Genomic DNA, 1,153,433 nt, shown 5'->3' on the forward strand with positions numbered 1-1,153,433 from the left:
TGCTGGAGAGCGTTTGTTGTCTTTTTAAAACTGAGACTCAGAACGTTAACTCTTCCTTTTTGCTTTTATTGAAGCCCACCACAAAGCAGAAGCAGCGTTTTAAACGCGATATAACTCAGGTTAGTAACACGTCACCGTAAATAATCTTCCCCACGTAAAAGCCCGGCGGCAGCAACGCTCTTCCCTCCCGCCGGCTCTCGGACGCTGCCGGAACGCGCGCTGCTCCCTCAGGAAGACGCGTCCCCAGGACGCGCAGCGGGCGCTCCCCGCTCCCCAAAGCCTCAGCTCCGCCCCTCGCTGACCCCTCCCGCCGCCCCGGGAGCTCCGGCAGCGCTCCATCCCCACGTGGGGCCACTTTTGTTAGAAGAGCGCATCGGCGGCAGCAGGACGCGGCGCCCGGAGCGGCCCGTTGCCGCCGCCCGCCATCTTCCCGCCGCTCCGCCTTTACCACAGTGGCGCCGCCCGCCTGGCCCTGCCTCGGTCACGGCCCCGAGGCCCCTTTCCATGGCTTCGGGTTTGCCACCCGCGGGGCCTTTCTCCTCCGTGGCGTTGGAAGGGATGAGGACGGGTGCCGGAGCCTTTCCCCGCGGCGCCGACGCGACTACGGGTCCCGGCACGCTGCGAAGCACCGCCCGGCCCGGAACGGCGGGCGCCCGCCGCCGCCCCATTGTACTCCGGCCAGAGAAAACGCCGCTCCGCTCCGCCCGGACTTCCAGCCCCCCTCCCCCGCCTTCCGAGTGGTCCCTTCCAGCGCCAGTGCAGCGCCCTTCGGAAGAGCCCATCCGTGGGAAACGGGAGGGGCCGACGCCGCGGGGCGAGGCGAAGAGCGGAACGAGGTTCTCTCCGGGGGCCGAGCCGGCCGCTGATGAGCGTGCCGGGCAGCCAATAGGACGAGGAGATCGTCAGAGAGAGCCAATGGGCGCGGAGGGGGCGGGGCTTTCTCCGAGAGGGGCGGGGGCGGAGAAGGCCGGGCCGGGGGCCGTCGCGCCTGCGCGGGGGGAGGAGGTGGGGACTTCGTCGTGTCCCTGCGGCGGCGGCGGCGCCTGGGGAGGGTCGGGCGGAGGCAGGCAGGATGCGGGAGGCGGCCGGGCGGCCGTGAGCGGAGGGAGCCGTGCGAGCGGGCCGCAGGACGAGGCGGGGCCGGGCAGGCCGCGGCGGCCGGAGGGGCTCGAGGCGGAGAGCGGGCGGCCGGGGCTGGGGCTCCGCGCGGCGGGGCGGCCGCGGGGCAGGATGAGCCAGGAGGAGATCCTGAGGAAATTCATTAAGCGGGTGCAGGCCATGAAGGACACGGACCACAACGGGGAGGACAACTTCGCCAGCGACTTCATGGTGAGGGGCGGCGGCGCGGGGGGAGCGGGCCGGGGGTCGGGGGGGTCGGGGCCGTGGCCGTGCCGACTCCCTCGGCCGGAGCGGGGCTGCCGGGCGTCGTGCAGCTGCGGCGTGCACCGCGCTGCGCAGGGAGGGGCCTCGGTTCGCTCCGCGGCAGGATCTGCCCCGCTTCTCCACCCCGGGGCTGTGGGAAAAGGCACCGGGAGCGTCAGACCGCTCCCCCTAACACACACAGCCCTCCTTCCTTCGGCAGATAAAGGGACGGCGAGCTGTGTGTCTGTGTGTTGGGGGGGTGGGGGGGGGGGAGGAGGGAGGGAGTGCTCGGCCGCTGCGCGCGGGGCCGCCGCGCTCCGTGTCACAGGGGGATCGCCCTCCCAGTCTCCACTGGCCGCAGTGCCGCCTGCGGAGCCGTGCCGGGTGTTCCCCCGGGGATATCCATCCTCCTTCCCTCCCATCCCCCACTGGCTCCGTCCCTTTCTTCCCGGCTGAGCTCGGTGTCTGCCGGGGGGAGCCGTCGGGAGTCGCCCCTTTCCCGTCTCGTTCCTCCCGTTCTGTTAAAGGGCTGGAGGCGATCAGCTCGGGCTGCCGGCCGCGGCGCTGACACCTCTCAGCATTGTTCAAACAATGCCAAAACGCGCCGTGACCCGTCGCGGAGGTGAAGGCGAGCGCCGCGTGCGCGCATCTCCGCCTCTCGGTCCGTCTTTATCCGCCCGCGTTTGAGCTGACCCCGAGTCGCCGGCCATCCGCAGCCGTCAGCCTCGCATCGCGCCGCGGCGGCGGGAGGGGCCGCGGATGTTGCGCAAGAGCGGGCGGTGGGAGCGCGGGGCGGAGGGCAGCGCCGGGCGGGGGCCCGTGGGAAGCGGCTGGCGGGGCCGCGTCGGGAAGTGCGCGGCTGTGGGAAACGGGGGGGGGCGGGAATGGGGGGAGCGGCACTAGGGCTGGGGCCGTGCCGCTGGGCTCAGCTTGGCGCAGCGTCGCCGCGGCGCGATGTGAGGGCTAAACGCTTTGGCAGAACCCCGTCGTTTAAGTGATGGTTTCAGTGTCGTTGCCGTCGGACGCGGCCCGACTCCTCGCGCCGTGCTCTTCGCTCTGCCTCGTTCGCATGGGCTGGATGCGCTTTATGGGAAGGGCGGTGCAGGATGCCGGGGCTCTGGCGGCCTTTCTGCTAGGCGCTGTCTGCGTTACATCTGTAATCGGCTTCTGCCGTCTCAAAGCTGATCCGCAGCCTAATGCCTGAGCTTCCTTACTGCACAAACAGTTGTGCCATCCTTTCTTCTACGTAGTGACACCTCTGTGGAAAAGTCGATTTTGTTTCCAGTGCCGTGTTATTTTGCTTTCACTTGAATAGCCTGGCCCTAAGCTTTCCTATTGCTCACACGGAGCACCAAGTACTGCTAGAAAGGAAACATGAGGAAAAGGAGCTCAGAAACCAGCTTTAAGGCGTTTCACGATAAAGGTGTATTACCTGAAATAGCATTAAATGCCCAAGCAACGTCCCTAAGATGGGTTACATCAAAAATGTTTTTTCTTCTATTTCAAACTTTCTTGTTTTATTTCTGCATAATAAATTACAGGAGAACCAGGAAACCAAGATGCTGTTCCTTGGTGTGAATACTCATGTTAGTCTCAGCATTCACCTGCATGTATCAGAGAAGATAAAGGTTACTGTGGTGATGAGAATCACAGTTACTGATTATTTTCACTCAGATCATCCTCAGCTTGTGGTGGTTGTTGTGCTGTTGGGATTTTTATTTATATATGTATTCATTATTTTTGCAGCACAATGCTGAGGTGCTCACTGAGATGATTGAGGAGGAAAAAGAAGAGAGTTGAAGGGTGCAAAAGGCTTCTGTACTGTTTCCTTTAAGATTTAGCAATGATGCTGTGGGGAGGAAGAGGAAAGCGTTATTTTCTCATGTAAGCGCAGGATGTATTGTTGCTGCAATGCAATGGCATGTTTGTAGAAAAGGAATTGCAGTTACTCATCCTTTCATTTCCAAGTCAAAATGGGGTCTAAAAATAGGAATGGAATAGTGGTGAATGCAACTGAAGGTGGTTCTTTGTGTAGCATCTTTATTGCCTTAGAGTGTTGACTAATTGGCTTACAGAATTATGGTTAGGGCACAGTGAATAAACTAAATGTATCTGATGGGTGTCAGCGAGTTCTGGAGGAGGTGCTAAAAATGCTGGAGCTGTGGTCAGATAGGCTGGGTTTGGCTGGAGTCACCTGCTGGGTCTGTCTCAAAGTCCAAAGTGCCGATCAATACAGCTGCTATTTAGTGATGCTCTGGGTATCCCTGAGAGCGTGCTGTGCTTGGAAGGGGGAGGGCTGGCATATTTATTTATATTTCTGCTTACAAGGTAAATGATATTGTCTTTTACTGGTGATCAGATGGATTTAATCTTAATTGCTTTGCATTCATAAGTAAGCAGGACTTTATTAGGAGATCTCTTGAGTGTTAACGGCTGTGTACGGTTGGGTTTAAGTGAAGCGTGAGTCTGACAGCAGTGGAAGCTTGCCAGTGCATTTTGCCATGGGCAGATGTCTGTGGCTCTAGGGACAGGTAGGCCTCAGGTAATCAAGGTTAGGTTTTCACTTGTGTGCTTGCAGTACGTGCAAGCTGACACTGATACCTGGGTAAGAAGTGGAGATTGCTTCCTCGTCGTGCTTTGTGTTGTATGAGTACAACCCACCTGGCCTGGATTCTCATTTTCTGCAATGAATATGTCTCATCTCAAACAAGGATTGGAAGTCAAACATTTTCTCAATGAAAATAGTTTTCCTAGCCTCTAGTTTTTGGGAAAACTTCAATAAATACAATTTTGCTGATGTTCATTTAGTAAGTCCACAGGTATTACATTTTATTTTTCTTATGTGAAATTTTAAGCAGGAGTGTTCTGCTGCTGTCATGCTGTCATTTCTCTGATGTAGATCGCCATTGTAATATAGGAGAAATGAGTGATGAAACAGCATTTGATTTTTTGAGATAATGCTTTACAAATACTTTGCAGTATATATCTATTTGACAATATTTGGGTTATATCCCTGATTAACCTGTTCTCGCAGAACACAGAGAGTGGCTGAATCTTTCTGCTTTTTGCACTGGGTACCATGTAGGAGACTCAGCTTTTTGGAGACAGTGCTGTCAAGACCATCCTGCCTTGGATCATCAGTCTAAATACTGCTAATGATATTGCTTAATGATTTTGCAGAGAGTTACTGGGTCTCAGGTTGTCTTTACACCTTTTGTTCAAGAGAACGCTGGTAATTAATTCATACAGGTGAGCATTGCCTCCTGTCTTCTGTTCAGTCCATCAGAGCTCAGACTTCTGGATTTGGAGATATTGTAGAACTTGATGTGCTGTTTTCTAAAGTACAAGAGGGATCTTGAACAACTTATTCATTTGAATTAGATAAAGAGGTTTTTTTTATAGTGTAGGTGTCCCTCCTAATCTCCTGTCTCTTTTTTTTTTTTTTTTTTGATGTAGTTCAATTTTAGATCCTGCTCTCTCATTACTTCATGGAAAAAAAGAGGAGGTGGGATGTTATTTACTTCTGAGGAAATTGCATCACCTCAGAAATAGCTGAGACTACCAACAGTGGAATGACAATCCTGGCTATTCTAAGTTACTGATCAGGACGACTCAGTTACACAGTAATAGCCCACAAACTGATGATAAGAGTGCCATTGATTTTTTTTTTTTTTTTTTTTTTTTTTCCCTAATTCTTGTGCAATCTAATATACCATCAAAGAGAGGGCAATACATTCAACCATAGCACTTAGGGAACACCCTTCTTAAAAGCGTGTCTGTACACTGATGTGCATTTGTGTGAACTTCCCTAATTGAAATACCACTAATGTACCTCTGGAGTACCTGTGAATATAATTGTTTTAGAAGATGTGTAATAAGGAAAATTAGCAGAAAGGGTTAAGAGTCATGTGTCTCCAGAACACATTATTAATTACTTTTATGTGCTCTTAAAAAAATGAAGTGTACAGATACTTCTGGTTGTGATGTTTTGTAGTGTTTACTTACTGGATGAGTTTCATGCTTATAACACAGTTTGAAGCATGAGCTCTCCACTTTGTCACATACATTACAGAAAGCACAGTGGCTTTTTAAGAGGAGCAGTTTGTATCTGCTCTGGTTAAACCAGGGAAACACTTGGTTGGAGTCCACTGAGCCCACTGGCCTCTGAAGTTTTAATTTATAAAGTGCTTGCTTGTTTTTTAAAGAAGACTGAGGCAAATTTTATTTAGTGTAAGTACAGGTTGGTAGGAAATTCATGTAAACTGAGGGCTTTTGGGGAAACAACAATTCTGAGTGTTTGTCTTCCTGTAATTGTGATAGACAGATGTTGGCCTTGGAGAATGCGCCCATAAGTACACAGATGTGTCATAAGCAGCTCTGCTCTTACAGATGTCAGTAGGTTGCAGACCACTGGCTCATGATGAAAGTGGCTGTTCTGTTTTGTCTCCCACGTGAGGCTTTGCATGGAGTGTTAACATATTCTTGAAGCTTTATTCCTGCTAACCGTGTTTCAGTTAATGCTGTTAATTCGATCTGGGGCATGGGGGGAGCAGATTGCTTCCTTGTGAGCAGTGGTAAGTCATGCACGCCATTCCCAGAGCTTCCTTGCTGTGCAATACTTCTGCTTGGAGCAGTATGACCGCATGGTCACTGCAGTCACCCTCAGCTTCAGAGGCTTCTGGAATTTTGGGAACTGCTCTTCTGGAGATGCTATATGAAATACAGTGTTTTGTGAACGCCATGAAACTGACAGCTTTGTCCTGTTCTGAGTGCTTCTCCTGTTGTTTCAAAGATGCCATTCTGAGCTCTCATAGGGGTGGCTGAATACAACCACAAAGCTCCTATAGAGACTCTGGGATATAAGATCTTGCAAACTAAAATTGCAGTAGTTCTTTCAAGCAAATGAAACTTAAACAACTTGATTGGGCAATACTCTGGGTTTTGTCAGAGAACTTATTTTCTCTCCTGCTTTATGTACTGAAGGTTTGTGTATGGCCTTTGGATACTTTAAAAATGCCCAGGAGGAACATATGATAGTCTCATCGTTGCACTTCCTGGCATGCACCCCAAGTAATGTAAATGGCATGTCAGGTACTTAGCTTTTATTCGGATCTCAATCCTACAGTGCCTTTTGGTGTAAGCAGGTATGCACAGATACATACTACCTATATAGGCAGATGCTGAGAGAGATGGAGGCCTGAGAGCACCATAGCTCATCTGCACTGCATTCTAATCTGGAGCTCTGCACAGCCCCATATGTACACGTCTGTACGTATTGGTACACATGTCTGTATATTTCTGCATATGTGTGATTGCTGTAGAAACAGTTTCTTGTTTTGAGGTATGCACAATTTACCTTAAAACTGTGATGTGTTCAGGCTATTTTTCCTGTGTGGAATTGTTGTTAAATAGAAGTTAGCAGCTCTGCAGGCAAGGAAAGGTTAATCTGAATATCTGCTTATTTAATGCATATTTGTTAATAGAAGTTCAATGAAAATCCAAAACTTTTAGAATTAATCTGAAAGCCATTAATCTGTAGTAAATAGGAATTTTGATTTTCTTCACTGTTACTATTTAAAATTCGTGGGTTGTGTGCTGAGGATATGTTTAGTATGTAGGAAGCTTTGGCCTAGAGAAAATAGCAATGCATTTTTAGTACTGGGAGCAGCAACACGAGTACATGTGGTAGAACTGAAAGCAGAGGATAGATGACAATTTTCTTCTTGATTTTCTGAAACACTTTCTTTAGGGCGAGGCATTAAAGGTCAGTTGTGGAACTGAGTGGAGCATAAATGGAGTAGTGCAAAAGCTCTTGGTGCTTTTGGGAAGTGCAGGATTTTCTTTAAGTGAAGCATAGATATTCAGTTCTATTTCTGCTAACTAGCATGGGGATGTCGCAAGGAGGCTAAGCTCCTGGTTTCCCTGCTTTGTCTGATTAAGAACTTGACAGTGTAAGGTCATCTCATGAGCAAACATGAAATTTGGTCAGAATATGTTCCTGGAAGGAGAGCATGCTGATCCAGCTGCGGGGGTTTGGATCCAGAACTGGAGCTGTGGGCTGTGGCTGCACTGTTGGGTCACTGCCTCAAATCCTGCACCTTCCAGACATGATGTGTGGCTCTGGCCCAGTGCCGCTGAGGCAGTACAAGAGTTAATGAGGAGCTCTGCTGGGAAAACAAGTTCCTCAAAAGATGAGGAGGGAGAGAGGGCAGTGAAGGAACATTGTTCTGAGTTGGGAGCCTTGTTTTGAAGTGTCTTTGAGTAATGATATCAGAATGATTAAATCACATGAGACTTGCAGAGGAAAGTTACAGCTTGTATCTTGGAGGGCCTCTTCTATCTTCCCTTCTGCCATCAGCTTTAGCTGTCTTAGGAGTTACGTTCTAAAAAAGATGATGTAGAAAAAATCCCTGAAGATACTAAATAGGAGGTATAAATGGATGGCCTAGTTTGGGTGACCCAATTTTTGTCTTGCTACAAATGGATATTTTCGTTTCTTAAGAAGCTGATAATCAATTTGTGGGAATGCTTATAGGTAATGTTGCTGTAACAGAATTGCATTTTGAAAGGAAAGTTTGGAAGAATTGACTTAGCAGCTTAAAAAACAAGTAAAAAGTAGCTAGCTGATGTAGCTACTGACCCCAGTGAGAAGAAACACCTATTGTAAGAGGTTTGAAGCTATGAATGATGTTTTCTGGCGGACTGAGAGGTCTGTGAGATCAAAAGTGCAAAAGCAAATAAAGATAAGTTTCATTCATTAGGATTTCTAGAAGGAAGCATCAGCAGTTCTGAAGGAAGTTCTGCCATTATGCTCCTGACAGTTACTTGTTTTATTTATTTTACTCCTGAACTCCCTTAATCTAATAAAAACAATCAAATCAGTGTGCGTTATTAATGTGCCATGGGCAACTAAATCAGGAGAGTGAAAGTAGTAAGTGCTGTATGGATTAGTTGCCTTGTTCAATGTTTAGGTTGCTATCACAGACTTTCTAACACAGTTGCGAAGTGATCATAAGCTTATCCATGTAACTTAGATTTCTTCCTCTTTTAGGGGAAGGGCTATTCCCTTACTCCTGTGTATGTTGGAGGGCAGGCCTTGATTGTTAAACATGACTGAAATGTATTAGTTTTAGGCAAGGAGTCTCAGTTATCAGTTTCGGTGTCTAAAGTGATGGACTGGAAAGCTCCCGAGGGGTAATTAGTTTAGTTAAAGCCATGCTGCTTTAAAGAACATATGCACTACTTTCATCTCTTATTTAGTTACAATTTTGAACTTGTAAATTTTAAACAAACTTGTCTTTCATTAACTCCCTTCTTATGTAGTTGTGTCAGTCCCAGCCGATTTTGTTTATTTCTCTAAGGTCGGTGTTCAGTGGTGTTCTCTCAAATGGTTTTGCATCTTGCTGCATTTGTGTAGTGAGTCTGTCATATTGCCTTGTCATTCCTACTGGCTCGTGTGGATGACATCTGCTTTTTGTTTTTATCTAAGAACACACAGATGTTTTGTACCCTTTGTGATCGCAGGAAGAGCGGCTTCTGCATGGATCAGTGAGATTAAGAGCAGCGCTTGTTTTGGTTCTGGAGAGGTACTGACTGTCTGTGCAGCATGACTGCAACAGGAACGAGTGGCTGAAACTTCTTATTTTAGACTAAACTAAGCAGGGAGAGTCAATGGGAGGCTGAAAATGAAGTGTGGCATACAATTGACATGGCCTCTGCTTCGTGCTTTTGTTGAGGATGGGCCGTAAGCAACGATAGCAGAGATGTGCTCTGTATCTTATCTGCTGCTGGGTGGATAGTGTGGATGAGAAGCCGGTTTCTTCTGCTGAGCCAGAGAGCTGCAGCTGTAGGTTCTGGTCCATGCAGGTCTGGCTGCACTTCAGAGCCCAGTAGGCGTGATTCCAAGCTGCTGACCATCTCTGAGAGCTTTGGGGGGGCTTGCTGGTCTGGAATAGTGAACTTCTTCCATTGTTTGGTTGCTTTTTTTAATAGTCTATATGTCTATCATTTATGTTATTATGCCATGATGGTACATGATAAAGATGGCTGTCTGAGTCCCCATTTCGAAGGATGTTATATGGCTTTCCTGTCCATAAGTGCTCGAGGGACTTGCCGGCGTGTATTACACATCATGGTGAAGTGACTGATTGCTGTGGGAGCTGCGCAGCTCCTGAGAAGCATGAGTGGTCTTCCACTCTGTCCTAAATGTTTTACTTCTTGTTGGACTGTATTTGACTTCCTAATGCATAACCCTGTGAGGGAATAGTGTCTTTTCCCAATGCACCCAGTCTCCTGGTAGCATGTATGGCACTTGCATGTAGCATCCTACTGGTACAGATGTTCTTAGGTTTGTTGCCCACTATTTGCACAGCCTTACTGAACAGAACTGAATAATTAAAAGAACAAGCTCAACAAACAAACCCAAGTGATGGGCACAGGGTGCTGCACTTTGATAGGGGATGTCTGGGGTTTGTAAGGTGTTGATGGGCTTCTGTGGTGGGAAATATATTAGGGTTTGCATTTCTGCAGTGAATCAGCTTCTTTTTACTGCCTTTCTGTGTGTAGAAATCAATTTTAAATCTTTTTTTATTTTCTACGTCAGTCTTTGCCTGCCTGTGTAGAAAACAAAATTGTGAGTTGTAGCTGCGCTTTCTTTATTAGTTGCTGCTCTCATATATTCTGATCATTTTAGCAAATAGGTAACTGTTAATTGAAATGAATACAGCTGTCCAGAAGGAGTACTCAGTGGGATCATTTAACTCAAAATAAAGCTGGAAAATGAAAACCTATTCTGGAGGGAAGGAAATATGTAGGTTAGCTTATCTGCTTCAAGAACCTGGGAATTCCTACAGAAATGAATTCATTATAAATTGCCTCCAGGGCAGCACCCCTATTGCCCAAACTGTGAAAGGAAGGAAATAATCTTTCAGATATGGTGAGCCTCCCCAGATCACTGACTGTTTTGTTGTTCATTTTTTGTCTGAGACTTCCATTTTTAGCAGTGTAACACACAAAGGTACCTTGTTGGTTTTCTTAATGACCAAACTAAGGTGTAAAACTAATTTTAATTTGCTTCCTGTGAGGTGGCATCAACGTAACTGAGTGTAAATGGTAATGGAGAAAAATGACTGTTTGTAGGCACGTGGAAGGATCTTGTGCTTCAAGCACTCATTGGAGTTGATTGTTCACGAAGAAATGTTCTGTTTTTTATGGACACTGTACTTTTCTGTTCCTTCCAGTTCGTGAAGTGTAGGCCTAGAAGGGGAAATATTACTTACTTTGCTTTCTTTAACTGATTTTTGCAATGAAATTCTTAACATCAGGGCTTTGCACTTAAACCTTTGGACAGCAGTGTGTTTTCTAAACTCAGTGCTCAGGGTAAGTTGTCCTTAAGCTGGACATCAGGCTTTACAAAAGTTGCTCACAAATCTGCATTCTCAATGTTTTTATATTTTTCTTTACAAATGGAAGAAGTTTTTCAAAGGCTGTTCCACAGAACTGCTGTGAGAATTATCATAAAATTGCTCTACTGTTCTGTAGAAATGTTGCACCAGTTGTTTCCTAAACTGGTGCCAGACACTTTTTAAGCATTTTCATCAAATGATGAAATTTAGCCTTTAAACGATCTTTTAAAATTTAGTTACAGCGAAAATGCAGACTGCAAGTTGCTTAGAACTTCAACTTACTGCTTTTTCTATCTGAAGAGAACAGGTAGAAACCTGAATACATCAAACTGTGGCTGAGGGAAGCCTACTTGTATTTTTATTTTTCACTAATTCCACGAATCTGTAGCCTGTAAATAAATGATTTGAATCGGGAGACCATTAACAGTGTCGTTTATAGACTGCCATTTCCTAATGGGAAATAATTAATGGTAAAACTGCTCGCTAGTACCAGTGGCGGTGAGTTTCACTACAGACTGCCCTGCATGAGAGCATGGCTCTGGCCACGTATAGGTTATTAAACGCGATGGTACTTTTGGTGCAAAGCTATAGCAACACATCCTCCTGGTGCAGCACTTAAAAAAGCATTGCACTGTGTAAATGGGTGATTGTGTGAAAACGAAGCCAGCATCCTGTTTGTACAGTCTTATAGCATACATAATAAGCTTCCCTTCCTGTATTCATAGAAAAAAAATGTTCCGTGTCTGGTAAGGTAAGGCAGTGTGACCATCCAGTGAAAAATGTGTGCATATTTAAAAATAAAATAAAATAAAAATAACAACAACCTTGGTAATTGTATTTTTTGCTCTTTAGTGGTGAAGATAACTTCCAGACGTTAAATGTACATCAGGCCAGGACGTGCTTGGAATTGAGGGAAAATAGTAGGCAAGTAAAAAGAGAATTCAGTCAAGGATATAACGAAATGATGAACTGACATATTTCAGAGATACTGACGGTACTGCGGAGGTAAATAGGAGCATATTGAGTTTGATGGGAGGATCTTGTAGGGCATGTCAGGGAATCACTGGAGCTAGTTTGAGAAAGCAGATGCAGAAGAGAATCCTATTCTCGCGTTTCATGGCTGAGTCCTTTAGATGTTGTGGGGTCACTGAAGTACTCACTGCTTTTAAATCTCCAGAACTGAGTCCTGAAGTGGTGAACTCACTGGATCTTGCTGATTGTGTGCATTTTCCAGCTGTTGTTCCTTGTGGCCTATTCCAAGAGGAGTGACAGTTACAGAATAGACAATATTTACTTTAAAGATCTGATTTTTTTTTTTTTTTTTTTTTTTTTCCCCTGTTAACATAACAGATTCCTGCTAGTGTGGTTCTGGAATTTAATGTCAACAGGCAGCAACTGAGAACATAAAATGCTCTCTTCGTAGGAATTCATCTCACTGCTTTTATATGCTGGTACTGAAGATTTGTTTGGAGAGATCACAACTCTTCACTTCCTGTGTTAGGCCAGCTTAATGTGTATACAAGTGTCATACTGAGTGGAAAGTACATCAAACCTTTAAGCTTGTGAACTGGGCTCGAGAAGAAACAACTGTGTTGGGGAACTTTGCTGGTGCAGGGTGTGTATGTTACAGCACGTGTCCTTCAAAAACCTCCGCAGGCATTTGCAAGCTAGAAGAAATGCGTGCACTTGTGGGCTTCCTTCTGCATTCGTCTCATGCTGTCTCTTGATTTGTCTTGAGCTTGTTGGATCTCTTCTGAGCACTGCATAAACACAGTACCCTTTAGGAATTCTACAATTGTCAGCTAGTAGTTGAATTATCCCCCTCAAGTGTGTAGTTTTCCACTGGGCTTAGTACTTGTTTCAGATCTTATGCAAATTGCAACATGTGTATTTGATTGAGCACATATCAACAGCGATCCATCTTGGATATTTTATTTCCAGTCTGCTTCTGAATGCTTCTTTTCTCCCTTCCCCTTTACTACTATTATCCTTAGCACAGTATTTCTGGAATGGCTTCTTGATTTTTAAACCATCAGTTTTTTACTTCTTTGGGAATGCTGAGTGGAAGGAAGGAGTGGAAAATTGTGTGAACAATGTGCCTGTCCTCATCTTTACCTTCCTATAGTTGAGAAACTTCAGAACAAGCTTTAGGTTCATACAAATTATTATGGATTGAATGAACTGAAGGCAGGTGACTGTAGTGTAGATGTGTCTGTAGTTGGCATTTCAAAGTCAGGAGGCAGTAATGCTGCACATCTCATCCTATTGCTTGTCATGCCCTTACTGTCTCTTAAGGACAAATGTGTATTCCTGTCTGGACTCATTAGCATTAATAGCCATTCTTGTTGCTCACTGGAATACTGATGTGCAGTGCTAGGAACAGAATGAGGGGAAGGAAGCCTTCCAGGGAAGGCACCATGCAATGATTAAAGGTGCCAAAGCTTTAGGAAAATGCTGCTGTTCCTACAAGTGAAACTAAAACAGATGTTGCTGCAAGGCTCAGCTTAACTGACTGTTGGAATTAAATTGAGGTATATTAAAGCTATTGATTTTGTTTGGAATGCTGCCGTGTCCATTGAGGGAAAGAAAGATTGAGAAACTGGGTATGTGTCCTACTTGGTTAAAATAGTGTCTTCTATTGAGTGCTGGATGCCATTATATTTGGAAAGGAACATGTCTCACCCCAGTGTAAACTGCACACAGTTCCTGGCCTATTTCCTTGCTAGAAGTGTTGTAGTAGGCAATGAGAGCTTCAGAATTTTAGAAGTTGATTTTTTTGCTGACATAAGACATACCTGTTTCCACACTGAAAAGCAAGTCAAATAATTTTTGTGGATGTAAATAGCAGTACGTGTTCCATTGAAGTTATTCGGTACTGTGCCTCACTTTCCCAGTTCTTTTTTAATGTTACATGAAAATCTAAACTCACTTCACTTCTGCTATCTCCTACCTTACTCTAACATTTCAGACTTTGTTCTCTCCTATCTACCTCTTCCCTGTGTAGCTTTGACAGATCTGTTCCAAGGAAGTAACTTCATAATGCAACTTTCCTTTCTTGCTGTGCTTCATCTGCTTGTTTTGTCACTCTGAAGAACCATGACCGGTGCTTTTCCATTACCTTAAAGTAGTTAAGTGTCAATTCTCTACTTTGAAAGCTGTACTTGGTAAGATGCTATAAACCATACCCCTTCTTGAGAGAGGTAAAAAAAACTATTTTGATGGAGACTCACAGAATCACAGAATGGCCAGGGTTGGAAGAGACCTCAGGGATCATGAATCTCCAACCCCCCTGCACATGCAGGGCCACCAACCTCCCCATTTAATACCAGACCAGGCTGCCCAGGGCCGCATCCAATCTGGCCTTGAACACCTCCAGGATTGGGGCATCCACAACCTCTCTGGGCAGCCTGTTCCAGCACCTCACCACTCTCTCTGGAAAGAACTTCCCCCTGACATCCAACCTAAATCTTTCCTCCCTCAACTTCAAACCATTTCCCCTTGTCCTGCAGTTATCAACCCTTTCAAAGAGTTGAAGAGAAATAAGCAGTAAGAAGTTTCAGGAGGAAGATGCTCAAAAGCAGGAGGTTCCCTGTGGGGATGACGTGGCGTCAGGAGGGTGCACACAGGTTAGTGGGCTGCGATCCCTCTGGCTGCAGGAAGAGCACTTCATGTAATGCTGAGTGAAACAGGCAGCAAAAATGAACAAGCTGTGTTTGTGCCAGGAATCTCACTGGGATTTTACCATCAAGTAAGGCATAGCTCTGGTTTCTGCAGACAATGAGCTTTGTAATGCTAATCTCCCCGTGTCTCTTCTGATTTGTTGGCAGTCAGAGCTTCTCACCGAGTCACCTTGCTAATTCTGTCTTTATCTTCTGTTTCTCCAGTATGAGAATGTGGATTTTACCACTGCTGTAGCACAGTCTCAGAGTTTGTTGAAGTGTGTCTGTAAACAGAGAAGAGGCATTTAGTATTGAGCAACTTTCCTGCTCTTAGATGGGCAACTGTGGGCTGCAGCCAGTGTCGGTAACAAGTTACTGTAAGGACAGCCTTTGGTCTAATATGGGGAAGGAATTGCAATAAAGGAGATTAGTGGCTTAGGAAAAGAAGATGAAAGAAAAGAGAACTGAAAGAGAAGTCTAAGAAAATATTTAAATTGTCTGGGGCGACTGTGAAGTGATTGATATGAAAACAATAAATTGACTGTATAAGAAGCTGTTGTTCCTTGTGTTAACTGTTGCTTCCCAGACAGTAAAAGCAGTCAGACTGCCCTTTGTCTGCAGCTGGTGGGGATGGAGCTCCATTCTAATGGCAGTTCATTGATTGTGAAGGGGGTTGGCAGTCTTGAAGAAGCCGCATGGCTCACTGCAAGCTTTAACACCTCCAGAACTGCAGAAGTAAAATATACCTATGTCCACATTTTAGAATCATATCGATAACCAAAAACTGTTCTTCCCTGGATTCCATGTGTTAGCTCCCCTAATCTACCATGGAGAACGGCAGATGAGTGCACACTGGGCACTTCCAGCTGTAGCCAGATGAAACTTGGCCTAAGTCTGAACTGAGCCATAAGAATTGAACACAAAATATTTACTTTCTTTCAGGTGTTTGTAGCTGTAATTTGCCTATGAAATGTAAAGGCCTAGAATCTGCTTTTGCAATCTTATATTTTTGATAATGTCTAAAGAAACTGAAGAGTTGTATCAAATCCCGTTAATCCATTAGTGTTTGTGATTCACAGGGTTTTCATAGTGTCTAAATACTTAATACAGAATTATTAATTCTAACTTACTAATTATTAAACCAGAAAGGAAATAGATGCAGATACAGCATAAATAAAACTTGTAGGAAATGTTGTTGGACTTGGGACTTGGTTGGGATGCTCTCCTTATTGCTGTTATTGCTTTAGTGGGCCACTTGTTCATTTAAATTATCAAAATAATTAACTTTGGACAAAGACAGAACAGCAAGCAGAGTGTTCTCATTGTATATATGTGCACAAGGGTAGAAAAGCCTGACATTATTTCCTTACTGAGCACAGTTGAGAGGTTTCTTTGTACTCTCAGCCGATGAGCCAAGAGATAAAACTATTGAAGACTTGCTCAGGCAAATGTGAGTTGGTAGGAGATGCGGTTTCTTAAAAACATGAAGGAACGAACAGCTGAAGTGATCTGAAGACTGTCCTGATGGCAGCCATGATACTTGGGACAGAGCAGGAACATGGAGGAGATGGTATAAAGCAGCCAGGAAAGCACAATGTCGCATAATGCAGCAGATGTGTTCTTAACTGGGGAGGGAGAAAGATGATTTAGATGAATTTTAGGACCTTAAGGTATTATAGGGTTTCTTTCAGAATATTAAAAAATGTCCTAATATGTTCCAACCTAATGCCTTATTTCTTTATTCTGACTAATGGATAATGAGAGAGACAAAAAGGAAAAAAATCATCCTCCCCATTTCTCTCAGGGCACGTTGAGTTCCTGCACTGATACTGCTTCACAGCCCATCCTTGCCTTACTTATAAATGCTTTACTCTTTTACTGCTGTGTAATTTCTTTTTGTTCTACTTCCTCTTTTTTATTTTTTTTTTTAGTTCCCATTTTAAAGGAAAAAGTTGTGGTGAATGTGCTTTGCCTGTCTGGCAAGGACATATCAGTGCCAGTGGTTCTTCTGGCTGTGACTTCAGCCAGGTGCTGCACCTGCTCGAGCCCAGACCCGGATGGCTTTCCTGCTGGGAGACTGAGTGAGAGGTGTGTCTGGGAAACTGCTGTGATTCCTTTAAAAAGAGAGAAATCTGTATTTTGTGACTCACTGGGTACTTTCTAATTTGGCACTTGTTATGGTTCTAAAATGAATTTCTTGTTTTCTAAGCTTCATAGCCTTCCCTGTCTCCTTCATGAGAACTACCACGTTTCTTGTGCTTGCTGTCAGTGTTGTGATTGGTTCCTTAATAACGGAGATCTTATGCAGTCCCAGCTGTGCTCATGTATGTTACAGAATCTCAGCTTGACTTCCCTTCAGACCTTAACCAACCTTGCTTGCCTCTGCTTTTGTACTGAAACTGCTTCCCCTTTGGCCTGTCAGTCCCTTGTCAGTTCCCCTGTTGCCATTAGTTTCCCAATCAATCCAGAGTAGAAGATTCCTTTTATACTGGTGTTCTCCTAGGCTCACACATACAGTTTTTATGAGTATCTAGGTTTAGTTCAAACTCATAGAAGCACTCACCCACCCTTTCTTCCTGCAGCAGGCACATGTGTCTGAACTTTGACTTCTGCTCTCTCCCTCTGTAGGTGTGGTGTTTCTATGTCTATTACAGAGAATTTCACTCTGCTATAAGCATTTAATCTATTGTTTCTGAGCCTAAGCCTTTAGGCCTGGCTTCATTTAGGCTTAGAGAAGTACTATTCTTTTCTTTCTCTTTTTTTTTTTTTTTTGGTCCAAAAGTGTTCTGTGTGTTGGTTTAGCTTTCGTGAACTTCGGTTGCTTTTTTTTTTTTTTTTTGTTAAGAACTGGGAAGCAGAAGTGCAGCCTTTCTATCGCCAATTCTGAGTGCCTTCATATCTTTTGATATGTACGTTTCCTCCATTGTGTTCTCTGAAGCAGCTCATGATCTTCAAACTCTCCTCATAATCCTAGGGGTTGAAGGGGACCACTGGAGTTATCTAGTCCAACCTGTGCTAAAGCAGGTTCCTGAGACAGTAGATCACACAGGAAAATGTCTAAGTAGGTCTCAAATATCTCCATGGAAGAAGACTCCACAACCTCTCTGGTCATGTATTTCAGTGCTCTGGCACCCTCACAGTCAGGAGTTTTTTCATTACATTTGTGTGGAACTTACTGAGTTGCAGTTTTTGCCCATTGCATCTTGTTCTGTTAATGCACATCACTGAAAAGAGCCTGGCCTCATCCACTTGCCTCCTGCCCGTTAGCTATTTGTAAGCATTGATGAGATCTGTCTCCACCCCCAGCCTTCTCTTCTCCAGGCTGAACAGCCCCAGGTCTCTCAGCCTTTCCCCATAAGAGAGATGCCCCAGGCCCCCATTTGTTCTTTGTGGCCCTCCACAGATACGTCCTTTGGAAAGTAACGATTTTGAGTCTGTCTTGATGGTTTTGAGACTTAGGTTTTGCAGCAAGGAGCTCTGCAGAGACAGTTCTCAGTAAATGGTTCAGTTTCAGTGTGTACTATTTCAATAATCTGATTGAGTTGATGGAACAAAACTGATTCATAGGAGTAAGTGCTTTTTTGGCTGAACCTTGGGACCAGGGCTGTGTTATTGTTCTGTGTGACAGCCACAAATATTACTTTTGCTGCTGCTGCTTCAGTGGGGGCAAAGGTCACCGTAGGGGATGCTTTGTAAGGATTTCCTCTTAACAATTGAGCTGATGAGCAGGAACTGTAGGTCGCCTTCTTTTCGTTGGCTTCCAGTGTTTCCTCTGCCCAAGAGGACACTGACATCTAGTGGATGGGTTCCATATGCACTCTGCAAGCAAACCGCTGTTCTATGGCTATCTCTAGTCTGTGAGGCTCTTGCCGAAATTTGTTCAGATCCTTAGGATTTTTCTCAAAGGGGAAGAAAAAAAACAACCCAAAACAATCGAGAAAGCAACCTGGCCAATGTCAAGTAACTTCTCTTGGAGTTTGCGATTTAAGGGTTGCATTGTCAAACCAGTTGTTGCTTGTTGGGAGCGTTTTGTTCAGTCCTGTTGAGTGCATGTGAGCCTCAGATGTTTGCAATACAATGATTTAAGATACTGCTTTCCTCAGTGGCCCTCCCAGCCTATGAGGAGCAGCTGCTCCCTGCTCTGCGAGAGAAGAGGCGGATGGGGCAGTTTGCACCTCTGAGACAAAGAGCTCCTCTAAGCTGCCTTCAGGTCTGGGCCTCTCCTTTTGATGAAGCTCAAAGCCCGATGACGCGCAGGAATGTTTTCTGCAGCTTGTCCCACACATCTGGTGGCTCAGCTGGGATCTGGTTGGCAGGACAAGTTTTAGCAAAAGCACAATTTCTCTTGAAATGTTTCTAAGCAGAGGGCAGCATGTAGCTTTTATTTTAACGTTAATATTGCTTAAAGATAAAAACAGAAATTTCAGGTGAATTAATGAGATCCTACTTCTTTAACGAAGAAAATAAACACTGCTAGAAAATGAATAATTGAATGGCCAGGTATGATACCTTAAGGGTGCTGCTATTGAGCCGTTGTCTGTGAGCACCTAGCATTCCTGCTGTGGGTTACTGTTTCATCTCTGAGGGTTAAAGTCATTCTCCACAAGCACTTGTTAAGCAGTAACATACTGTTGGGAGGCTTGTTTACCCTGCAGCCACTTTCTAAATGAGGTTAAAATGAGGCAGTTCCAAGGTATCTAAAATCGAAAAGAATTGTCAGAGAAAACATAGTAGACTGGCAGTGCTTAAAATGGGAGCGTTAGACTGAAATGAATTGATGACGGTATCTAAAAATGAAAATGCTGCTTCCTCTTCCTGAGAAAATGTTACATTTTGTGCTGATGAGTGCTAAGGTTGTTTTATTAATTGCTTACGTTCTTTGGTTACTGCCATAGCTCGTTCATCGCTGGATGTCCCGTGTCCCATTTCTTTGTGTGACAGCTAAAGCAGTTACAAACTGTCACTCAGCTCATTTGGTTCTTAGTCACACGGCCACCATCACTGTTAGTGATCAGTGCCTTCAAACCTTAGTGTACTTTCTATTGTCTCAATAGTCATTGCTTCTTGTAATATTTTCATCTGCTTTATTGATTGCTTTCTAGCTTTGTCATCAGGAAGTCTATTAGCATAATCTGCTTTTAGTGATAAGTCATTAATGAATATGTCTGACAGGACTAACACAGAGCTGTGTGTGTTGTTGTGTTTTTGTGACGGTTTTTTATTGTTAAGAAACTCTACTGGTGAAATCCTTTCCATCAAATGGTTTGTTTGGGATTTTTTTTCCACTGTTTCTCTTAAAAACCCCGGTCTGGCCTGAATTCTTATGAAAATTCACACGCTCTTTGCAATTGGCACTGAGTCAAACACTTCTTCAGGGCTCGGATGAGAACAGCTTCCTTTCCCAAGAAAGGAAATGGGCTCTTCTTGCTATGTCACTTACTCCAGAGATGAGAATTGCAGATAAGAATCTTGAGGTTAGATCTGAAAGTATTCCTGTACATTTCTGAAATTCCTGGAAGTAAACCTGTCATCCAGAACTGGGTGTGTTGAATAAAGTTGTTTGTATCCCAAATAGAGGCTTTGGCTGTTGTTTACCAAACAAGCAGTCTTGTTCTACCTTCTGGATTGTAAACATGCAGCTCTGGAAAGCAATAACAATTGAGGTTTACTTGAAAAACATGATCAGCACCTTGACTGACAAGGTGCTTGCCTGAACCAGATTTATTTTACTTGTTGCCTTGAGTAGCTTTATGCTTTTTGAAATTTGGTGCTGTAGAAGGGCAGTGTTTGACAAAGGAGCAGATCGAGAGGCTGCCTGCAGAGTATGGGCATGGAGGGAGGCTTTGTAGATTTCTTTGCAATTGAGTGTATGCCTCATGAGGTCTGCAACATAGAAGAATTTCTGAGATATCCCGTTAATTAATTAATTAATCCTGGGCTCCATCAGAAGAGGGGTGGCCAGCAGGGGCAGGGAGGTGATTGTCCGTCTCTACTCTGCTCTTGTGAGGCCCCATCTGGAGTACTGCATCCAGGTCTGCAGCCCCCAACACAAGACAGGGAGCTGCTGGAGAGGGTCCAGAGGAGAGCCATGAAGACCCTCAGAGGGCTGGAGCACTTTCCCTACAAAGACGGGCTGAGGGAGCTGGGCTTGTTCAGCCTGGAGAAAAGGCTGCGGGGTGACCTCATTGCAGCCTTTCAGTACCTAAAGGGAGCCTATAAACAGGATGGGAATCAACACTTTGAAAGGGTAGATAACAGCAGGATAAGGGGAAATGGTTTGAAGTTGAGGGAGGGAAGATTTAGATTGGATGTCAGGGGGAAATTCTTTACGGAGAGTGGTGAGGTGCTGGAACAGGCTGCCCAGAGAGGTTGTGGATGCCTGCTTTTGTCTGAGTAGTTTCTTTATGGCTTTCTGCTCTGAGAATGGTGTTGGCTCCTACATTCCCTGTTCTTTCTGCATAGTCTGATGGAAAGGTGAGCTCTTTCAAACAGGGATGCATTTCTTAACCAGAAATAGACAGGTGGAACAGATATCCACAACTAGCATTGCAAAGTTTCTTTGCCTATTTATAAGTATCCTGGTGGTGATTGCTAGGGTATTGCAGTTGAAGTCTTAGTACAAGTTTGTATCTTTCATGAGACTACTTCTTTCTGGCTCTTAAAATGCTATTGAACTCCATCATAAATAGCCTCTTTATAACTAGCACATTCCTTGGCTTCCAGACACAGCCTTGAAGAAGGAGTGAAAATAGTTCTAAGCGTGTTTTCTGCAGTTAATAGAAATGTATTTTCTACTTGCTACCTTTATTTCTCCCTCCATCTTCTTTTTTTTTTTTTTTTTTTTTTTTGCTTTTCATGTCAACTACATACTTAAATAAACTCAACTGTAGTATATATGTTACTGCATGGATGTACTGATATCAGAAGGGTGGTTTTGTGCTTAAGTCTGGAAACGTAATGACTTTTTTTTAATGGGAGCACTCCTTAAAACCTTGTGGCTGCTGTATTTGCCAATTACAAACTAACATAACTAGTGAAGGGTATCCTCATCTTGCCTGCTGAATAATAGGGGTTCTACACTTCCAAAAGTCTCTGCACATAGTGTATTTCTATATAAGTTCACGCCTGCTTCTGGGAAAAAGAGAAATTTATTGTTAGACTTCTGGTGAGAGAGGAAACCAATGCCCTTTTATTGCTCACATATCCAACGTCAGCATGTTTCACACTGAGCTCATGTCATCACATAATAATTCAACTGTGATTGAAGTTGAGTCACAGTTACTAAAGAAAGTCACATAAATGAAAGGAGTAGCAAGTTTGAGTTCCACAGATGTTTCAGGAAGGTAATTTGGCCTCCAAGCTGGATTTTAGTTGCAATGCTTCTTGAACATACACAGCTATGCTTTTTATTAGAGGATTTGTTAGGCTCCTGCTTTTCAGCATCAAGTAGTTCTCTGTGAGCCTTGCTGGGCAGTGCCTGTGTTTCAGCTCCATGGGCAAGAAGTAACTGATAAGAGCCATAGCAGCCACAGCTGACTTTGCTGCGGGGGCAAGCGGGGACAGGACGTAATACAGCTCAGCAGTGTGGTAAAGGCAGTGTGCAGTTGGAGTCTGACTATTATGTGAACCCTGTCCAAATATTTGACTGATGATCTTTGGAATTTGATGCCTCATTCTGCATACAGTGAAGCCAACAGCAAGGGAGTGGTGAAGGATGTTGGGAAGAAGTTTTAACAGCAACAGATTGTTTAACCATGTTAATTCTCCCTGAAAAAGTTGACGAACTAAATGTTTTTCAAAGAAGGGGGCTTAGGTGATATTTACTTAGTTCCTAACGTTTCTAATTTGTCTGGGCTGTACAGTATCTGTATTGTCTGTTTCAGCTCCTGCTTTCAGCATGCTTTTTGCTGGTTGGGGGTGTAATGTGCAGTAAGGCAGAAGCTCTGAAATGAAGGAGCTGTGGAGTTGCTGCCAATGGTCACTGGCTCTGCCCCTCGTACAGCTCTGAAGCTTGGGTTGATTTCAGTTGCCTGACTGAGCTGGAGTGAAACCTCTTGCCTGTGGGGTGTTCTCTGAGGAGAAAATCTCAAGTCATGCTTAGGCACTTCCTTCTGTGCTTCCATGGCTTGTTTGTGGTAATGCTGCTACACTGGCATCTGTTTTTATTCCATCATACCCCTCAGGTTTTGACTTCCCCATCAAACTTTAAGTGAGCTGTAGGAGAGGTAGGTAGGACAAGTTTCTGCTTTGATTTCTGTTTCTGCTGAAGGGCCCGCTCCAATTAGTGTCACTCAAGTGGTGACTCAATTCAGGTATGATACTGACAGTGTCAGCATCACATTCGGGACTGTCAGCATTTGACTTCAGAGCTAGGTCTGTCTGGGTGATGGTCTGTGCTGTGCTTTCCTCTCCTGGCTGAGGGAAGAAGAAAGGGAGTCTTTGAAGACAATTCTTACCTCTGTCTGTAATCAGTTTGGAGTTTAGAAATGAGCAAAAATGCTCCAGCTCTGGTGGAATGGAGTGGAAAGCTCATCCTACTTCTCTGAGTTGCTTTGGGCCCAGCTTCTCAGCAGACCTCCTCTCTGGTGCTGCAGGTTTTTCTCCTTGCTGTTGGTGACTGAGATGAGGATACTGTTCAAACTGCTGTGTACGTCTGTATATATGGGTACATCTCTGCCTAACATCAGTGAAACTACTTGTGGTTATGCCGTATGAGCAGCTGAAATCATTGGGACGTAACAAGACTGAGCAGTCTTCCTCTTGGTTCTGGATGCCGTTCAGCAAGATGCTTGCATCATGATTCAGGGTTTTGGGTACATTCCCAGCTGACCTGTGGTTGTGCTGCTGAATCCAGCAGTGGTTCTGTGGGCTCTGTAAATGCCTGTGCTGAGTGCACATGCAGATGACATCTTGCAGAACAGCTACAATAAAGCAGCCTGTCCTCCTCCTCCCACCCCTAGTGTGCCTGAACCTTTTCTGCAGGAAGCTGCTGAAGGTGGGAGGGTTATTCCTCTTTGTACCCTTGTTGTGCTGTGGTACAGGGCTTCCTGCTGCTAAGGAAGTATGCATGTAATGAGAACCGAGCAGTCAGCCAATTCTTTGTGCCAGCTATTTACAGGCATCTTATGATAAGACCTTAAATTCCTAGTCAGAACTGAATGCAGATTCAACTGAAATGAGACTTAAATGTCTGTCAGTTTCTTGAACAAATCAGCTGAACTATTGGAATGCTGGCGGTAAAATTGAGTAGCACTGATAGAGTTGGCATCTATAGTCTCCTGAAGAAAAGGTTGCAAAAAAGGTTTGGAGGTGGGAAAACTTTTTTTTCTTCTTTAGTGCAAGATATGCGTTGTATTTGGTAGGTTGACATGCATAGCTACGCGGCAAGTTTTAAGAGTTCTCACAAAAGAAGTTGTCGTCATTTGTTTGCATTAACATGAATATTAGTTCTTTTGAAAGCTTGCAGAAGGTTGTATGGAGGACAACTCAAGCCCTTACTGTCTTGACTTGAAAGCTGAACTGCTTGTGAAAAAGGAATTGGTGAGAAGATTGGCATATGTTGTATGTTACAGTTAGCTCAGTTTTGAACTGTATTTAATAGCTGTTTTTTTCACTAAGAAGCCCTTGGCTCTTTTTGCAGCCCTGCTGATTGATCCTACTGTAACAATTAACTGGAGTGCTGTAAAAATGTTCTTACAAATTGTTCACTGTAGCTTTCTGTAGGAACGTTACCTTTGCAATCACACAGCAAGGTAAGATGGATAAAAGCTGCATGCGTTCGAAAGAAGACTTGAGAAGAAATTCAAGGTTAGATGAGAATTTTTAATACACTTATTCTGTCAGTGCACGCACAAAAATACTGGAACCTAAATGCTAAATGAGTAAGAGGATAGCAGCAAATCCAGTCACCTGGAAGTTATGCTCCTAAGCAGGAGGGTTCTCGGGGTATGAGTTCTGTTTCCTGGTGTCTTCGTGTTTTGTTTCCTTATTCTGTTTGTGTTTGTTTTCAAGAACTGAAAATGTTGTGGCCTGTTGGACAAACGTGAGGTTACTTCCGTTAGGAATTATTTCTGTTAGGAATTATTGCTGAGCTCCTTTCGTACTGTTAAACAGCATGTTATTTGTGGGATGTGCTAATTATAAATGCCTTTTCTGTTTTTGCACTGAGACGTGTTTCCTAGACTTCAAACCAAAAGTCAGACTGCTTCCTCATGACATATTTTCACATTAATGGAGATGTTCACATTAATGAAATCACAGAATTACAGGGGTTGGAAGGGACCTCATGAGATGATTGAGTCCAACCCCCTGCTAAAGCAGGTTCCCTACAATAGGTAGCAGAGTTAGACATCCAGCTGGGTCTTGAATATCTTCATAGAAAGAGTCTCCACAACCTTTCTGGGCAGCCTCCTCCAGTGCTCCATCATCTTTATCGTAAGGAAGTTCTTCTGCATGTTTGTATGGAACTTACTATGTTCCAGTTCCAGGCCATTGCTCCTTGCTGGCCATGCTTTTATAATGCATCCTAGGCTAACTCCTTGGCCAGTTCATCACTCACTGTGATTGCTGGTGTTCTGCCAGCTGTGTTGTCCTGCACATTTTCACTTGATGCATTTGTAGCAATAGATCATGCTAACGCAACTGCTCCATTCAGGGATAGAAAAATTACAACTTCAATTTGAATGTGTGAATTAAAATGCTGTGGAGCTTCTAGAAACATCTGAAGTCATATGTTAGTAACTTAATACAGGATAGTGAAGTTTTGGTAGTTGAGTGTTTTGCTTTATCTCCTTTAAGCAGGGGGTTTCCTTGTGTGTGCTGTCTGCCTTGACTAATGCTTCTTTACTGAATTTAAATCTCTAAATGCTGCAATAGGTGAACTCTCTGAGAAAACAGCCGGCCAAGTTCAGATAACACAATGCAATATGCCACCTAATACTGGAACAGTGTGGATCCCAGTTTGCTACCTAATTGTAGAGGGACTTCTCTTTTATAGGGTTCACACAAGTTTCCTTGAACACAGTGGAGGTTTTCAAATGAGCTGTCTTCCTGCAGTGAAATACAGAAGATGGAACTCTCAGTGGAATCTCTACATCACTCCTGCCTATTAATCACTTCAGCAGTCCTCTGGAGGAGTGCCCAGAGGTCGAGTGTCAGTGGGTTTTGCCAGAAGGGAGTGCTGAGGTAGTACGGGCTGCCTCAGAAGTTGGGTTCTTCCGATCAGTTCAGCTTGCAATCTGTCTTAGCTGGCTGAAACCACAACGCAGTCCTATTTCAGGGCTTTGTTTCAGAGAAATGGGTTCAGTCTGAACTGTTTCTTACAGCCAAAGCCATGCGGAAGTGTTGAGATGCAGTGAAGCTTTTTTAATAGAATTGGATCATTTTCCTGTCATTGTTTATACTTAGTGTTTGGGAAAGCTTTTTCCTTGCAGCACGAAGTCTAGAAATTCTTAAAAATAGTTCATTGCAAGCTGACAGGAATAACTGGGAAAAGACTGACATTTGCCACAGGCATGGGCTGTTTTTCAAATGCTCCCAAGGCTCAGTGGGAAAAGGCATAATCCCAGAAATGCCCCGTGCTTCCTGTGCTGGCAGTGATAAAAGGCAACCAGGTCTCTGCATGTGTTCCTTCCTGTGGAGCCCGGAGCTGCAGAGGTACCCATGGCTCCTCGGAGAATCCATGCTACAGCTGAGCTCATTCACATCATCCTGCCCTGGTGTTTCCCAGAGCTCTGGGTGATCAGAAAATGATGTGGGGAAACATCAGTTAGATTTGGAAGGACTGTAGGCTGGAATACTTGCAGAACCAAGATGGTTTTAGGAGGGTTCCTTACAGGTATACTTTCCTCTCTGCAAAAGAGGACTGGGAATTCTGCCTTAGTAAAGTGTATTAAATTACTGGGAGGAGAGCACAGCTGAACATCACACACGTGTTTTTATTCCCCTGCATGCCAGTAAGCACAAAGAAATGTTAAGCTTATGCTGGAAAGAGCTGTCTTAGGAAATGAGTGCATTAATACATCATTTCTTTTCAAGTTTTTCCTGGTGTTGTTTTATGCTTCGACTATTAAAAGAATTATTATAGAAGATTTCCTTTAGTGTTCAGATTTTTTGAGTATTTGATACACTGTAGTAAATTTTGAGAAGCAAAGTACATTCTTGTGTGATCAGTGCTGTCTCCCAACCCTGCTGCCACAGCTGTCCACACGGAACCTATGAAGCCTGTGGCTGTTGCCTGTTATCATGTGGCAAATGGGTTGTGGAAGCCTTGGAGCACTCCAGCAGCTGAGTTTAATGCTGTTATGTGCTGTTCCTTAGGTACAGTCAGAACAGCAACGCTTGCTTCAATCTGCCTTTTATGCTGAGGTTTTGGAAAGTAAGTCTTAGGAGAGTAAGTCTTAGGAGCTCAGCAGAGAAGGACCTGGAGATCCTGATGGACGAGAGACTTAACATGAGCCAGCAGTGCGCTCTGGCAGCTCGAAAGGCAAATGGGATCCTGGGCTCCATCAGGAGGGGGTGGTCAGCAGGGACAGGGAGGTGATTGTCCCTCTCTACTCGGCTCTTGTGAGGCCCCATCTGGAGTACTGTGTCCAGGTGTGGAGCCCTCAGTACAAGAAAGACATGGAGATTTTGGAAAGGGTCCAGAGGAGGGCGACTAAGATGATCAGGGGGCTGGAGCACCTCCCCTATGAGGACAGGCTGAGGGAGTTGGGCTTGTTCAGCCTGGAGAAGAGAAGGCTGCGGGGCGACCTCATTGCAGCCTATCAATACCTGAAGGGAACCTACACCCGGGACGGGAGTAAACTCTTCAAAAGGGCTGACAATAGCAGGACTAGGGGAAATGGATCCAAGTTGGAGGAGGGAAGATTTAGGTTGGACGTGAGGGGGAAGTTCTTTACAAGGAGAGTGGTTAGGCCCTGGAACGGGCTGCCCAGGGAGGTTGTGGATGCCCCGTCCTTGGACGTGTTCAAGGCCAGGTTGGACGGGGTCCTGGGCAACCTGATCTAAATGTGTATGTTTGGTGGCCCTGCTAGGCAGGGGGGTTGGAACTACATGATCCTTGAGGTCCCTTCCAACCCGGGTGATTCTGTGATTCTGTGATTCTGTGAGTTGCAGAGGGTTTTGAATAAGCAAATTCCTGGTGAATATTTTTCACGTGTCCCTTATGGAGGATCCCAAGAAAGAGGCACAAGAGCTTAGATAACTTAAATAAGGTTCAAGCTTTCAAAGTGAGTATAAATATTTTCCACAAACAGCATTTTTCTAGAATTAAGCTGTATGTCTTAACAGAATCATAGAATGGCTTGGTTTGGAAGGGACCCAAGGATCAACAAGTTCCAACCCTCTGCCACAGGCAGGGCCACCAATGTCCAATCTGGTACTAGACTAGGCTTCCCAGAGCCCGTCCAACACATCCTTGAACACCTCCAGGGATGGAGCATCCACAGCCTCTCTGGGCAGCCTGTGCCAGCATCTCACCACTCTCTCTGTGAAGAACTTCCCCCTGACGTCCATTCTAAACCTTTTCTCCTTGAGCTTAAAGCCATGCCCCCTGTCCTATTACCTGAGTAAAAAGTTTATTCCCCTCCTTTTTATAATCCCCTTTTAAATACAGGAAGGCTGCAATGAAGTCTCCTCACACCCAGCCTTCTTCAGGCTAAACAAGCTTGACTTTGTAGGGAAGTGCTCTAGCCCTCTGATCATGCTTGTGGCTGTCCTCCGGACCCTCTCCAGCAGCTCCTTGTCTTTCTTATGCTGGGGACTCCAGACCTGGATGCAGTACTCCAGATGGGGCCTCACAAGAGCGGAGTAGAGAGGGACAATCACCTCCCTGTCCCTGCTGGCCACCCCTCTTCTAATGGAGCCCAGGACACCATTGGCCTTGCGAGCTGCAGCACACTGCTGGCTCATGTTCAGTTTTTCATGTCACGCTTTCTGAAGTGTGAAATAGACACACAGTGTTGACTGTGAAAGTCAGAAATGTTTTTTAAACTGACTGGACGCAGTTCTTTTTCATGCAGTAGGATTCCATGTGTTGGATTTCAAGAGTTGGTTTGTCTTGCTAAAAACACTGAAGCAGAACTTCAATCATATTACAGAATATGAAACCACAGTGGAAGTTGGAATTAGGCTTCTGAAACCCACCTTGTTCAAAGGACTCACCCCAGCTCTCACGGGGTGTTTGTCACCATCCCAGTAACCACAGCACAGTGAGCAAGCAGAATTAAACTCGAGTATTTTTAATGAGAATGAAAGTTAAGGCCTTGTGAATATAGTTCTTTGTCACAAATATTTGGTTACTTTTTGTCAACTTTATTCTTAAAGGAAGATGCGAATGAAGGTTTGTGAGGTCCTGGAATAGCTGTTGTGGTGAGTGTGGAAGGGGTGTGGGGCTGGTCTGTGTCCCTGTGTGTGGCTGTGCGTCTCCTGGCAGTTCCACTGCCTTATTTAGCCCAAGTGAGCGTTGCTTTGTATTGCAGACAGCTCTGTATGATGAATTAGCATGAAAGTAGACCGTGACAGATCTCACTGGATATCTTTCATTGATTTAACGTAGTCTGAACAAAATTCTTTCTCTCTCTGCCCTGCCATTAGCCCGTTCTATCACTGAGCACATTCTCCTTGCTCTGGTCACTCCAGGCTGTAGCCTAGGAAGCACTGCATCTCTTGCACCCTGAAGCAGGCTGTGTGCACACTACAGTGCCTTTGTGCAGAAGCCTCCTTTTGCATGCAGTGTGAATTCTGCTCCTGTGGTCCAGCATTCCTCCTGGTGATTCAAGGCTCAGTTTTCAGAATTCTTTCCTTACTTTTAAGTGAAGACATTCCCTTCAGAAGCATAAAGTAGGTACTATTCTGTGTAGCTCAGAATACTACGCTAAAGAAGTATAAAGATACTTATTCTTTTTTGGTTGCTCTCATGGCTGTGCTTACTTACCTGCTATTACCCATATCACAAAGCAGCGGACAAATATGCGTGACAAGAATGAATCCAAAAGTAATTTAGGAACAGAGATGTGTATTCTGCCACATTTCTTTCCTGGTTTTTGCCTCAGAGCTGGCCTGTGCTAGTCCTGCTTTCCACTCTATTTTGCAGATTTTGTAAGGGAAAAGGATATGATGAATTATCTCATTGGTCTCCAGAGAATGCAAGTTGGTACTGGGCCATTTCTGGTGTTTTCACCTTGCAGTAGATCCATACTATACCCTATACAGTTTTGTTTTTTTTCTTGCCCACCTTTAAAATAGGCATAGCTTTTTGATACCTGCTATTTCTCCTGTACCACTTCCTCAGGTGTCTTTTTTCACAGAAAACAACTTCTGCTTCTATTCATGGTGTTTAGAGGTTTCTTTTCCCTCTAGACTTTACTCTGTTACTTTTTCTAAGCGCAATCAAAGCACTCGTCCCAGAAAAATAAGAGGAGATGAAAAATAAAATATTGAGATGAGGAGCATATTTGTGGCTGTGCTTGGGAAGAATCACTTTCTTTTTGTGGGGTTTTGTGTTTTCTGGATTAGAGGCTCATCACTTCTTTCAAACTACTTTTCAGTCTTACAATTGTTGGCTGATATAGCTGAATTATATTTGCTATTTGTAGACTCCCGATTCAGTGTCCAGTCTTAGCACTGCCAACTTTTGTTTTAATTTGACAAAGGTAAGGGCAATGTTAAATAGGGCAGTGAGTCCTGTGTGCATTTTTAAGAGGAAATGTTTTACTCAGAGGGCAGTGAGGAACGGCTGCCCAGAGAAGCTGTGGGTGCCCCATCCCTGGGGGTGTTAAAGGCCGGGTGGGATGGATGGGGCTTGGGGCAGTCTGATCCAATGGAGGTGTCCCTGACCCATGACAGAGGACTGGAAGTGGATGGTCTTGTAAGGTCCCTTCCAACCCACACAGTTCTGTGATTCTGTGGTTCACCATTCCCTGGTATTCTTTGTCTGTACCATGTCATAAACTAGAGTTCTCCAATTGTTTACTATATCACAGAAAATCACAGAAACACCAAGGTTGAAAAGACTTACAAGATCATCCAGTCCAACCATCCACCTGTCACCACTAGTTCTCACTAAACCATGTCCCTCAACACAAAATCCAAATGTTCCTTGACCACCTCCGGGGTCAGTGACTCCACCACCTCCCAGGGCAGCCCATTCCAGTGTCTGACCACTCTTTCAGAGAAGTACATATACAGGTTGTGAATTTGCTTTTGGTGATGCAAAGGTTAGCATGGTCTGCGTGGAATCTTCTTGCCTGGGACTGTTAACAAGTCTGCTCAGGAATCGAATCTTTCTATTTGATGTATAATCTTTTCAGGTAATATATTTAGCACTTTGGTCAGCATTTGGTCAGACTTTCTATTCCACCTAACATTGCAAGTTTTACAAGAATAGTGTTAAAAAACAAACAAACAACAAAAGAAAACAATGCATTAATTCCATTACTCGTCCTGGCATTCAGTGGCTTCATCTGACATAAAAGTTCTCTTTTTATAGAGAATTATAGAGCTTCTCTATATGTTTTTTTTAAACAGTCTTTATTTTTGCTCTGTAAACACTACTTTATGGACTTGCGTGCGTACTGGGAGAATCCATGCAGTTTCTGTCCATCATTTACATGTTTTTCACTGTGTCCAAATTTCATGGAAGGATTTTTCTGTAAGTAGCAGAAATACTAAATTTCTTTCTATTCCTTTCTGTTTTTTTCTGGAGGAGTTATTGAAGGGAGTTGAATTACCAACTCATTTTTCCTTTTTGGTTAGGCTGATTGCAGTGATTCTTCCAAGTGTTTTTGTAGTCTTAGAAGAATTCAGGAAGAAAAGTGCCTTTCCAACTGGTTCAAGAGTCCTGTCTGCATGTTGTTGTGCAATCTGTGACAAACACAATGTGCATTTCTGATTAACAACCAGCCTTCCACAATTCCACAGCCTAAAAGAAAACCATAAATGTTTTGTGAGTTCAGGACTGATTTTCAAGCATCAAAGATGAAGGGGAAGCATGAGCAACCTGTATCCCAGTCCCCGCACAGGACCCAACTCACTGGAAATACTGACTTTTATAATTCTGTCTTCCTGCTGCCCGTTCTGTGTGCTGCTCCCCTGGCAGTGACAGTAGTGACTGTTTAGCAACTACTGGTGTTGGCTGGAAGCCAGCATTTTCTTTTTGAGGCCATGAGGTTCCTTTTTAAATCTGTGTGTCAATTCAGAATAAGATTAGGTACTTTTCTCCCTTCTCAGTTTAAGGCTGCAAGTACGTAACTTGAGTGGGATGAATGAAGCTGTACTGCTTTTATTTCCTGCACTGCAGGAAGGGATGAGAGAGTTTTTATTAATAGAGGCTTTGCTTATTTCAAATCTAGAAGATTTGCAATAGGTGCAGAGTGAGAAGGTTAGAAGGTTCAACAAACCTTCTGTCACCCACTTCATTGAGAACAACGTATACCTGAGCAGCAGGGCCTTTGAAAGAAAAACCAGAGAAATCTGGATGAGCTTGAAACTCAGTGGGAGTTGAGTGTTGGGAGCTGGTAGCTGCCCAAAGCCAGGTTCTTCCTGCTCAGTTGTCAGTGTGAGCTCAAAGCAAAATAACAGCTGTTCTTAAGCCAGCATGATCTGTGATGTTCCTCCGGGAATCCTGGACAATAACAGATGTTTGTTTCTCACATGTATTCTTGATAATGCACTCCTTATTCCCTAACATGGCAGTGTGTGTTCTCATTAAAATGCAGCTGTGTGACCACAGTCTAGCAGCTTATTCAGAGTTCTGTATAGAGTCTTTGCAAGTTGGTTGTAAACTGCTGTTGAGCAAAAAGTACCTACCGGGTAATCAGGCTTAAAAACAACAACAACAACAACAACAAAAAACTGGTGAAAACTGTAAAGATGTAAGGGAAGTTTTTTTGAGTGATCTGTTTATCCATATACATCAATGAAGCTGATACCTAACCATGTCTCTATTGCCTTAAGGCTTGAAAAGATAACATAAACGTTTTATTTCAGAGATTAAGAAGATTATCCACAAAATACAGAACAGAGAAGATCTATCCAACAGCCACTGGTGAAAAGGAAGAAAATGTGAAGAAGAACAGATACAAGGATATATTACCATGTAAGTCTTATTTGTTTGTTAATAGAGGATAGAGGAAAGATAATAGAGGATAAAGTACTCTTAATGTACTCTAAATTTCGTTATTTAGTTAACAACAACAAACAAAATTAGAGATGCTTTGAAAGATCATTTTCTTGGAGTTTTTATTTTTAACTTGGCAGGCAAAGTGGAGATTTATGTATTTTGCTGGGGGAGTTATCACCCAAATACACAATATTCGCTGGGTCTCAGGCCGTATCAAGCTGAGGCTTTCATTTTAACTCAGAATAATCTAGGACCTTACTGGGTCCTTAACTGTATGTATCTTTTTCATTTTCATGATGGAAAATGAACGTCAGTGTAAGATCTCACTGAGATTTTAAGGAAGCCCATGTTTGTGGTTTGAGGTAGAATCGATCTTTTCTTGCTGGTTCATACTCTGCAAGCCATGTCTGAGAGCTATCAATGTTGAGTATCTTCTGTTTGTATTTTGCTGTGGCCCAAGTAGAATGGTTTCGTGTTCAAGCACACAAAATGTGACTCAGAGCAGAATTCTAAATTCTAAAACCAAGTATCCAGTTATAACAGATCTTGTGACAGGATTGTGTGTTGCAAGTTCACTTTGTGCATCTCATGATGCCACACATCTCAGCAGTTCTTGCTGTGCTCTCAATATGAGTAACTGTCAGCAAGATTAAAGGCTGGCCTTCTGACAAGTGCCATTTTTCATATCTGAGAAGATTAACGACAAGTCTGTTCCACTTAGCTCTCTCAGAAGTGTTTGAAGGCTTATAATCCATTTGAAGCTGAAAATGTTCGTAGGCATCATTAGCTTTCGGCTTCAAGATATAGTCTGGTAATAAACTCTGCGTTTCAGACTGTGGTGTATCTGTGGGTTTTGTTTCTCTAGAGATGGAGTTTTTACCCCTTTCCAGAGCTTGGAGCTATGCTTCCAGCAGTCAGCTTAGGCGCAGAGCCACAGGCCCCAGATTGCTTAACAAGGTGGGCATAATGGCTGCTGCTGTGGTGAGAAGGCAGGACATGCACGGCACTGAACTCAAAAGCAGCAAAACAGTGAGATGTTATTGGGCTTTGTTTTAATTTGTGAGGAAAAATGTTAAATGGGAACAGTGAGAGAGAGGAAGTTGTTGTTATGATACTTACTTTATTCTGCTTATTCCTTGCAGGCTTATTGATAATTAGATAAAAATACAAGAAAAATTTTGTAGCACTGAAGTTGAATCCATGAGTCACAACAGCCATTGTGGCAATAAGAGGCCATAGCTAGAATGAGGGATGAGCTTTTCTTTTAGTACATTGAAAAAATCAAAGCATGAGGCATTAGGATCTGAAAGAATATACAGTGGGGAAAATGAGCAAACCTCAAAGCTGATGGTGAGGAAATTGAAGGTAAACATTCAGTTGAAGTGAGAATATCTTTGAATGCCAAAAAGTTCTAGCAGTGAAGTGATGGGAGACCAGCTTGACAGAGAAACAAAATCCAGAAGATGTGAGGAAGAATGGGTACGGTACTTATTTTGTAAATGCAGAAGGTAGCTTACAAATGCAGCTTAATAGAAGATTAACCCTGTGTATCAGAAATGATTACTACTACCAGAGAGATCAGTTCTTCAATACTAACTTGATGCGGGCTTCAGAGTAAATGCAGTATGACCATGCGTGCTCTTTTACTAAGCCATCCTTAATGACACTCAAATTAACCGTGGTGTTCACTGATTACTTGAAGACACCAATTTGTAACTCTGAGCAGAGCCTCTAAGCTATGTATAAAGCTCAAGAAAAAAAAAAAAAAAAGGCAAAACCAGTTAATCTCCTGAACCTGGAGCTTGCTTTAGAATTTCCTTTGGAGAATTGTGTTTTGAAGCTAAAATGGGAGAAGAGCTGAGCTGTGGCAGATGAAGGAAGGCTGGAAGTGCTGACATCTGGCAGCTGCTTTAGAATTTTGGATCTACTGTGCTGGAAAGATAGGAGCCCTCATTAGCCTATAGTTTTAATTACTTTAATCCATCACTTAAGAATACTTTTTAGTATTACATTTGTGTGATCACTGTATATTTATAAAGATTTCACACTTTTACACTGTACATATGATAGTGTATTACAGAGTAGTATGTTGTAATGGTTTCTCTGGGTATTTATTTTAGTGTTGCCTTTGCATTCATTGAGGTTTGTCCAGTTTTAGGAAGCAACACAGTGACACAAATGTTTTCTGCATGTTATCTGGCTCTGGAAAGAAATTTCTTGTCTTGGGATTTTTGGAAGAGTTTTCAGTAGAGAATTAACACTCAGCACATACTTCTTGAGGGCACTTATATTATCAGTCATGTTTTGCACCAACAAAACATCCCGACACCCCAAAACCATTCCTATTTCTTCTTTTTGGATGGACTTGTTCTTTGTTTTTTATTTAATTTAGACTCTTAGTAGAATTTCAGCTGCCTTATGGCTTAGGAATCAACCCTGGAAGCAGGAAGTATTAGAAACTACTTGGGCAGATACTGTTTCTGCATATACTGTATGTTCTCCAATTCAAATCTATAGGGTACTTTCTTCATTCTTCATTTCCAATTTATTGTGGTGCTACATTAAATTGGTTCTTATTGTGGAGACAGTTTGAATGATATGTTGGTGATTTCTAGGAAACGCTGGTATCAGCCAAAATGTTGGCAGAACAAATTAAGTAGTAAAGGATATTTTTAAAAGATTTCTGGGAATTTTGATCTCCAAAGATGTATTCTTACAGGAAATGTTCTCAGAGATGTTCCTTAATGACCAGTGTTGAAATTTGAAATGTCAAAGTCTTGTAAATGAAGGAGTTGGCTGCTTCAGGTTAAGCAGGGAAGGGTTCTGTGCCGCAGCCAAGTGCCCAGCCCGGTGTTTGAGGAGCAGAGGTCAGGCTGTGCTGAAGCAAGAAGCCACAGTGCATGCGTAGTACTGTAATAGCTGATGGCCTACTGAGACCTGCCCACAGCTTTAACTAGGCAGGTAGTTGTGCTTTACTCTTTCTGGATTTAGATTCTGGATTACTGCTTTATGGATTCAGTAGGCGTTTGTTTAGTTCTGTCCATCGTGGTCTGTGATAATGTTGTGTGACTGCCACTTGGCTTACTTCTAATCAATTGAATTTCAGGTTTATTTCATTAATGGACCTGTTTCTGTGATGCAGGTTTTTGGGAACACTTTTTCAAGGGTTAATATGTCCTTCTGATACTCTATTTACAGTGTGTTCCATATTTACTGCTATGTATTGATTTACATGTTGTAATTCTTTACGTTAAAAAATATATTCTTCTTTCAGTTGATCACAGCCGAGTTAAACTGACCTTAAAAACTCCCCCCCAAGATTCCGACTACATCAATGCAAACTTTATTAAGGTATGAATTATTATCTTTATGGGTTTAAAATTTGGTCGAAGCTTTTATTTCAGATCAGTGCAGCTTTTGTGTTTTACCCTGAGATTAGAATTCAGAGCTGGGAGGAAAAAATGTTTTTTACTGTGGCTTAAATAAAATTTACAAACCTAATATTATTTATAGGACAATATTGTAACTTGTATTGCTTCAGGTTTAAACATAATATTGAAAAACCTCATTTTAAGGTGACAGACAACCAAACTGGAACTTCATACCATAGCAAAGTTTAGATAGAAATATTTTGAACAATTGATGCTGTTGAAAATGCTAGATATTAAGAGAAGCTGTTTTTAGAACATAAGTGAGGCATTGTGTGTGACAAACTGTGCCTGCTTCTATGCATTCTTAATGTCTGTGGCAGTAGTAGTTGTACCTAACACTCTTAAAACCAAGGCGCTGTAAATGTCTTCAACCTTTTTATATAAACACTTCAAAATCTTTGGTTTTTGAAATAATCATATTCCTTGCATTTTTCAAAGGGAGTGTTTTAACAGAAAAAGAAATATTCCAAAGATTTCACAGAATCGTAGGGGTTGGAAGGGATCTCCAGAGATCATCGAGTCCAACCCCCCTGCCAAAGCAGGTTCCCTACACCAGGTCACACAAGGAGGCGTTCAGGCGGGTCGTGATGACCATGACATAAGTAATAAACAGTGCAGACTTACACCTTTCAGGAGTGCAGCATACAAAATTGTTAAACTCAATGCTTTCTGTTGCAGTCTCTGCCACTGCAGTAGCTGTTATCTTAGGCCTACTTGAAATCACTGGCAAAATTATGACTAATGTCAACTGGATTCCTATTTCATGTTCACCTTTCCTGTTGGATCAAAATCAGAGTTCTAATTTTACATAATTATAAATGAAAGCTTTTTATTCAGTGCAGATAAATTGTCTTTGTAAACATTAATGGTTCCTTTGTGCTGTCCTAGGGAGTACATGGGCCGAAGGCATATGTTGCTACCCAGGGACCATTAGCAAATACAGTAATAGATTTCTGGAGGATGATATGGGAATACAATGTGGCTGTAAGTACCTACTTAAAAACAGGAATTGTGTATTACCCTATTTCATGGTGCATCGATTGTATTTCTTGTTTGAGCTAGCTATTAACAAGAATTTTGATGGTAATTTAGTAGAGGTTTGTCTCAGAATGCTACCTAAACTACAAAATTAACATCTGTGTGTCATTATTCAATTCAATAATGTAATAAAATGTAATAATTTGATTATATATGAAATAATGTTTTTTTATGAACAGTTCAGTACTTAATCCCTTCTCCTCCAAGAGACTGTGCCATTTTGACTCTTAATGTGGACAGACAATCAGATGCAGAAGGAGCATTAGAAACAAAAGGAGTGTCTAACTTTTAGTTATGCTAATTCTGGATAACTTGTTTTTCTGAATTTTCTGAATCTCTTCAAACAGTTATTGTCAGGAGTTAAATTTTAAGTACTATTCAAATTGGATTCAACGAAGAAATTTTTGTTTCTGAATTTTTTTTTTTGGTTTGTTTTTTACCAGACCCTTTAAAGATAGCTGCTTACTATTGTAACAAGTAGGTACTTTGTGGTGTTTTTTGGTGGTGTTATTCAGATTATCATACCTGAAATTCCTTTGCCTAAGCAATCTTGTTTTAGTTTTTGACATAGTTTTTTGCACTGATTTAAAAAAGCAGTCTGTATTGTTATAAACAGATACAGCAGTGTTTTTTCTTATATTTAGCAAATGGTTCTGCATTGTTACAGTAGTACAGTCTGGCTAAATGAGTAAGATACTTATATGGGATTGCAGTGATTTCAAATGATCCAATTAGGTAGGCTTTTAATATTTTATTAGTGTTTTGGCTTGTTTTATGCAGAATAGAACTCGGACACTATTTTAGTATTAAAAGAATGTGCAGCTCCAGATCAGTTCCTTCAGTAGCAGCCAGTTAAGGAGTATCTGTATTGTCTTAGCTAAAAGCAAGCAGTAAAGTATTTGTGATCTTTCTTCTATCTAAAGCTAGCTAACATTTTTCCTTTTCAGATAATTGTAATGGCCTGTCGAGAATTTGAAATGGGAAGGGTAAGTGTGCTAAATACAAAACTAAGTGAGCAGTTCCTGTGTAGGACAACATGTCATTACCTGTTAAACTGTGTGTGTGTGAATTCTGTAACTATAAAAGTAATTTGATTGAATGAGAATACACTTATTCCTATGCACAGAAGAAAGGATGAATGTGACTGCTCTTCTTTGTTCATAGCGTTGTGTTATGGTCTAGGAGTTCCGTCAGGATGTGCATTATGTCTCTGTATACAGAGCTGAACTGATGGTCTGTTTCTGCTCGTGTTATTTTGAATTAAAGAAGTACATCTTAGTGAGATGTATGCCAACCATCAAAGCACCAATTCCTTCAGAATGTCCTCTCAAAATTGATACAGCTGCAAAAACAATCCATCTTTTAAAATCTATTCTTAAGACCTGAGAGGAAGAAAAGCATTCCGCAATTCTTAACTCTGAACTTGGGCAAAAACTAGATTAGCTCTTGTTGCCTCCCTCTGTACGATGGATGCATGCTTGCAAATATGCAGGCAGTACTGAAGTTCATGTTCTTATTTACAAAGACTCCACAGGCTGTATTTATTGATTTAGTTCTTGTGGGGTTTTTTTTTGTTGTATTTGTTACACCTAAACAAAGGACTCCTTACTTTCTTAAGAGACAGCTTCAACTGAAACAGAAGAAAATAGAATGAAATAGAAGAATAGAAAACAAGGCATTAGTAACTGTCTTTTTGTCTGCTCTTTCTGTTGTTAACCATCTTTCAATATCATGTACCAACTAAATTAGGGTTCTTTGCTTCAACAGAAAAAATGTGAACGTTACTGGCCATTGTATGGAGAAGCAGCAGTAACTTTTGGACCATTTTGTGTTTCATGTGTAAGTATTAAGCTTTATAAAAGAGTTTTGCTCCATTAGCTTATAGTAGGTACCCAACTCGTGTCAGGCCTTGCATTATGGAAGAAACATTCAATTGTTCAATATCAAATTTTACTGAAGACACAAAAGAAAATGATGGAGGGCGGTATGTGCATGGAAGTCTTACAGGATTTTTGAATTCATTGTGATTTTTTTAAGCGGGGGTCATGTGCATTGGCTTTGTTTCTTTTTGTGTCATTTAACTTTACATCACGTAGTTTTGAATGTCTGTAGCTGATCAAGAATGTAGATAATATTCAAGTAGCTGTTTCTTTACATTATCACTTATGCTTTCTAGATGTGTAAGAGGAATAAAAGTAACACTGCATTGGTTTGCTTTTTTTGAGGAACATGAAGTTAGGTATCATAAATAGAGAAAGTAGAAACTAGACTTTTTCTTCTCTTCTCCTGACAGTATCTTTAGGTTTATAGTGGTAACCTGGCTTGTATCAGAAATAGTGCTAGCAGCAGGAGCAGGGAGTTTATCGTTACTCTGTACTCAGCACTGGTGAGGCCACACCTTGAGTGCTGTGTTCGGTTTTGGGCTCCTCATGGCAAGAAAGACACTGAGGCCCTGGGGTGTGCCAGAGAAGGGCAACAAAGCAGCTGGTGGGGGGTATGGAGCACAAGTCTCATGAGGAGCAGCTGAAAGAACTGAAGTTTAGTCTGGAAAAGAGAAGGCTCAGGGGAGACCTTACGGCTTTTTACAACTGCCTGAAGACAGGTTGTGGCGAGGTGGTTTCCCACATAACTAGTGATAGGACTGGAGTGAATGGCCTCAAGTTGTGCCAAGTGAGGATTAGAATGGACATTTAGAAAAATTTCTTCTCTGAAAGAGTGGTTACATGCTGGAACAGGCTGCCCACGCAGGTTGTAGTGTCACTGTCACTGGTGGTGTTCAAGAAATGTTGATACGTGGTACTAGGAGACATGGGTTAGTGGAGAGAGAGTGGTGAGGTGCTGGCACAGGCTGCCCACAGAGGTTGTGGATGCCCTGTCCCTGGAGGTGTTCAAGGCCAGATTGGATGGGGCCCTGGACAGCCTGGTCTGGTATTAAATGGGGAGGTTGGTGGCCCTGCATGCGGCAGGGGGGTTGGAGATACATGATCCTTGAGGTCCCTTCTAACGCTGGCCATTCTGTGATTCTCTGATTCTGTGATTCTGTCTCTTCTAACCTTCGTGATTCTGTGGTTCTATGCTTGTTTGTGAGGTATTCAGGGTCTGAGTAAGAATGAGGTATGCAGGAGCATAACCATAGAAATAATTATAGGATTGTAAGATTGGTGTTTCCTGGGTGGGAAGTAGTACCTGGTTGCCTTTGTACACATCTGGTGATATATCTTTGTTTCTTCCATAAATTGAGGCCCGTATATTGTACTTACTGACAGTTTCAGGTGCAAGTTATTCACTTGGAAAACACCAGTTTTTATTTTAAGTGAAAGCAAAATCTTTCAGAAGTATATTGTTTGCAGCAAGATATGTTGCCTTTGGTTTAGAATCAACGTTTTAATTGTCCATCTTTGGAAAAATAACAGATATGAGAACTGTAAATTAAAAAATGAAAACAAACGCTGAGTTTGGATTTCAGTTATGTCCTGTATGTGTTCTAGTTACATATGTTTGTCTCTTTTTTCAATTCATTACTGTTTTATCTTCTTTAGGAAGCTGAGCAAGCAAGAACAGATTACTTCATTAGAACGTTATTACTTGAATTTCAGAATGTAAGTACGTGAGGAATTCTGGTCTTATCTGTGACTTAATGGTTGCCTAGAAAGTTCTCTGCAATGATACAGCGAATGGAGCTGAAGAAATTCTCTTCCCTTTTTTTAGGTGATGATTCTGTATGTATGTAAATTGTCAAACGTAGAAGTGTTGTTAAAAACTATAGTACATAAGAAAAGAGTAGTGAAACTACATTTCTTTTTGGTTAGACAAAGGCATGTGGTCTTTATTATCATGCATTAACAGCTGGAAAGCTGCTGTGAACCTAGAAATATTTTATTCTTTACCCAAACTGAAAACCTGGTCACAGGCTGAATCAAACTCGTCAAAAGAGACTGCTTCCTTTTAGCCTTTTTTTTGGGCTGAGTGTAAGTACTTGTTAGAATTCATTCCATAATTTTTAATCAAGAGGGGCTTTGCAATGCTAAGGGATATTTCTTATGCCCATTAATACACTTGTCTTGCTAAATAAAGCAAGAATGACAGTATCATGATTTTTTTTTTTTTTTTCAAGATTTCTATTTGTAGCTTTGGGGGAAAAAAAAAGTTTTTAGCATTTAAAATGGTAATATTTGTGAAAAATGTGGTATATTCTTGCTGAAGTTGTGTTGTCTTTTTGGTTGGTGAAAGTCTGCAAGGGGAAACATGGGAGAAATGTGTGTGATTATATAGAATGATAAAGTAGAAATGTACTTTTAAAAGCTGAGATGAATTTTTGAAGAGTTATCTTAGTGTTCACGAATATGTCTGGTAACTCAATTCGTATACAGTATTTGTTGGCAGTTAAATAAGATTACAATTTGTCTGACTGTGGAAAAAATAGTTAATTTATCTTGGTTAAAGTCTTTAGTCCCAAGGAGCTGCTGTAAAGCATGAAATCTGCTTTGTAAACTGAATATCAGAAGTGTTGATTGTAAGAAGGAACTGTAACCCGTTCAGTGAAATAAGAACACTTGTATTTTCATGTAAAGGCTAAGAGTGAATGAACTTAAATGCCAAATTTGAGGTGAACTATTTTTCCTGAAAGGAATTCAGTAAACAAAAAAATAAACGTGTAACACTCCTGCAAAAACAGGAAGGTTGACAGTCTCTTTTAAAGAATGCTTGCCATCCTTTTTGGCATGATAAATTAAGAAATAATCTATTGCAACATAACTCATGTTTATTTTCTGTATTCCCTTTCAATAACTGATATCACAGCAGTTGTCAAAGCCGCTTATTAATGCGGTGCCGTTTGAGGGGTGATTTGTGTTTGCTGTGGCTTCCTAGGTGTTGGCAGCAAGACGTGTGCAATTCATTTCTGTTCATGTTTTCTGAATGCTCACAGCTGACCATCCTATGAATTTTTTGATATGGCAGCAATTAACTGCATAACAGTAACTGGTTTTTGCAGTGTTTACTGGTATGGTGAATTAAAAACAAAACCGAAAAGATTAAAATCCCCAAGGCAGAGTCAGGTATTTTTATTACCCAAACTTCAAGAACTGGTTACTTCAGAAACCATAAGGAGTTCCTTATTTGCTTGTCCATACCATACATGCAAATCATATTCAGTTGCTTGACTTCTGTATTTTTTTCAGGATTTCTTTGAGGTTTCATCCTCGTGATAATAAAAGATCTATGCTGTATATGTAAAACACACACTGACAGCGACTTACAGGCTTATCTTGAAGAATTCTAAATGTAGTCTTGGACCAGGGAGGTAAATCTGCTTTTGTGGCAGAAAGATCCTTCAACACACTTTCTAGAATGTTTTCTAGACTAAGGACAACTTTTGTCCCTTCTGTAGAATGTTCAGTGGGATATCATTCAAAATACCGTGGGGGAAATTAACCATGTGAATATGGGAAGTTATCCTAATTGTCGTGAGGAAAACTAGTCTGAAAGCTGAAAATTATTATGAACTAAATCAACAGGCTTCTTAAAAAGTTACAATAAAGAGGACTATGAAGATTCCTTTTCATTTCTAATTTATATATAAAAGCTTAGATTTAGAAATTATTTTTTCTGGCTGTTCTGCTGATGGGGAAAAATGACTCTTTAAATGTAATTAAGTGGAAGTTCTTGATGGACCGTAAGTATTTGTCTTCCCTGCCAATGACATTGATTTCACATAGTCAGTTGGATTTATTTTTGTTTTCTTACACTGGGCGTTCTTTTGCTACCTACAGTGTTTTCACAGATTTAATAAAAGGAACATTTCCAAAATAGTTGTTTCAGTTGGAAGATCATATAAATTTCCATGTTCAAAAGACCACCAGATTGCTTCTCAGATAGCTAAAAAGAAGATGGTATAGGTCCTTTAACCTGTAACCTCTAATAATGATAAAAATTTCATGCTCCTGCCTCTCCAGTTATTTTGAGTGCATGCTGAAATTGAGAGATGTGTCAACAGAGTGGAGAGCTTCAGTACCAGTGGCTTTCCTGTGGGCAGTTTGGGTAATAGTGAAAGTGAGAATTTGAGCTGTTCTGTAAGGAATTCTGGTAGCTGAGCAATTGATGTGTTTTAAAACCTGCTGTTTACCTACGTCCTATTGTGAAATGAGCAGCTAGGATAAAAGTATACGACAGAGTTGCAAGTGTGAGCCATCTTGGATGTAGCCTGAATTATTCTAAGTTCCTCAATTTTTACCTGCATGCACACTTTATTTTGCAGTCTGTCAAAGTGACATGACAGAAAATTTCCAGTTATAGCAGCATGACTGGAAAAGGGAATGGTTTCCTGATGGTCTTTGCTTTCCTTTCATCCTTTCAAAGTTGAAGACTGTAGGGACAGAGAATCTGCAAGATGGTGCAGCATTATGGGTCCTGTATCCCATGTGTTCATGAGGTGTTTTTTTTACTCCTTCAGCAAACTGTCTTGCAATGTTTTCATCCATGCACTAGTAGTACTCAAACATTTCAGAATTTCCTGGTTTTTTTTTAGCTGCGTAAGTTGTAGGTGTTTTATATACTAAAATGGCTTTGATTGTCTGGGCTATTAAGGAGCCTCACTAAATAATTTATTTCACACAACCTCCTCAAATATGCATCGCAACTAACAACTTTCATTCCTCTCCCTTAGGAAACTCGTAGTGTCTATCAATTTCATTATGTTAACTGGCCTGACCATGATGTCCCGTCATCTTTTGATTCTATTCTGGACATGATCAGTTTGATGAGAGAATACCAGGAACATGAAGACGTACCAATCTGCATACACTGCAGGTATCAAGTACATTTAGTTTTAAAGTTTATATACGTTTTAGAAATTTAGACTTCTAGTATGGGATGGGCTAGTTTGATTCCAAATTGCAATTATTTTAGTTTATAAAAAGGAATATTTCCTCATGTCAAAATTTGGCTTAGATTGATATAGTCCCCATATAGTGCACGTCACAGTAGAATTCTATTTCAGTTGAGAACATTATCCCCATGGCCCTTAAAGCATTCATCTCCTCTTTAGGACAAACTTCTGAAGATCTCTTGTTGTGGCTTGACCTGGCAGGTGGCTTCTTACCACACAGTTATTCACTCACTCCCCCTCTTCCCAGGGGGGTAGGAGAAAGAATCAGAAACAACAAAATAGGACACATGGGTTAAGATGAACTATTTACTAAGGTAGAGAAAAGGAAAACAGATATGACTATATATATTGTATTATACATTTATTTATTTATTTGGCTATGAATATGATCATATATATATCATATATCTATATCATATATATATTAAAAAAGCAAGGAATGCACAAGTAATTGTTTTCCACCCCTGGAGTGATGCCCAGCTAGCCCCCCAAGCTGCAGAAGAGGGTGCAATTAACTCCCTCCCTTCAAAACTCCTTCTGCTTAATGTCACATGGTATGGAATATCTCTTCGGCCGGTTTAAGTCAGCTGTCCCAATTCTTTTCCCTCCCAGCTCCTTGAGCCCTTTGCTGTGAATTGCCTTGGCTTAGCAGGCAACAGCAAACATTAGTGTGTTATCAACATTGTTTACTGTGCTGCATGTAGGAAAATACTCAGTTTGTGTTAGTTAGCCGGGGAATTATAAATCCTCAGAGGCTTATTAATTTTGGATGTTCTATACAAGTGTTGTAGAACTCTTCCATCTTAAAGCAGCATGCAGATAACTTGCTTTTCTAAGCAATTGGGTCTAAACCTAAAAGGAACTTCTTTAGCATGGAGGTTAGTTTCACTTTGTTCTGTTTTTCTTGAGTGCCAGTACAACTTCACAACTGTGTAATGATACATATTTATTGCAGTGTAACTCTATCTGGAAAACTAGGTGTTTATGCATTAGGAAGAATAACTGCTACAGGTCACTGTCACTTTTTTTCAGCTTGTTTGCTAATAACAAGCAGACAATACAGGTGTGCTGCTGAAGCAGAAAAATGCGGAAACTCTTTAAATGCGTTCCGTTCTTCTGCTTAGCATCTGTCATTAAACTTGGATAAAATCGTTACTGTTGAAGCAGTGGTAACTAGGCGTAGTGCGAGGAAAGAGGCAATGAAAAAGTCAATGTCAAAATGTCTTTCATGACTGCATTTCTGGTCAGCCACAAGAAACTTGCATTGGAAGCTTTAATTTTGCTCTACTAAATTTGTTATTTGAAAATGTTACAGGTTTAAGCTTAAAATGATAGCTGGGCAAATTAAATGTTTTTGGTTTTATGTGGGTTTTGAAAATATGAAAATTGTAGTGCCTTTTCAACCATTTAAAACAGTTTCTAATGTACCTGTTTATGTTCAAAGTGCAGGGTGTGGAAGAACAGGAGCCATCTGTGCCATAGATTATACATGGAATTTGCTTAAAGCTGGGGTAAGGAACCTTATAAGAAAAAATTGTGGCGTTCCATCATTTCATAACAACAATTGATTGAGCTTCCAAATGTTCTGAAACTGTGAAATGTCTCTGTGTTCTAAAATTCTTACGACAGGTTGGACGTTTACCTTCATCACATTCATGGTGTGAACTTTCCTTTGACATCAAGTTTTTATTTTTTGGGGAAAAAAAAAAAAGCATTGAACTATATTCCTCATTTGGATATGTTTCAGTTTTAAGTGATTTTGAATGTTGTTTCCAGCATCTCTGATTTTGCAGCTTTTGAAGTCTTGATATTTAGAATGTACAGAGATAATGTCTTCTGGGGGTTTCTAGCTTGTGAAATGTTAATGTTCAGATGTTGTGTTAATGCTTCCACTGAATGTCTCATTTTCAGAATGCTTTTAAATGCTCTCATCTGGTCCAAATGAAATGTTTAAAAACAAGTTCTGGAGAAGGATTGCTTTATAAAAGAATTTTGAGTAGTTACAAAGTCAGGAAAATTGATTGTTTGCACTTGCAGAAGTTAGACATCCAAAAATATTGCTGTTTTACAAGCAGTTACATCAATATAAATGACTTCCTTCTGTATTTCAGAAAATACCTGAAGAGTTCAATGTATTTAATTTAATACAGGAAATGAGGACGCAAAGGCATTCTGCAGTGCAGACAAAGGTATAGTTTGTTTTACAATGCATCTTGTGATAATATACCACTCATTCTCTATAGAGGTCTTTTGCACTAATTTTTATCTGGTAAACTACTATAGGAGCAGTATGAACTTGTCCATCGAGCCATAGCACAACTGTTTGAAAAGCAACTGCAAAAATATGAGAGCTGTACGGACTGGAAGATTGCAGATGGAGTGGTATGTGCCTTTCCCATTTGAGTTTTCATCAGTTGTAACTGTGGTTGGGTTTTTGTTGTGAAGTCTTTATTTTTAATTGTTCCTTCCTGTTAAGGAAGATGAATAACTTGGTTTGCTTGGTTTTTGCTGAGTAGGGAGTTATTCTGTACTTAGCTTACACTGAAATTTGATTGTAAGAGTTAAGTTTGATAAATAACAGAATAATTGCCACATACACCAAATGCCAACTGTGGTGGGAGAAGTAATGGAATTTTAGTATACATGAAATGCAAAACTTAGTTTGCATGTAAGTTTGTGTGTATGAACTCAGCTTAATTCATCCAATTTTATTCTCCCTCCCTCCCTGCCACCACTGGACCCAATTTTAAACCAGTAGATTTGCATTTATCTTACTACTGCACTTTGCTGCAAAAAATCTTTAATTTTAGGGATTTAGCATTTTTATATGGTGCTTTGTAGGAAGTCTAAGGCACTTTTCATTCCTGGATTTTTCTGTTAGTTCTCTTAAGACACTGTCAATTCGTGCAATAGTTCTGAGGCTTGTACGTCATCACTGAAATAACCTAATGGGCTAAGTACAATGTGGGTAGGACAGGTTGTTTTAAGTGAGTTGAGTTTGATATTCAGCATAACTGGAGTGGGAATTTTCATTTTACTTGTGATAAATAAATGTAGTAGCTTTTGGAATATGTAGATTGATTAGGTTTGTACAGAACAGATTCCTAATGACATTACTTTGTCTTTAAAAACAAAACAAAAAAAAGAGGCATAAGAGTCTGCAGTATCTTCTGGCTATTTGACTTTGATCTGACCTGTATCTGCACTCTTCCTAGAATCAAAAATGTTTCATGTTATTGACATATATTCCTGAACATCTGTGGTCTGGAAGAAGTGCTGAATGAGGTGACATAGTTTTTTGATGCATGTCTTAGTGCCCTGGAATGCATGTTTACTTTGAGATGAAACTAAGCCTGCTGCAGAAAGTTTTCAAATCACTCTGTTAAATTGTAGTGGAATATGTTTACATTCTGTCCTAGATCTTAGTCTGCCTATCAGAAGTGAACGTTTATAATTCATAGCAATAATGGGGCAAGTGAAAAGCATTAGAATGGGTATATAGGAATAAACTCATTAAGTTAATGGGTGGTTGGAAATGAGTAATACGTGGAGGAGTTCTTGAATGATTCGGTTGTGTCTTGTCTTCTGGCTTTGAGCATCTCTTAAACATGGACAAAAATGTTTTCTGTTACCAAGAAAGTACTTTGCTATGAAACAAAATCATTACTTTATACTTGTGGAAAGTATGGATACTATAGCAAGTGTAGAATCCTGCTTATGTGAGGGGTTTTAATTGTGTTCAGTGAAAACAATTCCAGATAAAAGAATGGCTCTACTTCTGATATAGTACTATTATAGGATGCTGAAATGTGTTCTTTTTTGCCCGCTTGTTATATTATGAATATTATACTCATAATATTATCTGAAGTTTTGGAGTACTCCATAAGGTTGACTTTGTAATTTTATTGTCCAATTGCTTTTCTTGAATTGAGTTATACTTTGTAAGCAGTCTTTGCCAGCAACATCACAGTAAAAAGTTTATCTGATTGGCAATGAGTAGCAGTATTCGTAGAGATGTAACTTAGACACAATGCTGAACGTGTGTTCCTGTGAACTTGCCAACTCTGCCCTGCTGGAAACAATACTGTACAAAGTCAACAAAAATGCACTCAATGTTTAGAGTTCAGTTAGGTTGTATCTTAATTACTACGTTTTGAGAGAAGAATTCAGAGTCATGTAGAAAATGCATGTGTAGTATAGTATAATATAATTACTACATACTACTACACAGTTGTACTTACTGTGAATTCTTAGAACTGTAAATGTGTTTAAAATAATACACAGTGTCTAAAGCACAAGTAAGTGAAAGAGAAGGTTTCTTTAAACACAGTACTTTCAACTGTCCCACTACTAGACAAATTCCAGAACAAAGGTGAAATAACGCTCGGAAGTAGGAATTTCACAACCAGGTAAGTGAGTGAGGTACTAAATTTGATGATCAGAACTATTTTTTTATTCCCTCCTTGAATAGTTGGACTCTTGATGTCTCAAACAGTCAACTGGGCGCTGAGTCTAAGACTTGATGACTCGGTTTGAAATATCAAGCTGAGTCTTAGACTCAACCTTCCTTCCACTGAAACTCTTGGTCATCCTGTTTGGAGTTTCCATCTCTGTTTTTTTCTATTAAATCAGAAGATTACACTTGGTTTTAATTTTGGAAGTTATGCAGCAGGTGTGAGCTGATTTGTGTTGATCATTTGATAAGATATCAGAGCTTTGTCAAAATATTTTTGAGTTATTTGAGGGGCATCTCTGTGGGCTGAAGTGCATACCATGGTTGTCATGGAAAAATGAATCAGATGGATTTTCACGAAGTTGAATGTCTTGTATGTAGAAAAATCAAGATTGTTTAAGGGACAAAAAACCAATAAATATACAACTGTCTGCTGAGAAGTATTTCTTACTTCGTCACATCTTGACAGTAAGAACCATGCTACAGTACTGCAAGTCTTTGTGGTTTTCCCTTATCCACTTTATTAATAAAACTTTTTCTCCAAAGCATGACATTGTTAGTACTCTTAAGAATCGCTCACTCTTGTAGAAGTGGCACATTTGTTACTGTAGTTTGTGCTTCTAGAAGCTGTGGAAGAATCTGCTGCTGTAAGAAGAATGTGGATATTCAAAACATTAATGGTTTGACAACTAGGCCAAAAGTTTTAACCAGTGAAATTATCATTGCTGTTTTGCATCTTGGAGAGAGATTTTGGACCATTATAGCACTGTAAAGAAATCTTAGGTGTCTTGGGAGACATTTATCTTGCTGTCTACGATCAGAAAATTGTGTTCAGTCTGAATCATTTGAGTGTATTATTTCAGTCTATTTCCTTTATCTGCTGATGCACTGTGGTTCTCAGGCAATAAGGACTAAAGGAATGCCTTGATTCCTTTTGAGGGAAACCATGGAATTACTTCTGGAAGAGTCTTTGCAGGATATCTTCTAGTAATTTCCTAGTAGAAAAAGCTTCTGGCTGACATGACGTTTTCTGTATGTTCTTCTAAAAGAAAATATTGCAGTTCCTGGGTGGATTCCTCAGTTGTAGGGGATGCCTTGGAAGTCTCGGTCCAGAACTGCAATTCTTTAATTAGTCATTTAGTGACAGCTCGTTTTCATACTTCGAGCACAGAAGGTTGCAGATGGTGAAAGAGACTTTCCCTTGGGAGATGATAGCAAAATGTAGGTCATCATACCAAGTTGAATTCAGAAACGGCATCTGCTATGAGAATTCCTTGTTTGTCTTCATTAGCAAAGGAACATGAGTTACTCTGCACCTATTGATACAGGCCATATAAACTCTGCTTCTTGTCCAGGTGATTGCCATGATTCCGATACAAGCCAGGACGCTATTGGCCTTTTTGGCCACTTGGGCACACTGCTGGCTTATGTTTGACCAACACTTCCAGGTCTGTTTCTTCCGCAGTCTTTCAGCCACTCTGCCCAAGCCTGTAGCATTGCCTGGGGCTGTAGCTGAAGTGCAGTACCCAGCACTTGATCTTGTTGAACTTCATCCCACTGGCCTCGAGCTCATTGATCCAGACTGTGTAAATCCCTCTGTAGGGCCATCCTACCTCTAGGCTGATCAACACTTCCTTCCAACTTGGTGTTGACTGCAGATTTACTGTTTTAATGTGGGTGTACTCAGTCCCCTTGTCCAGGTCATCAATAAAGATACTAAGTAGGACGGATCTCAGTTATCAACACCTGGGGAATACTACTCATGATTTAAGTCCATTCACCACCATATTCACTTATATGTACAGAACTTTAGTATGCGTGTGTTGGAACACTTGAACTGTTCAGTATCTGAGGAATGTAGAGGGTAAGCCTAGGAAAAGTTCCTATTCTTTTTTATATGCATACTGTTACCCGTGTTTTCTTCTAGTGAGAAGCTTGCCTAGATAGCATAGGTAAGAAAACTTTGTTCAATAAGAAAGCAGGTCATTTGCACTCTTACTAATCAATTAAAAAAATAAGTAATATAATTCTCTATGTTGGCCTCTATAAAGTATGTATGTTGTCCTGGTTTTTTCCTAAGCCGATACTTTTCAAAACAGTATTCTGCCCTAAAATACAACATCTGTTCAGACAACCAACAATGTTGGCTGATGCCAGTAAGCTGTGATTAGGAAGGCTGGAAGGCTTTTTCTTAATACTGCCATCTGCTCTTAGTGATGAGGTCATTCCTGTGAGATACCCTATATTTGCTTTTACAGTCATACTTCTCTGTTGTTCTGTATGGTTACCAGTGCAGTTATTTATATTTATGACAAAGGTGAAATCTCTGAGTTGGCATCACTCAAGGATGCTTAAGATGCTGGTTGTTTGCAACTCTCGTGGCAGCTGAGAACAAGTAACAGACTTGCTCCGAGAGCTCAGTAAGCAGTATTTGTTCAGTTAAAAGTAAGAAGAATAAAGTAAGAAAAGTAACTGAGTACTGTTATTTAAAAATGTTGCAGCAGCTTAAAGTTAATGCAAAGACTTCTCTCCTACGTGGGTTAGTGCATCTGGCCTTCCTTCTTGTTGTCGACAACCTTTTAAGTAAAAATCCTTTATCTCCTGGGGTATGAATTGTATAAAAGTGAATTGATTTATTTTGAAATCCTCAGTCTGTTCAGCACAGTATTCCTCTTTTTTTGGTGACAATTCCTATAATGTTCTTAATTTGAAGTGACTTAAAAGTGATCCTGATTTATAAGCTAACCTCTTAAACACGTAATATGTCTGAAGCCTTCCCAGTGTATGACAGAGTACTGCAGCGTCTCTTCAGTTACTGTTGCTTGTCTCAAGCGGAGACTGAGCTACTCACTGTATGAATGTAGAACTTCAACATTTTTTGATGTATATTAGCTTCTTCAATAAGCTTTTTCTTCTGCCTGGGAGAAAAGTGTCTCATGCAAAAGTCTGTTCAGAAATGCTTCTCTTTACAAACAGAAGAGCAGGGATGCAGCTCCCGGGTTGTGTCCTAGACTAGTTGAAGTTTATGTTGTAGGAGGTCTTTGCCAGTAACTCTTTGAAAACCAGGGCTTAAATGTGACATCAGTGCTACTGTAAGCTTCTGCTCTGGTGAGCTCTGATGCTCAAGGGTAGGAAACCCTTCCTGTGCAATCTCGCACTTTCTGGTATCTCTGCCTGATGAAGCTTTGAAGTGCTGTGGTGAAACAAGGCAGAGCAGCCTGCCCTCCAGCGTGCAGTTGCATTCATCGTTCCTAACTTTAGTTGCTAGTGCTTACAATTAAAAGTGTCTTTTAAGCTCTAAACACATCCATAGTGATGGCTGCACACAGGAGGCAGTCAGATAACTTTTATGGCCTGGGATGGGATGGAGATGGAAGGAGTCACAACTAATGAGCTGAGAACTGAATTGATGTTGGATGCTGTAACCCCTTGCTTCTTTGGCCTCAGCTTTCTGAATGGTTCTGTGTCTGAATGCAGGCGATGAAGTTAGTTTTCATGTATGTTAAGGACGAAATCAGTGTGTACGGTTACCCAGTGCCTGAAGCAAAAAATTTGGAATTTTCCATTCTTATTATTTGACAGGAAAGTAGTAGAGGGATCAGATGTCCTTGTTACGTGGTGATTTTTCATTCCATCAATGTCTGGAATGTTGTTACAGAGGTTTTTCTAAAATTTGCTTGTCTGGAATAGTTTGAAGCTAAATTTAAGAAAATTAAGAGCCCAAAAAACTTCCACGATGTGTGGGAAAGCAAGGCATCAATACGCTATTTTAAAATACGAAGTCCTGCATTCAATTTACAGATATAACATTATACTGATGTTTGTTTTTTTCTTACTATCTCATCAGCCATTTCAGTTGCTCTCCTTTTCTGGACAATCAGTTTCTGAGTGGTGTGTTGTGTTATCAGCACTTTCTGTGCTGAGAATGATTGTTGAGGTAGTACTGATGCAGTAAATCTCTGAAAGGGTTTGATTTGCAACAAGTGTTATTGTTTTAGCTTCTTAATAGGTACAAAAAAGTAGTGCATTAAGTGTGTTTAATCTGTTTCACAGTACATTTCACATTGCTACCCATTGGGTAGAGCTTATTCAGTGTGCAGTTAGGTGCAACTTGGTCAGATACTCTATTTTTCTGTTTCTTTGGGAAAAGGAAGTCACTATTTATAGTTTTCAACTGACAGAGACCTAAAGAGAAACTTTCATAAAGATGTCAGCTTTTTGGCAAGTTGAGTGAGTGTGCTTTATTGTTGCAAAATGTGAAACTGTGTATCTGGAAACAAAAATTGGCAGACCATGGTTTGGAATTCAGGCTTTGCTTGTAATGTAGGCTCGAGACTCAGCTAGTAGAGCTGACTGGTCTGTTACTTTTATGCCTGTTATACTGACTGGTCTCTAGAATGTGAGGTCTTCAGCTTGGCTGACAATAATGGAAGCTTCAGTTGTAATGGTCTAATTGTGAGTGGCTTTTATCTGCTAACTGAATCTCACTCATAATTGAGAGGTATGCAGCAGTGGTCAGCAGGACAAGGAGCTCCCTGTTTAATTTGTCTGAAAGGGCTTGCGCAATCTGCTGACACACAAACAGTAGGGCATCACTGCTAGTGTGCATGTAGCATGTTCAACTGGAATTTATGTGAGGGTAGTTAGCAGTTGAGATAACTTAGTTATCACCTGTCTTGCAAAGGAAAAAATGTTTGTCACACTTGCATTTGACAAACATTAATTAACAGGGAGTTTTTTGATTGTTTTGTATGAGCAGAGGAAGTCAGTCTCTGTCACCTCCTATGAACAGATTGGCTGAAAGAGGGTAAGGGTTCTGTTGTCTGAACTTGGTATTGTCCTTTGAAATCCATTGCATACATTAGAGATGTTTGTAGTTCTTTTTTTTAATCACTTTTCAAAATGAAATTATTGGAGTTTAAAAAATAATAATTATTGTACACTAAACTTGAGAGCACTAAATTTCTCCTTTGTTTTATTGGATCTTTGGCTGTAGTGTGTGTATGGAAATGGTTTATCAACTTTAGACTCGTGCATATTGTTTTTTCTATGTAGAAATGTGTATGTATAAAAGTATATGAATGTGTGCGCATGCATGCATATCTAATATATATCTTATGTACTTATGGTTTTCCTCATGTGCTTTATCAAGTAAGCTGAACTTTATTGTAGACAAATGGGAGATTATTTGAGATGTTTTATGACAATGCATTAAACCTTACCAACTTGTAAATTAAGTATTGCCTTGTGTGATGGATCTTCAGAACTCAGTTATTTTGCTTATCAGCTTTAAGCTATGATTGAAAACATTCTCTTTTTATCAGGATGAAAACAATACAGAGAACGCTGTGAGTTCTTCAGATGCTCAGAAACAGGATTCTCCACCACCAAAGCCTCCACGGACCCGCAGGTACTTTATTATCATAATACAGTATTTTAAGCTCTCAGATTAAGTTGCTTTGAATATTAAGAAGTAGAATCAAACTACTGATACTACAAAGACTTTGGTTTTTTTCTATTTATAAACATATATATATATAATGAAAATAGAAGTCTTGTAGTAAGCTCTGTAAACAGAAACCTTTGATATCTTTGTAAAGTCTGTGTTTGAATTTATCAGTCTTACAATAATGAAATTCAAGTAGACAAGCACATAAGATTAGATGGATCTACTTGATCCACTTGATTATAGCAACAATAAAGCACAGCACTGCAAAAAATTAAAACAGCAAAATAAGCTAAAGAAGTGTTAGAACCCTCATTTTTGGAGGTGAAAGTATAATGGAAAGATTATTTGTTTATTGAATAAAACATTACCTCACAGACAGGGACTGTTAATGACTAGGGCACACCAACCGAATAGTTTCACTTTGTAAGTGGAAAATTGATCTCACTGGACCTTCCATTCAACAGAAGAAAAATAAAATCCACTCCTGTTTTTGAAGTACGTAGACTTTGAAAGAGTTAATGTTGTCTGTCCATTTGCTTTTACCTTTACCTAAAATGGTACCCAACCTGAGCATGAGCTCTTGTGTACCAGGCTAGTATCTGGAAGGATGTGGGGGCCTTTGGCAGGTGATCTTGCCTGTTCTCAGTTATCTGTAGTTAGATGGACAGGAGTTGCTTCAGTGCTTGCTAAGCACTGGGGTTTCGAGATGTTTTGTATGACACAATAACCATCCACTTACTAAATTCTATGCAAGAATGCTCATATAAGGAAAGCAGTCAGCTTTTAAGACTATGATCTAACTGGTGTAGTGCAAAGTCAGGTCAGTAGCAGGAATTTTTTCTTTTCAGCCCTGTATTTGGCAGGGTCCAAGTAATGCCAGAAGATGAGTCTATTTTTGAGGGGCTGACAAGATTAGATCAGTGATTATATAATAAAACAAATTTTAAATTCTAAAGCAGGTTAGGTTTGGTAATGGAGGAAAAATTAGAAATGTGTCTTAGTAAAATATAATTGGACATAAGGAACCATTTGAAAATTGGCAACTCAAAATGGGTAGCAGTGTGCATGTCAGTATTGCAACATCATCTTGTTCAAGAAATAAATGTAGTTTAAAACAGGTATGTAAGTATTGTACTCTAAAACCAATTAATAGTTCAGATCAGATCTGGAATACTGTATAGGGTTCTAATGTCTACTTACTGAAGATATATGCAAACTACCACATGTGAATTTGTCACTCAGCTTCTTTTGTTGTCTGAGAATGATATTTGCAATAATGTAACATTGGGAATAGTATTTGGTAATAATCATTAGTGATTAAATAAGAATGTTAGTAGTTATTACGGTTAACTCATTAGTTGTTACTTGAAGCAGAAGCTAGAGAAGATGACATTGAAAGAGAGAGATGAAAAAGAGTTGTAGCTTTCTACAAACACAACAGTTTGTGCTATGTAGATAACACCATTTAGCCTTGTTTAGATCAAAGGTAATGTATCTAATTATGTAGATAAAGATTATAACAGTGAAGCTTTATAATCTGTGTTAATGGTGAGATCTTAACTCAGAGACTATTTATAGAAGACATGATTTCTATCCAATAGGTAATTCCCTTACTGGTTAATGTTTCCTGAAATAATTTTAGATCACTACTTGCCATTTTTCTGTAGTCATGTAATAATCATGTATATAATTCATAGCTAGGCATGCGTCTGCTCTCTTATCTGCAGATCGTTGTTCTTTACTGCACAGTTAAGTTAGTATCTTTTCATCTCTGTTTTAAAACCTGATCTTTTTTGGGCTTTCTTCCATACTAATACTTTCCTATCTGCCAACAATGGCAGGAAGGCTTGTTTCTTGTAGGTGAATAGATGGAAGTGTTCAGCAAAGCTGCTGTCCTTTTAAAATGGAGATAATTTTTTTTTTTTTGAAAAACCATTAACTGCATCCTTCATGGAAGAAGCTTCTGAGGAAACACTTTGTTTTCCAATAGCTGTGTGTACACAAAATACTTGCATCTATTTTCTTGATGTGGGAGATAATTTTACAAATCTGTAGTATGATACTGTCTGCGGTCTGGAGGGTTTTATTATTATGAATGTTTTGGAATAGGTAAATACTTTTTTCCTTGGTAAGGACGGCAGTGGAAGACCTGAATTTAATCTTAGCAAGAAGTATGTAACTGTTAAACACGCGTTTCCATCCAGCTTGGATCTCAGGACTACATTTCATGATACGGTGATGATTCTGACTCCTATTTGCTTTGGCACACTTCAGCTTAATGATTGAATGAGGTCGTGGCATCTTTTCTGTAGCACTTTCCAATGACTAACCACTATAAATTGTAGAATTTTTCCCAGGAAGGTGTTTTTCTTGCCTGTCTTTTATTACCCCCGCATGTAGTATCTTACTGTATTTTTTACACAGGTTCTAGAATTGTATTGCCTTCTGACCTTTCGTTTTATCACTTTGTAATGCTTTAATTTACATTACTTTTTTAGTAATTCATTTGCTACAAGATTTATGAATATAGCTGGTTCTGTTCACTGAATTTGCATTCAATGTTAACATTTAAACAAACAAACAAAAAAGAACTATTACTCCTCAGTTTTTACTGAGGTAAACAGGAACAACTCATGCTTTGACAACATACATCAGCACCTTATTCTAGAAACTGCTTGGCTCTGTAATTTGCAATTACTTGTGAAAATCACCTTGAAGCTTGAAGCTCTGTGTTAAATATTGCTTGAAAAGCATTCTTTCCCTCTTTGTGAGACTTGTCTAACTATTTTCAGTTGAAGGTGGGAAGAGTGCGTGACTAAATTTTGTCTTACGTTTACGACCATAGGTAATCAAACTGCATATATATTTAAGACATATATTTCAGTTGGAGCTTTTGCTTTAAGTCCACAGGAGATAATTGGTACATCAGAATTTGTAGAGACGATGTGTTTAGCAAACAGTCTCTGATCTATTTGTGTGTTCAGTAGTTCATTTTAAAATATTTGGGAGAAAAAAAAAAAAGGTTAATTTTAATCAGGTTGTCTGTGTAAACTCTTGAATGTACACAGAAGATGACACAATTTGAAAGAAATTGAGAAACAGAGGCATAAACACATGAAAGGTAACAACTCTGTAGTGCTGCAGTGCACTGAAGACATACATGCTCTGAAGGAGAAAAAATACTAAAATATTATAGCTGCTTGACTTATCTTTCAGTTGTGCTTGCAATTCTGTCTAATGACTAAATTTTACTCCCCTAAAATCTCCAGTAGGTGACTTCCTTATTTATTTCTCATGCATCCTCTATACATTATCTGTAGTACAGTTAATGATAACCTCACCGAACTGCAGCTGTTCTCCCATATGGATAGCAGTGATTTAATGCTTAAGTTCTCTGACTTCTGCCTGCTTATGCAAAGTTTAATTTTCCTGTTTCATTTATGAGGGAGGATGTAGAGCTTGGTATCTATTTTTAGTTGATCAGAGCCACGTTCCTTGACCTTGACATCACTCTCCTATCTGACAATAAAACCCTACATGCTGCTTCACAAAATAGCCATGGATTGCTTGAAGTGTTTTTTTTCTTTTGACCACTGGCCAACTTTTATTTAAATCTGAACCCACATTGCCCTGCTTCTAATAACATGGCCCTTTTTCATTAGGGCTAGAAGGGCCTCTAAAATGCTCTAAAAAATTAGAAAAATAGCTCTCCTCCCAAGATTATATGTTATAATGACGTGTATGTAATCAAGTTGAAAAGATGTTGAATCTTGTATTAGCCACTGCAATTTTAAACAAAATCTTGTATTGGGAAGTATTTTTCCTGTAATAAGTCTTTTTTTGTCTTGCTACAAACTTTTTTTTTTTTTTTTAACCAGTAATAGACTCTTTTGACTTCCAGAAGGAATAGATATATGCCTCAAATTTCTCATGTTCTTTTAACTTGTTGCTTTAAAATGTTTTTTTTTTAATATTTTGGAGGCAAGTGCCAAACTTTTTGAAACAGGCAGTGTATTCAACCATTCCTCCTACCCCCATTCTGTGCTGTCAGTTACTTCAGCAAATAGCTGAATAGTCCTATGCTCATAAGCTTTTATCACTACTGTTCAAGTTCTATTTCTTAAATAAGCCTTTGAGTGACTCTCTAGAAACATCCTCACAGTTGTCATATGCAACTTCCCAGCACTCAACCCTTTGGCTGGGTGGCAGCTTGGAGATGGCACCAGGTTCATGGTTTACCTGGCAGCTGAGGGGTCAGTCACTGCATTTGAAGTATTTGGAAAGCAGGACTTGGCAATAAGATGCTGTACTTGCTGTTCAGATTGTGGCAGTAAAAACAGGTGGAAAAGCAGTCTTGATTACTGAAGGAAAATCCCAGATTGTTACTTCTGTGGAAGTGCAGAGGTAGCAGAATTACCAGGCAGTAACAGTTGCATACAAAGACACATTGTCAAGGTTGAGTTATGAGGAGGTTTTCTATTTTTTAGCGTGCTGATTTGACAAGTGAACTGGAGAAATTCTTGCCTTAGCACTATGTGAAAGCAATGCAGGGTTAACTTGTATCTAATACAGGAAAGGTATTTTCAAACGGTCTGTCATTCTTCAGTCCATAGAATCTCTTCTGTCTCAATATCCACTTACATGAGCTTTCCTGGAACTTTCAATCAAGCTATTTTTATTATACTGCCTTGTGTTTCCTGTTTTTGGAATAATGTTAGCAGTTGAGATAATTTTCTGCCTTTTGGGGGAGAAGTGTCTGTAGAGCACAGCTGTTGAAGGAAGTGCCCGAAGAAAGCATTATGCATCAGACCATAATGCCCAACATTGTCTGGCAAGACTTTCAGAAATAGCTTCTGCTTAGTGAAGAGCTTTTAAAGGTGTACTTATTCCAATATTTCTGCTTTCCATAAAGAAACAAAAGCATTATTTTTAATGCAGTATGTGTGTAATAATAACCCTATGACGTTAGTAAAGTGGAAAAAAGCTTGCATGCTCAGAGAAAGCCAGGAAGTCCCGGGTGACATCTATTTCCCTTAAGAAAAAAAACTCCCAAACACCGGTCACCTAATTTTCAGAGAATGAATATTCTTCAATGTTAGTATGATAAGGAATGATTTTTTTAATGGAGCATTTCCCGTTTGATTACTCTGTGTTCTCATTTGTGAGAAAAATAGTTAAATGTAATAAGTAACTTAAACAACCCTGTTAAGCAGTGTATGAGGGATGTCTAAACGGGTGTGAATTTTGAGTTGCTGACTTGGATAGTACTGCTCTATCATCTGCTCTATCCATAACCTCGACAGGGCAGTTTGATACAAGAGAATCAAATGGAGAAGAGATTTCATTAAACAGTAATCAGTGAGTGGTATTATGAGCTTGTGGTCTTGTCATATCTGATTTAATACTAATTTGTTAGTTAATTGTAATGATTAATGGTATATCTGTACCAGATAAGGATTTAGTCTCACTGATTGCAATATAACAGTGGGTCAGGAAAATGAGGTCAGTGAGGGCAAACCTTGTTCAGCAGGAGGATTTAGCGGTGATTATTTAAAAGAATCATAGTTGGTAAAAGGGGAGCATGCAACCATTTGTGTGTGTGAACTCTCCCTTCTGGCATAGGAGGGGGAAAACTTGAAGGGAAATTTCCTGTTGTCTTACTGTGTATTAAATTGGAGAAAGACTTTTTTTGTTCAACTTATCTTTACTAACTCAGACAAATAACTTATTCCCTAACTTGTTCATTTTTCAAGAACAGTAAAACAGCAAAAGAGTTCCCAAATGATCTTTAGTGAAGCTGTTTTTATGTGCTTTGTGTTGCTTCTATCTTAATGTAAAGTGAGATGGTAATATATGGTCGCATGAAAAGGAGAAGCTATTTGAGGGCCAACCCTGTATCATCCAGCAGAGAATGGAAGAAAGTAACTGGGATGGCTGCAGGAGTTGGGTTTGGGGATTTCCAAATACAAAGATAGTAATTTTGGAGAGAGAGTTTGGAAGCTGGAGAGCTTGCAGCATTTCAGTGGGTGGAGATACCAATAAATGAAAATCCAAACAATTCTCTCTTCAGTTTGGAATCCCTTGTATGAGGGTTTTGGTTATCCATTTCATACTGCTATATCCTTAGAAAATGCTAAGAAAATCACAAGGATTAAATTCAAGCTATCGTCTGCCCTGGATCAGGTAAACTTTCAGTACTGCAGAATATCCAAGTGGGGTAGCAGTCTGTTGTTTTTTACATAGCTGCTCATAGTCTCAGCAATTTGCTCTGCTTTAATTCTTTTTAGACCTTACTTGAAAGTTGGGGAATTAATAGTATTGCTTTGATTTTCGTTTGTGACATGTAGGCATGTGGTGAAAGCTTGCCTGATATCTGTCTGTATAGACTGTCAAGAATCACTGTGCAATGCTTTGGTCTTTAGCCCTATTCACTATAACTCTTACAAACAAGTGCACTGTGTTTTTAGTAGAAACAGTGTGTTTGATGCTTTTTAAGTGATAGACAGAAGAGGCATGTCCTTGGGCAAGAGGTGGCAGTTCAGTTTTATAGCTGTTGAGGTTTTCTGATTGTCCTCTGTGCTTTCCAGTAACCTGGAAAATGCAATTAGGATTTCTGAATCATTCTTGCTTCTTGTTTTGCTGGCAGACAAAGATAGACTGATGTATGTGAGCAGTGTGAGAAGAAACCTCAGCATAAATTACTGGGTAATGCGCTGAAAGGATAATGAACGTAACTTGGAGCCTTGTGATTTCTATATAAGCCTTTTACCTACCTTTGTAATGAATACTTTCTTCATAACCTTGGCTCAGGAGGTAAACATCCTTTGGCCCATGGAGCTGGCACTCTCCTGCTTTCTCTCAAGCGAGGGAGGAAAAAAAAAAAAAAAAGCTTTTTCAGTTTTCTGATTGCAACAGAAGGGAAGTGGAGACTTGTCTAGGAAACCTGAATGCCGTGATCGACAAGGCAAATGTAATTGTTAATGACAGTCCTTTTCCTTGGTCTGGTCCATGTTTTGGCAGTACTGACAGTCTGTCTCTGTACAAGTTACTGTCTGATTAAAAAGAACTTCAAAAAGATGCATCTTGTTTCTGATTGTGTTACGTGACTGAGTTGAGCCAGTTGAGTTTTCTGAACTTCCTTGCAGTTGCTGAAACTTGCCTATGTTGGACTCCAGACTTCAGTCAGAGCTCCCTTTACAGAAGATACGTAGGAGGAAGAGATCTAATGGTAGAGCTGTATGTTTCCTGGCAATTGAGTGGCAGCCTGTATTTAGATACCAGCCTTCACTTACAAACTCCAGAGGCTTGGTTTCTTTGTTAATTGATGGCACATCATGAAATTTTTTGTTTTCTGCAAAATCTGTCGAGTCTCATCCTTCATCAGTGGGTTAGCACTGTATGATTGACTGCTACTGAGAGGATGGCAGTTTCATGTCAGTAGCCTCAATGCACAAGGTCTGGGCAATGTAATCTGCTGGGCAATGTAATCTGCAGTGAGATTTGTTACTGGCACATTTCCAGGTCTATTAGGTGTGTTACATTCTTTCAAGTTTTCCACAACTGCAAATGCTGTCAGACAGACAGGTCTATCACCTAGCAAGCTAGTAGGAGCTTTTGCCTTTTTGAAGGCCTCTGCTTTTTGTCTTTAGCTTTGTTAATAGAAATATATTTTACAGAAGTACTGTGATGGGTTTCTTTGAATAGGTTCAGTTCTACAAGGTATTGGAATACAAAAGGAAGCCTAAGGTCTAGCAGTAACCTTTCAAGAGAAAAGAAAGTTCTGCAATGACCTTGTCTGCAAGAGAAGGTTCTAGGCCTCCTGCTGCAGAGCTGGGTTTGGGTGATTTATAGTTATCCCAAAAAACTTAAGATGTATGGGGTTTAATTGGTTGTTGCTTTACTCAAGGTTACCCTGATACTGGGACCACCTGAACCAGTCAGTAAAGACTCTGGGAACAGCCTGTCTAGCTGGCTGGGAGCATCTGTCTTCTACTGATCACTGTCCTGGACATTGTGCTGGCTTGTGTCTCTGCACAAGTGAAATACTTTCTCATGAAGATGAATGACATTGCCAGCGTTGGGCCAGTTCCTCAGTCTCAGCATATGGCCAAATTGAAGTCCTTTGCAAACCTTAGTTCATCCTGTTTTGATTATATCTACTGGATCGAAGCTGTTGTTTCTTTAAAGTACTTAATTGTTTTTCTGTTCTTTTCTCTCAGTTGCTTTGCTTACGTGATGGAAGGAAATATTTTTAAAGGCTCTGAAATGAAAATGATTCCTATTTGTAGACAGGATCTTAGCTGTGCGAAATATTTGATAGTAAATATTCTTTATATAATGTGAAAGTCAATTGACTGTATGCCTGTAGAGCTTCTCCTTTGAAAAAGCTGAAAATGAGCTGCAGTAATTGCCAATAATCTTGATAATATGCACTATAATTTGAACGATACTCTACTGTGAATGTTTTTATACTGCTTCCCTCATGTCAGTTAAGTTTGATCTGCGCTGTTAGCCTTGCATCTATGAAACAATTAAATACACAAACATAGTGAAATCCTTCTGGACGTATGAAGGAAAATAAAGATGTTTGGTATTAGACAAGCTGTATTCTAGCTCATATAAGGTCTTTTAAAGATTTTTTTCCTAGCTTTATTGAAAATTCCCTATGCTGAATTCCGTTGAGCTACTTCTTAAACAAGAAGAAAGCCAAGAGTACTGGAATGCTGCCGCAAGAGGGCCTGGCAGACACATCTCTGAAAGCATGCTTCTGGGAAAGGATGTGAGCAATCTTTAAAGCATCAGTGAGGATTAGCTTTGGCCTGAATTTATACCCTGTTATACTGAAAAACTTTTAGTGTGTGTTGACATAATTCTTGCCTGTTCCATGAGTCATATTTTATGAACGTCATTTGTATGCAGTGGAAGTGCTTCTTGGAGTTCAGTATTGGTATCAAAGCATTACTATGGCAGTCAGATAGATGGTTATCTAAAATGTTACCAAAATACAGGAAACTTACATCATTGTTTTTTGCAGTTGCCTTGTAGAAGGAGATGCTAAAGAAGAAATATTGCAGCCTCCGGAGCCTCAGCCGGTACCACCTATCTTAACACCATCTCCTCCATCAGCCTATCCGACAGTTACTACGGTGTGGCAGGACAATGACAGATACCATCCAAAGCCAGTTTTGCACATGGTCTCATCAGAGCATTCAACAGACCTCAATGAGAATTATAATAAAACCACAGAACTTTCAGGAAAGAGCGAACCCAGTGAACGTATGGAGAAAAGGCTGGAGCGCAACTTGAGCTTTGAAATCAGGAAAGTTCCTCTTCAGGAGGGCCCACGAAGCTTTGATGGGAACTCCCTGTTGAACAGGGGACATGCTATTAAAGCTAAGCCCACATCATCCTCTGTAATTGATAAGAACTTGAAGTCACAGGAGCAGGTTTCAGGGGATTCATTTGTGGATGCTTCTAAAAACTCATGTATGGAATGCAGCGTGCCACAGTCTAACACAGCCTTAATACCTTCACCAGAAAGTCTGCAGGGCCAGCAGGTGTCTGATGCTCCACCAAGACCAGATCGCCTGCCTCTAACAGAAAAGGGACACGCCAGGTGGTCGCTGCACGGGCCTGAAAATGCACTGCGTACATCAGTGTCTGAAGATGTGTCTTCAGATGGCTTATGTCACGGGGTTAATGCTCTCTCTCTAGTATCGAACACCACGGTTGAACTTCCTTCCAGTGATAAAGGTGATCATACTGCTGTTTCTCTTCGAGCGCCCCTCTGTTTTACTAATCCCCTTCATTCAGATGATTCTGACACAGATGAAATGAACTTTGATGGAGCCATGAGCAGAAGTGCATCTAATATTTCAACCGCAAGTGCCACTGTTTCTGCTGCCACTACTACCGAAAACATCTCTGCCAGAAAAGTATTGCCAATGTCAATTGCTAGGCAAGACTTAGCTGCTGTAATGTGTTCTGAAGATGGCAAAGGTATGTGTTGCTGTGTTTTGGAAGTGCTAGTCTTTATCCTGGTTACATCTGTAGAACAGGGCTAGTTTCTTTACAGTGCAGATTTTCAAATGGGAATTTAAATGGCGTAGTGTGGCAGCTTTGCAAAGGATGTAACTCTTCCTCAGTTCTTCACGAGAGCTGTGTCTGTTAGATTATAGGAACTACAGACCTCACTAACCTGCTTCAAAAGCATTATTGCATAATTAATTGCTGGTTTCTGTGTTACTGGTTGCCACATTTTTTCCTCGTGTTAGAATTTTACTTTCTGATTTTTTGCTGCTTTGGTTTTAGTGGAAGTATCTATAACAGTGCCAGCTTTGGGTAGCTGAAGTATGCTGTATGTGAAATTCCTGTAGAAATTCATGCTTATTAGTGGAAGTGCTGATCTTAAAAATGTAGGTGCATTTTCTTTCACTGTAGCAGTCTTGGAAGTTGCTCCAGATTAGACTGTTGTGTTTTCATAGCACTGTAAATATTTAGCCCTACTTTCCTCCTCTTCTGTCTGTGGCCAGAAAGACACAAAGTAACAATCCTGTTCATGTGAAATTAATCCAAATTCTGCTTCAGTAATTATTTTAACCAATGAACTCAGCTATGCTTTGAAAATCTTACTGCTTTTTGGAAATTATTTGAGCAAGGGAAGTTTGCACAAAATGAGGCAAGAACAGTTCTGCAGAGTGCCAGCATGCTTCATTAAAGGTAAAAGGGTCCTAAAATGTCCAGCTTTGGTTTTCAGTCAGGCTGGCACACTTAAATCACGTGGAGGACAGAACTGGGAAGAAAATTAGGCCTCAGAATCTGACAGTGCAAAGTCCAAGAAAGGAAGTGGTAAGGCTGTGCAGCTGGAAGGTGACTGTGTTTCTCTGTGTAGATCAGACTTTTGCACTAGGCAGTCCTTAAGTGATGCCCTTGCTTCAGGACTGTGTACACCTTGTGCCTTTTTCTCTGGCAAGAATGAGTTCACTTGATGATGCATAGTGCGGCCAGCTGCTTCAAAGCTCACATATTCAGAAAGGTGAATTATTTCCAACTTTGAAAACACTATAGACTCTGTAATTGTTATTTATGCACACAAAACAATACAAGCATATAAATGTACCTGCAGTTCTTAAACCTGGGGCACATTAAAAGTGTTCTGTAGAGCAAAGGCAGAGAACTTTGTCATAGTTTCTTTAACATTTAAGTAAGCAGTCCTTCTCAAATAGCAGGCAGGTCCTCCAAAACCAAGTTATTGTGGCAGTACTGACTTTTTTTCCTTATTGCCCAAGGCAGTCACTATTTATCACTGTTTGAACACTGTTACTTCCATACATATCTCTTCATGTAGATGCTCTAAGAACACAACACGCAAATGTAAAATAAGATGTCAGAAGTAGGATAAAGAATGGGAGAAACATCACACAGCATCTTTTTCTGTGTAACTGCACATGGCAGTTATTCTGAAATAACAGTACAGCCTTGGTGCTGGCATGTTGCTGAATTCACAAGAATGGCATGATTTTATTTTATTCAATTTTTACAGTTTGTTACTTGTTTTTCAGGGTCACTATGGTTTGTTTGTGTTACATGGAACTATTATTGAGCACTTCTCATTTTAGCTTAGGATCATCTCTCATATCAAAAGATTGACTTCAGAAATGTGTTCTTTAACGTAACTAAATGTCTTGACTAAATTTCATTTAGATGCTGATAATAGTGAAGACTCTTCTCCCCCACTCCCAGAAAGAACACCGGAATCATTTGTATTAGCGAGTGAACCAAGTGAGTTTTTTATGCTCTGTGACAGTTGTGGAGGAAGTGTGGAATTCCTTTCAGTGTTGTATTTGGATGCTGCTGCTTTTTGGTTAGTTTTGAGGTGTTAGAGCAAATTGTAAAATGGAATGAAATCTAGCAAATTTAGTTTATTATTTTGAGCTTGCTTGATAACTTCCACAAGCACTTGAACGCAGTCAAATTACTTCTCAACTTCAGACCAAGAGTGCTATGGTGTGGTACTTCATTATGCTGGAGATGTCAGCGTTGGTTCTAGTGGAGCTGGTTTTCAGTCTGAACTGTATGGAAATAAAGTAATTTTTCCATTTGGGGAATTCCTTTGATATTTTATGTGGCATTGCTACTGCAGGTAGGGAACAGGAAAACACAGGACTTCCTTTGCTCAGAATCAGATTAGCAGCAGAAAGTGAAGAGGAAAGATCAAAAGATAATGACATACCATAATGCAGTGCTTGTGGTGAACAAGTCCTGTTATGCTAAATACAGTTTGCTATTTGCCTGAAGCTGCAAGAGAAAAGTGATACTTACAAACTTGCTGATATCTTTGCTTTTCACTCATTGAACTAGCAGCTGCAGAGAATTAAAAAGATAAATGAAAATTAAGTCACAAAACAGAATGATGTTTGGTATCTTACAAGCAAGCAAGAGGAAAAACATAAAACACAAAAATACTCCTGGGGTGGAGTAGTTTTTTACTCGGGTTTTGGTCTGTTATCACTGTGCAGAACTTCCAGAAACATGTCTGAAGAAGGGAATGCAGGTATTTTCAGCCTAAACATATTAGTGCAGTAAGCGTGTAACAGCGTACAGTAAGTAAAGCTGAGTCACAGGGATCCTTTTGTTCGATATGCTGTGGTAGGAAAATACATAATTTTAGGACTTCTGTAAGAACACAAGCAATACTTATCTCTTCAGGCCTGAAGCCACTAAAAGTACTTCAGTTTTGATTGTGTTTTTTCGTTATTTCAGCAAAGCTGATAAGGGTGTCCTTTCTTGTGGGGGCTTTTTTCTGCTAACTGTGCCTTTTTCAGATCTATTATTGTTGAGTTAAATTTTAAAAACACTACTGAAAAATTCTTGTATTGGGTAGGAACCGCTAAAGATACAAAGTGTGAATAGAAAATGCAGAACTGTGTTTGACTTCTGCTGTCAAGCCTTCCTGAAACTTGAAAACCCTTCATGAAGAGAGTTTCAGGTTGTACAAGCTTTTGATTAGAATAAGTTGCTTTATATCATGTTTCTAATGCTGTGTTCTAATGCCTCATCATGCAGAGGATTCAAGTATGAAGATTTTCATGTAATTCTTCCTAGGCACACCCTTACCGAAGTCAGCTATGATTGCACAGTCTGAGTGGAGCATACTGCGTGATCAGCATCTCCCTGAACAATCAATCTATACGGTAAGCAAAGAAAACTGTACTAATTTTTCATTTTTAGTTTCATTTGGAGCTACTGAAAAAAACTCATTTGGAGCTAATGAAAAGGCAAAATACATACAAAAAAAAAACCTAGGGCTGTTGAGCATCTGCAAGCCAGCTGGTTGTTACCCTGCCGTAGCTGCTGAATTGATGTGTGAAGAGCGAGCTTCCAAAAAAACTGTTTTTAAAGTCCAGCAATGTCATCATTAATATCCCTTAAACTGCACCTTCTAGAATGTAAATAAACTGCTTTTACAAGGCTTGCCCCTGCGCTTAATCAATCATAGCACAGTTTGAGCTGGAAGGGAATTGCTGTTTCTAATTGGACTTCCTGCACAGTGTGTGTCAGACCAGGGCTTTATCCAGTTGAGTCTTGAAAACTTCCAAAGACAGAGAGCTCATAAAATGTGGACAATCAGCTTCACTGCCTGAAGGTTTTATTGTATCTGTATTTATTTTTAAGCCATCCCTTCTCTAACCATTGAATTTCGGTATTCACATCAATCTACTGATTGCTCAAAGTCAGTGTAAACACTTGGTAAAAATTTTCAAATTTACACAAATTCTCTTTGCATTTCTGCCTTTTTCTACGCCTCCCCCGAAGACGATTTACTGCTGCCTTTGCACACTATTTAAAAGATTGCCAAAAAGGCGGGTGTGAATTTCCAGGAACTTCAGTTTGAGAGAGAAACCATTCAAGTTTGCAAACAGTCTGTGATGTGATCCCTTCAAATTTTTTGAAATTTTAAGTGCAGTCCTGATAGTAAAGTGTTAATTAGCTACTGTAACATTTTGTTTGTGTTATAGCGAGTCTTTAGTGCAGGAATAAGCAGGTATTCTCACAGATGTTATATATTCTTTGAGGATATTTTTATCTTTAACTTCTTTTGCCCTCAAACTAATGTAAAGCATTTAATAAAACTATTGTAAATATTTCTCATCCACAGGGTTTGAAAACAACTTCACCTGTAATACCTGGTAAGTGATGGGAAAGGTTGTGGCCATTATCATTGTTTTTTGTTTTTCCAATATGAGAAAGAATGCTTCTTCCACTTAGCAATTTGTCTAGCAACCCTGTAAGAGGAAACAGTTCAAGTAATTCTAGCACTTGAACTGATAGAGTGCATTGGGTGTATTTTTATTAGAAGATCAGAAAGTAACAATTTTTCTTTTTCTGGAGATGCAAATATTTCACGCTCTAACTTTGGAAAAGAAATGTGATTGCTTCAAAAGCCATTTCCAGCCCGCAGTGCTTCTGTTTCCTCAACACATCTCTAGAAATGATGGTAGGCCTGCCACAAATGAATCTCTCACTTCAAAAAACATATTTCCTACCCCAAAAAATGTTTAGGCCTTGACTTGGCTCACCAAGTATTTTAGGTATATTTTCAAAACATTGGCATTTCTGAAAGGGCTGTCTGTTCCTTAAACTACTACCTGCTTTCTCAGGAAACGCTATAAGTCGCATTGAAAAATTAATATACTTTTGGTATGCTAAAATAATTAAGACCAAAATAACTGAATTTTCATCTTTGTTAAAATAAAAATATCTTTATTCAGCTAAACTAAAACCTTCCTGTGTTACTGCAGTAGTAATTGTGGAAGCTTGTAGATTTATTTCATGTTACTAAACTACAGAGAAGCAGGTGTTTCTGTATGCATTGCATAATTAGCAAAGCATTGCAGTTTTGATCTTCTGAAAAGGTTTCAGTAAGCAGAGCAGTCCATCGGCTGTTCAGTAGTGCAGCAACCTGATCAAACAAACGGCTTCAGCTGCGATCTTGGTTGATCTGCCACGCACCTTCTGTGCATGCTGGAATGGGCTGTTGCAGTCTATTTGGGCTTGTGTTAAGTGCTTGGTAGAGCTAATTTTAAACAGTGAAATAGTGTTCCAAAATATTACAGATTTGCTAGTAGGTGATTATATAAATAATGGAATACATAGTTACTTAATGTGTCCTTAAGCACCTTCCATTTAGAAATGACGTGGACACATGAGTTTGTATTGATGTACTAAATGGTACATTGTGACCTCCGCGGGTTTTAGACATCCTTTCAAACTTCCTTAAAAGGACATTTTGTATTTGGTAAGCAGGGACGTGTCTCTGGAATTGCTGAGCATCTGCATGTGAACGATTTTGAAGTGTTTTTAAGAAAAATGTGCTGTTCAATCTTTTTTGTAAACAGTATTTGATGCACTTAATGTTCCAAACTGAGCTGTAGTTAAAAATAGCACCAAGTTCTGCCTGAATGAGCGCTGCATTCAAGGAGTGTGTCTTTGTTTTCCAGGTCGTCCTGAAATAAGCAACAAAACACCAACGGATGTTTTACCTCAGATTGCTTTTTCTGGTTCTAGTGATCCGAGAGGTCAAATTTCAGATCTTCCTGCAGAAATAACAGATATTGGTAATTGCAGTTCATTCAAAGCTAACTGCTTGATATTTGAAACAGGAGATTTCATTAACAGTACTGGTTTGGATAGCTGCTGCTACCTTCCTCCGATTTACCAGTGGGCAAAACCTGACCAAGTAAGCTGGTCCTGTCTCATCAGTGTCACTTTTACCCAGAATGAGAAACACGGGTGTTCTTGGGCATTAATCACTTCTAAAGTTGTTTTAATGAGGGTTAGGTTGCAGTTGGACTTGATGATCTTTAAGGTCTTTTCTAACCTGAGCAATTCTATGATTCTATGATATAACCTCTATAGAACATTGGGAGCTTTCAGAAATAACATTTGGAAAAACTGCTTTGGTACTCAGGAGGAAGAGTATCAGTAAATAATAACAAAGGCTGGAATACTGTATGTACTGATACGTACCTTCCAAAAGAGGTTTAAATAGCGACATACAGACATGGGCAATTTGTATATAGTTGCATTTTCTATGGCTTTAGTACCTCTAGAGTTTTTGATACCAGAAAGCAGCCTTTTTAGCCCTGAGAATATAGCTGTTATGTAGGAGCTGGAGCACATCTTACAGTGGTCCTTCTGACTGCTGCCAACATTGGTGAGGTGGTGTTGTCCAAGTGCACAGCAGTATTAAACATGTTTGTTTCTTTAGGTTTTGGTAACCGCTGCGGAAAGCCCAGAGGACCGAGAGAGCCACCTTCAGAATGGACATGATCCAAGACTTATGGACATACTATCAATAAATTATACTGGAAAACTCAAGTGCCACTGAACTAGAAAAATAGTATTCCACTCTTCTGGGGGGCAACTAACACAGAGCAGTGTAGATCTAACTACCAGATGGTACACCTTCACAGTACATCCCACGCAAAACCTTAAACATTGTTCACAACAGTGGATTCCAGTATTACAACTTAACTTTTTGCTGGGGCCATCTACCTGCCTTATTACACTTAGGAGAAAGTATTACATATGATTTATTTTGTAACTTCAAGTATTATTGCCTTAATGTCTTTTAACCCTGTTACACGCTGCTTGTAGACATATGTTAATATAGTAATACTTCGGACAGATTGTGTTTATGGACTACTTTTTGCTAACGTTTGATTACCGTGTATGCATTATTTTGTATATGTACAGGGCAAGTATATAATTTGATAAAGTTGCAATCATAAAATATTAACAGAAGATGTAAGAAATCTCTGCATGATCTAAATTTTTGTGTACCTTATTTGTAAATTATTTGCCCTGAAGTTTTAGAAAATAGTTTCTGGGGTTTTTTTTTTTTTTTTTATGTTTTTTTTTTTTTTTTTTTTACAGAATTGCTGGACACACACAGCCAGAATTGCAGGTTAGCAGAGATAAAGATTGTAATACATTTTGTAAATTGTAAGCAAAAGGTTATTTTTATATTATATACTGTTTAATTGTCAGACCTGATTTGTTCTGGTTTTCATCTAGTCACAGAGATTCAGTAAGTGCCTTGGAACAATATTGAATTCTCTTAGCCTGTGTATGTTACTTCAGTGTTTTGAGTTCATCTGGAATTAGATGATTGAAAATATTTGTATGTTTCTAGTATATTTGACCTGCCAGTAAAAGAGAAACCGTTCTACATCTTCAACACTCCTTAGTTTTCATTTTGATGTTTCATCAGTTGCAATTTGTAGAAAATTCATCCCTGTCAACTTTCTGTAGAATAGTTTTACAATTTGAATGTGGCGTGTTTCTAATTTGGGGAAAACCAGAACACTGGTGAAAGGACTGTTAAATACCACTGTCTTCTCTCTCAATGGTAAGTACCATTTTTGTTGTTGGGAAACTCTGTATGTAAGAAAACAACTTATATGAAGGTTCAAGTAGAGCCCTTGCAACTACACTGTATCTTGGCAGTATGTTACATCGAGAGTTAATCCTTATAAGGATTCCTTACTTAAACTTTTCTGTAATAGAATCTTTAAATTAAAGAAAGTAAAAATTGCAGTATGGGTGTTTTTACTCTTAGGAAAACAACTGTATTCAGAAGCAGTCTAAAACAGGCGGGAGGGTGGCAGCCTGGCTTAGCTTATAGCTTTTGTACATGAATACAAATAGTGATCCTCAGGTCTTCATCTCTGTTAATGGCTTAAAGCTGTGGCTAGCAGTAGTGCATGACATGTTCAGGGTAAAAAAGCTTATTTTAGGTAGAGGAACTGTCTATTAGTCTGAATTTTAGCTGTGGAAATGTTGTGTCAAATTGTGTATTTGTACCTTTAGGGCCTCTCTGCTAAAGGAGATCTAATGTCCAGGTGGCAGCATGCAAACAATTTGCAAAAGATACATAACCTGCAACAACTGTTTTGGACTGTGGAGAAATCCCAGTGTGTTTGGTACAAACCACAGCATGCCTGCCTGCCTGGGGAGTGCTTTCAAAGAACTGAATGTGCTTGAAGTACTTCACCTTAGCTCCCCCTGGGTATGATTTTGCAATTACTCATTTAACAAAAACTCACTCACAGATGCCATTTGGGCTGACCTGTATCAATGGCTGCCTGCTTTGTAGCAGCTGGCACAGCTGGACTGTCCTGCAGCCTGCAGAATGAAGGTGGTCCAGTTACATTCCTTGCAGGGAAGATGAGCTTTGCCTCCCTCTCACAGACGTCCCGCAGTTCTGCGATGGGCTGTTGTTACCTCTGGGCAGTCCAAAGCACAGACTTCTTGAAGCAGCTGCTCCATAAGAAAACTTCCAAATGTATGTTAGGTGTATACTTTCAGGGTCATTTCTATTTCTCTGTACCAGGAATGTATAAAATTATACAGATTGTGGATAGTCCACTTTTCACATTTGACTCTTGCTCATGACTGTCAGGAATCATGTGTACTGTGCAGAACTTCTAGGCTCATATTTTTCCCCTTAAATTTGCATGAGTTTTATGGTATTCCAGGCTGAGTTTGTCATAGCAGATCCTCAGCCTTGCTGTAGCAAATATGAGACTGAAACCATCCTGCACTGATTTTTTTTTTTTGTACTGATTTTTGCAGTCTTCGGCAGATCTGTTTTACAGCTCATGGTCGCGTGCTTACATTCATCTGAATTTAATATTTTCCCTATTTCATTTCAGGAAAACTGACAGCTTTAAGTGCAAGGCCAAAGCTGCCCACGTCGCTGTGTCTGTGGGCGGTAAGAGATGAGCACAGTGTAACTTCAAACTGTTACTCAGTCTAACACAAAAAAACGCATGTCAAAAACTTAGAAAAAGTTCACAAAAATTATCACTGGATCTGAACTAGGCCAAATAATTGGACTCTGTGTATTGAAACCAGCCTGATGCGTTCTTTCCCAGAGTGTAGCTCCAGTGTTGGTTGTTTCTCCACTGCCTCCCAAGGCCCTTCAGCCTCAGCCTTCAAAGTGCAGCATGAATCAGGTGTGCAGTTGGCTCAGTGTGACGAAGGGCCACGCACTGCTCAGCCCAGTTACATTTCTCGCTGTCTGTTAAGAAAGCCGGCTGCATTTGCGTGTCATTTTCCTTAAAGAAGTTTCTCACTCACACCTGCGAAAGCAAGGAGAAGTCTGAAAGGATCACCTCTGGGCTTCTGTGTATTGCCAGCAGGGCTTGGTTTTCTTGGGAAGTGGGCTTTTATAAGGATGGATGTAGATGAAGGGCAATACCACAAGCAGGCTCCCAAACTCTGTGCTGCCACGATGGCTGCTTTTAGTCCTTAGTTGTACTGCCTTGGAGCAGTGTGCTGCTGTACAAGTGTGAAACCGTGCTCCAGGTGGTAGTTCCCAGTGGGCAGAAAGCTGCATCACTTTCCGAGGGCAGTTCTCTTTGGTTTAAACACATTGGGTAGGACATGACCGTGGGCTGATCTAACTTCAGTTTGGGGACTGTGTGCTCTCAGCTGCTGTGTGACATTGTGTACATCCAGGAAAATACTTTTTGTTTGAGCTATAGTTGAGGGCTGCCCTTACCAGCAACTCTGTGATGCAGTGGGGCCAGAAAGATCAGGTGAGAGCAAGTGGGGATATGGGAGGGATGCTCGATGTGTAAAAGTCAGGGGTTTTGCAGCAGAGGAGGATATTTACAGTCTGCAGTTAGAATGGGGTATCTTAATGTCAGCCATTTTCGTCAGGTGGTGGTCCAGTGAAGGGCCACTGAGGTGATGATAGGGACTGGAGCACCTCTGAGGGGCTGAGGGATCCACGCCTGCACAGCCTGGGGAAGAGGAGGCTCAGCAGTACCTCATCTGTGTTCCTAAGTACCCGAAGGGAGGGCACAAAGGGGCTGGAGCTGGGCTCTTGTCAGTGGTGCCCAGTGCTGGGACACGAGGCAGTGGGCACAAATTGGAATACAGGAGGTGTCATCTGAACCCCAGGCAGCACTGCTGTGCTGTGCAGAGGGCTGAGCACTGGCACAGCTGTCAGAGGCTGTGGATCTCCTCCTTGAAGATGTCCAGAAGGTGCCTGGCTGTGGCCCTGTGCACTCTGCTCTGGGTGAGAATTCAGAAAAAGGAATAAGGCGTTCAGGGGAGTGAGGAGGCATCTGAAACCACAGTGATTTAAAAACTGGTACCAAAGAGTCTGGGAAGGCAGCCGGGCTGACCATAATCCAAAATGAAATTTCAGGAGACCAAGTGAAGAAAAAGGCATGGAGGTGAAAAAGAAAAGAAATACTAAATGTTTTGAGAGGCAAAAAGCTCAAGTATTACATACAGACGCCCCCATGGGCACTGCAGTGTCTCTGAAGCTCTGGTGGGGCTGTATCCATTAAGGTATGTGTGTAGAAGCAGTGGGCCTCTCAAATGTTTATTGTAAACTTCAGTGACATCATGCTAGCAATGTGTGGATGTGTTCATTGCAGCCATTAGCTCTCCTGATGCCTGTGAAACAGGAGAATGGCATTAACCCAGTTCTCTGCCCGGAATGAAGAGTAATGTGGATGATGCTGGTGTATGCAAGCTCAAAAGCAAGGGGATTTACTATCTGAGAACTTCTAGGAATGCAAACCATTTTATAGTGGTGTAAGTAGATAAAGTGTGAGTTGAAGCTTCCTACTGAGCCATATAGAATTCACTTCCCTCTGTCACAGGGTTTGCAGGGCAGCATGGTTCTTCTGAAAGTCACATACTGAGCACTGCCAGGGTCCTGCTTTTTTAGCAGTGTTGTAATTAAGTCTAAAAGCCTTTAAAGCTGCATGGGATTCCATGCTGCTGCCACAGGTGTGTTGTGATGGGATGTTGCAGGCAAAGGGCCTTTCACGTGGCATCGCTGCTCTCCAGACAGCACCTGAGGATGGAAATCACTCCAGGGAGGGTTTTGCTGTGTGGGCTGAAAGCTGAGCTAAGTGCAGGGAGCGTGTGAAATTAGGGCACAGTGCAGCTTGGGCAAGCCAGTGCAGTGCCCTCCTGAACCCTCAGCGTGTTCTGGGCCTGCTAGGCAGCACGAGGCCTGCACGGAGACAGAAACAAGCAGCAGCAGCAGCCACCAGATGCCAGGCTCTATTGGTGTGACTTTTTTCTGACCTTTTCAATGCAAGCACTTGATCAAAATATGCATTTGAGTGTTTGGCTGTCAGTAAATCTAGAATTCCCCGCTTGCTCTGAGGCAATGCTGTGCTGTCCCCCCCATCACCCTCCAGCTCTGTACCAAATGCTGAACTTCCCTTGTCCTGAAGGCTGCGTGGCAAAGCTCAGAGCTCTCTTGATGCAGACCATGAGTGAAGAAAGCCTCGTTGGCCTGGTGCTCCCATCCAGCGAAGGGAACTCCTGGAGGGCTGGTGTCCCTGCAGGCTTAGCTGGGAACAGGTCTTGATCTGTTGTGCAGCTGTATATCTTGGCTCTCTCCTCCACAGACCACTGCAACGTCGTGTACCCTGTGAAGTACTTACTGTGGTGATGCCAAGTCAAGAAATCAGGTTTTGCGTTTTGGCTTAAATCCTGCGCAAGCAGTTGTGTGAGTAACTTGGGCATGTAGGCAGCCACAGGGAGCTCAGTGCAGGGCTGTTGAGCAGAGTGTGCAGGCTCACGTTTGTGCTCTGGGGCTCTGCTAAGGGCAGCAGGCAGTGCTGTGCTGGGGATTTCAGCTGAGGAGGGGGACATTTCCTACACTTCCCACTTTGAGCAACAGAGATACTGGTCCTCTGGATGGACCTGTTGGAATGTGCTCAGAGGAGGGCTGCGAAAATGATCCAAGGGATGGAACGCCTCCCCTATGAGGGCAGTCTGAGAGAGCTTGGGCTGTTTGGCCTGGAGAAGAGAAGGTTCCGGGGAGACGTGAGAGCAGTCTTTCAGTATCTGGAGGGGAGCCGTAAGGAGGAAGGGGACAGATGCTTCAGCAGGGTCTGTTGTGATAGGACAAGGGGAAATGGTTTCAAACTAAAACAGGGGAAATTCAGACTGGATGTAAGGAAGCAGCTTTTTTACAGTAAGAGTGGTGGATGCCCCATCCCCGGAGATACTCAAAGCCAGGCTAGATGGGGCTCTGAGCACCTGCTCTAGCTGTACGTGTCCCTGCTCACTGCAGGGGGGTGGACTGGATGACCATGACAGGGATCTCTTGGAAAGAGTCCAGCGGAGGGCCACGAAGATGGTGAAGGGCCTGGAGCATCTCTCCTATGAAGAAAGGCTGAGTGAACTGGGTCTGTTCAGCCTTGAGAAAAGAAGACTGAGAGGGGACCTGATCCAGGTCTATAAATATCTGAGGTGTGGGGGGCAGAATGGCGAGGCCGGACTCTTTTCAGTGGTGAGTGGAGACAGGACAAGGGGAAACGGCCGGAAACTGCAGCATAGGAAGTTCCGCACAAACATGCGCAAGAACTTCTTTACAGTGAGGTGACGGAGCACTGGAACAGGCTGCCCAGGGAGGTGGTGGAGTCTCCTTCTCTGGAGATGTTCAAGACCTGCCTGGATGCCTACCTGTGCGACCTGCTGTAGGGAACCTGCTTTGGCAGGCTGGTTGGACTCGATGATCTCTGGAGGTCCCTTCCAACCCCTACAATTCTGTGATTCTGTGTGACTCTGTGACCTTCCAGCTCAGGTGATTATATGATTCTAAGCAGATCACAGCTGAGATCACACAGAGGATTGGGCTTTCCAGTCAAGTGAAGGAAGAGCTGCACTGTTCTGAGAGCAGGCCGTGGTTATAACACAGAGCACCAAGGGCTGCCCCAAGTGGCTCAGTGTGCTGGATGTGCCATGGGCCAGCAGAGGAGAGCTGTGCTGCAGGACTGTGCCTGCCTGCATGTGTTCTATCTCCAGCCTAATGGCAAAAGGAAAAAATCAGCTTTGTTAATCCAAAATTAAATCACAGAATCACAGAATGGCCAACGTTGGAAGGGACCTCAAGGATCATGAATCTCCAACCCCCCTGCCACATGCAGGGCCACCAACCTTCATGTTTAATGCTAAACCAGGCTGCCCAGGGCCCCATCCAACCTGGCCTTGAACACCTCTAAGGACAGGGCATCCACAACCTCTCTGGGCAGCCTGTTCCAGTACCTCACCAGGTACCTCACCAATCTTCAGCTACATCTATTTAATTTTTTTTTTTTTTTAATCAGCTCTTTCTCTCTTGCTATTCCTTTTTTTTTTTTTTTTTTTTTTTTCCCTTGCTGATCACTGCCTTGCTGCATCTCTGGAATAGTTTTGTGGTTTGCTGAGAATGCTGTGTGCTGAATGCAACCAATTGGTATCACTTAGATGGTGTGATACCAGTGCTGCCAGCACTCTTCTCTTTGGGATTTCTCCCCTACTAAAGGTCTGTCTTCATGCCCTGACTGCCATTAAGAGAGAGAAGGTTGGAGCTGGTAGAGCCAATTCTATATGCTGCTGTGATATCTGAATACCACTGAACCCACCAGTTGAAGGCTGGGAATTAGACGTAAAATTGAAATAAAATAGCTCAGTATGTTACACAACACAGTTCAGAAACTGCAATAGCCTGTGAGCTTTGCTAAGGAACGTGGGGTTACATTTCCAGTTCATGTTAACAGCCCGCACCACAGGTGTGGTTTTGGGGAAGCACATGTACTGTGATTCAGGAACAAGTTAATCAGGTGGTGACTCATAGCCCCGTCCTGGGGTGAGCAGAGAGCAATCTGAGCCCTGCAGGAGTGGTGTACCACTGCCTGGTGGGAAAGCCTCGTCCAAAAGATGGAGGTAACGCATCCCGACCTCTGCCTGGTGCAGAGTGAGGTGGGTGCAGCAGGAGGAACAGAGAGCTGGTGGTGGCTCAGGAGAGAGGTGGTGGTGGCTGAGTGGCAGCGGGCACGGGGAGGGAGCTGCCTGTGCCTGCGGGTGGTGGAAAGCCCAAATGAACTTGCTGAGCAGGTTCCCAGCTCAGAGAGCTCCTCGGAGGGCAGGAGGGGTGTGGTTAGGCAGCAGGGGTGCAGCACGGGGAAGTCTCTGCTGTTAAACAAATTGCTGGGGTTTGAGTTTTTATAAAATCCACGTGCGGGGATGGGCGTATCTGTGTCTGAACAGGTCCTGGAGAGATCACTGCCCGGGTGGGACAGAAACTGGTGGTGGCAGCCAGCAAGGATGGTGCTTTGGGACGTCCTGGGGAGGTGGGGAGACCAGGGATGAGCTCAGAAGCAGTGATTGGCACAGTTTAGATTTTCAGACCTTTAAGTGTCACCTGAACAGTGGCTATTTGAAGTCATTTCTGTGCAATGAATGTATATTTATCTGAACGTCTGCAAATGTGCACTGCTCTGATAAGAAGAAAGCAGTACAAGTAATGATTTTGATCGTGTAAATCAGCTGTTATTGTACTGAGACTAGTGCAACAGCTAGCAGATCTCAGCAGTGCTGCTGGCTGGCTCTTTCCTCTTCTGTGTCCTTAGACAGCAAATAAATACAAGTTTAAAGAGGCTGAAAAGAACACTGAAGTGGTAGATTTTTTTATTGTTTTTAATCTACCCCACAGAACTGTAGGTAAATGAGGACTTTACATTGTGCATAATGCATGGTATCCAAGCTGGCCTTGAGTTTAACCCTGTTACTCATTAATTTCTCCTGTTCAGTTTTTCTGTTTAGGGGAACTGAGTCCCACTTGGTTTGGGGCTCCCTTGGTGCGCAAAGTAGTTGGGTGTTTGTTTGTTTGTTTGTTTGTTTTTTAACTTTTCTAATTAAAAATCAGTGAAGGAATAAGGCCTTTGTTGGAGCTCAAGCAGTGCTGGCCTTCTCTTGGTTGCACCAAGCATGGGGCTCTTCTCCAGCTCTGCCTGGTAGGTGGGCTTGCAGCAGGCTTTGCCTCCTGCAGGGAATGCTGCTGAGAAGCAGTTCTCTTCCTGAGCTTGTCAGAGCACCCAGGCTGTGCGAAGTGTTGTTGCACATCTCCGTGCTTTGTGTTCTAACTCAGGGCTCCTCTGCATCACTTGTGGCAGTGGGACAGCCCTGGAGCACCATCTGTCCCCACCCATAAAACCCACCAGGAGTTCTTGCAGAACAGCTCATTGTGTTGCTGTGCCTACCTCAGTATTTAAAGCAATGAAACACATCCCCGTTCTGCTAGAGAGCAGAACATGCGAAACAGTAACCCTAGAGAACAGCACTCCGCGTGGCTCCATGGCATCTCGCAGTGAACCTCAGTTACAATATTCAGAGGGTGAGCTGGGGCCAATTTTTAGCTCCATGATACTCGTTTATTAAGTGAGGCCTTCCCAGTATCTCTTCTTCCTGTGATGAAGCTCCATTTGCTCCGTGAAGGATGGTCTGGCTGCTTTCTGGCCCAGCAGCCCTGCTGACTCTTGCCTCAGCGCTCGCTGCAGGCCGGGGCTGCCCATGGTGTGTGCAGCATTCCTGCCTCCAAGCAGGGCAGGGCTGTGCATGTCTCAGAACACTCTGCCACTGCAGCGTGACGTCAGCAAGGTGGGGAGGAGTCGGGTTATTGCCTGTGTTCAGGATCCAGGTGCGGTCGGTCTGTGTTAGGTTCGCTTTAACATCGCTCATTCCATCATGGCTGGATCCCAAAGCCCTTCCATGCCACCCAAGATGTACATTTAAATGCTTTAGGTGTCCTTATTTCATGTAAGTATATTCTAATGAGATGTAAGTGCAGTATCTTCCCCTCAGCCAGCCCTCGTGTGAGGACTTTTTTACTTGCATGGTCTAGAAACTTCAGGCACAACAATCCGGTTACATCAGTACAACAGAGACAACCCAAGGATTCTCACAGCAGATTTGTCCTCCCTGCAGCACTTACTCTGAACGAGCTGCTTCCCGCAGTCACTGCGGCCATTGGCCCAAAAAGCTCCAATGGGAGCACAACCTGTGGGCAGGTTTTGTATTGTACAGCTTTCCAGGTAGCTATTGTTTGCGTGAGTGGGAAGCTGAGGTGAACAGTGGAAGACGAACTGCCTTCAGGTTGTGCAGTGCTGGGGTTTTACCCCTCAGTGCTACCTGGCCTGGGCTGCAGTTACCCTTTCCTCCTTGTTCAGCTGCTTCGTACAACCGAGTATGGGCACAGTGAGTAATGCTTCTGTGTAGAAGAAAAAATTATTACAACGTTTGGAAAATAAAACAACAAACAAACAAAAAGAGAGACAATGTTGCTCGATTTACATAGATAAAAACTACAACTTTTTTCTCCAGAACAGAAACAGTGGCAAAAGGTGGAGATAAAGCATTAACAGCCTGAGCTGGGAAAGCCCAGTAACCTCAATTCAGCTCAATAAATGAGTTCCAAGGTTTTATGAGAAGAGAACTAACAGCAAGAGCTTCTCTCCAGGGAGTTCTGGGCGGGGATGACAAAGAAGGCTCATTAATGCCTTGGATTTCCAAGCTCTGTACAATCTCTGCAACTAAAATTATAAAACTTCTTACTGTCATTACATACATTTTCTGTATGAAGTTTCCTTCTGCTTGCTGACAGTCACCCACAGCTGCTGGGCTGTACTTTATTCACTTCAGGCAGGGTACATGGAACACGTAAAAAGAAAAGGTGTTCCCTGGCTTTCTGATAGAACCTTTCAGATATACCTTGATTTTGCTTAATGCTGTCAGAGTCCAAATAAACCACCTCTCTAGATGGATGGAGACTTTGCCTTGATCACACTGCCACTAGAACAGGTTTGCTGGGAATCGTTTGTAAATGGGCAGTAATTGGAACCACTCTTACTCCTCTGCCCATGACGCAGTACAGGCATGTGCTGGAGGTTATGTGGAGCTCCCACTGAACGCAGCTGCTGCAGGGATTCTCACTTTGAATTTGATATGAAGTAAGTTCCTCTAAATGTAATGCTTCCTATTTATTTCCATGGAAACTACACTGGATACAAAGAGCTCAATAACGCTATTCAGTAGAGCAAATTCTCAGCTACAAACTCTATTTTTTCAACAGTCACCGCCATTAGCAATGCACTTTCATCAAAGATGAGCAACAGCCTGCATGCTATGCTCGCAGCAGCCTGCACCAGTAGAGGCGCCTACTGTCACTGTCACCACTGCTGAAGTGCACCACGCACTGCCTCACTGTGATCACATCCACTCTCCACCTGGAGAACGTTGGTCTCCACAAACATTCAGCAAGTGTTGATGAATGTCAGGCTGCAATTTTTTCCACACGGAGGAATTCAACTCCTCACCTTTGTTTCATACACGCTTCTATCTCAGATGCCATTCTGTCATTCTGCCCTTCTGCTGCCATTTGCCACACAGCACCAAAATGTGACTGGATAGTGGCAGGAAGGTTCGACCTCTACTGCCATGCCACCAACATCTGCCTCTGATGTTGTGGGCCAACATAATAAAACGGGGAGGCATTACTTTCAGAGCAACTCTCGTATATGTGCCTTTCTATATACATAGGTATATGTATTTTTTGTAATGTCTGTATTATACTTGAACAAAGAACTTTGTTTACACACAGAAAAGTGTCTGCTGTTACATTTTGATATCCTTATTGCAGTTACAACAGCCTTTGAAAGCCCGTAAGATATTGCTTCATCCTTCAGTTACAGCCCTAATCTAGCTTTATTGATCAACTTTCCTCATCTTTGAAAAAGTCTTGGTATTTTCACTTCAGTAAAGCAACCAATGAATCGACTGAAGAACATGCTGATACAAGGGTATTGGTAAAAATGAGATTTACAATACTACTCACTGTTGTGTTGTGAAGCCTGTAGCTCTCCTGCCACAAGGCTCCTGTAGAACAGACAAGCTGGTATTGAAGGAACGATGAGCTATGTGGCTATTTTAAGTCCAGGCAGTTAGAGTTCAGCTTATTTGTTCCTGGAAACGTGGCTACAGCAGCTCCCTGTCCTAGAGAGCAGATAGAGCCCTCTGTCACACTCAAAGCTGAAACTCCAGTCACAGACAAGCAGCTGTGTTTGCTGAAGACTCATTTCTAACTGAATATTTGCTGGAAAAAAAAAAAGAGTAGGACTTCCCTTCCCTTCCCTTCCCTTCCCTTCCCTTCCCTTCCCTTCCCTTCCCTTCCCTTCCCTTCCCTTCCCTTCCCTTCCCTTCCCTTCCCTTCCCTTCCCTTCCCTTCCCTTCCCTTCCCTTCCCTTCCCTTCCCTTCCCTTCCCTTCCCTTCCCTTCCCTTCCCTTCCCTTCCCTTCCCTTCCCTTCCCTTCCCTTCCCTTCCCTTCCCTTCCCTTCCCTTCCTTCCCAAATGAAGGGAAGTAGAGTTTTGCTTCACTTGCATCCTTTTGCATATTGATGTTTCTGTCATTAATTACACTTTTTTAAAATGAAAATTCCTAGGGGCCTCTTAAATGGCCTTATTTTGTGTCCTTTGAAGACACCAGCAAAGCAAATTGTCTTTTCAATTGCAGGAAGGTATTATTTGAAACTGTGTAGGTCACTACTTCTCAAGTTTGCTTCATTGCTCCATGCTTCAGAAAAGAACCACAGGAGCTAAGTGAGAAAGAGCAAGCCGTCACACAGCTTTAAGAGCTGACTGGCAGTAAGATGGTGTTTGGAAAAACATTAAATGATGTGATTATTTCAGGTCCTCTCTGCAACGTAAGCTCCTCCCTTCTGTGGGTTTGATGGATTCTGAAGTGTTGGCAGATGAACACTGTAATAAAAGGCATTCCTGGCCCTGGCTGTCTGCCCTGCTCCAAATGTCTGACCCTGAGCAGCCAGAAAATGGACAAGTTCCTCAGCTGTTTCTGAGAGGAAAGGCCGTGGGGAAACTTCCCCTCCAGGCCTGTTGTGAAGGACGTGAGAGCACAGCACGGGGTGGGAACTCTTCAAGTGCTGCACGAGGCTCGTGCTGTCAGCAGCTGCCACTCCAGGCCCACCCCAGTCCTGGCTGTCCCACCGAGTTCAATTGTTTGGGTGCTAATTGCAAAGTGCTTGGATGTGCCACTGGTTGTTCTGAAAACTGTGGCTATAGAAAACAATGCTTTTCTGGTCTTCTAAAATTAATGACACTGTGACATGATGGAAGCACGTTCTCTACTCACAAGAAGGCTCATTTTCCCCTCGATTTTCCAAGGTGAATAGATTGGCTTTTAATGAACTGCAAGAAAAAAAGTAATAGCAGCAATAATTGCATTTTGCTTATTTTGTAGACAAAAAAACAGTATGAAGATGCCTAAGTGTTATCAAATGTTTTCAATTTACTCTTGGCACACTTATTTCCACGCTTGAGCTAGAAACTGAATGGATGCCAAACCAAGAGAATGGGTGCCTGGAAACCAAGCTGTCAAGAATTGAAATAACGTTTCAGAAAGCCGTACTTTTATTTGGAGACATCAGCAAGGTTCTGTTGCATTGCTCTGGTCAGCGGCAAAGAGCATAAAGCCAAAGGCATTTGATCGGTCTGTGTGCAGCACTTAGGTGCAACAAGACAGTGTATTTAAACAAATGTTTTGATTAATAATCCATTGCATTCACTTTTGATACTTCATAATTATTTTCATTAAAGTGGCAATATGTTTGTAGTAAGCAGTACTCTGCCAAGCTTATCCTTAATGTGTGTTGGACACTGAACTGATACACGTCTGGCATTTTTACTGTTATGGTTTTGCCTCTTTTGTTTTTTACGGTCTTGAAAATGATCACAGATGTCCCTAAGTGCACACGGAATGATAGAAAGAAGCACGTCGATCTAGTTTCCACAATCCATTTAAAGTCTTCTGGAAAAACTCAGCTCCTATTGTCTGTGCACTGTGGGTTCCGTATCCCGCTGCAGCCACGCAGATGAGTGATTCCCACAGAGGCACTCGAGCTCATAAATCGCAGAGCAGCCACTGCAGGGTGAGGGCTGCCACACAGCCACTGCTGTACCACTCTGTTACAGTCTGGTTTAGGGCAACTTTTTTTACAGAATCATAGGGGTTGGGTTCTGCAGATCTTCTAATCCAGCTCCTGCTACAGCAGGCTGCCTACAGCAGGTTACGCAGAAAAGCAGTTGGGCGGGTTTTGAGTATCTCCAGAATAGGAGCGTCCTCAACCTCTCCGGGCAGCTCCCAGCATCCTGTCCTCCACACAGTAAAGCTCTTCCTCATGTTTGTATGGAACTTCCTACATTCCAGTTTGTGTCCACCGAAAAGAGTCTGGCCCGTCCACTTGCTCCCACCCTTTAGATATCTATAAGCAGCGATGAAATCACCAGCCTTCTCTTCTCTGGGCTGAACAGCCCCAGGTCTCTCAGCCTTTCTTCACACAGGCGGTGCTCCAGGCCCCCAGCCATCTTTGCAGCCCCGTGCTGGACTCTCTCTAGCAGCTCCCCGTCTTCCTTAAACTGAGGAGCCCAGAACCAGACAGTGCTTGATGTTTTACTATAAACATATTTATTCTGCTGTTTCTTTTTTACATTGGAATGAATCTGTGATTCTAAACAGGTACTTCTGCAAGATGCGCTCTTTCATTGCTTTGTACAGATTTTGCCTTCCCACTGTTATCAAAGTGTAGTAAAATATTGCGTGCAGTACTGAAGGTAGGCCTGCCTTTTTATTGTAACACTGAAGACAACCTATTCCCAAACGGCCTGTATTTACAAAGAAAGACACACGGATATTTGATTTCAATATTTTGGGATGGATGCTCACCGTGAGAGCGGCACAGCAATTTAATGCATTCTGTCACTCTGCAAGGGCTGAAGAAGGGCTGAGGACAGCAATTATTTCACATGTGCCACACTGCAGGAGGATCGGGAGAACTTAAACACAGAGCTGGCACTGGAATTTCAGGCACTGTATAATTTTCCTTGCTGACAAACGGATAGGAGATAGCAGCAGAAAGCCTCCAAACATTAGCCACACTGCACTCCAACAAGCAACAGTTACACACAATTGGGTACTATGTCACCTCGCTCCGCCATGGAAATTTCACAAGAACGAACCAATAAAAACTTGTCGTTGTGTTTACAAGCAGAACGTGCTACCCGGGAAAGCAAAGGGAACATCCTCGTGCTGCTGGCCGTGCTGCCTCTGGGCCGCGGGCGTGTGGCCGGGCTTCGCGGGGAGGCTCCGGGGGCCGTGCCAGTTTCCTCTGGGCGAAAGCACGAGGGATTCCTCCTGCTGAAGATCGAAGCCCTCGGAAGCGCTGTTCTTTTGTTTCTCAACGTACCCAAAGCTGAGAGCTTGAGCGTACAGCGATATCTCACCCAAAGCACAAGCGTACCGAATGGGCTTGACGTAGTGCTGACGTGCTGCTGATAGCAGCAGGGATTCAGGGCTTTACAGCCTGCAGAGTTGCCACGAGGCGCATAAACTCCTCATTTGCAGAGGTACCAGAAGGCAGGGGCTGTTCTTCCTGCCTCGGGCAGGCGATACATTCCTGCGAGGGCCACGTCTGGATGTCAGCAGTGAGGTTATCGTGCAGCCCGGCAGCAGCAGCTCAAAAGGAAACAAGGCGCGAAGCAGGAAAGAACAGCACAACCAATCCCAAAGCCCAACTCCGGGCTTTATTCATCTTCTTACGCAGCGAACGCAAAACTCAACAAAGCGCTCCGCTCGGCAGCGGCCGACAGACAAAGCCCGCAGCGGGAGCTGCCCTGCTCTTCCCACTGCGCCGGGAAGGAACGTTCCCAAGGAAACTCGCTGCCACGCGCGGTCAGTTCACGCGTAGCACTCCTCCGCCCGACCGCGCCGGCTCCGAGGAGCGCCTCCCCGCGACGCAGCCCCACGCGCCGGCCACCACCTCGCCGGCCTGGGCTTCGGGTTGGGGTTATGGCTGGAGCCCGGCCCCGCCCCACCGAGCACCGCCCACCCCCGGGCTGCAGCGCCCGCAGCCCCCGCTCCCCAACTACGCACTCGGCCGAGCTCGCCGCCCCCAATCGCCTCAGAGCCCGCCCCTTCCCCGCCACGCCATTGGCCGATCGCGCCGTCTCTCCGGCGCCGCCTCCGCCGATTGGGCGAGGAGGGGGCGCCCCCTCGTCCCTCCCGGTTCTGTCGGTTGAGGCGAGCCGAGAGTAAATAGAAGCAGGAGCGCAAAATGGCGGAGCCACCGAGCTCCGGTCGTGGCGCGGCGTCGCCGGAGCGAGAGTCGTTCTGCGTCAGGCCGGGCCCGGACGCGAAGGCCTCCCGCGGGTCGCAGCCAGCCACTAAGAAGCTGAAGGGAGCCGACGAGAGGGGCCCGAAGGGCAGCAAGCGCGTCAACGGCGAAGGGGGCGGCGGCGGCGGCGGCGGGAGCGGGAGCGGCAAGCAGCAGCAGCAGCAGCAGCAGCAGCAGCCGCCGCTGCCCGCGGCGGTGCCGAGCTACAGCAACCCCGCGGCGTGGGGCTTCGCCGCGCTGCCGCCAGGGCCCTCTGTCAGCGCGGCCGGCTTCGCCTTCCCCTCGCCGCTGCCCCGGAAGCTGCTGCCGCCCGCCCTGCTGCTGCCGTCCGCTGCCTCTCCCTCCCCGTCCTGCCCGCAGCACCGCCACCATCGGCACCGCCCGGCTCCGGCCGGAGAGGCCGCCAAGCCCAAGAGGCCGAAGGAGAAGCGAGACAAGGAGAGGAGGAAGCACGGAGCGCTGCCCGCGCTCGGAGATGGCGGCGGGGCCCTGAGCGCGGCGGGCCGGGAAGAGAACGGCGAGGTGAAGCTGCTGCTGCAGAAAGGTGGGCGCCGCGCCGGGAGCGGCGGCAGGGCGGGGCGCCGGGGGCAGCGCCGTGCGGGGCGGGAAGCCGTGTGGTGCGGGGCACAGCGGGACGGCCGTGCCGAGCAGGGGAGGGGAGGCGCGCGTCGGCTCCGCGGGAGCGCGGTAACGTAACGTAACGAGCGGTAAGTGCGCGGGAAGGCGGCGGCGGCCCGACCGCCTTCAACGCTGTCAAAAAAGGGGGTGTGGAATTAGCTATGGCGTCAGGCAGAAGCTGCCAGAGGCCTGAGGTTTTCTTACCTATTAGGGAAGTCAGGGTGTCTGGTGATTGCCTGGAGATCTGCGAGCAGAACTGAGTTTCTGCCGTTGCTACGGAGAAGACCGTATGTTTACGCAAAACATATTTGTGAAGAATTAAAAGCCATCTCATTGATTGGGCCGTTAATTTGACGGGCGAAGTCGTGCCCTTTGCGTTGAGGCGTGCTGACCTGCGCGGCTCCCGCAGCTGCTCCCGGGGCTCCTGGCTGGAAGCTGCTGAGCGATGCTGCGGAGCGCTGCCTTGGTTCCTTCCTGGGAAGGACTAAAATTGCCGTTGCCGCTGGATAAGGTGTTAGGCCGAACTTGGTGCTGGCAGAGACCGACGGTGGGCGCTTAGAAAGTGCGAGGCGGTGCACGAATCTGTTTTTTATTTCCAATATATCCTCTCCTGGTCTTCGGTGACCTTAAAGCAGATGTTGGTGCGATTGCATTTATGTTAAAAAAGAAAGAGCTTGAAACGTTTGCTCTGATGAAGTTTCTTTCAAAGGAAAGATAAATTCTAGCATTTATGTAGGCCGAGCTTGCTTTAGTTTTGGCTTCTACATTGTGCTTCCAAGGTGAAGATGAATTCTCAGTGTGCCAATTTTTGTCCAGCTGCATTTTCTGCTAGTTCCCACTAGTATCCGAGTCTCTGGTTCAGCTTTAGATATTCAGATTAATTTGAGACTTGGGTTTTTTTCTTTTTTTGAATTGTGTGTGTTCCTTTGGTTCAGCACATTGTATGCATCTCCCTATTGGGGTCTTGATCACTTCTGTGCAAGCAGGCTCAAAGTGCATCACTGTAATGCTTTCAAATATTTCAGTTCTGATGAGCTTCCTTTTCTTCATTCTTGTTTGAAAGATGAATTGTGAAAAATCTTTAGAAACGATTTTCATTACAAACTTAGTTTTGGTGAAACCTTTTTGTTGTGCTCAATAGCTGCTGAGAAACTCCCACTGTATCTCCCTTGCCAAAATGTGGAAGTAATAACCATATTCACTTGGATTGCCATGATGTCCTGCGCCACTGTGCTAATAAATCTGCAAGAACAGTATTACAGTAATGGGATGAAATATTCTTGCAAGTTGGTGGGAGAAATGATGACAGTGATGGTGTCAATGGAGTCATTATTTACCCTGGTAAAAGCCTGATAAAACATCCTGTAGCAGGGAAGGATGCTTTTTGTGACGAGCACAAAGTTTTAACTGCTGTTTGCTCAGAACAGGTGTTTTTAGCTTTAATTTGTTTTTGAAAGCTTGAATACAGGCAACAAACAACATTTTCCAAGGCAAACGATCCCTTTATGGTATCAGGGTCTCAAGATTTGTTTAGAGGAAGCGGTTTCTGTAACTATAAGTTGGTGACAGTTTTGTGCAGGGTTGGAAAACTTTGTGTTCACTGAACTGTGTATTTTTTTTTTTCAGAATTGTGGGGTGCACTGCATTCTCTGCCGTGAGCATCCTGCCTTTTAGAAGTGGCTCCATATTGGACTGTAGATTAAAGATCAGGTTTGTGCTGTTGATAGTGTGAATAATTTACTTGGAAGGAAGAAGGCAATTATGATGCAGGGACTAAAAGAATGACCCAGGGGAATGAGGGAGGGCATTCAGAATGCTCACTGCAGAGGAAGATGAAGAGTGGTATGGTAAGGCAGGGGGAGGGTGGTGTGTTCTAGAAGAGGATACCAGAGGATTTCAGGGTGCAGGGTATTTTGGAGTGAGTGAATTTAAGATCCTTCCATGAAGGAGGGAGGAATTAGCATTCAGAAGTTGTTCAAGAGGGTGGTGATCTTGGTATGGGGTGAAAAGCTCATAGTTAGATGCTGTGGAAAAGGAAGGAAAGATAGAGGAAGATGGGAGAGAAAAGTGTAGGCAGCCTGCAGGTGTGATGATGGTCAGCTTAAAGGATTTCATATAATTAAAAAACAAAACACCCACAAAACCAAAAAATCTGAGAGGCATGCTTGCACAAATTATATAGGGAGAAGGTAGGGATTAAATGTGTCCCTCCTAAATGAATGAGTTTGTAAAAGCTGTCATATGTACAGCTGGTAATACTTTCTGAAAATCAGCCTAACGCAGGCAAATGCAGTCTGCTTTTTCTGCAGTCTGTGGTTAGGCAGCCTTCTTTGCTTGCAGTGCTGTGGAAAATGAGCAGCAGCATGGGATTGGCAGTACTGTTCTTAGCATTCACAACTGATAGATATGTCAGTTTCTTGCCTGACAGAAGGAAAATGGTGCAGCTTAGGAGGCTGTAATCTAAAAGAAATGACAGTGATTGAAAAATAAGCAGGTGGGACAGGTGAGACTTCCATGGTTGTTACGAGGTTCTGAAGGTGCAAAAACTCCACTGTCTCCTTTGCAACTGAAGTGCATGTGAATTGCATGTAGGTACAAGAGGTGCAGTGAGCTTGGTGCTGAGGAGGCTGCTGGGAGTTGGGCTTCTGATCTGTGTTGAGCTGTGTGTGTACCCTTCTGTGTGGAGCAGTTACTGAGCTGGGAGAAAAAGCTGGTAAAGGAGGAAGGGCCTGTGTGAGCTTAGAGCAGGGAAAATGAGGAGTGAAGTTAGGGGGAGGAATGGCCAGATGTGTGCCACGAGGCTGCTGGGACTGTGGGGCAACAGGAGGCATCATGGTGCACAGTGATGGGGAGTGAAGGAACATGAGGGCTGGATTTGGAAAATGGTCATCACAGGGCTTGCAAATGGAGTGGTACCCATAGCATTCTCCTAACTGTAGTGCTGATAGCATGGTGTATTGACACAGAGGAGGAAATGGTGAGGAGTTTGCACCTGCCATCTTCTTTTGCACCTACTATCTCTAGAATAGAGCTGAATATGAGAGCTGATGTCCTTGGCCTGCAGTGCGGTTCTGAGGCTGCAGAGCCTGGCTGTGAGGTGCCCTAGGTGTTGAGCTTGGTTACGGCACAGATGGTGATGACTTTGAGAGGTGTTTTCATATCTCCTTCCTTGAACAAATGTTCACTCTATGATTTTTCTGATCTTTTCCTTCACTGGAAGGACCTTGAACTTGCAGAGTCATAGCCAGGCCTGCCAGCCTGTGGCTGGAGGAGGTGAATGGAGCAGAGTGAGTCTCGGGGTAATAGTCTGGCATGCAGAGAGCTGGGAAGAGCACTTTGCCACCTGTGTAACTTATCCTGCAAATGAGGGATCGAGTCTGTTTAAAATAAGCTTAAATTTTACTTGACAAGTCTATTTTGGGTAGTGGAATTAAAAGTTATGTAACTAGTTTTGTTTTAAAAACATGGTATGAATCTGATGGAAATGTCTGCCTTACCAGTTTATGACTCTATCAGTTCAGTTAGTTATTTAACTGATAGCCTGCTCGAGCAGTTCATAGTTGAAATAGTTTTGTTAGCAGTGCAAAGCTCAGATGAGCCACTCCCCACTTCATCAGCCTAGGGCGGCTTGTTTTTGTGTTTTGTTTTGTTCCAGGCTTACTGCAGGGCCCGAGCCAAATTCATCAAACATCTTCTCTGTTTCCTTGCCATTTCTGCGTACAGCTTCCCTCTCTCTCCTTCCCTCCTTCAGTTTTTTTTTTTTTTTCAATGATGTCTTTGCTGATAAGGCTGCCTCAGTATGCAAGCAATTACAAAACGAGATTGGTATTTTTAACTTGCTGATGGGGTTTTCCCATGTGAGCAAGAAAGCAAAGCTGAGTATGGTTCTGTAGCTCTTAGGTTTTTTTTTTCTGCCTCCTGCTGCCTTTGAAACATAGATTAAATAGTATTTTAGAACAGTTGCCAGCGACTCTTCGGATACCTTTGTGGCTTTGACTTGCATGGCACTTCTGGTTTGTAAACCTGTGAAACATAGCACTTTTCAGACTTTCTGAGTTCAGCTTGCATCTGGCAGAGGCTCATTTCATGGTCTAAATTGGGTTGGAGAAAGCTTTGGACATAATTCTGTTTCCCTGCTTTAGATCTGGGGCCACCATCTGATGAAATAGATTGTCTTTTTCCTTCTGCTAAACGTTACCTTTTTCTGATCTCTTCTCCTTCCTTTTCCCTGTTTTTTGGTACTGTCTTGTTTAACTCAAACACCATCTTTGCCCCCAGCTGCTCTCGGTTCAGCAGTCACATCCACACTCGTGAGGCCTCTCCTCTGAATTCTTTGTTCCTGTCTGGAAGCGCCACGTCCTTTGGTTGTAGAATCGCAGTCGTTTTTCTCACTTGAGAGAAGTGCACTGAGTGGTCAGACCTGAAACCTCTTTGCAGGCTGTTTTTGCAGCTGCCACGTTCTCTGCTGCTGATTTCTGATGCAATTCTCCAGTGCTCGTGCTTCATATTGGCTCATGTGCTGCTGCATGTGGAAGGTCTCCTTTCAAACTGCAAAGATCAGAGGAATGGCGGAGATGAAGTTGAAAGTAATTGCAGGTTTTCTGTTTCTGAAAAAGATCTTCCCTCCCATTTGTGGAGGGGTTGGGGGAATGCACTCAGCTGGCAAGGGGATTTCTTTAGTCATATTGTGCATTTTAAACTTGAATTACTGAATGGGTTGTCTATCAAATATTCCTTTTTTTTTAAATAAAAAACTGCTGGGACTTCTTTTGTCTCACAAATATTTTAAGGGTTTCTTTTTGTACAAGTCAGGAGTGTGCTCAACAACAGTACAGGGGTTGTCTGACAGGATACAAATGCAGGTGACAGAACCGTTAACGTGGTTACATTAAATGCACATAACATGTCTGTGTACCACACTGAGGTGAGTTTTTGGGGTTTTATTTCATGGATATTTGCATTGAGAGTAGGAGAAACCAATGGAAAGATGACCGCAGGGCCGCCCTCCTCATCCCCTTTACCTTCGGTTCTGGTACTGCTGATGTTCACCATACTGATGGTGTCCATTAGAAGTAGTTTGTAAATATGTTGCCTGATGTGTGGTGACAGCCCTTAAATCAAAGGGAGGAGGGAGAGGCAGGATACTTTGAACATAATCTCTGGCTGACTACTAATGTGGGTTACCATCTGGAAAGCTGATGCGAAGCAGCTGCAGCTTTTGGCTCCTGACAAGGTTCTGAAGCTTGTCTTGTAACGCGCAGACGTCCAAGCTGCAGTGTAGGCCTGAAGGTGCAAACTTCACAGCGTGACAGCTGCTACTTTGTGCATAATCCAGTGCAGAGCATTTTTCACTTATTCAGTATGTTCTTGATTTTCCTTTTTCCTCTTGAAAGCTTGCAGTAAAGAACTGATCACATCTCTGAAATCTCAGTGGTACGATCTGTCAACTTGTGTCAGTATTTGTTGTTCATGAAGGCGTTACAATCACTGTGAGAAGATATCTAGTTAGGAAGTGGAAAACTCCTTCTACAGCCTGAATTAATTCAGTTAGCTGTGTGCATTCATTTAGAATAGGAGGTGCAAGATGTCTTCACAGTGGATTTTTTTTCTGCCTGTATGTAGCACAAGGCACGCTGCTGTTGCTGTATTTTCATAGAAAATCATAGAATCACCAAGGTTGGAAAAGACCTAAAAGATCATCCAGTCCAACCGTTCACCCATTCCCAATAGCTCCCACTAAACCATGTCCCTCAGCACAACATCCAGCCTTTCCTTGAACACCCCCAGGCTCGGTGACTCCACCACCTCCCTGGGCAGTCCATTCCAGTGCCTGACCACCCTTTCTGAAAAGTAATACTTCCTCATGTCCAGCCTGAATCTCCCCTGCCGTAGCTTGAAGCCATTCCCTCTGGTCCTATCTCTAATGACACGAGAGAAGAGGCCGACCCCCAGCTCACTACAACCTCCCTTCAGGAAGTTATAGAGAGCAATGAGGTCTGCCCTGAGCCTCCTCTTCTCCAGGCTGAACATTCCCAGCTCCTTCAGCCTCTCCTCATATGGCCTGTGTTCCAGACCCCTCACCAGCTTTGTTGCCCTCCTTTGAACACGTTCCATGGCCTCAATATCTTTCGTGCAGTGAGGGGCCCAAAACTGGAGGTCATGGATGTGCTATTTCTATACCACAACTGTTCTGTGGTTGTTAGAAGTGGCAAAAGTTGCTGCTATGGCATAATGTGAGCAGGATCACCTGCTCCTTGGAGGCAGTCCCTGAAGCGGCAGTGAGCCGTAAGTCAGGCTTTTGTGGACTGCTGGCTTCCTTGAGTGCCGTATGTCACAAGAAGGTTATTGTAGCAGAAGTAGGCATTGGGCTGATGGGAAATCGCTGTCGGCTGTTCCCTGTGTCAGGACCCAGTGGTGAGCAGCATGAGGCATTGATCATCCAGCTGGGTTCTCACCGTGTGCATTGTGTGGGTTTCTGGTTGATGTTAAGGTCAAGGACTGTGCTATGAACGATGTGCTGATAAAGCTGGAGGTGTTAGCTCAGATGTCCAGCAGAAGGATTGGTATTTTCCCAGGGGCTCATTTCGTTGCTTTTTCTTTTTTAAATTGGAATCATATATGGTTTATCTTTTTCCTGTCACTTCCAAGGTGATGGATGGCATCGTGATTGTCGTCTTCCCCTCAAAGCCCTGCAATGGTAACATTTAAGATTGGTATATTTCCCATTTTCTGAGCAGACAGAGCAGACTTGGGAGGACATTTTAAAAAATTTTAAAATTATTTCGATCCATGGAACAAAAAAAAAAAAAAAAAAAAAAAAAAAAAAAAAAAAATCAAATCCTCATATTCAGATATTCAGTACTTGAATAATCTTTTGGTTATCCCTTACCAGAGCAACTTTGTTAAAAGAGAGAAAGAGCACATAAATCAGCTTAAACAAAACTGAGCTTTGTATTGTGAAAATGCCTGCTGGAATGGGAAAGCAGTGATTAATATGTAGGTATACTCAGGTGGTTTCACTTAAAGGTAATCTACAGTTTTGATGATGTTTTGGCAAGGGGGTCATAAACCTTTCTATGAACCTATACTGTATCAAAGGACTTAGTTTCATCTTTTATTTAGACTTGAGCATCTTTTTGTTCATTAGTTTTTTAAAATACTTTTTAATCAGCATTTAAGAAAGTGCTTTCCCCCCCCCCCCCCCTTCCACCCCCAAAACGGCAACCCTATGGCAGATAGTTCCACAGCTGTTTGGTGACTTGTTCTGGTGACTAACTTGTGCCTTTGTGTACTTTCTTCTATTTAATTTTATTATCTTGACTGAAAAAAGTGAATGCAGTGGGATGGATTTTGGAGTAGGAGTGCTGAATCCAGCTTCCAGTCACTGGTACCTCTGTGTCTGCTGTTTTTTCTCTTGTAGTGCAAGACCTTTCTGTTAAAACTGGACTTCTCTCTGTGAGTCGAATGATCCTGTCACCTTCCTTTGGACTCAGATGATTGATCTCCTCATTAGTATATGAAAGTTCTTAATTCATTGATTGCTTTTCTGAGTGTTCAGTACTCCATCACAGTGAAGGCAAACCGTTCTCCTGGCAGTGCTGTGACATACCAAGGTAGTAGCTGTTGGTACTTGATGTTCTGTTGTCCCAAGTTGCTGCTGTTTGTATTACATTCTCACCTGGAGGACTGTCTTATCCTGTTAACTGCTGCAGCTCCAGCCTTTTCTTTCTTCCCCTTACATCTGTATTAGAAGTGGTATTGGTGGAAGATCACTGCAAAGTATCTTATGGACACAGCAGGGTTACTCCAGTCACCTCTACCTTTTTGCGGTTGGGAGGTGGAGCTGCTCTTCACATGAAGCAGGGACCAAGCAAGGTTTGGTATCAGTAGTAGTTGTTCAGAGATCTAGCAGCTATATGAGAAGTTCCAAGCGCTGTTAACTTGCTCAGTGAGGTAAGTTTTGTCCTATTAGTCATTAATTGTACAACACGTAGGTTGTTAATTGCCTAATAGTGGGTGTGTTTGTCTTAAAATGGGCTTTTCTTTTCGTGTTGTGAAGAGGTTTCTTGTTTCTTGGTTGAGGAAGTGAGATTTGGATTACGTGTTGTACAGCTGCAGGGGATTGATCCTTTCTATTGGAGAAGCCACTCAAAGGGATGTTGTTCTGGGGCTTTTTGGAAACTCGTAGGAAGCTCCAGCCTGCACTGAACTGTAGCAGATGTTCTGGGCAGCACCGTATGTTGGCAGGAGTTTGTGTGGAGACTGTTTGGAGAGCTGAGCTTGTCTGTCCTGGTTAGATGCCAGGTGTGTATCTTAACCATGTGTACGGACTGTATGCTCTGTTGGGTGCTTTACAAGTTACTGACTGCAGTTTCCTTTGTGGTAAACTGAATCTTAGGGGAATTTGGTTGTGTTTTATCTCCGTGTCCCATTGGAAGCTGTGAAATGGGCCATCTGTCACTGCAGAACTTGAGAGCTCTGTGTGAGTTCTGCCGGCCAGACTAGAAAACATTTATTTTCCTCCGAAGATGTTTGACCTGAAAATTCAGCTCAGAGGGAGGCAACCTGACAATTTATACTTGTCGGCTGGGACTCTCAATTGTTTTTACTCTCTTCAGTCTGTGCCCTGGTCCTGTGGTAGCTTGGTCCTGTCATTCTGCAGTGGAATTAGTTGTTCGAAACCTTCCTTGGATGCATCTACGGTCCCTTCAGGTACCGTGTGCTTGTGGCTGTTGCTGGGGGAGGTCACAGGACACTTCCATTGTTTCTTTTGGCTGGAACTTGCTGCCATCATCCCTGCTAATAGCTTTCTAGATCTGAAAATAAAGTGGAGGTTCTTGTAGACTTCTGGTTCATTCTCTGTTCTTACACACTGCTTCTATCAGAACTGCAGGATTCCTCAGCCTGGGATGCTTGTCTCATGCCTACAATGAAGAATTCTTTCAGTCTGTCTTTCATCCTCTTTCAACCAGGCTCAGCATTTGTATGTGCTCTTCAATCTCTCTTTGATTTCTAAGTGATAGAAGTCAAGTGTACCTCTTAACAGTATGCAAATGCTGGGAGAAAATCTCAATTTTTTTCCATGATAATGGTAATCCTGGCAGAGCTGAGCACTGATGCACGCTTCAAATCAAGCCTGCTGTTACTGCCTCCTTGCAGAGTGAATGTCTGTGTATAATCAATGAATATTAAGATGTTACAATTACAAAACAAACAAGAGAGTTTAGCAAAGCAGCTAACGATAACAAAAAGAGAACAGATAGAAAGCTTACCTCTATCCTGGGCTTACTTACAAAACTCCAGAAGAGATCCTTCCCCACTGGTAGCAGCTCTTAATTAGGTCTAGGTGAATTGCCTTCAGCTGTGCTCCTCTGGCTGACTCACTGCTCGCCTCAGGTGATCAGTCAGAGGTTCAGGCCGTGACTCAGCAGTTCCCATACAGTCTGCTTTCAGAGTGGTCAAGTCTCTTGTATCATTTATTGCCTACTTCATACTTCTGTGTTGCTGGGATCTACAATTTGGGGGTTTGTCTGTGTGAGGGGAGCTGATTGGAGAGGAAGATTAACATCTGGTTCATCTGCTGTTAGGAAATACAGATTTGTGCTGCTGAGAAAAATGTCTGGGTGCTGTGGTCTGCTGCACAGATCTGTCTGATCTGGAATCCTCTGTCACAGAATCATTGGAGGCCTGGTCTTGGGCATGGTTGTTTCATTTGCTTGGAACTAAGACTTCGGACAGTTTGAAGCACAGCTACCTTATTCCTTGTTTTTTTGTTTTTTTCTTTTTGGTGCCATCAGAGGTTTTTCTCTCTCTCCACTGCTTGCACTGATCTGTGCATAGGCAGCAGACATGTGCCACTTGCCATCTCTCATCATTTTTTTTTTCTTTTGTTTTGCCTTTACCCAAAATGCATTCTTCCTGGCTGCTGGGCACGTGAGTTCCATGGCTTTGTTAGAAAACTTTAGAATGAAAGGTAGGAATGCTGCACAATTGTTACAGCATTTGTTTATGTAGATGACTGTCAGACCCTTGCAATTTTTAACTATTGACATGCTTCAGAAATAGTTTGGTCATATATTGCATTACAGAACTGAAGGCTTTTGTTTGGTTTCAATAAATATTTCCAGTTTGTTAGTATTGAAGATACCTGTGTTTATTTTCTATGAATGCGTGGGGTAAAGTAAATAGGTTTCTCCTTATGTCCATGTGGGGTTAAGAATGCAAGCACCATAAATGGCACATCAGTGTTGCCTCTCAGCTGTGTTACTGACAAAGTGTTCTGAGACACGGCATCGTGTAGAAGCCTGAAAAAAGTGGGGTTTTCTTTTTCCCTGAGGAGGTTAAAAAGCCCAGTAAATCCATAGAGGAGGTACCTGGCTTCTGTCTGAGAAATGAGACCTGCAGTGTTGGTTGTGAGGCTTAAATGCTTCATCTCCAAGGTGATTCTAAAGTCTGCTTGAAAAGATAAGTCCTAGAAATTTAACAACAAAGACATGACAAAAACATGACAATGTGGAGTGACTGGCAATAAAGTAAATGAATAGTAACTGCTTAAATTAGATCTTCTATGAAAATACAGATTTTTCCAACAAATAGTAAACTGGCAATTCCTTTCCATCTCACATTGATTCTCTTAGTCACACCTTACTGCTGTTAGCACAGTATGGGTGTGGCTGGTGAACCTGACAAAGATTTGTTTTGTCAGTTGAAAACCTTTCATGTTTCAAGCCATCTGTGGATGCCTTAAGTCAGGTGAGATTTGTAGTGCAGATGCACATTCAGGAAAATAGAAACCCCTCAGTTCTCCTGTTCCTAATCGAATGTGTGGACTTGAGTTTCTAGAAATAAGAGCTGCATCCGGATGAAAAATAAGGACAGAGGTTTGTATGAGTAAATAAAAATGGTTGTTAACTGTGTAGAGCTAACAGGCTGAGTTGTTGGATACAGTTCTGGTGTAATACGAACAAAACTGGTCTAGGTTCTATAAGCTTATGTTGAATTATGCAACAGATAAATATTAGCTTTCCATATTGTAAGTCCTGGGTTTTCCTTGTAACACCTTTTATCCTCTTAATAGGGCTTGCATAATACTAATGCAAAATGTGCACGCGACAAAGCTTGCTGTTCCCACTTAATCATAAAATATTTGCATTTCAGCTCAAATCAAAGAGAAGATGAAAGAAAGGGAAAAGAAGCAAAAAGAGAAGAAGAAGCACAAAATAATGAATGAAATAAAGAAAGAAAATGGAGAAATCAAGTTACTGCAGAAAGGTAGGTTAAACTGCATAGTGTTTTTCTTAGCGGTATTTAAAACCTTTGTAATTGGATTGAGTGCTGAATCTTAATACTGAGTTTTTTATTTTAACTTGAATACCGTTTTCTCAGCATAGCTGCTATAATGCTTGTAATTTAAAACTTTAATTATAAACTTGTCAACTGTGTTAGGTACTGCGATTAAAAATAGAACTCTTGCCACAGTGCTTCTTGCGCAGAGTTCCTGAAAGGCACCTGAAGGGCAGTATGGTTCTTGGTCTCAGCCACCATGGGTTCATGAATGAAAGGTCCTGCTTAACTAACTTAATTTCCTTTTATGACAAAGTCACCCATTTAGTTGGCCAGGAGGGGCCAGCTGATGTTATCTTTTTAGATTTCAGTAAAGCTTTTATACTGTTTCTCATACTGTCCTTCTGGACCCAGTGCCCCCTCTGCAGCTAGATAAAAACGTAACGTGAGCAACTGGCTGACAGATAGTGTCAAAGGGTTATAATAAATGGGGTTACATCAAACTGCTGGCCAGGCACTAGTGGGGTACCCCAGGGCACTGTTGTAGGGCCAGTTCACTTTAATGCTTTCAATAAATGACTTGCATGTAGAACTGTAGGGTGTTTTGAACAGGTTTCCTGACAATACTAAATTGGGAGTAGCTGTTGATTCCGTCAAGGGTGGAGAGCCCTTGCAGGGAGAAATCCTGCTTCTCTCAGCCTCTCTTTCTGTGAGTGATGCTGTGCTCCCACAGCCATTTTCCTGGCCCATTGCTGGACTTACTCCAGTATGCCCATGTCTGTCTTGGGCTGCTGGCCCCGAGTTCTGTGTAACACTCCAGATGTGTTACACCAGTGCTTAGTCAAGTGGAAGAAAAGTTGTCACCATCAGCCTGCTGGCAGAGCTCTTCCTAATTCTGTCCAGGAGGCTGTTAATGATGGCTTATGGTCAGTTTGTCATTTGTGAGGACCACAAACTCCTTTCCATCTAGGCTACTTTCCAGCCAGTTTTGTCTTCAGCCTGGATGGGGGCACGGCTTTATTATTCAGTGCAGTACTCTGTGCTTCCCCATGTTGACTGTGTGAGACTTTTATTGGCTCAATTCTCTGCAGCCTATTGGGGTCCTTCTGGCTTGGCAGTACAACCTTGTGCATCAACTGCTCCCTCCTTCCAGGTTTACACTGTCTGCAGACCTGCTGAGGAAAGTGCGTTGCCTCACCATCCCCATCATCAATAAAAATGTTGTGTAGTGTTGTCCCAAAGTATCAGCACCTGGGATTCTCTGGTAGTGGCTGTCCTACTGGGCTCTGTGCTGCAAATCACAGCCCTTTGAGCATAATAGTAAAGTCAGTTCTTGATCTCTCTGCATTTGTTGAGGCTGTTTGAGTAGATCCAATATTTTTTATTTTCAGACTCTGCTTTCATAGTTCAAGAACAAATTTCTGATAGATTTTTCTGCTACTATATCTGATGTAGGATTTCATTTACAACAAGAAATAAAACCCCCATATCAAAACACTGTCTTCAGTGCATTCATATGAGGTCATGGACAAGCGATTGTGTAATTACTGTGTCACAGTTCAGAGTATAAATGCAGCTCCAAGTAATTGCATTAGCAACTGGCAGCTGGTCACCTGTGCTGATCAGTCAAAGTATCAGCTTAGACACTGTGGAATGTTCAAGCTGGTGACTTCCTGTGAAAAGATGCAACTTGTCTTTGTGTAAAAGGAAGTTGGTGGTTGAGATACTGAGCAATGCATAACTGCCTTAACAGTGAGAATGTTCAGGTTGTGTTTCTGTGCTGTTCTTTCCTATCTTGTGTGCTGAATGGCAATAGAGATGGGCCGCAGGGTAAGAACTTGCAAAGACAGCAACTCTTGTTACACAGATCTAAGGAGAGACACCTAATGAGGATATTGCACCTGAAATGGTGCTCCATTGTTTAAAGTGGGTGTTTAATTAAAAAAAAAAAAAAAGGCAAGTGCCACAGGGGTTGTGTAAGATCACCTCTGCTTGTTAGAGCTAGTTGAATAACAGAGTGTGTTGTCCTCACGCAGAACAGTGCTGTAAGTGGGTTAAATGCCTGGTCTGTGTTTCACAGTCTCATTATCAGACAAGAATCATATTTTGGGTTTCCTTTAGAAATTGTGCAGCAATGTTTTGTAGAGGCAGTGCTGGGTTTTGCTGTGTCTGCAGTGTCCTGCAGAAATGGCTCCTGTTTCAGGGAAAGAAAGGGAAGTCGTTAGGAAAGCAGGCAGATTCCCTCCGCTGGGTTTACATCCTGTTCAGAACAGCAGTTCTGGATGTGTCTGTGGGCCTCCTGAGATCTGGCAGGGTGTGCTTAAGTGTTCTGTGATGATTGTACAGCATTTCCTGATTACTTCTGCTGATGTAGCTTTATGTGCTGAGCTGAGGGCCGGAGAGTGAAGGCTGATGTGCTTGTAGGTGCAACTTGTATGTGTCTGTGGTCAGCATCTCTGTGACCTTCTGAAAGGTCGCTAACTCTTTGTCTAAGGATATCTTCTTCCTGGAACAAAATTAAGCTCTAAGCCCTCTTATTCTCACCTCAGAATTCACTGCGTGGACTTGAGAGCAGAGAGACTTCAGTGCCTGTCTGTGAAGACCACTCACTTCCTCTTAGGTGTCAGGTCCAGATCTTGTTCTAAAAATGTCACTGACTGTCTGCTGAATGCTTTTATTCTTAAGTTGTGAAGGTGATGTTAGTGTTTTGATTTGTCTTTTTTCCTTTTTTTGCCATTTGTTTGAGACTTTCTTTAAGGTGATGGTGGTGATAGGCTGTTTAGCTTCAGACAGTTAAACCAGTGTCCAAGATAAGGGTGGCTAGCTTGGGGAGAGGAAGTCAGTACTGAAGCTTTGGTGCTTTTTTAGGGAGTTGCTGTCCAAGCCTGATTTTGGTGCTTTGAGCTGCATGCTGGCAGAGTTTGCTACTACTGTTTGAGAAGCTTAAGGATGTGGGCTGTTCATCTGCCTGAATTTGTGTTGCTGTTTCTGTTGAAAGCAACTTGCCCTAGTTTGGAGGACAGCTCTGAAAGGGCGCTTTTTTTTTTTTTTTCAGCTCCTGACTTTCTAAAGGAAACATTTTCTCTTTCAGTGAGCCTGGTGGCTTTTGTATGCATCTGGGGCTAAATGCTTTTTTTTTTTTTTCTGTCATTGTTTTCACTAGCAGGTGTGTTTTCTGCAGAACAAAAGTATGTAGTTGCTGCTGCTGCTTCTCTCTAGTTTTCTATTCGGAAGAAAGACCTGTGTTTTTTGGAAAAGAAGAAAGCTAGCAAAAGCATATTGTTTAATGTTAAAGAAATATAAGCAATTTAATTGTGCACTTCCAAAAATCTGCGTGGTTGGGGAAAAAAAAAAAAAAAAGAAAATTGAAATATTTTTGTAAGGAATTTTTACATTGCTGTGATGACCTGGTTAAAGGCTACTGGAGAACCTGCGAGAAAAAGAGGGGAAAAAGAAAAAGGCTTATTTGTAAACAGTATCATCTTTTTTTCCTTTTAAAGCAAAACAAAAAGTCAGCCCTATTTTCCTGATATTTTTTATTTCTAAAAATGCAGTAGGAGAAATTGTCAGTGTGTGTCTACAAGGTTAAATGTGTTGGCTCACGGAATGACAAAATACAGGGAAGAGCTGAGAATAAACATACTTATCTTACTGGTATTGAAGTCTGTACGTACAAATTATTTTTGAAAGCTTTTTTTTTGTTTTGGAATTACATTTAATTGTACTTTCTTATGAACCTTCTAGATTTTTTTTTTTTTATAGATGGGTTCTGCACAGAAGTGATTATAAAATCCGTATGCATGCAACCTCCATCTGAGTCATACTGCGTGCTTTTTCCCCACTTGCTATATTTGGTCTTTGTGTTCCTCTACAAATCCTCAAGTGTTTTCCTTATTTAATACACTTGAGCGGATGGGGATGGAAGATGCTGAGGTAAGAGCACAGGAGGTGCAGCCCCCCCACAGACTGTGTGCAGCAAGTTGCCTACTTGTACCTGTAAAATAGATGCATGCAGAGTAAGACACTTAAAATAACAGGTATGGTACGTGTGATGAGATCATCTGAGAGCAGAGCTTTCATTCCTGTGGGCCTCAGACATTTTTCAGAGATAACACATGTGCTTACCTTGTGTTTCCAGTAGATTGCTGTTATGAAGTTTTATGCAGACATCTTTGTTTCCACTTGCCCTTTGTTCCTCCCCTCCTCTTTACCTGACTGCCTTGTTTCTACTGCTGAAGTTGTTGCTGCCTGTGCTACTCCTGCTTAGCTAATGCCTTCAGTTGACATGGATTGCTAAGACCCTGAGTGGATCCAATAGTGCTGGACTTGGGTGAGCCTTGCTGTGGTACAGGTGACACCATGGCAGCAGCTGCCAGCAGGAGGAAGAGGAAAGCTGCACTGGCACTGAAGGAGGGGAGAAAAAATCCACCAGAAAAAAACAACCCAAACCCCACAGTGCTGCCTGTGAAACCTGTGCAAGCTGACAAGTTCTTTGTGTAATTTCTTTGAAAAATATCCAAATAATTTGTCTGAAGGACGTAAGTACGAATCATAGGCATGTGATGGTAGGCTGTGGGTATAATGTGCACATGTATTGCTGTGAAGTAATCTGAATGTTTTCAATGATTCTATTTCAAATACAAGGAACTCAGAGGCAAGATTTGCAAGAGAATTGCAGCGCTGTCATACCTATGGAAAGCTCTTCCTTTGAGATCAGTGCTTCTGCCCTCAGGCTGTTATTGCTAGTGAATTGTTTTGGTTAACTTGCTAGGTGATTCCAGGCAGAGTGGATGCACACAATACAATCACAGGGCAAAAGATAAACATTTGGTATGTGTGAAGTTGGCTTCCTTTCTGGAGCTACCAGAGAGAACCCAATGTAGGGCTATAAAGACTAATGGGACTGGAGCACCTCTGAGGAGGGGCTGAGGGATCTTGGCCTGCACAGCCAGGGGCGGAGGAGGCTCAGGGGGACCCATAAGTACCTGAAGGGAGGGCACAAAGGGGCTGGAGCTGGGCTCTTGTCAGTGGTGCCCAGTGCTGGGACACGAGGCAGTGGGCACAAATTGGAATACAGGAGGTGCCCTCTGAACCCCAGGCAGCACTGCTGTGCTGTGCAGAGGGCTGAGCACTGGCACAGCCGTCCAGAGGCTACGGATCTCCTCCTTGAAGATGTCCAGAAGGTGCCTGGCTGTGGCCCTGTGCACTCTACTCTGGGTGTCCCTGCTGGGACAGGGGTTGGGCAGAAGGGCACAGAGCTTCCTGTCAACCTCAGCCACTCTGTGATTATAATTTCTATGTCATAGATTAATTAAAATATTTTTTTCTCTGGACTGACCAAAGTCTTCAAGAGGTTTGGTATGGTTTACTCTGCCTGCTTTGAAAGTGTGCTTTTTCCAGCAGGGTGAAGGAGGCCTGTATGCTTCCTGTGCTTCTTGAAGTAGAAGGCTTCATTGGCTGAAGATAATGAAATCAACACTTCCCACTCCGTAATGGATTTTTAAAATCCAGATGTGAAGTTGTACAGAACTGTATCATTATTGGCAGCGGTGATTTTTGTTGTTCTCATTTTTCTATTTTAAGTGGCAGTACTTCCAATAACACTCCTGCTCTCTAGGACTGCGTGTTTTATTTATTTATGGGTCAGTGAAAGGGGTCTTGGCTACTCCTGTGCTATTTTTTTGTTGCCTGTGGCTATGAAGCTTAAACTCTCTGGAAGACAAGGGGTAATTCATCTTTCTGGCTCAAAGTGGAGTTTCTGTGCTTATTCTTTGAAGACACAGTCTGAAGAGGTGGAGCAGAGCTGAATCTTGATTCCTGTATGTCAGTACCTTCAGTTTGAGTTGCAGTGAGAATGGCATAATGTGCTTGAGCCGTATGCCTGACTGGCCACATGGGACTGTGGGAGGAAAGGAAAGACCATTAATGAGTGTATTTTTTACCTGTCCCCCTACTGGAGAGTAGAAGGCAGAATTTCTTGATGGTGCTGCAGTAAGAGATGGTTGGTACAGCACCAAAGACTTAAGTAATGTTTTGCAGCTGCTGACAGGAGTACCCAGGCTAATGATAAGCTGCAGAACAAGTACTATACCAGCAGCTGATTCATACTTTTTGTGCCTCCTAAAATGAGGAGTAAAAAAATTCAGTGTTTCTGTCTTTGAGTTGAATTGGAAAAAAATATGGGAAAAATGGTCCCTGTTGAGACTCTTTGATGTTTTTTTCCTTTGTGTGGCCTCCCACCAAATGCTCTGTAGTTTTGGTGACTGAGTTCTCCCAAAGCAGGGAAGTGAGAACTGACTTCAGTGGCTGCCTGCAGTTACAAATGGTTATTCCTTGCTGACTGCTGCTGGCATTCAGGAAGGCTGCAGGGTTAAAGGAATGACTTAGCATTATTATTGATGTCTTCTGAAACTTCTGAAGTGCTCCCTACTCTGCCAATAATTTTGAGGGCTGTAACCTCAGAGTTGAAACAATTGGATGAAATAAGAACTCTGTGGCTTCTGCGAACGTGTAGTGTTCAATGAAGTAAGTCTGCGGACAAAGCAAAGTACTGTAGGTAACTGTGGAGTTCTTTTTACTTACACAAGTAAGTGCATTTGGAAGGAACTAATCTGCAGTTACCAAAGTTGAGGCTGTTTGTTGTCATTTTAAACGAGAACATAGTACTATGTAATAATAATGGTGCACTGGAATATTTGTAGAATTCCAAAGTTTTGGATCTCAGTCCAGCCAGTAGATCTTGCTCTGCGTGTGCCAGGGATAATGTGGCACTGCAGTAAATAAGTTTTTAACCAACCTCGAGAAAGAAACTTCCCATGCAGGTATTTGTGGTGGATTCATAGAATCATAGAATCACAAGGTTGGAAAGGACCTACAAGATCATCTAGTTGAACTGTCCTCCCATCACCATTGCTGCCACAAACTGAGCCATATCTCTAGCTCCTCATCCAGGCGCCTCTTCAACACTGCCAGGGACAACGACTCCACCACCTCCCTGGGCAGCCATTCCAGTGCCTGACCATGCTCTGAGAGAAAAAGTTCTTCCTTATATCCAACGTAAACCTCCTCTGGTGCAACTTGCAGCCATTTCCTCATGTCCTGTTTGTTGCCTTGGGGAAGGGGCCAAACCCCTCCTCACCACAGCCTCCCTTCAGGAAGTTGTGGTCTCCCCTGAGCCTCCTCTTCTCCAGACTGAACAGTCACAGCTCCCTCAGCTGCTCCTCACAAGACTTGTGCTCCAGACCCCTCACCAGTTTTGTTGCCCTCCTCTGGGTTAGTGCTCACTGTCTGATATTTGTGGTGTATTAGGCCTGATTTGCATAGAAGATGGTTAAAAATCGTCCAGAGGGAGTTGTGCTATTGCTGAGTATATGCATGCATGAGCAGCACGTGAAGAATGGAAATCTGTATTCATTCCTTGACAAATACAGTTCAAGTTCTATAACTCTAGTCATGAGGATATTGTTAGCCAAGCAGTAACACGGCATTAAAATGTATTTTTCTTTGGTCTTTTGTACCCCGGGGAAGTATGAGCTCAGTCTGCTTCTTAACACCAGCTCAGGGGGAAGGGTTCTCTAAACACTGAGGGGTGCTGAGTTTTTCTTCCCTGTTGTTGTTTGTTCCTGGAATCCTACAGGAGTTCTGACTCACCTTAAGAAAGAAGCTTTTTTAAGAAAGAAGTCACAATCTTCATCTGTGTTTATGTTTCTGAATCATGCAGTGGAAAAAATGCCTTGTTCACAGGTGCTTGTTAATGCATCTTGGAGTACAGGGACAGGATGTTGTCATGCAATTCAAAATGTCTCATAGCTTGGTTGATGCTGGACTCCTGCAGTTCTATGTATACGTATTATGTACATGTATGTTGTGATTGCTAGAGAGGACTGAAACAGGTGTTTTGAAAGCTTTGGGTTGTGTTACTGCCTCAGTAGTAATTAGCTGAGAAGTGAAATACATGAGCTTGCATCAAGGGCTGCATTCATACTGCTTAAACCAAAGCTAGTTTGGATATGTCAGTGTTAGTGCTGAGATCTTTATTTTGCCTTTTGGATGACTTTCTTACATTTTCACCAAATTCTAGACTGTCTGCTATGAGACAACTTCCCTGGCGTCCTAGGAAAGAGACACTGCGTGTATGTAGCTCTTCTTTTCTTTATGGCAACCTTTCTCCAAGTGTCAAAGCAGCACTGTAGGTTTTGGAAAAGGCAGCGCATTTTGCTTTACAGCACTTGTATATATGCAGCAGTGAAGTGACTGAATGGATGTGGTTCTGCTCCTCTCTACAGATAATACAGAAGAAGATGGAAGCACTGTATTGGGCATTGCTGATAGGAATTGTGGTATTTCAGCAAACTGATTCCTCTCATTGTTCAATCTTGGCAACTTCTGAGCAGCTATAAACACCTACTTCAGAGTGCGTGTTTAAGTTCAGCAGAGCAGAAGCCTGAGGCTAAAAGAATGCCACGTTCTTCTTTGGAGTTCTGTTCAGGTTTTGCTGAAGAATACTACTACTAGAAGTCATTGCTTTCCATTTGGTGTTTGTATTCCTCAGGAAAATGTCAGCTGTGTGCTATAATAATTGAATGCAAGTACTCTAAAGTTGGGTCTAAGTGGATGTCAAGGCAGTTTGAAGGATATGCACAGTTCAGTGGATGTGTGTGCTGTAGTAGCTGAAGGAATTTTCAACCAAGATATTACACTTTAATGTGCAACTGAAAAAAAAAAAAAGGAAGACTTAAAAATCTGAGTCTTTGCAGTGAGGTTTGCTGGGAGCTTGTTCTTAGTTTGTGTGTGTGTGTGTGTGTGTGTGCGCGCGCGCGCGTTAAGGCAGTATTGTGTGTACAGGGTTTCTTCCACTTAAGAAGTCAGCCTCTTTTGGGGCCTGGAAGTGGGCAGGTGAAGGCAGGGTGGGGGGTGGGCAGCCTACCTCAGCAGATCAGACTGCTACTGGCAGGAGCTGGTTCTGCTGCTCCTTTCCTCTGCACGCTGTCACTTTTTTTTCGGTGCTTTAGCTCCTGTCAGGCAATGCCAGGAAGCAGTTCTGTTCACTGATGTAGCAGCAGACAAGCAAATAGTTTTCTGCTGAACCGTTAAGTCAGTTTGTTTTGCAATCAGATGAGCATCAGTCAGTACAAGGAGGAGGTGCTGTGGAATTGTGTGCCAGGAGCTGTGGGAGAGAGATGAGTGGGAATTGGACTCCGCTTATCCATGGCCATGAGCCATGCTCAGCTGTGTCGTGCATCCATATTTGAAGGCTGAACAAATAACTGAGAATCTGACATTTTTCTCATCTGCCAGTATTGTGTTTATAATACAAAAATCTTTCTCTGAGAAATATGACATCCGGAGTATCAGACTGGTGCATACTCTAAAAATAATGTTTCCTGAGTACATCATTGCTGCCAGTATGAAAATAGAGCTCTTAGCAGAATTGCAGTCTTGTGTAGGCAGTAGCTTAAGCCTGTGTGAATTTGAGGGAGGCTCAAAATGACAAACCAGCTTTTCAAGTAAGGCTGTCTTTCATTTTCTGCTTGAAGTGCCTTTAGAGATGTTGGTATGTAATTTTTTCAGTTGTTTCATTCTGCTATTATTTAGAGTCCTATCTGAAGTCCTTTCTTGTGACTTTTGTGTCTCAAGGTCTTTTTCCTGTCCATTGGCATTGTTAATCTTGAAGAGAGCGTTCATACATTGTCTCCCAAGGGTGGAGACGGCCATTTTCATTTCTCTCTCTCCATAGCTCAAGCAGCAGTTCAGGCAGCTCTGTTACTTCCCATCATAGTTGTTCCGGTGGGCTTTTATTACAGCTGTTTGATCTTTCTGTGGCTGTTGCTCTCTTGGTTTTCAGTTACCTTGGAGTTGAAAATGGCTTCAGTAAAAGATCTGTGGGAGAGAGGTGTTTGGAGATGAGGGGTTGCCAGCAAGTATTTATTTGGCTTGGTATTTTTGTACAATCATGTTACCTGGGTAAGCATGTACAGATGAACTTTCAGTACTTGATATGTATAAGAAAAACTCTTGCAATCTGTGAGCAAAAGTAAAACAAATGAACAACGCCAACAAACAACCAACTAAAAAACTTGCAAAAAAAAAAAAAAAAAAAAACCCAAACCCTAGCCAAATAACTCCCTCTCCCCCCCCCCCCAAAAAAAAAAAAACCAAAACAAAACCCCACAGCCCAGTCTATACTGTGCTTGTACTCCAAGTGAACAGAAAATCTCCCTGATGCTGGAAGGGCAGTTGTGTTGGTTACCAGGTTTAAAAGAAAAGTTCTGTGGTTAGCTGTTTTCTTTCCTTCTGAAAGCTTCATGGAGATGGTATGAAAACAAACCCAGGAAATGATAGATGTTCTTTGTGTCAAAAATGCCTTAATCCCTCTTAAGAAGGTTTAGAGTACTTAAGTAGGTGTAAACCAAGTTAACTAAACTTGTTTTTACATCTGGGTTGACTGCAGACCTTTTTGGATACATTCAGACCAAGTTCTTAAGTTTGGTAGTTAATTAATGTACTGGATTACATTCAAGCTATCTAATTGTGTATTGTTAAATCAGTGTTTGCTTTTAGTGTGTTTTAAAAGCACCACTGCTGTTAAGACCTTACTTACCTAATTAAGTGCTGTTTTGTAACCTGAAAAGTTTCTATTTTGTCACTCATTCATTGTGCTGCCTCTGAAATGTATTTGGTGATGTGTTCAAAAAGGAAAAAAAGTCAACCATGGCACTTTGCAGAAGGCATTGAATTAAATTGGTTGCTACTTGAAAAGGCTTCTCAGGAGATGCAGCCAAAGACAGAGAATGGGACAGAGTGAAAATCGGGTAGTCTTTCTTCTTCTGTCTGTATGCTGTAGAAATTGAAGCTGGCCATTTTTGAGATAGTTTTGTGCAAATACAGGTTCACAAGCTGTACAAATAGCGTATGTTGCAATTAGTAGTAATTTATAGTCATCTAATTGCTGATGTTCAGCTAGGACATATAAGTACTAATCTTTGGTCTGAGGGGTTCGTTTAATGACTGTAGATGTATTAAAATATAAGAGAACACATAGCAAGTGGCTTCTTGCTTTAACTTCAGATTATGTTGTGTTTGGTTGCCAGTGATTGTAACCCTGATGAGCATAACTCCCATCCCTTTCCTGGCCTACATCAAGTTCTGGATCTGAGTTGCTGGTCCCTGGAAAGATGTGGGCTTTGTCTGAAAGCAAGAGAAACAGGTTGGCAGGTAACCCCTGCTATCTCTAGAGCTATCTCTAGCTCTACCTTGCTACTGCATTCAGCACTCAAATTCCATATGTTATATATGCAGATGGCCATACTGTTTGGAAGTGTTGGACTTGAAGTATCCTTCAGTATAGCAATGAATGTTCAGGTTTAGAGTGGTGCAATTTTTTGGATACTGCAGTTTTTTGGATACTCTCTTCTGGTGTGTTGACAATCAGGAGGGAGAATGCCTAATTCTGTAGTCTGTGTTCTGAGGTTTGGGTTGAGATTTTATGGTCTGTAATATGGAACTGTCCTTTTGTCATAAGCCACCGAGTTATTTTTATTTTCCTCACATGAAACTAGTGCCATAATGACACCAGTCCAGTACCATAATGTGGGTGGCAGTTGATTTTTGTCAGGTGATGATGTTTCCCTCAGGTACCTTGGCATCCTTGATGAGTTATTGCTTACTCCTGTAAGGATTAGGTAGCTGCTTGCACGTGTATCTTTCCTTCCTGGTCTTCCCATGCTGAAAGATTTTAGAAGTGCTGTGGCAGAAAATGTTAACGAAGAAATAGTGACTTGTATCTACCAGATGAAGCAGTACTATTACAAAGGTCTGTGCTGTTTTTACATTAAGTTTAGCTTAATGGAAGGACAGATTTTCATGAGGATCCTGTGCCTTCTGACAATTGAATGTGGTTAGCTAAAAATGAGATTGTGCTCGTAGTTTGCTACATTAAATCAGATTTAGATGGGAGTCTTTGTAGCTCTTAACTGTGTGGATTAAGTTAAGAAATCCCGGAGCCCACTTCCTTGTTTAGGCTAAGTAAGCAGCAAGTGACCTCAGGGCACTTCTTCCCACTACAAGATGAGAAAATAGAAGATAGGGAGATAACGAGCTTGCTGCCTGCGCTTCAGAAGTCCCGGAGGCATTTGTAACTGCTGTTGCAAACCTCAAGAAACTCAGAGGCAAGTGGCTTAATTGCTGCTGCTTCTTTCCAATATCTGCATAAATTCCAGTTCCAAACCTTTTAATTACCAGCAACAATGTGTGATTCTATTCACCAGAAGTTGTGATCTTTTTACTTTTGTAAGGACTGCTTTGTGAATTACTTGAATTGAGGATTGCAAAATTAAATTAGTCTGCTGAAACACAGCAGTAGAGGCTGCCTTGAAAATTAGTATGCTACCAAACATTTGTAAATTTGAGGTTACTTAGAAATTGTGCATTTCATTGCAAGATTTCTCTAAACTTCTGTGTCTGAACGTGCTTATTTGGAGTCGCTGATGTGACGTGGTTAGTAATTTGATTCTATGAAATCATGATATGAGATTGTATCAACTGCTTTGTTAGACTGCCCTGAAGTCTAGAAGTCTTTGGCTTATCTCATTTATTCCAGCCCTTGGCACCTCTCCCCCAAGCACTGGAAGAACAACGCTTACAGAGGAGGCATTTATCTTCAATACTGCTTGAACACAGTGTCTACTAATGACTACTTACATGCACAGATGCGCCCTTACATCTTATTTTCAATTTAGCTTGCATATTATGTAAGGTTGTGAGGTCTCTTTTTTTAAAAACAAAACAAAAAGCGTATGGTCAAGTTTTTGATGTTTCCACATGTATTTCAGCAACGTTCTATTTTGTTTCTGGAAGAATGCCATGTAAAGCCATCTGACAAGGTAGGTCATAGCAACATTTGTAAGCAGCTTGCTGATGGTTGATATTCATTGACTGTAAATCTCTTGTTTGGCAATGTTTATGGACAGCTGTTGTGTAATTGATCTGAACTTTCTGGTGTAGAAGTTGATGAAGAGCACTTAGTGTGGCTGTGGTCTGTGACCAGTTACGAGAGTAGCCCTGGAAATCTTTTTTCTTTTTTGCTGTAAGTTGTTTTTGTTCTCCTTTATGTTAATCAACAGTTGTAGCCTGATCCTTGCGCCTGTCCCTAATAGTCATTTTCATTAAGATACACATTTTGGGATGTGTGCCTTGTTGAATGCTTTGATAACTTAATCCTGATCTATGGATAAGTGTTCTCTATCTGAAGGTGCTTACAAGGTCTTTTTTTCTTTTGACAGCTGGGAAGGAGAAACCAAAAATGAACACAGAAGAGCTACAGATAAAAAAGGTTAAGAAGAAAAAGAAAAAGAAACATAAAGAGAATGAGAAGAGGAAGCGTCCAAAAATGTACAGCAAATCCATTCAGACTATCTGCTCAGGACTGGTTTCTGATGTTGAGGATCAGGAAGCCAAAGGCATCATAGATGATCATCTTAAGGATTTCAATGGGAAAAATATGGATCCCAAGAAGGACTGTGAGTCCAAGATACCAGAGAACAGTGAGTTTCCATTTGTCTCGTTAAAGGAGCCACGGGTTCAAAATAAACTCAAAAGGTTGGACACATTGGAGTTCAAACAGCTGATTCATATTGAGCACCAGCCTAACGGAGGTGCATCAGTTATCCATGCCTACAGTAATGAACTCTCCCACTTATCTCCTGTGGAGATGGAGAGATTTGCAGAAGAGTTTGTGGGTCTGGTTTTTAGTGAAAATGAAAACTGTGCAGCTTACTATGTAATGGGTATTGTTCATGGGGCAGCTACATATTTACCTGACTTTTTAGACTACTTTTCATTTAATTTTCCCAATTCACCAGTGAAAATGGAGATTTTGGGAAAGAAAGATATAGAGACAACGACTATGTCAAATTTTCATGCTCAGGTAAGAGGTTATATATTTTACTTTCTAAAGTCATGTAATGGTTTCAAACAACTGTGAAATGGATTTTCTTAGAATACAGTCACCTTTTAGCTGTGCTGAGTGGATGAAACAAGACTGGAAGCAAGGTTGTTCTTTGTTAGTTCTGCAGTGCTAAGGAGCTTATTAACTGAGGAAAAGTTGCATTTTGTGTGGGAGGGGAAATGTTTGCATGCACGTGGTTGTAGGTTTCTTTGGATTTGTCACTGTCTGAAGCCTAACTGAGTTTCTGAGGGCTAAAATGACTTAGCTGCAGCTCTCTGGGCATCTAAACTGTAGCTTTTCTATATGAGCTTCTTCATAAAAACTGAAGTACTTTAATACATCAGAAAAACGTTACACGTAAAACCTTTGTAGGGAACAGTTAAGGAACTTCATATGTAGTTTGAGACTTCTAAATCTGTTCATAAAGGAGAACTTGACAGTGGTTCATACAGCTATTAATTTGATCCTTCCTGGTTGCGTTTGCCCTCAGTTAGTTGTATTCCCTTGAAAGCAGTTAAGCTGTGTGGCAAAATGGCAGGCATCTTCTGAATCAATTTCTTTCTGTTTTCATTTTCAGGGAGAGATGACTGTATAGTCTCATAGCAGTCACTACAGGTTAAACACCACCTTGCTATTTATAAACTTGCTGTAAATGATATGAACAGTCTGTATGCAACAGTAATGTATTTCAGGTCCTGTAAGTTTAGGAAAAAAAGTACTTTCCTAGATTGCAACCTTGGTAATGAGAGTATTGTGTAAAGCTGTTAGAGATAACCTGATACTATTATGAGGACACTTAGTCCAATTTTTCTGTCTGTATCAACTTTAGTTCACAGTTAACTGTTTAAGTTGCTTAGAAATAGATTCCTATTTGTGAATATTAAATGTTATTTGGGACACCTATTAACTATGTTAGCCTTATTTAGACTGTTATGAGGAGTTCAAATGTGAGTCACACTGTTTGATTTAAAAAGACATGCTTTTGTTTCTACTACATAAATATTTGTGTGGAGCACTGCTGAAAAAAGTCATGCAGGTCACCTGCAAGTGTGTATAGAACTGAATTGTTGCTGCAAGGGAATGCTTGCAGCCCTGGTTTAAAGAAAAGAAACAAACAAAAAACCCATCCACTGCCACACAATGTGAATGTTCTGTAAATCCACTAAAATGTTCTGAGTTGCACCAACAAAGCAATGATTCTGTGTACACGATACATTATGGGAGCTCCCCAGAGCTGTTCTGTCTGATGCCATTTCACATGAGGAAGCTGGATCTGTGTATGTATTCTCTTGGGCAGCATTAATGGAAACATAACTGTGTGCTATTATCCATCTTAAAGACATACTTAAGAAATGCCTGGACTTGATTTCTGTGAATTGCAATGGAACTGTTACTGGTTAATTTGATGTGACAACAGTAATATCCAATATCCACAGCTGAATCAGTTCTGTGGTCACTGCTTTTGAGATCGTTTCCCTACTCTACTGTAACTGAAGGAAGAACAGAAAACGTAGTAGATGAAAGAAGCTGAACTTTACGTTGCAGCATTTAAATCATTCATTGACTTTGTAGTCATCAGATCTACATTTCACTTGTCTAGAGGCTTAGTTCTGCTGTCTTCCTTTTGTTTTCTCTATTTTTCAGCAAGCTTTTGTAGCTTTTTATCACTTGTCAGGATTTGGTTGCGTGACAGACTACTGGGCTCCTATTACAGTTTTGCTCGCATAAGAGGTGCCATGTGTATAAATGATGTGTATACGTGTACGCCAGACTTATTCATGTGGTCTTTTACACAGCATTACTCGTATCTGGAATACAGTGGTCAATACCTTGGTTGACTAGCTATTGATTCTATTTTTCCTTACTGCTGTTATTTTAAAATCTTCTTCTGTCTGCATACGTTCTCCATGTTACCAGGTGACTTGCTGCAGCTTAGGTTTCCTTAGCTCAGTGTTTCTTTTCTGACTGGAGCCAGTATCAAAGGTTTTTGGGAAGGAGTTTGAGGGCAATAGCAGTCATAGTGGTACTGTGCCACAGGGTTCACCTTCCACAGGTGCCAGAGGGCCTTTTCAGATCTGAGGGCTGTGAGTTGTGGTTTTTGACCTCTAGCTGTACTTCTGTTGCATGAATCTCACTTGTTAGTGTCCACCTCTTTTTTTCTTTTCAGTTTTGTGTCTTAATTTTTAAAAAAGTACTAAATGATTACATAACCTGTTACTTTTTTGGGTGCAGTTCGACACTATTTTCCCTTTGTGCTGAATTTTTTGTTGAACTTGAAGTGGTTGTTGTTGTTCTGTATTGTCTTGAAATTTTAAATGTAGTTTCTCTTCCTGCATTGCAAAAGCTCTGTACTCATGTGTTATGCGGTGCTCTGAGCTGCGTGTGCAAAGGTGAGTGCGTTTCTGATGCCCAGGTAGGAGCTCAGTGTGTCTGGTTTGCTTTGAATATCTGTCTCAACCTTCTTTAGTATTAAAAGTGTTTAGTATTAAACTCAGCTGTTGCACTGTTGAAACTAAAACACTGAAATGAGGCTGACATCAGTAGGTGAAGTTCTTTGGTTGTTTTTGAGACCTCTTTGTGATGTATGTAACCGGTCTGACAAACCTGACATTTATTTAGCAAATATATTTCGTACCACCAAAGTGGTATGAAAAGAATGGTCCACAGAAGGAGGAATGAGTTAAGCCTGGAGCAGAAGTATTGGAGTGTTGTATCAGAGGTGACTTTAATTTTTTCTTCCTCTGCTGGATTCTTTCAGTACCACTCAGTGAGCTTCAACCCCGTTTTATCAATTCCTTTTTCCCCCATGTCAGATAGAAGTGATGTATTTTTTCCTGTTGGGAGATGAGAAATGGGGTGCAGCTTGTGAGACAGCTGCAGTAGGTTTGAGTTGGGATTGGTTCTGTCTCATCAGAGTGAGCTGTTAAATTTTGGAGAGAAAGAAACTGGAGAGTTGTACGTCACCCATCTCAGGTCTGTACTTAAGCACTGCTAAGTAAATTTTTTTTGTTGTTGTTAATGTAACAATTCTTTTGTGAATCATTTCTTGATTGAGGCTTGATGACTATAACTAGACAAAATGGAATTAGCTTGGGTGTCCATCCCTGGATTCCTTCATCCCTGTAGACTGATAGCTGCATCATTTACCTGATGGCTTTGAATCTTGTCAAGTTCTTAGGAGCATTATTAAGAATGCTCCTGAACGATCAGCTTTTGCCACCTGCTTGGAGCTCATGTCACTTGAGATCAGCTTGTTAGCGCTGTCCAGGCACATTGCTTAACATTTTGAAACTGTGATTGTGTCCTTGTGCTGGGCAGGTGCAGACTTTGTATCCTGCTAGAATCTCAGAGCTCAGGCTTCATGTTCAATTGTAGCAGTGCTTACTGGGTTGATTTTTTTTTTTTTTTTTTTTTTTTTTTTTTTTTTCCCCCCCTCTTCAGCCTGGTTGGAGAAAAAGCATAATTTGTACGGGTAGAAGAAACCCTGAGCAATACAAAACAGTTTCTGTGCTTCAAGGCAAGGCTTGACTGTGTTTGAAGCCTTATCTGACATGTCCTTATCTGATGTGCTTGCTGAGATCTCCAGGTGATTCCACACTTCCCAAGGGAATCTGGTGAACAATCTTCTTTTCTTGTTTGTCCTCTTACCTTAATCCTCTCTCTATTGCTTTTATTCTTATCAGTAGCGGACAAGACAAACACCACATGCCTCTCTTTTAGTGTTTTCCAAGTTTGACACCTTATATCCTTAAGTGATACGCTTGCTGAGCCCTCTTTACGCTCTCTTCAGTCAGTCCTTCTTGTTGATGTTGAATTTAAAAAGAAGACCAGTGTCTGGTATGTTGCTATTGTAAAGGAGTATGAGAGGATTGCTTCAGGTGGCTCACAAATGATTGCTCTTGGTTGCTTACTCCTGCCTTTCAGAGCAATTTATGATCTGTTGTAGCAGCAGCTCTTGCAAAGTGAGTCAATTCTCTTTTCATTTTTATGTGCAATCAATTATGTGTAGATACAGCTGAGTATAGTTTTTGCTTTCATGCAATTTGAATTACATCCTGTGCATTTAGAGCCCTTTCGGAGATGTTGTTTTGAACCTTTGCTGTAGCAGGCTTGGAGCTTTGTGTTATCTGCGGCTTTGGTAAGCACATGCTGTTCAAAGGAAAGATCCTTGGTGAGTATCACAGTGCAGGGCCTTTCATATTGATATTGTGATGAAATGGTTCCACTGTTTGCAGTTGCTAGATTGTATTTCTATCCTTTGAGAATGCCTATACTATCATTGAAGGAAAGGTTTGTTTTTGTTTGGCTTCATTGTTCTTTGGCTTATCCATACTTTCATTTCAGTTTTTGCCACTTTATTTTTTAGGCTGAAACACTTAGCTTATTTCCCCCCTGCCCCCAGGTGCATCTAGGACAAGTGTTTGCTTCTCTCACCACCTGTTTATATAAGGTTGTGTGTTTATCTTACACCTTGAAGAATGTGGTTAGAGTTCTCACTGAATTGCTGCAGCTTGCTTTCTGCGTTGGCTACCTGCTTTGTTACTGTAGGGGAGGTGAAAATGATCATCCTGAAGCCCATCTGATTTGGGACAAGCACTGTATGTTTTGCACCATTTGAAGTGTGGTTGTATAAGCTGTCAGAGCTTGCCTAGTACCTCTTGCTGCTAAAAGAGGATGTGCTTGTTCTTGCTTCCAGCTGTGTGTCCTTGTGCCAAGGTGTGGCGTTTCTCAGAGCTCATGTGAGCCAATTCGGTTTGTTAATCCAGCTGAAAATTTTGTCTGCTCCCATATGATTGGTTTTAGTTCATGGTACTACAGGGACAAGTGCAGGACTACACGATCAATCCCATTCTGTGACAGCAAGTGATTTACTGCTTCAGAGATGGAACTTGACCCCTTGCACCTTCGGAAGTCTCATATTCCTGTGTTAATTGGAGTAGATGTGGGGTATTTGGGTCGTGTAAAGAACAGTAAGTGTGCGAGAGGAAGGAATGCAGTGGTGATGACGCTGATGTTCATTTAGTCACTTCTCAGGTCAGTGGTCATCCTTTCTTTCTGACAGTTCTGGGAATCTTTATCTTTTATTTTTCTTTCCCATCCTCCTCTTTTAGCAGGTTTATCTTTGGAGAGATTTTCCCGATGTTCGGTCTTTCTGATTTGTCAAATCCTGCTTGCTTAAACATACTTTTTGTCTGTTCTCCTACTTGAGGGGACTTGCTGAAAACATTTTTTTTTTCCACGAAAATCTGGAGTGTTTGCATGCTATTTCATTTCCTTATCACTGAAGATTTGTCTGTTTTCATATATTGTGGTGTTTGCCTGGATTCAGTGGTCAGAGGAATTCTTTATATTATATGTTATATGCATCACATCAGTTGTTTCAGCTTTCACTTTAGGTAGAATTCACCTTGCTTTTAAGCTTTCTGAATGTTTGTTTGGTTAAAGCTGTAAAGGTTATGAATAGATGCTTGCTGTTACACAAGTTTCCCCATAATAAGTTTTTTTTCCCTCTTAGATGATGACAGAATAGAATTTTTAGCTTGTTAAAACACATTGTACCATTGTACCATTGTGTGTTTATCTCATAATGTGTAGGATTCTGCAAGAGACTTTTTTGATGGATGGTGGCGGCCTACTGTCTTCAAAGCAGAACTGTTTATTATTTACTGTTTAACTTTATTAAATGGTGTTGAACAGAGAATCAGTTCACGTGGAATGACATCAGTAGCCTGCATTATTTGTTTTGCATGTAAAAGTTACCTTTCAAGATTGCTTGTAAACAGTGTTACCAACAAATACCAAATGAGTTGTATGTTGCTTGTTCTCATTGGGGTATTTTGTATTGAGGGAAAAACAAACCAAACAAAACTGTCAAGGTATGCATTGGAAACATGGAGAGAATCTGAGACTGAATGTTGTCAAAGCTCTTCTTGAGTTAGAGTTGTGTAATAGCTACTTTGGCTTGGCAAGATTGTTTTATGTGAAGGTTGGAATTCTTTGTCAACTATTGCACTGGTTTTTGTGTCAGTGGAATACAGAATATTAGGTTATCTTGCTTCTAAATAGTTGGACTATCTGTCCTTTGTTGTTTGAGGATTTCAGCTGTGATGTGAATGAAGTATGTGAAGTGATAGTATTGACTGCAGTCATAAAAGGACACTGGTGGAACTGTACTGTGATAAAATTGCTGGGATGTGTCTCCTGAAACTTCTGTTCAGAAAGAGGCATACCGTGTGTGCGGTGTGAGGACGGGGATGATCATCTCTGTCTGTGGCACAGCTAAAGGAGGAGGTTGAAGGATTAGGGAGCATGATGGAGTGAGACAGAGATAATGAGTGGAGCTGCTTCCTGCTATCCCTGCAAGAAAAGCACTGGGGGATGCTCTGCAAGTAGTGGTGGATTTCCTACTCTCTTGTCATCAGACAGGAGGAGGGGACTTAAGAGATGGGAAGGAGTGGAAACAGGTCTCTGCTTGGGGTGGCAGGGAAGCCCTCTCCCTGCCTGGCTTGCCTTCCCAGGTGCTCTTACACAGTAGGTCTGAGGCTGTGCAATGTGAAGGACAGCTCAGTGAGGATGTTGAAGAAGATGCATCCAGAGAGTTGTCTGGGACTTGTCAGCAAGACTGCCAGTGCCTGGAACGAAAGAAGGGTGGTTGTCATACATGGCTCCCTCTGCAGGGAACGGAGCACCAAATAAGCTAACCAGACCCACAGGGAAAGTCTGGGTCTGGGTCAGGGACATTGCTAGGAAGCTCCCTGGTCTGGCATGGCCCTCTGGTTATTACCTATTTCTGGTAGTTGGCAGAAGTGAAGTCATGTGGAGAAGCCTGAGGGCTCTTAGCAGGGTCCTTAGAGCTGAGACTCTAGTGGAAAAAAGAGTGTTTACCATATTTGGAAGGAAGGCTAGCCAACTCAGGAAGAGTACAAAGATGTTGCTAGGGTATGCAGAAGGGATATTAGAAAAACAGTCATAGAATGAATTATAGAATCATAGAATGGCCTGGGTTGAAAAGGACCTCAAAGATCATATAATTTCAACCCCCTGCTGTGTGCAGGGTCACCAACCACCAGACCAGGCTGGCCAGGGCCATGTCCAGCCTGGCCTTGAATGCCTCCAGGGACGGGGCATCCACAACCTCCTTGGGCAACCTGTTCCAGAAGTTCAACAAAGACTTATCTGGCTACCACTGTTAAAGATAATTGAAAATGTTTTTACAAGTACATTAACAACAGGAAGAGGACCAAGGAGAATCTCCATCATTTGTCGGCTGTGACGAGGGACATTACCACTAAGGCTGAGGTTCTCAATGCCTTCTTTAATAGTTAGACCAGTTATCTTCAGAATACTCAGCCCATACCCTTAGTCTAGAGTTCAGGATGCTATAGTCCTGCAGTTGGGCTAAATGGTCTTCAAAGGTCTTTGAACTTTTCTGTTCTAATCCAGTCATGGGAAAGAGATGAGATAGCAGATTCTCAAGAGCAGCTGAAAGTCTTTGTGTGCTTGCTTGCAGCTCTGAACCACGGAGCATGTGTGCTGCTGCAGGAAGATGTGGAAGAGAGTGAAGAGCTACAGCTACTTCAGAAGACAGTGCTTACTGCCAGCTTCTGTCTCCATTGGCAGAATTTGTGTTCTTTCTGGCCAGGCATTCATAGTTACGGCCTACCTCTTAAATCTCTTTCTTAAGATAAAAATAAATAGAATTCAAGGATGTTAATGCAAGTGCCAACTCAGTGTCCTGACCTAGAGTGGCAGAATGCTAAGCTACTTATACCAGTGGAAGACCCATCCACTTGCATGTTAGGTTTATCAGTAAACTGTGACTGATTCATTTATGGTTGTCTGTACTTTCAGGAAGCGTTGTTTGGGTGCTGCAGAATGGATCTGTCCAGTAAGCCATGAGTGAAAAGCGTGTATGCCTTACCTATCCAAGTGCCTTCGTCCCATGAGTCCTGCCACTTAGTGTCAGTGCAGACAGCTGAGGACTGACTGATGGAGATTCAACAGAAATGAGAATTTGCTATTGTTTTGTAGCAAAATCAGCTGTGTCAGTGCAAGAGAGCTGCAGGAATGTATAGTTAAGGATTTAGGGAATAGGGGAATGCTGCTCTTCTCAATACAGCTGTCACGGTTTGCCGTCACATTAACTCAGACATTCTGTAGAGTCGTACTGTTTGTCAGTCCTCTGTGGCCTGGGTGTGTGTGATGGAGTTGATTGGAAGAGGGTTTGGCTTTCGGTTTCTGAAAGGCATCTTGTTACATCAGTGTAGCTTCTAAGGAGGACACAATATTGTTCTGCGTTGTATGCTTAATCTTTTCTGGAGTTGCTGCTAATTATCCTCTGCCCTACTGTAATTAATGGGATTTTTAATAGTCTGCTTTGGGTGAGGACTATAATTAAGCTGTGCTTCATTGTTTTCGCTGCACTTTTTTTGCTTCGTTGCTTTGGATGCAGAATGCGTAGAGATGCAGTGCAAGAGAAATGCTGTACTTGTTTGTGCAGTAATCCATCTGCTCTTCCCTCTGTTTTGATCTTGGTCATATTTCATCTGATAATACTGCTGTGTTGTTTAGCCTGTTAAATAGGAAACCAGAAGGGGAAGTGATCCTGATCAGTCTTGTGCTTAAGTGTTTTATTCATGTAACAAGGCAGATAAGATTACTTAAAAACAGAACAACCTAACAACCTTCATGCTGTGTTTCTGTTTGAGTTTTAAAAAGTGGTTTTTTTTTTTTTTTTTTTTTTTTTTGCAAGGGGTGAATACTGTGGCCTTTAGAGTGGGAGGAGAGTGGAAGAAGTCTAGGAAGCGTAGGAAAAATAAAGGAGTGGTTGTCATTCTCTCTTTTCCTGTACCAGCCCTTTATGGGCCTTCACTTCACTGTGGAGTTAGTCCAGTTAATGGACTCGCAGAATGTCTGTGTGGGAGAGGATGGTTAGCTGAGGAACTACACAGAATGTGATGATCTGTAACTCAGGATGCTGCATAACTTACAGAAAAAGTAAAAATTTGGTTAGACTTGAGTTAAGTATGCAGATCAGGTAATCAAGGTAAGAACTTTTAGTTATTGCTTAACTGGTTAGGTTGTACTTGAATAGTCTTTCACAGTTACTGCTTTCAGAGTATAGTTTTCTTGAAAGACAACATTCACTCAATCTTGCATTCAGACTTGAATTATAGGAAGTACAATTGTTATACATCTTTAATGGGATCTTCTGTCTTTGCTGACTTTGTAGTAATTGAATTCTTAATAATCTTAGGTATAATGAGGGTTTATGTAGGACTTGCTATCAATCAGAAAATGTAAACACAGATTAAAAGTGTTTATTGAATGCGGACTTGGAGTGACAGCGACCTCAGTGTAACTTTAACTGTCATATTCTACTTATAGGTAAAAAGAACATACTCTCATGGTACGTATAGAGCTGGCCCAATGAGACAGATCAGCCTGGTTGGAGCAGTTGATGAGGAAGTGGGGGATTACTTTCCTGAATTCCTTGATATGTTGGAAGAATCACCCTTCTTAAAAGTAAGGACAGAAGGGAATAGGGTGGGTGAAGGGGGGCGGTGCTCTGGTAGTGTAAAATCAAGTGACTGTGCTATGATGTTCACTTAGATAATTGAGTTGCTTAATAAACATGTTCACTCTGACAGATAAAGACTGCTTTAAGTAATATATATAAATTCACTTCAAAATTGTGCCTTGTATTTCCCATTAGTGTACGCTGCCATGGGGAACACTTTCTAGTTTAAAATTAGAGAGTCGTAAAGACAGTGATGATGGTCCCATTATGTGGGTACGTCCAGGAGAGCAGATGATCCCTGTGGCTGACATGCCAAAGTCACCTTTCAAAAGGAAGAGGTATGTTGATGCATTTTGCTTGATAAGTGTTTGGTTAGTATTCATTCTTTGAAAATTCATTTTAATTCATTTTACTTTTAACATTTTGCTGGCTTATATGTTACTTTAATGTAAATTGTTGAAAGTGTTCATCTCAAAAGATACAATTTTAAGTTGCTTTGCCTTACAAGAGTAGTTTTGATTGGTGATAATGTGTTTTTTGTTTATTTTAAAAATATTTTTATTGTTTACTGTCTGGCCAAGGGCACTGCTGGTTCTCTCAAGAGTTTTAAGAAGAATTTAAGGTTACCATCTGAATATTCCTTGTTTTCCTCATGCAATGAGTTTACAATATAGTGAGGCGAAAACTGCAGGGAAATGTAAATAGGCATACAGCTATTGATATATGCCTGGAGACTGGTGGTGACATTCCTCTTCTTAAGTATGATTGGATTTTTAAAGACCTCAAAGGACAGAGGCTTCTCTCTCATCTGAAAGATGACGTGTCCAGCCTTAAATCCTGTTTCTAAGTTTTCTTGTAGTACTGGGTATAAGCACTAGCTTGAGAGTGAGAGTATCTGCTGCAGAAATTGAAAATTATATTGTGCCTTTGGAGCACTCTTCTTCAGGATTCAGGTACATAAAGGAAGCAGACAAGGAATGGACGCAGGGTCACATGCCTCAGGAATGTACTATGAAGGGGATACAGGGAAAGTCTGAGTCTACCTGGAGATTAATTTGGTAAGGTGTAAAGAATGTGAAGGGCAACAAGAGGGACTTCTGAAGGTGTATGTGCAGCAAGAGAAATGGATAGGGAAAATTTAGATAATCTGCTGAATGGGGCAGAGGTCATAGAGAAGCGAAGAGCAAGTTACTCACTGCTCCCTTTGTGCTACTCTTCACTGGTAGGTTTAGTCTCCAGTATTTCCAGGTCTAGAAGACAATTGGAGGGCTGGAATGAGGACTGTTTGCCTTCAGTGGAGGTGGATTGGATTAAGGAATGTTTTAAACAGATGAGATATGCAGAAGCACCTGGGGCCTGGCAAGATGCACCCAGAAGTGCTGCAGGAATTGGTCATATTGCAAGGCTGCTCTTGATTGTCTTTGAAAGGTCGTGGCAATTGGCCAATGTTCTTGAGAACTGGAAGAAAGCAGATAGCACTCTAATGTTTCAGAAGAGCAAGGAGCTGGACCTGGGGAGCTACAGGCCAGTCAACCTTGCCTTGACCCTGGGAAGAATGCGACTTTGAAACATGAGGGACAATAATAGATACTGGGTGTAGCTGGCATCAGTTGGTAAATGGGAAATGGTGCCTTATCAACCTGATGGTCTTCCTGATGACAGGGAGTAGAGAGGCAGGTGCTGATCTCTTTGGAGATAGCAGTGAGAATCTAAGGGAGTGGCATGGTGTTGTATCAGAGGGTCAAACTGGGGAGTAGGAAAAGGTTCTTCACAGGAAGGTGGTCAGGCCCTGGCATGGATTCTGTAGGGCTGGAGTCGTGGTACCAAATTGCCAGGGATCAGGAAGCATTTGAACTATGCTCTCAAATAGAGAGGACACAGAGAGGAGATAAATCTAGACACAGGGTTTGAATTTAGACTTGATTCTTACAGGTCTCTTCCAACTCCGTTTATTCTGTGAATCCATTCTAATCTACAACTAAATGATTGGCATAATGGATGAGGGTGTTGCTAGAATTGTTGTTTATCTTGGCTTTAGGAAGATTGGACACCTGTCTGCCTAACCTAACTTCCTAACACTCAAATTAATGAAGGACAAGCTAGACAGATGAAGAATGAAATGAATCAAGAATTGGCTTAATTTCTGTGCACAAAGGGTTGTGATCAGCAGCTCGAAGTCTAGTTGGAGGGTAGTCTCTGTTCAATATTCCCATTAATGATGGGACATCAGCAAGTCTGTAGACAGTATAGAATTGGAAGGAGTGATTGATGCACGAGAAGGTTGTGCTGCTAAGCCAGAGGACTTGACAGGCCAGGTCTTTTGAGGTCAACAGAGAGAAGTTTGGGATCTTGCATCTATGAGGAAGTGTGCGTCAGTTCAGGCTAAACACTGATTGGCTGAAAAGCAGCCTGATAGATGAATACTTGCCAGTCTTCATGAATGACAAATTGTAAGCTGTCACTGTGCCTCTGTAACAAAGCAGGTCAGCAGCTGTTTGGACGGGATTATGAAGAGTACTGTCAGCATGCTGATGGAGATCATTCTTCTCCCTTACTGGTGTAACACATCCAGAGTGTTGTGCCCTTCTCTGGGCTCACCAGTCCAAGGCAGACCTGGGCATACTGAAGCAGATCTGGTGACATGCAAGTTGGTTACTGGAAGAGCTGGGATTTAGCCTTGTGAAGGGAAGGCTCAGCTGTGTTGTAGAAGCATTTGATAGGAGAGAGAAAAAGAGGAGAATCACACTTTTTCAGCAGTATCTGGTAACATGAGGGAATGGGCACAAGCTATGTTACAAGAAATTTCATTTAAAACAATAGCAACAGAGCCAAAACCCCTTTACTGTATGGGCACTTGATCCCTGGAAGAGGTTCTTCAGAGCTTGTGCAGTCTCTGCCTTCAGAGATGCTCAGAACTTGACAGGTGACAGCCCTGAGCAACCTGCTGTGGTTGTGCATGGGAAGGTAGACCACATGCTCTCTAGATGTCATGTGCAACATGGCATTCTAAGTAGCTCTTGAAAAAATGTTTTGTGGCACGCAGCACAGGCATAGGCTGGATACAGGAAAAGGTCTTGTGTCTCTGTTCACCACTGTGTTGTGTCCTCCATGCTCATTAAACTCTGAAGAAATCTTTCTGCTTCTCACTCTTAGTTTTGTAGTGTGGAATTAAATATGCATGCATGTTTTCTAGCAGTTCAGTGGAAACACAAATGGTAAAAACTGCTTGAAGAATGGTTGTGGTGTTTATCAAACTGTTGCACACACTGTGAGCTGGTAGAAGATGAATGCTCTTATAGCATGGCTCAGGCAAGGTTGAAGCCCAGGCTTAACCTTAAATATGAAACTCCTAGGTGCTTTGTCAGGGTGTGTAGATGAGAGAGGCTGAGTCATCAAGGTCTTTTAATGTACTTAGGAACCTGACAAATGTTTTTGTTTGCATCAGTATTCTGATTTTTGCTTAGCTCGTTATGTATTTTGTTTGCTGTAAGGGTTACTGTCCTTCTCATTGGACTGTATAGTCTCACCATCCTGTTGGCTGTGGATAGAAATTAGACAATTAAGGGAAATTTCTGTATCACCAGTACTATTTTTGTTCTACAGAACTACCAATGAAATAAAAAACTTGCAGTACCTACCTCGAACCAGTGAACCACGTGAAATGCTATTTGAAGACCGGACACGAGCCCATGCAGATCACATAGGACAAGGTTTTGAACGACAGACTACAGCTGCTGTGGGAGTGTTGAAGGCTGTGCACTGTGGAGAGTGGTATGTGTTGACTGACTTACTCAGCTGGGTGTCTGGAAAATATTTACCTCAATTTCCATTTATTATCAAAAGACAGAGCACTGAATAGGCTAATCTAGCATTGGAGATATTTAAATAATACTTTGTAGATAACTGGATTTTTTTCTATCTCTCTTTGCACCAGCTGTGCTTGTCTGCCCTTTAAAAGACTGCATACAGCTTGCAGCGTGGCTGAAACTGGAAAGGTGCCCTGCAGCAACAGTTTAGTAGCTATGATTGAATTGCTGTAATGAAGTTGATGTTGGATGTAAAAAATTCTTCACACTTTTGTTTTAGTTTAAATAACACATGCACGTTGAGCTGAATTTCTGCTTCAGAGGTGCAGATGAAGGCGTTTTGGCAATTCTGTGTGTTGTCTGGATATGAGCAAAATTTCTGTTTTTGCTTTTGACTGAATAAAGAAACCCCTAAAGCACGTGGGCTCTGTCGCCCAGAACAAAGAATCTTTGTTTCAGGAACTTCTGACCTTGGTTTGGGGGAATGACCTTAGTTTTGGAGGTTACCTTTTGTATACTTAAATAGAACCACCTTTTGCTCTTTCTGTCTTCCTGCCCAGAATTCCCTTTGGATGAGATAATGCAAATTTATGTTACAGTGCAAGAGTTAATTGAGATAGGAAATAATTGCCACTGGGAGAGAACTAGATTGCTTAGAAGTGAATGTGTTCTTATTTCTGGCTCTGAGATTTTATGATTTACTTCTCATCAGGCTCATGACAGCTGGAGCTTCAAAATCCCAGCTTGTTTTGGTTGTGTGAAGCTGGAGTGAATTAAGATTGAGGAGTGGTAGTAGAGCAAGAGTTGAGCTACTGCGTAAATCTGAGGGAGGGGTGATTGAGGGAAGGGGGGAGAGAGCATTGTCAAAGCTTTATCAAGGAAAATGTGAGAAAACAAACTCGTCCCTAGAAACTGGGAAGAGTTTAATTTGATTTAAACTTATCCAGGAACTTCCTATCCTCACCCTGTCCCTCTATAATAAGATCATTCCCTCCTGGATATCATTATGTTTTCATTTATATTCTACAAGTAAGTTTTCCCACCTTTTATGCTTTTCAGAATGAAACCACCATCTTCTCTTCTAGGTTGGAGCTTGCGGAAAAGAGAATCTGTCCAACCTCCATTAAAATTCCTTTTAAACTTATTTATGTGCAAATTGAGAAGTGATCTGGAGATAGCCAGATCTACCAAACAGACTTCAGCCTAAGGGAGAGGAAGAAAGAATGAGCATTTCATTTCAGCATAGAGACTGAAAATGTATCTTTTAATGCAGGGAAAAAAATTGGAATTGATATATGTAATAAATTGCCTCTCACTGCAAGAATGATATTGAGGCCCTGGAGGTGGAGGGCAATGAAGTTGTGAGGGGTCTGCAGCACTGGTTTGTCAGGAGCGACTGAGGGAACTGGGATTGTTCATTATGGAGGAGGCTCAGGGGTGTCCTTATTACTCTCTACAACTGCCTGAAAGGAGATTGTGGTGGGGTGGAGCTCGGCTGCTTCTCCCACATAACTATCGATAGGACGAGAGGGAATGGCCTCAAGTTGTACCGGGGAAGATTCAAATTGGATATTGGGAAATTCCTTTTCTCTGACAGAGTGGTGAGGCAGGGGCACAGACTGCCCAGGGAGGTGGTGGAGTCACCGTCCCTGGAGGTGTTGGAGAAACGTTGAGATGTGGCACTGAGGGCCATGGGTTGGTGGGAAATGTTGGTGATAGGTGGATGGTTGGACTGGATGATCTCTGGGGTCTTTTCCAGCCTTGGTGATTCCGTGATTCTCTGTAGAGGAGAGAAAAATATAACACAATTGATGGAATAAAAATGATTTATTTCAAGCTACATTTGACCTCTGTGATAACTTCTTTCCCTTTCTACCTGTCAGTACAGTTTTGAGAAGGTACCATGCTGTATTTATAAGCCCTGTTTAGTTTCTTTCGTATAATGAGACATTACTGCAACACGTTAAAGTAATTTCAGCTATTATCTTTACCATAGCTCTTAAACTGTGAGGGGTTTTATACTAAACAAAGCAATATGTGTGGAAATCTTGAAAACTGTATTTGACAACAAATGTGAAACTTGGAGCTATGCCAGGAGTGAGGAGGGCACAGTGGAAATAAAAGCACATGTTGTAACAAGAAGATACCATATATTAAAATATTTTCTTTCTCCTGAGGGGAAAATAAAGTAATTCTTAGACTTGCTGAACTGAGTGGTTAGTTTGTATTCAGTGTAAGAGTGAATAGAGCACGGAAAGATAGCTGCTTAGTGCTTGTAGGGCAGGAAAAGCCTGAAATGCCTAGAAAAGCACTTAAGAGATAAGAAATTGCTTTCCTCAGCTGCTGAATTGTTTGGGAAGTGCTGGCTGTGGTTGTGATGCTAATCTTGGGTTTTGTGGTCAGAGGGTACTGAAGAAGAATCATGCTTTATGTGCAGCGAACTAGTAGGGGTGGTGTGCAGGCTTGTTGGTACTTCTTGGGTACTTCTTGGGCAAAATGTATCTGTGTTAGTATTTAAGGGACTCCTCTATACTTACAGCTGAATGTTTATATGGACAGCTTATCTTACCTTGAAGAATTTTGTTTGTGACTGTGCTTGCCAACAACTTGGAGAAACAAAATAAACTTACTGTATCCTTATCAGCTTTATGAAGGGATTGTGCTGTTAGGAGATTGAAATTTTTTCTTTCTCTGTGGGGCAGCAACATCGTTTCCTCCTGCAAATCATTAGGACTGTAAAACTGTTGTTACTGCTCAAGTGATAAAAGTGGTAATTACATGTCTGGCCTACTTGGATATCTTTAAAGGATTTAAGCAGGAAGTCTTACAATCCTTTGTGCTCCTGGTCTAACTATAGAAGTAGTAGTGTGGTAGCTGACACAGTGGCCAGGGCATCTCATAGTTTGGATTGAAAATCTCTTTGGACATCTAAGTGAACCGTTTCCTAAGCATTTCACTTGCTTCAGATTGTACAAAATAGAATATCCGAGTTGTTTTGCTAATAATCATGTTTGCAAATGCAGAATTAAAAATTCCCTGGCAATTTTCTGTGTTTACAGGAAGAATGCCATGTTCTGTGGTATGATTGCAGTACAGAGTTGGTAATCATTTTGTTGCTTGTGTGTAGAGGTAGGGAGAAAAGTCATGATTTAAAAAAAAACACTTACTGTCCTGTGTCCTGACATAATGCTTAAAGCACTGAGTGAACACTGCTGTGAGAACTTGGCTTTGGGCTGAAATCCTTTTTATTCTCTGTATATTCCCTGATTATTCTCTGTATGTATGTCTGAGTTAAGAGTTACTTTACAAATGACATTATCTCCAAATGCACATACGTGTCTTCCCTGATGTAAACTGTACTAAATGTCTTTAAAAGATAAAAACGTAACTGTGTATCTGACATAAAAAGTAGATTCACGCAGCAGGTATTTTCATGCTGTTGATTAGAGCTGGTTCTTCTAAGCTTTTTGCTTTCAGTGCTGAAAACCTCTTCAGGAGGATATAGAAATGGAGGATATAGAAACAAATGGAGGGAGGTGTTTCTATCTTCATAAAATTGGGAGTACAATATGTGATGTAAAAATTTCCCTGTAGTTAAACCAGGCTTTTTTTTTCTCTCTGTAAACAGCTTAAACTGGTTTTTTTTTCTTTCCTTTGTTGAGGTCATGACCTGAATCAAATGAATGCATCTCTTCAGTTTGAGAAGCCCAATAAACTTTGCATCACTGCCTGCTTCTTAGGACAAAACCAATACCATATGTATGCAGAAACCACAAATAATTATCTTCTTGTGCTTTGAAAACATGGTCAGCAATCTATGTGGTGTGCTCAGAAATGCATGGATCTGTTCTGCCTGTGGGAGCAGATCCCACCTGTGGCCCAGCTGGGAGGAGGAGGGCACCCAGCTCCCCAGGGACATGCGGCCGCTGTGCTGACCCTGCATGGCAGCCAGATGCGAAGGGCATCTCATCAACAGATGTTTCTTTTCTGGGGGGAGGAGGGGGAAAAAAATCCCTCAAAACCACATGCAAATCTTAGCTTTATGTAGAAGAACTGAATTTTATTTTTAGATTTGGAAGTGTTAAGGATTGTAGCTGTCGTGGCATTTGTTAATTAATTCTAGATAATTCCTTTGAAGACATTATTATATAAATGGTGCTTCTTTCAGAGAAGTGCTGTGGGACAAGAGGTGATTTCCTGTAACAGTTTGAATACTCAGGGAAGCCTTAATTCAGATCTTGCTCCTCTGTAGCTGTCTAGTTAGTACAAGCACCAGTGTATTTTTCAGGGGATGCTGTGAAGGATGCTGGTGCTTGCTGCTCACTGGTGTTGTGGCAGATGAATTAGAACCAGCTTTATTCTCAAGTCTGAACAGGGTCTGTGAGGCTCAGATACCGAGCAGTGCTTGCAGCAGTCTCACTAGTGTTACGGTGTGCTTTGAGGTACCTGATGGGTGTAACGCACTAAAAAGTGTTGGCAGAGTAACCCTGACATCTCTGGGCCACCTGTCTTTGCGAGGCAGATGGAGGTCAGTAAAAGTATGGAGCTTTGATTTTTTTCATTGCTTCTTATGTTAGCACTTGTTTAAAAAATGAAAAACTAAGATAATTCATTTAATCAGCGTCATGAATTGAACTCATGATTGAGAACAAGCCATTGTAGTCAGCTTGTATTCTCTGAAATGTGGTCTGTGTTAGAATTGCTGAGTTTGTGTTTAGATGATTTCCTTTATCCTTTGTTTGCAGATTTCCTGTATTATTCTCTTTACCATATTAGTTTCAGCCTCTGACAGTGCAATTCTTGCCTTCCTGTAGGTCTGAGCAGCCTCGTATAACCAAAGATGTAATTTGTTTTCATGCTGAGGATTTCTTAGAGGTAGTTCAGCGCATGCAGTTGGACTTGCATGAGCCTCCACTCTCACAGGTAAGCACACTGTGAACCATTCATTAAATGTCCTCTGCAAGTGCTCGAAGTTTTTACCCTTAATTTTTTTTCCTTTTTTCCTTCCAGTGTGTCCAGTGGGTTGACGATGCAAAACTGAATCAGCTGCGAAGGGAAGGCATTCGATATGCCAGAATTCAGTTATTTGATAATGACATCTATTTTATCCCGAGGAATGTTGTGCACCAGTTCAAAACAGTTTCAGCAGTGTGCAGCTTGGCGTGGCACATCCGGCTCAAGCTGTATCATTCCGAAGAAGAAGCTTCTCAAAACGCAAGCACTCTCGAAGCAGGGACCTCTGCAGACCCCAAGTCTTCGGTTATGGGACTTCAGACTGACAGCAGGATTTGTACAATAAGCAGAAATACCTCCGAAGACGCCAAACTTTCAGACGTTCTGCAGCAGGAATTTGTGCCGATAAAACACGAACCTATTGCATCTCACCGGATTAAAGAAGAACCCATGAATGTTGATCTTGCTGAAAAGACTGTGGCGCCCCATGACAGCAGGGGCCAGAATGTTCAGACTAGATTGGATCAGGTTGAATTGACGGCGTTTAAGTTGGAAATGGGTTCCAAATTTGAACCTGGCAGCAAGGACTTACAAGGCAAGTTGTGCCCCGGCAGTCACGTACATCCGGATGATACGAGACAACATAGTTCATATCCAAAACTGCATGGACAAAGAGAGGATGATTTTTTGTGCTAAATTTGTATATATTGTTTTAAATTCCTTTTTAAACTTAATGATGTAATAATGTAAAGATTCATAAGTTCTGTGAGGCAAGTTTGTGACTTGCCTTCGCATCTGTTACAGAAGATAGTTATGTAGCTTTGTAACATTCCTCAGTGCCTGTCCATAACTGTGAAGTATCAAAGCACTTAGGGCCAGATGCACTGTAAACACTGCAGGTTTAACATAAAGAAGTCTTTAAATAATTTTGAGTTGTAGGTTTTAGAGTAGAGCTGACATTTAACATATATATTTTTTGTAAGATGAGCCAGAATTCTTTTTGACAATTCCAGGCTTTTCCATAGAGCTTATTTATACCAATTTTTTCATTTTAAATGTGTCAGCACTGTAGTGTAAATATCTTTTTTAAAAATCTTTTTAGTGTGATTTATACTGAAACGTGAGCCACTTAATAAAGGTTCATAATAACAGATTGGTTTTATTTTTGGGTCTGCAAAAAATAATTCAGTTAAACTGCCTCTGTCAATGGTTCTGTTTCTACCTGCACTAAGGCATAGGATGCTCTCACTCCGTTGCGGAGCGAGGAGCTGCAGCAAACTGAGGTAGAGCGGAGGCATTCTTTGTCAGCCAAGACTAAGTCAGAATGCAAAATCAGCCCTCCTTGCACAGCTGCTCATTAAAGGCGCTCTCCGAATCCTGTCATCAGTTGTTGATGTGGAACAGAGACAAACGTTACCCGCAGCCTTTCTGTGTCAGAAGGTTGGACAGCAGCGGGCTTCAGGAGTGCTGCCAGCGTCTGTGTAGCTGGGCTGGGCAGGGTGGCAAACTCCTTTTGTGCTCATCTTCTACCCCTGCGCAGCCACAATTCATATATTGCTTTCCATGTTTTAAAAACAAAGCTCATATCAGTTATCTGACTAAATTAGAACAAAGAATGTTTTTAAATGGTTACTCAAACTGAAGCCAATATAGCTTGAGTGGCGGCCTGACACTCACTGAGGCAAATTTGGATTAAGATTGCTCCACGTGCTGATAGTGCAAGGCAGTACAGACAGACTGGCCAGTGTGTCTGGTAGGAAGATTCCTCGAGTCCCAGGTTAGAAGTAACAATTTCTTCATCAGGAAAATGATAGTGGTTTCCAAGTTTGACTGTTTACCTCTTTCTACTCTGTGGAACTCCATAGTTTTCCCAACCTGTGTTCTGAGAGAAGAGGTTACAAGGCTAGCTAGCGTCTGATGTGGTAATGGCAAACACTGTAATTTAACTTATTTGTGTGTAACGTGTTGCTGTGTAGTACAAACACATCTGAACGCTGTTTCTTTTTCAGGTAGCTACAAACAGCAGTAACCTGCCCTGTAGCCTGTCCTTCAACTAAATATTTAAAACTTGAGATTCTAGGCCTGTTGTTATTTTTGAAGCCCTAAAGCCTCCAGGTTCTGGGGGGCAATTTTTTTTCCATACGGCTTCTTGAAAATTACACATCCTTACAGGCACAAATCAAGACCTTTGATGTGCTTAGTGATCACTTTGGCTTCAATTGTAGCAATAGAACAATGTGTTGTTTTCTTTCCCAGGTGTTGTCTAGTTCAACTACCTGAGGGCCTTTTGGTGCAAATGTTTCTTGCTCCTAGGTTGTTAAAATTGTTACTTTGTATTTATGCCTGGCACTGAAATCAGCCATTTACCTGTCGTGTGCCCTAATGTGTTTAAATCTACAATAGGTCTGTTGAGGAATTATTAATTAAATCAGCATTTGAATTGCTAAATGTTACTCTTACGTAGCCATAATTATGTATTAGAGAAGCAATAGAATCATGAATCTCTTGGATGTGGCGAAATCTAATTGCTGTTTTCATGACTTCTGGTTAAGAGATGACTACCAGTTTTGCAGCCTCAGGGATCTCGCTTCCCCCCACTCCATAAGCAAATGGCTCATGTGTGACGCGGTAAGTTACCACTCCAGCATACTCGGATTCGAGGTGTTAATTGGTTCATGTAAGGATTTGAGCCTTTGCGATAGAAACGTGCTCTCAGCTCCCATTGGACAATCTGGAATTTTCCACCCATAATCTTCCGGCCTTGCAAACACGCCGTTCCGTAGCCTTCCATTCCTTTTCTTTGTGCCAGCCATCAGAGAGCAGGGAGGAGCTGCAGGTCGTAGCTTCTACCCAGCACGCAGCTTTTCACATCCATTAGTAGACAGCTCCAGCTTTATGAGAACCAGCCAGCCTTGACAGATGCAGCTTTTTTTTAAATTTTTTCCCCTTTGAATCTCATTTGTGTTCTGTTGATCCGTATGCTGAGCATTCAATTTTTTTCCTGTTGGATTTCAGTGAAATGTATACATCCCTCCTCCTCTTCCCCCCCCCCATGGCAGACTTTTCTGTACTGTGGGTCCTCTCTAGACTGAAGAAATCAATATTTGAAAATAGTGCAGCAAATATGACTTTATGCTTACAGTAGAACATTTTTTCATTTGAAAACCTGCTCAGTGGTCCTGGCTGGTGTGCTCTCAAACTTCTGCTCAGGTATGTCTTCATTCTGACATTTTGCTTCTTAACTGCCCACGTTTTAAACCCATTTTTTTGTCATTTTCAGAATTTTGAGAGAGAAGTAGCAGCAGTTCTTACAATTTTTATGCACTGTTTATTTTTGAGATAAATTAGATTTTGACTGTTAGGCAGAGCTTGAAGAGAGGACACGAACAGGACACAACCAATGGCTGTCAGAACTGCCATTGTACACAAATGTGCACAGGGTTTGCATTGACCAGCTGCAGCGGGATACACTTGGCTAGCTTTGAAAACCAAGCTTTGTCCTCTACCTGTGTTGTATTCATCTTGATATGGTTGCTTTTCAAGAAGGAGGACGATTTCTGAGAATTTCAGCTCCCAAGTTGTTCATTAGTCCGATAAAAAAATCTTGGTGTCAAGTGGTCCTATGCGATATCCTCTGCTCCTGTTGCATACATCAGCTTCACATCCAGACTTTTGCTCCAGCAATAAATCTTTCCTGCGCTGCGATGGACTGACACCAGTCTTTGCTTGTTGCTTTTTTCTTCCCCCTGGATTTCAGTTTTTTATGACTCTGTTACTTTGGCTGAAATCTCTGGTGTTCTCTTTTGGCCCATGTTCTTCTGCAGATGGAAAAAATCCACGTGAGGCACAGTGCCTGTACTGCAGTGGTGGTCACATCCGTGTGTTTGCCGTGCTGTCCCAGCTAGTGACACATGTGCAGAACCTTAGAGATGTTTCTATAGATCCTGTACTGTTTTTGTGAGTAGCAAAGAGCTGCGTTGTTACTGACCTTACCAATAGCTCTCAAGATGGTAGTTACTGTTTTTGTTACGATTACTGGAGCTTTTGCATCTCACTGGCAGCTGGCTTCATGTGTTACGTACAGGTGTTGCTGGTGTTGTGTCACCCCCAGCCCTCTGATGCCTGCAAATTGACTCCAAAACAGCCTTTTCGTTACAGGTACTGCTGGCATGCAGATTTCCCCTTCCTTGTTACTATAGTGAATATTTCAATACTTTAATGGAAATATTAATTCTATCTAGTATTAGAAATAAAGTATTATTTCAGAGGGTGATGATTTAAGTATTCATCTGTGAAGGAATTCCTTGGTGATGAATAAAATTGATTTTTAAGTAAAAATGCACGTGCGCAGTAAATATATTGGCATTGCAAATAACATAGGGAATGGACACGTGAAATGGTTGACTGCTGTGGAAACAGATTGGCAGAATGTTACGAACTTGGAACATTGAAGAAGTCTTCCAGGAAACATAAGAAAAATATTCTTTGTTTAAAAATGACCATTTTCTAATATGTGCATGTGAATCAGAATGCTGAATTGATGAAAAAAACCCATGTTTTCTTTATGCTCACAGGAAAAAGACCCATTGTGAGAGGGGTTACCAACTGACCCTACTGATGAAAGCTGTACTAATTCTGATCAAATGGTATCAGACATCTTTGCAGGCTTCTCAGCTGTAATTGCATTCATTTTTGTGACGGTCAGACGAAGCTGAGTTCACTTAGGCAGTCAGCGCCTTTGACCTGACTGTGAATGTGTACGAGTCAGAAATGGGAAGGATGACTTCTGACTGCTGTGTGAGATGCTGTTAAAAATGCTTTCCTGGGTTGTGAGTCCCTCCTACTACTTGTTTGGTACCTTACTGGGTGGATGAAACGCACTTTAAAAACTGTGTAATAGGTAATGCTGATGTTCTGTGCCGTCCTGCTGAGTTTCCTGCACACGTGAACACTTGGAAACCTTTTACTCCCATTGGTCACTCATTTCATTTTCCTTAAAAAACAGAAACAATTCTGCTGTGTGTGCAGCTTCTCACCCAGAAGCAGTGATTAACTTCGTGGTATCTAGGTTGCTAGTTCTGTTAGAGTCATCGGATGTGGACTTTCCCAATCTCCTGTATCAGATTCAGGCCGCTGTGTTCCTTTGTACTGTGATGCTGTTATTGCTTCTGCTTTAGAGCTGTTCTGTACTGAAGTGCCAGGGAACCCCTGGCTGCCTTGTGTTCTGGCCACACTGATAGACAGCTTTCTGATGAGGTCATTAGTCCTAAATAGTCCTTCAACATTTGGTGTATGGATGTGATATTCTGATTAAAGTTCTATTTTTATCAAGTTTTATTTCTCAGTAACTATTTCAATGTTTCCTTCTACCGACTGATTTCCATTTCACTTGAATGAGACTGTGGTGTGTCGCAGAGGTTAGGCTTGTGTTTTAAGGGCTGATTTCCATGGAATTCTTGTTTTTTAAATCTGGTTGCGTTGTAGGGCAGTTAGCTGAGAAAGGTGCTCCATAGAGTTCCAAGGAGAAAACCTTGCCAATTAGACCACTTTTCTATGGGGCAAATGTGAAAATTTCCCCGAGATAACGATTTTGCTTCTGTACTACTGTGTGTATTTGTCAGAAATAGTACTGCTTTCATCTCTTAAGTCATCCTGTAACTCAGTCCTGTGCTATCTTATTTTGAATATTGTCATCCGTGCCAAGCAGTACATTTGGAATGCATGTATGCACATTCTTAAAGTGTTCAGGTTCAAGTTCGGGATGTATGTTGCACAACTGTATCTTCCAAGAACAGAGAACTTCATGCTATTCTACGATGCTGACAGATCAAGAAAAGCAATAGAAATAAGTAATGGAAAAATTTAGTCTCACGGTCTTTTACACATGTGCATTGAATATTTATTTTCCTGAATCTGACAAAAGTAGATACTCATCTATAATGCATGCTGAAGTGTTCAATCTTGTATGAATGATTTGAATAGAAATAAATGACGTAGAATATTTATCACCATATATATGCTATCAATATATATATTATCTACATATCAGTCATCAGGATATGATCAACAGTGTTTCATTTCAGAAGAGAAAACCTTTCAGTCGCATTCTGAAGCAGATCTCTCCCCATGCTCCGTGTCACAGCTGCACCATGCAACTGGGACAGGCGTTCTCTGCTGTACCACCACGTCACTGGGTGTGACTTCTGGCAATTCAGGATGAGCCATCTCAGCATCAGCTTTCTGCATCCCCTGGTGCTTTATCAAATCTGCCTTTTTTTTTCACTCATCTTGGTTCAGTGCTGTAACCAATGCCTTTGAGAATATGGTAGTTATAAACAGCTGTAATTCCTGCATCAGCTTCTGGAGAGTCACAGCGAAATTTGGATTGGATTTTTCTGAATGAAGTTCTGATAGCAGAAAAAGGCAGAAGAGTACAAAGGTATCGCAGCTGCAGCTCTAAGTCAGCGTTAGAACCGATGCGAAGTAGCAAATCAAAAGGGATATTTTTATCATCAAAGACCAAGAAAAAAATTGCAAAACTCAGTGTTTCCAGGCGGCTGCATCCTACAACTGTCTCTTGATGAGTAAAACTGTGCATGACCTATGCAGGACACCAGGAAGAAACTGCTGCTTCAGCACTTCCAATCAGAGATTTATTTCCAGGTTTTTAAGTAGACCCTTAAAAATGAAGAACAAAATCTCCCCACAACAACAACAACAACAACAATAAAATCTGAGAGTAGGCAGCAATTGTGAGGAGATTAGAATCATAGACTTGCTCAGTTTGGAAAAGACCTTAAAGATCATTGAGTCCAACCACAACCTAACCATACTACCTGAACAACCCTCCACTACATCATGTCCCTGAGCACCACATCCAAACAGTTTTTAAACACAACCAGGGATGGTGACTCAACCACCTCCCAGGGGAGCCTGTTCAGTGCTTGACAACCTTTCAGTAAAGAAGTTCTTCCTGATATCCAACCTAAACTTACCCTGGTGCAACTTGAGGCCATTTCCCATCATCCTGTCACCAGTGAGAACAATTTGAAATAACTGTGCTCAGTCCTAGTAAACTGGAGATGCCAAACTTCCAGATAGTAAGAGCATCTGTGAACTAGAGGGGATTTGTGAAGGAGGCACAATCATTTCTGCAGTTCATCTTGTAATACAGCAGGTCTTAATGAGGCTGGTTGCTATTCTTCCATCAGTTACTACCATCTGTTAACATCAGCTTCAGTGAGGAAATCTGCACTGCTCTTCTGAGCAGGAGGGGTTTTGGCTTTTTTGCTGCTGCTTCTACCTTCTTTGCCTCTTCCAAATAAAGATCTTTTTGTGCTTTCTTTCCCATGAGAAAAACTTTCATTGTGCAAAATGTCGACTGCTTGGATTTCTCCTCCCAGTGAGCCACAGTGCTCCACGAGGAGTTCCCACCCGTTCTCAGCCCTGCCAAGCAGCTGCGGAAAGGCCAGGGACGCTCACTCTTACGCTTGGTGCCCTAAGATACCGCATCAAGGTAAGTGGGCCCGGTGAGTCTGTCATATTCTCCATCAGGCCTTATTCAGGACTGAGGCCCCCTCACCTAAGTTCAGGTGCTGGTTATGTGTTTGCAGCAGGTGGCTCACAGAAGTTTACCATGATTCGGAGGTCGGTGGGTCTTTGCATAATTTTCACCTTCATCATTTTTCATCCAATAAACATTTTACATGAAGCCTGGCTTGCCAGCCGTAGGACATAACAGAGAACGCATCTCAGCCATGGGAGCCAGAGAAGGTGCACTGACTGTTCCTCACGTCATGTATGTATGTGCACTCATTTCCCATGGCAGGCAGGCTGGGGAGCTTGCATTGAGGTGAATGCCCTTCCTCCTGCCCCCAGCATCCTGCTACACCCAGCTGCAGTGCTGTTTTCACTTCAGGTTCACAAAGATGCTGAAGCCTGTCCTTCAGGAGTGAGCAAGAGTCTGACTTGAACACATAGGCATTGCTGAAGGCTTTTCCAGAGCTAAGCAGGATACAGGGATGCCTCCCAAAGAAGAATGCTGCTACCGAAGGAAAGAATATGTGTTGTACCATGGCTTTTTTTTTTTTCCTTCTGGAGGGAAGAAAAGTTCTTATTTCAGCTTCCCATAAATTGTGATGCTTGTGAACTGGGATGGAGTACACAAATGTGCTTAGCAAAAACTGATGTGTTACGACATTCTTTACAACAGCTAAAGAATAGAAAGATTTGTCGTTCCCTGGTTTCCCAATTTATGAGATAGGGCAGCCGACCACACTGAAGCAGCCTGAATGGATGCTGAGAAATCCTTTGTTAGCCCGTGTTCCAAGCCATGATCCAGTGCTTCAGGCTGCAACGGGCCCTGGTTGCTATGTATTTATTCTATGTCTGTCTGTATGATTGAAGAGCAAGCAAAAAATCTAGGGACGGAGGATGAGCTTCCCTTTTAAGAGGACACGCAGTTGAATGCAACTAGTTAATATTCTTCCCATGAGGCATTTTAATCTAATCAATTGCTGTTACCTCAGAAGACTTTCCCTGTCTCTTTTCACTCACTGAAACTTTTTCTTGTACCCAGAAAACGTAAATGGATCAGCATATTCATAATTTTGTCCTAAGAAACCCAGACTTGAATTTGATGTTATCCTGGCTCCTGGAAGAAGACTTCCAACCCACACAATAGGATTCTTATTCAGATCTTCCCAGAAGTCCCATTCATTGTATTTGGCATATGAAGAAGTACTTTTGCTCACATCTGTGTTTGCTGATGCTCCAAAAAGCCAAAGCTTCACCTCCATGGATTTAATACACCATAGCATTAAAAACTATCTTTTTCCTTAAAATACCACTTCCTGCAGGTACAAATGCATTACAGCAGCTGCAGTCTCTTAAAGCACAAGTGACTTCTTACTAGGATCATAATTATTGTTTTCTTCCTCTCTTCTGAATGTTAGGCTGCTGCCATAGTTCAGCTACTCACTTTTCCCTAGGTGAACATATTGTTTATGTTTCAGCACTTAAGAACTCAGTTTAGTTTCAGTTTTTCATACCAAAAGAGGATTCTTATGTCAAAAAGATGTCGCCGAGTTACTTTTTTGCTCTTTTTAGTGGCTTCCATTTGTTGCTGAGTCTTAAATTTGAGTGACAGCATAAGACATAAAAAACTTTCTTACAAGGATCCCCTAAGTGCTGAATTCAGAGGGTAGAACATCTGTGGTTCCTTCAAGTATCTATCTGCATGGGAAAAGGCTTACCTTTACTCCATATAACGAACAACCATATTAAAACACCTTATGTGGAACAAATACTTTTATTTACAAGAGAAAGTACGACCATTTGAAAATAAAAAATGGTACAAGTCTACTGCTGGTCTTCAGCCTGGCATAGGTCACGTCTCCAGCATGTTTCCTTGGGCGGCATTCTGCCTTAGGGATCACATTTGTGGCAGAACTAATAATCCAGCAAATCGGTACCAAATCTCCAACTGGAGAGCCACGCGCAGCTTAGTCTCTTCTTACATAAAAAATATTGTATCCAAGTTCAATCATACCCCCAATAAGCAAGGCCCACAATGGGATAAATACATAGGCTAGTTTCATCGTGGTGAACTGCTGCAGCTTAGCACAGAGGGCAAGGCAGAAGGCCAATTTGAGCAGCATTGCAATGAGATACCAGGTTTTCTTCTTGATGTTGTGGGAGCCGTTGCGGGGGTCAAAGCCAGACTTGCAACGTCCAGCCATCTTTACAATTAACATAACTAAAAGAATAGTATCAAATATCCAGACTGGAATGAAAATGAGGAACCAGTTCCATGGTGCTTTCTCATCCAACTTCAGCACCAGCATGATGAGGAAGAGTAATGTAAAAAGCCATGTCAGTAGTACTCTTTGTGCCAGGGACATTCTCATTTAAACAGCTTGGAGAGGAAGTCTGGCAAGTGGTCAGCAACCTAACGAAACAAAACACACAGGAGGGCCATCAGAAGCTGTCATTATACAACCACCAGGCATGTTCTGTGCACAGTAATAGCACCTCTTTCTGTCAAACAGCAATCTTAAAATACTGAAGCTTATGGATAATGCTTGCATTGCGGCAAGTATCTAAAGTATGCAGGCACTGGCTGCTAGGAGTACATCTATTTACTGGCCTGGTAGTATGTTTAAATCGCAGTATAGTCATGATGAAAGAAAAACAGGAACAAATTATCAGTCATAAAGGTTTCTATATTCCTAAATGAGACTTTTAACCACTACAGCTACCAGAAGACTTTCACTACAAGTCTAAAGTACCAACTGTAAAGCAGGAACAGGAAGAACTACGATCCTCCTTAGTCGTCCAAGCTACAACAGTGAATAATTACATACCAGTGAAAAATAGGTTTCATAAGCAACTATTTTCAATATTTGAGATTTAGATATGTCATAACAATTAATTCTGTAAAACCAATATTGTTTTGCTTGAAACAAACTGAACTCTGCTTTGTTCCAGCTGACAGAACCTAGCATCTGACCTTTCCTGCCTGCTCCCAGAGGGGCAGGACGAGCCCCTTTCCCCCGCAGGCACTGCTGGCTCCTGCTGTGGCTGCTGTTCTTACTGATGCTTACCAGATCCACTAAGTCTATTCAACTCCCTGAACAGGCAGAAAACTATTAGCAACATTTCCCTTCTAACTTTTTTTTTCCCCCACATTAGAACGCTAAACTGGACTAGGGGACGGGCATTCTGTATGCCACTAAAATCATCCCTCTGTCACCTGATTTGTAATTCAACCAACTTTCATTTTTGCTAAGTCTTTGAGGGCAAAAGTGGGAACTGTTTTAAGGAACAGATCTGGCCAAGCCTAAAATAATCCAAGTTGGAGTTTCTGTCAGTGCAGCTCTTCCCTCTGGCCCTTGAGTGACCCCAGGCCAGTTTCTTGAGCTGAACAAGTGAAAATAAAGTTTTAAATAGTATTTCTGTAGCTTGCTCAGACTTTCTAAGGGTGTGATGAAAGCCTATTACTGAAGGGCAGAACTGGGACCCATCCTTGAGGATGGGGCAGAGCTGAGCAGCAACATATACATGGGATTTAAATTGCTAAGGCAGGCAGACTGAAAAGAAAACAGATGGAAGTTCAGCTAGCATTGCTCTGTCTGTAGGAACACACATAAACCAGCTGCCAGACAGGACTACAGAACAATTATTATAATCCACCTTAAGTATTTCCCGCTCTTTGAAAGTATTTCCAGGATCCTCAAGTACAAGTTGATGGCTACGGTGAAGAATGCAGTGATCTGAAACTTTCAACATTCCCTTCATGAAAACATTCCAGAGAACTCGTTCTGGAAATCATCACGACAGGCACTACAGGGAGGAGAACCTCTTATGTACAAACTGAAGGAAGGAGAAACCAAAGAAGCAGACTGGAAACTTGTGCCTGAAAGGCAAAAGGAAATTCAACACTCTTAGAAGTATCGGGTTATTGGATACTCGACGAAGGCGCTATCAACTGTCTCTAGAGAAAACAGAATCAGAATCATTTGAATGGGAAGGGACCCTTTAAATTCATCTAGTCCAACTCCCCTGCAATAAACAAAGCCATCTACAATTAGATCAGGTTGCTCACAGCCACATCCAGCCTGACCTTGAAATGTCTCCAGGGATGGGGCATCCGCCACCTTTCTGGGCAGCCTGTTCCAGTGCCTCACCACCCTTATTGTAAAAAAGACAAAAGAGAAAGCTACAGAAGAGGTGTTAGATGGAGCTTCTTAGTTATAAAGTTGCTCATTTCACGAGGTTCAGAACCACCTCATGATTTAAACAATTTAAACAAGCAGACAAAAACCTCTGCAAGGGACGTGACGCTGCCTTTCATTTCCGTAGTTAAGGGATGTACCTGCATGACTGGACAAGAACTGCAGGGCTCCACTCAGTTCTATAGGTGTTTTGGGGGTGAAAATTCAAAAAATCCAAGGGTACTTCTGAGATCTTACGGTCCTGTAGTACAAGCATGGGATGCTAAAAAAAATCTAAAACCCGGCAGCTGGGGATACAGATGGCAGTGATGGAGGGATTGATGAGAAGGAGAAAGTGACCATATTTTGTAAGGAAAGAAAGAACAATATCTGCAAACAGCTGGAAGCGAGCTGTCACAAGATGGCTAACCTTGGGAAAGGGATGCAAATCTGGTACACACCTGAACCAGTTCTCTGAAAGCACTGAAGTAATGTCAGTGGCAGAGTATAAAAATAAAAATGCTGTTAGCTCCTAGTAGGACTCCTGTAATTAGCAGGAAGTGAAAATTATCAGTGACAAGAGACACTATGCAAGTAGTATTACTGACCTCAGTGGGATGAGCACAATAATTAGAATACTGTGCTAGCTAGCTATGTCCTGTTTAGAAGGAAAACATATAAAGTTAAACACAGCACTCAGCTCTGCATTAACAACAACAGAGCTACAAGTGCACACGTAAAGCCCAAAAGTTACTTACAAGTTGTAGGAACTGAAGGCCAACTAAATATAAATCTAACGACTAAGTGACGTCTTAAGGGTGACTCAGTGGGTACCCGACCAACGGGACGCATTCCGTAGGCCCGCGGTAAGCACTTTCACTCGCTCTTTGCTGGGCGCTCCTTTCCCTGCCGTACAGCCGAGCAGCGCTGCGGGGACAGCAGGGCCTGCAGGCGATGGGCGGAACAAAAGCACGGGGCTGCCAAGCGGGAAGGGGCCGACAGGGAGCACCAGAGCCGAGCTCCCCACAGGAACGCTCCCAACTCAAACCTTACGTCTGACAGCGGGCACTCCGGCAGCCCGGAGCCGTGACCGCCCCTACAGCCCGCGCAGCTCCGTGCCGACCGCCCACAGCTTTGGAACCTTTCTTCCCAACCCCCGGCACTCGGCACCCGAGCCCTTCCCTCAGGGCCGCGCTGAAGCATCCCGCCCGGCCCGGCCTCAATCGGGCTTCCCGCGAGCCGAGCCGCCCACCGGGCGGACCCCGATCCCGGACGGACCCCGGAGCCGTTCGCCCCCTACGTACCGCCCGGCCCGGGGCCTCCCCGCGCAAAGTCCCGGCGCATCCCCAGCCTGCCCGGCTCCGCGCAGGCAGCGCGGCTCCGCCCGCCCCGCTGTGCCACAGGAAGCTCCACCCCTTTTCCTCTCCATTGGCCAGCGGGGAAGCCTCTCTTACCGCGCTCCCGCTCTCATTGGGCCGACGAGACACCCGTCAAAACGAGGCCGCCCTCCTCCCTGCCGGCGGTTGGTGGAGGTTCGTCCTTCTGCCCGCCTGCCTCTCTTCTCCTCGTCGCCAATTCGCTCAGAGCGCCGTCAATCGCTCCGTCTCCGCCCGCCCGCAAAGGAGCCCCACGCCCTCACGGGCGCGCGCTCGGTGGTTGCGGCTCGGGCGCGCGCCGGCTCCTCCTCCTCGTTTCCCTCTCCGCTCCCCCCGCCCTCAGCTGTTGCCTCGCGCGCCGCCGCTCCTCGCAGTCTCGCGCTCCTCTCGCTGCCCGTTGTTTGCGGCGCGCGGAGCGGTAAGGTCGGGGCGCGCGGGGGGAGCGGGCGCCAACTTCACCTCAGGGCTCGGGGTGGGGCGGGCGGGGGGCCGCGGCGGGTCTGGCAGGGCGGCGGGGCGCGGCAGCCTCGGCCCCTCCGATCGGAGCCTCGCGAGGGAGCGAGGCCCTCGGCCTCCGCGGCGCGGAGACCCCCGGCGCGGGGCGGCCGCGGCCTCGGGGCAGGGCGGGAGCGGCGCGGTGCGGCGTGGGGTCCGCGGGCGGCCGCGGCGTCGGGCCCTTCCCCGCCCGGAGCCGCGCGGGGCCGGTGCCGGGTGCCCGGGCTCTCGGTATTCCCCGCCTAAGGGAAGCAAACGCCGGATTTCAGCACCCCCATCCCCGAGCTCGCCTCGCTCCGCGCGCCTTGCACGCCCGCCCCTTTGCCCTCCCTCGCCCCGTTTCTCCCCGTGCCGGCCGCGTCCCGCCGCTCGCGTCCCGCCGCTCGAACCCTCGTGCCGCCCCCCTGCCGGCGCATCGGCGCGCGGAGCGTTGCTGGAAGCGGCCGCGCGGTGCCGGAGCTGTCCCGGCGCGGCTCAGGTGTCCTAAGCGCCCCGCGCCTTTCGCGGCGCTCCCGCACGTTGCCTGTCACCCGGCGAGCAGCGCCGCTGCCCTGCCTCTCGTTCTGCCCGTGTCTTAATTGACCCGAGAAAGTAATTAATTGGAAAACTTGTTGAGAGTGCTTAAATTAACGCTCCGAGATGTTTTTTTTTTCTTCTTTTTTTTTTTTTTTTTTCTGATGAAGATGCCCCTTCCCGCATGTTTAACACTTCTGGCGCTCTGCTTCTCTGACAGGGATGATGTGTGTCATCAGCACCTCGTCTGCTTCCATCTTCCTGTTGATGCTGGTGGTGTCCGTTGCAGCAGGGCCTCCCTTCAGGCAACCTGCAGCATCCCCCCCTGGATGCCCTCACCGTAGTGGTGGTTGCTAAGGGCTGAAATCCCATGTTGGGGTGTTTTTGTTTTGCTGGGTTGGAGGCTAAAAGCGTTCCTTGATCAAATCTCAGGGTTATAAATAGCCCTGTGTATTTGGCTATTTCTGTGGCTCTGACAGTTTTAGTGATCTTTGATTTGCCTCTTTCTTTGTGACTCCCTGGAAAGGATAATCCTGATAAAGGATAATTCCTGAGGAGCCTTATTCCTGTCCTGGTGAGGTGTTTACAGACTGATGGACTTATGCACATCACACTTCTGTCAGTTCTCTTTCTTTCTCTCTTTCTTTCTCTCTTTCTTTCTCTCTTTCTCTCTTTCTTTCTTTCTTTCTTTCTTTCTTTCTTTCTTTCTTTCTTTCTTTCTTTCTTTCTTTCTTTCTTTCTTTCTTTCTTTCTTCTTTCTTTTTCTTTCTTTTTCTTTCTTTTTCTTTCTTTTTCTTTTTCTTTTCTTTCTTTTCTTTCTTTTCTTTCTTTTCTTTCTTTTCTTTCTTTTCTTTCTTTTCTTTCTTTTCTTTCTTTTCTTTCTTTTCTTTCTTTTCTTTCTTTTCTTTCTTTTCTTTCTTTTCTTTCTTTTCTTTCTTTTCTTTCTTTTCTTTCTTTTCTTTCTTTCTTTCTTTTTTCCCCCCAGAGATCTCCCTTACAGTATTTGTAAACAGTTCTGAAAGCAAAGATTGAGAGCAGCATTCAGAACTTAGCCATTTAAGCTCTTGATCCCCTTTTAAAGTGGAGTGTTGGTGCAGCTGAATTTTCAGTTGCTATGTTTTAGTGTCAATGTATGTTTGTATTCTGGACGTAAATATTGTAGAGGCTAAAACACTCTGAGTCATCTGAAAAAGAATTTGGAAACCTGGTTTGTTTAATTCAGTGTTTGCAGAAGGGTTTTTTCCTCTTGCATTATGTGGAATGCGCCGTACAAATAAATTGCCAGCGTGTCTGAGCCCCGTGGAGCGTTTGGAGCATTCCAGCGGTGCTGGCCTTCTCCCAGAGCAGACTCAGCTTGCCTCGCCCTGAAAGTTTGTCCCAGTGGCACCCAGTGCTGCACAGTGCTGCCTCTGGGAGAGCTGGGAGGGCTGTGAGCTGTGGAGTGGGGTGTGAGCTATCGGGCTGGCGGTGCTGCAATGGAAAGGACACGTGGCTGCGTCTGGGTTTCCACTGGGCTTTGCTTCAGCTCCTCAGGCTGAGCTGTGTGGTTTCTCTTTGAGTTGGCAGGGGTCACTGGGAAGCAGGGGATGTGATTTCATTCCCAGTTCTCTAAAGCTGTGTATATTGCTCCCCTTACTTTGTCTAAATACTGTGTCTTACTCTTTGTTTATAGTAGAACTTGGGAAGGAAACAGTAATTTCATTTATTATCCTTTTCTCAGGACTCTTGTGAGTGAGAATTCCAAAACAGTCTCTGTTTCTGTGAGAATGCTGGAACAGTTTTTCTGGGTCTGTGAGGAAGATCTTAACATGATTGATGCGCTACAGATTCATGACCTAACAGTTTCTGTGAACTTTGTGCTGGGCTTTCCAAGAGCACAAGACCTGTGCAATTACTTGACCAACTTTTTGGTCTGATAGTGGTGGAACAAAGGGGAATGGTTTTAAACTGAAAGGGGGGATTTAGGTTGGATGTTAGGAGGAAATTCTTTACTCGGAGGGCAGTGAGGCCCTGGCACGGCTGCCCATAGAGCTGTGGGTGCCCCATCCCTGCAGGCGCTCAGGGCCAGGTTGGATGGGGCCCTGGGCAGCTGAGCTGCTGGGGGGCAGCCAGCCCACAGCAGGGGGTGGGGATGGGTGGGCATTAAGGTCCCTTCCAACCCAGACCTTTCTGTTATACCTAAATCTTTGTCAGTCTTCTCCCATTTGAGTGACTTCTTCAGTCAGTCAGATGACACAGCCAGGTCTCACAATGATGAAAGATGTTACCTGCATGGTGACAAATTTCTGTGAAATTTTTGACAGGTGGTGGCCCACAGCGATATTCCCAGCAGAAAGGCAGCTAGAATAGAGCCCTGTATTGCTTCAGGAGAGCAGCAGCTGGCAGTGCTGTGTGTTGAGCTGTGAGCCATCGTGGTGCGCTGCTTGCTCAGCCCAGTTGTTCGTGCAGCTGGTAGTGCAGGTGAGATGGGGCTGGTAGGACACCGGATGGAAAAATGGCAACAGGTTTAAATTAATTCTGCCCACAGGGCAGCATAGGCCTGTGTTGTTTTTTTCTTCTTCTCTTTCTGTCTTTCTTCCTTTCTTTTCTTTCTTTCTTTCTTTCTTTCTTTCTTTTTTTTTTTTTTTTTTTTTTTAAATATTGTTTTCTGTTTTGTGAAGAAAACAAAATAAAAGTTTAGGGCTGCTGTTCAATGACAGCTGACCACTGCTTACTCTAAGATATGGAGCAGCATGATAAAGAAGAGGCTTTGAATGCTTTAAATGTTGTGTTTTCTTGTTTGAGTTTCCAGCGCTGCTGTTCCTAAAGGTCTGACTGGTTACAAAGCTTGACTACTTGAAGAAGTCAAGCTCAGATTTTTGAAAGAAATACAAAGAGGTTAATAAATAGCCTATGGAGGAATCCTAATTCCAGTCCCTGATTGTAATTAGGGTTATAATGCATTGCAATGTAACTTTTGGGAATACTTTCTATGTAATCATAGAATAACATAAGTTGAAAGGGATATCTGGAAGTCAGCTCATCTGAGCTTGGAAGCAGGGCCAGCTTCCAAGTCAGAGCACACATTTGTACATATGTACAGATACCCATTGTGTTATCAGTAAATTTGGAAATGTATATATGATTTTTTTAAATTTTCAGTTGAAGGGGGATATGAAGAGTTTATAGAACTGTCCTCTTTTTTTCTTAATTTGTGTAAAAAGGGGATTTTTTCAAACTCACTTTTAGTGGGGCTACTGCTTAAATGAAACATGTGGTGTTCAGTTGTGACTATTCTTGTGTCATTTGAGGTGGGCTTGATAGGTGGATTCCAGAAAGTCTGGGTGATGCACTTGCTGGATTGACTCCAAGCATTGCATTGACTTCTGTTTGCAAATAAATTTGTGGTTCTCGCTCTTAAATACTAAAATTGCAAGGTGGGAGAAGAAATTAAAACCACTTAGCATCGACTATGAAGTCATGCACACCTTGTGTTCAGAAATTGGCCAAGACCAACTGCTTTTTGGTGCTAGATGGTTAGCAGATGCCAGCCTTAAGACAGCTGAGCAGTGCTCTGAGTTCAGCTGCCTTAAGGGACAGTGTGTTCTCCGCATGCCATGTTGTACTCATGTACTCTTTCCTTGGCATTTGCTGCTGGGCACTGTGGGCTCAGCTACATAAAGAGTTTATATGGCTGGATGGGTAGATCTTGGTGATCTGTTTGGATGTTGTCTGACATTCTGGGCTGTGAGGCTTTAGATTCCTTCAGCTGTGTGTCTATATTTGTTCTTAGTGTTATTATGTGTTTGAATAGCTGTTTTCTTCTGGAATCTGAGTGAAGTCCTTGGCTTCAGTGACTTCCTGTGGCACTGGGTTTGTCAGTTGCATTGTGTTGCAATATAACATTTCTCTGTTCAGAGTTTGGCTTTGCTTTAAGCTCAGAGAGAAGTTCCCTTTATTACTAGCTGCTATTTTCTTTACCATGCTTTCTGTGTATTTCTTAAAATCTCACTTAATTTATAATTACTTCTCTGTTCATTCTTGCTGATCTCAACAGGAGAGATTTTGAATTGTTTAATAATTCACAGCCCTTCTCAGGGCGCCTTCCTTCCTTTCCCCAGTATTTCAGTATTTGTCCTTAAACAAAATACATGTATTTCTGGCCAGGTTGCTTAACAGCAGTACTGCAGTGTTTTCATTCTTTGGGGGATTCTGTGCTCTTTTGGCTGTAGAATATTGAATGGCAGAGCACACAGAGCTACCTAATTTCCTTTCCAGATTTGAGATGCCTGATTTTAAAGTGTAGTGTAAGCAGATCACTTTACCCACCCTATAATATGCATTACTGATATTAGATTTTCTTTATATTGCCTATTTATTGTTAAATTTAATCTATTTTCTTTAGTGTTGGTAATATAATTGTAATAACCGTTTGGAAATATTACTACTTCACTTTTCCTTTTCTCAAGTGCGTAACAAACAAATACAGTGAGCATTGATGGACCTATTTACAGCAGTTTGAGGCCTGCAGTAATAAGGCAGATCTCAGTTCTTTCAATTTGAGGGTCTAGAATTTCACAAAAATTCTCACTGCTGGAGGGAGGAGGAGAGGGGAAATCATGTGAATGGGTTCAAATGATCTGCTAATGACAGGCAATTGGTACTTGGGGAGAATGCAGGGGGAGAACGGGTGGAGTTTGCTGCAGTCAGGGCTGCCTCACTCTGAGAAGTGATGTTGGCCATGGCTTTTCCGGAGTCAGAAGGTCTGTGGAGCTGAATTGGGTGAAAATTAGGCTTTTATTGAGTCGTGGCAGTGAGTTCCTTGATGCTGTTTGCTGTGCAGTGGGCTCCAGTGCTGGTAAAAAGAGCAATGGAAGTGACTGGGCAGAAAGGTGGGCTATGGCAACTCTGCTTCAGGATGGTTTAAAAAGTGGCGAAGACTCACTAGGCTGCAGTGACTTTATTCATCTGCCCTGGGAGTGCCTTCAGTGTCTTCAGGGAGTGATATTTGCTCCAAGTTCCCTTGTCAGAGCTCAGGGAGCCAGCAGGAATGTGGGGCATCTCCATTTAGTCAAGCCGCTGCCAACACCTTCTGGAGCAGCTCTGTGATGGATGTCTGTGGGTCTTCCTCACGGACGTGTAATGGTCAGATTATCTGGGAGGTGCTGGTTTCTGAGTGCTCTCATCCCCAGTGCCTTTAACTCAGTGTCTCCAGAACGAACTCATCACCAGGATAGATTTGTACTGGACAAGGCACCTCTGTCACTGCAGCCTGACAGAAATGAGGAGGCTGGGGAAGCATCAAGAAAGCAGATTAGGAAGATTGAATGTGGTTTTGGGGTTGGGGTGCTGCTATGTGAATGAGAACTTGTGTTCCCAAGCTAGCAGCCTTGAATTTGTATGCACTTTGCACTGGAGCTGAACAGGAGGGCTAGCAAGTGAGCTCTGTGGGATTTAAGTAGCTTCTAGGCACCTGAATAGGCAATAAATGGGCCGTTTTATTCAGACTGGATGCTGCTAATTAATCTTTATTATCCAATTAGTCTATTGCAGTGAAGAATATTGACCTCAAAAATTTGTTCAATTTCCTGGCTGTTTTTCAGTTCTTAACAATGTTTGCTTCTCACAAACAGCAATCTCCTTAGAAGTCTGTGATGTTCTTGCAAAGGCTCTTTGATAGTCCATGTATGATTTATCACTTGCTCTTGTTTATCACTTAGATGTCCAAAAATACTAATAGTCTTAAGACATAATCTTCATTTGCAGAAACAGGATGGATGGCTGCCCCTATCAGGTAGTCTTTCAGGTACAGTGGTGTTCCATTTTTACTGATGGTACCGAGGAGCTTGCCAGATACACGTGTAAGGCTCGTTGCTCTGCCATTTCTTGCTCGGATCACTCAGGCTTATTAAAAAATACACGCTCAGCATTCCCTGCTGTATTCCTGGGGAAGGGTGGCTGTTACAGGAGCCTGCAGCTTTCTGACAGCTCAGCCGCTTCGTGCCTGAGCTGCTTCAGAAACTTGCTGGGTAGCTATTTGTGGAACATGATGCAAAGATGGTCACTGAGGAGTGGTTTTTCACTTCCTGACTGCACTCATCGAGAAGCCACAACTCTGCTTTGCATTGCCTGGTGACAGAAAAACACTCCTTACTAACCAGCAAGTAAATACTTCCAGTGGGTAAGATTTATTGCAGGAAATCACCAGTGTATTTGGAGACACGAGGAGGAGAACAACAGTGCTGCATTTTACTTCAAGGCAGCCATTGTATTTTGGAATTGTTTTTGAGTGTTTCTTAAAAAGAATGCAGGTATTAATGAAATGATAATGTTGGTAGAAATCATATTTCTTAATGAAGTTGTTATAGTTCTAAGAGCAGATGTATCCTTGCAGTATTTTGGGTATTTCTTATTGTAAGACTACGGATATTTTTAATGGTGTGTGTATGTGTTTGTTCAGTATTCAGCACAAAAAAAAACAGGAATTAAAAAAGAGCAAAGCTTGACATCAACCATATAGAGTTCTATTCTTTTTTAAAGCCTTTTTAGAGTTGTCTTGTAGATCTAGCGTTCTGACAGCTATTACTACATTTGGACTGCAATTTTATAGCTAACATCCCTCATAAGAGGCAAAATTGTCTTGATTATAATCCCCTTTAAGGGCTAGAATTTTCACCACTGTATTGAACAATAGAATATGTTGAAGTTTTAGAAATGTTTTGCTATTTAAAATGCATTGCAGCAGGCTCAGGAGTTACTGTGGGAGGTGTAGAATCCCAGATGTCTCAGTTCAGAGTCCTTCTCCCTCCGTGTTGTCAGTGGGGCAGCTGTGAAATAGCATCACGTTGTTTCCAGTGGAGCCATGAAAAGAAGCCATTATGGAACAAAACTAGGAATCTTACACAGACCTTAAGGCTGAGGACAGAGATTCCAGAAATGGCTACAGCAATTGCAACAACTCAACTCAATGTTCTTTTCCCAGAACCTGAAATAAATGTCAGAAATCCTGATACTCAATATTTTGCTGTTATTTCGCACAGTTTTGCAATTCCCTGGTAAAACAAGCATTCTCTGGGAGGCAGTTATTCTGTTATTCTGCTGCTGCTTTGCCCTTCAAGTGCTGGAGATTTTTAATTGTGGAAGTGACGATGCAAAGGCCAAGCCTCCTTTCCATCAAAATTCTTTCTCACTGCTTGCTCTGTGCTACTGGCTGTATTACAGAATCATAGAATGGCCTGAGCTGGAAAGGACCTCAAAGGTCATCTAGTTTCAACTGACTGTGTTAGTTCCAGGCTGCAAGCACACACTGCTGGCTCGTGTCCAGCTTCTTGTCCAAGTCCTTCTTTGCAGGGCTGCTCTCAAGGAGAGCTTCCCCCAGTCTGTATAAACACCTGGGATTGCCCCGACCCAAGTACAGCACCCTGCATTTGGCCTTATTGAACCCCATTAGGTTCACATGGGCCCACTTCTCCAGCCTCTCCAGGTCCCTCTGGATGGCTTCCCTTCCCTCCAGTGTGTCAACTGCACCGCTCAGCTGGTGGCATCTGCAAACTTGCTGAGGGTGCACTCGATGCCACTGTCTGTGTCATTGATGAAGATGCTGAAGAGCGCTGGTCCCCAGACTGACCCTTGGGGGGCACCACCTAAGATTGGCCTCCACCCTGACACAGAACCATTAATCACAATCCTTTGGCTGCGTTCAGCCAGCCAATTCCTAATCCATCGAACAGTCCATCCTTCAAATCCACACCTCTCCAATTTAAAGAGAAGGATGTGGCGAGGGACCATGTCAAAGGCCTTGCAGAAGTCCAGGTAGATGACATCCAAAACTTTTCCCCTGTCCACCAATGCCATCACTCCATTGTAGAAGGCCACCAGATTGGTGAGGCATGATCTGCCCTTGGTGAAGCCATGCTGGCTGTCTCAGCTCACCTCTTTATCTCGTATGTGCCTTAGCATGGCAACTGGAAGGATCTGCTCCATGATCTTCCCAGGCACAGAGGTGAGGCTCATCGGCCTGTAGTTCCCAGGGTCTTCCTTTCTCCCTTTCTTAAACTTTCTATAACTGCAGTAACTTTCTGTTATGGATGATGATAAGGGGTGTGAGCTTCTAGGAAAAAATAAGCATGCAGCAATGGAAATGGGATCAAATACCTGGCTGTGGGCAAAATAGAGAGGCCTGAGGGATTATTTCTCTTTTTAAAACTGACGCCTTACCTGAGGCACAGGGAGGTGTGGCTGTGCTGCCAGATGCCTGGTGTGGTGGTAAATAATGTTTGTTCAGCCTGTGTTCATCAAGGGCAGGGCTTGATATGCAGCCACAAGCATGGAGCCCGATTCACATCTGAATGTTGCTGTTGCTGGCCTCGTTCACCCCTCAACAAAACAAGTAGCTCGGGATGTTCAGTGCTTTTTTCCCAGGTTATTTTTTTGGTTGGTATATATATATTTTTAAGTTCTGTTATAGATGGAGTGAAAAACAAGGCTTGAGAATTCCGATCATGAACAATATCTCAAGAATGCTGGTATCCAAATTTAGCAGACTTGATGTTCTGTTGGGAGAGCAAGTATGTTAATTCCCTTTTGTTTACAAACTAGCCTGACCTTGGATTACAAGGCAGCGACTTAAGGGGCCTAAGCTGGCATGGCAGCAAGAGTCCTTGTTGTGCTGGCTGCTAGATGGAATCCTTAGGTTAGCAGTGCCTTGTTTTTTCGTTTTGTTTTAATTTAAATTCCTTTTTTTTTTTTTTTTTTCTTTCCTCTGCCCTTTAGCTGGTTGGGATTCTGTTAAGGCTAGCTGAAAGCAATGTGAGAACATTTCCCCTGAAAGGTGTGACAAGCTTCTCATTTGTTTGTATGCCATTTGCAATTCTGAAATGCTGTTTGGAGGACAATACTGCATAGATAAAGTACTTTGACAGAACACTGTGTGCATTATATGGTATTTGATATTCCTTTTAAAAGGGGAAATGTGGGCCTAATGGTTTATTTGTAATGCACATGTAAAGAATGTCATTTGAAACGCTGCTTCAAGGATGTGATGGTGGCACAACCCCATGGATGTGTGCAGAGGAAGGATGTCTCCTGGTGAGTGCTGGTGGTGCTGCTGCATTACACTGATATTGCTGTTGGTTTGTTCCCTCCTGACATAAGAACCTTCAGAGTCAATAGGGGATGTGTGATGGGAATAAGTTGTTTATTGGACTTACTTAAAATAAAGTATCAAATAATGACAACAGTATGATGGTAATGGTAACTTCTATTTTTATGTTGCTCTTGGGAAGGAAAGAAAGATAAGAGGTTTTTCCTCTTTAAATTTTCAGCTACATTCCTGCAGGTTCAATGTTTTTTTTTTTTGTTTTTTTTTTTTTGTTTTTTTTTTTTTTTTGTTTGTTTTTTTGAGTACCTGATACAATTGTTGCTTCAGTGGTAGCTAAGGAAAGCAGTGCAAACCAAGTTCTGCTGTTCTCACGGTTTTATACAGTGTTTTTTTTTTTTTTCCTTTTAACCACCTTCAGCAGCTTGCTGCATAGGAATGTTATCCAATGGAAGAGGAAAAATTCATAGCGTTTTAAAAACCTTGTAGGACAAATTGCACAGCTGTGTGGTTGTACTGCTGCTGATGCTTAGTGATGGTGAGGACTTCATTCCTATTCGTAGTGAGCTGAGATGGCCCTCAGGCTCCGTGGCTGGGTTGTATGCTGACCATCCACCTTAGCATTGTTATAAAAGGAAGACATTCCTTGAGACATTTCCATTATCTGGAAGGGAGCTACAGGAAAGAAGGGGACGACTCTTTGGCACAGTCTGTGGCAATAGGGCAAGAGGAAATGGTCTTTAACGTGGAGGGTGGTGAGGCAGTGGAACAGGTCACCCAGAGAGGTGGTGGGTGCTCCCTCCTTGGATACTGTCAAGGCCGGGTAGGAGCAGGCTCTGGGCACCCTGATCTGGCTGTGGTGTCCCTGCTCACTGCAGAGAGTTGAACTAAGTGGCCTTCAGAAGTCCCTTCCAGCTCCAAGGATTCTAGGATTCTATTCTATGATTTAGCATAAATCATAAATATGAACTTAGTGATTCACAGCGTTTACTGACAAGAAAAGCAACCATTTGCTACTACTTCCATGCCTGTGTTGTATTTTCAGTGATGGTTTTCTGCTCACTGACATTGCTTATTTAGTCTTCCAATATTTCTAAGTCTTTATTTTGGCCTCTCCCTTGGTATGAGGAGCACAGCTTTATTCGGAACGTCTGAGTTCAGAATAGAATTCAGTTGTTCAAAATAGAATTTGTTGTCTATAGGCTGTCATTTAGGAAGGTTCGCATTTGTGTCTGACTGGGGACTCCAAAACATTTCGGTTATGAGTAAAATATGTGGTATCTAATCCTGTGTTACACAATAAGCACTATGTGCTGCTTGACTGAGCGTTTAAATTGCTGGCAACATCTAAATATACACTTTAGTGGCTTTTGAAAAAGTGCTTGTTTGATTGCAGGGTATAGTGTGCATTTATTTAAAATGGAATATGATTATGCTCTGAAATGGAAAAGAAACAGCTACAAAACCCCACGTCTGAATACGGATCAATGTAGTCATTTGCTTTTAGTTTCAAGCAAGTAATGAATTTCATCCAGAACTGTTGCTTGTTATTAATTTTAACGGTGGGTTTGATGAAGTGGTAATAAATGGCTCAGGTAAGTGCTGCAGAAATGTGACTGAGCTTATGTATTTCAGTGTTCCATCTGAGTTACAGTTTGTCTTTAATATTGCCCTTAAGTCTCCAGTTAGTTCATATGAAGCTAATCTTGCCGTAGTGTCTTTGCACAAGGTGTACAAGTGAATGTGGTGCAGCTGTGTGTAAAAGCAGGTCCTTGTCAAGCACACGTGTATGTGTTTGATGTGCAACATGAAACAGATTCAGAGAGAATCAGATGGAGAACAAGTTAGAATAGGTGATGCCCTACTGTGCCTGTGTTGTGCCTGTGTTAAGTGTCAGCTGCTTTGATGTGCTCATTTTGCAGATTTGGTGGATCTTAGAGCCCAGCACGTACAGCCTGACTTCAGGATTGATAGCAATACAAATTGTCAGCTGAATAAAATGTGAACATACATGCATATAACATGCAGAGTTCTGAGCTTGTTGCAGTCTCTTGTGTCAGAGAGCTTTTTTAAAGGTCCCTTCCAACTCTGAAGATTGTGATATATTTTACCTGCAGGCCATATATTAAACTCATTTTGCTGCCATTCAGCCCTTTCAAGCAGAAACATTGTCTGGAAATAATTGAATGCATTTTTTCACCTTTTATTTCAGTGTTGCATCAGAAAGTGCTGTGTATCTGTTGAGGAAAGTATGTGATATCTCCTGGTGGAGGTATTTCCACACAAATGTTTAGCTGAGGTTGGTGAGCTGGGACATCATTCCTGTGGCTTTGTGTTACCTCATGTATCTTTGTGGTTGTGTGTGGTGGAATTCAGTAGTGCTTTGATTAACATTGGAGTGGGCTACTTTTGAAGAAACGAGAAGGAATTTAAGATGTGCCCACACTGTATTCACAAGGCAGGGGAAGGCAAGGGATACAAGTGTGATCAAATCCTGTATGTGCTGGTGGTACGTAGATTCTTCCTTGAGCAGCGGGGCTGCCTTCGTTGAGACTGAGCAAACATAGGTCACGTTGTGTGTGAGGGCTGTACATGTCAAAGGAGGTGGCACAGGTTTGTCTGTGGTTATGTAGCCAAGTATTTTATACTGAAGTTTATGGGAGTGTTTGCAAACGAAAACAAATCCTGTTTTAAGCTTTGTGTGGGTGAGAAGGAAGGGTAAGCAATCTTGTGATATGCCAAGGTATAGCCTGGTCTGTTAGATAGAAGTCTGTGATGGAAGTCTTTATTGTACTGATAAATTCTTAGTTGCTGATAGTCACTCTTAGTTAAACTTCCACTGTTATTAGAAACCCAATTACAGTTCTTGATACAAGTGATGGCTTTGCGTTTTAACTGACTTGATGTGGCTTCTGTGCTGATGTTAACAACAGTTGAAGAATGACAGTGTTCTGCTCTAAAAGCACTGTTGTGATAACTCTGAAATGAAGCTCTGAGCTCCTTTGTGTTGTGTTGTAATCTTCTTTAACATTGTATGAAGGATATTGAAGTTTTACTTTAAAAATCATAAATAACATGCTCAAAAGATGCTGTATTTATTAAAAAAACAAACACGGAACTTGGTGAAAGATGAAGATATTTTGCATTATGCTCCTTAGAGATTCACAAAAGCTGCTATACAATGAGTCTGTTTGTTGAAGATCTGTACTATAGTGTTTGTAATGCATATGCCGAGTTAAAAATACAGCATCGCTAAAGTAGCACAAGAGGTGTGCAACAAGAGGCAGGGCGGAATGAATGAGTAGGTGTCAGTGCAGCATGGAGTTTTGCCATGCGTCTGCCTTCTTGTTCCAGGAGTCTCTGGGAGATGGGAGCATGGATGGCCTTGTAGCAGTGTTACCTGCTGTGTTCTTACACAGAAATGCATGATCAGGAAAATTAATTGCTACTTTTTTCTTTCCCAAAAACCATGTCGAGTTCTTGGTGATGAAGAACGTACCATACCGTGTCACAACGTACCCTAGTGCTTTGGCATTTCAGAAAGATCTGATTTCAATCTATTGCATAATTTGTTTCCACCTGTAGATGAGGGACTTCAGTACGCCCCATGGGCTCTTTTTTAACTGGGCTTCAGTTTGGAATACTTGTTAATACATATAGAGAGATTGAAAAGGAATCAGTGAATTGAATGGTTGTTAAACACAAGTACTGAGATGTACTGATTGGTAAATATTTGTTTCCAGTTCTTTCTTTCTTTTGCTTCACTGGCTGCTTCCTGCTTTAATTAACAGCGTGGAATGTGAGCACTATGTACACCTCACTGTCATTAATCTGTTCTTAAGCAGTCCGTGAAGTATTTGGTTTTGGTTTTAGTTATAATACATTCATCTATAAAAGAACTTCCATATTATTATAAAACATCTGGAAAGGACTCTGTAATTCTCAAGTGTGCTTTCAGTTAATTTTACAGAATGTCTGCTGTGAGAGAAAATGGGCAATTCGTTCTCTTACTCTTCCACGTAGAAGTAAAAGCAGAGTGTGGCCAAACCATGACAGGAGTGGAAGAGTGATTTGTAGGAATGTGATCATTTTAATTCTGCAGCTTTGTAATGTTTATTTTCTTCATACTTTTTTTTTTTTCAGTGCTACCTCTGACTGCACAAAACAGTACTTCGTAGTCATTTTCAAGGGAGAAAGTTTTACATAGGCTGAGTTCCTCCTTCTCATATCACTGTCATTTGGTTTAATGCTTAAAAAACCCCAAAGCCTCTTCCTGTTTGTTACCATTAAAACAAGTGTGTGACTCTTCCGTAGCTTCTTCTGCCAGAGCTTTGGTCTCTCTTCCTGAGTGGATTAATTTTGTAATCAGAACAGATATTTTTTTCGTGATCAGTGCTGTTTTTGTTCTTCCCCAAATACCTACTAGTTTGTATGAGCTTTTCTTAACACTTTATAACGCTTTGATCTCTTGGCATCAGAATCCTTACGTGGCCTTCTGCATTTAATGAAACTTCCCCGAGGTTCTCCAGAGATAATACAGCACCGTCTGTGTGCCACTTGTGTTACACTGGAAAGTGGAAGTAAAGTTCTGTTTCTTTCTGTTAACAGCCTAAAATGACTGGGTGAATTCAGTGGAATAAATGGCGTCCAAAGTAACTGATGCTATAGTTTGGTACCAGAAAAAGGTAAGCTTTCTGTTTGTTTTTATGGTGACTTCAGGGAAAAAAAAAAAAAAAGAAAAAAAAAGTTGGCTTATTGCATTGTATGTGTAAAGTATAATAAATGTAAGTAGTGCTGTGTTGCTGGTTGGTGTTCTGTGAAAGGGAGTAGCTTGGAAGTCTGCCTCTGAAAGTAAATAAATGCCTAATGACAATACCTTGCAGGATAGAACTGCTTTTGGTCTGGCTATTGATTTCAATGTAATGTTGATTAATGTACTCATGTGCAGGAGAATACTGCTTCTATAGTACATAAAAGAATCATTGTATCTAAGTAGAAAGTAAGAATTCAGACATTCTCTGTTAGTGGCAAGGATTGATGTATTCCAGAGCCAAAGGAGGTTTCTGTAGAAGTCAATTAAAAAAACTGAGAATGGAGAGAAGCCATAAAGAGAAAAAAGATCTTGCTGGAAGATGTGCAGTTACAGTTTCTATTGATAGTGTGTATATTTTGTTTCATATCTGTACAGAGAAATGTTGATGTCTGACTAACTTATTATTTTGTCAGTTTCAAGTTATTGTATCCTCTTGACATTCGTGTGCTGGTTGACTTACTCAGCTAAATTGTTTTTAAAAGCATGGCGAATTTTGCTGAGTTTGGATGTAGAATTTAAGGTGTGATGCATTTGTTCTATTTTTCCTTATCTCTCCATGCTTCAGTAGGTTCCTGTTTTCCTTGGTCCAGTGGCTTTCCTTTGGGGAGTACACGTACTGCTCTTAGTGGGAATAATGGCAATGGTCTTCAAAATAGAAACTGTGGTTAACTTTTAAGCACTTGTAACTTGTGGAAATCTGACAGAACTGAGAACCTGACAATGTCATCTTCTCTACTGTGAATTAAAGGTGCAGCTGGAAAAGCAGAAAAATGAATTCTGCTTACTTAATTTATGCTCTGTATTCAATTATGTATTAAAAATTTGGGAATCATTCAGAACTTAATGAGAATTTTTTTATGCTTTATACTGTCTCTCCCTTCCCTCATTCAAGCTTCAGAAAAACTATTTTTGTCACAGAGAAGATTATATAGGCAGATTAAAGCACAACCAACCCTTGGGTGCCCACGAGAAGCTTGCATCTCTTCAGCTCTTTGTAGAGTTGTAGATGGCAACTTTCTTATTTGTACATTTTAAAAAAAAAGAAGTCAAAAAACATCTTGCTGAATTTCTTCAGTAACAAAGTTTGGAATTGTTGTTACATGGCATTACTTCTCAGATCCACTTGCTCTTTCCTGTCTGTACACACATAGCTGTAAATCCTCGATAGTGTCCTGGTTTTTCCTGTGGTAGCATGGATGAGGTACATAAAGGCAGCCATGTGCAGTGGAATTGCGTGATGTTTTCAAACCATTTCTTGATTGTGGGTCCTTTGAGTTGTTACAGAGATTTGTAGGGTGATTTGGAGGAAGATTTAATGTAATGAAATTCAGTGGAGGATCTCATGGAAGGGAAAAGTGATGCTTATTGTAAAAATCTTAGATTAAGCTGATTTTACCCGCTTCTCAGGTCTTTGAGGTTTTGTGGATGGTGATGGTGAGCAATCATGGACAGATTTATCTTTATGTACAAAATGGTCATTTGATGTGAGCAAGAGTCTCAAGTCTCCAGAACTCTTAATCAAAGGTCCTGCTCTTTTTTTTTGCTATTGTCTTTTTTTTTTTTTTCCTCCTGGTTTGAGGTACATCTGTGGTCCTGTTGGATGCTTAGGAAAAGAAATGCTGTTTGTGATTACCACAACTTTCCCTCCTCTTGGTGCTAGGAATGCAGGGTCTTCTAATGAGTCCCTGTGCTGTGATGGCACAGGGAGCAGAGCAGACCTTCTGGTTTGGATGCCAATAACTCTTTCCTCAGTTTTACTGTTCCCAGGAGACTGCTTCTGACAGGACACCTCACTGTCAGTACAGGTCGTTCTTTTAACCCTCGTTCTGTTGCTTTTTTCCAGTGATTGCGCACACATGGTTCTGCTTAGAGCATCCAGATCAACAGCAGTATTTCTGCTGCAGGTCTGCAGGTTTTCACAAAGGTCTGCTCAGGCAGAAAGTACAAACTGTCTTTGAGGCAAAGGATTGTGATATGTGACCACCATTACTTCATGAAAGACTGGGCTGTCTTCAGGAGAGGTGCGATGTTGCATTGACCTGATGTCAGTGTTTTCCATGGTGTGAACAAAGATGAATTGCATTCAGTTGCAATCAAGAAGCTTTCAGAACTTCTTTCTGAATGAGAGAGTGGAGTCTTACTTTGGGACAAATTCAGAGATGTTGCATCTCATGTAAGTGTTCATGATAATTAGGTGGTGATCTCAGGGTCCCAATTTAGTGAGAGTTAGCCTGGATCAGGCTGGTAACTCCTGGAAGTTGTTAACTTTGTAGTGCTGTGTATGATCCTTTCCTAAGATCTTGAACTTTCCACCCACGTCCCTGTTTTTTTTCCACCACGATTTACATGGCACAGTATTTTTTCTCCATGGATTCATTGTACTTAAATTTCGAACTGGGAAATGGAAGAACTGTGCTAGAGATGAGTGGATAGCAGGCATGTTTCTTGTTCCTCCTGAGATGTTTCTATAATGTGATTGCTTATGATGGCAAAATGCTGAACTTGGCTTTCAATTCTAAGCGCGTCACATTTGTCCCTCTTGCCTTGCTTTTCAAGTTTGCTGAATCCTCACTGTTGTAGCTGAAATTGAAAGTGGGGAGAAATTGATACTTAGCAGTAAAACATTGTTCCTGGGTCAAAAGAGAACGAGGGTTGCAGTAATTATTGGTCAGACTAATGGCTTGCCTATATGATAAAATGAGGAAAAAGAACTATTACTTTGAAAAGAGTCTTTTCACATAAATGAGTTGATATATGAAGATCCTAACAAAGAACATGAAGAGCTTAGACTATCTCTAGAATACAAAGAAACTGTACTTGAATAGGCCCTTATATGTACTTGAATAGGACGCTTGTTGTGAAAGAGGTATTAAACAGACAACTTACTCCATGTGGTTTAGTTTTCAATGTTGGTATATTTTTAAACTTGCCTTTATTTTGCACTAGATTCCCCTCTGAATTTCAAAGGTCTGCTGTCTCCTCAAAAGTCAGGCACTTCTGGACTTCTGTGGTAGAGTTACGCAGGTGAGCTCTTCCAGCTGCACTGGCATAGAACTGCAAGTTCTCCAAGGAGCAGCACCCAGGGCTCGTTGCTCGTGTGACTCATTCTATTGTCTGCAGTGGAGCTTCTCAGGGGAGGATGATTTAGTAATGTGCTTAATCGTTTAAAGGTCAGACTTTTCATTGTGTAAACTTGTGTATTGTTGTTGCAATAGATGCGGTGTGCTTGTAGTGCGCAGGAGCTCTTTATGACCGCCTTATAAAAGTGCTTTATTAGTTCTTAATTACTTTTATTTGGATTGCAGGGTTTGTTAACACAGGTTTGTTATCTGAGATCAGGGCCGCACAGGCGTCGCTTTCCTGGTACGTGGTTGTAGGAGCTCCCCTGCTGCTGCACGAAGCGATGGCGCAGGGCGTGCAGTGTGGGCATGCCGGCTGTGTAGGAAGGTGTATAAATGAGCTGCTGCGGAGCTCCTGGGCGTACGGAGGAGTGCCCTGCTGAGATGTTTGCGTGTCTCAGGGAGGTCAGACAGGCGAGTGCCGGCTTGCTGTCAGCACGTGGCTGCGCGGCTCTTGCAGCAGCGGGTGTGGCGGGGCTGTCTGCGCTCCCTGTGTCAGTCCCTGGCAGCTGCCGAGCTCAGAGGCGCCTGTCTGTGCTTTGTTAATAAATAGCCTTAGGATTATGTGTGCGTATTCGAAGTGCTGTGTCAATAGCAGCACCTGAGGTTAAAAAGAATGAAATCAGTTGTAACCTGAAATACTGCTTCGAACTTAAAATCTTTGTGTTCATTTATTATAATACTTTTAAGGCTTACAGATAGTAATAGGTGTGCAACTTCCGCTCTGATTTCCAATTTTACAACTATATGTTAAAACCCAGGGTATACCAAGGAATAACTAATGGTAAACCAAGGAATTTACCATAACAGCTTTTTGATTTTTAATGCTCGCAGTTCTGCTGCAAAAATGGAGGGCTTTGCACACATTTGTTAACAATATTGCAGGAGAGAATTAAGTTTTTCCAACTCTTGGGGGTGGTTGTCGGTGAAGGCAGAATGGAACTTAATGAACCTGAATCGTGCATCTAATTGCTTATCATTTAACTTTGCCAGCACAGCTTTATGCTGCTTTGGGTGTCTTTTGGGTACTGCTGTTAAAGGGCGCAATAAAACAAATGAGATGTTTTATTTGCCATGGTTTTAGAGGGCAAAATTAGAGTTGTAATTGCATTAAGGTCTGTAATGTTTAGTGTTTTATAGCTCATTATCCTAAGATTATACTTTCCAGCAATATAAAGAAAGCAACAGTAATTATATCATACCCTGAAACTACTTTATTTCCCTCATGGTATTGAATTAATGTGATGCGTTGGTGACCCTGGCACACAAACCAGTTTTTGCACAGTGGTCTGAGTGTGTGGCTGTATTACTGAGAACTTGGGATGCTAAACCTCTCAAAAAGTTCAGTCCTCAAGTGTCAAAACTTGACAAGAATAGGAGCTGACTATTTTTGAAAATGATGTTCTCCAGGGTTCAGTTTGGGACCAGGTTTGTTTATGTGTCAGTGATGTTGATGAGGGGACGGAGGATCGAGTGAACCCTCAATTAAGGTTTGCAGATGACACCAAGTTGGATGGGTGTGTTGATCTGCCAGAGGAAAGGAAGGCTCTGCAAAGGGATCTAAGAAGGTTACGCTGATGGGCAGAGTCCAACTGTATGGCATTCAGCAGAGCTACTTGCTGGATGCTTCACTTGGGTCATGACAATCTCAGACAGCAGTATAAGCGTGGGGAAGGGTGGAGAAGGTTGCCTGACAGGAAAGGATCTGGGGGTGTTGGCTTAAAGCCAGCTGAACGTGATCCAGCAGTGTGCCCAGGCACTCAAGAAGGCCAGCGGTGTCCTGTCTTGCATCAGAAGTAGTGTGGCTGGCAGAACTGGGGAAGTGACCAGTCCCTCTGTGCTTGGCACTGGTGAGGCCACACCTCAACTGCTGGGTCCGGTTTGAACCTCTCACTACTGAGTTGCTGGGATGTGTTTAGAGAAGAGCAATGAAGCTGTTGAATGTGCTAGAAAGCAAGTGTTGTGAGGAGTGGCTGAGGGAACTTTTTGAGGAAGAGGAGGCTCAGGGGAGATAACAGAATCATGATTCCATTATTCTGTGAAAGCACTGAGAGGACAAATATGTATTTAACAAAGCTGCTTTTCTATGTAGTACTGAAATCGTCAGGTTGTCAGCTGACCAGTAATGGGGATTACCTTCAGCACTTTGTTTCAGTGAGTCAAAATTCAAGTCTTACGCAATTGATCAGAATCGCTCAAACCCACAGCGTGGCTGAACAAAGCAGCTGTGTGCTGTGCCTGGCTGCTGGCATTCATGCACTTACTGAGTGAATTTGTCAGGATGCAAATGCAGTTTAAACCGTAAGAAGCTGAATGTATCTGTGAGAGAGAGCGAGTGAGCTGCAATTCCCTCTGTAAGAGTGATTCTTGAACTGTGTTTGTTATGCCTGGTGAAGTTGTAATTTAGTATTTCTTTTCCCGAGAGAACTGATTTATCTCTCAGTCACACAGCAGGATGTTGCTGGCACAAGGAATGGATGCTGTGGGAAGTGGAAGTAATCAGGAGTAAGGGCAGTGCTGTTTCAAAATTAAAGTGGCAGTGATGGTGAGCTTGCTGGATTTTTGGTTGTCTTCAGGGAACAATACTAAATAATGAGGCTGTCTGGTTTTCTTTGTCCGGTTATTTCTTGAGACTGCTTCGTTTTGTGCAAACGCATAATTGTAAGAAAAAAAAAAATGTTGCTGAGGGCTTAAACCTTGAAGAATGACTGGGTTGTAGCCATTGTATAGGCAGTGGGTGAAGGGAAGGGATTGTCTCTCTCTGTTCAGGTTGTGATATGGCATGTAAGGTGCGGTGCCCAGTTTGAGGCTGTCCAGTAGAGGAAAAGGCATTGATGTTCTTTGTCAAGCCCAGCGGAGGGCCATGAAGATTGTTCTGGGGCTGAAGCGTGTGATGGGCAATGAGTCTGAGAGACCATGGTTTGTTCTGTCTGAAGAAGAGAGGGCAAAGGGAAGAGCTCACTGTTTTTGCAGCTGCCATCTGGGTGGCCATGAAGGGACAGAACCAGGTCTTCTCAGAGGCGAGCAGGGATTGCAAGAGAGGCAATAAACACACATTGAAATAGGGGAAATTCAGGTATAGGAAAAAAATGTTTCCTGTGAGAGTTGCCGAGCACTGAGTTATGGTCCCATAGAGGCTGTAAAATCCCCAAACTTTGGACATGTTCAGAACTTTCTTGGCTAAGTCCTTGAGAAACCTCCTGTAATTGGAGCTGCTCCACACAGGAGCTGTGTGTCCTCCAGAGGTTCCAACCTGCGCAGTTCTTTGATATGTTTAGTCTGAGATTTGAAGATGAGTGAACTTCATAATGGATTGCTCTGTACTTTGGTAACAAATGGAATCTTGTGCAGTTTGTGCTTTTTTTTTTCTTCTTTTTTTACTGATTAGTTCTTTTAATGCACAGAAATTCGGAAGAAAAGAAAGTTACTTCTAGTGTTCGGTATATGTCACTAGGAAGTGCCTTAGGGTGGGTCTTGGTAATTCCTTTACTGTATATTCTGAATATACAGTGTTTGTGTCTGTATTTATTTCTGAATATTCTTACGCATAAAATTTTTGTTTAATTGTGAGACGAAAAATAAGGTCTTTCATGTTTTTAGCAGATCTGCTAAAATCTCCAAACTATTACTCAGTAGACAGTAAGGAAGTCTGGCTGATGTTAAGAAGAGTTAATATGACATTATTGACCGATACAGAGAAAGTATTTATACATAGATGATAAATGTTTAATTATCCATTATTTTACTCTGGAAATAGTATCTTTGAAGGAAGCTTTGGTAAAATTATTGTTCAGTGGAATGGCTCTTAGTTCACTGCAGTTATTGCCTGTTGTTGGGCAATAACTGATTAGTTGGTAATTTACGCAATTAATAATAAACAATTCTTCATTTTTAAGCTGAAAGAAGGTAGATTTAGGTTAGATATAAGGAAAAGGTTTTTTACGTTGAGGGTGGTGAGGCACTGGAACAGGTTGCCCAGAGGTGCCCCATCCCTGGAGACTTTCAAGTTGAGGCTGGACCAGGCCCTGGGCCTGGCTGCGTGTCCCTGTTAATTGCAGAGGGGTTGGACTACATGGCCTTTAAAGGTCTCTTCCAACTCTAAGCATTCTGTGATTCTGATTTTACTCTGCACAGTTGGTTTTGCTTCTCCTTCTGGGAGTAAGGGAGAAGGAAGGGAATCCCAGAATCTATCAGTAACTGTTCAGCAGTCCTACATTCCAAGATTTGCACATGAGGTTATACAGCTTTTATCTCTTCATTTTACTTCTTTGTTTGAGTAAAAGTTTCTAAACTCGTCCCTATTGGCAGACAGTGCTGAAGCTATTGTATTATACATCTCTGGCTATGAACTAGGTTTGTCTCAGCTTAGCCTGTCTTGTCCATGTATCAATGATAAAAGAAATGGGGGAGGGTCAGGAAGTGCAACAAACACCTTGAAAATGGAAAAGCATCCTGAAGAGAAAGAAGTCTTAGTAGTAAAAAATCAAGAAAGATAACGACACTGCTGAACTACGAAATTATTGCCTTTACTGCAATGTGGATCAGTTAGGTAGAAATAAAAGAGGGTTTAAAGTAACTTCTAATAAATTTGTGCATTGAGAAAATAAAAAATGTTTTGTCTGATATCCATAAATGTATACTTGAACATGAACTTAATATGAGGCTTTGTTTTTTTAAATGAATAATATTACATGTGTGTAAATTATTTGTATGTCAGTCTCGATATTAAAAAAACATTCTGTTGTAGATTTGTACAGTTTTTGAAAAATGTTGGACTTTAAAAATTAATAAAGTGTAGTAGCTAATGTGTTAATACTAAATATTTTAATAAGATGTTAAAAACTTAATTTCCTTGGTGGACAGCCTAAGGAAGCAACTTCACTTTTTATTCGCCAAACTCTGTAGCTTGTGTCCTTTGGATTTGAAGTAGTATTTTGATGTTGCTTGTAACAATGTGTAGCAGCTTTAATGGACAAAGCTTAGCATGCAGATTTCATTATGGATAAACATTAAACTTTTAAGATCCAGCAAGAAATGCGATGTATTCTTAGGATTATAATCTTCATTAGCCTTCTTTGTCATAAATTATAAATGCCTCCTGAAATATTGATCGATTCCATTAGAATCCGAAGGCTCTGTGAGTATTGGGCTACACATTGATACCATCGCTGCATTAGCTTAAAGTGAATATCAGTGTCATTCACAAAGCTCAAATTCAGTCTTGATGCACACGTGGCCTATTGATCTGTTTATGAGAAAGACACTGGGAAGCAATAATTTGCAGTGCAGAAACCCTTAGCATTGGGCTTTATTTGAAACCAGAATGAGCTGTTTCCAATAGCTTAACGTTTAGTTGTTCACATCTAGTTGTTATAAAAACCAGCTGTAAAAGTGTCAAACACGTTTTAAATAGACAAGGAAATGTGCTCAGATGCTTTCGGAGCTATTTGGTTGGGAAGAAAGAAGCAAAGGTGTTGCTAACCTCCTGAGTTTATTGCTGCTTTTTAAGCAACGTGACCTTCCTCTGCTCGCTTGAAGTAGTGCAATTTATGGGATCAAAGTTGAGCTTATCTTGTCATCTCTTGTTTATGAGAAAGATTTGAAGTATATTTACATGCATGGTGTTTGAATGAATCCAGTGGCTTTTGATGCTTTCAGTAAGTTTTCAATTTGAGACAATTTTTGGAAGTTGCAATAATGGGTTACAGTTTGTTTTCACCTTGAAATAAGTCTAAAAATGAGGTTAAAAATTTCTAAAAAAATATTTAAGTTTAAAATGTTGCAACACCTTCTAGGTGGAACTTGCTGTCATGCCACCGACATCTTTTTCTGTCCTTGATGTCTCCCTGGCTACACCTGAAGCAACATTTTCCATTGTGAAAGAACATCGGCAGGGTTTTCAATCTTCACTAATCCTGCATGTGCTGAAACTTGTAACAGCTGCATGGTGAATAGTTGGTAATTCTACAAATACGTAACGGAGCAGGGTTCCTTAATCTACTCATTGGGGCATTTATTGAAGCAAGCTGACTTGACTGAATATTTTAGAGGTAACTGGTTTGGATAGACTGGATAGAGTCTTGTTATTGAGGAAGCCTGTGGTGCATGATTTAATCTAAATTCATACAAAATATCTGCTCCAAAATATCTACAACAAACAACAGGTTTGTTGTAGCACAATTTGTTCCATCTGTAGCATGCCATTGACATATTTCCTACTAGGGGGATGTGTTGTTGTTCATGCTTGGTGATGGAATCATGGAATCACCACGTTGAGAACAGACCTACGAGATCATCCAGTCCACTTACCACCAGTATTTCCCCAGTAAGCCATGTCCTGTAGTGCCACATCTAAATGTTTCTTGAACACCTTCAGAGACATTGACTCAAATACCTTCCTGGGTAGCCCATTCCATTTCCAGCCATTCAAGAGCAACAATTAAAGATAGGCTTATCACGTTACTTGAATTAACAAATTATTAAGAAAGAAAGAAAGGAAGTTTTTTTTTTTTTAAGGTTAATTTATTTTTTGCTGAATCCTTAAACAAACAAAAAAGCTGTAGAGTACAGCCTATGATCCACTTTTGATTAGCTATTTTGTAAATGAGGATAAATTCTTTGATAAATTAGGTGAAAATTGGGATAGTGTTGTGTACTTCCTTAATTTCCTTCTGATAGGTTTGCAAGAGAAGTATAGATGGATGCTTGTGCTGTTTGAGAGAAGGGAAATTGAAGATCAGGTGCAGATTTGATGGCTGAACTTGCATGTGCATTCCCAAAAGTGCCTCAAAAGGTTTCCTAAAGCACAAAATGCAAAACTGAGTGGATTAAAAAAAGTAATAATAATTTGCAAGAGATTGTAGTGATAATTGCTCTCTGTAGCTGTCCCTAGAACTCTTTTCTGTTTGCAACAGTATGCCTTTATTTAACAGCCCTCTACTCAGATTTTGATAATTGGCCATGATCAGAAAAGATTGGCCAGGTCAGTATATATTGTAAAAGACCATCTTCCTGTCCTCTTCTCTTATTTTACCTACTGCTGCAATAATTACGTTATGGAGTAATGTTAAAAGAAAAATATCAATGCCAGAATCCTGCTTGTGTGTTTTGGAGGCTGAGGCTGCTGCCTAGTATGTTGGTGGGAGAAGATGAGTAAGCCCAAATGAAATTTGGTCGACTGACTTGCTTCAGATGTCTTCTGGGATCTGTTTCCCAGAATTCCTATAACAAGTGATCTATTGTTTGTTTATGTGAAGAACTCTCTTAAAGACTCTTTCAACTCTAAAACAGTATGGGTCATGAATAGGATTAGAAATACAGAGTTTGCTTTGCAATTTTCTTGGCACAAAGGCCTCCACTTTTGTTTCTTGCCCAATGAAGTGGGAGGCAGACTCTTCTGTCTTTGTAGAAAGAAAGCTTGTTGGGAAGTGAGGGGGGAAAGACCCAATATTGAGCCATACAAAAAACTCACTTAGGACTCTAAGAAATGAAATGTAAATGTCATGAAAAACAGGAAGATCTGAAATGTCATTTAAAACGTATTTAGGAAGAAGCCAAAGCAATTTGATACAAACATCTGGGTGGAGTGCTTATTCATGTTGACTTTTTAATTGCTGGCGGTTATCCAGATGGAGCCAGCTTTAAACTAGCTTTATTTTAATTAGTTTAATTAGAGCAAGTGCTTAATCTGCTCAGTACAGTGCCTGACTTGTCCATTATTTTCCATGGTATATGTGCTTTTTCTAAGTGCAAGGTGCTAAGCATGTCTTATTATTACTAGCAAATCGGTAGGTTTTTCTTTTGGTATTTTAGGGTAGTGAGCTAGAAATTGTTTGGATGCTTGTATCTTGTGAATAGGAAGTACTAAACAGATAGAAAAATAAGCCATGGAGTAATCAAGCAGTGGGGTTTTTTCCTTCCCATAAGGTGTTTGGACCAAGCTGGTTGTATCAGCTTTCCTTACAGTCAATAAAGAGACTTAGAGTAAGTTTCCTTCCATACATCTGCCTTGCTATTGTGACTCAAAATCAGTGTAACACTTCACTGGTCAGAGCTTGGTAACAGGAACCAAGGTTCAGGTGTGAGGCAGTAAGTGTGGGTGCACGTGTGTGTCTGTATGAATGTCTAAGGAGGAAACTTCAAAAATGTTTGGTGAGGGCACTGGCTGCTCAGAGAGGCTGTGGGTGCCCCATCCCTGGAGGTGCTCAAGGCTGGATGGGGCCCCAGGCAGCCTGAGCTGGTGGAGGTTGGGGCTGGGTGGCATTTGAGGTCCCTTCCAACTTAAGCTGTTTCTTGGTTTTACACTTAAAACAGATCATTGCTGAGAAATGTCTAGAAGCTCTGTGCGCTATTCAAAGCAAGCTGGTTCTCTTTGGTAACTTCTTAGAAAGATGCATTGTCTCACATATTGACTTATTCTTGTCACTTTATCTTACCCTTAGTCTTATAAATACCTGAAGTTTTCTACAAAACTGTGATGAGAGTAGAGCCTGGAGAAAACCAGTTCCTTTTCACTACAATTTTTTAACTAAAAGCTTGTTCACATTCAGACAAAACTAAGATCTTTAGAAGAGCTTTGGGAATAAATAGACTGGCAGCTTAATGAGAGTCTTGGAAACCTTAGAACTGACAATCTTCAAATAATGCTTGTTCTCAGGAAAAGGAAACAGTACACTATGGTATAAGGAAAAGATTAGTTGAATTTCAAAATAGGTCTACTAGGAGTGTTATTTCATCAGTGATTCATTGGGGAAAAGGGCAGTTTCCTGATATTCTTTCTGCATTTTGAGTTTTCCTTGACCTGGAATCTAGCTGCCTCCCAGCCTGTTGGTAACGTCTGCTGCTGTGCAATCTGAAGAGATGGAAGTCAAGACAATGGAGCTGTAAAAGTGGGTGGTGGTGAGGAACAGGAAATGTAGAGGCAGCCATTCTAAAATAACGAGTGGAAGATCTGGCTTCAACTAACTGTGAATTGTATTTTCTTTCAAGTTAGCTGGCAGCAGCTGCACTGATGCTGGGCAGCCCCGCAGTGAGGCTCTGGGCTGGCTGGCCTCAGCCTGTCAGGCTCAGCAGAGTTCTGGGTCAGCCAGGTCCTGCCCAGTGGAGATGGAGCGTGGAAGATGATGACTGCTTTGACAATAAGTCTCCTTGAGGAGATAACCTGCCGTCTTCATGTTTGTCTGAAAGATAGGTTGATTTTGTACTGTCAATTTATTTGAAAACCTAATTTAGATTCTGTTTTGTGTTCTTTTTAGATTGGGGCATATGATCAACAAATATGGGAAAAATCAGTAGAACAAAGAGAAATCAAGGTAATATGGTATATCAAGTCTTTTTTTTCTTTTGCCAGTTATCGGTAATGCTGTAATTATATATGCTGATGTAATTTACAATGTATGGGATATTCTTTAATGCTGGTGAAGCAAAAATAGACTTCTGGAGTGTAACCAAATGAAACTGGCATAGTATACTCTATTTATATGACTGCTAAATCCACAGCATTTAAAAGTTCTACATCAGTCTGTACTTCGGTGCTTTTTTATTATTGTCTTAAGCCAGAGCTTAGTTTATGAGTGCCTCTCTTTCACTCTGTGATGAATTCTAACGTCAGTTATCTGAGCTCTCCTTATTTCAGTTAGTTACCTTATCCCTCCAGTTCACTTTTCCTCCTTTATGATGCTGTCATTGTTTTGTACAGTTTATTAGACTGGTAAGTACTTCAGGCTTTGTGTCCTGAGAAAGCAGTTAACAGCAGTTTTTTGCATTTTGGTTTAACTAACAGTGCCATCAATGTCTGCCGCATTGCTACAGCGTTCTGGGGAAAATAGTCAATCCTATGTGTAGTACTTCTGCTGATTGTAGATTGTGTCATACTCTGTAATGTTAAAATTAGTTTCACTGGTGTTTTCTTGCAATTAACCTTTTCTCTTCAAGTACTGCACACAAGAAATACGCTATTACTGCATGAGCTTAAAGGCTGTGTTAATTCTTAGCATTAGTAAAATACACATTTCTTCAGCATTCCTGTGGGTTTTTGATTGTTCTTCTCTACTACTTCAATAGCTAAATAGCATATGTTAGGGAGATGGTTACACAGGAGCTCTCACTAACCTGATCTCTCTACAAAATCTACAGATTACCTTTTAAATCAGAGATGATATTTTCAGAAGTGCTTCCGAGCCTGATAAGGAATCTTTGTGACACCACAGTTGTACAACATGCCCTGTTAGGCAGCACGAGGAACCTGAGCTGCTGCTGGTGCTGAGCTGGCTGAGTGCAGCTGCAGGGACACCTGGGGACTGTGCAGCTCAGGTGCTGGGAGTTGCCAGGCAGCCCTCCCTGGCACAGTACTGCTGCGTGCCGCATGAGGTGCAGCTTTGATTGCGGCCATACGCTGATGTGATCAGAAGGCTATTGCACGACAGTTGCATCTTGTGGTACCCGCTGTCTGAAGCATGCAGAGAGGTGGTGCAGAAATGCTCTTGATATCAGCACAGCTAATTTCAAACAAAGGTGTTGGCGTTATTTTCAGTGTCTTTTCAGTGACTGTGAAAACCAATTGCCATTACAACAGAAGTTCTTGTAGCTGCCGTGTAATAGGGCAACATTCAAATAATTTATTGCAAATATAGTCTTAAGCGTGTGGGAAATTCAGCTTGTTTGGTTTATAGGCTGATAATTAACAAATAAACAATGGGAAAAATGATAGCACCCAGAAGAGTTAGCAATGATGGGGAGGCTTTCAAGGGGAGGCTGGACGGAGACCTGGACAACCTGCTCTAGTTGTGGTGTCCCTGTCCATTGCAGAGGAGCTGGACTAGATGCCTTCAGAGGTCTCTTCCAACCCTGAGGAGTCCATGACTTAGCATAATGAAGGGAGCACTGAAAGAGGTTGTTACCTTTAGGTGTCATACATTAAAGCTTCTATCTCAAAGCCATTATAATGCTGTTTATAAATGAACTTAACTAAAGAAGTTAATAAAGAACTTAACCAAGAAGTTTTTTTCAGTAAAAACCAGTAGTATAAATTAATATTAATAGGGTAGTTTTAACTGAACTATTAATTTTAAACTTTGCGCAGTGGAGTTTTTACAACAGTAACTATTTTAAAGAGCTTTTATTTAAAGTTTGTGGTTTTTATATTAGGTAGCAGAAATGTGTTAAGTACTGAATAGAAATTATGTGAGTTAATGGGATGGATCTGAATAGTATGGAACATAATTATTTCTTAATTAACCTTATGTTGGAACACTACTGTTTTCCGCATACATCACACAAATTCGTGACACACGAATAGAGAAATTGCATCTTGATAAAAGGAATTCTTTCACTGTGAGTGGCAAAAAGTAGAGCTACCAGTTCACTATAGTTCATGGACACTGAAAGCACTTGAGATTTGACCAGTGACATTTTTTAAGAATGTCACCACTGCTCTCCCTATGAAAGATGCATTGAGTTCCATTGTTGACTCTTTTTTTTTTTTTTTTGAAAAGTTCTTTGTGCAGAATGGAAATGGGCACAGGGGTAAATTGTTCATAGGACTGTCTGTATTTCCAGTGGGTTATTTCTTCTAAGATGCACATATCTGTTTATTTAGACTTTTGAGGAAAAAATCATGAGGCCCATAAGCAGCAGTACAGTTGAAATGTATCATACAGTATCTTCTATTTTTAATCTTTAGAACCTTTTATGAAATAGAGTGGCTTGCTTATGCAAGAATTCCCAGGAATATATAGCTATTTATGGAGTTACAGTAAATACAATTTCTAAGTATGGGCTTCCACATAAAATTACTGCAGTTTTAAGACTGCTGACCTATGAAAATCTTGTACATTATCAGTGCTAAGTCTGCAGTAAAACAGCATTTGTCATCTTAAGAACACATTTTGTCCTAACCACCCATCAGTTCCATGTATTAATTTTGTTTAATTTCAAGCAAACTCTCTTCTTTCTAATGGGCCTACCAGGTGTTGACTATACAGCTAGTTCCCTGCCAACAGTGATTTGTTTTTGTTGGTTTTGGTTTTTATATTATAGTGTTATTTTAAAAATAAGTACAGCTGAATTTAAGCGCAAGAAATATTTTGAGCTGTGCTATTTGAAAACATGCTTTATGTAGTTGCTATGAAGATTCACACGGCTAGATGTCATTGATCTTTCTCTCATTTTTATTAATTTAATTTGTATAATTTTATCTAAATTTAATGCTTATACTGAAGTAATACATTTTTTTAACATGAATGTAATATTACTGTGTTCGAAATCTGCAGTTCACCAGCAAATGGAACTGCTATTTGAATGAGCACAGTTAAATCACTTCCACTATAATTCCATTTGTATCCTCAATATTTTTTTGAATTACTGTAGTTTACTATGTCTGAATTGTACATGGAATCATTATTAGCTAATGTGACCAGGAGCTGATCTGAAGGCATCAAAATAAACTCACAAACATCTGTCTCTAAGCATCACATCTTAACATAAAGAATAAACTTGACAGTTTTGTGAGGATGTTTGGCTCTTCCATAAGGAAAGGTGCTGTTTCTAAAAGAAAGAATAAATAGAAGCTTTCTCTTTTTCCCTGCTGCTTCTCTGTGTTGTTTACTTTTTCTTTTTAATAGGCTGCTCCATGTTCAGTATTGGGAATACCAGTAGTTTTCTAGAATTTGGACTTCTGACAGCAGAACTTGCTGTTGATTAGTGGCTTTTGATTTGCTGTTGATTAGTGGCACACATTACAGTGTGATTTGCTGTTTAGTTTTAGAATTGAGGAGTTCTAATATGAGCATTTGATAAAGTTTAATTAGATATCAAAGGAGAAAAGATTCAGGAAAGTAATTTTTTTAAAAAAAGCTCTGGAAACCTAATACGAATGTACTACTAATTGTTGCAAGTGTGTGCAGATTTTGTCTGTATAACCCGAAGCCATGGGGAATGTGTGCTCAGTGCTTAACAACATTTTGGATCTATGTAGTTGGGTCAGTAATTGTTCAGGTTTTGTTAAGATTGTCAAGTGTGAAAAAGGCATTGAATGGTGCCGTGTACCTCAGAATGTTTTATAGTACTTTAAATCTCTGAAGTTGACTTTTGTCTGAGTTGTTAAGAACGGTATAGGTTAAACACAATTACTGACCATATCATTATTATCACATCACTGTATTCTGCTGATGTTCAATATTTGCGTATTTCAGGGTTTGAGAAACAAACCAAAGAAAACAGGACATGTAAAACCAGACCTCATAGATGTTGACCTTGTACGAGGTAAGTCTTGAGCTAGAAGAAGCCAGATTTCTCAGAATTAAATGAACTACCAGTCTGTCTTGTTATAAGCTGAAGGCTCAAAAAACTGGATTTAAGTTTTGAGTAGACCTAGGTTTTGAAAAAAAGAAATCAGTGGATTTCTATGGATGATAGTTGGAGCATTATCAGTTCAGCAGTCTCCTATTTCCATACTTCCAGACTTCTTTCAAATCTTCTGATGGCTTGGGGAAAGATTATGTTAAAATTTTGGAAGAGTAACAGTTATATAGGCATTAAATGTTTCTTACACATTTTCAAGAGCAAAGCAACAAGAGAAGGTCAAAGTGATGTAAGACTTCTCAAGAAGTATTTAATCTTTATTTGATCTTTATTTAATTTTCCTCATACCTCACGAAGCCTGGGGAAAATGTTATCTAGATTATTTTTCCATGATCCCAGCAGCCAGCTTGTCCTCGAAAATACATTCCTGTAGTGCTTGTTGAATTCAGATCTAGAATTAGCAGAATCCTTGGTCTTTGCTAGCAGTCATGGAGTTGCTTATGCACATGTGCACGCTCCAGTTGTGGGTGACATGGATACACAGACTCTCTCAGAGCCATAGCTCTAAGCAAATACTAGACAGTTTTCTAGGTGCCAGAGAAGTGGGAATTTGCAGGAAGCAAGAAGGGAAAGTAATGGAAGGGTATGAAGAAAGAGTGTGTGAATGAGTGAGATGAAAAATGGTATAGAAGAAGAGACAGATGAATTAGTCTTTAGGTAGCTTCCCTTCTCCTAGAGCTAGTCATCAGTTTGACTGATACAGCTGCACATTTCTCAACTGTATTCCACTTTCCTGGCTACAGCAGTGCTCTATGTTGATTACCATCAACGTAGATGCATTTAGAACTATGTATAATTACATTTAATTACTGATCTTCTGTCTATAGCTACTTAGCATCTCAATTTATTATTAGTCATAAGATGAAATACATTCTTTTTCTCTTTTTTTTTTCTTTTTTAAGGATCTGCTTTTGCTAAAGCAAAACCCGAAAGTCCTTGGACATCTCTGACCCGCAAAGGAATCGTGAGAGTTGTTTTCTTTCCATTCTTCTACAGGTGGTGGCTACAAGTGACATCGAGAGTCATCTTTTTTTGGCTGCTTGTTCTTTACCTTCTTCAAGGTAGAATTGGGTTATAGGATCAGCTTCGACTGAATGCCTTAATTTAACCATTACTACTTCAATATGTTGCTTTGTTCACTTAATACTGTTAAAACTCTTTCTAATGTATGCTGGAATAGATTGCAAAAGTGTCTTATGATTAGTTCCTCTTTTACAATTATATAAAGGGGACATTTGGAAAATTTGAGCATCTCCTCGCAGGTTTTCTTCAGCACTTAGCACTCTTGTTACTTTGGCATCTCTGTATATGATTTAGGTTTCTAGGACTAATTGATTTCAAGACTGAGAGTCACCTGAGAAACCTTTGATTTTCTGGATTAGGATTAGTCCTGTTATTTGTGCTTCTTGATAAGAGCTCTTGGTCTGCAAAGGATGCTGAACCTGCCATTATGCATCTTGCACAGCCCACTGGATGATGTGTGATCAATTTTCAGTTCTTCCATGGGTTATCTTGTCACATCAGAGGCAGTAAACTTTAAGCTCATATTTCAGTCATACCTCAGCCATGCTTCTGGATGACTGACAAATCTATTACTTACTGTCCTATATGCTTCTGCTAACTTTTCCATTGTATATGAAGGGAGTATGCATCTTAATTTTACACTTCCTAGATTAACAGTTGTGCAAAGTCATTTTATAATAAACAGAAGGAAATTCTCAGCTTTTAAAAAGGATGATGAATCACCAGTTCCAGTAATCGAAGCCTTTGCTCCTCTTAATTATATGTAGTATAAAAGAGGAAAATTAGAGAAGAAAGAATGTAATGTAATGAGTCAGTATCTAACAGTGTGAAAGTCAGTAAGAAAATGAGTGTATTGGAAGCACGCACAACAAAAAACAAATCAGAAGCTTAATGCAAGTTGAGAGCAGTTTAAGCACTGAAAAACTAAATGACTGATAAGTTATCTACTGAAATCCAATTAAAATATGATAATTACCTTTTCAGTTACCTGTGCAGTCCTCACAGTTATGAATTTCTGTATCATTTGGAAATTGTATCTAAAATTAGAAAATAAAAATATAATACCTCTTGTTTGATGTTAGCAGCTATAGAATTTGTTCCACAGTGATGATGCCCCCAAACTTGAAATATGTTGACATTCACAGAATCACAGAATGGCCAGGGTTGGAAGAGACCTCAAGGATCATGAATCTCCAACCCCCCTGCCACATGCAGGGCCACCAACCTCCACATTTAATACCAGACCAGGCTGCCCAGGGCCCCACCCAATCTGGCTTTGAACCCCTCCAGGGACAGGGCACCCACAACCCCTCTGGGCAGCCTGTTCCAGCATCTCACCACTCTCTCTGTAAAGAATTTCCCCCTGATGTCCAACCTAAAACTCCCCTCTCTCAACTTAAAACCATTTCCCCTCATTCTGCAGTTATCAGCCCTTTCAAAGAGTTGATAACATTCATGTAGGCTGTCAAAAACTTTCCCTATCCCAAATTCTTAGGTATGTGCTTAAGAATTATTATTGCATATATTAGCCTGTGAGTATACTATGCTAAATAGTAACAGTAAAGGAAAGAATTTTTTCCCTGACTGTAGATTAAAACTCCAGATTTTATTTACATTTGTTTACTTCATAATAAATTATGATTAGAAAACTGTGATAAGAGAAAGAGAAACAGGGAAATGTTTCTGTTCAAGGTCATTGAACAGGCTGGTAAGTTAAGGTGGAAGTAAAAATTTTTTTCTTCTGATTCCATATCCATTTAGGTTATACCACTACCTCATTTTTACTTTTAAAATGTTTCTATATTCTAGTATGAAAACTGATTTGTGAAATCAGTGTGTATCTCATACTGTGTATTTTAGTATGAAACAAGAAATGTGAGTATTCATAGCAGTTATAAATTTATTTTGGCGAGATACATATATATGTATGTATGCATTTTTAAAATTCTTGGTGATACAACTATTTCAAAGCTTTTAGTGCTAAAAAATAAATGGTTTGGTCTTTGAAATGTAGTTGCCTGCTTTGAGACAGCTTTTTTGGCTCTACATGAAATCATTCTATTTGTTTCACAAAATACAGCACTGTCATTTAGGAAAATACCAGTCCAGATGTAATAAATGAGGAAAGAAATAATTGAATCTGGTAGGAGAAATTTTGTTTGAAGCCTAAGCTGTTGGTAGGAGCAGTTCTGTGGTAGTTTGAACTACAGCATGTTGGCATGTTGTGCAGAAATTTGTGTATTTCCTTCCTGTGTTACTGAAAGGATTGGGAGGTAGGTAATGTTTTGTTAATCTCTGTCATGGTAGGGGTGTGCAGTCTATAGACTCATGTTTTCTGAAATCTATAGTGAAGTTTGAAATGATTTTGTGGAGACGTATCCTGAAAATCATTTCAAGTGGGTCTGTGAAGCTTGTTGTACTCAGATCGGTATACTTACACAAATTGCATAGTAGGAATCAAAGCTGGTTATTTGTTTATACCATATGAATCTGTGTGTTTGAGAAACTCAGATGAACTCATTTAGAGAAAGATGTTGTTACTGACCTAAAGCTTCTAAAAGCTTTTCTAAGTTGTAGAAGTGATTGGGCTGTTCTAACAGGAGTAGGAAGAGCTCTGTGGGTGTTGTCTGTGTATGAGAAGCAGGTTATAGGGTTTATAAGTTTAACAAGTAATGATGGGTTGATGGTTGGACTTGATGATCCCAGAGGTCTTTTCCAACCGTACTGATTCTAAGTTTCTGTGAAGAGGAAGCTGCCACTTTTCCAAGCACAAATGCTAGTTGGAGTCCTGGTCACTTCAGCTGGACTACCTTGTAATGTACATAGTTTGTCTTTGAGTTTTTCTTGTTATTAGAAAATTTATACACAAGTGTATGGGAAATTTTGTCTTTTGAATGGAATATGAAGTTCAAAATTCTTTCAGCTAGAGTATTAAGAGTTTCTCGTCACTAGTCTGCGTTGAAATAGATGTTTGATTTCACCAGTCGCAAGTTAGCTGAGCTTGGCAGGCACCTCCAGGGGTCACCCAGGCCACCTCTGCTCGGAGTGTCATTAGCTGCCATGGGCTGATCAGGGCAATGTCCAGCATGGTGTTAAGCATCTACAAAGTGGAGGGATACAGCCCGTCAGGGAAACCAGCTCCTTGTGTGATGTCTCCTGTGCTCACCTGACTTGTTGGATTGTGCTGTGTTGGTTTCAAGTGATAAAGGACTAAATTTATCTCAATTGATTGAAGCATAGCATTTGTTGCTTGATTTTGTTTTTTTTTTTTTCCTCCTACTAAATTGTCATCTTAATATAAATTTACTTCCTGTCATACCTAGCTTTGCAAATGCCTTCCCCTCCGCCCTTCATTCTGCTACCATTTTTTGAGCAATATTTATAATATCACAAGAATACATGAGCATGAAGATAAGTCAAGTATTCAAATCCTGATTACTGTCTTTCATTTTATTGTAATTGTTATTCCATGCTCTGAATTTCAGGCTTGGTTTAAAATGCTGGTAAAGAACTACATGTAACTGCTTCTCATTTTAAGATAAGTCATATAATAAGTTGGCCATCCCAGACATTTCAAGTATTGGACTCAACTTCATCTTCCTTCTTTTCCAGTTGCTGCTGTAGTGTTATTCTGTACAGCCCAGAGCCCACATAATATACCTCTGACTGAAGTAATTGGGCCAGTATGGCTCATGTTGCTACTTGGAACTGTACACTGTCAGATTGTTTCAACACGAACCCCTAAGCCTCCTCCCAGCACAGGGGTTAAAAGAAGAAGGTATAGTCTGTATTAAAGTACTTATCATTTAGGTTTGTTGAACTATTCTGAAGAATATGCATAAAGTTGTAGGGATTTACAGTCTCTGCTTCACAAGGGATGAGAAATTGAAGCTCCATTTTTATCTGAAACTTTAAAATGGGTGCTTGGTTAGTGCTCTAACATTTGTGCATTTACTAATTTGTGCACTGTTTTTTTTAATACATTAAATCTGATGTTTTTGCCTCAAAAGAGCTTGTGACTGAATACTGATGGAGTGACATATTACTGCAAGTTTTGCTTTAGAACTCTGTGCAGTACTGACCAGCAATCTGTGAGAAGTGTGTTAAAGGAGGTACTGGAAGCATAGACCTGAAAGTCTTCCAGCACTTCAGTGTATATGGTTTGCTACAGTGAACTGTCCCGTTACAGTGGGAAGACCTGCAATAGAGAAATTTTGCAGTTTTTAGCCTCAGAGATGAAATTTATCTTATCTTGTATTTAATGTTAAGACGATGAGTAACTGTTATCTTAGTTTTTTTAAATGGAGTTTGTTAAATCAACACGATAAACCTTAAGCAACGTCTTGAAATTTTGCTTGTTTTTGCATGTCTAAAACTGCTGAACACGTTATAGAAGTAGTAGATTGCACTTATAAAGCTACCTTCCAATTTTAATCTCTTCTGATGAAGGAAATTAAGGAAAGCAGCACATTTGGAAGTACATAGGGAAGGAGATGGCTCTAGTACCACAGATAACACACAGGAGGGAACAGTGCAGAGCTACGGTACAAGCACCTCTTACAGTATTGGCGCTGTCTTCAGAGATATCTGGCATGCCGCTTTCTTTTTATCAGGGTTTGTATTTATTCAAGGCTACATATGTGTGAGATATGCACTATCCCTTTTCCAGAGAAGTAAACATTAATCTGCTGATTAGATAAGAACAAAAAATAAATTGACAAAAACTTAATAGTAAACTCAGCTCAGTGTTTGAACATGCATTAACCTCTTGTTTTTTGACTTCTGAAATTGCTGATGAAATTGCTGATGAAATAACTGTAGAAATGCAAAGTGACTTTGGCTGATTTTATTATAATTGTAGGATTACACTTTGTAATGTATCAGGAATAAACTAGCTTGGTTTTTCAATTTTAATCCAATGAGAAAATTTTACTTTTACATTTTAGTTGGTTGCATTACTTGATAATTACATGGAGAGAATGCGCATAGATGGCCATCACTGTCATCAAATTACACATTTTTCTGAAGGAAAAACCTTCAGGACTCAAGCATGGCATTTAATCTGTCAGTGAGCTATGAAGATACATTTTCTAATGACTGGAAGAAGCATTTCAGCTTGTTATATTTCAGAGTGCTACACATCAGCATTTATTAGTAAAGTTGAATACATGCATATGAACTGGTACAAAGTGAAGAAAAGGGATACTGCAAGTTACTACATTGTTTTGTTCTGCATGCTGCATCTTAAATATTGCAACACTAATGTGTCTGTTGTATTCGTGATTCGTGCACTTAACCTCTGGTAAAGCTTTACCTTGTGTTACATTACATTCTGGAAATAAAAAATCTGGAAAAATTTTAAAAATATCTAAGAATGCTGCAGAAGTTAATTTGGTCTTTCTGTGTGTAGTTTAAGCTGGTTTTAACAAACTGTGAGCAATAGTAATAGACACCACAGCTGTTCTTTGTGTAACACCACATCTAAATCGGTCTCTGTGTATTTCTTTCTGGTACATTTGGAGTGTGATCTTGTAAACTTTTGAACATTATCTGCTCAGTGAAGATACTGATTTTCAATCAGTATTGTTGGACTGTTGAGGATTGTGGGAAGACTCACTTTCTTCCTTGCCTTCTTCACTTCCTTGGTGTGACTGAGAATGCTATAAGCAGCCTTTAGTCACTCTTCAGCTGCAGAGGTTTGTACGTCTGAGAATGAACCATGGCAGCTTATCCAGATGAAAAATAACCTTTTTTTTTTTTTTTTCCTCACAGTAGTTTCATCATGTAATTTTTCCTTTCCAAAGTCATGCAGATATTTTTATTTGCAAAGTGGGACTGGGAATGAGGAAGCAGGAATGCAACATGGAGAGCATGGGCTAACTGGCTTGAGATTGTGATGTTGCTGAAGATGTTCTTGTGAAACCCCAGTGCCAGGAATTTGTCCTTACTCCAGTTGTGGAAATCTTTAACTTCTAAAAAGCTTTGCAGCTTAGATGAGTTAGGAGAGTTTTTTGATAGTAGTTTGAGCTGATTGCCCAAAGCCTCAGTACTGTCTTAAATTATCATCTTTATGGATTTTGAAAATAAAAACTGTGTTTGTATGCAAGCTGGCGCATTGCTAATCTGCAGACAGGAAGAGGCTTGCAATCTGCTCCACAGAGCCCATGATAAAGTATCTTGCTGTCTCTTCTTTATAAGCTTATAATAAAATCTGATCCATGCAAATATGTAAAAACTGCCAAAAGTATTTCAGCTGATTTTAGAATCATAGAATGGAATCATAGAATCATAGAACGGCCCAGGTTGAAAAGAACCACAATGATCATCTAGTTTCAATTCCCCTGCTATGTGCAGGGTCACCAACCACCAGACCAGGCTGCCCAGAGCCACATCCAGCCTGGCCTTGAATGTCTCCAGGGATGGGGCATCCACAGCCTCCTTGGGCAACCTGTTCCAGTGCATCACCACCCTCTGTGTGAAAAACTTCCTCTTAAAAAAAAAAAAGTACTACTCACTTATTTAGAAATAAAATCAATAAAGAATTTTGGAACTAGATAAGGGAAAGTTCTATAGCTTTCTACAAGGGAAGCGGAGTAGCAGTTGCTGCTTTTTAAAAAAATAATAATTAAAAAATGCCGTTTAATGTTTCTCCTGGAATGCTTGAAGGTGGAAGGTGGAATGAGACTAAAGAAGATAAAGAGGGATGAAAAGTCTCAGTAACTGCCTTTTCTGCTTGTTACTTTGTCCATAGTCTTGCAGATTAATTTATATATATATATATATAATTAATTAATTATAATAATTAATTATATATTAATAAATAATTAATTATAATTTATATATTATTTTTATATATATATATATATATATATATATATATATATATATAAAATAATCCTTTTTGGATTTTCTACCCTAGCTGGTGGGTCTTCCCTGTGTATATGGAATACCTTATCTTAGGAACAATGTAAACCAGCTGTCCCAGTTCATATGATGTACGTATTAGGGAGGAATTTAATCTGCTGTGCAATTCAAGTTCCTACAGAGCTTCCTGAAGAAGGGCAATGCTTGTTTCCCTACAGAAGCAAAAGAGTAGATTAGATTCTTGATAGTTTCATCAAGTCTGTGTTTAGTGGTTCTGTGGTTCTTTTGTTTTATAAATGTAAAGAATAAAGTCTTCATTTATAATACTACTACTTTTTTTTCTTTTTTCTTTTTTTTTTCCCCAGAAGTGTTCTGGGAATTACTGAACACACCAGATTTTATTGCTTTCTGGGTAAAGATTTTCCTTGTTATTTATTTTGAAATACGGAAGCCAAAGTGAAATTCTGCTTTATTGTGAACTCTGTCAGTAAGGCAGAAAGCTGCTATTCCATTTTCATTCCTTCATCAACAATACTTTCCAATTTAGAAATGCAATCTTCCTAACTTCTGCTTTTGAAAGGCTTTTTTTTTTTTTTTTTTTTTTTTTTTTTTTTTTTTGTGGCATTAGATATTCTTGCTACTACATCTACTGATTAGATAGTGGCCTTGACTTTTAGACAGTGTTATGGAAGATGATAGATTGGTATTAGACTTCTCATAAGAATAATAATACTTAAGCATAATTGATAGGTTTGTTATTTAAAAACAAGCTTAATTACTGTGTTTGTTAGATACTATTGAATTATGTCACTGGGGTGTTACTGCATATATGGGAAAGCATAACTCACATTCTGGTTAGCAGACTTGTCAGTATGCAGAGTGAATTTAAACAAACACGGTCAGAAAGTACTAACAGAGCACGCTCACAGCTGTAAGAAATGAATGGCACATTTGCTTTGAGTTAATAACATTTTAACTTTTTTTTTTTTTTTAAGAATAAAACAAACAACTCTCATTTGTATTTGGGCTTCTGGTTCTTCTGTTGCCAAAGATACTGTGATGTTTAGTTGCAAAACATGGGTTTCCTTTTCTCTCTGTGCCTAATAATATAGTTTTCTTTTGGACACTGTTTCTTTTATAATGTTTATAGGAAAGAATAGTGAGTATTAATTAGAAGCTTAAAAATAAGCTTACAAACATTTCATCAGCTGTTAATATCTTTTTACTTGTTTGTGTTCATCTTAATAAAACTAAAACATGGGTTGAAAAGGGTGAACAGGACTTAGTCTGGAAAAAAATCATTAAATTAATGCTTACATTTGTTTCAAATATAGATCTAAGAAAGCGAAAAACTCAATAGATAAATCCACTGAGACTGATAATGGCTACGTGTCCCTTGATGGGAAAAAGACAGGTAAAAGCAGTGAAGAATGTGCACAGGCCCAGGAGCGTCTCTGTGAGGTGATTAAGCCAGAGGAGTCGGGCTGGAGCACCACAACCGTGAGAGAGACCTTCAGCACCCCCAGTCATCACAAGGTAAGTGTGCCATGTTGCTTTCAGAGCAGGACAGTTTGTTTGGTGATATGCAGGCTGTATTTGTGTGATGCTGTTGGTGTATTCTCATTTATGTTATCCTTAAAAGTATTTTAAATGAAATTAAGCTTAGAGTGCTGTGGCCAAAATCATGTTAAGTCTTCTGATGTCATTCCTTTTATATGTAGCCTTTCCTTTTTCTTGTCAGAGGCCCCTTACTGGCTGACATCTAAACATTCTTTGCTCTTCAGTAATTCAGTGCACAATTTCATGTGCTGTCACTTGTATCTTTTTTTCAGTACAGCTGAACAACACACTTTACTCTTTATTGCCTCTTTGACGCTCTTGGTGTACATAGGCCCGTCTTTGTGCCAGAATGGAACAAATTTCATATTATTGCAATTTGTAATTTTGAGTTTATTCTGAGCTTTTACCTATGAATCAGGAATCATCTTTTCTTTTGGTTTGTCCTCATAGAAGAGGAGGAAAGGACAATTTTTCTCTCAGTAAAATAGACATAGCTTCCTGAAGCGAGAAATAAGGATGAGATGGAAGCAGAATAAATGGTTATGAAGGAAAGGAGAACTTTTCTTTCTGGACTTGTTTATCTCCTGGATATACTGTTTTCATCTTGCGGTTCTATAGAATAGATTTTCCAAAGTTTTTTTTCCTGGCTCCATTATCATTTGCCTTCTAATGACTGCCATTACTGCTCTCTTACTTGACTTTGGCTCAATAGTATATATAATCATTGATCAATTATTGCAATGTTGTTTTTCATGATAAAATCAAAGGGAAAGGTTATTCTGCTGGAAGTATATGCCTATACATCTTTATAAAGGAAAGACATTCTGTGGGGGGATTTCATAGCCAACGTATTTAACAACCCCAATAAATATCTGTATGATTAAGTCAGAATGGGTGTGATGAAGTTCATCTCAGGGCAGTAACCTCAGTCTTTTGGTCTGCTCAGCAGCAACAGTTGAAACTGTGATTCATTTACTGTGATTCAGTTGTCTTCATTGAAGACATTCATTCCAAGCATTTTGCATTCTTGATGAAATTCAACAAATGATGATTTTTTTAAGGGTTTTAGTGATGAGTTTTCTACATGCTTAGCATCATGTTGTATACATGTTTGCATTAAAGAGAAGCTGTCAGAGGCTAGAATAGACTCCTCATCTCTAACTCCAAAGCATAATATATACATTTTGTTGCCACCTTGAAAAATAGTAGATAAGCCACCACAGGCTGTATTCTGCATGACCCTCCCTCTATGCAGCTCATCTGTTAAGAAAGTGAGATGAGTTGACACTGAAGCATCTCAGAAGCCAGAGCTCATTATGGAAGAAAAATAGATGCCTGAATCGCAGGGGTGAAGGGATCGTCTGTCATTTCACTGATGACTGTGCAACTCTGCAGGAAATTTTGCAGGGTTGTATGCAGTGGTGTCATAATAAATGAGAGTATACAGAAAGTTTCTGACAGCTGACCAATCTTCTATGCGCTCTCTTCTTCCTTTTACTGTCAGGTCTGGTTTCACTTCAGTTTAAAATCAGGGAAATAGTGTGATAAATTTGTTATCTTCCTTTCACAAACAAACCTTGTGATGTTTTGTAACTGAAAGAGGTAAATGCTGACTTTATACCGTATGTATTGATAATTAAGCGTGACTGCTATCACAAATTTATTTTCTCAACCTTTTTGGATATCCTGCATTTAGGCCTTCAAAATGTGAATGCCAGCGGTCATGAGCTAAATGTGAACTAGCTACTCATTGTCTGAGAACTGTTTATTTTGATACTACAGTTTTATTTTGTAATATCTGCTGTATCACTTCTTACAATTGAAAATGCAATATTTACTTTAACGAGGCATACATAACATTGCAGAAAGAAATTTGATTGTAATAGTTTATAATCGGTAAGTATGAGTGTAAGTCTTACTAATACACTACTTCTTGCACTAGGAGACTCACAGGACTGTGACCAATTTATCAGATGAAGTTTCTAGTGAGGAGGGGCCTGAAACCGGGTACTCTTTACGCCGCAGTGTAGAACGCACTTCTAGTGATGGCGCTCTTCGAAACAGAAAATCTCACCATTACAAGAAACACTATCCTTTGGAGGTATCTATTCTTCTGTTGCCACTTTTATGTAATTTGACTGAAGCTCTAGGCTTGTTGAGTATTTTTTTTTTTTCTCCCATACTGTGTTTTAGGATTATGTTAAATTGAAGCCATGTTAGTGAAGGAGAGGGATTCCTTTTTGTATAACAGAGTTTGAACTGTGAGGTTTTTATTCAGCTGAGCTTTGTCAATTTTTTCAATTTGTTGTTAAGATCCTTTGATATATCTTATACATCTTGCAACAGATTTCAGTTAGCTCTATTGCTATCTTTTGATAGCAGGTATCTCTTTTGAAAATGTGATTCGTTACAGAAACAGCACTAGTTGGCAGTAGTAGCATTTTCATCATACTAGTGCTGCTGCTTTTCTCCATTTACATCGTATTTTCGATTCATCAACCTTCTTGTGAAGTCATCTGATAGTTTGCCTGTTTTTTCATTCCTTCATGTTGAAAGCAATTAAAATATTGTCATGAAATCTCAACAAAATTGTTAGTGTTACATTGCAACAAAAACCTGAAATTTTAAGAGATTTACTAACATCAGAGCTAAGAGGAGGAAGGCAGCAATTCCGTATTAGTAGAGTCATTAGTTGTAAGGGTTCAGATACTGAAAGACAGAAGTGAGGGAGGGCTTTTTTTTTTTCTCTTAATTCTAAAGGATTTCCGCTCTTTTTGCTGATGGTATGCAACTTAAAAGATAAACAAAACTTTGAGGTTTTTGCAGTGTTTTTTCTTTTTAACAACTGTACTTGCCCCTCTCCCCCCCTCCTTTTTTTTTTCCCAACTAGGACTATGAGAAAAGAATGTGCAGAGTAATTTTGGTTCTGACAGGAGTGTGCTTGTGGGTGGCTCTAACAGGCAGAGCATCATAAGCAAGCCTTCCACTTGATATAAATAATGCCTTCTTAGAAGGGTTCATATAATGCTGCTTTCTCTGATAATAACTACAAAGTTTTGAGGTCTATATTTTGCATAAAAGCATTCACTGTTTTTCTATAATTTGCTTATCACAAACTTCAGATTGAGAGATCTAGAAGACTGATTCATTTTTAACTGTGTGATGTCCTATGTATGTTTAGTTTAGACTTTCTGAACATGGTAATACTTGGAAATGTTTCATATTGCAGAAAATGTCTCTTGACTGCATTCTAGTGCAGCTGGACAGATGTGATTGCAGATGATTTTTTTTTCCATCTTAAATTTGTTTTCTTTTCCAAAAGGTGCCTCAGAGCTGTAAAATTCTAAAATGTTGTCTTGGGAGGACTGTGTGTAGATACCTTCAGAAATTCAAAAAACATGAATTTATTCTGTGTGTAGTAATAATTCACACTTTTTCCCCCTATCTTTGTAATTGATGCCATGGAACAGGAAGCTTTTCTGTGTTGTTAGCAGCTCTTTTCCCTCAACGTGTTTACAAAGGAAATGAAACAGTAGTTTTGAAAACTGAAAGCTTTCTTTGTATTTTAAAAAATAAGTGTGTATATATATATATGTATATGTAATATATACATATAAGTGTAAGTGTATGTGTGTATATGCATATATATAAAAATATATATAAATAAGACAGTGCTTTCAGCTTCTGTCCTGTTTTCCCTTATTTTGATGTTTGCTTGTCAGTTGTTGTTTGAGGTATCGCATTTTAATCTTCTTGCTTCATTCAGTTCGAGACTTAGCACCCTGTACTGACCATGTTCTATAAAGAATCAATATTTTGGATATTATCTTTGGTATTGGAGTTCTATCATTTCACTAAAAAGAGCTTGGAGCAAACTTCTGCTATGTATTTCTTTACAAAATAGATTGCATAAAGTATATGAAGCATGGTTTCCAGGAAGAACAAGTAACTCTTCTTCAGCTGGTAATGCATTGCAAGTCATATTAAATTAATAGGCCTGCTGCAGTATTTCTTAATTGTGTTTTTCAGTGAAGAAAATTGGGCATAATCTTGAGATAAACTGTAGTAGAAAAAAAGGAATTTTGCTCTAAGAAAGGATGGAAATTGGCAGATGATAGTGATGAGTAGGATGGTACTGCATTTAAGACCTGTCTTGCAGAAAATTGGTTCATCTAACCATTGAAAGGAGCTTAGAGGTCTTCTTTTCTTCTGAAGAAAACATTAGATTGCAGTATGTGTATGCACTGGGGTATTTAAGTCTCTCAAGTGTAATGTTCTTCTATGTTATTATGTAAGTAGTGCACAAAATTTAAAAATAATGAGGCATGCTTGCTTCTCAACTACACTTTCTTTAAAATAATTAGTTTTTTATGCATGACTGTGTAGATCACACATCTACCCAGTACTGGTATGGATACTCTCAGTTATTCTTTCTCTCTACACCTATTGCATGCCTGTCTTCAGAGAAGCTCACACACTGTCTTTGGGAAGGTACATGAAGCTTAACAGTGGACACTGAGAATCAAATTGGTGTTTTTATAGATTATTATAGGCAAATAATTTTAAAATGTACTTCCGGGGCATACCAGCATTTCTTTTAGAACTAGGAAAATGATGTCCACATTGCTATTGGGTGCCTTGGATCTTGGATAGCTAGGATTATCTGTCTCTTCTTCCTCCAGGACCTTCTTTTTTCTTGCCCATTTTTTGAAAGAATCCCTCACTGTACGGTGAGTAGAATCTGGCAGTGCAATTCTGAGTCTGCACCTGAAGGAGACACAATCTGCAAATGCCTATCTGCTGTGTCACTGTACTTCAGGCTTATTTTTTTTATTCCACATATTCCCAGTTTCTGTGGATGAAGCTAAAGAGGAAGTCTTTGTCCTCTAACTCCCTTAGTCTTGCTTTAATCTGATTTATCCTTTTGTGAATTTTTTTAAAAGCTATACTAACAGGTTGGAGAGGGACAGATATGTTAATAACTAGGTAAACCAAACAACATGGGATAGAAGGACAAAGTGGCAAATCAGTTTAAAATATTTAGTGAATTAGGCTTTTCTCGCTCTACTTTTCTATACTAAGTGCAGGTCAGTGTATATGCCTTTAAGCCTTACTTAATATCTTCGATATTAATTCGATATTTAATATCTTCGATATTTTCACTAAAATAATGAAGCTGTAATGTGTTTTAGGAGACTTAACTTATCACTCATTAAATCAGAAGTTGGAGACAGGCTTGATGATTGCTCTAAATTAATGAATTTTAAAAATCTGTAGAACAGTTACTTCTTCCTAATATGTGTGAATTGAGTCTTCATTGTGTGACCAATCCCCCATGAATATGAGGACCACGAACTATTACTTGTATGGTGTCTAACTGTGCAGTAAACATATAATACTTTCTGATTTGAAATGTAATGAGTGGAACATAAAAAACTGATGCATGTGGACTTGCTACATTTGAACTTACTAACTCTTCTGTTAAGGAAATGGAGTACAAAAACAGCATTAATTCCAATGAATATTTCAATTTCAGGATACCCCTAAATCAGGTACTAGCTGCAGTTCTCGGTGTTCAAGCTCCAGGCAGGATTCTGAGAGTGCAAGGCCAGAATCAGAAACTGAAGATGTGTGGGAGGACCTCCTACACTGTGCAGAGTGCCACTCTTCCTGTACTAGTGAGACGGATGTGGAAAGTCCTCAAATGAATCCATGTGTGAAGAAAGAATATAGAGATGACCCATTTCATCAGGTTGGTCATATCTGCTGATTTTGACTTTACAGCACGTACGTCTTCAGTCTCGTCAGCTTTCTCATGTGCTCAGGAAGCCTGGGAGAAAGAACTCTCTATTAAATGGAAGTAACAGAGCCAAAGTGATTTGGTAGATTTAAAACAAGGAAAATTGAATTTCTGCTACTCAGTAATTAATTTGTCAGATGAAGAGGATATGACAACGTATTGTAATAGCCTGCAGAATATTTTTGTGTTACGATTCTAGTTCAGGACAAGTATTGATTGATTTAAGGTTCCTGTTGTAGAATCATGTATGTATCTGAGGGAATATTTTTGTTTGTGTATGCATGTGTATATATATGAAACCACACAGCAAGATAACATATGTAATATCATGTTACGTGTGTATTCTTTATGTTCTTCATACATTTATAATATCTGTATTCTTTTTAGAGAAAATATTTTTTTCATTTTATTTTTACCTTAAAGCTGATCATTTATTTTTCTTAATACTGTTCTATAGAAACATCTGGGCAGTAATTTCGGAAAATGTTAGTGTTTGTTGGGCAACTCTTTAGTTGCAGCCTGCCTTGGGTTAATTGGACAGAATCCATTGTCCATACTTAATAGCTGATGATCATGTGTTAGTCTTCATTTGATTAAAAAACAGTCAGATGTCAGTACCAGTTATGTTTATATTACAGGGTTTTCCACCAAATTGCATACTACCTGCTGTGAAATATTTTTCTTGTTAAATATGCAATGTATGTTGGCACTGCTTACATCAGTGCTAAGGAATTTAATACAGGAGGTGATGTTACTGATAGCTGAGAAAAAGAGTCTCAAAAGATAGGCTTGTTCACTCATAACTGGAACTGAAAATGATGGATTTGTTGGTATCCCCCCCTCAAAAAAACCCAACCAATAAAATCCACCCCCAAAGCAACAGGAACAGCAGTTCGATTCTGCACTCTTTGCTTTTAAAATTTATTTTAGTTCTTGCTTGTATTCCATGTTTTTTTGAAGTTTAATATTTTGGTTGGTTTGTTTCATTGTAGACTGTGAAATTTTTGAATTTCAGCTCCTGGTGTAGATACTCCCTCTAGAGGAAAATAGTGGAAATCTATGTTTAAGAAAGTCTTTCTGCAGCTATAATTTATGTTAACAATATAGGTGTTTTTTTTTTTTTTTCCTCTAATGGAAAAGAAAGGAAACAAATGAGTACTTAGCAACACAGAAAGGTTTCGGATAAATACTGATAAATCAAGTTATAACTGCCCCCCCGCTCCCTCCCCACATACTTTTATTAAATGATAGGATAAATATTTGATAATATGCCCCCCATTCCAGCCTTTCCATTTGATTCAAACAGTGCTGGTTAACCTGGCAAGCTGAGATCAGTTTTGATTGCCTGTAACTGAAAGGAGTGAGACAGGACTGAGGGAAATCGAGAAGTGGCTGCAGCAGCACTTGTTACCTCAGCATTTTCTGGGTCTTTCCAGTTCTCAGTTCTTCTCTGATTAGAGCAAATAAATATGTGCATTCATTACTTTAGGTTGAAATTACTTGGCTGTTGGGGCAGCATACATTGATTAGAGTCCTTGAGACAATAGCTATTTATTGGGAAAAAAGTGAAGGACTTTGAGTATTTAACTTACAGTAATGCAGGAGAAGTAAATGCTATGTAACAACATTTGTGTCAGTCTAAGCACTTTTTTTTTTTTTTTTTTTTGTTAGTGTATTCCTGACAAAGAAACATTGACATAACAATAGGTTGATATTACTGATGGAATATATTGTTTGTCTTCCCCAGAGTCACTTGCCTTGGATCCATAGTTTGAATCCAGGACTAGAAAAAATAAGTGCAATTGTATGGGAGGGGAACGACTGCAAGAAAGCAGATATGTCTGTGCTTGAAATCAGTGGTATGATAATGAACAGAGTGAGTATTCTTTTTACAGATATTGTGTCTAGGTTCAAAAATTAGTACTGCCTGTACTGTCACACGACCAACATCTGCCTCTGATGTCATGGACCAACAAAATAACATAGGAGACATTACTTTTGGAGTGGCCCTCGTACTTATAGCTCTTGTAACTATCAGTAATAAGAGTGGTGTGATAATAAAATACTTTTGCATTGCTGGGTGCTTAGTAACATAGCCTCTGTTTTATTGTTCCAGTGGCATATGCTGTGAATATTTATCTCTTTGATTCTTATGGACAACTAATATGTTGTGTTAGATGTACATATATCTGAGTATTTGGATGCTGAAGTTCAGATTAGAGAAGAAGGCTTTTCTGTTTTAGGAAACAAAAGTGTAAAGAGGATGAATGGGATGTCTTCTGATTCCTGGCATTCCTTATGATTGATGTCATACTGTTTTTCAGCATAGATGATTCATATATTTAGTAGGGTTACATGTAAAATCTTAGCATAGTTTATGGCAATTATCAGTAATTCTGACAAGTTGATATGGACATTTCCAACTTGTCAGAAAGCACTGCATTCACAAACTAAGTTCAGATCTCTGTACCTGCCTCAGAAACAATGTAGTTTTGGGTGCAGTCACAGTAGAAGTGAACCTTGATAAAGCCATAACAGCACAACAGAATTCCAATCCTACTGCACTGTGAATGCTTTGATTCTTTTAAAAAACCACATAACCTAGAAGCAGAATGCAATCAGACTATTAGATTAAGATGCAACATGTAAACAACAAAGTCTGATTGGTTGAATTTTGCTAATTCAGTGTTGAATTAATTTTTACTGCAAGGATATACACTGAAGCGTTTCAATGTTTTGTTGCTGGTGTTTATTCGTGATTGTTGCTGTGTATTAAATGCTCCTGGAGCACTTTCCTTTTATTAGTAGTGAACTACAAAGGTGCTTGGTTGTAGGATTCATATTGTGTAACACATTGTAAAGTGTCTGTTGCAATAGTGAAACGGTGACATTAATAAGGACAAGATAAGTTCCAAACTTTACAATGTGCTTTTTTTCTTTTGCTTTTAGGTGAACAGCTATATACCAGGAATCGGTTATCAGATTTTTGGAAACATCATATCGTTAGTCTTGGGTTTAATGCCATTTGTATTTCGCCTTTCCCAAGCTAAAGATTTGGAACAGCTAGCTGCACATTCTGCCACTGAACTTTGCATTACAGCATTTGGATCAAATGGAGACATACTGGTTCTCTCAATGGTTGTTATAAGTTTTGTGGTCCGTGTGTCTCTAGTGTGGATTTTCTTTTTCCTGCTGTGTGTAGCAGAGAGAACTTACAAACAGGTACATAAAATAAACCAAGAGGTTTAGTCCAAAAAAACCCAAATAATTTGTTTTGGGGTTTCTTTTATTTATTTGTTTATTTTATGTTTTATTTGGTTTTGTGGATATTTTCATCTTGTGTTCATAGTTGCCCCAAGGTTTTGTAGATCGACAGTTCCATATACTTCAGTGGGTTTACAGATTAGGAGATGACCCAGATACAAAGGATTTAACTGTCCTTTAAGCTTGTAGCTAAGCTTTTTTCTTGCATAAGAGCATTTTGGAGGTAAAACCATTTATTTCATAGTTCTGACTCAGCTCATTGGCCCGTTCTTAGTCATGACCCGGTTTGTTTCAGTGTTCCTCAAGAAGAAAGAAATTTGGTAAAAGAGCTCTCTGAATTTCTAGATTGTTTCACCAGCGTGTTTCATTCAAAACATTTTTGAGAGTAATTTGAAACAGTCTGGTCCAGACCCCAGCCCTGTCTGCTTTGCTGACACCTCTGTCCCAGAGACTGGCAATGTTGCTGTCTCATACTCTCTTACTAGCTCCCTAGTGTTGTTACTTTCTAGCCTGGAAAAGAAAAAAGATAAATAGTTTTCTTACCTTGTAGCCAAAAGAAGGGCTTCAGTACAATAGAGAAGCATTGAACTGCTTTAGTTGCCATTTCTGTTGGAAAAAAGTTCTGGGTTAAGCACTCTTTAGTGCAAGTGATGGACTTGTTTGATTATCTCCCAAATGTTAATAGCATTGTAGATCTGTTATCTGAAACTTGAAAAGGGGAATTGCAGTTCTATTTTGGTTTTCATTAAATTAATGTGACTTTTAAAACTGTTGAGTGTATCTCTTCTTTTTAGGACTCTTATTTCTGTGTTGTAATTAGCATGTTTTACTTTACCTTGATACATTGTACATTGGTATATAAGTGAGGCTTTTTCTCCATTTTCTTTTTAGCGCCCTCAAAAATGACTTAACAGCTTCATTATTTTTTCCTTCCCTGCAGAGGTTACTTTTTGCTAAACTTTTTGGTCATCTAACATCCGCCAGAAGGGCAAGAAAATCAGAGGTTCCTCACTTCCGTTTGAAGAAAGTACAGAATATAAAAATGTGGCTTTCTCTCAGGTCCTATCTAAAGGTAAGTAACGTAAATTTTTGCTACCACTTAAATAGAAACAGTCCCATGTGCTGTTGATGAAAAGTAGGTATTTGAGTTGTCCTCTGTGTTCCCTTACTGGTGCATGTGTGCCCAGTCCACTTTATTTTGGCGACTCCTGGCCAGCAGCATCAGCAAGCAGCCAGATGAGAGTGTTTTTCACCTTGGTATGAGGTATGACCGTGTTCAGAGTAGAAGTCTTCTGTTAAGTGATTAGAGCAGGGATGTGTCTCAGGTGAGTATAGTGTAGTAAAACACAGGCAATAAATCACTGTAAGAGCTCCACCTGTGTCCTTAACATACAAGGAATTTATGAAGCAAGGGAGCTTGTGTGCATATTTATACTGTGAGTGCATGCATATCACACGAAGCTAGAAATTGTGCCCACGACTTGTAAGACATTCTGATCTCTTTACTGTTTGTTCAACTGAAATAATGAGATGTCTCAAGTGATAGCTCTCTAGTGCTCTTTTCATCCCAGAGCATTTTGATGATCCTAGCTCATTTTTTGAGCTTGCAAGTTTTTTTTTTTCTATTTTTCTCTCTGCATTAGGTAATGAAACTTTGGTGCCTACATCATGGCAGGCTTTTTTCTGTCTAGTCTGTAATGTGTTGCTGCGTAGGAAGAAAGAAGGAGAACAGCATTTGTGCAGTAGAATGTAGCTCTCATGCCTTAAAAGCTATGTATGTTGACATTGATGTGGAGACTGTCTTGCCTTCTTTCCTCACAGCTGTCACCTATGTATTCCACCTCTTCATATGCCATAAGAAACTTCTCTATAATTCTGTTGTTGCAAACAGAAGTGCAGACACACAGTGGTCAGAAGCAGGTGCAGAACAAACTGAAAAATAACCAGTGAAGGGCAGTCATTTTCACCTCCATCTGCTGATATATGTGGTTCACTGGGCAGCTCCATAAGGCCTGCACTTGCATAAGTGAAGGAGTGGAGACAAGCAGCTAAGGAACTTAGCCTTCTCACAGTAGTGCTACTGCCAGGTACTGGCATAGCATTTGTCCAAATTACGCTTGCATATTACCTGGTTGTTTGTCCATCTGTAAGTAAATGAGTTAAAATATGTGCACATCTTGAGTTTCATGCAGGCAAAATGCTGTGTGTATAAGAGCATTTACTGCTGCAGTACCAACTTGTACTTGATTTTTTTCCCCTGTAATTAACCTTCTATCTCTTTTCCAAGTTCCAAGATTGTACCTTGCATATACGCACCTCCCACTTTCTCCAAACGCACTGCTAATTACATACATACGAGAATGAAGTTGTGAAATAGATGCGTGTTGTGACTTGGACGTGTTTCATTGCAACAGAGGGTACTTAATTATTTAATTAGAAAGAACATGGAAAATGTTCAGTGGATGGAAACATTTTGTTATACCAGTAAGAAATTAAGAACAAAAAAATTACTGGGTACAGTGACATTGGATCTTTCATCACAATGTATTTGTTTCCCAAGTTTTCCTTCTTGTTCTCTTGGAATTGTCACGTGAGAGAATTGTACCTTGATGAGAGTGATGTAGGGCTATGATTTTTGTATGTTAGAAAGATGCAAGTAGTGGAAACAAAGAGCTATGTGAAATTAAGTCTTGATATTCCATTGCAATCTGATGTCCAAAGTGTTGTTAGCACTGGTTTGATACTCGGGATTAAAGCCCAATGCTGTAGTGAATTCACTGCTTCTCATCATGAATGAGCTAACTAAACAAGTGGTGTATATATTCTTTTATCATAGCTGTCCTTAATTGTCTGCATCTGAATTACCTCAAATGCCTTTGGGGGTATTTGTTAGGAGCTGTACTTTTAATTGCTATATGTTGTGTGGTACTCAGATTACCAAATTGCAAGCTATGAGCAAACTATGTTCTAAAAGTAAATACAACTGGCTGCACTGAACGTCAGTGGTTCAGTGGTTAGGTGGATTTTCACTCACATATGCATCTCTGTTATTTTCAGCGTCGAGGTCCTCAGCGCTCAGTCGATGTAATAGTTTCATCTGCCTTCCTCCTGACTATCTCAGTTGTATTTATCTGTTGTGCACAGGTGAGGAAATCACACATGACTTAAGTAGTTTTTTGAAAAATAGACTGCCTTTTGTGTGATGGTTCCTATTAAGATAAGAGACTCCACTGAAAAATCAGTAACGGCTATTAGAGCTTTTCAGAAGATTAAGCTCCATTCATTGCATTCATTTATTTACTTTAGAATATTATCAGTATGCCACTCTGTAATAGCCAAAGAAACTGACAGTAATTACTGGCATGGTGTTACTACTCTTTTGTTTCTTATCTGTCCTCTTTCATTGTTCATTTTGTAATTGAAACAAGAGTTTTTTCTAACACAGTGCATCAAGATGTGCTTCATAAGGATATAACAACAATTACGATTTGAAGATGCTGATGAATTTGTTGGCTGTATTAGCCTGCCCTCTAGTGGAATATCTTTTTGAAAGCACATCTATGCTTAAATCAGATTTCTTGTTAGTAAGAAGTCTGTGCTCCACCTTCTGTTTCAGCGTACAGTTAAGCTTCTGAATGACTTCTGGTTGTACTTTCCACTTCCTTCCCTAGTTCATGCGAATGTGTTTTCACAGTAGTGAGCTATAAATACATTAATAAGAATGTAATTCAGCAATCATGCTACTTCAATCAAATTTTCTATGTAATTCAGTATACTTGAAGGCATGTTTTGGTTTTCATCCCACATGGTGTCTTTGAAATCGCAAAATAGAGTGTAAAATCATCATGGAATGTAATACATTTTTCTGTTACTTTAGAAATATGAAAAAAATGTTTAAATTCTGATTGAGGCTTTGAATTCACTTTCCTTCAACTTTTTCACTTTTCAACCTTTTCTCAGTTCTAATTTCATTTAAAGAATTTTGATTTTAAATTATGATTAAAGATATTTGATACCTGAAAACAACCCTCATACTTATTATTGGGAAATTATTTTTTGGTGTTGGGAAGATACATAACTCTTTTCTTATATTGCAGTATAAATATTAATCTGGACTCAATTTTAATTTTTCCCTTTTGCTTACAGCTGCTTCACATGCATGAGATCTTCCTTGATTGTCACTACAATTGGGAACTAGTAATTTGGTGCATTTCACTAACACTTTTCCTATTGAGATTTGTTACTCTTGGATCTGAAACCAGTAAAAAATACAGCAATACCTCAATATTACTTACTGAGCAGGTGAGAATTTGTGCAGATGTACGTTTTTCTGTCTAAATAAATCATTTGTCTGTTAGCTCTTAGGCATGCATTCTAGCTGACTTAAAATGGTTTGAATGTAATAGTTAATTGTGGTGTAGTGAAACAAGTTATTCCAGATCCTTACAACTTGAAGTTCTATTTCTGTAGATACTGAAAAAACTGCAAAGAGCAAAGCAAATGAGAGACAGAGAAACTCTAGATTTTATTTTGCTTTCATAGGCTTTTAAACTACACTCTTTCTGAGAGTCAGGCCTTGAACATTTTAGCCAGTTCAAAACCTGAAGTTGAAAGCAACAGTCTTAAGTTCCCTGAACTTTAAATAAATAAGTTTAACAAGTGTTATCACTTAGCTTTGTACTTGAATCTAGCTTATCCTATTATAATTCATTTCCCTGAAATAAAAAGGAAAATGTAATTCAATATGAGACCCTTTCTTTTATATTTAAGGTCTGGTATCCCTTTGTCTCTAAAATCATAACTTACTTTGGAAGGAAATAGATTGGGAGCTTAATTTGCCTTGGAATGTATTAGTGATCATTTTGATTTTAACTTAATTGTACAAGCTTACAGTGAACTTGCCAGGGAGACACAATAATATTCAGTTATTCTTGCTTACACGATGAGGTCCTTACTTCATTAACCACCCTACAACAAACCCCTGTAACAACGCTTCCTTTCTGCAACTTTGCTGCTGTAGCTTGGTAGAAGTTTGTCATTTGAAGGACTACTTGAACATAATGCTGATTTTTAATGTATTGTCAGTGGCTGTCATACTGAAATGAAAAGTCAGATTTTTTTTTCCAATTTTTTATTTTGCAATTAAATAAAAAGCAAAACACTGAACTTTGCCAGGTCTGGCATGTATATCAGACCAATGAGAATGAAAGCAGGAGTTTCAGGATTTCCAAGGGAGAGCTAGTATTCATAACTAACTTTCTCAGAAGCAGTGTTCTGAAGAAGTCTGGATTCCAGAAGCATTGAAATGATTGATACACTGTTCTTCTACAGCAAAGGAGTTTAATTCAATAATATTTCATATTTTTCAAGGCAGTAGCAGGATTTTCTGCACTGAAGGTGTTCATGAAGTATTCAGTGACACAAATCTCTTTGAAAGAAATTATAGTTCAGCAGAATTATGTTTTATCATTTCAGTCGATGCAAGAATTTCTGGGAATGTTAGGCCTATAAGGTGTGCACACTAAAGAATAACATCTGAAAATGAACTGGCAAACCTCAAACAATTATCAAAGAAGGAAAGAAAATATGTAGACATTGCATAGGTGGTGTTTTTTGACTGATTTGTAGATGACATTAAACTTCAAAATTGTTCCTGTAATAGTATCAAATGTTGTATCACAAAACATTGTCTTTTCATACAGAACTGGGGCAGTATTTGTCCTTAAAAACTAAGAACAAAGCAAAGAAAATCCTGTGCTTGCAGAAATGTCATTGCTGTTCTATCATGTATACTGAATAATCACTTCAGTTTATTATTAAATGCTTTCGAATGAATTCCTTTAGATTCTGCATACATGTTGATACTTGTGTTCTGTTTAAATCAGATAAATCTGTACTTGAAAATGGAGAAAAAGCCTAATAAGAAGGAGGAACTGACACTAGTGAACAACGTTTTAAAACTTGCCACTAAGTTATTGAAGGTAGGAATTAAAATAGGTTTACTGTATTATTTATAACTTAGAAGCAGAATGGACAACTTAATGAATCATTTGTGTTATTTCTGCAGTATCCTTTGGTTTAAATCTGCTCATAACTGTCGCAGTGATGCTATGTGTTCATACTTCTTCAGTCTCTTATGTTGCTATTGTTGTGAATTACAAATAATTATTACATGCAGTAAGTTCTGTTCTCTAATGTAGAGTGAGAGAAGGTGCTTTAGGATGTGCAGGATGAGGAACCCTCATGAAATGACGCAATTTGATTTTCAAACTTGGTATCTATTTCTAGTAATAAGCTACTAAATTATTTGTATTCTTCCTCAAAAATAATTCTTTTTAAAACTTGATACTGATTAGCATTTCAAACTACAACTTGGTTACACTCAATGTTGTCTTTGCTTACTGTCACAGAATCACTTCTGTTATGTGCAAGTTTTAAATTAAATTTGTCTAGCTTCAACTTTCAGTATTCAGATCTTGTCATGCATTCTGCTGTTACCCTGAAGATCTTAAAATACTGCCACTGATTCATTTATTCTTGGTTTAAGAGGGAATGTAACATCTGCATTTTGATTTCACCTCTTTCATCAACTCTTTCATTTAGTCAAAGATGTGAAGGTGATGTGAAACAGTTCTTCAGAAATGATTTGCAAATATAAAGGTCTTTCCTTCCCCTTAAATTCTTTTCAAAGCTGTGCTACAAACACCTCCTGCCATGTTTGAATATAGCACAGTTGATGCTTATTCCACATGTAGAGCAGAGTGAATGGTTGGATTATCATTCAGTAAATCTAAGGCAAAATGTTCAGTGCATGTACCTTTGCTCTGCAGTCAAAATAATTCAAGAGCATTAAGATTTTTTTCTTTTTAAATTTTATTACTTATTATGCATGTAGTGCTACTTTAAGACCTTGCTGCCTGGTTCTTCCACACATTGAACTCCAGTCACTTACCCCTTTGATTCCCATGTAGTTAGCTAATAGCTGAAATGATGGAATGTTTCCTCCAGTCAGCTAACTCCCCACCACCTCAGCTTCAACAGTGTTGGTGGTTCCTTCGTCTCAAAAAAGCACATGCAACTTCCCATGTGAGAACTGACTGAGTAGCCTGGGACTCAGGATTGACAAAGCAATTGTCTGAGTTGAGAGCTGTGGACCAGAGTCATGGGGTGCTTGGATGAATCAAATATTGAGGGTACCTCTGTAGTGAGGGACCATAGAGCTGTTTTTCAAGAGCTGTTTTTGGAACAAGCAGAAAAAAGGAGGCTTGTGGAAGTGTTTTGTCAAAAATGCTGTGGATGCAGAAAGATTATGTGGATTCAAGGGGAGCCTGGACAAGTAGACAAAATGCATCACATTTGGATATCTGATGAGCTGAAATGTTGGTGTTCTGTGAGAAAACAGGGTGAAAAGTAGTTGACAGGATGCTGAATTCTTGGTTTGATTCGCTCCAGAGTTTTCCCTGCAATTCACGCTGTTTTCAAACCACTTTTCATGTTTTACTCTTTACAGAAATGTGACAGCATCATGATCTTTCCAACAGAGGGGTGGATTTCATGACACAAATCCCACACCACCCCTTAGTTTCTATGAGAATGTGCCCAAAAGTGAGGTGGGATTTCCAAATCTCCCAAACGGGAGCATTAGATATCCTTGGAATAGAATAGATAGAATCCTTAGTAGTTAGTGATCAACAGAATTATTTCATGTTCGGCACTTAAGTGGACTGGATTGCTAAGAGCTTTTATTGTCAATTTAATAATAATAATGAATTATATAATATTGACTGTGCTTACTTTTTTTATTTTACTCCCGAAGTTGATGAGATGAAACCCACAAGCTGAAAGTGTTTCCTTAAAGAGAAATTCTCTGCTGCTCTCCTTGGAATCTTGCTTTTTTTGTATTTGCAGCAAAATTTAGTACTACATTGCATTTGAATGGAATGGTTGTTCATTCTCATTTTACCTTGTTTCGGGGAAGATTCAGAGCTGTGAAATACTTTTTTATTAAAACAGGAGTGATAAAACCTTGTTCCAGACCCAGGATGTAATGCAGGAGAAAGATTAAGAATTGAAAGTGCTGATGGTTGTTATACTTCACGTAATCCATTTTTATATTTAAAACATATTTTCTTCTTTCTCACGTGTTTCAAGGCCAGGAAAGTTTGGATGACTTTCATCACTCACTAAGAATTGCAAAACTGGTGCAGAAAGGTCTTTGTTCAAGTTCACTACAGATTGATTTTGGCTAGTGTTTTGATCATTCTAATGAAAGTGCAAAACATTTGCAGTTTAATGATCGTTAGTATCTTTTTTAATCCTTTATGTTCATTTTCTATCTATGTTCATTACTAGTTATTCTCTAAATTAATAGAGAAGAAAGGGAATTGTATTAGAATAGACATTGTTCATTTTTCATAGCAGTGAAGCAGTCTTGTGGCACTGTGGAATATCTTTCTTTCCTTTTGCCTACCTATTTATTTCTTCAGTTAAACACTGAAGATGATTTTTAGGAAACTATGAGGAATTGTAAAAAGCTGGCAGACAAAGTAGCTCTCTGCTTTCCTGGCTCCACAAGCAAACTGACAGATGTTCTACATGGGTAGCCTCTAATTTTTTGAAGGGTTATTCAGACGCCATCATCATTAACAGCATGACAGTCTATAAATAAATGATAGTTTATAAAGTACCCCGACTCTAAAGTCTGATTCTAAAAACGTGCTGCATAAGGCAGAATTTCTTGTAGCCTGCTCATTATGACTGAAACATTATGACTGATTTCTCAGAGTTCAATATATGTTGATGTTTTAAAGTAAATAGTGGCAAGAGAATAAGCAGTTTTAAGTGGAGGAAATACCCCTTTGGATACTTAAAACAAAAACCAAACTGTATAATTTCTGCTTTTTAAATGATATAATTGTTTCATGTTACTAGGAACTGGACAGTCCGTTTAGGTTATATGGGCTTACAATGAATCCACTCCTTTATAATATCACCCAAGTTGTCATCCTGTCTGCTGTCTCTGGTGTCATCAGTGACCTGCTTGGATTTAATCTAAAGGTAACTATTTCCCAGCCATTTTTTTTCTCTTTATTATGGCGTTCAGAATCTTACGATAGTTGAATCTTATATTGTAAAATAATTAACTCTTATCTGTGTGAGTGAGCAGATTTGTTATTTGAAAGTGCTCATGAAATTTAAGCAGTATCAGAAGAATAGCAACGCAGTTGTCAAAGGAACCCTCTTAAAATTTTCTGCAGTTTTGTGGTGTTTTGACTTTGTTTAGGACACATAATCACTAAGAATTCCTAGACATGAATAAAGAGACACTTACATGGCCAGGTAGAAGATCTTATTTAACTTCTTGTATTCCAGTTCTGATTTCTCTCTCGAGTTCCTCAATGTTTTTGTATCTTTGTCTTGTATTGCAGTGAAGTACTACAGTAGATGCAGTATTACTGTGTCTAACATTACAGTCTTGCTTTTATGGCTTGAGAACTGTCTTATTAGGTCATACCTTCCAAACCTCTTTGAACTCTATAAACTCTGGAAATTATTCAAAGATTCGGGGTATGGGACACCTTGGTTTCCATAAACTTGTAGCATAAAGCCTTCAATTACCCACTGAGTTTGCTTACATCTACTCTTTTTTATATTACAAGTAAATGAATGTAAAATTTATCTTTTGTATTAAATTTTGCATGCAGCACGTGATAAGAAACAGACACGGTATTGCAACTTTGCTAAATAGAAACGGAACTGGAAATACTGCTTATTTAACATTTTTCTAACTTTTTCAGCTCTGGAAGATCAAATCTTGATAATATGCTAAGAAGATGAGATAACAGTGTTATAGAAGAGCTCATTCATTGACAGAACTGCCTCAAAGCAGCCACTGAATCTGTATTTCAGAAGCTACAACCTCTTAAAGGATGTTGTTTGGAAAACTGATGTGTTTACATCTGACTGTCTTGTGCAATCTTAGTATTTATTTCATCTTCTCACTATTTTATTTTCATTTTAGTTGACATTTTTATTTTCAAAAATATTTGTTTAGATTTGGAAAGGATCAGAGTTGGGAAGGTCAAAAACGGAGTGTCTGACAACTTGAAATCTTAGCAACTGAATACACTATATTACTGTATTTGTTGTTAAAGCTGAAGCCAATGTTGAACGTTTTTAGTTGCGGTAGTGCTGTATGGAAGTCATTTGAGTTAAGTGTGGTAACATGGCTTAGGATTTTTTATTTGCACCGATCGTTTATGAGGATGGAACATGAGAACATCAATAGATGTTTGGTTGCAATAAAGAGGACATAAAAAGTAAAGTACTGACAATACAGTATGACAGATAGCAGAAATATTTTATATTACTATAAGAAACAAGTGGGAGTTTTAATATTTTGAATAATTCCAGGATCGAAACTGATTTAGGCTGCAGTTTGAATATCCTGGGATAGTAATAAGGTATTACATAACAGGTCAACAAGTGCTCTTTGTTAACACTTTTATTAGAGCAATAATTGTAAATGGTTACCATACTGTATAATATTTTGATAAAAATTAAATATTGTATTTATTTGAAATACTGGGCTGTTCTGCGCAGCTCTGACTGTGCATGCTCAATATCTGCACTTTTTATTGTTACTTTTAATGAGAAACTTTATATATATACATATAAATGTATATTAATTGGAATATATTATGGTGAACGATGGAGCAGTATATATTGTATGTTAAAGCTAAATATTTAAATAGGCAAAAGACATACTGGTGGAAGGAATGCTATAAGTGACTGAGTGTAAGATAGATGCTCTCCTGATGTACACTATAGTATATGCCATTCATACCACATGGAAGTTTAAGAACAGCTAAATAGCAAACGAGTCTTTCTGGTGGACAACAGAATGAATGAAGCCTCACGTTCTCATGTTTGTCTCTTCAGATTAATCTCCTTTGCCCTATGCCTCCCCAGCATGGGGTATTCCCTCATGCTTTCCCAGTGAGCGTGAGCCTCTCCCCTTCCTTCTGACACTGCCTCTCACACGGCCCGCTCATACTGACTCATTGTGAATGTTCACCTCATGTAATTGATTTGGAAGTGCAAATGTTGTCAGGTAACTTATGTGAGGAGGATTAATGCCACCAGGCTCAAGTGTTTTTGTACTTTTTGTTTCTAAAATAATGGCTTCATGCTGAAAAATGATGAATAATTATAAGAGGTGGGGCATTACACTATATTTGCTGATCTTCAGAACCTTGAAGCATTTACAGTAATGCATCTTAAACTTCTGTGGTATAAAACTATTTTTATATATAAAGCAACACAAACAAGCATTTTGTATTTTATTTGCCTCTGTACTAATGTTTATTAATGACCAAAGTGCATTCTGGCTTTTGAAAGAATGTATTACTGGAGCTTTAAGAACATACTATCTTTAGTTTCTCATGTGGAAACTTCGGCTGCATCCGATCTGTTTCTTCTTTTTCTGTTGTCTGATGCTGGGATTGTTTTAAAAAATTAAGTACATTTTATATACAGGTTTTTCCAAATTATGGTACAGAGCTACACAGAACTTAATTTTGCACAAAATATGTTTTAAGAAAAAAGCGCAGCTGGAGTTCTCTAGGGGATAGAAGATGAGGCTGTTGCTTTTACAGCTTGTCACTATTTCAAAGCCACTCTTCAATTTAGAATGGAATTATTTGAAAAAAAAATCTTGAACAGTGAATATACTGCTTTCAGTACCTTAAGGAAAAAAGAAGGTGGGAATGTGTTGCAGTTTCGGTTGAATGGGAAATTAGTTTAACCACATATACCTCAGCAACTATCACTGTGCTGGATTGTTGCACTAACAATGGTTACTTGGGAAAAGTAAAGTATGTGTGAAATGAAATTAAAAATAATAAAAACCTTTTATTTGCTACCATTAGATATATTCATTATCTCAAAAATGGGAGAGGTTTATCGCATCCCTCAATATGAAAATCCAGTATGAAAATGGAGGCAAGTAGAAATATGGCAGATCTTGCATGCTAATGGTTACTTTTGCCACGTGTTTTGTAACTGCGAGTGTGATCAGGCGTGGAATAAAGCTTTCTATGGTTGATGGTGAAAAAGGAGAAAAAAAGTGCAGCGAGCTGTATCTTTTAGTAATACCCAGCACATTTCTGAGTCTTCTGTTTTGATTTAAGTCCGCGCTTACGAATATGCATTCTGTTTGATTTAAAACATTTGGGAGGGAAATGTTGCACATGGAGGGCAAGTGGTGGCTGTCAAAATTGAACTTTATTGCAAGAGCAGAAGCTTTCCCACACGTTAGTTATACAAAGTAATTTTTTAATAGGACTGGAGATGCAGATCCCAAATAAACATTTCCATCTGAAAAATACTGCAGCAGAGTCAGCCCTATTTCACAGTTGTTTAAGGGATTAATTTTAATCCCTATTTTGACTGTTTAATGTAGTATAATATATGTATATATATTTCTTTCCAGAAGCTTATTCTTTGGACATGTTTCATTTGTGGCATCTCCCTGGCCACTGAGAATTCGGCACCAGATTGCACCACGCTCTTGTGTTTGTTTGCTCACTTTCTAAATTTGCTCCAAATGTAGGTGGTTTACAAATAAAATTTTCTTTTGAGGGTAATGAAGGGCAGTGTTACACAGTAAGAAGGTAACATCTTCTGAGAGCCATTCTTTTAAACATTCATCTCTGGATGGCACCTTAATGTGACAGAGTTCTTGAGTGTGTGTTAAAAATGTTGCCAGGAAGTATCTTAGACATAATGCGTGTTTACTTAGTACCTTCCAAAATGCTCGTGGAACTTGAAGAGGATAGAATATGACTGATGCATCACTGCTTACTGGCTTATTTCAAGTTCTGCTCTATTTTTATCAGTTCTGACTTCCTTAAAGCTGTCTCCTTCAATAAAAAGTTCTGTGTGGAATCCAAGCATCTATCAGTGTTCAGGCAGGAGTGCGACATGAGATGCTGACACACCAGGAGGCCGTGCTGGCCAGGTCTCACTGAATGGCGGCCTAGAGAGCTGGGTGGAGAGGAACTTCAGCAAGGGTCAGTGCAGAGTCCTGTGCCTGGGGAAGAGTAACTGCATGCATCAGAACAGGCTAGGGGACGGCCTGCTGGAGGGGAGCTCTGCAGAGAAGGACACGTGAGTCCTGCTGGACAACGGGCTGGCCATGAGCCAGCAGTGTGCCTTTGTGGCCAAGAAGGGATCCTGGCGTGCATTAAAAAGAGCAGGGGCAGCAGGTCAAGGGAGGTGATCCTGCCCCTCTGCTCTGCCCTGGTGAGGCCACATCTGGAGTACTGTGACCTATCTTTTGCTCCTCTGTTTAAAAAAAAAATAGTAATAATAATTTAAAAATATGTATTATTTATATCATTTATATATATATATATATATATTCAGGGATCTCTTAGAGTTCATCAGAAGGCCGCAAAGATGACTGGGGGCCTGGAGCATCTCCTGTATGAGGGAAGATTGAGAGACCTGGAACTGCTCAACATGGAGAAGGCTGAGGGGGATCTCCTTAATGTTTATATAAATATCTGAAGGGTGGGAGTTGAGTGGATGGGACCAAGTTATTTTCAGTGGTGCTCAGTGACAGAAGGAGCAATGGGCACTAACTGGAATACAGAAAGTTCCATATGAACATGAGGAAAGAGCTGTGTTCTGCAAAGCAGAAAAGGGATCTGGCTGTCAGCAAGTTGAGTCTGAGGAAGCAGCCGAGGTCAACCGTACCCTGCGGTGCAGCAGCCCAGCACTGCCAGCGGGCGAGCGGAGGGCTGGGCTTGTCCTGCTCTGCTCTGTGCTGTGCAGCCTCACTCCTGCACTGGGTGCAGTGTGGGTGCCACAACACCAGGGGGGCATAAAGCTATTAGCATCCAAAGGAGGGACATGAAGGTGGGAAGGCTGAGCCTCATGGCGGCTGCAGCTCCTCTCAGGGGCAGCGCTGAGCTCTGTTCTGTGTGACAGCGACAGGGCCCGAGGGAACGGCATGGAGCTGCGTCAGGGGAGGGGTTAGGGAAGGGGTCTGCACCAGAGGGCGGTGGTGGGCACGGAACGGGCTGCCCAGGGCCTTAGTTTAGCAGTTATTTGCAAACAGCTCCTGCCTGCTGTGCATAATCTTATTGTTAATGAATTTTGTCAGGGATTAGGTGGCTGCCTCCTGGCAATGCCACAACCCAAACTCAAGTCTCTTGGCGTATGCTTGTGAATTAAATATTGTGAATTAAAAAAAGCATATTTTGCTTTTGCACTATCCCATACCCATGAATGGATGGGAGTTGAATTACTTGGCTAATTGGAAAATACAGCTAAACAAATGGAACTTCAGTGGTGGCTTGGCGGTGAAGCAGTGAGGATGTTACGTGTGGGGAATGAACCATTTTCGTTAGTCACGTCAAGGACTGTGCTGGTCTTTCATTAAACCATTTCAGCAGTAGTTCTAATGGGGACCAAGGCTGAGTACAACAGTCAGGGGTAGGAGATTTCCCATTAAGGAAGTCACCATCCAACAGCTCCGCATGTCCCTCTCAGCACACCCGTGACTGGGCTCCCAGGTAAAGAATGTTCTCTGTTGGACTCATTGACTTGAGTTCCAGGGATGTTGAATTGATCCAAGGCTCCCTTTGCATTCAGCAAGAACACTTACCTTCAGAATGGAATTCATACAGTTGATCCCTGATGTCAGTTCTAGTGATCCTCTGGGGTCATTCCCTCTTGCGTGTAAAGGAAATTACGTGGGTAATTTGGATTCAGAAGTGAAACTTTGAGATGCCTAAATAAAGGCAGATTAATCCTACCTTTACGTTTTGTTCAGTAGTGCAGCCTTTGGTTTCCACAGGTGTGTAATTGATTCAGCAACCACAAAAATTGAAAACAACCTTTTGTTTTTTCTTTTTTTTTTTCTTTTTTCTTTTTCCCCTTTTCCTTACTCCTATAAATGAAGATTTCACATACAAGTTCTGCATCACACACTGATGCTCAAGAAGTATTCAACCTGAGCTGAGTACTGCCTTTGGTGAGCTGCCCATCTCCATGCAGCTCGCTGTTTAGCCTGGGTGTGCAACCAGGTAGGTGGGTGACAGCACTGTGAACAGCCACATACAATGCTAGAATAGCATGTGGATGTAAATGAGGGTGAAAATGCAATGTTACAAAGGTCTACAACCTGCCCAGAAACACACCCTCACAGTTTGTGCAGGAAGGACTGTGGTGTGTTCCCCTAGCATCTGGAATCTGGTTACCTACCTCTAAAGGAGTAGAGGTGACAGAGATGAGACTTTCCCAGCACCTCTCCTGCCTTATCTTCAGGCTGCAGTTTTGCAGCCGAGTCACAAATTCTCCTCGCAAGCCTCTCACTAGCTGGCCTTTGCTGGGCAGATAACAATAATGCAAAAATAATCCAGCAAGGCTTCTGGTTCCAGTCATTTGTAAACCCATACTGTGAAGTTATTCTTCTAAGTGTATCTGGGAGCCATTTGTTCATCTGACATCATGTTCATCATGGGTGGGAGAAGCAGTCCCACTGTGACACCACAGGCTGGTGCTTGAGTTCCGTGCTGGTAACAGGCTGTTACCATGTCTGTGCCTTGTTTTGCTGCTCATGGAGCTGGCTTCAGCAGTGTCACCCTCCCCCGAGTGCAACTGAGTGCAGCTGCATAGTGTTTGCTGCTGTGCTCAGTCTGCTATTTCAACACAGTTGTAGTTTTCTCTTAGCATGGTTTGTTTCGGTGCTGTTCACACCACGAGCATCTGCACCATTCCAGCTGAGGAGATGCAGCCCGAAGCGGCCTTTTTGGCTGCAGACAGTGCATCGTGGAGCTTCACGCAACAGTGGTCACAGGCACTGACCTTGGAACAGATTGGAGCCAAGCTACTGAAATGGGACTAATTCTCATTGTGTGCAGAGTGGAATTAATACGGTGAGTGCAAATAGTATGGACAAGCAAAAATGTTGGCCTTGAGGTGGCAAAGCAGTAAAAGACCACTGTTATGTCCTATTCTTCTTTGCCATGCACGTCTGCATGCTGCATTCCAGTAGTGCCACAAATCCTGCCTTCCTGGATAAAAATAGAAAATTAGAAATTTGAAGCATGCAAAGGATAATTGCAGAATGATTATTATAACTTGGAGGAAGCAACAGATGCTTCACTTGTGGCTGTGACTTGCTGAAGGAGTACTAATTTTCTAAGCCTATCGAATACCTGCTAATCAGAGACATTCCTGTCTGTTCAGGAGCACGAGATCCCTCCAAACATCCTTTGTCTTGGCCCAATAATATAGTGCTAAGGGTTGAACTTCTGGGACCAGCAAAATAGATTTTGCCACCACCTTTATATTTTGTTTCTTTCAAATTTTCTTAACTGAGCAAGTGATCTATCTTGACATAAAATGCAAAGTAATCATTGGTGCTTTAAAATAACACTGTAAAACTCCAGATCCAGTTGTAAAAAATAATTTAAAAAAAATAAAAAATCTATTTTCACTAAAGGTAAGGTTAATGCCTATTGAGATTAGTACTGCTGATAAGGAATTAACACCTGGAGCTCATAGGTGGTGGTACACTGAGATCTTCCCTTCTGATCCTGTAGTCTGAACCTGCTGTGACTTCTGTTTAGCAAGATCCCAGCCCAGCTTTACAAAACCAATGGCTGTCACTGCAGTACAAAAAAATGAAAGAGATTGAACAGTCAGGACAGTGATTGTGATATTGCTGGGAATGTAAAATTCCTTGTACTTTAGTGAGAAAGAAGTATGGAGCACAAGTCATATAGGGAGCAGCTGAGGGAGCTGGGATGGTTCAGCCTGGAGAAAGGAGGCTCAGAGGAGATCTTAGAGCTCTCTACAACTGCCTGAAAGGAGGTTGTGGTGAGGCGAGGGTCAGCCTCTGCTTCCAGGTCACAGTGACAGGGTGAGAGGAAATAGCTTGAAGTTGCACCAGGGGAGGTTCAGGTTGGATGTTAGGAACATTTTCTTCTCATAAAGAATGGTGAGACACTGGCACAGGCTGCCTGGGGAGGTGGTGGAGTCTGTCCCTGAGGTATTCAAGAAACGTGGAGATGAGGTGGCACTGAGGGACATGAGTTAGTGAGCATGGTGGGGATGGGTTGGTGATTGGACTAGGTGACCTTAATGATTCTATGATTCAAAGTCCCCTGTGGAATTTCTGTAGTGTTACACTGAATTTTCCATGCCTGGCAATGTGAAGGAACTCAGTGACATTATAGCCATGTCAGCCTACAGTACGGGCGTAAAGCACTGCACAGCTGTCTCTGTGCAGGGGTCATTTTTATGCACACTTTCTCCATGAGTTGGAGCCAAGGTCAGGGAGGGGTCACAGGGCAGGCATCATGAAATCTGTAGATTTTCCTACTTAGAGAAAAGTAGGATGAAAGAAGTGAGGGGAAGTTGTGATGTTCTGCACTAAAAGTCTGAAAGTTTTTACAGCCAGAACAACAACTTAGCAGCAATAATTCTCCCAAACACTGGTTTTCAATCCTGGATGCCTCAAATAGTCATTGACAAAGTAGTTTCTAAAAGCACAGAATTTCTACTTTGTAACATATTTTTTTAAGTGACATTCTCCACTGATTTTTGTTCTGTAGTAACCAAATGCTTCATGTAGGTAATAACTGAACCTCTATTTTGAAAACCAGTTTCTGTTCCTTACTCAGCAGGATATCCAAAATTTGGTGCTACGTGCCTATTTCAGATTTCCTTCCATACACAGACTCGTGTTTTCAAACTGTGAAGGTTTTCATTGTCTCAGAATACAAAGTAAAGCAAGAGATAAAAAGTGACTGAGATCAATAAGCAGTACTGCCAACTCCCTGCAATGCTCCTTATCTAATTCAGGTATTGGTGGAGAAATTGTTTCCAGACACCTCGGGATGCAGTTGTGAGCATAAGCCCAGACACCACACTGCAGGATGCAAGTGCTCAGTTATGGGCAGTACGTACTGAATTACAATCTTGGAGCATCATTTATTCTTTACAGTGCATTTCTGAACACGTTAAGTGTTAATTTTTGTTGGCTTAAGACGCTAGAAAGATTTAGCAGTAGTAAATTACTGGATGTTGGACTAGAAGCAAATGCTCTTAGTGTCCCAAAATTGCAGCAGGTATGATTTTGCAGGTAGTAATAACCAGCTTCAGTACTATCATGTTCAAAGATCAGAGACAGGCTGCATTCAGGTGCACACAACCAGGATGTGCTGAGGTTTGACAACCATGCAGGTGAACACTGTATCAGATAAAAATAACAGAGATGGGGTTGCATAAGTTGTTTGGATGCTCTGCTCAGTAACATAAGGATTTTTTCAATGTATTCAGAAGTTTTGAGATTCCTCACGCTACTCCTCGCTAGCCATCAGCTGACTGCTCCCTTCATGTCTTGCAGCAAATGTTGGCTTTATGACAGACCAGTGTCCTGTTCCTATGGGAATGAACTGGGGGCATGAGGGAAAGGGAGCGCAGCTGGGAGACAGAGAGATGGGTCATGGAGATGTGAGGAAGGAGAGCAGCAGGAGGTGCGTGGAGGAGAACGAAGCACGTGTCCTCATGCATGGGTTTTCCTCCCATGTTTCTCAAGCAGTGGGAAGGGAGAAAGGTGTCTGCCTAGGGGTCTTCGTTCTGCACGATGCAGTGGGGCAGCCTGGAGCGGGAAGGCAAGAGGGCAGGAAGAAGGCAATGAGCACTGAGAGGGGAAGATGTGGTAAAGGAGGTGTTCATCTTAAAGACCCTGGGAGGCTCCACCTTCTTGTTAGTGCACCTCTGCTGTAGGCAGCACTTCATGTGATTTTTCTCTTTTTCTTTTCCTTTTCCTTTTCCTTTTCCTTTTCCTTTTCCTTTTCCTTTTCCTTTTCCTTTTCCTTTTCCTTTTTCTCTTTCTCTTTCTCTTTTGCTTCTGTTTTTCTTTTTCTTTTTCTTTTTCCTTTTTCCTTTTTCTTATTTTCAGCAGTAGTGTATCTCCAGGTACTTACACCACATTCTAAAACATATGGCAGAGCACTTGCCCATATGGGTTGGAAGAGTGATGAGCATTCGGCAGATCAAGCTCAGAACAATCAAAAGTTGAGTTTTTCATTCCAAACAGGAAAACATGGCAATCATCTCACATTGTCTAGACTTTCCTCTCCGTGTCATCTTTACATATTATGCAGCTATTACATTCGTTTCCTTTAGCTTCCTTTCTGCCAAGATCCATCTGCAGCTTGGAATCAGTGAAGATAGCTTTTCATATTCATGATGTTAGTCACAGCGAGCATATTTTGAGTGCTTCTGATGCTCCCATCCGCTTTTGTTACAGTAAATTAATCCTGTTCTGCTGGGGTGATGGAAACGGATTGGGTTTGTGTTTATTATTATTTATCTATGCAGATACTGTAAATGAAATAAAAAAAAAAAATCTCGTTTCTCTTAGAAGATAAATTATCAGACAGATACAATAGACAAAACTCATTATTTCAGCTGTGAAAATGTATTAATTAAAGGTCTGCGCCACAACAAAAATAGGAAGACAAACTTATTGCAGAGTGATTTTCATTCAGAACTAGTGGAACTGCAGCTCGCAGCTAGCTAGATGTGGGGGTTAATGTTCTCCTTCCCAGACTGCTGCTGCTGATGGGATTTGAAATGATTTTTGACAACTCCAAGTAACCCTGCGCCGATGAGCAGACTGCCGTCAGTGGGCGAGGGAGGGGGCTTGGCTATTGCTGGAACCCTCTCGCATGTGGGAGGGCTGAAGGTGAACTTCAATCAAAGCCTCAAAGTCCTGGAGCTTCCTCTGTTGAAGAGAATGTACCTTTATGATTTCACTGCCTTTGGGTCTGTGCAGCAATTTACCAGGAAGCCAAAATCTTTGGTGCAGACAGGGGCTTGGTGGGTGCCCAAGTTTGAAGGAGCAACGGGGTGCTGCACCCTGTCCCCAAATTTCCTGCGTATATCCCATTGGTGCTCTGGAAAATGGGGAAGTGGTCCGATTTTGCTTGTACAGTGGGTACATCTCTGCTGTTTGACTAGTTGCCTTTTTTCTAGTTAGAATAAAATTTCTGTCTGACATGAGATCAGGAGTGCTTTGCACTCAATCGTTTTTCCCCACTTACAAAATGATTGCGTTCTGTCTTTTTGCCGAAATACACATATATGCATGTATCAATTTTGTGCTTTTAACCCCAGCCTGACACCCCTGTAGCACAGAAAAATAGGCAAATTGCAGCACCAGGGCCTCGAAAGCTCTGGCTGGTGAGTGACCAAGGCACGGCTCCGGCAGGATCCCATGAGCAGGCGCTGGGTGCTGGGCTCCAGGAGCTGGGCGCTGAGCGCTCTGCCCCGTCCTGCCTGCAGGTGGGGACTGAAAGCTGCGTTTTGAAGGCACAGCTCTGCTGAAGTGCTGCAGTTTGTCGTCACCTCTGCGAGAAATTGGCTTAAATGTATGTACCTGCATGCAGCTATAGACCTATGTGTGCGTTTAGGATGCTTTGTGTTATATATAAAGTAGGAAATAGTACATAAAACCGTGGCTAAACTGTCCTTGGTGCTATCCAAGCTGAGTGACAAGCAGCAGGAAAACAGGCTGGCAGCTCTGCTTCTGGTTCTCTGTGTTCACAGTGATACAGGCTGGACTTTGGGAACAATTTCTTCTCAGAAAGAATGGTGAGGCACTGGCACAGGCTGCCCAGGGTGGTGGTGGAGTCACCATCTGTGGAAGTGTTAAAGAAATGTGTGGACTGGCACTGACGAACATGGTTTAGAGGACAAGCTGGGGATGGTTTGATGGACACGGTGATCTTAGAGGTCTTTTCCATCTGGAATGACTCTGTGATTCTGTGATAGGGCTGCAGAGTGGCCAGGCTGTGATTGGTATGGGGACAGGGACCACTGCTGCATCACCTCCATGAGCCCAAAACCACAGATTTATGTTTGATTTCAACTGAGCCAGTTTTATTCTTTATTTTTTTATTTCATAGGGAATTTGCTCTGATTTATATGATTTTGAGCTTTATAAAACTTATTCTTGTAAAGATACAATCAAAATATTTTTGCCCCTCTAGAATTTTCCTAAACATGGAGAGACAAGCTAACCCCTAGTTTACTTCCCTGAAATGAGCATGCTTTGTAAGAAATCACTAAGAAATCACTAAGCTGAGGAAAATCAAGACTACTTCAGGTGGCTTGCACCCTGCTGGGAAGAGACCATAGAGCACGATGCACGTCTGTGAGCACTGCTGCCATCAGCTCTTCTCCTACCGGGTAGCAGCATTATGGAACAGCCCTGCTGGTCACAGCTCGCCCCACACATGGGTGTGAACCTGGGTGGTGATCTTGTGATGTTCCCCGAAGCCTCTTCCCCCCTTCCCATCTCCATGGTGTCTCTGTGTGTCCAACCAGAACCACTGAAGCCCCCACCCATGCTGGGCTTTACAAGCCTTTCCGTCTTTTGTTAAATATTGAAACCTCTTCTGTCCCTTGGTTAGGTTTTACAGGCTCCTGAGGGAGTGAATTTCCAAAGCCTTTTTTGTCAAAAAGCTCAATCTTCCAGCCCCAGCCATCTCCCCAGCTTGTAGGCTCGCTCCTCCAGCTGTTGCAGCCTTTGATCGTCAGATTCCGTTATGCCACCTGATTGAAGGCATTCAGAACTCAAGGTGAGAGCAGACGGAAATTTACATCTGAAGTGATTTATTAACCTTCTGTAGTTTAAGGTCATGCTAGTTACAGAATATTGTTAGTCCTTAATGTCTGTCTCTCTTTGTGCCATCCGGTAATAGACAACTGGCATTAGTTTAATTCAAAGGTGTCTCTTTTTTCTTCCACAGTGGAAATATCAGAAGGAAATAAAAACTGTTCCTCGCAAAAGTGATTATGAAAAAAATAACTCCTGAATTCCCATTCTCAAAAATCTGTATGCTACAAACACAGCCTGTTAATGTATCTCCTATGTAAGAAATTGAAAATTACCCTATTAGGCAGGAACTGAATGTCAGCCTGAAAGATATAAGTATGTCGTATCTGCAGACTTTGCTTGGTTGTGCTGTCACCTCCCTTTTTCTTGTGAGACAAAAAGTCCTGGATAGGTTAATTCCAGGATGGACATAATTCAGCTGCATTGCTCAGCATATCATGACCATACCCTTCTACCAATGCTGACGTGCTGTGCAGTGGGGTAAGTTCTAATCGCTTTGTCTCTTTATCATACCTTAAGCATCCTTTAGAATACTCAGGATGTTACACAGTACCTTGGCATTCAGGCATGATGTAGATGGCACTCACTAAGCTCTCACTTTGTTGCTTTTATGAGGGTTGTCTTTTAATTCCTTGAGAACCGAATGATCATTTCACATACACAGCTGAAAAAATTGGTTAGCCAAGTATTAAAATGCATTATAATGTCAAATGTCTATTTTCATGATAGAAAGTCAAAAATTACTCCAATGTGAGAGATCTTTAGGCCCATAGAGGTCTTATGGCAAAGGTCTGGATGAGCAAGGCACTTTGTGTGGTTTATGGATGTGTTTGTCTGAATGTTCATGTGTGTATGTGTGCACACGTTTCCCATTTGGACAGCAAAATTCTTCTTCATTTTCTCCTCCTCATCAATCATAACACACATATAATGATGCAGAAAGGCTTTCTGCTTCTGCCTCAGTCCTTGATGGAAGAACAGAGTACCCAGACATGGATTTCCTCTACAGTCCAGGAGGACATACTCCTACTTCCTTGACAGACTCAGGCTGAGATTTTTAAAGTATCCCAAATTCTTTTAAAACAACAACAGAAATCCATAAAGGCAATTCAGGGAGAAAAAAAAAGTGGACCAAATAATCACCAAAATCACTCAAAAAGAAAGAAATCTGCTAAGCATGTTAAAGTTGAAGTCATGGACTATGTGCCAGGGAGAGATGTGCTAATGTGGCACTGAGTGGCGTGGCAACATGGGCATGGTGGTGATGGTTCAGTGATTGGACTAGGTGATCTTCAAGGATTTTTCCAACCTCAATGATTCTCTGATTCTGTGGCATGTTGCAGGCACAACACTTGGAAGAAAGGAGCTGTGATGATCTGTGCAAGGATTACACTGTGAGGGAAACTGTTCACCCCCTGCTAGAAAGAGACATTTTTCTCTGACAGCTTGTGTCAAACTCTGAACTGCTGTCACTTTGCACCCGAACACACATCTAGTGGAAAGCAGTGCTGTCTCAATGGGAGGAGGAGGACAGAAGTTCTGTGAAAAGAATGCGAACTTCAGAAAGTCTTGAAGTTATCAGCATACTGCTTTTGCAAGCATGTAAGCAATCACTTGCTAACTAGATGCATTGGGAAATATTTGTTCTTACAAACCTGTGGCACCCAGAGTTGCTTACTTTTTTTCTAACTTTCCAAGTATCTTCTTTAAAGGATGAGGGAACAGGAGCAGCAGTGGCTGTGAGAGCAGCTTTGGTTTCAGCAGGTCCTGATCCTCACAGAGCCCAACCCCCTTTGCCCTCTTTTGGGCTGTCCCTGGTCGGCAGAGCTGCAGCTCAGCTGCTATAGGGCTGCAGCCCTGCATCAGCTAAGGGCATTGGGATGGAGGTGTTGCAGATGAACCTTTCACTTCATCTCCTTCATGCACCCTGATCCTATAGATGCTCTCAAGAAATGCTTGAATCTGAAGACATTTGGGATCATTTCAGTAGGGATGAGTCTGTTCTGGGTTCAAAAATTGAGAAGTTTGGTGTGACTCTGAACACTCTATCCAGTCAGTGGAAGGAAACTAATGCTTCTGGAGAACGATTAATCTCACATTAAAAGCATCATATTAATCTCTTTCCAAAGGGGCCTGTTGTTGTCCTCTGAGTATAAAAAGCTTGTTGGTGCCAGTGCAGAGATCTAAACTTGGATGAGTTGAATCCTGCTCTGTATTTGTATCCTGCCAGAATCTGGAACAGGGACAGAACCTGTGACACCAACTTTCATCTTCCTAACTATGGAGCTGCAGAATATTCTCAGTCTCACTTGTTCTGCGCTGTATAAATATTTTCAGGGAGCGAGGACTTGCCTTGAATCTTGAATAGCTTATTGTTTTGTATGAGCGTTGCAGTATCACCTGGTCATGAAGGAAAGCTGGAGCAGAAAACACATGCCTGTGCAATGCGTTGCTCTTACCATCCAGTGACAGTAGAAGACAACCCTTCAGAAATGACTGCTGCAATGGCAAGAGTGTGGCAAACGACAAACCAAAAAACAGCTTGCTTTTTCTGCCTGAGGTGATGAGGAACTGCTGCATGTACACAACAGAATTCTTATCCAAAAGGGGATGGCATTGTAGCAGTTCCTTTCTCCCTATGCTTCCTTTTATCTTGTTCTTGCAGAGCCCATGACTGCCTTTTGTACCCTCTTGCTGCCTTCTTTGTGCTGCCATCCAATGCAGAATATTTCATGTTATGTTTTTTGCTGTGCCCTAAAATGTGTGCTTGCTAGCTTCTGAAGTTGCATTCCCTTTGGGACCACTAATTGGTATGCTGTGCTCTGTGTTTGTGACCTTGGGACTTGGTGTCATCCTATTCCTGCAATGCATCCTTGGGGCAGCTCCTCTGCCATCATCCTATATTTGTGCTCTCAGGAACCTCTGCTATTTAGTACAGCATAGCTGGTTTCTGATTCCCAGTATTGATTGAGGCTATGTGTCCTTTGATCTCCTGACAGTGACTCACCATGCAATAGTTAGCTGCCATTCTGGCAGACATAGGAATACTCAAAAAAAAAGTTTCGAAGTGGAAAACTAATTAAAAAGATAGTGCATAATGAACAGAGAGAGTAGAGATTACAGACCTTGGTTGAGAAGCTTTATTCTGGTGAAGTTAACCTCAGTTGGTGTTAGGTGACCAGATATCAGCCTGGAGGGTGACATTTGTTCTCCAGCAAAGACTCACATTTTGAGCGGTATTTTTTAAATATAACTACTTCTTTTTCCATTGTAATTTTGTAAGTGTATCTAGTATTAATTTTCTTCAGTGTCTCTGGATGCCATTCATTGGGTTTCTTAGGCTAAAGGTCAGTCTATGCAACTATGCTGCTATGATTTGAGTTCTTATGCCTTGGTGATTTTTTCCTTCAGTTTTATTCTGCGTTTTCATGCCTTGATTCCATTAGATATCATAAAATATCTGGTAGTACCCTAAGATTACATATATACAAAGTAATTTGGAGTAATTTCTTAAAATGGTTTGATATTAGCTAATTATGAGTGTTCTATGACAATATACAGTATTTATGATACTGTATATCATAAGAGGACATAAGAGGACATAAGAGTTCCTTAAGAGGACATCTCCTCTTAAGGAACTGTGGCTTCTGTTATACTGGTGAATCACTTTTCTACCGAAAGACCTTAGAAAATACACTGTTTGCATTTTCTACTAATGCTTCCTGCTAAAGCTGAGAAGATCACCGCTGGATTATAGAGTCAATTTTCTCTTTCCTGTAAGTAATTCTGCATATAGACTTGAAGATCTTCAGCAGAACCATGCCAATGTATATCCCATAGCCTAGAATGGAAATGAAGAGTTCAAGTTTATCAGCTCCCATCACGTCTGTGTCCCATAAAAACTAGCATGAATTGACATTTTGACATACAAAGACTCTGCAAGAGGAAGTGCTAAGAAATGCCATTAAAATGAGTGGAGTAAGAGAAGCCATTAAAACTAGTGGATCTTTTAACACTGTGTATTTCACATGCTATAACTGCCTTTTTGCTTCTTTATCTGTTACTTCAATGCAACCTTTTACACAAAGGTGTGTTAGTTCCTTGCAGTACCTCAGGCTACTCTGGCTGAGGTTCCTGCACTCAGTAGTTTGATGTGAGCATAATTGCGGCTGCCACACGGCAACAACTTTTACTGCTCTGCTTTGCCTTGTAGGGCCCATTTATTCCATCTGAGCCTGCTGTGCTTCCACAGCTAGTCCTGGATAAAAGATTCCAAATACTCTTCTACCTTAGCCATGTCACAGGATGGCAATGGATGGCAATGCAAACTTGACTGGCGAAAATCAGCATCTTCCTCTCCAGGGTAAGCAGTGACTCCTCAGCCAGCCTGCTGCTGGGCTGATGGTGGCAGGGCTCTGTGCTGCTCTGCATACTATTACTGGTCCTACTGGTGTCAGGAAAATGTCTGAAGTGAAGGGGGGAGAACCAAGGAGGTTTACATTGTGGTGCTCATCATTTGTTCCTTTGGACTTTGGAAGCTCCATGAACAAGGGGAGTGGATGGGTTCTGCAGAGCAGAGCATGGACACTTGAGTCAGAAGCTGTAAGCATGGATCTCTAGTGGAATTCAGAACCAACACACTTGTCACTTTGTCACCTCCAGGTACTCCTATTGCTGGGGTACTTGCTGGCATTTTGCAGTAGCAAATGGAGCTCATGGATGCTAGAGCTTATGAGTAGGGATGAAATAAGTTTTCTGTAATTTGTAAAACATTTTAACAAGCAGTCTTAAAAATGCTACTAAATCCTCTGAATTTCTTCCAATACCACTTAGTCTGGGAAGGAGCTGCTAATCAAAGAACATAGTGAACCTATAAAATTGTGAAGCAGATTTGTAATTGTTGACTTCAGGAGATCAAAGGTGTAGAGGAGATCAGTTCAGGCTGCATTTGCCTTTCTATGCCAGCATAAGAGAAGTTCAATATATAGAGAGCAGGATGAGTGAAGAGAGAAGAGTACTGGACAGAGGCTGATGGAGGAGATTGCCTATGGGGAATTGAGCTGTTGATGCTCTATCAGCAGAGCCTAGTGCAGGCTCTTTCAATTGTGTTAAGCATGAAAGACTGTAGCATCTCAGCTGGATGCTGTGCAGGAAGGCTCTCCATGCTTCTCAAGATAGTGGGGATGCTGCATGCTGTTGGAGGTGTCCTGAAACAGCTTTGTGATCTGCTGCTGCTGGCATGGTGGTACTCACGCCATGGCTTTGCCAGATACCACCCCAAAACCCATCACAGCATCGTAGAATCATTAAGATTGGAAAAGACCTATATGATTATCTAATCCAACCACCAACCCATCACCACATTGACCCCCGCCCTTCAGTGCCACATTTACATGTTTCTTGAACACCTCCAGGGACTGTGACTCCACCACTTCCCTGGTCAGCCTCACCACTATTTCTGAGAAGAAATTGTTCCTACTATCCAACCAACACCTAACATCCACCTGCATTTTTCCTAATATCCATCCAAAAACAGGGATGCAGAAAGCAGGAGCAGTTTAGAAGACATGCTTGCATTCCTCTTACATGGAATGATTTCAAAGAGTAATCAGTCAGTATTGTTCATGGTGTGTGGAGCTTTAGGAGGTATTCTGAAATATTTTATACTAACCCTGCAGTGCTCCACATCGCCTGCTGGGCTTATTTTTCAAAAATTTCTGGTGTGAGTGAAGTGCTAATTGGAATATATGTTTCATACACGGAGAGCTTTGTGGAGTGTGCAGGGAGAGGTTTGATTTTCCTGCTGAATTAAATACCTAAAGAGCTACCTGAGTGTGGCTCTTTGTAGTCTCTGATTTAGAGACAGGGTGAACAATTTTCTGGTTTATGGACCACAATTTTTAAAATACTTTAGTTAAAGCTCTTGGCATAGCTTTTAATCACTCTGGGGAAGTACAAACACCAAAATTCATTAATATCATACATATGTATGAAGAGAAACTTTGGCGCTGTGCATGAACCCACCAGTGTGAGAGGGAAGTATTTGGATTCTTTGGGTTTCATGTGGTTTTGCACAACTTTTGAGCAAATAGCAATCCAGAAATCAAAAACTGTATTTCTTAGTAGATTGTTAGAAAAGCATTATAAAAATTCAGATGGCTTCAGTGACAGCAATGGCCCAGATTTACCAGGAGAAGAGAGACTGATGATTGCCTGTGTCTCATTCCTGCAGTCTCCTGGTGCAGGTCTCTCACAGTACTGCTGGCTTTGCTGTCCCATTTTATCTTTACCTCCTACTGTCTCCACATCTGCAGCACCTCTGTACAAGAAATAGGCTTATCCCTTGGCAGCATGCAGTAATCCTTGAGGAAAAGGAGTAGGAAGAAGTATTACAGGGATGGCCTTTTGTTGGTCTGGGATGTTCCTGCATGGATGGGTGCAATTGCTGCTTCCATGCAGAAATGTCACAGCAGTGCCAGCCTGCCGATGGGGCAGCTCAGCACATCTGTAACATGTCACATTTTATTTGATTTTAGTTTTAATTAATTTTCATTTTAATTCAAGCTTAAAAGCTTGAAGTAGCTGAAAATTGAGCAGGTCAGCCAGTGGCCACATCACAGAAAGAACATTCATCCCTTGTCTTTTTCCTCCCATCTGGTTTGCCTGTTTTTTTTTTTTTTTTTTTTTTTTTTTTTCCAGTTTAAATATCTCCCACCTTTAAAATGTTTACAACAGTTCATCTGTGGAAAATGGACAGCTTCCTGCACCAGTCTACCTTCCTGTGTAAGTTACATTCTTACACACACATATATGTATATGTATGACTCTATTCCCTGTTCATTGCAGGGGATTTGGACTAGATGACCTTTAGGGGTTCTTTCCAACTCATGATTCTATCATTCTATGATTTTTTTTTTTTTTTTTTGAGAGGGAAAACCACCCATGTCAGACAGCACATGTGGCGAGTTCCTGAGCAGGAGGGCAAGATGGGCTCCAGGCCCTGTGTGTGATTGAGGGTGGGTCTGTTTTGCTCCAGCTTTCCCCCACGTGTTTAGAATTGATATATTTGTACCTTGTGAGCAAAACCTTCTTTACTGATTAACCAAACCGGTAGAATGACTTACTGCCACAGTGGCACTAAAAGCAGGGAAGGACAGAGCATCATTTTTAGACTGGTTACAATTCAGCAGTATCGCTTTTGTTACTATGTCTTGATGACACATTAAAAACAACCCACACTCTTGAAGCTTAGGGACCAGCGATGGGGACAGTGTGAGATCACATCATTACTGCTAGAAACACCAAGACAAATACTCTGGGACCCCGAAGGGCAGGCTGAGAGCATGTTTGCTGGTTGCAGGATGGTGAAGGTCTCTGCAGAGCCAGGCTATGGACGGGTGGGCAGTGGGAAGACTGACGGGCAGGCCTGGGTGTTGAGCAGGGCCAGAACAGGCCTTGGGGCATGGCTGAGGTCTGAGGCTGCTCCTTTCTGAAGCACAGCTGCTGCTGTCCAGATGGAGGTTCTCCTTTGGGAGGAATGGCTAATTAAAAGAGCTCTCTGTTTCCATGACAGCTGTGAAGGTAAAGGTGATGTTTGGCTCTGATGTGACAGATGGAGAAACAGCTTTGGGAGCCTCTGAGTCTAATAGACATGGAGCCCCACGCGGACGATCTCTTCGAGCCCTCTCTCAGTGATGAGAGCAGGCAGCCTGCCCCGCCTGCATAGCCCTTTCAGCAACAATTACAGAAAATATCCTAGGAGTCAAGGGGATGAAAGAGGGAAAGGAGTCTTTTGGGAACTTACAGAAGTAAATCCCCAATGAAATCAGTCATCCCCGGGCAATGCCAAAGCTTTTTCTATCTTTCAGCTCCATAGCAGTGCACCAAGAGACTTCCCCCCTTCATATAAAAGCTCCACAAAACATGTGGAAGGTGATGTCCTCCTTAGCTGAGCTGTGTTCTTCTGCAATGTCTTAATCAGTAGCTACTGCTGGTTTCTAATAACAAAGGCAGGTGATTTGGGTTGGCCTTCAGTACAAGGTGTCGGGCATGTCTAAATGTTTATATGACACACAGGAGTATGTCAATGAATTGGCCAACATGAATGATGTAGCAGAGGTGTGGAACTTCTGAGATAGAGAAAGCAGAGATTGGGTGAGCAGTAAATGGTCAGATGGTGAGAGAGGGCAAGACAAAGTTCTGAAGGATTACAAGAAAGCAGAATGGAAGAATCAGTCCACTAAAAGGCGACAGAACTGATTGCAAAGGTATGATTAAGAAAAAATTGGTGAGGAGCTGTGGAGGAGAGATTCAGGACAGATTTGGTGGCACCAAGGACAACTGGGATGTAGAAGGCTAAGTTAGGATTACAATACTCGGTAGAGGTGGTGGACATCAGGCTGAAGCTCTTTGATGCAGATCAGGCATTCCTGGCAATAGTGGTGGGCTGCTCTTTAGATGGGAGTTGAAAAATACTGGGGGGGAAATGGTGCTTGAACTTCTGCATCAATTCCTAGTGGCACTGGTGCTGAAGTGTTAGCAGCCTTAGCACTGAAGACATGGGGAAAGTAGGCATGTGGGCTGTGGCCCACAAATGTCCCTCCTGTCTAGGGGACGATAATGTAGTGAAACGAGTGCAGCCTGAGCTCTGCTGTACCTAAATGATGAGAACTGTCAGTCCTGCAGATTTCTATAGGGAAAGACGGCATCTTTGGCAAGGCTGAATGGGAGTTATTCATTATTTAATTTTTTTTTTTCTGACTTCTTAATGAAATTTTTGGGCAAAGATGGTACAGCTTGCCTTGTGTCTAGGAAATGGCTCCTGACAGACCAAGATGCCATTGGAATGACCACTTTAGTCTTACTGCATTCCCCCATGCCACCTTTATTTGTTTCATGTAACATGCAGTGAAGATACTCCTGGAACACAGGCTTTTCCACATGCTCTGCTGTTCAACCTCAAGTGTGGGCCTTGTCCAAAGCTCATATGTGCTTGGATACTGCAATAAAAACTAATAAAACATTACTGGCTTATCAGAGGTGGCTGATAGGGGTGAAAAAGTTCAATTTTGAATAACAGGAAACAAAGTTCTACTTTCCTCCCTAGACCTGGGGAAAGACAACCAAAATTAGAAATTGGGCTTAGAGGAAATGGTTAGGAGCCACTGCTGATATTTGTTCTGTAAAAGATCCATATGGATTAGTGGGCAATGCTGGTGGTAGGTGGATAGTTGGACTAGATGACCTTACGTGTCTTTTCCAGTCTCAACGATACTATGATTCAGTATTTTTTATCTTGAGAGAAGTGCAGCACTCAGAAGAAAGCATCCTGTGTGATTCCTGTGTTATTTCACACATAAAAAGGGGCCATAGGAATGACAATACAGTACAAACACTATGTCACCATGCTGTGTTGCTTACAGGAGATGGGCAGAAGCATGTAGGGGTGAGCCTACACTGCATCAGAGGTTTCTCTGTGGTGCTGCTGGGGCTGAGTCAGGCCCATGCTCACAGTTCAGGCTATGCAAATGGAGCTATTTAAAGAGCAACAACTGTTTTTGGAGCATTAAAGACACTTCAAATTTGTTACGTGTTTATTGGAATGAAAAATTATGTTATTAGTTCAGCTGGTTGATTTTCTTTATGTGGAACATCAATCTTCTGAAAAATGCAGCTCTGCTGAAACAGGCTTAGTGGATGAAGGCAAATTGTTACTTTTTAAACATAATTTCTAAGGAAAAAAGAAATGCATATATTTTTTATATGTCACATTTGTGTGGAAAAAAAAGCAGTACTTTTCCAGACAGCCCAACTTACAGTGCCTATAGTCTGTAAGGGCAATTTATTTTGCCTAACTGAAGGTAAGGAGCATGTTTCTGCTCTGCTCAGTGGGAGATGGATTGGGCTCCAGAATGGACTGCCTGGTCACAGTTCTTTTGACATTCTTATGATGCTTCTATAAAGTAAACTGGAAATCAAATTATCCCCCTTTACCCAGCCTGTGAACAAATCTTTTTTGTTTACAGGTTCTAACTAGCACTTAGAGCCACAAAATTCCTTTTGCTTGTATTATATATGCCCAGGATGTGTCTCTGTGACGCTGGGGTTCTGACCGCCCTGTTCCCATGTTTCCTGGGACTGGAAGGAAAATTCGAGTTCATGCCTCTCGATCCAGGCAGACATTCCCTGCACCTGTATATCCTCCTGCACCTCACCGTGCCCACACAGAATTGGTTTGGTTGTCTGTGTAATTCATTAATTGTTCCCCTCTCTGGAGTAAGAAATCAAAATGGAGATTTCTCATTTCTATCACGCAGTAGTTCGTTAATTCTACTCATCTACTTGCAAATGATGTTTCTCTGTGTAACGCCAAAGCGTGTCACTCAAAATTAACACAGACTATGTACAATTGAAAAAAAAAAAAAAAGAAAAGATTTTTTGGATATATATTTTATTTGACAGTGGTTTAGAATATCATACAGTAAACAAGATTTCTGTAAAAGTTAATTTATCCATAGTGGTGCGTTTCATAAAAATAGTTGCTCACTTACAGCCTTTCTGTGACTATTAATACATGGAATTATATTTATAGAGATAGAGCTGTACAGGGTAAATTCACAGCTAACACTACACAGAAATATTATTTGGAATGGGGTTTAGATGATGTGCTGTCTTCACAGGTTATCGATTACAGCCGCATAAAGCAATTACTGCACAAGGAGTAGCTGTGAACTGTGCAAATTAGAGTTTATGCAAGCATAATCTCCACTATTTTTTCAGATTTCATTGTTTGCTTTCTTTATACATAAAAATAAGATACTGGGACATGCATCTACACTACAGAAGCATTGTCCAAAATCAGATTCAATAAATTAATGGCAAATTATATTGGAATTATATTGGATTCTAGTTCAGGGGATAAAGATTTGTTGTTTTTTTTCTGTTTTTTTTTTTTTTTTTCTTCTTTTTTTCATTAAATAATGGTTTTATAAACAGCTACGTGGACTTGTGCTTTTTCAGAAATTATACATGGAATTTCTTTTTCCAAAAAAAAAAAAAAAAAAAAAAAAGAAAGAAAGAAAACAAAAGAAAAAAAAAAAAAGAAAATAATTATTTGAAAGCTGCAAAATCCTTTACTTGAGGCTTTTCAAATAATGGGACAGGAAGAAACATGCCTATAGATCTCTCAGTCCAGTGCAATGTTTGAGACATACAGCCATGTGCTGATTTCTTGGAACAAAGCCAATCTTAATCTAATGTTTCAGCAGAGCATGTGAGGAAGTAAGACTGCTTGAGAACAAACTTTTTGAGTTTTTGACTACGTGATTGTTTTTTTAATTACCAATATATTATTGCCCAGGATTTCTTTATTTCATTTTAATTTTGACAGACAAATAAGCATATGCACACTTATACGTACACACACCAAGAACCAAGATAGTGACTGACTGACTGAACTTAGACTTATCTCCTGTGAAGGCAGACTGGAATGTTTACCTGGCACTTAAGGCTTGAAATTCAGAACAGACAAGCAAGAAAGACTAAAATAAAAAGAAAAAAAATGGAGGTAGGGAAGAAATGATAAAATGTAAACCATTTTTAAAATGGAAATATATCGAATTTACAGATTGAGGGCACCAAAAAGTGTATTTCTGTCAATTACTGTTACGTGCCTCAAAGACACCTGCTCTGCCAAAGCGAGGGAATGGAAGGTGAGAGCATCCTAACGAAATGGGGGTAGGTATGAAACATAGCACTGTTGATGAGTGAAACTATCATTTTCTGCAGGAGGGAAAGGCCTTTCCTTAAGGAAACTGCAGCTTTTTCTCTGTAGCAATCTTCCTTTCATTGCAAGGGCCTTGGGGATACTGGAGTTTTGAGCCTGGCCAACTGGCTTGTGTGCTACTCTGCAGGAATTGGGGAACCTGTAGTAAATTGCTTTGGAGAATTATTTGCAAATACAACTCCACCCTAACTCCTTTCCAATGTACAGAAACATGGTTGGTTCACAAAAATGGCAGTAGAAATGGTATCACAGAAACTAATCCACTAGATTCCCAACTCCTCCTGTAGCGTCCAGTGAACTGTGCTACAGGGTGTCACGTGGACTATCCCAAAGTGGTGACAGTAGAGACATGTCATGGGCGTACAGTTCCAAATGCTTCAAAGAAACCCTTTAACCCCTGTCTAGATATGTCAAGAACAATTTATTTACAACATTTTAGCTCCGTGAAAAGATTCTCTCTCAGTTTCAGCTTGCTCCGTGCAGTTTTATTTAAGGCGATGTTCCAGTTTGCGATTGCTCTAACTTGTTCCAGTTTCTTGATATAAAGTTTGAATGAAATCCAAGTCCTTCATGCAGTGGAAAAATATGCTAAAGCTACACTGCACTATCCTTCTCTGTTGTACTGTCCTTCATTTGTTTTGGTTTCTTCCATAGCTGCCAAAGTCCCTAAAATGGAACTGGGACTTTAGGGTCAATTTCAAATCTCCGTGTTGACTATATGCTTTTGAACTTATTAGATACTGTGCACATTGTCATGGAATTACACACTAATGTTTTCATCCCTCAATGCTTTGTGTATATGTGTGATAGTTAAAATAAATTAAAATAAATCAACGTGAGACAACAACTAAGAAGAATGTTCTGCGTCAATTTGAGACAGTTAGAGGGCAACAGTCCCGTGCTTATCTGCTCATGGCAGAAGTACCAGACTTCAGGACGCCAGGTAGCTTATCTGAGCCGGGGATTTTCCACGGCCCTGGGGAGACCGTTGCCTTCCGAACTGTAGTATTGGTGCTGCGAGTGCTAATGGGGTGGAGATGTCCCTTCCTGGGGAACTCGCTGGGTTTCCCATCAGGATCCCTCTGGCTGTGATCCATATCGCTTCCAGGCGAGCTGCAGCGATTGCCACTGTATGTCTTGGTAGCACCTGCATCAAGCTTGGCATGGTCAGGTGCTGCAGCTGACTTCTTCTCACTGGTATTTGTGGATCTGTGATCTTCTCTTTTGCTAAGAGATCCTCCCCTCTTGCTTTCCGGCTTCTTCAGCCTCCCAAACTGTTCATCACTGCTTCCAGCACACACGTGCTCTCTCGTGCCAGCCTCCATCATAACGCTGTGTCCCACCGCTCTGCTTTCCGAGGTGAGCTTGCCACCATCTGTCACCTTACTTTTGCCTTCCAAATATCCTTTCCAGGAAGGCTCGTCGTGCTTTGACCTGTCTGCCTTTTTAGGACTTGCTGACCTTTCTCTTTGCTCTCCTAACCTTTTCTTTTTGTGGCCGTTCACCGAAAGCTCCTTTGGTTTCCTTCCATCGTGTTCCCTCTTGATATCCCATGTTGGTTCTGGGCTTATCTGGTGAGAAGGGTCAGAGGGTGGGGCTATGTGTGATGAGGATAATGGTGAGATTATGTCGTCGAGGGACAGAGCTACTTCCGGCAGACCTGGGGAGGCGGCAGCGGGAGCGCTCCAGGAGCTTGGCTCGTCTGTGGTGGCAACAGAGAGAAGGCATCAGGGTGTGCTCAGCACATCATGCACATCGCACATACAGCAACATCAGCACCCGAATCACGCTTGAGAATCAGACTCAGCCTTTTAGGGGAAGTGAAACTCCCAGTGGGGTCAATGGGAGGGAATTCTTTACTTAGGGGGCACAGCTGAGGCCCTGGCACAGCTGCCCGGAGAGCTGTGGGTGCCCATCCCTGGAGATGCTCAAGCTTGGGTGGGATGGGGCCCTGGGCAGCCTGAACTGGTGGGCCTGGAACTGGGAGTGGCTTTAACATCTGTTCCAACCCAAGCCATCCTATGGTTCTATGAAAATAATTCAGTCCCACTCTCCCCCAAATAAATACAGAGCCCAGGAGAAAGTAAGAACCACGGGGCTGGTGCTGCACATGCTGGAAACTTCTGTCTTTTTTTATATAGGTTCTGCTTTTCTCTGCCTACGTTAAATTACTCTTAAAATAATAACGACACGCTCATGAAATCAAATTGCCTCTTTTGTAGCCATATAATGTATTTCTTAGCTGGGCAATATCAGTGCTGTCTCTGAGGACAAATGAGGAGGACTTTCTGCCATCTATAAACATGTCCCCACAAGCATATAATAATTGACAAGAATTTGTAGCTCAGATAAGGTCATCATTGAATTCTGTCTCATTTTTTTTTCTAAATAGATATAATATTGCGCTGTTTATGGCACCACAATTCTTGCAGGGTACTTACAAAGCTCCACCCTTATATCACAGCATCAGCTGCTAAGGCTCTTTCTTGGCTGTGTGTTTTGGATGTCTCCTGGTTACTTAGCCTCAACACAGTATGGTTGGATTGTGCAGATTCTGTTTAATTTAGCTAAATAGACATGTCCTTTGCTGAATCATGATGGTTTTCTTAATTCACTAGTACAAAACACAATATTCTGAGACAGCCAAATGCTTTCTTTTGCATATCTGATCCTCATTTCTTTTGATTAACGTTCAGGCAGACAATGAATCTGTCATGACTAATGACAGCACAGCTCTTATTCTTACCCATCTACACCGAGGTTAGAGAAATCACTGAACTTGGCTAATGTCATTCTCTATTTACAGAATGTCTCAGGGATCCATGGAAACGAGGTAGAACCTGTGGCAAGAGCTGCATATTTCATGGGGGAGAAAACATAACCTTCTAGCTGGAAAACAAGCCTGGTCTTCTGCGGGTCTGGACTAGCATCCCTCAGTAATACCAAATGCCCTTAAAAGCTACATTTGCTTTTCGCAGTGCTGTGACTGCTTTCAAATTATCATGAAGATGCACATCATCTTGAAAAATGGAGCGGGATTTACTGCCCAGTCTGGGACCTGCAGCTCGTTTGACTGAGACAGCACATTTAAGTTAATAGCTTGATTGAGTGATTGCTGTGTTGTGGATAAAAATAGGAGAGACAATAGTGAGGTGGGTGACGTAAGGGGAGGGAGCAGCGCGGTTAGCTGAGGAGCTGTTTATTTTCCCAGATGGTGTTTGTCATATGCTTTTGCATAATGAGCATATGTGTGGAGAGCATTAGCATTTGAGAGGGGAGAAAGTACAAGTTCTGTGTAAGACAAATAAACTTTGAGCTTAGAATCTAAATGGACTGAGGGTCCCAACTGATTTTTTTTTTTTTTCAAATCACACTTCCTTACCCTCCAGTTAAGGCTGAGTAATGTACCATCTGCTCCCTGCTTGGCACTCGAGGAGGAAAAATAAATGGGAGGATCAGGCATGTAGAGTTATCAGCTCTTAGGCGCTTGTCTACAAAAGGCATTTGCTTCTGTGGGCTTGTTCTCAAATTCTGTAATTCTGCAGGCCACGGTGGTGAGGGAGAAGCAGACCCCACCCAGGCTTTCCTTAAATCCAAAATCCAGGAGATTCTGCTTTGGACAGCCCTAAAAACCAGTGCTCCTTCAGGGGATCCCAGTCCCTCTGCCTGATCTCTTTACGTCTAGAGTGGGACCAGGCAGTGCAGCGCGAATCTGTGCATCAGCAAGGTGTCTGAGCCAGCGCTGAACACCACCTCGGGTCTTCACAAATTAATCAATTTGCAGCAGCATGAAGCTCGGTACAAGCTAATTTATGCTGATCCCTGCAGATTACATTAGCCTGAGTTAACCCCTGCAGAGAGAGGTGGATACACAGGGGCCCCACAGCACTGCACACTACTCAGGGTGGTTTTCATCGGTTAAATCATCAGTACGTGATCGGTAAGAATGAAGAATGGAAACAACCTCCACTTAGTTTCTGCCTCTTATGGCACAGTTGCACACCACTGCACACCTTCATGGGGCAGAGGTGGAGATCGTTTTGATTTAATTACAGTCTTTCTTTCCTAGTTGTTGTGAGATGTTGCTTCTCACTGAGAGGTAGCGAAGGCCAGTGGGCCATAATAAGATCTTGAGTGAGACCCAGAGAGCAGCTGAAGCTATAGAAATAGCTGTTACTTTGGGAAACACCAGCTGCGCACCAGCAGAAGTGTCGAATGGCCTGGAGCAGGAAGGTGCTCTTGGAGAATGAGAGTGCTGCTGCACAAAATGTGCCCCTGTTCAAAGATCAGCTGTTCTTGTCCAAGTGCAAGGAGGACACCATGTGAAAAAACAGGGCTGCAAACACCGCTCGCTGCTCCTCTGGGGCAGAAAGGATAATGCTGTACTTGTTATTTATGGGAGCAGTCTGCTGTTTTATTCCCTGGAGATAGGGTAGTGATGGGAAATCCTGCCCTGGCTGATTAATGGGCAATTTTGAATTTTGAATTTTCAATTTTTTTTTTTTTTTAAAGAGGAATCACCAAATATCGCAGTGAGAAAATGTAGTGGGTGAGAACCAACTTCAGAGTGAATCAGCAGGGGCACATTTGTTACATGTAATAATATGCATATATATATATATCTGTAAGCTAGAACTTGCAGCATGATAGATATTATCAGATCTCTCCTTCTCCCCTAGAAAACACCAACAAAATTAAAACACAACCAACCAAGCAAGAAGTCTTGCAGCTATAGCTTGTGGAAGGACAATGCCAGGAGAGCCACTGGCTGCAGTGTGACATACGGAGCCTGACCTCCTCACAGGGCAGACATCTGTTTCCAGTAGCTGAAGGAAAAAGCTGCTGTGAAACAAAATTGCCATTCCTACTCTCTTGTGATATAGTACTTGTGTGTAAGAAGTTGAAGTGACTTTCTATAAGTTCCAAGCACAGCAAAAACCCAACATAAGTTGCTTTTCCTTCTAAATAAAAGGAAATTAGGTTGAAAGTCTTCTTCAGCTTTGATAGATGTCCATGACAGCCAGCATTTGTTGCAAGATTTCCCTGGCAGGTGAGGACAAAATTGATGAGAGGATATTGTAACCAACTTTTCTCTAATATTTGAAAATTATGGGGAAACACCAACATTACTAGTGTGGGGCAAAGCACAGTAATGTAAGTAATTTATAGTTCAAAATATAAACATTTTTAAGAGGTCTGTGCAAACCACAAAAGTTCATTTGGAAGTATTCAAGCAACGCTGAAATGGTTGCATTTCTATAACAAACATAAACACAAGAAAAATGTCAAATATTATTCTTTTAGCAACTTAATGAGCAATTTCCTTTTGCACGTATTCTAAGGTTATAGCTACATTTTGGAGATACTTATTAGTATGTCTGAAAAAGATAATGTTTTGTCCTAATTTTTAAGCTTTATATAAAATCTGCAGAGTTAAGTGCAAACATAACCTACATTTAGTGTCTGTTATCCCAAAGTATCTCAAAACATTTTGCAAGCATACTCAACCAGAGACAGAGCAATGATTTTACTCTTTTTTCCCCTCAAGGACAAAATGAAGACCGCGTATCTTTAATAGAGCTTGAAGTACTAATGCCCTAACAGCTTCCAAGCAGAAGTGAAGGATATTGAATTCATTTGAAACTACAGGAGAGATTTAGGGATGATGTAGTTTTAAATTTGTGCTTTTACTTTGTCACTCTGGGTATCATACTTACTGAGGGAGAAATGAATTTTCCAAGTTATACATCTCACTGAAGGCTAATAGATGCCTTCCCCCTTTCTCTGAAGGGAGAAAAGCTCCCTTGACCTACCAATTTAGACAAGATAAATGACCAGGGGGCAGCACTATCATCAGTCACAGTGACGGCATTTGATTTGGTGTAATTTAGTAGGTGTTTTCTGGGTGGTTTTTAGTTCCCATGAGTGACTGGCCTGCAGGTTGATGGCTCTTCTATGAGATGTGCAAGAATGACTCACCTGTGACCTGTTTCACATAACTCTCAGGCAAGGTTTCAATTACCAACTGAGTTAAGGGACACCGTAGACACACAATCTCCAGTGTGTAGGAGGACAAGAGAGAAAGGCAGCCATTTTGGAGGAAGAGGGACAAGGGGAAAGCATCAGGAACAGGAGGTTTCTGTTGTAAGGCTTTTTTATTTGAAGTAGAACTGACACATACGTGAGTAACTTGCTTTGCTGTGCCAGCTTATGTGTATTTAACGGACAAGGAATGAGGCTATCACTGACTTACTTGATCCTCTCCTAACTAACAACTAATCCTTTCTCTGGATTCAGATGACCTCTGGATCTCTGAACCACCAGCAAAAGAAGCCCATAGCCTTACTGCTAATTGAGAAGCATTGTGCCTGTCTTACTTTCTGAGCATTGCCAAGGTACCATGTCAGGAAAGAGCTCAGCCTACTGATGTGTTTAGTAAATTTCTGTAGTAGATTTCATTGCAGTTTGCCTGTCTAAGACTGCATCTAAATCTGGCCTTGCTCTTATCTGCTCGGCTGAGATCTCAGATCAAGAGAGATCACACTTTGGATTTGCCGCTAGGTTCTCCTTTTGCATCAAAATGTTTTAAATAATTGCTCAGCGGTTTATCAGCAATGTAGGATTTTTTACCAGATAAAATGAAGCGGAAGATAGAAATATTAATTTCTTTAATATTTAATAGAAATTTAAATAATAGAAATAACTTCTCACTTTATTAATTAAATACAGTAAGATCTCAATGCCGTATTATATTTCCAAAGTGTGAGAACAATATTTTAAAGCTTTGCATTCTTTCATTAGTACGAATTGCACATTTCCTGAAACGTCTAAGCAGCTGTTTTCACATCTTCCCGGAATTATTTTCCTAGGGAGTCAAAGAGTTTTTGATTACATACAAAATATGGTGCTTTTTTTTTTCTCCTTCTTTTTGTCTGAAATTATGTACTGCCAGAAGGTGGCAAACAGTTCTTAGAGATGCTGCTAATAACAAAAATGGGACAAATTGTCTCCTGGTGAGTATCCACTAATGCTGGCAGTATTATACTAGGAATGCATTTGGCTCTTTCTCATTACATCTTGACATGCTTGTGATGTTCCTGATTGCATTGGCCTCCTGCAGCTTTCCTTTAACGCTTTCTAAGGAGGGATATTTCAGAATATTTAAAGAATCTTTAATCTTTCATCCTGGAGCTTCCACAGCCCAGACACAGCGCATCCTTTGTCTCCTGAGATAACTGATTCCCCGAGGTGTGGATTGTTAGACAAGCTCTTGATGCCTTCTGTTCAGCTGCCATGGCACCGTATGCCATTCTCCTACCTGTCCTTTCCCCAAATGTCTGTGGCAATGGACAGTGCACCCTCCTTACTTCTGGCTATAAACTTCCACCTCTCATTAATTATTCAGTAGTGCTATACAAATATTTTCTCACAAATCACCCTTTGCTTGGCTTAAAATAGAAATCCACTTTTCTTCCACTGCTGTTATCCACATCCAAACCCCTCAATGCCAGCACATTCATAGGATCCTTTTACTATGACACAGTCCTTCCCTTGGCCAGGCTCCATGGCCACGTGCTTTCCTTAGCACTGCCCTCATGCCTTTTTAACAGTGTGCTGTGGGTGCCACAAGTTGATTCTGTGTACAATTAATTTGGCATATCAACTCTTTTCCTTTCCTACAAATACAGTTAATCAGTTTGATATTGTGAAGTCTTGTTTATGATGCACTGAAAAATAAACTGAAAAATAAGAAATACAATTTCTTACAGTCATGTACCATGTCCATCATCCTACTTGCTTGTTTGGGCTCAGTAATGTCCCTGTGACCGTGAAAGTTTACAGTGACTTTTACAAATGTGAAGAGAACTTTTCTGCTTTCTATTAATGTGCTATTTTGACTTTGCACGTTGTTTTTTACGAAGGTTGAGGATGGATGGGCAGAATAACTGGAATGATTCATATGAAGACATGAACAGTCACAGGAAAATGAACTGGCATCTCAGTCCCTGCTTATTTTATTTGTGAATTTTGTGCTGTGATTTTTTCAGAAAAGCAGGATGATTCGTTAGGAAAGACGATGGGAGAGACTGGTGTTAGAAGCATAAAACAATGCCAGCTCCAGTCTCTCTATGATCAAAGTCATCACCTGGTTGTTTTTTTTTTCAGCATTGGTCTCAAACTGGGATGGGGGCACTACTACTCATGGGAGTTACTGGTGGCATGGCTTTTGCACATGTCCACAAGAATTGAAGATCCACGACTATAAGCATAGGGTAAGTGAAGGATTTTTATCTCCTCTGTATCTTCAAAAATTTAGTATTACCTGCAGAAAATGTGTCACTGACCTATTCCAACACTGGTAAGCACAGCTCTGCTTCCTGCTTTGTTCTCTTCCCAGTGCAATTCTTACTCTGATGTCCTACTTCTTTTCATGTTACTAATTATTACCGATGAGCAATAACTCAGTTCCTTTGGGTTCATTATATCCATCTTTCATTTTATCCTTTATCTAGATGCCTCAAATATTTTTACAACAGTGATGGTTCATAGAGTCCTTGCAAGGGCCATCTGATGAAACTTCGAATGATCTCAGCTCAGGTAAAATTCACTTTCATCACCATTTCTGTACTGTGCATGGAGTTTTTATAGAAAAAGTGCTTTCATGTTTGAAAATCTAATTTAAGAATTACAGAAACACACTTCAAAAAGAGCAGATTGTTAGCTATGCTTAGGAGACCAAATCTGCAAAAGCTTGGGAGATGATGTTGGTTGTTTGGGAACTAAGAGAAAAGAGAGAAAGGAAAAGCTTAGACATGGCACAAAGAGGGCAAAACAGCACACTGCAGGGGAGAAAAAATTGACAAATTGCTTAGAAAAATGCCAAATGCTTTCTTGAATCAGGAAAGTCATCACATGCATTGATTTGTGTGTCAGTAACCTTTATAAAGTGCTATGGAAGAAAACAGGTACAAATTTTTATGTAACTTCTACTTTAAGAGTGGTTAACAAAGAAACATGAAGTGATTGATCTAGCTTGAGGAGTTCCTATTCTCACTCTATATTGTTTCAGATTCTACTCCATACCCAATGCATCCTCTGTAAATCTTGTTCCTAGTGTTAGCTGTTTAATTACAGCACTGTCTCAGCAGTTTTTACTGGCCTAATCACGCGAGATAATCATTTAACTGCCTCACAGAGTCAAAGAGAAGGTCTCTGAAGACCTCTGAGAATACATCTGCTCTTCAGCTGAACATGTACGTAACTGGTGCTGGGGAGCTCCTTCTGGGAAGCCCTTCTGGAAGCCAGAGATCAAAGCTGAGTGGATTGCCATGGTGGTTTATAATACCCATCGCTCCATATCAGGCCCTTTGTAGCAAGCACGAGTGACTGCAGGTAAGTGACCTGACAACTTTCAGGTTGATACAGGAAATAACTAAAGAATTCAGAAACACTCAGGGTGTGAGTGTCCCACAAAGCACACAGACAGGGTTGTCTCTGGAGCTTGGATGAGCCTGGGTGCTGTGTCTCACTTTATCATCCTGCTGTTGTTCAGCTCTTAAATATAAGGCACATCCATAAGCAATTCACTGTAATTCTGTTGTATGTATCTAAGCTCAGGATCATTTGTCTATCATCTCCAACAACATCAGTCAGAAGATAGAACAGGACTGAGGTGATTTTAATACTGTTCTTACAATAGCAAGTATAGAAAAAGGTAACTTTTCTTTGCAGAAAAAAATGACCTAAACTTACAGTGTAATGGAAAAGGAAAAAAAAAATAATGAAAGAAAGCCACGCTAGACAAATATATTTATATACTTATATATTATATTTCAGAACGGAAACAGGTTAGCTGATTTAGTAAATTAGCTTACTGTTATGCAGTACTAGTCTCCTGGCTATGAACCTTAAGGCCAGATGATTATGAGGGCATAGCTTATCGCTCATTCCAAGAGCATTTTTAGACAATTCAATAGATATGGATCTAATAGATATTCCTAGCCATTAAATATTTAAATAAACGATCATGATCACTAATCCAAGTGAATCTGGTAAATTTGACTTTTCTTTGAATGAAGTTAATGCATCTGTATAAATATTGCAGAATTAGTCACTAATACTGTGAAGAGCTGAAATGGAAAGCTGCAGTCTTCACAGTGCTTTTATCCTACGTGGATCACTGCTGTGTCAGCGTTAAGTCTATGGACAGCCTAAGTGCTAGTCTTGAGTGATGCTACTCCAACTACCCATTATAATTCACTCGGTTCTTCAAGTTGTTTGGTACACCTTTTGGAGTGCCAAACATCTCACATCTATCAGATCAGAGCAACTAAGTCAATTGAAACTCATCCCTTTTGGTAAAGAAGGTTTTTTATCTTCTGAGTACTTAGGCAGTAGAACAGAAGCTGCAGAAAACTCAGCAGTTTTCTTCCAGAACCACACTGGAGCTGGAAATTCTATCTGCATTAGAAGTTACTGTATAATTAGAAAAGATAATGACTTTTAAATTAGTTTTTATTAATAGCATTAAGCCACATTAAGTCATAAAAGGTGTTCATAAATATGTTAATAGAATGTGTGGTATTAATGAAAAACATTCTGTAAAGTCTGAATAATTTAAGAGCTAGATATTACACATTTAATTAAAATTAAATATTAAAATTATTAATTATTGCAGCTAAAATGGGTGTTGCCAGTAGGCATCACATTCTGTCTGGTCAATAAATAGCTGTCGTTATTAAATATACATAGATAATACATAAAATTTAGTTAATAAGTAAGGAATTCAGATCATTTTGACTGTTCATCAAATGCCCCTCAGAAAGCTGTTCCCAGCAGGTGATGTGTTGGCAGTTCTCACTTAAGATCACAGCAGGATCTTAAGCAAAACACAGAACTTGGCCTTATTTACAATGTTCATGCATAAATATTCCTATCCTGCTATTGTTAGAAGCTGTTGAATTAATTTAGTCTCTCTTCAGCTATCTCTTTTCAGACTCAAGGCCACTGGGCACGGAAGGGTCAGCCCTACGGACAGACGTGCTGTTGGGATTACTGTGACATCTGACATCTTTTGGACGCTGAGACAATTTTCTCTGAAAACTGTCTAATGAGATGGAAGTGAATGAATAAGTGAATGCAGTATTGTAATGTTCATCTCCTAATGAGCAAACACAAGGTACGTGTTGTCAGAATGAACTCAGATGTTTAAAATTCTGAACTGCATATGTGTTGCTGTAGCTAGAAAGATGTAATATTCTCCATGGTCACGTTTGCTAAACATGAGTTGGAGAGTGACAGCACATACTGTCAAATAATAATAAAAAAAGCATTTCATTTTCTGAATGATTTCTTCCAAGCAAGGAGTAACGATCTGTGAGAAGTCTGGCAGGGTCCACAAGCTCCCATAGCTTCTCCCTGCTGCGGGGCCACAAACACCAGCTGGGAGCTGCACCACAGGATGCTGGACCAACCGCAACCAATGGAAGAAGCTTCCATGGAAGAAGCTTGCCTTCTCTCCAGTGACTGGAATATTTTTTTATGTAATGCTCTATATGAGCATTTAGACACATCAAATTTTACATGCTGATGACTTAGAGCCAAAAGAGGCTCTAAGTTTAATTTAGATTTACGTATCATAGCACCAGGCCTCTGGCAAGGATTTCTCAATAAACCTTGACTGCTGGTTGTTGTATTTTATATAACTCCTTGTAGTTTCATAGCTGTGCTTGTGTCCCTAGAAGAGTTGACAGCTGTTTATGGAATCGTTTAAGCAGGCTAAAAACCTGAACCTCTTACACCTGGATAACCACAGATCACTTAAACTATCGCTTAAATGAGCTCAAAGTCATCGTATCCCAAGTTCAGCTGATATTTTTAGAGACGGAGACTATTGGGAGGTGCAAAGATAAAATGTTCTTGTGCATTTCAAGGCAGAGGTGGGCACACAACACTTCTGGCATCCCTCCAGTAGAGTAAGAAGTTTGACCACACAAATCAATGTTCACATCAAAATATGGATGAGAGGCTCTGCTCTTTTGAGTGAATACATGCCATTACAGAAAATTGGCTGTGCTGAAGAAATGTGGAATGGGCTTTAGAACCCTTAATGTCCAGTAATTACAGAAGCTACTGCATAACCTTTGTTATGAGAAATATTGGGTTAGGCCCCAGGGATGACAACTTATGTCTCCACACTGTTCCCGTTGATGCTGTGGACTACTGTTGTAAGGACACCACCACAGACACAGGGAAACTAACTCTGATGAACAGCACCATGGAGCAATGAAGCCATGCTATTAATTTGGAGGCACACTGTGAATCTGTGAGTGAGAAAGACAAATTTGAGTGGTAAGAGAGACTGTGTGTCATGCTATGCTGCAAGAGCAGAAAACTGGACTTAGTTCTACGGCAAATTGCAAAGACAGTCACTGAATTCAATTTTTTTTCTGTTTCTCTGTTTGCAAGAAGAAAAAAAACAATGCAGTAAAGACTGGGAGAGACAGTTAGGCCCTTTATTTTGGGTGCTTATCATCTAAATTCATCAACTGAACAGAAATATAGGAAACTGCAGAGAAAATGTTATAAAAAGGCAGTTCATGCAAACAAAACCAAGGATAATGTTTGTTCATCTGTTTTAACCGCTGTGGTTTAGATGTAATTAGCTACTCCTTACACAACATTAGTAAATGTACTCCAGTATATTGTATTAGAATAATTAAACCTTACTAATAAGAGAACTTATTCAACACCCTTATTATTAAATCTGCTCAGATGTGGGGGAACACTGCCAGTTTTGGTGTGGATTATAACACGTATGGATTAATGAGGTTCTGCTTTAACAATAAAGCTCAGCAGTCAACTAGGAATTTTAATCTTCAAAGTACTTTTCAAGCATTAAATAATTAAGGTCCCATAACATTCTCATGAGATAGGTAAGTAAGTAAATACTCCTATTTCCATTACACGGGGGGAGTATGGGTTAGAGAACTCAGCTGGACTAACCGAAGTCTCTGGAGGTGTAACTACAAAAGCTACATTTAGGACTATGGAATGGATTTGGTATTTCCACATTTAAATGTTAGGAAATGGTATCACTCCACTAGAAGCTCAAAAACATACCCACAAAACTCACTAAGTCTTCCCATCTGTCTCCTTTTCTAAAGTGCACTTTCTATTTCTGTATCAAGGATACCTATATAAAAGGTCCATGTGTCTTTTTTTTAAAATAGAAAGTTGCTGTGCGTATACCTACACATACACTGTTACTTAACAGAAGGATGTTCTACTTTCCTGCCAGCTGTTATGGTTATTAAAAAAAAAAAAAAAGACATGTTTGCAAAACAAATTTTAATATTCAATTTTGTCCTTGAACAGTTTTCACTTGCAGCAATAAAAAAGCCAGAACCTGTAAGGGCTCATATTCCAATTGCCTGATGGTTTTAGACCAATTTTATTAACCAGTGTTTTGATTCATTTGGTTAAGTTAGTGTTTCATTTTGTTTTGTTATGTTTTTAACACACTGCAGGTTCCTGAAATTAAGTTGGCGTTGTTAGAAACAACAAGGTGGTATTGGAAATGCAGCATGAATATGAATGAATGTTCACAGTTCCATCAAGGTGGTCCCTGAATGAAAGGGCACTTTTCCAAAATGACTATTGATTTTTGCGTTCACATCAGATGAATGATATATGGGCTAGTTCAAATTTCAAATAATATCCAACCTCAGCTCTGGAGATTTGTAAAGTGAGTACTAAAAGTAGGATGAATAGGATTATCTGATCAGTACTCTGAACAGGTAGATGTATCTGGCTTAAATGTTCAGGCCCAGATGCTTTAGCCATGTATTACCCAAAGATAAAAGCTTCTGGCATACTAACAGAGTTAAAGAATTAGAAGATGGAAGTTTGCAGCTGCCTGAAGATTTCTGAAGGGTGGAGATTTTCTATATCTAAACAACAAAAACACAATGTATGCTCCCAAATTTTTCATGCTTTTTTGCAAACACAGATATACAGTGCTCACTAGCTAACCTGTCCTGCATGAAAGCAGAGAACCTAAGCAGATATCACTTATCTGGATATACTTTCTAAACTGCCTTCCAGCAACTGCATCTCTCCTTTGCTATATCTAAATTCAACTAAGCCTACTGATAACTTCAGTAAGTGATTATTTACACAAAATGGGACAACTCTTGTGAGAGAAACGCAGACTCATAAAAGACTGACTTGTAATATCAGAAAGGCTGATATATCTGTTCCCTATGCCGGGAGATTTGATTCACATCCTTGATCAGGGCTGTAACAGATGGGCTTTTTACAATGAAGGTAGCATGTACATCTGGTTAGGACAAGCCTCCTTGCAAAACTGACTCTTTAGGAAAACCCTCTCTGTCCCACCACACCGTTCCATTAAAAACACAAGAAAGTGAAACATGTTATAAGACAGATGTTTTTATTTTATCTGCCCAATAAATAATCTGCTGTGTGGCTACATAACCAAGCTAATTTATAAAGCATTTGAATTTCCACCTGTTTCAGGAAGACTTATTTCCTGTGTCTGTTATGCTACCAGAGAAAAAACAAAGCCAATGATTTTTAATGTATAATACTTATGCTAGAACTGCAGCTTGCTGTGACAATGTAGACTTGTAAACTGGCTTACCACCAGGACGGTTTCTAACCTCATGATCTCTCTGAATGACTTTTCTTCACACAGCAAGGTCAGCAAAGCAGAACTAAGGTAAGGATGATTGCAAGCACTGATGCTGTTCAGGGTTTTATGCTACCCAGGAACTTCTGATGTGTTGCTGAGGGATCTCAGACCAGATGAGGAAAGACACTGATGTATACAGTTCAGACTCTTGAACTACTGCTGCAATTTTCCAATGGCCTCTACATGTGTCCAGTTCTGCACTAGTAAAATGCTAGGGAACATTTGCTTTCCAAACATTCTTCTTTGCAGGCACAAGCCAGAAATAAGCTCTAACAGGCAACACCTGCAAGCAATTGATTAAATTACCCTGATTTGCATGCCCCAAACTGGTCACTTAAACACAGCTTTCTGATGGCGGTGTTGCGGGCAAGAATTCTGTGAGGATCTGCTCAAAGCACAGTAGCTGGAGGATTGCTTTGGGAATAGCCTTTCCTTTTCCAATCTATCTGCTTCAATAGTGTGAAACTTGCCTTACAATTAGAGCAAATACACTACAGTGTGCAAAGTCAACAATAGCAGGGTGACTGAATTTATCTGAACACTGCTGGGTTTTCTGTGATGACAGCAATTAAGAAAAACTAGGAAAAACACATTTTCCTTTTCCTTTGCTTTCCAGGTATCGTTTCTAGGCCACAAACGTATATGATAAATTTTTTGTGTCTGAATAACTTGTGCAGTCAGATCTCAGGAAAATAGCTTGAAATTATGTGCACAGTGTTATGTATAAATTCAGCAAAGCCACTAGGTTTAAAAAATGCATATTGCCTTACAGACTGGTTCCCAAATAGTCTTCAATTTTACCTTAGTCATTTCTTCCAGAAACTGCATATAAATATGAATTGACATCAGCATGTAACTTCCACCTTCACATCACTCCTATTTTTGTAAGCCAAGGACCATAACGATGGGGGTAATTATAGCTTTGGCTATCTGCAGTTTTGTCATGAGGAAAAACAGATATATAGAAGACCTACGGCTGTGCTTCTTGCACTAGCAGTAGTGGAAATCTAAGAACCAAATATGCAGGATATTAAAATAACTCTGTAAAATGCATAGGTGTGATCTGTTATCTAAGATAACCAGTTATAAAAGGAGAGTTGAATTTAGAAACTACTAAGAGAGCAAGAGTGTAAGAAAAAGATAGAAAATACTCAATTAACAACTGCAAGAAACAAAAGCATATTAGAGAAAGATAATATACATGCAGAGTTTACAAACCGTGTCTTTAGGGTGGCCCAATAAGTAGAAATATGGGGACCCATGCTTGTCACTTTTCATGCACATGGAGAGACTGGAAGGTACCATTCCTAAAGGAAGGGGAGGAACAGCCTAGGACCAATCATTAGAATTAACAGAACCAGTGACATAAAGATATTTCATTATTGTTAGAGCAGAGAATTCTTAGTAAGTTTAGAAGACCGAGTAAAAAGTGCATATGTAACAGGAAAGAAGTATTTCTGTAAAGCCGAGACAAATAAGCATGCTGTAAGTCTAAGTATTAGTGAATAATTTCAACTGCTACATGTATATATTCAGGAGGTAGAGTCACCTGAACAGTGTGTGCGGAGTACATCTCGAGGTGCTTTTTGAAGGAGTCATGACAAATGAAAAGCAAAACAAATAAATAACAAATTTTAGAACTGTGCCAACCACTTTGCATGAAAAATCCTTGCATTGGTATCAACTCCAACATTTTTTGTCTCAGCCAATAGGGCAGTGCTAGATCATGAACTGAGAGTTACTTCAAGACCTTTCAGAAATGGCTCCTTGCTAAATAACTGGCAACTTTCATCTATTAGCCAGCAATGACTTTATGTATACTGAAGCTTTACTTGTCATGTGCACAACTCTTCCTTAAATAACTAAAAATTAATCTAAACCCTACTTTGAAAAATCATGTCATAAACCTTAAGTAGGGACTTCTTATAAGGGCATGTAGCAACAGGACAAGGTGAAATGGTTTTAAACTGGAAGAGGGCAGATTTAGACTAGATATTAGGAAGAAATTCCTTACTGTGAGGGTGGTGAGACACTGGAACAGGTTGCCCAGTGAGGCTGTGGATGCTCCCTCCCTGAAAGTACTCAAGGCCAGGCTGGATGGAGCTGTGAGCAACCTAGTTTAGAGGGAGGTGTCTGTGTCTATAGCAAGGGTTTGGAACTACATGATCTTAAAGGTCCTTTCAAACCCAAACCATTCTATGATTCTATGATGGTCCATAGAGTGGGTTCTGTACATGAAGCCTCATGTGAAGTCACCCATTGTGAAAACACGCAGAGAAAGGTAAAGAAAAGCTATTGTACACAGCCATCAAGTTTGAACCCGACGATCCTTATGGATCTTTTCCAATTCTGGATATTCTAAGATTCTCTGAAATGACAGCCAACCATGATACACAGAGCCCTTGTGTGCCAGACCTCGCTGATACTGATCGTCCCAGCAAAGTACATGCAAGGCTGGACCCAGATTTCCAAAGAAGGGAAAGGGGACGTTTTTCATAAACATTGATGTGAATGGACTGGAGTGCCTTAAACTTCCAACTTTCTGCAGGCTAAAGAACTTGAACTAAATGAAAAATGACAAAAATTGATAGAAACTTGATAGAAAGTGAAGTCCTGCTGTGAAAGCCTTGGTTCCTTGGCTTTCGTTAAAATGTTTCTCGTGGGTGAAATTCAGTATTTCTATTTTTTGGCACCAGCAGGGAAGCAAGCTGGGGGTGGATGTTGTGCCTTGCTGCTGGGATACAGTCCACCCACAAATCGCCATTCAGAGGTCAATCACGCCTCAGCCTCCTCCACCTTTTAGCCCAGATTGCAGTTTTTTTATTGTAAAATGCATTACTTTCAAGCACTTCTTATAATTGCTTACATATTCTAATGTAGATTTATGCAATGAAAAGAAATGCTAGCAGCAGTAAGCCAGAAGAAGCAAGTTGCCAGCACTGCCGAGACTTAGAGTAAAACACCACAGGTTTTCCTAGGGATCTTCTTCCACTGATATTTAGAATAATTCTGGTTGTTGCTGAAGAAAGCTGTAGCTTCCTGGGGCAGAACTGTCATTAGAATTAGCCTACCTCTTTCAGAGCTCATTGTTGGATGGAGAGGCTGTGATTTGTTAGTTTTATTTAAACTTGAATGTTGTTATTTTTGGATGTTGTGAACAATTTTCCCTCGTTTTGCCTTTAGGGATGCCTCTTCATCCCAATGCTCAGCTGTGCAACATAGATGTGTTTCTGATGGTGTTACAGATAGGGATAAGGCCGGAAAAATACAAGTGCTTGCAATAAGACAACCACAGTGTGAGTAAGCAGCAGCTCCTGCTGAAGCCAATAACTTTGACGGATGCATGAATTGGGAATTAAGCAGACATTTTGAGAAATATTTTGGCCTGCTGCTTTAAACAAGTTGTATTTATTGCTGGGCTGAGAAGTGCACAGTGCCAGCATTGGCTTGTGAATGTTGTGTATCTTGATGGGTATGAAACCTGGCATTTCCTGCAGCAATCCCTGGGCACTGAGGATTGGGATCCCCAGCAACACTTGCACTATAATATGATTTCTCACTGTGGTCTTGATTCTTTGGGGATTGAGTCTGGCAAACTATTTCCCATGAAACATGATGCTGCTGTTCTTTGGGTTTGGATGAGCTGTGGCAATTCACCTTCCTTGGAAGTCCAGTTCCTTTGGCTATCCTTATCCTCAGCAAACATGTTCAGCAATTGTGGGTGATAAAATATCCATTTTCTAATCTTTTGGTGTACTCTGCTGTAAATCAGTTTCTCTTTCAGAGCATTTATCATATCTCTACTCCTTCATGTATCTTGTGATAGAAGACACTAGCACAGGATTTCTGGCTACGTGGGACCTTCTCTCTCTGAAGTGCTCTGGGATGTCTGGAATTTGCAGAATTCGCAGTTGGCTTTGAAGCAAATGGTGCTTTTATAGCACACTTTATTCCTTTCTCTAGGTTTATGCAGTGCCTCAGCTCAGCCAGAGTTTCCTGGGATGCACTTACAAGCACGGATTTCCAGGTGGCACAAACAGACATGTCTCATTCGGATTTACACTCTCTCAGGAGTGCTCTTCATTTCTTTGCTGAAATCTTTCTGCTTTTCAGATTACATTTTTCTCTTTCACAGATCGCTTTCTTATCAGTGTTGGCTTTTTCTTAACACTGCTTTCACTGATGCCAATCACAACAGCATTCTCCCACTGATAATTCTTATACTTAAATTCATGCTGTCATATTTTGTGCTAACAGAACAATGGCTCTGAAATTTAAAAAGAATTGATTACGTTGCTCTAAGAAAATACAAAGTTAAAGACTGGAAGACAATAACGTGGCATTTTTTAGCTAGTTAGTTTCAGCTATCCTAGACAACCTTCTTTCTTAACACCACGGGTCTGAAAGCCACTGCTCTTGGAAAGGGCTTGAAATGCAGCCTGCCTACAGCTGATTTAGGAAGCCCTGACCTTTCACTTGTCAGAGACTGAGAGAGAAGAGCCAAGAAAGCATCCTGATATGCTTCTCCTTTGTTTCTATTCCTCTCCAGACATCTGTGCCACACCAGTGCTGCAATCCAGTCAACCCTTCAGCCTTGCATTTTGATGCTCAGCCAAGTCCTATTTCCATCTGAGGGGCTGCAGAGCTGGACACTGATGGTGATAAAAGAGATTTCTGACATGTACTTGCTAAGAACAACAGAAGAGTGATTCTTTCAGTAAAAAAAAAGCTCCAATTAGTCTGCTCAACAAAACAATTCTGGTGGGAAGAAGAAATAACTGCTGTGTTTGAAATACTTGGATGTCTTCAGGTCCACTTTGTCCTTGTGCTTACTTGTCACAATCTTATTTGTGCCCAGTTTTCCTTAATTTGGAAAATACATTATTTTCTGGAGGTTTCTGTCATCAGCACTCTGATAAACACTCTTTGCAGCATGCTGTTTTATCCTTGAAATCCTGTCCTTCTTGAGAAGCGCCCTTTGGTGTTCATCGTTTCTATTTGTTTGTAACTTTCAAAAAAGTTGCTGTTGATTTTTATGTGCACTTTCTGTTTATTCATATAACACTTTTTATTGCTTTGGAAAGGACTTAGGGAGGACTGAAATATCAGATCTTTTCAAAAGCAGCTGCTTATTTTGTTTCCATTTCACCTGCAGACTGAACACTGTGTTTTCTCTGCCAGTGTCATGTTCACATTAAGAACTGCAGACATGCAGATATTACTCTGCTCTGATGCTTTCTGTAGACTATGTGTACATTACAAAGTAATTTTTGAACACTTTTACTGCTGTTTCTGTGCAGTAGGTAAACATGGATTTCAAGCACTGCTGCTTAGCTCTCCCATGTGGAACAGTGATGCAGCTGATTATGATTAACTCTCTCATTAAACAACAATTCCTGATAGCAACTTCTATGGAATCATAGAATCATCTGGGTTGGAAAAGATTTTTAAGATCATCAAGTACAATTGTCAACATGACCTACAAAGTTCCAGCATTAAACGTGCCTTCGTGCCAATAGTTCCTTAGAGCATATATCACAATAATCTGCATTTTTACATTGCCTTTCCTCTAAGCCTTTCCATATGGTGAGCAATACTTTAAACTTACATGTGAATTCATCTAATTTTTGTCCTGTTATTACTACAAACTGCACCCAAATCTGTAGTGGTTTATCCATATTTCCCAATCAGGCACTTTTGAGGAGAGGAAAGTTCATGCTCCTTTACATCTGTTGGAGGATTTGTTTTCCCAGAACAATACGATATACACTGAATATTTTTTTTCCCCCCATTTATTTATATTTTCTTATGACTTTGTAGTAAGGTACAGATCTATAAGACTGTATGAGCATTTTAGATCTCCCACAAGCCTAGGTTTAAGTGCCATCCAGAAGGTGGAACTTAAGAAAGGCAGAAAGACTCCAAACTATAATCAAGTCTGGCATGGATTCTTTGGTCTCAGTAGCATCCCATGACCCCCAGAAAATTAAATCATTTTCCAAGGAACCTGAGAATGGCTGGAACATGGCCCTGCTATTTGAGAAGGATTACTATTGCTAAGTCAGTAGTGGACTCTTATTTATTCTTTCATTAAAAGTGATGCACCTCTCTCTACAAAAAAGTTTTGGAGGTGATCTGAATCTCTGCTGGAGGTCTTCCTGGAGGGGTTGGCTAAAATTGTTATTAATGATCTTCGTACCAATTTCCCATAATCCCTGACAGCCATTTTGGCTTTGTTCCCACTCACAAAATATACAACTGACCAACTTTATCACCAGGTGAGCAGGTTCTGACCCAGAACCTCTTGAAAGCTGGTAAAAATGCAACCAGCGCTATCCCAAGTGTTGCCTGAGCCATAGGATTGGCTCTCGTTCAGAGAGGAAAATAGAGCAATTACCATAGACTGAGAGCTGGCAAAGCACTGGCTTTCAGTGGAACTGACTTTAATGCCTCCAACTGAGGTAATGAGCTTTTGTTGATAACAAAGGCTGACCTGAACCTACATTTAAACCTAAGTATTACTTTGCATTTTCATATGCTACTGCAATTACTGATTCTAATGGGAAATGATTCTGGAACTTCAAATAGAATATTAGAAAAAATTAAGGGACTTTTGGAAGAACTAGCATAAAGATGTAAAGGAACGTTTATTTAAAAAACATTTTTCCATCATATTTAAGGCCCAGCTGCATATGTCATAGAACTTATGTAAACATATGACATGGTCATGCTGTTCTTTAAGACCTGATTTCAATTTTTAAAAAAGTGCTTTTTGTCTTTGAATTACCTTTGGATAACTTATTTTTATTTCTTGTCACTTCAGCAATGAAATAAGGTTTCTATAGTGTCTAAATGGCTCGCACTTCGGAATATTTGAAAAAGTCTCAGAAACGAAACGTGAGAAGAATGAATCTTGCTTTCTCATCACAGTCAGCAGTTTCCTTTTCTATTCAGACTTGGCTTCTACTTGATTGTCTGTGTATACTGTCAGAGATAATACAGAGGGTAGGGTTGTCAAAGTACATTCTTTTTAATGCTTGGAGTTTAAATCTGAGCCTCTAAATGATGTGGCAACAAGACTGTCTGCTGTGATTGAAAATGTGCAGAGAGGTACCAATAGAGGAAAGGACAGCTTACAGGCAAATCAGCAACTCCCAGCACACTCAGAGATATCCTCTAAAGAGTTCAAAGGTTCAAAGTGCTTCCTCCAATGCACATCTTCTAAGCCATTGCCAGTGTTGGGAGGGCAGCAGAGAACAGTGATGTACTTACATCTGTGTGCGGCCTTGAGCCAAGAAAGCACTTAAATGTGAACAAGTCCATCTGTACTCAGGTAAGCATTTAAGTCCATACTTAATATATCTTAGCACATGACAATATATTCATTCACAACTGCTACTTAACACCAAAGCAGTATAATTAACTTATATAGGTTCATGCACATAGAAAATCATAAAGATGAAAACCCACCATATTCAGGGACCTGTCCTGTTCCACGTTTCAACAACAGTCGCACTCTCCTGCCACCAGACTTGATTAGCTCTATTGCTCTGGCATGTGTCATGTCCCTTGTGCTTTCTCCATTGATTTCAATTATTTGATCCCCTACCTGTCAGGTAAGAAGAACATTGAGTGAGACAGAATTGCAGGAAAATGAGCGTTTCAGGAAGAGACATATTCAATGCATCACAGGTTACTTGAATGACAGACAGACACATCAAGGCAAATTTGTTCCTGTCTGTCTGAAGGATATCACTGGCAGATTAAATAACCTCCAAGATGGATTCTGAATGGGATGTATCAAATGCTGCTCATCTGCAGCTGAAATCAGAGCAAAGTGTTTGTAACCTGTCTTGTGCCTTCTATACGAAAGAGGTTTTGTGAACTGCTTGATATGTTGGAACCACTGGAAGCATGTTACCATGCTACAGTTCACCTTGTGGTGTTGTACCAGCCTGAGAACACCACCGCTGCATGGAACTGACTGTTTTCACAGAGAAAAGAAAGCATCAGAGTACAAACGCTGAGATCTACCACTGGACTATCCAAACCTTGGCAGCAAGATTTCACACCAAATTTAGTGTTGCAGACTAAAGAAGGAAAGGCAAGTTGCTGCAGCGGCCACTACCAAGATCAAGCACATGTGCTGGATTCTCAGGGAGTGTGATTTGCACTGGTGACCCACAGGTGGTTTTCACTGGGGTGTCTGCTCAGATCATCAATCCCCACACTCCTGTTTACAGATTTCTGTTGCCGCTTTCCTGGCTGCTTTGCAGTCATTCAGCCTCCTTAGTACTTTTCTGCCTCTCTCTCTCTAGCTACAAAGCAGGGCACTGCTGTCTGTGTCTCCCTCCTTGAACTCCCTCGGATCTTGCCTTGTTCTGGTTGTGCCCTGCACTCACAGAGAAACCAGCTTTGGGTGAAGGAAACCTCTGCACTGAGCATCAGAGTGCTCACTTTGCATGGTCAGCATGACAGGCAGCACAAAGAGCAGGTAGTAGTTCTATTGGAGCTTGGTGCAGTACCACGGCCACACACTAACTCTGTGGGATGGTCCAGTGAGCAGCATGGCAAGGTGACAGCCCTGTATGAGCAGCGCTGCAGCCTCCAGAGGTGAGGTTTTGCAGCTGCATTGCAAATGTGCTGTTAGAAGGAACACCTGGATGGAGATCCTGGTGTCGGTAGAGGTGCGAGTCCAGGAACCGGGCTGCCGAGAGCTGCATGAGGGTCTGAGCTGGGTGGGCTCAGCAAACTCGTTTATCAGTGCTACGAGAGCACAGCTGCTCAGGGGGGTCACACCTGCCTCGGTCTGCATCTGTGTATTCCTCACTGTGGGGAGCTGTGCACACCCAACACACTGAAATAATAATGCTGCGTACATCCAAGAGAGGGTTTTAAAGAGACTGTACAGATCTCTGGATGATGAACACTTCCATTTCCTCTTACAAGCTTCTGTTGACAAAACCAGCTCTTTGCTGGCCTTGGACACTGGAATGCTTTCTGTTTTGTGTGCTTTCTTCGCTCCTATTGTATTTCTGTCAACTGAAAGTGTAATCCTCCAGAGGCTTTCTTTCTTTCCTGAGTCTGCAGTACACTATTTACCAAATAAACTTGCATAATATGAAATGTCAACAAGACTGCTTGCATCAAAGAAAACTGGAAGGGATGTCAAGAAGTCGTCTAGTCCCTACTTCTGTTCAGAGGCAGAAAGAATGCTACTAAAAGCACTGTGCCAGTGTTTCTCAATAGGAATTCATACCTTGTCAATAGGAGTTGCAGTCTATTTTAAGAACTCTTCCAGAGTACCGCAATGCAATCTCTTCCAGTACTTTATTTAACTAAAAAGTCATTGATTCAAATAAAACCTCAGAGCCTTGCTATTATGTTTGGAATTTGCTGCAGATTGAGCAGTGGAGGAAAAATTCAGGATTATTTGATGCCAAAAGGCTGTATTTTTTGCAGTGCAAATTTCTTTCTTAGAGGATTTTCTCTGTTAGGAGTAATGGATGTAGCACGCAGTATGGATTTTTAGATACTTCTGCTGACATCCAGCAGTGACACAAGCAGATGTGCTCCTGGGATCACGCAGTGGTTGGCCGTGAAGGTCTCTGGTGTCACCTGGACTTTTGCAGGGCCAGTTGGATGTAGCTGCTTCACATGCTCAGAGCAAGACCAGAAAATCCCTCTTACCACTTACATCACACGAAGATTAAACATAGATTTATAGCACTCTCCCCACAAGGAAAGACAAATGCAGACAAAATGCCACCAGTTTGAGAAAGCCTGCTTCCAAATGCCATGAAACAACAAAATCCTCATAGAAATCCTATGAAAGTCAGGCCGCACTTTCCAAAGGTTTGAAAACAGTTCTTTTTTTGTGCCGTGCTGCCTGGATATACCACGTTTTGCAGAAGGTATTTAGAATGATCTTGTTAGCGTGTTTTGAGAAAAGAAGTGCCAGATTAGATCAAACAAAGGAGTTGTTTTCATCGCTCCTTGATAAATAGCCTTCAAAATGAGAAACAGTGAATGTTGTTCAGAGCACACACAGTCCTGCACCCCAGAGCAGAAAGACGGAAAGAAATTTTAATACAGTTTAATATGTAAAAAGGTTATGTTAATGCCACATTTTCCCTTGCTGTTTGCCTTTCTTCTGTTCTCATTGGTCAACGTACAGGAACTACTTTGTATCGGTGTAACCTTTTCTGTATTTCAGTAGGTTGCTTTTTATGGAGGCAGAGAGTATCTGATCTGATAGTCCCTCTTTTTAATACAAAATCATATGCACAAACAACCTTGGAAAGCTTAAAGAAAAAAAAAGCCTAGCATCTTCGGTATGTGAGTGAAGGATAGTAAAGAAACAAGTTCGCAAAAATTGGGTACTCTGAAATTTCCATTACAAGGATTGAGACCAGAGGAAAAATAAATAGAGGCAGGAGCAGAGGGTTAATTGTTTTCCCTGCATTTGTGTCTTGTGGCTGACTGATGTGTAACTGAATTACGGCAGCTGTGCAGCACAGGTCCAGCTCGAATTAGATAAGAAAAACAACACAGAAGAGAAATGCTATGAACATCCTTGCCCTGGGAAGAGCTTCAATTAGACTTCCTCATATCTGGGGAATTCAGGCAAAAAGAAAATCTTGATTGAGAACTAGTTTCCTGTGCATCTAATAAGGTACCAATTCCTATTCTTACTTTTTTCTGAAGCTAACATTTATAACCTCTCCTTTCTTCCCCCTGCCCGTATGGATTCTCTGATGTTTGGTACAAGGCCTTCATGCCACGTACTTTCTCTCAGTCCAGGCATTCAGAAGTGCTTTCTCCTCTACTCTGCTCAGAAAGCAAAAAGCTTGTCATAAAACAAATCTTTCTCTCATGATCCTTTACAGATGCTGCTGGTGTAGATCACTCATTTGGAAGAGAAACAGACATAAAATATTGTTCTGGGGATATTTCTGCCTTTTCAAGATCCAGTGATTATTGAAGAGGAGCTTGGATATACCAAGGTGAGGACAGAGGTAAGGCTAAGATGAGGGTGAGCAGGTCTAGAAAGCCTGTCTTACAGTGAACCCTCATTGCCCTCCTTTCAGGATCAAAAGCTGGTTTCCACAGTTTTATCCCCATGCCACACATGATCTTTTTAAGGTAATTCTCCTTTGGGTACTTCCAAGTTCATACATAATCCCCAGACTGGAGTTACTACTAAGCTGGGGGTAGTCAGAACTGATCAAAATGATAAAATTCTTCCCATGTGGGAGAAACATTCTGGTTAATAATGAGATTTTTGCATTTTTGTAGCACATCAGATTTGTGACTCATAGTTGGCTTAGATTCCAAATTTATCCTCTACAGTCTTATTCCCTATTTTAAAAGTGCATCTGATTTCTTAGCCCTAACAGAAGCACAGTGCGTTTCATACTGACTACTTCAGTACAAAAAGTTCATTCTGAAATCTAACTCAAAGTCTTCTTAAGCTCTCTTTGACTAAGGACCTTTTGGCATCAATGAATTTTGCTATTTAGCAACAAGTCTCCAGTTATTAATTAATTTGTTGAATTGAGCTTATTTTTTACAGACCCCTCAGAAGTACACTTGTAATTCAGGAGCAAACCACTCAGTGTATCCTTTGAGAGTGATTATTTTCAATAACTGCCTGGCAGCGACTCCACCTAGATGCCATTTTTCCATCCCATTTCTAAGAATTTCCTATAATGGAGTGCTGAAACGTGAAAGGAAGATGCCGCATACCTTCTTCTTCCCATTTTTACACAAAGAAATAAAAATAAGAAATGAAAATCAGACTGATCTGACAAGGTTTATTTTTTGCAATTTTTGTTCACATTCTTTTTCAACTTTTTGATAACTTATCACAGATTATTTCTGAAAATGAAAGTTAGAGGAACTTTGCTATTCTATTTAGATGTAGAGGACATGTTTTCCTTTCTTGAGTCTGCCACTAACTTCCTTGTTTTCCATAAGTTCTTGGAGAACCAATCACAAATAGTGTAGAAATTTTTTTCTTTAAGTCATTGAGCATACACAAACATCAGCAAGTTCAGCTGACTTTAATTTCAAAATTCTTTAAGCATCTTTTTCTTTACTCTTATCTCTACTTATTTGTTTTTGTTGAAAAGTGTACTGTTGAAAAGGTGATCTCTCTGAATATTTTGATGAAGATTGATAGGAAGAAAACACTGAGTACTTCAAGTTTTTACACATTCTCAGTGATACTTTCCTTCTCTTCGTATTTATTTTAATGTATTTCTGTTACCTTATTACCTTTTATGCTTTCCTTGCGGATTATTTGGATATCCATCTGACTTACTTAAATTTCCTTCTGCATTTAATAGGACACCATCCATCTAACAGGAGTTGTATCATCATGGTTTGAGTGTCTGAATTGTTTATTGGGTATGACCTTTTGACATTAGCTCCTTTAATTGAATGTGGCACATTTGAATATCAGACCATTATTTTTAAGAGGAATTTCAGCACAATGCTTTCTGTAGAGATATAAAGCTTTTAACACGAGACACGCAAATGTTCTAAAAGATAAGCTTCAATGTAGCAGCATTATCATTTTGCAACGTGTTCAGTTTCTCTGTCATTTTCAACTTATGGATTTCATTTTTCTTAAGAAATTAACAACAACAAAAATTCTCCAAGCCTGCAAAATCACCCTCCAGCTCCCACACAATTCAGGTGTAATTTTTGCATGACTGTCTGAGAGGATGCGTGCATCCTAATCATTACATTTCAAACACACTAACAGCACAGGAACGGTTTGAGAGTGCTGCCCATGAAGCCCAATATTTTAATCTCATAAAGCTTTAGACTGTCTTTGACTCTTTAGAATAAATGCTAACTAGAAGATGTCATTACACAGAGCCAGTATGCAGAGCTATAATGAATACAACTCATTGCTAGCCATCAGTGATTGGGATGCCAGTCATGCAAACCAGTCAATGGACCTCTTCCTGTTCTCAGTAGCAGGCCTTGCATCATGACACCCCCTGGAAATTGAAGCAGCCCTGATTTGTAACCTTCCTGGCAGTCTTCAGCAGAGACAACAAAGCCTTAGCAATCAGGCATACCCACCAGCTAAAGGCTGAAGTGCATTGGCAAGGTGGCCTGGGAAGCTTGCACAACTGTTGCCATCTGTATTTATTCTCAAGAAATATGCTCGTTCCAGCTATGAATCTGGCAATTTTATACAAATTAATTTCCCATTGTGTTTCTTTTTTCCTACCAAATGTGACCCTGGCAGAATATGCATTTTGTATAAACGCTTACCCAAATTCATCAGTGCTTCTCTTGATCTGATGGCATTTGATGAAGACAATGTTCCTCTCTTATATTCTTACAGTGTTCAAACACAGAAAGCTGCCCTCTGCTTAATGCTTTTAAAGTTGAATATTAATGACTTAAACGTAAATAAGAAAGTAGTTTGTGTGTATGGGAAATGTCTCTTAATAAAATCTGCTTCAGTTCGAGTTAATTCAGACTATCCATCCATGCATAAGAACAACTGAGGTATAAAATTGGGCACCATGTTTTCTGGCACTAATGAGAAGATAATATTCCTATGGAGTGTTTAAGCGACATCACTATTGATAGGTTAATTAGAAAGAAAATTGTAAAGCTTCTCTGAATCATTAGAATAAAGAGTCGCCAATACATGGGAGCTTTGCTGCAGAATCTTTGCTCTGGCCATATTTTATAATTATTATTAACTGTGTTGTTAAAAAAAGCCAATCAGCATATACAAACAGAATTTCAGAAGCAGGCAAAATTGGAAAGAAATATATATAGTTTTACTGTAATTAAGAAGCTTTTCCTTGTTCAACTGTTTCTAAACTGCTTGTGATAGCCCTGTGTACATTTGCCTCTGCTAGCACATCTCTAAGCAGGTGTATAGTTCCCTGTTGCACAAAATGAAATTAATTGTGGATGCATATTTTCATACTCTGTTAAATGAGGAAATCTAATGAAAAAAAAAAAAAAGCAGTCTCAAATGATTTGTGCAGAGGGTATTGCTATCTGTCATTTTATTAATGAGTTTTCTAATTAAACCTCAGGAAAGAGACTAATTACACTTAATTCCTTTTTATATGGGCATTCCATTTTTATAACTGAAGCTTGGATTTAGCATATTATTTGTTGCTGTTGTTATTGTTGATGAGTCCAAAGGGCCGAGAGATTGTCTGTTCTTGGAAAATGAACAGAATGGCAACTCCAGAATATCTATCTTGGTCAATTTCCAGGTGACGTTGAGCCCTAATATCATTGCCTCAATGTAGGCACACCCTGAATATCTGCTCTGCAAATTTCCTCAGAGAATTTGTTGTGCCTGGAAATCCCATGGTGTATTTCCAGATTTGGGCTTCCTTGAGTGTATTGTTCGTACAAAAGCTTGGACTTCTTGGTAAGAGAAATATATTTTGCTTTGGAGGAATTACAATGATGTGTTCCGTGCCTCACTTGAAGCAAACTCCAATAAGGGTATCAAGTGATAGTTTCTTCTCTTTGGTGGTCAACCAGCTGTTTAAGCGGGGAAACAGCGGAGAAGATGCCTTTTCCCCTTCTTCTGAGAGAGGGAAAAACATGAGAGCTGTTACTACAGAAAGAGAGCTTGGAAACTGAAAAATGTGTACGACTACATGTCTGCGTACAGTGAGGAGTGCACAAGGGAAAATGAGGTTTGCAGTGGTTGCTAACAGGACAGCAAAGGAGACTTACAGTTCCATAGTAGACTTGATGCCTTCTGCAGCACTGCTGCAAAATAACTCATGTATGTGAATTAAAGATGTCAAAAAAGGAAAATTCATTACCTTACTTGTGTGTAACATTACATTTTTAAACAGAGCTAGAATGACTCAGTATAGAATAATGTAATGTTAATGGCTATTTCACCACTGCAATCATGGATGGGAACCAGTAGAGTCTGTTAAAAAGGAAGAAAAAAAATTCTGCTGTCTCCCTGATGGATTCAGATAGTTCCATTCCCATTAGGGAAATGCAAAGCAACTCAAGATTTGACAAACAGATTTTAAAGATCTTCTGCAGAATCCTAAGCATAAGTGTTCATGGGAAATACTTCATCCAAAGTTGCATTCAAACAGGAAAACAGAAAAAAAAAAAAAAAAAAAAGAACTCTAACAAGGAAAGTGCTAAAACAAGAATTAAGAATATACTTTCAAAGGATCAGGGAATCAAAATCTCAAAAGATAAAGAAAGGATAAAAAAGCAGCCAAACTTGTGCAAAGGGCTCAACAGAGGTCAGCCTGAAAATGATTCCAACAGCAGTATCAGTGGAAAAGTCTGCAGAACAAATTGATAAAGAAAATAGGAAGAAGCCACCAGATGTAGATGCCACTCATCCTCAACTCTGAAAGAATTTGGATATGAAACTGCTGAACTATGGGATGTAATCTGCTGTCTAGATCAGAAAATGGCCTAGTAACAGAGGAATGGGTAGTGGCAAGTGCGACACCTGTCTTGGAAAGCAAGAAACTGAGTCTCCTGTTCATTCCAGCAGACGGACGGAAGCAATAAGGAGGGTGAGGAATAGCTGGCACATGGATAATTATGATATACTAGAGAAGGATCAGTGTAGCTTTTGTAGAGGGAAGCTGTTCCTCATGGAACTATTGCTGGTCACTGAAGTTGACAATGACTATATAGATAAATGTGATCTGGTTAGTATACTGACATTTTCAGAAAGCTTTTAATAGTAAGAGCCTTCAGTAAAGGCTCTGCTGTGGAAGGAGAAAGAATAGGGTCTGTTAGGTAAGAGATTAAATTCAAAGGGAAAAAAGCTGGAAATAAGTGGTCAATTTTCACAATCAAAAGACTTTACCATAGTGATTATTCTGTTCAGTGTATTTGTAAATGGCATGCTGAAAAGGCTGAAGATTGAATGACAAGATTTGCAGGCAACACAATACCATGCAGTACGTGTGGAAAATTACACACACAGTCACTCCAAATTAACCATTACTCCTGAAGAGACAGATCTTACATCCTTGTGATTAGTTCTATGAGATGTCAGCCCAATCAAAAAAGCAAACAGAATGTTAACCACTAGGGAAAGAATAGAGATTAAAGAAGAAACTGTTATTTCATTTAAGAGCAACAGAATCTTGAAAACTGCAGATTGCTCCGGCACTTTCACTTTCAAAAGAATGTGATAGACCCAGAAATGGTTCAGAGGCCAGTGAGGATGGTCAGCAGTAAAGAAGAGCTCCTTTACGAGAAAGATGAAACAGACTTGCTAAACCCAAGCAAAAGAAAAGATGGGTGTGACGTTGGTTAGTAGAATAAGAGATATGGAGATGAGGAAGAAATTATAATATTACTGTTGTAGCTGTAATTAAAAAAAATAGTTTTTTTAAACAATACAAACATTGATCTTTGGAAACTCTTGATAGAGTATATCAATAATGTCAAAGCACAGCCATATTCAAATAAATGGATAGAAGTAATTCTGAATACTAAAAACAAAAATTCCAGCATAACAAATCTGTACAATGCTGACTGCCAGGGGCTTCGCTGTTTTACCCAGTGAGAAATCATTTGATATTTGTTCTACAATCCTTTGCTAAGGTAAGCATTATCTACTCATCCTTTCTGGAGTGATTATACTAGGCTGGGTGGGATGTCAGAATAGGTCTAATATTCATATTCTTTCACCTTCATATGTGAGCTCTTCCAGTTCTGGCTTGTGGTAGTTTGGAAAACACAGAAGAGAGGCTGCCTTTGTCATGCCGGTGACGGGGCAAAATGTTTCAGGTGTCAGAGCAACACAATTTGGTCTATTTTCATTTTTTTTTGAAAATTCCAGACACTGGATTTTTGAACTTAGAGCTGATTCATTTTTAGACCTCAAAAGATTTATAAAGCTTCTATAAAATACAGAATTAAATATGGTGTCTGCCTTCCAAATAAGTATCTTATTCATAAAAATTAATGCTAAGCCATTTTCAGCAAGATTATTATCTTGTTCCTTTGAAGGACTTTGCTATTAGACATAGAGTTAGAAAGATGCTTTGTGCCCAACAGAGTACATTTTTAAGAGAACGATTTTAATTACATGTGATAGGAATGTTCTTTCACCTTGTCTTTCTCCAAATAAATTTAAAAAATACAACATTCAGCTTTTTTGAGAAATGCTGAATAATAGTTCACGTACAGTTAATCCAGCCCTGATTTATTAAGGTTTTACTCTGTCAAGATATATTCAGCATCCTGTAGGACATTATTTTGCTTTTCTTTGTTGCAGACACAAGAATGCTGATCAGCTTAATATCTACACGCCAATAAATGCCTTGAGTTTCACTACTCACATTAACCCAGTACCCAGCTCTGCTCATCACAGTCTGACTTATGTACAGCTCAAGTGCTCAAATATCCCAGTTGAATTCCCAGAGTTCAGATCAATCACACCCACTCTTGCTACAAGTGAGGATGGACAGTGATTTATGTAGTAGGGAACTGGCACATGAAAGAGATTACCCCAAGGGTCTGTGCAGTTCAGTGGGAAAACATAGCTAAACATCTTACTGTACTGTTCAGATGGATCACAAATCACAGAATAAGTGGATGGGACAAAGAATCTTTCTCTTTATGTTCTACTGTAATGACAGTGTTGACATTCACTGAACGCTTACTATGAAGGTAAGATTTATATTATAGCATAAAGTAAGACAGGTAAGCCACAGGATTTAAGGGTAAGTGCTAGTTATGTAGGAAAGATTGGCTACTTAAGTGACATGAATCACACTGGAGGCACTTGTCTGTTAGATATGTGCACAAGACCCTAGTCAAACAAGCTGGTGGAGCACTGTATGCTCCAGGGCCATTCCTCTGTCCCTTAGGTGTGTGCATAACATCCATTTTTTAAATATCTAAGCATCTAATTATTAATGACTTTTCAGTGTAATTTCTGACAGCCCTCTCTGTATCTCAAAGACTTCAGTATTCTTTCTGATCCTGAATAGGACTACAAAGTTTGCTGTAGCAAATATTAACTGTTACACTGGTTAATCCTTGGTTTATTTTTTTTACTACTATGGTTTTTTTTTTTGTTTTTTTTTTTAATTACTGTGATTGCACTAAATGTTTGTAAGCAGATAATGACTGATCTAGCCTTTTCTCTTTCCTTCTCCCAGTTTCTTTGCTGTAGATTTCTTGACTGGATAAGGAGATGTCACTGTCATCCATTATTTCTACTGTGTGAAAACCACTTGTATTTTTAATACTTTTTCTTTAATCACTGTCAAGCTGAATTGAGCTTCTTGCTCACCATACTTATGGACAGCAACCTCTGCAAATCCTAAGGAGACCTTGGCAAACAGCCCTCTGATGTGTGACTAATGGAGCAGCTTAAACAGACACTACATTTGTCTTTAATAAAAAATCTTGGTGAGGGTTCACACGAGTGAGGAGCCAGTGCAAACTGTGGGGTCTGCACAGCAACGTCCTCTTACAGATTTCTCCTTACCGTAAAGAAATCTTTCGTTCTTCCTCCTGAGCTTTTTCTGTGGTATTATTTCACATTTACCTCTTGCCTTTGGAGCTACAGAAAGCTCCAAAAAGCTGAGATAATCCTACAAAAACTTTTTCTGGAGGGACTGAATGAACAAAGCAAAATGAGTGGAAAATAAAATCACAAGGATTAAGAGGTAGCACCTCTTGTTCACCTGTCTGAAGCTACAGGTACTGCATGTGATTGCTAGAGAGTATTTCTGGTATAACGTTTGGCAGTGGATCAGGAATCTCACAAAACAGAACATGTGGCAGCCCTTCCATTTCAGCTTGGATTTTTTCTTAGAGATGTCAGACACTAGCTACTGAAGATGCTTTTAATATAAAATGGTGATACACTGCACAAGGACATGCATCTATGGAAGCTGAGTTAAATTTAAGCCTTAGAGACAGAAAGATAACTACACTGGTGGAAACAGATGACTTTCATCTTTAAAAACCTTTAAATCAAGGTCTGCTGTAAAGCAACTAGATGAACACCAAGCAAGAGGCAAAAAAGAAAGCCAAAATGAGCAAATTCTATGATGAACATGGAAGAAAAAGACTTCTGCTTTGCTTGTTATATAAAAGCCTTCCCAAACACTGCTGGGATATAACTACCTGAAGCTGCTCTAAATTTTGCCTACATTTCAGTTCTCGTTATTTAAATAGTGAAATCAATACCTCAAGTTTATTTCTGACTTTATGACTTGACACATATGGGAGTGCCCGGCTCTGAGGAAATGGTTTACATTCCCTTGTTAAACTTCACTGCTGTACAGAGTTTATGGAGTCCAGATAGATATCTGAAAACATATTGCATATTGTCCTGAGAAGTCTGAAGAGTTGGTCTTTTCCTAATTAGTTTCTTCTAGGGGATACAGCTAGCAATATCTAACTTTCACTTATCACTCTACTGTTTTGAAGCCCAACATATAGGTTTTTTAAAGTGGTCTTAAGCTTATATCTCCCATGGCATAAGAGAGGGCTTCAAGGTATGATTTTCATGAGCACTCTGCCCCTCTTGCTGCAAGTAGCAATGCAAAGGCTATGTCTTCAGAAAGAAAAAGTAGAAACAATTGCCTGACCTTTCATTTGAGATATTTGCAAAGAAGGAAATGGCAATTTTGAATAATGTTGAATATTTGTACATGGGTTTTGACAGTAATTTCAAATGAAATGCTTATGCCTTCCATGATCTGAAACCCCAGCTATGTTTCCTTCTACATAAGAGACTGATTTCCTCTTGGCTGCTTGCCTTTTTTGGCCATTGGCTCTTGAATATTGTATTCTTTTTTCTAGGAATGATCCTTGATGCAGCTGGATGAAATTTTTTGAATAAGGTGGTATCAACTCTGTTATCATGGGAAAGGATGAAATACACAGATTGCTAGTTTGCAGAATGCCATGAACCTGCCCACATCACCTATTAGTTACTATTAGAGGGTGAGTCTCACTACACTGCTCATTTGGCAAGCTAGAACAGACTGAAGCCTCACAAATTCTTATGCAGCAACGGCATGGAAGCTCACAATAAACACTGCAGGAATATTTTGTCCCTTGTGTCTATTTCTAGATCCAAGTCTGTACAAATGAAATAAAGAGGAGCACTGGCAGCAGACAAGCAACAAAACAAAGAGCCAAAGAAAGAATGCAAAGCATGACAGATATAAAGCTCTGTAGTGCTTGTGTTTTAGAAGTCTGTTTTACAAATCTATTCAAAAATGAGAAAAATTCTGTTGGTAGATATGAGAAAGTTAGAGATAGGGCTAACTGGTGTACGTAGACTGAGAAAAATGAGTTGACAAGGCAATGAAGCTAGAACTGTCAGAGAGAGGAAGTATGACTGTTATGGTAGAAGTGAAAAAAAGGATGTAACTCATGAAGTGACAAATGACACAGATGTACAGTGTGTATTAAAAAGCAGATTTTGTCCTCATTCTTCACGAATTTCACATTCAGTAAGCCTAATTGTGCAATATATTCTGTATTCTTGCAGTCTGCAGCCACAGGCTCTTTGAGGCTGGTTACAGTGAGCATGCTGGCTGCTGTAGATACCATTCACAGCAAAAAGAGATCTGTTAATCATATCTCATACATCTTGGAAACATGATGAGTATTTGTAATAACTCTTCTGAGAGCAGTTGACGGTTCCCCTCCCATTTTCAAGAAAAGGAGAAAGGAAGACCCAGGGAACTATAGAACAGTGAGCCTCATCCCCGTGCCTAGGAAGGTTATGGAGCAGATCCTCCTGGAAGATACGTCAAGGCATATGTGAGGCTAAGTGATCTGAGACAGCCAGAACGGCTATACCAAGGGCAGATAATGCCTGACCAGTCTGGTGGCCTTCTACGATGGGGTGTCATCAAAGCCTTTGATATGGTCCCCATCACTGCCTTATCTTTAAAGTGGAGAGATATGGATTTGAAAGCTGGATTAATTGGTGGATAAAGAGTTGGTTGGTGGCCACAGCCAGAGTGTCATTGTCAACGGATTTATGTCCAGGTGGAAGTCAGCCATTTGTGGTGTCCCCAAGGTCTCTGTCTTGGGATCAGTGCTCTTCAACTTCTTTATCAATGGCATAGAAGGATTGAGGGCACCCTCAGCCGGTTTGTGGACACCAAGCTGATTAGTGCAGTTGATACAGCAGAGGGAAGAGATGCCATCCAGAGGGACTTAGACAGGCTTGAAAATTGGCACTACTGAGGTTTAACAAGACCAAGTGAAAGATGTTGCACTTCAGTTGGGGTAGTCGTGTATATTAGTACACTTTGGGAGAAGAACTGAGAGCAGTCCTGAGGATAAGGGCTTAGGAATCCCGAGGGATGAAAACCTGAATGTGAGCTGGCAGTGTGTGCTTGCAGCTCAGAAGGCCAACTGTATCCTGGACTGCATCAAAAGAGGGGTGGCCAACAGAGAGAGGAAGGTGATTGTCCCCCCTCTACTCTAGCCTTGAGAGGCTCCATGTGGAGTATTGCATTCAGGCCTGGGGTTCCCAGCACAAGAAGAGTGCAGAGGAGGGCCACAGATATGGTCGGAGGGCTGGATCACCTCTCATGAAAAAAAGTGGAGGGAGCTGGGCTTGTTCAGCTTGGAGAAGAAAAGGCTCCAGGGAGACCTCATTGTGGCCTTCCAGTACTTAAAGGGGAGCTTATAATAGGAGGGCGACTGACTTCTTACATGGTCTGGTAGTGATAAGACAAGGGGGAATGCTTGATCATTGTTCTTAGTGTGAGATGAAGAAAAATATGAGCTATCATGAGACTCATTTAAATAGACCTGTAAAATTGTTGCTGGTAGAGTCTGAATCTCCAAAAGCTCCAAGGACTGTGCTCCACATCTTCAGTGTTATGTTCCTCAACTCTGATGACTGATTCAATTTACCACTGTTGTTCCTTACAGCATATGCCATATTATTGCTCTGCTCTGGGGCTAGAACTCAGAAGGTCTCAGAGAATCTATCTCACATTCAAAGTTCTTGATAATAATTTTCTCTTTTATATCATTTTCCTTATATCTAATGAAAGTTTTCTTCAATACTGCTAAGCTATCTTGCTATTTATGAAAATTCATTTGTTTCACTGAAAGTATTTTAAGCCACATTTTTCAAGTTCTGTAAACAGTTGCTGTAGTAGGCTTCAGAATTACCAATTGTAGCTTAATTTCTGCTCCACAGATAGAATTAAGAGGAATCTGTACTAGCTGTACATTCCACAGAAGTCTTTTGCAATGAATCTTTGTATCTCTTATCTATGATTTGCAGTAAAATCCTGACAATATTAACCATAGTTTTTGACTTAACATATGGATCTATATGAAGTTATGTAATTATAGCTTTGACTATCCAACACTGTTTGAGAATAGTTTATCAGCCTCTGCAGAGGACACTTGCACTGCAGACTTCTGTGTCCTTTGATGGATGTTTCCTTCCCATGGCTTATGATGGATGAGTCCAAGTTAAATGAGGATTTATTCTTCTGCTTTCTACAGAGAGTATATGAGCCCAAGCAAAAGAGTGAGTGCATGTAAAAGTACCAGGACCAAGAGTAGGGCACTGAGACTGTGAAAGTTTTAAAATTGTTTTTTAAGGCAATAACTCGTCAAACCTTAAAATGTACCGCGGTATATATATATAGGTTGTCAGAAAGTGGTCCTTGGGTGGAAAAGCAATATGCAGCTGAGACTGATGAACTCTGGATGACATCAAATCAGTAGTCTTCCACCTTTCAGGTTCCCAGAACAAATCAGCAGAAAATTGAAGAAGAAGGCTCAGTTGGTCATGAAGTGCAATTAAAGACTATTTTAGATCTTGCAGTCCTAAAATGGAGAGTTTCTCTGTGGATTTGTTTCCAATAAAAACACTAACTGGCTGGTTTGCCATTCCCAGGGGAAAGTAAGATCAAGACTTCTAGCTGGAAATGCAAACGGGGTAACAAGCTTTATGAAACCTTCTCTCCCTTCCATAATTCTTTTCAGAGACAGACAGTTCTGTCCGGGCCAGCAGAAACCCATGAATTACAGAACTTGCTATCCTCAGTCTGTGAGTCTGTTCTCTCATCTGCACCAAGCTTCACTGGAATTCAAATGATACTGAAGATGAAACTAGAAGGGTGTTCCAATTTCTGTCTCTCTTCCTATCATCTGCCTTCCAGTATTTGAAGGGAGTTTATAAACATGAGGAAAATATTTTTTTTTACATAGACAGTATAGAATAGATAGTAATAGGACAAGGGGGAATGGTTTTAAACTAAAGAAAGGGAGATTTAGATTAGATATCGGGGGAAGTTTTTTACTGAGGGGGTTAAAATAAGTATTAAACAGGAGAATACAACCCAAGCCTCAATGACTGGGATGGAGGGTAAAGCTGGTTTCAAAGAGTGGTGCTTGTGAGAGAAAACTCTGGCTAGAGAAAACTCCAAGTTTCAGCTACCTGTCCAGAATTAGACTTGGCTATATGTTGTGGCCACATCAACAAGATTTAAAATAAGCTATTTTAGAAAATAAATTAACATTTTTCATGATAAGTTACAGGACTTTTCCTAATGAAATTGAAAAAAGCTGTGTAATAATACATATTAAGCATATATATATATATATACATATATATACATATATATATGTATTTGTATATTTATGCTGCTCACATGGTGAATAACTTTGTTCTATGGTACTAGTTTATTCAAATGATGCACAGATTTTAATGTATTATTTTTGACTGATACACATTATTACTTGAAATGAACGTCTCTAAAAGCATTGTACATCAAGTTCTGTTGTCTTAGTAATATTTTTTCCAAATATGTGATTCCAGAGTTTATTAAATGCATAATTTTTTCCAGATCTTGAGTCACATTGTCTGATAATGTACATCTTATGGCCTTTTATTAAGAGCAGCCAAGTTTCATGGAACTGTTTAATGCAGGAAAGAACGATAACAGCAAAAATGCTTTTCAGCTTAAGTTCTAGCTGCAACATTAATGCAGCCTTGTTCAATTTCACACAGCAAACATTGTGGAAATAGTTCTCCACTTCCTGTTGCCCATCTGGCTTCCATCTTGCAGAAACTGATTATGCCTTTTCTTCTCTATGCAAGCTCCCAGCGTCAAGAATTTAAACTCCATGCTACAACTGAGGACTAAATTAATCCAAGAATTCTGCAAAGTGGCAGATTAAGAGTGAATTAAAAAATAACCAACAGAAAAATAGTAATTCTACACAGACTAACAGAAATGCTTTTTCAGAATGAATGATGAGATTGTTATGACTGTGAAACAGAATCCATTTAACAATCACAGCATTTACAAAATTTGTTATTACTACTGTAAAGGACGCAAATGCAATAAGAGGTGTGTATCACCAAATAGTGAAACTGATCCCTACAGGTTGAATTATATCAATAAACAAAATCATCAAAGGATAGGAAGCAATTTGATTAAGTTAGTAAATTAACACAGACCATGTCTTCAGTATCATAACTATCAGCTAAATTTCTCACAGTTATCACTGCTTTTGTGACTAGAGAAATAACTGTTATTTATGCCAATATTACTATCAAAGATGTACTAAATGCTTCCACAGAGATTTTGAAGATGCTTTGATATGAGTGCAAGAATAAGAAAAAAAAAGTACAACGAAATAAAAGCTATTATCAACAAAAACTAATGCATTTCTTCCACAAAGAATCTATGTAATTTCAAGTTGTTTCTTCAACTCATTCACAACAAGATTGTCTTATTGCAGGCATTTGGTATTGGTTCTTTAAAACATAATCAGAAAAAAACTACTTTCTATTTGACCCCATCTGTCTGATCCCATCCCAAATACATCAGTTAAAGTTGACAAGCTTTTTATAATTTTACTTACCCTCATCCTTCCATTTCTTATTGCTGGTCCATCTTCTGCTAACCTCAGCACAAATAAATCCATTTTGTATTCCCTTCCTCCTCGAATACTAAACCCAAAACCTTTGGCTCCCTTCTCTAAATCAACGGTGAAATAATCGAAGTCCTATACAGAAAAAAAAACAACAACAACAAGATGGAGGACAATTAATCATAATAATAATCAGTGACGTAATAGGCATTAAAAACACTTTAAAATACATCTCTTCAAATATGCATCTACTCGTTAATACAAGCAAATGCACCTTCAATGTATAATTCTGCACTGTCAGGATAGATGAGAATAAGAACAACTGTTTTGGTCATTAAAATTGGATTTTAGCAAATATAAATGCCTACATCTAAACTATCCTGAAATGTCATGCAGCAGTTATCTAGAATCAAAACTTTCAGGGTGATTTCCACATTCACCCTCAATACTGTCATGGTACCAAAGGGCAAGGTTTTATGTCTATACAGAAGTTCTGATCTGGCAAGTGGGATAGCAGGCAGTTCCTGTACAAACACCGTTATAATGCAAAAATTAGTAATAGTGGTACCTCCTAAATTCCTGGCAGAACTTACAGAATCATACAACTGTTTGAGTTGGAAGAGACCTTTAAAGGCAATCTACTTCAGCTCCCCTGCAATGAACAGGGAACCTGCAGCTGAATCAGGTGCACAGAGCCCCTTGAGGGTCTCCAGGGACGGGGCATCCACCACCTTTCTGGGCAACCCGTGCCAGTGCTTCAACTCATCTTGCTCAGTAGGTTGGACTGCATGGAGTCACAAAGAGCAGCAAATCTCCTCACTTCAGGTAAAATATGTGCCTTGAGGAGGAGGTGGGAAGTGAGGGGTTTGAACTTCATTTGTTCTGCATCCTGTAGGGACTGAGATTCATATTTCCAGGTTTTCCTTGGCAGATCTGAACTACTAGTACCACAGAAGGGTCTCAGTAGGAACTTGCTCTGTTGCTGCTGATCCACTGGCAGCCAAATGTGCAAAAGTCACGGGATCAAGAGGAAAACAACAGCAAACTTGAGCTGTATATACCAGTAGACAGAGAATTAAATAGATCGGTGAGAAATGGGCAGCCTAGGCAATCTCTAGCTGCTAAACAGTGTCTCTAAGGCTGTGGACACAGGGACAGGTATTTCCTTCTTTGAAACAGAAATGAATTAACTCAGAAGTTTCTCTGGATTCCACTTAAGAATTTGGATATTTTCAGTAATAGAGTTCATGTATCTGGCATGGAAAACACAGACACAAAAATAACGTCTACATATGGTTTCAGCACACAGTGTCCAGAAAAACGTACTGTCTTATTTAATACATTTTTTATCTTTGTGGCCTTTTTTTTTTTTTCCTTTTTCTTTTTTTTTTTTTTCCCCTTGCATACGTGTAAGAAGAAAGGAGGATATTTTCATCAGGACTTTAAGCTAGGTCCTTAAGCCTTCACAAGTGTCAGTAGATATTTATCACCAGCATAGTCCTTTCCAAGGTTCATCTAATATTTATTTGAGTTTGTGAGATCATGCCTGATCTCATAGAGACTGGTTGCACAAGCTTGTTTCTCTTCATCCAGACTACCACTGACAAAAAAGTAATTTTATAGATCAGGATTCACTTTTACTTTTTAATTAATTTGGATTAGATAAAATCTTGTTTTTCAGCAATGTTTAGAAATGCCATCTCACCTAAATACTTCTGCTGATACACGGACAGCTTATTTTAGAACTTTGATTTTACCTCTCCAGTACCTCAAAAACAGCATTTATTTAACACTGTAGTCGCACAATTAGAAATGCAGCATTATTTGGCAGATCACAAGGTTCTTCATTAATATTAATGGCTCTGCATTCATGTCCTCTACACAGAAACAGTAACTCAGTGTAAAAACAATGAAGGTGCCTTTTCCTCTTGTAACATCAGCTGCTTTAATAATACATGATCTCTCTCTTCCAACTGCAGCGCTTTCCATTGAGGAGAGCTGTCAGCATTTTGTACCTGGGGCTGTCTGTAGTCTGACAGGGGGTACTGCCGGGTGTCGGGAGAGTGCTGCCTGTAGTCCAGCAAGGGTGGCTGCCTGTAGTCAAGGGGTGGTGGCTGCTGGTAATCCATCACAGGAGGATGCCTGTAGTCCAGGGGAGGCTGGCGGTAGTCAGTTGAAGACTGCCTGTAGTCTGTAAATGGAGGTTGTCGGATATCAGGCTTCACATCCTGTCTGGCTTTTACTTCTGACCTATAACTGAGAAAGGCAAAATGGCTTCATTTCAGAAAGCAGCAAAAGTGTGAAGAAATATGCATTACATGCCATATCCAGGAGTAAAAGCAAATTGCCTGGCTGCAAAATTCCACAGAGCAAATTTTCACAGATAAGCAAAACTTTTGAGGGTAAATAGTTGAGGCATCCAAAATCGGCAAGCACTTCTGAAACACAAGCATAAGCATTTCTCCCTCAGGTCATACTGTGTAATTTTCCAGCTGCTATCAGTGAGATTGGGATTAGGCTCAGAGGGAAAGACAAAGAAAGAAGCATCCTGATTCCCTTTTATCTTGCCTGCCTGAAAGATGAAACTGCATGTAAACACCCCAACAATGCTTACCTTAAAAGAGTCCACTAAGTTTATGACATTCTGTCTCCAGAATTAAGATTTCTATAGAGTAAATGAAACAACAGTGCAGACCTTCATAGCCCCTCTGTTTCAGTGACATAAATCATTAATAATGTGAACTTCTAAAGGTTAAAAAAGGATGCATTCTTTTTACTAGCTGTTAACTTTCTAATGAAAGGCATTTGATACAAAACACGTTAATACAGTGTTTATTATTACTGCACGCACCTTGCAATAGTGCCTGGCTGCAAGCCCACAGAACATAATCAGTAGTTATTGAAAGAAGTCACACAGGGTAAAAGGAAAACAAATTTGGTTAATGAGGAATTAATAAGAAATAAAATATTGCTTTAATTGTCAGCTGGTTAAAGGAAGATGAGTTCTAACATTTCAAAGAAAATGGGACTTCCTGTAGTGCTGCAGCTGACCAAGTGACTGTGTGTGTATGTGACTGTGAAAGCAATTTTGAAAAGAATTTATTGATTGAAATAAATGGCAGTTTGGATGAAGGAGAGCATCGGTTTTGCTCATGTTAATTTATCTCTGAGAAGATAAGTAATCGATCCAAACAATTTGGAATGTTTTAGATATGTTTCAGAATTTTGTTACTTTGATAGTGCAGTTACAAAACCACTCTGGCAGGTCTTCCTACACACTAACTTCAATTAACTCTGTGTCTGACCAGACACGAAAATACCAGAACCACTACTTTCCTTTAGCATTTATGAGAAAATGGAAATAGCCTGCTGCCAAACAATCTTTTAAAACCTGTACATCCACAGTGTCTACAGTAAGACTTGTATGTATACATGCAATCCTCTCACTTTCTTTACTCAGCATCTTAATCCCATGTAAAAAGAAGATGGAGAACAAGAGGCTTAATGTGATACTGAGCCTTACTAACAGTGAAATAAAGAATACTGATTAGGATCTCTATGAGTTTTAAGCATCTTTCAGTATTTTAATTTTGATACAGAAGCAATATATGTGACTAAACAAACCAGATGTAATCATATTTATAAAATCTGGTAACAGTCACTTTACAATTAGCAATAGTGGTTCTTTTTCTGGACTAAGAGTCAACCTTAGGCAGGTTCTCAGTGTTCTACCACAGCTGTATCTAATATGAGAATGCTTTTATTTACAGCTGTTGAGTAGGTAAATGGACTAATGACCAATTATAGATCAAGACTTTCAGTTAAACCATTACAAAATTTCTTTATGAAACTTTAATTAGTAACATTTACAGATCACCCTTGAAAATTCCCAAATCAGCAGATATTAAATATTGACTTACAGTTACCAGAGAGACTTTTGTGAAAGCTGTACACTGCATTTCGTCAGAAGTGCATGCCTTTTAAAAACTGATCACTTTTGGAGAAATATTCAATAAAATATAATGGGAAGAAATCTGCCAAGTGTGACTAATTGAGAGAAAACTCTTTTGAGCAAGTGAAGGTACTACATCTGCTGAACAAGAAAAACTGGAGGGTGCAGTGCATAACAACTGAACTCAAGTATCTCCAGAAGCAAAAAATTAAAATTCTGTAACCAGTACCTACTGTTTGGGGACAAGGGCCTTGACGTATGTCAGTTGCTGAAGATTAGCATAAAGACAGCGCAAACAGCTTCATTTCACACCAAAAATTAATCTGAAGACTAAATAGTGTTGATTGGAGATCACAGAAAGCTGTATCATTGCATAGCATGAGTGTGCTTTTGATATATTAAGCATTTAATACATCTGTCCCCTGCTATTTCTTTTCCATCTCTGATAAACTTTTTCAGTGCACATAAATAAGTTATACACGATAAATTGGCTGGAAAATTATGCACCATGGAAAAAACCTTTAATAAAAAATATCTTCGTGACTCCAGAACTGCAATGAGCTAAAGAAAATGACACATAAGATAATGGGAAAAAGGCCATATCATCATCACATGTTGATGGATCTGCTTTGTGACTGATAACATAGTAAGAAAGTCCTATGCTATTTATGAAATGATTAGCAGGGAATATGCTAGTATTCAGCTCCCTAGTAAAAACATGATCCCAGTGGATATTTAAAGAAGTTTGGGCAGATCTCTATTAAGAATAGTATTAACCACAGAATCACAGAACGGGGGTGGAAAAGACCATAAAGACCATTTAGTTCCAACCCACTAGCATATGCAGGGACTCCTCCGCTAGATCAGATTGTCCAGGACCCCACCCAGCCTGGCCTTGAGCACCTCCAGGGATGTGCCATCTATAGGTTGCTCCAGTGCCTCACCATCCACACAGGAAATAATTTCTTTGCACTATCTAAGTTAATTATTCCCTCTTTTAGTTCAAAATCGTTGTATCTTGTTCTATCACAACACTCCCTGCTAAAGAGTCCTGCTGCCTTCTTGTAGGCTACTTAAGTTACGGCAAGGCCTCTATAAGGTTTCCTGAAAGCCTTTTCTTCTCCAGCCTGAGCAATTCCAACTCCATCAGCCTCTCTTCTAAGGAGAGGTGCTCCAGTCCTCTAAGCATCCTTGTGGCTCTCCTCTGGACTCACTCCAACAGCTCCATGTTCTTCTTATACTGGGAACCCCAGAGCTATGTGTAATATCTGCAGATGGGTTCTCATGAGAGTGGAGTAGAAGGGGAGAATCTTAACCTGCTGGCCACACTGCTTTGATGCAGCCCAGGCTACTCACAGAAGACATGTTAGCACAGTTTACCACCCGTGAGCATGATCCCAGCAGCACTGGGTGTTAGAGACCATGCCATCTCCACGAGGGAACTGCAGGCCATGAAGTTGCTATTTTCTTACCTGTTCTCATGTCCCTGCAGCTGCAGGGGCTGTGGGAGTGTGGGCTGTGCCACGGGGCTGTGCTGGGTGACGGGGCTTTGCTGCTGGGCCAGGGGGCTCTGCTGTTGCTGCTGCTGCTGCTGCTGCTGCTGTTGCTGCTGGGCCAGAGGGCTCTGCTGCTGCTGCTGCTGCTGCTGGGCCAAGGGGCTGTGTTGCTGGGCCAGGGGGCTCTGCTTCTCTGAGCTGGGTGCTGAGGCTGGGCTGTTCAACTCTGCATAACGGGAAGCCAGAGATTAAAGAGCTGTCACAGAATGGCATTTATCAAAGGGCAAAGGTAGCTGATGACCATTGTCAGTCGCACTCCAGAAATGTATGATTTGTCCCTTTTGCTCTCTTGGGTTATAATTACAATTTAAGACGTCTGAGGCTAATAGGCTCCTCTTGGTATTCTCTGAGATCTGAAAGCCTGGCCAATTCTGCAGCTCTGGTTGACAACCTCATTATTTAAAACCCAAATGAACAGGGCAAATGGCTTCCATGCGTCATGGTTGCTACGAAAGCCTGGAAATACTGATATTTGAAAACTTTTCATTTTGAGAAAATGAACGATTTTAGTGCTCTCAGCATTATTATGGGATGACAGATGTTGTCGTGAAAGCTAAGCCACTCGTGCGCTGCTCTTTGAGCTCAACAAGAATTCCCTGTAGTTTTTGCATCTTTTGGGACTGTGAACAGTAAAATATTATTGATGTCAAATGACCAGGGCTTCACACTGCAGAAAACCAGTCTTCCTTTTTCCAAACAATGTAAAACTCAAAAAGATGGAGAGACTGGGCTGGGAGATGGCTTCTACAATCAGGCATTACACCCTACCTTCACATTTCACCCCGAAGACACATTTGGCATCAAACTTATATCAAAATGTATTTCTCCCAACACACTGGCTCAGCATTGCTCGGAAGCATATGAGAAACTCCTGTTGCCAGAGGATGGAGAACTGCACAGGTCATCATGTATACATTATCAACAGCAAAGTATACACTGTTTTTTTTTTTTATTATTCCTGCTTGCAACAAAATGAGTGAGGCCAGTGTGGCCAGACAATAGGTAGGCAAGATCCAGATCTTGCCCAGATCTTTGCATTTGAATCTAGTTTGAATTTTGAACTATTTTATTTTACATTTTGTAACAAGTGAGTTTGTCTCATTTGACTGTGCTTATAACAGCTTTCTGCTTCTTTAATTTATGCTCATAATTGTTCTAAAACTTTAGGATGCTTTATTAAAAATCTTTTCAATTTAGGCTTAATTGTCAAAAAAGCTTGTATATCTGCACTTAAAGCGCTCCTCATGCAGGCATAAGCAATACTTGTCTGTGTAATTACTATGCTTAAGGCTTTAATTGCCCATTTTGCATCTGTGAGCCTCTTTTGTATTGCAGAGTTTCAGAGGCAGAGACTGAGAATATTGTCCTTGGTTTCTACATTACTCTCATAACTATGGATGAACAAGTCAAATCATAAGCTGCTTCTAAAACTGTTTTGCATTTATATGGCATTTTTCACCTGAAAGTACATTACAGAGGTATTAGATTTTTTTTCCTGATTTATAAATTGGGAAGCTAATCCCAGAAGGCAAATGAGGCATCCAATGTCACCCAGCCACACGGGGCAGCCTTGCCTTGCACACACAGTGCTCCACCAGCAACCGAGAGCAGCTTGTAGCACTGCATCTGCTTTCCTTCTAGTTTAACGTTCCCATTTACTTAAATGGGAAATACTTAAATGTCAGTAATTTGCTAATATGCATTATTCAGTGTGCAAGGAAAGCCTAAATAAACTGCATGGACTGCATACAGCAAAACACTAGTTTGTAGCTGCTCACAAGACTGACCTCTGGTGATCATACACTACGGTTCTTGCAGCTCTCTGGGGTGAATTCTGGGCTTCTGTTTTTATGTGTTCTTCCCTTCACTGAGTTCATTTAGCAAAATAGGCACATTCCCTCAGTGACAATCCATGGCCAGTGTCAGGCTAATTCCTCACCCAGTTGCTGGATGCAACAGCAGAAAGTGAGGGTCACTCAAGTAATTAAGTAATTGCATTACCTCGTGTATGTGACTCTTGGTTCTGATGGTAATCAGACCATTAAACTACAAAAAGTCCTGAAATCAACCTCAAAACCCATGAAGCCAACATCAAAGGACCTCCACTGATAAGCCTGTGCAGTAATGATCAGAATAATTAATCTGTCTCCTTATCCTCACCTTATAAATGAGATATTTATAGTTTCATGTCTTTCCTGCCTTGTGCTCTTATCCTTGCACATGTGGAGGAAACTACCAAATCTGAACCTTTCTTTCACATCACTTTGTCACAGGTAGCTGATATTGGAACATGCCTGGTGACAGCCATTGCAGTGCTTTGTCAGTCACTTTGCTGACTTAAAGGTTTTGTTCAAAGGACATGAACTTGAAATCTTGCTTTCTTATAGGATGCTTTTCCATGTAAAAGGCAGTTCTTACAGAAGACATGAAAACTGAATTTCTATTAATCTGTTCTCTCTCAGATTTCTCCAAATTTCCTTTGAATACCTTTTGCATAACAAGAAACTTTTTCAAGAATTCAGATATTATTCCAGCTGATTCTAAGGCTGTAATTTTGGTGTACTGTATGTTACGGCTGAGAATGTGAAACAAAAGATGCTCTTTCAAGCACTGACATAATTCAAGCTAATTGGAGGCTACTCAAAATTTTCTTCCTGTTTTTAAGGGCCATTGACTTACCCTCCTGAGGAATGATGCGAAGTGTTACACTGAGACCTGCATCTTTAATTAGCTTCACAATATCTGCATGAGGCATGTTAATGATAGACTGGCCATTCACAGCTAAGATCCGGTCTCCGACTTTAAGTTTTGCACAGCGATCAGCAGGACTTCCATCAATTATCCGCCCTATTTTATGGGGTACAGCTAGACAAGGAAGAATAGTCACAGTTAGCTTACGCAGCAGTAAGTGGTGGTGCTACAAACAGAAGAGCTAAACTAATTTGGGAGAAACTTCCACCTGAATGAAAAGATACTTTGTACATAAAACACTTGGCCTTATACAATGCCATCTGTATTAAAACAACATAGATTTTGCTAGAAAATCAGAATCTAGATCTGCATGGCATATACAAACCAAGTCCATCATCATTTTTATGGTTCAGCTAGTTTACAAACCAGGCACATAACAAGACAATAAACAGATCAGAAGAAGAATAAGGCATTAAAACACTGAAGGGGATAAATTTTCACATTAAGTAGTAGTCTTAAATTGTCTCCCACCTCTGAGTTTACAGAATCCTTTTGTCTGTATTTTGTAATACAGCCTCTACAGACATGATTTATTTTATATACAAATAGATTTTACTACTGAAAGTGCCCAGGGTTCACTACATTGTTCTCCTCCTCCACACAAACATTAATTGATAAGCAGAAATCATACTGAAGATTTATAGAGATGTGCAGTTTTCTAATTAGATGCATGCCAGCATTAATTTGCAGTTAATTATGAGTGTATAGACACATTAACTACATCAAATAGAAGCACACAAATACATACACATTCTTAAAACTGTACAGATCAACTTTGCTGCTTTTGCTCTTTGTGGTTCTCCATCTCCCTGTGTGCTCCATCTGTTCTCTTGTCCCGTCTTTTCCCTCATTTCCTACTGAATTTTCTGATGTTTCTCCTCCCATTTTTACCTAAATGGATATGCTGTAGCCGACTTTTCCCATCTCTCCATCTCTCCCCCAAAGAATATGGTATTTTTCTTTTTATTACGTAAAATATATCACAATTTCATTTGACTGTTTATTCTATTAATATCATAACAGTGTCTGAGAATTCCCTGCCAATCCCATACTTCAGTCATAGCAAACTTAGCCCAAAGCTGCTCTGCCTTGCTGTCCACCTCCAAATGGTATTTAAAAGCATTTTTTTTCTTTTTAAAATAATATATCCTTAAACATTCTAACATCTAAAGAGAAATTTGAAAAGATGAAGCAAAAAATGAATTAACATTTCCTTGAGATATTTTGGCTATCAATGCTATTATCAAACAAAACACTAACAGGGAGTATTTTCAGAATACTTCATCATTGCAAAACAAATTTCTCAATCCCTTGTATGTATTTCCTGAAGGTGATCATGACAAACACAGACTGCACATCTCATGCAAAGTCACAATATGCACTCCTCACAGTGATTTTTTGCTTCTAATAAGGATGAAAGTGTTGCATACAGTGTTACAAATTAAATTTCTGAGAACTAGAAATCTAAGTGAATACTCCGAAATGAAAGCCATAACCAGATTGCAAGCTTATTACAATTATCTTTCAGGCAAGAATGTAAATTAAATTATGACTTCAGTAATACTGAATAGATAAGGCTTGTTTACTTCAGAAATATTTTACTGCTTAGGAAACAGGCAAATAGCTTATCTGAGTATCTGTGGTCATTCTATACATTTAAATATACAACTGGCCTCATTCTGTAAAGAACTTGATTTTATTTTGCCCTTGATGCCCAGATTCCTCAAATAAGTAAAAGTGTAAATTGACAGTGAAGCAATTTACATTCACAGAAAGCCCTTGATCAAATCATTTCACAAAGCACCACTAAGAGTCATTTAAACTAGGACTGAACCATTGCTGTTGCTGTTATGCAATACAGGAGCTGTCTGAAATTACCCTGCCTGTGCTACGCATCAGTAGAGATCTGAAAATATGAATGCCTTGTATGAGTGAGCAAGAAATTGAGTAGGAAGAAAGGAGAAGCACTGCAGATGAGACGTCATAGATAAAATTCCCATGCTTGCCATTGTTAACCCTAAAGATGTTTTTGCTAGTGTAAATAACTTACGTAGGGACACAACTTCAGTAGTAAGGGAAAAGAGGGCAGGGAATCCTGTTTATCTGCCAGCACAATTTCTGTTGGACTTCTTGCACGTGATGAGTGAATAGAGCAGATGTCTGCATGTTTGTGATTTCTGCTAAAACCAAAGCTGGGTGGGATGGCCATGACAGTCTGATTCAGCTCCAAATCCTGGGAAATGGAAAGGAAAGAAAAAGAGAAGGAACTTTTTTCCCCTATTTCTTCCTTCTAAGCCAAATGGACTTTGCCTGTCTGATGAAGGTAACTAAATGTTCTGGGATCAGTTTGTCCTGCAGTGCTATGAAACAGAAGAACGCTCACACCTATCAAGCATCTTCTCTACAGCACTTCGGTTTTTGAGGATTTAGTCCTTCTCATTTGAGGATATACTGGTTCAATGCACTGCTTGCTCTCTCCAGTGGAGCTCTGCCCAAGCCTCCTCCTAAACAATAATACCATGGCCATCATGCTCTGCTTACGGAAGGGAAGAATTTATTTAAGTACTTATTTACAGGTATGTGTGCTTCAAATGGGATGCGGATTATCTTATGTGCAAGTTTATGAAAGTCTGACTACTACTACGTTAGAAAACTTTTAAGTTTTGAACAGTCTTTGGTGGCAGAATATGTACTGTGAACAGATAAGATGGAGCTACTCATAGGGGATTAATTAGGTAAAAGCTAAGGAACAAAGGTAGACTTGAGCTGTGAATTTCCATGATGGAGAACTTTTATTATTCAGAACGGTCACATCTAAAACTGGCAGTACTGAGTGGGCTGAGTGAAGTGACAGACAAGATTTCACAGAAAGAAATGCACAATTATGCACACGGAGAAAAAATACCCATTGCTAAGATTAAGCAGAGATGGGCCCTAAATTAACTATTACTGCCTAGAAGATCTTGTAATTAGCACGTCTACTTTTCTAGAAAGAACGGGCTTCCCAAGGAGGTGGTGGAGTCACCACCCTTGGAGGTGCTTAAGAAATTTGCAGTGTGGATGTGGCACCAAGGGACGTAGTTTATGATGTAGTTTATGATAGCATGGTAGAGATGGGTTGATGGTTGGACTGGTTGATCTTAGAGATATTTTCTGACTTTAACAATACTGACATTGTAAGATGATTACCACAATAGAACAGTAAATATAATTTTATGAGTTAGGAAAAGAGTAGCAACTGAAATGATGTACTGCTTGTCTACTACCATGCACCTAACGTCTGAGCATTGCTGATGGATCCAATATCCCCATCCTGAATAACAAAACACTGAACTAGGAAAGACTGAGAAAAAGACGATGTGGAGTCAGAAGCAAAAACCAGACTGTTCAAAAAAATTGTCCATGAGCACATTATCATTGATGAACTTGAACAAGAGACAGAGGAGCAATCCTCTGGCCTTCCAGAAGAACAAATGGATTCAAGAAAGGATTAGACAAATCTGTAAGAGCTCACTCCACTGTTGCTGCACACTTGTCCCATGTCACCATGCATGACCAAAGGTAATGTGGATCTGGTATCTCCCACGTATCTCACTGGCATTGTCCATCATCACAGCTCTGTTCCTAGGAAGCATCTTCTGAGTATGGCATTTCATGAGGGCTTTGTTAACACTTCAGATCTTTTATTTAATCACACCTTCAGGGTTTTATTTTTATCTAAGCAGAGCAATTAATAATGTAACCTTTTAAAGGAAGTCCCAGATCACTTGACTAGTGATAAATGACTCCACTTGACCTTAAAAAATCTTACAAACTTATTCATACTTCCATTCAGATTTCACTATAAGCTTCTCTCCAAATGTGCACAATTAGAACAGTGGCACCATGTGCCTGGATTAGACTCTGCAAAGAATTTGATCCAATAATTTACAGCATTAAAGACTAGTAGGCGATACAGACACTTAGGGTTTTTTTAGCTATTATTCAAGCTAAGAGTGAGTACAGAAGATAAGATGGCCTTTTATAGGACAATTAATTTCTTACTTCTTTCAGACTACGCAGTGGATGAGACTGCAAGAGAAAAATACTATGCATAAACAGTGATCTATACAGAGTTCTATTGTTGGAAATAAGGGAAATTAATGAGATACTGCTCATGTGTATACAAAATATACAGTACTTCAAACCAGATACACATATGTTTTTTTCCTACTACCATCAGATGATCCAAAATGTGATACAGTTGAATAATACATATGGATAGCTAATTTAAGGAAAAATAATTATTCCAAGGCCATAACTCTAGACCCAAAGAACCCAGTAGAGAACAGCAGTGCTGCAGGAAGAGTTTCTAACAATGGATCTCCAGATGGGATCTAATTTTTTTTTGCAGTGCACTTAACAAAAAAACTGTAACTTTAGGGAGATTTGAATAAAGAGAGCATCTAAGCTTCTAGGATTTTTGAGGCCATCAACCTCTCTTCCCATATCTCTCCCAGATATTTAAAGCATTTGTGTCAGAAATCCAGCCTGACACAGAGCTTCCACCTAGCAGATGATGCTTTCCCAGAAGGTGGTTAATTGTGCAATGCTCAGCTCTAAGCTTGTCATCAAAAGAGGGCTTAAATTAAATAATTAAGATGAAAAATGATTAAAAAGAATTATTTCTATTTAGGAAGTGGGAAAGGTCTGTTTTCATTAAATAGCAGATAACTACAAATTCACATACATATATTAATATTTTTATTTGATTAAATTACCCACTTTTACTCTTCATAATCAAAATCATAATATGTCCCACACCTTCATATCATAAAAAAGAAATTTAGTGGCTCATATCTGAAGGTCCATATGCTTGGGTCACTTTTACACAAAGCCAGAGCAGCTGTCGGATGCCAACACTTCTAACACTGTTTATTTCAATTAATTTTTTGGTCTTTTGGAAATAAAAATGGCTTCTTCTCACTTGTGAGACTCTTATGTTAGAAATAGTAGATTCTAACAGGATGTTAACATCAAATACTGATTCTTTTTTTTTTTTCATCTAGAATTTTCTTTACTCAATCCTTTTAGTTGTAACTGCTAAGACTATATCTGTTAAAGAGTAACTTCTGTGTTTTTCCTCTACATAGCGTTGAAATGTCAAAAATGATCAGTTAAGGGGGAAAAAATTGAACCTCTATTAAACTCTCTGGAGTATAAATTCTCACAATCTTTTCTAATATTAATGCCTATAGATAATAAACCAAACTAGTGAACCTTCCTGAGCCAGCTGTCCTTTTCAATGTAATACAGCTGATTACATGAATATTTACTATGTCCTCAATTCTCAAAAGGTGCAAGAGTTTTCATTCAGCTAGTGGAGTCCAACATATCAAGTTTCAGTTGGAAGAATATATTAAATGTAAATATCTGTAATTTCATTGCTCCTGAATGATCTGAAATTTGGGAAGATTTAATATGGTAGAGTTTCTGTCATGGCTAATTACAGAATCAAGAAAAAATATGTTCCTGAAATGTATGTTTTTTATTAGTGACACTTATTTGGAGAAAAAAAACCCCAAACAAACACAAAAAACCAACTACCAGTGGCATGCTGCATACCTACAGATGTCAATATTTCCTTTTATTTACAAGATGAATGATCCTATGACCTGAAACTTCCCTCTGTGTGCTAATACTGAGTATACTGACTTGCACAGCATGATTTTGTCATCAGCCTAAGAAGCTAGGAGGCAAGGAGTGCACATAGTTTAGAAATCTGAAGACCTAACAAAAACTGGGCAGCAAAACATTGATGCAAATTGGGTACGTTAAAAGGCTTGTCATCAAAGCAAAATGAACTCTGACAAAACCTTGATTTCTTATCTAAGTTTGTTCTAAATAAACTTACTCAGATTTTGATCTTAGAAAACATGTGAGCAGCTCCTTTAGGTTCAAATGACCAATTCATGAACATACTGGAGGACAGGATTCATCTAGAGTGGGTACTGATGTGGTTAAGATCCTCCATGCTTTATTTTCCAAAAATATCAGGTAGCCAATTGAATGATTCATGTAGCAAAGTGCCTTCAGTGATATAAAAAAAAAAATCTCTTTTCTCTTTTGCTATTTTATTCTTACTAATTACAACTATAATTAGAATTGAAAAGGCCTTCCAAAGATCATTGAGTCCCACTGTTTGGACATTTCAGGGCCCACCAGAAATTAAAGCAAATTAATGAGAGCATTATCCAAATGCCTCCTGAACACTGACGGATGTGGGGCATCAATCACCTCGATAAGAAACCTGTTTCAGTGTTTGACCACCCTCACAGTAAAGAAACTTTTCCTAATATGAACTCTGAACCTCCCATCGTACATCTTTGTATCATTCCCTTGTGTTCTGAATTGTATATATTGATTTGAAAAAATAATACATGAAAAATATCTTTCAGCTCCAAATTTTAATATCAACTAAAAAAAAAAACAACACGTGGAAAGTGCCTTTTTGAAGCTGAAGAAGCAGAAAAACAACTCGAAACTGAATATCAAAGCCAAGCAGAAATGAGAAACCAGGCCTTTTGCCCATGAGTCCCCATTATGTCCCACAGAACACACATGTTGCTTGTGTTTTCTCACTGCCATGTTCCAAAGAGCTCCAAGCTGGAGTAGATGGATATCTTATTTCCAAAGCTCTGTCTTTTCAATTTGCAGGTTGATCACAGAAAATGGTGTCCCCAGGCACCTTCATTCTCAGAAAGAAGCATGGGAGAAACTGCAGAACAGATAATTGCCTCAGATCACAGTCATCATTGATCAAGAAACTGTTTTTTATCTCTAAACTGCAACAGGCTCAAAGGAACTTGGACTGAATGGGACTTATTTCAGAACTCTTATTTTCTGTATCCAGCAAAGGCTTATCTTGGATTTTTAGTTAAAATTGCATGTTCTGAGAAATGAGAGAACCTTCTTTCATTTGTTTCTGCTTTCTAACGTTTTTAAAATCCACAGTCATTGGCATAAGCAGTATACAGGCAAATTAAAATCTTTACTTTCTCTTTGGTTAAACAAGAGAAAGATCATACAATTTTTTTTTTTTTTTTTTTTTTTAATTATTTGTTTATTGGTTACTTCTGAAATTTCAATTTGTTTTCACCTTGTAATTCTGTTAATTGCCAGTAACTGCTAGGGTAAAATACAGGGAAATATTGCCAATCTTCACTGGCAGTTTGCAGTTAATGACATCTGCTTACAGTACACGGTTCTTTTTTACAGAAATTAGGGTGTTCAGGGATTTACAGGGAATCACACGTTCTCTCCCTAGAAGGACCTGCATCAAAAACAAAGTAAAAGTAACAGGACAATGTGAAACTTGTAGGAACAAACACATTCCATCAAGCTCAAGGAGAAATTCACTGAGAGCGTTTCTTGACAATTTCTATTTGACTGCAAGTGCTTTTCTATAAGGATGCAGATAGAGAACTCTTCATGATGCCCTAAATGCCTTCACAAAGAAAGAGTTTTAACCATAGATGACACACACTACTAAGTATTTTTGTAAATGTAATGCAACAGTTAGATTAATTATTTAAGTTTCAGTGACTTCAGCTATAATGTGACACTCACTATTGTCATGAGAGGCAGTGCCACCCCACATGCCACTGCACCTCCAAAGCCTCCCCACACTGCTTGTGGCAGGATGGCAGGGACTTGGGGAGCTCTGCCTAGCAGAACCACATGTGTTGGGAATATTTTTCTTAGGAGAAGCATGAAGTTATTCCTCAAGGTGGGATTTCAGTTATAGGCTACAGTTATTTAACTTGAGCCACCGAGGCCTCCATCACAGCCACAGAACCTGTGAAGATACTCATGGAGCCTCTGAGGCCAAAGTTGTCGGGATCCACATCAAACTAAAAGTGAAAATCTAAGCTTTATAGCTTCCAGGCATTCAGCTGGGCACATGACACTGAATATTTCACAGAAACCACTGGAGCTGACAGAATGTTGACAAACCATGTAGCCTATCTAGCAATAGAAAGCAAGGAGTAAGGTCCAATTTAGGTGGCCCATCTGGAGGAGAAATGAGAGCCAAGGCAACCTTTAATCTTGGAACAAAGTCTCAAGGAAAGCATGATAAACTGTACTGGGGCTATGGAAGTTAACCTTTTGTCCAGGAGCCTGGACAGATGTATTTATACATTTATTTGTTTAGACTTCTTAACACTCTGAGATCCTCTGACTCTGTACTAGGTAGAATGACTTGCTCCTGGATGTACCACTCAAACAGAGTTCTTTACTTATGCACTTTATCTTCTTTTGCTGATACGACTCATTCAAACGAATCCTTCTTGTCTTTGACCTGAAGATGCTCCCAGTGAGATGACTTCGAAGGCTATGCTGTTCCTATCAGCATTTGGCACAACATGACATTATTTTTCTGATCTCTTCTGTCCATTTTGATTCTTTCAGAGCTGCCTTGCAGTTGCTACATGAAAATTTGATTGTGTATGTTTAGGGTATGTCTGCATAGCATTGTTTGGTGCTACGTGGGAATACAGAAGCTGGCAATAAGTGGCTCTGAAACCAAAAACACTGGAACTATAGCAGAACCTTTGATCAAATTAATATACCAATGTGAGAAGCAAGGTACAAGACATGATACAATGAAGATGCATATTCTGATATTGATGTCAATTATATTTTGGATATTACTCTCCAACTCCGTTGGCATGCCTTCTGCCTCAGGCAGTGCATTTTGATCAAAGCATTTTAGGTTAATTCAGGCTGGAAGGACCTCAGGAGGTCTAAATATCTGCTGCTAAGCTTGTTTCAGTTTACAATATTCAGTACCAAAGAGCCCAAAACTTGGATGCTATATTCTGGATGGAGTCTAACAAGTGCTGGGTAAAGGAAGATAATCACTTGCCTTCAATCTATTGGCTGTGCTACTGGCAATACAGTCCAAATTACTTTGCCCAAATAAATATTAGTGAAGGAAAACAAATTTCCCATAAAATTCAAAAGGCTAAAGATTTTTAGCCTGTTTTCATTGCTGCTGACATATTGTCATTTTCAGCTCTTTTTTCTTCTGTTAAATTGTTGGTACAGAATTTACCTAGAAATAGTATTTTCTGTTCTGCCACTGCCTACAGTAAATGTCATCTTTAGGTTCATTGCTGTTCTTCAAACTTTGGATTTGAGAGTTTCTTAGTGTCTTGGGATCACTGAAATCCAATGCAGTTACTATTTGAATAAATTTGTTCGTCACTTGCACAGCCAACTGCCATGTTCATTTACTCCTGGAGGTGCTCAGCTACTCTTCAATGGTGGCTACCTACTTGCTTGGGGAGAAAGAAAGGCATACCCTGATATGATGGAGGTCAGGAGGAAAAGTGGGATCTTGAACCTGAATCTGTTGTGCTCCTTAGAGTATTTAAGTTACAGAACTTTTGGTTGGTTGGTCATTTTCTCTTCCTCTCTTTCCATCTCCCCCAACCACGTATCTTATCTGTGAAATAATTTTCTGAAAAATTCATGACTAGCTTAGCTGATTAATATGTATGTATCACAATGCCATTTATGGATTTTTTTCTATCTGGTCTTCTGCAAAGAACTTCCAAAGGGCTATTATATTCGATAAAGTTAAAACTCAGAGTCCCAAGTGGCTAATTATCCATGTTTTGTTACAATATTCATTCTAGCAATCATGGAATTTTGAAATTCAGCTGAGGTAATCCGAAAAGGAACTCTTTAAATAACTGCACGGTCATGAAATACTGCAAAGAAGTTTTCTGAGGTCATTTGCTATTATAAGATATGGCTTTCCATATCTTGTATGCTGTCTTGTGCACTTTTCTCAATGTAGAAGACTGCAGTGTGGCCCCAGTGTCATTTATTTCCTCAGAAATCAGTTTGGGCTAAAGAACAGATTCTTCTAAACATGTTTGGGATGTGGGCAAAGGACTGAATTAGGCTGTAACATGCAAAATGACGAATGGCCTCACTTGCCTTGATTTTTCAGAAGTGGCCAACAGTCAAAGTTTCAGATGGATTTGGTGGAAGATGGGTATCTCTCTCAAAATAAAGCTTTTTCTGATCCTATTTCCAAGGGACTCTATTCAGCCAGTTAAGCTTCAGGTGCTATTTGAAACACTCAAGGGTGCCTCTGTGCCTGTAGTTGCCACTAGATATGGCTCTGCTCTGCTCCAACTGCCTGTGCTCCCTTGATGTGCCTGGTGCATCTCAAATGGCACCAGATGCCTGTATCAAAGCAATGAAGTTGAACCCCAGCAAACTTAAGTTTTCCAAATGGAAAGTGAACTATAATCCTTCAGATTTGATTCTGTATTTATCAACCCCTGTGCTCAATGGTAACTTCTGTGCTTTTTATGGTCCAGCCAATAAAAAAAAACAATCTCCCTGTGCCTTTCTCTGACAAGTTTCCAAATATTCATATTTCTTCTGCAGTGCCCAAACTGGACAGGTGCAGTCATTACCTCAGCTTTTATTTCAAATTCCTGAACTTCACCTTGACTAAAAATAAATACATAAATGCATAAATAAATAAATACATTTGCATGTGAATTATATCCTTGGTGGTTACCTGTTGAGTGTCTCTTTGGGATGAAAGAACAGAAAAAATCTTCTTTGTGGGTGAATTTTGCTGTACTCAGACATCCAAATGAGTGTATAAAGCAGTGCTCAGAGGCGAGAACAACCTTTGGGTTTCTCCAATACACAGCGGACAAATAGCGTCTCTGGAAACAACCTTGAGGGTCCCTTCAGCTTTAATTAGTGCAGCAATTAATTAGCAGGTGTCAGCTTTTAATTACTTTTTTTTTTTTTCTTTTCTTTTTAAACTTGGGGCAAAACTGGAAAAACAAAGCTGCAAACCATTATTTACTTACTGATTGTGGACCCTGACTCGGGCCTGTTCAGGGAGCTGATGATAACAAAGCCAAACCCTTCGTTCTCCTTGCGGTGGATCACCACGTCGCTGGTTTGCAGGCTGTGGGACGTGAAGCCCTCGGGAGGAGTCGCATTGCTGCTGGAGACAGCGTGATTGCTGTTAGCATAAGTCGCGTAGTCACTTCTTGGAGAGCTGTGGTGCGTGGACACAGAGCCTGGGCTTCTGCCATTCTCTGGGCATGGCTCTCCTAAAATATAAGTCATGCCAGTTTTACAGTCTGACTTGCTCAGTGGATCTCAATTTACAGTACATTTGCTAATGCAACATGAATACACTTGGCTGTCTGTGGCCCAGACCGCTGCGAGTATTAAGCTGGGAGCTGTAATAGATGCAGAGAGACAGGAATCTGCACGATTATGCAGAGAATTCAAGGGCAATCAGATAAAGTAAGCATGAATACTCAGTGCTAAGCTGTCTAACAGAAGGGAGAGGGAAGTAAAAGCAGTGGCTATCTGGATGGCTAAATGTTAGCAAGCACCATTCCCTTGTCTGCTGGTGGATCTGTCATCAAGAGGAAAATGTGACTGTCTAATCCAATATAAAATTATTTGTGTTTGGATTAAAATAATTTAAACAAGCAGCTAACATAGAGTAATTAGGATTAGCTGCATAATTTTCCTCTTACAAGTTGATTAGCATGCTCACAAGGCATTTATGGAACAGAGCAGTTATACAATGACAAATAATCACAGTCTTTCTGTGGGTGTTGTCACAGAAGCAGTGCTCATTTAAAGGTTTGGAAGATGCTCTTGTGTGATGAGTTGGAAAGGGCAGAAGGAATAGTGGTATCCTTTACTGTTGTTTTAAAGTAGCAAAACCAGAGAACAAGTTCAGCCTTTAAGGATTAAACACTTTTTTAGTACAAGCATTTTAGCAATTAGAAACAGTAAGGTAAAAGATGAAAAAACAAAAGGAGTAATATTCCTTGCAGATCTAAGTTGTTTACACAGATCATTACATATCGGGATTTAATGCAGAACTTTCAGATAATTGTAAGTAATACATCTTCTCAACGATGATGGGCTCTGAACGTGCAGAGCTTATGCATGCACATGTGCCTCCTAGGAAGAAAACTCACAGATTAGACCTTCAGTGTGTATGTATTAATAAAATAAACATCATTCAAGGCCAGGCTGCTGTTTTCTCAGTCAAGTGTGTCCTTTAGTAGTCCTTGTGAGACTACGGAATAAAGTGATTAGAGAGAATAAGGAGGAAGAAAAACAAACAATTATTGTACTCCAGTGTTAGAATTGAAAATCTCCAAGAGTTATTGAACCAAATCTGCAACTAAATGCCATAGTCGGTGACAAGAGAGATCTCATTTTCTGGCTGTCGTGTTTCAGAAAACTGAATGCCGTTTGTATCAGTATGGCTGCAACAGAAAGGAAATTATCTTACCCTGCAGAATGACCAAGAGCTGGCTTGGACATAAATAAATGCAACTGAAGGCCATTAAGCAAGCATAGGAAAACAAAGATAAAGGAGAAAAAGTTCAAACAGCTACCTGATTGTTAACTCTGCAAAAGATACTCATCAGAAAAATTACATTTTGCTTCTGCCTGTGAAGAAATGGCCTTTCAATCTGTGGTTTCATAATCAAATTGTGCTCCTGGATGGTGAGAGTCTGTTCCCAGCCTGGGAGAGGTCTGTGTGAGGCGGTGGTCTCAGGCTGGATAATACATGGACATCAGCTGTCAGCCATCAGGTGAGCGCAGGGCAGCCCCAGTGCTCTCCACTCTATACAGCCACCTTGGATGCAATGTGGCTAAGATGATCATACTTCATTTTTCAGTTATGTTCACATCAGTCATTTTTAAAGTCTCCCACTAAGCTTATGTTGTAAGACACAAGATTAAAACTCTGTTCATCTATAGAAATGCTTAAATATTAACGAGTTATACACAAAGCTCCCCAGCATGGTGCTCTCAGGAACCCAGGATAACTCCAGGTGTCTCACTAGCTTTCTCCATTCTGCATGCCAGGAGACTGGACTGTCTCAGATCCTGAACTTTAACACATACCCTTTTCTACCCCTACATAAATAGCAGAATCACAGAATTATAGGGGTTGGAAGGGACCTTAAGAGACCACCTAGCCCAACCCCCTGCTAAAGCAGGTTCCCTCCAGTAGGTCACACAGGAAAGTGTCCTGATGGGTCTTGAATATCACCAGGCAGACCTGGGTAAGGAGCTGGCTCGCAAACATCCGGCGCATTACCTTGGTTATTGGCCATTTTCCTAGTGCTTGGGGAGCTGCAGGGGGGCGTCGCGGCAGGCGGAGGGGGCCCTTTCTGGCTGCAGGCCTCTGCAGTTGGCAACAGAAGAAAGTCAGTCCCGCAGCAGCAAAATGGGGCCGCAACGAGGGGCTGCGGGATGAGGGGTGCGTTGAGGTTGGCTTTGGGGCAGGGGAGTGGAGGGGAGCAGCTCAGGCAGCGACAACAGTTCAGGGCACAGGAGGTGGGTGACAGGACAGGCTGAAGATGTGCTCATTTCTGGTGCCTCAGCAAATTGCACTAACCTTGTCCATGTTAGAAACAGCACACTTCTTTCTTGGATAAGGAACAGTAGCAATCCACTTTGACAGATGCTGCTGCACGTTTTTCCAAGTTTGTGTGTTCTTCAGTCTATTCTAAAGGTTTTATTTACTTCAGATCATTCATATTGTTTTAGCTTTACTCCCTGGAAGTGTCTGCTTGAAGGGAGGAAGTGGCCCTGCTTTCTAGCAGCCATTTCCTCCCTACAGATCGACATCAGCCAGCTGACCTTGTATTTGGGGCAAAAATCTCCAAATGGCATCAGTGAGACCAGAAATGGGCTTTTAACACATACGAGAGTGAAATGAGTCCTTGTACTAGATAGTTAACATTCTCTGAGAATTTCTCTGTTTGCTTATACACACAATCAGCATTAACAGCTTTAATTCAATGTGAACATTTTGTCCCAAAAGCAGACAAGAGGAGACAGCACAGACCAGGACAGCACAGAACAAACCCAGAGCAATCATGGTACACTGGGGCTGCCAGTGGGACACCCACTTCTGCAGGAAGCAACACTCAGCATTAGCGTTTTCATCACAGAAACAAGGGACGCGTGTTTACAACTATTTGTTCTTCAAATGACGGAAAACATTCACTCCTATTTGTCAGCACCTGCTCATGCTGATAGCAGTGAGCTGTTTTTCCCAGTCTTCTTCACTCACCCGTGGGTAGCACCTTTCTCCGCACAGTAAGATTCACCTGCCCGTTTCGGGCAGCATTATGCATAAGATCAATCACATATCGGTGGGTTTTGCCGGCCACTGGAATCCCATCCACATACACCAGTTCATCACCGGGATGGAGGCGACCGTCCCTGTCTGCTGAGCCCATTGCAATTACTGCTCCGATGAGGATCTAGGCAGCAAAGGAACAAAGCCCTGATATATATACAGAGCACACAGACATTTCCCCCATATACAAAATCCCCACAATACAGACATTTTCCCTTTCTGTTAAGATACAGTTTGTGACTCAGCAAGACCTGTGTGTTCCTGAAAGCCACGTTCCTGCACTGTAGGTGTGACAGAAGATGTTTTCTTGCTTTTGGTGAGAAGGCGAAATCCCAATCTCAGGATTATTAACCTGTTATCTTCAAATCAAGACAATTTATCTGAGATGGTGAGTTCATATAGCCTAGATTTTGCAGAAAATCTAAACAGATTAGTTCAATTTAACGGTCCTGTTGATTCAAATTTAGTTAGTCTGCATACTTCTTACTTGAGGCTACTTACTGCTGCACTGTGTAAACACCTGGAGTAATGCGACGTGGTTTAGTGGGCATGGTGATGGAATCATGGCTGGACTAGATGATCTTAGTGTTTTTTTCCAACCTTGATGATTCTATGATTCTATTATTCTATAATGCAGTTGAGGTCAGTTGTGGAAATGACCCCTTGACATAGAGTTTGCTTTGGGACTCTTTAGGGGAAAAAAAAAAAGTGCTATATTAAATATCACTACTCATAAGGAATAATTGCTCAGGTAGCAACTGATTAGCAAAATGAAAAAATGTCAGCTTACTCTGTGCAGATGTTGTTTTCCCAAATCAATATTAAAAAGTAATTTGTATGGGACATACAAGCTAGTAAAAAATCTGTTCAGAATCTTTTAATGACTTTCTCCACTTTCTATGCACATAAATCCACATAATTTATTAGAAGAAGACATATATTTTCCCTGTGGAATAACTGGTAGAAGAGTCAAGACTGATTCTAACAGATCTTGCTCTCTTTGAAAGAATATTAAAGCATTCACAGAGCAAGTTCCAAATTTTCTTTTCTCCTGTTCAGTGCTAGAGTGAGCATAGAATGATGGATGTGACATGCTGTGTGACAATCCACTTTAAATAATAAAAGATAAAGCCGTCTCATATTGCTTTCCATGAAGAGCTGAAAAGGCTGATGTTGTAGTCACACAGGTGGTCTTGTTTTTTGTGGTCTCAGCTGCAGAGTTGGAAGCACCCCAACAGAGTGTTTAAATGAAACTCCCCGTGTGGAGCCTGCAGAATTTTCCCCATTTTCTGTCCTGTCTTTGTCTCACTGTTGCTTAGAAAACGTAGCAAAGACAGAACAAGATCTGGCATTTTCCTGCTTCCTGATGTTATAAGCAATACCAGGCTGAGTTCCCAGAGATGTTCTTTCAGGTTCTCCGTTCTATTCTTCAAACACTGGAAGAATACACCTCAAAGCTTTGGAAAACACTTTGTGAAAAACACAGCTATGAAATATGCAGTTATTCCTCTTCACTGGAGAAGAAATGATTCGTGCAAAGCCAAATTTAGCTGGATCTGCACAAAGTAACTCAAAACCTTTGCATTTGTCTATCTTGTCAAAACTTTTCTTAATTATCTTGAGAAGCTTCTTTAGATTGTAGGATTGTAAGGATTATCTTCCTTCTTTTGCATTACTGGGTATTTGCAGTTTCTTTATAATTGATCCTAGACTGCCAAAATATTGAATAATTTGTTCATCTTTAAACTTTGAAGAAGCATAAAGGCAGCTCACAGTATCTACTGCAAAATGCAAAAACTCCTTCCACTTATGGAAGTAATCAAATCAAGTAACAAATCAAGTAATTACTTCTTATTCTTTTCAATGTCTACAGTGGAGTGTGACTGTGTGACTGATTTATGCAAAAGGACACTGCTGGACAAAAGCAGCAGTGCTATTTTGAACACTGCAGGTAGCTTGTTCGCCAAGAGAATGGCCACCGTATCTGTTACTGGGCATGTTTAGAAGCAAGTATGACTTCATTCTCCTTTTTCATTTTCCATGTTTGAATTTGCTTCTTATCCACTATGTGCTCTCATTTCATGGCTAAGTAGTTTCCATAATAGCTATAAATTCTACAAGCAAAACACAAATTAAACAAAATATTTATCAGGATTATATTACCAGGTATGAGATTACTTTGAATGCATAAGGAAAATGATGATGACATTTATGGCAATAAAGACTGTGTTGTAGAGAAAAAAGGTAATTTTCACCCACTGCTTGAGATTAAGCATGCAAAATGGTGGGATTAGGAAGATTGTGACACAGCATAATCTGAAGTTTGGGTTTTATAACTCATCCATGTTAATGTCTGTTTTGGTACTGAGTTTCTTTGTGACACTTACTAACTATTTGACTTTATGTTTCAATTTCTCTCAATGTAAATAGAACAGATTCATGGGCATGCAATAAACTTTACGAAATAGACATCTAAGGTGTGATAAATCTCACCTAATTTTAAATGTCTGGATTCAAGATAATCTTCTGAACTCTACCCAATGCTAAAAATAGGAGCTCCTAATGTGTGGTCTGAATTACCCTAACATTCTGCTCTGTAGACTTCTGTTATGTCTTAGAAATGTCTCTTTCTTGGCACTGAGCACAAAATACTGCAGGTCGCTCTAAAAGTAATGCCTCCTATTTATTTCCATGGAAACGACAACAGATGCAGTGAGAGCAGTAGCAGTGTTTGATAGTGCAAATTCTTACCTACAGAAAAACTATTTTTCAACACAGTCACCACCATTAGCTGTTCGTTTTTGCCAGTGATGAACAAGAGCCTGCATTTTGCATGCATGAAAATCTGTACCAGCAAAGATGCCCCACCGTCGCTGTTGCCACTGCTGAAATGTAGAACAAATCACACCACTGTTCTCACATCCACCATAAACATTCAGCAAGAGTCAATCAATGTCAGTGATTTTATCTGCACATAGGAATTCAGTGACACATCTTTGCTTCATACACACTGCCATGCCAGATGCCGTTTTGTCAGAATGCCCTGCACTGCCATCTTTCACACAGCAACAAAATGTAAGGGAATATTGGTGGGAAGGTTCAATCTCTACTGCAATACCTCCACCTACCTCTGACATTGTGGACAACATAATAAAATAGGAGGCATTGCTTTCGGAGCAGCTCACATACATCTTGCAGGCATTTATGAAATGAATCCCAGCCAGGTCATGTTGAAAAGGAGAAACTCTTACTGTAATTATGTGTGTGTTCCTGTGATTTTGAGTTTGAGCTGTTTGAATGTATTCAAAATACTTCCCCACTTTGGGATGGCAATGTGTAGCTTCAGCAATATTATACCCTGTAATAGAGTCATTATCTATAATTTGCCAGGCCATAGGAAGATGTGATAAATACCTTCGGTGGCTTGATCTCATGAGGTTCAAGAGGTGACTGGAACTGCACAAGCCACAGTCATGATGTTTGAGATACCTTCACAGACTTAAGTCTTTCTTTTGGAAAGCATCTTTATGCTTACAAATATTTAAAGTGGACTATTTCGGCAGCATTTTCTCCTTCTGAGGGTGAGCAGCTAGTGTAACTAGAAGCAAACTGTTACAGGTTCTCTATAGTGTCAGTGCTATTGTTTTGAAAAAATTTATGTGGATTCTGCTTCTTTGAGAAAGTAGCGTCTTAGGCTGAAAAATCCACACTCTTTTTGAGGAACCAAACCACAAAGACAAAAGGCAAGGAAAGTTTCTTTTTGTTCTGTGTTACCTGACTGCACAGCGGGAGAGCTGAAACAAGCATTTCAAAGAGTCTCAGTTCTTGTTTTATAGGAAATGCAAGATTTGGAGCACAGGCAGAAGCTGCTGCTCCTTTTCTGAAGGAGAAAGGAATAGGAGGCTGTGGGTGGGCTGTCTGTGGGGGAGCAGGGAAGTAGCGGAGGTGAGAAAACAGAGTTAAGAGTTCTTATATTTGGAGTACAAACAAGATGGAAACTTTTTTTTTTTAACTGGAGCACGTCTGTCTTCTTCACTAGGGATGAATGTGGGCAGTGAAATGGGTGGATGGGCACAAAGGGAGTGAGAGCCAAGATGTTTGGCACTGCACCCCCTAACTCCAAGCTTCCTTTCTGCCTTGTAGGCTCCTCAGCTTCAGGCTAGATTCTCCTCATTCCTGGGAGCTTTGAGAAATGGTTTGTGGGGAGGCATAAATCCTGTTAGAATGACACATCTGGGGGTAAATGCTTTTGTGTTTGTAAACCCTGAAATAGAGGCAGCTGCTTTGAGGCTAAGTGCAGGCTGAGAGCAATTGTTAGTTGGACAGAGAAGCATCTTAGGAGGTGGTACACAGAAGGCAGCATTTCACTCCTGCTCTTTAAAAATAGCAAGTGCTTATCTCTGCACATGCTATCCAGCTATGAGCACTTGTTTGACTTCACACAATAAAGCCAGGACAGTCCTTTGCAGAAAAGAAATTTGAAAGAGCTGCTTCCTCTGTGACAGTTCACTGCATAATGCCTCTGGCTGGGGGGCAAAGGACTCCTTTCAGAATTCCCACTCTGCTGGGTTTTTGAGCTGAGACATAAATTCATGTCTCTCACAACTCATGCAAGTATTCCTAACTGTTAGAGTACTAGATATTCTAAATCAGTGCTCACTCCCTCCTTTAGGTGGAAATCATTTCATTTTATATAAACGATTATCTTCTGGATGAGGCATTTCAGCTGCACTTTTCCCCTTGAGAATGTCATAAACCTCCAAACTGCAGAACCAAACACACTCTCAGTGACTACTTAATTATCCATTTGTAATGAAAATGGAATTGAAGGAGAAATCAAGAGAGACTTCCAAAGAATGCCTGAGCACCTCTATAGTCAGGGGCACTTTCCCAAGAGGTGGGAATTGCCATCAGATGCCACAGGTGCCAATTTTCTGCAGGATAATACAGACTGTTTCCTCTACTTCCCAAGAGACTTCCTTTTTGGCCGCATTCAGTGGGCAAGCTTAAAGAATGCACACTGACTGGGCCATACAGAGAGGACAGGGAAGATGCTTAGCAGAATGTGAGGATGGTGGCTCCGTGGCCTTGTTTTTGATGCACTGGGACAAAACGCATAGCAGAGCAATGCCAGAGTGACTTCAGGCATACTTACAAGTGCTGGCAATGAAAGTGTCATTTTGATACTGAAGTCCTTCTGTATAAACACACCTTGGTTAGCTTTGAAAATCTGTTCCAAATCTCAAATAGACTCTTTGTGTTTCAATCTGCACTTTGTGAAGTATCTTCTTCAGAATACAGTGCATTTGTTTCGTTTCACAGGAGACATCAGTAAACTACCATATTTGATACTTTGATATTTTTGATAGATGTTGACAATGGAGGATTTCATGTGTTTCTTAGGACCATGTATTTGTTAGTGTTAACGCCTGAATGACAATGGTATTTCTCTGTAAGAATCCGAATGCAGAATATATAAACCTATCAATCAGTTATACACTTTCCTGGAAATGGTTCACAGTGGTAACGCAGAACTCAGACTACACATAAGGTTGTGATAATAAAATGTCATCAATATAGATCCAGGATTAGTTCTCACTAACAAGCTACTTACATCATTATTATATTATATCATCAAAGTTATTCTAAGGAAGTGCCAATTCTACCTTTCCTCCTCAAATCATTTTATTTACATACACATCTCATGTTTTACCAAAATACATATTCATTTCTTTTTAAAATTGTATATATTTTATAGCTGTTTTCACCTGTGATAAATCTAAGTGGGCTTTGTTTGGTGTTTTAGTTAAGGGAGTATTTACTTCCAAACAGTATAAAGCTAACGTTGTCATGCTAGATGTTTCACATGATCATATTATCTAACCTGGAACACGGACTACAGCTCCCAGGTGGGGCCTTTTGTGCCTCTGGAAATAAATGGCATTATAAATAGGATATTTTAAGGTTATGTATATATACATATACTGCCTGCATTGTACATAGTTAGGCATAGTCTTGCATAATTTGTCTTTTAAAATGTTCTTCCTAAAGTTAAAACAGTCTTGGAAAGTCAGGATGGAAAGTAAAGTGTTGAGTGATGCATTGTGTCAAACCTGGTTCTAGCTTAATTTACTGAGACATCTTTCAGATGCTGACAACCTGAAAGCCCTGTCTTTATCTAGATGAACAAAAAACCATTACGCTTTAGCTGTAGCACCGTGCTCAAGGAGTCACAGAATCATAGAACGGCCTGGGTTGAAAAGGATCATAATGATCATCTAGTTTCAACCCCCCTGCTATGTGCAGGGTTATCAACCACCAGAACAGGATGCTCAGAGTCACACCCAGCCTGGCCTTGAATGCCTCCAGAGATGGGGCATCCACAACCTCCTTGGGCAACCTGTTCCAGTGCGTCATCACCCACTGTGTGAAAAACTTCCTCCTAATATCTAATCTAAACCTCCCTTGTCTCAGTTTAAAAGCATTCCCCCTTGTCCTACCTCTATCAACCCATGTAAACAGTCGTACTCCCTCCTGTTTATACGCTCCCTTCAAGTACTAGAAGGCCACAATGAGGTCTCCTTGGAGCCTTCTCTTCTTCAAGCTAAAAAAGCCCAGTTCTCTCAACCTTTCTTCACAGGAGAGGTGCTCCAGCCCTCTGATCATCTGGGTTCAGTTTGTATTATTACTGTGCTTTTTTTTTCCCTGACTTCTACACAGAATTTAGACACAAAACAAGGAAAGTCAGGAAGAAATAACTCACAGGCTGTCCAGGCTCATCTCCTCCAAGGATCCTGAAGCCAAAACCAGACTCCATTCTCCGAAGGTGAACATCCAACTCCTTGTAATCGGGACCTGGTTTAAAGGGAAATGCCACTGAGCAAATCATTTTTATTTATTTATTTATTTATTTTCCCAGAGAATTTTCACCACCTTCCCTCCCCTTTGGTGTTCATTGCACATGACTAATGGCAGCCTGGTTAGAGCTGGTGGAAACAAATGGGACACAATGCTCTGCACACAGACAAGGAAGAGACACTTGAAAACGTAGGTGCCCTACAGAATGATTATGTTCAATAAAATACACTAAACCCAAGCTACAACACATTCACAGGTGAACAGTACTGAAAAAGTATTTCCAAAATAGTGGTTATAAAGATGCCTTTCTCCTAAGACTGCATAATATTTTTCTGTTCAGCCACCTCTGGCATTTAATCTGCATTTTCCTTGCAGTTTTTAAAACCTAAAGAAAATAAACTGAAATGGGAGATAAAGATACATAGAAAAATTATCAGTCCAACTTACAAAAGATGAATAATAATTACAGGCCATTTTAGTTCCACACACAGAGAAACCAATGTTTCTTTTAATATAATGTAGCTTTTAAGTACTCCACTTTCAGGAATTACCTCCAATAAAGAATTTTCATGAAAGCTATCACTGTAAGCCTCTACGTCTTAAGGTTTAAATTGAAAACTAACATAATTTACTTGAATTCCATAATGCTACCCAATTAAGGTCTCAGCAGCTTTACAAATCATTAAAATTGCACTTCCATATGCCTGCATAACATGCCTGTAAACATATGTTCTGCATTGGAATGTCTCAGTTCAGGAATATAGAATTGTTTAAAAATCAGTTTCTTTTAAAAGTATCCTTAGCTTCATTTGAAAAAGCTAATTATTTTGGGTCTTGATGCCCTCAAAATACAAAGAGAAATTTTAAATAAATTTTCAATAGTATAAAATGGAACTGTAATGGATTGTGAAACTGTTTGTTTTGACTATCACTTTGTCTGAATAATCAGAAATACTTCGAGCTCATCAGCAAAAGCAAGACAAGAAATGAACACGAATGGTCTTTTCTACAAATTATACTTCAGTCTATAAATTGTGACAGCTTTTGTTGCATGTCAGCTTGTTGCCAACCCCAAAAGACAACAAGGGTTGAGTAGGTTTATTTCAGCAAACTGTTCCTAATGTCTCCAGTCATGCCGTGTTTCCTCAGGAGGGGTGGAACTACAGATGGCTGAAATACTGTGCTTCAGCCACTCTCATTTACTCATTTCCACAGAGCATCAGTGGACATCTCACAAACTGCAGGGTTGGACAGATCCCAGATCCAGTTTGGAATTAAAACTGATTTAGTTTAGTCAGATCATGCAAAGGCAGACACAGAAATACATGCAATGTCTCTGTACTATGATCATGCCATAAAAATCCTCTCTAGAAAGCAGCATGGTACATTGCTCCAGCAATGTATATTGGTAGGAATGAGACTGAATCAGTCTCAAATGCTTCAGCTGGTAAAATGCAAGTATTACCGCTCTAAAAAAAACAAACACGCTCTTCATATATTTAAAGAAAAACCTAAACAGATCCTAGCAGCATAATATTCTGACTTTCTTTCAACTTATCTGATGTTTCTCAACACTGAATAAGAGAACATATGAAGTGTGTATGTTAATTTAATGCAAAGGTTGTTCAAAAGTTGTGAGAGGTAAAGGAATTTCAAGACGAAAACAATACTCCGTCCTTACCTGACTTGCTTATACAGCAAAGAACTTGGCTTATTATTAGGGAGATTACCTTGCAGATATACACAGTAGGATCTAACAGTAGGTCTTAACAGTCAAAGGCACTGCTTCCAGCAGCTGGCTGCAAATTAAGCCTTACTTTTTTTTTGGTGCACACACGGGTGGATATGCAGAGTTGGGCAAGTATAAAAAAGCTCAGTTGTGAAAAATATGTGCTCTGGCACACAGACAAATAATTCACTTGAACACATACATTTACAAACACTGATCAAAACCAATGTCAGATCAGACTCTAAAATAAGAGGCATTAATTCTTTAAAATGAGTCTATTTTTCTATTTGTCTAGAATGGTCCACGTAAGACAGGTTGGCCATAAAAATGTATGTGGAGATATTCTTCTTTTCTGAGTTCTAACACAGTTTTGGATTAATTAACTCTAGCCATACCCTTGCTCAGAAGAACCTTTTCACCAAAGAGGTGAAAGTCTATAGAACCCATTCTCTGCCAACTCCTCTCAGGAAAGTGAGTTGCCTTTAAAAGTAATGCTCTTTTTTGTCCCACTGAGCAATAGAAACGGAGTGGAAAGAACTATCTAGCTCATCATCTAGTCCAGCTTCCTGCTATCACAATGTTTTTTGTAAGTGAACAGCACAGAAACCTTTTCAGTGGAGACATAAACAAAGAACGCACTGTGTATCTGAGCCTCTTCATTATCTCTGTCACTGGGTCACCTCTTCCAGCATTTTTACTGATTTTACACGCTATGATTACACTTGTTCTTTGACTGAGATACCGTATTATCTTGTCTGCTGACTGACTAATATACTTGAGAGCATTTCCTCCGTTGCTGTTCTGGTTGTTTCACCTTTCATGCTTGTATGACTGTTGTCATACATGACTCCGTTGGCTGCACTGATGCCTCTCCATTGGTCTGGTGACAACTACTCCACAGACACCTGAAATTACATGCCTGAATATGGATTTGACTTCCACCATTTGTTTTTGTGCTTAGTTCATTAATAAAAATTAAACAGAAGAGCTACTGCAAGGCTTTCCACTCATCCCTTCAGTTCAGAAACTATTCTTTTAGTATAATTGCTTATCCACTTTCTTGACATTCCTCTTTATATTGTGTTAAGAACTGTCTTCTCCAGGCTAACATGGAAGTGCCTCAGTTACAAGTGTCAATCAGTAAACTATCCAGCTGAAATCTAGATTGATTAAACGTGTCATTAGTTAGGTAGAAAAAATCAGTTATCAAGTTAGTCTGTTGCAAACAACCATTGTTTTTTTGCATTATGTCTCAGTCTACCACCGTCCTGGTAGTTAATTCTCTTTAATTGAAAATATGCTGTAAAGTCTTGCTGATTTTTTTTTCTCCATTTTTAAAAGCTAAATAATTCATTCAATATGACATGTTCTTACTCCAGCAACCCATGCTTTGTAGATTTACTAAAAATCTCTACTACCATATGCTAGCTATTTCAATATTCCTAAATGTACAGTGGTCAAGTACTCCTAACTGTATAAGTGATTACATTTCCTCTGATATATCTTTAGAGCTTAGTTCTCTATGATTCTGGCATTTTTTTGTCATCAAAAGAGATTGTTAGATAAGCTGAATTTTGCCTTTTCTTGCAGGAGCTGATTTTCAATAGATCATACTCACAAAGAAAATTACCTATACTTAAAGTCAAATGACACTTCTGGGCCTTGCAATAGACAGCAAATCATTGGTTAATATGACTTTGTTATGGAAAACATGCCTTGTTTTTTTTTTTTTTTTTTTTTTCCTTTAGTAAGCTATATTGGAACCTCATGGTTTGTGCCAGATTGGAAGAAATGAACAGGTTTGCAGGCAGAGGAGTCAAGCCAAGTCTAAATTAGTCTTTTACACAGTTTACTCTTACTTCCACCCAATGTAATTCATCTGAATATCCTATGTCCTATCAGATTCACTGTAAAGAGATTTTTAGCTTGAAGTCAATATTTCTGAATTTATAATACAAGTATCTTGTGCAAGAATAATCCCTGCCCTCCTTTACTTTTCTGCATGTGTGCACTAGAAAAATAACTTTAGGTTTTCCTGTTAGTAAATTTACTGCCTTTTAATAATTATAGCCTCTTGCTTATTTCTTTTCCCTTGTGTAAAAGAATGCTCTTTAAAATAATCATTTGTCCTACAAGAGACAAAACCAATTCTCTCTGCTACATTATAAAACCAACTGACTCCCCATGAATTTAAGAGTGGTATAGGAAAAGCTGCTATCTAATGATTGCTGCACAATGAGGATGACAAAGAGCACTGAGAAATTGTGCTTTTTGGTTCCCGACAGAGAATTTGCTTCAAATGTAAAGGCACCAGAACAGATTACTACTGAACAATAGTGAGATCTTGTAGGTGCAGATGTGATTATCAACTCCCAGGTACATTTTCTATGCTGTATTCACTTGAATTCCAATGTGCATTACACATTGATAAGTGTACTTGCAATTGTTTCTAAAATGCGTGTTGAGAAAATATATTTTTGGCAATGATTAATTCATTTTCTGTATGAGTCAAGTTGCACAAATGCCAAATGATTTTTACAGTGATAAAGCCGGTATTTGAAGCTATGCTGTAAGTGTTGAGAAGAATTTTTTGTTTTAATTAAAACTCATCTACACTGCAATTAAAGCAAAGATGAAGAGCTTGGCTGTAGTAATTCTACAGTCTCCTGGATGTTTCCTCTTCATATTTATAGAGAGGAAAAGCTAGTAAATATACATACCATCATAAAAATAATAATAATAATAATTTTTTTTTTAAGCATTCAAACCTATTCAACCTATAAACTCTACTGGGGTATGCAAAATCAACCCCAAATCATATTTAACTTAGGAGCCCTATGCAAGCTGCGTGGGGCTAGAATAGACTTCAGAGGGATTGTCAAAACAGCCTTCTTTGTACGAGATGTTGTGTTTTAACTGTTCACTTAAGATTACATCAGGAAATGAAACACTGCTGTTTTTCAATCACATCCATTGCCACTGTACAAGACCAACGTTGATTCAAACACCAGAGAAAGCTTTTTTTGAAATATTTTGCTTTTACGTTTTTATAGAATAAGATATAAGTAGGTAGCAAGGAATGTTTGGTCTGCATAATAAATCAGTTCTGTCCTTTAGCAAATGATAGATTTAATTTCATTTTTTGCACAAAGTAATGCTTAAGATAAATTTTGGACACGAGCTATGGAGAATTATTAAGTTAAAGGGTGAACACTACCATGTGAAAGCAGATGTAAAACACTAAAACACACACAAAGACTTGCTGAGGAAAAATAAATCCTTCTTGCTGAATATACAGACCTACTGTATAAAAAGATTAAGACTTAGCATTCTATTACACTGCAAAACTCATACAAAGATGAAATGGTGACTGGCCAGCCGTGACTGGCCACAATCTAGAGAAATGATTAAAAAACAAGAATTACTCAAACATAAAATGAAGGACAATTAGTTTACAGGACAATGAAGACTGAATAATACTTGCCAGAGGAATCCACTCGAAAACCAGTCCTGGGCAGCACTTGTTCTGAATAGGAAAATGGGGAATCAAAGATGAAATAAATTTCTCAATTTATTTAAAGATGCAGCATCACTTTTTCTGCTGTATTTTGAATTACCAAAGGGCAATTTGCAATTTTTATTGCACATCTTTTTCCTCTTCCCCTCCTTCCTGATTTTATAGATAGTATATGTTCCTGCTACATGTAGAACTCTGTCCATTTCTAAGTGAAGTGAAATAGACGGCATGATGGTAGCATTCTTTTAACAGAAGATTGTTTATGATGAAGATAAAACTGTTAATGTATTTATAATTATGGAATTTAGTGACAATATTTGTGCTTATTCAAGCACAGCAATAAAATGAAAGATTTAATGGCTGTGTTTAAATGACTTGATCATTGCTTCTATCCAACTCAACCGCAAACTGTCTTTTATCACCATGAAGAACAAGATTTTGCCAGGGGCCAATAAAAACGGTTGTATGCAAAGGCAAATACAGGTGAATTCACTTTTCATGCAGGTAGTTTCAAGGTAGCTGCATTTTGCATACAGGGCACTAATCATTAGTTTGTTTTCACATACAGCTACCTTGCTGGCATGAGAGGAGTCAGGAACAAATGCATAGCTAAATTCACTGTCACATTTCTTTTGATGATTTTGACATGCTGTAACAGACTATGTGTTATGATCCCTGCATTATCCAAAATGGAATGGAAAACATCCTTGACCAGAAGTTATTTGCATTGGCCTACTGAGAGTAAACAAGTAAATAAAGCCCTAGCATGTTCATATGACTCTAAATTAAAATATCATTACCAGTCATATTGCCCCCAAAATAAAGATAGATGCTACCAAATGCCTTATTTCTTTATTTTTTGGTAAATGTATTTACATGATTGACATGATCTGCTCTTGGTTTCTGTTTCAGAAGACTGATACCCTGCTTACCTAAGGTCTAGAGAATCGAGTGGACAGAAACACGCCTTTGATTATTGTGCTCCTGTTATATTTGTATTCGCCTGTTGTGTCATAAGTTGCGTCATGTGGGACATAGTGTTTTAGTTTCTAGGTGGTTGAATGTCTTTACTTCAGAGGTGAAAAGTAGTTTCTTCACATGCTTTAGATTTTATAAACTGATTAGATATATCTCAAATGAGAAGTGCTATCTAAATGTAAATTATTCCACCAGTACAACTCTTGAAAAACAGCACCTTGGACACAGATGCTGCTCCACTGCAAACTTGGAGAAATGATTCTTTTTACTCACATCTTTTCAATGATTTTAATGTACAGAAAGCAATTTCATCTTGATAGTCTCAATAAGCTGAGCACCCAACCCTTTTCTGTTGGTCACCCAGCTAGAATTACTCTTCTGAGCTGCTCTAAGATTGGTTCATTCTGTTTTTGGTTCTGCTTCCAGGCACACTTAGACTTGGCCTCAAGAAGCAAAGTGAAAGAAGAAAAAATGTGCTCAAATTGTGACAAACTGAGGAACAACTTGTTAAGATAGTAACTTTTTTTTTGGTCAGTTAGCAGTATCATTTGGTAAGCTTCTGACTGTACTCAAGCAAAAGTGCCTGTCAATAAGCTAGTTTCTTTCAGAGATGCTGTCATTAAGTCTTACCCGGCTTTTGATCCAACATGGGTATCTTTTCTCTGAAGAATCTCATGTAGAGTCTCTTGGTGTTACTTGTCATTACTACTCATAATCTACCATTCAACATCTAGCATTTGCTATTGTTGCAATTTAGAAATTCACACATATGAAACTTGTTATTTTGCTATGCTGAGCTGTTGAATCAAGCCTAAAAGTTCTTAAACATATGACTGCCAGAAAGATAAATCAAAGTGCAGACCTTCATTTTTTGTAAACACAGCAAAGCTGCGTTCCAATTAGGAGGAATCTGCTACCAGCAGTAGGGTCTAGGATCTTTGTAATTCTTTCTGGCACTTCGAAAAATAGAACATCATCTTTAAATGTCTGGGCTCATGTGACAGGCAAGCTGTTAGGAACTTGTAAAAAAAGTCAAAAGAGGGATGAGATCCGAAGAACATTTAACATAAAATAAGAAGTTTTATTGGCAACATCTGCCCATGTCAAATGCAGGTTACAGGTAGTTCTTTCCAAAACTCACGTAATTCCAGGCTCAAAGACCCTGGATTTCAAGACAAGCAGAAGGACCACTGGTTCCCAGCCAGGCAGAATGCGTACCATTTCTACACATCCTGATGTCTTCTATCTGCTAAGAACAAACTGAACTGGTAATTTTACGAAATGCTGACAGATTCTAGCAAGATCTTTTTTATAAAAACCTGTGAATTACTTTTTATAGGCAACTAACCTTTATGTATGGCAGTTTAAAACCTTCCATTTACTTCCTGTTCCATCAGTAAGTGCATTTTGACATTTTCTAATATTTGACTACATAAAATGTTCTGTCTCCACCTTTCAGGAAATGTGGCAGCAGAAGGCATGTTTGGAGAGGGCAGCACAAAGAGACCAGCTGCCCACCACCACAACTATGAACAGATCTTTTAAATGCATGCAGACAGCGCTGCAAATATAGAATGATTACGATTTGTGCAAGTCTTAATGAGGGAGATGAGAGAAGGGAGATGAGGGAGTCTGGGTAGAGGATTCACCAGTATGAGAAGAGCCTCTCCAGTGCCCTCCCTGTCCATATCCTACATCTTTTACTTCTGCAAAATTAAAGCATAATGAGAAGAATGAGTTCTTTTTTCATAATGTCTCAAGGCATCTATATTAACTGATTTTTTCCTCTCTTTTGCCTTTTTGCGTTTCTTGTAGATGTCATCTCAATAGATTAAAAAACCACAATCTCAATTTTTTTTTTATCTCAATGGTTTAAAAAAACACAATCATAGACTATTACCCATTTACTCAGCATCTGTGCAGACTGAAGCAGACATCAAAACATTTCTGAAATGAATCTGCCTATCTCCAAGTGATCCAGTTCTGGTAATTTCAGGGGAAAGCTTTGGATAATAGGAACCTCCAATAGCATCCTACACACACAGCCTGTCTTTCCCATGCAAATATGTCTTTTCCTTTCCTCTGTCTTTCGGAGCAGCAGTGATGGCTGCAGAGCCCTGCCTGCTGCTGCATGGAAAGGGCGCAGAAGGGCAAAAGAAGAGGTGTTTTTGTTGGGACAGACTGTTTCAGCAGCAGCAGCTCCAAACGCTGTTTTGCTGCTGATACTTTGCATGCTGGAGTAGATGGCAGTGCAAAAGGAAGTTCTGAATTGTGAGGCTGTTTACTGCTTGTATGGCCATCCCCTGCTTTACTTCAGCCCATCTGCTCCCTGTTGGATTCACCTGCTGTAAAATGTTCTTGAAAATTTCCACTTGCTGTGGCTCTACAGGTTCTCTAAGAAATCCCTAGAAGTAGTTACAAAATATCCTTACATCTAAATGCTTTTATAATCTTTATCAAATGTAGCATGCTGCAGTTTTATCCCACTGCTTCTTAGCTGGGTAGACAAGGAGAACTTCTTACTGCTCTTTTCTTCTGTAGTAACTTTTATACTTGAAGATTTCTTCTACATTCCCTTTTCATCGGTTAATCCAGTTCTCTCAATAAACTGCATAAAATGAAATGGAGATTCAGACTTGCAAGCTCAAACAGTGGCTAAAATGCCAGTCACCTGTGAGATTACTTCACTATCACTTCTAGGAAAGGAGTGAATTCACAATAAATAGAAAGAAAGTTTGCTTGATTTGTTTAGTTCTGGTTTCTTTTCCTTATACAAAGTGGTTAAGAGCGGCTTCCATTCTCTCTAGAGTTGGTCACCTCACCTGAACCAAAAGTCTTACATTCCTGTTATTCATCTGTCTATAGGAGGAGATAACAAAGTTTCTAATTTGGTAAGGTCTTGTTTCTAGAGGTAGGGAGATTTGTAGTATCTTTTATTAGGCCAGCTGTTATTCTGGAAATAAAAGACAAGGTATTGGCTGTAGAATTGCCTCTATTAGAAGTCATTTCTAAGCTTCCTAGATCTTATTTCTAAACATCATAATATAAAGTGAAATTTCTAGGAACTTCTAGACACTTAGAAGCAAGGAGAAATACTACTTTACTCATAGCTAACTCCAAGTCAAGCACACAGTTATATAAGGAATTCTTACTTTTCTCTGGACAAGCACATGACACACTGGTTGGGAAAGATTTGTGGTACACCAAGATTTTGTCCAGATCAGATGAAGGGTAAGTTTATTATTAGAAGATGGGATAGTAAAAAGCTTGCAGGTTTGGATTACTGTTTAATTTAAAACAATTTACAGAATCTCAATGTGATGTGAAAAAGTGATTAAGTATTCATAGTTTCGAAACTGAAATCATAAATAAGTATTTATGAAAATGAAATAAACTAAAAACCAGCCACATTCCTGAAATGAAAGTGATGTTTCAGCATCTCAGTTCTACCCATGCTTTAGGTAAATGAGAGTTTTACAAATGAACAGGATGAATATGATCACATAATGCTGCCCTTTCCAAATGTGGGCAAGGAGCAGACTGAAGCTGCACACAGGTGATGCTGTTCCCATTGGTCTCATGCCCTGCTCTGCAGAAGATGGTAATGTGCGACCAAGTTCCAACACTTGCAAGTCAGTAAGTACTTAAACTAGTATTTTGACTTCTAATGTGCACCCTATTACTTTACAGATGAAAATCTATTTGTACACCTCTTAATAAACTGTAAATTGTTTGAGAGAAAGGAATACTGCATCTTTAATACTGCAATCAATTGTAAAACTGACACTTCAGATTAGTGTAGGTCATTTGGGATCTACTTTATAATCCAGCAATCAAAAGCACTCTACATCCACAGTACTGTGATGATGGTATTCTTGTAATTCCATTTGAAAATGCTTTTGGTTTCACTGTCAGTTCTTATAACCAACAAATCCATTTTGCCATGGTGAGTAACTCTTTCTGCAGAGATGAACAACATGAAATTATTTGAAGTTGGTCTGCTAAATTTCCTTTCCTTTCATTAATAGTAAATTCTTACAAAAAAAAAAATTGCATTCATTTAGTAATATGAAGTCTTAATCTTTTTCTAGCTCTTAATCTCTTGCTTGGGGTAGAAACAGATGTAAGGAAAACAACAACTCGTCCTGTCTGGAAATTACTCAGAGAAATTATCTTTCTACAACCCAGTTGTTCATACTCTAGGTCAAGAACCAGTTTGATGCTACTACACAATAATCAGTAAATTAGTCTATTATTTACTAAGTGAAGGCAGGCATATGTCACTGAGGCAGGAACTGCTGAGCAGAGAGGCTGAGTGATTTGGCAAACTGAGCACAAGGAAAATTTCAAACTAGAACCCTTCACCCATACATTCATATTTCTATAACACATCAGATTACTATGTATTAAACACTATCACAGAACAATGAATTACACTGATTAGTTTCCTGCACTAAAGGTAATCAAAAATGGAAACAAATAAGAGGATTTTTTTTTTGGGGGGGGGGGGGGGGGAAGGGGGCTGGTGAGAGGCAGAAATACTGTCTGAAAAAATGGTCCTAAGAGTGATGTGAAAAATTTCCTTCAAATTTTTAAGAGTGTTGGACTTCAGCCAACAAGCACCAAGTAGAAAATTCTGGTTTGATGTAGGCTGTGCCATAGACCCTCTCAGGTGATAATGCATTCGGTTCTATAGACTCCATCTTTTTAAAATGTTCTATGAGTATCAGAGTTAGAAAACTCTGATGGCCTTAGTACTTTCCTGCAAAAATGGTATTTTCAAGGTTACACATTATTGATCTGTATAACACTGTGTGAAAAATCTTTCCTATTGCTGACACCTGAAATTGTATTTGTTTTGAATTTCTAAAATTATATTTCAGAGGAAAGGCAGACTGGGAATTTGTATTAAAATGCCTGATGTGACCCTTAGTAAAAGTCATTCATAAGTTTCTATAAGAAAACAGTCTTATTTTATAAAGGCTAATAACAAATTATGCTAATACATTTACTATCTATAGGCTTCACTGTTGTTGGTGGACTTTGATTTTTGGTTGCTTTCCAGTTTATCAGAAGAAAAAGGAGTTACAGTACATAAGACAGATGGTAAATTTGAAAAGAACTTGGGAAATTCATGATTCCATGGTGAGGAGAGAAATTAACATGGGACAGAAGGGATCTTTGTTCTTCTAAAGATGGAGCTGTAATTGTCCAGAATTCACTTTTAATGAGAGCTTATCACTAGCTCATCTTGTTCTTCCTACTGGCATTTCTGTGTCACATTGCCACTCCTGTACTACAACACTGACTGAAAGAGAAATGTAACCTAATTACTATGAAGAAATGTTTCATTTTGCTGTTTTCTTTAGAGAAACATGAAGCCAAATTTATATTACACATTTTATAATGGGAGATTATAGCATTATGATTCCCAGCAGCTTTGTGTCCCCTATCTGAGTGATGTCTGCCTATGTAGGCTTCTGGACAAAGTCAGTTTTTGACTGCGTATTTAAAAAAACATCATTCCATACAAGTAATAAAATAAGGAAAATCTTTGAAGGCAAAAATTTTAAATTCAGGAGAGTAAGTTCTGCAGCGCTCATTATAGCTCTAACAAGTGGTTCACATGGACTCACAGTTTGTTTTATTAACATGAAATTCCTGATCTGATGTGTCATATTTGATTTTCCTCCTGATAATGAGGCATGATTATCCTCAGAGTCACAGGGCTGTCACACTGCAAGAGTTTTCGTAAGGAGAAAGAAGTTAAAGGATTTGTCTTTAAGACATCTAAATTGTATATTTGGATGGAAAAAACGAAAAATAGTCCAATTATTTGAGCAAAGATTCTCCTCCATTTCTAAGTCTGGTGGAAAATGCTGACAGCAGAGAGCTGCATAGGTTTTCATTAATGGGGAGAAGAAAAAAAAAAGCAGAAGAGATGTAGCTGCAGAAAGGAGTGAGAAAGAAGTAAAAAAGCAATTTCCATTCTTTTACTTTCAGACAGCTATTTTTGAAGATGTGACTTCATCAATCTTGGGAAATACTTTATGCTCCTTTTTGGCTATTTTGAGCTGTTGAACAGAGCTGATGGCAGGTGACAGCAGAGGAAGGTGGCAGCTGATGGGTAAGAGCTGACAGGCAACAGCTAACAGGTGACAAAAAATTTTCCAAGGAGCTACAACTTACAAAATACTGTTGCACTCCAGTTTTCTAATTATGCATCATTTGATTTATCTCAGATCCATATTGCCAGAACAGCCTCTACAAAATCATTTCAGGTTTTGTAGAGGTCCTTCGTAACTCATGCGTGATCATTAAAAATTGAAACGTCCCTACTGCACAGGGTCATGCAGACCCTTCATATACCTGGGGTGGAGAAACACTTCTGTAGAATGAAAATGATTTTGTTTTGTGGTGACTTCATGCTTGGAGACTCTCTCCTGCTATCAGTAGGTAAGGGTGAGCATATCTAGCGGACAGAGCAAAAGCTTGTGATAAGAGTTCTTGGTTCTAGCTCTTGCTCAGCTTTGAGTCACGTCACTTGTGCTCACACCACCACACTGTGATGCACAATGCACCCATCTCCTTGATGGGGAAGCAGGAAGCTTTGATGTGGTCCTGGGGAGTGCTGATTGCAGTGAGATCCTCTGATAAGCCGATCCATAGAGATTCAGAGCTATAGCGGTATGAAAGGGAACTGTTTAATAACAGCCCCCCAGTGAAGGGAACCAAAATCCAGCACCACTTTTTCTGAATTTTCTAGGTCATGATTGTTCACTTTCTTGTGCTATTTTTAGGAGACAAATCTCTTTCTTTTCAGCTCTTGCCAAGAGATAAGGCAAGCTTTCTTTGAGATAAGGAGGATTTGAAAAAATACCGAAGGCTGAACTTTTCCTGTGCGCTTAAAGACAACCAGCGTGACACAGCCACATGGCAGGAAACTACGTGTGTATTATCTTGGAACTTGGAATTATCTTGCCTCCCATATACTCAATTTGGATGACAACTTCTTGACTCAGTAATGGATTTCCTGCCTGTTTTTTTTTCTCTCACTTCAGGAAATGCTAGCACTATGTAAAGAACCAAATCAAAATAAGACAACAAACAAACACAAAACAAAACAAAAACCAACAAAAGCAGTGGCGTGACAAACTGAATTTGCGGATGTGCTGATGGCATTTATGAAACAAAAAAGTCAGGGACATGAAAGATACTTGAAAGCAATTGCTTATGACCAAGGGATATGAATAAATGCAGAAGAGAGACTGGTTGGGAATAGTGGAATCAAAGTATTGTGGAGAAGTTTTTAGCATGTCTGTCAGAAGAGAAGAGGTTAAAGCTTTCAGGGTTAGCTGGAATATCAGGACACTTAGAAATCTGAGAGGAGCACTTACTGCAGTCTTGCTTTCATCCCTCACTTTCTTGTTCTGGGCCTAGGATTTTCATGATTTTAATTCTTATTTTGTCTAGGTTGCCAGTTTCCATTTCCCTCTTGGACAGAACTCAAATACAGTTATATCATCTGAACACAGGTTTTAATATAATTCCAACCTATGAATTATCCATTCTTCCTCTGGCATAACATGTGCTCCTGTACAAAGTAGATTGTACCAATCAAAGACTGGAGTTCATGTTGGTCAAGGAAGCAAACAGAAAACTCATAGAAGGCACCCACGAATGATAATGAATCACTTCATTCTTTTATTGAATGGTGCAATATATCTTCTGGTGTAGTGTGTCATTGGCTCGGGTTGTAAGCTAATCTTTGTCCTTGACATCAGGTCTATATTCCCACAGTCCTATGAAGGGCAAACATTGACTGAGCCTATTTGCTTTCATTAATATTTACGGAAATTTTATAGGTAAGGAAATATTTATATCGAGGATCAATACCAAAGAAGGTGCAATATAAATATTTCATATATAAATATGACATATGCAATTTTTTCTTAATTGTCTTTCAAATATATTTCTTTTGGTATAGGAAATCTGTATTTTTCCACTCTTGATGGCTTTAACCGCACAGGAGAGCTGTGACCTTGTTGAATGGAAAGTTCAGATTTTTGCTTAAATGCTTCACATATAGAAACTATCCACATGTGAAGCAATTATTTACAAAGGGTTTTCCTTTCCTTAAAGCAATAAACAAAGACAAAAGTGTTTTCAGTAGAGAGGATTAAAACCCTTGCTGACTATGAAATACTTCTTTCATTTGTCTTTATAGTTCCAAATCTCAACACTGTGGAATGGCATTTCTGCTCTGGCAAATCTTTATAATCTTTATATTTATCTATAGTCTATCTGTATATCTATAAAAGACACTGAAACAGTTCATGATCAAAGATCAAGCATTTTTTATAGTTTTTATAGTTTTTATGTAGTGGTTTTATAGTTTTTATAGGGGGTCTGCTGTAAGTCCACAGATCCATATTTAAGGTAAATAAAATAAATGGTATTGCTGAATAATGCCACTAATTTGTTTTAGCACTTAGATTTTAACTTTGGAACTTCATTATAAGGACTTATTGAAAGAACGGAAAAAAAAAAAAAGTAAAAAGGAAGAAGAATCTGGACTGTGAAAAGTGAATTTTAAGGTGACAATTTCTATTCAAGGAAGTTCCCCTTACATGGATGCTTACACGGTGGGGAAAGATGGTGACACTTGTCATAGTAGCAAACAATAGAGGAATGTGAGATGCAGTTTAGATACTAGAGTTAAAATTAGTTTAGAGTTGGTGTAAAATGAACTCTTATTTTCCTGCAGTGTTGAAGACTGGAAATACCAAAACCAAACAGGAGGTGCTGAATTTGTAACTAAAGAATTAAGGACAAGGTACTGAGAAACCTCAGTGAGATATCCTTGTGGAGGACAACAGTATATTTCCTTCTTTTCCTTTACCATTTTGCACCTCCCAGATCATGGATCATGATAGATTAGGGCTCATCTAAAATAAATAAGTTTATTTGCTGTAGAGCAATATTTCATGTGCAATTAATAAAGCAATTTGGGTTATCAGATAAAGTAATTTATAAAACAAATTGAAAGGTGATGTGTGCAAGTAAAAACTGCAGTGAAGAAACTCCCAATTTTGAAAAAAATGTTCTTTATGGGAAGGAATACATGAGTTTAACCCCTTTTATTCTTGTTGTGGAAAATATGTGGTATATTATTTAAAAACAAAGTTAAATCAAGATAGGCATGTTGATAGCTCAGTACTGTTTTATAACTATGAATTTCTTTCTAACTATCATAGACAATGTCATAACTTGTCACAGCCATTTTTATCAAATGAAAGAAAGTGGAAATTTCTTCTATAAATGTAGATCTGAAAGCAAATGTGACAACTATATTGATAATTTCACATCCTCTTATTTGTAAATCATAAAGAAAACTAGCACATCAAAATAGAGTGGCATATATACTATTCACTAAGGACTTCCATTAAAACGAGGAGAATGGAAATATTAGGAAGCAAAACTAAATCTAGGAAGATCTTGGAAAATATGCAAGTGCAGATTTTTTGAAATGCCCTATATTAATTGGGATTATAGTTTCTTCCATTAAATCACAAAAGTTAATTAAGGAGAATTGCGTCAGTGATGGCACATTCATAGGAAAAAAAATAAAATCTTAAATGGCCAGCAGGATGAACTGGATTTTCACTTACGCCTACTTTCATAAATAGCTCTTGATTTCTCATACAGCTCATATGGGTCAGGTTTCCGTGGATCAAAGGCCTCTGTTGAATCGGGAAATGAACTCCTGTGAAGAGTGGGTGGGTAGGGAATATTCTGTGGCAGAGCTGGAGCAGATAGGCTTGTCTGAGGGCTGCCTTGATTCTCCCATCGTTCCATCACCTGGAATAAAAAGACAGAGAATAAAGCTGTTTTGCAAAAACTGCAAGTGCCACAAGACAGTGATTTCAGAAGAAGATAAGGCATTCTGTTAATTATCAAATCCCCTCACTGTCTTTCTAGAGGAAAGATGTGCATTGTACTGCTTTAAAATTACTTGGTTGAATTTGTCATTTGTCTCTCATGGGAAGGCGTGATCTTTCTCAGATAATATGATCCTATGTGGATTAAGACCCAGCACTACCCTGCAGCATGTGGAATGTCTCTTACAGAATGCCCTGAGTTACTGGAAAGCGCTCTACTGAAGTCAAAATTTGTGTGACTGTGAAGGCAAAAACTATCAGATTCAGTGGAATACATAACTGAGGAGAGTGCTTAACAAAGAAGTGCCCAGGCTGAATTGCAACTGAATGATCTTAATGTCATACCTTTTGAGAATGCATGAAGATACCTAACTCCAATGGGAGAAATAAATATATTACTGCAACTGCAAATAAAATTTACAGCTTCACGTGAAGAATATATAATCTCCACATGCAAAATTATTAGAGCAGATATTTGAGTAGCTAGTTGAATGATACAATACAGAACAAGGTGAGCTTTACTCTGATGCAGATTTTCTCATTACTTGTGGTTTCTTTCTTCTAACAAAAATTACACTGTTGTCATCCAACCACGTTCCCAAGCACAGGATAAGTTTTTCTGTTCTTCCAGACCAGACTCCTGTGAAAAGTACACAGGAGTGTATTGTCTATTCATCAAAGCTACCTCAATTCAAGCTTTCTTGAAGACTGCCTTTATTGGTTTCTGAAGCACACCAATCTAGAAGGGAGATAATATGCACTGTGCAAAGACAACTCAGGGATACTGGGGATTTCTATTTTTGAAGGAGCTGGCTAGTAATTAAATTCCATTAGCAAATATGTTTGAAAAGATTAAGTTAAACAAAACACAAACGTTTATCCCAGGCAATGAATATTTGACTTTGCCTGTTACCCTGCTGCAGCAAAGGCTAGCAGAGGCTCCAGAATAGTGTATTCTTTCATATGGTCCAACAATCAGTTAATTCCACAAAAAAATTACTCTCAGAAGCAAACTGAAATGTAATTAAGTATCACCAGCTTCTAGTATTCATCAGCAGTGCTTTGTCAAAGATGACTGCAAGTCCACAGAAAGTCTGCTCTGTAAATTGTGATTATCCTTCAGCTCCAGTTCCTTGTTTTCAGAAGGTATTTGGCTCAGCAGGTGAGCTTTACTCAGGCTTTTTCAACAACTATTGTGCGGACTAACAATGCTTGAGAGTCTTTATGAAGAATATGCCGAATAACTATCACTCAGCACATCCCAAAGTGTCTAACACTGTTAACTTCACATTTTGAAAGAGAATTCAAATATTGGCCATTTTCAGTTGTTGAGTACCTCATTTATACTTCAAGCTACATTTCTGCCAGAGTTTTTGAGGAAAGTAGGTCTGGTTCATCAGAAACTGAAGAAAAGGAAGGTGTTTCAGTAAATAACAGATGACTCACATACTTGCATGTATTGGATATAATATTTAAATGGAGAAGGGGCAGTATTAATGCTAATGAAGAAAAGGAATAGTGTATTCCAATCTTACCAACATTGTTCAAGAAAGAGGTGGTGTGTAAGATATAAAAGAAAAGTGTCTAGAATGTGATACCAGAGACGCTCTGGGTGAGTATATCCTGTGCAATAAAGTGCAATATACTTGAGTTATCATCGAAATAACTTCAGTGCAGGAAGGTACCCAATGTACACTCTTTTGCAGAGCAATAAATGCATCCTATATTGAATAAATTAGCTTGAGTGGCAACCCACATGAAAATCACAATAATACTTCTGATAGTGCCTCCAGCTCTAAAGGAATTATCTAAGATATACATAAACATATACGCAGGATATAATTATATTGTGGAAGTGTAAATTCAAAGGTTTCCAGAAACAAATTTGATTATGACCCAATGCTTAAGCTGGGGTCAGTACAAATTCCTAATATAATAACAGAGAAAAACATTTAGGGTTTGCCTTCAGTAAGGAAAATGAAAAAAAAACACAACTCAATGAACCAAACTACCTATCATCACTGTGAAGAGGAAAGATGGAAAACCCAAAGTAGAAGAAAAAGTTTCCTAGTTTTTAGGAGAATAGCAGAGTAATAGAACAAACACTTACCTGTTTCAAAATATGAAACTGAATAAAATTAAAATACTTAAAGAAGATTTTTAAAGAGAGAGAGGAAAACAATTAGCTTTGATGAACGAACTTTTCCCTGGAGGAAGGACAAGAAATGAGATCAATTCACAAAGTTCTACTGGGTCTCACACATTTAATTCTTGTTTGCTGGTTTCTGATCTCCAAATCTCTATCTCTACTGCTTTGCTATGGGTAATACTGCTAACAAAAATAGTTCCACATGCAGATAAAGATAAGAGGAATTATGCTTCCCAAACTCACATCAATTAGTTAAGCAGTCACATAAAGTTTGGCAACGAGAGTCACCATGATGCTAATATACAGATAAGGCACACTTGAAACTGTGTAAACATGATGTTGTATGCAGTGCATGAAATCTAAATTGGGTAATGATTTGGTGACATTACTCAATTACAATTTGAGCAATGATTTGAACCAAATCATTGTAGTTGCAATAAACATGCCACTATCCAATACGAATGGATGTGAATTTGTGCAGTTTTAGCATTAAAATACCCTAACACAAAACCAAGAAAGCTACAAAAAATTAACTCTAGACATACTAATGTGAAAAAGAGTAAAAATTACTCTCAAAATGTCAATCTTAATCCACTTGTAAATAGAAATTTGCATGTTTTCTACTCCAAAGAAATGGCCAACAAGACTGGCCTTAGTGATGGTGCTTCCTGCTGCCTCCTCCAGACTCCAATTTTTGAGCCACTATCTTTTTGGTTCCTGTCATCCATCCTAAAGCTCCTTTCTCCAAACAGCACTCGGGAAAGTCCAAGTGCATAGATCTGCAGAGCTTATTAACAAGGCCACCCCTGATGCTGTGTCTCACCTAGAGTTGGGATACTGCTGAGAGGTGTCTCACGAGCTGGGAACAGGTGGGTTAGATGAAAGTCTACACAAATTTGCTTTGAATGATAGTCATCTTACGAACTCAATGTGTATAATTTTGAAAGGGAACTTACAGGCTTTGGAGTTTTCCATGGAGAAAAGAAACCTGAAATAAACAAAAAATAACATTAGCAGATTTTTCTGGCGCTTAAAGGATAGAGGCTCAGTGGTGCCTTTGCTCCCATTCTCACACGTCTGCTGACAATACTGACATATTAAAAAACTTTGTACACACACAGGAAGAAATTACAATCCACAGGGGGTAATTTCTAAGAAAAATACATGTATATATATACATGTAAATATATGTATATATGTAAACACACATATATATATATGTGGAGCCATTGAGATCATTGCCATATTTTACAAACAGCATGGAAATTAAAAGAATTAAACAGAAGAACTTCCAATTTTCTTGGTGGACATTGGACAAGACACCAAATGACCTAATAGTAATGTGTCAAATGCAAGCACACCTTTAAGAAGAAGCAATTCAGAACTTCATATTAAAAGAAATAAATCTAATAGAGACTGTTTTAGAGGCAATTGTTTAGAGAATTGTTTCATCCATCTAGGCAAGACAGTGAAGTCTTGGAGAAGTTGTTTGTGTCTTCTGATATCGTTCTATTTCTTTTGCCATTAGCAAGTGGTCACACACGTCCATCTCTTCTAAACAACTACTTACTTCCTTTGTTATCTACTGACTGATACCTACTGTACCACAGAATGGCTTGGGTTGGAAGGGACATCAAGGATCATCAAACTCCAACTCCCACACTGCAGGCAGGGTCATCAGCCTCTGCATTTAATACTAGACCAGGCTGCCCAGGGCCCCATCCAACCTAGCCTTGAAACTATTATTTCTACTGTACTTCTATTTGAAGCTACTACTTCTACTGTAGCTTACAAATGTTTAAAACTCCAGATATGTCATTTTTCATAAAAGAAGATAATTTGAAATACTAATTGTAAACACTATTTATCTCTTACACAGCACAACATTCAAAAAGTTAAACACACCAAGAATTAAATAAAAACAAGCATTTCAAAGGAATATTGGGGCATATTTTCTAAAATGCATGTTTTCCACATAGCCTTCATAAAAAACAAAGCAAAACAAAAAAAACCCCTCATTCTCATTTTAACAACAGGTAAAAAAAAAACCTGTGAGATTCCTAAGATTGAAAGCTCATGACAAATAGTTGGGTCAGAAACACAAATGTTGAAGGATCTAAACTAAGACCTCCCAGAAGAAGGCTGGTCTTTCATTCCAAAAAATGAATTAAGAGTAGTATGGACTTCATTATTTCATTTTCTAAGGTGAATTTAGAAAAACAATTAAAGTCACAAGGAAACTAGGAAAAGTATCTTTCTACAAATGAAAAACAAAAGTAATAGGGTTTGTAAATAACATTTAACATTCCTGGAATTCTGCGATAATTAGGTAATGAGTGCTTTGCAGACAAATACTGGCTGTTTTGTAACAAGTTGACAGTGTTTTTAAATAAAAAGTATATTGTGAAAAGTAATCCTGGAAATTTTTATGTTCACTGACTGCCATGTCTAGATAGAAACTTCTTTATTAAAGAGTAGACATATTTCTTCCCATCTGCAAATTCAAGCTGAGATAACAGATATCCTGTATAGATCTGGCTTGTGTGTCACCAACACCTGTAGTAGAAACAACCTTGACATCTTGAATGGCAGAAATTCAAAATTTTTTGTACCTGTTGTTGTTCTGTACAGCTAACGAGACTGAAAGTTAAAGAACATTTTTCCCTTGAAAGCTAAAAATAAAACTTGAAACTCGCAGGACGTCTGCAGAAAGATGCCTCAAATCAACTTACACTGATTTGGTGTTTAAGGAATATTTGTAGAGGTAGCCTTCCCTGCCCAGTGATACTGCTGCATGTCCCATAGCTTATCATCAGCAAAAATTACTCCAGGTCAGATTGAAATGTTTTATTCCCCTGTTTACTTACTGTCTCTACTTAAAAATTTATGCTGCTGGACTTATCATATTTTTACTTGATAGTAAAAATTTCTGATAAGTATTTATAAACCAGATAATGACATACTGCAACATAAAATTGATAACATTTACACTCAAAACAAAGAAAAGGCAATGTTTATTCACACAGGATGAAATTATATTAAGAGAACTAATGGGTCTAGAGTGCCATGAAGGGAAAAGATCCAATGAGAATTAAAAGAAGTACTGGATATCCATATGAGTACAAATGCACATCGGAAAGTTGAAACCTCTAGAGATAACATACCTTGAAACTGATATTAAAATTAATTCTTCAGATTTCAATGCATATATTAGATCAAGGCCCCATGTAAGATGAGACAGTCAGGCACTTGCCAAACACTAGGTGCTAGACACAAGCTCTAGTTCCATAATGTTCTTTCTATCTTACGTGTATTTCATGACAGTTCTAATTTTCCTGAAGTAGCACGTCTCCTCAGATGAACAGTATATCTTTTTCCTAATCTAAACAGAAGTGCCCTTCAGTCATTTTATTCAACATACGCTGATTATGGATAATAGATGTGAACCATAAATGCCCCAAATTATAACTGATATATCAATACATATGGCTACTGCTGCAAATGAAAAAATTCAAGAGTATAAATGCATATGGAATACACTGTAAGCATAACAGAAATTTCACATGGAAAAGAATAAAAACAAGATGTACTTTCCTTTGGGGTCTGTAAGCTCCCTTCTTTCACCTTTTAATATTATTCTACAGAACTACAGAACTGATTCCTGTATATGTTGAAAAATGAGGCTTGGAAGCTTATCTGAAGAATACATCCTAATGATTTGCATACTTAACCATGTTGGCCTTCTGCAGCCAGATATACAGCTGGCAGTGAGAAGCAGTAGATTTGCACTTGGTTTGGCCTCACTTCTCAGTACTGCTTTTTTCCTTGGTTCCATTTCCTGCCGTGTTTTCTCCAAAAGAGATGGTGGGACCCTGCCTGGATGGCAGCTCTTGGCAGATACACATCAATCCATTACTGATTTAGAGACAAGACTGAGAATTGTTGTCCAAAAAGTACAGCTTTCAATTTCTCAAGTATTCACACAGTACTAATGTTACTCAACCTTTTCACCAGCTTGCATTTAACTACATGCACACACAGGATAAGCTCTTATAACCTCCTTAATCCATTCCCAAATTTCTACTTCCCTCTCCAACTCCCAAACCTCAATAGTCCAACTTCACAGGATGCCTTCTAGAAAAAATAGAATAGCTGAGAACATTATATATACATACATGTATATACACACATATAAACACATACAGAAACATATACTTTAAAATTTGAAATAATAAAAGTCAACTTAGAGCCACCTAAATGTACTTCACACAATTGATTCTTCCCATAGGGCATTTCCCGCTCACCCACGTGTCTGAGAGCCATTCCTTCTCATCATCGCTTTCCTTCATAAGCTGCATCACTTTCTGAATTACACCACATTGCTTTATTCATTTTAAATGAAACTGTAATTACATCCACTATCATGCAGTGAAATGTGATGTAATGTGTAACCATGTGATGATAAAATATGTAACTTCCCATACTTCTCCAAATTTACTTTTCAGTAAATGATGATTTATTTTCAAATAACAGCTACTTAAACTACACTACGATACAGCAGCTGTTGGCCAGCATCTCTTTATAAAAACGTTAATGGCTTCATTTTAAATAAATAAGTTGAGGAAGCAGTAATATGGTTTTTAAAAATCAGGATTACATTTCCTTGCAAAGCAGTGTGGAAATAATATTTCTGACATTCAATTATTAATTATATTTACCACCTTTCAAATTGAGCTTCTCTGCAAATCAGAGCAGGGAACTGGTATTACTGTACTAAGTAACACCAGTAACAGAAAACAGATATTGAATTTTAATGCTTTTGGGGGAAAATATATATAATATTTCTTCCCTCAGATCAAGGAAAATTCTAGTTTTAGGCTGCTGTATTTCTTTTTTTTTTTTTTTTAATGAAACTCTCCTATAGGAAAAAACAAATCACATTTACTGTCTTTATTTCTTTCTATATACAAATTCAAGCATGCTTTTATGATGAAATATGATTATGAATTTCATATATGTTTTACTTCCAACTCAGTAAGTATTCATTGCAGCAAAGTTCGGTTTGCCAAAAGACTCAGACAAGGCTTAGAACATTTGCAAGATATAATCATACCTTGATTTCTTTATTTCGTTAAAAGTACTATGTTTGGCATCAGTCCAAACATCAGCAATACAAAACAAGCCTATGGTTTTTAGTCTGCTGCCCTGTGCATGACTTTTGCTAACTTTTCATCTCCATTTTCTTCCACCAGACAAAGCAAGTTTCCTCACTACTTTGTATTGATTCCTGGAAAACTTGAGGCCTTGTTAAGTCACAAGTAACCAATGTAAGTGTCACTTAGCCACAGGACCTTTAAGGATGTTCATCTCTGAGGCAGACATGTAATTAAACTGAAGCCTGTGAACACCTTGATTTCTGCAGCGATGGCATGTGGTAATGCCGCAGAGAGGAACTTAGCAGTGTCAAAAACAAGACCTTTTCATCCAAAGCAGTATTCAGGGCACGTCATCTTCCCTCCACATCGCCTGTCTCGCTGATGATACAGTGAGAGTTTTGCCCATTAGCTTTCACTGGGCTTCTTGTACATTTTTTTCCTTCTTTCTTTTCTTTTCTTTTTTTTTTTTTTTTTTTTTGTTGTTGTTGTTGTGTGTGCTAAAAGCCTTGCTGCATATGGCTTTCTGAGCCAAGCTATCCCAAGCACTACACACTACACAGACCTTTCTCATATAGATGTTTGGAAGTCAATGAACAGATGGCTGATGAGCACTCCCTGAGCATTAACTTACTCCACAGACATCAAAGTCCCAGTGACAACACTTCAGCTAAAGTTTTCCTCCCTATAAAAGTTTCTGTATAAATTTACTGTCACAGTAGATTTTTTTCCATGCTTTTCCTTTCTTTTACTGAGATTGGTGAGAGTTGCCCACAGCATGCCTTAATTACAGAGGTTCCAATAACCTGTTATTTTTAAATGGGTATGACAGTACATGACTACTCCAAGAGCTGAGATCCTGGTACACATGTTTAGCAGGATGCAAGGAACCATTTCTTGTCATTTCTGTGATACCTGACCCCTCCTCCTGTATGCTTATATTTTATTGATCTGTGCTTGGTACATGGATTAGGTGCACAGAACTTGAGCTACAATTGGGCTCGCTTCTTAAGACAAAATATTTTCAGACTAATATTCAAAAAGAACTTCTGGGAGAGAAAATGGGTTTCTCATGAACCTCAAAGTCATAACACTAATGCAATTATTCAAATATTTTCCCCTATTCAGGTAAACAAACCCTGTCAAGGAGAACAAGTACATTCAATTAATTTGTACGCTATCGTAAACAAAGCCTAAAAGGAAACAATAACTTAAAATAGATGGAAATTGTCAACACAAGTAGGTGTTTGAAATGATCGTATCATAATTAAAGCATCAGGTGATGTGTAGGGAGGGGCAATTAGTGGCTCAGATTCTAATAAAAACAATCATTATTACACTTTTTTTTCCCCTCAAAGGTTTGTCTTTTTTGAATAGCTGTAAGCATCAGGCTCTTACTCAAGCAGTAAGATAAAAAATATTTACCTTGAAATAAAGAGTAGGTGTAAGAAAACAGGGAGATCTAGCTCCTCAAACATAGTTAGCTAGTCCAGATGTCAGATGTACCTCAGAGTGTGCCACGCTGTGGAGGATCCATTTGGTCTTTGATCAGAGTTAGGCTGTTGATGCAATGAGTCAAAAACCAACACAGCCCACACTGGGGAGGGGGGTAGGGGGAGATATTAACAAAGCATCAGATTTCACTGGGTACTCAATGCTATATATGATTAAATCTACAGTCTTTTGACATCAGCTGGCTTCCCCCTACAGTGGCCTACGTACTGGCAGCATGACACATAACTGACATAGCACTGTGCAATGCTGAAACAAAGGCTGGCCACAGCCACCAGTTTATAACAAATGCAGGTCCAGATTAATAAAACTGTGAACTACACCTGTTTTCTTTAGTGCTATTTACATATGCCCGGATGTTTTAAATTAGCTTTGCCTAAAAGAGACACAATGACAGAAACTGATCACAAGTCCAGGTGTGGCAGCACTAATAGAAGCAGTGCTCCACCAGAAATCAGCAGCTTTTCCACTCTCTTTGGCCTATTAAACTCATAAATAGTGACTCTGAGGAACGAATGTGTTTCCTGACCACAGAAAATCACTCTATTAAGGTGCAAGGAAAAGAGCAAACATAGCCCACAGGAAGTTCAGCTGAGTCTTTAGAACACTTCAGGGCAGCATCTTCTCTGGCTGGTGTCCAGGTAATTTGGGGGCAACGTGAGTACAATGCCGTATTTCATCCTTTCAAGCTTCTGCATTTTTTAATGAGTAGCACAAAGCGTAAGACAGTGAGGTTTATCAGAAATGATGTGGCAGAAGAGGGGCACATTGGGAAATTAAACTGGATCTCATCTCATTGAGATCTATAGAACTGATACGAAAACTTAATTGACTGTGAGACCAGACACTAAATCAATAATCATCTTTTTATACATAAGGAACGCTTTTTGTGCTGTTCATAAAATCTCACTGACCTTGTTATGTCAAGCAACAATTTCTTGATAACATTCGGTTAATCACAAATAATTAGAGAAAGGACAGCTATTCAAAGTGCTTGCTGTTTAAGCTCTGACCCTCACCGGTCACCAGCATCTATGAGAATTTCCTTTAAAATACACCAGAGAATCTTAAGCTACCACTAAGTTTTTGTTTTCATGAATAGCAAAGAGTCTTTGTTAGCAAGAATGCAGCCATCAGAAAAGGTCAGCAGCTGGCATAGTAATGAGTTAATTTACATTCTAATGGACATAAATCTATTTATTTTGCTTGTCTCATGCAGCTCTGTGAATTGCTTATCGGTCAGAGACTTAAAATAATTTCTGAAACTAAAAAGCCCCAACAGACCAAATATTGTCTCCTGATTAATCTGGAAGTGAAGCAGATAATTTCTGCGTCATAGCTAAAACAACAAGAGGCAAATGCAACACTTTTGGTGAGAATTTTTGACGATTAAGTATACTAGAGGCAGGAAAAAATGATAAAAATTTACAATAATTTCTGGAAATTAGAAGTATATATTTGAAACAAGCATCTTTTTATGTGGTCAGCAAGAACTGATTACTTTCCACAGATTATATTTTATAGTAAGCACAGAACATCACACTGGGTGATAAGACTGTAAGAACTTTTCTGGTACCTATTATCAGAACAATGTTATGTTTCCTTGTTGATAGAAAACCACATTATCTGAAGGGCAGCTATGTCTCAGAACAGAGAAGATGTTGCTACAATACAATTCAGAACAGATTTTATTGGGACAACTTAACCTGAAATGGGAAAAGACATTTTTACAGAACAGAGAAAAACCTCTGTCTCTTGCATTTTGTTAAAGAAGATTCCACTAAAAGTTCAAATCCCTTAATCCATTTTCTGCTTTGTGGTTTGCAACTGCAATTAGCACTGGATGAAATGTTATTTTTCTCACTGAAGTGTATAATAGGTGCACTTTTTGTAAACACTACCCCAGTTAGCTACAGTCTACATTCTTTGGTACTAACACATGAAGTCTTGAGAAAGAGATCTCAGAGGTTTGCTTGCAGGTTGTATATTCTCCTGACATCTTGAAAAGGTCAAGAGGATTTTTCTGTACATACAAGCAAAAGAACCTTTTGCTTGGCAGAAGGAAATTTCCTCAGAAGTGTCTCCAGTTTTGCTCAGGTGTATACTTCAACGACTGCTGCCAAAACCTATTCCAACTTCACACATCCAAGCCAGGCTAAGGATTACAGTTTCTGCCATACTGTTCTAATGCTGTACAAACTAGCAATGCAAATAATGCCCTTTCTTGAGCAAACATATTGTGGCAAGCAGCTATCCTTGACCAGAGCAAGGTGAAATGATTTGTATATGACACATATGTTGGATCAGCAAGATAATTTAGAATATAAATAGCTCTACCAAATCTTGGCAGCTTCTAGATTGGACTGTGAGTTTTGCCATTCCCCTAAAGACTCTACGTACTTGCTATGAACAAGTCTGACAGTTCAGCTTGACTTCACCAGAAGCTAATTTAAGCTGCAAAACTAACTTTTCAGGACTGCAGCACTGCATTTTCAGAGTTCTCTTGACAGACAGAAACTTTGTCTAACTATGCCACTGTTTTTATTCCTATATGTGTTTATAGTCTCCTTCTATTTAAGCTTTTACAGTTTCTAAGCACATTATAGAAAATTCAGTTTACATCATGACCTGTCATTTTGATAAACATATTCACAATATTTTCCATTAAAATGTAGATGGAAAATAAAGTCTTTGTACTTAGAGTCCTAAAGGCCTTTTCCTGAAAATGCACTTGGGAAAAAAGAAAGAAAAAAAAAAAAAAGGAGAAAAAGAACAACTCAATTTTAAAGCCATTCATTTACTTGCATGAGAGTTTCACATTAAGATATGGACACAAAGGAGTCAGAAGAAATTTAGTGTTGAGATCTATACTACCAGTTTCTGCTCAATTCATTGCATCCCTGTTTTCTCCCAAATTCCTCAGGTGCCTGTTCCCAAATTTCCACACACCTCTGTACACTGTTGCCAAGGCTTCCATGTCCTAACTTGAAAACCAGCTAATCTTGAAACAGTGATGAGAAAACTCCCTAAAATAAATAATAAAAATAATTGTAGAGAAACGCTCTTGGTCTCCATCACTAAACAGTCATGGGAATGGGAAACCTTGCAATGTAGTGCTTCACTCTAATGGGAGACAGAAAGAAAACACAAAAGAAGTAGGGATAAACCATGCTACTCAGGCTGGACATCCAATAACCAAGTTTAGAAAGCTTTCAGCTAACTGAACAGAGGTGGCAACAGCACAGCGAACTAAAAAACTGTCTGTGCTTTGCTGATTGTACAGAAGAGTTTTCCAGATATCATCTCAGCGTCCTTTGGGTTGCAATATGTATCCTTGTGGTATTGCTAATTGTGAGAGAGGAGCTAAAGGTGGGAGACAAGTTGGAATGCACCATAGCAACTCAAGTAGCATTGTGTTATTTTGTGCAGTCTACTGAAGACACATCAGCTATAGTGGACACAAATTCAGACTAGAGCAGAGTAGAACAGAATCAAATACAATAACTTTAGTTGGAAATGACCTTCAAATATCATCTAGCCTGGCTGTCCGACCTCTTCACAGATACCCAAAAGTTAAAGCACATTATTAAGAGTGTTATACAAATGCCTCTCTATGATAGGCATAGGGCATCAATCAGTTCTCTAAGAAGCTTGTTCCGCTGTCTCACCACCCTTACAGTAAAGAAATTTTTCTCAATGTCTGGACCTTAGCCTGGACTTCCTCTGGTGCAGTTTTGTGCCATTTGCTTGTGTTTAAAGACTGATATGCAGACACCTAACTTTCAGTGTTGCAACTTGTGAATTAGAAACTTAGATGCACAATCATAGTTCTAGAAGTGTAGGTCTAGTACCATCAGGTACCTGTTGTACCTGATGCTACTCAGAAATCTGTACTGGGTTGACAGGTGTGACACAAAATCTATGAGAGAATTTAGAGCTTTGGTTATTATCCTGGATAATCTCACTCACTCTGCTGTTAAGTTTATGATAGCCCAGTGTACTTCAGATGGCCCTAATTGTTTGCTAGTGAGCTCAGAACTGAGCTCAGACTTCCAGTCCTGATTTCTCTGAGGTTTGGGGCATTAGAAAAAAGTTCATCATAAAGGAAAAAACAAGTTAAATTACATAATCTGAAAGACTCTGCTAGTTTCATCTGACTGCTTTTCTGAAATGTTATTATCAAATTACACTGTAGTAACTTCAGAATTTTGTGTTTAATATGGATTAAACTGTCACCATGCTTCTGAATTTTGTTGACTTGCCTTTGAAATCTCTTCTGTGACAATGTGAAGTGTCAGGAGCCCAGGTGTGTTAACTAATTGGCTCATTTTCAGAGCACATGGCAGAATGATAAACACTTGATGGCAATGTAATGAAAAGGTAATCATACTGCTTGGGCACAGTGGTGGAAACTGGAATAGCAAAATATGCTTTTTTGATTCTTCACATCCAGACTTGATTAAAAGTAATAATTGCTTCACACTTTCTAGCTCCTTCATACTGATTTGATAGACCAGTTCCTTCGTGGTTACTAGGATTCATGTAGAACAGAAAGGGTGGCAGATAGTGGGGGACTGAAAGACAAAAATAATGGTAAAAAGAAAACTAATTGCAAGATTATTATTTTCTTATGATTGATTTTTAGCTATGAAGGAATATCATTTAGTGTAGGAAAGTGGCATATTTGGCAGGGGTTGTTAGTAGATGTACAAAGTGCAAGTATTTGTACGAGTAAGAAAACCGCAAAGAAAAATGCATTTCTACACGCTGAGTTCTCTGATTGAACTTTCAGGTAATTTACCTGGCTTAGAGCTGCTGAAAATTTGATATTGCCCACAATTATACACACCTAGTAGAGAGAAATCTCTTTGCTTTCATGTCCACAGTCAAGAGGTAATTCTCAGCATTTGACTTATGAAGTACAAAGCCAAATTTAGTAAAAGCTTTGCAGTGATTGAAATTATAATGGTGAAACGATGTGAAGTTCAGATTTAGTATAAGATTGTAGGAGTCAAAGAAAAATTGGAGAGACAGAAATTATGATTGATGGACATGATACTATTGCAGTACGGAACACTAAAGAGCATAAAGCATAATTAATTGGTCAAGACGAGCAAGTTTGCAAAAAAACACCCAAAACAAAGAGAAATGTCTGATTTTTTGAATCCCTGTGGCTTCAGATACAAGCAATTAGCATAGAGAAGGGCTGTGTCCTTAACTCTAATGAGTGCAGCAGTATTGATGTGTTTTATATGATATGTGTGCTGATCACATGTAGTCCTGTATAGCTCTTTAAAAACTTCATGAACAAAACATTTAAAAATGATGTTGATAAAGGATCTTTACAAGATAGATGGGAAGTGCTAAGTAAAAAAAGGATGCATTACATGAAAAGGCAAGAAAGCTTTAAGTAATTTTTTGTTCATTGTGACAGTACTCTCTCTCTCAGAGGAATTTAAATTGATTCCAGACAGTTTGGATTTAGACGACATGTCTAACATAATGGAAATAACCTCTCAATGCTGAGAAAATTGGAACAGTGCATAAACATGACAAGTTAAGCAGAGAAGATTATGGTGCTGACAACCGTGAAGCACCTTGTGGTCCCTGCAGCTGGCCTAGTCTTCAGAATTATCAAATTTAGAAAGAGTAGAGTACATATCATGTATGTCCTCCCTTTTTCACAATTGTAACTTCCTGTATAAGAAAGCAAGCTAAGTTACTCTTGGTTACTGTTTTTCTTTTCTGTAAAAATTTTTAGAAGATCTTGAAACCAATCTTCGTAGGATGAATTTTAATACTATTTCACAGGCCAGAGGAAACCAATCCCAATCCTACTGTCATTTCAACAAAAATATACATCCAAGTATTCAGAATTCGTGTCCTAGTTTCAACTGGGATAGAGTTAATTTGCTTCACAGTGGCTGATACAATTATATGTTTTGGCTTCAGGAGAAAAACAATGCTTTTATCTTAACCCATGAGTTTTACTTTTTTTCTGACTCACTCCCCCATTCTGCTGGGAGTGGGTAGTGAGTGTATGGTTGGCTGTGTGGTACTGAGCTGCCTACCAGGTTAAACCACATCGCAATAATTCAGAAATTGTTGATGCAACTTTAAAATATTAATACACACTACAAAGCACCAAAAAAATAAAAATCTGATCTTCCATTGAATACTTTCTTCCATGAAGAATATTCTGAAAGTTGTGCAAATATTCTGCTGTACAAAGATTCTACAAGGGAGATAATAGCAATGAGTAATTCCCCTTCATCCAATAAAAATTTACTACTGACAACTGAAAAAAGCAATGTCCAAGTAACTATCACACCATGAGCAAAAACAGGCGTATCTGTGTACAAACACAAATCATGAGTTTATCATTCATCCCTTTGCTGACTTTGAACAAGTCAGAAACGCATCCAAATTGCAACTTCTACACCAGCACTCTGCGATAGATGCATTTTGATTTATTTAGCAAAATATATGTCTTGTTATGCCACAGTACTTTTTTCCCTACAGGCAATATAGGAACTCAAAAACAAACAAAAAAAAAAAAAAAAAAACAACAAAAATGCATGTGAATACTATAGAATTGACTGATATTACCTAGAGACTACACTTAATCCTCCACCTGCAGAATTTCCCAGGCATTATTTTTATTTCCTGAAGTTATTGGGAGTTATTGGGTTTAATTTAAAATAAGGTGTTTTTTTTTGTTTGTTTGTTTGTTTGTTTGTTTTTAGTAGAGAAATCCAAAGTGAATTGAATGCTTTCTTATGCATTTTAAACCACCATTTTTTATTTTTACTATTATTTGCCATCTGTGTATATTTTGAAACACAATGTTTGTAGATTTAGATATCAAATGGGAAAGTTTTGGAGATGTATCACCAGATTTCCATTTGGAATTCCATTACTGACTTCAGATTTACAATGATGCATGTGATCTTTGTATTTTATCATCATAAAGTGTAAAACTGATATAACAATACTTTCCCTTTTCATAAAAATCTCTGAAATCCCTACAATTTTTGTGTAATTCTGCCTTTTGTTTTTACTAACTCAAAACAGGTACACAGAAATGATTCTGGAGTTACTGCTCAGGGAGAGAAGCATCATCATTCCTTAGGTCTTGCATTCAAACCTTTTATCTGCAATACACAGAATGTGACATTTTGGAAGTTCTTGAAGAAATTACTTTTTATTTTGTGGCAATGTATCTGGCTTTGATTTGGTACTTACTTCCCAGCTGAGATGGAATACCAACCAAGCCAAAGATTTGAGCTAGATCTGCCTAGACTTCCTTTCATAGATAACTTCAAAGCTTTTACATATACATACTATAAAAACCAGACCAGCCAAACAAACAGACAAACAAAAAAACACACACAAAAAAATATCAAACTGCATTATTAAAATTATTCAAATATATAACTTTAAAAAATAAAAAATATTACAGAATCAGAGACTAGATGAGGTTTGAAGGGACCACTGGCTCTGCCCTATTTGCACCCTCTGTTTAAGTATTTATGAACACTGATCAGATTCTGCCTTGAACATCCTCTTGTCTGAACAGTCCCAGCTCCCTCAGCCTCCTCTCACAGAGGTGCTCCAGTCATGACCCTTTGTTGGACTTTCTCTAGTATGTCCACATCTCTCCTGTACTGGTAGGCCCAGAACTGGACACAGCACTCCAGTTGTGGTCTCACCAATTTGAGGAGAGGGGAAGCATCATCTCCTCAAGATGCTGTCAACACTCAGTTTAAAGCAGCCCAGGATATCATTAACCTTCTTTGTGGATGGACGCCTAACATAGATCAGTCATAGATCAATCACAGAACGGCAGAAGGGCTTAAAAGGGACCTTAATGATCACCTAGTTTCAGACACTTGCCATGGACAGGGTTGCCTTCCACCAGCTCAGGTTGCCCAAGATCCCATCCAACCCAGCCTTAAGCACCTCCAGAATCCCCCATCCACAGCTTTCCTGGGCAGCACTGCCAGTGCCTTACCACCCTGTGAGTAAGCAATGTCTTCTGAACATCTAAATAAATCACATCTGAGGCTCCTGCTCCAATCAGAAAATTCCTGGATTAGGCTGCAGGTCTCCACATTTTGCCCAGAGCACTGTTCCACTTGGTTATAGAGACTGGCAATGTGTCTCCTAATGTGTGGAAGGGGCCTTCAAGTATCATCTAGTCCAAACAGTTTATGTTAACCACAAATTTGTTTAAAGCACAGGTCAGAGTTGTGCCTTACATCTGGTTAAAAAAAGACAACTAGAACATGACTCCTTAGAGAGCTGTTTATGTAACCTAGAAAATGTATTTTCTGAATTCCTTACTCTTCACTATCCGGTTTGTATCCTTTTAGCTTTATTTTAGAGCATTTTTTGCAAGCCATGTCTTCTTACCACTTCTACAAGCTTTCAATGAACAAGTGCCTCCATGATAACTCACAGGAAATGAATTCTGAGATAACGTGCTTAATTGTTGGCACAGGAAATGACACACACTGTAGAAGCTGGATATGAAGGAAACATCTTCACAACTACCCTGCATGTGGATGACTGAATCAGCCAGTACTTTTGCTAATAAAGAATCATATAGAAAATCCTCAGAAATCCCAAATTTCAGGTCATTACTGACCGTACCAGAAAACAGTTAAAGGCAGAGAGAGAGACCTGACCTTTGAACAATGTAAGTAAGAGTCACGTAATAACGCTGAAGTAAATGTGGGAAATGGAAAAAAGACAGGGAAATGAATAGGATTTTACAAAGCAGAGAAAAATGACTTGGAATAGCATCTCATTGATTTTGTTACAAATGGTTTACTAATGGCATCTTACAGAGAAAAATACATAAACAAAGTAATTTTTAAGAAATGGTGCTGCATTAAACTTTTTCACTATAGTGTTCTGCTCAACTAGTCTTCTACAATTCAGAAGTGCTTTGACAAGTTTTGACTGCATTATTTGCTCTGTATTTCAGGAATCAATGTGCGCTGACTGCATAAAAACACTTGCACTTACTGTTTGCTTGATTTTAAAAGTATTCCACAGTGGTCTTTAACAGTAACATCATCTGCCTTAAGACAACGACCCATCTCTCTGCCATCTGCCAATTTTACCAGTACTGATTTTATATTTTCTATGGTGTTACGTAAGCGAAAGCAAATAATTTATTCTGGAGGAAGCACATTAAAACAATATTCCCTCACTGATTTTCTATTTAGAATTACATTAAAAGATCAAACAGTTAACCAGTTTCTCAATTCAGTGTAAGCCATACTAATTTTACTTTTATTTCTGAGTAAGGAGTGGGAGTGTTACATCTAAATCCTTTAAAAAAGTCCACTTACATAATAATTTCATTTCATTCAAGTAATACATTTTCTGCAAGATCATATTTATAACTACCCTTTTATACACAAACTTGGGTTACATTCTACACTAGCATAGGTGATATTCCTAATTTAGCTATGGTGCATGAGAAAAGTTCCAATTTTGTGATAATATAGATACTTAAAATACAGTCAGTTGTTCTGTGCATACCTTTGGTGAATGGGCATGACACAACCTCCTGCTTAATGAAAATTGACCTTAGTGGAAATAATTGTTATAACTGATGGCTAAGTAGTCCCTGTTAGCTGCATCAGGTTACCTAGTTGCTCCCATTTTAGAGCCAACACCACAAGCCTTGGGTCTCTTGGGTATGCTGGATAATAAACAAACATCACACCATTTTTCAGTGATACTGTGAGAGTAATTTGCTATTTGTGTATGTAATCTCAATGAAGCTTGAGAGCTGGCAGGCTGAAGTCAAAAAGTGTGTCTTTATTCCTTCTACTTAAATAGATTTTTTTTAGAAATTCCATATATATGTAAAAAATTGTTTATAATACATATTTAATATGGTGTAATAACAATTTCTCTTTCTCTCTGAGAAGTACTGTGGAAGAAGTTAAAAATTATCCAGATGATCATTCATTCTTCCCCTAAGGAACGGACTAAGGCATCCTCTGAGTTACTTCAGAGATACTGTAGTGTTTATGCTGGGATGGAGAGGCCCCAGATCCCTAGTAACATTACTTTTATTGAGAACAAGTTGTTTTAAATACAGAAATAATTTCATAAATAAAAAGATGATACAGTGACAAACATATTTATTAAAAGTATTAAAATATTCATATATTACTGAGATATTTCCCATAGTAAACCTTCCCTATAATATTAACTAAACACGGAAGTGTTACATAATGTATTATTTTTATCTTTAAGAAAAACTATATTATTATTATTGCTGTTATTTTCATCATCATCATCATTTTTCCTTTTAAAATATTAGCACATTAATGGGGAAATGGGAAATGAAACAACTAATGGAAATGAAAACTAATCGATAAAATAATTTTAAGGTAATTTTAAAATATTTTCTCATTCTAAAGTTTAAAATCTGGGATATTACTTTTCTTGCACAGAGCATCTTTTTCTAATTATGTCTGGATCTATAGAAATTCTCAATTCACCTAGAACACACAAAATGCAATAGATTGCTTACATGAAAAAAACAAAAACCAAACACATATCCTATGATGCCCGCTAAATATAATTTGCATGAAACTGGAACATAAGCTAAAAATGCTTACACTGAAAGCTTGTGTTCTTTTTTAGCTCATGTTAATAAAAAGTAAAAAATAAATAGAACTCAAAATTATTCCCAATGATCAAACAGGAAAAACTGCACAGTACATTTCTTATACACTGAAATACTGCGCCAAGTTATGACAAATCTGGCTTTGGAAAGTAATTTATTTCTTTTAGAAACATGTTTTGACACACTTGGGAGTCAACTTTCAGGGTTTGTGCCTGACAACTTTGGCTTCCATGTTGTTTTTATATTGTAATCTGAAGGTGACACAGCAAAGGTTGATGCATCCCTGGTGTTGTTTTTGATTGGGTTTGAATTATGAGTCACCCTAAGGCTTTCTGAGAAGGGCAGTGTTGTATTTAATAAATGTATGCTCTTGGTTTACAAAAAAATAAAGAAGATGAGCATTACTCATAGAGGGTAAGTGTAGCCATGTTAAAGTCTTTCTTCCTTTTTAGGAAAGTAAAATAAAATTGCTTAAAGAATTGCACAGGGAAAAATATTTCATATAGAAGACTAATTTAGTTTCTGCATTTTAACTCGATAACAGGCAAACTGTAGAAGCCAAGAGAGTTTTGTAGCTTATGTAAATGGTTTGGGTGGTGCCTGAAAATCACACCTTCCCATCTTCCCAGTGCTGTGTCTCATGTCTGTAGCACAATAGATGATGTACTCACTTTTTTCTTTTTTCCATAGTGTATTAGCTTACTTTATTACTATTAAATATTGCACTATATTACAAATCACCATGTCACAATGTCTACACAAGGTACTTTGACAGCAGATTTGGAAACCCAACAAATGTCTTTTAATAGGACTTTTACATTATACTGAATCAACAGAAACATTCTTCAACACATTTAAACTAAATTTTAGACATGCCTTAGTACACAAGCATAGGTTTATGGTAGTATTAAGAGTTCAGCTATGTAACTTTCCCTCCCTAGACTGAAATCTTTCAGATTTCCTGTGAGGAAGGGAGAGATCACTCAGAGCCTAGACTATGGGAAATTAGGAGAGAATGAGTTTCTTCATGCCCTAGTATGGCAGTTGATTCTCCCATGTACCATGCTTAGGAGTTATTTGATTACAAAAAATGTAATTTTTTATCAAGATACATACAAAATGGACAGCTTTCTGATAATATTACTGGGAAAAACAGAGGAGAAACTCTTCTGGCCTGGCCAAATTCCAATGTTGTCAAGCCAAAAATTGCTTTTTGTTTTTCTCAAGCAGTTACTATTTGGTATTAATTTGTTCACCTAACATCAGTAAGACTGAAAACAGTCTGCAGTGTGGCCAATAGAGCTCTTCTGTTCTAATAATGACATGCAATGCAGCTACCAGACACAAATGTCTCTGTGCTCCCCAGCACAGGGAGCAGTTGCATGGCAAGTCTCTGTACGGACCTAGTAATGGTACCTGATTGTGTAGGTCCTTATGGAATGCCATGATGGGAGTCTGTGTCCATAAACTTGAATTTCTTTTTGCTATAAGACTTTCTGAAGGAACCTATTTCTCCACTCAGTGTGCAAACTAACTTCACTTAATATCAACAAGAGTTAGGCACACACATCCCTAGGAAAGCATCCCCATAAGTTTTAATGGAAGTACTGTTCAAATTTAGTTCAGACCATATAAGCTTATATTACAAAACAGTACCACTGATAATAAAAGTACTTTTGAAACAAAATGCTTGCTAATAGTCATTAAGAACCTCCTCTGCAATATATATTAAAAAGATTTATCTAATGCTTTGCAAAATTATCCACAAATGTACCACACAGTGCACGAACATTAATAAGAAAGAAGCAGCAAAACCATAACATCACCACTTTGAAATGCAATGCAATTAATACTATTTCCATTAATACAGTCTAATAGCTACTAACTGTTATTGATGTCTATTTTTTCAGGAATCCATATTCATTAAGGAGATCTGTGGCTTCTTTCCCATTTATTCAGAAATATGGAAGCAATTGCACACTGTTTCACTGCTAATCAGAGCTATACAAGAAAAAATATGGAAGTCTCATTAGTGCAAATTTTAAGGTAGCTGATCTCCTTTCGTTGCTCCCTCTGTTCAAATTGGTTATTCCCTGTGCTTCTGAGAGGGAACCATTTCTCTTAGTAAACTAAGCTATATATATAACTGACTTCTTAGTTTACCTGCTATACCATGTAAAACATTTATTAAAGCAAACTGAATATCAATTACAAGGTACTTAAAAATATTTCAAGATAATCCCAAGTATAAAACAGTTGTAATGTGTAGGACAAAAAGTAAATAATTTGAAGGTTACTAGAAGAGTACATGTTCTCAGAGATAAAAACACAATGCTCTGCAGGGTGAAATGTGCCTTGTGAACATGAAGCAGAGTTTCCATGTTAAGTTATGTTAATATGAATGCAGTATTTCTTGCATGGTGACAATGTTTTCTAAAGATTTTTCAAAGATTTTATTCCTGGAATTAACATAGGAAAGAGGACTGTCTCAAAAGGGTGTTATTAAATTACTTTGCACAAAATACCAATTTATGTGCAGGAAAGATAGGAAGGGACAAATAGATAATGATAAGAGGAAAGAAGGGCAATACTACACCTCATAACAAAGCCAATGAAGTGAAAAATGTCGCATGACTCATGCAAGGAATTTTTATCATCACTAGCAAAAAGCAACAATAAAAATAAGCAAAAAAACGAAAGAACTAAAAACTCAGCATGAGAAGGATACTTTTAGAGAGAGCTCATGCTGAGGAAATTGGTGAATTTATGATGTCACATGAAAGAAAACAATTTTGAAACAGGCAAAATGGGCTGATGAGTCAGAAAGAGAAAAATGAAAAACAATGTTTTAGCAGCATGTTGGACAGAAATTTACATCACTGACTTGTAGGTGTCAGAAGTGCCCATGGTTCACCTCTAGGCTCCTATGGGTTCCCTTCAAATGGTTCAGTTGTTCAACTGTATGCTGCCATGCACTTTCCCTCTGAGGAACCAAACTTCCCTTAAACTCAGACAGAGGTATGTGCCATTTCAGAACACAGCAGGACTAAAATTGCGGAAATCATCAAATGGAATTAACTTCCTCTCGACAACAGAATACTTTCAAAAAAACCCAAGAGAATAGGGATCAAGAGCAAATGTACAGTTGGAATAAAAGTCTGGAGAGGAGACAATGGGGTGGGAAGCAGGAGAGTTATTAGACTTTGCATGTCCCAATATCTCTGGTTAGAGACCACAGAAACAAATATATCTTCATGAACAAAGTACGAACAGACTGCTCTTAATTCAAATATAGCACTCATACAAAGCAATGAAAACAAGTCCAGGTTGCTTTAGGGAGAAACTGGAGGGAAAATGATCACCAACATCTCAAGAACCTAGAAGAGAAGAGCTAATAAGATAATAGAAAACATCAGTAAAGACCCAAATCAAAAACCTACACTATCATGTCGATAATTTGATCCATTCAAACCCTTAGACTGTTAGCTAGAAAGTCTGGATTTGTGGACGAGTAAGCCATTAGGTATAGGGTCTCCAGTTTGCACCAGGCACTGAGTGACATTTTGAATGAAAAATTGCAGAAGCAGAGTCAAAGCTATGAGATCTTGGATCCAAGGGAACCATCCGCGTCAGATTCACGTTAGCTGGGAGATGCTACTGCCTTGTGAAGCACTTCCGTAAGAGAGGAGGAGCATGAGCTTTCTTGACCAGACGAATTGAAAGCCATCTTGTAACAATTCTGGATTAAAAAAAACTTTCTATCTCTGTGACAGAGAGATAAATTTGAGGATCAGGCATAGGAAAGGGTACTCAAGATATCCTTGTTATGATATCTGATATTTCCTTGTTATGAAGGACTAAGCTTATTCACTGAAATAGGCAGGGATGTTATTTTGGGTGAAATTTCTGTTATAGGATCTGCTGATGCTGCAAGTGATGTAATGGTATCTGTTAGCAGTCTAGAGGAATCATAAACTTCTGTGGCCATTTGTACAAAATCTAAGAAAGAGACCTGGCCATTCCCACAATTTACATCTACATAATTTAATATCCTCCTCATTTTGGTTTCCCGTACCCCGTCCAGGTGAAACTGGCTGCTTGCTTATTTGAGTCCCATGTCAGAAGTTGATTAATAATAAAGTAATATAGATGATGCAACTCTGGCTCTGTTTCATACTACCAGCCTCAGTTTCTCAGAGCCTGTTTGGATTCCCTGCTTACAAAGCAGCAGTCTGAAGTAGGAACTTTATCAGGCTCACATTTATTGTATCTAATTTTCTAATTTTCTAATCTTTCTTTTTCTTTTTTTTTTTTACTCAGCAATACTTCACCAAACCAATGCTGCTCAGTATTTTCTGGGACATAATATATCATTTTTCCCTTTGTTTTGAAACAAACAATCAAACAAAAACGAAGCAGAAGCATGACTACTGTTTCCTTAGAAATTTTAAGAGGACTACACTAAAAATTCAATGGTGGATCAAGCACTTTGTTGTATCCAATGCCAGGTCTCCACTTACTGATGGTTCAGATACTCTCTTTTTGGGATATCATCACACTTGAGTACAGTCATTCCCTCTATCCTTTTGAAATATGAAGTCTCTTCTTTCCCTGCATATGCTGGCTGTTGATTTCATAAGCTTGAGGGAAAAAAGCTTTTTAAATGCTGTAGTATGCATATTATATGCATAAGGGAGAACATTCTTTGCTGTATAAAATGCTTTTTGTCTGTAGTGAGAATATAACTAAGCCAATGTTGATCTGTTTTGTGCCTCCAATGTAGCAACGATGACTGAATGAGAGAAAAATTGAGTCACTTACAAAAATGAATTTGTGACAGTAAACTACGCAGTCAGGCCATATTCATTTCAAAGACAGAACACATTACAAAGCAACACACAACCTTATGCAAAACATCCTCCCTCTTTCACAAGCAGGAATATTACTTGGGTATTAATCTTATAAATGGGATGCTAAACACAGGATGCATACGGTAATCATGAGAAGGGATGGTACTATCCATCTGTCACTACACATTAAAGGGAAAAAAATAAAAATTGGATATATGAGTAATGAAAAGGTATGCCTTGCTTCAACAGTGTCACATATTAAATATTTTAGAATCATAGCAGGATTCTCAAAGAGCTAGAATTCTGTTTTATATTCAGATTATCTCACACGTCTAAATCATACAGTCAGTTTTTATTCATTCTTTGTAGGAGATATGTGTGAACCAGCTATCCCCAGTTTCTCTTACAGTCAGTCAAGCAGAATATGTACTTTTAGGGTACAGCTGACTTATTCAAAACATCTACACTGAAATGACATGAATTATATCCTAGAAAGGCCTATTTATCTTCTGTGACCATTAAAGGAGATGTGATGACTAGCACAGACACCATTACCTATATTATAGATGTATACTTGGTCACACAAATGCACTGCCTTTCTCTACAGATTTGTGAAACCACAGATAGTCATCCTACAACCGTTCTCCTGTTTCTCTTAAACTATGACTCAGTCACACCTGAGGTAGTGAAGCTTTGTCTCATACACCGTACTTTTTCACTTTTTATTTTGAATCATTCAAACAAATGGACCTCTGCTTTCTATTTATTGAGACTATTTCCGAGGCTAACAAACTAGCAGTGAAACATATTCCTTATTCATTATGTACAGAAATGTTTAATGGTAAAGTTAAATTTTCATTTGTTCTGTCTTGGCCCATTAAGCTTCATCACTTTGTAGTGCTTCCAATCAGTTCCTCTAGACTGAGTCATTGTTTTGCCATGAACAAACCATGCTCTGTTTCTCTTCACTGCATAGCTAAAGAAACAAACAAATGAAGAAAATCCAACCAATGTTCACTCCCATCAACAGAAGGCTGAGACTCAGGAATAAGTTACTGCATTTGGACCACATATTTTGTGTCAACTGGGCTACTATAACTACCTGCATCTCTGTGTTCAGCCTGAAAAAGGGCAAGAAAGTATAAATATACACATATATTTTGAGGATTGAGCTCAGTACATTACATCTCATCTTTCATGGCGTTGTATATAAAATAACCATAGCACAGTTAATGTAGCAGAACTTGTTAAACCAACATGTCGATCAACTTATTTTGAGCATGAGTCTGTGTTCTCAGAAGAAATTCTCTTGAGAGAGGGAAATTATCCTCACGGGCCTGAGTACGTTTTGCTTCAGGTTTTTTTTTTTTTTTGCTACTGTCCAGCACTCATTGCTGAAATATCTATTTTGGTGTCTATTATTACTCAGGCTTGCTCAACATACTGGATTTCACACTCCACTTCTCTCTGAAGATTGGTGTTCTGAATTGTTTTCCTCTTGAGGTGGATTAGGTTTCATTTTTCAAAACAAAATGTCATCTTTTGGTGTGCTATTAACCCTCCTAATTCCCTTCATGCTCTTTATTGCCATGTAATGCTCCCTAGTTTGTCATAATTTTCAAGGAAAAAATGCAGTTTACTCTTTTTTTTTTTTTTTCTTTTTTTTCTTCAGATTCTTAATATCTGTTAAATAAAACCAGACTGAACAGCAACTTCTATAGCACCTTTGCAATGATTAACTTTCTCTACGTCTACATACTTTCATAACACCACTGGCTTTTACTCATCGGTATTAATTAGGTTTTCTTTCAAAGAAATGTTAGATTCTGTCATCTATTAATCATTCCTTTACACATAGCTGTTAAAAATACTTTACCAAGTATGTGAATCTGCAGATATTTGTCATCTAATGTTTATTATTTCTGCTTTGTGATAAAATATTACCAGATTCCTTGTTCTAAGGCTCTGTTGGTTTTTAAAACATTTGGCACATAAAAATACTAGAGCTTCACTTTCCAAACTCTACTAATTAGAATGAAAGTAACAGACATTTCAGTGTAGATTCCCTCCTTTTTTTCCTTTTTCTTTTGAAGCATAGAGTAACATACATTCAGTGACATGAAAGACTTGAGAGAAATAAAGATCTTTAATTAAAGAAATTAAGTCTTACTATTAAATTAAGTGCTCATAACAAGCCAGCATAAAAATGTGTTTGCTAATGTGTTAAAAGCTGCTACTTATCACTGATGAGGTGTTCAAATTTCTGTCATTGTTGCTTTCTTATAGATAAGTATTGACTCTGCCTTTCTAATTGTGTGTATTCATGTTTACTGTGTCAGGTTAATCCCAAAAACGAAGTTGCTAGAAGCTACTTTTTAAAGGAGAGAAAAATATGCTTTGTTTGATCTTTGTTGTTCAGAAAGAAACAAAACAATTGCTATACAGTAATTTTACAAGGAAAAAAGGCACAAAATGGCTTATACAGACTAATAATCTTGTAAACGGCTGAAAGACCGCTCCAATTTTGATCTACCTTAATTATGCAATATAAGAAAATACATACAAAGCTTGCAGCACTGGGTTGGGGTGATAAAAGTTTGCTGCACGCGACACATAATATTGAAGGGTGAAAGGTCCTGAAATACTCTAGTTTTACCCTTATACAGAGTAGGGATTATTGACACTCAAAACACAAACATTTTGCCTAGAATACTTAATTGCAGACATACTTATTCAGTACCAATAGTGTTACCTCCCACAACACGGAAATTAATTTCCCATTTAGAACACAAGGATGTAGTGAATATATATGGATGTCTTATGGTTTATAACCTTTTACACACATTTTTGCAATTGTACACACTTTCCAAACTTACCTCCTCTATGGATAATCAAAGAAGTTTCACTTCCAACAGGACATTCCTTAAGTATATCCACTACTTCTGCATGGCTCAGGTTCTGTACATTCTGCTGGTTGATCTCAACAATGAGGTCACCTTCACACAAACCAGGACATCCCTGAATGTCTAGAATTTGCTTCACCCTCTGTCCTGTAGGACTGTCTGCTATAGTGAAGCCAAAGCCCTGGGCCCCTTTCACAATGGTTAAGGTCATAAGTTCAGCTTGGGTGGCCCCAGAAGAAGCCATTGATACATTATCATCATGGGCAGGTGGTGGGAATGTGCTATCAAGCTGACTATCTGCTGGAATGGAGTGCAAGGAGTGTGGTGGTCGATCTGTTACGTCTGGAACAGACTGAGAAGTCCTAGAAATGTATTCCAAATAAGTTTCATAGTTATGTCTTCCATTTACCACTACCGGAGGCCTCTCCATTACTGCAAGGGGTGGCACCATGCTGTTGGCAGGATCTTCAGGATCAAAGGGCAAAGGGTATCCACGACATAGCACCAAGTTGACACTCTGACCAATAGGAACAGACTGGAAGAGTTTGACTACATCTGCGTGAGTATGTCCAAGGACACAAACTTCATTAATATAGACAATCACATCACCTAGAAAGAGAAGAAGAGAGCGACAATTAGAGAAAACTTCAGTAACTGTACGCTGTACAATTTTTTTTTAATGAGATAGATCTCTATTAAAAAAATACAATAGATTAGACCAACATGTTGACTCAAACAGAGGAGACAAAAAATTAGTTTGTCTACCAACAAATGTAATACAGGTAGACAACGGTAGTACTATTTCTTTTCCGTGGTAGCTCACAGCTGGAGAATTAAGCTAGATTCAGGAATATACCTTTTCTTAACATTTCTTTCCTATTTTTCTACTCCTTTCAGTGTACTCCACAGATGACTTTTTTTTAAGATACAGTGGTAGCTTATTTGGAGGGCTTGTTATTAAGAAATGTTATTGTTTGTTGAAGAATAAAAGAAGAAAGGAAATAGTACGTACTTGTGGACATGAGAATCAATGAATAGAGGTGGAAGGCTCAGCTAACGTGATTGAAGAAGTACCTTTTTTATTGGACATGATATTGACAGTTTTCTATTAAATGTTGTTGCTATCAAACATCCAGAACTACTACAGTCACTTTCAATTCTAGGCAGGAACTAAACTGAGCCTCGCATATTGAAGAAAAGTTCAGTGGTATTTTTCTGTAGCTGCGATGGTTCAAGCATGATGACAGGACAAATTTGGTACGTAGGTAAATAGCTTTTTATTAGACAGACTGTTACAGTTGAAGGAATCTAGACAAACACCAGAAAGACAGTTTAAGATTTCTAAATTTCCAACTAAATCAGCTTGTCAAATGAAAATAAAGGTGTTACTTTTATGTTCAGAATCTTGTACAGAACTAGCAGTCAGAACATTATGCATGGAAGCAGAATGCTTCAAATCAACAGGCTATTTGTGGGCTATTTGCTCCTCTACCAATCATATTTTTTTAAGGAAATTTCAGAAAGAGATTTGCTTTCCTTCTTATTGTTAGAATGGATACATGTATTAATATTCATAAATAATTTTAAGGTAATGTTACAGTATGCATTAAAATAAAAATAAGTGATTTGTAAAAACAATATTCAGAATAGTTTGTTGACCACAGCTGGCTTGCACTTTAGTGAAACAACAATAGGTAGGTTTGGTTAGAGAACTCTGCAAGTTGAACTATTTTTTTTTTAAATCCTGTTATTACCCTACCATTAATTAGGAAGAAAAAATCATTTATACAGACAACATGATGAGGTGTCTACAAGGTATACAGTTCAATAATTGACTTTTCACAACATATTGCTTTATAATGATATTTCAAAACTCAGCAATAAAATGAGAATTATTTGGGGAGGAAGAGGCAGCTTGTGTGGAATTGCTTTGAGTATATTTGTGAAATTACATCTTTCAAGTGCTTAAATCAAAAGATCTAATCAAGCAAACTGAGGAAAAAAGAGCATCATCAAGATGCCAGTGCAGGAAAAGGCAAAGATTGTTTATATGTGAAAATGAAATGGTCAATTCCCACACAGTCAGGCTATCCAACAGCTGACAGTAATTAATTGCTTATGCACAAACTGTGATATGTTGAAAGATTTCTTCAGAGAGCGTTCAGGGAAAAAATGTGAACAGAATTTGTTAAAGTACTTGTGAATAATATTCACAAATAATAGGAGCCACAAATACAGTCTTAAATGCGTCATAAATAGATTTCAAGCTATAAGCAAAAGCAGTATGTTCATCTCATAGGTAGTGCAGAAGGAGCTCCAATACTTCAGTCTTAAGCAGCTGATGCTATAAAAACAGTTTTTGAAAGTCAATATATTAAAGAGAGAAAGAATTTGCTGTATGACATTATAGTGGCAGCAGCTGCAATTCACTGTGATTTGATCATGCCCTGCTATAGAAAGATCTTACCTGCACTCTCATCCCTGGCTTCCACATTAGCAGCGAGGCTGACATTGCTCATAATAGGATGGATACTGTTGAACTGAGACCTCTTCAATACATGCTCCTACTGCAGTAGCTTATGCCTTCATTGTACCCTTGTAACTTTCTAATCCATGCAGTCTTTATTTCCCTGAGTGCTGGCAATGCAGATATGTAGTGGGAGGAGAGCAATCTGTTCATCCTCTCTTGCAACACTTAAGCAGAGGGTGCAAAAGGATCAAAGCATTATTTGTGCAGGGCAGGGAAACCTTGTCTGCTTCACTTTATATATTTGTACAGCATTGGCTGTGTTTTAAAACTTAAAACAAGATGTTTTTCAGAAATCAGGAGATTAGATAAGCTAAGTGACATAACAGTAGCTATCCGGTGAAATTAGCCAGTCCACAAAAAGCATGCTAAGATGCTAACATCATGCTAAGATTAATACAGCTGAAGTCAACCCTTCTGCCCGTCACTGAAAAGGCAGAAATGAACATTCAGAGGTTTTGGGTAAGAACTACTCAAAATAATGAAGCTATTATCCCTCACAAAGTATTATGAAGTTTTATCCCTCACAAATTCTTCAACATTTCCTCTATCAACATTTTAAAATATTCTTATGCTTTCTGAGGTTTAATGTGAACAGTGTATCTAGGGCACACTCTGAAGCCATAACTCACAGTTGATCTGTTTGAGACCCATAATGTTATATTGTCATATGGTGAACATATGGCTGAAGGTTAAAAGGGATGAGGAGAAAGGCATGAGTTACCAAGTTCAATTCATGGTGAAGCTGCAGTGGTGTTAGCCTGGGAAGAAGTTTCAGATCGTGAGATCTGAAGAAGGATTAAAAGGGGTTAATTTCAGAAATTGTTCAAATATATCTCTGGATTGTAGGAGTTTTTCTCCAGCCTAACTCAGTTGCCAGGCTGAGAATTTTTTATTACTGACACAGAAAGAAATACCCAGCATTTGGTAGGAAGAGAGAGATAAGTTAAGAGCATTACAGAGACGGTGCCATATTAATGCAGAGTTCAAAACCTCTCTACTTTAGGAAAATTTCCTGAAAGGTTCCTGTAGCATCTTCATGGACAGTTACCTCCTGCTGCTTCTAATAATAATGGATGCATATGGACAAGCATAATTGCTATCCCCTTTATAATTCCTGCATGAGTATTTTAGCAAGACAGTCTGCCTCCAGTAATCACAGTTCCACAGTGAGTGGGTCCCCTCAAACTTCTGCAGAATGTTTAAATTTAGCATTGTACTTTGGCTTTTAGAACTAAATGTACTAAACTGACTAGAGTTTGTTTCCACAGCCAAAGACTGGCAGAGGTTTGATGGGACATCAGGGTCCATCTGGCCCAATTCATGCCCCAGCATGGACACCCAGAGCAGCGTGCCCAGGGTCATGGCCATGTGGTTTTTGAAGATCATCAAGGAGACCTCACAGCCTCTCAGCAGCCTGTGCCACTGCTTCATTACCCACACAACACAGAAGTGCTTCCTCATGTCTAGATGGAACTTCCTGTGTTCCCATTTGTGCCCACGGCATCCTGTCCTGGCACTCAGCAGCTATGAGAAGAGCCCGGCTCCGTCCTCTTTGCATCCTTCCCTCGGGTACTGTAGACACTGATGAGATCCCACCGTGTATTTTCTTCTCTAGATTAGACATTTCTGCACATCAGTGTCCCCCCCATGATGTCTTCTCCCACATTTCCCCAACATTTAAGAACTCTGCACATGCACTACCAATCCTATCTGACTTCAGGGATAAAAGAGACAAGGCTGCCATGCAGAATAGGCAATTGAATGGCACTCTCTTGATGAAGTGACAGCTTTGCTACCCAGGAGAGTGGGCAAAAAATATTCTGTCCTTCATCTCAAACACCTGCACCATCACAAGAACAGATCCCACTTTCCAGTAGTCAACATCCCAATTCAGTATTGAGTGAAACAATGCTAGAGGATACTGCTGGCAACCAAATTTGTCAAAATGCGTTGTTTCCTCTGCCTTATTCAGGCTCTTGCATTTGACAGACAAGCTTAGGATCGTAGGTTTGAACCTAGTTCCCTGCTGTCAAATACAATGAAGTACATTAGACCTGGTGAAATTCTATGCCTTGTTCACAGGCATATCCATCACAGTCTAGAATATTTCACTTTGACTAGCTTGTTTTCCTTTTAAAGTTTCATGATTATTAATTATTTTTTCCTGTAATATAAATGGAATCAATTGCTGATTTCTTGCTTAAATGTTCTGTTATCTATATATCTTAAAGCAATCAATCAAACAAAAATCCAGGCGTAAACTATCATTATCATTCATTAGCCTGGTGACTAACAAAGAAATCTGTGAGCTTTGACACCCCCTTAATGACAGATTACTACTTACATTCCTGTCCTTTATAACATTACAGAGTCAAATCAGAATATGGAGACCTGTTATTAACTCTGCAAAAATAATTCTTTTCACTCATGGAGTGCTTGATCCAAATTCAATCTGTGAGGTTTTTTTTTTGACATCTGTAAATTTCTTGCCATTACTGTTTCTTGCACATTCAGACCCCTAACTGGAGTTTTTATGGTACCTCAGTGAACTGAACCGCTTCCTGTAAGGCCCGTCTCATTGGTACTCAGACTTCTTTCTACTTCCATGTCCAAACTCAAAGAAAAGAAGGCACATTAGGTCTTTGTTGTTAACTGATGACCTCATTCACAATCTAGAAGAAACTCTGTGATTTGGTGGGGGCAGAGGCAGCCCTGCTCTCCCCACATAGCCAGCACAGTCTACAGCAATGGAGCTGAAAACAGCCCACAGTTTGGCAAGTCAGTGTAGGAGCACAGGAAGAACCAGCTCTGTGAGACTCAGGATGCTTTATTTTTTTTCTTCCTTTTCTGCATTTATATCTTTTGTAACAACTACTAACTTCTGTATTACTCATTTCTACCTGTATTTCTCAACCATACACTTCAAAGTCTGCATGTGCATATATTGCATGAACTTCAGAACCAACAAAATATAAGGTGAACAATGTGATGACTTCATTGCTGAAGTTCTTCCTACACCTGCCCACCTACGTTATGTACTGCTATTGCTAGCTGCTTCTGTCACTTCCTAGCAGTGACCTTGTCTTCTGTTTTTGCAAAGTACTGCAATACTGCTGGCAAAGTAGCCTATTACTAATAAATTCCGAGCTGCTGACATGTTTCCAGCACTGAGACACAAAATGTCACGGTAATTCCAATAACAGCACATGTGACTGATGGTCATGGAAGAGGAGAAGACTCCTCAGAAACGAGAAGTTTTTGTACGTGCACATACATCTACCAGCAGCAGCACAAAGAAGGAAGCAGCACATAAGGGCCAGCTGGTTAAACAGTAAAGACCAAATTATATTCTGAAACTTCAAGCCTCAGCTTCACTTCCCTTTCCATAGGTGTTAATTCAGTGTGTGAATAATTTCTGTTATCAGTGGGTACAGTCAATTGTTAGAACACGAGATTTTGAAAGGCTCTATGTAAACAGAATTTCTGTTTTCTTTTACTGTGACCTCCCAGAGAACCCTTTAACATCAACTCAGCTCTAAATACTCACACTGTAGTAGCGTAAGTGTTATAAATGGAAGATAAAACCTGGGACTCTGCAATCAGTGGTAGCCTATTTTTTTTTTTTTTTTTAAAGTGGACCTACTTTTTGCTAATTTTAATCACATAATTATCCCTGTTTTGAAAATAAAAATTACTGAATTGTAATCACTTCTTAAAGAAGACTGCAGCATGAAGTGGCTACTGCATATTAATACCGAAGTAGTTAAAATACCTGCCAAGGAAATACTCACTTCTTTTAAGGAGGCCTATTTAACTGCTAAAACTTAGCGAGAGTGTGGAGATGTGCATTCTCATCATAGCCACAGCCACAAACTGGAAGAGGGCTATACATTTAAAACTGACCACTCTGTCGTTGGCTCTGTAACAATTTTATTTCATAGATAATACTGAAACGAAGAGGGCTGCTGGGACACACGATGGTCAGCTGCTTGCAGCTCAGAAATAATTTCAGGACAACTTGCTGGTGTGTGAGCATGCTGAACAGCCCATTAAAATATATCTTTTTAGATTGGCAGAGAAGGGCTATTTCCTGGTCTTCATCTTTTACAGAAAGTTTTACCCATGTGCTGACAAACAGCGAAGCTGACAGGTCACTGCCTTACAAATATCTGCCACTCACTCACTGGGCTCTCAGAAATGAGGTTTGCAGGAAAAATCAGAGCATAATACAAATAATTAGTTATTAAATCTGGCAAAAATGAAATAAAAATGTTTTTCTGTGCATTCAGGCCCTCAGACATGGTCAGAAAGCCCTGACTTTTCCTCTTAATGAAACCTGAGCAATAGAGGCAAACAGCTGCTTATCACATTTTCAAGTCAGCAGTTCTACAAAGGATCACTGCACAAGTGCATAACTCCATCCCTGCCATAGGAAGGACTGACGTGTGAGTCAGAATAAACCTTACTGCCCTTGTTCAGAACTTTGCTTCCTCTTCAAGGGGGAAGATTTAACACAGACATGACTGCAACTGTGCCTGAGACCCAGATCTGTTGAGTAAGCAGGTGCCATTTTTATCAAATCAAATTTTCAGAACCTCTTTTAATTCTGCTCTGACCCAATGCACATGCCTAATTAAAAAGCTGTCTATTCAAAATTTTTGTGCTTAACCAGCATGCATCATGTAATTACACTCAGCCAGATGTGGATTAGTGGAAGAAACTATTTACATTTCTGTTTGTACTTTGCATACAGTGGTAAAAGCTATTTAAATAGAAGCATTTAATTTTTTATTTTATTTTATTTTTGGGGGAAAGAAATAAAACACATTCAAAAAAAAAAATCTAAAGACCTCAATTATTTGCTGATCCAGTGTAAATACCACAGAATAAAATGAAAGTAAGTAAGTAGCAAAAGAATACTTGAATGTTGCTCGTAAAGTGCTAAAGAGCAGCAGATTCTCATCTGAGCTAAACAATTTCTCACTTCTTCAAGCATCTGAAAGCATTTTAAACAGCTACTTTCCAAAAAATCGTAATTGTCTTAGTTTCAGCTGGGACAAAACTGTTTTTTTGGAGTGTTTGATATGATGGTTTGATTCTGGAAGGAAAACAATGTTGATAACAGACTGATGTTTATATTTGCTGCTAAGCAGCGCTGTAGAGAGCCAAGCCATCCTCAGTGAAGGGCCCAAGGAGCTGGGAGGGAACAGAATTAGGATTCATACTGGCCAAAGGAATATTCGATACCACGTGACATCAAGCAGAAGGCTCAAGGGAGGAAGTTTATTTCACTCTTCCCCTGTTCAGAGGTCAGTTGGGCATCAGTTGAGAGGTGGTGAGCAATTGCTTGTGCATCACTTGTTACATACCTTCCTATACATTTACATGTATACAAATAGGCATAATTATTCTCCTTTTCCTTTTCTCTATCTTAGTAAATAGTTTTATCTCAACCCACGAGTTCTACAATTTTTTCCCTCTATTCTCTCCCCCATCTCACTGGGAAGGGAGGAGTGAGTGAATGACTGTGTGCTTCTCAGCCACCTGCCAGGTTAAACCACAACAGTAATTATTCCAAAGATGATAAGTAATTTGGACACAAGACCACATTAAAAAAAAATAAGTCAAATTTCCAAGGCAGCCTTTTATTTACAAATTATATAAGCCTATTGTATCTAGGTTTTGCTTGCAAGAACCAGTTTCTCATCTTGAAACTCCTGGTGTGAATGAACTGAATTACAAAACACTAGTGGATCTGAAGAGCAAGATAAAAAATGCATGCCACGTTTGCATAGTTATTTGGGAACACTTTGAAAGGTGTCACCGTGCAGAGGCTCATGCAAAAATCAAGTCCTTTTTTTCTTTAGAAAAAGAAGGTCAGAATTTTCAACACATTTTCTTTTGTACACACAACATTTTATTTCCATACTCAGAGCATCACATTTATCTAGGTAATGGCTCCCAGGAGGGGGGAAGTAGGCCCGTGAGCCTCCCAACAGCCTAAAGGCATTGGCTATGGTAGAGCATGATGTAAATACTGAGCAGTGCTTCCCTGCTGGGAAGCAGGCAGTGCCTCCTGTTCCCGGTGAAGGGCATTTTCTGCATATGTAAGAATGTCTTTATATGCTGAAATATATATGAAGCTGAGTGCTTTTAGGAACAGGCAATGAGGTTTGATTTTGATCTTCAATTGTGACTTTCAATACTGTTTGCTCAATACTCCATTTTTCTTGATCCACTCACAGTGCTTATCCAGATGCCTAACTTCAGCTGCTAGTGCAGACCTCCTGATTTTGCTATCAGGTTTAAAGCTAAGATTAAAAGGTGTGATGTGCTTTTTGTGCCATCACTCAGGTCTCTGTTCTGCTGACCACAGCACCTGCTGGCATTCAGCACTTGTGGAAATCAGGTGCTTGTTTCAGAGTCAAATTGTGGCTGTGAAACCAATAGGAACCTAGACTGAAAGTGCTGCCTTAATGTGTTTTTTAGCAAGGTCAGTCATTATGATATGTCCAAGTACTTCCCATAAGAAATGTTTACAATTACTGTTGTCCCGGGCACTGCTATTAACACCACTAAATCACTTTCAAAATTTATGCTGAAGAACTTGTCTCTGGCTAAACATCTCGTGCCACTCATAATGAACTGTCTGATCATTCATTGCCACCTCCTTGGCATTAAAGCATCTACTGTGTTGCCAAACTAGAAATTTAGAGTATCTATGTGCGTATGTATGTGTTTGAATATACATAAAAGGAAATCCTCAAATCTTGCTGCATCTTGGAGGCACAAGGTTGGCACCCTGAAACCACCACAGACAAATGCTTCAAAAAAAGTCTGGATTACTGCAGGTTAATGTTTTTATACAACTTCAAGGACAGGAAGTATTATATTTATATTAAAAAGAATTTACATTTTTCAAATCAGTAAAATAATTCCCAGTGAAATATATGTATTTTAACTACTAGCCTACTACCTGTGAGTACCTCATTATATTTAATATGGAGTCATCTATGATTACCAATTCATTAACAAATATCTTCTTCAAATGTAAGTCTAGTATGAGAGTCCCTTCTTACTCAAGAGTTTTACAAACTCTTTTCAATCTTTAATTATGTTTATCTCATGTATTATCTCTATTTTCTTTCTTTCTTTCTTTTTTTTTTTTTTTAATAGTAAAATCATGAACAGAATTACTTCTACTACAGAGAACTTTTAACATCATTTCTATACCAGGAAGGCTACACAATAGTTTCTTAGGAATGTATAAACATATTATTTTAAAATTGTGTATTAAAGAGCAATAGAGGAATTCCTTTTTTTCAGGCTTTATGGTAATTTTTCCAGGCTAATAGAGGGTAATCAATTATCTAACTGACCTTCCTTCCAAGCAAATGTTATCTGAATATCTCTGGAGCCTCTTTCACTACCAATCACTCATTTTCAAGGACAGTATATTTTTATTCCTTGCAAAACAGTTTAACATCTTCACTACAGATTAATTTCTCCTTTGTTTTTCAGCCTATTCCTGAACACTACCCTGAATCTAAATTACAGCTTGCTTAATAATTTATTGGTGAGATGGAGGAAATCATCAAAAAAAATCCCACTTACCACATTATTTAAAACACACCTGCTTTATAAAAAAACTGAAATTCCAGCCTACCATTGGTTAGACAAAGGTCAATTTTCACTGCTGCAGTTGCAGGGCTAAGAAACACATTCTCCTTTTATGAAGATTATCCAACATCCCAGCATTTATTCTGCCTCCTCATATGTCTTGTTTGCCTTCTCTATGTTCAGCTTTGGCTTATTAGCTTTCTGAGAAGGAGACTAGAATATTCAGTATTCCTGTAAAGTTTGTAGCACTGTAGAGATACATTTTTGTGTGGCTTCCCTTCTCCTGTAGTAAATACTTGAACATCAGTAACACCACTGCAGGGTAAATATTCTTTAATTTTCCACTGAGAAGAAAGGATTCAGCTTAATGGCTGGAATCTAACTCTTTCAGCAATGGAGCTGTGTTATGGATATACCAGTAAGTGTTCAACAGACAAATCTCAGATTATATAAATAAAGGACATTCAGTGTATAACAACTCACTCCCTTCCTCTTTAGAAAAGCATTAATTTTCTACGTTTAAATTTATTGTTAATTAGCTAATGAGCAAATGTAAATTAAAATAAGTTATTAAGAATGACTGTCATCCCATATCAGACTTCTCTATTTGTCCATACCGAAAAAGCAGTCTCAGTATGCTTGCCATCTCCTAGTGTTCTCACTGAGAATCATCCCATGGGTGGCCTTTAGTTAAAAAGCCCTTCTCAAAATGTACATTATATTAAACCTTTCCTTGAAAGATTATCACTTATTTACATATGCTTCCATACAGTATTTCCACCCTGCTCCTGAGAAAGTAGATGCCTCCACCTCTCCTGAGCATGTACTGCTTCATAGAATTATAGAACAAGTAAGGTTGGGAAAGACCTCTAAGATCATCTAGTCTAACCATCATGCCCACTAATCATGCCCCTCAGCAACACATCTCCATGTTTCCAAGGACAGTAGCTCCACCACCTCCCTGGGCAGCCTGTTTCAATGACTCACCACTCTTCTGGAGAATAAATTGTTCATAATAACCAACCTGAACCTCCCCTGGTGCAACTTGAGGCCATTCTTTCTCGTCCTATCGCTGTTACTAGGGAGAAGAAGCCAATCCCCACCTCGTCACAACCTCCTTTTAGGCAGCTGTAGAGAACAAAAAGGTCTTCCACATCCATCAGAAACAACACAAGTTGTGGCCAATTGGAGGTTGTAGCCACAGTGACAAGCTTGGAAAATTTAGCTCAAGCTTATTTTGTACACAACTTACACTTATCTGGGCAACCTACGAAGATGGTGAGAAATGAGATGGCCAATTGGCATATTTCCTTTTAAGAACTATCTGTTGCATGAAAAAGTGCATGGAGAAGCATAGAAGAGAAACACATGCAGGAATGCAGCATGTCACAGACAGGAGATAATTATGGAGAAGCAATGGATGAGAGTATACACAATATGATAGAAGGATGGAAAGACCAGGAAGATCTGGAGATACAAATGTCAGCAGCAGAATGCTAGAGAAAGGTAGAAGGAAACAGACTTGCGCTTGGTGCTCTGCTCTTCCCTGTCTCTAAAAATGATTTCCTAACTACCTTACTGACTGTGTTTGTGCCTTGAATATGCTGGCGAATCTTTCTCACAGAAGGAATGTTTTAAAAATTGATAGTAATTTGTATCAAAGCTACATTTGTTCTTTCTGCTTCTTATAACAGTTCAAGTATGAAATTGTTAATTTTTAAGGTTTGCACGTGGACACTGCTCACACAGATGCCCTGTCAGAAAGCAATTTCCAGACAAAATTCACAGTAAGGTGACAGCTGCAATTATTAGTCATTTTTAGATGTACAGTGAAAAGTTATTGATTCTGATAGGTATTATAGTCCCAAGAAACTCACCCAAGGTTAAAATAAAATATCCAAACAACCCTAGGTACAACAATAAAAGACTCCTTGTCTATTTTAATTCTTTCTGCATTTAGTATAATCAAGAAATTGAAGGTTCATGAAAATAAACCCCAAATTGTCTTCATGAATCAGTCAAATCAAATCCAGATCTGCTGACAATGGCAAGGGAGACATCACTATAAATAACTGTGTCCTACCAGCAAAGTTCAGCATAGCTGAGTGAATGAATTCTGCATTTATTTAACTTAGTGTGCTTTGATTTCACAGGGTTTACAATGGATACTTCTACAGCAGGAAAAAATGTGTCCTTGTTCATAGGACAATAAACCAAATTGTAAAATCTATTACACTTTTACGACAATTGAAAACAATGAACAAAACAGTGTAATTACAAAATATCACACTTACATTTCTTTTCCTAATTTTATACTAGTGAAAGAATGTGTATTACATTCCCAGATAATATTTGGAAGACCATAGCATTTCCAAACTGGCAGAAATTTAGCTCTCCTCAGCAAGGGACCCCAAAATTGTTTAGCACTGACAATTTTTACAGACATAAAAGCTAAATAAATCAGTCGGTGTATTTAATGTCTAGTGATCTTGGCATATTGTCAAGTGCTACTGAAACGTTGTCAAGACTGGATCTCCAGAGTTAATAAATATTTGGGATTACAGTTAAATACTGGGAAGAAATAATTTCTGAAAAGTTCTATCATTTTATTTCCATTAGGATAGAAACCATTCCATCTTTCATATTATTTCACAAGTCTATGTATTATCATAATACGAGAGAACTATGAATTCTCTTGGGAAGGCATATTCATATTTGTAGTGCTGATAGGTTGATAGTTGGACTAGATGACTTAGTGGTCTTTTCCAACCTTTATGATTCTATGACTCCATTCTGATTAACTGCTTACAGTAAATGAGGCTTATGCAATAAAAAAGTCTGAAATGCTGTTAATGTCATTACAGTAAAGTTGCTAGTTCTACGTATGATTTCATATGCTAGGGAAAACTAGCATCAAATGCTTCTCAACCTCATTACACAATGTTATATGATAGAGATCATAAATAGAGAGGGCACTAAACTGATATTTGTGGTAACCATATTCATTTTCCTTCTTACAATTTACCAGCTTCCAGGATTTATTACAATTTATTTGCAGATTGAATGCTGAGTATCATGAAGCTCTCCTAGCAGAACTTGTCTGAAATGCACCTTAGAAATACAGAGGTACACAGATTTTCACATTTATTCAAATATCTTTAGGTGCTTCAAAAGCAGCAATGATTTAGAAGGAGAATCAAAGTTCCACCTGGTCTAAGTGCTGCTAATAACTACAGGTGACACTTTTCTTCAAGCTGTGTTTTCTTGAGATAGAAGGCACAGCACAGCCTGTGCTCTGATGGGGCTGACACCCTTCCCCCCCCATGATCAGCTTCAGGCTGTGGCTCTCAGCAAAAGCTCCTTAGGATGAGAATTCCCTGCAAGCCAGCGTAGTAGAAGAGGACTGGGAACAGGGAAAGTGAAGACATCGCTTAAAATGGAAATACTGAAAAAAGTAAAGAATACTAGCAATGCAAGGAGAAACATGGCAGAGGATGTTTAGAATAAGATTTATCCAGTATCAGCAGCCACTGTCCGACACTTTGGCCAAGGAAGCTGAAGGGTATTTGCACAGTCCCTACATAGATAACCTTTAATGTACCCCAAACGTATCAATGCAGAAAATATTACAATAATTACAGACAGAATTGTCAAAGATGAGCTATGAGTCAGACGGCAAGTTTTCTACTCTCATGAGGAAGAACTGTGTGCACATATCAGATATGCTTTTCCTTCACTGGAGTGTAGTCAGCTTTTACTTTGGATTCTAATTAAATATTTTCCCAACTTGGTTCTTTGACACTCTCTAAATTTCTTCTAATGAAGGATTCTTTCCCTCTCCACTAACTCTGAAAAGAAGTAGAACAAATTGTCTGTGTTGTTCTTGCTTTGTAGCTATGGGGAGTGTGTTAAACCAAAACTGTTTAAAATGAGTTTAAAATGATTGATAATATATTCTTTTTTTTTTTTTTTTTCCACTTGGACAAATAGAATCCATTTGGGAAGGATGCTCTAGAGGCATAGCAAAGATTTTGAATACCTAAGTAAGACCCAGATGTGCTCAGATACCAACAAGACGTGAAAGAGATTAAAAGCTGTCACCATTAAAAGATAAATTAGTTATGTGAGTGTTATCAAATTAAAAAACAGAATCAAACACAAAAATATGAAATGTGCATTCAGCTAATGAATACTGTTGCACCAAATTGACTAAAGTGTAAAGAAATGGAAAAAAGAACAAAAGTTTTACAAGCTTACTGTTATTTCTCTTTTCCAGCTAAATCAGGATTTAAAAGAACATTTAATTCCATCACTGATAGAAATATAATAGTAAGGCTACAATGCATGAAACATTGACATTCTTCTGAAGGAGTTGGTTTTATATATACATACCAATCCTAAGAACTGCCATTGCAAAATGCAAACAGAGGTAAAAAAAAAAAATAAATTGTCATGGTAGCCTCTGTCAGATCTGAGATCTGGGAAACGAACTTGCTGATGCTGCAAGAAAATGTAAAATTCTTGCTCAGTCTGCTGAAGCAGATACAACAATGCTGTACAACATATAGTACAGCAAGGAGTAAGTATACCACAGCATTGGATAGAGCTGCTCTTACAACAGGAGGACTAACTGGCTTAACCCATCAATTTTCTCCTTCCAGTCTTCACACAGAGAGGAATTGTTTCAGATTTCTTTTATGATATCTATGTCTTAGATCAAAATAAAACAATCATATGTGGAGAACAATAGACTAAAGGTTGCCTATATGCATTTGATGCATTTGCATTGTTCAAACAGATCTTGAAATACCAAGACAGCACTTCTTATTTATCCTTTGATTTAGACCTTTTTGTGTAATCCCTTCTTGCTCCTGCACTTGTCCTTCTTTTTCCTTTCCCCTGCATTAAAGGCTGTGTGAGAGAAATCGAGAGAGAACAGCAGGTCTAGATTTAGACTGCCGCTCCTGTGCTTATTGGATAGAACAGCCAAACATCCAGTAGAGGGAAAGCTCAGCTCTTCCTGTCAATCCAAGGTGAAGGGTGTTTAGTACAGAAGCTACAGTGGAAGAGAATTAGTTCCAAATTCTCATGTACAACCCACAAAAGGCTACATTAACATGTGGATGCATTTCTGTGTGGGAAATGCATTTTGGGACCAGACTGACCCTCTGCAAAAGTGACTGATCCCTAACACAGAGGCCCTCAATGATATTCATAATATCTGACATTATGAAATGAGGATATAGTTCCTCTATCTCCATGAAATCCTACAGATGGAACTTTTTTTTCCTGAAATTGACTAAATTATATATATATTTAATATATATTAAATGTGTACATATATTCATACTTATTCACACACACATACAATTATATGGAATTATTCACCCTAAGCACATCTCCACACAGATAAACACACATAAAAGCAGTCTGCAACAAACATTCAAAATTCAGTTCAAGTACAGAACCAATATTATAGTACTATCTATTGATCATTTAAAGATACATTCAGATACTTTCACTATACAGAATGTGCTATTGTTTCCTAATGGATTGTCTCTAACAGACTAGCTTAGAAAAAAATATATTTGGAAGGGTGACACAGAATTGGATTATTCCAGTGATGCTCTGTCTGAGATTATGCCTTTGAAAATGATTGTATAGGAGGTTGCTGTAAAAAGACCCAGTGTGCAGAGCAGCCTCAGGGAGGGCTGATACTGGTGTCAGTGCTGGAGCCACACTCACACTGAGCCACTGTATCTATACCTACATGTATTCTACAGATAAATGTGCTGCTTTCCAAGCCTTAAGAGAATCATCAACTTTAACAGTCTTGGCATTGGTTAAGGTATTGGTGGTAAGGAAGTCACACAAACAACCATGTATTTTATGAGATGTATTTTCTAGGTTGGGATTAGATAAACATCGCCAGTCTGTGACCCTTTGGCTGAACTAGATCAATTAAAAGTCTATACAAATAAGGAACATCTTGATTTTGATTCCTCACTTAACTTTCTTAAGCAAACGTTACTTTCAATTCAAACAGTTTTAAAGAAAATTTTGCATGCCAACATTTTTGCTAAGACATTACTTCCATTTGACTTGAAATTACATATCTTACATCCTAGGAAAGGAGAATTCATTATTCGTGTAGTAAATGTAATGTTTAAAATCTCACCATCCCTCATTCAGAACTGAACAGTCTATAAAAAGACAGTATTTACAGCATGATACAGCTTGAAATAAAAATCCATCAGGTCAGCACCTGGGATGGAGTAGCATATTTGTCATAAACAATAGTTCAAGCATAATTACTATTATTATCCTTTTTTTTGCGAAACAATTCAGAAAAAAAATGTTTAGATAAGTAGAACTGCACTAGATATGATTGAATCTCTTATATAATAGCTGACCGTATTTCCTTCTGACGAAAGCAACAATGCACTCAAATGTGGCCTATAAAAATATACTGTCTGATATACAGAAAATAATTGGAATAGAACAGACTAAGCAGACTGCTCAAAACAATCCAGCAGAGTACAGAAAGCTTTTTAGAACTCTGAATAATGCTGCTGCCATTCTAACCTGCTTGGAAAATGACGAGAGGTAAAAAAAATAGCATTTTATACTTCTCTTGTTGATATCAGAACAACAAAAAACCAACTTCAAAATAGATAGCTTCTACAGTGATACAAAAAAGAATGAACAAATAAATATGCTAAGTATTTTGGTACAGTGATTTGCACCAAGCCATTGCGTGATTTTCCTGTTGAATTTACAGAGGGATCTAAGCAAAAGCCCACCAATAAATTGTTGGGCTATATGCAAGGGTGATATCTGGTCAGGTAGTATGGTCTGGTGAGGGGCAGTGCCTGTGCTGTAGACAGACACCTTCCCTTTGGCTTACTGGAGCCCACCTTAGGGCCACAGCTCAGGCATGTTAGCAAGAAATTTTCATTACAGGTTTGTAAACAAAGAAGCCTTTTGTTTTATTATTTTTTTTAATGTCAGTATCATCAATTATAAAGAGGCAGATGTATAAGTGTTGAAATAAACTTTGCACTTCTTCCAAAGGCTAAGTGAAACAGGGTCAGAGGAGATGTGCCCTGCTCTAATATCCCAATTTGGGTAACGTACAGCAAGGCATGCCTTAGAAGTGAAGTCATAACAGAATTACATGAAATGTCTCTTTAACCTCCATTAGTAAAAGGTTCACGAACTTCCTGGAATGCAATTTATATGCCTGAAAATGTTTTTTCTTCTCTAATGCAACTCTGGATGTTTTTACTTTATGCCATGCATCAGGTAAGAGACTCAGAACACTGACAAAAGAACTGGTGTACATGTGATTTAGCACAGACTTCTGTTGTAATGTACCCCACACAACTGGATACATATAGCACTCAGCCTAGACATCTTGCTAAGATAAACCTCCATCGGGTTTCTTTTCTTCACTGTTTGATCTAGTTATAATGGGGGATGCTAACTTCATTACTTACTGCACTTTACAAAGCTCTGAATTGACTATTTCTCATCTTTGATGGGGAAATTGAAGTTCTCAGATGTTAGTCTGTTCAAGTAGTACATTTCACAAGTGCTAAGTTGAATTTTTCCCGCTCTAAATATGGAGCAGAAACTGTAACTTAAAAGTAATTTTAATTAAACAGTGCTCAAGTATTCAGAGTTTAAAATTTGCTTTAAATTTTTGCTTTAAAATTTGTACTCAATGAACTGTTCGAGGCAAATAAAGAGCTGAATTTCTGAACACTTGGGTTTTATGCATTCTTACTGCATTTAATTTTTAATACAAAATGAAAAAAAAAGCTGAAACTGAGCTGAATGTTTACATTTTGTTTTGATAATTGAATGCTATAATAAAATTATACATAAGCAAAACTAGAAGAAAATTGAAGGTGTAATGGCTGATGATACTGAAAAGTACAGTTCTAGGTTATTAACCTCATTAGTGCAGTATGATCTCACTTTCCCCACCATCTCTTTATACAGAAAGAAGTTTTTTCCCCTCCAAGATTATTCTTTTTATAAGGAATAAGATGTCATTATTTATTGAATGAAACTGCACATGAGATGATGATGACTGTTATTTTCAATGTATATTTTTGTCTGTTCATACAAATAGCCAAATCATGCGAGACAGATGTTAATTATACTTGATAGGAGAGAAGTTATTTCTGCAACAGCAGCATTTTTGGCAGGCACTGAGTTCATTGCACACTGCTTACTCAACTGGCAACTTCCAAAACTTAAAAGCTGTCCTAATAAATATCAGAATTATGACAATGTATTTATCAGCTACCAATCTAAAATGTCTGAACTAGAATCTGCAGACTTTGTATGATGGAGCTCAGAATGAAGAACAAATGTATGGGCTTCTGAGTACTGTCATACACTCTGATCTTGTGCATGGCAGAGTTTGTGCATATTGTGATGTGTTCATGTTCCAAACATAATTTCTGCTTTTTTTACCTTTACTATTTTGTATTTTATTTTGCCACCTTTCTTAATTTCTTTATGATCTCATTCTATGCTAAAGGTATAGCACCTGGTGGCCTTTTATGGTGGTGTAACTGTATCAATGGACAAGGGAAGAGTCACTCATGTCATCTATCTGGCTGTCAGAAAGGCCTTTGACACAGTAACCTACAACATTCTTCTCTCCAAATTGGAAAGATAGGGATTTGATGGGTGGACTGTTCAATGGATGAAGAACTAGCAGCAGGATCAAGTCCAGAGAATGGTGGTTAATAGCTCAAAGATCAGTGAGGAGTGGTGTTCCATATGGGTCAGTGCTGGGATCGATACTGTTTAATATCTTCGTTGATGACACTGACAGCGGGGCAGAGTGCACCTTCAGCAAGTCTGCTGATGACGCCAAGCTGTGGGGTGTGGATGACATGCCAGAGGGAGGGAATGCCATCCAGAGGGGCCTAGACAGGCTTGAGCAGTGGGCCCAGGTGAATTTCATGAGGTTCAACAAAGCCAAGTGCAAGGTCTTGCACCTGGGTTGAGGCAACATACACTACCAGTACAAGCTGGGTGATGAAGCAATTGAGCACAGCCCTTCTGAGCTAAAAAACAAGACACAGAGACAGGTACCACTGAGTCCCATAATAGTGAGAAAATAAAATCATCGCATGAGGTGAGACGCCATGTTAGTGAGGAGAAGAAGTTCTTAAGAATTTGGTTTTTTTTCTAATTATTCTTATGAGTTAAAGAACATACAGTCCTTTCTCAGAAGCATTTTGAAATCCAAGTTAGATGTTCTGCTGTAATTGCTCTTCCAGTTTGTATAAACAATTTTAATTGAAAACTTCAAGGGGAATAGCCAAATGACAGAGCTAAAAAGAATCAATAGCTCTCTTCATACCTTGAGGAATATTTATGCAAAGTGGGATGGTTTTAATAGGAAAGATTTGTATGCAGTGCTTAATGAATGCTGAGTAGCTTGACAGATAAGCAACGTGGACTCAAGCTCTAGCTCTGTATCAGGCAGAACAGATAGTGACATGTGGATTTTCTGCACCTTAGGGAGAAAACAAGACGACTGAATATCCCACCAGCCAACCAATGGAATTGGAAGGATGCACACAAAACCCTCAGACCTAGACAGTAACAGAGTGTGGTATAAGAAATATGGGTAGGAATTTTTTTAGTGCCTGTTCTGCTTATCATTCAAAGAGTACCCTGAAATTTAGTGAGTAACAAAATAAAGATGTGAAGAAAACACTGTAATAGGAACCTCATCAAGATTAGAACTCATTACCTTTGTGAGGGAAGTGGGTGCTTTATCCCAGGTCTTTGGCTACTTTAAATAGAAGTTTACAATATTACAGTGACCACTGTAGAAAGTTTATGCAAGCAACAGAAATACACAAAAGCATAATGAAAAAATGTTAGAAAACAATCATTCAAAATTCCATTAACCTAAGTGCTCTCTATTTATATACGGAGTTCAATGAATTGTTTACTTTAAAATATGGAAGGGAAAGGGGTTGCAAAAAAAATCTTTCTGCTGCATTGTTGCCCTATTGCTATTAATATTCTTAAATGCAAGTATTTTTTTTACTGTCACCATTTGGAATTCAAAAATGCAGGTCATATCACTTCCGCCAGCTGAAGTGACAGACTAAATAAGTGAAATCAAATAGAAAGTTTGTGACATTTTCGGACTGAAATCTCTTAAGTATAATTGGATCATACTTTTGCTTTTTTCCTGCAAGCAGAGGAATACAAACATTTATATTCTAAAATTTAGCTAATATTGACATTAACTTTTTTGGTTTTTTTTGCTCCCTTCCCTTCCCAGTTAGCAGCACTACGCTAATTTGCCTCAAAAGTCAGAATTAATTTTGCCTATACACATAGGTTGCTGTCATGGTTCTATGTTTTTTGTTTTTTGGGTTTCAGTATTCCACATCAAAACATCATGTAGTGTACGGGGCATTAAAGTGTCACTGCCCCAGGTCCAGGTACCTATCCCTGTACATTACAGCAGTCACGGGATCTGGCCCTTCCGGGTGGGGGGGCGCTCTCTTGCTGCCTTGCAGTGGGTGCTGGAGGGTGCTTTCCTAGCCGTTCCAAGCTTTTCAGGTTTGACTCGGTCCCGGGAACTCTCTCTCTCTCATCTTGTCTGATTTATTAATCTCAATTTCAATTAAATTGTATATATTGTGTTATCTTGTATTCTGATATTATAGTAAAACAAGTTTTCCTCCATAGATTGTTGCTGCTGCTCTTTTCCTCCCTTCCTTCCTTCCCATTTTTGTGGGACTGGGGTGGGGGGGGAGGGCAGAGGCCCGTTGCCCCTGTCACGGACATAGATTGATCTCGTCAACGCCGTGACAGTTGCTCTGTAAGTAATGCCTCCTATTTATTTCCATGATAATTTATTCCATGCTATTAATAGAAAAATGCTATTTGATAGAAAAAAATTTCAGTTACAAAACACTATTTTTCAACACAGCTGCTACCAGTATCTATGCATTTTTGCTATCAGTGAACAAGAGCCTGCATGCCATGCTCATAGAAATCTGTACCACCGTCATTGTCACCACTGCTGAAACACAGCACCCATAACCTCACTGTCCTCACATTCATTGGCTGGTCTCCATAAACCTTCAGCAAGCACCAATGAATGTTAATGGGTGCCAATTTTTTCCATATGGAGGCATTCAATTCCACACCTTTATTTTGTACATACTTCCTTGTAGGACACCATTTTGTCAGACTACTCCTCCGCTGCTGTCTGTCTCATGGCAACAAAATGTAATGGAATATCAGTGGGAAGGTTCAACCTCTTCTGCCATACCACTCTGACTAAGTGGACCAACATAATAAAATAGGAGACATTAATTTTGGAGCAGCCCTCATACATCTTGAACTGTTTTGGCTTTAGTCACATGACACTTGCAAGCTATTCTGGGGAGAAATATCATAGAATCCTAGAAACAGAGAGTGATTGAGGTTGGCGGCGACCTCTGGGCACCTATGGCCCAACCATGCCATAGCAGGGACACCCACAGCAGGGCAACCAAGGCCATGGCCAGGTGGCTTCAGGAGATTTAGCATCTGTGCAGCACAGAAGTGATTCCTGTTGTTCAGATGGTACCACATGTGTTTCAGTTTGTGCCCGTGGCCTCTTGCCTTGGTACTGGGCATCACTGAAGAGCCTGGCTCCATCTTCACTGCAGTCTCCTTTCAGGTATTCATGGAATTGAAAAGGTTTCCCCTTATCCTTCTCTTCTCCAGGCTGAATCAGGGGAGTCTGATAACTCAAAATGCTCCAACCTCATACACTTGCTGCATGGCATAAGATTGCATCTGCAAGACTGACACTTGGTGAGGCATTGGTATATCCCAAAACAGCATTTCAGCTTGTTCATAGGAATAATGATGACACTCCTTCCTCAGAAATACAAGTAGCAACACAGTCTAGTGAACACTAGTGTTCAAAAAACAACGCCTTAATTTGTGACACCAATCTTTCTGGTGCTGCTGAGTGAGTTGGTGAAAGAGTGTCAGGGAACTGGGCTAACTATATTCCAGACAACTTCTGGTATTACTGAAGTCCTACATATGCGTGTGAACAGTTCTTCACTGAATTCCTTGCTAGTGAGCTTCTTGACAGGACAATCACACAAACCAGCTAGGTGCTAGAGGAGGAAATACTGTAAAAGAGAACAATGTCAGTGTCACTTGGATCTTGACTGACAGCATCTGATCTGTTTGAAAAAGCAGATAGGTACTGTAGCATGTGGTCATGATACAGTAAGTCCTGTATGATATTCACCTACAGTATTCATTTTCTTAGTTGACTACCAAAATACGCATTTTTTAAATTTAGATTTATTTATTTGCATATAAGGCATTCCTCATACATATGTAGTTCAACATTTCCTCTTTGTTGTAACTAGACAGTCTGAATCTCACTTGATCAGATAATGGATGAGATAATGGCTTGTTCATCTGAGTTGACAATGGACAAACACAATGGAAACAAACCAGTAATAAGTTCGAGCTTTTTGCAGACATATTCAATTCCTTCTCTCTTGAGTACTGTAATTTTTATAGAGGTTGTGAACCATTAGTGTTACGATGCAGAAAGATGCATGAATGATGACTAGATAATTATTCCCCAAGATTAGGAACATTGTAGGGTCATCCTCCCTGTTATCACTTCACGTTTGCTTATTCAAGTGAATAAGAACACTAGGGAATTTGTGGATCAACAAGTATGCACAGTCTCTCTAATTTGCTTGTATTTAGAGTAACCTCAGATTCTTGAAGAATTCGTTATCTATAGGAGATTGATACAAAACTTGATAATAGGCCCACGGATATCAACGAGGCTGTCGATCTTTCCATCAAGTATTTCTAACAGTGAGCTTATTCCCTTTGGATATCTCACAAGTGCAGCAGAAATTTGGAGTAGTATATGTGAGACAGACATCACCTAATTTCTAGACTTCATCTCTCTACAGTCATCTAAAAATGGTCATACAAAAGGTGGATATTTTTCTCCACTGATGAATAGCTAACAAATATAGAAATCTACACAAGTGTCTGCACCTACTGGTGTAGGTTAACATTACTTAACCTGCTGGCAGTGTTAACCAGTAGGTGTAGACACCTATCATGTAGACATTTATATTTGTATTAGCTAAATCTTATCTCAAATGTATTATTATTATTTTTTATTTCTTGAATAGATTAACAAATATAGTAAAGCTACAATTTCTGAGAGAACAGATTCTAAAAAAAAGCTGGTCTGCATTGCTTACAGATAATTTAGCAACTTGCAGATGGCCAAGCATATGATTGGCTGATGAAATGAGAGAGAATATTTCCCATTCTTGATTCAAATTGTTGAGCTGTATGACTTCATCACAGATGTGGATACATTTCTGGGAAGTTCATCCTGCAACGACCATTGCTATTGATTAGTCAGAATGGTCATCAGCAAACACAGTTAGTTACTTGTGCACTATTGCCGTTTCTCAAATCTTTTACCAAAGGAACTCAAGCTTACGAAAACATGCTTAGTGAAAATCTTTCCTGTGCCTGTTATGTATGAATGTTTTAGTTTATCTAGTCCATTGAATCACCTTGAGAATTGGAGGAGAGTTTCCACTTTTGCAGATTAATCTTTGATCTAAGTCGGCCGCAGGCCTAACTCTGTGTTTGCCTTAAAATGGCAGTCATTCAAAATCATTCACTGTATAAAAATCTTTACATGTTCATGCAGTCTTTCACCAGTGACTTTCACTCAGCATTTTAACGGGATTCAGCAGCCCCTTAAATGTAGACAGTTTTCTATTGGCAGTGTGAGGCTTCAGCCAAGACAAAACAATGGAACCTTGCAGGAAAGTATGTGGTATCAGCATCTCCTAGGCTGTCTTGAGGTAGATGGAGATACTGTGGGGTGTAATGTTCATATCCAGCAGCTTGATTGAACTTCAAATGCTAAAACTTGTCCTAGTAATACTGTAAACGCCTTTTTAAGAGCCATTAGATCACAGATGCCAGATTTACACAAGTGCATAACAGCCCTCAGGAACTCCAAAACATCTGGCAAATAGGATCTAGAATGTAATTTTGTCTGTTTCTGATGTATCCACTGAGACGTGGCTCCTCTGAGTTTGCTTGTGAGGTTTGCTGTGGGCCTGTAGCAACTATAGCAATACCTCTTAATTCCTAGCCTCTTACTTAAAACCTCTTAAAACCTCTTAATGCCTAGCACTGTGCTTTGAGTGATGTTGTATGTCAGTGCACTCACTTCGCCTTGCTGCATTAATTGTTTCATGGCAATGCAGTGATGACAAGTCTGTCAGGCAGCAGCTTCCGTGTTCCAAGTGATGAAATCCAAAATTGTTTTGTTTTGCTGGTGAAATCACCATGTTGCCATCAGGTTTAAAGGATCACAATGAATCTTACATAGCTTTATCCTTCTCTTCTTGTATCTGTACTTGAATCTGAACACTAAACTAGCTTTTGGATAGAGAAGTAAAATGATTCAAAAATTTACAATAGTAGTCTTCTATGAGTTTGTTTTTTTTAACAATTAGAGTAAGTACACCTGGTGTCTTCAAGCATACAGTCAGGATCTGGTAAGGTGCAGGAGATGTGTCTTTCCTTACTGTTTTCTCATGTCTGATGCCTGTCTGAAACATTAGCCTTTTGTTTATCAGTTGACAAAATAAAGAAAGAAAGAAATAAAATAAAAGAGCATCAGCCTTGCAAGGGAAAGAGTCCAGAGTTATAGCACAGATGGGTACACCAGCACCTGTGGTTATCCCTCACATCCATGTCACTTCACAGATTGTAGAGCCATTGTTCTCAAGCTTTTTACTATGGTACCCTGCTGACACAATACGATATTTTGATTGCTTATTAAAGCCTCCCGTGACTGTGATTGTAGCAGGAGTGCACATAAATTGCACAACACACCGTTCATGTCTAAAGAATAAATAAAATCTGTTTCAAAAGCTCTGTTTAAAACCTATGTTCATCATGTAATGATGTCTACCTAACAAAACAAAAGATCTGTAATCTCAAGTCATTTTGAAACATAGGATTTTAAGAGCTTTATCAACAAACATTGTTAATAGGACTTGGACAGCCATATCTCCAGCTAATTAGATTGTACCATGTTTGAATAGGTAGAAAATCATAGTTTGTTAGTTTGAAAAGTACTGAGTATGCAATCACTTGGCTGAACAGAGCTTTTAAGAATATTCTGACCTTAAATAAGTTTTCTTTGTTTTCCATTATCATATTTAGGAATCACTGCAAATATTCACAGAAACCATGCTAGATGCCACAATCATTAGCCTGAGATTCTCTAATTACTTTACAACAGAACTCTGTCAGTCTTCACAGAAATGAAGACATCTGCCTACAGAATTTATTCAGAGATTTAACTTTGCACATAACAGACTAAAATAATTATAGAGCACATTTGAATGTATATTTCTATCATGGATTCTTAAGATGAATTAATTACCTCAGGAAAAAAATCTATTTTAAGATTCATTTCAAAGCTCATTTTTTCCCTCATGCATTCCCATTACAGTTTGTGGCTACCATAATGAACATCAAGGACATCTATATTGAATTTCAACATCAGAATTTAAATAAGATGTAAGGACATTCTCTTTTCCATAGTAAAGTACTCCATATGAACAATTCTATACAACCAGTCCCCACACCAGACACACCTGCAGGTATTTGGGTGCTGCATCTGAGAATGCTAAACTATGAGTAGCAGGGAAAATATCTCGTGCAGCATATAAGCTAATAACAAAATATTAGGAGATATGAAGATATGTTACTAAGCTTATCTGCTACTTTAATTTTGCCTTTGGCAACCAAGTTGCATGTTGAAGTTAAAACAGTAAGAAGAATTGAAAATTAAAAAGCCAGTGAACTGTTTTTGCTTTTTTTTTTTTTTTTAATAAAACCAACAAAAAACAATCTATGTTCTGCTTCTTTCTTACATTTTATTATTTGTAAAATATAAATTACTTGTTAATTCATTAATATGGCATCAGAAACAATCATGCCAACAGTAATACAAGACTTTGGGCAAATTATAGTGTTTTAAAAATAATTCTTTTCACTACCTTCACACTTCCTACTTGCAAAGTCCTGCAGTTTCCTACAGAAAAAGATTAGGGGGATTTATTCCAATAAACTATGATGGTCTCAATTATTCCCTTGCAGTACCAGAACAAGGATGAAAGGAAATTTCCAGAAGAATCATGTGGGACTACTCCACCTACATTATCTGTGCTTATGTGTGTTTACATGTTTGCTCCCTGTACTGTAACAGAATATAAGGAACATTCTCTGCTGCTTTGCTCCATCCACAGTGAACTGTCTCAGGCTAGAAAATTCTCTGCATCTCCACAGTGACTCTGGCCACCACGAACTGGGTTTTCTGCAAAGACAATGTGAATCCCAAACTACTATTTCTTCTATAACATGTTAGTGAGAAATGGATGGAAAATTATGTATAAGCTCTGATGACGATGCATAGTCTAACTAGCATGTGAAGAATAAGGACTGCTTGAGAGAGACTGTGCACAGTGACAGGGCTGTGTCGATGCAAGATGACAGTCTCCAGTAAGCAGCTGTAGCAGTGGAAATCCACATCAGATAAAATGAAGAAAAATCTTCACCATGAGAACGGTTGCAAGACAGGAGCCAGCAAAGGCTGTGGAATCTCTATCTTTCAGCATTCTCTATGCTCCTGTGGATGAAATTGGATGAAACTTTATCCACCCTCAAAGTTATCACTACTTTGAGCAGGAGGTTGGTGGCTGGGGACCCTTCGACTTATTCTATCGTTCTGTCATTGTATTCTCCTGCAGGAGATAATCACTGACTAGGAAACTGACTTCATCTTCCTTCAAAAATGCTTCATCCATGCATAGACCCTAGAGACATTTAAGGCATTTTGCAATTTTTATCAATCTGTGGATATGAAAGTATTTCCAGTAGTGATCCAGATCTTAATAGCAGCTTTAGATCTCTTCAGAAGTTTCTTTTCTTCATTCAGTTTTCACAGATTCTTTATTAGTAGTCCACAGATGCCTACGTCTCCATATGTCACACTGAAAACTCATTTTGATGTTCTAATGAAAACAAGGTTGGATCAGACTCGACTTTGATTGTTTTGCAAAGCTATCTTTTCTAAAGCCAGAATTTTTCCCTTAGTAGACTGTGCTTTCTCTGCCTGTCCATGCAGAAATTCCCCTTCAGTATACAGGCTAAAAAACAAAGAACATTATAACCAGATTTCATGTAGTAGAATAGAGAGCATTTCTCAGTCTATTTCAATGTAGGAGAACGGAGAGATCTTTCTTCCCTTAAAATAGTGTGGAAAGGAAAATATGAGCTACTGGCAATTTAAGAAAAAATTAGAGGAATTTCTATCTGAGGATTTATCTTTTCTTGCATTGGAACTGTTAGGCATCTATACAGTAACTGATATAGAAAAATGCATGCGTTTATGGACAGAGTGAATCTCAGAAATCACAAATCATTGTATTTCTTACGTAAAAGGACCATCTTAATTACCTGTTTCCATTTTCCCATCTTGTGCTGCAGGCCCATCAGGAATTACACTCTTCACCTGAAGAAACTCATCTGGCTCATCCCCACCAATGATGGTAAATCCAAAACCCATGTTGCTTTTCTTAAGAGTGGTGCTGAGGAAAGTCCCCTTCAGCTGTGATGCATCACGGGTGAAGAGTGGTTTTTCTACATCAGTCAACACAAACAAGAAAGACAAAAGTTCTGATCTAGTCAAAATATGGCAGGGACAGCATATAACAATACCAGCTGGCAGCACGTGACAGCGTATGAAAATAGAGGAAATAAAGAGTGCAGGCATTCCAGAAAAAAAAAATAAAATTGTGAGTTTTTATATTAAAACAAAGCTTAAAAAGTGTTTTAACCTATGGCAGATCAGCCATAAGTGGGGAGTTATACTCTTTCATATTAGAAATACATTTAGAAGTGGATACTGTGTAGCTAAAATAATTGCAACAATAAAAATGATAAGTGAGGCAACTTTAAAACCTCTTCCCTAAACTATAAATCAAGAATGTCTACAAAGTTTTGCACAATTTCCCTCTCACTTGCAGTAAGAGAAATATCCCCGGTATTTCTCGTTCCACGTGTTACAGACAGTGATAAACATCCGGTGATCTTTCCTCTCCAAGCACATGGGACTGGTGCCAGGTCTGACCGCTGTGATGGCGGTGCCACCTTCCTGTCCCCTTGCCGCGTGCCCGGTGTGCAGTGTGGGCGGCTGCAGCCTCCCGCTGCCTCGCTCCCATGCTTTGCTGTGTAGAGAAAGGTAGGAGGAATGTGCAAAAGTGGTGGTTTCCATTCATCTGGTTAAGTGGGCAGTGCAGTGGGGCTGGCAGGACATACCGTACGGCCAGCGTGTCCCAACGGGGTTGCGCCAGCACTGGGACAGATCACTCACACTGCGGGACCGCTGCGGAACGGGGCGCAGGCGGACGAGTTTGGGCCTAGGCAGGGTTGATGAGGAGCTGCCTACTATCACAAAGGAGAAGAAGCCTCATTCTCCATCTGGAACCTCATGTTGAAGTTTATTTGTCTCTACCAGTCTACCATTTGTCTCTTTGCTGCTTACACAGCCTATTGTAAGCACATTAATTTTCACATTACGGCGAGGCTGTACTCCTGTAAACTCCTACAGCGCAGTGCTGAGCCTTTTAACTTAATTGATGCCTGCTAGATGAGCTAGCTAGGAAACATACCAAATATAAACTAAAGGTAATTTACAGAAAGTACAATTAATTATTTCAGTGTTGCCAACCTCAGGTGCTCAAGAGAGAGTCACGCATTCCCAAGAATAGAAGTTATTATTTTATTTAGAAAATTACTTTGGGGCTCTTATTGTGCACTTTGTTTTTCAGCCTTCAGGAAACACTAAGGTCAACTGTTCTCTTTTTCCTGCGACTCTGGAGGTTAGAGTTTCTTAGGTGTCTCACGAGTCCCGCAACTCCAGGAGCTGCAACTTTTCGGAGAGATAAATGCTAGGAGGCAGGTGATAACATTGTGAGAATTGGCAACACTCTTATTTCCATCAGACTAGGACAAAATCATTGTTGCGTAGCAGAAGAGCAGGATCTTTCATCTTAACTAAGATAGGCTGACATGGTACTGTACCTCGGAAACCTTGGGCCTGCATAGGCTTTGTTCCAAGTTCTGCGTTGGGCATGTTATGCTGCTGTAGTTTCCTTTTTGCTTCTAGCACAGGGTTTTCAAATTGTGTTCTTCTATTTATGTGGCTGGAAAAAATTTGGTTTTGATTAAAAATTGGGTTCAGTTGGGGAAAATGATTATTTTCACAGTAGGATGTGACTTAGGTGTGTGTGGTTAGATAGCGAAACTGTTATGAAACCCCGATGGGCCTGAGCATGTCCCTTATACTCTGCATAATTTCGGTGGGGATGAGAAAAGCACAATCTATGCGCATAAAATAATGAACAGCATTGGAAAGTGCCTTATCATTTCAATATGCTGAACTCTGCTACAGGCAAATGGTTTTGATCTATGGGACTACATGGTAAATTGCAGTACTGCTGAAGCGTGCTACAACAGTTTCTCATGTCTTTAGTACAAACATTGTTCTGTGCATGATTCAAAGGGACTGAACAAATATTTTTTCATTATTATTGATTAGCTGCAAATAAAATTACTTACAGAAAAGGTAAAGCCTGGCACACAGAGGGTTTTAATGATCACTGCTTAAAAAAGAAATATATGTAGTATAGAAAAGTAACTGAGGATTATTTCTTTTTTAATTCTATGTTATGTACCTGCTAAGATGTACAGAAAAACAGGATGCTTCAGAAACTAAGTCAGATGGTAAATTAAAACTATATGCATAAATAATGAACTATAGAATAAGTTACTGTTGTACACCTTTTTTTTTTCTTTCTTTTTTCATCTTAAAAAAAAAAAAAAAAAAAAAAAAACCATTACATTTCCTGTAGCAAGTCAGGAAATACATCTGCTTGGAACTACTATCTTAACTACTTACTCTAATCTTATCCTTGATTTTAATACTTTAACTTAAAGTGTATATTTTACCAATTAACAAATAGTTCTACAATTCTGCTATGTTTCTCACTTTTTCTGAAGAAGTCAAGGGGATTTAGGAGGAAGTATTGAACAATTCTAGAAGATAGGGTCACGATAGGATCATAATTAAAAATAATTTTTACTCTGCAGATAGTGTTCTGGGGAAGTAAATACACAATGCAAAATAAGATCTCAAACACATCAGTCCTTATTTATTCTTACTAAGCTACTCTGTACTATTTTTTTTCTGCAAAGTCAATCCTGATCATCAGCTTTAAGCACTTGCAGAGGCAACCTGAGAACTTCTGAGATCTCAAAATGGGTTGAATTCCTTCTGTTTATTTTGAGATGACCTTTTATGCTCAAACATTAAGCATTACTCAGGTCCCTCGGGATTCAGATCCTAACATTACTTCAAACAAAATGAGTGGAATTGATATAAAAAAGGAATTGAAGGAAGTCGTTAAGTCCTAAGGGAGAGTATTATTCTTGGAAAACAAAGATTAATGCAATGAAAAGATACTTTGATTTAATGACAGGAAGAATATATTATAAATTCTGGAGTTGCTACTTTGTTAACATGGCTCTCTCTCATTCAAGGGGCAGCTAAATCACTTGTACTGTAAAATTTTGATTAATAGCTTTCTTATAAATATTAAACTATACTACAAAATTAGAAGATTATTTTTGTTTCTTTCCTTCCATATACTGACTGATTAAGATTGCAGGCTTTGTTTCCCTAGGCTTTAGACCTTTCTGTAATTCTCAGGGTCAGTTCTCATCACCTTTGTCTATTGCAAACCTGGATATGTATGATGGACGGGAGAGAAACTTCATCAGTTAGAAACGAAGGAAGACGAGACTCACATGCATTAATTGATCATAGGATAATTTTGAAATACCAATATGAGCATGAAAATGATAGTTTTCATGCTACTATTTATCATGTGATGTATTCCAGTACTATGAGGGAAATACTACTTTTGCCATTACAAAAGGAAGTTGTGAAACATCATGTGAAATACTGGATAAAGTTCTGATCTCCACAACAAAGGTTTTTACAGGAAGACCAGTGAAAGAGAGAGTATTCTATGACAGAACACCAAAGCAGTTCTGCTTTTTTATTCTAGTGGAATGAATGCTCATATATGATTGCATTTTATGAATATATTTGGAAGTAAATAGTAGTATATATTAAAAATGTTAGGATTTCAGTCATGAAATCTTTAGGCTTCTTTCAAGCAGAAGTGTGAAATTATGAAACAGCTTCCAATAGCATTTATGGGATAAAAGTCTAGCTTGTTTTATGATGGCATTTGATAAGAATGAAAACAAGTTTTCTACACAGGATATTGAGCTGGTTGTTCAAACAAAGGGATCAAACACTATTTTAGTGTTTAGTCTAAAATATCCTATCTCAGCTGCCCTTCCAGAAGACCATGGGGTTCCTGTAACTTTTGTCTCATATGATGCAGAGGTGATGGATATTCTAAATCACATTATACATCTGCTTTTATGTAGGACCTTAGAATATAATCAGAGCTTAGCTGTAACAGCAGGTCACAGTCCAGTGCCCCTAGTCAAAACTTACACGTGGTCCTGTGATTAAAAAAGAGGGATTTTACCTAATACAGGATGTGTCAATGGCTCATGGAAAATCAGCTCCTGTGATACTGCCACGACAGCTGGAATTTCTTATCAGCTGGCTCTCAGCAGTTTCTGGTAGGAGCTGGAGTTGTGGTTTAGTATATTTAGACAGAAATGTTTTCTGTAATAGCTATCTTGAATATGACCTTTTTGTTCTAACATATCAGACAGGAAGACTAGCAGAGATACTTGAGGCACCTCAGGGTGTTGATGCAATCTCAGTAATTCTTAACTCCAAATTATTTCCCTATTTTGACTGTTTTATAGTAGAGTGCCATCTCAAAAACACACTGTGAAAATTCCATCAAATTCATACAGCTGCGTTACATATTGGGCCCAATAAGAATAAAAAAAAAAAAAAAAAAAAAAAATTACACAGAAAATCAGTCCTTTTTATCAGTTACACTGGATATATGCTCCTAGACTGATGAGACAAGAAGCACCTCCCTATCGTGCAATTTTAAGTGCTCTACATCTCCATGGCTAAATCAGAAAAATTGCTACTGATGAGTTTAGCTGAGAATGAAGTTATTAAGCTAAGTACTTTCCTTGAAAGGAAGGACATTCTAGCCTTTCATCTGGGTACTTCAACTGCATACAAAATAGGTATTACTGAACTAGGCCTTGATAAGACAATCTAAATGTGAGTTTTAGAGATGGTTACAAATGAGTGCTTTGGTGTTTAGTTGTACTGCTCATTGCCCTCAGCACCTAATTTGGTGAGCACTTCTCTCCTGATTTGAAAATTTCATTTTGGACTCTTCCTACCTAAAAGTCCCATCTCTGCTATTCTCCTAACTGGGGTTCAGAAGGAAGACTGGGGACTGCCTACCTAGAGGAATGTATTTAATCCACATCTGTGGGATAAGACTTCTCATCAAATTGTGTAAACAGGTTTTCTTTTCCCCCTCTGCCCCCTCTCACAACTAATTTTCGGGTCCTGATTCAACTATATTTTATACTGTGAATATTAAATGTAAAAGCCTTATCTAAAGATAAAAATCCTATTCTGGAGATAAAATTGCAGATAAAAAAATTCCAGAGAAGAATCATGCTGCATTTTGCTCACTTTCTGGCTCCAGGAACCCCAATCATCTCCCTGCACAGAAGAATGAGCAGTCAGTACTACGTTAGCCCACAGTATGCAAGCCGTAGGGTTTGGTTTTGGGCTGCAAAGCTGAAATAGTGAATTTTGTGTCACGAGGAGTATGGTTAGCACCAGGTATCAGCAGAAGGATTTTTGCCTATTCTTCTCCTTAGCTACTTCAATGGATCGTTGTTTATTAGTAGTTTGTGGTTAAAACCCACCAAGCAGTTCTGAGGATCAAGATGCCTACAAGACAGACATTCTGATGGATAATTTATTACTGAGTCTTCTTTACATTCACATTTTTCAGTCGCTACTATTTTATGACAACAAAAAAACCTCTGGAAAGGTTTTCTTCTCGAGTAATAACAGAACATTGTCAGAAATTGTAAGTTAAGGTGATACAGTTTTCTAGAATAAATACCTGTATGGCCAATTTAGCTGTTCTATTACAGAGGCTGTGCCAGGAAATTGAACTCTGTGTTGTGGTTAATCATCCTTAAAGGAGGAAATAATGCCAACTGGAATGCTGAAAAGACCCAGTGCACTTTAACAACCATATTCTCTCCATAGCCTTGTGCAGATAAGTGCTGCCAGCTCTTAGTTTATAAATTAAGAGAGAATTGCATGAAAGTTAACCAAGGTATACCAAACACTTCTCATTCATGTGAGATGTCTACACCTTACAAGTGAAGCTCAGATCTTCATAACAAGCCAAATTAAAATTTTAATAGTGTCTTGAACTTACATTCATTCATGATTTATGTGATGAAGTTATACCGGGGACCTGATTTTTCAACAGGATTTGCAAATACGGTATGATAAATCTTTGTTAACTTTGCCAGCATGTCCTTTTTATTTTGTTTTTGTTTGCTTGCTTGTTTTCCGCATTATCTCTTGGTCTTAGGTTCTGGAACTGAGCATAGCTGACTCACATAAAGTGATCCACTTTATCTCTCTGCTCCACTGTCCTTCCTTACAGTCCTCCCATGTGATACAGATAAGTCAGTGAGGGGAATATGAGCCCTTTCTTCACTGACAGTTTTAAAGGCCTGCATATAAACTTCAACTGGACTTGAATGTGAGAAAGTTCATGACACCGCTTTCCATGATTTACCCCACTATTATGACATAATTAAGACAGTTTAATGTTAACTGATTGTATCTAGTTAAAAATGAACTAATCCATTGAATACTGGTAATAAAAAAGGTGTAACTTCTACTTTTTAGAATGAAAAATGGGAAGCAATTTTTGTTTCAAACGTATTGAGCACAGACAGCAAATTAAAGTACAACTGTGTTTTACTGACTATAAAACTCCTTATGAACTTAGCATGGCTGCAGGTTTAATGCAATCCTGTGAACATTTATTTCACTTCTTAAATCCTCTGAGCCTACAAGTAGGTTTTATATATCTTTCCACAAATCTTATCTGCAATAGAATGAAGAAACCTGGCAGTAACGGCCTTGAAATATGTAATTGCTTGATAACATCTGCGTTGAGAACCTTGTGTCTATTCACCTGTGGATGGACATGAAATGGGGATGAATACTTGCTCCTTATGCAGGGGAAGTGTGAGTCTCACCACTGCCACAATGCCTTGGGCTGCACTAATAGCAAAGGGGGGCTCAGTAAGTAATACACAGAAGTTGCACAACACCTTTTACTCACCAAAATACAGTAAAAACTGCCAAGGTGGAATACACCCAGCAGCTTATAACTGTATGTGCAGAAATCTTCAGGGAGGTTAAGTGCAAAGATATATAAACACCAACCACTAACTACTCTGAGGTTCATAAATGATCTCAGGCACAATTTGGTGGCATTACTTAAGGATTTACCTTTAGGTAGAGGAGAATAAATAAAGCTGGCTTGGGCAAGCAGCAAAGCAGATGGGGTTGCTGCTCTTGCACCAGGGATTCAGCTGAGGGCAAAAAGCAGCAGAGTGGATGCTACTGCATTTGGAGAATGGGACAGGACTCAATGTGGCAGTGGCCAGACACGGTTTCTGTTTGTTTGTTTGCGAAGCTGCTGTTATAGCGATGAAGAAAGGTGAATCTCAGACACATCTTCAAACCCTTCTAAAACCTGATCTTGTTGTGATCCCTCTATCCAGCTCTACCCTGTGCATGTTAACAGCTGCATATTCTATGGTCTGGAAAATCTCCAGTCCTAGCATACGTCCAGAGCAATCCTGTAATCAAAGCACTGGTATGGATTCAAGAGACAAAGGGAATGATGTGACATGCAAATAAACATTTTCTATTCTGTCTGAAAGGAATAATTTTACTGCTTTGTGCCAGGATCTGAAACTGAAAATTTAGGCAGGTCACTATCCTCTGTGAAGACTCTCTCCTTCAATTAAATAGAAGTAATGGATAGACCTTTCTCAGAACAAGTAGTCTGTAAAAATGCTTTTTACATTTTTCATTTTACAGTTTTCTCCATCCCCTGCAATATACTAGGGCTGCTCCAAAAGTAATGCCTCCTATTTTATTATTTTGGTGGATAGATGGATGTTGGTGGTATGTTAGTAAAGTTTGAACTTTCCTGCCAATGTTCTGTTACATTTTTGTTGCTGCGGGACAGACAGCAGCAGAGGGGCAGTCTGACAAAACGCTGTTTGACATGGAAGTGCGAATGAAGCAAAGGTGTGCAGCTGAATTCCTCTGTGTGGGAGAAATGTCACCCACTGACTTTCATTGGCATTTGCTGAACATTTATGGAGACCAGGCAGTGGATGTGAGCACAGTGAGGGGTGGGTGGTGCATTTCAGCACTGGCAAAAGGGATGTGAAAGACAAGCCACATTCCAGATGGCCATGCAGATTTGCATGACTGCGGCATGCTGGCTCTTGCTCATTGCTGGTGAAAATGTAGAGCAAATGGTAATGACTACATCAAAAAAGTGCATTCTGTAGCTGAGAATTTGCTCTATCAAATAGTGTTATTATGCTCTCTTATCTGTTTCCACAGAAATAAATAGATGGCATTACTTTTGTAGTGATCTATGCACTTAGAGTAGACGCTAATAGGAGAGAAGAGAATAAAAATTGACCGCTCTGAGCACATATCACAAGTTGAATCTACATTAATCTCACATAAATCTGATTGACTCTGTTAGGCTAAATAGCATACAAAATCATCTCTCCGATTTACCTATCTTATGTAGTAACTACCTGGAACAGGCTTTCTCTATTACTTCAAGCAAAAGCTTTCTATTCCCTTTCACACACAGGAGTTCCATGTTCCACAACTAAACTAAAATATGAAAAATGAATGCAAGGACTGTGTTGTGAAATAAAACATAACAGACCTAGAATTTTATATGCAGAGTGTGAAGATCTTATTTGTGAAAAGGAAAGTGGTCTTAAATGAGCTAAACTGATTATGCTTTGCTTTATTCATTGACTAATAAGATCTGCACCTCACTGGATGTCCAAATCTACAGAAAAAGTACAACATTTATTTAATTAGTACATTATTTTACAAATTCCAACTGGAATCAGACCCTTGAGAAACAGAACAACTGAGTCACTGATTTGAGACACACTGAACATATTTGGTCATATTAACTGTACTGATGACTGAGAATTCCTGGTATACCTTTAGTTTAACATTCAGTGTTTGTACCCATTTGTATCCAAATTCGGTAACTGCACTCATGTCTTGCCAGCTAAGCACTGCAGAGGATACTAGTATTATATTATGACATATTAACAGCAACTTAATATTGAACTTGGGAACTTACTCAACATAATAAGTGCCATAAATGGGATCATCAATTTTCTCCCAGCCATATGGAAGCTCTGAAAAACAAAGATTTATCTCTTTCAGTAAATGAAATACAGAATGCTTCGATTTCTGATAGTGAAATTGCAGATCTTTGCTGGATGTTGAGGGAAATAATTGGATAGTGAGGTCAGATAAAGTCACCAAAGCAAATGCCAAACATTGAACACCCACCAGGGTGACCACAAGTAGCAGTAACTAGAAAACTGGCATGCAAACAAAGATCTCAGTCTTGAGAAAAACACATTTTAGTTGAACTACTTTACTGTTCCAACAGCTGTGCCACTCAACAACAGTAGCATATCTTGTATGACATCACTGCAAGAGGAAGTGAGGGATTTTTTTTTCTTCCAAATAGACACACAAACACTCATATAGACACACACAAGCATTTCACTTTCTGAACCTTTTTTTTTTTCTTTCCAATGAGCCCTAGATATGTTGGTCTAGAAGAAAGGGAGTTTAATTCCTGTCAGTTATGTATAAGAATGTCTAAATGCTCTGGAATGGTTTGTTCTGTTTGTGTGCAATTCCATAGTCTTCAAAGTTGCACTATTGCAAAGCTTAGTTATATATCAGAGAGACGTCATGGTACACAGAAGTACATAGAAGTGGAAACAAAAATAAGGTATTTTAACATCTGCCATCCTTAACACTTGAAATAGAGAAGACACCTAAAACATTCAGATATTAACAATTATTAAATACATTAATGTAATGGTCTTGAAAATGCTGAGATAGCAAGGCCAGTATCCTGGAGCCAGTGGGCAGAGAAGCCAGGCAGATGTTGCATCCAGATCTGCCAAGAACTTCAGTAAATTCTGTAGGAAACTGTCCCTGCGCTGGTTCCCACAGTCCTGTATAACCTGGGACAGAACTTGGGATCTAACATAAACATTCAAAAAGAAAGCTGTAAATCTTGTACTACCCCCATAGTTAATTTAATTCCTAGTGTAGTCCTCCTCATGACGTAGAATAAAATATTAGCTTAAATACTACAGGCACATTTTATTGTAATGTAATATTGCACAGATTTTTTTTTTTTTTATCTAATTAACTTCGTGTTGCTTTTGTATCTGTCCACCTAAAATTCACTTAGAGAAAAGTGCAGTAAGCACTGAAAAATTCCACGCATACTCAGAAATACGCAAACATGCACACACTAACACATGCACACAAATGTGTGCATACATCCCTTTTCCAACGTGAGTTGGTACATGGAGCTTTTTCCAGCTATGCAACTAAAAAAAAGCTTAGCTGTTCTGTGAAAATTTAAAAGCAGATATTATATATCTGTAAATATATACTTTAAAGTAAACAAACACAGAAAATGTGTTTTGTTTTACATATTTACAAAAATCTGAAATAATTTGAGGATTTACTGTTATCATATTGGTCTATTTTTCCCTAAAGAAATGATGCATAACATCATAACAGAGTATGGACTGGAAGAGTTGTGAGAATGCAAATGGCAATTCCAATTTTCTAGTGTAAAAGTCTGTAAAAATTTAATGAATTGGAGATATTGTGGAGAACCCACTTTTAAATGCATGGGTTGAACCACTGATTATCTAACATCATGAAATACTCACGGGTTCAGAAGAAAGGAAATAAAAGAATACCTTGGTGCATATGACGGATACTAACTCTACGTAAATTTATGCTCTGATTTATTTTTCCAATGGAGATGAAGCCTGTAGAGCTCATTAGAGATCATTTTCATTAAAATTCTGCGTCGACAAGTAAAAATAATTAGCTAGAACACAAAGCCCAAGCCCCCTCCTAAAGCATGGCAGATCGGGTTAGCAAAGTATAGTTTACTACAGGGCTTCTGATGAAAGAATCTTCTGCTACGTTTGCTTTCAGGAGCGCTCTGATTATTTTTCACGACATTAAGTAGTGGCATTTATTCCATTTTTCACTGTTGAAATGAAAGATTATAGGACAGGAATACTTTATTGCCTCATCAAATAGGAAGCAAAGTGTTTGCCAAATTGAGGGTGAGGGCATTGTATTTTCTCTTCTTCAGTTCACTGTGTCCAATGATGATCATTAAGGATGAGAGTGATCAGTAAACGTTAATAAAAGGAGATTACTGTTGGCCATCATGATTTGAACGGGGAGGGAGCAGTAGTTTACAGATCTCTCTGATATTCATTTGATAGCTCTAGCACAAAGCATTCATCTATAATTCCTGCAGCCAACAGTTTCATGGTTACTATGTTATATATTCATTTTCATAGGCTTAACTTCTGTCATTCAGGTCTTTCAATTTTACTGATTCCAGTAGAATTTCTTCGTAAAGTGAAGAAAAATCTTTATGCTTTATTTTGTATTTGATATTATATTCTCACATACCCCCTTGTATCATCCACTTGAGGCCCTTTTCTTGAGCATTTGTAAAATCACTATTTAAAAATCAGTAAAAGGTTGTACAGCATTTAGCAATGCTGATACTACAAGTGGATGGAAAGATGCTGGATAATCTGTATAGAACGTATATATGCTCCAGATTTTTGCATTTCATATCCCTCATGAGAGAAGCAGCATCTAGCTGGCACTGCAGCAGTCATCCAAAAAAAGATCAAAAAGGCAGAGCTGACACTCAGATACTTTGCTCAGTATGCATCTGGGTAGGCTTTTAAATGCAGAAGGAGCTGTACTTCTGAAAGTTAGATGCACAGGGTTAACAAAGGCTCTAGTATCTTCAAAGAAAGACAGAAAGAAGGAAGGAAAATAGGAAGTAAAAAATAAAGGAAAGACTAATGTAAATTCAAACAGGTCATTTTAATAATCAGTGGCAGTGCCTTTTCATCACAGCCTGCTTATGTTAATGGTCCAGATGCTCTTATTCTGCCTTCTGAAGGCTGTTGTGTTTCAGAATGATTTTTGATGGTGCCACTTAATCTTCTCTGTGGATAGGGGAAGGAATACATTTTAGACCTCGATGTGCCAAGATGAAAAAAACAAACTAAAAAACCCAGAGATTAATTTTCCTAAAGTTAATGTATTGCTAACTACACTACAGAATCATAAAAACCTTTCAGGGTTTCAGAACAACAGCCAGCGTTGTGTCACTACCCTGCAGACAGCAGGAAAGAAAGATGAGTGCATATTTCTGGTATCAGTTGTAATCAAAATATTTATATAGTAAAAAGAAAGTGTAGCATGAGAGAGAAAAAAAAACACCATTGAAATGTTGTCAAAAAGGATGTGGAACAGCTTGGGTCATCTGCCCTGCCTTGTTAACACCCATGCACAGGTGAGGAGACCCCCAACCTAAATATGATATTTTTTCAGAAAAATGTCACACCTTTCTATTCAACAGCCTGTATTTATTTCTTCTTCCTCTCTCCTCCTTTCTTCTCTGTTCTTTCTCCTAATTTCAAATTCGTTTTTTGCTTTTTCAAGTAAGTTACCTCCTACAGAAAGTAACAAATGATTTGGGTTAAAAGTCAAAAAATACAGTGCCACTCCACAGCTGACTGCATTTGCACACTCTTCCAGTTTCCTTAAGAGATAAAGTCTTTGCAAACATTTATCTGTGAGTCTAAGCCAGCGGTCCTCATCTCTTGGCTTACACAGAAACATGCAGCCTGCCATACCCTCCAGCACAACACACTGCTTACCAGGGAGCAGGTGCTGCTCAGGGCGTGCTGTGCCACAGGAACAGAGGGCTGGAGATCTCTGGTTTGAATGCTCCCATTAGCACCTGTCTACATTGCCTACAATACATATCTACATATTGTATATGTACATACGTATATGTACATATTGTACATATCTACAAGCAGATATGTAAAATAGATACAGAAAATAAGACTCATGAGGAGCAGGGTGCACTGGAACAGGCTGCCCAGGGAGGTCATGGAGTCTCCTTCTCTGGAGATATTCAAGACCTGCCTGGACTCATACTTGTGCAACCTGGAACTTGCTTTGGCAGGGGGGGGTCGGACTGGATGATCTCTGGAGGTCCCTTCCGACCCCTACGATTCTGTGATTCTATGAACTGGGACTGTTAGTCTGGAGAAGAGAAGGCTCAAGAGAGACCTTATGGTTCTCTACAACTGCCTGATAGGTGGCTGCGGAGAGGTGAGGGTCAGCCTCTGCTCCCTAATAATAGTGATAGGACAAGAGGGAATGGTCTCAAGTTGTGACAGGTTGGACATTAGGAAACATTTCTTCTCAGAAAGAGTGGTGAGGCACTGAAACAGGCTGCCATGGGAGGTGGTGAAGTCACCATTCCTGCAAGTTCCTAGTGAGGAAATATTGGTGGTATGTGGGCAGCTGGACTAGATGATCTTAGGGGTGATTCTACAAATTGGGCTGCTGATCCTGAATACTTCTCTAATAGGCTGCCATAAGAAAACAGAGGATAAATTGCAATTGAAAGTTGGGATTTAACCTAATATTCACATATTGATGTGAATTCTGGTAGGAAACATCACTGCATAACATATGAGAACTCCGGAAACCAACCAACTAGCAACAAAAAGCATTTACATGCTGCAGGAAAATTTTTGCTTCAGCACTAGTTCCTCCACTCAGCCATGTTTCAAGTGTCACTGTCTTAAGCTGAAAAATGCAATCTCTAACATGGATTTCTCTATACTAGCACACAGTTCAAAAGCCATGAGACATACATTAGATAAAAAAATTAGAATTGTTCAGCGTCTCAGTGAGAGCAGCAACAAAGGCAGGATGGATAACCTCACCGCCATAGCAAAAACAAATTCCATCTTCCTATCAGGAAAGACCTAGAAGGTTTAGCATAGTGTACCAACTCCAAGCCAAGCCATGTCAGCTCAACTGCAATTAAATTAGTGTTCTCCAACTGCCATTCTCACACCAGCAAGTTTCACAATGTCATCACTGCTTATGGTCTCTCTGTAATCACAAACCATTCATGTGCAATTTGTTCTCATGAATAAAATGACGTTATACATAATTTATTCTTTCACAATGGAAACAAATGTCTAAGTAACATTCACATCCGATAAATGCATCTTCTTCCTTTGTGCAGCACATTGCAACATGCTAGAGATCCTTAATTACGCAGAATGTAGATTAAGTATTACTCTCACTTCAAAAATAACTTTTCCCAGGATTGTTACCACATGAAGCATTGCCAACAGTGGAGATATCTTTAATGTTAGCTGATCCTTCTGATGTGCAGACTTGTAGATCTACTAAGATTTGCATACGGCTAGCCAAGCTCAGCGCACCACAAGTACCCTCCATGGGCCTTTTCAAGAGTAAACTCAGTTTCTAATCATAGAATCACAGATTGGCTTGGGTTGGAAGGGACTTCAAAGCCCATCTAGTCCCAGTCCCTCACTGTGGGCTGGCTGCCCCCCACCAGCTCAGGCTGCCCAGGGCCCCAATTCAACCCACCCCTGAGCACCTCCAGGGATGGGTCACCTACAGCGATATGGGCAGCCAGGGCCTCATCCAAACAAACTACTAAATACAGTTTTCAGTGTATTTAAAAATAATAGATTTAAGTAGAAACACTTACTGGAAAGTGTTCATTATTAAAATTGTTTTTTTTCCCTCCAATCTTTGTTTTGCTCTCTACTTTTCCTCCAGCCTTATTTGTGCTGGGCATTTGGTTTGTATGATAGACTTTGTAGGGAGAGCGTTTAAAACAACTCATTGCTGATCTCAAAGTTGTCATTGATGTGACTTCTGCTGAGGAATTCAATACTACCATGAATGTGGAAAAATCCATGTTTTAGCTACAAAGTTCTTGCCCTAGAGAGTGGATATAAATGCATCCAAGCCTCCATGGAATAATTAAGAATAGTTGGGAATTATTTTCTCATTGATATGCTCATTATCTCACTTTCAATACAACAAAGGGTCAATCTAAATGGAGTCACTGCAGCCCTTAGCCTCACAGCTCCTAGCTCTGAGCTAGCAAACGTGGGCACTGCCAGCAGTAAATTCACTTTGGTGCTAATCTCTGTGCAGAATGCAAACCTGTCAGAGAAGCTCAGCACATGCCTTGGTGGCTGCTCACACACATGCAGACAAGTTCAATGCCATCAACAGGTGGTTCAACATTCAGATGTGCACATAAAAGTGACTGTCACAAGTGCACTGATTTCACCAACAGAAAAGGAGCCCTGAGTTCATCAGCTTCGCACCTCATAAATTTGTGAAGTTCAGCTGATTGGCCCTACTCTACCTTCAACTGATTTTATTAACACAGCCTCTTTATGCTATATTCTTTGGGCTTTGAAAAAAACAGGATGAAAATAAACATTTTTTGATCTTTTGGACACATCTTGCAGCACTTGTACTTCATTACTGACTGTATTACATTACTGACTGACTTATTACAAACCAGCGTTTTCTGCCTAACAACTGTCTGATCTTACGAAGTTAGGCCTTTCTTCTATTTGCTTTTCAACCTCCTCATTTATTTATATTATTTCCTTTGCTGTTAAATGTTTAACAGCATATCCCATGAATTTATGGATTTACTGAAGTTACTGTTATTATATAACCTAAACTTTCAGTTTGGCTACTGACCTAAAAAGCCCAACAGAAATATATATCTGCTAATAGCATACGGTAGACCTCACAGAAAGCAGCCAGATATTCTATAACTAGCATCTTCAATTCACAGATAAACTTCAACAAATTGAGGCTAGCTGCACACCTCCTAAATTCCAGCACAAGAAAGGAAAAAGCCCTTTATTCTGTAAGAAACCCAAATTACAGATTCTGTATTAATTTCAGTGCTGAAATTTACTAAGAGGGAAGCAGGACTACCCTCAGCCTCTCCTCATGTGGCAGGTCCCCTCATCCCTGACCATCTTGATGGCCCTCAGCTGAACTTGCTCCCATTTATCAAACTGAACGGAACGACTTGAGTCCCCCCGAACTAGAGTCACCAGGAAACCTGATTTTGCTGCGTCCTTCAGCAGCAAAGACTGATGAAAAGACATCAAACATGACAACCTCCACTATAAACCCCCATAATACTCCCCTAGCACCATAATTTGGTATAGTATGCTCCATTAATCACTACTCTGAGTCCTGTAATTCAAAGTTATTTACCTATGTAGCTCTAGATCCATTTGGATTGTAACACCTTAACTGGGATACACAAATACTGTGGAAGACAGAGAGGAAAATCTTGCTGAAGTCAAGGTAAAGACACCAATCACTTCTGCCTCATTCACAAAATCAGTAACACAGCAGTCAAGTTAGCTGGGCACAGTTTGTACTGGGTAAATTCACACTGGCTCTTCTAGTCCCCACCTTCTCCTTCAGGTATGGAGAAACATATTTACAGAGGACTCACTTTTTTATTTTGTCAGAGGCATCTCGCAGGGGTCTAACATCTGAGAGTTTCCTGAGCTCCTCTGCTACAGCACCTTGAAATTCTCCACTTCATGGCCACTGCAGCCAAGGCTGCCCTCGATTACCACATCTCCCATTAGTTCATGCTGTTAGTTCTAACCAGGTCCAGGTGTGCACCAACCCCCATGGACCCATCTGATCCCTGTATCAAGAACTTATCCCTAAGAATCTCCAGAAGCCTTGTTGTATGCTTGCCTCCTGCCCTGTTGCCCATCCAATGGATGTCAGGGTCTTTCCAATCAAGTAAAAAAGAATCTGTGAACAAAAGCTTCTTCACAAATTGTTTAAAGAAGGCTTATGCTCCTCACTTGGGGGTCAGATTAGGGGGTCCGTGTCAACATCCCATCATGATGTCACCTTTTACCAGCCTCTCATCTGATTCTGACCCACAGGCTCTCTACTAGCCAGCTCTTGTAAGAAAGCTCAATATCTCCAAGCTGCTCCTTCACATAGAGGGCAACCCCTTTTCTTCAAACCCCCTGACCTTCTTTCTTAGTGAAATAGATAATTTTAACTTGTTCCTGGAAAATTTTTAAAATTAGTGAAAATTAAATTTTCAGTCAACTTTGAGAAAGTATCATTCATAACTTCATTGTTTCACCGGGCCTTGAAATTCTCAAGTCAAAGTTTCAAAATAAAGCACATAGCATGTTTTGTTTTCTCTTCCTTGTTTTTATGTTAATTTTTTATTACCTGATTTGATGACAGGCCAGAGGGGAAAATGAATATACATGTAAAAAGGAATGGAAAAATGTAGTATCTCTAGAGATAACAAAAAAACACAGCTGAGAACTATCTTGTATGCTTAGAATAAACTAATAACCTAACAGTGGTCCACTGATAGCAAGTTTTCCTGTTCGGACTGTAAAATTGCACAGGTGTAATACTCATTTGTGATGAACCACAACAGCTTTCCAAGTATCACATACTGGCCATGAATGGAGATTAAATAAACCAGTTCCCTTTCTGAATACAAGACATCTTACATTTCTTTATTTCATTTCCAATAAGCCAGTGAAGCTGCATACAAGCAAACCGAAGAATGCTCTGCAAGGTACTGCCTACATGATCTGTTTCCATGACTACCATGCTTTTAAATAATGTTTTCACAACTCTGAACAGTAGCTGGGTGGGTGTAACCCAGATATGTAAGTTGTTTAACTAATATTTCATGAAATAGATAAAGGAGTACAATTGATGAGAGATTTCTGTGCACAGTGGAAAATTCAGGTTAACACTGGAGAAGCTAAGGGAGCAATTCTTGACTTATACCAGCAAAACGGCACTAGAATCTGGTTTTGTTTCCTCATTGGCTTCACTGTCTTGTCTAGGGTGACAACTTTAAAATGTTCACATTTTATTACTTTTTGCTCTGTTGCACAATAGATAAAAATCTGCTTTAGTTGCATATAACTGCTTTCTGAAAGTTCTTGTCATAACTTATTCATCACTATGCATTAGTTGTATTTATGAGGACATTCAAATTGAGTCACTCCATACTTTATGTTAAAAATCCCTTGGCATTTGAATGACAAGGAAATATGTATGAATGCAGAAGCTTATTTTTCTTTATTTGAATTGTAATGCCATCTGCCAAAGCGCTCTCTCAGAATGTTTCTGTGACAGCATCAGAAAGAAACTTTACATGAGAAACAGGAGTGTGCTCTTTTGTTAACCTAACAGAGACAAATTCTGTTTGCATTTATGGGGGCATTTTGCAAGTGTAGTGTCCAGTTAATACACCAATTTGTGACAATGACAATATAATCGTATTTGTGGGTCACTTTTCCATCAAGACTTTTAATCATGTGTGATAATAAACATGTTTTTTTCACATTTCAATGTTCAATTAATGTTGACACGTAGCTAACGTTGTAGGAAGAGCAAAAAAAAAAGGAAGGCCACATAGTACTTTCATCTTCACAGTTTATTTTTTTTTCCTCCAGTTTTATGTTCAGCAATGTCATGAAAAGTGGCAACACATACATCCTCCACTCCCTCTTCCCCTCCTCTTTTCAGTGCAGAACCTACGTAAGGGTAGAGAAGTAACCCAAACATTGCCTGGAGATAGAAGGAGAACAGAAGGATGGATTAAAACAGAGGGACAAGTGGTTTCTCAGCAAGTCTGGTTTATCATTAAGCATCTCCAAAGCTTTCTGATTATTTTCCTAAAGAAAAGAGCCTCTTACTTCTCTCAAGAAAACCCCATCCTTCCCCAAAGAAGCTGCCGTCTATTTTTTCCAAACATTACAGTTATTTGCAAATCACACCAGCAACACTCTCTCCCTGAGTTCTGCTGTTCAAGAGCACCTCTGTTGCTCTGTTTGTCTTTCCTAGTCTCAGATGTCTGAGGGGAATTAGTTTATAGCTGCTATCTCAGAAGAAGTGCATCCACAACACTCAGGTGAAGATGTGACTATCTGTTCACTTTGTCATTTATGTGGAGCAGTAGTCTATTTGCATAAATCAGGGGACTTTCAAGTTACTCAAAAGAATCAGTGCTGAGAATGATATATCTTACTTACATGATTGTGTTAAACATAATTTTTGAATCAGCAACAGATCTACTTGAGTTATTTAAACAGAATGTAAAGTTCTTGCAGTGTATGCCCTTGCTTTGTCCCATACAATAGTTTTGATCTCTATATAGGCATTATTTTAATTAGTTACTTTAATTAATTACATTATTTAAATTATTTTAATTGCTTTTGTATTTAATGATTGAAAGCCAATTTGAAACTGTTCCAGCTCAGTAGCATAATAAGCAAATCTTTAATTTCACTTTTTTTTTTTATTTTCTGTTAGTCTTCTAATTTCTGCTCTTTAGTATTCTCCAGTATCTTCAGCTCTCTTGGTATTTACCAAGATGCCTGCAAGTTCTCAAAAATCCAGTCCCTCCACACTACATCACCTACATCTTATCCCAAATGGGGTACAGTCTACTACAAAGTTGGAACAGAGTAAACCAAGAAGACCCTACAGTATCACCCAACATGAAGATTAAACATACACGAGTTTCTCATTTCAGTTCAGCTTTGACTGCGTCTATCTTATACTTTTTAATTCTTTTATGAGCCAACTTAGAAGTAATGGCTTGCCTTTTATTAACTGGCCTAGTGGTACCTGGTTGAAATGTTCTGAGGATTTCTCCTTCGAGAACCTGAGAACAAATCAGACTGAGTGCTTAGGCGGGGTCACCTCAACACCAACCATTTTGTTCAGAAACTGCATAATAAAGTTAAGCTCCAATCAAAACAATGTATATGGGGAGAAAAACAGTCCAATGAAAAATGTAAAACTTCAACCAAAGCTGTCCCTACATAGGGTAAAAAAAATCTGAGGATAACAGATAAATGAACTACAGAAACTGCAAGTAAGTATAAGTGCTAGAGAAAACTAGGAAACATGTTTTTTTTTTTTTAAATTGATTTGAATGTCATCATTTGTAAATAAGCATAGCTGCAATGTAATGCAAAGAGCAAACAGACACAGCACAGGACAACTTTTAGTGACTGCTTATGTTTTGTCAAACATTTGTAGTCCTGTACAATCAATGAAGATACATACATCATTATTAAGAAATACACAGGAAAGTTAGGCTAACTAAGACTATTGCAACAGGAAGATAATAAATAGAAAATGCTTACCAATGCTGTAAGCTTGCAATATCCTCCATGAGGAATAACCTCCAAGAAGAGACCCATCCTCAGTGGCAGTCAACTCTTAAATGGAGTCTAAGAGAGGTGCAGCCAGGCTCAACCCCTTCCGGTAGCACAGGTGAATTACCTTCACCTGTGCTCCTGTGGCTGACTGATTGCTAACCTCAGGTGATCAATCAGAGGTTCAGGCTGTGATTCAGCAGTTCCCATACAAGTTCTCATAAAACTTAGTAAATTATAACCATCTGCAGGCAGAACTCAGAAGATGAGAATTTTTGGGGACTTCTTTGCTGGATAAGTGTAGAGACTACAATGATAATCTGAAAGAGCTGGAAGAGACTTCATTTCATGTCTCTGTGGATGGGCTCTTCTGAGAATGTAACTACAGTGTTTGCTATGTCTGTAGAAAGTAAGGTTGGGGCTGTGATCCATAACTTTCAGATGCAGCACAGGCTAATCATTTTAATGAAAATGTTACATGCCTATGGAATACGTATGCTCAGCTCGTAGGTGTGCCTTTTGTGTTGAGCTACAATCAGGATTTGTGGATTTAAACTATTCTTTGAGATCTGATTAGGTACTTGCATTTCACAGGCTTGGTGTACATCTGGTTCACTGATCTGTTCTTACAGGAAAAGATTATTCCTGTATCATGGGACAAAATAAGCCTCCGATCTTTTCTAAGCAGTCCTACAAATGCAGGGAATTGCATGCTACATGCATATTAGGTGCATATTTTTCTCTGCTCCACTGATAAAGTCACTTGTGAAACTGCCATGTTTGTAAAACAGTTGGCAATGAACACTTGCAGCACCTGTGGCAGAGGCGGCCTCTGCCAGCCTTTTTAGTGCACAGTAAAATGATAAAAATGTATTAGCCTTCTACTTTGCAGTTGCAGTCCTAATTATACAATGCAGCTGGTGCTGCAGGAAAATCTGTGCTGTGCAACTGCAAAGCAAGTGGAAGGAGTGAAGATAGCGTTACTTTGAAATTGTCTATTTCTTCTCTTTAATATCTTCAATTTTTTTTTTTTTCTTCTTCTTCTACCATTTCAAGAGTAAATGATAAGAAAGGGCACAGGGACAAGGACAGTAGATAGGACAGGTGGAAATGAGAAAGGATCAATGCAACAATGACAGGAGGAAGATACATTGCTATGAATGGCCCAATGGCGGGACAGACCTTTCCTGAACTTGCCTTGAACTGCTCATTTCTCTCCAGACTTCTCCATTATTTGCCATTTAGTTCTCTTTCGCAGTTCTGTTTCCCACACGTTCCTCCATTTCTCTCTCTGTGTCTTATAAAATTCTGTTTTTAGCTTCCTTTCCTTTATTTACTTTTTAATTAATTATTTGAATCAGTTATAAACAAGATACCTTTCCATTTCCTATGGACAACAGAAGAGAATGTTGTCTTCTGTGAGTGTTTATGCAATTTGTACTGTGCAACTTGAAGGGAGAATCTTTATGTTTATAACTTCTGTGTTCGCAGAAGCTGAGCATGAATATCTATCCAGTATCAAGTCTGGAAGTGAACTGAAGTTAAACAATATGGTTTTAAGACTGTAGAATCATAGAATTGTTTGAGTTGGAAGGTATCCTTAAAAGGCCATCTTGTCTCACTCCCTTACACTGAAGAGGGACATCAACAGCTAGATCAGGTTGTCAGAGCCTTGAATGTTTCTGTTATGATCTTGCTGCTCCTTTAAAGCACTTATAATATGTTCACTCATTAGTGAATGCTTGTCATGATAAAGAGTTTATAAGATTAAAACTCAGTTTTATATCAGTGTGAGTATAAGGTTCTTCTAAGAACACTTGCATTTCCCTGCGTTCTTTTAATAAAGGCAATTAATACCACACATTTGTCTTCAGACCGCAACTGTAAGCATGGTAAATATGGTCTGTATCTGGGCTGTCAGTTGTAGGGGGGTGGGTAAAGTTCACAATGCCTTATCATTATTTGCTCAGATTGCTAGCTCTTACAACAAATAGAACATCTTAACCTGCAAGAAATTGAGACCTCTTGAACAACAGCAGTGCTACAACCATTAAGGTCATTCTCATTTCTGTTTAACAGGGCTGTTAAAAGGAATTGGTGTCAAACAGTATCTCTGAGTTAAACCATGCCCACTGTTTGATACATGGATCAGACTTCTGCCATTCAGACGTCACTAAGGTTCTGAAGTAATTTTATAACATGAAGTGAGAGAGCAACGATCAACAGCATCCTCATCAATATTTAGTTAAGACAGCAAAACACATTCAAATAGTGGAATCATTGAATCTTTTGAGTTGGAAAAGACACTTAAAGGTCATATAGTCCAACTCCTCTGCAGTGAACAGGAACACTTGTGGCTAGATCAGGTTGCTCAGAGTCTGTTCCAGACTGACCTTGGGGACAGGTCTCCAGAGAAGAGTCTTCAACCACCTCTGTGGACAACCTGTTCCAGTGCCTTACTATCCTTATTGTAAAAAACTTCCTCCTTATGTCCTGTCAACACTTTTAAAAACTCTTTTGGTTTGAAACCATTTCCCCTTGTCCTATCACAACAGATTCTGCAAAAGTGTCTGTCTCCTTCCTTCTTATAGGCCTCTCTCAGGTCTCTCAAGAGACCTGAGACCCTTCTCCAGGCTCAACAGCCCCAGCTCAGATGGGGAACACCTGGAAGCCGATGGAAGGGTGTTCCATCCCTTGGATCATTTTTATGACCCTCCTCAGAATACGCTCTAACAGGTCCACACCTTTCCTGTACTGAGGCCTCCACATCTGGACACAGTACTCTGGGTGTGGTCTCATCAGCACAGAATGGCAGGATCACCTCCCTTGCCCTGCTGGCCAAGCTTTTTTGAATGCAGCCCAGGATGCAGTTGGCTTTCTAGGCTCTGAGGGCACACTGTTGGCTCCTGTCCAGCCTGTCATCCACCAGTACCCTCAAATTATTTTCAGCAGAGCTGTGCTCCATCCTTAAATCCCCCAACTTGTACTGATAGCAGGGGTTGCCACGACCCATGTGCAAGACTTTGCACTTCGCTTTGCTGAACCTCATGAAGCTCACTTGGAGCCATTGCTGGGTTCCTCTAGATGGAGGATCTTGTCCTTTGAGCTACACCACACAGTTTGAAAGTCATCCCCAGCCTTGCTGAGGGCGTACTTGATCCCACTGTCGATGACATTGATGTAAATGTTAAAGAGCACTGGTCTCAATACCAACCCCTGAGGGATACTACTTGTCACAGATCCCTATCAGGACACTGAGACTATCACTCTCTGGGAATGGTTTTGCTACCAGTTCCTTGTCCATCAAACAGTCCACCCATCAAATCCGTATCTTTCCAATTTGGAGAGAAGGACATTATGGGGGACTATGTCAAAGGCCTTACCAATGTCCAAACAGATGACATGTCTCTTCCCTTGTCCACTGATGCTGTTATGTCATCATCAAAGACCCATTCTTATCCCATATAAACTCTCTCTCTTCCACGTGATTAGCAGAGCTTCCAGGAGGATCTGCTCCATGATCTTCTCTGGCACCAGGTTGGTAATTCCCTGGGTCATCCTTTCTACCCTTCTTAAAAATGAATGTGATATTATCTTTCTTCCAGTCACCAGGGACTTCACCTGATCACCACGACTTTTAAAATATCATCAAGAATGGCACAGAAGAAACATCCAATGAAGGTATGAAGAGTAATCACAGAACTATTAGTATCAAAGTCCCAGTAATCTTGAAAAACACTAATTCAATCCTGTCTGTTCACACAACACAACGTGGATTCTGGAGGCTCCTCTTGACCAATAAATTACATGCAGCAATGCTTTCTGCACAATAATGAAGACAATGTACTGCAAACAGACAACTCTACATTTCCAACTGTCCTTGAATGATGGGAACTTCTATTCATCTGTGTTCATGTTTCTGTTCTGTTCTCTTTAAATACTATTAGTATGGATATTTTGCCATCTCATTTTAACTGTCCATAGTTTATGACTATGAGAAGTTTATTCATTTTTGTCCAAAAAGAACACATTAAAAAAATCTTTAAAAGAGTAGAAACCTTACTGTGGGTATACTGATGACTACACTGTTCTGTGTAATCAGACTGGTTCCTCATGAGAAGTACTTAATAAAGGGCTCATGCTGTGATATAAAGCATACATTATTGACTTTGTTACAGATATTAGGTTTTCTTCAAGTCACAGCTATGCTAACAAGGCACTCTTTCATGCAACACAGACAGACGCCATGTGGAAATTCCCACTGTGCATGGACACAGGAATTAGCATCTCCTACTTGCAATATCTTTCTTGACTGGTACAGTCTTTATGCCTGCAGGCTGCCCAGTCCTTGTGGGATTCAGCTCTGCACAGACAACAGGGCAGTATCTGCCCCACTGCATGGTTTACTTCTCCCAAATAACCTGAAACAGCTTCAATACCACAAGGGAAGCAGCAGGGTTCAACTCATAATAATTGTCCAGTGTCCCTTACCTTATCCTAGAATACAAGAACATTTGATGGTGGTGTCTTTCTGTCTTATTTTAGTTAATTTAATGGTTAACAGGAAGAAAATTGTTATGTGAAACTACTGCTATTGCCGAATCAGTAGGTTTGCAATCTATTATTTTCATTTTTGATAAATTAATAAACGCTTCAGCTACTAAGGGCAATTACAGACTGTGACAATAAAAGGAAAATAATCAAAAAAAGCAAAATCAAGGACATTAGTGATTGGTCTTGTAAGAATAAATCATATTAAATAAAAGGAAAAATCATTCAACTACTGTGATACGAATGGTCTTGAGATGCCAAACATGAATATCAAATTCATTTTTCAATTTATTTAAAAGTTTAGATCTGCACTCTTTGATTTAGACTCATGTCAAATGCAAATCACATTAAGCAGAAGAAAATTTTTGGAAGGAAGAAAAGAGCCAAATAAAATGTATAATCTGCTCCCTTCTCCATCCTGAATAAGACCTTGATCTATTAAGGTTAGCGCAAAAAAGGACCTTAATATTTTTTACCTCTGAATCTTTTTTTTTTCGTAATGGATATTTATGATACCCCCTGAGTTATCAGGAGGCCAGAAAATGGGAACCTCCACTAAAGGTTCTATTTTCAAAGAGCTATAATCAAATATAATAAACAATAGAATCAAAACAAGTGTGAATAAGCAGATTACGAAAGCAAAACTTGGAATCTGAATAGTGTCCTTTCTGCTGTCCTTTTTGAAGCAATTACTAGACTGTCACCTTTAGGTTATTTTTCAGATTTGCTGAAGAAAACACCTTGTAACTCCATTTATATGAAATTGATGCAGGACAAAAAAAAATTGAAATAACAAAATCGAAAAGTGTGATCTGTTCCAGCAAAGATATGGTGCAGTGCAGAAGCAAATTATGGTACATTAACACCCCATCACTTGCACATCTAAAAGGCTGCAAAGATAAATGTTCCTGAAAAAAAAATCTTCGTAAGAATTAGAGAATGATGAGCTAACAGTTTTAAATTTAAAATACAAAATAATATTGTTTTGTCTTTTTTTCTTTCTTTCTCCACTCTTTCTTCCTACTGTTACTACTGTTACAGATTCTCTCATTACTTCCTTTTACCATTGTTATAGAACTTGATGTTATATTTGACCAGTGGCTCTGAGTACATTTTTCATATAATCAGTCCTTCAAGAGCTATAATCTGAATTGCTCAATATGTACACTTCTTACATCTGCTGTATCAAAAAGTACTAGCCCACACATTAGAAGTCCTCAGAGTTTCAAATTATAGTGTTATATATACTAGTCTATCAAAATTCCTTTTAAAAAAAATAATTTAGTTTTAATAGAAGTCTACATTTTCCCATTCCAAACTCATTCCTTTTTCCTATCAGGATTTCTTCCTTGAAAAATATCTGGTAAGTTGTGCTTTTTTTTTTTTTTTTTTTTTTTTTCCTACAATACCTATCTGTGGGTATTATTATGTAATAAGAGTGTCTTTTACCAGGTTAACCTTCAGTTGAATACACAGCATTTCACATATACACAGGGATGGAATGTTAAAAATGAGATAGAAATAAGAAAAGGATGAAAAGTTCCTGTACTCAAAGTTCTGCTTCTAAAATATAGATTCATCTTCAGAAAAAGAAAGGATAATTACCTATACATGAAGTTCAATGCCAAACTTCACTGGGATTGCAGTCTTCAGAAGATCAGAAGGCAGATCAATAGTGTAAATTGCTATGGAACGTAGGAATGTGGTCAACTTGTCTCCAGTAATTTCAGTTTCTCTACAGGTGAGTTACGTTTATTTCTTGTTCCTCTCCTCCCACCTCCCTCCCTTCCTTCCTCTAACTTTTCCATACACTCACTGTTAAGAGACACTTTTTCCAGATCCACATTTCAGTCATGCATCTTCCCACAAATGTACTCCCTTTAAAAAAGAAATATGTATCTATCTTTACATTCTATTCTATTAATGTGGATTGATTTATCCTGAATTAGAATGGGAAATGAATAAGAAACCTTAGGTACTGTTGTGATTTCCACAAAATCTGTGTCAAACAAGACTTTTCACAAGACTTCTGGTTCTTGATGAAGTTATAGGTGGGCTCTCAGCCTGGCTAGGTGTGATTGCCACTGTTGTTTTGAAGCAGATACAAGGCAAATAATATATTAGTCATTCACATGGCATTCTTCCACCAAACTAATTATATTAAAGCATCCTGAAGGTCTACAAAATGATGTAATGCTCAGTGTGCCAAACTTGACTGGACTGATGACAATTACCAAGGCAGGGAAGAAGGAGTCTTTATATGCCTTAAAGGAAAAACAGGATGGGAAGATGTGGAGGAGTTTCCCTTTATGGGAGAGCAGCTAAAGTGACTGAAGCTCTACCTGGAAATGGATGAAGAGTCAGCTGAGATCATACATGTCATGATTAAAGAAAGAGTGGATCAATGTGACATCATACTGTTACCTGCTACAGACACCCTCTCAGAAAGAACAAGCAGATTCAGCCCCCTATAGACAGGTAAGAGCAGCCTCATGTCCATGGGCAATTGTTCGCATGGGAGGCTTCAGCCATGCTGATATCCACTGGAAGAACAACACAGCAAGGCATCTGCAATCCAGGAAGGTCCTGAAATGCATCAAGAACTTCCTTACCTGAGAGAAGCCAACAAGGAGAGGCACCCTGCTGGATCTCACACTCATCAAAAAGAAGAAATGTGTTGGAGATGTGAAGGTCAAGAGCAGCCCTGACTGCAGTCAACATGAAATGGTGGAGTTCAGGAGGGAAGGAGAAGGGTAGAAATCAAGTTCACAGCCCTGGATCTCAGGAGAACAGACTTCAACCTCTTCAAACATCTGACTAGAAAAGCCTCATGGAACTATTAGGCCCTGGAAAGAAGAGAGGCCCAAGAAAGTTTGCTAATGCTAATATGCAATGGTTCTTAGTTGTCTCAATTGTTGGATTATGGTTTGCAGAAAATGTTTAGAGAACTGCACATTACCACCAATACAAGATATTGCAAGTGCACAAAAAGAACAATGCATGAAAATATGAGTGAAATATATATATTTTTTCAACAGTTATTCCTCTTTTTGCTATTTTCAGCTTCAGCCTTTGACTCTGATTCCAAGATGTGTTTCAAAGCACAGCCTATTCAGGATGCACATGCCTTTGGAACACATTTGTGTGTTGCTGATTGCCAACTTTTACTGTCTAGATCTTTTTTTTTCTAAATATTTTTAATGGCAATGTGTTGCAATTGAGAGAGAAATTCGCTCTTCCACTTTACAAAAATGCTCTCTTAATCCACAATTGTACAAGCCGTCTCAGTGAAATCTAGGTCATAGCACTTTCAATCACATTTGCACACCCAGTAAGTTCTCTCTTGTCATGCAGGTAATGTTTTATTGACCTATTTCAGTTACAGCTCATTAAACACAGCTGTTCTAATGATTGAGAAAAGAGCAGAATGTGAAAAAACAAAAATCCGTAGCATTAAAGAAAATTAAGAGAAACAGAAAAGGCGAATTTAAATTCTTTCATCTAAATTCTGCTCTGAGATACACACAAGCCCTGTTTTTTTTTGTTTTTTTGTCTGTTTGTTTGTTTGTTTTGTATATGCAGAATTTCTTCTGAACATGAGGGACTAAATATTGTCCTAATATTTGTAGTCTGCAGACATATCTGTATTATCCAGGCAAAGGAATAACTTCAGTACCAGTGCACTCTACTCCTAGACCAGGATAGACTTGGCAGCACAAAGCTGCATAAAAGCTATTTTTGATAAAAAAAAAGACCTTTAATAGCTTGTCAGGCATCGCCTCAACATGTCTTGAAAACTGATTTTATGCTGTTCTGCACTGAAGTTGTCAAGAGATTTACTTATACTGTAAGTTCTTCAGGGCAAAGATCAGCTAATACTTACGTTTGTTTGGTATCTACAAAAAAGGGCTGTCTTTTACATTCTGTGACAATACAAATTATTAGTCAGAAACCTACAGTAGCAACAGGTCAGGCAGGGTCAAAACATGCTATACATATATATAAAAATCTACAGTGATAATAGAAAAAGATTTAGCCTGGATAGCTCCTACGCAAACATAACAAAGTCAGGAAGGATGTCAGATAAAAAAAGTTTTTATCTGAGATATATAATAAAAAGAACTTTAGCTACAGTAAACAGCAAGCCAGAAAACAACTCCATATTCTTAGCAGCAGGTTGGGATAGAAGCAGATGTTGAAAATGCTAAAAAATGAGACAGATTCCATTTTTGCTTCTGAGACATTGAGCATTTTTGCTTTCCTGAGATTTCCAGGACGTACAGGTATGTTTCTATTCAATTAAAACTGAATTTCCCTCCAGTTACAACTCAGCATTTATTGAATTGTAAGGATCCTTATATTCAAGAGTTTATGTGCTGACTTCAGGTAAATCATAGTTCTCTACAGCATCAGCCCTACTGCTGAGGTATTTCATGTTTGTTCTTTAAATTGCTTGCTCAAAGCAATACTTGTTTTTCAAATGCATAGTTGAATAAATAATCTCTCCAGCAGCTTTGCAGAATATTTTCCATATAAAGTGCTAAATCTGGCTATTGTGCTCAGCTTTCCAGTACATGTGGCTACTGATATGTATTTACAGATTACTTCAAAGTATCTACAAAATGCCATAATGTTATGTTAAAAAGCACTTAGATATGGTAGCCTAAACTGTGCTTTTGATTCAAGGTATTAAAGCAAACAGTTTAACAGGTGAAATCTGAAAACATATCTGCACCTGGTCTTGAAAGCAGAATTGTTATTATTGGTGCGATCATTAAAGTTGCTTTGAGATTGGTAACTATAGATTGTATTGATTCTCTTGGGTCAACTCACATTAAAGTCAGCAGAAAGGATATTTATTTGCTCTGAATTCTTCAGAAATGAATCTGTGAAATTTAGAGCTGGCAAAATTGTTCATATTGGCTCCTTATTTTACAAAAACCATGGATGTTTTACCCATAGAAGAAATAATTATCAGTGTAACTGCTGAAACACTAAAATGGGGATACTATCAAAGGCACAAATAGCAGTAGATGCATTGCTCTTATTGAATTTCTCTTTATATATTCCTTTTTAATATGTTCTGCTCACATACAGGGCAGCCATGCTCAAACAAAAAATGGATTTTTTCCCATTTTATTGAAAGGGAAAAGCAGCAGATTTATATTTTTTTCTTCTGAATACATCAATGATTTTGAATCTCAAATAAAGTAAGCAAATATTATCATGCTCACTTTTGCAGATGAGGACACTGAAGTGCTAAAAGATGGAATTTTTCACAGTTACACATCAAATCAATAGCAAAGCCTGGGATCCAGGACTCCTGATTTTCTGTACGACTGTAGGCTGTGCTACCTCACAGTAGCATAATGAAAGATCCACCTCCAATCTCAGAAGACAGCTTCATAAAATATTATTGTGCAAGAGATTCGTAGTAGAGTTTTGTATACAATAATGAAATTCTATTTTTTTCCATTCATCTTATTTCCCAGTATTTTCACTTCATAATATTCTTTGGGATTAGCTCTGAAGAACCTTTTCTTCAAATTTGCATGTTCTTCTCACTAGATTAAGAAATTACACATACTCAGTGTTTTTACTATTGAATTTACCACTCAGTATTTATTGAATATTTAATATGCAATGTGCAATATGTAAATAAGGGCCATTTCATGTTCAAGTCAGTTCTTTTTCGTTTGTTTCAGTTGAGTTAGAGTTCAGTTGAGTTGGCTTTCAGGAATATCCATAACTTCCACACTTCTCATCAGTACATTCAACCACTTTTGGGGAAGAAGGGCATTAATATGGGTAGCAGCTGCTCTGGAAGCCATATGATTTCCTAACAAGAGTACTCCTTTTTCCCCTCTGCAGCTTGTATTGCTGAGCATGACGCCATATGGTACGAAATATCCTTTTGGTCAGTTTGGGTCAGCTGTTCTGGTTGTGTTCCCTCCCCAGCTCCTGCTCACCTCCCAGACTACTGGTCTTTGCAGGGGGAGCTGATGCTGTGCCAGGGCTGCTTGCTGCTAGACAAAACTTCAGTGCCATGACAATGCTGCTCAAACTACACATGCAAAGCACAGGACTGCAGGGAATACTATGGGAAAAGTCAGCTCCTTCCCAGCCAGTCCCAGTACACTAAATTAGGGGTTCAATTATTTTCCCAGCATTAGTGTCATTCAAGGTCCCATGCCTATGTGCTAATATTTCCTCACTCCTGGTTACAGTATATTATCTATAATTCTTACAGTGGAGTCTGTTTGTCCAAATAAAGATTAAAATAAAAGGATGAAAGCAGAAGTTACCACTAGGAGATTCTTCAAAACAGACTTTCCAAACAGCAAGGCATTTACTGCACTGATTCTGTCACTAAAATAGCTGAAAAAATTCTATATGTATGAAGACTTCAGAAAGATAAATTCTGTTTTGTATTTTTCACTCTTCTATTTGGAAGCACAAAACTGTAGGTAAAATTATTACTCTGAAAATATACAGAGCTTTACACTTGCTCACAGTTCTTTGGCTTTCTCTCTTCATCATGTCCTCACTGTGCTGTGGCAATTAAGTTACATTCTAAAATCGGTGTGAAATATAATATGATTCACTTTTGATCACTTACTGTGAAATGCTGCTTTGTAAATATTTTTGTTATTGATACCACCACATGTTTTCTGCCACGTTTGGTGGAAAGAAAACACGTGTGCCTGATATTAAGAATTGAAAACGTGAATATGGAAATCCATTATGTTTAATAAACTCCTGCACAGTAATATCTAAAATCACTGAATGATGCAACAGATGGCAGTGTCTTTGGGGCAATTTTTTTAGTTCATCTGGAATCCTTTACTACTAAAATGTTTTATTCCTGGTGCACAAACCACAGCATACTGTGTCAAAGAATGCTTAAAAGCAGCAATCCCTACTGTGGATCCCTACCGGGTGCTTCAATAACATAGTATAAAACCAGTGTTTCACTTCTTTTCAGTATCAGATTGAAATAACAGACAATCAAATATCACTGGTGATTTTGGAGGATGGCAGGTGACCAATCAATCTATGAAAACCATATTATAGTTAATTCTTATCTCGAGGGGCTTTGGTAACAAATTGCAAAGGTATTTGCTTTGTTGGTGTACAGTGTAAATGACAGGGAAAATTATAAATATTTCCAAACCGAAATGATGGTATATCAGGCTGGGCTCATGGCCCCAGCAGTGCAGTCACTCAGCTTCAGGAACAGAGGGGACTGAAGAGCTGCCAGACCGGAGTCAGAGCAGAGCAGGCACCCTAACATGTGCCTCTGATTCTGTGGATCTATTCATGCGATGCTTTGCAGCTCTCACTCAGGAACCTCTCTATACATATAAAGCCCGATTTCATAATTCTATGGATTTTTTCATCATACTGTGTTTTAGCAATGTTTTCTCCTGTTTCTTGAACAAACATCAATTTAGCAAAGAACTGCTATGAAAAATAATTTTAGTAAGGTGGTGCTCTCTATCATCTTACTGTGGAATATATTAAATTTAGAGTTAGAACGTAACATTATTATATTTTAAAATTTTAAGGCTGGATGTGTCTCTGGGCAGCCTGGTCTGGTGGTTGGCAACCATTCCCACGGCAGGGGGCATGAAACTGGATGATCTGTGAGGTCCTTGTCAACCCAGGCCCTTCTATGATTCTATGATTTTATGATAAAATCCTAAGTAACCTCAGCTAGAAATAGCGCTTCATTTTTTGAAGTAATTTATTTTTATGCAAAGCCACTCAAGAAAACAACTTCATTTAATCAGTTTTAACTCATTTGTTTCTAACTTCTTTGATGACATAGCATAGAATAAACCAACAAAAGAAGTAAAAATCCTGCCATGGTATCTGATGTTAACATCTCCATAATGCAATATTTTAGAAGACAGGAATCTATCTGGTTTGTCTCCTTAAACTAAATTCAGTATGATTTCCACAAGTGTGCTTAAGGTCTGAAGTGTGACTCAATTCAATTTAGGATCTAGAAAGGAAGTAGAAATAATTGCTCTTGCAAAGAAAATGATCAGCATAAGAAAGAGAAACTGCAAAGCAGAAAATCATCAGTAATAAAATAGGACTTTCAGACAATGGTATCCTGAAGTGCAGCTAGGTTAAATATTACGTGAAGGAAAATAGGGATGGTTCTTTCTGCTCACAGCCAGGTAAGGTAGACCTGAACAAATTGAACACATTCCTGTGGTATCACTCTCTGACCAAGAAACAGAAAAAAGAAGCTCTGTCCTGGAAACTTCACATATGAGATAAGTTATAGAATCATAAAATCATAGAATGGCCTGGATTGAAAAGGACCACAATGATCATCTAGTTTCAACCCCCCTGCTATGTGCAGGGTCACCAACCACCAGACCAGGCTGCCCAGAGCCACATCCAGCCTGGCCTTGAATGCCTCCAGGGATGGAGCACCCACAGCCTCCTTGGGCAACCTGTTCCTTTGTGAAAAACTTCCTCCTAATACCTAACCTGTAGAAAGTCCATCCCACTGGGACCATACTCACCATCAAACAGATGGAAATGGTAAAGCAGCTATTCCAATATTCTGAGGCAACTGCAGTGATTAAATTGTGGGCCTAGACCTAGGAGGCTGAGGTACTTGAGATTTCTTCCAAAATATGTTACAGATTGACACAATATTCTTAATGAAAAGCCAATCTACATTGCTCAAATGAAATGCAGAGAATAAGATTAACACTGCAATTTACATTTTTGATTACTTAGTGGGAGGGAGAAAGTACAGTAACAACATGCAGATAATGTCACTCTGAACAAGGAGACAAGTTTTTAAGGTACCTGGAATTTCCTCCTAATGGTTACTTTATCTGGCAATTGCTAAGAGGTCTCCATGTGAAAGCTGCTTTTCCTCTTTTCCAGCTCAGCTTCCTATTTTATCCCAAAGAAAATCTGAGTAGAAATAGATCTGAGATTTTCCCAGTTATCAGTGGATAATTGGTTGCTTTATTATACAAAGGGACAGAAAATCACAAATATACAAGGCCAGCCTGCTTAACTGAAGTATTTTCTAAATATTGCTGAAATATTTTAAAAATTAGTTTGTGATATATTGGACAGGGACTGTGCAGCTGACAGCATTACAGAAAAACAAACAAACAAACAAACAACAACAAACACCAAAAGCCAAAAAACAAACGCCACATCAGATCTTTAACAAAATCATATATCACACATTAGGACAAAAAAACAATCATTTATATCCTTACTTAAGCCAAAGGTGGCATTTCTGGAGAAGAACCCCAAAAATAAAAAGAAGAAGGTTTAAAGACAGTTTTGAGTGTACACTGTGTAAAGATACAGATAGTGGCCTCCAGCATGCTCTCATTTCTGGTGGTGTAACAACATTAAAAATGTTTATTAGTATAATGAATTTTTATGCTTGAACTTCTCGAGTCACCAGAAGAAAAATGAAAACACAAAACATAAAATAAAGAGCATGTTTAAATTTAAACTGGACAAGTAGAAGAACAATCTGAAATTACTGATGCTTTGATATCCTAATCTGCAGCAAAAACCTGTGCAAGAAAATAAAACAGATTGTTACAGTTTGATATCGGCTCCAAAATCCATAGTGTGAGAATCAAATGTTAAAAAAATCACCCAAATAAAGGATTAATCTGGCCACACAGTAGACCACAGAGTAGACCCCAAGTGAAACCTGCTGGAAGTCAAACCTGCAGGTTTATAGATATCTTAAATATCTGAAAAATGACATCTAAGAGATGATGGTCTTCAGAGATCTTCAGCCATGCCAGGTGAGGTTTGTCAGAAGGAAGACAGCATGCATCTCTGCAGGGACCAGAATATACGGTCATGGAAGTCACTGAGCTGGCAGAGGGGAGATACAGCTGTATATTTATACATACAATGTTAGAAAGGAAAACTGGACAACTTGTATATGGGTATGTAAATCAGCAACAGGGTTCCGAACTGTTTCAGACCAACTTAAAGCAGCACGGTACCATGGAGAGTTGAAACAGGTATGAAAAGTAACAAGCAGATATTGAGATTATAACTCTAGAGATTTCATCTGATAATTAAATCTGACAGCTAAATAATAAGGTTTTACTGATTCTAATACCTGAGATCCACATAAGGTGATGTGACCTCTGATTAGATATACTGTTAATTAATCTCCTTCCGCAACATATTTGGCAGGTAAGTAACACCAAGCAACCAGACATATATTATTTAAATAGATCCAGGCATTAATTCTTTCAACACTTTTATCTGATATTTAAGAAACTACTTTTCTGATACTTTCAGTAGAAGCTGAAATAGTGATTTCACAGTACAATTAGCTAATGAAGTTGTACAGTTGGACTTGCTTATCAGTTTAATAGGTGCCGAGGTACACAGTTGTTGCAGTTGCTCCACTAGCACTAATGAGACACTTTCCCTTGAACTGTTACAATATCAGCTGTTAATTTGGTTTAGAACTCCCTAGCCGTAGTTTTAGTATGTGTCTTTGCAAAGTTCACAAAAAATCACTACAAAATACATAATTTCCTTACTTACTGCCTTGGACAACACTTCTTCTCAACATGTTATCTAGGCACATGGAAATTAACTATTCCCCAGTACAATGGAAATTGTGGACACTGGCAAGGGGTGATGGTTTTAAACAAAAAGAGGGTAGATTTAGCTTAGGTGTTAGGAAGACCTGAGATAGTGGTGAAGCACTGGCTGAAACAAGTTGCCTAGAGAAGCTGTGGATGCCCCATACCTGGGGACTTTGGGTAACCTGGTGTACTGGGAGGTGCCCCTGCCCATGTCAGTGCGGTTGAAACTGGATGACCATTAAGGTCCCTCCCAGCCCAAGTCATTCTATTATTCTATGACGTACTTGCTTTGGAAGTTGATCAGAATTTCAGAAAAAGCATCATAGGATTTTTCCATAACAAAAATCAATAACAAAAAGGATCTCCTGTACGCAGGATACAACTTTCCTGAACACACACCACATTCTGCTTATAATGTAATATCTCTGGGTCAAGGTTTGCAATCAAATTTTCAAGTCATCTATTTTCCTTGCCTTCAGAAATGCTCTGAATGACTGCTCTCAGGCAGCTCAGCTGTTGCTGGGAGTTTTGGATGCATGTTGGGCTTTTCAAAGGACTGCCTCAAGGATACGTCCAGGAGGTCTGAAGTTGTTTCAGTAGCCTCCAGCTAAGCTACTGGCCTATGAAAAGATACTTGTCCATTTGGTTAGGCCAGACTGCATCTTAGGGGACTCTGGAGTCGCCTCTCATAGGGATGCATGCATTTATATCTTCCTCCTTTCATTCCGTTACTCTTCTCCTTCTTCCATCTACCACCAAATTTCATCCGAGAAGAAGAGAACTATTCACTGCTAGTCAGCCACTGTACAGCATGCAGGCTACTGCTCATTATCTGCCATATACAAGAGCACAAGTATAGTACTTGTTACTCTGGAGGGTAACAACTGCATCACTGATGCAAGTGCAAGCTTCCAGTTCCATCAGCTCCTATCTCCTCCTGTGACCTCTGGAAATATTTCTGAGAATACTCTGAACTGGGAGCCTCTCTTGAACACCCACTCAAAACCACTGCAGCTTGTCAATAAGGGCTACATCCATTGCATCCCAACTACCAGGTAGCGGAGGAAAAAAACTCTAATAGCTGTCTCTTCCAGCTTGTGTCTGCTATCTACACAATGCAAGGGGTGTAGAAATAGCTTGGAAGAGTGTCTGGCCCCGGGCTATCTGTAATGCATGACAGATGTAGACAAGGCAATCCTCAACATCACACTGGGGAATTTAATTAGTATTAAATATAAAAGGTAGAAGCAAATTAATTCTGTTCAAAGGGAGGTAGAAAATATTGGAACCATTTTAAATGGGGGTTGTTTTACAAATGAATATGCAGAAAATAAATTGAACATGGTTATCTTCCTTCTGCCCATTTAAATAGAAAATTCAAAGGCAGTAAATTTAAAAGTGACAGAAATCAATTCTTTTATAAGACCTGGGGAACTCACTACCACACAATATCAGAGAGACTAATAGGATTTAAAATAGGTTTAGCAATTTATAATTATGAAGAGTATTTGTGATAATAACTGAAGGAAGAATGTCCGTCAGATTGAGGTCATACCATGAGGTAATGTAGGTTAAGAGGAAACTTCATTTAATTCAAGTTAATCTTTAATTGCCATTCCTGTATTCCCTGAGCTTTTCTCGGAAGCATCTGACATTGCCCACTGTTGATCAACAACAGGAATGTGTATGCTCACAGCACAGCATTCTGCAAAGCAAGACCATTTACTTAAAATAAAAGCAGATTTCAATAAAACACTCTTAACTTTGATTGTAGGAAATAGCCACCAAGAAAAGCATCAATCTCTTTTTGTTTGTGTTTGTTAAATCTGTGATCTGACGTGCTCTGTAGACAGTCAATTTAACTTTTTCACTGATGTACTTTTCCTCTTCAGGCTGCAGAAACAATATGCACCAGCAACACTCCACCAGACACAGAAAAATATGAGGGGAAACATAGAAAAGGCAGCATGAAAAGATGCAGGATGCAGAGAAAAGGAAGACAGATTTGTAGGAATGAATTTTTTTTATATGCTCTTGTCAAGCTGTCCCAAATGATTGACTCTAAAAGCAATGGGACAATGGAAAACATCCTTTAGTTTTAAAATAAATACAGTCCAAGACATGCAGTTAAAGAGATCTGTATCTGAACACTTTTTAAGCATTCAGTTTTTAAATAATCATGTTGAATTGGCTCCCTAGTGACGTTCCTTTGTGAGTTACAGAAATGATGATCCACAATCGTCTTCGTCAAACAAAAATTACATATAATCTTTCAGCAAATGTATTTGGCTACTTCTATTTTATGACAATGTGGGTGGGGGTTATTCAGAGAAATCCCTATTGTGTTAGAGAGATAGTGAACAGGTGCCCCAAGTTTCTCCTGTTATTTCAACAGATGAGCAGTATTGTTTTCATCCCCGCTCCTTATAAGCAGGCCCATGAGAATCTCAAGAGATGCAATAAATTCAAGTGCAAGCTCTTGCACCTAGGTCATGGCAATCCCCACTGTGAATACAAACTGAGAGATGAAACAACTGAGCACAGTTCTGCCAAAAAGGACCTGGGACAGGTCCTGGCAAGCTGGGAATGAGTCAGCAATGTGTCCTCGTAGCCCAGAAAGCCAATTGCATGGGCTGCAACGAAGGAAGAATGTACAGCAGAGTGAGGGAAGGGATCCTGCCCCTCTACTCTGTGCTGGTGAGACCTCACCCAGAGTACTGCATCCAGATATGGAGTCCTCAGCACAGGAGAGACACAGACCTGTTGGAGCACTTCTAGAGAAGGGCCACAAAAATGATCCATGGAATCAAACACTTTCTCTACAGGGACAGACTGAGAGAGCTGGGACTGTTCAGCCTGGAGAAGGCTGCAAAGTGACCTGATAGCTGCCTATCAGTAACAAAGGAGAGCTACAGAAAGGAAGGGGACAGACTTATAGCAGGCTCTGTGGTGACAGAACAAGGGGAAATGGTTTCAAACTAAAAGACTGGAGATTTAGGTTAGACATGCAGAAAAAGTCTGTTACGGTGAGGGTGATGAGGCACTGAAACAGGTTGCCCGGTGATGTGGTGGATGTCCTGTCCTTGGAGACACTCAGAGTCAGGCTGGATGAGGCTCTGAGCATCTAATCTTGCTGTAGATGTCCCTGTTCATTGTGGAAGAGTTGGACTAGATGACCTTTAAAGGTCCCTTCCAACTTAATCTATTCTATGATTCTATGTAAATGTTCCTTTACTAACATTGTATTCCATTAAAATGGTCAAATGCACCTTCAGGCAAACTTTTCATTATCATCACAGGCTGATAATCTATTATGTTTTGCTAATGACTGGGGTTTGCATAATACTTGGATTCTTGTACATACAGTGGAACAAAACTACCAAGTTAGTATTACTAGCATCATCAAATGTTTCCAAAGTTTCAGCTTTCTTCAGCTATTTTAATTTAATTACTTCAGGTATCACTACTAACATATCCATAAACTGTTTACAGTAAGTCTAGAAATTTGTATGTGCCCATTTATTTTCTCCTAAACAATGTTCCTCTAAGGCAAGAATTGTTAAGTATATATATATATTTTATAATGGCAAACTAAGCTTTTCAGAAATCCAACAGTGGAACTCATGAAGGTGGGTATTCATGTTTTTGAAACAGCTCACCAGAAAATGATGTGACTGATTCCAAGATATTACAGCTGCTTTTTCTTACTGACACTTTAACTTCCTGATAAATAACACATTTTATTACTTAAGTAAGCGTATTTCAGTCTATTTGAAAAAAACATATCACATATTGACTCTGATCTGAAAGTTAAATAAGAAAATTAAATTCTTGGGAAGGCAAGCCTCATGCAGATTAGGATACTTTTAACCAAACATATTACTTACTAGCAAACTCTCTGAGTTTGATTTATTCCATACTGAATGGCTTTGTAGGATTTGACTGGAAACTCCAGTGGCAGCCAATAAACAGTGTACACACACATCCTTTCCCACAAACGTCTACACAAATAGGCCAGGTTATATATTTAAATATAAGAGCTCATTAACTTAGCTACATGAATCTTTAGTTTAAATTTTCACACACTGTTACTGAATACGGGTCATCCTCATTATTTCCTGTCCACCTAGGATAACTGAACCTTTCTATTCATAAAAGCTGAATGTCGTAACCTACGAATCGAAATACTCGCCTTGCATTCTATTTGTTACTATTATTTTTATTATCCTTATTATTACTATGCAAGTTCCTCTAGAAACAAGACTTTTTGTTCTGTGCCTACAAGTTCAAACACAAGGTGAAACTTCACACTAAAAATTATATGTGATTAAACTGGAACCTGGCAGAGACACAAACCCAACACAAAGAATTCAACTCATTAAAAAAACATCAGGCAGGCAGGTGCTCGGCAGTTCTGATATGACTGAGTCACACAGCAGATGGGGGTGAATACTAAGGGGCAGATCTTAGCTCGTGTGTATTGTCCCAGCTCTGCAGGCTTCAACAGAGCTGTCACAATTTACATCAGCAGAGAGATGCCCTTGAATACTGAATACAAAAAAGCAAGTGGCCACACATTTGACTTAGAAGCAATATTGTAACACTAGGCACAAAATCACACAAAAAATTTTAATACTTCATGAGGAAAATTGCTAATTCCAGTTTTCCTTTTAAATTCTTATTTTTGTTTCTTGTTTTCAATTAATAACTCTCTAGTCTTGTCTGAATGTAAAAAGTAAAGTGTTCTGGGTAGATAACTGTCAAAAACAATCTTCCACTCTTAACATAGATTATTAACAGCTATAAGAAAGCAGTGGTGCTTTCTAAGCAAGCATAAGGAAGAATGTCCCAGGTTCTGGTGTTTTTCTTTTGGGTGTATCATGATGTACAGGCATTTACAAAATGATTCTTTCAACCCCTCTAAAAAATCAAAGCATAAATTTAAAATTTTCTTTCCTGCAGTTTAAGGAGAAATCGTTATCTCAGAAAATGTTTCCACCTTTTCACAGTGTTGTATTAGCCGGAATTATCTTATGTACTCTGAGAGAGGGCTATGGATGAAGTGTGCATGCTACCAGGACGACATTTCTCATCTTCCTAAAATCTGAATTTTTCAGATGCTAAGTGCCAAGTCCAGTGAATTTTCCAGGCTCTGACAGCATAACGGGAATATGGGTGCAAGTATTGGTCACGTAAGAGGCATGTTGTATAAAGGGAACAGGTGGCAAACAATTGTAGCTGGGCAGCAAGACATTGCCCAGAAGGACTCACTGCAGCCCTTGGCTGCGTAATTCTATGAACTCTGGCTGCAGTGCATCTCCACAACCTCATCATAGAATCACAGAGCAGTTTGGGTTGGAAGGAACCTCAAAGACCAACAAGTTCCAAGACCCCTGCCGTGGGTAGGGCTGCCATCCACCAGATCAAGCACCAGCTCTGTCTGCCCAGTGCCATATCCAGCATAGCTTTCAACACCTCCAGGGATGGGGCATCTGCAGCTTCTCTGGGCAGCCTGTGCCAACATTTCTCCACCATCTCAGTGAAAATTTTCCCCTGGCATCTAATCTAAATCTCCCCTGTTTCAGTTTAGAAGAGGCCTCTGCCTGTGCTACGATCTCACGTCACAGATCCAGCAGCTAGATAGGTTTTCCAAGTGGATGTGGTGGGACTGTGCTGAAAAAGGCTGAGAGGAAAGCTGTGGGGCAATGAGGTGAAGGCTACAAAATGCACTACATGAAGCACATATGAGACTCAGCACATCCAAACTGGTTCTTTGAGGAGAAATTCATGCCCCAGCCCAGGCTTTGCTGTACTAACTGGAGTTGGAGGGTGTCTGACAGAGAGGGCCTCCCACAGCTAAATGAGACTTGTGGCTGAAATGCAATGATTCAACTGTAAAATGCCAGCTCAAATGACTGACCTACAAATCCAGTAAAAGTCCTGGAATATGTCAACTTCTCTTCTCAACAGGTTAAACTGGCTCTGCTTCTGATCACAACAAGCAAGAGCGCTCTGGCCAGAATAATCAAAAAGCAGATACAGCTCACAAATCACATAATGAGACTGTGCCAGCTCCTGCTCTGAGCTGACCTGCAGCAATTTCTATTTGTGCAACAATCAGAAATAAGTTTTTTTAACACTACTACTATGAACGTGAACAAGCACTAAATCTGAACACAGTAGTATGAAGGATTGGAGTCACTGTTTGTGCTAACAGAACCTCTTCACATTGACTCACTGTGCTTCTTAATTAACATGACTTTGTAGGTCATCATTTTCATTTAAGGGAAATGCTTAATGAACACTCTGCTTAGTTGTTCAGAAATAATTGGAGCCACTTAAAAGCACAAGAGTGCTTACAGAAATACCTGCCATGCCATGCCCCCACAGGCTGGAAACACTTGTAATTTTTCTGCAGAAGCTAGGATATATATTTTTTTTTTTTGCTATGATGAGAAAAATGAAGACAATCTGAAGCTTCAGGTATTATCTGAGAGGGCTAATTCCCCACCTCCTCCCCATGTTGTTAAGGGAAGCGTTGCTTAATCAGAGATTAACAGCATCTACACTCATTCCTCACACATTTCCAACTAATTTTCTAGAATTACCTTCGTTTTTTTGTTGACAGAGGGTAGAATCATGATGTCACTAAGTTCAGATTAAGACAGCCTTTGGCTTCCAGAGAGAGTTTTCTTTCAACTACCAAGCCTTAGAAATGCTGTATGAACTGTCATCTAGGTGCAGGATCTGCCAGAGAGCTTGAATAACACATGTGTCAATGACTCAATATTGTCTGGAACTTCATTGGCAACACCACTGCTCATGCTCAGCTTGATCTGGCCATTGCTTTTCTGGGTAACAACCCTGATAAGAAAAGACCTGAGCAGCTAAAGACAGGTAATGATGCTTCCCAATTCACATAGTCCTTGCTATGAGGAATCCCAAGGCCAGAGGATGATCTGCCTTTAGTGACTTTTTCTGTGGGATCTCTTCAAGGCAAGGAACACACGTAGCCACAGGCAACACACACTATGTACATAGGAATGTGAGGAGTAATGTCCAACAGGGAAGGCTAGCCAGCATGTTTTTACTTGTCCTTTTATTCATAAGCTCTCCTATTTTTGTCCATAATATGCCGTTTCATATAGAATTTTCCATCTTATTCCCAAATGTAATTTAATGTCCATTTGTTTACAAACATGAACAACCTGGAACCTTTCATCACAGCCATAAACTGCGAGAGGAGTCAGGAGAGCCCTGCTCTAACCAGTGGCATCTTCTCTTTTCCCTGCAGTTAATTCTGTCACCAAATGCACCACATTCCTCAGGTCCCCCCACCCCACCAGATCTGTCCTGTGCTTGTTCCTATCTCTGATCTCATCTTTTCTTCTCCTGCTGTTCCTAAAATTATTATTGAAGAGGACATATGAAGCAACAAAATCACCATTTTGGTTTCCTCTGAGAACAGGGACCTTACCTTAAGCTGTTCCCTGCAAATGAGCAAGTAGGAAGACAGGCCTACACTCAATGGGTGAGGAATTTTCCCCTTTCAAGCAGCACTAAAAATATTCCAGTTGAGACAGCTCAGCAAGACATTTACGTTTCCCAGCATGCAAAGGGGAAATCTGTTGGCATCCTCTACCCCATGCATGATGTTGATCATTCCTCATCATCTCAGCTACCAGATTCAGACAGGGTATATTGTTTCCTCTTTATTCCAACATCATACGATGGCTGAGATATAAATATGTTACTTGCTGTATATAATGCTTTTATTCTTCATATTGCCACAAATCACAATTGATGTCATGCTAATACTCTCTACTGCAATTATATGATTGAAATCAGATTACCAGTGGAGATCAAGTATACTACCCTCAAACTAAAATAGCTCTACCACGTCAATTACTGCTAGTTGTTATGGTATTCTATCTCCTGTGTTCATATGGACTGAGTGCAATGCCTGATTTAAATTATAACTTTGAATGGAACAGTAGTTACAGCTCCAACATAGAATTAATGACACAGGTCTGTAAGTTCTGTTCATTTATTTAGATAAAATAAGTAAGTTATCACAAAGAATGAAGTTACTAGGTTCCCCAAGTAAACACTCCTGCATGTTATATTTGTGTGTACTTATATCAGTTGAAAACTGATGCAACTGATATGCAATTCAAACTCAAAATTTATTTGCCTTCTTAATAAGCCAATCTGACCAAAAAAAAAAAAAAAGTAAAAGAGAAAAAAATGATAATTACTTCTCGATAGTCTAGTAAATGATGAACAAGACTAAAGAAACTGTCTGATGCATCATGAACAGCACCCTGACCAATTAAAATGTACATCACTGAGATGCAGACTTTCATGTTATGGAGTAACTTCAGTGGGTTTCTATCAAAGGTTGTCTCAATAGGAATTTGATGAAACAAGGAGATAAAGATCTGATGAAGCTAAACAGTGAGATATGAGCATTCAGTGCCAAGATAGATATTTGTAACATAAAGAACAGGAAATATTAATTAGATTTCCATAATAAAGTTTCAGCATTTCTGCAGCCTTACATAGGTTGAATCTCAATGTCAAAACGCATTTCTCACATCATCTTTTTCACTTGCAGTCTTCTGATGCCATCCTTACTTTTCAAACATGGTGTTTTCTCCTAAAATGCTCCTCCCAGCTGGTCCGTGAGGAACACATTAGGTCAGAGTTGGAGAATTTGAACCTGTTGATCCAAGACACACATTTTCAGGTAGCATCTGACATTGCTCTGTGGGTCAGCATCTTTCACAGAATCACACAATGGTTTGGGTTGAAAGGGACTTTTAAGATCATCTAGTTCCAACCCCTCTGCTATAGGCAGGGACACCTTCCACTAGATCAGGTTGCTCAGAGCCCCATCCAGCCTGGTTTTGAATGCCTCCAGGGTGGGGGCATGCACAGCCTCTCTGGCCAACTTGTTCCAGTATCTCATCACCCTCACAGAAAAGAACTTCTTTTTAATATCTAGTCTAAATCTGCCCTCTTCCATTTTAAAGCCATTTCATCTTGTCCTATTGCTACATGCCCGTACAAAAAGTCCCTTCCCAGCTTTCCTGTAAGCCCTCTTCAGGTTCTGGAGGGCTACTATATGGTCCCTCTAATAGCCTTCTCTTCTTCAGGCTCAATAGCCCCATCTCTCTCAGCCTGTCACCAAAAGGGAGGTGCTCCAGCCCTCTGATCATCTTTGTGGCCCTCCTCTGGATGCACTCCAACAGCTCAGTGTCCTTCTTCTGCTGGGAGCCCAGAACCAGAAGCAGTACTCCAGGTGGGGTCTCAAGAGAGCAGAGTAGGGGGCAGAGCCACCTCCCTCACCTTGCCATGCAACCCAGGATATAATCGGCTTTCTAGGCTGCAGGTGCACATTGTTGGCTTGTACTGAATCTTTCATCAGCTGACATCCCCAAATCCTTATCCTCAAGGCTGTTCTCAAAACATTCTCTGCCCAGCCTGTATTTGTGCTTGGGATTGCCCCAACCCAGGTGCAGGAACTTGCACTTCACTTTGCTGAACTTCATGAGGTTGGCATGGGCCCAACTTTCAGGCCTGTCCAGGTCCCTCTGGATGCTATCTCTTCCCTCTAATACGTCAATGGCACCACTCAGCGTGGTGTCACCTACAAACGTGCTGAGGGTCCACTGTCCATGTTGCTTATGAAGATGGTAAATAGTCCCAGCAGTGATCCCTGAGTGCCACTTGTCACTGGTCTCCACTTGGACACTGAGCTGTTAACTGCAACTCTCTGAGTGAGATCATCCTGCCAACTCCTTATCCAGAGAGTGGTTTACCCATCAAGTCCATTTTTCTTTCATTTGGTGATCAGCATGTCATGTAGGACAGTGTCAAATGTTTTGCACAAGTCCAGGTAGATTATGTCAGCTGCTCTTCCTTTATCCACTGACAGTGTAACTCCATCATAGAAGGCCACCAAGTTTGTCAGGCATGATTTGCCCTTGGTGAAGCCATGTTGATTGCCACCAATCACCTCATCCTTATTTTCCATGCGCCTTAGTGGGACCTTCAAGAGGATCTGCTCCGTGATCTTGCCAGGCAGAGGTGAGACTGACTGGCCTGTAGTTCCTGGATCTTCTTTCTTTCCCTTTTTGAAAATGGGGATTATGTTTTTGTCCCCTTTTCCAGACAGTAGAAATTTCGCCAGACCGCTATGACTTTTCAAATATGATAGTGGCTTGGAAACTTCATTCACCAGTTCCCCTAGAACTTGTGGATGGCTTTTGTCAGGTCCCATGAACTTGAGCCCCTTCAAGGTCAATGCAATGCTTATGTTCCATGCAGCCAGCCTCATTCCACTAAGCACTCTTGCTGGCAGTATCATTTTCTTCTGTGCTCTTGGCAGACATGATTTTGCTCTCCTTTCTCATTCAGATATGCTTTCAAAAGTGACATGACTCTCCTGCAGAGTACTGGATTTCTAGATGGCAGATAATAATGGAAGTTTCAGTGAGATCTAGGTGGGGAAGATTATTAATGTATTAGAGGAGCAACATGAGGCTGCAGGACTGTCCTCCCAAGGGACAAAGAGATGAGAACAAACTTTTCTGTTATAAAAGATCACAGATTTTGTAGGAATTCTTCCCTTTGGCAGATAACAAGAATAATCCATAATACTGCTTTCAGAGAAAACCAATCATAGAATCATAGAATCATACAATCAAAGAATGGCCTGAGTTGAAAAGGATTTCAAAGATCTAGTTTCAGTCCCCCTGCTATGTGCAGAGTCACCAACCACCAGGAACCAACTGCCCAGAGCCACGTCCAGCCTGGCCTTGAATGCCTCCAGGGATGGGGTTCCACAACCTCCTTGGGCAACCTGTTCCAGTGCCTCTGTGTGAAAAACTTCCTCCTAATATCTAACCTAAACCTCCCCTTGTCTTAGTTTAAGACCACCCCCCCCTTGTCCTATCACTATCCAACCTCACAAACATCCATTCCCCTTCCTGTTTATACACTCACTTCAAGTACTGGCAGACCACAATGAGGTCTCACTGGAGCATTCTCTTCTCCGAGCTAAACAATCCCACTTCCATCCACCTTTCCTCACAGCAGAGCTGCTCCAGCCCTCTGATCATCTTAGTGGCCCTCCTCTGCACCTGCTCCAAGAGTTCCATGTCCTTCCTGTACTGGGGGCCCCAGGATTGGATGCAGTACTGCAGATGGGGGCTCACAAGAGCTGAGTAGAGGGGGACAATCACCTCCCTCTTCCTGCTGGCCTCCCCTTTTTTAATGCAGCTCAGAACACAGCTGGCCTTATGGGCTGCAAGCGCACACTGCTGTCTCATGTCCAGCTTCTCATCCACCAGGACCCCCAAATCCTTCTCCGCAGGATTCTTCTCCGCTCTCAAAGAGATCTTCCCCCATTTTTTACAAACACCTGGGATTGCCCCAACCCAATTGCAGCACCCTGCACTTGGCCTTATTGAACCTCATTAGGTTTTCATGGGCTCACTTCTCCAGCCTGTCCAGGTCCCTCTGCATGGCTTCCCCTCCTTCCAGTTTATTGAATGCACCGCTCAGCTTGGTATCATCCACAAACTTGCTGAGGGTGTACTTAATGATGTCTGTGTTGTTTGTTGATGAAGATGTCCATTGTTTTTGTTATAAACTAAGGCAGTTTTTAGAGCAATAATTTGTCTTTCCCTAAAAATCTAACAGTTCCACGGGAAAGATTAGAGACAGCTAATCCCCTGTCTGCCAATCTGGAATAGAAAATGATCAGAGAAATGATCAGAAAAATGATCAGATCAAATGAGAAAAATATTCTGGCTACGGTCTATTCAGTAGGAATAATCTGACTGATGAGCACAATTGGATAGCATGGGACAAGGGATTGGGAGAATGGCACAGTGTGAGACAGGGAAGTGTAAGGAATATGATGCTCATAGCTCTTTTTACAGCACTTCCTAGATATGTGTAGAGCAAAGTATCAAGTAACTTTTTCTGTTATTTTACAATTTTTCTAAGTTTGTTTTGTGGGCTACCAAGTGCCAATAAATTAAAAACTAGCTCCCATTCTCCATTTCAATACCTGGAGTATTTCTAATGGAGCTTTGCTAAAACTGTAAATGAGGTAATGGAGGCATTCTTTCACAAGCTCTATTTATGAAATCTCGACTGACACTTTCTTAGAGGATCAAATGCAACCCAATGACCATGGAGACTTGACCCTGCCTGGGATGGAAATCAGTGGAGACTCTCTGGAGTTGGGGACAGTCCCAGGTGCACCCAATTAAAATTCATCTGCGTCTCTGAAGGGAAAGCTGACAAGAACTTAGCTCTGTGGGGAATTATCCTCTCTTGGGATACTGTGTCCTCAATTCTAGGGCTCAGAAAAATAATTCTGAAGAATAAATGCTGACTTATCAACTTACCAGAAATTTGCTAAGCACGACACAAGCGTGACTAATTTTACCCTATCAAAATCAATTCTTCAGAACATCATACAAGTTGTCCAGCACACATCAGACAGTCTATCAATGAGTAATGACAGCTTGGAAGAAAAAGATCTGAAGATTTAGGACATAACACCGCCAATTGTTTTTTTTTTTCTCTTGCAGTTTTTATTTGGCATTGACAAAAAATCTGGGGAAAAAGCCAGAACTGATTTTGTCTAGTAATTACCTATTTCAATATAAAGTTTTTGCTTTACTTAAAGAATACATTCACCTAGGATAATTCATTTGCTTATATGTATTAGCACTTATTCCTATGTAAAACTGAAAATGGAAACAATTGACATACCAAGGAAAAATACAAATAGAAACACCTCAGTTCTATGACAAACTGCATTAAAGTGATTTGTAAAACAGAAAGAGATGGGATGCACACTGAGAAACTGCACTTCAGCTTCTAGAACAGAATTTTGGTGAGAATTTTGGATTTGAAGCCCTGACAGGCTGACTAGAAGTTTAAATGACTTAATATTATCTTTCAACACAATTTCAGGTGTGAAAGTTTTGTTAAATGTTAAAGAAAAGAATAGCTTTGTCCAAAACTCAGCTGTCAATCAGTGTATAGTATGTGGTGCTCCTTTTAAAGTAGCTTGAAATGTTGGGTTGCTTCGTTTCATGACAAGCACATTTTTTTGCCAGTAATATAAGTGAAAAATATTTAAGAGAAAATGCTAAAACTGTTAGAAGCTTTACTGTCTTTCAAAGAACCTGGACAAATACAAGGATGTAAAATGATATTTGGGTCTTACTGGCATTTAACACAGTGGAACTGATTTAATTGATCAGACTGAGCAAGCGGGACTTAAATTCTGAAGGAATATCGTGAATTAAGAAGTGAGATGAATAGGTAACAACACAGTGAAAAGCACAGTTATTGGTGGCTTAGGATGGCTGATACATTCCACTTATAGCCATCTTTAGTTAACTGAAGATATTCTGTGTCTTAAATCATTTATCCTAAAATTGTATGTGTTAGGTGTCTGGCACACAAAATTCTTTTTAGTAAAAGCATTGAATTAACACATTTTACAATTCATACACAAAAACTTTGGTACTGTGGAACTTACTTTTGAAAAACACTCTTCCATGTTATTTAAAAGCTGTATAAAACTAATAAGAGCTTTCACAGACACATTTTTTGCCTGAATACTACAATGAACTGAAATTAATGTTGGCTTTGGTAGCGTGCAGAATCTACATAGGAAGTTCACTGCAAAAGTCATCATGGTGACCGTAGCGCAGCCTGGAGAACAAAAAGAGACGTAGAATGATTTTCTAATTTTGCCCATGGGTAGAGTCCATTGAATTTAGAGGAAGTGAGTTGAGAAGTGCAGAGGTCACAGCATGTGCCTGCCTTGGTGCTTGCAGATTCAGAACCAGGATGGGCTCCTGGCCCCAACACTGCAACTCCTGCGACTGCTCTCAACCCCTTTTTCAATAAACTAAGCACTCCCTCAATGTGGAAAGGGAAACTAAAATGTTTTTCTACAATAACAGTTTTTGGTATTTTTAGTAGGTATTCTCAAGACTTCCAATTTTCATTACATTCACCAACACAGGAAAAAAAAATTATAGATATAAAGCGGTACAAAGGTGTACAATGCTGAAACAAGAATGAAAGTTAAAATATTGTATGTCCCAAAGCCACAGTCTTTAACTGAACTCCCTGTCTAAACCCTGGACACATGGTACAGCCATAGGAAAGAGTTTTACTGACCTCATGGAGGGTATGAGAAAACTCTAAACACATTAGAAATACATTATGGAAATCCTGTCTTCACTGAAAACGCATAAGTTTTATATTAACCTTTAACACCTCTAGATTGTTTTCTTTTTTTTTTTTTTTCTTTCTGTTTTCTGCTTTACAAAACATATTTGTTGCAGTTCATACAAATACAATTATATAAAAGGAATGTTCCTATCACAGCTTAGCTGACATGAAAATTGTCTCTGCTGCTTTCAAAAAAACCAACAAAAATATTCTTTTTCAAGAGCACGATGCTACCAAACAGCAGGGAGCTTGTCCTGACCTCCTGCACCTGCAATTCTGACTTTTGAAAGATGGAAATAGGTTTTCTTTTTTTAAACATATAAAATACTACTAGAGTGCTGTTTGTTCTATAACTTGTAGGCTTAGTAGAGCAAAAGAAATCAGAGCTTTAGCCAAACGGTAGACCTCTCTCATGAGATTATAAAATCAATCACCTCCTGTTTACTACGCACTGACAGAGCCTCTTTCTGCGGATAAGTCACAGAGACTGTTAAAACAATAAACATTGCTCAAAGTCTTATATGCTTTGCTGAGTGGATTCAGCTGCCCCTTGACACACAAGTACCTTTCTCACAGGCATATAGTTGAGCTAACAGTATTTCAGTCTGGGGTGGGAAAGGCATGTAGGGAGGATAAAAAAGAAGTCCAGAAAGGTAAACATGCTCCATTACAGCAGAGCACTGCTTTCCTCAGGTATTTCAAATTCACTCCTTGGAGTCTGGAGTAACCAAAATCAAACACATAACAGGAGCCAGTAATGTTCCTTGTCCAGTTATCCCAACGTCTCTGGAGCAAGTCCTGAAGAAACACGAATCTTCAGTGAAAAACTGGAGTACTGAAGACAGTTCCTGGAGGTGTTCAAGAAATGTGAAGATATGGCACAGAACACATGGTTAAGTGGACATGGGGAGTATGGGTTAACACTGGTTGGACTAGATGATCTTTGTGGCCTTTTCCAATTTCAATCAATCATTCTGTGATTCTGTGATTATAAGACCATTTTCACTGTTTCAGCCTGTGTTCAGGACAGCATTTGAGCACGCTAGCATACTCTTACCTATGATACATACTATGGGATACATAAAGGACAGTCTCACCTCCCTTTGACAATTTAAGGGTCAAGTATCCCCAGCATCAAGACAAGCAGTTGGACCAGGTGAGCATGAAAAATGTGTCCTCTAACTAGACATGATGAGAGCACCCTGCGCGGAGGTTAGAGATTTCCCATTTGCCTTGTTTGTATGGCAAGGCTGGAGCCACGGTCTGATATACAGCAGACACCTACAGATGCAGAAATAGCTTTACACTTCCCTAATTCAACATGCATATATGTTATAACATACTTGTTTCTTTTTCACACCCCATTTAAACAGAGATTTAACAAAAAAATGTGTCAGAGGGGATTTCATTCTTAGTTTTCTTTTCACTGTTGGGAATAGTTAATTGGTAATATTTTCTCAAAGGTAAGAGGCATTTGGTGCTACTTTGAGGATAGAGGTCCACGTGAAATTTAGATTGTTATAGGAAAAACTGATTTCTGTTGTTGCATTTACTCACTGGAATAACTAATGATGCAGAATCGTTGGCAAATATGACTCAGGGTAAATCATACCTTTTATTTGCTGTCTTATCTGTGGCTTTAATCTCCTAAACAAGTTCTGGTAACACATTACCATTATCATTTGTGAAATGTACTAATATTTACTTAGATTTATGTTGAATGAAGCAATATCCAAATGATGCAATTTCACATAAATGAACATCAGAGCTATTGCATTTGTTGGCTCATTAGAACATCCTCGTTAAACTGAGGAGAGCATTAATAAATATTGCAGGATGCAGTACAGAATGTTCACCAAAGTAGAAAAGCAAAGTGCTTGGCTTATGCTATGACAGCATACCACCTACTGTTTACAGTCACAATGAAGAACAACACAGGATTTATTTTCCATTTTCGGTTATTTGTTTCTCATGGAAGATACATACATCCAATGTTTTTAACAAATACTTTCTTATTTATCAGTTGTACTCCTGTGATGAATTCTTCTGCAACAAGTCTACTATATGCACAAAATCTATTAGCTCAGAGCTATCCAAATCAAAAGTTAGATGAAAAATTTTCTGGTTCTGATGTTCATGTACAGAACAGTCATTACTAATGCTAGGCACAACACCAAATGAATTTTGTTTAGTGGAGATGGGCAACTAATCTAGGAGCATCAGTTACTGAATGTCTCATGCCTACGCATGGAGAGCTAGATCCAAAAAGCAGAAATAAAACAAAACAAACAAAAAAGCAGTTAGAGCTACAGTACCTAGTATTGAGTGCAGAGTGCTTAGAGCAGAATGCATGATGTGATTTAAACACATGGTGTTATCGATATCTCCTTACTCAGTGTTCAGTGAAATGTCCAAGGTGCCCTGCTGCAGAGAGAAAATCCAGCCACACAAACTACAGGCTATCTTTTTTCTCTATACAGCTGGAGCAGGTAAGCTCTAACAGTATCTGACACACTGAACTTCCACAGAGAATTAAACCATGAAACCAAAAAAAGAATTTATTCTGTCACTCTCAATTGAACATCAAAATGTCAAAAAAATGTACTGCTTCTCCCACCTCAGAAAAAGGTGGTTGAAATGAGAATGATAACTCACTTTGAATAAAATCATCATTTTCACTGGAAATATCAGGAACAAAAATTAAGCTGATCAATGTATTACTTTGCTTATACAAATCTAAAATAGCTACATTTTAACCTCAAAAAACATCCCGAGAAAAGCAGGAAATCTTTGTTGTTGGTGTCGTTCTTTTATTATACCAAAATATTTCCTGCAAAACAGAGAATCAGATTTATCTCCTGTTTGGTATACATAAACTAGATCAATGTTTTGCATCTGTTTTAATGTCATTACTTACGTATTTTTTCTCTTTACTTAATTAAATTTCCTTTTTTTTCACTGCAGAGTATTAACAAAATAAAAATCAATGATGCATTAAAAAAAAACCTCTATAAAATTATTTGTTGAATTATTACCAGGTTTTTTTTTTTTTTTGGTAGATCAGTATTGTTTTTTCCCCACTAAATCAAACCAATTCCATAGAAGAAACTTCAAGCTCCTAAAAGTTCCTGAGCATTCTTTCCTTAGCCATCAATGCTCACCGTCCTTTAACAGTCAGAATTACTGAACTGACCTACAGAAAATAAACAAGAGCATTCCAATCCAGTGGCTGACAAGTCATAAAGGTGATGGGATTTCTTCTAGTCTGCAGGTTCTGTGCAGACTTCAAATTTCAGCGACTCCTTCAAATTTAAATGAATTCTTGAAGAATCATAGTGGAAAGTCTACTTTAATTTATTTAAATTGGAGAAAATCCTTCAATTTCTGTGCTCTAAAATTTCTTTTAGAAAGTATTAGCAGTTAATATAAAGAAGAAAAGAGGGCTTTTAAACTAATAAGCTGTCCTTTTTACTATTCGTGCCCGTCACCTTGCCCTAGTACTATGGATCCTGGCCTTTCCCTTAGGACTTAGCAGCTTGATTAGATTTGGGGTTCTGAGACTTCAGAGGAGAAGGACATCATTTCCAGTCAGCCTACACAACATGCAGTGTAATGTTAACAGAGCTGAATGTGGAAATGGTATCCATACTCTGTTTAACATCAGCCTCACAGAGGAGTAGATTAATATTTTAGATAGAAAAGAACAGAAAGAGTGGTAACACAGAGAAAACTGATTTTAGAAATAATGTTACCTTCCTTATTTTTAAAGAACTGCAGTACTAGTATCAAGAAATGCTTTGTGTAATTCTTTATTATTTCTTTTGTTAAGGGCTGCATTTGATTTACCCAAGTGAAAGAATATTAAAAAATTTTAAGGGGTCCCTTATACTCACCAAGGCTTCCTAGATGAAGATACAGATATAAGGAGAGATGTAAGAAGCTATGATTCTAAGTATCAGTAATCTTTAAAGAAGTCTAAAGATCACCTTGTTTCAGGAAATCAACTGGAAGGAATAAAAACACATTATTCATGAGCATATTTTTTTCCTAAATCTCACAGCCAGAAGCTGCATTTACCATGTGCAATCATGTGATACTGCAATATGTTAGGGGTAAAAGAGACACAAATCATATGCTTCCAGTGCTCACGTTTCTATCTGAAAGGAGCTCATGTTTGCACCTCATATAGTGACAACAGCTATTACAAGCCAATTATGGACATTGTAAGTGTTGGTGACGGTGAAGTATAGAGTACTAACAGTTCTGATTTTTAGAACAAGTTGGTATATACTGATGTAATCTTGCTGGATCAAGTCTTTGCTTAACTCTATAGGGTAAAAGGAAGAGGGTTCACATCTCCCTGGAAAAGTCAGCTTTCAATTGTTCATGTCTTTCAGTAGTAGGTGATGGAGGTTAACTCCTCAAGTGCTGCTATCAGTATTATTTTTTTTTAATAGATCACATATGCATATAGAACAATCTTGTGATAATTCCACACATAAAGTGAGCATTAATGGTAAACAAGGGCTCTGCTTAAAAAAAGAGGGAGATAAAATATATAGCCATGATTTTTTTTTCCAGTTGTCTAGAGATGTGGGGTGAGGGACACTTCAGATGAGTCATACACTTATTTCTTGTCACTGAATTTCCTACCATTTTGGAAAAGGAGGAATGTTAATGCCAGCAGATAGCAATTCTTTATGCAACTGTTATTGCCTAGGTCTACTTGTCTGCACTTGAGACTACTGTGATACAGATAAAGATAATCTATCAGTACAAATCTTTTCTCCCTTGTTCTTTGCTGTTTCACTAGGAGGAGCGTGGTCATGCTCTGAGGTGCTCAGATTTTGCTCCTAAGAGTGTGCAATCCACCAACAGCAACAGACAGTAAGACACATGTGGCAAAGCTCTCATTGCATTCACTGTGGTAGCAGTAGTAAAAGGGAGAAAGTAAGAAAAAGATTAGCTGAGCGATTCTATGATTCTACAATTCTATTTAATCTAGTGGAGCAAGTGAACTACGTGAAGTGAAGCGAGGAACTACGTACTTTACCTATGACCAAAACTTACTTTGCTAACCTCGTGATTTCACTGCCTGAAAGCATTCATGGGAGCACTGATACGTCTTGCCTCGTTTCCTGGTACATTGTAGTCAGCTTTGAAACCACCCAGTTTAGAAATATATTTCCTTTCACTATTGTTCTCCGTTTATCTGTATTCTCTTCTTTGCTTTGGACAGTCCTCTCCACCTTTGTTTTAGCTAACTCTCCATCTCATTTTCCTTCATTCTGTTTTCTTCCATTTTATTTAACTTAGCAGTGGGGTATCGTGTGCAAGGAAATATATCTTACCTTAGATTTATTGGTAATATTGATATATTGACTCATGTCAGATGTTTTACCATCAGAATTCCTTGATATTCACTGAGATAAGGGTCAGGGAGAGAAACCCACTGTACTATCAGTCATAAGACTTTCCAGTCTGCATTTAGAAAGCAAGCAGGACTTATTTAAAATGCCAAAAAGTCTGTGGATGCTATTTCCCATGAAAGAGCAATGTGTCAGTCCATGTTAGATTCAAGCTGACAGAAGAGAGCAGAGATGGGCTCATGTGCATCCAGTGAAGCCAGGTGAGATGAACAATGTGTGTCTATTAGGGGCACAATGGGAACTCTCAATAAGCACCTGTGTTTCCAAGAAAAGAACAAGTATTCATGTATTTTTTCTTGGGAAATACTGAATTTGGTGGAAGTAAATCTGCAACAGTAATTTCCTCTTTTCAGTCTAGGAGGAATAGCAATGCCTAGGAAATTCATAGATGTGCATTTTGAAGAACCTAGAAAAAATAACATTTAAAGAGAAATGGGTTCTAAATGTAACCATAGCAAAGCTAATTTTTGTAGTTCATAGGAAAAAAAAAGAGCGCAAAGTACAGGAGTGCTCTATTTGTAGTAAGGAAAAACCTACACTGGAATGCACTACAGCTGAATTATATGGAAATTTTACTGAGGATTTTAGCAAGAGCATAGCAGCTCTTTCTCTGAAATTCTGCCAGGCCCCAGAAAATATTCGGTGTCTCAGAAAGACTCAACAAGGTGAGGGGTGACAGTTATGGGAGCACAGTTACAGAATCTGAAGTTAGTGGGATCAGTCCCCATTTGTGTCATCAAAAGGAATCATCACCTCTCAAAAGAAACTTCCTTGCTATGCTTTGTTCAAAGCATAAAAGCTGTCAGTATTATGGCATACCAATAACGAAGTGAAAAAACTCACAGAAAATGAACAAAGGTGAACGAGAAGGCATGTCCATACTTCCTGAAGATGGCACTTGTTGCTATTTTCAACAACAACAAAAAAATTGCGAAGTTTCCACTTGTTTTAAAAGATCAGAATCATAGACATGAATGGTGATGTAGTTCTACTAATCAATGAAATAGGTCTTTGTCCCCAGCTCAAGTTTTAGTCTATTTACCCTTGAAAGAGCTCGTAATAGAAACCCACCAAATTGTGCATCCACTCAGCAGTTCCTCCTGAGGATGTCTGCATAATGAAACTCCTCTCATCGACATTCCCTCCAGTGGGTGCAGCTTGTGAGACCTTTCTAGACTCGACAACACAGAAAGTCTGGCCTTTGGGTTAATTATCTGTCCCCAAATCATTCATATCTGACCTTTATGGAATTACCCTTTTATCAGGAATTTGGGAAGTCATGAAATTCGGTAGAGCTGTGATACAAAGTTATGAATGCATTTATGTTTTGCATTCTGATTTTAATTTCTTGTCCTAGATTAAATGAAACAGCTGTTTTCATCTTTCATACCCCTCACTTTGTACTATCTTAAAAAACATCTAAACTCTCACTGGATATTTTAACTTCACTTTTTATAAATTGAAGTAGATAGAGTAAACAGCATGGCTTCTTCTTTCCTGTATTTGAAATGCAGAATCCCACCTGGCTTAGAGTAACTGAGGTGAAAGGACATGACACACGTTATTTTGGATTGCCTTCATTCTAGTCCCAGAGGCAAACTGTTCATAAATAATATTTGAGATTAATACAACAATGTAAATATCTATACAAACATTTAATTGCCTACCAATTTAACCACTGAAAAGTGGTAGTTTAAATGCCACTGCTTTGGCACTATTGGAGACTTTCCCTTGGAAGTCATATATTCATTAGACCTTAATACAGAGATATAATTAATGGAAAACTGTCACATCTCCTTTATCTGATGATTCACTAAAAGATGTCTGAAAAATAAAATCTATTGCAAAAGAGCCAGCTGCAAATGGCAAACTGGAAAAATGACATGCTAAATTATTAAATAAAAAGTGATTGACTTGCCTTGTACATAATATGCATTCAGATGAATCTTATGCTACTGAATTAATGTTCATTGTGATAAGGAAGCTGGTACAAATATTTAAGTCCTTAAAATTCTTCATACTTCCCCATCACAGTGTTAAAGGACAGGTCTATGCTGCAAGTCTAGGTCAGAAGAGACAAATCACCCACTATCTGTCAGTTAACATAATCCTTTGCTTATTCCAGGATGCCCAGTATTTGTATCTGATGAAGTCCTTTCTCTCTGGAAGGTGAAGTCCTGCCTAACTCTGGGATGGTCTGAGCTATACTTGAAGACATTTCATGGAGAACATATCACTGGGAATTGTTGGTGATGCATGTGTAAAGCATCGGCATCAGATGTTTGCTTTTGTATCGGCTTCAGATGTGACTATGCTGTGTGCCAGCTTCACCCATATACATGCAAAATAAATAAATTGATAATGACACTCTTCATTCGGGAACCAGAACAGGATCACACTATCAGGAATGGGTGAGTAACAGTTTAGAAAGTGGCTGATTGTTACCTTTCAACCAGCTAAGTAAGATAACGTAGTAGAAACATACAATATGGCAATGCATGACCTAAAGTCAATTTTCAGTGCCAAAATATAAAACTAACTAACTCTAATCTTACACTAGATTAGCAGATAGTGTCCTTCAGCTGAGAAGAGATTACTGGAAGCTGATCACTAAATGAGTATCCCAAGTAGGACAATTATGAAATTAAAATTGCTGAATAGTGGAATCACAGTTTCTACTGCTAAGTCACCCCAATGTCTATGTTTAACAATGTCTGCACAATGCATTTGGCAATTGCATAGGAGAATGTGTGGGCTCAGGCCATACCTCAGGCTATAAGGACTTGGAAGTGTTTAAGAGGACTGAGCTCAAAGTAGGACTAGATGGTTGGCAGTAGCCAGAAGGTTATGAGTAGCTACGTGGAGACTGAAGAGTAGACCTGTCTAGTGAAAGATGGTGGTGCTCACAGAATTAATCTGAGAGAAACAGATCAAAGGTTTGTTTTTTATGGGAAGGTTAGAATATTGAAATTAGAACAGTTAGCTTGATGAATAAGTAGGTTATTGTTAATTTTAGACAACTCAAAGTCAATTTTCTTGAGACTATAGAACTAGGAGCAAGCAGAGCTAAGATCATCCTTTAGGTTTTTCTCTAGTCCATTGAGTGGAAGTCCAGTCCACCATATAAGCCAGACACTGAGCATGCAGCCTCCTCCCACACAGAAGGGCTTTATAATTGTATTTCTGGTGAAGACAGCCAAATCTGGTTGAAGACACCCTTTCTGGTGAAGGAGGAGCTTGAAGAGAAAAACAACAGGATCTAGGGGAAAAAGTAACAGCTGGAAATCGGTACAATTTACATACAAACAGAAGTATGAAAGTCCTTGCAAAATGCAGTATAGGCTTTGGGCTCCTTCTCACATGGTGACACACCTGCCAAGTGGGCACATGTGAGTATTACATGTGGAACCTCACTGGTATGGGGTGGAATGCTTGGAGAAAACCCTACAGCCAGCACTGGAGCTCAGGGTACTACAAAATGCAGAAAACATCTTTCTTGGAGTCATCCTTTTCATCCATGGTAAGTAGTATCCTTTCCTGAAGAGAAAAGAAATTTAAAGAGATGTCTTTGAGACATTTGAGACATGAGGTGGTGTGGTTTTGCCATGTAAAGTCAAGTGAGGATGTGAAGTTCTGACCTGATACCCTGTAAAATCTCTGTCCCTTGCCTTTTGTCCTCACTGTTACACACATTGGAGCAGACGGACAACCAGCCCCAGTCCTGCCAGTGAAGCATGCCAACAGAGTAAGGAGGACACCCCAAATGGACAGACACCTACTCCCACAACCCTAGAGCAAGCAGCAGAACTAGGGGCTTTGAGTTCAAGTGAGCTCATAAGGAAGCGGGACGATAGGGGAATGCCAAGCTAAAGTACATATGTGAGGAAAAGAGGAGGTTAATAAATAAATGAAAAATATCCAGAAATCAAACAGGAAGAAATTATTGATAAGGAAAAATGTATGAGAAAATAGGCAAGGAGCATAATGCAAAGCAAAAGAACAAATATGTAAAGGTTAAATTGCTATTAAAGAAGTAATTAGAGCAGAATTTAGTAAACTGAACACATAAACTTCCACTTTTTCATTCTGTCTGGGATTTTTCTAATTAGCCTAGGATTTGAGACCTTCAGCTTGAATTTTCAGTGATGCATTTCTATTAAGTTTATTTGAGATGTTGTGCCATCCAAATACTAAGTAAGCACGATTGTAAAGGGCTAATAATCTGAATGCCACCAAACACAGAGCTGCTGATACAATGACATTACACAGATTAGCATATACCTGTTACCTGCTAATTCATCATCAGTGGTCAATCTGCAAATATTTCAGCAGCCTCCACTGAGGAAGATAAAGAACATGTTGTATAGATTTTCCTTCTTTAAACAAGGGCCTGGGAGAAGTCCATGACAGATAATCTGTGATACAGGACTGACACTGCTTACTCCTGAATTAACAGCATCTTAAAAGCCCAATAAAGAGAAAGCCAGTATCTGCAGAGCTGACATCTTTAACAGATGCTAAGATCACTTAAAGAGCAAAGATGGAGAGAGAGTCAGAAAGGGAACAGGATGAATAAAAATGAGGTAAAGGAAGGTTATAAGACTGATAAACAGTTTACTATCTTTTGAGGTAGCCCTCTAGAGAAGAGGAAAGAAAGCTGTTTTTTTATACGTGCTAAATAACCTCAAGAAAGACAGGCTTAAACCCCATTTCTGGAGATGCATGTAATAAGACTTAAAGAGAAAAAATATCCTAATTAATCCATGACTAAGAGTATCCATAGGCACATAAAACTGTTAAAACTGCAAAATCCCCTTAGAATGGCCCAAACCCAGACTCATTAACAGCACGATGTAGTGCCCTCATTGTTCCTGTAACCTTATGATTGCAGTGACATTGTCAGAGCGTAAGCAAGGGCAGCCATAAACTTGTCCATGTTGAGTAAGTTTTATGTTCTCAGTTACCATGGGGATTTACTGGTCTGAAATCTGAAGAATGTGGGTGACACTGTCATTACTGCAGGGCAGCCCTCAGACCTCACAGCCCAGAGCTGGGCACAATGTCTTCTGTGCTGCAGCAAGTGCCTGAAGTCACAGATCACTCCAGGCAAAGTCAGGTCCCTCTTGAGCCAAGAAGCCCACATCCACGATCCCAGTCGTGACTCCGCTAGGAAAGCCTGAGCTTTGCTCCTCCAGCACTGGTGTAGTGAAGGCTAGAAGCTGAAGTGTGAAGAAGTCCATTGAAGGACAACAGAGAGGAGAGAAAAAAAGGGTATTTGGGACTAATCAGAGGCAATTCTTGAAAGACAGCCAGGCTGGAACTGGAGCTGTGTTTCATACAGATAAAATGGGAATGGGGATTTTTAAGTACAAAATAGGAAAGCCGTGTCTTTTAGGCTTTGAAAACACTTGCCAGTATGACACGTGAAAAATCTATTGCTTTTTAAAATATTTTAACTGCACCCCCTCTTCAGCAGTCAGTACTTCTACTCTGGAAGAGCACCAGCATTTCTGCGCCAACTTCCAATATGGTATATATTAAACCAATGGAGATAGGCATCTCCAGGAAATTGATTTTATAATGAAAGTAGCTCAGTGCTAACTGTAGTGGAACTCCAGAATGGCATTCCAATTGATAATAAATAACTCAATTTTCAGCCCAGTGGTGATAAAACATTTAACACTAATAATTTCAGTAGTCAGCAGGGACTAAATTTTATCTTTGTTTTGCCTCACCTTGCCAAGTGAGGGAGCAGAAAGTAGAGAGTACTTCTCATCACTGGAATTCAGTTTAAGGACAAAGGGTGCTACCAGACAGTGCTTGTGAGATTAACTGGGCAGGGAAGGAAACAAAATTCCTTGAGTAACAACCACTGCAGAAGTTCCCTGCAGAATAAGCAGTCTTTGGTAAAAGAATGCTGCAGGTCAATATACCAATCTCTCCTGTAAATGAGAAGGTAGGAGAGTGTTCTGTGTTTCTTGGGACAGTACGTTTGATACTCCCATTGAAGCTTTTTTCTTGAATGACCTCATTGAGCCATCTCCAGGAATGCTGATAAGCAACTTGAAAAGTAAACTTGAGGATTTCAGTGGACGTTTTCATGCCAGAATCTTCCATTCATGGCTAACAAGTGTAAACTCAGTATATAGTATATAAGTATATAAAGTCACAATACTGCGGGGCTTAGTATGTATAGCCGTGTTCTTGTAGCTATCCAAAATCTCTAGCTCACATTCAATTCTGTACAAGAGATGGGTTTCGTCCTTTTCATTTAGTCTCAGCAGACCTTCGTGACATGCCAAGTAAAGAGAAAATAAAAAAATAGTTCCTTCATCCTGCAAATATTGTAAATTGCTTTCATGAACTGAACTCTCTATTTCTCCTTTCTCCATGAAATAGTAAACAAGCTGACACACTGATGATGCTCCCCTCTGCACACACATGTGCAAGGAACCATTTCACATTTGTGCCAAGGAATTTCCTAGTATTTATTCCATTGGAAAGACATTGCTAGCTACAGAAAATCAGTAGATAATAAAAACATTCCAATATGCTTTTCATGTTTACATTCTTATCACAGTGAATTTAAATGGTATAACAACAGGTCTTTGAATATGAATAACTAAAGATTCCACTTTGTTATTCTTAATGTCCACCAAAGGACACTGTTGGCTGGAAAAGTGTATTTTTATAAAACATTCTTAAATGTAAAGAAACAAAAGCATTAGCTAGATATACATCATAATTCTCTGGCTATTTTTAAATTTAAGAAATGTTATTGCATTATGTTAGTATGCAATACTAGAGAAAAATGTTATGTAGATATCTCAACTTTCCAATTCTCATGTAGCAGAATAATGCTGCAATATTGATATTCCATGTACTGAGAATACTCTTCTTGTTTTCATTCACTACAGGAATGCACCTCAAAGAAATATGCCTGTCACTTTGAACTACTACAGAGTTTTTTCCTTTTGGATCTTATTTCGATTAGCACACTTCCAATCTTACATTGAAAATAAGGGTCTTCCATTTTATTTCTTTCAAACAACAAGGATATGCATGTCTTTATTTAAGGTCAACATCAGAAGATAATGCATCCTTGAGGGAGTTCTCCACTGCAATGCAGAATTTTGCTAAGATCAGACAGGCTGTGCTCTTGGCCATTTGGGAATCCCTAACTGGTAATTTAGTTTACATGCTATTCAATTCATGTCTCTAATCAATGGCCTCATTTTTTTTTTTTCCTCAGGCTAACGACAACCTTATGAAGCAGTATTTCGCTCGTGCCCATAAGAAAAACAGGTAGCCAAAGATACAAAAGCCATCAGTACAAACATAACATCAAATTGTTTCTGTTTCTACAGTATTAAAAGGTGGATTCAAAAGGTGCATTGTAAATTAATTTATTATTAAATCATTATGACACTAGATGTACTAGGAGGCAGGCTAGTAAAAGCAGTTACAATATTGAGAGCAAGACGATACTGAGCGATTCAGGCCAGCTGCAGCATCCACTGACTCCACCGCAAATTCGTCAGCTCAGTACTTCTCTCTCAGTTCTGCACTTCGTGACTCTCATCAACATTGTGCAGAGTGGGCACAAACGGCACTTTAAATATACATGCCTCATAAAAGCATCAATCTAATACTTAGCAGATCTGCGCATTTTATTTTAGCAGATGTGATTTGTCAGCCTCTCCTGGATCTCGAGGCATCTACTTTAACTGAGACTAAATAAAGCCTTCTGGGAAAACTCAAACCAAAACTTCTGTTGGGTATTAAATGAGTGCCTTTTAGATTCTGAGCAAATAAATACTGTATTAGTGTTTCATAAAGCTGATATAGAAAAATAAGTACACCAAGTATTCATCTCATAGTTTATACATGTGATGTCCATGTTGTATAAATAGATGTGTGTATGCAGACATGCATTTCTTTTACAATGCTAGTGAGCTTTGTAAATAATGAACTTTTGCAGATTTCACACTAATCAAATTATTTCTTGCAAATGGGTATCCATGGAGGCTGCTCCCCAGGTTTTCTAATTTTCCTCATCATGTTCTCTAATTTTTCCAGAGAGACAGCTCAAGCAACTACTTGATATACAAAGGCTGTACCCAGCTGGCTTTCACTTGAGCAGTTGCTTTGATACAGCATCACATGATGATACTCATTACTTCAGATAAATTATTCAGAAACTCCCAGATGCAGTGTCCTGCAGTTTGCTAAGCTATAGGAGAGTTTTGCTAAAGTGTGATGCTCTCCTACTACAAACAAATCTGAATTTGTGAATAAAATCCTAATAAGCCAAAACATACACTGGGTCACCAAGATGCTGTTCCACGTCACTGTTAACTGCTTGAAAACTTCATTTAATAGAAAGGGTTTTTTTCTTTTTCTTAGTGTTTTCTGAAGTCTACTCCAAAGATATCTCACAGTAGCTAAAATTTCTAAAGCTACAAGTTTTATTTCCTGTAATTCTTAAATTTTTAAACTTGAACAGTTTAACATTTTCAAGGCTACTATAGCATTCATTCTTCAACTTTCAACATTTCAAAACTTATTAGAGGGCAAAGATAGCTTAAACTTAGCCCCAGCTTTTTATCTTTTCATGAGAAGTTCTTCAATAATCCTTAGAAGAATAGAATATTTCCTGAAACATTATTATATATATGCATTAAACATTATATATATATACATTACAAATTTTTCCCGTTATTCACAGTGGCTTAAAGCCATCAAACACAGTTTGCTGAATCTAGAGCACTAGATTCTATCCCAGCATAATCGTATTGCCTTTAGGAACAAGACATCCAGCAGAGACTTGAAAATATTCTCAAGGCAAGGAAGGGAAGCCAGCAGGCTGTTCCCTAACTAATTCGCCTGTTGTCCACCTCCTACCGAGCTCTTTAGTAGCACGACATCAACAGGAGGTTGCAGAGGAGTGGAAATAAAGGGCAAGTGTGAAAGGCTTGTTGTGTCTCATGAAAGAAAAGAAAGGCAGTGGCTGTCTCTGCTGCTGCATCAGGCCAATTTGCCCTCAAGCAGAGCCAATTTCTCCTACCCTGGTTAGATGCCTCAGGATCAATAAATGTGAAGGCCTTCCCTGGTGCCTGCCAAGACCAGAATGTGAAGCATCTCAGCTACTTCAAAGGCCCAGTGTTATTCACAACCAGGGCAAGTGTGCCCTGACGTCTTCTCAAATGCCTGGGAGCAAAGGGGTGCTACAACGTTAATATATATCTAGTTAAGCATTAAAGCTAAGGTAAGATGAAACACCCTCTGGAGGAGCCTACAGTACAAAGCTCACGGTGTTCAGCAGTGGATTTCAACATCCCACTTTGACATCACTGAACTGGGCCAGCTGGTTTTGTTTCTGTGGAGTAATTCAATTCAGATAATTAGACTGAGATGCTGTTATCAAGCATTCCTAAATCTGCCATTTCAAAAACAGGATCACTATGCTAATTCTCTTTCTGGCCTTAGCATAGTTTTAGTCAATTTCACTGGTGGATAAAGAATGCAAATAGTCATCTCCAAAGATCAAGTAAAATGAAGGTAAATAAAAATTGTCACACATTCTTTCTTAAGATCTTGTGATTCTGAAGTCACCTTCCTGATGCTGGGAGATTGATTCAAGCCTCTGAAAGCTTATTCAGGATAATCACATTAAAGCTGCCTGTGAGAAGCTGAAGAACAATCTCATAATGCTAACTGATAAACTCCATAAATGCGAAGAAATGCACGTTGGAAAAAAATAACCCTAACTCTGAATACACATACATATGTAATGACGAGCTCTAAAGTTATTACCACTCAGGGAAAAAAGAATCTTCAAGACATGTGCTTAAGCCCAGCAGCACACAAAACCAAAGAGAACATCAGCAATCTCAGGAAAGGAATTGAGACTAAAACAGTAAACATCATTATGGCATCAATACAGCACTAACATCCTAAGAATCTGCACTTGTGGCCATCTCCCCTGAAAAGCTGAGCTAGCAGGGGCAGCCCCTGCCATCAGAGCTGGTAAGAAGTTGTCTGCAAAGGGAGATTCAGTGGTCTGTGATTCTCCTGTTGGACAGATACTGCATGTGATACCAGTATATGACATTAGTAATAATATATATTAGTGTAAAGAGAATTATTATTTAGTGTTTTTCATTATAAAGAAGCATTATTAATACCACCTGATACCTAGTGAAATTGTCAGCAAGAGCCATCTAACGAAGAAACATTTATTTTGCTTTTTTCATCTCTAGAGAACACATAACTGAACTGTAGATCTCATTACCCTGAGAGGCTGTGAAATAGGAAAGTTTAAATGGACCTGAAAAGAAATTAAACACATTCATAAAGGATAGTTAAGCACAATGAACCTTATGCAGCCTCCAGCTCAGCATTACTTTAAGAAACTGGGAGATAGAAAGTAGGAAGGTGTGAGAAGATTATATCTGCTTGGCTTCTCGTAGTTTTTTCCCAACCATCTGCTCTAAGTCGTACTTAGACACAGGACACAGGTTAGGCAGAGAGCTATTCTGAGCCAATAAAAAAGACCTTATGTTCTTATTTTGTTTTCCTCATTATGTGTAAAGGAGGAATTTATCTCTGTTCAGCACAAGGCCCAACTTTCTTTCAGCTTTCGAAACACAAAAAATCTCCAGAATTCTAATTCTAATTCCATTGTGATTTATACAATCCTCATTCATTTAATATCATAATGGTAATTTTTCAGAACAGCAAAAAAAAAAGAGTAGTAGGTAAAATAAAATGAAAAGCAGATTTCATCTGTCCAGGAATAAAAGCAGCTTTAAAACTATAGATATCTAGTCTTTCCAGTCACCATCACATGTATGTTTGGACACAAAAGATTTCTACAGTCAGACAGACATAGTAACACTTTTTAAAGGACTGTACTTTCACAATTTTGGCTGAAGTCTATGAAAACTGTAAAGACTGAAAAGAACTGCAATGCAGAGAAAGGCCTAGTGTATCATTCTGGCCAAAAGTTTGAGTGAGTTGGCTTTATTTTCCAAGATTTTCTTTTTATGTTAAAGAATAGATATGAATGTACAATGAAGAATAAACTTAACGCTAGGAAAAAGCCCCACTCACTAGCCACTTTCTGTAGAATGCAAGCTATGTTAGATATTCCGCATTCATTTCAATTCAGTGTTAGCCATATATTATTTTAACTTAAAAAGTAGTGAAGAATTTGCCATGTCTCATCAGGGACTCTCATCACAGCATGACAACTGTCCGTGTTGTGTGAGTTATGCAGTCCAGGAACACCTGATCACAGCGTGCCTTATAGTTCAGCTCCTTTGATGAGAAATTCCCAAAGACAACACTTTAGGTTTGTAGAGAAAACATGTCTCTGGCATTAAAGTCAAAGATTTACAGAGAAGGGAATACACTGCATAGAACGAGAACCAGCGAGAAGACATCCACCATTCTTTCAATCGGTTTTATGGCTTATCTTGCTTTTCTTGGTGTTGCAAAATTTGGTGTGCATGAATATATGCAAAGCTGAAATAGTACTTGGCCACACATAATGATTAAAAAGTAAGAGCTGAGTCTCAGTTCTCAGAAGGATCAAATTTATGGTGGCACTATTTCAACCTCAAATTCAGAACAAGTTTGTACAAAATTTCAGCTGATGGGCACTGAGGCATATGAAAGGCACAGCACAACAGCAAAAAGGAAGGGCAACATTCCCACTTCAAACATCTCCGCTCAGTTGTACACGATAGTAATGAATTTCAATATTCTACTCTCCCTATATAGCTCCCTACAGCAACATCAGTGTGATCTCTGCACACATCAGGAGAGCAGAATAGCAAAACAGAGAACTAGTGGCTCAGAACTTACAGTGATCAGAACGGCAGGAACAGCTAGATTAGGTCGGTGGAATGCGAGATAAACATGTCCACTCCCACTTTTGTCTGAAGTATATGCACTGACCAAACTAATAACTGAATGCTCTCTGAAAGATGTGCAAATTCGGTATGTCAACAACACTGAACATGCAATAGGAATGTGAAGCATAACTAACATTTTAAAGCATGTCCTGGTTTGGAAAACTTCTGGGTTTACATGGCAAGGTTTGGGCAGTGCTGGGCAGCAGAGGCTGCCTCTGAGCAGAGCCCAGTGCTGTCCCATGACAGTCCATGGGCAGAGTCCACGCTGTCAGACCAGAGCCATGAGCAACATTGGAGAGAGCAGGTTAAAGAAAGGAAAAAACTGCTGTGTAACAGCAGCTAGAAGAGAAATAGAAGAGAAGCAGCCCTGCAGCCCCCATGGTCAGTGCCAAAGGAGGGCAGGAGGTGCTCCAGGCACAGAGCAGAAACTCCCTGTAGCCCAGGAGCAGGCTGTCCCTCTGCAGCCCATGAGCACAACACGGAGCAGATCTCCACATGCAGCCATGTAGGAGCCCATGCTACACAGTCCATGGATACCACTGCAGGGGCCAGAGCTGCAGTCTGTAGAGAGGAGCCCACAGTGGGGCTGGAGGGCTGCGGGAGCTGCTGTCCAAGGGGACAGTGCTTGAGGAGCTGCAGCCTGTGGGAAGCCCATGTGGGGGTCAGTTTGGGAAGGTTATGTGGATAGCTGCTCTGTCATTTTCCCGTGGATAGCTGCTCTGTCATTTTCCCCTTTTTTTGGGTAATAACAGTATTTGACAATTACTATGCCAAAATGGAGCACAACTGCTACCCCAGAAAAGGAATAAGAATCTAACAGTACATATCTTTCTCAGATGAAGAAGTGAAGTAAGTAAAAAATATTTTAAATCTAGGATCCTATATGGCCTTTCTACCAGTCAGATCATTAGTGAGAACATTCAGAAGAGAGAAAAAGCTATTAAATTTTTGTGAATCTGAAGAAGAAACAAAGGAAATATAAGTAGAACAGTATCTCAGACGTTATGGATGGCAGAGAAATGTTTGTGTGTACTGATTTTTTGTTTGTTATTAAGCATCCCAATAATCATGGGAAGAAAGCCAGCACACATGCAGTTTGGCTATGAGACATGATGTAATTGTCAATGACTGCTGTCACACTCTTTGAAAATCCATTAGAAGTGAAAGAGGGAAAACTTATCATGAATATGTACACAGTCCAGAATAAACAGTGTTTGAACACAAATTTTCTGCCATCAGAATATCCATTGTTCTCTCTGGAATGAATATTCATGAAGACATAATTGCAATATTGGTTGTTGCATAAACAAAATCTCCAAAAGCACGCTCCTCATCTGAATAGGAAACCCTTCAAGTCGATCAATAACTGGAGCCTACGCTGAGAAGAAGGCAAACCTCCTTGCAGATGAAATATCTTTCCACCAAGTGGATTTCAACAAAAGCCATTCAGTGGGTTTTGGAGCATTACCCTGCCTCTTTTCATTAATGGATAGTCTATCTGGGATTCTTTAAAAAAATAATCTGCATGATTTTTACAATATTAGCATAAAAATTGATCAATACGATTCGTCAGTCAGTTTTTCAAGCTATCTATTCTCTTGTACGAACATCACTCGTTATTACACATGCTTGAGTAATACATGAAAGTATGTTTATTACCTTCCCATATTAACATTAATTCATTGCAGTTCTTATTCTTACCTAGTGATGGTACAGACTGAAGAGATACTTCAGTTCTTTTTTCACAGCTGTCAGGATTAACACTTGGGGGAAAAAAAGGTTTTCTTTTACTTCTTACTAGGCTAATGTCTACTCTTTTAAAAGTATGTATTTGATTCCATTTCAGCCAGCAAAACAAAAGAGAACACTGGACCAGCAGAAATCCAAAAATAAAATTTGACTTCTCAAAAATTAACACCTACATTTAATGAATAATCTGAACTACTTGATAGATGTCAAATGCACTGTGAAGATATATGCTAACCAGATGTCATAGGGAAGTATGAGAAGAAGTATAACAGAAGAAATAAGGTCATAAAATGTTTCACACATTTGAAAAATGAAAATATGAAGGGGATAAAACTCAAAGTTCAAGCAACTTTGAAAGCCTCTTTTGTAACAAACAAATATGTCTTTTAATAGTTGGGCAGTCATAAAGTTTAAGATATTTCTGTATCTTTCTCACTACTCATCAGAGCACCTGTGCTCTGTCTTACGTATTAATGTACACCTTCCAAATACAGTCATATTCTCTGAGTTGTGAAGAGGCAAAATAGTTCAGATAGTGGTAGTGACAAAATGCCCAAGTAGAAATATCATGACACAGAAATCAGCCACAGACAAATGAGGAACAGAAAAGACACTGATAAGTTGCTTTTTACAAAGTGGACCACCAAAAATATATGGCAGTTTTAGTGAATACCAATGAAGGCTATAACTGGCAATAGCCTATAGCCTAAAGACCCCCACTAAACACACTGAAAAAGATGAGACTGAAAATTCTACAAAATTGCCTCCTCTGCCCCTCCAAAACAACTAATGGGCTAGAGCTTTCCCTGTTCTGCAGCCAAACCAGAAAGAAATGGCATGATTCTTCTAGCCAAATTAAGGGAATTAGGGGAACCCTTTAAAGATGAGTGTTTAAGTATACAGAATACATCAGTTCAGAAATTGCCATGTCTGACCTTCTTCACCATGTTTATAATGGTGAAAATTGATGGTAGCAAAAGTCGCAATATGAAAATCACTCCATCTTGTGTGAGCAGTGGCAAACACTTTCATGTTCATGAAAGCACGACTGTGATGGATCTATCAGAGGCTATAGTAGTATGTCTAGAACTGTTTAATTTTGAAATCGATACTCAATTATTTTGGGTGCTTTTTGTACAGACGGAACAGAATGTTCAGATATAATAACAAAATGGTTTGGGTTGGAAGAGACCTTAAAGACCATCTAGATCCAACTGCCATGACAAAGGCAGGGAAACCTCCCACTAGACCAGGTTTCTCAAAGCCCCATCCAACCTGGCCTTAAACACTTCCAGGGATAGGGCATCCACACCTCTGGGCATCCTGTTCCAGTGCCTCTCCACCCTTGTGAGGAAGAATTTCTCTCATATCTGATCTAAATCTACCCTCTTTTTATTTAAAGCTGTTATCCTTTTAAAGCAGACAAGGGGTCTGTCCTCATCTTTCACATGGACCCAAATGAATGGAGCTTTTCTGTTTCCATAACAGGAAAACTGGAATCACTGAAATTTTCTTAAAGGAGTAAAAAGTGTAGAATGATGTTCTTTAAGGGAAAACCTTCACGTCACAAGAGTATGCTTTATAATAAAAAAGGTATGCTACAATTACAAATTGCTTATGAAAAAAAAATAAAATGGAGAAATCAGGGTGTACGTAAGAGAAATTACATTAAAGAAATCCAGCTGGAAAGAAGAAAAATGTATCTGCTCTTCATTTTCACAGTTTCATAGGCAACAAAAATGTAATGTTTCACCACAATGTGCAATCAAAAATAATTATTTTGATTAAACATTAGACGGTAGTCTGTATAATTTAATTAGATTTAAAAATTTCTCGGTGATGACTGCATCTGCTTGGACCCACCAGTCCTTTACCCACACCTTCACTGGACTCAGGGAATTTTCTCAGATCTGGGGAGTTTTTTTTTTCTTTTTATATTTCTGTTCTGAAACAATTTCAGTATTTTAAAGCATCACAAATCTAAATCTCTTTTTATGCAGTCTGCATTGAATTTTACACATCTATGCTTTTATGCTTTTTCACATTTTATAGTCACTATTCCAAAGCCTTCCAGTATGAATACTGAAAATACAGTTCTGCTGTTCCCAACTGTTTTGCAGCAGCCACAATCCACATACTAAACACCTACATGTTCCTTCCACTTGGGAGGAAAGCTTGAAATTGTACCACTACATTTTTTGTTTCATACAAACAGTGCTTATCAGCCACTGGGTTTGTGGGACATTTGTCAGGAAAGACAGGTAAAGTGCTGTTTTATCTGTCAAAACTTAAATACAGGACATCTGTGCTTAGACAGATTTTTCCAGTTCTTCTTAACAAGGACTCTAGCACTCACTTTGAGGAGACTGGTCTGGAGTCAAAGCACAGAACTTACAAAATAATGTATATACATATACATATACACATACATATAAGAATAAATAAAGCAAGAAAAAGAAAAGGAAAAAAAAAAACAATCATGGGAGACAGGAAGCTGTAAATACAGTGAATTTTAGGTCATAGAATGGCCTGCATTGAAAAAGACCTTAAAGATCATCTAGTTTCAACCCCCCTGCTATGCACAGGGTTGCCAACTATCAGACCAGGCTTCCCAGAGCCACATCCAGCCTGGCCTTGAATGCCTCCAGGGATGGGGCTGTCCTAGTTTAAGACCATTCCCCTTTGTCCTATCTCTATGCACCCTCATAAAGAGCTGTTCCCCCTCCTGTTTATACGCCCCTTCAAGTGCTAGAAGGCCACAATGAGGTCTCCACGGAGCCTTCTCTTCTCCAAGCTTAACTAGCCCAATTCCCTCAACCTTTTCTCATAGGAGAGGTGCTACAGCCCTCTGATCATGTTAGTGGTCCTCCTCTGGACTCATTCCAAGAGATCCATGTCTTTCTTGTGCTGGGTACCCCAGGCCTGGATGCAGTAGTCCAGATGGAGCCTCACAAGAGCTGAGTAGAGGGGGACAATCTCAAGACAAACTCTGTGGTATCTGTGTATTTTGTGAAACTCAATTGCTAATGCACAGAGAACTTTGCTTTCATCCTCACTAGTCTGTAGATACATTGTGTTATATGCAAAGAGCAATCAAAGAATGTTGAAAAAATGAAAAATAACCTCCCTTTTAAGGAATCTGAAAAACAGTGAGTGTTAGTAGAGTTATTAGTGAGCCATTCGATTTCCTCTGTAGTAACAATACGCTTTGAACTGGTTGCCTGGAAATATCCAACAAGTCAGTACAACAAGGCAAACTTTCCAGTCAAGAATATCAAATCACTTTCTGCTTTAGATGCAGTGAGATTGCTGACCTTCTGGAAGAAATTTAAAATAAAGCCATTATGAAAATTGATTTTTAAAAAGGAGAAGATTGCTATTCCTTTTTAATTAATAATCTCTGTTAAAAACAAGAGATTTCATAAAAAAGCCAGAGGAAGGAGAAACAATAAAAATGTGGCTAGATGGTCATATTGTAATGAGTATGACCCCACAAGTCTACTTTGTTTAACGTATCATGCTTCATTGCCATTTAGAGGTCAAGGACTGAAGGATTAAGGCTATAGAGAGAATAGGATTAAAAATCACGTAGTCTGATTTCTATTTACGATTAAATAATATTTCAGAAGAAATTTCAACCTTCTGATCTTCATTTGCACTAAGGCCTTGCAAACTTAGAAAAATCTTTGCTAAATAAATACAACTTCATGAATTCTTTTCTATGTGAAATGAGTTTCTTTAGGAATTTTCCAATTTGGAGCATCCACCACGCAATATTTGTACTTTGGTGGCAAAAATCAACCTCATGCAGTCAGCAAGAGATTTGCTATGTGCTTCAGTGGTGAGTGCAATCCAATTTATAGCTCGTTAAAATGTGAATTGTTAAACTTCTGTCCCTGTTTTTCCAGATGAGCTTAAAAATCCCTCTCCCTCCTTTTCTAAATTTCATTATGCATTCCAGCTGAAAACTACTTAAGCTTAGCTAGTTAACTTGGCAGCAAAGTGAAAAAGGGATGCTATTAGAAACTGAATGTGAGGAGGTCCAGTGGAACCAGCAGAAACTCAAACTGCCATGCATTTCGCCACTCAAAATACCCATTTTGTGGTGGTCATGTAGCCTTGGTCCTATTTCAGTAGTTCAAGCTGCATTAACATGCTAGCTTCAGCTTTCTGGCCATGTTTAGAAGTTCATCATTGGTAAATGTGTTTATTTTATTCTGAAATCAAATAATAATTTGCAAAAGTTTTACAAATCAAACCTATTGCAATTTAAAATAAATGTTCATTACATTTTATATCACTAATGAACATACTGCACTCTTTACATTGGATATTTATGCTAAATGCTTTAATAAACATTTAAACCTTAAGGGAACGATATATCAGCAATATAACTTCATAGCTCAAAATCTCAGAGCGTCTTACAAGCAAGTTCCCAGCCACACAAATGATGTGCTTACAAAACACTAGTTCATAAAACACTGAAACTTGAATGGATTTCTTTTCGTAATGTCATGAACTAATTTGAATGAAAGCCTGTGCTTTTCCATATCTAAGACCATGAGACAATCTTGTCTCTGCAAGTTGCTGTCAGACAGTACCTGTTCAGGCAAGGACTCTGTGGGACATAGTGATCTCCCCACTTGAACACACAATCTAGGTGAGTAGTGGGAGCGCTGAGCACACAACAGCCAAGTACTAGCTAAACAGTCAGAGAAAATAGACATTCTTACTTTTATTCATTCTTGTCTCCTTGCAATTATTAGCTCTATTTAAGATTAAGGTTAATACTCCACAGGGATTTGTATATCTGCTATAATGAGAAACTGTAATGGCTCTGAAAGCAACGCAATACTTAATAGTCCATTACAACTTAAAGGACTTATCTATCACACTGACAAGCAAGCTTCAAGGAAGCACTCCTGCACCTCAGGCTTCTTCTGGAGAGATTGCAGCAGGTTGCCTAGGGCTGGCCCCAAGGCACGGGCAACCAAAGTATGGACATGTGGACGGCTCTTCTGTCCTCAGTGTTACTCAAGGATGAACAAGATTTTCTCTCAGAATATGTGTCACTGCACCCAGATTGTCCAGTGAAGTATCTTCTGAACTCCCAGGAAAACAAAAACCACTAATGAAGAACCTCCCATTCTTATGTGTATTATCATTACTGTGCCTTCACCACTGAAGGCTTTTTTTTCAGTCAATGAATTTCCAGCTGGCATTGCCAGCACAAAATGCCTTTCAAATGGTTAGAAATATTCAAGAGATTTCCTCTTATTATTTAGTAGATTCAGATCTTAAAAAGCAACTTGAAAAAAAAAGCCTGTACTTAAATAGCAGAAAAACTTATTGTGATCAATATTATTACAAGTAATGACAGATCCATTACAAAACTGATGGCATTAAATGCTGCTTAAAAAAAAGGGTTAGTACATTGCAAAATAGAGTACTAAGTAATAATTCTGTGGTTTAAAGGTGCAGTATTCTTATCATCTGGAAACACCTGGATTTAAGTCACAACTGAAAGTGAATTCGGTAGTCTGTCAATCAATTTCCTAATTCCTAGTCATTTGTTCGTATCACAAAGCCACCAGGCAGGAGTGTGTGATGGGCAGTCTCTACCCAAAAGTGACTCAGTAGGAAGGGTTTTGATGCCTAAATTAAAAAGCATTTGCAGAGCAGTTTTAAAAATTTGCAGCAAAATTACTCATCTGTGCATGGTGCTCTCAGTTGAACCCTGCAAGCACTGCTTACTTGCCCTTTGGAAAAAAACCAACAGTTCTTGGCACAGCAACTCAACCCATCCCAGAGAAGGAGGTTAAAATGTCTAGGGACAATGTCATGCTCTGTGTTGCTCTCATATTTTCTCTCTGGATTGATTAATATGACACTATATTCTGCACTCCATCTGGCAGAGGAGCTTACTAAACATGTTTCTCACACTTACAGCACAGTATCTTTACCAAGTTGTAATAGAGAAAGTTTATGTGTTTTAAAATAAAAAAAATAGGTCTCCTAACATTTTTTTCATGGATAAGCAGCAACCTCAAGAGGATGTGCAGAGGAGGTCATGCTCTGGCTGGTAAGCAGAGGAAAAACTTCAGATCCTTGAATATTTCACTGAGCTTTGGATCAATATTTAAGACGCAAGCAAGTGATCAACCTCTGTCTTCAGCTGTCTCTGTCTCTACAGTGGCTCATCATTTGTACTCCATCCTCTACCCATGGATAAATACCCAACAAGAGATCTAGATTCCCTTTCAGGCACCAGATCATCACTTATCAGATGCTGCAGCAAGTACCTGATCCCTTACAACAGGGAAATCCCTGCTTTTCCCTTCACGGAGAGGAACTCCTTTGGACATCTGTCATTCATCCCAAACTTCCTCTCTTGCTGGCAATTACTAAATGTGTACATATCGAGACAAAACAGTCCTGTATTTTCCATGGAAAATACCAGGTCATATTTAGACTACAGCCTCCAAATAGCTACAGTGAAGAGTTAAACTCATTTTGGATATCTCTGCACTTTCTTATGAGATGGACAGATGACTACACAGAAAGTCTTTCAATGCAGTAGACAGCTATTCTTTATTAAATGAGGACAAAAAAACACAATAAAACGTAACAGAGGTTAACTAGCTTTTTGTGAATTGCATGGCTGTCGCATACTACGGACAGAAAACTCTGTTAGAAACAGGCGCTGTGGCCTTTATTTAGCAATCCTATCATCTGTAGCTTAGCTGTATGTTTTAAAGGAACATTGAGCTAAAATTCTCCAAGGCAGTTTTCTTGAAAAAGCGCCCATATGCACTGCTAACAAAATAGGTGGAGGCCTTTTTATATATCGTGATGTATCATTCCACATAAAAACATTATTTAATATGCTGACCTATTTAATAACCAACAACATCCCAGAATTTAAAGACAACAATCTATGCCAGTTCGAAGTTGAAAAAAGAGACTCTCCTCACCAACACCAAATATAATTCTCTGGAAATAGGGTTTAAAATAAAAATGCTGGTAGACCCTTGATTGTAATGGAACAAATGGTACCATTTAACACATAATGCAACTACTGCTTAACATTAGATATCAATCATGACATGTATAATTCTAGGAATTTTTATGGTGATCAAGTAAAAAAACACTTTTCCAAAGCTGGTATCTCTTTCCACTTTGGTGTCTGAGGCAAATGAACTCTGTGTGTTCATACTGTCTGTCTGCTGAAGTCTGAATGTATCGCTAGTTTTCAACTAAAGTTAGCTGAGTCACAGATGTCTCACAGATAAACACATTAAATGATATGTAAAAATCAGCAAATGTGAAGGGGAAGATGCCTTATAGGTGCTCCTGCACCCACAACGTTACACTGGGAGCACAGCAGATGGCCCGGCCCAGCCTGCTCAGAGCCTGCAGGCTGTCCTGGAACTTGAGGAACCCACAAAGTCTTGGGAGAGCCTGGGAGAGTGGGAGAACAGGGAGGCTGGAAGTGGATGGAATGACATAAGGTAATCTCGGAAGAACTGAGGCTGTTTCTTCTTAAGTTATGCAAAATCTTTGTCAGAATGATGTATTTTGGCTATTGATCTTTTTATGTTTTGATTTACTCATCTTCTGGTAACTGACTGATTTTTGACACTATGTGATCATTACTTTTTCTGATAGAATTTTTATGATGTTCTCCCACAGAAAGAAAAAGTGACCTCAAAAGACTGTCAGAAATGAAAATGATTTTATAAATAAAATAAATAGACTGCAGTGTGCTGCTAAAGATGTGAGATCACAGCCTAGTCCCCTGGCTCAGGAGCTGCTCAGGCTTTCTGATAGAAAATACCAGAGAATCCTAAAGGAAGTTTTCAGAACCAACTTAAAAAAACAAACAAACAAACAAAAACAAACAAAAAAGCAACAAAAGAAAGCAAAACAAAAATAACCCCACAAACGTGCAAAAAAAAAAAAAATTAAAAGATTTTTACAACTCACAGAGAGAAAAATTAGAGAGAAGCAACAAGCATAATATCTTATTGAAAGAGACAGTACTCAGGGTCACAGAGCTCTTAAAAAGCCCAAAAGCTTCCTAGCGTCCTCTCTCAGCTCATAGTGGGCTCCATTCATTCAACAGAAATGAGGGCTTGATTTGTAGATGTAAGATGTCTTGCTGATGCTTTGCCTAATCAGCATGGTATGGCATTTCCTCCTCCTTTCACTATCTTCCCTTACCTGAACTGTTTTGCACAAGTCTCACATGTAAATCTCTGCTACAGATGCAGCGCAACCCACCAAAAAGGCCCCAACTTCTTTTTCCCAGAAAACAGAAATTTTGATTTCAAATGCAAGGTTACTATTGCTTTGGCAAAATGAAAACTTATCTGCAGATGAGTATGTAGCTACTACACACTGCCACTAGTGGGCACTGGAATGCACAAACAGTATCCATACAAGACAGAAGTTCACATGTTGGTGGCCAGTGAAAACAGATGTAAGAATCAAGAAGTAATGCTTCACCCATAAAAACAGCAGACCTCAAGTGCATCTACAAAATGCAAATATAAAGAGATGACATCTTACTACATGATGATGAAGAATCAGGTAAACAATGACAAATAGCTTCTTATTATGCTTGTGATTTACTTTGAGTGGTAATTTCTGTAGAGTTCTGCATAGATTTAACAGTGGAGCCACTTGTACTTGCTAAAAGGAAGGAGATGTATGCAAACATAGACATTTTGTAGCTTAATCATGGCAGAGATACTAAAATTTCTTGAAGAAATATGGGATGTATCAAATCTAAATAAGGTGAGAAAGTCCTAGATTTTGGCGTTGTTTGTTGTTGGTTTTTTTTTTTTTTAACAACAATCAAAGAACCTAATGATATGAAAAATTACTAATTTTAACAAAGCCTGGTGACATTTGAGAAAATACTTGTGTAGTATTCCTGTTTTGCATTTGTGGAGATATAACAACAGAGTCGGAGTTGCCCATATAAACTTTCTTCCATCTCTGAAAATCTGTCTTTCTACCAGAGTTAGATGGTTTAGAGAGGAAGAACACCTACTGGAAACAAGCAAAATGGTCAACTGCAGACTAACTGCAGGATTTCAGTTATTTCTAGTATTAGTATGCAGGGGTATGCAAAAACTGGCAAGGCAGTAGCTTAGACCAGCAACACGAAGTGGGACTGTATGTTAAATTGTGAGATCTTGAGAAAGAACTATTTCTTAGCATTAAGGCACTGATAACACAAAATCATATTATAATATTTTTTTCTTAATTCTTAAGACCTTTTAAAGAGGTCAGCAAAGAAAAAACGTGCTCCTGTGTCTCACATGAAATGTTTCCAGCTAAAAATGTACTACATAAATTTTTAGAAAAAAGTAAGGAAAAGTGGGCCTGTGTACTCATGTGAATGCTTCCTGCTGTTGTAAGACAGTTACTACTTTGAGGTTACAGATGGCCTAATCAGAGACCATCCTTTTGATTTGGAATTTAACATTCACCTTCAAGTTTTTTATTTTGTTTTGTTTTCTGGCATACTAAATATATCAAGAATTAAAAAAACAGTTATATAATAACGATTAAAAAATCACCAGTTTTCTTTCTTTCTTTCTTTTTTTTTTTTAAATTGGAGAAAGGGAGATTAGGATCTGAGATGTTTAGAGATGATTGATCAATGTGATGAAGTTGGTCTTGAAGATGGAAGAAGAACTGAGTTCTTGAATTCATGGCTATCTGCATGGTACCACATGTACCTCACTAAGCAGTGAGAGAAAACTCTTCGGCTAGGGTGAAAAGTCCTACATGGCCTGAAGTGGCAAAGTACGGGTATATGGAAGTTGAAAGTACTAGGTATTTACGCCTGAACCACATCTCTGGGCCCCTTCATTGTTAAAATAGAGCTGGTATGCACAGTCAATGAAGTCAAAAGGCAACTCCACTCTCCTAAATAAACATCGTTTTTCAGTCAAGTTTGTGGGTGTAGAGTAGATGGAAAGGCACATGACAGATGATAATAGGTGAAATCAAAGCTTTATTTATAGTTTTGACTCTAGGTGATAGGAGGTTGGCATAAAAAGCAAGAGTGATGGAGACTACTATCGATTGGAGTGGATTAGAAATGAACTAAGTGAAATGTGATTTTCAGATCTCAGGAAATTTCCGCAGATGTTTAATCCCCAATTTTCTCCAGAATGGAATTTTTCCTGAAATGGATTAAAGAATTTGAAAAATTAAATTACTTCATTTCTTCATTTCCACATTAGACTACATTTTATTGCCTTATGGGACTTGTACTTCTTTTCCATATTCTTTCCCAAAGAACAGACTCTGTTAGCAGACCATTCACACAACATAGCTGTAAGAATGCACATCTGAGAAGTCTGCTATGTGTTATAATTTTATGTAAAATGTAGCAACCAGGGAATCTGGCTTACAGCGTGCAGAACTACGTTTATCTGCAGACAAATACTGGTCAACCATTCTATGATTCTATGATTTTTCATGTAAAAAAACAAAACACCAAAACCTAGAAAAAATTTAAAAGAAGTATTCTAATCAGACAAATCCAATTTTTTAATTCTGGTTTTCAGGAGAGAAGAAAATAAAAGTCAAGACTTTCTGAAAGATACCAGAAATGTGTAAAATATTCCAGTTTGCACTGCCAGCCATTTCTCTTTCCTGCTGTTATGAAATTCAAGCACCATGCAAACAAAGAAAGAGGCAGTGTTGCTTCAGAGAACTACCATCTAAGTAGATCTGATGGAGAAAAAGTCAAAGTAATTTGCTGAAACTCACTCAGAAGGTCATGACAGAGACAGAAATAAAAATCAGCCCTTAAAACCTCCTGACCTACAAAGGGGGTAAGAGCAGTGTCTGTCATTAAAGAAAAAAAGAAGGAGTTCACAGCATGAAGGCAGAGAAAGCTTAACATGGTAGAGCTTGTCAGTGTCTTGGAAAAGATGTCAAATTTTCTTCCAAGAGGAAGGATGTGCTGGAAGGTTAGTTCAGACTTTCAAATAGAAGTGAATGAGCACCAAGATTTGCACGTATGGAATGCTGGGGAATGTGGAGAATTAGTTTTTGGCAAAAGAACATTGAAGAGCTGAAAGTAGAGAAGAGGAGATGCTTGGAGCAGAGGGGGCCTTCAGTACTGTTAGACCAAAACATCAGGAAGACTCAAATATTAAACACTGCTCAGACTTTGTCGGGGTGGAGATGGTGTGCTGGTGGCAGAATGAAGAAGGATTTGGCAGGATTTGCACAGAAAGAGAATATGAAAGTTGGGTTGTTCAGATGAAAACTTGACAGCAAGATCTGATAGGTGATAAGAGCATAATAGTATATCTCAGGGAATCAATACAAGTTTCAAATATTGCAGAAGAACTGTATTGACAACACAAGCTATGCAGATAGCGATACGGAAGGACGTTAAGTATCATTTCCTATCTCAGCATGTTCTAAATTTTTCTATCTCTTAGTAAAAATGTGCCATAATAAATCATGAAATGTAACAGAAAAGATGTTTGGGATAAATAAGATAACCAAGTCATACTTACATGTATTACTCCTTGATCTGACATTAAATCTAATTTAAAATTCCATACCCCTGTGTGCTATAACAAGCACCATGGTGGAGGACCTCAGAGCAAGGTATAGTCATTTTAAAGCATTTTCAAGAGACTTTCTTCTGCAGGTATTGGACATTAAAAAAAAAAAAAAAAAGCAAACAACCAAACACCAGAAAACCACAGCAGCAATTTCTGAGCAACTGAAGAGCTTTAGGAAAAGAGGAGGACATTGCAAGAACAACCTCTATACCTCTATAAGAATACAAGACCTCTTCGTACTCTTTCAAGCTTCACTTCAGGTACTTTGCATTAATGAGGTGAGTAACTTTAAAGTACAGCATGACCCAGAACACTATCCTCATTCAATAATCTAGTAGTCAAATATCTGTAAGATAATGCTATTTTTTAATGCATTGATCTTCATTTAAAATTATATCAAACACTGCTATTTTCAGAATTTTTTGTGACCTCAGTATAACAGTTATAAGAAAGAAAAAGCAAAAGCAACACACATTCACTCCAAGTAATGTGGTACGTTACTTTATAAATATAGCTGGATTTTTCTCCTGTTTTTTCTGTGTGTATTCCTTCATATATGTAATTAGAGAGATTTATAATACAGAACTCCTGTGCCCCTGTTTTGTTTCAGTAACACTTCTTTTCAGAACAGAATTTACTCCAGGGACTAGTGTTGTAAGTGCTGGAATAAGCATTACAAAATCATTCAGACATGTAATTTCTGATGTCAGAAGAGAACGTCAGAATTACTGCTGAAATAAAGAAGGGATTTTTAGAAAAAGCAGCCTTTCAAAAAAGAAGTCATCTGCAAAAATGGAACAGTTTATACCAAATCATTGCCCCTAAATTTCACACAACCAGCAACTCTTCAGTGACACTTTATCAGCCCTAAATTGCACTGAGTTTTCTTTCGATTAATAATATCTACATTAAACAATGTAATGCATTTTAGAAAATTTAAAATAAATCAGACGCAGTACAAGAAAGCCTATTAGTCAGTTTAAAATATCAAAATGCTTTGAGATAATGTAAATAGCATGCATGAATCTAATTGTCTATATCTCATAATAGCAAAACAAGAAGCATTCTTTAGAAATCATTCCTTCTTAACTGGCTCATTTAATTTACACTGAAGTATTAAACAGTAAAATAAAATTCCTCAGAAAAAAGATCCATCACTGTGCATATTTAATTTGGCTTTATTAAATGATTCTGATCCCTGAAACTTTACTAGAGGAAAAATAAAAATCATACTGAGTGCATAAGCAATAGTTTGAGGAGATGTCTATTCCATCTCTCTCGTTGAGTTAGTCGATATACAACTCATCTCTCCTGCATTTCAGCCGCAGCTCTCTAAGCATCCCCATACTATTTACACTGATAAATTTTAAACCCTTAACAACACAGTACCCCCAAATGCAGTCACAAACTCGGACAGACACAGATCTATTTTCTCCCTCCCACACGGTGCTTTATCAGACGCTATTTTGTTTAAATTGGCTACTAAACAGCATAGCACTGTACCTTTAAGTACAAATCAAACAATATTCATATTCCCACGGTGCTGCTAGCTTCCCTTATGCATTGAATCGCCTGTAGATTAAAAGCTCAGAATCTGAAAAGGGATTCTGTTCTGCAGACCAAAGTTCTCTGTAGGAGATGAGGGAGAGGGTCAGTCCCGGAGTCACACACACACAACAGGCAGAAAACACACTTGTGATCCTCAGCTTTGGATAGCATCAGAAAGGGGAATAAAAAGCAGAAACACATGGCACACTGAGAACTGGTATCACTTATGGCTTGTAACCAAAGCAGCAATTAAACACCTTTCATCATTCCCCCAAATGCCTGATTTTTGTAAGAACTGAGAGAGACACACACACAAAGGCAAATCCCCTCTGAGCAGCAACGAAAACTTAATAACCTACCATTTTCTTTGCACTCTTCTGGAGGTTTAGCCTTTTTCGCAAGTCGTGGATCCAGCCATGATGTTGTCTTTGTGTTATGGCTGAAAAGAAAAGAGATCACTCTGAGCAGACACATACTGAAAGGAATCAAGTTTATTCCTTAAGAAAAAAGGGTTAGTCCAACAAAATTGCAATCGATACACTTAATTTGCTTACTGGTTCTAAGTAGCCCTGAAGGAGGTGTAAGAGTAATTGTGCAAGGCAGCTGTAAATTTGGCAACCTCAGCTCCCTGTCCTCAAAGCAGCTATTTTTATTAAAATCAACTAGAATGTTGCCAAGTTAACCTCATTGAAAATGCAGAACTCATCCAGAGCAAAAGGAATTTATTACAAATACAGTGTTCTCCCGTTGAATGAGTGCAGGCGGCAGGATTCTGTACCAATCTCATAGTTTTCGGATAGAATTATTTTCATCTTAAACCTGTCCTTTTCATAAATGCAGGTTTCTTATTTCTCACCAGCAGCACTGGCAAGGCATAGCGAAAGTAATGCAAATTACGGCATGTTCCTGCAAAGACTATGTTTCCGGACAGAGTGATTAATGATACTTTGTTTAACAAACCTTTATCTCTTCATAGATAATCCTTCTATCAAGATAAAAAAGATATGCACAAGCTGAATGAATCATGTGGCTTCTTTCTATACTCTGAATAGATCTTTGAGGAATCAGCCATGAAATAGCACTGAACTGATGCGAACTGTTTTCTAAGAGATAATTTTGTCAAATGAATTGACACTTAACACACCTAATGAGAATTAAACCAAGATTTTTTCAATGTATACCTTTAGCATAAGCATTTGGATTTTGGAACCTTTTTTTTTTTTTTTTTTTTTTTTCCTAAAGTATGTTAAAGAAGGAAGATTATAAAACAGAAAAGGATGTGATCATTACTCCTTTATGTTTTGAGATGCTTTTCTTACAATACCATCATTCATAGTCCATTCTAACCCATGTTTTATTTATATGATACACCCTAGGAGGATGCTTGTTCCATACAATTTATATAGTACTGAATTATTTAGGTTATTATTAATTTGCTATGTCATTGTAAAGTATACTTAAGACCTCTCTTATAAACATTAGCATAAGGTGTAGAAAAACTGGGGGCCTGGCAAAAAATGGCTTAGGATGCAATGGTTAATTGGTGAGTTGCGGACTGATACAGTCCACGTGGTCCAAACAGCACTGGTTCCACCAGGGAAAAATAAATGCATAGTACCAGCCCTTTCTCACACCTTAACTCACTGTTTAAGCCTTGGCAGGTAATTTTTTTCCTCTGCCTTGATTCCTCCATCTCTGAAAATAGTGATAGTACTTACTGCTCAGCATTATTGTCACAATATTAAGTCTTCCTACACACTTTGAATGAAAAAAAAAGGAGGTGAGCATCATGCACGGTTAAAATGGCAAACAAAATGAAAATTGAGGCATTTAAATTCCTATCTTAAGCACATCCTAGTCTAAAACACCATTTGTGACAGGTGAGGAGGAAAAATGAAATCTCCACCTATTTTAGGAACATGGCTGCATCTGCAGAATATGAAGAACAACAAACCAAAGGTAAAGCAAATTTGAAACAATGCCATCTGCCCATGCTTGATTTCAAATGTAAGTAAGATGCTTTCTCTGAAGATTTGGCTGCCTGTGGTCTCCTGTAGGGTTATTTTTATACCGCAGTCACAGCCTAGCTGCGGCTTGTGCAGACATACTTGAGCTAGCTTTAAATTAACTAGTGGAGCTACCAGCAGTGATGCTGTTGCGGCAGCGTGGAGCCCAGCGTGGGCTGCTCTCAGCTCCTTGGGTGCAGCCAGCAGCACACACTGAGCTCCATGCTACTTACGGGTGCCTCATTAGCAGTGCCAGTGCTAGGCACCAGCTCGGGCTATCGGTACAAGCTGCAGTGGCAACTCTGGAATATGGGCATGTCTGTGCAGTCGCCACTGACTCCCAGCTACCAATTCTGAATGACTGCAGGGACCCCCACTGGTTGCAGCGATTCACAGATAGTTTCCAATAGCTCTGAAAGAGCAGAATATATGACTACACTTAGGAATTTTTGCTGTGATATAAAATGCATCTCAAAGCACTTTAGAAAGGGAATAAAAGCCATCACTCCTATTTTAAAGGTGGGAAAATGGAGTCACAGAGACAGCAAGCAATTGTCCATAACCACCAAAAGACCCAGTGGCAGAAGCAGTGCTAATGGCCAACTCTGTTGTAAGCTGGCTGGCTGGTGTTTGCCTTGTAAGACTGCACGAGAGCAGAACAGACCAGTTCACCAGCGCTGAAAATATCCCTGTGACATTTCTAGAATAGGCCTGAAATGAGTTTCCAGGCTTCTGCAAAGACAGGTGCCAAGCTGAAAATAAGCCCAATTCAGTGTTATTGTTTAAACGTGTGAATTGCTTGAATTACATCCTTTGAGGGTTTTGTTGAAACCAAAAGCAACAACAAGCAAACAGCTATGTTTCCCTTCAGCATAAATGTGGCTTTCATAAAGCCAGGAGGACTACTGTCTTCCAGTTTTGTCCACTGTGCCCATTCCATGCAAAACTAAAACTAAATAAAAACGTCAACAGTTTTTCCAGCAGGAGAACGATCTTTCAGTCTGCAGCATTTCAGAGAGTGAAGATGGTATCTCATCTAGATGAGGTCTTACAACACCCAATTTCCTCTTCTACTTTCTGTCTCATTCATCAAAAGTTTAAATTGTCCACAAGAACTTTTATCTAAAGCAAGCAGAAGGACCAAAGTACCTTTTGAAAATCACCCCTCTGCTCCTTATACATCTCTGTGCTTGCTCCCTTGCTCCACACCTGCTCTATCATTCGTACAGAAATTTATGGAATCACTTGCAATGGGGCTTCAAGTACTTCCAGACAGGTGCTCCAGCATATGGTAGAACTCCTTTTCCTTTTCTGAAGATCGACCCTATCTGAACGAATGCAGAATTAACAACAGGACAAGAGGGAATGGCCTTAAGTTGCACCAGGGAGGTTCATATTGGATATTTGGAAAAATTTCTTCTTGGAAAGATTGGTGAGGTATTGGAACAGGCTGCCCAAGGACATGGAATCACCGTCTCTGGAGGTGTTCGAGAAGAGCGCTGATGTGGCTCTGAGGGACATGGCATACTGGGCATGGTGGGGATGCACTGACAGCTGGACTAGATGATCTTAGTGGCCTTTTCCAACCTTAATGATTCTATGATTCTATTCTATAATTCTACGAACTCCATTTTCTAACATCTCTACAAAACCACCTTAGAGGCAATTGTTCGGATCACCTCAGCAACCAGGTACCCAGCGCAGCTGCACTCCTACAGTGAGTAAACACTTGACTACCACCATGCGTCTCTCTGTAAAAGAAGGAAATAAGTGCTCCTGCTTTACAGCGTTGTGGTTGTCTCTGTATGTCTACTTCTCTGCTACTGAGGAGGTAAACACAGCAGGGTCCTATCTGCTTTGTGCCAGCTTTAGAGTTTCAGGCTTTGGAAAGATACTTCTCTTTCCATACACCATACTGTTGTTCAGGTTAATCTGAAGCCCCGTCCTTGGAGGCATTCCAGGTAAGACTCGACCAGGCTCTGAGCAACCTGATCTAGTTTTAGATGTCCCTGTTCATTGCAGGCGCGTTGGACTAGATGACCTTTGAAGAGATCTCCTCCAATTTAAATGATTCTATGATTGTACTCTATTATAATAAGCTCCTGTTTTATGTCTTCCAGAAAGGACTAAAACTGATCTTAGCCAACAGCAGAGACACAAAAGAGGCAGTCTGTTCTCCAGACAGACTGAAAATGAGAGGAAGAATGAGGGCTTGGTAGCGTTGGCTGTCTGAATGTCCCAGGGCAGGCTGCAGGGACAACACAGGGAAGATGTCAGCTCCTCTGAGTCCTAGTGCTCTGCCTCTTCCACATTCAGATCTGCAATGGATTAGAATCTGTAGAAGCTACCGACAGCATTTAGCTCCAAGAGTTTTTAACCTAATTTAAAAGAAGCCCTGGTAGGAAAGTTTTAACAATGATAAGAAGACAGAAGGAAGAGTAAAATGGTCCAATTAATCCAATGGCAAAAGTAACTCTGACACACATCCACTGCAAAAGCTGTGAACATTTTAATGTGTCTTAAGCACTAAAAATCCTGTAAAACGCATAGAGGATAAGCTGTCCTGCCTCACCACTACATCTAACCATGTGTGCTCTTGGAGGAGTCCTGCAGATAGGCCAGAAGGAGAAGGGAATGAGGATTTGCAGATTAGTTATGAATGAGTTGTGGAATAACAGAGGCGGTTGTGGAACAAATGCACAAACGTTCAGAACAGTTGTCACTGCCTGAATGAGCATGAAGCGATGCAACAGAAGCATCCTGTGAAAAATACAGCTGTGGCTTCACCAGCATTTTCCACTGGCCACCGTTTCATTACTCAGCAATTACCATACCTCATAACTAATGGGCAGATTTATAAAGGCTATACTTACACATTTTCCATGATATTGATTAATAGCTACAATGACTGAACTAATACATGGTTGCTGACAAACCAACCAGGTATGCCTCAGAATGTCTTAAAATCAGCAGCAACCTCCTAATTCTGGAAACCTTGAAAGCAGTGAATGAAAAATCTCTTTGGTTCTGGCAAATAGAGGTGGAGCATGAGAATAGCAGAACATTTGCAAATTCAGTCTGATTTATTAGCTGCTGTACAAAATATTATTAGCTGCTGTACAATTTTAGACCCGAGGTTTATTGCAGTGTTGAAAAATAATGTCAAAATAAACTCCACCAGAAATGATTACTATTTGACTATACTAGCCAAAAGTCAATATACTAATTACTGAAAGTTAACTTAAATCCTCTTTACCAAGCACTTACACTTGCCAGAAAGAGCTTATTGCAGTCAGTGTCCCACCATATCAATTAGAATAAGTTATAAACTTACATGGAAAAAAAAAAACAACAACATTTTTCAGCTGGTTTAAATGGAGTGAAAGAAGCTCAGAATACTTCCCAGAAACTCTGACTCAACCTCCTGTTCCTCTCTTTGTAGATCTGCTCTCAGTACTTTGCAGCCTGTTCATAACCCAATTTCCCATTATCACTAGAGCTTGGTGCCAGCACCAAAGACTCTGTGGATATTTGTCCATACTTTCAGGTATTAAGAAAACCATTGCTTGGAGTGTGGCTTTTCTTGCTTAACAATGTACTAACTTATTATTATTTGTCATTAAGTATATTATTTTACTTAAGATTTTTAATATGATAGATTGGTGTTAGCAATCTGCCAGTTTAAAGCACATAGATGAAGTTACTTGTAGTAACAAAGCACTCAGAAAATCTCTTGAAACATTTCTGAAGGGAATACAGAAAGCACTTACTGACTGTAATAGCTTTAATGTCTTCTGAAAACACTGCAAACCTATTCTAAATTGTGACTCTTGCAAGGTATGTAATTTGCACGTTATTGTGAAAGGCATTTCAAAATGGGTATTTACCAATGTGCTGCTTCAGTGTATTCGGGGACAGCACATATGGGTTTGTTTGGGTTTTTATTGCAAATGCATAACATTCAAGATGGTCCTCAATAGAACAGCTTGAGCAAAGGAGAGTACACGAGACAGAGAGAAACCAAGTGCACTATAGGCCACCTGACTTTCATATTAAAATGCTTACTCCTTTCCCTTGTTTGTATACCTCAGATTCGACTATCTGCAGAGCTTTGGAGAAACTGATTTTCAAGCAATTTACATTTAGGGGGACAGAGACAAAAAAAACTGAGCAGTAAAATCACCATTTCGCAATTTATCCTTTGTGGGCTATTTCCCAAACTTCTTGCACAAATGTAGGGAGAGATGCAGAAGGGACTCCACTTCTGGCTATGATGAGAATGAGAGAAGATATGACTGCACTTTGTGTTGCGCATCACACTGTTGGTTTGTGTTAGGTGTGCATGGAATGTGAGGTCCTTAAGAGATAAAAGTTTGAGGATGCCCATTCTGTGCATCCCAGAGGGCCCTGGGCAGTGGTAAGCACTTATGTATTTGTACCAAATACAGTGGTGCTGCCTCTAGGCATTTGTAGGAGCAGAAGATGCATATATAAGTTTTTGAAGGAATACATAAATGCCTAAGGTCTCCTACAGTCATTTCTGCTGCTTAAAGCACTCTCTTTGACTCAGGCAGCTAAATTGTGCCCAGGAATGGACCTCATTTCATGTGACTGCCTTCTGGAAACTATACAGCTAACTTTGTAAGATTCTTCTCTACTCAAAGGAGAGGCACCTATACAGAATAATTTATCTTACTTGTTTTAGGGTGGGATTAGGGACCTAAACATATGCTCTTAATACCGTGTTTGTCTCTATGGTGTCTTTCAAGTGGTCTCCAGCTGCCATTCTGTAATGGCATTGGGTTTGTATCCTCAGAGTACAGAGTCAATTATTTATACTCCTAGAAATAACTTTAGTTTCATCTGAAAATATTTCAGTTCATATTTCAGTATTTCAGTATTCTGACACGTGAACCAAATCACAGTGAGGGAGACAACCACACTTCCTTCAGAAGTGTACTCCTGACAAATATCAGCACATTCCTGTAGTTGTACCCTTGTATATCTTAGGGGATTTCTACTAATAAAAGCACCTATTTTGGGGTAAATGAACGTCACCCTTTGCCTTCGATGAATCAGACTGGAGATAATTACCTCTCATCACTGACCACAAGAAGAGTGTTGGTAAGTGGTTTATACTGATACCTAATGCTGGAAAGCAAGCTAGGTGAATGGAGTCCACTAGTTCATTTAAAGGAAAGAAGATGAAAGAATATAATACCATTAAAGATATCAGACGAAAGGTGTTAAAAGAGGAACTCCGCAGAGCAGCAGAGACATTTGGGGAAAAGATAAGAAATTAGAGAGCGAGGAAAGACAACAGGAGTTGAGCTGACAGTTTGGCCTGGATGTCAGCATAGATTAAAAAGCAGTTGAGAGTTAAGGAATATTTAGCACTGGTACACATTAAGAATGTCTTCAGAACATCAAAATATAAAAGAATAAAAAAATCAGGATCAGTAAGCAAAGTTTTTTCCAGTTCCAGTCCCTCACTCTAAAGTAATTTGTCACAAAGCAAGGAACTGGTTGCAGGAGTAAGAAATTGCAGGTGATCTTTCCTGGTGTCAGTCGCACTGTGCGTCATGCTGAAAGACAAAGACTGGAAGATGTGACTGACAGTTGTTATGCCTAATTGAAACAGACAGATTCAACACAACATGTAGAGATAGAAAAAGCATCATGGACACTATGATCAAATTTACATGTCAGTACTTCTAGCATATTCTATTACGAAAGATAAAGGTGGTCAAATTCAATGTGGTTATGCTTAACTAATATACTTTGCTTTTTGATGGTGAACTGATGAAGAAGCAGGAGGAGTTGAGTACACAATAATTCCTCAGGTAAGCAAGATGCTAGGATAAACATGCTACTCCTGCCAATCAAAACACTTTTCTACCTTAAAACTTAGAAATACTGATCCCATTAAAGTCAGCCACAATATTCTTAGAAACAAACTGGGTCAGATTTTTACTTTTTTAGTCTGTAGCTGTACATCTCTTCAGGTAACACCTGAAATAGCACCAGCTATATTCAAAACATTAATGGCTGTTTTTTACTGAGGAGAGTCCTTGGAAGAGACCTATTTTATGGGTGTTTTGTAGTCTTTTATCATGCGCTCATGAAAAGTACTTCTAACTAAAAAAAGATACTGCAACGGGTCCAAAAAGCAACGCTGACTGTAAGATTAGGGAAGGAGATGTTAATGGGGGAAGAGACTTTATATCTGTGAGACACACTGGAAAGCGTTTTCTTAAACCTCACGTGTCCAAATTCTCCTAAAAATGATCACCACAGTTCAAAGATAATCTCTTATAGATGTATTACAGAGGTTTAAGTTTATTCTAGACTTTTCTTCACTAATAAAACAACCAATAATGTTGTATTAGCAAAGAAGTGCTTTGAACAGAGTAAGTAAAATTGATTTTGTTATGGGTTATGCAATGTCCTTGAGACAATTCATTAAGGCTTAGCTGTAGCTCAGCTTGATGACAGGTAGCTCTTCCTGGCTTACGTCTTGCACCTTGCAATCCTTCCAGAGAGCTCTGCTCCCTCGGTGGAGAGGGCTGCAGAGAGAGGCAAAATTGATCCTGCCTTTTAGAAATAAGTCTCATAAAAACCATGACAGACCATTTTTACAGGATGGTCTATGATGTAATGGTGGAAGCGATGGAGTATGAGAGTTGAGTGAGTGCTGGATTTAAGGCTGACTGCCTATTACAGTAGATGCACCAAGATACTTGCTTCTTTTACATTCCCTTCAACACTGCACTGGGACAGCACAGCAAACATCGAATGCCTGAGATCCATCAGAGCCAATGTCTGCTGACTTTGCAAGGACAATACAAGGCTCCTCTCTCTAGTACGTGGATTGAGAGCTGTTGGCAAGGTGAAGTCTGAAGGCTATGGGGAATTTCAGCCTTTCCTTAACCCCAGGAGACGGAAAAACTAAAAATCAGTGACAGCTACAATTTAAACCAAAATAAGCATCAAAATAAGTCACACTCATCATCTCTATTTAAAGTAGGGAGGAAGGATTAGAACTGGATTCTTTTTCTGGTGATATTCTAATTTATATACAGCGTTTTAATTATTGCATGTTCTCATTAGCATATGTTTCAAATGAAAGTAAAAGTTGGAGGTGAACTCCTATTCGTGTGGTATGTACTTGTATTTAAAAATCTGATTCCATATGTAAGGGAGGCTGGAAGCAACCCAAGAAATGTACTGAAGTAGCTCTTCCTGAAAAATAGTGGTAAGTATTATGCAGTGGGCAGGGATGCTCTTATGCTCTTCCTGTTCTTCTTCCTGTGAATGCTAATAAAGGTAAGCACAGGGTCATACACCTATGTCAAAAAAAGGGAAAGAAATAAAGAAACAAACTGAGTCATACTCTAAAATGCAACATCCTCTGAATTATCCAGTTAATCTGGTGTTTGATTTTTTCTTTTAGAGCTTAAAGCAGAGGAAATTCCTTCCAGTGTGCTTTATAAAATGCTAGCTGGGCCGTTAATGATTAACAAATAAATAATACCACCTACAGTTAACTTTCTTCTCCTGAAGACACTCCCTCTCTCTGTAAATCTGCCACGTTGCTTCTGATGGGAGTGCTGATAAATGAAATCAGATGCAAGCTTTAAGTATTAGTTTGAAACGAATGAATGAAATTGCTGTCATTCAATTTAAGACCTCTGAGTATACCTGTGGCAATCTGGAACTTGAGGTAGCTTACGGCTTGAAGTCCTTGGGGTTCAAAGCCACAATTCACAAGAGCCTCGAATAAAGTAATAAAAGACGCTGCCTAGTACGACTTTTTTACACCCATCATGATGTACACTTTAAAAATGTTTGGTTTTCATCTATTATTTAATAATCTTTACTACTGTTCGGGGAGATGTTAGACAAATAGGTTTTTGTTGTCTTTTTATCTTTCCGTTTTTTTTTCCAGAAAGCAAATGGAGTCTCTTTATGCCATTAACCAAAGTGACTTCTAAACAAAGAGGCAATTTAACAGCATTCCCACAGCATTGCATTCCAACTTAACCCTGTGAAGACTGCAGTGTGAAAACCCAGATGATCAAATAACTGTTACTTTACTGGGATTCTAGTAAACAATTACAGACATGAAATACCACATTTTTTTGCAATAACATTATTCAAGAATATAATTCCAGCAGTAAAGAGCTCTTGTAACAGTCTTTCTACCCAGCTTGTACCTCTGATTGATTTCTTTATTTTACATAACATTCATTTAGTGGAAGTGAATGATGTACACTGTCAGAATGGTAGTGTAAACCAGAGCTTTTTCAGGATAGGAAGTAAACTGTAACATCAAAGGAATATGAGGAGTGGAATGGCTGCTGCATAGAGTGGCAGGGTTCTTCTCATTCACTGCATTTTTTACAAACTACTTTATTTTCTATTAAACTGCCTGCTTCAGTATTTGCCACTTTCACAGCTGGGTGTGTTAGTGATTGCACCCCAAACCTCATCTCTCAAACATAACAGGCTTTTGTTACATCAAGTAAAACAAAAGTACCATATAATTCAGACTGCTCAGTGTTCTCTCCCAGAGCATTCAATATATGCAGAAAAATTCTATGTTAGTAGTGAGGTAAGAAAGAAACAAAGGTTTATGCTTACCCTGAAGTCATTTTAATTCTTCTCTGCTTGCTCGGGCAAAGTTACTATATTTATTCTTTTTCTAGAATAAGCACATTTTTGCCCTTTTCAACAAAGACACTTATGTTTTAACAGTTACTGCTCTTTTCAGCCTTACATTCGCCAGAAGCTATAGTTGGTCATGTCAGTGTTTAGAAAAAACAATGTACACAAACTTTATTCTTATCATCTGTTTACGCTTCATGAGATTGTCACAAAATCTTACATGAAATAAGGGACTTAAAATAAAAATGACATAGCCAAACATTATTTTTACCTACTAGTAATCAGAATAATGGCTAACACTCCAAATTGTTTGAGGCAGTTCCTTAAAGCAAACATGAATGTTACTGCTTCCTCTTTAAGCAGTGTTGTGCAGATGACTGCACTGGCTTTTCCTTCCACTTTTTTTGTGAAACATGAGATAATATGAACTCACTCATTTGTTCTATTTTTATTCTGATAATGTGTATTAATGACTGCACTTAGCGAAGAAGGAGCTTTCATATCCATTCATTCAGTGAGTTGGCTAATTAACAACAGTAGCAATAGGTACATATACCATACCAGGAAAATGTTTCTACATCTTCTACATTAATTCTCCTCATTGTCCATTTATCCCTTTTATTATTTCTAAATATATCATCTCCATCTACTCCATCTACTATTCACTGGTTAGATTTCAGCTTTTCTATCTTTCTTCCCTTAAATCAGCAAAACTCAACCCTATCCCTCTGTCCACAGAAGGAAGACTCCAGTGACCACACAGCTCAGCACAGCAGAAAAGCTTTGCTTTGAAAAGAAGACAGGATGGCTCTTGCTGTTAACTTGCTGTTATCAAAGTGTTAATATCCAGTAACCTACTACAAAAAACCAACACAACAGTATGCTTCAATGTAAATCATTAATGTAGGAATTGTCTCTTGTCTCTTGTCTCTTGGGAGCCTTGACAGCCATAACATCAATGGAGTTTTAGAGTAGAGCAGTGCTCCACTCAACCATACAAACCATCTCACCACCCAGTTAAATATACTATATCTACTAGAAAGAAAAGAAATAACACTCACTCAATAAAGTAGACTTCCCCTTTTTCTGTATAAGCCATTTCCCAGTTATCAGGCAGTGGGCCCAAGTCATCATTCTCTTCAGGCTTTGTTTGTTTCGTTACATCCATATCCTCCTTTGCTTCTTCAGGCTGAGTATACCCTGGTGCAGGGCACGGTTGGGTAGAAGATACTTCACCTGAGACACCTGTGCTCTTGTCTTCATGTTCGCTTGATTCTACAAGAGAAGAAGAATTACAGTTTTTGGATATTTAAATTAATGATGGACGATATACTGGGTGCAAGTCTTCAACAAACATTCTACGAACTGCAAGTCTTTAAAAAAAAGAGAAATTATTGGATTTACACAGCAGTTTCTCTGATGATACATTTTTTATCTGGAACACAATAAAAGAAAGTAAAGCAATAAAAACAAACTGAAACAAGAAACTAATAAAGAGCTAAGAAATGAGCCAAAGAGTTCTTGCTTGTTTTGTCCCAGGAGTCCTTCCTTCAGCAGTTAACATTGAGCAAAACGCAGCCTCATATCCAGCAGAGATACTGTCTTGTGTCTCATAACTTTTCAGAATACACATCCATCAAGCAAATACCCTGTTTTGCTGCAGAAAACAGATCATTTTCAATTAAAAAAGTAAATGCACACATAATATCCATAGGTGAAGAAAACAATGGGACATTCATGAATTCACAGCTATATCTAAGCCATATATAAAGTGGTTGTGATTTCAGTCCCAATATAATCTGTGGGATTTTCCACAATGACAAATGCCTCCTATACCCTATGTAATTCTGTGTCATCGTGACCCAGAACGTATGGAGGAAGAAGTCTTCCTTTCCTAACCTTTTTTCAGTGCGTGGTCTTTTAGTGTTCACTGATATTACTTTATTTATCTGACTACTGCTAACTCCAAGAAAGGATGCTTGAGATAACTTGTTCTACTAAAGAGATTTCCCTCCTCATCCTTGGGATGAATACACTTGGCTGACTGGTCTGTAGGCATGTGTTTGTATCATTTGGTCTATCTACCTATCATTTCCTCCAAAAATGGGATGGGAATCTGTTGCTTCAGTGAGAGAGGCTCTCATCCTTGGACCCTGGATCCTTGTTTTCTGCTGCACTTAAGTGGAGCTTGATCACACTGAAGCAGAAAAGATCCCTGTATTTGACCAAATGAACTACAGCTAAAATAAGTTCATATTTTGAATGTATTTGCTGAATCTCCACTGACTGTGATTCAGTCGGCTGAAATGACCCTACATATTGAGATGAGTGGGCTGGCTGATGGATGATCACACTCTTACCTCACCTCCTCAGCAACACAAAGAGAAGAAAATACAATGAAAAAATGCTAGGGTCGAGAAAAGGAGATGAACAATGCTCCCCAATTGCTCACTATCACAGGATTGTACAAAAGGCTAAAAAGAAAATGAAATTGTTCAGCATGAGCACTTAAAAAAAAACACACAGGCATGTAACAGTAAAATAGAGCAAGCAGCCTAGAAAATGGGATATGGCCAGGAACATGAAAAATAACAAGAAAACTTTCTGTAAGTACATTAATAATATGAAGACTAAAAGCAGATTCATTCCAATACGTGGGAAGGAAAGCTGATAACATATGACAAATATAAAACCACAAGGCAGTTAATACTCATTTTGCCTCAGTCACTACTGCAAAAAGATTACCTATGATTAAATGACTAACATAATTAACATCAACAGTTGGGCTAAAGAAATCAGATTAGAATGGACAGAGAATGGGTCAGGTACAATTTAGATGAAGCAGCCATTTGCAACTGGCAGAGCCTGATGAAATGAAACCTAGGCTACTTCATGAAACAACGAAACAGACTCATGGCTAGTAGTGAATACACACTTTGAGATTCCACAGAGACAAGAAACTTCAGAAAGACAGAAAGTCTTGGTTTCTATATTTTAGGTTTCTAGATAGTTTAGATTCTCAATTTCTGAGCACCTAATCTCCCTCCAAAACAATTAAGTCATTCTGTAAAAAGGAGAAGCACGACTAATGAAACTGTAATCACAGAATCATAGAATTGCCCGGGTTGGAAAAGACCTTGAGGATCATAGAGCCCAACCACAACCTAACCATACTACCCAAACTAACAACCCCGAGCACTACATCTGAATGACTTTTAAACACATCCAGGGACGGTTATTCAACCACCCCCCTGGGCAGCCTATTCCAGTGCTTAATAATCCTTTCAGTAAAGGATTTTTTCCTGATATCCAACCTAAAAACTTCATGTCTATCTATTTTTAATTCCTAGAAGGACATTGGGACTAGCAGTCTAACCACCTGCACATAAGCTCTTCAAAGGAGGTGGTGAATAATTGTCAAGATTTAGCACGAAGGAATTGTGCCAAACTCTTTTATTATTTTTTTATTTTTTGACAGAGTACCAGATGTTGTTCCTTACAGAAAATGGTAGACTAGCTGTCATTATCTTAAAAAAAAAAAAAAAAAAAAAAAAAAAAAAAGGCTTTTGACACTTACATATATTAGATCATGTCTCAATCAGAGTGATGGTCTATAGCTTTACAGCCACATGCAGCTCATGCTGCTAAATGCTTGCATTTTAACTACTTGCTACTAGTATTTTATGCTGTTGGGAAATGTGAGTCTGTCTGTGGGAACAAATGAATTATCAAGAGGCACAAGTGCAAGTTTTGCTTAGCTGAATCCCACAAAAAAGCAGTAGGATCCAAGGGGAGATGCAGTCACCTGTTGCTTATGTGCCACTCACAAACTTCCCCTTGTTTGGCTTTCCAAATTCTGCTGCAAAATGCCACAATCAGTTCTAAAAATGGAGGTGGGGAGCAAATGTCTAGAAAAAGAAAAGAGATTCCTAACAAAAATACAGCAGAGGTATAGGAATGTGTGAGGGACATCTATCCATTATGCTCAGTCAATAATAATACTATTCCAAAAGGAGAGCAAGCATCATAGTACATAGGAAGAGTGAGAAAGAATATGCAATGTAGATCCTTTCATCTTCATCTACAGAAGGTTTTCAGCAGAAGCACAGAGCCCATTTTCAAGATTTTAATGTCAATGGAAATTTTTTTTTATTTCTAATTTCGAACAGGTGGATATGCAGGGCGTTTTGGTATTATGGAGGATAAATTACCTCTACATGCACCAAGAAAAGGATAATGTAATTGCTGATAAATTCATCTCTATAAAGTAAAAGTGAATCTTCATCTGTTTTAAGCGTCATTGAGAACACTGTGAATTGTTTTCTACACAAGTCCTGACCACATTTCTACTGTGGGAATACTGATGCACAGATTAAATGAGGTCAAGATACAAAGTCAGATAGCACATGTGACAGCAATAGAAAAAATAAACTTGGTGTATGTGTGCACTGTAAATAAGTATGTGTGCACTGTAAATAATAACGGCCAGCCCATTGGTCTGATAGGCATGGTTGATATTGCTATGTCCTAGGATTTTAGCATGATATCTGTAATATGTGCTCTTTCTCAGGATCTTATTTTCTACAGGTCTGAAGCAGTCAGATTCTTAGCTTTTGATAGCTATATTAACAAGCTGACAGAAAAAAATGTGAAAATTAAACCTTGAGGACTACAAGAAATATTTTCAGCCTGTCTCAGAGTTTGCTATCAAAACAAAGTGGAAATAGAGGTACCTGATGCTTATTTAACAGTTAAAAATATAATTATGTTAAAGCCAATCTCGTGAGTTATTAATTTTTGAATCATTATTTTTAATAGTTTGTTTTAGTAATAAAAAACTATCTTGTGAATAAAACCCAAGCAATTACGGAAACATTACTTAATGTCATTTAATAACATTTAGTTTTACACAATGGATGTCCTACTTGTTGGTTATCTGGAATGCAGCATTACAATGGTATTTCATCTTTTTCTACACGTATCTATCCTTCATATATTCCAGAAAGCATACATATTCACCTTGCTGGTTTTTTTTTTTTTTTTTCCTTTTTCCTGTTTACATATATTCTTACATAGCATTTTATTTGATAAAAAAAGCAGAAGTCCTGGTTAAAAATTGGTAGTGCCTTAAATGTACAACTAAAGCTTGAAATAGTATAGTAATATGCTAGAGCACAAGTATCTATCATCAGATAACATCTGATACAAATACAAACCCTAACACATCCAGAAATACTTTTGTCACTGAAAAATGCAACTGACTTTTCATCAAGTGAAGTCGTCTACTGTCTCTACAAAACAGATTACATGGCCCAGATTTCTAAAATAATTTAGCACAGTATCTCAGAAAGTGTTCTGTGAAGTGGCAGAATAGGCACCAGCAAAACACCAGCAAATTATTCCATGTGTAGAATACAAGAAACACAAGTCACAGAATCATAGAACGGTTTGGGTTGGAAGGGACCTTTAACTTCCTAACATTAAATAGTCTAAGTCCATCTCTGTAGTATTTCAAATATCAGCAGTGAAAAATTTTACTGGATGAGATGATATATTCTCTATACAGCTCTTACACAATATTTTGGCTATTTGTTGAACTTGAAGATACACAAGTCTATAGGATATGATGAGATGAACTGAGGGTCCTGAGGGTACTGATAGATGAAATCACTAAGTCACTATCCATCATTCTTGAGAAGTCATGTCAATCTGGAGTCTGCCACTGACTGGAAAAGGGGAAACTTAACCCCCATTTTTATAAAGGTAAAAAAAAAAGAAAAAAAAAGACCTCGGAAACTAGAGTCCAGTCAGTCTCCCCTCTGTGCCCAGCACGACCATGGAGTAGATCATCCTGCAACCTATACTAAGACACAAGGACAACAGCGAGGCAATTGCTGACAGCCCACACGGCTTCATTAAGGGCAAATCATGCCTGTCAAACTTACAACATTACAATATTAGAAGATAATGGAAGAGCAACTGAAGTAACCTGCTTGGACCTGTACATAGCACTGTGCAGCATGGCATTCTTGTTTCTAAATTGGAGGACATATATTTGATGGATGGACCACTTGTAAGATAAGGATCTGGTTGAATGGCCACAGTCCAAGAGTTGCAGTCTGTGGCTTAATGTCGAGCGGAGACTGGTGATAAGTGGGTTCAAGAATTGGTGGTATTGGGGCTGGTACTGCTCAATGTCTTTCTTCGTGGGATCTTAAATATCATCAAGTTCCAGCCATAATGCCATGGACTTGGGACACCTCATCCTGCTTCTTTGGGAATCTGTTCCATTGCCTCATCACCTTTTTAGGAAAAAAAATTCTTCCTAACATCTAATCTAAATGTACCCTCTTTTAATGGATACCAGTTTAGATATTTTAAAAAATCTTATGGCTCTTAAGTACCTTCCATTTTATTTTCTTTCCTCTGGCTGCCATGGCTATGCAATAATAAAAGAGCTAGTTTAAACTGTTCTCTAGGACTGCCACACCTTGTGTGGTGACTGACAACACTGGGATTTTAGCCTTTTGCTTCATTTTCAACCTAAGGCGTGGAATGATCATTCCGAAACTCCGTGTCATATCTTATCCTTCACTTCATTTGAGCCTGCCAGAACTTCCATTCTCTGGGTGCAACTTATCATTACCCAAGTAATGTCAGATTATTATACATTCATAAACATTCTTCTGACATTACACTGATTCTTTTGTAGTTTGGATGACAAACACTTCATCAGTCAGAAGCGTGAAGCAAATATGACCAGCACAGTGTCAGATCATGACACTGGTTGGGAAGAAGACTGAATTAATTCTCTGCAGACACAATAACAACAGTAGTAAAATCTGAATGTCTGACAAGTAGGTTGCTGTTTGACTGAGCATCTTTTTATCACTATTGTCATGATATTTGCAAAAATCTTTGATTTCATTATAGTGTTCATCAGAACAGGTTTTTCAGGTGCAAGATGCCTCATCCAGATCAGTGAATGGCAGAAACCTAACTCAGAACAACCAGAAGTCCAGAAACTGCATTAGGAGTGGGAAACCCAGCACTAACTCTAGAGTTGGCCATTTCAATAGCTGAGTACAGATTACTTCTGTCATTGCTGTTTTGCAAGTAGTAGGATTTCTCATTTAAATGTAGCCACCCAGGCTCCTGTATATCTCTAGGCTGAACTAAACATCCTAGGTTGTAAAGGTAGTACCTAAAAGGAGTACCTCAAACATCTATGCTCTGTTAATCTTTCTCCCTTCTATCAAGAAAGAATAAATAGCTCTAGCAAAAACTAAGACATTTAGATGCATCATTTACTATACGATCCATTTCTCATTAGATACTATTGTGTGCTGACAGTACTTGATCTGGGATTAAGGACTCAGATGTCATCTTAAGATGGCCAAACACCTCACCCTAAAGTTGGTTTTGTGTTGGGTTTTAGGATGAGGATAAGTGACAAAAATCAGAAAGAAAAATCACATTTTACAACGCAAGATAACAAGAAGACAATTATGCATATGGACCAGTCTGTCTATGTACAAAAGTCCAAGGGAACTTTGGCCTGTGAATGAAAAACTGAATCCTACTTATAAAACTCTACACATGCATAGATTATTATCTCAACAGTGGTCTGAAAAATCAGAATCAAGGCATAAAGATCTCTGCATCTACAGACATTGCTTATTGGCCTGATAAACACAGGTTTATTTCCTTTGATTCATCTTAGATCTGCTACTCTTTTGCCTAGCAGTCCTAGGTATTAGAGCAGCCCTTTGCCTGGCCAGCACTCTGATCACTTTGGCAGTTAATAAGATGTAGAGTTGTTGAGTATTTGTGAAAAAAGTATCAATGTCTTAGATGTCCTAATAGCCTTATATTTAATAAAAAAATCTCCATTTGTAAGTGAGACATTTAGAATAGAATTTACTTTCTAAACGAACTAAAATAACAAACATATTGCCCTAGTTGCTTCTTTCTAAGAACCAGATAAAATCAACAAAAACAAACCAAAACAAAACAAAAAAAACCCACGAAAATTAACACATTCTATTTTCCCCCACTGTTCAAAGATACAGATGATAAATGCAAGTACATTCTAGAGGCAGCTAAGGCTCTGACAGTTGACAGAGAAAATGACTGCAGTAACAGAGCCTGTGGGAGCTACACACCCCAACAAAAGCAACACAACATGTATGTACAGAGCTGCTTTCTACAATCCCCAAAGTCCTCAATCAGTGTGACTGAACAACAAAACCCTGCTTATGAAACCATGAGCACCAACACAGGCACTGCTTGTTCTGCTGGCCACACCTACAGGAATCACTTTGTGGGGGGTGAGGAGGGGGAGGAAAGAGGTTGTACTCCAGTGCTTGTGTGTTTGGTTTTTTAACAGAGCACATGCCAGCAGCTGCCTAGTCATTGTTTTGATCACACAGAATTTGCCTGGGAGATGCCAGTCAGTGGTGGACAATGCAAGGAGAAGAGCAGGTAGACATCTCCCCTTGATCCATCTAGAACTGAAACACTGCACCAGAAATTACTCCTGAGCAATGGTAGGTTAAGTGGCACCTTTCAAGTAACTGCAAAGAATGCTCTTCCTAATGATTTCCACAATACACATCACACACCAAATCCTGCCTTTGCCTCTGTCGCGCTGGAAGTATCCTGGCAACAGAGCCAGTGCTGATGTTTTATGTAAGGATTTCTGGGCTTCACCCATTTATGCTGAGCTGTACAGGAAAGGCACTAAGTGCCAGGGCATTGCCAGCAGATGTGGGGAAGGGATGAGCGAGGCTCAAACAGCAATGTGACAGGAACTCCAGGGTGTCGTGTTGCAGCCCTCTGGTGTGCAGAATGAGGCCCACTCCCACCACACCACTACCTGCCAGCCCATTGGACACAGAGATGGATTTGGCACTTCCACATAATGTTAGTCAGCTACTACAGAAAAGCAAGTGACAAATACATCTGTGGTGGAAGGATAACCAATTCAATACACTTTACAATGCAGAAGGAGAAGAAAAGAACACATAGAATCTGCAGTATGAAAATCCTTTTTGCAGTGCTTAGGAAATTAGGTAGTGGATTTATTGTTTCAGATGCCCACATGTTTATAGAACTCCTTATCTTCTTGTATGTGTGGCTGTCATTACAGACTTCTATTTCAATCATTTATTCCTGAATTTCTAAGTTAACCAAGAATCATTCACAGTTATGTATTTCTCAGAGATATAAATGTCTGAATTCTTTAATTTCCTACTTGAAGAAAAAGTAATTTCTTACATATTATTTCAGAATCAAAAGGATAAAGTACTTTGAAATGCTGACTCGCTGCAGTATTGAAAGGGAAGCTGACTGGGAAAAGCCTGGGCTTCTCTCACTCAGGATACCAGTCTGTATCTTCAGCCTCTTTTTTCTGAAGAATTATAATCCAAAAGGTAAAACAACAGTTGCCTTTAGACATCTGAAACCCTTATCAGCTTTATGCAGCATCTGAAATGTTGCTGGAAAGGGTCCTTCTTGATAGTGTTGCCTGCTAAGTTTCATCAGCACTGTCACAAATTTATTAATGTGATGACAGCTTTACTCTTACATTGCAAAGATTTAATAACAATTTATAAATGTTCCCCTTATAATAACCTAGTTAACTCTGCAGTGAATATCAGCTTCTGAGAACAAAGAAACCTGAAGCACCGAGACAGGATTAATTTGATCAAATTGCAGTTCTCTAGACTCCTTCTATGGTCAATAAAGAGAAAAAGGTGCTTGGGTTTGGTTTCCTAACATACAAATCTAAAACAAATCATCAGAACTGCAATCATTTTCCCTTCAGACTGTAGAGTGGTTTCAGGGCGATGAGCTCAGAGGAAGACCTGACTGTAGCTGAGGTGAGTCTCCAAAATGGAGGTGAGGCATTTTGTTTAATGTTTGACAGGGATTCTTTCACTCAGAATTCCTGGCTTCCAGTTATGCAAGACTTACTTGAGCATACATATTCTCACTGTAGGAGATAACTGGGGAATTTGTGAATAAAAGAAATGCACTGCAAAGTAAGAAGTAAGAACAGACCTGGTGTTACTGTCACATCATTTCCATTGACCACAGGTCTTTCTTCCTCTTCTTCCTCGGGTGGTTCAATACCTGTCTTCTCCATATTGCTCACAGACTTATTCCTCTTACGTTTGCCTTCAGCCCCAGGAGTGGCACCTGGAAGGATCTGGTCAGTTACATTTACCAATAATGGAGCTGGTTCTGCTGGAGGCTTTGGTGTGCCGTAATAGTTGTCTGGAAAGACAAAAGAAATTAAAACACACAAATTAACAGAGGTGAATCTGCTACTTCTCTTTCTCTTGGTTTAGATTAATGGCATTTTCTGCTGTAGGATCCAGTTCATGAGATAATATGAGTTCTAAAAGTTTTCCACCAAGTTAAAACCTTAATTTTCATGAAATAGCGTTTTTTTGATGCCAACACTGGTGAAAAAATCATGCTCATAAATTCATACTTCTTGGAAGTTTAACAGGGTAAATTAATATTTCTCTCACCCGAATACCTAAGAAACAGGCAACATATCAGAGCTGTTTTCTCATTTCAAGCTACTAGTTAAGACAAATTAACATTTATGCCACAATACAAGAGTTTGTATCAAAAGGAGCATCAAAAGGACCACAAATATACTGATTACTCACCAAATTACATCATTTTCATACCTCCTAAAATTATATTACCTGCTTGGAAAGCAAATAATTATTCAGTGATACAGAGATTTGCAGTTTCCAGTAATACCTGCACTATCTCATTTTTCATATTTGTCAAAATTTTGCTATTCATGAGCAAACCTTCTTGTAATAGTTAATGCTAATGTATTTTCAAAGAAAGATGAAACTTTATGCTTTGAGGCTTAAAATTATCAGAGTACTAAGAAACTCTGAGAAGATTTAAGGTGGCTGACAGATTACTCTCTATTTGTCTCATGAAATTTCTGGCAACTTCTGAATCATCCACTTTCTGTCAGAAGGATCATTAGATTGGGTGGACTACGGTGTGATCTTATCTATCTATATGGGTTTGATTGCATTTTTAGCATGTCTAGTCTCAAAAATGATAGCTCAAATGTGTATGGTTAAAAACAAAATATTAACATAATTAAATAAAAGAATGTTGAAAAATATTAGTGAGTCCTTTGAGGAAGAGAATATAAAGAATAAAAAAAGACATAAAGACATACTATTTATATAAAGTTATTTTTTGTCATCTAAAATTTACCTTGAAGGGCAGTGCACGTGCCTTATCACTAGATTTTCCACAGTTAATAGGGGAAACTAAATATACTGCCTAGCTCTGAGATACTTTTCCAAAGGAAACAACACCTACCTAAGGAAGGTGCTGAATGTGTTTCTAGACCACAATTTAGAACTTCAATCAAATAATAACTTAACTTGCAAGAATGATTTCATCTACATTAGGAGTGTAAAACAGACACAGAACTGCATTAATCTGTGCAGTAAAGCATCGTAAGAGGTACTTTGCAGGTAGAGTAAATATTATTTCTGGCATTCCTGTATGTTCCCAATGAATTACAGTGTTCAGCCACATGACCACTTCAATACAGGTAAGTAACTGAGCAGACTTACAAGTACTGAATACTTTGAATTTTCACAGTGTTTTAGCAAAATATTATTCATAACAGCTGTTTCTGTAATTGTAATACACTACAGGAGCTTAGCGTGTTAAATGGCCCTCATGCTCACTGGCTTAGGGCTGAATGAAAAACTGACCTGTTGAAGATTTTTTTGTGATCTTATGAGATGGCAGCAAGTATAATATGGAACCCAGATGTCAGTGAGGAGTGAGCTGTGCCTTCACATGGCTAGTTGTTGTCTGTCCTCCCATGCTCTAGTTTCTCTGATTAAGGGAGCTAAAGAAGGGAAGTGGGACTTTGGGTCTAAAAGAGGAAGGGAAATATACATTGTTGCGCTTGCAAAACCATATCTCCAAAAAATGCCAAAATCAGACCTGGTCACTATCAGACTTCCAAGCTCTGAAGGTCCAATTACTGTCCTGTTTGGGGTATTTTGAGAATACCTGAAAACTGGTGGTCATAGCACAACTAAATTGAAAACCTAGTTTTCTACTTGTGTAAGAACAATAATGTCTTTGTTGGTAAGAAGCACTTCTGAAACAGTACATATTTTGAAAAAAAAAAAAAAAAAAAGTTTGTCAAATCTAGAAAATCCCTCTGTAACCTAAACCCTTTTACCAGTCTGAAAGTCAAAGTGCTGCCATAAGCTTTAAAAAACTTGTCCACCAATTTCATAAATATCAGCTCAGAAATCTAAAGGTTATAGGTCTGATGTGATACAAACTGAAATTAAAAGTGTGGTGCCTTGGTTTTTATCCTCTTGTTCTTAGTTCTGCCATTGTCAAATGAAAGCTGCTGCAGTAGTAATTAGCACTAATGCTAATATTCGGAATGGTAGATAAGAGGATTAAGAATAAAAGACATTTTAACTCAAGGGTATGCTCATTCTATTTTTGGGTATTAAACACTTCATTTTGACTGACTGAATGTACGCATCACTGGGAGACAGACAAAAGTCATAACAAAAAAAGTCCATGAATATGATATATTGCAGAATTGTAGCTGTTGTAAAGGAACCTCTAGAGATCCTCTAGTCCAGCCCCTTGCTAAAGCAGGCTCCCAAGAAAGTAGCTTACACTGCTTCAACCCAGGTGGGTTTTGAATATCACTAGAGAAGACTCCACAACCACTCTGGGCAGCCTGTCACCCTCACAGTAAAGGAGTTTGTCCTGATGTTTGTATGGAACTTCCTATGTTCCAGTCTGTGCCCATTGTTCTGTAGCTGGGTACCACTGAAGAGCCTTGCCCCATCCACTTGACTCCTGCACATTAGGTATTTATAAGCACTGGTCCCTTCTTAGTCTTCTCTTCTCTAGGCTGGACAGTCCCAGAAACACTGGACATTTAACATCAGAATCCAAAATAGATTCCGCTCTTTCAGTTTCTAACTGAAAATCTAATGCAATTTCCAACTTATGCACTCTGACATAAGACTGTATATTCTATGGTCAACCAACCATTGATTTAAAACTGAGTTTTGGACTATTATTTGTATCTATATCAAACGCATTCATAAGTAGTGCTAATAAAAATTACATAGTGGACCACATATCTTGACATAATCAGTTTATCTTAAAAATAATGAAAAAATCCATGGAGTTCCAAAGGAAAAAATATATAGAGGATGAGGACTAGGCATTTCAGTGAAAGAACAATGCTGTATTAAAAGAAAAAATAGAATCTTTGTCAATTATAACCTGCATTAAAAAAAAAGAAAGTGTATCTTGGCCTTGAAATTCCTCAGCTAAGCCTTTGAGCCTTTGAGCTTACCACAAGAGGGCTTGCTATGGAATTCCCAACCTCAGTGGTAATGTGCTAGGCAAGTCAGTGAAGACAAAACATTATAATGATGGCATTTCCTCTCATATAGCCTAAGCAAATGTCGTATCTGGGCATAATGCAGAGACTAAATTTTTAAACAACATAACCTTTGCTCCAATGGTGTTTGGAAAAGCTATGATAAAAGCAGTTCTTTTATCTTGCCTGAGATAGATTCAAATTGATGCTGTTGAAATACTCATAATAAGGCACTGCAGTTCAGCTTCCTGCATGTACAAAAAGCACACCAAAGAAGTAATTTCAATTGTGTTCACTTTAAAAAAGCCAATGAATTAATAAAAAAAATAAATAAATAAAGCTTACTGAAAGAGAAAACAGATGTTATGCTTATTGGTGGTAAAAAAAACACGTAGAAGCTTAGGAAAAAGGAATGGAGCACAAAAGAGAAAACACCTTTCCAGTATTACGTAAAACTCTATAGTACCTTCCCTTTTGAATGCTGCCTGCTGTTCCTGTCCTTGCCTCTCAAAAATTACATGGGGGAACTAAAGAAGGGCAATTAAAGCTTGGAACTGCTTAAATTGATTTGGAGCTTTCAGCTTGGAAAACAGACAATGAAGGGGGATATGGCAGATATGTATAAAATCAGGAGAAACCTGGGAAAGTGCCTAGAAAATAAATGAATGGATGCCTGGCTTCTCACTGCATGGGAACAAGAGGATGGCCAATGAAATTAACAGATTTAAAATGAGCAAAGGAAATGTGGGTTTGTTTTTTTTTTTCCTTCATAGTGTGAGGGAATAGTGGCATTCACTGCCAGATGCAGCCAGTATCACAGAAACAGTCAAAAAGCAACAATACAAAGACAAAGAAGAAAGAATTATGCAAGTCTATTAAATGTATTAAGAAACCCAGAATCAAGTGTTCCATACAACAGAGATTGCTGAAGTGGAGATGTATCTCTGCATGCCCTCCCTGTTCTTATATTACTGGCTTTAACATCTACTAAGGGGTTGTAGGAGACGGGTGCAGGGTACAGTTCCCTTTGGTTTGGCTCAGTACTGCTGCCCTCTTCCTCAGGTATCTCCTGGCTGCACTCAGAAAATGTGTGCATGCTCCCTGCAATCCCAGCACGAAGGCAGGAGGTCAGCTGAAGACAGCAGCACTAAAGCTAAGCTCTTTGCATGAGACCTGGCCAAAAACCTTCATACAGACAGGCAGTGCAAAGTGAGTATTTAATTGCAGAAATGCCACCCTGCTTAATCTATCTCACTGCTGTGCCTGCTTGTCTCAGTGCTCCTATTTCCAAGTGCAGCTGAACACTGGAGATGGTCTAACCTAACCTACCTGACTTTGTTGCTGAAATGGCCTGGAAGCCACAGTTACAGCTTCCGAGTGTTCCCTGCCACTCCTAAGCTGTATGAAAAGGTCTCCCTGATCTGCCAAGAGTCAGATAAAATTACTGAGGAGGTTTGCCCTGGTGACAGAGAACAGATCAGGAAATCAAGAGGAGCACAAAAGACAAAAAATGAAGAGGCTAACACCGTTGTATTTTTTCTTAACCTGAGCTCACCTATCTCAGGAAGTAGTACAACTTTTATCGATAAAGTATTTGATGATGAAGCAATAGATCTGAACTTGTTTCCTCAGAAATGGTAAGCCCTTTGGGAAAGAAAAAATATTTTTTGGTGTAAGTACGGAAGCAGAAGAGTCATCACGCTTAAGAGATAACACTGCTCAGATCTAGCAATGTTCCCTATACTGATATGAAAACATCAAATACGTGGCACAGGGCGGGACATTCCACTTTTATTCCTTCTGCAGGGAGCGAAAGAAGGGAAGTGAGGGAAAGGAGGGCTTTCTGCCAGATCTGAATCTCCATCTTCACAGAATCGTAGAATCATTTGAGTTGAAAAGGACTTTTGAAGGTCAATCTAGTCCAACTCCCCTGCAATGATCATGGACATCTACAGCTAGATCAGGGTGCTCAGAGCCCCATCCAGCCTGAAGTACCTGGTCCAGCCTGAAACAATCAGGTTTTGTAGGAATGGCAATATTTCAAAAGTTCCCAGAGCTTCACTGGTCTCCTTTAACAAACAAAAATTCTAGTCTAAAAATGTGTTACAAAATAATAAAGATGTTGCTGAGGAACTAGGAGATGATAGCAAGAATGAATAATCGCACATGAGATGTGCCAGAGCCAAAAGCTTTTAATATGAATATTTCCAACTCAGATCTGGGACTCAGATTCTAAGCCCAGAATGAGATACACGTTTCTTTTCACACTTATTTTCAGAGTTGGATGAAACAATATCCGGCAACAAATACACCCCAACTTCTGCTTGCTAAGCCCTCTCATTTAGATTGATTTGTCTGTACTGTTTACATAGCTTTCAGTTGCTGAAGTATCAGTCAAAATTGTGTGAGTCAGCCATAACAAAATGTAAAAGACAAATCTTGTTTTTCAGTTATTAGAACAGTAACTGCAAATGCTAAATCTCCTCATATTTCTTATATGCCCACCAACTATTGATACTAAATTAAGAGGAAAGTAGCATGAAGTCCAATTATTGATATAAGGTGTACATTTGATATTTGATCACACACTGATCACAAATACGCATGAAAAACAAGTCATTGAAGTTGTACACAGAGTTTGTGTAAGCAAAATTGGATAAACATCTATTTAAAATAATAAATGAGAAGGTTCAATTATTTGTTTCAAAGGTGATTACTGCATTTGTTAATTTCTTGAGGCCCATTGCATACATCAAGAAGCAGCTTTCAAATTATTATTTACATAGCTCCAAAAGTAATGCCTCCTCATTATCTCTATGGAAACAACAGCTACAAAGAGTACAATAAGCCTGCTAAATAGAGCAAATTCTCAACTGCGAAACACTGTTATTCATCACAGTCACCACCATTAGCTATGCATTTTCACCAGCTATGAACAATATCCTGCATAATGCACTCATAAAAATCTTCATTAGTGGAGGTGACCCACTGCCACTGTCACCACTGCTGAAATGCACCATCCACTGCCTCACTGTGCCCACATCCACTGTTTGATCTCCACAAATGTTCAGCAAGTGTCAATGAATGTCAATGGGTGCCATTCTATCTGCATGGAGGCAGTGACACACTTCCGCTTCATAGCACTTCCACATCAGATATCCCTCTGCTGCCATCTGTAACACAGCAACAAAATCTAAAGGAATGTTGGTGAGAAGGTTCAACTCCTACTGCCATACCACCAACATCCACCGCTGATGTCATAGTGCAACATAACAGAATAGGAGGCATTACTTTGGGAGCAGTCCTCACGTAATAAAGATGCCTTAACATCATCTAAGTGATAGTAAAAAGCTAACAAAAATGACATTTAAAAAAAATATGAACAATACAACATAACAATGAAAAGAGATCTAAAAACTGTATCTCCATCTGTAGTGGCCCATAGAATGTAAGCCCTGGGACAGTAGGATTCAGTCTTCTCTAAACTGCAGAGAATTGAGCATTCTTTGGATGCAATTTTAAGTGCATGTTTTTGGCAAGCTCCAGAAGACAGAAGAAATGAAAAGCTGTGACTTTAATATTATGTAGAGTAGCCCCAACACACTGGCAGCATAATCAGCAGGGAAAGATTATCAGCAGCTTGTGGTCTCATAAACTTTGCAATAAATGTTCAGTATAAACGAGGTGAATGAGTTGCAGACACCTTCTTTTTAGGTTATGACATCTGTGTACAACAGATTTTGAATATTTCTTAAATGAGGGCTTCATGGACCTTATGAACTCTGTGTAGGCCTCCAGGGGCCAACCATGTGACATTACCATGCCCTCACTTCACTGCTCTGTCAGATCCACACACTGCTTTACCAGGGAAGTAGACAGGATTGATTCGGTTTTGTAAATACTTGTGGTTCAATCAATCAGCACATTCACATGATATTATTTTATTCTATTTTTTCTAGTTACCTATGCATGCCATCTAGACCATTCTTTAGGATGCCATAAAACTTGCTCTGCAGTGCAAATGTAGAATAATTTAAAACTGTTGAAGCTTTCTCTTGAAATTCTTGCAACCACCTTATAAGATTCCCGAAGAGGAAAACAGTACATAGACATTGTTAAAATATAATTAGTGATGTATTTTAACAAAATTCAAGACAATTATCACCTCCTTGAGGAAGTCTTACAAACTTCTTTTCACCTACTCACCCTGAGTAATTTATTTTGACAGCTGACTAGACTATAATTAGGGCTTTTTTAATCACCACTGTAAGGTTGAGTGAGTGGATTTTTGTTCTTGGGTTCATACATTTTCATGATGGTTTTGCAGTGCTGTTTGATGGATCAAAGTTGCCTGGTGTTCGTGCTAAAGTGGGATTCAAAAATAAAACCTTCTAAACTGTTCTCATTTTAGATTCTCAATTATATTATTTTTGCTCAAGATGATTGTGATATTGAGAGGTCAGAAAAAGTAGACCTCTCAAAATTTAAGAAAACAAAAATTATTATTAAGTGTTCTCTGATTACATTTTTGAACACATCTCTAAACTTCTTCACTGTTCTTGCTTTACAGTTAAACTTCGCAGCTAACCTTCAGTTTCTATATGTTCAGCCAGTGACTGAAGATTCCAGAGAAGTCTTTCCCTACTTTTTCCAGCTAAGCTTTTGAATCCAGGTTGTTTAGTTTTCTGGCCCTTGCTGATACATTAACATCTGAGTTAAAAATTAAAAGTAAAATTTATTTACTTTTGGTGTTGTGTCAGAATTAGTAATACATGATACATGGAAATAATTCCCTACTTGTTGGATATACAGAACCTCAGGACTACTTTTTATAAAATCTGTTTTTCATCCTTGCTATTTTCTTACTGTTTTGGGATTTTGCTAGGGCCAACGCTACCCTAAAGGAATAGTGGGCATGGCGTTAATGGAGTGACAGCTGCACTAGACGATGTTAGAGGTCTTTTCCAACCACAATGATTCTATGGCTTCAGGATCTTCCAGAAATCTCAGGGTTCTGCTACAACAGACAGGCAGTGTTAAGAAAATGTTGTTCTTACATCACCAATGCATTCCCTACAAATGCTTGAACCAGCTCACCAGCTGTTTTCCAGAGACAGGGAGATTTTGGATGACTTGTGTTGCTGTGACTCTTCCCCAGGCAGCATTCTCATTTAGGTTGGTCTCTGCAGCTTCTGCTAACAGACATTAGGCAGATATGCTAAATTCTGTGTCAACTAATGACATTTTAATAACTGGCTTCAGGATTGTCTATTCATCTACATTAAAATTAAATCACTAATTATAGCTGCGGATTTTTGCCCAAGAGTGTTCTGGCCGCCAGTGAATGCAATAGCAGAGGAAGTTTCTAAATTCACAAATACAGGAGCAGATAGCCAGGCTGTCAAACTTTCCAACATCACAGATGAGCTCATCTTCTCTTGCTCCAGGACCTCAGCTGTTCCCAGTAAGAACTATTTTTTTTCCAGACAGACTGGGAAAAGGCTGTTGAAGTAAGAATATATGAGATTGTTTCTGTTTCCTAATCAGGTGTTTTTTTTTTCATGAAGAATATTAGTAGCAAATCAATTCTTATAAAACGGATGCAGTATGTTATATCTGTATAGGAGGTGGTCTGAATCAAATCAGATTTTCAGAAATTTTGAAGACATCCAAATTAAGACATACAGAATTAATATGCATTTAAAAATACACATTTTCCTTGGAGAAGTTACTTTGTGCTTCACTCTTTTTTGGAGATTTCAGACTCCAAACTTTTCTCTATCTTTGCTTCCATATTTCTTCCATTTTATATAGCTTTTTTTCTTTTAGCAATTTTTTCTTCTTAAGAAAGTACTAGAGTGGTTTTATCCTATAAATATTCAGCATTCCTCGTTTGTTACTGAATCTTTTAGCTATTAGCAGTCCCATATATGAATTTAGGCACATAACGTTATGTCTAGAAGTACAAGAATCAAGGAGAAAGAACAATTTCACTTTTAAAGAATAGATACTGCTTGAACTGTTTTCATCACTCCTTTAATTTCTTCCAAGTCCAAGCCAGGTGAATAAAAATAGCTCTCTTGAACACAAAATCTTTTGCCGTTGGGAAATAACTGTTCTCTCATCAGACCTTAGAATCCTGTGGATTGAAGGTGGAAATACATTTCAGATAAAGTAGCTATAAACTATCCTGTGTTAAATTCAGGTGGAGGTGGCTATGGGAAAGGAAGAGGCTTGCTCCACAAAGATTAAGGTCCTGACCTTCTTTCTCCAAGATATTCTTCAAGTCTGTATTTCCCTCTGAGCAGCAGAATAAATCAATTTTAAATAATGGCCTAGAAGGGAGATGATTGTTTATCAGATGCTGTGCTCACTGCACATCATCATACATCTCCCAGCTGCCAGGAAATATAAAGAGACCTTTAGCTCTCAAGTTTTGATTTTACACTGAGTGTAACAGAAGTGAAAGATTAAATAACATTCCTTAAAAGGCTACTGTAACTTATTTAAGGAACTTTACAAACATGAATCACAGAAGTATGAATGCAGAACACTGGAACAAGACTGTGCAACAATTCAGCTTGATAAATATATTAGTAACTATTTTACTGTATTTTATACATTTTAAATGAATCCCATCACCCGACCTCACCCTTCAAAGAATGACACTAAAGTTAATCTGAAACTTCCACCTTCTCATGAAAGAGATTGCTAAAAAATGTATTTTGTTGATGTCTCACAGTGCTGACTACCTTAACTGTCTTTTGACTGAAACAACATGCTAGAATAATTCTCCTCAAGTTGGACTAGTCCTGTATTTCCCTTTTTATAGGGAAATAATTTTACAGGCCTATTTTATAAGGATATATTTACAGTTTCACAGTAGCATTTTAATGGATTTATGGTCGGAAACCTGTTGATTTCGGTTCCCTTTTGACAACCTCAGTGAGGCGCTGTAGGCTGTTTGATATTTTCTTCAAACTTTCTTCTTCCAGAAAGAATATATCCCTGTAATTTTTGTATTCATTCATTTAAGCTGCTACAGGAAAACTCTGTCTTGTCAGTTACAGAGGTACCCAGGAAATCTTTGTCTTATTTGCCTAAGAAGGCATCTGCAGATTGTCCAAGATAGACTTCTTGCACACACAGATTAGAACCAAGCAAATTAATGTTAGGCTTTGATGTGATAGATATTTCCCAGTGTCATTTCATCACATGGTTAAAGAAGAACTAAGTAGGGAAGGAAGCAATCATGGATTGTTGGAGTGAGTCCAGAGGAGGGCTATGAGGATGCTCAGAGGGCTGGAGCACCTGTCCTGTGAAGGAAGGCTGAGGAGTTAGGCTTGTTCAGAAGTCTCTGGGGAGACTCCATTGTGGCCTTCCAGGAGCAAAAGGGGGCCAAGAGGATAGGGATAGGGACTTTTTATCAGGGAGTGTAGTAATAGGACCAAAGGTAACAGCTTTAAACTAAAGAGGTGAGATTTAGATTACATATGGAAGAAATTCTCCCTTTTGAGAGTCATAAAGCATAGTTTGCCCAGAGAAGCTTTGGATCCATGTGTGATCACGGAAGTTTCAGTGCCAGGTTGGGTGGGGCTCTGGACAACCTAATCTAGAAAGAGGTGTCCCTACCCATGGCAGAGCAGTTGGAAGTAGATGGTGCTTAAACATCCTTTCCAACCCCAACTATTCTATGATTCTATGATTTTCTAATGAATGAAGATGGCCCACTTGAGTCTTCTCATTCCTAAACTATATAATTGGGCCATTTCTAGGTTTTTCTTCGTTAAATACCTGAAATAATAAGATTCACAATGTCATTCTTCCCAACAGAATGGAGGATAACTTTCCATCAGGTACAGCACACTGAGGAGCGCAATGTGAGATCCTAAATAAACCCTTGTTGCTTCAGCTACGAGATCACCAGGAAACTGGCCTCAAGATTATCAAGAAAGTACCACAGCCACAAGAGTATGTGCTCTTTGTCATATGTCACAATTAATTTTACACATTATCTGGGCATGAATAAGATTGCTGTGGAGTGTAGTATCTAGGTGCTTCCCACTCATTTCTTGGCCATGATGGTATTCAGGCACAAATAGACACTATGGTCCCGAGGCCAAAGATCTCTGCGCACAAAGAACAGGAGAAATGCAGAAGTTGTCAGTGCAGACTAAGTTAATTGTTACTGGAGTCGATGGTCCAAATTTTGTACTTAATTTATGCTAGAAATCTACAAAGCAAATAGATTTTTCCCTAGTGAAAGCTGATAAGCAGTGGAAACAAGAGATGTTAAAACACAACCACACCGTTCAGTTTGTCTCTCTGAGACAACATCTAACAGTTGCCTGAAGGTGGTTAGACAAATAGTTAAAAACAGAGTAAACACGCTGTTGCTTACCAGGTTGACTGTTTAAAAATTTCAACTAAAGGGGGAGGGGAAAAAAAAAAAAAAGCAGCAGCTGAAAAATCTGTCCTGTATCTTTTTTTTGTTCTCTATCAAGGACAGCCAAATGTTTTTGATGTGTGGTCTGCACAGTCATTACAGATTGAAGCCAACATGCACAACTGTCCAAGTGTTTCTTATCTCTCTCTTTCCCATTGACACACTGTGTTGCCCTAGGCTACTTTTAGTTGGCTGTCCTTGTTTTGCTTGGTTGTTTCATTCCTGATCCTCAAATCCTGTTCTGGGGTAAAAGACTTTTCTACTTAGTCATGGATACCTCTTGACTCTGCCCTGTGAGCCAGTGAAGCAACAAAGGGAATTAAATGCAAAAACATCTGTCTCTGTCTGTCTTTAGCTTTTGAACACTGCAGCTGATAAAAATTCTCTGGTAATGCTCAGTCAGGTCCTACAAAAAAGGCAAAAGGTTATTCTTGAAAATAAAAACCACATCAGTTAGGTATATGTAAATTCTTTCTTTAAAATATGCATCTGCGAGAGAAGCAATCTTAAGATTTCTATAGTTTAAATACTGATGCAATTATAGACATTCCTGCTGTGAAAAAAATCATAATCTCAAATTCTAAGTATATCAAAAGGATGCTTGTTTCATTTATAGCAAAACCTATGTGGAAGATCTGTATTTACTAGAACCTTTATACTTTCACAAGACTACTCCCTTACAGATACAGATATCAAAGACCCAATCCTCTTTCCACATGAGCGCAACTCAAATACTTCCAGTGATGTTAATAGATTTACAGTGTTATGAAAACGATGCAAAGTTCAAGCGTTTAAGAAATGCAGTTCTGTGAAACAGAGGGTTGGTTGTTTTTTTTTTGTGATACTTGAGTGATTACTTGTGACAGAATTCACCATATTTACTCTTGTAAATGGCAAATAATTTCTCTTTACTTTTCATTCTGGAAAGAAAATGGCTCAGGAAGAGTCACAAAGTAATAACAACCTTGAACACTTACACAACGTTTCACATTTCAAACTGCTTCGGAAATATAAACCAATTAAGTTGTCTTTATGATTTATGCTAAGGGAGACAAGAAATATATAAACAAAGTCAAACTGAGATGCAGGGCTTCAGACTACAGCTCTATGAATTACAAATCACAGAAACAGCTTAGGGATGTAGAGCACAGGGGACTGGGCTAATGCTAGGAAGTGGAAGATAAAACCACGCAACAGACTGTGTAATAGCTAGTATGTTATAATTTAGTTGGTGGTATATGGTCATTTCTTTCCATATGCAAGAGAGAACACGTAAGTATGCTACTTGGCTAAATAAGCATTATCAGCTGTGTCTTTCATCACTACAAACATCTATCACTCATTAGCTCATTAATGACTTTCTGCAGAAATGTGATTTACAATGCAGTCACCCCTAGTAGTTCTGTCTAAATTGATAACCAAAGGGCAATTAAAATCAGTGCCCATACCAGACCATTAGGTGATTTAAGGAGGAATAGCTGTGCTACTGGTTCCTTTTAAAAGTACATTGTTAACATTAGGAGCATAAATGTTAATTAGAGTAATGACTTTATTCAGCAATTTCTTTTCTACAAGGCCATTTGGATCAGAATCCAGCTCCTCTGTTTGAAAGGGCAAGTTCTTTTTAATTAGGACAGCTACTCCATTGGCACCAGTTACAAATGTGGAAAGAGATAAAGGTCTAACCCACTAGGATTTTTCCATCTTTTTCTTTCTGTGTAGCATTCACTATTATTGAAAAAATCAGTTGTACGCAGAAAAAAAGCTATAAAGTCTTCATTCTTTTAATGTTAATGTACAACTTCTACAAACATTTTTTTTTGCAGCCCAGATATTCTCATATGGTCATTTTTGAGATACATTCTCCTCCTTGCATGCTTGAGTGGGCAGAGCAGGAGCTCCAGGTCATTGCTATTCCACTGGATGATCCCCCTAAGGCAGGGGTCTGTGCCAGAGTGAGACTAGTTAAGAAAAAGCTTCAAAGACTATTTAATTTCAAGCCTGGTCTGCTTTTGTGCATCTCTCACCCTTCAATCATGCTCTGACCCTGTCTACGCACAAGCATGCAACTGAGAGAGGACAGGCTGCTCTTGGCAACAGTAATGCCCAGTGCCTTGCCCAGTGCTGACCTGAGCTTCAAAGGAAGGGAGTTCTGATTTGAACATGGAAAAATGCACAGGAACAAAGACAGGAACAAAGAGATGTGACAGAAACATGTAGGGTGGGGAAAGAGAAGAAGAGAACACACCTCTGCCCTGAGAAGGCAGGAAACCTTTTTCTTCATCATTCTTGCCTGGACCGGAATAGCCTTACAAACTGTCTGAAGACCATTGCCACCTTTCCCTCTAAAGAGTCAGGATGCATTATTACAAAGCAGTCTGGCTTCTCACCAATTCAGTGCCTCTCAGTATTTCTTAACTCTGCCCTTTTAAGTGCATATGCTCTGGGCATATTCAGTTACAGCTATTAGTGCTAGAGGATAGGTTTCAGTCATCACTCTCATAAAGGTGTCAAACAAGTAATGGTCAGAAAAGAAGGGATGAGTCCATCAATGCATAACAGGATTTGTTTATAAAGGTACCATTTTTAATGGGTACTGGTGATACTGGAGTGAAAGACAAAGAACAGGCTAGTATTCATGATGGAGGGTACTGAAGAGACTTCATTTGCCAGAGCAGAAGGACGCAAAAGGAGACCTCAGAAAGGCTCTGAAGCACCCTGTTGCTGTGGAGAGAGGACCCATGGGTCACAACTCTGACTCTGAAAGAGTTAAGGATAAGGACTAGATATGGCTGGAGCTAGACACGTAGTCATCAGCTGACTGATGGGAACCAAGTCCTTCTGGACACAAGGACCCGGAAGAATCACTGATTCCAATCCCTAGCTCCATACAGGAACTCAAAAATCAGACCATGTGTCTGAGAGCACTGCTCAAACGCTCCTTGAACTCCAGCAGCTCCGCGCCGTGCCCACAGCCCTGGGCAGCCCGTTCCGCGCCCACCGCCCCCTGGTGCAGAGCCTTTCCCGCGCCCCTTTTCCCGCCCCTCCCCTGACGCAGCTCCATGCCGTTCCCTCGGGCCCTGTCGCTGTCACACAGAGCAGAGCTCAGCGCTGCCCCTCCGCTCCCTGTGAGGAGCTGCAGCCGCCATCACGCCTGCCCTCGGCTGCTCTGCTCTGGGCTGAGCAAACACAGGGACTTCAGACGCTCTTCTTTTGGTCCTCTAGTGCTGGTCTACAAACTTGTGGCCAAATTATGTGTGCAAAAGCATGATGTGTAGACCCCCACAGAAACCAGCAGGGTCTGTTCTCCACATCAGAAAATAAGGCAACTCATGCAGCCAGATGTGTGCAGGTGGACACACACACACATTCACACTTACACACGGTGCTTTGGCACACACAGAGTAGATTTCTCATGCACTCACGTGAGTAAAAGTGTTGAAAGCAGTTTTTAGTTTGTCCCTGACCTGGTCAGCATGTCAGTGGGAATATGCAGCTATACATTTAATTTATTTAATCCTATAATTGACAACAGAAATTAGTATTTATAACAACAGTGTAGTCTTTCTTCTTGCTTATGACCAGCTCTTATTCGGACTGTTTGACTTGTTCGTGCTAAGCACAACAGCCCAAAATAGTAGAAATAAGTTATCCATATGAAGTGGGCCAAATCCTGCTCAGTTCTGCTCCATGATGTTATTGAGGACAGTTGTTGCAGCCGAATTTGAACCAGCATGTCTAAACTGGAAAGCTTACTGCACTACAGATTTGCTGTGTTGAAGCTACAAGGGTCAGCACACTGACACAGTGAATGCAGGTAATAAGCCTGAGAGGGCACTTTACGCTTTTCAGCCAAAATGTATAGTAAATGAGAGGAATATGTAACTATTACAATGAAATAATTCAGTGGTGTAAGCCTTGCTTTATGTGGTTCACAGTGTCAGAAAATCAAAGGTTACAAAGGCATGGAGAATGTATAGGAATGAGATCCTCAGAAGAAAGGCAAGATGGTGATTACTGAGCAGGCTACAAGGAAAAACTTACAGAGCTACTGTCTGTTCTGATTTTTTAGCCGTGTGTCCCACATTAAAAGTGCCATTCAGAATGATCCGAAAACTTGCAGCTGTGCGCCATTAAAGTGCTATGTTAGCAGCTACTTCACTAGTAGCTCCCTACTACAAAGCTTTTGTATTTCCTTTGGAAACGCTGAATTTCTATGCACATTTTTTGTCCAGGAGAACTAAATTTACAGCTTTTACAGATGGCATTGACACTATATTCACTAACCTTGCTCAGCAAGACCTATTTCTGTGTAAAGTTCCCAAAATAGCTTTTGGACTGCAGCAGTGTCACAGGTTTGGAACAAAAAACCTGAGGCTAGTGGAAGTTGTACCTGACCCCCATTCCTCATCATTACCGTGTTACTGGAGCATCATTCTTATTGATAGTTCATGTGAGTGCTTCTAGCTGATTTTGTCTGAAGCAGACTGTAGGGCTGTCAAGTATAAACTACTCTGCTGGCAGATAAATAAGAACTATGAGAAGGAGAGGGGTAGGAGAAGGCAACTGAGCTGCCAAGGTGTACAGATCCTCCACCAGTGCATCTGCTTCCAGGGAGAATGTCTGTCAATGCCTCAGCAAAGCAGTGAAATCCATCTGTCATACTGACATAAGTAATTTAACTCAAACACTGCAAAATAAAAGATGCAAGTGTCTTTTAACCCATTAGGTCTTCTTGGGCTTTATCACTACTCTCACATACAAATCTTTCATATTCTTCCTCTAAGCCTTCTTTAAGTTTCTTGCAAAGTTTCAGTTAAAACTCAGTCATTGACTTTATTTGAAGAAACTGAGGTGTGGATTTCTGTGAGTATAGATATTTCTTTTACCCATATTTTATGACATATTTTATAAATCGCCACACTGATTAATCATCAGACTGTACATTTTAAGATCAGTGAAGGTCTAATTTTTTTAAGTTCTTTTTAAAAATATTTATCTTCTATTTAGACTTTTGGCTAGGAAATGTCTTCAGGGAAGATTTTTAGTGAAATCTAACTCATTTGCTATCTATGTATATGTCAGTCACTGAGAACATCAAATAGCAGGTTATACACACAGCCTCTTGTCATTTTCATCTCCCTTTTTTTTTTTAACCTCTCCAGACATAACTCGCATTAAATGGAACTGAAAAGTTAACATGCAGAACTATTTTCAAGGAGGAAAGCCAGCAGGTATTTCTCATTCAAACGATTACATTTTGATTTAATTTAAAAATAAAAATAAAAATTGTTGAACTGAAAACATTTTTTTTTTCGGGGAAAAGAAAAACAGTGAGATACTAACTGTTTTATCAAATCTGTCCCTAAGATAAAACCCTAGCACAGGAGGGAGACTGACTTTTTACGGGGGCAGATAGTCACAAGACAAAGTGGAACAATTTTAAACTAAAAGGTAAATATAGTTTAGATGTTAGGAGGAAATTTTTACTCAGAGAGCACTGAGGAGAGGCATAGCTGTGGATGCCCCATCCCTGGAGATGTTCAAAGATGTCGGATGGGGCCCTGGGCAGCCTGGCCTATTGGAAGGTACCAACAGCAGGGAATTCAGAACTGGATGATCTTCAACGTACCTTGCAATCCAAGCCATTGTATGATTCTTTATCTTTTCCCCCTAGTAATTGTTCTTTCTAACTCAATCAGATTACAGCTTCTTAGCTGTTTTATTGCTAAAAGGTAATAATTGAGTAAACCTTCTATCAATACCCATAGAACTAATAATTAGTATTTTATCTCCTATAGCATTTTCTAATACTTTCAAACTCCCTCACAAGCATTTGCCAATTCAGTCTCAGAGCATTGCTCTAAATTAAGAATTGTAGCAAATGTGTTATAAAATACACTTGAAATTAAGAACAATATTGTTCAAGATTTTTGCCCACTCATGCTTTGAAACACACAATTATTTCCTATACACAAAATGAACCCTTATTTTTAAAACACTGATACTTATTTAAGCTGACTGCAAGGGAAACAATTTGTGGCTAATGAAGCTCTTTACAGAATGGAGCAGAGAAAACCAGAGGGAGCTTTTTGCTGGATGAAGAGGCCAATGCGTTGCACAGTAACAATCTATCAGAAGCCTCTGGCACTGCTGTTGTGGTGGGGAGGTGCCACACTGATAATTCTATTTGGCATTATAAAAGCAGATAGTGCTCCAGTGTTCTTTGGGACATAGGATGCAGATTTTAATTGGACTTTTTACATTTATAGAATAAACAGACGGTATGTCCTTTTGAGAGTCTTGTTATGGAGTTGCTAAGCAGCCAAAATCTGATGTGCATGTGTCCCATGTGCTGTGCAGTACCTAAGCAGAGCACCCACATCATCTCTGGGTGCGTTTGTACCTGCACAGGCTCCCAGCACACAGCAGTGCTCCCAGATGCTGCCTGTATGCCACTGGACATGCCTGTGCCTCACTGTGCCTCGTGGGAGTAGCTCTTTAACCATGCCCTCCCACCTCTAGTGTCACACTGGCAGCAGCACGTTGGGAATGCCAAAACTATTATATGGCCCCATCTGCTGTGAGTGCTGAGAGTGCCAGAAATAGATTCACTCATGATGCTGTGCAACATAGCATCACAACTTCTGATCTGTGTTTGGAAAGAAAAAGGACTCCTATTATGGGACTGCTCCAGCTCTGACCTTGCCCAAGGTGTTTGCATTTGTCACTGCTGGGGATACACTGATGTGATGATGTACCTTCAAAGCAGGGCTCTGCAGAAGTTACTGCAATCTGAAATAAGCTACTTTTTCCCTCTAGAAATTATATTAGTTACTAAGAAGGGATAGCAACCAGGTTCTCAGATTGTAAAATAACATGGTACCTTTGTGGACACATCCTCCTGTGAACATCCTGAATTAATTGCTATTCAAATTATTGCCTGTCATTTAAGAAACAAATCCAGTCTTAACTTTAAAAATTTAATACACGGTAACCATATCTAATTACTTGCCTCCATTGCTAAAAACATGTGCTTTACGCCTAACTGAGCAGGTTCTAGTTACAACCAGTGGAGCTTATATGCTGGCTGTGAGACTGGAGAACTATCTATTACTTGATATCTATTTCTGCAAACACCATGGAAGTACTTGCAAAATGTGACAAAGTCACCCCTTCAGATTCATTTTGCTAAGCTAGACAGACTGAGGTCTGAGCAGCCCACATAAATCACATTTCCTACTCCTATAATATTTTTCATGAACTCTCTCCCCTGATTTGTCATCTTCCTGCTTAAACTGCGTGCACCACAACTGGGCAGAGACAGCCAGGACAATTTAAACAGTTTCATACACAAAGGTTATTTATCCTCCCAAGTCCTGCTGGTTTAATTCTCTGCTCTACAATCACCTTATATCTTTGCCCTGATACCAAAGCACTTTCAGTTAATATATTTTTCTATGCTCTTACACCTTTCAGGAGTCACAAATTATAAGAAAAATAAAAGACGACCCATGTAAGTGTGCCCCAGACTTTTCCTTCATGAAAACAAGCAAGCAAAAACACACAAAAACCCCAAGTAAACCCTTCATCATTTACCTAGATAATCTAACTCATGTGTTGTCTGTCCTTTACCATCTACACTCTCTGCTCAATAAAACGCTATTTACAGATGTTTCAGTCTTGGCTTCTGAGATTGAGTAGCACAAGATTCAGTTAAATACATGCTGAAATCACACTGAAAGTTATGTCCTTTGTTTATCACCTTCTATAGGAAAACACTGTTTTTAGACACTATTTAATAACTACAGATGCATAAGAAAGATGTCTCTGGGGCGGTGTTGCACGGAAGGAGCTGTAAGAATAAAACAAATTAATCTCAGCAGTGATAAGCCAAAGCAAATAGACAAATATTTTTTGAATCATTTATTTTGTAATAAGTCCTTACCACTGAGAAACCTGCCAGAGCATTGGATGTACAAAAGTTTAGGTAGCAGGGAGACCTATGTCAAAACCTGAGAAAACAATGAAAGGTGGATATGTACAGGAGTATGGATTCCATCCTGTTATGACAGCTGCTGCATGACAAGCTATTGGTGCAAAAATGATACATGAGTGATATTAGCTACCTCTACAGTTTTGTAACTTTTCATGAAGAATGAATGATATACAATATATTGAATCCATCCCAGACTGTTGACACATTATAACCTTGACTGTGTAAGCACAAAGTCAGAATTCAACTAATTTGTCATTAAATGATGCAAATATAATCCTTTACATTCACTTTAATAACCCCTTTTCATATGTTCAAGAAAGAGGTATGTTCTTGTCAAGGCTTTTATCAACACTCGCATTAAAGAAACTCCCTAGATATTTTGGCGTCTAGCTAGGCTCCCACAATAATCAGCTGTTTTTCATCTGTGACTTATTATACAATCTGTAGAGCATGTAGCTACGCTTAGAACCAAAGGATCAGGGGATAATTCAGATGGGCTTGGACCTCAGAAGGTTGCTATGTCCAACCTTCTGCTCAAAGAGGAGTGACCTGTTGAGTCAGACCAAGTAGTTCTGGGCTTTATTGAATTGACTCTTGAAAACATCCAAGGACACAGACTGTACAATCTCCCTGGGCAGCCTACTCCACCTTCTGATGCCCTTGTGGTGAAAGTTTCACCATCTATCCAGATCTATAGCTATGCTCAGGTTCATAAAGCCCAGAATACATTTGGCCATCTGGATCCCTCAGAAGTCTTGCTCTCAAGCGTACTGACTATTCTTTCTGTTCGGTATTATCTGAAACCATGATGACAGTGCCAGGATAAACTTCTCATTTGTCACTGGCATCCATGTAGAATGCAGACAGTTAACCACTAGGCTCTGCAGCCCACCGTTCAACCAGCTTTTTACGTATCTATGTGTATCATGCCATTACACACTTACACGTTTGGCTGCAGTCGCAGTATATGGCATAATGGGAGAAAGATTAGAGTCAAATTTGTAGTTCTTATGATCTGATGAAAGCTAAACTAATGGACAGCTTGTATTTGATTAATGTGACTTGATGATGAAGGCAGCTTCTTGTATTTTGCTGAGAATTTACCATGACAAAGGCAGATTCATAAGCGTATCTGAAAAAACTACAGTTTTCACAAAATGTCTGAAAAACATGTGAATATTGTAACCGATTCTGATACTTGTTCATGAATAACGGCTTCCATGTCTCTATTATGAATGGGCAATGGAAAGAGGAACATGAGTAGATGAATAAAACAGTGTGAAGACAACAAGCATCGAAGTTAGGAATCTATTTGATTTTATTTATGAATAATTGGAATCCCCACTCACTAAAAAAACATCTTATGCTCTATCTAACCTGTTCCATCTAACCTTCCATCCTGTTATGACAGCTGCTGCATGACAAGCTATTGGTGCAAAAATGATACGAGTGATATTAGCTACCTCTACAGTTTTGTAGTATTGCAAAGGATCACTCAAAACTTGTTATTTCTTTAGTACTATTCATCTTCCAGGTGCTTTAATGATTAGAACATCACAAATGAGAAACATACATATATATGTATGTATATATACACATATAGTATTACTTAGTTCAGCCCATGCCAGTGCAGAAGTTTTTCTTGCCTTTGTCCTACATGCTTGTGTAAAAAGTCCTTTTAGGTACTTGAAAGTCACCGTAACATAACTCCTGAACCTCCTCTTTCTCAGGCTGAACAAGCCCAGCTCTCTCATCCTTTCTTCGAAGGAGCTTCAGCACTCTGATCATCTTATGCCTCTCTTCTGGATCCACTCTAACAGCTTCATGTTATTCTTATGCTGGGGTCCCCAGATCTGGATGCAGTACTTGAAGTGGGGTCTCACAAGAGTTTTTTCTCTGAGAAAAGCCCAAAGGCACCTCATTGGGGAACGTGGCACAGCAAACACAGTGCAGTACAAATACTTAGACTTGCAAACCCATGCCACCACCAAAATAGGTCTGCCAAAATACTAAGCTTGACCAATGAGCTTTTCATTTTTTCTCTATCATTTCTAAATTCATGATTATTACTCTTCAGTAAAATACATATGTGGTTTTCTTTGAAAAAAAAAAAAAAAGGGTTTTGAAGGGCAGAATAGTTAAAAACTGATCAGACTAAGTCAGGGAAACTTTCTAGGCAGGAGAGAGCAAGGTTGCACAGATATGAGCAGAGGACAACTCTGGAGGATGACTATGGAAAGAGTGAAACATTCCTTACCATTCCAGACAGATATTTTCTATTTTGCTTATTTTAACTGGTGACACACCACAAAGATGCACATACAGAAAGAAGAAGTGGAGATTATATAAAATATGTCCAGAGATATCCACAAGTCTGTCTTACTCGTCATCTTCAGTATTCCCTTCAAAATGCATCAGACGTTTAAAAAGCATTTAAACTCACAGGTCATTCAAATGGCTTTTCAAGTGCTTTATACAACCCTTTTTCAACCTAAAATGGAAGTCTAAGATTTCATTAATTCTGTTTTTCATCCCTGATGGGTTTCTCTGTAGCTGTCTGTTTGCAAGACAGGCTCAAAACGACAGTAGTGTCCCATGCACTGAAATAAAAAGGAAGGTTTCCTTAGCAACAATATTGACAAAAAAGCTCTCATGATTTTCTCCCTCACTTCTGTGTCTTCTTAATAGCTTGAATAATCCAAATAGTGGGGAAAGGCAACATGCATTTGATCTTAATGAACTGCAATGACTAGAGACAGCATGAAAGCAAGCAAAGGTATCTGAGCTATTTATAAACTAGTGGATCAGATGACTCAGATTCAGCAGCATTTGGAATTATTCATATTATTTTCAGTGAGTCATTTAAGGAGACACTTAATTGTGTCAGGCTGTGTGCAAAATATTCTTAAACTTTCTTTTTACCAGCAGTTCCATCTGATAACTGTAATGTATAGGAGGCCAAGTATGAATTATACCTTCAGTACCATTGAGAAATGGGGAAAAAGGCAGGGTGTAAAATAAAGTGGCCATTTGAATCCCAAACTCTGAAGAAGACTTGGACTTGTTTGTGGCTTCTTAGCCCCAGATCAATTTTCACCAGACCTGTTTCCCAGACATCAATTTTGACTATTTGGGGCTTCTTTTAACACTTCATCTCATCATGCAATAGTCATTCTATCCATAGATGGATTTTTCCCATGACTGTGAACATTGCAGAAAATCAAACAAAATGAGAAAAACAAGTCATTCTTCGAATGGAACATTATCTGGGTTTTTTCATCATTTAGCATTTAGCATCCACAGTATTTATTCAGCATTTACAGATTTTTGTCACTTATTATAAGAAGGCTCATCCTGTACAGCTATGTGCATCTTTGATGTGACTGTAGATGATGAGGACTATTTCCTTCCCGTGTTACTATGGGAACATCTGCCGTACTGGAGATGCTAATGGAGGATATGGTCCTCACGGCTACCTTTACACCAACCTGTTTATCATTGCTTCTGAGAACATCTATCTAAAAGGAAACTCTTTCAAAGTCTGGCCACAGTTAACAACTGAAATTGACTCCATATTCTGGCTATCAGTTTCTGGATAAAACATTGACCATGAGACTACCAGCTATAGAAACTGGAAACATAGCTGAGAACAAAGCAGAAAAATGAGCACTCCCAAATCTTCCATAGTTGAATTCTACAATTGCAAGCTAGAGGCATTTGACACACAGCCAAATACTTGTCTGAGATGTTCAGTGATAAGCAATGTGTAATTAACAAAAGTCTTTGCTGATCCTTCTGGGACTGAGAAAACATCTAACTATCATTAGCATTCACTGAATGCCAAGACCAAAAGTATAAATATTACATTAGTCAAACATGAATATAAATGAAAAATGAAGTATGTGAAACTAGAGCACAAAGTGAATGTAGAAAAAATTGGGAATGTCAGAAATGGGAAAAAAAGATTCAGTCACTACAACAAAAAATCCATTGTTAATGGCAGTAGGGGCTGACACTGAACTTTGTAACTTCAATCCATTTCACTGTGTGGGACAGGGCAGTTGATAAGGACATCTGAACCTAAGTGTCTATGGTTAATGCACAAACTTCCAGGATGCTCAGTAAGGATGAAGATACAGTCTTGTTGATCGCGTGTAAGTGCCCCAGTGCTGGACTCACAAAGATCGTGGGGACAATAAGGACTGAAAGATTTGAAACAAAGTTTGAAACAGAGTTTGAAACAGGAGATGTGTCCTTTTGGAACAGCAGCTGGAGTTCCACTGAGATACACAATGCTTAGATATATGAGGGCTGCTCTCAGTTTAATGCCTTCTACTTTATTACATTGGTCTACGACATCAGAGGTGGATGTTGGTATTATGGCAGAAGGAGTTGAACCTTCCCATCCATATTCCATTCAATTTGCTGCCATATAACAGATGGCAGCAGAGGGGATGTCTGACAGAATGGCATCTGACATGGAAGTGCATGTGAAACAAAAGTGTGTCAGTGAATTCCTCCATGTGGAAAAAATGGTGCCCATTCATTGACACTTGCTGAACAGTTATGGAGACCAACCAGTGGATGTGAGCACAGTGAGGCAGTGGGTGGTGCATTTCAGTAGTGGCAACAAAGACAGTGGGTCACCTCCACTGGTGCAGATTTTCATGAGTGCAGCATGCAGACTCTTGTTCATTGCTAGTGGGTGAAAATACACAGCTAATGATTGTAACTATGTTGAAAAACAGTGCTCTGTAGCTGAGAATTTGTCCTATCGAACAGTTTTATTGTGCTGTTTGTATCTGTTGTATCTTTTGTAGTTTCCATGGAAGTAAATAGAATGCATTGAGAATTCAGAAGTGATTGCTTGATGTACCTGTTGCTCCCATTTACCATTTATCATGCACATGGAAGCATCTCAGGACACAAAACCTGCATTTTTTTTCTGATGAAGCTAACCTTGAACATGTCTGTTGGCTACCAAAGGGCATTCCCTCTGCAAGTCTATGATAGAACATAACTCACTGGATATTTGCAGTGCAGGCACTGGGACCACAGTATACGTGCTTTTCATTTTACACATCTGCATCTATATCACCAAAATACTTGTTAGTGTATGTTTTTCTAAATGATACTAAACAAAATGCTTTGTTTGAGTAACTGAAATCTCCTAGATTGATACACAGAGTCAAAGGAATTATTTGGTAAAGCCTAAAGTTGACATCTAGTGGCTGATCAGCTGAATCCCTTCACAGGCTTCTCTGACTAATTAATTGGATCTAATTAACCAACAGCAGTGGAATGTCAGACTTCTATACACATGTGTCTTAACACTGAACAGACTCCTATCTTTGTGTCGGCATCTCAAAATCTTCTAGGGACAGTTAATTTTGTGATCATCCTCCTCCAAGATTACTAGAAATTATAATCTTTCTTCTTTGTCAGCAGCACTAAAGCGGTGTAGGTGAGCTTGGATACCCAGTAGGTAAACAGAGCCCTCCGATGCTCTTGGCTATATATCCAACATCTTTCAGAAGCTCTACATTAAATATAAAAAAAAAACCTACACAGAATATCAAGTACTACTGAAATGTTTAATAAAGGGTGAATAAAATGCAGCTAACAGACAAAAAAGAAACATACAGGCAGGTTAGTGTCTGAAAAACAGATTTCTTTTATTTGTAGCCTGATGTTATTTTCTGCTGTGACCTTTCATTTTAGCTTGAAGTAAGAATTCTAAATCATAACCTAAATGAAAAGTGCCCAAACCTTGTATAAAAAATAAGCAGTACTTACTTACTGTGTGACCTGTAAAAAATAACAAATAAATTTTTGATGAAAAATATTTATTTTTCCGTAAAATGGTTCTGGAAAGAATAAAGATCATAATTCTCAGTCCATTCATTATTTTACCTTCAGTTTTCCTAAGTGAGACATTTTCTGTTGTGTCTTTTAAAAATATTCTATTCTCCAAAGGCTTTTGTTGTCAGAAGTTAATACAGAGAACTAGATCAGATCCTTCCTTTTTAATTTCGTTTGGCTATTCCACTAATACTTCTCACAACATCCTAAATAGCCGCTGTTCCTTGCTGACATTTACAAATTTCAAATATCTGAGAGTGTGTTTTGCAATCACTTTTTCATCATAGGTGTACAGACCATTTAATCTTTTCATCATACTGTTCTATCCAGACTCTATGAAAAATTAAATTGAATAAATATATAAACACTCTGAGTAATCAAACAAAATACTCAGTCTACTTTATTCACACTACTGACAGCTTATTTCTTCTTCGGGATTTTTTTTTTTTCTTCTAAAAAGTAATTCAAACCTGAACTTGAATGCAAACTTTCTGTAGCAATCAATAGAAAACTTCCAACTCACTCTGGTCACCAATAAGGTTTTTGTCACAAGAGTTTTCAATTATTACGACTACTGATTTTAACCCAAAGTAACTGGGCAAAAGCTGGGATACATTACCATAAATTATATAATTTCTTTGTTTACTGATGAAAAAATCAACAAAGACATGACTGTCAGTACAGGACACTCAGTTTGTCAGTGTTCTCTAATAATAAGGAACACTGAGAATATGAAAATCTATGCACGGTGAAGACTTTCACTTAAATCTTAAAGCGAGGACAATCACAAAGCCATGTGTTTATGGAATTGCTGTAAGGAACAACCACAATGGCTGTTGGTGTATCTGCAGAGATCTGGATACACAGAATACGGAATAACCGGAGAATGCAAACGTGTTGTGTACGACACAGGGCAAAGGGATATTTCAATTCCCAAAGTAATAGCCACTGAAATAGATACATCACTTAGTGTATTTTCATTTCTTAACAGCATTTATTTCTAACTCATTTGCTAACCAGTATGCATTAAGATATTTTTTGGTAGCTGTCAATGAAAATATAATTCTAAGTGGGAACAAAACTGAGATTAACATTTTCCAGCTTAGGCTCTTCCAGGTTCATCAGCTGACCTAGATGAGTACATCATAACTTTACTTTCGTTAGAGGCTATAAGATAGAAAAATAAAAGCTTTAATATCCCAAACCTAAACAGCAAAATTTGTCTCATAATTTTCAGGTTAAAATGCCTTCTTAGTCATATGATAGCCATTTTGTAGTGGCAATAAATTGCTTCTAGTTCATATGTATTTCAATTTATTTAATGCAGGTTGCATTCAACTATATTTCTATAAATTCTAATTTATCTTGTATGATGAAAATCATGTATTTATTATGTCACTGAGTGTTTAGCAAATATATAGTAGGTTCCTCTAAAATAAATGCCTCCTATTTATTTCCATGGAAACTACAACAGATACAAAGAACACAATATCACTACTTGACAGAAAATTATCAGCTACAGAACACTATTTTTCAGCATACTCACAATCATTAGCTATTCATTTTTTGCCAGCAATGTACTCGAACCTGCATGCTGCAGTCGTGAAAGTCTGCACAAGCAGAGATGACCCACTGCCACTGGTGCCACTGCTGAATCACACCACTGTCTAACTGTGCTCACATCCACAGGTTGGTCTCCACAAACATTCAGCAAGTGTCAGTGCATGTCAATGGGTGCCATTTTTTCTGCATGGAAGAATTCAGGGACACACCTTTGCTACATATGCACTTTCATGTCAGACTGCCCCTCTGCTGCCATCGTCAAATGGCAACGAAATGTGATGGAATTGATACTGCCAGAATGGGAAAAGCCACAGACTGGACATATTTTTGCCAGAAAAGGTGGCCTCTTGTTGGAACAGTTTGTCTTATTCAAGAAAACCACAGGAATTCTGTTCTTAAAAAAACATACAACTATTTGGGTAACATAAGCTACCTTTCCTCAATCAGGTTTTGGCTATTTGAATAGGTAAGAAAATATGTGTTAGTGTAAGGAAACTTTTAACCAAAAAACATTTAAGACAATCCAAGACTTAATGCTTTTACTGTATAAATTAATTAAAAATATACATCATTTATGGTACTGAAACATTTGCTCTTATTCAATCAAAGCTTTAATTCAAGTCCTGCCATTTTCAAAACTATTTAGTGCATTTTGGAATCAAGCATTTCTTATTCTTCATATATACTTTCCTGATCTTGTCACTTTTCTCAGAATGTTTTTCTAATATTAGAAGGCCAGTCCTTTCTAGATATTTTTGGAACTTTCCACATTATGCTAATACATCCTCCCTTCTTTACTGCCTTGTTTGTCTGCTGTTGTCATTCTGGTTATTTAAAAATTACAATGTTTTACTTGTTCCTTGTTTTTTTGGTTGAAAAGAACAAAATGCTTTACTTGTGGAGCGAGTTTGATTTGCCTGGAACCTAAATGAAGTGCTCTGAACTATGGGAGACAGGCTCAGATATAGTTCCCCTTTCACACAATTGTTTCAAATCTTTCTTTACTGCTGCACTTCAGAAGCAATACTATCTCAGTCTCATTGATATCTGTTTTACTAAACTTACTGCTATCTCAGGTCATTGCAGTTTCAATCCTTGCTTTCCAATTCTAAGTGAAAGATACTCATTTTCGGTTAGTTATTGATGGTTCATGTGGGGCCATTCAGAAATATATCTGTTATGTGAAAATATATCTTAAACACATCTCTTCAAAAAAGTGTAGAAGTTACCTAGAGAAAAAGATTTTATAGCAAAATACATCTCACAAGTACCAGCAAAGAGAAAATTGCTGAACCTAGAAAGTACAAACAATAACAACAAAAAAGAACAAGATATATATTATTAGAGTATGAAATAATCAAGGAGCTAATGAAAGTTGGAAAATCTGGTGAAAACTATAACAAGCTATTGATTGTGTTTATTAAGGCATGTTTTTCATGGAAGAAAAACATTAAATTTTGAGAAAGAAGTTCTGTGGGGATTTCAGATACCTCGTCCTTCATAAGCTACCATTGAAACCCATTAATTTGGAAAAGGCTGGGGAAGCTTGAAAGTTGCAAAGGAGCGCTTTGTACTAACAAGCATCACCCCTGAGGAAATAATAAAAGAAGCGGGTAAGAGAGTTCCTCTCTTACATTTGCTGTAATGAAAACAAGAATGAGAATGTATCAAAGGAAGAGCCATAAGTCAGTGAAGGTGTGCAGGAAAGAGACGGTGTCTGCAGAGGGCAAAATGAAGTAATTCTAGTGCGGAGAGAAAGGATGTACTCTTTACTTGATTTGACTTGCAAATACGTTATATCAGGAAAAAAATGCTGGCATAAAGTCATCAATAAACAATGATAGCTGGCATTCAGGCCCCAAAGGAGGTACAAGGATGGCCTAGCATGGAACATGAAATTCATAGTGTGACTCTATGGGCAGTGAGTCCTTTCCCTGGACTTTTAAGAGGGAAAGGCAATTTGCATCATCAACGTGATCTTCCCTAAGTTCCACAGACTACTGAACTTATCGAAATCAGTTCCAGTGTGAACTAAACCATGGATGGAATCGCTTTTGGTGTGTTTGTTTTCTGAAGAAGCATAATCTCAGTGTTTTGTTTACTACACATCCTACAGTTTTGCATCACTTGCAAAAGATATTTCATTTGAAAACCTCAATATTCCCTCTAATTTCACCTGCTAATTCTTTTTTTTTTTTTTTCCCCAGTCATTTTTTCACCTTGATTCCACTTCTTCCTTCTTGTGGTGCTTTATGATTAGGTCCCAGGTTACTTATGATAAACTCATTCAAACATTCAGACAACAGTGTTGAAGCAGTGAAGCTGATGCAGAAAAGACAGTGTGCACTGACTGGAACAAGCACAGTAAATTGACACATTGATAATTTACATCTCAGGTCCAGAATTCTGAGCATCTGAGTGCCAATAACCAATTAAAAAAAAAAAGGATGGGAAGTCAGGAAAGAATCCATTCACTGATTCTAAGAATATTTTGAAAGTATTTATGGATACATTAGAAATACTTAGACTGAAAAAATTACAAGTGAGAATGCTGGGTGAGAGAAGTCAGGGAGGAATACAATTATTACATCTCTTAGGAGGGTCAAACCCAGATTAAGAAGAGAAATTATTTAGGATGGCTGTATTGGATATAAATAGGAACAGTGCATTGATGCTGTGCAAAAGGAAATCTTCAGCCAAGTATCAGGAAGCATTTTCTCAGTGGTAGGATGTTAGATTACAGAGCTGTCTCCCAAGGGAGGTAGTGCTTCAGTGTATGAGTCATTTAAAATTAGACTGAAACAAAGCACCTGCAGATACCGCAGGCAACATAGCTTTGTTGGCAAGCAGACAATCTCAGTGACCTGACAAGTCTTAACCAGCCCTCCCCTCTGTCATTTCATTTAATTTTCTTCCGTTCATATTCAGGAAAATGAGAAAAATAGCATTCTGTGAAGCTCTTTTATTCATTTCCTCAAGTGCCTGATTGCAAATGAAAAATACATAAACTATCATAAATACTATCATAAATATTCAGATATCTGACAGATAAAACTGATGATCTACTAAACTATTCTCTGGTCTATGTTATTTAGGAAGTTGTTTCAAAGCATCCCCCTTCCTTTCCTACTACAGTGATGAATTTTGTTTGCCAGAAGGTGAGACAGTCAGCAGTAATCAAGTACATAAATGAGATTTAGTTATACCTGGAATTATTATGGTTAGATCTTATTTTTGGATCTCCTACTGCTTGAAACATCTAACTTTGCAGTCACCGAACAATACCAAAGCAAAATGGTAGCAACAGATATGAAGATGCTTCTAGAAACCATTCACGTGTTAAATGCAAGGAGTTAATATATCTGTCATTTTTTGTTACAGAATGTAGGAGCAAAAAAAGTAAAATGGCAAATAAAAGTTCAGTGTTGTCTAAACCAGGATAACAGATAACATCCACTGCAGAAAATGAGCACATGACTTCCTTGATTAGAAATGAGGATTTTTAATATATTTAACAAATTATATGCCTGAAGAATAGCTAATAGAATACCAATATTTAGGTAAGGGGCTTGGGGGAAGAATATCTGAATACCCAAAAACATACTGACTCATTATTCTGACCTCAAAAGTGTGCAAGGCTTTAAAAACTCTTTGAAGAAGAAATACAGTTACCTGATCTCTGTTTAATCTGGAAGTTTTAACTGGAGTTTTGTTTAGGAAGGGACTAAAATAACAGGATTTCTTTAGCCTAGCATAACAAGGATAGAAGACAAAGATACTCTCTCTGCTGGTTAGGGGCAATCATAAGCATGAAATTAAATATGAGTTGATATCTAAATATTGTACTTAATGTAATTTCAGACATGGTTGTTTGCCCTCTGTAGCACTCCAGTACCTGTTCCAGATATGTGCCCAGTCCTCCACTCTCACATGGAAACTATGCTGGATATCATACATACAATGGTACCTTAAAATACAGAGGATGGTAAGGTTTAGGATCTTGATTTCATCACAAAGTCATGTAAAGGAAACACAGTAATGACATAAAAGTGAATAACATCTTCATTGTAAGAATGAAGGCCAGAAGCTACAGACTGTTTCCTAAGTAGAACAAGAGCAACAATCAGAACAGTATTTCCATAGGACATAAGGGCAAAATTTATTACTCTGAGGTTGATCTTGATAAGTTTAAAACAGCAGAAGGATTCCAGATAGACATCTATTTCTTAGTAAGATGCTAGTGATGCAGAATGAGGAAGGCTTTTGTGATCAAAGCACACAACCAGAAGCACGTGAGGCTGGATAGCGTGGTAGAGAAAGCTTTAAACTAAGAATTATGGGGAAGGCAGAGATTCCTCAAACAAATGAGGAAGTTGTAGATGTGGTAGGCAAGTCAACGGTCAGGAGAAATGACAACTTAAAGGACACTCCATTTAATAAGGCAATGCATACAAGAAAGAAATGTATGTGGTACAATCGGACAGGGAAAGCTCTTGAGACTTTTCTGGTGAGCACACCTGGTTTCTCTGAAATACCTTGACCCTTTCTACACAATGCATCCTATCACTCTTATATCATATGTTTGATGAACCAGTATTGGCCCAAGTAACAAATCCAGAAGTACACAACTGGTAGTTTCCAAATCCGTTTTGTACCTGAGATTTCTCTTCTGCAGGCTAAACTGTCCCAACTGACTCATCCTCTCTTCATCAGAAAGATGTTCCTATCTCTTCATCATCTTCATGGCCCTTTGCTGTTATTGTTCCAGTATGAGCACTGCTCTTTTGTACTAGGCAGCTCTGAAGTGGACACAGTACTCAGATGTGGCCGCATTGGTGCCAAACCGAGAGAAAGGATCACCTTCCTTGACCTGCTGACAATGGCCTTTTATTATGCAGACCAGGATACTGTTGGTAATTTTTCCACAAGGGTGCATAACTTGTTCACAGTCAGCTTGTCGTACAGCAGAAACCCAAAGTATTTCTCTGCAGAGCTGTTTTCCATCCAGTCAGCCCTAGCACATAGTGGCCTATGAGGCGAGAATGAGAGAGTTGGAAAAGTTTGGATTGCAGAAAGAAGTTTCAAGGGGAATCAATCTGTATAATAAATATTTGAATAAATACTTGATGGAACAGAAACAGACTCTTATCGGTGTTGCCCAGTGGCAGGACAAGAAGTAATGGAAAAGAATTAAAAATGGGTAAACTTCATCTGAACACAACAAAAATTTCTTAGTGAGGGTGGTCAAACATCGGAATAGATTGCTCAGAGAAGCTGTGGAGTCTTCAGCTGCTAAGATATTCAACCCAACTGGTCATGGCCTTGAGTAACCTGAGTTAGCTGACCCTACTTGAGCAGGGTGGTTGGACTAGATGATCTGAAGGGGCTCCTTGCAATCTAAAGGATTCTGGGATTCTGTGAGCCTGTAATCTGAGGATGATCATTCCATAGTCCATGCCAGATAGAACAAGAGTAGACAGACTGACAATCTGTCAGTCAGATAACAGTCGCTGAAATGTCAAAACGTATGAAACTTAATAATATCAGGTTTACTTATATAACTAGACCTAGAACTTGACCTCCACCTGTCAGATTTCTTTTGCAGTCCTAGGGAATTTTACAGCGGACTTCCTCTAAATGTATGCTCATCAGTGCTGCTGATGAAAATGGTAGCTTTTCTCCATATCTCTACCCAATAGGGTAAAATGTTGATGCATTTCACTACTCTCTGTTTGAAGAGAATTCAGCCCTTGAATTGATGTCTGCTAAAGACATCTTCTGGGATACTAAACAGATCTTTAGTAGCTAAAATGATATATAAATTGCATCTACTTAACTCCTTCAGCACTGGCCATTTAACTTACCATGCCTGAAGTAAGAATTGAAGTCCTCAATATAGAGAACAAAATGCCTCTAGGGGTTGCTTAAGAGAAAGAAGCTATACACTTAATGTAACAATATGAATAACCTCCCAGTCACATGCTGTTTTTCCTGGTGAATTCTTGACTTGTTCACACAATGAAAATGCACAGTATGAAAACATTCAGGAGAAATAGCTATTCAGTGCTTTCAATGCTTATTTTTATCTGAATGCTGTGTGCCTTCATGCCACATATCACGCAAACTTTTGCAGTTGATAAAAGTAGGCATGCTGTGAAGAGGCTTTTTATCCCTTAATCAATGAACAGAAATAAAACATTAAAGATAGCTGGCTTGTTTTACCTTCTTTTTCCTTGAAAAGTTATGTGGAAAGGGGCTTACTAAACCCTTCTGGAAAACTCCATCTCAAAAACTAATGCAGTATAGAGCATTCTCAGAATGAGAGATGGAAAGAATGAGATAAAGAAGCAAAGGAAATCAATTATTCTGTAAATTGCAGTTCAGTTTCATGAAGATTGTTATATAACTGTATCACTACGTTTGTCCAAACCCTTTTTACAACTAAAGCAAATAAAGGCATACTGACAATCTGACAGGTTGTGGCAGTGCTAAAAGCAGTAGAATCTACAACCTGCAATTAAAGTAAGAACAACAACAAAATACAGTTTCATAGATATACTAACTGCACATTGTATGAGCAATGTATTTATGAGAGCAGAAATGTATTTCTTGAAAAGTGTCACTGTGTATGTAATGCAAGCTTCTTCTAGAACCTTGTATACCTAATCAGAGTGCTGCACTTTAATAAAAGTTTCTTGAGCTCATATTAGCCTTCACTGTTGGAAAACACTATATTAAAAAAAACAGGCTTTGTACAAGCCCTACGGCATTAAGATTAACATTCACTCTAGAAACTTGAGAAGCAGACGACACGTTCAAAAACCTGTATGATTCTCCTCAGACTTTGTCCTTTAATCTTATTATGCCTGGAGTGATTGCCCTTTTTTCCCATGTGGCTTTTGCTGATAAAATCACTAGTACCATGAGTAAAAAATCAGCTTAGAATACAGTAAATTACTCATAATGCTCATAATAAATCAAATAAAAAAGCATACAGAATTGTATGAGCAAAGACTGCCTAGTCTGGAAGGCTGCAGTTTAGAAGATAGTATCATCTTTTCACTTCATAACCTCCCCAAAATACTTCCTCCTTTCTTCTATGAGCTTTTACAGAAGAGCAAGAGAAGAGGTTTACTGAACCACAGTCAGTTTTGCATCCTCATAACACAAAGCACCTCCTGTTAATTTGTTAATTTTTAATTGCAAAAACAACAAAAACAACAAAACAACAAAAAAACCAAACAACTTGCTTTATTCCATTCCAGGAAGTATATACATTGTTTACCGGTAGAGCCTTGCGTTATCTAGAAAGCCCCTCCCTAACATTGCTGGTAGCCCCTCAGTATGAGGGCTCATGAAGTCGCAAAGGCTACTAACGAAGTAGCAAAAGAACTAATACTGTAAGGATATTGCCAGGTGAGGTCATGGAGGGTGTTTGGTAAGTAGTGCTGTAAGGGGAATTCCTTTATTTCTGTCATTTTTATTTGCATCTTTTCCCTTCCCCGCTGAATTTCACCACTGAATATATAAAGGCAGATGTCTTCATACCATCTGTCCCCTTTCATATTTTTTCAAGCAGAATCAGAGTTTTAATTTAAATTTTCATTGATTAAGAGATTTTTTTATCCTGTCTCAGGCAGAATAGAGGTTTTCCAAAGACAATAACAATTTCAGCATCCTACAAGAGATTTTATTGCTATTTGTTTTAGCTGTGGGGTTTCTATGCTAAACAGGGTACCAACATGGCTGCAAAAATATGACAATTAAATGTGTGCTAGAGGTTATTGAGAAAACTACCTGCAATCAACATCTGCAGACTGGTTAGATTTTTTTTTCTCAAAGGACTTGAATACAAAGCTATGAACGGTCAATGGCTTTTAATTAGGTTTAACTCATAGAGCAAAATACTGCCTGACATATCCCAAGTGCGAGTATTGTGAGGAGATTCCAGCTTCTTAGCATTCTCCTTGTTCATCTGGAATGAGAAGAGCTCCTCACAACAGTGGTGGTACAGGATCTGCTCCACAGCCTGTGTCCTCTGCTACTGAAATTCTGACAGGTCTTGCACATATTTAGCAGTGGAGGAGGAAATGCTTGCACCTTCTCCCTTTTCTCTACACAAAAGTTTTTCAAAACATTATCATAGAAAACCAGTAATGGGATATTTTGTGATACTAAGCTGTTTACTTAGGCTACTATAATATAAAATGGCAAAATAGCTTGTTTTGGAATAGCCCTTCTGGAGTTGTTATAAGCCAGGCTGAATGTAATTCTCTTTAACAGACTGAGTTAAAAATGCTTAGAATGAAATTTTCCCATACTAGAAACCAACAGTCCTAGTAAAACTCTATGTTGCAACATCATTGCATTTCTCCATTTGTAAATGATTAATCTAAAGCATTTATTGTTAAGCTGCAAGAAGGTAACTGTGAGCTGCACTATTCCCAGATCTTCCCAGTGATGCAGCCTTCCATTTCTTACAATGAAGGAATGCTACTCACACTTCTAAGAGCCATTCAGTCACTGTACTTTCTATCCTTCTCCACTGTCCACCCTTTGTTAGGTTACCACCTCCTTTTACTCAACACAACATTCACCCCTTCCACCTTCCCTTGCTGATTTTCTACACTGGGCCCACCACTCCACCTGCATGATTCCATTCAACTCTGCATTTCCTTTTGCCTTTCTAGTTCATGCTAGCACCAGCTGTTACAAAATAAAATCCTTTCACATTTCCCCACTACTCCTGACATCCCCTCAGGAAGAACTAATTATATCCACACTATGACATCACTAATCTTATGATTTCATACCTCCTTTGAAGTGTTTCTATGCATGATCATGACAACAATCAAATTCCACTCCACTGAGACTCACTGCTGTTGCTTTTTTTTTTTACCTTCTTGTGTTTCCCCTACTGACTGCTTTCATCTATTGTCCTTCATCTCATGCTGCAACTGTAAATTCCTAAGGGAAAGGTTGTCCTTTTCTCTCTGCTTTTAGTGCACCTAGTCAGTGGCTCCTGGTCTTTGCCTGGGGCTCAATGACACCATAGCAACAAGAAATAAGGTCAGACTGGTTCTTTCATTTAAAGCTCCTGTAACCTCTATGCTTATTAGGGGTGAGCATTCATGTGCACAGAACACAGAGGAAAAACTGTGTCATTAGCCTACAATCACTTTAATATCTGCGAGAGATCCTACGTAGATATCTATCCCTGGACATAAAGGTGAATTTGATTTCTTTTCATCATTTTAAAAATTTGTTATTCTCCTCAGGCAGACTAAGATAGTTTTCTTATTGTAGATTTTCTTCTGGAGCTCCAAATTTGGTGATTGAGAATGTAATCTAATTCAGGGGTGATCTAAGATCACAGCAACATTTTTCTTTGCATTCCTCTAATCTCAAGCAGTCCCCAAGAATGGATAAATACCAACATGTTGTGATCATGACTAACTCACATCCTGTCTCCTCCTATTGATGACTGCAGGAGTTCAGACTTCAGTTTTTAGATAAAACTAAATTCTGAAAATCCACTCTGTTTCCAGACACTGTGGCACCTTCTCTCCTGCACCATTCTCAGTACTGGTGCATTTTTCTTGTGTAAGACTTTACTGCATCCTTGGAATCTTTCAACATTCATTCTATATTTTGGACTAATTTCTGTCTACATGATGTAAAATAACTGGACATACAAATCATCAACTGGTTTAATATATTTTAATCTATATCAGAATATCCGGAATTGATTTTTGTCCCTGTCCCCACTATTTTTACTGGAAATACAACTGAAGCCTTCCATATGCAAAAAAAAAAAAAAAAAAAAAAAAAAAGAAAAAAAAAAAAAAGAAAAAAAAAAGAAGGTATTCTTTTACTTACACACAATGTAAAACAGAATAACTATAGCTGAATCCAGATTAAACCCAGTACAGTTTATTTTTTATTTTTTTTTCTTTGTTTCTTCAGAAACTGCTGCACTTTGAAACAAACACTGCTTTTAGCCCTTGCTTTTTGTTGGCCTTTTATCTTTTTTTTAATTAGCTCACTTGGGAAGTAATGTAACTGTTTTGCTGAAAAAGTTGTATCACTGTATACCCTGTGTAGCTGAATCCTTCTTTTCAATTAACCATACAAATCCTGGCACTTCTCAAACGTTTATATTGAATTATTCCACATTTGGCACTACCTGCTTCCCTCAATACCCTTCATTTTCCTTAAGATCATATTGATAAGAAGCAGCCCATTCTTTTTTGTTTGTTTATTTGTTTGTTTACCTATCAGGAGTCTACCATAGCAGCCACGAACAGGGTTGTATGCAGTACTGCAAAGCCTTAGAATACCTTGCTATTGAAGCAAGTAATGAAAGCTAGGTTTCAGAAAAACAAAACAAAAAAAAACCCCAACCATAAAAACCAAACAACTCCTCACAATGTCACAAAAATGAATGCTTATGCCTTACTGCAAAATGCTTTCTGCTGAAAGCAAAGGAATACAGAAATTACAGTCCAATCTTTGTTAGCATACAGAAGTCTTAGATTGGTTTTATAGATCATTCTTCAAACCAGGTAGGAGACTAATGCTCACCTTTGCTCCCAGATAACTCCTCACTCCAGGTATGTGAGAAGGATCCTTCTCACACTGCTCTCCAAGAAGAAAAACAGAAACACGTCCTGAATACACAGCACAGAAGGAAGGCCAATAAAGAGGGAGAGCTAGAACTGGTGAAGGACATGAAAGAGAACAGAAAAGGTTTCTACAACTATAGAACTAAAAAGACCAGGGAGAGTGTGTTGCCAAGTGTGATAGATGATCAAGTAAGTGATGGGGAGCCTGTAAAAGGTACCCAGTGCCTTCACTCCCTCAGCCTTCACTCCCTCAGCCTTCACTGGTAAGGGCTGCTGCTCACAGGTCTTTGAGTTCTTTACTTAAAGGCAAACACTGGCAGAGGTGCTTCCATGGTACAGCAAGATCAATTCAGGTACTGCTTTGGTCTTCTGGACATACACAAGACTTTAGGAACAGATAAAATGCATCTGAAGCTGCTAAGGAAGTTGGCTTGATATTACTTTAGGGTCATTCTCTATCATGTTTGAAAAGCTGTGGTAATTAAAGGAGGAACTGTTATGAAGGGTAATTGTTAAAACTATTTTCAGAAAGGCAAGAAGGATTCAGAAGAAGGTTTGTTTTTTTTTTTCAGAAAAAGGCAGCCTTTGATTCACAGGAATTTGTTAATAGGAATCCATAGAAAACCGCTGTAGCAATAAGGAGTTTCTACATGTGGTTTAGGAGGAATCTCCTGTTACTGGACTGCAGGTTGTAGAAAATAGCAGACCACTGTTTCCTACAGCAACACAACTGTTGTTTTTTTTTTTTCTTTTCTTCTGAAACGGAATAATTAGGAATATTGCAAACACTGCTGTGTATATCCAAAATGATATGAAACTCAGATCAGCTTCACAGGAATACAATTACATGATTAATAGCATGTAAACTGGGTAAGATATTCAAACACTGTGCGTTCTCAGTAATGTGGTAAACAATGTAGAACTCTGTAACTGAGCAACGAAGATAAACATTTCTCCAGAACAATGACATATGTCATAATTTGTAATTTGAGTTGTTAAATTCTTTAACATCTTTTGTAATACCTACAGACAAATGCATTTTATCAGTTCAATAGCCTGGTAGCACAGCCCGTACAGGTTTTGTCAGAGTTCTTTGAACGCAGTTTGCATTTAAACTAAAGCAGCACAACACATGCTAGTGTTGTCAAAGCTCAGTTAGAAATGTATCTGAAATGTACACACTAACTGGCTGTGCTCTTCTCATAAGAAGTCAAAACCTAATATGTCACATAGGTAGCATTAATACATAGTGTATAGAGGTAGACAATATTACGGTACAGACTGTAATTAATCCCTCTAACTAGTGCGTGACTGTTTCTACTAACTACTTTTAAACCTCCTAAGAGATGAAACTTGGATCACCACCTCTGAATATTATTCTAACATTTTAATCACATAATTATGAGAAAATTTCTTCCCAGCGTTAAATCCAAATGTTCATTTCTTCCAGTTACATCACATTAGCTCTGGATACTTATTTTAACTTCAAATTATCTTTATTCGTCCATGGAGTTCACACATTTTAAATTCTCTGAGCTTCTCAATCATTACTCAACAAAGCTCTATCTGATGAGTTCTCTAAATGTATTCCCTACAGCCTTCCAGATAATTTGCATTACTTTTGTCTGGACACTTCCATTTGGTAATACATTTCTGGTAGTGACTGCACAGGATTTTGAAAAATAAGCATGTCGTGGAATGAGCTGAGCTATGGTGAACTTGGCTGAGGTAAGAAGATGAAGGTTAAGGTAATTTCCTGATTTCTCTGATGCAGAGACCCCCTTGGTGCTGTTCAAGTTTTGTTATAAAATGAAGTGCATTGACTGGTGCTTCAAGTGGGCCTGTTTGAGTAAAAGAGTTTTCTGGAGCACACTGATCCAAAGAAAAGGCGTTCTGTGGCACCTGGTCCTGCCCAATATCCTGGAAACATACACAAGCAAAGAAAAATGTTTACTGCCTGAGTAAATTACATCCAAATGATTTCCTTAGGAAATTACCAGCTGATGTGATTTAAAGCAATCCTGAGCTGGGAGTAAGTTGCTGCTTGTGGTAGGCGTAGAATCTCAACAGAAAACAGGTTAATTGAATGTCTACATGCTCTTCTGCTGAACTGTGAGAATCAAGTGTTGTTTCTGCATTAGAATTGTATAATATTATTTTTATTTTATGATCTCCGCTATCATAGTTCTTTCTGGGAGTCCCAGTAGATTAACTTGGGGAAGATCTCCGATAAGTTTACATCACTTATCGTATAGACGAACCTTCCCAGGAACGCATACTCTGTATATAGGTGTATATATGTTTATTTTGTCATACACACTGCCAGAATATCCTGCACGAGAGCAAACCAGAGAACAAGCCATGGCATGCCCGAGGAAGCGCCTGAAGAGACATTGGGAAGGCCTGACATCATCCCCCAGTGCTCTTTGTTTAACGATAAGGACTTTAAAGAAAATCACCATATCAATAGGACAAGGAGAGCACCGAGACATCTTGGAAACAACAGGATGACTACTGACTGGCACCAGATAACAAATAAATGAACAAATAAATAGTAAATGTAAACCTTCTGATAAGATTGTGAACCTGGAGTACCCAGCCAGAGGGGAAACAGGGGAGGGGGAGGCAAGGGGGAGAAAACAGGGTATAAAGGCTGTCATGTTGTGTCCATAGGCGCGCTCCTACTTGCGGGACGCCCGCCATTGCAATCGCGAATAAATTCTGCTTTTATCAGAGATACCGTCCTGACAAAAATTACTTGGATTATTTCCAACATGAACAATACAGAATTAGCCAGCAGAAATATGGGGTCTACCACGCCAAGCGTGACAATACTGACCTTGTGCCTGACACAACTGGTTAAAAAAAAGTGTAGGTGTGCTCAGCCCAGAGCAGAGGAGCCGAGGGCAGGCGTGATGGCGGCTGCAGCTCCTCACAGGGAGCGGAGGGGGCAGCGCTGAGCTCTGCTCTGTGTGACAGCGACAGGGCCCGAGGGAACGGCATGGAGCTGCGTCAGGGGAGGGGCGGGAAAAGGGGCTCGGGAAAGGCTCTGCACCAGGGGGCGGTGGGCACGGCACCGAGTTGCCAGAGTTCAAGAAGAGTTTGGAGAGTGCTGTCAGATAGATGTAGGGTTTTTGAGTGCTTTGATTTTTGAGTGTTCATGTGTAGAGTCCATTAGGGTCCAGGGGTTGGACTCAAAGATCCTCGTGTGTCCCTTCCAACTGAGGATATTCTGTCATTCTATGAGGTAGAGCACTGGCCTGTACACTGGGATGCTCAGAAACACTTCTCTGGTCACCATCAGGGAAAAATGACAAAATACTTAAATAAAGCTTTCTAACTGCCTTCCCTTTCACCCCTTCCCCCCCCCCCCCCATCAATGAAGGAAATATGATTTTCAATGTTTTAAAATGCATTAAGAAAATTAGAAATTATTCATTATAAATGCAACTAGCATTAGACTTTTGGGCTTCTGCTCTGCTTCTCTTCTTCTTCTTCTTTTTAATATGCCAATAATACTTTGATTTTCCTATTTAATGATGAGAATGAGATTCAGTTCCCCCCTCTGTACTTGCAACGGGAATGCAATCTTTAAAGTATCTCATATTTCTCTGCGCCCTTGAAAACAGTTTCTGCTGTTAAAAGATATGACCTCTTAATGACTATTTTTATCTTTGTCTATGCACATCTACCCTGACAGTTCCTCTGCTTATCATTTCAAATCAGAATATTTCTTTAACTACTATATTCAAGCCTTAGTAAGGCAGCATTTTATTATTTTTTATTAATTTCCTTTGTATCCTTTTGCTGTGGAGTGCTCTGGATGCTCTGCTCATAAGGGAGCATTGCATACAGTAAGTAAGAGGATGTTTGGATTCCCTACAATTTTTTTACATGGAAGAACAGAATCAAAACCACTGGATTCAAACACCAGTGGTAAAGCTGTTGTCACCACAGTGGTGTAATTAACAACTCCATGACAACCTGGAGCAGTATTTCAGTCACACTTCACATTTGCAGATCACAAAATTAAATTAAATTAAGTTACTAAGAAGTATTTGCCTGACTTTTGTCTCTGCACGGTCTAAATTTGTCTTGGAAGCGAATTTGTCTTGGCAACGAATGACTGCCTATGCAAAACTTAGTCTCTCTTGGGCATGAAGACTCTGCACATCCCAGGTGAATGGAATCAGAACATACCCCTATACCAGGTGCCTGTTTAGTAGTTAAAATAGCTTCAGCAAGATTTGAATTAACCAGTGAATGAATTTGAGATAATTCCAAACAATCAAACAAAGAAAAACAACAACTCAACTTTGGATGAAATTAGTGGCACAATAACTGAAATACTTGTTTTTCATAGGATAAAATTAAGGACTGTTCTTCTACTGAGTAAATACAATGTCTTTGCTAAAGTAAATATTATGAAGGCCTGCTGAAGTAAACAAAATTCAGAAGAAAAGACTAGTTGGTATGTTATCCAGTGGGATACTGGTTAAATTCAGTTCTTTTCATAATTGTCACATCTTTAGCAGATATGAAAAAGTTTTCTATGTCTTTATTTCTTACAAAATTCCATACGGCTAAAATGTATATTTTTGAAATGCAGATATATCCTTATAGATCAAACACATTTCTTTTTCCCTAGAGTGTGCATACATGGAAGATTTACTGTTTCTGGTACTGCTACTACTTATGCTTCTTTTAAAAAGCAGTTCTACCTGCAGACTGCATTGCTCTTCAATTCTTACATTATCAGTACTTTGTTATGTCATCTTACAATAACCTTCAGTCATGTACCTTAGCATATCAGAGTTTTAGAGTAGTACTGAAACTGTTATATTTCTGTTTATGAGCACTGGCATTCTTACCCAATATACAAGGGTTGCTGTGAAAGCAATGCCTCCTACTACGTTGGCCCACTACATCAGAGGCAGATGTTGATGGTACAGCAGTAGAAGTTGACCCTTTCCATCAGTATTTCATTACATTTTGTTACTGTGCATAAGATGGCATCAGAGGGGCAGTTTGATAAAATGATGTCTGACATGGAAATGCAGATGAAGCAAAGGTGTGTCACTGAATTCCTCCATGCAGAAAAATAGGCACCCACTGACATTCAGGGATGCTTTCTGAATACTTAAGGAGATCAAACAGTCTCCAGGTATCAAGAATGAGGCAGTGGGTAGTGCATTTCAGCAGTGTCAACAGTGATGTCAAGAAAAGCCATGTTCCAAACAGCTGTGCACAGCTGTCATGCCACAAAATGAAGTGTCTCAATCAGCTTATTCCCACAAATTGGCAGATTATAACTAGGGAACTGCATATAGACCATATATCATATATCAGCTTCAGTACACTGAAAACAATGGTGGCAATGTCAGAATGTTGCAAAGTTTGCACCATGTGGGTCTCGTGAATGCTCACACTGGAACAGAAAGAACACTATATGCAAGTGCGTTGGGACCTACTGAACCAATATAAGGCTGAAGGTGAGTTTCCTGGATCACATGATTACTGGTGAGAAGACACGGTGTCACCACTACAAGTGGGAGTCAAAACAACAGTCCACAGAATTGCAACATGTGAATTCTCCATCAAAGTTTATGACACAGTCCTCAGTGAGTATAGGTGATGTATAATGTCTTTTGGGATAAGAAAAAGGTGATCCTCTGGATCTCCTAGGATTCAGACAAACCATCAACTCCGACCACTACATAGTGTTGCTGACTAAGCTGAAGGCTCAAACTTCCAGAGTCAGGCCAGTGAAAAAGATAACATATTTCTTGCAGCATAACAATACTGGACACCATACCAGTTTGAAGACCGTGAAGCACGTGGTCAGTCTTGTCTGGACTGTCCTATACACCTACTATACTATATACTAGACTATACATCTACTGTATAGTCTAGATTTAGTGCCTTGTGAATTCCATCTATTCCAACTGTTGAAAGATGGACAGCATTGGCAACATTTTTCTGTCAATGATGCCATGCCACAGGTCACCTCCCTTGGTGCAGATATTTATGAACACAGAAGGTAGGCTTTTGTTCACCGCTGGCAAAAATGCATAGCTGATGGTAGTGACTATGCTGAAAAATAAAGCAAATTTTCAGCTGCAAAACACCATCAAATAGTGGTATTGTACTCTTTGCAGTTGTTGTAGATTCCATAGAAGTAATTAGGAGGCATTACTTTTAGAGCAACCTACATACATTTCAAGCACATTTTCAGTTTACTGATATGCTGCTCTGACTGAGAAATTCTCCTGATACAGTAAGGAAGTAGGAAGCACCTATGAAGTCAGCGATCCATGAAGTAAGTCTTTACACAAGATGTGACAGATCAGAGCAGTGACAGTATAACAAGCAAACCCTTCTACTGTAGGAATGGTAAAAAACAATGCTAAAAGATGCGCACAGTTTGTCTTTTTTCTTACAGCTTTGCTATTACTGTGAGACTATTTGCTATTACTGTGAGAGCTGGTCAGCATTTAAGCAGCTCTTCTTCCAAGCTCAGGATCAGTGCGTCCCTGTGAGGAAGAAATCGGGAAAGGGTGGCAGGAGACCTGTGTGGATGAGCAAGGAGCTCGTGCACAAACTCAAAGGAAAGAAGGCCCATGAAATGTGGAAAAAGGGTCTGACTACTTGGGAAGAATACAGGAATGTTGTCAGGGTCTGCAGGGATGCGACAAGGAAGGCTAAAGCCAGCCTGGAATTAAATCTGGCAAAGGGGATAAAGGATAATAAAAAAGGTTTTTTCAAGTACATTAACAGTAAAAGGAAGACTAGGGAGAATGTGGCTCCCCTGCTAAGTGACGGGGGTGTTCTGGTAACAGGGGATGCTGAGAAGGCGGAGATACTGAATGCCTTCTTTGCTTCTGTCTTCAGTGAAAAAGCTCCCCCTCGGGAATCTGTGACCCTGGAGATTAGTGAGAGGATCTGGGGAATGGAAGACCCCCCTTCTGTCAGGGAAGAGGTGGTCCGGGAGCGCCTAGGCAACATCAATGTTCAGAAATCCATGGGACCCGATGGGATTCATCCACGGGTGCTGAAGGAGCTGGCAGAGGTGATTGCTGAACCGCTTTCGGTCATCTTTGAGAAGTCATGGAAGACGGGGAAGGTGCCTGAAGACTGGAAGATAGCCAACGTCACCCCAGTCTTCAAAAAAGGCAAGAAGGAAGACCCAGGCAATTATAGGCCAGTCAGCCTCACCTCTGTCCCTGGAAAGGTGATGGAACAGCTTGTACTGGATGTCATCTCCAGACAACTGGAAGAAGAGGAGGTTATCAGGAGTAGTCAGCACAGGTTCACAAGGGGGAGGTCGTGCTTGACCAACCTGGTAGCCTTCTATGATGTTGTCTCTGGCTGGGTGGATAGGGGGAGAGCAGTGGATGTAGTCTACCTTGATTTCAGCAAGGCATTCGATACTGTCCCCCATGACGTCCTTATAACAAAGCTGAGGAAGTGTGGGATAGATGAGTGGACAGTGAGGTGGGTTGAGAACTGGCTGACTGGCAGAGCACAGAGGGACATTTAGTTTCTGACTTGTTAAGTTCAGTGCACTTGTCATCTCTGATAGACACTGTGTAGTCATGACTTTGGCTAGGTCCTCATTTGGCTTAAGGACCTACACTGACTTCCACAACCAGTATTTCACCTTGCTGTCCACTCAGCTCTGATAACTGGTATTAAGACACCTCTCAGTATCCTTGAGGGACAGAACACCATTGTAAATTAATCTAACCTAGCAGTTCAATCTCCACAAACTTGCTACAAACTAATGAAATTACATGGTCAAGCAAAGACAGACTGCACTTAAGCTTCTTTTATGTTATCTTCAAACACCAGGTAACAAAAAATACTTCAAGAAAGGCTTGTTACTTAATGAATGTAAGACGAACATAAAATTGTGGTGTTATATATCTATTAATATTTATGTAACTTCTACCATTAGATGTCAGACAGTGAGGAAAAATAAAAGAGGAAAAGAAGATGTATTTTCCTTTATTCAACCTTCTTTAATGGAAATCTATGCTACAATTTCTGTATTGATATAACTCTTTATGAAAATTTATTTACTTTCCAGTGGGTACTTTGTGCTGATTAGGTGGGAAAGGATTGCACTTTCTGCTATTTATAACATAGATAATGATTTTCTTTGGGGTGAATGGCTCCTTATTTATCTCCAGATGCTTTCATTGACAGGTACAAAGTCAGGACAAAAAAGTCTTCATTGCTTTATCTCCTACAAGGTAAAAATACAGGCCTGCTTCCTGAAAGTGGTTCTACTCGCACATGTATTCTTATATGTACAGGTCATTTTTCACAAGAAAAGTGTTTCTGGATATTTTGCTTTCAAAATTGAAGATTAAATGATCTGTCCATTATTAAGCTACTTTAAATACTAGAGTAATCAATCATAAGAAACACAACGTTTAAAATAGTGTAGCATAATCCTGGATTTATTTAAGTGCTCTGCTACGTAACTGCTGTGCTGTCTGTGGCAGTTTCACTGTCAGGATAATTGTTTTGGGAAAAATTTGAAATCAGATGGGGTGGCCAGCAGGGGCAGAAAGGTGATTGGCCCTCTCTACTCTGCCCTTTTGAGGCATCTGGAGTACTGTGTCCAGGTCTGGAGCCCTCAGTACAAGAAAGACAGGGAGCTGTTGGAGAGGGTCCAGAGGAGAGCCACAAAGATGATCAGGGAGCTGGAGCACCTTCCCTACAAAGACAAGCTGAGGGAGCTGGGCTTGTTCAGCCTGGAGAAAAGAAGGCTGCAGGGTGACTTTGTTGCAGCCTTTCAATGTGTAAAGGGAGCCTACGAACAGGAGGGGAGACAACTCTTTGAAAGGGTAAATATCTGCAGGACAAGGGGAAATGGTTTTAGAAGGAGGAGAAAAGATTTAGGTTGGGAGTCAGGGGGAAGTTCTTTACAGAGAGAGTGGTGAGGTGCTGGAACAGGCTGCCCAGAGAGGTTGTGGATGCCCCATCTCTGGAGGTGTTCAAGGCCAGATTGGATGGGGCCCTGGGCAGCCTGGTCTACTGAATGTGGAGGTTGGTGGCCCTGCTTGTGGCAGGGGGTTGGAGATTCATGATCCTTGAGGTCCCTTTCAACCTGGGCCATGCTGTGATTCTGTGTGATTCAGATAAATCATCACATCTAAGAATCCCTGATCTGTACGAAACTGCTGGATCTTTGCCCCATGTAGAAATATTTTCTAGTACAGCCATTAGGACAGCTCCTACCCTTCTGTAATATTAATGAAACGAATCAGTTACTTCCAATAACTTTATAAAGCCCATTAGGTATGTCATTGCAAACCCTTCTTGTTTCAACCTCTGACATGCACTTATGTTTGCAGGATCTCATATGCAAATAAGTGTCATACTTACAATTGATTTCTGTTCCAGAATTTATTTATCCTATGTTAAAAATGCAGTCGATAGCTTAAATTTTGTGGAAATATCTTCAAGTCTTTGACATGAAGAACTACTGGTTCTTTCCTGTAATTGCAATGTATTATACTGTTTCTCTTAAGTGGTATCATATTCTAAAATTATAATGCACTCACCTGCATTTAGATTTCACATACATAAATATTTTCATTGTTACCATAGGATTCTTCACAAATTTGCAGTATCAGAAGCAATGAAACAATATGACAATATGTCCCAATGTAATACCTTCATATTAGAAAGGAAGCATAATAGAAAGAAGTGACAGATTTAGCTGTAGAAGTATACTTACCTTCATATGTTCCACTTTCTAAGAGAGCACCACTCTTCTCCAATTCCATAAAATCTTCAACAGTGATGAAAATATAGTCCACACCAGGGACCTCCCCCTCCTTATGTGGCCTTGTGGTGCCTATTAATCAAAATGAAAGACGTACTGTCAAATACATGACCTAAATTTAGAATGATCTGCTTGAAAGTTTTGTAAAATTTACAAAGTAAACTGTATATATAACACATTATATAGCACATCACCCTCTTGAAGATGTTTTTCAAAACCATATAGTTACACTTGTTGAAGCTGACACAGGATATGAGATGCCTGTGTATGGCTGGGCCAGATGCTCTTTGGACTCTAGTTATTTATTTTTGCTGATGAAAAAGCATGATACTGTTATACCTTTTACTTTACTATAGAAAGACTGTCACAGTGAGACCAGGCAAAGTTACTAAGAATTTTTGATGCATTTTCATAGCTTCAGAAAAAGACTTGTCTGCAAATAATCAATTTAATGACCTTTTAAACATTTATTTAGTACTCAAAACAATAAATCTGTAAGAAAATTTACAAGGGTTATGTTCATATCGCTTTTTTCATGCCTTATGTGGACTTGATAAATGGATAGGCTTGACAGATTGAGTGGCCTAGATCACCTGCCAACTATGCTGTTAAACTGCAAAGATGCTTAAATTTAGTTATTGCTTCTTATTGCCATCTCTAGATGACAGAGTTCCATGAATGCTGAAAGACAGTATTTCATACATGCTGAGAAATGACTCCGATTTAGGTAGGAGAAGGTGAGATGTTTGCAGAGAACACTCTGAATTTGACCTGATTTCCTAATAGCACCCTACCACCACTTTTTTTTTTTTTTTTAAATGACCAGACTATTCCCATTTTGACTGAAACGCTCAAAATTCCATTTGAAGGTGGGTGATTTATAGGTCCTACTCAGACTCAGTGTTTTAAGTATGTTAATCACTCAACTTTTATTTATGCTGTTGTATTTATGCTGTAACCTTTCAACACTGTTGACAGGTTTGGTTTCAATATTGTCGGCACAAGGAAGCTGATAGAAACCAAGTCTTCCTCTTCTGTCCAGTAAGTTTCGCATTACAATATTGTGCAAAAGACACTGCTTCTTCCTTAGTTATTAATCCACTTAACCTTAAGCACTATATTCTGACTCTCGTGTTATGCAGCAGTGACTCAGGAATCCATTCAGATCAGTCTATTTCATCCATTTTTTGATGCCCATTATCCAAACATTGGATTTCAACCTGATGAATCATTTTGTGTGAGATCCTTTGTGAGATTAATATAATTGTCTCCAAGTTGTTCCACATGCATAAGCTATTAAAGTCAGAGATCTTATCAGTGATAGAAGCAAGAGAACTATTCAGCTGCCTACACACTAGCAGTTGATAGCATTGAGCTATATGCAGGACTTTTTGTGGCAGGTGCCTGGGTTATCTCACATCAAAAGGAAAGTTGCAAAAAAATGAAGGACATATGGAAACCCACATCCTTTTGGAACTGCAGCAAAGAGAAAAGGACAGTAACCTTGGGTACTTCAGTTACTGCTAGTTTCCTGTGCTTAAGCAATGGAATTAAGTCCTAAAATGTAGCTGTCAATCTCAAACCAAATTCCACTCTTCAGTAGTTCTATGTGTTCATCACAAGCACCTCTCTCTCTTCATAAGCACCCTGAGGGTCTATGGCAAAGACCTGAGAAACTACAATCAGAAGTCTACATCAAGAATATGTTTTGATAGATAAGACACTCATTCCTTCATTTGTCTATTTTCAATTCTCTTTTCATCTCAAAATTTAAAAGTAAAATCCTTCTTACTTGGCACTTCATTTCTGAGACATTCGTATTTGCAGAAGTGGGTTCACTAGAATAATTGCTATTGCATTTCAGGGAGGGCACAACTGAAGCACTGAAAGTGCTGCATACTTATATATGCCGAATGGACTCCATATGGAATATCTGACCCCTGGAGATGCAGCAGCATCCTCAAAGATCTTCAGTCCCTTCTGATAACTCTGCAGAAGCACAGGGATCCCAGCAAGCCCATGAGCTCCTGGGAGCATTACTAACAGCTCAGGCATCAGATGTTTGATCTGCATGCTCTCTCCTGAGGAATGGTTCACTCCCACTGTCTATTGACAGGAGCAGTATCTTTCTCACACAACACCAGGGAAAAGAAAACCAGCAAATAACAGCTATTATGTTCTTAGGAGCTGGGAAGAAGCTTGCATATTAGATGAACACCACTAATTTACCATTTCTTCAGTGTTTTTTGGTGGTCAAACTAAGATTACTGGGAGTTTAACAATCATTGATGAATCAGAAGAAAATACAAGTTACAAAAAATATGGTGGTAATCCCTGTTTTGAGTGGAAAGTTAACTAGATTACCTACTGAGCTCCTTGTCAATGATTCTCGGTATTATTAATACACTGCAGTTTATTTTAAATACATGGATATTCTACGGTCTTATCCAGCAAGGATGACTATGAAGTCTCATAGCAGGTCCAATAACAGATGCAGTTATCTGTTTTTTATTTTTCTGCTTTGGTAATCTACTTTTGGACAATTTGCCTAGAATTAACTTTCATATTGCTGTCAACATGTCTGTTATTCCAGAGAAGTGTAATGGACTAGTTTTAGATTCTGAATCTGTCTTCATTTAGAATCTTCTGTCCTCCTGTGACCAAATTGCATTCTTTCATATATGGCATGTATATGAGAAATACATTAAAAATGTTTGCATGTTCCCTGCACTCTGAATTGCGTATTCTGTCTAAGCTGCTGCCTGACTTTCAAATGAAATTCATGTTCCAGTTAAAAACTATGTACAGACTCTGTATCCTTAACACACTGCTTAACACTTCTCCATTTTAATTTACACACTGATTCCCACATGTAAAATAGCCATGAGATGCCTTGTATTTAGAGCAGCTGATGCAAACATTATCTTGCTCTGTAACACTGTGAAATTTCAAACAGCTCCCATTCTACTTCAAGATCAAATTAAGATTTCTGTTGCAGAACAGAAAGAACCAGAACTGCCCTTTACTGTCACTGGTGTCACTGTACACAGCAGTTTCTTAATTTAGTCTTCCTAAGTTTTCCCACTAAATTCTCTAAGTGACTAAAGAGCTAATGAAAGCTGATGCTTTCCCTGTCCCTCTTGGTTGCACTAGAAACCCCAGCATGAAGAATCATTTCTCATGAAGACTGAATGGAAATAGGTAATTACATAAATTAATATTTTCAAGGAAAAACAAGTTTTCTAGAAAATTTCTTGCCAGTTACCCTTATTTGCCTTTTATTTATATTCTCTCCTACGATGTCAAGAGATAATACTGACACTCAGTAACATGAAATGTTCCACTCTTTAAGAATCCTTAGGCACCCTGATCCAGGAGCTCTGTATTTTATGGTATGCTACTCCTTTGTGATAGGAACTGCTCCCCTCCTCCAGAAAATGGCAATCAGAGCAAACCATGATCTACTGAAAACACCCTGCACATATTCAGGGTGACTCTTACCTCAGGTGTAGCATTTTCATCCCAGCCAGAACTTTATTGCCCTTGATTAAATCTTACTGAGTCCCATTTTCCTCCTGCATCTGTTCTCATTCCCTCAGCCTGGAGGACCTGAGATCTTTCAAATGGTTAAAGCAATTCCCTGGCTAATGGAGTAATCAATAGTTATCACCTCTTTTACTCCTTTACCCTGGAGGAACAGAGTTGCTGCTATTAATACTTCTGCCTTCTTTACACCTTTCTGTAAGCACCATAAGTTATGCAATGTGCAGCTTAACAGATTTAGAGGCAGGTACTGGAGAATCCTAAATACCCATCAAAATCTGAACACTGAGGTCTATATATAGGAACCTTGTAGATCACAGGGAATCTTTACTTTTCCTTGCTTTTAAACTGATGTTCTTAATAGATTTTGCCTTTAGCTATACTCATAGACAGACAGGCAGGCATAAAAGCTACAATGATCCAAGAATTAAAACAAAAGATTAATTTCAAGCCTTTTTTTTAAGCAGAAACACAACATCTTTTATTATACATAATCAAGGCTCAACAGGACATAGTTCCTACTGCTTATGTTTAGCCTTTTATTAATGTAAAATGAACATAGGGACCTAGTTACCACTTTGTTACCATGGTAATGTATGAAAAAATAATCTTAGAATTCTGTTGCAAAAGAACATGATACTTTCAGATCTTGTAGGATCAAAAGCCGTATGGCACATTTGCACTATTTATATTTATGACAAATGCAGTCTATTGTTGCTGTTGAACAGAAGACACACAAGGAGTAACTTGCAAGTGACCCTGACTGGCCCAAACAAACATGATGTCAGACAGTATGGAGCTCCCTTAGGAGATACAGGAGCTTTGGTCTACACAGTCTGAAATGATACTGACTTGCCGACTTCACGAGGATGAGTACTCATAGCATCTCAGAGCAGAAGCTTTAACAAGCCTCTTGTTTATCTGCAAACCTGAAAAGGCTCATTAATACTGACTTCTCACAACTAGTAATTTCAGTAACTGGTATCCTGCTTATACCTGGTTGTGAGAGAAGCCTGGGTAAGGTCAGCCTGAACAGTCTAGGATAGACCATAGAGATGAAATAATCAATTAAGAGCAGCTTTAAGCTTATTTTATTCTTTAAACTTTTTACCAGTAGCCACGACTGGATATCATTTATTCAGTCACAATTACAGTTCGTCTTCTAATTCTTAAAACATTTCATGGTAGGCAATAGTTTATGCAATGACAAAGGCATCTGCTCTCACTCAGAAAAATTACTCTGAATTATTAACCAGGATCTAAAGCAAACCACAGCAACTGGAATTATGAAGTACAGAAAGGCAAAAAGCCTGAAGTTTTCCAAGTAGTGGTACATTTAGAATTATGAATATGAACAAGCATAAAATGTGAGGAAACCTACAAGCAAAAACAGAAAGGGTGAACAATTATTAATATTCTCATAATCTCACCCTCAAATTCTATTTCTCCTAATGAAAATTAAAATTGAAAATTCTCCTAATGAAAACTGGACTATGTTAAGGAATTTCATTACTTTTAACCAGAGGCTATTCTTGACTGCAATCAGGTTGTATCAGCATCGCTTGCATAGCTCATTGATTTGCTCTCCAAAACAGTATTAGGGTCATTCATCGAGTCACTACTTTGTCTGGATTTATTATAACTTCAAGATGGATACTTTGTACTTTGTAGGTATTTAACCTACATGGCTGATATTAAAAAAAAAAAAAAAAAAAACAAAACGAACCAAACCACCTTTGCCTTTGCTGCCTATTCCTTCTGTGCTCCACAAGAAAAATTGTACTTTATTGTATTTCAGTGAAGGATTTCCATGCTAAGTGTTATGTTCTATGATGGTGCTGTGCTTCTGGAGAGGAAAAAGGTGCCATTTACATGAATACCCTCTGGAAGTGTATTTTTCTTTTAACAAAATGTTAGGCATCCAAGGATATAAATTTAGATAGTGAAGAAATCTTTACAATGAATAAAAAAAGGGAGTGTGTTAGTTCAGTAGCAACTGAAATACTGCTTATACAAGCTTTGGGAATAATAAATAACATTTTAATGTGGATTTTTAATGTTGCCTACAAATGCAGATTGGAAAAAATGTGAATTCATATGGTACTTAATCCAAATTTCCTTTGTTAGTTAAAAAAAATTATAGGATTATTAGCTCTGGAAGAACCCAGTGTTGGTAACCTTCACACCAGTTTCCACACCACTTTTTAATGTTTATGTCAGAACAAGATGCTCAGATTGATTTCTGCAAATACTTCTGCTCCTTAGCATCATGGAGTCTTCACAGTCTCTTTCCAACTCTGCTGCTTTCAGAAGTGGGAAAGGTACTCTCAGTATTCCTTTTATTGCTAACTCCATGTACTTAACGTATAGAGAAAACTTGCATGCCAGCAGAGGAATATGACTATTAGTTAAAGCCCCAGAATTATGACGGTAAACAAGAGGCATCCTTTGCTCAATACAGAAGACATATCTTCAAGAAGAATTCATCACTGCACAGTAATGAATCTATATCTTATGGTCATCGACAACATTACAGTGATACACTTGTACTCCCTTACAGTCTCTGTCATGGTCATGAGAGTAGAAATAAAGGTCTTGGTCTCTGAAGGGTCCAATATCTACTCACAAAGTTATGCATAATTTTCAGTGGGCTCCTAGACGTATTAATATATTAATACACATTTCTATTGCAAGTTAAGGGCAAACATGGCACACCTCTTTCCTATCCAGACACCTTCACTGTTATTGAGCTGTACATTTCCTACTGCAGGAGATAAGTATAGAAGGAGTGTCTTTGCCACAAGCATTTACAGCGTGAATGAGAAGTAACAATCTAGCTTCCTGCTCAGTGCACATCTTCTAGATTCATTTTCCAAACTTATGGAGGAAACTAGGACCTTATTGTTCTTATTTGCTACAAACACAACAAAATATAATAATAATATCCTCAATATATTAAGCCCTTCTAAGTCATTCTACTGATAAGTTGTTCTGTAATTCTGTTGTACAACAGCTTGTTATTTCCACAGAAAGCAGTATGCCAGGCTGTCATACATTACAATAGCTGGAGGGATTCCTCCCGTAGAAACAGACTGCTAATCTTTAATAAACTTCAGCTGAGCCCTTGTTATGACCTTGTATACGCTTTGCCTTAGAAAATTTCAACAATGTTTAATTAACTCTTTTGTTCATTTGCCAAAGTACTCAGGGATGCTATTACTGTGAGGAACTGAAATGTATGGGAAATTAAACTTATCTTGTAACATTACCAACTGCATTAGGCAAAGAAACACCACATTTGTCTTGATCTACTAAATTCCCAGCTGAAGAGAACAATAAGCATCATTTTCAAGTCAAGTGATTTTAGAGGTACTACCAGGCAGGAAGCTCCAAGTTTTTACGATACCAGTCATAACACAATAAAACAAAACACCATAGGCCCCTTTTGGTATGGGTCGTAAAGAGGAAAATTTTTCATATTTCTGGGTGTTCAATAGCAGCTATTTGTAATGCATTTCTACAAGAGTAATTACAGAAACCAGGGACTGAACTCCACATCCCTGAAAATATTTTTGAGGGCTAGTAGTTTTAAAATGCATTAATAAAGAAGATAATTACAGATTTTATCCTGAAGAATATCTTCAGGTTAACCAATCCAAACTCCACTAGCAAAGGGATTAAGAGTGCTACAGCGAAGCAAAGCCAGGTATTTAGCTATTGGTGAATGTGGGACTGCAGCATTATTTTTAATTTTACCTGTACGTGGAAAGAAGTCAGACACTGTTTGGAAGAAAGTTTTTTTACTATTATCTTAAGTACTTTTTGATCCAGCCTTTTGGAGAAAGGGGAAAAGCAATTAGCCAGACATCATCATAAAACTAACAGTTTCATTACTAGTTGTTCAATTCATGTGCTTTATAAAGGACCTTCTCTGTTTCCTGCCAACATATCACTGACAGTTTCTAGGCATACTTGGGATTAATATTATTATTTGTTTTGATATTTCCTAAAGTAGTAAAATGTAAAACTGTGAAAAGCAGTCTTAAGTGACTGTATCCCAGTTTGTAATGGACATATTTAGTATTTTATAGCATAAAACAATCACTAACTTTCTGGATTTAAGACTTACAGTACACAGAGTAAAAGGTAGGCATGCCATTTATGGAATGAAAGAGATCACCAGTTTTGGGATTTTAGACTTTGACTTCCGTGGCTTAGTTGTTTACACTCACATATACCTTTTGTCCATCTGTAAAGAAATGGGTGTTATGTGGAAGTGCAGAAAAGAACTGCCTGAAAAATCAACTCATGGATTAGGGCATTTTGATTCATATGCATGTGTTTCCATATATTTCTTTAGATGCATAAAAGTCATCAGATACTGAGATCCAGCTTTTGATGTTACATATAAAGATACACTAAATCACAAGCAAAATGCTTTATACTACTGGAAAGCTTAATTAGAACATGCTTTCTTGAGGTCTATGGTACAACAGTATTTTTCCTAGGAAAATGTCTTTTTTATAACTTTTTAGGACATGAGATGACATAGTTGAAAAACTACCTGCACAGTAGTCAGTAGATGAGAGTGGGTCTGCTATAGTCAGCTATTACAGGTAAATCTTTACTCAGGATTAGCAATTAGGTTTTTCCTATGAAAAAAATCTAAGTGATTGGAGTATCCAATGGAAATATTATTGAGATTTGAACTGTTAAACTTCAACAGCAAAACATCTGCTCATACTGCATATTCTATACTCTCAGGACTCGTAGAAATCCTGGAAGATATTGACTATTCCATATCTGGAATAAGGGTAAACATTTCCACTACTAATAACAGAACACATCTGTATACCACTTGATTTTACCAACTTAGTGGGTAAGCTGCTATGGATGACTTTCGTAGGCAACTCATACATGCTGCTACACAGAATTGAAACCTGCTTAAGTCATACACAGATCATAAGTGTACCCTGAAAGATTCTTCCAAGCCAGAAATAACTTCTGAACTGGAAAGATACTGATAACAACTCTAAATGTTTTATTCAAACTTACAAAGGCAGTCATCCTGTACAATGTCTATTTAACAGTATATTTGAAAAGGGATCTGTGAAGTGTTTAGCTGTTGCTGCTAAATCTCTCAAAATATTTGTAAATGGATTTTATAGATCAGTCTTACTTTGAGAGGCAGTAAAAGAGGGACTGAAAAAGGCTACCATAGAAACCATCCACAGATGTGCCTAAGCCAAACTCAATTCAATTGTTTCGTGTTAATAGTACCGAACATCAATATAATGCATCAATAGTACGAAACAATAAAAAGATTATTTACTGATCATGGCAGATAATATACAGAAAGATGTGGGAGGTTTATTCTCAAAATGGAGAACCTACTTAATGTATGTTAATGAAAAAAAAATAGTCCTTAGATCAGGGCTGTCTTCAATACAAGTCTAAAATTGCCTCTCCTCAGAGTTTCTATAGCTGTGTCCTGCTATACAGTATCTATGCAACATGGAATGGGAGCATAAGCCAATCCACAGCTTACCTCTTCTTCTGAATCAAAAAGCACTTTGGAAAACTACAATAGATGATTCTGGTGGAACAGACTTCTATTACAGTTATCTTTCTTCCAACCCATAGATTGTTTTGACAGTTCTAATCCTTAGCTTTCACACCCAGAGTTGATATATGCAGCCTAATCTGTGCACCATTCACTAGACAGCTGGCCCAGACCTTGGTCTGATGACAAAATTCCCTTCATGTGTAATAGCAGGTAGTGTTGCACTCACTTTGAATGAACAGAGTTCAAAGAAATGAATGATTGACTGTACAGTACTGCATGCAACAGCACTGGCAGCTTCACAGCTGAAATCCCTGGTGGCCAACTCCTATCCAGACACCAGAGAAAAAGCTGAACTGAGACACAAGCAATGGTATTCCCTTAGCAGGGATCCCATTGGGGCTAGGCATCATGTTTTATTGAAGGACGCTACAACATGCTGAAGGAATGCTTTAAGCAAAAGGAGGATTTGTGCGGTGAGGCTGCTTCTCATGGCAGTGCTGCCCTGTCCATGTAAAGCACATTTCTCAAGTGGTTATGGACTATCGAATAATGTACCTCTTCTGCATGTTGGCATAGCAAGCACATTTTCTTGCCTCCTAAAATAACAGAAACAAAGCATCTTGTTCCCTTGTTCCTCTCGTAGTGTCTCACTTCAAACAAAGGAAGTAGGATATTCACACTAACCTTGTGGACTCGTTAGTAAAAAAAATTACTTCTCACCCACTGTTCCTTGAAGGCAATAAAGTTTGGACTGAACTATGAACATACGCAGTAAGTTTCAGGGAAACACTATGATTTACATTCTCAAAAATCTAGTTTTGAACAGTGGCATAGAAAATGTGTTCTCCTCCTCTCAGTTAAACAGATGTGTCATGGAAGACTTTGTTATGTTATTCAGAATAGAAGTGCATTATTTTGAAACACAGGAAAAACCACATGGTTCCTCATCTAAAGAAACAAAAAACTATTTGAAACAGACCTCTTCCTATTTGCTTTTAGGAAGCAAACTTTCTCAACTCACATTACTAAGAAGTGTAATTTTTCAGTAACAAGTTGAATACATTACACAGGAGTCAATTGGTACCATATTCACAAATATTCAAGTGCCTGTTGCAGATTTAGACATCATGACTACAAAGAATAAAAGACTGAAGCCCTGGTGAATACCATCTGATGAAGACTTCATGCTCCATCAAGTGGACAATTTCCTTGTTTCAGTGAAACATAACTTTCCACATCACAGTTATGTGTGAAAAGAGAAGGACTTCAGACAATCGAAAGAATTTGACCTTATCATTCTTCTTACATTCAGTTATGCTAAAAGAAAAATTGTTGGTGTTTTTCTAGTTTGCTAACTAAAATTGCTGCCTTTCTTGTACAATAAGGCTTCATTTTCTGATATGAAGAGTTGTAACATTCAGTCTTAGAACATTCAGTTGAGGTGACTTAATTCAATTTATTTGAGCTCCAAACAGACCGCAAGAATTGGCATCTGTTGCTACTGATGATAACAAAGCAAACTGAAAGTACATTGAAACATATCTAATTATGCTACTTTTATTTTTGTAAATGTAATCACTATTTAAGAATTTGTAGCCCTAATAATTCATATCAGAAAACTGAAAACCCTGAATAGGGTAGGTCTCTCTAGCTAAGAGAATATGAATATTCCTTATATGATTATTTGTATTTTGTTATTCCTTTCAAGCATCTTATAATTTCTTCTACTTCAAAGTTTTGTTCACGAGCTCTGTAAGACTACATACAGTATTGTTATTGCTTTCTCACACTAATCATCTCTTGAAAGAAAAAACACATTTTCATGAGACTATTTGAGACTATTGATTATCAGACTATAATTTGAGACTATTGATTCAAATGATGCTAGAATAAACACTGATTTTCGTGCTTAAAAATACCTAAAAGCAGCAAACACACCTAATTTTCAATGATAATATCTTAAAAGTGCACAGAGGTTACATGTGAGAGTGAAAATTCACATTCAGAAGCACAGATATGCGGAGAATTCGGGAGAAGTGCTTATTCTTACAACCTTGTCAGCTGTTCCCACAGCTTTTTACTTAAGCTTTTCTGTTTCTTACATTATATATGCTTTCATGAAATTACTGACAGCAATATTAGGAAAACTTTCCTTTTTCATGTACTCTTCAGATTCTCCATCTATTCTCCTAGCTACACTGGATAAGATACCTTACTTTTTTTTGTTCAATTAAGAAGGGAAAAAAAGAAATAAGTTCAGTTTTAACACATTCCTTATGCTACTATTTACCAACACAGTACTATTTTGCTGCTCTGCCCTAATTTAAAGCTTGAAAGGAACAGCTAATATAGGCTGATGGTTTCACAAATTTGCTAATGCAATTCAGTGGAGGTTTGTGCTATGGGGCCAAGCAGTCCATAATATTCAGTGAAAGGTGACTTCAAGCCAGACTGACACTTCTAGCTTGTCCATCATCTTCTGATGACATTTAGGACTGGTAGCCTCCTGACTTACATGCGTCTTGTATGTGCTTAAAGTTAGCTAAGATGAATCTAAGCTAAAGTGGTTTTGCACCAGGCAAAGTCTAAGGTGCTTTTACTAGATAAATCCAGCCAAGGCCCTGTAGGTCCTCAGTGTTTTCTCCCAGCAGATAATCAATAAGCCTGTTAAGAGACTTCTCCAAGTATCCAAACATCACTTTTCTGGAAAGCACTTACCTAAAATATGGCTGGAGCTACTAGCAGGGGACAGTTTGTACTTCTGAGTAATTTAGCTGTGGATGAGTTGGGTTCAAATACATCATTGCTGTAACTAGTTCACTGGCTAAGGGATGACAACTTCAATCAATTGTGCTTGTTACAAATGATCTTTGGAGTTGGAGGAGGTGAGCAACCATCCTTACTCTCATCTGAAAAACATACTGCTGACAAAACAGACAACAAGTAGACTGTTCACTAATTTTTTATTTTTTTTTTTGTCTACAGACAGAATGTGAATCTGAATCAGAGCATATTGAGACAAATTGCCAACAACAAATAACAAGAACATTTATAGCCTCTAAACTCTGAAAGAAAATTCTAACCGAGATAAGAACTTATGTAATAAACTGAAATGCCCTTAGCAGCGAAATCTTTTTGAGTTAACCCATATGAAGTATTGTATACTGAATGTTTGCCCATGGGTAAAATGTACCACTTTTTGATATCCATTGATTAATTCAAGTACTGTACACTGATACACGGTTAAGTTACTGCAGGGCGTCTGCTAAGTTGGCAACCAGAATATGAAAAGTATAAAAGAACAAAGAAACATCAGCTGTATCTGACCATGGAAGTGAGCTTACTCTTACACCAAAAATACAGAAACTCACTGAGATGTGAGTATAATGATGTACAAACTTAATGAGAGCTACACACAATCACAGAATGGCTTGAGTTGGACAGAACATTAAAATCATCAAGTTCCATGTCATGAGCCTCAACAGAGTGCTCTATTTACCAGATCATGAGCTGTGTCATGAAGATGTCATATGTGTGCATATTATTTGCATGACAACTAACCATTTCCTCTTTTCAGTGAGAAAGAAGGCAGAAAACCTCATTTCAGTGCTCTTAATGAAAGCAAACCGGCGTACATCAAAGATACACCTCTATGAAAACCAAAGTATACTGGCCCATTACTGACAAATTAGTACAATATTTTATTTCGGCTTCAGTTTTATTAATACCAGTGAAAAACAAAATTTTATTTCAGAGAAGTCAGAAGTGAAGTGCCTAACATCACTTAAATCCAAAGATAAATAATGTACAGATATGTAGCATGACTGTGGTAGAAAGACTGCGCACAATATAAGGATGAAAATCTAGCAGAATCAGAAGAAAAGATGAAATAAAGTGTTTTCATCTTCTATCTGAAGAATGCGTAGAGAAGAATTGTCTCCTTTGGGACACTTGAGCGCCAATACTTTCTAGGGAAAGGTGGTGACCTACAGTGCTGCAGTACTGACTATTGCCATCATCTGTACTGTACTGTGATAGAAAACAGGAAGACCAGCAATTTATTTCAGCTCAGTTTCGTTCACATTTTGTATGGCACGTGACATTTATCACTAATCTGTTTCAACATGTGCACTGCTGTGCACTCAGTTTAGTCGGGACATACTATTGTATGCAGACTTGGCAATCCTTAGTTAATAATGCTGTTATTATTATTTCTCTCTTATCCTTAGTTAATAATAATGCTGTTATTATTATTTCTTCCTATTATTGGAAGGACAAGAGACTGCCAAGTCTTTACTAGAGTAGCAACACAAGAATATTACATTCAACAGTTCTTGAGCTATCATGCTAAGCAGAGGGTAGGAGTCATCTACTCCTAGGGAAATGGCTTCTCACATCAGTTACTAAAAAGCCTCAGGTCTTCCACATAACTGGACTTTTTAGACAGCTGTTGAATACTATTCTGCATGAACTGGTTCAAGTAATCTACCAGCTATTCCAGGTTAACAGACAGATTTTTCAATTGCAACTCTCACTTCATAGTACTATAGACAGTCAAGGAGCTCAATGTATCTTCCAGTCAAAATTATCAACCAATGGACAAAAGCAGCCTATCGCTGGTGGAGCATCTTTGCTCCATTTGCAGTCCATTTAATGGAAATAGCCTTAGACTTCATGGTCTAGAATTCATGAAACTAGACTTCATACTAAGCTGTGACTTCAAATTCTAAATGGTATAATATAACATGAAGGTCTTGAAGACAGGCTGAGGGAGCCTGTCCCCCCTACAAACAGGAAGGGAATCAACTCTTTGAAAAGGCAGATAACTGCAGGACAAGGGGAAATGGTTTTAAGTTGGAGGGAAGATTTAGGTTGGATGTCAGATTTAGGTTGGAAGTTCTTTACAGAGAGAGTGGTGAGGTGCTGGCACAGGCTGCCCAGAGAGGCTGTGGATGCCCCATCCCTGGAGGTGTTCAAGGCCAGAATGGATGGGGCCCTGGGCAGCCTGGTTTAGTATTAAGGTTGTTGTCAGGAGGTTGGTGGCCCTGCTTGTGGCAGGGGGTTGGAGATTCATGATCCTTGAGGTCCCTTTCAACCTGGGACACTCTACATTTTTAGTGTTTTTTTTTCTTCAAATAAGAAGTTTGGATTCCAGTATAAAAAATCTCCTGAGTAACTGAACTAAATGTTATCTAATAACATCTTTTTAGGTCTTGAAAATCTCAACAAGAACACTAGTCTGAATCAGTTGACCTTGAAGAACAGAAATGATGAGGCAAGACATTTTTTGACTTAGCTATGGAAAATGGTTTTCTGAAAGTACAATACAGCAATGGCAACAACTACTTTGTGTTGGCTGAACTCCACAAGAAGAAAGCTTGTTGAGAACAGCTTTCAGTACATTGGGTTCATTTAAGGAATGCAGCCTTCAAAGAGAATAAACATTTTTATTAAACTAGAAGAGTCTTTAGTGTATACAAGTTACACTAGTTGACTAATCACATCTAATAAAGATAATTATAAATGAAGGAAAATCAAAATTACAGCATAATCTTACAGATCCACTGGATCTAATTTCTGCAATATGTATTACTTGTGCATCATCCTTTTTAAGGAACACTGAATCTTAGATGACATTTTAGGAAAATTCAAAGATGCAAGAATTGTAAGTGCAAATTAGGGCTATTTATTTTAAAACTCACAGTTATTCTTTTCCTGAATTTATTTTTATGAGTAGATAAAATTAATTTACCACTGGTAAATTCTGTGAATCAATCTTCACAGAAAATGAATTAACAACAGTGATCCCAAGTATAATCTAAAGAAACATTCCAGCTTCTTGTTATTACTCCAGGTATGTACGCAATAATGCCATGAACCACCAGAAAGCAAAACACTGTTTTTACTAATCAACAAAATTTTGAGTCAGTCACCTTGTAGTCTTAACACCACATTTCAATGGAAAAATTTAGAAATGACCTTTTCATCACTAGAGGGAGTGTGTTATATTCCTATTTGAACTGATCTGAACTGTGTATCCCTTTCACATATTTCTGTGATTCATTCAGATTTTTATATTAATACATACTCAGCTCTTCAAGCATCCCAGCCTGTCACTATTTCAAAAAAGTTATGGCAAAGAAAGCCAAGTATGGCCTCTTGGATTTTTGATTAGCAACAAGACAAAAAGGACAAAGTCAAACTGGCTCAGACAAGGCAAGTCTTCCACTGGCATCACTTCTATAGTTCCTGGCATTCCAAAATGTGGCTGTGGGGTTTTCGTCTACAAGGCTCTAAAGGAAAGAATATACTTTGGAAGAAATTAAATGCATGCTATCATATTTGTAACTAGCTTAAACCTAAGTAGTTTTATAAATTCATATTAATCTAAAAGTAAGCCTACGGCCTCAAATTTTTTCACATTACTGAAATCAAGCTCATTAGACTTCAGTATTAATTTCAGTCTAAAATCATACCTAAATAATGCTATTTGTCTTACTGCTTACTTACCTATACTATAAACCAGTACAATCAAGGAATTCACAATGGGTGAAATAGTTCATTAATATCACAGAATACTACTACATCACATTAAGCTTCCATGAATTCTTCTGTAAGGTTTTTCTTGTTTTCGTTTTGGAAAAAAAAAATATGTGGACAGTATGAGATCCATAAAATGTCCCTCAAATTGTAAATAAATAGAAGTGTTTGGCAGAAATGGCAGATTTCACAGACAAAACATTAGGGAGATCCAGCATTGGTACTGCAAAAGGAACTCTTTTTATATGGTAGCCAATGCAAACAGAACATTTGGATGAATGAAATGAAACACACTTCTACCAGGAGGAAAAAAAAAGCTAACAGTAAGTGCCACAAGAAAATATAACGTTTTCTAAACACTTTCAAAAGCATCCTTAGCAGGAAGAAACAAGAATAAAGAACAAACCTAGAAGACAATACTGAACATTACCTCATATACTACAAGGCCGGGTTTTATGGCAGCATGGATGTATCATCGTTCTTTTTCCCCTGACCTCTCTAACCTGTTACTAAACCTGTAGACTTGTTTTATTTAATGACAGTTTTCAGCCACAATGCTACCATTAGACATTTAAATGTCTACCACAGAAAAACTGAAGAATGCCACAGATATCCTCCTATTGCTGCTTTTTCTTCAAACATTCTAGTCAAACTACTACAAAATGTGTAATGTCTCTCACCCTTTCTCCATTATGGTAATGACAACATGGTACAGGAGAGCTTGATGTATACTAGAAATCAGTGTACTAGGCAACAGAAAACAGAAGGAAAAGCAGGAGAATCATGAACACAGGCTTTCTCCAATGATAGCAGTCTCTAAAGATTTTGTGCTATTATAGGACCATGTCTAAACACATGGGGTAACTGAACTTATACTATATTAACTCTGCTATAGCAAGTAGTGTATAAATAGATAGCAGGAAAAGGGGAGATAGAATAAGAAAGATGAGTAAGAATGAAATCACACGTGGATCAAGGGCCTGTATATCCTGGGACCTTACAGTAGAGAAGCTTAATTTATCAAATATCATATTGTGACAAAACTGACTGACAACTGAAAACATTTTTAAAACAAACCCTGATTTTAATGACTAATTATATTCCTCATAAAACATCTATTATAATGACCTATGGAGTAGCTAGAAACCAAACCTTTATGCACTGAGTCTAGAATAATGTGTATGTTTCTTTATGCAGGCTCATTAATAATTTGAATTACTACCAAATGGTAGATTCTCTGTACCTAGAATTTTTTTTTTTTTTTTTTTTTTTCCCCACCCATAGCAATTGTTCTTAATTGCTAGAAATGAAGAAATTTTCTATGTAACACAGGTCAGACAAGGCGAACACAATGATCCCCTCTGGTTGTAGAACTGCCAGCTCTCTGAATTCAGCACGTAGTTTAGTCACATATGGAACATTTTGGCTGCTCCAGAACTAATACCTCCTATTTTATGATGTTGATGCATGACATCAGATTGGATGTTATAAAATCCTACTTTTCTGAAAGCGTGGTCAGGTGCTGCAATGGGTTGCCCAGAGAGGTGGTGGAGTCAGCAACCCTGGAGATGTTCAAGGAAAATTTAGAAATTGTGTTGAGAGACATGGTTCAGTGAGAACTACTGGTGACAGGCAGACAGTTGGACTAGATCTTGTAGGTCATTTCCAACCTTGGTCATTCTGTGGTCAGAGGTGATTGTTGGTAGTGTGGCAGTAGATGTTGAACCTTCCCACCGATCTTCCATTAAATTTTGCAGCTGTATGATAGATGGCAGCAGAGGGGAAGCTTGACAGTGTGACAACTGATATGCAAGTGTGTATTAAGTAAATATATGGCACTGAATTCTTCTACGCAGAAAATATACCTACTGACATTCATGGACACCTGCTGAACATTTATGGAGACCAACCAGTGGATATGAGCACGGTAAAAATGTGAGTGGTGTATTACAGCAGTGGCAACAGTGGGTCACCTCCACTGATGCAGATTTTTATGAGCATTGAATGCAGGCTCTTGTTCATTACTGGTAAAAATGCATAGGTAGTGGTTGTGACTTTGTTGAGAAAATAGTGCTTTTGCAGCTGAGAATTTGCTCCATCAAATAGTGTTATTGTGCTCCTTATATCTGTTGTAGTTTCTATAGAAATACAAAGCATTACTTTCAGAACAACATATGGATTAATCTATGGAAGTCTTAGCATTCTCCTCTTTGTGAGGTGCACCGTTAGTCTTCCTCAAACTGGGCCGTCTGTAGTGTCAGGTAAGTGGACACAGAAGTAGCAGCTTTCAACCACAAGAAGAGTAGGGTATAGCCATTCAATCATAAACTCTAATTGGTGGAAGATGTATCATCTTTACCTTGCATACCTATAGTTCAGCCATTTCAAATCATAGAATTCATAGAATTATGAATCCTATTTTGCCGGGATTGAGCAATTAAAACCCTTCTGCCCTTGTTCACAGGTTGGCTGCCAATACCAAATATTTTACATAAGTCACTGATAACACTGGTATTGCATTCTCCAGTGTTTCTCTTCACTTCAGTCATAGGTGTATTCCCTTCAACCGAAACAATATTTATCAAGGTACTTTTTCTCACCAGTGATGTGGAAATTCTTTCCTTAGCCTAAGCTTTCCCTTAGTTATGCCAAATACAAGGATTGAAACAGCAGAAAACACTAATACCAAGGTTATTAAGAGGAAAAAGCCCACATTACAAGCAATCAAGCATTGAAACAGGTTGTCTAGAGGAACTGTGTATCCCTGTAGATACTCATTTCAGTGAAGGCATGAGAAATACATGCTCTACTCACAAAGAAGCAAAATTGCTTCTGACATATTGCAAAGCAGTGACATGAACAGGTCTTTCAATGTTTGGTTAGCAGAAACGAGCAGTGCTTTCTCCCCCCTGACCTTCCGGTGCCGGGTGCTCTGCCGGATGCCCTGCTTTTGGTAGGAGACGTAGCTCTGGCGTGAAAGCTTCTGGCGCTTCGCACCACCGTTGCTCTGGTTAAAATCTGGGTCTTGCTCCCCCTCTGGCTTGTTTTCCTCCCTTTCCTCTTCAGCTTCTGAGCTGCTCACGTTCAGCTCCGGAGCAGCATCCTTCATTACCTTTTTATTATCCACCACTTTACGGATGTAGATGGTCGCTTGGGTGTACTCGCGTAAGTCCCGCCGCTGCTGGCACAACAGCCCTTCTCTGCACTCTGGACACAGTTGGGGCTCGGAGCTGTACAGCGCGCTCTCGGGCTCCCCGGCTACTTGTGTGCGGGTGATTTTGATGACATGATCCACCACAAAGAGCTTTTGAATCCTCTCCCACTCGCTGGGCCATATTAGAGCTATAAGCTTGGAGTCTTCTTTTGTCATGGAAGCATAGGTGAACATGAGGCCCCCGTGGGGGCAGAGCAGAGCACTGTTCTCCAGGGAGGAAACGGGGCTGCACTGCGTCGGCCTCCTGACAAATTTCCTCCACTTTTCTACGAAGAACTGTGAAACAATATACAGCTCATCTGTCTCCTGCGGCCAGCTGCCCAGGCAAGGCCGGCATTTGTCGTGGAACAAGTTCTGGAGGGACGTCTTCTGCTCACTGGCCATCTTCTTGTGCAGTGCTTTATTTTCTTCTCCTTCACACTCCAAAATCTTGCATTGGGAACAGCACTCTTTGTTATTTGGGAACTCAGGGGCCTTTGGGAAATATTGCTTGAACTTCTTACAGGCTTCCTTCGACACCATCCTCCTCTCGTTCTCGGATATGCACAGGTCACCATGTGGGCAAACAATGTCTTCATTAAAATTTAACTCTTCTTCCTCCTCTCTCTTCACCTCATTTGCTTCATCTTTGTTTGGTGCATTTCCACTCAGCTTTCCACTGCTGTGCTCTGCGTCTTCGTCTTGCTCATTTAATTGCTCCAGAGCCAAGTGACGCCAGCTCCGCAAGGACGCCTTTCCAACCCAAAACCCATTGCTCCCCTTGACTGTTATCTTCAGCAAGTTGGTGACAGTTTTGTAGTCTTCATTTAGCTGGTTTTTCAGACGCAGGATTCGACACCTTTCTACCACACAGTCCTTGCAAAGTGCTTGGACGTTCAGCCTGGGTCCCCCGCCGTATCTCCTATAGAAGAAGTCAGCCACATACTCAGATATCCTCTTCATGATGCATATCTTGTCAGGATGCAGCTTCCCGTGCGAGCACAGGCAGGCTGTGTTGTCTATGGGTTTGGGAGGGGTGGACTCATCCAGCCACTTCTGCAGCCATTCCAGAGAGATGAAGTCGTACGGGGAACCAGCTTCAGCAGGTAACCTTTGGTAGAGCTCCTTCACCTCTTCTTGCTTGATTTTGGCCCTGGCCACGCTCTGTTTGCGCATCTCGGCCATTTCGTTGCACCACTCCTCAAACTTGCAGTTGTCACGTTCCACCAGCTCCTGCAGGAAATCTGGCACTTCCACCGTCAGTGACTTCTTCCGGGTCTGCAGCCTGTACACCAGCATGTAAGCGTTGCGTGAGCAGTGCGTCCCTTTCCCACATTTAGGTTTACGGGTCTGAGATTTTGAAGGCTCTGCTAGATCTTCCTCAATCCCCAGCTGCAGTTTCTTGCCCTCCATCTTCTCGACGTCTTCGTCGTTGAATTTGTACCACTCTCCTGTCTGTGGGTCCTTCACATGGGCGATGTAGTTCCCTGAGTATGCACTCACACCTCGGTGTATGAGAACAGCACTCAGTTCATATACATAAGCACCACTTTTTTCTTCCATAAAAGGCTCCATGTCGAGCAGCTCAGAGAAGCTAATGTAGGTGTTCAGCTTTTTCTTATGGCCAGTTTGTCTGTCAAACATGAAACGCATCAGCTGCAGGTTGAGTGTGCATGGAAGTTTTAGCAGCCTGATCTTCCTTCTGGCATTCTGCTTACTCTGACAAGTTTCACAAAAATAACGATCGTCTCCTTCTAATTTTTCTTCCTTCAGAAACTCTGTTATGCAGTCTGTCAGCTGCTTGTGCCCTTGGATGTTTAACTCCAGCTCATAAAACTTAGACACGAGTTCGGATTCCCTGCCACACTGGTGTGCAGGTCACTGGCTGTGTAGAGTGCCACAGCCTGGCCTTTGCAATGCCACATGAAGGAGGCAGCACTTGTATAAGGTGTGAGCAACTGAATGACTTGCTCAGCCTTGTGATTAGCCTGAAGGAGGAAGTGGAGAGGCTGAGGACTATAAAAGAGTGTGAGAGGGAGATTGACTGGTGGTGTCAGTCCCTCTCAACCTCAGGTTCTCGGCACACAGATGAGGCTCCTCACGGAGCACGTCAGCCCCTGCCACCTTACAAACACCTGGTAAAGGGGAACCAGCCAGCTGACAGCGTTTCAGCGAGCCCCCTGTCCTCTCTTCCCCCTAACAGCAATTTGAGAAGGGAGGAGGAGTGGAAACAGGTACCTGCTCGGCGGAGGGGGCATCCCCCATCCCGACCATCCCCGGCTCCCCAGGTGCCTCTGCATAACAGGTTTGAGGCCCTGGAATTTGAGGGGGGGACAAGTGAGAATGCGGAGCCAGGTTCACCCGTGAGGTTGCCTCAGGCGAAGCGGTCGCCCCCAAGCCTCAAGACTGCTTCTACCCGTAAGGACAGAAGGGTGATTGTCATAGGCGACTCCCTTCTGCAAGGAACAGAAGGTCCTATATGCCGGCCCGACCCTACCCGCAGAGAGGTGTGCTGCATTCCTGGGGCACGGGTCAGGGACATTTCAAAGAAAATTCCTGGGTTGATTTGGCCTTCAGATTATTACCCACTTTTAATAATTCAGGCTGGCAGCGAGGAAGTTGATAAGGAAAGCCTGAGGTCTATCAAGAAAGACTTCAGGGGAATGGGGTGAATACTTGAAGGTGCTGGGGTGCAGGTGGTCTTTTCTTCTATGCCCGTATACAGGGAGGATCCAAAATACCCAACTCTTAAATAGATGGCTTAAGGGCTGGTGCAGACGCAAGAATTTTGGCTTTTTTGACCATGGGGCAATTTACACTGCACCTGGCATGATGGCTGCTGATGCATGCAGCCTGTCCCTGAGGGGTAAGAGGATCTTAGCTGAAGTATTAGCGGGACTCATTGATAGGTCTTTAAACTAGGAATGAAGGGGGAAGGGGACAAAATAAGGACTACTGGGGTTGAATGGGTCATTCGAGGGCTTGTACCAAACTCCATGGGCAATGACGGCAGAGTGCATAGGGAAGGAGTAGGGCAGGGGGATGCTGGGGATGCTGCTGTTCTAGGGGATCCTAGATCCCTTATAAAGGTGGCGAGACGGATAGCCCGGCTGAAGTGCCTTTATACCAATGCACGCAGCCTGAGTAACAAGCAGGAGGAACTGGAAACTGTGATGCACTCAGAAAGTTATGACCTTGTTGCTATCACAGAAACATGGTGGGATGACTCCCACAATTGGGATACTGCCATCGACGGCTATAGACTCTTCAGGAGAGATAGGCGTAGTAGGAGGGGTGGGGGAGTTGCTCTCTATGTCAGAGATTGGATAAACTGTGAGGAGCTCCCTACAAGAAACAGTCAGGAACAGGTTGAGAGCCTGTGGGTTAGGATTAGAGATGGGACTAATATAGGTCAGCTGGTGTTAGGGGTATACTACAGACCACCTGATCAAGAGGAGGTTGTTGACGAGGCTTTCTTGCTCCAGATGCGTGAGATGTCTGGCTCACGGGCTCTTGTCCTGGTGGGGGACTTCAACCATCCGGACATCTTCTGGGAAAACCACACGGCAAGCTGCAAGAGCTCCAGAAGGCTCTTGGAATCCATTGATGATAGCTTTCTGGTTCAGGTATTGGACAGACCGACCAGAGGTGAAGCGTTGCTGGACCTGCTGCTCACCAACGCTGAGGAGATCATCAAAGGCGTCAAGGTTGGTGGCTGCCTGGGCTCCAGCGACCACGCCCTGGTTGAGTTTGTGATCTCAAGCGATGTGGGCCTGGCAAAGAGCAGGATCAGGACACTGAACTTTAGAAGAGCAGACTTCAAGCTACTCAATGGATTGCTGGCCAAGATCCCCTGGCGCGCTGCCCTCAAAGACAAGGAAGTTGAGGAGAGCTGGCTGCTCTTCAAGGATGCCCTCCTGGAAGCACAAGAGGTCTCCATTCCTCTGAATAAGAAAGTGGGCAAGTGAGGTAGGAAACCGGCATGGCTCAGCAAGGACCTGCTGAGAGAACTGAGGGCGAAGAAAGGGGTGTACAAGCTCTGGAAACAAGGCTGTGTCACCTGGGAAGAGTACAGGGATGCTGTCTGGACTTGCAGACGTGGGATCAGGGAAGCCAAGGCGCAGGCAGAACTGAACTTGGCAAGGGACGTGAAAAACAATAAGAAAACCTTCTACAAGTACATTGGCCAGAAGAGACAGGCCAAAACGGGTGTACCTACTTTGGTAAATTTAAAAGGAGAACTGGCTTCAACAGATGAAGAGAAAGCTGAGGTGCTGAATGAGTTCTTCACCTCGGTCTTCACTGGTGGCCAGGATTCTAGTCTTTTTCACGTCCCTGAGCCCTGCATCCCCAAACCTCTATGTGGGGCCCAAGGAGGTAAATCCCTCCCCACTGTAAGGGCAGAGCAAGTCCGACAGTGCCTCCTTAGACTGAATGAATACAAGTCTATGGGGCCGGATGGCGTGCATCCCAGGGTCCTGAAGGAGCTGGCTGAGGTGGTTGCCGAGCCGCTCTCCATCATATTTGAGAAGTCGTGGCTGTCAGGTGAGGTCCCGGACGACTGGAGGAAGGGTCACGTCACTCCCATATACAAGAAGGGGAGCAGGGAGGACCCGGGGAACTACAGGCCGGTGAGTCTCACCTCCGTGCCTGGGAAGATCATGGAACAGATCCTCCTGGACAACATGCTCGATCACATAAAGAATGAGCATGTGATCCGAGACAGCCAGCACGGCTTCACCAAAGGAATGTCATGCCTAACTAATCTTGTGACCTTCTATGATGGAGTGACGGCATTGGTGGACGAAGGGAAGGCGACCGATGTCATTTACCTGGACCTGAGCAAGGCCTTTGACATGGTCCCCCACCACATCCTCATCTCCAAATTGGAGGGAAGTGGATTTGATGGGTGGACGACCCGATGGATAAGCAATTGGTTGAAAGGCCGCAGACAGAGGGTGGTGGTCAATGGCTCTATGTCCAGGTGGAGGCCGGTAACAAGTGGTGTCCCCCAAGGGTCTGTCTTGGGACCGGTGCTCTTTAACATCTTTATTAATGACACTGATGAGGGAATTGAGTGCACCCTCAGCAAGTTTGCTGACGACACCAAGCTGAGTGGTGCAGTTGATACGGTGGAAGGAAGGGATGCCATTCAGAGGGACCTCGACAGGCTGGAAAGCTGGGCTCGGGTGAACCTAATGAGGTTCAACACGGCAAAGTGCAAGGTTTTGCATTTGGGCCGGAAGAACCCCAGGCACCCGTACAGGCTGGGAGGAGTGGTCCTTGAGAGCAGCTCGGCAGAGAAGGACCTGGGGGTCCTGATGGACGAGAGACTTAACATGAGCCAGCAGTGCGCTCTGGCAGCTCAAAAGGCAAATGGGATCCTGGGCTCCATCAGGAGAGGGGTGGTCAGCAGGGACAGGGAGGTGATTGTCCCTCTCTACTCGGCTCTTCTGAGGCCCCATCTGGAGTACTGTGTCCAGGTGTGGAGCCCTCAGTACAAGAAAGACGTGGAGATTTTGGAAAGGGTCCAGAGGAGGGCGACTAAGATGATCAGGGGGCTGGAGCACCTCCCCTATGAGGACAGGCTGAGGGAGTTGGGCTTGTTCAGCCTGGAGAAGAGAAGGCTGCGGGGCGAACTCATGGCAGCCTATCAATACCTGAAGGGAACCTACACCCGGGAGGGGAGTAAACTCTTCAAAAGGGCTGACAATAGCAGGACTAGGGGAAATGGATCCAAGTTGAAGGAGGGAAGATTTAGGTTGGACGTGAGGGGGAAGTTCTTTACAAGGAGAGTGGTTAGGCCCTGGAACGGGCTGCCCAGGGAGGTTGTGGATGCCCCGTCCTTGGACGTGTTCAAGGCCAGGTTGGACGGGGTCCTGGGCAACCTGATCTAAATGTGTATGTTTGGTGGCCCTGCTAGGCAGGGGGGTTGGAACTACATGATCCTTGAGGTCCCTTCCAACCCGGGTGATTCTGTGATTCTGTGATTCTGTGATATTCTTGATAATGCCAGGCAAAGAGTTCACAAGTAGGCCAAGAAGCCTTCTATACAGAAGAAATGTTGAACTCACCCAACCAGTGGAAGGGTTCTCTGCCTGTACAGCGCACCTTCTCAGGAAGCAGCCCAGTTCTAAGAAATGCTCTCCCTTCTGTGACTGGCTCTTATTGAGCCCAGGCTGGCTCCACACTGAGTCCACCCCATCTGGTTACATGAGGAGCATGAATGCAAATAGTCTGCCTTGCTCCCTAGGCCAGCCATACCTCTTCACCAGGTGCTCAGTCACCAGGTCAGGCTGTGACCTAGCAGTTCGCCTACAGCATGTACCTTTGGATTTGATTGTAACTTGAAGTTGGTCTTGCTGTGAGTGAAGCTCTGGACAAAATGATTTCTAAAGGTCCCTGCCAGACAATTTACTCGATGATCCCATGATAATAACTTTATCAGGCCAAGAGATGGCTGCTGTGAATCAGTAACAAGTGCCTGACAAGTTTCTACCTTTCTGCAAGTGAAGTTTAAATGCATTATCAGCGCCAGTCTTTGCTTTATGTGTATTATGGTTTTGATTCCAGAATAAAAACTTTCTTTTCAGGAGCAAGAATTCCTGTCAGGCACTTAGGAGTGTCAAACACAACTCCAAGAAGTGTAGCAGAGTTTTCACTACATACACACCATGTGCACTTGAGGCCATCCTGAGTTGCACCTGTTGTGTACTCCTGTTCCCAGCTGGTTAGCAAACACAAAGAAATTCAAGAACTGTTATCTGGTGTAAAAATGGAGCCAAGGAATATGTTATAATTTGTTTACAATAAGCCAATAAATGGGAGTAAAAAATAGGAAACAAAATGTATTCTACATTAAAGAATGATCATTTATGTTACAAAAAAACATCTATTTGCCCTCTGCTGACAAATATAGTGCAGTAATAAAAACTGAAAGATGTTACATAAAAGTAACCATAGTAATGTTTTTTGAACAAAGAACCTAAGATCTCTAGCACTTCACATTTCCAAAGCCCTGCAGGAGCCCTGCAGGAACTCATTCCTGCTAATTGTTATTAACAGCAGAGATATTACCAGTGGAACAGTCTGCATGCAGAAATATAGATAGGTTTTGCTGTGCAGGGGCATGATACATAAAGGGGCATGCTACATAAAAATACATTATATATGCACTAAATATATCTCATGCATAATAAAATATACTTTACAATTAGAAACAGAACATAGATGAAGTGAAAAATCTTATCCGGTAAAGCCAGCTCCCTTACATTGCTGTAATGCTTCAGTTTTGTCAAATGGGAAATGCAGAGCTAGGAAAAATAGGTTCATTGGAGTGGTATTATTTCTTTTTCTTTTGTACATATATAATAAGCTGTCAAAGAAAACTAACGACTGGATTCATATGTACTTCAGACAGCTCTACAGCACATTCTCATTAAATGGCCCTTGGGGGAATATGTTATTTCTCCATCTGTTTTGGGTTGTGTGTCACAAAGCTATGATGGTACAGATGTGAAGTAAACATATGTTTTCACAGTGGTAACAGGCTTTTCAATTTTTCTTTAATTCACAGTTTTGAAATTAATTTTTAATTGTCATGGACATTTTGATTCTGCAGGCGCAGTCTGATGATGGACTTAAGAAGGTATGCAAAGATTGTTACTGAGAACGCTGCATTTCTGTTGAAGAGGTTTTGAATGAACTATCCAGTATTATGGACAGTGGAACAAATTTTTAAAAAGTAGTGGTTTGGGTGTAAAATGCTGTCTGCTATATGAAGTGATACTGTGCAGTAACACAAATCGTCTGAAGTTTGTTTTTTGGTGGTGGTGGCGTTCGCTTTTTCTTTTTGGTTAAGAAATGCTTATGAACAGCTATTTTATTTTTGGAGGAGACAATATTTTTGCTGACATTTTATATTTTATTTAGGTAAACTAAATATAACTTAGCTGGTCCTGCAAAACTTACTATCATATCATATTTATTTATGGAACAATTTCTACAGATTGGCTACTAGAAATACCAGTATTTCTCTCCTGCTTGGATATTAGGTCCTACTTAGAAAAAAATTTGTCATTTCACCCTTGTTTTCTTTTCACTTAGAACAGTTTTCAGCTGCATCCTCCAAAGTGCTCTAGAATGATTTAGCTTTACATTGTTTTATTGCACGAACACAACAAACAACAGGGGAAAAAAAAAAAAAAAAAGATAAAATAGTTTGGTCAAGTTTCAAAATAATGAAGATTCCTAATTATCTCACATATAGACCCTATTTGTCATGTTTTTCAGTTTAGCAGAAAAAGTGAAAATAGAGAAAATAGATGAGAAATAATACAAACTGCACACAATAAAACTTCAAGCAAAACAATACAAAAAAAGGACAAAATATAAAATGGGATAAAGTTAACAACCAAAGTCCCAATGCACACAGTAGTTCATATAAAATATGGACAACTGATGTATCTGTGTTCTCAGCAATACAGTATTTAATGTCAGAATTAAGTTGCTACATTGAATTTGCTACTAAAACATCTACACTCCAGCACTCATCAAAAATAAGTAAAAGAAGCTTTTCTAGCTGTGGAAGGTAATTGGGAAAATATTACTTTATACCTGAAGTACAAAAATTTCTTATAATGTCTTTAGAAATTCAACTGAATAACACAGTGCCCTTCCTTGATGTATCTACCTTTTTCTTACCAATAGTAGCTTTTCTCTGGCATCCATTCCTTCTAAAATCAAAACAACTGCTCGTTGTATAGATTTTCTACACCATTTGCAATATGGTTTTCTATATCCGGCTCACAGCATGAAGGGAAATCATTTCACCTTCATGCTATAAAATGTACTATTACAACATTTTATGTCATGTCATCAGATATATTACAGACTTCAGACTGGTTAGCAGAGTATCAAAAGTGATAAAAATGAAAACCACCTTGTTATTATAGTGCCACTTTATTTTTTTAATAGAACAATTAACATTCAAACTTCATTTCAGGTAATGTATCAGATTCTGTTATTTTGTTATTTTAAAGTACTTTACAACAATTCTAAACTATTGAATTGGCACAAATGCCTTCAGTTAAGAGTTCATAAAAATGGCCATGCGTAACCAATCTGGTGGCCTTCTATGATGGGGTGATGGCGTCGGTGGACAAGGAAACGGCGACTGATGTCATTCACCTGGACTTGAGCAAGGCCTTTGACATGGTCCCCCACCACATCCTTATCTCCAAATTGGAGGGATGTGGATTTGATGGGTGGACATTCAATGGATAAGAAATTGGTTGGAAGGCCGCAGACAGAGGGTGGTGATTAACGGTTCTGTGCCCAGGGAGAGGACAGTAATCGAGTAATCGAGGAGAGCGGTGTCCCCCAGGGGTCTGTCTTGGGACCGGTGCTCTTTAACATCTTTATCAATGACAGCGATGATGGAATCGAGTGCACCCTCAGCAAGTTTGCTGATGACACCAAGCTGAGTGGTGTGGCTGACATGGTGGAAGGAAGGGATGCCATTCAGAAGAACCTCAACAGGCTTGAAAGGTGGGCCCAGGTGAACCTAATGAGGTTCAACAGAGCAAAGCGCGGAGTTTTTGCACTTGGGCCGGAGGAATCCCAGGCATTTATACAGACTAGAAGGAGCGGTCCTTGAGAGCAGCCCTGTGGAGAAGGACCTGGGGGTCCTGATGGATGAAAAGCTTAACATGAGCCAGCAGTGTGCAAATGGCAAAGCAGATGTTATCCTGGGCTCCATCAGAAGAGGGGTGGCCAGCAGGGATAGGAAGGTGATTGGCCCTCTCTATTCTGCCCTTTTGAGGCCCCATTTGGAGTGCGGTGTCCAGGTCTGGAGCCCCCAGCACAAAGACAGAGAGCTTCACAGAATCACAGAATCACAGAATCACAGAATCACAAGGTTGGAAACGACCTGCAAGTTCATCCAGTCCAACCACCCTCCCATTCCTATCAGTGCCACAAGCTACTAAACCATCTCTCGTAGCTCCTCATCCAGGCGCCTCTTGAACACTGCCAGGGACGGTGACTCCACCACCTCCCTAGGCAGGTCATTCCAGTGCCTGACCACCCTTTGAGAGAAAAAGTTTCTCCTAATATCCAACCTAAACCTCCTCTGGTATAACTTCTGGCCGTTTCCTCAGGTCCTACTATTTGCCTGGGAGAAGAGGCCAGACCCTTTTGCACCACAACCTCCCTTCAGGAAGTTGTACAGTACAATGAGGTCTCCCCTGAGCCTCCTCTTCTCCAGACTGAACAATCCCAGCTCCCTCAGCCGCTCCTCGTAAGACTTGTGCTCCAGACCCCTCACCAGTTTCGTTGCCCTTCTCTGGACACGCTCCAGGGCCTCAATGTCTTTCTTGTAGTGAGGGGCCCAAAACTGAACACAATACTCGAGGTGCGGCCTCACCAGTGCTGAGTACAGGGGGATGAGCTGTTGGAGAGGGTCCAGTGGAGAGCCACAAAAATGGGGCTGGATCACCTCCTCTACAAAGACAAGCTGAGGGAGCTGGGCTTGTTCAGCCTGGAGAAAAGAAGGCTGCAGGGTGACCTCATTGCAACCTTTCAGTACCTAGAGGGAGACTGTAAGCAGGAGGAAAATCAACTCTTTGAAAGGGCAGATAACTGCAGGACAAGGGGAAATGGTTTTAAGTTGAGGGAGGGAAGATTTAGGTTGGATGTCAGGGGGAAGTTCTTTACAGAGAGTGGTGAGGTGCTGGAACAGGCTGCCCAGAGAGGCTGTGGATGCCCCATCCCTGGAGGTGTTCAAGGCCAGATTAGATGGGGCCCTGGGCAGCCTGGTCTAGTATTAAATGGAGAGGTTGGTGGCCCTGTCTGTGGCAGGAGGACTGGAGATTGATGATCCTTGAGGTCTCTTCCAACCTGGGCCATTCTGTGATTCTGTGATTCTGTGGCCATAAAAAAGTCAACATATAATGAAGTTTGACATTCAATATTTGGCCTGAAATGAAAGCAGGGGGTATGCATACACACCACAACTGCTATGAAATTGCCATCTTTCTGTTTTCTTGCAGATTTCTTTTAATAAAGGTGGATAGATCTGTTCTGAAAACTTTGAAAGCAATGCTTTCTCAACTGTACTAGAGCAACAAAGTTGATGTTGCAGCAAGAAAAATCTGCCTCGTGTTTTCTGTTTGCATGTGCTATTGAGAGGACAAACTCTTGACATAAGGAGAAAATTCAATCTATTCTTACTGATTTCTTGTTCTGTCCCTCCATGTTGTTCTATGTCCATTCAGCAGTTACTAGAATGAGCTCTCACATGTATGTTTAGTATAGGTTCAGCATGTCTCTTTCAGTCATAAATCTGAGCTGCTGAGCTGTGGGTGACATCCTCCTAAGGTGCATTTGCAAACCAGTTACAAATGTAATGACTCAGATGGTGTTTTCTGTTACGAGACCTATTTTGTTGTTTACCAAACCTGGTTCAGAGCCATTCTAGCAGTGTAATTCAGTCCCTATTTCCATTCAGCCCCAGGACGATCCAGGGGATATACACTCTAGGAAAAACACTGAAAATTTCAGTGGTGTCCAAGAACAAGACAAAAAGCCTGATATAAAATTCTTAGGAATTCTGAATTGTGCATCAAAAAGGTTTTATTATGAAAATGAATTCTTCCATGCCAGTAGTCTGTAACAGTCACTGATTAATACAGGTGATCTACAGATCTGTCATAACTTCAGATACTTTTTGTTTTGCTGCTTGGGATCTTGGCAGATTAACACCATACTCTCCAGGCACACAACAGAGTTAGGCTTTTAAAAATACAGCAAATGTTCCACGTGAAAACTCCTATGAAAGACTGCACTGTGTCATGCCATGACGTCCTGTGCCTTGCTGTGCTACATTTATTAATCTCTAAACAATGTTGGTACAAGTAGCAAAGTTATTAATTCAGCACTTATGAGAATGAAAATGCTAGAAAGGATGGAAAAATGATTCAGGCTAAAAAATTAATAACAGAAAAGTGAAGTCCATTCTTGATGTCTGCATGTCATCCTGAAGCGTTAGAGAAATAATGTGTGAGATTGAGTACAGAAGTACAGAAGTTGGGGTTTCATTATGATCAAGATCATTTTAAATGGCAGTCAACCCCAGAAGCATTTTACATATGATTATATATACTATGATGCCCAGCCTGTACCCAACATTTAATGAATGCGCCTTTTAAGTGCTTATAGTTACGGTGTTCGTTCTGTGCATGACTGGAAATAAATCGGGGTGACAGTGCCCTGTACACTGTGCTTCAGATTATTTTCACCAAGAATATCTGTACAGAGAGAAAATGAGCTCAAGATATAGTTAACTGTGAGATTTGACAGCAGAGAAAAAGATGCATATTGAAGATAAATGCAAGGTCCACAAGAGATTCTAACAATTCCCTAAATAATGTGCCAAGAGGGTAAAGAGGGTAGAAATGTCAAGGCAGACCTTTGCAGAACAACCAGAAGAAAGCACCATGCCATTTTTAGTAAACCTCAACACTTGGGCAATGCATCTATATCTCAGCATTGTCTGCTGACTCTGCAGTTGCTTATTAATTCACCATGGATAATATAAAGTGAAAGCCTAGAAGAGTAATGCAACTTTTATCACCCTTTCCAAAGATCTGTACAGGATTTTTCATTCATTATTGTCTGGCTAAACCACACGTGGACTGGTGAAATAGCTATTTTAGCACTCTACATGTTGCTGAAGCAATAATATACAGAAGAACATGCATACATATGAATATATAATAAATACAGTAATTACAAAAATATGTCTGTAACACAGAGTTCGATTTAGTTTAAAGAATGCATTCTGCTGCATTGGTGAGCAGCAGATGCAGTAATACTTCTCCTTTGTCTAACATCTGGACCAGAACTTATTCTCAAGATACTTCAGGACTCTCCTGGATTTTCGCATCCCCGTGTATTGCTTTCCCAGCAGACATCCTGGTGGTTGAAATCCCCCACCAGGATGAAAGCCTGCTTGTGTGACACCTCTTGCAATTGAAGCAGGTAGGCCCCGTCAACAGGCTCTCCTTGACTGGGCAGCCTGTAGTGGACCTCAATCACCAGATTTGATCTGGTCCCTGATTTTAACCCATAAGGTCTCAACCTGAACGTAGCTGTTCCTCAGAGGCTGTTCCTTGAAATTCATCCGCTTCTAAACACAGAGGACAACTCCCCTATACGACCTCTGTTTATCCCTTCTAAAAAAAGTAGCCCTTGATTCTAGTGTTCCAGTTGTGTGATTTGTCACATCACATTTCCATAATAACAACTGCACCATGGTTTAAAAGTCTTTAAAAGACTTTGCTCTGTAAATAATTTCTGAAAATAATGCCACCTACTCAGGAAAAGGACTAATTGCAGATCCCATGTCTACAGAGAAGCTTTAAATATGTCTTTTGGTAAAGGTTGTAGACATCACATAGGCATGATCCTATATGATCCCCCATATTCTTAAGGATGGGGCTTTTAACCATGATATAAAGAAGAAAACTTCTTCTCTCCTTCAGAGCATATAGATATACAGACAGGTGCTGACAAGGTTGCATTTTTAAGGCAGTACTGTTCCATCTCTTTTCTTTGTCCCCCTTCTGAAGCACCACATATCTATGTGCTTCTACCTTCTCCAGCCCCTGGAAATGAGAAATTTAAAGGACCGACGTTCTCTACTTCTGCTCATAATGTGACGAGTCCAAAATCAGAGCCATTTCAAGCTACAGATGGTAGATGAGGTAGACATAGTAAAAAAGACAACAGCATGACTGCATGCGTGTATTTACAGGGTTTGCATTCTCTATCATCACCCAGATCACTGAATGCTTTCTACATAGGACACTGCTCCAAAGGTAAAACTTTGGGAAAAGCCTGACTGTTTCCATAAAATTTCAGCCTGTTTGCATAAAATAATAATAAATAGAGAGAAGTCTGCAGGCATCCATAGACTATTATAAATGCCTCTAGTCAGGTTATATGTTTAAATATACTTACACAAACGTCAATAAAGAAAAAGTAAATACAAAATTCCTCTCTAAATACTGCTGGAAGTAAGTCCCTGCAGATCATGTTGTCTGAATTAGCCTCCTTTTATGACTCTGCTTCATAAACCCTTTATCTTGTTTAAAATCACAACTGAAAATACACTTCACCACTTCTTAGACAATTTGTATTCAGAACCCTTTACATTCTTTTCTTTATCTTATTCTTATGGTTTTTATTCTTCTAATTTGTGAAGCATCTGAGGAAATAGCATTCAAAAAAGATTAACAAGCACAGTGTTTTGTTTTATACCTACGTGATCACGGATCTTTTACTAAAAGTGCACAATCATTTAGAAGCACCCTCTCTGTAATTACAGTCATGCACAAACACTTCACACACAGTCTTCACAGGATGAATAATTACAAGACATTGACAGACTACACTTAGTAAAGGCTAAGACAGTTCTAAGAGAAATGCTCAGAACATTTGCAGCATCAAAACTGAGTAGGCACATATTCAGCTGCATCATTTCTGTCACTGTCTCTCCTGCTTTGACACACGCTTGGTGTGGTAAAAAATATCACTCACACAAGTTCAGATTTCTAGGCAGTTATCAGTTATTTTGGCCATCTTAATGTAAGTTTAAGGACTTGCAGCAGCTCAGATAGCTCTTTTTTCCTTTGTCTCCTGCTGCTATTTTGATTTATTTACTACTGACTCTAAGAAATTTACAAAATTTCGCATGCTAAGAAGTGAATATTCCCAACTCCACCAGACACCAAAATTTATCTAGATGTATGGAAGTACTGCCTCATGCTTTCAAATATTGGACTTTTCCAGTATACAAGGCATTAGTTTTTTATTTCCTGGAGAGGTAGGAAACAAAACACAGTCTGGCATGCAAGAATTTGCACTACTTATGCACACCTATTGCCTTGTAAACAGAATGCAAAAGCTATGACAGCTTCTAAATGATAATGTTTAAATGCATTAATAAAACTCCTAATGTAAATCAAGTGTACTGAAACCAATAAAGATTATTTAGTTAATGAATCCTGTTTTTCTTAAAATATAAATTACAATGCATATTTCAAACAACTGCAGTAAATCCTCCTTGTGGGTTCTGCCCCAGGTTTTTCAAATTATTTGCTTTTCATTGTGATTCAGGACAGCCCTGATTTTCACAGATGGAAGTGGATGGTTGCAAATACCTGATAAAATTAGTTTACTCTGATTATACATTGTGTTTATAGACCACAAAGGGAGATAAGACACCTAGAACATTCAAACTTGCTTCTTCTTCCCAAGCAGATGCATTTGCATCTTTAGGTTTTCTTTTCAAGGAGGTCCAGCGATCTTCTTGTCAGAACACTCCATCTATAAATCACCACAGAATGGGGAAAGGCCAGAACCAGATCTGCCCATTAAGGAAAGGCAGAAGACCTCTAGGGAAGGCCTGGAGGGAATTTTCCACTGTCTCCCATGAGCATCTCCTGTCCTAGCCACTTTGCTGACCCGCTGTGCTTTCTGTGGTCTTGTAGTCTCAAAATGTTTGGAAAACGTTTTCCCCAAGCACTTCTCTCTGTCATTTGTTGATGAGTTGATTAGTGCCAAGTACCATGGCTACAGACTTTGTGACCCTTCTTCTTGATACTGCTAGGGTTTATGAGACTGTTTAACGAGGCTATTTTATGGCTGTTATCTATGGGTGGACATGTATTCCTATACTCATAATTTTCAAAGCTGCCTATATCCAATCCCTATTAAGTTTCTTTTACACATGTATTACAAGCCCTAAATAACTTCTGCAACAGTAATTCTATATTTTCTATTGACAGAATACATAATTGCTTAATTGTACTCTCTAGAGTTTATTCCTACTTCTTAATCTCAGTTTGTCTAAGGAAGACTAGGCCCGTAACTCCTAGTTATGTGTTTATTAATTAAGGAGAATAATTGGTTAATTTCCTCTTTATGGTCTTTTTTATACCTTAGTAGATAATTTTTATGTTTCTCCAGTGAACACAGCTAGATCTATTACCTTGCTTGCTGGTTCCTACATGTTGACATCTGTTTTTTTAAACCTAGTCCTTTTTGTCTCTTTTTCCTCTATTTTTTCACCCTTTTGTTTATACTGAAGCCAATTATCAAGTTAATACAACTTCCACAGTTCAGGATAAAGACATAGTTTGCAATACTCAGTTGAATAACTATTAGTTGAATAACTAATTTTCTAATACACAACTTCTAATGCTTTCTTGACATCGAGAGCTCAGCAATGCAAATGTGCCCTGTTTATGCATGCATTTTCTCTTTAATTTAAGACACAATTTACCTTCTGTCCAAAACCACTTAACAGCAATTCAAATTTTGTACGTGATAATTGAGTCTCTTTCTAATGCAGCTAGTGGGACATTTCTATTATTAAATTTTGTATTTTTGGAAGCAACTCGAAAAAGAGACAGTGGAAAGTTAGAAACCATCAGGAATCAAAACTTATTTTTTAAATTTATTTTAAAATGAATCCAAACACTAATGATTAGAAAAATAATAATACTGAAATCAGTTTTACACTCTATATTATTTTAAAGAAGTTATTTCCGTTACTGCATTTCATTACACTGCTTATGTTATGGATGCTTTATTTGAAATCTGTAGAATAAACACTTTTCCATGTTATTTCAAGGGTTCATATAAATCCATAGGTTCATTTAATAGAAGAGTATTACAAAAGCTATCTGCTCCACATTTGTGTATATTTTTATATATCCTGCAACCATTTACACAGTTAGAGCTATGTCTAGAAATCATAAACACCAGCAGTGAACTCTTCCTAAAATAAGAAATAGAGGTGTTCAAAATCATAAAGTAATTTGCAAAATAGACTCAGTTTTCCTTTACTGTATTAATCAATGCTGTAGCTGAGAGTTATTATAAATACTCTCTTCAAGGAGTAAAGATAAATTTGACAGAATATATCCTTAGACAGAACATTTGTTTGCTACTAATAATTTAAAAAGACGAAATATATGAATGTACACTTGTGTTTCTGCGACTTACTTATTACTACCCACTTACGGGGAAAATTGCATAGATAATGTAATATAAATAGGATAAGTTTGCAAAAACCTTTACAGACTTGCAGACTGTAGCTGGTATTAATAACACTATCCCTTATCTCTGCCAATCACTTGGTTATAATAACTTGATCATAACTCTAATTTATCATCTGGTTTAATTAAATCTTGCACTTGAAAGGAACATTTATTTAGGAAAAGATTTAAGTTAGTTTTCCCTCTATTTTTAACAGTTGATTTTTAATTCCCATTTAGACTTGATCAGTATCAACAATAACTTTAAAATAAACAATTTATTTATAAGTAGATGGAAAACAGAGACAGACTCAATCCTTTCAGATGTAAATTTGGATCAGCTAACCATAATCCTGGATGTGCTGAGTATGATGTAGATGCAGGAGCATCTCTACTACGGGCAAATATATTATTACACTGCTATATATGATTATTTCTGGATATAAGAGTATCCATAACATTCATTGCAAATTATGCCCACAGTGTACATATACCTCATTCGGAAATCTCCAAGATGGGTTTAGAAGTATTCACAGATTGCTATATAAAGACAGAGACAGATGAAACGAGTTGCCCAGTGTTATTCATTATCTGAGTAGCCAGAAATAGTCTGAAGCCTGTGGCAGAAATAAAACAAGAATTTACGCCTCTTGATGAGCAGGTTTTGCACCAGAACTGGAAGGACATCCTTCAGCAGGGATTCGTCCAACATGATGAGGAGGAGGGAAAAGGCAGGAGGTAATAGTTACTTTGTTGATGACTTAAGTCTCCAATCTAATTTAGAAAATGCTGCCATTTGATGCAGCGGAATATTTCTGAAAGATTCCAGTGGACTGCCTGATTTTTTTAAGGAAACATTTCCTTCAACAGCAGGACAACACAGGCTGTAATGCATTAGTGAACTTGGCGTGACGCATAAGCCAATTAAAATCGTATCACATATTCCACTTACTCAAACCAAGAGCATACAGCTCTTGGTAATAGATCTAATTACAAGGTGATGATGCAATAGGCAGAGGCTATTGTTTAATGGGAGGCCAGAGTTTTTATTTATTAATAAAACTGAATCTGAGTATTTGACAGTGTTGTATAGTGTATTTCTTTTATGGAAGCAAAGATCCAGCAGGAACAAAATAACCTTTTAATATTGGAGGTAGCTCATACATCTCTTTAGTGTGCTCTTCTGCAACAGGTTTGTCTTTTAACTGACAAGATGGTCCTTCAAATGAAACCTCCAATGTTGTGCATGGGGTATGCCACAATGAACAAACCTTGCAGAGGGATACTGCACTGGCCATCAACAATACAGAAAATAACTAATAATCTCCTTCACAGTTTTCATTAAGAGTATCCGAAAACAAAAAGGTTAATAATGTCTTTGCTGAAGTTGCATCCACAAAACAAAAAGTGTAAAACAAGATAAAAAAAAAAAGTAACAAAATTTGGGTGACTTCTTCAAATTGAAAGGCAGAAAGAGCTCTGTTTCATCTATTTTCAATATTTAAATTTCTTCTGTATCTAAAGAAATACTGTTAGACTTGGAATGTGAATTAATTTTCTCACCTGCAGCAACCAGTATGTGAATGGCAACTTGCCTAGCAGCAAAGTGACAAAAAAAGGATTCAAGCTGCTTGTTAAATCTCTCTGTTAAAACAAATAAACACACAAAAGCAATAAAATAACACAGAACTATTCAAAATCTATCAGCAATCCCACCATTCTCACATGCTGCCATAATATTTGCAGAAGAATGTTGATAAGGTAAGAACAATTTGTTGGGCTTGGGTGTTTTGACTGGGAGATGAAGAGGGGTTCATGGTTTCATCAAGGAGGTTTTTATCCAAGTTGAATCTTTTTGAAAGACTTGTTTTTTCTTGTTGTTTCTTTCTGAAGGAACACTGGGAAAGAATAAGCAATTCTCTAGTGTACTTTAACTGGAAAATGAATAGAATCTTAATTACTATAGAGGAAGATTCTTCAACTGGAAAGACAGCTTCATTAAAATCAAAGTGCATTGTCAGATCATGTCAATTCAAAAATTCATAACAAATGTGTGCAAACGAGGAATTACAGACTTACTGTTTCATTTCTATTATTCTCTTTGACTTTTGCACACTTAAACTATTTAACACTGTATATTTCCCGTTTTTATTGAAATAACCCCAAATAAGGTCCACACAAACTTAAACTTTCACTTTTTCCTGCCACTGGAGTGAATGAAAGTATTAAAGTCCTCAGGTTTATACACGAAAACTTGCACTTTGTCTTGCACTAGATAGCACTAAGAAAAAAATCACTGAAAACTGTAGGGAAGTTTTCATCTTCTGCTTGTATGTGATTATGCAAAATCATGATTTACTACATTCACTTAAATGACCTCAACTCCTCTGCAGATTGCCACCACCAGAATTCTGCTTCTGTACATCTGACTTGTACTTCTGTACAAGTTTCGTTTCTGGCCACTGCTTTGAGTCCAGCTCAACCGCTCAGGCTTTCTGGGGCATTTTCAGTGCACTGCTGAAGAACCTGGAGATGCCAGCAATAAAATACCAGGGAACAGCATGGAAACACCCTGTCCTAGAAGGAAGCTTCCTGCTGAATGTATTACTTACTATCTTTTTCTTTAAAAATTAATAAGGTGCTGAGCATTGCTCTGGGAGGACTTTTGGCAAAGCTTCTGTAATAAATCTCACTGTTTACATAAAATAATTTGCTCAGTAGGACAATCTCTTTGCTTCTTGAAAATATTTTTCTTAAAGTACAGCATTGCATTGTGCTCTTACATCACTGAGTCTACGGAGCGTATAACATCACTTCATGATAATAAGCACTGTCTAATTTTTCTGTGCTTTCCTTTCCAAGGTTATTTTTCTATATTGCCATCCATTTTTGGATACTTACTCTGATATGCCTGAGATTAATGAGCCATTTATATTCAGTTTAGCTGCTATGGAAGTTAACATTGTTTCATGTCTTATGGAACACAAATGAGCTAATTAGTGACCTTCAGATTTTGAAGTAAAAATGATTTTTTTTATATTTAGAAATATAATAGAGCACAGTGAAGCTGCAACAAAAATATGTAAAGATAAATGGACCCATAATGAACACATAGCATGTTTCTCTGTGAGTAAGGAAAGAAAGGATGGGAAGTGGAGAAAGGAAATAGTTGAGCACTACAAAGAACAAATATTTTTATGAAGGAAATAGAAAATAAAATATATTAAAATCCATTTTTACACTGTGTGACTCAAAGACTTCATGACACCCAGAGTGAAATATGCCATTTGTTTGCTTTCTTTTGTATGCAGAATTATCATGGAGTAATAGAACAGCTTGGGTTGGAAAAGATCTCAAGGATCATCAAGTTTCAATCCCCCAGCCACAGGCAGGGTTGTCTATGAAGAAATCTGGTCAGGAGCTATAGATTTAGGAAAATAGAAAAAAATTAAACCTTTGTGTGGATTTCCAAGTTCCTATGATTATGCCATCCACAGGCCTCAGGATGGCATTCACTTCCTTTCAAATATAGATCATTTTCTTAAGTGTGCCAGTATTAAAAAAATCCCTTTTCATTTTGCCATTTTTCTTTCTAACCAGTTGCTTGAAAAAGCATTTTTATTTTTTATAAGGTTCCATCTGAAGGAAGTTTAAAACACAATAGATTGAAAGTTACACTGCTCTTATGTGTTCCACAGGAATGAATAATTCCTAATGAACATGCAACACATAAAGCTTCAATAGATATCACTGAGACTAATTCTTCTAGCTGAGCTATCTGTCTCAGCTGTAGTACTATTTTAGCCTGACTCAGGCTGGAAAAAAAAGAAAAAGAAAAAGAAAAAGAAAAAAGAAAAAGAAAAAAGAAAAAGAAAAAGAAAAAGAAAAAGAAAAAGAAAAAGAAAAAGAAAAAGAAAAAGAAAAAGAAAAAGAAAAAGAAAAAGAAAAAGAAAAAGAAAAAGAAAAAGAAAAAGAAAAAGAAAAAGAAAAAGAAAAAGAAAGAATCATACACTAAAACCTTTAACCTATGAAAATTTCATAATCATAGAACAGCTTGGGTTGGAAGGGACCTCAAGGATCAGCAGGCTCCAACTACGCTGCTGCACACAGGGCCACCAATCTCCACATTTAACACTGGACCAGGCTGCCCAGGGCCCCATCCAACCAGGCTTTGAACACCTTGAGGGATGGGGCATCCACAACCTCTCTGGGCAGCCTGTTCCAGCACCTCACCACTCTCATAGTAAAGAACTTCCCCCTGATATCCAGCCTAAATCCTTCAATCTAAAGCCATTTCCCCTTGTCCTGCTATTATCTCCCTTCTCAAAGAGTTGACTCCCCTCCTACAATAGGTCAATTGGAGTGGACTCAAAGCCTTCTTACAATTTCCTATTTCTTTATCACCTGTATGTTGATTTAAGCATACTTAAACGAAACTGTAAATAGTCTGGTATTATGGGAAGAGAGCCAGCTAGCTTTACCTAATTAATTTGTGCCTTTTCAATAGACTCTCAACACTCTTCTTTTCCTGCAAGGGACAGAACTCTCTTCAGATTTCTTATCTAATGTCATGTTAGTGAAAAAATTACTGAACATATTAACAATAACCGAAACAGGCAAAAAGCAGTAAATGTACAACAGAAGGTGAAGTGTACTGAAAGGAGGAACAGTTAAGAATCCAGGGTAGAGAGGAAGAATTTCATGTTGTAGGCTTTGCAACACATGAGGCCTTTACATTGAAAGAAGTGTGCAATCCTTCCAGACGTAGTAGGGTTCAAGCAAGAACCATTTGTAAAACTCTGGTACTTGTGTAAAGCGGTCTGTTCCAGCGGATGATTAAAACGACCGCTGTTAGTTTGGAAAGCAGTGAGTCTGTGGGCCTTTGACCCATTTGGGCATTTGACATTTGGAGCGAACAACTTGATCACATGGGAAGATCCAATCTCAGATCCAGCAAGTAGGTGTGACAAACCACACCACTGTCTGTACTGAATTTCTTAAGTACCAGACATTTCAGATGCTTCAGATTGTTAAAACAAACAACAACAAAACATGCAAAAAAAAAAACAAAAACAAAACCCAAAAGCAAACAAACAAAAAAAACGCCAAAACCGCCACAATTTTTCTCTGGTTTCCCACGGCTTTTTTTCCTATTCCATTTAAACACTTCTGCTATTTCTGTCCATGTTGAGGGGAAAAGCCTGAGATGGCTCTGTTGGCTCAGCTACTGAATTTTAAAATTGATGATTGCTATTGCAACCTCACTTCTGTTATTTATTTCTAAAATACAGTCTCTTGGGTTACAAACACACCTGTGTGCAATTTGACAGGTTAAAGTTGCTTGATTTCAAGAAATAGAGTTAGCATATTTTAAACATTTTCAGCTGAAATCTGCCAGGACTTAGATAACATGCAGGAACTGAACAAATGAATGTTCACATCCTGCTGCAATGCAAATACAGTGGGTCAGCTTTGGCCATCGTTGTTCTCAATGCTGATGAGCAGCATCTGCTTCATCCTAGTAGAAGTGACTGGAATTCTCAATCACACTCTTGCATCATGGTTAAATGTAGATATTAATGCATTTTAGTCCTATGAATGTGGTTTAAACCAACATTAATATCCTGGTTCTCTTCAATACCTCAGCAAAATACAATCTATGCTTAAAGGTCAGCCATCTAAGTCGTCCAGAATCTGCACGTTAATTGGACTTCCCTGTGGTTTGGAGAGAAGTGAGAAAGAGAGAATAACAGATTCAAGTATGGTGTTACTAAAGAAAGTAAAACTAAATAAATGCACTCTAAGAATCATTCTTTCCATGTTCATCCTCAGTCTGACTTCTCATAGTAAAAAACAGAGGGAAGAAACATCAAAAACTTTGTTTAAAGAAGAGAGAGCATTTCTGAACAGCTGCAGCCCTTCTTCCCCACTCTTAAAGAAAAAAACAATGACCCACAATCAAAGGAAAAAACATATGTGTAAATGCATGCACTTGTTTCCAGAAAATATGATTTCATTTAACCTTTGGGTAGCTAGGACCTTACAACTCTGCTACATGCCAATCATATATGCTGCATGCAGTCAATCATCCAGCAAGTTTGAACTTAAGTCCTGGCAGATAGCAGGGAAGGTTCTGTGCATCCTCTCTCTATTCACTTCAGCTGGGGAAGATAATGCTGGAAGGAGTGGAAAGATAAAAGAGATCTTTTCTACAGACTTTAACTGAGCTGGTTGTTCTGGATACCAAGATAATCACATTGGACTACATAAAGAAAAGTAATACTAGATGTGTACCTCAACAGCTACTTTGTTTAGGAGTGTTTTTCCATACAACCAGCACTACGTGACTAACAAATAAGCATAGTAAACGATATTAATTCTAATAAAGTGTTCAGATGAATCTAATATCTCTCAAGAGCTATTACAAGCAACTTCAGCAAATATTTAAATTATCCCACATTTCTTTCTCTTTTAAAAAGACAAAAGAATAGTTTTGTCTATATTTACTGTGAAAGTGGTAAGAAAAAAATGAGATAAAAAAGAACTCTATAGACCTTCTGCTTGCCTCATTTCCGAAACTTCAAAATCTTCATTTTTCTTCTGCAAGGAGAATTAGCTATCTTTACTCATAGCGTGAAATATTTGATACAGATGACCAGTAGGATACTTTCCTGTTTCACTGACTCACAGGACCTAGGATTTAGGGGGAAGGAAGTTATTAATAAATTATATTGGCATGGTATTTAAATTTGGAGGAAATTTTTATATATGAGCACAGGTTTAGTATGGAAAGATTCAAGTGAAATAACAGAACAGAATCCATAACTACTTACCGCAGTTCATTAAATTAATGTTGCAGAACTCCTGCCATGATCAACTTGTATAAGTTACTGGTTTAATCCAGCTCACCCCTTCAGAAGAAGCAGCCCACAGGCTGCCCTAACAGCTTTGCAGCTGATTTTACACCATTCCCGATTTTAAAATAGCCCTTTCCACGTTTAGATCCTGGAACAGGATCCGAAATCACTTCAGACTTAACAGAAGAATCCAGGGTGTGAAATGCCCAAGTGGAAAAAGCATTATCAATAATGAATGCTCCACTTTTACTGGAAAAGAGCTTTTAGTTGAAAGAATGTTGGAGTAGATTTCTGACCCCCATAACTGCAGGAATATCAGCTTCAGTGAACAACTAAAATAGAAATATAGCTTCAGAAAATACTACTCAGGCATAGGCCAGATTCCAAATTAATATCCTCAGGTGAAAACTTCAAGTAGCTCCATTGACTTCTGGTAACTCCACTGAAGCTTGTGCTGCAGTGAAAGCAGGGTGAGGTCAGGATCTGGCAGCTCGCTGTTGAATACTCTCCATGTTCCATGCTGGCTGTGTTCTAAAAGAAATCCTGCTCTAAGAAGGCTAGCCCTGTTAACTCCATAGTACACAAAAATACACACACTGCCTTTCTACTGTCAGCTTTGCAATGGAGGTGGTTTCTAACTTCATCTTTAAAATATGCACTGCATCCTTCAATCCCCTTTCAAGTTCCAAAATAGTAAATATGTTTCCAGGCTTTTTCTTTAAAAGTTTATGTGAAATCTGATTATTTTTCACTTATAACAAGTTCTCCACCTCTACCTGCTTAAAACTTAACAAGATTGAACAACAGCAATAGGGTAGGCTGTTTCCAAGACATTCATTTGCTGTCGTGATTTGCAGACTGACTGAAAACCAAACTGACCTCAGCGTAAAGCAGTGTATTTTAAGGGATGACTTAGGATCAATTAATTTGGAAGGGCCACAGGGACTGTTCTGCTCGTTAGGGACTGCCAGCTGCTCTGTTTTGCATTGTGCCAGACCCCCGTAGGAATCTTCTTTAAATTGAGTAACTGAAGGAAAGAAGCAGCGGAAGGACAGGAAGCAGAAAACTGGCTAAAGATTTATACCTGACATTTCTATCCTGAATGACAGATTCTTTTTTGCTGCAAAAATGTTAATGAGGGTGAGCTACAGGCTAGGGCTAGGAAATGAAGTGCTCCCTGACTGCAGGAACCTGAGCCACTGCTAAGTGTTCAGATTTTCAGTAATGATAATAACTAGAAATGGATGCTAAAGACTGGCTCTGTACTGTTTGACATCAACATATTTTCTTGGGAAATAAAATAAAATTTAAAAAAAGCTCAGAAACAATCATTGTCTGTTTTCCCCCTTAGAGCATTTCATAGAACAGCACAGTTCATACTAGTCAGCGTGTGAATAATACTATATAGTCTTCATTTCTTCTTTTATCTGGTTCTTGGCCTTTAAGAGAGGTGATGCATATGCCCTTTTATTGTTTCCTTTATGATACATAGGGTTAAATTCAATTAAACAGCTGGCTGTGCTTCACAAATGGTCTGCGTATGATATCAGCAATCTTTTCTGATGGGGATACGATTCAAAGGAAACACTTGTTCCTTCAGCAGCTGTCCTAATGCACTTCTGTTTTCTGCTAGGTTTTACAAATCTTCCCTGTTCCCACTCCAGGCATGTTTTCCACAGCAAAGACAAATAAAAACCCACCATACCTAAATGGACAAAGTTGGGGGTCTGTGGACAAAGACATAGGCTGCAAGTCTGAAATAAGATACTAATTAACCAAGATCTATGACAGTGATAAAGGCATCTTTGAAGTAGACAGTTTTTCTAACGCTGCAACGCTGCCTGCATAAGGACAGCAGATGGATTCCTAAAGCTAAAACGATGGTTCTTTCTGCACTTCACTACCCAATCAAATTCAGACCCTTCTGATAAATTTCTTACTGCCTACTATCCTGAACAGAAAATAAAAGAGAAAGAATAATGGACACTAACATAAACAAAAAGTATCCCACTGGTTACAATTAAGTTTTTTTTTAATATTCTGTATTGGACAAACTGTTCAGTGAATATATTTTTGTATGCATGCATGTATACAGGCACAAATCCTCTGAAAAACTGCAGATACTAAAAGGGAAATTTGGATCCCACACATATACAAGGCCTGACATTTTCCATTGAATCTTTGCATGGAAGGTAACAGTTCCATACATATTCATTAATCTGGAAGAATTCAAAGTACATCTATTTAGAAATTGTGATTTCAGTACAAATACTTAAACAGATTGTATTTTATGTATATATCTTTTCATGACATAAGGAATTACATTTAAATGTGGAAAAACTCAGCTCTGGGTAATTTGCATCCTTATGTCCTATTATAGATTTTCCTATTTGGATTTCCATCTGGTCTTCAATATCCTTCTGAGTTTACTACTTTAATGAGATCATCTTGGGCTTACATACATATAATTTTATTACTATTAGGAATTAGTATTACCTGCTTACATATCAATCTAGTCTTACTTTATCAGCACAACAATGAACAACGTTTAGGCAATATTACTACAGAATAAACAAGATGATGAGAGAGAGAACAAACTGCCTTCAAAGAATCCCAAATTAGGAAAAAAGTGTTCACAACTTTTTTTCTTAACTGTTCACACCTTGTTCCAAAGCAAACAAACAAACAAATTAACTAACAAAAAGTAGTTCATAATCAGAAATTATGATCCACATCTTGTGAACTTCCAGTTCAGTTTTTGTCACTGATCTGTAATATAACCATGAGCAAACTGATAAATTGGTGTTTTTGGAAGTTACAAACAATATATGCCCACATCTAGGGATATCAGTATGTCAGATGTATTAAATAATACTTTGAATACTTACGTATTACTATGCACAAATATTGGTAGGAATAATTTAATTTTTCTGCTTTGTAAAGGTCATACGAATTTCAGGTAAGAAACCTGGCACGGTATGCAAACAAGATGCTCAATGTCTATCTGCATTTCTGGTTGCATACATCACGCAGGAGATCACAAACTTCCTCAATCCAAAATCCACTCTTCCTGTAGATACTGACATCCTGTTTTTCTTTCATAAGGCTACCAGCTTCACCTAAACTTAGATTTTAACTTTACTAACTCTGGTCTAACAAGGTACGTGTTCCAATTTCCAGTCAACATCTGTTCACGGCCAATTTGTTCCCATTTGCTCGTGTGCCAAGACTGCTTTCTCAGCAGAGTATCTCTTTTACCACCTTTGTATTTGCACCTTGGAACAAAGTGATCATTTATCAACACTTCCTTTTTTCTTCAAGTGTTTCTCTTCTCTTTCATAAAAGAGTCTCCTAACACATCCAGTAGGATGAAATCCTTCTCTGTTCCTAACACAATTCAAATTTGTACTCCTAAATATTCATGACCACCACTGTGCATAATATTCCAGATATGGTCTCAGCACTTTAATTAGTACATGCTGTTTTCTGTCCTCCAACATCTCAAGTTGATGAGATTCTCAATTATACCAGAAATACTTACTCAAAAGCAACATAATATTTTTTATCAGATAATATTATGTTTCATCTCATTCATACTTTATGATACTTTACACATATTTATGAAATTCCATTCACTACTTGCATTGATTCATCTACCATCTGTATTTTACACTAACATCACTGAAGAAAATCTACAACACAGTTTTTCATAACAATTATATTAGTTGTAATAATGACTTCACTTTCAGGCCAATGGTGCCCTTTTAGCAAAGCCTGCTATTGTTAGCTAGAGTCTTTTATGGCTCATTTCTTTTGTTAATCTTCACTTTCCCAGGTTTACCTAGAAATCTCTTATGTGGCACCATATTAAATGCTTTTCTGAAACCCCAACAAATTTGCTCTGTTTGTAGAAAGCTATTTACTTTTTCAGAAAATCAGTCATCTTATAAAAAGAGATACAATGTTAGCACAACCAGCCTTAGTAAACCCCTGATGCATTCCTCATTCAACTACTATGCCCTTAATTATGATTCTTTTCAAAATCTGTTCACAAGTCTTGTATGCACTTGAGGTCAGACTCCTCTACATTCCAATCCTTGTATATATTCAAATTCTCCAGCTCTTCATTCCAGTTGGGTTCACTAATTACTTAGCTTAATCTGTCAAAGACTTCATTTTTCAAAATTAAGGTCTTCAGCTAAAGACCCATCTTTGTTTATCTTTCCATTTAATTAAAACTAAATAAATTCATAAACATTCAGTCTGTTTTCTGTAAGAGCTTCTATAATAAATTACTGAAAATAGGCAGACAAGACATCATAGAATCACAGAACGGCTTGGGTTGGAAGGGACCCTCAAAGATCACCGAGTTCCAACCCTGTCTCTTATTTGTCTGTTGACTGACAAACGCAGAGACAAAAACAGAGTTACTAGAACTTATTGTTATGAGTGAGTAAGGACAGGCTATTTCTGGGAGCCTTCAGGTTTGATAGTGACCAAACTGTCCATAATTTTCGTATTCCCTGTTGACACAGTGCATACGTTCTGAGTCTCGCTCTGACCAGAAAAGCCTACAGAAGAGTCATTATATAATCAAAACAGGACCTCATCATATTTCCAGCAATATTTTTTAACACAATCATATTCCCCATTCTTGTTCCCCATCCCTGACTTACCATGCTATTGCACATCCCTGTCCTTTTATGTCTACTGATCTCATTCAGTGTTACTAATTTCTTTCTATCCATAGACATTCCCTCATCTTCTTGTATTTCAGTATCCATTAATGCCAATTCTTACGTGTTGTATTAAAATCAGCCCTGAAAAATATTTTTTTTTTTCTTCAAACTTGGTATGAAGCAAGAAATTTTGAGACTTCCATTCTTTTTCACATCTTTATAATGTTTTCCACCTTCTTTTCCAGGAGAATTAGATTTAGCAGAGGGGAAAAAATTAGGTTTCCACTGCTCTCTATCTCACGCCACAAAGTTTTGATGCAGTGGAATGGCACTGTTACATCATTAAAAGATGCAAATGAGGTAATAAGAAACATAGCATTGTAAAATTTTAGGATGTATTTGTTATTCATAAATCCATTTAATATTTAACAGTCATGATTTTATCACCATTTTGTCTCAGAAGAATTAATTTCTCTCAGAACTACTGATAAGGTGTTCTTTAAAGTAAAGCAAAGTTAGTAGCAGGTAGTAAAAGACTTCTAACATAGAATTAATTCCCCATACTCAAATAAGAATCTCACCACAGGAATTATGACTGTCCTCCACAGCAGATCTTTCCCATCAATACCACAGACAAATACATGGCACAATGTTTGGTGTTTATGTCATGTATTATGCCTATTGAGATGGAACTAACTTTATATTTTCTTGGTTTCTGTCTAATTGTGCTATTTTTGTCTTCTATAATAAGGTAGAAATTCTCTCTTAAAATATATGCAAATTTCAGGGCAACTATTGTCAGTACAATAATATTCTGATAGATGTAGGCATCTGAAAGCAAAAGGACATAAAAGGAAACAGATAATTTTTGAAATAATTATATTTTTAAAAGAATGCTATCAATAAATAAATATGGAATTAACAATATAGGCTCCAACAACAAAATATCATGGGTTTCACATTAAATCTCATTTTTTTTTCTAACTTTTCATAAAGTATACAGAATATATATATTATACATATATGTATTAAACAATATAACAATTAAATATAGCAATTAAATTGAATCAGCCAGTGTCTCAGCAACAGCTAGTCTCCCCCCAAAAAAATCACAATGTATTTTAAGCTCAAGAAGTACTTCCTAAGGAAAGGTAGTGACAGTGGTCCAATGAATTAGGACATCTATTTGCAAAATGCTTCACAACAGCTCATCCAGGTTCAGATTCAAACAACAAAAGAGGCTGGAGCAGTCCGAAAGGGGACTGAACGCCCTCTGCTCTGTACCTCTCAAGGACTCTTCCTCCTGTTCTCCACTCCAGGGCAATGAAGAAAACCTGTATTTGGAAATCACAAAGCCTCACAGATCCACAATGTAGAAGATGGAAGGAGAACCTTCAAGGAAGATAAGAGTTCTGGAAATGTATGTGCCTGATAGCCTCTAGTCTACCACTTCTAATTTTCTGGAAAGAAGTACCACTCCCATACAGACTTTTCACTACAGCCCTCAGTCCCGTTAGAAGGACCATCATCACCCACAATCGTGCATTATTTCAGGCAGCACAAACTGACAGGAAAAACTGAATCTACTTGTTTACAACAATCAGTTTTGCAACATGAATTGCAAATAGCATGTTATCTGTCACCAGTCACAGGACCAATTAGTTGTGGGGACTTGGCAAGGATCCATTCCTACAACACAGGGATAATATCTACTTTAAGCAGACTTCAGAAAGCCTTACTTGGTAACACTAAAGAAACAGATCCAAAAATATCTGAAATGTACTGCTTTAGGAGCACTAATTAGAAGTGTTACAGAGCTGATAACAAATTCTTAGAAAGATCCATTAAAATATCTCTGAAATGTACATTGCTAGTATTAAGAACAGAAATGCACAAAATCCAGTGCTCCTTTAAAATATGAAATAAGTTTCTTTTCATCTAGATAACATGGAAGTGCCCCAGTATTTCTTTAGAAGATGCCTACTCATGAGAACAGCTCATCTTGGAGAAATCATCTGGAATATTAATAAAAAGCAAATCTTGGTGAGAAGCTCAGTGCTAAGAAAATGGGAAAGGAAAAAGAGTAACAGAAGTAACAGAAATAGTGGAAATACATAGAATAAAGCATGGACGATGAGATGGATGAAAAATTTTCATGAATCTACCGTGCTGCTATGTTTTATTTAGATATTTAGATGGAAAGTGTAAGTTAGATTTGATAAGGCAGTTGACTATAGAACAAATATATTTCCATACAGAAATTTCTAAAAGTCTCAAGCATAAAGCACTGAGATACTCCTTAAATCAAGTAAAGTAATTGATGTTACTTGGCATATGATAATCTTTCTGTCTGTAATATGCTTGTCTTCAGTGTATTCCCTTGTACTTTGTAAATGTCACCAAGGACACCTGATTATTATCACAAGAAAGGCCTGTTCTGCTAAATAATTGATTACCAGAATAACAATTTCATAATTGCTAGGCCATTTATCCAGGCAATCAAAACATATCAGCTAACAATATGCCTTCCTGAGCTGAGTTATTCTTTTCTTCATTTAAAAAAACAACAGCAAAAACCCACTCAAATATTAAAGCTATTTTTTCCCAGTAAAGTTAATAATCATAAATGATAACCTGAAAACAACTTATAAACTCTTGTTGGGGTAAACTGATCTAAATATTTTCTTCAGAGACCATTCCTTCTCAATGGAACAGAAATAGACCAGGAATGGAGTAATCCTGCACTTCAAACTTCTTACTGATACCACTTTTTTGTATCAGGAAAGAAATACTGGCTTTTTTTTTTTTTTTTTTTCCAGATAAAATAGTAGAAACATCCCCTCGGTACATTGCTGCTATATTATATTCTAAATAATAATAAACTCCCATATTCCACCTACCTTCCTACCTCTCACACTGCAGAAATTCCCTAGCTCCACATTTTGCTGCTTAAAGAACACAGTACCTTTCCCTGCAAGGCAGCTGTAAGAATTTTCATCTTATTAACATCAGTATAAATGAATTACTTTTTTGACCTTGACAGACTTACAGTTAACTGAGATCAGAATCAGACTGAAAACCTGGTTTGGGTTGAGATGACAAGTTAGATGAATGCATTTCTGCCAGATGAAAATGTTTGAGCACTGGCACAGGCTGTCCAGAAAGCCTGGAGAGTATTTCAGAGCTGCCAGACATGCTCTGGGTGTCCCTGCCTGAGGAGGCATGTGGACCAGACTGTCTTCAGAGGTCCCTTCCAACCTCATCCGGCCTTTGATAGAGAGATACAGAAGACACAGTCAGTGCTATCCTGGAATTACATAGAGACACAGAGATTCTTAGCTCAAATAATGACAGAAACATGACAAGGGGCAAGTCTCACAATGGCTTCCCACTGCTGGGAAAGGAAAGAGACCTTTACCTCTGTCATCCACAGGTCAGTGTCAATTGCCCTTAACAAGTCTTCCTTAACAACTGTTCCAGCTGATGCTTTTAATCCAATATCCAAAATAAGTGGTTTTGACTCTCAAAGACAGGAAAACAAAACAAAACAAAACAACAACAACAAAACACAGGCAAATAATCTTAAGTTTCCATGTCCTTATGTTTTAGGGATATTTCCCCTTGTTTCAGGAGGTCTTTGCTGTAGATCGGGTACATCAAAGCAGTATGATGAACTGAGACATTTGGAGTGGTGGGAAAAGGGTTAGCAGCTCCTTTCCCGTTTTAACTCAGATACAGCCTTGGTCACTACCTGGTTAGCATAATGCATTATGGGGTTGTTGTATAGGATGAAATGTCACGCTTGTTTTGGAGTGGAATGGCAGGAACTGAGGATCTAAAACCATCCTGCCAAGAAAATAAGATAGAGTATTATAATTTTCTCTCTAATAAGTGCAGGTATTTTCGGATTTTAGGTGATTATTGCATCTTTATAGGTGGATAAGGCAAGATAAAGCTGATAAATGTAAATCTAAATCTCAAGGAAAAGACACATGATAGTAAAGCCTTTTAAGATGCTCTGTCTCACACATTGCAAGGATGGAAAAAATTCTAAATAGTAAAGATCACAAAATGTAACTCAAAAAACTCAAACCCAACAAAAAAAAAAAGAAGAAAAAAAAAGAAAAAAAAAAGAAAAAAGGAAATAATAATAATAAAAACAAACAAACAAAAAAAAGTAGCTAAAGAGAAAACTTCCAATAGCTAAGTAGAGGAGAAAACAAGGGGGAAAAAAAAAAAAAAAAAAAAAAGGAGGGAGAGAATTAATCAGAGAAACTTAAAAACTCAGAAAAGTGAGAACATTCTCATCAGCTTCTACCTTTATCCCTGGAGACACCGTCTCACACATCCACCCATCTAAGTGTTAAAAGAATTTGCTTCAATACTTTGTTATCACAAGCAGCTTTTTCATCATAACTTGTTTGCTTTTTTTTTTCTTATTTGTTTACACAGCCCAAAGCCATTGTAAGGTTTATGCTTAGCTCACAACTGACCTACCTTCTTTGAACATGCCCAGACAACAGAAAAGTGGTTTCTCTGGAAACAGGAGCTATGTGAAATCTTTCAGTACTTCTATTTATTTAAAGCTGTTCCCACGTATGCACAATGAAGCACCAGACCTTTAACGTGTGATTGGACTTTACCAGACAAGGTAAGGAAAGAGAACACTGACAGTGATGCACCAGGATGGTAAAATTCATTGGCACAAAAGAAAAAAAGAAAGAACAAAGTAAAGTGAAGTGAAATGTAAAGCATTTTGAGACTGAAAGCCTATTTGGGACGCAGCAGACACGGGTGAAGGTGATACCAATATTGCAGTCCGCTTCGTGCTTTCGTGGCAAACAGCAGTCCAAAAATAGGCATGTCAGAAATAAAGCATACCAGTTTCTCTAGTACTGCCAATCACAGAGTGGCATTAACATAAACCTCTGCTTGAAGGTGCTTTAGGACAAAGCACAGGGCTGTGGAGAGCGGTCGCTGAGGGATCGGAATATAAATAATTGCTTTTGCTTCCATTGCTGGTGGGACTGTGACAATTAACAAAGGTATGGGCAGAAAACAAAGATATCAGGATCTAATTTATGTCTGCTAAATTAAAAACAACATCTAAACACCTGTCAGAACTCAGATTCCTTGCTTCCTCAGCACTTCTAAACAGATAGCATGTTTCCTGACTTTCCTCATAAAAATCCACTGTCTTTCCACATGTTTAAATCTGTTTCTAAATTGCCTATGACCAAGAACATTACAGATGTTTATCATGCTTTCATGTTTAAATCAGAGCAGCAGACTGGAGTACTGAAAGGAAGAGAGAAGCCCTCTCTTCCCATGCTTTTCTATGGGAGAGATCTAAGAAGAAAGGAAATTTGCAAGTATTGAATAGACTGGGAAGAAATAAACATACTTCAGTCACTGAAGACTAAACCAAAATATTTTGTGATGATACTGATTTGGATGACAGAACTGGACTTCCTGTTATTAGGAGACAAAGACAAGAAAGAGGGAAGCGAGGGGAAAGGAGAGGAGGGCAGGAGAGAAAAACTGTTAGAAGGGACATACAGAGATCAAGAGCAACTGTCTGACCACTTCAGAGCTAACCAAGAGTTAAAGAATGTTACTGAGGGCATCATTCAAATGCTTTCCGAACACTGATATCAAACTCTCCTCTAGGAAGCCTGTTTCAGAGTTAGGGGTTGGGACAGGAAAGCGGAGGGGGATAAAAACTAAGGAGAAAGAAGGAAAGCAATCAGAAGTTGTGTCCATCATCTGATAGAGATACAGAAAAAAGTTCTTCAGATGCACACATAAGTAATACACAGAAACACGTATATGCACACGTTCATAAAAATATTTATATCTAAATTTCTAAATAAGCGTGGTTTCAAAGCTTCAGAAAAAAAAAATATATTTACCATATTTACTCTCTCTAATAATAATGTTATTTGTTTGTTAATTTTGAGAAATTTTACTATTATAATAATACCAGAAAAACTGTGAACTCACATGATTGAGTCCTGGAACACTGAAATGAGGATGCCTAGCTAAAGGCTCACTCATCCTAACTTTTACAGAATCCATGAGATAACAGAATCAGCTCAATATATTTTTATATGCAAGATCCTTTAAGAATGACACTACCACCTCTTGATAAATTACACTGAATTCTGCTGCTACATCTAAAAGTATGCATATATGCCCTCAGATGTTTAATCAATCTAACTAAAACATATTCAAAAAGTTCTTGGGTTTTTAGATTAAAAGTAAGCCAATTAACTACTTAAGTAGAAAAGATTTGAAATGGGATAGCTGTTGGCAACGTTACTAGTTTAGAGTGATATTTTCTTGAGTGAAGGCCAGATTACAGACTGTCTTAGCATTGCTAGTAGATTGCCAACACTGAGAGAGGTGTTGACAATCACAGCTGATCAGAGTCTCAGTTGCTTTTCACCATTTATTCACTAACTAAGGAAGTCATGTAATTCCTGGCAGTTTCACCACTGCTTTCAGGGCATATGTTTGCCAAATGGCTTCAGTACAGTCAAATTGCAGGTATAAATCTGAAATGAGACAGTGGCTTGAAGACTCAGAAGAGAGAGTGTCAATTGCATTCCCTTTAGTGGGCAGATGGACTTCCAGGGTATATCCACTGAAAAAAAAAAAAGAAAAAAAAGAAAAAAAAAAAAAAAAAGCAGGTGGCAGAAATTTAACACTTCTGCTTCCACATCTTTGTATCAAATTGCTCCTCACAGAATTTAAGACTGAATTAGTTCTGCAGTACAAACTGTTTAATATTTCCAGTTTTATTTGTTCTAAGCATACTGAGTTGGTGAGATTTTAATAAATCATGAGAGACATTTTCACTGAACACAAGAACTCCACGTGCAAAAGAACAGGAAAAAAAAGCCTTTTTTTTTTTTCTCGTCTCGCTGACGAGAAGGTTGTATTTGTTCTGAGAAATGCATCTGTGCTTTGAAATAGAAATTTGTCACTGATGTCTGGGATAATTGTGAAATATGAGACACAAACTCTGTGGCTACCTTAGAAGTAAGACAGCAGATCATACTGGCCACAGATAACAGTGATGACTAAATGCATCCAGATGAGCCACCGAGATGCTGGAAGTTGAGAAGTGATCTGTGGAGAAAACTATTAAACTCCTCGACTCATATTCCAGTCCTTACAAAACATAGGCAGTATTTATGCATCTCATCACTTGGCAACCCCTAAGCTGGCCATGCAGTTGTGTGGGCCCTGTTCTGCTAAAAGATCTCACGAGCTGGATCCCACCAGCCCAACAATGAGCTGCACAAGGGATGTGAAGCTATGGAGACAGAAAAGGCCAGGGGATGGCAGTGCTGGTGGACTGTACCAAAACAAGCCGTGCTGAAAAGCATGCTGTCACTGAGCACAGTGCGCACTGCGTTTTCCCACCCATCACACAAATGAATTCACAATTGTTTCTCAAGCAGTCAGGTCAAAAAAGCGTTAGAGACTGGCTGAATGACATAGACTCTCACATACTCATTGCATTCTTCCACGCTTGATGCTGGCACAAATGCTTAATTCTGGAGGCCTTGCATAGCCTCTGTACTTTAATGGTGTTTGCAAAGTCAAACTCCTGGATGAGCTCTTGTGGGATTGCAGATTTTTGTGCTATTGGTATTTCATCTGAAACATGGGAGATGCTAATTGCCAGCTTTGCAGTTTTTCCCTGGTGGTCACACTAAAAATATTTAGCATATTGAAACTCACAGTGTAGCTATGGCAAAAAGTCTTACAGTGAAGAATCAAAATTCCAGTCATATGCAGCAAACATTTTTCAGCAGCCCTGTAAATTTTAGTCTAAGAAGAGTCTGATACTTATTAAATCTCTGCAAATGCTTTCTTTCTTTTCCTGTTCTCCATATTTGCCAGTGTATATCAGAATATGCCAGAAAACTGAAAAGCAAACACTGCTGGTTTCTTAATCATGAGAAATGCTGCAAAACAGCCATTCACAGGCAGAAATAAGTAGAAAGTTATAAAAAACAAACAAACAAACAAAAACTTTAATAACACTTCACGATAGAATTGGACATTTAAGATTCAGAATCAATTAAACACACAAAGTAAATATGAAGTTGTAGAGAACAGACTGTTTCTTTTAGTTATTAACCATTTCCTTTTTCCTTTATTGTCTTGGCTGGCTTTTGCACAGCTGCTTGCACTGGCAGCTCCAGCAGAAGACTCGTGAACCCTCCAGTGGACATCTGGGCACATCATTGGAAGTCATTTAGTTCACCTTCAAAGTCTGAGGCATACAAAAACACACAAAGCTCAGAGGGTATTTGGAGGCCAGAAAGCTAAATACACACTGCCTGACTGCTTTCCAGTGGAGAACAGAGCTCATAACGATTTTGTAATTCTCCTAACCTCAATGTGTTGACGTTGCTGCACTGCGTTACCTCCCTGAAGTGAATGAGCACCATTCTTGCTAATTATGCAGCCCCTCAATCCACTTACTCTTGACTTTCCTTTCCACTGTGCTATATTTGACACAAAATGTTTAATCAGGTTCATTTATCATGACTGGAACAGGCTGACTCATTCCCCATTTACAATTAGAAAGGATTTTGTCTAATAAATGCTGAATACTCTCAGCTACAGAAGTCAGTGAATGAGGAGTCAGCTCAGCACCAGGAAAGGCTGAGGGCACATAAATCGGTTTTACATGGAATTAGAGGAATGTCGGATTTCTTCAGAAAAAAAAACCGTCAAAAATTAAGAAAGTTAAATGTAATCTAGGTCCTATGCATAAGGCCTTAATCTGAAAACACGGATGCAGTGTTGTTTTGCCCAATACTGTACTGCCGGGACAGCAGAGAAATCATCCCACCTTTCTTCCTTGGTCTTCCAATGCATAAAATGGTGGCAGTGAAGGTTTTCTTCCTTTGTTAAGCACTTCTGGAATGATCTAACTACTTACTTGCTATCCATAGAATATTAAGTGATCAATTTCCAAGCAGCTAATAGCTTGCACTCGTGAGAAGAAAATCTCAGACATAATGGTAACTTAACCTTCAAAGAACAAGTTGAAAACAAAAATATAAACAAACAAAAAAATCCATAACCATATCTTTGGTCCAAAAGTGAACATAAAGCAATGAGATCTTTATAAAGTTCAAGTGTCAGATTGTGGATACAAAGGAAACTGTCTTTCTTTTCTGCAGTCTTAGTCATTCTGCGTTTCTTATATTTTCTCTTGTAATTATGATTCTATATTTGCTCTCTAAAACAACCCTGAGCTGTTCAAATTGCTTTAACCCAACCAAGAAAAGGCAGATCATTAACAATTGCCAATTAATTTAAACAACTGCATGGTCAGCCCTAAAAAACAAACAAACAAACAAAAGAAAACCTGTCACGGTTTCTTATAATGGAGAGTTCCCATCAGTTCCTATTGTAGAATGACACATAGAACTAGAGGGAAAAAGAAAAGAATAGAATAATGCAAGGAACAGGAATACTGGGTGAGTAATAATCACTGACATATCACCACTGCTGTGTTCTGTCCTATGAAGGTCTTTACTGAAAAGGGGAAGACCTTGATTGCATGTGCTGAATTTTACGGTTGCATTAATTGGAATTTGGCAGTTGATGATGGCTAAATACCTTCTGTATTGGTAGATACGACAGAGCAGAAGCCCTTACAATCCAAGATGAAATGTGTAGTAACCTGCTTTACCAACTTCACCACTGGAACACACAGCTGTACAGGTCTGGATGGGATCCACTCAGTGGTGCTGAAGGAGCTGGAGGAAGGCTCACCAAGGTAGTTTAGCAGCAGTTCAGCTAACAGGGAAGTTCCTACCTGACTAGAGGTTAATGAATGTGACACCCTTCTATGAGACGAGCAGGAAGGAAGATCCAGAGGATTACAGGCCTGTTAGTGTGAACTTGGTGCTAGGAAGTCATGGAGCAGATCATCTTGAGTGCATCACAGGCCAGGTACAGGACAACCAGGTGATTGGACCAAATCAGAATGGGTCTGTGAAAGGCAGATCCTGTCTGAGCTCGCTGATTTTCTTTGTGACCAAGTGACCCATTTAGTGGATGTGGGAAAGGCTGTGGATATTGTTTATCTAGACTTTAGAGAGACAATCTATACTGGTTCTCACAGCCTCCTCCTGGAGAAACTATCTGCTTGTGGCTTGCAAAGATATATTGCTGGCTAGCTAAAAACCTGGCTGGAAAGCCAGGCACAAAGGTATGTCATGAACAGAGATAAATCTGGTCACAAGTAGTATTCCCAGAACTCAGTATTGGGGCAGGTTTTGTTTAATATCTTAATCAAGAATCTTGATGAAGGAATTGAGGGCAGCCTCAGTAAATCTGTGGATGACACCAGGTTGGACAAGCGAGTCAATCTGCCGTAGGAAAGGAAGGCAGAAGGATCTGGACAAGCAACATTCATGGGCAGTGTCCAATTGTATGGCATTCAGCAAAGGCACATACTGAGTGCTTCACATGGGTGAACAACCCTGTACAGCAGTATAAGCATGGGGAAAAGTGTCTAGTCTAGGTAGTGTAGCCAACATCCCTGGAGATATCACAGGTATGTGGATGAGGTGCTTAGGGACATGGTTTGGTAGTGATTGGTGAAGTTGGGCTTGATGATTCTAAAGGTCTTTACCAACCAAGATGCTTCTTTGATTCTAACATAGATGGGAGCATAACTTCAGCAACAAATCTTACAATATGGAAAAAACAGTCATAATTCATATAATGAAAACACATGCTTATAAAACATGAATAATTATGAATAAAATTAGACAATAATGCATTTTCTTCCTATTTAGGCCTATTTAGGCCAGGATTTTTCCCATCTACTTTCAGCTCTGCTTACTGTTGTCAGAGGAACTCTACAGGAGACAGCTCAGATCAGACTCAGGGAGATCTTTCTCCATTAACCACAGAGGGGAAATTAAAAGGACTCATGGCAAAATTTAGCCTGCATGAACATAAACCTATTTATGACAAAAGTTTTGGTGCTAAGTGAGTATGTGCTTTTCAGGAAAGCATCTGTATCTTGTTCAGGAAATTGAAAGATGAAATGCACGTGAAAAAATCGAGCAAACGTGTTGGGAGGGCAAATTCTTCCTGCTAAGAATGTGGGCTTTTTTTGTTTGTTTGTTTGTTTGTTTTTTAATATTGTTAAAGAGTTTGGATATTTTCTGGAAGATGACTGCTTTACTAAATGTCAATTAATTATCTGAACTTTGTATTGAATTTAACTTAATGCTTCAGCTATGTGCTGAAACATAGGTAGTATGAATGTATTTTATTTGTAAACTCTAAATCATGTTAAGTTAGAAGACCTATGTACGCATTATTTTAAGAAGAGACTGTTGCTTTTAAGGTATTTTTTGTTTAGTTTGTTATCCAAACTATTTATTTTCTAGGTTAAATGCAGTTTATATTGTTATTTTCACTGACTGGCATGCTGACAGAGCAATTACTCCTTTTTCTCAAGCTGTCACAGTTACGTGTCTTCTTTATCTGTCTCTGTCCATAATAACTTATTCCCCACATATGGCTTCTTAGAAATTCCTAATCTTCATTTTTAAAGACCAGTGTTACATCACTGACTCCACCCAGGGCAATTAACCAATCATTTCTGTCTTCATCTCTCCTACTTTCTTTTGCTTTCTTCAACTACTATGTATTGAGCGAGTTATCTATCCTCCCTCACTGCTGGCCCCTCACCTCTCCAAAGCCAAATTAATTTCTCCCAATTTTCAGTTCAAATTTTTCATGCCTATTGCACTGAATTCAGGAGGTAAAGAACAGAATTGGAACCCAGCAGTCAGACAGAATGAGATGAACCATCATGCTACTTCCCAGCTCAGCGCTGCCCTGCATTTAAGCAGCCAAGTGACATCAATCTGATGGGGCAGCTGAATCCAGCTCATCCCATCCTGGAATGGAAGGTTGTTCACTTGCTCTACAGTGCTGCCCTACCTCAACCACTGTCCTGGGAGTACTGGTAAAATTCGGGGTAACTAAGACTAATTTCTGCACCTTGCAATCTTTCATCCAAAGTAAAACACAATAAATGCCTGGCTCCATACAGCTAATTGATGAAATTGACTGTAACCAAAAATGTTCAAACAGAGTATAGAATAGTTATCTATATTTTTTATTTTAGTAAAAATACCATGCAATTCATAATTAATATAATAAATAAAAATTATATACTGTAGGTCATTCTAGTTGACAAAGATTTTAAATTATTTATGACAACACATTTATGCATAGCCAATATAACACACAAATTAGTTCTTCATTTGAATGCATTGCTCAGCATTATGAAGCTGTATAAAACATTTGTAAAGAAATGGAAATATAAAACCTTGCAGATTTTCCCTCGCAATGAGCACTGAATAAGCAGAGACTTGAATTATAAGTGAAAGCAGTGACATATGCTAATGGAATTGTCATCAGGAAATAATGCAATGCCATTAACTCATCTCATTTCAGATTCTAGCAACTGCATGTCATGGTAGGTAACACAAGCTGCCTTAAGATCCTGAAGAAAAAATCCAGAAAAAGAATTTGCAAGACTATGACCCATGGGTGTATCTTGTGTATGGTCAGCAGTATCTGTTTTAACTTCACTGCATTTCATGTTTCATGGTTGTCATATTCAAGAGTCCTTACTAAGTCCTATTAACTTTAATGAGAATGAATATTAGTTCAACCCTATTGTTCTGTGTAACACACACACAGGTAGGACGGAAAGCTGACTTCAAGTGTAGATACTGAAAACTGTCAGAAATGCAACAATGTTTGAGACAAAAAATTGTTTTTCTTACAGCCTATACAAGCTCTCCTTTAGGCTCAATTTAAAGCCCATTCTTTGACATGGTCCTCCACCACATCCTTGTCTCTAAATTGAAGAGATACGGATTTAAAGGGTGAACTACTATGTGGATTAGGAATTAGTTGGAAGGTCACTGCCTGACAGTTGTGGTCAGTGGTTCAATGTCTGGGAGGAGGCTAGTGATGAGTGTTGTCCCCAGGTGGCTGTCCTGGGGAAGTACTCTTTGACGTCTTTATCAGTGACACAGATGATGGGACCAAGTGAGTAAGTTTGCTGATGATATCAAGCTGTGTAAAGCAGCTGATACAGCAGAAGGAAAGAATGCCATTTACAGGGACCTGGATAAACTTGAAAGGTGGGCCCACGTGAACCTAATGAGGTTCAACAAAGCAAAGTGCAAGGTTTTGCACTCGGGTCAGGGTAATCCCAGATACGTATGCAGACTGAGAGAAGAACACCTTGAGAGCAGCACTGCTGAGAAGAATGTAGGGGTCTTGGTAGATGAGAAACTTGACATGAGCCTGCAGCATGTGCCTGCAGCCTGGAAGGCCAATGGGCTGCATTAGAACAGGGGGAAGAAGTAGATGATCGTCTTTCTACTCTGCCCTCATGAGGCCCCATCTAAAGTACTGTGTCCGGGTCTGGGGATCCTACCACAGAAAAGCTGTGGAGCTTTTGGAAAGGGTCCAGAGAAGGGCCACGAAGATGATCAGAGGGCTGAAGCTCTCATCCTACAAAGACAGGCCGAAGGAATGGCTCATTCATCTGGAGAAGGCTGTGGGGAGACCTCATTATGGCTTTACAGTATTTAAAGGGAGATTATAAACAGGAGGGAAATCAACTTTTTACATGGGTAGATAGAGATAGGACAAGGAATGGTTTTAAACTAAAGGAGGGAAGATTTTGTTAGATGTCAGGGGGAAGTTTTTCCCTGAGAGGGTGGTGAGGTGCTGGAATAGGTTACCCACAGAAGCTGTGGATGCTCCATCCCTGGAGGTGTTTAAGGCCAGGCTGGATGGGGCCCTGCGGCCTGGCCCTGGGCCCCCTTGATGTAGCTGTTGGCAACCCTGCCTGAGTCTGGGGGGTTGGAACTTCATGATCCTTGAGGTCCCTCCCAACCCAAGCCATTCTATGATTCTATGACTCTATGAAAAGAGTAATTGAATTCTCATATATTCTCATGAAAATCTATAGTACTAAGCACAGGCAAAGAGAGAGCATTCACATAATAAAATTAAAGACAATTTCCTGTTTAGTTTTTACCTTAATAGCATTATCGCTCATTTAGCGTAAAGATTAGAATACTCTAAACCATAAATATGTGTATAATATTGATTAAAACTTAATCTACTTTTAGATGTACTCTAAAGAATCTGTAGCAATTTACAGCTATCAAAGATCTTCCTCACTGATACCTCTCCTATATGTTTAGCTTCCTTTCTTAAAAATGTAATTATGTACTTATTCAAGGGACTGGAATAACTTGTAACAGTTCTAGCCTGTTGGATAAACAAGAGTTCAAGTCAACATAAGATATACTCAGCTTCTAAAAAATTATTTACTTACTGTGTTTAAGTGTGTTTACATCAGCTATCAGAAAACATCAGTTGGTAGCATTACGAGAAGTGAAAGAAGGAAAAGCAAATATCAGTGTCTTTGGGATTTCAAAGTAGAAAACTCTCATGTTTATGCTGACTCACAGATGATGCTGGGTAATAAAATCCAGCTCGACGGCTCCCAGTGCCAAACCAAAAATGCCATGGCCAATAGATACAATGTGTTGACTCTATATAAGCTCAAATCGCCATTTCAAATGTGATATAACGGATTTGATTGGTTAAATTTGGATTTGAAGCTTTTTTCCCCCAGATCAGGCATAGTCTGTGCTGGTATATATTGGCAACTCTACTTGTCTTAAGATCGGCGTGGGTTGGCAATGTTTACTGCTGTGAGATCAGCAGGAACATACTTGTGTACCTGCTCTAGATGAAACATAAGCTGCCAGATGATGTAGGAATGCACAGATCTGTCAGGAAGGGAACAAACAACCCTTTCTTGAAACTCCTAGTGGATAAGCTGAAACGGTGTGCTCAATCCATCCAACTGACCTCCACTGAGCTACTGACACAAAGATGTTTGAGCAGGTTCAGGCTTCACAGCATTTACAGTGGCTTGCCTTAAAATAATTACATGAAGAAACTACTTTAAACCAAGATTTTCAGAAGTTGCTACTAATTCTCCATGATTGGGAAAATGGAATTGCAAACTTCTATCACTTTATAACACATTTGCCTGTATTTAAACACAAGCCTACGTTTTCAGTCTATATGTAGGAATACTACACTGGACTGAGCTTTCATATCCTTATCACTACTTAGACTCGGTTTTTCAGTCTCTCAACATTTTGGTACTAGTGCTTTTCAGATGATGAAATGAAATTTATTAAATTAAAGAATCTTAAAGTTTCCATTCCTGTTCAGATTTTACTCATTTGGTACCAGTACGTTAAGGAGCATATTGCCAAGAGTCAATATGAATAATCACATTCATTTCTAATTAATTAATACTTGGTTAAACATGGATGTCTTAAGGCACAAAAATATATCTGTATGTTTGCTCCTAATTACTGAGATCAGTCACTAGTGAAAGCAGATATGCAGAAACTTTTTCACCATATTTTTCTTCTGGAGTTTTCTTACTTTTATTTGCAAATGTCTTTTTAAATTCCGAAGGAAAACAACTTGTTACCAATGTCCAGCTCCAGTAATAGCATGATAAATAGCTATCTTCTTCCTCACTGGTTTCCATTTAATGCTGATCTTCCAAGTACTTACTGGGTTATAACAATTATCTGTTCATCTTTGGAAGTGTCCTTTCAGGGGTCTATCAGAACTGACATACAGAACAATGAGTTAAAACCCAGAATAATCAAAAGCAGGGAAGGAGTCTGGAAAATTCATGTATGCAATCCAAGGAGAAATCAAGGGAAAAAAATCCTATAGTGTAAGATTAGCTAAGCAGAGTCATATTGTGCCTGACAAGGGAGCAACTGTGGGCTAACTAGAACTAAAGGAGCTCAACTTTCTTTCCAGTCCACCTGAGGTGATTAACACAAGCAAGAAAACACCACTGTGACTTTACAGACATCTCAAAAAGGGGAGAGTGAAGTTTTGAGTATGTAGAGATTGAGGAAAAGGGTTTCTGCTGGAAACTTGAAGGGCTGTTGATAAAAGGGCACACAGAAGTAGACTTCTAGTAAGTTCTCTGATAGTGTCCGTCACAGCATCCTTCTGGAGAAACTATCCAACTGTGAAATAAAGAGGTTCATGCTACGCTGGGTGATGAACTGGCCCAATGACAGACCTCAAAGTGAATGGGGCTACATCTGGCTGGTGGCCAGTCATGAGTGGTTTTGCTGAGGCTTATTACTTTCTCCAAAATACAACTCAGAGCACCTCAAATATTAAGTTGTGGTATTGGAATTTATGTCCTGGAGTATTCCCTCCTACATTTTTTAATAATACTGAACAGAATTCTCTTTGTAGTCATAGGACTCAACTCACAGGACTTCCTAAAATTAAAAGCCTAAGTTCCCAAAATATCCCAGGGGAAAAATAAAGAGATCATTACATATTAGAACAATAAGAAGCAGTAAGTAGCAAGTCTCCAAGTACATTTTGCCTGCAAAGCTTGGGCAGACAATAACCAACCAAAATTGCATCCTTTAGTGTTAATGTTATTGAAATTTTTATGCAGGTCTTCGTAATGTTTATGTCTGTCAGGTTAAGAGGGAATAATTCTGATACTGCAAGAACTCAGTATAGTTTTCCAATTCAATTTGAAATTGTATTTTAACAGAGCTCTAAATACAAGAAGTTAAAAACTATTGGAAAAACTAAAAGTTGATCATCTTTCCCAGGTCAGGTCAATGACAGACAGTGTTACAGAAAAAAAGAGCTTGCCAGAAATTGGGAATGTTAATACGCCAAAACAATTGTAAAGAAGAATTGTATGTAGCAGAATTTTCAAACTCAGCTATTATTTAACTAAAACAAAGACAACCTCCTCCTTGGTGTCTTCAGTTATGCCTCAGATTTCTGCAGTTCTAAAATTATAATTTTGTTGAATTTTTTGAATACAGTATTTTTTTAAAAGTACTCAGTGGAAAGGCCTTGTTCATTGAAGGCATTGCTTTGCTCAGCAAAGCTTTGGTTCTGCAGTTGTCCACAAATTTGGACCTTAGAAGGGTTCTGAAATTTTTAAATAAGGATCTAATTGGGTGAAGGTGTCCTTCATTTGGAGGGCTGGAGCGCAAATGGGTACAAAACAGCATCACTGAAAACATTATGAACTTCACAATATTGCAACATTAATCCAGAAATCTCAGTGCTCTTATGCAGACACACACAAAACAAACAAACAAACAAAGACCCTTTTCAAAACCAATATACAATTTTAACCCACAGCTCATTCAGTCACAGGCTTATTGAGACCACAGCTGCTTTGATGCAACTGAGCACTAGTAGACTAACAACTTATATTAAACAAACAGTAGCTATGCATCATAGAAATAAGCACTGAAATCAGGTGGAATTGATTAAACTTTAAGATTTCATACAGACTGCTCACCCAGCTCACATAGGGTTCTGAACACCAGTGGGGCACTTCTAAGTATGATTACATATTACAACTGTATAACAACTGCTCATCATTAGCTTCTGCTTGCTTTATGAAATACTGACCTAAATGACAAATTATTTCTTGGCTTATTTTCAGAAAAGTTCTAAGATTTCTTTATTAAGTAGCATTTCCTTTTAAATAAAAAGTTGTGTTGTAATAAACAGATTTCCCTTTATAAACCAAATTTACTGTAAATTAGAAATTATGAGAATCAGTCAACATATTTATGGGTATCCTTGCTGATTCATAGTAGTTCAGTATTTTAATTACATATTTAGCTCAAGGAACATAAGAATAAGTGATCTAACTTAAATGTCAGACTATAGGAATATAATAAGCAAAATTTTCATTACAAGTATCAAATAATTCAAACTTGATACTGACAGCACAGTAGAAGACCCTAATGGGGCACATGAATCAGTTCATTAAAGGATACAATTTAAGTCATTATATAGAAAATGAAATAAAAGTCAGTTTGAAAGCATGTATCATATACACTGGGGCGAAACAGAAGCTCTTCACCAAATAAAAGGTTAACTGAAATCAAAGAATTTTTAATGCCATTTTTTCTTTTGGAGCTTATTAGAATGTCTCAGCAAATCTTTTAAAAATTCACTGAAATGTACCTGTCATGAAAATGAATGATACAACATGAATCTGGAAAACATATTCTTCAGAAAGAGAAAGAAGTTTTGTTTATATCAGCTATGGTGAACGTTTCTCTTGAGACAGTGCATCACTAGGCAGCTGTTATCACTTCCATGCCTTCAGAACCATTTTATTTGGAGACAACAATGTCTTTGAGCCATTTTCTCTGTGAATTTGTGCTTCTTGCCTCACTTATACCTTATTCAGGATATTCTTATCTCTAGAAACACTGAATGAAAAAAGGTTTAATTCTGGAGGAGTATCCTTCCCTCCCGTATCTTGCCTCTAGTTAATTGCCATCTGATAACATTCTTTTTCTGCAAGTAAAACTAAATCCAGTTCTAAATGATGGACGATGGCAGTGGTTCAAACTTTGCCATGAAATTAGGTGAGGAGTGTTACATTATCCTTCACACAGAAAAACATGTTGAGAAAAAAAGATAATACCAATGCCTTTTCCCATTCCCCAACAATAAATCTCAGAATCACCGAATCACCAAGGCTGGAAAAGACCTACAAGATCATGCAGTCCAACCATCCACTTATCACCAATAGTTCTCACTAGAAGAACGTATCTTGTCTGTATTTACAGTATTTTGAACATACATCTAGGCATTTCACTCATTAGCTATTGTAGTCAGACCAATAAAACACAAAGATACATTCAATAGCTCTTTGACCACTCTTTTCCTCAAAGCATGGTCTATTCTGCTGCTATTGGCTTCCCATGACTCTCAGGTCCACTGATCAGACAGCAGGATTTTGCCAACTTGAGTGCTATTAATCCAGTCCCAGTCAACCCTGCTCCATGATCTTTTGTGGTAGATGTGGCCTTAGTAATTGGAACAGCATTTCCAGCTGTAAATGACTGCATTCCCATGGAGTACTATTCCTTATTCACCCTGCCCTATTAACAATGAATGAATCAGAAAGGAAGAGATATTCCAGATAATCAAGTTGGAAAGGAAATGACTGCTATGCATGGCACTTTCTATGTTTTCCACATGGTGTCAGTGGCTCCTCTCTCTCTTTTTCTTTTTTTTTGCTCAAAACTCATGTATTTTAAGACAGATTTCAGCTGCACACTGAGTCTGCAAACTACTACACATACTATTTTTTATCACTGATACATTGTACGTTGAGTAACTGCATTTCAAATAAACAGTTTATAAGTTATATTCTTTAAAAGTGTATTTGAGTAAACACTTTTCTTCCGTGCTTAACTCCTCTCTCTTAACCAGATCTGATTACTTTTTTAAGACAGATAAACGTGAAAAATAAAAAAATGCCCCTCTTTAACATAACCAGGACCAGCTCTGAACAAATCCTACATACAATCAGATGAGAAAAGCGCAACAAGCACTTCACAAGCTCAAGAAGTCTAAAATAGAGGTTTTACTTTAATTGTACTAAATCAATAGATTGTCTTGCAGAACATTCTTATTGATTTATGACTCATGACGTACATTACAGGCATGGCTATTTTTAGTGTCTCACTACAAAGGAAGTTTGACTGCATTCAGAACACAAGCAGTAAAATAATATGTGCATCTCAAAGATCAGTCCTGAATTTCAGATTTATTCCCTATTAAAAGTAATTTGCATGTTTTTTTTTAATAATAAAAAATCACAAGTTGCCTTTTTGAAGCAGCATTTAAAAAGGCATTCAGTGAATATATATTGCAACTTTAATGTTTAGGCTTTTGAGACTTGTCGCCAGACAGCACAGGAGAGACAAGTTCATCTCCCATGCATAAAAGCTTGCCTTCAACAGACTCTGCAAAACTCTACGGAGAAAGATCAGAGATATGTTTGTTAATGTTTTCACTTCTATTCTTACTCCTTTTCTGTTCTGCCAAAGCCAGTTTCCAGTGAAATCTCTGAAATCAAGCATGTATAGATTTACAAGAATTATCTTTCTCTTAGCTGTGAAGCCCTTCATTTCGGAAAGCCCTGTCCAGCCAGTCACCAGCACAACAGCACACGAAATACTTCCCCTCTCATGCGCTGTCTCATGGAAAGCTGAAGAGCACTGTAAATCTGGCAAAGCACAGCAAGCCCCAGGAGTCAAGCTGGCATCCCGCCAGCTGCTTCTCCTAAGTCTGGCTGTTCTGCTTCCAGGAACAGTTCCGCTGGCCACGAGGGATGGCCATTTGTTCTTACAGACAGTCCTCATGTCACACTGCTTCGGCTCCCTCCAGGCAGTCAAACGCTTCCCAAACTGACTGACACACATGCAGCAAAATCACATGGATGTACTTCTGTCCTCCAGCATTCCCAGTGGTAGCACCTTGCTCAGACAGACACGGTCAGTTCCAGCTGCACCACAATGCTAATACAGTTCAGGTTGACACTGTACGGCTGGAGAAGCTGTCAGGAGAATCACATATCAAGTAGAATCTGGTAGCCATGCTAATTGTGATTTTTAAAAGGCACTCCGATTAGAGTCTCCTTGTGTGCATAATGTGTTTAAAATAAAACATAGACCTTTGCAATTCCTGTATCTGGAAATTGTAACAAGGGAAACATTAGTGTTACTTTTAGTGTACATTAAGTGCTATTATGAAGTGTAATTATAATCTCTGACTGATTCTGTATGAAGTACATCACTTTTTTATTTTTTAAGTAGACTATCAGTCACATTGCAAGAACTGTGAGACACAGATTTATGAATTGATAACAGATCACAGAGTATTTTTCTTCTCACTGAGTGCTGGAAAAGCACTTCTATTCATAGCTGGCATGAAAGGGATTAGTGATTTCAATAAGTTACTGAAAAATCCATCCAGCACAGAAAAGTCACTATTGCATCTATTATTATAATTAGTCTTACCATTACAATTCACTGTCAGGCTGCACAAGAGAAATGTAGGGCCTGATCTGAGGCTGGCAATCTAAAAGAACTGGAATGATAGTGATACATTTTCTGTATCGTATCTGTGGACAGTATTTATATTTGATGGCCACAGGTAGATCATCAGTCTAAGATTCATGAAATCATACAATGGCTTGGGTTAAAAGGGACCTTAAAGCCCATCCAGCCCCAACCCCTGCCATGGGCTGGCTGCCCCCCAGCAGCTCAGCTGCCCAGGGCCCCATCCAACCTGGCCCTGAGGGATGGGGCACCCACAGCTCTATGGGCAGCTGTACCTGGGCCTCACAGCCAGCCCTCACTGTGAGAAATTTCTTTCTTATGTCTAATCTAAACTTCTTTTGCAGTTTAAAACCACTGCCTTTCTTGTCACTTCAGGCTCTAATAAGAAGTCTTAAGTGCAAAATGAATACATATGGGTAAATTATATAATTGTGTAAAGTCCGAAGCTAGACTCTCATTAAAGAGTACTCCAGTACTTGAAGGGGGCATTTAAACATGAGGGGGAATGACTGTTGATAGTGATAGAATAAGGGGGAATGGATTGAAACTGAGACGGGGAGGTTTAGGTTAGATATTAGGAGGAAGTTTTTCACACAGAAGGTGGCGAAGCACAGGAACAGGTTGCCCAAGGAGGCTGTGGATGCCCCATCCCTGGAGGCATTCGAGGTCAGGCTGGATGTGACTCTGGGCAGCCTGGTCTGGTGGCTGGTGACCTGCACATAGCAGGGGGGTTGAAACTAGATGAGCATTGTGGTCCTTTTCAACCAGGGCCATTCTATGATTCTATGGATAACACAAGCAAAGAATCATTGCCTTGGAGTGTTATCTGTTAAAAGCCCTAAATAAGCACAGACTGAAGCAAGGGAAACTTGTAGAGGTTATGATTTTTCAGCGGACAGCATAGGCAGTCAACATGCAAGGGGAAACTCCTGGTACTGGTGCCACAGAATCATAGATCATCAAGGTTGGAAAGGCTATGCTCATTTAGTCCAATCTTTGACTACCCCCATCATACCCACTAAACCATGGACATCTACCCTATTCTTGAAAACCTGCAGGGATGGTGACTCCAGCATCCCCCTGGGCAACCTGTTGCAATATGTCCCCACTCTTTTTGGGAAGAAAGGTTTCCTAATGTACAACCTGAACCTCGCTGGTGGAAATTAAGGCCTTTACCTCCATGACAAAAGAAAGCAGTGCAGTGCCAACAGCAAAGAGTCAGAGTTAGAAAGCTCAGAGCTCCATGAAAGAAAAAACATGTGGTCAACACCGTTTCCAGTTTGTTCTGTGTAGCGGAATGGAACAAACTGAGAAAATTCCCCCCCCAGGGAATAGGAATGCCTGTAAAACTTTGGTGTACCAAAGGCAGACCATCCCCTTTAACCAGAAATTTCAAAATAAAGAAAATCTGAAGCTTTTCACAAACTGCTTAGGTGATAATGGAGTATTTCTGTATTTTTTTTAGTGAATAATCTTTTCTGAGGGTGAATGTATATAACCTCATTTGAATTGAAATCAGATTATACACAACATCTTTTTCAGCTCATTACCTCATCAGAAGCCGAAGTATAGCAGTGAAATAAAGAAGAACACTAAGTGATTGTAATCTCTTTTTGTGCAGCTTTGTACTCTTGCTGTGTACAGCAGGAGAAGCGTTATTCTTGAAGGCATTCTAAGGCATTATCAATTTAGAATAGCATACACGAGATACGTAATTTTACATTGCTCATGTGTTTGCAGATGGAAGAAAAAAAAAACTCACTAAGGGAGAAAATCTGATTCACTAAGATCAGAATCCTGTATAAAAGCTCACAACTTACGTAGTAGCCCTTACAGGCAGTGAAGGCTATAACCTACCTCAGGAACTTGGGAAGGAAATAAAACTAAGCTCTCTGGAAACCTAGTCTTTCACATTTTTTGGACTGTATTTTCCAATTTTAACAGGCACAACTCAAGTACACTGCAGAAGATATACCTGGACAGCATACGTTTTCATGTACACTAAAAATACAATTATTGACATAGTTTAGTCTGCTTTATAAACTGATTTCTCCAAAGCTGGAAAAAATAATACTATGTTTCAGTTCATTTATGCTATAAACCAGACCACTCAGGAGCTAATAACACAATGTGCCACTGCACATCTTACAGCCTGATTATGACTTCCCCTTACGCATGGCTGAGCTGTTTCTCTCCAAAGTAGTTCTCCAGAAACAAAGATGGATGGCTTGGAAAGATACTGGGCTTTGTGTTTATCTCAGATTCATGTAAATAAATAATAATAATAAAAAACCCTACATCAAAGTCATTGGCATTACTGTACTACAAAATGGATGGGAGCACAGGAGGGAGCATCATGCATGCAGCATACAAAGGGGCATTTTACAGCCCCACCTAATTCACCCATTTATTTTGCTAACCTGTAATCACATAATGATTATTTCCTTTCCTCCTCATTTTAAATGCCCCAAAGTCTCATGTCACATTTCTGAGGATTGGCTGGCTCATCACCTACTGCTAAGCAAAGCTCTGTACATGAGGTACCCCCAGCCTGGCCCTGGGCACCTGGATCCTGCTGGCACTGCAGCTGTGGCCCAACATAGCACTCAGCAGTGCAGAAAAATATTCCTGTGTCCAGTCTTCTGCACAGCAGCAAGGCCACGGAGTGGCAGAGGACCCTGTCATTACCTGAAGGTATTTTATGTCTCACTAGGGGTTACAGGATTGTAGGAACCCATAAAGAAGAACAGGCAACGAGGCCATATTTTTTCCTGGTTTTGAGCTTCCAGAAAAGACTCCTCTATCTGAAGAAGTGGTGCATAAGAGAAAGCACCATAGCACTATCTGCTAATTATGTGGCTGTGTGCACTGCTGCCTGCTTGCCCACAGCAGTGTGATGGGCTGGCACAAGGGAAGCAAGACTCATCTTTAAATCGCCTTTAAATTGAGATGCAAAGTCTTGCATAAAGATATGCAGGAACCCTAGCAGAGGTTCTTATGCCTAATAGTGTTTGCTAATATAGTAAGGAAGAATAATTCCCTCTGCTTCGGGGATTATCAGGTGAAATTCTGTGCTTAGAGATATGCATAAAGTTGGACTACTAATCAGAATGGTCTTTCGCCGCTTTAAATATCTTTGCAGCTCTCTTGTCCTCTGTCCAGAGTATATAGTCTAGGCAATGCTATTTTTTCTTTTAAGGTTCATTGGAAAACCTTCTTAAAAACAAATTATTTTCAATCTTTAAGAAAATGTGGATACAGTGGAAGGCACTTGATTTTGAAATTATTAGGACAAATGTTATTAAAGATTGTTAAAGTTCTCAAAAAAAAAAAGAAAAAAAGAAATTTAAAAACATGCTGTATCTATCTATATATCTATCTATATCTATCTATAGATAGATAGATAGATAGGTAAAACAATTCCTCCCTCCCTCCCTCCCTCCCTCCCTTCCTCCCTTCCTCCCTTCCTTCCTCCCTTCCTCCCTTCCTTCCCTTCCTTCCCTCCTTCCTTCCCTCCTTCCTTCCTTCCTTCCTTCCTTCCTTCCTTCCTTCCTTCCTTCCTTCCTTCCTTCCTTCCTTCCTTCCTTCCTTCCTTCCTTCCTTCCTTCCTTCCTTCCTTCCTTCCTTCCTTCCTTCCTTCCTTCCTTCCTTCCTTCCTTCCTCCCTCACTCCCTCACTCCCTCACTCCCTCACTCCCTCACTCCCTCACTCCCTCACTCCCTCACTCCCTCCTTTATTCTTTCTTTCTCTCTTTCTCTCTCTTTCTTTCCTTGTCTCTCTCTTTCTCTTCCTGCCTTCCATTCTTGCTTCCCTCTTTCCCTCCTTAATTTCTATAAGTTTGCAAATAACTGTAAGCCCATGCACTCCCACTACAGTCTTTCTCAACAACTGGCTTACCACTGAAGGAATCTGTGGAAGAAAGTGTTAGCTGAATTTTAATGAATCCCTGAAGGCACAAATGACATATACCACATTTTCAGCATTCTTTTTTTCTAACGCTGGTGAGAAAACAGTTATCAAAAAGACTTCTGGAAAGTAATTCTTCATCTGAGATTTCTGAGTTACAGGTGGCCGGTCAAAATAGTTTTCTGGTAAATAAAAATCCTTTGTCTGAGACACAATCTGCCTATTCCTGAGGCTTCTCTGCATTTTACTCAAGTTCCCTACTATATGCAAAGTATCAGCAAAACTCTCATGACTTTCCCCTTGTTAACAGATACTAGCAATACCTGAGAGCTTAGAGTTTAGCTCAGAGAAGAATCAAAGCCAGTTGTTGGGTTATAGACTATGTAGTAACTTCAACTCTGAGTACCTGAACTGGACCCAGGGACCCTGTGATGTATGAATACACGGAGTGGTTGCTGGTTGATCATTCTACCCTCCCATCTCTCCTTGCCCTGGGATATGGGCAGTGTTCCATGTGGCATATTGCCCAGGGAGCCGAAGGTGCATGATGCTACTGTGCTGCCATATCTAAAATGCATCTGAATCATAGAACAGCTTGGGTTGGAAGGGACCTTAAAGCCCACCCATCCCCAGCCCCTGCTGCAGGCTGGCTGCCCCCCACCAGCTCAGGCTATCCAGGGCCCCATCCAGCCTGGCCTTGAGAACCTCCAGAAATGGGGCACCCACAGCTCTGTGGGCAGCTGTGCCAGGGCCTCACTGCCCTCTGAGGAAAGAATTCCCTCCTACTGCCTGACTGCGATCTTCTCACTTTTAGTTTAAAACTGTTCCCCCTTGTCCTAATGGCAGAATGCTGGGGTCTGCAGCAGAATGGGCATGGTCAAAGGGGAAGCAGACACAGACATATGTGGGACTGGGCTGTGTTCCTGGGAAGTTGCATGAGAAAACATAGGAGCTGTGGTTTAAAAATAGGCTATGTTTTTCCTAAGAAGAGGACGGCATATAGCTTGGTAACTGACTTTAAATCAACTCTTGACTTGGCAGTGTTTAGCTAAACTAAATCAGTTTTTCAGAGATTAATCCAAGAGCTGCTTAAATTTCACAGGCCGTGTTGCAGTTCATAGGATACCTATTTATAAAATCCTAGCTACATTTGTAAAGTTATCATAGAAGTAAAACTGCTGGAGAGCAACCAACTTTAAGGAGCCATCTGTCCCCCTCCCCTTTTAAACAGATCACAATTGCTAGAAATTTCTTAGTTAAGTATGAACACGAAACAAAACTCAGAGCTGAAGTATTCCAAACTTTTTTGTGCTGCTTCACACCCAGGCTGATGTTTGCAGACTTTGTCTAATGAGAGAAGCCGAATTCTGAACTGTTTACCAACAAGATGCAGGATTTTTGAAGTGATGCTGTTTACTGCTAACCTACTGGGCTGCAGAGTTTGCTCTGTAATTACTCCATTCACACTTGTTCTTGTGTATCCAGAATAAAAGAGGGAAACACTTATTTATCCATCCAAACCCATCCTCTTCGACAGGTGGAAAGTTGTGTGCAGAGATGAATGTTGTTATCAGAGATACCAACCCGCAGTCATTACTCTCAAAAGATCTGACTGAGCAGTTACCTTTTAGACTGGTGTTTCTGTACACATCATGCTTTTCCCAGCCATATTTGTCTGCTCTGTCTTCTTGTTACAGTGGTGAAGAGAAAGGCATAAGCATCCCACCTTTATGAGGACTTCACAGAACAAGACAGTAGGGTTTTTGCATATCTCATTTGCTTTCTGCCTGCAGTAACAAAAGACATAGAGCAGCAAGAGAGGAAAACTGCTTCTGTGCACACACTTGCTGGCATGAAGAAAGTCGAGCACTGGTTTCCAGCAGTAAAAAGATCATGAAAAGAAACCCAAACAAATAAAACCTAAATTTGTTTTAAAATCAGCCTTGCATGCCTTATACCCTTTTGTTTGTTAGGTCCCTGACGAGCCCACCCGACAGCTTTTGGCTTTTATGTACTGTTCTTGTCCCAGGAAAAGGAAATTGGAGGTGACAGTTTACAGCTCATCAGATAGCTGTGTGATTTTCTGTTAAATTGACACGCTGCCCACTCCAGCGTCAGGATGTCACCTCTATGATGCTATCAGCATCTGCATCTGATCTTTTTGAAGTCTTTATCAATTTCTTCACTGAAATTCTCTACTAAATGGATCAGTTCTCTCAAGAACAAGAGACCAAAGGGGGGAAGAGATTGCCTGCAATTGCTATCAAAACCAACAGGAAATGATTCGCTTCTGACAGCTTTGACAGTTCAATATACAGGTTGATTTTTTATAGCAGCTGCTATTCCTCCACAATGCCGCTTGTACCTTCTCCTTTTTCTATTCTTTCTGTGGTTGGGCGAACCAGCAAACAAGGCAAGCCCTAAAGTGTGAATATCTGATCTGTGTCAACAGCACTGGTAGCACATGTTTATCTACTGCACTGTGTTGGCATTTTTTGATTCAGGAGTATCAGGGATGCAAATCCACAAGCCTGGGGAACCCTGACCAGCAGGCAGCCAGACAAACCCAGCTCTGAGAGTGGGGTGATGGCACGAGTGCCCAGGTGGGGAGTGCCCCCGGAATATTGCAAATGGAGCCCTGTGTGCTGCTCCCATAGATCTTCAGGTGTCCAGCACCTCTATTCATGCTTGTCCAGCTTTCAAAATGGGGATGCAATCACTTTTCCTTCCATGTAACCTTTTGAGGATCCTTGTCCCAACTTCTTTTTCTTCTGAAACCCAAAACTAAGCTGTTCCTGATATCTTTCAGTGACAAGTGGTGTCTCTCAGGGGTCAGTACTGGGAATGGTGCTGCTTAATCTTCATCAATGACATTGACAGTTGGTTCAGGTGCACCTTCAGCAAGTTTGTGGATGACATCAAGATGTGTGGTGCAGCTCAAATACCCGAGGGATGAGATGACATTTATAGAGACCTAGACAGGCTCTAGTAGTGGGCCCAGGTGAACCTCATGAGGTTCAACAAAGCCAAGTGCAGTGTGTTGCATTTGGGTCAAGACATGCCCCACTATCAGCACAAGCTGGGGAATTAAAGGATGGAACACAGCCCTGTCAGAAAGGACTTGGGGATGGGAAGCTGGACATGAGCCAGCAATGTTTCCACAGCCCAGAAAGCCAACTGTATCCTGGGCTGCATCAAAAGAAGCACGTACATCAAATCAAGGGAGGTGCTCCTGCCCCTCTGCTCTGTGCTGGTGAGGCCTCACCTGGAGTAATGAATCCAGATGTGGAGTCCTCAGCACAGGAGAGACAAAGACCTGTTGGAGTGCATCCAGAGGAGAGCCACAGAAATGATCCAAGGGATCATTTCCACCCCTATGAGGACAGGCTGAGAGAGCTGGAGCTTTTCAGACTGGAGAACAAAAGGCTTCTGGGAGACCTGAGAGGAGGCTTTCAGTATCTAAAACAGGGCTGTAAGAAAGAAGGGGATGAACTCTTCAGCAGCATCTGCGGTGACAGGACAAGGAAAAATGGTATTAAACTAAAAGAAGGGAGATTTAGATTGGATATAAGCAAGAATTTTTGTACAATATGGGTGGTGAGGCACTGAAATAGGTGGCCTATAGAGGTGGTGGATGCCCTGTTCTTGGAGACAGTCTGGATGAGGTTGGATGGGGCTCAGAGCAACCTGAACTAGCTGCGTCTTTGTTCACTGCAGATGGGTTGGACTGGATGACTTGTTTTAAAGGTCCTTTCCAACTCAAACAATTTAATGATTCCATGATCTGCAAAGGAGTCCCTGTGCGGTCAGCTGGAAGGGCTTCCCCAACACCTCCATCACCCAAACTGTCTCAGAAGAAGAAGAGATGCCTGCAGATGGCAAGAATACTCTTTTGCAACCTCAAGAATTTGTCCTCAGTAATTAAAGTAATATTCTATTTCACAGAGCTTACATCTCAGCCACACTGGCTAATGCAAATTTCCTCTCGCACAGTGCCCTCCCTGCTCGATAGATTTCAATGCCTATGAATAGCTAATGTATTCCATGGGAGCAGCCACAGGAGAATAAATTAATTTAAACACTAGCTCAGGCTACAGAGAAAGAAATGCAGCCAAGGAGGCAGCAATCCAGACCTCAGAGTTTTCCAGTATTGCATGCTCAACCCTGAGTTCATCCCACCATCCCACACATACGTCATAAGGCCGGAAGGGATGGCACAGCTTTCAGCTCTCTTTTTATTCTATCTTAGTGTAGTATATATTGTTTTCAATCTTTTTTTTTTTTTTTTCCTGGAACATTGCACTAGCATAATTCTGCTGTATATGAATACATGCCTTTCTATTTAAAGTTCTCGTCTAGAGAAGAGTGTGTGAAAATATTCACTATTGCTCCACAATCACAATTTTTAAATCAGTATTTCATTACAGGGCACCTTTAGAGATCATTTCACATTTCCCAATCTTGCTGACTTGCTGAGTTTTCTAGTGTGGAATCTGATGAATCAATATTACATTATTATTGCTAGCACTTATGAAAACATAATGAGAATGCTACATATTATTCCAATGCTTTAAAAATCTCATATCAGTTTCAATCATCAGACAGCTCAGGAGAAGGAGGTGGTGACTTATAGGGTGAGCAGAAAAAGCAGCGAATTTCACAGAGTAGCTTGGAAGGACTCGCAGGAGAGAAGAGTGGGTATTGCAGGGCTCACAAATGATGATCAATAGGCAGCCTGAAGAGTGAGGTCTTCTGTGCAGCCATAAGGATATCTGCATCACTTGTGGGAGTGCTGTGTGTGTGAGGCTGCGAAGCACAGGGTAAAGATTGGATAATGTGCTGAAAATGGTGCAAAGCTTGTTGGACAGATCTTGTACACAGACTGCAGCAGTAAGCAGCAAGGATGGGCAGTGCAGAGCTTGGAGCTGCTAGTGTGACAAAAGAAGGACTAAAGGCATACAAAGGTGTGCTGATGGCCCAGTGTGCCTTTCCAGGTGCATCTGGCCAGACTGCAGAAGCTGAACTTCCAAAGAATCTTAAAAATATTACTGTAAGGTTTTACAAGGACTACAGAACTATTTCTTCAGCTGTTTGTCCGTTTTGAATGTTAGGATACCTGTACAAATGCTGTCATTTAATGCTGATTAGAGCTTCACTGCAGCCAATACATTGGTAGTGGAATGTGTTTTGGATATTATCATCTCTGACTTGCACACAGGAAGCACTGTAAGCCACAATACATCACTGCCTGTGAGTTTAATTTCCCCCGCTGTTTTCACATGCCTGCAGATGAGTGGGATGGTGGCCTCCTTTCCACAATGCTGGAAAGGAGATGGTAATCCTTCCTAGGACTGAATGTAAACAGACACGGCATGAAAAGCCTCCCCTCCAGCATGAAACATCCTTCGCTGCATTAAAAGAGGCTGGTCCTCAACAAGCAGAGCTGACCTTTCCATGCTCTTAATGCCTCATGTCTTTAAGAAACATGACCCACCTTTTCACTCGATCCTTTTTTTCCCCCTTCTCTTTGTAGTTTCTTCCTCCCTGATCAACTTTCTGCAGTGTTGAACAAAGCCAACTTCTTGGGCATGCACTTCAATAGCAGTTGTGCCTCAGGTGGAGTTGGTGGTGGACACCACCATCTGCTCCAGATATAACTTCAGATACTGACATCAGGCACAGGAGCTGTTTGCAAACATTCAGTTTCCTACAGAAAACATATATTCCAAAGCAACTGCTGAATTAGGAATTGTAGATTTTATCTTTCCCAAAGTTGATGGTTAATATAGATTTACTTTTGTTTTCCCCAACTAGTTTTGGAGATAAAATGCCTAGGAAATTTTGAGATTGATTCTGAGTCTTCCTAATTCTGCACAACAGCTCCACAAACATGCTGTCAGGCTTAAAAATTAATTCCAGACAGCAGCAAACTGATATCACAGATACAGAGAGGGAGGAGAGAAGCTCCCTAATCACTGAGACCAGACTGCTGCTGCGGATTGGAGCCAGCTTACAGACAGCCTGCTGCAGGATGGAAATGCTCTCCAGAAGTAGTACATAAATGTTACAAGCACAGAACAGGACCAAAAACTATCAACCATTTATGAAAATCAAAGGTAATTTCTGCACCAGAATTCAGGGACATAGAATCAGAGACCTCAAAGTCAGACTGCAGGTTTTGGCAAGCATCAATAAGCCCCATACAGCAGAGCACAGTAAAATCACAGATCAGTAAAAGTCGATCTCACCACAACAGCATTGCTCTGCTAATGAGGCAGCAAGGCTAAGCTTCACGTGCCTGCACACTGAAAGTAGGTATTGTTGTGCACGTTTGGTTATTGGCAGCTCTGAAGCGATATGTTGACTTATCTCTACAGTACGGATGTATTCTAAATTACTACCTGACTTGAAGCAGTTTCCCTAGAAATGAAGGATGCTCTGGCTTATGAACAACGCTTCGAGATATCCCCTGCTTGCTGCAGTCTGAAAATGCCTACTCTTTGAAGTGCTGAGTACTGCTGTAATACTTTTATATGGGGAAAAAAAAAAAATCATAGGGTTGGCTTGTTTGTTTTAGGAAAGTTCAAATTTCTGGTCTGTCAGCCTTGAAAGAGTCCCCTTAATAAACTCAAGACATTACTATCCACAGAAGTTTTTGCACAGAATGGATAGAAGAAAAGAAAGTATTTCCAGGGCTCCTCCAGAGCTGCTATTTCTATGGTCTGTAATTGTTATTTTAATAGGCATCCTACCAGGACATTCTCTTTTAAAACAGACCTCCTTTCCTTAACAAATAGTCTTCTGTCAGACACTAATGCTGGCACTTTTGAGAACTGAAATGGTGGCTGCTATTAATGACTAGACACTTCTGACTGTATCCCAGCACTTTGTTCCTCATAGGATCTTTTCCCAAGCTGTAAAATGTGGTGCCAGATTTAGCTTCTCAAGCAAGAAGAATAACACTAATAGACACTAAATGGGTGTGAGCTGTCACATACACCAGCATTACAGCAGGAGTGTTATGTCTCAATTAGCAGCTGGCTTGAAAATCAGTGGAAACAGACAGCATTTTTTGTGCTTTCAGTTGCAGCTCTTGAGCTGTGCAGACACTAAAACAAAAGTTTATGTTTATTTATGAGGGCAGAAACCTGGCACTGTAGCACAGCCGTGACCCTGAGCTGCCTGCTCCCTACTTCTGCACACCTCAGTTTACCATTACTCATGTAGCTGAATTTAGTATTCAGGTATCTCACAGACAGGAAGCTATTCCTGGGTCTAGATGGGAAAATCCAGTGCAATTCTCTGGATGGCAGATGTTAGGTATGTGCAAAGCACAACTGCTGCGGGGTATGGCTAAAATTAACTGACAGTCCAGCTTCTGCTGGTCCTGCCTTCTGTTATGCACACGCAGAGTATGTGCACCCTGACACTACAGAAATCAGGATTTTTACCACCCATTTCCAGGAAGGCAGAACTGTATTTTCTCTGTTGTGATCACTTTCCAAAGAATATGACAACTTCATTCACCTTCTGCCCAACACAATAACAGGGAAAACAGAAGGCAGCAGTTCATCAGCTCATGCTCCTACTGCAAGCTGGTGAAGGCCTTCAGAAGGGGGAATGCTCCGATCCCTGTGGCACTGCTCCGTTAAAGCTCCTGGAACATATCTGCATGCAGTTTACCCAGGCAAACCGCTACTTAAAAAGATGACATAACCGGAATGTTCTGATCTCATTTTGATATTGGTAAAAGACCTGATGTCTGTCACAGCCATCGGGTAGTAAGAAAAGAAGTACCTCATCCGAGACCAGTAGTTAAATATAATTCCCCTGAATTCATAGATATTTGTTATTTTTCTCTTTATTTGGTTACTTTTCATGGCAGCCATACTTCAAAGAAGTGCCATGGAGCACTTCTATTAAGTTCCAATTGTATCAGATAGGGAACTAACAGCCACTCTACAGAATACATTTCACAGTTTCTGTAACTTCCTTTTTATTCTCTCAAGTGTTGAGTAAGTCACAGACTAAAGCGTGTTTCCTTTGAGAAACATATGCATGTCACTGGTAAAACTGATTAGTGGCTCCCTGACATCTGAAATGTTCACTTAAATGATTCCAGAACAAAAACTGAATAACTGAAGCTAACAGCAAACAAAGCAAATCCCCCCAAATGCATTTATTTATGCCATATAATTAAATTAAGTTTGCTTGTGCTTGTTTATTTGACCTTTGTCTGAGATACCAAGGATGCATTCCTCAGAATGTGAAGCAATGAGACAAATACAGGGCTGCTATGCATTGCCTGTAAACACATACCCTCCTTCATACAGTTTTTAGGGCATTGATGAGCCCAGAGATAAGCAGAGTGAGCCCTACTGTACATCTTTCATATGTGACATCCTAGCAGCATGGCCTCAGGACCAAGAGAAAACGTTATATTAATAGAAGTAAGGATCACAGACTAGTGATGTGAGGTTAAGGGGAGCAGTCACTCCAAGGTCTAACACTCCGGATTTATCCTCAGTTAACCTCATTCTAATTAAGTTTGTTAGAAATAACTATGCAAATTATTCTTAAGCTCATCCACTTTACAGCTTTGTGTAAAAACTGATACCAACACCAAGTAAAAAAATAGCATATTTTCAGTTTCTCAATGCTCAACTGAGAATAGAACAGATCTCACAGAAGAAAAATAATTCTTTTAACAGAGAAGATTTCATCCACAACTCATAAAGCCAAAGAAAACGTGCCCACAGTTTTTGCTGCATCCTTCTTGCACTGCCTTTGAACTACCCCTATTTACACAACCCCTGTAAAGGAACTTCAGCATCAGCAGGGATGGTAGAGAAACATGATATTTGTGACTGGTGGACATATGTGGTACCTGAGGCTGGGAGGGAGATAGAAACTCCTCCATACTTGCTTTGCACAACTGCTTGCAAGCAGCTCAAGCAAGTAAATGCACCAGAAATCTCCCAGTCTAGTGCTAAGCTTGACCATCTGGGAGCTATGAAACTACCATAAGCACATGGTGGTTTCAGTACTAGCTAGGGCTACTAAACCCTACAGCATCCCACTGTGGTGCTGTGCCCAGTCACAGGCCTATCATTGCCCTGAGCAAACTTCTGAGCACGTTGAGCTGGTGCAGAGGCTCTGCCCAGGGAGGTAGGGACCCACCGATTCATCACTAAGCCCTATGCTGCTCAGGAGCTCCACTTCAGCTCCAACTAGCAATGTAAGAAGATACCTGGATTTGTGCTGCACTGTAGCTAACATAAATCTTGCCAGGCATTACTTAGCTCTATGAAGAAGTATCTGCATCTCTTTCATTGTTGTAGAGTTAACCCACAGGGCAGGTAATTCAACTGTCTGAGATCTGACCATACGTACAAAGGAAGGAACTGACAGGAAGTATTGCTTTCCACCTATTTTAGCACATGACATTTAATTGATCTTTGCTGATTTCTTTATTTATTTATGTCACAGAAATCAATATCACTGCGACGTCACGCCAGCTGGTAGCTACACATTTTCAGCTAAGCATCCAGCTGGGACATATGCATACTTCCAGGTACCATCTTAAATACCTGTACTTTATCATTGCTTGGAAAAACTAAATTACATTTTAGAGGAAAATAAAATGGTTACATTTCCCCATTTTCTTTTTAACTATCTCTTATGGTATTGTTGTCTCTTTTTACAACCTCATCGTGTCAGCTTGCACAGCATGAAGAAAGCAGATGAGTTCTGCCAATAAAACATGCCAACTTGTTTGTTATAGTCCTAAATCTTTCTCAGCTTGGAGAGAAGTTCATCTTCCAACTCACACATAAAAGAAAACTAAAGTATGTCCTTAAAGTAAAAAATCACAAATTCATTACTATCTCACTGGTTTCTCACTGTTGGAGTCTGTCTGCTCAGCCACTGAAATGAAAAATGAAACCTTTATCCTTTTAGGTGCGGCTACATTCACAGCATCCTAACAATCACAGAGCAAACAGCGCCTTTATTAGCTACATAAAGAGTAACACTAAATTAATTAATTAACCACAAAAATGTTGGTTTTAAAGACTGGGAAACTAGTAGTAGCACTAGTAGCACTCGTGGCACTAGTACTAGCAGTACTACTTCACATTTCTATTTCAACTGTAAGCATCAATACTTTTTTTTTTTTTTTTTTTAAATAAGCACTGGGTATCATTATCCACAGTGTTACTGATGTATAAAGACATGCAATGACTTTTCCAAAGGTGACAAAATACAGTAATTGAAGTCAAGGAAAGTGCGCTGGAAAATGTTGATCCATTAACCCACCACACACAGTATGAACTATTAAGGAAGCTTGAAAAGCCATCACTGCATTTGAAGTATTGGATTTGGTTGTTTTCATTTAATTTTTTGAGGCAAAAAATCTTGAAAGATGAAAAATGCTGCAACGGAATGAACACTGGTACAATGCTTTACAAACATACCTTAGGTAATTCCTCACTTTGAATATGAATTCAGATACATCAATTAGATTTAAGTTCTCTTCTGGGTATTTTCAACACACTGAGTTTAGTCATAATTGGATTTTTACCCCTGAAACACTTAATCAAGGCTGTATCAAAGCAAGAAAACACATTTCAGAAGAATCCTATAAAATACAAAGAGAATATGTCTCTTTTTTCCAAGGATCTGCCAGCTTTATTAACTTCCCTTAATTTAGAAACTGACTTGTTTTTTCTTTTATCCAATTAATGCATTAAATCACTTTGAAGTGTTGCTTTTTAAATACACAGTATCTGCAGTTATATAAAGTACAAGACCATCAGCACCATTCATTCTCCCAAACTGATATAGACTGTGCTCAATTCAACAAGAGAGATGATTTTAAGGTGAACTGAATATTCTCCCAGTGTTTAAACAAACCTTTCATCAATTTTAGAGTTGCAACACTGAAGTTTTTTTCCTCTGTAGAGCAATGGTTTCTGTCATCAAGTTAGCCTGAAGCAGAGATCTAAATAATAATGAATGGAGAGCACATCTATGATGAGCATATTTGAGAAGTGCAACCCTTTCCTTCAGTCTTAAACATCTTTTCCAATAACTTCCAGCACAGCAAAAACCAACATGTGAAATCTAGGTGGAATTTTGTTATACATGAGCTCTCCTCTCCCTGCCCTTGCACTCCCGAAGATGGCTATTTAAGGAACTTGCTAGGCACTTGATAGAAGTGGCAGCATTCTCATGAAAACTGTAGATAAAAATGTGACTAAAATATCCATCAACAAGCCCTAAAAAATGAGATCATTACCTTTGTAAGACAGTCTACAAATTCCATCTATGAGAAGGTGTGATTTTATAACTGATAATAAAAATCTAGCCACTCTGAAAGAAAAAAATGCATACTCGCATATATTATTTCATGTCTAATTTTTAAGGATGTTACATGGCAACAGGACTTGCAGCATTATCAGCCTCTGTATTTCATGAGCAGAAGACTGAAGGCATTAGAGACTTAGATATGATTACAGGGTAGACTGTTATCAAAAAGCAAAGCAAATGAGCTCAGCACTTGACTCACTCTCAGTCCAATCTCCAGTGCTGTATACCTCCATAAAGCCAAGCTGCAGCTATCGCAGCCCATACCACCACTCAGACAAGTGACATTTCAGAGGGAGATAACACAAAGGACTCATATCAGAAGAATCTCAAAAGCTTTTCCAGAAACACTCATCTCAGTGACATACTTGAAATCAGTAGAATTCACAGATTTAGGTGGATGCCCATTGGACTGCATAATTGATATGGAAAGCGAGTGTGTTTTATAGTTATACAGAGGCTATGTAAATGCATACTAACTCAGATTCTACTGATATAACTAGCTTGGACACATGCACAAACTTCACAACTCATCTCAACCAGACATAGTTGTAAAAGTTCAAAAATGGGATGCCCTGCTAGAGCTGTGCGTTGTACCTGATGGGAGCTGCTGCTCCATCTAGGTGTACAGCTCAGAAAAGCTGTTGTATGGCATTGCCATGGCAACGTGGGATGCAGCTTCCAGGCATGATGCAATCTGATGGTCCAACTGCTCCGCGAACTCCTGTTCTGCCTGGAACTAAAAGCCATGCTGAGAAGGATTAGTACTTTCATTTCTTCAACTGCATGGTTGAAGAAATGAAATAGGAAAAGCCAGGACAGCCTTAATGCTTCATGAGAGGCTTTAGCCTTAAGTAAAACCTCTAGTTAAAGTTAAGAAAGGTTTGAGCAGGAATATTGGATGTTTCCAAATGAATTAAAAAAAAAATCGCTATCTCCGGTGTTACACAATTTCTGTCACAGGGTATGGGTAAATATTCAAGAAGAAAAAAAAAAAAAAAAAGAAAAAAAGAGTTAGGTGAAAAGCAGAACCTTTTTAGGCTAATAACTTGTACTTTGAGATCTGACTCTCGGAGAAATGCTTGCTTCTTCTGAAAGCTCTTTTGTGCATTCCGTACTTGATATATTTGGAAAATAAACTTGCTTTATGAATGGCTCTCAGCTTGTGTCAGCACTTTCAAAGCATAAACACAGAAAGCTTTACATTAATGTAGATTACAGCTGGAAGTGTCTTTCTCAAAGTGTGCCTCTTTCATTAACTACATGAATCTTGATGAGAGCAGGATTACTAAGTCATATAACAATGAGAATGAGCTGAGCCATCCCAGTGATTTCTGTTGCTTCCCACTCTTTTCATTTTTTGATTCCACTGCCCCATTACAGGCTTGGCAATTACACAAAGTTAGCATAGTGTAAAGCACTAACCACTACACTCCTCCATTGTAATTTCTAAATTAACTGAGTTAATCTTTGGGGATTGTTGTGATTTCAGCTTGTTTAGAAAAACCTGTCAACAGCAGGAACAATTTCTACTTGTTTCTCCAGTTGCTTATTGACCTTTATGCAGTCTGCTTTCACAATAACATTTTCCTTGCAGATTTGAATTTTGGGCTAACACTACCATCAGTTTAATGGAAAAAGTAATAATATCCTTCCTTTAGCAATTACACAGCTTCCTACTATGTTAATTCCTTTGTTATTTTCTAAACAAATGCACAACATTTTTCTTCATTATTTTTCTATTTACCACAAACTGTGTCAAAAGTCCTAACACTTTCCTTGGTGTTATTCGCTACTTTTTCATTGCTGTTAATTTTGAACTGATGCTCACGAACACTAAGTGTACAATCCTTGCATATCTTGTCATTTTTGTCAAATTCCTTTACTGTGACTGGCATGAACCAAAATTTGCAACTAATTCATTGCTGTGCCATCAATGCTGTGAACATTAACACACAGAATCCCCTTAACATTGACCTTTGCCAGTGTAAGAGAGCTCACTTGGCATTGGAGGATGTGATCTGCTACTGGAAGAATGACTCCTGTTCAGGGCTGGGCGCAGTCAGTTTGACATCACTGGGGCAGAAGTGCAAGACTCTTGGATAAGTCAAAACGCTGGCCTGCTACACATTAAACTAAATGGGCTGAAAAGCATGAAAAGCTTCTCTTGGTTTGATATGTGTGTGAATAGGATGAACACTTTTTGATTTACATTTCTAATGACAGATAAATAAATGTTCCAGATGTTTACCAAAGTGCTATCTTTGCACAGCAGCCTAATCACTTTTTTTTTTCATATATTATCGCATAAAACTACCAAAAAAGAAACCCTCATTAAGAGTTTGCCGGTCAGTGTGGTACAGTTTACATCCTTCATTCAGAACTCCATAGGTCTTACAACAGAGCTCTTGCCGAAAAAAGAATGAGTGTTTCAGGAGGCTAAACACAAACACAAACCAAATGTGGAATAAATGGATTCTTACTTTGATTGTCTTTGTGCTGTGGCGCTGTGGCCATAAAAGCTTGGTGGCAGCTTTTATGTATAAATTCCAAATAATTCTCCTCTTATCAAAGGCTAGAGCACCCAGTCTTCCATATGTAGCCATTGCTTGCTTCTTTTGTACCTGGTTTTAGTGTGCTCTCTCTTCCATCACTCTCCTCTTGTCACTTCAAAAGCAGCATCTCAAAGCATTTGGGAATGTGTCTCTTTCTAAAGTGTCATCTCAGAGCTGAGAGACACTTGTGAATATAGCTAAAAGTTACCACTTCACTACCAAGTTGTCTCTAATTTTTCTGCAGGCAATGCTGTCTGTAAACTGACATGTGGCTTGAATTCTCCTTGACAGAAGGGTCTAGAGACGTAACAGCCCAGAGCCACAGTAGCTCTTAGTAGCCAGTTTTCCTATTTTAAAGAACTAGGTGAAACAAAAGCTACATGTACATGTCGTGGTTCTTTATTTATGTTACACAATTTATGACTGAAAATGCAGTTTCAAGAACAATCAAAGTTTATTTGCAACAGAATTATGTTAGTACAGTGTCTGAACTGTATTTGTTTTCTGCCTGTCTGGATCTTACATGGATGAGTCATGTGTTGTTGTGACATGCTATTGCAGTCACTCTCCCTCCTTTAGAAGGAAGGAAGGAAGGAAGGGAGGAAGGGAGGAAGGGAGGGAGGGAGGGAGTGAGGAAGGAGGGAGGAAGGAAGGAAGGAAGGCGGGAAGGCAGGAAGGCAGGCGGGAAGGCGGGAAGGCAGGCAGGAAGGCAGGTGGGAAGGCAGGCAGGCAGGCAGGCAGGCAGGAAGGAAGGAAGGAAGGAAGGAAGGAAGGAAGGAAGGAAGGAAGGAAGGAAATTACTTATTTGTTCCCTGTCTTATTAGCTCCAGGAGGTGAACAAAGAATGATTGTTAGTATGATAAAATAGGTGCTATATAAATGAAAATCCCTTCTTTAGTTCTGCTTTCCAGAAATGAAATATTCCAGTCTCATGAAATATGTATTTTAGTTGTCGACTACTGACTATCGAGATCCCTGCAACAAAATACCATAGAAGGACTGGACTGTATTAATTTTATAAGAAAATCCTTTAATGAAAGTCTAGATCAACTGAAGTCACGGGAAGATTAATTTAAGATAATGCTGAAATGTGGAAGCATGAAAATGAAAAGACGTAATGTGATCAAAGGGTTGTGACATAGCTGCTTTTAAGTTAAAATCATGTGAGATTTAATGAATAACACAGCAAACATCACAGTTAGAGGGGCTAATCTTAACGAAATGTCCTTTATCCAGTATTTGGCGTACATGCAATTTCACCATCAAGCAATTTTATGAGGATAATAACCTCCCTGTCTTGTGTGGTACATGCCTGCATTCAAGCACCAAGGAAAATGCTTCTTTGTATTACCAAATTGGGTTTGTTTGACACAAACTAGGTGTGCACTTGAGCTATCAAAGTAAAACAAACATACTGTGAAAATAATTGCTCAACTAAATTTACTTTTTAAACATAGATTAGACAGGACTGTCCCCTGTATTGACTGACACACCTAAAAATTACCCGTTATTTATTATATTGTAACTATGACTTTAAAACAAATAATAAGGAAAAGAATTCAGTAGAGAGAAAACATGATCACAATGCAGCCAGACAAGTGGAAGAGTATAAGGAAGCAAATCTTACTGTTGGGTGAGAGATTATTCTGCAGAGCGTCTTTATTCAGGTCAGTGAAGGTGATATTGTGCTGCTAATTGTTGAACAGAGCACAGCACTGAGATCAATGAAATAATTGACAACAGATGAGAACATAGTTAGTGCTCCATCTATTCAGCAAAACTGCTATGCTTATGCAAGGGATTATATGATACACTTGTCTGTGAATGAAGGAAGGCTGAAATTAATGGTCCAGAAGTGTCTTCCAGCTCTACACTTCAGTAAAATGGTACAGTTATTTTAATTAAAAAGAAGTGTAATCTTTTACACAGTGTTAAGATTCTGATCATTTCAGTGTGTGGTTATTTTGTTTCTAATTAACAGGAGGTTATCAAACCATTTAATTTGTTGTCCCTTATATGCAGCACATTTTCAGGTTTGGCCCTTATACAAAAAAGGAGCAGAGAACTATAATTTTGCATATAAAGTTTTTAGTGCCTGTCTTTCCATTACAGATTAATTTGTTTTCTTCATACTATATGGTTTATACGATCCTAGAATAATCTGCTGCTAAGAATCCTCAATTTCTGAAACAACTGAAATAATTTATATAGCAACAGAACATGATAAACATGGATATGCAGATTTCCCTTGGAGGCAGACACTGAAGTTCTCCTTAGAAATGTGTACAAATGGTGCTGATCAAGACCTGTGGGACATACTGTATTATAGATAATAAATAATAAGGTATTAGACATCATACAGAGGGGGGAAAAAAGGATGATCTTAGAGAGACTAACAAAAAGGGAGAAAAAATTCATTATAAGCAGTGCATGGTATTATTGCTCCAGAGTCTTCCTTGTTGCTATCCTAAACATTCACTTAAATATACATTCTGCCACTGACTCCACACTGACCACCATCTGCACCTCTTCTTGCCAAAGCCAACAATCTACTCGTTATTGACCTTTACTGCATCTCTAACTGTGAGAACTGAGAAAAAATGGTAGCACTGTTACAGAGATGACTTGCTCTGAGTGTTTTAAATACGCATTTACATGTTTTGGGAAACACTAGTGAGCACTGAATTTTAAAGTAAGATGAAAGGGTGAGTTTTATCTAAAGTAAGTTTTCTACAGTGTGATAGACGGCTGGAAACAGAATGATTTAACTTAATTTAGTATAATTGCAAGAGGAAGACAGTGCTTAATTCTAATTACCCAGATGAAAGTAAGTGCCAGCACTGTGTCAGAGAAGTTTACAGTGCCAGTAATGTAGAATGAATTCATCCCACTGCCCAGAACCACGGGGTGAACCTGCTCTGTTTCTCTGCTAGGACAGAACCACTTATTTTGAGTGAGTAATAACAGATTCACAGCACTGTGCATGAGATCAGAACCTGGCTTGTAATAAAGCCTCAGCCTTCAGGAGTGAAGACATTCCTTCTTCAGCGACTTTAAGATAAAATTTTAAAGCTTTTTTCCAGCAGCTTGCATTCAGGTTGAGTTTCAAAGAACGTGAATGACAAAGTGTTAGAAGGTGACTTTCTGTCAAAAAAGTGCACTACTATCTCTTACTTTCATATAATAATATGCCATGAAGCAGCAGGGATAACAGAGGGTTTCTCTCACACCATTTGTTCTCCGTTCCTTCTCACAAGCAAGAATGGAAGTGAAAGCCACAAAGACCGTGTCTCCCACTTTCACCCTCCCAAAAGAATCAGCACTGGATCCAAACTCTCCTCCCTCAACAGTCCATGGTTCATGAGGATTGGGAAAACCTATACAAACCCATTTGTAACAGTAATTGCCCTGGCACAGGCCCCTCCCAAAAGAACTTTCTGGGAAAGGGAATATCTCAGCAGTAAGATATGAACATTTGAGAGGCAATAGCATAAACACAGCCGACAAGGAGCAGGGCCTGGGGCTGAAGGGAAGGACCCCACTACCCTGAAAGCTGATCATGCTTGAGTAGGGGACTTCAACTGTGGTTTAAAACTCCATGTGCAGTTCAAAGCAAACCATCCAGACCATATATATATATTTTTCCTTATGAAGACATTTATGTCCCTACATCTGAGCTCCCATAAGGCAAAACTATTTATTTCTGTGAAGGTAGCATGGTGGTACTTGAGCGTCAGCCTTCTGGCAGTTGAATGAAACAGTAACCATAAAGAAGACTCTTCTCAGTGTCAAGACTTCACAAGACATGAAACTGCTATTGTCATTTCTCTGAAGAATAAAACAGAACAGCTTCATGATAATTGTTTTATTTCCATGGAGAAGTGAAGGAAAATCTGTAATTCTTTACCATGACAGTTTGAGGATGCGCAAGAGAATTCCTGTTTCTGCTTTCACTTGTTTTCATTTCTCCTTCTCAGTTCTCATAACTTTATTTGTTGTTGTTGTTTTTCCTCATTTCTCCATAAACCCTTGTGTTTTTTTTTCTTCCTGGAGCTTTACTACACACTCTGTGCTTCTTCTTCTTCTCTGCCCCCCAATCAGCTTGTTTAATGTGCACTGTCCCACTGCTCCCCCTGATGCAGCAGTTTGTGGTCACAACCCTGTGCAGACCATGGTCAATGCTATTTCAGCATGGTGGATTAAAGTCAATGCTCCAATACAGCCACTTCAGAGAGGGCCAGCAATTCTAAGGAAAAACAGGAACTGTCCAATTTTAGAGACATCTCTATTACACAAAAAGACAAAATGAACAGTTGCTCATTAATATCTGCCTATTTACCAATATCCACTCAAATCCACAAAGGTGGGAGAACCCTAGCCAGATGTGCAAATAGTGAAATCAAAAGTGTATGTACACTGGTAAGAACAACTGATATTTGAAAGGCACGTCTGCAAAAGTGAGGATAAATATTCCTGGAATGGAGAAGAGATGACTTGCAGGAGCCCTTCTAGAATTCCAGCAGAGGATGCACACTCTGTATCAAACACATCAGTATATATTGTTTTATGAGTTCCCTAAAAGGGATTCTTTTGATACCTTTCTTTTTCCTTCTTTTTTTTTTTTTTTCTTTGATTACAGTATTTTGCATTTGCTGGGCATGATTCACATGTACAAAATTGTGTTTATCATAAATGAAGCAAATTTTCAGATTTCTGTGCTGAAGTAGCCAAAATTAGAAAGTTCTAAAGTATTTGTAGTGACGACAGGCAAACCTGGTGTGCTTGAATATACAATGCTCATCAGCAAGGCAGCAGTAAGTTCAGGTGAAGGCAAACCAATTTTACCCCATGTCTGGCTCACTATGTACTGAGGTGCAGAGGTTTAGTTACATACATATCAGTGAGTATGTACTATAAAACCAGTGATGGAAAACTGACACTTCTTCTGCATTATGTAACCACATAACCATCACACTTTAAATAAAAAATGTCACATCCCTTGAAACACATCACAGTATCTTGGCACCTCACGGAAAAATTGGAAGATAAAAGGGAAATATTACACTATATCGCCTTGGATCTTCTACTTTTCTCATACCATCCACTACTGGCAATGCTGGGGCAAATACTCAGTTGTTCCTCCAGTTGTTCCTCTGCCCTCCTCAAGATGAGGAAGTAAATTTCCTATCAAGCATTTAAGATACTTTGACAATAATTCTTGTTGTTCAGCTGCAGCCTGGGCTGGTTGATCACATATTATCATAGTGGATAGCTTGCATGTACTAAGCTTTACATGCAGAATTGATTTAACAAACACACAAGCACTGTATGGTAGGAGTGAGTGCAAGAAATCATCTTCCACCTCCATGAGCTGCCATGCCTGAACTGGTTGCTTTGGAGCACTGATGCTGATAGTTGCATTGACTCCCACCCACACTCCCTTGGTGTGAGCAGTGACAAACTGAGAACCTTCATAAAAGCATGGTCAGTCCCATGAGAGAGTGTTGGGGGCACGTGGGACCTTCCTACTCAAATGGAAGTGGGAAAATGAAATGACTGGCAGAAGAATGTTCAGGTGTTGGCTGCTCTGCTCTGTGCCTCTGCCCAGGATGGTCTGCACTTATCTTCTGGAAATATACAGCAACAAGAATTTCTCTTGGCTTTTAGAGCACCTTTGGTGAAGCACTGTTATGCTGTGAACTGCTGCAGCTCTTGCCAAGAGTCTTGATAAAGGAAGAACAGTAGCATCAAGTACTGTAATGCTGAACTAGCAGATTATACCAAAGCAGCTAAATTTTCTGGTGCTCTTTCTTCTTGTATTTATTTCTTGCCTGTGTGTTATCACAGCTATGCCATACAGAATTTTCTCTGGACCATTCTTCTAAACACAACAAGACAGCATATATTCTTTATCCTAACAGACAGTGCATGAAGTGTCCACTATATCTCACTTCCTCTGAGTAATTCCAGGAGAGGACAGGGTGAGATAAGGCAGACTACATTTTTCTAGGCAGAAAGTGGTGAATCTCATAGAAGGCAATGCTCAAGTCAAGGAGGGCACAAAAGCAGGCTCTACAGCAGCTATAACACCCAGCTTTTGTTTCCTTTTTTGCTACTGAGTCATTCTGGGAACTGGGTCCACCTGCTTAAAAACAAATTTGCATACAAATTCAAGAGTAACGAGTAATTAAGGAAGCTTCTTAGGAAGGACTGTGAGATTCTGACTAAGGGACTTATCTCTGTGTAAAAATGATCATGGACTTCCTCTGTCTCAGGCTCACAAGTTGTAAAGCATACGTAAACCACTATAAATCTCTATGAGCTTTTAGTAAAAATAACTACCCAGATACAAAATACTCTTTGTGGAAGTGAACTGCCAGCACTGGGAATGTGACTCCTTCATGTATCAGCCGCAACATATTTTTACACAGGTTCTTCTATATAAGGGGCCTACTACTGTAAATTAACACTACCATTATTTTGTTGGTTCAAAAGTGGCAGAAAACGTACTTCTCCGGTTTAGTTTTGAATCCTCATCAGAGCGTCTACTTCACAAAGTAATAGGCAGTAACTTCCATGGACAGGAAGCACAATCACAGAGTGCACAAACTCCCCATGGCTCAAGGTTGTAAAGGATAATACACTGCACCTGCTGAATCTGCAGAAGAAAAAAAGCACAATACAGAGCACTCTATGGCCACTCTCTCCCTTTTTCGGAAGGACTTTCTGGGATGCAGGTGTTCTGGGATGATGACAAATAGCAGCTGGTTTGAGACCGGCATTCAGTAGTTGTGATGACACAAGGGAGGTGATGGGAATGGACTCTTTCCACAGTTATTCCACGTTCTAAAACAGCAATGCAAAGGAGAGCTAGGAAAGTTGTGCTATACCCCATCCTTTTGTGCATCACAGTCCTTCTACTTCTAGGATAGAATCCAGCCACCCAATAAAGTGTTTCTGGGTGCAGGAACTTGAAAGCAGATGATGCAGTGATGCTCACATTAGTGCAAACTCCTAACTTCTGTTCCTCATCAGCTCTTTCTCTCATACATTCTGAACAAGAAAATGCAAGAAGACACATGTCCTTGACTTTCAGGTGGTGTGGGAAGGCTTTGAAGATGGAGGCATGTGCACCCCAGTCACCGTCACTGAATGATTATGAACCGATCAGCTTTCTTTATTCACCCTTCTGTATACCTCCCCAGACATTCCAGATTTTCCAAGTACTTCAGAAAGTTGGTGCCATATTTTATCTTTGCTATTAGACACACTTGGTCCCAACGCCATGATAGGGAACCTTAATTAGTGAGAAAAGCACTGTTCCTCACTCCTCCTTAGGCTAACTGCTAGATTAAAGCACTTGTGAAGTAAAAAATGATCCACTGTCAGACTGAATAGTATGATGGAGTGCTACCAAGTCACCCTTCGTAGTTTCTATCATGCTGGAACTGGCTGTAAAAAATCCTTGGAAGAAAGTGAACTCCGCCCTAGAGGTCTTGTACCTGTAGGCTCAGCTTGCCTGCATTTCACTATGACCACTATCATCTTCAGGACTGATCACCACTTCTGCCAGCACAGCTCACAAAGGTGGGTGCAATCACACCAACAACTTTGGCCAGCCTCATTATTGCTCAGATGACTGAAGCCAGAACCTTGGGTGCAGTGTCAGAGGGTGAGCAGGTGCAGCACAGGATGTGCCCTCCCGTTGGTGCAGGTTTCTCAGAAGATGGCCAGCTGTATCACCAAGGCCAGAGTGAAGTTATACATATCCAATCACTATGCTCCAATCAATACAGATCCCAACAATTCCTAAATCTTTAATAACCTTCAGCAATCTTTACTTTCTATTATCCACGATGGGCTTTTACAACTTATGTTGTCTCTGTCATCAAAAAAATGTTCCAGCTGCAATAATGTTTCACACTTTACACCATGGCAATTCATTTATTTTACTAGAAAGGAAAGGATAACTGAGGAGAGCTTTTATTGTGATGTGCTCTCTACTGCAATGCTTCCCACACCCATGCTCACTTGTATTCTAATAACTTCTGGGTTATGAGCATGTCTGTCAGTGGGAGTTGTCATGGCTGTAAAGTCTTAACTCCTAATGCCTTCAGATTAAAAAATATTTCCTAGGACATTTTTTTTTTTAATTATTTTTTGAAGGTGGTTCATGTTTTTATAAGGCCCAACACTCTGAGGAGTTTAGAGGATCAGTGGCCATCCACTGTCAATTCTATTTGCTTGTTTTCGTTATTTGGAAGGCTCAAAAATATATTGAAACTGAGATCCTCTGCAGGATCGGCTTTCTTTTCTCTACTAGTGGTCTCTACTGTAAAGGGAAACTTGGCACTGGATTCATCCAAGGCAGAACGAAGCTCTAAACCCTAACAATCACGCTCTACTTTAGGACCATTCATGTGATGATATATGCATTCAGGATACAGATTCAGATGATCACAACATCCTGAGAAAGCCAGCTCTCATTACTGCCATTGGCAGTTTTAACCATAGGAATATTGACGAAGTTCTTTACCGCAGATATGACTAATACTGGGGTGAAGAATCATTTCCTTTTTGTAGTAGGGAGACTGGTGAATGTAGAATATTGAGTTTCATAGGCATCTGGGTAAGCTTTTCAGGACAATCTCCTTCCATGCATTAATCTCTGAGTTCACTCAAACCAGAAAAAGGGCACGGAGCAGAAGGTATCTCACTGTCCTGGAGCATGGAGCTGGGGCAGGAGGGGAGAGTCACAGACGGTTGACAAGGTCAAATCAAAACAGATTTACACAAATAAGTAAGTTTGTGAGTGGTAAGGCAAACAGAAGGAGGAAGCAAAGAGATCAGGATGGTGATAGGGAAAAGATGGAGAGGGCAGGTTAAAAATATCCTGCATTCTTCCAGATTAGAGTGATTTTCTGTCTTCAGCTGAATAAGTCAACCTGACCTTCCATGCTCAGAGAAAGAGCAAACCCACTCAGACCAGTTTTAAGTGAACACTACTGCTGTGCTTCATTTTTTACAAGACAACGGACAGTCACTAATACTTGCACATGCTCTATATATCAACACCAAAGGCTACCACAAAAATCATCTTCTCGGATAATATAGCCACGAGAAGAATTTTAAAAATATCAGTCCACAACAGTGACAAGAGATAGATCTGCCTCTGAAATATTTATCTGGTGCCAGAAGTAGAGAAGATGCATGGGTCTGGAACACGCTTATAAATGTGGAAACAATGACAGGTGAGTAGTTGAGAAATCCTTATTAAAAGAAGAAGAAAAAAAAGATATTAGGAATTCTGTTGACCATACTGTTTTATCGTGTCTACAGGCGACCATCAGCTGTGTTATAGTGATGCTATTTACAACAAACTTTATGTAAACTGGCCACATTAGGGCAACTGGGAACACTACATGGCTTCTAATGGTCTTGGGCTTATTTTGCAGTGAGAGCATGACAGTTTCTGTACCGGCACTTGCTGCTGAAATGGGAAATAGGTGGGCTGCTTGCTGAGTCTGTCAGCTGGAACACTGACAATCGCTACTTGGACTGCTTCAATGTAAATACAATTTTCTCAAACTTCAGTACTCTGGGGCTGATTCTCCTTTTGTGATACTACACATTAATCTACTTCATTCTTGTTATTTTCAAATTACACAACAACAAGAAGAAAAAACATAGGATATCTCTGCACAGCTTGTAGAAACTGATGGTGAGAAATTTCAAAAGCATCACCATTTTATTTCTGCCTTTCTTTTCCCTTCCTCCTTTACTGAAGTTCAGTCTGTCAGTGCTTCATCCGGGGAATACACAGATTTGCAAGCAAGGTCTCGGGGCAGTTTTCATTTTGTAATGAGAATATATGTACAAAGCCTTGTTCTTTCATTAAAACAGATACTCACTGTTAAAGTCCAATTTAGACAATGTCTTAAATAATAATCATATAATTAATAGATAACGCTACTAGTTGAGTGTGTGTGTTTCATTTGGATTACATTTGGTCGTCTCCTGTCATTTAGAAACTTTTTTGCCTTTGGTGAACCTTCAATCCAGCTTCTCTAAACTGTACAGCAAATCACGAAATCCAACCTGCTTCTGTTCAGCATGAGATGTCCATGGTGTCTGATTATGTACATGCACATCTGGAAATCAGCCTAACTTGGTTTAGCTTCTGCATTCTCTTGTTTTATAAATATGGTCACTGTGAATTAGACATCTGGAATCTTCCAGTCAGTCAAACCATTTCATCTCCATTTATCTGGAATATCTCTCATTGACATTTTCGCTTGTCTGATGGTTTGCAAGATATTTGTTTTCTTTTCCACATTCCCACAGTGCAACTGTGTCACTTTCCATGAAGCAAACTGTTTACTACTGTCAAAAGATCTATCTTTACAAAAGCAATAATGGAATCTGCAGCAGTGTTAAAGTTCCATTTTTGCTCCTCTCCAGCATCAGTGGAATTTTCTACTGTAACTCCAAGCATTTATGGCTACAAAAATTAATCTAAGAAGATTGGAACAAGTCTGGAAAGTAACATTTTGGGGTTTTATGAATATTCCACACAATATGCTCTGTAAGTACCAACTAAAATGTAATACTTCTTGCAATGAGTAAATGGCAAGATATTCATAGCATTTGATTTCTAGAAGGAAGCTTTGAAAATTCTTCTCTTGCTGAAAAGAGAAACTATTTCCTTAAATCAGAGAGGAAGCACAGATTCACCGCTTTTTCAAAAGCGTCCCTAGGCATTGTTGGAAGTCACAAAAATAGCACTGGCCAGGTTTTCTGGAGAGGATCCACACTACTCACAACTTCTCGCAGCCATCCTTCTGTCTCGTGCCTGCCCTACTTTTGCTCTTTGGAGCCACCTCACCTCACGTTAAAGAAGCGGCGCTCAGCAGAGCTGCCTCCACTGCCACCCCATGAATTACAGGGCACGGATCTCCTCCTCGCTCCCCTGCCTTCAGCTCACCATGCACAGATGGAGGCATCTCCCACCCCCTGCCTTCCTCAGCTGGAAGTTCTGCTGAGGCCACCGAGGCAGAGCTGCGCTGCTCAATGCGAGGCGCTCCCCAGAAGCACACTTGTAGTAGTACAATTAAAGTGGTGCCTCTCCCCCTCCCTCTCCTGCTCCGTCTTGTAGTATCTGACTGTGAACTTCTCCCCTGGATAAACAGGCACTGCACTGACAGGTGCACTGCTGCCTGTTAAGGAATCTATTCTCACACCTTTTTTCAGGATTTTCAGTTTTACCTCTCGGTTGCCCTCACTACTTGGTGCTTTTTTCTACCCATATCATGGGTGACACGTTATCTAAGACACATTTTCCAACCCATTTACCTAATTTCAGCAACACAGGCAGAAACTGCTGTATTAGTGGTATGTATACAACTCATCTGCAACAAACGTGGTTCTTTTCTGTTTTATTTTAGGTACAACAACCACAGTCCCTCGGCTCTTCAAACAGAGACTTTAAAGCGAGCAAAGCAAAACAAGGCAGTCAGACATTATCAGGGAGAACGGTGATTAGAACAAACAACAGTACAGAGGAAAAATGCATGGCTATTCAGAAACCGTCTTTTGGAAACTGAAGAAGAGATATGGAGCCATTTTTCACTAGATTCACCAGAAAAATGTCAGCACACAGATGCTACTGTACTGTCAGATTGCATCTTAATTTGGCCAAAGGGGACCCAGGCAGTCACCCCTCACAGACAAATTTTAAAGGCCCATTACAAATCTGATTTATTGGTTGCTAAGAATCTCCCTGCTATGGTCTGCAGATTTTGCATGACATGGAGCTGAAATCCAGCTACAGATAAATGTACGCTTCTCTGTATGACTTAAATCCATCTGAATTCAATATTTCTCGGACATCGGCCAAGCCTCCCCCGTTTGCCCACCCCTTTTCTTCCTAATACCTTAAGGCAGTTTACTTCAAAATGAAGCAGAGCATTAACCTGTGCAAAATTGCTAATTTGTACATAACTCCCTTCCTGCCATTAAAGAAAAAACAAAGATGAAGGAAAAAGAGGAAATGCCTTTTGTTCTAAAAAGGCAGGGAAAAATGTTCAAGAACAAAAGAAATGCATCTGCCCAGCAAGAGAAATGAGACATTGCTGGGCTTTCTTTTAGCTATTAAGGCATGCTGGTATAACAACAACCCTGCAAATGTAAGTATGACACTGAAATATTCAAGTCTTTCACCCTTTTCAAAAATTCTGTTGACTTTTTTTTTCAAATTAAAAAAAAAATCACATTTCTTGCTTTCGGTGAGAAGCGAAAGAGCACAAGAGTGAAATACATTCGGAATTGCTGAAGAAAGACCATTCAAACTTGCTCCACTTGAACTGCCCATTGTTACAATACAGACAGTGTACAACAGCAATCACAGCTCAACTTGTAACCACACCAACATCACTGGAAATCCAAAGTCACTGTCTCTTTCTGTTCCCATAAACATCATCAAAGCCTTCGTTTGCCATTTCCTTGGCAAAAACCGAACAGCAACCAAACAGTCCTCTGACAATTTGTGAAAGAAACATGCAATCCCTCTGAAGGCATGGTGTTTCGTACAGGAACTATTCTAAACAAAGACAACATCAAAAGCGACCCAAGAACCACGCAAGGCAAGTCCGACTCAGCCCAAGTTTGCACTGAACATCTGGCTGGGCACGGCACCGCCTCTGATTCTGATTTTGTTTTGTGGGATTAAAGCCCAGCTAATCACTTTAACCGACCCTGTCTCAGGTCCCAGCTACACTGCTTTATAAACCAAGAGAGAGAGAAAAAAAAGAAAAAAAAGAAAAAAAGAAAAAAAAAGGAAAGAAAAGAAAAGAAAAAGCAAGGAAGAGAGGCAGAGCGTTATCCCACCTTTCCATGGCTCTCAGCCCGTCTGTCTTCGCATGATCTGCAAACCACCTGTACCGATCCAGCCCATTCTGCAAGCAGAAAATACCTTCCCGGTAAGATGTAGTCTCAGCTGTGCTTTGATTTTTCGGCTCGAATGTCTCGAATCTTCTGCTTAAGCCAGACACACACCAAACTGCAGCCGAGCTCTTTTGTTTTGCCTCTCCAGGGCTGAGGCAGCGGCTCTCCCGGCGCTGCCTCTCCTGTCCCCACCCCCGGCGGCCGCCCGGCTCTGCGCGGACCCCAACCTTACAGCTTTACAGCCTTACAGCCCTACAGCCTTACAGCCCTACAGCCCTACAGCCCCCGCCGAGCCCAGCCCCATCGCTCCCCGCTGCTTACCAGCGCAGGGGGCATTTTAGGTGGCGGTCAGGTGATCCCGCCGTTAAAAACAGAAAGGATGCTCGGGGATGGTGCGCAGGGATCTGTGGTGGTTTTCAAACTGGCCATTTACATTACAAAGCAGGGGGAAAAATACAGCTCTGAGAGATCGCTAGGCATTCTTCTGCTTTCCAGTTCTCTTTCAGCAGCACACAAAAGCAGGCACGGTGGAAAGATACGTAATTAAACTTCTCACTGGAAATAGTTAGAAGTAAGGGGTTACCCTTAAGTAAGGGGCTATCCCTAGGTAAGGGGTTATTCCTTGTACCTAATTGTATTTCATACTGGAAAACAGATGCTATGCTGCCTCTGTAAGTCCCTTTCAGCTTCCTCCCGACTGTATTTGTCTTTCAAAGCAATATTTAAATATTTATGCTGAAGCCATATTTAACATCTGAACAGCAAACGATCCATATCCAACTGAAAACAATTATTATCTCTATATATGTTCATAGAATCATAAAATCATTAAGGTTGGAAAGACCAATAAAATAATCTAGTCCAACCAACAACCCACGCCTGTGACTGCTCTAGACCGCATCTGTCAGTGTGACAACCATTCTTTCCTGAACACCTGCAAGGATGGTTACTTCACCACCTCCTGGACAGCCTATTCCAATGTCATACCACTCTTTCTGAGAAAAAAACATTTCCTAATACCCAAACTGAACCTCCTCTGGCACAATGTAAGGCCATCTCTTGCCCCATCACTGCTACCTCTGAGAAGAGGCCAACCCCCACCTCACCACAACAGCCTTTCAGGCAGTTGTAGAAAGTGATAAGGTCTCCCCTGAGTCTCCTCTTCTACAGACTGAATTATCCCAGTATTATTACACTGTAATTTCAAATATCTTTGACATAAGGCCTATTATATGTAAACCTGGCTTTATGAAGAGTGGCTAATCTAATGACACCATTCCCTCACTTTCCATGATTAAAGCTACCATACTACACGTGGTTTGGAGCTCAAACTCTGAAAGAGAGAATGAATGAAACTGCAGTCCCAGATTCTGTGTGAGTCCCAGTTATTACCAACCTTTCAAAAATAGCAATTATTTTCACAAAAGTTAACAATGTAAAAGTTTAATTAAGTTTTGAATATAAAAAATAATAAGTTTTGAGCAAATCTTGTAAGAAACAAAGACTATAAATCTTGATAGAATAATTTTTACCTCCAATTATCACTAAGAATTAAGGTTTAATGAGACTAGAGTGTCACCCAGATCCACCAATCAGTGGATCTGAGCACAGTGAGGTGGTGGGTGGTGAGTCTCAGCAGTCATGACAGTGACAGTGAGACACCTTTGCTGGTGCAGATTTTTATGAGCATGGCATGCAGGCAAAATGCACAAATGGTAGTGACTATGTTGAAAAATAGTGTTTTCTAGCTGAGAATATTTGCTCTATCAAAGAGTACTCTCTGTTGTAGTTTCCATGGAAATAAATAGGAGGCATTACTTTCAGAGCAACCCATATATCTTCTTTGCACTTACTGTAAAATGTTAGGAAACGGGAAATATTTGCAAAACTGGGCAGACAGTGTAAAGTAGGTATTCATATTTCATCAGTCTGAAATACTTGAAATGTATAGATGTATCACTATTCCAGAGCAAATTTAAGCCTGGCCTCCTAAGATTCTTAGAGTCTCAAGTTAAAGCCAGAAAGCCTACTCATCCATCCATCATCCAGCACAGGCTCTTCCAATACTTCCCAATGCTTCCAGTAATATCATGAATGACCATTTACCCTTCTCATATTAACTGCACGTCCGCTCACAGACCACAATTCAGTTTCTTCGACACAATACACAGAACTCAAATTTCCACCCTTCCTTTCCATGTAATCATTTTTTATGATACAAGGTACACAAATGGGAAACTTTTTTAACATTGTTCATATATATATATATATATATATATATATATACACATACATACATATGCATATACATATATATACATATATATATATATATATAAAGCTCTGGAGTTTAGCTTGTGCTAGATTTTGTTAGATTAAATGCTGAAAAAAATTAGGAACTTATCCTGCTAAGGTAAGTATGTCCTTGTAGAAGAAGTGCCTTCCTCCGTAACACTCAAACACCTTTTCAACAAACACAGAAATAAGGCCATAGGTACCATATGAATACAAAACAACTAGGCAGTTCCAAATCAAATATCTCATTTTCTAGTTGTAAGTAGTATTCTGCAAGTTTTGGGGACTCTGCAGAGAAAAGATTTTTCACTTCACCCTCCTGAAATAGCAGTAGTGAAATAAGTGTAATTATTTGCTAGAATGGATCAAATAGAATATACTCAACTGAAAAAAATCATCTGATAAGGCTCATACAAAGTATTTCTTACCCACATTTCTTTGGAACTCATAACAGAATTGCATGCAAGTTAGCGTTTTCTATCTCAGAAATTAGCAGCAATCTCTTATTGGGTATAAAGTCAATGTAATACATATATTGAGGAAATAAACAGGCTTCAAGTGTCACTGCTGAAAAGACAAATACTCACTCACAGTAGTGATAATGCCATGTAAATCATGGGGCTGCAAGACAGTATTTCCAGCCTAATGTGAACAAAAACTAGCATGCAGTTGAGTCACAATGTGCCCAGGGTTCCTGTTGAACTAAGTGAGTTTCTTGAAGAGCAGGAGTATCACATCTTATGTATGCGTGTGATGGCATCCAAAAACATTCAGTTTAGCAAAGCAGAACATACTATGTATTTTCAACAATGAAATGCTGTAATCATTTGTCTAATGCTCAATTTAGTATATGAAAATACAAAGAGAGTCATTTAATTTCTAAGAAATAAAATAATGATTTTAGACTTCCTATTAACCCTCTTGTAATCTCTAAGCTGATATGCAACATGAAAAGAACAAGAATTTCTGATGTATGTGTTGATGCAGTGATAACTACAAGACTAATCCGCTGGAAGAGATGGGAAGATTATCTTCCATCTAAGAGGTATATTTATACATACACAGATATATAGGTATATATGCATAGAAGTAAATATAATTAGTCAAAATCGTGGAATAAATATGGATGAAAATCTGTCTCAAACATGGAGACGATAATTATGTTTTGGAAATAGTGTGCAGAAATACTTCTCACAATAAAAATGTACAAACTGATATTTTACTCCTCAAGAAGTAAATACTATATTTTTTTATCACTGAGTCTATCTCTGGTAATCCCCTGAGAGGAATTTGAAAGTTTTCTGACAAAATCAGTGGTTTTAAATTATACTGTTTTAAAAATTAGAGCTTTAATTTGAATAACAACAAATACTAATCAAATTATTGAGGCATGACGAAAATAAATTAATGGTCTACTTTATTATAGAAATACTCTCAGTATTCGCAATGTTGATTTTAAAACAGTAAACAAATGCATATATCAACATTAAAAAACAAAAAACAAAATCCATTTTATTTGTAATATAATATCGTAATATAAATCCTTAAGGCCAGATTTATTAAAAAAAAAAAAAAGCCATAGAACTAGGCTGTGCTGTTTCACAATTAATTTACATGCAAGTAAAAGAGGTGCACGCTTAAAACAGAACTGTATCCAGTCAATAGGAAAAGGGATGTAAGTTTATGAAGACTTTGAACTTTGTGCAGCAAGCAAGCATGAATGCTTTGCTTTTCTTTTATGTTTCAGAAGTAGAATTTTCAAGTCCATGTTTCAAAAGTATGGTAAAAGGAGACAAAACTCAACTTCTGAGACTTTATATCAATATTATTGATAAGTAAAAATGTCTAAATGCATACGTTATGCACATATAATATACACAATTGAGGAAATGATTACAAAATTAGCACTGACTGTGTTCTAAGTGACTTATCCCATCAGAAATACCAGAAAAAATAATCATGACAGTTAACAACTTTGGAATCAATTAAGTTTGTTTTTTGGGTGTACCTACAGTCCTTTGTGTTCGGAGGAGAAACGTTGCCAAGAGGAAAGAGAAACAAAGAAGGTTGAGGTACAGACATTGTCCTATTCCAGTGACATAAATAGGCCATTTGACATGTGTAGGCTGTGACCTATGCTAGAGACAGCAATTAATGCAGACCTCTCTGTGGAATGAATTTGTCATTATCTCTGACTTCTAAAAACGACATAAACAAGCAAGACATGATGAGCAAGGTTAATACCAGTATCCCTTGGATCTCCTGCGTTGTCTTGTCAAATTATGGGAAGGCACAGTATGAGAGCATGGGTACCTTCTCTTCTTCAAAGATCAGATGAAAAATTATTGACAAAAAAAAAAAAAAAAAAAAAAAAAAGAAGAATAAGGATAAACAAAATTCTTTAAGTTGAGGTGGTAGTACATTAGCCATCTTGGTAGGACATTCATGCTGTTTTTAATTTGGAATCAATAAAAGAGTCACACCACTTCTAAAGAAACTTCATGAGCAAAATGGAAATCAAGCAGAAGGACACCATTCAACACTGATGTCAACAGTAGATCATTCTTCTTGTTTCAGAAGTCAGTGCTAAAGGAAAGCTTTTTAGAATACAAAAACAAGAGTTTGGACTATGTATACCCACTTAAAAGTCTCAGAGCTAATATCCTAATAGTCTAGAACCTAGAGCTCAGGTACACATTGAAGGCATACTGAAGATACAAAGGCTTTATCACAGAATCATAGAATCATAGAATCATTGCCCTTGACTTTGGCGTATGTATACATGTGTACATGTGTGCATATGTATGCTAATGATCATTAGTCTGAATAATTCCTATCCATATAAAGCAGTAACAAAACAAACAAACAAAAAAAATGGAACCACAGTTTAATACTGCTAAATAACAAGAAAGACTTGTACATAATTTATTTCTGCATCTAAGATGTCTGCAGTGCTGTAGGTGTCTATGCATGTGCATCACATTCCATTCATGAAAAGGCAGTCATTCCATTACATAAATTTTGCACATAGGCCTCATCAATTTGTAGAGGGCTCAGGGAATGTTACCTCTAATATTCACAAAAATTCTTATCTTTTCATTTGCCAACCAATTGTGAGACACATGTTTCAGAAAGACCAAATACCATAATCTAATTGATAAGCACCACAATGTCAATAACTTAAATAGAAACAGGTGGATAGCAAAGTAAAAAACTTGAAAGTGTTTTATGTGTTTTTCTTTGGATAACTACCATTTCTCTCTCTCTAAGACTGCATAATGCATGTACAGGCCCATGACGAGAAGAAGAAGATAATTATAGTCCTCTCCAGACAGTGTTTTCATTAAGTGTGCTATTTTGGATAAGTAAGTTTTCAATTGGTTTCCTGTGCCTCTAAAGAGGAAGGCCTATGGTAGCACAGAAGTGAGGATTTGCAACTCTACTGCTTCCCCCTGTTGGAATTCAATAAAGTTTAATTGGATTACAGTGGGGGTATCCACAAGATGTCAATTACTGGTATATTCACAGTGCCGACCTCTTCTTCCAGTGGCATTTGATTGACTCACTCTGCACACTTCTTTTATTATAGGACCTCTTTCCCTTCTTCCCAGAGAATAAGTATTGTATGGAGATGCCAAAGTCTTTATTAAACAGCAGCATAATTACGCAACTCATGTGGCATTGCCTACTAAAACCAAAGCTCTACCTGCTCTGAGTTTACAGCATGTGAACTATTTTATTCAAAACTAGTTCTGGAATGTCCTTCTGTATCTGTGACTGTGCACATTTGTTGATAATTTCCTTCCAACTCTGAAGTTCACTGCTTACAGAATGGTACCACATTTGTTATTTTAAATCCTATAGTGACTTATAAGGGACTGTAAGTTTCATTTCTCTTTAGTGAACAAGAATTTTATCATGAAATGGCTGATTTTAACTTTTGAACATCATTGTTCTGGAGAGATATAAGAATTGAAAATTGTTACTTGTTTTCTGTTTTTTCATTTTTGTTTCTGTTTTTTCCTCCCATGTCATATGAAAAGAGAATACATACATTTTTCCATACTACTGCACTTACATTCTAAAACTTCCAATGTGTGGGACTTACTTGGAGCTCCACAGGTTAGAATTTTAAACTTAAATTCTTATTTTTTTTGTTTGTTTGTTCAAATCAATAGCTCATAACAAAAAGCTATGACGAAATTACTCAAAAGCATAAATACAAATGCATCTATTTGTAAATATGAAGTATAATGGGCACTTGATGAATTAGATACTCTTTTAATTATGTTATTTTTTGCTATAGTTTCATAATTTTACATATATGTAGGAACATTTTTCCTGTTAATAGAAACATTTAAATGTCACTACTAGTAGTATTTAATCAATCTTTTTATGTTGTTTTAAAATATCTTTCGTATACTAAACACATAATGTGAGCACACATAAGTGATAATTTCAGATTTGTGTTTAAATCAGTCATTGGATAGCTGTGTAAAAAACGGTCAGATTTTTTCTGGTACCATTATTAATATTTCTTTCTGGAAAAGTATGCCTCAAGAAGCCTCACATTCATAAAGCATGTAGTAATATTCCATTTACTCATTAATAGTCAAATACACACACAATGGCACATCTGACACAGGCAGCTGAGTTGGGAATTGAAACCATAATAATTAACAATAGATTTCTTGATCTCACCATGACAAGTAAATGAAACACTCTGCAGTGTGCTTGCCCACTGGAAGAGGGAATTAACTCAGTATGAGCAGCAGAATGGAAGTATATCACTGATTAGATCTAATTCACAAGGAATGCTACAGTGGAAGCTAGTATTAGTAAAACAAACCTTTAGTAAATATTGCACATGAGTATGCAGAAACACAAAGATATGTGTCACCAATAAGAACCTTAGTGTAATGGCACAAGATGTACAATCTCAAATCCGATAATTAATTAAATAAATGAAATGAAATGTACAAAAAAAAAAATGTAACGTTTGTATGATTTGGCTTCCTGTAAACATTTTAATCCTTTTTTTTTTCTTTTTTTCTTTTTTTTTTTTTTTAATTTTTTTTTCGGGAATTTTGGTTTTACTTCGTCTCCGGTTTAAACGACCCCCCTCACTCCTCAGCCTGCCCCTCTCCGTTCAGTCCCGGGGTTCATTTCTGTCCAGCACCTTGGAGAGCGGCAGTCCCTGCCGCAGCCGCTCTCTCTTCGGCCGCGAGCAGCCCAGCAGCACAGAGTAAAAAGCACCGTGCACTTTCATTTCACACGGATTATCTTCCTCTGCTGTTCTGTGTGTATGTTATTATTACGCAGTTTATTACTACGTATTTATTATTACTGCTCCATCTTTCCTTTCCTAGTCTTCAAATTGTTTTTTTCTTTTGAAGTGACATTTGCTTTTGCAGCAACTTTCCTACTTCTCAGGAACAGAATGTTCTCCCTTCCCTTCTTCAAACACACTACAAGACTTGTATTTACTTATTTATTTATTTATTTTTGAGAGGCTGTCTTCTGTGAGAAGAGCTCAGAAACTGTCACGTGTCAGATGAGAGCCAGTTACAAGAGGCTCCAAAAAGCACCCACTGCTGTCCAGAGATGAGCCACGAGGGACATCAGTTATGTTCCAGGAAAGCATGAGGTGCTCTAGACATGGAGAAGTTCCTTGCAGCTCATGGACACTACACAGAACAGATCTCCATGTGCAGCTATGGAGTAGCCCACTCTGCAGCAGTGGATGTGGCCGGAAGTAAGCACAGCCCATGGATATGCCCACAGAAGCAGCCCTGGGCCCAAGCTGCAATTTGTGGTGAGGAGATTGTGGTGGGGCAAGCAGGCTGGGGGAGCTGCTGCCTGTGGGGACAGTGTTGGAGCAGTGTGTGAAGGATGAGTCCAGAGCTATGGACCAATGTTGAGAAGTAGAAGTTTGTGGGAAGCCCACTTGGGATCAGTTTAGGAACAATCTTATCACTGAGAGGGAAAACACGCTAAAGCATGGGCAGAGTGGCCATAAAAAAGCAGTGGAAATGAAGCATTACAGATGACTATAGCTCTCATTCCCTGTTTCCCTGCAACACCTGGAGGGAGGGATGGGAAGGGAGAATGTAGAAAAGGCTATATGTGGGGGGACAGTATTTTAAGTTGGCTTTTAGTTTCTCACTGCCCTAGCCTGAAAATAATAGGCAATAAATCATATTAATCTCATTATATCAAGTCTTTTTCAGTAATTCATGAGCAATCTCTCTGTCTTCATCTCAACCCTTAAGCCCTATTCTTTTGTATCTTCTTCCCTTCTTCCTTTGAGAAGCAAGGGTGAGAAAGCAATGTGGTGGAGTCTATCTAGACATTAGCGTGAAACCACCACGGAATATGCAGTAGAAGTATTGTATCATGCATTTTAATATTGTTGTTCTAAAATATTTCTGAGTCAGAGGTATGGCATTCTTGTACATTGTGTGCTGTTACTTTATAGTAACTCTGAATCAGAAATTATCATGATTGCAGACATATAAATTTTCACTATAGTCATAATAGTTGCAATTACTAATCTTCTTTCAAGTATTAAACACATTTGAATGACACATGTTCTCTTTAAAGCTTAAAGAGACTAGTCAGAGCTTGAAATTGTAACTAAATATCTGAAGATGCAAATACTTACAAGGTGAAAATCTGAGCCTGTTCAATGGAATTGTTCACCTGTAAAAAGCCACGTACTATGCCCTGGCAGGATCTGTACCTAAATTATCTCATTAAGGCTCAGAGTTTAAATAACAATCAGACTGACATAAATCAAGAATGATTCCCAAAAGTCAGTGTAGATTCATTAGTGTAACTCACAGCAATTTTTAGGTTGGTTTCTTATGGAAAATAAGGTTTTGTGATGACATTACGAGAGGAAAGTCAGTAAGGAAAGTAAGTAAGGAAGATATGGATATGATTTCTACATCTATATTTATCTGTACATCCTTCTGTCTCCCCTGCTAAGTCTGAAGATGAAAGCCAATTAAAAAATAAATTATAAGCAATTGACAGAAGACACAAATGAGTAAGGCAGATAAGAAAGGTTGAGTAAAAAGTTCATTCTTGAGATCAACCACCAGATTTGTAAAAGACCAATTTTGTGGATTTGACAGCATGCAAGCATTCTTTCTTTTTAAAATGGTGGTGGAGTTCTGTAAGTATATTTCACATCTCTCTTTTTACTCTGTGGCTTTTGTAGGTTTACTGTGATATATGAATTTCTGAGTGCATCTTCAGCAATGGCCTCCCTAGGAATCAGAGGCAGCCTTTCTTTCTCTCTTCACAACAAACGAAACACCCATGTAATGTGCTTTAGAAAATTCAGACAGGAAAAAAAAAAAAAAAAAAAAACAAAAAACATTTGGTCTTAAATGAAAACACAGTCAAACTGTTGAAATCTTGTGAGAACGGCTTATATTGTTTCCAAGGCACCTTCTGCCAGAAATCCCCTTCCAGTCACAGCGTTTCTCAGTACGTGGTAGGAAAATCAAGCATTATAAAATGTGAGGTCTGAAGGGTAAAGCCCACATATTCTCAAAAAAATGACATACATCCTGTAGAGACACCAGAGGACACCAAATATTCAAACATATTCAACATTTCCAAACACTAGCAATGCACTATAGTCTTAAGATGGATCATGGATTAATGTATAGGTGACTAAATAACATGGCAACTGTGGATGAAGAATAGCCCTGGCTCAAGTTACTCTCTGCAGTAAAAGTTTATAGTTTGGAGTTGAATGTGAGGCCACAGAGTATGCTGAGCTATGGAAGAATCTCTTTCCTGGGGAGATTTCAGAGTGGCTGAAAAAAACAGGTCCTATTTCCATACAGGAAAAATACAGAGGAAGGCAAACCAAAACTAATACCATGCCAGTTGCTCTTTATTATGCAATTGCTAATTCTAATATTTCATGCCTTCAAAGATCAAATAATGCAACTCACTCTATAGGCACTGACAGTGTACGCCACATGGAAGTCAAATCTGTCTGTTGCTAATAAATAATACTTGATCTCCATTGGCTCTTTTGTTCTTGTTTTTTTCTTTCTTCTTCTTTTTTTTTTTTGTTTTTTGTTTTTTGTTTTTTGTTTTTTGTTTTTTTCTGTTAGCACAAATAAAAATATTTTCTCTGTAAACATCTTGAACATCTTGAAAATCTTGGGATCACAAATTATCCGCAACTCAGTAAGGAACCACACCAGGTAGAAGAAACTTGACCAGCAAAGATTTTACAGAAAATCCCTGAATTCAAAAGTGATTGTGTTTAGTTGAAAATGAAGCTAATGCAGGATACTAAGATGTTTTTTAAATAACACTAAATAATTTTTATTAACAGATTACCTAAAAAATGCAATAATTTATCTGTCTTACACCCTATGTGATGGCAACATCAGAAAATGTTAAAGTACAGATGAACAGTTGCAGTTTCTATATGTTAAAGTTGTAAGTAATAGTAAGAGCTGAACCTTTAGCGATACTTCAGCTGAAAATTTTATCTTATGTACAATTATGAGCTGGTACCCAAAGCACACAGTCTCCTCAGAATTTAGGCAGCTGTCGATTTTCCACAGTGCCAGGCCTTTACCCAGTCAGACCCAATGCTAACAGACTAATCTTGCTTTTTTTTCTACTGCATTTTTCTTTATTCTGGGGATCAACTTCTCACATGAAGAGAAACCCATCTTTGACATGCATGTCAAGATTTCTAATATCATAGCTTACCTCACTGCACCCGCTTTCCAGTAAGACAAAATTCTTGTGTCAAAGGTTACATCTAACAAAATCCTGTATGTATTCATTCAACCCTTTCAGATTCAGAATGTTATCTTAGTTTCTGATACAAAATTTGAAAAATACTATTTTTAAGCAGCAAATTTCTAGTACTGTTGCTAAAAGATCCTTATAGCCTAGCAAGCACAAAATACAAACAGGATATTTTTCTGCAAATCTTTCTGCCTTGCTGTTCCATTAAAAGATGATCCTGAAAAACTTTTCATTGTAAAAGGAGAGTAGGATTAATGTCATTCTTCTAGTGTCCCCTAAATGAAAGTTGAGACATTGTTTAGTTTATGGATCTTAAGTGTACCTCTAGTACTCCCTGAGATTTACAAGGAATCATAGAATCACAAGGTTGGAAAGGACCTACAAGATCATCTTGTCCAAGTGTCCTCCCATCACCATTGCTACCACAAACTAAACCATATCTCATAGCTCCTCATCCAGATGCCTCTTGAACACTGCCAGGGATGATGATTCCTCAACCTCCCTGGGCAGCCATTCCAGTGCCTGACCACTCTCTGAGAGAAAAAGTTCTTCCTTATGTCTTACCTAAACCTCCTCTGGTGAACCTTGCAGCCATTCCCCTGGGTCCTGTTGTTGCCTGGGAGAAGAGGCCGAACTCCTCCTCATCACAACCTCCCTTCAGGAAGTTGTACAGTGCAATGAGGTCTCCCCTGAGCCTCCTCTTCTTCAGGCTAAACAATCCCAGCTCCCTCAGCCGCTCCTCATAAGACTTGTGCTCCAGACCCCTCTCCAGTTTCGTTGCCCTTCTCTGGACATGTTCCAGGGCCTCAATGTCTTTCTTGAAGTGAGGGGCCCAAAACTGAACACAGCACTCGAGGTGCGGCCTCACCAGTGCTGAGTAGAGGGGGATGATCACCTCCCTGCTCCTGCTGGCCACACTATTTCTAATGCAGGCCAGGATGCTGTTGGCCCTCTTGGCCACCTGGGCACACTGTCAGCTCATGTTCAGCCGAGCATCAACCAACACCCCCAGGTCTCTTTCCTCTTCACAATTATCCAGCCTCTCATCCCCAAGCCTATAACACTGCATGGGGTTATTGTGGCCAAAGACACTTGGCCTTGTTGAACCCCATCCCATTCACCTCAGCCCAGCTTATCTAGATCCCTCTGAAGGGCCTCCCTACCCTCAGGCAAATCAACACCACCTTTCAACTTGGTGTCATCTGCAAACTTACTGAGGGTGCACTCAATCCCCTCATCTAGGTCATCAATAATGATATTAAACAAGATGAGCCCCAGCACCAACACCTGGGGGACACCACCTGTTCCTTACCAAAAAAAAGGGTATACCTTCCAGGCCACAGGCAGCCAGTTTCCCCAGGAGAATAATGTGAGAGACCGTGTCAAAGGCTTTGCTGAATTCTAGGTAGACTACATCAACAGCCTTTTCCTCATCTACCAGTCTGGTCACCCAGTCATAGAAGGAGATGAGGTTGGTCAAGCATGACCTGCCTTTCATGAACCCGTGCTTGCTGTGCCTGCTCCCCCGGATGCCACACACATGCCGTGTGATCTCATCCAAGATGATTTGCTCCATAACTTTCCCTGGATCTTGAAAGAAATGGTGGATTTTTGTCTTGTAGACAAGTATCGTTTTATTTCAAGTAATGGAGCAGGCAGTAGTTTTCATGTATATTAAGTTATCTCAACTGTGTATAAGGAATAGTAGTTACTAATCAGTAAGAGAATGTACTGCAGGAACTACTGTAAACTTTTGGAATTCTTTTTCTGCTAGTCAACTTTTTCATTCCCTAACAAAACATTCCATTTTACAGATATTCTTAAATAAGAACAAATTGCTTAATCAATACAAAATCAATACCAAGAATCAGTAGTACTGTAGCCTATTGAATACTACTGGCTTTTTATAACAACAGGAAAATCAACTGAGTGGAATATGAAGATTTTATTGCTTTCAGACCAGGTAACAGAAAGCACATTCTGAATTTAAAACTTGATAGTGATTGGGTGGACTGCTTCTGTTCTGTCTTTCAGAAGGGCATATTCGTAGGAATTTCTGTCCTGTTTAGGGCATGGTTAAAACTGTCATCTATGCCGCTCATTTAATGAGATAAGTATCCCAGAGGGAAAGAAGAGAATCATTAGAAATGAGTGATGAGCTGGATCACTGCTGTGACTGAAAGCAGATCAAAGACACCTCTTTGAAAATTATGAACGTGTGTGTAGATGACATGCACCTGACTCATGATGATGTGGATACAATTTGCAAAGACTGATCAAATTCCATTGAATTGCATTGGAAAATGTGTGAGACAAATCATAGGGAAAAAGCATTTCAACTATCTGTGAAGATTATAAAATTATGTTACATAATTCTTGCTCATATCACCGGTCATGAGTGGTGTTCCCCAGGGGTAGGTGCTGGTGCCTCTTCAATATCTTTATTGATGTCCTGGATGAGGGCATTGAGTGTACAGTAAGTTTGCAGATAAAGACATCAAGCTGGTAGGAAGTGTTGATCTGCCTGGGGTTAGCAAGGCCCTACAGAGGGATCTGGACAGGCTGGTTTGCTGGGCTGACACCAATGGGATGAGGTTCAACAAGACTAACTGTTGTGTCCTGCACTTTGGCCACAACAACCCCAGGCGACGCTACAGGCTTGGGGCAGAGTGGCTGGAAAACTGTGTAGAGGAAACAGACCTGGGGGGGGTATTGGTCAATACTTGGCTGAACATGAGCCAGCAATGTGCCCAGGTGGCCAAGAAGGCCAATGGCATCCTTGCTTGTATCAGAAATAGTGCTGCTAGCAGAAGCAAGGAAGTAATTGTACCTCTGCACTCAGCACTGATGAGTACCGCTCCTTGAGTACTGTGTTCAGTTTTGGTCTCCTCACTGGAAGAAAGACATTGAGGCTCTAAAGCATGACCAGAGAAGGACAACTAAGCTGGTGACAGGTCTGGAGCACAGGCCTTATGAGGAGTGGCTGTGGGAGCTGGGATTGTTTATTCTGGAGAAGAGGAGGCTCAATGGAGACCTTATCGCTCTCTGTAACTATCTGAAGCTGTAGTGAGCTGGGGGTTGGCTTCCTCTCTGTGTGATAGGATTATAGGAAATGGCCTCAAGGAGAGATTCAGGCTGGATGTTAGGAAATACTTCTCCACAAGAGTGGTCAAGTGTTAGAATGCGTTGTCTAGGAAGGTGGTGAAGTCAGTGATCCTGGAAGTGTCCAAGGAACATTCAGACATTGTGTTGAGGAACACCGTTTAATGAAAACTACTGGTGAAAGGTGAACAGTTGGACTGGATGATCTTGTGAACCACCAAGGATGAACCTTAGTGATTCTATGACTATAGATGAGCTTTTTTTGTTTCCTTTCTTCAGAACCCTATTTTCATCCAAATCTGATCATTATTTATATATATCATCATACCTTCCTACCTCTATTGTAAAATGGACTCTATATATATAGACTCTACAATGCCTCTATTGTAAAATGGACTGATAATAATTTAATCCCAGTAGAACTGTGCAATGTCATTTGCATTCAGGGACAGAGGTTATTTTACTAGATTTAAAAATGGAAGAATAAAAGAAACATGACATAACTCAGTAGAAAGGGCTTGCTATTTTATGACCTATATACCATAATAAAAAACACTACAGAATCATTCTTTCTTGAAGGAAAATTTGGCACAATCTTTCATTGAGCTCTGTCCCATTTTCCTGAAGATGTTGTCTTGAAACATTTGTGGGGGGTTTTGCTTGCTTTCATTCCCTGACACTGAAGTCCAGCTTTCTAGATTAACAGAATTGATTAACAATTTTGTAAACTAGCCAAGCGAACACTCGTGGTGATGACAGCAGATTTTGGTCTTTCCCTAGAAGACTGAATTGTTCAGTAAATTAAACTAATTGGTGAGGTGATAAGATAATCCAGTAACCTGCAGGCAAGTTTAGTTTCCTATATCAGTACTTCCTTGGAAAATCTAAGAGAAATATATACTTCTTCTCATCACAGAAATACAGGAAATTCTCATCTCAGGAAACAGTTAAAAATCTGTGCATACAAAAGCAAGACCTATTTAGTAAGAAGAGCGTTTCTCTACATTACCACAACTCAGAACACCAAGTGAGCCTCAGGACCCCAGTAGCTGAATTACAGCTAACATAGAAAGGGGAACATTTCCAACTCCACTTCCACCCTTCCCCCCAAAAATAATAATCAGATACAGGGATTACAATCTCTAAATATATATATATACACATATATATATATATATATATAAAACACAATAGACATTTGGGCCTTTGATAAGAATTGCGAAGTAGAACAGACAACAGAATTAAGCATGCCTGGAAGTAACATAGCTGATATAATTACAATACAAAAAAAAAAAAAGAAAGAAACAAAAAATGTTCATGTACCATGAAACTTGTGCTTCAGCAAATATGAGAGAGATGGATTATATGGCTTTCGAAGGCTTTCATTTACAGTTAAGTCCAAACTGAAACACCAGAGCATTAAAGTCAGAAAAATCTGAAGGTTAGCATTTTTTTTCAATGAATGAAGTATTAAAAGTACTCCCTAAGTGAGCACTTCTTTTGTTATATAAATCCCTGTTCACTGAACCGATTTCCCGTTAGTAGACTGAACCATGGATTAGGTACATTTGATTTGAAGAATGTCACTAATGAAACAAATCATCAGGAAAGTAAAAAGAATTTTAAAGCGTGCTTAGTGTGCTGCATGGTCATAGTGATGAGGTTTTGCAGAGAAGGGTAGAAACTCAATGGGAAAAAAAATAGGGAAAAATGTGAGTATATAAAAACGGATTTATGATGCAGCTTAGAAAAGTTGAACTTTCTGAAAGAGCCATGTGGAACTGAGGTAGCTGATGAAATATAAATGTCAACAAACATTACAGCTTAATGCAAATGAAACATTTGTTGTACAAAATTGTAAAGAAATGGCAGTACTTGAAGTCAGATCAGGTTAATGGAGGCCGTGCATTGTTACTGTTCACATCAACCAGCTGGCAGTCAGAGTCCCTGGCTTCCTGTTAAATGAGTATGAGAAACTACTCAGGACGGCAGTGCCTCAGTTTCCTCATTTATGAAACAGGAGTGCAACTTAGCAGTGCTGCAGGGCTTAATTATGCTCACAAAGTACATGGGACCATTGTAGGAAACATTATATGCATGTGAATTTCTATGAGCATAACATCTATATCATCAGTTCTTTGAATAATAAGAAAAGACATGAAATCTTCAGGCTTGCAGGTGTAAAGGAAAAGACATATTTCCCTCAAGAAAAATCATAGTATGTAACAACTTTGTAATTTTTCTGTGAATCCAGCATTATATCCCAAATACAATAATCTGCAGGTGTAGGACATGTTTTTCTGTATTTGTCTGGAAAGTAGTCAAGGTCTTACATGAAAATCTAAAACTCCTTCGTTCATACTTTGTTCAAGTTTACATTGATTATCCCTGCATGGCACAGATACAAACCAAGATTGTACCTTTATAACATTTGCATTATTATCAGGACAAAATAGATAAGCAAATTATTTCGCCTTTTAAAACGAAACTTTTTATGTATTACAATCATACATACTTTTCTGGAAATACACTGAGGTAGGGGCATCCTCAGCATTTCATTAAAATGCTCTTCCTCACTCTGCTATAAACATTTTTTATGCATGTAATCATTGTGCCTCTGACTCCTAATTAAGTCTTAGGTTTTTTTCTTTTCTTTTCTTTTTGTTTGTTTGTTTTGGTGGTATGGATGGGTTATTGAGTTTAGCTATTCATTCTTACAGTCAACATCTCTGAAAGAAATAAGATATAAATCTATATCCTCCTGCATTTCACATTATCACATTATTTGACAAAATAAATTAATGAGTAAAACCTTTGTTAATACAGATTTAGGACTCTCACAGTTTACAGAACATCAATTCAGAAAAATTAAACCTTCTGAAGAGTATAAAATAAAGAATTACAGTACATGACAGCCCAGTCTAACTCACTTCAGTTCTACCTCTGAAGCTTGCAAAAGCCACTGGGAATATCTGTGACAGCCCATCTCCAGAAGCAGCACATAACATGGCAGAGAGGTAAGACGATATACTGAGTTAAAGGCCAAAAAATACTGTGCTGCTTTGGAATAAGTGAAGTACTTTTCCAATATTCTCTCATATTATCTGCAAAAACAGAATGGCAAAAAGTTATGGCAGACCACTGCTATGAAAGAGGAGAGCAAAGATTAATCATTTATTTCCTTATTTCCCACAATTTGATTTTGACAGGTGAAGGTATCAGTGGTTAGTTTATGAAATAGGCTAAAGAGGGAAGTTTATAGATCTGTAGCCAAACCGTATACATTTCAATTCATTTGTTGGGCTAATTTCCAAAAACCGGAATTTCACTTCTGTTGAATTTTGGTTTTCTAGTTGTGGTTTCAACTATTTCAGGGACACTGAATTTTCTGGGTGCTAAAATATAAAAACACATATATATATTTACGTAGGACTTGATTTAGCTGGCTCTGGCTGTGGCCAGAAAAGCTGAATGCTGAGATGCTACTGCAGTGGGGCAAAAGGAAACTTTTTTTTTTTTCCCATTCTTGACCATATTAACAGGATGGAAGAGTAATAATAATAACTACAATTGTTGGATGCTGTAGTTACTAAGAGACTGAGATTTTTTTATTGATAGTTTTTCTGAAATATAAATAGCTTCTGTCTGTGTGGGTTACACTACTTCCAAATACAAAATAATAAAAGGCATATGCTACAAATTTCTTTACTTTTGGAAGAATACATGCAGGACTAGTGTTTCCCAACCTCAGACTGTTTGCATGGTTTCTTAGCAATCAGCAGAGGGACTGTCTGATGAAGGAGTGTGCTGAGCTGTTGTTTCTTAGTGAAAGAATACGGTTAGCTCCTGAAAATGGAGAAGCTGAACTAAACTGTAATCTGACCTGGATGTTTCAGAGCAGCATAAATTCTACTCGATGTTCTTTTCCTGGTGCTTATGACTGAAATGCTTTGCTTCACTTTAGGGCATTCTCTATGTGTTTTCTCCTTTTCCACCCCAAAGTCATTACAGCTATATTTTAATTGTAGCCAAAAATAAAAATAAAAGCACTAATTATAATTCATTGGACACAATATAGAAAAGGTTTGCATTAGGAAATCTGGTTGAAATTCAAAATTATTCAGTGTGATATATAGTATTTCAGTAGTAGACAATTCCCATTTTAGGGAAGCTATCTAAAAGTGCTCCACCCTACAAGTTTTCCTAAAGAAGAACAGTACAGAAGTAGCTCAGTCTTGGAAAGAGAGAGAAAAACTACGGAAAATGTGTTGCGGAAACAGAGCAAAATATGGATGTTTTCTCACTACTATCGCTTTCTACTATCAGATGAACTCAGAAGGAGAGTTTTTCGAAGAAAAAGACAATTTTGAAAATTGGTTTTGTCATAATAACAACTTGCCAAGAGTTAGTCTTTCAGAAAGATAGCTTTGAGTTCATTTCTCCTCTGATTTCTGCTGGATTTTTGGAAAGGATGTAGAATAAAAAAAAAATTCTGCAAATTGAAATGCACTATGTAGCCTTCAAACCACATTCAGCTTAAAAAGCAAGCTACAAATTACTGTAGGCTTCTTGCATTATAAACACATAGAAATAAGTCTATATATACTCAAAAGATGTGCTTACTGTTAGAAGAAGCACCTAGTCCGCAGGAACTTTAAAAGAAATTAAAGCATTTGAGTTTATCTAAAGAGGTCTTCAAGCACAGTATTTGGGTTACTATATTCAAAAAACTGCAAGCTGATTTTAAATGGAAATATATATCTTCAGAAAAAAAAAGAATGTGCAGATGGTCTTGGATGACTGAGAAACAAAATGAGTACTAGCACAAAATGAGCACAAACTGTTCATTTTATGAGTTGTCATGGAGAGAATTATGAATGGAAAGTATTCCTGTGCACTAATGAAGGCAGGAGAGCCCTGAAAGAAGCATTAATTGCACTGTAACTGCATTACTCCAGTATGGACGATTTGTACTTCTTATTTCAAGCGCTGACGCACTGCCTTGTAAAACTTGATGTAAACACATCAGCTTCCTGAAGAGCAAAACAAGTCATTTAGATTAGGAGAAATCTATGTGAAGTTTGCTTACTCATAAAAAAAATTACTTCTGCCCAACCTGAGAAAAGGTCAGAAAGGACAGAAAGGTATTTCATTTTTGTTCCAAAGCAGGAGACTAAACGAGATGTGGAAATTATTATGCTTCATTCCATTAACATAGGCTCTGTAAACAGAGCTGCATAGGTTATATGGAGTATGTTAACAGATACTCGTATTTCGGAAGACAGATGAACCACCAGTTCACTTACAGTATCAGTATGATATTGCTGACTGATGAGAACTCAGTGACAGGCATTACTAAAATTATCAGAAACTATTCCATTTAATAGTTTATCTAACAGAAAGGAAGATTTTGAAGGCAATATCATGTATCACACTATCAAATATATCATTAGAAGATTTTCAGCACCCATGAAGGAGGAGAAGACGTTGTCATCAACACTTGCAACGGGACTTTCAAAAGCACCTGGGAAGCCAAATGCCACAAGAAACCAAGATACGAGGTACCCACTTTAACAATAGACAACAATAAATTAGCTATTAAAGCACTTAGATATATGAGATACCTTTTTAAATTAGCTGCCTTCTGAATTCATTACAATTGGTAGAAGTGCTGGGATAAAGTTGAATTTAGCAGCTTACGTTCAAGAAGGTGCTAAAGTCATGGAAAATTAATAAAACTCTCTATTCCAATTGCTAGTTGAGAAAATGTTGATAGACATTTAATTTTAAAGATGTTCTTCACCTCCTGTTGAAGCAGTCGCTATGCCTGAAGGACAGTAAGAGGCAGAGGCAAAAAACACCTAATTGTCACTTGGTGGGTAAAGAACATCAATTGGGAATCAGCATGATGCTGGTTGCACAGGCAGCTCCCCCACACAGAGTGGTTTGAGAGATTTTGAGGTGAACTTAATTTAAGCCAAATTCTATTTAGAATACCACAGTCTACAGACAAAATTTATTGAGCACATTGATGGACAGGCAAAATAAAATACCAGAATCTATTTGAATTAACGTTGATCTGAAAGTGATACAAAAAAATGGGAGCGAAAACAGCAACATGTACTGGGGATAAACATTATTTCTTTAATAAAAGGAACTAGTGTAGTATAAAGAGCAGTGCTATTTCTGAATAAGAGAAATGCTTTTACTTTCTCGCTTTTCAAATATCTTTAGAAGCAGTTTATTTCTCTGTTTAAATTCTGATAAAGTTACATATATAATAAAATTAACATTCATACCCAATGCTTGCCACTTCAAGCATCATTCTCTTCAGCTGTTTTATTCAGTCTGAACACTCAGTACCTGCTTTCTTTCTCATCTTCTGTATAAAAGGTTTGCTTTTGTTATGAGTTAGCATCAAGAGAAAGCTGAGAGAGACTAGATACATTCCTCTGACATGCAGAAAATATAACATGAATTTAGCCTCAATATTTATAACACATTTCTTGTTCACAATAGAAAATTTACTTCTTTTATCTTTTGGCATTTCCTAGCTTTTATGGAAAGTAGCCAGTCAGCCAGTCCCAGGTACTGAATGTTACTGGATAAACCTGTTAGAAGCAGTAATATTATTTAAGCTTAAATCTGCAAAACATTCCTGTTTCATGATGTGGACATTTGAGAATTCATTTTCTTCTTCATCTAGTTAATGGAAGTAGTTTAATATAGCTATATACACTAATACAGAAACCTAAATACCTTAATGTTTCCAGATTACTATTTCCTCTGACTTTGTTAGCGGTTGTCATCACTATGCACAATTACATAGGTAGCTAATAAAGTGTTTAAAAAATGTGTGGCTTTGTTTTTTTGAATATGTATATAATTAAAACATATTATAGTTCCCAGTCTGTATAAGAATCTTACTTTTCTCCTTTGAATTTGTGGGAGGGGTGAAGGAGGGAGCTGTTTTGGTTTTAGGACTAGGGTTCATTTGATCAGAAGTTCTACCGATAAGGATTTCTCACCTACTTCCTGATTAACATCTCTTCTGGTTTTTGAAGAGCTGAGCTAAGATACTTTCCACTGGCCTTAGCAGGAACATGAGATGCTCAGTTTGGCTTGAAAATATAAGCTTCCTGTTTTGCAACTGAGATCCGAAGAAATGAAGCAGGAACTCTCACAAAGTATAATTTTGTGAATGCACCCCTTAGTTTCATATTACCACACTGATGAGTAAAACAGAACAGATTTGCATGATTCCTCACCAAGTTACCTCAAATGACTGCTTTACATAGCAGAAAGACACCTCATATTCCATGCCAATTCACTGAAATTCCTCCTCTCTTTATAATAACAATAAGTATGGGTGACAACAACTGAATTATCTTGCATAATTTTAAGAGTAATAACTGAGACTGAAGAATTAAAATTTTATTTTTGCTTTAATTAACAACTTTGTTAATAACTGTAGAAATTGTAGAAATAGAAATGCTTACATACATTAACACTCTCCACTAAAAGTGCATTATGGTAATAATAATAATACACGACGAATCTATTCATGGTAGGCTTCCAATTCTTCAATGGACCTATTCACTATTTAACAAATTTCAGTCACGTAACTTAAAGAAAGTCCAATTTCCAGATTATAAATGAGTGGATAATAATGCAATTTTGCTACTTAAAAAGGATAGAAATGACCACAATCCAATCTTAGCTTTCTTCCAGAATTTACTGCACGACAATCACAAAATCACAAAATGGCTTGGGTTTGAAGGGATATTAAAGAACATCATACAATCAGTAATGAAATATTCCTATCCTCATTTGTAACACAATATAGAATCACAGAATGATGGAATATCCCGAGTTGGAAGGGATCCATATGGATCAGAGTCCAGCTTCTGGCTCCACACAGCACCATCCAAAATTCAAACCCTATGTCTGAGGGCACTGTCCAAACGCTTCTTGAACTCGGGCAGCTCAGTGCTGTGCCCACTGCCCTGGGCAGCCCGTTCCATGCCCACTGCCCTCTGGTGCAGAGCCTTTCCCTAACGCCCCTGGCCTTCCCCTGAAGCAGCTCCCTGCTGTTCCCTAGAGGCCAATAGACATTGTGACATCGTGCATACAGATCTAGTTACTCATTTTCACAAAAAATACTTCTGATTTCTGTAAAATTAAAATATGCTTAAAGTCAATCTTATAGGAACCTGTCAAAGTAGTCCTGTTCCAATATGAAAAGTATAACTTTGCCTAAACCACTATTCTTTTCAACATTATATAGTGTTAAGTAATTTTTACAGTGAAATAAATGAAAGGTAATTGAGGATATATTTGAAGCAGGAAAAAAATCTTATAATTTGCAGCTGTTCCAAGCTATCTGGCTTGTTCCTGAAATTTTGTTCTTTGATTTACACCTACAGTCTCACATTGAGAGAGATGCAGAAAGTTTATGTGTACATATGGCTTCATTCTCTCTGTTCCTTCCTTAAATATGTCAGTTCAGTATGCTGATATGGCCCAAAGGTGAGCAAGGTACTTCCAAAGGACAAATCCTGAAACAGATCTGCTTTCCAAACCAGTCCTCAGTCCAAACCACTGCTCAGTCACAGCTCCACAGCCACAGAAAGGTATTCCTTAAGATATGACTTACTCTAAACTTAAAATTAGCTGTTTCACCTACCTGAAAAATAAATCAATTTCTATTGTACCAGCATGTCTATAAAAGAGTGTATAAATTTCACAGCATTCTGCTAAGTGAGATGTTTTTGTTGCTTAATTATTACTCTGCACATTACAGATTTACATCTAAGTTAGACTTTGTGCAGCTTACCATGACTGTATGAGCCCCGTTCAGGCAGTTTTCAGTCCATCTCACTTTCTGTTTTTCTACCCTGCACTTCATCAGCTAAGCTAGTGCATTACGAGATTGTGAAAACCCCACTTGAGTGAAGACAAATGTCATCTCCTGCTCTCCTCTGGTTTACCAAGCTAATCATTTAAGTGTAGAAAGGTTACCAGGTTGATCAGGTGTGATTTTCCCTTCACAAACCCATGGTGCCTATCCCCATACACCTTCTTGTCCTTAGAATGTTTAGTAATAACTTCTAGGATTATTTGCTCCATCACCTTCAGTGAGGTGAGGCTGATTAAACTGAAGTTCCTCCATTTCTCTTTTTTTACCTTTCTTGAAGGCAGGAGCAACATTTGCTTTCTTGACTGTCTAAATTTCCCTCATCTATTCCTACCTTCACTAGTAAATGCTATGCTTTTGAAGCATATTAAGCTTTCTTGCATAGTTACAGATATGCCTGGTATGTGTATGTATACTTTAATTCTATATTAGTAGTTCAGAGTTCAAAACATTTTTTTCCTGATGTTAAAAAAATTTGTTTTTAAATCCTCTTTCTCAATCAGCTACATATTTCTAAAGAAATAATAGTTGCAAAATTCATAACTCTTTATAATTACCAAGTTAATTCTAACTACAAAGGAAAATGTCTCATTGCTAAATCATGGTTTTCCTTCATCCAATATAATCATTTGATTAGACATTCTGTTCCATATTTCCCTAATGATTTTAATTTTTTCCTCTGGAGATTGAATTTTTAGACTTGTTTTTGAGATGAATGTCGTAGCTCATAAAGAATCAACTTACTTCAAGCTTGTTCACAGATACTGATAATAAAATGAAGGAAACATCAAGGATGATTTATAACACCACATCAAGGAATCAAGAAAAAAAAAAATAACCTTGTCAGTTCTGTACTTTTTTTTTTAACTTAGTTTTATTTAAATAAATGTGATAATGTCCACTTCTCCATATTAATGTTGATTTGTAGCTGACTTATTAACAATACTGCATGATAGTGATATGAAGGAATGAAATGGTAACTCTGAATGTGGAGTTGGTGGACTGAGTATTGCCACTCTTCTGATGTATGGAACTTCATTATCCTGTCTTCAAACATCTGCAGGCTATGTTTCTAGGCACCACTTGCAGTCCTCATTAAGCACATGTTAGAATGTGAGGCATGCTATTAAGAGCATGTAACATGTTGGGGACTGATATATGTCAGCAGCTCCTGCAGCCTGGAGAGCAGCAATTCTGCAGTGCACTACAGCATCTCTCTGTCCGATGTGTTACCTTAGGTACCAATATCTACAGTGTTTTTCCATGTGTTCAGAGGAAACGTGCTCAGGATTTCCCATTTCACCAGCTGACGGTGACTGAACCCATGCAGCGTCCAATCCTTTGCTGCAATGACCAAGGCATCACAGGTACTTAGCCTAGGTTCACCACAACAAGGGAGCAGGATCCATCTCACTTTCTCACAGCTGCAATGTCTTTGTAGGTTTCGGAAGCGTAAGCGAAGACAACAGACCGTTGTCCAGTTTTAGAGATGAAGTAGCAGAAAGTGCCAAGAGTTCTTTGTCTGCCTGTGCGTGAAAGGTGAGAAAAAAGTCTGGAAGAGGAGTTTAACTTAGAAGCAGCATAGATGCTGCCTGTGGGCTTATTGCTACTGGGATCTTTTGTACTGATAGGTAATAAAAGTTGATATATTTTATTTTGAATAAGTTATTTCAAAATTCTCAAGAGTGACTGCATTTGATGACCAGAGAAAAAAAAACACACAGTACCTAGCAGAGGGCACATTGCTTTATCATGAAGTAAAAACTCCTCACGTACAATAAAAATGATTGATTAGACATAGAACTAAATAGTGCCTAGCAGAATTTCTGAATAAATGTAGAGGACAGCATAGAAAAATTTCAGTCTTTAATATTCCTTAACTAGCACACTGTAGATTTTTGAGCTCAACTTTTACATAGAGTTGACACCAATTATCTATCAAAAACAAGGATAAATATTTCAGAGATTCTGAGATGCAAGAATATGATATAGACTGGCCAAGGCAAATAGTTCTCAATTATTGATAATTCTAGTGTAAGCAATGGAAAATCTTCAGGGAAAACACAAAACCAAGATCAGTCTCTGGGTTCCCAACTAGATTAAAGAAGTTATTACATCACTCTAGGCACTGAAAAGGTATAGGTTTAGTGACTATACTTGATTACTCATCTTTGAATACTGTCCTTCATTTTATGCTTTGAAATATGAGGACAAACCTGTAATGATGAAATACATACAAAAAACAAAACGAGACGACACAACAGACAATTTAAAGGAATATCAATGACTAGATTTTGCCTGTTTTACATGAAGGAATGCTTTACTTCATACGAAGTCCAATAGAAAGTGATACGTCAATTTGCAGAGTAGATGAGCGACTCATTTCATCTAATTTTAGCTACAGGAACGCTAGCTGTCAAGTCTAAGCTGATCACCCAGACTGCCTTACAAAACGAGACAGGAACTTCCACAGGGTGATGTATTCCACTTACCTTTAATACTTATCTTGGGATAGATGTGTTACTCTCCTGAAGCACCTATCTCTTTCTGCTAAACATGAGGAAAGCCAGGCAACTTTCTCATTTTTATAGCTGTAGTTGATTACTGCACCATATTTGTGAAATATTTCTAATGCACCTCAGGAAATAAAAATGTTTCCAGAAAGTTGATGGAGAAACCTGAAGCACTATTTATTCATTTTTAATTTATATGTCCAAATCTTTATTTTCAGAGAATGAGAGAGGAACTTGGAACTCACAGCTTCAGTTTATCCTCAAAATCAACATAAGACTAAGACTGAAGAGATACAGTAGATCCTAATGCTTCCTCCTCTGCTAGGAAGAACAGTGTTATCAAAAATTGCACGTGTTGGTAAAGACAGAGAGACACAGACTTCCAAGAAATGTTTAGCCACTTAACATCCAAGGTTTTCAGTCATGAAATCATGTTAGGTATGTACATTTTACTTGGTGCTAATCTACCATCAAAATTTCTTCTAAAGACTTTTGAGATCCGGACTGTTCAAAAGCCACGTAATGCACAGCCATGTAAATCTGTTTTGTGTGCTTCTATATTCCCTAGCACCAGAGTAGCTGAATGATTTATGAAAGTCAGCAGAAGTTCTGACATCACTGGAACTAATAAAACATGATTTCCTATAGAAGTGTCTTGTGACTGATTGACCTTGATGTCCAACTGAAACATTCATAAATCTGTGGAAATCTGATTATTTAATTAATTAGGGCCCTTTACTTCTGTCAGTCACACTGAGTTCAAATACATCGACACATTCAGAAGTTTTTTGAGGGAATATGAAGGCGCAGATATGCACAGGAAGTGTGGATCTGTGATCCTTGCCTCCTGCAAAAATGATGCTACAAAGAAAAATCTCTGCCAAGCCTGCAGAGTCTTTGAACCATTCAATCTAATGCTCTAATTGACAAACACAGTGAAAAACATTGTGCATGTAGCAGACCTCTGGTACAGGCCTTTTCACCTTTCTTTGCACTCTACAGGTAAAAGTTATAGCAGAAAATAGTAGAGCTCCAGGCTCATGTCAGGGGAAACAAATCAAAATGCAAAAGCAAAAATGAACTAGTCTGTTCTGGAACTCTAAAATAATGGCATTATTTACCCTTGTCTGTAGCAGTTATGTAATGGAACCAATTGTCAAAGAAGAAATTCACCAGAAGGCAAAGAAAAGTAAACACATGGGTCTCTCTCTCTCTCTCTCTCTCTCTCTCTAAGTATATCCTATTGGGTAACAATATTTTTCAGTCTTTTCATATGCTAAGTCAATAAAGACTCTTCCAGGTTTAAAGGTAGTTTAAATGACATTATTATTATTTGCCCTCTTACATCTGCAGAAATACTGTGCTTACCCATAAAAAACAAAGACAAGTAAGGCCAAGTTCAAACGAACGTAGCCGGGATTGATATAAGGGGACCTAGATCCTCTGCCAGAACGAGTCTTGTGGGTGTACCTTTAAAGGCCTTCCTTGCAGCTTCCGTATAACTAAGTACATGAAACACCCTTGCTCAGCTTCCTAGCATAGGACATTTTCAGATACTAAAAGCTCTCTCTGAGGTACACAGTATCATAACAACACAGTCTGCTCTGCTACTCATTAAGACAGTGGAAAATCTTCCACCCACAGGTCTTAAATGAACAAAGCCTTTCTCAGCATTTCTTAGCCTGAGCACTAAAATCAATCACCAGTGATCCACAGAGTATCATTCTGTGTCCTTTTCAAACAGACGTAACAGGTAATATCTGGCCACAAAAGTCCCCAGAGTAGAATTATTTGAGAGTAATTTATATGAAGGTGATGGACAGCCATTGAGCTCTACTGAAAAACTTCTCAGTATCCACTGAGTCTTTATCTAATTGTCATACCTGGGGCCTGTAGGTGTATCACAATTGTAGTCTCAGCTGTAGCAAGCTCATAAAGTGTTACACTAATAGGTAAGGTGAAATTTTGATAGAAGGGGCACGAGAAGGGAACAAACCTCAGTATGAGCACTGGCATAATGGACAGGCCATCAAATCCAAGGAGGGTTGGCACCTTCATCAACAGATCTGAATAACTGACATAAGAAATCCACGCATTTAAAGAAGGATAACAGAAATAAGGATTAAGGATAAATAAAATAAATTCTCCTTCTTTTTTTTGAGTTTTCAAAATAAAGTCTTAAGGATTTTTGGGGTAGTTTTTTGCAAAAGCCAATGAGTCTCTGCTGTGGACACGAAACTCTGCCCTCGCTAGTGAGCCCTGCTCATTACAATATCTACTACATGAGCGCAGCCACAGGGAATTTTTTATCAGTGTACCAACAAAATGCTCTCTGATATGTATGCAATTTTGTTCCATTTTCCCTTCTGCCCTCCTGACTGTCCTTTTATTTTTACTCTCTTTGCCCAGCTCTCAATTTCACAGTGATTCTCAGCCACAGTACACTTCACAGCACTGGCAAAACAGACTGTGGCAGCTCCTGCAGAGAAGGAAAGCAACTTGCCTGATGGTGCCTCAAGCCGTAAAATAATCAAAAATAAAGAGAGGTGTTTGTGGAGGACAGATTGCAGTAGATGTTGACTACAACTGTGGTTACCACATTAGAGTGCCTGTTTGTGACTGTTATAGCCACTTAAAGTGAGAATATGTTCTGCTCTTTCTGCTGACAACTTCCGTAGAAATATCCATTATTCATGCTTGTCCGCTCGAAATTCAGTGACAGGACTATTTTACTCAGACCAGTATTTATGGGTGGAGGTCAGGTGGGAAAGTAAAACTCAAAACAATTTCTTCGGCCTGAAAAAGAGATTTTAATAAACTTTGCATTTATTTTGCCTATGCGTTCTGATTTCAATTTCCAATTGTTTGTCTATTCTTTTTTCATCCTATATGACTTTGGTATGGGACTAAATTGACTAAGGTCTCTGTACACAACCCAGAAGCTATTTAAATGCTAAATTTCATATGTAGCAGGGTCAAACTCTTTCTTGGCATATTTCTGTTATCTTTAGTGGTGTCATATTACAGATAAGGTAATTCAATCTAACTGAAAGATAGAATTATCATATCCTCTTGCTTCTGAATTCAGAAAAATTTAACCATCACATAGGAAACTGGTCAGCAGGACAGATATCAAATATGAAAGCTGATCCAAAAGTAATGCCTTCTATTTTACTAACAGTTAGACAAGGTGGTTTTTGCTGGCATGGCAGCAGAGGTTGAACCTTCCTGCCAATATTCAGCTACTTTTTGTTGCTGCATGACAGATGGCAGCAGAGGGGCAGTCTGACAGAATGGTCTGACACGGAAGAGTGGATGAAGCAAAGGGGTGGAACTGAATTCCTCCATGTGGAAAAAATAGCACCCACTGACATTCATTGATGCTTGCTGAATATTTATGGAGACCAACCAGTGGATGTGAGCTCAGTGAAGTGGTGGGTGGTGCGTTTCTGCAGTGGTGACAGCAACAGTGGGGCACCCCTGCTGGTGCAATTTTTACGAGCAGGCATGCAGGCTTAGAATCATAGAATCATTAAGGTTGGAAAAGACTACCAAGATCATCTAGTCCAACCATCAAACAAGGCAACATAACAGTTTGCTCCTGCCTCTAAATTTATCTTTGATCTCCTACACTAAATATCTCATGTTTTCTGCATTACATATAGCTTCAGGTATGGTCAAGTGAGAGCCACTCAGCAAATGCCAGGTCAGCCAGATTGAGGCAGTACTGGTACTTTATAGTAATGTACTTCCATAAAACTGAGGGTTTGGTGAGAGCTGCACAAAAATGCACAGCTAATGAAGCTTACTTTCAACTGTGTTGAAAAATAGTGCTTTGTAGCTAAGAATTTGCTCTATCAAATATTGTTATTATGCTCTTTGTACCTGCTGTAGTTTCCATGGAAATAAATAGGAGGCATTATTTTCAGAACAACTTACATGTATGCTGCCTTAGACTTCAAGAGTTATTCAGTGCAATGCACTTTATTTTTGAACATATCTCCGTATTGCCCTCCAACACTAAAGTTCTGGTAAGCATATATATATTCCACTATACAAACTTACATTAGAACATTCATAAATATCTAGAAAAAGCAATCACCGGCCATTTCATTTTTACTAACATTCAGGAAATGACTAATGAATTTCACATTGGCTTGTGTGGTGTAAACGATACTAGAATAGGATAAGACAATCAGAAGTGCAGAAAGAAAAGGATCAAATTATCTACTGGCACATTTCAACTTGGCTCCATGGACTTTGCTGCCAGACAATTTTGTTGCATGCACATTATGAAATATTACCCTGTAGGAAATGGGGTCAGCATAAAATCAAATTACAGATAGATGCTGATGAATGTCTCTCCTATAATCAGGTAAAAACTAAATGGGTTTTAATGCCCAAAATATACAAATGCACAAATACATACCCACGAACACATTGCAGAACATTTTGTTATTCTTTCTTTAATGACTCCAGATGGACAATGCAGAATAAATAGAAACTGGATGAAAAATGATGGCCTCACTGTTTAGATGTGAGAGTTAATTAACTGAAAGTGACTGTTGATCATTCAAAGCTTCAGCTGAAAAGTCTGCATAGTTATCTGCAAAAAAGACAAGCTAAATATAAGATTACTGCTATGTCTTCTGTGATTTCAAAGCTTTATGTAGCTTTACACTTTTTTTAAATCTACAACAGCAAGCTTGCTTTCGAATAAAAAGTACTGTACTTTAAGATAATACCTATTCAATAAGATATATATTCACTATCACTAAAAGAAACCCATTAGAGATTGAAACCAGCCATTTTCCCCAATTTATAAAAAGCAGAAGTAGAGATTAACTTCTGTAAGTGCTCATGGCAAGATCTGTTTTTAGTATTTAAGTATTCAATTTAAAATATCATTCGTTTTCTCATTTAAAACTCAGGAATGCCAGCAAAACTAACAACCACTTTTTAAAGATATTCAATTGTACTCCAAATGGTCAAACAATTAAGGACTTAATGTTGTAATACAGTTTATTTTCAACTTAAACTATGAACCTATTATCTGTTCACTCAGAAAGAAAACAGAATAGACAAGAGCGCTCCACCAGCTCTGCTATACATTAGAAACCACAGCACTTACATAAGTTTTGTATCTTAATTACCAGAGATATCATTAGCTTTGTAGTCTGGGACACTTCTCTTTTATTACTGCTGCAATTTTATTTGTCAGGCACTGGCTTTCACTGCAGGATAAACTGCTGTGCATTTTAAAATTTTGTCTTCAGTGACCGCTTCGTTAAATCTCTTTCTTTTTCCTACCTATAAAATTAAAAATAGTTAAAGCTTGCATGAATTTGTGACAACACTTTGCAGAGGTCAGTCACAGCTGCAACACAGGAAGGAGAGTGTGGGGCAGAAACACACTCAGAGTGGCAGATTTTGACAAGACTGAACTGTTTCCTTAAACCCAATGTTTAAGATACAAACTGTGTAGCTCATGCAGGTAAAGTTGTCTTTTCTGTCTCTGTCGGGGAAAAACCATATGGCCAATCATTATGGTATAATAATTGCCCACTGGAAATGAAATTGTTTAGATTATATCCTTCCTCTATGATCTAGGTATTTACAAAAAGATAAAAGATGGAAAAAATACTAGAGGAGAGTAGTAAGGACTACGGAAATTCTGTGAAAGACGCCTATTCACCATTACAGTCATCTCCAAAGACAGTCTGTGAAAGAAGAGTCCCAGGAAACCATTTCATGTCAGCAGGTAGAACAAACTTCAGTAACACGATGTTTCAGACAAGGATATTTTCTGTGAGAACAGAAGACAAATCCACTTTGCCTCTATGTTCATGATTTGGGAAGAAGGCTGCCTACTATGAATAAAGCCCATCTGCCCACATAAAGAAAATACTTTCTTCCAGGATGAGATTTATGCCCTTGAAAAGATTAGCTCCTGAACTTACAGCTCCATAATGGTGCCTCGGCCTTGATTATGTGATAATGACTACTTTATCATTCAGTATGTCCACATTTAATATAAGCAAAGAAAACTGCATGCAGCTTACCAACTAATCCTGTTGGCTTCACTACTCTTAAATATATATCTAGAAATATAAAACAAAATTGAGATATGGGAGTACTCAAAAAAAGTGAATGAGTTATAAATCAAACAATTCCTCCACTCTTATCTATTACAATATGAACACGGACAATGCTCAGGCCCTCAAGAGGTCTAATATGGATCCACATAGAATTTCAAAGCTTACATAGTCCAAGGAAAATAAAGAGAAAATAATGCTTACTGAGCTTTTCCTTTACACATAATCTCTTGTTTTTATATCAGGTAGTTGATGCAGCTACAGTGACATCCCCTTGGACTCCTTAGCACCACCTTCCAGTCTGAGTTTCAGTTATGGATCAACTCATCTATTTACCATTTGCTCAACCTTGTCATCACTTTGCTTTGCTTCATTTTTTTTGGTTTTTGTTGTTTTATGTCTCAGTGGATGTTTTTTCCTCACTGAGAACCACTGATTGGCTCCACATCTTTTTTCTTCAATACCTTGCGAATCCACAGTCTATCACTGTCCATTACTCCCAGTCTCACTTTTGCCCAATTTCTCCTTTAGTAGTGTAAGCTTCTTTGTCCACCTTGAAAAAAGTTAGCGCTCCTAAATTAATCTCAGCTACATTCTTAACCATTCAAATTCCCTCTCTTGCTCTACAATTGTACTCTTGTAAAACAAAACCACAAACAAAACCAAACATAACATAACATATTAGGTCATTTTTAGAATTTTAGAATAATCTTTGAATGCAAGTGACATGTATCCTGTAAAGAGGGCTAAAAGCTCAGAGTATGAAAGGAAACAATGGAAGTAAATCCATTCCATTCCAGCCTCCATATCCAATCCATGCAGTTACTGTGTGACTTTTTTCAAGGAGAATGGCCTTCCCTTCTGAAAAATACCTCATAAAGTGAATAGGCAAAACTCATATCCTGCAGGTTGTATTACTGGTAAACTTGCTCTTGTCTGGAATCAATCATTCCTACCTGTGGTATGAAACTTTTTTACGTCATATTTTGGTCATTTGTCCATAGTGTAAAACATCACTTATACAAAATATGAATCAATCAACCTTATTATCAGCATCTGTGACCAAAGATAACAAAAAAATCAATAATTATTTTGGCATTTGCTAATGCCAATTATGGCATTCATCATAATTACATCTTTTCCTAAAAAACAAATAAACAAAAAACCCTAAGAAAAATATGAAGTCTGTGCATTAAATGTTACGTTGAGATGACCAAAAGGTCTTCTTTGATACCTGAAATATCTCTGACACTGAACACACAGAGGACCTTGTGGAACCATTACATTGGATGTATTCATTCATGTACATTTGGTTGCTGATACTAACTGACAAGGTTGTGATACTAACGTGGACACAGTAAGGTCTGTTGTATATCTTTGCACTGCAATTATTTCTTCCATGAATATGTGCTAGACACAGCTGATCATTCATGCAAGATCAGCCAACCAGCTGCTTCTCATGCCTGGAACCACAAAATGGGAATAAGGATAGAGTGCTGAACTGAAAATGGAAGAGAAAGGACTATCTGACCTTCCGGATAGCTCAGCATTACATTTTAGATGTAACATGCAGAGACTGACTTATAAACTTATTTTACACGTAAGCTTATATGTATGTTTTGTGTCTGATTAATGCAAGTTGAGTTCCCTATATAACTGACAAAAATCTGGTGTTTGTGAATACAAATTGTTTGACATATAACAGGATACTGCTACAGAATACGCTGAGACAATAAATCTTAATATGCCAAGGTTTAGATTTATCCTAAACAAGTGAACTGTATTCAAACATGCAAGTGTTTATACATTTTACACTTGAACAATACAAAACAAAACAGTTGTGTCAATGTGGCCAATAAATGCAAGCTCCTCCTGCACCATTGCAATTCCCAGGCACGGCTTCTAGAAAAATCCGGGCATGACAAGGAAGAATATGGGCTAGTCAGCAGGAGGATTTGTTTCTATCACTAGGCCTCGAATGTCAGATACTAAAAATAAAGGAACTGGCACATGAACGCACTAAGCAGTCCCGTGATACCTCTAAAACTTATCTTAATTCCTGGCTAAAGCACTGCCTTTTCTTCTCCAAGGTACCTGTTTGTAGAGAGCTACTCACATATTTCATATATATCAATACAAACATTTCTCCCAGGATTGGCTGTATTCTGGGTATGGGAAAATATTTCCAGAGATGTAACATCTAGTGCCAGGTGGAAAAGAATACTGCAATCTTCTTGTTGGGAGGATTCTTTACCATTTCATAGACTGCAAGAATATTATCTATCTAAAGATGTAAGTGCTAGGATAACAAATTAATAACAAACATTATACAAAATAGATGCTGGGCTTTCAGTGCTGAAAGTTTCTCCACCATTCACACAAACCAGGCACTAATATCAGAGTTAGTTATTCTTCCAATAAAACAAAGTTCTTCTAACATGCTTCTTGATTTCATCAGCCAGTACTGGTTGACTGAGAAATGAGCAAATGATTCAGTGGACTTTGTCCAACAGCTTGGAAGACTTGGATGGCTCAGGTGAGATGATGCCCCACTTGCCCCCATAGAGCCAAGAAGCATACAGTTGCAAGGGCAAAATACAGCTATCTAAAGAAAGAGACACTAGAAATGTATGAATTGCTTGAGATGTTCCTGCATGTCCAGCAATAAAAATCAGGAGTTCCATACTGCTCCAAATGCTACTCTATAAATCCAGCATAGTCAAAACCATTTGTCCTCATATTTCTATGCTCTTGGGTCCTTTCCTTTTGCCACCTCGCAAGCAGTCTATCAAGAAAATGTTGTTTTTCTAATGTTTTTTGTTGTTATTGTTTTTCTCTGTATCAGACTTTTAATAACTGAATTATACCGGTGCTTTTTGAAATGGCCCGAAGTACGTAATCAAATCCTATCAAAAGCTAACATCCAGTGCTGCTGGATCCAAATATTGGTCATTACAGAAAGATGAGTATGAGACAAATTATTCTGAGAATAATGAATCTTGGCATTTTCCTTTTTTTTTTTATCTATATGATCTTTTTATTTGAGAAGCATCACTTCTTTTTTTGTTCCTAAGCTTCCCTTCATCTTGTGATCAGCATTTTGTCCTTCCAGTGATCACAGCTGTCCAAAACAGCACAAAAACAGACACAAAAAGCAACAGAACAGGGATAAAAAACAGAATGTTCTCTGTGTCCTGACATACTTGTTAAGAGATTGCGCAGAAGAAAAATTTATTGTTGCATTCGTTAAATATAACCCATGGCTGTTTGTGCATACTCTCCTTGAAAGCTAAAGAAGAAAAGGACTCTTTCTTTCAAGCACCCTTCAGAATAAAAAGAATTGTTCCTGCTATTTTCCTAATGAACTGATGATTTTGTTATACAGAACTCATGTAATCACAATAATCATGCCAACATTGAAAGTTAGTACAAATTTTTGTCTTCTTTGCCAATGTAATGGACCAAAAATGCCTAAAATTTCTATATCTAGACTAAACAGCAGACAAACTCAGTACTGGATCTTTTTTTCCAGAAGAGTAAGTATATGCAGCACAACATGGTACAACTAACTAGTCAAACATAACCATACAATCACAGAATCACAGAACATTCCACACATTCCTTATGGACCCATAAGGATCATCACATCCAATTCCTGGCTGCACACAGGACCACCCAAAAAAGCTGGCTTGCATACTGGAATGAACAGTGTAGAAATACAGATGTATTTTGCCTGGGTGAATGAGGCTGCAGAAGACTAATGGTACAGGCAAAAGGCTATACTTATATAGCTTTATTCATTTTCCAGTATTTGCATTTAAACAGCTATTTCTGCAATGAATTTCATGTTGGCACAATCTCCAGAAATCCTCACTCCTGGTTTATTTAGGTGTAGCAGAAATACTTGCAAGTATTAATCCCTGGCCCCCAAAAGAACAGCTCACAAGGCAGTTACTTTCATCTTCAGCGAAATGTATGAGGTTGATTTTCTTCCCTTTTACTTTGATTTTACAGAGATTTATTTGAGTTGTCATAAGGAATCAGACCAACTATCCATCTAATCCAGTATCACATCTTTGACAGAGGCCACCACCCCACACTTCAAATGAAGGTGAAAGGAACTCTTAAGTTGACAATTATGAAACAATCAACCCATAGGCAAAAAAAAACCACCATTAGTTAATGGTTTGACCTAGACTCAGAAATCTATGGGTTTTTATTCCATATAAAAAGAACATGCTTTCTCTGATGTGACTGCAAGTGTTCTTCATATTCACATGCATCTCCTTTATTCTTAAAACATTTCTGAACTCTAAATCTTGACTTATTCACAGTCTAATTTAACATTTTGTAAAGAAAAGGAAAATAACAATAATTGAACACCTTGTAATTCTGTATTATTGACTATTTTCAATTTTAGTGACTATAAGAGTAAACTCTTATACTGAAAGAGTACACTCTTTCAGTATAACAATAAAAGATATAAAAGGAGTCCTGATTACATTACTCCTAATGTATTACATCTTAGTTGCCTTCTATACAAGATTTTTAGACCTTTCAAGCTCTCCTCTTGGCTTTCAAGGACTCCTTCATTTCTGCTTGTTTTTCTTTCCAAATTCTTTCAATTTCTTTCCTTAAATGAGGAGATTAAAATTTAGCACCATGTTTAAACTGATGATACCAAATACTGTCTGTCCATATTATTTTCTACTTGTTTTTTTTATCTTATCATTGTCTATTTGAACGTTCCTGTGCATTGAGCAGTTATTAAAAAATCTCCCTGAAATTGCACCTTGGTTGTCAGAAGAACAATTCCAATATCCTTAGGTCCAGTGAGGTACATACACAGCCCAAGTATATGTTTTCATATTCTCTATTTTGTATTTGCCAATTTCAAATTTCTTCTGCTACCATGGTCACCATGTAAAGAAAGTTCATTAAATCTCTCAGAAGTGAAGTACAACTAGCTCTTAACACTTGTGGTATAATTTACAGATCTCTATGCTCCCTCCTTTCTGGAGTCTTTTTGAAAACTCTGGTCAAAGATTATGACAGACATTGTCAAATCAAACAAAAGCACTGTTTCTGTAACCTTCTGATCCAGAAACTGTGTGATTGTGACAAAGGCATACAGCCTCAGGCTCTGCACTCTAACACAGTTCCTCACCACCTGGAGCAGGGCTGACCAGTGGTCAGGAATACTGTCAGAACAAACAGAGGATTGGATGCATCTATTCATGCACACACAACCAAATGCTAGAATGCAATCAGCATGATCTTAGTAGAATTATTCCTGAATTAGGGTATAGCAATGTAATCAGGGTGAGTGTCCAGTAGAGTGTAAGGAGTTTGAATGCAGAGCTTAATACAATATCAGTTTATTTTTATTGGGGAAAAAAACGTGTCAATCAGATTTCAGTCAGAAAATGTCAATGAGCTTCTTTCAGCTTGAAAGCCGTAATAGAGAAACTCAAGACTGTCATGAAACCTGCAAGTTAAATGAAAGCAGTCTCACACTTCTTTGGTAACTTTGGGAGATCTGATCCAAAATTCAATGATATTATGAACAGCTTCCTCTCCTGTGAACTCTGCACCAACTTCCAGATATGTATTCTTCCAAGCATATTATAGAACACCTCTTTTATCATATTTTAATAACAATTAACAGATACTACTATCTGTAATTGTTCAGGGAAAGCACATTTACCTTTGCTCAGCAGAATGGAAGGATTCCAATCCATTCTACAATCCTTTAAGATAAATATGTTTACTTCATAATAGTCTTCAAATATTAGAAATTCACATTAACACAATTGAAAATTATAATCCTAGAACGGAAAAACAAGTAAGGAAAAAATAGCACTTCTGAGCTGTCAGGGTCACTTAGGGTTTGCAAAATGCTCTCTGATGTAATTCCTAGACAATAGCATCAATAGAAACCTAAAGGCAGAGAAATTCTAAAAGAAGGGTAAAACTTTCTGTTGCTTGAGAAGACAGCTGGCACAGAAATTCCGAGAGCATGTAGGAAATACTGAACAAACATTACTTTCTTTTAGTGGACAAAACGTATTTTCTTTTCCAGTTCATTTTCTATGTTCAATTCACTATGATTTTTAATCTACTGTTCATGCGTTCTAATCATGTCAGATGTGTGGGCGTCCTGTAATTCTTTATGAATAATAAGGAATGCAAATAGTGCTATCTTCACATTCACAGTTGACTGCACTCTACTGGCTCCCCATCATCACCTAATTTATCAGCAACTAATTTTCAGAGAGATAATGTTTAATGCTAGAGAAATATCTTTGTGCACACAACATTACATTGCTGAGAGAGAACTTTAGATGCATCTGACCAATTAAATGTGCTCAAAGACAGCCTTCTCTGGTGGAATTAATTGTCTAAATTTCACTCACCTTATTTATTAGGACTGCTTATTAAATGTCAACTGGAACTAATAATGATTTTTGGAACCTTACAAAATGTTTAGTTATCTACCAGTAAGTATAGAAATACCTTCATTGAAGAATTACATATTCAAGTGTGAATGGCAATGGACCATTGTAAATGAAGATTACGGAAATAAATGCTTAATATAACTTGAAATTATTATTAGACTTTGCAAAAATTACATATAAAAACAAAACATAAAAATGCCCACAGCATCATCAGGCAATGTTAGATGACTGAAAAGCTATTTACCTTCTTCCATTTCTCTCCTTTGCTATCTCAAGTAGACATTTCTGCAGTTAAACTGGAATCTAAGCTTACCTTGGTTAAGAAAATTGATTTAAAACTTGTGCTGCAATAAACATTTATTTCTTGCAGTTAGTGAGTTTTTAGAATGGATGAAGAGAAACATAATGAGATATGTTTCATGTTGTCAATAAGCTGCTGCTGTTCATAAACATTTTGCTATCTGGCTTGTTTCATATGCAAATAGCATTTCCTTACAGAAAATAAATATTAAAGTAACGCAGGGAATTACACAGCCTCATCATTCAGGTTATGTTCCCATATTTCCATGTTCATAGATGTGGGCCCTGGAGGAAACTTGATATACAATTCAGCTTTACCTTTATGTGCCTGCATGTCATATACTAAGCCACTTCTCTAGTTTTATTATGTCTTGTTAGAAATTAGCTTTTCAGGTTAGGATTTTTCAATGCCTGGGCAGTAAACAGAAAAGTAGATTGTTAAATCTTACTTGCACTTGAGCGGCACAGGCTTTTGGATCATGAGCAAAAATGTTCTGATCAATTCTGGAGACTTCCCCTAGCTTTCTGTGTGACCTCCAGTAATTTACAGAACCAATTTTATTATCAGGTTCCCATCTGTGACATTCTGATTTACATCTTTTCACAGTATTTTGAGAAGAAAATATTCTATAAATATTAAAAGGAGCTGAAGAAGCTCTTAAGTAAAAGTAAAAAATCCTAAGAATGGCTGCCATGTTACTATTTTTCCAGTATCTGTTCCCCTATCAGGCTTTTTTTTTTCTTTTCTTTTTTTTTTTTTTTTTCTTTCAATTGGTTATGTTTTTTGGTTCTTTTTCCATAGAACAGTAGCTTTTAGGAACTGAAACATCATAGAACAAATCAGGAATAATTATCTCAGAAATAATTATTAGCAAGCACAGAGTATTACCAAGAAGATTCATTCAAGTCTTCTCATGAACAGATAGAAAAAGAATAAATGAATTTAATAGTATTCAGGAAAAACATAAGGTTGTACTGTGATATAAATCTTTCCCACTATTTGAAAACATAGCACTGACGATTTGCACTCTAGTAAAAATTGTAGATGGCTTTTTTTTTTTTTTTTTTTTTTTTTTTTTTTTTTTTTTTTACCTAAGAATCTTTTATCAAACTATCTTGTCCACCATGCCATCTACTATGGTCAAATATAGGATGATATTTCCCATGCCCTCTTTAATGTCAGTACTCAATCATGTATGCACTTGCCTAAACTCTGTCTAGATGCTGCCAATCTGCAGAATTTTAGTATTGAGGTTTTCTGCAACAATCTTATATTACATGTGATTATAAGGGAACCCAATTCTGCATGTAACTGATCCACAGAGAAATTACTCAATGTCTACATTACATTTTACTTATGGGTCCAGTCCAAACCCTTTCCTGAATAAGGAATGTAATTTCTGTCTAACTCATAATGATTTTCTCACATAAAACAATCCACCGACAAAATCTGATGTCAAATTCTATTCACTGTTGTTGGTTTACAGCCAAAAGATCAGAACAACTTTCAGCCACTTCTGTCACGACTGTGTGCCTGGCCTCCCTTGCAGAGTTAAGGTGGGTACACTACCACTTTTTCATAATATTATCATAGAAAAGATTTACTGTTAAGCTGTCTTTGCAAAAGGTACAAACAGCATTGGCATGTTTATTTCATTCCAGTAAAAATATAAGCAAATGCTGTATTTAATATGGAATCAACAAAAAATGAATTTACATTACTCTGCATTTCAATTGATTTTAAATGGCACGTGTAGAAATACTTTTAATTCTATATTTAGTCATGATAGAAAGACAGAAAATGGTTGTGGTTTTTTTTCTGATTAAATTAAATTTTACAGTTCTGAAGCGATCTCTTGACATCTCTTCTTGTTAATTTGTAACAACCCTTGTGTCAATGAATACATTGTAAAATAATTAAATTGAAGGAGAGGCTCAATAGAGAGATTTTGAAGGCAAGTTTCTCTCCGCATACCTTGTTCATGGCAACCACTAATAAAAAAAAGATCAAACTACTGAGCAAAATGTCACTAATCTTTGAAAAAATCTATTGCTTACATCTCACTGAGAAATGTAGATAAAATAAAATACAAATACTAACAACACTGCTATTACAACTTAATGATGCACGCAGATACTTTTAAAACATCATTATTTGGCTTTTCAGATCCATTTCTGTATGTATCTGATTGTGATTTATTGAAAGACATTGAATGGTTTATTACAGCATATGTAACACATATAAACCACTTTATGGATGAACAGAAATTGTAAATTTCAATGGATCAAATCTTTCTTATATTCTTTCCTTTAGATACTGAAGGCTGCTCTTAGGCCTTCCCAGAGCCTTCTCCAGGCTGAACAGCCCCAGCTCTCTCAGCCTGTCCTCACAAGAGAGCTGTTCCATCCTTTCAATCATTTTTGTGACCCTCCTCTGGAAGTGCTCCAACAGGTCCATGTCCCTCCTGTACTGAGGACTCCACATCTGGACTCAGTACTCCAGATGAAGTCTCACCAGTGCAGAGTAGGGGAGCAGGCTCATACCCTTCTCTACCTGCTAGCTACTCTGCTTTTGATGCAGCCCAGGATACAGTTGACTTTCTGGGCTGTGGGCACATTGCTGGCTCATGTCCACCTTCCCATCCACCGGTACCCCAAGTCCTTATTGGCAGGGCTGTGCTCCATCTTTACAGCCCCCAGCTTGTACTGATAGTGGGGGTTGCCTCGACCGAGATGCTCGACGCTGCTCTTGGCTTTGTTGAACTTCATGAAGTTCACATGGGCCCACTGCTCGAGCCTTTCTAGGTCTCTCTGAATGGCATCTCATCCCTCACGTGTGTCAACTGCACCGCACAGGTTGACATCATCTGCAAACTAGCTCTTTTTGAAGCTTGTGTCTATCATACCAAATGACTCCTTATATGTACAGGTGAGTGTACTTGGTTTTATAAATGACTGTCACATAATTTTGGGCTCTTCACTACAAGAAAGATACTGAGGCACTGGAGAAGGGCAACAAAGCTGTTGACAGGTTGGAACATAAGTCTTATGATGAGTGGCTGAGGGAACTGGGATTGTTGATCTGGAAAAGAGGAGGCTCAGGGAAAACCTTATAGCTCTCTACAACTGTCTGAAAGGACTTCGTGGCAAGGTGGGGGTTGGCCACTACTGCCTCTGCTTCAGGTTGCTCCAGGAGAGGTTCAGGTTGGATACTAGAAAAAAAAAAATATTCTCCAAAAGAGTGGTCAGGTTCTGAAGTGGGCTGCTCAGGGAGGGGGCTGAGTCACCATCCCTGGAGTTGTTCAAGAAACTCTTAGATGTTAAATCAAGGGACGTGGTTTAGTGGGGAGATATTGGTGGCGGGTGGACAGTTGGACTAGATGATCTTGGAGGTCTTTTCCAACCTTGGTAATTCCATGATTCTGTGATTCTATATTTGCTCACTGTGTGCTCACGAATATTCACTTTAATTAAAGAATATGCAGATGAAGAGTGCCCAATAGCATTTGCAGCAAGGAGGGCAAATTGCATTTTGGGGTGCATTGAACACAGCACAGCTAGCAAGTCAAAAGAGGTAATTCTTCCACAATATTTAGCACTAGTGCAGCCTCACCTTGAATAACATGCGCAGTTCTGGGCTCCACAATATAAAAGGATATTAAGATAATTGAGAACATCCGTAGGAGTTTAACAAAGCTGGTAACAGGCTGGAAGGCATGTCCTATGAGGAGAGGGTGAAGACACGTGGTTTTAAAGGCTGCAGAAGAGGAGGCTGAGAAGTGACCTCATTGCTCTCTGCAACTCCATAAGGAGGGGAGGCGCAGAAAGAGGTACCATGCTTTGCTCCCTGTAAATCAATTTTAGGATGTGAAGCATTGGCAAAAAGCTGCATCACAGGATATTCTGAAGGAGATCAGGAAAAAAAATATTTCCTGGGAGAGAGTTCAAACACTGGAACAAGCTTCCAAGGGAGGCGGACCACATCTGTCACTGTTCAAGAAACATCTGGAAAATGTCCTTAGTATTATGTTTTAACTTTTGTTGGTTCATGGAATCATCAAATGCTGAAGGCTGAAAGGGACTTCTGGGTCTATACTGGGTCATATTCTATGTACATGTATTCTTACCAGGGAAGGTCATGGAACAAATCCTCCTGGGAGAGATCACACAGCTTGTCCACGGGATCAGGTCCAGCCAGCACGGGTTCATGAAAGGCAGGTTGTGTTTGACCAACCTCATCTCCTTCTATGACTGGGTGACCAGACTGGTAGATGAGGGAAAGGCAGTTGATGTAGTCTACCTAGACTTCAGCAAAGCCTTTGACATGGTCCCACACAGTATCCTTCTGCGGAAACTGGCTGCCCATGGCTTGGACAGTTTTACCCTCCGTTGGATAAGGAACTGGCTGGAAGGCCGTGCTCAACGGGTGGTGGTCAACTGAGTGAAGTCCAGCTGGAGACCTGTTACAAGTGGTGTCCCCCAGGGGTCGGTACTGGGGCCCATCCTGTTTAATATCTTCATTGACGACTTAGATGAAGGGATTGAGTGTACCCTCAGTAAGTTTGCAGATGACACCAAGTTGGGAGGTGGTGTCAATCTGCCCGAGGGCAGGGAGGCCCTGCAGAGGGATCTAGATAAGCTGGATCGCTGGGCTGTGATGAATGGGATGAGGTTCAACAAGGCCAAGTGTCGGGTTCTGCACTTTGGCCACAACAACCCCATGCAGCGTTACAGGCTTGGGGATGAGTGGTTGGATGATTGTGAAGAGGAAAGGGACCTGGGGGTGTTGGTTGATGCTCGGCTGAACATGAGCCGACAGTGTGCCCAGGTGGCCAACAGGGCCAACGGCATCCTGGCCTGCATTAGAAATGGTGTGGCCAGCAGGAGCAGGGAGGTGATCATTCCCCTCTACTCAGCACTGGTGAGGCCGCACCTCGAGTGCTGTGTTCAGTTTTGGGCCCCTCACTACAAGAAAGACATTGAGGCTCTGGAGCGTGTCCAGAGAAGGGCAACGAAACTGGAGAGGGGTCTGGAGCACAAGTCTTACGAGGAGCGGCTGAGGGAGCTGGGATTGTTCAGTCTGGAGAAGAGGAGGCTCAGGGGAGACCTCACTGCACTCTACAGCTTCCTGAAGGGAGATTGTGGTGCAAAAGGGTCTGGCCTCTTCTCTCAGGCAAATAGTAGAATCCGAGGAAATGGCAAGAAGTTATACCAGAGGAGGTTTAGGTTGGATATTAGGAGAAACTTTTTCTCTCAAAGGGTGGTCAGGCACTGGAATGACCTGCCTAGGGAGGTGGTGGAGTCACCGTCCCTGGCAGTGTTCAAGAGGCGCCTGGATGAGGAGCTACGAGAGATGGTTTAGTAGCTTGTGGCACTGATAGGAATGGGAGGGTGGTTGGACTGGATGAACTTGCAGGTCGTTTCCAACCTTGTGATTCTGTGTGATTCTTATATACTTATTCCTACGCACAAGAGTTTTGCAAGACTTACAGAAATAGAAGTTATAGTTCACATAGACTTTTCTTGCCTTTACTGAAAGAACTGAGTTATGAATATGCAAGTCTAATGGATTGTACTCATCCATTTTAAAGTGTTTTAAAAATTTAATTCTAAAGTGTCAAAATATCTAATGAAAAACTTCAAGGAAATGGACGATTCTTTCCTGTTAGATTCTATTAGAGTCTACACATCTTCACAACATGATGAATTATGAATGATAATGAAAAATTGCATTTATTGACTCCAAATTATGTTATATATATATATATATATATTTCCCAACAGTAATTTTCAGCTTGGAAAATTTATTGCCTTTTTTTTTTTTTTTTTTTTTTTTTTTTTTCAGTGAAAGACTTCAAAATTTTAGCAAAAACAAGATTCATGTATTTTATGGAAAATGGAAATACATAACCTTATGTAATGGGAAATATGCTTTCATTACTATTTCATCTAATTCTAGTATGAAGGTGGAAAACATTTTTAAGAGAAGATCTTGCATATCAAAACAATGGAGAATAATTTCTTTAGTATAACAATCTGTGGTTGACTCAAAAAACTGCTGAAATTCAGGGGACAGCCTTCTCATGACTTCAAAAGGTTTCAAAGGTTTTTGAATAGACCCCCTGGTGTCTCATCCACTCTAAATTTTAACGCCCCAAGCAATTAAACTCCCTCTAGTCTTCTTTAATTAGTTCACACAGTAATTTTATGAATTATTTTAAATACAGAATCTGTTTTACATCCTTGCTGATTTTACAGTTACTTGTTTAAAGCTCTCCTATCAGTGCACTCACAGAGAATTTCATATTTTGTGAAACAATTCGGGATGTCTTTTCTTTCAGGTGCACTTTCATTCTCTTCAATCCCATGGATAAGTGTTTTATAACTTAGGAACCCTCTGATGCATGTTTCTATGAATGTATTATACCAGTAGATGTCTGAACCATTAATATTTAATTTGATTTAGATACACTGTACTTTAAAGCACCTTGGAAACAGTTTTTTTCTTGTTTCTCCCACAGAGCTAAACGTTTGCCATAGATGTTTCTAGGGCTTCTTAAATTAACCAGAAAACAAAAACAACAAACAACTTCCAAAAAAGTCTCAAATTTGTCAAAACTGTTCGGAGTTGTAATTACTTTTGATATACTGTTGACATCTCATTGCACCTACTTCCTTGCATGGTATATCATAATATATTGACAATATATTATCATTGACATTCCAGTAATAAGAGACATCACACAAAATTTGTGAATGAAAAGAATATACTGCAAATACCTTAATCTTTTTAGTGCTTTGCACCTCTTTCAATAGTGGCGTCCATGCTCTTGTATTCAGTACTACAATTACACCAAAATATCAAAAAATAATTTCCCAGTACAAACTCAGATATGAGAATCGGATATGAGATATCTCTAGGTGCAATACTGTATATGTTAATTAAAACACTGCAAAGGCATTTTATCATCTTCAGCTGATAGACAGGATAACTTTTTCATGGCCAGTTAATGACAGTGTCTTTAATATACTCAATCACAAACTCAGCACTACTTAAATTGAACTGACAGACTATGCTTTGAAGATGACTAGATTCTTCCTGACTATGAATGACAAATCTTCTTACACAAATTAGCAGTATTTCTTTAACATCCATGTTTGAAGCTATTGGTGATGGAGGGGGAAAAAAAAAAAAAAGAAAAAAGAAAAAAGAAAAAAAAAAAAGAAAAAGCTTGAGGAAGTTCTTTCTCCCATGATCTCACACCCTTAGCAGACCAGTATGGAGGGTGGCCTATAGAGGCACATCTTTTCATGTTTGTTACATTTCATCCTTCACTCATTTCATGTTTTGTGCTAAGATTTCAGACACATGACATCCATCCATACCTTCATCATCATGCCAAGATTTAATGAGACTTCTGCAGTGTAGCTGTTGTATTTAAGAGTAATATTTTTCTAGATCTCTTTAAGATAAATAAATCAGTGTTTGAATAAATAAGATATTATCAGCTCTCTATTTTCGGAGTTAAATGTTCAATATTACTGTCGTAGTGCTTTCTGATAATTAACAGAGAATTAATCAGTAGTTATTGACTTTCTTACATATATATATATATTTAACCATCAGAGCAGTTCATCATCCCCTCATCTAAAAAATAAATGAGAAATAGGGTTTGGATAAATTCACAAGCACGCACCATCTTTTGCAAACAGGCCTTCAGACTTTCCTGTGCATTATTTTCACCTCTCCAGCTTGCTATTTAGACTGTACCAGAACATTTGAAACCTCCACAAACTGCCACAGCACTCATGATTCCTCATTTAATTTGGTGATTCCAGCATAAATGGCAGAGTATTTTCACCTGTCCCTCTGGTCCTCAAAGATTTCTTTTTAAAATCTGATAACTTCTTACACCAACTCTCATGCAAGAGAACAGCAAGCCTTAGGTTACTTACCATGAAGACTTCTCAAGAAGTTAGTTCATCTCATTGCCTAGCCTACTTTGAGAAAGCTTAACCCACGTTGAAAAAGGTAAGATTGTTATTCTGTTGTTTTAGTAAGAAAGAGATTGGAGTATAGGGACCCAAGATAAGCATAGTGACTTACCTAGAACCAAATCTTCTGAGTAGATGTGTTCTTCAGAAAACAGCACTTGTGAGGATACAGCTAAACATGTGATTGGCAATCCACAACGTGGTCTTTTTACTGAAAGCCATGTAGCTAATTAGTTGCTTGTTCTTACACTTGGCTTGCAAACCACAATTTTAAAGCTACAGCACAGACTCCTGTACTCAGTCAAAACGTTATGCTATTCTGTGTCTTTATAACTTCAACATCACAGTGACATTACAGAAACTCTGCCACGAGTGGCCCCTATTTTTAAAGCCTATACAGTAAACAGTAAAACAAAATTACTAAGAAAAAAGAGGTAAAAAGATTATTTAGCAGGAGTGTTTAATTTCAAAATGGCACAAAATGAAATTAATATTATATTAAAATGTGATGATTATCATGCAAGTAATAAAAGCAGGTCTTCAGTTACACAGTCATGTTTATACACCAAAATGGTACCACAACTGTATCTGCCATCCATTACATCATATTAGCAATTTGTACAAAGGCGGTTTGCCACAAAACAGATATGCACACCTGCAAACCCAAATATTTACTTAAAACAACTGGGCCAACAACAATAAGCATTGTGGAACAGTACGATCCAAGCATTCAAATGCAAATAGAGCATTGTGCATATTTTTATGGAAGTAGCATATTTTGATATAGATTGTAGAACTCTTCCACATAAAAAAGGAAAATGCCCAGAAGATGGGCATATCATGTGTAGTTTGGTACTCTGAGAAGTACACAACTCAGACACAGATATAAATCTCAAGACAGCTCCTGAGAAACTGCCTGCTAAGGATGTACCATAGCCTATTCAAAACTAATTATCAGGTAAAAAGAAAAAGAACAAGCAATCTGTAGTCACCTATCAAACTAAGCTACACTCCCATGTGCTGTTCTACATTTGATTTTTTTGTTCTATTTTTATAGATTTTTCAAAAACATCTAAGGACTTTTGTTTGTTAAAAAATTCATAGTGGAAGATATTTTTAACTTTACTATGCTGTTCAGTGGAGCATATGAAATATGGAAATATAAAGTTCCCAAAACATATTTCCTTACTTTAAAAATAATAAACCATATGAAGAGTCTTCTTATGAAAAGTCTTCATAAACTTCTGCTAATTATCCTTTGCATTACAGACTCACAAAAACAGAACACAGTGCCAGAACAATGCAGATGATTCTTGAATTACTCCAGGTTTGAATTACTAACAGGCAATAATTCATATTTTCTGAAAAAAGCCCTAGAACACTATTTTTTGGCAGAACGGTGTTTTACACTTTGAACCTCTTTCATGTAACAAAGGGTGAAATTGATTTACCATAATGTAGGGGTCTAGAAGTTAAATCTATTACTATGAGGCAGTCACTGAAAGGTCACCTCATTGTTGTCAAAGAGAAACCAGCACCTCTAAAGATAATACATTTCATCCCAAAATAGCTTCTAAACTAGGCCAGATTATTTATCTTTCAGATATGCCTATTTATTCCATTTACTGGAAAGGAAGCCTGTGTGACTAGCATGAAATTAGACAACTTGCTTTAAGAGCACTGAAGTTACATAAAATTAAACCTGCTCAGATGATCTGTCTTTCATTACAGGACTGGGTTGGGAATACATGCTGTTGGAGTTCAGCCTGGCAGCAGTGCAACACCACAGGGCAATCTCCCCTCCTTTCAGAGAGATGGAGGGCAGAATTAAAAAAAACAACGCATTGTAGAACTCATGGGTTGAGATAAAAACAGAAAAGGAAGTAAAAAATGTATTAACCATAATAATAAATATGTATATTTACAAAGCAAGTGATGCACAACACAATTGCTTGCCACCCTCCAACTGATTTGCAGCCATTGCCCAAGCAGTGGCTGCCTCCCCCGCCAACTTCCCTCTGCTTTATTGTCTTTTCACATGATGTCATGTGGTACAGAATACCTCTTTGGTCAGTTTGGGCCAGCTGTCCTGTTCTGTCTGCCCCCAGCTTCTTGTGACCCCCAAGCTCCTCACTGGCAGGACAGCATGAGAAGCTGATATGTCCTTGGCTCAGTGCAGCACTGCTCCGCAACAACTGAAATACTGGTGTGTTACCAACACTGTCTCTCTCCTTAAGTCAAAACATAGCATCATATCAGACACAAAGAAAATCAGCTCTGTCCCTGCTGGAACTATGACACGTGCATTTAATAGTATATTTGCTTTTACACCTGTAGTTACACTTCAACTAGTTGTGCAGTTTCCTTACTTGGATTAAGTACATTGAGCAAGTCAGTGTTGAACCAGCAAGCAAGGCCTATTAAAAGAAATTTCATTGGATCAAAGTCCATTACTTTCAGTTATACTTTGATTCTCCATCATGCTGGCTATTCACCTAGCTAAAGTTTTCCCTCATCTCTCAGCACGTAAAATTTTGAATTCCCTCCACTAAAAGATCTGAGAGTGCTCTGCAGCTTTTATTTCTCAAGGGTACATGGGAAGAGAGATCAAACTCCTGAAAAAAAATCTATTGCAACTAATGTTATGTGGGCTACCAGGTAAATACTGCCTTCATAGAATGACTCTCAGAAGTGGTCATAAAACCTCTATACAATGACAGCTGTCAGGCACCATAGTTTTCAGAGCTATGTTAAGCAATTTGTTTGACTTTTTTTAAGCTAACATTTCTGCATTGATCTTCTGTAATACTCCAACTGTGTTCATTATTTTTCTTTGACTACCTTTCCTTCTTCCTGTAATTTCTCTATTTAGTTTCCTCTTTGGCTTTCATTTAATCATTTATGTATTTATGCATATTTTTATTTATTTATTTATGGAATTCTCTTCAAACTTTGTCCTTGTTCTCTTTGCCTAGATTTTTCCAAGAGTCATTCCTCAAATTCTTAACACAACATACAACCTATTCACAATCCAGGCCAATAGCACTAGGCAGAAAATAGCCATATGTTAAAATCCACAGGCTTTCATGTCTTGGAGGTTACCTACAGTGCCCTGCCCTCTTCTTCTTTTCTTGCCTCCTTTCACAATTTAGCCCATATCTTGCATCAATAAACTTAAACTCCCGTACCTGAGAGTTCTTCATACCATAACTTCATTCAGTGACTACTTAAGCTTTGTATTTAAGGTCTATTCATGCACCCATCATCTTCAGTACAACCCAGCACAATGGCAGGGTGTCATTTCTGCAGATTTATTCTGGTGATATTTTCTGCAGCAGCTAGCAGTGTTGTAAGAGTAGAGAAATAGGCCTGGAAAGCATTTATAAGGCTTGGCAGTTTCCAAAGGACAACTGAATATGCATCTAAAGCAGCCTCCAAACCTCTGAGCTTGGTCAGTCATACAGGATTTTCGTCTCTCTCCATTTCCACCCACGATTAAGCTTTATACTGGCAGAATAATTTCTATAATGAATGGACGTATTTAACTGATTTTCATCTGATGTTCCTGTCTTCCAGTCTGATAGGGTCTCCTGCCTCTAATGTAAAAAATATAACCCAATTCAAACTGGAAGAAAATGGCACTGGCTTGGATTTCAGTTGTTCTAACTGTATGAAAAGCTCTGGGTATTTGTGGAAACAAAATACTTTCTGATGCTCAAAATTATTTTCATTTATGGTCAAATAAAGAAAATGGCCGTGGGCAGGAACTGATTTCATTCAACCTGGCTTTGAAAAAGGCAAAACCTCTCATTTTCTAAGTTTTTCTGCAGGAGACAACGTGCTGGTTTTTTTATGATCTGCTGTAAAGTATTTCTAAGGTAGCTAAGTTCATCATACTAGCACTAATCATTTAAAGCTAATAGTACCTTTAAAATGTACAGTACAAGGCTAGATTGACATCCAAATGAAAACAGAGATCACTGGTCTAGCAGAAAGATGATTCCTCTTGTGAATGGGTTAAACTGTTGCTGTCAGTTTGAATGCAATTAGTACAGCTGATATGCAAAGAATTGCTCTGTCAGGAAATGTCACTGTCATTGAGCACTGTTCCCAGGCTGCCTTGTATGCTTTGTCTGGCTCAGAAAATTTTAATAACAGGCCAGATTTCAAACGCAAAATTTTATCCAAAGTACTTAACTCCTCCCCAATTTCTATTTGAATTTTCATTTTCTGCTTTGTGCTTCACATAGTCCTTGGATACCAGGAAACTATTCTTAACTGCCCATTTTCTTCTTTCCTTAACTCTTTCTTGTCCTCATTAACCAAAACTAAGAGTTTTTGTCATACAATTTAGTCCTTTTTTTTGATCTGTAAAAATACCCACAGAACACAGCAGAAGACAAGTACGGAGGCAGAAATAATTAATGTTTGGAGAACACCAGTGAAGATCTATTCACTGTAACACATACCCACACCCTGTGATCATGTCTTTTCCCACATAATTTTTTTTCCCTGCAGTTCCCTGAAGATTACTTTTGGTGCTCATCTTTTTTTCTCAGGCAACTTGGTGGGGAGAGTCAAGAGAAAGTCAGAAGTGCTTATTCCTAGAGCGAGGTGCTTTTAAGACCCAACAGAGTAAGGAGAAATGCTGATAGGATAGTAAGTAGATAAACACCTTGATAAGGAAATAGGCGATCATCCATGTCTCTCAGCTTGATCTACTTGGGAATAATCTCTTGGCTAGAGTGCAGTTGGGGGACCTATGCATGGCAGTGTGAAAGTGCAAAACATGAGCTTCTTTGACACCCCTTTCCCACTAGCATGCTTTTGCTAAAGCGCGTCTTTTTCTGTATGTGCTTTTGTCCCTCATTACTCTGACCTCCCAGGAGGCCCAGAAGGGGATTAGCTTGCAGCTCCTCCAGTGTTTGCCACCCAAGCAAATGGGAAGAGCAGTTATTCCCTTCCTTTCAGCCTCACAGTGGTTGCTGATCTACCTGGGCTAAGTAGCCCTGAGCTGCCTGCCAGCCAGCATGCTGACACCCGGCAATCTTATCTCTCCTCCTGCCTCACACTGCCTTACAAAACCATTGAGAAAAATGAACTTGTCATTTCCTATCTCCTTCCACTGCCTATCACTGCCAGCAAAGACTTTTCTTCTTGCATGGCTTGAGCGCATGCATCTACCAGTGTCTCTAAATACTCTCATTTCAATACAAGTCCATACCAACTTATCATCAGTTTGTTACTAAATTACAGGCTCCAACCTCTCAGCCAAAGTCCTGCTATTGACTATGTTTCACTCCCTTTTGGGAAAAACATGACTGTATCATGACTGACCCTGCTTTAATTCACATCTCCTGCTATGCTAAGGCAGTTTGGTGTGCAAACATTTTACTTAAAGATAACATACATTTCTTACAATCAGTTGAACTCATTTCTGAAATAATCTTAATATATAATATATAATATATATATAATAATTCCAAGTTGAAGGAGGGAAGATTTAGGTTGGATGTTAGGGGGAAGTTCTTTACGAGGAGAGTGGTTAGGCCCTGGAACGGGCTGCCCAGGGAGGTTGTGGATGCCCCGTCCTTGGACGTGTTCAAGGCCAGGTTGGACGGGGTCCTGGGCAACCTGATCTAAATGTGTATGTTTGGTGGCCCTGCTAGGCAGGGGGGTTGGAACTACATGATCCTTGAGGTCCCTTCCAACCCGGGTGATTCTGTGATTCTGTGATTCTGTGATTCTGTGACTTCCTCCAAAAGGCGTGATGAAAGCTGACTGGATTTCCATGCACAGCCCTGCATACAGCTGTCCTGAGAATCGTGTCATTCTTGTCTGCACTTGCTGAAAATCCTCTCTCATCCCAGTTCTCATCATTCTCATCTATTCCAATCTATTCATTCTGTCTTTACTTAGTAAGTATAAAGTTTACTTGATGCTCACTGTGACCATTTGATGCAATTTTGTTTGTTAGACCATTATGCTCAGTAAAGCACACGGTGTGCTGATGGTGTGGTTAGTGCAGTGCAATTGTAATCTACTTTAAAAATATGCTACACAAGTGAGCTCTAAAATTGCAATTTCAATTTATGAAAATACGTATCTCCAGACCTTTCACTGCAACATGTGCACACAATTTTTTCCTACAAATACTGACATGGGAAAAAAAAAAAAAAAAAAAAAGGCTCGGAAGCAAGCAAACTATCCTACTCTTTTCAGTGAAACCAGCTCAAAACTGATACCTTTACTTCCACGATTGCCAGCTACAGCACTTACATCATTTTAGCAGCACAATGCAACTGATCATCTATTCCCTTGTAAGTAGATATAATGGCAGATAATGGGGCATGACCTAGGAAAACTAGCTGCTGTCAAAATCCTCAGAAGCTGGGGAATGAGATAATCATTTGCCCCAGAACAACAACAACAAAAAATCTCTGTTTCTATCCCATCTCTTTCAAGATGGGACAGAAAAAGTCACCCTTTCCTCAATATTAAATGCTTCAGTAAACTCTAGATGTGTGAAATACCCACCCTTCCTGCCAAAAGCCCCAGCTGTCCACTAATCACTTGCTGATATCTCTTTTTTAAATACACTGTCATACGGAAATTGCTAAAAATTACAGCACAATATGCCATATACATCATATATCCAATTATGTACTGTAGGCTAATTATAACAGCTGTGCTACAAACAAGCTAAGGGCTCACCTCTCCTTTTTTCTTTTTTTGGAGCAAAATAAATAGCTATGTTAAATTTTAAGTGAAATACATATAGGTCAGTCATTGCTAAACAATTTTTTCATCCAAAATATTTTATTAATGAAGCATCATGAAATTTGACTGCAAGAAGATGGTAAAGACTTTTAATTTACTTTTCCAGTTTAGATAAGGGACTCAAAAGTAGTTCACAACAAAGAAAAAGGCACCACAGTTGTTCTTCTTTCTTTTTTTTTTTTTTTTTAATATTCACTTCCCCTCAGCCTTGAGTACATATTTGACAACATTTTCTAGTTCTGTCCTACTCATCAGTCAGCAGCAGGTAAGTAAATCAAAAGAAAAAAAATATTGTGAGTTGATTCACAATAAAGTTTTATAACCTTTGATGCTTTTGCAGTGCATGAGTCCTTGGAGTAAGTAAAACGTGCTAATGTTTAGAATGAATCAGATTTGAAACAATATTTTTATAGTTATATATAAAGTTATATATAAAGAGTTTTTCTTCGCAGGTGGCAACACCAACAAACCTAGCCATGGTCTCCAAGTGTGGAGTCTCAACTCCACACTTCAGGACTGGCTGAACTGAGACCTGCTGGTCAAACTGGAGAGCAAGAACAAAATGCACAGGCAGTGAAGCAGGGACAGGTAACCTGGGAGGAGTATTGGGAAGCTGCTAGGCTGTGTAGGGATGGGGTCATAGGAAGGCCAAGGCCAAACCTGAACTGGACTTGGACAGGGTTGCAAAGAAGGATAAGAAAGGCTTCTATAGGTACATCAACCAGAAGAGGAAAGTCTGGAAGGGTACCCTCCCTAGTGAGCAACACAGCCAAGCTATTAACAATGGACAAGGAGAAGGCTAAGGTACTCAACAACTTTTTTGTCTCAGTTTTCACTAGCGACTGCTCTACACACAGCCCTTCAGTGGATGGTTTGGAAGGTGCTAACAGAGGGACACTGTCTCTCCAGCTGTAATCAAGGATCGGGTTCATAACCACTTGAGGAACTTGTAAGTCAATAGATCTATGAGTCCTGATTAAATGCACCCCAGAGTCCCGAAGAAACTGGCTGATACAATCAAGACACACTCAAAGATACTTGAAAAGTCATGGCAGTCAGGTGAAGTCCCCACTGACTGGAAGAAAGGCACTATCACACCCATTTTTAAGAAGGGTAGAAAGGATGACTGAGGCAACTATCAACCTGTTAGCCTCATCTCAATGCTGGGGAAAATCATGGAGCAGATCTGCCTGGAAGCTATGCTAAGGTACATGGAAGAGAGAAAGGTGATATGAGATAACCAGCATAGATTCACCAAGGGCCCAACCTTGTTGCTTTTTATGATGGTGTAGCTAGGTCAGTAGACAAGGGAAGAGTCACTGATGTCATCTGTCTGCCCTTTAGTAATGCCTTTGACACAGTTCCCTGTAACATTCTTATCTCCAAATTGAAAAGTTATGGATTTGATGATTGAAATGTTCGATGGACAATGCACTGGTTGCAAGATCATTCCCAGAGAGTGGTAGTCAATGGCTCAGAACCTGGATGGAGATCAGTGACAAGTGGTGTCTCTAAGGGTTCAGTACTGGGAACAGTGCTATTTATATGTATATATCTTTATATATCTTTGTCAGCGACATCAACATTGAGAACAAGCATACCCTCAGTAAGTTTGTGGATGACACCAAACTGTGTGGTGCAGCCAACACACTCGAGGGACAGAAAACCATTCAGAAAGACCTAGACAGGCTCTAGCAGTGGGTCCAGGAGATCGTGAGGTTCAACAAATCCAAGTGCCAAAGTCTTGCACCTGGTTCATGACAATCTCCCTATCAGTAAACCTGGTGGATGAAAGGATAGGGCATAGCCTACTGAATCAAAAGAATCATGGCCAGCAAGGTAAGGGAGGTGACCCTACCCTTCTACCCTGCACAGGTGAGATCTCATGTGGGGTCTTGAGTCCAGATGTGGACTCCTAAGTACAGGAGAGATGTGGACATGTCAGAGTGTGTCCAGAAGAGGGTCACAAAAATGATCCAAGGAGTGCAACACTTCTCCTACGAGGACATGTGGATAAAGCTAGGGTTTTTCAGCCTGGAGAAGAGAAAGCTCTTGAGAGACCTGGGAGTGGCCTTTCAATATCTGAAGGGGAGCAGTAAGAAGGGACAGATTCTCTAGCAGGGTCTGTTGTGGTAGGAAAAGGAGAAATAGTTTCAAGTTAAAATAGGATAGATTTATATTGGACATAAAAAGTTTTTTACAACAAGGGTTGTGAAGCTCTGGAACAGGTTGCCCAGGGAGGTGGTGGAAGCACCAACACGGAAGACATTCAAGGTCAGACTAGACAGGGCTTTGAGCACTGATCTAGCTGTAGATGTCCCTGTTCATTGCAGGAAATTTGGACTAGATGACTTTTAAGGGTCCCTTCCAACTCTAAAAATTCTAAGACAAAAATTGAAGAATAAATACTGCAAGGTTAAGTGAGTTGACACAATTCATTATCTCCACTTTCCAAAGAACTTCACTAATTAACAATTTATTCTCCATATTCTGAATGTTGTCTTATTTTCATATAATATTGGGCACATACTTAAGTGCCCAAAGACTTGTGCTAATGGATTGCTATGAATCAGCTCATCTTAATAACAAAGTTATTATTTTCAGGATAATTACCTAAGATTATAAACAGTTTTTATTTCTTTTTTAAAAAAGAATATTATTAGTCTAAATATATTTTAGTCTTTTTGAGAGACTTAGATTTTGCATGATAATTTCCTTCTAGGTAATTTAAAACCTGCAGATCAATTTGTTTAAGTGCAACAACCACTCCAGCATAGGACAAAGAAAATATGATTGCTTTAAATCTCATACATGCAGCTTCCCATGGGAGTGGAATACAGATGAGCTGCAAATGAAACACTCTCATCACCACACTGCCCAAAGCAATTTTCCAGTCTTCCCCCTCCCCTTAGGATATATTTTACTCCACCTTTACTATGTTTATAACGTGTTTTACATGTTAATGAGAAGTGACAGGGACTAAGTAATTAGGAAGCAAGACTGTAGCTTGTCATGCATTTTAAATACTCTAAACTGCAAATCCGGAATAAATATTCAGCCTCTTTCCTCATTTTCTTCTTAATTAGTAAACACAATCAATTTATTACCTTCCATTGGTGACTAATTGAAAATAAATGCATTGTTACAATAAGCATGTTTGATCATCCTTAGCTCTTTTATATTTGGTCATTTTTCTTACAATATTCTACTTAAGCTTGTATAATATAGTGTGAGCAACATAAATCTTAGAGAAGAAATGGTCCTTTCACTGAGGCTGAGACCACGATTATGCAAAGCAAGATTGGTTTGAGCTCAATGGATCTGCTGCACAGATGCGCAGCTATGTGGCTTACTTGGGTAATTTAATTGATAAGAACTTTGTATTATTACGGTGGAGAACATTTCTACTGTGGGGCTGAGTTGCCAGCGTCCAGTGATGAGGTCTGAAGGTATCTGCATTTGAACACAATGGAGTTTTGACTACACTTAGGAAGAAAACAACTGCAGGACTGCCATCAACTCCTCTGTGCAGATGATTAGGAGTGAGAACTGTGATAAGAGTGAGGGCTATAAGCAGTGCCATGCAAACAAAATCTCTTTTCACCACTTTTCTTCCACACCCTTCCTCTGCATGCACTGTGTTTGTTGTGTCCAAGTTTTTCTTGTGATCCTCTCTGTAAGATTAGGAACCTTGCTACGTAACATTTAGCATTTCAATTCTAAATGTCTATGGTGCTGAGTAAATTAAGTTTCAGAATACACTTCTGAAGTCCGAGAGCATTACCATCCTAATCATGCAGGCCAAGAAAAAAACTCGGAACGAAGAAGTAACTTTTTCTGAAGTATTCCAATTGAAAAAATGTTATTTCTCTTTGCAAAACTTTACAGTAATTTGTGTCAGATATACAGTTGAGTTTAAAGACCTCTGAAGACTTATCTGTTAAGTTTACACTACCATTTTGTATTTTGTTTTCAAATAGAAAGTGTTTTTAATATGCCTTACCTAGATGGTGTTTTATCAGTAAAATATCCTGAAGGAAACAAGATGCACATTTACGAATGAAATGGGGGCATAAATAATGGAAACTTCTTGGTAAAGTGATCAAAATGGAGCTTTTAACAATTAGTTACATGGTGATAGTTATAGTACAACAGCTCTGAAAAAGAAGTACTCTCTATCAGTCTTTTTTACAGACCATGATGGCCTTGTAAACTCTGTTCATCCCCAAGGACTTTTAGACTTTCAGATGCTTACATAGTACTAGGAAATCTAAACATAGTCTGGGGGCACATTAGGCTGTAACTGCTACACATGTGAGATCTTTACAAGCATTACCATGAAAATGATCCTGTTCATACAGGATTTGAGAACTAATACTACAAAGATTGAAGAGTAAGTAAATTTTACCCAAGTTAAAGAGACTACAGTGATGTATGAAAAATACTAGTATACAATTTTTATTCTTTTCTGTTTTTCCAGAGAAGTTCAATGTTCACATTTTTTAACTGAGATAAACTGTACTATAGTTTATACAGTCCTATCGTCATACATTTTTATGTCCACACATAAAAATAATTTAATATGAACAGTAATGTCAATTTGATATCTACAAAGGTAAACAATTTGGTGGTGACTGATTGGTTTTATGCTAGCAATTTGCATAGGAATGCAGTCTGAACATTACAGCCTGAGATATTGTCTCCCTCCTGTTTATAAAATATGCACAATAATTAATTAAAAAGAAATAGTCAAGCTATTTCTAGTTCCATACTACATATAGCAAATATGTATGGAAATAAGGACTCAGAACTTAATACTGAAAGGTAACTGAATCATACTGATTTCCCTGTTAATTCTCTCTGAACTCAGCTAGCCAGATAAGCATAAATTGCAATCTGTCTAGCCATTGAATACGGAAAGATAAAAGATGAATTATTCCTTTGAACTCATCTTTGACAGGTGAAGTCCTGACAGCATTGTAAGGCAGACTTTCTCATCTTATTAAAAAAATTAATAAACAACCTTCATCTTCTTACGCACTGTATTGCTACTACTGCACCTTGAGAAGTGTAAACACGTGATACAAAAATTTTCCTCATAATAATGCTTCCTAAATTAGCTGCAGTTTTGTTTGCTTATGAATTGAGAAAGAAGAGTTTGAAATGCAAAGCTTGGCAAGGGACAAAATAAGATTGTTCTGGAAGCTGAAGAAAGTATGTTCCACAAAGAAAGGTGGATTTGCTCAGCATTGGTGAAGGAGTATTTTTATAAATTAACCCAAGGCCTATGTCTCATAATTCACTTGACAGTTTATCAGCCCTGAAAATGAATTCAAGCAATTTAGATGAAGGATGAAGGCAGTGGCTTCAAAGCTGTATGAGACGGCTCAGAAATACTCCTTGAGTTTAAGCTTTTCATGTTCTAAAGGTTAATGGTCCCCAGCCATGCCTTCCATTGGGTTTTATTAGTGTAAAATCTAGCCTGCAAGACTACACTGGGCGCAGCATAAGAAAGGTAAATAGCATGAAACACTTGTTTTCAAACCAAGCTATCTTGTGATGTTTGTTAAAGTAGGATGGGTTTATGAGTGTTCAAAGTGACTCTGAGGAATAACCATGACTGCAGGAAAAATCATCTACTGGTGATGAGTTTTCTAGGCACTTTCAGTATCTAAACAATATTCTGCAATATCTGGAACAAGACTTTCAAATATTATGCTGATGCCTGATCCTCTATACAGACATTTTCAGTACTAGTGTTAGCAAGGCGGTTTTTCATTCACGCAAAACCTCCAAAGTTGATTCTTTAAAGTTCTAATTCATATTGTGTAAATAGGACATTTTTCTGTCATTAAAAGATATGTTTACTAAATGTGTGCAAAACTGACAGAATGTTATTACTTTTTTTTTTTTTTTTCCAGCTCCTATCAGGTTATGGGAAAATCAGGTAGAATAGTAGAAATGATAGAAACTGAAGTGATAGAAAACAATTTGACTATGATTGATACATAAAAAATCTTAATGATTTATTATAGTTATCTGGACTTTCTTATTTTATTCTTATTTTTTCATCAGTTGCCATGATGAAATGGTGGTCTTCTTGCATGAGTTTCTGCTCTACAACAAAATTCTGTTTAGAATCTCACATGATTATTATGGTAGTCTTTCTAATTTTCCAAACGGGTTTTTTTAGACTATGCCCTATTAAACCCCTTTATGCCATATTGAAAGCATGCATGGAACTATTCCTTGATATCCTGTGGATTAACAGATATAATATGATAGTCATATCGCATCATGAATGTCACTACATGGTTCTGTCATATGAATCATAAGGTTAATACATGTGATAATAATAGTTATTCTTCCTGGCCCAGCCCAATGATGATCACTTGGACTTCCAGCTCTGGTGCCACGGAGCTAAAAGAGTAATGCGATCGCTACCCGAACGGGAAGCATGACAAGACTCAATATGAGTGATCCAGCTTCAGTTTATTAATGATTACACAGAGTTTTTATAGTTGGCATTAGCTATCGTGTTGCCTTGCTATTGGTGGACAACAGTCGTTTCTAGGCAGAGAAGAATCTAACTACGTGCTATCTGTTTTTGTCAACTCCCTTAAACTAAGTTCCTCCTTGGGCTACTTCCTCCTGCTCACAATAACATTGTGACCTTCTGTTAGCCTCTAGTATTTTTCCATGGGTATACAATCTGTACTGTCATACAGGCTGTGCTCGTACATCTCCTCATGGCCTCCTTATTCCCGGAGCCATTTCCCAACACTCTAGTAAGTTCATCCTAAGAAACTCAGCCTGAGGCCTAGGCGTAGTGCTCAAATTGAGACCCTCCAAGAGGAAACATTACTCACCCTGGGCTTGCAAGAACTTCTACTGAAGTACTGGTGAGGCTAGATCATAATTAAAGAAATGTCAACAAATTAGTATGATCCTAGACTCACCCTTACCCTTTCCTATGGAAGTTACATGATTTACAAGTTCCTGGATATGGGTTACCTTTATTCAGAATATTGCCAATGCCTGTTTTAGCTCCTCCAGTTTAGATCACGTGTATCAGTTGTAAAAAACACACAAAAAAAATGACATGGAAAAGACAGGCTTTCTGTGTATTTTGGGTGGCTCAAAAAGTTAACACATCTTAAGCTTTTTCAAAATGTACTCATATTTTGTATTGCTGTAATGGGGAGAAAGAGCATTGAATTCTTTGATTTAATCAGGTTATCTATTTTAAGGCAACTGTACTAGAAGCTTCCTGATAACAAAATCAACCAACAAAACCTATACTGTGAAGCAGCATTTGAAAAATATATGCCCATCTTCTTGCTAAGTCTCACTCCTGGTCAAGGCACTCGAGTGAGTATGGCAAATCTGAGACCAGTGTTTCTTTTACTAAGAATTATGCCTGCCACTTCTACATCATTAATTCAGTTAAATTTTCCTCTTCCTTTGATAATCTCTGTAATAACTTGTGATAAGAATTTTGACATTTTCTAGACTTTGTACCCTAAATAAATGCTAGTAATTTCATAGTAGACAACAGAGGTTATTGCTCGAGGATGTTTTTCTTCCTGCTGTAAAAACATGTTATGTAAATGATTAGAGTGCATTACAATGGTTCTATTTTCTTTACAAATGAGAGGGAACATATTGAAGTAACACAAAACTGATGAAAAGATTCACTTACTCTCCAAAGAGAGGATAAACAAAATTCAAAGAGATTAATACATATGACATGTCATAAGAGAAAAGAGAGCTGCAATTTCTCTTATTTTATTAGAAATAGAAAAACCTATGCAATGCTTTCTCAACACTAAAGAAGTTCTTATATTTTCACTTCTTCACAGAAGCTGCTGCTAGTTATTTAGTCATAGATTTTTGTTTGGCCCAAGGGAACCATTGTGATCAGCTAGTCTGAACTCCTCTATAATCTTTTCAACAGATTTTCTAATGCTAGGAAGCATGTGCACAGAATAACACACAGCATAATTGATTTGTTGTTGTTGTTGTTGTTGTTGTTTGTTTCTTCTTTCATATTCAGGGTATCTCAAAGCACTTAAAATAGTAGTAAATCAGAAACTGATCAAACAAATGGGTTGCAGAAAAATAGTCACCAGTGTTGCAACGGTACCTGCATTTAATACTGCACTGGAAGTGACCACAAATCACAGAGATGATTCAGAACATGATTCAGAAGAAAGATGTGAACTTCTTATCAAACTATAAATCTAGCATTCATTTACCTCAGAGATACTTTAAAGCCATCAAGAAAACATATTTAGTACGCATTTTTTCCTAGTTTCATTTTTAGAGTTAATCCTTATTTTATACAGAACAGTTTCCTTTCTGTGACAGAAAGGGAAGACATATTAATTTTTCAATACAGCAAAGAATGCAAGTGCAAATTAACTCAAATCAGTTAGAAAATAAAATTTTGTTTAATCCAGATATAGCCAAAAGGGCATCACTTCATTAACATGAAAGAATATGCAGCGTTATTTCTAAAGTACTGTGAAATGTTTAGATAAGTAATTCAGAGACTACTTGACATACTCAAATCAAGCAGTGCACTGCATTTTTTCCTCAAAGAGTTTTACTATTCTTCCAGTGAAACATATATAATTTAGTGATTTATTTATTATCTTTGAGTTCAGTTTTTATTTTTTACTTTCTAAGAGGTGGATTTTTTACTGTTAAAACAAAAGATTTGAATTAGGAGATACACTCTCTTATAAACTCCTTACACCTCGCAATTTGAGAGTGTTCTAGATGCTAACCTCAAACAGGGAAGGAACCTTGTCCAATTCTAACTGTGTTAGAGAGTTTGTTACTGTGTATGATTTGGCCCTGATCATCAAGGCCTGTAAAGGGGGTATCAGATTGGCATATCATGTCATCATACTCAATGCTTCAACATGTAGGAACTGCAACTAATTCTGAACGTTACCCTGCACAACCTCAGACCTGTGTACTTACCCCCACACTCACTTGGAGACTTCTAAGTTAAGCGAAAGGCCCACTTTATCCACAGGATAAAGTGTAATTTTTCTTTCATTAACATAACTTCAAAAATGGGTGTTTTTTAATAAAAACACACACGCAACCACATGAAAGCTTGGCAATGTCTCTAGAAATACCATTATTATTTCTCCTAACATAGTAGGTACAGCTACTGATTAATGAAAACTCCGAACTGTGAGAAAATACATACCATTCACAGGGTACGTGGTAAGTGAATCTCATCTTTTCAATAGAATGGTCCATGCAGGATTTCAAAGACTAAATCCTGTGTCAATTCTAGGTCTTCTTGACCTAGAGAATACTCCTCAGAAAACATGAAGGGCAAAAAGTTTGAGAATAAGAAACCTAAATACAAGTGTCTACACTTAAGCTAAGTGTCTTAACCACCATTACAGTCAACGGAGATTTTTCAGCACAATAAAAGATTCTAGAGTCTACCCAACTGAAAAATCCTTTTTCTTCAGAGTGAGCTGGAGAGCTATCTACTCTCCTTAGATTTCTTTTGGGTCTGTAGTCAGCTACAGCTTTTGTTATGTCTTTGCCTTTTGAAGTAGAAGGTTTCTACTCACAGGAATTATTTCTTCTTTAAGTACATCCTCCATAACTGCTTACTTGCATAATCAGCTCTTCATTTCTTTATTATACTTAATACATTCTGCTCACTTGGATTTTGTAGTAGCTTTTCTAGAACTTGAACCAATCTTAATGTTGATTTCGGCATACCTTCCAAATGTGTAGTTTTTACTAAGCAGAGCACATTTGTTACTTCTGTTATGAAACTTCTTTTCTCTTAGGCTACTGAAATCTAAAAATGATGTTTTCAAATAACTTCAGCTGATGTGTATCACAGGCTTTAAAGAAGATTGGTGGCATATAAAACAAATCTCAAATCAGTTTTGTGTCGTAACTTAAAAAGTACATTAAACTCATTTTCCTATCATATTAAAGGCAAAAACTGAGACAGCAAAAGTAGACATACAGGGTTAACTCTATGCGTATCATTACTTTCAGTGATTTCAAAGGGGCCACTCATGCAATAACCTTGGTAGGTAACCAAACTTATGTTCACTATGAATCACTACAATAAAAACTTTATTGTATTCTTAACTTTTCAGTATTTTATTACTTGAATTCATATTTGGAAGTGTTGAATCATAAAACCTTCTGGTACTGGAAATTTAGGCTAAAAATTTTCACTTAGCCTACTCCTTAGTAGATAGATGCCCTAAATTCCCCACATGGCCACTAGTCAGTTACAAGTAGTATGGACTGTTGCTCAGATTGAGTGAACTAGGTCAGATGGGTGATTGGTCTGTTGGCAGGTTTCTCACTGATACTGAATTTTCATTAAATGAAGGGAAAAAAAGGGACCTTCATTGAGAGATTTTAAACTGTAAATTTTAGTAAGCTTCACTGCTTTGCGCTGAAGAATAATAAAAAAAGCTCTTATGCATTTAATGAAATTATTTAGTTAGTATGGAAAAGAACTCATGCAATCTGTTCATCTGGCTCAAACACCTAAATATGAAAGGTGATAAATTATAGTACTGAAAAAAGTTACTAAGAGAAATCCATGGGAAGTATTAAATCAAATTAGATCAAAATAACAGCAATCTTATAAATCATGGTTTTTATAAATGAAGATAATATTCAAGGAAAGCTCTTCAAAATTCTTGTTGTTTGGATGACTAAATTTTTTGTTAGACGTATAAATGCAAAAGTATAAATGCAAGATTGGAAATACTGTTCATGCTTGCAAACTACACTGCATATCTATTGGATTTCTGTTTCTTTGCCATTTTCAGAACACAACATGGCTACTGAAAGTTAATAGGCACAGAGTTGAAAATTACTTTTAAATACATATTTTCTTTAAAGCAAAGCATGACTTAATGAATTAAATACCTGCACTATTTCGGCTTAGAGTGATGAGTTCTTCCATGAATATTATTAAGTGAAATCTCCAGACGTAATAGTACAGCTGCAATTCAGAAGAGGCTGGGTATGTATATTCTCACTGACCTAGATGTAACACATCTGTTTAATAACCACGTTCATTAACTACGCATGAACATAGATTTCATTTGGTGACACTCTTATGACACAAAGTAGGTCAGCCAAAACAGAGAGAAACAATTTGTAAAATACTTGCCCTTAATAGAAACAAAGCTGTTATCTATGAGTATACCAATAAGGACATGCTAAGCAAATGCTGAGGAAAAAAAAAAAAAAATCACTCCAAAAATGCAGAAGTAGAAAATTAGAAAGCTAGGAAAAACTGAACATTCACATGAAAGTCTGCTGGGTCTCAAGAAATGAGGAATGTTGCTGTAGGCATTTTCATCTTCTTCATCCATCAAATTCACCATGTCTAATCAGATCTCTCTGCTTTCTGATGGTAGAGCGACTATATAATATTTGACTAAATATGTGTCATTGAGATATCCTGAGTAGTCTTTTTGTCTAAGTTAAATGGAGCCCTTTTGCTCATGGGATTTTTATCATCTGGCCCCATGAAGTATTGACATCATATTATCCTACCAGATCGGTGAGCACAGGTAATCTGACAGCTCTAATGAGTTTCATACACACAACAAAAATTCAGGAGAATTTCTATTTTAATGTATTCAAAGAAAAGGTCAGTTTACATATTCTGTCACACTGATGCATAAGAGTTGGATAGTACATAATGACTAAAGGCCATTTCCTTCAGTCATTAAATATTTGGTCCTTTTTGCAAATTCAAAAGTTAAAATATATACTTAGGCATATTTTTCTATGCTATTTCCTAAGAAATGTTAAAAAATGTCTAGTATTTTCTTTTTCAGAGTTAACTGGTTAACTTTGATAGAAACAGGTTTATTGTTTAATAGGGCATCAGCTGTTCAACTTCTGGAGAGAGAAAATGGAGATCCCTACATGATTGTGTTTCAAAACATCCTTGCTAGTCTTTAGGAGGACTGACCCAAATTCTAAAGACTGGATCCAAAGCTAAAAGAAATATTCATATTCAATCCTTATGTAAGAGTTTGTATGACAGCCAAAAAATAGCACTGAAGATCAGGAAGCGCACATGAGAGGGCCAATAAGAGAGGGAAACAATTTTGAAGTTGTGTGTGGAAGGCACACGGTACTCAGGGACCAGGAACATACTGACATCTAGACAAAAATATATGTCCCAATCTATTTTCTCATTCAAAAAATATGTACTTTTGAAAAAATTGCAATATTTCTTATTTAGAATTTAGGGAACTTCAAAGAATCATAATTCTCTTACAAAATACTATAGAATCATAAACTCATAGAATGGCTTGTGTTGGTGGAGACCTCAGAGATCATGTCAGAGAAAATGAGCTGGAATTTTCTTATTTTGAAAAGATGAATAAAGCTCAGTGACATATTCACATTCATAAATGGTCTTTTTAAACAGAGTAATACCACTCTATACCATCTGTGACAGAAGCTATGACTGTGACAGATAGTATTGGCACATGTTACTGGACAATTACTAATTGTTTTGGTGCATTTTAAGCCATTAGAAACAGCCATGTATGGAAATGACCCAGGAGTAGGGTCATGAAATGGGAAAAAAATGTTTGCACGCATAGCCACAGCATGCCTGATCTGGGGTGAATTCACAGGGAGGTTCCACAGAAGCTACTTCAGTGTATTTGGATTTAGGTGAGTGGTATTATGAGTATTTTATCAGTAATCTGTTTTTGTATTCAAAGCAAAACAAAATCAAAACTAAACAAGAAATCTAGCCAAACACAATAATTGTAAACTATTATTATATTTAACACTAGGCAAATAAATAAATAAAGAAATAAATAAATAAATAAATAAAAATAGCGAGACATTCAAACCAGTCTTACATGAAAGGAAGTTTTTCGTAGAAAGTTAGAAACAAGGCTGTGGAAAACAAGTATTCTAAAACACGGTCAACAAAGCTTTGGTTTTAAATCCACTATGGCTTGTGATATAAACCTGTATCCAGTGTCCTCTCCACAGATTTTGAAAATGGAAAATGTCACTATAAACTGACCTTTTCCTGAAGCATTTGCTAAAACTTTACAAATGTCAAAACAGCAGTCCAAAATGAAGACAGCATCATCAGGAAGGAAAACTCCAAGAGTAAATGTGCATGTAATTTAATGAAGCATCCAAAGAGACAAATTGTTTTTACTTCCACTTGTGAGACCCTGGTCAAAGTAATAATCTAGTAGCAATATATGAGAGTAAGATGTAGACAGAAATATTTTTCAGTTTGCAATGTTCAATAGCTTCCACAGCATTACATGATTTTCAGAAAAAAAACCAACAAAAATAAATTAGGAGAAAAGCAAGCTAATAATATTTAATTGCCACTGAATAATATGTAGCACCAAATACCATGATTAAAGTTCAGAGCAATCAGAAAACAGTACGCATTCTCTACATTGTTTATTTTTTTCCTTTTTCATCTTCATTGTCAAACCTTTTGTCTTTTCTATCACAGTCATTATTAATATATTTCTCTGTCACCACAGTAAATGAGTCCTCATCTTGGTTTTGAATGACTACTCACCATGCATCAGGAAGACCTCAGTTTGAGCAGAAGGCTGAAAGAAACAAGAATATGTCGTACTACCTAATCCTTTATCCAATCTTGTTTTCTCAAAATTGAGTAACCCTAAAATGATGATTAAAATTATAGGTTTCTTCTATTTAACTACCAAAATATCGGAGAGCTGGAATGGAGAGAAATATAACTGTATTTGAACCTAACAAAACGGCCATTGCCTTTGGGTGTACTGGATAACTTTGAAAAAAAAACAGTCATGAGAGTTTCTTACAAATGTCCTTGACTAAATGAATAAATAAAAAAATAAAAAATCAGTGTTAATCCTAACCTCATTCTTTTGGCAACTTGTCCATTTCATGTCTTCCATACTTGCAGCCAGATGCATGAGACTCTCCAAATATTTTGACCATATGTTCTTCAGAGTTACTGCAGAAAATCAACCCATCAAACCTCATTCATGAAAGCCTCTAATGTCACTTACGATGCAGAAATGCACAATATGAATGAATGTAAGACAAGCAACCAGAATGTCCAAGAGACTATAGTTAGCAGTAGTCTCAGAATAATTAACTCTAATATTAGTAAGAGGAGGCATATACCTACAAATGTTTTTGTGCAACGTGTTTGAGGAAGATACTACTTAAGAGCATTCATCCCAATATCATTCCAGACTATTAGTTTACTGGAGAGGGATTGCTACTACAATCAGATTCTTAGTACCTACAATGACTTCACTGGTACAGATTTTTGCAGATCATTGGAGGTAAAATCATTTATACGTGGGGTATCAGTGATGGCAGTGTGACTGTGATGGATGCACAAGTTTGAATGCTGAAGCTTTTTCTAACAATTTTAGGAAAAAAAACAGTTTCTATCAAATGTGTACACATTCTATACAGTTAACTATCTAGCCTATTTCTTGGGCCTAACTTACTTCTGTCTGAATGACCAACCTGCAACCAAACTTCCTGAAGTTGATGCTTTGAAAAAACATTGGAAAAAGTAAAATGTAACTTTAGTTAATGGACATCATGAAACAAAATCATTTATTCTTAAAGAAATGTAGAGGGCAGGTTGATAAATCCTCACAGTATAACATAAAGATATCCAAACCAGTAAATGAATGTATTCGATTAGAAATATATCTTATACAAAAGTGTGCAGCACTGGAAATCTGTAGAGAATCAGATTGAGTTGGATAATCATGAAACACGCTAGATGTTACATCCTGTTTGAAGAATTATGCCTGCTACACAGCTTTATGGCTGTCTAGAAACCATTAAAGTGCATTTAGCTGGGAGCGAAACAATATTTTTCAGTGTTCAGATGTGGCAGTTTTGAGTGTGAGACAGAAGCCAATTCAGGAACCTCCGAAACACACTTTGGTGTAATAGCAGTGATCCATCCTCCCTAAAGCAGGAGCTGATGTTTTCTTTTTCTCCACCAATGAACAACTAGCAAAGATATCAGAGGAGCTTCTGTTGATACCTGCTTTTCCACTGGCTGGGTTTACAGGTCTTGATTTCATGGATTTTTTTGAGGCTCACCTGTTCAGCACAAGGCTCTGTCCCCTTAATTCATTCATTATAAGGCACGTCCTGCCTCATAAACAAAGTGGGATTTTGTTTCCATAGAAACAACAAAAAACCTGGAACTGTTCCTGTTTCATCTAGTATGAGGCCCTAGTTTGCTTCTTTAGGAACAGCATAAGGATCTCACACTATTCCGCCTCACAGAGCGGATGCAACACCAACACTATTCCACCTCAAGTCTAAGTCTCTGAACTTTTATTTAAACAATGAATTCAACTTCTTGTTCTTATGTCTATCAGGATGCAAGCCACAAATTTTATATTTCATAATTATGCTTTTATTACTTTGTTACCACAATGCAACTTTCATCTCCAATTGTTTTAATGTCTACCATGTTATATTGAAACTGATCTAAATGGAAGAAAGACTCATTTTTATATCAGAATTTCATTTTCTTCTCAGTTTGCCCATACAATTGTACATTGCCCATACAATACATACGAAATAATTTTTGTTTGCTGCACTTTCACTGGTTTGCTGCAGCACTTTGAGTCCTTTGAATCCTCAGAATTCAGCACCTGTTTCACACAGTGATTTCCTGAGACTACAGGACTGACTGACGTTCTCAATTCAAGTCCCTAACAGTTACCACATTTAACAACTATAAAATATTTTTGTAATGATCATATATTTGCACTATCAATTCCTTAACTCAGTACTTCTACCTATGACCAATGCCTGCCCTACCCTTTCCCAAATGCACTCAACATGTATGGACCTTGTTTCAAAACTTAGACATGAAACTGTATAATTGTAAAGTAATCTCACAACTACATTCATTAGAAATACAGCAAGTGACCCGTGAAAAAGCACAAGTGAAAGAAGGAAGGGAGATCTTTGAGGATTTCAATATGGAAGGCTATGGCGTGGTTTACAAATTCTGTATTTTTATTTTATTTTTTATAAAATAGCTATTTTGTTAATAATTATTAAGCTTACTGTCACAATTTACTAACATAGCTTAATTCACAGCTTAATAACACAACTTTCCATGTTACGAATTCTGTTGTTTTTTTAATATAATTTTTCATTTAGTTTTTATTTACCTCCTTGATCATCAGTATTTGCTAATTTCCATTAACAGGTACCACAACTTAGCTTGAATTTATTACATTGTCTCTCCTATCTCCTATTGAGATCTGTTCTTCCAAAAGTTTACACTATTAGTCAGCTGAGTGGTTTTATTGACTTCAGAGGGCAAAGAGTACTTTTGATTAATAACTACTCAACACAAATATTAGATGCAGAAAGCCATTTACTTATCACCACTTTCTGCCTTGTCCCTCTTCACACTTAAAAAAAAGTCTTGAACTTTGATGAGTTGTTTTTGTTAGACTCAATACATGGGGGGAAAAAAATAGTCTGATATAAATAAAACAGATCACATTACAAAAATTCTGAGCTTCAGACGTGAAACTAAACTGAGACTCAGGGATAGAAACAGGACATAAAGAAAACAATTCTGCCCTGTGCAGGGCTTGGGTGAATTAAAATGATACACAAATCCAAATCTCTCAGTTGATTAGTGTATTGTTTGAGTCACTGTACAAAACCATCTCAGACTATGTTGTAAATCCTGGCAAACCAGAGGCTTCACACAGACATTCCTGGCCACACAATTCATCACTTTGGGTGACTTAAGGGCCTTCATGAAATACAGCAAAATCTCCTGTCTCAAGACTTCACTTATCATCTATAGAATCACTAAAATGCTGGCTCCACCTTCAGCGGATTCCCTAACCAGACAGGAACATGAAAAATACGAAGCCTACATGCCTGTCAAGGTTACACAGCTCTTGCTTTCAAGAAGCACAACACAAAATAAAAAACTCTTTCAAGTAGAAAAAGCTGTGTGTGCTACAGATTGTGTTCTTACTGGTTAAATTAGAATAATCATGCCAAGAGGTCACAATGTTCTATTGTGAACATTGTTCTATAATGTTCTGAATTTCTGAGATGTCTAAAGACATATATATATATATATATATATACTTTTCTAAATAGATGTTTCCTCATTTAACTTATTCTGACCTGCCTTACACAAACTCCTGGTCACAAAAGCTCACACTAATTTTTATGGGATCGTATCAACACACACTTTTGAAATAATACTCTAATCCCACTGTGAGTGAAGAAAGTACCACTGCATTTTTACATTCTAAGGGAGGTAGGCATTTAAAATAAGTGGAGCCAAAATTTCAGTGAGATAACTTTCACTCTAACTTTAGGCCTCACTATTACAAATATTAAGATCAGGAGATCAGAATGTAATTGAAGTCGAGGATGGACAGGATCATTTAATATTTAGAACTCATAATGAAGAACAGGAAGATATAACTTCAACTACCTGTTTTGATTTTTTGTGGTTTTGGCTGTTATCCAATTAGTTTGAGTGAGTTTCATCCTAATTAACAACCTAGTTTGTAGATCTCTGCATAGTTTGTATAGTCAGTTACGCCGACTCCCCACATTGTGAATAGGACAGGATGACTCACCCATCTCTCTCTGAGTTCTAGAACAAGAGTATAACAACCAGATCAAAAGCAGAATTTTCTTTATAAATGTACAATGGTAAGTGAAAGGAAGCTATTCTTTGTTAGAGATTTGGCTAGACTAACAGGGAAAGATATAAAAGATCTTCTATTTTATCTGAATTTGAAAGTAAAATTGTAAAATTTAAAAGCCACTTCAAAACGTAATAGAAAACTAAAAAAAAAAACAAAAACAAAAAACAAAAAAAAAAAACCATCAACAAAAACTTTGAAACACTCTAGAGCCACTGACCATTATTTCCTTAATCATTTCTAAAAGTGTGTCTCAGTTCCTAATTGAATAATGGGGCCAAATGCATTTTCTTGCTTGCAAAGGCACCGTAAAGTCACACAGTAAAAACTGTGAAGTATACAGATAATACTATTATGAGATCATATAAGTACCTGGAAATGATGTAATATACAACATTGTCTAGATATGATCTTGTGAAAGTGCTGAATGGCCTCTAAATTGAATGAAAAAATCCTCTTTGCTCTATCATTATAGTGAGAATGAATCCAATTATAATTTGAGAAAAGTAAATTTTAAATCCTTCATATTATTTATTTCTGATAAGACGTGAGAGTTGCCTATATATGTGACTTGCATGTTCTAGAAATCTTCCTGTTTATCTATCATCTTCTTTCATGAAGTAAATATTTAGCAACAGGCAGACTGGCAAGAAGCTAAAGTAAACAGAACAACAGAATCATTCCTTGGTCAAATACTGATTTTCTTCTTCCTATTATCTATATAGAAAGTTTATACATTTCTTTCTGTTTCTGGGTTGAAGCAATTGAAGTAAATTGAAGTAAAGGATTACTGATTTTTTTCGAATTTGTCATTGAAGAGCATAATCCCATCTCACAAAACAAAATACATATGTACTGCGTATATATATATATATATTGTTTACATTAAAAACATGTTAAATATGTAAAAGACATACACCTAATGTTAGATAGAATCATGCTGATGTATTTCCCATTGGTGGTACTTGCAAGAGTCCTAGACCTATGGTTCCAGGGGACAATGGTGGCTCCATGAATTTTGTTATTTCAGAACTTATAAGAAGCAGAAATGCATTCTGGATTTTCCACTTGAGCAGGTACATGGCTCAACTCATCATAAGCACTACAAAATCATCTTGCTGGCGCAATTTATGTAGGGCAGTATGCACAGAAGGAAGGGAAGATTAAGCTTGGCTGGGAATGGGTGCCAAATGCCTGGCTGCTTTTTAGATTCTAGTCAGAACATCCAGTTTAAACTAAGTGAGGTCAGCAAAACACAGGCCAAACTGTTACTTGATCAGGAAATAAGCACGGTCAGATTCATTTACTACACTCACAAATATGAGCATTTGTTTTCTATTTCATTCTGGACCCCATAAAGGCAGGAATTCTGGACCTCTTTTTTGTTCATTTATCTTCTGATATAGAATATCCAATGAATATTATGTTAAAATAAGAATGTGACAAATAGAAAAAAATACAGTTAGCAATAATATATTGATTACACATTAGATTTAGTTTATGCTTTAATGACTGGCAGTAACAAGAAAAAATATTTTAATCTCTGTCCTTGTTCTTTTATGCCTGTCTTATCACATACCTTTGCACTGGCACCATAAGCATCAAATCTCAATTCAACATAAATAATAAAAAAAATGCTCCATATAGAGGAAAGAACCCAGAAGCTTGCTGAACTGCAATCAGCAACATGAAATCATTAATACAAATCCAGACAACCCATACAATCATTGATCCGTACAATCAGTAATACCAATTCATAAAAATCCACTTCAGGTTGGATATTAGGAAAAATTTCTTCTCAGAAAGAGTGGTCAGGTGCCCAGAAGTGTGGTTGAGTCACTGTCCCTGGAGATGTTCAACAAACATTTACATGTGGCTCTAAGGGAGATGGTTTAGTGGGGGAATATTGGTGGTAGGTGGATGGTTGGACAGGATGATCTTGGAGGTGTTTTCCAACCTTGGTGATTCTATGATCCTATGACTGTATATACAGCTCTATAAATCAAATACACAACATGTCACTAATTCCTCCTGAAATGGAAATGTGCTATAAATAATTGAACAGAGATCAAATTACCCTCCTGTCTTTTACATGTGGCCCCTTTACACATTTCTTTTAATACTGTATGATGTACCTTGCATTTACTTTAGGAAATTATTATCCATTCCAACACTTAGAGTAACACAGTAGCAATTCAAATCAATTGCTAACATTGCTAGTGTGCAAAATGAGAAATATTGTGGATGTCAGCAATGGCACAAGGTATTGTAGACCAGCAATCTCTCTGCACAGACACATCATGCACTACATATATGGTAAAGTGTTTAACAACAAAAAAAACCAAAAACAAACAAAAAGAAGCAAAACAACAGCAGCAACAAAAAAGCAAAAGCTTCCTATGCAATTAGTGGAAATGCCAAAAAAAGGGGAAAGTTCTCCAGAAAATGCAAGGGAACACAATGCACCATACAGCACTTCTCCTACCAAGAATAATCTATTTATGAACACTTTGCAATAATTACTGTTTTCTTCCTGTCCTCCAGATCAGTATATAGTACTTTTTACCTCTAGCAATACCTATCATTCCATTCATTTGTTGAAGTATTGTATATAACCAAAATACACCCAGTTCCATGAAAACTGTTATTAACAACCAGTTGTGAATGACCATTAATGACCTTAAAATAAGAAAAAAAAAGTTCATATTGAAAAGCTAAGCTGACTTCAATTTGAAAAAGAAAGTACTGTATGACACTCCATGAAAAAAGACTAGCTTGTTAATATGCCAGACCTTCTGCAATTTTAAGTCTAGAAATGCATATAAGTAGAACAGAAACAACTAGTGTGCTTCAGCAGTAATAGCCAAGGCAGTTGCCAAGTCTCCAACAGATGCTGGGTTAGAAATTTGCTCTGTTTCACAGCTGTGCATGGGTCTGAAATGCTGCCAGTGGAAATACTAGCACATAACATGTGCAAGGATGTTTCTTCTTTCTCGGAGAAAAAAAACCCCAACTCTTTAAAATCATATTGTCCTATTCAATTTCATGTGAGATTGTCATTCCAAATACTCCAAATTATGCACTTACATCTTGGAAAAGCTTCAAAAAAATCTTCAGGTTTTGCATTTTTTAATGTTTCTTACAGAATACATCATTGATGTGTAGAAGCAACAGAATGTCACAGTGCAATGTAGGAGCAGAACTAAGGCTATCCGATGAAGATCTGAGAAGGATTTTGAGTTCAAACTGCATGCTACATCTGTTTCATGCACTTGTTGACTTATAGCAGTTCAGAAGAAACAAGAAATGATTACTCTAAGAAACCTATTTAGTGATCAACCTACATGGTGACATTTTATCTGTAAGGACAACAGCAACAAAAAAGAGAGCAGTAAACTATAGAATGATGACTGAGCTTTAGAAATGCTGGTACCTAATCTAAAAGTATATTCAAGAGACTACACATTTAAAGAGAAAAAAGAAAAAAGAAGGAAAAAAAGTGATTTTCTCCTTTTTAAGAAACTCACATAAAAAGGAAATCTCATTCAACTTTTATTTTGGTGACTAGAGTGCCTTAGGGTTGTAATCTGTTCTCCGTCCTTCCAAAGGACATGTGCCAGTCATTCAAAGAAAGAGTGTTATCCGTTATTGTGACATTTAATTGTGATAATTTAGAAAAATACAAAATCCTAATTTTTTACTCTGGTCACTTTTTTCATAAGGGGACAATGGTATACGATGTGTAATGTATACAGACTATTAGAACTTTGACATTGGCAATCCATCCCTTAAATAAGGCGGATGTGAATTGTTGCCACAGGGTATAGGGTTCCCCTATATTCAGCACTCGTCAGGCCGCACCTCGAGTACTGTGTCCAGTTTTGGGCCCCTCACTGCAAGAAAGATATTGAGGCCCTGGAGCGTGTTCAAAGAAGGGCAACGAAGCTGGTGAGGGGTCTGGAACACAGGCCATATGAGGAGAGGCTGAAGGAGCTGGGAATGTTCAGCCTGGAGAAGAGGAGGCTCAGGGGAGACCTTATTGCTCTCTATAACTTCCTGAAGGGAGGTTGTAGTGAGCTGGGGGTCGGCCTCTTCTCTCGTGTCATTAGTGATAGGACCAGGGGGAATGGTTTCAAGCTACGGCAGGGGAAATTCAGGCTGGACATGAGGAAGTGTTACTTTTCAGAAAGGGTGGTCAGGCACTGGAATGGACTGCCCAGGGAGGTGGTGGAATCACCGACCCTGGGGGTGTTCAAGGAAAGACTGGATGTTGCGTTGAGGGACATGGTTTAGTAGGAGCTATTGGGAATAGGTGAACGGTTGGACTGGGTGATCTTTTAGGTCTTTTCCAACCTTAGTGATTCTATGATTCTATGATTCTATGATTCTATGATTCCATAACAAAGAGAACAGAAGTGGAAGAAAACCAAGAGTTAAAAACTCACAAAATAATTGATAGCACTTATATAGAAAGTTCTCTGCTTTACACACAGCATACAATGGCAATGTATTTTTACTTTGTACTGTCCTGTATTTCTGATGCTAGTCTATTCTACCATCCTGGGTCACTTGCAATGTACTGTATTAGAGTTCCCTCTACTGGCTGAGTTACTGAAGCTGTTCCTTGGAGTTCACATTCTAAAGAAATGTAAACTTTTTGCTTAACTTGTAGTCACTTGGTTTAAGAAGTTAAAGTTCTTACGTGAAAAACGAAAGCATTCTCTTAGTGACATAGGGAGCTGGAAGACCAACCCATATACATAAGCCAAGAGATTTCCCCAGTCAATTGTCTTACAAAGAACATATTGTTAAATTTGCTAACAACACATTATTCCATATAAGCAAATTGATAACTTTCTCATTCTTTTCCACAACAGATATTTATAATCTGTTATAATATAATCCTATAATCTGAAAGTCTCAGAGAGATAGCATCTTTACTGTCTAAAATATGCAGGTTCCATATGCAAAGGTTGCTTAGCCAATCATTTAGAAAGTTACATTTTCAGTCACTGCATAAAAATTCATTGAGGTGAAAGAGGATCCCAAACATGGCTTCCTAAAAGAAGTCTACAAGTTTAATCAGTCTTTCTCAGGGCCAAGAGTAATTTCTTGGCCATGGAACTTTGCAGATACAAAAGTTTCAGATCTTTTGTTATCACACATCTTTCTCATCTTTAGTATTAGTTTGATACCTTCAGAACATATTGCAACAATAGTTTTTGGACTTCAGAAAAGAATGAGCCAGATGCTATTCAAAAAATTTGCTGTATTCATTTGTTCATTATGCCTGAAGATGGTGGATGAGTTACTAAGAGTTCACCTGGCATTCATATGTCCACAGAACAGAAATACATGAACACAGTTATAATACTAGTCAGGTGGCAACAATTGTCACACCAGCAGGAAAAATTCCTTTACTAAACTGTGACAAAAGAAATACCCTGCTTTGAAAATTAATTATCAGAAAATTGTAAAAGGACAAGCAGCCATAAGGTCCTTTCACATTTCATTCTTGTGCTAATTTAGCATACAACACTGAAAGCCACAGTGAAGTCTAAGCTAGGCCCAACTTTTGTTTCAATCACTAGTTGAGATCTACTGCATGTTCTCTGGAATCTTTGAATAAGATTATTGAATTTTTGGTCTTTATCAACTTTCATGTCCAAAGTATTGACAGAAGGACAGAGTTCAATATCAAGTATCTGTATGGAGGAAGTAAGATGAGAAGGGTATACAAATTACAGATCAGCTAGGAAACAATCACAGAACATCAATGTATGTTTGTACTCCCCAGGGTCCTAATGAAGAACTGAGAGATCAGTAGAGTTGCACATATTTAGATTTTGACTCAGATTGACTTTGTTTTTAAAAGAAATACTTCATGTTTAGCGTCTTAGTGAGGATAAAAAGTTAACAAGGTTCTTATGGAGGTAAATTACTCTCTGCTACAGATCCTCATGTCCATTTGAGCTGAATGTTCAAGCAGTGCCAATATAATGCACCCCACTGGTACCTGTGGTACCAGCAACTGAATGAATCTTTCCTGACTAGTTATACCACAGGTGAAGAGTCTGAGTCTTCAGAATATATTATGTAGATGTTACATAGGGCTTTGCATTTTTAAGTTCTTAAGTTCAGTCTTTACGTTCAGTTGGTGGCTTTATCCCGTAGTCATGATTGAACATTCTGTATTGCATTGCCCTCTGAAGACTTGATCCTAGAAAACCACTTACAAATACTTTCCATATATCTGTACATGATTTCACTAATGCTAATATAACAATTCAGATTTCAGTCTAAATCTCCATTCAACTGCTTCTGCTACATTAGGCCCCTAACTGTCTTTTTAAGGATTGATGTATTTTGATGGTGTCAGGTCACTAAACTTGCATAAGATTAAATAATACTTAAAAGTAATTAGGGAGTTTTATGTATTAACTATTTTAAATACATTTTAAGACAGGGTACTTGGTGGCATCGCATGCATTAAAGCGAAGCTGACTGGCCTGTGCTATGGGAATTCAGACCTTCATGAGTTTGGCGACAGAACACAGAGATAGCTGCAGGGTCAAACAGATTGTGGAACAGAGGTAACAAAGGACAAAGCAAAAAGAAAATACACGGTCAAATTTGGCTAAGGCTAACTTTAGCAAATCCATCTATAAATCACTCATTCTGCATATAAGCTGTCTGCTATTGAGAAGATGACACGAGATGATCCATCTTATTTGTAGGGAAAATGGATATTGTAGAAGAATGGAATGCCTTGCACCAGCTAAACTTCTTCTTTTTGTCCAGAATATGGAAGTTATTGATTTTTTTTATATACATATACATATATTTTTTTTTAAGATAAAGATTAACCTTTTTGGCCCTCTTAGATAAAATTGTATTCATAAAGTCCATGAAACTGGTTGAAAATAGAACATTTTTGATAGTTAGGAGGTCAGTATAATTTTGTACAATAGAATTCTCTACCCTTTGATTCTTGCTAGTGATGACTGCAAATATAATAAATGCAACCGTTAGCTAAACAAGCAGAAAAAAAAACCAGCCAGATGACAGCATCAAAAAGTTGGTTTTGCTGTGAATTTGCTGACCTGGGCCTCCAACAGCATGACAGTAACAAATACGTAAAGGTGCTGTATGATTTGAAGCATTAGGGATAACGGCAGTAAATTCCTGATACCAAAACATGCACAATGAAGGGCATAAAAGATTTTATAGTAGTCTGACAAAATACAAGAAATCTGGTTTTGATTGACCTTAACATTAGTAAAGCATCATATGAATTAAACAAGACAATGTTAATCTTCTATGCTGAATTAATTTTGTTCAGATGTAACTATCCTCACAGGTGGACATAAATGCACACAATTCTCTAGGGAAACATTCATTTTAACTATAAAACAAAAATACATTATGCCTAATTCATTTTGATGCTTAGGTTTCTCAGATAAAATTTCCCTAAAACTAATGTTTGCTTTATTTCGTAATGGTGAAGAAGGAGCAGAGAAAGAATAGAGTGGCACATGTAAGCTTCATTTTCACATTTAGATATATTAGTCTGAACATTTAAGTAGTAGAGATTTTTAATTACATTAAATAGCTGCATCAGACATCTAATTTCACTGCAGTTGCTCCTGACCTGCAAAGGAATCAGTCCCAAAACATTTGGCATTCCATATGCACCTTGCCGCTGATGCCAATGGCCATGGGAACAGGAATTACAACTGCTTTGAAATTCTTCTCCTTCCCAGCAAATCTATGTTGAATATCACTGCACAGAATAAAAATATGTAATTTTTTTAGTTTTGTACTTTTAGTGTTGTCAGAAATGTAAATATTTTGTAGATCTATTTAAACAGGTGGGGATTTAAGGCTTTCTACTCTGTGACTTTCCATCCCCTAAATTAAAGGCTTTAGAGTCCTCAAAAAGCTACTCCTTTTTTTCAGGATGCGTTTCTAGAGAACCATTATAATGCAAGATATATTGTGTTTCAATTAGATAGAGATGTGTTAATAAAGAACTGTATTAACATTTCATAGAACAACCGCATTTTGCTAATTTGTTTCACACCAAACTTCCTAGCTTTAATTAGCAAGAAGAAAATATCCATTCAATCTGATTGAGGATCCCCAGGTACACTCATGTCCGTCTGAGGAGGTTCTTGTGAAGATTATGATAATTAGTAATTACCTTAGGCTAAAAGCTGCTTTTATTCCATTGTCTGGAATGAAGAATTTGCACTGATTCCTCTCAGAAAAGAAAAAAAAAAGGGATGAAATATTAAATTTCAAAGTCTGTCTGGATGGTAACATTTACCTCTGCATTTTCTCTCTACTGATTTTTAACACTCTTCTGTGATACGCTCATATGCTGAATATAATGTATGGGAGCACCTCTTTCCTGCTTAAGACTGATGATGATAGTCTCACTGGAAAGTGTTCACACACTCCGTAACTGTTTTTAGTTTGTTTTTCTTTTACTGGCTGAACCTCTTTGATAAGTACTGACATTTTCTACCTAGATATAAGAAGAAAGAAATTACAATTTCATCCTAAACTGCTTTGGAAGCATTAATACATTGCTCAGACGTTAATTTCAGTGCCATTAAGCTCTCATGGCAGTCAGATGCTTGATTTAAAGTTCTGTATGACCCAGAAGCATACTCATAAAAAGGACCTTACAGCTGACCTTATATTTCAGTCGAAGACTTTGAATCCCTCATTACAAGATGATGAAAGAAGCTCTCACAAAATTGAGGGTGCACTGGAGGCAGGCTTGCCATCTAAAACATCTCATGGAGGTAAGGGCAGCCTGAGAACCACAGATTGCCTCTGCTTACACTTGCACCCAATGACACTATGGTGAGCTCCTGATGTCTCACTGATACAGACTGGAGATTGGCGCAGTTCTCTTCTTTTGATCTTGGGCCTCCTCTATCCATCCCTACCCCAAACAAACAGACAAAACAAACATGTTGGGAGTGAGACATGTTCTTGCTTGGGCCTTACCTTGTTTTGGTATTTTGACAAGACTAGGTGTCTATCTAAATTGTAGGAATTGTCACTGATCTACGAGAATTCGCTGCTTTACCTTTTTTTGCAGTGGTGGCCAGGATGCTGGAATATGTGTGTGTTTGTGTGTGTGTAACCAGACAGAAGGGACAAAGGAGAGACATTAAAAGGTTAATGTCTTAAACTACAAGGTTAATGACATTAAAGGTGAGAGGAAGAATTGTTCCCAGCCTCATTTGGATTAAACTCATAACTGATTCTAAGATTTCTTATTACCATACAAGAATGGATCAGTATTCACCCTTAAGGAAAACATCTGACAAGTGCTCTAAGTAAAAACAAGATTTGTGGACAACATAGCCCTATTCATTTTTAATCATCTTTGCATGTTATGTTGATTGAAATTATGCTTGGATGAACAGCATGTGTTAGGTAGGATAGTAGTGGGAAAAGAGACAGATAAGAGGAAGAAGGGAGAGAACTGGATCTTTAAACTACTTGCTTCCAGGCACTTCTACTCATTGGAATTGTAAAATATGTTTCAAGTGGTTAAGGAATCATCAAAGGCATATGCAGTATGCGGGCAGTACATGTATTAGCACATTTTTAAGCAAACTATCACCCATGGGACGGATGGAAGGAAATTACCTATGGACAGGTCCATCTTCTCTTTGTATTTGTTCCTCAATTGCTTCTGCTTTAAAAGGTTAGGTTGCATTTCAGTGTTACTAGGTCACTACCAACGTCACTTCACTTTGCATCAGGATAACAAACGTTCGTTACTGAAGCTGCTGTTTCTCCAAATGAAAATGCCCCCTATAGAGGTATCCTGCTGTGTTCAGCTTTCTTACAGGCAGAGAAACTGCTGAAAAGGCTGCTCTATCCACAAAAGCACTTTCTGACATCAACAATGAAACTCTCAGCTCTGGTGCTGAGCTGTTTGATCAGAAATAACATCCCACAGCAACATTTCTGCAGGGTTCAGGATGCCTCTGAGACTCAATAACATAATATTTCTATGGACAGGAACTTTTATTGAGTTGTTATTACTTTAGGAATGAAATTTTCTTGAGGTGGAATGCTGATACATCAGCTTCGATGAAGCTGACACCTGTGATTATTCTGTTTCATTTGGAGTGGACTCATGTTTCTCCTTGCCAAAGTCCACAGCTGTTTCACCCAAGCCAACTTCTGTAGAAGACCAGCATTTTTAGGTCCAGTTATTCAGTCAAGCAGAGGTAGGCTTTTTAAAAATCAGGCAGATCTCTATAAAAACAGAAAAACAAGAAGCTAGACTTTGTCTCTGACACGGAGAAAGCCAACACTTCACAACAAACGCATCTGTGGAATCAACTTACTATTCAAAACAAAACGTACTGATTGCTCTGATGCAAAGCCTTCACATTGTGTTGTTATCCCTTATCAATCAAACACAAAAGCTTTCAAAATAAAAGTAACACTCTGAAAGGTCTGAAGACACAGATAAAACTATTGCTTGGAAATAAGTTTTCCCATTTAAGGCAGTCAAGATGAGGGAAGAGAAAGATCTGAGTAAAGACATTCTATCAAAGACATTATGCCCAAAGATCTATATAAGAAGCTCCCAATTTGTTTCATACTGCCTGCTGATACTTGACTGTAACAAAGGAACAACTCGTGGCAAAAAGGATTGGTGGTTGTCAAGACAATAAACTCCTTATAATCAATCTGTGAAGAACTACAAAATAAACAGTGACTTCCTGGCTTCCAGGAGCAAGAAGAGTCACTCGCAGCTACTGAATTTTAAGACTCTTATAAGGGTCTTTATTGTTAAATCTTTACTGTGTTAAAGTGGTTCCCTGGACCATGGAAGGTGGTAGTTCCAGGGAGTCGGTTCCTTTCAATTCAACGGAGGTGATTAGAAATCTATTGAGATAAACTAGGTACCTGCCTTGTGAGATTGAATGGGAATCCCATTAAAAAGCTTCCTGTGAAAAAAACTGTCTATTCATAACCACTGAAATGGAGGCAATAAAAAATGGAAAGAAAAAAATAAGAAAGACAAAACCTCAGGTAATTACTAAGGGACTTCTCATTAAACCTTTGGTTTCACAGCTCTTTGGATTAGGGAATTTTAGGGAACAGGTTATGCACATGTACAGAAAAGATGACAACAACAACAACAGACAGTTTGGACCTACTTTAAGTTGGCTTTTTTTTTTTTTTTTTCCATGAATAATAACTTCATAAATAACTTCTGATGTTACTGAATCAAACCATGACTTCAGATCATGCTTTCACCTGAACCTACGTGCACTGACCTGAGCACATGTGTGCCCAGGAAGCAATACAATACTGAGGAAGACTTTCAGCTCTAGTCCAAAGGCAGGACACAGGGTTAAAAGTTAACATTTAAAGAATTCAAGGGCCATTTCCAGCCCCGAACAGAGCTGAGGATGGTGCAGTGCTGCACTGTGTGCTGATGCCCAGGTTACAAACAGCTTTCAGTTGTCCTTCATATCCACCAGCAGACACCTGCATAGTCTCCTTGGCATGGTCTCAGATTGCTTGAGACTTAACAAATCATGATTACAAAGCTGTTCTATTCTATACTAGAATAAATTTTGTGTGCATGTTTTAGACCAACAGGATGCCTGTGAAGGCAGGAACGTTACAAAGAATCAAGTCTTTTAAAGTCATTTTCAAGCATTCCAACAACTAAGGATGGTTTTGGCTTGTTTTGCTTTGTTTTTGTTTTTGTTTTTAATAAATGAAATAAAATTCTCCTGTCATGTCTATGTCATTAATTGACTGAAGTACAGTTTAGCTGAGTTTTTTATTGTTTTTATATTAGATGTTTTTTCCAAGTGTCTTTTTTTTTTTTTTTAACATGAACATTGAACTGTAGAAATTCTAGGTTTTAGGAATTTTCTACATTTTCTTCTCATTACAGATGCAAGAGGGGCGATGGAAAAGAGCAGATGGCCTTAGCTACCCTGATTAGACCATTAATGGCTACTAGATGACTGGTTAAGCAAGTTCATGTCCTCTGTAAACTTATGGGTTGAGTAGCAAATGCATGGCTTCGATTGCAGGTTGGGCTATTCACATATCTTCCAACTACAATTTCAGTGATTCTGTAGTCTCATCAGGCCTCTCAAATGGCAAAATGTTACCTTGTAGAGGAAACAGAAAGCATGTAGACATCACTGACAAATTTTAAGGGTATTCCATTCCTCACAAAAAGGAAAAAAGGACAGAAATGATGACTGTAATACATACTGTGAAGACACTTTGTCATCTGTAATTATTTTTCACCAAACAGATTTTTTAACAGTTCTAAAAATAACACTGTCCTTAACTTTTAAGTATTGATGAAGATCAGACACCAAGCAATCTTTGTGAATAAATTACCAGACTGCTGCAGTAGTCGTGACACAATGTATTCTGCAAGAAACAAACAGTTTTAAGGTTTTCCAGATGCAGCACAACAATTCAGCATGCAAAAAAAAATTAATTAAAATTAGCAATAATTCCGTAGGCCATTTCCTCTAAAGTAAATATTCTGCATATTTCAAGTTCCTACATGATCTACTCTGACAGATTTGGAAGCGTTGCTCTTTTTAACAGACTGCAGTAAGTCCCCAAATGAACATTTAATAAAAGAACGTATTTAATGAAACAATTCCTTTCCTCTTCTAGAGAAGCATATTAAAAAACTCAGTTTGAAAACAAACAAAGGTACTGTTGGTAGAAAACTGTTTTTTATGTTTGTTTGTTTCTTTGTTGTTGTTGTTCTTTTTTCCCAGTTTCTCACAACATTTATTTTCCCTTTACAGCTTTTATTTTATTTTATTTTATTTTATTTTATTTTATTTTATTTATTTTATTTTATTTTATTTTCTGCATTACTGTATGCCTAATTGTTAAGTTAGTATTGGATCTGGTGTTTTCTTAAGAATGGCATGCACCAGCCTGCATCTTTTATTCTACTGTATGGATACAAAAAAGCCTGAGACATGCAAACTGTCTGCTGGAATCAGTGTTCTGGCAGGTTTTAACATCGGTCAAATACATTATAGAATTAAATTACATTCCACATCTAAAAGCACAATTGAAGATTATTTTTAAATTAGATTTGGAATGAATGTTTCAAATTCGTTTTTTTTTAATCTGTTTGAAAATGTAACTGAAATATTATCCAAAAAACAGAGTTCCTAAAGCAGAGGCATCAGCTTGAGATCAGCTTGCTTTTAAGGTTCTTTATCTTGCTCCTAGCTACCATATCCTACCCATTAATATTCGCTAAAATTTCCACATTTCTTTTCCCTGGGCAACCTGATCTAGAGCTTGATGTAGCAGTTGGCAACCGTGTCCATGGCAGGGCAGCTGGAACCAGATGATCTTTGAGGTCCCTTCCAACCCGACCCATTCTATGATTCTATGATTCTGTAAAGAAAAAGGCAAAGCTTTGCAATTCAGTGTAACTCTGGGGGAACTGTTCAACTCACATTTCTCTAGCTAAGTCTGATTGGGTTAATTGGGACATTTTTCAGTTCAAACATTTTAGCTTAAGAGAGATTTTAAATGGAAAAGATAAAAAGAAATACAAATTATGAGTTTGCTCCAAAAGTAATGCATCTCATTTTATGATGTTGGCCTACAACATCAAAGGCGGATATTGGAATGACAGTAGAGTTGAATCTTCCTGCCAATATTCAGACATGTTTTGTGTGACAGATGGTAGTACAGGGGTAGTCTGACAGAATGGTGTCTGACATGGAAGTGTGTATGAAGCAAAGTTGTGTGAGTGCATTCCTCCAACATTGGACCCACTGATGTTCATTGATGCTAAATGTTTATGGAGACCAACCAGTGGATGCGAGTACAGAGAGGCGGCAGTTGATTCATTTCAGCAGTGGGGTCAGCAACATGAAAGAGAAGCTACATTCTAGATGGGCATGCACAGCTATCATCATGAAATGAAGAGCATCTCATTCATGCAAATCAGCAGATTATGACCAGGAAAATGTGCGTAGAGCTCAATATCAGCTTCAGTGCATTGGAAACAATGATGGCAACACTGGAATATTGCAAAGTTTGTGCCAGATGGGCTCCATAAATGGCCACACAGGAAAGAAAGAACACTGTATGCTAATGTGTCAGGAGTCAAAACTGAAGTCCATGGAGAGGCAATATGTGAATTCCCCGTTGAAAGAAAAGTTCAAGACACACCCCTCAGCAGGTAAAGTGATGTGCTCTCTCTTTTGGGATAGGAAAAGAGTGATCCTTCTGGATTTCCTGGAACCTGGACAAACCTTAAATTCTGACTACTGCATCATAATGCTGCCTAACCTGAAGGCTTGAATATCCATAAGTAGGTCAGAGAAAAAGACAACCCTCTTCTTGAAGAAGCAGGCACCTTCAGATTTCCATCTTTTCCAGACAGTGAAAGATGGATTATGTGGGCAACATTTTCCTAGCAACAACATCATCATAATTATGAAACAGCAGATTTTTATGAGCGTAGCACATGGGCTCTTGTTTATTGCTGGTAGAAACAAATAGCTTATGGTGGTGACTGTTGAAAAACAGTGTTTTGTAGCTGAGATTTTTTTCAACCAAATAGTGTTATTGTGATCTTCGTACCTGTTGTAGTTTCCATAGAAATAAATAGGAGGTATTACTTTCAGAGTAAAATGTACATATAACAATGTATGCCAAAAATTTTGAGAAAATATTAACAGTGGCTTTAAACACAACTTTCCTAGAGTAGCACTGGATCAAAAGCTGTTTGTATACATCAGCTTTGGATTTTGTTATATGGTCTATTTAAGAATTACTGAGAAAAGGAAGCGGCAACTTGCTGCTTCCGCAACTGAACCTTTGAGAAGGGCCAAAAGGAGAACTTGAGCTGTTAAAAGCTGTATAGAAACATAGGCAACATGAAAAAGAAAAAAAAGGCTCTGCTCTCTGAGGGATACCTTGTCTTTCTGTGGAGAAAAAGCATCTAAAATTGCATGACTACATGTGGAGAGGCTGCAGACACTGGCAGCAGACTGAGGAGTGGGTCTGTATTTTTGCAAAAAATTCTGCTTTAATCAGCAAACACAACGGAGTGCCTGTATCCACTGTTTTCTATTGTCTTCTCTGCTGATAATACCACTGCTTCTGTGACCCTTACCCGCAGCTTCATGCTATTACTGGTGAATATGAACATTTGCTTTTCTAACTAGCGTACATTTTGGCAAAAACAACCAAAAAGCCTTAGAAGTGGAAATGTGTCAATGTACATACAAAAGACTTCATGACAAGTTTTTGTTCAAGTAGGATATGGTATTGCAGAAATGCAACAATAAAAATGATGCCAACATTCCAGTTAGCCAGATATCTTAAATCTTTTAACTAATTCATTCAACAGTTATCCAAGGGCAGCCATTCAAAATGATAAATGACTCAGTATAGATGATACTCTTGATGCTTTTTAAAGTTCTCCCAAATTAGGAGAACATAAGTAGTGTCCTCACACAAAATTGTCTCCTTTCTGCAGGGATGTGTTTCTGTTCTTGCCTTCCTTCCATTTGTTTAGGTGCTCACTTGTGACATTTCTATCACTATGATTAACTGAAGTTCATACTGAGTTCTCATTTTTAGCATCATTTTTAATTCTTCCACCATTACCTTGACATCTCTATTTCAATAAATGAGGTGACAGACAGGAAATACACCTTGTGATCCATTATAATATATATATTATAATTATATATATATATACATTATTTCAGATACAATTCCTCACACTCAATTACTGTTATGCAATGGACCAAGGCCGGTATTTATTTCTTTATTTTTCACTAAGTCAATATTAAAGTAGAAATCAGACTAAGTCACATATGGCACGACAGAATTGTTTCTTTACCTTAGAACTGCTCTGACATGGACTGCAGAAACCACTTGACTCAACTCAATCCCCTCTTTGCTCCTAAAACCTAAAACACTGCACACATAGCATCATTTCTTTGATGAGGATGATGATGATAATGGGGTACTGGGGAGTATATATCCATCTGACCTGGGATTTTTATACATATCAGCACGGTTGCATAGGCATCTGCACTAAGAATTTATTTATTTTAATCAAAGAGGCTCTTAGCTTAGTATTACATGTTTAAAATGTAATTTGTTCTAGCTGTTCACTTCATAGTTAAGTCACAGACTTAACTTGCTTCCTACATCCATTGCAGGAATGCTCATTTCTACATAATCTTTCAGTGCCATCGAATTTCAACCACCAGCTTTGCTCCAAGTCTAGCTAATACATGGATTGAAACTCTAGATGTGCCATTGTATCACAAGGACTGTGAGAACTGTTTGGCATACCGTAATCTCACATAAAGCCTTAATCATATTTATAAATTGCCTTCTCTCAAACAGATAAACCTAAATTTGCATGCTTGGTGGTTGGGTTTTTCTTTTTCTTGTTTGTTTGTTTTCTGTCTGCTTTTTTTCTCTTCAGCATTGACCCATCATCTAATTGTTGTTACTGAACATACATTTAACAGCACCCAGAGTTCTGCTCCACTTCAGCTAAGGTTCAGAGCAGAAAGTAGAATGCTATCTCTGTTGTACTTCTGAGGACAGTAATGATGTCATCAGTTATTAAGATGTGAACATTTCTGACCATTTCTGTTTTTATTAAAACACAGAAATCTGTTAGACTCCTGTTCTAGGAGGACATGTTCTTACATATTAAAAATAAGGAGAATAGTACTCAGTACTTCTAAACTAGGTGGGAAACATCCGCTTTTAAAACAAGTGTTGTTGCTTTCTTCCTTTCATCCTTTCAATGATGAATAAAATGATAGAGCAGCACATCTTTCATTCCTTCCTGATGGATAAATATTAATTAAACTTGAAATTAAAAAATAAAAAATGACTCGACTACAATAGGAACATTGCTTTATTCTGCAAGAACTCATTCAAATAATAAACAATTGCCACCTTCTTGAAATTTTGAAATTCTTTTTATTGTCGTGTAGGAAATACTTTGCTTACAGTAATAAAAAGATTACTACTTCACCACCACTTAAACCTCAGCAATAGTTAGCCATTTTGTCATTACTGTTCTGCTCTGTACTTCATGACATGAAAGACTAAACTAAATTTAGATGGTAGTATCTGCTTCATATATTTTAGGATATTAATTAAAAAATAAAATAGAAAAAAAACATACTAAAACGTAGTCATTATTTTTCTGAAACTCAAGTTACTCCTTCTGATTCAGGTTAGGCACCATATATTTTCGGTAGTTTTTCATGCTGGGCCAGAACAATGCATCTCGTCGTACACCCACACAAGGCAGACCTAACAAATAATTCAAATAAATGTATATATATATATATATTCTTTATCACTATTTTTTTAATTATTTCTTTAAGAAATTAATAATAATCTTATAACTGAAGAATTTCAAAATCTTTCCAGTTTCCATGAATGATTAATTCAACAAGGGAAGTGCAGAGTCCTGCACCAAGCACCAGGACATGTGGGAGGCAACGAACTGGAAAACAGCTCAGCAGAAAAGGAGCTGAGTGTCCTAGGAAACACTGTGTTGAACATGAGCCACCTAAGAATCATATCCTGGACTAAATTAGCGAGAGTATTGGCAGCAGGTTGTGGGAGGTGACGCTTCCCCTCTACTCTGTACTGGTGAGATCACATTTGCAGTGTGGTGTCCAGTTCTGAGTGCACCAGCTCAAGGGAAAAAGGTGTGCACAGTACAAGAGACTGGAGAGAGCCCAGCAAAGAGCCACAAATATGATGAAGAGACTGGAGTACCTCTCCTGTGAGGAGAGGCTGAGAGAGCTGGGACAGTTCAGTTCCTGAAGGTTCAATAGGGATGTCCAAATCAGTGTCCAAAATACTTAGAGAGGCTGAAAAGATGACGGAGCCAGACTCTTTTCAGCAATGCTTACTGAAGGGAGCACAAACTGGAACACAGGAGGAACGCTGGGAAGCAATGCTGTGCTTGCAGTTGATGGGGCATTGGCACAAGCTACCCAGAGGCTGTAGGTCTCCTTGTTGGCTCCAGCAACCACCTAGCCATGGCCCTGCACACCCTGCTCTGAGTGCCCCTGCTGGGGTGGGCCACAGATTACAAAGCTTCCTGTCAACTTCAGCCATTCTGTGACTCTATGACTGCAAGAAAAGACATACTTATGACTTTGAACTCTAAGTACAAGTTCTAAGCAGGAAATTGCCCTCACTGTTAGGAAGTAGAATCTTATTTCCAACCTAAGTATTGTGAATTTCTGTTGCTGGATGTTCTATTTTGAACTATTTTCCTCACAGACACAAAGATGAGTTTACTCAGACTTGATGTATGTAAATATACTCCTAAATGTACTCCTTCACTGTGCTCACTGGAACACAGATGCCAGAAACCACACTGAACAGATGAATGACCAATCATTTTTTTGTTTTCTACCTTGGAAACAGTGAAAAATACTGTGAAAAATGAATGTTGTTATGTTTTTCAAAATTGATTATTTTGAAATTACTCCTAAATTGAAATCATAAGCAGATGTAATTTGAGATTGCTTCACCTGCCCTATAAAAGACTCCAAAATGGGGTAATTTAAAATCTTTCAGCTCCAGAGATTTAGAGAATGGACCTCCCAGTGAGGTGACATTTTCCATGCATTATATGAGGTCTGGGGGTAACAATGAAGTGAATCCTTCCTCACTGTTATTACACTGCAACTTGTCAAGCAATTATGTCTGACAGACACACAAAGCAGAAAGATGAGACTCTTCCATGGTCCTAGGATTGAGGCTATTATGAAAAAGAAAATTTAAAATATATAACAAGAGAGAAAACAGTGTGGATACGACACCAGGTTGTAATTCACTCATGAACATTTTTAGCTGGCTGTAACTCATGGTTTTTTTTTAAGCCCACTGAAACACTGCTGAATTAAAAGCATTCTCAAAAGATTCCTTTGCCATGACAACAGTTTAGGAGAGATTTTTTTTTCCAGAACAATTTTTGTGCTGTACCACATTATTTTCATGCAATTGTGTGCTGCAAGAAAAATAACAGTTCCTGCATCTTTATTATACAGTATGTGGCAATAACAGTCATCTAGTTTTGTGCTGCTCTCAGATGAATGCTAGAAGTCACCTTGATTTTGCTCTACAGTCTTTGATTTCAGATGTACGATTACATCATGGTCAGTTAGCCAGGAGTAAGAAGTCCATAGCAGACCCAACTGTTGAAATGGGTTTTTTTAAGTAATATGAAGATGTATTTAACTGAAAGTTGAAAAAAAAAAAAAAAAAAAAAAAAAAAAAGAGTCCCAAAGTGATAGAACTTCTTAGCCTTGGAATGTATTTAAAATTTTCATGTGATGCTGTATAAAAGAAACTTGACCATTGTATTTGTTTTATGTATTTGTATGTAACAAATGTTTCACGCATTTCTCTTGTGCCTCTACAACAATTTATTTTTAAGAAGTTCTTGAACATATCAGATAAGCTCACTTGAAGTCAAGTACTTTTGTTCCAAGGAATGGAACACCTCCTCTAAAAGGACAGGTGGGGAGAACTGGGGCTGTTGAGCCTGGAGAACAGAAGGCTCCAGGGAGACCTGAGAATGACCTTTCAATATTTAATGGGAGCTGCAGGAAAGAAGGGACAGGCATTTTAGTAGGGAGTGTTGTGACAGAACAAAGGGAAAAGGTTTCAAAGTAAAAGATGGGAGATTAAGTTTGGATGTAAGGAAGCAGTTTTTTACAATAAGGAAGGCGAGGCACTGGAACATGTTGCCCAGAGGGGTGGTGGATGCGTCATCCCTGGAAACCTTCAAGGTCAGGCTGGATGACGTTCTGAACACCTGATTTATCTGTGGATGTCCCTGTTCACTGCAGAGGAGCTGGACTACATGACCCTTAGACATCCCTTCCGACTCAAACTATTCTGTGATTATGTGATTTTCTTGTTCCATAGCCCTGTGATTCTATGAACATTTTATGTCTCATACTCATGGTACAAAAGGGTTTATTCCATACCCATCAGAAAGAGGTCTGTAACTCAGTGAACTGTGGACTTTTTTTGTGTTTAATAATTATACGTTCAAAATGCATTGAACAAAATAGAAAAAGGAAGGAGGGTTTGCTTTTACTGTTGTTGTTTAGGCAAGAAAAAAGCACCTTTAGATACTGTTAAGCCTGCTTTTTCAGTGATCTGAAGATCCTTCTTGCACTGCACATTTGCTGGATGAATTAGATGTCAAGTAAGAAGTAATTTATTCTCTAGTCCAAAAAAAAGTTTTGCATGCTACTTGAACTATCAGCTCTACCCAGAGATGCAGATAAACAGGATTTTACCATATTTGACAGTCAAGGATCAAGGAGACTGATATTCTAAGTTTTTTTTATTACGAGCATATTTCATTAATAATTTATTTGCAGATTCCAGGCTATTAATTCTGAGTGATAGTATGTACTCTTTTAAAATTATCAGAAATACTGTGAAGCTCTCAAGTGCTAGAGACCATTGGCTGTTTGATTTGAGGGAAGTGTTAAACCATTGTTTTAACTGTACTGCCAGTATACAACTCTTCTTGTTGTAAGGAGAAAACAGAGCAAAACAGAAACAAAACAAACCCCTCCCCTGAAAAGAAAAAAAAAAAAAAAAAGAGAGAGAAAAAAAAGAAGCAGCCAAAATCAAACCGTTACTCAGACTGTAGGAGTCCACAAAACTAAGAGAGCAAAATAATTTTTGAGCTGCACATGGTGTAGAAATAGAAGCGCTCAGGCATTCAGTATGTTGTACACAACTTTTAAGCCTGCCTATTAAAAATGTACAAATGTTATGAACACTATTGCATCCAAAAACAGAGGGTCAGAAAATTAAGTTAAAATCAGTCCTAGCCATCTTCAAAATTTAGAGGGCAGATACCGAAATATGAAAAGTTTTCTTGTCCACCAAAGCTCAGATTCTGAGTTTATTCAGACTAAGGTTATTCCCTACACAGCTCCTGTTTCCATTTTATACAGGAGAACAAGAGGGTATCAGTGAGATGCTTGCACAGCCCACATTTGGCAAAATGATCAGTGTAACCACTGCCATTAAGTGCATCTGACCGGATATTTTCCAAATATTATGCTAGAAAAGAAGATAATCATTAGCTGAATTAAACAGTTGTGGGAGTTACAAAGAGGGAAGACCTGAGGGTGGCAACAGTTGCAGCCAAATTTAGGTCTGTCACTATCATGAATTATCTTGTGACACCGCAACCTGCCTCCCTAAGGGGTACTGTGGGGAGTCGGCAGCCTGCAAGGGCAGAGGCTGTATGGGATAAAGCACCAGCATGTGCCTGGGATCTCGCAGGAGTTCTTACTGGTTGATTGTGATAGTTCACTGATTGCAAGAAAACTGCATGCTGATAATAAATTAATGCACTACTTCAGTCCTGGTTTGATTTGGACTACATGAACCAAGCTCTCCCTGCTGCAGCCATGGATTCTGCCTGACCACCTTACTCATCTCAGTTTTGCCTAATCTTGGACACTCAGTGAACCATTTTCCTGAATATCTTAATCAGCTCTGTAGAGAATGGAAAGAGGTAAGTGCCTTTAAAGGTTTTCCTGTCTAGTTTAGGTGCATGTACTCAAGTGGATATGATCTTCCTCTAGGATCATCAAAGCTGGATCAGGCTTTTGGCATCCTGATCTAGTGGAAAGTATCCCTGCCTACGGCAGGAGCATTGGAACTAGATGATCTTTAAGGTCCTCACCATCCCAAACTATTCTATGACCTATATGATATACTTTTGTATTACATCTTGTCTAGGTGGAGACTTGCCCTGTGGAGAAGGACCTGGGGGTCCTGATAGATGAAAAACTTAATATGAGCCAACAGTGTGCTCTTGTGGCTTGGAGGGCAAATGGTATCCTGGGGTCCATCAAAAGAGGGGCGGCCAGCAGGGACAGGGAGGTGATTGTCCCCCTCTACTCTGCTTTTGTGAGGCCCCATCTGGAATACTGCGTCCAAGTGTGGAGCCCGCAGTACAAAAAAGACAGGGAGCTGTTGGAGAGGGTCCAGAGGAGAGCCACTAGGATGATCAGGGGTCTGGAGCACCTCCCCTATGAGGACAGGCTGAGGGAGCTGGGCTTGTTCAGCCTGGAGAAAAGAAGGCTGCAGGGTGACCTCATTACAGCCTTTCAATACCTAATGGGAGCTTACAGAGGGGAGGGGAATCAACTCTTTGGAAGGTTGATATGTGGAGGATGAGGGGAAATGGTTTTAAGTTGAGGGAGGGGAGATTTAGGTCGGACATCAGGGGGAAATTCTTTACCCAGAGAGTGGTGAGGTACTGGAACAGGCTGCCCAGAGAGGTTGTGGATGCCCCGTCCTTGGAGGTGTTCAAGGCCAGGTTGGATGGGACCCTGGGCAGCCTGGTTTAGCATTAAACGTGGAGGTTGGTGGCCCTGCATGTGGCAGGGGGGTTGGAGATTCATGATCCTTGAGGTCCCTTCCAACCCTGGCCATTCTGTGATTCTGTGATTCTGTAAATGTCCATATGACTGAGGTTCAAATTAGATACACATGAAATTGAAGTAGGTTTCCATCTAAGACTAGGTGAGATGAATAAAGATCACAATGTAGGCAACTGTATTATCTATAAGAACTCTAGTCCTACAATTTAATCCATTTGGAATTTTCCCAGTATCTTCCACAACTAGCAATTTCAGTGCAATGGTTGGCTTGAATTTGACATGGAGCCATAAGTTTTGAGGCGTTTACTTCCTGTGAGCACTTGAGAAGATATCAAAAGAGATGTCAGCAAATATCAAAAACTGCATGTAGAATTTGCTAACAAACACCATCAAAGACAAAGTCGTAGATAAAGACAAGTGCATTATATTTGATGCAGTGCCTCCTCTCTCACTTCATGCATTTCAGTCTGTATATCAAAATTTTACAGGGTTGCTGTGAAGTCTGTGAACACTGGAGATCTTTTTCAGAAAACCTGACGGGGCCTTAATTATATGTGTCCTGGAGGACACCAATACAATGCCAATTTTGTTTCCTTGGTTACTAACTCATGTAATCACGATGTATATATTCTACAGCGGTATTATTATGACATGCCAATGAAAGCATGTCATTATTCAGGCTGGCAAACACTTGAAAAAACAGCCATACATGACTTTAGATTATTTAAATTATATCAAGCATTCTCAATTCATGTTACTTATAGCAAATGGCAGTAGTAAGTCAGCTAATGCACACCAGCACAATTAGAATTATATTCATTACATATTTGGGCAAAACTGTTATTATTTACAGTCAGCTGTATACAGTGGTAATTCACAAGCACTGACAAAAGTCAGTGTCTTATTTTAAGTACTGAATGAAAACAAAAAAAAATTCAGCCGAGAAGCAGCAGTTTGATACATCCTGAACTCCTCAGTAGGAAAAAGTATCTCAGAGTAGATATTAAAAATATTTGCAATCTCAAACTTCCATTATCATGTCACAGGACACTTCACGTATCTCAGCTTTTTCTTTCTTTTTCTTTTCTTTTTTATTCTTTCTCATCTCATGGTAATAGGATGATGGCTTGGATAGTGGATGTGTTGGATAGACTTTGTCAATGCCAGTTCTGTTATAGGGTGTTTTTAAGCTTCAAAAAGGATGTCTGCAAAGGGCACACCTCAGAAAAGCCAGAGAAAATAATCAGTTTTATAGTTTTTAAACCTCATGCTGGGAGCTATGAAGGACTGTAAAATAAGGTATGTGGATGGATACGTATAGTCCATAGAGCTTGTACGGTTGTAAAAGCAAAATTCCACAAAGTCCATTAATTCCTAACATAAGTGGAATTTCACTTTCCATGGAATAAGAGTCAATGGTCAACAGGACTACTAATGACAGCAATTTCCAGTTTTCACACCTCCCTTGTGTGGAGGATGCAGCAGTGAGTTTTTCACCCTCTGAACAAAAAGCCACAAAATAACTCAAATTTGTAATAACTATTCAGTTTCCAAAGTTTTTCCTTCACAGATTTCAGATATAATGTAGAATGTGTTGAAGATTACTTACATAACCTATACAAAAGATTTTCTATAAAATGTTAGATGAAAAGATGACTACAAGTGATGCATTGCTGGGATCTTAGTTCTGCAAAGACTCTTTTGTCTGTCCAAACTCATCCTAAGAGAAAAAAAATCTAAAGAAGAATCAATTGTAATGCCATTTTCTTCATATATATTTCCAAGTGAATTAATTTTTCACAATAATTTGGTGCATAAGAGATGTTAATGTTTGACAGAACTACTTTTGTAAAAAGACATTTGACAGCCAAATAATTTAAAATAATTGCTGAAGGTAAGGATGAACATTTTACCTATCAAAAGCAAAATTAGCACAATGAATGCAAGGGGATGAATTAATAGAATAGTGACAATAAGTGGGGTTCATCACCTCCTTTTACCTAAACACATGTGCCTAAAATGCTCATTTAGTCTCTGTATATAGTCAATGGAAAAAAAAAGCTACAATTGGAGGATTGTTGGGAATGTGAAAATCAAAGGCAGCCTTGGCTGCACTGATGATAAAATGGTGGAGTTCAGTACTCCTGTGGTAAAGACGAGCAAAAAGCAGGAGTCCAATCAATGTTGGGCATCAGGATAGCAGACTCTAGCATCCTGTATGATCTGATTGGAAGAGTCCTATGGAATAAGGCCAAGAAAGCTGGTTCATATTCAAGGATCACCTTCTTCAAACTCAACACCAGTCCATCCAACAAATAAGAAATTAAACAAAATGAGAAGAGACTTCTAGGGAAGAGCAAGAACGTCCTAGCAGAACTCCAAAACCAAAAAGAAGCATATAGAGGGTGGAAGCAAAGATGGGTGGCCAGTCAGCCTCATCTCAATGCCTGCGAAGGTATAGAAAATTCTGAACCATTGCCAGGCACCTGATTGGCAAGAAAACCATTAGGAGTAGCCAACGTGTTCCCGAACAAGTTGTCACATTCAACCAACTTGAAAAACTTATATGATTGAACGACTGGCCTAGTTGACAAGTGTATATCAGGGGATATTATTCCTGGTCTTCAGTAAGATTTTTGACACTGCACTGTCCTCCATAAGACCCTCACAGATAAAACGTTGATGTATAGGCTAGATGGGTGGACAGTGAGGTGAAGTCTAGGCCCAGAGGGTAGTGGCCAGCAGAAGAAAAGAATCAAAAAACAAAAATCTAGTTGAATGCCAGTAAGTAGAAGAGTATGCCAGGGATCAACAACAGGTCCAGTCCTGTTTAACATCTTCATTAATGACCCTGGAAGAAGGGGAACAGTTTATCCCCAGCAAGTTTGCTGATGAAACAAAACTGGGAAGAGTGGCTAATATGCCAGAAAGTTACCTGCCATTTAGAAATACCCTGACAGGCTAAAGAAACGGTGTGACAAGACCCTCATGAAGCTCAAGAAGTGGAAGTGCAAAGTCCTACACCTGGGGACAAACAACCTATATTCCCAAGTAAAGCACATTGTTTCCACTCGAATGTCAAAATGTATTGTTTGGAACACACTCAGAAATAAAATAATAATAATAATAAACAAAAAAACAGCACTGGCCAGAGGTGCAGCCTTCAAGTCTTGTTGCCTAAAAGGAAGACCAAAGCAATTTTAGAGTTTTCATCACTACTTAATGGTATGCCACCAAAGAACTATTTTGGTTTTGAAGTAAGCCGCATTCATTGAGTCATTGATTAGTTTGGAATACTAAACTAATACTTTTGGTGAAAAGGCTACAGTAATAGTAAGTAAAAGAAAAAACAGCTGTTAGCCTCTGATATTTAAAGCTAATGATACTAAGAAGACAAGCAGTGAATGTCAGGTTATATCCATGCCATATTCAAAGTTGGTAATAAATAAGTCTCACATGTGTTAATGCCTAGATAGAAGAGAGTTAAAAAAAAATCTGTTTATTAGACATTTGCAGTTATCTTAGTTATGTGAGTTGGAATAGAATTTTCCTCATGGAAAAAAGACTACTTTTCCAGATGAGTGTAGCAAACACACTGATGTGGCATACTCATATCACATAGATAATGCAAGTTTCTACCTTCGTCTGCACTGAGGTAATAACACTATAGCATAACTGCAGGGTTAATCAAAAGATGACTTTGGATATCTGCAGGAATAAGGGATGGTCTACGAGAAGAAGAGGGTAATGGAAAGAGGAAGTTTATGGCACATAATCCCAGCTCAGAAAGTAGGAAGGGAAATGACATTTCTCGTTGTGCATAAATTGAGTTCTGCAATAACAGCTGCCACTGCCATTGTCGGGGGAACTAGTCTGGAAATTCCAGAATAAGTCATTGAGTAGCTTTCTGACACACACAGTTTAAAGCTCATTACAAGGCTTCCTGGATAGCTTTTTATATATTTTTGAATGCTTTCCTTTGAAAGACTTTCATAAATCAAGACATTGTTTTTACTACTGAGAATGTTGTGTAATTACTGAACAGTTCTCAAGTCAGACACATAAAAAGTCAGACAGTGTGCAAGTTCAAATGAGAACAGCATAAATCTGTTTTCTTAGTAAAATCTATGATACAGCAATATTGAACAATACTTTACAAACATACCATTCAAGTTTAGAGAAATTTAGAAAAAACGGTTTAATATTCATAGTTGAAAATCACAAGAAATGCTGCCACATTTGTTAGAGAAAATGTGAAAATCCTGTGAATAGATTCTGTAATCAAGCTTCTTTCTTGATGTGTCCATTTTTTTTTTTTCCTTCCTTCCATTTAGGGAGATAATAAGCAAAGCTACCACTTAGTGCCAAGATAAAATCCTCTCCAAAGTACTAAAGATACAAATTAGTGTTTTTGTAAGAAGCAGCTTTTATAAATATGGTCAAAAACTGTATCCAATTTAGAAATTATTGTTTTATAAATATAATAAACAAGGCTTTTAATTTTCAATAGTCAGAAGCAGAATTACAGAAACAGAAGCAAACAAATTTTACTAGTGACTAGTTGCCATTATCTTCTTTTTTCTATATTTCCTCTATCTTCATTTAAAATAAAGTCGCATTTGTCCTCTTTTACTTCTTACTAATGAGTATTCCACTAATTATCTTAGCCCTGACTGGTACCTGGCTTTAATAGAAGCTGCCCAAACATGGAAGTTCATACATCCATTTAACACATCCAATATGTCTCACTTATGCTGCAATAAAAATAATGGAAACCAAAAGAAAACCAAACTAAAAATCGTTGTTGTTACATTTAGAACAATCAATCATAATTCTGTCTACGTACCCCACAGGATTCAAATTCACTCCCATTTTTTGACACATTTGTAATGGTTTTGTTTTATTTAGAGGGGCTGAAATATCTTCTACTAACCTTTACTGCCCACTGGAGTTCATATAATTTATATTCTATCTTTATAAGGTTTAAATATCACTGGAATCATCTATACTCAGGTTTACTTATACAAAGTAAAGACATTTATTTGTTTGAGTAATTACTGCTTTAGTGATTAAATTTAGTTACCCATGACTTCAATGGGACTTAACATAGACTGAATATTTTACTAATTTGAATAAACCTTAAACTTATGTCAAGAAAAATCCCCATTGTGTTAATGGGGCTATGGCAAACAAACAGAAAACTGAAGATGAATTGCTGAATCATAGATGGTAAAGAAATAAATAGAAGGAAATTCCTTTTATTATCAAATCTGCAGTCACAGGAAAAACACAAATAGACTCTTTTATAAATTTAAAACTAAAGGTCCCTTTAAATGAGACCCCATCAGATTTTCAAAAGGTACATTAATTTCCAGACTTAATGTATTCATACTCAGTTTTTACCCATTTATTCAACTTCTTTATCTTTTTTCCCAATTTTATTATTCATTCCCTGAATCTATTTACAGAGGTTGAGTATAACACTTCTTACGTATCGATCATTACTTTCCCAAAGTAATTAAGCTCAGTTATTTTAGTAAGATAAATCCTTGTATCTGCTGAGCAGTCTCTCAGATCTTCTAAGCACTTTGTCCAATTTGCACCATCTTTCTTGAACACAAGTATTCAAAACAGTATAAAGTATTTCTGACAGAGTCTCACCAAACTTTACTTCAGCAATGAATTACAAGTAGGTTAGATATGATGCATATCCTGTGCTGATAAGATTGATCATGCCACTGAAGAAATATCAGATTGATCTGACATTTTTAACCCTTCAAGACAATCTCGATGTATGTATTTTAGCTCATTTTGGTTTGCTATCACTTGAAAATTACTTATCAGTTTTGCTTTCTTTAGAACTGAACAAATGAAATCATAGTTTCATGAGGTGTTTTTCTAACTTTTTTCTCCGTTTGCTATTCAAAGTATTACTTGTGACCGTATAAATGTTACAAACATCTTGATATCAAACTTGCACTTTCCTATTTCAATATTTAGATACTTTTATGTGGAGATAATCTGCTCCCCTACATATCCAGACAATTTCTTAGTTTTGCTTCTACCTCAAATACAATTATTTTCACTTATTTACTTTATTTCCTCTCAGTTCATGTGACCAAAAAAAGGTACAATTTTGTTTAGCTCTCTGCAAGGTCTTACTTGCGTATTTTTCTAAAACTTAATTAGCCACCTCTAGAAATAAGCTTGCTTTCTTGGCTGATATTTTCTTTGTTCCTCATAGACTCTTCACTTCTAATTTTTTTTTTTTTTAAACATAGTTAGAGATTAAATTTTTCTCTGATTTTCTTTTGCTTTTGTCTGGCAGGAAATTCTGGATAGGTTTTCTTTCTTATTTTACAGAAGTTCAATCATCTGGCTATGAAATTTTCCAAATTAACTGACTTAGAATAGCTTCTCACTTATCCAGAAAGAGCATCATTGAATAAAATCTATAAATAAATATATGCTTTCACACATGAACACATATGTACTTATTTTGGTGCTTATCCTAACACCAACCTGGTTTTGCTTTCTTCCTATTTAATGGAGTCATATACTGCTTATATTTTATTATAAAAGGAGAAAATAAACTGGAAAAAATAAAAGGTAAACTTAGTTTGTGGAAGCAAATGATATTCTTCTTGCCCCACTTATCAAAACACCAAATGTTTACTCAGAGTTTATTCAGTATTTGCTGAGCAGAATGCTATGACACACCTGACAAAGGATATCTGGATCTTAATGCACATATTTGTGGCAGCCCATTGCAGTAATACTTCACATTTTTCTTAGCAGTTACTTTCTCCCATAAAAATGTCTACAAGCATAAGCGTGTAGCTGAGGGCCTTGATATTAGAGTCATTAACAATATTAACTACAATGCTTTCTGTGCCACAGCCCAACTGGAGAAGCTCTCACCTACAGAATAAGCATTACTTTTCAACATGGATTACTGAAAAGAGACAGGGCTGTTCCTTCTTCACTAAAGTTGTACTTGAAATTTGCAAGTGACAATATCTAGAGAGTTAACAGTTCTCTAGGGTGATAAACACAGCAGGTTGTAATATTTCTCTCACTCTTATCAAACTGTTTATGTATTTAAAATTATAAATGAGAAATTAAATAATAATTAGAGATTCCTGGCTGCAGTAGAAATGCCTTAAGTTCTATAATAATAATAAAGTCATGAGAGTCAAGAACTCAGAATTGATTAATCAAGTCAAGAAATGGACTTTTGGGTTATAAAGCTCAAACAGAGGTACTGCAGAATCTCCTTTTAACTGTATTTTTATTACTCAAACCTAATACTGAACTATTTATTTATGATCCATTATTCATGGATCTAGATCTGTATGTAAAGTTCCATATTTGAAAAACAAGTTTAGAACTTTTGAATTCTTTTTTCCATCTTTTTACATCATTCTTTCATGAAAAATAATAAAAATATTGTACAGGCCTATAATATCTTCTCTAAAAGAAAGTCTACATAAGTGTACCACAAATGCAAAGAGATTACTCATATAAGGAATGCTTTAGCAGTTTTCTCAAGAAATGTTCTCCTTTTTGAGAAGTATGAGAACGCTTGTTTATTTATCATAACCACCACCACCAACAACAAAAATCCTGTTCCTAGACAAACAGAATATATCCTACAATGACTTAGGTTGGAGGTGACCTTAAGGATCATCTAGCTCCAACCCTCTGCCATGGGCAGTGTTGCCACCCACCACATCAGGCTGCCCAGAATCGCATCCAACCCAGGCCTGAAAGCTTCCAGAAATGAGGCACACACAATGTCTCTGGGCAACCACTTCTTGCACCACAACACCCTCTGAGTAAAAAATTTCTTCCTAACATCTAATATGAATCTACCCTCTTCCAGTTTAAAGCTATTCCCCCTTCTCCTATCACTACCAGACCATGTAAAAAGTTGATCTTGTTCCTGCTTGTAAGCTCCCTTCAAGTACTAAAAGGGTGCAATGAGGTCTCTCTGTGGAGACTTCTTTTCTCCAAGCTGAAGAAGTACAGATCCCTCAGCCTTTCTTCATAGGAGAGGTGCTCCATATAGAAATACAAATAAAAATGAATACAATTCCCAGTACACCCACAATGTTATGAAGTTTTACAACATTCGAGATTTAGCAAAAACAACCTACCAAAGGACTTGTGTACATTTTCTTTTTGTAAAACAGAAAGAGAGGAATTTTTACAGTGATAGATTGGAAATAAAAAATAAAAAGACCGCATATAGAACTATGTCATTATTTTATATCAACCTGCTTTTTTTTTGTTGTTCTTTTTTCCTGGTTTGAGTCACGTTTTAAGGGTTGATTTTAACAATAATAACTGTGCCTCATTTGAAAGCTCCTTAATTTCACATTACACTTAGTTATATGAAAACACATTATGAAACTTTACTAATCTACCTTCATGGAATCCTTCAAGAGCTATTTTTTCTCTTATTTTTTGTATGTATAAATTGAATTTTCAGCAAAAGCTAAGTGACCTTCTTAGTGTCAAACAGGAAATAAGAAACATCCTAAAATAAAGCAAATGCTTTAGTTTTTTTTTTTTTACCCTAAGTAAGTTTAACCTCTAGTCACGTGCCAACATTAATATTTTATAGCACAGGGGGCCAGATCCAGCATTAAGTTTTGTGAAGCTTGGTCAAATTCATATTTACTTCTTGGCATTTGAGATCAGTAAATTTCAATCTGCTTTTGTTTCAACTATCTTTCTTGCAAGCAAACTGGTGGTGGCATCAAGAATCATTTCATTCTCAATATACTTGCACCTCTTTGGTATGGAAAGGCTGTTCTGTAAGCAAAAGGCACAGAGTCCTTCAAAGACCTGTTTGGCACAAAGTTCATGAACTCAAGCGTCATTAATTATCTCATGACTCACATACGCTTTACACAACTCCTGTAAATAAACAATCTCACAATAAATAACCTCACTTCCATGATGACTGAGCTGGACATGCATCAAACAAAGTTCTGTTTTTTTTTCAGAAGCTTTCCTTTTCTTTGCCTTCTATACCACTCCAGATCTTAGTTGCAATTGCCAAAATATATTTGATTATTTTCCTTTCCTCCCACAGTATCAGAACAAATACATTAAAAACTTAATGTCAGAGATTTGAAAAAAATGTAAATCTATGCATAAAAAGCCTTCCCCAAAAGATTATTTTTTATTTCAATATTTTAAATGATACTGGGTTTTCTACAAAATTATTTCAGTGTTCACACTTGCTTAGTGTCGAAGTTAAATTACATTAAAATGAGATTGATTTTTTTTTCAAGAGTGCTGTTTAGAGTTGCTAGCACTGTAAGCAGGAAGAAAGCAAGATTATCTAATTATTTCTTTTTCATAAAAACAGTTTTCACCAGGGGAAAAAAAAAAAAAATTATGACTATTCCTACTCTGTAAATTATGAGAGAACATTATTACACGTTCAAAGCACAGTACTAAAAAATTAGAAAATGTCTTGATTTAGCGGTTGCTTTAATTTATACCCTTTTGGGTTTCCATTACAATGCAGTCAGTATTTTCTCCTTAGGATTGCCACTTCAATCAGTCTTGTAAAAATTATTTCTTTTTCTTGTTTATCATTCAGAACCTCCTATCTGCTTTCTCCACTCACCCTTCTGCTATCTCTAACACACCATCACAGCCTCCCTTAGCCTTACCACACCTTCCTCTTATTCTCAGCTCCCACGTAGAAAGTCTACATAAATGAGTGCACAAACTTAATCTGTCTGCAGTGTGGGGAGGAATCTGCCTAACACTGGTAGTATGGCCGCATATGTTATATTCCAGGTGAGGATGGTACATTACCTCCAGCTGAGTTCTGTGCTAGAGCTTCGACCACCCACAACACCCTCTGAGTCCACATCCAGCCAATCCTTGCAGAGGAAGCAGTGCCACGTACCCAAGTATGTCAGGTGTCGTTTGAGCAGCTGCCTTCTCTGATCTTCTTTTTAATTTGAAGTTTTTGCTCTTTAACATCCCTACTCCTCCTCATCCTTCATCATCTTCTTTCCTCCTACCTATATTTGCTTGTTTCTGGCATCTACAGTCAAACTGTAGGCCAGCTCCTGGATTGCTCCTCCCACTTCTCTCTTCTGCACCTCATGATCGGTCGCATTCATTGCGCTGACTGCAGTGGAACAGTGGAAGATATCCACATAGTAACATATCTTCCACCTCCCACGTCCTTTCTCATTTCAGTGATGTAAGTCACTGTTTCCAGTGGCTAAAATTATGTTTATATAACTTCTGCTCTTCCAGAAGATGATCAAATCCCAGTAGTGGACATTCTCTCTTCCAATTTTGTAAAAGGAAAACTAGGTAGATCTCCTATTAAAAGTTGCATTCAGCATGCTAGAGCCTGTAAAAGTATTTAAACTACAATGAAACATTTATTGTCATAGGTAGAAAAAAATGAGTGGAAGTGACAGAAAAGATTCTGGATAAGATGTACCTTTCCAGGCAGCAATTATGATAATCGGTACTTCACTGAAGTTTTGTGTTGAAAAATTAGCTTGCAAGACTAAATTATTTCAGAAACATAAAAATAAAATACAGTTTTCTTAAACTGAACTTGAGTAGTTGGTTTTTTTTGTTGTTGTTTGGTTGGTTGGTTTTGCTGTTGAATTGACAGTAGCAACATATTACTTAATGAAAACAATAAAGCTGCTGCTTTTCACATTTGCAAACTTTTACAATACTCTGATGAGATTTTAACCTAATTTCTTTTGTAATTCTGGAGAACAAAGCAGTTTACAATTCTCTGCAGAAAAATGCTGCAAAACTTAATTATTTTGGTATGTCAGGAACACTCAGCAATAATTAGAGCTGTTTCTCTTCAAATGCAGATTTATGTAGGCCATTGTGTTTTGTATACATGTATGAATACAATAACTGCAGCTACTATGAATAGACAACAACACAGATCATACCTAGTGTAACAGTTTCACAGATTCAAATACCTGTGGTTAAATAAGATAATTTGTCCTTTTTAGAAAGAAATAGAATTGCACTGCATTGTGCTTTTCATTTGCGTAATACAACAAAAAAAGAAAGCCAGATGAAAGTGAAAAGAAAAATTAGAAAAAGTGACTTCTTTGCTTGCCAATTATATCCAATAAGCAGCAATATTGCACTGCTTCTAAATTCATTGATAGGATGAAATGCAGAGAAGCAAATCCCAGCTTTTGCGGAAGAGAAATAAAACCAGATTATTAGCAGAATAATATTTGTGCTCCTGCTGCTTGTCATGAATGAATGCACAAGTAATGTTTATGTATTTATCTCTGATGAGTGAAGTAAAGTCATTAGAATATACCCAAATAAGCTGTACTCATCTCTTCCCTACCCTGATGAAGAACTAATTAACTGCTAGTCCATCCCATGCTACAGAACTGCTGACTTCTTCTCAAGCTTGTTATGGACACATGTGGATAAGTAGTATATAACTAGATTTAACACAATAGATGCCAGAATTACAAATTTAAGCAAGGATAATGAGAAGAAAGCCCAAACTGTGACTCAAAATCTTCTAAATAATCCTACACAGATCAAAACAAAATAAAAACTTGCATATTTGCTTAGGGATGTAGTTTGTAAGTACTATGGTTGTGGTAATATGACAGCTGTTGAATTATGTTTGCCAAGTTGATGTGATATTCTTCAGCTTCCAGAACTGAAAATTGGGCTCTATCAGAATCAGATTTTTTCATCTCAAACTTGGCAGCACATGTCATCAAAAAACAAGCTGGGAAGCACACTTCTGTGAGATTCATGGAGCAAAGGAGACAAACCTAATGGAACACGTAAGTTTTTTTATAAGTAAAGTTGAAGGGAAAGAGATCCCTTCCCACCAGACTGCAGAGTCACTATTGTCTGTTCATTCTCTTGTGGATTTCCTACCAAAGACACAGCCATCACCTTGTTGCAGCTGGCCATTGAAATTGCTCTGTAAGTGTTCTCAAGATCTTCACGTGAGCATCATCTCTGATCTTCCTTTGGAGGTACAAAAGGATTAAGGTATCAAGAGTGATCACAACAGCATACAGTGTGCTGTACAGAGACACACATTCCTCTGACACAGTTGTTCTGCACAATACTATCTCAACAGTGACAGTACACGACTCACAGGGAACAGGGCAACTGTACACAATGCCATACACACACAGGATAAACCAAAATAGAGAGCAGTCCGTTTGAAATGCCCCTCTCTCTCCTAAGGAAATTCCCCTTGTATCATTACTTCTTGTTACAGCAGTGAATTAGAAGCAGTTTCTATAAGCATATATTTAACATCTGCAGTGAACAGGAAAAAAAGAAAGTTTCAACCTTGTGCCGTGATGATTCTGCAACAAAAGAATGTGAGTGGAACAGTGCAGCACTGCAGCATGGCAGAATTATCTGTACATTTCCTCAGCTCCCACGTTTGATGTACCTTACGTACAATGTGGTGACATGTTCCTCAGAAAACATGGAAAATTTCTCTACATAACATCTGACAAAATCAGCCTGAGAATCAGGTTTTCATAACCACTCATTATATACTTATCTCTATACAATTCTTAGACCTTACTAATTCTTATAGCCAGATGTGAGAAATGTTTTTTGCTTTGAGTTTAATGGATCTGACGATACTGATCTGCTTAAGCTTTAACTCTGAAGGGCTATTGGCGCTGTGCAGATCACTTCATTAAATGGATCCATATAATGAGAGAAAATTAAGCAGCTATAAACATTACAGTATTGCATGGGAAGTGGTATGTTATTTTACAAGATAGAGAAAGTTAAGACCTGTCGTACTCTTACAGAATTCAACCAGGAACACAGAGAACTAAATTAACTCCCTCTTCAATTCAATGAAAGTTCATGAAAGATCAAGTTTTACTTGATTGGTAAAACCTATGCTCCAAGTTATGATGCTCCTCTGTACACTTCCTATGTAATTTTACTTACATTCTTTTCTGGTAAGTTTAAATCTCCCTGGAAGCAACACTACTTCCCAATGTGTAAGCAAGGTGATAGTGTTCTTCTTTTTAATCACTCACAGACGAAGGAAAGAAACAAAAGTGTAACTGCTTCAGAAAAAGCTGCATGACGTGAAACAAAATATTCTGCCTCTTTTAACTGCCTTTAGAAAAATTACATTCACAGCAGACTCTGAATTCAAGGCAATCTTCAGTCTAAAACAATCATCTATTTGTCTGATTATTTAAAAAAATCAGGAATTTAAAGAAAATTTTCAATGAAGCACACAATCATGTACAAATTCATCATCAGATGTAACCTACATGTTCCCTCCACCATTCAAACTGCTTCACAGACACATGCCTTGTGGTCTAATTCTGTGACGTGTACTCTGGGAACACACATTGGCTTGCTCAATGGCAGTATAAGAGATACATTTCTTGCTCAGAGCTTACTGTCTCTCTAAAACCTTAATTATTCTCTTCAAAATCAGCTTTCATCTAGTCTTCAGTGATTGTTTGAGAGCAAAGATGTTTTAAAAGCAGAATAAAAGATCAATTACTAAACTTTACATTTCAGTCCGTGTCACAACATGTCCTTAATGACAACAGCAATGCTGTGAACCTCAGGTCACTCTCACCCAAGTCAGGAAGACTTCTGCCTTTCTGCACAGATGGGATTAAATGCATGCCTTCACCAACCTCTCCGTCTATTCAAGGTCAGTGAAAAATACCATTAGTAGGTTGCGATGAGTAATGAAATGTAAGGGACTCATAAGGGCAGATCTGCCTTTTAAAAATGAAACTGAGATATGTCATACTTGAATGTTTAACATCTTTTTTTACACCTTTAACCATGACCTTGAAAGGCAGTTTCAAAATGGTTGTTACTTCTATACAAAATAGTGATCTTCTTTATTCTAGTTTCAGGCAGAATCTTTAAATTTTTAAGTCATTATTATTTTCATTTGACCTGAAGATCTAATACTGCAGATCTAATACTGCCACAGTGCTATGAAGAGTTTGTGTGTGTGCACACTGCTCCCTGCATGAAGCCATCACTGACAAATTACAGTGTCGCTTCCAAGGCCTGTACTGAGCTAAAGGAAAGAGTACAAACCTGCACTTCATTTTCACACATACCTGCTTTTCATGCCCCTCCACTATCTGATGGACAAAAAACATCAGGCGCAAAAAGCAAAGAACTTTTTTTCTCTAACAAACCCTGCTACTTTATCTTTCCCATTGTCCTTTACACCATTTTCCTTTTGAGGTTTCTTCTTTTTTAAATGAAGGAACATAAATCTGTAACTTAAAAAAACAAAACAAAACAAAACCTTTAATCTTTATTCATAATTTTCATTTATGATGTTAATGGAGAAATAACACCTCCTTGTTTTTATTATTTTTGGTTCAGTCTGCTACACTTAATAAAAGAAGGACAGGGACAGTATAACTGCATATTACAGAAGCCTTTTCTTTCAGAATCTACTGCTTTTTCAGAACTTTCAAAAAAATTCAGAACTAGTTAACAGAAACAGATAATTTAAAGCATAGACTTAGATATTTTCACTTCTTAGTAGGCAAGAAAAGGCTCTTAGAAATATTGTTGTGTGGAAAATATTTTCAGAAAGAAACAGAGGTTAGTGGAAGCATGGCCAGTGCTGAATCCCTTAGATATTCTGGCCTTTCTTTCTCTTCTTTTCTCCAGTTTGGAAAAAACAGCACTGTTACATGCCAGAAATAATTTTGTATCTGATTCTAAAGATTCTGAAAGGTAATCATCTCTACAAATTCCTACCAGACACTTCAGAGTTCGGGGATGCAAATTGAGGATAATGACAGGAAAGAATAGGAATAATTAAAAACTCTCTTTTTGTGAAGATGATGAAAGCAAAAATTTTCTCTGAAATTCACCACTCTTTTTCAGGACATGGCATTACAACATACAAAACCAGAATCACAACTAGTCTGTAATAGCTTTAACACCCAGATTACAAAATTGTCTCTAGCACTTATTGCCAGGTTTCTGAGTCAGTACAATTTTAATTGAGTATTTAGACAGTGGCAAGTTAGTGCCCCAATCACAAAACAAGAGCAGATGTACTTGCATTGTAGATGAAAGGAACTGATGATCTCAAGGTAAGTTTTCAAGCACTGCAGGAAATGATAATTGTTTCTCAAGTATAGAGAAAAACAGATTTAATCTATAAGACTATTTTGTTTCATATCATAGCTAAACCTATTCCGCTTGATGCACAGGAAAAAAACTTGCCCCATATGGGAATAATGGGAATATGGGAATAATATAGGGGAAACCCTATATTATTTCAAATACCCCTTGAATGAAAGCTTGAAGAGCAGAATGACTCACTCAAGTGTACGTATTTTCTCACAAGACTTGGAAAGAAAGCAGAGGAAGAAAAATATAAAACTGGTCTGTTTTATTATGCCATGATTGAGAAAGGTTATCTAGAAGAAATATAATTGGAGATATATTTGGAAGGAGCCTTGCCTATAATATAGACTAAACCTAGAATGTTCTAATGCCTAAACAATAACCTTGGTGTGAGCCATCTTCTCCAACCTGTGTAAGACATACAGACACCAAACTGCCAGCTTGGTGAGCAGCAGGCCAGCTAAAGATTAGAGACAATAGGGGGTGTTCTCTCCTCCCCACCAGGTATGCTTTCAAACAAAACCAATGACTCTGTGCTCTGTACAGTACCTGGTTCATTTTATATGAATATCTGGGGTACTCGACCATTTTCTTCACAGAATCAATCCCAACATGAGATGTGACTGTCCATACCCATGTTTCAGCTGCACAAGAACTTACACCAATAGAAATGTAAGCATTTTATCTCTTCCTAGAGCGAGACAGCAAAAGAGAGTGAATTTGACAATCACAGATCTAGACAAGCACCAAAAATCTACCTAAGTCTGCCTAGGTCCCCCTGTGAATCTAAGCTTTAGTTCCTTTACATTGCTATGAAATATCAAGTAACCAGAATGATGGCTTAGGTACTTATGGTAGTGTTAGACATATAAGTGACAACATCATATTTTATTCTATTCAGCCACATACAAACCCATAAGCTGTAAATACCATGAAGTTGCTTTAGCAGCAACTATATTAGCAATTTCTCAGTGATATTCAGCTAGTGTTGGCTGCTAAAGGGAATTTGATGTGCCAACTAATCACCACTGAAGAATTCGAATGCTCTTAACTTGCTTTTAATTTATTCCTACACCTCCTGAATGTCAGTAATGTATTCATATAATCTTCTTCAATTGAAAATTTTCTTGGTTAATCTAGTTCAAAAATATTTTTTGGATAACCATTTATTTTTATCCTCAGAAATTGTAAGCCATATTATTCTAAGTTATTCTGTGGGCATTTTTTATTAGATGACAATGCAAGACGGAATTAGCATACAAAGTATGATCTGTAAGTACATGAGTTCAATGAGGAATGATAAAAGATGTATACCCCAAAGACCTGGTTAACCAAGTAAATTAGTACAAGATTAATTCGTTGCCAAAAGCTGTTAAAATAACTGGAAGAACCTCAGTCTGCCCTTAAGGATTTGAATTCCCTCTACTTGTACAAATGGAATGATTTTGCCATCTTTTGAAATAAATTGTTTCTTTTTGGTCAGGAAAAATGTATGCAGCCAGATGGCTCTCATCAGCTGCAAGTGAGCAAAGCACAGCACAATCAAGAGAAGCTGCATGATGATGGCAGAGTGAGGGGCTCAGTATCAGGTTGAGATAGGTTGTATAAGTTGCAAATGTTAACTGAGAATGTGAAAAACTAAATGACAGCACTGTACATACGTATAGTGGCAGGGCTAAAGCATTTTACCGATGCTGCTACAGCTACTAGGAAATCTTCTGTAAAAACACCTTCTCAAGGAAACTTTGCCAAAGTTTAAATCATAGTTTAAATTTTTCAAAGAACTAAAGGTCGTTAATGATGGGCAGCAATCTGCAAAGCACGTAAAACGCAACAGGACAGAGTTCTACTGTATGACTACTGACACACCTGTGATCAAATTTTCCAGGAAGTACTCCACAATTTCTTCTGCAGAGAAAAAACAAATTCAATTTTTGCAAAATTACGAGGATGCATATCTAAAACTTTGAATAAAATTATATTCTTCTGTTTCTATGTGATTAACAAATGCCAAAGTCAGGTCAAGCATCCAGTGAAGCCATTACTAATACGAGCTGAAGAACACATGCCAGCACTAATTTGAGTTGAGGAAGAAAGTTTGCATGTCAGTCAAAACCAAACACGGGAATCATAGAATACAGATGACATGAAATGAGTGGTGCGTGTTTTGTCATTAGCAAAAGCCACTAGAATGAAGGTAAAGACCATTGGCCACACAGAGTGAATTTCAGTCTTTCCTAAATATAAAATGATCAACTATTTTTGAGAACAATTTGAAAATATCTTATGAGCATGTTATATGCATCACTGATTATATTCCATGAAATACAAAGGAAATACATTAATAAAATAACAACACATAATTTGTGGTTATGAAAATACTCAGCATCTCTAACCTATAATTTGAAAAAAATATTGCTTTCTAGAAGTGTTTATTTTTATAAAATTTATACTGATTTATAAATTATTTTATACAAAATTTTATTAGAAATAAATTTCGAAAATTTTAAAATTTCAAGAATTTTAAAGATGAAATTAGAAGACCATTTTGCATTTAAATCCAGATCACTGCTTTCAGCAATCCTTCTGAAATACAATCTGGAATCTCTGCATTTCATTTCTTTTTACCAAAATGTGCTTCTGCTATCTGCACAGTTCCCTATTCAGTAACACTGAAATATATTTGACAGAATGATTTTAATATTCCACATTAGACTGATAGCTAGTCAAGAGGATGATGTGTTAATAGCAGTAATAGTCTGGAAAAAGAAACATGTACAGGATGTGATCAAATGCTGGAGATACAGGAGAAAGATGAAATCGTTAGAAACCATCATGGGACAAAAAGGGTGCTTTTGTATCTCAGACATGGAGCTACTGGAGGCACTACTACACTGACCTTAGCTTACTGCACACAGATCATGTTGGTATACAATTTCTGCTCTTTATTTTATTACATCTGTTCTTACTTCATGCTACAGTTACATCACATCTGACACATTCCATATCTTCCTCATCTTGACCCGCATTTATTTTATTTGGTTTCCTATTATTTTAAGGTGAGTATTTAAAACAGATGGATGTGCCACTGAACAGCTGAGAGTTGATGTCTTCATTATGTAGAATTGAGAAATTTCTGAGCAAAGCTGACAGAAATGTGTTTTATTTCTCATGACAAACAGTGCAATGTTTTCCATCAACCATGCAATTTGTAGATATAGTTTGGGCATCTGTTTACCCTAGATCTTAATTAAGATGAAATCATAATTCACTGTGATAAATAAAATAACATTGTTTTTTTGCTTGGTTTTCTATTCTAACAATGCTTCACGCTGATGGCAAGGCAGCGCCTGCAGCCCGAACACACTGTGAGCCTGAGCAATACTGCGTACCTGCTGACTGCAGTTATTGAATAACATCTGCTCTGAAACAGACAAAAACACCCATAAATTCACATGGAAAAGTCAATACAACGATGCATAAGCCAACCACTTTGAACCAGACAGTCCCAGTGCCATCAGAGAAACATGTGAGTGTTACTGTGTGCGCTTCCAGGTGGTAAGTGGAAAATATGTTACATGTAGTGGAAAAGAAAGGAAGGTCCACAGGGTTCAAACATTGTTCCATCTAATATCCAGCACTGACTATGCTTTAGGTTTATTCACTCATTGTTCTTTGCCTCCTCTACTCAGGCTGTCAGTTATTTGAAGCAGTGACCTCCTCATAATCATAAGGTACATGTGGCTGCACTGCATATAGCATAGCAGGGCCCTCACCTCACGTAATTACCTGATTTGGTTTAATTTTGCTTGACATACAACAAAGGCTGAATAGGCTTGCCAATGATTCTGCTTTAAATACGTCTTGGAGGTTTGCTCTGGTACATACACAACAACAAAGTTTCCCAAGAGCTCTGCATTGCTCTATTCTGAGCCATCAAAGTCGAGGCTTAGCAATAACTAACACTTGTCTGAAAGAATAAAGTAGTCATTAAAGTTAGGTACTGTTATTTGCAGAGATGTGAGCATTTCTTGGCAGTACGGTGTGCTAAGCACAGGTTATTTTATCCTAAGAATAGATCCCCATGACGTCAAACTAGCAGAACTTCAACCAGCAATATCTGGACTTCTTAATTTGTTTATTTTAAGAACAAAGCTGCGCACTGAATTTCCGCTCTTGAAAGATACTTTTGAGACTGAACTAACTTTTAAGGAAAATATATGAAACCTTTGGCAAGTCTGTTTCACACACTCCCCTTTGCTCTTGTATTAGACTTTTTAGAAGAGGAACAAAGTATTTATGAAAAAAATTTGAAAGGATTCATATTTGTTCAAATATGAATTATACAAATATATCCTCACATCCTTATTCAGAGCAGCAAGAATGCACAAAGTGCTCCTGAATTGTGTGTACCCTCACCAAATATATACTTAACACCCATTTGACTCTCCCACTCTTTCCCCAGCTCTCAAATCAGAAACTTCAGGTGAAAACACTAGTTTGTAATTGGAATTTTCTTCAGTATTTACCATGACTAAAAGATTAGTCTCTTTTAATAATAATTAGTATATAGTAGCAAAAGTATTGGAACCAATAAAAATTTATGTTCCATGATTACATCTCTCACATCTAGTGCCAGGAGGAGGGGATGAAAGTCTCATCACACTGCCATACTTGGAAAACCAAAGATTCCTTCATTTTTCTGATTGGTACTCATGGAAAACTGTGAATGACTTCAGCCTCCTAAAATATTGATCCTCTGTGCTAAAGGGAAAATTTATGATAGCTGTGCAGATGGAGCTCTCTCCAGGGTTGAAAGTATGGAGCGAATTGCCCCAAAGCTGTGTCCTCACTACCCTGCAGCACCTTCTGCTCCAAGCAGAAAACACATCTTATTAGATAATAATACTTTGCACAAACTTTGTCTTCTGGAGAGGAGACTAGACAACAAACAGAAGCAGTTTGCAATGTGTAACATTTTAACAGCACACAGACGATACTGCAGAGTGTAGGTTAAGTCTATTTGTACACAGACTGGATTATACTAGAACTGAACAAAATAATGTCTGAATGCGTGGCTCTTATTTAAAGTCATTCACAGTGCAATATAACAATGACCCAATAGTCTAATTATACACAGAGGATGAATAAAAGTAAGAAATAAATGCAGAAAGGAAAGATATTGTGGTCACAGGTTCCAGTCTGCTACCTATACTGTCCTCACACAGAACAATCATAAGGCATGCTAAGCAAAGGAAAAAATTATCACCACTATTTCACATGTGGAGAACTCTAGCACATAATGACTGTATTTCTTGCCCTTGTTTGCACACATACAGAATTTGGCTGTCAGAGACTGAACCTTTCTTCCTATGTATCTGACAAATGTCTTAAATAAACCACTCTTTCTACAAGACTTCTGCATTAACAGTGATACAGCATTATCTAGTGCAATAAGCCAGGGCTGCTTACCACTCCTACCATTTTCCATCACTGCTGTTTTTTGAAGTGCAAACACTAGGAAGGAAACTTCTCTATCACTTTTCTTACTATTTCACATGAACACTTCTCACACATGGCCAGGTGTCTGGGCTGCCATCTCCACTTGTGTGTTTAAGTGCAGTGGGATAGATCCATTCATTTCAGCAAGCCCAATTACAACTGTCAATCTGAGGTTATATCCCAGAGGATATCAGTGGTAATCTCTTCAAATTAATAGATGATTTTTTTACTTCTATGAATCAGCTTGTCACTGTTTGACTTCTTACAGTGTTATTCAATCACTTTAATCACTTCCACTATCATTTCATATTCCCTGCCTGGGAGAGAAGCATACAGACTATTTTCAATCATAGCTCCACTATTTTGCAAATTCTTATGGAAGGGAAATTTGCAACTTATGGGAAGAAACACCAAATGAAGCATGATGGTCACTACCAAAACTGTTTTCCTGCCACATATTAATCTCAAAGCTTCATCCTTGTGATGACATGAAGTTAGAGCCATCTCTACTTACAGTAAGATTAGAAAGGTGCACACACATGTGGCAACTGCAGTTTACTTACAGCACACAAAGCACAAAGTGCAGCACAACTAAATGTGTCTGTCCATAGCATTCACAGTCTTAGATACATTCCATGACCTTTCTCTTGGCCAGACTTAGACAGAAAATCAAGGATCACTTATCTATGTTTAACATGTCTTACCATGGCAGTTTTTTGATATTCCAACACACTTCAGTAGTCAGTGCCCCTAAATAACTTCTGAATAAATTTAGGTCATGAAAGTTGAAATCCATACAACAGAAGAGGGAGAAGAAAATGCATGAGACACAGTGTAGTGAAATCTTCTGAGTATAGAGACCTGTAAGCTTTTCTTTCCTCCAGAACTGTCTTTTATCATTCTTTGATTTCCTCTAAGATCCTCAGCATATTTCTCACCTGAATTACTTCAGGTTTCTCAGCATCTGAAGTCCAGTCGTCATGCTTGCATTGAAACAAGAGTTGTGTCTTGAAAGAAGACCACTGTCTTTCTTTCTTTCAAAGGGTAATTTTCTTTTGTGTTGTTTACAATACTAAATCTTTACTTCCAGTTTCCTGACCTTCTCTATTGAAAGCTCTATTGCTTTTCTAACTAACCTTCAAATTAACAGAACTTTTTCTTCCTTTTCTTGTTTATGTATCAGTTTCATTATTGCTGTTACACAGCTCTGGGGACAGAGCTAATTAACAGCTGTATCTCCAATGCTGCAAGTACAATTGCACTACATTCTCCACTAGAATACAAGTATGTAATTCCTGCTGATGATGCACTGAGTCACTTTCATCTAGCACTAAGGATGATAATGGCTTATAGAAGGCAACATTTGATTCTTAGGATCACAAAGTCATTTCCAATTTGGTAGAAAGCAGCACTGCAAGAATAAAAACAGAGAACCCCGAGGAAGCAAGCAATGTGTCCTATTCATAGCGGACAGTTTCAGAGGGCAGAACTGATCCGCTGTTTGTATCTATTTATCCCTCCTTTGGTCAACATGGAATAAAATATAATGTACAGTTCAAATTTGTATCTGATAAATACCATCTTACCCATTTCCAATACATTTGGCTTATCCTGAGTTAAAGCAGGTATATATTTGTTTTTCTGATTCCTCACTTCAGAGAAAGCACCCCACTCATTTCACATAAGTGAAAGATGTATGAGTTTGGCCTGGAAAGCCAATGGCTGAGAAAGCAGCAGTCATGCCCACTGCCTTGCTAGAGACAGTGCTGTCAATCTGAACAAAAGCAACAAACAGTAAAAACTTAAGGTCAAAGACTGTCTTATAAATGTCCTTCTGGTTTCCCTGGCAATTATTCCTTTGTAACTCAGAAAAGATTGCAGGTGTGTTTTTAAAGGGAAAAGGTTGCTGCCTATTTGTCATATTTTTCCTCTTTATATTGCAGTTTTGCCATTGGAAATAAAGGCTGTGTGATCTGCAGTTGCTTTCTCTATATTATAATTTTTCTGCACAAGAATTTGACCAACTAAATGCTGCTGCTGCTGTGTCAGCATCTGATGCAAGACTTGCAATGTGCATGTTAGTTTGTTATTATTCAGTGAACTTGTGGACAATGTTGTAGCCAGTTAAACACTACTGCTGCATGCTAGAGAAATCATCTCCCTACCTGTTACACTGTTTGGAACCATTAATATCAGCCTACAGAGTTTCAAAAATGGACTGCTCTAAGGAGAAAATTTTGTACATCATCACCCATGAAAAGTAAGCACACAATTCAAAAAATAACAATTTATGTTAGAAGAAAAAAGAAAATAGCTTTCATCCTAAACACAAACAACAGAGACAGAGTAAAACTGGATTTAAAAAGACTCTACTCAGTTATGATCGAGGGGAATTGTGGGTTGCAGTCTATGTGAGGGTGTCCTTTTCATTTACTTGATTACAAAATCTTCCTTAGCAAACCATGTATCACCCTGCCTAAATTTTTAAATGTCTTTCTTTTTTTTAGATTACAGACATTTTCATAGAACTTTTAAGAGAATTTCCAATTAAACAGGCTACTTAGGCTTGGGTACTATTTATTCCACACACCACCATTGAAAACCATCTTCCACTCACCCAAGAACATACTTCTTACCTCAAGATTCAGTTGCTTTCATCCCTGTCACTATTATTTTTTAAAATTCTTACTTAGCTAAAACCGTTCAGATGATATTACAATAATCAAGTATCTGTCCTTATACAATGACAGAGAAGTTGCATTAACTGCAGCAGAAAGAAAATGTGATTTTGTGCAACAGGTTTCAAATTTTGGTCTTTGTCATTGTTCCTTTTTGAATGATAAATTTGCTCCTGTTGCTATGTATTTCTCTTGATTCAATGAGAGTGTTTTCTTATTGCCTTGATTAAAAATAAATAAATAAGCAATCAGTTGAGTCATCAGGTTCTTACTGCCCATATGCAGTAACTTTTACCTGTGTGCAATACTTGCCATATTGTTAGATTTTCCTTGTCTTAAATCTGGATCTCCAGCATCAAGAAGTATGTGGTAGGACTATATTAAGCTTACTCCTACAGTAATAATCAACCAGGTATCCTAAGAAGTGGGTTTTAACCTCAAAACCTCTTTGTACTTGCCTTTTCACTTCAGCTCTGGTTCTCAGTACTTTCAGACAAAGCTAATTCATCACAGACATTACAAAGATACAACGTGTTTTGTTTTATCCTGCAGTATCCTGCAGGTAAAATAGTCTTTAATTTCTGTCTGCTCTCCTTTTTAATCAAGGAAGTATAGAACTCCTGAAATTGAGACATTCTATGTATCCATTTTCAGCTTCCAAAACAAAAGCAAAATGATTGAGCCTCTTTTTTTGGCACTTCAAAGCTCAGTTCTTCAGTGTAATGAAAGAAGAAGTTGTACAGTAGCATTCACAACAGAATGGCTTTCAAAGACCACCCACCCACTGCCATATAAATAGCACAGGCACTTATTCAGGACATCTTCCTATCATTCCAGTGTCAAGCATGCAAATTCAAAGATGCTCTTTTTTTTTCTTTTTCTTTCTTTTTTTTTTTTTTTTTGCCAAAAACCAGATTTTTTTTTCTGTCTACCAAGCAATTATTTTGATAGAAGAACAGTGGAACTTTGTTCCATTGCAATTGATATGTTGCCTGTCAGCCAAGTAGATCTATTCTGAAAGGCATGGCCATGACAGTCTGACATGCCTTATGTTACTCTGCCTAATTTCATGTCTTCTGCAGAAACAGGCAATTTCAGCAGCTATAAAAATGATTTTAGAGGTTTCAAAATACCTTCGATATAGATATAGTTGACTCACAGAACAGTAAGAGAACTAACATGGATACACGTTATGAATGTTCATTGCCATGCCCGTTGCACCAAACATTTCCCAGTTTACATGTTTCCTCTGTCGCCCTGATGCATTTTGAACTCCCAAGTATTGTTCTGTAAAGTACAATACTGTGAAATACGAAGCAGATCAAACTCTCTCTGTTGGACATCAATTTAACCAGCCCAAAAAAACTGTTGTTTTTTTTTTTTTCTTTAATTTGTGCCTTCCACAACTACTGAAGAAAAAGATTATTATTCTACAGCCAGTTTATGAGAGCTACAACTATGAAAACATCAAGCAGTTTCAGATATTAATTCAGAATTAGACAGTTCATTTTTTCTCCAGTAATGTGGAATGCATAAACCAACCCACTAATCCATTTACAAGAAGATTGCTTTAACTACAGTTCACCTCTTAACACTTTGCAAATGGCCTCAGCAGCATTAACTCAGATGGTCTGTAGCCACTAAGAAAACAGATCTCTGCATCTCCACCCTACTCACATGGCACTGTGCGGAGGTAGAGATTGTCTCTTATGATCTGCTGGAGCTCATGGTCTACCGAACCTTTCTGGAACCGTAAATTGAGGTAGTGACGAAGGTCCTTATCGACAATGCCTCCTGTCAAGGAAGAGAAAAATGAGAGCATGATTTAAAAACGTACTGCCTTAATGGAAGCAATGAATCACTTTAAAGTCTCGGTAGCTCATTTTCCTTCATGTTTCTGTCAAGACAGATGACAGAAGCACAAAGCTTTCCAGTTCAGGCATGCAGTTGATATAATATTATTTAGTATTGATGAGGGTGTAAAGGTTAAAAACAGTTAATGACAATTGGCTAAATCTGTTCAGAAAATACAGTCAGATGTCATTTTTTTTCCTGCACAAACTGGTAACATTATTATGTAAGTATGTGCATATATATCTACATACTACATTATCAGGTATTATGTTTCTTGTGACCATGGAACAATTTCCTACCTATTTATTACACATAAAATACTTTGTTCAAAATGTCTCAGCAATGTTCAGTATTTTTTGTCAAGTGTAGCCAGAATAAAATGCAGCTGAACTAACTGTTAGCTGTAATTAATGACCATACAAACATGATAACATCCTTTGTGTTATTTATTTCCAGTAGTGCTTACATCTGAAAAAGAGACTATAGCAAACAATAGTACATATTTTAATTTCATCACTGAAAAGAGTTATTACTAATACAATATTTTAGCACCATACTGCAAATATATGTGGAAAACAAAATTGAGATAAAGAACCCTGTATTTACCACTCTTAGCATGTCTAGAAAAAAACAACTTAAAGTACTGTTTAGCTAATGACTAGTGTAACTTGTTTCACTATAAAAGACATAAAAATGTCTAATCCAACATGATTAATAAACATTTCCTGATAGAATTCCTCTCCATTTCCTTTAACATGGAGTATGGATCATGTTTATAATTTCAGGGGAAAAGTCTACAAATAATTGCACTTCTTCCCCCTCTGAAATACAGACATAAGAAAATATAGAAAATCTTTAAAACCTTGCGTTCTGACACATATTGCCAAGATGAGAAATTGCAATCAGATTGATCTCTAACTTGTTGCTTCATAAATTTAACCTTAAAATACCTCTTGGAAATGGCATTTGCTATTGAAACACCTGCCAAAAGTCTTATCGACTTGGTCTCTGTAAAGATTTTCCCATAAAAAGGCACAAAAAACATTCCCACCTCATTATTTGAAAGTCGCTGCAGAGTACAAAGGCTAATAAATTAAAATATATTTCTCCTTATAGCTATTACTATTTATCTCTCAATTACAAATCCGTAATCTCATTATTGCTGCTCCTTTGTCAATAACATCAAAACCTTTTGCGCCAGGTTTATGAAAAAGCTTATAAATAATTTCTGTCATCTTTAGCTCAAGGCAAAAACAGCAGACTTTAATTAAAAATGAAAAAAAAAGAAAAAAGAAAAAAGAAGAAGAAAGAAAGAAAAAAGTCCACACTCATAACAAACATGAAGTAATACCTGTGTGCTCAGTTCCCAGGTGCTGAGAACCTTCATACAGATCTGTTTTTCCAGGATCCAGATTAAGCCACTCAGTGGTACTTTGGTACCACTAACCTTTTCTCAAGTAATGGTCTCTGTTTGCAGACCAGAGCATCCTTACTTCTGCTATGTTTTTTGTTGTTTTTTTTTTTACAAGATTTCAGTGGAGGTGAATGCTAGAGGAGGCTGCACAAGCATGTTCTGCTCCTGATTGGATTTTGCTGTCCTTTCTGATCAGCTGCAGAGAGTAAAGGTCCTGTAGCTCTTGCTCGTCTTGCTCTAATATACAGAACATACCCAGTGATGCACATGCTTTCTGGCAGCCTGAAAAAATGCCAGCTCAAGAACAGCTGCAGCCTGCCCACTGACATAAACCTGAATCATTCAACTTATGACATAAGTAAGTTTAGAAGCATACACAGATATCTGACCCTCAAAGTGTGTTTTTTGTTTTGTTTCAAACATGGTCATTACTTGACCATGTCATTCCACACTGGAGTATAATAAGGTATATTTATAAGAGTATTTACAAGAGGAGGTGTGTGCAGCCTTCTATTTGCTACAAACAAATTTAGAAATGGAAAGTTTTTAACAAAAGTAAGATCCATTGAATTGTAGAATGGTTTGGGTTGGAAGGAACCTTTAAGATCATGTAGCTCCCATCTTCTCTGCTACAGGCAGGGATATCTCCCACTACACCAGGTTGCTCAGAGCTCCAGACAGCCTGACCTTGAATGCTTCCAGGGTGGAGGCATCCACAACCTCACTGGGCAACCTGTTCCAGTGTCTCACCACCCTCACAGTAAAGAATTTTTTTCCTGGTATGTAATCGAAATCCACCCTCTTTCAGTTTCAAACCCCCATCCTGATGGTTCCCTCACCCTGTTGCTACATGCCCTTATAAAAAGTTCCTCTCCAGTTTTCCTGTAGGCCCCCTTCAGGTACTGGAAGGCTGCTCTAAAGTCTTCTTGAAGCCTTCTCTTCTCTGAGCCAAAGAGTCCCAGCTTTCAGCCCCTCAGGTGCTCCAGCCCTCTGAAGATTTGCAGATTGTGTAGGAGAAAAAACATGAACTTATCAGCTTTCTAAAATAAATGAAACATACATTTTTTCTTCATATCTGAGAATATACTGTAATATGAGCAAAGTCTATTTTAAAGAGCAGTCAGATGAAATATAGACAGTATCTGTACTGTCAACAAATTTCCTTCTTTAAAAGGAAATTCATTCTGTTTTCTCAGTTCTTTGGGCATAAGCTATATTCTTGTTGTATCTGGAAAAACAATGAATTTTATATCTTGGAAAGTGTTAAAAAATAAAACCATTCCAGAGTCCTGAACAGCAGATGTAATATTTTTAATTCATTTCTCAGTTGTCACTTTTTTGATTTTCCCCTCCTAAAAACCTTTGTGCTTTACCAGATGCTTGTCAGAAGCATACTTGATTTGACTCCAGATGTGCTTTCCAGATATTTTTAATGCTCGACAGGAGCATCTGAGCAGCCGATCCTTTTAAAGTACAAGTTGAAGAAAGCCTAACTGTAGTTTGGGGCCCTAAGCAGCTGTAGTGATTCACAAAAATACAAAATAGCCATGATTTAACAGCAGCAAAATAGATCTCAAATTAGACAGCTTAGAAATCAAGAATAACATGAGAAGGGGAGGAATAATGGGACCATGTCCTTGAAAATGTTGAAACAGAAGACTGAAAATATTATCAGTTTGTTTACTTTCACAGAAAAAAAAAAGGAGATTTAACGACATTGTCTATAAGTTCATAGAAAAGGAAGCAATCAGCAGCATTTTTTTACAGAAAGTAGCAGCACACCTATACTTAGTGGTACAATGTAATTCAGTTGGACAAGTGTCTGGTACCCAGGACTGATTTGATTTCTGCAAAGTTTGGCCTTCCATTACTTTCCTTTTTCGTAGTTTAAAATCATTACAATGTTCAATGTTCCTGACATGCACCTAAGCCTGCAGCTTCCTCATACTCCCTGAAGACCACAGCAGAGCACCTCAAAAGGCTCAGAAGCTGCCAGTGCCTGTAGCACTGCACCACCAGCCCCAAGGCAGCTCCACAGAGCTCACAAGGAGCTCAGAAACAGGAGCTCACAAAGGCCACATCCTGCTCGCTGTACGTCGGAGAAAGGAAGAATCCCATCGCACGTCAAGGGTGTTGCACAGCACAGGTTTTCAAAATCCAACCCAGAGACCAGAATTAAAAATGTTCTTTGGGCACTGTCACAGGAGGGGGCTGACAACTCCATGATTCACAAGCTTCCAGCCATTTAGGGGTTTTGTATTTTGTTTCTTCACTTTCTTCACCAGAGGCTTCAGTTTCATTTCACTCTAACGAATCCCATTACTTGGTTAGCTGGGAAATAAACATTCCCAGTGACGGCCTCCTTCTTAAGTGCCATCTGTTTTAGCTACCAGTCATGGTGGTAAACTTATAACCACAACTATATCTGACAGAAAAGACCTTAAAATTGAACTAAAAAATATGCTGTGTCTGCACGTTTTACTCACAAACTTAATGAGAAACGTGTACCTTTATGTAGTATTTTAATATATGTCTATCAAGTTTCCTTTCCCTTCCTTGCTGCTCAGCCCAGAGCAGAGGAGCCGAGGGGAGGCGTGATGGCGGCTGCAGCTCCTCACAGGGAGCGGAGGGGCAGCGCTGAGCTCTGCTCTGTGTGACAGCGACAGGGCCCGAGGGAACGGCATGGAGCTGCGTCAGGGGAGGGGCGGGAAAAGGGGCTCGGGAAAGGCTCTGCACCAGGGGGCGGTGGGCGCGGAACGGGCTGCCCAGGGCTGTGGGCACGGCGCAGAGCTGCTGGAGTTCAAGGAGCGTTTGGACACTGCTCTCAGATAACGGGTTTGAAGTCTAGGTGGTCCCACGTAAAGCCGGGAGTTGGGCTCAATAATTCTCAGGGTTCTATAAATATTTCTAGATTGAAAAATCTATGAGTAAACAAACTCTAATGTCTAGATTTGCAACCATAAAAGTCTTGTGTCTGAAAATGAAGGAAGTTAGCAGACATACCTTGTTGAAACAGCTTACACTAAAAGACTATGGGCATTCTATCTCCCTTCTCTTGCTTTACTTCCACAAAATACTGTGTTTTCAACAAGCTCCCATTTCTGGCTGCAGACAAGTGACACATACCTTCAGCCAGGTCAAATGCTTTGGCTGAAAAGCCTTTTATCAGATTCAGCATGACTATTTGACTCGAGAGTCTCACCCCAAATATTTATTCAGGTGCTATCAAGGAGCTTTACATTTCTAACATATGCCCGCATGTACATCTGACAAGTCATTTTTTCTGTTCCTCTTCAGTAAAAGTCTGAAAACATTTAGTGCATGCCAGAATAATTTCCCTTTCATCATTCACAGATGATCCAACTGACCTCTCAACCATTAGTCCAAATTATTCACTAATTATCATTAGCCCTAATGGTTTCTTTATTCATTAGCCCAAACACATTTTTTAAAATGGACATGGGAATATCTGGTTTATTAGGTTTTTCCTCTACTGTTGAGAGGAAGTCTTGTGTTCATAAAAGTAGCTGCAATTTTTTTTTTTTTTTTTTTTTGTGAAAGAATATCAAGACTGTCATAAATAAAAAGCTGTGTATGCAGCTTAAATGCTCATTTCTGATTTTTTTTTTTTTAAACAGTTCAGTAAGAAATGAGAATACTTGAAATTGTCATGTAATGGTTCTCTCACTCATCCACTCAGAAACTCTATACCTGAACACATGTCAGAATGAAAAGATAATAGAGATTTTTGTATGTAAGACCTAATCTGGGAGCATCTGTTGTTCTGTTCTTCAGACCCACACAGCTCAGACTGGTAAATGATCAAAAATCAGCAAAGCATTTATTGGTTTATTTGGAAGAACAAAGCTTGAGCAGCAGTGAGGGGACTGACAGTATATATCTATGAGAAATTCTGTGTCACCCAGAGCTCTAAAACGTGACTGTCTAGGCAGGTTCCTCATTGCAAGTTCCCTACGGTAACTGAAAAGATTTTAAACAAAAAAATTATCACCATATCTCCTATCCAAATTTTTCCCCAGACGGTCCTCTCAGGAGAAGGCTAATGTTCTCCTCCACACATGGCTACTCTTAACTCATAACTAAGTTCTTGAATGAAACATAAGATATGTCCACCAGGTATTGTTTTCAATAGCTGAATGATACTGTATTGCAATAAGCTTAAAAAAAAAATTCAGTAAAATATAGCATTAATTAAAGAAGAGTTGATGTTTAACCCCACTCATATGAACACTTAAACAGAAGCCTTCTTGAACTGATTAATAAAGATGTCATGTATTTAACATTTCAGAACTAGTATGAAATTATTGGCTTTAATTTTTAACTACTAACAGTAATAAAATATTAAAATATTTTTTTAAGAAAGATGAAAATTCCTGAGTAATAACAAAACATGGCTTGGATTTTATAAGGACTAGTTATTAAAATGCAACCCACAATTAAACTTATTGCTTAAAGGAAAATATTCTCAGCATACTTATCTAGAGCTGAGAGGAGCTTTCACTCATCCTTGTACACCGGGCATATCCAACCCTGGAAGTTACTTTAGGTTTCCATGTTAAATATATAATAACTGTAACAATATTCTGAAAAAAGTACAATAACACTTGTAAGTCACAAAAAGCATGTACTGCACTCCAGTTACCATCTGAAGATTACACACTACTATTTTTAAATCTTTTCCATCTCTATATTAAACTCCGGGAGTCTTCTTTGAACTTTTGTCTTCCACCACTACCTTCAGCCAAATCTGACACCAAAAGTCTTATCCTGAAAGTGTCAAAAAATAATGGGTGAGCTACCCATCTTTCTGTAGACTATACAGTAAGATAAAGCGTAACAGAGAAATATGTGGAAATTATGAAGGAAAATTAGACATCTCAGGAAAAAAAATTCTTTCTTTTACTGATAAATTCAAACTTATGTAAATGAAGAGAGTAAGGGTTTTGGTAAACAGTAGATCTTGGGCCTCTTCTACATGCCATATATAGTGAAAGACAACAATATTCAGTTTTCTAACTGGAAATGAGCTTCTAACAGTCCACATGTGGCAAAAGAAGGTGATAACAGTGCCTTTGCACAGGAGACAGACACTACAGAACTATAACAGGTAACGAAGGAAAATCAACCAATCCCTTTCAACAACCAGTATCAGCTCAATAGGATTGTAATCTCTATCCAGAGAAATACTATTCCCTCAGATGCTTAAGAGTGAGGAGGAGTGGAGCCTCTGTGATTCTGTGATCTGCCCCTTTCAATCACTCAGGTGTATTGCTTGCACCTGAGTTCCCTGGGTTGGCCGTGCCTTCTCACCTGGTGCTCAACCATTGGCTCAGGCTGCAACCCAGCAATTACACTGCAGCCTACTATTATATATTACTATTTGTAATCTTTCCTTCTCTTTCTGTGCATTGATTATGTTAGTGTATTTTTGCTGATATGTTATATAGGGTATACACACACTGATATTTCTATCCTTAGATGCCACCTTTTATTTCCTTCTCTTAGCATTAAAAATTTAAGGATTTAGAACACAGGAGCATAGGGTCTATGGGATAAATTGCAGAGGGACAGTACGGAATGTAGACTGTATTAATAATAAAACAAAATCTAGCCTAGTATTTAATAATTACCTCCACAACAAGTCCCCAAATGCTCAGACTTGGATGTATGTCTCTATATAAACATGTAATTCCATGAAGTCCATGGAAATTATGTTCCTCCTGCTCTTCCTGGACTAGGAGACAGGTTGATATCTGCATACTCTCTGACCAAAGCGCACTCTCTGCCTTGCTAAGGATGCAAGCAGCTCACTACCTGAGGACAACCCATGTTTGGTTTCCCACCATCTCACATCTGCCCTAAGACAGGTGCAACTAGGCAGTTTGTGACTAGACCAATGGACACCCTGCAGAAGCAACAAGGGGAGATCAGGGATAGAAACTTCCTCAGAATAATGTGAAAACATATTTTACATTCAATTATCTTCTTAGTTTTGTGGCTAACTTCAAGCATATGTTTGAAATATAAAACCCCAGTTTGCACTATGCTTGTGGTGCATCATACTAGGAGATTATGTCAGCTGAACTAAATGTATCTGCGTTTTGTATCTTGTTTCTGATTACTGAGCTACAGGTCTTATTAAAATATTAGATCTCCAGTCATGCCTTCCACTGTGAAACGAGCTGCAGTATATTCCACATTCTGCTGACAGCATGTAACATTTACTTTAATATCGGCACTCCCAAGTAAACATCGGAGAACTGCCATTTAAGCAGTAAAACTATTTTGTACCTTTACTGTTCAGATGTACTTTGCTTTGGTCCCTGTAGTAACTGACTGCTTAATGCAGTTATTGACTGCAGTCACTGGGAAACCATTACATAATTGGCTGGTTAAAAAAAAAAAATCAAGCTACATGTCATGAGAGGACAGTTTGGGGGCATTTTCAGAAAACTAGTGTTTTTTCTTGTATGTTTTAGTCAGCAGATGTATAAATAAGTTAAAAAAAAAAAAAGTAAGAAGGCTGCTACCAAGGCTGTCTGGAAATGAGCTGCCATTTACTCAGATTTTTGAAATTCACTACAGCAGCACTTCCTCATTATAGAACAGAGCTGTTTGTAGGTGCCTGTAGTATATTGCTGTTTTGACTGATAACAGAATCACAGAATCACCCGGGTTGGAAGGGACCTCAAGGATCATGTAGTTCCAACCCCCCTGCCTAGCAGGGCCACCAAACATACACATTTAGATCAGGTTGCCCAGGACCCCGTCCAACCTGGCCTTGAACACGTCCAAGGACGGGGCATCCACAACCTCCCTGGGCAGCCCGTTCCAGGGCCTAACCACTCTCCTTGTAAAGAACTTCCCCCTAACATCCAACCTAAATCTTCCCTCCCTCAACTTGGATCCATTTCCCCTAGTCCTGCTATTGTCAGTCCTTTTGAAGAGTTTACTCCCCTCCTGGGTGTAGGTTCCCTTCAGGTATTGATAGGCTGCCATGAGGTCGCCCTGCAGCCTTCTCTTCTCCAGGCTGAACAAGCCCAACTCCCTCAGCCTGTCCTCATAGGGGAGGTGCTCCAGCTCCCTGATCATCTTAGTCGCCCTCCTCTGGACCCTTTCCAAAATCTCCATGTCTTTCTTGTACTGAGGGCTCCACACCTGGACACAGTACTCCAGATGGGGCCTCACAAGAGCCGAGTAGAGAGGGACAATCACCTCCCTGTCCCTGCTGACCACCCCCTCCTGATGGAGCCCAGGATCCCATTTGCCTTTCGAGCTGCCAGAGCGCACTGCTGGCTCATGTTAAGTCTCTCGTCCATCAGGACCCCCGGATCCTTCTCTGCCGAGCTGCTCTCAAGGACCACTCCTCCCAGCCTGTACGGGTGCCTGGGGTTCTTCCGGCCCAAATGCAAAACCTTGCACTTTGCCGTGTTGAACCTCATTAGGTTCACCCGAGCCCAGCTTTCCAGCCTGTCGAGGTCCCTCTGAGGGACCTCGACACACATCTAACTTACACATAAACATTAATGATTGCTACTTGGATATTTAAAAGACTGTAATTGTTCCTACAAGACTTACTACAAGGGAAATAATTACCTCTGCAGATGTTTTTGAAAACCACTGACTACATTGTAAGGGATTATAGATTCACTTAGAAGTGAGAATCTCAAAAATGACAGTCAGAGCCCAGGACACAATTCTCATCTTGAAATTTGAACATATTGACAGAATTCTTCAAAGAGTCCTCACTTATTACAGACACTGAGATGCTCCCAGTGATAGGGATCTTTGTATATGGACAAAGCACACTCAGCAGGACTTGAATGTTGTTAATGCCACTCTTTGCTATGCAACCTAACTCCCAAATACAGCTCCCAAAGAAAATGATAGAAAGTTCCCAACTGACTTCAACAAGAAAAGTTGCAACATGGAAATAAAACACCTACAGATATTCTTCTAAAGGCAAAACCCCTTGGAAAATTAATGACCCATAAAGCTGAAAACTCATTAAATAAGGTGAACCAGAGACTGGCTGTAGCATACTAAAAACATTTGAATAGAACAAAGAAGCTTGCTTTTAGCTTCAGAAAAACACTTATAGTTATACTTGGGCTGAATACATTGCCAGGAAGCTGTTTTGAATTCTAGGAAAATCCACATTAGCCACAGATGTCCAATAGAAAAGTTAACAGAGGGAACATAAGAATTTTATCTTTTAATCAGACAGCATCAGGCTATTCACTTCTACGTGTATATATCTGGAAAACAAACACCACGCTTCTCTCTGTGTGCTGCTTACTGACATGCGCATTAGAAAAATGCAGTCACAAATTGACTTCCGTGGAAAAGCTGAAATGGGAAAGCATTAATCTCTGATATGTAATAATGGTGATAAATAGGCACATTCATTCTGGCTGGGTACAAATTATGTCTCATTGTGTCAGCTTAATTCTCCATGCTGTACTGGTGAGTCACCTAACACAAAAACCCCAATGCCCCTCCTGAGGTCATCTGGTGGAGAAGCAACTTCAATGCTAAAAATGCTCACAGAAAGAGCATATTCAGACATTTCTTCTCAGGAACCAACGACCTACATGATAACTGTTCCCAAAGTCATCTCTGTTCTCCGCATCCAGGTTCTCTACAGTCCTCTCTGGGCTCCTCCTAGAGCTACTTGCTCCTAAAAAATGGTGCTGAGAACTACACAGACAGATCATCAGTCTTACTCCATGAAGAATATATTACTAGTTTCATTATTTAAGCAAAATTAGAACAAGAATGTGTTCTAGAATCATCTTAGAAATATTTTCTCATTTCTGCTTTGTAACTGGTAAAACCAGCTTGTCTTAATAGTAGGCAGCTCCTGACCTTTAATGAAAAAGACATTGTTCTGTTTAATATTCCTGTTTTCTATAATACAGCCATAAGATGGTTGTTCATCCACTAGGGACACTAATATTCTTCTTCTCTAATACTCTTTTAGTTTTATCTTCTTTGTGGAAGACAACTGTGGTGGAAATTTGAGGCTTGACAGTTCCTTGAATAAAATATGAAAGACTGGATAGGAATAGTTGCATAGTTCTATCAGACTTGAATTATTTGAAAGGTATTCTACTTAAATCATGGCTGCACAATTTTAATTGCTTGAGATAGAGACTTATTTTCCTTACTTCTGGAAATAATATTGCCATATTAATAGGTTGTGAATTGTGAGCTGACATTTTGTAAAAAGAGAAAGATTACTGTGGGTAAAAAATCCCAGTAACACACAATTTATGTGAAAAGCAAGCTAACAGGGGCTGCCATCGTATGAATTCTAATAATAGTTAGAAAGTGTGATTTAGGTTAGTATCTGAGTCATGCGAGCTCACTTTTTTCAAGTCTTTATAGCATCTCAGTCTGAAACAATAATGTACTGAGAAAAATCACTATCATAATGTATTATTTCCTGGTTTTCTAATAGCTTGCTGCATAAATAGCAGAGCACCATTCTGCAAATTTTATACTCCTGATGCTTATGAACTGCAAACTCAGTCTGCAATGGATAAACTTAGTTTTGAAAGCAGAGTTCCAAAAGTCATTGCTAATCTCTGAAACTGAATTGCATACATATGTTATCAGACACAAAACCTTCACCCAAAAATTTGGTTTCTTGAATCAAGTTTCATGACATTCATTTCAAGTCAAAGTGAGAGAAAAACACTAGAAACTGTGATGGGAGGGAGTAATGGGAAATTATTAAGGCAACACTTATGGAAATAATATTGGCATATTAATATGCAATATTGAGACTAGCAGTGGACATAATATTTAGAGCTTTACAAAAAGGCAAAACTGTTAATCCCATAGAAAGTATAGCATACATATTTCTACGGCTATATATTACTCAGGTTTTTAATTTCACACTGACTTGTGAATTTAAAGCCTTTTAACCAAAAGACTTTTTTTTTTTCCCTTGCCGAAATGAGTTTGAGAAAGAAAAAAGAAGACACAACTAAACCAAAGCGTTTGCCTGGTTTTGAAGGAAGGCTGAAAGAGTATTAATTTGTCAGTGAAGCATCTTTTATTCTGACAAACTTATTAGCTATTGTAGCACAAGAGCATGACAGACAAAATTTCTTACCTTGATACATAAAAAAGTTATTTTTTTGGCATAATCCATCACATTAGTCAAGCTTCAAAGAAGTGCAGTGAAAGTACAATCAATTCAGCATCTGTTTTGGAAAAATGTTGATTCATACCTCAATACAAAAAATTATCAGTAAAATAAAGTCACCGAGATCTTAATAGTACCATGTAGTACCAAGACTTGAGTTTGCTACAGAATGTCACTACAACAACTTTTTTTTTTTTATTACTTAAATATGACCTATTTTTGTATTACTTAAATCCAGTAATGTTCATAGAATCACAGAATGGCTTTGACTGGAAAGGATCTTTAAGAATAGTCTAGTCCAAACTCCCTGCCATAGGCAGAGGCATCTCTCACTCGCTCCGGTTGCTCCAAGTCCCATCCAAGCTGGCCTTGAACCATTCCAAGCATAGCGAATCCACACCTCTGGTAATCTGTTCCAGTGCTTCACACCCTCAGTGTAAAATACATCTTCCTCATATTTGACCTAAACCTATCCTCTTACCATTTAAAAGTTTTTCCTCTTGTCCCATGATTACAGGTCCTGGTAAAAAGTCTTTTTCCATCTATCTTATAAGCCAAAAGACCTCAGTAATGTCTCTGGAGTAATGTCTCTTTCCCTTCTCCAAGCTGAACAACCTCAACTCTCTCAGCCTCTCTTGGCAGGAAAGGTGCTCCTGCCCTCTGATGATCCTCATGGCCTCCTCTGGACCAGCTCTAACATTCAGTTACAGGTATCAGGGCATTTCACATCAGAGGAATTGTTCTGGTCCAGCTTTGGGCCATTACGATCAGTACTCTGGCAAATGTTTTGGCAAGATAAAGGAAAAACCAAGTCACCCGCCATCAGGGGCCATGAGGTGCAGCAGGGCAGCCACCCTTTCTAGCTCTACCTCTGATTTACTCACTTCAGATACAATTCCTACGTTCCCTCTAGTTTGCACATACAGACAAAAAGATAGCAAGATAAAATACAAGCAAACAAATATCTAAACACAAAATGCAATAGGGAGATTTCCATATGATCAAACAATTATTTCTATGTAATTCCTGCTTACTGGAATTGACAACAACATACACAACTTAGAGGCATGGGCATGGACTACATGAATTCCTGTCACTGAATTAGTCAACACAAGCAGAGTCCCAGCAAGCAAAGACAGGTAGTTATTACCTTTTCAGACAGCTACAAAAATAGGTTTGATTTTCAAAATAAAAAAAAAAAAAGCCTATGTATTGACAATAAGCACTTTTCAAATTGCCATCTGTTGCTAAGCCAGGAAACAGAAGTATTTAGGCAATCAAGGCTATCTTTTGTGTACAGTACTTCAGCATGAAAGGACACAGCTTGATTTTAGAGACTGAACCAGGTACGCAGTGCATGAAGAAACTCCTACATTCTGGGACAGTCTTAGTTAGCTGAGTCCCCTTGTCTTGATCTAATTAATACTCCTCAGAAATGTACAAGACCAAAAGGGAGACTGTGCATTATGCAAAATTACTTTGTGCAAAATATGTGGGCTTACATAATATGTTTCAACAAAGAAATAAAATGTTCCTGTTCCCAAGAGCTGCAGGCAGGCAGATGGTGGCACTCCAGCAAGATCGTGCACTTTGCCTGCAGAGAAACGATGCCCTCAACCTCTGGGGAAGAGACTGCTGTTGCTCTTCTGTGATACCCCAGTCTGCTAAGCCATACAGCAAAACGCAGCATTACAGCTGGACTAAAATTGCTCACTCTGTATCCCCGGGAGCAGGAGGGTGTCACAACAGAGAACAAAAATGAGATGACAGAATTCTAGCTTTACTTTTTTTACCCTCCAGGCACACAGCCCCAATGGCTATAATCTACTCGACTGAAATCCATACAGTCTGGAGTTCAGAAGTATGCTTAGTTATTTCAAACAGAATTTATTCATTTTCACAGTTGTTATTTAATTGAAACAAAAACCTAGTGGGTTACAATCTTGGGGCAATACAGAATGTGGCAAGCCACTGAGGTGTGGAATAACAGCTACACATCTCCATCTTAATCTGTGCATGTTAATGTCAATATCAGTGTAATTATGGTACAAAGCCATAAAGGTGCTTCAGATGTAAATATTGTCAGAGGATGTACCTGTAATTCCACCTACACATCTTTGTTGAGATTTTACTGCACACCTCATGAAGTCCTAGATCTGTGCTTTTGCAATTTCATTTCCTTTGAGTGCTACAAGTCCAATATACCTACAATAAGCTTTACATCATTTAATAAAAGCCAGAAGTTTGCCTCTATGTATCTATGTCCTTATACATGTTTCACGCAATTGTTTTTAGAGCTGAAGTTTTTTTTACCTCATAAAAAAGGAAAAATCTGTATCTATCTGTATCAGTGCAGGATAGGATGACCAAACTTTCAGATTCTGTAATATTCAGAAAAAAACTGCTTTTGCTTGCAATTCAATAAAAAACATAAATAAAATATCATGTCAGAGCCCCGTTTAACGATTTGCTATTTTGCAGAATTACCTAAAACAAGCTGCAATAGTTTATGTATTTCAGTATAACAGACCATTCAGGTTCAGTACTAGCTTTCTATATGAAAACAGCATGCTCCTGAGAGAGAGCACTTAGGGCCAAGGAAGCCTTAACACAGAAAGTGAGGGAAGCACAAATCACACTTGTTCCACCAAAAATAAATAAGTAAATGAATGAATGAATGAACAAATTCAAGATGTTTCTAAAGTGTAAGGCTGATTGAAGCTTGGAGAAATCATCAAAAACACAGACTTCAGCTGAAGCTATGATCTTATTCTTGAGGTGAATTCAGAACTACAGCACAGGTCTCTGATTTTAAGTGTTTTGTTAAACAAATGTAGGAGGAAACTTTCAAAGAAAATTGACTGAGCAGTCTGTACTGTACTGCAGTGTACAGGTATCTTCCCGATGAACAACAACAAAAAGATACCAAGAAAAAAAAGGATTAATCTCCATTCTTAAGCAACACGTAAAAGACATGTTCAGTCATAAGTAGTGAAGGAAATACTGTGAGATGCCCTGATTCAGAAAGGGAATAGTCAGTGTGTGAAACAACTCACATTTGTGGTTGAGGATAACATCTGAGGATACTACCTTAGTACCTCTTAAAAAAAGGGAATACAGCATACTTTTGGGAATGGCCACCTACCAAATAGTACTGTGCAATGGTAGCAGACTGGTAAAGCAAAGCAACTGAGGACCTAACATCCATAGTGTACATGCTTTAGGTGGGTTTTGTGGAATTTGTACAGTCCCATGGGTTCAGCGGTCGCTCGTATTTGGTCACTGTTTGGTGTATCTTCATTCAAAAAGTCCAGTCTAGACCCAGTGAGACTGCTTCACAGGGTGAACTACAATGTGGTATAGTTGGCACCTTCTGGATATTTACTTCAAGAGAACATTCCTGGTTTGCTTTCCCACTTATTATCATCAATAAAGTAAATTGTGAAGAACAAATTGCAGTGACCACAGATTTCATCTCCCCTTCCAGCAGCTGTGGATATGCAATGTATAACATATGTAGACATATTTCACTGAGTATTTTAATGACTAAAGCATGTTTTGATTTTATTCATAATTTTTTCAGTAAAAGTTCAGAGGAATTTGCTTACTGTGATCATACAGATTAGATTGATTTGTGCTTGGAGTAAATCACTATCCATTAATAAAGTGTTCTGGCAATAATTTAGAATGAATTCATCATCGTAAGCAGGTTTCTTCTGTTGTTATCAACTCTTTCTTTTCATGCCTTAGGAATGTAAGCTGTGCCTCTTGCATTTTGTTTTTGTTTTTTTTTTTTCCTTTCTTCTATTAGCAATAGATAAAGGTTATCTAATGCCCTAACCAGTAACTGAAGAGATAATACTACTGCTACTTTCAGTTTTATTGTTATTCATCCATGGGCTAATTTGTGCCCAAAATAGAATATCACAAGGGAGAAAAAAGAAAAAAAAAAAAAAAAAAGGATGTATTTTGTTATAGCCAATTGCTACACTGTGAAGAAGAAAAACTCAACTGAAAAATACTGGAAATAATAAATAATTTATTCAGGGTTCCAGATTTGAAGTAGCCAGGCTGCCAAGAGCTACTGAAACAATGGCCGGGCTAGAAAAATGTCACTGAGCAATCTGCATGTCTGTAAACATGGAACCAAGCACATGAGACAAATTTAGTATTAGTTGTTTTTGTTTCTTTTAATTTCATGCTGTAAGGCAAATTACATCGCCTCAATTTCTGCATCACAAATGTGGGGAATTGAAAAGTATCACAAAGAGGCGTTAGATTTTTAATTTGACAATTGCAGGTTGGAAAGACTGAAAGACCAAACACCTCTTCAAAGCTGGGCAAATGCATGGAGTTCTGTTTTGAAACTAGATGTATTAAGATTCAAGGTCAGAAGAAAATATTAAATCATGTAGTCTGAACTTCGACATGCTGCAGGACATGCCCTTTCAGCCAGTGACCCCTGCTATAACCCTATTAATTTATATTTGCTACAGCACTTTCCAGAAAATTCTATAGGCCTGAAGATGAGAAAAGATTGAACCCCCCTTCCTTTTTTGGCAGTTCAGTTGGCCTTGCTCTTAAAACTTAATAGCTTCATTTTAATTTGAATGTCTCTACCTCGAGATTTGAGTCATTTGGCTAGAAAATTTCCCTTCTCTAAAGCGATGAAGTACCTGGAAGAGCCACATGAAAAACAATGTTTATATTGTCAATGAAACGTCTTTTTTTTCTTTTTTCCTGGTATTGTTGCGCCGAACACCTCAAGAGACTGTATTTCTCTGTTAGTACAACTCCTGGATGTTTTTCCCCGTGGCTCATTTCTAATTTGTCTACATCACACTTAAAGAACAGAGAACAAAGCTGCACACAGACTCTTCGCTCCACTCCGCTCCCCACCACTGCATCAGCGCTGACACCAAAAGGATTTTAATGTCTCTTTTCAGGGACCATCTGAAAACAACTCTTCGCTCTTCTGAATAGCCTCGTTTTATTTCATGCTGCCTATAGAGTACTGTATTCCTAAGAGTATTTCAGCATCAGGAGAGCATCAGGCTTTCAATAATAATGCTCTCCCAACTGCCAGCATACAGAAAAAGACAAGATGCAAGACAACTATTTAGGGAAAGAAAAATAATGAACAATTAGAAAGCAAAGTATGAAATAATTTATTAACATCATTAGTCATAATGTTCAGGGGCAGGGATGACCAGTACAAAATATGCTCTCAGGAACAATTTGAAAAAGGAAAGGTGTTCACTGTGACTTCAAAGTGAAGCAATAAAGTAAGATCTGAATGTCTAAATACTATGGCTGATCTGAGCCTAGGAAATTTTGGTATTACAAGAAAAAAAAAAAAAAAAAAAGATAGAATAAGACTAAGAAGAAAAAAAATTAAGAAGTATGTTTACTGCTGTCTAAGCCTGTGTACTTATCTAGTTGATCCCGACTAACTCAAACAGCTTCCCTGGAAAGCCCACCCAGCCCATTTTGGAAGAGAGCGGGGCTGGGCTGTGTGGAGATGGGAAAGCCAACCATTTCTTCTTCTGAAGTCAGCTGTGCGGGAAGAAGTAACTGTGAGCGAGTCAGCAAAGAGTTTATCAGACTCATTGATAGACCCTATCAGTGTGAAACCTTGGGAGTCTGGAGTGTAAGACAGAGAGCAAATGGTATCTGTTTGTGTCTAAGGGTAAACAGGAGGTTCTGTTTGTATGCATTGTTAATCTTATCACACTTAAGAAACCTTTCATTCTTTATCACTGTTGTTTGGGAGAAGCAAGGCCAATTAACTGATTAGAGGGACAGGAATTTCTGGCTTGTAAGTGAGTGGTATGTAAGATGTATGTTGAACAAAGTAAAGCACAACTATTCAGAGAACTATTCTGATGCTACAAGAAACTGCAAGAGCTCTCTAACTCGACTGAGTGCTGTCAGTCAGCAGATGCTGACTGAATGTGTATCAGCTGAGAGGATGAACACTGGCCATGCTTACAGGACATACAGATTAACAGCCTTGCACCAGCTCATTTAGGCATCCTCCAGACCACTTCCAGAGCTCGCCTGAGCCAGCTGTTTTTTAGCACAGGCTCATGGTGAAACACACCTAATGGGCTGACGCTAAATATTGACACTATTTAAGGAGCTTCATAGGCAACTGATTTTGTCCACCTATGTCCTACAGATCAGAAATAAGCCAGGATTTTCACTGGATCACAGAATCACAGATTCATAGTCTCCTTGGAGTTTGAGAGGATCTTCAAAGTTGAGCTAGTCCAACTGCCCTGCAATGTACAGGGACATGCACAGCTTGATCAGGTTGCCCAGGGCCTTATTCAGCCTCACCTTGAAAGTCACCAGGGATAGGGCATCAAACACATCTCTACACAGTTTGTTCCAGAGCCTCACCACCCTCACTGAAAAAGATTTTTTCCTTATATCCAACCTAAATCACCCCTCTTTAAGCTTGAAGCCATTTCCCCTCGTTCTATCACCACAGACCCCGTTAAAAAGTCTGTCCCCATCCTTCCTGTAGCTCCCCTTTAGATAATGAATAGAGCCTTTTCTTCTCCAGGCTGAACAGCCCCGTCTCTCTCAGCCTGTCCTGGTAGGAGAGCTGTTCCATCCCTTGGGTCATTTTTGCGGCCCTCCTCTAGACACACTCCAGCAGGTCCATATCTCTGCTGTACTGAGAACTCCACATGCAATACTCCAGGTGGAGATATTACCTTCTTTTCATAATCTTTCTTTCTGTCCTGCTCTCTCCTTTTAACCTGCTTCAGTCCTCACTCCATTTCCCAAATCACTTTGCTCTAAAATCATCACAAAAAGATAACCTTTTAAATATTCCAGCTAATAAAAGTTCATTGTGATGCATCTGCTCATTCTCATTTAAATCTAATGAAGGTTGCTGGTACTCAGTAGGAACCTGCCTTGGATATGCCCTCAGGATAACCAAAATGCTTCACCCACCCTGAAATCTGTTGAGCAGGTTGAGAGAAATGCATTATTTCCTACTTAATGAAAACTGGTCTCCCACCTGCAGTCAAACTCCACAAAAAGCTCTGGAATATTTACTTCCCATTTACTAATATATTTCCAGATTTTTCAGCAACATTATTGAAGTTTATGTGTACCGAAATCTTGAAATAGTTTTTTATAAATCTGATGCAGAGCAGGTTCTGTGTTTTACAACACAGAAATTCTCATGATAACTGAAAAAAATATATATTCTTAAGCCTTTTAAATGTAGGAGAAGATGGGGAAATATTCTGGGGACATGTTAAGCATAGAGGTTCCCTACCACTCAGTTTCCTTTCTAGTAGGCACTTACACGAATTCAAAAGTATAAAACTATGAATGTAAAAGCACTTAAAGTCCACTTTATATTCACTTCAAATTGGAAGACCAGCAGAAAACCAGCTCTTTTTCATTTTTAAGATCACTGTAATTATTAGCCATACCTAGTAACAGAGACAGAGCTAAAGCTGCAGAAGACAAATACGCTGCATTATGCAATATTAAGTGATAAACTGTAAGCAATCACATCATTAGATAATACCAGAATATATATGTGCACAAGGGACAGAGTTAATGCTATTCATTCAACCTTAACCAGCATTTCACTGCTTTGGAAGGCTTAATTGTCTAACATTAACATTCTTCTTACACTCCAGGGATATACTTTATACAACTCTTTCTGCTAAGGCAAATGTTATTGAAGGTAAGTTCTTGCTTTTTTTTTTTTTTTTTTTCCTAAAGCATAGGGGGATATAACTCAAATGCTGCTAAGCTTATAGAAGAGAATGTGTACTGCTGGTGAGTAGAACAAAACAATGAGAAAATTGCACTAATACATCAAAGATGTATTAGAAATTTCCAAACTCCTTTTTGCACGTCTCAGAAGACAGAAAGTCATTCTGGTTAACAAGATTAAACTAGAAATTCTACTTAGCTACAATTTATCTAAATAATAGCATAATTTAATTTTCTTATCTGTGCCTATAAGTATGGTACATCACTTGAACGTCTTCTATAATCAAGACTTCTTTTCTAGCAAGAGTAGGAACTGTGGTGTTGCCCCACACCTGAAGCACTGCAAAGCTGATTAACTAAACTGCCACTTTTTTGAATCCACTGGCAATCTTACATGTTACAGGATGTGTAAAATTAATGATGCAGATTTTTCCTACATTTTTATCCTAATTCTTAGCACTACGATTAAAAGTTTTCATTACTCAAGGCCTTCTGATATATTCCTTCAGCATCCAGAAGTCCTACTGCTTTCAAAATAAATTGATTTTGGTTTGGTCTGCATAAGCAATTACAATCCTTTCTTGCTAGTGTGCTAATTTTCATTTCTACTTTCTAGACTGGATTCTGCAAAAAATGCTCTTTTCTGAAAATGATTTTGTACATTCTACAGAAATGTACTTTGGATGGCTATTTCTCCAGGAAGTATCATTCTCCTAGAAAAAGCTTATGGGAGACAGGCTTTCTGAGTTTTGAGGCTTTTTTCTGAACCAGGATATTTTTGTCTATTCCAGTGTTAAGAAAGGAAGTACCTAATTTAGTTTCCAGTTGTTTTATTTAAGGTCTCAAGAAGCAAAGCAGTAAATGTTGCTTTCTTTCTTTACTTCTTTAAAAATATTACTTGCTTCATTTTAAAAGCAATCTAAGTTTGGATTGTAAATGGTATCATTATTCAGAAATTGTCTTTCATCCATTATTATGTCATGTACTCCTATAAACAAAAATGTGGAAGATAACTGTCTTGATACAAAATATTAATTTACGACTTATTTTCATATGAAGACAGAGAGCATCAGTGGAATGTGTAGCGAGCTTCTTAAGAGCACGAGGTCACATATTGTGGTGGTGTGGCTGGTGTTGGGCTTTGAAAACAGTCATCCTAACAGGAACGTCTGGAGCAGAGCTGTGCCCACTGCTGGTGAGAAGCAGAAGGGACATGCTGAAAATCAGTGGAACTTCTCTTATCTCTCAGTAGTATGAATGACTTTTATCTGCACGAATGAACATCTAGAAAGTGATAAAAGCCTATCAAAAGACTGATATAGCCCTATTTTGATACTGAGGCTCCCATTCACTCACCAGAAAGCTGGGCATCTAGCAAAGTACATACAATTCTAAAATAAAATCTTTTTCTCTATCCCTGGAACCATATTAGATGGTCAAAAGATGACTTGGATTTTATGTGTTGAAGGTCAAATAGAATAATGCTGTCCTTCCCTGCACACAATGAGATCAGTTTAAGTATGCACCTCCTGGGCTGTCTAATAAGTTCCTACTGAGGTGCTATCTGAGTAGATCATTCACCAGCCTCTGAGTTTGAAACCATCATTTAAAAGCAATCTGTAAAATCAGCATGTGTATGAAGTTGCGTTCTGAATCTTGCAAATGCTAAATTTACTCTGTTTGGATATTCTAATCCTGCACGTACCTACACAAAATGAGAAAAATCACATTTCACAGATAATCTGCTACTCTACTTCATAAACTGATTTGCACATGAATATTTTTGCAGTAACATTTTCACATTACTAGGTTTCAACCACAACGTGCTGTACTTCATCAAAAAGAAAATTGCAGTACTGCTACAGAAAGATTTTTTTAAATGTTTCGGTGAGTCTCACAGAAGTCTTGGGGATTCCATAAAATAGGAGCTTAACAATACATATATGCATACAATCTCTGGTTTTACTTAAGACAATGAATTTCCAATCTCGTATATTCAATTGTGTAAAAGTAGAGATGTCAGGTTGTTAATACAATTCCCATCAGTCAGTTTGCTTCTCCTCATACTCTCTTTTTCCAAAGTAAAACAGTATTGTAGCTCTGCCTTTGGAATAAAAATTCACATTGATAATTCAGGAGAATGATAGAGAAAAAGCACTGAATGAAGTTATTTTTATTCTACTTCTTACCCGTTTGGTTTTGAACCCACTTCCTCTCCTTCTGATCTTTCCATTTTCTAATAGGAATCTGAAGTTACAAACTCCAAACAGGACATTGAGGCAGAAAGAACTCTGATGCCTGATCTGGTGGGTGGCAACGCTGCCCATGGCAGTGTGTTGGAACTGGGTGACCTTTAAGGTCCCTTCCATCCCAAGCTATTCTGTGATTCTATTTTGAATTCTCAGGGAACTAATGCTGCAGATATAGGAAAGGAAAAAAATGAAATTGAAACAAAAAATCCCTGAAGCTGATGGATTAATGATTTTTGAAGCTTCACTGGATTACTGAGGATAAATAAAATGGTAATATAGACAAAATCTAACTCATCTTTAGCTGCTGGGAATCAGACATCCAGACTGAACTAGTCGCTTGGTCTCCCCATGCAGTCAATACATTGGGATGGGTATTATCATCCAGTACTGAAAGAGATGCTAGAGAGGGAAGAATGACTTGAACATATCTTGGACAGCCCATTTCTTTCCAGTGCCAACAGATGGGCTGAGACATAAACACCTAACTTTCACATGCTTAAAAGGAGAGAAGTTCTGTTGGCACCTTGTAACACACAAGGAGACCTGAGCTAGATGCAGCTGCAATAACATAAAGCTGTGCGCATGTCCAGCTTTTCAACAAGGCTGATATGCTCAGATCCAAGAGAGTTTGTTTTGTTTTGGTTTGGTTTGGTTTGGTTTTGTATGTTTTTAACTAGATAGGGAAACTGAATAAGCAGTTCTGCTCAGAAATTCTTTATTCTTTCTCTCTTGTGTTGTGCTGAGAAAACCACTTGGATTCCAGGCAGGACTTAAAACACAACAGTGATGAAGTGACACAGAAACTGGGATCTTTGATGTCATTTTTTTCAGGCATCCACTGAAACATTAAACCTGTTTGCATCACATTATATAGCAGTGTGACCAAAATAAGAATTTGATCCACAATCTGTCTGGATCAGTTTTCCTGAAGTTTTAAGTGAAGAAACTGAAAGCCCAGAAAGTGTTTCTGTTGACAACAGAAGTGCAATTTTGCTGAGAGTACTAGAGACACTGAATAAAGCAGACATATGGATGCACTTTATCCCACCAGAAAAACAACATTAACATTGTCTCTAGAGTGAAGACTCAAGGATCACTTGAGAATCCACTAAAAGCTGTTTTGGAGGGGTAGAAAGGGAGATATTAAAGGAAATAAAATATGCATGAATTCTAGTACGTCTTCTTTCCAGTTCCTTAACTTTCTGCAAAACTTACATCCTGTTATTTTTCTACAGACATTTCTGGCAGAAAGAAAGACTATAAATCGAAGTGTTCTGCATAGCAACCATTACTTGGTAACAACTCTTAAAATGTTTCTGTAGTGACCCATGTGTGACTCAACCATCGTTCTTTGTCTTTTACTGCAAAACTTTTTTTGCAGTGTACTTCTGGCAGGAGTCTGGTGATTTAGATGACACAGTACAAGTTAATATTATGAACTTCAGTTCATGGTCTGTTACACCAGCAAGACCTATTAAGATTACTGTACATATCAGCACAGAGAAAATAACTTGTTGAAGACTTACTAAAATGCTTGGCTGATTTGTTGCTTTCTACTTTATGAATTGTCAAACTCTCACAAAAGCCTTGTCCTTGGATTCAAAGCTGCACAGCATAATGCTGCCCAGTGGTTTAACTGCATTATAATCCTGTCTTTCATATCATACTGGCCTTATGAAACATCTTAAACTGAAAGCCTTGTAAAAAATCTCCATTTCTGAAGTTCAAGAACAGAATGCTGACAAATGAATGAAGACCTTCCTCAATTTGCCAGCCAATCAAAAAAAAGTAAGATTATATATTATTACATAAAACACCAACTCCAGTGAATGAAACTAAAACGCATCATTTCCATGTCAAAGTGATCAGTGCTAGAATCATCTGGCCTTTCTCCTGGCATCCATTTTCCTATTTAGTGCTATCACAGGAAGAACATATATATATATATATACATATATATATACAGGTTCTTGTTCCTTTTACAACTTCATATTAAATGCTTGGAGCCCAGGCCAATAAGAAGCATTGAAATATGGTTCACTGTAGTTTGTTTTAGGTACAAAAAACCCTAAAACTGAGATTTCCAAAGCAAAGCAATACCCTGAGTTTTGGAAGCACTTGCTTCAAGGTTCAAAAATGTCTCAGATGAACGTTTGTTTGATGCCCATTATGGCTATGGCTGAGCAGAATGAGCCTGAGATCCTAACAACGGTGCACTGGGACCTTGAAATTAGGTGGGGAATAAAAATCTGTTCCTTGGGTGTACCAAGTGAACTACTTCATCTTCACGTTTCAGAGATTAAAATGAAGCCTGCTTGAAATATTTCCGTATTCTTTTACACCACAAAGAGAATTTGGTTGCTCAGCTCTGATCTTTGGATTTCCCTTTTGGGAACAGAGACCTAAAATGTCAAGACTCCTGTTTTAACCTGCAAGTACTTAAAGACTTCATTGACTCTGTTTCTGAACAAGTCTAATCAAGCTTGCTCACACAGAGTTTTCAGTCATTTATCATGTTGCATCTGTAAGTCCTTCAACTTCAGCCACCTGCTTATCAGCTACTCCCCTTCCTCCTCCCATCCTCAATCCATTACCAACAGGCAAATTCTATTCCAATACTCTGTTTCTACAACTAAATGCCTCACAACACAAGACTTTCCTCACCATCATCCTATGACTGGTAAAAGGTAGCAAGCTTTCCAATCCTGTTGGTTGCTCAAATTTGTAGCTTTTCTAATCCTGGAAGAAAGGTCCACTTGCTAAGATACCTCAGCCTTCAGAGGAACATCTCAGCTGAACACCTGCTGACAATATTTTATTTTCAAAAACTTGTGCAGACTGGGAAATGTCTTTGAATTCCAGCAAGGCTGGGCTGCATCAAAAGAAGGATGGTCAACACGGTGAGGCAGGTGATTGTACCCCTCTACTCCCACCTGGAGTACTGCATCCAGGCCTGGGATCTCTAGCACAAATCTCACATAAATGTAGAGCTTTTGGAACAGGGCCAGAGGAGAGCCACAAAAATACTCAAAGGGCTGGAGCACCTTCCTGTGAAGAAAGACTGAGAGAACTAGGCTTGTTCAGCGTGGAGAAGGCTCTGGGGAGACCTTTCAGTGCTTAAAGGGAGCTTATAACGAGAAGGGAGGCTGACTTTCTACACAGCCATCTAATGGGTGATAATCCTGCCCACGGCAAGGGTTGAAACTGGGTAGGCTTTAAGGTCCCTTCCAACTCAAGCCATTCTATGATTCTATGATAATTGGATATTTTTAATGACAGTACTGAAACTTATGAGAAATTGATCTAGGCCTTTATTTTTTTAATTGGAAAAAAAAAATTGTATCTCAAAAGGAAAAAAAATGATGCATTTGAAAAAATATTGGAATTAATATGCTCATTCATCTTTTGTATGAACAAAATATACCTATAGGGAACATGTAGAATTAAAAACCAGGTGGCATTAAAATGCAATTAAAAAACCATAATTACACATTAAACAGAGACACAAAGAGAAGGGACAGCTTAGTATCTCAGCTGTGGAATAGCCATTGATGGTAAATGAACTGAATTCAGATCCCCCCCCCTTACAACATACTGAAGCTGCGGTCTTTTGTAGAGGTATGTAATTACTGCAGATCTAAGCAGCTGTTCAGGAAAATTTAAAAAGCTGATATTGGTTAAGCAATTTATTCACAGCTCTGATGGCATCTTTTAGCTTTTCTCAAGAGAGGGTTTCAGTTTTATCTGCATATCTGACTCAAAAGACTTCAAGGGTGGATGGAAGAGCCAATTCTAAAAACTGAATATTACTGGAGCTAATAAACTGAAATCAGTAAAGATGCTATAAAGACCATTCCATTTCCTCCTTCACCAGCCACCACCAAGGTCCGTGCTGCCTTTTGTAGGGCACTGACTGTCCCAAGCATCCTACATGGGTTACAGTGCTTCAGACAGAATGGGAAAATTTGGGGTTTCACCCACAGGAACACCTCTTTTTTTGCCCTCCTTGAAAAGGACAGTATTTTCATCTGGATCTGTACTGGGAGCAGTCACATTTTAATTGTAGATAACAGTTACTTCACAAAGAACCAATGACAGGTGTTTCAGTGCAAAACAGTAGATTCAATCTAGTCTAGTAGTTCAACCGAAATATTTATTTTCTTTTTTTGCTTGTTTTGTTATTATTTATTGGCTTGGTGTAAGACCAAGAACAAAGCAAAATCCTGAATTAACATATCTGGGCTATTTTGAAGTTTCAGGAGAGCCACACTTGGCTTGGGAAAGAATACACTGACTTTAAAATGCTTGACCGTGGTTACAGACACATTGCTGCTCATAATAGGTCAATACTTTTGGTGATTTTTGTGTCTTTGGGTATATAAATAAACTCACATGATCACATGATGATAAGGATATTTATACTTCCTTCTTAACATGTGTTCTCAAGTTAACTGTTTGCTGAAGGGTCTGCTAATTTCTTCTTTACTCTTTACTCATAGGTTCATTTAGAAAGCAGAGCTGTGTATATAACGTTTCTCTCTCTGAGAGTAGTTCAGGAGAGACTGTAACACTGCTATAGGAACCAATGTTATAATAAAATAAAATGGCAGCTTATTTTTGGTCTGTTTTGTAAATAAAGTTTTGACCTAATTCTCTGAAGTCCAGTGAGAGGCAATTACTTGTACTATCACAAGTCTGCTAGCACAAATGATAAATTCAATCTGACAACTGGATATTCTTGTGGCATGACACTCACGTGTCAACTCCTCTGATCGGAGTCTCAAGCCAACGTTTTGTCATTGTTTTTAGGTAGAAAAATAAAAAACAAAACTACTCCACAAGATGTGAGCAAATAATGTATTTAGGTCTATTACTTAGAGGTACTTGAGTTAAGCTTCATCTGCTTTATAGCTTCAAAATCTCCATGTTTAGTGCAAAAAAGATTCATTTTCCTGCAGTGCAGAAGAGGGAGTCTTACAAAATACTTCTCCACAAGGCAATAAAGCTGAAAATAGTTAAAACCCACTGGACTTCCAATGGTGTCTTTCAATATGGTTCAGTAAACTATATGGTCTGTTACGAATACTGAAATGTTTGCCCTAATAGGTCCCTAAGCAGTAAGAAAAGTCCTTTTTTTTGTTATTTTCATAACACTCCCCAGCACAATACGATGGCTCAGAGAGGGCTCACTGTAAGCACGCAACTACAAAGACCTACGCAGCCTGCAATTAGTGTCAACAAATGAAGATCAGTTTTTTCGCATCTGGGGAGGAATAATTGCATGCACCAGTACAAGTTGGGGGATGAGCTGCTGGAGGGAGCTCTGCAGAGAGGGACCTGGGTGTCCCAACCTGGTGGACGACAGGTTGGCCATGAGCCAGCAATGTGCCCTTGTGGCCAAGAGGGCCAATGGCATCCTGGGGTGCATTAAAAAGAGCGTGGCCAGCAGGTCGAGGGAGGTGATCCTCCCCCTCTACTCTGCCCTGGTGAGGCCTCATCTGGAGTACTGCGTCCAGTTCTGGGCTCCCCACTACAAAAAAGACAGGGATCTCTTGGAAAGAGTCCAGCGGAGGGCCACGAAGATGGTGAAGGGCCTGGAGCATCTCTCCTATGAGGAAAGGCTGAGTGAACTGGGTCTGTTCAGCCTGGAGAAAAGAAGGCTGAGAGGGGACCTGATCCAGGTCTATAAATATCTGAGGTGTGGGGGGCAGAATGGCGAGGCTGGACTCTTCAGTGGTGAGTGGAGACAGGACAAGGGGAAACGGCTGGAAACTGCAGCATAGGAAGTTCCGCACAAACATGCGCAAGAACTTCTTTACAGTGAGGTGACGGAGCACTGGAACAGGCTGCCCAGGGAGGTGGTGGAGTCTCCTTCTCTGGAGATGTTCAAGACCTGCCTGGATGCCTACCTGTGCGACCTGCTGTAGGGAACCTGCTTTGGCAGGGGGGTTGGACTCGATGATCTCTGGAGGTCCCTTCCAACCCCTACAAGTCTGTGATTCTGTGATTCTGTGATTTTCATGCCCCACATGTGTTGTGTGCTGTGTGTCAAGTTCAGGAAGCCCCATGCTAAGGGCAGAAACGCCATGGCAGTCCCAGCCCTGCACACAGAGGTGGGCACACAGATTTCCCACACGACCCTTCTAAATAGAATCCGTATAGAAACTCTACCAAGGCACTCTGACCATCAATCTACAATATCTACCTATGTCGCATTGTATATTATTAGTTATACATTGTAACTATAGTTACATGTTAGTTATGCATGGTACACTAGTATAATTCTGCATTTTAAAAAAATGGAATGGAATGGAAATACAAATACAGCTTTAAATTTGCATTATTCAGTTATGGATGAAGCTGGAGGTTCTAACTTCAGCGCTACCTCTGATACTATCTAAGTTCCCTTATTGCTGTGTGGATCATTCATTCATCAACTCATGAATGAAAGCATCTACATCAGAATGTCTATAGAAACAGCAAGCAGATTTCTATTATGATAAAACATAGCATTAACATTTCAGCAGTAATGTCTCCTTGTGAAAGTACACTCACTCACATGGCAAACTGACTGCTGCAATTCAACGTTTCCCATCTAGAATCCATAGAGCTGACTTAGGCTGTTGGAATGGACAATGCTGCAAAGAGCTGGATGCCACAGAAAAAAGGTATTTGCAACTGATGGGTGGCACGTTAACACAGGTTAAGGAATAGGAAACTCAAACCTTAAACTCTCTGGGCACAGAGTCAACCCATCCAATCTGTGCTGTCATGTGCACAAGCCCTTTCATTCATAAGCCATGCAGAAATGAATGCTCTCCTTCACTTTTTGGCTTTTCAGATTGTAAGAAACGTGCTTAAGAGATCTGTGTTCACACCTCTCCTCTGCACAAGGTGACTGAACTGAACCCAGGTTGCGCCAAGCTTATGCAAAGCACGAGCCCATAGGGTATTCTAGAAAAGGCTGCAGGTAACTCCCAATCTCTCCTACTTTCCATCTTGCACAAATATTTGCTGTGCAAAAGCCAGATAAGCACAAGACTTACTTTAGCTGTGATAGTAATTCTGATTTCCAGTCCTTGTTGTGCCTTTTCATTCAGCATGTAGAGAAACAAACCAGAAATCGTGTATTCCTCAGCTGTATGGATAATTAACTGCAATAGCTACGTTCTTTGTCTTTTTTTATATTAACGTTCATTAATGTTCTTTCTTTTTAGCTAGTGGACCTTTACTGTTTAGGCCAAGTGAGGCAGCCCTTACAAAATGAATTTAAAATAAATCCTTCATCACAGAATTGCTGATGACCTAATTATTCTCTCACACAGAAAATGGAAACATTTACTTATGAAGTAGTCTTATATATTTCTTACATTAAATGGGGAGAAATGAACATTTTTAGACATGAATCACCCTAAAGCAGCTGCTTAGAGTACGTCACACAAAGCACACTCTACAAATGCCTGCATACATCTAAAATTAGGTGAATTGAATCACACTGCAATTTCTGCAAACTGCATCTACAGTCAGTGGAAGCAATAGGTGACTTCAGCACACAAAGCAATGAGTTTCCACCTCCAATTGCCCTCCTCTGTTCTCAGTGACACGGAGAGGTAAACTACTTCAGAAACACCTGTAGTGAGGCCGGAACATATGATCCACAACTGCCCAAAGTTGGGAAGCCCATGGAAGAAGTCAGTGTTCTGACAAGTAGAAGACAGATGGACCTCAACTTTTGGTCTGTTTTAGGGTTGTTGTTTTTTTTCAGTTCTAAAGAACAACTATTAATATAATTTCCTACTTTTGAAGGAATGATCCATTTTACAACACAACATAAAAACAAAATACCCAGGAGTGCAAGAATACCATATCATACATACATGGGATTAACTGACTCTCTGCATTTGATCAATATCTACTTCTAAAAGCAGAGATTAATATAAGCCTTGAGTTGCACATCTTCACAGCCTTTGAAAAATGTTGAAATTTATTACGATTAAATATTCTGAAGATCAATAATAATTTTTCATACTATTAGAATTTCAATCCCAACCTACATTTATTAAATCCTCTCAATAAAATTAAATCTCAGCATTTTTCATTTGTATGAGATTTGTTTCCTGAAACTCCAGGACAATTTATACTGATTTCCATTTCTATGGTGAACCCTCTTTTCTTCAGTTACCCTCTTTGAAAAGTGGTGATATAGATTCACTGTATACAGAGTCAATTTTCTTCACACTATTAACCTTCTCTTCTTTGTCTTGCTTGTTCTTCCACCAGTTGCAGGTGATTAATAGGTCTTCACCTTTGAACAATGTTATTTTGGGGGCAGAAGCAGCAAATTTAAAATTTAAGTACTTCAGAAGAGTAAAAAAGTTAAAGATCAGTATCCTGAATATCTTCATAATTTGCTTAAGAAATAAGACAGAAAAAAAGAATTGGGTATTATTTGGACTAGATGATCTTCTACGTCTTTTCCAACCTTGGTGATTCTATGATTCTGTCTTTAATTTGTATTTTTTGTATTTTCCTATTGCATTTCTAGGGACGCATTTCTTACATTTTAGTTGTCCTTTTTAAAGAGGCACAATATTGTTTTATTACCAATTTAAATATTTCAAACAAACTTCTCATACTGTAATTGTGGTATCCATAAATCTCAGTTTGTTTAACAATTTGATTCTGTTTTAAAGAAAGATACTTGAAAAAAATAAAGTATTTGAGAGATAAAAGGAGAGGATTTTATTGATGTCTTTTTATTATTACTGCAGAAAAATAAATGAAATGTTTTCTTGCCACATTTCTTAATTAACAAGGACATGAAATACTGCGTATCTGTCTTGCTCAATAAATCTTTTAATCAGTCAAGATCCCTATAAATTGTCTCAGCATGGCCATAAAAACTTGAAATAATACAGTTTGCAGGATTTTAACTGCTTTATTAATGATGCAGAAATAAAGATGATTTCACAGTGTGTGTGTGTTGTTTGTTTTTTTTTTAACAGAGTATTCTGGCTGTTCTGTAGCTCTGCTCAGTTTCATTATTTTGATATTTCATACTGACCACATATATTTAAACAGGGGCTTATGACAACTATGCATGAAAACACAGCTGTGTGAAGAAAAGCTGACATACCTGATATAAACCAGCAAAATCTACAGAGATCACAGTATAACAGACTACTTGGACATCATATGATGAAATATTTGCCCATAACAGAAACTGGCTTCAGTTTGAGGTGTTCTGGACTGGATCTGCTTTGTCAGGATAACTGCATTTTGTCTTTTCTCAGTGCTTTGGCAATCTGGTCAGCAACAACTTGCACATCCTCTGGAGTGGGTGCTGATAACAGGGGTTATCAGGTAACATCTATAAACAAAGAAGATCTATAGACCAGTGGTGAACCTTGCTGACCTGTGTTAAAGCCTGTCACCAATTCAGGTTGAAAAGCTTTCCAGATGTGTAGCAGTTTAATCACCTCTTGCTGCTTTTGTCCCAAGGCTCTTTTTTGCACCAGGCAACAGCACTTCAATGAGGACTGGCAGAATTATACATCACTGCCAAATTCAAAGATGTTTCCATATCCAAACATCAGTGTTGCTGCATTTCTTGCTCAGACCTACCACTACACCATACACAACATCTGAACAAAAGGCTGCACAGCATGACCTACCCATGACCTGCCTCAAACTCTGGCTGAAGTATTATTGGTGGGTTGCTCCAAGAGCAATGCTTCTTATTTTACTTTCATGGAAACAACAGATACAAAGAGCACAGTAACAGTATTTGACAGAGCAAATTCTGAGCTACAAAACACTATTTTTCATCACAGTCACCACCATGAACTCTGCATTTTCACCAGCAATGAACAAGAGCCTGCAAGCAGCACTCATCAAAACCTGCACCAGTGGAGATGCTCCACTGCCTCAGTCACCTCTGATGAAATGCACCACCCACTGCCTCCCTGTGCTCACATCCAATGGCTGGTCTCCATAAACGTTCAGCAAGCGTCAACGAATGTCAAGGGGTGCATTTTCCACATGGAGGATCTCAATTCCATACCTTTGCTTCATATGCACTTGCATGTCAGACGCCATTTTCTCAGACTGACCTCTGCTGCCACCTGTCACATGGCTACAACACGTAAAAGGATCCTGTCTGGAAGGTTCAACCTCTACTGCCATGCCACCAACATCTGCCTCCGACATCATGGGCCACCATCATAAATTGGAGGCGTTACTTTTGGAGGTGTCCTCCTATTTTAAATACAAAACCTTGCAGTTCAATTATATATATCATTAACGAGGTACAGCAATACCTCAGCGAGCAGTTTGCCTTCCTCTTTCATACACGATGTTTAAGATTTAAAGGATTTCCCCCTCAAAAAAATATTCTTAAATCTTTTTTTTTCCCCCTCATTAATTCTGCATCACCTCTGGACTAACAATATTTCTTTTAGTATTTTCTTCCTCCTAGCCTTACTGTCTTAGTAATCTGTTCTGCACAACTTTCCATGAGTACCAATGTGGGTCTCTGAAGCTATCAAAAAGACCAAAATATCAATCATCCATCAGTTTTTACACCTATGAAGCCACTCACGGAAGAGCAACAAGAGACCCATCAAAGCACCAACATAAAATGCAGTAGGCACGTTCTGAGGGACAAACAGTATTACACGGGGGAAAGACTTTGAAAGATCTATTATTTGAAGGGTTTTCCTTCATAATACATTTTCACATTTCACACAAAACACTTGCAGCACTTGTCTAAGTGTGAAGGCAGAAGGCACCACGCTCTGCAAGCACACTGCCATGGTCTGTTAGCAGCACTCGGGGAGCACTCAAAGTGACGAAGCTCAGTGCATCCTTGGATGACACCCCTCGAATGGAACGTGCTTCTGAGCCTCAGCAAGGCTGACTGAAATCCTGGCACTCTGCACTCAACAGGGATTTTAACGCCAGCTGAATGGATATGAGGTTTTTACATTAACACGTTCTTTATTTATATTCAAAGGAAAAAAAGCCACTTGTGATATATGATGGATATATATGAATACATGCTTTTAGTCTTAAATTGTCCTAAAAGTAACGGTGATGTTTTATACAAGTTGAAAAATTAAAAATAAAACAGAATATATCTAAGCAACGGCTTTTATTTTATCCATTTAAACACTACCTTCAGTCACCTACAGCCTACCTACCAAAAATCATTACATTTGTAAAATCAGGATGTAGTTTCTAAAGAGGAAATCATGTACTAACTGTTGTGTTGTTGCTACAGATGTTTGAAAAAAGGAATTACAAATACCAAAAAAGAGTCCTTTAAGAATAGGAAACCTAAAACCTGCTTTTTAATAAAGCTCTATGCAGCATGCCATGGAATCGGGAAAGCAGTATTAAAATGCTCAGAGGATTGATCATTCCTCTCTTATGAAAACAGGCCAAGAGAGCTGGGCTTACTCAGTCTGGAGAAGACAAAGTTCTGAGGAGACCTCATGGTGGTACTTAAAGGAACTTACAAAAGAGATACTTTTTTTTCATGTCTCTAGCATGTGACAGGACAAGGGGCAATGATTTCAAACTGAAAGAGAATTGGTTTACATTACACATGAGGAGAAAATTACTCACTACAGAGGAGGTGAGATAGTGAACAAGTAGTCTACAGAAGTTCTGGCAGCCTGGTCTAGTGAGAGAGATGTCCCTGCCTATGGCAGGGGGTTGGAACAAAACCAAGATCCTTTCCAACACAAACCATTCTGTGTTTCTATAAATTCAGTTCCTGAAGTCTCTGACTATATTTCCTACTGCATATCTCCCTCTAATATACGAAGAATTGAAAGATATGTCATGCAATTTGAAAGCAATTTCTTACAAATGTACAATAAAGTCTGTAATTTTACCTAAAACCTCACTGTAAGTTGATTTAGGCTTCCTGGACTTATGCCTTAGTTATTCTACCTAAGAAATAAAAAAAAAATTCAATGCCATGAAAATTTAAAAATTCATTCTAAGTCATCTTCAAAAAAAAAAAAGAAGTGTATAAAATTTAAATGATGAGGAATGCAGTCAACACATTATAGGTGAATGGAGATAGACACAAACCAAGCAACATTACATTCACACTTCCGTGTTCCGTTGAGTAAGGAAAAATATTTTTCTGTGCTTCAAAGGTGAAGCCAGGACTCACAATGCCATTTCCTTCTGGGCTATTTTAGCAGTCCCTAAAGCTGCAGACCACAGTGCAGGTCCTTGCTATGGAGGAAGCACTGAATATGCCCGTATCGAAGGCACTGCCAAGTGATCTATTCCAATAATTTGCTGTCCAAGATGTATTGATGGATAAATGGTTATGAAACTTCACAAGCACCCCATCTCCCACAGTAGGCACCAGTTACTCTAGGCTACTTTTGTGCCACTGAAGGAACGCTTATTCATTTTAGGAATCTTGCTGGATGAGCTAAACATCAACTGCACCTAAAGATCAGACATTTCTGCTTTCAGAAATAATAATAATTCAGAGAAGTTCAGGTTTTGCTTGTGACCACTGTCTTAGAAGAGCTCAAAGTTCACTTGCATACAAAACCAGCATCTCCTTGTCATTTTTTATAGATTTTACTGACAACAGGAAAGTTCAAATGGCTAAGAGCAAGGCAAGAAACAGATTCCATAAGACAGCTTTAAATGTTAGTCAAGTATAAGAGATTGCCTATGTTCTTTAAGAACAGATTGCTGCCCCTTCAATAAAAACAGCTTTTTACCAAACACAGTGCAACAAGAGGAATAAGAATTTTAGGCATATAGCTTCCTCATCCAACTGAGTTGAATAAAGCCTTACCTAAACCAACGTGAAATTTTAAAAATCGTCTGTGCTGGCTGATGAAAACATCACCTGTTACATCAGATTTACGTTTCACACAACTGTTTGACAAGCTGCAAAGAAACAGACTTTTTCATTGGGCTGTGCTCGGCAAAGCGAACGCTGGGATGTCGCCCTGCTGCTCTGTACTGCTATCTGAGACGTGTGGCAGTAATGACACATGGGGTCTTAATCGCTCCTTCGGTCACAATATTTATGCATTTCAGTAAATGAACTTCTACAGTTTCCCATTTACTATCACTTCCACATAATTGCCATAGCATTTATCAGTGCCGTGCAATTTCATTTATTTTATAGGCGACTTCTCTCAAACTGTTTTCGCTATCAAAGTGCAAGGTGGAGCTGGATAGCATCCCATCCCCCCCACACCAGACTACGGCCTTGCCTGTGCTAGCAAGCTCTCTAATCTTCCTCACAATAATAAAAGTTACACAATGAAGAAATGTCAGACATTTTTATTTCTTTGGTGACATCAGGACTCTGAGCTCCAACCACAGAAACATGAATAACATTGCTCCTCAGAGAGAACCGTCCACAACCATTAACAGCAAAGATACCTACCAGAGTTTCCTGCACAAAAAAAAACGCTCTAAGGATTCCTGCCCACACTGCAGGATCTTTAGAGCCAAGAAGCGATAAATTAGTACAGCTCCAGTCCAAAACCATCTAAGACCATCTATGAAGAATAGAATCACCAAGGTTGGCAAAGACCTTTAGGATCATCCAGTCCTGCCATCCATCTAACACCAGTATTTGCCCACTAAAACATGTCCGTTAGTACAACTTCACCGGGTTTAAAGAGAGAGATTATGTGTAAAGCTCTGTAGGACCTTAAATAGTAGCAGCTATTTCAGCGCTGCACATGAATTTCTTAAGGGAGGAGGCTCCCGACCCCAATTTGCACCCACGGGGTTGTGGCTGCAGTGCTAATGGATGCCCTGCCTGGGACTCCCGGTATGTGACAGACATTTGCACACAGCAAGACCATCTGAGAGCTGGAGCACATATCAAGAACAGTGCCAAACTGCTGCACATCTGAAATTTTTCTTCTCCCTTCCTGACAGCATATAATAGATGCTATTCTTTATTAGCAGCTTGGAAGGTACATCTCCCTGAAATAGATGCAATCTTTATGCCATATGTTATAGCAATTTCTTTCGAAATATGACTAGTAACGCATCCTTTCTTTGCTATATCACTTTCCCATTACAGATTATCCAGCAGAAGTTGTTTTTATGTTATTACTGTTGGGTTTTTTTTCAGCACCCTGTGAGATACTGAAGTATTCAATTCATTATTATCCACAATTTTCAGAGAAAAAAATTAGAGTTCAACTGAATCACTCAGGGGCAGTGAAGAAGCTGTTAGTGAGCAAGAGGCAGAACACAGAGCTTGTTATTTTAACTTACAGCCAATCTTCCCTGACCAAAAAAAAAGGATAGTCCTGCAGCAATGGAGCAAGGCCTCATGTTAACAGGCCATTGATTTATTTTTAAATACTTTTTAAAAATAATAACATACCACTATTCTTGTGGCAAGAATGAACCAATCCAAAACAAAGAACAGGGGAGCTAATAAACCCACAAAGCAGAAAGAACAAAACCACTGAGAAAACAGTGCTCGTTTTAAATGACTTTCCAAAAAGACTATGTAGGTAATTGCAGCTGGCCTCCCTTGGTGGCAGAGAACAACTCTGGAAAGATTTTGAAAGAAATGTGTCTGATTTGATCCACTGGATGCATTTACTCCAGTCTTTCACAGATAAATGACACTAAATAGATTATCCACATTTTAAAACACAAAGACTAATTGAAATAGTTTAATGTCTGTTTACATCAGGCTTCAAATTCATGAGTGATAAGTAGAAAGGCCGTGAATTACAGTCTAATAATCAGAGAAAAAACTGACCTTACTCAGTGTATGACTTTCATGCACAGATGTAAAAGCTAGGCAAATATAACAAAACACTGTCTTTAGAAAATTAATCTGAGCATTCCTGTCCAAAAGATAAGGCAATAGGCCATTAAGCGTAGCGGGACTTGAAGAATTGATTGTCACAACACTTGGTTGTGGAGTCTCCTTCTCTGCACATGTTCAAGACGCACCTGGATGCCAACCTGCACAACCTGGTCTGGGGAGCCTGCTTTGGCAGGGGGTTTGGACTCAATGATCTCTAGAGGTCCCTTCCTGCCCCTACATTTCTATGTATGCATTCTGTATGAATACTTGGGAAGTGGGACACCTCGACCATAATCCACTGCTCCAAAAGACAAAGGTCTCATGCTTCTCTGCTGCAGACATCATATCAAATCAGGACTTGCTTGAAAAGTAAGTGGGTTTAAAATATGGGATAGGGAACAAGAAACACGAATATTCAAATATAAAATACGCAAATATCTAATACGCAAATCACTCAAATCTGCTCATGACTGATCTATCCAAACTGCAAGCTCTTCTGAGAAGAACTGTCTCTGGTTGTGGACTTCTGCAATTCCTGGGAAAATACAGCATCTGAGTTCCTAGTGCAAACCTAACTGCTGGTAAAATAAATACACAAATACATAGTAAAAGAGTAAAATATGGCTTCATGTTTATTAATAGTTTTCCTACTTGCAGTTTTCATGCAAGTTCTGCTATGTTTTTACAGGATAGAAAAAACCTTTTTTTTTAAGACAGCTTTCCTGTTGACAAATATTACTTTTGGACTCACTTTTTTCTGGTTAGTCTATAAAAGCAAACATCTATTTTGCAAAAGACTCATCCCTATCCATCTTCTGTATAGCTGCAAGTGACGACATTCAGACTCAAAAAATAACATTCTAATGCATTTGTATCAGCAGCTCTGGTGAGTTCTGCATTCATAACAACATCTCTACCATAATTCACTGCTTAGTAAAATGCTTTGCACTGTAGTACATGAAAAGCACTACATAATCCATAACAGGATACAAACTGAACAGTCTGATATTTAAAGACTAATGCTTCTTCCAGCTGAGTAAGTGTCCTAAGGAAATATCTATGTTGCAGAGCAGAGGCTGTGGTTAGAGAATGAGAATCAAAATAGGGAGAAAAGGTTAATCTGGAAATAATTTGTATTATACTTGTACTCTATACCTGCTCAATGGGGAATTAAAGCATGAATAGAAAAGCCCTTAATTTCTCTGATCCTCTGTCAGAAATAGTTTTAATGAGTGCTGTTTTTTCTCCAACTACGTAACATTTCTTTAGCTTGTTTACTATAATATTTTTATACTAGATTTCAAATGCTTTCTTATGTCAAGTATGACCTTGTAGGTTTGCCTACACAGTGAAAGAAAATGCAAGGTTAAAAGCAAAACTAGGACAGGATAGCCTCTGAGGGACAGCGACAAGGAGCACAGCCACTTCTCCCACCCCTATAAGAAGCAGAGGCTCAATTTTACGAAAATTCCTAGCACTGACCCCAAATGCATAAATGATGTAAAAAGAAAACACTTATGCCACTTTTGCCACCAAAATGCCAACAGAATTGTGGTCACCTTCTCTGCTGCTTTAACTCTTCAACCATCAAAGATGCATTAAATCCAAACTAACAATAACCTCACAAACTGCCCATAACCTGCAGACTTTATGCACAGATATACAGGAAAGGTTGGTAATGGGGAGGGTCCACACATTCCAGGTTTTAAAACAGGGATGTCCAAGCTCACAGCACCAACCCTGCCAGAGCTCAGGAAGCATTTGGACAGCATTCTCAGACACAGGCTTCAATTTTTGGTTTGGTTTGATGATTCTGTGTGGAGCCAGGAGCTGGACTTGATGATCCCCGTGGGTCCCTTCCAACCAAGGACATTCTGATATAATTCTGTGATAAATTGTTCACCATTCAGTACAAATGTGGAACAAGTGCAAAACTTCATCAACAAGCTCAGGAAACTCCCAACTCATCTCAAGTGTTTTGGCTATGGCAGGAAGTACCTATCCTGGAGCTAAAGCAAGGAGGACACAATTAGAGGTATGAAATAAACCAGTTCTTGGTCAAGGGCACATCTATTCCTCTGAAGTCTTTCATACACTATAAATATTCACAAACAAGCAAAAGGACTGCTTTTCTAATCACAAACACAAATTGGCAGAAAGAGTATTAAGAGCAATTTAATAAATACTGCTCATCCTAAAATTATCACTGGAATAACAGACTCAAAATGCGCACAGCAGGTCCCACAGAGATCCTAATAACAGCAGGGCTTTCAGGTTTTGCTATTAAATAACATTAAGTATTGTCTTGTTAATTTCCAAATAACATTTTAAATTTTTTTTTAAATTAACTTCCAATGTACCAAATAGGCTATTGCAACCTACATTATTATTCTCCACTACTGCAGCATGAGGAAGTGAGATCAGTGCAGTGTTATTATATTTGGTGCAAGACGCCTCTGTCAGAAGAAGCCTCAGCTCAGCTCTGCGAAGCTGACAGCCTTCGTGAAACTGCAAGAATGGTAGCAAAGACAGTGAAATGAACCACACAGAACTTTCAGATTTAAGCAGCATCAGTCCAAGATGTGGCCACAGGACAGGACTGCTTCTGACATTTGCTGGCAGCAGTCTGGGTCTTCTTTCCTCGTGTTATTCAAGAACATAGGTCACTACTGAAAATCTGTTAGCAACTGCTTTCCCTTTTATTGAAAAGACATTTTCAATGACAATGACCTATACAGACGCAAAGAATAAATTCCCGTTCAGAGCCTTTTCTCAGATGCTGTCACTCTAAGTACTTACAAAAGATTGTAGAGCAGCTTTGCCACAGGGATTTAAAGCGAGGCATTTACCTAAGATCTGCATTTATCTTACAGATATTGTGATAAGTGGAAACAATCTGAGGTAGCGCTCAGACTCAGAACCCTGTGGCTTAACAGTTTTATGTCACTGAGAATTTGGCCTTTAGCTGTCCACGCTTAGAAATCAATTCACTACTTCAAACAATGTCAGTTTTTATGGTTGAACTCAACAAGCCAAAAACATCAGAGAACAAGATTGCGAAAAATTGTTTCCAGTTTACCACAACTTTAAGCAAAAGGTGACCAGAGGTTCCAAGTCTGGTTCATCTTTGGACTTATATAGTTGAATTTCATGCAAAGCCATTGTTCCTACAGGAACTCAGCTTCACAACAAGCAGAGGCACATCTGGATCTCCAGATACAGGCCTTGCTTCTCACACAAGCTGTGTGCATTCCTTTCCACTTTAACAAATTCCTACCACCTCTCACTATTTTGAATTTTATGACTGTTTGGTAGAACATTTTCTGCTCTCAGCTATGCTCACTGCTGAAGTTGATGGTTTATAGTAATATAATCACGATCACATTTTACATCAATGTCTATGAAGCAGTGTTCCCACACAAAAAACATACTTTTTCATCTGTTTCCTAAATAATTCTCAGCAACATCTTGATACTAGATCTAATTTTCTTCATATCCCACTCTCCTTCATGTCCTAAAACCAAGACACAGATTGCATACTTTTGCCTGAAACATCGGACACGAGACTGAAAATTACTCATCTCTACGTGCCTCCATTTCCTCAATCCTTAAGCATAAAACTTAGCTAAACATCACCTAGTAGTATAAATAAACAAGAAAAAGAAGTTGTCTTTCTTTTTAACAAGTGCTGGGCTCACTCTCTTGCTCTTGGAGCTTGCCAGAGATTACCACTTTGCACACTGGCCTTTCCCAACTAGAAGGACTGCCTTCCCTCCTTGCTAGCTCTGCCAGACAATGAAAGGGAATGTTATTGCTGTTTTGGTGAAAGAGGACAGGACAATCAATTTGCTAATTGACAGCATTTTCACCATTTGCTGACAATTAGTGGACTACATCTGTTCTAGAAGCCCTTGATGTGGAAAAGGCCTGGCTCCCGCTCTTCCATCTTCATGGTGTTAAGCTGAAATGACTACACATTATAAACAGACATTCGAATTCTTATCAATACTCCATTTGTATTTAGGTTTTGTTCCGTTCATTCTTTCCTTCCATTAGTGAACTTACCTCTTCTTTTTCCCTTGTACCTGGATTCATGCAATAGACGATATTGTGTTTATTTAAATGTTCCTTGTCATTCTAAATTGATTGCCTCAATGAAAGTGCCATTTGTTGTTTGATATTAGAGCTCTGAAAACATCAGTGAGTGAGCCATGCTATCTTAGCTTTACCTATATCATCCTCTGGAGCATCTCCTCAAATTCTTGTTTCCTTAAATGAGTTTGAATGGAACAATAAAATAAACCTGCAAGAACTTATAGGTCAGCAAACGGTTATTGCTTCCAGAGGAGCAATCACACAGTATCACAGAATCGGTCAGATGGACAGTGTTAATTCTTTGGTGCTTGGATTGTAATTACAGAGTGTAGGAAACTGTCTCTTAACCCAGAGGCAGAAAGAAAATGGGCTTTTCTACTACAGTGTACAACTACAAAACTACAATCATAGATGGACTATAATAGCAACTCACTGGTACTCTGAACAAGTTGACGTTGAGATTAGTGTTCCCAAAGTCGATACTTGCCAGGCAGTTACTGAAACATGTGTTGTGAGACACTGCAGAACATCAGACTAAGGAGTAGCCGCATTCACCCATATACTACAGCTCTATTTACTGAATTGAAACTCTTCTTTTTCCATGACTCACAAAACTCTCCTTCCTTCTCTTCCTGCTCTGCAGCAAGAATATAGGTTATGCAACATTAATCCTGAAAAATCAATTTGAGAACAACTAACTGTGATCATGAACTCCAAAGTGGGACTCCTTGATTTGCAATTAAGCTCTACTTCCACCACTGCTCCCCAGCCAGGAAGGAGAGTCAGAAGCAACCATCATTCTGCAGATGAGGAAGTACTTCACCTTTTTGATGACATATTATTTCCAGCAGATGTCTTCAGATACTCTTCATCTTCCAGTATAAGGCTTTGAAAGATGAGCATAATTTCTGCCTACCTGATTGTTTAACCTTAGAAGAGCAGGAGGCACAATGTGGGAAAGTAATCAGTGCCTGGGCTGGCTATAGGGCAAGCCAAAGACAAGACTTAGGTGAGCTCTGGTAAGGATGCCCTGTACACGCATACAGATGACTCCTGAGGCAGTGGCCAGTTGCACTCTGAATGCACAGCCATTGTACCCTTCTCTTATTTTTCAAACTTTTTTCTCCCCACTGCCAGGAACTATTTTACTAGGGATTTTATTCATGTCCGGAAGTGCTTTCATGCGTTATTTGATAAGGTGCATTTAAAGCATATCTGATAATAATCTTTCAGTGAAGTCATAAGCTATTAGAAAAATGCTATGCTAACGTTACCAACAATTAGTTATTTAATTTGTAATGCTTCTGCTTTCATGATAGTGCTGGAAAGCTTATTTTAAACAAGTATGACAGAAAATGTTCTTGTGTTACCACCACCTGTTACAGAACCATTTGATCTGTACTTAATATAAAAGTGGCAATGAAATATTCTTGTGACATATTGCTGAAATTGGTTAAACACTAAAATGATTGGATGGTTGATATTCTCATTAAGGAACTGAAAAAAAAACAAGAAGAAGGATTGGAAAAGAAGAAAAGTAATTTCCTGACTGGGATAGCTTATCTAGGTAAGAATTCTCAGCACATATTTGAAGCCAGATTTTTTTAAATGCTCCCTTTTTAAGGTATTCATAGTAAGATTTTTAGATAAATTCAGCAGTATGGATGCTTGATCTTCAGCCTCCAAATAGAAACAGCTGGCCTAACAAAGGCATAAGAAGCTTTACATCTTTAAGCCCCTGACCGAGTTAGGCAATGATCACAGACTTACCATATGGCTGATGTTAAAAAGAAATATTGAGTAGTTACTGGTTCAGTGATCACCACTTATCCTATGCTGTGAGACAACAATATTGTAGGGGGGAAAAAACAAGGGCTTGGGGAACACTGAGGAAGAATGAACAAGTTAGCAAACTGTAAGGAATTTTCTAAATTAAAAAAAAAAAAAAAAAAAAAAAAAAGTCTTATGTGGGCACCTTTCTGGGACATAACGCAGAGTGCAAAACTGGCTGGAGGACTGGCAGTAAGAGTAAATTCTTTCAATAAGGACTTACGGCCTGGAGAGGAAAACACAGGGTCAGTTTCAGGCAGAGGCAAAATAAGTAGGTATCAACAATGGCAGACTGCCCTAGTAAGAGGTGCCCATACTGCCAGTTCTCCCTAATGAAAAGTCTTGAGGAGATGGCCTTGCTGATATTAGTGCCACCAATAGTTGCAGAGGAAGGCAGCAGTGAGCTGGTGCTTATGATGAACTTACATCATAAAATTACATCACTTAGTGACAAGCAATAGCAGATCCAGGCTTCTAGCTGGCACTGTCTGCCCTATCATCAACACACAATTTTGCTACATCATTCTGGGCTTTTCCTTGTCCCCTGAATCCTTTCCCCAGGGTTTGTGATTCTTCCGGCCTTACTCCAATTTCACTTCTCCAGCATTTACTCTGTTTTGGCTCCTTTTTATTCTCTGAATCTTTCATCCTTTCTTGCAGAAATTTTCCCATTACATCTTCTGCCACATCTTCCCCTTTTTTCAATACTGCCCATCAAATCCCAACTATCATTTCCCACAGATATTGAGCTCTTAAGTGACTGAAATCTGAAAACAGTAAGATTTCACTAACAAAAAGCAGCCCTGTAGCAGGCTGTATTTGAACCCTGTGCCAGAACCAAAGCACAACCTGCTTTTCATTTAATTTTTAAAGAACTTAAAACATGTATAGTTTCTAAACCTCAGTAGCTTCTTCCTTTATATCAAATATGCCTTTTTAATGCCTCATGAGTCTGCCAAGTATGTATCTCTCAGGCTTATTTGAATCTTCACATATTAGCCTTCTGAATTTTCACCAATAACTTCAGGATCTTATAATGAATTACAGATCAATGATTTACAATTTTTGAATTAAACAATTGTCTTAAAAAAGCTGTAGAAGGGAGAATATTGTTGGACTTCCATTGCAAAGCAGGCATCCTTTAGAGCTGCTGCTCTAGATTTTCTTCTCAGTTTTATTTGATTAGTTATGAATCAATTAGTGATTGGTGGATTTTTTTTAAATGTAAGCTTGCCATGAACATCTCCAGCTTGAATTGTGAATGACAAACATCATATTCTGTTCTGCATGTCAAAACAATCTCTGATTCTCAGAGATATCCTGCAAATAAGTCTGATGTACATTTTTTCTTCAGAGGACAATGGTTGGATTTTATTGCTACCAAAATAAATATATCAATAAATATTAAAAAACAAACAAAAACCCACACAAGCAAATATCTCTATTTTTGCCTTATTGCTAACTCATACATTTGCTTAATGATAATGAGTTACGTGCACCTTTTGAAGAGGGAATTCATCTATCTCTATAAAATAGATTTACATAATGGAGCTATACTTTGGTTTTAAGTACTTCACTGAAATGGAGCCAAAGTCCTAAAACCCATTATGTTCTCTATAACAATATGAAATTCAAGCTTGTCATTCTCACCTTGAAGACCTCACTGACTGCTGTAGCCCCTCATGTATTTGGAGGAAACTTATAAGGAGTTAGTTTACATAAAGCATCTCAGAATTGAAGAAATTTTTAAACGCATGAAGTGTGAGGGATGGGTTAATTAAGCTTCCACTGTCCACTGTCACTGGAAACCACACAGCAATGGAGATGCAAGCCATACTTTGTCACTTGCTGCAAGTGTCAGGAATACCTACAATAGAAATAGTCTTTGAGCTTCTCTTCCTGTATGTCTTCAATTTGTAGTCTATGAATCCATTGGAATTGTTTTTATTTTATGGGGAAGAACATAGTTCAGTGCTACTGGGAAAGAGGTTTTACCAAAAAAGTTAACAGAATCAAAGAATCATCTGAGTTGGAAGGCACTCTTAAAGGCCATCCAGTCCAACAGCCCTGCAATGAACACAGACGGGTCTCAGAGCCCTGTCCAGCCTGACTCGAACTCCTCCAGGGATGGAGAAATGGAAAGGAAAGCAGAAATGGCTTCTACAGCTTGAGCTTGAGCCTGATGTTTTGTTATTTTGTATATCATCACAACAAACAAATAATTCACTCTTAAGTTAAGGAGAATATAGATGTCTCCTGTATTGTACTGAATTCCAGATTTTTGCTTCCTTTATCCTCCCAGTCGGGTAATACTAGATTTTGATAAAGCTGTACAAGTATTGAAAAGATGTAATCTCAGTAAAATCAAGTCATCTGGTGCTTTTAATTCTGTTATTTCAGCACATGTTGACAGTAAGCTGTTCTGGCACTGCACTGACTTGCTTTTTTGTCAAGATTTTGCACAGTATAAAACATGCACACAACACATACAAATATACAGTGAAGTAACATAAAAATATGTCATTTAGATGCAATAACACTACCAAATCTAACAAAAAATATGAAAAATTCACATTAGTTTCCAATTTTATCAGATAATAAGATACCTTTCAGCAACAGGAAGGTTGATTACTCCCAAGTATCTCTGCTGAGCTCACAACATCAGCACTATCACATCTTTAATACGGATTAGAGTGCATTACAGACTCAGAAAGGAAAAGAAGCTGGTAGCTTACTAACTTCCATAGGTTATCCAGTTCTAAAACAGCTCATAAGCTTTAACAGAATAGATGAAATTATGATGTGTAGTTCTGTTGTGCTCAATAACCGCAGTGAAATACAGTCTCCGATTATGGATGGGTTTTACATCATTCATTTTTCCGATTCCAAAGCTTAAATTGAAATGAACAAGAGGCAATAAGGCTATCAGTTCCAGAATATCCTTTCTCACTGCTAACATGACCTTAAACCCATTAAGATCTAATGGACTCTCACCGTTCACTTCAGTAGCAGTGGACCATATTCTTAACAGAATGAAAACATTTTTTTTTCAGGATCAACAGTCAGTGAATAGACAGTAACACAGTTTTGAAAGATGTGCACCTTGTGTTTCTCACAAAACATTTCAATTCAAAAGCCAAAAAATTACTTTTGAAATACAGCTTATGCTTTGTCAATTGAAAAAAATCATGACTGCCTTGTCATAGTTCTATGAATATGCTGCAGTAGAAGGCAACAAAGGCAATGGTTAACTCCCAGAAAGGGAAAGAACATGTAATAGGTTAGTATTCACAGGAAATACCTATTTTTTTCAAAAGCAGTGATTTCAGTCATTTGAAATCATTACAAAAATATGTCACATACTGTTTCAAACAGTGGCACCTTTGTTCTAAAAATTAATCCATCAAGAACAATTTTGATGTGCATAAATCCTTGTCTATTACATCAACAATGCATCAATTTTCTCATTCAAACATAATGTGTTCAACAAAACACATTAAGGAGCTTTATCCCAGACTAATGCTGCTGTATTTTTCTGCTTAAAAATGAAAATAAATATGTAAAATGGATCTATTTTTTAACATAAAATCACTACTTCATGCTTTGATTCTGTTCTCTTAATTTTTCTTCCAAACATATTCATTACTGCTACCTCATGTTGCAGCTCCAGAATATGTAAGGTGAAAGTAGCTATCGACCTTGACAAGTATATTCTGATTCTGTTCTATAGTTCTTCATCTTGAATTTATTCAGTATCCATTTTGCCTAAAACTCTTTTTTTTTTTTTTTTTTTTTTTGTCTGTATTGACATTGTTGTTTCAAGAAAACTATAAAATATCTTCCATGTAATAGTAGCCTTATCTAGGCTGCTGTACTGGAGATGGATCAACAGGAAGGCATGAATTTCTTCCTTAGCGTTTGTTTTGTTTTACTTGATGAAGTTAACGAACGGATGTATGTCTAATTAAAATCTCCATTGAGGAATTCCAAATAATAAATCTACTGAAGTTGTACAGATATTGGGTCAATGAAAGAAAAACATTTCCAACTGAAACCTTGCTTGAGGCTCAGGATCCTCTCCTAGCCACCAAATGTCCACATTACTTTGTCTCCCCATGAACATCTGCATACTTATGGTTGCACATCACATCAACTTTGTCCTTCAGGCTTTCAGGTGGCAATAACAAATCTTGCTGAAGTATTGGCATTTGTTGATTGGGAAAGTTTTCTGCAGTAGAAGTGCTGAAGCCTTAGAAAGTCAGAGCTGCATCAACTCATGTTTGGAAGATTATAGCAATAAATATGTAGAAATTTTATGTCTGAAGCTTCAAATCACCCAGGCCAATCTTCACACTTGGAAGTGCAAACAGCTCCTATGCCCTGGCAGTTTGAGTAGGGCGCAAAATCCCCTGCGTAAGAATATTCTGCAAGCTTCAACAACCAAATTAATCTCAAGACCTTTTACATTCAGTGATTGAATTTAACGGATTTCAACAACATTCTTTTGTCTGTTTAACAGAAACAAAATGCTAAAAGTCCAGGCCTTTCCTCTAAAGGCTACTGATGCTTTGCTATGGCAAAATTTTTGCTCTTCAAAGGCAGAAGAAAATTCCCACAGCTGCCCATTTCACTCCCGGGAAATGAGGCCCTTCCTGGACAGAGTGGGGCTTGGAGCCCCATTGCGGCCCATCTGGATTCCTGCAGCCAGCAGCTCTGGGGCATTTCACACTGTACACAGTTCTGAGGAGAGCTCAGATCTTAAAAGACAGAGGATCCTTCGGCAAACCTAAGACAGGCAGATAATTTTTAAAGCAATTTTCCTTTCTTTCCCTTGTGCAGCTTCACGCTGTTTCCAAGCATTAATGAGCAGTTTCTCACCTGCAAGTTGGTAGGTGGCTGCAGGAAACACTTGCAGGTATGCAGATCTGAGCTGCAGCCTGCAGGGCTCTCTGGGACACGTCAGGATGAAGGGAAAATATATTACTAGAAATAGATACTGAAACTTCGTACTCTCTGGACATTCACAAAATACAACATTAAAAAATCCTACATATCTTCTAAAGAAACTGCTGTAATACCCACTCTAGGGAAATACTCTTGAAAGCTGAGAGGATGCAGCCCCTCACAAACACACACGGTCTTTAGCTGAAATGAAAAATATTATAAAAACACCTCTATCATTAAAAACCTGCATTAAAAAAAAATAGATTTTTTTATACGTGTTTCTAAGAGTAACTTTCAATCTGCCTCAAGCTGCTGCTTGAAAAAATCTCTATCACAGTGATTTTATTTCAGCACATAAATGGAATCAGTTATGCTCCACTGAATTCTTGTATCCTCCTCCTTCTTTTTCTTAGATAATGGAACTGTTCCCAGTTAATAGGCTTGTTTCAATACCTTTTGAATTCTGTCTACCCTTTAAATGCAGAAGCACATTCTCTACAATTTAAATGCTTGCTCACAATACCTATGTGCTTCCCAAATCTCATATATAGGAAATAGTAAATGTCTAGTCCAAATAGCACTTAATGTTCTTTTGCTACTGCGCCCGTTTACAATGTCAACTATAATACTCCCAATCTGATTAACAAGCTGGGCTTCCAGCATTCCGCTTACACATTCAATATAACTTCTATTCTTAATAAACCTTGCAGCATTTGCTCTTCATTCCAGTTTATTCATCGTCAATACAGATGAAAGAAAAAGTTAAATTATAATTGAGAATCAGTTTTGCTTTGCTTAAGAATGACAACAGATGGTCACAGTCCATTTGTTTTGCACAGTCTTGATAGCTACAGACTTAAGCATACATGATTTGATACCGAATGTAGAAATGTTCTCATTTAACTCATCAACACTATGATGACACTTCCTCGAGATCAATAATAAAATACAATGACAATGTTCCAAGCATAAAAGCATACAAGGAAAGTAATATAGATTTGCTACATATAACATACAAATGTCACATATAAAATATAAATTAAAATAAAATGAATTTAACTGAATAGCAAAGCCAAGTGCAATTGAATTGCATTATTCATGACAACTAGTTCTTCATTGTTTAGCAGGTAAGAAATATTCTGAATTTTTGCTACCAGGGATGTACAGAGTACCAAGTGCAAGTACTTGCCCACATCTAAATCAGAGTGGCCATGGACATGAACCAGAGGCACGATGTAACCAATCCCTTCAGGTTGCAAACCGTTGCAATAAGCCGGCAACAGCTCTAAATGTAAATAGGCATGTAGAGATTTGACTATAACAGAACCAGAGCTGACTCAGAGCAAAAAGCACTAGGCACCCTTGTTCTCCATTAAAATAAACTCTCCTTCACGGTACATCTCAAGCAGATAAGCATGGACTCATAGGAACAACTGTGGACATATGCTCGTCTCTCTAGGTATGCCTAGATTCAATTCAAACGCACAATCACAACTAAGGATGAGTCTCTAATTACACCATAATTAGTGCAAACCCATTTAGATATAAAGCATTTAGATATAAAGCAAAGTGACAACATATGTCATCGTCACAGCCCCCCTCATGAAATGGAAAGAACAAAAGAGCAGGAAAAATCAGCAGGGCTCTACACATGGCTGTTAGATAACTGCTTGCAGAATATCTTGTGAAATTATCTACCTAAAGTTTAATGTATATGTAAAAAAGTTCCCAGTTATTGGAGTATTGTAAGAAGCCTTAAATTGTTTTGACGGTTTCCTAAAGTACCCAGCACACATTGGGGAGCTGTAAAAATAATGACTAACAACAATAATATTGACAAAAGTGATTGAGATATTGCTCCTTTCTCACTGCCACTAACCTCCCTGCAGCACACATCTGTGTTTACAAAACAGCAACATGCCAGTATCAATGGCAAAAATAAAGGAGAACAAAGATTCATGCTTACGGTAAGTTGGAAAACTATTCACTGTACCAAATGCATTACTAAGAGTCACCAAGTGCTACAAATCTGCACTTCATAGGATTTTCCTTCCCTACGTAAATGAAAATTATGGTTCTTCAGAAACACAAAGCTGCATGAGAGAACTCTACAGGGCCAGAATTACTCCAATCCCATTTCCTACACAAAGTACAAAACCTACATATATTTCTTGCAATTGTAGATACCTTTCACATTCCCACTCACTGCCTTCATTTTCCATGGATCAGGAACCTGAAAGATATCATTCCTTCAGATGCAGGGGTTTATGAAATCCCATTTATCTTGTGCTACATCCCATTCACCTGTAGCAGCTTCTCTTAACTAACTAGATTTGTCTTTAATCAGACGTCAAGTCTGTGGAGAAAAAGCACAATCACATGTAGTGTTCTTTTGTGTTTTAGTTGTTAAATTTAGCTGCTCATAAAATTGGCAACAGATGCCAATGCCATTTGTTGAAAAGTGAAAACATTACCTAAGTTCAAATGCTAGCCATAAAAGAGGTAAATAACTGTTCAAATCAATTATGAAAATATTGTGGATAAGTCATACAACAGCTCTGAATGCCCATCCACACACTGGAATAGTACAATAAAAGTAAATATAATTTAGTCTCATAAAGGGTCCCACAGAATGAGCTTGATTGCTTCATCAGCTCCCAGCAGCTCACAGAGTTGGTAAAGGAATTAGGCCTGTGGAGAAACCTCTGATCTATCTTCTTTATGCACATTGGAATACTGACTTGACATCACACTCAATTTATTGGAAAATTAAAATCCACAGGGCTTTCTCTTGAGAATTCTGTAAATTATGTAGTAATAAATTCAAGACCTTTTGTGCTACATTTAGAGGCTATAGGTAATTATATAGTAATGAAAGCAAAATTTCCGACATGGGCTACCTTTGCAAGTGATCTGCTGCCTCTGAAGATGACTGTAGGATTGGTGTAACACACAAGTGAAGCAGGAGAACATCCCTGCTGTGTGCACCAGAAGGTGGATGTTCCACACTCTCGTCTTGCTCCATGAGGTATGCATTTCTGTGTACCCAACATTAATACATGAGAGGAGCCTGAAGTAACATAATTCCCTAGACAGAAATGATTTGATAATTTAAGGATTAAAGCACATGAAATACAAAGGTATGCACCAGCATTTTTTGAGATAAACACACAATCATAATGAATTCCATTGACTAAAAATATAATTATGGGTTCACGTAATTTCAGGCAGACATTTTCTATGACTAATCTTTAATAGCTATTTGTTTATTTACCACTTTGAAAAGATTCAAATTTGTAACAAATAATACTAGAAATAATCTGGCTATGGGAAAAACACAATAGCATATTCAATTAATTAAGTGCTTGACAGCTCAAGATGCTGAAGTTGTGAGAGAACAGATACAACTGCGTAAGAACATACCAGTGAGGGCAGCCTGAGAGACTGGGGTTTTTAGCCTGGACAGAAGACTTCAGGGGACCCTAGCCTTTCAATACCTAATGAAAAGGTCACCAAGAAGATCCAAGCTCCCACTGAAGTACAGAAAAAAGAGAGGTGACACTCATGACTTGAAACACGAAGAGCCTACTGAATATAAGTACAAAATAAATTGCTGTGAGGCTAATTAAGCCCTGGAACGTGTGTCCCAGAGAGGATGTGGGATCTCTACCCCTGGAGGTTTCCAAGACCCATTTGGACAAAGTCCTCAGCAACCTTCTCTGAATTCAGTGCTGCTTCTGCTTTGAGCAGATGTCCTCCTGAGATCCTTCCCACCTGGCTGAATCTACGTTGCTATAATTACTTGATATAGTTACGGTTTCCAGTTAGGAACTGTAACCTGTTCAAGGGCTGGCTGAAAAGAAACTTACTTCAGAAAAAAAGCAGGCTTTGTTCTACTTCTCTATTTTTAATGAAAACAAACAAAAAATAATAATTATTGGCATGAATATTGTCATTTATATATGAAAAAGTAGCAATATGAAAACTTCTTTTTCCCCAGTGCCATTCAAAATTCTTTACAGAATCACAGAATGGCAAGGGTTGGAAGGGACCTCAAGGATCATGAATCTCCAATGCCCCTGCCATATGCAGGGCCACAAACCTCCCCATTTAATACTTTAAAGAAACAAGGCAAGAAATTAAATGCAGAAACTGTAGTTCAGAGTAAAGATTGACTTTTCAGTCCCTGGAGCTTCCATTCATCAGGATAACATTACAGAAGAGAACTATCATGAACAACTCTGTCCCTATCATCGTTTGCATTACAGATATATATACACAAGGCCTAATCAAGTGTTTTCCCACGTTATTCAAAATAAATATAAGTGATGTTCATTGAATAATTAAATGTACAGTGCCTACAAGAAACTTTCACTTGTAGACATCCCAATATAATGACAGCAATACTTTGTGACAATCTGTTTAAATTGAGCTTTTTCAGTTTTCTCTTCCAGTGTCTGGATGTTTTCATATTGGACTTAAGTCTGCTTCCATTTAAATCACTGGAAAAAACTTTTATTGGCTTAACGGGAACAGATTGGGCCTTCAAGGCTGAATTAGGACTTCATGCCTCTTAAAATAAATGGAAAGGAGACACAACTGTTGATCTAAATATATGGTTCAGGAGCTGTAGCCCTGAAGACCTTCATGCATCTCAGGCAATGCAGAAGCCAAGAACAAGCAGTTCTGCCCAGCACAGTGTGTGTTTGTCAGCTCATCTTCAGGTCTGGAGCTCTGGATGTTTGGCCTACATGGAGAACTCTAAGACCAGGACACAGCTGTGTAAATATGACATAGAATCATAGAATCATAGAATCATAGAATCACTAAGGTTGGAAAAGACCTAAAAGATCACCCAGTCCAACCGTTCACCTATTCCCAATAGCTCCTACTAAACCATGTCCCTCAACGCAACATCCAGTCTTTCCTTGAACACCCCCAGGCTCGGTGACTCCACCACCTCCCTGGGCAGTCCATTCCAGTGCCTGACCACCCTTTCTGAAAAGTAACACTTCCTCATGTCCAGCCTGAATTTCCCCTGGCGTAGCTTGAAACCATTCCCCCTGGTCCTATCACTAATGACACGAGAGAAGAGGCCGACCCCCAGCTCACTACAACCTCCCTTCAGGAAGTTATAGAGAGCAATAAGGTCTCCCCTGAGCCTCCTCTTCTCCAGGCTGAACATTCCCAGCTCCTTCAGCCTCTCCTCATATGGCCTGTGTTCCAGACCCCTCACCAGCTTCGTTGCCCTTCTTTGAACACGTTCCAGGGCCTCAATATCTTTCTTGCAGTGAGGGGCCCAAAACTGGACACAGTACTCGAGGTGCGGCCTGACGAGTGCTGAATATAGGGGAACAATCACCTCTCTGCTCCTGCTTGCAACACTGTTTCTGATGCAAGCCAGGATGCCATTGGCCTTCTTGGCCACCTGGGCACACTGTCGGCTCATGTTCAGCCGAGCATCAATCAATACCCCCAGGTCCATTTCCTCTACGCAGTCCTCCAGCCACACCGCCCCAAGCCTGTAGCGTCGCCTGGGGTTGTTGTGGCCAAAGTGCAGGACCCGGCATTTGGCCTTGTTGAAACTCATCCCATTGGCTCCAGCCCAGCTCTCCAGCCTGTCCAGATCCCTCTGTAGGGCGTCGCTACCCCCAGGCAGATCCACGCTTCCAGCCAATTTGGTGTCATCTGCGAATTTACTGAGGGTGCACTCGATGCCCTCATCGAGGTCATCTATAAAGATATTGAAGGACATAAAACAAGTCCTCTAGATGCTATCAGCCCATGCTGCAGGACTTTTATCTGCTTGTGTCAGAAAGACCTCAGAGCATTCCTACTCTGTTCTTTCCACAGTTACTTTATCTCCAGACCTCTGGTAGATGTAAAAGACATTTGCAAGGCAGAGAGAGATGTTTTAGAAGGCCTGAACTTATAAAGACCTATTAACAAGCTAATTCCAAACCCAAGGTAATTTGGAACCAGCAATGATTTAAAAAAACTGTACAAAAATACTCTTTCTGCATAACATAGTCTTCATTCTTAAAGCTCATTTCAAAAAACAAGGATCCTAATTCAAATCCAAACTAGCTGAAAATTTAAGTGTCATCATGTCCATAGCATAAAGTTTCACAGATTATGTTAACAGTTCTAGTTATATATTATGGACCTTAATTTGCTCAAAAAAATGCAAATATCATAGACTAATAGTATTGGCTCACATCTATCCTGAAAATACTTTTCAGGAAAATGTTATCCTTTCTGTTCTCCCCCTGCCTCCAAATTTTAAACATTCCTATTCCCGTGATGTTCTCCCTTTTATCTTTCCATAATAGTAATAACATACTTACTGCTTGAGATGGCTTTTGTAGCTACAGCTGCACCTCAGCATTTAATCAACTATAAAAGCCATTTATTGCCTCATAGACTCAATCTCCAGGAACATTAGCACTTAACCATATGGTTGCCCAAAGCAACAAGGGGAAAACCATCTACATAGTACATATACAGCCCAGTCATCCTTTCATGTAGTTCTAGTACTTGAGTAAATTATGGCTATTTTGTATCACTACTAAGGTACCTTTACAAAACCAGAAATGAAATAAACATATTATGCTCACAGCAAAATCATTTTTTAGGGAAAACCACCAGTTGGTAACTTCAGATCCTGAAGTATTTAAGGATAAAAGAGAAAGAATAAGAGCATCCTGGATGTTTTATAAGGTACAGAAAACAAAATGGTTCTATCCATGTGCTGCTCAATGCCTAGCCAAAAGAAGGGAATGTTGTTATCGCTCATCTGCATCACTCTGCATTTCCAAAATTGAACATCCTGTCCTCTGCCATCAGGTTTCTGTTATTCAGTGTTATGAATGACATACAGCTTTTCCAGTTTGCTTTTGTTTTTGCTATGCAGAATAACTTGATACCATCAGCTAATTTTAACATCATTTTCCAAATGAATCATAACCAGGTTGAATAACAATTTTTTAACCTATCAACGAATACCTTCTCATGTAAAAATCAAAATTCCCATGCTGTTTTCTAACTGTAGTTTCTGCTTTTTGTCTTGTTTTGGTTTGCTTTTTTTTTTTTTTTTTTTTTTAAATCAATGCAACCATGTTCTTTCTCATCTTATTCACCTCAGCCTGAGGCGGGTCCTCTGTTTCTGTGAAGAGCAGCTGTAGAATAACAACCCTGGACAAACCAACGTGACTGCGAAAAAATCAGTTAGCTTCCCCCACTGTCTTATCATCCCTGAGTACCTCTTTAAGTTGTATAATAAAATAAAATCTCTAGAATACAAATGCTGTACTCTGCAACTGTTTTCCATTGCTAAGTACCTCAGATGTCTTGCAAACTCACCACCTATCCCAAATACTGTTCCACATGTAACAGGACAGACTTAGTCTTTGCTTCTCTTCCCTGTGTACTTTTCTTCCCCATGCATGCTACGTGCCATATGCCTTTTTATAGTAAGGAAAAAATTATAATTTTAATAAATTACTGACCATTTGATTCCTCTGGGACCTCTAAGACTATGTACAATTTCAGTTCTTCTGAATGTTAAAGAGGAAACTTCCTCTCTGAAGAAATCTGAAGGAAGTCCCACAGCACTCTAACTTAGCAAGAAAAGCACAAACCCAGCTTACCCAAATCTGTTCATATTTCTGTTGATATCTTTTCAGAAGCTGAATCACCCACTGAATCTCAGTAATCCAAAATATCTATTTTACTTCAGCTTCCAACAAGAGTCTAAAATACAAGTTTCATCTGTGGCACCTTCACATCTTGTTTCATCTTTTCTATATAAAATTCTCCTTTTCATTCTAATGCTGATAAATGCAAGGCAGTCTTGTCTCTTTGCTCATTGGGATTTATACAAATATTTTTTCAGAACAATCATCACTTCAATCAAAACAAGAAAAAACACATTTCACTGATGTTACCTACAGAAGTAGCGCTTCTGTTGATCTTTTGTTTGTTTTCCTCTAGTATTTGCATTGCATTTCAGTTCTGCTCCATCCATAACTGCACTGTAAACCAATATATAAACGGAATGCAATCACTCTGCTTACTACTGAAATTCACTGTGCTAAAGTGCAACATATGCTGAGTAACATAATGAATAGATAAGTGAAGAAAGGCAAAAAAAATGAAGTTCACTCAGGCAGGACATGTGATGTTTGTATATTTACATAAGTGGAGCCTCTAAATTCACTGGACATTTTATGAAGTATCTAAACAAACAATATTAACCAAAAGTGCTAAGTGTATATGTATGCATTAAATACCTTGTCTTGAAAAGAAGAAAGATCCCTACTAACAAACTACAAAACCCATCTTCTCTACATTTGAAGAAACACAACTGCCCTTCCTGGTTGCTGTACTCAGTGTCACTTCTCTGCTGGGAAGGCTGAGATGGGAGCAGTGATGTTGGAAAGACAGATCCTTGACAAATACCAGATCTGTATTCTTCTTTGGCCCAAACGCCCAAGCACAGGGCAGGATCCACCTGGAAGATATGCAACTTTCTCATGTTAACTTATTTCAAGGTAAGTTCAGATTTGATAAGGTCAGCACACTTTTCCTTCTTTAAGGCAGAGTGCTGTCCACACCATATGATCATCTTGGTTCTGCACCATCTTTTCCTGAGGTGAGATTCTAGCACTGTGCCCCAAAATATTCTTTAAAATGAGAAAAAAATTGAGATACTTAGTACAGTAAAGCAAGAAACCAGACAAAAGGCTAGGACAAAAATCAGTGTCACTCATGCCTATGAACTAAGGGAGTGTACGAGGGGAGAACCACTTCAGTTCCAGGTAAAGTCGCATTGCAACTCCATGGTCAGAAGGTGCTGAGCTGGAGCTCTTCCTGATACTAACTACAGTGTGGTGTACACAGCGTAGAATACTACTGAATCACTGACAGTGACATTTTCAGAAATTAGGCTCAAAAGATTTATGTATTTGTAGAGTCCTTATGAACTTTTACAGTCTACAGCTGTTTAACTGTAATAATAGTTCCTGGGTTGCATCAAGAGAAGTGTGTGGCCAGCAGGTCGAGGGAGGTGATTCTGCCCCTCTACTCTGCTCTCATGAGACCTCACCTGTAGTACTGCATCTTGTTCTGGAGCTCCCAACACAAGAACGACATGGAGCTGTTGTAGTGGGTCCAGGAGAGGGCCATGATGATCAGAGGGGCTGGAGCATCTCACTACAAGGACAGGCTGAGCGAGCTGGGGGTCAGTCTGGAGAAGAGAAGGCTCCAAGAAGACCTCATAGCAGCCTTCCAGTACCTGAAGGAGGCCTACAAGCAAGCTGAGGATGAACTTTGATAAGGGCAGGTAGTGACAGGACAAGGGGAAATTGTTTTAAACTGGAAGACAGTAGATTTAGATTAGATATTAGGAAGTAATTCTTTACTGTGAGGGTGGTAATACACTGGAACAAGCTGTCCAGTGAGACTGTGGATGTCCCCTCCCTGGAAGCATTCAAGGCCAGGCTGGATGGGGCTGTGAGCAACCGGAGGGAGGTATCGCTGCCTCTAGCAGAGGGTTGGAACCACATGATCTTAAAGGTTTCTTCCAACCCAAACCATTCTATGATTCTATAATAATAATGAATGTGATCCAACTGCTACTGTAAAGACAATGAGTTTTTTTCATAGGTTTTATGAACCCGGATTAGAATTAGGACAAATACAGATTTTCTGAAGCAAGTGTTACACTGAGTCTTTCTTCAGCTTTCTGCACTGATTTACACAAATTAGCACACTAATTTGGTGAAGAAGTAGAAAGATTCAAAAAGGCTTTTTTTGCACTAATACTAATACTAATAGATATTCACTAGCTGTTCGAGCGTTTCTGAGTGTGTTACACCAAAATGGGGCAGAAACAGTTGCCTCACAGAAAAAGCAATCAGAAGGGATAAACATCTGACTTGGAGTTGAACTGGGCAAGTGAAACATGCACGTCATCGAAGCCAGGGGATGGAGATTGCAGCATGAGTATGGTTAGGACATATTCTGGATCTAGGATAAGGAGATTTTAAAGTGAATAGATAAGGGAATGTAGAGAGATAAAGATGTGCATGCAAACAGGAAAGATTATGGACAACACTGAGTTGACTGGGCACAGGAAAATTGTAGAGGTGAAATGTGAAAATCAGGAATATGAAATGTTTCAGGGGATTACAGAACAAAGGGAAGTGCAATATAATGTAAAAATAATGACAAGAAAATAGAATGGAAAGGAGAAACAGCAACTCTGTGCACTTATTTGTGCACATAACTGATTTGTAATTAATTTAAAGGTAAGCAGGCAAGAATTTTACTCACTTTTCTGCAGCCTTTTATCCACAGCCAGGACTGATACTGGACTATTTTATGAGGAATAGCAAATATTTGCTTTAAATTTACAAAATATATCAGCTCATTTATTTGACATTTAAAGACAGTGATGGGTTCCAATAACGTTTGCAGAATCTTAAAGAACTTTGCTAAAAATTCAGGAAGCAGCAAAATCTTCATCAGGACTAAGAGAAGGCAGCATCCTTATTGCCCACTTGAAATCTACATAAGCTCTGCCCATGGTTTTCATGTCCTCCAAAATTTAGAAGGAAACAAGAGGAGTTGCAGAGGTCTCCGTTTTATGCTGAAAACACTCTTAACTTTATGAATTACACACATGTAACGTTACATGCATCACAGGCATGTAATGCAGGTTAACTAGTGAACATCACTCTTGCATTAGGTTAGGTAATGTGATGAGCAATCAGAAGTCAGGATAGGTCCTTTTTTTTCTGAGAATAAGTAAGTTTAAAGACCAGAACTTGAATGAAGGCACATCTCCATGTTTAACTTTTGCATTTGAGTAGTGATGTGGTGTCATCACAATAAAAGCTGAGACTGAAGTACACGCTTTAGAAATTTGTGATTTTTTTTTTTCTTTTTCATTTATCCCTGCTCTTTTATAAATAAAAGCAAACTTGCAGATAGCTGTAGAAAAAAAACTGTGGAAAGATGCCGAGTTTCTACTACTACAACTGCAGCTATGCTAGCTACTGGAAATGAGTAACAGTATTTTCTCATCCAGTACTTGAAGGGAGCTTATAAATAGGAACAAGACTGACTTTTTACATGGCCTTACAGTGATATGACAAGGAGGAACTGTTTTAAACTAAAAGAGGGGAGATTTAGATTAGATATCAGAAGGAATTTTTTTCATTCAGAGGGCACAGGTGAGGTCCTGGCACAGCTGCCCATAGAGCTGTGGATGCCCCATGCCTGGAGGAGCTCAGGGCCAGGTTGGATGGGGCCCTGGGCAGCCTGAGCTAGTGGGGGAGCAGCCAGCCCATGGCAGGGATTGGGGTTGGGTGGGCTTTAAAGTCTCTTCCAACTCAAGCCATTCTATGATTCTATGAAAGGCTGTGACAACATCTTCGCAGAAAAAAGAACCACGTAACAGAAACACTACGTACAACCTCATTCAATCTTACAGATACGAAAATATTTACTTATATATAATATATATAAGTATAATTCTCAGTTCTGAGTCGACTGAAGTAAGCAGAATCAGATAGCATACGCACATAAATTTAACCATCTTACATATGAGACTAAAAGGGAAGAAATTTAAAGAATGACATAAACAGATTTTTAATTTTATTAGAGAATGTATTTTGATTTCGATTACATTTTTCCAAGTTTCCATTGCTAATGCTGAACGTTCACACCTTTAATGAAGCTTTTGGGAATTTCTTACATCTTGAAGTCCATGGGAGATCTTTGGTAGTTGAGGAATTTGGCTGGGGTTGCACTGCAGGCTCTCACTCAGGCTCCCTTAGCTCGCCAGGCCCAGCAGGAGGACAGCATCCCTCCCTACCCCTATTTTCTTCCAAGGCCAGCAGCATGTAGTACAATGGCTGAGGTAACTGAGCTACTGTCTGTCAGCTTCGGTCACCGCACACTCGGTCCTATACAGATGTGAACAGAAGGTTTCACAAAGGTTTAAACCAACATATTCTATCTTCCTTTAGCCATGAAAGCAGATTAGCTAATGCGTCTTGCTACTTTCCAGATGACAGGATGCGTGGTAACTGCTTTTCAGATGATGGGTTCTCATATGAGGAAAAAGCTATCTTGACCACTTGTCATTTTGTGAACATACCCTTATTATATGTACACAGAGCCTCAAACAACAGATCCTTCTTCCCACCTGACCCTCTGAACAATAATATTTTAGCCTTTATGCCATGCCTTTCCTGTCTTCTCTCAGGTGGGCTAGAGCTGACACACACTACAACAGCTGCAATGAGGAACTGGATGGCTCTGCACATTAATAATGAAAAATCAGCTGTACATGTCATTTCTACCCTTCAACAGCCTACAATTAAACACATCAACACTGTAAATTCTAATACTTTAACAGCTTCATGGGGATCTCCTTCATACTGTGAGAAAATCTTGGCGCTCTGCAAGGAGTGAATGCCAGTATTTGCTGTGTTTCCATCCAGAATTTCCAAGAGCATCTGGATTGATGCTAACATCATGATTCAAAAGAAACAGTTAAAATTTATTTCTGCATATCACTCTCCTCCACATTTGTAACCCTTCCCTACCTACTCAAAACAGTTCTACCACCTAGACATTATGCATTACTTGCCATCACAGGACAAGCCACAAGCCTTTGAATGTCTTCTATAAAGTACAAAAGGCAGAAAAGAGACATCCTGCAGTGTGGTTTCATGACCTTCATTCCTCATCTAGATACCAGGTTCTGAATTGTTATGATTATTGATGTTCCAAAGCATTTGAAATGTATGTGCTTAAGACTGGTTGAGAAGAAGATTTCATCTGACAGTGATTTGAAAGAAATACTCCTTTAGACACTAAGTACAGCTTATGCTGCAGTAATCCTCTGAATTCAATGAGCTGGAGACAAGTTTGGCTCTCCTGAAATCTGTACACCCACAGCTGCAGTGCAGTGCATTGCTATAGGCACTCTCCTGAAGAACATGGCAAAACCTCTGCAGGGAGCAGAGGATGCAAGATTGAAGGTGTGGCTTCAAGCTCCTAGAACACACGATAATCTAGACACAAACACCTACAGATATGCCGTTCTGAAAGCATTCCCCTCCTAATGACTTCCAGAGGCTCAGGACTTTTAGAAGAAAAAAAGGGGAAAAAAGAAGGCAGAGATACAGGAAGCAGGAGATGGAATGAAAACAGCTAAAAATTTGAGATCTACCTCCACCTCCCACTCCAAGACAGTAATGTTAACTTAGAGCATTGGGCCGATTTCTACTGCCTACCAAATATACATACATATGTATCTATGTATATATATGCATTTATTCTCTGCAGATGTCTCAAATACATGAGGGCATCTAAAATGATCCGGGGTGTCCACACTTGGACACTGCAGTCCTGATTGATGCCTCATATCCTGGCTACTTAACTGATATCCTAGCTTGCAACATTACTCAGGTTTTTTTTCTTTGAATTCCTATACTCAAATAAGAACCTGGCTCAGCATAACCTTACTCCTGTATCATCATTTCTTTCAAACAAATAGAATAAACTGTTTTTATAATTGCAGTGAGCTGACTCAACTCTGCAACAGTAAAAATAATCAGCATCCTAGTGCATGTCTAGTTCTGAAAAGGAGGAATACTGAGGAAGACTGAACAGTAGTGATTTTATAAAAAAAGAACTATTGCAATACGGAGTAAGAAAAGACAACATCTGTATGCAAGACAATACATTAAGATCTGCTTTGTATACATAATCATTGAAGTTGGAAAAGACCTCTAAGATCATCCAGTCCAACTGTCACCTAATCCAACCATCAGTTATTTATCCCCCCTCAGCTTATTCAAATTCTGTTTTGAGAGTATTTCCATATGTATAAACCCCTGAAAATCTAGCATAACAAAACAGGAACAAATCCATAAAGGAAAACCTCCTAAGATTTTATTGGTCCAATGCTAATTTAAATCTAATGAGAGAAACTTCTTGGAAGAAAATGTTAAGCAAAGGAGGGAATAGATCAATGATACATCTGACAGAGCAGTGTTACAATTTCTAACTGTTCAAAAACATACCAAAACAATAAAAGGAGGAGATAAGTGAACGATTATGGCTAATCTGAGAAATGTATAGTGGAGTTACTACTCCACAGGGATCTGCCCTAGTATTAAATTCTGATGCAGCTCTAGATTACACTTCTGCTGCATGAGAGCAAGAAAGGCAGAAAAAACTCAGGCACTGAGTGCACTTATCTGCACTGCAACTTGCTTCAAGCCAAGCCCTGTGTTATGCCCAAACGAGCAATGGACAGGCCATCACTGCTCTCTGACAGCACCTCCCTAGGCTGCTCCAATAATTAAAAATAAATCCAACAGTACCATGACACTATTTACACAGCATTAGTCACTGGAAAAACTATGGTGACTGTCTTCTTTTCATATTACACTTTAATCTTTAGGCTTGCAGCATCTGTGGAATCCTGTCAGAGGGGAAATAACCAAGACAGTGCAGGAAGCACCCACCTCCTGAATACAGGGCTGGCAAACCAGTGTTACTACAGGTACAGCGGAAGAGCAAGGAAACAGTTCACTTCAGATCTATAGGTACAAAACACAGAGCCAGGGACTAGCTTTTTCTTATGGAGTCCTCAGGGTATATTCTTTCCTCTCAAACTTCCTGCAACATTTTCACCAGTGCCTGATGACCTACTGATGCCTGAGATCCATCACCTACAAAGCAGGACTCTTAAAACCCAGAGGGAGAACTAATGGTACTTCATGGAGCATTAAACAAGGGAGTTAAAAAAAATAATAAACAGAATCTGATATCGAGGCCATGCTTATTTCACTAATGTCTGTTTTCTTGTGGTTCCCTCGCCACTGTTTGGCCATACTCCTTCATTCTGCTCACCACAAAGGTCAAAGCAAGATTTTGAAGACATTCTAGAGATCATATGCAAAATAGCACTCATTCAGAGTACTCATGCAGAGTTGCATATAAGGTTGCATTTCCCAAGGGCCTCTGAGCCTCTTTCTCCTGGGGCATTGCATCTTTAATGTATTTTTCTTCTACATGGTGAGAATGAGCACACAGCAAGGTTTGAGCTACTTTTCTTAAAACACTGTTTCACTTATTTATTTTAATGATAAAATAATGATTTATTTTAATGATATTTCAGGTGTTCTAATTCATTAAATTAGAGCTACTTTCAAATAAATCAAAATATAGGGAGCCATGAATAGCTAAAATCTTACATTTCAACACAAACAGAAATATGTGCATAATTTCTAATTTCCGACTTTATTCAAAATACAACACAACAATGCGTATCCTGAGCTTTACTCCCAGATTAGTGTTAAAAGAAGAATATTTCTGTTTACGACTCCTTATCCTTCAACTTATTTCCTTACTCTGCTATGTCAGGAATGGAGCCAGGAAGTACCAGCTGACCTGGCTGCTCACAAGGAAGCAGATTTCCCCCTTACACCTTTTTCCTGCAGAAATCATTGCAGGCACCACATCCTCTCTGGAATCTCTCCTGCCTTCTCCCAGTCAGCAACATCACAGTTGCATACAACAAGACAACATGTGAAAAATATATTATTATATGACTGTGGATTTACTCCCCGTCTTTCAAATAAGAATTCTCTGCATCCTGTAGTACATTTTATTTATAAAATTTATAAACAGAAGGTCCATGGCAATATTATTCAGATATTTAAGAAAGAAATGTGGATGAAGGAGGAAGAAAAGACAAACCTCTTTTGAGTCCATTCAGCCAAAGTAAATCAATGCAATTGAACTGCATTTGGCACCTGATGAGGGTTGCTCTGAAAGTGATCCCTTTTATTTTAGTATGTTGTCTTACTATTTCAGAGGCAATGCTGGTGGTATGGCAGTAGGGGCTTTACCTCCCCACTGCCATTCATTGATGCTTGCTGAGAAGTACCTCAGTTTACTCATTTGCACAAATCAGCAGATTACAACCAAGAAACCGTGTATGCTTTCAATACATTGGAAATGATGGTGGCAGCACTGGAATATCACAAAGTTTGTGCCAGGTGAGACCCATGAGTGTTCACACTAGAACAGGAAGCACCCCATATGCAAGTTTGTCAGGACCTACGGAACTAATAAGAGTCTGAAGGTGACAGTTTCTGGGATTGCCAGTGATGAGACATGGGGTCAGCACCAGTAGCTGGAGTAAAGATGGTGACCCATGGAGTGGTGAGATGTGAATTTCCCATCAAAGGAAAGTTCAAGGCACAGCCCTCAGCATGTAAAGTGATGTGCACTGTCTTTTCAGATAGGAAAGGGGTGATCCCTGATGGATTTCCTCAAACCCAGACGAAGCATCAACTCTGATCACTACATCACATTGCTGACTAAGCATCAACTCTGATCACTACATCACAATGCTGACTAAGCTGAAGTCTGAGCTTCCAGAATCAATCCAGAGAAGAACATTTTTCTCTTGCAACATGATAATGGCAGGTCTCAAATCACTTTGAAGACTGTGGAGCACACAGCCAGCCTTGGCTGGAATGTCGTACCACACCCACTCTACCATCTGGATTTGGCACCTTCTCATTTCCCTCTGTTAGGGACAGTGAAAGATGAACAATATGGAAATATTTTCATAGCAATGACACTATCATAGCAGCTGTGAAATAGCAGGTCACCCTCACTGGAGCAGATTTTTACATGTGAAAATACATAGGTAATGGTGGTGACTATGTTGAGAAGTAGCATTTTGTAGCTGAGACTTTTCTTTACTGAATATTGTTATTGTGTTCTTTGTATCTGTTGTAATTTACATGGAAATAAATAGGAGGCATTACTTTTAGAGCAGCCTACATACACTGTCTCCTTAGGGACTTTAAAAGATAGCTTTTCTTCCCAACCAAATAAATACGTGCACCTCAAGGGCTGAGGTCTGATTTCCAGCTCGAGATTTGGAAGACTTCCAAGTTACAAAGGCTTAGATAGGAGTAGCCCTTGGGATAAGTCCTGTTTCAAGAATTTTCTACCTACTTAAAAATGCTCCTTTACATTCTTGTGGCAACTCTCTGCTGGCTAGCAGAAAGCATGACTAGTGGATGTCAGGAAAGTTGTCAGCCATGGACAGAGAAGGATAGAGGAAAACAAACAAGCCATACCAGGATAGTTGAATCTAAAACTGCAATAAGAAATGAGTACATTAAACATGCAAACAGTATTCAAGTACTCAAAATGCTGCTGCCAAGAATAGGAAAGCAATATGTGCTAGAGATTATTAGTAAATGATGGAAGCAACATCTGAGAATGATTAATGTGAGAAGAAATTAGAAAATAAAAAAAAGAAAATTTTCTCCGATGCAAGCCCAACAGAATAGTATAGTCACCGCTGAATTCATTCTGCTCCTCTCTGCCAGGCTTTCTCTGAATGATCACAGGAGCTTTAGGTTTTGCTTTCATCTTTTTTATGTTGTTTTTTTAAAAACATATATTGTTTTTTATGCTGTCTCATAGCCAAGAAAAAGCTCTCACACACAAAAAACTGAGGTCGTAAAAGTGAAGTAACAACTTCATGTGTTGACTTTCAGGAATGTCCAGCCATTAATTTTTCACAGTTTGGTAACAGCTCTATTTTATTTCTTGGTGTAAATATTTCAAGATTTATAAAATAAGGAAAGCAAGAAAAAGTATGCCCGTTTCCTTTACATCTTTGAGATTTCTACCAAGGTTAACATTCTATTTGTGCTCAGGACTTCTAAATGACATCAGAAGTCCAGAACATTTATGATGCAAAGAAAATTATAACATTGGCAAAAAAAATCTGCACAGTGCAAATCAGGCAGCAAGAGAAGGAGATCACCTTTTAAACAATACTGCACTTTCATAAGGCGTTTCACTTGGTTGAGGCTATGACGGAAAATAATCCAATGAATTTAAAACAAGTGTTAACTTCTATATCTAAATAAGCATTTAACACAGCTTTTACTGGATTTACAGAACTGTTGATTGTTGTCAAGCCAGTTATGCTTAGCAGGGGTAGGAAATCACATAATAATTGAAAATGTACAGGGACCTCTGGAGATCCTTTCTGCCCAGCCCCAGCTGCTCCAAGCAGGTTCACCTACAGCAGGCAACTAAGGGTCTTGTCCAGCTTTTGGGTATCTCCAAGAATGGAGACTCTATAACCTCTCTGAGCAATCTGTGCCAAGTGTTTCACCACTCCAATGTTTTTTAAGGAAGTATTTATGTAGAAATGAATCTTCCTACATCTTAATTTGTGCCTTTCAAAAGGGATGCTACAGAGATTAATTCTAGTCAATGGATGAGGTCAGGGCCAGCACTTAGTTTATTCCATCGATTTCAAAGAATCAAAATATACAAGTGACATATCATAGTAAAAATAACAATCTTTTTAAGTCACAGAACCACAGAACCATAGGGGTTGGAAGAGAACCATGGAGGACATCTACTCCAACCCCTGTTAAAGCAGGTTTCCTATAGTAGGTTACCCAGGAAAGTGTTCATAGGGGTTCAGATATCTACAGAAAAGGAAGCTCCACAACTTCTCCAGACAGCCCATTCCAGTGCTCCGTCACCCTCAAAGTTAAGTGTTTCCTCATTTAAGATGGTACTTCCTATGTTCCAGTTTGTGTTCATTGCCCTGTTCTGTCTTTGGGCACCACTGAAAAGACTCTGGCCCCATCCTCTCAACACCCACCCTTTAGACATGTACACACCTTGACAAGATCCTCCCTCATTTTTCTCCAGGCTGAGAAGTCCCAGGTCTCTCGGCCTTTTCTCATATGGGAGATGCTCCAGGCCCCAGGATCTCTGCAGCCTTCCTCTGGGCTCTCTCCAGCAGTTCCCTGTCTTTTCTAAACTGGGGAGATCAGAACTGGACAAGGTATACACCAGATGTGGCCTCACCAGAGCAGAGCAGAGGGGGAGGATCACCTCTCTTGACCTGCTGGCCGTGCTCTTTTTGAGCACCCCAGGATACCATTGGCCTTCTTGGCCACACAAGCACACTGCTGTCAGGCATACTTACACATCACAAAGTATACATGCAGGTAATCAGAGGTAGCATGAACACAGAATACTGCAACAGCACTGCAGATGAACACACAAGATCAAAAGGAATTCATTAAGGGCACTCCTGCTCATTTCAGTGCAACTATTGGCAAATTCCCACTAATTTCACTGGCACCAAATTTTGACTTAAATCAGATAGTTGAGAAAAATAGAGAATACAAGGAAAAGTTCAGATGCAAGAGTATGGACTTTATGCTAACATCCTGGTGTACTTGAATCTCTGCTTAAAAGAAATCAGCTGCGCACTGCAAAGTGGACTTGTGCCTGTCTTTCCCCTCTTTCTTTATGTCAGGATGTTTACGGATTTTTCCCTTCAAACACCCTATGGCCCATCTTCCTTCCTTCCCTTCATAAACAGTTCCTCACTCCTGCAAGTGTATTTGCCTCCTGCCATATCTGTGTATGAGGAAGCAAGATTTCCTTTCAAAGAATAACGAAGTGGTGAATTTCAGTTCAGTGTTGGCTAAATCTGTCTGGTGCATGCATCCAGCCAGCTTTTTCAAGGCTGCGGATTTGACGATGAATAGGTTTCCAAAAGTTCATTAAAAATCCTGTTTCTAATATTCTACATCACCTGGAGGCACTGAGACTGATGAACTGAGCTTAGCTGTGATTATGAGACTGTCTAGATTTGGCAACATCCTTTCCTGTGGTCAGATTGCTAATCTGACCATGCTAGCTCACAACTGGAAGCCACCCCAAGCAGTACTGTCATTATACTTGGATTCAAAAAACTACAGAATGCTCTGAAAATACTTTCCTGTGATTATTTTAAAGCTATTATCAAAGACAAAGCAGACATTGCAGGTTCACTGCTGCAGTTTTAAACTAAAGCTCTTTGCTGCCCTCTGTAGACACAAACAGAAACCGAAAATTCAGCACGGCAACAGTTAAGCTGCGATTTAACTTTTACACCCCGATTTGTTCTTTGAAGGGCATGCAATATTACCCTGCTTCTACTACATTAGATAATCTCAAGGACTAGATGCCATGCTCCCCTCCCCAGCAGACATTACCTACATCTCATTGTTTAAGACCTGACATGAAATTGGACAGCAGAGCTCCTGATCTCTAGGTGTAATGAGCTGCAAATAGAAATGTCCACGAACAAATCCAAACCTGAGATGTTCGCCTCTCACTTCTTTTTCCTAATGCTCTCAGCATTTATTACTAAAATATGGACTTTGGAAAAGACAAAGGAAAAAGAGAAGTTTCCATGAGTAAAGAACTGTTGTAAAGTTTTCCTGAAAATATTCCTCTCCATACGCATCCTTCTCCTTTTCCCTTTAATCCTGTAGTTGACAGCAACTGCCTCCACTGCCTTGGGCAAGTGAAATGCTCACTGTATCATTGGGATGCACTGGAATTATCATCTGTAAGGCACTTTGAAGCAGGAAAGTGCTAAGTATTATTATTTCAGATGAAAAGCCTGTTGAAGAAAATATGCAAAACTACTCTTATCTTCAAACTTAACATAAAATTCTGAAATCCTCCAGCAATAAGCACTTTATAGGCAGCCTTTCATTGCAGCTATTCCAGTCTTTGTGAAAAACACTTTTCTACGACTCAGACTATGTGCAAGTAACTGAAGTGATCAAATGGTGATGTAAAACATACATTCATTTTTCACCCTAAATCACACACAGTTCCTGTATAGGAAGAAAGTGTCATACGTCTAAGAACCACCCACCATAGCAAGTACCAAGTCACAGAATTAGTGGATATTTAACTGCATCGCACAGAATTAACTGCATATAAAAATACCAAGTGGACATTCAAGGACTACAGGAACTTTCTGTGGACAGTTTGGGAGGCCAAATCCTCTGTACGACAATAACTGATATCATATGTTGGACATCAAGTGGTCTGGTTTCTGTTCCCTACACCTGTGCAGCTGTCTCTGGTAGCCTGGATCACACTACCTGAGGGTCTGCATTTCCACATCCTGCTGCTAACGTGAAACAGCATCTGCCAAATATCTCAGGAGACACACAGCACTCAAGATAATGACACTGTGTACCTCTTTCCAACATTTGGGGTAGGGGACCCAAAAAGGTTTCAAGCACAAAAGCAGTACTTACCTTAAAATTGTTACTACTGTTACTCATAGATTCTTCTCAGTTTAATCCATAGCTTATCTTCTTCCCCAGCTGAATGCTTGCTTGGTATCGTAGAATGTGCAAACAGCTTTAGCTGGTTGCCCTGTAGATGAGGATAACACTTTTCCCAACAGCTACTCTTGACTTAATTCATGGGAACACTTCTGCAGTGCAAATGCAAACATCCAGTGGAGTTTCCCAAGTCAGAACTCCCAGATACACCAAATGTCTTTTCTCTCTGCTGTCTGTACATAGTCCTCAAATAAATATTTTCCTGATTTGTTAGGCAAGAGAGGAGTTGTGATGTTTCTAGAAATAGTTTTGTTACTGTTCCTTACTTCTCACCTGAAACATGGCAGCACCTGAAACTCATCACCACAGCCTGGTACTATAGCAGAAACCTTAGTGGGACAAGTAATCATGAACTCACTGTGCTGCTGAACTTCACTGTGCCATTCTACTGTAGCTTTAACAAAAATGAAGTGCACCACTAAGACACACAAAGATCTTTTATCTATAAGAGGCAAATTAAAAAAGTGCCTATACAGCAGAACCACTACCTAGCCTCCCTGCTGAGTTTAGGCAGTGGATTTTTTGTTTATATCAGAGGTATTAATAGGCAGCAACTACCAAAATAAAATTCTGAAATTTCTTAAAATATTATCCCTATTTTGGAAAAATTAGAGCAGTAGCAGATATTTACGAGACAGGGAGAGCATCCCAGTCTTGCTCCCATTTAGTAGTGTTATAAGGCTGGTCGTTTCTTTGCCCTTGGCTATGCAGCTGGCTACATTTCCTGACAGAGCATGCCAAACAAAAGCCCCAAACAAGGCACTATTTTGCCAACAACTGGTAAAAACACTTTGGTCTTTCTGGACATTGAAAATTTCCTACTCATACAGGTTAATTCCATGTACATTAGAAAGGTTACCAATCCTAAGGCCAACAGACTGAAACAGGTGCTCTTGGGCATCTGGCTGATGTGGTAAGAAAACTTCCTGTGGCTGTAAGGTCTAATTAAAGCTCCCAGACTGCTAATGCAGAAAAATTTCAGCCATAGGAAATGTTAAGCTGCATTCATGCAGGGCAGGCCACCAGGCTAGGTATCATCAATCAAGTACTTCCCTTGCACAAATGCAGTTTGGTGGCACCAATAAATAAAACAACAAACACCCGAGGTACAAAGAGAATTTGGACACGCTCTTACTCTGACAGCTGGGTGTTCTTCTGACAGCAGCGCTTTTAATGACATTTAATTGCCTTCTGTACATGTCACTCACTGTTCCCTGTCATTACTTAATAACCCATGACCATGAGAAGAAGAAAGGAGACAGAAATGCATGAACACAGGGCTCTGAAGGTGGTAAGAACAAATGGCTGTTCAATCTATTTCTGGAACAACAGAGCTTTTTCAAGAAAACTTCAGTCTTGCAGCCTTCATCACAGCACCAAGAAAACAGCCATGAAGCAAAGGCCACAGAGCCCTGACACTGTATTTGTGGGCACCTTCAGTGCAGTTGGCATGCTGGCAGCAAACTGCCCCAGTTACAAGTCTGTCTGAAGCTACGTCTGTCTTACTGCATCAGTATCTAAAAGGGGGCTATAAGAAAGAAAGGGACAGATTCTTTAGCAGGGTCTGTTGTGACAGAAAAAGGGGAAATGGTTTCGAACTAAAGGAGGAGTGATTTTGATTGGAAACAAGGAAGAAGTTTTTTTACAAGAATGCTGGTGAGACCACGGAACAGGTTGCTCTGAGAGGTGGTGGATGCCTCATTCATGTAGACATTCAAGGTCAGGCTGGATGGGGCTCTGAGCAGCTGATCTAGCTGCAGGCGTCCCTGTTCACTGAGGGAAGGTGGACTAGGTAGCCTTTACAGGTCCCCTCCAACTCAAACAATTCTATAATTCTGATTTTTATTTGATTTCTAAAGAGACAGAATTTCTGAATTCTTAACATCGTGTGACTCTATCATTAGAGTATGTGACCTTCAGACTTAATCCAGTGCATGAGACAAAATCCTGCAGTGTTCCACAGACTTTTCCTTAACCTGCCGTTACTTTGAAGTGTGTTGCTGCTGGCAGATGTACAGGAACACACAGAGAGCTCTCTGCCCTCACACTGCTGGGCCAGTTACTGCACACACGAAGGGCTGTCCCCTCTTTTCACAAACCAATCTCAAGCAGAGTAGTTACACAGTCTTTCTATTATAAATATTTTAAGATAAATGTATGCATTAAATGTATAAAATCTTATACCTTATAAAAGATATTTTTCTTAAGGAATGTTCTTGCTGGGTGCTATTAATGAAGCAAGAGAGCTGTAACACTGATTAAAACAGTTCACTCACTGATGTCTAGAGATTAGAATATAAAATTATCCTGCCAGAGACTTAACGGGGACTTGAGGCACAACAATTTTTTCTAAACTTGTGTAATCACTGAACTTGAGGACTTGGTAAGCTTGAAGGAAAACAACCACTAGAGCTTAATAAAGCTGCCTTCCGAAAGAGAAATCAATTTTTTTCACAGGTAGATAGTGTTTGGTCAAGGGGGAATGGCTTCAAACTAAAAGAAGAGAGATTTACATTAGATGTCAAGGGGAAGTTTAAAATTGAGAAGATGGTGAGGTGCTGGAACAGGCTGACCAGAGAAGTTGGGACGCTCTGTCCCTGGCGGTGTACAAAGCTGGGTTGAATGGGGCAGCCTGATCTGATGGCTGGCAACCCTGCACATAGCAGGGGATTGGAACTAGAAAATCTTTGGCGTCCCTTCCAACTCAAGCCATTCTATGATTCTATGAGCATTGTATTGTTTCTCAGTGGTTCCTGTTGTTCATCACTGAGCTGCAGCTGTACAGAGTCTGATCTTATTTTGAAACCAACACAATACTTATATCATCATTACGAAAGTGTACACTTGCACGGACATACAGAGAAATCTAATTTGTAAAATTCTTGTGGAAATCAGATAAACCAGTCTGAGTTGAAAATACAGTCTTGCAGGTTCTCATTTTCTATTAATTTCAAGCTTTTCAAGGCTGATTGCTCAAACAAGGAAAGGAAATGGGAGAGCGTTTTTTCTTGCTTCAATCTTATAACATTTCCAGGGGAAAATACTCAATTTCTCCTGGGTTCTTTTTGTGTTGGTTTTTTTTTTTGTGTGTGTGTGTGTGCGCGTGTGTGTGTGTGAAATACTTTCTCTTAGAAAATAATAGCTGTGATAATATAAACTTTCATCTGAAAAAACTCAGAAAAGATTATGTTTAGATGCTTATTATATGCTTAACACGGCTATGGAATACATTATAAGGTAAGATTAAACAAGACAGTTCTTAGCACAATGAAAAAAAATGATCAGCTGCATCCACTGTGGTGTGGTGAAGTGGGACTCAACAGCCATTAGTTCAAAGTTCAACAGATGACTTGAAATGCCTGGAAATTTCACGCATCAGACACCAGTTGGTCATGGAGGCAGCCCATCAAAGATGAGGGCCAACCTCATGCCCCCAATGGCACTGCTCTGTTAGCTCTAACAGAGCCATATCAAGCTGTGCTCACTGAGATTGTTAGACTACAACCTCACTTGATCTGGGTCATCACCTTTTCCAAACCAATCTCCTGAAAGTTCCAGAAAACCAGACACTGCAAAGTGCATACAGGGATTGGTGGGGATTTGGGTGCTCCCTTTTGCTGTGGGTTAGGTTTTAGACAGCACGGGCAGCCAGCCTAATACAGAGTCAGTTTTGCTCAATTTTTACTACCAAGCCTCCTGTCAATCTACATCTAATCCCTGCCTGTCCGTCAGCACTGTTTTCTACCTTTATTTATTTATTTATTTATTTATTTATTTATTTAAAGCTTTCTCTGCTGTTCCTTCCAGTCATCACTTACTGCATGGATATTCTGTTCTCATGATGTTTGGCTCTATCTCCAACCATCTTTACCTACTGCAAGATCCCCGCTACTTCCTTATCCCGCAATGGTATGTGTCCCAAGCCTAAAATTGAGGTTTAGCTAAAATATCCTGAACATTACAGCCTCACCAGCTATGAGTGAGGCTGGAAAATTCTTAAACATATAGCAAGAACATCAGTAATCTCTCAGTCAGTAAAGACTTTTAGTACAGCTAAATCTAGCTTAACGCAGTGGGATATTTTTGACCTAATAAGCAAGTTATAGTTGCTTATAAGAGCAAAGAACTATGAAACATTTCTCAAGAAACACAGTTCATTAAAAAGAGCTGGCTTTGAAGGAACTGACCTTTGAAATGTTCTTTCACCAGCAGAAGTTTCAGGAAGAAACAGCCACAACAGCACTTTCTTTCTCTGTTTCAAAAAGATGGCCCCACTCACTTTATGACTACATCATAATTGGGTAGCTTTAGATCCGAAGGCATCTCAAAGGATTAGGGACTTCCTGATTATTCTCTGACAGTGATAAAAAAGAAGAAAAATTATCTCCTTTTTGTTCATCTGTTATATAACTTACCCATGGGATTGTGCACTCCCCAAGCATTTTCAAACCTTTATTATTTTACTTCTCAGTGTTATTTCCTATGTTTCCCAGGAGAGAAATAAAGAAGATCCCAGAATATTTTGGACCTGACTCTTAAATTCTGAGGCCGAAGTAGCCATCAAAGCCCGCTTCCATATCTGCATATATTGGTACAAGTATTCTGCAAGGTTCACAGCAAGAATCATCACTACTTTAAGAGATGCCTCTATAGCCTGAAACACAGATGGCCATGATGTAAAATCTACTTCTTAGACATTTTCCTTCAATTGTTTTCTCAGGCCAGTTTAGTCATTAAGGTCTGAAATTCCAGTGCAATACTCTACTTAGTAAACCATACTGATGGATTGAAAAGTTCATTTCAAAAGCAACCATTCCTCTTAAAAACCACCCCATACAATGGCTTCAGGAAAAAGTGCACATCGAGCATCACTTTACCCACAGGATATATTAGCAGTTACAATCTAGCCATAGACCCTTTCTCTGATACAGCAGTCTTGGAAAATACATCTACATCATATTATCCACTTCTGAAGACCAAACTCTAACTAAAAATCTTGTTTTGGAGGTCAGACAACCTTAATTGAACTAGCCAATGGAGGTAACTGTAGGGTAGAAATTGCTCCAAAACACTAGTGTTATTACAAATACAAATAAAATTATGCATCTGTGTAAAAATGTCAGAAAGATGTTGTAAGGTATTAAGTATGGACTTAAAATTAATTAGAGTAAACAGAACATAAATTTATGGCATTTACTTCTAAGAGGGAATCAACAGAGAATCTTCCTCAGTAAAATATCTTTTCCAATTAAATTTTATGTTGAAGTTTCAAATCCAATTAGGCCATATCACAGTTTGATGATTTGCCAAACTACTCTTTTTAAAACGAAAGTAGTTTTTGACTAACAGAGACAAAGAAAAACTACAACAAGGACATTTATTTTCATATCTATAGCTTAGCATTTCCAAGGCCCCACTTCTGTAGAACTATTTAAGCTTACCTGTAAATTCATATACATGAATCCCTATCAAATCCTTTCCTCAACTTAATGTTTTCTCTATTGACTACCTGAGAGTGGGAAATCTCATTAATGAGTGCCTTCGTGATGACAAGTAACACATCTACTAAAGTGTTTAAAATTCTGCTACAAAACTGCCTAAATTGAAACAAATATACATATATGATATTCAGAGGAAGAAAAGAGCAGTGCCAAAATATTGCTATATAGTGGAAATAAGCCAATAGAGGTCAGCAGTGCATAACATAAAAATTCTTCTTAATACTATCAGTGTCAACTACACTTTCTTATAGTCATAAAATATTCTTAGCCGATATGGTATGTAAATTTTCCAGCAAAAAAATGCAATATATATTCATAATGAAAAGTATTTCTGTATTTAGGAACCATCTTACTTACAATACATGTAGTAGACTTGTTAATTGTACTTTGCTAAGCTCTTGTACTATTCTATCCCTTCACTGTTGGCTGTGCAAGGATTACATTTCTAGTTACATACCTGAGAATTTCATTTCAAGAGGGCTCAGACTGGAATAAATAGGAAGCAATTCTGGCCCTGCAGATTTTTATTGCCTTTACTTTAGCAAGCAGTGTTCTCTGATCAGAGAAATACATGTTTTGTTTGGGTTTTTTTTTTTAATTCTTCAGTGTTTCATATGTATTAATCCATAGTTTCAGTGAGATTAATTTTTAATTAAAATTGAACACATCTCTATCCTTCATCTCAGTTTCCACCAACCATGATTGCTTCTGCAGATAAGGTCCTAGATACGTATCTGAACTCTTGATTTACACCACACCCAAAATCTTTTTTTTTTTTTTTTTTTTTTTGTATTTGTTTTCTTGTACTTCAAAGGAAAAACAGAATTAAAAAAAATATATTGTTACAAACAACAAGTATTCCCCTTCAATTCAACTGCAGTATCTATTTATGTCCTCTAATGAACAAAATTTGGATTGAGAAATCCCTTTTAATTGATATCTACTTAATAAATATTAGATCCCTGTTGTCCAAACAAGTGGCTGCATGCAGTCTGGCAGCCACACATTACTGTTAAGTAAAGGAGAGCTAAGTTCAAAGAGTAAAAAGGCAGCAACAAAATCAAGGCCTAAAACAAAACCTTCTTAAAAAATGCACAGAATTATTTGTACAATGGGTAACATTTTTAAAAACTCATTTGCCACCTGCTGTCACAGAACAAATTCTGATTATGCCAGTAACAAGGCAGATATTCTGGCTGTTCGAGTTACAGCACACTTTAACTTGAGGTGGGATGAGATTACACAATGAGGCAACTGCAAAATGAAAACTTACTGCCTCAGAACTTATTAAATACATGTGTTTGTACTTATTAATGCTCAGGAAATAAAGGAGAACATGTTTATTTAAAAAGCAGGATCCAAGAGGTACTGTGAGAGGTTTACTATGTTGTTCTTTTCCTTTCAAAACAATGTATTGTTTTATTCTTTCCTCTTTCTGAATGTAACTTTAGAATAATGACATTCCGCAGCTTTCAGCTGATGTCATTACATGCATCACACCCACTGATCTCCTGAATGAAAACCAGCTTTCACAGAAACAATGGCTGGTGTTTCCAAAGTGGCCCAGGGAATTAATGGAATTTCTTCTATTAATTTTCCTTCCACAAGCTCTAGGCGGCTTTGAAATTCAAACATTCTCTCTTCAACTTTCTGAGTGCAAAGAGAAGTTGGTAAGATTATCCTCATGCTGTGTGTTGCATTCCTTACATCTCCAAGGATTTAATTCGCTAATTCAGTTTTGAAGCTTGTGGCCTGAGGTAAATTACAGACCTGATGGTGGACAATGAATGAATATCAAAGTGAAATCAGACCTTCACCATGAATGCTTTCCTTCCATTTTACATAAAATGTACTGTCACAACCGAGTCACAAGAAGATCATTTCCAGGTTCATTCTCCCCAGCCCAGAGAAAGTAGAAGTGGCCTCACTCCTGTATTTTAAATTTCTGTGATTTCACTGATCTCATGCCTGATTTGCCCTATTTTCAGATTAGTATTAGTCACAGAGTACAGCCAATCATAGAATCATAGGGGTTGGAAGGAACCTCTGGAGATCATACAGCCTAAGTCCCTGCTAAAGTTATCTGCAGTAGGCCGCACAGGAAGGCATGTGGGTGGGTTTTCAATATCTCCCAAGAAAGAGACTCCAACACCACTCTGGGCAGCTTGTTCCAGTGCTCTGCCACCGTCATAGAAAATATGCTCTTCTTCAGGGTTGTATGGAACTTCCTATGATCCTGTTTGTGTCCAGCACCCTTTATGCTGTTGCTCAGCACTGCTGAAAAGAGCCTGGCCCCATCCATTTGACACCCACCCTTCAGATATATGTGTCTTTCCATACTGTCAGGAGCTCATTGGTCTTCCAACCAAATTACAGAAGATTAAAATCTGTCTTACTCTTTCATATTTTTCAATAGTCTGTCTTAAGCACCTTAATTACATTAGAACTTATATCAGTAGAGACTGACAACAGGAGTCATACAAAAAAAGGAGAATGAAAAAACATACTGGACAATCAGAAACTAATAAAAAAAAAAAAAAGCAAACCTAGAAAGCAACAAAAAAGTCCTTCACAAACAAAAAGAAATATACCTCTCAAGATGACCAAAGAGTTGGCAGATCTTCTGCGCACAACAATATGCAGATAGAGTTGGATTAACTATGGTATCTTGAGATCATCTTGACTGCAATAGCCAGGTTTTCAGGGAAAGATAACATCTTTTATTAAGAAGGTAGTTGGAAAAGGTGCATTTATATGTATTACCTCTAGGTAAGTTGGTATTGACCCACAAAGCACTCCCAGATGAATCTACACACTCCCTCTGTTGGGCAGCCCCTCTCACATACTCAGAGCCACAGGGAAGTTTTGTGAATGACTTTCATTCCCTTCTCACACCCCAAACTCCTGCACCTACAGCTTCTCACACATTCAGCTTCTCTAGCCTGATGCCACATTTCTGCAAATCCTTTTCTTTTCCAACAACAAGCAGCAAGTCTTTGACAGATTTCTCCATTTTCTTGGTTTCCTCAGAAGTACGCTCTTGCTGGGGATTTCACATGGCACTGCACATTAGCAATTAAGAATCAAGTAAGAAAGCTGATCTGGAAATAAAAACCAGGTAAAGTCACTTAGGACATCAAAAAGGTTCCAGAACACATTTTATGGATGATGTGATAATTTTGCCTTCAGTCACAATTCAGCTTTGTTTAAAGACTTATGTGGCTCTCCCTAATTTGAGTAATCTGAGTCTTTAAGTACCAGATCTTTTTGACACGAAAATTTGAGTTAATGTAGACAAAAGTGGTAAGCTTAGATATAAATTGCAAAGACACCGTTTGCTAAACACACAGGTACAAATTTGCTAAGTTCAAGGCCTTCTTCCCTCTCCTCTGCTTAGTTGCTATTATTTAATCACTAAGCAGTTAACTGTTCAGTTAATTTAGCAATCTGGAAGACACGGTTTCCTTATCAGCATCCATTAATATTAGCTAAAATGACTCAAATTTTATCAGAGTTTATCAGAGAAGCAATTTTAAGGTCTCTTGGGAACAGTCATGTGTCAAGGGCACTGCTATTAAGAATTACCTCACTTGCTACACCAGAAATTTTATTTGCCAGTTACCTTGAAATTGCCTAGAGTTCCTAGAAATCTTCACTTTCCTTCAAAATTAACACCATGGTTACCAGACTATAGAAATCCACAAAATGAAGTGTCTGTCTCCCTAAAATCACCGAAAGATATGGTATATGATTTCTAAGGAGCACAGTCACAAAATGTGAGGGTTTTTATACAACCTGAATCCTTGCATTCACTCCTCAGTAAACTTAAATTCCTTTTCAGTAGAAGATGACCCTGTTGTGAGGCATGTTTGCGTCTTTATGCCTAAACTCTCTATATATTCTTTTGAGATTCAAGCTTCCAAGTCTGCTGTTAATTCCAGTAATTCATAACTTAATCAGAAGACCATTTTCAACTGTACCCCTATACTGATAGGTACCTCTGCCTTGCTCTGGATATAGAGATGCCTCCTGAGCCTGGCAAGCAATAGGGAGGCATGGCATTTCCTATGTAGCTGGTAGGAACAAGAACAATTGGCAAGTTCTCTACAATGGGAGGACAACGGGCTTTGGGATATCACAAATGAGAGATAAAGGACTGCTATCAACATTCCCTGCTGACACCACTCAGTGGGAAGGAAACTGTCCTGGTGAAAGAAGTCAAAGTAAGGAAAAGCTTGCAAATCACTCCCAGCAACAGTGGTTACTTAACCCCAGATGTACTAAACTAAGGCCGCTTCGTGTAATGAAGTCCACAGCACACAGAAATTCACTGTTTTTTTACTGAAAAACTACCAAATAATACTTGTTTCCTACAAATAACCTGTACGCAAGCACAAAGACATAAACTATTTCACAAAATACATCTATTTTATAGCCTTCACTTCTGAACCTAAGATCTTCTGACGGGCTTTACGACTCTTCCACCCTTGGCAGAGAGAATCTGTCTCTATGCGGTGAACCTGAGAAAACCCCACTGCTTCACAGAACCTGGTGCTGGATTGGAACTGGTGAGAGCATTTGCATTTCCACAACTTAGATCTTCAAAAAACACTCACAGAGTATAATACATACAAAACCTGAGAAACAGCACTTATCTGCTCTTAAAAAATAAAACCAACTTTATTTATATTTAATTTGTTTATTTTGCTTACATTCTCTTCCTGCACTACCACAGCAATGTTTTTCAGACACCTACATGAAGGTATGTACATCCACACTTGGAATTTAGGGAATCCCACATTCTTGAAGGTGAATGAAATCTAATGGAGTAGAAAGATCTACGTAACTCTTTGCAGCAGCATTTACAGCACAAAAAATATCTACTATAATTTTCTTCTTGAGATGCTGTACTCTAATTTCAAATTTCTTGAATTCACAGAGGACTTTTGTTTTTACCATAACTGCACAATTTAACTGACTTTTTTTTTTAATCATTTACTTCAGTATATGTCATGCTCTGTTTGAGAGGAGTAATTGTTTCATTCCTTTAGGGAAAAAGCAAAACACAAACAAATACAATATTTGCATACAACATGCACAGACACATGTTTGCTTTAAATCAAATAGTCTTTGTATCTCTCAAATATTAAAACCACAGAGTCTTTGCTCTGGTGAATATATGTTAATTGTTTTAGATTTATGGCATTACTGAACTATAGTTTAATAGCATTTCTCACCAACTATGGGAGAAAGCTTAACTACACTTTAAGTAAATATTATTAACTACTGCAAGGAAGGAAAATGCTGTTCTATTTAAGGAAGCTGACTAAGATAAATAAGGTCTTCCAGATCCTGCCACAGTCTTCCTGTGTAACATTTAGAAAAGATGTATCTTCATGCTGTGCCTTTAACTCCCTTCTATGAAACAGAAAAGCGAGAACTGTAAAACTATTTGGCAGAACAACATTCTGTTTTTGTAATGCATCGCTGCCTAGCATAATGGGGCTGTAATTTTGGATAGGACTTATCTGCCACACTATAATAATTAATAAATAGCAGTACTCTATGCATTCATGAATAAAAATACTTGGACTAAGACCAAAGGACTTTATTGCACTATTAACAGAACGGAGTTAAAAGAGTGGCACACCAATACCAAGAAATGCAAAATGCATGAGCAGCGCTCCAAGGATGAGGGAGAATTACCCAACACAAATCCTGAGAACCTCAGAAGGTCACTGAGACACGTGTTATTTATCTCTTCCCCCTATCTGCCAGCTGAGTGCCAAGGCTTTTGTAATGCAACGCAGACTGTACACACACAGCCTCTCCATCGCCCATTACCAATGAGGAAGAGATCATTAAAGAGGTCAAGATTAGAGGCACCCTGGGCTGTAGTAACCATGCCCTGGTCGAGTTTGTGACCCCAAGGAACATGGGCCTGGCAAAGAGAGGAGTCTGTACTTCAAGAAAGCAAACTTGAGCTGTTTAAGGAATTACTGGATGGGATCACCTGAAAAACTGTCTATAGAGACACAGGAACAGAACAGAGCAGGCAGTTCTTCAAAGACACCTTTCTGAGAGCACAAGAGCTCTTGATCCCCCAGAATAAGAAATCAGGCAGACAAGGCAAAAAGCCAGCATGGCTGATCCAGGACCTGCTGGTCAGGCTGAGGGAAGAAAAGGAAAAGTATAAGCAGTGGAAGCAGGAATGGGGGGCCTGGGAAGAATGTAGGGATGGCCATTTTACCACCTGTAAAATGGCACACTAACGCACTATGGACATTTTCAGCATTAAAGTTTGCTCATGGATTTAAATTTCCAGGCAAGATGGTACCCAGCTGCTACCACATACAGAATATCATAGCCACTGTGGAGAAAAGAGACTGATACTCTTTTTTCTCTTCTTCTTTTTCTTGTCTCTTTGCTATGTGATTTATTTGTTGCAGACAACCTGGGTGGAAAAAGACTGTAATGGATTGAAGTGCCACAGATTATATTTGTTAAGTAATTTTTCAGAAGTGCTTATTATTCACAAGAGTTCATAAAGACTTCAGAAAAGATAATAGCACTCGAATGTATTAAAAGGAGGAAGAGAGCTAGCAGTGGAATATATACAGAGCAATTAATTACTGCACATTTTTGCTGCTCCTGCTAGCAGAATCTAACAGCAACCTGGGACGAGTACAGTGATTGGTTTTTTTTGTCATCGGAGATCAGCACGATTACTGGGCACACCTTTTAAGTGGAAATCTAGTCTGACATCCTGCTCTTAATTATTTACAGTCAAGATTAAAGTGTATGATTAAAAACAAACAAACAAAAAAAAAAAAAAAAAAAAAAAAAAGTGAAAATTGCTTATGCAATACACTTAGGCAAATTTACATTTAGGAAAGGGAAACTGCAAAAATCACATGCAAGACTCCAGTCCTAGCAATCACTGTGCAAGGCCAGCCAAGAGAGCAGGAACTGAAAGTTCAGCCTGAAAGTATTAAAAATACTCTTGAAGAAATAAGACCCATCAGTCATTGTCTGCAGGTACACAGAAGATAGCAAACATCTCTGCCACACATGGTGGAAACCAACAGGCTAAAATGAAAACATTTGGGAATGTATTTCAGTGAGATGCATTTGACATAACTCCACATTTTAATGAGCCGTTTTTAAAAGCAGGTGGTTTGACAGGCCATCATGTAATTGCGTGAGTGAAAGCTATGTGTGAAATCACTTTCTCAAATCACTAACTGAAAAAACTCTAATTTACTAGTTGTGTCATTTGTTTGGATGATTGTATCATTTCTTTTGACAACTGTAAATTAATTTTCAATATGAATGTAAAGAAAGCAATTATTGAGAGTGCTTGATGGCATATCTTGTAAAACAACCATAGCTGTGCTATGGCAGCCATGGCTATCATGTTTTTGCTGGTGGTTAAAGGAGTGGAGCGTAATGAAATTTCAAAGCACTTCAGTTTAAATTCACTAACTTGGAAAAAGACATTCAACAACTCCCATAGTTCTAAGTTTTCTTCTAGGAATTTAAGCAATATTTTATGGTGAATAAGAATCAAATATACCAGGTTTATGCAGAACAATTGACATAAGCCAGTTAAGGCAATCCCAAGAGATTTTGGCTTAGATTTTCTGATTTGTCTCTCACGGTGTGATAAAACAGCTTACAGTTTAAAGCAAAAAAGGGAAACAGAAAACAGAGAGGTTGACTCTGCAACTCTTATTTATCCAATTTAAATGAGTTGACTTGCATGAATTTGCATACTAAAAAGACTTCCAAGTCTAGACGAGCTGTTTTGATAAATACCTTAATTAAACAGATTTTAGTCGATGGCAAAAAAACAAATGTTTATTGAACTTACTGAAACTGACTGTCAAGTGACTAAATTTCAGCAAATTTGTTTTTAAAACTGTGACCATCTTAATAATATTGGTCTGAATTTGTATGCAGCACTGACTGCCCACCCTGCACTGCTGTGCTTCTCTCTTACCATTTAAATACAATTTTTAAAAATCCTATCATATCCCAACACAATTCTCCACGCTCAAGGGAAACCACAGAATTAAAAGCAATGCAATTCCAGACACAAACAACTACATCACTTCCATAAAAAAATGGTAACAGGAATTATTGAAAACTACAGTTCATAATGCAAAGCTAAAATTTGAACTTATTTTTCTGACAAGAACAAAAAAATTTCCAGACTATAGCAGATGATTTGTACAAAACTACAGAGGGAATGATGAAAAAAAAATTCGGCTGTTTTTTTGATAAATATTGTGAATATGAAATTATATTGGATTTTTCTTAATGCCATTTTTGAATAATATTAGACACTATACCATGCAAGGCTTAGTGACCAATTTTGAATGAAGGTAAAGGGTAGAGAAAGGATCTCCGTGGCTGTTAAAAAACATTTTCAGGAAACTGTTCTTAACAGTGCCTCTTTCCCACTTACCTAGGGTATGTATGGACACATTTGTTCTTCAGCATTGCCAAGATGCCCTACACAAAACTGAAAACCCACTGTGATTGTTAATAAATGCACAAAGTGAAAGATGATAATCTGCTACATGTTCATTTTGTTCCAAATCAGCCCTCTAACCTCAAACACAAAAAAAAAAGACAAGGGTGAGGGAAAAGTAGAGGAAATGATGCTGTTGTTCTACCATTAACTCCTCCATGGTGCAACCTAGCTATTCCAAATACACGATGATTTGAAAGAAAACAGGATACCATGATCCTGTAGCTTAATTTAGAAGGCATGAGTGTGTCGAATGCACTAGAAACACATAAAAAAGGACAGGTGACAGAGCAGAAAAACAAATGTAGTAAGCCTACATGAAATCCAAACACTTGCTTTATTTTTATTTCCTTAATAAAAAGCATTGAGATGACAGCAATATTTAAAATGTGGGAGAGCAAAACAAGTGTCTCCTGTTGACTGCTGTTGGTTCTGTGTTAGAGTAAGCACAAAGACAGCTCTATGTACTCCCATCTCAAATTATAAACCCTTGTTTCTTGTTCTCACTCTCTCTGCTTGGAATGATGTTTCCTTGACCGTACAAGGAAACCACATGAACAGTGTATGATGGCACCAGGAGCATGTAGCATGTGCTGGCCTATGCTTTTCCTAAGTCTTAGTTATTTGCTGAACTCAAGTTAAACTCAAAAAAATGATTTCTATCTCCAGAAAAATCTATATATGGACAAAAAATACCATTTGTCCAACAAGGTGAAAAAAAACGGGCAATTTCAAGAGAATTTTCTTCAGCTCTCAAAAACTGTGGCACTAGTCATTGTTGGAAGTTTATCCATTGAGTCTTATTAAAAACTTACAAATCTATGGCACTATATTGTTTCAGAAACATCATCCTTAAATTTGCCTATTCTGTCTGTCCCATCAAAGCATTTCAGTGAAATGATGAAGTAGAAAAGGGACATGAAGATGTTGACAAGTGGGTTCTTTGAGGGCAGATGGAAGACAAAATAGGCAGGGAGGGATTGTTAAATTAGTGTTTCGTCTTTCTAAGAGTACTGTCTTTATGCAACAATCAGGCAAATGAGAGGATGTTTTAACTGTGTACACAAGTATGATCATATAAAAGGTTTTAAACATGCTGAGGCTAAGAAATTAAGACTAAACAATGTAAATTAAAACTCTCAGTGGAGCATTTGTAATATCCAAATCTGCTTAGTCAAGCTTCAGATAGATAAACCTCATTTTATGGTCCACACATGAAGTGGCGCAGTGGGGAATTGGCTGCTGGGAGATAAAAGCTACCCATAGAATTGGGTACAATTGCTGCATGTGACCCAGAGCAAAGCCTATATATCCCACTAATACACTTGATCACTGCCAAAGAAATCTTCACAAATGGACTGGTAATTATGCTCTTTTGCTGAGATCAGGGAAGGATTTTAGCTCTTGAAAACTGAAAATACGTAAGTATACAATTGGTTTTATTATTTTAACAGGTATCTTTGCATAAGTTAGAATTCAGTTTTGAAAAATGAATAAATACCGGAAAGTCTACGATAACATCGAACAACTGCTTTTAAATACTCTACTGTGGAAGGTAAATCAGTGCTCTGGCTAAGGATTTTAAATACTGTTACATATATTCAGGCATACAAGTATATTTAACAGGTTTTATTTTATTTATTGCTAAAGTTTTTTAGGTAATTAAACTCTATAATAAATATTGTTGCTACATTTTTTTAATATATATATATTATATAAGAGTATATACATATATATTTTTACATTGCCTAGGATTATTGCTAATGATAAAAATGCAAGTGAAGCAATTTAGGAATTAGCACTGAAGAAATTCTAACAGAAGAAACACTGTTAAACAGAAGAACCTGGATTTATCAGAATAGTTTGAGCAAGAGGAGTCCTGACTTTGTGACAAACAAGTATGGGTACCTTCACCAAACTGAAACCCGAACAGCTTCCTTTCATCTAAACGTACTAAAGCATTTGTTTGAATTAACAGATTACATTGGTTTTGAGCACCTTAGGGAAGAAAAAAAAAAGGAAATAAAAAAAAATTAATTAAATGAATCAAACGAAGGCCTGTTCATGATTTTCAGAAATGCTTCTGTCTGTAACTACCTTCATTTCAAGTTGGCAAATATGCCCATATGTTTTCAAAGTCCTGCCAGTTGGCCAGTTCAAAGTTGGCCAGTTAATATAAGTCTTCTAAATCTAGCACCTTGTTCCAGGGGCCAAGAAAATAGAAATCGGTTGTTGAGTTTCTAAATGACAATCCATATCCACACTCACAGCACCCTTTGGTAGAAACTCTGCTGTTCAGAAGCATCACTTCCCACTGAAGTGGGACTTGGGGACTGGAGCACCTCCCATACGAAGACCAACTGAGGGAGCTGGGCTTGTTCAGCCTGGAGAAAAGAAGGCTGCAGGGTGACCTCATTGCAGCCTTTCAATACCTAAAGGGAGCCTACAAACAGGAGGGGAATCAACTCTTTGAAAGGGTTGATAACTGCAGGACAAGGGGAAATGGTTTTAAGTTGGGGGAGGGGAGACGTAGGTTGGATGTCAGGGGGAAATTCTTTACAGAGAGAGTGGTGAGGTGCTGGAACAGGCTGCCCAGAGAGGTTGTGGATGCCCCATCCATACAGGTGTTCAAGGCCAGGTTGGATGGGGCCCTGGGCAGCCTGGTCTGGTATTAAATGGGGAGGTTGGTGGCCCTGCATGTGACAGGGAGATTGGAGATTCATGATCCTTGAGTTCCCTTCCAACCCTGGCCATTCTGTGATTCTGTGAACTGCCCTTGAACTACGTCAAAACCTTGATGAAATTCAGAATTTAACTTTGGCTCCCATGTCTCTTTCTGCATCATTCTGAACAGAGACCTTGAAATTATGGGAAAGTACCATGATTGCTGCCAATTAACTAATTACAAGAAATATTACCTTTCCATTCAAGTTTCCTATGCATTGCCCATTTCTGTAAGTAAGCTATGTGCTAAAACTACTCAGTCGCTCTTTATGAATAGGAAAATTTCTGATTCCAGGGAAATGAATGGTTTCCTTTCTGAAACCATTCCTCCCAGAACATAATGTCCATTTGGTGAGCAACCCATGAACAGCAGAGCTCCTTGCAGTATTTCTTTGACAAGCATATTTGTGGCTATCTTATCAACAAAGATAACAAATTGTTCATGGTACATATAATAGTTTCACACCAGGGACATGTATGTTGAATGTTAAAATATTTAGGGGTTGTATTGTGTTCAATGAACTCTACCTAGAGTCTGGAAGCAGAGAAAAAAAGAGCAAATGCTTCAAGTATATGCCTCTTCCGTGTTTTTTTATGTCAACACTTCTCCAGCCTTTGCAGGATCTCCTCTGCTGTGCATAACATAGCTGGAGAATTTCCCACTGCAGGGAAAGGGAACAGCCTGTAAGTGATACGGAATGTACAACTTTTTTTCTCTACAGCTGTCAAATTTTTCCACAGGCTTTAGTAAAATTTACATGAGGCTTTAGGAAGCTTGTTGAAAACTGAAGAGTTTATTTTCTCCTGTACATTAACAACCAAAGAAGAAAAAAATTCAGGAGGGGTAAGATGAGGCTACTACTCAGTAGTCAGTTTAGGCCACAAAGCCAACCATATCCTGGGCTGCATCAAAAGATGTGTGGCCAACAGGTCAATGGAGGGGATCCTGCCCTTCTACTCTGTGCTCATGAGACCTCACTTGGAGAACTGCATCCAGATGTGAAGTCTTCAATACCGGAGAAAGATGGACCTGATGGAGTCATCCAGAGGAGGATCACAAAAATGATGCCAGGGATGGAACACCTCTCCACCAGGATAGGCTGAGAGAGCCAGGGCTGTTTAGCCTGCATAAGGCTCCAGGGAGTTCAGTGCCCCACTATACAAAGATTAAGTAGCATGAAAAGATGCTGTTTCATGACATACTGGTCCAGAGGGTATTTCTTTACACATCTTGCTGTTCAGCTGTTTTCCCCTCTAAAAAAACTCTCAAGCTTACTTACATTCACAAAATGACTAGATAAATTTATTGAAGAAAAATCCATTGACAACTATTGAATATTATGCCATCTCCTACCATTTATGATATTTATGGCAGGTTCCAGCACTCCACAGCTCAAAGTATTCTGGAGAACTGTCACTACTCAATTGTTCTGTCCTCAGATGACTTCTTAAGCACGTATGGCAGTCACTGCTGAGGACAGGAATGGATCTTTCGTCTGTGTGTAGTACAGCCAAAATTAGGTTACTCACATAGGAATGACCTACTTGCATTCCTCATTCAATAGATGGCATAATTTACTCTTTTTAGATCACTGAAAGATAGGAGCTGAACGTGCACCAAAAGTGAGTGTTTCTGCAATTGGAGCACTGAAAAACTAGAACTGGAATCAGGGACAGAAATATGCACTGAATCCAAACCATGGAGATACCATGCAGCACTGTACAGTTCAGGACTTTGACAAGACTTAAAGATCCCACTGAATAAAAGTAATTGTAAAGCTACACTAAGGTTTTGTTACTGCACTGTTCTCTTAGTAGAATACTTGATAGCCATCAACAAATGAGGTTTGCTTTTCAAGATTCTGTTTTTTTTTTATGCTGGGTTATTTCAACTACTTGCCAACTCCTCCAAATTCCCTCTCATAAATAAGGGCTTTAATGCATAACTTTGGATGCATGTGCTGAACACGACTGTCATTGATAGTAGTTCAGCATCACGAACTACATCTAGTTCTGGGCATGGAAGGAATTTCACACCATTAACAATATGGGGTGCAGTTAAAAAAAAAATAAAACCCCTGATTTGTTTATCTAATCAGGCTCTTAATTCATCTACCTTCTGCTCCCACATGTCCTCACAGGCATCTTGAACATTATGTTTAACTATGAGTTCCCACTAAGGATCAGGAGGTAGAGAGCACGCAGACATAAGTGAAAAAGTAATGGCTTCTGCAGTAACGCACTACAGCACTCACAAAAAATGCAAGGTTTTCAACTTCATGGCATAGAGGAAAGTAGGGAAAAACTGCAGGCAGGCCAGAAAAGAAGAGAGAGCAGTGACATGAGAAGTGAAAGAAATTAGCCGGCAAGATTGTTTTGTGTATACACACAATTCAGCTGAACAGCTCACACAGAGACTTGGAAAAGGCTGGCTAAGGGACAAAGACCAACACCAAGAGTTGCCTCATATTAGCACATGGGTGTGCACTAAGTAGAGTAAATGCAAAAGACTGAAGCTGGCTTTATAAGATATCTTCTCAGTTTCTTAAATTGTGAAATAATTGTTTGAGGGAAGCTGTGGGAGCAGTACCAATGTGGAGATATTTCAAAAACGCCAGTGGACTGAAGCCTAGACAAAGCATTTTGAGAGGAATTTTCACCAGCCAGTACTTACCAGAGCATTCCCACTGATTGCTTTTAGCCTTTATTTATGAAAACAGAAAATTGCTGGTGTTGTCCAAGAAGTTTAGCACTATGAAGTGCCCCCACTAGAACAACAATTTTTGCAAGCCTCAGTGACATCAGTGTCACCAGATTATCTCTTTGAGAAAACACACAATTTCAGCATTTCTTAAACATCACCTCCTCTTTTATTCTAATTTTTCCACTGCTCCTTTAATCTCTAGCTCACTTTTCTCCTTTTCTGTCCTCTTTTACACATACTATTTCATTTTATACTTTTACATTCTTGTTGGCATCTTTCCCCCAACACAATCTTTTAGATTGCTTGCTGTTTTTCATAGAATCATAGAATCACAAGGTTGGAAAGATCACAAGAATCACACAATCACATAGAATCACAAGATCATCTAATCCAACTGTCCTCCCATCACCATTGCTACTATAAGCTACTAAATCACACCTCTTAGCTCCTCATCCAGACGCCTCTTGAACACTGCCAGGGACGGCGACTCCACCACCTCCCTGGGCAGCCATTCCAGTGCCTGACCACTCTCTGAGAAGAAAAATTGAAAAGTTTTATGTCTAATCTAAATCTCCTCTGGCTCAATTTTCCCCGTCTGCCCTTTCAGTTCCCAGTTTTTTTCCTGTCATTGTGTCTTTAAATGCAATATTTGCTTTTTGCTATGAAGAGGAAAGCAATAGTGTTGCTCAAACAGCTTTACACAAACACACTTCTCCTTACAGCTGTCCTTCTTTGTAGCTTTTGTTATGATAATGTACAGATTTTGTTCAACTTTATTTAAATGTCACCAGGACAGAACTAAGAATAGCTTTGCCATTTTTAAGACACCAAAAAGCAAACTTAAGTGAAACAAAATGTTTCTGTCATCTGACAAAAAATAAAAATGAATAAAAATAGGGCCTGAAAATAGTCTTAGATGTTATCTATCAATGGTATTTTTAAAGGAGTGGTTACTGTTTCAGACCTAGCAGGGAAGTCATGAACAGAAGACACCCATTTTCATCTTTTCCTTTTATTTTATATGTTTCTTGATTAGAATTTTTTTTTAATAGAAAAGAATTAATGCTTCACAAGTTGCTTTTTTTTTTAATTTACAGAAATATTTGGCCCAGTAAGAAGTGAAGCATCCAGAGACATCACAGAATTTTCAGCCCCACTCAGCATTCTCTCATCACCCACCAGAACTTCTGTAGTCTTGCAGATTTCACAGGTTCCCTGCAACTTAATAGAGATATTAAAAAACAAAGAAGTCTACCATTTAGGATTTTCTTCCCTAGAATGAGATAAACGCACTTCAAGCTCTTTCTGGCATGAGAATGATATTAAAAATGCATCAGAGCGAGATCAGAACAGTATCATAATAAGAATAATTTCATCTGTCCCTGGCACATGGAAGTACTCTTCCTACCCAGTTGAGTTTGCACCTGCACAGAGAACCTTGGGAAGCCCTGGCTGGATGCAAGAGGTAATTTCCCTACTCAGGATAAAGATGCTGAGAAGAAAGGTTGCTGGGTCCTCTTTCTTTCAGCTGCTCTGCCTGGATTACTCATCTCTTTGTCCAGCCAGAACAGTACAAACAAAGCGCATTTTCAGAGTCATAGCATTTTACTAATACTTGGCATATTTTTAACTCATGCACTAAAACAATAGCATATTTATGAGGGGGGAAAAAAAGATAAATGCAGGAAAGAACAAGCACTAACAAATTCCTCTTTCAGAAAGAGAAAAACAAGAATATCATATTAGATTTGGACAAGCTGGTTTTCAGTGTTGATTCTATGTCATTCTCAGATCAGTGTCAAAGACAGACCTCGTATTTCAAACACACCCAGGTACACGCGCATAGATGCTGCACTGAATGTCAGAGGACTCTTTATTTAAGCGAGGAACTAGCCTGAGGCAAGCACCTCACAAGAAACACTTCCTAATGGATTATCAGCCCTAAATCTTAGCTCGTAAAATTAAGTAGCTGTCAGAACAGATTAATCAACTGTATCACAGAAAAGAAATCCATATACAGTGGCACTGAAGATAAATCACTAAACAAACGTGATGCCTAGATAACTGTTCATTCTTAATTAAATTATTCACTAAGTTCAAAGCCTTATTTAAATGGCAAATTCCAGGTATTACTTTGTTAACACCAGCTGCAAATAACAAATGAAAAACATTTTGAGTTAAACCCATCTTCTCTAGCAAAACCAAAATTAGAACATACCTAAGGGGTAAGTTGCAGAGAAAAACACTGTAAGTGCTCACAGTGTCTGGAATAAATATAGAAAACTACTACCACAGATGACTAAATTGTCTCTGTACAATATTTGAGCTCTTAAAACATTCCTGATTTTTTTCTGCTGTCTGCACTTAGCACACCAGAGATCGCAAGACATTTTCCTGCTAAAACACAGCAGTTCAGTGGCCCTGAGTTGTGACACAGGTGTGGGTATGTCTGCGCACCTTAATTGGGATTTTGCCACTTCCTACTTTCTGCATGCTAGGACACTTTTTGCACTGCTTGTGTGGTACAATTATTGTGCCGTTCTTCAGAGATTTGCAAATCACAGGTGAACTAACCCGTTTTGGAACAGGGGAAGAAAATATTTACTGCTTACATTCAGTAAAAGTAGGGACTTCCTGTGTTCATATTTTTGCTGGCATGATTACATCACAAATGTGTAAAATCAAGAACTCAAGTCTTTGAACATAGGCCATCATTTTAGGCCTATACTCCTAGAAAGGAAGTTAATTCAATAGCAGACTAACTTGACCTTGGTCACGCAGTACCTTACTTCTGTGATCATAAGGCAGATGCCACCACCACTCCTGAGAATTTTTTTACGAAATTTTGATTCTCTCCTCCAAAATTCTGTCCTAGATAATATATTTCTGTCTTTATGCAATGAAGAGTCAGTGACTCATCTTAAGCCCAGCAGGTTTCATGACCTTTTTTCAAATTTCGTGCAGATTTGAAGTAGTCAGATGATACTGGAGCTGGAAGAGTCATTGATTCTGTCCTGAAAAACACACTCAAAGGGAAACAGAAGCTGGTGGATACTGTACTGCTTTCTATGTGGACTCATCAGCCTTGTATATTACCAAGGAAACACAGTCAGGAAAAGTTTTAATATCTTTAATATGATTAGCAAGAGTTACATGATGGATTCTGAAAATACATTCTGGGCTGAAGTAATAGCACTCCCAGAAGAGCGTGATTTGTTTGTTGTTGCCCCCCGTAAATCTCAGTCTAATGAAACAGAAATCAATTTTTGAAATCCAGTAAAATGAATCTAGGGTAGCAATATATGAATGGCTGGCTTGTGCTTATTTGCCTATATATTTGAGCCATTTCTATATTTAAAGAAGAGAGACAGACATGGTAGAGGCTTTTTCTTTTGCGTTTTGCTGAACTAGTAAAATCACTCAAGGTTAATACAATTATACCATGGATAAAGTTCTTGATGGATGAGACTGCAGTGACACTGAAAAATGTGGTGCTCATTCTATTAGAGATATTTCCGCATGCATTGCAATTAAGGGGGATGCAGATATGAATATGGTACCAGTTGAGAGAAAAAGAAATGTCTCACACATTTATTAACTACTACAAAAGACTTATAAAGTGAAGAAAAATAATTGGCAGAGAGATCTTATGATAAACAAGGTCAACGCATAGGACAGCACTCACAGAGTGGGAAATTCAGAAATGGTTCTGGGGTGGGATTTGCCTGTTAACTTTTCCCTTCAGATGGGATAAAAGGACAGAGAGGCTGGAGCAGTCCACAGTGCGGGGTCACGTGCATGTGATGGAGTGCACCTGCCCATACGACGGATCAAGACTCCACAGATGCTGTGAACTCTTAATGACAAATTAAAGGTAAAAAGGTCTTCCTTGGCTTTCATTTATTCTTGAACTGTAAGTCAAAGAAGTATTTAAAAAAAAAACTTATTTTTCTCCTAGAAAAAAACTACAGACATTAGGAGTAACGGGAAAGAAAAACTGTGAGTTTTTCTTGAACCAGAAAAGACACAGAATGAAAAGTGAAGAAGCTAAAGGGGGTTGTTTTACGTTTCTATCTGGATTGGCTACTGTTTTATTTAGAAAGGCCAGAACAAGACGAATATCAGTAAATGTAATAGGTGAGCACAAAACATTTACATCAGCTCTTTCCCAAATCAATTCCACAACATCTAATATCACTGCATTCAGAACAGAGCTCTGCATTTTACTCCTTTTCTCAAACCCAGCACTACCATCATTATAGGAAACTCATATTTTTGTAAAACCTGGCAGAAGTCGTACAACTGATATTGAAATTATCATTCACATCTCAATACTTGCATCCAGAGAGTGAGAGATTGCAAAAGTGCCATTTCCCCAGGGGAAATGAATGGAAATAAGCTACTAATGCCATTAAGATTTTTGCACAAAAAGTGCCGAATTTTGAGAAAACCTTTGAAATCCTGGGAAAAACATGGTTTTTCTCATGCAAAAAATACTGGTAAGTCCACACTATTACATACTTTCTGCTTAAAAATCTTTGTCAGCAGTTGTAGCTTCACGAAATAACAGGCTAAGATTCCTACCTTGCCACAATTGTAAACTACATATATTTTAAAGTTTTTGTGTTAGGTTTTTTGTTTGTTTTTCATTTTATGCCCTTTAATAATGCTTGTAGATCAATTAAAATGAGTGGCAGCTTTCAATCACAGCCATAATTATCTATTCCTCTGTTAGTATCAAACAACCCTGGAGTTTGACTGATGTAACTTTTATAATGAGGACTCCATTTTGCTTTCCTAAATCACAAAGGAATTATCTCTCATTGGTGCTTTTTTACTTAACATGTCTCATCATAGATCACAGGCACAGTGTGTTCAATTTACTACAGTGACATCTTCTGTTAAAAAAAAATTACATTTATGAACCAGGAAATATTCTCCAGGTTTACCAAGCAAACATACCACGCCAGATCAAAGAAAAATACAAGTCAATTTCATAAGTTTTCCAACTCTTCAGTATAATGATATATGGAGAGTTATCACAAGAGGATTTTCCTGGCATCACAAACTCCTGTATATGAAACATATTCTTTAAACATAGACCACTCTAAGTTAAGAATTCTGTGTTCTTATTTACTCTGCAGACTGAAGATGACGTGCTCAAACTGGGCACCAACCAGGTGACCATTATGAATTTTTGGTAAATGCACATATATTGTTTTCAGAACACCATGGCTTTCTAACAAGCAGATCTCATTACTGGAAATGTGATTTTAACACCTCTAATTTGTAAGAGCAATTATAATTTTAGTGCGTGTACTTGAAAGGAAAAATATTTATAAAATTTACTAAGGAAATGAAGGCATGGCTGTTAGGATTCTTCCAAATGATAAGTATCGTTCTGAGCCTCATCCAAGGCTTCCAGATCAAGAAATGATTATAATAGCCAATCATTTACTTTAGGACCAACCAGAAAGTATGCATCAGCTATAATTGCAAGTGGATAATGCTGCCAGCAGAGCTTTCACTGGGATCTACTAACCTTCTAAGCTGATTTTCTTCTCTAAATAGCCTAAACATAGGCATAATGTGATCATTTTCATGATCATAAGAAAAAATAAGAAATAAGACCGAGACATACAAATATACTAGACTTATTCCCATTCCTGCTCTCACTCCAACTGGAGCATAAGTCAGGTTTGTGGTCTTAGCTATAAAGTTTATTCTGTTTCATGGAGGTATCTATCTTGATTCACCATGAACTGAGAGATGAATTTGATAACTTATATCTCCCCAGCAAAGGAAGCAGCATGCTGAAAATCCTGCTCTCATACTGATCAGTGCTGCGAGCCAGCCTTCTCAGCAAAAGGCATGAATATTACTGCTGCTGCTTCCTTCCCATACTTTATCTGGCTCTGGGAGAGCTACGTGAAGATATACAGCAGCAACCTTTCTAGTTGGAGACATCCCATTTATCACCTGCTCAGATGAGTCCTGCAACTTGAAGAGACCACAAGGTGCTTTATAACTAGTACCACTTTAACACACACACACACAGAGGACATCAGGCTGTCTGACAGTGAATAAGAATATTCTGGAGCAGGTTTCTTTATTGGCTCTGGTGTGTTTTCTCCCTGCAAATACTACCTAGAGCCCAAGAAAGCTGATGAATATTTATTAGCTGCAAGAGGCTCTTGAATACCCTCTGATCTCTTTATACAAATCCCACAAGCATGAGCAAAACTGTTTTTCATAATGGATGACAATTGTTTGTGTTGTGGTTACTTTATTTTCAGAGATTCAGTGAATATTACAGTTTCTCAGTGAGCTGCCTGGTTCTCAATTTATTTCATTATTTCGGATACTGTCCAGCTAAGGATCATCTGACAATCAAGTAGGTGAATCTCTTAAAAACGGATTAAATTTGGGATCTTGATTTTTGCCAGTAATATGATTCAGTACAGAGAAACTACTGGAGAGGATTAAAGTGAACACCAATTCACTAAGCATACTTGCAAATGAGCTTATGATTCCCAGCTAGATTTCCCCAGGAGCTATAGTTTTGTTTCTGACACACGCACGCGTCAGAGCTGCCTATCTTCAGTTAACATTCTTCCAAGATTAGCTCCTACTAAAGTAAGCTATATCTTCCACCAGGCTTCTTAGTTTAACAATTATTTCTTTAAATATCAGAAATCATGATAAGAGCAAAATAGCATATAATTTTCTTTTCTTTTTGGGCAGAGAGAATGAAAATCACCAGAATACATTTCTATCTCCTATGTTTTTTAACATTTATTTTAATATTTTTATCAGAAGAGATCTTTGCCTAGCTATAAATATTTTTAATATCAAATTAAATTTATAGTGGGCAGGGAAAAGCTAATGCCCTAAATTAAGAAAATCAACTACTTACTGTAGAAAGCAAGTGATGCTCTAGAAAGAGCACCTCCTCCAGCTATAGATGAAATCCTGGTTTGCTTTTCACGCCTTTACTCAGAGGCACTCCAAGATCCTACACTATGACCTTGCATTGTTATCATCCATGTCACATGACTTCGGTTCTGCTGGCATCTTTGCTATCAAGGCTTGTTTGCAGATTTTTCCCAGTTTTCATCAGAAACTGTAGTCAGCTTTCTATTCCCAGGCTGAAAACTCATGGCTAACTGCAAGGCTCAGTTCCAGGAAGGGTGGTTTAGGAGCCATGTGGTTTGCTCTGAGGTCTGGTATCACTCCAGAAACCACTTGCAAAATGATACTCCCTCTTGGTATGCTTTGGGAGCCACTTCAGACTTGCCATTCAGCACATATACTTTTCTGTGGACTCTCACAGAAAAATACATTACAAAATTGCTCACACACATGTACAGTTGATTCTGGTTAGCCTCAAGCTTTCTGCAGAATTTCCTTCTCTGGCATTAGAGCTGGGGTTTGCCAGAGCATCTGATTACAGTGTTTGTAATATCATTTTTTCAAAGACATGCCTCTGCAATGCAAGAGGGGAGGTGAAAAAGTACACACAGCATTCTGACACTCTGACACAGTTTCTCACTGCTGGGTAAATGGTTTGTTTTTGTTTTCTTTTTCCTCCCCTCCTCACTTTATGATTTTCAATCTTTAAAAACAAAGAGAGCACAACTGTTGGATCACTTGCAGAAGCAAGGATACAGTGTTGTATGATGTTCCAGACTTTCACATTCACTGCTATTACAGAGATGCCAAAACCTTGGGTTGGAGGGTTTTTCTTGATGTATAGACACGGCAGATGAACACTCATCCAGCCACTCATCCCCAAGCCTGTAGTGCTGCATGGGGTTGTTGTGCCCAAAGTGCAGGACCCAGCACTTGGCCTTGTTGAACCTCATCCCATTCACCTCAGCCCAGCGGTCCAGCCTGTCTAAATCCCCCTGAAGGGCCGCCCTACCCTCAGGCAGATCAACACCACCTCCCAGCTTGGTGTCATCTACAAACTTACTGAGAGTGCGCTCAATGCCCTCATCTAGGTCATCAATAAAGATATTAAACAAGATGGGCCCCAGTACTGAGCCCTGGGGGACACCACTTGACACAGGTCGCCAGCTGGACTTCACTCCATTCACCACGACCCGCTGGGCACGGCCCTGTAGCCAGTTCCTTACCCAAAGAAGTGTGTATCTGTTCAGACCGCGGGCAGCCAGTTTCCCAAGAAGAAGCCTGTGAGGGACTGTGTCAAAGGCTTTGCTGAAGTCTAGGAAGACTACATCAACAGCCCTTCCCTCATCTACCAGACTGGTCACCCAGTCATAAACTCACAAACAGCCATTCTGCCTTTTGTATTTTGCACTCCCTCCAAGTTCTGGAAGGCCACAGTGAGGTCTTCCTGCAGCCTTCTCTTCCCCAAGCTAAACAAGCCCTGTTCCCTCAACCTTCCCTCACAGCAGAGCTGCTCCAGCCCTCATCTCAGTGCCTCTTCTGGACCAGCTGCAAGAGCTCCACATCCTTCCTGTGCTGGGGGCCCCAGGCCTGGACGCAGCGCTGCAGATGGGGCCTCAGAGGAGCCGAGCAGAGGGGGACGATCACCTCCCTCTCCCTGCTGGCCGCCCCTTTTTCATGCAGTCCAGAACACAGCTGGCCTTCCAGGCTGCAGGCGCTCACTGCTGCCTCGTGTCCAGCTTCTCATCCACTAGGACCCCAAGTCCTTCTGTGCAGGGCTGCTCTCAAGGACATCTTCCCCCAGTCTGTATCGATACCTGGCACTGCCCCCACCCAATTGCAGCACCCTGCGCTTGGCCTTACTGAACCCCTTACACTGGGTTCAGCACCCTGACACAGAGCCATTGATCACAGCCCTTGGCTGCAACCAAGACAACTCCCAATCCATCCAACAGCCCATCCTCCAAATCCACTCCTCTCCAAGATAGAGAGCAGGATGTGGCTAGGGACCATGTCCAGGGCCTTGCAGAAGTCCAGGTAATTACATGCACTGCCCTTCCCCCATCCACCAACGCCATCACTCCATCATAGAAGGCCGCCAGATCGGTCAGGCACGATCTGCCCTTGGTGCAGCCACGCTGGCTGTCTCAAATCACTCCTTTCTGTTGCATGTGCCTTAACACAGCTTCCAGGAGGATCTGCTCCATCATCTTCTCAAGCACAGAGCTGAGGCTCACCAGCCTCACCCTTTCTAAAACATGGGAGCAATGTTTCCCTTTCTCCAGTCACCAGGGACTTCACCAGACAGCTGTTATTGTTCAAATATGATGGAGAGCGGCTCGGCAGCCACATCAGCCATCTCTCTCAGAGCCCCAGGATGGATGTCATCCCGCCCCACGGATTTATATGCATTCAGTTACACCAGGAGGACTCTGCCTTGTTCCACCGTTACAGTGGGATGGAATCCCACCCCACGTCTAACTCAAATCTCCCCTCCTTCACGTTAGAACCATTCCCCATTTGTCCAATCACCATCACCGCACAAAAAAGATCGTTTCCCTCCTCTTTATAATCTCCTTTGAAACAATGGCAGGCTGCATTGAGCAGCCACAGCAAGCGGTGGTGATGGGGCAGGCACAGAGCAATGCCTGTGTCACCACGGGACCCTGTCACAGGGGCGCACTGTAACCTCAGGGGAGAGGGGCTGACCCCAGCGGTCACGGAACCCCCCACTGCCACTCTCAAGCTACCATGGCAGGTAAGGCAGCAGGCTCCCTCTGCTCCTGGCACTGCGGCCCTCCAGGGGATGCCAGTGCCCCAGATCTCACCCCAGCACCCATCTGGGCATTTCTCCACAGAGAGAATTTCTCCACGGATGCTGACGGTGCTTCCGACACCCGACGCGATTATCCCTGGATCCTGTGTGCGTCCACTGACCACTGCTGCAATGCAGACCAACATCAGCGGAGCAGGGCCAGTGTCGATCCAACCCCTCCCTGTCCCCAATGTCACCTACGTGGTGCCTCAGGCTTCTGTCTGGCCTGGAGTATCAGGTGTCCAAGGACAGGGAGTGCAGCTCCCACTTGGGGGGATGCACCCAGCAGTGGTTCAGCTGCCACCTGGGGGGGTCTCCAAAGTGGTTCAGCTACCACCTGGGGTGATGCCCCAAGTTGTGGGTCAGCTCCCACCTGGGGGGATGCCCACAACAGTGGTTCAGCTGCCACCTGGGGCGGTCCCTCAAGTTGTGGGTCAGCTGCCCTCTGGGGTGATGCCCCAAGTCATGGGTCAGCGACCATGCGGGGGGAAGCACCCAGCTGTGGGTCAGCGACCACGTGGGGGGAAGCCCCCAGCCGTGGGTCAGCTCCCACCTCAGGGGGTGCCTCCCATTGTGGTTCAGGTCACTCCTGAGGGGCTGCCCACAGTTGTGGGTCACCTCCAACCTGGGGGGCAGCAGTTACCCCTGCTCATGCTCCTACTTGGGGGCATGAAGCCGGGTATGCCTCCCCCCAATGCCCCTGCCCACTGCTGGGAACATCGCCCGGTGGCAGGGACGATGCAGCCCCAGCAGCCGATGGGGCTGCAGCCGGGGGCCGCGTTGCGTGGACAGCCCCCGCAGGCAGCTGCCCGCTGCAGGCTCACAGCTACCCCGGCCCCTCAACTGTCCTCCAAGGACCTCCGGTGCAGCAGCAGGTGCACCTCGTGCCCGGCACCCTGCCCACCACCTTAGAGCAGGAGGAGGAGCCCTTTGGAGACGCCGTGGTGCACACGGAGGACCAGGGGCAGCCAGCACCCATCAGCGTGTACCCCCATCCCACCACGGCTGAGCTCACCTGCAGCATCGCAGCACTGGAATCAGGTGGTGAGTTTGGGGGCTGCAGAGCGAGCGGCAGGCTGGCCGCACCGGGTGGCTGTGGGAAAGATGGCATTGCCTCACTGCGCATTTTCTTGCTTTTCCAGCAGCGACAACCAGCTCAGACATCCTGGAGGACATCACCGACATTGGTGACCTCCTGGCCTGGATGAACAGCAGTGAGTTTGAGGGCAGCAGAGCTGGCAGGGGAGTGTTTGCACCCATTTGGTGTGGGAAAGCTGGCCTTAACCCTGTGGCGATTTTCTTTCTCTTCCAGAAGTGGCACCAGAAATAGAGGTCCCAGAGAACATCCCGGGCATGGATGATGACTTGGCCAAGTGCCCAGCCCCTGCCTGCACCCCCAGCAGGCACCAGCAGACCACTGGCAGCATCCAAGCCACCAAGGGGAAGCTGCCGCAGAGCCAGGATGCTCCAGAACAAAAGCGCTCACGCTAGGCAAAGCTGGGTGGGCTCAGCAAAAACGGGAGCATCTGCAGAAACTGGCCCACATGGTGCAGCAGGAGACACGGCCATAGCCAACAAATAAGGCTACCTGCAGCCCTGGGCTCCTCGGCAGCCCTCACACAGAGCAGCGGCAGTGCTCCAGGGGCACCGGCACCAGCCCCAGCCCAACACCTCCAAACCTGGGCTGTCCACCAACAACACCTTGGACTGCGACAGCGTGGGTCTCCATTAGATTATTTTATGTTATGGTATTTTATGTTATTTTATGTTCAATTACATTAAATTACTTTAAATTATTAAATGTGTCTTATTCACTTTGCTATGACGACCTGCACTTGTTTATGCAGCACCAACCCCACCCCAGAGCCCTGCCCAGAGCCACATCCAACCTGGCCTTGAATGCCTCCAGGGATAGGGCATCCACAGCCTCCTTGGGCAACCTGTTCCAGTGCCTCACCACCCTGTGTGAAAAACTTCCTCCTAATACCCAACCTAAACCTCCCATCTCTGTTTTAAACCATTCCCCTTGTCCTATCACCATCCACCCTCATAGAATCATAGAATCACAAGGTTGCAAGCGACCTACAAGATCGTTTAGTCCAACCTTCTCCTCATCACCATTGCCACCACAAGCATTAAACCATATCACGCAGCACGTCTTGAACACTGCCAGGGACGGCAACTCCACCACCTCCCTGGGCAGCCATTCCAGTGCCTGACCACTCTCTGAGAGAAAAAGTTCTTCCTTATGTTCAACCTAAACCTCCTCTGATACAACTTGCGGCCATTACCCCGTGTCCTGCTTGCTGCCTGGGAGAAGAGGCCAAATCCCTCTTCACCACAGCCTCCCTTCAGGAGGTTGTAGAGTGCAGTGAGGTCTCCCCTGAGCCTCCTCTTCTCCAGACTGAACAATCCCAGCTCCCTCAGCTCCTCCTGTCACTGGTACAGACACAGCGGCACAGGAACTCACTGTGGTGATGGCACTTTGTGGAAGTAGCCAAATGTAATTTTAATTTTCCATAAGTGTCAAGAAATTCTTTTTATCTCAGTTCCAGCTTCCCAAGCAACGTGAGATACAGTCTGGGGAGTCTGTAGGACTCTTAAGTATATATTCACAGCACTTCAAATTCCACCTGAAGGAAAAGCGACTTGTGTATTAATGCTGTCATCTAATATCTCAATTCAGATAGGTGGCTTTCCTCCCTGAAGAAGAAAAAAATATATCTTTGAGTACACACCTTATGGGAAAGGTCTTAGATGTGTGCTTTGTTCCTTCTGTTTCATTCTCTGTCATTCGCTGGTAACAGAAGTCGATGTCAGAAGATTACCCATCCCCACTAAATTGCAAAAGTAAGAAAATCAAGAGCCAAAAGCCCTTTTATATACTTTGGGGAATCTGTCCCTAAGATCTGCTTGTGAAAAGATGAGCAAAAGTGAACTCAAGACGCTTCCAAGTGCCTACAGATATAGACATCAAAAGGAACTTCTTTTTCCTCTGAATTTGTTGCATCAGGAAGTAGCTCAAAATTGACACTCAAAATATCTGATTGGTGCTGCCTTTGAAGGGCTGGGATATCAGGACAGATCTCCCAAGAAGCCTGTTGTGGAGGAGGAAGGCAGCCCCAACTCTATGACTGCATGCTCAAGCTTCAGTCAAGTTTCTCAATGAGAAGAGTGACCACCAAGACAACTATAAGGACACAAATGTCTGCTCACTGCCCACCTAGCACTAATCCCTTTAAGGAAAACAAGTGGAGAAACTTTCAACCTTGTGCCAACATCTCCAATATTGCATAGCTTCTCTCCTGAAAAAAGCAACCCCATAGGGCTACTCAGCCACACACACAAGAACATTTGACACATCTAAATCTTTGCTCTTCCGTCTGCTCTCCCACCACCTCTCAATCCATTTGAAACCAGCACTGCCAACATTGAATTGAGTTCTGTAAAAAGCCATGAGTAATTTAAATTATTAGTCAAAAATATTAACTGAGAAGCTTTTGGAACTGATCCATTGAGTGTTTATAAAGCATGAAGAGAGTATCAACATTTTCCTAATGGCAGTGATTGAGTGCTGATGCATCTTCCTCTCCACTAGCTTCCCTTCCATTACATCACTCTAACCATGAAGCACACTGAATTACTCCTTTTAAACTGTAAATCTCAGTGAACCAAAGAACAGCGTGCAACTTTAGATTATAGTTTTTATACAATTATTAAGCAAAGCATACACTATGCGCATCAAGCTGCAGTGAAAAGAACCTCCACAGTTCAATTGCTGTAATTACCTCTCCAATGGCTCTGGGGCCAAAAGGTCTCCTCCTGTTGTACTACTTGAACACTTTCTAAGCTTCCCTAAAAGCTATATTATATAAATGTCATAGGAAATAATGCTTGCTTCACTGTGAGACAACTTTATTGAAGGCTTTAATTTATTCAGAATTGAGACCATCATTTTGCTTACCATATACCTCTACCCTGAACAGTGAAGATGATTATACAAAAGTGATCTGGCTCACAGCAGGCGTTCTTACAGAGATCCACCTCATCCCAGACACTGTCTCCAACAGAAGCCAAGAAGGAATACAGAAATAAGGCTGGGAAAACAGCATGATTTTCATCTAGAATACTCTGCACTTCAAACCAGTTTGCAGCTGAGAGGATTCCTGACCCTCAGTTCACATCCCTTTTAACTGATGTAAATTACTACCCATAGCATCCAGTGGTAAGAGTGCTATTTCTTAACAAACGCACTTTGTGAACAGCCACTTAAAAAATATTGAAGCCTGCCATCCACTAACACATGCATGCAGTGGCCAATCCACAGAGCATTCAAAGGTTTTCTGGAGCACCACCAATGCTTTGTCAGTGTGCTGTGCAGGAGAAGAACCTTGTAAGATGAAAGAGCACATTAATATTTAGCAATATAGCTACATGTTAACTTTTTAAAGGCATCTTGTATGCATCACATTTCCAGCTCCAAAACAAAACAAAAAAAAAAAAAAAAAGAGGAATGATACAACTATATGTACCAGCTTATAAAAAGAAAATCATAGTAATGACTAGTATTACCTAAACCGGTAACAAATAACGTATCTCTTTCCCAAGAATCGCTGTGTGTTACAACAAGAAAGGCTGACAAGCTACAGTTAGGAAAAAAACAGGAGATGCTTATGTGCACAAATTAAGATCCATCCACTACCATGTTGGAAATACTCATCCCATTGTCAGCACCAAAGGCTTGAGTTGTAAAAGCAGGTGATCCCGCCCACGATGCACATTCCTATGGAAAAAACACTGCCTGTAGCTCCCGCAACAGCTATGCTATGTAGATTTGCGTAAGTCTGCTATAAGTAATAACAGAGACTGTGGTCTCACTGCAGCAAAACATCCCTGTCTTGAAGGATTCTGTATGGGCCAGAAGCCTTTGAACAAGGAGGGCACTAGGCAGAGCAGGAAGTAACCTTCTGCCCAACCCAGCACCTAATCACTTCACAGCTTTTTAAAATCTGACACAGTTCCTTCCAAGGCAAAGAAAAAATCTCCTAGGACAAGAGTCCTAGTTCTGAGAGCTCTGAGAATAGAGGCTGTTTGGGGCATTTGCATCAAAATGAGAGGTTATTTGAGCATACAGCTATGCAGGTAGGGGTCCCACATAAGGCTGTCCATTTGTATGGGCATGCCAGGGCCATGTCCAGGTGAAGGCTAGTCATGAGTGGTGTCCCCCAGTGGTCTCCATCTTGGGATTGGTGTTTGTTTAACTTTGAGAAAAGAAGGCTCCAGGGAGACCTCACTGCAGCCCTCCAGTATTGAAGTGGACTCTATAAACAGGAGGGAGACAAACTGTTGACATGGCCCGATAGTGTTAGGACAATGGGGAATGGCTTTAAACTAAAAGAGAGAAGATTCATGTTAGCAGGAAATTCTTTACTCAGAGGGCAGTGAGGTACTGAAAAAGGTTGCTCAGAGAAACTGTGGATGCTCCATCCCTGGAGGTGTGCAAGGTCGGGCTGGACAGGCAGCAGAGGGCCCCATCCTGGTGAATGGCAGCCCTGCTCACTGCAGGGGGTTGGAACTGGATGATCTTTAAGATCTCTTCTGACCTAAGCCATTCTGTGATTAACTACTTTTGTTTTACATTTTGCACAATGACGTAGTTATAGTCACTTTATTGCTGTTAGACAATCTGGGAGGCACAAAAGAGACTTTCATTTAAGTGCAGTGGAACCCCTGCGCTCCCAGAGCACAGAACTTGATATCATAGATCAAATTCCTCTGGCTGACTTCTTACCTTGTAGCCCTGTGATGGAAGCAAATGTGTGCTCAGATACGATTTCAGTTGTTACTAGTTTGTTTTCCTGTTACTCAGGTGTCCTGGTTTTATCAATATTCCATATCAGGGCATCATGCATCAAGTTGTTCGGTGCTGCAGAGCTGCACTTCTGGCAGTCTCAGCTATTCTCACATGGGTTCTGGCTTTCCAAGAGAAAGATACACTAACAAGAGACAGACTACAACTCCCAGATGTCCTTATTACTCCCCAACTGATTTCCATTTTTGTGTGAAGAGCCAAAGCTCTCTGCTCTTCCAGAAGACCAGCCATGGGTGCCTGCCGATAAGAACTCAGACTCACTCTCTCCTCCCACTTTGGTTTGATTTATTATTCTTAATTATTCTGTAGTATCTCACATTCCTTTAAATAAATTAGTTTCCTTAGCTCAATAGAGTAGTTTCCCAATTGCTCCATCTTCTCCCATGGGGAAGGAGGAATGCCATATGATTACCTCTTCAAATCACAACATCAGGAGAGAGTGTAGAGTGTTTTTAATATGATGCATAATAAACACTGGACAAAACTATACTCTCCGCTTAAGCAAATCCATCTTAAGGAAAAAAAACAACAGGACTTTTACATATATACATCTATGCTCAAATATAATGAGCTCAAATGACAGTATTGAGACATATGCAGTGTAAGAGACTAACAATAATTATGAAAAAATTTCAGTCAAATCTTGTGCATTTAAACATTCACGCCTGAGAGGACACCATAACTCATAGCACTTGTGTTTTTAGACAGTAAGAAGACATCTGTCAAATCCAAACTGCAGCCTGAATCCCAAGTGAGATGAGATCTCAAGACTTATTCTTTCCCTAAGGGCTCCTTCTTCAGGGGAGGGTCTGATCTGGCACACTGTGATGCTTTAGTAACTTGCTGCGCTCTCCATCCTGCAGTCCCCTCTGTGCTGGGGTCTTGGAAAGACTCTAAATTCAGCACAGCTGCATGCTCCATTACTCAGTTGTCCAAAAACCTTCCAGTCTAACTACAATGCAGTTGCTATCAGAGCTACTGAAGGGACTTCAGTCACCGATCTACCAAGATGTCTCATCCACAAATCATCTAAAGCCTCTCTTCTCTGACAAATTACCATATAACAATACGAGAATCTGTAATTACTTCAGATAAAAGAGCCAGCCACAGCACAGCTTATTCATCAGCTAGCAGGCATGTTTACTGTCAATAATTTCCATAACAGGTAAAATGATACAGTACAGAGTAGGTCTCGGTATCCAAAACTCATCAAAAGCTTGGTGACACATAGTTTATAAGTACTGGGACACTTAATGGCTTGCTTTTTCCTGTATATTTTGTGCTTTCTGCAAAATAAAAAGCAACCAGTTCACTTTCTTTCATTCATCCCAGCACTCACTGAATAATATAATGGGTTCTGTTTTAACTGTAAATAAATGGACTTCCAGGCATACATAACAGTGTTTCTAGTAACTGAGCATTATTACTTCCCATCAATTTTTGGAAGCACGGGCCAAAACGATGTCCCTTTACCGATGTCAGCACCTGGGTGCCCCCAGAGACCCCAATGCTCCTGCCCATTCCCAGGCACTTCCCTCTCCCCTCCCCCCCTGCCGTCCACAGCCCAGGACCCCAGTACAGCTCATAGGGCCATCAGTGCCCGCCCAGAAAGGCAACAGGACCCCACCACTGCCACTCCCCCATCCCCAGGGGTAGGCCTGAGCCCCACTCCCCTCAGTGGGTATGATTCTGACACCCACCTGCAACTCACAAGTAATTAAGACTACTTATCAGCATTGTACTTCACCAAAATAAAATTCCAATAACAAGTTTTTAAATCATACTTTAAAAATAATGAAAAAAAAAAACCTTGCAAAACACAGATTGTTCACTGGTGAAGCAGAAGCTGCCCAGACTTATTACTGAGCAGAATCTAGCAACAGCTACTCATAAAAGAGAAGGTAGTGAATATCACGCAGTAACAAGCCTTGCTCAGCTCTTTAGTCCTAACAGTATTTTAATTAAATTGGAATGAAATATTTTCCAGACCTAACCAAGTATCACTCCTCATCTTTCCCACAATGCAGATGGCTATGGGAACAGTTCCCTTGCTTTTTAGGCAGAGAACAGAGAAAGTTTCCAGTGTTAGGAAAGATTAATTCACTTAATTTCAGCCTTTGCATGTAAAATAATATTTTTTAAATGAGGCCTCCAAAAAAGATCTTTTACCTGTTTTCTTAATTTCAGCCCTCAACATCGCCCAGGAAACATCTCCATGGTGGCAGGGCCATTTCTATTTCATCAACAAGACTGATGCTGGATGTTTACAAAACTACCCAGCAGCAGGCTGGTCTTCTATGAAACTTAACATAAAACACCAAGTCCACCAAACACATTTTCTGTTCTGATGCGTTTGGGATTTTAACTCAGAAGAATTTGCATTACACTTTTCTCCTTCCTCTAAGATTTTTTTCCAATGAGAATCAGTGCTGATGAAAGTTGCTAAAAGTCTCTAAATATCTAGGAAATCACACAAATCTATCACCCATTCAACCCTGAGGCTGCCTCAGACCTTATTTAATGCCATCACCCACCTAAGAAAGGAAAAAAACATTCAGTTTAAGGAAATGCTTTTTTTGTTTCACCTCTCCCAGCAATGCTAATTACCACCAAACAGAACAAATCTCATGGCACTGTCACCTTTCTGTTAGAAAATACTACAGGAGCCAAGGCACAGGAAAGTCATCTTTGCATTGAGCAGCTCACGCAGTAAGGCTTTGCTTACCATCTGGTCTGAAATGCCTTTGTACTACACCAAAAACACCATAAGATTTTTAAGCTTTGTTTGATCTTCTCCCTCCTCTGACCTACCAACATAAATGATTTCTATTGATTGAGAAAGAAAAATTGCTTAGTAAGAAACTAGGAACCTTATTACACGGAAGACTCCAAAAATCAGAAATCCAGAAATGTTTGAGTTTTATCCCCTGATGGGATCTGAACTCGTAAGCAGAGTAAAAAATAAATATTGAATGCACTAAACTGAAACATCACGCCTAGGATTTCTTTTAAATTAGTTCACCCAAATTTGACCAGAAGAAAAATAATCTGAGAAAAGTACATTTAAAAAGCACTTACATTGACTTTGGCTGCTGCTAACTCAGTTATTGATTTTTAAATATGAATAGCTACCATAATAACATAGATGTGTCAGTCTCCAGGAACTTCACACGCTTCAGACAAATGCCTACTATTGAGAAGTGCAGCCAAACACAGCCAGCATGGGCAGCGTTGGCAGGAGAAGGGAGATCAGTTGACAATACTGCCATTTACTTGGGCTGTATCTGATACAGATACTGTTGTTACAACAAAATGAAGTTATATTTTAAGTGATACAAATCCGTTTACATTACTGCAATATCCTTGTTTAGAATTCCTGTTGGCAAAATACTTTGAAGAAATTCTACCTGTGTGGCTTATAACATCATTACGAAAACAAAGCACTGAAGTTTGTTTGAGGCTTTTCTGCAGACCTACAAGGAGTGGTTAAATCCTAAACTACTAAAAATTAAAAACGTGAAGAAAAAAAAAATGCAACCAAGGAAGTCCTTCCTTAGAAACCTCAGGGGAGTTTTAAGTTAGATATTAGGAGGAATTTTTTCATTCAGAGGGTGGTGATGCACTGGAACTGGCAGCCCAAGGAGCTTGTGGATGCACCATCTACATAATCAATGAATATTAAGATGTTATAATTATGAAATAAACAAGAGAGTTTGACAAAGCAGACTATGATAACAAAAAGAGAATAAATAGAAGGCTTACCCCTATCCTGGCTCACTCACAAAACTTCAGCAGAGCAGATCTCCAGAAGAGATCCTTCCCCACTGGTAGCAGCTCTTAATTAGGTCTAGGTGAATTGCCTTCAGCTGTGCTCCTCTGGCTGACTCACTGCTCGCCTCAGGTGATCAGTCAGAGGTTCAGGCCGTGACTCAGCAGTTCCCATACACCATCCTTGGAGGCATTCAATGCCAGGCGGATGTGGCTCTGGGCAGCCTGGTCTGGTGGTTGGTGACCCTGCCCATGGCAGGAGGTTTTGAAACTAGATGATCTTTGAGGTCCTTTTCAACCCAGGCCATTCTGTGATTCTACAAGCAGCTCTTTCTTGCACATACACACAGACGAATGCTGTAGCGCTGTGCCTTTACAATATGACAGCTTTGCAACAGCGATGTGAACTAATCAAATACTAAAAAAACCTGAACAATAACAACAACAAAAACACACAAAACACACAAAAGCTTTTGTTGCCACATATACTAAAAATAAAGCATAAGCAATAGAAAGATAAAACCATTAGTTTTATCTGCACTGCTGAAGTCCTAAATGGGAGTTAATGTCTGTCAAAAACCTTGAAAAGTAACAGGACCAGAATACAATGCTGATATTCAGGTTTTACACACAAGTAAGAATATATTTAATAATACTTCAGACCTTGGATAGACCTTGGATAGACTAATAGACCTTGGATAGGCTGATGAATTTCACAGTCACGAGTCATCTTTGCAGTGCCTTGTACTGCTGGCACAGACACAAATAATCTCTCATCACAAATTACCTGAATAGCAAAAGCATATTCAAAATAAGAATTAATTTTTGTTCTAGGTTTGCCTTGAGTCTTTTTAAGGCGCAACTTCACCATCTATATACAATGATGTCTACTGATTCGCTCTTGCATCATCAGTGTAACAAAGAATAATGATCGGAAAAGAACTGGAACACAGACTTTGTGCAAACTAAAAGTATGTGTGGCTGCCTCTCTCTCAGCAAGAGAGCAGAATCCATTAAAACAGCACTTGACAGAACTTCAGCTAGATCTTTATGTACATACTCAAAAACTTACCGAATGCTGTAACTGTTCCCCTTCTGCTTGTATGCACTATTATGACATTCTTCACCATATAACCATATACAAACACTTCTGCAAGAACCTTTGTCCATTTGAATACAAAAAATAGCTGGCAATGCTCAACGAACAGATACATAAAATCTGGCTTTTTCCTCAGTACATGGAGTATGTGACCATCTGCTTTAGTTTAGTGCACTCCATTCAAATATGCACTGCAGACAGAATGATTGCTTTTCCCAGGGAATGTTTCTAATGTTCCTTGATAAGGCTTCTAACAACATCATAAATACTAGTTTATTTTCTCAACACAACTTATAGGAAGGAAAACATATTATCCTCACTTTCCAGATGAGGCAGATAAGAGTTTAAAATAGCACATATTCACATATTTTAGAGCTCAGTTAAAAATATCTAATAGTTCTCCTTGCTGAGATCTCTTCACACTGTTTGGGCTTTGTACGCCCAAAGTGAAGAAGGGCTCTGCCAATTGTGAGTGCTCAGTACATCCCTGAGATCCCAGATTTCCTTTCCATGAGAAGTCAGATTTAAACTATTTGGTTAACACAGTACGGGAGTCCAATGGCACAGACATTACTGTAGTTCAGTCATTCAGAATAATATTTGACCTGCATTAAACGCATGACACTCCTTCCTTTTTGTACCTTTATGTCTGATTTACTGAGTACTTTAAATTTCTGCAATAAATGAAGCGGTAAAATAAAAAATAATCCATGGTGATCCACAGAAATCCTACATTCCATGTCTTTTTTTTGCCCTCTCGAAAAAAAGCTGTTCCAGTAATTTAAGATTTCTCTGTAACTGCTTTCCTTCCCCACATTCTTCTCTCGTGATAGGCAGCAACCATCCTGCCTAAATCTCTTTCCAGTGATACATCTGGTGATATCACAGCAAACAAACGTGTGGACAAGCCCGTCTGGCTGGCACTTCAGGTCATGCAGAAAGAGGGGATGAACTCTACACTACATGCATTAGAAGATGATTGGGAAGGTTTTGTTCCAAGTCCATTGGTGTCTGAATGTACCTGGCTTCTGTGCTGTGTCTCTGCTTCCACTTCAATACTGGGACACTTCTTGTTCACTCCCCAGGAGACCACCCAAGAACCAGACCCTGGTTTGGTACCACAGCACAGTGGAGGGATTCTCTCCCTCCTCCAAAGCAGAGAAAGGAGATGGCAATCTGTAAGCAGAAAGAGATTCCAGGGGAGAAGGGGATGCCTTAGTAGTCCACAGTAATCTCATACCATCCCTTTTGGAGAGAGGAAGCATTTCAGACACTTCCCAAGCCTGGCATCCAGAGAACACATGCAAAGCAGTAGAAGGATAAAGAAACAAAATAGGACTTTTGAATTTTTATTTCAAACTGGCTTCTAACAAAGTGGCCACCTCCTCAGTCTTGAACCTTAAATTAAGCCATAGTCATATGAATAAAATCATCTGAAAGTTTACAAGCTTCCATTGTAAGGAAATGAAACCTTACACACTAGAGCACAGTTCTTCCCAGGAGATGGGCCTGGGAGCAAGTTTCATGTTTCCATGTAACCTGTGGGTGAAATCCTATCCAGACAAAAGTAATCAAGACTTTTGATGTTGACCTCTGTGAAACCAAGGTGTAGTTTTAAACAAAAAGAAACTCAACCACTCAAACAAACAAAACAAAACAAAAATCCTAACAAAAACAGGCTCAATCCAGAACACTACAACAACCCAAGCAGTTCAATTTCCTAGATTCCAACCATACCTTCTTATGGTGAGAGATTTTGTTCTTGTGATTTTCTTCTTAAAAACTGGAATTTTGATTTCTATTCTAGACATCCTGATATGCTGTGGTGCTGTCATGGTTCAGGCTACTCCAACGTTTGCCTGCTTTCTCAGAAACTTTTCACTTCCTAGGAAGTGAAAGAAAGAGCATTCCCCAGTCTAAAGTGAGCATGGGGGCTTCAACACTAACATTAATTGAACAAAACTTGCTTGTTCAAGCTGTGAAATTGATCCAGTTAAGACTTAAAAGCTAAAGAAAAAGAGAATAAAGTTGTTGAACCCCAGGCAACCCTACAGGCTTGGGGAGGAGTGGCTGGAAAGCTGCCTGATGCAAAGGGGCCTTGTTGTACTGATGGACAGTTGGCCGAATATGAGCCAGCAGTGTGCCCAGGTGGCCAAGAAGGACAATGGCATCCTGGCTTGTCTCAGGAATGGAGTGGTGAGCAGGACTAGGGAAGTCATCCTGCTCCTGTATTTGGCATTGGTGAGGCCTCACCTTGAGTACTGTGTTCAGATTTGGGCACCTCAGTACAGAAAGGACATTGAGGTGCTGGAGCAGGTCCAGAAAATGGTAACAAGGCTTGTGAAGGGCTTGGAGAATGCGCCTTATGAGGAGAGACTGAAGGAATTGGGGCTGTTTAGTCTGGGGAAAAGGAGGCTGAGAGGAGACCTTATTGCTCTCTTCCAATATCTGAAAGATGCTTACAGCGAGAGTGGGATTGGTCTCTTCTCACTGGTGACAGGATGAGGGGAAATGGCCTCAAGTTGCGCCATGGTAGGTTTAGGTTGGATATCTGGAAGAACTTCTTTACAGAAAGGGTTGTTAAGCACTGGAATAGGCTCCCCAGGGAGCCCTGGGTTGATTCACCATCCCTGGATGTGTTTAAAACCATTTGGATGTATTGCTCATCATGGTGAACATGATGTAGTGGTGAGTTGTTAGCGTTAGGGTAGTATGGTTAAGTTATGGTTAGACCTGATGATCTTGAAGGTCTTTTCCAACCTGAGCAATTCTATGACTCTTAAAACCACTGAATTACGCATATCCAGCCCTGCTCTTCTTCCTAGCAAACACAGATCATAAGGAATTACAAAAGCCTAGAAAGGATCCACATATTTTCAGTTATTTCAGACATTTCATTGGTAAGCACTCAGAAACAACCTGATCTTCCCATCATCTTTAGTTCTGTACTAAGGATGGGAATTATTCAGTTTCTCTTTTCTAACACTGATGGGCACTGCTCAGCTTCTATCTCTGTTCTCCCTGTTTTTTCTCCAGTAGATGGCACCAACAATTTTTATATTCATGATAATACAACAGAATTTTGTAGTTTACAGCATTCATGCTTACGGCTTCTAATGGTTCCTTTAATGTATCATCATGTCAGAATTCTTCTGAAAGTTACTGAATTTATCGCTATGTGTTTCATTTGAGTACCAGCAAGTACTTGGGATAATACTTCCTAACTATAGTTTGGTATAACAAAACAGTAGTTTTCTGCTTCAATTACTTTCCTGAAATAGTATTAATTCAATAACTGCAAATTCGTTTTTTAATTATGTTACTGAAATTGCATGATTTTAATAACTACAACTAGGATTTCTGCTAGCAATGTTCTTGTTTCCAAAGAAACAAATATATGTACCATGTAACTCAAAACCTTCTCCTTCTATTACTTTACAAACTCCACTGTGACTGATGATCATATATTTTGCTGATCGCTACAAGCTCCTTTCATGTTCTGCAGGGATTTGTAATTATTCTGGGATGTATTCAGGTTTATTATATGCAGTCACATGAATCCCACCTTTAATTCCATATTGCTGAGAAGTGTATAATCAAATTAGCAAATACTTTCATTTTATCAGGATCTAAATTGTAATTTGGATTCCTACATTCATACATATATTACAGCAGAAATTGCTAGCGATCCCAAGGTAATGACTGCAAATATAAAAGGTTAAATGGACCTGATTTGCTGGAGTCATCAATTCATAACTGACTGTGAGAAAGCATATCTGTTCCTTGCTTAAAGCACCACTAATCTAAAAAGAAAGAACACTGTACGTGACCGACACTCCACATGGATTGCTGACCTATTGAGCTCAGAGATCAGCTGGCTTTCTGCATCTCAAAAACACGTACACCAGGCACTTACGGAGCTCAGATCAATGAGCTTCCTCTCTCTACAAGCCACAACTTCCGATATGCAAACAAAGTTAATGTTCATCCCTACTCTAAACTAATGAGTGGTTGCCTCAAGAATGTTCTGGTTGGTGCAAGAATAGTAAGGTCTTCATGTGCAGAATGTGATATTCCCAGAGAAAAGAGAGACATTTGTGAATAGTCAGAGCCACTGAAATACCACAATATTAGATAGGACAGACAAATGGAAACCACAGCAGTGAAGCTCATCAGGTTTACAAAGCTTGCACAGACCAGAGGTTATAGAAGATGGTTCCTGTCCGCTATTGACCTGTCTTTCAGGAGAAAAGCAGTAGAAAAATATAACGTTTTTCTTTTCTTTTTTATTTTTTGTGAATGAGAATGAGGAGAGCACACAGCCTGTGTGTAAGGAAGTTTTTGGATCTCACTGATGAGAATCTCTGAACTTATACTTCTGCCCACTCCAACACTCTGTCCCCACTGCCAGGAGTTCACGGCAAAGTTGCTTGCAGACATGCTGCTGCTAGAGCTAAATTAGCGGAAATCCATCTTACAAGCAGAAAGACTTCTTTTAATACTGAGTGATTTGCACTGAATCTAAAATGTAATTAGATTGATGTATAGTCTATAATTGACTGGCATTTCAGTGGGGATTGGGGAGAGATAGCCTTGGCTGTCAGTGATCTGCCAAGTATCTGGAGAGCAGGACTGCAAATGCACGCCATGGCACTCTACACTGTGCAGTTATGGCCAGTCCTAGCCCTGCATCTGGCAGATCACAAGCACTTGGTGTTGTTTTTTTTTTTACATTCTCCATTTAGAACAGTTTAGGCTCCTTTTTCTTGACTTAATTTTCTTTTTAATATAATTAGACTTTCAAGCTAATCCTTCTGCCTCCATCTTACACTCTATTTGTAGTTGCTCCCTTCAGCAACAAGTTCTTAGGATTGTTCTACTTTTACACCCAGATAAAAACAAAACAAATCAATAAGCAAACATGAGTGCAAATGCCATGCCTTCAATATAATTCAGGACATCAGAAAGCAAACTGCAGATTCTTCTGAACTTAAAGAGAGGATGAAATTTTCAGCCTTATAGAACGCAAGCATTTCAAAAAGTAATTAAGACAAAATATCAGTAAAAGCTGGAAATGGTTTACCTAATACTGAAGAACTGTAAAATTAATTTTAATCTGCTTGCTGCAATCTTCAATTTGAGCACTTTTTAACTCCAAACAAACAAGTTCCTTATGTTATCTCATGTAAACAAAAAATAATCTCCCATCTCTGACACTCTTTTTATAACATAATTTCCCAAACTAATAAAAACTCATCTTACATATTAACTCACATAGAATTTAAAACAAGAACTTGATACATTCTTGGGAGTAGTGTAGAAGTGCTGTATTATTAAAATAATACGCCCATTATCTTTGTATGATAATGATCTCTTAATATTCCACATGCTTTGTATTCTTCCCATTCTGGCATTACAAGCTCTGGTGGCATCACAGCTACCAACTAGAAAAAGGATCTGTAATTAAGAGCTACAATTAAAGCACTCCACTTTCACTGTAAGCATAGATATACTCCTTATACTACAGTTTTTAGATTTAGTGCAATCCTCGGTTAAACATTTCAAAGAAGAATGAATGGTGTTTAAGCAACAGAAGAACTGGGTGGATCTTATTTAGATAAGTTTTATTTAAATATATGGAAGTTGCTGCTACAGGTAAAAGAATCTTTTCTTCTTGTCTACGCAATGACCTTGAGCTGCAGTAATGTAGATTCAGGATAGAGAGTAGGAAAAAACACTTCCGCTGTAAGAGAGGCACCAGAATGACGACAAAGACTATGGAATTTCCATTACTGAAAATCTTTAAGAAAGAATCAGATAAACATCTGCCAGAAGCACATATAGTTGACCCTGCCTTGAGATAAGAGAGGAATGAGAAGAATTTTCAGGTTCCCAGGCAACCTTCTCATTATTTTAAATATAAGAATATCATTTTTATGTTATTCTTCAGTACTGATGTCACTATAACGGTATTTCTCACTCCTATATGATTTCAACAGAAGCTTCTGGCACGTTCAGTGACAAATATTAAAAAATAATAACCCTGAAGTACCTTAAATGTATTGTTTTTTGTTTTTTTGTTTTTTGTTTTTTTTTTGCTGGATTTCTGGCAAACACATCAGAAGATGCATCTGTCATTGGTGAAGAAATGGATTTGACCATTCCCAGCAATTCTCATTGAATTCAACAGCCTTTCATTCACCTCTTGCATTCTGCATGCTTGTAGAAAGGAAAAAGCCAGGATATGAACTTTCTGCTTGCATACAAGCCTCTCCTAAATTTTCAGATCAAGACATGAGATATCTCAGCTGTGACTAAGCTTATTCTTTGTACTCAAAAGCATTAAACATTTTGACTACCTTGTGCCTGCTATTTTCACCATATAAACCACCAACTGCATAGCCTCCCAGTCCAAGGCATGCTAACTCCTGAACATTTAGGACGAGTGTTCACAACAGTCTGCTTCCATTTGCTTCTGTAAGCCATGTAAACTGCTTTGCATGCAAGATAAACTTCCCTGGTTCCTACCAAGAAAACAATAAAGGAAAAAAAAGTGATATTTACGTGAAGAATTTGGGAAACGTGAAGCAAAACCTATAAAAGTTCACAGTCAGTTTTCACAGAGCCTTACTCCTCCCCCATTCATAGGGATTTCTATGCAAGCATGAAGGAAGTAAAACTGGAGCCAAAACTTGAAGAGCTGATATTGCTTAACATAGAGACTGGAAATGTTAATGCTTTTATAAGTATTTCTGATATGAAAGCAGATAATACTGCTGCTGCTTCCCTAAAACATCGCACATTCAGCTCATTACATCCCAAAACTCTTAGCTGGGATTGATTTCCCATCAAGCCAGTGAGAGCTAAGTCTGGTCTGGACCACAGGATCATAACCTAACAGAATATATGAATGCAGTAAGCAAAGGGAATCTGGAGTCAACTAAATGTGTACAAGAAAAATGGACCAACACTGAGAAAGATCCAAACACTTGGGCACGCCTGGCAGTCTCCTCTCCAGAAGCATGTGACAATTCTAATAAGGTTAAGAATGAATATTTCATTACCAACCACTTACACATGAAACAGACACATTCCTACTGAAAGCAGTTCTGTTCCTCCAGCCTACCTTGGCTTATACCTAAAGAGAACAACATCAGCCGAACTAACATCCCTGGAAATGGCAACAACAAATTGTGGAATAAATAGTAACGTTTCAGTACTGACACATTCAATCGACTACGAAGCTCACATGCAGATTTTCATTTCGGAAAGCAGTCTGGACTGTTTTATACCATTAATTACCACAATCTCTTTGAAAGTAAACACTTAGAATGAAAGTACCAAGCAGTGAAATAATGAACTACACTACTGACTCATGAAAGAATCAGCATAAATGAAAAATAGAAATAAAATCACTAACTTCTTAATTTACACTTTTCTTAGTGTGGCAAATACACATTGTTAACTGATATCTTAACTATGTACAGTTATTGCCCACAGAACAGACTCATTCTTCATTATTTCCTGTTAGGTATGCTGAGTACAAAGTAATCTCTCATTCAGAATAAAGTCCTTGAGAATTTTCCTTAAAAACAAATAATATTTCTACATTTATATATGCAAAGTTCTTCAAAATAACTCAGGTTTATATATTGCTAGGTCTTACCTCATTAAAAGAGAACAGCTCAGCAGCACAGTTACCATCGTAAGTTAAGTAGGAACACTGCTGGAAGGAGAAAAACCCTGAGCATTAATGCCCAGCTCCTGCAAAATGCTCATCCCTGCTCTATGGGGTTTTGGAGGGTATCCTCTACCAACACCCTGGTGCATCCAAAAGGGCTGAACCAGTGGAAAGCTCCTTGCAAATCCAACAAAATGCCAAAGAGCAGCAGTTTGGATCACAGCATATAGCAAACTTTTGGAAAAGCCAGAAGTCCATCCTGTATCTAGAAAGGCACAGGGGAGAGAGTTCTACAGACTGATAGATGGCAGGAGTTTGATGCCATTTGTTATTCATTCAGGAAGATGTTATCTGAAGGAGGGAAAATGACTAAGGAGCAATTGTCTGGTTTAGAGCTATGCAAGTGTGAGCTTTTTTTCCTCATACACTACAGAATTCAGAAATAAACCAGGAGTCCTATGTTCCCCTAAATAGATTTTATTAAAAGCAAAGAAATAAAATTTTGATGAAGTATTAAGAACCTTTTTCACCACTCTCTTCTTCTTTCTGCTCTTCTGACGTGCAAGTCTATTAAACCTTCACTGACAACTGTTCCAACCCAGTTATAGAATAGTACAGAAATAGGCCAAGTAATAAATCCAGCCTTTACAGATAAGGATGAAAGGAAAAGACAGTTTCTTAGAAATCTGACATTTTCTTGTTGTTATTATGATAGTCACGCTCACCATCAATGGATAGAAGGCACAGTGATTCTCTTCCACAACACATCAGGTAGTAAGCCAGTCAAGGGGGAAAAAAAAAAAAAACAAAAAAACAATCAAACAAACCACTAAACTAAACTAATTTGCTTTCCTTTTTGAAAAAAAGTTACCCTTTCAAGAATCAGTTTGAAAAACCAAGCAATCAACTCCAAAACTACTCCAAAATGTATTCATTACTATAGTTGGTTTTGCTTGTGAGTTTTTCTACCTCGTCCCCCTCCTACGCGTTTAATTGCTCTGAATTCTCCCTGCAATTGCAACATCAAGTAGGACATCTTTAAACTAAGAACTGCATCCATGAAGTGTATTAGTGCGTGTGTGTGGCCATGTATATATGTCAAAATAAGGCTGTCTGTACGGCACATCTGCAAAAGCCCACCTTAAACATACGGAGTCCAGTGACTTCTGACTGTTCTTTTTGTGTCCTGAAACCTATCTGTATTGACTGTGGTGTCATCTGTTTACAAGTCTGGAAGTGAGTTGAGTTCACGTTCAATTTTTTAATTTAAATTCAAACCTCAGGTAATGATTCACTTGCTTGTGCAGTCAAAATTTATTCTGCAGCTCAGTTTTAATCTCTGCATCCTGGCAAAGCTTATCCCAGCCAGGATAAAAATAGCAAAAGAGGACATGTGAAGCACACTTTCCCTTTCCTTACTGCTAAAATATTTCTTCTTCCAGACCAAAACTCTGCAAGAATATTTTACAGTCTCTTACAGGGTAAGTATAAACTTCATTCACTACAAAGTACTATCCAATCATAAATTTTGCACAGTAGGTCCAGGAGATATACTTAAAAATAGCCTTCATTATCATCTTTGCACCAAACTATAGTATTTGCTAAATAACACAATTTGTAGCATCTCTGTTGTGCATCATGCAGCCAAATGAAATTGCAGATGACTTCTTTTTACTCCTCTGACAGGTCACAGAAATCCCTGTCCCATTCAAAGGTTCTCTTTAAACTAATCTTGCTCATCATCTGTCGAAAGATTTCTCTAAATCCACAGAGTTCCTTTACTCTGCAGTGTGCCTTAGGAAGGGATAGATAACATTCAGTCTCCTGCTCTAATGTTGCTAGCACTTTACATTTTGTTCAAACAGCTCATTGGATTTGAGCAAACACTGCCATGGGCAATCAGCACACAGTAAAGCCCAGAAGAGCCCTGAAGAATCAGGGCTTTATCTGATGCACTGCTTTTTTAATCTACTCTTTGGTAACTGAGAGTAGCAAAAACCCCCTCCAGCCTCCAATCACCTACCTCACGAAGAAAATGGCAGCAAAGATGTATTTTTCAACTTCAAACTTGATCGCTTGTCTTCTCCTCGATGACTCTAAAGCATCTCTGAGACAAGCTATTGCATGCAGATATATGATTTATCTTTCCCTCCCCCATCATTCATCTTCCTCAATTTCTTCTATCCAGTCTAACAAGTCAGCTAGTGGTAACAGAAGGCATCATCGCCATTTCTACTGTAGTGTTATCTTACATGGCCTTAAAATGCTGGCTTCAATTTATGGCAGAGAAATTGCAGATTCTTTTTGATTTTGTCTCTGGTGCAAGTAGTTGAGGAATACTTCGAGCTGAGCATTACAGTTCCACAAGGCAGTTTCTACATACTACTACTTATATGCAATCAAAACTGAGCTTTATATTCCAAAATTTAAGTCTTTAGGAAAGAAGTCTCAGAGACAATAACTTTGGGGTTTTTTTGTTGCTTTTTGAAGTTGGAAGCTCAGAAAGTCTATCGCAGAGTTAATACCAAAGCACAAGAGAGGGTACTTAGCCAAAATACTCTCACTCAAGCTACTTATATTCTGTAGAGAACGAAACAAATCTCATTGACTCTTTCAAAGGCAATTGCCGTGCTTTGCCTATTTGTGATGCACGTCCCTTTTATGCTGTTTTATATATTTATTTCCTTAATTTATTTAAATAAAAAAAAAGAGAAGTACAGGGAATTTGAATTCACTCTTTGAAGTGCACCATATACAGACTTCAAGTCACATACTTTACCTTCACTAACTATCCATTTCTAATTCTCATTTCCCCAAATTAGCACATGATCATTTCTCTCTAGAGAAGCAGAGCAAGTCAGATGTTCCACTGCTTACTGTCTAATGGATGATTTATACCTTTTTGGAAGGAGGGTAAAATGATACCACAGTGATCTGGTCTCATTTCATGGCTGTAAACATCCACACAAGTTTCAAGGCATCAAAACACTAAAGATTCACAAACCCAGACATTGTAAGGCCATGTAGAATTTTTGTCCTCTCCTAGTAGTTTTTGCTCAAACCAGAGAGAATTCAAATCAGAAAGAACCAAAATAGAGGTGATCTGAAGGCACTACATCCACAGTCACTCTGCAAATGCCAAATCTCTCTTTTGACTTCATTATCATGATGCTACAAAACTGAACTGAAATGAAATGCTTTTATGTCTCTTTGCTTTCTCCTGGGACATTTTTGAGAGTTAGAAGGGATTGTAACATCAGATTTATGGGGCAAGAATAGAAAAACTGGTGTCAACTACTGTTTTAAATGTTTGTTTGTTGCCTAGAATTAATTTCAATGGTAGAAATTTGCTATTGAAAAAGTAAGTAAAGTAAAAAAAGAAAGGGAACATTATAAGGAGGGACTAATTTGGAATACCTTAATTATGGAAAATAGAGCATATTACATGTTAATGGGCTAATGGGCACAGCACTGGACACGACATTTCCCTAAGGTCCTTCCCAAATACTTCTGCCAGAGGAAAACAAATACTTTTGTCACAGATTTTAATGCACTAGAGAATCATAGAATGGCTTGTGTTATAAGGGACTTCAAGAAACATCTAGCTCTAACTCCCTACTCAGGACAGGCACATCTACCACTACATCAAGTTGGCCAGGGACTCACCCAGCCTGGCCTTGAATGCCTCCAGGATTGGGGCACTGAAAAGAGCCTGGCACCATCCTCTGAATCCTCCTTCCAAGCATTGGTAAGATTCCCCTGACATCCCTCCCCCCCCCCAGAATTGATAACGTCTCCTATCACACTCCATGCTTCCATCACCACAACTATTTGCATTTACCACAGCATCTTACACACAGCAACATCGCATGTTTAGAAGAATTTGCAACAGAACAATTAAAATATGATGTAAAAATCACTCCTCTACTCGTATTCCAGCAATTAGTACATAACAACATGGAACATAAGGGTTCGCATTTCTATAAAAAAAAAACAAAAAACAAACCAAACCATAAAAGCAAAACAAAAATATTTCTAACATTTTTTGCAACTGTTTGTTTTGGCTGAGGTCACAGTTACAGGAATCAAATTCCAGTCACGTTGTAATATTTAGATGACAGCCTAAACATCCATATCGTTAATATTTTGAGGAATTTGATAAATAGTTCATTGAAAAAAAAAAAATCACCCTTGCCTATGATTGTATTTTCCAGACAGAATTAGATGAGTGTTATCCACAGTGGAAAAACAAAGCCAGATTCCCAAGGAGTTTCATACAAATGAACCACCAAACTACTGAAATCAAATTTTCATGGCAAGTTCCAGGATTACATTGATCATAGAAGAATATGAGTGAACATAAGTTTTGCCCTTAAAGGGTCATGTAAATACAGCGAAGAGCTGCTGGATTGTTCTAGTTGTAAATGCCATGTTTAAACAACAAATTCTTGGACAGCTGATATTTGTTTCTTGAAGGAGCTGAAGATTTAGCCATGCTGTGCTCTTATTTTCTGAAGGCTTTCAAGATAATTTCAACCTTTATAATTCTGCAAGAAGATAACTGCACTCATTCTTTAGTTGAAGATCATTTTATCTGCTGTGTCATACAGATTGAAGAAAAACCTACAATTTAAAAAACAAAACAAACCAAAAAACCCAACACATAAGAACCTTCTGAAATCATGTGGAGACTGGCTGCATCATCCTTTACACAATAAGACATTTGCTGGAGTTTGGCAGGCAGACAAAGCAAACATAAGTCTGGCAAAATTTGCCCCTTTGAGAGAATAAGAAATAAAATATGATCGTTCATTCTGGCAGAGGTGGGGAGAGGAAAGGTTATTGCATGAAAATTTTGGAAACAACCCACTAAGTGGGGTAAAAATGAAAACATTTTGAGACATTAAATGAAATGCTTTAAAATAAATAAGACAAAGATATGCTCAAGTCAATTTGGATTCTGTTAAGTGACAAAGCTACTCCCATCTGGTGCAATGATGGAAAGATGCCTTTGAACATATTTAAGATTCATAGTAAAAAATAATCAAGAAAGAGGCATGTTACCGAGTTATCCATCACTAGAGTTCCTTCCTTTGATTTATTTGAAAAGGAATTTAGGAAAGTATCTGCCCAGTAGAGCACGTCACATATACCTGTGTATATTTTGAAATCAGATGAAGGTCTAAATTAAAAAAGTCGTGAACATCTGAATTTGCTTAACTGTATTCTTAGACTATTCAAAAAGCTATGTCAGTTATCCCATAAATACTGCCTCCATCACTTTTTATTATTATTATTATTATTATTATTATTATTATTATTATTATTATTTTATTTTTTAAACATTACCCCAAGTAATGGATAAAATAAAAAACCGGTACGGAAAAGAGAAAATTTCAGTTCACAGAATCACTGAACAGCTTGGGTTGGAAAGGACCTTAAAGCCCATCCATTTCCAATGCCCCTGCCATGGATAGGGTTGCCACTCACCTGATCAGGCTTCCCAATGCCCCATTCGATCTCTGGCCTTGAATGCCACCACAGATGGGGCATCCACAACTTCTCTGGGCAGCCTTTTCACCAAGCTGCTTGAGCATATCACTAAGCAAATTAGATTTGAAGGAAGGATAGACATAAAATTCAATAAATGTAAAGTAAATATATTCAAAATCTTTAGATTTTCCTTGTAGTTTCCTCTCCCACCACCAGCACCAAAAGAGATGGATGCTGGTAGTATAAACAATGGAAATGTCCTTCATGAACTTCATATGCTACCCATCTATTTGACAAATTACTGGTTTAGGCCCCGATTATGGAAAGATTTAAGGTGTTCCTACCTACAGCAGGGAGGTTGGATCTAGATGATTTTTAAAGGTCCCTTTCAACTCAATCCATTCTATGATTCTATGACATGATTTATTCTCAGCATTCAGTGGGATTTAAGAATATGCTGTTGAACACTCTCTCGTGTAGAATTCTAAAGGCAAGTAAGTGTTTAATATGAGAAGAAAAAAATTAGCACTGATGTAATAATGCGAAGTGATTACAGGAATGTCTACACATCTAATACAAGTGTCTTTACAGTCACGAGCCCATCCAGACTCTGTAACAGATATCAGACCTTTAATCTGCATTACAAAGCACCTGTTCACCAACTTGTATTTTTCACGTACACAAATATTTTCTTTTAAATGAAAACCATCATCAAAAGTTAAATGAGCTAAAAAATGTAATTAATATTTTTGAGCACTTAAGAATGAATTTATATATACATCTGTGTGTGTACATATATTACTGTGAAACTATTTAATTTGCCATGTTCCTTAAGGATAGCTCTTCTGATCATATTTCCAAGAGAAGAAGATTTTAAGTACTTTTTTTTTTTCAAGCAAGAATTCTAATTGCTCACTTTACATGGAGCTTCTGGATACCATATCCAAAAAAATTTATATCGTGAACATGTCCGTGTTCTTAACTTGAAATGTGCTGGCTAATTTAATCTGTTTATGCCTCTTTTTCACTTCAGACTACTGTAAATCAAGCAATATGACAGAAAGAAAAACTTTTCTTGTGTTGTTTTGAAATCTAGTCCCTAAGGAAAACAACATTTAAAAGAGTGAAAATTTTTACGTTGCATGGAATAGAGTTGGAAATGAAATATTTCTGTGGTGGAAAAGGGTTATTTTTAATTGAAAGAAAAATGAGATTTCTTTTTTGGCTGCAGGTAATGTAAAATAAAGCAATTAAGCAAGACAAAGGACTGGGTCAGAAAAGGCAATCAAATGAAGTGCGCTAAAGGTGACCAACCAAACTGTTCTAAATCCATGCAGCATTGATGCTGAGCAAAACAAGCAATCCTGAACATTTGGCACATATTACCACAAAACCTGCCAATTTGGACAGATGAAGCTAACAAAATAATGAAAAAAAGATAGTGTGGTTATCTCCACCTGGTTTCTTAGGCACCTCGTTTTGTCACAGAAGTACAAGGGTGTTCTAATGAACCTTGGCTGAGTTACAGTGAAAAATAAACAAGCAAAAAAAAAAAAAAAAATCAGTGTTCCTTCAACTCCACTCGAGGCTGGAATAAAACAAGTCTTCAGCCATTGAAATGAAAAAGCAAAGAAGCACCAGAGGAAAAATCTCTTACCTGGAAGAGCCTTGTGCTTATACTGACAATCTGGTTATTAGTACACTTCAGAGTAAAAATAAAAGGAAATAAAAAGTAAGAATAAACAAGGGTGTATTGTGTGCATACATTCACATCTTTTTTTTTTTTTCATTACCTTATGTCTGTATCATTTACCAAATGTTCTCTTATCAGTAACGTTGTTTGCTGTGATTTGGGTGATATGAGACTGTACTAATTCCGTTTTGTCTCCTATGGGAGTTTTCATATTTTGCAGTTAATGAAAGACTAATTCTAAACTGTTCTATTCCCTCTTACACTACACGCTGCTGGGAAGACAATGAATGCAAATGTCAGTTCTTTACTTTAGAAACTCTAGAAACTCATACAAAGGGGTAAGTCCAGGTTAGTCTCTAGTTTGTGATTACCTGGAAGCTAACATAGCAGATTTTGGCTTGAAATAATAAACAGATCTGAAATGAAAAATTAGACTAGCTGGTAGTGATAAGGAGGTTCATTGACATTACACTGTAAAAAAAACCTGCAAGGTTTATAACGAATGCACATTGTTAGAGAGCGCAAATGAAATCAGAAATTACACATCTCTGATGTAAAATTTGCAGTAACACAACCCTCAAGCAACTAATTCATAAATATATATATGTAACTATTCAAGCCTGTGCAAACTATCATGAATACTGGAGAAGCAAAACGTGGTGGTGGCGCCAGGAAATGCTTTCTTTCACCCTGCCAATAAATGCATCGCTAAATGCTGTGCCCAAAAAATATAAATAAATAAATGGAAAAAAAATCAACAGCTGTCTCCAGTAGCACCCAACACCCTGGCAGATCCTCCGCTGGTTTGGACTGATACTAGATTAGCAATTTTACAGTCTGTGATTCTTATTCTTCAGTGCTTAAGCACCAAGCTCTTTGCAGAATCAAACAAGATATTCATGTGCCACAGAGATCCTGGAGAGAGCTGACTGAGCTCCAACAACAACAATTCTGGCTAAAAGCTGAAAGGTAGCAATAGATCTGGTCACAGTGAAAAGCAAACAAACAAAAACCCCAGCTATTAAGTCACAAGCACTGGGAAAAATTGTAAGACAAAGGCAGGTTTTTCTTCAGTTTCATGTATGCAGTTACATTTGTCAACATAAAACAGCACTGAAGTAAGCAAGCTATGGCGTCACCCAGTAGAGGCTGGGGAAAAGAGAAAAAGGTTTTCCCTTATGGGATCCACTTCCAGCACTTTGGGTTTGATGATAAATTCACTTGGGTGCTACAGTTTAGAAACAAACCAAGTCTGGAAGTAATTGCAGCACTTCCAGGTAAGCAAAATGGCCACTGCTGAGACAATTTCCAAGGGCGTGGGCAGATCACAGCACGCAGGGATGGCATACTCTACCAATGTTCTTTCTTTTCTGCTGGAAGGGGTGAGGGGACAGACAGAACAAAAAGGAAAACAATGGTTTACAGACAACTTATTAGCTGTGGTATGAGATTTCACAGTCAAAACTAACCAAACCCAGAATTCAGACCACCATAGCCTGCCACAGCTAAGCGCTAGCACCACTTTATTGTCTACAGTTTTGGAGCTACTGTCTTTGTGCTAAGGCATTCAGATGCATTATTCAAAGTAAAATAAAAGAGAGGACACTACATTTACCTACTTAGAGAACAGAAGAGTTGTTATCCACCTCCTCCACACAATATTCAACATGAAAGTTTCATAACTACCTTCTTGCGACCTGCTGAAGCAGCTCTGCTCCATCAAGTGCAAGTGAAACAGTGATTCCACGTCATGTTTTCCATACCCACATACATTTCCCTCTCTCATCTTTCCTGGAACACAGCACTATGCATTAGAAGTAAGAAATGCAGCTCCTCTTTGAACTTCTGTGTTTCTAGCTCTCCACCCTTGAAAAAAATACAAGTGGGCACTAAACTTTCCTTCCTCTCTACACACCACTCCTCATAATTGTAATCTGTTCAAGAAATTGCCTGTTGCTGCTGAAATGACAATAACCGGATCATTTGCAGCAAGGCAGTCATATTCAAACATAAAATGCAGCAGAATGCAACCACTTGAGACAGAACTATATTAAAGAGACTAATAAAGGGTCCAACTCTTCTACTATTAAAAGTATAGTGACACTTCCCACTCAATTCAATGAAATCTGGATTGGATATAAACTACCCCTTTCAAAGCACGAAGTCAAATTCCCGTGCTCTGCTTCCAGAAGCAAACAAGGCAAAGCCTAGTCGTTCTAGCCTGAATCTCTCTGTAGGGCATTTTCTGATTTTACAGCTAATTCATCTCAGAAAAATCCAGTTGTATAAGTAACCACATTTCTTAAGAAAAATAAAGAACACTTTGTAATTATGTTCAAGAAATATTTAGATGTCATACTAAGGGACACTGCTTAGTGGGGAAATATTGATGGTAGGTGAACTGTTGGACTGCATGATCTTGGAGGTCTCTTCCAACCTTAGCGATACCATAATTATTCTGTAATCAGAAAAATAAACAGCTGTATGAAGCTATATAGTTTTAAGCCTTTATCTTGGCTTTATCCAAATAAATCAAATCAAATAAATCAAATATCTGCACCCAAGTTCAGGAATTTATGTCTCCATCTTTCGCCTTTACTTCAAAACAAAGGAATTTTATGAGAAAAGGGGGAAACAAAAAAACTTTTCACTAGAGCATTTCAGCATCATCATATCTATCTTTAGGAATTTTCTGCCAATAGTTAAGTCAATGCTTAGTGAAGAAATTGGGTATCACGATACTTTGGTTATTCTGCATTCTAAAAAGGTATTGTTCAATTGATGTTCAGAAGACGTGTCAAAAATAGACATTCTTGCTTCAGACTATGAACCCTTGTGCAAAGAGTATATGCCATATTATATATTCTGAACAGCAAAAAAAAGGAAGATAATTTCTGTGTTAAGAGATTCCATCTACAGCCAGTGACCTACTAAACTGAGCATGGGCCAAAAGAACAATGACATAGATGCATAATGGGAAACACATATTTCCAAAAGCCTCAATGTGGCTTTCTTTCCTAAGCTAGCAGTCTAGCAACTAAGGAGCTATTTGTTAAGTGCCTGCACTTTACTGTTGTCAGTGGTTATGGGCCCACTTTGGCCCAGCTCCATCACTACTTCGGGTGAGGAGGGGATGGGGGGGAGAAACTTATAGATCTGGGGAAGGGGGAAAACATGGAATAGCACAAGAACAATTTTAGAGAGAGGAAAGAAGAAAAAAAAAAAAAGAAAGATAACTATCTGTCTTTTTTGGCTACCTAGGAAAGGAATGCTAAAAATCACGTGAAAGTATTTTTTATTTTACAGGAGATACTGACAGACATTGAAAGCACCAAGCAACAAAGTCCAAATAGAACTGTACCTAAAGCAGACATGTAGTATTTCTGGTTTTTGTTTTTGGGTTGCTGTGGGAGTTTTTTAGGTTTTTTTTCCCCAGCTGAAACTCCTTTCTATGATGCTCATCTAAACTCAGTCCTGCTCCCATGCACAGCTGGCCATCCACACAAGTACGAGCAAACAGTATCTCCGTCTTACCACTTCATAACCACAAAACATTCTCATTCATGTGCACAATCTGTATCCCATCTGAGGTTTAATTTTTAATGTTTAATCTATCCTGATGTGCTAATTGATCTCAGCAGGATGCTCACCAATAGACAAGAAAGGCAAATTCATTGATTTCTGTTCTCATAGTTGGACTGGTTTGACTTGCCCAATTCAGAGCAGTGATTTCAAAGGAAGTTTGATCTACCTGAGGGAGGCGGACATCCAAGGCATATGTAATCTTTTGGAAATGCACCAGCTAAGAAAATCTAACAAGACTTTACCAAGAATGTGTGAAATACAATTTTTGAAATGTTTACAGCTTTGCCAAATGTGGGTGGATTTTCAGAGGCACAGCAAAAAAGCATATCCATGCTATAAACTGCAAATCCCTCCACTACACAGAAACCTAGATGTTCACAGAGAAATTGTACTCAGTCTTTTATTGTCAGTGAATCAAGCCAACATTGCAAAGACATTCACTGAAAGTTTGCCAGTTCCATCGAAACAGTGAACTGATATAGCTTGATGTACTAATAAAAAATAGAAAAGAAATAAGAAACTTCTACAATCTTCAGCCATAAACCTTAACATTAAGTAGGACCTGAAGTGTTTAAGTGCCTCCTCGGCATCAGCATGAAGGTTAAAAACAGAAAAAATATTATTTGAACATTTTTCAGTACTTTAACAGACTTCAGCACTGTCAATCAACTGAATGATCTCAACTTATAAATTCTCCAGGGAATTGTTATTTGTTTGAAAAAAGTTGTTAGAATTAAAACAAAACAACAAAATACTATACTAGATTCCTATTTGAAAGTCAAGTGAAATTAACAGCAGCTTATTTCAGCAGGACACTTTTTAATAAATAAAAGTTTTGACCTTGTATGACTTCTTATGATACAAAACATATCAGTATTTTTAGCAGTATATATGCAATAGTATAGTACAATAGTAGAGTATAATAGTATATATCATACTGCTTTGACAGTGTTATTTGAGAAGTTGCATTGGTTATGAAGAAAAAGGACTACATTTTAGATTTTCCTGAAGTTGTCATAATTTTTTTAATCAAGTTTGTTAATCACATTATGTGCTTGAAAAACACTGGCTCTTCATCAGTAAAATATATGCCCTAAATGTGGTGTAACATTAACCTTGCCAAAAGTAACTGATCATTATTGCTCAAATGCCATGAAAAAACAGGAGGAGCAGAATGCTTACCAGTGAACATTTTCAGGACTGTAACATGTTTCCTGTGAACAATGATAATGAGCTTCAGACCACATGGTTTGCACGAACACAAACCTCACCAACTCCACCACACAATCTGGTACCCTGAGAATTGCATGCTTGGCTTAAGACAGGTTTTTTGATCTTTTACTTTCTACTGCTGATGCACTTTATTGTCACATTATCATTTTTCCCAAAAACATGGGGACTAACATCTTGCCACTTTTACACGTGAAGTACAGTACAACTTCATAGAGCTTGAGCTTTAAGAAACAATTACTCATGATATCTGAAACAAGCAAACAGGAAAAAAACAAAAAAATCCACGTGTTTGGATTCATCCTACCTTATGAGAATGTTCCAGTGGACCAAAAAGCATGCGTCTTGAACACACTTATTTACTCCATAGGGAATGCTAACATTTGGTGACGGTGAAAATCATAGAGCAAATAAAGTTCAAGAAGGAAACTGATCACATTGTAATAAGGTGCTGTTCAGGATATGCTACTTAATGTTTTAGAGTCCCTTGCTAAACACTGAGGAAGAGTTCTTTACAGTTACCTGTGCTGTGGGTTGTATGGGGACCCTTAGCTCAGAGGAACAGGAAATCTAAGACAGCGCAGACACAGTGCGATGTAAGTACAGTGGCAACAAACAGATACCACAAAATGTAGGGGCAAAGCTGAACAGGAAGAAATAAGAGTCACACAAACCTGATGAAGCTGGTGATGCCGCTACAGTGAGGTATAACTTCAGCTTTTCAGACTTAAAAGCAGCCAAAGGTCCCACAGTGTGAGCACAGCTGTGCTTTCCACAAATCCTCCAAGCTCCTTCTTGGGCAACATGAGTCACCCAATGGTTGTGTGCCCTCCTCGGCTGGATAACCCCATATAAAAATGTCATGCTAATATTACTGTAAGTTGTCCTTCTTGTAAATGCCCTGCTTCTTATTAATGAATCCTACTGGAGGTCATTGTTAGGAAAGAAAGGGTCTAAAAGAGGGGTGGAATACTTTAAAGAATCAAGTTACCAACTAGTGACAAATCAGCAAAGTCTTTGTTGTTCTCATTAATAAAAAATGAGGAATAATAAGGAATTCTACTAAAAAATAAGGAACTTAAAAAATAAGGAATTCTACTATCAACAATAGTATGAAACCTATCTCCCTAGATAAATGATGCTGTGCAGCACAATCTCTAGATCCAAAAAATGAACTCAAGAACATTAATGTAAGAGTTGCAATACTGCAGACAGAATACAGTTAAGGTCAAACAGGTCCAGTATCTAAGTAAGACTGACTGATTATCTTGTTTTTGTGTTTGTGTAATCCCAGTGATTACACATTGCTATTAATTTCAGTATATTTTTACTGAGGAAAATATGTGCAGAGATGCAAAGCAAGCCTATAACTTGGTGAGCAATAAGCATCCTTCCTGAACATTACTCTTTGATCGAAGCTGCTCCCTCCTATAAATAAAAACCAACATCCAGATCACTCAGTTTCTCATACATGCAGTTCCTATGCCTATTAAGCAAGCCTATAGGCCATTCTTCACCTTTTTATTCCTAGCTGTTGATAATACAGATGCTATCTCAGCCATCACTGTACTCCTTAAAGGCCCTTCTAGGTTGAAATATTTTTCTTTAAAACAACAAAAAGAAACAACCAAACAATCAAACATTATGGAGATAATCTGGACACTAGCATCTCAGCAGATTGATTTTAAGTCATTTAAACAGAGACCAGTGAGAGTTAGCAAATTAGTGAAAAGGTTTAGCTGAGCTTTGATGATACGATATTTATTATGACTGAAAACTGAAGGGGTTTACACTGAGGTTTATGACCTAAACTGCAGCAGCTAGCTAGTGAGCAGAAGTTAAGCAGGAGTAAATCCAGGGAAATGCTCACAACTGATGCCTTTTGTACATTGTGTTGTATGACAGCAGTTTTAATACAGACATCCAGAGTCCTGTCTTTGCCAGTCTCTGCAGGTCCGTCTGCAGCTGATCTTACATCCACCCATACTGAGTACAACCTGTAACAGAGGATGCCTGGCTTTTTTCCAATACATTTGTACTAATACATGTTGAACTCCTCCAGCTTCCACAGAATAACTGTACATGGACCTCACAGTGTAAGAACCTCGGCATCAAACTTGTTGACCATCAACAAGAGGACTTGTATCTTACTATTTTTACTATTATTCTTAAAAGTGTCAGTGTATTATAATGACAGCCTTAGCTGGACAAAGCAGAAAGTTTCATCTTATAAATCAAATGCCAGTCAGGCCTAGAAGAACAGCAACTGCTAGTCTGTAAGGAGACAAAAGACAACGGGATCATAAATCAGGGGAATTTTATTGATCAAACCCTTCCAAGAGAGCCACTTGTTCACTATTTGCTATACTGTATGGGGTCATCTATCAGAAAGAAACTGTTCAGCCAATTCCTTATCCCTATTATCTAGTTACGCTGCTTAGAGTAAGATGTACAATGACTATTCAGATCAGGTAGAACTAAGAAAAAAAAAAAAAAGCCAAAAAGTATATTCACAGCTATGGGATCTAGCATTACCATTATATAGCAGTTGATAATTCTGGGCAAGTGGGTCCCAGAAAAAGTTAATAGTTAATTTGTTTTAAACTAGTGTAGTGTAAGGCTCACACAAGACCTTAAGAAGGGTAAAAAAAAAAAAAGATCATTAATAATATTGCTAAATACAGAAATGGTCATTCACTTACTGTGAAACATTTAAGCAAGTTGGCTGTGTTCTTACATTTCCTTTTAGCATGGAAAGACAAGATTAATCTTTTTCAAGTCTAAAAAGCTACAATTTGGGTATCTAAAATCAAAGATGGTCACTCTGAGTTCAACTATTCACAACAGACTGGTAGAAGTCCCTGATGCTCTCTTTCAGATCTACCTTAACTAATTCCATTAGCACGTTCAGAGGCTGAGGTGGATTAAAGAAAGACAGAACAAGTTGAACATGAAGATATCTAATTCAGTTAGGACAAACATGGAGAGGACAGAGGTGCAAATCTAATATTCATCCGCAAATCCTCAGCATTCTCTTATTTACCCAGGTTTCATATATCAGCACCTGCTCTAAAACAAGATACTCAAATCTACTTTCAAGGAAGTCCAGGGGTCATCCAATATTCAAGTTATAAATAGTTGCCCCATTTTTATCCAGCAGCTTCTCAGCGTGTTACCTTTGCAAGTATTGCAGCTAGCTTCCCTCATTTGGAGAGAACAAAATCCTCTCTTTTACATGCATTTCTTAAATTCTGCAATATAGCAAAACCTCAGATGCAAGCACTCCTCCAGGATGGGCATTTTGCTCCAAACTATGTACCTTGTTGGCCAGGCAGAAAAGCCTGAGCTTGGATCTGTGGCCAACTGCATAGGGCACAGGTGAAAATGGAAAGGTCAGGTCCACACTATTCTACAGAAAAAAAAAGAAATCACAAGTGGAACTGGAACTAGAACCAGACTCTAAAGTTTCCCAGATGCAGGTGGACCCATAATAATAAAAATAAGATGTGCCACCTTATTTGTTCACTTTCTGATTCACTTTGATTTTTTCCACTGATCTATGACAAACCAATCTCATCAAACAAGACACACTGGAGTGTCTTTCCATCTCTCTCCCTGACTCTACGTCACAGCCAAGAGGTATTTGAACCTCCTTCTGAAATTTGAATACTGAAGAAGTCCACCCTGAATGACTGAGAAAAGCAGAGAGAAAAGGATCACCTACTCCGTCAGCTCTGTTTTAGAATAAAGTAGTTTCCAATACCCTTCAGTGGAAACCAATCCAATGGAGAACTTCAAAAGCCTCTAATGAACAAGGGGCCTCAGACAAGAGGGAAAAGCTATACTTAATTTATCCAGTGCTATTTGGATTCTGATGGACTTTGGACAATGAACTATCAGAACTTCAATGACCAGTCCTAATGGAAAGTGGAGACACATGTAGTCGACAGCATGAGAAGAGCATGGAAACAGCAAAGAGAAAAGGTGATGATGAATGAGACCTTTGTAGTTTCATTTCTGCAACCGTCACATCTCTACACAAATAACTTTACCCATTATTAATGCAGCTTTTCATTTCCTTATTCTGGAATGATTTTATCTGTAAAATTTCAACAACTGCTGGTTGCACCCTTACATGAATACACACAGCTTTCATTTCAGTTTTAAAGAGAAATCACTGAAATTGTGATCTAGAGTGATTCAAATACAGTGAGCTTTCTTAGGAAGAAAGCCTGTCAGGAAATTTGTACAGAAGCTTTCCAAATCCACTAAAAGCAAACTGACACTGAACTGAGGACTTCCCACCCTTCACTTAACTGCTTAGTTCTGTACCCACATACTCTGTGGCAGGGAACCAGCAGTTTACAACAATACCAATAACACATGAGAGTCATGCCATTTCAAAGAAGTAGTAGTCATCTGACCCAACCTAACCTATGCTTTCATATACTCAAGGCCCAATGTTACATTTTAAAAACGCAGAGTTTTCTGTATATTTTTACAGTCAATTAAAAAAACAAACAAACAAAAAGCAACAACAACAAAAAAAACAACCAAAGAATTTGTCCACCACAACTTGTTTAGAATTACAAAAGCCACAGGTGTACAGGCTGTCACAAGCCTCTGAGAAGATCTGTATCATGACTGACTAATGCCAAAAGGACAGAAAATTAAACATCAGGTCCATTTAACAGCTGCGATCAGATAAGGTAGATGATAAGGTAGATTATTTCAGTTAATACGTTTCCATCTTCTTCTGTTAAACTCCTCCACAGAAATAAATAAATAAAAAAACAACCAGGAAATAAAAAACATTTCCAACACATCAGTGACATCCCTCCCTCCCCCTCCCCCTCCCCCCCCAAAAATCATATTTTTGATCATGAAAATTCTCTTCATACCATAACATTTATAAGACGAAAAACAGATTCAGCCCAATTCTCCACGAAATGCAGAGCGACTTCAGACCCTCTCAGACTTCCCAGAAGTTCAGAATAATATAAATTCTGACTCATAGACTTCAGATTTGTACATTACCATTGAGTTGCTAAAAAAATCAAGAAGTGAAAGCAACAGCAGAAGCCAAGGGGAATACTACACCAAAATAAAAAGAACAAAAAATAAAGCCAAAACAGAGGCTCAAGAAATCTGTTCGAGCAGCATGAGCGGAGACAACCCTGGACAGCTGACAGGTTGTACAGCAGATTGTAGGCGCTGTGTTTTGATTTGACAGAGGGAGGAACGAGAATTGTGACACAACAGACTCTGCAAATATTACATGCAAGGATTAAGCGACTGTAAAATTAAATCTAACAGGTTTCCAAGTACAGAGAAGTAAGGCATGGGAAATACTCAATAGTCAGTCCTCTAAGGTGAGCTTCTTGATGAGAACATGGTTGTTTTCTCTTCAGGACTGATTAGCAAATTATTTCAAATGGTCATCAGTAAAGAATTTCACCCCCCCCTTTTCCATGTAGTAAGCAGTGCTTTCTCTTTTCATCTAATTATCAAAAACACGCAACCCTTAAAAAGAGAGAAATCCTCTCACATTTTAGCTGATTGTGACAGTGAAATACAGCAGCTGGCATTGAGCTGTTGTAGCATTAACACAACATCTTAACCGTACATCTCACTATGTTAGAACCTCATTTAAATACTATGTTAACAAACAAGAGACAAAAATTGTGTCCTCTGAGTAAACCTACATATGTAAAGCAGCTGCAGTGAAAAGAAATGAATGCTTTCATGTTCAGGCACTTTCACACTACTGCAGTTTGAATCAAATAAAAGCAATGGTTTTAAAGCACAGAAGACTATTTTATTAAAAATACATCTGTGGTAAGAAAACAGTATGGGGAGTGGGTTAGAATACTTGAAAATCAAGCTTTACAACAGCATAAGTACAATGCTTTCAAGATCCACAGGCTTCATTCTCAGACTGCAAAGCCATGGAAGTGCTCCTACATCTGCTCCCAGATCTTTTCCACCACCTGCCCCCACTTTTCAGTCTGAAATAGTCACAAATTCAGATAGAAGTTTATCTTTTAAATCAGTTTTTATCTTATTTACCCAAAAGGGTTAAGTGGAAGATGCTGTAAATCACTTTATTGTAGTGTTTGAGCACGCTTACAGTCAACATAGGATTGTTTTCAGCATGAAACAGAAGACAAGTTGAGTATTTTGACTTTCTGCACGAAGAATAAAGCCTAAATTTAAAGAGACAGGAAAAAAATTAATTAGGTAGAAAGTTACAAAGATACAAAGAAATTGACATTAATGTGAACTCTCACACATCCCAAAATTCATACAGGAAGTGTGTAGCAATAAAGTGTTTCACTACACAAGTATCAGCACAGAAATGTATGCATTCCCCATCACCTTAACCAGAAAGAAAAAGATGTGTGAAATATTCATCTACTCTGACTGCCAGTCTTTTCACAGAATAACCAAATTCTGTTTCACTATTCTTTTTCACCCTGTAGATAAAACAAGTGACTGAAATTCAGTTGACACTTTCTCAGAGCACCTCAAATAAAAGCAGATCTTTCTATGAAATACATAAAGACAAGATAAAAAGCAAATCAAGATGCCACTATGCAGAGATAAAATAAAGGCAACCACAGACAACATTCTCTACTGATTGCCAAAGATGATAAAGCAAAAGCTAGGCAGAGGGAAGAATACTCTGGCAGACCCAAATATAAAGACCTTTAAAATGAACAGAACTGCCTGAGGAGGAAAACTGCAGCTACGTGTGCATATTTTAGAAACTTTACATCAGAAAACAGCAAGGAAAATAAAAGCTAGTAAAACAAAATAAGCTCAGCAAACAAGCAGCACCACTAGCAACAATCACATCGCCTTTAAGTGGATGCAGCATATTAATGCTAATGACAGCATCATAACCAATACCATAAAACTGCTGACAAGGGAACAGAACCCAAAGTTTTTACTGCGGACGACATCTATTTGAGCACTATGAGCACTATGAATGTACAGTGCGTTTGAGAACCTTGTGAGCTCACAAACAGGCCTACAGGCAGCTGGAAGGGAAGAAATACACACACACACTTCCTTTTCTCACTCTGAACACTGGGAAGGTAAGAGCTTTCAGAAGTGGCGAAGAGTGAAGGAGAATTGGAAGATGACTTAAAAGGACAACTTTGCAAGACAAATGTTAAGGAGAGACACGTACAGGATACAACACTGAATTAACATCAAGTGCTGCAATGACAGCGTGGAGGAAAGCAGTGCTTAGTTGACCTACAAAGAGAATATTACTCTAGGCTAAAAAAAGGTCCTCTGCAATAGAGCAGAACAAACTGGGTGAAAACAAGCTGCTAAGAAATCCATTAGTGAAAAAAAAAAAAAATCTTAAAAACTCACTCAAAAAGCCCTGAAAAAGTGAAAAGTGCAGTTTTTCCTAGAATAATGAATTGAAAGTATATCTAAGAAACTCAAGTATTACTGATATTAAAGAATCTCTAAAGAGAACGACTGAACGACTGGGACAGGACAGTTCCACTGTTCAGTTGAGAAAACTGACAATTTAAAACTAGGAACAGCACATGGCAAGCATAAACGAGGATGTCTAAGTTATTTTAAATAGAGACACATTACTGAAATTTATCTGATAATGTAATCTATGCATGCTTTCTATGTTATCTATTATGGTATATTACTGATTAATTTTAGAGATATCCTTTGAGTGTGCATTACTGGTCTGATGAGTATATGTGGTTTCTGCAGAGGGTTAATTTGTCACTTACATAGATAATAAAGGGATTTTAAATGGGAATTTTATTGACCTAATTACTAATAAAAGCTTCTTAGTGCTGCAAATGTACATTGTACTTTATAAACAACATAAGATGCATTCCAGGCTAATGGCACTAGAAGAGATAATACATTTAGAAAGTCTTTTTTTAAAGAACCAATGATTTGTTAGACATGTAGTAATGTTTGCACAAAGGACTTCCCCAGTTATTAGATCACTGCTTCAGTACAAAAAGCTACAAAGACTGCCAAGTCTCTTGAAGCCATTTTTTCTGTGCACATGTGCAATACTTGAAATCCACCTTCTTAATATTTATATAAATGTTCTGTTATGGGAAAAAATAGGTTAATGGATTCATTTGAATTGATTTGTTAGCAAAATAACCTAATTGCTGCATAAACTCCATCTCTGCTTCATGTTATTGTTATATTTTCCTTTTCTAGTTTGTCATTTAAAAGAACCACAAACAAGTTTGTTATTCCTAAGAACAAATTCTGTTTGATGTATTCCATGGAAGCCTTTTATTTATCTTTAAAATTTTATTTGCTGCACTGTTATGTGCACTACACAAGTGTTGTTTAATTTGTCATCTTTGTCACAACTTAAAACAGAATGGTAAGATATTATATTGCTTCTAAGGAACACAATTACTTACCTTTCCATGATCATCATAATATATGATACACACATTCAGTGAATAGAGAAAAGCAAGCCACCCAACAAGATGAATTAACAACATGATAAGAAAAATTTAATTGAAAAGTTATAATATTTTACCAGCACATTGCCTATTAAATTGAAAATAAATTAAAAATAGAACATCACTTTGCACTGGTTGTCAAAGTTCTCAGAATCACAGGAAAGTTCTGGAGTCCTAAATGTGCAGTGCAACAACGTTCATGAGATTATGCCAGTTCACAAAATGAATGAGCATCCCTGGCTTCACCTGAAATATGTTTCTCAACTACAGCAACTTCATTTTGAATCAATTCTTCAGAATTAACAACTAGACTAGTGTTCCACATATATACATAGGCACTGAGGCATTAAGAAATTTTGAACTTCCTTGAAAATTTAAATTGATCCTTTCTAGCTAATAAACTATCCGCAACAGAAATTCCCCAGCTGAATGCTCAGTGATCAAATGCTCAATTTCTGTGTGTCATCTAAATACATTACTTCACGTTATACAAAACAGAAATACCTCAGAGTGATTGAAGCCTACAATTCCAGCTTAGTAAGATCTATAGTCATAATTTCATTTGATTCAAGGACTGCAGAGCCAGCACGGGACAGGGATGAGTTCAAGAAAGAAGACTGGGAACTAGTTGATCTTTGGCTCCTTCTTTCATCTTTCTGTCAGCTGACTGAGTGTAGACACAGCAGCTTTCAAAAGAAGTCTCCTCAAAGCCTTTATTAAGGAATGTATGGCATGCAGTGGTTTTATTGCTGAACGTTCATAGAATCAAAGAATGATTCCTAGAACATTCCTGCCACCTACTGAAAATGACAGCTTCCAATAAGTGCTTTGTGTATGATGAGTATATGTTACGTACCAGAAGGTGACCAAATAGTTAAAATAATCAGTAGTAGCCTTCTCATATGCCAACACTGATTCTAGGATACTGCAGAAGTGCAAGGATGCTCACTGAAAAAGTCCAAATGCTGACTCTCTAAATCCAAGTCTGGTGGATAAATACTGGACAAGTAGAACATACTTCACCTTCCAACTGCATACCTACTAATTGCAGATAACAGAATAGGTGCATTTCTTAATTTATGCATTTCAGCTATGCAAAGCAAAGTCTCCAGATCTACTGCACGCTGTCTCCACAGCAGCAGCTACTGATGATACTCAAACTAACGAGTACTGAACAGTCCTGCCTTTCATTCTAATTCCAGCCTGTGCTGAAATATGACCAAAAAAAAAGAGCTCCAAACTACTGTTGACAAATCACTTTTAAGCTTTGAAAAAAATCTTTATATAGCACACACTTAAAATATATTATTGTCTTATTAATAATTAAGAAGTTCTACCTTTTCATATACACTAATCAAATAGACTTAAATAATGAAATTTAACTTGAATTTTTCTATAGGCTATTCCAAGTATATTTGAAATTTATCTTGTTTATATGTTACAAGAGCATGTATTGCTTTATACTGAGAAATCATTATCAATAGTTAGATTTAATAAATATGAATATCTTCAGTTCCCAACTCTATTTAGGATTTAAAGACTTTACCAAGCATTGCATAACAAAAGTTGGAGAACACAGAAGCAGCAAAACAGCAGCAGCAGATACAGCTGTGGCTTGAGAAACCCTCACGTCACCAGCTATGGAAAAACCAACTCACAAACATTAGATTTTTATTTAAGTCATGCTGTGTTCTTTGTAAACTGCACTGAAATAAGAGAAAGATATTTATGGATGTTGGTGTTCACAGCGCTTTGCGGGAAGTGGTTAAACAGTATTTCATACTTTTATGTTTCTCAGCCAAGGAGTATTACACAACATGGACAGCAATAATTTATGAGATGTATCCAAGACCACACTCCATTCTTTATGAGATGTCACACAACAACAGATTTAAGAGCGAGCAAGTATTTCACTGAACAGGTTTTGCAGAAAGAACAATGCAGTTATGATTTTTTTATTATTATCATTATTTGCACAGTAATGGCAGTAGTAAAAAAATAAAAAAATTAAAGAAATCAGGAGACTTCCAGTACAGATATACAGAGTAAAACATGTTTCCTGCTCTGAAGAACTTTCAGCTCAAATAGGCAAACACAGTTAAGACCATCTAAAGACAGAATAAAAGGAACATTTATCCTCTCTTAAAGCACTCCAAGCATATGTTAGGTTACATTACACAGAAAACCATGAAATTTGAGATGGATTTTCCCAAATCTCAGCTACAGATCATAGTAATAGAAATACTTTATCAATCTGTAAGCAAAAAATGCATATAATTAAGAATACAATTCCTTGAAGAAAAGAAGGAAAAAAAGATGAAGAAAGAGAGAAAAAAAAAGAAAAATTAGGGACACTAACACTAGTTCTCAGCAAAAAGCAAATGCTACAATCCAGAGTCGTGCTTAGAGCCCAATTCTTGTGCCACTGACTTGAGCAAGAAGAATTTCTTTCTATTCAGGTATCTCACAAGGAGAGATGCATGAGATGCATGTGGAGGAATCCACATAGAGTAAATCAATCTGACAGGCAGTATCAAAGTACACGCTTAAGAATTCATGGGCTTTTTGTGATCAGTATTATGTAACACAGACTGCACTTCAACTCGTCAGGTGGTTCAACTTGAGGTATAGCTAGCTGTAGGTTTCTCACTCAGCTTTCCACACACAGAAGTTAGGATTTAAAGAAAAATTTCACCAGCCAAATCTTAAGAATGCACAAAAAATGAAAAATAAAACCAAAAAAGTGTAAGATATTACTCTAAGTCATTTGAAATGCAGGACATATAAAAAAAAAAATCTTAAATTCATAATGACTATCTTCCTCAGAAAATGAGTTATGCATAGGGCTTGAATATTAAAAATTCATTACATTGGCCTCCAAGTTGTTGTGTTGCTTTTACATGAGGTGACAAAAGGAACTTACAACTATTGCTGCTTTCCCACCACAGAAGAGAACAGATACCAAGGTCCTTTTTGAATGTTTTTCCAGCACCAAGAGGATCATCAAAATGATCAGAATCTACATGATCAAGAATCAAATTTAATTACTGGGAGAGCAGCAGGACATGAAAGTCCCAAAGCTACTGAAAAATCAACTGAGAGAAATCTCAGAGCGTAAAAGGGAATCGTGATGGGGATCATGGTCACTCTTGCAGAGTTACCTGGTGCAGAAAAATCTAATCAGTTAGCAGCTAGCAGTATGTGCATTATAGCACTCGGGTAAATAATTAAAAAGCAGTCCACAACAGGTAGGACTGAGAGAAACAGAAGGAGAAAACAGTCCTCTCCCTCAGGTGTACCATTTGCAATTAAAATCTACGTAGCCTATGAGTCAAAGATACAATCCTTGAAATACCACTACACCTTCACTGTTGTGACTAGTCTCCATGACAATTATTTTAGAATGAGATTCCAAGTGAAGAATTTGATGCAGTGTGTTTCTGTACAGGGCTCAACTTCTTCTTCAAACTCCTACAGATCAAATCCTTCAATATTAAGGAAGGAAGGAAAAAAAAAAAAAAAAAAAAAGAAAGAAAAAAATGGATGATCACAGCACTTACACTTCCGTAGAAACACTATTTTTAACTGCAAAAACAATTTTTATTACCTTACCCATTCTAATCAATTCTTTCTTAATCAGAACAGATCTCAAAAGCTCCTGGCAAACTCGTGCATACATTTCATCCAGTATACGGGGTAACAACTTGATTATTTGACCTTGCTCCAGGAGCAACACACATAACAGCACCATGTGAAGTGCCAGTAATCTTATCTGCTGGTAGAATATAATGCAAAAATAAGATCTTTCAGTTTGCGTGAGTTTGCACACCATTTTATAACACTGTATCTCCTAGCACAAGTTTTGTATCTTCTACCCCCCCACCCCCCAACCAATACAAATTAATCTATTCCACATTGCCCAGCCTTAAAAGTTCTTCCTAGAACCCAACTATGCACACATACCTCCCTTCATCTCCAAAAGGACACTTCCTATTTACTCATCATGTTAATTGAGACTCTTTACTTCCTCCTAAGCAAGTTTCAAGTACACCTTATCTTCTCTTCCTGCATCAACCCACACCAGAGCAACAGAGGATCAGAGGGACTGGGTAGTGATAAAGCTAACAGAAAGGATCAATCTGCTTAGCCAAATCCACTAACAGAGAGTCCAGTAATTAATGAGCTTTCTACACCTTTACACTTACAGTCTGAGAGAAGAATGCCTCTCAAATGCAGCTGGCATACTGATTAGACTCCCACCCAGGAATAATGATAACTGAAAGGCCAACCAGCAGGTAGGGAATTCCCTGGTGCTAATTAAGGTGTTAATGAAGGTAGGCTATCTGCAGACTCATCTATGGCTTAATTGGGGCTTTCTCTTCACATTCCTATATGCTAAGTTCAGAAGGTCAGCTTAAAGCTTATGTTGCTGATTATGAAAATGTATTTCATAATCATTTCATGTATGTTAAAGGGAAAACTAAGTGTAGTTCTATTCTGTCTGACTTGAGAGGTAAGGCAATAAAGCCCCCTTGAAGTTCTGGATAGTGATTTACTCTGTTTTTAAACAAAAATTTGAATTAATTCTCTATTCCACCAGATATCCTGAAAATTCCTTATATGCTTAAATGTATTCACTTACGTATTTCTGGGCATGATGATTTGATGATGTTGGCATTACTACATTTGCTAATTGATACAATTTTTTATGCACCCACGTATTCCCTGGAAAGTCGCTCCAGGGATATTCTGAGTGTGCCTTGAAGTGGGGCAGTTACTCTAAGGAGCCGTTCGTGAGTCTTGAAGTCTTAGGAGAAAGCAGGCAGAAAGAAGCCTGTCTTATGGTGTTTCTCTGGGTTTGGTGAAAAAGGAGAAATCTAAATTCCTTAGACTTTTCTTCTTGGAACAGTTTGATTTTGTTTTGTTTTATACAGTAATTATGTAAGGTAAAACACAGGTGGCAGGGGGCAAAAGCTAGAGCTTTAATGCACAGAGTAGTGCAGGGCCCTGCATAGGAATTTTTAGATAGCTAAAATTTGCTGTCTTTTCCTTGCTCTTTTTTCATGGGTTCTTTAAAATTCCATAGCTCCCTACAGTCTGAAAAGCATCCTTATTAAAATGTAAGAGGTAATCAGTAGTGCACTGCTTCCCACCCCCAAAAGGAATTGGGCAGGTTGGATACCAAATGCATTTCTCTAATGTTTGTTTTCCTGTTTTCAATGAAGGTGGTTGGTACCTGATCTGATTCAGTAAGTCTCAAGGTACTGAAAAATCCCATGCAGTCAAAGGAGAGTAATGAGTATTTAAATGAGACAGGCTGGATCCTGTACATCTTCAGAAGTGCCTGATGAAAGCACAGGGGAAAAGACAAAATTATGGTGGGCAGACAGCACTACTCACCATGGAACCAGGCACTTATACTCAGAGTGAAGCAGATGGCTATTAAAATTAGCAGACTGGATTCTGAATTACATTAGGGAATTAACGGTTTTATCAATGACTCATTTAAAACAACTGAACTTCAAAATGAAAATGAAGTGTAATTATTTTGAGTTCTCTCTTGAAATAAGGAAGTAACAAAATGTTGTAGTAAAATTGTACAGTGATTTACTGTAATAAAAAAAAAGTATTCACACCAGATCAATCAAGCTGTTATGGCAAGTGAAATATCTAAGATGAAATCATTTTGCAGGAGAATTAAATCATATCTGCTAACTGATGAAAATCATGCATACGTTGCAGAAACTAATCATTACTTCAGGGCTGAAGAATAATAATAAAACAGGAAAAGGTATGCACGTGACAAAAATATCCTGAACTAGGAAAGATTTCTGCAGGAAAAGTGAGATGCTGTGATATTTGGACACAAAGCAATTTCTCCTCTAAGGCTTGTAATTGTATAACTTGTATACTGAGGGGCAGTAACTTATTTCATGGAGCATTTGGAACTGGTTATTGGAAAATGCTGAACCAGGTGAGTGGCTGCACTGTTGTGGTGGCTGTGAATTTTTGAGTTGCGAATGAGTGTCACACAGATTCAGCCACTGTCCCAGTTCCAAAATGCTGAACTGAAGGGAGGACTGGCTATCAACAGTTTATCTGTACATATGCATGAAGAGAGGAGAGGGTGAGGAGGTGGTACTTTGATATGTAATCAACTGAAAATCATCATACTGATGATAAAAAACAGCTGACTATTAGATATCCAGATTCTGCCAAACTTCCTGCATAGTTTTTCACTGTTGATAGCCTCCTTTCCTTCAGGCATCCTAAAAGAGACCCCATTGAGAAAAGATCTGACAGAGGAGGTTGGTGATGTCATCCTGCAGGTCCAGGTGAAGAGGGCATGCCATGTGCTAAGATGGGGATGGAAATCAGTCTGAGGCAGAAAAAAAATCAAAGCACATGTCAAGCCTGACCTGGCTGACAGGTGGGTGGATGAGTCAGAAGCTGACAGGGAGCTTTGTGTAAGCTGAACATAGCAGCTTTCCATCTGCTGGTAGTGCTTTTACGTTCACAGCTCTCCTAGGTGCCTTGTGGAAGGTGATGCGCTCAGGAGCCCATGTGCTACAAAATACATTTTATAAACACACAAGTAAAGCTATCAATTTATTTATGAGCATTTCTGTTCCTTCTTTCCCCTTAATTTATGACTTTCTGCATATTTTGATCCTTTGGGCATAGTTCGGTTTCCCTGCACAGTCAGTTCCTTGCTTGCCAGGGTCTCAGAGGGCACAAGATGCATGTCAAATCAGCTTGCCTATGCTCTGCTCTGCCACAGCGGGACTCAGCTAGCAGATTCAAACGTCATGCCAAAAATCTCTACCAAGAGCAGCCTCTGCAGTGTTGATACATGAATACAAATGGTGGGGAGTGGCCCCAGAGCAGCTCCAGGCAGTCCAGCATGAGATGCTGAGCCTTGCACCTACCTCTGTGAAGCTTTAAAGCCTGCACCCAGCAAAGTCAATGGGAATACGGCCTTTCACAGCAGAGAGTGAATGATCAGAGAGAGAGCAGAGGGAAAGAAAACCTTGAAAATAAACAAGAAGACTCGTAGGGGGGTTATTAGCAGGTGTAGTAATTTATTCTCCTTCTAACTGCTTTTAATATGGATTAGATTTCCAACTGACAATATTCTTTTAACCCAAGTTGGCAAAATAGACCACCAGCTGTGGAAAAAGAACTTACAAGTAGAAAACATCTAAAATATTTATAATGATATTTTTTTCTATTTAAGGATGAACAAAATAATACAAAAAATGTAAACACTAAAAGAATCCATTCATACAGAACATTCAGCTTTGCTGCATGCTACCCTACAATAAGGACAGTGTATGCTTTTCTGTAAATTTATACAAAAGACAAAAAATTATTTGTTGGGAGCTTCATGGGTTGGATCCATACTTAGGAAATATCCTTCCTAAGCATTATTCAAGTTAGGGTCACATCCAAAAAGGGCTAAAGACAAGAACTGTAATCCAGACCTGAGCTCTCAGTTTTAGCAGCTCTTCCTACATCTAGAAGGCCCAGCCCAAACAAAAGCTTAGAATCATAAAATCATAGCATTGCTCATGTTGGAAAAGACCTTCAAGATCATCAAGTCCAACCACAACATAACCATACTATCCTAACTCTAACAACCCACCATTAGATAATGTCCACAATGATGAGCAGCACATCCAAATGGTTTTTAAACACATTCAGGGATGGTGACTCAACCAGCTCCCTGGGGAGCCTATTCCAGTGCTTACAGACTTCTTCTGTAAAGAAGTTTTTCTTGGTATCTCACCTAAACCTCTCCCGGCACAACTTGAGGCCATTTCCCCTCATCCTATCGCCAGTGAAAAGAGACCAACCCTGCTCTGATGGCCAAGCAGGCACTCTTCCTGCCAAGCTCAATGGACTTTCATAAGAACTCATTGAACACTTCAGTGCTGCGTTCAGGCATGAGGGTGCTATGAGGAATTTCACAAAACACAGAGCATTGCATCTCCATTAGGGGTCACAAGCTTGGAAATGTGCAAGGTAATGATTTCACCAGTTGGAAGACACACCTGTTAGATTCCAATTTATGCATGGGAATCATATACTGAAAAAAAGATGACTCTGGGTTCAATTCAGCTGTTCCAGAAAACAAAAATCTGGAACTAGTTAGCACAGGGAGAGGTTAACAGCCTTTGCTCTATGGATGAAGGCATACCACAACTGGATCAAATGACAGTGATTAGTTCTTGCCATAGAGCAGCTCATTTGTGCTGACTTTTCACTTAGTCTCAAGTTTGCAAGCTGCCTCATTAAGCTTCCAGTTTTCTCTATTCCATTTCCAGGAGCTTAGACACCCAGCTCTCACTGCTATATTTTTAGTGGATCAATATATACACAGCAACCAGTGACACACCAGCTTGTAGGTAAGTACTTTATAAACCCTAGTACTAACCTTATTTAGTAATATCTTTCTTAAATATGTAGGTTTCATTGAACTGTTTTAATGTAGTTATGCCCTTCATGTAAATAAAATACTTTTCCATTCCTTTCCTCTATGGAACAAATTAGATTTTTTTTATCATCTCATTACAACATCTGTTCAGCAGAGTCAAGTCCAATACAGTTCTGAGGTCAGTTCCTGCAGCCTGAGAAAATAGAAAATATTATTATCCTAATTCAGCAGTGATAAAGTACTGAGGCCAGCAGTTCATGTTCTGAATTCCCCAATGTGCTCAAAATTCTTTGGTTTTGGCTAGTTGCACAGCCAAGGAACAATGTCATTCTGTTGAGGAGAATTCAGATAGGGTGGAAATAATCTGATTTTGGAAGATTCATGCTAACATGAAGGCAACTGAGAAGCTTGTGCAAAGGATCTAGTGTAGTATCAGTTTCAGACACAACCTTGTGAGATATCATTTAAGCTCTTACCCTGCAAACAATTATATATGTGTTGAATTCTAATCATGCAACCTTTCAAAGATCCACATTAAAAGAAAACAATAAAAAACCAATGTGCTGAAAGCCCAGTACTGATAAGTATGAAAGAATTATTAGTTATGAGAACAGAACCATATGTTTATGAGCACAGTTTACCAGCATGCTCTCTATGCTCATTATTTGCTTATAAACAAATGTCTCTTGTAGATTTGTTCAGGATGGAAGGGAACTCTGGTAGTCATCCGCCCTACCTTCTCTGCTCAAGGAGAGACAACAAAAGCGGATTGCCCAGGGCAATGTGCAATATCTCCATAGATTAAAGATCTCAAAAGATATTCCAATGAAGATCCAAAATGTATTTTGAGATCTCACAAGACATTTTGAGATAGTCTCTCAAAATAACTATATATACCATGATCAATGCACCGCATGAGACTATTTATTTGTTTACAGTTAAGTATATATATGTACGTACATTTCAAATAGAGAATATGATTAGAATACAGTTTAATTTCCTTTTACTCATTCTATAATCAAGATGCTATAATCGCAATATAATTGTTTAATCAACAGATATCAAGATGTTGTAATCACAATATAATCAAGAGAATCAAGCAAGGGTAGACAATGATCACAAAAGAGAATAAGTGGAAGAGCTTACCCTTCAGCTGAGCTCACCAGAAGACACCAAGAGAGATGATCTCCAGAAGAGATCCTTCCCCTCTGGTAGCCAGCTCTTAAATAGGTCTAGGAGGGGTGGAGCCAGGCTCCACCCCTTCTGGCAGCACAGGTGAATTGCCTTCAGCTGTGCTCCTCTGGCTGACTCATGGCTCGCCTCAGGTGATTAATAAGAGGTTCAGGCCGTGACTCAGCAGTTCCCATACACTCATATAAACCTGAGTTTAATTGCCTAAAAGGTTTCTGGAAACCTGCCTGTGCTCCTGAAGGTGCAGGAGCTCCATCAGCCTACCAGTCTCTTCTGGATGTTACATGTCATGGAATCTACATCTTTTAGGTCATCAGGGATATATGTACAAATTTTTGAGTACTTGAGCTAGACTTCAATACATGAAGAATAACTGTTCTTTAATATAGTAGAAATTGCAGAAGCACTAATTCTATCTAGCTTTAAGAAATCACATCTCCGTAGGCTGGAACTTCCTAGCCTCAGAAAACCCTAACAATAAAAAAACACAAACACTAAAACAAGCTTTCAAGATGAAATGAATGTACAGAATTAAAAAAAAAAAAAAAAAAAAAAAAAAAGGACCTATGAAAACCAAATGCAAATGCAAAGTTTTCTTTCAGATAAGTAGCATTAGACTATTACCTTTTTTGCTCAGTGTTTAAACTCTTACACTGTAAGATTTTATGCCAAACTGAAGCATATGTCCTATGAAAAGTTGACCCAGAAGACACCACTGAAGTCCTAACGCTCTGAACTAAGAGCAGTTATTTGTGTTTGAATGTTGCAGGGCTCTGGCATGTTCAATTGCAATTTCCAGTGTTTGAACATTCAGCAGCATGCTCAGGTAAACAGCTGTGCTTTAGATTAGCATTACTCTCACCTTCTACAGCCTAAGTAACTCCACCGACACCACAGAAGATAACCTGAAACACTTAAAGGTGCTTTTGGCAACTGTGGCTATCTAACACAATTTCTTTCTTGTGATCAAAGCAGCTAACAAATCAGCAACATCAAACATTATTGCTAAGTACTGCTTCAAATACTGGGCTAACATATTTTAATATATTGCCTCTCTACATATGATTTTAACATCTTGCAGTTCCTGCATGATTTATGTGAACTACAGAAAATATCAAGTATTCAGAGCTTTGTTTATCGTCTTCTGAAATTCATACTAATTTCAACTTGAATACGAGTTAAGTATTCACTAAGTCTCATACTGCCTTACGCTGAACCTCATTACTTCACTAAAATACTCTGATTAATTGAAGCATGTTTTTATAAATCCATTTGAATGACAAGTAACACCACTGCAATCTCATTTCTGGTGAAAATTCTCTACAAATTAAATACAGCCGAGATGGTCACAAGTTATGGGCATCTTATGCAAAGACAATTATTTATCACATTTATTTATCACATATTTATATGTGTGCATTTTTTTATAGGAATTGTATTTTCAGTTCCTTGGGTAGGACTTCATGACAGAGAAAGCTGAGAACAATCTCAACTACAAATACTTCAAGTCAGACTTTCTTTCTTGTTTGAAAATTCTTTATGGAAAGGCAAATTATCCTTTCCAGAAAATCTGCTATTAGATTAACCCAAGGAAGAATTTTTATTTAAAATAATATCTGGCTAAGAATAAAACACATTTTAGGAAAAAAAAATAGATTTGTATATTTAATTAATGTATGATTATACTGGCTTCTTAAAAGATCAAGGTTAAGGATATATCTATGCAGTTAGACCTTAAAACTTATTATCATAATTGTTTCTTTTATGCAAAATGCCTTTGATAAAGGCTTGACAAAGGCTTTGCTTCAATGCTGCTCTGTGGGAAGCCATGAGTTATTTTTATTTATTTATTTTTGAAGCCAGCAGTAGCAGCTGTATTATTTCCAAGTATGTCACCTCATAAAGAGACCAGGCATTTTTCTTTCATGCTGACCATAAGCACCATAATGAATGTGATACTGAATAAGCAAGTAAGGAAAAGTCTGACAGCAGTTCTCAGAATATCGAGAAACTGAACAAAGATTAAGTTTCCAGAGAGATAAGCCGTTCATCATATGCAGGCAACTTTAAGTTTTGATCCCTGTATTTATACAGCTCATTACTTTTTCACAGGAAGCAAAATGTTCTTTTTCCACAGCTGCATCAAGTTTTTGAGAATTCAGCAGTCTATGCATTAATCATTCCATTCTCTTCATTTTTTAAAAGAGACTGTGTAATACAAAGGAAGACAACACGTTTTATTCACCAGGAAAAAGCAACAGCTCAGTTTCATGGCATTAACTTTGACAAATACTCATTAAGCCATAACCTACCAGGACAAAAAGAGGAAATAGCTCAGATTTAAACAAATTCATTTTCACAACTATTTATCATTAATGTCCTCTCATGTAGGCATATTTTAAACACAAAGGTATTCATTGCTTCCATGTCCGGTAATATTTTGGTTTCATGCTTTCTTAGATGCCTCACTTCATATTTATGCAAACACTGTCTTCATGCTACTTTCCAGTTACTCTAAGTCTGCTGAAATGTGTGTTGTTAGAGAGACAGCGTGCACTTGTTAAAAGCACTGTTAAGGGTTGAGACCTTGGCTCTTACTGAATTTTAATTGTAGATGTAATTTCACCTTCTTATATCCCTTCAAAACCAATCATTTTATAGAATAAGAGAAAATCTATTCTTCTCTACTAAGTCACTTTATCTGCAACATATTAATTGTAACTATAATAGATTTCCTTATTACGAAACCTATCATATAACACAATGTAATTTGTAATTAATGCAATGGAATCTTATGTCAGAGGCTAGAAATTTGACCAGCTAGATAGGTTTCTATTTCTGTGTAAAGCACTGCTTTGCTGCACAGCTTATTTACATTTTATGTTGTTCAATTAACTCAAACTGTAAAATAAATTTCAAGAAATGTTACTGTGAAGAAAAAAAAAAAGTTAAATTTTGGATACATTTGCACAAAACTTGAGCCTCCAGACAGAATAATCATAGAATCACAGAATCACAGAATGGCCTGGGTTGAAAAGGACCTCAAAGATCTCCTAGTTTCAACCCCCCTGCTACGTGCAGGGTCGCCAACCACCAGACCAGGCTGCCCAGAGCCACATCCAGCCTGGCCTTGAATGCCTCCAGGGATGGGGTTCCACAACCTCCTTGGGCAACCTGTTCCAGTGCATCACCACCCTCTGTGTGAAAAACTTCCTCCTAATATCTAACCTAAACCTCCCCTGTCTCAGTTTAAAACCATTCCACCCTGTCCTATCACTATCCCCCTCCTGTTTATTCCACCTCTGCAGATATCTAACCTGAACTAATGTTAATTCTTTTCTAACTCTTGGTGTTTTCCTCCCTTTGAATGGTATTTTCTTATTTGCAAATACTGTATGGTTCTTCAGAACTATGTAGCCTAAGAAAAAACAATGTAATTGCTCTTTGCACAAGATCTATGGATCTGACCACGAAAAAATGCTTCTGCTAGCAGAGATCGAACAGTCCCAGATCTCTCGGGCTCTGCTCACACAAGACATGCTCCAAGCCCATATTCAGTGTCTCTTTCCTGGACAAGCTGGACTAAACCCATCTCCTTCTTGTACCAGGCAGTCCAGCTCCAGACACAGCATATGTCACTGTAATGTACTAGTTTCCAAAAAGTAGATCTTAAATAGTTTGGGATAGTATAGTTATACCTTCCTTTATCGCCTTCAAATTAATTTTCACAAAAAGCTTTATCTTTAACTACCCTTTTATAGATGAAATACCTCGTAAAAAATCAATGGGTGTTTAAGGTGTGGATCAATGGTATAATACAGCATTTAGTCTTTATGTGAGAACAAACTGCTCTAATTGGCTACTCATTAATTCTTAGGATCTCTTCTTGGCAGGTTTGATTAATGCAGACTCTCTGTCCTACATATTTGTACATTAGAGTCCTTGACTTTGTGAACAATTTTTTCTCTGCTGCCTCCCCAGCTTTGGCCATTAAATCTACTTCAGTGACACTTCAAAGCAATAATGAAAAATCACAGAATCACAGAATGGCCAGGGTTGGAAGAGAGCTCAAGGATCATGAATCTCCAATCCCCCTGCCACATGCATGGTCACCAACCTCCCCATTTAATACCAGACCAGGCTGCCCAGGGCCCCATCCAACCTGGCCTTGAACACCTCCAGGGATGGGGCATCCACAACCTCTCTGGGCAGCCTGTTCCAGCACCTCACCACTCTCTCTGTAAAGAATTTCCCCCTGACATCCAACCTAAATCTCCCCTCCCTCAACTTAAAACCATTTCCCCTTGTCCTGCAGTTATCAACCCTTTCAAAGAGTTGATTCCCCTCCTGTTTGTAAGCTCCCTTCAGGTACTGAAAGGCTGCAATGAGGTCACCCTGCAGCCTTCTTTTCTCCAGGCTGAACAAGCCCAGCTCCCCCAGCCTGTCTTACAGGGGAGCTGTTCCAGCCCTCTGATCATATTTGTGGGTCTCCTCCAGACCCTCTCCAACAGCTCCCTGTCTTTTCTGTGGTGGGGGCTCCAGATCTGGAAACAGTACTCCAGATGGGGCCTCTCAAGAGCAGAGTAGAATATTACTGTGGATTTAATATTTAACACCTTGCCATGGAATTTTTCTATATGGAAAATTCAGATGGAGTCAGTGGATGTTCTGGGATCAGGCTGACTGTAAGCTATTTAGCCTCATGTTAAGGAAAACATTGTTAGGGAAGGATTTAGATAAGAAGGAAACTGCAAGAAAAAAAAGATATTTCAAATGTAAAGGAGAATGCACAGTAACAGCAAAGGACCCTCTAAAATTCCCTAACCACATTCCCAGCAACATTAGTTAACCTAGTTGAAAAAGGAATACAAATTTCAGTCATTTCTTGCATTACCTTTCATTGGTCTCTGTGTCCTCATATGAAATACTACAGTGGTCCTACAGAAAACTAACTGACTTTTAAAAAATCTTTTTTACATTCAAACATTTTTCTATCTAAATAAAGCCGCATATCTCTAACAACGCGTTAGTAAAAACAGCAATAGTAAGAATAAATTACATTACTTTGAAGAATTTTAAGAAAATCATACACATTAAAAAATACTTCAGAATGACTGCTAACTGAAAACCAAAGGGCAGACTGTATTAGATAATTAGGCCAGAAAGCTAGCAGAAGATTCTAGAAACAGCAAGTCCCAGTTCTGCAAGTCCATGGGAATTCTTCAAACAGGTGATGATCTGTGAGTCATCTCGAGGAAGATTTTAAATCTATTTGCACAGAAGCTGCTCTCCCAAAGAGCTGGAGCAGTAAATATTTCTTATGGATGAAATTAGCAGCTCTTTCATAGATCACCTTGTTGAAGCAAGCTGGAAATTTATTAAAAATATTTACTCATGCTAGGGATGCACCAATATGTATTTAGAGCTGTGAACAGTATAGGAAAAAGATTAAATCCACAAGTTTTGCAATCATATTAAATATATGACAGGAAATAAGGAAAATCACAAACAGTGTGAAGAGTGTAGCAGGAGATGTTCATGATTAGCTTCATAAGCAGCCCATGCTTGCTAGCTGCTTTACTGTGAATGCATGGTAGCACACTGAAAAATCCTGAGGAAGGATTTAAATGAGGACAGCATAGTCGCTAGGCAGACATTCATCAATGAAACCAATCAATAAATGTTATTCAGTTTATTTCTTCCCTTCAGCAGCAGAGTTTTGAGCATGCAGCAAAGGGATCCTTAATAGGTCTCTGATAGAATCAGCAGCCCTTTCCTTAACCAAGAACAGGTGCTGCATGTTGCCTTCTGAGAAGCTTCCAGAGTATTGGACAAACACTGGGCATATGTTTCATAAATAAGCAACAGCCATACAGAAAATTTATCTGCAATATGCTGTAGTCACCAGGTAGCGAGGATATAATGAGATTTGGTGATAAAAGTGCTTTGACAGGGCAGGAAAACAGATGTATTAAAATTACAACCTTGAATATAAAAATAAATCAGATATGACAACAGAGGATTTTATGCTGTTTGGGAATTGATGCAACATGCAGTAAGAATTTCTGTAAAACAGACCCCACCGAATCTCAGGACACCACGTGATGCAGGCATGAGCAATAGCAAGGGCGTTTTAAACTGGGACAGCTACCAGCTACCCTGCACTGCCATGAAGGCAGGAAGTTCAGAATAATTATGTGAATCTTAGGGCTGGGCAGCTTAAAGTCTACCTGTTACTACTGGTATCTATTTACAGAAAGACTGCTACAGCAGGCTATGAAACAGATGGACAAATTCTTCCGCAGCTTAGTGCTCAACACCAAGCACCTTGTTTTGAAGGTACATGTAGAACACAGGAAAGATTTACCTTGGTTTAACCCCCAGTTCTCCAGAAAACCAAGAACTGTACAAAGATGTTGTATGATAAATACTAGGGTTTTTATCCTTTCCAGTGTCTATTATTGGAAATTGGTCTAACTAGAAACTGCAGTAAAAAGAGATATAGAAGTCATACAATAGTCATAAGAGATATAGAAGTCATACAATACAAAAAGAAGTCATACAATATTTGAAAGTCTACATTTTGAACTAGGATTAAGAAAGCAAAAGCTAGAGTTAGCTCGTGATATACAGCTGGTCGCACACTGTGATGGTCCACATTAGCTCTAACCCTCTTACCTCTTTTAAGATAATTATCACTTGACCTATCTCAAGCAGTTTTCCAAAGAGGTACAGCATCTATTTAGGTAATGTTTCTCATCTTTTATCACCTAGTGAAGATGTCAAAATATTTTAAAGCAACATCTGATCCTTTCTATACTGGTTCTCCCATTAGCATCAAGGTGGATGAGCTGGGGAACCAAGACTGCTTCTTAGGGTGGACACTGTATATCTACATGGAGATGAAACAGCTCATCAGTAGTCAGAGAGTGGTCAGTGAGGCAGAAAAACTTTTACAGAAGTATATACTCACATCTAGCTATCAAATAAGCAGAGAATGAATGACAAAGTCAATGGTTTCTGATGAACTCTGATGAGACTAAGTCACTAAAAGTGCTCCAAGTGTTAAATGATAGTACAGTGGGAATGGAAAATAACCAATCAGGACTGGAAGGCAACCAGTCTACCCATTGCCAATGGTCAAAGGATCAGGAGTAAGTAAGATAAGCAAAATCGATTAGCAGGTCTTACACTGGAGAATCAGGAGTTTGTATGATATTGGTATGGACAGATCAGTAGATGTTCGCTCAACTAAATGAAAGATGCATTGGGGCAGAAGGAAAAAGCAGCACACACTAAAAGCAGGAGAAAGCACAGAGAGCTGTTAGGCCACCAACCCAAAATGGGAGATTAAGACTTAATTCCTAGGCTAGTGTATTTACTGCAGTCACAGTATCAAATTATTTTTGCAAATAGCACTATAACTGAAATGATTGCTAACAGGAATGCAGTATCTGTGTGAAAGCTGACAGAGGGAGCACAAGCTATGGAACCAGAAGAAGCAATAAAGTTATAAAAAGGCACTGAGAAGTCCCAGCCTCTCACTAAGTGAAAACAATGCCAGTAGAAACTGCAGCATCTTGATATACAGCATCTCTTAGATAAACATAGTTTGGCCTCACAGAAACTGATCACTGCTACACAGCCCTCTCACAGGGAACACCTTACATAGTCAAACTGTAACATTCGTAGTTTTAAAAGGAACACAGACAAATAGAAATCCATCAACAGCAATTATTTTCCACTTGATAAATGGTGCATATGAAGGCAAACCCAATAGTGACATCAATGTCAAAGATAACACCGTACTTCCTGATTATACCCATATTTTTGAGTTTAGAATGAAATAATACCCTTAATTAAAATGATTAAAACCTCAACTCAGGGTTATGGTACTGCATAAACGAACATTATGATTACAGTTATTGGAGAGCTGCCAATACTTAAAAGCATCAGAAGTTTGACAATATTTTTTTTCTTTATGAGAGAATTAGTCTGCACTACACACAGCTAAAATCCAGAGTACTCACAGAGTAGCACATACTTGAAAGCTGTTAGAACAAACCTCAGTATTGAAGTTATCACTTGCAATGTTGAGCAATTACAACTGCCATGCATTTCTATTTGTGCTGACTGTGAGTCAAAAGAGCACCATCACATCTGCCAAAATGAATGCGAATCTTTATTCATGCTGGATAAGCCTCCAATAGATGTTAACAAAGGCTGATTTCCTCCCTTACACCTTTCTCTGCTCCTTGATTCTTTATTTTTCTGATCCTTTTTTATTGCCCAGTACCTTTCCATTATCCAACACAGAGTTACCACACCACTGCAGTCTTGCTGCAGTTCTCCTCCTTAGATTCGTGCACACAGATATTATCTTTGCAGCTGGTCACAGGGGAATTGATGAGATCCTGGCATCAGGGATGTTAAGAGCAGAATTCCAACTGACTCAGCAGAAGGCAGATTTTTACGTAAGGTCTCTGAATGGCTCCCAAATTATTAAAATTTTTACAGTTGAAATAATCATCTGGATGAAGTGTATCCAATATCCTTAAAAAGTCACTAAGAACAAACCTTTTCTATGATGCAGTAAGTAATCATTAAGAGCTGCAGTAGCTGTTAATGAGTTGTGCTAAATAATTAATACTTCCAATATCTTTGTGAGGGAGATTGTTAACCCATTCATTTCAGAGTTGGAAAACTCAGCTATATAGACTGCATTACTGATAATCTCCAGCCACATAGCAAACCAACGGAAAAGCGAGGACTACGTTAAATAGCAGAGGCTGCCTCTTCCAGGACCATGGGGCAAAGCACAACCTCTGCTCTGCTAACAAAACTAAAGGTTTCAACAACCAGGGCTATTCTTCCAGTGTGAAGATGGTAGGGAAAGAAATAAATGGGAATTAACCACTTAAATAGGACAAATTCACTGGTGTTCTGAGAAGTTGAGTTGGAGACAACAGAAGTAAAGGTCTGAAGATAAATGAGAAGGGAAAGTTATCTGCATTTGGAAATTTGGGAGAAAGGCAGGGAAAAGGTCCTTCATGTGAGGGAGAAGAGAAGCTATGCAAAAGTTGAAGGTGAATACAGAAATATAATCTAAGCAAATACAGAAATATAATCTAAGCAGCAGTAACAGTGAAGAATGAAAGAAAAGTTTGTGGACAGACCTAGAAGACAATATTTACAAAGCAGTCCTTTGTATATATATTTACACATATGTATTTTGGAGACAATGGTGAGTTCAAAAAAAAAATAAAAATCCCTGTAGAAAAGTTTCCAGTGGCAGCTCATATGTAGAAATAAAAAATGAAACTGTCACTGAAATGTACTATTCTCTGAAAGAACCACAACACATAAGCTACACATGAAGACATTTTAAACACATAAGAACTTCATTCTCTTACTAGCATCTACAGCTTCATACAAACACTTGATATAACATAAAAACCTTTTTTTCTTGGTGAACAACCTTCTTTTGAGGTTGTTCAAGCTAGAGATAAAGTTTTGGGGAGACCTTAGGGCAGCCTTCCAGTACCTTCAGGAGGACTACAGGAAAGATGAAGAGAGACTCTGTCACACAGTGAAGTGATAGGACATGGGGCAATGGTTTTAAACTAAAAGAGAGTAGATTTAGATTAAACATTAGGAAGAAATTCTTTACTATGAGGGTGGTGAGGCACTGTAAAAGGTTACCCAAAGCAGCTCTGGATGGCTCATCCTTTGAAGTGATCAAAACCAGGCTGGAAAGGGTTTGGGCAACCTGATCTAGTGGAAGATGTCCCTTGCCCATGGCAGAGGAATGATATGGTCTCTAAGGCCCGTTCCATTCCATTCCATTCCATTCCATTCCATTCCATTCCATTCCATTCCATTCCATTCCATTCCATTCCTTTCAAGATCACAAATATTAGTGATCCCAAATACTGTTTGAATCAGATCAATTCAAAATGTCACATGAAAATTCTTATTTACTAGCAAAATACATAGTCTACAAACTTCTGGGAAAAAAAAAAAACCTGATAAAATTTTATGTACCATGTGAGGAAAAATAATTTGTAGCTATGTTACAGGAGTAGGGCATTCAATTTACTGCAGTTTATAATGAAGGCAATGTATGTTGGCTTGTTTATCTATGGTATCAGCCAAAGGCTGGTACTTTTCTGCCCCTTCATTCACAGAACGGAGAATAGTCACACTGGATGAAAAAGAGAAGGCCTAAGTATTCTTAGACTTACACTTGCTATTCAGGAAACTATTTGTTGATCAGAAACTGGTACTGCTAGCAAAACTAGCACCAGTCAGCCTTATTCAATTACTTTTTAAGGAAAAATGCAACACAATATATATGATTTAACATATAAAATTGAATAGGTCTGTTTCAGTGAGATGCACAGTGCAGACCGAATTCAGCTCACAGAATAAGATACCTAAAGTGAACTGAAGCCATGGCTTACATGTAGACTCCTGATGTCACTTACATGTGCTATAGTATATCCACTTGTCCTCCAGGTACCAGTCTAGAATTCAGGGGCATATCTGAGAGCCCACACAGGTATCCCCGATGTCTCAGGTATTTCAAGGTAACCTCAGTGGCTCCGACTACCTCTGTGTGGTCAACTGAATCAACAACACTTTTATAGTCAATAGGGATTCTAATCAAAATAGTCAGTGGAGAGCTAGACAGATACTTCCTGGTCTGCAGAATAGTCTTTAGCCTTCACTGTGTGGGATGTGGTTGCTTGAGCATTAGATCTGAATGCTGTTAAGGGCATTAATTGCATATGCAGCTGGACTGATAGATAATACAAAGGAGCCATGGAACACTGCATGCTCCTGGACAGTCACTGGAAGCCAGGTGATATATTCAGTCATCTCCAGCTGCAGCGTGCACTTACATTATGCACCTGAGCTAATCCTTACTGACTGTATCTCCAATTGCTGTAATGGGATGCTACAGACTCAGTTCATACACATACAACTATTCAGCTGTCTTAATCTGAACTCCACATCATGGTAAACACAAATATCTCATGTAATGATCCCAGAAAGTCTTCCTATCACCAGCTTTCAACTTGAAAAGACTCATGAACCTGTAAGTTAATATCTGCCAGTCCCAAGCAAATATGAATACTCCATCACGTGTCTCACAACATAAGGCCCTTATGGTTAGGTAGGTGAGTCATTCCTCTTGCTTCTAACCGTACAGAAATGAAGTATTATTTAATGACACCAATTCTCAAATAGTAACATCTGAATAATAATAAAAAATCCTTAATGATGTTAGACATTTTAAGATTGGAAGTTTATTCACACAATTTCAATATTGCATCCATCCACTATGAAATTATTTTTTTCACAGAATCACAGAATCACAGAATCACAGAATTGTAGGGGTTGGAAGGGACCTCCTGAGATCATCGCGACCAACCCCCCTGCCAAAGCAGGTTCCCTACACCAGGTCACACAGGTAGGCATCCAGGCAGGTCTTGAACATCTCCAGAGAAGGAGACTCCACCACCTCCCTGGGCAGCCTGTTCCAGTGCTCCGTCACCTCACTGTAAAGAAGTTCTTGCGCACATTTGTGCGGAACTTCCTATGCTGCAGCTTATGTCCGTTTCCCCTTGTCCTGTCTCCACGTACCTCTGAAAAGAGACTGGCCTCACCACAATGGCCCCCACACCTCAGATATTTATAGACCTGGATCAGGTCCCCTCTCAGTCTTCTTTTCTCAAGGCTGAACAGACCCAGTTCACTCAGCCTTTCCTCATAGGAGAGATGCTCCAGGCCCTTCGCCATCTTTGTGGCCCTCCGCTGGACTCTTTCCAAGAGATCCCTGTCTTTTTTGTACTGGGGAGCCCAGAACTGGACGCAGTACTCCAGATGAGGCCTCACCAGGGCAGAGTAGAGGGGGAGGATCACCTCCCTCGACCTGCTGGCCACGCTCTTTTTAATGCACCCCAGGATGCCATTGGCCCTCTTGGCCACAAGGGCACCTTGCTGGCTCATGGCCAACCTGTCGTCCACCAGGACACCCAGGTCCCTTTCCGTAGAGCTCCCCTCCAGCAGCTCATCCCCCAACCTGTACTGGTGCATGCAATTATTCCTCCGTAGGTGTAAGACTCTACAATTGCTTTTGTTGAACCTCATCCGCTTTTTTTCTGTCCAGCTCCCCAGCCTATCCAGGTCTTGCTGAATGGCAGCACAGCCTTCAGGCGTGTCAGCCAATCCTCCCAACTTCGTATCATCAGCAAACTTGCTGAGGATGGCCACTATTTGTAAGAAACCACATGAGGTACTAAAGTATTGGTAAATAGATTCTATACTGTGACTAAGACCCTGTTTCACAGCTTATTTTCCTGTGAGTGAATGTAGGATTTCTGGGTTTTAACTGTTGCCTGAGTTTTACTGAGTTTAACTGTTTTAACTGTTGCCTGCGTTTTTTTTTTCCATTTTACACCAACTTCTGAAAAATCAGGAGCATGTAATAATGGAAGAAAATTCTGGTAAATAGTAAATGAAAATACATTATTTTATTATGAAAGGCATCTTGGTGAACAAACAGAAAATCTTCCACAATGGAAAAGAAATGGAGCTCTCAAAAATGTGTGTGAGGTACCAAAATGCCATCAAACAAATGAAATAAGCTACAGACATCTTCCTCAGTGGTAGTACTGCAGTTTATGCTCTACACCTCATGAAACATTGTTAGTATAAAAAGAAATTTAGAGAGCATCTGTTTGTTTGTTTTAGCATGAGTTGAACAAATTACTCCCAGCACCTCTGTTACAGAACATCATTCAGTCAGATGACTCTTCCTCTTCTTCTTGGCTCTGGTTCAGTTCTTGCAAGAAAAATATCCAAGCTTTAAAATTAATTAGTTTCTATTGCTTTGGGAAAAAAAGCAGAGAATGGGAGAAGACAAAAAATGAGAGCACAGTGTACGATATAACATTATAACCAGAGTTAAATGTCATTAATATTCTGGAAATATTCATGCCCTTTCATATTCATATAAAAATGGATCTACATAAGCAATATTTCCTCTCCAGAACAGTGCCAACAGACTCGGATCTAGCAAGAAAATGGTCACAAATCTGATATTAAAGTGGAATTAACTTCTTTTTGAACAAAATCTTATGTTCAAAATATATAGTTAAATATTGTAGGTATATTCCTCCCTCACACAAAACATAAAATCACTTTTTTTGATGATTCTAGTGAAAACTGTTTAGCAACCTGAATGCTTACTCCACAATTTCAAAGCATGTTTGAAGGTCACAGAGTTGTTCAATGTCATAGATCCAAACAAATCAGCTCAAATATCATTAATAGAAAGCCAGGCACGGTTTCATGAAAACAGATGCACTATAAATTCTTAGAGAACCAATACAAAGGGAATTTACAATGCAAAGGAAAGGTAAAGAGCAAGATCATCTGGGGGGCAATAAGAATCTAATGAATGAAAGAATAAATAATGTTTATTACCACAGGTGCTAAGTCTGAAGACCATAAGGAAAAAATGATTATTCAGAAACAACTGAGAAACAACTGAGACGGTGTAAATCTTTACAGGTGAGAGAATTCATTCTGTGGCTGGAGATAGCACATGAAAATGGAGTGAGATAAGGAGCATTTGGTACAGCCTGAGGAGCTAATAAACTGAAAGAATATGGTAAGTGCATGATGAGGGTTGTAAAAGGAATAAGATGGCATGAGGTGAGATGGGAGATAAATGAATTGGAGGTAGGTGCAATAAGAACAAATAAATATTTTTAATAAAATTCAGGTAGCTGATTGGATGTTTTTTTTCCTGGTATTTTATTTGCTGGAGTGAAAAGGTTCATTTTCTTTAGGTTTTTCAATGAAAAATCTTTAGTTTTTGTCACAGAACAATGAGATGTCCTTAAAACAGCCTTTTCCACACAATTTTCTGATGGTTCTTACAGAAAACTGTTGCCAGTTTCATGACACGTCTATTCTACTATCCTGCTCACAAAGATGTAAACACATATAGTATTCAGCCAGCCTAGGTACCAGTAATAGCTGTGGGGCTGTGTGATTCAGTGCAGACTGTCAAACCCAGTGGAAATCTTGTGTAAGTGTTATAGTGGCTCCATGCATCAAGGTCTACATTGCCACAAATACTCTCTCATTCATCCATACTAACTTAGGACTTACTGCTGCAGGACAACTCAGGCTCTACACTATGACTACACCTTGATTTGTAGTCTGACTTGAGTGACCTCACCAGATTTCTAAGAGCACATACTAGCATCTTGAAGAAGCGCGCCATTTCTCTGCATCCCACTAACTAATCTGCAGTAATTCTGAGCATGCACCAGGAGGACTTGAGCCATTAGGACCAGCAAAGATGACTGTTAAGAGGTGGTAGTTAGAAAAATCGAATTTGAGGCATGAAGTTCTATACATCTGAAAGAAGCAAAAGGAAAGGTGAATGAATGAGAGTCCTCTGGAGCACAGTTGACATCCAGAATGACCCAAGAGTGGGAAAATGGCTAAAAAGCTATAGAATGGGGATGATGGAAATGGGAGGCTCTTTTGAGAACTTTCAAATATAACCATTAAAGAAGATGCTCTTAGGAATTCTTTTATAGGACAATGAAAATACTCAGATTAACTAGGAATTTATCTGAAGTATTAAGCTTATTTTGCTCAAAACATAAAACAATCAGTAGATTGGAATGGTTTTCTGCCAAGTTCCTCTACTGCAGCAGCTAATAAATAACCTACTGTGTTACCAATCTCTCATCCTCCACAGCGTTTTACATCAGGAATCACTGCTAATAAAGTAAGAGCAAACATCTATTTTCAGAGAAGCTATTATCAGGGCAGAATTACTCAGTATAATTGAAATGCTAAAACAAAAACAGAAAAGGACTTAGAATAAAGGAATACGTGGCCAATATCTCCAGCTTGAAACAGCAATTAATCTCAAGAGAGTACGCACTGCCAGCCTTTCGAATTTTTACCCTTGAATTCTTGCTTTTACTCTGCGCTAAGTAGTGTAAAAAGAAGGAATTGAATCTTCTGCCCTCTGAGATGAATAGATTTAAGAAAATACACTGCCTCCTAAAACATTAAATAATTTCAATGTTCAGTAAGCATATCAGTGAATAATACAAATAGAAGAGCCCAACAAATGCTTAGTAAGAACTCTCCTCATGCTTGGCTCTGGCAGCTTTTAGTTGACATTGTGATATAAGGAAAAATTTCCTTAACACTCTCATGATTGTTCTCCACATTCTATAAAGCACTCATATTTACTATTCAACTGGTATTTGGGGATAACAATGAGATCAAGCCTATACATAAAGTAAGACACTAATGAAGAAGTTACCTCCTCTCTTGTTCTATGTGAGAAGGATTTTTCAAACTGCAAGACCCGTAGGTTGGGTTTAAGAGTTTCCATATGGGAAGGCGAAGCAGAACATTCTGTGATATACCAAAACCAAGAAAACTAGCAACCATAGCTAATATGAAAGAGTGATTAATTTCAATACCTTCTAGTCAGTTAGGATCAAGAGCACAGCGAACTGAACATTATATACGTAGTACTGAGGATTGAGCCTGAAAAAACAGAATACTGCTGCTGTGACTTTCCTGTCTCTGAAGAAATTCCCGTAATAAGGCTGTGTAATACTGACTACAAATCTAGTACCTAAATCTGGTAAATTTAAAATTTACCAGATTAAAATTTAAATTAAAAACCTAAATACTTTCAGGTATTAGAAATACTGCCTGAAGTCATTCATATCATCTAGAGGACTCCTTTGGAATTAGAAATTGAGTAGTCAGGCTTGTTTAGCAATTCAAACAGTGTGAAATAGCCAGAAGGTGTGATTTCTTCAGATTAATAAAGAATAACCCAAAGGACTCTGAAGTCAAAGCATAACTAAAGAAACAGTCAAAGCTTCAGCACTTTATCTCATCAGACTTTTGACAGTACGTCCTGAGAGAGACTATTTTATCTTCAAAGTGACACAGACTGAGTTTTGTTCACTGAACCAGGAACCTGGTGCAGAACCAACTGCAGTCACATTGCCAGTACTGAAATCCATTTTAAATAGTGACAGGATTATACTGACCCTCAAAGGGCAAAGTATCTTTCAAGCGTGGTTTTCGGTGTTCGCTGGTTGGTTTTTTGTTGTCTTCTTTTTTTCTTCCATCAGATGATACATTTCCAGATAACTACCACCCTACGTGCCAAAGCTATCTTTCTAGCAACTGTCCTGACTTAAATAAGCTCTGACTAGTTATAGACCTGATCCTAGAGGGTCCTATAAATAAACCATATGTGGTTTATTTAAAATTATGGATAAGAAAACATCAAAGGAGCTTTTTTTGCTTAAAAACTAATAAAAAAATAAAAAAGCAGGAAAATAACGTCACAGTCTGCATCTACAACTGTGTTTTTTTTCCATCCCCATCAGTTTGTGAGGGCTTTCTCCATCATTCTATAGTCTCCTTCTCCTTCCATTAACACTCTAGTTGTAGGATGGTCCTGTGACACTGCAGGATACTGCTACAGAAAAATGCCCCTCCTTGGGGCTGTCACATAGTGCAATCATTGCAAAGCAAAGTATGTTCCACTTCTGGCACAAAGGCTTTTATCCTGGGCTTGTCAGTAAAAAAAGTACAAATTAACAATGGGTTCTGACTGATGCCATAATAAATGATTTACAAATTTTAATTGAATGTTACAGCATCTCTGAGAACTCAATTCATGAAGTTTTTTAACAGTCCTGGCCCTAGTTCAGTAATGTAATTAAACAAATTAAAGCTTTAAAGCTTATAAGCTTAAGCTAAAATCAATAAGAGCATCCACACACATGAAACTACATATACGAGTAAGTCCTTTGCTGAACTATGGTCTTTGAAGGGAAAAAAAAAGGCGTATGCTAAAAGTCACAGATGCCTGGTATTTCAGAAAGTGACATCTGTATTATTCAAAATTCAGCATTAAGCAGAACTATTCACTACTTACATAGCTGGAAAATATTTCTAAGAAAATGACATGCTGTTTATTCTGGACTGGGAAATATTCTTAACCAAAATTAAACTGACTATCTTGATATCTTGAATTTTACACAATTAATAAAATGCTGACTTGCACCCCCAGTGCTTTTGTTTGTGCGAGAGAAGCTTAGTACATGAGAAAGGATGTCCTTCAGCTATTTTCTAAAATATCTATATTGGGCATAATAGATAGACTAAACATGGACATCAGAATAACTGCAGTATATATATGTATAATCTCTTTCACTTTATTGTTCCAGCTGCCTTTAATAATTTGTTTATTAGTGCTTTTTTCAATACTCTTTCCTTTCACATCGCCATAATCATCACTGTGAATAAAGCAGCATATTTCTTCAGCAGATTCAGCCACCTGGGATTCTCAGCCAGAATGACCCATGGGCTGTGCCCTTCATCCAAAAACAGTGAGAAATGCCACTCTGGTATCTACTTTTGTCAGGACCACCTCTGAATACTTCAGCTCCAAGATAGCTGCAACCTAATTCACTACAGAACTGGTTGTTGGAAGTTTCTAAATGTAATCAGTCTCAAAAAGGGACCAATGGAGAAACTGGTTTAGTAAGTTCCATTTTTTGTTTGGTGGAAGTGGAGATCTGTGTGAGCCTTTTTGCTAGTTCTTAAGTATGGATTTTTCACCTGGCAATTGCCTAGCTGCCAAAGTAAAGGGAGCAACAATAAGAGGATATGAGTGCTGGCGACGTGACTCCAGGTGCTTGGCTTGGATTCTGTTAACTACATAATTCTGTCTAACACTAAATTTTCATTTTAAAACAGGGCCTTACAGTTTTTTACTCATATTCTTGCCTTTTCTTTTAGACAGACTGCCCTCCTATGCCTGAAAACTCAGCCTCCATTTCTTATCAACAGAAAAGAGAACAAGGGATGAGGCAGCACACCATACTAGACTACCCTAAAAAAGCTGTATAGATTGTCTCCTTTAATGAATAATGAATCACAGGTACAAGTCTATTTGGAAATTCTCCAGGAGGTCATTCCTGTACCCTCAATGACAATACTACTGGGATAAGAAGTTACAGCCAACAATGTCATGGAGATCAAAACAGCATTAAATAATGTTGACTTCTGTATTTTCAGCTCAGAGAGCAACTTCTGGATACAACAAATTGTTGCTTTGCAGGACACGGACCTGTTTCATGATATCACATCTTTTGTAGGCAAACAACTCTTTAATAAGTAAAAACTACTTCACCATTTCTGACAAACTGTACATCAAACTACCTCAAAGCAATCAGATTGTAACAAAAATTCTAACCCTAAAAGTAAATAAATAAACCCTCAATCTTATAATTTGTTAAATAGAAATTAACACACCTTGCATCATAAAAAATATTACATGCAAGATAATGAAGCAAATATGAGAAATTAACAACAGTTTAGGGGGGCATTAAAATATATGTAATCTTGCTCAGAGTTATCACAAGAGGTGGCTGACCCGACCATTTGCCCTCACATAATTCTTCATGGAGAATCTCGTAAAGAAAAGATCTCCCCCTTTCATGCTTCAGGAAATAAAATGCTGTGCAGTCTTCCTCAGCCAGTATCCAAAGAGTTTGCTGTCTTGTAGCAAACGAACATCTATATGTGTATGCATATTAGGTAAGCAGATAAGTCCTACCTTATTTGGACAGGACTTTTGGTATACCACTTTGGTAGGCATGGGGAGTTTGGAACACAGCGAAGCAGGATTTCCTGCCTCTCAAACATAAGATGCTTTGTAGAACGCTACTCTCTGGCACACTGCTAGGTGTGTGCTGGGAGGCCTGAGCTCTCAATGTCTGCCAGGTACCTACTGCAGCTGATGCTCTAGTAATGACTGATGATTGAATCTCTGATCTTTTAAGTCCTCTGGTGTTACAGTGACATTCATTGGGAAGTTACTTGGGCTTCTTTCTTTAAAGGCTGTTTAGTTACATGTATCACATCATCCTTTTCTATCCAGATACTGGTCTTAGACTTGCTGACATCTCTGATACATATTAGTCTACAGTGAGCTAAGGAAGACAAAAATTCATACCAAGAAGGCTGAACATATTGCTGGGAAAACAAAAAGAGAAGGAACTGAAATGAAATTATAAACTTGCTGCCTTTTATGTCATCACAAAATCCCATGACCAATGAAGAACTTCTCAGCTTTGAATTAATAGTTTTAAACAACGCAAAGAAGGCTTTAAAGTCTGTAGGCTTTTCTTCCCATCATTTCAGAGATTACACAATAGGTAGAGATCTAAATAAGATCATCTCTGTCTTTTAACTCACTAATGCCTTTTAAATTTTGTGTGATGCTGGTGATGGAGCTGAATTATATTAACTCATCTATTGACAACAGCCAGCACACACCTGAAGATGATGAATCCTATCTTATGATCATACTGAGTAGCTGTGCTTTCACATCTCTTTCTGTTTTGACAAAATCTTTACATGTTATCAAAATAAATAAATCTACTAACATATATTAATTATGTATTAAGCTTTGATTGATTTGCACATACAGAAAGAAAATAATGGTTGAAATCAACAATATAAATTGCCTTTTCTGAGGTTTTATGTTGAGCTCTGAACACTTATTACTTGAAAAGTGTCTCTTTTGGTCATATTTATTGACTCTAAAATAGGAAAAATATTTTTTCTTTAAAGAGTTTTTGCCTCTTAGTAATTTGAGCAGCCACATAAAACAGCAAAGTTCCTTCTCTTTGTACCCATTTGTGTAATGCTGGCTATCTTTGTCTCATGCTGCAACATGGTAAGGAAGCATTTATCTATTAGTATCATTTCTTGTTGAATAAAAGTTTGAATCTCTAGTGCTGGAAATTTACCAGTGTGCTTATCAACAAGCAGCATATTTCAGATGAAGAAGGGAGAAGGAATAATCTCCATCTGTATTCAAAGGATTGGCAAGTGCACTGTCACCACACAGAGGAAAGGCCATTCTCTTAGTGGTTCTGTTCCCATCAGCTAAAGACAACACAGATGTCCCAGAAAAGTGAGAGAGGATAGAAGCAAGCATGGACTTGAAGACAATCTTTTCTTACCGAAAACTTACCCTCAAAAAACATAAGCAATGTGCAAACTGTTATACGTGCAAATCTTTTTGCAGTTCTAGATCCTCAGCACTTGGACTTTCAGTGGTATGAAGGGGAAATAATCTGCAGCCCTTTGCTGACCATGTGGCAGAAGCAGGTGTATTGCACCATGTATGGGAAAACAAATCTGGATCTTGAATAATTTTCCCATCTGCAGAGGCAACAGCACCCAATCTTGTATGGATACAATGAAGAATAACTACTGAAAAGAATCTTTCCTCACCATTCCCTACTTTCTCATCTTTCTTGTCTCTCCACTGGCATTTAATCTCTCGAAAGTTACTGTGGCTATATTAGAATAGAATCATAGAATCATTAAGATTGGAAAAGACCACTAAAATCATGCAGACCAACCATTAACCCATCACCACCATACTCACTAAACCACATCCCTCAGTGCCACATTATCTTTTTTTGTAACACCTCCAGGGACAGTGACTCCAACACCACCCTAGGCAACCTGTTCCAATGCCTCACCACTCCTTCTGAGAAATATTTTTTCATTATATCAAACTTAAACCTCCCCTGGCACACTTGAAGCCATTACCTCTTGTTCTATCACTAGTTACATGAGAAGAGGCCAACCCCCACCTTACTACAAGCTCCTTACAGGGAGTTGTGGAGAACAATAAGGTCTTCTCTGAGCCTCTTCACCCTGGGAGAACCAAACCAGGGCTGAAGCCAGTCAATCTTATGTGTGGCCTTCCGCATTAGGTGAAACTTGTGTAAAATCTAATTTCTCCCAGTCATTGAGTAAATTGCTGGCTTACCTATTTTTTATTAAATTTTGATTTTAAAACTATACTTTTTGCACCAAGTGGTCATAAAACAGAAAGTTCTGCCATCTGCAGACTGTCATTAAGATGCAATTCTTGGGAACAATTTATTGACTTCTTTTTGGATACTAGCCTAGGTTTCTGGCAGTTTCTGCATCCCCTTAGCAGATTTTGTTGTAAAGATGTAGCTTTCAACATTTAACGCTTTCCATCTACATGGTATATTATTTTGAACAAATACTGGACAGTTGCTAGAGAATTCATGAACTTCAGAGGTTTTCTGGAGTCCATATGAGTTCATGAAGGTAATTAAGACAGGCTGTAAGGTGACAGATGTGTAAATCAAATACAAAGAACAGCAAAGCTTATTCCCCAAAGCTTTTAACCTTCAAGGCTGAATATTACGCATTAACTTTTTAAAACACAGACATACCAATAAATTTCATAGGCTTATTTTCATTAATATTTCAGCTTTTTTTTGTTGTTGTTGTTTTCACTTTTATAGTAAATCAAAGAGGAGTGTGAAAATTCTTTGCTTGAAGTAAAGGTCAATGGACTGAAAAGGTTGGGAAATACAGTACACGATGAGACAGACACAATCTAATTGGCCAGACTCCACTGCTAAATTCTGGTGATGCTGTATTTCTTCACACAGATTTAAATGATGTGTAAAATTTCTAATGGAAACAATTTCACAAAGTGTCCAATCTGAAATTCTTTCAAGTTGATGAAGGTCATTTAGATTACAAATTAAATCTATTATTAAATTAGAAAGCATTGCACATCTTGAAACCACCTTTAAAATATCCTTTTTAGTACTTAAAATTGTTTTCACTCTTTGGTTTCATAAAATAGATGATAAAAGCAAGCAGAATTTCAAGGTTTTACTCATAAACGGCTTACAGTGTGTTCCCTGACAGGCTATGCTACACTGCTCTTATTTTCTACTTAGGCAAGTATCAGTTGTTCAAGGCCTAAAATGGTTTTAACTTCGTGTGTCATACAGTGCATATGTCAACATACTACATCTGGTCAGGTTAAATCCAATGATGCCAGGTAAGCATCAAAAAGAAAAAAGAGTGAAGCGGCTCATGCCTGTTTGCAATCACATTCTGCACTAGGTGTTTAAGTATTCCAGATAGCCTCTACCAGCAAAATTTAAGAGTAAATTTGTATTTCTCTGCACAAATCCCCAAAACTCTGGGCAGGAGTTTACCACTTCATTGCTTAAGTACATCAAGCATGACTAGAAAAGTATGAGCAGTAAAAGCATCTCAAATTTAGAACATTCTTTCAGTTATTCAGTGTTACAGAAGAAAAGCGTCAGAACTGCAGTCAGACTTCATGGAGTTTTTAAACTGAGATCAAAGGGTCAAACATAAATATTAGAAATATTTTAAATACTTTAAATACACAAAACCATATTTCAATTTATGCAAACTCATATCATCAGTTTAGCAACTGAGAATATCAATATCTTAAAAGCAAGAATAGTAAATTCTAAAGTGCTGGAGAAAACCATTATTAAAACTAAATTAAATAAGAGGTCAGTAACATATAAATGAGGGCAAATCTAGAAGAGGATATTTCTGGAATTTGTTTTTTCACTTGGGAACAATCTGAAAGCAGGAGATCAAATGGCAAAAGGACCCTAAAGCAAACTTCCTATCAGTATAACTTCATTTTGAATTGAAAGACATTTCCATACATTTTGTATTCTTCCTATTGCTGTGCACCATGTTTTCATACAACCACTAACCTCTCTGTGTTACTAAGGCCTACATTTCTGTCCTCTCTGGCTTGTGAAGAGCTCTGAGCTGACATGAATTATTTTAATTAAATCATCATTCTTATAATGATGGACATTCTGAGAGTACTTCATTTTATCTAGATTAATACATATATGCTAGCCAGCTTTAGTTCAGTAACCACAGAAATATCACATTATTTTTTTTATTTGTTAGACATCAGATGATACCAACAGGCAATACTGAATTAAAATGGGCATTGGCAAACCTAATACCTTTCCTCTTGTGCTACAATCCCCATAGACTTGGGAAGATTTCTTCAGTACTTCCCTTGGAAAACCCTGAACAAGCCCCTGGATTTGGGGTTAGAGAATAGAAAGCTACAGCCCATGGACCTGAACATTTCACTAGTATCAAATTCAACAGTGTGGAGGGGTAAAGAAGGATGATGTGATTTGTCCCCATCCACTGTAAACCTGGTTCCATCAACTTCTACTTTCTAGTGTTTTTGTGTCTAAAGAACACAGTATCTCAGGCTGCTCAAAATTTTCATTAAAAATTGAAAACTGAATGCTTTCCAAATTTGGAGTAGACTGCACTGAACATTGCAGTAATGAACTCTTTACTCTGTCTTATACTTGACTAATGAGATCGATCCTAAGCAAGCATGTTTTTTTCCAACTATCCATCAAGCCCTTTCAAACACCTTTCAGTTCACTGATTAATTTTAATGACATTTGAAGGAGGAGGAAAGTCTCTAAGACACTGAAAGGCTGGTCACTCAAGACACAAAATATAATCCCAATTAATGTCATATTCAAAAGCACATGAGTGAAGGCCATTTTAAATACCTAGACTACCAAAAAGAATTTTTAATTAAAACTTCCACCTTCGTGATTACACTGTAATTGAAATACAAGAGAAAAATGCATGGTAGACTAGCTTTTATGAATTCTCCCACGCTTTTAAAGATTCTTCAGGAAAACCAGAACTCTTGTATCAAATGAGTATTTAGAAGAACAATGAAGATAAAAAGAGAAGACAGCTCCCACATATTGAGTAGGCTCAACCTCTGCAAACACTTCTCTGTGGCCATTGATTAAGGGAGGGAGCAATGGGTCACCCATCTCCCCCACTCAGTAATTTAGATAAAGATAAGTAAAAAGAATAAGAATCTGGAAGTGTACAGAGACTAAAAAAGAAAATATGATCATACTTCATCTTGAGTCCAGATCTGGATTAAAACCTACCTGCTGAACCATTTTGTTCTTATAAACTATGGATGAGATTCAAGCAGCAGATAATAGGACGATCCAATTCTGTCTTTGGACAAAGCTTCACAGGCAAAAAGTCAGCTTCGTGATCATTATACAGAGCAGAAAATGAGCTAAAGGATTTTGCTGGTCCAAGGAGTTCTAGAGAAAACTGCAAAAGGTAAGGAACCCCAGCCTGCAGTCTTGAGGACATGACAGACTTCTGGAATTTTGTGCTCCCAACAAGAATATTGTTGAAGACGAAGCACAGTCTTCAGACTGCCAGCTGCTATTGCAAGGATTTTGCTTCCAGTAGTGGTAATGAAGAAAACTGAAAAGTTTTCCTGCTTCTCAGAGGAAAAGAACCCAATTCCTCAGCCAAGGTTGCTTGCTCTGTTTTGTTGTTTTTCCACTGAATTTTTTATCTTTGCTGCTGTGGAACTCCCAAAGGTACACAAAGGCCCAGGAGATTCAGCTGAAGCATTACTTTAATTTTTATACCTGATGAGGGCACATCCAGCACAGCTGACAAGAACCGTCAAGAAATTCTGCTTTTGAAGAAAATAGCCAAGCCCACATCACCGATTTTTTTTAAAGCTTGTATGAATTCCATCAGAGGCCCTCAACAAAACCACAAAATATGTGGGAAACACTACCAGTAGTTTCTGCTCTTTTTTCTACTTGTGTGAAAAGGCTTTAGGCTCAATATTATTGTCAGAAGTAGCATTCTTCAGTCTGTAATGCAGTCTCCTTTCTAGTCCTGCCAATATTAGAAGCAATGGGTGCAATGCATCTCCTCTTGACATATTATATGATGAATAAAATCATATGAATTATTTTAGTGACTATAATCAGATAATTTTCTCATTTACTCACAGAAATACTTGTCTCATGGGGAAAGAATGGACTAAATACATAAAATGCCCTATATCCTCTTCTTCTTTAGAACACGTTCATTTGTAATTGTTTTACCCTTTCAGAAATCCAGTTACTACATGTTTCCATTACTTTATACAACTCTGTAGTTCTAAGCATCCTCTGCAAACATTGCTTCACTGAGCTCCGTTAAGTGGTATAATTTATCACTGTTGAGGATGCAGAATTTTGGACATACTGTCTCCAATGTAAAATCCCCATTTTTACATGATTATTCTTTGAATAAGAATTTATAATCTCTTTGCCCATAAAAAGCACAACTCAAGAAAAATATGTCAGAGATTATTTTGCTATGTGGCTCAGCTTCTGAAGAGACAAATTGCTTCACCTGTTGCAGGTACAGCTATAACTCCTTAGCAACTGGTAGGAAATTCAGGGAAGCAATCAAAACAATGAGTGTTTCCTCTTCAAGTCCCTGACTGTGCCTACACAGCTGTGGAGAAGCAGCATGAAGAATAGCTCTTGCTTGTTACCTCCGGGCTGTCTTTGGACCATTAGTGATGTTATGTTCCAAGCACGTTTGCTCACACTTATACGAGTTCTGTACAAGCCTGGAAGGCTGGTCGGCTGGAAGTCCTGGGTTTACAGAGACATTGTTTTCAGAGCTGCTGCCTAAACCCGACAACAAAGGATAGTTTCACAAATGTGAGGGAAGCAAGCAGGACTCACTCTGGTGTACAAAGCCTGCACAAACTTCTGCATATGTTTGTGTTCATGCCTAAGTGAAAAGCTGGTACGGTCCAGATGCTAACTGACATTCTCAATGATGAAGCATGTACAGAAGTGACGAACAGTGTGGCATTCATTGGAAAAGAAACCCATTTTCCTGTTCCTTGGACTCTGCATTAGGATGTACATGTACTGCCAAATTTATAGGAGTATTACTGCCAAATATTGCACATCTTTTTCCTAAATTTAGATGGGCTTTGTGACCTCTTCGGAGATGGAGATCCAAAGCACAAAAACTATTGCAGAAGATGTCTTAGCCCTCCTTCTACCTTGTCTGGACTGAAACAACTCCATATAATACTGTTTCTCTCCAAGTACCTGCAGCACTTTGATAAAAGTTGGCTTGAGCTACGTCAACTTTTTACTGGCGTGACTGAAAATGTGAGTGTATGTACTTCCTCTGACATCTCTATTACAAGACTGATAGCATCTGAAAGTGCTGCAGCTATTTGCTACATAATCATGAGTCAAAGCTCCTACATTGCTCTCAATGATTTGGTACAGGTCATGTTTTTCTCAGAAAGAAATCACCTTGTTTCAGCAGCTGATGAATTCTCATAGTAGCTTCTGACCTGAAAAGGAGTATTTGTCCCCATCTTCTCATGCTAGAGTGCACATGGCAGTCTGTGATGAACAGGATATATATTTCTCTCCAATACACTTTTCAAACTACCATAATTAGTATCCATAAAAAGGACTAAAGTAGCAATTAACTAAATAATGCATGTTGCTCATCAAAAAAATATAAGTTTTCTAAAACTGATTCAAGTTAAGGCCTTTTTCACCACTTATTTCATCGTTCTGCAAGTTACTCATCCATCAAGCAAGAAATAACCATGTACTACCCCAGACATAACTTTCCTGTTGAGAGTTAGAGTAGTATCTTACACAGTGATGTCTGACCACTCAAACACTGCTCCATTTTACTCTGCTAAGTTGCTTATGGGGTATCTTCATTAATTCATGCCAGATCAATTTAGTTCACTCCCTGCTTTCTGTTTCATTAAAGTTCCTGGAAGCTAAGGCTGCTCAGCACCTTAAGAACACTCCTTTGGATCAAGCCTTTCTAATTTTCAACTGTAACAACAATAATTGTCCAGATCCCTGCTGTTTTAGTTAGCATCGTATACATGTACCACCAGACTAAGAGCTGGAGTCACTGAGTCTTATTAAGAACATTTGCAAACAGACTGACAAAAGCAAGGTCTTTTCTGTGCTTTGTGAGAGAGAGATCTGATAACACTTCTTACGTTAAATATATATTAAAGAGCTTGATGTTACTAATTAATGGAAGGGATTTTTTTTTTTTTTTTGCATTAATATGGACTGCACAGATGAAGCACAACTCCTGGTATCAAAGTGCTGTGGCACTGTCCTTCCTCAGGAAATGGTTCAATGCTTGTAATTATGGCAATAACTGAACAGTCATACTGCAGGGCATGAAGCACTGGCAAAACACAAAATTCAGCTGAATTATGAGGGATTGTCATACGTCATACCCAGAGAAATGTCATTAACAATACAGAAGCAGAGCATTGAGTCCATTGGTTTGTTCACACTTAGATTTTGCACACATTCTAAGGGCTGTTGTTGAAGAACAGACAAAAAGGCAAAAATGGTTCTGTTTCATATTGCCTCCCTTCTCAACAGCCAATTCTAATACAAAGGATGTGTATGCCTGAATGTTCATCCTGACTGTGGAAACACTGTACTCATTTCACATCTGGTGAAACCTTCACGCTTCACGAAGAGCAGCGTGGAAAGACAGGGATTCCCAGCATGGAGAGAGAGATTCCCTTCATGGCTAATATCACTCCATCAAGAGCTATCTTTAGGAAATCACTAGAAGAAATGCCAATCGACAATGGCATCCGCCTTCATACAGCCCTTACTTGTAAGCATCACAGAAGCTGAGTGTTTTGGATGCTCTTCAGACAGCATGGGAGGCCGGTCAGTCATTCAGCCTGAAACAGTCACTTCACTTCCTAGCTGCCTCGGCTTTCTTAGGGGACTCAGTTGAGGTATAAATGATTCCCTAAACCCAATAGCAAATACTGTGCAGGCAGAACATAAGCACTTATCTCCTCCTAACAGAAAACCAGGAAGCCTTCAGGCTAAAAAAAGAGATGCTTGCTGTATTGTGCAGTCCTGGAAAGTAAATTCGCTGGATTGCTGTCCGGTTGGTGAGATTTATCCTCCAAGGACTTCAGTCTACTGGATTTTACTTTGGATCCTAGCATCTGAGCCCCAGCCTCTTCTTTAAGGTTAAGGAAATCAAATCTCTTGACATTAAAAAAGGTGTGATACCAATCAAATTCAGATTAAGTAAACCTCAGGTGAGTTTTTAAACTTAACTTTGCAGTTCAGACAATCACAGTGCTGATTATTAATCTCTAATTAAATTTATAGACCAGATACAATCTAGCTAATCACATCTACCAGAGAGAAAAAGTGCTTCTAGTAGTATTATTGTTTCATATTCTGTAATTCTTGTACTGTATCAATCTATAGTTAATTTATATTATTATTCTGAAGACACAAACAGGCCTTCCAGCAAATTCTTCAATTTCATACAGCAATTTTTTTCTCCTGTTACCAAATAATTATATTAAAACTTATTCCACTGAATAATAGAAATTCCAGATTTTTAAATACATGAAGTTCCATTGTTCTAATAAAAAAAATATATCTGCAGGGAGTTTCACACAAATAGGAGTTAATGAACTGCGCCTTTTACATCAGTTTCATTCTGCTCCTTTGAAAAATAAGAAGAACACAGCATACACTAGAAACTAAGAAGTCTCATAGCTGAGAAGAAATTAAACCTCATATGCACAAGCCACTGTTGCCATATGGCAAGGCATTAAGATTTCCTGAAAGGCTGTCTTCTCTGGTTAATTCCAAAAGGCCACAAAATACATGCACTAATGCAAATAGTGTTCTTGTTCAAGTTCAAGGCCCGTGAAAGCACTGCTAGTTACTGCTTGTTTACAATATTTTTCATGGGCTCAAAAACAAAATTCAAAATTTAACAAAAATGCATTTAGTGGAGGCTCCGTGTTTAAATAGATTAACAGGTATGTTCAGAAATAATGAGTGGGGAAAAAAATACGCCACCTAACTTTGTCAACGTTATGGTTGCTTTCTTCCTGAAGAAAACCCACAGCATTTGCCTGGTGTTAGTTTAAAGTCGCTTGGATTAGTAACAGGAATTGCTCTGTTAAGCAGTATTTCAGAAAGGAAGATTCGTTGTAGCAGAAATTTGGAGTGGATGAGCACCAACAACATTGACTCAACACAGTTAGGGGAGTAACTCTCCTCCCCCTGACAGCGAAGGAACGCAGAAGCACTCAGCACCTGATAGGATCAGGATGACTGTGCAGTGACATGCTAAATTGATAGAAATTTTGTCTCTGAGTCTACCTTAGGTAAAATTTCCTGCAGAGACTTAACTTAGTGCCTATGCTAGCAATAATTCAGACTCTTATGCTTACATCCCAATAGAGGTCTAATCTGTTAGCTTGCTCTAAGGATGCCTACTGTGCCTCAAAGGTACCATGCTGAAAAAACAAGTGCTGCTTTCTTTCAAAAGAAGAAGAAACTTGGACTCTATCCTTCTTTAATATATCGGTGACTATTAAATATTTAACATAAAGTAATGCCTAAGGTAATCAAGCAGAAAATGGAAGAGCTAGGTCTAAGTGAACATTTTAAGAGTGTTAAGCTCTACCAGCTGAAGTTCTTCTGGGCTACATTTTGGCTGTATGCACCTCATGACAGTTCTTAAAATCTAGAGACTCATGACTAAGCCACATACCAAATCCCCAAAGCAGAATCCACACTTCTCTCTCCAAGGGCAGCACAGGGTTTCATTTATCCCCACCAGACATGCAAGTCATAAACAGGTTCCAAATTCAAAACACAGGTGGAGCAGTGTTCTGTATGATATTGGGTAAATCACTTTACCTTAAGGAATTTGTCACAGAAAAGGTAATGAAACCCACTACTTACCTAATTCTCTAAAATTCTCTAAAATTGAATGCTACAATCATCAGTGTTGCAGTGACAGGTATTGGGTTCATTTTAGAGATTTCTAAACTCTTTGACTGTCAGTAAATTCATAATGCTTGCAAGGCCATTGCAGTATAGCCCCCACTGAAGAAGTGCAGAAGGCGAGTCACACTACTGAGCATAGGTAAAACCCTGTGTACCTCACAGATGTTCACAACTCTAGCAAATACTTCTTGGGCACACTGGTACCATATTCGTGCCACAGCAGCAGCAGCTCCCAATATACGAGAGTGGAGAAGTACCCAAGTCTTTGCCCAGTAGCAATCCTGGATACAACCCAAGTAACACTGCACTTGGAAACGAGGATGAACTGCAAAGCCTTCCCTCTGCTATCAAGATCTCCCTCTGCCAGCATGATGCATCACCTCTGTTTTGCAGTTTCAATCTCCCTTCTTTTTCCAATCCTTTCAAACTCATTTTTTTTCTTTTCAACAGTTCTTCCATTGTTTCTTCACATTTGTCTTTCTGAGACAGTCAGATACAGACTATCACATCTTGAAGAAGACCTGGAAACAACAGACTTCTTTTACTCTACCTGACACGAAAACGGACAGCAAGTAGCTTTTTTTATAAGAGTTATCCCATGCCAAAGTTCCCTATCTCTTCATCAAAAGCAATTTTTTAATGCAAGAAAATAACAATCTTGTTTGAGCTCCATCCATCAGGAACTACAGAAGTGCACAGCGCTCAACATAAGGAACAGCAGCACGTGTCCCACATGCCTGCCAAGTTCTCAAGTTTTCCTGGAAAAAAAAATACCAGTCACATGTATGCTAACATTTGTTACTTTCTTCACTACACCAGATCTGTTGTTGAATCAGGTCCTTCCAGCCCATGCCAAATTCCCCATTTTTCTCTTTCTTTCTATAAGAAACTAACAGTTCATTTTAAGACTGTCCCCCAACACTGGAACAAGTAGAATTTAAACTCCATAGGAAGGCTGAGGCAAATATAAAGCTAAGAATCTTTCCAAAGGACACCAAGTACAGAGAACAGTCACATAATGTACAGTGCAAAAATTACTTTATTCATTACCACATTTGTTTTCCGGTTTGACAAGTGCAAGGCAACTGTATTACCTTATATAGAATAGATACTGGCAAGGCACAGACCTGACAGACAACCAATATTTAACTCTGTGGATTACCTACCACAATGGGACACTGACAAGCAAGAAGAAAACACATTTAAAAAGAGGACAGCTGTTCTTGTTGAATTCGGCAGATATTCAGAGTCCAGAAGTGGAATTGCCCCATACACAAATTTTCATAAGCGTACCTTTATTTAGTGGGACCACATCAGGTCAAGATAATGCTGCCACACAAGACTAGGAAACTGGCTATTTTTAGGGAGCAAGGCCTCAAGTTCAAACAAATTACATGCCCCAAATGCCCTTCCTTGCTCTCTATTGCTCTGGCTGATTATGAAGAGAAGGAGAACAAAAATATTCAGTGTTCTCAAGCACAACCTAATAAATAGTATCCATTTAGCACTAGCTAATGTTAAAATGTACTAAGCAAAATATGAAGGTTTCTAGTTTTCTATGGCCACTTACTCGTTACATTACAAAATATTCAATCTTAATTAGAATTATCAGACTGTGACCAGGCATCTCATCCTGCAAATGTCAAGGTCAAATACAATAAAAATAAAACAGAAACAAAATAGAGAATACTGTGACCTTCAGTCCCACCAAGAGCTATGACCATTCTACTGCTGGTTTCAAGAAGTCTGGAGGCACTCCTTCCAAAGCTGCATTGCCCTTCGATGCAGCTTTCTGAGTAGAATTCTTAGGCTTAGGAATACAAAAGCTCATAAAGTTAGCCTGCATATCAGGTCCTGTAAGTACTTGTGCTTGGAAATGATGTGGGATGACTGGCTGTCTCCATGTGATAGGGGATTATAGAGATTCCCAGGAACATGGCAGTCAAGCTTTAGTGTCTGGAGTCATAAGTATGTGGAACTCCTCATGTGCCACATGGTTCTTCTACCTCAAATGCTCTTAAAAAAAGCTCTGCTTGACACAGTTCTGCTGCAGCTATGCTTCCTGATCATCCTCTCTCTTGATGAGCTTTGTTATGGTCTAGTGGCATTTGTACAGGACTGTTGGAACCAGGAGATCTGTACACTTTGGTGTGCTCTCTGCAGCCACAACTTCTGCTGGACAGGTAGCAGGATACAGGAAAATCCATTCACTCCAAGCCATTTTCTCTGATGACTCTAGGAATAAAGAGAGGGACAAGGCTGTCACCCCAATCTGACTCTCCTAATCAGAGATGTGTCAGACTGTTGCACAGGTAATATCTCAGCATGCATTTTGTTTTCGAGACAGTCTGAAATTTGTAAGCTGCTACATCCTGATCCCCAAAATGACCCATTTCTCTGATATGAGCTTGTCCTTGTCCCTGCTTTGCTTTACATGATTACAGCTTCAGATCTGTTCCCTTTACAGTCACCCAGGGGTATCCCAATATATCTCCCCTCTCCCACACTCAGACCCCAAAACAGACTCACCAATGTCCAAATCCTGCTTGCTGTCCAGAAGGAGGAAGGAAGAACTCTCTTCTCCATGATCTGGGCTGTGTGCCTGGAACATGCCCTCTTTCACATCAGTTGGCAGATGTGTGCAATTCAGTCAGAGGGCTCATAGCCAGTTCTCAAATGGTGATGGCCTGAGGATGAATAGTTGAGTCTTGTCTGCCTCTGAGCGGGGGCCTGCTGGCAGAAGGAGGAAGAGGAGGACTGGCTGTCCCAACACAAAGAGCACATGCTGGAGTGTTTCAGGCATAAGTACTGTCTGCTACAGGACGGGGACCATGCCAAGATCTGACACTGTCTTTGGAAAGAGCTTGGTCTCTCACACTGGTGGCATGATCTTGACTAGTGGATGTCCCGCTGTAGTGCAAGTTTACCAGAGATCAGAGAACGCTGGAACCCTATGTGGACATACAAGATGTTTCTCTGGAAAGCTGAGTGTTGTCTTTCTCCACCCAACATTCAACCTGGCATATAAGAAAGAACTGAATGGCAAAAATAGTAAAAGTCTGAAACTTTTTTACTCGAAGTAGAGTAAAAATTTCATCTGGGAGCAAGGACAGCTATACCTAACCATGGTGTAAGCTTCTTCAGACTTCTCTTCAGACAGTCTCTGCCCTTAATATTGTATTGGCGACCAATCTGTTGGAACACTCCCAGGCAATGAGTTCATTACACTGTGAGACTTTGGCAAAGTTATGATACCATGTGTACCGTTCCCACATGAAGAAGAGATACAGGTGTCCCCTGGAACCAGTTGACATGGGGTTGCGTGTGACTAATGAGGTCTTGAAGAAGACCAACCGGAGAATTTAAAGGGGTGAGAGAGAGGGACATAATGGTGGCACCCAGTATGTCTGTACAGCCTCACAGAAATCAGACTCTTCCAGTCAAATTTGGTCAATCAAACAGCCAACATGTTACACTGAAAAGCACTAACTGGTTCTCAGATCACTCACTGCGCTCCAGATGGAATTTCTAATGGATCAAAGATTTTGGATAATCACAGCTTTTGGGTCTTAAAGACAACTCTGCAGCTCTCTTACAGAAGAGGGTGGACAGAGATGTTGCTCTGTGATCTGTACAGACCCACACCAGAGGCATGCCCCATCCCTACACTACTCATATATTTTTTGAATTCCTGTACAAAAATGCCAGAATCCACTACTGTTTTCATGAACTTCTGCTTCTCTTTCAGAAATTTTTGAATTGTTAATTGCAGCCATCTTTGTTGTTGAATGAACATTTACCACCTCATTGTAGCCTTTAAAAATAGATTTATCAAGAAAATGCCAGCAGAATATTAAGTATAGCTGAAATAATGGGTAGCATTGTAACAGCCTTCCCGAGGAGGTATTGTGCGGTAGTTGCTCACAACAGTGCAAAAATAGAATGACTGTTCTCCAAATCAGTAGCACCCCCAATATGCATTGCTCATCCCTCATCACAAGAAACACTTCTGTCTTATACAGCTGGACTCTTTCTTAACTCGATTCTATTTGTCAATGCTACATTTACTCAGATGTGTTAGCATCTTCTGTTGTTTCTTTCTTTCTTTCTATCATTCTTTTTCTATTTTTTTCCACTATTTATATTTATCTAGGAGTAAAACTCCTACCAAATAAAATGTTATTGATTGCCTGGGTCACCTGGAATCCTGTTTTCAGTAGTGACCCAAAGAGGATTTTTACAGGAAAGCAATTAAGCAATGTATGTGTGAGTACTACTGCAATGCAGGTGCAGGGAGAGCAGTGGGAACACTCTCCAGACACCATTCACAGTCAGCTTACACAGTAACTAACTGGATGCTGTTTCATCACCTTGAACTCCTAAAAATTATCTTCATATTTTACAGATTTCATAGAATTTGAAGCTCTATCTCCTGAAACCTAAGCATAATGCCTCAGTGGATGGCTTTGTACTGCAATGAGTTTCACTGTAAGGGACTAAAAGCTGCCAAGCACCATAAAGCTCTGAGAAACCAAGAACTCTCGGGGGACCCTCTGGGATGTGAATCTAAGGCAATGGGCATTTCTCTTCACAACCTGGCTTACTTTCCTTTTACTGACTATGAGGTTGTTCTCGTATTACAAGAAGAAAAAATAAACTGAAATACACAAAACAACTTCACATTTTGGCTACAAAAACAAATCAAAAACAAACCTGAGAAATTAGTCTGCCCACAAGGCTAAAAAATCCATGTACCTTCAGCTAACTGCAAATTTCTATGCCTTACACCTACAAAGACACACTGTTTCTCTATCAGAGTGCCAACTGGATCATTCACTGCTAGTGCCTCTTCCTCCTCAGAGGCACCACTACAGCAGCACAGATGTCGCTTCACATGAATTTTTCTGTAACCTGAACTTTTCCTTGGTGTAACAAGTTTATCCATTAGATTTAACAGTGTATTTCTCTCCTCTTTTTTTTTTTTTTTTTTTTTTTAATCTGCCAGATGCAAAGACCTATAAGACCCTCAGAAGAATTAAAATATGTGTTCTATTGTGATTATTGCTTCCAAGGGTTTTTTTTGCTACTCTCCAAAATAAACAACAGCCACTAGAACTAAAAGCTAGAAACAACATTTAACATCTGAATTTAACCAAGTGACTCCTCTTCACTTGGCCAGGAGCTGAAAAGGTCACTACAGATAAGAAGAGTGAGAATGAGGTTTTAATTTCCGAATTTCCCATGCCATCCCAGCTCCAGATGCTTGTGGTCAACGAGTCCAGGGATGAGATGCCCACTGTAAGACTGGACAAGAAGAGAAGTATTTTCTCTGTAGAGGTGCTACACAATGCAGCTGGGACTGCTTACACACAGCTTACACAGCCTGAGACTCATTCACCAAAGGGGAAAACACAGAGGGTGCCTAAGTATAGACAAACTAATTTCATCCGCCTCATTTTTTTTTTACATATCTAAAAGAACAATATATTTTAAATAAAATGTACAGTCCTTATTTTAAATTATTTAAAATATATTCAAGTAAAATCAAGATTCTATATGAATAAGTTATGTTAGGAAACAAAATAGCAGCAGCTAAGTCTCACAGAAGTTCTGTCTGTGCAAGTAATAATTTTTTGCATACAAGAACTTTTAATTAAGACTCAGTTCTCAATTATGATATGTATCACTAGCTCCCATGACTTTACTTATATGCTCAGTGTACAGATCAGGACTATGGGGTTTTTTTTTGATTCACTGCATAACTGTCCAGACCTAAATTTGATAGGCATTTTTTACTAGAAAAAGTCTTCATGAGCAGATGTATTTTTTCTTTTGAAAAGAACGCTTTGAAATGCTGCTAATAAATGAGACACTTAGAAAAAAGCATTTGAAATAGTGTAGATAATTACCCTTTTAGCATCCTACCACTACTGCCATTTATGTAACTTCTGATATATAGTCAAGAATAAACTACTGAATTACAAGTTGGAAGTTTGAAAGGTTATATTAACTTTCCAAAATTAGTACATGCTATTAAAAAAAAAAAAAAAAAAAAAAGATTCTGCCAGAAGGGAAAAAAAACAACCAAGAGGAAACAAACAAACAAAAATCACCAGAACTAAACCTACCAGGTACATCTGAAAAGAAAATAAGTGGAGACACTCCACACCCACACAGGGCAACTTCTGAGCTCATTTGTGAACAGTTCACAGTTCTATATACGGAAGACAACAGCAAAAAGTATTTTCTGGAGTCATGGAAGGAATGAGCTTTACTAAGTAGAGCTGCTATTCACATATCATTAAGAAATATACCATACAAAATCCCCTGAGATCAAGACCTGATATTGGTAGGTTCTGTATGAAGAAAAAGTCTGTATCCTAAGCTGCTTACTGCCTAAGCAGACAGACTATAATCAGTGTGGTGTGAACATAGTCTGTGCTATAGCACAGCATTCAAGCTAGCTCAGTTTTTTTATAGCTATGTTACCCAAGGCGTGAAACTGGACCTAAATCTCGGTATCCAGTCAATTATTGATGTACTATTTTTCTGTCTACAGTGCAAAACATTACTTTATCTTGCAAGCTTCAATTTTCCTGAAATTTTAGGTGTAAGCTTTTTCTATGCTGCTCATTTCCTGCAGGGAAAGATACTGTATTCCAAGATTTGACATAATACAAACCTGAGCACTAAGCAGTACAGGGCGGACTCACAAAAGAACTCAGAGGTGCTGAAAATGGAAAAAAAAACAAAAAAAAAAAAACAAAAAAAACTTCCATTCATTCTCTAATACCCATAATTCTTTGTACTGCATCAAAATAATTTATTGCTTGAATTCTGGAGTAATAACGTGATGACTAGCTACAGCCCTATCATCTACATGAGCATGGCTTGCCTGTTAAACCATGTAACAATGTTGAAACATGCCATTCTCTCTACCCTGAAAGCTCACAAAGCAGCCATATCAGTGACTGTCCTCCTACAAGGAGTGGCTTTTCATGCCATTTCTAGAGTTTTGTTTATGTAAAAACTCAACTGTAGCAAATATACGGCCTGCTCAATGTGCTTACTGTAAAACTTAATCAGGTACGGAATGATAATAGGAGTCAGGTGCTGGCCCAAAGACTGTTTACCAAATTTAGAAAGAAATCAGATCAAGCTCAGTTCAGCACTCCAGCCAGTTCTCAGCATTCCTACCAGATCACATCAAATGCCAACTGATTGTGATTCATCATATCTTCATTTAGTAATGGCACTTCATGTAAGACCAGAATAATGTGAAGAATTACTGATACATTTGCCCACCAGTAACCAAGGTTCTGTCTAACTCTTCATTTGAACTTAAAATCAAATATAAAGTGAATGGTGGCATGACCTTGTTCATGTGGAAGTCACGGAATAAGAAATAAATGGAGCCAGCAGTAATTCTGACATTTCTCAAAGGAAAAACAATTAATGAATGTTAAACTTCAAATGTGTAAGGCAAGTAATATTTAGTACTTAGAATTAAATCTTGAAATCCTTTCCAATATTTTTGAAAAGAGATTTATCTTAAACATGTTATAGCAAGAGACTTCATAGAGGATATGCTATTAAAAAAACAAAAAACAAAACACAAGAACCAGGTTAGCATTCCCATAAATATTACATTAATTCTACCCATGTATTCCATGACAAATTAGGTTAAATAAATTCTGACCTATCCCCAGATCTCAAAAGAGCAGCCACCTACTATGCACAACTTAGTAAGGCACTCTTCTTATGCTGATTTGTGTATATATATGCCTTTGTGTATATATATGCCTCCCACTTCCTGGTCAAGGGATCTCACAATTTACATAGGCAACTGCATAAGCACACACACACACACACGAAGGTAAATGGCAGCCTTCTTTAGGTATCTTCTAAAAGACAGAGAAGACCATTTGCATCCCAAACATCTACATTAAGCAGTAGCTGTACACATATATCACACATATAGGCAATGGGCAGGTTTTGGTAGCAGGAGGATGCGCAGAGGATACCAGCAGCATCTCCCACCCTGCACCATGCACCCTGAGGATCCTCTGAGTGATCCTCTGGGTGGGGAACTCTCTGCCTTCACAATGCAGAAGATGAATTTAGGGCTGTAAGCTTCAATCTCAAGGACCAGCAAACTCAAGTCTACGAGACAGATTACTGTCAAACTACAATTTCAGGTGAAAGTAGGGAAATAAAAAAAAATAATCCACTTTCTCGCAGGATTCTGCTGATGCAATTTAGCATTTTATCTTAAGAATGATGGGGGAAAAACATTATATAAAGCCCTAGCTATTTATGGTTTGCATTCACTCTGCTCAGAGGAAAAATTGTGCTGACTACTACCATGGTAAGACATTAATATGTTACTTGTTATACTGACATGCTTTCTAGTAAAAACTTTACAAACTGAAATAATGTTGCTAAACTTCTGTTATTTATGATTCTAAGGCATTGTATTCCTATATGACACATAATTATTTATGCCCTAAGCACCTTCTTGACAGTGTGCTTCTTAAATTACTTTTTATAGATTAAATAACTTTCGCCAGCAAATCATATCTTCTGGTATGTAAGCCGTGCAAATGAAGCCAAAGGGAGCAGTGTGCAATTCAGACGAACAAGCAGGTCATTAGGAATTTCAGCACTGAGGTTCATGCTCCCGTCTCCTGCACCCTGTGTGACCAACCCCTCTGCACCTCTCCTTCTGGGATCTGTGTATTCTTCTCAGTACTCCTCTCATTTGACCTAATTTTCCCTTCTGCATCGCTTCAGTTACACATAAGTGCCTCTCAGCTGCCCATTCTTATTCCCTATAAGTGGCAGATCCACATACTTGTCCCTTGAACTACTAGCCTCCTTTATGTTCCTTTCTATGTTACCTGATCTTGATGTGTTTGGCCGCTGGAAGGCAGTCTGAACTTACTCACCCAGTTCGTTGGCCAGCCAGAATGTGTATCTACTAGGTGTATCAGATTAGATCCTGCATTGTCTTCCAGGTGCTGGTGCCTAAAAGAACCGTCCAGGTCCCTCTGGATGACATCCCTTCCCTCTGGCATGTCAGCTGAACCACTCACCTTGGTGTCACCTGCAAACCTGCTGAGGGTGCACTCAGTCCATGGTGCCCACAAAGATGTTAAATAACACTGGTCCTAACACCGATCCTTGAGGATTGCCACTCATCACCGGTCTCCACTTGAACACTAAGTGGTTGAAAGCAACTCTTGAGCACGACCATCCAGACAATTCTTTATCCAGTGAGCAGTCCATCCAACAAATTCATTTTGTCTTTGCTTTTAACTTTTAAGGCACCGCTAATGACTGGGTTACTGATAAAGGGCACCACTCAGTATGACATAATTCGGTTTTCAAAGATCCTGGATGGGGACAGACTCCTGATTAACATGGATATATTTTTTTTTCAATGCAAAGTAACGTTAGGTATTTGACCTCTGTCTTATTTCCCCACAGTGTTTGTCAGAATGGCTACTTTTACATGTTATTCTTACAAGATGATTTTAAAAGTAACTTTATATGATGCATGCACATTCTGGAGCACATAAGTAATAAAACAACGTCCAGAGTTTCAACATTCAGATCTCCATTTCTCATTTTGGTGTTTACACTCTAAGCAGATGTTGATAATTTAGGAATTATTCTAGAGGAGCTACAGAAACACCTGGAAATATGGAAAACAAATATTACTGAATAAAGGTCAGGTGTTGAGTAATTTAGTCATCTTCTCAGAATGTAAGGAGATTTCTGATACTAGAGAGTTGTTTAATTTTGAGTGAAATGCTTAATGAAGTTCAACTACTAGAAGATCAAGCTAGAAACTTATACTAGAAATGAAGGGGGTTTTTTAAGGGTTTAAATAATTAACTGGGGAACACTTCACTTATCATGAATCACTTGCTCTTAAGAACTTTAAATCAAGTTGAAGCATATTTCTAAAAGACAACCTTGAGCAAGGAAAAAAAAAAGACAACGTTACAGCCTTCATGAAAAAGAAACCTATCTATGAAAATTATACAGCAGGTACGATGTGGGGTCTAAAAAGCTATGAATTCTAAGATCAGACATGTCCCAAAATGTCAGCTAACAAAGTCCAGATTTGGCTGAACACTCATGGATAAATTCACGTGTCTAGAATCAATGCTTCTGTAACTCTGAACGTAAGAATGAATGTTATTATAGTATATCCCATATGGCCTTGGAAAAACATACAATGGAAAAGAGAAAGTTCAAATCTAGCTCTAAAACTATGTAATTGGTCAGATAAGAAGACAAAAAAAAAAGCTTCTGTTAAAGGCAAGTCATAGATATTCTCTACATTTTTAAAGGAGGAGAAAAAATGTTTGTCCATTGCAGTACCTTCTTAAGCCCAGACTCAAGCAAATATTTTCACGTCTTTCAAGCCTTAATCAAAAGCAGTTGGCCAGAACCAAACAGGCAGTTTTTGCAGCCAGTTTCCTAAAAAGCCTGAGAAGTCACTTTCAATGAGCTCTCTCTGCCAGTTAAGGTTATTTTGCAGCCTTAGGCTCCATCTGAATTGGTCACTGTAACAGAAATGTCCAGGCAACATTGACAGCAAGAATATTTGTTTCAATCTACTGCCTGTCATATTACTTCATTGCACTCTGTACAATACACACAAGATTATCTTCATTTCCTTGCCTTGATATTCCTGTAAAATGTACCACTGCCATAGTGCTGGCTTGCACTTGAACACAGAGCTAATCACATCTGTGAACATCCCCTGTCTGTCACTTGTGCAGGGAAGCAACAGAGTGAGCGAGATTTGTCCCATATAGAGGTCTCACAGGAGCTGGAAGCAGATCACAAACACAAATCAGGATGACCGCTGACCTCCCCACATTCTGAGCTAAAGGCAAAACTGGTTCTTTTGTTTTAGCCTTCCCACAGTAACCCTTAGCATGTCTTGTAAAAGCCCACAAAAATATCCCCAGGTTTAAAAAACAGAGTGCAAGCAGTGGAATATTACTATCCTGTGCCAGATTTACATGGGAGGTATTTAGAGGATAACTCAAAACCTTCACCTCCTTCTGCTCCAAATACAGAGGGTTCTCTTTTGAACCACCCTGCTCCAACAAACTTACAGCAACATGTATATAGTTTTTAAAAAAAAAAACAAAACTAGCAACAAAAGTCTTACAAATACACAGCACTGCAGGCGAGATTCTTCCCTGGGGAGAGGATGAAAGAGCAACATGTGAAAGATGTTTGTCATGTCATTTTGTATAGTACTCAAAGCACTCAGAAACAATAGTGATGAGGATGGTATAAAAACCTTAACATACAGAACTGAAAATAGCACTTGAATAAAAGCAAAAGGAATTAAATATAGCAAGACCAAGAAAGTGCTTTTAAGAAGCTCTGTTTTTTGATGTAAATTTAAAAGAAAAAGAAAAAAAAGAGTCTCTTCTAAGAATCCTCTCAAATCCTAAATTTGTCTCCATTATCTGCTGACTCAGAGACTTCACAAGACACTCTGGCTGGGAAACTGCAGGGGTTGCTTCCGACATAATACAGAATTGATGTACCACTGAAGGATGTAACAACACCACTGAAACAGAGCATCCTCTCAGCCTACAGGGTTTCTAGCTATTCTCTTATGCTCCATATTTCCTCCCCCAGCCAAAATCTCATTTTCTATTCATTAAATTCATTTCTATACTAGTTTTATAAACAAGCAGATAAAAAGGATAAATAAATTATTCCCTGGGAAAGTGGCTGAGCAGTGAAATGGCAGAGTGTAATGGATATCTGATCATATAGGCATACATTTTAACAACGAAGTGTAAAGGGAAGCCAGACACTCATAACTCACTGTATAAATATGTATGAGGGCAACTTAAAAAATTGCTCACTCAGTTTGGGCACTGTGTATTTTAGCATGTGAACTACCACACAGTGGTTCACATGCTCCTATGGGGAAAACAGCACAGATGCTCTGACATTCTCAGGCTTCCACTATTCACTAAAAACAGTGAAAGCATCATTCTTCAGTTTCAACTGGTTATTGGTATTCCATTCTAGCCTTGAGATGCTGAAATCAGTCTTCAAATATAAGCTGTTAAGTAGTCAAAACCAAGAAAAATACTGGTTGGCCTGTTTTAATTTTGTTCAGATTCTTGGATTTCTGCAATAATTACATTAGGATGGGTCTCCAAATGGTTCTAGATATTGCTACCGCATAAGGTAAGAAAACAATACAAAACAACAATGTAGTTTATCTCTAGCTGCTCAAAGGAAAAACAAAACAAAAAACCATGCAAACCAAAAAGCAATCTATAAAGTTAATATACACGAACTTCTTTTCCTCATAGAAGCTCAACATCCACGACACTCCACTTTCCAGTAATCTATGCTTCATTCTCAGTTGAAGTCTATGTAAGAAATATTTTCTACAACCTGTTTCTGAGCTTAGCAGTGATCTCCCACCAATTTCCTCATTTCTGTAAATGGAGCAGAAGTTTTACAATGTAAGGTCTAAAAAACTGCACTGAAGATATGTCTCTTCCTATGGTGGTGCAACACAGCACTAAAGAACTGAGGTGAGCTCACAGTCAGAACACTGTGTATGAAGGTTGAGAAACGAGCTGTGCTTTCACCTGTAGATCAAAGGATTTTGGAACAAGGAACTGCGAAGGGCTACTGGGTTGGTGAGTCCTGAACGTCACAACTATTACAAACTACTACAACTTGGCAAAACCAAAAATAGGCATTCTGCTATTGTTTAAGAAATCTTTAAGAGATTCTCTGATTTAAGGAATCTTTAAGGGATTTTTAGATATGGGTGGAAAAAAAACAGCCAACCTTTCAATCATCGTTAGGGGGTAGTGCTGTTCCAACCCACTCATCAAGCAGCTGGAAGTGGTTTTCCTCTTTTCTTAATCCATACACCCTCTGAAGACAGAGAAGCAGAGGACATCCAGCCAAACCGCTGAAGAAAAAACCTCTCCTGCTTTTAAAAGAGCTGTAATCTACTTTTCCTCAACCTATTTAGGAATTAAAACCAGTTGATTCACACTCATACACAAACACATTTAGGTTAGAATAAATAAAGCTTTCACAGTCATAATCCTGTATTAAGACACACATTCTGGACAACAATCAGCAAAGTCTGTGAGTGCATGAAGAGGCAGCTGGCAAGCAAAGTTTTCAGAAGCGTCCACATGAAAATCTCACTAGCTGCCATTATATCTTTCAGCAGAGCAGCAAAAAGCAGAGCTGATGGCCCTTGGTCAAGTAATCAAGGATTGCAAGATCATATTCTGATTTTGTAGCACTTCCTTAATCTCCAAAGGGATTATCTGTTCCAGTTACTACCCAAAGTGATTAAGTCACAAGCACATCACAAATAAGAGATCAAATCTGCTGTCCTTATGTACAGAGAACCATCACAACATGCAAATCACTACACCATGTAGTGGTTACCATGTAAGTGGTCAGATAGGAGTAAAGAAAGAAATTAATTTATTCTTTTGCCATCCAATGAAGAAACATCAAAATCAAGACATAAAATTCATCTCTAGTTTTGTTTTATCATCATTTAAATGGATTGGAATTTTAGTATCTATAAAGTATCACAGAATCCTGAGAGTTGGACGGGACTCCGCTGCAATGACCAGGGACACCACAGCCAGATCAGATTGCCCAGAGCCTGGTCCTCCGTCACCCTGAAAGTCTCCAAGAGGAGGAATCCATCACATCTCTGGGCAACCTGTTCCACTGCCTCACCACCCTCACTGCAAAAGACTTTTTCCTTGTACTTAACCCACACCTACCCTCTTTAAGCTTGAAATCATTTCGTCATATTCTATCACCACAGACCCTGCTAAAGAGCATCTCCCCTTCATTCCCATAGCTTCCCTTTAGATACTGAAAGGAATGGTATCCTTCAATAATTTGATGGTATCCTTCAAAACTCTTTTTTTTTTTTTTTTAACATATGTACTTTTAAAATTGTTAGAGAGAATTTTACTTTTATCCTCTATTGCTTTTGTATTTTTTAAGCAAATACCAACAGATACAGAGCTTATAGGGAGTCATCTATGATCAAACGAAAGAATCTTAGAGTTTATATCATAACAATCAAATCAAATTTTATTTAATTACAGGGAAACAAAGATTCATTGGACCATCTTTCTGATCTACTGAAGCATCAAAATTTTGGTCTTATTCTTATAAGTACCTCATATTAAAATCAAAGAGTTAACTAATTTATATTTAGACTCAATGCTCTTAATTTCAGTTTTGTTTTCATTTTGTGGCGCTTTGTTTTGCTTTCCATAGGATAGGACGCTAACACTGAAAAAGAAAACTACTCCTGAGGCAATTTTCACATCTTCATGTCTATTGCCAGTCATTCCAGAAATGTAATATATATATTTACATTTGTTTAGCAAATACTGATTTTTACTTATCAAGTGGTCAAAAGCAGTCTGGCAGTGACTAAATGTTGTGGTAAGTGTACACAACAACCTTCTCTTTTACAAGGGATCCACAAAGTTTCTCAATTCTTGTAGTAACTGGGATATTCAGAAATTTCTGCATGAATGGCTGCAGAAGATATGCAGAACAACCTACTGTACACACGTTCCAAAACATACAAATAGTTCCTAACCATGCCAGATACACCCATCTCCTCATGCATGCATAAGGGCCCAATGCTAAGGGCTGCCACGCCGGTGCTGCCCAGGTCTCTTAAGTCTGACGTGTGTACCACTACGTAGAGTCCTGCTCAACAAATATCTTCCTCTTTACCTTCCAAATCCACACCACACCAATGCACGAGGTGACCTTCCCAGCCAGAGATCTGCTGCTCTGCGGTGTGCAGAACTTCACACTGCAGCTGCGTAAATGCAGAATTACTGGTATCCTCCAACTCACCACTTCTGAAGAATATGTAACCTGGGACAATCAACATGTTTTACAAAAAGCAAAAACATCTGAGTACACCACGGTCACTTAATTATTTATGGTGAATGTGTGGCATTCCTACTAAAGAAGGAAAAAAAAAAAAGCCCTCATCTCACCTTCATCCTGTTACTTGTCTTTTCCACAAATACAAGAAATGATCTGTTAGCACCTGTGATACATATGGCCATCTTCTTTTCCCCTTCAATAAACACTGACTGTTATTTTGAAAATGCATGCAGCAAACAAACAATACTCCAGGCTTACTGCCCTTGGACAAGGTATGTGTATTACTGTGTGGAATTAGGAAATACCAAATGAAATGAGCTGGTCAGAAATTTAAATAGCTTTTAAATGAACTAAACCATGCATCACAAGGCAGCAGAAAACAGAACATAGCCCCACCAGATTCAGCTCCTACACTGCAACCCCAGAGAACAAAAGACAGCTGTGATGGTGACTGAGGTCAAGTTGCATTTATAGTCAATACAAAACAAACTCTGGCCTCAATCCCTGGTGAGGGATCAACAGTGCTCAAAGGTCCCACTGCTCTCCCCGGGGTTCTGTGCTAACCAACTATTGAAATTTCACTCTGTCAGAGGAAGTTACAAAAGGATCATTATAATTCAGTGATTTCCTACTCTCCCATATCCTCTTAAAATCCCAGTCTTGACATGTTTGTCTGTAGGTGTACACGATGGCATCCCAAATAGATACTGCCTATAGTAACCTAATATTGACTATTGTGTATTAAAGCTTCCATTTTTTCAATGTTTTATGGTTTGAGAAGCTCAACATATTAATATCCTAGCACACAGTTTTCAAAAACATTAGGCGGCCATACTTCCTAATGAGATTGATGATGGCAGAGGAGAGCTATGAATTTCATTAATTCAAAATCAACTTCAGCACTCTAATTTAAAAATGATTTGGATGCTTGATCCCAGGGCTTACTGCTCAAAACCATCAAGCACCTATAATTCTAACATCAGGACAAGATAGAGTTGCTCAGTATTTATATAAATTATCAATGAAACAACAAAATTTTAGAAAATCCAAAAAACGTTCCTGGTTTCTCAGGTAAATCTCATGTAGGTTTGTCAACCCCTATTTTCAAATAGCTTTTGGAAAATTTGGTTAGGTAAAAGTCTTAATTATTATATAGGTTTCTCTTTCATTTATTATATATAGAAAAATCATTTGCCTTCATTCTAGGTTAATCTAATACTGATCTTAACCACTCTGTAAATCAACCAGTAGAAGAGTTCCTTTTTACTGCTGAACTGAAGATTTCATATTAGATTACATTAGAAAACTCTCATCTTAGAAATTCATAATTATAGAAATTTATCCAAGGCTGATACACCTGCTCGGCAAAACCCATATGTTTACCTGCACTGCAGCTGATGGGTGATTCTTAAAACCCAAATCTGACAAACGAATCAGAATTGTGCTCAGGATGCAAAAATATAACTCATGGCCACCTTGCTGCCAGACAACATGACCATGACAACAACCTCACGTATGTTTCACTTATAAGCTGCTTTTTCAGCTACTGTGACACAGCCACCTAGAGTTTCTCTTCTGCTTCTTACATCAGCTGTATTGCAGCGCTGCTCCATTTTGAACAGAGGTTTACAATAGTGATTTACCACAGAGTTGTTTTTTTTTTTTTTCAAATTGTGCAACTGTACTTCATAGTATCATTCATCTCAATCATTTTGTGGGCAGCAGATTACACAAAAATTTCTTACAGTAGTGGTTCTTCTTTGTATCTGAATTCTATGCATCTTTGATGTCTTAAGATAGCATTTATTTAGAGTTGAGTACAAAAATGCAATCAAAGATCATTTCAAATAAAATCTCAGCCTTTTGTGCTCTGGAAGACTGAAAAACAGCAAATCCTTCCCAATAACTCTTCATGCTGGATATATTGGATGCCCCATCCCTGAAGGCATTCAAAGCTAGGCTGGATATGGCTCTGGGCAGCCTGCTATGGTGGTTGGCAGCCCTGCCCATGGCAGGGGGTTTGAAACTAGATGATTGTTATGGTCCTTCTCATCCCAGGCCATTCTATGATTCTATGATTCTGTGATAATTATAAATAATAAATCAGAAATATAAAACAAGAACACGGAGTAGCCTGAAAGATAATTTTCAGGTGGACAATAGTTTGCTACACATCAAAGACAAATATCTTGTTTCTTTTTATTCAATACAAGTAAAATTCTGGGAGGTAAATAAACAGAAGAAAAAAACCCAAGCAGTTTTAGAAAAAAACTACCCTCCGTAAATTGCTCCCATAAATGGTATAAGAAAAGCCTTTGGTACCTTAAAATACAAAGAACAGAATGAAGCGTGTTACGTATTCAATTCTGCCCATGAACACAGAGCAATCCATAGTAGATTCAGTCAGCATTTATACTGTCTTTAGTGACAGCAGATTCTGAGCCCGAACAAAAATCTCCAAACATAAGCAATCTCTTTCAGCCTATTTACATCTTACATTTGTTCAGACAAGTGATCTTGTCTGAAATAGAATAGAAAAAAAAAACAAATTGAGAAAGATGTAGAAGAAAAATAACAAGGTAACATGGAAATGTGTTTTGGGGCAGATAGCTCCATGGACTCTCAGAGAAAAATCTAGAGCAAGGATAATAATCACAAACACTAACTACTGTCCTTGTGGAATGTAAGAAATTGTCTGGAACTATTCAAATGCAAATATTTGGCCACAGATATTAAATAAATGCTTAAATAAAACCTTCAGCAGACACTACGGTGAAATTATCAGGATGATGCATTCTGTGAGAGCTTACCTCTCCCAGCCAGCGGAGAGAATCTACATCTTTAAAAAGCCTCCAATAACAGCAGAAAAAAAAAACACTTTTCAACTAATGGAAAAGCCCCTATTTGCCATGCAGATTGAAAAAGAAAAAGAAAAAAAAAAGACACCATCAAAGAGATCACTGACTTGATTAGAATACTATCTCAAAACTGATATGGGAAATTTGTAGGGCCAGGGAGTTACACAGGAAGAAAATGAACAGGAAAAATACACACTAGAACTAAAAAACTTATTCCTTTATCTTTTATTTATGCAGGATCTCTGTCAGCTGTCAAAGTATACTTTTCAAGGATCAGGCCAATACTGTATAATTAGCAATTATATCGTTCTAAGTCATATTGGTATATGATCCTTATTACTACCAAAGACAAATGCACTATTTTTAATGGATTTGCACTCAGATCATCTTCCTGAGGAACAGGCATATTATTAGTTTAATACTCTGTATGATTTTATTATCATCAAGGATTTTATTATCAGTGGGGAACTACAGCAGAGAGACTGAGATTTATTTCAAGTTTCTAGAGAACCAGGCACTGACCACCTGAGTCTACTCAAATATCTTAAAATCTACATCATCACACATTTCAAACATCCCATGGAAAATACTGAAACTATGTGTAGATTTTCCAGTTAAGAACAGGTGTGACTAAAGGCAGTGATATTATCACTGACATATCTCACTGCTGTATCAAATAAGATGTATCATATACCTCTGTTGTCATGACCATACTGTACAGATCCCTTTACATGTACTGCTGCATATAGATGACTCTATATAAGTGAGCTTTCATAAAGTGACGTACTGGTCTGTCTTAATTGACTAAAAAGTGCTTATGCAGCCTACCTCCAACTCTTCCTCCATTCACACTGAAACACTAAAGTCACCACAAGACTCAATACTGATAAATATTGAGGCTTTTTTCTTTGTCCATTAAACACCATGGATAGCAACAACTTCATTTATTGGGGGTTCTGTTATTTGAGCTACAGAACGAAACGTTTAAAAATACAAGGAAGAGGCACGACAACACCTTTGTGCTCAAACGTCTTTGAAACACTGAGATTATCTATGGAAATACATTCAAACCACAGGAATGAATACTGTGATACAAAAGAAAATTTTCCAGATCAATGTTGAATGTACTCTAACATACCAGTAAGGACCCAACCCACAGATCAGGAGAGTTGCTTAAAGTCTGTTCTGACACAGTAGAGGAAAACTGAACCTCCTGTGCTAATGTTATGAAGAAAGCATGCTCTAAATAAGACAACAACCATGAAAAGATGACATTTTATATATTTAACATGCTAAATACATTTGGATTAAAGACTTTTTTTTTTTTAATTCAGAAATTCTTAATATTATCTTAACTTAGCTACTTAAGTATACACTTTCTCCAAAGTTTTTTGTAATAGAGATTGGCAAAAAAAATGAGAGGTATATAAAAACTTATTAAACCAAGTACATTTGTTTCCTTTGCGAAGTTGAACTATATAGCATGATGAAGGATAACAAACTGCTTTAATGAGCTGTTGAGACTTTTCAACTAACATCTGCGCGTCATTTCTGGCTTGAGAAGCACCACTGAGGAGCCTGCCAAAGCACCGACTTCTGCCCCATTTGCATCGCCTGTGGGATAGGCAGCTTGGCTGGGGAAGGAAGAGGTAAAGCAAAGAGCTAATTAGTGAGTAAGCCCTTTGGGTCAGAAAGCCTGCTGACTCAATGCTAAGTCACAGACAGTGCTGGGCTCCAGCAGCAGGGGTTATGTGTGACAGAGCCAGCTCAGAACAGCACCTCCTTGCTATACTCTGCAGGAAGCCCCAGCAGTCTCCCTCCTTAGGTGCCAATCTAACTGGAAGGGATGTCAGAGGAAAAGAGGGAGAGGAGGAGAGCAGAGTTCCTCTGTGGAGACTGTGCAGCGAGAGCTAAGGACATACATAACTTTTCTTTCACCCATGACTTCTGTGAGCACAGGGGAATGGGAGCATCCCTGTGACTGGAGCAAACTCACTCCTTTCTCCAATAGGATGAACAGCTGATACTTTCTCCTCCTGCAGTCGGGGTAAGGGCACCAGCTCTGGTCCTCTTCCATTTCCTGTGGTGGAGCTGTGGCCAGTAACAATCTTTCCTCTGCATCTGTGGCAGGGCTCTGAAGGCAAAACATCTCCAATTCCCAGCGCAACTTTCATAAGGTCTCTTCTACTTTCAAAGATATGTTTCACATAAAATACAAAACACCACTGCAGTGTGCAGGTTAGAGCAGCAGGGGAAAATTGAGGGATCATCACAAAATCTGATCATTCTACCACCTCTCCCATTATAGGCTATCTGCCTTTATTAAAAACAACCAGAGTGTCCTATGCTAGGATATATAATCTCACAAGATGTAGCTGCAATGGAAATTCTCATGCAGAAGTACCAATACTACAGACTGACAAAGCTTGGTAGTTTGTTAGGCAACTGGATGGAACTACTCAGCAGTCTTCCATTCCTAATTCTTTTTTGCCTCTTTCCTCACATTTCTTCGCTAGACAGATTGCTCTTTACAACAAGCAATCACAGAAAAACTTTGCAAATGCTTCTGAAAAACAAGAACATACTAAATTCCCTTGTTTCTTAAGCATTTCTAAGAAAGACAAATCATGGCAGTGTATGTGTACAACTTCCATAGGCAAAACTCCATTGTAAACCTTTAGAACACAGCACTAACACATGGAAATGTAAGATCTACAGTCAGTTGGCAATACTCCTCTGAAGGAAACACAAGATATTCCACACTATATTGCATACTTGATAATACTTATACAAAGTTTTCCTGAGTAATCGATATTGGCACATGAAAATAAAGCAAACCTCAGCAGGACACATAAAATTAATGCACTTCCAATGTAATTCCAGCCAGTAGAGCATACATCAGCACAGACATGGAATTCTTGGCTGTCTTGTTTGACATAAGTGAAGCAGAAATTATGTGTTGTTGCAGGTGCTTTGCAAGCAAACATGATGCCCAGCTGACTGTTAACAGACAAACTTTTTTTTCAAAGGCAAATGAGCAAAAGAACATCATCAAACTGACTAATAAAAAACCCAGGTGGAAGTAGTTATGACTATCCCTGGGATGGAGCAGTCAGCAGCTATCACATTATGTTTGGATGGCACTGGAAACAGACTGCTCTTACTGGGGCCAGGAGCAACCTTCAGCAGGCACATGCAGCATTTCTGATGCTGGCAGCCACTTCCAGCCGAGTCAGGCACTGTGCAGCTCAGCATGGGCAGCTCCATTTGGCTCATACATTTCAAGGAATTACTTCATGTGCATCTCATCCTGAAAGCTAGAGAACGCCTGCAATTTATGCTCTCTGGGAAAACTGCACAGTTTCTAGCCCCTGAAAGTCAAATCCTAAAGTTAGGTGATCGATAATAGTGTTAGTCAAATCGATTTTTTTATTTTCCAAATGTAGGAATCTTTGTATTTTCTATCTTGTATGTCTAAAGAGACATAAGGTCTCTTTCATTTTCGAAGATAAGTTTCATATGAAATGCAAAACATTCTTGGAAGTCAAACAGCCCTTGCAGTGTGCAGGTTAGAGCAGCAGGGGAAATTACAAGAGTTTTTTAAAAATCTGATCTGAAAGGCATCTACACTTTGTAATAAAATGTATTCACTTGATCTAGAAAATAATTGAACAAATTCAACAAATGTGCTCTTAATAACAGAAAGACATAAAAGTAATCTAAAATAAAAATTTTTTGTCTTGGAGACTTCAGTGAAATATCTCGGGGTTTTTTTTTTGTTTCTTTGTTTCTTTTTTTAGAGGGTTTTTTTTTTCCCCGCTCTGTTCAGTTGCCATTCTGAAAAGCTTTTGTGCAAATCACGCATTGCAAGTCCACCTCTCCTAACTGCAGGCTGTTTTCAGGAGACAGAAGTTACTGGTAGCTGCTAGACAAAGCAAAAAAAAAAAAAAAAAAAGGGCATGTAGATACACAGAGGCTAGGCTGTTCAACTGTTCCTGGATTTGATCAAAAATTGCCTCTCAGCAGTGACGCAACACTGTTTTCTAGCATAATATGAATAAACCTGTGCATAAACTTTTGACTCAGAACAATGCCACGCTGGTTCCGTGATCCATCAGATCTTGGAAGATGAACAGGATAAGATGTGGTCAGCTCTTGATAGGAAGTCTTCCAAAGAGGAACTTAAAAGCTGCTACTAGTTGGTGACTGAGTAGATGGCTCTCTTGACTCTGTATAACCCACGTCTAGTAATGCTGCAGATAGCACTTCCTCTGAAGTTACAAATATACAACTAAACTCAGAAAGAAATATCAGAAAATACAGACTTCAACAGTTTGTCACTTGGTTGCTTTCTGCTAGGAGAAAGAAAAATAAAAAAAAGGAGAAAGATGGAAATCTTTCAGATATTACTGGAAGGATTCCTACCAGGTGTAGTCCTACACCAAAGGGCACTGGAGATTACTATACAGACTTGCTCCACAGGATGGACTCAAAATCGGATTAAGAGCCTGCCCATTTGGCTTCCCTATCTGTCTGATGGCAGTGGGACAGACACTCACACATACACACACACACACAATGAAGCAAAAAAAAAAAAAAAAAAACCACTCAGTATTCTCCAATGCAGAATGTCCTTATCGCCCTTCAAACACTGTATGTTCACCTGCTGTCACAAATATGCTTGGAATGTATGCACAGACCAAGTGCATGCTGAATTAAGGACAGTGAATGGTCTTTTTGAGAATGATCCCAGTGCAGTTCAGGTCTCTGATAATGCAGTTTGGCTTTTTTCCTTTTAGGTATATGAATTATTTACTTAGTTACCTAGGCCAAACACCACCTTATCATATGTATTCCATAGTGATACGGACCACATAGAATGTTATATATCTTCAGTACTAAACAGTTGTGTATTACTGCTGTGTACTGCAAACCAGCCATCCTTTATCAGGCCAGATACATCAGGTTTTCAAGGTTTCCTTGGTTTCTTTGTCCTATGAATGACTATATCTGTAAAAACTCAATGAATTAATAAAGCAAATGTTGGGCAATAGTGTGCTCACAATCAACATCAGGATCAAACTCCCAGCACACTAACTACATAACGAGTTAGCCACTGAAGGGTGCTATGCAGTCAGCAGTACTGCTAAGTGGTTGCCAAAAGGAGACAGAAACCTTTTCATCAGTATATATGTTAACAACATACTACACTGGATTGTGCCAGTTTTGGTTAAAGAACCTAGAAGTACTGTTGGACATAAAAGGAAATTAAAAACAAACAAAAAAAACCTTCACTGCAGAACCTCAGCTGGATGTAATCATTAATGTTATGCAACTGCTTTCTCCTGAAAAAGAGGGTGGATTCTGCAAGAGCTAAGTTGAGTTGTTTGTACATGGTAAAATCCTACTCTGATCCCTCACTAATAATCTTTAACACAGCACGGGCCTCAAGCACTGAAAGAGGATGTGGAGGGCTTCACTGTAGGGCCAGTTCTTTTTAATGTAAAGACGCACAAAAATATTTTACTCGAGCAATCAACAGAAACTCAAAGTGAAGAGCACAGGTTGCTCTGCCTTACACAATGCTTCGGTTTCACGTCCTTACTTGGTTGCAGTGCTGCTTGCACAGACTTTTACACTGCAGGATTCTTCTTTCTGCTCTTGATAGATCTGAGATCTCTGGCAAGTCATTTCACTCTCTACCCATCATCCGCTGTGTCCCCTCAGCTTCTATCAACTCATAACAGCAGTGACTGTTTCGCTTGCAGTATCTGTCTCTGTGAGATCTGATTTCTGCCCTGTTACACTAATACCATTAATGCTTTCAGTGATAAAGTTTTGTTAAGGATAAATTACTTAAATTTCCAATTGCATTGAAAAAATATAATGCCAATTCTATTGGTAAATCATACATTTTTAGACAGATCCTTTCTGAAAAGTTAGACAGACTTAAAACCCACAACAACAGAGCACACATGATGTAATAATCACTACCACTGCAAGAACCAGCAATATCCTTAGAGTTTTCAAGAGCAATATCTAGTAACCTATATCAGGAAGCCTAAGACGCAAGCAAGTTTTATGTAGTCCCAACTTTTCTCCCCGCACTGAAATTCACTGAGGTTGGCTGGGACACATGGTTAAGTCTCTAGTGCAGACATCTGAATAAGCTCTTTTTGTACAAGATTTTTAGAATCTGGAAGCTATTCAGATGGTTTAATAACAAGTATAATATTAGTGTCTAGAGAGATATATGTGAAGACTTCTGTTTTAATGTCTGAGCTGCAAATCACTTTACCAGTCTCCTCAACACACACACACAAAGGCTGGAATTCTGCAGCTCACTGAAGCCAGTTCCTACAGCTACTGATGAGAAACTTGCTTATTCCTTACTAGTAATCTAGCTAATATTGACCCAGCAGATCCCAACTGGATCTTCTGTGTTTCCTAAGAGAACAAACACCTGCTTCTCCAACTTTTACATTCAGAAACATTAATTTTATTACTCTTCGAACAAATAAGCTAATATCAATCTCTATTGAGGCAAAGCAGCTGTTACACTTCTTCAAGTCGGATTAACTGTACACAAAACCTCTGCGCTATTTCACACATATTTACAGGAGACATTTTTAAATTTTATGGATTCATCTGTTCTGAAGAGTACTTTAGTACGTAAGTACCATAAGCATAACATAAAAACTCAGTACAAATATGAAACCAGAAGACCTTTTAATTGGTATTTTAACTACTGAATTTTAATTTTAATTAACAAAACCCAAAATCCTGATTTTACTTTCTTTTTCCTAACAAAACCTCCAGCACTGTAGTGCATTCTTTTCCTGAAGTCTTTTATGCTGTTTTCACTGGAAAATGACCAAACAGAAAGAGTGTTGAAAAAGCACTTCTTATTGGCTTATCAGAAATTCCAGTAATTCTTCTAGAAGTTTATGGGAAGGGAAATGTTCCTGCACAAGTAAATGGAGCAGATAAAAAGAAGAACTAAATTGTTCAGGAAATATATTCCCTATCTGCAATACAGCTAGGGTTTTTCAAACAGCCTTCTCTACCAGAGGCTATAACAGAAAGACTGAGACAACAGACGTGCTACCAGTAGCAGAAGCCTCACATTAGTTTAAAATGTGTATTTTCTCTTAATTCTATTACTTGATTCTATCTAATTTAGAGTTTCTATCACTAAGACTGAAACACTGACAAACAGAACTACAGATCGTACGTTAACATGACACAGAATGTGTCCAATAACTACTGCTAAGAAAGTCATTATGGCTAACTATACATTTAATATAAAAACTTACATTGTCATAGAAACAAGAGACTCCCAACTCGAAACTGTCATGCTAGAAGGCAGTTCTCACCAAAAGGTTTCAGACTTTTTAGAAACAACAAGTCATATAACAAACCCACACTGAAAGAAAAATCAGAAATACCAGTAAAACAATCATTGTCAACATAATAAACAGCATCCCACCTAATTCTGTCAGCTGCACCGTTCTAATCCTGGCAGAACTGATTTTTAAGGCAAGTTTTGCAGCACAATGAGTAGTTCTGCTCTAAATTTTGGAGATAATTACACTTAACCTAACCAAAGCACATGATAAACTGAAGAGGTATTCATCTCCTGCCCCAATCTACTGCAAGAATTAAACAGCTGCTGCCTTTCCCATTCTGCAAGGATCGCACTCAAATGGCAGGAGCCTACAGGCATCCAACTGCAACAGGCCTCTGCAGTACTCTGAAGCATAAAAAACTGCTGTGATAGAAACAGAATGCAGAATTAAAATAGTGAGTCTAATCCTTGTTTGTACTAATGCACCATTTTGGAAGCATGAGAGATTTATGTAACATTTGTTTATGCTGATTAAGCATAAAGGACTTAGAAAGTAAGAGAAACTAATTCAGCCATTTCATTTATTACTAGTTAAGGAACTATCCATGTGAAAGTAAAACACAGAAAATATTTGATGCATTTTGTCTCAATTTATATTAAAGTAAACAAACAAACAAGAAGAGCTTATATGGCAAAAAGATCTCCTGAAATGGGACCTAGACTTACTTTTCCAACGATAGGTTGGCTCTGATCATCTTTCGAGGTCCCCTCCAGCCTGGGCTGTTCTATGATTCTATGACTGCTACACACATATATATTAAAGTCATCTTGAGAATTCCTTTCAAACGTGTTTTTCTTTGCAGTTTCTCAAGGCAAACCATTGCACCCCACTTCAGTGAGAACTTGAGAAGTAAACACAGACATATTAAGAATAATTATGATTTCAGGTACAGAAGAAAGGATAATAACTATTCATTGGAATGAGTCAACTGCAGAGATTTTAAAGGGCCAGCGTTAGCCTAACTTAAGATTTCAACATATTTTGAGGAACAAAGGCAGACCAAGGAAATACAGTCCCAGCACTGATTTCCCAGTATTGGAGAATTTCCCCAGGCTGTAAAGTCTCTCTTGAATAAGACAGAAAATGTGGCTGCTAAAAACAGTAATAATTTTGTTAAATAACCTCTTGACTTTTTTTCCTGAGACTTTTTCTCTCACCTTTTACCTCATCCATCTTGTACCTTGTCTTATTTCCCTCTTTATTGAGGTCACGTGTTGTGGAACTAATCCAAGACCTCCAGCAGAAACATCTGAAGTTGATAGGTGAAATGAAACAGCATTACACAGATATTAACAGTAATAATATATATAAATGAGAAGACAACTCAAGAGTTGTGATGACCACAACATACCTCTTCATGAATCTGCATGCATCCAAGCAATCTGCATTTATTGACTGAGAATGCAGAAGTAATGCATTTGTGATTTAGACATTGTAAAAAGGGTAAATATGTGGCAGATATACACAAGCAACAGCCTTCTGTCAACTAAGCATTCAGTAAGGAGTCCATATTATGGATAAAAAGTTTGAATAAATACAACCTTAGACTAGCAATTTAAAAGCATTAAAACAGTAAGAAAAATCTGTGTTAGAGATTATCAATTACTAACGAAAAATTCTGTTCACTTCAGAAATGTCAGATTGAGTTCTTTTTTGTTAAAGCCCTTCACACTCTTCCTTTTCTTTTGCTGCTCTCTGCCATTTCACTTTCCACTGTGGTAGCCTCAACTTAAACTGGGAAAGTAACACAAATGGCCAGAGAGAAAGAACTCCCTCTTTTTACTGGTAAATTTCCATGAGGTTGAAAGAAAGCTAACTTGAAACAAACAAGGCGAGCAGAAGAAATACTGTTAACAATAGAGTCATTTTGTGCATTCCAGAGATCAGAAGACGACTCGGGCTCACAGCCCTGGTTATTTCAGAAAATTCAGTTAAGGCCAGCATTGCAATGACATTCAGCAATGAAAATGAGAGATAGCCATTTTGGTACTGAAATCAATACCTTCAAACTCTGCACAACAGACTGCACCTGCTTAAGTAGGCATCTGTCTACTCAATCATATTTTAAAGTTCATGATGACTTTATTTTCTACTGCAATATAGTGTATAATACTGTGCATCGACTGGACACCAGAAGGAAGAAGTTAATTTTAAGTACATTACATAGATGCATCAAAACATACATGATGAACTCCCTAAATCACTGCAGAAATCCATAATAATCATTATAATCATCCCCAAAAACATTATCACACAACATCTTACCCACTCTCAACCTACAACACAGATGTTGCATGCTGATATATTCATAAACATGTGTTAGATACATAGAAGAAAAAAAACTTTTTTCCAGAATGTTAGTACAGTCAAGGCATACCATTCTGTCCTCAGACCCTAACCTTCAAAAATCCCTTTGTTTATATAGCTATGAGGAACAGAAGAACAAGAAACATCTGCTCCCACAACTAGTGCAGCATTCTACCTCCATCATCCTTCCTAAATCACAGTTATGACCACGTCCTCATATAAATCCCTTTGGAAGGAGCACTTTTTCCATGTACGCACTTCCATATACAAAAAACATAGATGAACAATTAATCAACTTTTTCATGTCACGGAAGTAGCTCCTCATCTGCAAGGAACAAGGAAAAGATCATAAGTGCTGAAAGCAGAAGCTCAGAATCCGTATCTTTCATCAAATGTTGAATTAATGTAGGTGAACTGAAAGCATGTATAAAGTAAGGCAGACACAATTTTACCTACTCACACTGATACTTTTGTCAAGAGTATCAACAGACAGATGTGAGTATGAGATGAACTTATCAGTTACTCAATAAAACTAATCAAGGTACTCTAATTCTTTCATTTCTTCAAGGAAATGATGCCATAACAAAGTCATGCCCCTGTCCTTTAATGGCACATTTGTAATTCTCAAAGAAGAAAAAAGACAGATGAATGTAATTCTATTACCAGTGGACACAGAGTTCCTGACATGAAACATCACTATCTTTTGGGAGGAGCCGAAGAGTAAATCACTGGATACATGAGTCACAAGCCAGTTAGAATGGTCTTTAAAAACAGATGGGCAAACGTAAGAATGGCATGAAGTAATGGTAAAAGAAGAACATAATTTGATTTCTACGGTAAGTTAAACCTGAAGAATCAAAAAGTAGGAAAAAGGAGTAGATCTGAAGTACTTTTTTTTTTTTCTTTTCTTTTTTTCTCAAAGAGTATCACCGTTCCTACCAGAAACGCAATCATGCAGTTTTTCATAGTTCTTTGGGTTTGCTCTCTGTATGAGACCTGTGATTTTTATTTGGGAAAATCATGCAGCTTACCATTTGTTTAGATTAGGGAGGGAAGTTGTATACAATGTTCACATCTTAGAAGACAGCATTTATTGACACCCAGGAAGAAGGAAAAAAAAAAAAAGATAATCTGCATGCATATCATACCTTAATAAATGGAGAAGAAAATTACTGGTGAAATTAAATGACCAAATAAGCATCTTAAAAATATAACAGTACGTACAGAAATATGTATGAAGAGATCTGAAGGAACTTACTAATATTTTAACCAGCTGACATGCTATTTACACACGCAGGGTATCATTATGGAAAAAAAAGAAACTATGACTGTACTTCTCTGAAAGGCATGTCAGAGACTTAAAGAAAAGAAAATAACAGTTAACTGTAAAGTTGGTTTTAATTACAAAATTCAGGGACAAACTAATTAAAAAGTAAATATTTGTTAATACAGGCAAGTCCCTTATTGCACTGTGTACTAAATCCTTTTTGCATAAGGAGCAACAGTTGATGCTCGAAGTTGGATGATCTAGAGACAAATAAGACACAATAGAAAGTGTCAATATAAAGTATCAGTGCTACTGAATCCACTAATTCCATGTGGCAACACAACTACCTAGTTACTTATAGAAGTAAATTAAACTGTTCAATTAGATCACCTGGCTACTCATTATGTTTAAAGCACTGTCCTTGGAGAAGAGGTGTGTCACGCAACAGTGACAAGACAAAATCTGCTGCATGACTCCCGAGTTCTGAAATCCATGTTTTCAGCCCCTTTGTTGTGATTCTGCTAAGTCCATAATTCTCTACAAAGAATAAAGAACCTGGTTTATTACAGTTGAATCGGCAGTTCCTGAAACCTTTCAAAGTAAAAACAAAGCTGAGTTGCAGTCTGTGCACATCACGGACCCACGCTGCCTACTGATGGGAACTACTGGAGAAAGATCCTACGGATCTGAGACAGCAGTGTTAAACAGAGAGTAGAACTGGAGACAGCGCTGCTCCTAATAGGATTCTTAGTGTGATTACTTATCCAAATTAGGATGCCTTTCCTTAACACATTACTTTTACAACCAAGCATCTGTGCATCTGTGGGAAGAAAGCACTTAATCTAAAATGTTCCACATGTGAAATCAACCACAATTGAAAATAAGTATTTCTTTCAGATAGCGTAAGGATCTTTTCTTCACCAGAGTAAGCAGAACTTCAAAACACATAAAACTTGCAAATATACCTGGCTAATTTGATTGCTGTACAACATTCTGACACAGGAAGACTATATCCTAAAAAAGACATAGGCCTTTATAGAGGAAATCCTGTCTCCTTTATATGATGTCTAGGACAGTTTTGTCATTGACTTCATCAAAGCCAAGATTTCATCCAATGTGTTTTAAGGGAATCTCTGATTTAGCCAATAGTAGCACAACCAGTAGTTTGTAACGAATAAATAAAACAATAAAAAGGAAACAGTCTCCAAGAAATGTTTCTCCATGAACTCTCACAATTAGCTTTGAATTATAACAATAATGGTTCCAAAGTGTTTCCTCCCAGTGCAAAGCCAGGCAACGGTTTCCTGTGTTAAACTGTTTTTATTGGGTGTCATACTTACAAGAGTACTATGGAGGATTTCATCATGGAACTGCTAATTAGTTTCTCGAGATGTTTACTCCTTCTCACAATACACAGCAATTCCTACTTCACAAGTTTATTTTTTCTAAGTTAACACTTTTAGCTCCCATTAAGCAGTAACATTCCACCGGACTCATTTTAGAAGTATTTCACCCCTCAAAGATGCAAGCAAAGATGAAGCACTGCATTATTTCAGGTGTATAATCAAACACAGCATAATAAAAAATTATGGAAGTACCTTTCTTTCCTGTACTTCCTACACTAAATTAATATCTATAAACTGAATTAGCCAGACCTTGCTTTCATCTACAGGTGAAATTTCAGTCAAAACTTTCAAATAAGTCTCCTAAGCATCCCATTATAAATAGTAGCACTCTACTTTCACAGTTTATCTCTGTGACTTCATACTCAGCCAGCTCTGTAGAAGCAGCTCCAGTCATGTCACATGGTGCATTCAAGGTCATACTATTTTAATTTACAGAGGTATCATTGATAAATTATGCGGAAACAATGATAATAGAGTCATTAACCTTGTTCCAGCACACTAAAGGTGTTTTATAACTAAAACGAGAATAAAGTTATAAAAACATAAAGATTTGATAGCCCAGCTTTTTCTCTCCTACACACTGCCACAAAGTACTGTTGGTGATTTTATCCTGGTGAGTAACGTGGCTCTCTGCCGGCTGTGCTTTTAACCAAGAGTGCAGTGACTAGACTGAATTACACTGAAGGAGGAATCAGGTGATTAAACGCACAAAACATTGACCTTTTTTTAAATATAGGAAGTTGGATCCAGAAGGCCTCTCCCTTTGGCAAAGTAAAGGATGCTGGAGCACAGGAAAGATCATTCAAACCAAGAAGTGTCAGTCCAAAGATCTATGCAGAGTTGTCATTTCCAAACATGCAGTCATCTGGCTAGTACTGGAGGACTCACATCAAAAGTGCAGTGTGTTAACATGCTGAAGTATATATATACTACTATATTACACATACATATAAACCAGGTGGGATTTAGAATTCATTCTCCAAGTCTCATTCAGGAAACCTGCAGTAATCCACAGACTAAAAGCCTGACTAATGTCCCTAATTCACGTATGACAGACATCTGTATTAAGGGTACACATATTAGTGAATCACTTGGGATTGCTTTGACTTGAAGTGAAATACCTGAAGAATAGTGAGGAGGTGGGACAGACTGACTGATGTATTATACCATCGTAACCTGAAGTTGGCATCAGTGAAGATTAGTATCTACAGCATTTCTGCAAAGAAGAACGTAAATTGTTTAGCAGACAATATACCCTTGTCTTCTTGACATTTCCATTGCTGCTTCTTTTAATCCAGATGCTGCAAGAGCTCTCACACTAAAATTGATGAAGAGAGGCAACAGAGATGACCAGAGATGACACCACACTCCAATACAGAATTCATTACACTCTTCTCCACTTATCACATGAACTATTATCTCTTTGCATCCTCTGACTATCAACATAGGATCCACAACATACTTCACTACTTACCCAAAAGGATCAACAGGAAAACCACAGAGCATGTCTTTATTAAGGTATTTGACCTTATGTGGGCAAACAGATATATCTTAAAGCGCATTCTGAAGGCCTGAAAATCAAGCTTCCTATGAATTTTCCCATGTTCAGGTAAACTAATAACTGGTATATGTTTCAAGCATTCAAAAGTGTCACAAATGCCACTTCAAACAACGCTTTCCATCAAAATGAGGAAGTTAAACCGCAAAATTATGACACAGCAACATGCCTTTACGTCCTCCAAGCAAAGACTACTGGCTGTCGCTATGGAGCACGCACACCTCCGATGAATGAGATCAAACCCCTTCCCATTACAGAAACCCCCAAGTTTGGGACGAGCTCGGTGCAGGGCTGAGCCGCGCGCTCCGAAGATGCGCACAGAGCCGCACTGAGCCGCCGCAGCGCGCCCGTCCGAGGGCACGCGGTTTCCCAGCGGAGCTCCACCGCTGCGCTGCGCGGGGCTGCGCCAGCAGCAGCTTCACTGCACGTGCTCACTCGCAGCTACCCCAAGTCGGCTGAGTTGGAAGAGGCAGAAACAAACACGAAAACAGCATCTGCTGCACCTACTGACTTTCCTGGAAATGTATGGGAGCTATTCAAGCACTCAAAAATAAATAAGCGCAAACTGGAGAGGCAGAAGAGTTCTTTCCAGAAAGTTTCTCCCCGCCTCTCCCTCCCACTTCTCCCCAGGATCAGGCGACCGTTCCCACGAGGCTCCAGGTGAACCACTTCTCCGCCAGCGGCACGCTCAGGCCACCGCCCCGCCGCCCGCTCCCGGTCCCGGCCAGCCGCCCCACAGCGCAGCGCGGCCCCGCTCCGCTCTGCGACCGCTCCTCCGGCCCCGCGGCAGCGCCCGCAGCCTCGGAGCGGCGCCCGGCCCGGCCCCGCGGCGCGGCCCCCCCCCCCCGTCCCCTCGCAGCGGCATGGCGAAGCGCTGTCACTGACGCACATTTAATTCGCCCGGCTGCGGGCACAGCGGAGCGCCGCTCTCCTCCCCCAGCCGCCGGCGGCGGCTGGGGGAAAGTCAAACTGCCGCAACAAAGTTGCTCCCCCCCCGGCCGCCGCCCCCCGTTCCCCCCAGCCCGGCCCGGCCCCCCGGCCGCCGCCTTACCTTGCTTGACGCACTTGAGGCGGATCGGGTCCTTGCAGTGCTTGATCACGGCCAGCACATCCCTGATGGTGAGCCCGGCCACGGGGGTCTCGTTCACCTCCAGCAGCAGCTCCTCCGGCACCAACTTGCTGCCGCCCTCATAGGCCACCTTGCCGGGCTTCACCTCGCCCAGGTACGGGAACTGCCCGTTCTCGGCGCCCCCTTTCAGCTCGAAGCCCAGCTGCCCCTCCGGGTTCCGCACGATCACGATCTCGTGGACTCGGCTCGTCCAGTGGCTTTTTTTCTTCAAGCCCTTGGACATTGCCGTGGGGATGCTCTGCCCGACTCCCGCTCTGCTTGCCGCTCTCTCCTCCCTCTCTCTGCCCCCCTCCCCCGGGGCTCCTCTGGGGCACGCTCGGGGCAGGCTCGGGGCTGCGGCCGGCGAGGGGAGCGGGCGCCGCGGCCCCGCGGGGCGACGGAGCGGGGACGGGGAGAGCCTCTCTGCCCAGTCCGAGCGGCCGCCGGCGCTTTAGCTGATATCCATGGCAGCCGCGGCAGCCGGGACCCTGCGTGTGGATGTACTAGTTGTAGAGAAACTGGCAGCGGGGAGGGAGGGAGAGAAAGAGGGAGGGGAAAAGGGAGGGAACGGCCGCGGGGAGGAGGAGCGTGGCGGCGGCGGCGGAGTCGGGCGGGCGCCGCCTCGGCGTTCCCTCCTCGCCTGACCCGGTAGTGAAGGCCGAGAGAGAGGCTGCCTGGCACAGCCGGCAGAAGGCGGAGAGCGGCCGGGCGAGGGGAGGGTAGGCGGCTCGGTGCTCCCGGCCCGGCGGCTCTGCTGCCCCGCGAGGCGGCACCGGCCGACAGGGGGAGCCCGGGGATGAGGTGTCGGAGGCCGAGCTGCCCGCCGGTTGCACCGTAGCGCCTGCCGGCCGGGCCTCTCACCAGGCTGGCATTCCTGCTGCTCCCCGCCTCCGGCACATCTCGAGCCCTCTGAGCCGCGCTGATCCCGGGTCCCATCCGAGGTGACCCGGCCGCCGTCCGTTCCGGCAGGGCTTCCCCGAGCCCGGCCTGCCGGGGGCTGCACGGGAGTGGTTCCCATCAGCCTGCCCAGGGAGGAGAGCTGCAAGCTGATGAGGTGCGCTGGTGGCTCGCAGCACTGCAGTGAGAAGTTCTGGGCAGCAGTTCAGGAAATGGAGCAACGGATTTCAGCGAGGAAGAAGGAGGCTGTGGAATGTGTGGAGGGGTTGGTTGGGAGTTCTGCTTCTGACGAGGGAGAATCCAGTGACAGGCTTCAGGTTGTCACAGGAAAAATAAAGCAGCCGTTTTCTTAGATCTCAGCGTTACAACGTACACAGACCCTGCCACTCTTTCCTGCTCTGAGGTCTCACACTTCAGTTTATTGAGTTGTATTGTACATGGGCATACTTTTTAATGCTGGTTACTGTGCCCACGGGACAGAAGCAGTATCACAGCTGGTGGGCAGTGAATGTTGTAGAGGGCACAGTGAAGAGAGGAGTGGTAGTGGTGTGTTCTCTATAAAATCATCTTGCTATCACCTACCAGATCTCATTTGGTGCCATCTGCTTGGCTCTAAATCGTACATAACCTGAGCTACCAAAGAGCAGCATTTCCAACCCCAAGTGCTTCTGTCTAAGCATTCAGAAGCAGGTGATAGTCCAGCCCCCTGCTCCTGTGCACATTTAATTTGTTCTGTCATATGCCTAACACGTGTGCAAGCAGTGTAGTGTAGCAGTTGGCACGTATTTCTGAGAAGCTTGTCTTGCTGAAAAAGATAATTTCCATCTAAAGGGAAGATTGACAAATACAGGCAGAGCAACCTCCTGACTTTGAGAAGTGTAGTTTTTGCTTTTGCAAGATACAAGAGAAAAGAATATATGAAAGGGTCTACTGGCTGGGTACAGGATGGGGGAAGGTAGGAGAAATGTCATGTGTTACAGCATGTGATGTAAAGCTGATAAGATATTTTTAAAATTTCAATTAAAGTGACTGCAATGAAATTTTTCACAAACTGTATCACTGTTTTCTGTCTTGGTTCCTATGGAAACAGTCCTTTATGCGATCATGCTTGGCTATGTCTCCTTTATTTCTCCAGTAACTTTTGAAGCTGTTGGGCAGTTTCCACTAAATCTATCTCAAATATAATTAAGTTATTACATGAAAATAGGCAGCTGGCTAGGTCTGAGAGATCCTGTAAATGTCCCAAAGGCTGCAATATGAACTTTCTTTTTATTAAATAGTATTCACATGGATGAGAGAGACCATAGAAATGTTTCAATAATGACAAAAGTTTAAATTACAACTCATTATCAGCCTCAGTATAAATCTGTGGGAAAGTAGAATTTTTTGAGTTTGTATTCTCCCAGTATTACTTATTTGATGTCCTCCTGCAGTCAGAGGTAAGTACAAGTAGAAAGGGTATGTGCAGAGGGGAATAAATACATTTACAAACATCTGTATTCTGCAGATTATTTCATCTGTTTTGTTGAGTGGACCTGGGCATTGATGCAAAGCTCTCTATGACAAAACTAGCTTTAAAGTAAAAAAAAAAAAAAAAAAAAAAAAAAAAGAGAGAGAGAACATGCAGAAGGGAGGGGAATTCGAAGGCACATGGACTAGGATTGAGAGATCGAGAGTTGACTAGGATCTGGAGTTGAGAGGGACAGATATTGCAGCAGCGATCTCCTTTTCTGTATACCATGGGAGTGTCCGCCTACTGAGACAACTAAGGGATACAGTATTTCTCTGCAGCATTCTTTCATAGTAGAGATAAGTTTTTTAAAGATTTGGGCTGACTGTATGTGGATAAAGTCTTGCTGTTATACCATCACTCATTCATATTCTCAGGACTTAGGGTAGTAAAGCACTAATGGAAATGCAATTTCTTTTCATCTTGATTTTGAAATATATTGCGGGGAAATTAAACCTCATATAGGGTTCATTTGTAGCAGCTATACTCAAAGACAGTTGCATTTTTACAGCAGTAGACGGGTAGCTGTAAAACAAGATTATCTTTGTCACTGGCAGAGCAAATATCCAGCACGTGGCTGAGTGGCTGAGTTTGCATATTTTCTGCATAGCCCCTGAAGAGCCTGAATAAAGCTGTTGAACTTGCCAAGACCCTTTTGTTAGTCCCTTCCTTTGGATCTCACCCTAGAAAAGTATGAGCCAGTCCCAAGTGTGAATGTGAGGGTATCTACCACAAAAGATTTCCTATAGTTAGACGTAACAACAGCACGTAATGAAACACGTTCACCAAATACAGCGTAAATGTCTTTTATTATCCTTTTGCAACTGATCCTATAAACACAGAAGCCTGTAAATCACTATACTTCTGGGATTAAAGTTGTGCCGATCCCATAAGTAAGCTGAAGCGTGAGACTTTGGTAAATGTATTTTGTAGCTGTAAAATTATCTTTTCCTATTCTAACACTATGGAGTCAGTAAAAAAAAAAACTGAATTCTATCTGTGTTTAGAACATGGCCCGTTTTCAGATAAGTGAATTTCCTCAAGTGGAAAATGATGTATTGCATGTGCCAAAGGGGAAAATACATATATATAGTATTTACTATTATTTATTCAGCATGGAGTTCTTCTCTTATCTTGTACGTGTATTTGTAACATTGGACTTGAACTGAGAAAATGTGAAATTTCCTTCTTCGGCACATACTTCCTCTGTGACTGGACATGAATGTTTTCATCTCTTATTTTTTACGTTTTTAAGTAGGCATGATTAATTTGGTTTCTCTTTCACTGTTTTCTATTTAGTATGTCAGCTGCTCAGCATCCTTATTCTTACGTGAGGCTTCTGGACACCACAGCCAAGCACATATGTTGATCTAGGACCTGAGTGCATATGTTGGTCTAGGACCTGGCAGAATTCAGATGTTTAAATCCAAATTCAGGAAGAAAAAAAAAAAGTCTATTCTCTTAGTTGCCTAAAAATATTGCAGTAGGTAACCTTACCGCTGGCAGAGCTCCAGAGTCTCTTAGCTGGTTTAGTTACCTTTTGCTGGGAGTTTTAAATGCTCTTAGGATCCCTTTCTTTCTTCTGTTAAAAACCGCAGTCCTAACCTTTGCAGTTTTTTATGATATTATCTTCTGCTACTCATGTCTTTAATGAGACTGATTTTGAAATATTATTATGAATAATACTGTCCTTTCCAAATTCTGGCTTCTGATTCTGAGAATTTTTGTTTCAGAATACTAAAACATTCAACTAATTATCTAAAGCATTTTTTCCCAAGTCCTTAAAATTCTGAATGTTTTGATGAAAAAGACACTTTTTTTTCTATTTTACCACAAAACCAAAGAAGATTAAATAAAGTAATCCATAGTTTTAGCCATCTGAGCTTCAAAATAAACTTCTGTTTAATTGTAGAATTTTCTAATGTGTATATATGTGATTTGAATTACACAACTTATTACTGTTGTGTCAGTAGCTCTTGTAGAGGTCAAATCTGTGAAGAATATGTGAAGAAAATCGCCTCCATGCCATATGAAAAATAAGTGGAACCTTCAGAAAGGAAGAAGAGGTGAAAGGGAAGGTTTCATCTAAATAGAATAGTTTACAATTAGTTTGAAACATTACAGGAGACATTTTGTTTTCTCCTGACCATCTCTGCATTGATCTTTGGTTTAAATGTGATCTTTTCCAGTTTCCTTTCTCTCTTTTCTCATCAAGCCTTGGTATTACATACTTCCTGTGCTGTTCTTGCTAGCTGCTGAAATGTTAATTAAGGTGAGATAAGGAAAACTTGTTGGAGGTCACCAACCTCCCCAGGGACTAAGTTGTGGGAGAGCAGCTGTCAAAATAAATTTGGTAAGAGCCATTAAAATAAACAAATGATGGCCTCTTTCCACAGAGATTTGGATGTAAATTGCATACCAGTATACACCCACAAAAGGAGACAGAAGTAGACAGAAACAGAACTTCATAGAATACCATACCAGAAAATAATCCTTTCAATCTGGCCTGACACTAGAAAGATAGCAAAAAAAACTACAAGTATCTGTTACTGTGAATGGGAGGAGTACAACTTACACCATGAATTACTGCTGTTGAAACCCTAATGGCACACAGTGCCTGGGTGGCTGGGATTTTTAAAAATATCAAATTAAGTGGCTGGGTAACTGCCTGTGTTTGAAATGACTGCTTCTCCATTACCATGGCTCTAGTTTGTGTGCTTGGCTACCTTAAATTACCCCGTGGTGACTGGTATGCCTCGATGGATAGCACTAGGTATTGAAGCACTGGATAATGCTGATTAGCCTGTATCTTGCACCGAATTGGAATTTCCAGTATCTCCATTTCGTTTATAATGTTTAGTATTAAGTGATTTATCTCAGCTAAAATATATAAATATTTACTTCTAGTCTCGTAGAAGATAATATCTTAAATTAACAAACCTCTGAATTCTTCCTTGTTACTTGCATTTTCATTTCCCTTGGATTAGACTGAAATAAGGCTTTTCTCTTTCATGTCTATAATCAGTTGCATTTTACATTTCATATGAACAGTGCTGCTGAGATTGATCTCGCGATGTAGCTGGGAAAGAAGATGAATATTTTATGAACGTATAAAAGATAAAATGAAAGCACATTATTCTAGAGATGTTCTGATCATGTTCCCAGTAAAGTTGTGGCAGCATGTCCATTCAGACCCTTATTTTCATATTTCTGTCACACCTTTCACAGAAATCACCTTTCCATGTCAGAATTCTTGTGCTTTAATGTGGCTGCAAAGAGCATGAAAGTTAATAGATACTTCTGAAGCTAGAAATGTTGTTTTTTCATACAGACATCACTGTGGAGATTCATAAAAGGTCACATGTTTTCAAAAAATTAAAACATGATGCCGTGAGGATTTTAGAGAAGATGGCTCTAATATGCACAATCTCACCCAGTGCTTGTCACTCTGTACAGAATGAGCATGAACAAACCTTGGCACAAATATTTACACTTTGGTCAGTTTTGCTCTCAGTGTAAGTAGTGCTGAATCTGACCAAATTCTCAACTTGTTGACCTCAGCAAGCCTGAAGCTTTGGACAACTTATTGGGGTGATGTCTTATTTCCATTGCACTGCCAAGCTTTTACATTCATTAGAGTTGCTGAACTGTGCCGTCCTATTTCAGCAGGAGGCAGAGGGTTTTCCCCTGCCAAGCAGGACAGGATCCAGCAAGGCTGTACTCCCTGCTGTGGATGCTTTTCACAACTGTAAAAAAACATCCAGATTGTTTCCAGAAGCTTGTTGTGCTGAAAGATTGTCTAGCCATGGATATATGTTGAGGAAAAAGTCTTATCACACTGAGGTGAGTGCCAAGCATGCTTTTGAGTTACTAGGGCTTCATTCCGGAGTGTTAATATATAAATACCCCAAAACCTGAATACCAGGATGAACATAGAGACTATTAATCCTTTCTGTCTGCCATTCACACAGAATGTGCTCCAAATGATGTGGCATAAAAGCTTTTGCATCACCATACTTATGCATAGCATCCTGATAGGTAATCATTACTGATATTTTCTTCAGTTCTGTTTGTATACACTTAGAGTTGATGCATGCGTGATTAAAAGCATGTGATGGGCTCTGCTTTGTGCTTGGGATGGTAATTTAAACAAAAGTGCATTCAAGGAGGCTGAATTATGTTATTGTTCAGTTTTGGCATTATTTTCAGAGTATGAAAATTCATGCTCAGTCATGCTACTATTGTCCATTTTACTCACTAAGAACATTTCTTCACAGGTGCTTCCATCAACAATAGCTCACAGAACAGGATTGCACTGTTGCCAGATCCATAATGCTGAAGGTCTGCTTTCAGATGACTTTTCAAGTAAAAAAAGGGCTGTATCTTCTGCTGATATAATGACCTAAATCTAATGATTTGAATATAGAAGATTCAATCAAGATTTCAGTTCAAAATTTTTGTCTTGTAAATTGTATGGCTGTTCCAAATTCCCAAAGAGTACCCGGGGCAAGAGCACAGAACCCTGGCTTGTCCTGAGGATGAGCAGTTGCACTCAATTTGAAGAGGTCTGCATCAAAATTTAGTTCCTTCTGCTCAGCTGAGAGATCTGTGTTGAATGCAGAGAGTATAAAAATAGATGAAAAAGTTTCAGAAGTCAAATGACTCTGATGTTGTCTTTGGAAATGTGTTTGCATGTGCTGTGAGGAAAAGATATTGTACTTTATCATTGCCTCATTATATGTTAGCTGGAAATGAAAGAAATACTGTCTTTGCTAGACTGGCAGAGGCGTTGAATTTTTTATCACTATTCAAAAGGAAAATGGTTCTAACTAACTGATTGTGTAGTTATAAACACACACAAAAAAAGGAACAGATTGCATACACAATCAAATAATGCTAGAATTTTCCTGCAGATTATTTAATTAATTTGAGATACTTCATTTAAGGACAGGCATTTTGGTTTGCTTCTGCGTAAGTGTTTGAGCTCTCATAACCTTCATGCCTCAATCATATTCTATGTTCTCACAAATATTTATTTGCAAGCCTTACTTTTCCTTGCTGTAGCCAGGTTCTCATTTGCTGAACACAGTAGCACCTATTCTTTTGCCTTTTCCAGTGAATGCTTTGTGAATCAGTGCCTTTGTTCCACAGCTCTGCTGCTGAGACTTTATGTCGCTCAGTCCATTGCTTTTCACCCCAAAGTATTTAATGAGGTAATGTAAAAAGTATGAACGTGCCACCGAATAAATAAAGATGCTAAAGGTGCATTATGGTTTTGAAATGAATTTTTTGGTAGGGTGGAGAGGAAGGCAGAAAGAACTATTGTCATCAGAAAAAAATACTTCAAAAGGAATCAAGTGACTTCCTAAACACCAAGTTATATTCGATTTGGGATGTGTCTGGTTTTCCCTTCCACCTTCAACTTAAATGATCTTCCAGGCAGATAATTACTTGCATTTCCAGTAGGACTTCTTCAATCCCTTGACCTTTGTGCTGTACAAGTACATAATTGTGTATGTGGTTCATGCTCTGAAAGCTTTATAATTCAAACAGATGTCGTAAGTAGTAGGGGTAAAAACGGGCAGAATCGCATATCTCCAAGATCACTTTCTGAGCATAGGAAAGAATTTGAGGGTGTTGAACATTGGAAGAGGTTGCTCAGAGATGTTCCAGAGTTTTCATCTTTGAAGATAATTAAAAACCATCTGTTTTTAAGCAAATTAGCCCTAAGCAATTTACTGCAGTTTACCTTACTCGGAGCAAGGTGGAAGGACTAGGTAATTTCCAGAGGCCCCAGAACCTTATCATTTCAGTGATTCTGATTGAACAGAGTCAACTGAATGTATGTCTCTGGAGTCATGTGACCTAGCTCTATCCACTGAACCACATCTTCTGTGCCATAAGGCTGTACAAAACCAATACTGTTATGAATAGAGATCAGTTCTGCTATCATTAGATCGAGTAGTGCTTCTTCATACTGACTGTCCCATTGACTCCCATATTAAATTGACTTGTGAGCACCTCTTGACCTAAAGGTTAGGCTGCTAATATGCAATTCAGTTTAAAAATTGTCCCCATTAAGGCACTTCTTCCAAATGAAGATTAACAGCCTCCATAATTTGCAGACCCAGGAGCCTTGAATGAATTAAATATTTGTCATGTGGGTTAATATATTGGCAGTCCTAGGGTAGTAAAGGGGTGCTACTGGTATTAGCTAAACTGGTCTCAAATTTGACAGTGTCTTGTCTCTTGTGGGGTGCACTCTAGAAAGGAATGCTGGAAATAGGCTAAAATGTTGTATCATTCCATGTGGGTAAGGAATAATAATATCTATTTACATCTTTAGTTTTACTTCTTTACAGGAGTCCTCAGTTATATGGACCCAAATTTTTAGTTGGTCCCAACTACGACTATATTTCATGTCTGACCTAAATGTATGCATTTTTACATGTCACTGAAGAAAATGTGATTTTTTAAAATCATTTTTGCGTATGAAAAATACTGAAATTTATTGCTTTTAGATTGTATGGTTGCAAATTCTCAAGCAATGATTTTAAAACTAATATCTTTCTGAAATTATCCAGTTTGTTCTAAAAAAAAAAAAAAAGGTAAAATGTGCTGGAAAGAAAGAATCAGAACAGATTTTTCGGCATATTCTTATTCATGGGAAGATTGAATGTATTTTCAGTTGCTGCCAAAGGATGTTTGTTGACATTAACCTAACATAAGAAATGGATAAAAAATATGCATTTTCAATGTTGGTTTCGTATTTATACATTTCAGGAAAATACATAAATGTTGTTATTTCAAATAGCAAGGCCATTCTGGTCAAAAAGAGTTACTAAATCATTTCTATTGCCTCTTCTCAGTGGAAATAAGATAGTCTTTATAGATTTGCATAGCTGACCTGTTAAAATTAATTATCAAAACAATTTCTATATTAAGAGGTACCTAACATTTTTTACTTCATTTTGATAAAGAATATGTCTACCTTTTTTATTCTTTTTTAAAAGATCTTAGAAATGATTCAAGTAGTGATTTTAACTGTAATGAGTGATCAATCTTTATGAGTTTATGCATTTTTGCAAAACCATGGCACTTGAAAAGTTTGTTACTACTAACGCTTCACTTTCTGTGGTGATCAGAGGACAGCAGTAGGCAGGTGTTATGCTGAGACTATTACTTACCAGGAAAAAGCTTGCTCCATATCCTAGCCCTTATTCTTCCATCTGCTCACTTCAGTCACTGTTTTGTCTGGCCATAATCCAGATTTGAAACTTCTTTGTAGGAGTTGGATTTTTTTTTATATTCCATCCTTGTAGACAACACGACACAGAAAGCACAATAATTAGATGACAGAAAGAGATACAGGTATGTATTTGATAGTGCCACTAGGAAATGGATCTGGCTTTTTTTTTTTTTATATGCCTTCTATCTTGTCCAAGGTGTTTGATCCTGTAAGATTCAGGAATGTTTCTATAAAGTTGCTGGTCATTCATTCTTGCTCAAAAAAAAAAAGGTATTCACTTTCATTTTGGTGTCTGAAGCTTTCTTGGCTAACCAGCAAAAATAAATTTTTCAGTCAGCAAAGTCAACCCCATGCAAACTCTCCTCTAGCAATTTGGAAAGGCTCAGAGAACTAACAGAGCTGGAAACAAACATAAGGTGAGCAGAATTACCTGGATAGGGGGTTTTAAAGTCCCTTTTCAACACCTGGTGTTAGGACTTAGCAGATCTCACAAGGGTCCTAGCTGCAGCCTCAATCATATGACACAGCCAAAGCTGTCTCAGGAGCATCAGCATAGAGGCAGAAACTGGTTTTCGGGATATGGGGACAGGCCTACAGTAGGGAGAGGATGTCCACCTGGGGAACAACCACAGCACTTCAAGAAATCACAGGAGAAATGCAGAAACAGCAATGTGGAGGCAAGGCTTAATCAGACGGTGTGCATGACTCGCATATGTTAGGTCTACAGCATCTTTCCTTACACTCACCAACTTATAAAAATGTGTTAGAGTTAGGGTACTGCAGGAAAGGTATTTCCTTTCTCCTCTTCATTTTCACATATTCACTTCTTATTGTTCAGGATACTAACAGTCACAATGAGAATCGGTTGGCTTTAGGATCAGGCCTGAAGTACTGAAATGCAGTGCATATTGCATATTCATGGTACCTTTGTGATGTTTTCTGTTTCTTGCTCAAAAGAATACAATTCTTCATTGTATGTACTATGATTTAGTACATACTGTGTCGTATATGCTGTGCTTTAGAAAATCAGGCCATTGTAGTGTAATAAATTTGAAAATATTCAGGCTCCAAGATCATGCACTTCACTTGCTTTGCAAATGCAGGAATGGTAACCTACCTGCTGTGTTTCAGTAAGAGTTATAAAATGCTTTGAAAACTAAACTAAACACCCTGATGATACTCTGCATAAATTTGTTTTTAAAGAAGAGCAGGCATGAAATTTTGCCTTCTGGTTAGAGCACTGGCTTGGGTTAAAGAGCATTTGTGCAGTATTATTAAATGGTACTTTGAGCGAGGAAAGACTGAAATTTATGTAACTTCCGAGCGGGAATTAATCATCTTTATGTTTGTAATTTATACATCATATATCATACCATGTCACACATCATCTCTCTCTTCATTTCTATCAAGTTGCTGTTTCTGTATGCCAGACAAAGGAGGACATTTTCAAGGACTGAAGACTTCCAATGACCTTGTGTTTAAAGCAGTAACGTAGAAAAAGGTTCAAAATTCTGTAGACAGAGAAAAGTATTTGAGTTTTCTGCATCACAGACCATCAGTGTTTCCTGCTGTGTAAGAGGCACATGGTGGGTGTGCAATTAGTGCTGACAAAGAAGTGATGGAAAACTAGACACGACTTTCAGCAAGGGCTAGTTGTAGGGCTGCAGTCACAGAATCATAGAATCATTTGAATTGGAAGGGACCTTTAAAGGCCATTAGTCCAACAGCTAGATCAAGTGCTCAGAGTCCTGTCCACCCTAACCTTGAGTGTCTCCAAGAGTGAGGTATCTACTGCCTCCATGGGCAACCTGTTGTAGTGTTTTGTACCCTTACCTTAAAAAGCTTTTTCCTTATATCCAGTCTAAATCTGCCCTATTCTAGTTTGAAACCATTTCTCTTTGTCCAGTCAGACCCTGCTAAAGGATCTATCTGCAAAGAGGACTGTGAGAAAGAATGAATATATCCTACCTGAACTTGTTCATAATAAGACTTGTTCATAGCTAATTGATATCAAATCAATTTTAGTAGTAGTGTATTTTTTGGTTAGGATTTTATAGCACGTGTGTATGGGAGGTCGAGCATGAGAGAAGGGAAATTTTTTTCTTTTTTTTTTTCAGATTAGTCCGTTTTCACTCATGACAGGAGCGCATGTATAAAATCATTTTAATGAAGAAAGCTTTAAAGAAGCATAATCAGGCAGATTAGAATTTTCTGTATCTTTTGCCTTTTATGTCTTTGTATCTACATTCAAGAGAATTTTCAGGAATTAATCACTTGGTTTCAGAAACGCTTTGGGCTTTTAAAGTAATTCTTTTTTTTTGAATGTTGATACAGCCACATATTTATCCATTCATGGTTCAGAAATAGGATTTGCTTCCCTATTTTTTATCTGTCAAAGTCAGTAGAAATCATAAGGTTTTTATGACACAGTAACCAACTTATTTCAACTGCTTGAAACAGCAGAAGTAAAATGTTTAGCTGTTTTGTGGCTTCCTACAGCTCCCTGCATGAAACTCATCCAAGGAGTTTTTTGACAGCTTTACCTCTATTGTTCTGTTTACCTGAACATAGAAATGTTTATTTTAAAGTCAGTAAAACTATATCTACAAGTCTAATGAAGGTTTAAGCCATTGTTACAGTGACTGACTGAACTGAAAGAAAAATACAGGACCTTTATGAGCAACCTAGACACACCAAACAGTAACTTTTATACAATTTTAATCTGAAAAACATACTGTGAAATACCAACTTATTGTTCTTAGCATAATGACATCTATAGCAATGCAACAGACTTCCCCCTTCTTTTTTTGTTTTTATTTTTCTTTACTAATTGCTATCAACAGTACTTCCAACCTTGCCCAGTCATCCATTCCTAATAAAGAATAAAGGTACATTGTAAATTCCTGACCAAGAGTACCAATGTCTGCAGCCCAGTTATGAAAGACTGGCATGGAACGTCAAATACTGGAAATAAGGAGTAAGGATGTGGACCATGCCATTTGAACAAAGATAATTAAAAACCATATGAAACCACTGTGAATAAGAGGACATACTGGAAATTCAGAATAAATCCTAGAGTAAAATGCTAAATAAATCAGTGCTTTCTTTTCAGTCTTTCCCAGGAAATGTCAAGCAGTTACTTTGGCTATGTTTTATTCTTTCAGTCGTTATCCTCTTTCCTCTTTTCCTTTTGTTGCAAGAAGTAGAAAAATGTTTAGAATCTACTGATAGTAGCAGTTAAGTCAAAGTTCATGTTTAGAAAAAAAAGGGCATGTGGAGGAATGCCCAATTTTCATGGCTGTAGAGGGTTTTCAGAAAATGTTGCACATGTGTGTGCTTATTTACTCTGTGCAAATGGGAAGGCATCTCTCCGAGGAATGCTGCAAGCAGCATTTCTGAAAGCAAACAGAAACTCTTGGCGATGTGGGAGTCACCAGCCCTCTCCCAGGATAATGAAAAAACCAAGATTAGGATTAGATGCAAAAGAGAAATGCCCGAAATTGCTTTTCGCTGCACATGGAACAGGAAGGGCTGGAATCAGAGCTGAGGATCCCTCCAAACGGCCAAGCACTGCAGCTATCAGGGTTCTTTCACCATTCTGCATATGTAGGGAGCCAGCTTTAGTCTTCCTTGCAGTAATTTCTCTTCTGCCATTTCCTGCACACACACACACACTTGCAGCTTATTCTCTTTACTCGTTCCTGGATTTTTTTCACTGTTTCTGCTTGGACAGCTCTTACATCCAGGATTTCCTGCTTCAGAGTGCAAACCCAGCCCAAGGCACATGGCTGCATGGAACCACGCTGCAAGCGCTGAATGCTGCAGTGCATGGTGAGGGCTTTCTACACTGCAGCACTTCATGATTATAAAGCGAATGTCATTGCCCATATCCTATAAATATTTATACCTGAGAGCATTTCTGGTACATCAGTTCTATGTGTATCACCTCCTGGTGGCTCTCCCTAAGCTCTGCCCTTGGGCATCAGCCCTGTCTTTGGTTTCCTGCAGAGCAGCCAGAACTGGGGTGATGCTATGCATTGTGGAGTGCCATCTGCCAGAATTTTGTCCTCTTGCTGTTCAAATGATGAGTGGTACTCTTTGGACAGGAGATGGACAAGGGATGTTCTCACTGATACCTTACATGTGATCTGTCAGCACAGTGCAAACTATGCAAGGGCAGGGGCTGAGCTACCAAGATAATCAATGTTTCATAAGTGCCTTCTAGCTCTCCTCCTTCCCACTACTTTGTGAGTGAACAAAGAGGAGACTGGGGCCTCATTTTACGTTGCCTGATATAGCAAGCATTAGTTATGTTTGTATTTTAGCCTAATCGGTAGTTTCACCAGAAATTTGTTTGATGTTTACAATTTGTTTTTTCCCCTTTCATTCAGAGCTCTGATTTGAAGGGATTGAGTCTATGTACCCATTCAATTTTTATGGAAACAGCTAACCCTCTTCTAATAAAGATGGTTTGTAGCTGCTCTGCCTGACTCCCTTCTCATGTGGGCTGTTTTGAAGCCAGTATTGCGTTGTTGATCCCATCTGGGTTACCTGAAGCTGAAAACTATAACCAAGAGTATTTAGAACTGCTGTTCTTCCAGCACATTGCAATGTAAGTTGCTTACATGCAAAACTGTTTGGAGCAGATATTGTAAAACATCTCATACCATCCATCACTTTATTTTGATAGCCCTAGTTTTAAATCCTGAGCTGCAACAGCCACAATTTCCATTATATGGCTCACACTGACCTGCCAACTGTGAAGCATTACCTTCTTCATTTCATTACAAATGTGGAGTTAGATTTGTTTTTCTTCCAAAAGCTCAAAATGTAGGATCAGAATTATTTACGTTTTTTTCTTTTATTTTTGTTTTTATTTTCATAGAATCATAGAATCATAGAATCACCAAGGTTGGAAAAGACCTAGAAGATCATCCAGTCCAACCGTTCACCCATTCCCAATAGCTCCCACTAAACCATGTCCCTCAACACAACATCCAGCCTTTCCTTGAACACCCCCAGGCTCGGTGACTCCACCACCTCCCTGGGCAGTCCATTCTAGTGCCTGACCACCCTTTCTGAAAAGTAATGCTTCCTCATGTCCAGCCTGAATCTCCCCTGCCGTAGCTTGAAGCCATTCCCTCTGGTCCTATCACTAATGACACGAGAGAAGAGGCCGACCCCCAGCTCACTACAACCTCCCTTCAGGAAGTTATAGAGAGCAATAAGGTCTCCCCTGAGCCTCCTCTTCTCCAGGCTGAACATTCCCAGCTCCTTCAGCCTCTCCTCATATGGCCTGTGTTCCAGACCCCTCACCAGCTTTGTTGCCCTCCTTTGAACACGTTCCAGGGCCTCAATGTCTTTCTTGCAGTGAGGGGCCCAAAACTGGACACAGTACTCGAGGTGCAGCCTCACCAGTGCGGAGTACAGGGGAACAATCACCTCTCTGCTCCTCCTTGCAACACCATTTCTGATGCAGGCCAGGATGCCATTGGCCTTCTTGGCCACCTGGGCACACTGTCGGCTCATGTTCAGCCGAGCATCAATCAATACCCCCAGGTCCGTTTCCTCTACACAGTCCTCCAGCCACACCGCCCCAAGCCTGTAGCGTCGCCTGGGGCTGTTGTAGCCGAAGTGCAGGACCCGGCATTTGGCCTTGTTGAAACTCATCCCATTGGCTCCAGCCCAGCTCTCCAGCCTGTCCAGATCCCTCTGTATGGCCTCGCTACCCCCAGGCAGATCCACACTTCCAGCCAATTTGGTGTCATCTGCAAATTTACTGAGGGTGCACTCGATGCCCTCATCCAGGTCATCAATAAAGATACTGAAGAGGACAGGCCCTAGCACCGACCCTTGGGGAACACCACTCACGACTGGTTGCCAGCTGGATTTGACTCCATTCACCACCACTCTCTGTGCCCGGCCCTCCAGCCAGCTCCTTACCCAGCCAAGAGTGTACCCATCCAAGCCTCAGGCTGCCAGCTTCTGCAGGAGAATGCTGTGGGAGACAGTGTCAAAGGCTTTGCTGAAGTCTAGGTAGACCACATCAACAGCCTTTCCCTCATCCACCAGCTGGGTCACTAGATCATAGAAGGAGATGAGGTTGGTCAAACAGGACCTGCCCTTCACGAACCCATGCTGGCTAGGCCTGATCCCCCGCTCATCCCGCACATGCCGCATGATCTCCCTCAAGACAATCTGCTCCATAACCTTCCCTGGCACCGAGGTCAGGCTAACAGGCCTGTAGTTCCCCGGATCCTCCTTACGACCTTTCTTGTAAATGGGAGTCACACTGGCAAGCCTCCAGTGTTCTGGGACCTCACCAGTCATATTTGTCTTAAAATGCATAATCTTATGCTTTTCAGAATTAAAAAATATTCTGTGGTTATTATAATTCTTGATTATCAGAATTATAATTCATCTTCTAATACACTGGATTGGGACATATACACCTGACTGGGGGAGAATTTCATTTCTCTCTGATTTAGAACAACGCACCTTCCTCAGAAAAGTGCGGTAGTTTTTCTTGGGACTCAACATCTTTATTACGTGTGATGCTAAACCAAGACTGAATTCAGATGCACTGGATTATCATATCAGGTAGATGTGACCCCTGGAAAAATCAAGAATGATGCATGGAGAGCAGGCTGGCCATATTAGAGTAGCATCTTTCATATCTCTTAACACGTAAGTGGTAGGAAAAGTTAGTGCCTACTTCCTTAAAATGGATTTTTTGCACTTCATTGGTCATTCAAAGCATGCACACTCAAAGCTGGATTTGTACATACCATCATAGGGCAAACTTTCCACAGCTCCCTTTTGGGTTAACTAGATATTTTGGTTCTTGTTGATTCTTGCTTTCTGCTCTGAATTGAATCAATGCCTTGGTTCAGTTTTTCTCTGTGCTTCTTTAATTTTGTGGTAGTAAGTATTTTTTCTAACTTACTAATCACAGTAACATAAAAACAGTAGATTTAGAGAAAGTCTGTTCTTGATCTGTGGCTGATAAAAATTTTTCTGAGAAGATAAAATGTAACGTTAAGAAGAAACTTTTTATATGCTAAATCAAAGCAAAAAAATAAATACAAGATATTCAATATTGCTGAAACACATGGAAGATGTATGATTTTACAGTTTTAGCAGAATTACACCACAGGAATACAGACAAATCCATTGCTACAGGGTAAAAGCTGCAACTGTGGTAACATGAGCAAAGAAGCAATGTGGTGGGTGGAAATGCATGCTTTATCCAGTGGTTGTTTGTTGTTTTTTCCTCCACTATTTTGTTGCTAGAATAGTTATTGTCTTATTCACTTCCTCTTTGTAGACATGTCTGTGGAAAGACTTGACAAGGCTGATGTTTCCACTGGGCAGCTTTGAAGTTCTCAACATACAAACACTCCATAAGGAAGCATGTCCATGAAGTGTTACCCTTTTTTTTGTTGCTCACATGGATGTTCCAGAGCTAAATAAACACATAAACTCACTTTTCTAGCTGGGGGGTACTCTTAAAACAGACATTTGCATGGGAAAATATGTGGAGGAGCTACCAGACTGCTTCCCTCATTATCTGACATTGGGACATTCATGTCTTGAACCAGGTACCAGTGGCACAACCCCTGTATTGCAGCAGTTATAGCTTGTCTGAGGGCACAGCGCAAGGAAGAGGGTTGTCACATATGCATTCAAGTAGAAAGTTGCACGTAACATGATTTCTTTGACTGCTGAGCCCTGGTGTGGCACTTGTGATGCTGTGCTGCTAGTCAGGCACGTGTCCTGGTGAAATCCTGCATGGGACTGTATATATAATAACTATCAGGTGTAAATTTGGGTACTCTTTAGATCTCATCAAGCATAAACCAGCAGAAGCATGCTGTTAATGGGGGGGGAAAAAAACAAGGCACTTTGTGTGACCCTGGGAAGGTTTCTTTTGCAGAAGCTGGGTCATCATGCTTGAATCCCAAGCCATGTATCTCAAGTGCACTTTTGTTGGTGCTGCAATGATAAAATATAAAAGAAGCACAAGACAGCTTCCAATAAAAGGTTATCACTGTAATTCAGAAAAGCTGTGTTTTGAGATTTAGAAATCCATTTCTGAGGTCTACGAGCATTTCTGCCTTGAGCTTCTCTTTTCCTATCTGTCTTTTTATCTCAGTCTCATAATTGTAGTTCAGGTTTAGTGCAAAGATGTTTACAGCACATGGAGGAATCAGTAAAATCTCTCACAGTACTGACCACTTGTTCTTAAGCTGTAAAATGCTGCCTGTATTATTTAAATGTCTGTCCTTTGATCTTCTTTGAGGAAGAATTTTTTTTTTTTAGGTTTAGCATAAATATGTCATAAGAGTTTCTGGATATTGCAAGGGTCTACACCATAGATGAGACTCAACTTCTCCTGCTAATGCACATTATCATTTCTGTAAGTTTTTTCTTTCCTGTGGTGAAAAGCCGTAAGTCCTGTGGAATGTTCTCTACCTGGTGGTCCATAGGACAGGGGTTGTCCACGTCTACCCTTCTGGCCTTAGTGACAATGACACACTTGACTGAGATTATGTAGGGCTGGACTCAGTGATCCGTATTGTCTCTTTCAGTGTTAAGCTAAGTTTGTTAATATGGAGAGTTTTGGCTGTTGACATAATCCTTTGCTTTGGGACGTCTTTGACCTGTTGACTGGGAACTTCAGATAAATACAAATGTTGCATGTGATTATTTTGTCCAGACTTCATAAATAGCCATACATATCCTTGGGATGTGGCAATTTGTCAACTGTATAAGTAATAGTAAAATATATGGAAGAATATGACCGTAGTTGCTCTAAATCTGCCTATATTTTAAATAAACCAATAACTACCTGGTGTTAATGCATCACACATCTTCAGAAATCAAGCAATAAACAGTCAAGAAACAGAATTAAGCTTGAAAACACAATTGCATGTGTTCTCATTATACAGTCTTTCTGTGTAGCAACATAAATAATTGCTTATTACCAGTTAAATCTCATTTAATACAAAATGTAACTTCTTATGCACAGCGGCATAGAACAGTGTTTGCTGTGTTCCTGTGATTACACTGGTTTGCAGGAGTAAGACCTCATTTCAGCTCATTTAGATAAAGAAAGATGTTGTAGCCCAGTTATAATGGTAAAGCATCATCACATGCAGCTTCGGGGAGACTGCTGGATCTGCAGGTCAGAATTGGTTTGATTTATGACATTTTAAGATCCAGAGCTCATCTGAAAATATCTCTGAATTTAAGAGAGATGTCTGCCAGTAACTTCCCCATTTTCTTCCTAATATGTCCTGACTTCGGTAATTCCCAGAATAGGGTCTTCATTATATCACTGCAGTTCCATGTTAGGAATGTGTTTCTTATGTCTGCTTTCTTCCTTTCATACGTTGCCAATTTTTTTTTTTTTTCTTCTAATAATTTGAAAAAGAAAGACAGACCGTTATTTACTTGGAAAAATAAAATGCCTTGAATAAGTACAGCTGCTTTGCTATAAATAAATATACTGAGGTTTTTACCCAGCTGTTTCATTAGGTTGGATTTCGCTAGATAAAAGCCCAATGCCTAATATCCCTGAAGAAATTACATTTTACTCATTTCAGCTCTTGTGAGCAGGAACAGTTTGTTATGGACTATTGTCTATAAATTACAACTTAGGGCACACAGAAAATAGACATTGTTGGATGTAATCTCTGTAAACACAGATAAAAATAGAGATGGGTCTGCAATAATGTGTTACGTCTACATATCCCAGAGATCTGAGGGATTATGATCTCCTTAAATCTGAAATCTTGTAAGACTGTATGACATGAAAAAATACATGCTTGTCATGTATAAGTCACTTTGCAATAATAAATGTTTCTGATACTTTTTTTTTTTTTCTCCTTTGTCCAGGACATATGAAGTACTTTTTCGTAACAATATGTATGACTGAGAAGTCAGGCATTGTATGGGAACTGCTGAGGCACGGCCTGAACCTCTGATTGATCACCTGAGGCAAGCCATGAGTCAGCCAGAGGAGCACAGCTGAAGGCAATTCACCTGTGCTGCCTGAAGGGCTACAGCCAGGCTCCACCCCTCCTAGACCTGTTTAAGAGCTGGCTACCAGTAGGGAAGGATCTTGTCTGGAGATCTGCTCTGCTGGAGTTTTGTAAGTGAGCCCAGGATAGGGGTAAACCTTCTATTTATTCTCCTTTTGTTATCATAGTCTGCTTTGTCAAACTCTCTTGTTTATTTTGTAATTACAACATCTTAATATTCATTGGTTATAGAGTAAGGTAATTTAAAATGCAAGCTTTGTGTCCTCTTCTCCCGTGTAAGTAGCGATAGGACTGGGGGGAGCGGCCCCAAGTTGCACGAGGAGAGATTGTGATTGGATGTTAAGAAACACTTCTCCACAGGAGTGCCTAGGGAGGTGATAGAGTTACTGTCCCTGCAGGTGTTCAAGAAACATTAGATGTGGTAGTGAGGGACGTGGCTTAGTGGGAAATATTGGTGGTAGGTGGATGGTTGGACTGGATGATCTTGGAGATCTTTTCCAGCTTGCTAATTCTGTGATTCTGTGAAAGGCAACTGCTGGGTGAGTGCTTTGGTGGGTGAGCATCAGCCTGCTGGACAGCAGGCAGCTGTTGTCTGTGCAGACAGCCACATCCACGGGAGTTGGAGGCTTTTTAACCTTAACCTTGTCTTTCATGTCTCACGTGTAGTAAGTCATGTTGTTTTAAAGCAGCATCTTGGAGGCAACCTTGATTTCTGCAGCCCCTTTGTGGTATGAGAGCTCTCCCCCATGCTTCTCCCTGTGATGTGCAATCGTATCAAAGGCCTTGCAGAAGCCTGGGTAGGTGATGTCAGTTGCCCCTCCTTTCCCCACCAATGCTGAAATAGCGTGGAATGGGATGGGGGGGACATCCCAGCTGTGGGTTCCTACCTCTGCAGGACTCAACAGCTGTTCTGATCCACGTGTTTAAACTGGAGGGAATCTGACACTAAGTAGAGAAATGAGGGGCTTGTTAATAAAGAAAAAAAGACTGCGCCGCATTTTGTGGTGCAAGATGTTCTCTGAACTGCTGTTAACAATGCCCAGGATGCTTCCTTTTTGGTGAGGAGAGGTTTAGCAGGAATTTCTTAAATGAAAATAGTTTGTCGTGTATTTCCTTTTCATCGACCTTTCACGCTACTTCTTGATAAATTATCTTTGGATTCTAAACTAATGTTTATTACTGAAGAGAATTGAAGAGAATACGTATGCACCCTGCACCTTCATCTGCACCAAGAATCTTCTAAACATCTTTGCACATGTTTCTTTTTCCCACTGAGATGAAGCTGTGTGGAATATAGGCTTGGATGCATTTTCAATCAGGTGCGGGACATGTAATGCTCATCTGAGTTGTCACGCTGACAAGAACAGCAGAGTAGGAAATTTTTTAGGGTTGTGTGCTTTACTTTTTTTTTCCCTTCAGTCATAACCATGGAACCACAGAAGCATTACCCAGACAAAAGGAACCTTTGTCACCTGGACTTCCTACAACTGACACAGGCCTCCTTCCTCATACCTCTTCAGTACGCTGCTCTCGATGCATTTGAACTCCCAGCCCATTGCCCTGGCTGAGGCTCAGAGATGGATGCACACAGCTTAAAAAATAGCACACTGGTGGCTACAGGCAGTGGAAATTGTCATCCGAAGCATCTGTAAGACCCCTGCAAAGGAATGGTGAGAGTTACCCTGGCACTGTCCTTTGGCAATCTCAGGTCTCTGTAAGTTCCTAAGCGTGTCGTAACTCCTCCCGTTGTGCTGACTCAGCTCTCACAGTCTTTTATGTGGGAGAGCTGGAGTTGAACTCCTTCCTGTTTCCTGCCTATGTCCGCCCTGCTTTGCCCATGGCCCAGTGAGCCTCCATCCTTGTTAGGTGTCTTGAATTACTGAGTTGCTTAAGGATTGGTTGGACCAATTAAATTCTTAGTGATGTTTCTAGGTACACATGTGCACAAAAGCACACGCTAATGTAGTCTATATTGTATGATCATCATGGTAATGATGAATACATGCCTTGTTTCCTTTAGCCTATATTTTTAGATCAGGAGGACAGATTTCTGGAATGATTTTCAGCTTAGCACCAGAATTCCCTTGCAGTCCCCCCTGTATGGGAACTGCTGAGTCATGGCCTGAACCTCTGATTGATCACCTGAGGTGAGCCATGAGTCAGCCAGAGGAGCACAGCTGAAGGCAATTCACCTGTGCTGCCAGAAGGGGTGGAGCCTGGCTCCACCTCTCCTAGACCTGTTTAAGAGCTGGCTACCAGTGGGGAAGGATCTCTTCTGGAGATCACCTCTACTGGTGTTCTGTGGGTGAGCCCAGGATAGGGGTAAGCCTTCCATTTATTCTCTTTTGTTATCATAGTCTACTTTGCCTAACTCTCTTGTTTATTTTGTTATTATAACAGCCTAATATTCTTTGATTATACAGGCATTTATAAGGGGTGCAAAAGCAAGAAATCATGAATAAAACAATAAATGCCATTTGTTGCTTTGTAGCACAATGATAGGAAAACAAATTAAGACAAACAATATAAGCTTTTAAATGTGTGTTCATGTGGCAAAATGCTGTAGGAAAATGTAGCATGAAAATCCTATCTGTTCTATCTGCAGTGTCTTAACTACACAATTGTCAGCTTTGCTTTAGATAAATAAGTATGGGTTGCAACAACAACAACAACAACAACAACAACAACAAAAAACACCAACGACAGAAGATGAAAAAAACAGTTTTATCTGAGAGATCTCTTGCCTCCTGTTTTAGAGAGTAAAGATAAGAGGGAATGAAAACTTGTAGATTTTGTCTTCTGCTGGGTTACTGTCCAAAACCAACAGCTGACCCACTCCTGTTGGATACAGCAGGTAAAATTTGACAGGTGCCAACATTTTGGGACTGAGGGGTATGAGAAGACTGAGACCCAGAGCAAAACTGTCGAGCTCTATTGCACATGCTGTCAGAATTATCCTCCAAATTTAATGGAGCAGATGTTGCCCGTGGGATTATGACCTTTACCCTGATGTTCAGGTTTTCTCTGTTTACACCAGGGATAAGCTAAAATAAATATATTTACTTCAGATTGATTGCCTGGGGCCCAAATGGTCTAAAAATATTGGAGCTCAGTGCAGCATCTCAGCAGTGAGTGTATTTGAACAGAATCAGCATTATTTTTGTAGAACACCAAAATATTTTATGTACTCAGGAGTAACTGAGTTTGTTATTAAAAGGCCATCCTCAGGTCTTCTCCAAACGCCATAGCCTCACATAACAATTAACTTAAACCTTGAAATAGTTTGAGAATTTGAGAAACTCTGAGGAAAAAGAAAGAAAAGAGCGAATGAGAGAGAGAGAGGGGGAGAGAAGGAAGAAAGAAAAGAAAGGAAAATAGGAAGGAAGGAGCAAAAAATTTGAGTGTCAGGTACATAGTGTCAGCAGTCACTGAGCTCTTGTAATCAAGTACTTGACACAGTAGAGACATTTTCACTCAATACATTATCATACTTCAAGTATTTTCAATCATACCTTACCCTGCCCTTAAGAAACTCCAAGGCCTCAAAGGCTCTCAGCACCTTTGCCTCTCAGTCTGCGGGCCCAGGGCATTAATTCCTGGAGAAGTCAGGCTTATATTACTGAGAGGCTGACAGGATGCCCACTTGTCCTCCTTCATAATTCGTTCTCCAGAGCACATCCAAGTCTCCTTGCTAGTTTTTTTTCGCTGTTGATTCCTCCTGGACCCTAAAGGCAAGACATTTTATGAGCACTTTTTTCATTTTATCCTTGCTTGCAATCTCAGCAACCGCCCTGCCTGCACCACTTTACAGAGCATCATGTGTTTCTGCAGCATGTTTCTGATACCATGCTGGTGTTGGGCTGATGCATGGCTGAAAAAAAAGGAGGGGGGGGGGGGGGGGGAAGGAGAAGGAATGTGATGAAGCATAGAGAATCTGGTTATTAAGCTGGTTATTAAGATGATCAATCTGAAAAGAAGATCCCTAGGCAAATTCTTATGCTACTAATGACCTTCAAGCTCACATCCTCATTTTTAGAAATTTTTTTTTTTTTTCAGAAATCTTGGCCATGGCTTTCATGGAGGCCAAATGCTGTTTTCTTCATCTGAAAGCAATGGAAGATTCAGAAGCCATTTTTTCAGCATAGTAACAGGTAAGAGAAATTGACTGCCTGACACTTATTGCATTCAGTTTAGAGGAACAGATTTGACTTGACTTCTACGTACCTGAGTTTTTCAATCAATAATAGAGAGATAATTATCTTTTACTATCCTATGTAAGTGGTCTACTGCTGAATGTGCATGGTTGTTGAAATGAGTCTCAACTGCACAGAAGATCAAGCACCACAGAAAGACCTGTGTGTATGGACAATGAATGCATTTGTAAGCAACTGCTAGTCAGGGCACTAGCATCTCTACTTTCCTGTTCCAACCCTTTAGTAACTTCACAAATGTGGAAAAGTTTGTGGTCAACTTGTGTGGTATTGTTATGCATTTTATTCACATTGCATTTCAAGCAACTTTGAACATAAACATTTTTTACATTTTTTTTATGTCAGTATTTTTTCCTTGTGGTAAATTCTTAGACTCTGACATACTTTAAGATTGCCTTCAGCGATCTGTGCACATGTTTCTTATTAAGATCTCCCCCATTACATCATTTATTATAACACTGTTTTGCCAAATGTTTGAATTAAGGAAGGCATGCTGTTTTGACACTACTCAGGGATTCTTGCAAGGAAGAAGGTAAGATATAGATGGCATTCTGTTTGGTGCTCATAAGCCCAGATGTTTCTGATTAGAGTTTTCAGCAGCTTATAAGACCAAATGGGATTTGATAGAAGCTAGCTATAAGGGAAGTTTTGCAGAACTTCTTAGAAAGATTTGAATCCTTAATTTGTGTGTATTCCCAACTGAAGTTTCATTGTGTAGGGAAATGAATATGGGGAACCGTTGCATAACCTGCAAACTCTAATTCTGATTTCAGAGGAACATAACAAAGTGGAAATAAATTACATGGTAATAATTGTTTTGGACTGCAGGGCTAACACAACTTCCAGAAAGAAAAACAAAAGCTCTGATTCACTGTGGTATTACTCCATTTTATATTGATTTATCTCTATTGCATTCAAGGAAAAATATTTGAATAAGGGCAGAGATGACTCAGGTTCCCCCAGTGGTGGTTTGTTTCTTATTATATCAAAACACATACAAGGAACCTTTAAAAAATGAATGTACTTTATTCACTTTACATTTTCCAGTGCTAAAGACACCATCCATCTGAACATATTTTCATCTTAATGTATAGTAGATTGTTCCATTGCACCCATCAGCGCAATGTCTGGATAACTTTCCCACAGGAAGGCAGGAAAATATTGTTACTCCAACATGGACTTAAGCAGAGAAATAATTAGAGACTTGCTCAAATTCCATCAGGAAGAATAAGGGATAGATGGGAGTGGAAAAACATGTTTGCTATTCCCCAATCCAGAGCTTTATAGAAGATTTGCCTGGCTTCTTAAACATGACTTTCACCCATTTTCATGGGACAAGTGAACCCGTGCTTTTCCCTGTTCATTGAAGAACTTCATGAATATTCATTCATTTTAGCTTATACACTTTCCACGAGCCACCTGCTAGTTGTTTGCAGTGCCGATGGAGCAAAAATACTCATGATAGGAAGTTTAACCTTAATTTCATTGTTGCTCATTTTGTATCCATACAACAAGAGACAGTCAGAACAGATGAATAAAGATGAGAGAAGAAACTTGTCAGTTTGCTTGCTTTGTGCATTGGCAAGGGTTTTCCCTGCCATCACCCTCCTATCCTGTTAGTCAGACTCAGTGATAGATTAAAGACTGGGGCAGAGTGGGATTCCTCACTCTGGAAGCTCTACTGCTTGAAGCTGTGCTCTATGCGTATCTACAACCATTACAACCATTATTTTGAACATGATGTCACTGAATGCTTGTCTTAGACAAATTTTTTATTAGCATGTATGTGTTCCAGCTTCCACATTCTTTATTTCCTTTTCCAAACAGAAGATTTTTCAGTCCCCATCATACATCCCTGTATGTCTACTGATTCCTTTCCAATATCAATTCTTAACTGCCAGTGAACTGGTTACCAACCGAATAAAACAAATCAACTCTTCTATGCTGATCTGTTTACATCATTTTCTCAGCACTTTTCCAGAGAAGTGTACCAAGGGCAGCATTCCAAGGTGCCACAGGATACCCTGTGCTTAATCAGCTCTGGGATACTCTATCCAGACAATCCCTGATAGGACCCTCAAAAGGAGAATATCGTAGATGAAAGACAGTGTTAAATGCCAGATGAAGAAAGAAATATATAAACTGATCACTGGGAGAAGTGATTAGGTCTCTCACTTTTCCATGGCTCATCTTTCCAATTAAAGCCTGTTGTTAACCTGTCTATTGCCTGCTTTTTATGGGGAGTTTGGTTTTGGTAATGAAGATTAAACTTTTGCTGGTTTAAAAGGCTCAGGAGTTTTGATCTGCTCACCCAATACTAATTTGGAACACCAATTTATGGTTATTGGCTATAATTGCTCTAGAAACACTTTCACTTTTGTCATTATTCCCATTAAGATGAATACAACAGTAGCTCTAATAAATAAAAAATAAGGAAAAAAGAAAGAGTTCACATTCATATGCCTTCTAGAGTCTTACTGGCTTTTTACCTAATCTGGTCCAGCTGTACCATTGATAAAATCTGTATGTTACGTGATATTCAGTGTTTCGTCAAATTATTTATTAAAAAAAAAAAAAGCAAGGAAAAAACAGAGAGAGAATATTGGATACTGCAGTGAACCTTTACCTCAGGGAGACTCATGAAAGGTCTTCCATTGTGCTAGAAGCCTCTGAGCAAACTTTAGAAGGGAACTGTATTCACTGAGTGGTTACCACGTCTGGGGAGCTGCTGGTCTGGCATAATGTTTGTGTTGATTTGCTTCTTCATTTGAAACCAAAATCAGATTTCTTGAAAAATAAATCTGTGAACTAGAAACTTGTTTTCTATCCAGACCTAATCATTTTTTGTTTCTTGTTTGTTTTATTTGATTTTCTTGGCTTTTTAGATCCTTAAATTGGATTAGGATTCCTCAGTAACAGAGCTAGCCAAATATGAAGACATAACTAAGTGAATAATAGTGCCTAAATGAATAGCTATAATTTGCAAGAGAAGCCAGTACTACAATTTAAAACTATGAAGCACATCAAAAATCCTAGTATTAAAAGTAATGATACTTTGGCAGATTTCTGAGTCTCTATTTGTGCTTGTACATTCTCAGACTTTCCGATAACCCTGTAAGGAGTAGGAAATTTCCATTAAGAAAAAAAAAAAGTAACAATTCCTGAGGATTTAGGAAAAATGCCAAATGTTGTGAGGCTGTGATAAAAGCATGGGTGTTAGCAACATCAAGAGCAAGAATAGCTTTTTGCAAGCATTGCTAACACTGCTGTTCTCACAGAACCAGTGGGATATATCTCAAGGAATAGCCTTCTTTCCTTGACTATGCTCACATGCTGTATTGACATTTCTAGCATTTCTTAATATACTTCGTGCACTCTGGGGTCTATTGAGTGTTTCTCAGATATCAATGATTAGTTAGAAGAAGTAATACTGAAATCACAGCTGAGGACATGCTACACCCAATTTACATTTTGCCATCTGTATTGACAATGTGAATGTTTGATGCTTCAGGAAATATGGCACATAGTTCCATAGCACGTGCCTGTTCTGGATTTGCAGAAACTTCTATCAGTACAAATCTGATGAGCTGCCTGTTGATGATCTGTCTCCTTTCAGTGTCATGTCTGCATCTGGTTAAGTCCTTGTCCTAGAGGAATGTCCCTATGCCCAGGACACAGTGCAGGTCTTCAAGGCTTTTCCATCGTCTTTCCCAGCCTTGACATAAAAGAGTATAATTATTAAATATATAAAGAGTTTATTTATTCTGGAAGATCAACTTGCCTTAATTTATTTGAGACTAATGGAGGTCAACAAAAGTTATTCCAGAATCTCAAGGCCTGTAGTTGGATGTTCACATAGGGAAGATATAGTGCTTGTCAGGAGCAACTTATTGCATGGTAGTGCTTGTGGCAATGAGAATCCCTGGTCAGCAAAGACTCACCTATGAACAACCATTGCCTGACCCTTCTTAGTGAGTCATACCACAGCCAGATAGTACATCACTGACTGCCTCTCCTTGCTCGTCCATTTTTGCTTCTTATTTCTGTATGGACACTTCTGAGAAGAGAAACCTGTCTCTCATTTAGATGCCCTTATTTGGCTCTTCAAACAATTCTCTTTTCTATTTATGTGTTTGTAGTTGGAACCTGTCCTTTCTCCTCAATGCAGCTCAGGATGCGGTGTATAGTATAACTAGTAGAAATCATTTCCTGGACAAAATGATAAGCCAGGCTCAGTTATGTGGGTCCTAGAATTTGATAGCTTTTTATTTATCTGTAAAGTCGAATATGAAACATATTGTTATAGGCTGCAGCACTAGTAGTAGTCTACTTACACTTCCCATGTTCCAAAAATAAACTCCTTCAGGGCTGATCTTGGCTCAAATACCTAAGTAAGAATCCTCACAGAAGCAACCTAATCCTTACATTCCAGCCTCACGCCAAAAACTCAGCTGAAATCAATGGGAAAAACTCAGCCTGTTGATATCACTGGAGGTATGTGGATCTATCTCAGAGACACAATTCTCATCCTAACCAAGCATGTCAGGCTGTTACACTAAACCATTGGTAAAATAAATGCAGGTGATTTAAAATGTAGCACTAAAATATTGATTTTCAGTTTAATACAAAAAAATTGCATCTTATATCTGAAGGTTTGCTTCATTACCTGGCCATTTTAGTGTTTGGCTTGATTTTAAGAACCATAATATTGTAGACAATGAAAGGAATAAGATCTCTGACAATTTATCATGCTTTCAAATGCTTAAGTTTTCTTTTCCAAAAATAATTACTCGTGAAATTCATCCCTTGAAAATGATGGCATAGTTGAGAATTTCTTTGCTGAAATGTTAAATATTCTTTAGCTACCAGGCAATTGATATTCATTGGACCTCTCTAAGTTAGAAATTTGTTTACTGTTAAAGTAAGTAATGTAGACATTAACAACAATGTTAGATATGCAATCTTTTGTCTTCCACTGTCATGTTAATGCACACTATTATTCACAGCTTCTTGCAGATTAAAATACTACTGGCTTCTGAAAACTTAAAAGCTAGTGAAAAAAATGTTGCTACACAGACTGAGGACTAAAGATTTTATATTGTCTTGTATTCTGTGTCAGGGTCATCTAACAGTATGAACTTGTAGCACTAATGTTGAGGTTCACCAATATTTCACAGGAATGTATCTTTTTGAAACCTTTCAGGTAAATCTAAGTAGAAGGGAGAGTCAAATAGTTGAACAGAAGCTCCTGTTACAGAACCAAAGGACAAGTTGAACACCCAGTAAGACAACAGTTTGTTAGGATGGATGCAAATAAAGATAGATTGTGGTTAGTTTAATAGGCACTCAATAATAGAAATTTAATAATAGATGGTTTAAAAATCTCTTGATAAAACCTGTTCCTGCACAGATGTCTAGAAAAACATATGTATGTCATTCAAGACTTCTTTCATAGGTAATTAGTCTGTTAGACTAATAAATAAATAACAATGAGGAGGAAGATAGAAAAATATTGGCAGATTTAATGCATTTTTCCTTTTTCTTTTGAAGAGCACAAACTGCTGTTTTATGGTGATCTGAACTGAGAATCACAGAATCATAGAATTGTAGGGGCTGGAAGGACCTCTAGAGATTACTGAGTTCAACCCCCCCTAAAGCAGGCTCCATAAACCAGGTTGCAGGCAGGCATCCAGGACGGTCTTGAAAGTCTCCATAGGAGACTCCACAGCCTCACTGGGAAGGCTGTTCCTCACTATGAAGAAGTTCTTATGCACTTTTGTGTGGAACTTCCTTTGTTCCTGTTTGTGGTCATTTCCCGTTGTCATATCATCATGCATCACTGAAAAGAGTCTGGCCTCGTCCCTTTGCCTCCCACACCTTAGATACTTATAGACAAGAAGAGAAGATTGTTATGCTCACATTTCTCAGGAAACAAACAAAAAAAAAAGTTATTATCTCTTGATCAGAGTGTGAAATGCTGGAATTCAGATTCAGAGATGCTCAAAGAACTGGTGGTAACTCAAGAAAGACCCAGAGCAAGCTAGTAGGTACAATAATAAGGCAAGTCTGAAGTTTAGTCCTTTCTGGTCTGCATTCAGCTTTTCTCTTGCTTTCAAATTTGCACTGTTTTTCATTAAATACCTACATTTTTGCTTTTGCCATGCTGAGGTGCCTAAGCCCTTCACTAGCTCTGCGCTTCAGTTCCTCTTCTCTTGTACTAGCACATTGTTGCCCAGAAATACCAAAAACATTTGTGGATCACCTGATTTTTATTGTGCCTCATTGTAGGCAGCTGCACATCTTTTGCACAGCTTACTCAACCTGATTAGTAGTTTTCAATTCAACTTCTGCAACTTAAAATTTTTGTTTGCTCTAAACCGGCTGTAATGTGGCAAGTACCTTGAATGGCTATTTCATTCCTCATTAACAGAAATAATGGAAGATAGGAGGTAGCCTCTTTTCACCTACAAAGTTAATCTAGAACGCTGACTTAGGCTAAATCTTTAGCTTTAGATGGCTAAACATAAAATAAGTATCTTTTTTGGGAGGGAATCCTGGCCTTTAAAGACAGTATTTCTAATTGCTCAATAGCTATTTCTCTTCAGATTCAAGAAAAAGAGCTACTTCTTTGACATAATCAATTTTTCCTTTTCTCTGAAGCTAGTTGTAAGTTAGGTTTTTATCTAAGCACTGATTTAATGCCGTAAATCTACAAATTATGACATACTTTGGATTCTTTTAAAGCTTTAGCCAAAGCAGTGGATTTTTATGTCTTGTTATCCTGGCCTTTGAATGCTCCTGATAATTTCTCTGAAAAGATAGATTGTACCAGATTTTGGCTGATTCTTTGCTTGTCCAGATATGAGCAAGATCTAATGATCCTAAATCCAATGTAAGTAGAATCATCATTTAACAGGAGGAGAAAAAGAGAAAATAATAATAATAATTATCCTATAAATCTATAATGTTTGATATTTAGAATATGTAACTGATGAAAAGTGTAAATAGTTGTCATTTTATAGTTTCAGAAATCTTTAAATACGTGTGAGCCATTTTCAATTTATGAAGAGACCGAAGCTAAGCATTTTTCCGTATACAATCACTAACAACTCTAGTAGTGGATTTTCTGTCTCTGTTTTCTTCCATCTGTCTTTCTTTCTATTCCTTTGTAATGAACTATCTGGCCAGGGAAATTTGCAGCCAAGTAGAAGAGCAAATTACTACTCTCTGCTATTGGAAAGACAAGATCAGCATGCATGGCTGTCAATCAGTTTGTAGCAAACACAGAAGCAGACAATGCATGTGCTTCCACCTACCCTGATAAGTGCTGGGGATGATGAGTGGGAAATTAGAACACTGTGTTCTTTTTCAAAGAAAAAGGAAACTACCAGATACTTATCTAAAATAACTAGACTTTTACTCCTTACATTTCTCCTTACTTCTTGTTAGTGAAAACGAGAAGTAATAAATAAAGCAGCAGAGCTGATAGGACTATTGGTTGCTATGTACTTGAACACACAATGTCATACATCTGAGAACAGGGAATCAGGGCAGAACATGTTTTACATACTAAAAGATAATATATTGTGAAGGTAAATGTGGTAAGAATTCTTAAATAAATAAATAATCAATTTTATTTATCCTGACTGTTTTGAAGTAAATAAAAATTTAGAACTAATTTGCTATAACAACACAATAAAAATAAATGGAGACAATATTACTCTACAGATATGATTAAGAGATCAGCTATGGAGAGCAGACAAAACTGGCTTGCCTCTGATGTGTTTTGTAGTAAGGCATCTTAGGAGAACCCAAATCTCATGTTTGACTTCTTGTTCTTTTCATATCAAAATACTATTATCACTGAAAGCTGGGACAGCTTATTTGCTCCAGCTTCAGAATGGCCCAACTTTTATGTTCCTGCAGTATAAAGAGTTATGCTATTGTTAAGACAAATGTATTCATCATCACATATGGTGGTTACCATTCTGGACAGCAGTTGGATTACCTGAAATATTTCATCTTCTATACTGCAGTCAGAGGCATTGATGGGAAACACTCAGGAGTTACTATTGCCCTCAGGGTCATAGGAAGAAGTGCTGAAAACACCTGTACAATATGCTCTGCTATTATTTGACATCTACTCAGAACAAACTTTCAAATTTCTCAAGATCTGTCACTTTTTCTTGAAGACAGTGGCTGCTCAAGTGGCTGCAGACTAGAAGGGTGGAGGTATCTTCAGAGATACCTCTCTGAAAGAATTCTTACAATTAGCATACAGATTTGAGACAGAAATTGGATAGTGACTTTGAGAACAAAAATCTTTCTAGCGTTTGTGACCTTAACATTTCTAGAGACTATGTTTATGACTGTTTAATAACCAGTCATTTTTTCATTGTCCTAAATTTGAATGTTCTCATCCGCTGATAGAAAATGCTGCTGTATTTGTTCTCTCCAAGGACCTCAGTTTAGAGGAAGGTTGTAATTTCAAGGGTTTTTTTTCAAAAATCATAATATCACAAATCGCATTTTAACAATTTTCTATGTTAATGCTTATAAAGATGAAAGTATCCATGGCAATAGAAATGAAAGTGCGAGGGAAATTGGACTTCATTGCAAATGTAATTTTCACAGCAATCACACTCTGATAAGATATAAAGATAAATATCAGATAATTTGTTGTTTTGTTTACCATAATTTTTTTGTTAGATGAGGCCTGGAGAAAGTCAAGAAAACAAATAGAGACTTGAAAACTTAATTATAAATTAACAATTGGTGGACAAAGGGAAGGCGACTGATGTCATCTACCTGGACTTGTGCAAGGCTTTTCACATGATCCACCACCACATTCTTATTTCTAAATTGGAGAGATACGGATTTGAAGGGTGGACTACTCAGCAGATAAGAAATTGGTTGGTAGGCTATAGGCAGAAGGTTGTGTTGAATGGCAGTATGTCCAGGTAGAAGCTGGTGATGAGCAGTGTCCCCTCTGGGTCTGTCTTGGGACCAGCGCTCTTGAACATTTTTATCAGTGACACTGATGATGGGCTTGAGTGCATTCTCAGCAAGTTTGCTGATGGTACCAAGCTGAGTGGTGCAGTTGACATGTTAAGAGGAAGGGATGCCATGCAGAGGGACCTCAGTAAATTCAAAAGATAGGCCCATGTGAACCTAATGAGGTTCAACATAGCAAAGTGCAAGGTTTTGCACTTGGGTCAGATTAATTCCAGGTATGTATGCAGACTGGGAGAAGAACCCCTTGAGAGTAGCCCTGTGGAGAAGTACCTAGGAGTCATGGTGGATGAGAAGCTGGACATGAGCCAGGAGTGTGCTCTTGCAGATTAGAAGGCCAACGTTATGCTGAGCTCCATCAAAAGAGGACAGAGGCCAGCAAGGACAGAGAGTTGATTGTCCCTCTTTACTCTGCCATTCATGACACCCCATCTAGAGTACTGTGTCCAGGTCTGGGGCCTCCTGTACAGAAAAGATGTGGAGCTGTTAGAGAGGGCCACGAAGATGGTCAGAGTGCTGGAGCACTTCCCCTGTGTAGACAGGCTGAGGGAGCTATGCTTGTTCAGCCTTGAGAAGAGAAGGCTGTGAGGAGACCTCACTGAAGCCCTCCAGTGTTTAAAAAGGGATTATATAAGAGGGGAACCAACCTTTTATAAGGGTAGATAGTGATAGGACAAGGAGGAATGGTTTTAAGCTCAAGGAGGGGAGGTTTAGATTGGATGTCAGAGGGAAGGTCTTCATAGAGAGAGTGGTGAGGTGCTGGAACAAGCTGCCCAGAAAGGCAGTGTATGCTCCATCCCTGGACGTGCTCAAGACCAGGTTGGATGGAGTCCTGGGCAGCCTGGACTAGTACCAGATCTGGAGGTTGGTGGCCCTGCCTGTGGCAGAGGCATTGGAAGTTAATGATCCTTGGGGTCCCTTCCAAACCAAATCATTCTTTGAATTGTTTTGTGTATATATTCTGAATAATAAATACTTTCCTGAAATGACCAAAAGACCTGGAAAACTAATTCTGTCACTGCAAGTCTGGAACACTTAAGTGATTTGTTTACCTTTTGTCTTTGTCTAATATGAATCACAGTTATTAAAGTTGAACAAAAGCAATTAAAATAATCTGCTTCATCTCAAGTCACGTCAGGGTTGTTTTCTGCAGTGTTTTCTTCCATATTTTTCTACTGCGCTTTTACTTATCCCTAGAGCTGCGGATTCTATTATTTCCATTTAAAAACTATTCCAGGGGCATTATTATTCTTAAGACATTCTTTTCCTTGAATTCAGCCTAAACTGTTCTGTTTGTGTCTTGTCACTCTGTGACTTGTCTCCCTCTTAGATATTTGTTCATTTCAACTTTTTAGAGATAGCTGTCTCCTCTTAGTTTTCACTTAGCAGACATGAATGGGATACAAAGTGTCTGAGCTCAGTTGGAGCTAGGAGACCTCTGACACTTCTAGTGGGAGATAATTTAACACTTTAATTAATGTGATATTATTAGTGCTTTTAGCCAATGAAGCTACAATACAATGGCACTTTATGGATATTGTGGATACTTAAGGAATATTTCATCTTATTATTTTTTCTTGAATAGTGCTTTCTTTTGAGAAGAATACCTTTGCTCAAAGATTTTGCTTGAAACTTTTATACCCATAAACATTTTAAACAATATTCAGGGTGCTGGCTTTCACTGTCTATGTCAAAACTTTCAGCGTTTTTGCAGTGTTCTTTTTCATATATCTTTGTGCAATTTTTTTATATTATCATACTAAACCTCAAGATGTTTTTCTCTGTGAGAATTTAAAAATTATAAGGTTAGAAGTTTCCACTGATAGAGGAGATGCTGAGACAACATCCAAGCCAGAATTTGCACATCAGCAAGTTTTGAGTCTGAGTCCCGCAGGCTCATGAGAAGGGACTCTCCAGCCATGCAGAACATGTGTGCAAGTTACTACAGTATCCTTGCAAGCATTGTAGATACAACCAGTTTCAGCTGTGGAAAGGAAATTTGGGGAACACAGTTGGGTCTGCCTGGCAATAACTACTGTCTCAATAAAGTCTATTTTGCTTAGGTTCTTCTGTAAGTCACGAGTAGGTACTTCTTTGCAGCTTAATGCGCTCAAATGCCTCTGTAAATCAACTTCTTTGTTCAGCTCTTCCTTTAGGATAATGCACAAAATAACCTTGTCAATGGACACTACCTGAAAATTGCTAGCAGGAAATGATAAAGGCTTGCAAATCTCAGAACTACGTTACAGCATCAAAATGTTACTGCCACAAAACTGGGTAAGCAGTTCCCACTGAGAAAAACTTCCATAGATATGTTACAGTTTCTAAATCATATTCCTAGTGCAATCTGCTCTATACAGAAGAGGGCTAATTAACTTGCTATTATTAACAATAATTAATATTGCAGAGTGTAGTGTTAAGCAAGAATCTGTTTGCTTTCTTATTGGAAGGGTTATACTGCTGACATTTTTAATTCAGAGCCTTTCCATCTTGTTATTTGCCTTTCATTTCCTGCATGCAGTTTGACATGCTAAGATCAGCATTTCTAACACCATAGGAGCACTCTGAGAAAATCCTTTGTTTTGCCATGCAGTCGTGACTCCATAGGTGTACATTGCCCCATGGTTACCACAGGAGTGTGTTACTGCTCAATTCTAGTACAAAACATCATGTTAAATCTTCTTTAAAATTATTATGAAGAATAGTTGTTTTTCACAGGCTTGGGTTAAGTAGTTTCTGTTTTATATTCATGCCAGATGGGATATGAAATCGTGTTGGGTGACAGTACTTTATTAGTAAAAGAGAATAGACAAAGTGTATGTAAACAGGCTTGGTGTCTGAAGGTATTGCAAGGCTTCACAGAATGTATGTAGGTTGGGTTGTTGATCAGAGATACAATGATATCAAGTGAAAGATAACCAAAAGAAACTTTCTTAATGATAACAGCAGAAAGAACAGATAAATTTAGCTAAGGACATTCAGGCACTAAAGAGGCAGGAAGAACTGCCCAGAAAATGAAAAACTTGCGGATTGAAGAGGAGTCAGGTTACACCTGGGATCAGTGCAGTTACTTGTAATGAACATCCAGGGGCTGAATGTGGGGCTAGACAGTTCCAGGCATTTGATTTCCATTTGATCTGCTTCCACTTTCTGATATGAATTCATGCCCTACATTCTGCATCTCAGCTCAATTGGAGGACAAGGGACTGGGCCGTTCTAGAGCATGTGGAGCAAGTTGTACTTCTTCAGGTTTCAGAACTGCACCACTACTGGCTTATGGTGTATTTTCTCCTATTCTCTCTCATTCCTGTTCCCAATGTCTGTTATGTGGTAGCACGACCCTGTATGTACAGGTTGATTGATCAGTCCTTGTCAATTTTCAAGGTAGAAGGTTTAATATGAGTATTTGTTTGTAGGTCAAATTGGAGAGGGCTGTATCTATTAGAAGATAAGTCACGTTCCTCTAAGAAACCTTTAGAAAACAGACCTTAAATCTTTGTGGCAATGAATCATAGAATCATAGAATGGCCTGGGTGTAAAAGGACCACAATGATCATCTAGTTTTAACCCCCCTGTGATGTGCAGGGCTGCCAACCACCAGACCAAGCTGCCCAGAGCCACATCCAGCCTGGCCTTGAATGCCTTCAGGGATGGGACATCCACAACCTCCTTGGGCAACCTGTTCCAGTGCCTCACCACCCTCTGTGTGAAAAACTTCCTCCTAAAATCTAACCTAAATCTCCCTTGTCTTAGTTTAAAACCATTCCCTCTTGTACTATTGCTATCCACCCTTGTAAACAACCATTCCCTCTCCTGTTTATATGCTCCCTTCAAGTACAGGAAGGCCACAATGAGGTATCACTGGAGCATTCTCTTCTCCAAACTACACAAGCCCAGTTCCCTCAGTCTTTGCTCGTAGGAGAGGTGCTCCAGCCCTCTGATCATCTTAGTGGCCCTCCTCTAGAGGGTCTCCTCATTCCAAGAGCTCTGTATCTTTCTTGTGCTGGGGGTCCCAGGCCTGGACGCAGTACTCCAGATGGGGCCTCACAAGAGCTGAGTAGAGGGGGACAATCACCTCCCTCTCCCTGCTGGCCTCCCTTTTTTTAATGCAGCCCAGAACACAGTTGGCCTTCTGAGCTGCAGGCACTCACTACTGTCTCATGTCCAGCTTCTCATCCACCAGGATCTCCAAGTCGTTCTCCACAGGGCTTCTCTCAAAGAGATCTTCCCCAGTCTGTATAAATACCTGGGATTGCCCCAACCCAGGTGCAGCACCCTGCATTTGGCCTTGTCAAATCTCATTAGATTCACACAGCCAACTTCTCCATCCTGTCCAGGTCCCTCTGGAGGGCTTCTCTTCCCCCTACTGTATTGACTGCTTGATGCCATCATCTGTGTCATTGATGAAGATGTTGAAGAGCACTGGTTCCAAGACCGACCCCTGAGGGACACCACTTGTGACCGGCCTCCACTCTGACACAGAACCACTGATCACAGTCTTTTGGCTGCATCCAGCCAGTCAATTCCTAATCGAACAGTCCATCCTTCAAATCTACACCTCTCCACCTCTCCAATTTAGAGAGAAAGATGTGGTGAAAGACCATGTCAAAGCCCTTGCAGAAGTCCAGCAGATGACATCCATCACCTCATCCACTGATGCCATCACTCCATCATAGAAGGCCACCAGATTGGTCAGGCATGATCTGCCCTTGGTGAAGCCATGATGGCTGTCACAGATCACCTCTTTGTCTCATATGTGCCTTAACATAGCTTCTAGGAGGAGCTGCTCCATAATCTTCTCAGGCACAGAGATTAGGCTCAATGGTCTGTAGTTCCCCAGGTCATCCTTTCTCCCTTTCATCCTTTGAGTATTTAATAAACAATTTACTTATAGCAAAGATTTGAAATAATAAGCAGAAAAGTCTGACAGCTTTTAAACACGAACTCTTCTCTGGCAATTATCATTTATCTCATCATCTTTTTGAGTCATTATATTCTGAACAGAAACAGTGTTTTTCTTTTTGCCGCTCTATGTGTAAGGATTGAGAACCAGAGAGTGACTCTACCTTATGCATGAAATGAAACCAGTTCACACAAAACTGTGCCATGATGGAAAATGTTCACTGAAAATGAAACTCAGTTTGGAGCCACGTTCAGAAGTACAACACAAAGCCGCTAAGTTGCTGGTCCTGTGAAGAGGAAATGGGCTCCTAGCTTTTCTCTAGTCAAACCTCTTCTTCATGGAATTATTACAGTATGTATACCAAAAACAAACCCACCCTCTCACTTCTGGCAGCAGGGAAAAGACTGAAGTCAGTGTGCTTGCTGAGTTCACCCTAATTAATTCTGATGCATTTTGGTATGAGAGCAAACCCAGGTCTCATATGTCTGCCAGAATTAAAGTATTTCCAGTTAGCTCAGTGGCATTTTGGATGTAATGTTGATGTAATAATACCATTCTTAACTATTTTGATTCTTTACCATTTTGATTTGGATTGCTTTAAAGAAAGAGTTCAGTGGACTCGCATGTGACAGGTGAGTACGAGCTGTGGCTAGAATAAAGATAACTGCCTGCTAAAGTGAAATTCCTCTTAAAAGTGTTTTGAGACGTATTTGCCCAAAAGGGTGAAGAGATTCCTTTTACAGTTATAAATTTCTCATTTTTACTTCCCTGGAGTATCGTAGGAGTGATAGAGAACATAATATAGCAATTAGGTTCTGCAGCTAAATTCCTCAGCACAGATGTGTATTGCAGCAGGTAAAAAAAAAAATCTGTTTTTGTATAGCTTTTAAAAAAGTTGGAGAAAAGTGCTGACAAAATCTTCTATAGGATGTGAATGGCCCCTGTGATGTTTTATTTAAATAATAATAATAATAAAACAGTAGAAGAAATTCATAGAAATTCCATCAGGATCTCCTGCCAATTTCTGCTATTGTATATCCTTCGGTATTTTGCCTCAGCTCAGTGGATTTTGGCATATGCTTGTCTGAAGAGGCACCTTTACGAGGTAATATCTTTTAAAGGCTTTATAAAAGTTATTGCCAGTTGTTTGTCACATTATGCAGATGGCAAAAATTATATTTAGTTATGCAAATCAAGAATTGCAATATGGTTTAGGGAAGCGTCTGATACAGAAACTGCTGTGACAATCTTATCCAATGGTTGTGTCAATCTGACTTGTTTGTTGAGGCAGTCAACTCGTTCCCAGGGAGACATACCCTATCTGTTTTCAGTTGCCAATATCTTAGCTGTATCTCAAGGGGGAAAAGAACCCTTTTTAAAATATGAACCACATTCTACTTGTGAGTTGATTAATTCAGAGGAAAGGTGTTACAGAGACTTAAGGAAAAATGAGCTCTGAGTGACAAAATTTAATAAGATTACTACTTCCATATCCTCGTATTCTTCATTTCTTTCTGATTTTTATTTTCATTTGGAAGAGGACCAAAAGAAAAAATGAAAAATATCAAAGGCAAGTAAACCCAGATTTGTCACAATGGATTATTTTTCTTTTATTTGAGACTTTTAAAATGATATATTCAATAACACAAAATTATAGTGTTTCTTTCTCCTGACCACTTCATTTCAAGGTTACAGTGCAGCACTTTCTGAATATCACAAAATAATAGCTGAGACTCTGTAAAATAGAGTCTTTTTCATTTTGAAATAGACCGCTTGTGAATATTCTTGAAAGGAATTAGTTAAGCTATAATAAAAATGTTTCTGAGAGTCTGGTCTGCCAGTTGAAGTTGAATAAATAACGTAGTAGCAATTTGATGGGTCCCTGTGATCATTAAATCTTCAACTTCTTTTGCAGGCATAGATTCCCCAACAGTTTTCGCTCTCAGAAATGAGGTACTGTTGTGTTCACTATTCTTAAGCTGATGACATGTTTCTGTAAAGTGCAGTGCCTATAAAATGTATATTCTGCTGCTACGGGAATAAAGCATAATTCTGACATAATAGATAGTGTACTTGGAACTTTACCTAGTATTGATCCCAATAAAGAGTTCTGATCCCAATAATCTCTACAGTATTATCTCCTCAGAATATCATTAGAAGTCATCTTTTCATTTATCCTCACTGGAAAACACTTTATTTTATTAAAAAATAAAAATATATGATATGTTAATATATTACATTTATTACAGTGATGTAAAAATAATTTCTCTCTAGAGGGATCTCATGCATTTTTTTCTATTTAAATGAAATTATGCAGTAATGCCAAATTTCAAGAGTGGAATGCCAATCTTCCTTGCTTTTGGAACAAATTGACTTGCATATCTTTGTTCTTACAGAATATACTTTTTTTAGTAAACAGTCAGGGAACCCTAATATTATTGAAACAGCTTGCTAGTTTGATGGGGTGCAAAAAAGTTACTGCAAAAGAAAAAAAAAAAGAAATGAAGACATCTGAAGGTCTTACATTTCATTTCAATAGTTAATTTTTATTAGTATTATGTTCTAGTATGTATTTGACCAGTTAAGCATTTATTTTCTCACAGAAAGTACACATAAGGAAAGGAACAGAGGAATGATTACAACTGATCTTCAAAGGAAGTGGCACAGTATTAACATATGAATGGAAATCTAGTCCATATTCTATATTGCTGAAGAGAACAAGTAAATGTGAAGTACTTGAATGATAATGGGCTCAAAAATCATGCATGGATCTCAAGAAGAATCTGGAAATGGACAGAAAATGTATGGCTTTTAAAGATGGATGGAAAAAACCCAAGAAATGATATTTTAATTCCCGGAGGAGTTAAGTGTATAGATTCAAAATCTTACCTACATCAAGGGAATCAAACTTAGGGCAAGTCCAAACTAATGTAATGATATTCTCGTTCTGCTTTATACATAGAATAGGCAGATGTCTTATAAGGTAAGTCTGCAGTACCTGGACAACATCAAGACCAAGCTTAAGGTTAGGTTGAAGTTTTGAACCCTCATCTGAAACTTAAATCAGATCTGAACACAATAATTCCCCTTCCATGTATAACAAGTATAATGAACACAGTTAGGAAACCTTTCTCCCACATAAGCTGTCCATACAGTTCAGCAGTGACCTATTACAACTGCTGTACAACAGAAACATCTGCTAGGATTAAAGTCAACATCATTGGCACTGAGGAAAGGACATCTAGAACCTGAACATGGCTTATAAGCACTGTGATCCCACCACATATGTATTTTGCACTGTTGCATGCTACTACAATAAAAAGTAAACACCTGATTATAATGGCACCAGACCAAAACCTACAGCAAGGTGTTATGTTTCTGGCTTTTTTGCCTTTTCTTCATTATTAAAAAAAAATTAATGAAGCTGGATTTTGAGCATTCTAGGAAATGAAAAGGAATACCTTCCTTACAAATGTTTTTCAGAAAAAAAATATTTGGAAATTTTATGAAATATTTTCTTGTGATTGTTGGATCCTGGTTTTATCCAAGGCCATTTGAAGAATAACTACTGAATGCTCTAGCTTCATAACACCTTTTTTTTTTTTTTTTCCCCTCAGAGAAACAGTGAAGTAATAATTTGTCTGCTACTCAGCTGCTCATTACATGAAGAATAAATTAGTAATGGCACAGTGACTGGAAAATAATAGATTTGGGTTTGTTTTGCATCTGGATTTTTTCAAGGCATACTTGTTTAACTTAGAGAAATACTGAGTTCTGAAATAAAACCGTGAATGAGGAGTTCCCTGTTAAGTCTTCCAGTGACACTGAAAGTAATGACTATTTTTTTTTACTTATTTAATTTGCAGAAGACAGTGAAAATACATTGGTTTTAAAACACTGTAAAATAAAAAAAAACTGACCCAAGAGGACAAGTTTTGTACAAGAATTTCCAGACTATAAATTAAATCCTTGATCTTACCACTGACGTGAATCAGAATCAACATCTAAGAACCACAGTCTGCTCCTAGATTGCCTTTCCCAAGCTGAGTGAGGAAGGGAGTTCCCCGTGTCACAAGGAAGCTCTTGGGTTGGGCTGCTGCCATATGGGATAAGGAGACATATCCCTGAGCAATCTGTAAATCCAAATACAGAATTATCAGTGCCTGCACAAAGATGAAGTAGTTATACATTCTCAATTTTCCTTTTTCACTTTTAAATAAAAGGTTGCATTTTAAGAAGAGTCAAGCCAAAATGTTTATCCCTGAACATTTAGGAGAAAGAAGCTGACGGAAGGATTTAAATAGCACCTGAGGATTTATCTTGACCACAGGCAGAAATGCTGGCCTCATAAAGACTAACCCTATAGAAACTGCAGATACAAATCAAAAAAGGTTCAGAGTGCAGAAGTCACTACTCTGCTTGGCTTCATTGATGTCAGTGGTTTTACGTGCAGTAAGGCTGGAGAATGCTGGAGGTGAAGAGTGAAGATCTCCAGAGGGAACAGACAGCACCTGCCTATGAAGGTATGGTAAATTTAAGCAGTGATAAAATCAAAAGAAAAGAAATGTTCTGAACATGTATTTGGAAGAAGCAAGGGGCACTAGACTCTGGTACTGGACTGCCCCCTGAATGAGTAGTGCCTTGAGCAGAACTGTTTGAAGGCAGTTTTGGACAAGACTAATACCTGAGGCAAATCAGTACTGTACATCCATAACTTAAAGCATATTGATAGCCCTATTAATGGAGTGACTAAAACTCTTGTAGGCTTGATTCAATGGCACTGCTCATGCATTGAAGTTGATCATGTGTTTAAATTGCATCTCTGTGCTGAATCTGACAGGGCAGGACAAAGTGAAATTTGTTATCATCTCACGGTTCTGTGATCCATAAGAACAAAGTCAGATAGTCTCAGTGAATTTTACAGTGGACAGATGCTATTCTTAGAAGGCCACCCAAACATTTATACATCTTATGGAAAGCATCACCATGTTTATTATCCAAAACTGGAGCAATCGAGTCTGTAGGGGGCTCCTGTTGTGTTTGGCAGAAAGGCGTTCATGGAGTTGTGGATAAGAAGCTGAGAGTTGTCGGTTCTCATTTTTCTGGGTGTATAAAAGTTTTGCTGATTTATCATTTTACCTGAACACTAAGTTTGATTAAAAGGCTAAAACAACAACAATTAAAAGCCAGTGTATACTCCCTAAATTTTTCCTATCTGAATTAACAAGAATCATGCTGTCAGTTTCCTCTGCAGTTTTCTTGTTTTTGATATAGCAGTTGACGCATAGCTGTAAAAGTCTATCAGTCTTATTTCCATATGCATGTTATTGCTAGTTTATTTTTCATGTTGCGAATGTTCAGAAATGTCATATTTCAGTAAAATCATCTTAGCTGGTAAATGGAATTCAGTTATGGCAATACACTCCTAAGTCAAAATGTGAACCAAACAATTTTCACTGCACTATCTCTGTTCTGCCACAGTATTTACCTACAAAATTACTTTTGTCCTCTTCCTCTAGAAATCTGTGGCGTGGGATTCAGTCCAGTCGTACAATATGGTTCGAGATTCAGGCACTTGAATATACTGAATATATCTGTATTTTTGGTCTGACATTTCTATTTGACAATACTGTTAGGATTTTCATATTACAATAGCCTAAACTGTATAGAAACAGTGAAACATAAATCTCAGATTATTTTTCAAGATTTCAGATGGCATGAGAAATGAAATGTGAATGTGGCTCTACCAGCTAAAAGACGAGCATTTATCACTGTGCCACTGAGAACAGACCTATGGGAACTTCCCTTAGGAATTAAAAAAGACTGTTCACAGTAGAGCAAATGAGAGACAAGAAAAACGAATGCTGTTCACTGCAGGTGATCTTAATTTAAATATCTGAAGCTACAGTGATGAAATAAGAACAAATTTCTTCACTTGTTTTCCCCCATGTGTCAAGTAGTATGAAAATAAATAACTGATTAGATGGATCTTCAGTATCTCAGAGAGAGGTACACAAAAAGAGATACACAGAGAGGTACACTGCAGCACTACAAATGATCATTTGAAAATTCCTGTGACTGATATTGGATCACGCACTTTGACATGAGGTTGTAAACCTTCTGATCAAAAACTGTTTATCTGAATTTACTGTATGGAAAAACAACTAATTAATGAAATCTACATGTAAATAAAGTAACTTCTTAATTCAAGGTTGAATTCTACCATGTAGTACACAATGAAATATTGCACTGTGTCCTGTTGGGCTCATATAAAAACTCAGAAAACGTCTGTACACACAGCTTGTGAACGTATGTTTCAACAAAGACAAAATACTGATTTTTTAAATTGTTTACTTTCCTATGAATACAGTTGTAGAGTAAACATGGTAAATGATCTTACCACTCCTTATGTTATGAGGAATCACCGATGTCTCATGCGCCAGTTCTTCCAATTCTGGAAAGTGGTTTCCCACCCTGACATCTCAACTCGCACTGTTTATTCTTCTGCCCTGACAGTACTCATCCTTCCTTCTGTAGCAAGGATCCATAGACATAAAGTTTTGGTTTTGTGCAATAAATCAGTTGGGTTAAGGATTTTCCATAGGTAGTTTGCTCCTTGAGCATTAGTTGTATGTTTATTTTGTTGCTCTCTTGGAGTCTGCTGTTTAACATTAGTTTATCAGTGAAAATATCTCTTTACCATTCTTAATCAATCAAATAAAAATTTGTTATTTTGTCTTGTAACAGAAAGATGGTGCCCTGCTTTTTGCTAACAGCTGTGCGCAACCAGATCTTACTTTCCCTACATTTCTCTGAGCTAGTCTCAGGAATTGAAGAGAGGCGAGATTTGAGCAGGTAATGTTGGACAGGGAGTTAGTTGATGAGGCTCTACACTGATCTTCCACATCATAATTTCAATCTGAACCGTTTAATTTAGAATTAGGCAATGAGCCAGGCTGTTGTTCAGATCTATGTCTTACTTCATCAGGACTCCTTATTTTTGCTTTTATGAGTAGTATATGTGGCTTCACAGGTCTCAGGGGAGACCTTATTGCTCTCTATAACTTCCTGAAGGGAGGTTGTAGTGAGCTGGGGGTCGGCCTCTTCTCTCGTGTCATTAGTGATAGGACCAGGGGGAATGGTTTCAAGCTACGCCAGGGGAAATTCAGGCTGGACATGAGGAAGTATTACTTTTCAGAAAGGGTGGTCAGGCACTGGAATGGACTGCCCAGGGAGGTGGTGGAATCACCGACCCTGGGGGTGTTCAAGGAAAGACTGGATGTTGCGTTGAGGGACATGGTTTAGTAGGAGCTATTGGGAATAGGTGAACGGTTGGACTGGGTGATCTTCTAGGTCTTTTCCAACCTTAGTGATTCTATGATTCTATGATTCTATGATTCACATCCCCAGTTCAATGCTCAGCTGAAATGACAGCAATTCCACTAGAACAGAAGTTCTTTCAACAATGTATACCAGAGCTGAACATGAACCTACATTAATACAGTTCTTATATCTTTATTTACTCTGCTTGAGCAGGGAAATTGGACTAGCTGATTTCCACTTTAACTTTTGTTAAGCTCAGTGCAAAGTCTTTTATTGGACACCTTCCCACTGAGTCCAAAAGATCCGTAGCCAGGAAATAATATATCCCTATTGAGCCTACAAATGCAGATAATTCACATGGTTGAAATATAAATGATATTATCTAACTTCAGCCAACTACAAAAATTTCTAACTATGTGTAAAGCAAATTCAATACCAGATCAAGTATAAAAATTGAATTTTGCTTCATTATAACAAATTCCTTGAAACTGTAACTGATACTTTTTTTTTTTTTTCTTATTTTTGCGTGTGTGTTTTTTAATTAAAGGAAAGAAGTGAGTTATCTTTGCATCAGAAATTTCTTTATTATCTAATTAGTTTTACAACTATTCATAATTAAAATTTTCATAATAGGAAATTTCCAATAAGGCTGAAATGGTTTACCCCACTCATTACTGTAACACAGAAATATAATTCCCTATGTTATTTTAACTTAGTTTGGATAAAGAGTCATAGTCTGAGCATATTGATCTATAAGAGCAACCTCTGCAGTTGATGAAGACATCCGCGTGTATTCACTGTGTTTTGGTTACAGATTGAAATGCTTCATGGCATATTTTAGAACAACAGCTGATTTACTTTAAAGAATATCATGGAAAATAGGCCCTGAGCTGGCTGGCTATTCTTTTGCATCTTCACCCTCATCCATTCCTTTCATTCTGCTCTGTTGTAAACATCCTTTTTGACATGAAATACTTAAAGAGAGACTGGAGATCTGGACAACAGATTTCAGTATATATGAGATTAGGCGCAACATTTTTATTTTGATGAACATGAAGATTTATTGTTGCACTCAGAGAATATTGACCTTGACATCTTCTCGATTAATATTTAACTCTTGGGTCAATAAATCTGGGAATACACTTACTCAGAAGTCAATATCAACTTAATTGGTATTGGCAGGATTTACATCAAAATCCTTTCAAGCCAATAATTGAGTGTTTGTTACTAAATGCTATGAAGAATGCATATTTCTTAGTGAAGACCTGATGTAGGTATGAAGAAAATTATCTCTTTATGGTCAAATAATGTTCTTGTATGGAGCCACTAGTACTGATAATAGAAGAAATTACTAAAAGCCAGGCATCAATCAACAGAGGTTGTTAGGAGTTTGTTTCTTTTCTTCTATTTGTTTAGATTTGTAGTAACAAAAATTATTTCAGTGACTTAGGAACATGTTTCTAATTCCCATTAAGAATGAGTACATGGCAATTAAATGAGCACATAACCAATATTTCAAAGCAGGACAAGTACCCTTTTTGCATAAGCACATTCTGAAAGTATTGTGGTTTTGTTTTTAATCTTTGTGTATTCACCACATGGCAAGCATATTGAAGGCATTGATCCACATTTGTCAGTCACAGTGACGTGACTGACACTGACAACACCCTCTTCACCTCCATGGCGCCATGGTCCTACCCATCCTACATCAGCAAAGTAGGATCTGAACTGTCAGCTCTTGCTATTCCCATATTCATAACCAGCAACTGATGAAGCTGATAGTGGCTGATAAAGCACACTTCAATTGTGCTGAAATTAAATGAGATGTTCACAGTGCTTTTAGAGCACTAGTTTCAGAATTGGAGGACCATTCAATGGCTGTATTTTGTTTTCTTCTTTAGACAAAGTATTGACCTTTTTTCTTCCTCTTTGACACAGTGTCTCCATGACACAGGTGACAATCACTTGAATAAAAGAGACATATTATACAATTGCCAATGTCTGTTCATCAGTAGAAATTTATTTAAACTCCTTGGAAACATTAAGTTGCCTTTAACATACCATAAGCATGACTGTGCCCACCATGAGATTGGGGCATTTTGACTACATCCCTGTGACTAACCAGATCCCAGTAATTTTATGCCTGGTTCTTCTGAAGGACTGTCCAGTACAGCACACTCACACCTACCAAACACCAGGTCCCAGAAAGAATGGCAATGATTGAATATAGTTTTTTATGAACCTGCTGATCATATTCAGTAGGACAATAGGACACAATTTCTTGTGTCCTATGATGATCAGGAAACAAAGAAAAAGGAGTATAAAAAAGGAAAATAACCTTTCTTAGGCCTATATGATGATCAACACCCAAAGCTCAATAAGTTTTAAATTAATAGCAAAGTGGTGATTAATCCTAACACCAGATGTTAGCAACTCCTACATGGCAGAAAAACATCAGTCTTTGTATGGCTTCTGTGCCCGCCTCATGAGTTAGTGGCACACAGGATGAAGATACTGAGAGTTAAACTACTGACAACAGGCTGATTCAATTAGAAACAAGGATTTTGCTATATTTAGAAAAGTTAATGTGTATATTAGGTAAGTTAATACAGATATTTAGATATGTAAACATTGTCTTTAAAAGAAGAAAGCAGTCTTCAGAAATGCCTAGTGTTATTAATAACGATGATGGACATATGAGTATGCATATACATAGCAACCTTCTTTTGAGAAAATGAGAAATTTCTGAATTCTGACTGTATCAGTGCCAAACGTAATTATACTGGTCAAGTCAAGCTCTGACAACCCTTTAGCCCTAATGATGACACTAAACCTGTTAATGCTAAAGAGATGTAAATGTGATGTCTAACAAATATAGTTGGATATTTAAAGAATGCCAGTGCAAGAGCTCCCAAGAGAATGTGTCCATAACTTGTGGTGAATATAAAAGAGTCTGTCTGAGAGATAGATTTTCTTCTTCACAGATAAGTTTTCAGACATTCATTGTTCTTATTCAGACAACAGGACTGTGATTACAAAGGAAATATTCCTTATAGTGGCTTTTGCTCCTCTAGGCTGCAATTTAAGTGCGATTTAATCTAGGTAAATCTTGCCTAAATCCAGATTGAGGACATATAGAATCCCCCAACAACTCAACAACAACCTTGCCCCAAGATTCTCCATGAATGTTTGCTTTCATAGGTGCTTATAATCGTAACATCCCCTCTATTTAGCCAGCACAATCCCTACATGCCTAAGTATAGTTGTCAAGCTGTACAGAGCAGTAGGACTAAGACGAGTCCCCATACCCTCTCTGAGGGCTCCCTGTGCAGTCAGATGGCAGAGGAAGTGATGAAGTTAAAAGGATCAGCTCTGTGACTGGTAACAACAATGCCTTTCCCCATATTTTTTATATGTTTAGCAAAACTATTTGATAATTTAGAGTTTTCCATAAAGAAATGGAGTGTGTACCAATGCTTCGGGAAGCCTTGAATTTACATTCATAGGGATGCTTTGTGTTTCATTTTTGTTGTGCAAAAGTACAGTATTCTAATAATAACTGACAGGTTTCTGTGTCAGTTTGCTGGAATTAACTTAATTAAAGAGTGGGTATTTAGCTGGCTTCTTGTTAACAAGTTGGTAAGAAGTAAAAGGTTTATGCAGAGTGCATAATGATAAGGAAAAAGCTAAGTTGTCTGCTTTAAGGAATAGAGAGAACAAACTCCCTTCACTCCCTCTAAATATTTCAACAAACATGGCACTTGAGGATGCAGCAGGCATTTTATGACCAGGTGGAATTACAAGATGGCTAAAATGTTTTCAGTCAGCTCTTAGGGTTTCAAAAAGAAAGAAGAATTACACTGAATGGATTATAGTTACCAGATATATCACTTAATGATATTGCCATTGCACACCAGTGCCTGGTGTGTAATACTTGGCATAACCACCATTCCCATTCTCCCTGTCACAGCACTTCATCTATTTGGTAATGCTGGTGAGCAGAACCTTTTCGGTTTATAACTGAGCTCGCTGTTTCTCCAACAGGATGTAATTACATCTGCTCACTTTGGACATGTTTCCAAACAATGCTGTATCTATATTTGTTTAAATCTGACATTTTAATTTTGTAAGAGGAAAGTGTTCTTGCACTCCAACTGGCAGCACGATCTGTCCAGAGCATTTCTTCAGCTGGCTGGCATAGGAATGGCATGTTCTGAAGCACTGACAGCAGAGCAAATCTGTCTGCAGCAATGGTGAAACTCCCAGTTACTTGAGAACTGTACTCTTCACACTACATTAGATCTGTCATACAACTGTCATCTATGATGCAAAGCTTTCATTATACTTATAGGGCTGAAGTCAGAATTTGTTATATGAACAGAATTCCTGTTTTCAGCAAATCTATTTAAAAGGGAAATGCAATATTGTGAATAATCCTCAACTTCCCTGTCAGATGCTGGAAATGAATACTGATGCTAAAAGAAAATACCACTTCTCATACACGTCTAAATTTCACTCAAGTCCAAGCAGTAAATAACCTGTCTCTAGGACATACTTTGAGGTGTCTGAATTCATTACAGGCCTCCCCATTCAACTTGGAGTTTCCTTGAACATGCAGTTTCTGTTAGCCATTGAGTCAAGTAAACATACTCTAGAGATGATATATCCCACCTGCTATGTAACCACACCAGGTGTCAGCCAACAGCCATTTGAAATCTTCTGGTTGCACTGGTCTTGGTAGTAATCCATCTTCTGAATACCAGTCTTCTAGAGATACTGCATTACAAGAAGCAAATTTATACCTTATGTTACACCATCGTGGATTATAACCAGCATATAATCTTGCCAGGAAAGTTTGGGAAAAAATATAACAAAGCAAAACAAAAACAGAACAAACAAACAAACAAAAAAAATCAACAAAACAAAAGCCTAGAAATTTAGGTACTGATTCTTCACTGGAAGTATGTTTAACTGGAGGAGATCAAAAATAGCTGATGTGTGAGTCTATATGTGCTGCCAGAATGATATTCAGTGCTCTGGATTCATCTTTGATCACCCTGACCATGGCCGAACTCATTTAACTTCTTGTGTCCCAGCTGTAATTACAAATTATTATGGAAAAGACAGAGAACAGCAGTCCTGGTTCCATATTTGCTTTCATCCTCAGAAGATGGCTTAGTACTTTGGATGCTGAGTGGATGAAAAATCTCAACATTTATTACTGTCTTTTTTACTCTATACGGGCACTTCATATTAGGCCAAGTGACTTTCCCTCTTCAGGCTTTCAGCAGCAACAGAAAGAGCATATAAAAGAGCACATAAATAGAGTCCATATTATGCTCTGGCTTGCACATAGCTCTCACCATTGAATTACTGTCATTATAAAAATAGATGCAGGCAACATGATTATCAACTGTCTTATGTAGTGTCATTTATTTTTTCTCCAAGGAGAATTTTTTCAAGTTTCTTTGAAAATGATTTAGTAAATAATATGCAGACTGAGCTACGTGTTTGAAAAGAATGCTGACAGGTGTGTGTAGAAGAGGACAAGAGAGGGGTTTCTGACAGCGCCATTGCATGGTTGAATTTCAGTCTGAACTTGCTGCTGGAGGTGCTGCCTTCCATGTGTGCCCTGAGCAGTCCCATTGGTGCCTGCAGAGCTCCACAGCATAGCCCCCTGCAAAAGGTTTGGGATGTGTGGGGCACTCTGAATGCAAGACTAACAAGCTTGATGCATCACTCAGCAGTAACAACTTTGAAGCTATTCTTAAGCAAGATTATCCATCTAGTTTTATGTATTGAAGATGTCAGCATTCTGGAAACAGCCCTGTGCAGCACAGTGTCTCAGAAATAGTAATTCAATTGAAAGCTGAACTTTCCAATGAACAAAATGTTGAAATGAGAGGTTTAACAACAGAGTAAGGGTTGGAATAGCATGTTGTTTCAACACCTTTCCTGTCACCATCCGGAATACCTGGCATGTGAAGATAACAGGTTTTTCTGTCACACTGATGAAGATTTTGGATGAAGAGGGAAAGAAGTGTGATAGTGGCAGTTTTTAAATTTGTAGTGAAATCTGTTCTGGAAAAGCACCTGACCAGCTGATCAGGAGATGAAAGCCTCTTGTAGGAAGATAGTAAGGTTTTGTTGCTGAGGCAACGGTAGTACATAGGAAATGTAGATTCAACTTTTGACTCCAGCACAGATTTTCTGTATTTTGTTGCAATGTTTATGCACTGATTCCATAAAAATACTTGATTTTCTGATAGTAAGCCTGTCTTTAAATGGTGTGGTAAAACAAGGACCTTCATTCTGTCCAGGTACCTTGTCCAGGTACTTTGTATTTGTAAGCTTTCTAAGCTCCTCACAAGTACTGTCTCTCATTGTGATTTTGTGCAAATGTACAAAGCAAAACAGGTCCATGGTAAGTCACAATTTAATGGTAGTAATAAAAACACATAAAACTCACTCAAGTTAACAAAAAAAAACCCCTTGCTTGTTTCTTTAGGTGTATCTTTTTTTCCCTTAGTCTAATTCCACAATGAAGACTCTGTTGAATATGAATTCAAACAAGATTTAATGCCTAGTTTCATTGGCAAATGAAAAACAGCAGAAGTGTCAGAGTTCACCGGATCAGACCCTCCCACTGCCAGGGTTTTGCCTGCTTGGAGCAGTCATGTGCTTGAGGGGGCTGGAAGCTGGGTTTCCATGGTTATGTAGATCCCGACTTTCTTTTAATAGCCGAGACAAGAGATTTGTTAATGTTCACTATTGATAATGGGAAGTCATAGAAAAAAGGTAACTCCTTTTTTCTATGACTTCCCATTATCTGTTTTGTTCTTCTGTGCAAAGAAAAAATATCAGATGAAAAACCAACAAAAATTCATTCACACAAGCTACTTGAAAACAGCAGAATGTGGACAGCTCATGAACAGCTCAAAAGTCAAAACCTATTGTATATGTTACTATTGTGTGCAAATATATCCCAGTCTAAAGTACAGTCTGTGGCAAATCTTTAAAAAATACCACAACAGAATTATAGAGTCATAGGATGGCTTCAGATGGAAAAGACATTAAAGATCATAGAGACCAACCCCCTGCTGTAGGCTGGTTGCCGCCACCAGCTAAGGCAGCTCAGGGTCCCATTCAACCTGGCCTTGAGTACATTCACAGATTCTCTGGGCAGTCTGTGCCAGCAGTAGTGTTGTCACTGTCTTCAATGGTCTGTTCTTAATTGCTACAGACAGTGCTGGTAAAAGTAGACAGGATACTGATGAATAATATGTTGAAAGAAGTTGTTATTCATTTCTGCATGAAGGTGTGTCAAGATCCTTATTTTTTTGTATCGGATTAAGTAGTAATTGATGGTAGTGATCAGAACATGAAGTTACCAGTATACCTCTCACAGCTTTTAACAGCAGTGCTGTAAGGTAATTAATTCAATACCAATAAGAGTTATATTTGCTGCTCTAAAACAGCAGTAACAAAGGAAAGAAACTGGCACTGTGCATGCACTGTAATTTTCAATATATTGAGAAAAGATGTGTTTTCAAGATCTGAAAATCTTTTTTAAAATAATTGTGAAAAACAATTTAATACATCATCTATGATTCTAGACCAGAAACATTATTGGATGAGAAGCCTTAGAGAATATGAAAATATATTCTGAAAAAGAAGCATTAAAAAAAAATAATGCAGTACCTGTCCAAGACTGTAGTAGCTGATATCGAGAATGGGATATGGAAAATCTAGTTTACACCATGAATATCATTATATTCCATAGGCATCTATAGGATGTCAGATAGATCATCATTTTTTGCATTGGCTTTTCAGAGGCATTGCAAAAGATATAACTTATGCTAGGCTTATTCAGCATCTTTGAAAATCAAATCACACAGGAAAGTGTTCTGGTATGTTGAATATCTCCAGAGGAGACTCCACTCTTAAGCTGCCTGTTCTAGTGCTCTGTCTCCCTCACAGTAAATATTTTTTCCCTCATCTTTGTATGGAACTTCCTATGTTCCAGTTTGTGCCCACTGCCTCTTGTTCTGTCTCTGAGCACTGCTGAAAAGATCCTCGCCCCATCCACTTGACTTCCTCCCATTAGATATTTATAAGCATTGCTATGTTCCTCCTCCTGTCTTCTCCATGCTGAACCGCTCCAGATCTCTCTGCCTTTCTTCATAAGGGAGATGATCCAGGCCCTTGATTGTCTTTGTGGCCCTCTGTTGGACTCTTTCACAGGTAACTTACCTCTGGCTAATATTCTTATCCTAAAACTTTTAAAAATAAGAGTATTATTTCACTGGAAGACAAACCACAGTTACCAGTGTTCATGTGGGATCAATGAAAATGTTTAGGAATTTCCCAGGAATGATTACAGTGTATTAATCTTCAGTGCTAAAAGGAAATCAATATTCTTATTTGTGTGGTACTCAGACATTACATATTTTTAACATCTCATTCATCATTTTCATGCCTGCTGCTTCCAGACCTCTATGCTATCTGACTCTGGGCAGAATGAAAATACTTGCCTCAGGGCAGGACCTATACTATTCTTCTGTGATCCAAGTGTGCCAAATCAACAGTCATGTACTTAGAACAGAAAAGTTTTAATCAATAACGCAGCTCTGTAGTTGTAAAACTTTACATGTATTACAAAGGTATTTCTCTAAATGATAAAATTCTGCCTGAAAGAGACTTGATAAAGTTTCTGTTTCTAGTTCTGTTTGCTCACTGTAAAGGTGCTGAAATGATAAACTAAAAGAGAGAGGAAATAATTACATGGCATGATAAAATACAAGCATACTGCAGAATGTCACAACTTCTGAAGACTGGGTGGGTCAGGGTCTGTAAGGGGATCTTTGGGCTGCATTGCAGTGTTGCAGTGACTTCATTTTGTTTATCATGGGAAGAAGCTGTATCACTAATGAAACTTCCTAAAAAATATCATATTTCAGAACGTATGCCTTTAATTTTTTTTTTATTTTTACTTCTTTTTTTACTTCTTTTTTAAATTTTTATTTATTTATTTATTTATTTATTTTTAATAGCTTCTTTTTGTTTTGTTTTTCACGGGAACAAGATGTTTCCCAAATGAAACCTCTTAAACTTCATAATAAACATTCCATTTCATAACATATGCTTTCATCACTTCTTCAAAACAGCAGATTTTCAAGTCCAAGAACTGAAATTTAGTCCTGAATCAGAAGATTCTCCAAAGGGGACAAGGAATGCACTAATGAGTGGAGAGGACATTTTTTACTTAAGAGGGAAGGATTGTTTGAGCTGCTCTGAGAGAAGAAATTCTGAGGCTGAATTCAGCCATGCTTTTAAGTACTAATCAACTCAAAAGATTTGAGTTCAATGAGACATTTCACATGCCTAACCTGAGACTTTTTTAATTACCTGGTTGAGCTGGAAGTCAAGTATACTTTGCAATCAATAGCATAATAAAGAATTTAAGAGAAGCATAAGAACTATCTTCTATTATTTTAGGAGGATCTTGAACGACAGACGCAGAAGCCAATGTTACGTCCTGAAATCCTAAGGAAAGATGGTTTAAATTAAAGACTGGGTGGTGGAGCAGTGGGAAAGAGTTATATGTACTTTCCAATGAAAATGTATTTATTCTTTTTAGCTGGGAGAATCCAAGGAGATTTTAGAGCCAATAAACATCAGTTTGTAGAATAATTATTTACTCAACTCAATCACAATAGACTTAATCAGGCTGCTCAGAGAGATCATGCATTTCATAAAGTGCTATTCTTTCTTTCCTAGAAAAGTTGATTTGGATGTGATTGCTAAAGAGAAGATATTGGAAAAAAAAATGACAAGAATTAACCAAAATATACAATGATGTATCATCTGGTTTTATTTTTCTTAAAAATACAATGAAACAATTTCTCCAAATTTTTGAATAATTCTGAATGACCACAAAATAAGGAAAAAATCTCCAATTCTGTTAGTCTTTATTTGGTAGAAAATGGAAATCTAAAGTGCATGTGATTGCATTTTCTGTTGTATTTTTTTCTCACAACTTTTTTCTCTTGAATATGCTTCTCCTTTAATAGGAAGTTATTCAATATCAAATCATTTTCATCTCTCCCCCAGAATAGTCAGAGAAAGATCTGACCGTGTAAAACCATTAATAAGGCATATCTCTACATCATTTCCCTATCTCAGATATGTGGAACTATTTCTCTCATGACACAGAGATCTCCCTTCATTCTGAGAAGCAGTGACTACTCACGGGCCTTTTGGGGTTTCACAGCCAGCACCGGCAGAGAGGGTTGTCTCGGCTACAAAACAAGGCTGGATAGATGTTTTAGCTTAGTCACTGTGAGTTGTTTAATTGCCTAATTAACATGCTGATTTGAGAGTTCATTTAGTAGATTTATAGGTGTCTCCAAAATTCGTACTTCCATGTTTGCTCTTTGTCACTGCTGGTTGTTTCACATATGCAAAATTTAACTGAATGAATTTTGGTTTACATCACAGTAAGTGTCTCGTTTAAGAAGAAAGAAGATACGTGTACATGGCTAATACAAGTAAATTGCTTTTTCTGGAGAATCTGGGAGCATTCCATCTTCCCAAATCTTTCCCAAAGCCAGACTAGTGCATGCAGCCATGATTCTGCTGGAAATGAAATTGTAGTGTCTAGCTCTGTTCATTGTTTCCTCATAATGCCTTTTATTATGGCAGCATCACTTCTGTAGAGCACAACAGAAGAGGAGGCAGTGTTACATTTAAAATCTTGCTTACGGGAAAAGAGGAAGCACATTGCATGTAAGCCAAGAATTTATTGTTAGCGTAATGGAAGCCTTAACAGTGTCATTCAAGAATCATTATGAGTCTGGATCTATTTGTTAGATAGATAAAGACAGTATAATAATGAAATACAACACTTCTACGCAGAAAAAGTCTCAATAATAGCAACAATACAACAATTAAATTATTAATATAGCAACGATTAATAGCAACAATTAAAATATTAGCATAGTCTTAGTTTTTTATGCCTTTGTTGAGGAACACTCACTTTTTCCACTCCTTAACTGGTCTCAAAGTCAGTAGCTCTGAACAACTGGAGAGGACAAGGCTGTAAGTCATTAGCCTCTGGAGTGCTTCTCTGGCAAGACTGATGCTGATGTTGCCAGTTTGTTTCCTTACTCTACTCATTTTTACATATCTGCTATCACAAATATGCACCTTTCCATTTGTTCACTGTTCTGCAGCTCCATGTTACATCCCAGTTTACATAGTGCCCTTCGTGTTAGACACCATCTATTCCTTCTCTTTGTTATTGCAACAGCCCTTCTCTATTCTATTCTGCACCCTACCTCTCTACTTCCCAGGGTTCCCCTTTTGTAGCAGACTTGTGCTTATTTACATGACATCATTGTGTTGCAGTTGTAAATATCTCCTTCACATACTTACTTCTTATTACAGTTATCTGTATAAAACCATGGTTGTACCATGTAAAGATAAGCAGTAGAACATATTAGCCACAGACATCTTAAGGAGTCAATTAGAGAAATCCCTGACACAGCAAAGCCAGGTTAAACAAAACTACAGGCAGGTCAAGGAAAGTGCAGACAGAGTGGACTTGGAAAGTCAGTCCTGAGGCCCTGCAAATTCAGCACACAGATAGTGCCCTCTAACTTTGCAATGACAAAACTGAATTGCAGGGCTACAATGGTGGAGAGAGCCAAAGTAGAACCTGCTAAGTTAGAGATGTTGAAGCTATTCCTGTTCAAGATAGAATTTTCATAGCATCTTGATTTTATACCTAAGAGTAACCATAATAAATCTTGGTAGTTGTTCGGTATTGATGCAGGTGCTAATGATTCTGCATCTGCTCATGCACAATGGACATGTCCTTAATTTCTAGTAAAAAAAATATTTAATATTGATGGAAATTATGTGAATTTATTAGCCAGGGAACTTGAGCATCTTCTTTTAAAGCTGCCTCCTTCTGAGGGGCATGTTTTCCCTCTCCCTTGAGCCAGAGACAGCAGTTGCCCAGCCAACAGGAGCAGGGACCTGATCCAGCTGATTTCACCACGGTGAGAGACTCCACTGAGCTGAGTTCCTGACCTTGCCTCTAGTCTGATCACAGACAATGCAGATGGGACAAAGGACATGGACAATGTCAGACTGCTTGTTCTGGCAAGCTCTTGAACTGCCGTGACACCCAACTAGAGATTAACAAGAAGCTTTTTAGGATGGCTACTGTACATGGAAGCTTATGGTCATTTTTAGCTGAACTTCTTTGTTCTGTATGTATTACATAGGTATATATGCAATGTCTCTTTTCTACTGCTTTTCTTCACTTTTTTTATTCAGGATAATGGCATATTAAAGTAACCTTGTGCTCTATTACGAGCAGATCAAAACACAGTAGCCAGATGAGGGAATAACAGATTCATCCATCCTAAAATGCTTAAAAATGTTGTACAAACTTTACATTAACTAGTGCTTCTCTGTAGTAAAAATCAAAGGTGCATGCAATATGAAATATGGGCATTGAAAAATATTAAACATCCCTATCTCAGTCTTCAGTTAGATTGCCCTTGAGCCATATGCTAAAAATAAATGATCTTTTAAAGATACAACTGTGTATGGAAGAAACTTTGAACCAGAGTCTAAGTGCTAAGGGAATATTGCTCAAAACTCCTGCTGCCATGTAGAGAATCAAGTGCTGTTTAAAAGGCTCCTGTGGTCTAAGGAAAGAACTAATGTGTGAGGAAGGCACACCTCCAAGCAAGACAATTCTGAGTCAGCAGCTCACTGAGCCTTAAACACCAAAAAAAAACACATCCCTGCTCTCCTTCTGTGGTAACGTGCAGCGTGCTGGAGAGGCTGAGCTTCAAACAGAAGTATTCCATTAAGACCATCTATTATTTCCTTTGGAGGCTGGAAATGTGAAGTGTAGCCATTAGCAAATGTATTGTGGGGTTGTGGTTTACATCAAAACTCTTCCGTGGTAAAAGCACTTCAGTTCTCACTCTTTCATTAACAAACACCAGGGACACATTTTAAATCTGCTACTGAGAAAAAAACTGTTGCTTTAAAACCCCAGTAACAAAGGGTCAGTGTGCCATTGCTATACATTTCTGTCCAGTACCCTGTCTGAGGAGATAAGTTATGTGAGATGTGGCTTTTGGTGGTGGAGGTGGCTATCAGAGCTTCTGTTCCCCTCTGTCAGACACAGATCTAACTATTAATCATGTTCTTCTGATGTGATTTTGTTGTGTCTTCAATTGTCCTGGTTTAGCTGTGTGGTAGCACACTGTAGAAAGGCTCACAGAACTTGAGCTTAAAAGAAAACCCTTATTCTTGGAGTGCTGCCTGTAACTGGATCCCTTTCACAAGCCCAGGACATGGGCAGTATCCTTGGTGTAACTGTGTCACTCTGCTATGAAACAGAAATAACTGATGATGTATTCACTACATTTTAATTATCTTAGAAATAGCATATCTCACTTCAGCTAGGGCCTGTGTATGCTTGTTTTATCAGTTAATCTTGTTGATGAAAGAATTTAGAATGCAAATAAAACGTCATAACAAAACCAAGTTAGTGGCAAAATATTCCTTAAATTAAATAAGCTCAGTCTTCCATGCACGTTTAGGATTGACATTAGATCTGTATTATTATTATTATTATTATTATTATTGTCATCATCATCATCATCATCAACATCAACATCATCTTTTCTAAATTCTTGAATAATACATTCTGTAAGCCTTTCCTAAATTAATTATTTATTGAATTATATATTCATTTTATTAAGAAAATACCTAATGATAATCTTGTTAGATTATTTCAGTGGTTAATTATCCCTATTGTTAAAATTCTTACTTCTTTATTTTCCTGAATTGGAATTTGCTTTACTTCAGTTTGCAGTCACTGTGTCTTCTTTTATCTTAATTCACAAGACTGATGAGCTTACTTCAGTCTGATTGTTATCCAAATTAGTACAAATTAGTGCTTACAGCCCATAATCAAGTCACCATTAAAAAATTTTTTTTAACAAACAGATTCAGACCTTTGAAGATTTCTTTGCAGACAATGTTTTCCAATCCTTCAATTATTTTGAACCCTCTCCATTCATTAGTTCTTCCTCAATAGCAGTAGTAGACATAATATTTCAGTAACAGCAATACTGCTGCTAGATAACTGACATAATCTCTGAACCCAAACCCAGTATTTTCTCCTTATATATCAGAGAAAAACATTTGCCCTTTTGCCCAGTATGCCCTTGAAGGTGATCAGAGAGTTAGCAAGGATTGCTCCTGACTAACGCTGTTACTTGTAGGGGTTGAACTTGCTCTCCACCTTCTCAATGAGCACAATGTTCTATGAATCATATCCACACTAGAGAATGCCTGTAGAGTCATCCTATACTATGGAAGTGCTATTATGTCAAAAACTTTGTTTCCAAGCATGATATCTCAAAAAAAGAAAAAAAGAAAAAAAAAAAATGGAGGGAGTGGAGAGAGAAGAGAGATAGAAGAAATAAATCAAAGCAGCTGAGAAAGTTACTTTACTTGCATGACACTTCATAAACCTGCATAGTTTACACACTTTCCCTTTGATTCTTTTATACTCTGCAGATTGCAGGTTGTCTGACACATTCCAGGTAACAGTAACCAATATTATCTCTAGATTTTACTTCTACACTTCTTTTGACTATTTGAAAAAACAGAGACAAACATAATTTTTTACCTCCTGAAACTGTCATCGGTGTCTCAGATACAGAAAGCAAAGAGAATTATAGCCTGCTTATGTTCTCTTCTACTTTCTCAACCCAATGTGGAATAAATAGACCTCAACGTGGGAATGCAGAGAGGAAAAATGTTCTGTACTTATCTGAAATCCATTTCAAGTTACTAGGCCTAAAAGCTCTGGATTGAAATCTGGTCAGATGATTGTTTTGGTAACCCATTGTGCTCTGGGGACAAGTCAGTTTTTAATGCAATGGCATATGATTTTCCAGCTCATGAGTGCATCCTGTTTCAGCCTCTGAGTTCAGGTAGTAGCTGTGTCTTTCTGGTCCTTCCACTGCTAATGAGCTTTGTCTTGGGTTTGAAATAATAGTGTCATAAAGATACGCCTGAGGAGGCTATGGAAGACTTGCATTTCCATGTTGACGATAGAGTTTTTTTCTTTAGATGGCTAGTGGTGTCCTAGTACACATTTAGTGCAGTCATTCTGGGTTCCTAATATGAGCTGTTCCATTCTAAATCTAAGCTTCACCCCTTGAACTGTTCATATACTTAATATCATACATTCACTGGTTTAAAAATTAGAGACTGTGGATCTGAAGTTTTTCAACTTTCCAAGTGTAAACTCTACCTAACAAGCTACTTTTCCAGATTAATTCCTAACTGCAAATCTTAGTTTTGACAGAGTATACACTGACTTGATGTAAACAGCTTGATAAGGTATTAAAATTCAGTAACATTTTAGTTCACTTAATCATTTAATAGAATCATTTTGTGCTTATGTTACCCCAGTTTCAATGATTTTCACAAAATGTGAAAGAATCATGTCCTGCTTAGGGATTATTTATTTATGTATTTATTTATTTTTTAATTTGAAGTTCAATTATTTGTTTCTGCCAAGGTAAAGTCCAACATAAGATTTTGTTATTCTGAGCTTTAACAAGCTCTGAATCAGGAAATGGCCATCTGCAATATTTAGAGATTTGTAGAGTGAAAAACTCTTAATCCTCATGCAAATGTTGTGATAGGCCGGCTTTTTTATCTGTATGCTCTTAGAGAAGTCATCTTCTCATCTTCTCCATTTTATTATGGAGGTCACTAGCAGAGAGCAGTAAACATTACCAGTCTTGTTATTCACTGTGTGTTTTAGGCATATATTAGGGGGCAAATAGTTCAGATTTGTCAGGAAAGAAGTGATGCTGGAAATGAGCAGTTGCAGAGCTTCATGTGCTTGGAATCTAAGAAATTAAAACCTGAGGCATTAGGGAGCTTTGGCAACTGAACTGTTAAACAGCAGAATTCTCAAAACTGGATTTGAAACTGTGCTGTTAAATCATGTCTAAATCCACATCCAGCACCTACATCCATTTTAGGGCCCAAACTTTAACTATTAAAGCCACACAGCAAGCTCTGTGTATTTGACATATAACAAAAGGGATAGCAGATTCACAAACATACTTTCAAAACAAATAGTAAAATAATTATATTTGTCTGTTGACAGAAATAGATGTGTAGAGATGGGATCAGGTAAGCCAAGGTACATATGTAACTAAGGTTGAAGAGGAATGCAAAGAATAACAAAAGGGGATTCTGTAAGTACATTGGTCAGAAAAGAAAGACCAAGTAGATAAGTGAGAAGAGAGAATAGCAGACGTGGAGAAGGCTGAGATACTCAACCAATTCTTTGTCTCAGTTCTCACTGTCAGTTGGGCTTCCCACATCTCTCACGTCACTGAAACTCTAGATGGGAAGCAAAAACCCTCCCAATGTAAGCAAAGAACGAGTTCAAGATCATATGATGAGAAGGAGTGTGTACAGATCTATGGAGCTCAATGACATGCATTCCAGGGTCCCAAAGGAAGTAGCTGATGTGGTTGTCAAGCCACTCTCTTCCATATTCAAAATGTTGTGGCTGTCAGGTGAATTCCCTGGCATGAGGTTGTGGATGTCCAGTCCCTGGAGGTGTTTAAAGCCAGGTTGGATGGAGCCCTGAGCAAACTGAACTAGCACTTCATTTAGCGGATGGCAACCCTATCCATGGCAGGGGGGTTGGAACTTGATGATCCTTGAGGTCCCTTCCAACCCAAGACATTCTATGATTCCATGAACAAATTCACCACCATTAGAAGTGTGGTTTGACTTGTGGTGAACAAAAGCCTGTATGCTGTGCTCATAAAACTCTGCATGGCCATCTTTCATGTCATAATTGCCATTGCTGAAATGCACCACCCATCACCTCACTGTGCTCACACCCACTGATTGGATGTGATCTCAGATGCCATTTTTGTCAGATTGACCCTCTGCTGACAGCTGTCACATGGCAACAAAGTTTAATGGAATATTGGTAGGAAGGTTCAAACTCAAGTAATAAAATGATAAATACTGTTGCATATTAAGCATGCAACAAATTGGAGGAATAAGTGATCACAGAAATAAAGCAGAATTTCTCAGATTGCTCTGAGGGTGGCAATATTAAGACTCTGCAGTAGGCCTCCAAGATAGGATGTATTAAGATAAAATTTCTGTAAAAGAGAGAGTATCACTGAGTGTAGGTTTGGCTGTAACTGTGATTGTAGTGTAGTAACTTACAGAAATCCATAAGCTAGAGAAGGATGACAAAGAGATTAGATATGAAAAACTAGACTGAAGTGGATAGTATTAAGACAGCTGATTAATCAACACAAGACTTAACCATCTGAACATACTCATGGATTTGTAATTGGAGCTGAAGGTCTCAGCTCTGAACTGCCCCTTTCTGGAGATCCGCATATCAATGGTGGTTGCTCATCCTGCAGGAAGCCATTGCCATGATTCTTGGCATACTGCTTGAATGAAAAGAATCCTGGTTACAGCTCAGGGTGGGCTGAGTTCATTTCTCCAGAAATTAGAGAGCAGAGTAGCTGCAGAAGTACTACCCAAAAAAGAAGGTCAGCACCAGCATCTGTGATCTCACCTGTAGTTTTCAGAAAACAAGTGATGAATGTTCCTGTCCACTTTTAGGTGGAAGCCGAGTTTCTATGCTTAGGCTGGAGGGGAAGAATAATGTGCATTGGATGATACTGGAAAAACACTGTAGATAAAATTTTGAAGTCAGCAGATAGAAATCTTACTGAATCTAACTGGTGATTGTGCAACAGAAAGAATAGCATTATACAAATATATCTGAAAGAAAGGAAAAAAATATTGAAAACTATACATCTGAGAGTTTCACCTATGTATTATGAAAAGCTTTTGAACAAATTTGAAAGGGAAGAATAATTAAAGCATGGAAATAAATGGAAGAAGAGATTAACTACAATATTGGTTTATGAAATCAAATTAGTCTAAACTAATTTGCCATATTTTGCCTAGGAGACGCCTAGTTTTCTAGAAAGAGAAAATACAACGACTCTAATATGCTCAAGTAATAGCATGTTTGAAATTTTTAGGCCACCCTCCTACTTAAATACGTATTGCTTATTGCAATTCTTCAATGAAAATCTTGATTAGAATGAAACACAGATTGTGCAGGACTGTGCATAATATTTTTAGAGTTTACCATAGTCAAGCCAACTTAAAATCCAATTTTTAACCAACTATTCACTCATCTTGATGTTATAACTTCTTACTATTATTTCATTGCATTCTTTGAGGAATGCCATGACAAATAATGCCATAAACCTCACTACGTCAAGCTGTATCAGTGGCTTTCTTTCCTTCTTATCTTGTAAGTTATTTAATGAAACCAGACTACTTTTATATTAATTTTCTTGACAAAATAATGTTGCTTATTGTTTATAATCTCATTATCTTTTTGGACACTCACAAATTGAACCTTTAATAAGTTTTCCAGTGTATTTCAGGACTTGAAACTAAGCTGATTAGATCTGTAATTCATTGAGTCCTCTTTTCTCCCCATTAGTTTGGAGATAGATAGATCTTTTCCAATCTGCTGGACATTATATGGTCTGTGATCAGAGTATATTTTGTCCATTTCCTTAATCATTCAAGGATGAACTACATCTGGTCATACCTACCTACATCTGTGTCAACTAAATATTCTCTAAACTTTCTTAATTAAACTCATGTTCTGTTTTATTTGGAAAAAAATAAAAAAGAAAAAAAAAAGAGCTTTTTAAATTACATCTATTTTAAATTAACTTTTTTTTTCAGTAAGGTTCAAAGCAAAGAAAACAAGGAAATTTTACCCTTCTTCAAATAACCGGCATCCTTCCAGTTTAATGTGTAATTCAGATGCAATCTATCATCTCATATGTAATTTGCTATACATAAATTCTCCATGATCTAGCTTTAAAAGCAACTGTTGAGCTCTCCTGTGGCTCTCACAAGGTTTCAAGAATTATAACAATTTATATCCACTGAAAATCTATCCTTGTAATGCGACTATTCTTCTATTTCCACAAATTGGTCTTGTTCCGCAGTTATGCTACCTGCTAAGAATTATGTACCTGCATTTGAATTTTAGAATTATTTCAGAAATCGTATTATTTTTTCCTGTGACAAATATGAACAGGCAGGGAGAAATTATTTGGCTTGTGTTAGTTGCTATGTCAGTGGCATATCTTCTGTGGATTTTGCTGGCAGGTGGTGCAATTTTTGATTGCTACATTTCTCCCTCATTCTAACATCCTTTGATGTAGTGTGAACTTGCTGATTACTCCATAGAAATGTATGTTTCACTATTGTAGAAAGTTCCACCATTACAGTTTGCTGAGGCAAAGGTTGATGAGATTAAAAGAAGTTTTCTAAAGGAAATTCTTTTAGTAAATCAGTGCCAACTTCTATTTTGTTTACCCGTTTGTTTGTTTTAAGGAGGGGGGTATGGTATTTTGTGAGCTTTCCTGATTTATATTGTGAAATTTCAAGCACACTTTTTCTGTACATAATGATATTTAGAAATTAACATTGACTTTCTCCCACATGCTAAAATTCAGCAACATAGATCTTCATTTGACCTAGGTGGAAATTATCAAGTGTTTGAAGCTACTGCACAATCCTCCTGTGCCTGCAGCTGAGTGCCGTAGTTCAGTAGTTTATAATTTTCCTCTGCTTTATTTTCACTAGCTGTACTATGAAACTTCTTTTTTAACTTTATTTGCATAACAAATTCCCATTTTCAAATGTTGAGAACTGCAGACGCACACAATGCTGTGTGACTCGCCTGTCTCGATGCCTTAGATATGTCTATGACTACTGTGGAAATCTGTGTACTCAGATTTCTTAACAAATATCTTTCACCAACAGACAAAGCAGGCAACACTTGATTAGAATAACTGCATTGATTATATTCCTAAACATAGATGATAGAACAGTATCAAATGTATACGTACATATTCAATAGTTAGCAATGGAACAGAGGAATATCCCAACCCTTTCCAAAAAAGATGTCATTTTCTTCATATAAAAACAGCACACAGTATACAGTGCACCAAGATAAACAGTTCAAATCATAATCATTTTAAGTATCATTTAAATCAGCCAGCATTAATTTAAAAAAATATTTACCCTTCTTCCAAAGATATTCTCCAAAATGAAATCTGTTGTAATTATCTAATTTGGTAAGTTTAATGAGAACATTTGCTCACTGAAAGATGCATGTCTGCTATAACTTATCTAAGCTGTTATAAAACTAAATGCATTTATTGTGATTTTTAGTATTTATGATTTTATTATATTGTAAAGCAATAAATAGTGAATTATCATCTAATGGAATTCTTTATTATTTTTGGAAAGATGTGCTTGAATAGAAATTCAGTTCAATTCCCATTCACTTAAAAATGAACCAAGCCAGTATTTTTGTATTTTTCATCGGACAAATTCAACTATATATATGTATATATGTAAGTACATATAAATATATATCAAAACAAGTTTTCATGCAAAATTAATTAATTTTTTTGATGAACAAAGTATTCACCACCACTAGTTCAACTGATTATTTTTGCTTCCGTGCTCTTCAAGTTTTCATTTCACACCTCATCACTGCTTACAAACTGAAACTGGAAAATGAACTTTCCTCCCTCTCCAACATGCTCTGGATCTCACAGCTTTGCTTCAGCTCAGCATTAAGCAAAATTGATTTTATATATATATATATAATATATATATATATTATAATATTATATATATATAATATTAATATATAATTATATATAAAATATTATATATAATTATATATAATAATAAATAATTAAATAAATTATATAAATATAAATTATATAAAATTTTATATATATATATATATATATAAATTATATATATAATTTATATATAAAATTATATATAATTTTGCATCTCCATGAAACAAAACTGTCAAAAACCAGTTTAGTGACTATGGTTTTAGTTTTTTAACTAAATTTTATCTCCAAGTGCTCTGATTTTGTTTTAACTATAGTGGGAAATTTGCACCACTTAATTGAATGTAAATTATATTAAGGGACTTGTAAGAAATCAGAGTGTAAGTTACTTTATTTTACAATTCTGTGATTCTGTGAATATTCATCTTATCAAAGGTCCCTTCATCTATAGTGATGTAATATACAAATACAGGTATTGACTGTGGGTATATAGGTCTGTACAAATAATCACTGGCTATTCATACCTTTATGGTGCAAACTAAAAGGTATTCTTTTCCATTTCTGATACATCTTTTGAAAAGCAGCCACTACACTGGATTTGCACTGTCATCTGACAGTACCATGGGAATTTTTCCAGAACACCAGATGATCAAAGAAACCCTGTGATTTTCATTTTACAGTATGCAGCCTATCCAAGGAATGAAAGGCTTTATCTGTTGAATCAGTCAAGTATGCGATGCTCTTACAACACTGTAAGTATGTTCAGGAAAAACAGTTCTACCTATTTAACACATGGGCATCTACAGTAGGAGCTATTGCATCTAAATCTGAAATGACTGAAGTGTAGCTTTCTGTATGTGAGATAATTATCTGAACTGCTTTTAATGTTGATGGAAACAACCAAGCATTTTTATGATGTACTTCAGCTTATCATAATGTGCATGTCTAGAATCATCATATGTGTAGCACGTTAAAAATATATTTCTGTTGAACACAAGAGTCCAGACAATTAAGTCAGGTATAGACACACTGTAGACATCTAATGTTAAATGAAATGAATTTTATCTTTATCTTGACTTTGCTTTGCTTGGAATAATCATTCATTTATCACTGACAAATGAAACAGCCTTCTCTCCAGATGTCAGAGATAGTTTTGTGTAATGTTTTTTAACTTACGAGTGCAAACTATTAATATGCAAGCAGTTTTTTTGTGGAACTGTATATTTCTTTTATAGGTCTCACTGTATTCTAGATAACAATTTGCAGTGGGATCAAACAGCTTTATTCTACCATAAATAATGTTTTGGATTTCATAGGTGACAAAAAAGGTACTGTCTTTTTTGAACCATAAACACACAGGGAACTAAATACTATATTTTCCGTCCTGACAAAAGGTTCTTCTAGACCATTGTACCCAACAGTAGCCATAAACAGACTGCTATGGAAGAGTAAGCAAAGAGCCAGTTCATATGAGGCCAAGGTTCTCCCTAATGACTTCCTAGTTTCCAACAGCTGAATTTCCAGTTCAGTGGACTTTCCAAGTCTGTTACAGATGGCCTTTTTAGAAAACATGCATTGGATGTCTCTTCCAGAACTTCGTCCACTGTCCACCTGGATATTTAACATTCTCCATGCAAACAGCCGCTGGTGCTAGCAAGCAGTAATACAACATCACTGTCCAAAATTTAAAGAACTTCCTCTTGTTTTTTCTCATGCTACCACTGTCTTACTGTCTTCATTTTATGGCCACTAGTTTTGTTATTGTCATTAAGCACTGATGACGCCTGATCATTTGTTATTAAATTACTGTTGTTCATCTGTACTGTTCATCCCTTTATTTCTCCATGACTGACATGATTTTGTATATCTCAGATAATATGCTTTCCAAACTTAAAGAACAATCATGGATGAGTTGCAAATTTATGCAGCAAGTAGAAGTTTTCTGCTTTGTTCTTTGGTCTTTCCCCCCCCCCCCCCCAAACTTCTGCTGGTCCTACAGATGCTCTTTTCTTAGAACTAGCTATAACACACCCAAGTTATAGCATTGTGGTGTAGTGTGAGTTTCTTAAGGCTACACAAAGAGTTGTTCTCTGCTCTCTGGCGACAGCAACAAGACCCAAGGGAATGGCATGCAGCTGTGCCAGGGGAGAGTCAGGTGGGTGTTAGGAAAATGGTCCCAACCAGAGGGCGGTGGGCATGGACCAGGCTGCCCAGGGTCATAGCCCCATGCTTGCAAAGTTCAAGGAATGTTCAGACAGTGTTCTCATACATATGGTTTGAATTTTGGACAGTGCTGTGTAGATCCAAGAGCTGGTATTCGTGATCCTTGGTGGAAGTCTTTCAGTTCAGGATATTCTACGATTCTACATTCTATTCTATAATTCTGTTTTCATTCCTGTAAAGTAACAGCTAGCTCAGAATCTACTTTTTCTGAAGCTAGAACTGTTTTAAAAGATTGGTATCACATTACATTTGTCTCACTGAATTTTATCAGACATGTTATTTCCCAATCAATCTTGTCAGTTAGTCTGCAACATGTGACAGTTGGCTCTCATCTTAATAAGTTAATAATTTTGTGCCATCCACAAAACTTGATTATTCTTTTCTGTGTCATTTACGAATGTATTAAACTGCGTAGGTCAGCAACAAAAATCCTTTCATATCCACTGCTGATCTCCATTACCTGTAAGAACTGTTTATTTCCTATGTTTTCTTGTTGTTTCTTTTTTTAATATACACGCTAGGGCCTCCTTCTTAATCCATTGCTTCTTAGTCCCCTTTAAAGACTTATTGGAAATCAGGATAGAAGAAATCAGTCATTTATTTTTATTACTATTATCTACTTCTTGATCCTGTCAGTGGCCTCTGAGATACTTTTAAAGGATTCCTCATTAAAGGAGCTGTGTTTAGTTGTGTTTTTTTCTTTCCTCAAACAGTACTGTTCCACACACCCTAATGCATTCCTTATGAGATCTTTTCTGGTGATTTCCTGGTGATTTTTTTACTGTTGATTCTGTGTACTTACCACACACTCTTTTCCACAACTATTTTCATTTCAAACAGATTCTCTGAGGACATCCTGCCCTTTCCTACCTATTCACCAAGAGAAGGCAGTGGTCTTTTTTCACCATTTTCATCATCTGTGGCATTTCTGACCACTCCTTAATGAACTTCCCTGTCAGTTTGCTCTTTAAACAGGACTTGTGCCCATTTGAAAATTAGATGGCTCCAAAATGCCAGTGAAACTGCTGCAGATTAATTTTCCTATCTTTCTCAATTCCTCTAATTCAGCCATTCTGGTCTCATGGCATGAAATTCTCTCAGTGAAGCTTTCATGTTGCCAATACTTTGCCTGTGTGCCACTTTTCCCATTGGGAAGATACTCATCATCTGACATGATAAGCTGGGAAAATGTTTCCCTTTCAGCTGAGCTTCTCCTTCATTCTTCTCATGAATGCAAAGGTGACTTCCAAAGCTGTCCTGTATGTCCACGTGATCTAACAGTCCTCTCTTTCCTGTTAGACTTGCTTAATGCAAAATCTACTAAGTATAAACAAGTACTTAAAACAATGACTGCTCTAGAAAATACACGAGGTTTATGAAATAACAACTATGAAAATGATTTGTTTGGCTTTATATGTTTGGGTATTTTATTTGTTTGTCTTTGTGAGTGGAATGATATTTAAGTCTTTATGTGGAAAAAAATAAAAATACAATTTTTACACTATCTGATTTTTTAAATGTTCTTAAAGAAAAGCTTCTATAGGAGGCACAGACACTGATAATACTGAATACATTCCAAGTCAGGGAAACATGCTGAGAGGACTACAGCTCATCTCAGATAAAAGCTTCTACTAGTCATCTCAGATAAATATTTTAAATCCTATGAAAATTCAATATCATGTAAGAATTTCCCATATAATCTCCCTCAAAAGGCTATAAAGAAAGATTTAAAAAATGTTCTAGACACACTATATGCAGAAAATAGAATGAGATAATTTTGCATGTCATTCTCTGGGAAAGACATTAAAAACAAATTCCTTTAGCGTTTCTGTCAACTTTTAGTGACAAAATACCAAAGAAGACTAACTTACGAACTCTGAATTTGCAAAGAATACTATCAAGTGCATAAGACTCTCTTGTTCAGCAATGAAGCTACAATAACTTTACAACACACAGTACATAATCAGTGTAACTGGTGTATATGTCGTAACAGTGTGGTTCTAAGACTTTGGGCTGAAGATGTAAGATAAGGACTGAAAACCAGAACTGCTGTTTTCTCTTTGAAATTAGAAATTTCATGTGAGACAGTGACTCATGTGTGTTTCAGCGCTTCTATTTGTGAAATAACAGAAATATTACAAACATAAAGGTTCATCGAGGTGCCCTTATTTGGCTTTCAAATCTCATTTTCATTTGGCAGATCTTGACTTTGAAGTCTAAGCCAATCTGAAATATGAACAGATAACCAAAGTATGGTGAAGTGTGCATTTTTAAGTGCTTCCTGTGAAGAGAGTCAATTTAGGTTATATATGTAGAATTTGTGAAGACAAAGATCGCATCTATTTCTGTGCAGTTTCAATACCTTGAAAATACTACCCTGCTGTGTACTGGAGCCTTATGAATTTTATTGTTGCACATGATTTCTCTCTAGATTGGTTCATTTGCAAACAACTTTGCCATTTCCTCCAACTGTTTATGAACAGATTGAAGTAAGAGTAACTCCAACATCTGCTATATAAGAATCATCTTAAAATCAATAAAAATGAAAGCTGCTATTATGTGGTAACATGGATACATGTTATATTTGAAATTTTATGGCAGAAATTGGCTTTTTGCTGTGAAGTAACTGCTGAAGGGGAACATGCAGAGCAAGGGACATAACACTGCAAGTACTTCACATGGCAAAGATTAGATCTACAGCTCTGTTTTAACTGGATAGCTGGATGAACAAAAATCTCTAACAGCAGCAGCAGTGCTGCCTATTCAAAAGTGGTTTCACAAGTTGCCTTTGGAGCACAGGTACAAATGCATCAATTCTGTTTCCTGTAGATCAGCATTCCTAACAGTTGCTTTGTGGGAATTTTCACAAAATCACAGAATGATTGGGGCTGGAAGGGACATCTGAAGGACAACTTGTCCAAGACTGCTGCTCAAGCAGGGTCATCTAGAGGTGCTTTCTCAGAATTTTAGGCCTTAGAATTTTGAATATCTTTAGGACAAAAGACCCCACAACCTCCCTGTGAGTTTCTGCCTGGAATTTTCGACTTAGAGTTTCTTGATCTTCTGGGATATACGTTTATTTTCTTTTTATTTGTAAGTAAAACATGTCCCTTGAGATGTATTTTGCATAATGATTCCTGCAATGACCTGTAACAACCTGCAACCACTTTATTATGTAAATTTTGTTTTTGTCTTCATGTTACTGTTACAATGGAAGTGAAAATAAAAGGCAGAGAGTGATCTAGCCAGTGCCCTTTACTCCCTACATGGATCAGATATTTGCAGACCAGAACTACTTTCCAATGGATTGTTTTGGTCCAGATATGTGACTTGTGCATCTGCACTTATATACCTTTAGCCCATCATGTATGATTGGATACCCACAATGGCAATGGAAAGGAAAGAGCATGAGGTGAATGAGAACTGACAACACTTAGTTGCATGAGTATTAGGCAATATATGACAATATCTTACAGGGCATACGCGCTTTCCTGGAATAACTACACCTGTAGTAAGATCTGTCTGATTTCTTAATAGTACTCATGAAATACTTTTGCTTCCAGCTCTTAATTAAAATACTTGCCTATAGGCAAGGCCACAGAGGAAGGCCACAGTGAGGTCTCACTGGAGCATTCTCTTCTCCAAACTACACAAGCCCAGTTCCCTCAGTCTTTGCTCGTAGGAGAGGTGCTCCAGCCCTCTGATCATCTTAGTGGCCCTCCTCTAGAGGGTCTCCTCATTCCAAGAGCTCTGTATCTTTCTTGTGCTGGGGGTCCCAGGCCTGGACGCAGTACTCCAGATGGGGCCTCACAAGAGCTGAGCAGAGTGGGGACAATCACCTCCCTCTCCCTGCTGGCCTCCCCTTTTTTAATGCAGTCCAGAACACAGTTGGCCGTCTGAGCTGCAAGTGCACACTGCTGTCTCATGTCCAGCTTCTCATCCACCAGGATCCCCAAGTCCTTCTCCGCAGGGCTTCTCTCAAAGAGATCTTCCCCAGTCTGTATAAATACCTGGGATTGCCCCAACCCAGGTGCAGCACCCTGCATTGGCCTTATTGAAACTCATTAGGTTCTCATAGACCCACTTTTCCAGCCCAATAATATAGTTAAAGTATGTAAGTAACAAAATTTATTTACATTTTTAATGTCGTTTTTTTTTTTTTTAATTAAAACATAAAAAAGCAATGAAAACATAAAACCAATGGGATATGTGACCTTATTTTTGTGGAATTAACTCAAGTAATGTATTTATGTCGACTGAAAATGGAGTCACAAATAAACCAAAAAACTGATTATCTTTCTGGCAATCTTGAAATCTGTTCTCAAATTCCTTCTTTGAAAAAGCAAGCACCACTGCATGCTCTCGCTGTTCACAGCACTGTATTTAGACAGTGTATCAAAGTGCATAAATTCATTTGCCCTAACTTGAGCAGGCACTGTGCTGTGCCCCATGCTCTCGTTTCACCCAGATGGGGCTCACAGCGCACTGATGTTCAGTTGGTGCTGGGGGCCTGGCTGTGCTGCTTGGTGGGAATAACTGCTGCCATGATGGCGTGGGGCAGCAACAGTGCCAGCTGTGCTGAACTGTGCCGAGCCAGGTGTGGCCTGCAGGCCCTGGACTGGACATGCCAATGTTAAAAGAATGAACAAACAGGCCTTAAAATGTGCATGATTTGTCAGAAATATAATCTGTGGGGGTGATATTCAGCTGACTCTGTGTAGCTGCCTAGTGTGCAAGGCTACATTTGATCTAGTTGCTCTTGGCTCCCTTTGCATCCAAAAAAAAGAAACAGGCACTTTTAGATCATGACTCACCTACCCCTAAAGCAGATGCTGTTTGTGTCCTAATACAGAAAAGCCTGTAATTTGCTAAAAGAAGAGTTGAGTTTGACTTCCTTAGATGTTGACATGAAAAGTGAGGTGAGATGATTCCCAGCCTGAGGCACTATTGCAGTGTGTCTCTTCCTGCAGTACAGTGACAAATAGGAGGTTTGTAACTAAGAGAAAATGTGCGATTGATACTTCCTCTACTGCTGCTGCAAAGCTATAGATGATAGGAAGCTTGTGTCATTTGGTAAAGGACATCTGTTAATGATTAACCAGAAAGAAACAAATAACCAGGGTAAGATATTTAAGAGTGTAAAGAATATATAATTTGTCAGAAACCATGCTGGGTGATGTGCACTGTTTTCATATGACAGTACACAGAACACAGCAATACCACTAAAGCTGAGTTTCCCTTACCTTGAATTTTAAACTCTTACACACATGTAACTACATTGTTTTCAGTGAAATTACTCCAGTGTATGTGACGTTGGCATCAGTCTTCAGTTGCAGTTCACTTCTGTTCAATCCATTTTTTTTTAGTTAAAGAAGATTTCCTGTTATTTTCTGTAATATAGGTGTGCTATGTTTTGCAAAGTGATTTCTGCACTAGTGTTTCCAAAGTAACCATCATTTTTTATTATGACTGAAAATGTGCTTTGCTATTTTGATCTCCTAAATTAATGCCTCTACAATTTTAAAATCCTATAGTTCTGCTCCTGAAACTTTATTTTCATGTCCATTTCTTCACTGTTTCTCTCCAGGCTGTTCTCTACAGATTGGCAAAACTAACTTAGATGCCTCTATGTTTTGGAGACTCAGATATTATGGGAATGAGCATGATAGGTGCATCAGACTCTAAGAAGGACTTCAGGGTGATCATAGATAATTAGTTTAAAACCAACTGTCTGCAGTGCCGTGACTAAAAAGGATAATGCGATCTTCAGAATTACATTAAGGGGATGTTACATGAAGCAGAGGTAGGAAAATAATTTGGGCTTTGTGTGTACATGCATCTTTGCCTGAAGCGATGCTTATGGGGCACAGCTGGAGACAGACCATCAGCACAGCTCTTTCAGCATGCCAGGGAATTGCAGGGAGATCCTGTCCTTTGATGTGTGGTGATCACATACTCATGATCAAGGTGGTTGCTGGAGTTCGGAAGAAAATTTTCCCTTGAATTTGACAGATTAATTTGGAGCGTGCCTTGGATTTTATTCACTCATTCATTCATTTATTTACTTATTAATGCATTTGCAGTGTAAAGATAGTTATATTCAGTTTTATTTCACCTGATCAGTGTCTGAACAGCTTTCAGACTTTTCCTGTGTCTTTTCTTGCAGGATTGAGAGGCTGGCATTTGAGTCCACATGAAGTGTCTGGATAAAGCTGAATTTCAGTTGATAATAAACAGTCAGGCTAGATAACCTCACTATTTTCTCTTTCTAACAGAAGTGCTAGAGGTGCTCCATATTGTATCCCAAAGCCCTGGTCCTCATGCAGTGATTACCTGTGTGCTCTTTTTTTCTCATTTCTCTTTGGAAAGAAGCTTGTTGGGGGAAGAAATGTACCCCATGCCTTTAGGTAGTTTGTCTACTTGAGCAGTCCAAGAAAAGATGTGCAGCAGACTCAGCTAATTACTAAGCAGATTTACATTTACTGTACTACATGTACCCTATAAATTATGTGAGTGATCCCTAAGAGATGGTCTGTAAGAGCCCAATGTTGTGTTCTCCATGTAAGGCTGCAACATCCCCAAATAGTCTAACAAGAAATTTTTTACATTCTGCTACTGACTAATGTATATGTTCAGCAAAAGGCCTAATATCATGGCTGTAATTCTTAATATGGGCAGCAACGGAAGAACCCTATGAATTTGTGAAAGTGTGTCTAAATTTATGCTTCAAATCTGTATGACTCATATTCATGCAACTACACTCTCTCAGCACTACAAATGTCAAGCCAAATCCTTGGCTGGAAAACAGTATTGCACTCTCTTTGACTTCAGTCAAATGCTTGATATTTGCCCCTTTAGAACAGGAGGGATGAGGATGATACTTGTTTTGCAGAAGAGAGCACCAATTTATTGAAATGCATGGCATCAATCTTTTTCCAGTCTTCACAAGATTGCTAAGCAGAGACAGAAACGGAGTATTCCTAGTCCCTCTGTGTAAAAGCTTGGGGAAATTTTCATATATTTCTTTGAACTCATTTCTGAATTTCCTTATAAGCTGTTGAATAACAGAGTAAACTATTTAGATTAAGTTTACACGCATGTGCTGGAAAGAGAATCTGCCTAGTATGTGACCTCAAAGATTAACACTGTAACATTATCAAGAGATCACAAGGTAGGAAAGCACCAGATAAATGTTTTAAATCATAAGTCGTGTCAGACTAACACCAAGGACTTCAGCAAATGAAACTTTCTGGTTAGCAAACTGACATTTTTGTATTTAAAGGTCAGCTGACAAACGGGTATGACTCCCAGGCAATCTCTCAAAGGCTGTGAGCAGTACCTCCCTGGGGAGGCACTGACCTTTTCCAGGGGAGGTGCTATCAAGACTGATAAAAATCAGCCATTTCCAAAAGCAATATAACAATAATTATGCAATGAACTAGGAGTGGAATTCCAATGTCTGCATGGCTACTCCAGAGCAGACGAGACACTGTGGAGTTTATCAGTTTCCTTCTTCCATAGTTTTTCCATGGTGGTTGGGTGCTGATAGGTTCACTGATGCTCTGAAATCTGCTTACTGGAGCTCTGATGAGAAATGCCCTTTGCCACAGAAGCTGGGTGGCAAATTCTTGGAATGTAGCATCACCATTACAGGGATTTTTGAAAAATGATTTTATGCTCATCTGGATACCATGGGTTTCCTTACGGCTTCCTTGATTTTAGTAAGTCAAACCTATTCTGCATGAATTGAGAACTGACTCATTGCCTTGAAATAATATTAAGATGAAATTCTTTTTCAGCCTCCAGTTGGGCAGATCTGTTCATAAGAGTGTTATCTGAATGACTGCAAGCTGCTTTGACCAAATAACCAGTTTCTTAATGTCACACTAACCCTGACACAGCTAAAGGCAGACATATCAAACACCCACAGAAAATTGCCTGAGATCATTCTTGCATATTAAGATATTTCTGTCCCTGTCACAGGGATCACAAGAATAGACCATGAGCCATGTCTGACAGAAGAGCAATACAAAGCAGAACCTGATGAGATCAGGCCATGTACACTGTTCATTACGAAGACACCTTAGAAGCTCATCTGTGGTGTGTGTGCTGCGTGTTAGGTCTCCTATTTGTCAGATCTGATATTTGAACAAATTGATAATTAATATCCAGTAGCTGAGCTGAAGGGATTGTTAAAATCAGTTTGTTTTTGAAGGCAAGTTCAATCTAACTATATATAGATAATGGCTTATATATAGTAAGAATATATGTATATTTACGTACACAAATGTATAATAATATATGGGAGAATGCTGAAAAATGTTTTAAAAGAAAGTTTTAAAGGTGAGATTTTCTACGTTTTCTTTTTCAGTAAAGGAATTATTATTGTAGAGCATTACAGGGTGTACTAGACTTCACTACGTCATCATTATGGAAAAAGTCCCACCATTCTCAGGACATGGGCTCTATTTCAGCTATAAATTATTAGTTTTGACACTGGAATTACTTCTAGGAAATTCCATATCTTGAACTAAGCAGGAAGGCATAAATGATCATCATAATAATTTTTATGGCCTTCAGATTTATGAATATACATTCTTTTCCATACCAGGGATGCATCTTGTACCCTATGACTATAATTCTGGAGCAGAAAACAGTACTACAGTGAGATTTGATCATAATTTCTGCCTACATTTATTTCTGAATGCAGTTTAATTCTCTCTGAAGTTAAATGAAAATAGAGTTGAAATCCATTGAGCTACCTCTGAAACAAAACAGTAGTAATAAAAAGAGGTTCTCCATGTTTAAAGGAACTTGTAATTCGACCATTTAAATTATCAAATTAGGATGTACTGTGAGACATAACAGCTTGAGAGGGATTCTCTGTGTACATCTACCAGAAACTTATCTCTCACATTAGTTGTGCTGAGGAGACTGAAGAGAGATTCTCAATTTCCTGCATGAGCATCTGGTGAACTTCTGTTCTATCTGATAAATGATGCTGGCTGCATTTAGAGACACTGATTGAGATTATTTTGTCATTAAGACTTGCAGAACAACTTTGGTGACAAATGTGTGGCTGGAGGCTTTTTATTCGTCTAGAGTCACTATGAAACTGAACAGTATTAAGAACCACTGAGAAGGCAGCTGCACTCTGATGTCCTTCCCTGAACCAGACCTATCTCTGATGCCAGGAATTTTGTTCTTGTGTTGTCAGCAGCATGCCTATTGCCTCCTCGAGTCTGCCGATCATCCTACCACCAGCACCATTGCATTATCCACCACTGCAGTTTCCTGTTTCCATCTCAGCAAAGATCTTCATCTTAACTCATCCATCATGATGCTTACCTAGTCAAGATTCACCTTGCTCACTCAGGCATATTTAAAACAATTCTTCTTGTTCTTATGCTGTACTAGGAATACAGGCTATATGATCACCTCAATAGTCATTGCCTGTGATTTCGCACACAGTTGAGAAATTAGCTGCAGACTACTCAATAATCTTCTAGATATATCTTCTTGCTATCAGTAAAGAAAATTATCTTTAACTACTACTAAATTCAAAGGGGATTAAAATGTCCAGAAGCTACTAAAAATCAAACTTGTTGAATTTAAGAGCAGATAGTCTTAGTCCTATTTCTCAGCTGTCTTCATCCTTTGTCCTATCATCAGTTATTTTTTCTAGACCAATCCATTTCCCTAATTCTTCCTCTGTAACACTTCTGGTCTGGTTGTTGGTGACCCTGCACATAGCAGGGTGGTTGAAACTAGATGATCATTGTGGTCCTTTTCAACCCAGGCCATTCTATGATTCTATGATTCCATGATCTACTAAAGTAAGACTTGGTTTTTCTTTATTTTCACTGCAAACATTCTACTTCAGCATGACTTTTCTATCTGAATTTGTAACTGCATCATGCACACTCCAGAACATTTTGGAGATGCTATTTGTGTCAACACCAATATTCATCTGAAAATTATGTTGAACAGGAAGTCTACTGTGCAATGAAAAAAAAAAAAGATCTACTTATATAAAATGTCACAAGCCATTTACATGTTGTACAGGCTACAGGCATACATCAGTGCACTTGCACAGTTCATTCCTATGCTATGTCATGTTATGCAGTCTGTCATCCTCTCTGCTGCTAAGGAATGGAGTGCTGTCTCTATGAAAGGATGCATTTATTTTCTTCACTTTAAACAGTTTTATATAACCATGGAACATGGTTATTCAGTGTTTCATGCTGCACAACATTGCCTGCATAACTATTCTCAAAATCTGACCGAAGTTCTTACATTCACAGCAGTTCTCACCTTTCACGTGAACAATGGAAGATGAGTTTATTGCCATTCTTCTTTTTCTTTTACCTACCTATTTAGAATTAAATCCCCCTGAAGGCCTTACTGCATAGGATATAATAGTTCTTTATTTTCACAGAACACTAATAAATCACAATTTTCTTCCAAATCTGTCACTCTTCAGGTAAGGCATATGGAGGAGACAACTGTCTAAAGGCAAAATCCTGGGCTACAGGAGTGGATTCAGATTTTTCCATTTACTTCAGAATATATAGAAATTCACTCCTAGATTCCTTCTGCATCTTTTAACAGATCTGACTCATCTGTCTCCTTTCATGCTTTGCAGCTGTATCAATAATGCTTCAAATGTTACAATTAAATTTAAACAAATGGCATAAAAGTGTTACTCCAAAAAGCTGTATATTTCATACATGAGATGCTGCTAGCGTTGATGCCATCAGAACCCATGGGAAATAATATGTATAGATCTATGTTTAGATATGTAAGGATGAAATAAATCCATCATCCATATCACAGAATCACAGAATCACAGAACTGTAGGGGTTGGAAGGGACCTCCTGAGATCATCGAGTCCAACCCCCCTGCCAAAGCAGGTTCCCTACACCAGGTAGCACAGGTAGGCATCCAGGCAGGTCTTGAACATCTCCAGAGAAGGAGACTCCACCACCTCCCTGGGCAGCCTGTTCCAGTGCTCCGTCACCCTCACTGTAAAGAAGTTCTTGCGCATGTTTGTGCGCAAACACAGATATGTGTTTGGAAAGAACAAATATGTTCTTTCCAGTTGTCTAGGAAGCCTGTATGAAACTGCATGTTTAAAAATTCATAGCTTTTCATGTTGTAGCTGGACTTTTTTATATATTTCAATAAAACCCACAGAAAGCGAAGGCTTAAACTTTGGGTTTGTTTTTTTTTCTGCTGAGACAAAATTACATCAGAAAGCTGTGTCTATATATTCAAAATGTTTATAGTAAGCTGTTTGCCTAAGGGTCTGAGAACATTTCTCTTCTGGTGGAGAGCAAATTAGGGCACAGATTCAGAAAATGAGGTTTTTTTTTTCAAAATATAATTGTGAGCACTTAAAGATATAGCTGATTCTCAAAACGAGAACTTTCAAGCTTATAAAAAAAATGTGGTATTCCATTCTTTAGGAATGCATATTCATTTCCTCTAGCTGTTGAAAACCCAAAGGTATATATATGTAGAAAGAATTCCACCTGTCTGAAAAAGGACAGTTGAGTTCCTCATTGGCTTTACTTCTGCAATCTGAACATTTTGACGAAGGCATATCTTTCCTTTCCTTTCCTTTCCTTTCCTTTCCTTTCCTTTCCTTTCCTTTCCTTTCCTTTCCTTTCCTTTCCTTTCCTTGCCTTTCCTTGCCTTTCCTTGCCTTTCCTTGCCTTGCCTTGCCTTGCCTTGCCTTGCCTTGCCTTGCCTTGCCTTGCCTTGCCTTGCCTTGCCTTGCCTTGCCTTGCCTTGCCTTGCCTTGCCTTGCCTTGCCTTGCCTTGCCTTGCCTTGCCTTGCCTTCCCTTCCCTTCCCTTCCCTTCCCTTCCCTTCCCTTCCCTTCCCTTCCCTTCCCTTCCCTTCCCTTCCCTTCCCTTCCCTTCCCTTCCCTTCCCTTCCCTTCCCTTCCCCCTTCCCTTCCCCCTTCCCTTCCCCCTTCCCTTCCCTTCCCCCTTCCCTTCCCCCTTCCCCCTTCCCCCTTTCCCCTTCCCCCTTTCCCCTTTCCCCTTTCCCCTTTCCCCTTTCCCCTTTCCCCTTTCCCCTTCCCCTTCCCCTTCCCCTTCCCCTTCCCCTTTCTCTTGCCTTCTCTTCCACTGCACTCCACTCCGCTCCACTGTACTCTACTCTACTCTACCTTAATTTACACTATCCATTATTCATTAAAAAATTTAAATGCTAAAATAAGGAACAAAAAAATATTTTTCTCTCCCATGGTGTTTTCTCTGACTGTTGATCCTAGTTTTATTTTGAACAGCAGTATCCAGAATAACTGGAAATTCTTCACTGGCCACAATTTAGATATTAATCAATTTTATTGAAGATTGTTTGGGAATTTCTGGCTCTTATGTGCCAAAAAAATTGATAAATCAATTTTATCGACTAGTTGAATCCAATTTCAGTTGTTACTTTTGTATCCATTTGTTCTGCTAGAATGGAATTTATCAGTTTGATTAGAAATAGATCAGTTTGGATTAGAATCCTGCTCTGATGTGAGTTCTCACTTCGAAATTCCAGTGATCTATATTAGCAACACTCTTTACCTCTTTCTGTTTAACCACTGTAAGGCACCAATATTGCATAGAAAGATGGCTGTTGTCATGCTCAACCACATTTTAGCTCTGCTTAATTCTGAGAGACAAGTTGTCAATAATGTATGCAAAGATGGGGTTAATCCAGATCAAATTATTCTCCCAGATTTGATTAAATTATCATAATACTCTTCTGAATACTTAAGTCTTTAATTCCTACAGTTACTGGGCTGCAAGTGAATAATCTTGTTTATTGTAACATGCAGCTTTTGCTTGCAAAGTTACATTGGTTTCGCAGTTTAAGCAAAGGCAGGCACAAGATTGCTTTAAACTATTTGAGAAGACAGAGACATTGATTTGCATAGTTACAGGGCTGTTTGCATCCTTTGGGAAGCAAAAGCAATTTTCTCTTATTTACTCCCAGTTCTACAGTTCCTTCTGCTGCTTATTCTCGCTGGTCAGCCCTTCTTTATTCTAATGCTCATATTCTGATGTTAGACCAGGACTACACAATTAGATCAATTAGATTTTTCCCAAGCCCTTGAAGTTTTTCAAATTTGGCCTTTTTTTTTTTTTTTTTTTTTTTTTTTTGTGCCTCTTCTTCTCTCAGAAAGAATCATACTGTCACAGAATGTCTTGGGCAGGAAGGAACCTTGAGGATCATTGAGTTCCAGTGGCAGGGTTGCCAGGTGCTAGATCTGGTAGATCAGATTACCCAAGGCCTCACCCAACCTAGTCTTAAATGCCTCCAGGGATGAGGCATCCACAGCCTGTTTCATCACCTCACCACTCTCAGTAAAAAACTTTCCCCTGACGTCTAATCTAAATCTCCTTTCCTTTAGTTTAGAACCATTCTATCTGTATCTACTCACGTAAAAAGTTGATTTCCCTCATGTTTCCTTTAAATATTTGAAGGCTGCAATGGGGTTTCTCCACAGCCTTCTCTTTTCCAGGCTGAACAAGCCCATTTCCGTCAACCTATCTTCACAGGAGGGGTTCTCCAGCCGTTGGATCATCTTCTTGGCCCTCTTCTGGACTTTCTCCAAGAAGAGAGTCTACAAAGAACAGAGTCTACAGCCTACAAAGAATTCTACAGATCTCCATGTGATCTGTCAGATTATTCTTGTCCTAATAACATCCTTTGATCCAAATAGTTGGGGTTTTTTTTGTTCGTTTGTTGTTTGTTTTTTTTTTGTTCCCTAGAATTTCCTCTTCTGATAAATATATGATAACAAAAAATATACTTCTTCAGCCTTTCTTTCAGGTGAGTTGATATAGCGAAGGTCATCCATTTTATGTAGTGATTTCTCAGCATACAACCAGCAGAAGCAGTAGTACAGAGTGAAACAGTAGGTGTTAAAGGACTGATATTCACACTACGTGTATTTTAAGATAGTGTTAGTTGTGACAGGAGGCAGGAAGAGACAGTCCTGGTAGATGGTATTTTCCAAACATTCCCTATACAGTTATAGGAAAATATTTCTCAGGGTCCCCTCACCCCTGTCCCTGGATGTCCCTGGTCCTCCTGTCTGCAGAAATAAGTAAGACACAATTCTAGAGGAAGCTGTGGGTTTACTATCCTGTTCCAATCTGCATTGAACAGTGACACGGCTCATTAACAGGGACTCCTAATAAGCCTCAGTCCCATAAATCACTACTTTCCATATTCCTTTTCTTTTGTCTCACAGTTCATCTCATGTAAAATCCACATTACATTCAGCATAAAAAACTTGTTCCTAATTATTTTTTCACCACTGATCCCAGTGTTACTGCATCTATATTATATGTATATAGTATCATATGCATTATTTTCGCTCAGAGAGTGGTGGTGCGCTGGAAGACATTGCCCAGGGAGGTTGTGGATGCCCCATCCCTGGAGGCATTCAAAGCCAGGCTGGAAGTGACTCTGGGCAGCCTGGTCTACTGGTTGGTGATACTGCATACAGCAGGGGAGTTGAAACTAGATGATCTTTGAGATCCTTTTCAACCCAGGCCATTCTGTGATTCTACGATTCTGATTCTATCATTCTATCATTCTATGATTTCTATTAATTACTCAGTATTGTAGGTAATTATACAGTATTATAGATAAGTTCCATAGGCACTGTTGGCTTTGTGAGCTTCTGCTTCCTAAGTGTCCCCTTTATTCCTCCACCAATTATCTGTGAAATCTGTCTATTTTTTACATACCATCTCCTTACCCTTTTCTAAAATCTAGCCATTCCACCCAGTGCTATCTGTTACTTTTATTGGCTTCTTGCATTGTTTTTTGTTATATCTAATGTTTTTCGTGTCTTATCAAGCAGTTTCTCACATTCTGTTCACTCAGATTAACCTCAGATCAGCAACTCATCAGCAACCTGGTCGTCAGACTGTGACACTGACACTTTTCTGCTCATAGGTCACATCCCACAGAGAAGCCTCCATCTCTGTACTGTCAAACCTGAGCAGGCCTCCTGTCACATCCATAACACAATGGGCAGGTGCCTGTCTCCAAGGAATTTAATCTGTGCAGGTATTGCCAGGCTGTTATCCCACCTCACCATTGCCAGCACCACCATGACACTTCAGAAAGAAAACAGCCTTTACATAGCGGGACACTCACACCTGGTAATGCCCCTATTAGAGTACCAGTGCATGTAGTACCTATCTGGTTCTCTGGTTTCACTTAATGCAACTGCTGCAATGGTCCTGGACTAAACACCATCCAACTGGGTCTTTCTCACTTTTGTTTGAAAATATTCTTGTTGATGTACTCTGGGAACCAACACAAGCACAGTACATTGGGTTGATATGAGCTACAGAAGTGCACTCCTGATCCCAAACTAACTAGTTTGTTCACTGTGGGCACACTGGCTTCATAATAACAAGTAAGCTTAAGAACCCAGCTCCGCAAGTGGTCATTTTTGAATACGGGCAATGAAAACTACATACTGAATTTCACATTATGTCTTTCTTACCTTACATCGCCATCAAGGATTTACTGTTTCCATGAGAGACGGAATGCATGCCTCAGGACAGGATTTGTCTCTTGTTATCACAAATCAGCATTCCCAAGATTGGTTGTACCGGACAGATCCTTTTCTTACCTGCAGAGACAGGCCTAATTGTATACAACTGAGCATCCATGTCAAAAATTAAGCCTTAAAACTGAAGATTTGAGATTTTACAGATGATTATGTTGATGTACCAAAGGAAGGTCTACTGACAGTTATGAAACTGACATGCAAGGAGGAAATAAGAGACACTTTAACAGGAATTTAAAGGGTTTGCATAGCCTTGTGTTTTTCTAACCTATGAATATAATAATTTGAACAGATATACTATGGGAGCCCTAGAGCAAAAAAGGATATGAGTGAGCTATATAACCAAGTTTTTGGTGTGTAGTACCATATCAAGAATCTTGTGCTCAACAGGAGCCAGCACACTCTGCCCTGTGGCTTTCTGCCTCTGAGTTGAGTTTCTTCAGCTGCTAGGCCAGTGATGTGCAAGCACAAGGCATTTTGCTAGACTTCCTAGAAAAAAATAAATCCAAGTGTTGAGCATAATTTATGACCTAGGAGGGAAGAATTCTTGCTGGTTGAGTAAGAAGGAAAGAGATGGGAGAAACAGTCTTTGTCATCAGTCATATGGCTGATATTCTTTACCTCATTTTCTACTAATTCACAATACAAAATTATGTTAATTGTCCCTAAATGTGTTACACTGTTTTTTTGAGCTTTTGAATTTCATCCTATTTCTACTATTCATGAGCCACAGCTGTCTTGATCTTTCTCTGAGATAGCCCAGTCCCTGTATCCTGATCACGTACCATTTCAGCCACATACTTCAGCATATCTCTTCTGCTTAAGCTCCTGAAAAACAATTAATGATATCAATGCTGGAGAAGAGTAACATCTATTCAGGTTGATATTTCTCCTTTGAGAATGCCCAGGTTCATTTTCCAAATGTCATTTCATTCTCCCACCAGAATTCTTTTATTAATTCCTGCACAGTCAGTGTTTTCTGTAAATCATCATATTTGAAGACCAGAGAGAAAAAAAAAATGCTATTTTTACATTTTCTCTGTAAAAACACTTACACTTTCCCCTGTTACTGAGATATCTTTCAAGGTCTGGACAATCTGTTGTTTAGTTAATGTAGATTATTTTTTTTCCCATTTCTGATTTATCTGTAGGTTTTCAATTTTTTGTCTTTTTTTTTTTTTTTTTTTTTTTCCAGAAGCTTTTCATAATACTGAGGTCAGAACAAATGGATTTGTAGCTATTGATAGCTCCTTTTCCTGTGGCATATAGTTTCTATTTTCATTATTTAAAAATAGAAACTTTAGCATTTACAAAAATATTTTACACTTCATAATGAATTTTGCTCAGATTTTCCTTATTTATTGTGCAGTGGGGATTTCCCAGTCCTAATAAAATATTAAATGTTTCAATTTCATCTGCAAATGAAAAAATTCCCATTGTCATCTTGCACTTGCTCAAAGACTTGTCAGCATTTGAAATATCTGTCCTAGTTCAATAGTATTTCAAGGTTTTATTAATAATCGATTTTATTACATGCTATTTATTTTTTCTTGGTACCTTTATATGTATAACATCCTCTTCTTTCTTACTTATTATCAGTTTATGTTTCCTATAGTCCTCTTCAACATTTAACTGAGCACTTCTTTTGACAAGTCACTTCTGAGCATTATTTAAGGGAATGTGAGTGAGACAAATTCTCAACATACTACTAATGATGGCATTTGTTAGGGACATTTGTTACCTAGAGCAGTAACTAAAGTAGTATTACCACTATCAAAAGCCAAACTCATAGAGGAATTAATTTTGTTCAGTCTAAGAAAGATAGATATTAAAGAGAAGCCATAATAATGGCACTGTGATTTGTCCATTTATAATGAAGAGGAGAATATGCTTCTTTTTTTTAAATGCCTTTAGTAATTAGGAAATTAACTTTTGGCATGGAAGAATTTAAATATTAAATATTAGGAAAACGCTAACCCTTGTGAAATTGCCCTTCCCTTCCCTTCCCTTCCCTTCCCTTCCCTTCCCTTCCCTTCCCTTCCCTTCCCTTCCCTTCCCTTCCCTTCCCTTCCCTTCCCTTCCCTTCCCTTCCCTTCCCTTCCCTTCCCTTCCCTTCCCTTCCCTTCCCTTCCCTTCCCTTCCCTTCCCTTCCCTTCCCTTCCCTTCCCTTCCCTTCCCTTCCCTTCCCTTCCCTTCCCTTCCCTTCCCTTCCCTTCCCTTCCCTTCCCTTTTCCCTTTTCCCTTTTCCCTTTTCCCTTTTCCCTTTTCCCTTTTCCCTTTTCCCTTTTCCCTTTTCCCTTTTCCCTTTTCCCTTTTCTCACTGTTGTCTACATTCTCATTTTAAGATTGAATGCTCAATTCTGGAAATGTATCTAGTATAAATATAAATAATTGCAGTTTTACGTGTGAAATATCTTGTTTTGTGACATTTTTCTGTATACCAAGTTGGAGACAGAATATTCAAGCTTTTGAAATGAAGAAATTCAACTAAACAAATATGGAAAAATAATAAACAATAAGCTCTATGGGTAGTATATAGTGAAGGCAAAGTGTCTGCACATTCAGTTTCAGATCCATTGTACCTTATGACTTGTAGTGGAGGATTACTGAGACAGCTGTTTTCCAGAAAACACATTTTGCTAGTACTTTACACATCTGGACATCTGTGGATTTCTAAATGCATGGAAGTCTTTGATTAAATATCAGGCCTATAATCACACCCACAACCCTTGGTAACTTTTGTTCTCTAATACCTTTAACCAAGAATGGGGTGGCCCTCTGGCTGTAAACATGAGATTCTCTAAATAGATTTGAACCTAAGAAAGCCTGCGAGGTAACTATATTAGTTCTCTCATACCTATTATACCATGGGACTCATACTAATTGTTGTACTACAGAGCAGTGTTTCTGTACCTCTACTGTAGTCAGACATTATGAATGATATATTGGACTGCATCATCAGGAAGAGCACAGTACTCAAAGTGCGGCCTCAGCAGAGGAGAGTAAAGGGGAAAAATCACCTCTCTGGTCCTGCTGGTTACACCATTTCTGACACAAGCCAGGATGCCATTGTGTTTCTTGTCCACCTGGGCATACTGCTGGCTCATGTTCAGCTTGCTGTCAGCGAGCACATCCAGATCCTTTTTCTTCGCACAGCTTTCCAGCCACCCTGCCCCAAGCCTGTAATTTTGGGGATTGTGATCAAAGTGCAAGACACAGAACTTGGTGTTATTGAAGCTCATACAATTGGCCTCAGCCCATCAATTCATCCAATCCAGATCTCTCTTTAATGCCTGCTTACCCTCAAGAAGATCAATGCTTCCTCCCAACTTGGTGTCATCAGCAAACTTACTGAGAGTGCACTCAGTTCCCTCATCCAGGTCATCAGTAAAGATATTAAACAGGACTAGACTGAGTACTCACCCTGGGGAAAATCACAAGTGACATGTTGAAGTCATCAAATCTCCAGTACTGCTCTCAGCTCGGTGAGAAGTCAGCAATCTGATTCTGTTACCAATATCATCTTGAACATATACAACAATGGATACTGCTCAGGAAACTTCGGAGTAAGAAATATGTGGTGATACAAGTGATCATTCATTAGGTAGTTATTGCAAAAGAATTTCTTCAATCACAGTTGCTGACTTAGAGATTTCCTAGAGGTTTGGAGCAATCTGTTTAGTCCAGGAAGGATATCAGTGTTTCTCAGATGCACAATTGACCCTGACTGAAAATGAATATTCTGTATTTTCAGAATAGCATGAATGAATAAATGAACATACAAAAACTTTTGTTGGTTTTGTGGTAGGAATGCACTTCACTGAGGAAATGAGTTTTTTAAAGCATAACATTATAAAACTCCCTTTAACTGTTGACTGATTTCTGACAACCAAGACAACCTAATGGCAGTTAGAATGTTGAGGATTATCTCATAAGATACTGTACAGTAGAAATAAAATAAAGAAATAAATTCTTATAGCCACCTTAATACAGATCCCTATCATCTCTCCTATTTAACTTTATGGACATGCTTAGCTTTTCATTCATATTCTGATTCAGTTAATATTGCTCTTGTGTTCTCTTCCTCTTTTTTCATTGCTCTGAGAAGAATTTTCAGCTACTGACTTTTTAAGTTATTAGAAAAGTCCTTTTGGGGATTCAGATCTGTAATCTGCCAGATCAAACACAACAGTGTTGTGTTGTATGCTATGATACAAGTTATTTTTACCTTTTCAAATAACTTGTCTTCACACAAGCTAGACTTTGCATCTTTGTCAATGGAAAAAGTGAGCTAATTAGCAGAACTTTTACCGTTAAAAATAGATATTAGCCAAGCTGATTTGCAAAGACGTTCAACAAATTTCAGCTGAACACACAGCTTTAGCACTTAAATTTAGTAGTTCAGATTTAGAAATATATTCTCAGATGGCTATCTCTGCACTTGGTGGTATTTACATCAAGGCCATCTAATCCCACTTTAACAGTTGTTCTAGACAGGGCAAAAGATTAACCTATGCCATTTATGCAAGTTCGGTCAGAGCGCTATCGTAATCTCTGTGTGCAAAGGATATAGCACTTAACAGATGATATCTAACTTGTTTGGGTCTTTTTCTCCTGTTTTGAAAGTTGCACAATATTCACTACGGGCAAAAAAATTCCATAGCCTTTTCAGAAAGTTATATAAACTCTAATGATCTGTCAGATTTACAGTTTGATTAATTTTAGCTAATTTAAAATTCGCGTTGCAGATCCACTTGCTGTGTTTTATTTCCTGTAATAAAATATTGTTTAGAATTGATTCATGCTGTGAAAAAAAAAAGAGCTGTATTTCATTCAGAAATCATTTCACTAATGGGGAAAGTGAATCTTTTAGTGTTTTTGGCTGTTGAAGTGCCTTGAAGTCATTTTGAGGCTTAAGCATTAGAAGTTCAGGACTCAGTCCAAAAGAGGGCTATGAGATGAGCACTCGAACTAGATAGGATTGGAGCTGGTAGGAAGTTACTAGTTTTCAAAGAGTACACATTCCCAGTTCAAAGCATCATAAATCTTCAGCAAACTCTTGCTGAACGTCAATAATAGCTAGTCATTTTGCTTGTTCACATTGATATATTTTCCATTTAATCAAACTATTCCAGTAGAAATGTTGAAGTCTGGTTTTCCATGGCTTTGTAGCCTACATAACTACAAAAGGTCTCTAGATCCTTCATGCCCCAAGTTCTCTGCTCCTTACAAGCCTTTCCAATTGTTTCCTTTCCTTCCCCAGTCAATTACACATAGCTGGCATGAGAAGCAGTGGAGATAAGACAGTGTTGCTTGCTTCTGTACTACTAGAACAGGAAAATGGCTTTTTGTGTGTTTTAAAATTTAGTTTGAACTGCTTTCCAGGATGGTAGTAAAAGATGTAAAATGTAAACAATTAAATTTAAAATTGAAATTAGTTTGACTAAAGGACTTCATTTGAAGAACAGATTTTCAGCTGCAGTTTGGCATTTGACTTGCATTGAAGATGACAGGTTACAGACTCAAGAATAAAAATTGCCTCTGGAATTAATTTTCCTTTACATCTTGTTGCAACACGTTAGACATATACATTATTTATCACTGCATGGATCTCATACAAACTCCAAAGCTTTGACTCAGTCATATTCTTTTCTCTGATTAGACTGCAGCAAGAGATAATTATTCTAGGAACATGTCTGTGATAGGGTTTCACAGCTGTTGCAATCTGCTAAAACAACTAAGTTAACATAAACATTAATCATGTCTTGTCAGCCAAAAATCCACAGAAGTAACAAAAAGCAAGCACTGAGGCCGTAGCTTACCACTTTCTTCAAGATGGTTTGGTTTCTGCACAAATATGGCCAAATTAACTCTCCTGTGGAGAAAGAATAATAATATAGTGATATTACATACATGAAATCTCATTCCCAGCAAATATAAATTTGTTGCAGAAGTACAGAAGAAATGTATTTTCTATTAGAAGAGGCAAGATATGGAAGGTGAGAAAATCTTGACAGTTTACTCTGTTACATCAGCTGATTCTGTGCTCTAGCTCCACATTATCAGTGGTATCAAGCCAACAGCACTGAGGTCAGCCTTTGTGTTAATGATCTTTCATAGGCTCGCCTGGTGGGAAGGTAAATTTTTGAACAAGAACATGATGTACATGAATATATACGATACTCCATTCTTCTGTCCAACTTGAAGCTGAGTGTACTGTACAAAATCTAGAAAAACTGTGTTAAGAGGTTTCCGAACATTACTAGGTAGGCCATATGACTTTTCTGTCTGAAAACTAATCATAGAATCAGAGAATAATTTAATTTCATACACTGAGCTACTGTTATTCATGACAAAGTCTGAATAATTTCTGAAAGCTCAAAGTCAGATTCTGAAAGATTTAATATGAGAAATTTTTATTTGTGTCTCTTGTAAAACGTGAATTTTCCAAATTCTTGTCTGAAACCAAGATCATAGTTTGTACTTTTTCCCCTAGATTTTTAAGATAGGCATTTGTAATTTCTATTATCACCTCTTTCATCAAATGTTAAGGAATCACAGTATAAGAAGGACTAGGCATTGAAGATTGAAGGTGATTGGTAAATGGTTTGGCAAAGAAGAATATTCTTCCTTCCTTCTCTCTAGAATAATTCCCTATGCTGTGAGGAAAGAAAAAAATAGTCAAACAAAGAGAGGTCTGAATTATGAGACGAGCATTGCTTCTCTGACAATTCCTCCTCAGTGTAGACAAGGGTTATTATGTGGTTCTTTTATCTGTTATTGTCCTTGTTCCTGGTCATGGAGTTTGCTGCTACTTTACTCTCTTTGTGGTGACGCAGCCCTGCCCTTTTTAAAATCATTGACAAAAAAATCCACATCTCATTTGCACCTGAAAGACACATCATCCATTTTGGTACATAAAGAGGAACTGAGTGTCCCTGATGTTTTGGGACAATTATATTTTCCAGTTCTATGTTTTGTCTCAGTAATGTTTCTGAGATTTTCTCATAAATCTGTGTATTGGTGGACAATATTTTCATAGGTCTTAATTAAATGTAACTAATTTTACAGTAGGGAAAAAAGATTGTGTCAATAATTTCTATTTAGCAAGAGTTTTCCTAAGCTTTAACTCGAAATGCTTGTAAAAGGAGAAGCCTCCTTTGACAGAGTTCATATAAAAAACGTTCTTTAATAGAGTTTCATGATGCTATCCCAATTAGGAGATTATAGCACTTTGGCTTGGGGAAAAAAAGTTATTTCCCTTAAATATTTCTTTTTCAGTAGCTTGTCTCTACATTACTATTGAATTTTTCAATGTCTAAAGACCTGCATTTTTTTTTATTATTATTAATAATTTAAACAAAAGAAAAATCTGATGTTGGGAAGTGTTAGTCACCATAAAATTTGAGATTAATTTTGAGGATTTTAAGGTTGCTGAATTTATTTGATTCAAAACTCTGATGTCAATAAATATTTTTACACTTACTTCACTAGGTTCTAGATCTGCATGTTTATAGACTCCACTGCTACTAATCGTGAACATAGTATTCTCCCCTCTTTTTTCCTAAAAGAAATATATAGATATTAAAACAAACAAACAAACAAACAAAAACAAAACAAACAAACAAAACCACTGTCAAGTGCTGAATTTTTAAAGGAGAAATGGGAAATAAATAAATGTCATTGCAGAAAAACCTGTCTCAAAAAGATGAATCCAAAATTACATCACTTCAACCTAAGTTACGGAGTTAAATGGAGAACACTGAAATCTGTACTATAAGCAAGTATTCCTGTCCAATACTGTTTTCCTTTTATTTTGGAATAAATTGATTCACAATATTTAAATTAGATTTAATTAGTTCAAACAAGGATGTCCTCAAAAAAGATCATATTTAATCAAACTGGTTAAACAGTTTGTCAAACTTAATCAACATTACCTAAACAGTAGTAATGCAAAAAAAAAGAAAAGCAAAATAATCTTTAAGTCCTTTTCAGGCAATCGTAATACGGCTCTGGATGCCAGACAGTTTGAGATCAAGTCCAGAGGAGAATCAGCAGTGTCTCTACCTCAGGAAATCTTGAAATGATCAATGCAATTATTTTTTTTTCAATACAGAATACTTAAAGCTATTTCAAAAGTAATGTGTGTTCTCCCTTCTAGTCCATGTCTAGTTTTTAAATCAAGAGTAACTTGCCATTGGCAAGTGGTGTTCTGTTAGAATAGGGAACCTTGCAGCCCCAAATATCCCAATGTATTCCTTGCCATGTGAATATTGGCACAAAAGCATGGAATGCATTAGAATTCAAGATTGCCAAGCACAAAATACTATAAATTCCCAGAATCCCAATTGTCACTTTTTCTAACTCCTGCTAGTCTTAACAGAGACATGCAGCAAAGCTTCATGCTTAAAATATCAGTGGATTTTCTTATTACTAGGAGGATAAAGTAACATAGATGATTTTGGTGCCCAGCACTGCTCCTCATCTGACCTGCTCGTTCTATTTTAGCTGGGAATGGGGTTCTGATAACACAGATGGTGATCTATCTACTTCGATTCTCTTAATTATAAAAATAGCACCTTTACTCCAAGATATCTCTGGATTGCAAATGGCTGAAAGGCGGAAAATCATTCTGGGAAAATCACTGCGTAATTACTACTGTCCCATCTACCTCCCATGGCATTTGTTTTAGCTACAAAATATACAGGCACAGTATACAAGGCTAGGTGGACTTCTGTTCTTACTGCTCTTACCACATGTAGGACATCCATTATGAAAGAATTTATGATAATTAAGATTTTATTTGTACCCATTTTAAATTTGCTGAATTCCTGATTGAATACAAGATCACACTTTTAATTTTCTCCCCCTGAATTTTAAGTGTGAGGATTTTTTTTCTTTACAATATTGTCCTGCATAGAAGACTCAATCTCTTTTTACCAAGGTGCTTACCCTGTTAGACATTTTCCTTATTCAAAGTTTCCATCAAAACTAACACCTGGCATTTTTAATTTGTTTTGTGATGTAAAAATATAATCATTACAAATCTTTAATGGATTATAGAATCTGTTTTTCTATCTGCTTTTGTATGCACACACACACAGACACACATATAGACATGTATGTTTTCAAATTTGACTGTTTTCTTCAGCATGAAGTCAAAGCAAATATTTCAGTCTGTCAAGTCAACTGCTTTTATGAATATTTCAGTTTTCCTACTGAATTTTGAATATGTAAAGATTGTTTTCATTATAAACCATACACATACAGATATTAGATAAAATAAAATGTATAGTCTTATGAACAAGATCTTTTTTGGTCTGTTTTATTTTCTCAGGGTTTTTTTTGTTGTTGCTGTTTGTTGTTTTTAGACATTTTTCCCACTGTTAGACCAAATAATGATTGAGTGACTTAGAAGAAATGTGATTCTATGGACTTCTTCCAAAGCAACTAGCTTGAACAAGACTTTCATTTATTTTCATTGAAATAGATTAAAATAAGAAATAAGAGCAAATTACATTCATTATCATTACCCTCTCTGCTCTACTTATATATTGAACCACCAGAGGACTTAAATTTTTATTTAAGAGTTTTCTAATAAATTATTTGGGGCTTTCTTCCTTGAAAGAAGGACAGATGAAAGTAGAACTTGGACCAGCAAATGTTAGAACCATATTCGTATGTCAATGAGGTAAAATCAGAACATTTTCATTACAAGAATAAGGAGTTGGTACAAAATAAGAGTCAAAATGTTAACAGTAACTACAATATCAAGCACCAAGAGTGGCTGGCAGAGTTGAATCAAAGAAACCAAGTAAAACTAGAACAAGAAGCTAAATTATGTTAATAACAGATGCAAGCTGAGGACAAATGGAACTTGTTCATTTTACTTTAGTGAAAACAATGACCTTTTTCTTCATACATAATTAAAAACAGTAACCAAAAATTTTCAAGCAAATTGATTTCTTAGTTTGTGTCAATATGATAGCGCATTGTAAATTAATTTGCTAATTTGATTCCCAGTTGGAGGCTTCCACTTAGTACCTAGTGGAGTACTGAGATACGTTCTAGTGACAGCAACAGATTCACTGGGCTTCATTACTTTCCCCATCTCATGAAACTTAAGAATTAATCTCACTATCATCATCACTTCCCCACAGAGAATTAAAAACAGGTATTTGTCTGAAACCTCAGACAACTTGAAAATTAATTATTTTATTGATTGTTGCAAGAACTCTCTAAGTGGGAATTTCAGGCAGCCCTAGAAATTCCACCAAGCAGTTCCAGCTCTGTTAAGCACAAATTATTTGTTTACATCTATTGATTAATGTCACAGATGGAGCATCAAAGAGATTCCTGTTGCAAGCTTATTCACAGAATCACAGAATCACAGAATTGTAGGGGTTGGAAGGGACCTCCAGAGATCATCGAGTCCAACCCCCCTGCCAAAGCAGGTTCCCTACACCAGGTCACACAGGTAGGCATCCAGGCAGGTCTTGAACATCTCCAGAGAAGGAGACTCCACCACCTCCCTGGGCAGCCTGTTCCAGTGCTCCGTCACCTCACTGTAAAGAAGTTCTTGCGCATGTTTGTGCGGAACTTCCTATGCTGCAGTTTCCAGCCGTTTCCCCTTGTCCTGTCTCCACTCACCACTGAAAAGAGTCCGGCCTCGCCATTCTGCCCCCCACACCATAGATATTTATAGACCTGGATCAGGTCCCCGCTCGGTCTTCTTTTCTCAAGGCTGAACAGACCCAGTTCACTCAGCCTTTCTTCATAGGGGAGATGCTCCAGGCCCTTCACCATCTTTGTGGCCCTCTGCTGGACTTTTTCCAAGAGATCCCTGTCTTTTTTGTACTGGGGAGCCCAGAACTGGACGCAGTACTCCAGATGAGGCCTCACCAGGGCAGAGTAGTAGGGCAGACATATTCAAATAATATGTTTTTAAGACATGCAAATAGAAAACAGAAAACTTTCCTGGATGCGTAGAAATGGTCACATAACACATCTATTTAATAAGAAATTTAGGAGTTGTTTTCTATATAGTTAAGGCAGTCAGTGACAGTGTATTACCCATATGCTGAAGTAGTCACATGGGATCACAGTCAAGATACAGCAGATCAGGGAGTTTCATTCAATCCAACTGAAGGTACCCTTGCAAGAACACTTACAATGGAGACTCTCCTTGATATCTGGCAGCCACAATATGCTTATGCCCTGTTTGTGACCTTATTGCCATGATCATATTATTTTCTTCTACTCAAAGTATCATGTCTGGAAGGGTCTGTGTAAGACTTGCACTCAGGCAATGGAATATGATGACTATTAAGAAGATAGCTTTCTAAAGGTCAGTGAGAAGTAAGAAGGAATCTGGGTACTTTTCAGGATATCAGTACTGAAATTTGAAAGAACAGCCCAGCTTTAGAGAAGAGTGCATGGAGAGGCTGCTTTGTCTCCATCCTTGGACATTTTTAAGATATAACTGTACAAAGCCCTGAAAGTCGGAATTCAGAAATGATGCTACTATGAGCAAACCTAAAGGTTAGACTAGAGATCTCCTTTTGTTTTCTAACCTGAATTTTCTTATGATTCCAGGATAAGAATATGGCAGAAACACATGACATTTACATTTGTATCAGTTTTGAAAGCTCCAAACAGAAATAAATCGAGGACTCTTCAGAATAAAGGTACTCTGAAGGATGTTGCTCAATGACAGTATGCACTGTAAAGAGCAACAAAGAATGACTGAACCTTCAGGGACACCCATAGACACAAATGAGAGATATCCCAGATGACCAAAAAAAGGCCAGATCTCAAAATATGAGTGAGTAAAACTGTTGAAAAAATATGATAAGTTAGTCCTCAACAAATAATGCTGAAGATGGGATACTTGCTTTTTGAGAGGGAGTTAATCAGACTATTTCATATGTTTGCTTTACCAGGTGCCAGGACAGGTGTCCTTTGTAATGATTTCTGACTGTAGAAGGAGATGCAGTGACTGTAAACCTAACATTACAAACAAAAAGAATAAAATATAAGAAATTTTTGGAGAGGCAAGCATGTGGGATAGTCTTAATCCATTTGGAAAGAAAGATGGACATGAAATGGACAGTAGGGGAACAGAAAAAATTTCCTGTGCCCCTCACCAGTGTCTAGGCAGCCAGTCAAGGTTATTTCATAGGAACAAGATTCTAATATTTGTAGAACATCATAAAAATCCTTTGACTTCATACAGACTTTTCATTTACATTAAGAGACCTGAATGTATTTAGGAATTCACTTAAAATACAAAAGAATTCCCAACAGTGTCTGGGATAAATTTCAAGTCTGTTTTATAGTCTTAGCTGTATGAAAGCCAAAGGAGGATATTAGAAAAGAGCTAATTATAATTATTACTCTGAGAGACAATGTTAATATGAAAGGCATTTCAATGTTCATCCATTTTAGAGGGCTTTGTAAAGTTGAGGAAAAAATCTGAATCAGCTCATAATGAGAAACCTTTTCAGATGTACAGCTTTGAAGCCTGAGTAACTTAAGTTCCCTTACATACTCAGAGGAAAAAACTGTCTGTTAATGTCTGAAAGGACACGTAACTCATCCTTACATAGCGTGACTGGCTGCATTAGGAACTTGAGAATCAACATTTATTACTATTTTTCAGGGCATTACCTACTTTTTGTGAACAATTATTTAGGTAAACATTTGTGTTGAACTGAACTATTTTGTTGTTGTAAGGAGTAACGGTGAGAGATTTGCTGGGAGGATATTAAAAATAAAAAAATCATGCATTTGCCAAACCTTCTGCTCTGTTCTCAGCCAACATATTTCACTTGCCTCTAAGCAAAGACAGGAAAGGGGAAAAGGGACCCTTCCCTTTAAAGAACCTGGGCACACATCCATGATTCACCAAGACACATGCATTCCACTTCTGTATATCTAGACTGACATGGGAAATAGAATAATTTCCACCTAGGACCACCTGTGCAATAAATTTCTGGAGATCAGTCTGTGCTCCAGTCAGATGCTCATAACACAGCATCTCCTGGAATCACGTGAGTCTGGCTGGTGGGTAGAGAAAGAAGCAAAAGAATCTAAGAAACAGCATGACAATGTCCTATGCATTCATTAATGTGTAATGCTTGGATATTATGGAGACAGGTACAGCATTAAATAAAGAGAATTCTAAGTCAGAAAGAGGTTACAAACAGAGTCAGTTTATTTTGTATCATTTTGAGCAGTGAGCAGTGAATTATTTTCTACTTCAGTGGATTTAGTTCTAATCTACAAAATTAAAAAAAAAGTGCAAGAAGTGTAGGTATTAGCCATTTCTTCTCCTTTTTTAATTCGGAATGTATTACAGCATTTCAGTCAAACATATCTTTTTTGTGGAGTAAAACTCACACATTCTCTAAGTATTTGCTACTCTGGATGAAACAATTTAAGCTGTTTCTCCAGCTATTTTACACCTTGACAGTGCACTGATCAAAGTAATATAATTAACACCAAAGCTGGCATTCCTGTGGTTAGTTCTATTATGCAGTTTACATGTGTTACCTCTGTAGATCTTATGCTGTTGTTTTTTTACACCAAATTTTGAAAAGTATCCCTCTGGAAGCAGCATTTGCTATGCATGAAAATTCTTCTCTGGTGCCTTCTAAAGAAAAAGAAAGACATTTTTCTGTAGTTGCCACATATCAACTCACAAGATATACGTAGGATATAAAACTAAAGAAGGATTTTAGAACATATTTCAGCAAGCCAGACACAAGCCAGACTGCTGCTCATGGTTCTGTCAGTCTAATTTTGGACGTCTTTTAATTAAGTTGAAGATTATGACTAGCTTTCCAGAGAAATTACCAGACAAGTCGAGATACTGAAATTGCATATGAAATCCTCATAAGAGATCTGGAACTGTAATCTTTTAACTGTTTTACTGGCAGTGTGTCTTTCAGTAATCCAGGTCTGTTACAGTACCAACTCAAACATTCATCCTTCTGTTTCGCATTTGAATTTTTCAAGTAGGCTATATCCAAGGTAGAAATGTGGAATTTTAGAAAATTCACATAAAAATGTTATTCAAATTACTATAATGTATTGGTTGTTAGACGTGTGCATGTGTAGGCAGACATGCTTTCACATGTGTTTCTTGCATAACATTGTTACTTGCTGGGTGGCATCAAAGTTGCCCAGATTTATACCAATCATCAAAAAAAGATTGCTTTATCAAAAAGTCAAGAGTTGGAAGTTTTAAATTCTCCTGGTAAGAAGCATCCAACATCCATAAGTGACACCTATGCCAGGTCTCAAGACTCTGGAAGATGTTTGAGCCAGAAAAGTTCTTCTACTATACATTGAGAGGATTTGGTGAGATGTTGAACAAGATCCTATTTGTGAGTTTCAAGTTTATGAACCAAATCTTGATTCTGTACGTAAATTTTTATTACAAAGTCAAATATAGAGAGCTAGCACAGTCTGATATTAGAACTGCAATATATAAATTCTTGCATTAAATAGTTTTCTATTGGAGAAGATACACTTCCCTAAATCTGCATGTCTCTGTGGAGTTAAGCAAGATGCAGCCACATATAAAAGGTGTGAACTGCACCCTAGCAGAAATCTGTATTTGTATCTTCTAAGTGCAACTTGAATGAGGTAAAATGAATTAAAAACAACACTCCTTAAATGAGTATCATTTTTCATGGTGACAAGATTGGTTGGGAACACCATCTGAGGTTTATAAATTTTTATAGCTTTGTAGATCTTTTAAGATCTACCAGTTCAGCTGTATGGAATTGTCATTCAGCCCCCAAAATAAAGCAAAAGTTACTTGCCAAGCTTCCAATTTTCTTTCAATTACTTTCACTTTTTATTCATTTGGAAAATCCTTAAAATGGTATTTCAGACTTAGTCTTTACTATCTTGAATGATGCCATTATCTCTGCAATGTAAAGGGTGAATCAAAAGAGTTTCTCTTTTTCTCTGCACTAGATGGTCCTTGGTTAAAAGCGTTTTTTTCATTTAGGGTGAAAAGCATTGTTCTTTTTATGTACATCTGCTCAGTTCTGTGACAAATGGCACTTAAGAGTTTCTTGTTTACCAGTTAGTGACCTGATGTGTGTTTATTTTTAAGTTCTTCAAGCTTCATGATCACTAGTTTTTATTTAGACATATTTTTCCCCGTCCATTTGTTTCACTTGCCTTTAATGGACTGCTATCATTATCTTTAAATTGATGCCAGATGTACTCCTCTCTACGGGAAAAGTGTTTTTAATCTTTATTGTGCATTGCAACCTTTAGCTCTTTCTTGTCCATCCTTCAAAGATAACAGTACTGACTGAATACAATCTTCACATCTGTTGGTTCCTTTACCTTCTATTAAATGTTTTTTTCACTCTTTTTGTTTCATCCCTTCCAACTGTAAAACTGTCAAATTGACAAGACAAGAATTTATAAGAACCATTAAATTTTAGCAGCCTCTTTATCTCTTATATTCTTTATTTCCTGTGGAGTCTCAGAAACGGTTGGTCTGTGATGAAGCATGCCTAGGCAGATGAATAACCAAACGTTCTTAGGTCTACTCTAAACATCCAGTAAGTGAAGCAGGGCATCTTTTCATCCATAGAAAATGAAAATCTTTTGACTTAAAGATGGCTGTCATACTCTTCATCTTGAGAGCTCTATAAAAATCCCAATATTAGAAGGATTCTGACATTTGAGTCCACTTCAAAAGCTCTTAATAAACTAGGAGGTGAAAATATGTCCAGAAATCCAGTAAGTGCTAAAGGATGTGATCCAGGAGAAACATCATGTTCTCTTTCAGTGTAACAATACATTATATTTTCAGGCCAAGCAATGGAATTAGACACAGGATTATTATAGGTTTAATATCTGAATCACTTAGAGATTCTGTGTTGCAGAGTATATTCAGAAAGTACCTCCAAATGCACCAGTAAAGTGCTGGCTAGATCTGTGTTAGCTGGCCATCATTGTCAAACAGGCTGTGCAAATATGTAATGCACGTGTGGGAATGGTAGGAAGTGGTGTTGTGCTGCTGGAAAACAGACAAGTGATGCATAGGTACTGCTGTGTGCCAAGCCACCTCTCCAGCTCTGCCTTCACAACTGAGCAGCTAAAGTAGAAGTGTCTTTGAAGAGCCTGTATCTGTAGTCCTTCTTTCATCTTATGTTCTTCCAATCAGTCAGTTTTATGCCAGACTGTGCAGAACAATAAATGAGAAGGCCAAATGCCTTACTGGTGTTGTGGAGATGTTTAAGAAACTGTGCTGAGCCCTCTCACTTTCTCAAGGTGATATCACTTACATTATCATGTGTGAATGTGGAACAAGAAAATACACTCAGAGTAATGTCACTTTAAAATACAGTTTTCCCTGACTCAGTGATGTGGTCAAAAACATCACTTCACATAAGAAAGCTGAGTTGGAGGGCAAAATGTGGCAAATGACAAATATTGTACTTTCTCTCCTGGCAATGATAGCACTGTTGCAGATTTGCAGGAACATTTGTCAGATGTAGCACCGTTAGCCAGGGAAGATAAGGCTGGAGTACTTTCTTCTTTGAAAGTACTTTCTCTCTTTTTCTGGTCAGAGGCATGACTGTTTTATATCATCATGTTATCTCCTCTGCTTCTTCACTCAGGTGTTGGAAATATGTTCTTTATTCTCTTTGCTATGCTCTGTAATTGATTCTACCCAACTACTAAGGAAGCATTTCTTTAGGGACCAGTGGCCAGCATCCTGTCTTTTGTGTCTACATCTTGGGCACCCCTTGTGTCATACTTTGCTCATGTTCTCAAAGCTTCTCTGTGGTCATCTTGTACTTGTACTCACAAGGGTCCTAGCTGCATTCCGAAGGGATACAATGGCAATGAGAATAACATGAGAGCTGTGTGGCTGTGGAATGCATGATGCATAGGACCCCACATTTGGTCACACAGAATACCTAATGTGACAATCTACAAGAGGACATCCATAAGATTTACACTGTGATATAGGTGCTCTGTCAAGTTCTGGTGCCTGCCAAGAGTTTGAAATCATGACAAAATTAGATGACCAAGGAACTTGGACTCCAAACAGCAGCACTAGCTGTTCTTCAGCATTGTGTCAAGAAGCCAAGCAGACTATAATGGCCCTAGCATAAGAAATACCTACAGAAGAGCAGCAAATAGAGAGTGTAATGGAAGTATGTTCCAATCTCATGTAGCTGGAAGTTGAACCTCACCCAGTGTCAGCCATCAAGACTCTGCTGAAGATAAACTACAGAAAGAATCAATTCTCATGCATTCTTTCCTCTGATTTCATAACATTTCCAGTCCCATTGCTCATTCGTTGTGACTCCCAGCACTTCACTCTGACCTTTTCTTTGCAGAAATACATTTTCAGAATTCAATACCTACTCTTACAACCACAGTAAATGAACTTTTCAGCTTGTTAAAATCCAATTATAAATTAATATGGATAAATGCAAATTCTTTACTTTTGGTCTGGAGATATGTTCAGCCTCCTTCTTTCTAACCAGTTTTCTGTGTTTATTTGATAAGATTATTATTATTGTTATTATTATAATATATTAACATATATTAATATTATTATAATATTATTATAAGATTTGATAAGATTATTATGTTATGATTTTATAAATAGTTGAGAAAGGGATGTAATTCAGGTGGAAAATGGAAGTTCAGAGTTCCCTGAGGGGCAGGGGCTTCTTGGAGAAACAGTTGCATTGCAAACCTGGGAGGAGAATCCTGTCTTCTAAAAGAGATATGACAGTTTGAAAAGGAGTAAATGAGTTGTGGTGCTTCTGGAGATTTGAAAGGGAACAGGACTACTGAGATCTACACTTCCATTTTCATCTTCATGTCTATAGTTTCATTTATAAGAATATGTCACATTAACAAACATGATTCTTCGTTCCCTCTTCACAAATGTTTTGAGCATCTCTTTCAAATATTGTTTCTATGAACCTAATAACAAGCAAATGAGTTTAAGGTTTATTTTGAATATGAGAATGAGCTTCAATATCAGGTGTTTTCTGTGCTACTTAGTAAGCAGTAAGATGATACACAAGAGTTTTTATGCACTTCACAGTGTCTTTCAAACTGTCATTGTGATAACTTTTTTTTTTTTTTTCTGGTTGGTGCTGGAGAACATGTAATAATCTTCATGTAGTGTTGCCTGCCCCCATCTGCTCTTGTGGTTCTATCATTTCTACAGCAAGCTAAACCTTAATAGTGAAGAAAAGGAAGAAAGAAAACATATAATCATGGAAGAAGGGCGTAAAATAAGATCAGCAGGTTATACTACAATCATACATTCACTGTGAAGGACATTTTGAGCGCTCTATTTTGTCACAGAATCATAGAATCATTAACATTAGAAAAGGCCTCTAAGATCATCGAATCCAACCATCCACCTACCACCAATTCTGCCAACTAAACAATGTCCCTAAGTACCACATCTACATGTTTACCTTGAATCCTGGTGGTTGGCGGAATTCAGAATTGTAACTGTCTCTAAAATAACTGAGAATTTTCCTAAGGGACCAGTCTACATCTCAGTTCTTAGTAAAGGCAGTAAACCAGGCTCAGTACTACTGAAGTCTAAGGGATGTGCTACAATGGTAACAATCTCCAAGCATGGAAGCTGATTTTAGTGTCTATCTGGAGTAGCTGAAGTATTTCCTTCAGTATTCCTGTAGCTTGAAGGTTCCTTCCTACTGGATGGTCTTTGCTGCTAATTAAGATGATCTGCTCTTGGCATCTTCCCAGTGGCCAAAGTGAACAGGCAATGAATCACTCACCAGTTCCTAGCACTCTGCTTTATATTGTAAGGTTGTTACCATGTCTTCTTTCAGTCTTTTCCTGATGATTTTCAGCTTTTTTCACTTTGCAGCTCCCACTGATTTTCTAGTAAAAGTACTAATCTTTGCACAGTACCTTGAACACTGCTTTTGACAGGTTCTATTTTTCTTAGTTACATTCTGACCTGAGAGAATGTGTCCACAAACACTTGCACAGCTGTGGGCAGCAATTTGTGAAACAAACATCTTTGGGCTCAAAGTCACAAATTCCTTGGAACTTCTTACTTGCCATTTTATCAGCATAAAATATTTTTAATATTCAATAAAAATTTTATCATTTTTTCATATGTATATGTTTTAAAGTGTAAGTGACATGCAGTATGCAGAATCCAACCTGCACTTAGTGGTGCAAAATCACAACCAGATAATTATTCCTAAAAAATAATCACCAAGTGTGAGATATGCTTTTAGAAGCAGATCTAACTGCTGACTTATACTTTATTGTGTTTCCACTAAAACCCTTGGGTTCTTAAATGGCGTAGCTTTGTTTAGACAGGGATTTAGAATTTCATATTTTTGTATTTGCTTTCAGATGGTATACTCTTTGGGGGAAGAGATAAAGCCTATGTCCTGCTCTTTTCTTCATGGGGAATATGAGCCTTGTAGGAGTTTCTCATGTAATGCACCTCAGTAAAATAAAATAAAATAAAATAAAATAAAATAAAATAAAATAAAATAAAATAAAATAAAATAAAATAAAATAAAATAAAATAAAAAGAGTTATTCAAACTGAATATATTAAATGAGAGGAAAAACGCAAGCACATAGTAATGCAAAATATTTATTTCTTGGAATTCTAACCAATAATAACATTATTCATGGCTTAATTTTATGATTTAAAAAGCCACAAAATTTTTCATGTAAACATTATACAGTAGTCAATTTTATTTAAATTTACTTACCCAAACAAAAGACTATGGTTGGTTTACAAGAAAAACAGAATTTAGCACATGAAAACACAGGGAACACATATCTATCACAGATTTAAAACATACAATTTGAATTCTGCCTCTTTGAAATGTGCAGCTTACAGTTAGTACAAGTCCCAGGACTTAAAGACATAATCAGTAGTTTTCAATAAGACTATTTATTAAACAGGTTCTTTCTCACACCTGTCTGATCTTTCTGATCAGGCTAAAAACCTAAATGTAATGGGTTTACTTTATTGAATAAAAAATTTTTACTTCTTAACACTAATTTATAATCAACCAAAATATTCATTTCTAAAGTCAGAGTGTATAAAAGGCCAAAATATATATCAAAACTGAGCTGGATAAGATGTGTACAGATATGAAAAAGATATAAATTTTGTCATAAACTGGCAGAATGAACTTAAATATATTTAACACTTCTCCAAAGATGTATGCAATCAGATTTGCAGATAAATGTCAGTAAGGATTATTCATCTAATTTTGAAACCCAGAAATCAAAATTAAAGTGAACTTAAAATGAACATTGGTTACAGCATTGTTTCTATCCCACTTACCTCATTCTTTTGAAACATAGAATTCTTTAGAAAGGACTGTTATTTCAGGAGTGACAATTCCCTCTTCTGTGCTGTTTTTAAGTAAGTTGAATGAAAGCCATAGCTCAGGGGAGGAAATTCTTCAGTGCTAGGACATGTAGAAGGTGAACAAGACCACAAAAAACCTTTTTGCACATCTAAAGCACTGGATACAGCAGAGGAAGGGATGTATAATGAATTGGGCCTTGTCAGTCTCTTTTCATAGTAGGAGAGCAGGTAGGTCTACATGAATTACCTTTAAACCAAGCAGCTTGGGTGTTAATGGTAATATAACAGCATGGAGTTTAGTCTGGGCTTTGTTGGTTAGTAATGATCCACCCAAGATACACTGGTTGCCCAAATCCTTTTCCATAGCTACATAGTTATTCACCTGATCTTGTTATGCTCAACACACTTTAGGCATGTGTATATATATATATATATATATATATATATATATATATATATATATATATATATATATATATATATATAAGTACAAAATTAGTGTTGTTTCTGCAGAGAAAAAAATATATTCATTTCAGGCTTCCACCCCCATCCCACTCCCATTGTCTAATACAAATGATCAGGCAACTGCACTACTACCCAAATAGCAATGCTTCCTTTTAAACTTTTATTTTATAACAAAGAGATGAAACTATTATCCTGTTAAGAAAATATCATGTTCTGATGTTAAAGTTTGCCTAATATTCTAAATGAACTGAGGAAAATAAGCTGAAGCTGAAATGATTTACTTCTCTGGGGCAAAGAATCCAAACAGAGATCAATGACTGCAATGTTTGTGCTGGATGTCTAAGAGAAGCTGGGGATTCTTGCGTATCGCTTCTTTTTGCAATAAATGATATAACTGAAGGTCATTCCTGTCTGATGAAGCACACAGTTCTGTACTTTTCAGGTAGAAATCCAAAAGTTTACACACCAACACGACAAGGATCGCAGTTGTATCTTTGGCAGCAGTTCAGATGTCCCTTCCAAGAGGCAGCACATAAACTGATGTTTTCCAAATGTTTACAGGCCTGGTTCTTCAAGGTTTTGTTTTATCTGTTACTTGAGTGGAAATCACTACTATTTTATTTTAAGATCTACTTTATATTTCTTTTAAGTCACTGAAAATATTTGAGATAATGCAGAATCTGACCCAATAATTTAATTTTTGTTTCTTCTTGCCCTGCTTTTTAATCTGGATGAATCAAAAGAGAGATTTCCCAAAGACAATGAAATGCCAACGTGGCTGCTTGGCAAGGTCATGCGTTGAGTAATAATTTGCATGAAGCTGGAAGAAGTGCATGCCTTTTTAGGGCATAAACAATCTTGAAGAATGCCAGAAATTATACAAGCAAAATAACTTGAATCAAAACAGCTTGCCTTTTTTAACCTTCCCACAAAGTCAGCTAATTTATTAAACTCTGGGCATTGTAATCAGAGCTTCAATGAGTTTTTTGTTGATTTTTTTTTGATTTTGCTGCACTCTGTTGCATGAATGAACAGTGGATGTAGCAGTGCCCTTGATTTAGATGTTTACAAATCACAGACCAGTGGTATTTGACTATCTTATCAGCACACAATGCAGATAAGAAACTGTACACAGCTATAGAAGCACAAAGAGATACTGCTAGGACGAAATTACTTTGAGGGCCATTTTTCAAAAGCTATGAGGTATTCCTTTAAAAAAAGAGAATATCTACCTTATTGAGACTGTTAACATGAAGTTGGTAATATTTCTGATATCAAAAGAGTGTGATATTCTTGACAGCTTAGATCAGGTAGTTGTTACAATATTTTCTCAAACCCTTTGTCAAGTAGAGAAGCCTTGGGAAATATCTAACAGGGTCTTGTACTGACAAAACATGTTAGATCTGAAGATGGGTACTATGTTGAAATTATGTTTCAAAGTATGTGATGGTTCTATGTGCAATACAGAATTCCATCCCCAAGTGTTAACTGTATGGAGCTCCATATTTATTATTAATAAAAGTGTTTTCTTAACAATGTAAAGTTATTCTATTAAGCTTATAGAGAAAATGCTCTGTGTACACAAATAGGAATAGGAGAGAAATTATGGAAGAGAAATCATGATTACCTCTATTACCCAGCAAAGACCAGTCCTAAGGAGTTCACCGATTAAAATAGTTTTGTTGTGTAAAAGAGATTAACTTGAAATATACATAGATATATACATTCAGGAAAGCAATTTAATGTGCCCTCATTTGCTATCCTATTGAATGAGACAGGAAATTCTGACAATCACTGAAAGTAAGTAAATAGTTTTCATAGCCAGATGAGGCTAGATTATTGATCAGAAACATTGGTCATTAAAGCAGTGATCGCAATCCTTTAGCTGATGAGTGAAAATGCAGAATCAAGTCAGAAATGTGACTATTTGTCTACTTGACAGTGGGTACATTTCTGTTCAGGTTTTGATTGGTAAAGAAATATATTCCAGTGGCCAGAGAAGAAAGGACAGATCCTTTGCATATGAATGGTCATCAAGGGCAATGTCTGTAGTATGTTCTGTACAGGAGAGCACTGATCTATGGAGCACAGTTGTAGTGCTTTGCTTCAGAGCTGGCTGAGTAACAGCAACCAAAATTCCTGTTATTGTGTTTGACTCTTTGAGTCTTAGAAACATTTCATTCACTGCTTGCAAGTAAATGTACATCTAGCTATTTCTTTTTTTTTTTCCTTTTCTCTTTTTCTGTTTTTATTTTCTTCCCGGAAATGTTTGTGGACCTGAAAACATTATGAATGAAAAAATACATATGAAAACATATGAAAAAAATATTTTGAAAATTCATATCACAAAAATATTATTGGTAAAGTGATACTATTTGTAACTTCATTATTATGAATATTCTTTTTCAGAAGGAGAGAAATTAGCGTTAATTAAAAACAACTTTTCACCTTTTACTTTCTACTAAAGGTAGACTACTTTCTACTTACTACTAAAGATTAATTGATGTCTTTTTCTGGATATCTGACTACTAAAACTCCTACCACATTTCAGACATTTCAGTGTGCATCAAAGATAATCTGACTTCATATGCAAATGTTTCATGGAGATTTTTGTTCTATCTATCTATCTGTATATATAGATATGTTCAGGAATGCATTGATATCTATATTCCTGAAAATAAGCTTGAGTATGTAGGGTTGTGTGTGAGTATCACTGATAAACTAAGCATACTGTATAAAGAAAATACCCCTCCAGGTAGAGACACACTAATTGTAATATAGCGTAGTATGTCAGTATAAGATTTAACAGTTTGCATGAATCAGCTTCAGATGCTATTCTCATTCTGGATAAAGGAGAGCTTGTAACTGCTCTCTCCTATTAGCAATCCAGTAGAATCTCTGTTGTCTTTTGGCTTGGTAAGTTATTGAATCTCTGTGAAAGAGAGATTTGCTGTTGTTGATAGCTTGTTGTTCAGGGCTGCCTGGATCCCCCTCATCTCTGCACAAGACTTTGCCTGGGTTGAAGAGCAGGAGACCCCAGCCAGAAGCTAGGGGCACCAGGGGAATACTTGTGGTGAGCTGAGGTCTGGTGTGGCTGTGGTGGTACTGGAGATGGTTTCCCACATCCTTTCTGAGGCAAGAGCTGTTGGCACCAGGGATAGAATGGAGTCCTGGCTGCAGATAGGGAGGGGTGACATTAGGACCTGTGAGTGCACTCAGAGCCCTGATAGAAAATGCAAATGCCTTTCTGGACAGGAATCCACCAGTTTCTGCTGTCATTTTTCTTTGGAAAACTTAGAGTTTTGTATGACTGTAGAAGTAACTTAAGTTCTTACATGACTTAAAATAAGAAGCTTGTTCTGAGCATCACTGAAGGAGGAGCAAAACTGGTAAGAAGTTAATATGTTCCTATTTCTCCTAGGTAAGTGAGGAAATCATGCTCACAAAATCTATTAGTCCACCATTACTTGAACAGACTCTCCCAGATGTTTCCCTTCTACTGTCCTGAAGGTGATTTTCTTAATATGAGTGTTAAAATGTATTGACCTGATCTTATAATCCTTCAGCAGACGGCAGTCCTGCTGAATGCAACCGCTGTTACTTCATTATCTACAAAGGCGAAATTCTCTGTTCCCCTAGCTATATGTTCAATACATGTGTGTGACAAACATTCAAGAGGTATTTAATATCACCTTTCAAAAACATTTCTGTCTACTTACCAGCACTTCCCACTTTGGGAAAACTTGATCTTTCAGTAAGCCAGACAGGCTCAAGGTCTTTGCATGAGAACGCTCAGTGCCATTAATCCAAATTAAATAAAATAGAAATGTAAAGAAGATTAATGTTATTAAATCATTGATTAAGTGTTTTTTATTCAGAGTTCAAGTGGATGCAATTTCCTTTCCCTTATTTCTATATGAAAATGAATTAACTTACACACAATAATTAATGTCATTCAAATAACATTTGTTCAACCCCAGTTCACAATATCTTTTAGAATATCTTCATGTCAAAAAACTATTGTTGCTCAGGGATAATGCTTTTCATAAACACAAGTTTACTATAGACAATGGAAGAAGTTATTTCTAGTTGATTTTTTTTTTGCTTCAGTCACTAAAGAAATGTACAGTTAAGAAACAGAATATATTTCTAATAAGACTAATTTACTAACTGAATGCCTGTGTGAAAGTACATCTGTGAAAGTAAATCCAAATTTAAAAAGACAGAAATTCCAAATCACACATACAGATATATACATATTTATAAACTCCTTCTCCAACTCATGTCTTTCCATTCCTTTAGTTTTAGTCTGATTTTGATTATCTAAAACTTTTTATTTTGTTTCACTGTGTGGTGTCACACAAGCAGGCAGGAAGAGAAGATGCTTGCTGAATCCCTGCTATTTAAAATGAGCCTCTGAAAAGCTCTATGTAATTTTTTTACTCTTTTTGGGGCTATTCCCATTTAAAGGATACAATAACTCAGGCATTACACATTTTTATGTATAATTTTCACTCCTTCCTCAGCAGGATGCTTTTCTTTGTATGCCAAATTGTAAAATGTTGCCCTTAGATACTCTCTGAAATTCAGCATAGATAAATCTCATATAATTTTAGTGGAAAAATAGTACATGGGGGGTTGTTTTCTGCTGAAGCAGACAAGAAAGCTGAAATGAACTTGAAAGTGATATGGGTCCTTGGCTTCATGAAAGAAAGTAAAACAAGTTGTTTAGATTGCTCCCTCCTGAATTGCTGGGTGTCATGTTTAGGTCAATAAAGCTCACAGCCTGAGATTTTACAGAAGTCATGAATTTATGATGAGGTCAGCAGTGAGGTAGAGAGAAAAATTTTGTGGGCCTGAGCAAAAGATTGAGCCATTTTCACAAATCTCTCTAGACATTCACCTCTTCTGGCCCTAGAAGGAGAATGATCACCTCTTGAATGGTACTCTGTGGCATAATGTGGGATGTGATTCTTTAATAAAAAGGGCACTTCCCCTGGTTTTATTTTGGTCATGTACATGGTTGGAATTTTTATTTATTTATTTGATAGGGGTTTCACTCAGGAGATCAGCAAGAGCAGAGTGCTATGCAAGAGCCTCTTGTAAAGCACTTCCCTTTTCTGTATTCTTTGAGAAAGCTGGCTCAAGAAAAAAGCATATCTATAGAGCATCAGTGGAAGCCTGTTACTCAGAGTCCTTTAGCTCCGTCAACCTTGGTGTGCAAGATCATGATGATGCTGGGAGTGGGCATGTAGACAACTTGTGGACTGAGCTCAGGACTGCAACTTGCATGTCTGTGACAGAGCCCTTATTTCTTTGGTGGGAGTTCACTTGGGAAAGCGTATAAAATAACCATGGATTTTGGCATGACCTTCAGCTCAAGGTTTTATAGGCTTATAGTTCACTGACTACAAAATAGCCATGTGGACTATATGAAATGTAATCCAAAAAGTGTAACAGATTAATAGCTGTGATTAAAGCTGGAATTTTCAAAGATTTCACCAGGAAAGAGGTTTTAAATCCTATCCGAACATCAAAATAATCCATGTGCTTAACATGTTCATCTACCTTGGCCAAGAATTTTGAAAAATGATGGGATGAGTTTGAGTTCATTTCAAAGTATTAAAAAAATAGTTTAGTGATATGTACAGCCCTACTGTACTTGAGTGATAGCAACATGTAAGGTAAGAACCTAAAGACAAAGTGAGACAAAGTGATGAGGTGAGTGTCTTACTGCAAAGGACTAATAACAGTGTCAACAGGAATTAACCAGGTAACTGCATCAGAGTTTTGCCTCTGTTGCTATGAAGATGTAGATACACTGTCTCACAACTTAATGCTTTATCAACACAGCTTCTATCTTATTCCTTTGAGCAGATGCTAGGGATCATAGCAAAGCCTCTATGCACAACCAGAAAATTGGTACTTACTCTGAACTAAAAATCTGTGCCACAGGTTGGCTTCTGCTACATAAATGAATGGGGATCAAGTGCTTCAGTATTTACATTCAGCTCTTTGCATTGGGGAAGTGTAATCAGCTTGGAGAAAGACTCAGTGTAGAACTCCAGTTTCCTCCTCTGTTTTTCCTAATCAGTGTACTGCTTCTCTCGGAAAATCCATGAAGGGATATCCCACTGAGTTTTTAAGTTACAAAATGGGGAGATTTTATCCCCTGCCTGTTGTGGTTACTGTTGCTTAGAATAGGGAAAGAAGAGATCAAACACCAGTGAAACGTGTGTTGCTGTGATCAAGATTCAAAGCATAAGTAATGATGTATCATAAGCCTAATTACTAGGTTGTAATTATAATACAGAAGAAACGTTTGCCCCAAATAAACTGATTCCTTCTGCTTTACATTGCTTGAAGGCTGAACTTTACGATAGTATCAAAGAAAACGGTTTGAAAGATTTCTGATTTTGAACTGTACAGTCTATCCTGCTGTAATTACAACATCTGTGCAGGCACATTGTGGTGTTCAAAAAAAAAAAAAAAAAGCATCACTTATTTTTCCAGAACCAGAACAGAACAAGCTGATATATGCCTACCTCTTTATCCTTACAAAGACCATGCTGGCTTGTCCCAAACTATCAATAAAGGAAGGAAGAGGAAATTCTCCCCTCTAGGAAATCCTCTCTTGCAACAAAGAGAAATAGGAGAGATGGTGAAAGATTAGATTATGGTTTTCCTGGCCCAGTTACTTTCTACCAATGGGAGTGAAGTGCCCTAGTGGGAGTGAAGTGCCCTAATATGTCTTTTAAAATGCCAGAATTAGAGAAAATCCATCACTGTAAGAAATTTTGGTCACTTCTTTCTTGTGGAAGTTCATTAATCCATAGGAGAACTGTTATAGTTGCAACTGACTGTTTTAAAGTTGTTTTTTTTCCCTTCAAAGCCCTCCCATGGGATATCAGTTTGAAAGGGAGCAAATTGTCTGATTGGAATTGTATGATTTTTGATACATCAGTAATTCCACTTAGTGTAGACAGTCTTACACCACCAGTAGGTGTTTTTGCAGTGTTTCATTGAACTAGAAAAGGCTATACTTAGATTTTAGTATAACTCTATCTGTTCTAGAAGCTACTTCACCATTTTAAACATGTCACAGTAGTTCAAAACCCCAAAATGCTAACATTACTCAGACTTAAAATGGAAGTGAATATGGAAATACATAGAATCATAGAATCATTTGAATTGGAAGGGGTCTTTAATGGTCATATAGTACACCTCTCCTACAATGAACAGGGACAACTACAGCTAGATGAGGTTGCTCCAGCCTGACCTTGAGCATCTCCAGGTATGGGGCACCACCTCTCTAGTCAACCTGTTCAAGTGCTTCATCAGCCTTATAATAAAATGTTTTTTTCTTATATCCAATCTAAATATCTATTTTTTTGTTTGAAAACATTTCTTCTCGTCTTATTACAACAGACTACTCCCCAAAGCCTTCTCTTCTCCAGGCTGAACAATGCCAGCTCTTTCAGCCTGTCCTCATAGTGGAGGTGTTCCAACTCTTGGACAATCTTCAACTGGTCTCTCCTGCATTAAGGTGTCCACATCTGGATGCAAGACTTCAGGTGAGGTCTCACCAGCACAGAGTAGAGGGCAGGATTACCTCCCTTGACCCTCTGGCTGCACTTCCTTTGATACAATCCATGATACATTTGGTTTTCTGGGCTGTGAGGGAACACTGATGAATCATGTCCAACTTGCCATCCACCACCACCCTCAACTCCTTTTTGTCATGACTATATTCTATCCTTATATCTCCCATCATGAACTGATAGCAGGACTTACCTCAACCCAGGTGCAAGACCTTGCACATGGCTTTGTTGAACCGTTTGAAGTTTACCTGGGTCAACTGCTGGAGCCTTTCTAAGTCTCTGAATGGTATGTATTGACTGCACCACAGTTTGGTGTCATTCACAAACTTGCTGAGGGTCACTTTATCCTACTGTCAATGCCACTGATGAAGTTATTAAAGTGTATCAGACTCAGTACTCATCCCTGAGGTACACTGCTTATAACCATTCTCCATCCAAACATTGAGCTATTGACTATGGGTTCGATCCTGCAGCCAGTTCGTCATCCATCAAACAGTCCACCCATCAAATCCATATCTTTTCAATTTGGAGAGGAGGATGTTATTGGGAACCATGCCAAATGCCTTACTGAAGTCCAGATAGATTATGTCTGTGGTTCATCCCTTGTCCATTGATTCATTTATGCCAACATAGAGGGCCACTAGATTGGTCAGCCAGAACTTGCCTTTGCTGAAGCCATACTGGTTGTCCTGTATCACTCCCATCTCTTCCATGAGCCTCAGTACAGCTAACTTCTAAAGGTCTGATCCACAGTTTTACCCAGAATAGGGGTGAGGCTTACAGTACAGTATTTCCCCAGCTTGTCCATTCTACCCTTACTCTAGAATGTCTTCTTAGGTGTATTCTGTTCTGTGTGATAGATAAACAGTTAGAGGGAAATCAGCAGATGCAGGAATATAGTTTTGTTCTTTCCATGAGAAGTCCTCTGTTGCTGTCCCAGGTTCATCTTTCTTCCTTGAGACTCTCACACCATAGTAAAACTCAGCTATGCTACTTTGGAAGGCAGTGTGATAAAATGCATCTATATCATTCCTGTCATGAGTATTAGCAGATTATCACATGGTGGCAGGATGCCATCTTGCTTGCATTCAAGAAATATTACAGAAATGTCACTTACAAACATCCCAAGAAATCTATGTGGTTTGCATGACTGCTAATGATATTCAGTCCAGTTTTGGTGACAGAACTTTTTGTATGTGGCAAGGAAACACTGGCTAAAGGTATGTGACAGCTGCCTGTGAACTCATGCAAACTGACAAAGCTCTTGGAGTATCTGCATACACAGTGGTGAACAGATTCACTGCAAAAGCATTCACTTTAACTGTAAGAATTTCAGTGCCATTTGATTTCATTTTTCACTGAGTCAGATTCCCATAAATCAAGGGCATATAACAGTTCAGGAATTCCAAGCCTATCCCAGGTTTTAAGCCAAACTATTTTCTGGCAAAATTATTTCTCCAATTTCAGTATTATTTTAAAATTTAAGCTATAATGTATGTACAAATTGTACATGATTTTGTCTTTCTCATCTATTTTTATATTCACTCCATATGCCTAGAGTTTGACACTGGAATTTTTGCATATGTTTAAGGTGGCCAGATGCCCATCTCATTTTATTTTAATAGAAGTTTGATGCCCAAGAGTATTTCTACAGTGCTTTTTCTTTAGACAACAATTTTTTCATTTCTTATCACTAAGACTGAGACGAAAATTGTTGCCTCATTATATCCTTCTGAAGTGCCTGCCTGCTTACCCAAGGCACCAGGTGAATTTTGCAGTTTGAACTCTGTATTCCCACCATATGTGTCCTACCTGAGCTTGTTAGGATTCATCTGCAGGATCAGTATTGATATTTTTGACTGCAGTAATGACAATGATAAGGTCCTTAAGATTTATTTTAAAAAATAGAGTGTGGATTTAATTATTGCTTACTATTAAATGTGCTTGGTGAAATTCAGGATCTTTGAAATTCAGGTCTGTGGAACAGAAGCATGAAATAAAACTTATTTGGATGCTTGTAATTCAGGCAACACGAAGTTGAATTATCTATAAATCAAGTGCAGAAAGAGACTCATAATGCACTCTGCATTCTATTTTTGTGACAGCAAAAAATGTGTTAATGATTTTTTAGGAAATACACAGATGTACACATGGGAACTAATGGAGAGAGAAAGTCTCAGAAACAGCACAGATTGACATGTGCCAGTCAATACATAAACCATCATAATAAGCAATTAACAGGAATGAGTCAAAAGCAGTGGTGAGATGTAACAGATGGGTCATAGAGGTAATAATGATTGTTCGTGATGCTGGAGAAAATTCATCTAAAATATTACAGATTTTTCTTGTTACATATGAAAAAGTTGAAACAAAACCCAGATCAGAAACATAACAGCTACTGGAATGATCAGTAGAATGGAGAGTCTTTTTGTGAAGTATTGCTAAAAACCTTCACTTGTTTTAGTCTGTCAGATGAAGGCTCAGAGAGGATATGACTGCTCTGTAAAGAGCCTTGATGGGTGAGCGTTGGGAAGGGAAAAACTATTTATGGTAAAGGACAGTGCTGACACATGAATAAATGCATACAAACTAGATATAAATGCAATTAAGCTGAATATGAGAAGATTTTTAACCATGAGAAAAACAAAATTCTGAATACAGACTGCCAGTTTCAAGAGTAAGGTTATAAAATCTAATTGACTCTAAGACAAAACTGTATTGCTTTATGAAAGAAATAATAGACTATGTGATATTAACGACTAAACTTTAGGAGCCAGTATTGTGTTACCTTATTGTTATGCATAGGCAAGTGTGTAGTTTACAAACTGTGCAGAGTACAAATGCTTCTTTCTGCATTTTAAACATTTTAAAGTCATTATCCACATGTAATTTTATATAATCCATTACTACTATGCCTCTACAGTACCTATCAAAATGAGTAGGATTCATTCTGACACAGTAAAAGTGATTAGTCATCAAAATAGTTTTATGAAATAACTAACCAAATGAGATGATGTGACTAGCACATTATCGCCTTCCATTTGGAAGCAAAAGCTCACCTGTCACAACAAAAAGAGCTGAGACAGGAAAATTTGAGCTATAGAACACCATCACCTGATCAATGTTATCATGAAAGGCTAGATACTCATATTCAATTAATATATAACACCCCTTCCCATCCACTAAAAATATTTTGTATGCTAAAAAAACAGAACACAGTAATCCCTTGTAGAATGAATGATAATTTTTTTATCATACATGAACACAAGTAAATCAAGCCTGCAATATTTCTTCCTGAAATCTGTGGTACATATGGATGGTCGAGGAGGCAGGAAGGTTGAGAAACTACATTTAAAAACAACCTGATGCTTTCTGTCAGCAAAGACGACAGCTATTGTGTGCATCTTTGCAGAAATAGGTTTTCATGTTCCTTACTACTTCAGATTGAAATCTAAAACAAATCAAGAGTCCTACCTTTAAATATTTTAATTAATCTATTCTTATTTGCCACTGAGTAACTTGGCAAGAACAAAAACCCTTCGATATTTTTGTCTGCATCATTCTTCCTTTGATTCTTACCTCAGTAATCACACTTTGTTATAGAAAACAAAAAAAGTCAAGCTGGATTTTGCACTTAACTGTATTGTTGAGAAAATTATAAGCTATTTTGATATAAATGACAATAAAGACATCAATACAAAACCTCCACAGACTTTGATTTAATAGATTTGTGATTACACTTGCTATGTACACTGAAACAAGAAAACAAAAACAAGAACAGTCAAAACTAATCAACAACAACAGTTAAAAATAAATGCTCCACTCATCCAGACAACTCTGCTTTGCTTCTCCTTCTGTCTGCAATTGCAAGATTTTCCCTGGAGCTGACAAATCAGTAACTTCCGCAGTGTGTGAGATCTTGTGAGGGCTTTCTGAGATCAGTTCCACACTTCGAGGAAAATGCCCTTCTAATGATGTCCTTTCTCTTAAAATGAAATGAGATCAGTTGGAATTTCTCAGCTAATGTCAACCCTGGAAGTACATCCACAGAAAAGAAAAGGTTTTATGAATGTGTGCTCTAGGCTTTCAAGAAGCACATGGATCACAGCTCCAGACCCTGAAAAGCCATGAGGCACCTAGCATGGGCTTTGTAGCAAATGCTTGACTCTCACTGAAATCCCTAATGCATTTTTTTCAGCATCATGGTATTACGGTGAAGCCCCATGTAATACTCAATTTCATCACTGTATTGGATGGTGTCCATGACTGAGAATGAAAGCAAGGTCTTGCCGAAAGTGAATGAGCGTGAACTTGTTATCTGTGTTGAAACAGAGAATCAGACCCTGAACCCAGATCAACAAACAGCATGTGCCAAGGCAGTGTCTAAAACCATGCTTGGTATGCCTCCTTCTGTGTTTGAGGGTCAGAAGCCTTAATCCAATGAAGCTGAGATTGCATCTCCATGTCCTCTGCTCCTCTCAATATACTGAAATGAGTTTCAGCCAGTTCTCTGTTGCCTGCCCATTTCTCACACAGATACTGGCTATACCTGATCCACACTGACAAGTAGTACGAAGTATACAGTTTTATTGAAGGTAGTGTTTATAGCAGATGTTGTACCTTAGGCCTGCAGTATAGCCTTTCATGTCCACGAGTAAAAGAGAAGATGACTTACCCTGCTTTCCCTTTTCCTTAGTTGGTGAGACTACTGTTGGAAATCTCAGTTTATTATTGAAATCTCAGTGATGTGATTATGAGTTTTTATAGAAACTGTGGTTCAAAAAAGCATAAGTGCTTGGGATTCATTATCTCATTTTTCGTATTATTAACTGTTTCTCAATTTCCCTATTTTTTCCCCAGTAAATTACCTGATACAATTGAAGGAGGAGTGCTGATAACAACTTCTATTTCATGAAAGCCAAAAAGAACAACACATAGTTTAATTGTTCAGCAGCACTCTTTCTTTAATGGAATTTGTACATGTTATCATCTCACACAGACTTGGTGCCTGAATGTGGTTTTGTTTTTAATCAAGAGACTTGTGATCAGTGTTAATTTATTGATGGAATTAAGAGTAAAATAATTGTGTAGATACGAGCACGGGAGAGATAGATACAATAAATTTTAAGCAGATTTGAAAGATGATTTAATCAGGATGGTTCCAACTTTAAGACTGTGTTATCTTTACACAGTTGAAAGATTCACTGATTGTTTTAAAGTTAATTTAGATATGGTGTCAGATCAGATAGTCACAAATAAACTTCTGTTTTCTTCATCAGAAAACACATTTCATTAAATTTTGAAAACATCATTCATTATACATTTCCTTTTGGTATCTCCTTGAATGCTCCACTTCATATGCAGAAAACACCCAACACAATCACAATCACAAAATCTGAGAATTATTGTCCTTCTAAATATACAGCCCCCGGTTATGTCCAAAATAATTAGCATATTAGTTCTGCTATTAGATATGATCTTATGCTGAATAAGTAAATGTATAAATGACACTGAAAACCATTGACATGAGAAAAGATAGCAATTCATGGCTATCCTACAAACCCTAAATTCTAAATATTTAAGGTATTTTACTGTGCCTCAGATTGAACACTCTTCTATAGTTTCAGTGCTAAGAATTCAGAGGGCTGAAGAAAAATAGTAAAATACTGGAGGCCATGAGCAGGAGATCTTTCTTCCTATTGTGTATTAAGTACCATGTGTTTCTACTTTCTTGAAGACACTGCTCATACAGCAACATGGCCAACATTTTATATTATGGACTTTCTTCCAACACTTTGTGCAGGAAAATTAAAAACAGATGAAATCCTAAGCACTCCTAGCTGTCTTTGATTAAATAAGATTTGATATTTCTCAACACTTAGTAGGATCAAGCACATAGAGCAGCAAAGCTGACTCTGGCATGAAGAATAAGGAATATGATCTAAGAAATCATGGACTTCAAATTTTCATCCTTGAGACCCTTCTGGACTTTCTAGCCATTTGAATCTTCTATAACAACATGAGATTGAATCATTACTTTGTTTTGCTGCATGTCAAAGGTTTCTGGTCTTGTCACTATTGAAGTGTGTGCTACCTGATCTCCGTGTAACTGATGACTTAAATCCTTTTCCTCTTGCAAAATAGCATTTTGCAGTTACAGTATTGATTTTCATTCAACATCATTCTATTGACAAAATGTGTTTCCAAACAAGTTTGCTATTCTCTAATTGGTGTATAGAACCAAACAAATCTTTGAATTAGAGTTCATTAAAGCTAGTCAGTTGTTTCTGAACTGAAATTATGAAAGTTTATTTTTGAAAAACTATTTACACTCATGTATCGAATTCAGTAAAGCAATAATCCCATACCTGTTGCAGCCTCAATATATTGAGCACAAGAACCATAAAAATGAAATTATTCAAGCACCAGATTATTGCTGATAATGCTTAAAAGTCTTCTGAATTATAATTCATGCTACATCATAAGAGAGAGGCATTTGGGACATCCTGGATGAGGATTACTCTTTTCATATGAGTGTTGCTTTGAAGGTGATGGGTTCATTATGTTGGCTCACGACATTAGAGGCATCTGTTGGTGGTATAGCAGCAGAGCTTGAACCTTCCCACCAATATCTCATTACACTTTGTTGCTGTATGTGACAGATGACAGCTTGTCAAGATGGCATCTGACATGGAAGAGTGTAAAAAGCGAAGGTATCGAATTGAATTGTTCCACATGGCAAAAATGGAGCCCATGGACATTCATTGATGCTTGATGAATGTTTATGGAGACCAACCAGTGGATGTGAGCACAGTGACGTGGTGGGTGTTCTGTTTCAGCAGTGGCAACAGTGACAGTGGGTCACCTCAGCCTCTGCAAAGGTTTTCGAGTGTGACATGTAGGGTTGTTCTTTGCTGTGAAAATGCATAGCTAATGATGGTGACTGTTGAAAAACAGTGCTTTGTAGCTGAGGATTTCCTCTATGAAATAGTGTTATTTTGCTCATTTTGCTACAATAATCTGTTGTAGTTTCTGTGGAAATAAATAGGTGGCATTACTTTTGGAACAATCTACATAAATTTCAGCATGACAGACTGAAGATTTCAGATAATTCTGATAATTTGCTTGACATGGTATGAAGTTGGCTGTGTATCTGTAAACTGAGATAAAATCTAGAGTCTTCTTTCATTTGTAAGTATGCTGGTTTTTGTTTGCTTGTTTAGCATCTAAAGCCATCAAAACCTACATTGGTTTGGCATCAAAATTGTCACCAAATAATATGAAATCCTTAGAGAACATTATTATATGAAAATGATTACAGTGCCACTTGTGTCAGTCAAAACTTTATGAACGAAATTCAGCTCTACACCAACACTGTTAAAGTTAAGCATATATATGTAGGTGTCTTTATTACAGCTATAGCATTTAAGCTCCGTGTATAAATATTAGAGGCATTCTCAGTTCTCTAAGCACAGGCTATGGAGCAATGCACTTTACACGTGTGGTGGCCCCTAAAACTTGATTCTATTATACTAATATGGGCAGCTCTTCCACCATGTCTGCCACCTTGGGGTGAACATTTTTAATTCTTCTAGGTACCTCTCCATTAAGCATTAAATTTCAATCAGTTGAATAACACTGGGACTGCTTTTATAACCTTCTCAATCACAAGCAGTATAATGAGCACAGGAATTGTCCAAGTGACACTGCTCAGAGCTAGAGTCTAGAAATCTCAAAGTCAATATCTATGAGAAGTCATTATTCAATTACATCAGAGCATGCCATACTATTCAGCAGAAGTGTACCTCAGAAAGCTAAAGATACCATTGTATCATCTTAAGGGCAGAAGAATATTTATGTTCTTATGTAAAGATTAAGACTTGAGAAATGAGAGTGGAAGAGGAGTGGAGAGAAAGAGAGTGAAAATGGAGGACTCAGATGAGAACAAAGAAAATGAAATAAAAGCAATAGGGACTAAAAAAACTCAAATGGTTCTCTATGAAAATTAAACTACTTATGCATTTTAGATAGGTTAAGATTGTTATTCTCTGTATTTCAGGTAGATTTGGATTCTACTGGAATTTGTTCCTGTTCTAGGAAGGCTAATCCTTCCTAGACCTGCTGCTAGCACTTCTAGTGTTTCCATGAAGTGTAATCTGTCATGGCACCAGCAGCAGGAGAGATGGATGTCAGTGTTGGCAAAGGAGTTAGGGTGAAAGGAATCCTTTTCCTTTAAATATTAAACAATTATTTTGAACTTCAAACATGGATGTTGCTCTTGTGAGGAAAGTATTAAAACTAGCAGAAACATGGTTTATGGTCTGTCACTGGGGAACTGTGTTACTTTCCTGTATTACAGTGCATTCAGGATAAATAAGAATTCTTTGCTATTTCAGTCCTTTGGGAAGCAAGTTTTTAGGGCCATCTATTGCCTTGGTGCAATTTTGTTTATGCTCTCTGTAAGAAATATGATAGGTTTGCATGAAATACTGAATGGCCGACGGCAAACCACAGAAAGAAATCAAGAGAGCTGGGAATTTTTGATTTTTGGAGGAAAATTTAGAAAAGGAAATCTGTGTATTTAAGCTAAGAGGTGATGAAACATTCATCCAATTATAAATGTTTGATGATAGCAGACTTTTGGGGTAGAGAAAGAGCATTCAGGACAGCATTCTGCAGCTAAAACAGAGTCATGGACTAAAGGAAAGAGCTGTGATAAAACAAGGAAAAAGAAAACTTCTTTTCACTGAGAAGCATTGGTCTGTAGAACATTCTCTAATGACAGTGATAGAGATAGTATTTTGAACTCTTTATTAACATTACTTTATATTGCAGAAGTGAGTAGACTCTAAATGAGATCAAAGTCTTTGCACAGAGCCACAGTTAAGAGCAAAAGGTGTAGTGAGATAATCGATGCCTTGAAAATCTAAGAGATTGATATGGCAGATAAGAAATGAGAAGAAAAGTAAAGGCTGGAGAAACTTTTCTAAGGGTATAACCCATGCCAGTGATGGATTTATTTATTACTAATTTATCTAATGAGATAAAGGCATGACAAGTGGACTTCAATGTTACAGCTGTTGCACCAAAAGCAGATGAGCTGAACCTGAAAGTCTTTCCCATTTGCTATGACTATTTCACATGAACAGGCAGAGCAGTGCAGTGGCATTTTGAGTGTACTATAAGTTATTAGAATTTACCTCATAATCAGCACAGTGTTACACATTAACTTTGCATATTGAAAACTCTTATAACTTGCAGCTGGTAAATGCATTTCCCTCATTGTCTCCTCTTACTGAAAAATGCATGAAATTGGAATTAGAAGTCCCTCTAGTGAGGACTGCATCACTCCAGAAGAGGCACTGCAATAACCTCCAGCTTTATGCAGATTATCATGCTTTTTATAAACATACACTTATCTGGGAAGCTTTTATGATGCTTAAATTTTTTTTAGGGAGCCTGGGAAGCATTAATAGTCCTGCAGATCTCAGAGTCACTGCAGAAAGAAAGGCTCTGTCTGGCAGGGATGCCATGTTTGGCAGTCAGAGCTACAGAAAAGAGCAGATTTATGTGCTGACTCTGGGAGTCAGAGAGAAGAATATTTATGTCAACAAATTTGTTTTACTGCATGGTAGAAAATACTATAGATATTCCTAACTTTATTTTAATGACAAAATGCAGGCTTTGCAGTTCCAAATAAATAGTGCCAACAGAGGATTAACATACTGGAAGAAGATGCGTTAAGAAAAGCCCCTCACATTTTGCTGATGGCTTACCTTGTGATTGATATAAAATAATATTTAAGAATGGATTTTTCACAGGGAAAAACTTTATACAGTTTTCTATATAGCCCTCTGACAAAATAATGAAATATTAGGAGATATTTTTAAGTGTGAAAATGTTGTGTTTTTTATTATTAAAAAAAAAAAAAAAAAGACTTTGTCAGGAAAATATGCATAATTTTAGATGGAAGAGTGATTCTCATTGGATCTTGATCTTAGTTTTCCTCATATTTTACTTCCACTTTCCCTCTTTTCCCTGTATAATTGCACACTTCTCTTTTCTATCCGTTCTGAATGCATTTGTTCCCCATACCTTGCTTCTGCCTTTGTCGGATTTTTCTCAGTCACTAGGAAGGGAAATCTGCACAACGGAAAATCAATGAGTTTTGAATGAAACAGGATGCAGCTGCAGCATTTATCTCAGATTTACATTCCTAAAATACATTTCTTCAAACTTAAAAATACACATTGAAACCACCTTTGAGGTTTCAAGACAGGTGAAGATCATGTTGGATGAATGAAATGTTCAAATGTAGATAAATTATTATTCAGCAGGATACAATTCTTCGGCTTAGGTACACAAAAAAATATATACTTTCTGCCTTCCTTTTCTCACTGTATTCCCATTTTTCTTTTATTTCACTGCAGCTATTAAACCATTCTAGGAATTGTATGATGCAAAGAAATAGTTTCTGTTGTGATGTATGCACAGTGTGAACAGATGAGAGGAGGAACACTCCAAGTAAACTCTTGTCCATTTATTTTTCATTGTTCCCCAGGGTTATTGCTGTTTCTTCTCTCCTAGTGCAAAATGCCCCTCGATGGATACTTATGTGTATTTTTCTTTCCTTCACCACCCAATCTGGCAGATTCCCACTCAAAATAACTTTATGGAATAGGGTGAACAGCTGTCTGGAAATTTGCATACAAGTGGTTCTGACAAAAAGGTAGGGACTAACCCATCCTGATCTGCCACACCTCTCTCTCACTGTTTAATTCCCTTGTGAATGTATTCATTCACACTGACATTCTCCTACTCCAGAGAGTATCTGCTGATTTGCCAGTTTTCCCCTCCCAGTGTCTTTCATCTTTCATGTGTAAGATGGAGCCATTTTGCTTTCCCTTTCTCTTTGCTTCCTCCTTACTCCAGCTGCAGCCTCCTGGGATAACGGTGAAATCCTGCAGCATATTTTCTCAAAGATATGGGGATTCAGTGTGAGGATTTGGGGATGTAAGTTGACAGCTGGCTGAACATGAGCCAGCAGTGTGCCCAGGTGGCCAAGGAGGCCAATGGCATCCTGGCTTGTATCAGAAATGGTATAATCAATAGGAACAGGGAGATGATCATCCCATCAGAACTAATGAGGCTACACCACAAGCACCATGTTCAGTTTTGGGCTCCTCAGTTCAAGAAAGGCCCTGGAGCATGTCCAGAGAAGGGCAGTGAAGCTGTGAAGCATCTGAAGCACAAGTCTGATGGGGAGAAGCTGAGGGAATTGAGATTTTTCAGCCTGGAGTCAGGGGAGACCTTATCGTTGTCTACAACTGCCAGAAGGGAGGTTGTGGTGAAGTGGATTCAGCCTCTTCTTCTGGGTAATGGCGATAGCAGAAGAGGGAATGGTTTTAAGGTGTGCCACAGAGGTTCAGATTGAATATTAGGAAAACTTTCTTCTCAGAAGTGGTGAGGCATTGGAAGAAGCTGCCCAGTGAGGTTGTCGAGCCACTATCTGCAGAGGTGTTCAAGAAATGTGTAGATGTGGCAATGACAGATAAGAGTTGGTGAGCATGGTGGGTTGATGGTTGGACTAGATGATCTTAGTGGTCTTCTCCAACCTTACTGCTTCTATGATTCTATGATATGGGTATTCCGCAGTTTGATAGCGTACAGCAAGCACAACTGCACTGTTTGCATAAGTTGTCACCAGCTGCAATCACTTAGCAGTGCTCAACTTTTGATAATTGTAAGTCAGGCCTTAAAAATAATGTGGCATTAGTAATCATAAATGCCAATCTTTTTGATCTTTTCCAACATAACTGGCTTAATTTTAACATTTTATAACTTTTCTCATGATAATGTAATATTCACATTATGAAAAAATTTAAGTCATAGAACTAGGGCTTTCAGAAAAATGACCCTGGGCTGCGAAGTTGATTATATGACCCAAGGAACTGGTGACAAAGAGTGGGGTGCAGAAGAACAGGCAGCCAGTCCTGCAGGTCTGGCTGCATGGATTGAGAACTGAAGTCCAGAGAGATGAATCACTCATGAGAAACACATGTATTTCATACCTTCTGTGAGTGGTTGGGCCTAACAAGAGGTATTGACATCTCTGAAATACAGCAAATGTACAGAAAGCAAGTTAAAGAGCATTTGTATGCCTTTGCATAAAGGTTGCAGCTGATATGCCTGCAGTAGCCTAGGAGCAGCTGGCTGAGATATCAACAGAAGAGCATTCTTAGCAAAATCAGCTTTGGCAAATAGTTATATAGCAGCACGGAAGCCTCAGGCATCATTGTTTTTGGTACCTTAGACAGCCAGCTTAGTGCTAATTATTGCTCTCTGTGCTGTTGTCACGCTCTGGCTGAAAGAAGTCATCAAAACAAAAGGTGCTGGGTTTGTCAGTTTGTCACATAAATCTTCAGTGGGATATTCAATATGCCACCTGCTGTCGTGCTAGATACCTGCTCCTCCTTACTGATCTGAACTAGGAAGTTCAGGCTCCAAGGCAACTGGGATGGGGCTGAACTCTTTTCCCTTGTCTTTGTTTTGGATGGAAATTCTTCTTTGCTGTTGTGTGCTTTGTAGTGAGGTGGTGAGAGAAAGGGATGCAGGAGGACAAGTGGCAAATCCAATGCAGCATTCTTTGCGCTGTAGCCACGCTTTCTGTATGGTTCACCAAAATGCAAAAAGCTTATAAAATGTGCTGCTGTCTAAAGATTATTTATGTGCAAATTCCAAAGGAATGCAATGAGCTCCATTGGGAAAGAGCAAAATTAGGTAAACAGGCAACAGCGCTGGAAATGAAACTGAACTTTGACAAATGAGAAAAAATGCACACTGAACTGAATGATTTAAGTTATAAGTACACACAGATGGTCTCTGAATTAGCTGCTGTTCTGTGTAATAAACATTTAGATATTGCTGCAGAATATCCAGGACTGCTCAGAGAATGAGGAAGGAAAACATTTAGGTACACTGGGGAAGAAAGACAACTGTGTTCAAAATCAATGCTTGAATGTCTGTACATGTAGCCATATGGTAATGAACTCCAGAGTGTTTAAATAACCTATATCCATAATCAGACTATTATTTCATATAACCTAAAATGAAAGTCTTTAGGGAATTAAGTCAATGGGAATGAGGGAACTGTCAGTCTGTAAGCACTGCTGTGCCTACTCATCAGCCAGAGGTGCACTGAACACTAGGTCTCCTCTTGCAGGTACCTCTATCTCCCACATTTGGAGAAATCTGAGTTAAGATAATATCCTGGCATTAGGAGTCTGACCTACAGGTTTCCCTGTGCAGCCGTATGACTGAGTAAGTTTCAGTCCATGACATTTTTGGGATTCCCTTTTGGGCTGATTATAGGCAGCTCCTTGCTGGGTGTGTAGAAAGCTGAATTGCCCTGGTCGGAAATGTGTGCTCTATTTGTGCTAGAGAAACAGCTGCCATCCAAAAGCTGTATGAATTTCCTTCCAAAAGTCATCCCTATGTGTCTAAGCATCCCAGGGAATTAAGGCAGAAGCAAAGCATCAACCTTTTGAACAACTTCTTGTTTATATATCTTTCGAAGATGATCTGAACACCACAGAGGCCATGTACTACTAATTTAACAAGGGTTATATCCCTGAAGATCTGAAACTGGTAAAAATCCTGAGTCATGAGTTTTAATGAAGGTATTTCTAAGACTAAAATTCTCCTAATGGAAACATTTTTCAAATGATGAGACCTACTGTGAAAGCAGAAAAGGCTGAGGCCAGTGAATTGTTGCAAATACAGAAGTCATAAATGTAGGTGGGATAGGAACAGAAGATCATAAAATTTCAAGAAGAAATGACAAATACGACTCATTATACTAAAGAGACCAGTTTTAAGCAAAAACCCCTTGAAATCAATAATAGAAATAAAACTGCAGCAGAGAACACATGAAAGTAATTTCTACCATGCAGAACAGGCATGACTAAAGGTATGTGCCCCATCCCAGAAATCATTTTTTTTTTATTATTTTAAAAATATGCAAGGGTAATCTGTAGCAAAGTGTGACTAATAGCCCTCAAACAAAATAACTGTAAGTTGCATCAGTGTTCATTATTTGAAAAATAAATTATAAAAACAGCAAGCCTAAATTCCCTCTCCAGTGCATTTACTACCTAGTAATTCTCAAATAAACTGAGTTAATGTTCCAATAAAACATTCACAGGCACAGTGAAGCTGAAAGGCATACACAGCACAAAGCATTTTTTAATAGTCAAAAATGGTCTTGCATGCAATTAAAATGGGAGATAGAATTTAACTGTACATATAGATATGCTACCTGATAGCAGAAATCTATATCTGTACAGATACACTCCAGGATGGCTGAAAAACCATCAGTAGCACCATTTTGCATAATGACTCCATGCTAATGCATGTGGAAATGTATTCTGTTAGCAAAGTGATATGAGAGTTTTTCAGTAATCTCACATTTTGATTGCATCACCATATAGCCTCTGTGGTCTTGCTTTGATATTTTAATGAGATTATATGTTAGGATAGTTATCTGCTTATCTAGAAATAACTCCGTATACCATTTTCTGCCCATCAAAATAGTGCCTTCATTCTTTCACATTTGCAGTAAAACTTTTTCCTGATGTAATCTTAAGGAACAGTGATTATATATTAATTTAAATTGAGCCTACTAAGAATAAACAAGTACAGTTCTGTCTCTCCAGGGCTGTGTGTTAATGGCTGTATGACTGCAAATACATCTCAAAAAATAAAAAATACAAAATTGTGTTATAAAATGGATGGGGAGAAAAATATTACTATCTTTTACTTATGTGCTTCATGCTATATATCAGTTGGAAAGTCTTGCATAAACCAGATAGTTGAAAATAGCAGCATGAATATTTCATTTTAATCATTAATTCACATAAACACTAAAAAAAATAGCAAAAATTCAATTCCATATGGCCTTTTACCTGCAAGGTCAGCAATTCAGGTGCTCAAATGCACTTCTGATTCCAATATTTCTCACTATTCTAATTTCCTACATTTCTTTCCTTTTTTCTTTGAAAAAAGTCTTGGAGAATGAATCAAGATTTCAGCCTTGTAGTTCACCACGTTTGGGGTGAACCAAAGAGATGGAATTGCTAGGTGGCGGGGCTCTCATCTCTTCTTGCTCCTGCCTGGTATGGGATACATGCTGGCTGCGATTCTGTTGCTAACACAGAAGTGCAGCCATACTCACAAAAGCAGCCCTTGGACAGTTGCAACTGGACTTTGAAAACAGGATTTTTGAGTGAATGAGTTCTGACTGGCTTTGAAAGAAAGCTGAGTTTGTAGAACCCTTTCTTGCTAGTCTTGGTCTTGGGAGGATTCTGCTACTACTGACAGTCAGGATGGCCACCAGGTTGGGGGAATATTCCAGCATACAACTACCTTACTAAATGAATGCACCAATGCATGGCATATGGGATAATTACTAAACAGTGGAGATACAAATCAACTAATCCCCTTCACTTGCCTCCATTAAATCCACTGCAGGTGAGTTTTCTATGAGAGAATTTCAGTTGTCTGTTTTGTCTTTGGATGAATGCAACTATGTCCTGAAAATATAGATAATGAAGAAAAACAACTCATGTTTTTTGGTTGCCCTCACATTTCTGGCACGGCCAGGTGCAAACCTGGCAGCTGTTCATTTTCCCTGTGCTCAGGCCAGGTGGCTGCAGGGATGCTCTGATCTGCTGGCCATGGGCCATACATGTGTCCACCAGTACGGCGATGCCTAAGAAGCAGCACTCCTAAGCCAACTAGTACTTTGTCCTCTAAAGTTAGGTTTGCTTGTTTCACAGCCTTACCTTGCGGCTTTTAGGTTACTTTATTCCATCCAGGGGTAAAGGATGTCAGCAGTGGCCCCATTTGCTGTCTTTGAAACAGCAGTGCCTGCAGGAGAAGAAACATTCCCAAGTATCCCTACTTTCCCAGGCTATGGCCAGAAACAGCCTGGTCTCAGAGATAATTTCTGTTTGTTGAATGATGTGATACAAAGGAGCAAAATGTGGTAAATAAAAAATAAATATAAAAACAAAAATTGCCTTCCCAAAGTGAAATTATATAAACTGAGGGGCATGGACATCAAATACACAGTTGGGTCAATGGGAACTTCAGAACTTCAGAGTTTGACAGTCTGTAGAAGTGCTTCCAACTAGAAATCACAGAATCACAGAATCACAGAACTGTAGGGGCTGGAAGGGACCTCTGGAGATCATTGAGTCCAGTTCCCCTGCAAAGCAGGCCTGGCTAGAACATCTCCAGAGAAGGAGACTCCACAGCCTCCCTGGGCACCCTGCACCAGTGCTCCATCACCCTCACTGTGAAGAAGTTCCTTTCCATATTGGTGCAGAACTTCCTATGCTCCAGTTTATGGCCATTTCCCCTTGTCCTGTCCCCACAGATCGCTGAAAAAACGTTGGCCGTGTCCCTTTGACTCCCACACATTTTTTCCTGCTTTAATTTCAATAAAAGTGACTTGGAATGCAGATTACTTAAAGCTGTCTTTTAAATGTTTATTAGAGAAAAAAATGGTTTTCTAGATGTCAGAAGAGAAAGGACTACTGAAAAAATGTAGGACAATATGACATTACATGAAATATGAGCATCACAGTAAAGAGATAAGCATTGAATTTAAGAACTGATGCTAAAATTGAGGGAAAAAAACATGATTTTAACATTTATGTTATTTCCAAAATGTAATAAAAAATTTCTTTATGGAAAGAGCCATGAGAAGTAAACCTCAGAATTCTACAGGCAATTCATCAAAATATTGAGAAAAAAAAGTCTCAGTGCTATTGTATGTGACATACAATAAAAACAGTGAAGAACAATTCATATACACTCATAAGAAGACTTTTGTCAAAGGCTATAGAAATCTCACAAGGAATAGAGTAAACTTTAATAATGACTATACATTCCCCAAAAAATAGAACAGTAATCAAATAGAGCAATGGCTTTTAAAGGTAATAGCTTTTATGCATTTAGCAGAAGTTGAATATACAGCATTGCTAATATTAGTGAAGCTCAGTCTCTTGCAGGATTATTCCGTATCTGACTGACAGATATCAGAAGTACAGTATTTATCCTGTAAATAATGTTAACCAGATAATCGATTTGAATAGCTGTATTCTGCTGTAAGGATCAAGAAAATGATCCACTTAGAAATGGAATGATTCTGGTACGCTGGTCAACTGGACACAGCTATATACAACAATGCTCCTTTTACAATACCACCAACATAAGTGAAGTATAGTTTTGTTACCAAAGCCTGGTATTTAGAGTCCCTATGAGTAATGTAGGAAATGTCATTCGGATTCTTCATTTTACTTGTTCTTTCTCAATTATTGTAATTTTTTTTTTTACAACATATTATTTATTTCAGGGGAGGCAGCTAGTATTACAGATTTTTCATATATATATCTACAGTTGTTTCCTTACAAAGTTTTCATGTTGTTCACATGATATATCTTCTTATTTGCTTGTATACTAAAAGGAAAAGCAAATCAAGGGAAAGTCATTCACAAATCACAGAGAAGACAAGTAGGGAGATAAGAAGGAAAAATACTAGATCTTGTGCCATTGATATACAAAATCAAGTACTGATATGGCAGCCCCAACACATGATGAACGTTTTACATCAATCATAATCAGCACAAGCTTGCAAAAGGATTATTTATGTGACCGGAATGTTATTATCAAAATAAGTAAAAAATGCCATGTATATCAAAGATTTATGTTTAAGTTCTGTGTTTTTGTGTCCACAGACAGATAGACTTTTATATCTTCTTTAAACAATAATAAAGGCTGTTGCCATAGCAAAGCATCCCTGTAAGACAACTATACTGTGAAGATGAGGTATGTGAAGGTATGTGAAGGTTTTTTTTGAGCAGGTGAGCAACTCAGTCACAGAATGATGGTAACGTTGGAGTCCTTCCACAAAACAGAAATCTGCTGCGGAAGGAGTTCCCAGAATCTGAACCTGCCTTGTCCTGTGTTGTGAAAGCATAAAGCTTTCATGTAGTCAGCAGAGAGAGAAAGGGATTTTTCTGAGGAGAAGCTAATTAAGAATGTGAAAGCAGAAGGTAAACATGAGAGTGACGTTCATTTCTCATGGTTGTTATGTTAACAAAATTGCAAACTAGAGATAGTAGACTTCAAAAACAGCAGCTTCTTTAAACTCAGTGTGTTCTCATCCAAAGAAAGCCTTTATAAAAATGAATATGAACTAATAGGTGGTTTTCTTAAGGAAGTGATAGCATAAACATAACTATGAACAACTTACAGCAAGAGCGGGGTTGGTCTCTTCTCACTGGTGACAGGTGACAGGACAAAGGGAAATGCCTCAAGCTGAGCCAGGTTAAGTTGGATATTAGGAAACACTTATTTACAGAAAGGGTTCTTAAACACTGTAATAGGCTCCCCAGGGAGGTGGTTCAGTCACCATCCCTGGATGTGTTTAAAAACCATTTGGATGTGGAGCTCAGTGAAGGGTTGTTAGTTAGGGCAATATGCTTAGGTTGTGGTTGAACTCGATGATCTTTAAGGGTATTTTCCAAACTGAATGACTCTATGATTCTATGAACTATGCCAGTGGATGAAGGCATAAGAGGATGAAAAGCATTTAGGGACTGCTGTAGGTAGAGGAGGAGCTGGCAATGCAGGAAAGAAATCTAGAGATGGAGAAATTAAGCCAAGTCTGTACACATAAATAGAGGAAAGCTTCTGTGAACAACAGCAGAAAGCACACAAAAAATACAAAATGAGGTATGGCTAGAAAAGTGCATTAAGTTGGACAAGAAAATGTTCTATAAATGCCTTAAGAGAGAAAGAAGAACCAGGGAAGAGTCACTTGGCTACTGAGTGGGGAAGAGAAACACATTGATATATCAAGGAGGCAGAAGTACTTGGTTTATTTTAACAGAAGTCTTCACTAAAAAAAAAAAAAAAGATAGACATCTGTGGTCAGATAGTTAAACAAAATAGGACAGAAAAAAGTAAAATCATACTCAATGAAAAATAAAGTCTTATATTAGGCATTTGAAATTGCTGAGTATTTTTACTGTAAGACATTAAATAGGAGACATTAGGCTTAGTTCTTTTTAAAACACAAAAAAAATAAAACTGAAGTATTACCTTAAGTTAAACTTCAGCACTTGGAAAAATACAGGCTCCCTAAACAAACAAACAAACAAATGAAAAAACAGCCTTATATTTTCTGTAGAATACAGGAAGGCAAGTAATATCCAAGCATCACTTTATGAAGAAAATCACATCTGACCATGAATGCATACTGGTCTTCTAGTCATTCTATTTCAGAAAGGATTTAGTACAACAGAATTGATTAGAAGTTCAAACAATGTCTCTAAAAGAAGACAAGTAATAGACCAGAACAATTAGATTGGAAAAAAACAGATGATTTGTAACTTTGTCTTAAGGACAATAAATTCCTAAATAAATGGAATAAGGATTGATTATTTGCTCATTCTCACGATCCAACAACAGCAGAGCAGCGAAGAAAATAATGTGTAATATGTTTAAAACAATAAAAAGAAAGACTTTTTCAGAGTACATCACTGAACTATGAAACATATTGACATAATACACTGTGGAGACTAAACAAGATCATCTAAATTCATGAAGAGTTTACCTATTTGTGACTATTAAACATGATGAATAATACAGAAGTTTTAAAGAGTCTAAAAGGAAACAATAACTTGCTCTTGAAAAATGTAACTCAAAAGAATAATGGAACGTATTAGTATTGTTCATGCTACTGTTCTTGTACTCCACAGAAGAAAGGCCTGATGGGAGATGCTATTATTTCAGATAACCCCATTTAACATGATATTTTTCAAATAGTTTTTATCTCCTTCAAGTCCAGGAATAAGCACAGCAGACAACACTGGACTCAATGCAGAGTCACAATGGACTTTGCTATGATTTTTTATTTATAGTTTATTTTCTGTCTCTTGCTCAGTTCTTCATCTATGAAAATTCTTTGCCATTTATTCTAAAGACATCCGATGATTTTTTTGTTGGCTTTTTCTTATTGCCTCCCCTTTGTGCAACACTTTAGTCATGTAATTAATTTGCTAATCATTAGGAACTACTACTATTTTACTTTTTCAGAATTCCTATAGTTTATCAGTTTCTTTCAATGTGTGAATAAGAAGGAACTCATTACTGTGTAGGTCCCTGAACAACAGCAATAAAATGTAGGTTGGTTGCTAGGGGAAGTGTTTTCATGGTAATACAGCAAAAGATTGAAACACTTTTTTTGCAGAGGATAGAACTTTCTGCTGCTGGTGATGCGTTTGGGAACAGGCTGCACTCACTACTGCTGGAAGGAGCACAGAGTTGCTCCTGAGGATCTCTCTGATAGCCTTCCTTCATTAAGTCCTGGGAGGAATAATGTGAATTATTTTACTCTTCCTTTAGCGGGAAAATCTTGCTTTTCTCCTAGCCTTCTAACTACCCTCTTTTTTAGAGTAAAGAGGAAATGCTGTTAAGTGATCACAAAGGTCATGACCATCTTTTCTATAAAAGTTAATAGGATTTTTTGTTTCTTTGGAGACAATTGAGCCAAAGCTGAGGTAGCAGGTTTTGAGCTTACAGCCACATTGAGCTCTGAAAACTGCCTAAAATAAAAGTTGGAATGAATGAGGAGGTCAAGTAGACAGATTAAAATTACATTCATTCCCCTTGTTATTTTCTTTCTGGTCCTACAAAATGTTCTACTGTTCCTTTTGTGCTGCACTGGCTTTCTTGAAATACAGGGAAGATCAGAGTTTGATGGTACCTTTGGCAGCAGGATGGGTACATTCTAGGCCCACCAACTTGGGAGCTTGGGTACCAGTCCTTTGATTAAGAGAACAGAAGATCATAGAATCATAGAATCATAGAATCACTAAGGTTGGAAAAGACCTAAAAGATCACCCAGTCCAACCGTTCACCTATTCCCAATAGCTCCTACTAAACCATGTCCCTCAACGCAACATCCAGTCTTTCCTTGAACACCCCCAGGGTCGGTGATTCCACCACCTCCCTGGGCAGTCCATTCCAGTGCCTGACCACCCTTTCTGAAAAGTAATACTTCCTCATGTCCAGCCTGAATTTCCCCTGGCGTAGCTTGAAACCATTCCCCCTGGTCCTATCACTAATGACACGAGAGAAGAGGCCGACCCCCAGCTCACTACAACCTCCCTTCAGGAAGTTATAGAGAGCAATAAGGTCTCCCCTGAGCCTCCTCTTCTCCAGGCTGAACATTCCCAGCTCCTTCAGCCTCTCCTCATATGGCCTGTGTTCCAGACCCCTCACCAGCTTCGTTGCCCTTCTTTGAACACGTTCCAGGGCCTCAATATCTTTCTTGCAGTGAGGGGCCCAAAACTGGACACAGTACTCGAGGTGCGGCCTGACCTCGATGCTGTTGTCCAGCAAGCTATTCTTTGGCTTAGACTAAGGTATTTAAAGATCTATTGACTTTGGAATCAGTTCAAAAAAATAACTCATTAACCATAGACATTCACTTTTTTTCTGACTAATTTATAAAATATTTTTAATAATATGTGTCATGAATTAATCAGTGTCCAACCCTATTTTTTATTAATAACCAAAAGGACTATTTTTGTAACAGTGGGTTCATTATTGTGTTACTTGATATGAATTTCCGATGTATTCTTGTCAGAAGGAACAAGCAGACATGAAGTTATTTTCCTAAGTTTTGGACAAATTTGAGTTGAAATTGTAATGCTTTACAAAGTACCATTCTTCTAATAATCAGAGTAGGCCACCACTGTTGTTTCAGTTCTGACAACAGAATTGAGTGAGCAAGTTGTGTGGAAAAATACACTCTTCAATCTCATTTCCAGGTTAAAATTCAAATTGTATGATCTGAAAATATCAGAAAGAAACTAGGATATTTTTATAATTTCTTAATTTTTGCTTTTGAACATGCAGAAGTTAAATGTTTGAAGTTTCGCAAGATTTTGCAGGGGAGACTTGTTACAAGCATTGTCATTTAGTTGAATTTTTCAGTTGAGTGAATGCCTCCAGTGTCTTGGAGATGCACACTGTCACAATACAGAAGATACATGTGATATAGTTCATCACATAAACAGGAGCTAATAAATTTTCAGTCTTTGAGGGATTCATCTCCTTTCCTGCATGTACCTGAAACATCAGTGTTCACGAACATGAGATCACCCAGATTTCTTATGTGGAAAAAAAGACCAGCTAATTATTTGGGTGTCCAGACCCAAGAATCAGCTGTGACATCTAACTCTAACCTGTCCTCAAGAATAGGCGGCAATGGAGCTTTCACATCCTCCTTAATGGATGAGTTCTTCACAGAATCACACAATTGTAGGGGTTGGAAGGAACCTCTAGAGATCATCGAGTCTAATCCCCCTGCCAAAGCAGTTCCCTACAGCAGGTCGCACAGGCAGGCATCCAGGCAGGTCTTGAACATCTCCAGAGAAGGAGACTCCACCACCTCCCTGGGCAGCCTGTTCCAGTGCTCCGTCACCTCACTGTAAAGAAGTTCTTGCGCACATTTGTGCAGAACTTCCTATGCTGCAGCTTATGTCCGTTTCCCTTTGTCCATTCTCCACGTACCTCTGAAAAGAGACTGGCCTCACCACTATGGCCCCCACACCTCAGATATTTATAAACCTGGATTAGATCTCCTTCGCTTGCCTTAGCATTAAATCTTGTCATTACATCTAACTTTGATATTTCACACTTCAGTTTAAGTACAGTTTAAGTATATATGTATGCACACAAAAATGCTGTAACATTAGTTCTGTGAGGTTTTGCATAGAATACAAGAAAAGAAAATAAACAAACAACAACAACATAAAACAAATCAAGATTTTTCTTCGTGAGTAATTCAAAGGCAGATTGCACTAGTTCAAATAAATGCTTGATATAATTACCCACAATAGGATGCCTATGCCCACTCCTTACAAATGTGGCTTATCTTGAGGGAAGGAACTGGGTAGAAATGACCAAATAGGTTTCTAAAAATGTGGATTTGTGATATAGAGCTCAGCACAGTAATGAGGAACTTAGTGATATTTTGCTCTGCAGCACTGCTGGGCTCTTACTAATTCAGGATAAATACCCTTCTCCCACGTCTCTTGTACTCTTCAACTTTTATTTCATAACTTGTGTATGGTGTTTAATTTTTGCACTTTTCAGATTAGAACTTTTTTTTTTAATGGCTATAATGGGTCCCAATCACATAAGCGGCCTTATATAAAATACAATATTTGGTAGATGTTGATCAGAAATTCTTGCGCATGTATCACTCAATCTAAAAGATTTGATGTTTTGTTCACCAGCAGTCGTAGTTACTATTATAGTTTATTGTAAATAAAAAATTGCAAATAAAAAAATATTTATTAACAAGCATAAGTATACAAATAGCTGTCGGTTAAGACATAACTAACCACTCTCTTACTGGGTCAGTAAGCTCATACTCAAGGTCTTTGACATTAGTGTCAGTTTTATGCTTAACTTTGCTAGATCTCTGAAGAGATGTAAAAAATAAAAATAAATTAAAAAAATGCTTCTGCAACAGCTTCAAACTAGAGCCACTGTTGGAAAGCTGCCTACTTCTGCAAGAGCAGCAAAGGTAATTAAATAACTTTGAAATCTTGTCTGGAAATATAAACTTTTTTTTTTTTTTTTTTTTTTTTTTTTTTTTTGTCTGAAGCACAACTATTATAAACAGCTTTTGACATTGTCTCTTTGTGGCTTTTTTAAAAAAATATGTTATACCAATTGGTGAAATCCAGAAAATGAAGGACAAAATGATAATTGTCAGAAGTTAGCAGAATTCCATGACTAACTCAAGATGTCCGTACAGAAAGACAAGAGGTAAAATAGAAAGTTACCCTAAACATCGGTATCACTCTTTCAAGCTCTACAGGTTTTCCCATCTGTTAAATAAATGTGAAGTAGAGACAATATGCTGCTGCCAGGACTTATGCTCTCTCTATCCTTGCAGGGGGTGAAAAAGAGCAAAGCCTTCCAAATTCCTGCCTGGTGTCCTCTGTACGCTTGAGGCAAAGAAACAGTCATGCTTCCAGCTCTGGTGCACCTGTTTAACTCCATTTTTCTGTTTGTTGCTGAATGCCATGCTGAAGAACTAAGAGCAGGATAAGAGAAGTTTCAAACTCTAGGCAATACACCTTTCACCATGCCTAAGGTAGTGATAAATATGAATTGTTGCTTCCCATTAGAATCCCTGCATGAGCTTACACCAGAATTGACAAGCATAATACAAAATACCTTCTAGCTGCAGAGAGTATAAATGCATGTTAGAAGCATGTCGGCAGTGAAGCCAGCAAGCTTATGGATGTGTTCTTGTAGTGATATTAATAGGAGCTCAGAGGACAAAGCAGAGCTGTAAAGCCTCTTGTGGTTGTGTGAGTATACTAGTGGGCCACACAATCTGTGCAACTGGGGCAGTTCTGCAGCTGGTATCCACTAATAAGACATCTCCTGACTTAAGTAGAAGTAGTTTATCTCACTTAAGAGTTTAGCTGAGAAATGGTTTGTTGCATCAATCTTTACTCCATCATAACAAATAAATTTCTGTTTCTGCTGTCTGAATTTCCTTATTGCATGTGCAGCAGCATGATGATCACACTGCACACCTTAGCTTAGCCTGAGGTATGACTGGTGGCACATTTCAGAGCTGCTGTAAGTCTGTAAGCTAGGAGACAGCTGATTGTAACCCACTGTGAAGCATCATAATGCGTCCGCTCCAAAGGAGAGTTTAGATTGGCACTCTGCCATCATCTGGATTTGGGAATACGGTCAGGGCTCTTGAGACAGGATTTCATATTTTCTTCAGGGATTCCACATTATTCTTCTACACCTCTTCCACTTGCCTGGTGGGAATGATGTTAAGTCAGTAATAAAAGAAAAATAAGGTATTACTGAACGCATGCTAATTCCTGGTAATATTGTGCCATTTATTTTAAAAACCAGGGGATTCGCTTATAGCTGACTTAAATTAGTACAACCACAGAACTGAGTCAGCCCTCATTAAAATGAATGGAAGTCTTTCTTTTAATTTGTTGGAGGCTGGGGCAGGCTGTTGGATGGTCCTTTTGAAAGACACAGAAGAAAAAAGGTACAAAGCCTTCTTAATATATGTTTTTAACCAATTTACCTGTTACTTTAATGCAGTCATAGAATCATAGAATTGCTCAGGTTGGAAAAGACCTTAAGGATCATCGAGTCCAACCACAACCTAAGCATATTACCCTAACTCTAACAACCCTCCGCAAAATCATGTCCCTGAGTACCACAACCAAATGGTTTTCAAACACATTCAAGAATGGTGACTGAACCACCTCCCTGGGGAGCCTATTCCAGTGCTTAACAACCCTTTCTGTAAAGAAGTGTTTCCTAATATCCAACTTAAGTTGGCTCAACTTGAGGCATTTCCCCTCGTCCTGTCATCTGTCACCAGTGAGAAGAGACCAGCCCTGCTCTTGCTGCAATCACCCTTCAGATATTGAAAGAGAGCAATAAGGTCTTCCCTGAGCCTTCTTCTCCCCAGACTAAACAGCCCCAGTTTCTTCACTCTCTTCTCGTAGGGCATATTCTGCAAGCCCTTCACAAGCCTTGTTCTTTGGACCTGCTCCAGCACCTCAGTGTCCTTTCTGTACTGAGGTGCCCAAAACTGAACACAGTACTCAAGGTGAGGCCTCACCAATGCCAAATACAGGGGCAGGATGACTTCCCTAGTCCTGCTCACCACTCCATTCCTGAGACAAGCCAGGATGCCATTGTCCTTCTTGGCCACCTGGGCACATATTCAGCCAACTGTCCATCAGTACACCAAGGTCCCTTTGCATCAGGCAGCTTTCCAGCCACTCTTCTCCAAGCCTGAAGGGTTGCCTGGGATTGTTGTGACCAAAATGGAGGACCTGACATTTGGCCCTATTGAAACTAATCTTTTTTTGTGAAAGCGTGAGAACTATGAATTTAAAGATTGTGAGGTATTAGATGAATTCAGCTGAAAATTAATATGGTAAACCTTGTTAGTCAGAAATCAAACCTGGTAAGATTTCATTTCTCCATTCTAGCATACATTCCTTATTCACTCCTTATAAATCTGCTCCTCATCTCCATTACATTAGTAGTTGGGAAAAACTGACAGGAATAGCTAATAATTTACTTCCAAGATATAAAGTTTAAAGTTAAGGCTATGGAGGTTAAGATTTGTGAAGGAATATTTCATCCAATGACAAAGACCCTGTACTTAGCTGTGATCTATTCCATCTGTCCTGAACTCACAGGTTTTTGGATTAGGGCCAGAAAAGTTAAGAGTCCACAAGGCAGTCTTTCCATCTTTGTGTCACTTGGATCTCTCATCCAAGCTTCTGCTGTTCTGAATCACCCTAAATGACTGGATTTTACCTCTGCTTTTAACTTGTTCACGGGTTATTCCTTTTTGGGATTGAATTTAGGAGTGTCACAAAATGTAATGTAAAAGACTTTTAGCTCAAGAGATTTACAGTTGAGAAGCTTCAAATAAAATAGATGTTCCTAGGGCGTTATTCATCCCTCCCTAAAACAGTTGTCCAAAATATGTGTTCAAGGCATCTGTTTCTCTCCATTGTCTACTTAGGGAGGTGGGACTGACCAGCTCAGATTTAAGTATTTCATGTTTTTCTTACTGTCCAAAGAATATAAGGAAATAATTCTATGAGCCAATAAAACCAAAGAATTTGGAAGGAGATATTTGCATGTGTTCTTGGAACTATATTACGTACTGTCACATCTCTGTTCAAAGGAATAAATTGCTCTTCCTTCTTGCATTCTTACACTGTTGCGCTACGACTTTTTGCACTGAAATTTGGCAGCATTTCTGACATAATCTTGTGTATGCACACATACATGTGTTCACACTCATGCAATGCGTGTGAGAAACTGTTGGCACCAGCATCAGCTGCCTCTTGTGCTGCAGCTGCTGAGTCAGCAGCTCAGATATGTGGTTCTCCTTCCATCTCTGCCTTCTCAATCACAGCAGTTTTAATAGCCCACATCTTTATGTGACACAGCCTTCTTCTGCAGGAAGATGTGATTTCTTGGTGATCAGAGATCTGTTAAAGAACTTGTGTTTAGTTTCCAAAACTCTTCGTTGCCTCTGCCAAATAAAAACAAATAAATAATTCACACACCAAACCCTAATAAAGAATTTTTAAATATATAATCAGTAAGAAACATTGATCTTTGGAATGAGGAATTCTGAAAATGGAATGTGTGTTTTTGTGTGTGTGTTTTTTTGTTTGTTTGTTTAATGTACTGCACATGTGTGATACAATGTGATCTAATCTGGCTTTTGGATAGTAAAGGTTAAGCAAGCACATGTCCAGACTCATCATTAAAGAAAAGTTTTAATCAAGTATTACATTAATTTATATTAGTCTCAATGAATCTTTGTCCCTTACATTCTGCTTTATTGAGCCAGTCATTTTATGCTGTTACAAAGGTATAAGGCCCAATAAATCCAAATTAGTTATTATATGCATTTAATTTCTACCCTTTTTTCAATTATTAATTTTCTTTGTTTCACATAGCAACATATGCAGGAACTGCAGATGGGAATTTCCAGCTGTTTACCCAAATTCCTTTTGACTTCTGCCACTTTCTTAATTTCCTTTGAAAAAGACAGAAAAGAAATAAATAGGCTTCCCATGAAAGAACTGTATTTGATTGCTGCCAGACTACAATATGAGATATTTTTTGTGAACAAATATCTCCTTTATGATAATTTTAAAATCTTCATTGCAGTCACATGCAACATAGTCACATCCTTCAGCAGATTTGAAATCCCTTGGCTGTGATTTAGAAGACTTTCCCTTCTAATTCCATCTCTGTCACTAACCTTGACAAAGCCATTTGACTGCTTTGTACCTGTATTTATCTGCCCATTCACTGTCTTGTCTGCAGAGATTGTAAGCTCTTCCAGATAAAGATGTTTTTTTACTATCTCTTTTAATAAGTTGCCAGTCAGGGCCTGCATATGCTCCTTTCTGATAAACAATATGCCCTCTGTGATGTCTCCATCCCTATTTCTTCTTGCTCTAGCTTGACATAAGCTCTAGCCAAGTAAATTAAAAGAGGTGTCCACAGTTTCCGTGGGTACTGTTTATGTTTCTGCTGCTGGTGTGGGTCAGCACAGAATTCTTTGCCAAGGCTCATACCCCTCTCCTTCCTTGGCAAGGACTGCCTTCTTCCCAAGACACAGAAACCCTGTGGTTTCTCAGGAACTTCCGGATATTATCAATCTGGATGTGTTGATGCTATGAAAATATACTTAGATATGCATACGGATAAGCAAGGAGCCAATTCAGATTTTATCAGCTATCATAAATCTTTTCATTCAGTTTAGTGGCTTTAAGGGAAGGCACAATGAGTGAAAAATCAGAATGTGGTAAGTTTCTTACATAAATTAATCATCCAACATATGTGGAAACCGTGGGAGGGTATTAAATAATGAAGCTTGATTTTACTTCTTTGCCACAGCTTTTCATTTCCAGTATTAATTTCAAGAAAATTGTTAGTTTCACACTGCAATCATCCACATTGATTTGAAACTTAATGGCCTATTTCTCCATAGCAAAAATTCCATGGCGATTGTTTTAAGCATTCATTTACTGAGAACATCAGAGAACAAGAAATAAAAATTCAGAGGAATAAATAGATGAATGTTTTGCATTTTTATTGGGGAATGAGAGAGAATTAGAGCATGGTGTAGAAGTCTTCTTTTCAGAGCATCAGTGAGACAGATGTTTTCTTTATTTTCATGTGCTTTTTTTCATGTTTACTGATTATAATTTCCAAAGGTGACAAAATTAAAAGGAGAAAGAAGATGACTGTGAGATAATTTTAAAACATAAGTAGAAGCATAGGTTTTGGTTGCTTGGGAATCCTTAATTCTTTATTTTATCTTTTAGCCCTATTGCTTCTGGATCGAAATGCTAAAACTGCTTGACTGACCAAATTTCCTCCTTCATGGGATTTTGATTTCTAAATAATATCTATGCTGTTATAAATTCATCCATACATTCTCCCCTGTTTTAATTCTCTTTATTACTTTTTATCTTGCAAGAAAATGAAAATCATTTGACTTGTGTGTTTTGTTTAACATTACTGTTGTTGCTTTCTGCATAACTAACAAATAGAGTAGAGGGACCAAAAAGAAAAAGGAAAAATTCAATTCAGTCTATTGTGAATAGAGGTAATATGAAAGACTTGTGCACTTCATTTTTCTGTTCTTACGAATTCCAATTCCGTTCATAGGCTATAGACACTGATGGCTTGTCCAAGTATCTCTCCTTTCTGTTGCCAGAGTTTCTGACATTTGTAGAAATGTCATAGAAATTTGTATTTTGAAGTTTGAATTTACATTTGTAGTTTGAAGTTTCAGAGAATACCTCTCTGAAAACAAAGGTTATGTAACCGAAGTGATGAAACTGGCAGCAATGTCTCAATTCCTCTGGGAACTGACCTTTTCCATTCTAAAACACAAGAGTATAGCTGCCTCACTAACTTAAGAAATGGTGTACCAAATTTAAACATTTCCTCCCTGTTTAATAAATCCCTTGGCTACTACTGCACAAATGTAGGACTTCATGAATGATGTTTGAGTTTAATCTGCAAGAATTGCTTTCATTCCTATCATTTTTCTGATGACACCAACCCGAGTATGCAGTTGACATGGTGAAGGGAATGAACACTATTGAAAAGGACCTGGACAAACATATAGCTTGTAGCAGCCTTCCAGTACTTAAAGCGGTCCTAAAGGAAATACAGGTACCATTGTTGTAGGATAGGTTGGAAGTAGATGCTCCTTAAGATCCTTTCCAACCCAAGCCTTTCTATGATTCTAGGAACTTATATGTGTAAAACAAGAGAGTTTTTTGTTTGTTTACTTGTTTTGACAGGGAAGGCATCTTTAAATATATTTGTATTACCCAATCAAGTACTAGTTTTAGTGGCACATTCAGAAGGTGAGAGGTGTTATAAAATTAAACAGCCATAGTAGCACAGGAGTTTTTTATAATTAGCATCATGAATTGCATTTCTTCTTAAAAGATGCTATCCAGTACTACTTATGAGGTATTTAATAATATCTGCCCATGTTACAATTTTGCCCCCCAGAAACATTAGTTTTGAGTAGAATGGAGTGTGAGGGAAGAGTCTGAATAAAAAACTTTGCCTTAATTTTCTCTGATCTCTCTTGATGAAACCAATGTCTTTGAAGATGCTTCATAGAGCAAATATAATGCAATAGCCCAGAGAAAGTGTCTGACATGCACTTACTTTGCAGCAGCAGGAAGGAGGATTCCCACTTGGAGCACTTAGCCTATTTCAGTGTCATGAGTTTCAGATTCCTACCATCCCCTTCCCTGAAGTGGAGATGAGGGTTTGAACTACAGAAGTGATGTAAGTTAATTCTCTTTATTTCCTGTGACTATGAAAGAGTTCCTGTGAAATCATACAATTCGTTCCTTTGTAAGCTCTGTAAGAATTATAATATTGCTTTGCAAAGATTTTTGGAAAATCAGGACCAGCTTAATACTACCAACGTGTCCTTGCAATTCCATTAAAAGAAATGTTGAATTAAAAAAAAAAAAAAAAATTCTCCACTGAACTACGTTCCGCTCATGTAACAAATAGGGTGATTATCAATTTTCTTATTAATAGATTAGTTAACAGTGACGGACCTCCTGAAATTTACATTAAGATATAGCAACCCAAGTAATAGGTGCAACATGCAATCAGCCACACATACACAGTGCATGGGAAAATGGCTTAAATTTGAAACTAGACTGGAAAAATGATGCAATTTTCTATTAAACTGTAGCAAAACATAAATCCTCTTCCAGATGAAAAAGAAAAAATGAACATCTTAAATTATTGATATTTTAATAACCTTCAGGGAGCAACAAATAGTTCTTTATGATTTACATATATTATACATCACTCTATAACAAATGTAAAATTCACTTTAGGGCTGACCTCTTAGCTAAGAGGGTATGTAACTGTTAACTACATTGGCTGCTCTTAGTATGTACAATTTATTGAAATAATTGCAGCTTTGAAGTCTTCAGTGGGGTTGATCAGCTTTCAAGTGCTTTATAAGTGTAATGGGGCACATTTTTTCTCCTATAACTACTCAATTTGCTCTGCTTGGACACATATTTATTACTGTTGATAAATTATAATATTACAAATGCTAAATATGAAGTGGAATTCGATATTCTATTGCCTTCAATAACTGTGGAGATTAATTTATCATTGCAATTGTTTGGTTTTTTTTTTAATGAAATGCTTAGATGAAATATAGAGTTGTTATTTATAAAAATTATAGAAAAACTGAAAATACACACTATAAATAGAGTTTAAAAGTGTTTCCAATTGAGTTATTCTGAAGAAAAAGTTAATCGTTATTGCCATCAGTGTCATATCTGAAGATGCATTATGGTTCAAAGGAGATGGAGATGGTTAGAGTTTCTTGATTTCTTTTATTAATTAAATATTTGAAGATTTCAGAGTATTTTATTCTGCACTTTAGGTTGCTAGTAGTTAGAACAAAAGTAAATGTTGAAATAGGAACATTTCTATGGGATAAAAATTCTCATTCATGATCAGTCATAACCTCCATCATTAAATGTCAAATTTATTTCCTAGTGCTTCTGTATGACTGTTACGGAATGCCTACTGTTCAGAAGTAATCTAGATCATGTTTCACTATTCTAGGCCTCTTGGTAGTTGGCAAGTGTAATTTTTGAGGATTTTATCTCTCTCCCTCAAAAATAGTGTTCAAATGTGCCCTGGAGGAGAGGTGTAACAGAAAACTGAGGATTTTCCCAAGTATATTTCCATAAAATACTTCCGTAGTTTCTTATGTTATCAATCATGTTGTTCTGTGAAATTTTAATAATGAGGTCTCATTTCCAGCATTTTCAAACTTTGCTATATGAATTTCTTTAAATGCAAGAGTTCTTACTGTGTTTCCTTGTGTATGTTAATACAGTGTAGCTTCTGAGACTTTTTAGATAGCAGCAAGCTCGTATTGTAGTTTACATATTTTATCTAATTTTGATCAAGCTTATCCCTTCTATCTTCATAAAGCTTTTAAGTACTCAATGTCTTTGAGTTTATTTCTTATTTTTTATCACTAGCTGAAGTTGACAAGAGTTGCCAAAAGACTTTAGGTGGCCCAGAGATCATCGAAACAGAATCATAGAATTGCTCAGGTTGAAAAAGACCTTAAATCATCAAGTCCAACTGCAATCTAACCATACTACCCTAATTCTAACAACCCTCTGTTATTCAGAGCATTTTGGCTCATTTCTAAAGGAAATGAGGCTAATGAACAACCACACCACTTTCCTTTGCAGAATGTTGATCCTGCAGCCCTTTCCTTTTCTTCTGCATTTTTTAATCCTAAGTATTCCATAGCCACTAAACCAAAGGTAGCACCTGCTCAGGCTGACCTGGGAATAGGGCAGAAGTGGGACCTTCATCAGCAGATCACAGCCTTATATCCTATCCTCTTTCTTCTGCCAGTCTTGTGGTCATAACAGGTTAATTTAGTGTGATTTCAAGTCAACTGTTTTGTTTGTTGAACTGAGAATTTGAATTTATTTTGTTATTCCTGTGTATGGGGAAATTCAGTTCTACGTTGATCATTATTGTCTCAGAGAATCTCAGCTGACCGCTTCAAAACAAAACTAGTGTTGGTTCTGTTTTCTTTTAATAAGGAATATCAAGTAGAATTATCAAGCTTTCCATGGCAGTATGTGAGATTCAAAGTACACCATGGAAAACTCTAGCTTTGGAAAATCTTACCTTTCTTTCATATTAATTACATTATAAACAGCTTTAAAAAAAACACTTTGTAATTTATCACGTATTCCAAAATGTCCATTATGTTTACCTTTCTCACTAAACAGCTCATTTCCACTGCTCATCCAAATGCATGATACTTCAATTTAATATATTCTGTCACTTTGCTATCAAAATAGAAATTACCAATTAGTTCTTTTGAATCTGGAGTGCCCGAATCTGCAGTTCTTTCATCCACAACACCAAAAGCATGGAAAGTCAGCTATCAAGATATCCCTATAAATATGTATCTAAGCGAAAAGTACTTTATGGCAATCTCTGATAGATAAGGAATTGACTAACTATTTGGCTTGGGAGAAGTAAGGAATCCCTTGTTGTGAATGCCAACAGTTTTCCCCCTCTTTTCGTATTTGACAACCCTATTTCATGTATTTTCTTATTAAGGAGTACATCAATGCTGCATATAAATACTTAATATGCCATTTTAATAATTCAATACAGAAAATTCAATATAAACATTTAGAACTAATGCAGCTATTTTTCAGTGCAACACACACTTGTTTATTGCAGAATACTAGAAAAGTTTAATAGGCTAGTGTTTATGCAAAGAAAGACTTTTGATGTTTTAGTATCTGTAAAAGCAGGAAAAAAAAAGTAAGAAAAATGGAAGATGGCATTATTTTTACAGCCAACTAATCCTTATGTTATTATGATTCATCACAGGAATATCAGAAGCACTTCATTAACTGTAATTAGCAAATGGAAGAAGCACTTAAATCAAAAGAGTATAGAAAAAAAGTGTTAGCAAGATGTAGTTCTGGAGGGTGTGTTGACACTGGATTTCCAGCTGGAAGTTTGGACAGATGAAGCTGAAGAAATGAGAATGGAAACTTCCCCCTGGTGAGTTACCAGAATACTTAGCATCTTTAGTGTAGATTTTATATTGCAGCTATTATATTAATGATGCCCAGAAGAGTCTATATTTAGTTTATACTAACCTGGGATCTTGGCCAGGAAAGCTGACATGCTCCCCTTTGACTTATTTCACCATAAATAATGAATTATATGAGTTTTGTATCAAAAGCTCATCAACAGCTGTGATGTTGGAAAGGAATATTAAATTGGAAGCTACTGGGCAGGGAGCTACAAACAATGGTTAAGCTTTTAGCACCTGAGACGCAGGCTGCTAGAACAAGATCTTAGAAGAGTGCAAGATTCTCTACCTAGACCAGTTTCTCCTCCTTTTCACATCATGAGTACTGAATGAATAAAAATTGTATCACTTGTGATCTTCAGAGTTTCTCAACACCATGTGCTGAAAAGAGAATTCAGAACTCAAAGTAAGTTGCAGTCAGGTATGTGACAATGAGAACGGCAACCTAAAGGTCAGCTGAACTTCTGTGTTGATGTCAGCCTTCATCAACGTAGTTAAAATAAAAAAATTCTATCTGTTTAAAGCATCTTATATGCAATCAGAAAGCATAAGGAATATGGTCATTTTCAGTAATATTAATAAAAACTCTCTTCATCATTACAAAAATTTGGATTAATGAAACCTGAATGTTAATAGGTTGAGTGATATTCCAAAAGTATAATGGCCACAGAAATTGAATGACTCTGAATTGTCCAGTTAATGCTTTCATCCGCCCAGACAGGCCCTAACGCTGCAATATAGCAATTCAGTAATCCACTGAATAGCATTTTTCCCTTTCAGTTAGCGCTGATAATAAAGCATTAGTTAACATAAGTTGTTAATAGAAGTATCACTTTAGATTTGTCACAAAATTTAAATCTTGATTCTATGACTGCTAGGGAGATAAAACTCTTTCACAGGCACCAAACCTATAGTAGAGCTCAGCTTCTCGATTTGTCATTCAGCTTAGGTCCATCCACTAATCTCCCTTTTTAGCCCTCAGTTATTTTAACAAGCCATTTGAGGTCTTCTAAATTTCCTGGATGCTTTCCTTTTTTTCAGAAAATTTTCAGTTACCTTCACCGGAGTTATTTCCTACATACTGTCTGAATCCTACTCAGTGTTGACAAAGACCACAGACTTCCATTTTAACAGAGATAATAAGAAAAATCCTGAGAGATTTTAAAGGAGATCAAAGACAGGAAGGGAGTTCTTCAGAAGTTTGAAGAAAATATGGCTTTAGCTATCTTATTGCCAGAGGAATTTGGTTAATGTGCTACAATATAACAACAACACCAACAAAAACCAAACAAATAAACAAACAAACAAAAAAGCATATTTGGTTACATCATCTGTAAATCTGTCTCAGATAACAACAGCCAAAAGAAATCACAGAAAAAAACTGTTGCTACTTGAGGAATGGGAAGGGTCTGAATATGAGCCAAAATCATATAATGCATGTAAGACCAAGCTTAATGAATCAAGGTATTTTTTATGAGCAGTTTGTTCAAAGGAGTTCAGGCACATTGTATATAGCCAAAAGGATCTGGGACATCTGGAAGATCAGCTTATAATCAGAACTCTGGCAGCAGTAGCATAGACATGTTTATGTCATTTTCTGTAAGATCTTCACTCTCGAGAAGATCAGACCCCCAAAAATCTCAAATTCTTATTGAAAATTTCTGGAACTATATGGATAGAAAAAAAATCTAATTACTGGAGAAATTCGATGTGACATTATTGAAGCAATTAAAAGAAAGAAATCAGCATGTTTTGTACATTTAATCAGACATGAAAGAGGCTGAAGAAGTAAATTACGTGAGCATGTGTGAGGAAAAAAATCAACACTTCTTAGTAGATGCAAAGGGAAGGGCAAAGAAGGATGAATGGAACTGGAGATTTGGGATTAAGTTTAGAAGGCTGCTAATAAGCAGCTGTGGAAATGAACCCACTTGAGTCAAAAATGGATAATCTGCATATCAATTGCTACACATGTTTAAAAGCAATGGAATTTCCTATCACTTCTTTTTTAACCTGATTTTTTTTCCTATCTGTTTGAAAAATGCCAATAAATACACATTGAATAGATAAAAAGTGGACTACATAAGACATCCCCTTGCTTTATGTTTTTTATAATGACAAATCTCTCTAGTATTCTGCTTTCAGCTTTTGCAAACATTTTTATTGCAACAGAGCTTACATGAAAATTCAACTAGATGTTATGGGAACTTCATCTACAGTTTCATCCCAACACATAAAATATCTTTGCAAAGTCAATGAAGGAGAAAGTGATTTCTCCACAGAAACCTTTTGAAAATCCTTCTGAATGGATCATGTTATGCATTTCTATGATATATTAAACCACTTCATTAAATGACCAGTTTTTAATCTTTTGTCCTTCAATCTTCTTCTCAGGAACAGAGCTATGTGAATTTGGACTAGAGTTATTTGATAGTCATGACCTTACCATGTGTTCAGAGTAAATCATGGGAAAGCTGCTTGGAATGTAAATGTTGTCCAGCTGGCCAAGAATTTCACTCAGTCCTCATTTACAGTTTAATTCTTTGTTAAGCTTTGCTTTCATGTTATTTCTTTCACTGCATTTTCTGCTAACTGACATCCTCACCATGTTGTTTCTTTCCTCAACAGGAAACCCGAATTCTCACATATTAATGCTGTTACTGCTGCTGTTATTAACAACATTGTAATTTTTGTTTAACATTCCAAGTAATTATATGTCTTATATAATTTATATAATTTATATGATTACATTCACATGTAATCAAGGTGTGCAGGACACTGTGCAAATATTTGTGCACCATAAAATTTTCACTTCAGACATTCTTTAGACAAAGAAAAACCCAAATCATTGTAATAACAATATATTTATCATGTCCTTCAGGATCTTTATAGACTGATTTCTTGGCCACTTGTGCCATACAGAAGGGGTCAGCAAAAACTCATTTTTTTTCCTGTACACTGAATTGTAGAGGTTTATTTATCTTTTTCGAACTTAGGAAAAATTTTGCAGCAAGAGGGAAGTGAGATTGCTCAGTCTGGAGAAGACAAAGCTTGGGGGAGACCTTATTGCTCTTTACAACTGCCTGAAAGGAGATAGTAGTGAGGTAATGGTCAAATTTTTTTCCCAGGTAATAGTGATAGGAGAGGTAATGGCCTTAAGTTGCACCAGGGGAGGTTCTGGTTGGATATTAGGAACAATTATTTCTCAGAAAGAGTGGTGAGGTATTGGAACAGACTGCATAACATTTTCCTCATGAATTCACTGTCTTGATGAGCATAGAAGGAGTGGTTTAAATAGGGATACTGCAAGACGATCAGAATTTGTTCAAGGCTTCATTGTTCATTGTTTAAGGCTTAAAAAATAACTTTGTCTGGAAAAAACTGAACTCTAAATCTGCCAAGATGAGAAAAATTTCAAATGGCAAAAGTTGGTCTCTTTGAGTGCATCCCTAGTTACAGAAAAACCTAGAGGAAGACCTAAAGAGCCGAACTCGTTCTTATTCAGTTTATTAGCTTAATCTCTAGTTGTTTGACAGAAGCATATTTTTTCTAATACTTAAATTCTTTCTGATGTTTCTAACTCCTTGAGATTTTTGTAAAACTGGACCTTTTTGACTATTCTTTGTTAAATATGAAATTCAATTGTCATTGTCAATTCTTTTCTGTGAAATCACACAAGACAGCTGAAGCATTTCAGGAGAACTTCTGCAACTTTCTGCGTGGCTGTGAATTTCTCTTCCTTCTGCCCATGTGGCTCTACTACCTAAGCCAAAGCAGATATAGAACTTTGTATTGCTGAGCTTCTATTCTTTAGTTTGAGAAAGGTATAAGATATGAGGGAGTTCGAGTTCTTATTTGATGGAATTTAACTAGCACTTTTGTGAGGAACTAATATCTGAAATCTGTATGTGGCATTTTCATAAAATAAACACCTCCCAACGTTTTGGAGAAGATTCAAGGAGATAAGACTCATAAAGAGCATGAATAAGCTCTAGGGATTCTGTGGACATTGAATTTTTGGAGCTAACATTTAAGATAAGTAGAATCACAGAATCATAAATTCACAAGGTTGGAAAAGACCTGTAAGATCATCTAGTCCAACTGTCCTCTCATTACCATTGCTATCACAAATTAAACCATATCTCATAGCTCCTCATCCAGACACCTCTTGACCACTGCCAGGGACGGCGACTCCACCACTTCCCTGGGCAGCCATTCCAGTGCCTGACCACCCTCTGAGAGAAGAAGTTTTTCCTTATGTCTAATCTAAACCTCCTCTGATACAACTTGCGGCCATTTCCTTGGGTCCTGTTCGTTGCCTGGGAGAAGAGGCCAAATCCCTCTTCACCGCAACCTCCCTTCAGGAGGTTGTAGAGTGCAATGAGGTCTCCCCTAAGCCTCCTCTTCTCCAGACTGAACAATCCCAGCTCCCTCAGCCGCTCCTCATAAGACTTGTGCTCCAGACCCCTCACCAGTTTTGTTGCCCTTCACTGGACACGCTCCAGGACCTCAACGTCTTTCCTATAGTGAGGAGCCCAAAACTGAACACAGCACTCGAGGTGCGGCCTCACCAGTGCTGAGTACAGGGGGATGATCACCTCCCTGCTCCTGCTGGCCACACCATTTCTAATGCAGGCCAGGAAGCTGTTGGCCCTGTTGGCCACCTGGGCACACTGTCGGCTCATGTTCAGCCAAGCATCAACCAACACCCCCAGGTCCTTCTCTTTTTCACACTCATCCAGCCACTCATCCCCAAGCCTGTAACGCTGCATGGGGTTGTTGTGCCCAAAGTGCAGGACCCGGCACTTGGCCTTGTTGAACCTCATCCCATTCATCTCAGCCCAGCCATCCAGCTTATCTAGATCCCTCTGAAGGGCCGCCCTACCCTCAGGCAGATCTACACCACCTCCCAACTTGGTACTATCTGCAAACTTACTGAGGGTACACTCAATCCCCTCATCTAGGTCATCAATAAAGATATTAAACAAGATGGGCCCCAGTACCGACCCCTGGGGGACACCACTTGTAATGTTGCCAGCTGGACTTCATTCCATTCACCACGACCCGCTGGGCACGGCCCTGTAGCCAGTTCCTTATCTAAAGAAGCGTATACCTGTCCAGGCCACAGGAAGCCAATTTCCCCAGAAGAATCCTGTGAGAGACTGTGTCAAAGGCTTTGCTGAAGTCTAGGTAGACTACATCAACAGCCCTTCCTTCATCTACCGGACTGGTCACCCAGTCATAGAAGGAGATGAGATGTATTGAATATTGAGTATGAGAAGCATTTCATCACCCATAAACTAACAGGCTGTATGAAGGAGAAATGACAGAATGGATACATAAATTGTTTCCTGCACATATGGCTCAATGTTACAAGGAAAAAAGGGGGCGGAAATTTCTGCAAAAATCATATGTTGATAATGATACTAATGCATTCTTTATCCATCCTCTAGTTTATAATATGTTTATAGTTTATTTTTCCCTTTGTCATGGTTTTATGATTTTTGGTTATCAGTATTCCACAACATAACATCATGTAATTCACTGGGGGTTTGACTTCTGGTGCTCAAGTTCCGAATGTTTGTCTGATGGAGAAGAACTACATTTCCCCAGGAGGCTTTGCGGTCAGTGAGGAGATGTAACTGTGCAAGGTCACCTGATTCCTTCTTCTTCGCCTGCTCTTCTTCGCCTGTGCTTCTCCATCTGCGCTTCGCCGTCTGCTTTCCTCCATCTGCTCAACTGGACTGCACTTCTAACCTCAGCGTTGTGGTGAGGCCTATCTACCTGTCAGACACACTCTCCCTCTCTCATTATACTTTGTTAATACTATATTTAGTAAATTAGTTTGTTCCACCTCAGATTGTTGCCGCTGTTTTCAATTATTTTGGGGTCCCCTGTTTCCCTTTTCTGGAGGCGCGGATCCACAGATCCCTCCGCCCCGCTGGTCACGGAACCGGGCCGAACCAGCCCGTAAACCGTTGACACCCTTGTTTACCAAGTTTCTGTAATCAGTCTTATTCTTTCCTTCACTGAAGTTTGGTGGAGTGAAAGTAGAGACTGCCCTGCATTTTTGTCGCAAAATCCAGAGGGCTTCCACAGAAGGTATTTGACAAGGCTTATGAGAATCTTTTCACATTTCCCTCCCCTTACCGTTTGAGGAAATATTTAATATGCATATAACATAAAAATAATAAGCTCTATTGCGTGCTAACTTGTCAGTTTAGATAAATTGGAAATATCTGTTCATTTCAGCTGATCTGCATTATTTTACATTCACTACAGGGTTAAACCTGTGCCTTTACCAACATGGTGGAAAAAATCTTCCTTTCAATATGAGAATATTACCTTTTTTTGCATTGCTTCTGAAGTACTCTTATACATTGCTTATCCATTCTAGTTTTTTTCTTGTCCAAGCACGTCTGTTATGGTAAATATGATGCTTGATTACACTACTTTGTTTTTTTCCAGGCACTGATCTCATTATGAAGAAGACAAGCTACTGCTTCATAGTGACATTATTAAATGAGAACAAAATGGCAAGAGTAGTTAGTCATGTCATGATGTAAAGACAGTACTAAAGGAAAAGTTGTGCTTTACACTGACAATAAATGATTAAATATTTACCATATCATGAGCAAGAACACAATATTTCTGGTGCTGAGACTTACTGCTCAAAGAAAAAAAGTATTTTTGGTATAGAAAAAATATTGTCCTACCAATACACATGAATTGCTCTACTTGTTAAATAAACGTAACGTTTTAAATTATCTTGTAATGGAGCATAAAAATAAAATAATCTTGCTTCAGTCACAAGAATAATTGCAATAGCAGGAAGAAAATTCAAACACGATATTTATTCTATGATATATTGAAGTGCCATTGAAGCCGGCACTTCCTCTGTTCTATTCGGTCAGCAAGTGTTTATATGCAAAGAATCACTATTCTCCCTGAAAAGAAAAATGCCAAGAATTCAGGTAAAAGTGAAACAACACAACTTGATTCAAAAAGTTACAGCAATGACAGTTTCAGTGTACACTGAAAACATCGAATTAGGCTTACTTTTAAATGGAAAGATATTAAACAAATCTAATATAAAAAAGCCATGAAATATGAAATACACATGCATTGCGTGTTTTTTTTTTAGCTTTCCAGAAACAAAGAGATTGATTTTTAAAGGAGACTGAAGTAGATTTAAACTGGTCATCCATCAGTGCAAATGAAAGCACACTCCTTAACTATATCCTTTGAGCCTACCTACTGCAAGAACAAAGACGCTGCATTACTACAGAGAACCTCCAAAATACAAAGCATGAAGTGTTTTTGATACATTCAATCCAAATGACCTTGATTTCTGGATCAAAATTTATAGCTGTGAGCCAGTATCTGCAGCACAAGAAGAAAATGTGCTAATCAGAGTGCCTTCACTGTGACCCAGGCAGAGGTTAATACATACTGCAGACATGCCTGGTTTGTGCCAATAAATATCCAGGATGGTACCAGCACCTACATCTTTTTGTTAGGTTGGCAAGTTAATGGCCACCTTCATAATACTAGATGTCAATTGGAGTTTGAGAAATAATATCAGGAAAGAGGAGGAGGGCCACTAAGATGGTCAGAGGACTGGAGCACCTCTCCTATGAGCAAAGGATGAGGGAACTGGGCTTCTTTAGCTTCAAGAAGAGAAGGCTCTGGGAAGACCTCGTTGTGGCCTTTAAGTTCTTGAAGGAAGCATATAAACAGAAAGGGGAATGACTGTTTATGAGGGTGGATAGGGAGTGATAGGACAAGGGGGAATGGTCTTAAACTGAGACAGGGGATGTTTAGGTTAGTTATTAGGAGGAAGTTTTTCACACAGGTTAGCTGACGCACTGGAACAGGTTGGAGGAGAGGAAAGGAGAGGAGAGGAGAGGAGAGGAGAGGAGAGGAGAGGAGAGGAGAGGAGAGGAGAGGAGAGGAGAGGAGAGGAGAGGAGAGGAGAGGAGAGGAGAGGAGAGGAGAGGAGAGGAGAGGAGAGGAGAGGAGAGGAGAGGAGAGGAGAGGAGAGGAGAGGAGAGGAGAGGAGAGGAGAGGAGAGGAGAGGAGAGGAGAGGAGAGGAGAGGAGAGGAGAGGAGAGGAGAGGAGAGGAGAGGAGAGGAGAGGAGAGGAGAGGAGACCTCAGTTGCAACACAATAAACAGACAGCATTTCCTGGTAGCAACGGCGCTTGTTCTTGCAGCTGGAGCCCTGAAGACATGCTGCAGCCTTTGGTGAACGGTGGAGCTGAAGATGCAACAGATGAAATGACATCATCAGTGAAGCAGAGTGGGAAGGATGCTCAGCTGCCAGTTATGTGTGCATAAGGCAGGGCCAGTTAACTTGCCCTTCTTCTGCACCCCTCAGATGTATCACTGGAATATTTCTCAAATATTTTGAATTTGAAATAATGGTGATCCAACGATAAGAAGATCCAACGATAAGAAACCTGTGCTAAGCTGCTCTCACCATTCAATGAATATTTTTCTCTGTTAACTTAAATCTCCTTGGTCCTCATTTAAGTCTGTAACTTCTTGTCCTACTAGCAGCAGATATTTAGGATGGGTTATTCCCTTCCTCTCTGAGCTTATTCTTATGCATTTGAGAGCTACTAGGCAGATATGCAGTACAATCTAAATTTTTCCTTCCAAACTATATACCACTTCAGTCACAATTTGTCTGCAGTTCATATATCCAAGACCTGTGATTGTTCCCATTGTTCTCCAGTCTTTAGCTAAGCAGTCTACACTTGAAGTATACACCCAAAATGAATCACAAGATTCAGCTATCTCCTTGTAACAACTAAACAAATTTAAAAAATTACTTTGTGTGACAATGCTGTTTCAGATTCAAGCATAATATTTGACTTCTTTCGCAGTAGGAAAGCTATGAGTGTTCTCTTCAGCTTGAGATTCACTATCAAGCCCTAGCCTGACACTGCAGAGATTCCACCTTCGTTAATAATTTTATAACTCACTTTTCCAAACTATTCCTCTAATTTGTCTAAGTCCTGACTTACAACACATTGCAACCCCTCTAACCTGGATAAAATTAAAAAATCAATAAAAGCACTCTATGCTCCATCATCCAAGTCATTGATGAAAATATTGAATAGTATCAGACCCACAGCAGAACTCCAAGAAATGTCATTTGATACATTTTCCATTTTGACAGCATACTAATTATTATTCTCCTAGTATCATTATCTAACCCGTGTGTGTTCACCTTGTATTAGCTTCTTTAAGTCAATATCTTCTTATCTTGAGCAATATGTGACAAGATCTCTGATGTCTTCTGCCTCTGCTTTAAACATATTGAAAAATCTGTTTATGTCTGTAACAGGCAGTCTCCTTCAGATGGGCGCATTCTTGCTTACTGCAGAAAATACAGAAGCCACATGAGCTACTGCTTGATATGAAAACTGAACTACAAGACTAAATCCACTTCTTTTCTTTTTCCTTTCACATATTTTTTATTTGCTGCAAATATTCAAAGTTTAGCATGGATAATGGGGAAAAAATGAATTTTTGATATGTTCATGTGCAAATGAACTACAATTATATTGCCATAGACAATATTGTTATCCCAAGTTTAACATTTGGAATCGTTTGCAGTAATGAGATACTACAAAAAATACTTTTTTTCTTCTTCAGTGCTAAATATCTTTAAAAGATAAGTAGGTTTTAAAATGCAAAGAAAATAAGGAAAACAGTAAAGAAAAGAACTACAGAAAAATGAAATAGTAAACACTTCAACAATAGCCATTTTTTTTCTAATGCTGTTTGTGCCACATTTAGACCAGATGGACTGCTGTACAAAAGAATTCTGTTAGAGTTCCAATTTATAAAACCAGTGGCAGAAATTCAGGTCATCCATCACGGAGTGTGCATGTACGACCACCCTAATAAAAGTATAAGTGACAGTTGTTGTAGGATGTCAAAACAATGATCTGAGCCTTTCCTGCAGTAAAAATAGCACTAGACAGAGATACATACTTCTGATTCCAAAGTTGAAAAATAGTAGTAATTGATAGCAAAATTTCATTAATTTAGCTTTGCTCAACGTAGCTTTAAAAATGTGATTGCCCAACAGCTCACAAAATTCCTTTGTTATAAATGAAGTGAGAGAAAGCAAGAACATTTATCAATAAAGAATGAATAAGTAAATAAAGTCAAACTCTGAAGTCCTCCCAGCAGAGGTGGGAATAGAACTGGACATAGGTTCAGCGTATTATCTGATGGAATTCTTCAACAAGTAAATAGGATCGGGAAAGAGGAAAAATCTCAATGGATCAATGAAGGTGATTAATATAGGATTAGCTGAAACTAATTGGTATTTGTAATAGAAATCATGTTCAATAAGTAGTTTGAACATGAAACAGGACACTGTCAAAGTACACAACAAGTAAATCAACGTGAGCTCAGGAGAAGCTAACGTCAGTTACAGAACTGTCTTTCAGTTACTAGGTTTGGATAAATAGCATCCAATTACTTTAGAAGAGATGGGCAAGCAGCTCTCTGTCTCCTTCCTGCTGATTTTCATGTCCTGACACACCAAGGATCTTGCAGTAGATGCTGCAGCCCTGTAAACAGGGTTGTAGTGGCATGATCTCAATCTAAGCACAATAATGTCACAACTGTTAAAATATTATTAACAAACTTCTTCAGAAAGGAGCAATATATAGAGTTTTTTGAATTAAATTTTTACTACTTTTTAAGTTTGGTTTAACAAAAAAATTGATTTTGAATAATTAGTCTTCCAAAGTATTTAAACTGAAATTTATACACATTTTTGCCAAGAATCCAGAATCTGCTTAGAATGGATTAAGAGTGAGGTAATTGCTGTGTTTCAACACACCATTTTGAGTGGCTGAGCATTACAAAACATTCTTAACAAGATGTTTTAGAGATTGGTCCTTCTCTCCATGTATTTTAGCTTGCACTGCTAAATGGAAAGAAAATTTCAAATTGCTAACAAAGTTCACAAAAGGCTCAAGTAATGAAAATATTAACTAATGTTGAGGATAAATTTCCCAAAATAAAACAATTACAATCATTATTTGACAAATTGGTCTGTGAGATACTTGATGAATTAGGGCTTCAATAAATTCAAATATGTAGTTACTTATTTAGGAAGGAAGAATACAGAACCTGCTTACATCATGGGTATATCTATCTCCATTCAAAATGATTTTGAAAAGGGCACACTGAGACAATAGCAGATAATCAACTGAACATTGGCTTCAGTACAATTACTTGGCCAGAGGGCTAATGAAATCCTGGTTGTGTATATAGGAACTTATAAAACAAATGTTACAAGCTGTGATCCAATCACCTTTTAAATATCTGCATGTGAAAGAGAAATCTGATAAGAAAGGAGGCACATCTGTCCCACAGAGACATATGTAAGAAAATCCAATTGCTTGAAATTAAGCCTAAAGAAGCTTAGTCAATAAGTAGAGCACACATTTAATGGCAAACTCCATTAATCACTGGTACAGCTTAACGAGAACTATGATAGATAACTTCTCCATCACTGGAAATTTAAATATCACTGGTACTCTAGTTTGTGCTGCAAGCAGAAGTTAATCAGGAAAATTCAGTTCCTTGTTTTGTGGGGATATTCACACTGTAGTGGTTTTGTCCAGCTTTGCTATGTACAGATATATAATGCAACTACATAAGTGCAAAATAACCTATCACTATGCCCTAGATCCTCATTTTTACACCATGCTTTGAGAACTCCATACTCTGATGTGCAAAAAAAGCAACCATTTTGCATTCAGCTCTCACACCTGACCGATACAAAAGATTTTACTTTGATTTTGTCTGGTTTTAATATTTTTAGACACATGGTTGTGACTAAAATATCTCTACTCTTAACTGATGTGTCTCCTTATTCAAATAATAGAGAACTTAGTACCGGTCTTTGCTGTTCAATTTATACATGAATGTACAGACATTACATAAGCTATTCTTAAAGAGTTTTTGGAAACATACACACTGATATTTCATGTGGCATTGTGAACAAAAGCATAGGTCTCTTAATATTTTTATGTACAAGAGGTATATTCTTATATGGTCTGTAAGAGCAGCTGGTAAAATTCAGTGTACTCAATTTTCTTTCTGAATTTCAGTGTAGTGAATTTTCTTTGCAAATATATCTGGACTAGGATCTTTGTTATTAATGGCATTAATACTATGTTAAACTAGTGTATTTATTCAGAATATGATCATATTGTCAGCTAACTAGCATGGCAATAATCTATAGCAAGTTACAATATGCACTATGACTAAAAGTCATATTTCGTCTGAGACAATAGTAACGGTTGGGATAAGTGAATTTTTAAAACTGCACTGTCAGCAGCACCACATAATCATAAGCGTATTTTTGGAAACTTTAAAAAATTCATTTCCTATTCTCTCAGAAATTTTTCTTGTAGAGTAGTCTGGTTCTCAACTTGCACTGCTGATCATTGCCACAATGCCTATGAAATATTTCCACTGCATATGAAATTCATATGTCTGTCCTAAGAAATATGAGTTGCTAATGTAATGTCATGACAAGAATTGACCACATATGATTAACCTTTTACAAAAGGAGTTAATGAATGAGGGGGCTTGCTTTCATGGCCCATGATGCTAGTAAACTCTGGAAAACTCCTTTCAAGATTCAAGCAACTTTCATCATTCAGTAAATGCCTTCTACTAGTTCTAGCTCAAGACTCAAAGCAAGTGAAAAGGTAGTAAAACTTGACTGCCATCTCCCTGAATATGTCACAAGTACAGACAGTTATAATCTAAAATACACATCACACAAATATCACCCAGTGAACCACCTGGTTTCAGCTACTAATGCTATCCTTGCCATCATTTAAAACATGCATATGTTATAACATATAACATATCCTAGATCATACAGGATATTTTGGAGCATATCACTGCAAATTAAAGCTAGGAGATACTCTACAGAACACTGAAAAATAGAAGACCTTCTCATTAAGAATGAAAAACATATCTACCACCCTAACAAATATATATGTGTGCAGTCTGCCAGAAGCTGCCTGAATATATGTAAATATATGATAATTAGCCATGGCTCAGGATATAACATTTTCAAGAGGTAGTAAGGCATTTTTTCATCTGATTAAGCAGTGAATATGCAATAGTAAAAGGTCAACCCAATGTGAGTCTGTCATATGCTGTTCTAACAGCATCACACCGATTTAAGAGGGTAGGTATCATTTAAAGTAGAAACTCATTTTCTCAGTCATCATTTTCCCTAATGTCTCACAGCACAAGAGATATGTTCAGTGAGTGGAGAGAAATGTAAGTCATGACTTCAAGGCAGTTTTCAGACATGGTGAAATACAGAGAAAAGACTGATCAGGCCTTTTTTGTCCCTGTACTGACAGCGTGAGTGACCTTGGAACAGCACAAGGAGAAGTGTATGTACCAAAGGGCTATTTGACAAAACATACCTGCCTTTGAGTTTCCATTTTGTATTTAAATGTTATTACTTTCATTTCATAGGTGAGGAAGTTTAAGCAAGCAAATAGCATGGCTATAATCACCCAATGACTCAGCCAGGCTAAAATGCAATGAAAAATCTTGACTGAAAAATATCTGCCAAGACTGCATAATTCTGATTTCTCATTATCACCTGCCCTTCCTCTGTAACTTGCATAGAAATTGCCCTACATCTCCTTGACTGAAAGAGGCATCTTCTGTAGATAACTGCTATGTAGAGATAGATGCAGTTTAGAACCAAGGGTTGGATGAACACGACTGAAGCCCTTTCGGTCTCCTCTCACAGTTAACACATTTCCAGAGCATCCTCCCAGGATCTGCCCATCCTTTTTATGCTAACGTACTCCATCTCTATCCATTCAGCTCCTTCAGAGTTCATTCATACTGTTAAAATTCTACCCAGATATTCTCTCTAGTGAGATATAGCTGCCTGATACAGGAAAGGTATTGTTCATATCAGCGGTCCCCAGAGGAATGGGCTTAAACTTGCAAATTCTGCCTTCTGAAATGAGGGTGCTCAGAAAAAGAAAGCACGTTTTACACATCCCACTCAAGGAGGTAAGGACAGTTACAGTGGAGTGCTATGCAGTTGGCTCCTCCATTAAGCTGAGCTCTGTGTGTGCAATGCAGCAGCACAGTTTTAATGAGAAACTCCCTGGATGTTATTACTGTGAAGCAAAGTATTGCTATGCAGTTTTATTGCCAGATCACAGAATTCATCTTCTCTCTCTTGGCCTGAGCTAAGCACACTGTAGAAGTAGCCAAAAAATAAAGCCCTTCTTATACCAGCAGTGTCTTTGAAATGGCTTTTTTGTCTCGAAGGTTTGCAGCTTTAACTCTTGACTGATTACTGAATCTTTGTGATTTAGGTGGTCTATGTGCATGTACCTGTTATACTAGTACAAGATCTTGTCCTCCCATTCCTCCCCCAGCACAGTAACCTCTGGCTGCTTGCCAGCTCCTTTAGCTGATCTGGTCACAGCAGTATGTGATTTGCATTGGAAATTCTGCAGTATGAAGAAAATTTCAGTGCTCAGATCACTGCTGGGGCAATCATGGCTGTTGCTCCAACAATTTAGACTTAACCACTCAGGTTTTGTTTCTTACAATGCTATCACACAGCAGAAATCAGCATCATTGTCTGGAGTGGCACTGATGGAGGAGGCTGGCAGGAGATGCAGCTGAAGAGCCTGCAATGAAAAAAGAAAAATGTGACAAAATTGATAGGGAAGAAAGGGTGCAGATGCTGCTGTTTTGATTAATGAAGTAAAAGCTGTAAGGGATGCTGTATTAAAGACTGCTGAAAAATCTCCAACAAATCACATACTCAGCAGCCTGGTAGATCTGGAATGAGCATAACACACACAACTTCTCTTCTGTTCGGTAGAGCTGCAGACTGATAGTGCAACAGAAGGGTGTTAGTATGCTTGGGTTACTGACTGCTAACATCACTTTCTACATCAGTTATTCACCTCAGAACAGGGCGTGGGGGACTCTCAAGTTCTGTCGCTTCAACAAAGCTGGTACTGTGTCCTCCCAAGGACTGCATAGGTTCTCTGAATTCTTGTCCTCTTTCAGAAACTGACTCACTGCATGTTCTGGAGTGCAATATAACTATTACTTAGGTTTACTGGCATGTATGTGTCACAGAGGTACTGTGGTAAACCATTAATTAATATTTGAATAGAATCCCAGTAATATCCAATGCTATCTAAATATGAAAAGTTTATTTACTGTTCCAACAGAAATAAGAGGGACAAATAACATAAGGAATTCACTGTGGCAATAATCTCTTTCATGAGCTATATTTCTCTTTTCTTAAGCACTGCAGTTGTGGCCAGATAATCAACTACTGTAATTAAGTACACAATTAAGTAACAGCAAAGTATCTGGCCCAGATCCATTTTTTCTGAAGATAATTTGACAGAAAAAATTGATCCCTTGTGAAACATTCCATTTTCTCTGTGTTCCCTAAAGCCCTTCCAGTATGTTTGCTTTCCTAACATGTTCCTAAAGAGCCCTCAACTTCCGCACATGAACTCTGCTTTTCAGATGTCAGAATTCAAGCTACAGATGTGTTGGAAGATGAGCTGACATAGGTGTCTATAATGCTACCTAACAGGCTAAATTTTCCACTATAGGGATGCTGAATTTAATTTTTCTCTTCTGTACAGCTACTCATTCCAATATAATTTATGAGAACTCATGGGCCCCAAAGTCAAATTTGGTTGAAACTGGCCAATTACTTCAAAAAATCTCAGAAGTTGAAAGGTGGGTTTGTGAAACACACTGAGGCAAGCTTTGGGGAACATCAATCCGTCACTGTATTCCCTGGTATATTGTGGAAAAGGAAAAAAAATTCATTTCTCCTGAAAGTAAAGTTTTCTTAAGTGTATTGTAGAAGTTTCTCTTAAGTAATTTTTAGTGTAATAAAATCTGACTAAACCTTCTCTCCCATTTTAGGCTGTACAATATGAATCTGAGGTTTCTTGTACATCCAGTAGCTCTCCAATTAATCACAGATTACTGCAAAACAGGAAAGTGTACTTGACACATACATGCACAACTGGGAAAATAATTCTTGATGGAAGCCACTTAGACTTGCTTTATTCATCACGTAAGAGCAAAGAAAGATGTAGTTTTTTTCTCTCTTTATAGGTGACCTCTCCATTTTCATCCACAAATGAGAAAAATGCTTTAATAGAGGTAATAATCCTAAGGGAATTCATGCACTGCTGGAGAGGATTTCTCCCAGAGTTCAGTTCTGATAATGATAAATGCTTTTATTAATGAAATGTAAGTAAAAAATTAATTTTTTTCTCCATATCTGTAGATTTCATCTGAGATGCCTGAGTTAGATCCATGCTAGAGTTGGGACAAGTCCCAAAATACCATAGAAAGGGGAAAATATGGTCCAGAACCACTTGAGCTTCTTTAGAAAATAGATATTCAGCTCAGAATGTGATGTTAGATAAAGCATTGATCCTTTGAGGTGCTGAGTGTTTCAAAGCACCAACATATTGAGGGTTCTGGAGGAAATACAATGGGCCTCCATGGTTGGCTATAAAAATGACACTGTGGATTGTCTGCTTCCAAATAAATTATTCTGTTACTCTAATCAGTCTTGTCAGAGATCCACTCTCTTCCAATACAGAAATACAGGCTTATGCAGCTGCTCTCTGCTGAAGGTAAGGTTCCTCATGTCCTATGGAGCAAACTGTCAGCAGCTGACTGATAGAGATTTTGATGCAAGCTCTGTTTCAGCAACTAACAGATCATCTTTAACTTGTATGAAATGAGCCTGTGTTTACATAACAAAAACTCTGCTTTTTTCTCCAGCACAAACTTAGTAATCTTGCTAAGATGTATCACTGCCTTAGGTTTGGCATTGTCCCTCTTGTTATTCCATTACCACCACTGATGTTTGACTCCTACTATCCAGTGTTACTTCAGTAAGATTTCTCTTCCAGAAACCCATACCATGCTTGTCTTTCTAGTGCACAATACATAGCCCAGATATATACCAGAAAACCACTATTTAGGCATATGATAACTTTGGCAGTGCCAACTCTATGTTGAGATCATTGAAATAAAAACCATAAAGCTTAAGACCTCAGTGGTGCCCAGTGGAGCCCTGGGCAAGCAGTGTTACTCAGCTAGCATCTCCTAGAGGAGCAGCACAAACACGAACAGCTCTGTCACTCGACTACGACAACTCTGAAGTGAAAATGCCTTTAGCAGTAGACAAAGCACAACTTTCCTTATCTAAAACACAAGTTCACTGCCTTTGGAGTGAAACCTGATTGTGAATTGAAGTGGCTGGATGATCAGAGTGTGAAGAATTGTCTATATGGATCTTGAGGCCAGAGCTATCACAATAACAGCAATCGCGGTTTCAGAGGAGGAGGTTCTCTTAGCATAAGCCAGAGCTTGTGTAAGAACAAGAAGTGGTCACTCAGCACATTCCTCAACACCCTGATACCATCAGGCTAGAGCACTCACAAAGCAGAAGGAAGCCAGAGCCTTTCGCTGTACGTGGTAGGAAGCTGGAGACAGAGAATGGGCAACAAAGTGAGGAGATATGAGTAGTTCACTGATACTGCCTTCTTCATATTCACTATGCAAAACTCACTCAGGAGCAGTTTCACCCTGTAGCCATGATATTATTCTGGCCCCAGAATTTACTGCCTGTCAGAAACTTGTAGTGTAGCCAAAGGAATTTTGACTACATGGAAAAGCTGTAGATTACGGACCCAAGGCTACATATAGATATTTTTTATCCATCCAAGATTTATAATTGAAGTGGATATTCTGGTAATGTGATAATGATCTGATTACAATTTTTATCACTGTTTCTCAGAGAATTCAAATGCCCTAGAAATGTAAAATTTATCTGCTCCATCCATATTCCACTGCCAAGTCTGCCAATGCATACAAGCCCTGATGCTGTTTCTGAGGGCTTCTTGTGGGGAGCCTTTGTGTTATCTCTTTTTTATGCCGAGGCCAAGAGATTTCCTGGCCAATAGCCTAAAACAGAGTCAGTGAATAGCAGGTTTCTCTAAGCTTCCCAGGTGCCAAGTTAGTGCCTAGTGTAGCCTTGTAAACTATCAAGACCTGCCTAAGGCATCTGCTAAAGATGTTTTTTCATCTGAAAAATGAGAGGACAGCAATTTAACCATATGTTGTAAGTCATTGATACCATCTTGTATTAGAAAATAAAGCATAACAAAAAGAAAAAAATGATTTGTATTACTGAAAAAGGACTACAAAGATAAATTTCTGTATTGGCTCTGTTAAAGTTTGATAGCTTGGACAGGTTAAATTTTCATTTTACTTGATATAAAGCCTCAGTTTTGAAAGAAAATGTAAATTGGATGCCTCAAAATGGAGCAATTCTTTTCTTTATTTTAAAGCCTTGCACAGAAACAGATTCACAGAATCACAGGGGTTGGAAAGGACTTCTAGAAATCATCAAGTCCAACCCCCTTGCTAAAGCAGGTTCTCCACAATAATTTGTGTAGGTAATTGACCAGGTGGGTCTTGAATATCTCTAGTGAAGAAGCAATCCCTCTATGCAGCCTATTCTGGTGCTCCATCACTCTGACAGTGAAGTTCTTCCTTGTGTTGGTATGGAACTTCTTGTGTTCCAGTTTGTGCTCATTGCCCCTTCTTTTGCTGTTGCATGCCACCAAAAAGAGTTCACCCCCTTCAACTTGACTCTCACACTTTAGATATTTATAAACATTGATGAGATCTCCCCAAAGCCTTCCTTCTCCAGGCTGAGCAGCCCAACTCTCTCAGACTTTCCTCATACAGAAGATACTTCAGACTCCCAGTCATCTTTGTGATCCTTCGCTGGACTCTCTCTGTAAATTCCCTGTTATTTTTGAATTGAGGAGCCCAGAACTGAACACAGTACTCCAGATGTGGCCTCACCAGGGCAGAGCAGATGGGGAGGAACACCCACATAAATTATCTGAAAATACCAACATTTTCTTGCAAATCGTTTGTATTCTTGATTGTATAGAGTGTATTTATTTTTCCCATCTTCCAAAATGAGAAATAGGATCAGGAAAGCATTCAAATCAGCTGAAAAAGAAATCATAAAAGATATCTTGGGGCATACTCAGAGATCTCAGGATTGTGAACCCCTTTTAATCACAAGATCATCATACTTAAAATTTAAAATTATATTTTCCTGATTATCTGGTAAATTCAAATATATTTTTATATATATATATATATATTTGATATAAAATTGAAATTCTATGCTCTTTTTATCAGCACACTGTCAGAGGGACCATGAAATACCTGATAATCCCTTTCCTCTTAGAGCAAAGTTTTGATGACAGTGAATTTCTTCCTTTTTTTATAGAGGTGACCAGATTTTTCTGTTATCCATCCTGTGCTGTAATGGGAGGTTACAGCACTCGATGGCACAGGAACATGCAGGTGCCAGCTTGGGCATCTCCTCTCACCCTGCAGCTGCCTTCCTGCAAACAGTACAGGGACAGCAAGCCTGGATTCAGAAGGGGGCAGAAAGGGCTTGTTTGTGCAGCAAGCCTAGCCCACTAACTCCTGAGCTTTTCCATAGCTAAACCCTACCAACTGCTCTACATAAATGAGCTCAATTAATTCCAAATCCAGGTTGGCATATCAGCGAATATTACACACAGTGCTGGTTGCTTGCTCAGTTCGTGCTACCTTAGATCTCTATAGAGCTACACTGCATTAAATAGTTTTGCTCTTAGTGATTGTGGTTGATGAACTTCATTTGATGTGTCTCAGGTCATTTGCCTCTGGAAGATTTGTTTTGCAGGTGGGAGACACAGCATAAATGTCCATAAAATCAGGGTTTTCAAAGGGAGATGGCAGCACAGCTGTGCTTGCTGTATTAACAGCATATGTTCACACACCTGCAAATTCTTTATCTACTCATTTTTCAAACTTGGAATCATTTCTTGAAAATCAGAATTTTAGAAAGTGTGAAGAAGACAAAGTTTACATTCCAAAAATTAGTTTCTTTAAATGAAATAGCCCTATGGAAAACAATGGTAGCAGTGTGCAAAGGCTGCACCTTTCAGTGCACATACCTATATCTTTTTGATTGTCAGAAGTGTCGTCCCAGACTTAGACACCACATTCAGCTGTTCAAGAGTTGTGTCTATGTATGTGACAGGCTTAGACAATTAGAAACAATGGAAATGCAATCAACATAGTTGGTGAGACCACATCTTGACCCAGTACTCCAGGTGAGGCCTCACCAGTGCGGAGCAGAGGGGCAGGATCACCTCTCTCACACTTCTGGCCATGCTTCTTTTGATGCAGCCCAGGACAAAGTTGGCTTTCTGGCCAGTGAGGACACACTGCTTGCTCACATCCAGCTTGCCATCCACCAGTACCTCCAAGTTCTTTTTGCCAGGGCTGTGCTCAATCCTTTTGTCCCTCAGCCTGTCCCCATAGCAGTGGAAGCTGTGGTGATCCAGGTGCAAGACACCACACTTTCTTTAATATGATATGCAGTTTCTCCAATACTGTACTCAAGAGTAGTGAGGTTTCTTTTCCCAGGCCTTGTTGTTTTCCTATAGGTTTAGATCTGAGGGCCATCACTTCTTGGTGAGTCCAATTAGTCTGCATGGAGCACTGCCATCCAACATGCTGCTCCAAGCTTCAGAGGATAACTGCACATTCCTTACTGGATAAATAGCACTACGTGTCTATACAATCAAGGATTATATTGATCTTTGTATCACACTGAGTCACTGCTTTCTGAAGTTCAATCCTTCCTCCTGGAATTGTGACTGAAATCTGAATATACAGGTCCGTGCTGTTTGAATGAATTTACATTGTTCTACAGAACAGCCCTGATGTTTTTATCAGGTTCCTATATAGTGCTGCTAAGAACACTGCTGGACCATAATCTAAAATGCAGATATCACTTCCAGAAGCACAGGGCTTTTCATCAGAGGTCTGATGTCCATTTCTTCACCAGGCATGACTCCGCTTAACTTACAGGAGCTCTGGATTGGGAAGATTGATTCTTATTTCTTTATTCTTTAATTAACCTGTCCTCTGCTGCACTGTCTCGTTAATACTAATGTACTCTCCTTGAGCTCTGTTACTTACCCATCATGCTACATGATTTTACATTGCCAAACAATTAAAATACACCCCTCTTTTTTTCACTTTTAATTAACTTACTGACTACACTTTATGAGATGGAGGTATTCTATTTTCTGAATCTAAGTATTCAAATTTATGAATGTAGTGAAAGTGAGCAAATATTTGAAATGGAAAAGTGCCTCTGTGTTTGTTCACATAGAAAACCCAAATATTTGCCTAGCTCTAAAATGAATTAATAGCAATTGGATAGTTTGCCTTCTGCTACTTAGATGAAGTATTTCTGAAAGATGAGTGAAAATTACTGAAAAACCATGTTTTATTTTAAAAAGATAGCTCATGGAACAGTAGCCAATGTCATCAAAATTCTTACATGAGTCAATTTTTTTCTAAATCTACTTTTCTCAAAAACTGAAAAAATTATCCTCACGATTTTCCAGCCACAATGAATATTTCATACACAAAAAAAACCCTGATAAATATTTTTAAAAATTTTATTAACATTCAGAATGACAAACCCATTTTACCACTCATAGCATAAAAACGACTTCTATATTTAGCGTTTTCCAACATCCAAAGATGCTCTCTTTTAGATATGTGGCAAAATATTTGCTAGTAATTTTACTTTGCCTTTGTAGTGCCCTAGGCTGGAAAAAAAAAAAAAAAAAAAAAGTGTTTAGCTGTTGTAAATAAATTAAAACTCCAAATATTCTGTGTAACTGAAAACATCTCATCGCTTAACTAGAAAAATGGAAAAATCATTCAAACTTTGTAGGAAGTGAAATGAATTTTGAATATTCAAATGCATAAAAATGCAAAAAAAATAAATTAAGTGATCTAAAATTCCTAAATACAAAATATATTATTCAAGTTATTTTTAATCACGTGCTCCAATATCACTAAAAAAAAAAAAAATGGAACCAATAATGAAAATGAAGCTGAGTCCATATAAGTTTTGACAGAGTAATGTTTTCACTTAATGGACATTGAGTTTATTGCAATTTTATGTTTTCTAAATAAATGTATCGATGCAAGACTTTGAGTTCTGGAAAACTAAATATTAAAGCAAAATATTAATTATGTGTAAATGAAAGAATATTGTCAGTTGTAGTCAATATAATGTAGGGATGAAATGAGACAAAAAGTCACAAGGTTGAATGTGTTCATTCCTTGACTGAGAGTTGTGTAGCAGCTCTGTGTCTGTCACCTATAAACACCACAGTGCAGCCACTGAAATGTTGGCAGTCTGAAAGGACTTGTATATAATAGCACATCCAGTATCTGCTATTATTGTAATGTCAGACCACTTGCTGTCTTTAGGCCCTTCCCACTTGTGAAAGCACTCTACCTGAGCACTAAGCCCTGGGAAAATTGAATAACTGAAAAAATTGTTCTTACTGCACTGTTAGACACAGTGATGGCACCCATTTGCAGGAGTTAAATGAAGTTCAACCAGTGATGTCTCTGAATTTAACCTTCTTTTAATCTCAGCTCCTAGCAAATCCAGTTACTTTGCAGCAGAGATTCAGCAGAATGGCATTTTCAGAGCTCTGTACTTCTGTTATTGCTGAGCTGAAGCTGAGGAGGGAGCTGAGAGCTGTTTGCGTGGGGTTTACCAACAGCAGGTCTCCAAATGAATGACAGCTGGAGCTCATTCCTTCGTGGTTGGTGAGCTGGCTGACTTACAGAGCTGTTCATTTTAGTTGTGCCACCTCAGCACACTGAGCCCTGTTACCCTTAGTGTATCTTCATGAAACCAGTGCTGTCACCCTAGGGACTCATCAGATCATCTGTGTCCATGAGACTGGGAAAGAGAAAAAAGGCCTAAAATGTTTTTACATTTGTAGCCCTTCTGATTCAGGTTCTTGAAACATTTACTTTGTTGTCTAAGAGTGACCTGTTATAAATTATCACTGATGTGGTGGAAAATAATGAAGTATGACTTTTCCCAAAGATTTTTTCTATGAATATTATCAAACTCTTGTTTCTTGAGATACTTCGCTAATAACAGACTGAACTGATTTGTACCTGTGATATTCAGTAATCGTTGGTAACCCTGTCATGAGGGATGTTACTACAGTATCTTTGGGTTGCAATTTGGTGATCATTTGCATTCAGCTTGGCTATACTTTATCCCTTTCTGATAATTAATTGTCAGCACACTGCAGTCCATTAAAATGTGTGAGACTTTGGACATAACTTGGATCTCATATTGTATTAGCATCACGCAGTCTTTATCTTATGGGACAAAGAGAGAAAGTGCTTCACTTGCAGGTAGTTGAACTGCTTATCATTATTATGACTGATTCATAGAAGTTGCTGCAGAAAGCAATTAAATAGTACAATAACATAATAGGTGTTATTCTGGATGAACTTTTAATTACAGTTGGAAATGCTCTAAATCTGAATACTTTAGTTGAACTTCCCCATTTCTATTCTCAAGATGCTCTTTTCACATGATAGGTTCACTACTGATATTCGTTGGGATGGAATTCTGACAGCACTTTCCCACCATTTGAAATTTCACCTTAGGCACCAGCTGGCTTATATTTTGACAGACTTCCATTCCCATAATGGTGCTGAGAAAAGGCGACTATTTCATGTCAAAGAAGAGACTTCAGCTCTTATCAGAGTTATCTAATTACAACAGCAAAAGCCACCCAGACAAACAAAATGCAGAAATGTGTAGAACTAAGAACAAACTTATTCACAGTTTTAAGCAGACTGGCAGGCTCATATACCAGATGTTATTAGCAATGCAATCAAATAGATTTATTGGATTGCTCATTTTTAATATGTAAAGTACTGCAATAGATATATTTGCCCAAAGCATGTATAACATGAAGAATATTACTGTTCTTTAACAATGAAAGTCCTTAAATGATCATTTTGTATTTAATTTACTGTAATCTGTAACATTGCTTTGAAGGTTGCCATTGTATGAGCTGTTCTCTTTCTTTATTTACTGATAAGAAACAAAACTGTGAACTGATTGATTGCTACCTCAGATACACGTGAAATATTTTTACGCAGAATTTCCTCTGCTCCTTCCAAATATATCTGCTCATCTGAATGATTTGTAAGCTTTATTCCTGGTCTGCCTGGAGAATTAGGGAAAACTTTTGCAAGTCATAATAACTGACACTTCTAACAAATCATCATTATCAAAAGATTTGTTTGCTTGGAAGAAGGCTGGCAACCAAAAGATGAAGGAAAAAATTTGTTTTTTCCGTATATCTCCACGGATTTCACAACCACAAATACAGGTATTTTTTGTCTCTATGAAGAGACACACATTTTTCAGTCGCCTTGAACACAGTGAAAACTGTTCATCTTTTTTTCTTGTGACATTTTTCAGAAACTTCTGAAAACATTTTCAGTGGCCGTGCAATTATATTGCATGTTTGAAAACTGGCTTTAAAAGTATAATTTGTTTGTACAGAATCCATTGACAAAGCACAGAGGCTGGATAAAAACAGTGTCTGTGGGTTTGGGCCTCATTTCCCATTAGGTGTGCAGTATTATCTCAGGCCATCAGAAACTTGTCAACACAGCCTACAGCTATAATCACTGATGGTCATGAGGTGTATCACAAGATAAGGTCAGATTGTTCCTGGTAAAGTTTCAGCAAGCTGGTGAATGTTGACATGCATTCATGTGTATCCACATGGAAGCATCTGTCTGGAACCGAGCAGAAGACATACAGATCTATCTTTCATCTACATACAGACCTAATGTGTATCATCCTTTAAATGCAGCATTGCAGGTATCATTTCTATTAAACACTATTCTCTGAAACTCAAGTGCCCATGAAAATTCTGCAGATGTTATCTGCATGTAAACCTTTCCAGATCATGCTTGACTCCTTCTCTGATGTTGCTTGGAAGAATCCACAAGTATTATTATTATTATTTATTTTAGTAGTGGGTGATTCTGGCAGCTTTTGTTGAAAAACAAAACAGAAACCTGAAATGTTGCATCTGACACACAGCAATTTGCTTATTTTGTGTATGTCTTGATAAAGCTCAGGAATTTAATTTCTTTTAGTTCGTGAGTGAGCGATGGCTATGCTGAAGTTCTGTCCCTGAAGGCTTTGCAAAGCAACCTAATAGACAAAATTGCACAACTTGGTTATGAAAAATATCCACACTACACAACTCTCACATGCTGTTCAGAGAGAAAGAAAAAAGGGTAAATGAAAAAATAAAGCATATTGCTCTTGCCTTGCAGCTTACGAAGATCTGAAGTGTGGATTATAAAGGTGAGAGGAAATCTGTTGACAGATAACCTGCACCAAGCCACACTGTTTCATATCACAGCACACTAATTTGTAACCACCAAGTTCAGCCAGCGGCTCAGACTTCAGTATTTTCAAGAAAATTCTGTCTGGGGAAAAACAGATGTAGAAATGAGATATTAAATGTGATAACTTGAAAAATAAAGTTACTAATTATTACATTTTTAAAGACTAATGGTGGAAATAAATAGCTAATCTCAAATGGACTCAAAGTAGTGGTCCATCACTACAAGTGACAGCAAGATGTCTCAGAACGAGATAGAAGTCCCCTCACATCTAAAACTTTCTAACCCACCCATTTTGTAACACGTTAGTCTATCTCTCTCTCCATAATATTCCTGAATTGATGAAAGAGACCCCAGAAGTGAATCCATTTTCTGTCTATGATTCTCTAGACTGAAATGCAAGCACACATGTTACACAGCTGCCCTCTGTGAGATGGTGAGCTAGATGAGTTCTAGACCTGTTCCAAAACCAGATCAATTGTAAACTGTATGTAACTGGACCAAATATTGTTCTCTTATTTGAAGAACATTACCAAGGGAGAGAGGCTGTTGTAGCTTCTAGCCCCCTCCAAGATCCAGGATCCAGAACTGGACCCCATTGTCATGTCTTTCTCCAGATCTGCTCTGACAAGACAATCATTCTTCACCACTCCTGAGGCAGACCAGCAGCTAGTCCTCTGTGACCAAACACAGAAATAAAGATGATATGGAGTAAAGATTTTATTTGTGGAATAAAGATTTTATTTAAATCTTTATCTCTTCCTGTCTCCGAAAAGCTGGCAATGTGTCATAAACATGTCTTCAGCATTACTAATGAGTTCTTTACAGAAGAATCATTATAGATTTTGGACATTCTTATCCTTTATTGATTCAGGATATTCTGGGAGAGGCTGAAACTGAGAAATAGCATCTGTATCCACGTCTGAGATTCTCCTCCCTCTTCCAGTACCTTTCATGATCCTCTGTGATAGCTGAAAGATAACATAGAGACATTGGCATAGCTTGGATTGAGAATCTGTTTTGGGTAGACTCAGCTGACTTTGAAAGTGGTAACTATCTTTTTCTACTGATTTCACAGAAAATTTGGCTTCCAGGTTTATCTGTTCTGGATTTCATCTAAGACAGGTGCCTGAATGAACTGGTGTGATCCTCCTTCCTATACGACAGAACTTTACAAAAGAAACTGGTGGAACCTTTTATCCATAGATAAGGCTAGGAGTCTATATACTCTCTTAGCCATTCTGCCTGCATTTTTCATATCAGATTTTCATTATGTTATGAATCTGTTGTCTAGGTTATGACACCTGGTTTTAACAAAAATCTTTGTTGGCAGCCTGTCTTGTCACAACCAGACACTTTCACATTAATTGCAAAACATAGTACTGACGATATCCAAGAGGCATCAAAAGGATTTGAGAGCGCGTGGGGATTTTGTACATAATTTTCAGATATAATTGTTCTTCAGTCTGTGCATAGGCAATATAAACGCCTTAATTTTCAAAGAAATTGATACAATTACCTTGTAATTGTAGAATCAAAAAGTCTATCCATGCATTACATGTGGTATTTAGGTGTCTCACTCCAAGTGCTCTCATAAAAGTTTATTTTGGCTGCTCATTTTGGCACCTTAATATTGATCATGCAGATGCCTTCCTTAAGACAGATAAATGAGATCAGATCTAATGAGATTCATGTCAAACCATAAAGTGTATCTGTTCGCCTACTCTTCTCACACTGGCACTAACAATACATAGCACACCTCCTCTCCTCCTGCTTCTCAATATTTACTGTGAATACAGAGCACTGCTTCTCACCAATGGAAAAGAAGGTGAGGTACTTTGTGAACCATCCACCCACCCAGATTCCCTGCTGTTTCCCAACTGTATAGGATACAACTGAAAATGAAGGAGACAGGTGTAGCATAGCCAGGGTATACCTAATGATTATACTTCAGCTAAGATGACTTTATTTCTCCTTAGAACCCAAAGGAATGGCTATGACATAAATTGCTATGTGCAACAGTGAGGAAGTTCTCCATACCGATCAATCTAAGTGCAATTTATGTGCAAGAACCATGAAATGAAGCTAAGTTATTCTGGCATCCAATAAGTGAATTAGATGACATTTTTCTCTGATTGAAAGCCCACAACTCTTTAATTATCGAGCATCAGGCCAAACCCATCTTCATTTCATGCATTATGGGTTGACCATAATGGGTTTTCTTGTTCTTATTTGGATTAAATTTTCAGCTTGCTTCTTCAACCTGAGCAAAAACTTATAAAACTGACCTGCCAACAGAAATATCACCCTCAGTAACCTCTCCAAAAGTACAGGGAGAGTACATCATAATCTCATTCTGATCCACAGGGATGTCTCTTGTTTACCAAAAATGGATAGTAAATGATTTCACGTGTTTTTGATATCATTTTCATTTTCAAATTTGCTAGTGTGTCTTGAAGTCATTATTTGTATTGTGCTTTTCTTCTTTTTCTTTTTTTTTTTTTTTGGAATACAAAGTGTAGTCTAGGTCTTCAAAGACAGGTACTGAACTTTCCAGGCAGTTTGTTGTTCTGCCAATTACCTTGACATCTCCAGAAGTCCATGCATAAATCACTAAGACTCACAAAAGCAGTTTTTCTACTCCCTATGGAAACACTACCCAATGAACTTTCTTATTTGTTTCTGCAGAATTTCACTCCTGACAAACCATCAGTATAACACCAGCTATTTCACCATGTTGACAGACTGTTTCCAACGTACAAGGGACACTGAATGAATCAAAACAATTGGGAAGAGTGACAATGACTACACTCTGTCAAGAAGACAGCTTGGAGGGTATAACCGAGGTAATATATTTTAATCATCAAAGTAGCAACATGTGTTTGTTGACAAGAAAATTTTGTATTTGACAGAAAAATATTCCTTACTGTAGGTCAGATTATACTGATATGGGAAATGATGCAAATTAAAGACAGACCACTCACTCCTGATAATTAATGACCTAATTTAAAAACAGGGCTTCGTTACAGTTCTAACAGAATTTTCTTTTTCTTTTTCCTTCCCTTTACTTTTTTCCATTGAAGTACGCTTTCATAGTTATTATTTTTGGAAAATATCTGCCTTTTCATGGGCAATATTGACTCGGTTCTTATTCCCTCAAGAAGGCCCTAGCATTTCATCCAGAAAGTCTATAAAAGAAATAAATTTTCCATTGGATTTTTTGGATGAGTTTACTTACACAATTAAAAATAAATGAAAACTTTCAGAGCCCAGTTTGAGGTCTGCTCTCTCAATAAAATACACTGAGATCCATGCTGGCATCTCCTATTAATACTAATGCAGGTTATTAGGTGTGTCTTCCCCAGACACTGAGGGAAAAATTTTGTGTTTATTTTCTAATGAAGTGAACAGAAGTGAATGACATAGCTTCTGGAAATGTGAATTAGGTATAGTTATGAAGGAAAATGGAAAAGGATGTTCTCAGAGGATACTGTGGAATGGTGGTAGAAGTTACAAAATCAATGGATGTGGCAGAGTACTAGACGAAAAAGTGACCTTGGCTGATATACGTGTTGTAGCAGGTGTTGTTTTAGATAAATTGCTCTTGTAAATCAGGGGGAATGTTGTACTATCCCATCTGAGACAAAAAGTTTAAGCACTCCTGATGAACTTTATAAATGCCAGAAAGCAGACGCACATTGGAACTGTTAACATTTGCAAACTTTATTGTACAACTGAAACACAGAAATCATGTTGATAAAACCTCTGATGCACAGTCTGGAGAACCAGCCTTTGTTGAAATGTGTTGAAAGATGCCACATCTGACACTGTTAATAAAAACAAGCTTAAACAAATTGTATAGAAAATGGCATAGAAATATTGCCCATACTTTTGTACACTGTGTGTGGATTTCAGTGAATATTTTGTGGGCAGGTCTTGTACCCATTTTTCTTTTAGCAGTTTTCAGGCATTTGCTATTTGGCAGCTTATGTGCAGTTCTTTTCATTTTACCAGAAATCTAATTTCATGATTTCTATACTGTACTGCTACCACAACCTGATTTTCCAGTTGATTCAGGCTGTATTTTACCCTTATCCTGACTGGCTCAATATTGCTGTGGGAAAGGACAGGAAGTTATGCAGGCATTTGCTTTTCCTAGATCAGCTTGTGTTTCCGCAATCTAGAAACTAGAAAACTAGAAAAACACTTTAAATCCTTCATATTTACATACATCTTCAGTAAGGCTATGTTAAAAGAAACACTGCCAGAAAATATATATAAATTTATATGTATTGTATGTAAAATGGTGGAACTATACTTTAAATTCTTCGCTGTTTACTTTCTGAGGATATTTACTCTTGTCATCCACATTATGCTTGAACTCCTTAAGAATGGCCAAAGGCATCCTGGTCTGCATCAGAAGTAATTGGCCAGCAGGACTAGGGAAATAATTGTCTCTATGTACTAGGTACTGGTGAAACCACATTGAGTACTGGGTTCACTTTTAGGCCCCTCACTACGAGAAAGATATTGAGAGGCAACGGGTAAAAACTAGAACACAAGACATTCCATACAAACACAAAGAAGAGCTCTAGTTGCAGAGTCTCCTTCTCTAGAGATATTCAAGAGCAGCCTGGACACTTTCCTAGTAATGTGTGGGCACGATGCTTAAGGACATGGTTTAGCAGTGAGCTTGTAGTGTTAGATAGATGGTTGGAATTAATGATCTTTAAGGTCTTTGTTTTCCAGCCAAAATGATTCTTTGATTCTATGATTCTATGGTATCACAACATACAGATGTTATGATTAAGGATTTCTGTTAAGAAATCTTTAGGATGAACAAGGATCACAGAGCTCAGAGAGATGAATAAATACAAGTTACTTAAGAAAATGAAATTTTTAGTTGCACTATAAATCTTGGGTTTTGTTCACATATGAAAGATTTTGTTTTCATTAAAAAACATAAGCTATACACTGAATCTGAAAAATACCATACAGGAAGTCAAGAAGAAGTCAATATAGCAGAGTAAATCTGCTCAAAATTGTCTGGGCACTGAAAGGAATAACAGCTATGCAGTCAAACTAGACAAGAATATGTTTGAGAATTGTACCCATCATGTATTAGGCAAATGCATATCTCTATTTAGGGATGTAGTTAAAACACAAAGTTGAGAAATCTTGCGTTTGGACAGAAAGGACTACATGCAGTTATTTTCACATTCTCTGTTTATGTATTGATCTTATTAAATTTTACCTTTAATTTGAGCCCTATCTCCCATATCATAATCATTGAAATTTTCTTGAATTTAATTAGTTTTACACAGATTTTAAATTTAACATAAATCTTGCCCATAATTGTTGGACTGTACTGTACTGACAGTACCATGTTCCAAGCAGTCAGTAGGACCCCAAAGCTGGGGAAATTTCCCTGCCTGCCAGTTGCCTGGTAGCAAATATATCTTTTGTGCCATGTCTTCACTTTAACAAGGGTTTCCTCATGATCACGTAGAAACATGATGTGGTTCAACACAATAACTCAAACAAATCAGGACTTACAGCTCATCTTCATCATGTTACAATGCCACTGAAAACTAAAATACCACAGTGACATGATACATGTGAATGCAAAGCCAATAAATAAGATGACACTGTGGGGGTTTTTTTCTGCTTTTTTTTTTCCTGTGATAGATACTGTTGTGATGAATACCCACTTGGAAAAAGTACACACATCAACTATTTTTAAAACTAATGCCATATAGATGAAAGGCATGGATCAGAATAATATGAGAAGAGCTGCATAGTGGCAAAAAATATTGTAGGTGAAAAACATTTAACATGTTTGCTATGCAAAGAAAAAGGTAGCAGTGTAATGGAGCAGCAATACAACTACTGCACTTGCGCACTTGTACCAACTGCTAACCCAGGGCTAGGTGGACTCCTTTGCAGGTTTGTAGTTGTGTCCACTTTTATCTCTAAAGCATCAAGTTCAAGGTTAAATATTTACTATCAAGAAGGAAAAGAAGTAAAAAGTGGAGGTAGAGTCTAATTTACACCCAATACTCTGTATCCCTTCTGTGGACATATGCATCCAGAGTTCAAGCGAACAACTACATTTAATTTTCTGTGTGATCTAAATCTCCTTTCCTTGTGTAACTGAGAGGCTTCCTTACTGCTGGACTACAAAACAAACGTTTCCTCCTGGTAGTGTTGTATGACATACAAAACGCATCAACATTCAGCTAAAGCAGACTGCAGTTCAGGTGTGTCCGGTGAGGAGATCAAAACCTGGAATGGAAATACAAATATTTGCCAAGAGTCAAAGAGGAAATAGCATGCAGCAATCTCAAAGCAATAACAAATGCTTTCATTGGCATTTGGGTCATGCGGGTTAGACCCCAGCCAGACACTGTGGCAGAGGAAGAAAGCAATAGGACTGACAGCAGCAATTACAGTGATCAGCCTGCTGCAGAAAGACTTACTAGAGTCAGACAGATAAAATTTGTAAGGTAAAATTAAGCAAATTATGGCTCTTTAAGCATCAGGAAACATTTGTGAAATTACTGAATAATGAATATTTATTTTGCTCTTCAGAGCCTCTCAAGGGCTGCTATCAGCACACAGGTTGCCTTCATGAAAGTGTCTCCAGGCACATCTGGATACAGTGTTGCTCAGGATGGAGATGGCAGGGTTACTGCCCAGTGCCCCACCAGTGCCCCACACTTAATAACCAAAATGCTTTCTTACTGCCTAATGATAGGCAAGTCACCGTTTTTGGAAACTATCTGACTGACTTCCCATTTCCTATGGAAAAAAATATATAAATATATGTGTATATTAGTTTTTCAACATACAAGTAGATAGAGATATCTTTCTATATAAACTCACATAGAAATGGATGTACAAATAAGCACAGATGCTTCACAGCCTAGAGTTTTGAAGTTCTCTACAGGGTCATCATTGGCCCAAGAAGAAGGAAGCACCAGGCTGCACCCCATGATGGGTATCTTCCCACAGCTATTGGCAGATGGTTGCCTTCCACATGAGCTACAGATGCTTCCTTTTCCTTAGGCCAATGATGTCTTTTTAGAGAGCTTCAGAACTCTGGGCTGAGTGACAAAGGATGGAGAAGTCAGTGATGCCCACTTATCTGCTCATGTTCCTGTCCAGGAGTGCAGTCAATGAAATGGCAAGTCGTACAGCAGGACTGGTGGGCAGGACCCATTGGAGAGGCTTATAGAGGCCACATTAGGTAGCTGAGGTTATGGGGCCTCCTCTCCCTCTGTGGCTTTGCCAGTCCCTGTCTGTTCTGTAGCACATTATGCTTCTGCTGAAACCCCTTCCTGTGCTGAATAGGACTATTTTCGAGCCTCTCTCAACACTAAGTTCTTCTTAGGAGAAGGTTTCAGATATGTCTCACTGTACCCTCAGGAGCTATGATTCTATGATTCTAATGGTGTTTTCTAGTCTGCCCCAGATCTTTGAGACGTCGCAACTCAGTCTTTGTTTATGCTTTATATCCATCTGCCCTGAGAAGTGGCAGATATATATGGGCTAGGATCCTGATGACCTGTTACAAGTCTCAGTAATACAGGTAAATTCTGTAGTCATTTTCCAGTTGGTATTTTGCACTGTGTTCACATTCTCTCCCCATTCATAACAATACAAGCTCTTTTACTACAAGCTTCCACATCCCAAGAAAATTCCTAGGCTCCTATTTACTAATACATTTTAACCATTTTAGTATGAGCTGGCAAAAAATGACAGCTACTGCTAGTGATTGATAAATTTTATTCTCAAAAGTTTGCATTGTCTCTTTTTATCCAAGGAAAACTGGGAAGAAGATTGTGGGGAAGGCAAACTGAAAGCACAGACAGACAGAAAGAAACCTGGCAAATAATGCAAGAGATAATTGATTTCATTTGTAATTAATATTCTAAATATACTTCTATTGACTCTCCTGCTACATATTATCAAGGGATACTTCACTGGCAAATCAGAAATGTCTTGGTTATAATAGAGATATCAGTTGACGTTAGACACAGATCTTGATCCAGGTTCAACACACCACATTGACAGCTGGGAGCAGCAGCTGACTATTGCCCAAAATTACTGTTATATTGATCAGAACCATACAGATAATATCTAATTCAGTTCCACAAATACACCGTTTGAGAAAGTTGAGGTGTTTAGAGGAAAACTGAGCTGTGGAAAAATCAGGCAGACCAATACGAAAATTCTGCTCTAAAGAACTGTCATCTCAGTGTAATTTTATGAAATGGGTATACAAACAAAGGGAAACATTGTCCCAAGGTAGGTACACCACTGTGACAATATTAATGTAACGTTTTTTTATTTCCATCAGATCTTCAAGTCAAGCAGTCTGGTTATATCTACAGGGTCATTGTTGGCCCAAGGAGAAGGAAGCTTGAGTAGCACAAGGCTGCACTCCATGAACTGTGTCATGCAGAGCTGGCAACTCCCACAGCCACGAGAAGACAGATACCTACTGCCTATCCTGAGTGGAACTCATCTGGAACTGGAGTTTATGTGTGGGAATACAAGAAAAACTGTTCAGAGCAGCAGCTGTGGAGCAAGATAAACAGCATGAGAACCAAGGACACCTTTAGAAGAAAGAACATCTCACACCTCTGATTGGATAAGTGCCTGCACAAATGGTTGAAGAGTGTTTGTAGAATGCTCTGTGGACACGTAAAGGTGGATGGGAAAGTTGTAGGGGTGGATGGGAAAGCTAGAAATAGAAAACTTGTGAAGGTCTATAAGTTATGTGAGAACTTGTAATAAAGTATTTCACATATGAGTCCATGCATCAGATGCTGCATTTATGTGTCATGGATCCGTAAGATCAGAGCAGATCAGAAACAGATCCATTCTTCTTGTTCACATGATCTTTTCTTCAAATCCTTTAGGGGTTTTTCTCTACTTCTCCACATATGTTCTCCTGCTGTTGGCATGTTGCCTCTGGATTTCCATTTTGACGGGCACATCGCTTGTGCCTGGCATCCCCAGGCAGAACCTTACGTCTTCCTCACATGTCCTTGTAGGCAGGGACTGCTGCAGTCTGCTGTTATTGCTGGAACTCCTTGGCAGCCTCCTGGGTTCTTTAGCTTGGGTAATTCTCCAACATACTTGTACATGAATCACATATATATACTATATACACACACATACATATTCTTATATGTGTATATATATATATATATATATACATGGTGTCCATGTATAAATAAAATATATATTCATGTGTATTCATACACTTTTTTATATATTTATGTAGAGAAAAACAAATGCATATGTATATGTAAAGACATATCTTTAGACAGAATCAATTCACAGTGCAAATGAAAGGGGCAACAAATCAAAGGGTGTCTCAGCTAATGTGGATGCACTCTGCTAGTTAAAAGTGAAAGATGGTGTATCATATATCATAGATTGTAAGTTCTTTATTATGAGAGTGGTGAGGTGCTGGAACAAGCTGCCAGAGAGTTTGTGAATGCCCCATCCCTTTCAGGTGTTCAAGGCCAGATTGGATGGGGCCCTGGGCAGCCTGGTCTAGTATTAAATGTGGAGGTTGGTGGCCCTGCCTTTGGGGAGGGGGTTGGAGCTTCATGATCCTTGAGATTCCTTCTAACCTGGGCCATTCTGTGATACTGTGATATCCCTGTATTCATGAACTGCCAATTTTGCCACTAGAAGAGAGTAAACCTTATATTTATCATAACCATCAGCTGGAAATTCCCTAGATCTTGATCACTTAGTTTGCTGGATCCCCAAGTAGAAGATTTCTCTTAAAAGATGTTTCTTAATTAAGAAGTGGAAGTTCAGAGCTTCTTGCCTATTGCAGTCCTCAAAGGTGATCTTAAGAAGTCACTTAACTGCTTTACAACTTGCTTCTCCTTTTATAAATTATGGGTACACTTTTCTCTTGGTCATTAAGCTTTTCAGCTTCAATGACCTGGGATGCCTTAGTGAGGAATGATAAAACACTCTATAGAATGGACACTCTCATATTCAGTTGGAATTTCTATATAGCATAATAAAGAATAATAGTAGTACACTGTTCTCTGGGATCAAATTGTAGAAAGGAGAAGAATTACAGCACAGTGCCTCTGTAGTATCAGTTCACATCTGTTTGTGCTCTGAGGGTAGAGAAGAGTATGAATCATAGCTTGAGGTGAGCAGAATCACCTGTGCTTGCTTTGCTCAGAAAGAAAAATAAACCTTGTTACATATGAGAACACACTGAAAATTAGTGTTTTGGGATTCTGTAAAAATTGTTGTCATACTGTTAGCAGAGTTCAATTTCTGTGCAAAACAGAAAGGTGGTAACATTTCTCTTTCAATGATGCTTGGCAGGAGTGTTGAATTTTGTAATTGTGAGTTCCAGAATACCCAGAGAAGAAAATGGACTATAAGAGACAATAATTACTAATGGGAAAACAGCAAGAACTGGGAAACAAAGAATAAGGTCTGTTCTTATCAAGGCAATATATATTAGCTGAGCTGAGTTCACATCTTCGTATGGACACTGTGATTTGCAGTATTTGCATGCACTCATTTGCAAGATAAATATTAGGGCTGAGCTTAAAGTTTACCCGAACCTCACATTAATTGACTAATAGCATAACCAACATTGTTTGGACAACCAACAAGATTAGATTCTGTTCACCTTTTCAACTTTCCGTAATTGGGACTAGTGCTGGATAATGAAGTTATCCAGACCGAGGAACTCCTCAGCACTTTGTTTTATTTTATTTCATTTTTTGTAGAAGAGCTGGAATGAGAACTGAGAGCTGCTGGGGAACGGCTGTGAATGTGCTATTGATTTCTCTCCTACTGTTACTATGAATGAGAAATGCCTTGTAAAGCATTCCCATTTAGGTGGAAATCAGAGTTTTTTTTCAAGCAAAGTGCAACAGCACCACCAGAATGCTTCTAGAATAAACAAGGATATTTTCTTCAAGGAATAACTTTTGGTCAGCTGTGCCAGTGAAACTGTACACAGCTCCATATTTTTCAACCTTGCCTAGACTAAATTGCTAGAATTGTAGTCACGAATGTTATAATGCTGTCTGAATGCCACCAGAGATGTGGGTCCAATATAGAAGAAGCGTATTTGCCTGCAGTGGTAAGTGACACAACTGTCAGCACCACGCCAGCCTTCCCACTTGGCAGCATGAGGTGGCATCAGACAGCCTTATTTGCCTGGGAATTCCCATAGGGTAGCAAAGCAGATGGAGTCTGAGCATCGTGAGCTGCACCTGGTATCAAACACCAAAGACTACTTCCAGTTTGAAGTGTTCTCTGGGGAGATTTGGAGGAGGAGGGGATTCTGTTTTCCCTGAATAGTCAAGGATTTCATAGGAAATAAACAGCTCGTTTTGTGATCAGTGCTATGCTTTCAGCCTCTCAGCAAAAGTGTCCCACGTTTTGGACACTGCTCTGAGTGATTTTACCATTTCTAGGGAACATGTTCAAACAGGAGTTAAAATGAGTCTTGCACCATTCCAGTATATTTCAAAATTGAATTGTAACACCTTCATATCTTAAAAGATAGAGTTCTACATCAAATTTGTATGACTGCTGAACTGCATTTGTTTAGCTGTAACAGAAATTTTTCTCACCTTATTATAAAATGTATTATAAAATGATACTTTCAGTGGTGTAATTGTACTAGACTGCTTAAAAATTCATTCATCCTGCTGTTATTACTTTACTAGATGAAAGAACAGCAATAACTAACCAGATGTTGCTGCACATATTTTGTTTGTTTGTGAAACTTTATATTTTAAATTATTTTACAGAAACAGTAAGTAAAATAGCATAATTGTAGAAACAACTAAATGGGAATAATAGAGCATTGCATTTTTATTGTTACCAGTTTTAAATAAATAACTGTGAGCATGCTTACTGTATAAACCCAAAGTCTATATCAAAATAACAAATTGTTTCTTGCAATCATCCTCTTCAAAAATTTATTCTCTGCAGCTACTTGCATACTCAGCTGCAACATCAGGTTAGTGTTTAATAGCATGCATAGCTATGGAAGAGCTCTCATTTGAAAGCACTAAAGAAATCTGAAGGTTATGATGCAATGCCCTGGGCTTCGATGTGCTTTGTGAAGTAATAGTAGAAGAGTTTTAAATTTTACGGAGGAAATGATTCAGTAATACCATCTTAGGTGTATTTCTTAGGTTACAGATCAAAATAAATTAGGGTTAAAATGTAGCAGTTTCAATAAAATGTAAAATATATGAATGTCTGTGTAATTAAATACATATGAATAGGAAGACACTTTACCTCCATTGACTTTGCAGTTTTACCAGAATTTAGGGTCTTGTGGTCTGTTTCCATGAGGATGAAAATACGATAATCAGACGTAGCTGCTTGTGAATGAAACCCTGTCTATGTACAGAAATTCCAGACAAAACCCTACATCTGCCAACACAGCAGGAACAAAGCCAAGAAGCCGCTCCAATCCATGTGGTTCTTAGGCTTTTTCCAGGCAGTGCCAAGGATGCTCTCCATGCCAGAAATGCCTATTCTGTAGTATCATAGCTTTTCAAATTTGTTGTTTTCTGGTTTTCTGTATTTCCTGCTGGCTTTGTGTTTCTGTGTCCAACAGAAAAACACAGACATAATCTAATCAATCTCCTGTCTCCATTAACACAAAACATGAGGACATTTAATTACCCCCCTCCTTAAGAATGAATTAAAAATGTTCTACGCAGTGCAAAACAATAGATTAGTATTCCAGTGTTAATCCAGTTTTTCCTCATATTTCTGATGGTTTAAAATGAATCAGACTCTGAGATTTCTCTTTTCCTGTCTACCACGTCCCCATCCTCAGAGCTGGAAGAAATATTGTTGTCCCCATTCTGCCAGCAAACCTTAATACTAGGTTTTGTAGGAACCATGTTTCAATCTACTCAATTTAATTCGGGACCATGTTTGTTTCGTTGTCATCTCTGCTGCTTGAACTCCACCTGAAATCAAAGCAACTGTCTGGAAGCACCTTTCGCTCTCCCAGGCAATGGAATATCAAGTAACTTCTTTCCTATTTTGTCTCTCTCAGGTCAGAGATTGAAATAAAGAGAGATAACTCCAAGTCACTGTCAAATGTATCCAAGAATGTATCTGCAATTAGGGACCATATATTCCTTACCTAAATTTTATTTCAGGGATTCTGAAGGTTCATCTCTGTTTTGTTTTGTCTTGTTTGTGTTATGTATTTCTCAAGGTAATAAACAGAAATTGTTCTGTTTAGGTAAAGCCTGGTTATGCATTTAAATTTTATTACTTTCTGTTCTATTTCTTTAGAACTGTGCTGGGGAGGGGTTTGGGAAATGATAAGAGCTTTGAGCTAATATTCAACATGAGTTTTACTGTAACAGTATCATTTACAGCCACTTCTTAGAAATTAAAATCCCCTATCTGAAAACTATGAGATCTTTAATTAAGAATAGATGGTATGGAATCACTATATGGAAGGTATCACATGACTTAAATGTACAATAGGACCTAGCTCCTACAGCGTGAGATGTTCGTAATGTTTGCTATAGTGAGCAGGAGCTCTTCAGTTCTGTTGTCAAAAGCCTGAAAATACAATAGCATTTTTCCTATTAGAATGATTTGGCAGTCCAAATGACTGGGGTAATATATGAGGAGCTACAAAGAAAATTATTTTTCCCTACTACATCAAAGAATGTCTCAACCTAGAAAGATTCTGAAGTGCATAAGAATGGGGGAGAAATCTGAGTGTGAAAAATATTCTCACCAGGATATAATGGATTAAGAGAATTCATGAGAAGAGTTACGGAGTTTCTGTTTTGTTCATTGCCTTCTTTTCTTTGCAGGTGGTAATTTCTTGTCAAAACTGAAACTTTTACAAATGTATGGAAAGTGTAAGCCATGATGCATTTCAGTGTCAGAATTCTCAAGAATTAATTATTTCAGCAAAATTTCAAAGATGGCAAATCTTTTTCACGATTAGAAAGGTAGCTTCTTTGTGTAACAGAGTGATAAAAAAAGTTCAAAACTGAAGTGTTTAGAAACCAAGATAATGTTTTCACAACAGTGAACTCAGTTCACCTTGGGGGTTCTGATCAAAACTAATGTATTCAATTTTCATTTCTCTTTCTTTCTTCATCATACTAGTATTATAGATTCTTGAAAATTTCCATTGTTGCTCAGCCTGGAGAGGAAAAGACTCTGGGAGATCTTATGGCACTCCTTACCATACCTAAAAGTTACCTACAGGAAAGACAGAGAGGGATTTTCTATCAAGGAATGTTAGGACAAAAGATAGTGGTTTTAAACTTAAAGACAGTAGATTTAGATCAGATATTAGGAAGAAATTCTTCAGCGTGAGGGTGGTGAGGCACTTGAACAGATTGCCCAGAGAAGCCGTGGATGCCCCATCTCTGGAGGTGTTCAAGCCCAGGTTGGATTGGGCCCTGAGCAACATGGTCTAGTGAAAAGTGTCCCTGACCATGGCAGATGTGTTGGACCTAGAAGATCTTTAAGGTCCTTTCCTACCCAAACCGTTCTGTGATTGTGTGATTCACCAGTTACAAAGCTTTTCACACTTGCATTTGCTATTAACTCTGTTATTCTTACTCTTTGGAAATGAGAGATTGTTTCATTTATCTGAACTGTAGTATGTATACCAGAGAAACTTGACTAATCTCATGAAGCTAAGAAGAATAATAATTAGAAAATAATAAAATTTAATTATTGTTAATTTTTAATTGTAAAAAGCTGTGCTTTAATTTTACCCAGTTGGGTTCTCTATCTAATTGCATACTGTACTAAATGTTGATGTCAGATAAAATAAGATATTGCAGTAAAGCTGATCTTTTGCTTCCAAGTGGAATGTTAGGCTTTCTTTCAATTAACTTCTGTTTAGTAAACACAAGCATAGAGCTAAATCTGAAATATTTAAGTATATTATTTTTTCTTACTCTATTATCTCTAATCCAGATTTCAGTGTTAATCTATATTCAAGCCTCTGATGAAATTTATATGTGTCCCTTCCTGATTAAAAAGCAAACTCTGGTAATGGTTGCGGAAACATTCCCCCTTTTTACTTGAAACATAATATATCTCAGAAATCATAGTGCCAGAATTGTGCTAAGTACACATGTTCTGTGACTTTCGAACCACTGTGAGTTGCTTTTGAGAGGTCCACTGCAGAAATATACATATAATTTTCACTAGATGGAAATACCAATGCCATGTTACATAAATTAAAGATACTTCAAAATCACTTCAGATTGTAATAGGACTTGCTGGCTTCCCATACGTATGCTGACAGAATTTATATTTTCCTGCAAAGCACACTGAAGTAATCAAGGAAGAACTCTAAAAGCATTGGTTGTTCTTCATCCAAAACTATGTATAGGAAGTACTAGTGTAGTACAATCAGAAAGCCTTAAATCATGAGGCAGCAATGTAAAATTTCTGATTATATCATGGAACTAATAAGAGAGTATCTTTTTATTTATCCTATTGTAGTAAAAACGCTTTATCTGAATTCAGTTTTAATGAAATTTGTCTATTTTTCTAAGTGTTATTTATAGGAAGTTTTACTATTTGTCAACAATGCCTATTTTTTGAAGAGAAGATTATTGAGTGAAATATACATTGGAATATTATTACTTGGTATCTTTTCATATATTTTCCTTACTTTTAATCTTAATTTTTTTTTCATTTTTATGAAATGTATTCTTTATGAGATTAAGCTCTCATAAACGCTTAAATGCACACACCTACATAGCGTCTTCAACATCAACTGAATGACTGACTTTTTTTATAAAACATATTAACTGGTAATATGTTAAATTATTCATACACTTAAGTATTTTCAGGATTGGGTCTTGATCCTTTAAGTGACATAAGTCTCTAGATACTTGGCTTTCTTCTGTTCTTTAAATCTGATATGTAACATTTCTTTAGCATACTCTGGCACGTTAGCAGAATGTCTCTCTGCATTTTTCATTTTGTAATTCATATTAAATTGCACTGAATAATGCAAACATATAGACTTCTGTAGCAAACTGACTAGAAGTCCATCAAAATCTGAACTGTCTGATGTAATCAAAATTTGCTTGCTAAATCTAATTCCCTCTCAGAGCTTTTTGTTCATTTGTTAATGCCTCACTTTGTGTTACACTAGATAAGTCACTTTGCATTACAGTTGTATAATGTAAGATGTCATAAATGACATAAGCAGGTATGACATACGGTAAAGCAGAGACTGGGACATGATATTCCAAAAAGGTGCCGTAAACCACCATGCATGAAAATTCTTACTGCTTTTTTTATTTAGTTGTTCTAATTTGCTAAGAGCTTATATATATCTAATGCAAAATAATTATGGAATCTGATCAAAATTAATGAAATCATCCCTTTGATTCATTGATATAAGGATCATCAGAAAGCAGTAGTGTATTGGGTCTGATTTACCCGGTGAAAGCCATAGAAATATATCAGTGCATGTATGAAATATGAGTCCTTGTATATCACTTTTACTGTAACAGCTATGCTAGTAAATGTGTTGGATCTTACACTGATTTCATTTATTTTACATCACTGTCTGGGAGGCACGTACCTACATAAACCTCTGTATACTGGTGTAAAAATTATTTCTCCTTATAGTTATTATTACCCTTAAAGCAAAAAAATTTCCTAGTAAAGACAAATTGTATTTGAATATGATCACTCGTATCTGTGTCATATGTTACATGGCAATGAAGACCTCGTGTATTTTCTGCATAATCAATTGCATTTTCACTGGGTTGTACATGGATTCCATTTATTTTTATTTTAATTTCATTTATGAAAATTATTTCATATGAAAACAGTTCTGAAACTCATGGTATGGCCTGAAACAATTCTGTCCTCCATTGCAATGACACCAAGTCACAGCAGGAAGATGCCTACATGAACATCTCGGTAGTGGTTGGCTGCTTGACCTTCTTTCATAGCTTGCCAAGAACAGAACACCGCACTGTTGTGACTGTGTCATTTATGAACAGTGCAGTTTTCAGCAATGAAACAGACTGAGGTTATTAGGTAAGGCATATCCTGCTTTTAGCAGTGATTACTTTCAGACACTGTTTACTTAGCATTCAGAGTAGAAAGCTCCATTTTTACAAGGTATTTTTAAATGAAAAGGGTTTTGTGGCTGTGTAAAATGTATTTGTATTGTGTTGGAGATATTTTCTTATTGAGTGGAATCACAGGAGAATTTTTCAAAGGGAGTTGTGCACTGTGACATACTGAATATCTAAAAGATTTGTCTAGGTTGGAATGGAGAACTGTTTCATGTAGAAGATATTTGTTACCAACCACAGACTGAAACACAGTGGGGAATTAGTTTTGGCATAGCTCATACAAGATGTGTAATTGGATCAATAGAATAATAAAATAAGATTGAAAAATGTGAGGAAAAAAAAGGGGCACAGCAACCTATCAATAAAATAAACCTACAATGATGAAAATAAGAAATTGTGCACCTGAGTACTGTTATCTCATTACACAGCTGATTGTAATCAGTTCAGACCATGACTAGCACCTTTCTGTGGATTCAATGGGAACATATTTTTCAGAGGACTTAAATGGGAACTATTTTAGCACAAATCATTTTGACACAACACAATACAACTTAATTTCCAGTTGCTAAGGTATCTGATATAGTTCTTTCTTTAAGAAATGTTAGAGCTGAAGGATATGTTAATTAGCCATAGGATTAATAGTTGCTTAAGGTGACGTCATGTGACAATCCATCCAATCAACAAACATTTTAGCCCTCTGAAGTGGAAGAAAGGAAGGAAAAGGGAGAGAGAGAAAATGATACGTTGCTGCACAGAAGACTCAGTGACTACAGATAAAACATCATTAAACAGGCTACATGAAATATGCAATGCTTTTCTGCAGATAAAATAGCTGCTATATTTATCAGTGTACTCCAGTGTTTTAAAATTTCTTCATTAAGCCAGTGCTCGTGAGAGATGCAAGACTGACAGCACAAGAATATGAAGTTCTTTGTCTGTCTCCTTGAAAAGTACTGAGTAGGCAGCAAAGTCCTGGTTTTCTTTTCCTTTAAAATTATTTGTCATTTGTGTCATTGTTGAATTTACAGAGTGATTTACCTTTGATTGACAAGAATAATTCATGTACTTTATGCCTTTCTGCACTGTAGTGCCATTATATATCAAATATGCACGGAAGGCAACATTAAAAGAGAAGAAGCATCTGTTTCTGTAGCTGTTCCATGTCTTTCAACACCAGATCATAAACAGAACCTCACAATCTGGGGGACTTACTGAGCACATGCAAATCAGTTCTTCGTCCCATGTGCAGTGAAGGGATGCTGGCACTTGAGTGTGATAGAGGAACTTGTCGGGAGGCCATGAGGCTGGGAGTGGCAGCGAGGCAGACAGGTTGCTGGAGGTCTGGAAATCCAGCAGAACGCTTTCAAAATGGAGTGGAAGGGCTGGTATGGCAACTAGAAATGCCATACAGTCCTTGGACGCCATCCAGATACACCCTCTGTGTGCTATCACACCCACAGCTTCTCCTTATGGATGTTTTCTCTAAGGAAATGGACACAGGCTGCGAATGTACTCCACAGAGCAGGAGATAACATTCCCCACTGCCTATGCCAATAGCTTAATAGGCATCTTAACTATTTTCACAATAGATGCTGATCTCCCCCCACCAGCTGGTGCCCAGAGAGTCATGTGTGCTGGCTGGGCTGGGTGCAGCAGAAAGCTGAATCACAGCATATATCTTTCTTATCCATTTCAGTATTTTATCTCAACTGCCAACATTGCCGGAGTAGAGGATTCCTCTGCCAGTGTCTCTGCTGCTCTCCATGGTGTGGAGAAAAGATTCACACTTACTGATACTCAATTTCACACTCTAGAAGCAAGTTCTTGCCATTAGTTATGCCCAAAAAGCTAAAAGCAATTGTGAGGAGATACACCATAGAGAACAATGCCTATCATATGAAAACAGGAGTTAAATGCAAGGAGCTGTGGATTAGCCAATGCCAAAAGTAACGAGCTTCGGATGCCAAGCAAACTCTAAAGACACTTAGAGTGAAGCAGATGGCAAATTTCTGTACATTCTGAATGTGCTTTTTTTTAATGCATTGCTAAAATCTGGAGTGAAAAACTGCAATAAGCAAATAAATCATCTGCTTGGATTGTCTGTCACCAGAGCAGTAGGAATGATTTTGCTGCCCACTGAAGCAGTGCAGTTACTGCTGCAAACCTGATCGTAATTTCTAAAGAGTTTGAAACGGACAACATTACTTAAAAGTTCAACTAAGCCTGAATGAAATCCCAAAATGTAAACTACACTTTTTTTTTTTGCCTGAAGTACTCTTCAGCTTCAAAATTCCAATTGCTCCCATGGTCTCCAATGCTATTCCATCTGCTCCATCTGCTGTTGGCCAGTTAAGACTGGGGGAGGTTAAAGCTACGCTCTAGTATGCTAGAAGCACTCTTCAAACCTGATTATAGGCCATTTGTAGAACTATGTGCAGCAGAATGGTTCTTCTATATTAATAGCAACAGAAAAATATTTATTTATTTATTTGTTTGTTTGTTTAGTATTTAAGTAGCTGTTCTCTGAACTACTCTTTCTGTCAGGTAACTAATAAAGATCACAGACATGGTCTGAAAGCATGACGCTCTCTCTTACTGCTGGAAGCAGCATCACCTGGGGTGGTGACTACATTTTCTTTTCAGTTAGGAGCTAAAGGTCTTTGCTTCATCAGCATAACTAAGCCACCCTCTGGTGGTGTGTATTTATTCCTTAGGAAAGACGCATAGATAGTAAAAAGATTGTTCTGGTTTCCCAAGAAACCTATGAAATTATTTATCAATAAATACAGGAAAAAATCTCCCATATAATGTTTTATTCAGAAGAGAAGTTGTGCTCCAGCACTGCAGGTGTTCAAGGTCAGGTTAGATGAAGCCCTGGGCAGCTTAATCTGGTGGAAAGTGTCCTTCCCATGGCAGGGGAGTCAAAAAGAGATTATCTCCAATGTCTCTTCCAACCTGAGCTATTTTATGATTATAAGATTTCCTTCCTTCACCTAGCCAGAAGTTATCACTTCCACCTGATAACTTTCATTTCAGATGCCAAAGAAAAAAAACCCACCATTTTTGTCTCCTATGGGTGTCCTAAATTACATTTAAAGGCTCTACAAAATGAAGGAATGAGCAAGTGGGAAAAGTTCATTGAAAGTTGATGAGACTGATTTTAGTCTGAAAACAAAGGCACTGGCTCACTTATGTTTTATCCTGAAGAAAACTGTACTTGAGTCCCTATCTGATGCTATTACATGAGTTTAAATCCAGAAAAGAAAACATCTATTTTGTTTACTTCAGACTGGCATGGATGTGAATCCAAGTGAACTGGAAAATAGAAAGTATATGAGAAGCAAATCTTACCTTGACGAAATTTAATGAGTCACTGCAGATTTGTTCAAAGGTGCATACCAACACTTGGCATGAGGTAGCTGAGAGGGAATAACCACAGATACAAGTACAAATTAAGATTAATTTCATGAAGATTAATTTCATGAAGTGATATGAGAATCAACCTCTTTAGCCTGGAAGAACATCCCAGCATTTTGCTAAGTTTTCAATCAGGTCTTGTAGAATTGTACATGAATAAGAATTCATGTATATCATGAAAGTCTTCAGAAGGAAGCATAGCTCTGTGATAAAAATAGAGCTAGTGCACTACAGACAGCTAAGAGCATTCACTAAATCTGGAGTTCAGTTCACTTTGCAGCCTAAATAAATGAAATCATGCAGCTCTGTAGGGAGTGGCTTTAACTGAAAAGTCACATTTCTTGCCTCTTATGTAAATAAATCAGAGCACTTGAATTTGGTCATGGCCTTTGTCTAGCTTTGGGGTCAACACTATATGAAATAGCATAGTAGACATGGCCCCCCACATCAATACATTCTGTAACACTGTAGGTAAGACACTTGCAAGGATGTGTGCTTATAGATGCTTGAATCATAAAACAGTGCCCTGCAATATATTACATATATATGACATGATATCTAATGACCAAATGATATATGAAATGAAACCATTTGAGCAGTTGATGGAAGTCATGACAGATTGCTGTACACAAATATTTTAAGAGCAGATAAAGAACAAAACTACATTATATTAAGAACATAATGATATAGTAAACAATAAGTACAGTGGTAATGCCTTTTGTGATTGCAAGCAAATTATCAATAGGATATAGCAAGATTGAACTGAAAAATCAACCCACTTAGCTAAACTAAAAATATGTTAATACAATTCTGATTATTCTTTATTGAATTGCACTTTAAAATTCAGTTACCAAAGATTTTACCTGTAAGAGTAATGTTTCTCTTGTCCTCAGTATTTTCGCACTCACCTAAAAAATATAGCCTGTTACTCTGCCATGGCTTATGAAAACTAGGTGTTCTATCTTAAAATTATTGTTCTATCAGTATAAATTTTTATACTGCTTGCATTACACTGGCTTCCGTTATGTTAGGGGTAAAATGCATGAAGGGAAAAGGAGAGGAGAGGAGAGGAGAGGAGAGGAGAGGAGAGGAGAGGAGAGGAGAGGAGAGGAGAGGAGAGGAGAGGTCACAATTTAAGATAAGCAGCAAAGTAGGGAGTAGAATAGATATTATTTTTTTTTAATCAATTTCTGAAAACATGGAGAGAGAGATATCTAAACTCCCACAGAAACTCTCATTTATCATTACAACTGTTTTGCTGTTTGCTATGTAGATATGTCCTTGGCGGTACCATGGGAAATATATGATTTTGCCATATCTCTAGTCCCCAAATATCTTCTATACAGTAGGGAAATTTGTTAATAAAGTTACACTTTGAAGTTTCTCTATTAAATTTATGAGAGGCAGTTAGTTAATCAACTGTTTCAGACCATTTTATATTTGGAAAATATCATGTTTTCAGTAGTCATATGGAAAGTTACATTTTGACTTTGAGTCCTCACAGCTACATATTTTCTTAAGTGTTTTCTTCAAAGAAGTACTTACGAAAGCTTACGTTACTTTTCCAGGAGCTCTATTCCATCAAGTTATGATTCTTAACTTTCTAAAATTTAGCTATGCAGTATAAGGCAGTGTTCTAATCTTTCTTTGTAGCCACTGCATCTGCAGTGCTGACAAGATTCTCCTCTAATTATAGAGAGTAGCACTAGCACCCAACTATCACACCATCCCTGGATGCCAATGTAATGGCAAAATGCCATGTTTGGTTGAAGACCAGGAAGGTTTCTGCTGTCTGCCAACAGCAGCTGTAGGAACTAGTTCAAATAGCAAACATTTCTCTTGAACATAAGAAGCACGACTGGGATCAGAAATTACATCCCTATGGTGTTCCTAGTCAGAAGTATTTTCTCATTCATAAGCACTCAGTCTGTATTTGAAAGAGTAAGAACTGTATTATGGAAATAAAGAAAACTACATGAATGATAACTGAAATACACTTCATGGTGACTTTGTCAACAGTCTGTAATTACAGCTCCTTTCCGTTCTGGAGACTGTGGAATAGGGAAATACCCTTAAATGTGTAACTTATTTCTTTTCAGGGCATGCTTATGCTACTAAATAATTTAGCTCCTGAGTTCTCTGCAGGCACTGGATCCTGTGCCCACACTGTCTGCATTGCATAGATGTTTGCTTGCTGTACAGATTTCTTTTACACTGAACAAACCAGAGCTCCTGAGATAAAATTTGTGTGCAGTTCATGTCAGGGACCACCACGCATTCACAGGGCTGCCCCTCCACCCCACTGGTCTGCAGAGTCAGAAAAACCCAACATACTACAGGGCTGTGATGCCTACCAAGGTTCAAGGTTATTAAAAATGCAGTTAAGAGGCCTACAGCACAACTCAGTGCACATTTGAACTGAGCATCACAAACCCTGCACTGAAACTGCATGGAATGAATGCACAGTGTCCCAAGGTGCGGGCAGCAAACCAGTCTGCAACTCTTTATGCTATGGAGATATTGCTTTGCTTTTTTTGACTACATAAAAAGTCTGCATAATTCAACAAGTGCTGCAGCTCCTCTCTGTTGAAGGCTCATATTCAAAGCCAGAACTCTCCACAAACTGCTCAAAATCAAAAATAGTTCTCTTTTTTTTTCTTATTTCAGTTACACTGCGCTTACACTGCCTAGTCAGTTCTGTACTTCTCACTGTTTGTGATAATTCCCAATGTGTTTTGGAGATGACTGGCAAGAAAAAGTCCTGAGAATAAGCTCTCCCTGGGAGCAATTCAAAGTCTCTCACCCATATTTGGAGGTGCCAGAAAACACCTACAACTTCTGGAGTTGTAACTAAGAGAACTATGGAGAGGAAAAAAGCAGATTAAAGAGGTGCTTTTTTTAACTGAAAAAATGTTGTTTTGTGAACAGAGGAATGTTTTGGAGAAAATATGTCAGTTCATTAACATTGTGAACAGTTTAAAATAATATTTAATATTCTTTATTTTTGTTTTGATTCAATTTCTTCTTTGCTTTTTTTTCAAAACTGCATTTTTGTTCCACTGAAATGTCAATTAATTTTTCAAATTTTTATTTAAATGGTATAATTGAATGCTGCATTTACAGTGACAATGTGAACCGACTTGAAGCCAAAAAAATTTAATCATTTTAAAGAAGTTTAGAATTTTCTAAAACAAAGTATCTTTTGATTTTTCTTTGCTATAAATTTAGGAACAGATGTACTCCACTGGGTTTTAAGGGAAATATGAACATGTCAGTCTTTCATTGGAATGAAAATTACTAATAATGGTCTTAGTGAGCAGAGAAGGCAGTCTGATATTTGCCCATCCACAGGTGAGAGTCCATTCCCTTGCACAAAACACTGTGTCCCAGCCTTTGGTAGATGGAATGAAGTTACTTTGCTGGAAGCAGGGCTGCCCAATACACCAGTATCTGTGAGCAGAAGGAGATTTAATATAATACAATGTAATGAAAGGATACAGAAACTTCTTTGGCAACTAACTAAATCAGTAAGGCTGAAGGGAGGTGAGGTTCATTTATAAATTATGGCAAGAAGCTTCATCAATAGTAGAATGGCATGGAGTTGTGTTAGGAGAGGTTCAGATTGGGTATCAGAAGAAGGTTCTTTACCAGAGGTTGGTGGGCATGGAACAGGCTGCCCAGCGCAGTGGGCATGGCCCCAAGCTGCTGGAATTCAACAAGAGTTTGGACAACACTCAGACATAGGGTCTGATTTTTGGGTCATCCTGTGCGGAGCTAGGAATTGGACTCAGTTATCTTTGTGGGTCCCTTACAACTCAAGATATTCAAGACTTACATGCTTTAGGAGAAAATTCTGCTCTGTGGTACAGGTACCACATTATTCTCAAAGTTGGCCTCCAGGTTTTAGAAACCATGTGGACTAAGCACAAAAAGGAGTAGGCACAGAGAAGTACTTTTGAGATGCAAATTTGGTATGCAGAAGGATATAGATTATGTAGGAGGTTTCTTACATTAAAAGAAGTGTACAAATATTCCAAAGCACCATGCCATGGGAGCAGCCTGGACTGCCGCAGGTAGTGCACATCTTATGGGCATGAGGTGGTCCCTGAGCTCAAGACCAGTGCAACTGCAGGATGTTTAGTCTGCTGCACAGACTGGTGAGGAATGCTGTCTTACAACTTCTCTTAACCAGTTTTAGCCAGAGAAGGCATTTCTCAGATTTTATGTTGATGCTTTACCTTTTGGCAGTGCATGCAATAAAATGGCTGCTCGGCTCCACCCCGGAGGAGGTGGCGTTTCAGAATAGTGGTCCCTGTGGCATACTAAGCCTCATGGCTTATAAAGTGTTTTGGAATCTCTTCGGGGGAGAAAGTGGATATTAAAATATAAAATATAAAATGGTTATCTTTTCCTCCATCTTCACTGCTGTACTTCATGCAAGCCCTTAAAAACAAAACAAAAAAATTCATAAATTTTCATTAAAACATTGTCTAAGCTTCTAAAATGTTTCTTCTGCTAACTGGTCATTTTAAACAAGAAGAAAAAAAAAAGACAAAAAAGACATTATGTTTTCTCAACATAAAATGAACTCTCTTCACAGTTCTTATAGTCTCTGCCTGAAAGGGGTCTGCTAATCTTAAAATAAAGCACATTGGGGATCCATAAAACTTCTAGGTATGTAATGTGTTTCAGAAATACTGTTCACAAGCTCTGTGTTTGTTTTTTTGTTTGTTTTGCTTTTGTGGTTTTTTTTGAAAAGCAGTATTTGTAAGCCCAGGATCATTCTGTCCATGCACATCACTCCTATCTCCCTCCAGCACTTACTGCAAAATTGAAGGGAAGAATCCAAAACCTTGGCAAAGAACAAGCGTGAACCCAGGACTAAATTCTGCCATGAGCTCAGTAGCACAGAAATATTGCAGTTCCTTTTGCTTCTATTCCTGCTGCTCAATGACAGGCTATGTCATGTGTTTCAAGACTAACACGAGAAAGAAGTTTTATCTTCTGGTTTTGGTGAAAATTCCCATCAAAATACAGCAACTCTGTAGGTAAAAGTCATTGTCATGCTGTAAAAGTGTGCAGACTATAACGAAGACGATTGCGTTTTGTCTAATAGTTGTATTATGGGAAAAAATCAGCAAATTGAAATCTTTCCATTCTGAGATCGGTCCAACAGAAAAGCTCTGTCACCGTGTAGTGAGGGTTCCCCTATCCTTTGAGGGCATGCAGTAAGGCCCCTCCATAAGTTTGAAACCACCTCTACTGTGTTCATTTTGAAATAAACTCCCTGAGTATTGTTTCTGCCCCATTTGATGCACTGCTGGAGAAAGCACTGAAGAGGCTCAGGAAGAGGCCAGTCCTCTCTTGACCTCAGTGCTGAGGTTTTATTCTCTTCTTCTTTTGGTCCTGTGAAAGGCATCACATTGAGGCATGGACTCAGGGAAGTTCAGCCTCAACTCCTACTAATCCTCTGTATGAAATCCTCATGGGTGGAAACTGGTGCTGGAAGTGTTGCTTTCATGGGGAAGTTTCTTAGCACTGAGCAGAGAGCAGTGAGCTCTACTGGAGCTGTCAAACCACACTTTCAACTTCTGCTGCAAGAGCACTCTAGCAAGAGTGGGACTAATTCTAACCTCCAAAGGCCAAAGCCTCATAGCTACAGCACCGCCTGTACAGCCTCCATCCCAGCCAGAGCACTGGTGGCCTTCATGATGCATGTAAAATCCCAGAATACCTGAACATCAAGCAGCAATTAGCAAAGTATTCTGTGTATTTAAAGCTACAAATTAATTCCTATTAAATTGCGGACTCCTGTTGAATCCAGTACTGCATTTTGAATTGTTACAGAAATAACCATTACAAGAAAAGCAGTCATTTCTTCCTGGAAGTTTAATCAGCTCAGGCATAATTACAGTATGTCTGCTGTTACCAGATTATTCTCTAATACACACATGCATGCACACATCTGATAAAACAGGCTCATGCTGGCATTGCTCTGAGATGCTGACAAGCAGACAGCACGTGCAGGCTGAGACACAAGGCATGCTCTTCCCCTAACTCTGCCGTGCTACCAAGGAGTGGGAATACAGCAGGTCTAACCCACTGGTCATTTGGAAGGAAATTCCTGCAGTAGCGCTGAGCTGACCACTGAATATCATTCTGTATTGTTCAAAATGGTGATTTACTGCAAGCCCTTGTATGTGGAAAGCTATCTGATGAATTTCATCCCTATATACTTTATCCTACAGCCGCTCCTCTGTGGTTAATTTGCAGTTACTAGACAAGTTATTTTTTAATATTTACACTAAGTAGCATAGTTTTATGAGCAGATGACAAAGGATGGTTGCTGGTGGTTTTGTTTCTTGGTTGGTTGGTTTGCAGAGTTTATTGTTTGTTTGTTTGTTCTTGTACTTTAAACAAATACGAAACAGGTTGACATGGATATTCCATCAAAATATGATCTCACCATGAAAATTGTTCACAAAATCACAGAATAGCAGGGGCTGGAAGGGACCTCTGGGATCATCTACTCCAGCTCCCTGCTAAAGCAGGTTCCCAATGGCATGTTGCAAGTGTTATATTTCAGTGATTGCATTGCATGCTGTAAACAAACAACTACCTACAGATTAACAATAATATTTGTAGGGGTCCTTGGATATTCTGTATTTAATTTTGAATGCCTTTGAGATAATACTTTGCATTACACCTTAGGTTTCCTAAAGCCAATGCTGATTTTGTGCAAAAAATAATTTTAGAAAAAGTTAATTACCACAGATGTGTAGCAACCATTCCCTCCATCTCATTTCCGAATAGTACCTCCACTTAGGAGCTGAGGTATGCTGGGTTAGACTCAACAGAATGCTAAAGGAGTGAAGAGAACTGCAGACCTCTCATCAATTTGCAGTGCTTATTTTCCCACTGAAACAATGCTCCAATTTCTACATATGCTCATAACTTAAAATAGGCTCAGAAATGGTAAAATGCTACAAGTCCCATGAAGAATATGTCCTCAGGTGTGCTCAGATCATCTGAGCATTTCTGTTTACAAAGCAGCCAGCAGCATTGGTTAATAAAATACAAATCAGTGTTGCCTTTCCCCTTGATAAATGTAAAAAGACAAAGCATGTTTTGTGGGATCACCATAATCACAAGTTTATTACTTATGGAAAATAAGTGCTTGGCTTATGCTTGGCACTGATTCCTTTTGAAGGTGATAAAGGGTAAAGCTACTTAAGGGATTGATCTAGTAGGCAGAAAATCAGCTCTTGTCTGCATGCCAGGAGAAGTTCTGCTAGCAAAATTCTGTGCATCCTTGTTGGAGGCAATGATTCTGAATTAAAGCTGCATAAATAATACAGGATTCACTGTGGGATAAATCAGAATGTTTTGCTTGACTTCAGAATAAAGGATAAATTTCTTCACTTATGGGTTACTTAACCTTTTACCCAAAGCTTTTTCTGTAATTATTTTGAATTTAAAATTGAAAAAAAAAAATTGTTTTTAAAAAAGTTATTTCATAAACATAAAAGACATTTCCTCCTGAAGCATTTCTCCTGAATGCATTACTTGGAGGAGAAAGAACATTGTCATCTTCGCTTTCTGAGTCATTGCTAGCAAACAGCTAACACTGGGAGAGAATCTGAGAGGACCACAGTGCTTTTTGTTTGTGTTCCTTACGCTTTCTTAGTGATTGCTTAAACTGGCTCAGTTCACCTGGGTTGCAAGCTGGATGGCACAGCGTGGGTGCTGAGCATCCAGACTCTCACTCGTGACCGTATCACGGTCACAAGGCATTTCTACAATGACTGTCATTAGTTGTCATTGGCAGTGCTTGACTGATTTTCAAATGGGAAATGTAGGCAGTTCAAATGGGCACTGAAGAGAGGCTAATAACTTGGGTCATATTTTAAACCTGAGTATGTGAGCAATTCCAACCAAATTTGTCCCTGGGAATGCAAGAACTGTCCCTGGTCATAATTATGTTAGATCTTTTCTAGCTGTAGAACAAGAAGGATGTATTGCTCTCATTTATTTGTGTATAATTTCATTGCTTTGCAGCAATTTATAGAACTGCAGAAGAAAATAAAACACACTGGCTCTTGTGCTTTGCCAAGTGCACCTTTAATTTGCAAAATGTTAGTATTCCATGTTCAGAATTAGTACTTTTCACAGCCTAATGAATTATGTTTTGACGCATATCCTGATAACTATTCCACATATCATCTCTTTATGTCCCATTATTCTTTATTACTGTTTTATTCAGCTCACTAAATAAATATTCAATATTATTGTGATTTTATAAGCCAATTAATTTTACACATTACTACCAAAACTTTTTTTTAAAAAACCAAACTGTCTATGTTTTGATCTTCTAACATTTCTGTTATAAATTCACCTTTCAGCTGCTAGAAGAGTTTTTCTGCTTTACTCTGAATACTCTCATTTTGACACCGTTTGCTGGTAATGGCACATGCAAATGCAGCACTTGAGATGTGAAGAACTAGAAATGCCAAGGTGGCATGCATAAACTTGCTGCTGTCTGATGCTTTGGTCTAAAATCTAATACCTAAATAATTTCTATGTCTCCAGGCAGCACTGCAAGATATCTGCCTGATCTGACACCAAATTTGGATGGTAAAATTATTCATTTTAATCTGGGGCCATAGAGGACCCTACCCTTTCTGTTTAAGCGTTTTTCTGGAGTGAACAGCTTGACACACATGGCAGAGGAATGTATTTGTTTCTGTCTTTGTGTTCTGAGTGCATTTCTGGTACTTCCATGTCAGGCCATGGCATGAGCATCTGCACTATGATAGAACAAACATGTTAAGGTAATGGAGACATCATTCAGCATTGCGTGTCATGTTCTCTGCTGTTTGGACTTTTCTGATAAAATTCAATCAGAAACAAAGGTTATGCCTTAATTTATACCTGAACTTGAGCAATAAAATGAATCTAATGTGTGATATAGCAAGCTGGATTTTTAAAGCTCGGCTTATGTAATAGAAAATAGCTGAGTTTTTTAATACAAAAGAGTTAATGTTGGTTCATGTCCTGTGCAACAGAAGAAAAAAAAAATCAATTCTTTTTCCAGACCAATTAAGTTACCAGGATACTCTTAAAAATTGCTTAATATTTAATGATATTAGCATTTCATTTATTGAATATTTATCACAATATTCCTTTTTGTACACGAATAGCATTTAATAGTAATTAAATAACAACATAACAATGATTTGTACAGCTGGTAACTAGAGATACTTTCTTCAATAGCCTGGGCTTTCTCCTGGAAGAAGTGAGCTGTGGGATTCAATGCATTATTGTTCCCATAGCAGAGACACACTGTAAAAAGTGCAGTTTATTGCAGCAAGAAATCTTGTTGATCAAATGTAGAATGCAGGTTTCATTAAAGCCAGAAATTAAACTCCTAACAGCAGGCCTGGGTAGCATCATCTGTGAATTGGTATTGATCCTGGTTACCCCATAACCATCTACATCTCTGGATAGCCTGTGATGTACAAGTCATTTTTAGTTACTGGGATCTAAAGCTGTTCTGCAGGTAAATTAACTGAGAGCTATCGGTCTGGTTTATCAATTATTTTTCACCTGAAAAGTGCAAGCATAATTTCTGGGTAAATCCATGGCCAGCTCTAAGTATTTTGTTCTCCCTGTGGACAGAGATATTGAGGGGAGCTGTGAGGTAGAAAAGTATTTGGAGGAGGAGATGCCATGATCTCTGGGAGATCTTTGCCTTTTTTCCTGCTGGGGACCCTAAAGAGCGGAACCCACAGACATCAGTTTGCTTTTAACCATTACTTACTGTAAACATTTCAGTAACTGTACATGGATTTATCAACCCTTGTGGCTAACATAGCTGACTGGTGACAGCAATGGGAAGGGTTGCCGCTTACCAGATCAGGCTGCCTAGGGCTCCATCCAACCTGGCCTTTCTCAGTGGCTGCAGTAGTACAGAGCACAGTGCTACTACAAAAAATAAGAAGTAAGGACTAGCTCAAAGAAGAATAAGTCAGTTTGAGCTGTGGAAGCATTTTCAGCATGTGGCTGAAGGCTACTGTCATGAAATGTGAGCTAGTATGCTCGTTTCTATAATATTTACAAAGCATCCCACAGCTTTCTATTTTGTTGACCTGCCAATTCCAGCATCCTAAGGAAATCTAGAATAATTGCTGTATAAATAGAAAACAAGTTCAGGATTGTATGATGTATTCACCAAATTTCTACTTAGGAATTAATTGATTTTTTTGGGAACAGACTTTGTATATTTTGATAGCCTCCACTGTTATCAATCAGAGGCTTATATATTTCTTCTAGTTTAATATGAGACAATCAGGTCTGTATTTTACTGGGTGATATCAGTTCTTAATAGGCCCATAATTCTCTATGGCGTGGTGGTTGTTGTCTGTATCTTTGACTCAAAATTAGTAATGTGTTTACACTTACGTGTTTAAGCAGAGTCGTTAAGACCAGCATTATCTTCATATTCAGAGTAAAAACAAAGCTTCAGTAGGAATTTCAGTGGGTGCTGACCAAATGACTAGGTATCTGATTGATACATAGTGAGCCTGACCATGGCATGTCCAATTAACAGCTCATCATTTAACTTCTTATAGTCTAATTCTTAATACTTTCTTTGTTCATTTAGTGAAAGAATTTAGGGAGAATATTCTGCATGATTGGTCAGGCATAATAGCAGTAACTATCTTCCAATTAAAAAGTCTGTAACTAACTGAATTTGATGGATAACAATCCAGTTCTTGTCTAGTGATTTTTTTCCTTTGTGGTCTTTCGACATGTTTGGTTTACAATAAATCCATTAAAGTTGTAAAGTACCATGTGGAATAAGTTATTCAAAACCAAGAACAAGAAAATCAAATATTACATACTGAAGGCTAAATAAAATTACCAATATGCACCTGTGTGCCTCTAACAGCATGTCTACAAGGAAATGTAATTGCAAACACAGTAAGAATTATACATTAGAGCACCGTCATTATTCCATGCTGTCTACTTATCTTCCATTCAACCTTGGAGCTATATGCAGAAAAACAGAACAGAGCCCTACTTGTGATTTTGGTCACTGCTTCTAATGCTCTTCCAGAAGTGGGGCAGAATGGCCACAGTGTTGAATAGGCAGGGACAGAAGCAGTTGAAAACATCACAAAAAGAATGGTGTGTCCGGGCATTATGTAGCTGCAATGCTGATGTGTTACATAATGAATCATTGTCATGCACGGATACATTTGCTGAAGTGGTATTCACTGAAGAAGTCTAATATTAATTCTAAACAAAGTTCAGAAAATATTGTTTTTTGTTTTCCAATTTGCTTTCAAGCTTTTTCTTTTTTTTCTTTTTTTCTTTTTTTCCAAAATAAGGGATGGGTTTGTTTGTTTGTTTGTTTGTTTTGGGATAAAAAGAATTACAGGTTCATGACTCCAAAATGATAAGAAACATTAGGAAAGAAATGGTACCAACCTAAGCTATTCCTCCTCAGGTTGAGCCACTGAACCATGAAATCCATTATTTCCTAGTGCTACAATGGGGGACAGGGAAAATAAAACATATTTTTTAAATTCCCCTAGTGTATGCAACGTCTTGAAATTCAGGTACTATCAAGTAAATGAATCATGTCTCTTGCAGCTTCTTTACATCCTTCTGCCAGAGTGCTTGATAAAGCACCAATAACCATAATTGCCTTTGCATATCACTGATACAAGGAGTAAAAAATATGTGCTCAGTATGTCTTCCATTTCCCAGAGAGTTACTTTGCGCCCTTCGTTCTGTGTGCGATGCAGTCAGGAACTCTGTTTTGGAATTCACAGCAAGTCTCATCTGAGCACTGAACACTGATAGGATTTATTGCCATTTTTATAGATACGGTAAGTAAATATAAACTGAGAAAGTGTCATAAAATATAAAACTAATCAGCAGGTGCTGATTAAGGGGAATTATTACATAAGCTTTAAATACTTTTCCATTTAAAGTTTAGCTTTTCTGGTTTATAAGGAAATGCTTGATATAGGCAAGATATGACACAGCAAATATGAAATGGAGGATGGAGAGTGGGGCACTGGAAGAAATAAGTGGCTAAGTAGATTGCTTCTGGTGAGTGCTCTTACCTCACCAGCCCTGAAGGTTCATCTGCAGAGTGCTTCAGGTCCCACAGAGGAGCAACAGCAATTTCCACTCAAATTGAAAGCAGATGGCAAAACTGATACCGAGATCCCAGGATCTGTGGAGATAGATGGAAACAAATCCTTTGAAAGGCCTTTATATGAGACCATCGTTCATGAGAAACTAAGACTCAAAAGAAGAATATTTGATTTGACCTACTGTGATGCAAATAGCGTTTTTATTGCAGTGAAGTGCTGTGGCCAGGCTCATTGTCTATACTCACTATCAGCAGAAAAGATGCTCAGCTTCTACTAATTTTACTTTGATTTCATAGAACTGCTTCACTGTGTCATTCTGCAACATGTCTGCGACTGAAAGGTAGAACAGGACCTGACCAAGTGTAGATCATGGAGGAAGCAGAATGGAAGATGCTTTTGAACACATCAGGCTTTGTGTCCAAGACCAAATAGAATCCTACCTAGGTGAATCCTACTAACCTACAGATATATTTTACAGCTATGTTTATCCACTGAAAAATCAAATCTTATTGCAAACACTGCCTTTCAAAGTTGAAGAATTCAGGGAAGAGATTTTGCTATTTAGACTGTCTCATTTTCAGTGCTGAACTCCTGGTTTGTGTCTTCACCTGCTTAAATCATGGGAACCAAGGCAGGATCTCTGAATCAGTATGAGAAGCAAGACTGGGGTATTGAATATTCATACAGTAAATTCCAGTTTCATGAGTTTTGTCTGAGTGAATTGAGCCACTACAAAATGTGTGCTGCCATTGCAGCAGCAGTTGATGACTGTGTAGCCAGAAGTCCGTATTTCTGCAGCTGAAGCTGTAAGCCACAGCTGTTCCATGCAGTGGTTTTGCTGCATGAGGAGCTACACACTCGGCTGTAAATGTAACCTAATTGCTGTTGGACAGAAGCGTTAAGTACACAGCAAGTTCATTTCCTGCAGAACTGTATAATTGCCACGTACAGTTTCACACTATAGGGTCAAATTTTACTGTGTTAAAATTACACAGTTCCAAAGCCATTGGCTTTCCTCTAACGCAGAGCAATTTGGCTGCAGCAGAGGATAACATAATCGGAAACACTCTACTGCAGCACTGCCTCAACCGCAGTATTTCTCGATTACTGGTCAGTATAAATCTACAGTTGAGGACTTGATCCAAAGCCATGTTTCTGTCATTGGTTCCAATAAGCACTGACTCAGGACCTTAAAAAGAATTCTGTGGTGAAAAACCAAACAGCAGAGCATATGTCCTACATAATGCAGCTGACTATTTCTGTGCTGAGCAGCCAATAGTGAAGGGCTGAAATATTGATTTGCGTTACTGTACTTTATAGGTAGTATGTTACAAGATTAATTTTGTGCTACTCAGCATCTGCTTTCTCCTTGGGAAGTTTTGTAAAGAATTCTGCTGACTGTAAAGAATTGAATTTTTCTTTCTTCTTTTTTTTTTTTTTTTTTTTTTTTTTTGCACACCAGCAAAACAGATGCTTTAAACCCTGCCCTTCCAAAGTATAGCATGACAGATACTGTTAAGATGATTATACTGTATACATATAGGTACTTCTGTGTTCACAGGCTAGCAGCTAACATCTTGTTAGTATAGGTCAGCATCCTGGTCCAGTCCTTTTCTTCTCACTTACTTCTAGCCAGCATTATTGTGATAGATTATTATTTTGATAGGATAGGCTTTGGCTCCTATTCAAAGGTGATATAAATCTGTATCCTTTTATAGATGACTATTATTTTCTTCTTGCATTTACACAAGCTTTTAAATAGGAAATAACAGGAACTGGCTATGAGTAGCATGAATGGAGATTCATTTAAATATAGAAAGATAAAAGTAGTTCAGTAAGTAAAAAATGAGTGAAGTTTCCCTGATTAAATTTACCCAGAGAAAATCTGTTGGCTTAGGTGTTTCTAAGTATCAGTGAAGTGGTATCTAGCAGTGGTACCACATATCACTGAATCAATATGGGCAAAATTTTGAGTTCGTCTGCTTTGGCCATGCTTCCCTCTTGGGTTCATTTAGATGCAGGAAGTATGTAATGGATGGAAGGTGATGTACTGAGTCCTTACATGGCTTAACAACAGCCACAGCAGAGGGCAGGAATCAATTCAAAGAAGAATACGTTGTACATGGTATTGTTCCAAAGCATGTCATAAATCCTCTTCCTTTTCATCAAAGGGAAGGTACTGTGATCCCATTTGTTTCTGAACAAAACATTTTCGTACTGACTTTGAATAAAACTACGCTTCATTGTGCTGTGTGGTTCTGAACACTTTTGTTTCTGCACTATGCAGCAAGACATAAAAACTCTTCCTCTTCAGCACAGTCACTGAATTAAAAGCAGCAAAGATGTGAATAACACATGCTCAGTGAAAATACAGTGAGGAAATGAAAGTAAGGATGCTCCTTGAAGATCAACCTAGGTTCTGCTTCAGATTCTGGGGCAATAACTGATGCTTTTCAACCAAACCCCAATCTGTTTCCCGTAAAAGTTCTTACATAAATATTTCCTCTAACTTGCTTTGAAATTGTTTTTTTTAAGACAGCGAAAGCCCTGTTTTATACTTTATGGTGAGTCACGTAGCAGTAGGGCTGAGAGAAGGGCAGAATTCTGGTGCCAAAGAGTACAAAGGCTAACAAAACCACCTCTGTACAAAAACTTTTTGTTTCTGCAGGAGAAGCTGATTTAGCTGAGCGAGGGTCTATTCCTTCTAGTCTGGAAACTGGACTGGATGATAAATTTTGAGGTGAGTTTTCTTTAGGAATCTGGAAGCATGCAATTTTTAGTTCAGGTAAAGCAGAATAACTACTCTTCTCCTTCAAGAATCCATGTCCTTCTCACAGCATATGCTGCTCACCATGACACAGAGGACAATTCAATAAAGTTAGTAGTGTGTGAAATAAATTGTCAGGGCCCTTATCTCAAATGACCAAAATGTACACATAAGTAATCCTTCAACCCCAGTCACTGTAAATAAAAGAGTTCAAGAAGCCTCGGCAAAAGATCTGTGGCAATGCGCTATGATCTAGGTAAAGGCTGCTGTAAATCATTTTGTCCAACAATCACTCCCAAATAGAAATGGTTTAAAATCACTTAGACAAGAGTAACCTTGGGAAAGCAGTCTGCAAACAACTGTGGTAAGTCTTGTGAGAGGAGTACAATGTGTTTATTACCACACCATAAATGAAAACGAACACCGTACAGCAGAGATAAATAGACCATAAATTTGATTCTACCCTCAGCTAAGAAGACCTTTAGCGCCTACCAAAGCTACATCCACTGCAACTGGTCATTTCTGCCTTAGAGATAGTTTCTCTCAATATTCCAGTTCCATGATTTTAATAACTGGGGGAAAAACAATTCCCCTATTTTTTTCTGAGTTCTCTTGTAAAATCTCCTCATAGACACCTGGATTTCCAAACCATGATGGTAAATAGATTCATGTTATCCTGTCTGAATTAGCCTCTGAAAAAAATCTTCTGGAGGGCAATTCACCTGACAAATGTAGCTGACCTTGTTCATAGTGAACACTTTGAATATCGATCAGAATTTCCTTCACATTAAGACTTCTACGTAAAGGCGTCTACATCAGTGTCAATGTTGAACTGGCCATGTAATGTCCAATGAAGTCAATACATCTAGTAGAGCCACAAGAGAGATTCTGATCACGCCAGAAGAGACATCTCTTGGTCAGATGTGTAAATAGTTTTGTAAGCCTTATTGACTGTAATGGAAAATTTGACAATACATGGGTACATTTAAAGTGAAATTCAGGTGCATGCAACTGCGTATCTGCCGTTTTCTGTGATGTCCTATGTTCTCCAAAATATCCATATATGACTGACAAGAGGATATGACGTTTACAGAAAACCAGCGTCCTTCTGGAGATTCTGTAAGAAGTGATGTGGATTACCTTTGTGCACCTCAGATATCAGCAAATCCAGATGTTAAGCCAACTGTTGCTGCAGTGTTTGTCCCACATAATGCAGACACCTGAGTTCATGTGAAAGTAACTGGAATTCGACACCCAATTGCTTGTATTAGGACAAATCAACCCCATCTATTATATACTTGTTCTCTTCTGTTAGTGATGTTTACAGGCCTTATATTGTGACAAATTAATGTGCTTTTTGTGGGGTTATCTCCTTACTCCTGTATATCTTCTTTTCTTAAAATTGTTGAAGACTTTCAGATGGCATAGAGAATTAATTTTTTCTGAATTGGAGACTAGGGTTGCTGCTTTCTTCTCTGTCATTTAGCATCAGCAGCATGATATGCATTGCTCTTAATTTCAAATTTTTGTTAACTTATCTAGAAGGCTTAGAGTTATTCCAGGCTCTGCTAGAATTCATCTAAAAGGAAAATGATCTTTCTCAATCTGTGATGAATATCTCTTTTTTTCATGTTTAGCACTCATTCCATGAACAAATCTTCTGGAGACGTGGGGAACAAATATGCATTTTGTAACAGGCAATATTTTGGAATATGTAATTTCAAAAAGTTAAAACAGCAAGATTCTTGAATTAACATGAAAGATGATTTGCTATCAAAAGAGAACTGAAACACATGCTGATGGAACACACTCCTTATTGTTTGGGGTTTTCTGAAAGCATGCTTTTAATAGTTTCCAGATATACTCTGTTTCAGGACTCTTAATGTGCTTATCATTATAGAAGTGATCTTAACAGAAAATGAATACTACTTAGTGTGTTACCTTCTTCCGCTCAAGTTAGCATCATTAACCTTACATCCAGATGCTGCACTATACTTCCACGAAGTTGTAGAGGAGATTAAATCCATAACAGGAGCCAGACCTAAAAAGATGTTGATTGAATGATCTCCACAAGCACTTCTTCAGCACTTTTGGAGATTTTATGCTGTTTGATTTCTACCATAACATGTGAAAAAGATTACATATCAGCACAGTATGGCTTGCAACTTCATAATAAAATTGAAGTATATGTTGCCGAAGACCAGGTCTCCCAGTAAGTGTAACTTCACTTTCTGAAAAATAATTCTCAATTATATCCCTTAATAATAACTTCTAATCCCAATAATATTTATATATTATTATATTATTAATATATATATAATTAATTCTTTTAATATTAAGAATTTATATTAATTTATATATAATTTATATTATATAATTATTTTTATATTAAGAATTAATATATATATTATATTATTTATATATATATATATATTATTATCCCAATAGTAACTTATAATTGTGAAGTGTATAGTCATAAGGTCAAATGTTAAGATGTATTCTGGTATTGTATTCTGGTGAGGTGCTCTTTAAATACAGAAAGTCTTTTAGAAATTGTTATAAGGAAAGAATCACAGAATCACAGAATCACAGAATTGTAGGGGTTGGAAGGGACCTCCAGAGATCATCGAGTCCAACCCCCCTGCCAAAGCAGGTTCCCTACACCAGGTCGCACAGGTAGGCATCCAGGCAGGTCTTGAACATCTCCAGAGAAGGAGACTCCACCACCTCCGTGGGCAGCCTGTTCCAGTGCTCCGTCACCCTCACTGTAAAG

The 1,153,433-nt window shown here is 38.8% G+C and overlaps 5 protein-coding genes and 1 pseudogene across 13 annotated transcripts; 3 read left to right on the plus strand and 3 right to left on the minus strand.

Annotated features, from left to right (window-relative positions):
* Positions 1 to 1,230: 1,230 nt before the first annotated feature.
* PTPN12 (protein tyrosine phosphatase non-receptor type 12) lies at positions 1,231 to 70,135 on the plus strand (the record flags this gene model as incomplete). The annotated part of the gene is made up of 18 exons (XM_079547345.1): positions 1,231 to 1,329; positions 32,414 to 32,522; positions 35,821 to 35,897; positions 36,866 to 36,961; positions 37,963 to 38,001; positions 38,783 to 38,854; positions 40,555 to 40,614; positions 43,680 to 43,822; positions 45,346 to 45,412; positions 46,013 to 46,090; positions 46,185 to 46,283; positions 53,679 to 53,764; positions 62,838 to 63,802; positions 65,507 to 65,584; positions 66,908 to 66,996; positions 67,962 to 67,992; positions 69,304 to 69,420; positions 70,074 to 70,135. The coding sequence occupies 18 exons, from the start codon at positions 1,231 to 1,233 to the stop codon at positions 70,133 to 70,135; spliced, it is 2,367 nt and encodes a 788-aa protein (XP_079403471.1).
* Positions 70,136 to 85,792: 15,657 nt separating this feature from the next.
* On the plus strand, positions 85,793 to 130,673 carry RSBN1L (round spermatid basic protein 1 like; the record flags this gene model as incomplete). The annotated part of the gene is made up of 8 exons (XM_079536495.1): positions 85,793 to 86,396; positions 97,628 to 97,741; positions 111,034 to 111,677; positions 121,086 to 121,223; positions 121,414 to 121,556; positions 124,822 to 124,989; positions 129,839 to 129,947; positions 130,035 to 130,673. 8 exons carry the CDS (start codon positions 85,793 to 85,795, stop codon positions 130,671 to 130,673), a joined length of 2,559 nt encoding a protein of 852 aa, XP_079392621.1.
* An 8,595-nt stretch (positions 130,674 to 139,268) lies between these two features.
* On the minus strand, positions 139,269 to 139,885 carry TMEM60 (transmembrane protein 60; the record flags this gene model as incomplete). Its single annotated transcript, XM_079549266.1, has 1 exon — positions 139,269 to 139,885. One exon carries the CDS (start codon positions 139,883 to 139,885, stop codon positions 139,481 to 139,483), a length of 405 nt encoding a protein of 134 aa, XP_079405392.1. The 3' UTR covers positions 139,269 to 139,480.
* A 17,906-nt stretch (positions 139,886 to 157,791) lies between these two features.
* PHTF2 (putative homeodomain transcription factor 2) lies at positions 157,792 to 202,771 on the plus strand (the record flags this gene model as incomplete). 6 transcript variants are annotated; one of them, XM_079549146.1, is made up of 18 exons in its annotated part: positions 157,792 to 157,836; positions 170,338 to 170,394; positions 170,781 to 170,792; positions 174,274 to 174,343; positions 175,345 to 175,503; positions 179,078 to 179,243; positions 179,915 to 180,079; positions 183,664 to 183,865; positions 185,832 to 185,990; positions 189,426 to 189,641; positions 191,437 to 191,565; positions 192,639 to 192,911; positions 193,894 to 194,025; positions 196,011 to 196,097; positions 197,100 to 197,255; positions 198,839 to 198,934; positions 201,885 to 202,010; positions 202,751 to 202,771. In XM_079549146.1, 18 exons carry the CDS (start codon positions 157,792 to 157,794, stop codon positions 202,769 to 202,771), a joined length of 2,271 nt encoding a protein of 756 aa, XP_079405272.1. The 6 variants fall into 6 exon arrangements, with proteins under 6 accessions (XP_079405272.1, XP_079405274.1, XP_079405273.1 ...); XM_079549148.1 differs by lacking the exon at positions 191,437 to 191,565; XM_079549147.1 differs by lacking the exon at positions 170,781 to 170,792.
* Positions 202,772 to 227,346: 24,575 nt separating this feature from the next.
* Positions 227,347 to 943,867, minus strand: MAGI2 (membrane associated guanylate kinase, WW and PDZ domain containing 2; the record flags this gene model as incomplete). 3 transcript variants are annotated; one of them, XM_079534498.1, is made up of 24 exons in its annotated part: positions 227,347 to 228,146; positions 248,631 to 248,769; positions 266,049 to 266,192; positions 268,073 to 268,313; positions 271,482 to 271,731; positions 274,245 to 274,430; positions 285,206 to 285,454; positions 287,485 to 287,571; positions 288,466 to 288,658; positions 295,298 to 295,389; positions 300,606 to 300,647; positions 311,288 to 311,477; positions 314,663 to 314,694; positions 338,755 to 339,390; positions 366,533 to 366,715; positions 367,394 to 367,522; positions 368,159 to 368,280; positions 375,562 to 375,619; positions 448,695 to 448,774; positions 460,070 to 460,283; positions 469,074 to 469,289; positions 516,690 to 516,809; positions 734,596 to 734,712; positions 943,567 to 943,867. In XM_079534498.1, the coding sequence occupies 24 exons, from the start codon at positions 943,865 to 943,867 to the stop codon at positions 227,347 to 227,349; spliced, it is 4,821 nt and encodes a 1,606-aa protein (XP_079390624.1). The 3 variants fall into 3 exon arrangements, with proteins under 3 accessions (XP_079390624.1, XP_079390625.1, XP_079390626.1); XM_079534499.1 differs by lacking the exons at positions 287,485 to 287,571; positions 367,394 to 367,522; XM_079534500.1 differs by lacking the exons at positions 287,485 to 287,571; positions 300,606 to 300,647; positions 367,394 to 367,522.
* Positions 535,193 to 537,844, minus strand: LOC306953444 (ubiquitin carboxyl-terminal hydrolase 48 pseudogene; annotated as a pseudogene). Its single transcript has 2 exons — positions 537,818 to 537,844; positions 535,193 to 537,445 (listed from the first exon to the last, which is right to left on the minus strand). The product of its transcript is annotated as a ubiquitin carboxyl-terminal hydrolase 48 pseudogene (transcript).
* Positions 943,868 to 1,153,433: the final 209,566 nt, after the last annotated feature.

Source organism: Tetrao urogallus, assembly GCF_951394365.1.
Source record: "Tetrao urogallus genome assembly, chromosome: 1".
NCBI classification, from domain to species: Eukaryota; Metazoa; Chordata; class Aves; order Galliformes; family Phasianidae; genus Tetrao; species Tetrao urogallus.